The sequence below is a fragment of the Caretta caretta genome, chromosome 9 (genome assembly GCF_965140235.1).
Source record: "Caretta caretta isolate rCarCar2 chromosome 9, rCarCar1.hap1, whole genome shotgun sequence".
NCBI classification, from domain to species: Eukaryota; Metazoa; Chordata; order Testudines; family Cheloniidae; genus Caretta; species Caretta caretta.
The window spans coordinates 43209069-44184243 of record NC_134214.1 but is presented as its reverse complement, the minus strand read 5'-3'; the positions used below and the strand labels follow the sequence as shown (position 1 = coordinate 44184243).

The window sequence follows — 975175 nt, the reverse complement described above, 5'->3', positions numbered from 1 at the left end:
GCTTCAAAGAACAAGCAAGCTTCTTTCCTCAGCAGAGGAGAAGACACTCTTGCCTGGGAATGTTGTCAAAAACCTTCAGCTTAACAGAGACCATGCTGTGTGGACTTTTAGCTGAGCCTTTTACCTATAACGCAGGACCTGGAATGGGAAGCATTTTTAACCAAGTATGCATGGAGGCAAGGGATGCTTTAAAAGGTACCACTCAAAGCACCTTAGACTGGGAAAACAATCTGAATAAGAACAAAAAGACTTGGACGGATAGGAGGAGGAGGAGGAGTCATTTATATACAGTAACAGGAGCACGAGGCTCAAAAGTGTGTTGTGGCTCATTTGTCTGTTCTTCCATACAACCCATTTAAGAATTACAACAAGAGGAAGCATGGAGATACTAAAATAAAGGTAAATAAATTAAATAGATTTGATGTCTAGTCAGCTACTTTAACAGAAGAAGACTGACTGTTCTGACATAGGGGTAAAAAAGACGCTCTTTAAAGGAATTTAAAACTGTGTTCCAAAATAGGGGTGTCTGCCTTTGTCATCACTTGTGTGGCAAAGCAATGACTGAGATAGATCAATAATAGTTAGCCACATGGTGGGAAAAATCTAGGATTGGTTTCATTTTCCAATGTGGAGAGATATCACCATAGTGCCTACTAGTGACAACACTAAGCCAAAAGTGGGATGTTTCTAATCTCTGGACATACACAGGCTGATAGTAGGATAGGATAGGACAAGGGCTTGGTCCTAGCAAATATTTGGGGACTACATTTCATAAACCTAAATTCAGTATTTGGCAAAGGGCACAGATTTTCCAAGGCCTGTGTCATAAATATCAAGGGAAGGGTAACCACCTTTCTGTCCACAGTGCTTTAAAATCCCTCCTGGCCAGAGGCAAAACCCTTTCACCTGTAAAGGGTTAAGAAGCTAAGATAACCTCGCTGGCACCTGGCCAAAATGCCCAATGAGGAGACAAGACACTGTCAAAGCTGGTGGGGGGAGGTGGGGGGAAAAAAGGGTCTGTCTGTCTGTGATGATTTTGCTGGGAACAGATCAGGAATGCAGCTCAGATCTCCTGCAAAAAGTTAGTAAGTAATCTAGCTAGAAATGCGTTACATTTCCTTTTGTTTAATGGCTGGTAAAATAGCTGTGCTGCATGGAATGTATATTCCTGTTTTTGTGTCTTTTTGTAACTTAATGTTTTGCCTAGAGGGATTCTCTATGTTTTGAATCTGATTACCCTGTAAGGTATTTACCATCCTGATTTTTACAGAGGTGATTCTTTAATTAAAATTCTTCTTGTAAGAACCTGATTGTTTTTTCATTGTTCTTAAGATCCAAGGGTTTGGGTCTGTGTTCACCTGTACAAATTGGTGAGGATTTTTATCAAGCCTTCCCCAGGAAAGGGGGTGTAGGGCTTGGGGGGGGGGATATTTTGGGAAAGACGTCTCCACGTGGGCTCTTTCCCTGTTCTTTGTTTAACACGCTTGGTGGTGGCAGCATAGGGTTCAAGGACAAGGCAAAGTTTGTACCTTGAGGAAGTTTTTAACCGAAGCTGGTGAGAATAAGCTTAGGGGGTCTTTCATGCAGGTCCCCACATCTGTACCCTAGAGTTCAGAGTGGGGAAGGAACCTTGACAGCCTGTCTTTTTGCTGAGGTGAATGAAGTGGTTGGGATATGGTGGGGGTGACTGTTTATGGAGGTTTGGTGAAGAGTCCTGTTTATTGGTTGCATCCAGGGTAGAGATTCCTGAGCGGTTGTTGCCAGCTTTTTGTTATGTTAAACAATCCCAAAATAGGAGATGGGCACCTGTACATCTCTTTAGTGGCATAAATGGCAAGAAAGTGAGAAAACTACTATATACTAAAGAAAATGGTCATGACTTAACCTATGGGTATGTGTATGCTGCAGTCAGAACAGCACTTGTAGGCATTCCCAAACAAACTTGATCAAAGTTTACTCGGGAATGCCTACATGAACTGCAGTCATGCCTCCAGACATACTCTAAGTGTGACCCAACAGGCTTCCTCAGCAATCCTAAAGTTCTGTATCCATCATTCAAAGCACAATATAAAAAGGTTAAAATCTTTTATTTTAGATTTTATCAGTTTTGTAACTTACAGTAAAGATGATGAAAAGTATTCAGAAAAAAGTTACAAACAATTCAAATAGAGGACGCAAGATCCTGTTGTGGATTTTTTATTTTTATTACCATTCACAGTTCACTGTCCTTTACAAATCACACCATTTATTACAATTTCTCAAAGTATCTTTGCTGAGTATTATTAAGCCAATGATTTTGGACTGCTTTTTAAAAACTCTTTATCAGGTTCAGTACTGAAAACAAACTGAAGAAAGTTGATGAGTTTATTCAATCAAATACAAGCAAAAATTTTGAAAATAAAACAAGTGCTCAGCTGATATGAATACTTATTGAATGCAGCTTAGGGCCAAAACAATCTACTTTGGAGCTTAAAAATACACACAATACAATTAATGTAAAATAAAAACGTAAATGGCCTATTAGTTTCCATAAAAGAAGGTGAACTAAAGAAGACCAAGAAACCATAAACTAATTTTAAAGGCCTAAATAACAAAGCAGGAGTTTTTATTGTAACTTCTACTCCTGATGTATTGTAAACATTAATACTATCTTAGTTTTGATATATTTAAGTACAGTAAATACAATAAAAGGTTGTATATTGCAGGTTTAGTATACTGGTTTCTATTTTTAATTCTAGTACTGTCCCATATAATAAATGAGGTACAATAAATGTCTTATATAGTATTGGTGCTACAACAGCCTTTTCCAGTAAACATCTGGAAAGTAGGGGAACATGTTCCATCCATTCTTCATTGCTAACATGAAATTACCAAAGCTCCAGTCAAACGAATGTTTTTATTTTCCAATTAGAGAACAACAAGAAAAGTCTTATTACTGCTTCTCTTGGGTACTGTTTATGAAACTTGTCTAAGTGTTTTGCCCGTAGGTGTTTCATCATCCATAGGGCATGAGCTGTCTCATCGCTCTTTTCAAAAACAGAAAATAGCCCATGTAGCCAGTGGAGGGGATCTGGCCCCTTCCTGACAGTCATTCCCTTTCCTGTTAAGTGGGCAGAATTTGACTCAGTTTCATATTTAAATGAAACCCTTCCCCTAATACACAGTCTTCTTTCAGGCCAGATTCTGATCGCAGGTTGTACCAGTGTAAATCATTGTAGCCAGTGGAATCCATGTTGAAGTAGTGCACGCCCCACGGTCCTGTTTGACTCCTCATTAAGCTTGGAGGACCAGGTATTATCAGTTTCCAAAAATGCCTTTTTTTCACCTCCAGCTTGCTAGGAAAATTTGTCTCTCCCTCCCAGATGAGGAGCTGGCCACAGCGATCTGTGCATTTGTTACCTCGAGGCTGGATTACTGTAACCTGGCTGGATAACTGTAACTCCTTGTATCTGAAGTTCAATGTGAAGATAAGCAAGCTCCAACTGGTACAGAATGCGGGTGCCCACCATCTCCATGGTTTAGGCTGCTGTGAGCACATCAGGCCTTGGTCCTACTTTTCAAAGCAATAATAGAGCAAACCCCAGCTACACCAGATTTGGATCTGTGACCACCGTGCTCCTATGGGACAACGTAGGTCACAAAGTCCAGGATGAAGTATATGAACGCTGGGGACAAAATATTCTTTGTTGAGTAGATCTGGCTATGGAACAATCTTCCAGAGGCGATCATGCAAATTCAGTCTGACTGTCTTTAGGCAATGCTGCAAAATCTTCTTTGAGAGAACCTTTCTGCTATGAGTGACGCTCACAATTTGAATACTCTGCTTCTCCTATCCCAAGCTGAGTTTTAACCCCAAAAAGGGAGAAGTATCAGAGATTCTATGGATTTGTCTACAAGAGGACACTCAGGAAAGGTAATCTGAATTGACTAAAGGTGTGAATTTAAAGTGGATTAGTTAAACTGCATTAAAACCCTGTGTGGGTACTCTCATTCAGAAATAAATTTATTTTAATTTGGTTTAGGTTCTAAACAGGGATTTAATGCAAGAAAATTGAATCCATTTTAAATTCACACTGTTAGATAATTCAGATTAATTTTTCTAAGTATCCCCATGTGGCTATTGCTATTGATTTTATGGGGAAGGTGCTGATATACTCTAGTGAGGGATGGGAAAACCCAAAAACAGCCAGACTTGTAGTCAATGGAGTTACTCTGAATTTCCATAATATAAGATCAGAATTGTAAGTGAAATAAGATTCTGCTCTTTGGGAAGGATTTTATGTTCTTGGGTCAGATCCTTTGCCAGTGTAAACTGGCATAGCTCCACTGAAGCCAGTGGAGGGGATCTGGCTCCTTCCTAACAGTCGGCCTCACAAACTTCTGCTCTGAGGAAAAGCCTCAGAACTTCTGCTACCACGACATTTATGAAATAAGTAAATCAAATGTCTGATGTTGGCATTCTTGCTGGAAAGTTTGTCTCAAATCTCCTTTCTTGAAAGACCAAGTGATCTCACTCAATTTACTGCACATTTAAATAGAAAATATAGCTAGCTAAAAACTTACTTATGTCACTTAATCAGCCTGATCCAATTTCCACAAATTTAACATCATATCCTTGACATTCCAGTATTGCAACACTTTTGATATAGTCTCTAATCAGCAGAACTTCCTAACATATGCATATGCAGATAGAGAATTTCATTAGGAGATATCTTCTTGATGTCTCATTGGTTTCTTTTTCATTACAGAATAAAGCAGGCTATAAATCTGATATACTATAATGAATTATGGAAAAGAGGTATCTGACTAATTCCATTTTTAAAGTGCATGAAAAATGTCAGTACCTATTCTTGGTATTGCAGCCTAAAAGCCTACCATGTCAACCCAGAAGATATAAGAAAACATTGTTTTCTACTTAGCTGCAAAGTAATTTTAAAAGTGTATATTTGCAAAGAATTTGCAAAGCTAGCAGTATATTACTGGTTAAATTAAATATCCATAGCTTGTAGAATAATTCAATCATGTACTAATTAGGTGCACAGAAAGGCCATTATGGATAAATTATATATCCCCCTGTTACAGACAAAGTGAATAAATGTTAATTGCTTATATTATGCAACAAATGATTTTTTAAAGATGGTGTTAAATTAGATGCTAATATTATAATTACAAAGTATTGGGCAATTTACTAAAGATTAACTATTATGATAAAGTGCAAACTGTAGAACTTGTGCAAGGCAGTACTAATGCATTTTGCACAGATATGAGAACATTAGCAGTTGATACCTGCTATCTAATGAAGTACTTTCTGTATTGCATAAAAAGCACCAATAGATTTCAGTTAGTGTATGTCCATATATAAATGAAAATCATACTGCTGTAGTGTAGCAGCCATTCTGATATGTTAATAAAGCCCAGAATGTTGAATACTGTGCCATTGTAAGGACTTGATAATAATCTCAGGCACAAAAATGTGGCTTATCAACTGTGTCCTGGAGTCTCCTCTCAGAACTGGAGCAGCATTGGGGCAAGGCTGTCTTTCAAAAGACATTTGAGCAAGTTGGATGTGAATACAGGCCATAAAATCCAAAAAAGGGGGCACACTTTGATCAGAAGTAAGAAATATTAGCTTTCATAAGTAAGAAATCTAATGCACCCATTATTTCTATACTTCTTTCTGAGTCCAGTGAATTAGACTCTCACATACACATTATGTTGTGGTATACTCTCGGTGCATTTAAAAAATTTGGTACAGTTCTCGACATATTAGTGAGTCTAGCGGTGTTCCCCATTTGAAGTCCAGGAAACCATTCTGAAATCTATAATCTCTAAAACCAGAATGAATTTTAAGTGTACCCACTTTCTATCTTGGGCATTTTTTAAAAACTTTTTTAGTATCTTAATATTTAATCCAAATTAAAATTTAATCATTAGAAATTGACAGGAGAAAATGCTGGAGAATGCATGATTGGGAAGAATTCTGGACTTTTGTGGAGATGGAATAGCTAATCTAACATTATCACTGTGGCAGGTGTGGGGTTTTTTGTTTGTTTCTCTTTTTGAGGGGAGCACATCACATCTAAAAAAGCCAACTTTTGATCCCCCTTTCACGGCTCATTGATAGACATGCCATGTGCCACTAAAAGCAGCAACCCTAAGAGCACAATGTTGCAGCAGACACTATGTGGCTCAAGCATCTACTATTCCTAGATTATTTGAAATTTCAACAATGATATTGTGAAAGAGGATGGCAAATATACTATACTGCAGATTGTATTTCCTATTCAGAGTGAAATCTGCCTCTGTGCAGAGAGGATGAGCAAAGGCTTATGCACAGCTTGACTGCTATTTGAACAATGCATACGGGGGGTCTCTGTACAGGAGTGAAATTTTACCCATGTATTAGTTATGTGCAATTCAGCCAATTTCAGCCCAACTCTGAGCTTTGCTTATTGATGTCCATTCCTATTCAGTTACCAGACTTAAACAAGTGCTTAAGTTCCATTGATATGAATGGGACTTACTTAAAGGTAAGCATGTGCTGTGCTAAATAAGGATGGCTTGCTGAACCAGGGTTATAATGCTTGTAACAGTTAAAATAAGGCTCTATAAACTTTCAGAAGATAAATGACAAGGAAACACATTCTAGATTGGAGAATCAAATCAAAATACATTGTTAAAATAGGTTTCATGTAGTGACACACATAGGGAAAATGAACTTTTGTTAACAACAGACCAGATGTAGCATATGGAGAGAAATGGAAATCTTACCCGATCCCCATACACAAATCTTTTGAAACAAATGTGGCAGTAGATAATTATTTCTGTGCAGCCCTCATAGAGCTCAGACAGATACTATTTGTACCTATAAAGATTCATTACTGAGCCAGTCCTAAATTTCTCTATGCAATGACACAATAGCTTGTGTACTTGAAAATAGGGCTCACTGTTGCAATATGTAGGCTAGAAACTATGAGCCAGATCCTGGGGTGCAATAAATTGCACAGAGTGCAAGTAATGGCATATAAGCATAAAATTCCCTTAATATGTACCTTTGCAATCTGCAAATCCTGCTGCAACTGTTCGCAGGGCCACTCTCCCTGTACCTTCAGGCTGCTCTCACTTCAAAAGGGCTTGAGTAGCCCCAGCAAGGTTGAGAACACAGCTGGGGATCAGCAAGGCATCTCAGCCACGTATCATTTCCTCCAACAACCCCAACCACTTTTCTCTCTGCCCGGAGGGAGAATGACATACAAACCTCTCTGCTGGCTCAATGCTATCAGGAGCATCTCCCTTATACAGGAATGATCCTCCCTAACAGGAGAATAACCTTTACATTCTGGTGACGCTCCCTGGCCCAAGATAGGTTAGTGGTGCAGTGCAAAGTGGTGACACCACATACGACAATTTTGCTCTGTATGTTCAGAAGTACACATCACTATGGAAAAAAACCTCCAACAAAAGAAACAAAACCCTCAGCAGACTCACTTTAACCCACAAATGAGCAAGTTCTGGATGTGGCAGTTTTTGCATTCACAAACACCGGATATTGCAAAATACTAAAAATAGATATCAAAACAACACACATAAAATAGCACTGGCTAAATAAAATTCCTAATTGCTTGGCAAAACTATGTTTACATCTCATTTTGTATCTGAAAAGATATACTTCCTTTGTAGGATATGGTCAGTTGTTTTTGCCTTATTTGGATGTGAATTTGATACCTAATGAAGAATATTCCTCTACTCAGCTCCAACTCACCTGTGAAGAAAAATGCTTCATAATGTGTTAGATACAATATGTCTTTAGAGCTGCCGCATATTTCTGATGTACACTACGAACATGTTACATGCTAGTTTGACCTTTACTCTCTTTAAAGTGTTAAATGCAGTAGGAGATTTTCTAGTTATGTTAATGTGAAAAGTATTGATGTTAAGCTCTCCATAGTATCTTTTTCTCCCTTTCCTCCCTTGTACCCATCTTGTATTTATTAAAATATGGGTTGAATCCAATGAAGTGAGTTGATGAATCTCTCTCCCTACAGTTTGTGCAGTATTATTTTATCTTCATGATTCAGGTTCTACACCAACCTCTAGCTAATGGGGATTAGGAAGAAAATTTCTCTTTGGGCAGGTTATTTCATAACTGCCTACTGCAGGGTGTCTTGCACCTTCCTCTGATGCACTGGTACTGGCCACTCTTGGTTATATGATACTAGGTTAGATGAATCGCTGTGGTCTGATCCAGTAGTACAATAACTCTTACAGCAATTCTCAAAAAGCAGATTCCGGTATGCTGTGGATGTTCAAACTCTCACAAACTAGAAGTTGCACATCTGGAATTTGGGAGAGCCAATTTCAAAACACAGACACTCAGATCCATATTTTGGCACCTAAATACATATTTGAGATATTCGAGTGCTGATATACTCACCTAAATGTTGATTTTAGGGTCCCAACTATGAAAATACTGACTTAACAGCCGGATCCTCTTCTGGTGTACATCTGTGAATGACTTCAGTGGAGCTTTGCTGATTTACACCAGCAGAGGATCTCACCCTAGGTGTCTGAATCAGTATTTGGGTAACCATTGCTCATATTTAGGTGCCTAATCACGGATACAGCTGTGTAAAGGCAGGTATCCCATCTAGTCCTGTGAAACTGTAAAGAATTAGAAAATCACTTCAAGGTACAAAAGGAACAGCTTGCATAACTGCCCCTGTGAATGTACGCTTTTCTAAAAGCACTCAAGGGCTGTAAAAATGTGCATAAATGGCAATGTTACTGTATGCCTGGATAGGCTGGTACTGTTCACTTACTGTATCAGTGAACTCTGAAAAATTGTATTACAGCAACTTTCATACTATGTTTGCAAGATTCATTCTCATTAATACAGTGTGAACTCACTACTTAATGGTATTAACTCATTAACATGTTGAAAAGTCAGAATTCTAACACTAAATGTTTCATGATAATACTCTAAGCATCTTGTTCCTTTTTGTCTTGGTGGTGCCAGATTGTTTTTCCAGCATTAAAAAAACTGGAATGCTATTCTGCTTGTCTTGACCACTTTCAGTTTCTATATGTGTATGCTTTTGCTCAGGGGTCAGCAACCTTTCAGAAGTGGTGGGCCAAGTCTTCATTTATTCACTCTAATTTAAGGTTTTGTGTGCCAGTAATACATTTTGACGTTTTTAGAAGCTCTCTTTCTATATGTCTATAATATATAACTAAACTCTTGTTGTATGTAAAGTAAATAAGGTTTTAAAAATGTTTAAGAAGCTTCATGTAAAATTAAATTAAAATGCAGAGCCCCCCGGGACCCCGGCAGTGTGAGTGCCACTGAAAATCAGCTCACGTGCCACCTTTGTTAAAATTTTGTTACACATTTTTAAAGACCAAATGCAAAAATATCAAATCCCTACTATGCAAATATGTAGCTAATTAGTAATTTTTGCTAATACCACATAAACACACACAAGTACAATGACATCTTGCCCTCCTATTCTATACTATCACACCCAGAACTTGGTTGATATGATATATGGTTCGTCTCTTGAATCAATGTCAGTGCTTGTATAAATCTAAGTGCTGAAAGAGATGTTTTACTCCCTTCCCCCTCCCCCCCCAAAAAAAATTAAAGGCAAATGTCTTTACATTAAATCTTATAAAACAGTACGTCATAATTATCATCATAGCCTGCAGCATGAAAATGGCCATTAAATGGTGGAAATGGTTACGAAATTAAGTAAATGCGATAACAATCCCAATACTTCATATATTTATCAGTAATCACTGTACTCATACTGTATCGTATGTATATATTTTCAATGGCACTATAAATACAGTTGTCAGAAAATACACATATTAGTTCTCAACGCATCTAATTACATCCTAGTACCTTTCCATCATAGTTTTAAAACACATCAGTGTTTCCTTGATTTAAATCAAAAACTCTCATCAGAATAAAATGAAGATTTTGACACTGTCTAGTATAGAAAATCAAAGTGAGAAATGACTGAGAATGTTGTTCTAGATTTCAGATTGTTTTACATTTACTTCTACTGTGATAGCACAATTTAAAATAGTAAACATAATTAAATAATACACGGTTTATGAAGCATATTGTACTATAGAGGTCTATAATTCATGGAGACCACTTTTTGGGTGGGAGGAATCCAAACACTTTATATCTCTGACACCTAGATGGAAACAAGGTCCTCTCCAACAGGAAACAGGTAAAATATGTTTGAACTAAATTAGCTTTTTTCATATATAACTGCATTCAGCTGATTAAAACGTTGTAGTGTTTACTTATGGTTCCTTTTGTCAGACATTCATCCAGTAAGCTTTGAGCATATGGTAATGAAGCAGGGAAACGTTTGTGCAGCAGGGAAACGTTAAGTGTTTCTAAAAAAATTTTTAAATGGTAAAGGCAACTATATTGATACATTACAGACATACCATATGCTTTTCTATATTGTGTCCTAAAATCTAAACAGTAAGAGCGAAAACAAAAGGGTCAAACATGCTCTTATCTTCTTGGCCACTTAGGAACATTATGAAACTAGTAGAGAGTACTTCACTTGACATGGTTCACCACTGTAGATTTAGGTTATTAGCTGTTCACTAGAGAAATACCGTACGTATTAACTTGCACCAGAAGAATGATCATTCATTTGAATTTATCACAAGAATTTAACAAACAGAAACAACCAGTGAGATTACCCAGTGAGAAAAATGGTAAAAATGCCAACACAGTAATTTACAATTTTAGTGTTGATTATTTCTACTCCAGTAACTTAAACTACTCAGATCCCCTGTCATCATTCCCTTTATATCTTGAGTTGATAAGATATGATCAAGGACCTTCTTCAGATACAGTGTCAGGGCTGACAATCACAATCAGCCAATCTCAGCCTTTTCTTTAGCATTCATTCTAACATACCCCATCTAATCGTAGAGAGCCATTTAATTTTGTTTTCCATTGGGTAAGGCTGTAGGTATAAATGATAATGGACAGAAATTCTTGGACAGTTGTTGCAATACAACGCAGCTATGACAGACAGTGCCACAAAATCGCTAGTGCCGTTACAATGGAGAGTGACGAACTTGAGGCTAGATTGCCCACATTTCCGGCTAGATCATGTTTAGAAGATGACTTGGTTGTGGTTATGGTGGCCGTGGTGTCAATCTTTTTCACAGTTGGTTTTGGTTCATTCCTATCTCCTGAATAGGCCTTCTTTTCTTTGAGTACATCTGACAGAAAAAAAAGAAAAAGAAAAGAGAACATGATGTCAATTGCCCATTTTAAGGGGAAGCTCAGTACAATGTCTATTACTAGAATACCTTCTGAAGTAATCGCTCTAACTTGTATCACAGGTGCTCTCATCTGAGTGTGTGGGGAATAAGACTAAAAGTCCATATAGCAGAGCTGGTTGAAATGCAGGAGCAGCCTGGGAAGTCCCCCTGGAGATGGGGTCCCCTGCTGCAGAGCTGAGAGCCTAGAGGTCCTGAGAGCCCTTGCTCCAGCCCGGACTTCCAGGGCTACCAGCCTCCTCTTTGCACAGCATGGAGCCTGGAAGCCCCACGAGCCTGAGCTCGCTGGCAGGAAACGAGGCACACTTCCAACACAATTGTGTTTCAGTGGAAGTTCATTGAAACCGAGACTGTTGCCACAAAACACTTCACAACTAGTTTTAATGTATAGTACCTTCTAGTGGAAGGTTCCAAAACTTTGTTTCCTTCTAGTGCCCTCATCCAACTTCACAATGTCAAGTGCAATGGGATCTGGCCATAGGCCAATGATGTTTTTCTCCTGTGGTATTGGATTAGCAATTGATGGCACTGTGTAAGGTTAATCATGCTTTAAATCATAATTTTAGGGGTCAGGTCTGGTTTTGTATGGGGCACTGTGTTGGTGGGCTGCCCTGGGAGCAGACTGACACACTCACAGTCTGCTTCCTGGTTTCCCCTTGCTCTCTGGGGCCTGGGAATGTACCCAGCACCATCCCTTTACCTAATGCAATGTGTGTCCTTTGACATACTGATATAGCTGTGCTGACCAGTGTGGTATTAGGTGGAGCCAAGGCTCTACTATTCCCCAACCTTTCTGCCCAGATGAAGTGGGTGGGGATGTAGCAGCCTGACATAAGCTGCTTTCTCCCTGATGCATCTCCCCATTGAATGGGTAGATGACACAGGCAATAAAGAGATGTCCCTTTGCTCCCCATTATGAGTGCATAATCAGGCTCAATGAGAAAAAATAATCAGAAGGTAAACTTGAAATATCTTTTCCCCTCAAACCAATCAGATAAATCTACAAATATTCCCCTATTGAAGCAAATAGCTTGTTTAGCAGCGTCAGTTCTCATTTAACTACATTTCCTGGCCATTAATGAGTTTGGTTTTTTAAAGGATGAAATATTAACAATTTAGCAATGTTATTTTCCCCCATACAAATTTCCTATTAGGACCCAAACCCATTAATTCCCTTTCATTCCTGAAGTTACTTTGTGAGAGTCTGTGGCTCTGTTTCTTCCTGCAGATCTTGCCTTAGGGCATGTTTTTTGATATTTCATTCTTATTAGCTCTACTGTGCCGCTTGCACACTGTCCTATTTGTTTCCATTAGGATTATTCAAACATGCTTTGGAGTACGTTTGATGCCTGGTCTCTCCGTGTGGAGATGGGTGTACTTGGATTAATAAGTATTAGATGATGTGCTAGTCTTAATTTGTAACGGGTGCACATTAACACGTATGCATGTGTGCGTGTTCAGTTTTGAAGCATGCACAAGTGGAGCCTGAGGCTTAATACATCCAATTAATCAATGGAGGCTGGTGGAAACCAAGAATCTGACCCAACATCTCTAAGGATAAGTGCAAATGAAGTCAATTTGAAACCATTTTCTTCTTGCATGGAACTTGTTAAAAATTATTTCCTTAGTGGATTCCTATACAAAATGTGGACTTTTAAAACAATGAGATGACTAATGATGGTAGTTTTGGAAAGTCCAAGTAAATAAAGACAGCTACTTGTGTGTAGTACCGAAATCCTGCTGTCCTTGAGTTTTTTTATTAGCACTGTTAGAAAAATTACCATTTCATCCAATATCGAGTGCAATTCATTTGAAAACACCCAAGTGTCTAGCAAAACCCAAAAGAGCGTACTAATTAGCAGCCATTGTTCATGTCCATACTTTGTGAAAGCAATGAATGCAATGTATATTGGCACAGAGAGCAAATGCCTAGATTTGTAATATGGATTAAGCAACAGCCTGATTTTAAGGTAACTCCGAATTATAGGAGCAAATTCGTGGAATGGATTCCAGAAATGTAAATGCAAACTGAGATCATTGTCTGCAAGTCAGTAGTTTTCAACGACCATCAATAAACTTACTTCATAATAAAAATGAGCTATTGCATTATAAAATATGCATTGTTCTTTCACCAACCTAAACTGTAAAATAAATGCAAGGCATTCCTTCATATGTCTCAAAATATCAACATTAATCTGGGAGGAACTAATACTTTCTAGAACTGAAACAAGGTTGAATGCAGAGAAGGGATTTGGCAGATACACAGTGGAAACAGATTAGCCCCTCCAGCTGCTCTCACAGTTCCACTATGGAGCATATAGCTATAGTTTCTCTTCAGTAATAATTTTGTGGTAGAGTTCATAGAAGGAGGGGGAAAAACATGTGGTAAACATTTAGAAAATATCAGTATTCTGAGAACACAAGGAAAAACAGACAACCTTCAAAGGGTCATTAAAGTAAATTAAGAATAAATCACTGAAATAGGTGTGTTCTGACAGTGCTTAGCTTCCCCTTCCATCACTGTCATTCTCCTTTTCAACTGTGGTAAAGGCAGCTCTACTTCTGTTTCTCTACTGCGGTTTATATCATCCCAGCCTGCTGACTTCAGCTCTCTTGGGCCAGCTGATTAAATTAAGACCTCACTCAGGTAAATCTATCCCCCTCTTTCACTTGGCCATGCCCAGCATTGTAACTTGATTGGCCTCTATAAATCAGGCAGGGCTGAAACTGTATTAATTCATTTATTTTTTTTATATTGACTTAACCAAAAACCTAAGGTAAGATTTAATGCTATCAGGGAGGCTGTTGGTTTTTAAAAGCCTTTGTCTCAGCAGTGACTGCTTAATGCACTACATAACAAGCGCTAAATAATACATTAGAAAATTCTCCCTTTAACATTTCCAGGGGAAGGACTAACATTTTAATCCTCTCTCTCTGCCTTTATAGCAAAGGGTATTCGCTGATGCATTTCTAATTTGGAGTTTAACTGTGCACAACAGATATTTTAAGATGCACCGTTTTAAAAAGGACCTACCGTGGTTTAAATTCTTTTTCAAACATGTATTTACTTTTTATTCTACAAACTTAACTCTTATAAGTATTTAACATTTTATTGCACTTTGATGAGTGTTTCCATTACTTACTCATGTGTTTTGGTTTTGGTTTTTGCTTACTCATGTCTCTCATCTCATCATAATTGGGTCTGCTTATGTTCAGTTTCGCATTGACATTCCCATAGGAAAGAATAGTGGTTGTACTTAAACATGTGTCAGTGTTACCACTGGCTAAACAAAATCCCAATCCTAGTACTGCCAACCTCAAACCTTCAAAAACCAAGAGTCAAGCCCCAAAAAGTCATAATATTTCTTTTAAAAATAAACTTTGCATTCTTTTTACATTATTCTTCTGTTTTTTTGAGACTTTAGGGTTCATGCTTTAAAGTTTTTCTCCACAACCATGACTTTCAAAAAATTGAAAGCTGAGAGTCTTGTGTAATCACATGGCTCCAGGAGCTCGAGCTTTAAGAAGATTCCAAATAACATGAGACTTGTGATAAAATTGAGAGAATTGGCAACACTGGATCTTGATGTTATGTTTTATTTATTATATTTCAGTTAATTAATTAATTAATTATATATTTTTAGTAACTTCACTGTATTTAATATAGGGAATACCTGTGAAGTGCAGCATTAGGAAATGTAGTTTGTAAGTTCTTTGGAGCAGGACCATCTTTGTGTTCTTTGTTTGTATAGCACCAAAGACAATGTGGTCCTAGTCCATGACTGGGGCTCCAGGTGCAACCACAATACAAATAATGCTGAATTAATGTTGTCTTAGCCAAAATTTTATAGTTTTAAAAAGTGACGACTGCACATGAACAGGAGGATTTGAGTAGTTCCAGCTGTCATGAGATGATCTTCAGAGGATTAAATGCTTTGACAGAGGCACTAGGATAACCAAGGTGAATTTCAGTGTTTTACTTTCATTTAGAATTATTTGTTGTGAATAATCTGATTTGTTAGTCAGATATGCCCCTTTTTCTGTTGGTAAGTTATCTGAACACATCATGATTTTTTTACTAATTTGTCACTCAAATAGTATTATTTTATGAACAAAGTTGAGCCCATGGATTATTTGTGTGCTGTCCATGGTGAGTAGTCATTCAGGGGAAGACCCACCAAGAGAGACAATGAAGGAACAAAAAAGAACAGTGGGGAACAAGATTTCCAGAATGAGGGTGTGAAGTATGAAGCACAGCAGACAAATCAAGGAGGATGAGAATGGAGTAGTGGATGTGAAATATGGCTAGGAAGACGTCATTGGAGATGTTGGCAAGAATAGTTTCAGTGTCATAGCCAAAAGAGAATGAATAAATTTAAGGAACAAGGAAAAGGGAGGAGCTGGAAATGAGACAAGTGAGAAAACTTGGTGGTGGTGGTTATATGGCAGAGGAGGTGACAAGTGATAGAAGGGGAAGAGGAGGAGTTGGGAGATCATGGTTGAACTTTGGCAATCACTTTGATGTCAGTAAGATGTTACATGGTGAGAAATAGGTGGTGTGAGATCTGAGGGTGGGAAAGTAGTGCTGTGTGGCTAGGAAGATGGAAGAACTGGAGGAAGAATTAATTTATAGCAGAGGAAGACTGTACAGTCATAGGACCAGGAACTGAGCAAGCCAGGGTTGGATGTTTGTGAAATGGATTTTGTGGTGAAAGAGGGCCAAAAGCCAAGAATGGCGAGACTCTGAGTGTCTGTCTTCCCTCTAATTTAAAGTTGTATTTATTAATTTTGTTGGAAAAAGCCATGAGTTGTAAAACACTGTTACTTTCTTCCTCCCAAACATACCATGTCAATACACAAAGTATTGCTGGGTGATCACCTTACACTTTGATTGAGTGTTTGAATGTGAATATACGATTCTAGGGAATATACGTTTATTTGTGCACACTTTTTAGGGGAATGGAGGCGTGGGTGGGCATGCATTCCTGTGTTTACACAAAGAAGAGCTCCTCCCCAAACATTTGTACAAACAATAAATGATTCCACAAGAGTTGGTGGAAAGGTGGAAGAAAGTTTATGAGCATGGTCAGATCAAATTCCAATTCTGATCTTGTGAAAATATTTGTGAACAATTTCCCAGCATTCAGCCAGCTCAGTTGCCTTGCACATCATAAACATTTAAGGTATGCAAGTATATTTATTTCTACTTTTTCAAACGTTTATTGATAATACAAGGCCAAATGTATCAGAATAATATATAAAAGCTCAATCCATGTTACCTCTTTACAGATTCTTTGCCTTTTTGCCAAAGTTCACTGAATTAATTTTATTGAAGGGAAACATGTAATTTTTTCAATTTATGACTTCTACATATACTTGCATCTGAAGAATTCCAAATAAAATCTAATCATTCCTTTATAAACTGTAGCAGTTTCCAGAGATATTTGGTGTCACCTTGTCCCCCTTCCCCTCCAAACATTGTATCCAATCACACTATACTTTAATCAGAGAATTCTCTCATGGTTTAAGGTTGACAACTGACATAGTACCAAGGATGTTAAATGCCTACTTTGAAACATAACCAGTTGTTAGATACAATCCAAATAAAGACTTCATTAAAAAGTTTAAAATAAAATAATAAACAATAGATGGATGTACATTCATGTTGCTAAATGTGCCTGTAAGAAAGATAGCCTTTCCAAAATCTGTCATCCCTATATCTGATCGAACTATTGGGTATAACAGATTTGAAAGAGCATTCTCAAGGAAGACACATGCCAAGAACGTATGGCAATGTCTTCATTGCAGGACTTACTCAAGTTATCTACACTCAAGTTACTCCTCTCAATTTAGCCTCACTGGAGTGAGACCAGGCACACTGTGAAATGACACTTGAGCTGCTGTGTTCACACTGACACTGCACTCACTTGTGAGAAGCACGAAGACTTCTGGGGGCCCACCCCATGATTATTTGCACTGCGGGAAGTTGAGCTACTCTAGGATTTCTTTCCCAGTGACTTGTGGGAGAACATGTCTGTCCTTTCCGGACATATGAGTGGAATTGTGGGAAGACATTGGAGGACTAGTGGCACTCAAAGGACACAGCCTGCATCTCCACTGCAGAGTGCTCATGTTAGCAGCCAACCAGTTGTGCTCAAGTGAGCTTTAGCTCACACCCCCACACTCCAATTAAGGTTACAGAGTGGTAGTCATGTTAGTCTGTATCAGCTAGAACCCACTAGCCCACGAAAGCTTATGCCCAAATAAATTTGCTAGTCTCTAAGGTGCCATAAGGACTCCAATTAAGGGTTTTTGTGTGATCAAATGATCTCTGCAGTGAAGACAAGCCCTATGATTTCCTTGGGTAGGTACAAAAAGAAAAGTTCATGATTTGTCACAAGAATTTCAACAATTAGCACACAGCTATGTTTTCCTTCACATAACACTTACCCTGCACTATGTGCAACCCAATGACCAACAGAAAAAGAGAACAGATTGTGAAACACCTGTTTGTAAAAAGCTAAGCACAGTGGAGTAGACCTCTACTGTTTCATGCTGGAGAACATAAATACACTAACAGGTGACAGTGCTCAACTACTACTGAGTTATTGGTTACATTTGATTTTGTCTTTCATAAATCAGTAGTTAAAGCTAACTCATCAGGTGAACTATCACTCAAGAAAAGCTTGCAGCTAAAACACATCCAGATATTACAACAGGAATGTTAAAGCCTCACCTCTTTGCCAGGAAACAGAGTGGTGTGCATACAGATTCTGGATGATCAGTGATAACCTGTCAAAGCCTAATGACACTAACCAAGATAGAGATGAATAGTGGAGGAATGTTCAGCTGTACCCATAGACCTTTGCTCAAGTTGCAGTTGGGTGATTCTGATTAATTGCAAAGCTCTATTTCCAGATCAGATGCCAATTTTCTAACACTGTTGATGATCAAACCTAGTAATTTGTTGCCAGATCCTCAGAGAAACCCTAAGACAGGGACAATCATTACATTTATGATGCTGGCTGTGTTGTAAAACTGCCTGAGAGACTGAAATGTTGATTTGTTATGAATATTCAAACATTAAGTTATGAAATATTTGGCAGAGAATAAATTCAGGTCTTTGTTAGTACTAATCATCAGTGAACTTGATAAGATTTTTTTTCTTATGTAAGCAGAGGACGTAACATTTTGGGAAGTCACCAGATGACACTATTGCAGATGCTCTTGCTAGTTGTTTCTCTGAATTTACTTGAGGTAGATCTTGAAGACAGTCTCTGGCCTGCTTTTCTTTTAGAAACTGACCATTCTAACAACAGAACCTAAACCTCATTCTTAGGTCTTAGCTGCTATCTACAGCAAGCAAAGGTGGTACATTCAAATTCATTGGGGTGGTTAAGAAAGTTTAAAGTGTGGAAAATATAATTCAAAACTGAGTCAATACATTCAGGGTTTATTACGGTAAAACAGTAACACACAGCTGAGATGGGCCAGATCCTGGACCCTGCTCTGCTCTCATGAGACACAAAGCAGCCATAAAGCCAGTTTAAATGGGCAGTGGAGGATTCCCTCTGCTTGTGATGTTAATATGTGGTGGCATATAGCCACTGTAGTGGCTTGTATGCCATCCCCTCATCTTGATCCCCTGTGTAAAGGGTATGGCTGGAACATCCATACATCCCAATGACCCCCAGCTGCTGGAACAGCTGTTTGGGGTCGGGGCAATTGAATGTCAATTAGAGCAGCCTTGAGGCTGCTCTGACTCCTGCTGAGGACTAGACCTGTCCCTAATCAGTAAAGATGGCTCAAAATCCGCTAAGATCCCTCCATTTTGCACTGAGTACAGCTCATCTAGACCAGAGGATCTGGGCCACTGTTTAAATGATCTTGCATCCTTGTTAGCTGCTGTTAAAGTTGCCTCTTGACAACACAAACAAAACACTTAATGAAAATTACTTGACATTGATGTTTAGAGCATTTAGTGTTATCTTCAGCTCAAAGATCTAACCACAGATTGCTATACAGTAATGTAACTGCCTCTCAGATGGGACTGAGAGTCTCATAAATACTCACACCAATCAATACATTCCTTTGGAGAGGCTAGCCAGCATGCTAGGGGAAGTTGAACATGTGAGGCCTTGTATTGTGTCCCCGTAGCTTTCATGTAATTGTTCTGCAGTGTGTTGCCCTGGTCCTGGCCCTGACATGACCAATTAAAGATCATCAAATTCTTTACTAGTGTGTACAAATACTACTGCCCTCTACTGAACACAACCAGGAAGTCCTGCTTAAGTGTGTGTTAGGATTTTTTATCGACGCTCTGAGGGATGGGCAAGCAAATTTAATTCAAATGAGAACTATTAATTTTTGCTCTTCTGTCAGAGTGAGCTGAGCTCGAACCTTTCTTTGATGTTACCAAAATCTTAGTGTGCTGTGGTGCCTCCCCTCACAGAAACTGCTGTACTTGCCTCCCTCAATCCCTGACAAAATAATGCTTCCACTGAGGCAAAGGAGAGACTGCCAAGTCCCCTTTGACTGCCAGTGGTGCTGTTGTCAATGAAGAGGGGCAGCAAAGAGAAGAGGTAAGAAGGGTGATCTTCTCAAAGTATGGGGCACTTGGATAAGCTTCAGATGACCATTTGAACTGGATATTGACAAGTCCATCTCTTCTTAGTCTCACCATCTGGTGGCTGCACTGTGAGGAGAATATTACTGACAGGCAACCGTTTCTACTTTAGTGCAAGAGGTAAAACAGTGATGTCTGTGGAATGGGAAGTGAGCCATGGGCTCATGAGTACTATTCCTCATGCAGCCTGCATGTGATCAGCTGACAGCTGTGGAGTGTGTGCACATAGGAGGCTCGGGATCATTATGCGAGACGAACATACAGCCCCTGTGGGGTTTGCTTTGAAGAGAGTCACAGAGTTAGTTTTGAATAAAACCAAATGCAGAGATATTTACCAGTCTACTCATAATTATATGGGGTTAGTGCATTGCGGAGAGAGCTGGAGGGACCAGCTACTACCACTACACCTCTAGGCTAGGACAAAACGAAATATGGAACTTGAGCCAGTTCCCAAACACCTTAAGGAATGTCAGCTTTTGGGGAGAACTTTCACTGTACTGAAATCTGTGACCTTTCCTGGGTTTGGTTCTCCCCCTGCCATGAATTGCACAAAGTCAAACCTGACAGGGTCTCCCCAGGCTTTCCTGCAAGCACTGTACTTTGAAAAGACACAAGGTGTCAGTGTATATACTGGGCAATTTGTGCCTTGGTCATGAGTGAATTATCATGGTTGGAATGAGAGTTATAACATATGTTTCAAGTGAGGTATCAGCACATGCAGTGATTCTTGATATTGGTGCTCAGTCACTTGTGAGTTTTACTCTAGCTTAGTGAGAAAATTAAAGCAAGGTGCAACCTGCTGGAACAGGCTCTTAAATTACAGTAGGTGCTGCAGTATTATTATTAGCTTTTTATCACCTTTGGGAGCACAAGCTGAAATTACTTTTACATATCCCAAGGAAGGGGCCCTGAAATCTCAAAACAATGTAATATCCCTAAAATGCATAATTATTCAACAGCACCAACAATCTCCAAATGATGTATTATCCTGACATCGTGACCAATACTAATTATTTTCAAATGTAGCTGCAGCAGACAAATAGGAGATATGAAAGATTATCCCTCTTAGAGGGGAATTTGAGAATTCTCCAACTGTCAAAAAGACCCTCCCATCAAGATTGGAGAATTCATAATTTGCAATTCCAAAAACGTTGAATTTTTGAGCGTAGATTTTTCTGCAGAAAAAAAGGATGTGGTAGATAATGTGATGTTTATTGAAGCAGTAAGAAGTAAGTTTAGTACACAAGCTTTGGAGCCAAAATGACCTCTGAATTAGATAAATAGTAATACCTTTTTGGTCTCTGAATTTATGTAATGTTCTTAGTCTATCAAATACTTCATATCAATCTGAGAAATGTGTACCTGATAGGCTGTTTCCACACAAAGCTCCTTGTAGGATTGTGGCTTGAGGTAGTAGTGAATGAGGAGCTATAGAAATGCTAAGGAAGCCCCCTGCAGTTAATACAATACATAGTAGATGCACAAATGAAAACTTCAAAACAAGTTTCTAAGGATACCTTCCTTTCCATTCTGGAAACTTTGATGTGTGAAATCCTTGACTACCCAGAACTGAATTGATGACAGCTGACTTCCCTCAGTTTACTCATTTAAATAGTTATCTCAATGGGTTTAGGTCAGGGAGAGGAAGATACCTTGGGAGACAACATTGTAAGGGCTAGCTGACCTCTATAGTTGGCACTGGTGCGACCACTGCTGGAATACCATGACCAGTTCTGATGCCCACAATTCAAGAAGGATGCTGATAAACTGGAGAGGGTTCAGAGAAGAGCCAGGAGAATCATTAAAGATTAGAAAACATGCCTTAGAGCAATAGACTCAAGGAACTCAATCTATTTAGCTTAACAAAGAGAAAGTTAAGGGATGACTTGATCAGTCTATAAGTATCCACATGGGGAAAAGATACTAGATAAGGGACTCTTTAATCCAGCAGAGAGAGGCATAACATGATCTAATAGCTGGAAGCTGAAGCTAAGCGAATCCAGACTGGAAATAAGGTGTAAATTTTTAACAGAGGGTTATTAACCATTGGAACAATTTAACAAAAAGAAAAGGAGTACTTGTGGCACCTTAGAGACTAACCAATTTATATGAGCATGAGCTTTCGTGAGCTACAGCTCACTTCATCGGATGCATACCGTGGAAACTGCAGCAGACTTTATATACACACAGAGAATATGAAACAATACCTCTGTGTGTATATAAAGTCTGCTGCAGTTTCCACGGTATGCATCCGATGAAGTGAGCTGTAGCTCACGAAAGCTCATGCTCAAATAAATTGGTTAGTCTCTAAGGTGCCACAAGTACTCCTTTTCTTTTTGCGAATACAGACTAACACGGCTGTTCCTCTGAAACCTGTAATTTAACAAAAGTCATTCAACAAAAGGCAAATTCTCCATCACTGACAATTTTTAAATTAAGATTGGATGTTTTTCTAAAAGATCTGCTCTAGGAATTATTTGTGGGAAATTCTATGCCATGTGTTGTAAGGAAGTCAGAATGGATGATCACAGTGGTTCCTTTTGGCCTTGGAATTTATGAATCTATTCCATCTGGGACCTCAGGTGAGGGACAAATTCTAGAAAAACTAGATGGGAGGAAGGATGAACTTGTAAGTACAGGATTGGATGGGGGCTCAGAATACCTGGGTTTAAAACCTTATTCTTCAACAGACTTCCTGTGTGCCTGTGGGCAAATCACTTATTCTGGGTATAATGGAGACAATATTTCTTCCTATCCCCACCCTTTGTGAACTTTGAATGTAAGCTCTTCAGGACAGGGACTGTGCCTAGCATCTCGGGGCTCCAAAGTTTGCAGGAGCTTCTAGGCACTACTGTAATAAAAATAAAATGTGTGAGAGAAAGGCGAGAGTGTGGGATAACTGCAGGACAAGTTGAGATCTCTGGCACACAGAAATCATACTTAAACTGTAATGGCAGCCTCCTTCCACCACTCCCAGCAATCAGTACTCTATATAAACTTATGTGCAAGCAACGTATTCAGTATCCCATTGACTGAGCCATACAGTAGTAAGGAAGTCTGTTCCTATATTTGTTTTGCTTTTGATATACAGCTGCTACAGTAAGCCAGGCATGATTTTCATGAGGCACAATAAAATTCTATTAGTTCCAAGAGCTAAAAAGTAAACCCACAGAGATAACTGCTTCAGCCTCCACAATGATAAAAATGTCAAGAGAGGCCAATCTTCATTCCTTTCCTTGGGAAGAAATCGTCTAAAACGTCCAACCTGGGTGTATCAGCGGTAGCTCAGTAATCAGTCAGTCATCCTCAACAAAAGGTTTCACAATGTTGTGTGTATTAATATAGGACTTATTCAAATGCAGACAAGCTGAAAGCATGTGTTCAAAACATGCCAAGCATGTTTTACATTTCTCTGAAACATCTGTTTTTATTACAGTAGCAGAGACGCGTTTATCATGGTTTCATGTTTAGGCTTAATTAGCTTGCCCGGTACCCCAAGTGTATGAAGCACAGCTGACATTATATTCTGGTACATAATATGGAAGTAACTGTAAAACATGATGTTTCTGGTATATCTGCTTATCTTTTGTTGTAACTTTTCTTCTAATGAAAGAAGCCATTAAAAAGCTCTGTGACAGCCTCACTGTATGGTACCATTAATTAATTATGCCTAGAAATTCTGTACATACTCCACTAGTAACCTACAAAAGCCAAAGAGTGACTGATCCTGCATGCTTTGCACGCTCAAGACTCCCATTAAAGTTAATTGGAGTTGCGAGATGCAAGGAATGCCGGATTTGCCTTTATGGCTAAAGACAAATGCGTGCTCCCAACTTCAAAGGTTAGGTATTCCTGCCAGTCTAGGGGGTGCACACGATCACAGCACCAAGCACTGAAGGCATCTGCTAAATGTCATGCCACAGCTAAAAGCTGTAATTAAAAAAAAAACATAAACAGACTCAGGGAAGAAAAATATTTGTAATAATTGAAAATGCTTTGGCTGTTGCATTCATCCTGATGATCTCATTCATTCTGGTTAAAGAAACTACTCTCAATTGGCTGACATGCGTGTGCTTTGTTTGTGTTCTCATTCTACCCCCATCTTTCCCAGTTAACTTTTATTGCTCAATGCAAAGGTCAAACCAAAGACTTAATTAAATTGAATACAGGGAAACGATAAACTTATTTTGGATGGGGGAATGAGAAACCATTTCAAGTCATCTTATTCCTCTCCCCCACACACTCCTCATTTTCTTCAGACTAAAAAGAGCTTGTATTGAGGGTAATCATTTGCTTAAAGGGAAACTGCACTTACTTCACTCAAAAGTTTACATAGTAAGAATGGTTTCAGCCCATTTATAAACAGTTAACAGCATTTACAAAGCTGCAATTATAAATGCCATTTTTAATTAAGCTTGGCAAATTCTGAGGCAGATGAAGCCCCATCTTGCTAAAAACAGATCGTATTTATGATACTGCACCAGCAGTAAGGAAGTCCAACCGACAGCAAGGATCTAGTCCCCTGTGCTTATCTTAAAGCACTTCAGTGGTGTCACTGAAGTAAATGCAACTACTCACATGCTTAAAGCACATGTAAGTCTTCGCAGGACTGGGGCCTAACTGTAAATCAAATTCTCTCACAACTAAAGAGTCAAACCTCAATCAATTGCTCCCATCAGCTCACCCCCAAAATTTAAGAAGCCTGATTCTTGCAACATGCTCTACAGTTCACCAAATCCAGGTTTCCTCCACACTAGTCATTACAGCAATGAGGAAGTGAAATGTTTCCTGCATTTCTGTTTTTGGGGGGTTATTGCAAATAAATCATCATATTAAAAAAAGACTTTAAGTCCGGTACGATGGAGTCACGATTTATGTTCAGTTACAGAATAAACACACCAGAACCACATTTAAGCAAACATTAACTGAGTTTTTTATTGCATCTGTTAAATTAGATGACAGTGGAGGTTAGTCATAATGTAAAGGGAAAGTTCAGGTCCATAGATAAATTCATAGGAAACATTTGTTCATTGAATTTTGATACTGTTCACCTTCAGTGGGAAGTGAAATAAAAAGAAACTATAGCAAGGTATTATTCTGAATTAAACATTTTAGACATATTAACAGAAGCAGTAAAGAGAAAACATCATAATATTAGACTGGTTTCTCCTCTGCTCTGGAAAGTTTACATTACGCTTTTCTCATGCTCTAGTCTGGCAATATTCAGCATGCATACCCTCTATTTCACACTGATAGGCTTATCTGGCAACCAGAATCTCAGTTCTATCACAGCTGACAGTTATTGATGGAGAGGTTGGTTAGAGCCATCACACTACTGAATATTAGTAGCTAGAAGAACATTTTTCATTTAGAAATACCAAAAAGTTTAGAAACATTATTGTATGAATAGCATACTGTGAAACTGATGAACCCTTTTCTCATTCAAAAGGATGAATATTCAAATCAATGTAAGTATAAAGGAGACAAACAACTAAGGATGAAAAGTAAACTTTTCTAATAAAATGTCTCACAAAATGAAGTGCATTTGCAAATAGCATGTAAGAAAATTACCTGCAGGCAATACATGGCTGTGCAGCAAACAAGAGGGAGGGAATTCACACTCAAAACAGATACTGCCTTCTAATGGCCCAACTCCACTTCTGAGTTGAATTTGGCACGCCGAGGGGTTGAATTTGGCCATTCCTCTTGTGCTGAGGTATTGTGGCACATGTGATATTAGATCAATGGGTTCTAAACTTGTCTGAGACCTCCTTTTTCATAGCAGGAGCCCCCTAAACTCACTCTGGGTTAGACAGCAGCTGTCTGAGACTCCCCATCCCTCCATTCAGCAATATTGGAAGGGCAGGGTGGTCCCACCCTCTGACCTGTTAGTGAAGAGCTGAGGGTTGTAACTCCCATGTTGACAACTCCTGTGATCGATGAACATCACATTAAGAATCAAAACTGAGGACCCCAATGGGTCAAACTTTCAGCAGGCCTCTAAGTGTGTTCATGTATTTGCGCAGGCGGTCTTAGTGATATAAAACCTGTGCGCTTCCCCACAACCTCATCTTACCTGCAGCACCCCACCAATAGCTAATGCCCGGGGGCTGAGAGTGTAAAGTGTTTTTGTTTTTAAATAGGAAGAAGCTGGAGGGACGGAGAAAAGCAAGAGCCTCAATGGAGGCAAGGAGAAAGTAGCTGGAGTCTCCTGGTCAGGGAATTGAAGAAGCTGCTGATCTACTAGATGCTTCTTGCAGGCTCTCTAAAAAGATGGGAGACCAGCAATGCTTGTTTGTGTATGCAAAACTGACATGTACATATGCAAAGTGGTTAGTTCAGTGACTAAGTATGGTACTTGATTTGTGAATGTTTTGGTCAGTGCAAAGAGGCTTTGACATATGCTCAGTCTCATCTCTGAAACTTATCTGTTATTGCCAATTTTCTTTTTCATAAGAGCTTAAATCAGGGGGAAAAAAATCTGCTAGAACTTCATGAGTGCTGACAAAATGTGCTTCAATAGATCTTTTGGCACTTTTGAGGTCTATTATGTAAATATACATCAACAGATTTCGTAAAACAAATTATGTAAATACCTATTTAGGGACTTTTAAAAATGCATATTGCTCACCTGATATTTAGAGACAATTAATGTATATCATATATATCTGCACTTAGGGATTGCTACGTTACAGTCTCTGGATGACAAGGCCTAACAAACCCTTCTCAATGTGCAGATTCAATCTTGCCATGATGGAATTATGCTGTTAAATTCGATGATGTCATGACTGACTGACGGCACATATCATTGACACTTTAGGTTGTAACTGGCTCCTCCAATTCAGCTGCTGTACCAGTGCTTTAAGGGCCTGGTATTGACTTCAGATATGCAGCTCGGATAGTCATTCATTTAGGGTTGAGGAGATTTCAATTTTTTAAATACTAACCCCCCATATTTTTAGGAACATCGAAACGTCTGTAGGGGTAGGGGATTCAGAGCCAAAGTTACTGTGCAGTAATTATGGTATTTTTAAAAAACTAGGCCCAACCCTATAGCCACTGAAGTCAAAGGCAAAATTCCTTGGAGATGGGAAAGACTGGGCCCATGTACAGGTTTTCAGACTATAGTGGCTACACCATATAGCGCAGCAGATTGGGAATGGTGTACAGAGCATTTAACCTGCACTAACTATGTCAAATCTGGCCTACCACTGGCCCAGGACTAGACTTCGTATTTTTTGTAAATCAAAATTTTATACTCCACAAATCAAATGTAAGTGACTTTTGTTCACCATGTGAAATTGGTGTGAAAGGAGAATCAGGCTCAAGGGAAAAAAAGGTGTGCTTAAGACATGGCAGGAAAGAGTGAAGGAAGCTATTAACACTAGTATAAATGGCCAGCACTATCTAAGAGTGACAAAGACACAGAAGAACTACCTATAATAGGTAGACCAAGATGTGAAGGATTAGTCCTGAAGACCAAAAAAATCAGCATGGAAAGTCAAGATACAGCAAGATTCTGAGACGTGAACTGTTGCTTTTGCAACTGAAAAATAATAGGTCTTAATGAAACAGCTGAGTCTTTATGACTTTACTATTATTACACATCTACGGAAGCCGGGAAAGTGTTTTGTTCATAGTTCAGTTAAAGATAATTGCTAATTGTATAAGAGAAAGCTGCTCTTGAGCTTAAAAATGGATTGTACAGTGATCCACCAGAGGTGATTCCTAAAAAGCCAGATATCAACTTTCCTGATGTACGGAATCTAATAAACACAAAAATGTTGGTACCCTATTTCTAACTGGCACTTGCTTCTTGTTTAATCATGTAAGAGCCAGATTTTCAAAAGAGCTCAGCTCTCATTTAGGCATTTAGGTGAACTGACTAGGTTTTCACAAGTTCTGAAGCACCAACCATCTTCCATTGTTCTCAATGGGAACAGCTGGGCATTGAGCTCTTTTGAAAATCTTGTCCAAATACTATTGTAGTTTGCTAGAAAAGATTCCAGAGAATCTAGCTTGATAAAGAGTACAGGAGAATTGGTCTTTCAGGAGTAGTAAAAGCAGCATTTGTTGAACTTTATTAAATCCTTGTTTAACTTAAACGGAGATAGGTGAAATTAACCTTTATATCCCAATAGTGCTCTTCTTTTTGAAGCAATTGAATCAAAGTAGTGTTAGCAAGGGCATCATTCCATTTTATAACCTCAAAGAAAATTTATTCAGAGATAGCATGTGAGCACCACTTAACTGGAGCCAGCCTACAGTGAAGGAGCTGCATACCAATTTATGAAAAAAAAAAAAAAAGAAGAAAATATTTAATTTGAGAAGAGATTGGAAATCTAAGACAAAAGTTAGTAAAGATGGATGTGTTACAAAGAGGAGGTAATCATTTTTTAGAATGACAGAGGTAGTGCAGGGCACAATGGAAGAGTTCTAACCACTGCTGGTCTTGGTACATTTGCTGGAATGTGTGAACTGGCAAATGAACCTCTCTCCCAAAAAATCATGGAACCAGCAAGACATTTGCGGACTACCACTGTGATTTCGCTACTGTTACATTGTATTGCTTTCACTGAACCCTACAGCCTTTCCTTTTCAGTACAGATTTTTTTTAGGGCAGGGACTGTAATTTATATGCATTTACAGCACCTATTACAATGTGGCCCTCATCCTGATTGAGACAGCCAGGAATCACTGTAATATACATAAGTACAATGAATCAAAGATTCACTGTAAGGATTTAGGAAAGAGCAAAAAGGTAAAATTCACAATTTTTGCTTTCATTTCAAACTAACCATTTACTGATGTGCACATCACAATTATCAACCATCCATTAGCATCAAAACTCAAACCAGAAGCCTCCATAAATCTGCTGCCATTTAATTATGAATTTAAATTAAAGAATTACAAAATAATTATAAAATGCAATCGGGCTGTTCATTTCGCTGAACCGATCTGCATCTAAACTGAATTATAATTAATATGCACTAAAGTAATACAATAAACTCTCTACAATCCCAAATTTTATAGACTCAGTAATATATGATTACTAAATCTTCAGAGTTTACAAGGATGTTAACACTCTTTATTATGGGACAGCTTGCTATGATAGGAAGTGTAAATGTCTTCTACTCTGACACATCACATATCAAATATCACGAGATTTGCAATAAAACTGAGATATGGCAACGCTCAAAGTTCCTACAAGAACACATAGGGACACCATCTCACTCTTATCTCTCCATGCCAGAATCCTGTTCCTTAGTGAGATCAAGAGGGGAGGGTATAGCTGCACCATCAGAGACAAATATCACGAGGTGGATGTGCCTGGGTGAGGCCAGTGTCTTTAAAAGCAACTCTGCAGCCCTGAATTTGCTTTTCCAACAGGAAGACACCTCTAGTAGGGACAGAAGTCTAGGAAATGCTGCAATACCTTCCTCTTTGAGAAAACTTTTCCACTCACAACACTGCCACGGCTCCTTCTATACCTAAACCCTCTACCAAAAAAGAGAGAGAGAGGAAATTAATAAACCCTTAAAAAAATCAAATGCCCTACCCCAGGCAGAGTTTTGAACCTGAAAAGGGAGAAGTGCCAGAGACTCCATGAAGCCTACTTGGGCCTTAGCTATTAATTTTATGTGGAAGGTGGTCAGATATGATGGTGATGGGAGTCAGTATAAATTCAACACAGAGACAGAATGAACTAGCTCATAACATTGGGATTGGTCTAAATATGAGCCTTCTCAGAAGTTTAAATCAGTTAGGCTAAGGAAGGACCCTTCCAACAAGAAACCACCCAGTCACCCAGGTCACCAGGCAACTCTCCCTACCTCCTGACCACCTTTTTCTCTCTCTGTCTTCTATATTTCCTCCTTTGTAAACTCTCCTGTAGTTTTCATTTGGGCTTCGTAACCCATTTCTGTAGGGACCACCCCTTATGTTGGGGAATGGGAAGGAGGGTGGTGAGAGCTCCCTAGCTCTATTCCACCCAGAAACTCCCTGCTTTGTGACAGCAGCATACAGGGGAAAGTCTGGCTACTTACCTCCACAGGAAAAATTAATTGTCACATACATGTGTGAGCAGCCATCTTGACTGACACACCGGGGCTTGAACTGGGAACCTCCAGAGCTGAAAGGGGTGCTATGACAGCTTGACATAAAAAGCAAACACTCCCTCTCTGTGGGCTGTAACAACTCATATTCTCTGACAAGCAGCACAGAGGGGGATATATTACGCACAACCACCCACTCACGCCCCAGGTTACACAGGCAAAGCAACAGGCATCTGACAGGAGACCCACTTAGCCATAACTCAGCATACGCATATACTGAGTAATCACAATGGAACAGTCAAGTATTACAGCTGAGTAGTGAAGAGGGTTTCAGTTTCATCCACAAATTTTTTAGGGTTTCTAATTAGAAAACTGGATATTTGAAACCCTGAATACTCTTCTGATTCTAAATCTGAGAAATGGCAAAAACTGGCTATCTTGTATGTGCATGCGTGTGCATGCCTCATGTACTTGCAGTCTGAAAAGGCAAATGAAAAATGAAATATCTGATTAGTTTGTGTGACTAAATTTATAATAATCTCTAAAAACTGAGTGTGAACCTCTTGTAGGTGGAATATACATTGGGAGCTACTGCTGCGGCAGAGCTAGCCGCATGGAAGAAAGCCACATATGGCACGGTGTTAGCAAGTGAGAGGAATTGCTGCATAGTGTAAAAATCCAATATGTACGATGCATGGAGGCTATGTGAAGCAAAGCAAATGACAAAAACATAGACATTGTGTACAGAGGCATGGGTGCTGATTAAGGAGTCCCTGTGCAGGAAGCTCAAAGGCTGGCCAAGTTCCTGTTAATTTTCAGGCACCCATTCCAGCAGCTCAGCTAGTAAAGAGAACATTTTCTGTGATGCAAGAGTCCATAATGGTGAAAAGTTGTATAGTGATGGCTGATTTGGAATGTCATCGTGAGCTGCCATAACTGTTTCAGGGCAATAATTCCTTTAAAAACCTCAGTAATCTTGAATGAAATTTTAAAGAGTGAGATTTGAGCAGCCCAGCTCCAGCATTCCTTATCATGGGACAACTGGGATTGTGGGTGGATGTGCTATGTGTCACTATCACATTAAATGTCTGACATTTGGAGTCTCTTCTGTTGTAGTTTTACTTTCTGAACATTGAGTACATAGCAATACATTTGTAATGTGCATCAGGAGTATTAGTCATCAGCATTCCCAAGGCCATGGACAATTGTTTCTGTTCCTCCGCAGAAGTCTGTTATTTAGCTAGTTTTCTCTTTACTGTTTTTCTCAAGATATCCTATTTCCTTCTACTTAATTATACGGAAGCCTTCCCCTTTAATCCTCTAACTGAAAAATTAGAAAACCAAATTAGAAAAGCCAGAGCACTCTAATTGGGCCTAGATTTGTTCAAAAGGAGAACATCTGTTATAACTAAGCACCCTCCTTTTTTACTTTGAATCAGAAACGATGTATCATTTAAGTACCAGGTCAAATTCTGCTCTGGTGTGCAGATGGAATAACTTCTTTGGAACTATTTACGCCAGTATGTCCGAGAGCTGAATTTGACCCACTGCATATGATTTCGTAGAGGGGCAGGGAGATTACGTTGTGCTTCAGTTGGGGTAAATTGCTAGGTTTGGCAAAAAGCTGCCAACCTGACCAAAAGTTGCCCATCTAAAGATCAGCAAGAGTTTTGATTCTTACTCTTTTAAGAGAATCCGCTGTAAATAAAAGCAAGGGCCAGGCAGAGGTAGCTGCTCAGAAATTCACTTAAACTTCGTTCGTGGACATATTAAAATAAGAAAGCAAACCCCTTAAAGTTATATACACAGCTGATCTGACTGGGGCCTGTGGATATTACTGTAACAGACATAATAAAATATGCATGGGTGTTTCAGATTTTAGTTTTATTCAGCTTTGTTTCTTCACTGGGTCTAAGGTAGAAATCATTGACAACATCCCATTTGAAATGGAAGGCCAGTGTTTTCAAATGTGAGGGCCAAAATGATTACAATATTCAGAGCACCTCTAGAAGATACAGCACAAAATTAAGCATGCAGCTGCACTCTGCATTAACTGGTTTCCAAATGGTATTTTAGGTGTAGCCTCAAGTATAGTACTTTCTAGCAATCCAACGTGGAGATGATAAAAAAAAAAAATCACTAACTGTGTCAAAACCAATGCCTGAAAAAATGTTGCTTAAGTGCAGATTAGAAAAACACACTAATCACTGAACATGAAGAATCATCTTAGAATCCAACAGGACCACTGAACTGAGAAACCCTTCAGTACAGGGGACAGACATTGCCTTCACCATTCTCTTTGCTTTCCACTCGTTTCCAGCACTACCTGGATCTTATCTTGGAATAGGGTTGCCAAGTTTCTACTTGCACAAAGCCGAACAACCCTGCCCCGCCCCTTCCCGCCCCTCCTCTGAGGCCCCACCCATTCTCCGAGGCCCCTGCTCACTCCATCCCCCCTCCCTCTGTTGCTCACTCTCCCCAACCTCACTCACTTGCTCATTTTCATCAGGCTGGTTCAGGGGCTTGGGCTGTGGGGGGGTGTGAGGGCTCTGGCTCGGGGTGCAGACTCTGGGGTGGGGTTGGGGATGAGGGGTTTTGGGTGCAGGAGGGTGCTCCAGGCTGGGACCGAGGGGTTCAGAACGCAGGAGGGGGATCAGGGCTGGGGGAGGGTATTGGGGTATGAGAGAGGATCAGGGGTGCAGGATCCGGGCTGCACTTACCTCAAGCAGCTCCCGGAAGCAGCGGCATGTCTCCCTTCTGGCTCCTACACAGAGGCACGGCCAGGCGGTTCTGTGCACTGCCCTGTCTGCAGGCACTGCCCCTGCAGCTCCCACTGGCTGCGACTATGGCCAATGGGAGCTGTGGAACTGGTGCTTAGGGTGGGGGTAGCACCTGCAGCCCCATGACTGCTCCTAGGCCTAGGAGCTGGAGGAGGGACATGCTGCTGCTTCTGGGAGCTGCGCGGAGCCAAGGCAGGCAAGCAGCCTGCCTTAGCCCCACTGCGCCACCGACTGGACTTTTAATGGCCTGGTCAGCAGTGCTGACTGGAGCCGCCAGGGTCCCTTTTCGACCGGGCGTTCCGTGCATCTGAAGAAGTGGGTTTTTTACCCATGAAAGTTTATGCCCAAATGAATCTGTTAGTCTTTAAGGTGCCACCAGACTCCTCATTGTTCTAATAATTAAAATGTCCAGTGGAAGAACTGATCATGCTCTGCATTCCTATAGCATTTTCCATGTAAAGCTCTCAAAGCCTTTACAAATACTGAATCTGAAAATGCCATTGTGAGATATTTTCCTCATTTTTCACAAGAGGAAACTGAGGCAGAGAGAGGTTAGAGTGATTTCGCAAAGTTCACACTGAAGCCTGTGATGGAATTAAGAACACAGCCCATGTCTTTGACTTCTAGCCTTGTACTTTAACTTCAGACCATTTCTAATTTGGAATGGACTTCTGCTTAGTCATTTGTTGTAGGCATTCTGGTTTGGCTAAGAGCACAAAGGATTAATTATACACATGTATAATATCAGAGCCTTGTGTAGCTAGCAGCTCATCACTCTTCTCTTTAGACCCCTCAATTAAGGTATAACCCACTGACTTCAAGTGACTCAAACCCCTAAGACTTTCTCCTCAGATCCTTAGTACATTCTTAGTGGTGATTTGCTACCTCTGGAACTCCAGCCCATAATCCGTCTAGACCTGACACTGGTCACCTTAAGAGAACACTGCAAAAATGTATGTCTTTGTTCAGGAATAAACAGTAGTATTGGAATCTCCTTGATGAGTAGTTCTGGCACCTATAGGGTACATCTACCGTTACGGCAGCATGTGGAGTACAGACATGGCACACGCAACTAGCACAGGTATAAACAATAATATAGATGGTGAGGCATAGCTCAGGCCAGGAGAGTGCCCTACATGACTGAACCCTCAGGGTATATATTCTACATGGCTCTCTATAGGATCAAACACTGCTATTTTTAGCAGTGGAGTGTCCTGCTGTCAAAGGCTTTCCCCTACCACAGTGAAAGGTTCTGGCAGTGCCATATCTGCACTCTACATGGGGAAGGGCTCCAGCAGTTCCCCACTACTGGAGCCTTTCTTTGCTGCTCCTCCTCTGCCAGAGCCTTTCCTTGTTGCAGTGAAAGGCCCCAGCATGTATGTGTATATATACACCCCCACTTCTGAAGAGGCCACTCTAAAAAGACCAGTGATAATGTATCTAATGGCTCACCTGAAATTTCTTTCCCTGTTCTCATATTTAACACTATTTAATTCACATTCATTTCCAGGGGAACTCCGTCCAATAGCAAATTAATTCATGATTTATAACTGAAGTTACAATGGGGCTCAGGATAAAATGCTACTTTCTTATCTTTACAAGCAAGGGTAGAAATCTAGTAAGAAGCATATGTTACAAGCCACACTGAAATGGTCTATGGAAAATCTCTTAATTATTAGTGCAGCTTTTGTTAAATTTGTTAGCAACCCCCCTTCTCACTGTCTGACTATACTGAAAGAAAGACAGGAGACATTTGAGATGGGTTTAATCAGACCACAACTTGACTAGTAGATGTCTGGGACTACCCAGCAGATAAAAGTGTACAGTGCAGGTAACCCATATTTATTCCATAATTACCGGGAGGGCTTTTACCAGCTCCCCCTCTTTTTCCATCCAGGTCCCTCCAGCAAATCCATTGCCAGGAACTTACATCCACCCTCCCCCTCGCAGGAGGCTTCAGGTGGGCTATAATAATGTGGGGTGGCTCCCTGATGTACCAATCATAGGAGTCCCCAACCACCCCATGTTCACTCCTTTACCAAACACCTCTTTTTAAGTCCTTTCCCAAGCCATTTATCTGGTCACTGTATACCTTTTCTATGGAGTACCTACACTGGACATCCGCCACAAGGAGGTGCCAGCCATTAGCTTCGCTACCTCCTCCCAAAACCCAGTCCGGTTCCCAGACATCTCCTAATGTCCTCTTTTATATCAGTCAAAAATCTTCTACTGAAACAACTCTGGTGCCCCATATAGTATGCCAGGATGTGAAATTACTGCCTCTCCTAGAGTCCCAAGGAATTTGGTCCCAAGGAATTTGCCTTGTCCACCCTGGAGGGGCAGGAATTCATGGGTCCCCGCCAGACCCTGTGCTGAAGCATGTCTGACCATACAATGTTAACTCTTGGAAAAATTTCAAGGATCGGCAGCCTCAAGTCCTTCCTTGCTCTGAACATTAGTTCCACCCCGTTAAGCATTCCCAAATCATTTTCTCCAAAGTAGGTTTCAGAGTAACAGCCATGTTAGTCTGTATTCGCAAAAAGAAAAGGAGTACTTGTGGCACCTTAGAGACTAACCAATTTATTTGAGCATAAGCTTTCGTGAGTTACAGCTCACTTCATCGGATACATACTGTGGAAAATACAGAAGATGTTTGTTTTGACACACATAAATGATGAAAAAATGGGTGTTTATCACCACAAAAGGTTTTCTCTCCCCCCACCCCACTCTCCTGCTGGTAATAGCTTATCTAAAGTGACCACTCTCCTTACAATGTGTATGATAATCAAGGTGGGCCATTTCCAGCACAAATCCAGGTCGTCCCCCCAAAAAAACCAAAAACCCACTCTCCTGTTGGTAATAGCTTATCTAAAGGAGAGTGATCACTTTAGATAAACTATTACTAACAGGAGAGTGGGGTTTTTTTTGGGGGGGGGGGCGGGAGAGAAAACCTGGATTTGTGCTGGAAATGGCCCACCTGGATTATCATACACATTGTAAGGAGAGTGGTCACTTTAGATAAGCTATTACCAGCAGGAGAATGGGGTGGGGGGAGAGAAAACCTTTTGTAGTGATAAACACCCATTTTTTCATGATTTGTGTGTATAAAAACAAACATCTTCTGTATTTTCCACAGCATGCATCCGATGAAATGAGCTGTAGCTCACGAAAGCTTATGCTCAGATAAATTGGTTAGTCTCTAAGGTGCCACAAGTACTCCTTTTCTTTTCTCCAAGGTGTACCACACTTATATCTTGTGGCCGCTGATGGGCCTGCACAGCATACAGCAGCGGTATCAGTTGATGCCATAACATGCCCCTCTTTGCATACCAACTGAGTACTGCTTCAGCACAAGCCCAGATGCAAACCCTCAGGCTACTTGGACATGTGCCTATGTGCCCAAAAGACAATACTGTGCTCCCAGATCCACACCACTGTCTGCATGGCTGGTTGTCTAACATCTGTAATGAGATTACAACAAATTAATGCTGATTTACCGTCTGAGGTCTTACATATATTTGGTACGTGTCTGAATGCCAACTCCTGATTGCCTGAATAGCCTCTGCTCCCCTACCTAGCTGTGTTGCTGCCTTGATTCTGAAGGAGTGGAACCAAATTCATGGGCTGGCAGCCCCAACCTCATCAGCCCCTGTCTCAACATGGTAACAAACTGGTATCTTGTAAGGGGACTCCTATCACCGTGCATAAAAAAGGGGCCTTCCCCCTTTTCCCGTATCGCCATGTAGGCCTTCAAAGCCTGAACGGGGCAGACCTCAGGCTCACCACCCACCTGGAGGATAACAAATTCACCCTGGCTGACTTGATCCGTCTTTGACCTTTGCAAGTGTAATATCACTGAATGCTCATGCCATTGTATATCATGCCGTTCCAAAGCCCTTCCTGTAGAGTCCCTAATGGATCCAGGTATTAGCTCGCTGGTCCTGAAAGCACCAAAAAATGCTATCAAGAATGCTGCCCTGAACAAGGCCACCTCCTGTCCACTATGATATATGGCGCCAAGGATCTGCACGAGATCTCTGAACATGTAAACTGTGATGGGATGATGGGAATCCTCTCTGGGGTCACTGGTACGCAACCACTCTGTCAAAAACCTTCAAACTAAAAAAAATACTGCAAGGATCTGGATAACCATTTAGCCTACTGATGAATGTAATGGCAGAAAGGTGATTCGAGATTGTGGAGGATGCCAGTTGATGGGCTGCCAACAACAGCATGTACCACAGCACCTGTTCCTCTGTAATGGGCCATATTGTTGGCTGGCCTTCCTGATCCTCTGCCCTCAGCGTCTCCCTCCTCTCCTGCAATCACCTGAGTGGAATGTCCTGGATCTGGGTGACCCATTACACTTTGTATGGCGTGTAATGCTGTGGAAACCACCTCAGACTCAGTAGCCCCGGTTACTTGTATCAAATCCCTGCTGACTGTCCCACCAGCAAATGCAGCCACTTGCGTGGGCGAGTGAAGAGGAGGCTGCCCGAGCATGCTTACCAGAAGCCCTCAGGCAAGTGCTTGGGGAATCTGGGCATTGACCCCACTACCCCTTGCATGCAAAGTACACACTATATGTAACACTATTTAATTCACATTCATTTCCAGGAGAACTCCGTCCACTAGCAAATTAATTCATGATTTATAAATGAAGTTACAATGAGGCTCAGGATAAAATGCTACTTTCTTATCTTTACAGGCAAGGGTAGAAATCTAGGAAGAAGTGTCTGTTACAAGCCACTGAAATGGTCTATGGAAAATCTTTTATTTATTAGTGCAGCATTTGTTAAATTTGTTAGCAATCCCCTTTCTCATTTTAGCAGTACCTGCCTTCCACAGATTAGGATGTAAAATAGGAGATGAACAAACACCCGTTATCACTGGGATACATACAGGTTTAATCTAAGTTGAAAAGAATTTGATTTTGTATACCTTGTTGCCCCTCTTACCAAGATGTCCCAAAAACAAGGTGTAAGATACTCATAGGTAATGCAGTGATGTAAATAAATGTAGCAATCACTATACTATAGGATCAGCTCCAGCTTTTTGCCCCAATCCTGCAAATTCTATTTTGACTTGATTACGTTTATAGCAAAATAGGACTTGAGTGCATTAAGTGGTATAGACATCTTCTGCCCGGGGGTGGATTCTACTCTTAGAGAATTTTCATCCTGGCACTTGCTTCCACCCGCACAGTAAACAGAGACAGAGACAGTTTAATTTCTTCCCTCAAGAGAAGCACCTCAAATGAAGTAACCCCTACTATTGCACTGCAGCTTCAGGAGAGAGTGTCAGCTAGAGACAGGAAAACCCCAGGCGGTTTGGAGATCTATGTCTTGATCTTGCAAACATGAGGCCAAGGGGATTATTTATGCCAATAAGGTTAGCAGGTTTGACTCTTGATGCAATTCAAATCAGTATTATCTCAAGCTTTTCTGAACCTCTCTGGGCTAGAAACAGGTTGAGAAATCTGGTGATAAATAACTCTCATGGGATTTCCTGGTTTTGACCTGGCCAAAAAAATAGAGCTCCCTTATCATGAGATTTCATCTTACAGTCCTGACCCACATCAGCAAACACAAATGCCTAGAAATAAGTATATTGAACAACAAAACAATATGCAACCTCACAAAAGTTTCATGTTTGGGTGACATGAGTGTGGGGAGAAAGTCTGACCTTATCATTTTATTTGACCCCTCCCTCCTATGATCCCAAGTCCTAGTGAGTCCATGGAAACAAATGCTACCAGCTGATCACATAGACATTGCCAGGGGATCAGTTGTCAGGGAATGCCAGCAGCTGCGGCAGCGTCCCTGAGCACTTGCTGCTACGTGTGGCAGCGATATCTGTGGAATCCCATGTTCTATTATATCATTATTGGTAGTGATTGCAGGCACTCATTGTTTTATGTTAGGCTCTTCTGCAGCAAAACTTGACACCATTGTAAGACATGGGATGCTCTTTTGTGTGTTTTTTTTTTAACTGGATACTTGTTAAACTAAATTGGATGGGAAGAAAATTATAGTTTTCTTTTGTAATAAAATGACATTGCTGCCTGGAGCATGGTTTGACAGTCCTGTTCCAGACAGCTATCAGTTCATTAGGAAATTCCCAACCTTTATTAAATGTTGCCAGGCAACAGCACCTCCCTGCTAAGAAATGAAGTTACCCAATGACAACTTACTTCTTAGATGAATGTGGGACATATGCAGTAAAGCTGATTTTCAAAGGCTGGTAGAGGGGACAACTTGCTTTTTGCCCATCAATTTAGTGCTGCTTTATTATTATATCATTACTGATACATAATGAGTTACCATGGAAAGATAACTGCATTCTTGGTCAAGTGTGAAATGTAATTCACATTTTTAAACCATTTGGCGCATATCCATTATTATTGTTGTCTTTGCACTTTTTTTTCCCTTGTATTTTTCAGTATTCATTTTTGTTGTGGATCTGCACTGAAATACAGAGTGAACCTTTTCTCAGATCAGCATAAATCCAGAGTAATTCCATTGAAGTAAATTGAGTCAGCCTGATGTAAGTGAAAGACCATTCGGAACCAGTAAATATATTCTTATGAAAAGCATGTTAGCAATGAATATAGAAATTAGGTCCATAATTATTGTCCTAATGCTCTGAGCTGCTGAGGAAGGTTGGTCTTCTGCTTAGTGGTCTCAGAAGGATTAAATTCCCAGCTCTGCTACAGTTTTCCTGTGTGACCTTGGGTGGGTTGCTAAAGGTATGTCACAGAGCCTGGGTCAATTGACTTGGTCTCGCGGGGCTCAGGCTAAGGGGCTAAAAATAGAAGTGTAGATGTTCAGACTTGTGCTGAAGCTGGGCTCTAAGACCCCCTCCTGTTGCAGGATCTCAGAGTCTGGGTTCTAGCCCAAGCTGGAACATCTACCCTGCAATTTTTAGCTCCGCAGCCCAAGCTCCACGAGCCCGAGTCAGCTGACCTGGGCCAGCCATGCCACAGGTCTTTTATGCAGTGGATTGTGAGGGGCTGAGATACTGAGATGAAGGGCCATATAAGTACCTAAGGCTACATCTACACTGCATACTCCTTACATGCTGTATAGCATACATATGCTGCACACACCCCTAGTTTGGGTCTAACCAGCAGAGTAGACGGGGAGACATGGCTTAGGCGAGTCTAGTAAATATACTCCTGAACCCTAAGGTGTATGCCATACCAGCTCTCTACATGGCCTGGCTACCCTGCTTCTTTTAGCAGCGTAGGGTCCCACTGCCAGAGCCTTTCACTGACATGTATAGGCTCACACCGCAACGTGGGCCCAGCCTGCTTTTCATTGTGGCATGTAGCTACACCTACCTAGAGCCCTGCGCGGATACAGAAATGTGGATCTGTATCCAATAGGCTCAACCTGTGATCTGACCCACTACCTGTCTTTTGCCTGTATCCACATCCGCAGCAGCAAGCCGTCTCACAAGGGCTAGTGATGGGGGTGGGAGGAGCAGGGCGGGGGGCAGGGTCTTGCAGGGAAGAGGCAGCGCGAGGGTGGGGACTGGGGCTAAGGTGCAGCGTTGAGGTGGGGTCTCGAGAAGGAGTGGCACGGAATGGGGTGCTGGGAGGAAGGGGCATCGCATTACGTGCTACTCCCAGGGGCTCGCGAGTGACGGCACACAGCAGCAGCATTGCGTCTTGCCTCACAGTGGGGCAGAGGGGTGGGGCGCTGGGGCCCCGCCTGCTCCAATCCCTGTGTCCGGGAGCGGACCCTGCTGCCCAGGAGCTGGTGGGCCAGGCCCGGGTCTGGGAGTGCAGCCAGTGCTGCTGGGCCAGGCCATGGTGGGGATGCTGGTGCTGCTTGAGAGGTCCAAGCTGCTGGACAGGAAGCGGTGTGGCGAGTGGCTGCTGGACAGCACTGACTCCGACCTGCCGCCCAGCTCCAGCCACTTGCTGCTGGCCGCCGGCCCCAAGTTCACTGGTCCCCCCAAGGTGCCGGACTCCGTGGGCCAGGCGCCACCGGTGAGTAGAACCCTGCGGTTGTATCTGCATCCGATCCACTGTCTGCAAAATGATTCACAGATCTGAAGTGGATATCTGTGGATTTACAAGGCTCTACACATACCCTACACAGTGCTGCGGGTGGTGTGCAGTGTAGATGTAGCCTAAGATGATAGAATGTCACCTTCTCGCTAGCCCCTGTAGAGAGGCTTGGACTCTAGGCACAAATAGGGACTGCAAGTTGTGCTAGTCCCATACAGTGAGGGGGGTGGGGAGAGAAGGCTCTGTGTGCCCCCACTCAAGCCTCAGACTCAGTCTAGCCATCAACTGTTAGCCTTGCTTCTTTTTGTTCCTGTTCAGATGGAGCTGTTTCATCTTTCCTGCGGATGAAATCATGGAAGAAGGTTGAAGGTAGGAATCCTCCTCCAGCCTCAAATGAAATGCAAATGGAAAGAAAACCTACTGACTTTCCAGAATATTTCTGTAGGTAGTCTGCTTTCTCTTCCCACATCTCTGATTCTCCTCCAACTCCCTACTTGCTTACTAGAATCCTGGCACTAGCTTATCCTGCTTCCTCAGAGCATTGCTGGATATGCCACATCCTGAGTGGAAAAGCACCAGTTCACCAATAGGGTGGACGTGGTGTGATGCTGATCTGCTCTATATGGTGACACGATTCAAGTGATAAACTGGTATGGAATCATAACAAAATTCAGTGTGTGTTTCTACAGGACACAGGGACATTAGAGCGTGACACAAACTGAGCAGGCAGGTATAATTGTGAGGTGGCTCTCAATGAAATGCTTCCATTTGATACTTTTGTGGTTGTCTTGCATCCAGAACAAGAGAGAATTTGTGGGCTGATTTTGGTTTGTGCAGAAAAAATAAGCACCATCTGTTTTAACAGGGGAAAGGTGGTTAAGATTTAGGGAGGGGGAACCTCGCATCAATAACTACTTTCCGTATAAGTGAAAGGAATGGGCTCCTCCATACACAAATACTATAGGAGGGATTGTCATTTCCCCTCAGTGCCACAGGCACTTTATGGTTCTAATTGGCTAGTGGAAGTGAAGGGAATTCATTTGTACGTACATCAGTACAGCATTAGGAATTTGCTTAGGCATGCAGAGCAGTAATTTCAGGTTTACTTGTTAATATACCTCTTGTAACAATAATAATTGACAGTCATTATGAACCCATTCTAATGTAGATCAAATAGGGAAAGCGCTGCGTTATTGTGGTCTCTTTTGGTCTGGCTTCTTTGGTAACTGGGCTTCTTACTATTATCTTACTAATTACACATTATCAGGTGTAAAATTATTAATATCCTTCCCTGTAAATCTGTGACTGCAATATTAATGGGGAAGATTTAGGGCCTGATGGTGACTGACTCCTATGTGGGCTGGGAGATGAAGAGGGTGTGTGAGGAGCATATCTGTGCAGAGCTCAGTCTCAGTGCTAGTTTGTGTTCTCCAGAGTAAATGAGTGCTCAAGACTAGCACCTCTGCCAGAGCCTGACTCCCAAGGAGGTGCGGGGAGGGAAAGGCTGGAGCTCTGGGCCCACTGTCCTGAACACCCGGCTAGCCAAGCAAAGGGGTGGTGAACATGCAACACTCAGCTCCAGGCTGCTACACTGGCTTGAGGTCCTGGAGAATGCGTGAAAATCCTCATTCCATTGAGGTCAAGGAGAGTTTTGCCATTGATTTCCGTAGAGCCAGGTCTGCACCCAGTGTCTCCAAACCATTGTTTGCAGAACAGTGGGGAAGTGCCTCTCTCCATTCCTCCAGGCTATGCTCCAGGGTTAGCCATGGTTAATGACCTTACTATCACAGCAACACCACCCCTGTGCTTTCACAAAGTGAGCTGTGCTGTCTCTGACTGGACACAGGCATTGCAACGGCTACTTGTGCTGCTACAAACAGGCCAACATTCTTTCCCATTCAACAACCACAGAGAGACCAGAAGCTGAAGTGAACTTCTCCGGCAACCTCATGGTCTCCCAGCAGACAAGAGGGGGACATAATCCTCTTCTTTTTTGGGGACTGTAGCGACACGACAACTCACCGGTGCGGTGCCTCCTGCTGGTTGTCGTGGGAATTAGCTCTTCCAGCCCAGAGCACCCTCTGCAGGCTGGTGTCCCTCCTGGATGCTGGTGCCTCTCTACATCAGGGTTCTGCCCCCAGCAGTAACCCACAATCTGGGTCTCCCCACTCAGGGTAACCCCCAACCCTCTAAACCCACCTTGCCTCAGTGGCTACTGCCACTCATCATCTAGCCCCTGCTCACTGGGACAGACTTGCACTCATCATCGGCAAGGAGGCTGGACCAGCTACCTCTGCCTAACCCCAGGCTGCACCTCTACAGCCCCAGTACCTGTGTAGGCCTTCACCAAAGCCTGCAGCCTGGGGGTTTACCAGGCTGGAACTCCCCAGCTCCCTTTCCCTATTCCCCAGCATTGCTCCACCTTAGTACTTTGCTCCCAGGCAGCTAGCCCTTTCCATTCCAGGGATAGAGTAAGACACCTCCAGCTTCTGGCCCACAGCCCTCTTATAGGGCCAGCTGTGTCCTGGTTAAGCCAGCCACACCTGTGGTCAGCTACATAGTCAGCTTCCCCCAGCTGTTCTTAATCCCTTTTCCCAGCTGCAGCCCTCTCCAGGGCTGGTTTTACTATTGGTTCCCACAGGCAGCCCTCTCCCAGGGTGTGGTGTTTAGATATTGCTTGTTATTATTAGAATTGGGAGCACTGGCTGTTGGGAGTCTGAAAAGACAGGAAACAGGAAGGAGGGGGAGGAGTTGAAGAGGCTGAGGCAGAGCTACTAAGGCTGCAGTAGCACCTTGGAAAAGAGGTTTCCACTTTAAAAATTAAAGTCCTGGTGAAGTTTGTTAGTACCTTGCATGGCTACTACAACATTCTGGCGACGAGGATGGATCTTCTGCCTCTGAACCCACCTGCACCCTTTCTACAAAGCCCAGCTGAGCCTCCAATTGCTTTTACTGCCTGTATCCATATGTTTGAGACTTATCTGCTTGCAATCAGTGCTACAGAGATTTCTGAAATAAGAAAACGTGCTCTGCTAATCCACTGCCTTAGAGCAGAAAGGCAGTGTATATTTTACACTTTTCCCCTTGCAGACGATAAATATGAGACTGCACTCACTAAAGAACTTTTTTGTACCAAAAGTGAATGTAGTAGCTAAACACTACAGATTTCACGAGCATGAGCAGAAACCAGCGGAGACTATAATGCAGTATATTGCTTCCCTGAAGAGTCTGATTATAACTTGTGACTTTGGGAATATGGCGATCGGATGATTAGAGACCAGCTCATTGAGAAAACAACCATGCTTCGTGTAAGAGAACGTTTACTTCTAGAACCACAACTTACACTAGAAAAAGCAATAACCATTGCTACCCAGATTGAGTCAGCTACAACTGAAGCGAAAATAATGAACATGGATAAAGGAGGCACAGTCCAGGCTGTGACTCCTTTGCAGAAAAGTTCACTATCGCTGCCGACAAACAATTACAAGAGGATTCTAATGGAAAAACCACCAAATCAGCAAATTCAAAATACAGTAAAACCATGCACAACACCTTGCAAGCTACACAGGATGTCCGGCAAAAGTAGCTCAGTGCAATCATTCCAAAATTTTGGGCATTTTGCTAAAGTATGTCGCAGCAGCCCGTTCAATCAACAGGTGCATGCAGTTACAATACCAGATGTTACTGTGTTGAGCATGGGCAAAATCACGACTGCACATATTCCAGAACAAATAAAGTGCACAGTAAATGTTTCCGCCATACCCTCAGGCAAATCACACTGTATTCAGCTAATGTTGGACACTGGCTCATCAGTATCTATACTACATGATTCCATCTATTTGCATTACTTTAAAGATGTGCCTCTTACTGAATCCAAGCTTCACTTGGTGTGCTATTTGAAAAACCATATTCCACTACATGGTTGCCTGCCAGTAATAGTTACTTTTGGTGATTGCTGTGTAACTGCAGAGTTCTACATTGTCCACAAAGGCACTCCTATCTTTGGCAGAAATTAATTGGCTGCTTTAAATCTCAGGGTAGTTAATGGATGAATTTCTCTTCCTCAGCAAAGCACTCTTGCAGTACACACACCCGTTTCAGCTAGGACCCAACACCAGGTTGAGGAGACACTTGGCTGTGCTTCTGGGTTTCTGCACAAAGTTAAAATGCAGAATAGTGTGATGCCTGAACAACAGAAATTACGGTGCTTACCATTTTCAGTCAGGGAAGCTGTTTCAGAAGAACTTAGAAAACTTGTTCAAGAGGACATTATTGAAAAGATTAACTCCTCGGAATGGGTTTCACCCATAGTAGTGATGCAGAAGAAGGGTGGAGGCATTCGCCTTTGTGTGGACTTAAGGGAGCCAAATAAAGCTATTGTGGTTGACAGCCATCCTCTTCCTCACATAGAAGAAGTATTTGCAGAACTCCATGGAGCAAAGATGTTTTCTACTCTTGATTTGCAGAGTGCATACCACCAGGTTATGTTGCATGAAGATAGCAGTGACCTCACAGCATTTATTACACATGAGGGACTATTCCATTTTAAACGTGTTCCATACAGTCTCGCATCAGCCCCAAGTGCCGTCCAAAAAATGATGTCATTGATTTTGAAGAATCAACATGCAGTTCAGTTCTATTTGGATGATATTATCACGTTTGGAAATACTTCAGAGGAGTATGACAATAACCTGCAGTCTGTACTAAACTGAATCAGCAAAGCAGGCCTCCAGCTCAATAGGTCCAAATGCAAATTTAGACAAACTGAACTCTCCTTTCTGGGGCATACAATTTCACAGGCTGGACTAAAACCTGATCCGGATCATATCCTGGCAATTTCAAATGCTCCTCCTCCAACAGATTTGCAAACCTTACGTTCCTTTGTGGGTCTTACCTCCTAGTATGCAAAATTCATTCCCAATTATGCTTCTGTCATTGAACCGTTACGAGAATTACTATGGGGAATTTCAACCTTAGTGTGAACCATGGATGCACAAGCTAGTTTCGAAACGGTGAAAGACTTGATTGTACATGGTCCAGTACTTGCACTATTCAGTCCTGCATTGCCCACAATTGTAACTATTGATGCTTCTGATTATGAACTTGGGGCTGTCCTCACACAACTTCATGAGGACAACACAGAGAGGGCTGTTGCATTTGCTTCAAAGACACTAAGTAATGCTGAGAGAAAATATTCTACAGTTGAAAAAGAAGCACTTGCTTGTGTCTGGGTTACTGAAAAATGGAGAACTTACCTGTGGGGCCGCAAGTTCAAGTTGTGCACAGACCACAACCCTTTGACGACGTTGCTCACCACGAAAGGACTGGGAAGAGCAGGATATTGTATTGCTAGATGGTCTGCAAGACTACTCTTTCAATTATGAACTGGAATATAAGCCTGGAAACAAAATGTGGTCACTGATTGCCTTTCTTGCCTGCCTTTGCCTTCACCAGTTGGTCGACTGGAGGTTGAGGATGTAATAGTTGCGCTTATTACAAGTTTCAGAGTAACAGCCGTGTTAGTCTGTATTCGCAAAAAGAAAAGGAGTACTTGTGGCACCTTAGAGACTAACCAATTTATTGGAGCATGAGCTTTCGTGAGCTATAGCTCACTTCATCGGATGCATACCGTGGAAACTGCAGCAGACTTTATATACACACAGAGAATATGAAACAATACCTCCTCCCACCCCACTGTCCTGCTGGTAATAGCTTATCTAAAGTGATCATCAAGTTGGGCCATTTCCAGCACAAATCCAGGTTTTCTCACCCTCCGCCCCCCCCACAAATTCACTCTCCTGCTGGTGATAGCCCATCCAAAGTGACAACTCTCTACACAATGTGCATGACCTTCATGTCTGTGATTGCGTGACCAGAGAGATTGAAGTGTTCTCCGACTGGTTTATGAATGTTGTTATTCTTGACGTCTGATTTGTGTCCATTTATTCTTTTACGTAGAGACTGTCCAGTTTGACCAATGTAAATGGCAGAGGGGCATTGCTGGCACATGATGGCATATATCACATTGGTGGATGTGCAGGTGAACAAGCCTCTGATAGTGTGGCTGATGTTATTAGGCCCTGTGATGGTGTCCCCTGAATAGATATGTGGACAGTCTCTATGTAAAAGAATAAATGGACACAAATCAGATGTCAAGAATTATAACATTCATAAACCAGTCGGAGAACACTTCAATCTCTCTGGTCACGCAATCACAGACATGAAGGTCGCTATCTTAAAACAAAAAAACTTCAAATCCAGACTCCAGCGAGAAACTGCTGAATTGGAATTCATTTGCAAATTGGATACTATTAATTTAGGCTTAAATAGAGACTGGGAGTGGCTATTTCCCCTTGTTTTTTCCTACCCTCCCCCCCAGATGTTCTGGTTTAACTTGGAGAGTGGTCAGTTTGGATGAGCTATTACCAGCAGGATAGTGAGTTTGTATGTGTGGTTTTTGGGAGGGGGGTGAGGGGGTGAGAGAACCTGGATTTGTGCAGGAAATGGCCCAACTTGATTATCATGCACATTGTGTAGAGAGTTGTCACTTTGGATGGGCTATCACCAGCAGGAGAGTGAATTTGGGGGGGGGGGGGGGGCGGAGGGTGAGAAAACCTGGATTTGTGCTGGAAATGGCCCAACTTGATGATCACTTTAGATAAGCTATTACCAGCAGGACAGTGGGGTGGGAGGAGGTATTGTTTCATATTCTCTGTGTGTATATAAAGTCTGCTGCAGTTTCCACGTTATGCATCCGATGAAGTGAGCTATAGCTCACGAAAGCTCATGCTCCAATAAATTGGTTAGTCTCTGAGGTGCCACAAGTACTCCTTTTCTTTTTGCTTATTTCAAGCACTCTTACTGCAGTTACAAGAGAACAATTTCAAGCTGCTTGTTCAGCGTGTCCAATTCAACAAAAACTATGGGAATTTCTGACCAAGAGATGGCCCAGTAACCCTAAAAACCTTGACCCAGTTTTGCTGCCCTATTTTAGAGTTTGGGATGAACTTTCTTTGCTCAATGTCTGTGTGCTACGAGGTACACACCGGCTACTTGTGCCAGAAGAATTACAGTCAAAACTCAAACACCTGGCACACGATACTCATCAAGGAACTGTCCGAACCAAACAACGACTACAGGATCTGTATTGGTGGCCAGGGATGGACTCTCAAACTGAAGCACTCATAAAATTCTCGGTCACTTGCCAAATGCATGATAAGACAGCAGTGACATGTACCACTCCATTACAGCCTGTTCCTCTTCCTGAATCTTCATGGGAAAAAGTGGCAATTGACATTGTAGGACCCCTTGATACTGCTCCAACTGACTGTCGTTATGCCATCACCTTAATAGACTATTTCAGTAAATGGCCTGAAGTGGTGTTTACATCACAAATCTCTTCTGCTACAGTAATTAAGTTCCTCTCTTCAGTTTTTAGCAGGGAAGGTAACCCCAAAGAACTGGTTTCAGATAATGGCAGTCAATTTACTTCCCTGGAGTTTGAAACTTTTCTAGCAGAGAGGAACATTTTACACAGAAGGTCATCTCTATACTACCCTCAAGCGAGTGGGGAAATCGAACGGTTTAACAGATGTTTGAAAGAGAGTTTGCAAATGGCTAAACTGGAAGGACGATTGTGGATAACCTTCACTACTGCATAGTGGATAACTGCACTACTTGCAAGCATACTGGGCTACACGACATGCCACAATGCAAAGATCACCCGCAGAGTTACTGCATGAGAAACAGATGAATACTAAACTGAACGCTGTTGGATTGTTAAAGGCATGACCTGAGGCCCCAACTGAGCATGATGTGAGAAAATGTTGATGCTTAACAGAACCAAGCAAAGTATAAGGCTTTCACAGACAAGCAGCGGGGTGCTAAGGAACCAAAGTTTCAGTGTGGTTCCTTCATTAGAATATGAAAACCTGGAATTTTACACAAAGGGGACCATACATTCACAGCTCCTCTTAAAATCATAGAGAAGAAGGGACCTTACACCTATCGACTTTCTGATAGGCAGGTATGGAATGCTGCTTATCTTACACCTGTCTATGCACCAAGAGGAGATTATGCCAACACCCAGTCTGCATTGGATGACTTCACCATAGTATCAACACAACAAGACATTGCACTGGAACCGGGGCCTGAGAGACGGCCTGTCAGACCCAGACGACAACTTGTCTGGACTAGAAACTATGTTATGTAGTATCTATAGTGTTTTTAGTGTAATAATTCTGTCAACAGTATAGTGCCTTGTTTCCTATTTGTTCAAGTAGTTAGAACAACAATGTTTATTTGTAATTGGGAGAGTTTCTTAAGAGAGGAGGGAATGTGGTGTTTAGATGTTGCTTGTAATTATTAGAATTGGGAGCACTGGCTGTTGGGAGTCTGAGAGGACAGGAAGGAGCAGGGAGGAGTTGAAGAGGCTGAGCGAGAGCTACTGAGGCTGCAGCAGCAGCTTGGAAAAGAGGTTTCCACTTTAAAAAATAAAGTCCTGTTGAAGTTTGTTAGTACCTTGCCTGGCTACTACACAGGGCTGTTTTAACCCCTCCAGGGCCGGAGCAGGGTGATGACCCCGCTACAGGGACAAAGAGGCAAACTCAAGAGAAGGGAAGAACGGAGGGCGCCATGTTTGAACCCAGCAAGGAGCTCAGTGGGGAAGAATATTTCCCTGCCTCTGATGGAGCTCCTCACTCTCTCTGGATATTTCTGACTTATCAAGATCCTATTTACTTACTATTAGTTGTATTATGGTCACACCAATCTACCATCTCAATGGACAAGACAGAGAAATGTTCTGGAGGAAAACTGAGGCAAAGTGGTTTGCCCAAGGTGTCACAGCAGGTCAGCAGCGCAGCCGGGAACCACACCCAGGTCTCGCTGCTCTTAGTCTAGTGCCCTATCCACCGGACCATGTTACTTCTCTAATCAAGCTATTGTAATTCAATTGTAAGTTCTTTAGGGCAGGGACTGGCTTTTCATTACCCATGTACAGAGTGCCTAGACCAATGGGGCCTGGATACCTGACTGGGCTCTGCAATATAACTACATAAAAATAATGTTGAGGGGAATATTTTTTGCCCTTGAAATGCAATAGTTACTGTGGGGTGGAATAATCCTCCAAAACCACCCGACAAGGGCTTTCCTCCCTCTACCTCTCCCTGCAAATGTCTTGAAACACCAGAGTGGAGAAACACTGGGGAGAGAACAGGGGAAAACAGCACACAAAGGGGCCATTGACTACCGCTGCTAGTGATACTCCAACATTGGTCTTCAAGCAAAAATGAGTGAGTTCGACTTTTCTGTAGGAATACCCAGGCCTATGTTTGGCTTTGATCTATTAAAAACACCAAATGATTGAACCGCTCCCCTCCCCCAGGGAAAGCAAATATTTAGAAGTGCCATGGCTAACTTCTTATCTGCCTTGACCAGGTATGTTGATTAACTGTGATGTGCTCATTAGCTGGCCTAGTTTAAATGTAACAATTTTTGTAACAGAAAATAGAATATCATCTCTCATTTTTATCCCCACCCCAAGTAAAGAGGCTGTCACATACTGAATTTGCAAATATATCCTAGAGCACATTCTGCACTGTGATATTTTCTATTCTGCACCCTACGGTTACTCAAAATGAGCATGGACAGGTATTTGCTATAATAATTACCATTTGATAGCAGGGATTATATTCTGTCCTGGATCTGCCATTTTCCTCTAGCGCAAATTTGGTTGGATGAGTAGCATTCATTAGAAACGAACTCATCAGCATTTTGACGTGACACCAATTGTTCCCTCCCTGGCAGTTCAAATGGACCTTTTCATTTGATATGGTATGATTCACATTGGCATTCTACACAGTACTGTCACCATTCCCCAGAGATTAAAGGGACATGAGTTATGTTGCAGTAGCAGAATATGGGATACACATTGCAAATTGCTGCTTAGCAAAAAAGTGTATGCTTGATCCATAAACAGGAAATGGTATTAACATCAATACCACATAAACATCAATAGAGAAAATGAAACAGATAACAGGACTACAGCTGCAGCTGAGCCCCCCCTGCACCATTCATTATTTATTACTATTATTAGTATGATTTAATTTTGTTCAAAGAGGTGCATTCTGGGTCCCCTGTCTGTGGGTGGAGAGGAGGACAGGCTAGAGCTCTCAGAGAAATTTGGGTAGCAGCACCTCTCAACACTTACTTTCACTAATCTTATCTGGGAATGGCAGAAGTGTTGACTGCTAAAGATCCCTGAATTTATGGCATCCAAGATCCATGCTTGAAAAATGTTTCATGTAAGACATGAATAGGTATTAAAGAAGGCCTGCTTTTCAAAAGAAACATGGCTCTATATCCTGCCCAAGCGTGTTTGAGGACACACTTATTCAGGGGTCCCTCAACAAGCTGTTCCTGCTGCATAAAGAAGACTGTCTCCAAGTGCAGTCTCCCACCCACCCCCTGTCTCTCTTTGGGATGGGATAGAGCAGCAAGAAGAAGAAGAAGCAATAAGCACTGCAGAGGACCAGTGGAGGGAGGAAAGATTTATACGTAACACCCTCACTTTAGGAAGCTTTACCACACCTTTATGCAGCAGCCATGAGAACAGCACGCTTGGGAAGGTAGCCACCATCCCAACCTGGTCTCTGCTCCTAGGGCAATGCAACTATACACTTCTTGTCACTGGGCTCATGGCAAAGCCCTATCAGAGCAGTGAAACTACCAGCAGCGCTCTACAAAGGTCAGCCTCCAAAACCAGAACACAGCGTCCCACTCATGGAACTGCTCTCCCCAACAACACCTCCCACCCCTGGATCCTGAGTTAATAGGCCTTGCTGTGTAGTTTGAGCTAGTTTAGACCAAAGCTGGGGAAAAGAGCTTCAAAAAGCTAAAGGCCCCTCATAGCAAATGGTCCACATGGATCTTTCCTTGAAACCAAGAGGGATGCAGCTCAAGGGTTTATGTTGATCCTAACTGTGGCCGCCTGGCTCAGGGAGAGACACAGATCCTCTCTGTTGGTTTACTTTACCTTATACTCTCTACGTAAAAGAATAAATGGACACAAATCAGACATCAGGAATGGTAACATACAAAAGCCAGTAGGTGAACACTTCAATTTTCCTGGACATTCTATAACAGATTTAAAAGTAGCAATACTTGAACAAAAAAAGTCAGAAACACACTTCAAAGAGAAACTGCAGAACTAAAATTCATTTGCTAATTTAACACCATTAATTTGGGCTTGAATAGGGACCAGGAGTGGCTGGCTCACTACAAAAGCAACTTTGCCTCTCCTGGAATTGACACCTCCTCATCAATTATTGGGAGTGGACGACATCCGCCCTGATCATATTGGCCCTGTCAACACTGGTTCTCCCCTTGTGAGGTAACTCCCTTCTCTTCACGTGTCAGTTTTATAATGCCTGCATCTGTAATTTTCACTCCGTGCATGTGAAGAAGTGGGTTTGTTACCCATGAAAGCTTATGCCCAAATAAATCTGTTAGTCTTTAAGGTGCCACTGGACTCCTTGTTGTTTTTGTGGATACAGACTAACACGGCTACCCCTGATACTTGACACCATGCAAGGCACTGAATTTAGCCGTATGGAGTGGAAATCTATCAACCTTAGTCTTAGTCTTTAAGGTGCCACTGAACTCCTTGTTACTTTACCTTAGAGAGTCTCTTTAAGATGTACATGATCAGTAAAATAAATGCAAAACTATTTCAAATTATTGGATGAAATTTTAGAACAAGCAAAAAGGTCTGACTCAACTTCTGGTTTTACACAGATGTCTATGCACTACCTCCATATTAAATCCATAGTGCCTCCATTTTTTTCTAAATAGTTTGTTGGTATCTCTCATTGATTTCACAGCAAATATGTTAACAAAGAAATAATGCAAAATACATATTTTAAAAAGGACTTTAAAAATCTCTGAGGGCTAGAATTTCAAATGCTCACTCACATTAAACAGTATCTTACTCCAGAAATAATACCATTGAAGTTAGTGTTATTATTCACATATAGGAATGTGGATTTGTCATGGGATTTTTTTATCAAAAATCACAGAGCAGGCACTGTAAATTTAGCAAAAGTCAGAGTCAGAGGGAGATGGCGTGTAAAGCCGTGGGTAAGACCACACACCATTTCTCCCTAAACCTGTGCCTTTTCCTGCTTTGTGATTTTTGATTAAAAAAAATGCCTTGACAAACAAAATCAATGATACCTCTTTAGAATCATAGGCCAGGGCCCTCCTCTGCCTCCATGCAGCTCCAGTCAGGTTTGGCCTGACTATCCCTCTGCCATGGAGGGCATGGCCGGGCCAAAATTGAGTGGCACCGCACCTCCATGCGCCAGGTTGCAACATGTGGGGTAGGGAGACAGGCCCAGCCCTGCAGAACAGGAGTCACCGCTGCGGGGTGAGAGCTGGGTGGACTCTCTTTCCAGCCCCTCCCTCAACCTTCCCTCCTCACTGGGTTGGGATTAGGCTTGTCGTGCCAGGGTGGAGGGTGCTCCTGCGAGAGCTCATTTTCAGCACCAACACAAACGTGCAGCCCGATTCATGGAAGAAGGCTACGTTCAGCACGTTAAAGATGCCAGAATTTGACCATAAATAAATTCAATTGTGTGCACATCAAAGGGGCATTTGTGTTCCAAGGATGCAGAACAGTCCCACCACAACAGATACCATGTATTTCTAAAATGCTCTGCATAGAAACAGTGATGCAAAAGAACAACTTTCAATTTATAAGTCACTGTAATATGAAATTGTTCCACATAGTGACAGGCTACCATCTAAGTCATGGGTTACAGAGATCATTTGTATCTGGTTTATCTGAATCTGCATGAAATTAGCACTATCTTCATCATAAAAGTTACACATCTAAAAATCCTACTGAAAAGACAGATTCTTGCACCTTAAATTCCCATTAGCACCTCATCACAGAGTGACAGGTTATTTTGATAATTCTTTTATGGCTGCACTCACAGGGCTCTTGCTGAGATGTAATTTGAGGCATTACAGATAGTACTGTTTAGCTGCAGTTGAAGGAATATCACTGGAAATTCAAGGCCAAATCCTGAGCCATGCTTATATAGCTAGACTACATGGGCTGTGTGTGGGGAAACCATGCAGATGACTGAGTGTTTGAAATCCTCCTCTGAACACATGGGGAAGGTACAGTGCATCTGAGCATTCTCTCTGTCGATGCTACTAGAGCTTTAGGACTGCAATAGTAACCCAGGCTCATTACACACCTATTCTATGTGGAGTTAGGCCAGAAAATCCATGTAGCTGTCGATCCAGTGGTTGAATTGCCCTCCGCTCAGTCCCATCACCCTTCCATCAGAGGCCAACTGTGGAGGCCTCTGCAACACAAGGGGGGGCACAGAGATCTCCTCTGTGATATCTCCACACCTTATCTCTTCCCATTTAATGGAAGTACACTGGTTTCACTGTGCTCAGGAATTTCCAGGCAGGGTAGGAAGAATGCTCTAGTGTGCAGGGATTCAAGAGACCTGGATTCAATGCCCAGCTCAGCCACAGACTTCCTGTGTGACCTTGGGCATGTTTAATCTTCCCCAAGCCTCAGTTCTCCATCAATAAAATGGGGATAGTACTTCCCTCCTTCACAGGGGTTTTATAATCATCTATTTATGACTGTGAGGCCATAAAAGTACCTAAATAGATAGCTAGATCCCACATCCATGGAAAAGAGAAATTACAAATGCATCTGAGAAATGTTACCTTCTCTCCTTTAAAAAAATAGGAAAAGATAGTGAGATGCTTTTGGAATACCACTGATGAGACAAGTCTCTTATTGAAACACCTGCACGGCTCACAAGTTTGTATGTTATCAGTTAAAGGGTTCAGTATCTCAGTTCCTGGGCAGGAGAAAATGGGAGAATGACTGACTCCCTTATCTTTCTTCTTCAAGGCTAATGCCATGGATATAGTACTTTAAGGAATGAGGACATTTATGCTGTGGTCTTTCAGCACTGTATCTAACTTGCGAGGTAAAAAAAAATCAGTTTCTAGCAATTTAAGGAACTTCAAGGGAACATGGAAATTCTGTGGTACCTTAGAGCTTTTTTTGATCTACCTAACCTCACATTATGCAGGAAATTATTGCGGCAGCCTATTTAGTACAAATAAGTAGACCCGCTAGCTTAAAAGAATCTTATCTATGGAATAATTACTTTTTACAGACCTCAAAGCAGTGATAAACATGCATAAATAAACTAAGGCAATAGAAGACAGTTCTAAGATAAATTTGTCACACTTTCATTGGTGTAATGAAAATAAGTAAATAAATAAATAAGCAAGCAGTCAAACCTACAATAAATTAAAGCAAAGTCTGACAAATATATATAAATATTGTGGGTAACATTTCTCCGCTGAGGTTGTCTGACAGTTCAGTTTTATCTGGCCTGTATCTCTAAAGAAAGAGTGATTAATTAAAACCCCAAACTGCACCAAACAACCTCGTGTGAAGCCCATACTTAAATCCTATTACAGTAGAAGCTCAAAGATACGCACACCAGAGTTACGGACTGACCAGTCAACCGGACACCATGTGGAACTGGAAATAACCAGTCAGGCAGCAGCGGAGACAAAAAACAACAAGCAGCAAATACTGTCCTGTGCCTGTATTGCATCTTAAAGGTAGGCACATCTGGGCTGCCTGTCACCGCCCCCACTCCTTACTCCCCACACAGGGGGGCAGCCACTTACAGGTAGGAGATGAAGACGCTGAGTTAGTTTCACAGGCACAGCTGTGAGCCCCCAAGCAGGGAGAGCACGAAGAGAGCCGGGGTCTGCGCTGATTTCCTGTAAGCCATAGGCACAGTCCTCGCACCCTTCCCTTTGGCCGGGATTGGGACAAGCTTGCATGAGCACTCCCAGCCGGGACAGAAACTTCTTCAGCTCCTGCTGGAATCCGGCCTGGAGTATTTGATGCCGGAGTTAGAACCCAAGCTCCTGCCTGCACGCTGAGCACTGGAGGAGCAGCTCAGTGTTAAAGGGCCACAGCCCCAGGGCGCCTCACTCATCACCCTTGCAGCTGCCTGTCACCACCCCCACTCACCGGGCAGCCACTTCTAGGCAGGAGATAAAGAAATTGAAGTTTGCAGGCACAGCTGTGAGCCCTCACGCCAAACAGTCCGCCCCGAGGAGCATCCCGTAATGTCTTGTTCAGAGTTACGAACAGTAATGCCAATGGGATAGGCGTAAGTGCTTTGCTAAATAGGGACAGTCCCGTGAATCAGGGCCATATTTGAAAGGGAACAACTGCTACCAAGCCAGTTGGAAACTCCTCATGGTTTATCCCAGTTATTCATCTTCAGGTAGCCATTGGCAACATGAGGTTTGATTAAATCTGAGTAAACAGTAAATTCAGAGAAAAGTTCACTTTGGTTTTGTTAATGATGAGAAAACACTGGCAGACATCGTCTCTTGTGTCACTGCTAGATTTCTAATAGGAAACCCTGCAGCATAGCCAGGCAAGACCTTTAAACAGAGGTGCTTCAATTGGAAAAAGAAGTGGAAAGGATTGACAATCGTGTCTATAGACACACACAAAAAGTTCAGTCTCCCAGAAGGGCAGGAGACTGGCAGTATTAACATCCTTCAATCTCAACTGTTTGCACACATCAGAATAAACTTTTTTACTATGCAAAGTGACTGTTACTCAAAAATAAAAGGCATTTAGATTTATTTGTTCCAAATGTTAGTCTATTTTTTTTTATTTGGAGAGGAAAAGAAGCCATGAGCAGCTTTACGTTGATCAACGTTTATTCACTTTGGGCCTGATCAAAGACCATGAAGTCAGTGAAAGGATTCCTGTTTAAAGCTGTCTGATACTTGGAATTTCTGGTTTGTGGAAAATTTCAAGATTTATGGAATTTCCAGTTGGTGGAAAATTTCAATATTTTGCCGGGGGCATCCATACCCGTGCCATCTGCCCAGAGGTGGTATGGTCTATGCTCCTTCCCTGACCTGTAGTAGCAATGCTTTGCTGCCTGTGCCAATAGGGTCTGTAGGCTTACCAGCGGTGTCTGCTGCAGAGGGCCCATGCAATCCGTGGGCACCGTGTTTAGACACCTTTGTACCATTGGTACTGAGGAGACCAAACGTGGCAGGTATCCCTCTGGCTGGTTCGGGGCTCAAATCTCTCTTCTTAGAGGTCTTACATGGGAAATCCCAAGATTTCTTCCTCAGTTCACAGTCCTTGGAGGTGGAAAGCGACGGAAATGACTAACGTCGCCCTGGAGACTGTCCTAAGAGGTTTGTGTACATGTTGTTTAATTAGCTGGTGGCAACAGCTGATTTCCTTTGTTTTTCTTTCTCAGCTCTTCTCCGGAGTGGTGTGTGTGTGTGAGAAAGGGCTTGAGGGCACCCCACAGGAAGGAATTCCCAAGTATGCCTTCCTGGGTTCTCAAAGGGGTTTTGCACTTGGGTGCTGGCAGCATTTACCAAGCCAAGGTCAGAGAAACGCTGTAACCTTGGGAGTTTAATACAAGCCTGGAGTGGCCATTTTTTATTTTTTAGAATCTTTGCGGGCCCCCATCTTCTGCACTCGAAGTGCCAGAATGGGGATTCAGCCTTGACAGCTGACATGGGCAAGTCCTAGGTTTTATGTTGCTGTGTAAATATACCCTTAGGTAGCTTTAAAAATCTGTCCCTAAATAATCAGCCTGATTTCTAGAGGTGCTAAGCACCCGGAGCTCCCTGCACAGGAGACCTCTGGCAGGGTTAGGGTGCAGAGACAAACACTAGGGCTATGTGCCACTCAGGCCCTCAGAACAGGGCTTAAGTGAGACTTAAGTGGTGCCTGTGGCTTTTCCTGACCCTCTGCAGTGGGCTGAGTTTCATTCTCAATGCAGATGCTCAGCATATCTGAAAAACAGACCACCGTGTTTCTGTATCAGCCCTTGGCCTATTTCTGTCTGTTCCACTGTGATTTCTTTTAGGCTAACTCTGCGCTATGAGCTAGGGGTGTGATTCCCTGCTTGTGTACACATACTCATGCTAGCTCTCATCGAATGTACCTACCAGCGACTACACTGCCATTTGCACTTGCGCTAGCTCAGTGAGAGCTAGCATGAGTATGTGTACACAAGCAGGGAATCACACCCCTAGCGAGTAAGTCTCTCTTAAAACTCCTTTGATTGCCTTGCTGCTTATTAGATCAAAAGGCTGAAATGTTGCTGTCACCCTTTGATGATAGCTGCCTTATTGTTAGCTGCCCCTTTCTCTCCTCACTTGGCTAATTGTCTTGTTTTTGCTCCTCCCTGCTTTTGTCTTCTGGGTCTCCACTCTCTCCAGTGCAGCCTCCCTGTGCTTTCCCATGGTTCTCTCTCTCTGCTCCTCGTCCTTTTCCACAGCATCCAGCTCTCTCCCCAGGCTCATGCTACTGTGTAGTAGCATGTGAACGTGCGCACTTGCACACACACAACCCTGCTTTCAGACTGTCTCCCCCATCTGGCCTTTCCCCCGCCCCAAGCTTTCGAGCTGCACCTTTCCCAGGCTACTCCATCTCCCCTCCCCATCTTCTGACTGCCAGTATAGACTGTATCCCCATCCCTATGCCTTCTTCTCCAGCTGACTTTACCCCACCTCGACTTCTCCCAGCCATGTAAAACAAAATTAGTCACTGTCACATACTTTGATAAACTAGCAGATTATGTAAACTGTGAGCTGTGGTCCTACAGTAATATGACCTCAGACTAGAAAACTCAGATATGCTGTGTCTGTTTAAAAGTTTGTATATAAATGTGCAGAGGGACTTCATTAGCGCTTAGTGTAGCAAAACTTGGTCTTGTGTTTTCATATGCCAGAAGTTATTATTTTGGAACATGCCACTGGGGTTAAGAAGAGGGAATTAGAAGTTTGAGACAATGTTTATTTAAATTTCTGATGAATTATACAAAGTCTGTATGTTTATCAGAATACTGTCATTTCAGCAAGACAAAATGATGGGAAAAACACATTTGGTGAAGAATCCGCCGTCAAGAAGAATGCAATTAATCTTTGGTAAGCCATTCTGTCTAGTATTTTACCACAGTGAGACGTACACAAGATAGTCCTTTCCAAAATACCAAGACAAGGACAGCGCTATGAATCTGAGATAACTTTTCCTTATCTGAAGGCTTTTACAGTAACGGAAAATTAGTTCACACTGTGCAATGCAGCTGAATGCAGAAGAATGCATTTAGACTGAAGATAAATGATAAAGAAATTGTGGTGGGTGTTTTCAGTAGATTCTTTTCAACTGAGGCTACATTTCTATTTTAATATAGGTTACATAAATAAGCAACAATAGCTTTTTTGTCTTCTAGGCAAAATGTATTCTTCACCATTGCTATCATGGGCTTAACAACCTATCTATTTCCTAAAACAGTCTGGTCAGTCAGCATCTGCTTATTCTGTCAGGTTTCTGAGTGAACTCTGAACTCCTGCTTCCTAGGTCAGTAGAGACTGACAAAAAAGGGTGACATGTTGCTGATGTTTCAGGGGCATTCCCCTCTGCAGAGAAGGGGCCTGATCCTGACAGTTGCTAAGTTCCTGCAACTCCAACTGACTACACTGAAAGAAAAGGAGTACTTGTGGCACCTTAGAGACTAACCAATTTATTTGAGCATAAGCTTTTGTGAGCTACAGCTCACTTCATCGGATGCATTTCTTGCTTGAATTACAAAACTATATTCAAAGTAGTTATCAGTGATTTGCTGCCCAACAGGGAGGATGTATCTAGTGGGATCCTGCAGAGGTCTGTCCTGGGTTCAGTACTAGTCAATATTTTCATTAATGACTTGGATAATGGAATGGACGGTATGCTTATAAGATTTGCAGATGACACCAAGCTGGGAGGGGTTGCAAGCACTTTGGCAGTCACAATTAGAAACCTTGACGCATTGTAGAATTGAGCTGAAATCAACAAGATGGAATTCAGTAAAGACAAGTGCACAGTACTGCACTTTGGAAGCAAAAATAAAATGCATAACTACAAAATGGGGAATAACTGGCTAGGTGACAGTTCTGCTGGAAAGGATCTCGTGGTTACAGTGGATCACAAATTGAACATGAGCCAACAATGTGATCCTGTTACCAAAAGGGCTAATATCATTCTGAGGTGTATTGACAGGAGTGTTGTATTTAAGACACAGGAGGTAATTGTGTTCAGTTTTAGGATCCACACTTTAAGAAAGACGTGGACAAACTAGAGGAGAGCAACAAAAATGATCAGAGGTTTACAAAACCTGACCTATGAGGAAAGGTTTAAAAAACTGGGTATGTTTAGCCTTGAGAAAAGATGACTGGGGCGGGGACCTGGTAACAGTTTTCAAATATGTGAAGGGCTGTTACAAAGACAGTGTTCTCCATGTCTACTGAAGATAGGACAAGAAATAATGGGCTTAATCTGCAGCAAGGGAGATTTAGGTTTGATATTAGGAAAATCTTTCTAACTATAAGGATAGGTATATGTGGTCCTTCCTTGTAGAGGGCTCGGCTAGGTGACCTCTCAAGGTCCCTCCCAACCTGGCATTTCTGTGATTCGATGGGGCAAAGAGGGGGTGCCCTTCTGAAAAGGAAGCTTGCTCAAGTACCTGGTACCAGATAATTCCATCTTGCAGCAACATAAAGGGCTGGGTCCAAAGCCAAGTGATGTCCACACGAATGGCACAGTCAGGGATTTTTGTGACAATCTTTCATGAAAATATACCTGTTCAACAAACTTTCAACAAACCACAGGCAAGTTTCGGTGATCTTCCAGGGTCTGTGGCTTTGGGTCAGCTTCACATGTGAACTGTGTAGGAGACCCTAGGACTTCCAGGATCCACGGCTCCAGGTTAGCACCACCATGCAAACTGCCCTATGGCTGAGCACACTGAGATTCTTCTTCGAGTCATGTCCCTGTGGGTACTCCATTGTAGGTGTACATGCATCCCTGTGCTTCTGATCAGAGATCTTTGGTAGCAGTGTCTGTTTGGCCCACACATGTACTCTCCCCTCTTTATGCTCTGCCTTGAGGCTAATTAGTGCTGGGCCCGCAAATCACTCTCAGTTTCTTCTTAACTGCCCCTGGCTACAGATAGTGATTAGCAGTCCCTTCATGGATACTTTACTTCTTTAGAAATGCATTCTTAGCTGTTTTTAGTGCTTTTGTTCTTTTCTTAGTCTCAGAGATTCCTTTGTTTTTCTTGCCCTGTTTTTTTTTAAAAAAGGTCTTTAACCCTTTCCCCCCCTATTCTGGGGATTGCCCCCAGTAAGGGGCATGCCTGGTTCTCCTGGGTTTAAGAGGTGCCTCTCCTGCAGGGAGGCCATTCCACTAACGGACAGGCATTCCGACTGTGTCTGTTGCCTCAGCAAGGGCCATAGAAGTGTACCTTCTGTCAGCAGCTGAAGTGTAGATCCTGGAAAAAACAGGAACTGAAACTGAATCTGCTCCTTGTGGAGGGAGCTCTTCAGCCTGAGATTGAGCCGCGGCCCGAGAAAGAAAGAATATACATCTGGAAACTCAGGCTATTGCTAGATTTAAAAAAACAACAACAAACACTTACAAGGATTAAGCATCAACAATAACTTTCTTGAGGTCCAGCTTTAAGGTTACAAGCAAAACAAAAGCACCTGGGGTTAGCACAGAGGAATACACAAGCCATAAAGAAATAAAAGAAATAAACCTAATCATGTCTTCCTAAACATTTTCTGATCCACTTACATATCTGGGGTTTTAAATGAGGAGTTTCTAGGTATGATCTGATGGTTTTTCATACCTGGCCCAAAGCTTCTTACTGCATTGCTGCTCTGTCCCTTCTCTCCGGGAGAACAACACAGACAGACAAAAGGGGAGTCTTGTTTCAGTTTTAAAAAGTTCTAGCCTTCCCATTGGCTCCGTTGGCCAGGTGCCCACTCACTTCCTTTTACCTATGGCTGCAGTGAGACTTTTGAACACTTTACAGGTAAAGCAAGTAGAGACAGCTACTAAGAGGGATTTTATAGCTAACTGGCTGGCTGGGTGTCCATAAAAGAGAGCTACCCTCCCCTTCATGTATCACACCAGCCAACTTGGGCTGTGGGGCTGTTTCATTGCTGTGTAGAATTCCAAGCTTGGGCTGGAGCTTGAGTTCTAGGACCCTGCAAAGTGGGAAGGTCCCAGGGCTCCAGCCCGAGCCCGGAAGTCTACACAACAATGAAACAGCCCCTCAGCCCAAGCCCCACAAGCCTGAGTTGGCTGGCACAGGCCAGCTGCGGGGTTTTCTTTCCTGTGTAGTCATACCCTAGGTGCCTACGATGCAGATAGGCACATAGTAGTGGGATTGCACAAATGCTTTAGATGCCTGGGTGCATTTGAAAATTCCACTGATCATCTAAACACCTTTAAAAATCTGGCTATAAATATGGATTCAGGTGTCCTACTTTAGGCATCCAAGTTTGAAAACATCAGCCTAAAAGTCCCTGAAATATTATTTATAAAAAGGTTGGTTTAGCTTAAAAATTTCACACAATCACTGACTTCCCCCCGCCACATTGTTTGAAAAAATGTATGTTAATCTGCAAAGGATAACCCAGGCAATAGTTGTACGATCTACACTACTATTAGTCCATCCACCAATAAAGAATATCATTCTTTCACCTTAAAACAGAAGGAAATTAGAATAAACTAGAGATAAAATGAATCTTTATGCATTTGTCCAAAAAGCCCTAGATATCCAAGTTCTATAATGGGATTCTGCCTGGGTGCAATAATAGAAGCTTAATATAGATTCATTTAAGCCATTCTTTAAAATAACACAGAAGACATTAAAAATAATTAAATAGCCTGAGCTTTAAAATGTTCTCCCTGTTCTATACATAGATATATGCACATACTTCCACACACATATGTATACATATAAAGAAACATTTAATGATTTTCTTTGACATCATATAAAATTAACTCTTAAGCAGATTCCTAAAAAGTGTACTAATGTACTTGGATGCTTTTAGTTTACCACCTAACTCCAGTAACTGTTGATTATATGGTCTTCTCTTTTTTTTCAAAGGTCCTTACGCAAAACTTATTTAAATCACACATTTAAAAAATGATCTACTTGATATGCACATTTCCGCATGTATCAAATATGACTTTACGGTGAAAACAAAATGAAAATCTATTAGCTGCAATTCAGAACTCTAACGGCAGAATAATGGTTCCATTATGAGTGGGCTGATGCACATTCTAACCATGCATTCTATTGCAGGAGCATCTACATAAAACAAAAATAAAGTTCAGCAGCAACACAGCCTCTTTTCTACTGTGTTTCTTTCACAACAGCACACACAAGATTACCTTCTAGGAGGAAGGATGGTCCAGGGTGCTTATTGTGCTAGCCTGGGATTTAGGCGTCCTGGGTTCAATTCCCTGTTCCACTGCGTAGCAAACCACTTAGTCTCCTTGTGCAAGGGTGTCCAGACAGCAAGTGCGAAAAATTGGGACAGGGAGTGGGGGGGCGGGGGGGGGTAATAGGCTTCTATATAAGAAAAAGCCTCAAATATTGGGACTGTCCCTATAAAATAGAGACATCTGGTCACCCTACTTTGTGCCTTGGTTCCCCATATGTGCAATGGAGCCATCAGTACTGCCCTACCTCAGAGGGGTGCTGTGAGGATAAAAATACTGAAAGATTATGAGGAAAGAGATACTACATGAATGGTTGGTGTGTAAGTACCCTCGGTTGCCATTATAATTAAGGTTGCATCACGAAATCTGTTTACAAGTCAACTTTTCTAAGACCTCTAAAATCAACATGCTTAGTGGGATTTCTTAGAAATTTGCCTCAGGAGGGTGCAGCATAGGGTTAGTGACCCAAATATGGAGCCATCTGAGCCAGGCCTTCTGGAGATATAAGCCCTGAAAAAATAGCTATTTTAAAAAAAGTTTCTATTTAATTTTTTCCCCCGCAGAGCTAGAGATCGAACTATTGATGTGTTGTGGGTCCAAATGGTCTCAATCTGTTGAGTTTTATCCAAGATTGTGCACAGCACCCATAAATATTTGGGGACCCAAACTGAGAACAGTATTAAAGAAAATGTACATGTTTACACTACACATTTGCCAATACAGAAAAATGGCTAGAGGGTTTCCCTTCCTGCCATTTTACATGCTTTAAAGAATGATTGGTATAAGTGCTCTGAAATGTCCCTAGCCTCTGTCTGCTAGATGCTGGGAATGGGCAACAGGGGATGAATCACTTGATTACCTGTTCTGTTCATTCCCTCTGGGGCACCTGGCATTGGCCACTGTTGGAAGACAGGATACTGGGCTAGATGGACCTTTGGTCTGAGCCAGTATGGCCGTTCTTATACTCTGAAATCCAAACCATTAATTGGATTGTTGTGGAATTTGATATGCCTCATGGGGAGTGTAGGGTTGCACTCATGATCCAACTTGAGGTCATTTGACCAAGAAGTTCCCAAGTTACAGCCCCTCCAAAAACAGTTTCCTTCTGCTGCTTTGTACTGTTACACTGAGAGGTATGAATGACTGGATGAATCACAGACCTTCTTGAGACTGATGGCTGTGAACTCACCCTTCAATTATCATAACAAGGGATAAGAGCATCACAATCCTCCACCTAAAACAGAAGGATTTTGGACTGAGAAGCTGAAGGTTGCTACAATTTGTGAGTCATGGGCGGAAATTTTATTTTGGGGGAAATGTAATCCAAGTATTTTTGGGGAAAAATTAGACATGAATGTTTCATAGAAGAAGATGAGTATAATGGGCGGAGGAAGGGGCAAAGAGGGAAAAAGGGGGTTGGGGCTGCAGTGAGGGAGGAGGGTTTTGGGGAGGGGGATAAATAGAGCCGCTAGGGTCCCTTTTCAACTGGGCATTCTGATAAAAAAACAGACACCTGGCAACACTAGTGCTAAGGTTGCCAACTTTCTAATCACACAAAACCAAACACTCTTGCCCCTCCCCTGCCTCTTTTCTGAGGCCCCACCCCTGCTCACTCCATCTCCCCTTCCTCTGTCGCTCGCTCTCCCCCACCCTCACTCACTTGCTCACCAGTCTAGGGTAGAGGGTTGAGGTGCAGGAGGGGGCTCTGGGCTATGGCTGGAGCTAAAGGGTTCAGTGTGTGGGAGGGGGCTCTGGGCTGAGGCAGGGGGTTGGGGCACGAGAGAGGGTGCAGGCTCAGGGCTGGGGGTGTGGGTTCTGGGGTGGGGCCAGAAAAGAGAGATTCAGGGTGTGGGAGGGGGCTCCAAGCTGGGTAGGGTGTTGGGGTGCGGGTGGGAGTGCAGGATGCGGGTTTCGGGAGGGGGTTGGGGCACGAGAGAGGATGCAGGCTCTGGGTGGCACTTACCTTGGGGGGGGGGGCTCCCCACAAGCAGTAACATGTCCCTCGTCTCCTAGGTGTAGGGGCAGCCAGGCAGCTCTGCGCAGTGTGTACTCACTGCCTCTGCTCCCATTGGCCGCAGTTCTCGGTCAATGGGCACTGCGGAGCTGGTGCTCGGAACGGGGGCAGCACATGGAGCCCCCCAGCCATCCATCCGCATAGAAGCTGAGAGACATGTTGCCACTTCCGGGGAGCCATATGTAGCTGAGTAGGAAGCCTGCCAGCCCTGCGCCAACTGGACTTTTAACAGCCTGGTCAGCAGCGCTGACTGGAGCCACCAGGGTCCTTTTTCGACCAGGTGTTCTGGTTGAAAAATGGACACCTGGAAACCCTACCTAGTGCTGCACCCCAGCACCCCTATTTCTAGCACCTATGCATGGGAGAATGCATGACGGTGCTTACTTGAAAATGGAGGCTGGCACCACGGGTCAACTGAAGGTGGGAGTCGGCACTTCAGTAGTGATTGGGAGATGATAGGCGGGGAGGGGATAGACTGTGAATGTGAAGAGAAGTAACTTATGTTTGATAAGAGAAGGGGCAGCCAGTGGAGGGATGGAAAGAGATGATCAAAGTGACAGGCTAGGAGAAAGATCTTTGCAGCAGCATTCTGAGTAGTCATGAACTGGGCAAGTTTGCATTTGTCAAGGCCAGAGAGAAGGATATTATAGGATATCAAGAAGCAAGATGAGGACAGCCTGAATGAGAGTTTTAGCTAGATGGATGGATAGAAAAGGCCATATCTTAGGTTAATATGCAGAAAGAATCTGTCAAGATTTAGACATAGCCTGGATTTGAGGACCTCGAGAGAAATCCGAGTTGAAGGTGACACCCAGGTTATGGGCCTGAGTGACTGGCAGGATGGTGGTGTTTTCCACAGTGATCGGGAAGGGTGGCATAGGGGAGGCTTTGGGAGGAAAGATTAAGAGCTCTGTTTTAGCTATGCTATGTTGAGCTGGTGAGGTGACATCCATGAGATGTCAGAGAGACAGGCTAGAATTTTAGTTTGGACAGAAGGAGACAGATCTAGAGTACAGAGATAGATCTGTGAGTCAGTACAGGGATGGTAGCTGAATTTGTGCTAGTGGATGAGATGATGCAGAGAGTAAAACTCCCATTGACTTCAGTAGGGGCAGAGTTACACCAGTGCTGAGTACTTCTGAAAATCCCACCCGTACTGTTTTGACCATGAGTGCAGAATACTGTAGGTATTTATTTATTTTCTTTTAAAACAAGGAGTGTCCTCTGAGGAAGCCTGGGATGCCTGCAACATAATTAGTGAAACTTTATCTCCCATAGGTAACTTCAGAGCTTCATGTTCAAGAGCCTCTACTTTTTCCCCAAATCATTCTACATGTCTAATAATTGACATATATTACTTTAAAAACACACAGCTCACAAGATCTATGTTGTTCTGAACCTTCCTTTCCCCTGTAAGCTTATAATAATTTCAGAGATCCAGAGAGTGCAGGAATACAGGATTTCAAATCAGTGTTAGTCAATAAAATGAAAAATTCCATTCTGTTTTAGCAGGTGGCAGCAGAAAATACAATACAAGGAGCAAGAACACTAATATAGAAATCAATATCTATTACAATTACCTCTTAACCTAAATTTTCAAACATCAAACTCCCTCTCCTCCCCACGCCTAGCACCCCCTAACTGAAGAAAACCCTAAACAAACCTAACCCCCCTTCTTTTTTTCCAACATAGTAAAGAACCTGGGGAATGGATTTTTAAGCAAACGAGTAGGAACTCCTGTGACATCTGTGGCAATGTAATTTAAAGTAATTATTGTGGGCATATTTTACACTTGCGTGGCCTCTTTTGGACATCTTGAGACTAATATAAAGAGGAAATAAAGTGAGTCTTTAGAAATTGGAGGTCGAGAGAAGCCTTCATTATTTCAGAAAAAAAATGCATTCTTTTTGCAATCACTCTTTTTGACATACTCAGATATGGGAAAACAATTCACAACAACTACTGTGTTTGGTAAATTTTGTCCTTTTTTCTGTTTGCAAATTATCTGTGCTCAGGCCATGATCTGTCCAAAGCTGACGTTGATTGGTGAACCATTTCTATGAACAAATGTATCCTATGAATATGCACAGTAACGTATCATTATTTGCTATTCAAGATATGGGACCAGTCACATAAGTAACTTGGTATTGTTTCTCATTCCAGGCTGGAAGAACAAGATCTCAAACAGGAAATGAGCATGAACAAATAATTGGGACTTTGATTCTCTCAGACAGAGCAGGGACTGGGAAATGGAGAAATTTGGCCAGAGAGAGACAGGTGATAATAACCAGGCTTAAGGAAATATTTAGCATCTTTTTCTATTCTCATTTGGACAAAGAGGAATATTAGGTTGGCCACATAAGTGAATCCCAGATTTGAAAATAGCTGGATTTTTAGAGAAAGAGAGAGAGAGAGAGAGAAATGTCATCCTGTCTGTCTGTCTAGGAAAATTTACATTCGGTGTTCTCTTGTCACATTCACACCAAGTGCTTGTGTGTATGCACGTGCATGTCTAGATGTCCATTACTAGGTGGAAATGGTAGAATTGTCAATAGTAATACGGAAAAGGCAGATGTGTTACATAAATATTTCTGCTCTGTATTTGGAAAAAAGCCAGATGATGTACTCATAACATACGATGATGTTCCAAAAGTAACTCTCAGATGTTAAACGCAAGCTACTAAAGGTAGACACTGCTAAATCAAGTGAGTCCAGATAACTTGCATCCCAGAGTTCTAAAAGAGCTGGCCAAGAAGCCCTCTGGATCATTAATGTTGATCTTTAAAAAGTTACGAAAAACTGGAGATGTTCCTGAGGATTGGAAAACAGCTAACATTGTGCTAATATTTTAAAAGGATAAATGAGATGACCAGAGTAATTACCGGCCTGTCAACCTGATGGATATCCTGGGCACAATGAAGGAATGGCTGATATAGGGCTTCATTAACAAAGAATTAAGATATGGTAATATAATTAATGCCAGATAACATGGGTTTATGGAAAGTAGATCTTGTCAAACTAACTTGATATTTTTATGAGACTACAAGTTTGATTCATTAAGGTAATAGTGTTGATGTAACAGACTTCTGTATGGCATTAACTTGGTACTGCATGACATTTTGATACAGAAACTGGAACAATATAAAATCAGTATGGCACAAATTAAATGGATCACAAACTGGCTAACTGACAGATCACAAACTGGGGAATCATTACTATGGGGTCCCACAAGGAGTGGTCCTTGGTCCTACACTTATTGAGTTGTACATGAATTGGAATATCCATTCTGTGGAAAATTTCACAATTCGGAAGGTTGGTATTTTCTGAGTTGGAACAAAGGGTCAGAAATGTGAATTTTTCCATGGAACAGATTTAAAAAAAAATTCGGGGCAGGAAGCAAGGAAGCAGCAATTTATCTGGGCAGCAACAAAACCCAACCACCTGCCTGCCAGGTGAGCAACTTGGGAAGCCTGGCAGCTGGGGAGCTGGCTAGCCAGGGAGAGCAGGAGTCCACCAGATGGAGAATTGGGAAGCCAGGGAGCCTGGGGAGCCTGAGGAACCAGGCAGCCCACTTACTGACCGGCAGGAAATCAGGCAGCCTAGTTAGCCAACCTCCCTGCCTAGTTTCTATCAAAACTTTTGATGGAATCAACACAGCCTTGCACTCCAGACTGCTGCCTAATTATTTAGTTGGGGATGTGATCGTGGAGCGAAATGCCCAGAACTGTTCATTCCATCACCCTTTGTGTGACAGACAGTTATGTTCTTCAATCTTTGTCAGCGACCATGTTTTGCTGCCATATAACATTGCTGGAAGCACGGTTGAGTTAAAAAGATTCGCATGAGTTGTTTTGCTGATCTTTCCTTGGAGGATGTCCTTGATGTCATTGAATGTCATTAAATAATTATAATAATAAGGATTACATAATAATTATTATTTGATTTAAATAAAATTCCATTAAAAACCATTATTTTTTATCCACTCTGGTCTGTTATACAACTCATAGGTTCTTATCCATTGATTTAGGATCAAGCCCATAAATAATGACTTTAAGAAATGGTGGCAAATACTTTACAAATAAAACAAACTGAAGCAGCTAATGGTTACATACATCAGTCAGTATAATAAACCTCTGCTGATTTATTATAGGTTTTTAATTCTTGCAATCTATAAAAAGGTTAAATTAATCATTGCTATAGAAGCATATTAATATTTGGCTCAAATGACAAATCTCTGCAGTGCAGTTTGCCTGGAGGAATAATAACTGATTATTAAAACAACTGGATTTGCCTCTGATTATAACACCACATGACAAAGGGAAGCAGCTGAATTATAAGGAGAAAAACTGAGCAAGTAAATGAAAAAGGATAGATAATGCTGAATACTATACATTAATATTCACTAAGGAATTAAAGAGTATTAAAAACATGTTAATATGGTCAACAATGAAGTGTGAAATACAGCACAGTAACATGTTACCTACTGCTCGGTCAGAATACAAAACAGCAGGAATAAGACATAATGAGAGGTCTAGTCCAATACTTTGACACTTAACTGCACTCTACTACCTTTGGAAACACAGAGGAAGTTTTGAAACAGAACTGTGCAAACCAACTATTTTTTGTTTTGCCTGTATGCATGTGTGAAAAATTAAATACTTTGCTAATGATCTGGGCCAGCGGTTTTCAATCTTTTTTCATGTGTGGACCCCTAAAAAATTTGAATGGACATGCAGACCTCTTTGGAAATCTTAGATAGTCTGCAAACCCCCAGGGAGCCGCAAACCACAGGTTGAAAACCACTGATCTATGATAACAACCACCTTCTGCGGACCTCTAGGAGTCCATGGACAACAGGTTGAAAACCACTGATATAAGATCACATTTCATCACCGGACACAGCTATAGCTGTGAGTACAGTATGTTCTGGAAGTTGCTAATCAGAAATTTGCCTCAGAGATTAAAGGAACAATTTCACAGTGAAACAAACTTCCTTTGTGTGCACCAAATGGCACATCTCCACCTGCAGAAGTTACCAGCTGTTTTCTCCAACACAAGCAAAGAAAAAAAAATTGAGATGAGATGAAAAATTGTTTGGAGCTTTTTTGGAAATCACACACAAAAAATCTACTAGTTTTGCAAGTATGAAGAGTTGTTATTTATACTGCTTTTTATTTATTTATTTTTTATATCGGATTTGTTTGTGATTTACACACCTATCTTAGACTAATATTAGAAATGCGTAGGTAGTGAACCACCTGCTTTTCTCAGATAGCCTACTAATAACATGTGAAGTTTTGACTCAGGTGTTTCATAATCATATAAGGGGCCTGATCTTGAAAATCCTCATCTCATAGGAGTATGCCTTATTGAGGTGAATAATAGTGACTTCAGTGGAACTCAATTTGTGAGTAGGGATTATTTGTGTAAGAGTATGGGTTTATATGTCTGGAATGTGGGATTTCCTTATTCTCAGAAGGGCTCCCAAATTGTTTTATATATCTTGTGGCAATCTGTGGATGGCTCTCTTGATTGCACTTAATTAGGGGACATTCCACATGATAATCCCATTGATTCTGAAGAGAATTCTGCTCATGGAAAGACAATAGAATGAGACTCCATGGGTGGAGGTTCACTTGCTTAAATATCGTGGGCCTTGATTCTCCAGTGCCTTGCTCCTTGTATAGGGTCTCACACCACAGTGCCAAGAGGGAGTTCAAAGTCTCCAGATCAAAATGTTAAAGTTGGTTTCCCCCCAACCAGGTGAAGGGTGAAGTAATTTGCAACAGCCCTCTACCTGGGGCAGATTGCATCCCCTGGGGCACTGGACAAAACAGCAGGCTGACACTATGGCAGGGATGGGAGGGAATGAGCCAAGGTGCAAGAAGGAGAGTAGCAGCTTTGAGAAGGCTGTTCTCCCACCCCTGCAACCCTGCTACCTGTGATGCAGCCTGGACAAGAGAGAAAAGGGGTGGTCTTACTCCACCTTACTCTCTTGTGCAGATATATAAGGGGAGCGTGCCTTGATGCCTTCTTGTATCAGCATCTCCAAAGCCGTGTACACCGCCACAATGCATAGCCTAATCCATGTAGCAATGGAGTACCTGGACGCTCTGAGTCCTTGTCATTCTGGGTGAAAAGATATGAATAGGGTGCCAATCTTCTCATGGATTCTGTATGTTTGAGGTAGATTTTCACAGCTCTTATGATATCTAAGTTCTGTCAGCACTTCTCAGTGGGGTGTTGTAGTCTTGGAGAGAATGAAGGAAGAAGCAAGGAAGAGTTCACCTTAGGAATAAATAGTTCTGAGCACTACCTTGTCCTTGAGGAACATACAGTAATGCTCCTGCATAGTAAGGCTGCCAGCGCCTGGCAGACATGATGGCTACCCAAAAGTAAGTTTAGGTGGGCAAACAGAATGCTGACACTAACATCAGTGGTTCAAAGGGATGACTCAACAAGAGCAGTGGGTCCCATTTTGGAAAAAACTGCCAGTTTGGCTAATCAGATTGCTCTAATAAATCTGGCTATCTGGGGTTTCTCTGCCAGGGAACCCAAGGATTCTGTGAACATCATACCACTAAAGGCAGACACCTGATGTGCTATGGTGCTGGGCTAGAGACCTTTGTCAAAGCCTTCTTGGAGAAAGGCCAAAATAGCCAGAAACCCTGGTTTCCTGGGATTTGCCTTGTGTTCCAGGCATCAGCCACCGAATCTGGTCCAAAATAGAGGAGTACCGTTTTAGTGTTGATATTCTTACAGGTGAAAGAAGTCTTGATACTTTGGAGGACAGACCCAGAGATACTAATGCTTCCCTTTCAATAGCCAGGCTGTTAGATTCAGCTGGTTTGGGTCCAGATGATGAAGAGTACCGTACAAGAGACTGTCCTGTTGCTTTCGAAGAGAATAGGGTTGTGAAAAAATGGGGTCTCCTTGACCAATATGGAATTATCAGCATCACTGATGACTGCTTTCGCTTTATGTTCTGGACCATCGTCTTTCATAATAGGAAGAGTGGAAACATGCAGAGGAGACCCTGCAGCCATCTGTGCAATAGGACATCTGTCTCCACAGATCTGGGGGCCCACCTCCCTGGCAAAGTATTTTGGTCTCTTTGCATTCTTATGGTTCATTAATAGGTCAGTTGAAGGAAGGCTGAATGTTTGGTTGATTCAGGCACTACTCAAAGGTTGTTGCTGGCCTTACACCTGCTGAGCCAGTTCACTTTTCGGTTCAGGTCTTCTTTTATTTTATTTGACTCACTCTGAAGAATAGGAGAATGATCCGTCCACTGCATGATTTCTATTGCTTCATGCGCAGTGCTGGGCTCCTTGTTCACCCTTGGTTGTTCATGTTGTCTGACTGAATCAGCATATGCTTCCTCTCTAGAGTGGACTAGAACATCATAGCACCCGCTTGACCACTCTTAGCTCCAGGAGGTTTATGCTGTGAATCCTTTCCTTTGGGCTCCAGATGCCTTGAGCTGTTTGGGACCCAAAGTCTGAGCTAGCAATGGATAGATCTTTGCTATTGAAGTGTCTATGTCTACTCCTAAGTGACTTATTTTGGTGGACAGAATCAAGGAACTTTTCTTGACATTTACAATAAATCCATGTGCCAGCAGAAGATTCAGCATCAAGGATGTGGCTGTTGCCGGGATTGAACCTCTGATCAACATGTCATCTGGGAAGGGATACAGGTGGATACCCTCTACCTCAGTCTGGCTGTGATTACCACCAACGTCTCTGTAAAGACCCTGGGGGCCAAGAGCAAACCAAATGGGAATATTCAGTACTATGTTGCTTCCTGATGTAAGCAAACCTTAGAAATTTGCGATGGCATGGTATGAAGAGGATATGGAGGTATGCATCTGCCTGGATGGCACTGATGTCATAAAATCCCCTGTGACAAGGACAACACCATAGAGGCCAGGGTCTCCATCTAAAACTTTGCTTTCTTCATCCACTTGTTGAATCTTCTGAGGCAGAGAATGGTTCAGATTCACTCCTTGCATTTCTGAACAATGAAGAAGATGAAGTGGAATCCTGAGAATCTTCTCTCTACTACTCCCATATCTAAAAGATGAGTTCCTTTCATTTTAGATCAGATTGCACTTCACAGGGTTGTTGGAGACAGGGGACAAGATGAAGAATAGATAGGGCTGAGCCTGTCATTTGAGGGTGTATCCCTGACTCACCATCTCCCTGACCCACTTATCCATGGACAATGCAACCCTCTCTTCCAGGAAATGGGAAATTCTGCCTCCTATCTTCAACTCTAGATGGAGGCCCATGCGGTCTTTGTCAGGAAGAGGCTTTGAGAGGGGCAGGGTTCCCTCTGGACTTCCCCACCAAACCTCTCTTCCATGGCTTACCTTTGGAGAGTCTGCTGCCCCGTAGCTGGTATCACTGCGAAAAGGAAAGCTGAAAAGAGCGCCAATCTCTGAAGGCTGGTCTGTACTCTCTCTCCTGACGGCACTAAGTGTGCCCACTTGAAGGAGTGTAGGGGAACTGCAACCTCAGGGGATGATCTGAAGGGAGAGAATTTACTCTAGGGCTTACTCTCAGGGGTCTATTCGTGTTGAATCTGAATTGTGGAGACAACCTTGCTGCACATGGTCTCAAATTTCTCAGGGGAAAAAAAAGCTTTACAGAGTTTTTCCCAGTCCTGTATGGATTCAGAGTCCACAATGCACCGTCCTTAGTGGAGGAGGGAGAGGAGGAGGAGGATTCATACCTCTTAGATTTGTTGTGCTTTTTCTTCTGGTTTTTTTCTTTCTCTGATTTTTTTTGCACTCTTTCTGATTGTGTGAGCTCTGTTGCCACTTTGGTAAGGGCTTGTGTGGCTTGTCTTCCTTAGGGCCGGAAGCCCGCTGGGGAGATTTCTCAATGAATCCTCTCCTCTGATGGGTCCCATTCCTGTGGGAGGGAGGAAGGCAACAGGATTCCAGAGAACTCATAGTTGAATTGGGAAGAAAGTGGGCTGTTTATGAGCCCTGTTTCTTTCCCCAGGGCACTCAGGACCCACTCATGGTGTGTGTGTGGATTTGTGGCCCCACAAGTCTCTGTTCTCCAGGGACTCCTTAGGATTTACCCCCTGTCTTGGCTGACTGGGGTCCTCCTTGTCTTTAGAGCCTCTGTGCTGCTCTCTTTAGAGACCCTGTGCTGCTCAGAGACTCCTGGTCCATGTTTTCCATGTTGGAGTCATGGCTGCTGCAGTGGGTAGGGAACTTTGCTTGCCTATTTGACTCATAGCCCCGGTACCTAACAGAGCTAGGGACAGAAGGCTGGGTGCAGGCTGGGTACAACTTACTGTCTGCCAAATGCGCGAGGGTTCTCTCACAGATGGAGCACCTCATAGATTTTCTTTGCTGCTTTTTAGGCTGCTCTCCCTTGCCTGGGAGGTGCAAAGAAGTCAGCAGGGATATTCTGTAGCAGAGGCTCATATGGGTTAAATCCAATCCAGGAAGGATAAAAGGGCTAGAGAGGGCGAACACTGCTCACAATTGCTCCCACCCAAATAGCCCATAACTTGCTGAAATGAAGAAAACAGTTGGAAGCAACGAAATCCCTGTCCACATGCTGCTGTGGAGGCAGAGAGTCTGGTGGCAAGTGGGAGCAGAGGCAAGTACAGAACTTGCAGCACCAAGACTTGGATCCACCTCCATGAGCTACCGAGACAAGGGGAAGAGCTCAGACCTCCAGAATTGTGGGGGATGCTGGGCTGCAGAAAAATAGTTTGTGCTCTGACTTTGAACATGTTTTAATATCTCTTGATCCCAACATGATGTGTTCCTGACTTATTTAGAAATCTCTGAACATCAGGGATTATGCCAGCTCCTAACACCAAAAGCACAATTCAGCTTATTTTTAGGATTACAAGTCACGGAAAGCTGCACTGTGCTAAATTACACATTGTGACTGCGAGGTTCTGAACCACGTGGAAGAACCTTCTTGTCGGCCTCAGTGATTCTTCATCCTCATTAAAATTTTACCTGAAAATGTGTTTTTCCCCCACGCACAGTTCTTTATTCCTTCTTCATCATCATCATCATGGCAAATCCCATAGTCTCCTTGCATAGTGAGTACCTCCCAGATAGATCTCTAGTGAGGTCCGTAAGATGGTCTGACTGGCTATTTGGATTATGTCCCCCTTTGGTGAACTTATCACACCACTGAAGTTTTGATGCAGCTGCGTAGTGGCATTACTTGGTAAACATGCTTCAGAATTCATTGGTCTTCCAGGCTAATAGGTCCATACAGAGAAAGTCACCAAACTTGAACCAGTGCTGATGGAGGCTATTGGTGGGTTCGGCAACAAATATCTTAATTTCTGATCATGTCCTGCCACATGATGACATCTTGATCAGAGGTTCAACCCCGACAACAGCCATGTCCTTGATGCTGAATCTCCTGCCAGCACAAGGCTTTATTGTAAATGTCAAGAAAAGTTCCTTGATTCTGTCCACCAAAATACTGGTAACTCACTTAGGAGTGGACATAGACACTTTGATAGCAAAGATCTACCCATTTCTAGCTCTAGCAACTAATGAAGACTCATACCTTCTGTTATTATTTTAGCTCTCCAACTGGATGGTTTATCACTGTAGAAGGTTACAAGCTTCTCCCAGTTGACTTCAGTGGAGTTTACTGGATTGAAACTGGTGTAACTGAGAGCAGTACAGGGCTCAAAATGTTTTGAGATACAGAGGATGGGCTTGATTCTACCATCTCCTTCTCCTCTAAATAACTTCTGAAATCCCACTAATCCACACATGCCACCCCTAGTCCATTAGCTTGTACTGCCCTAGCTGTACCTTTGAAGAAGAGCTTCATTTCATTCTCTGTTGTATATTTTACCAGATGGAAAGGGATGTTTACACATATGCACTATGTGAATAATAAATCATAAACATAACTTATGATATGAGTTGGGTTTAGTTGATACCTATTGTCTCCTGGGTAAATTTACTGGTGAGTACACAGGTCCATCTGACTGATACTGCAACCATATTTTCCCTCCGAGAAAATGCTAAGTAGGAGGAATTAATCAGAGCACAATATGCTGTGTCAATGGATGTCTGATTAGGAAAGGGTTGTATATCTCCTTAATGAGCACCTGCTGTAAGAAAAGCTGCCAATATCCTGTGCAGTATCCTCTACCAAGAGTAGAGAAGTAGGTATTGATTGGTGCCTGCAGGGTGTGGGAAGCATTGTTAAAGGTCTCATGAGAGCACAGCCCACTCTATTTCCTTTGAGATGTGTGAGCTGCCAGTAATAACATTATTCCTGCAGTACCCGTAACACAAATCTGCAGTGCCATGGAGCAGAACCGACAAAGACTTTTTACACAACCTGCAAGTCAAACAAGAATCTCATTTACTAACAATGTCATTTTAAAGCAGATATATTAAATAAAGCCCAATTCGATGTTTCTAAGTAGCATGTTGTGGGAAAGACACTTTGTACAATGGGGACTTCTTATCTCTAGTGATGCTCAAAAAGCTAAGACGGATTATACGTGATATGGTAAATGTCGGCCTCAGTGATTCTTCATCCTCATTAAAATTTTACCTGAAAATGTGTTTTTCCCCCACGCACAGTTCTTTATTCCTTCTTCATCATCATCATCATGGCAAATCCCATAGTCTCCTTGCATAGTGAGTACCTCCCAGATAGATCTCTAGTGAGGTCCGTAAGATGGTCTGACTGGCTATTTGGATTATGTCCCCCTTTGGTGAACTTATCACACCACTGAAGTTTTGATGCAGCTGCGTAGTGGCATTACTTGGTAAACATGCTTCAGAATTCATTGGTCTTCCAGGCTAATAGGTCCATACAGAGAAAGTCACCAAACTTGAACCAGTGCTGATGGAGGCTATTGGTGGGTTCGGCAACAAATATCTTAATTTCTGATCATGTCCTGCCACATGATGACATCTTGATCAGAGGTTCAACCCCGACAACAGCCATGTCCTTGATGCTGAATCTCCTGCCAGCACAAGGCTTTATTGTAAATGTCAAGAAAAGTTCCTTGATTCTGTCCACCAAAATACTGGTAACTCACTTAGGAGTGGACATAGACACTTTGATAGCAAAGATCTACCCATTTCTAGCTCTAGCAACTAATGAAGACTCATACCTTCTGTTATTATTTTAGCTCTCCAACTGGATGGTTTATCACTGTAGAAGGTTACAAGCTTCTCCCAGTTGACTTCAGTGGAGTTTACTGGATTGAAACTGGTGTAACTGAGAGCAGTACAGGGCTCAAAATGTTTTGAGATACAGAGGATGGGCTTGATTCTACCATCTCCTTCTCCTCTAAATAACTTCTGAAATCCCACTAATCCACACATGCCACCCCTAGTCCATTAGCTTGTACTGCCCTAGCTGTACCTTTGAAGAAGAGCTTCATTTCATTCTCTGTTGTATATTTTACCAGATGGAAAGGGATGTTTACACATATGCACTATGTGAATAATAAATCATAAACATAACTTATGATATGAGTTGGGTTTAGTTGATACCTATTGTCTCCTGGGTAAATTTACTGGTGAGTACACAGGTCCATCTGACTGATACTGCAACCATATTTTCCCTCCGAGAAAATGCTAAGTAGGAGGAATTAATCAGAGCACAATATGCTGTGTCAATGGATGTCTGATTAGGAAAGGGTTGTATATCTCCTTAATGAGCACCTGCTGTAAGAAAAGCTGCCAATATCCTGTGCAGTATCCTCTACCAAGAGTAGAGAAGTAGGTATTGATTGGTGCCTGCAGGGTGTGGGAAGCATTGTTAAAGGTCTCATGAGAGCACAGCCCACTCTATTTCCTTTGAGATGTGTGAGCTGCCAGTAATAACATTATTCCTGCAGTACCCGTAACACAAATCTGCAGTGCCATGGAGCAGAACCGACAAAGACTTTTTACACAACCTGCAAGTCAAACAAGAATCTCATTTACTAACAATGTCATTTTAAAGCAGATATATTAAATAAAGCCCAATTCGATGTTTCTAAGTAGCATGTTGTGGGAAAGACACTTTGTACAATGGGGACTTCTTATCTCTAGTGATGCTCAAAAAGCTAAGACGGATTATACGTGATATGGTAAATGTCACTTAGTCACAATGTGAGATGTCCCTCCCAACCTTCAGGGATGAGAAGAAAACAGACAGAGCTACAGTCATTTCATACCACTTACAGGAAGTTTAGTCACCAGAGAACAAAGGAAAGGCTGCCAACGGGGTGGACAAACAGAATGGAGGAGGGGGAGAAAGAGAGAGAACTACAGATATTTGAATTGTTATGAGAGTTTTAAGGGTCTATATTCAATTAATGGAGCAGATATTTTTGGAAGCAAAACACTTATTAACATGATGCTTATATTAAAATTATAACTAGATTGTTTACCGGTATAAAATATGTCACTTGAATGAGCATTTCCACATAATATGCTGTGATTTTGCCTCAGGGGCACATGCTTACACTTTTTCTTGAAGAATTAAATAAAAGAAAGGAATGGTTTTTTTCTCAATTGAATTTTACATAATTATACAGATGAGTCTACACTTCAAAAGATATGTTAGAAACAGGGTATTTGGAAATTAATCAATGATGATAAGACCCTTTAGCACTTCTTTGGCTGTTCAATGCAATGATCTTTTCAAGCACTTTGGGGAAATACGTTCACTAAAGTACTTTTAGGTTCCAATTTAGTACGAATAATTTTGGTGATGCTGCTGCAACATAAAGGACTATAAACAACTACTTTGCAAGAAAAGAATGGCGTGTCACTCAATTTCTTTGAAACACGTTTTTTGGGGTAGGGCTAAAGGTAAGTAGATGAAGGTTACATATAAGTAGCCGGAGTTCTTTGGGATGAGCCTCTGTACATAATATTAATGGGATATGTACCAACCACTGACATCTATCTCGTTAATGGGAATATGGAGAGGTCCATTTGAAGATGAACAGAAGGCCATTTAAGCCTTGGGTTCTCAACCTGGGGGCAGGTGTGTGTGTGTGTCACAACCAATTTTCAGGAAGACATGACCACCTTCCTTTCATTATGGTTAGATGTGAGGAGGGTGAAGGGTCCTGAAATATTCTTCCATTGTAACTGGGGGTCAAGGTGTGGAAAAGATTGAGACATACTTTAATTCTTGACTGGGGGACACCTTTTCCTGCAACCAAGCCTCTTGCACAAATACGTTTGTGCAAACTGAGTGACATCCTACAGCCAGTGTATATATTTTCTCTTACATTAAAAGAAATAATAGAAACAGTAGCAGGAAGGCCCAAAGAGTGGACATATCACACTGCTATTTTCAAATAACAGAAAAAGCTAGATACATTGAATTATTCTTAGCACTGTGTATTTGTTTGGAAGAGACAGAACCTATGCTATGCCAGTCTTTTTATGGGAGAGACTGATAAAAGATTAGGATGGCAGAAACTACAGTAGAGTGCATCATACCTAAATGACTCAGGGACATACAGAATACTGTATATATTGCAATTGAACTGTTGTTATGAGCTGTCAATGTCATGTGGCTGTGAAAAAAGACTAATGCAAACCTAGGATGCATCAGGTGAGGTATTTCCATAGAGAGTGAGAACTGTACAAGGCACTGGTGAGCCCTCATCTTGAATACTGTGTGAAATTCTGGCCTCACATGTTTAAGAGAGATGAACTGAAACTGGGACAGGTGCAGAGAAGGCCTGCTAGGGTGATCAGAGGAATGGAAAACCTACTTTATGTGAGGAGACTCAAATACATTGGCTTGTTTAGCCTAACCAAAAGAAGGCTGAGGGGAGATATGATTGCTTTTTTACAAAAACATCATAGGGACAAATACCAGGGAGGGAGAGGAGTTATTTAAATTAAGTGCCAACGTGGACACAAGAACAAATGGATATAAACTGTCCATCAACAAGTTTAGGCTTGAAATTAGACAAAGGTTTCTAACCATCAGAGGAGTAAAGTTTTTGGACAGCCTTCCAAGTGGAGCAGTGGGACAAAAAACTTAACTGGCTTCAAGACTGAGCTTGATAAGTTTATGGAGGGGGTAGTATGGGGAGACTGCCTATAATGGCAGGTAGCCAGTCTGCGACTGCTAGAAGCAAATATCCCCAACTTCTTGTGATGGGACACTAGATGGGGAGGGCTCTGAGTTACTACTGAGAATTCTTTCCAGTGTCTGGCTGTTGGGCCTTGCCCACATGCTCAGGGTCCAACTGACTGCCATATCTGGGCTCTGGAAGGAATTTTTTCCCAAGATCAGACTGGCACCCTGGGAGTTTTTCACCTTCCTCTGCAGTGTGGGGCCTGGGTCACTTGCAAGTTTTAAGTTGAGTAAATGGTGGATTCTCTGTAACTTGAAGTCCTTAAATCATAATTTGAGGACTTCTGTAACTCAGCCAGAGTTTATGGTTTATTACAGGAGTGGATGGGTGAGGTTCTCTGACCTGAAATGTGCAGGAGGCCAGATGAAATGATCATGATGGTCCCTTTTGCCCTTAAAGTCTATAGGTCTATGATGCAGTGGCTCAATAAGATGGCTTGGTTTAAATGTCAGTGCTTCTTAAAAAAAGAAAGAAACATTGCCTATAATAACAGGGTAGATGTTTTGAGTCTTTCATGAGAGTACAAGAATAAGTTTTGCAAGCCCCTTGACCTCTGCCTGAAAACTGAACGACGGTTACTTCGTGAGTGACTAAAGGTCTGGTAAATAGCTTGGCTTCCCATGTGATATAGTAAACATGTTTGGCAAAACTTAGTCAAAATGATGCTTTTCTCTGTTTTGATGAAAGAGTGGGAGTCCCTGTACTGTGACTTTAACAGATGGGAAAAATCTACACACATTCACTACACGTGCCAGGCAAGCAAAACAAGTATTAAAAATGAGAAAAGGTGGGTTAGTACTCAGGGAAACATTATTTCAGCTTCTTACAAACCACAGATTTTCTACATTTCAGCTTTCATCCAAACAAAGGTTTTGCTTTTGGATTTCTTGACACTCGGAAGTGGCAAGATGTTAGTAATTATGACCTCTACACCAGACAGAGAAACTTTCATTGTTTTGAGGGTTTTGTTTTGTTTTTTCACTCAGATGAGTATCTTCAAAATCTTTGACCTTTCGGTTAACAAACGACTTTAGAGGAAACACTCAAAGTGTCTAACCACAGAGCTAATAGTTACAACTGTTTTTATTGACTGAAGCTCAAAGCCTTGAGGATGGAGTTTTCAAAGGAGTTTATGTGGATCTGCATTTTCTCACCTGTAGCATTCAGTAGATATCTTGGTACTGTTTAATTTCACAACAAGATAAACTCCATCTACCCATTGCTTACACTGGCTTAGATCCACTAATCTTTTAGCAATGTTGCGAGCAGTGGCGGATTAATGATTTTGCCGCCCCTAGGCCCTGAAATAATTGCCGCTCCCCCAGCAGCTCCAGGCCCCCCCGCCGCAGCTCACCTCTGCTCCGAATCCACCTCCTCCCCTTGAGTGCGCCGCTCGGTCCTGCTTCTCCCTGTTCCCTGCCAGTGCTTGTGTGTGAAACAGCACTCGTGAAGGAGGGGGGGGAAGAGGAGGGAACGTGGCGCGCTCAGGAGAGGAGGTGGGGTCGGGGCAGAGATTTGGAAAAGGGGACCAATAGGGGCAGGGAGGGGGTGGGGAACGGGGGCGGAGAAGGGGTGGAGTTGGGGCAAGGCCGGGGGCGGAGGGCGCAAACTGGCACCGGGGAAAGCAGCCTCTGGCTACTATTATAAATTTGCTGCCCCTGCAAATTTGTCGGCCTAGGCGTTAATACGCTGCTGGGTGTGAGCCCTAGCGTTGACAGGCTGCAGTAGCCATTTTTAACACAGTACTGACCTGCTCCAAACATTGGTGTTCCATCTACACTAGGGTTCCCAATGCAGCTAACATCACCTCCACCAGTCAGAAATGGCAGGGAATAGTTTAGAAAATGTCCCTAGAGTAGACAGGGCCATAGAATCTACACCAGGATTTTCACCTGAGCTCCCAGACTTCTATAATAAGAGAGTTCTATTTCAGGAGGCCAGTTTAAATGAAGATTGGGAAGAAGGGAAGCTGAATACTACAGAGGCCAAAAGAAGCATAATCAGTCGTTTTATTAACAACATTTTGGGCATGTTTTTTCTTTTCTGATCATCTTCAACAATCCCTTCTGCTGTGTGTTAAGGGAAGAAGAATACTTACCTTAGAATTGTTCAAAATAGGTGCAACATTGTTCATTCATCTTTTGCCAATTCCTTTTGCTCATATTTTCCCCAAATTATTAGTGTGGCAATTCCACTTCCAAGCTGAAATCTTCTACTTGCCAGATGTCATGTGGAAACATTGTGGCAGACATTTTTGGTAGTTTTGGCTTGTAACACAGAAGAAAGAGGTATAGGGGAGTGCAAAAAATTATAATTGGCTTCTTGCCTGGTGACACTTCCCTGGAGAGGCCATGGTAGTTGGACTGTGTCTGAGAACTTGGTATCCTAGCCATGCAGGGAAAGGAAGACACTGCCTCATCCCAACTTTTGGACCGGCAACGCTCCCACAGCCACTAGATCCCGCATCCTGCGGTCTTGGAAAGGCAGTTGGCCAAGCTGAGCCACTGATGTGAGTGTCAGCAACAGAACTGAGGAGAAGAGCAGCAGGAAATTGTTGCTGCTTAATAGGAGCAGATGTTGGCCCTCATCACTGCTATCTCATGGCAGTAACTGGAACAACTAGAGCAAACCCTGAAAGAGGAGCTAATGATTCTGAACACCAGCATGGTGAGCACAAAGAGGCATTGCTTATGTCACTATTAAAATAGGACTTATGTAAGGGGACTGTTGCCCCCTTACTAACATTCAGTGGGGGTGTTTTGGTTGGCTAGCTCCCAGTACTAAAAAGGGGGAAGTGGTCGATGGGGAATCAGGACTCTGAGACTGACAGCCCCCAGGAATAATGGGGAGAGGCCAATGCTCCAGATCGGCCTAAATGACAGGGCGGGCAGGCTAATCAGAGAGTCAGGAGGCCAGGGAGGTCCCGTCCTCCATGTGAGCTGGATTTGCCTGGGTCAGACAGAGTGGGGGCCGAGCTAAGGAGAAAGCAGGGGCCCAAGCTGAGCTGGGGAGCAGAGCTGTGCCAGATCTAGAGGGACCAGAAGAGCAGCCCAGAGAGAGCAGACCCTGTCCTGGGAGCAGAGCTGCAGCCCCAATGCCAGAGGCACACCACAGAGAGAGTAGATCCGTCCTGGGAGGAGAGCTGCAGCCCCAAAGCCAGAGGCACACCACAGAGAGAGCAGACCTGTCCTGGGAGCAGAGCTGCAGCAACCAGAGCCAGAGGGGCCACAAAAGCAGCCCAGGAAGCAGGTCAGTGCTGGGAGCAGAGTCACAGAAGCAGCCTGCAGAGCAGACCTGTCCTGGGAGCAGAGCTGTAGCAACCAGAGGCAGAGGGGCCAGAGAAGCAGCCCAGGGAGCTGGAGGCAGAGCAGCAGCAGCAGTGCTGAGACAGAGTGGTGGACCTGGGTCTGGAGCAGTCTAGAGCTGGGTGCGGTGAGCAGCTGGGGAGAGCGAGGGGGACCCTGGGCAGCAGGCCCAGCACAGGGAGACACCTCAGCCAAGAGGCTCTGCAGGCCAGGCTTGGATCGTAACCCCCACGGGTGGGGGTGACACTCGGAAGAAGGGTCCTACCACTTAGAGTCTGAGAGCGTGTGACCACCACCAGAGCCAGTGTTCAACCCACAGCATCCCTGCAGCACAGCCAGGGCCTGAGAAGAATGCCTGGGACTTACAAGGAACAGGGACTTACAAGGAATGCCCTGACATTCCAGAGACACTGTTTGTGATGTTCCCTGCCACAGAGCGGGATGATGTGTTTCCTTTAACCTTTCCCATTATTCCTTATTCTTTTTAAAATTAATTGTTGATTAAATAACTTGCATTTGCTTTAACTTGTATGTAATGGTCAGTGGGTCAGAGAAGTGCCCATTGCAGAGAGAGTACTCCGGAGTGGGGATATCCTAGCCCCTGTCCTATGTGACCACTGCAGGGTTGGGGGTCGAGCCCCCCATGAATCCTGGGCCCAGCCTTGTTGGGGTTACGAGGACTCTGCCAGACAGGAGAGTGGAAGGGGAGTCCTCAAGGGCAGGGAGGCCACTGGGTAAAGGAAGTGGGAGCGAGGACTCAGATCCTTTCGCTAGCCCACTTCACCAGGGTAGTGCAGAAGCCAGGAAAGTTCCTCACAAGAGCGGGACTATTCCCCTGGTTACACTCAGGTGCTTTTGAAATTCCCACCTTTAGGTGATTAAACATTTAAATTTTTGGCCAAAGTCAAAAATAGCCATAGGTGTTACCACCGCATGCTCATGATTTAGAATTTTCTGCTTAATTAGTCTATGTATATTTCCAAAGTATTCATTACTGTAGCATCTGGGTGGACTACAGCATTAGGAGAAACACAGGTTTGTCCATAGTCTCCCCTGCTGTCATCCACTCCTATCCCTTTTACTTTTTTCCCCCAAAATTATTTTTCATGATGAATTTCCCTGTTTTACATCCCATCATCTCAAAATTCAGGGCCCAATTTTATATTTATAGAAAACCCATAGTAATCAACCGCTAGCATATGGGATGTTTTGAATTGCAGGCTTCAAGGTATTTACATCATATTTACTGAACTTGTACCTTGCTGTCTCACTTCCCTTTTACTTATGATGGATGCACTCATTTACCTATTAAACATTAACACTGATGGCAGCCTGTAAGGGAACTCAGCTGGGGCTCATCCCTTGGCAGGGTGGTGGGGCACCACCCCGCCTCATTACACTCTCGGCTGGGTTGGGGAATACCCAGGCTACGGCCCAGACCTTCAGGCTGGGTCCCGCAAGAAGTTCGATATAAGCCCAGGCCCTGGGTCATGGCGAGGCAGCAAACAAACAGTCAGGAGCTCAGGCCCTCAGGCAGGGGCTGAGCAAATAGTCAATATAAGCCCAGGCTCTTAGCTTTAGCAACCAGGGGGAGGGGGAGACTGCCACCCGTGAGGTGGATGGCAGGGGGGATGCAGGCCCACCCACTCCACTGCGTCCCAGCCCAGGGCCCTAGCAGCGGCCGAAGACCCGCTGCTGTGTCAGTGGGGATCCTGGCCGCAACACACTGACATTGGCTCTGGCACTGCTGCAGCCAGACTGGGGTCGGCTGCCCCCGGGCTACTTCCGGACTCCCCCTCATAGGGTACCTGGGTGAGGGTGTTGTCCTTGGAGGGTTCCAGCACCATGGGCTCCTCTGGGTAGCTGGCAAGGGGTAGGCTTGGCTGCTCCTCTGGGTAGCTGGCGAGGGGTAGGCTCAGCCGCTCCTCTGGGCATCGGTCAGCATCAGGCATTGGCTGGTCCGGCCAGTCCTTGGTTCGGCCGCAGCTTGCCGGGGTCTCCCAAGCCGGAGCCAGGCCATGGGCGTCTGGCCTCTCCGGCTGCTGTCGCTCACCTGAGCTCCGGGGTTGGGCTTTTCTTCTTCCTATCCTGCGCCTTGACCTCTGTGGGGCGGGCGCAGGATCCACTGGCTCCACCCACTTTGGTGTCTGGGAAGGTTCTTCCCTCGGCAGGGTGGTGGGGCGCCACACCGCCTCACTACACGGCTGATTTACTAAATAGAAATAATAGATTCCCAAAATTATAGCAGCAGCAGCTGCTATTACATATTGGCATTTGAGAACTGTATTGATATATTTTAACATCCAGTGTGTTTGAGATCCTAGTGATACTTTCAGTACTTGAGTCGATATACCTCATAAAATCAGTGATAATTACTGTATCACCTTACAGAGCGCTCTTGGTGCTTGCAACATTTGCCTTAATGTTCAGGGCTGTGTGCTTCTGCCTATTAGAATCATATCAAGCAAAGCCATATGTCAGCCCAGAGAAATTCTCCTCTAAAAGTATACCAAAGCAATGAAGCCATGTTTCACAAACACAAACCTGCCTCTGCTGTGATGTCTCTAACTCATCATCATCTGAAAACCACTTGTGACTCCTAAGGCCAGTGTTATGACTAATTCATGCAAACACAACTGTCTCCGCTATATCATGTTCTCACTCATTCACAAAAACCAACATCCATGACTATAGGTGATGCTTTGGACATAAATGTCAGGGACCACAAATCATAAGTCACTTTTGAAAATATTGGTCTTTTTCCAATAGAAAATCACATGACCAACGTCTCCTGTGTTGAAAATAAGCCTCTTTATTTCCCCGGCCACGTGGTCTCATACAGCAACTGGAGAGAACTCAGTTCAGGGACCTGTGGTGGGTCACGGAATCTTTCTCTTCCAGATTGTCAGTCTGATTTTGGCCCAGATTGTTAGTGTCTGAAGGCTGTTACTTACTGATGAGTATTCAGAACCCTATGTAAAATGGATTGGTACTCTAGTCTAAACCCAATTTCTAGGGAACAAGTATCCGTGCCACAAAACTTCCGTCACCATAATTGGCCCCTGTTGGCAGGGTACCCTTCCCAGCCCCAAGGCCAATAACTGGATCACTCTCTTACTTTTACACCAGATCCTCCAGTTTAGAGTTAAAGGGTCAGCATGGGATGCTGACTATGCCAGTAATTTAACAGGAGTGTTTCCGGGGGTAAATAAAGGAATGTAGTCTTTCCACGCAGTCCTTCAGTGGACTTTGGATCAGTCTCTAAAGTTGTCAATCTGCCAACTTCCACAGACACCCAAAATGAGAGTCTGAATCAGGTTTTGATTTCCCAGCATGGGCCTTTCTCCATATTAAAATCTGAATGCCGATGAAGGATAAAATAAGTTATTATTAAACCTCGGACAATGTTAATTCCCCCCCATCTCCCTCACAAGCAACGATGACAGTTTGCAAAAACAAAGATTGCAGATTATAAAGAAATCATAAAATAAATAAAGACAGATAAACCAGATGACTTCATACAGTATATCACAGAAAGCAAATGACACTGTTTGACATGGACTACTGACAGCAGCCCAGTGAAAGTCACATTTTACCTCCTACATATCAATCATCTCCCTCAAAATGTTGCCAGCAAATACTCTAAATTGCAAGCTACAGAGGAGCCTCATAAGTATCACCTTATTAAACTCTCCTCTATCACTGTAATTTAATTTATTTGGTGCCAAGCCCATTTTTGCTCAGGATTGTTTTTCAATACCTGTGGTAATGGATCATTTACCTAGAGGTCATTTTATTTCATTTTTGCAATTATAATCTGATCTGCAATGTAATGGAATTGTTTTAGCAGCCATAAATTCAGAGGCACATTTAATAGCTTGATTAGAAAACAAGCTTTTTCTTTGCCGATGGTTTTAAAAATGAATGTTTCCCTAATATTCATGTGTAAGATTATAAACTGTATGATACTCCTGAGGTTAGATAGAATAAAAAGGGCCGTGTTCCGTTATCACAATTTTGTGTAAAAAATATAATGAACACAGAAGGGTGCCTGTTCTTATTTTATTAACAAAATTGAAAAAAATCAAGATCAGTCTCTATGTTTCTCAATTTGCACAGTGTGTTTAAGCTTTTTTAAATATCCCTTGTCAACTATTTAACTACTCAATCAATACATATCTATCCCTTTCAGACCATTATACTATATACTTCGGGTTGGGTGGGAAATAGTTTTCCCTTCCTGCAAATATTTTCAAGAGTTTGTATTTTTCCCCATCTCAAATTGGAATAAGAACAAAAACAAACTGAAACCCCTCCCTTTTTTTCATTCAGGTCAATTGAAACATTTCATTTTGGTAATTCTGAAATGTTTTGTTTCAATTTCAGCCTTTTTCTTTTTTTTAACCTTTTGTCAGTCTCATTAGCTTAAATTTCAAAACAGTCATTTCAAACCAGAAAAGAGTTTTTTCTTTTCAAAAGCGACAAACTGAAATGTTTCTACAATTTCAAAACATTTTTTCTCTGCATTTTTTCAAGTTGGGTAATTAGTTTCATAAGCAGTATTGTTTATGACAAATCACCATTTCTGGATGAAAAATGATTTGTCTGAATATTCCCTACCACCTCTCTATCAATCATGCCTTTAAATTTCTAGGTTTCAGAGTAGCAGCCGTGTTAGTCTGTATCCACAAAAAGAAAAGGAGTACTTGTGGCACCTTAGAGACTAACAATTCTATTTGAGCATAAGCTTTCCTGAGCTATAGCTCACTTCATCGGATGCATGTGGTGGAAAATACAGTGCGGAGATTTTATATACACAGAGAACATGAAACATTGGGTGCTCTCGAAACAGGCAAGCAACCATTTTGCTTTCTGCTGGATGCAGCCTGCCACAGGGGGACACACAGACTGTGCTACCTCACAGAGATTTGATTTTGTTCTTTTTTTCTTGTTTTTCATTCATCTAAAAATACGAGTCATTCAAACCGTAACTTCGTGGTTACACCTGGAGCATGGAAGGATGCAGCAACCATGGGAAAAGCTCTGCATCAGTACTAAAGATCTAATTCCATGGGAAATTTCCAGCTGGATCCCAGGTAACAGTGTTCCTGGTCTGACAATTTAATCCTACTCCTCTCCACACTACCAGAGCTCTTTAGCAAACTTGTTCAAACTTTTTTTTTTTTCATATTATCAAATAAGGGCCTGATCTTGCAAAGTACCAAAGGCCAGATTTTTAGGTGCCCAGTGGGATTTTGAAAATCATGTAGGCACCTAACTCCTGTTGGGAATTAGGCACCTGGTACTTTTGAGAATACCACCAGATGCCTATCTGCATCTTTAGGTGTCTAAATATCTTCAAAAATCTGTCCCCCAGTGCCTTTAACTTCCAGTTCAATTGGTAGTTGAGAGTGTACAGCACCCTGGAACCCCAGACCCTAAATGTGGGGTGGAAACATACTCAATCTTCAAACCGTTTTGATGGTAATCTGGGTAACAATCACATCTTTGCAAAAACTCCCATTTCAATTAGATCAAGTGGTGAAGAGGATATATGGGTATATACTGGGGGGAGGGATAGCTCAGTGGTTTGAGCATTGGCCTGCTAAACCCAGGGTTGAGAGTTTAATCCTTGAGGGGGCCATTTAGGGATCGGGGCAAAAATTGGGGATTGTTCCTGCTTTGAGCAGGGGGTTGGACTAGATGACCTCTGAGGTCCCTTCCAATCCTGAGATTCTATGATTCTTTTCCCCTTTGAGATTTCTCAACAAGGCTCCAATTCAGCATGTGCTTAACTCCCACTGAAGTCAATGAGAATCAAGCATGTATTTCAGTACTTTGCTGTCCAGGGATGGACAGCTGAACCAGGGCCAAAGGAGCAACATGGGGGAAGTGCACTTTTTTGAAATTATGATCTATATTAGCCCCCAAATATTGCAGGAGTGTTTCAAAACTTTAAATTGCAGCTCTCAAGACAACACCTTTCCGCACTTCACTGAACTCTTCAGATAGCTCAATGTTTGTTTTAAACCCAATCATTTCTTTAACAAACACTGGATGGGTCAGTACATGTTATATACCATGAGCGATTGGTTTATCCCTGCACAGGGTCCCTGGAGTTCCTCTACACTCTTGAATTTTCCGATGTAGCAATATCTAAGGAAAACATAAGAGGATAAAGAGGCAGTGCCGGCAGGCAGCTCTGCCACATCTCCTTCCACAGCTGAAAAGTTGCCTAGGAGGAACCATTTACAATTCTTGTGGCTCAAGTCTACAGCTTCTGTGGGACATTACTATCTGATCAATCCGATGAATGAATTTTGATTCACCTCAGATCTGGAGTACGCAGACTGCCTTCAATCATAGCCAATACATTTCCTGTATCGAGAACAAAAGCAGCCCTTGGAGACGTGAAGAGTTACTTGTTGAATTACGGCGTATTTCAAATTTTTCTTGTGTTGTCCATTAATAGGTGCCCCTTGACAAAGGCCACGTGGCCAGGGTTAACTAATTTCTGAAGCTTCCCCTGCTAGCCTGCAGTGTGGCCACACACCTCCAGTCAGCATTAAGCAAGGACACCAGCCTAACCCCAACAGGTCTCTGAGTCTTCTAGCAGCTTTCTGAATTAATTGTTGCAGCAGAGATCTTGTTTCCAGGGAACAATTAAAGAGTTTTAGGAACATAGGGTCTGGCTGCTAATCCTGGCAATAGAATTCATACCTGTACCCATGATCTCCAAATCTGCCTTTACCAGCCTTTTAGAGCAAGCTCACGTTCTTCTGGGACTGGGTTTTTCATGTCTCTCTGTATCATCCAAGTGCAGCAATCTGATATCTTACAAGAACTTCCTAATCACCTATGGGTTATAAGGAGAGGATGAGGCATGCAGCTTTTTACCAAAGTCCATGAAAGCCTGTTTGATCTCTTTTGGATCCTTAGTTATCTTTCCCACAGGGGAGACTTTATATTTGAAATTACTGGGGTTTTGTGATGTTGCCAAGTTTTCTGTCCTAGCCGTGTTCCAGCCTTCTTTCCTTTTTAATAATGCTGCTGCGTAGCCCAAGGGAAACAAATGTGCTTTTGATTTCGATACATTTTAAATGACAAATTAAAGTAATAGATTTTAGCCTTTTTTAAAAGTCTATTGTTTGGGATCCTCATCCTACCAGTTTAAGATTTCTCTCAGCTTATTCAGGGTTAATCTCACTGTATATATTTCCCCCCTAAAATAAACAGGCTTTCATTTTGAAGGTAGGACTCACACTTCCGTCCAGGGCTTTGCATAATAAAACTGGCTAACTGCTGCATCGACACTAGCAGGTGAAACAAGGACATAGCATTGCCAATATGTCTACTTTAAAAACCTCCACTGAAGTTAAACTGAAAGGCATGGTGTTTTGTTAGCAGCTTATAGTAGCCAACCCCTTCTGATTTACCATTAGCTGATGCTGTTAGGGCCTGACTCACCCACTGGCTTGGACAGTTGCTTTGTTTGTTTCACTTGGGTGACTCGCCAGGCTTTTTTGCAGCTCAACTTGTCAGACTTTGCAGGATTCTTGATCCCTTTTGCGTCCCAGGACACATGTCATCCCTTTCCCTCCTTGCACTGATTGAGGGGACAGTTGTGCCTTTAAGGCCCAGTCCAGAATTTGCGGGTGATGTGGAGCCAGCTCAGGGAGGAATTCTGCCTGAGCTCCCCAGCTGCTCGGCCCCTTCAAGCTGTTCCAACCTTTCTCTCCTCACTCTCTTAGAGAAGGGTGCAGAGATGGAGCAATCCCTGCACTCTAAGGATCATATGGGCTGCAACTGTGTGTCACTGCTGTGCAGGGATACACAGGGGAAGAGTATCCTGGTTCCCTCCCGGCAGAAGCTGGCCTCAATTTGGCTCTTTTTACCAAACATTATTTTTGCATTTCGAAACCCAGCAAGCCTCTCCTGCTCTCTGTAAATACCAATCCCACTGGCATGGCACTTTCTGATGAGAAATCAGACCCTCCTGTGTAGCCCCCCATGATCAGGAGTACTTAAAAATCCATCCGGTAATCGTCAGTTTCTCTTTTTCCAGCATGTCACCCAGGACAATGCCAAAAAAACATTTTCCTTCTACCCTTGCCTTCCCCTTCATAACCAAAGGGATCGAGAGCCACAAATTCTAGCCAAAGCATTGAGCCCCCAAGCTGAGTTCTCCGTGAGCCTGCCCAATACCCTCTGTAAAACAGCAACTGAGAACTATTGACAATTTAACCTGTACAGCATCTGACAAGACTGATCCTAACTAAATCAACATTGTTCTTTTAATCAAGTCAAAGAATCACAGAACAGAGCATGGCAATCCTTTATATAACCTCTGTCTCTGACAGCTTCCAGACAGCACAAGGACAGCAGCCCTTCTGATTTATGAGGCCGAAAAAATATTCCACCCCTTAGGTTGATCACAGTAGTAGCCTAAGACGCAAGACAATTAGTAGATGAATGGACATATGCGCATCCACACAGAATGATCTGTTAATGTAAAAGCCACAATGCTAACATTAGCCATACAAATATATCAGATTGCTTGTGGATGCTATCTGCATGCAGACATGTGATCTGCTACCCTAAAAACCAGAGTGATGCTTATGAAGAGGTGACGTACTCCCACCTGAGGGATCTTGTACATGGGGAAATTGACCAGCATAGCTATAGCAGAATAATCTATTCAGCTATAGCTATGCCAGACAACTCCCACTGTGGACACACTATTCTGGAATAAAAGTGATTTCCAAAGAGGAGTAATCAAACACAGCTGTAGCAATTTCCCCATGCAGACAAGCCCTAGGTCATGTAGAACCATAGGAAATAATACCCTTGTTTCCCAAAGCAGAACTCAGGAAAGATCTATGTCTCCTCTGTCAGCATGAAGAGACTTAGAAACATAGAGTGAAATGACTTCTCATCCTTTACAAATGTAGGCTTCAATGATGAGCCAAATCTTCATTGTGAATAACCATGGTCAAAAGTTATCTGTGAAGGAAACCACCTAATTTCAAAGTTCATCCAAGCTGGGACCACTCCCTGACACACTGCTGGGAAATGCGGCAGGTATATGGGGAAGTGAAAGAAAAAATAACTGATCTGTGACTTCCACATGAAACTAGTTTTTACACTCACCAAGTTATAGTCACCCTGTGGCACTGTGATGGAGTGTACCATTCACTGGAAAGGAAGGGGTTAAAGACATACTTTGGGCCCAGTCAGTCCCACCCTGCCACACCTGCAAAGCTTGGATGGGCTAGAGGAGGATTGTAAAAGGGAGAGGAGAGCAACTAAGGAGGAGACAGTGAAGGTGAATGGACCTACAACACTTAGCTCCTTGGAGGGAGTGCTCTGGGAGGTCTAACTGCCTGGGGCCCCTGACTATTGAGAACCTACCTGATCTGCTGAGAGAAAAAGGATTCTGGACTTTCAAGGTCTGGGCTTTATTCTTTAATTATTTTATTTATATGTCTTTGCTTTGCCCTTTTGTGTAACGAAGCTGATAGTAAACAATCCACGGGAACAGCTCCGCAGTACCTTTGGGGGTGCAGAAACTTGCTGCCTACCACAGGTCCCTGTACTGGAACCTGTGTTCCCCTACCACCTCCTAGATGGGGGCAGAAGGTGGAAAACCTATGCCAGATATGGGCAACATGGACCAGGAAGACCAGGGGCCTGGACTCTGGGACCGTGGCCTGGTGAAGCCTGGAACCCCTTGCAGGACAGTGAGGCTACTCTCTCTATAGCCTAAAAGGGGTTGACACAATTTGTGGCCTGGCTGGAGGGCCGAGTCACTGAAGGGGCAGACCACTTCAGGGCTGGAGCAACTGTCAACAGCGGAAGCTTGAAAAGGAAAGCCTACTACAACCTCGCCTGACCACAGGTGCCTGTGGCAAGTGAGTCCTCCTTCCCAGGCACACTACAACTGGTTGCCAAATCACAAATACACATCCCCTGTATTACATTCTTCACACTTCACTCACATGAATATGCAACACAACCCAAAATGCTGCACTTCATACTGTTTTCTTTGGGAACCAAGTGAGAGTAAACATGATTTGACAGAGGGGCCAATGAATGAGTTACATGATTTGTTTGCATGGATGTTATTTAAAACATTCTTGGGAAAACATTGTCATGGATAATTCACTGCAGAACAATATTTCAGGTTAATTCTTGTGGCTCAAGTCTACCTAACCAAACATAAACGTGACTAGTCAGTGAACAGGTCATTAGGGTGAGTGACATGAGATCTGCATTTGCCAGTCACTACAGGACACTTCGAATCAAGAAGAAACTCCAGTCTAACAGCAGCTGTGATGCTGGCTACAGGCATCAATCATGTGCGGGGTGTTTGTGAAACTGGAAAATCCCTCTCAGAGAGATCCAGGCCACTCAGATGTTCTTGGCAAGCAAAGGAGGACTGGAAATGCCATCTGCTGCCATAGAGAGAACCACACCAATAGGGACAAATCACCATGACAAGATTATTTTTGCCTTAATTCAACAATAATTCAATCAGCGTTCCTGTGTTGTTTTTTGTGTAAGAAATAGCCATGGGTAGCAGCTGTATGTTTTGTCTCCAGTGTTCCACTGCACAGTTATTACTGATATACAAACTACATTCTAGCTTCTTTCCCCCATGTCTTATTATTTTGTTGATCTAGTCTCAGAGCCCCAGTCTCTCTCTTAACTGCACAGGTAGTTATGCATATGAGAAAAGGCCTATTTAATTATGTATACATAGAGGGTAGATTACATTCACATGGAAATCTGCATTGGAAAAGCGCCCATTATCTATAAAAATGACAGAAGAGGTAGCCTTGTCAGAATTAGCAGAGCAGTGCTGACAATGTACTCTGCCTTGGGGATTAATGTTGTGTAACATGCATAACAAGATGAAATATGTTCATTATTTTGAAAATTAGCATTGGAACATAAGGTTCAGAGTTTTTATCTAGATTTATTTCTAATTTAAATTTCATCCAACTTTTTCTAAATCATGCCTGCAATATTTTGATTTAAATTATAGTCCTCAGTTCAATTGTTCATTTTGGGTGTGACAGTAAAAGTAGTATACTGTAAAATTCATTCTTGAACTCACATTACTGAACCTTTTTAAAAATGGGACTGTCTGAAGTAGCTATGGCTTTCTGTGCATTTGCTGTTAAAAATGTCTCTAGAAATATTATCAATAGAGAAATGCTGTGGTAAATGAAAGTGCTTTCTCTGGACTCTTTACCAGCAGCACTGACTTATAAAGAGAAAGATGCTGGGCTTTAGGAACTGCCTGCATTTGTAAGAAAGCTAAATATAGAAATGTAAAAGCACTCTGTTCCTGGATGGAGAATGCATGCATATTCTCATGTGCAGTTTGCATAGGATCTTACCAACTAACCTAGAAAAATAAATAGTGTGTTCTAATGCACTCAGAACCAACTACCGTTACCAAAAGGAAGAAGCCCAACCAACCATCTTGAGAAACATTCCTGCAACCATTGTCTTGCTCTCCTACTTGCTGAAATCCTTTCTTCATTTATTATAACAGTGTAACGTTTCTACACAGGCCCTGATTCAACAAGGCTGTCCTTGGCCTCCATAAGCTGGGGGGAGAACATCAAGGAATTCTATATACTCTGGGGCACTTTATATCTGGAGTGCTTTCAGGGTGCATGGTGAGAGCTCTACTGCTGTGGAAAGGAGTGAGTGGGCTGCCTGACCGTCCTGGAAGAATGCTACATCCAGGATCAGATAGTAGCAAATCTACCAGCTAATCCATGGCTGCTGAGAAAAGGCCTGCGGTAATAATGGTACAACCATTCCCTACCCTTACTGTTGTAAAAGCCCTAGGGAGTTGGTTAAAAGCTACAGAGGAGTTGTGTGAGGATAAAACCACTGCAGGTGAATAATTAATGAATAAGTATAAATAGGAATTGCAATGGGTGTGGGTGCTGGTGATCAGTGCAAATGATGAATAGTGTAGTTTATAATTAAAACAAATGAATGATTTAAACAAATCAAGTAGAGTGCTTTTTCTGTGCTGCAATAGTTGTAGGGGGTTGAACATGGGGAAAGAGACCTGGATTTGCTCCCAGACTCTGCCACTGACTTGCAGGCCTATCTCGGGCAAGTTGCTTAACTTACCTGTGCTTCAGTTACCTTGTCTCTAAAATGCAGCTACAAATACCTCCCCAGCTCTGTAAAAATGCTTTGAAACTATGAATGAAAAAGTGTCACACTTCTGCAAAGTATTATCGGTACCTCTGAAGAATGAAGGCTGTATGCTTTCTAGCCTCAGAAATGGTATTGGTATCCTAATAGTTTTTGCTTGCATTGCTGTTAGCCTCATCAGTGTCCTTAGAGTTTCACCAGTCTTTTTTGCACACCTAACATTCCCAGAAGACATCTATTTTCATAACCTGTGCTTGATCTGGAACCTACTATGAGAAAGTGGAAGACAATAGCTGTCTAGTCCTTTAGGGTAGGTCTACACAGCCACTTGGAGGTATGATTCCCAGGGCAGGTAGACAGACTTGAGCTACAACACTACAAATTGCAGTGTGGACATTGTGGCATGGGTGGCAGTTTGGGCTAGACCCCCAAGTCCAAGCTTCCCTGGGTTGCAGCTGGGGCAGCTAATCTGAGCTGCTGCCAGTGCTCTAACAACCACACTGCTATTTTTAGTGTGCTAGCTTGAGCTGAGTCTATCTACTTGCACTGGGAATCAAATCTCCCAGCTGCAGTGTAGACATACCCTTACTAACAGGAATATCCACTCAGGGGTCTAGACCTATGTGGCATGGGGCTATTTCTGCTTTGATAGATGGCTCAAGCACAGTTGGCAATAGACATATTCAAACATTTCTGTGGTGGTGAAGTATGAAGAAACTCTTCAGAAACTTTTTTTTAAATCAATGGGACTGCAGTAGCATACTGTACAATGCTTCAAATTACTGTTTTAAATATTTTTAAAAGTGTTTTCCCTCTTATAGAAATAATACAAGAGCAGCACAAGTTTCAAGCATACGTTACTGCTGAAGACTTCCCAAGTGGCTCATTCAAATGCGTAGAGGGCCTGATTCCAAGCCTACTGAAACCAGTGGAAAGATAGTCTTCAATGGGCTTTGAATCAGACCTTACACTAGCAATAAGAATGCACTGCACAAACATCAGTGAGAACATACATTTCCCGTTTTGCTTAACGAAAGTCTGATTTGCCCACTTTGTTCTTGAGGCCTCACAAGCAGATTGCTTGAGCTGATGGTTTGGCATTGTATTTTCTTAACAGGCCTTTATTTATTCATATGCATTTCTGTGGTGCTCATCACTGGAATCACTGAGCATCTCAAAAACATATCTGGGAGACAGGGATGTATTATTCTCTTTTACTGAATGGGGGTGGTGATGGAAATTGAGGCAGAGAGATGTTAAGTGACTTGCCCAAGGTCATGACAGAAGTGGCACAGCAGAAAGAGAAGCCAGGTTCCCTAGCTCCTACTAGTGTATTTTGACCACTTCATGTTTCAGCTTCCATGAAATGGTCAAAGTATGCACAGGTTTACCCATCTTGTACTCCCCATCCAATGGCCAGACTTAACATACCTGTGTCCTAGTGGTTTACAAATAAGACTGGGGATTAGTAGATCTAGGTCCCATTCCTGGGTCATCTGCTGATTTGCTGTGTACATTTAGTAAAATCAGCAAACATTGTCTTTCAGCTTGACATCTGTAAAATAGGTCTAAGAGCTCAGACCTGTTTTATACATGTGCTAATAGACTTGTTTATAAAGAGACTATGGTTAGAGACTTTGTTAGGAGACTACATAAATAAATTGCTGTGCTAGATGTTATTGAAAGACAAAGTATTAATACTCATAGAATCATAGGACTGGAAGAGACCTTGAGAGGTCATCTAGTCCAGTCTCCTGCACTTATGCCAGGACTAAGTATTATCCTGACCATCCCTGACAGGTCTTTGACTAACCTGTTCTTAAAAATTGCCAGTGAGGGAGATTCCACAACCTCCCTAGGCAATTTATTCCAGTGCTTAACCACCCTGACAGTTAGGAAGTTTTTTCCTAATGTCCAATCTAAACCTCCTTTGCTGCAATTTAAGGCCATTGCTTCTTGTCCTATCCTCAGAGGTTAAGAAGAACAATTCTTCTCCCTCCTCCTTTTAATAACCTTTATGTACTTGAAAACTATTATCATGTCCCCCCTCAATCTTCTCTTTTCCAGACTAAACAAACCCATTTTTTTCAATCTTCCCTCGAAGGTCATGTTTTCTAGACCTTTAATCATTTTTGTTGCTCTTCTCTGGACTTTCTCCAATTTGTCCACATCTTTCCTGAAATGTGGCGCCCAGAACTGGACACAGTACTCCAGTTGAGGCCTAATCAGCGCGGAGTAGAGCGGAAGAATTACTTTTTGTGTCTTGCTTACGACACTCCTGCTAATATATCCGCATCATCCCAGCTAATCCTTGAACCAGAAACTTTCTCTCTAGTGAGAGCAATAGAAGTTGTACTAAGCTTGTATCTCATAGCTTCCGTCTAGGAAACTGAATGCATATTAAAGAAAATACAAGTGAGAAGTTGTAGTGGATACATAAAGTGGTAATTAAACTGTTGGTGGCCTATCGCCTAAACAGAATTGAAAAAGTACCTAAACAGTTATATTACGTTATAGAGGTTAGGTTAAACTGCTGCATATGTTGCACTGCCAAGTTTATACTTCACATGGAATGGAGATAAAGATGAAAATAATGATGGCACAAAAGAAATTAATTTATTAAAGACCTATAGTCAACCTGTTGCTTAGTAAAAAGCACATCATGCATCTGGTACTGGTGTGTAATATTTCTAGCCAGATTCTATGCTACAGTGTTTGGTATAGATAAACAAGTAGGTTTAAATATATCTGCTAGCCTATTTGCACCTTGAGCTATATGTTGGTATGAACCATGTCACCAGGCGCTAGAATCCACCCTTTTCTGTGCAAATTCTGTAAATTGTGCACATGCAGAATAGGGCCATAATGAGTGAATAATTGGTGTGGTTTTGTTCAGGAGCTGGGTGAACAAGAACAAAAATGTGCTTAGGATCAGTTTAGGATCAAACCAAAATTAAAATGTTTCAGGTTCTCTTGTTGAAATGGCAGGTTTCAGAGTGACAGCCGTGTTAGTCTGTATTCGCAAAAAGAAAAGGAGGACTTGTGGCACCTTAGAGACTAACCAATTTATTTGAGCATGAGCTTTCGTGAAAGCTCATGCTCAAATAAATTGGTTAGTCTCTAAGGTGCCACAAGTCCTCCTTTTCTTCTTGTTGAAATGAGAAATCTGAAAACACAGACTTTGTTTTGGCATGATGTTTCCAAAATGAAACTTGCTGCTGGAGATGAGCAGCTGCTAGGCGAAGACCAGAAGAAAGCCAATTTTACCCAGCAGCAGCCCTGGGGAGATCTGCATGGCGTGGCAGCCTCAGAGGTGCAGACCCTGTGTGCCTGAATTCTCCTGTCAGGGTTCGCAAGGTTTCCAGACTCCCTGCCTCAGAGCCAGGAGCTGAGCCCCAGGTAGGGTTAGGGCTCACAGCTTTTCCAGGCTCCCAGTTCCATAGCAGGGAGCCTGGAAACCCTGGCATGTTTTCTGCCCCTGAGCTGCAGACCCTGGAAGCACCAATATCCACAGAAGCCCACCAGGAACCCTGCTTTGGATTCACCCAAAGTTCATTACACTCTGATGTTTCAGGTGACACATTTTGGGCTTGATGAATCAGCATTTTCCAACAAACATTGTCTGACATGTTTCCCTGGAAAATTTCTGAGCTGTCATTGGCTGCAGGCAGGTGAGAAAGAAGTGCAGAGGAGCAAAGAGCCATCCTATATCAGTAATGCTGCCAGGGGCACTAACCAAGATAGTTTGCCACAGGGTAGCTGGCCTCTGTGGGGGAGGTCAGGCACCCAGCCTATGTTTGACATACTCCACTAAAGAGAATGAGCCAATTCAGAGCCAACTGTGGATGATTAATTGCCTGGCAGTGAATGAGTTAAGGAACTCATTAGAAAGGGTGTTAGAAAGGGTGATGAGGGCTCAGACAGGGAGCACAGCATAAAGAGAGCTTCTAAAGGTGAGGGCTTCTCAGGGGAGCTCACAAGGAAAGGAAATGGAGGAAGAATGTGAATGCCAAGCTCTAGTGAAACCTGGTCCCTGTGGGAGGCAGCAAGAGCTCCAGATCACAGAGAAATTGTATGATGTTTCTGAGAAAGGTTGCCACAGTTTAAACTCTGCGGGCCCCTTGAACCCAGATGAGGAATCCTTCCTCACCTAATGACAAAAGGCCCTGTCTCCTCTGGTCCTGGTAAGGAGCCTGGATGGAGGAGGTAGATGGACTTCAGTGCGATTGATGGACTAAGGTTAACTTGGCCCCCATCTCCCCTCCGACTGCACTCCAGCTAGGATTTGGGAGTGGAGGCTTATTTGTGTGAAGGAAGCCTGAAGTGGTACAGTTCTCATTCTCTCTCTCTCTCTGTCTCACTGAACTTATTGAAAGCACACTAAGAGAAACTGAAGCAGCGATATAACCATGGGATGCACTATGTGCCGTTCATCATTCTGGCCTAGCCATGGTCTGGCATTTGCTCCTCTCCTGTGGGGGAAGCTAGATATGGTCATGGGCCTTGGACTGATCATGGTGATGAACTCATACATGTGCAGGCACACATTCATGGAAAAAACATTGTAAATGGACTTCCTGATAGGGGATATCTACACAGGAGCTGGGGGATGCAATTCTTAGCTCCGGTAGACATACATGTGGTAGGCTCTGACCAAGCTAGTGCCTAAAAATAGCAGTGTGCCCACAGCAGCACAGGTGGTGGCTTGGGTTAGCTGAGGACAGTCCCAGCCAACCCACTGTGTATCCTCTCTGGCAGCTAGCCTGAGCCACTTCCCATGCTGCCATGGCCACTCTGCTATAGTTAGCCACTAGCTTGGGAAGAACTAGCTCATGTATGTCTACCTGAGCTGAGAAAGACACCACCGACCTACTGTGGAGACGTGCCCTCGTGCAGAAGAGCCCATCAGATCCAACTGCAATATGTTTGTAACTAACTGCTGCAGAAAGGGAGAGGAAAGACATCTTGCTCACTCTCCTCTGCTTTGTGCACCTATGCAAGGCTAGTCACAATAAATACATGTGTGCAGATGCGTTTAGTAAACTTAAAGGAGTTACAAACACAGGGCAGTCGTCAATTATATCCTAGGGATATTAAATAAAATGTGCAATGTAGAAAACATGGTGTTCACCTTCGCATTGCAGGTGAAGTTCCTGTACTGGTTCAAATACCCCCACATTGTGTTACAAATAAGCCCACGTGTACCTTGTGGAATGGCAGCTCGGTCCAGGCCCAAAATATAAAATGCTGGAAAAGAAAATAAGGCATCTCCCATTTGTGACCTATATTGTAGTGCTTTTCAAGTTCCTTCAGTATAGTTTCCTTCATGATTTAATTGGTATGATGGGCTCTTTTTCTTCAGGGTATTTTGCAGTTCAGCAAATACAATTTTATAGACCTATGGTAGTTTCTAAATGGAAAAGGAAATACACTTTAGATAAATGAAATGGTTCCAAGTCCATTTTCAAATGCATCCACTCTTTTATATGGAATAATTTAAGGGCATTTTGCATAGGTTTATACTCAACAAATATCCTCCTGTCCTGAACAAATGCTTACTGTAGTATTTCTCTTCAGATTCTGCTACAAGTCATACACAGCTATCATAATCATTTAAATGTATATTGGTAAAATACTTTGAAATTAACACTTAATTTTATCCAACTTTTAATTTCCTATTAGTCTGACTGGATTGACTGTAATGGAGCCAGCTGTTCTGAATTATTCCAACCTTCCAACATGTGTGTAGATCCAATTTTTGAGCTAATTGGGCTAAACACAGCACTGGCATATTCAGGTACAACTCTATCCTTCAACAGCATTATACCTGCCTATGCCAAGGCATTATACCTGACCCACTGAACATAAACTAATGTAAAAGGGTTAAATTCGCCTTTGTTACTCCATAAAAGATAAAATGCTATAAAACTTTAATTGCTAGTTAGTCAACTTATTGCAAAATAAATGAATCATTATCTTGCTTAGCCCTCATGTGGTTTAAAATAGCATGAAAATTATATGTTCAATTTCCCCAGAGGGCTCAGCAGTAGTGAGCCACTTCAAAGATGAAAAAATTTATCCAGAACCCTTTATTTCACAGTATTCACAAGCCCACAGTTGAATGTGTATATGAAAGAACTACAGGATTTCTGAGAGTGATAGTTGCTGAAATATACACAGAGCTTTCCATGTGAAATAGGGTTTCCAGAAATGAAAGCTTTTTGGAGATAGTTTTCAAGTGCAATATCACTTAAGTTCTGCAAATGCTCCAGTTTCCAAAATACAAAAAAACTAGCTGCAAGGATGTGCATAGCACTGCCTTTATGTCAGCCACCAAAAACTGCCCCCTCACCTGAATTCTGAAGACATTAAAAATGAGACCCTGTGAAGGAATGGATTGTTTTGCTTGTTGAATCTGCTGCATTCAAATACTGTGGGTCTCTGTGTGTGCATGGTTTTTTTAAACAGTGGTTTTACACCTGTATAATTCCATTGGTTTAAATGGAGTTAGTCTAATTTACACAGTGCATGTGAGAGAAGAATCAGGGTCTGTGGACTAGATCTTCAGGTGGGCTGCAGCCGCAGAGGGCCACAGGCAGCATGTTGCTGCCTTTCTACCCTGCTGCTCAGTGGTGAGCTGGAGCCGGTTCGCACCAGTTTGCTAGAACCGGTTGTTAAATTTAGAAGCCCTTTTATAACTGGTTGTTCCGCAAGGGACAACCAGTTCTAAAAGGGCTTCTAAATTTAACCGGCCAAAAGTGGCGCCGACTCCACGGGTGCTCCAGCCCTGGAGCACCCAAGGGGAAAATCTGGTGGGTGCAGAGCACCCACTGGCAGCTCCCTGCCCTACCCCTGGCCCCAGCACACCTCCGCTCCGCCTCCTCCCCTGAACGCGCCGCTCCGCTCTGCTTCTCTGCCCCCCCAGCTTCCCGCGAATCAGCTGTTCGCGCAGGAACCCGGGGCAGGCTGAGAAGCAAGCAGTGGCTTCCCACTCAGGCCCAGGGAGGCAGAGCAGAGGTGAGCTGGGGCGGGGGGGCGTGAGGAGGGCCACCCGCACCGCAGCAGGTAACCCGGGGCGGGGGGGGGGGCACAGAGGAACCGCTCCCCACCCCAGCTCACCTCGGTCTGAGCGGGAAGCCGTGGCCTGCTTTTCAGCCCTCCCCGGCTTCCCACTGAACAGCTGATTCACTGGAAGCTGGCATGGGGGGGTGGGGCGCGGAGAAGCAGAGCGGGGCTGTGTGTTCAGGGGAGGAGGCGGAGGCGGAGCGGAGGTGAGCTGGGGTCGGGCGCGGGGCGGGGAGCTGCCGGTGTGTGCTCTGCACCCACCAAATTTTCCCCGTGGGTGCTCCAGCCCCGGAGCACCCAGGGAGTCGGCGCCTAAGGCGCCACTTTTGATGTGATCAGTGGGGGGAGCGACTGCTCTCCCTGCTCTCCCCCTAGCTGCGCTCCCCTGCCCCTAGGAGCCAGAGGGACCTGCCGGATGCTTCCTGGGAGCTGCCCCAGGTAAGCACCGCCGGGACTCCCCACCTTGCCCCCCGGCAGGTGCGTCTGGCTCTTTGGGGTGGGGTGGGCACCCACTACGGAGGCCCACGAGACCCACCTGCCTGGTTCTGGGGGCAGTCAGGGGACAGGGGTGGGGGGTGGATGGGGCACGGGTCCTGGGGGGCATCAAGGAACGTGGGGGGTTCGATGGGGCAGGAGTCCCAGGGGTGGGCAACGACCCGCTCGTGGGGTGACCAGGGAACCCGTTGTTAAGATTTTGGCAGCTCATCACTGCTGCTGCTCGATCCTGCGGCCAAGTACCCTGAGTATCCTTTCCTGTTGTCTCAAGGCAACAGGTACAAGGGAAAGAAGCCGTGCGAAACTTGACTGAACAATGAATATCTGAATCTTCCATGGAGTTCTTTTACAACTGCTACTGACCACAGTGAAACAAATGTTAATTTCTTGAGAGTCTAAATTAAGTTCTTGGAAAGAACTTTTCTGGGCAGACTCCTATATCATTATAAACCCATATAGTTATAGAACAGAAAATATTCAGTTCAATTTGCATCATCTGTTTTGGCCACAGGATGTGAAGTGGTGAGAATATTTGCTTTCCTGTACAATACCTCAAATAAAATGAGTGCTAAGATCACAGAGTATTTGTGAATGATTTTTATTCTGCTCTGTGAACCAACAGTCCTGAATGGATTAGAGCCTATGGAAGTGGGAGAAGGTGCTATAGGCTGAGGACACAATGTCTGTGGCTCTGCTGAAGCACAGGACATAATCCTAGCATTTTCCATTCAAAAGCGGACTGAAAAGAACATCTTTGTACATTACAAATACTACTTTGTAATCAGTCCGGTGATTACATTTTTATAGCACGTGGTACAGTAAGGATTGCCTCTCCATCACTGTGCTCTTTATGGAATTTTTAAAACACCTTGCAAAACTTAGTGCACATTTTTAAGATATTCCACACTGTACATTTATTACAACAGAACACAGAATTAACTGAAGTTGCAGGTAATCCCGAGGTAAAGGAAATTCAGCATTTGTTTTTTTAACATTTAACTGAGACTGGAAAACAAACAGACTGCTGTCTTAAATCACAGACAGCAAATACGATCTGTGCTACAGAGAGAAAGGTTTGTTCCACTTTCCACATTATAGTCTGTTTTCCCGGGTGTTATAACAACCTGAGAGTTTACATTTGTATAGATGAAAACTTTGGGATTATTGGAATGAGAGTTCATTTTGTGTTTAATATATGCATATAAACTAGGTGTGTGCTCCTCCTGCTGTTTAATGCTGATGCTCATAAACCAACATTAAATTCCTGCACGTTCTTCCCTTTAACTTAGACAGCTCACCTACTGAAGTCAGTGTTTTGCCAGAGTAAGAGCTCCATACACAAGCAACAGCCCACAACCTGAGGGATGAAAAGAGGACTGTTTTATAGGAGGTTTCCTTCTACCATCTGTGAAGATGTGAACTGGGGCAAGGTGTGTCATGCAAAGGAAGTAGTTACCTGATTAAGACAAAGGTGAAGTTCAGAAATGACTGTTGGAGGTGATGGGTGAGAGCCTGAGTTGTTATCTACGTGAGTAGCAGGGGAGACAAAGAGGAGCAGAGAATAAAATGCTGTGGAATCGGCATTCCATGGCAGAGGAATCTTCAGAAATCACCTGTCAGGAGTGGGATGGGGGAATGCTGAAGAGAACCTAAAAAACTGGCTGCTTAAGGGGGAACCAAGAAAATCAGTTCTTGAAGGTCCCATCAACACTATAAAAACTGAGTTTAACATGGCTGTGAAATATGATTGTGGCTCAACCACGTTACCATTCATTCTGCTCACTCTACGCAGGTCAAAATTATCTCTCTCTGCTTTTAATGGTTGTTGAACTTAATTGCTGTCACAATACAGACAGAGCCAAGGAGGGAAGAAAGGATTTTAAAAATACTGACTAGTGAGTGGAAGGCAGGAGGGCCAGAAAAAAATAGGCTTTGGGAAATGGTCAAGGCCTGAAAAATTGGGTCTCAGAAAAAAACAGGGGTTAATGAAGAAACCCAATGGAAAATAAACTAAGTTCAAACCTGGCATGAACAGGTGAAATTTAACTGAAGCTAACTAAATTGCACCTGCTTACACTCAACATAAATTTGGCCTAGCTTGCGATCGCTACACTATTTCATTGCACAGTAATGGCTGCAATAAGATTTAAAAGTACAAGGTAGAGAATAGAATTCCAATCTGTTCTGCTCAGCCAGCATAGGTCGTGCATAAATAAAATATACACTGTGTGGGCTTTGCCCCTTGTGAATTCTTATCTGTGTTCACTTAAGGCATGAATATGATGTCTTAATTTAGCCCCTCACATATCCTCTCTGTACAAGTCTGTGAAATGCAAATGTGTATTCTCGCACAGTGGCTTACAATTTTAGAAATTAACAATTGGATTCAGATCACTTTCTTGTCTGAAAACAATAAAGAATTTGCTAATAAATGCCTGATATCCATACTGAAATTGGAGGTATGTTGGTGGCACATCCTAGAGTTGTGGGGAATTATATTTGTGAGAGTTCCTAGGGTTAAGGGTGTGTGTGTGTGTGGTACGTTGGGGGTGGATCACAGAGTGAAGAGAGTAGAGATGAAATAAGACTCTTTCCAACCACTTCTGTTTGTACTGATATAGTTTCTTACAGGTAACCTTGATACCTGATTTGCCACTGCTTCTTCCCCTCAGAAAGTAAAAATACCATTTGTTTTGGGGAGCTGAGACTTTCACTAAATGTATCTATTTTTTTGTTCTTCAGTGTTGTGAATAGTATGAAGCTGGTCTGGAAAAAATCAAAGATTTTGGAAGCCTCTTCCTCTCTTTGGTCAAAAGTGATTGCACACATAATGCTAGTTTTAGCTTGAGCGCATGGGTGCTCTCTCTCTCTCTGAGTATACTAGGAAAAGCTCATAGGTATTAAATATTAAACACCAGGAGTCAAATTATTTTCTGACTTACACCTAGTGCAATCTCATTGGCTCCCACCAAAATCAACAGGAACAGATTAAACTCACTGACTCCGTTAGGGTTGCAAAGGATGTAAGCGAGTAGAATATTTGGCCTTGAATTTTCTCAAATTTGATCTATTATAAACTGAGAAAGAACCTACAGTTGAGAGCAAATATGTTTCGGTCTTGGCATACTTGCTAAGCAGCAACATTTGACAAAGCTGTATCCAATAAAGAATTAAAAGTAAAAGGGAGGACATGGACTCAAGTGCATGTGCATGCAAAGCACCAATCTGAAGCTTTCATAGATTTCCTGCAGTGTCGGGAGGAGGGGGGAAGGAGTTGCTTTGCAGGGGGTGAGGGCATAGTGAAACTGAGCTCTAATACACCCAGTTGCTCTCAGCGTAAGTTAAAATAGGTCCCATGGGGCTGGGTGACTGCAGAGGAGGGAACTGTTAGTTGCCTGAGGTCACCACTCTAAGTGCAATTCAGATGTAATGGAGAATTGGAATCTGTATCTTCGTACGTATTAATGAGCACCTAATGCAATGGCACCTATGTCTGATTGAGGCCCCTCGGTGCCACAATAATATAATATCAAACTACAAGGATTCCAGCACCTACTAGGGGGGCTAGAGTTTGTGCGTGCCCTTATGACATGTAACTGCATTTTCCTAAATGGTTTGGAAATCAAAAGTCACTATTGGACAGAAATGATTCCACTCTCTGCCACTGACACACTACCAGATAATCTCAACAAGGACTGAATGGGTAGAGATGCCAGATGACCCTCTAACTCATTTAAATGTTCTCAAGTCAATAGAAGGGCAATGTTGGAATGCTGTGGGCCATCAAGCTACAACAGCCACGAGGCATTACAGAAACACTTCCACATCAAAATGTTCAGGTATAAACGAAGTTTGGGGCTGAAATATCTTGGGGTTTGGCAGAAATATTCCAATTTTTGATTCTTCATCAGAACTTTCAATGGAAACCCCTTTTCCCCACTGATTTTTCTGATCAACGCTAGGTATGAAGCAATGCTTGCAATTGAAAAATACAGATGGAAAGTTCTAAGGAAAGATGGGTGAGCCTCTTTATAAAGCACTTTGAGAACTCTGAGTAAAAAGGGCTGTGGAAAAGCTTATTCACAGAGGACATTGTTTCTTCACGAGGATGGATTTCAGCGGTATGACTTTGCTCTCTATTTGCTCAATGATCTGAAAAGCTGTTCCTGTCACTCTGCCACCTATGCTCTTTTAGAACATCCCCTAAAGAGCACTTTCTGTTCACCTCGTTAGGTGTACATTTTACTGCAAGGCTTCAATACATACTTAAATCCTAAAACAGCTGGGTATTTTTCTGGGAGGAAGAAAAGGGAGAAGAGTAATACTGTGTAAAAATTATGACACTGGACATTATAGTCCACCATACCCACCTGCCAATCCACTGTAAATATAACCACTTGGAATGAGCTTGATTTTCTTCATTATAAAATTTCAATGACAGCCTTTTTACACATTGACAGCCTTTTAATGCTGACTAGTCCAACAGGCTGTTTCTTAAAAAAACAACGAAACTACTTCAAAATAAAACATCAGGTACAAAACAGAACAGGGCTTTTAGTGCTTTATTTGTGTCCAAATAACAGGGCATATATCATTTTTCTAACAGTGTGTGGTGCGTATACGCCTTCTCTTATTATGTAAAACCATTAGGGCTGTTAACCTGTAAATGGCAGCTGCAGAGTCAGGCAATAAAAATGCACTTAGAGCGATTTTAGCTCCACATGTAAGTAATCTGAGCTTTTAAATTATTGTAAAATGCAGTAATTGTGACAGAATGGAGATTCTCCCCCCTTCTCCCAGTGCACATATTGCATCGGAAAGGGAAGATTCTGTCTATTGGCTTTGGGAGTTTCTCAGGTCTGGTCTTGATAGGGTTTTTGTACTGGTATAACTATGTTAGTTGTGGGTGATTTTGTTTATACCAAAATATCTACACTTTTGCAGCTCCAGTGTGGATGCAGTTATATGGTATAAAAGTGCCTTAGACTGGTCTATCTTATTCCCCATCCTGTGCTGGAATAGTGATCCTAACAGAAGCACCTTTATCCTGGTATAACTGCATCCATACTAGGGAGATCATACTGCTTTAAGTACGGAGCGCTACACATGGGCACCCCAAGGTGTCTCTCCCCCTCCACACCGCATCCTTGAAGTGGAAGTGGCAGAGGCCATCCACAGAAGAGTTGCCTGCTTGGCTGCTTCTGTGAGCCAGTATCATTCCCTTTCAGGCACACACAGGTCTACCCCCCCTCCCTAGACCTTCCCTGTTTTCAGAGTCTACCCACAGGAGAGAATACTTAGCCCCCACCCAACTGAGCATAGGCCTCTGTATGTGGGGGAAGGGGCATTACAGCACCACCTCAGCAGAGCCACAATGGAGCCGCGGAAGCAGAGGTCCCTTGCACAAACCCACCCCAGGATGAAATCACAGCCCATTTAAATCAAGGGGAGTTTTGCTATTGACTGCAACGTGCCAGAAATTCACCCACAGAGTGTTCTGCTGGGATGGTCTTGGTGCAGACCGTACCAGAATAGGGGGTCTCAGAGTTAACAACACACTGAGATGAATGGGACCATTCAAACCTCTCAGTTACTGTTTCAAGCTGTCTGCAGACTCAGGTGGATATGACTGCATCACTTGATTCATGTTTCCAAGGTCAATTTCACAAACAGGAGAGCTAGAAACAACCACGAAAGCTGAGATTTTGAGGTCATCACTTCACTCCAGGAGCAGGTAGGGTGACCAGATGGCAAGTGTGAAAAATCAGGACTTTTTTGGGGGGTGGGGAGGGGTGGATTTAGTTTAATATGTATGACAAAGCCCCTAATATTGAGATGTCTGGTCACCCTAAGACAGAGGTGGGCAAACCATGGCCTGCGGGCCACATCCCACCCGCGGGACCATCCTGCCTGGCCCCTGAGCTCCCAGCCGTGGAGGCTAGTCCCCGGCCACTCCCCTGCTGTTCTCCCTCTCGCACAGCCTCAGTGCGACGCGACGTCAGTGCTCTGGGTGGCATGGCTGACTCCCGCCGGGCCGTGCGGCTGCAAGCTCATGCCGCTCTGAGTGGCAGGGCAAGGGGGTGGGGAGTGGGGGGTTGGATAAGGGGCATGGGGTCCTGGGGGGCAGTCAGGGGACAGGGAGCAGGGGGCGGTTGGATGAGGTAGAGGTTCTGGGTGGGGGACAGTCAGAGGACGGGGAACGGGGGGGGGGGGTTGGATAGGTGTGGGAGTCCTGGGGGCCCGTCGGGGAGCAGCGGGAGGGTGGATAGGGGTCGGGGCAGTCAGGGGGCAAGGAGTGGGGGGGTTTGGATAGGGGGTGGGAACCTCGGGGCGGTTAGGGGCGGGGGGTCCCAGGAGGGGGTGGTCCAGGGACAAGGAGCGGGGGGGTTGGATGGGTCAGGAGTTCTGAGGGGGGCAATCAGCGGGCAGGAAGTGCGAGGGGGCGGGGCCCAGGCTGTTTGAGGAGGCACAGCCTCCATACAGTTTCACAACCCCGATGTGGCCCTTGGGCCAAAAAGTTTGCCCACCCCTGCCCTAGGAGCTGGGGCCTGAGGCATGTGCCCTTAATCTGGCCCTGTTCATACCCTTACAAAAATCTCACCCTTTGGCAAGCTGACCAGGCTGCACAGCAACAATATTCTCCACTGATGTAAGATTCACGATAAGGCATCTGTGTGTATTGCATGTTCCAGTCTCTCCTTCGCTGTATATTTTAAGCCCACCTGGTTATGAGTGCCTTTTTCCTGTCATGTCTATTGTGCATCTAAAAAGCACTTCATGGGTTAAAAGATGAGATGTAATTTAATGCCTTAGACCAGGACTGGGACTGAGCTGCATCATAATGTATAATTTCAACTAACAGACCTAAGCTAATAAGACCAAATGTTTCCTCAGGTAATAATCAAACTTGTTCAGTACAAAGGGCCATATAAGGAACATCATACGGAAGACTATGCAAGAATAGCCCATTTCCAGAGCGACCTTTGCCAGCATTCAAAATATCTTAGCAATGTGAAATTAACCATTTCTCTATGTATGTTTGTTTGGTTAGGAATCTCCCCAAAGATTGCATCACATGATGCATTTATACTGTCTCCTTTCACTCACCAATTTAAGGCAATGGGACTTGCATTCACTCCTACCTCACTCAGGTGCTTTTGAAAATCACATCCTCTGTCCCTAATTGTTCTTCCTTTCCCATCTGAATCCCAAGAGGATTCTGAGGCTGCATCTATCTAACTGTTGTGTCTTTTAAGACTGTGGCTTCTGGTACCATGGACCTTGATTTCAACTCCCACTTAAAAGTCCCTTGTTTTATTGGTACTCTAATTTCAAAGGGCACAATTCTGCCTCCCATTAACATCAATAAAAGTTACAACTTTAAAAATCACCAAGGACCTATTCTTTAAACAGTGATATATTGGCAGTGCTGAATATAGGTTTAACACTAAATTAGAGCACCACTGGGTACACCAGAGTTCTCTCCAATCCACACTGTAGGCAGGGTACTGGATTGCTGCAGTTGAAGAGTAATTTACTAATGTAAGTATAACACACACATTGGTTCTCATAATAAGATGGACCACAGCTTCAATAGAGAAGTTATCTTGGAGACCTTCACCCCACTGATTCACAATTGCATGAATCCCTTCCCTTCCCTTCCCACTAACAGTCATATGACATCCCTCTGATAACTTCAACACGCCAAAGAATATTAAATTATCTAATGCATTTTTAGCTTCTCAAAATGTAATTCAGCAGCTGGAAACTTGGAGCCAGCACCACATGGCTAGCCAGTTCTCCATGGCCACTAAGTGTTCTGTGGACCACAGATCACACTTTGGAAACCTCAGACATGGACAATAAAATAGGGTAGAATATACTGTACTACATATAGAATAAATACTGAGCTTCTGTATATAGTTATTCATTACATTCCAATTACCAGTACTCAAATTACATGGGGCAAGATTCTTCCCTCAGACCTGCCCAACAACTCTCAACTATAGATACACTCCACAGGGAAAAGGGAATATTCCATGTGAATGATTTTGTTTGATGTCAATGGGTGACCTGCACATCTAGGAAGAACAGAATATCAAAGACGAGTGCTGCTTTGGAGACCTGATAAAAGTTTGCCCTCAATCCCTAAATGCATATTCATCTTGCTGTGGTATTTAGCTTTAGTGAGGTATTTGCAATTTCCTCCATATGTAGAATGGGAAATATTATAGCAACTTAAACTATTTCTGGCGGTAAACATCCAGTTTTAAATGGCACCCTCTGTAACTCTATATATAGGTTTATACATTAGTCAGAAATTAACTGAGCAGTTGCGATAACTTGGAGTTACTTCTCCAGCTTACTCTGAGTCTGTTTCTTTCCTCCAAGCTCTCTCTGAAGCTGTCTGTGTGTATTTTCTTTCCTGAGTCAGTAAAGTTCTGTCTCTCTGACTAGAAATTTAGACTGAAGACTGAGCATGCAACCCATCAATGATTGATAGCCAAATTGAGCATGTGGATGCATGGAAAAAGTACTCTCATTCATTGTCTGAGTCAGAGATAAGGACTCCAGTCCTGACTGGTTGCATGTTCAATCCCCATCTATAGCATCCAAAACACAATAGCTTAAATTCCTGTATTGACAAATCCCCAGAAAAAGTGCAACACAAGCCAAGAAAGTGGGTGCATGTACCACAGAATGAATCAAAAATAAATGATAACATTCACAGCTGCTAAAAACAACTCAATGCCCAGCAATTAGTAACAAATGCAAGTAGCATCAAAAGCCATTTGAAAACAGAAATTAGAATCTTCTCCCCTATATTGCTTAAAATTAACTGATACTTCTGCTTTAGCAAGATCCTTTGCACAACGGTAACCTTAAACGGCAGTTCAGCTGAGATTTTATTCAAATCCAATACAAGGAATTATTTAAGAGTTGTTAGGAAAAGAGCCTTGAATGGTTAGGTCAGTTAATATTTTGGAACTGGTTTCCAAGGAATGGTTTCAGTGGATCATCATCAACAAAAAAGACTCTGATATGCACTTTATCACATTATCTCCAGGATGTCAGTTTAAAAAAGAAAAACACCTTCTCTCAGACATCAGGGGTTATTTGATATCTGGAAAATATTTACACATGTAACAGTTTTAGTGCTGCTGTTACTTCACAGCAGCTGAGTCCAGACAGAACTGTTCTGAACAAAACAGCACATTAAAAGATACCCACTGGGTTCTACAACCCTTTTATAATAAATCAAAAGTTCACATGGTACCCTCATTAACCCTCCACAACCCAACTGTCAGCAAAGAGCTGCAGGTATGCAAATGAATGCAGCTTTTAACCTAGTGCAACATTTTCCACTTATGTCTACAAAGCATTGGTGGTCCTTGTCTATTCAGATCCTCATAATTGCTAAGGAATCTCTCCACACTTTCTCTGACACAGGCTAGAGAAATAAAGCAATAAGGGGCAAGGTACACACTTCTGCCATTCATGGTGATGATAAATTGCCACAACCTGATGCCCTATTTTCATTTTTGAACACATTATTTTGACACTCCCTGTGATGTTGGTAGACCAGATGCCAGCTCATGCCAAACCCCCAAGGTCTTATTGGACACTGACAAATGCTTAGCTAGAAACCAGTCCGGCTCACCTGTGTGTTAGCATTGTCAAAATAGATGTTAAGTTTATAAAAATGTGTTTAGACTTCATGAAATGCTTGTAGGATGCTGCATGTATTGATCTCACTTACAATCTCTGTCTCCCATGGTATAAAGTTATATTGAGTGTGTGCATTGTAAACCACTGTAACTGTGTTACTCAAGTAGGAAAGAAGTATTAATTAATGTAAAGTGCTGTACCTGCCTGGAGGGGAGAATAGACTCTGTGGGACCTCTACATTCCTCCCCACAAAGTGGGTGGAAAATGGACAGAGTTGGCTCCGCCTCCACAATGCACTAGCTGGTCCAGCTGTGCCTGCATGCTGGGGGACCTACACAGTGCCACATGGCAGGCTGGTGCAGAGTTCACCTTGGGAGCAGTTATAATTGACTTCACAGCTACCTCGGGGGCTGTGCAGCTACGTTGTTCCCCATATACAGGGCTCATGCTAATGCCACAAGTTAGTGCACAGCCTATTAAAACAGTGTGAATAGGAGGAAATATAAAAAACAGTGGTTGCTGGGGGGGAAAATGATGGGACATGGAGTGTCTTAGGGGAAAAGTGATTTGTTTAGTCTGTTCTTTAAAAGATCCTTAATAGCTACATGTGTCCAACCCTTCAGACTGCTCTCCTATCCCCTGCTCCAAACAGATGAAGCAGTTATGTTAGGGTTCTTTGTTTTGGGGGTCAGAACCTAAGGTTTACAGAAAGAATCTATAGAGGAAACCAACCTTTTCGTCAGCATCTTTACCTAGTAGTTAAACCCTCACTCACCAAAATCAACCCCCTCACACAAAAACAGGTACATCAAGTTTAAAGTAAGAGTCACGAAGCCACAGAGTGCTCCATATGTTGGCTATTATCCAGAAACAGTAGTGCAATGTCACCTGACATCTACTGTATGTATGTACACCTAAATCAGTGTTTACACAGTACAGTATAACCTTTCAGCTACAGTATACGGACAAGATTCACAATTGGTCATTGACTCCAGTGGAGCCATTCCAGTTTACATCAGATGAAATCCTAGCGTGAAATGTGTATTAGTATTCACATTTATTTCTGTTAATTCAAACTGATATATATTTATTTAAAGTACAGTGTAAATGTACTTTAAAAATAGATCTATTACCGCTGTAGATTGCCAAACACAGTCCAACTGGCTGAGACACAATTCCATGAATCAGTTATTTATCAGGGAGGCTGAATAACAAGATGGGCAAAATTGCTTACTTGGCTTGGTTAAAACAAGGGAGGATTGTGTGACGAACTCCCAAAGAATTTAACAAATCTAAAAGTGGGCAACTATTGCCAGAGCAAGGTAGTTTAGGTAGTTGTACCCTACATAAGCATACATGGAGGTTACTCACTTGTAATCAGAGTTCTGTGAGACTGAATTAGCACATTCACACCTCCTGACCACCTTCTCCTCTTCCATGGAATCCTAACAGCCTGAGGAGTTGGCACACTCTGGCTCCCTGTTATGCCCTTGTCCTCTGCAAACTTTAACCTCTCTGCCACTCCCTCCTGCCCCCCAAAATCTAGATACCTAGGGGAGGCATCATGGTCTAATAGACAGGGCACAGTGTACAGGAAGTCAGGTGACGTGGGTTCTATTGATGACTCAGGTGCTGATCTGCTGGGTGACCCCTCTCTGTGCCTCTGGTTCCCACCTTCTCCCGTGTCTGTTTAGACTGGAAGTTCTTCAGGGCAGGGATTCTCTCTCAACTGTACGAAGCCCAGGATAAAGAGGCCCCAATCTTGGTTGGGGCCTCTAGAAGCAACTGTAATATAAATAGTAAATAACTGAAGAGCTCAATGAAGACACATGCTCAGTGTCCAGCAGTAGTTACAAAATAAATACAATAGAAAGGTGTAGTCAGAAAGGGGTTGCCAGGGGTTCTCAAACTGTGGGTCAGGACTCCAAAGTGGGTCACAACCCCATTTTAATGGGGTCACCAGGGCTGGACTTGCTGCGGCCTGGGGCCGAAGCCCAAGCCACATTGCCCAGGGCCAAAGCTGAAGCCTGAGAGCTAAAGCCCTGGGTGGTGCGGCTCAGGTTTTGGCTTTGGCCTCCCCTGCCCAGGGTGGCAGGGCTTGGGTGGGCTCAGGCTTCGGTCCCCCCACTCTTAGGGTTGTGTAGCCATTTTAGTTGTCAAAAGGGGGTTGCAGTGCAATGAAGTTTGAGAACCGCTGGGGTAGGCAATAATACAGGTAAAAACCATTATATAAATAAATGGAAAAATTAATCTAGGAATAATATAGCACCTATTTATATTAAAAAGCTATGAATTTAAAACAGATACAAGAACACTGTTATGTAATATGATACCTATGGAACTCACTGAGTCAAGCAATTTAGTAAATTTAAAAAAGGATTACACATTTATATGAATGAGTGTAGCTACTGAAGTTAGGTTAAAAATACACTGGTTACACATACAAACAGTGCTGTTAACTTTAAAAGGGCTGTGGTGTGAGCTCAAATTGGCACCGAAGTCTCCTTACAGCACAGTGTAACATCAAAGTATACTATGTCCACCGGATGGTGCAGTGGTTAGTGTGCAACTCTGGACACCTGGGTTCAATTCCCTTTTCTACCACAGACTTTCTGTGTGACCTTCGTCAAGTCAGTTAGTGTCTCCCTGCCTCAGTTCCCCATCTGTAAAATGGGGATAACAGCGCTGCCATACCTCACAGGGGTTTTGTAAGGATAAATTGAAGATTGTGAGGCACTCAGATACCTATAATGGGGGCTATACAAGTACCTTAGACAGATAGACAGTCGAGATAACAGGATGTTGTTCTGGTTTGAAAAGAAATGCCACAATGGCTGGGAGCGAAGTTTGAAACCTAATAAGGGAGTACATTGTATATTTTATATCTATAAATGTATAGCTATACCAACAAATATAGGTTATTCATGATTGCTATACTCGCTATAAACTGCAAGCATTGTGTTTGCTAAACAATTTTTAATAGCAAGGCAGTGACATATTTCTGAGTCGTACTGTTTTGCAAGGTAATTTGAGAGGCCATTTTCATCAGTGTTCAGATCCTGAAGCCTATCAAATTGTTGGAAGGATCACCCTTGCAAACATTTTGTACACATTTTATCAAGCAAGCTGGCTAGGTTCTTTTTTGCAGTATGGCTCTGAAACACATATGAATCAAAGACTCTTTCAGATATAATGGGGTAAAACTTGGCAGGTGACTGCTGGTTCTCAGTGCCAACAAGAGAGGCTGTCATTGTTTACTGTCAGCTACGCTACATAAATACAGTCCATTACAGCACTTGGCTCATCTTTAGTTTACAACAGGAGAAACTATTAGATTGATGGGACATCCTGCAGGAATCAAGGTGCATTTCTCTCCTGAAATTCATTCTTATGAAAGAATGTGCCACTGACAGATACTGCTTGCAAGGACTGAAAGCACTGTAGCTTGAGGTGAACTATACTATTTCTTAGGTCTCTATCACCAATGGCAACAAAAAAGAAACAAAGATGGTTAAATACAAGAGCTAGCTGGGAAGTCTTGAACAAAATATTTCTCTGTCAGAAAGCTGATTTGTCAAAACTGAAAGGGTTACTTGATTTCTTTTAAGTTGACCTTTCATTTTGCCATTTTCACAACAAAAAATCCAGTTTTCCAGTTCAGAATAACTTTTCTTTTTGAAATTTAAACTTATAATAGTAAAAACAAAAGGGAAAAGGAAAAAATGGTTGAAATCAATACAAAATATTTTTGATTGACCTAAACCAAACTTTCAGATTTTTGATTGGTGAAAATTTTTGAAATTTTGACTTTCCATATCAATTCAGGAAATTTTTTTGATATCTCAAAATGTTTCACAAGTTAGGAAAACAGTTTTCCAGCCTGCTCTACTAAATAGACCAACATGTTCTCCTCTGCCAAAGAGCTATTAAATTATTCTGGGTTTTTTTGATTCAGTGCATCTCAGATGCAGGATTCCTTTGCAGGGCTAGATCACATTCTGCAACTTTACAAAGGAAAGTCTCCCATTGTCTACAAAATCAGAAAATTATTTTTGTTTTTTTCTCTTTGATACAGTACTGCACTTCCTTGTTTCTCAAATGCGCTAAAACTCCACTGCTGTCATCGTTATGTTGAAACAGCCTTTTTAAGAGAACCAAAAAGTTTTGCTTTTAAGGCTATTATGCTTTTAGCATCATAAATATACTTCAGTAATAATAACTATCTAATTGACAGCAGCAGGAGGTGGGAAGGGGGGGGAAATCTCACCACTGGCACACTTAGCAAATTCCCATCTCACACCCCGCCCCCCGCTTTTCTTCCAGCAGCTTTGTGAAATGCGAAGTGTTTTCAAATAAGACTCAAATTATGTTCATGAAAACAAATGCAGTTTTTTCAGGGGGGAAAAATCTTTCTGTCCAATGGGAGAGGGGGAAGATTTTATAAGACCTAAACTGGACTGAAATGAAATCTTCCAGACCTATGATTCAATAACCCTTTTTCTAGGTGTGGTAAGGGAGTCAGAGTCTGGAGAAGAAATATGCTGGAATTTCACCCAAATTCTTAATCCCTTGGTTCCCTAGAGGATTGTTTTTACTGGCTTCTGGACAGCAAGGAGCAGAGTTCCAGGACAATGTCTAGCACTGTATATGAATTTTGTTTAAGCTGGGGCTGGAATTCTCACAGTGTTAGAAGGGCTAAAGAAGCAATGTATACTCCTCTACGTATATGCACCGATAAACGTAGAATCTGAGTTCCACAAACATTAGTGGATTTATCCTCACAAGACTCCTGTGAGGTGGGTAAGTGTTATCATCCTCATTTTAAAAACAGGGAAATGAGGCTCAGAGAGATTAAGTGACTTGCCCAAGGTCACACAGGAAAGTCTGTGGCAGAGCAAGCAACTGACCCCCTTAGTTCCTGTGTCCCCGACCAGTGCCTTAATCATCCTTCCCACAATGACCCTCAAACAATCATGGATGAAATCCTGGCCCTACTGAAATCAGTGGGATCATTTACCATTGACTTCAATGGCATCAGGATATCAACCTATGTTTGCACTCATGGAGCCTGATACTTCACTCTTGTTACACCAAGTTTATGCTGCTGTAACTCCAGTACGTATGCATGATTGAGTAATTGGGGATGGAAATGTGTTAGTAGGCAGCATGCAATGGAAAGGCTTGAAGTAACATGCCCTGTCCACTGGGAACATTAGGAGATAGTGATTCCCATCAATAGCAATCTATACTAATGTATTTGCTAACTGAATGACAAACCAAAAGAATTCAAACTATCAGCCTGATCCCACTTGAATTTAAGCTAATGGCAAAACTCTGGTAGATACCAGAGGGATTTCTGCTGTAGATCAAGATGAGTATACAGCTCTAAGAATCAGATTTGTTTAAATGGGTTTCTCGAGAGGTCAGGTCACTAGAGACAGATCATATTGCTACGTATTTCTCTGATTTGAGTCACTTTTTGTATGCCAGGAATGCTGCTGCATGCAACTCTAATACCACCCCCTGCCAGATTGATAGAGGGATAAGATGAGGTAATTTCCAGTACAGAAGGGTGCTTTTTTCAGGTGGATCTAAGCAGTGTAGAAATTTCTTTTTTCAGGTCCTCACTATAATTACAAATAAAAAGGAGTACTTGTGGCACCTTAGAGTCCTCCTTTTCTTTTTGCAAACACAGACTAACACGGCGGCTACTCTGAAACCTATAATTACAGCATCCCAAGCCCAATTAACACAAAAGGTTAAATGTCAATTTATATTTGACCAACAAGAGCTTATTCAAGACACAACTAACAGTGTGTATGAATTACAGGCTAGTGACAGAGCTAATGCCCAGAACTACCATGTCCCTTTTATATTGTATCTCACACAATGGGGTCCTGCCCCCCCACAGCAATACGACTGCTGCTTTTTCTTAGCGTCTGTCTCTTCCCTTGCTCAACTTCGATGAGGAGAGACATACAACAAAACCATGGTGAGTTGCTGTGCTGGGTCCTGGAATCGCCCCCAAACTTGCCTCATGCTGTACCAATACTAGACATCTATTGTGCTGAATTCGATGCAAAGAAGTTGAAATATTAGTTGACCAGGTAAAATGCATAGCCTATGAGGCTTTCCAGATTCATAGTGGAGTTAAGCAAGGCTGTATACTTGCCCCTACTCTGTTTGGAATCTTCTTCTCCCTGCTACCGAAACAAACTTTTGGTTCCTCAACTGAAGGAATCTATTTGCACAAAAGACCAATGTTGCAAAACTCAGATCTAAAACCAAGACTTGGGAGGCCCTTATCCAACACCTCCTCTTTGCTGATGATGTAGCAGTGACAACACACACAGAAACCCATTTCCAAAGTCTAATGGACAGTTTTTCCAAAGCCTCTCAAGACTACAGACTTACCATAAGCCTAAAAAAGACGAACATAATATGCCAAGGAGTTGAGGAAGCACCCTCCGTCAAGATCAACAGCTATGAACTCGAAGTGGTGAACGAGTTCACATACCTACGGTCCACTATCACAGTCAACCTCTCACTTGAAATGGAACTCAACATCTGCATCCGAAGAGCCTCCACAACAATCTCTAGACTGAGCAAGAGGGCATGGCCGAACAACAAACTGACAGAACACACAAAGATTGGTGTGTATTGTGCATGTGTTATCAGCACACTTTTGTACAGGAGTGAGACCTTATACTCTCATCAGGAAAAGAGTCAACAACACCGAGGTGCTCAAGTGGGCCAGCATACCCAGCATGCAAACGCTCCTCAAACAGAGACGTCTCCACTGGTTTGGGCACGTGTGCTGAATGAGTAATGGTGCTTCCGAAAGGACATCTTCTATGGTGAATTGGCATCTGGAAAAAGACCCAAAGGATGCCCAAAATTGCATTTCAAGGATGAGTACAAGCGCAACCCCAAATAAATGGACCTGGACGTGGATAACTGGAAAGATCACACTCAGGACCACAGGCTTTGGAAACAAGAGCTTAACAAAGATCTCTGGAGTTCTGAGAGGAAGCAGTTCAACTTAGCAGAGGAGAAAAGAGCTCATAGAAGGCAGAGCCCAAAGGGGCGAAACATCACCTTTAAATGTGACAGATGCGGCAGAGATTGTCTCTTTCGAGTGGATCTCTTCAGCCACAGCTGCGGGTGCCGTAAAACCAACTGAGTAAATTCTTTACCTCTCGGGGTGCATAGCCATGGTATCTTGAGACCAAAGGATGCCTGCTACTACTTTTGTGTTGGGATAAGCAGATAAATTGAATTTAGTGAAGTGAGTCTATTTTATCCTACTATACGGAAGGTTACACAAGGGATATTTCTTATATATGGCAGTCTGATACCTGCTTGCCTAAAGGCTTCTGTCCACTGCTTGAAGAAAATGCATTCTAAATATGATATTAGCACATTACCAGGTAATACGCTTTTAGTATGTTGAAATGTATTCCATTTTCACAAGGGCCATAATTCCTCTGAGAATCAACTTTTATGGAAAATCAATTTTTGACTTTCATAGTCATGTTTAAGTATTTTGCCTTAGTTGCTGTGTACTGAAATGGCTTTTATGATAGCTTTCTCAATATTAATAATAGTCTCAAATATGACAGAGCAATAAATATGACAGCACTTATATCCACCTGGTTTACAGTTATACTTATGACTTTTTATGCCATCTCCTATGGAGGCTGACATATTTGTCAACACTGCTTTTCTCTGACTTTTTTCCCCCCACAGGCTTATTGTTTCTAATATTTTTCTTGGTCACTGTTGGATGCTTTTACAGAAGAAGAAAGAAAAGAGATGTGACTCTCTTATATAGATTACTGCATCTATAGAGATTGGTTGTCAAGGAGTTTTTAAGAATTTCTGGCTCTTAAAGTTTAGAGTTTGGAAGCTTTCTGTAACTGAAACAAGTGTAACTTTTTATTTTAAAGTTACAGAAGCCAGAGGGTATGGCATGAGTTTAGGAAAGCAAGGATGAGGTGATTCAGCTGGAGGACACAGCTGGGAGTAGTTGGTAGAAATGGCCAAATGGGGCACCAAGCTGAATATAAGTGGGGGATGGATTTTATTTTCTTAGGAACGGAAGTTTTTGAATAAAAGGGGAGGAGAGTCAGAGTTGTGGGGCTGCAACCTAAGAAGCTTGTCGCTGCAGCTGAAGTCACCAAAGTGGAGCAGCTTCACTCGAAGTCAGAAAAACAGAGTGTTTGCATGGATCATTTGATTTCTGGTCTTATACGTGAACCATAACAGATGCACACCAGATTGGCACGGACTAAGAGATTCTACTTATAGTTGTATGATCCTAAGTGCTTCCGAAATCTTGAATAAAATAACTTCTCTCTCTCTCCCCCATCCTTAATCCTGATTTAAGCCAGTGTGAGTGAGAGAAGAATCAGGTCTGTGGTGGACAATATGTTCTAGAAGACCTGGCATAGTGCCAGGGACTGGAGGAAGGTGGGAGCTGGAGAAAAAACAACCTGGGTTGTGTTCATTGAACGAAAGAGAGATGTTTTGAAAATCTGAAGGCTGGGAAAGACCAGAATAGAAGAGGATAATCCCTAATGATGGTCCTCCTCCAGCAAAGCACTTTAGCACATGCTTAACTTTAAACATGAGTTGCTCTAATGTAATTAAGCACATGCTTAAGTGTTTTCCTGGAGTCGGCCTTTGAAGGCCACCCCGCATTTATGTCCAGATGTAGACTCTGATTCTATAAACACTTATGCTTCATCCCACTGAGCTATTCTGATCCATCTCACCCATTGCAAGACTGGCTCCTTATCTTCTCCCCACAAAAATTTGCTGCTATTACTCTTATTTTATATTGCCATCATGATGAGAAAATGATACAATGCTATTTATGTTAGAGGGATTAAACCTGTATCAATCTAAGTCTGCTATGCTAGTCAGATCCCTTTGACAGTGCTCTCTACAACTGGGCTTTGGCAGGCATAGCTGCAGAACAAGCCAGCCTGGTAGAAAATGGTGGAGTTGGAATGCAACATTGCTGATAGGAGGGTTTGATTTGCTGCTGACATGTTAGGCATTTTTAAATTGCTAACATCTCTCAAACTGAGGACATTTGGAAGGTATTTCTGATCAGGACTAGAAGCATATAAATAGCCACTTGAAATGTAGGATTAAATAGAATTGTGCTACAGTTGTAAATGGTCCTATTTGTGATCATGTAGAAATTGCCAAGAAAGTGTCTAAACCACGAAAGGGTTCTTAGCAAACCCAAGGGACAGAATCCCACTACTGGTTTACTTGGAAGAATGGGCAGACTCTCAGGAAACTGGGAAAGTTCAGCTGATGTATCAGGTGCAGAAAGGAGGGGGAAGGCATGTGACCTGCAGAGCTACTTTGAATGGAAGGGGAGCAGAAAAAAGGAAGCTGAAAGGAACTTTGGGAAAATCAGGAAGGGAAAGGGCAGAATTGCCAAGCTGATGATGGCCTGAATAAGGGTGTGTGTGTGTGTGTGGGGGGGCAATAGTATTTCTTCATACTTGTGAGGATGGACAGAAGCACGCTAGTCATTTCCCCACCCCCTCCTCATTTTGTGCCCTGATTGACAATAGTTTGCCGGCTTGCTGCATGCACCAGCATTAAAAACCATGTGAGACTCATGGCTTCTAACATATGGCCAGGACACTAAGATTAATACATCTATTGTTGTAAAAAAGTGCCATGGGATCTTCAATGATCAAGAGGGATTGAGATTTTTGTTTTATATTTCCCAATCAAAAGAGAGCTCTTCTGACTAAGTGCAATGCTAGAGCCAATATCTTGATAGAACATTAGCCAAGTGCTGACTGGAAAGAAAATATTGCACCTACTGATTCACCAACAGTGCTCCCTGCACCACCCCCGTTTTCCTCAGAAGTCTCTAACACAAGAGAAACAGGGCTTGATGCTACTGAGTGCTGCATCCGAGAGTGCTAAAGGAGTTGGCGGATGTGATTGCAAAGCCATTGGCCATTATCTTTGAAAACTCATGGAGATCGGGGGAAGTCCTGGATGACTGGAAAAAGGCTAATGTAGTGCCCATCTTTAAAAAAGGGAAGAAGGAGGATCCTGGGAACTACAGGCCAGTCGGCCTCCCCTCAGTCCCTGGAAAAATCATGGAGCAGGTCCTCAAGTAATCAATTCTGAAGCACTTAGAGGAGAGGAAAGTGATCAGGAACAGTCAGCATGGATTCACCAAGGGCAAGTCATGCCTGACTAATCTAATTGCATTCCATGATGAGATTACTGGCTCTGTGGATGAAGGGAAAGCAGTGGACGTGTTCTTCCTTGACTTTAGCAAAGCTTTTGACACTGTCTCCCACAGTATTCTTGCGAGCAAGTTAAAGAAGTATGGGCTGGATGAATGCACTATAAGGTGGATAGAAAGCTGGCTAGATTGTCGGGCTCAACGGGTAGCGATCAATGGCTCCATGTCTATTTGGCAGCTGGAATCAAGTGGAGTGCCCCAAGGGTCGATCCTCGGGCCGGTTTTGTTCAATATCTTCATTAATGATCTGGAGGATGGTGTGGATTGCACCCTCAGCAAGTTTGCAGATTACACTAAACTGGGAGGAGAGGTAGATACACTGGAGGGTAGGGATAGGATACAAAGGGCCCTAGACAAATTGGAGGATTGGGCCAAAATAAATCTGATGAGGTTCAACAAGGACAAGTGCAGAGTCCTGCACTTAGGACAGAAGAATCCCATGCACCGCTACAGACTAGGGACCGAGTGGCTAGGCAGCAGTTCTGCAGAAAAGGACCTAGGGGTTACAGTGGACGAGAAGCTGGATATGAGTCAACAGTGTGCCCTTGTTGCCAAGAAGGCCAATGGCATTTTGGGATGTATAAGTAGGGGCATTGCCAGCAGATCGAGGGACGTGATCGTTCCCCTCTATTCGACATTGGTGAGGCCTCATCTGGAGTACTGTGTCCAATTTTGGGCCCCACACTACAAGAAGGATGTGGAAAAATTGGAAAGAGTCCAGCGGAGGGCAACAAAAATGATTAGGGGACTGGAACACATGACTTATGAGGAGAGGCTGAGGGAACTGGGATTGTTTAGTCTGCGGAGGAGAAGAATGAGGGGGGATTTGATAGCTGCTTTCAACTACCTGAAAGGGGGTTCCAAAGAGGATGGCTCTAGACTGTTCTCAGTGGTAGCAGATGACAGAACAAGGAGTAATGGTCTCAAGTTGCAGTGGGGGAGGTTTAGGTTGGATATTAGGAAAAACTTTTTCACTAGGATGGTGGTGAAATACTGGAATGCGTTACCTAGGGAGGTGGTGGAATCTCCTTCCTTAGAAGTTTTTAAGGTCAGGCTTGACAAAGCCCTGGCTGGGATGATTTAGTTGGAGTTGGTCCTGCTTTGAGCAGGGGGTTGGACTAGATGACCTCCTGAGGTCCCTTCCAACCCTGATATTCTATGATTCTTAAGATCTGATAAGATCATACCCTTAGGTGGCCTGAAGTAGCAAGAAACAATAAAATAAGTCTGAATGTGCAGGTGATGGGTTTACCACAAAATGTAAAAAAGGATCATTTAAATACATTTATTACAAACAGAATGTGAAATTTATCTAAAGCTAATCACCTTAATTCTGAGAGATGAACAGACTAGAGCAGTGGGGAGAACAGCAAATCTATAACTGCATTTATTCATGTAGTCTGAGAAATGACATTGAAAGTTGAACTTTTATGGTAATAAAATTATTTTAAAGTTAGATTTTAATGTAGAAAATATTACCATATACTTCCTCAGCAATGAAAGAAATTAGGCCTGTTAAAATTGTCTCTATTTTTTTAAATAGAATTATATTTTAATTTCAGCAAGTCTGAAGGTTTCACATTTTAATCAGAGGATGCAATGCAATTTGTTAATCTCAAAACAGCTGAGATACCAGGGAGACCCCCCCTCTAGCAGTGTTAATTAATTATTAATAAATTTGTTATAGTTTGAAACATATTCTATAACATAAAACCCAATTGTTCTTTTGGCAGGAGACTATTTTCTGTTCATGGCCAAACCTGCCTGCTTTTCCTTTACAAATATTTATTTTAAAATTGGAGTTAACAATTTAATACAGCATTTAAAGAAAAGGGGGATTCTCAGTTGCACACTGTAAATAGTTTTATTGCTAAGTTACAGTACTAAGTCCACAATCTAACATGGTGATCCTTTGTAATATATGTGCAGAAGAAATAGATGAAGTGAATACTAAGGAGCAGGTACTCTGCGGGTGTAAATTTGCATGGATGAACTTTGTGGATATACACTAGTTGAGGATATGGACTCTGTTTTTATTGACAATACAAGGTACAGGAGTGTGTTCTGGCAGGAAGAAGAGAAGCACTTGGAGAAGTTTTCCATCCTAATTCTAGCACCCTCCAAAATCCACAGAGGGGCTGCGCCACAGGCCCTCTGTGGCAAATGCTGTGAGGGAATGGGGGGGTAATTTTGGGAAGGGATCATACATTAATGGACTATGCACATAGCATATGCTAGCCCTCTGAACCTTTGATTGTGGATCAGACACTGGATCAGACTAGCACTGGATCATTTTGACACTGGATCAGAATTGGGCCCTGGGGCCAATTCCTGAGGCATTATTAGCACCTGCAACTCCCATGGAGAACTAACTAACTCACTCACTCACTCATTCACTCCCGGGAGCAGACTTGTTTTAATTTAAGATATGCAAAGAGCTTTCTGTGCCTTGAGGAAAATATTCAATGTTCAGTTGGTCTCAATACAATAAAGGAAAAGAAAAATAGCAACAGATCCCAAATTCTGCTCCTCCTACGGAAAAAATAAAACTCCGTAATCCAAGGTTCCCCAAGAGCCCCATTAAACAACACACCTCTGCAGTTTTTAGGATTTTGCCCAGAGTAACTTCACAGGCCATATTTAGATTGGAAAGTAATAAAGAAATCCATTAGCTATATAGCAGATTGTTTTAGCATCGAAAGCATATGAAAGATATCTGATTGTGATTCTATTCATGTTGGAGCTTTGTTTGTTTATAGACACCATTAAGATTATGGCAAAAGAAATCTTATTGTCTGTTTTGATATGATACATTTGTTTAGATCAGCTAGTTATTTATATCATAAAATGATAAATATAAGGAAAAAAAAGCCCAACAAAATATTTTTGGTGCTGCATATTAGCTTGTAGTCATTTAATTTGAATGTTTGTTTCTGTATCAAAAGATACTAAATTAACATAATACTTAAAATCATACTTTAAGGTATGGAAATTAGTTTTGCTTAGCAGCGTATAATATGCATGTATTATCACAGGCTACTGAAGCAATTTTATATATATAAATAAAATTAAAAGATAACTTTAGAAAAAAGGTGTGGGCTTCCTACTGGTTCATCAATTATTACTTATATTACTTGAGAATTTAGCAGTCATGCAGATGACAGGCATTTAAAGGCATTAACACTGACAATTTTCTCTAATTTTTTTTCAGTACCAATCTCCTTAAGCACATAATATCTTAAAACTTTGCAAGAATAAAGACCTTACATCATGAAACTTTAACGTTAGCATACTCTAGATGTAACACATCTATTGTTACTGCATATTGTACATGACCCCAAGAGAAAACACTTTTATACATTTGAGAAGTGATGTGGGAATTACCATTAATGTGTATTTTGCCGTGAGTCTTTGAGCTACTCCTTATAGCATGTGCTCATTGACTTCACTGAGGCTGTGTATGGACACAAAGGCCTGCCTGCAGCATCTGCGCTGAGAACTGCAGATTGTTATAAATATAGAGAAACAAAGTAAACCTTCCCAACCAAATTAATGGCCTGATCCTGCAAAGCAATGGGACCACTCACATGGTGATGGTTTGCAGAACAGGGCCCTATGCCTTAGAAGTTCTTTTAGGGCCAGATCCTGTACCACTGAAGGGAGACATGTCAAACACACAAGGGCAAAAAGACTGAAAGCTCATTGGGAGAGGAAAGGATTCTGGTTTTTGTTAACACCTACCTAACTTCAATAACTAATGAACATTTTGGATAAGGGACTTCTTTGTTAAAATCCAACACCCTGGCTCTTTTGCGGTGCTCAATGAACAACATCTAGAAAGATATCCAGAGAAGCAGAGACTTTACATTACTGATACTTCTAAGCTTTAAGCAAACAAACATACACTTCAAGTTTCAGGCCTCCTTTAAGTCATAAAGAAACAAAAATAAGCAAAATTCTAATAAAAAAATTTTTGCAAATCATCTTTAAGGAAACTGCAAAATCTAGGTAGTGTACATTTGATACAAATCTATGCAAGAAGAACAAACATAAATAAGAAATGCAGTAACGGGTTAAGGTAGCCTTCATGAATAGCACTATGTGAAGAATTTAAAATTGATGATTTGATTTTTAACATGATGCAGAGAGTTCGCACATGGCTAGTCAATAGTGTAATACTTTACATAAATGCTTTACAAATGGTGACACAGTAATTACAATTCCAGCAAATGGTTATTATCTATCTTTCTGCATTTTACAGACTAAGTAGAAATTTCATGCATATTGAGTACACTTGTGCTAGTTCAATTCATTTTTTCTCCTTTTATCAAAAGTTGCATTTTATTAAAAATGCAACTGCACTCAAGCCATATGCATTATGTTTGCATAATCTTTTGGAGAAAATTGTTCTAGCAATTTATAATTTGCATCTCTCTTAAAAACGTTCATTTGACATTCTGTAGATTGATAGCTTTTGTGTGTGTAAATAAATATTTATTGTTGGTTGCATATTTGCTCTTTTGCAGCACACACTTCTTCCTAGTTTGTTGTATATTTTCATATATTTTGCAAAATAAGTTTGCTCTATCTATAATTTATAAAATTAATTTCAAATCTTCTTGAATACCAAGTACTTCCAATTTTTGTTGTGACACAGATTATGCAAATTGTCTTGACAAAAGAGTATATGCAAGCTGATTATAAAATAGGAATTTAGCTACAAAGTGTAGCTGACTGTATCTAGTTCTGTGTATTAAATCAAAATAATTTTGATTTTTTTAAAATTCCTATTTACAAGCATTGATATCTCTTTGTTAGGGGCTACTAAGGAGATTCCCACTGGGCATTTCTTGGTGATGTATTTGGGTATGATGCTGCTGAACCATAGTATGTCCCCATTACTGTCATGCATCTTTATAATTTACTGACAGCCTGTCAAGGGCCTGTTGAGATGTCACAAGATCACGGAATATGATTAAAGAGGTTTTTTTTATTAAACCCTGCCCTATCTTAATATACCACCAGAGTTGATATCAGGTGAGAGAGAGTCAAAGATCTTAGAACAGTCTGCACTTTCCTACTCAATTATATAGAGCTGCATATACACCAGGATACCTGTAAACTGGATCGATTCACACTAACTTATTGCCAAATGACTTGGATGTACCTGGTACCAATACCAACTACAATTCAGATCAGAAATCCAGCCATGCTGTCATGTATTTGTCAATGTATTTGCCAGCATGAGCCACCACAGGATCCTTCTATATGAATGTTCTTCTCGCAAACATCATTTCTCTTCATACTAGAGTCTCCCAACCTTTTCTGGTAGGAGACATGCCCTTTCCAACTGCATTTGTACCAGTCCCTTTCATAGAATCATAGAATATCAGGGTTGGAAGGGACCTCAGGAGGTCATCTAGTCCAACCCCCTGCTCAAAGCAGGACCAATCCCAACTAAATCATCCCAGCCAGGGCTTTGTCAAGCTGGGCCTTAAAAACCTCAAAGGAAGGAGATTCCACCACCTCCCTAGATAACCTATTTCAGTGCTTCACCACCCTCCTAGTGAAATAGTGTTTCCTAATATCCAACCTAGACCCCCCCCACTGCAACTTGAGACCATGCTCCTTGTTTTGTCATCTGCACCACTGAGAACAGCCTAGCTCCATTCTCATTGGAACCGCACTTCAGGTAGTTGAAGGCTGCTATCAAATACCCCCCACTCTTCTCTTCTGCAGACTAAAGAAGCCCAGTTCCTTCAGCCTCTCCTCATAAGTCATGTGTTCCATTCCCCTAATCATTTTCGTTGTCCTCCGCTGGACTCTCTCCAATTTGTCCACATCCCTTCTGTAGTGGGGGCCCCAAAACTCAACACAATACTTTGACCTGTGCCCATACCCTGGTGAGCTTGCCAAGTCTCATTTGTTTACAGGCTATTGCCTCTTTGATTTCTTGTTTGTTTTTCTTGTCCGAGTACTTTCCCGTGTTTCTGCTTTCTAGTATTGTTCTTGTTTTGGTTTATGTTTATAGGTGTATTTATTTTTTCCTCCTCTTCTGCTTTACCTTCTAGTTCTCCCTCCTTTCACTTTCCTCAGATCTCCCATCCCTGTGTCTCACAACATACTGTTTTTTCCCTCACATCCCACCAATTTCTGTCCTTCCTCCTTTGCGGCCATTACTGTTACTGTATGTTCTTGTGCAACCTCCTCTAGCTGTCAGCTTTACACAGTGCAAGCTGCCTTTTACCAAAGAGAATGCTGAGAAAATACATGCCAGTGATAACCCTGCTGCTTCTCCCCTTCCCCCAAAGCCCTGTTAACACAGGACATGACACCTTATTCCCAGAGGAGTCTGGCATGCACCCCACAGACTGGGAATCCCATCCTTATAGTAACAGGAAATGTTCTTATACTACTCAGCTGCCACATTCCAAAGCCTCAAACTCAAGATAATATAAGGCCACATTTAGGACAATTTTAACTGCATCCACCCAACCCGTATGGGTGTGGGTACAAGGGTTCTTCAGCTACACTATCACTCATTCTAGGTATGCAATGGATATGTTTAGAGGACAATATGTTTCCTGAAAACTTGTTGAGCACAAAGTTTTCCCAGGGAAGTGACATCAATTTCTGAGGAACCGACTTTATTTAAAAAGAAAAAAACTAAAAACTAAAACAGAGTGTTCCTTTTCCAAGATCTGGAGTGGGGGCTTCAGATTTATCAGCCAACTACTGGCAAGAGGCTAGAAGGTAGACAACATTTTTCAAGCCTTAAATTCCCTAAAATTTAGCTCTGGTATCTTAATATAACTGAAGAGGTGAAACAAAGATAGACTACTGCCAATGAACCTGGATACTTGGGCACTTTCCAGAAAAATAATAAAAACGGTGTTTGAACATAAGAAGAATTTTTCAGTCTCCAAAGATGTACTATGCGAGTCCTTTTTATGATGAGGGATAAAACTGTTCCAACTTGGCTGACATAGTACTATATTGTTGTAATGGGATTTTATAGTTTTCCATGGGATGGGACAATATCTCAGTCTTGACTGTACACTTATTCTATCACCAACAGCTAATCTTGAAACTCTGCCGCCAGCTCAATAAATTTATAAATAATAAAGTGATACATACAGTATCATGTCTTTACTATTCTTTAACACGGAACAAACAATATCATTGGTATTTCGGGGCCAGATTCCATCATTATTACTTACGCTGAGTCATACCTTACTTTGCAAGTAGCTTTCTTGACATCAGCACAACTACTTACTGAGTGAGGTCCTTCTCAGAATGAGTAAGGGGAGACAGAATCTGACCTTTAATTTGTTGAGCCAAATTGTCATTCTACTGAAGTCAAAGGCAAAACCTCTCAATGTTAATGGGACCAGAATTTGGCTCTTAAACTCCCTTTCAAAACTGTCTCAATCCTCAGGGGCATGAATGATATTTCACATATGCATTTCGTATACTATTACACAATTTTTATTAAATAGAGAATGGCTTGTGCATGGATATATCCTGGAACTAGCTGGACATTTTACCTGACAAAAAGTGTCTTTTGGATAGAACTTGAGAATTTCTAGTTTCATCTAATGGTTTTAGGTTTTTCATAAAAAACCTGAAAACTTAAACTGATTTTATTTTTTACAGCTTTTTTTAAGGAAAATGATACATTTTCATTGACACTGAAACTTTTCACAGGGCACAGGCTATTTCTCGACCAGCTCTAATGATTTTATTGCATGACAGACTCATGTTGCTATTGTTTTAACCCTGCGAGAATCAGATCCCATAACACTGTCAGGTTAGTAAAGCTAATTCTCTGCCATGGTTATAGCATTGTACCTACCGCAGCAGTATACATATTTAAAGTCTGTTCCTTTACAAGCACCTTTCAAAAGATTTTTATCTAATCAAATTTTAAATAGGAAATTACTTGTCTGACTTCACTTCAGCAAGCTTTTCCCTTCCACGTTGGCATGGATCAGATGATTAGAACTTCACTATTGAATGGTCAGTAGTATGTCTGAGTCACTAAACTTATTTTTGGTCTATAAATACCAGATGATGATTTATTACCTGGCAATTTCTACACTGCAATGGCTAACTCATGTCTCTTTAATTTGGGATAAGCAGAAAATGGTTTTGAAAGGTGAGAAATGTTGAAGTTCTCTATGCAAACAATGGATAACTTATCGGCAAGCACAATGCAGAATTTCTCTCCTTAATCAATTCACTTCAATCTATCTACTTTTTAGTGATTCAAAGGATTTTTTCAATCCCCAGGCAGATCTAATCCTGCTTATCTTTTTGAATGAACTGCCAGCTGTGGACAACAAATCACTGGAAAATGGGCTAAAACTTCCTTTTTGAGAATGTTTAATGATTTTTACGAGTACATTGAATAAAGTGAAAGACTAGTTATGCTTTCTAGATCATCGCTGTTTAACATTCATGCTTCAAGGCTTGTTTTATCACAGCTGACATCTTGACTTTGTTTCTCATAAGAGCTTATGAGCTGAGTGCTGCCAGAAATCCTACTATACGCTTGTTCAGAACCTGAAGTTCTTTCACCAGAACTTTTATTTATATTTATTGCTCTCACCTCTTGCTAAGTGCTAACTATATATTTATTCTTTTTAAAATAGAACTAGATCTCACTACTGTGCAGGAATGCTAACCAGGTAATATTTGCTACTGTGTGGATAAAGAAAATGTGTTGTGTTCTCAGAACACATATAAAAATGGGAAGCAGCCATTTATTTACCCGAAATGAAGACCAGCAAGTAAACTTTTAGAGAGATGTTCATTTGGGAGATGAACAAACTTTAAGTTCACATAGTACACTTGGACATAATAAAACAGGATTTATCTTGACTTTGTGGAGTAATTTAATCAAGTTCAACATTTTCCAGTTCCCACATGGGTCTACTCACTGTTCAGAGTTCAGAAAAGCACAACAAACTAATCAGGGACTGTAAGAATTTACTTGAGAGGAAAGACTAAGAGTTAAAATGACTAAGGGGCGGGGGACCATACTGAGAGTCTAAACGATGGAAAAAATTTTTTCATGTGAGATACAGAGTTCATCAAACATCAGAATTTCCATTCTGTGGGACATTCTGAAATTCTGAAAATTCATTCAGTTTTGGAACAAAGAGAAATTTCAAAATTTCTCATGGAAGGGAAAATCCAGAAAAGTTAATTTTGGAAATAATCAAAACATTTTGTTTCAGAAGCTTCAAAATGAAACTGAGCCAGGAGCCCAAGAACTTCTATTCCCCCAGATCAGCAGCAAAGAACCTAGATACCCTGAGAAACCCCAGGGTTTCTAGGCTCCTGGCTCTACAGCAGGGAAGGCCCGGGTTCCCCAGCCCAGGGCAGTCTGGCTGGCGAGGCTGCTCCACAGCCATGGATCCTAGAAGCCATGGACCCTACCCAGCAGCCTGCCAGGTGATCCATAGAACAATCTCCCACTGGGAGTGGTAGAAACCCAATCTTTTGAGCACTGTAAAACTAGACTAGACGACAGTAGGAGAGGTACCATAAGAAGCAATCCTGCATCCAGATCAAATGATCCAACAGCTCTTTTCCATCCTTAATGACTATGATTAAGACACTATGTGTTCCATAATTCTGTGGCCATGGAATTCACCACCGTCCATGGAATTATATTCCAGAATCCCAGTTTTTATATAAATACTATGCTTTTATCTCTCATGGTTTAAAGAGAACCTTTAAAACATGAATGGTATGTAAACAGATGCACTTTTGCCTTCCTGAGTCTGCACACAGCCTGAAATAACAGCTCTGATAGATGTGAACTGCCCCGTTTATCTCAATAACATGCTCAGTCTGAAATCTAATGATGGAAATTTAAATGCCCACATTGTTAATTATTTCACTGATGATAATTTTAGCAGAAATATCCAGACAATGTGCTTATCCTGCAATTTCCCCATGCCCCACTATGCCTTCTCAGGGGCCAAAAATAAATAATGCAGGGGCTACTGTACCAATTGCATTATTCATTTCTTTATTTTATTAATTAAATCCTCCATTTTTCATTATAATTGAAGCTGCTGCAGAATTTCTGATCAAGGAACCTTGCAGTTTAGTTTCTTTACCTGTTTTCCGCTTCCCTAATACTTAAGCAGCACTGTCATAAATTATAGTGGACAGGTGTAAATATGCCCTGAATCTTTTTATGAGCCATCTAAACTAGAGTTTTACTCCTAAAAAACTCCTTCATAGTCCTTGGGGATCTGGGCAAAGACTGGAAGATGGAAGCAAAAATACAGCTTTGCATTGGAGGATCTGCTGTCAGAGAATCTTTCCAAAATACATATTTGCAGGAAAATATTATTTAACTCCTGTTTTCAAGATGGAGGAAGGCGAGTAAGCAGTTTTAAAATAAGGGACATTGGGGCATTGTGGATCAAATCAGAACTATGATGTAAAAATCCTCTTTTTTGAGAAAAAAATGCCCTATCTCTGACTTCCTTGCAGGAAAGGTACCCAACACCGGGCTAGACTCTCAGCTGGTTTAAGCTGTCATAAGTACATTGATCCCAACTGACCTATGATTATTGACACAAGTGGATCTGACTCTGTAAGATTATGCTCACCATTATTAAGTTGCATGCCTCAGTCACTGTTCTTCCCAGGTGACCAGAGAATATGGTATATAAGTAATACGTTAGTTCCACAGGAAAACTGTCAAACGAAAATGTGATTTCTTTTGGGATATCATTGTGTTCCTAAATGATCTCCCCTTAGCTGGAGAGGACAGTTAAAGTGTCTGTTGGCTTTATGATGGTCAGCCAGGATAACACAAATTTGTGGCCAGTTAAGGGCTACAAAAGCTTATAACACACATCTGAGCCCTTCAGTGAGTTCTCCAATAAAAACAGGAAAGGCCAGAACTGACATTGCTGATATTTCTTGTGGGGCGGGGAGAATAAGCAAAGATAACCCCTCTCATGCTTTAAAAACAACAGAAACCCTTCTGGCCACCTTTATAAATCATAAAACAAGAAAAAAAGCCACTGTTTTTTTTCATTGGAAGCTCAACTCTACCTCTACCACCAACCTTCCACGATGCATGGCTATCACTTCTTGCATGTCAGAGGAAGTGTAGATGAAGGAGGCTTTAATAGGGCCATTAAGAAGTTTACAGCCTTTGTCATCTTCACGTCACAAATCTGATTTGTTTTCAGTGTTTGTCTATGGAGCCAAGGAAGCCTCAGTACATACAGAAGTTCTTTCTGCAGCTAGGGCTAATTTAGGTCTAATTTATTGCATAGTAATGAGGGAATAAGGTAAGTTCTATTTATGGGGCACTCGAAGGAGTGGTCCTAATTGTTTTTCAAGTTCTTAGATGCCCAGTGCCAAGCCAAGCTGGTGACAGACTCCCTGTGATACCATCTGACTAGTGATCCTGTCTAGCTGTGAACATAATTTGACCCAGAACTTGGGTCAATCCAAAGTCATCTGCCACCTATCATTTAGGAACCTGTCTCAGTTTGCCCAGAGAAACTCAACTTGATAGTTTCTGTAAAACCTCTGGATCCGCTTTTGCCATCTTTCTGTTCGGGGTGACGGACTTCTGTAGATATGTACATATACATTGCCTCTCCCGGCTGCAAGGGCCTCCACCAGAATTAAGTGAATCAAGGGAGTTACAAATGGCCGATGGGACAGGGGTTTAAACAGCAGCAATTGCTAGACTTCTGGGTTCTACTAAGACAAGCTGTCATGCCTCTTAACTCTGGTTTGGCCCTAAGTCTATCTCCCTCTATCTATAACATGCCCTCTTTACCTGCTCTGCAAGCAGGGCTCCACAAGGCTAAGAAGGAGTGCACAGGCTCTGAGCAATGTAGCAGAGCACCTGGAGCAAGCACGAAGATGCTGCTTGCCTACTTGTTCACCAGATCAGCATACCCATGTGTGGAATCACGCCTAATTCATAATGGAAAACACTGTTCTTAAGCCGGCAGGGTTTTTTTCATATGTAAAATATCGCACAATGCCATTAACATTTTAGATTCAGCTTCCATTAAGTTATATGGTTATCTATCTGGGATTAATTCTAAGGCCCTTGTATTGTTAGCTCCTCCTAATTAATTTTGGCTTTATGGTGTTTTTAGAGGCAAATTGCCTTAGCCTTCACATTTATCCCATTGCTACTCAGCATGACTGAGCTATTACAGCTATTGTCAGACAGAGCTAAATCATATACAACTTACTGGAGTTATTCAAGGAAAGATTTTTCACTCCTGCGTACTCTGCCTTTCAAACTCTGGGGCTGGTGCTTCCTCCACTCAAGTCACTTGCAAATGACTTCCATAGGAGTAGACACTCTCAGTAACTAGGGTCAAACTCTTTACTGACCTAACTCTATTGACTTGAAGCAGAGAATACTGGCCATTATCTTCGAAAACTCATGGCGATTGGGGGAGGTCCCGGATGACTGGAAAAAGGCTAATGTAGTGCCCATCTTTAAAAAAGGGAAGAAGGTGGATCTGTGGAACTACAGACCAGTCAGCCTCACCTCAGTCCCTGGAAAAATCATGGAGCAGGTCCTCAAGTAATCAATTCTGAAGCACTTAGAGGAGAGGAAAGTGATCAGGAACAGTCAGCATGGATTCACCAAGGGCAAGTCATGCCTGACTAATCTAATTGCCTTCTATGATGAGATAACTGGCTCTGTGGATGAAGGGAAAGCAGTGGACATGTTCTTCCTTGACTTTAGCAAAGCTTTTGATACGGTCTCCCACAGTATTCTTGTGAGCAAGTTAAAGAAGTATGGGCTGGATGAATGGACTATAAGGTGGATAGAAAGCTGGCTAGATCGTTGGGCTCAGCGGGTAGTGATCAATGGCTCCATGTCTAGTTGGCAGCTGGTATCAAGCGGAGTGCCCCAAGGGTCAGTCCTGGGGCCGGTTTTGTTCAATATCTTCATTAATGATCTGGAGGATGGTGTGGATTGCACCCTCAGCAAGTTTGCAGATGACACTAAACTGGGAGGAGTGGTAGATATGCTGGAGGGCAGGGATAGGATACAGAGGGACCTAGACAAATTAGAGGATTGGGCCAAAATAAATCTGATGAGGTTCAACAAGGACAAGTGCAGAGTCCTGCACTTAGGACAGAAGAATCCTATGCACCGCTACAGACTAGGGACCGAGTGGCTAGGCAGCAGTTCTGCAGAAAAGGACCTAGGGGTTACAGTGGACGAGAAGCTGGATATGAGTCAACAGTGTGCCCTTGTTGCCAAGAAGGCTAACGGCATTTTGGGCTGTATAAGTAGGAGCATTGCCAGCAGATCGAGGGATGCGATCATTCCCCTCTATTCGACTTTGGTGAGGCCTCATCTGGAGTACTGTGTCCAATTTTGGGCCCCACACTACAAGAAGGATATGGAAAAATTGGAAAGAGTCCAGCGGAGGGCAACAAAAATGATTAGGGGACTGGAACACATGACTTATGAGGAGAGGCTGAGGGACCTGGGATTATTTAGTCTGCAGAAGAGAAGAATGGGGGGCAGCGGAATTTGATAGCTGCTTTAAACTACTTGAAAGGGGGTTCCAAAGAGGATGGCTCTAGACTGTTCTCAGTGGTAGCAGATGACAGAACAAGGAGTAATGGTCTCAAGTTGCAGTGGGGGAGGTTTAGGTTGGATATTAGGAAAAACTTTTTCACTAGGATGGTGGTGAAGCACTGGAATGCATTACCCACGGAGGTGGTAGAATCTCCTTCTTTTGAGGTTTTTAAGGTCAGGCTTCACAAAGCCCTGGCTGGAATAATTTAGTTGGGGATTGGTCCTCCTTTGAGCAGGGGGTTGGACTAGATGACCTCCTGAGGTCCCTTCCAACCCTGATATTCTACGATTCTATGAACACAGCTTCTAATGTTTAGTAAGATTAGTTTTCTATAGAGTTTGGATTCCACGCATCTCTAGCTACCACATACCATCAGGCTACGCCTTCTCAGTGCATGCACCTTCTCATTCTGGCTCCCTCATTTCTATCAGTAGCTTCATAGCTCCATGCCAAGATGATTTTTCTTTTAAAAATGAGTATTTGTGACATAGCACTGTAAAAAATGTCTGACAGGGAGTTGAGCAGAAAATTAGTTTGGGGAGCTTCCAACACAGGGCTATTTACAAAACAAATCCCTGACATGTATGTATTTAAATAATCATTTCTGTGTAAAGTAATCAAATCAAATATCAGTGACAAGCTAAAGTTAGTAAAATGTATTGCAATATAAAGTCTTCAGTGGACTCAGGATTAATGGTACTATTTCAGACAGAAAGTCTTCAAAATGATCTACCGTAGTGTCTCTGATCACTGTTTGTTTATATAGGTTTATTCCAAATAGACAAACCCCAAATGTTCTGACCTCAATCTCCCCTGTGCTTACTTCACCCTTGTTCTACAGTGCATCTGAAGGTTTACACTATAAGTACCTGAAATGTTCTTACCTTTTAATTATTCCTAAGCCCAGCTAAAGTGAACACAAATTTGCTGCAATTTACATACATCTTATGAGAGGGAAAATTAAACTTCATTAATTACCTTTGCTCCTTTTTGAACAGAGATGATGCCAAAGTTATTTAACAGTAGTAGCTTTAGTCTTCTTTGGCTCAGCTCATTCTTCCCACTGTTATAACTAAAGTTAGGAGAAAACTCCTATGAGAGGACATGGGCACTCAATCAGCTGTATATTATTAGAGACGAAGATCTACATCACTCAGTTACTCAATTATTTGGCCTGGCAACTATTCATGTCTCTCTTATTTGTCCAGATATGAAAGTGACTATTATGGGGCAAACTCTGATCTCAGTTACACCATTGTAAATCCAAAGTAAGTGAATCAGACACTATTACTTTCATTTCCCAATGTCTCCCAATCCCTAGTTATGTGAATGTTAAGAAAGGAAAAGGAGTTAAGAATGATCACCCCCGTTCTCATGCTTTTCAGTGTAAATCAGGCTCCTATGAATGTTTCCCTAATGACAACACATTATCTTTACTGTAACTTAGCAGACTTTAACATAGATTTCACAAAAAGGCCCGGGAACATCTTGTATGCAAAAATGATTTTTCATTAGAATTTTTCATTTCTCTTTTCTGTTCCTTTTCTCTGAATTGCTCTCTGAACGTCTCCTGATTAACACCACCGAGATAATGAAGTTATAGCAGCGTCAATCTAAAGTACTTGGAATCAGAATCTGATCTTCTGTATTTGTTTATTTCCCTCCATCTTGGCTCCATTTTTTCACACTGATTTTTAATGCATTTTTTTCTCTGCCCCTTCTTATTCCTCCCCCTTCTCTCAAGTCTCTCCTAAGTAGAATACAGACTCAGTTGCGTCTGACTTTGAGACAAATGTTTCAGTCCACAGTGTTAAAGGGCAACTGGTAGGCCATGTTTATGCTGTAGTTGGAAACAGGTAACCCTCTTCACCAACAAACGGAGATGACAAAAATTAAAGTTTGAAACCAGTGAGCCTTCCTCAAAATAAATATTAAATAGAGAATTAAATTGTTTTGCAGTTTTTTTGAACAGGATGAGCCACTTACAATGGTATAACAATAAAGGAAATAGAGAGTGTAGTAAAAACTCAGTAGGAAACACAATATCTCATGGAATAAAGGATACCTAAAATTAATAAAGAAAGCTAGTAACACAGGGATGGTGTGTGATGTAGAGGATTCAAAGGGCAGGAGAACAGAAGAGCTGAGAAAATGCAATATTGACACCATCTGGGATAATCAGCAATGGAACTGAAGACATGTGGAGATGAGAATTTGATGTGTGGGCTGGCTGCCAGCAGATATTCCATCAATATTCTGAGACGATAATAATAATTACACAAATCAGCAGCTGTAGAATTACATATTTAGATAAATACAAGTATAACATGGTGAAGGGGAATGAAGTATGGTTAAGATGACAATTTGTACAGTACACTGATACTTAGAAAAGACAGAGAAATGAGGAGGATAAGGACATCATAAAGGACAAAAGGATCCTGATATGCAAAAGAAAATCTGATGATGAGAGAATTCATGAACAATGAGAAAAATACATTAACCTTCAATAGCTGTTGAGATCTGATACAAATCAGGCAGAAGTTATCAAAAGAAAAAACAAGTTATTTTCTTTGCATTTAAAAAGAAAGGATGTTCTCAGGGGGACAAACCTGCTCATGTGCCCTCAAGAGAAAATGTATAACCGGATAAACTACTATAAGTTATAATACTTGGAGAAGACAGGGGCAGGGGAGTGGGGGGAGCAAGGGTCCTCCATCTAAACAGTCATGTAGGAAGCAAGGATTGGAATTACGTCCCAAGATAATAACTCAGCCTGAATGCTATAATGAAGTAAAATGCCATGTGACAATAGGAAGGATATACCATCAGGAGAAGGCTTATCAAAGAAGAGAAGCTTAGCAGTATTACAAGTAGTTAGAAAAAAGAGTTATGAAAGAAAATGGTTAGTATTGTATTGATAAATGTTTGTCAAAATCATGTATCTGAATAGATAGCTGGGTGAAGAAACTCATTGAACACTCTCTATTCACTGTTGAAAGCCTGCTGACCATCCAGATATTGCAGCATTTGCTCATTTGTTCAATGCTTGCTGTATCAGATACAATTTTGGCTTATTGATGAACGTTTGTCATTCCTAAGAGGCAGCATTATTCAGGCTCTTCCTCCCCTTGCACTTCCTGACTCCCTCCTTTTTGGGGTGGAGCTGCAAGAGTAGCAATTGATGGGGAAGCACAGTTCTGGAAGAGGGTCTGTGGGGTGCAAACAGCTAGTGCAAAGGTACAATATGTCTTCATTTCTGAGATCCAGTGTTTCAAGGCTTTTTGGGAGGCGGAAGATGAACACCTAGCTTGTTCTGTTTGGGAGCAGCATTCCTAGTCCCTGATGTGGGTTATTTTCATGCAGGGACCAATCTGACCCAAAGGCTCCAATGTGCAGGTACTGAACAGGTTAGTTTTAGTTCATGGGTAACCAGATGATGAATACCCTGACTAGAGTTTCTATGCTCCTGTAAGGCTCAATTGTGAGCCTGCTAATGTTCCTGTTTGGGGGAGTAACAGGGTCTCCTTATGCCCCCTCAGTGCCCTGCATGGGCTACCTGCATTGCTAGACCCTGCACACAGGGGAGAGCAACCACCACCAGCTGTTACTCCCCATCCATGCAGGTGTGCAGAGACTAGTTGGGCCTTGGCTGATTGAGCCCCAGAGTGTGCTGGCCAGCACAGCTCCACTAGCACAAGGACAGACACATCTTTCTTTCTCCCCAAAGTAAGGGAAAAGAAGGACCCGACTGCGACTTACAGTCACTCTTGTCCCTTACTTGTCACTCTTGTGTCCCTTACTTGGGCTGGATTGCCAGGGGCCAATCCAGCCTCTGATATGCACTTTTGTGGCTCAGTTCTGCAAGGTGCCAAGCACTTTCCCCAATGCAGCAAAGCACTTAAAGACATGCTAACTACAAGCTTATGAGTAGTTGCATTGAAATCAATAGGACTGCTCACATGCTTGAAGCTAAGCAGGTCCCTGACTGTGCCGCTGGACTGGGGACAGAGTACCGAACACCTGTTGGACGGATGTTGGTTTACACCTACACCTAGAAACCTACATGTTCTGAATGGTCTCAGACCTGACAGTAAGTTTCCCCCTCCCTATTATACATTTACTCGGATTACTTTCTTCTTTCTAATTCTTTCTTTGCAAAGCCTTGGTCACAAACAATCAATAGGCATTGTCGTTAAAGTGTCAGTACATGTCAACAGTTACTATATGGTGCTATCTGAGTCACAGTGCTATTTCCACAGCGTTCCCCTATACTTGGAACGTGAGATACCTGTGGTAAGTGGTAATGGTTGGAAAATGTTAACTTTTTAATGGATTTCATCATTGTGACCCCGCACCAGTAAGGAAGGGGTTAAGCAGCTAGTCTGGACCCAGGCAGCCCTACCCCACCCACTTGCAAAGCATGCATGGCTTGGAGGAAGAGCTAAAAAGAAGAACAGGCCAATGTGGCAGGGCATCAGACAATGGAGATGAACTGACTTGCACCCTGAGCTCTGGAGTCCTGGCTGTCATGATGTTGCCAAACCCCAGAGAAGAGACTGGTGATTCTCAGAAGGTCTGAGACTTTCTTTGATTTAATGTCTTTACTTTTCCTGTTGGGAAAGAGGGTCTGGCAGGAAGTGCTCCAGGAAGGCAGAAGTACGGCACTTTAGTGGATACCCAATGGAGAGGGTGGGACCGGGTTCCCATAATAACCCTTAGGAGGTGCCGAAGGCAGAAGCCTACCCCTAATACTGGGAGTCTAGAGGAGAGAAGGCCCTGAAGACAGAAGGTTCAAGATCCTCAGACCTCAACCTAGGCAGAGATCCAGAGACCCCTTGCCTAACCCAAAGGGCTACCCTGTTGCTGGACTTTTTATATACCCTGAAAGGGATGGACATAACCATGGGACCTGCTCAGAGGGATGAGTTACAGAAGAGGCAGGACACTGCAGGACCAAAGCAGATGTTAATATGTTAATAGAGAGAACCTGCCACACCCTGCCTGACCACTAGGCGGCACCTGTGGTCAGTGATCCACTTCATAACCATATATAATTCTTCAGAACTTGTTTATCTCAGTGGTATGAAGTCATCTGAGTAAACACATGTGGTACGGGCTATATAATTAAATATAGTATGTTTAAATGTATAAGTAGTGGTCTTTAGAGCTAATAATGGATTTGACTATAAAAGGCTTATATGCAACTGCCAAAAACAAAATACGAGCACTACATAATACTGTATTCAGGTACAAATCTTAATGGAAGAGATGAAGGGAACTGGGGAATTTAACTGACATTCAGAAAAGATTCTAGATAGCTGAAAAATGGCAATCAAAACTTCAGGATTTGAAAAGTGTAGACAGACAACTGTGAAATATATTGATATTGGTTGGTTATGCATAAAAGCTTGAGGAGCTGTCTATGAATATCTGAGTGCAGAATTGGAATATATAAGCATGGGATCAGATCCTCAGATAGAGTAAATCAAAATCAATATAAATACAAAAATTTAAACCAGATCAGGATCTGGTCTCTAACTCGCTTTCTAGAGAAAGTGGGAACTGGGGAAGATAATGACATTTGGTCAGGGAGACTTTTAGTCGGCCTACAGTTGAATATGTTGAAGCAGGTAATCTAGATGCTGGTGAAATCCATGTGCTTTGGGGATTTATTGTTTTTGTTGGTAGGAAGGTAGGGAAGGATGGTTCAATAGTATTGCAAAAAAATATTTGTAAGTAATCCATACACTATGCTTCACAGCAGCAATGCTTCTCAATCTATAGAGCAAGACTGTAAGCACAATGTTTGTAAATTATTTTCATATCGATTTTAAATAAATGATGACTATTTTAGTGTACTGTGCTGGATACTGGTTTCATCATTTCAGAGTCAGATACTTAGATATGTCCTCTTTAGGGAGACTTCTGCATAGACTTGGTGTTAAAATCATCATCATTATTATTATTGCTCTGCCAAAGACGTTTACCCTTTGAAAGCCCTTTTTATTACATTTAATCACATGCAACACCATTCATTGAGACTGATACTTTAGAGTTGTCATTTAAGGCCTGATCCAAAGCCCACTGAAGTCAATGGGAAGGTCCCCCATTGAGTTCAGTGGGCTTTGGATCAGGCTCCTATTCAGTGCTTTGCCACTAGAAGTTCTCAAGTGAGCTAAATTTCTTGCACTGCATATCTACAAAGCAATAATCAGAGCACTCTTGGTAGATCTCAAGTTGTGTAATGTAACTTTGCAATTAAAAAGCACCATAGTTTACAGACACATACCAAGAGGAAATTAAATGAAATTGAAGTGTTTTTATATTTTAACATTCTACTAAAGCAAAGGCGTTTTGTAATGAGACTAATCTCATTTTATCACTTAATTGCATCTAGATATGCCAAACAAATTTACTGCTAGTAACCTGCATACAATATAATATATTAATTATAAAACACTATTACAGTTTTCACAAGAAGGAATAGCTACTCTTACTGTTCTGAATCCAAAGCATTTGGTCAAATTAATTGTAATTATATTTTTAGTTGATATAATCCCAGCCAAATCAATGGGAGAGCTAATTATGCAAATTTAATTCTTTTTAATCCACAACCATCTCATCATAAATAATTTTATTTCAACCGATTGCTAAAAGGAAGGAGGAGACATTATGTTGCTTCCTTATTTCACATTACTAAAGTTAACAATAAACCAAATTTCAAAAGCTTCTATTTTTTCATTTTTGAACTCTAACTACAAAAGAGCCATTGTATATTTTGGCAATACTACAATATATAAATAGTTTAATTATCAACTGAAAATGATTTAGCACCTGGCTATTGTTTATAATGTACCACATGAAGACAAAAAACATATTACTTAAAACTTTAATCGCTATAATCTCCTGCATCTGGGGCATCTAGAAGAAGTCTTTTCACAAGTCAGATACAATACAAAAACAATAAATTATTAATCGATGAGCAAATAATTTTTAATTGACAATGTATTCATCTATGTTTCCCAACCTTTGTTTATAAAATATTTGTGAGAAGAATATGGAAAATCTCTACATTTATTTGTTATTCAAATTATTTCTGATTTTAATAAACACACTTTTCTCCACATCTGAATACCTCACCAAACATTTGTTGGAAATAGGGCTGGCTAAAAGCAGCAATTTTTGTATCAGGAAAAATGTAAAGGTTTTGACATTTTTTTTCATTCTGACGAACAAAAATGAGACCTTTTGAAATTTCTTTGTGAAAAGACATGAGAAACACACAGACACACACAACCAACCCACCAGAGCAAGGACTTGAACCTGGGTCTTCTACATCTCAGGTGAGTTTTCTAAATGCTAGGTTATTGACCATTCGGTGGGGGTCATGAAAACCCTTTTTTTCCCCTCAAAATCAATACATTTCTGCTCAAGGTTTCAGTTTCCACAGAAAAAAAGTTGACATTTTTTCAACCTGCTGCAGTTGCAAATGTTCGGTATTTCAACTTTGCAAGTTATGTTGTTTTGGTTAGTTGTCTAGTGCCTCTTCTTTTGTTAAAAACTTGATTATGTAAGTCACCAACACAATGCAAATTTCAGATTTACAATCCAATATGGAATTGTGAAATTCACTTTCAGCAAATATTTGAGATATAAGTTTAAATTCACTTTCCACAAGCATCCTGTTTTTCTTTACCCATGTTCATGGAAAGGCTCCAAAACACTAAGTTGAAACCTGCTTTAAAATGTGAATGAATATTCAGAGAACATTTTCCCTGCATTTACCTGCTGTGTGAATTCTGTCACCAGATCCTTGACATCCATCCTCATCATCACAGTCCCCGCTTGATTCCATTGCTTCACTTTTCCAGCCCCCACTGCCACTTTCCCTGGAAGCCCAACGTTCCAACTTCAATTTTGTCTTCTCTGTATCCAGCTAAAAGACAAGAAAACAAGTCACAATGAAATTTAGTGTCTTCACACAATTCAAGGTGCAAATGACAAAGAGCCTGATTTTATAAGGGGCCGAGGACCCTTGGTTCTGAAATACTGTGGGTCTGATTCTGTTGTTAAAAATGTTATATTTCACCCTTTTATATTAAAAATGTTATATTAACAATGTTATATTTCACCATACGGTTAGTGCAATGTTTTGGGTTATTTTCATATGAAGTCAACAGTAAAGCTTCCTGGATGAGGGGCAGGGTCATCACAGAGGTGTTGCAGGCATTTAATACCTCATACATGAGGGCCCTAGTATCTTAAAGGATTGGGCCTTAAGGTAGGATTTTTAGGGCATTGAGCAGTTAACAAGATCAGGTCCAAAGCCTGTGCAGACTGCAAATTGTGCACTTCACTTTAACTTGAATCAGAAAAACATTTCACTGAAACAAATTTCTTGGAATTACTATAGAATAAAAACAAGCTGTTTCTGGAGTCACTCTGAATTCACGGCATTAGCTCATGCTAGCTGAAGTACTGTATTTGCTATAAAACAAACCTTTTTTGAGCTTTATATGCTATCCCCATTTGTCATACTTTACAATGTAAGAAACACAAATGTGTCATCACAAAGGTCTAGACCACCATTAAAACTTGTTTTCAATGGCAGCCTAAGTGGCCGGCTCGTCTCCCTGTTTGGGGTAAAGCTTTTTCTTTGGTAATTAGAAGGGAAGAAGGTTGTAGCTGATGCTGTGAATGTCATTCTGGTTATGCTGGAAAAGCTCTCACAATAAGGAAGTTTGGCAGTGTTTCCTAAACTTGGCCACTCTGGATTTCTCTAATCTCCTCTTGGAAGTTAGTTAATTCCATGGTCGGGTCCCCTCAACTGAGAATGCCTTGTCCTTAGCCCTCACATACATCATTCCGGGCTGTGGTTTTGGCAGTCTGAAGATGGAAATGAGGTCTCTAATATAGCTGGGACCTGATCTGATATATTTACAGCTTTGAAGATCAGGACAGATCAATCTGGCAGTGGAAATGGCGTGGGAGCCAGCCGAGAAACTGGAGCTAAGGCTTGACACACTAACGGAGACCTAAATGGCAGAAGAGGAAGGCCGCAGCATTTTCCACCACCAGGAACTCTTGAATTGTTTTCACATTCCTCTTCAAATATAGCGAGCTTCCATAATAATGCAGTCTGACAAACGCATGTCTCACTGTGCCTAGGGGTCCTGTTCTAGTGAACAATAGTTGCTACCTCGTACTGGGGAGAACCTGGCTAATTTACCCTTTACCTGAAATTGTCCATTTTGGTTATTCTGAAATGCACACATCACTGCACTGCAGTGGGAAGATGAGTTTGTGAGGGAGAGGAATATGGATTTTAGTTGGGAAAGGCATTGAACACTGTCCAATTGTTGTTGGATATTTTTTTTAACAAGCTGCCTGATGTCGAGCATCATTATTCACAGGCTGAAAGCCTGATGTCATGGGGAAGTAAGAGAGCAAATATTTTTAGCAAATGTAAAAAATAAATCTGTGTATGTGGAGGAAAGGATTATTTAGTTACTTCATAGATTTATTGTGTCCTGACCATCTTGGAGGAGACTCATTCATTCTTGGTTATAATCCTTCAGAATGAAAAGAAATGGCTAAGTGGTGAACAGAACAGATGCAAAATTTAATAAAGGCTTTTAATGATTGTTTGCAGTCAAGGCAGAAAGGTTTACTGCCTGTTAAGGTAATAACTCTTTTTCAAATTGATTTCATTCAGCACTCATGACTCAAAAGTGAATAACCGAATGATGTGTGCTCAGCTGTCCTGGAGAAGGGTAGAGAAATGAGCTCTGTGTTCAACCATGGGTGCACTGCCGCATTTCCCAGACTACTGAATGCGATGTCCTGCCTTCCCTTCAGGAAAACAGCCCAATGGCAACTTATATACACATCTACTAGCCCTCCTCCCCACATTCTACAGTTCCTCCCCCAAACCTCCTCTTTCCTAAAGTCTTTCCCAGCAGAGACATCTACACCTACAGTATCTCCCAGCTGGTGTAGCAAGGACCCCAGCCAAGTCTCCTTCTCCTTTGGTTGAAAAGGCTCCCTCTTATAGTAAGCCCCAGCTCTGGGCTGTTGCCATGTGACCTTTGGTCCCCTGACTCAGTGCCTTGAAACAGGGCACAGGAAAGATGCATATACCCAAGGACATTTTCATGTCCTTTGCCCCTACCTATCAATTGCATGTCCCGTGCTTTGGGAAATCATAGAAATAATAGAAAAATAAGGTTGGAAGGGACTTTGAGAGGTCATCTAGTCCAGCCCCAAATGCTAAAAGAGGACCAAAGAAACCTAGACCATCCCTGGCAGGTGTTTGTCCAGCCGGTTCTTAAACGCCTCCAATGATGAGGATTCCACAGACTCCCTTAGAAGCCTATTCCAAAGCTTAACTCTGGTTCTCATGGGTGACTTTAATTTGCCTGATATCTGCTGGGAGAGCAATACAGCGGTGCATAGACAATCCACGAAGTTTTTGGAAAGCGTAGGGGACAATTTCCTGGTGCAAGTGCTAGAGGAGCCAACTAGGGGGGAGCTTTTCTTGACCTGCTGCTCACAAACTGAGAAGAATTAGTGGGGGAAGCAAAAGTGGATGGGAATCTGGGAGGCAGTGACCATGAGTTGGTTGAGTTCAGGATCCTGACACAGGGAAGAAACGTAAGCAGCAGGATACGGACCCTGGACTTCAGGAAAGCAGACTTCGACTCCCTCAGGGAACGGATGGGTAGGATCCCCTGGGGGACTAACATGAAGGGGAAAGGAGTCCAGGAGAGCTGGCTGTATTTCAAGGAATCCCTGTTGAGGTTACAGGGACAAACCATCGCGATGAGTCGAAAGAATAGTAAATATGGCAGACGACCAGCTTGGCTTAACAGTGAAATCCTAGCGGATCTTAAACATAAAAAAGAAGCTTACAAGAAGTGGAAGGTTGGACATATGACCAGGGAAGAGTATAAAAATATTGCTCGGGCATGTAGGAATGAAATCAGGAGGGCCAAATCGCACCTGGAGCTGCAGCTAGCAAGAGATGTCAAGAGTAATAAGAAGGGTTTCTTCAGGTATGTTGGCAGCAAGAAGAAAGCCAAGGAAAGTGTGGGCCCCTTACTGAATGAGGGAGGCAACCTAGTGACAGAGGATGTGGAAAAAGCTAATGTACTCAATGCTTTTTTTGCCTCTGTCTTCACTAACAAGGTCAGCTCCCAGACTGCTGCGCTGGGCATTACAACATGGGGAGTAGATGGCCAGCCCTCTGTGGAGAAAGAGGTGGTTAGGGACTATTTAGAAAAGCTGGACGTGCACAAGTCCATGGGGCCGGACGAGTTGCATCCGAGAGTGCTAAAGGAATTGGCGGCTGTGATTGCAGAGCCATTGGCCATTATCTTTGAAAACTCGTGGCGAACGGGGGAAGTCCCAGATGACTGGAAAAAGGCTAATGTAGTGCCAATCTTTAAAAAAGGGAAGAAGGAGGATCCTGGGAACTACAGGCCAGTCAGCCTCACCTCCGTCCCCGGAAAAATCATGGAGCAGGTCCTCAAAGAATCAATCCTGAAGCACTTACATGAGAGGAAAGTGATCAGGAACAGTCAGCATGGATTCACCCAGGGAAGATCATGCCTGACTAATCTAATCGCCTTCTGTGATGAGATTACTGGTTCTGTGGATGAAGGGAAAGCAGTGGATGTATTGTTTCTTGACTTTAGCAAAGCTTTTGACACAGTCTCCCACAGTATTCTTGTCAGCAAGTTAAAGAAGTATGGGCTGGATGAATGCACTATAAGGTGGGTAGAAAGTTGGCTAGATTGTCAGGCTTAACGGGTAGTGATCAATGGCTCCATGTCTAGTTGGCAGCCGGTGTCAAGTGGAGTGCCCCAGCGGTCGGTCCTGGGGCTGGTTTTGTTCAATATCTTCATAAATGATCTGGAGGATGGTGTGGATTGCACTCTCAGCAAATTTGCGGATGATACTAAACTAGGAGGAGTGGTAGATACGCTGGAGGGCAGGGATAGGATACAGAGGGACCTAGACAAATTGGAGGATTGGGCCAAAATAAATCTGATGAGGTTCAATAAGGATAAGTGCAGGGTCCTGCACTTAGGACGGAAGAACCCAATGCACAGCTACAGACTAGGGACCGAATGGCTAGGCAGCAGTTCTGCGGAAAAGGACCTAGGGGTGACAGCGGACGAGAAGCTGGATATGAGTCAGCAGTGTGCCCTTGTTGCCAAGAAGGCCAATGACATTTTGGGATGTATAAGTAGGGGCATTGCCAGCAGATCGAGGGACGTGATTGTTCCCCTCTATTCGACATTGGTGAGGCCTCATCTGGAGTACTGTGTCCAGTTTTGGGCCCCACACTACAAGAAGGATGTGGATAAATTGGAGAGAGTCCAGCGAAGGGCAACAAAAATGATTAGGGGTCTGGAACACATGACTTATGAGGAGAGGCTGAGGTTAACTGGGATTGTTTAGTCTGCAGAAGAGAAGAATGAGGGGGGATTTGATAGCTGCTTTCAACTACCTGAGAGGTGGTTCCAGAGAGGATGGTTCTAGACTATTCTCACTGGTAGAAGAGGACAGGACAAGGAGTAATGGTCTCAAGTTGCAGTGGGGGAGGTTTAGGTTGGATATTAGGAAAAACTTTTTCACTGAGAGGGTGGTGAAACACTGGAATGCGTTACCTAGGGAGGTGGTAGAATCTCCTTCCTTAGAAGTTTTTAAGGTCAGGCTTGACAAAGCCCTGGCTGGGATGATTTAATTGGGGATTGGTCCTGCTTTGAGCAGGGGGTTGAACTAGATGACCTCCTGAGGTCCCTTCCAACCCTGATATTCTATGATTCTATGATTAACTAGCTTATTTTTTTTTCATACTATCTAACCTAAATCTTTTTGCTGCAAATTAAATCCATTACTTCTTGTCCTACCTTCAGTGGGCACAGAGATCAGCTGATCATCAACCTCTGTATAACAGCCCTTAACAAACTTGAAGCCTGTCATCAGATCCCCCCTCAGTCTTCTTCTCTCAAGACTACAAGACAGTTGTTGTTTTTTTAATTTTTTCTCATACGTCAGGTTTTCCAAACCTTTTACCATTTGTGTTGCTCTCCTCTGGATTCTCTCCAATTTGTCCACCTCTTTCTTAAAGAGTGGCACACAAAGCTGGACACTATACGCCATCTGAGGCCTCACCAGTGTCAAGTACAGCAGAACAATTATGTCACCAGTGTCAAGTGGAGTGGAACAATTACACTTCTCTTATTACACCCTACAATGACATTAGCCTTTTGTGCAACTGCATCATATTGTTGGCTCACGTTCAATTTGTGATCTACCATAACCCCAGATCCTCTTCAGCAGGACTACTCCCAAGCCAGTTATTCCCCATGTTGAGGTTGAGCAATTGTTTTTTCTTTCCTACAATTCAGTAAAGACAAATGCAAAGTACCATATTTATCTTATTGATTTCAGACCAATTCTCCAATGTATCAAGGTCTTCTTGAATTCTAACATGGGTATAATAGGCCGGGGAGGCTAAGCCTCCGCAAACAGCCTCCGACCCACCACCTTTGAGAGCACGGAGGGGACGCCTAGGCCGTGGCCGCACCCACACTTTTCCCCCATGGTCCCATTTGTGGCCGAGGAGAGGAGCGAGCGACAGTGGCGGGGCTGAGTGGGGAGGGGCTGAATGGGACCGGGACCTGGGGTAGAGCGGAGGTGGGGCCTGGGGCGAAGCATGGGTGGGGCCTCAGGGGGAGGAGGCCGAGAGGGGGTGGGGCCAGAGTCTGGATGCTGGGGGAGCTTCCGTTGCTTGCACCGGCCTCCCCAAATGCCAGAGCCACGCGCCACCTATGAATTCTAAGTCTGTCTTCCAAAGTGCTTACAATCTCTCTCATCCTGATATCATCCACAAATATTATACACATACTCTCTCCACTCCATTATCCAAGTCATTAATGAAAATATTGACTATTGCTGGACTATGGTTGGTGTACTGGTGCAGTTAACCAAAATTAAAAATAGATTTAACATGTACAGGAGTAGCAACTTTATTACTCCTGAAATACTTATTGCATAATAAAGACTCAGATTATCTCCCCCAGATGTATGCATGTAGGGCCTCTTCTGCATGCAGATCTCCCCTACTGCACAGAAGTGGACTTAGCTGCTTCTGCAGGGCCAGCCCATCTCCTCCAGAGGTTTGAGAATATGCAAAGAGAAATGGAAGGAGGCAGTCTGGAAAGGGAACTGGCAGGGAGGGATGGGGGTGGCAATGGACATTATCTTCCTTGTGGATCTTACGCAAAAAGGATTATGCAGTCTTATTATCTTTTTGTGTGTTTTTTGTAGGTCCTGGAGGCAGCCAGGTCAGGGGTGGTCACTTGTGCTTTGTTCCAATGGAGCCGTGCTGCCAGGCTATGAGAGGAGCTTCCACTAGGGGCTAGAGCTAATATGTAGTACCAAGGCTTTTGCCCTGATGGTCCTGACATGCAATGGAGCCGAGGAATTCTGAAAATTTGGAGGCATCAACCCCCATGGTCTTTTCTGTGAGGTGGAGGAGGGACAAATTCCACTCCCTAATGGACCAACATGGAGAGAACCTCTCCAAATGGATTCTCCGCCATAGTCTCCTCCCCATCTGTTACCATGGAAGAGACTGATCTGGATCAATAACTGGCATTTATTTCACACTTTCAACAAAATAGTTCAATGTGGTATAACTTTACTGACCGTACTAGCTATCTATCAATACACATGCAGATCAATTAAACCATCACTGAACCCCAACCACCGCCACCTCTGGCTGCTTAAACAGTGAGCAGGAGCCCTGCACAGTAGTTCAGGACCAGAAGTGAAGAATGCAGTACCTTATCCAACTGAAACAGCAGAACTGGATTTTTGGTAGAAGAAATGCAATGATCCCTTTGGATTTGTGCCAGGGCACAGGATCTAAATCTTTACCCTTGTAGAAAACATCATGGGAGTTTTAACAGGAGCACAGACTTTATGACTTCAATTTTTTCATCCAAAAGATAGCACTTCCAAAAGCATAGTGCTTTCTAATGCTATTCTGGGCCACTGGTTCCGTACTGACTTAATTAAAAGACCAACCCTGTAATGAACAGCTCCAGTCCTGCTTGCTTTATGAGAATTGACAGACTGACCACCAGCAGGTGGGTATGAAGTATCCATATTATATCTTTTGCTCATTAAAAGGCAACATGAATAAGGCCTAATGTAAAACCCCTTGCTGTTAATGGGAGTCTTTCCACTGCAGTCTTTCCACTGACTATGAGCTTTGGATCAAGCCCATGGTCCTCTAAAGAGTGTTGAGAACCTACACAATATTCCTGAATAGATTGCTTTGCATTTGATTTAGCTGAAATGTGCATAAAATCATATGTAACCAGGAAGCTCTGAATTAAATACACCGCTGACAAGGTATATTGTTTATTCCAGCAAATGCCTGGAGTATATTATATGCAGGAAATGTGGTTCACCATGCTTGTTCCAAATGTTATGTGACACAAAGGGCCCAAATCTCCCACTATGGGCCAAACCTTAATTCATTCTCTTGATCTTTGGCCACAGGGCATGGTCGAATATAGATTTATTCTCAAACACTTTTTGTACAATGGCAGCATTCCCACTCGAGCATCAATTTTGTGAATGCCCCTTCTGATTAATTAATAGCTGTATAGCTCCTTGAGATACGATTCTGTAAAAGTGTAACTATTGTATTTGTATCTGAGGTAAGAATTCAGCAAAATAGAATAACAAGGGCTCATTTAATTAGAAAATAGGTTTTTTTAAAATTATATTTTGCACCATACTTTCAAGTTTATCAGATCAGTAAACATGGCAATGGAAAAGCTATGAGGATACCATATGGATACCATAGGATAACATCTCCTAAAGGTGAGTGCTTGGAATATTCAAAGATGACTCCTACATGTTAATTGTTTCCAAAGTGGTCTGTTTCCTCTATGATGTACTTCAGTATGAATATTTTTATATTCCAAAAAGATGGCCATTGCTATGAACTGAATAAACTTGACAGTAGTCCACCTGTTAGTCAATTAAAAAGAGTATGAGTCGAGACATCCCTCACTTGCGATGTTTTCATAGACATCAAGACAAACATAAGATATACATCATTTAGTAACTGAAGGCAAAACATGATCCTGTCTAAAGAGGCTAACAAACAATTTTTTCCAAAACTGTTCTGATGAAATACATATCATTATCTTCAGAGACAATGAATTTTGCACGAACAATGTAAAAAAGCCTACTCTGGAAAATAAAGTCACAAATGACTCAATCCTTCCTGTTAGAATATAAGTATTTTTTCTCAGTATGCTCAGTGTTTCATTAAAAAAAGTCCTTTCTAAATGGTTATTAGGTCAGAAATGACTACAGCAGAATGAAACAATACGCTGCTTTCTTAGCCAATTGTCTGTATTTTTTCATAAGAACTGACAAAATTAGTGCTGTACATAAAGAGCTGGATTTTACTGATGCCTGGTGACTGAGCAGATGCTCTGTCAATTCACAAAACAATAGGAACATAAGAAATTTTAGGACATAACAGCCACATATACTTATTCTAAGTGCACCCTCTCCTTTGAGATGATATGTATAGTCAGTTTCCCTCCATATGTGCACTTAATCCCCTCATAAAACTGTTTGCTCTTATTTCTGCCATTCACATTTACTCTGTGCAGTCCTTTTCTTTCTTTCAGCATAAAGAAGCAAAACTCTTCTTTTTCTTCAGTCTCTAGTCAGGCATTTTCTTCAGTCTGCTCTCCGTCATGCTTGTATCTCACACTAACTCCAAAAGGCTAGTTGCACTTCCCTTCTCTAGTCCCTTCAGAGATGAGAATACCTCAATAAGGGGCCCTCTTATGTTAATTTTTACCTAAAGAATAAAAATGTATAACCTTTTTGAACAACAGAGACTCCTAGGTATCATTCTGGTTTCCTTCTGCTCTATTTACCCAATTCCTCACAGTAACCCTGGCATAACAAATCGGGTTTCACCTATACAATACTAAAATAATCTAATCAAATTGTTATGCATACTTCATTAAATTTGGTTGAGCGCTTTCAATGGTTTTAGAATTTCATTCATGTCTTCTCCCCACTCCCCACAAAGCCTTTCTGCTTAGTGTTCTGACCACTATAGGTAGATATACTTTTCTTAGGTTTTAGAATCATTGAATCATATAATATTACAATTGAAAGAGACCTCAGGAGGTCATATAGTCCTACCCCAACCGCCAAAGCAGGGCCAACCCCAACTAAATCATCCCAGCCAAGGCTTTGTCAAACTGGACATTAAAAACCTCTAAGGATAGAGATTCCACCACCTCCCTAGGTAACCCATTCCAGTGCTTCACCATTCTTCTAGTGAAATAGTGTTTCCTAATATCCAATATAGACCTCCCCCACTGCAACTTGAGACCATTGCTTCCTGTTCTCTCATCTGCCACCATTGAGAACAGCCTAGCTCCATCCTCTTTGGAACCCCCCTTCAGGTAATTGAAGGCTGCTATTAAATCCCCCCTCACTCACTCTTCTCTTTGGAAGACTAAATAACCCCAGTTCCCTCAGCCTCTCCTCGTAAGTCATGTGCCCCAGCCCCCTGATCATTTTCGTTGTCCTCCGCTGGACTCTGTCCAATTTGTCCACATCCCTTCTGTAGTGTGGGGACTAAAACTGGATGCAATACTTCAGGTGTGGCCTCACCAGAAATAATCATTTCCCTCATCTGCTGGCAATACAGCCCAATATGCCATTGGCCTTCTTGGCAACAAGTGCATACTGCTGCCTCATATCCACCTTTTCGTCCACTGTAGTCCCCAGGTCCTTTTCTGCAGAACTTCTGCTTAGCCAGTTGGTCCCCAGCCTGTAGCAGTGCATGGGATTCTTCCTTCCTAAGTACAAAACTCTGCACTTGTCCTTGTTGAACCTCATCAGATTTCTTTTAGCCCAATCCTCCAATTTGTCTAGGTCACTCTGGGCCCTATCCCTACCCTCCATCGTATCTACCTCTACCTTCAGTTTAAAAGTCAGTTTACCTAACTTGCTGAGGGTGCAATTAACCCATCATCCAGATCATTAATAAAGATGTTGAATGAAACTGGCCCCAGGACTGACCCCTGGGGCACTCTTCGTGATACCAGCTGCCAACTAGACATCGAGCCGTTGATCACTACCCATTGAGCCTGACAATCTAGCCAGCTTTCTATCCACCTTATAGTCCATTCAGCCAATCCATACTTTTTTAACTTGCTGGCAAGAATACTATGGGAGACCGTATCAAAAGCTTTGCTAAGGTCAAGTTTTATCCCAGTCTAATCACCTTCATTTGTTTATGGTGAATTTTGTAAGTCACTTCTCTGCCAGTGTCCCTAGGTCATGCAAGTAATTTTGCATTTTGATGCCTTTTCCTTTCTACTTAACTTTTTTCCCACTGGTTTTGTTTCATCAGCAAATTTCATCAAATGTTCTCTCTTCTAGACAATTTAGGATGATAAATGTGAACAAAATTGGTTCTAGTGCTGATCTTTGTGGACTCCATTATCCACCTCAATTCACCCTGAATTGCTCCACTTACAAGTTGACCTAAGTCTACAATAACCAACCCAATTCTTTATCTATTCAAGCATTTTTAGATTTAGATTTTCAGAAAGCTTTTGACAAAGTCTGTCACCAATGGCTCTTAGGCAAAGTAAGCAGTCATGGGATAAGAGGGAAGGTTCTCTCATGGATTGTTAAAAGATAAGAAACAAAGGGTAGGAATAAATGGTCAGTTTTCAGAATGGAGAGAGGTAAATAGTGCTGTCCCTCAAGGGTCTGTATTGGGCCCAGTCCTATTTAACATATTCATAAATGATCTGGAAAGAGGGGTAAACAGTGAGGCGGCAAAATTTGCAGATGATACAAAACTACTCAAGATAGTGAAGGCCCAGGCAGACTGCGAAGAGCTACAAAAGGATCTCCCAAAACTGGGTGACTGGGCAACAAAATGGCAGATGAAATTCCATGTTGATAAATGCAAAGTAATGCACATGGGAAAACATAACCCAACTACACATATAAAATGATAGGGTCTAAATTAGCTGTTACCACTCAAGAAAGAGATCTTGGAGTCATTGTGGATAGTTCTCTGAAAACATTGACTCAATGTGCAGCGGCAGCCAAAAAAGCGAACAGAATGTTGGGAATCTTTAAGACAGGGATAGACAATACGGCAGAAAATATCATATTGCCTCTATATAGATCCATAGTATGCCCACATCTTGAATACTTTGTGCAGATGTGGTCGCTCCATCTCAAAAAAGATATATTGGAACTGGAAAAGGTTCAGAAAAGGGCAATAAAAATGATTAGGTGTATGAATGGCTGTCGTGTGAGGAGAGATTAATAAGACTGGTACTTTTCATCTTGGAAAAGACACAACTAAGGGGGATATGATAGAGGTTTATAAAATCATGACTGGTGGGGAGAAAGTAAATACGGAAGCGCTATTTACTCCTTCTCATAACACAAGAACTAGGGGCCACCAAATAAAATTAATAGGCAGCAGGTTTAAAACAAACAGAAGCAAGTATTTCTTTACACAATGCCACAGTAAACCTGTGGAACTCCTTGCCAGAGGGATTTTGTGACGGCCAACACTATAACGTGGTTCAAAAAAGAACTAGATAAATTCATGGAGCATAGGTCTATCAATGGCTATTAGCCAGGATGGGCAGGGATGGTGTCCCTAGCCTCTGTTTGCCAGAAGCTGGGAATGGGCGACGGGGATGGATCACGTGATTATTACCTGTTCTATTCATTCCTTCTGGGGCATCTGGCATTGGCCACTGTCGGAAGACAGGCTACTGGGCTAGATGGACCTTTGGTCTGACACCTTTGGTCTGGCCGTTCTTATATTCTTATCTTTTCTCCTACACCCATTTACTAACATTGCATGTGACCACATTTTACTAAGATATAGATAATTCATAATTTTGGCTCCCACCAATTCATGTTTTCGTTATTGCTTTAAACAATTCTAAAGAATTTTATGTCAATGGTTGTCCTTCTGTAAATCGATGGTAATAAATTTTAGGAATTAAGGATAAACTTTCAAAAGGGAATCCAACCTGCACCCTCAGTTGAATTACGGTGGCAATTCTATATCTTTACCTAATTGTAGGTACAATCTGCAAGTTAGATGACCAAACGACTCCTACATTTACACCTACATTTGATATTGCAGGAACATAAATGCAGAGGTAAATGATATCTGTGAAAAAGGAAGGTTCAGTCTCGGCCCTTTTGTAATACATTCATTATTTTACAGTATATTGCAATTTTTGTCTTGATTTGTGAAACCAGTATTTTTCTCAGTGCTTAAGTGAAGGTTACGGGCCTGAAATTATTTCTCTCTTGCCTGTCTCTTAATTACCAGTGAAACACCACAAGACCTGTTTCTACAGTATATTGTGTGTTTCTTCTTCCCATCTTTTTGCTTACTCCCTTATAAGAATTCTAGAAAGGGTTCAATCTGTTCTACGAATTTTTGTCAATGTTAAGTGTTTTCGTTACTTGATCAACTCTTCTGCTGTGATTCTGAGCCCCTTCCACACGATTTATTCATCTCCTGGGAAATTTGTTATCTTTCTTGCATTTCTCTCCCCATTCTCAGGACAAATAATGGATTTAGTTAGTTGGTGGTGTTTTTTTGAAGTTGTTCTTGTTTTTGTTTAACTGTGTCTATCGTAAGTCATTAAATTACTCTTCTCATGTTTTAAAGAACATTCTGATTCCTTCAACTAATTTTAGCTCCTAATCATTTTTCAAATCTCTCTTGTAATCTTTCTTTCATTCTCCACAAATAACTGCTTCCCTGCTGTTTTACATCTTTAACTTCACTTTGTAATCTATTCAGTCCTTCGTACTTGAGGTTTTGGACTTTCATGTCTTTCTTACCTGTGATTAGTTTTTTGCACTTCCTGGTTTATGCAAATGGACTTTCTAGTATGTTGATTGCTAGAGAAAACACTTACAACTATGGCAACATTAATTTATCTTTGAATACTTTCCATTTACCCTGTGTTTCCTTCCTCTAATTTTGCTTTTTGCCCACTCATTCTACTTCACTTCCCAAAGTCTTCTAGAATGTGCATAGTCAATGGGAGACCTATATCCCAGAGTAAACAGGTTAAATAAAAATTACTTTTTCTATCTGATGTAATAGGCTTATTTCATCAGGAATCTAAATTGGCTTTAGGAGTTTTGCCTTGTTCTACAGTTCAGGATAGCTCTATTTTTGAGGTTAGCTTTATAATTTTTTCCTCTCAGATCATTATTAAAAGTGGCTATGTTTATGCTATGTTTTTGCAGAGTGCTTATAGTATGATTAGTTTAATGAGCTAAAAATCTTGGGATGCCCTTGAAACATTTTTACTCAAATATTTTTACTCAGATTTACACTGTACAGATGTACACTGTACTCAAATGTACAGACAAATAGGAATGTGAATTCTGTGAATCTCTTGAGTTATTAACAGAAGCTCTATAATAGCTGCGCTCCCCATTCCTACAAACCATCAGCTGTAATTCACTAATTCTGAATGATCTGAAGTGAACATTTTATCTCCTATTACTTTACTATTAACTCTAAACAATCACTAGTTCTATCTGAGCAGGAAAAATGGTTTGAAAAGACCTGACATATTTTGGTTGATTTGGTTAGTAGTTTAATAGTCATGTCTCAAAAGAAGAAATAAGTACCTGACATACTTTTTTACATCTTAGCTACTCATACATTACACCTCTAGAGGATGAAATTCATCCTGTATTAAAAGACAAAGAAAACTATGATTTTGTGTTTCCACTTTTCTATAAGTGTGACAGAGCTTGGGAAAAAAACCAGAGTGTTGGGGAAATGAGAATGGGGAGTCTTAGAAAAGAAACAACATACACTGTCACGTCACCAATGAGACATATCCTTCTTCCTTTTAAGAGGAGATTGTTCAGTATTTGCTTTTAGCTATGGCTGTCCCACTCAGTGGCCTTGATTCACCTCACAGACACATTTTGATGACAGCTAGCCTGCTCTCCTGATCCTGGCAAGGGATGCTGGTGAGAAGATGCTAGTTGGGTGGGCTAAGAGCTCTACCCCGAGTGATAATTCCGCTAGGTCCCTTGATGCTGATACTTATGTGTCGGGTTCTGCATATGTGCCCCATTTTGGGGGCCATATTCACAATAGCATTTTTATTGGGCGTTTTGGGTCATCAAGGTGTTTGAGCTGTGTTGGCAGAAGAGTGTGCCCTGTACCAAGGAGACCTCTGAAAGGAGCAAAGGGGATGGACTGAGCATGTTTCTTTAGGATCGATGCTGCCACCTCAGCAGTGATGATAGGGGTGCATATATGTGATGGGGCATCCTCCCAAACACACCATGAAAGGGTTAACATAGGCCAGATGGGCCAATTAACCTATTAGGCTGCAAACCCGAGGACATTTAGGCAGAGAGGAAAACCCTAATCAAGGAAAGCTCACCTGTGCAGGAACAATGTGAGCTGGTAGCAGAAAGGAGGCTGCATGGAGTACAGCTGCAGTCACTCTCCCTGGGACAAGGGAGAGAAAGAGATTTGGACCCAAGAGAAAGGGTTTGTCTAGCAGACCCAGAGGAAAGGGGTTTGGTTAGAAGGGTGGAGAATGTGAGCCTGGGATAGGCAAGGTAGGAAGTAGTCCAGGGGAGTGGCAGGGAGGTTTGTGGTTGCCCAGACCTTTGCTGCTGGAGATAGGGCCTTGGACTGGAACCGAGAGTAGAAGGTGGGCCTGGGTTCCCCTACCAGCCACTGGGTGAGTGGCACAATCTGGGCAGTGAACTTGAAGGCTGTCTGGGAAAATGCATTCTAGCCACTGAGGGAGTGACCCAGCCAGGGCAGTGGACTTAAGGACTGCCTGGGATGGCAAGGAAGTTGTTGATATTATCCTGGAAGGGGAGGACTCTTGTGACTTGGCCGGAGGACTAAGCCATGAAGATGAGGCACTGTAGCTCCTGGGGAGCAAGAAAGGGGGCCACAGACCAGGAGAGTGAGACGACGGGATGAGGAACCACAAGAAGGGCATCAGACTGAAAGAGCCAATCCCCAGAGTGGCCAAGGGGAGGCACCGCCAAGTGGTGAGCAGAGGTCCCCGTGTCAGTGTACCAATATCCAGGCTACTGGTGGATGGTGCTCAGACTCCTATAGGTCATACATAAGTGCATCACAGGATTAAAGACTTCAAAATTAGGGTGTTGGCATCTCCAATTTGTGTGTGTGTGTGCGCGTGTAAGAGAGAGAGAGAATGCCTGTGAATGCTAGACAGATGTTGTTAATATCTCTGGCTGAGGTAACTCTTATTCCTGGGTACAAGTGTGAGGCATAAGGTTGCCAAATTTCCAATTTCTTAAAACTGGACACTGTATTTCCACCCCTCCCACCCCCCCATGCCCCTGCCGGTTGCCCACTCCCTCAGGACTCACCTGCCGCCTTCAGAGCCGGGCTTGGAGCTGATGCAGAAGCTGCTTGCCCACAAGATGCAGGTGGGAAGTAGCTTTGGCTGAGAAGGGGCTGATGGGGGTTCCGGTGCTCTGCCTCCTGCCCTGGTGCTTCCCGGTCCCCATGCCCCGGGCCATGCTGGCAGGGGCGTTTGCAGGCAGCAACCCCCATTCTAGTGCCCCTCCAGGTGTCAACTGGACTTTTGATGTCCGGTCAGTACTTCTGACCAGACACCTTACAGGTCCCCTTTCGACTGGAAAGTCCGGTTGAAAACTGGACATCTGGCAACCCTAGTCAGGCACCCCACAGAATGACAGATCAGCGTATCGTGTTGGATGATTGGGGCACAGAGACACTCTACCCTACATTGATTGAGAGAAAACTGCAGGAACTTACTGCAGCTGGGTATCAGCTGTTATGTTCAGGTAACATTTATGATAAAATTGTAAACTGAGAACTTCAGTACAGGGACAGGTGTTGTGTATTTATTTTATGTCATCCTCGACGGTGACGCTTGCCAATTCCTTGTTCCTGACTGAACTGGATTTTTATGTTTATTTTACAATTTTCATTCTCTTTAACATCTGTTTCATATTTTGCTAGATTTTATTATTCTGCAACTGTTTTTAACCTCTAAAATCACAAACCAGAACCACTCAGATTCGCTTAATCTACTGGAACATTATTTTCAAGATTGCCTAATTTCTGCATGGGCAGGACCAAAGTATGTCCACAGTTACATCTGTGTAATCCTATTGCAAAGAGTGGGGCTTCACACGAGGTCAGAATTTGACTCAGCATTTATTAATTATTGTTCACAGTTAACCTGGGATACGGTTGCCCTGTTTAACTAAAAGCTCAGACTTGTTAGGTTTTAGAATTCTAATAATAGGACAAGAACATTCTATTTGATCAGATTTAGGAAGTGTGAAATGAGAAGTGCCTGCAATCAGCAGGCTGGTTGCACTCCATCAATCCTTGAATGGCACCCTTTTGATAAGCTGCATGTTTTTATGGGTTAAGTAAGTAAACAGTGGCCTCTCTAAATTGGCTGAAGGAACTGAGCCAAACCTTTCTTGTTGCTTTGTACACAGACAGCAATTACCTTTTCTATTTGCTGAAGGAAATGTTCATGCCATGCTCCACTGCATGTTAATTCTGTTTCATGTTCTTGGATAATTATCTGTTTTCAAGCTCTCTGTTAGTGAAGATCATTTTCATCACAGTATGAAAACCTGGACACTTCATTGGGAAGACTAGAGAACAATCCAAACATCTCACGACAAGCTGCCATTCACTGTGCTCAGGTTTTGAATGTGATGTCTCAAATGTTAAAACACAGATAGGGCTCTGTTTAGCTTCCTCAAAATAAATGCCATCAACTGAGCTCTTCAGTTGCAATATTCATCTCATTCTCTGGATATGAATGTGGAAAAAATAGCAGTAAGAAAGATAAGTGTTTGCGGTTTTTTAACATAAACAACCTTATGTATTAATTAGCCAAGCTAACTAGCTGTAATACAGGTAGCACTCACTTCAAGTGAAGTACAAAGGGTTAGCATTGTGTAACCCACACACCTTCCGGGGGTGGTGTTCTGTCCCATCTAGTGGCACTAAGACCACTTAGAGAGAGAGAGAAAATGAGTCTGCTCTACAGCCTTAGCTAAGAGTCAGCTGACTTTTAGCTCCTGCTGTAGAGCAGTGTTTCCCAAAGTGTGGTATGCATACCCCTGGTGGTACGTGAAAGGGTTTCAAGGGGTACGCGGAAGAATTTTTTATTTTACTTTATCATAGGTTTTTTTTTAGCAGCAAAAAACAATTTATTAAAATTTAATATATAAGAATGGTGTACGCTTGTACAGTAGAAATACAGACAGGTTTACATTGTAACTAATACGATAACGTGTTCAGTAACATCTAATAGCATAGCAGAGCCAACGCAAACCACGCGTGCGTGTTACCGCGGCTCGGGCAATACACTTGCCTTTGTGGCATGTGCAGAAGTCATACTGATGGATAAAAGATAAAAGTCAATAATGACTCATAGTAATCTAAAGATCGTAGCAAGTACATACTTGGTGTGTATTAATATACAAAATTTCTCTTTTTGTTAAAACTATTTACAATGGGTCAGTGGCTAAAAACAGGAAGTTTGAAATGTAGAAAAGAAAATTATGAAGGAAATACAAATGTTAGTGATAATTATGCCGAAAAATGCAGTGATATGGCTACATCAGACAATTGTGATGACAAAATTAGTGAACTGTGTGAACCATCTATAAATTTATTGAACGTATCAACTGCAAAGAAAATGAAAAAAGCCCGCAAATATGTTGAAGAATATCTTGAACTGGGATTTTCGTGGACTGGCAATGAGGTGGAGCCTGTTCCACAATGTGTGATTTGTTACTAGACTCTCATAAATGAAAGTATGAAACCATCCAACTAAAAGGCCATTTCGATAGCAAACATAAAGAATATGAGGGAAAACCTGTAGAATTCTTCGAAAATAGGTGCAAAGATCTCCAAAAGTCCCAGAAAACAATTTGTAATGTGACGGGAGGTGAAAATATGAAAGCTTTGGAAGCTTCATATAGTGTGGCGTACTTAATTGCAAAGTCCGGAGCTGCTGAAGTGATTGGCAAGACATTAGTAAAACCTGCAGCCAAAGTAATGGTGCAAGTGATGATTGGAGACAAGGCTAGCAAAGCTACAGATATCAATATTTCAAATAACACTGTTCATCGTAGAATCACAGATATGTCCGAAAATATAAAGCAGCAATTATTGTCAAGAGTACAAAAGAGTCGCTACTTTGCACTGCAAGCAGATGAATCCAGTGATATTGTGAATTTAGCTAATCTTTTGTTATTTGTCAGATACGAGCTGAATAATGAAGTCCACAATGATATTTTGTTCTGCCAACGTATGCCAACACATACAACTGGAGAAGCTATTTTTAAAGTTATTGATGACTTTATAAAAAAAAATTACTTGGATTGGAGTCGTTGTGTTGGAATAAGCACGGATGGTGCCAGAGTCATGATTGCTTCGAAGAAAGGAGTTGTTGCACATATTCAAGCTGTTGCTCCAGAAGCAAAATCAACTCATTGTTGCATTCACAGGGAAGCACTCGCCACTCAGAACATGCAGGCAGATCCAAAGCAAGTACTGGATGAAGCTGTGAAAATAATCAATTTTGTGAAAGGCCGCACTCTGAATGTCCGGCTGTTTTCTCAGCTTTGTGATGAGATGGGCAGTGATTACACACAACTCTTATTTCACACTAAAGTGTGTTGACTTTCGCATGGAAAAATTCTGAATCGCCTGTTTGAGCTGCGAGAAGAACTGCAAGTTTTTTTAGATGAAACCTTTAACCTGTGAGACCATATACACGACTGGAAATGGCTATGCAAATTAGCATATATTGCTGATATCTTTGCTCATTTAAACAACCTCAATCTATCCTTGCAAGGGAAACTCATATCCATATTCAAGACAAAGCGAGTGCCATGGTCACAAAATTGAAACTGTGGCATAAACGTCTTAGTCGTTGTGAACTGGATTCCTTTCCATCTCTTCATAACTTAGTAATAAGCTCAACTAAAGAACTTGATAGTGATGTGTTGCAAAATGTGAAGCAGCATTTGGAAAGCTTGCAGAAAGATCTTCATAAGAATTTCCCTGTACTGGACGGCACCTTTGAATGGATAAGGAACCCTTTTATCATCAATGTTCAAACATTGCCAAATAACCTCTCTGCTTCAGAAGAACAACAGCTCTTGGAGCTGGCTTCAGATAGCTTCCTGAAAACAAAATTTGAGCAAAATACATATATATGTATATATATACACATATATACGCTGTTCTGCCAGACTGTTGATTCACTTCTATTATTTTAATTATTTCTAGTACTATTTCTATATATAACTATTATTTCTATTAAAATTTTTGTTTCAACTGTATGTAATATAATTTTGTATTTATTTCTAATAAACATTTAATCCAGAATGAAACAAATTAGGAGTGTGTTATAAAAATGTGGCTATGCACCCCCCCAAATTATCTTCACTGGAGAAGGGCTACGCCGGTAAGACAAATGTCTCAAAAGGGGTACGCAACTGTTGTAAGTTTGGGAAACACTGCTGTAGAGCCTCATGGACTAAGCTACAGAGATCCCTGGTTCGATCCAACCTGGCAACGACTGGGGTCTGTCGCCGTTCCAAGTGTGGGCTCGTTTGGGATTTCAACTGGGAAGTCTCTGAAGCTCGGGATGCACTTCCTCAGCTAGGGGAAGTATGTAACCGACATACCTTCTGGGTGTAGTGTTGTGTCCCATCTAGTGGTACCAAGACCTCTTAGAGAGAGCAATTAATGAGTCTGCTCTACAGCCTTAGCTACGAGCCACCTGGCTTTTAGCTCATGCTGTAGAGGCTCATATGCTAAGCTCCAGAGGCCCCAGGTTCGATCCCGCCCACTGATGACTGGGGTCTGTCGGCATTATAATTGCACTTAAGGAAAAATCTAAAATCAATCATGACATCCCTGTGTCACTTGGCTGCTAAGGCATCTCAAGAAACAGGTTTACAAATAAGTTCTATGGTGCATAAATCCACTATGGGATTTCACACAGTCCCCCCAGAACATTCTTATAAGCAAACTAGGGAAATGTGCTTTACATGAAATTATTAGTGGTTGCAAAACTGGTTGAAAATCTGTATTCAAAGAATAGTTATCATTGGTTCATTGTCAAATGGGAGAGCATATCTAGTAGGCTCCTTCAGGGGTCAATCCTGGGTCCAGTACTATTCAATATTTTCATTAATGATTTGGATAATGGAGTGCAGAGTATACTTATAAAATTAGCATATAACACCAAGCTGAGAGGGGCTGCAAGAACTTTGGGAGGATAGGGTTAGAATTCAAAACAACATTGACAAATTAGAGAATTGGTCTGAAATCAACATGATTAAATGCAATAAAGGCAAGTAAAGTACTACACACAGGAAGGCAAAAAATCAGTTACACAACTGCAAAATGGGGAATGACTGGCTAGGCAGTAGTACTGCTGTAAAGGATCAGGGGTGTGTATAGTGGATAACAAATTTGAATGAATCAACAATGTGATACAATTGTGAAAAAGATTATCATTCTGGGGTGCATCAACAGGCGTGTCGTACGTAAGATGTGGAGAGATAATTGTTCTGCTCTTCTCAACACTGGCGAGGCCTCAGCTGGAGTATCATGTCCAAGTCTGTGTACCACACTTTAGGAAAGATGTGGATAAACTGGAGAGAGTCCAGAGGAGAGCAACAAAAATAGCAAGTGTTTTAGAAAACCTGACCTATGAGGAAAGATTAAAAAGGCTATTCATGTTTAGTCTTGAGAAAAGACTGAGAGTGGAAGTGATACATCTTCAAATATGGTAAGCGTGGCTACAAAGAGAATGGTGATCTATTATTCTCCATGTCTACCAAAGGTAGGACAAAAAGTAATGGGCTTAATCTGCAGCAAGGGAGATTTAGGTTAGATATTAGGAAACACTATCTAACTATACGGGTAGTTGAGCTCTGGAATACGCTTCTAATGGAGTCTGTGGAATCCTCGTCATTAGAGGTTTTTAAGATCAGGTTGAATAAACACCTGTCAGGGATGATCTAGGTTTACTTGGTCCTGCCTCAGTGTAGGGGGCTGGACTTAATGAATTCTCAAGGTCCCTTTCAACCCAGCCTTCTATGATTCCATCATACTAGTGTGTCAGATCAGAAGGCCAAATCCTCCACTGACGTAAATCAGCATATTGACTTCAATGGAGCTACTCCAATTGTCACCAGCTGAAGACTGTGCCCAGAATATTTAGTCGGCTAAATCACAGAGGATTTGGTACAACAGAGAAGTCTCTCTAATTTGGTATGGGTTTGATATATAAAAACCCACATATTTTCTCTGTGTTGTACCATCATGACTGCATTCTAACTTTCCAGGACGCATGACAAAGAACTTCTTTGCCTGATCAGTTTCATTAAAATAATACACGTGTGTGTGGGTCTGGAGAAAGAACAGGCAGGTTGAGGGCACAACCACACACTCCCGTAATAGATCATTATAGAGAGCAAGAGTAAGTGTTGAACTTGTTACCACTTTTGCCTTTCACATCAAAGATTTGGGTTCTCTTCTTGCCTAAAACAAGCACAGTATGTCAAATGAGCTCTGATGCTTCAATCTTTCTTTTAGCACACAGACTATCATCCTATCCTATTACCTTTGCAGAAAACCACTAACAAGATTATCTGGTCACAAAGATTAAAAGCTGTCAGATGACGTACTCGAGAAAAATGACAGCCATATACTGTACAAGGCAGAATGTGGCTATACAGCAGTAGATGGAAATTGGCCCAAATTGGAATATATATAAAATGTTTTGAAAGCCAACAATTACCATCTTTGTATCTCATTCAGGCTGCTTAATTGAGCTATTGTACTAAAGAAGAGGATTGAAACCTCCAGTATAGTGCACTGGCTGCACTTTAGCACAGGGAACTCATTCAAGCAGCTTTCGTGTAAGCAAGAATCATTTGTTCTGCTGTTTTGTCTACTGCTGTATATTTTATTTCAGATCATTTGCTCTACAGTTAAAGTTCCCATTAAATAAATCAATACCTTCACCAAAACATGCTTATTGAGACTTCTGAAGTTTTCTCCATTTCTGTATTTTTACCTGTCATCACATTTAAAACAAATCCCCACTCCTCTCTGATGATGTGTCTAAGTCAGATTCCATGCTTGAATAGTGTTGCAGATTTTAACTAAGTTGCGAGCAATGCTGGAGAAGAACAAAGAATAGTGGCCAATTCTATTAGTGACAGGAGAGAGATTCCCATATGAGACACTTTCTGTTAGGGTAATGAGATTTAGTTCGGAATGGGTGAATGACAACAATTGCAAGCGTTCCCTGCAAAAGGCTCTGATACTAACACTCAATTTAGTGTTACTCAATTTAGATATAAAATATTAGATTGATAGTCAATTTTTCCTCTTCTCAGCAAGATACTTCTGCTCTTCATTTCACCTCCCCTCTGTCTGTTTTTCCCATCCTGTTCCTCTGTGACCTGTCTCATGCTTCTGTTGCTCCACCCTGTTCCCCTCCTGAACATAGTTCCCTGGTCCTCTAAGCCCCTGGAGATGTTGCACAGCCACCTGATCTTCTCCTTCCCCTGCTCTCCTGGACAATTAGCTATTACTTGTGTACGTTCCTCTTCTGTTGGTGGCTGGCAGTTCCAGTACCACTTGTGGGCCAGGCCTTAGGGTGACTCCACTCATTCTTTCATAGATTAATAGTTTTTAAAGTGTGAAGACACGATTATGATCATGCACAATACAGGTCACGGAATTTCACTCAGTTCTCTTATATAGGTGAGGCCTCTAACGAAGGAAGCTCAGCTGTTTCCCCTTCCTTGTTTGTAGCTGCTTTCACACACTTCCTTCCTCTGCTTTATACTGAGTAGCTTCGGCAGGCAACTGGAAACAAGGAGGAGCAGCAAGCACCATGAGACCAGCCAGCTCTCCATGCTCCATTAGCAAGCGCTTCATGGATCACGGTTTGTCATTTCCTAGGCTACTCAATATCATACTGTTGTAGGCAAGAAATATGACTTGAGGGGCACTGATATTTCCTTGGATGAGTACATTATACAGGGAGAACTCACTCTCTGGCTGTAAATAGGTCCGTGTTGGATTATAGACTTGCTAGAATCTGGCATGGTGATGACCACAGGTTTTTTGGGGTAGTAGGAGGGGGAGGATTAGGAGGAAGCGCTAAGGTTTTGTACAAATGTCTTTGTTCTTTGTTATTGCTTAATCATTGCCTAAAACTGCAGCAGGCACCAGAAATTTCTCTCTCTTGCTCTGTTGGCATTAAGTTTAACATGACATGAAGATACAAATGCAGATGATATTTTTTTGGAAAAAAACAAACCAACAAACAAAATCAGCAGCTCTGACTCAGGCAAAGCTACCACTGAAATTAAGCACTACATGATTTGGCCCATCTCTTTTACATACTCATATACAGAGTTATTTCTAAATGAGTAACTCTTCAAATGTGCATGTCATGCTCCACATGGATTACTGGAAGTTATAACAAAGAATAATTTAAGGGGGGAAAAAAGCCATGGGCCCCAATGTAGTTGACTTGTCAGTATTATTAATGAACTATCACTACATGAGGCAGCTTTGATTTTGGCTTGGGCACTTTCCTCACATTAGTCACTAAATAACAAGGAAGAAATGGCACATGAAGATTATAAAAGTTGGGTTTAAATTTCTAATGTACTACTGTCCTCTCCCATAGCTTAAGTTCTTATCCTGCAGAGTCCTGAGTGAGACCATAGGCTGCAAGTTATATGGGCCTGTGGTACCCATGCTCCACCAATATTTAGGAACGTGGGCCAGGCTCCACCAATGTTTGGGTTTACTGTGCTTTGAGGGTCCTCGTGCCTCAGGGGGGCATGGAGTCCAGGGCAGGAGGGTCGGTTGGGGGAGGGGGCGGAAGCCAGAAAGAGGCAGGGTGGGGGTGGGGACTTGGGGAAAGGGATGGAATGTGGGTGGGGATGAGGCAGAGCAGGGGCAGGCTGGGACCAGGTTGCTCGCTGCTGCCGGCACCAGGCCCCCCACTAACCCCCCAGGCTGCCCTGGACCCTATGGTCCCCCTGAAGCTCAGGGCCCTGCAAAGTGCGGTGCCCAATGCAAATGCCCTGGTCTATCCCACGGATGGGATGGCTCTGCTTGGACCCGTTCTGAGCACCACCAAAAGTTATACAAACCTGGTGCCCATGAGTGAGACTCCATTCTCACTGTAGCCAAGTCTAGAAGCTCTGACTATCCTAGAAATGGAAGGTGCTGAAGTCTCTTAAAGAACCACTGGCACGATTGCTACTTCTGTATTTAGGAATTCTTGAGGTGTTACAGTTGTAACATAACATGATCAACAGCAATAACACTGCCCTCAGATATTGTCATCTGACACTAATTGTATATTAACCAATGAAAAGAAGTAATCAGTCTTCAGGATAACAGCTAGGGTAGCATAGCCTCTCTTTGCAATTAAGATTTCATCACAATTTTGGAAATGGAAGAGACATTTCTGTGATTACAGCTATTACAGCAGCGTTACATTTACCATGGGAAATCTAAGACAGCAGCAAGGATCAAGAATGCCAACGTTTAGCTTCCTTATTTCCCCTCTAATGGCCTCTAGGTGACAGGCCGTTGCTAACTCATTCAGATTATTTTGCTGTTGTGGTCAATGGCTTCAATGTTAAACATCTGGGGTGAAATTCTGACACTACCACAGTTAATGGGAGTTTTGCCATTCACTTCAGTATGGTCAGGACTTCAGCGGTAGGTCTTCTGCCTGGGACTACCAATCTGTTCAACCCATGGGCTACTGTGGGATTTCCTTACCAAGTCCCCACAAAATGAATTATGCATCTCACTGGAAAGTTTCAGAAATGTGTTATTGGAATAGATTAGCCCTGGCCCAGTAAAGACACATGATAAAGTCGTCTTAAAGAAAAGAGAAGTCTGGATTTCATGGAGAGGGGGGTAGGGTATTGATACTTGTTGAAGTCATAGGAATGGAATAAGTTATATCTAACCTTGGCCTGGTCTACACTGGGGGGCTGATCAATCTAAGTTAAGCAACTTCAGCTATGTGAATAACGTAGCTGAAGTCAGCGTACTTAGATCTACTTCCCGTGGGGTCTTCACTGCGGTAAGTCAACGGCTGACACTCTCCCATCAAATGCACCTGTGCCTCTCGCCCTGGTGGAGTACCAGAGTCGGTGGTCCATTTATCACATCTGGACTATACGCAATAAATCGACCCCCGCTGGATTAATCGCTGCCCGTCGATCCAGAGGGTAATGTAGACAAGCCTCACTCCTCACTCCTCAATCCCATCCCAATCTGAAACATGGACTGTCCACCGAATGCACAGTCCAGAGTACCCTTTAAAAAAATTGTGGCACTAATATGAATTTTACCGCCATTACATTGACCTCACTGCTTGTGTGTTATATCCCTTTCCCCTACTCTTTGTATGGCTATGTCTATTTAGCTTGTAAACTCTGAGGCAGGGACTATCTAGTACTCTGTGGGGATGTCTGCACTGCAATTGGAGGTGTGATTTGCACTCGGCTAGGCACACGCACACTAGCTTTAACCTAGCTTGCGCGCCGAAAAATAGCAGTGAAGACAAGGCTGCACAGACCCCAGCATGGGCTAGGAATGAGAGTACCTACGAAAGGTTCAGGTGCACGTGTACAGTCCACACTGCCACATTTGATTGCAGTGTAGACATAACCTGTGTTTGTGCAATGCCTAGTACAATGGGGTCCTGTTCTGGGTCAGTCCCTAAGTCCTACTGTAATAAACATGATTATTTTTATTATTATTAATCTCCCTTCCTTCTTGTTCTTTCCAATAGTACAGATGGTAGAGTTTTATTTTAAAAGTCTGATCTAACCACTCCTACTTTAGAGTGTATATACAGCAGTTAATGAATCACTCTATTTTCACAAGGGAACAATGCTTAAAATTCTGCCCATTTTATATCCTCTTACTCCTTCTAATTTGAAAGGTTTTACTCCAGAAGAGTTATATCATGACTATACACAAGGAGAATCTTATCATGAATATTTAAATATAGCTACCCACTAATTCTCATTTGCTTCAGGTGTTTTTCGCTAGGAGAGATGGTAATATGGAACCGTAATAAAGGATCTCTGTGTCAAATTTATCTTCTCGGAGACTTGAATTAACATGAAACACAGCTGAGGTATCTGTGTTTTGAAGTGCTTGAGAGACTCTTTTAATTGTCACAATCTGTTGTACCTCTTAGATCTATTTGTGAAGGTGTTTGGCATGGTAGACGTTTTCCTGATGAGCTTTTCTATGTCTTCTAATGCAGAAATGTTTTGTCTTCTGTCAGACAGTAAAGTTGCTGATATTTAAATGTTTAAGAATGGGACATGAAAGGAAGAAGTCTGAATACTAAAAAGAAGAAAAGCAGATGAGACAATGGCTGTTAGATGTGTTAATATGCGATGTTACGTTCTGTTATTTAACTCTTTTCCTTATAATAACTGGGACTCAGGAATTTGTCTTTTAGGAATTACCAGTATAACAGTTTTCAAGGATAAAGTCAGTTTATGACAGCAGCCAAGTAAACTCTGCTGTGTGTATGTGTGTGTGCATGCATGCAGGTGTTATTTTTAACTCTCTCTAGATATAGACAGGTATATTCTTTAGCTCTGCAATAGATGTTTTATATTAGTGGCCTTTTTCTAACATTTCTCTAAAGGTTGTAAATACAGTAGGATGTTCAGTAATAATGGTCTACTGTCTTTGATTTTCTTTCCAAATGTAGCTATTCTATTCTTTTAAAATCCACTACCGAAAATCACCAATCATCTCTCCATATGGATGTGAATATCTTTGGAGCACAGAACTCCACCGTGAAAACTATACTTTGATATTAATGAAATTATCTATTTTTATTTTCATAGCAGTAGCAATAATCACATAAAGTTGCAAGTCCAGATCAGCAAGTACTTATTATATACTGCTCATTGTTTGTAAGTAGTAGTGGGTGAAATTCAGCAGCTTCATAATTAGAATGCTTATGTAACCCTTATGAAATCTCCCTTCTCCTCTCGCTCATCCTTCTCCCTACCTCTTCCCAACCAGATTCTTCTTCATTCTGCTGACCATTGACTCCCATATCCCAGTAAGGTCCAATGACTCCTTCCCTCGATCTCTTCCCCTAACATCTCTACCTGCCCCGTATCTCCTGGGCTGATGTTGGTATCCTTACTTGGACCGATCTCATACAAATCCCTTTGCCTATCCAAACTCAAACATGGGTGGTTACTTAGGTCAGGCACTCTGAAAACCCTCCACTACTGCAGTTTAATTGCTATATTAACTGGAAGTCCCCTGTCCTTTTATTCTGCCATATAAATAATAAAAAAGAAAGCATTTTGTGCCCCTTCTAATCTCCTCAAAATGGAGGTATGCCTGATATTTGCATAGATATTTATTGATATTTGGAGCATGATTCTGATCTCACACAATGGCATTAACTACTGTTTGCAAGATGAGAATTGGGTGCTCTGAAGATAAATTGTATACCACTCCCATGACCATTTGCAATTATTTTAGTCAAGAATTCCTCATCTTTATGTTTCTGATAGAATTGCCAGGATGCCCAATACAGGATGAGGGATAATGGTCTCCCTCCAGATCTGTGGTTAATATTTAAAAACCTCTGATCAGTATTTAATTTAGAGCGATCCCATATTGCATGCAATAGAGGTCTCTCTCTACTGTTCCACATCTGTTAAATATTTTAAATATTTTAGCTTTATATTTACAGAGCTGGGATGGAATATAGAGTCTGTTAATATGAAAAATGCATGAGGTTATGTTGGGTATTTTGAGAGAGACAGATTTAGCAAGCTTAATAGGAACCATTCAATCCTCTATTGAGATGTCAGATTTGTCTCTCATAGTTTTGCACATTATATTTAACTCTGTTCTTCTCATCAAAAGCAATTAATATATTCCAGCAACACATTCAGGCATGGCTTCCTTCTGACATCCAACTGCAGTTCTTAAGAATAAATTACATTATGGACTGTAACAAACATATGCAAAATGACGAATCTGTAAAAAGGTCATGGAGCCCAACTTGCTGTCTACAAAGAGATGGGCCCTCTTGATTGGATTATGGGGACCTTGTTAACACTTGACATTTGGATAACACATTTCCAATGCGAACGAAAACTCTTCACAGAAAATTTCTAAACCTTTGATCAGTCAAGAATGTAAGACTGGTTAAAACCACATACAATATGTCATTTAAATGTTTCAGATAATTTTCAGCTAGTATATATACAAGGCTTGAACATCATTAGGTCGCTGGTATGTTGCCAGCATGTCATTTTCAATCACTCCATTTGGGGCTCAATCCTGCATTTTCTGAAATCAATAGGCCATTGACTCCAATGAGTCCAGGCCTTTATCTTCAAACATATCAAAGACACTTGTGAGTTATATGAATATTAAGTCTTTGTTATAGATACTGCTGTGGCTGGTGCGGCAAGAGCCCAGTCAGACTTTATCTTCTGCAACTCTCCTGCCAGGATTCCATAAAGCAGGATTGGGGTAAATAGTGTGCTAGTTACATATAAGGATCAGAGATGATGCATGGAGGGGAGATGTGGGATGCCCCCCAGATTTGCTGCTTGGCTTGTACTGAGCAAGCTCACATGGACTGTGTAGCATGTCACAATTAGAGAGTGGGTTAGTAGGATCTCTATTAAAAAGAAACAAAGAGACTCCTTTACTCTATAATTTACAGCCATAATCTTCCAATGAAACATATATGTAACAGTATTTATTTTTATTTGTGGTATCAGAGCACTGGTATCTTGCTGACAATATACACTGATGCAAGACGTTAGTCAAGCTTATGAGACAATTCTGAAAAAAATTAACATTTCATTTTAAAATATGTTCTACATTTATAGATCATAAATTGGTAACAAAAATTTAATAAGGCAACCAAGGAGGATATTAGGAAAGAACCACTCTTAGGGGACTCTAATACAAAAGATGCATTGCTGTTCAGTGAATTACCTTTACAAGCACTTGGATCCTCATTACAGCATTAATCTTTGCACTTTTGATACAGGACTTAATAAGATTAATATTTCATATTACTCTGAGAGGGACTAATGTACTGCAGAACACCATTGGCCTCTACTCCTGCCATCAGCGTCTGACAGTTTCAAAGTCTAACCATGATGTAACATAAGTAAATGGTTTATTTTACACTGCCACACAGAATGGCTCTGGCAGGGCCCAAAGGTTTAGTTGTTCTTTCTTAGACAATCTGATAAACCACCCAGATGAATGTACCACACCTCTCCTCTGTGTCCTCTTCTCCCTTCTCCTTCCCCATAGCCAGGGTGCTGCTCTAACTTACTCTGTCTAGACCAGCTCTCTATGGACTGGTCCACCAGTCGGGTTTCAGCAGATAACCTTTTGCTCCACCACCACCCACTCCAGCCCCTGTAATGTACCCTCCCTGCCCTAGAATGCCCCTTCCCTGGCCCCAGCAGCCTGGACAAGCTCCTGTGTTGCAGGGGAGCAGGCAGTGCTTGAATTATGGGGAAAAGGGTGGGGATGGCGGGGCTTAATGACACTATGTAAATATAAGGGAAAAAAACACTCCCTTCCCCACGTTGAATAAAAACAGAAGTGAGGTAGCCCCTAAAAATAGTAAAGAGGCTGAACCCTTCAAGCCTCTCCCCACATAATTTAAGCATTGGGAGGAGGGATCGATGAGGAAGGCAAAGTGCCTGGGGAAATCCCTCGGAAGCCCCTGTATGGCACCTTTAAGATCACTTTCCAGTAGTGCAAAGTGACCTTCATAGAGCCTAGGATCTGGCCTGAAGTGTACAACACAAAACCCAGTTCGGATCACAGTAAGTGACTGGAACTATAAAACACACAGGAGACATATTATCTGCACCTAGGGAGAGGGAAAAAGTCACACAATACATAACTTTTCAGGTAGAAGCTTATTCAACACGACATCAGCTTCCAAGGAAAACCAGAGCATCTTTTGATTTATACTTGCAATACTACGTCCTCCCTGGGTGGATTTCAGAGGACAGGGTAATACGCTATGAGTCCTAGGAGCTGCACTGTGAGGTCTTGGATAACTTGCTCAACCCTGAAAGGATAAACACGTCCAGATAAGACATCCGATGAAGTGAGCTGTAGCTCACGAAAGCTTATGCTCAAATAAATTGGTTAGTCTCTAAGGTGCCACAGTACTCCTTTTCTTTTTGCGAATACAAACTAACATGGCTGCTACTCTGAAACCAGATAAGACAATCATTTAAGAGTAAAATGCTACTGAATGCATCCGATGAAGTGAGCTGTAGCTCACGAAAGCTTATGCTCAAATAAATTTGTTAGTCTCTAAGGTGCCACAAGTCCTCCTGTTCTTTTTGCGGATACAGACTAACACGGCTGCTACTCTGAAACCTGTGATTTTAAATATCACACTCTGGTGTGAATAATAGTGCCATGAGCAATCACCATGGGGGAAAACAAACCCCCCACCCCCGCACCACAGTTCTGTAAATTCATTACACATACATAACCCCATGTATGACCTTACAAAGAACCCTCCACAGTACACTGTGAGCACCCACTGAGAGCACCAGTGAAAGGGATTCCTTAGATATGCTAATGACTTCTTAGGGAGCATGCAGCTATGAGCTGAGTGCAACTGACACTGTCCATTAGTAACCCTTGATGGTTCCCATTTAAATAAAAAATAGTAGCGCAGGAAATGCCTGGATGATAGGGTAAGCAGTCATGTAAATTTGTGCAGGCTGGCATCATTCACTTCACGCTGGTTACATCATTTGAAGATATGGCACTTTCCTGGGTGTTTGCAGCTGTGTTTGAAGTGCACATTTGTTGGTCAAAATGATTTGCTCATAAACTCCGTGTCTAGCTCTTTCAGGGGGAAAAAATGGCAGCACTTTCAAGCTTTTGTGGGGTTGAAAGGATCATTTAGTTTTACAGGATCAGCTTTAGTTTTTTCTTATCATCGTCATTTGAAGATTGAAGAGGCAGTTTGGTAAATGAGAGAGTGAGGAAGCATATAAAATTTCACTACTGGCAAACAATATGCTGCGAATAGTTTTGCCACTTTGAAAATTGCTGTGGAACAGGTTTTAATCTGGTCTACGATCAACTGAGGAGATCGTGAGGTTATTACCTGGGGGTCATGAGCGGTCAGCCCCGTGAATGGCAGGGCTCCGCACCTGGCGAGGCTGGAAGCCTGAGCCTGTCCAGCCCACTTTGCCTCCAAAGAAAGGGTGCCAAAATGGAAGTTTGCCCGAAGTGCCATTTTCCCTAAGGCTGGCCGTGGGATAGAGACAACATTAGAGGGCTTGATTGCTCAGCAGCTGAAGAGCTGCATTAAACTGCAGACCAATCAGAACACTGAGGTCGCCCCCCCCCCCCAAAAGTAATTTATAGTTTAACAGTCAGTCACACAGGCAGGGGTGGCACTAAGGGAGAGATCGCGGGGGCTACAGCCACCCCAAAATTTGCCTTAGCACCCCCTGTTGTCAACCCTTCCAATGCAAAGATCAAACCTTATGCAGATGTAAGGGTGGCTCTCTGGCCACCCAGCTATGAAGGCAGAGGCGCAGCCAGCAGCAGTGCAGAAGTAAGGGTGGCAATGAGGTGCTAGGTCGCCTGTGAAAAGTGATATTGACAAAGTTTCTTCATGTGCTCCTCCTCCCCCAGTAACTTTTTAATAAAATAACTTTTCTGCTTATAACAACAATTTGATAAAAATTTGTTTTAGTCTTAATTTAAGAGCGGTGTGAAAAGATAAATTCATTTAAAACAATAGGATTATAAATTTAGCATTTAAAATAGTGTTAAATATAAAAAATGTCTTTTTAATTTATAAGGGGGGGGATGCACTCAGAGGCTTTTTATGTGAAAGGGGTTGCCAATACAAAAAAATTGAGAACCACTGTGAGTCTAACTTAATATCCATTGCATGCAGGTACATATGAAGGTACAGAATTGGCCTCCCTACTTTCTGATTTTTCCCCTGAGCATTTGGAAATTGCTGAGGAGCCTCCCTGTATTTGAATGGCTGTTTTATTTAATAGTCTCAGCTGATCTGGAGTAATTTCTGATGGCAAAACTACCTTTTTCGTACCAGTATCACTCGCTGTTGGGCCAGTTATAGGAATGGTGATTGTTAACAACGGTCAATGGTGCAAAGATAGCACAAAACAACATGTTGGCTGCTGACAGAGATCAAAACAGTGTTGGTTTGGGTGAGCCTCCTTTTCCCCCCCTTCTGATAAAAAAAATATAGCTTTAATCTTTCAAAGATGAAATAGTAGATTAGAATAAAGAGAAAACTAGGGCCCAGAACCTTAGCTGGTATCAATATAGCACCATTTATTTCACCAGCACGTGATCCAGCCCTACATATTTATGATCAAGCCCTACATATTTACAATCCAGATGCCTTTCCCCATAAGTTTAGAACATCTTTTACAGTACTCTTCATGGAAAAATCAAACAATTTAATACAGAATGATAACCTTTCTACAGGAACCTTAAACCAGCCTATGCAATTCTATAGCAAGGTTATAATTCTCTCCTGAGTTATACAGTTTGCTCAGAACAATTCCTATAGAATCCTATACCATAGCACCCTGTAAATTTCATCCCTATTATATTCTACAGGATTTTTCCATAAGGAAGTACAACATTTGGGTCTGAAAACCTTGAGTGTTCTTTTAAACTGTCCTAGGCTTATGAGCCTGCAGGATTCCTTTTCTAAGTAGGAAGCGCATGCTCACCAAAGAAGGTATTTCAAGGTTCTCAGGGCTCTAATGTGAAGTTACTTAACAAGTTGCTGAGTGACTCTAAATATTAAATATATTTTACAACTAGATGCTTTGCCAGCTGCAGAACAGCTGTAAGCATTAAATATTTAAAGAGTTGCCTTTCTCAGTTGCTGAGTGGCTAAATCTTAACCATACATTTTTTTTTCCCACTGGACCTCACTGGAACACAGCTGATTGTTAAAAGCAAGTGTGAGATTTTGTTGCTTTTCAGTTTCTCCCCCAAATCTCATTTTTAATCTGTATTTGTGGGACCACCCATCTGATTTCCACAGTAAGCTGTAACAAAGTGGGAGGAAATTCTAAACCAGAGTGCATGAAAAGAATCCTGAGTGCGGAATACATCATCAAGGCAAAATGAAAATTTCCTGTAAGCACCCTTCTGGGTGAACATCACTGAGTGGGCCTTCACTTATATTCTAGTATGGTAGAAAATAATGTACTAGCTGGATATCTATGTTCATATGCTCAGCAGCGTGAGTGTTATGAAGGGGAAAGGTGGTTTATAGCAGGGAAAGTTTGGCATGCAGGATACATCCAGATTTAAGATTTCATTGTGCTGAGAAATAATGGTGTAATTTTCGATTGATGTGAGCATCTATAAGCCTCAAAGATGACTGTATCTATTTAGAATTATCATGAGAATTTCCACATACTATAGCTCCTGTAAGATGAAACCTATTCATGGGGCATTAAGCGAGTTTTTCCTTTCTGATGTATAGGGTTTCTTTTCAACTCGCTCTTTTGGGCCTTCTGCAGGGTTTATGCTGCTATCGCATGGTACTGTTATGTATACATATAATTGAGTTACTTTTTAAAATTTAAATAAATTTTAATTATATTAACAGTGATTTCTCTCAGTGTAAAATATTCCAATCAGATCTATGGAGCATATACAAGATAAACAGCAGAAAGGACGAATTACCTCTGTTTGAGCAATATAGCTTCTCTGGTTACTTCCATGCTCTAAACAGGAATTTTGCAGCCTATGGTTACAATGGTCATAGTAACAACATTTTCTAATGGAGCAAAGATGGTTCCTGTTATTATTATTTTTATGGTGCCATAAATATGCATAATAAATGAAGCTGGATTTCCTGTCCCAGAGGGGGTATGTAATAAGGGCGAGATTGTGTATTTTTGCTCTGTTCCAGCAAAGTCCGCATGTGCTTTGTTTTAAGCACGTGAGTAGTCCTACTGAAGTCAAAACATATGTTTGAGTGGTTGCACAGGTCTGAGTCGGGGCATTGCGTAGCGGCACCACCCCAGGAGGCACTGGGCCTTAGAGAAACATAAAGAGGCTGAGGCACTCAGAGTACACTAGGGAAGACAATAACTTGCTACTGTCCTTTTCTGGGGGTAGTTTATTCCCTTGTGCACAGGGGAGGGGGGTAAAAAGCAGGGCACCATTTCAGATTTTGGTGGGGGGGGTGCAACTTTAACTGTAATTCCAGTGGCTACTTAGACACCTGAAAACTCTTGGGGGATTTTTGCATTGGCACCCTTGGCAAAGAGGGGCATGCAGCCAAGATTCCACCTACTCCTTGCCCAATTTTCTCCCTGTAGGGAGCATCTGGGAGGAGCTTATTAGTTCTGGGTGCTGCGGGAAGTGATGATCCAGGCAGCCCTAATGCAGCCATATAAGGGTTAGTCTGAATGTAACCCTAAATGAAGACAAAGAACAAATATGAAGAGTTAGAATAGGGCAAGTACAGTATGATTTTGTATTAATGTAGGAGACTAGTGGATGAGCCTTTAAGGTAACAAAGGTTGGGGTTTTTAAGCAGTGTCTCAGAATCTGTGGAAATGAAAGCCATATTCCAAGGGAAAATTACTCCACTTAAGAAGTAGGATTGCTGATGAGAAATAACCACCTCAGGTTTTGTTAACACCTGGTATCTTTAGTTTCTGCTTTGAGTGACATTTTACAGTTGAATTGTAAACCGCTTGGAACAGCAAGTTCTACATGGAAAAGGCACTGCTACTTCTCGTTTTCAGGGCAAGCCGAATGGAAAGTAATTTGTCGTCACAAATACAAGCCACATTTATCAGTGCTACAGATGCCACACAGAAATAACTGTTGGATGTGCTCTGAGCATGTTCAAAATTCACAGAATGCTGGCTTGAGCCGTTAATTCATACCATACATCACAGATGATAAAGCATGAGATCATGTGTAATGTACTGAGTATTCGTTAACAAATAGCAAAACGGATATCTACTTTAGTACATTGTAAATACGGCTCATTCCTTAGCAAAACAAAATATGTATTATTACCTAGAGACAAGGATTCTACCAATCGTTCTGGCCTGAACTAAAGCATAAAGAAGGCTATACCAGAGAGAAAATAACCAAGTGTAAGTCACAAGGCCATTTAAATGACTGTGATGGAACCCCTTTGAATTGAGTATCTGGAAAACTGAGTTACAAAGAGCCACTGAGAACAAAGAATCCACAAACTTTATAGTACTTACAAAAATAGTGTCTTCCTTTACAATGTTTCATTAATACTCATGATGTAGCTGTATAATGACTTGCCTTATGTGAAGCTTTGCTGTACTTGGTGTTATTGTGGTATTGAGTCCATGGAAAGCAAATGCAAATTTAAAAAATATACATTGCCATTTCAAAAACTGTAATTTTAAAAATTTCTATGGCTGGGGGTGGTGGCAAAGCTCAAAGCTCCCACACATTATCATTTCCTTAATAAATAGTTACCACTTTCTATTAACTGAGATCAAACTTCGGGTCCACGTTATGTGGGAGACAGTGGCACATTAGCTTCTTGCTGTTCTATTTCTGCTTTCACGAAGGTCACCCCAGCTGGTGCAGAAAGAACCAGAGGAGCTTCACAACTTTGTATGAGATCCTTGTTCCCTCTCCCCCTGCCGTGCCCCATAGATCCTGGTCCCCCTTCCTCCCTGCACAGTGCATTGGGACAGCTGGGATATCTCAAGGGCTGTAGTGGATTGTCCATCTCTCGAAGTCTGTAATCAAGACTAAATGCCTTTCTAAGCAAGATGCTCTAGCTCACCCAGAAGTTATGGACTTGATGCAGGATTTACTGAGTGAAGTTCTCTGGTTTGTGTTATACAGGAGGTCAGACTAGATGACTATAATGACCCCTTTCTGGCCTCAAAAGCAACCAATACATCAGGTGTACCTTCTCAATGAAAACGGCTATTTTTTAAAAAATCAGCAGTTTAGAATGTATCATTTCAGAACACAGCAAAAATTCCAGAGACATCTTCATATGATGGAATCCACTATTTTTCTTCTTGTGCCCTTATGTTTATGGAACAATAGATTTTTTTCAAAACCATCAATGCCATTTTACCCTCACTGCAGGGGTTCTGGAACAATTTGTATAGTGGGGGTGCTGAGAGCCATTGAACCAAACTGTAAATCACTTCAAGGCAGGGGGTGCAGCAGTGCTACGCTCTGTGTGTGTGTGTGTGTGGGGGGGGGGGCAGTGCTTTTTAAATACCTTTAAATTGCTGGCTGTAGTGGAGAGCTCTTAAGATATTTAATTCTGAAGATATTCAGAAAGTAGGCCACCATACATGCACTAAATTAATGTTTCTGTGGTCAAAACACTGCCCCATGTCATAAGTATTGAACTTGCTTTTGTCTCAGTCAGTATTTAATTCTTGCATTGAGGAGAACATCAAAACTTATTGATCCAAGTCAATATCTGGTTAATATTTCGTGATGGAGCTAACCAGTGAGCAACAAATAAATCTGCTTCCTTATGCTGTGGGAGATGAACATGGGTAATCCAAATGATCTGTACAGATCGCTGAGAGAACATTTTGATTTCCCCATAGTTTGTTCTGTGTAATGGTACAGGTTACCCTTTTATTTCTGTTTATCTTGTTGTGTCTACATGCTGCAATTTGGAATCACTTTAGGTCAGAACAGCCTGTGTTTTCACTGATAAGCAGGTGATTGATACCCAGGCCTGCCAGACTCTTCCTACGAAAGATCAGCGTGCAATCTTTCTTCTGTTTGAGTGCCTCAGACATTCAGCCTGTGACTGTAACCTAATGCTATGGATGTGCTATTGGTTCAATCCACATGTCTCTTGATACTAGTCATATCTGTCCAGGTTATTAGAAATCTTGGTGTTTTTTGAAGTCAGATCACTTTTCTGAAGATCATCCCTGTCTAATATAATCACAGATTTTCGTCACATAGGGCTAGGTTGTCACAGCCTTTACTTGCCTGTGTAGGGAAGTAAGAGGGAGTACTGCCCTCCGGTTACACTAGAGAAAGCAGGAACTACTTGTCTGGTATTTCCTACTGTGAGGGGGTGGGAGGATGAACAACCTTTGCTCCACAACTCCCCTGCTCCCTCCCCACCCACTAGCGAGAGCAGCTGGCTGGGTCCAGACGGAGAAGTACGCTGCTCCATAAAATGAGACGAAGTAACTCTTCCTGGTATTCCTCCTCCAAGCAAAGGGAACTGTGTCTAGAGTTACCTCCCAGGCCACTCTTGTTGTGCAGTTTAAGGATGTGCTTGAAGCCACAATTCTACCTATCTTAGGTGCTTATATGGCTTCCGCTACTGTAGCAGCTGAGCACCTCCAAGTCTTTCATGTATTTATCTTCACAACACGCCTGTGACGTAGGGAAGTGCGATTATCCCCCTTTTACAGGGAAATTGAGGCCCAGAAAGACTCAGGCCCAGATACTCAGAGGTATTTAGGGTGCTAACTTCCACTGAAATCAATGGGAGTTAGGTGCCAAAATGTGAGGCTCTGAGTTTAAGTCATTTGCCTGGTTTCACACAGGAAGTCTGCAGCAAAGCAGGGAATTGAAGCCAGGTCCGATAAGTCATAGGCTTGTGTCCTGACCCCTGGACCACCCTTCCTTTGAGTAATTGGCTAGACTGAGAACACTGTTTGACAGGACATTTTGGTGGATCCCTTTGTCATGTTATTTCATTATTGCAATTAATTTATGCAGAACTCCCTACAGTGTCATCCATCAGCTCCAACTAATAGAGAATGGTAGCTGCCTTTTTTTTAAAAAATGGCAATTAGCCTTTTCAGTAGTTAACACTTTCCTAAGTCAGTTCCTGGGTTTGCAATTTTAATTTTTTTTTAATTTACTTTGGTTTTATTGCAAAATATACAGTAAAACAAACAGTGAAATTATGAGAGCTCTAGTAACTTTCCATGAATAAACTGTTTCTCTTGCAGTGGATATGTCGAGCAACACTGACTGCCACATTTTTGGAGGGTTCTTTAATTTTGTGTCCCCCCCAATTTTGCAACAGACACCCACTTTGGGCACAAATTAAATAATGTTCATGTTGCTACCATAAAGCCACCTTTCCACAAACATTCAGGCCTTGTCTACACATAGAAGTTACACTGGTTTAACTTAAATCTATTTCAAAGCCCATTTAGTTAAATATGCGCCTAACCCTGCACAGACACACTTTATTTTATCTTAGGAGTGTCTCATTTGGATTTAGCTTAAATTAGTTCCTAACTGACTTGAGCTAAATTGATATGAGGTCTATTTGCACGGATTTAACTAAAATCAATTTTAGATCACATGTTTACTAAGCGGGCATGTTAGATCACATGTTTACTAATCGGGCATTGGCACTCTCATTGAAGGACTGTCCGGTTATGTGGACTCTCTACTCAGACCCTATGCCACCAGCACTTCCAGCTATCTCCGTGACACCACTGATTTCCTGAGAAAACTACAATGCATCGGTGATCTTCCAGAAATCACCATCCTAGCCACCATGGATGTAGAGGCTCTCTACACAAACATCCCACACACAGATGGAATACAAGCTGTCAGGAACAGTATCCCTGATGATGCTACAGCACAACTGGTTGCTGAGCTCTGTGACTTTGTCCTCACACACAATTATTTCAAATTTGGTGACAATATATATCTCCAGACCAGTGGCACTGCTATGGGCACCCACATGGCCCCACAATATGCCAACATTTTTACGGCTGACCAGGAACAACGCTTCCTCAGCTCTCGTCCACTCACACCCCTTCTCTTCCTACACTACATTGATGACATCTTCATCATCTGGACTCATGGGAAGGAAACCCTGGAAGAATTCCACCAAGATTTCAACAGCTTCCACCCCACCATCAACCTCAGCCTGGACCAATCTACATGGGAGGTCTACTTCTTAGACACCACAGTGCAAATAAGTGATGGTCACGTTAACACCACCCTATACCGAAAACCCACCGACTGCTATGCCTACCTTCATGCCTCCAGCTTCCATCCCCGACACACCACACAGTCCATTGTCTACAGCCAAGCGCTGTGGTACAACCACATTTGCTCCAATCCCTCAGACAGAGACCAACACCTACAAGATCTTCACCAAGCATTCTCAAAACTACGATACCTGCACGAGGAAATAAGGAAACAGATCAACAGAGCCAGACGTGTACCCAGAAGCCTCCTGCTGCCAGACAAGCCCAAGAAAGAAAGCAACAGAACTCCACTGGCCATCACATACAGTCCTCAGCTAAATATTCTCCAACGCATCATCAGTGATCTGGTTGTCCATCCTGGACAACGATCCCTTAATTTCACCGGCCTTGGGAGGCAGGCCAGTCATCGCCCACAGACAACCCGCCAACCTGAAGCATATTCTCACCAGCAACTACACACCGCACCATAGTAACTCTAACTCAGGAACCAATCCAGGCAACAAACCTTAATGCCAACTCTGCCCACGTATCTACACCAGCGACACCATCACAGGACCTAGCCAGATCAGCCACACCATCACCGGTTCATTCATCTGCACATCCACCAATGTAATATACGTCATCATGTGCCAGCAATGCCCCTCTGCTATGTACATTGGCCAAACTGGACAGTCCCTATGTAAAAGGATAAATGGACACAAATCAGATATTAGGAATGGCAATATACAAAAACCTGTAGGAGAACACTTCAACCTCCCTGGACCCACAATAGCAGATTTAAAGGTAGCCATCCTGCAGCAAAAAAACTTCAGGTCCAGACTTCAAAGAGAAATTGCTGAGCTTCAGTTCAATTTGACACCATCAGCTCAGGATTAAACAAAGACAGTGAATGGCTAGCCAACTACAAAAGCAGTTTCTCCTCCATTGGTGTTTACACCTCAACTGCTAGAAGAGGGCCTCATCCTCCTTGATTGAACTAACATCATTATCCCTAGCCTGATTTTTGCTTGCATATTAATACCTGCCTCTGGAAAGTTCCACTACATGAATCTGAAGAAGTGGGTATTCACCCACGAAAGCTTATGCTCCAGTTACGTCTGTTAGTCTATAAGGTGCCACAGGACTCTTTGCCATGTTTACTAAGGGTATGTCTACACTACAAAATTAGGTCGAATTTATAGAAGTCGATTTTTTAGGAAGTGATTTTATACAGTCGATTGTGTGTGTCCCCACTAAGTGCATTAAGTCGGCGGAGTGCATCCACAGTACCGTGGCTAGCGTCGACTTTCAGAGCATTACACTGTGGGTACCTATCCCAGAGCTCCTGCAGTCTCCGCTGCCCTTTGGAATTCTGCATTAAGCTCCCAATGCCTGATGAGGCAAAAACATTGTCGCGGCTGGTTTTGGGTACATGTCATCAGTCACCCCTCCCTCCTTGAAAGCAACAGCAGACAACCGTTTTACGCCTTTTTTCCATGCGGACTCCATACTGCTTTCAGCAGACAGTGTAGTAGGACTGCTAACCGTCATCATCAAAACACCGCTTCTGCTGCAACTCTGCTCTCCTGCTCTTGTCTCAATAGCAAATTTCTCCATGTTGGCTGTCAGGGGCTCCTGCTTCTGCTGCAACTCTGCTCTCCTGCTCTCTTGAATCCACCTTGCAGGTCCTCTTGTCATTATCTATAAATATCTATTCTTGTGGCATCCGTTGTCAGCCACCGCTTCCGCTGCAACTCTGCTGTCCTGCAGACGCCATACCACAGCAAGCATGGAGCCCGCTCAGATCACCACGGCAGTTATGAGCATTGTAAAAACACCTTGTGCATTATCCTGCAGTATGTTCAGAACCAGAACCTGCAAAAGCAGGTGAGGAGGCGACAGCAGCGCGGTGACGAGAGTGCTGAGGACATGGACACAGACTTCTCTCAAAGTACAGGCCCCGGCAATTTGGACATCCTGGTGGCAATGGGGCAGGCTCATGTCGTGGAACGCTGATTCTGGGCCCGGGAAACAAGCACAGACTGGTGGGACCACATAGTGTTACAGGTCTGGGATGATTCCCAGGGCTGCGAAACTTTTGCATGTGTATGGGCACTTTCATGGAACTTTGTGACTTGCTTTCCCCTGTCCTGAAGCGCAGGAATACCAAGATGAGAGCAGCCCTCATAGTTCACAAGCAAGTGGCGATAGCCCTCTGGAAGCTTGCAATGCCAGACAGCTACCGGTCAGTCGGGAATCAATTTGGAGTAGGCAAATCTACTGTGGGGGCTACTGTGATCCAAGTAGCCAAAGCAATCACTGAGCTGCTGCTTTCAAGGGTAGTGACTCTGGGAAATGTGCAGGTCATAGTGGATGGCTTTGCTGCAGTGGGATTCCCTAACTGTGCTGGGGCGATAGACGGAAAGCATATCCTTATCTTGGGACCGGACCACCTTGGCAGCCAGTACATAATCTGAAAGGGGTACTTTTCAATGGTGCTGCAAGCACTGGTGGATCACAAGGGACGTTTCACCAACATCAACATGGGATGGCCAGGAAAGGTGCATGACGCTCACATCTTCAGGAACTCTGGTCTGTTTGAACAGCTGCAGGAAGGGACTTACTTTCCAGACCAGAAAATAACTGACGGGTATGTTGAAATGCCTACAGTTATCTTTGGGGACCCAGCGTACCCCTTAATGCCATGGCTCATGAAGACATACACAAGCACCCTGAACAGTAGTCAGGAGCTGTTCAACTGTAGGCTGAGCAAGTGCAGAATGGTGGTAGAATGTGCATTTGGATGTTTAAAAGTGCGCTGGCGCACTTTATTGACTCGGTTAGACCTCAGCAAAACCAATATTCCCACTGTTATTACTGCTTGCTGTGTGCTCCACAATATTGTGAGAGTAATGGGGAGATGTTTATGGAGGGGTGGAAAGTTGAGGCAAATCGCCTGGCTGCTGATTACGTGCAGCCAGACACCAGGGCGGTTAGAAGAGCACAGCAGGGTGTGCTGCACATCAGAGAAGCTTTGAAAACCAGTTTCATGACTGGCCAGGCTACGGTGTGACAGTTCTGTTTGTTTCTCCTTGATGAAAAGCCTCCCCCTTGGTTCACTCTACTTTTGTGTAAGCCAACCAAACTCCTGCCTTCGATCACCGCTTGCAGAGGCAATAAAGTCATTATTGTTTCAAATTCATGCATTCTTTATTAATTCGTCACAGAAATAGGGGGATAACTGCCAAGGTAGCCCAGGAGGGGTGGAGGAGGGGAGGAGAGCAAGACAAGGCCACACTGCACTTCAAAACTTACTGAATGCCAGCCTTCTGTTGCTTGGGCAGTCCTCTGGGGTGGAGTGATTGCGTGCCTGGAGTTCCATGCCCACACGTTCTTGGGCATCTGGGTGAGGAGGCTATGGAACTTGGGGAGGAGGGCGGCTGGTTACACAGGGGCTGCAGCGGCAGTCTGTGCTCCTTCTGCCTTTCCTGCAGCTCAACCATATGCTGGAGCGTATCAGTTTGATCCTCCAGTAGTCTCAGATTTGCATCCTGCCTCCTCTCGTCACGCTGCTGCCACCTATCATCTTGATCCCTCCACCTCTCCTCTTGCACCCGCCACCTCTCCTCTCGCGTGTCCCTCTGTCCTTGCATTCATTTTGTGCTTTCCTGGGCTCTGACATTGCTTGCCTCCATGCATTCTGCTGAGCTCTTTCAGTGCGGGAGGACTGCATGAGCTCAGAGAAAATTTCATCGTGAATGCATTTTTTTCCACCTTCTTATTTGCGCTAGCCTCTGGGACTGAGATGATAGCGGGAGCATTGAAACATTTGCAGCTGCGGGAGGAAAAAAAGGGAGAGTAGTATTTAAAAAGACATTTTAGAGAACAATGGGTAGACTCTTTCATGGTGAACCAAGCTGTTAACATTACATAGCACATGTGCTTTTGGTACAAGGCCCCTCCCCCCCAATTCTCTGGGATGATCGCTTCACCCCTCTCCCCCACCACGTGGCTAACAGCGGGGATGATATCTTTTCAGCCACAGGCAAACAGCCTAATGGCCACATCTGAATGTCGCATTAATAAAATTCCCCTATTTCAACCAGATGACCATGAATGACATCGCTCTCCTGAGGATAACACAGAGAGATAAAGAATGGATGTTGCTTGAATGTCAGCAAACACTGGGACCATACGCTACCATGCTTTGTTATGCAATGATTCCAGACTACGTGCTACTGGCCTGGTGCTACTGGCCTAGTGTCCTATCATGGAGGATGGAATAAGGCTGCCCTCCCCAGAAACCTTTTGCAAAGGCTTTGGGAGTACCTCCAGGAGAGCTTCATTGAGATGCCCCTGGAGGATTTCATCCCCAGACACGTTAACAGACTTTTCCAGTAGCTGTATTGGCCGTGAATGCATTCCAAGTCTTCAGGGCAAATTAATCATTAAACATGCTTGCTTTGAAACCCTGTATTATATTTACAAAGATACACTCACCAGAGGTGCCTTCTCCACCTTCAAGGTCTGGGAGTCCACCTTGGGAGGGTATTGGCTCCAGGGTGATAAACAGTTCCTGGCTGTTGGGGAGAACGGTTTCATCCTCTTCCTCCTCCTCATCTTCCTTGTCCTCAAAATCTTCATCCCTGTTGTGTGAGACTCCCCCCTTGCAGGAGTCCATGTACAGGGGTGGGTTAATGGTAGGGGCACCACCTAGAATTGCATCATAAAAGTGGCATGTCTGGGGGTCTGACCCTGAGTGGCCATTTGCCTCTTTGGTTTTTTGGTAGGCTTGCCTGAGCTCCTTAAGTTTCACGTGGCACTGTTGTGGGTCCCTGTTATAGCCTCTGTCCTTCATGCCCTTGGAGATTTTTTTCAAATATTTTAGCATTTCGTCTTTTGGAACTGAGTTCTGATAGCACGGATTCATCTCCCCATATAGCGATCAGATCCAGTATCTCCCGTTCAGTCCATGCTGGAGCTCTTTTGCAATTCTGGGACTGCATGGTCACCTGTGTTGATGAGGTCTGCATGGTCACCTCTGCTGATGACCTCGCCACGCTGGCCAAACAGGAAATGAAATTCAGAAGCTCCTGGTGCTTTTCCTGTGTACCTGGTTAGTGCATCTGAGTTGAAAGTGCTGTCCAGAGCTGTCACAATGGAGCACTCTGGGATAGTTCCTGGAGGCCAATACCGTCAAATTGCACCCACACTACCCCAAATTCGACCCAGCGATGTCGATTTCAGCGCTAATCCCCTCGTCGGGGAGGAGTACAGAAATCAATTTTAAGGGCCCTTTAAGTCAACAAAAATGGCTTCATGTGGATGGGTGCAGCGTTAAATCAATCTAATGCTGCTAAATTCGACCTAAACTCTTAGTGTAGACCAGGGCTAAGAGAGTTGCAACTTTGCCTGTAAGCAATTTTCAGTGCATGGGAGTAGTCTCAGAGACCATTATTTGTGTATGCCTGGGTACCCATGTGTGGAAATGGCTACAGGATCAGGGTCCAAACCAGCTCAAATCAAACTTTAAAGACTTAAGTGCTTGTAATTTTGTACTTGCAGATGACTGCGTAAATGTATGTACATTTGATCTTTGGCACTTCAGTGATCCATATAGGAAATTCTACTTCCTCACCAATGAAGTGAGCACAAGTTAAAGAAGAAACCCTATGTCCAGGACTGTACTAGCACTGTTAATGACATCCCTGCTTTCTACAGGAAGAAGGAAGTGAACAAACAGTCTTGATGGTTTGTGCTCCATAAGAAACAGGTGGGGGGAAATAAATGTTGGCTATGCAGACAGGAAAAACACACAGGGAAGTCAGCATTACTTTCAAGGTTCTAAGAGGGAACAAGGAACACTGGGACAAAAGAACTACATAAGAGTGGTTGACATTGGGCTTTGTCCTCAGGAGTTCCAGGTATCTGCTGGGTTGCAGCCAAGATGGGGGGAGTCACAAAGCAGATATTCATAGCTTCTCAACCTTGGGGCCAACTGGGAACCAGGTCAATCCCAATGTAATTTAGAGCAGCCTCAAGACTCCTCTAAACTAAACCTGATTGGCTAATGCTCCCAAGGTTCTGTCTGCCAGCTGGGGACAACCCGAGTGAAGCAGTGCTCTGAGCATGCCCCCTCCCAATGGGAATGATCCCAGCAAGCACCCTATATTGCTTGCTGAGAAAGGGGTGGCCTAGAAGCTAGCTATGCCAGTTCTGCACCATCCAGACTCCCTCACACCTGGCAAACTCCAGCTGGGAAATTTTCTAGTTCCTTTCCAGAGCTCTAAGTGGGACTCAGGATTAAACCTATGTTTTCTAATTAGTGTGTTTGTGATGTCTTGTTTTCCATTAGAAATGTCCCTGAACCAAAACCCTGGCTCCAAACACAAGAAACTTTCATTTCTAGAGCAGAACTTTGTAGCTCAGGCATATCTCTATTTACATATTGACCCTTCTGAACACAGGTGTCTCGAGGGAGAATTTTTTAATTATAGCTTTTAAGTGTTTGTGTTAATGACAAAGAACGGTGCATTCACTGCCACATGCGATCATGCCTGCAGATGTTGTAGGGTGGATGTGCAGTAATATGTGGCTTTATGATTCCTTGTAAGGTCAAAGTATGGACTTCTATAATCCAAGTTTTATGTTTTGAAGATAATCAGAATTGTTTCATATTGGACTCTCTTTTATATTAACACTTTGATATCAGAATGTAGAAACTCTGGTTCTGGAAACAAAACAAATAACTAATATAGCTCAATTATATCTGTGGTTCCCAAACTGGTGTCCATAGTACTGGCTCTCCTCTTGGTTTCCAAATGAAAAAACAGAACAGATGTGAAGGGAACAGCTGAAATAGACTAACTTTTTCAAACACAACAAGACTGTTATTACACCAAAACCAGCCAAAAGGACAAATACTTTGCCATTTAGAATAATAGAATCATAGAAACACAGGGCTTTTTTTACACCCTCCCCCATTCTCTCTCACTCCCACCCCCACCCAAAAAATTATTTTTTTTTTGCAAAAATTAAATTAAAAAAATCTGATTTGTTGGTTACAATTTTCTGAATTTTGCAAATTCATCAACAAGTGGTTGAATTTTTGATTGACACCCCCTCCCCCCGGTAGCACGGGAGGTTCACTGAGACAATCTGTCTATCTAAGATGTGGCCCACACAAGGAAAAAGTTTGGGAACTCCTGTATGAGACATCAGATACTATCTTGACTTGCGTGAAATGGATTTATGTTAATGCAAACATGTTGCTGACCCTATGATTAAAACAAATGACATGTGTCTTTAATATTGTTCAAATTTTAGCATATGCATCTTCCTTTAAATGAGTGATACCTATTTTCCCTGGAATTTGTATATTTTAGGAATCAAACAGGTCACATGAATTATCTGTTGGCTTCTCTACCTTTTCTGGGAACACACAAACTTTAGAGGTGGAACCAATAGGTGTTTCATTTTGCAGAGGTTGTAGATTCTTAATTAAATAAAGATCACTTTCCCCAGAAAAAAGGAAATACTTATCTGACAGTTTTGTGAGAAAAAAATAGGATCTATGCCTATTTAAATTTTGCTTGTAGTATATTGTAAATGAGCTACAAAAGCCTATGTTAAAGCCACTGCTAATCTGACAGAACGTTTTTCCGGAAAATGGTTGGTCTTCATCTGCACGTGGCATTCTACCAACGTGCTCTGTAGGGTTCACCTGTCTGATGGCACATGTAAGAGTGCAGCATCTAAGTAGTACAGAACTGTAGCTTCAGCAGTGGGGAGCAGTCCAAGCCTTGATATGGAACTTCAGCCTTTTCTCAGTGCTCTTGGTCTGTTAAGGACCTGGTTCCTGCTCAGTTAAAATAGCAAAGGTCCATATAAACCATTTGCTGAGGTAACTGTTGTGAATTACTCTGAAATAACCTGAAAACCAACATGAATTGGCACTGCTTCATTTTCCCTCATGAATATGCATAACTAATGTATAAAATGCTAATCTTGCCCTCCTCCATTTCCTTTCTGCCTTCTCTGTCTGCCCCTTTGGAATTAAGCACTTATCTCCCATGTAGTGAATAGGGCTCTATTATGTGAAGGGCTGCAGAATTGTAATGAATTGCAAAATATAGTTAATTATGGAAAAAGACATCTTCTGCACTTTTTCATGTAAATTAGACAAATTAATTGGTGTTCAGTATTTTTTTTAAATGCATGCAGCCCTTGGAGGGAAGAAAAAAAACGTGACAATTCAGCATCAGGATCTTGATAGAGGAAGAAAGAAAAACAGAGAGGGGGCATTTTTGATATGTTGAGCTAATCCAATCTCCAAAGTAAATGCTTCCTAATTCCAATCTAGAACTATGAGAAAGTTACGGAAGTCTATTCTCAGAAGCTAAATTATTAATTTTTCAATTTTTCTGTAGTTTCAGCTCCTGAACCTCAAGAATTAATAGCACTGGGTAGATCTAAACATATCATGGGGTAGGCATTGTGTAAACTTTCCCACACTGTTCTGCCAATGCATCTCCATCCTGATCCTCTCTTTAGATGACACCAGCAATTGTATCAAATTGTACGGAAGTTCTGTGATGGGAACAAATGTCCATTACAGACTACAATGAGCCCATTTGGCTAGTTTTCAATTATGGCCTATCAGTATTTGAGTCCAAGAGATCACAAGATGAAAAATAAGCAATTATGGGTGAAATCCTGGACACACTGAAATAAGAGGCAAATTGCATAGGACTGAGCGTACAATACAAAGATTTAAATAAACTTCGATATTCTGCTTAATTCAATAATCAATGTTAAGGCCCAATTTGAAATCACTGGTGCCTAGATAGGACTTCAGGTTGCTCATATCAAAATTCAGGCACATAAATGGGCATTTCTGTATCTAACTGTCAAATGTGGGATACAGATTTTTGTTAGTTTGAAAATTAGGCTCCCAATTTATTTGCTCTACAAGAAGTGTATTTCATTTCATTAAACGGAAGACTAACACCACGTAATTTCAGGGAATGTTGTGTCACTAGACAACGTATTGTAAACATAATTTATAATACAATAATAATACCCAGCTTTCATATAGCCAAATGAACTGTTTCTAAATAACTTCCTTAAGATATCTTTTCATGCTTCTGCAGTTGGAAAGCATCATGGTAGTTTTATAACACTAAAATTACATATTAAATCTGCTCTGTTGTAGGATAAATGCCCCAAATCAGTTAGGGCCAGATTCTGCACATGCTAAGTGGTAGCTTATTCCTGGAGGAGTCCCAAGGAAATCAATTAATTATCACACACTTGTAGGAATCAGAACACTACTCAGCATTCTGCAGAAATACTGTTTCCCTTTGAATACTATGTGACACAGATGTGGCTTTGCCCTTACTTTTTTTTTTTTAAATCTGGATTCTGAATGCCTTTATTCACTCACATAATCCATCTGTCCCTCACGTGTCTCCAGTCTGGTTTTAGCACATTCTAATTAATGTAGCTTCCCCAATGGGTTAAGAAAAGTAAGTTGTTGTTTTTTTCAGGAAAAGAACCTAACCTAGGGTTTTCTGGTTTTTTTCTCCTCCCCCCACCCCAATTTCTGAACATTATAAATATTTTGCATTATAGAAATGCCCAGAGGCCTCAGTCAGGATCAGGACCCATTGTGGTGTTAGGAGCTGTACAAACACATCTGAATAATAATATTAATACCACCTAGCTATTATGCAGCACTCTTCATCTGCATATCTCAAAGTGCTTTACAAAGGAGGTCATTTTACAGACAGAGAGACTGAGGCATGGAGTGGGGAAGTGACTTGCCCAAGGTTATCCAACAAGCCGGTGATAGAGTTGGGAACAGAACCCAGGTCTCCCAAGTTCCAGGCTAGCACTCTTTCTAATAGGCCACACTGGGATAAGAGGGAGGCTCTTTTAAGGATCAGTAACTGGTTGAAAGACAGGAATAAATGGTCAGTTTTCAGAATGGACAGAGGTAAATAGGGGTGTAACTCAGGGATCTGTACTGGGACCAGTGCTATTCAACATATTCATAAATGATCTGGAAAAAAGGAGTGAACAGTGAGGTGGCAAAATTTGCAGAGGATACAAAATTACTCAAGATAGTTAAGTCCAACGCAGACTATGAAGAATTACAAAGGGATCTCATAAAACTGGGTGACTGGGCAACAAAATGGCAGATGAAATTCAATGTTAATAAATGCAAAGTAATGCACATTGGAAAACATAATTCCAACTATACATACAAAATGATAGGATCTAAATTAGCTGTTACCACTCAAGAAAGAGATCTTGAAGTCATTGTGGATAGTTCTCTGAAAACAATCACTCAATTTGCAGCAGCAATCAAAAAAGCTAACAGAATTTAGGAACCATTAGGAAAAAAATAAATAAAACAGAAGATATCATAATACCACTATCTAAATCCATGGTATACCCACACCTTGAATACTGCATGCTGTCTTGTGGTGGCCCCATCTCAAAAAAGATGTTAGAATTGGAATAGGTACGAAAAGGAAAACAAAAATGATTAAGGGTATGGAACAGCTTCCATATTAGGAGAGATTAAAAAGACTGGGACTTTTCATCTTGGAAAAGAGACGACTAAGGGGGGATATGACAGACGTCTATAAAATCATTAATGGTGTGGAGGAAGTGAATAAGGAAGTGTTATTTACTCCTTCACATAACACAAGATCTAGGGGTCACCCAATGAAATTAATAGGCAGCATGTTTAGAACAAACAGAAGGAAGTACTTCTTCATCCAACTCATTCAACCTGTGGAACTCATTGCCAGAGGATGCTGTGAAGGCCAAAAGTATAAATGAGTTCCAAAAAGAACTACATAAGTTCATGGAGGATAGGTCCATCAATGGCTATTCGCCAAGATGGTCAGGGATGCAACCCCATGCTCTTGCTGTCCCTAGCCTCTGACTGCCTGAAGCTGGGAATGGATCAGTAGCTAATTGCCTATTCCCTTCATTCCCTCTGAAGCATGTGCTATTTGCTGCTGTCGGAAGACAGGATACTGGGCTACATGGACTATTGTTTTGACCCAGTATGGCCATTCTTATGTTACATTCTTATGGTCTGTCTCTTCCCCAGTTTATACCAATACAATAAAAGCTGAAAATTGAATCAGGCCCTATCTGTTTAAGTGTTTTACGAATATTAATTAATCAATCAACCCAAAAACTATCCCTGTGAGGTAGGCACTCTAAGTAAATATTATTCCCATTGTATGGATGGGAAGAATGAAACTGGATGTAACAAACATTAGCATTTAAGGTAATTAAAACTGCTATATGAAAAATGAACTTGAACCTCACAGAAGAATGATAAATGCTTCAATTTTACCAAGGTAACAGTTCAAAGTGATGCAAACCATGGCTGATGGTAATTGACATAAAGAGAATATCCCTGAAAGATATTAGAGCTTTTTTCCTAAATTAATTTATTTGAAACATGAAATCTTTGCAGACTTTGACTTTTTTTTTTTGTTTTTTAAGACACAGAGAAGTCATTCAGGAAGATGAACACAGAAGTAACTTCCTTTCGGGTCAAGTGCAGGCAACTTGTAAGACTGATAGCATGGAATGTAATAGAAAGTATTAGCTAACAAACTAGGTTTATAACAGAGGGAAATTGTTTACTCCTAGGCTACATTTATGTTTTGTTAGGAACTTTAAAAGATTAGTCAATTTTTTGAGTTAGGAAACATTTTTAATTACATTAGCTCCTTAATATCAATTAAAATTTAAATTCTAAAATATTATGCAGAGCTTCAAACTTAAATAATTTTTCTTCCATTCACTATATTCACCGATCTGGTTTATGCATTTGAGGTTAGGCTCACTTTCATCTTTGCAGGTAAAGGATGTGATTCAATGCCCTTTGAAGTCAATATTTTTCCATTGACTTCAATGCATTTTGTATGAAGCTGCTAGTAAACAGCTGTAATTTAGCAAAGCACTTAGCTGTCTGTTTAACTTTTAAGCACATGCTTAAGTCTGCCTCTATTCAGCAAAGCACTTATGCATGTGGTTAAATTTAAGCATGTGTTTAAACTTTTAAACTTAAGCATGTGTTCACTAAACCAGGGCCCCAGAAAATACTCAACCAATGGTTTTATTATCTTATAGGTTGAATTTCTCAGAGTGCTGTATTTCCAGGGTTACCATACGTCCAGGTTTTCCCAGACATTGCCTATTTTTTGATCCTCTGTCAGGGCAGATTTTTCAAATAAGAGACAATGTCTGAGTTTTTGCTTAGCAGATGGTGCAGCTCAGTCGCTCCCCCGCATCCACATCTGATTGGTCCCTCGCAGCTGTGGGATCCCACCCATCCAGGTCCTGGCTATCAGTCCTGGGGAGCAGGAGAACCCTACATGGAGGTGCTGACTGATGCTGGTGCTGCATCCCCGGGTCTGTGCCAGCCGCTTGCTACCGGGACAGAGAGAAAAACTGACCCCTCACCTCGAGAGTGAGGCCCTAGGTACCCCCCTCCTTCACCCCTCAGGCACCCCTCCCAGTAAACACACACCTCTCCAGTACCCCCTAAATACCTTCTTATACACACCCCTCCACCAGTACACACACCCCTCCAGCACTCCCAGGTACCCCCTCCAGCACTCCCCAAATACCCACCAGTATACACATATCCCTCCAGCACCCCCCAACTGTACGCACACTTCAGCTCCCCACCCTCTGGCAGTGTCCTCTTTTTGGGAACCTGAAACATACCTCTAATCATGTTTGTATGTGATGATCTTACATTTAATATTTTTAAGAGCACAATTATGTATGGATAAAAAGTAAAAACACACAGTCAAAATTGTTTTAGATTTCATCATTTTAAGGACTACATCTTCATGCCTGTTTAAAAGGCAACTTCCAAAATGGAGTCCCGATCCTGACTAGGGACTGTAGTTAGAGTTGTGTGAACAACTTATTTTTAAGTTTGCTGGCCAAACCAAAAAATGGGGGGATTGGGGGTCAACCTGAAACAATGTTTTTTTCAAATTTTTTTGCAACCAAAGATATCAATAAATTTAATTTCAGGTGAAATGAAACGTTTTCTTTGTTTGACCTGGTTTAGTTTCCCAGGATTTTTAAACTTTTAAAAATAAAATTGAAGTAAAATTCAAAACAAAAAGTCATTCTGAATAAAAAATGGAAACAGTTCATTTTGAAAATGCCAAAACAAAATGTTCTGACTTTTTTTCTCCCTATTATTGTCCCTTCTCCCCTCCCACAATAACACTTCATCAAATTTGATACAAATTTGCAAAACATTTTGGTCTACCTAAATCTGCATTCACATTTTTTTTTTGCCCATCTCTACCTGTGGGTGCTACAATAATATTAATTGTATTCTAATATATATATATATATATATATATATATATATAAATCATGTTCCTTTTAATTCTACTAACCATACGTAATTAAGTTCCTTTGATCTAGAAAAATGTTGACTATGTCCAGATAACAATGTAATGGCTGATGGCCCTGGCTTTTTCAATGTGAATGCCATTAAATTTAGCATTTTGACTCCAAGGTGACTGACTGGGCGCTGCTGTAATAGATTAGACTGAAGGGCAAGCACCACATATTCTGCAGCACATCTCAATCAAGTCTGTCAATCAAAATTTCCTTAGCTGGTATTATCAGTCACAGCATGGTTGATTTAAAAAGATATGTGGTTTCAGGCCCTGATCCTCCACCACCAAAGTCAGTGAGAGCTTTGCCACTGCTTTCAGTAGAAGCAGGATCAGTCCATCAGGAAAAAAAATCTCTTAGAATTAAGCTGCCTACTACAGGAACAATTATGATGAAACTGGTCTTGATTAAAGGAAGCAATGTGAGATAGCTCCAGTTTCTCAGCTACAATAATACTGTCTGGAGGAGCACATGAATGTCAAATGGGATTAACCTATGATGCTGGAATTGCTGACAAACTTAATTCATTCCCAACCAAAGGGTGAATTCTCTGCAAGGGCCTGATCCAAAGCTCCCTGAAGTAAATGGAAAGAGTCTTATTGACTGACTTCAGTGGGCTTTGGATGAGGCCCTAAATCATCTAGTACAACACTTTAGAGAGAACTAATCAGAACCTTTTATGCCCTGCCCATTTAAATCAAATGTTTTCTGAAGAGGATGATTGCCGTAGCACTGAAGAAGAATAGATACCTTACCAGGCTGTTGTGAAGATTATAATATTTGCCTATATGAAGTGCTTTGAACATAAAAAGCACTATATAAATGCTAAGTACTGTATTATGACCACCATGGATAAGGCTGATTGAGAAAAAGTAAATCAGGAGAAAATTTTAAGATAGACAAAAATATTGTATGTAGTGTCCTCAGTTAACATTGTCAAGGCTCAGGTTTTTTGGCTAAATAAGATTTTTTTCACTAACAAAATGTGTTTGTTAACTTATATTCTCAAAGTCCAGATATCTAACTGGTTTTTCGCGTATACACAGCACATTTTACAAAGACAAGCAGCTTTGAATGGTGGTTTCAAAGACATCACTATTTAGCAACAGGTTTCAGAGTAACAGCCGTGTTAGTCTGTATTCGCAAAAAGAAAAGGAGTACTTGTGGCACCTTAGAGACTAACCAATTTATTTGAGCATGAGCTTTCGTGAGCTACAGCTCACTTCATCAGATGCATACCGTGGATCTGCTGCAGTTTCCACGGTATGCATCTGATGAAGTGAGCTGTAGCTCACGAAAGCTCATGCTCAAATAAATTGGTTAGTCTCTAAGGTGCCACAAGTACTCCTTTTCTTTTTTCCTAAAGAGGTTACTCCAGCCATTAGACTGGAGTAACATCCATAGTGACTTTCCTGCCCTTCCATGGCCTGTGGAAAATAGCCATGAATCTACTTACATGGTGTAGTGTCTGAGGACCTCACACTCAGTAACAAATTTATCCTCACAACACCCTGTGAGATAGGGAAGTATTATCCTCATTTCACAGATGGGGAACTGAGGTACAGGGTATATTAAGTCACTTGCCCAAGGTTAGATAGGAACTGAACCTGGGTTTCCTGACTCTTAGGCCAGTGCCTTACCCAATGGGCCATCCTCCCCCCACCCCTGAAAACTCTGCCTCTGTTGGACTTCCCCAGCACCTGACTGATTTCCCCAGGCTGAATGATTTCCCCTGGGTGAGTGAACACACTTTTCTCCTTCATTTTGAAATGTCTAGTGTACAAACTATTACAAGCACTCCCATAACCAATATTGTAGTATCTTATGAAAAAATAAAGGAGTACTCTTGCCGCTGAGGGAGCTCTGCTGTTCTGGGTTTGCTCAGAAGGCAGGAGAACCCAACAATTACAGATTAGCAAAATGGTGATTAGGGATTTCACTGTAATTATTTCACATTCAGATCACTTTACCATCTAATGGCACAGTCTCCAGGGTTTGAATCTGGCTGTATACTTGCTCAGTCTTTGCTCTGCCTTCAGTTTTAGTATTATGCACAAGCTTAGAGCCTTTGTTTATAACATCTTTATGTCCATATATTTAGGGCTAGAATGTACTGTTACAGTCTGCCTTGAGGAAGGATAGCCCATAGCTGCACTGCCTTGGCAGCAGAACTGACAACAAATATTGAGTCACAGTTCCCTCACCTGCTTCCCAATTTGTGGGTAAATTACTTCATCCTTTTTTGTAGAGTAGCTGTCATCAGCTGATCCTCAACCTGGGCTCAGCCATAGTCCCTTTCAAAGGTGCTGGAACAAGGGGTACTGCCGCATCCCCTGTCTTGAAGTAGTTTTCATGATATACAGGGTTTACACTCTGGTTCAGTGGCTCTCTCAGCACCCCCACTACACAAATTGTTCCAGCACTATTGGTCTCTTTCAGTCTCCTCCACCTGGTGAATCTCAGTGGTCCTAGCAGGGATTCAGATCCCTCCAGGGGGTCCCTTTTGAGTCCAATTGCTTCTACTCCCTGGTTGTTGGTTGGGAGTAGTCCTCCTTGGCTCCTCACCCATATCAGGCTGCAGTGTCAGTCTGCTCCGTAAACAAGGGCGGGGAGGAAATGCAAACCACTACCCAGGGGCTGGGCTCTCCTGGCTGCTGGAGCTCACTGGCAGTCCCTAGCGACCTCCTCACCATTTTGGGCAGCCAACATCGCCTTTTCAAGCTCCCCTTCTCCAGGTGGAGCCTGTTCTGCAGGTGCAGCTAATTGGCAATGCCTGAGTGCTGGAACACTCATTAGCCTTCCTATCTGTGGGATGGGGCATGTCCCACCATAGCGGCTCACTCCCCCTTGTGCTGACTAGTCAGTAAGGGAAAGCAGAATTGGGTCCTTCCTGCCCCTAATCTTTTCCCCCCGGGGGGGGGGGGGATTTATCTGGCAAGTATTTCCCTGTGCTCCACACCATGGCTAGATTAACACTTTAAGTAGCAATGACCTGGGAAAGAAATGTGGGACCTCCTTACCCCCTCCTTTAAAAATATTATTCAATGTTAGTCAATAGTATGCATCATGGAAGAAGAATGTCTCCTGTGGGACAGATTCAGTTCTAAGGTTTCAGAACTGTTGGTCCTAAAATTGATCCCTATTCCATTCAGAACAAAAGATGGGCAAACATAGCCAGACTGTTTTTTTTTTTAAAGGCAGACCAAAGTCATCTAAATCTCAGGCCAAACCACAGTGAAAACTTTTCTTAAAGGTTAAAAATGTATGAATGTATATATCATCATTACATGCCTCACAATTCCTAGTGCTGGCAGAAGCACAAAGACATCTATTCTTGCAAGATTTTGAATTAAATCTTTTAGATTCAAAAGGGTTAGAAACCTTAGATACACTTGCAAAATGGGAATGTTTATGTTAACTGAACTCCTGAAATTTTCATTCTTCAGAACTCAGAACTCCACCCCGCAACATGAAAAGGCTTGCTTTTTTTTTTTATGGGTAACCTTTTGCCTCCTACTTCTAAGCCAGTTTTCTATCTCTATTTCATCTATGTTCTAGTTCTGTGACTCTTTATCTTTGTCATTAGGCTCTGGTAGGCAGCCTTGTCAAATGCCAGGCACCCTAAAATGTAATTATAGCTGAGTTCAGTTTTCCTTTTTAAATTTTATTTTATTTCATGGAATACAGGGCTCTGACTTCCAGCTTGATTGAAAACATTTCTTTTCTAAATAAATACAATTTAAACCTAAAAATAGTTGAACTGTCAGCATTCTGCTTTTTGCAGTGTCTTCTAGCGCCTACAGTCAGTCTCGCATGCCAGGTTTAATAAATGGAGCTTACACACCTGTAACTGGCAGTTCTTTGAGATGAGTGGTCCCTAGCTGTATTTCACAGGTGGCTGCACATGCGTAGCATACGATCAAGCCTGGAAATTCTAGCAAGTAGTGTCCGCTGGTCTGCACATGTGCAGTAGTTGTCCTCGTGTTGCAGACCGAAGGCATAGGAGGCAGTGTGGCCCAATGACTTGCCAGTTCTTCTTCTTACCACATATCCGGTAGGCTTGAAGAAGAGGGGATGCAGGATGTGTAATGGAATACAGATAGGGACCACACATTTCAAAGAACTGTCTTCTTCAAGTGCTGGTCCTTATGTGTATTCCACAGGGAGGTGACCGACAAGCAATATTCAGACTGTAGTGGGGTGCGAGGATGCCGGCAACAAAGATGCTTGAAGTACTGCAGTTCCCACTGCTGCATCCTGACCTAGAGTGCAATGGTTTGTGATTGTCTGAATGGAACTCAAGATATCCGTCCTGTGTGTGATCAGTATTGGTACTTCCTGCAGAGATGCTGTAGAGGTAGTTTATGCTCTGGAGGAATGTGCCCTTACCCTGTCAGGTGGAGGGATAGGCATTACATGGTAGCACATAATGATCCACCCAGAAATGGGAAACGAAGAGATCCCTGTGATGTGTCATTCTATATTCTTTATAAAAATATGCTTATGATATGAATATGACATAAGTGAGATATACTGTATGCCAGATGGCTCATGTAAGATATCATTGGAAAGGTTATGATTTACCAAATGCGATTATCCTATTCGTATGCCTGTATCATTTCTGTATCTGAAGTTAGGAATATTGACTAGGTATCTGTATTTCAACAATGCTACTTTGGGTGACGCCCACTGCTAACACTTCAGGTACAACAATGGAAAAGCCAGACAGGGTGATGGCCCATCAGTGAGGACAATGGACTGTGAAAAGCTTGGCCTTCCTGTGGAAGCTCCATACTGCCTCTGACTCATGGACGCTGTAATCCTATAGAGTCAGGTGGTCTTGTCACCTGATACTAAAACATTACTTGGGACTTCTTGTAACTTTCCACTGTAAGGGAAGGGGGGGGGCAAACTTGGGAAACAAATGCTCCTGCCTTATGCAAATCCTATTTGAGGGTGGGGAGTGAGGTAATCCAGGTCATCAGTTCTCCCCTGCTACCCCACCCAAGATGACTGTTGGAGACAACTAAGACTGAACTGGGGGGGAAAGAACAGCTGGACCCAGGTAAGAGTTACATGGAGTGAAGGACTCTACCTGAAACAAGAACTAGGGTGAGAAATTATTTGTAACCAGTTCTTTAGTGAATCTGTTTTAGATTGCCTGCTTTGTATTATTTTCCTAGTAATCTGCTTTGCTCTGTTTCCTACCTCGTTAACCACCTAAAATACACTTTTTATAGTTAATAAACGTATTTCTGGTTTACAATATAACCAAGTTTATGTGATTTCTAGGTGGGGGTGGGAGGGACAAGAAGTCGTGTACACCCTCCTCCACATTGAGGGAAGAGGCGAATTTCGTATAGTTTTGGGTTTGTACTCCGAGGAGGAGGGGGTGGACACCTGGGTGCTGTGGCAAGCCCCTTAAGCTGAGCCTTCCCAGAGAGGATCTCTGTCTCTCTGTGCAGCTGGGTGTGGCCCTGCCTGTGTGCTTGGCTGGAAAAGGATGGGGAGCCTAACCCAGAAAGGCCAGGTAAAGGGGACCCAGGCTGGCAGAATAGTCTGGCGGAGTGGCATCCCAGCACACCAGGTGACATCCCAGGGGGTCCAGCCTGTCACAATCCCATTGAAATATTCTTCACTGAATGAACATCTCACTTGGAACAGAGCTGTGTATCTCCCACTTGTGGTCTGCAGAGAAGTGTTTGCTCAGGTTGTCTGCTGAAGAGTTTTGAGCACCTGGAAAGTTGCATTTTGGACAGTGATGCGGTTTCTGATGCACCAGGTCCAAAGCCTGATTGATTCTAGGCATAGGGGAAGAGATCTTGTTTCACCCTGTTTATTTATGTAAAAGATCATTGGTGATATTTTCTGACATCAGTTGGACATGGAAAGAATGAATGAGTGGGAGAAAAGCCCTGCATGCCTGGCGGACAGCCCTTAGTTCTAGTATATTGATGTGCAGTCTGGCCTTCCGTGAGGTCCAGGTAGCTTCTTTGGTATAGAAGTTCAGGTGAGCACCCCAGCCCATAAGGGATGAATCTGTTACAATGGTGGCACTAAGGGTGGGAGTAATGAAGGGGACACCAATTGTTACTCGATCTGGGTTCAACCACCAGATAAGAGAGGTGATGGCCCTGGTGGGAACGGTCACTCTGGTGTTGATGTGATCCTTGCCTGGTGAGTAGTCAGACCAGAGCCAGGCCTGTATGAATGGTGTCACATCAGTGCATGAAGCCATGTGACCTAGAAGAAAAAGGCACACCTTGACCATAGTTCTTGGTTTATGAGTAACTTGTGCTATCAGATTGCTCGTTATCTGAAATCTTTCCTCTTGCTGAAAGGGAGTCCAGTGCTGTTCTGATAAAGTTCATCATCTGTGTGGGTGTTAAAATGGACTTTTCTTTGTTCATGCAAACACCCAGCACTGCTAGAAGATGGTGCAAGAACAAAGTTGCCACTCTAACCTCCTTCTGGGAGCCAATCATCAAGATATGGGAAAACTGTGTAGCCCTGATGTCTCATTTGGGGTGCCACCAATGGAACCAACATTCTTTTTCTTGCACACTTTACCCTCCAGCATGGGTTTTTTTTAGTGGTCCTGCACCAATAGGATCCATACATGAAGGCTCCTGGATGGGCTCAGGAGGGATCTCTTCTTCTATGGGCAGATCTGGATGGGGATCTGTCCTTGCAACAATTAGAGTGCCTCCTTCTCTCATGAGAAGCCCGGGAAAAGGAGTCCTTAGGCTTAGCAGCTGTGGACTCTACTCTTAAGCACATGCTTGCAGGGGTTCTGCTTATCTGATGGGACTGATATACAGGGGAATCTCCCTGGCCAGGATCAGAGTGAGGCCTCATAACCTTCTCCATAAGGTGTTTCCTTAATCAAAGCTCATGAGGTTTGTGTATTCTTGGTAGAAACAAGCGGCCGATGCTGCACTCTGCAGCAATATGCATCTCACTCAAAACAGTAGAGAGAGCATTGGTGATTGTTGCTCACAAAAAAGGAGTGAGGGCAGGAGACACAGTCCTTGAACCCCGGGATTCTGGGCATTGTCCCAGACTGTGCAGAGGAAGTCCCTGCTATGGGGAAAAACAAAGCTATAATTACATTAATATAATAGCTATACAATTATTTACAATATCTCTTCATAGGCTATCAAAGAGAAATCAGTGGACACGCGGATTCCGACTCAGCCATGTGGCAGTAAGAAGGAACTGGAGAGAGGTTGGCCTGAGCTGCCTCTTATGCCCTTGGTCTGGAGCATGAGGAGAACTACTGTGCATGCAGGCTGAGGGACACTGCTCAGAATTTCCGGACTCAAGAGCATGGTGTGCAGGCGCACCCATGCATGGAATACACATAGGGACCAGCACTCGAAGACGAATTATAAGCACATTCAATAAAACTATAAGGCACATCCATGAGATCATACTTGTGAATTGCAAGCTTTTCAGTATGCCATAACTCTGAAGTAACATCCCATGATAAGGTAAACTAGATACAAGTGTGATGAATATGGTATAAATATACCATATTCCATATACATAAATTGAAAACCAAACAGGATATTTAAGCCACGTTAGTATAGTGATTGTGGCCCCAAGTCCTGCAAGTGATTCGGCCTGGGTGTCTGCACCTGTGCTGAGCTCTGCTGACTTCAACAGGCATCCATCCATCTGCGGGCACAGTCACATGCAGGACTGAGGCCTGTGAAAGCAAGTGTTAGTTACCACACTCAAAATAATATCTAACTGATGAAATTCCACTATGCTTCATTTATACATACCCTGATTTCACAGGCCAAAAGTACAACAGGCTTCCCAAATCAAGTATACAGGGACTGAACCATCCACCCTTACTCAGGCAATACTCACACTAGTTTGAAATTGGACTCTCAGTGAGCAATGGAAGAGCTAGCATGTCAATGAGAGTGATCGCTCTACCCAAATAGCTAGATACGTATATGGCACTCATTACCTCTCTCAGCACGTCTGTGGGGAGGAAAGTTCCATGATGATCTTACTAACAGAAGCAATGAGTTTTTACTGTGCAGGAAAATCTATAATTAAATCAATAACTTAGAGGCCTATCTTCAGCTACCTGGTAAACTTATAAAAACAAATCTTTGTGTTTCCAGTTGCAAAAATGATTGGAAAGCCCAACTATAAAAGTGTCTGCTTGGTTTTTGAGATTTGCTTAAAATATAGTCACCCTGCATCTGTGCCTGTAACTCAGTCTCACTGTACTTGCCACTTCCTCTGGCAAAAGTTGGGAGCAGAGATCTGTGCCCTCTCTTTCAAATCTATAGGCCAGATTTCCATTTAAATTCCGGCCCCTTTGTGCTGCCTGAATGGCATAAAGGGGCTGAAAAGCAGCCAGATCTGCCTGGCTGAAAATTTGTACAGCATGGGGGAGCTCTCAGTCGGCACAGAGTCAATATAGCTAGCCTGTGTACCATCTCCCTGCTTGGGGTTGTTGCAAAAGGCATATCTGGGCAAGGATGTAGCTGGAACATTTTGCACTCCAGCTATGCTCAGCTGGTATATGGCCTCTTGGTGACTGTAGCCAGATGGCAGAAGATAGAGCAGCCCCCAGGCTGATCTAAAATTTGTTGTGTTATTCATTTCAAACACACATCATGTGATTGACAGCTGTCAACTCTGATTTACCCCTCAATTATACAATTTAATTGTTTATGATTTAATGAAGTGTTCAGTAATAAAGTAAACAACCAAGATGAAATTAACCCTGAAACTTAATGGTGACATCCAGTATAAATGTCACTCCTGAGTGCTTAATTTATACTCTCTGGAAGCATGGGGTATTTGCAGTTCTTAGTACAGCAAGGCCTGTCTGAAATGGCACTAAATTGCAGCAACTAGTTATTAAACACAGTACTGAGCTGAGATCACATACTGGCTGCTGTGTACTGTGCATGAACCTAGCTTAAATTCTGCTCTTTCTTCTCATGGGTAGGGAGTGGGTGGAAGAGAACTGCAGTGTGTTAATGCTCATCCTCTTTTTTCTTTAAAATAAAACAATGGTCTTCAATCTATCCTGCTTCTCGCTCATAATTATGTTAGCTGATTATGCAAATGTCTTAAAAAGATAAGTTTGATTTTATCTTCCATCCTTTGGGCTTCAGTATGACCTACACTCCCAAGGACCAACCCAGTAGGAATAGGGAGAGGCTAGGGGGTGGGAAAACAAAACAGAATACACAGTAAAAATAAATACAAAGTGAACAGAGGTGAAAACGGGCAGGAAGGATAAAATAGGACAAAGGTGGCACCTGGGAGTGCTAGGAGATGAATGTCCTCCTGCGCTGCGGCCAATCTACAGGGCAGAAGTCTACTGAGAAGGCACTGGAGACTACTCTGTTTCCCTGGTGGTATTTTTGTTGGGTCCTGTGGTGAGCCTGGAGCATAAAATGGCTGTTCTCCCTCCCTGGGCCTCTTCTTAGCCATGTCATGCCTCACCCAACTCTGCAGGCCCCAGAAAGGGGGAACATACTATGTTGGCTCTGCTCCCCAGGTCCCCCCTTCCATGGATTCAGGGGCCTCTCAACCATATATTGCTCACTTTTGCTCCACTCCACACACAGCAGCCTTAATTTTAGTATTACTGTGGATTACAGCACTATCATTACAGCACAGATTAAACCCAGATACATTGTAAGCCATTTAAGAGGAGTATGTTAAAATTTACTGAATCTTTGATTAACTTGTTTCATTACTGACAGCTGAGCTGGCTATCATTGTATTACCTTGTATTCGCATCTATGTGTTTCAATGCTGGTATTAACTATGTAGTGCACAAACTGTGATCAAATGCCATTATTCAAGGCACTGGGCCTTGAGAGGCAGAACTTCCAGAAGTGAGGCTAAAATCCTGGTAGCCCCCAAAACAGTTAGACAAGTGTGGAGTGCAGGTATCAACAATCAGAGGTGCCTAAATCATTACAGTGGCAATCTGATATCCACTTTAGACAGGAAAAGCAGACAGAGCGCTGTTAGTAGAAATGAGGGAGCACAGGGCCTGTAATTATCCTTCGCTTGACAATATATGGAAACACCACATTTATTCAAATTAATTACAAAACCTTATGAAGGAAAGGTTGGAAAATCATCTGTAAATCTGCTTCATTGAAGGTATCATTATATAGGATTTCCATTCCTGAATTTCATCTACCTAGCATAAAACATATAAGAACGACCCAAAACTCTTAGAATTTTTTGGTCCCTTGGGGGATTAGCAGTTGAAAAAAAATGTCCTTCCCCCATCTTTCAATCCAAATGCTTCTACCTCAGCTCCTTTTAGAACCTTCTCAGTCAGTTCCTGAATGAGCAGCAAGCAAAAGTTCCCCTAACACCCGAAACTGTCCATTTTCTAAAATCCACAGAATCTCCAGGTATACTCCAATGGCGCGAGGAACTCTCCCCACCCTCAATTCTGAAAGCAACACGCAGCAAAAGATAGTGCCTTAACTTCTGAAGAGAGGTGGGTGGGAATCCTGTGCATGGAGATCTTCAAAAAAGATAAATGACAAGACGGACATTGTTTAGATACCTCCCTGCTCCCAAGATGTCTGCTTTTGGAGGGGGGAAAACTTGAAGGACACAATATGAAACAAAATTTAAAGAGTGCAATCCTATTGTGGACTAAACTGTGAAAAGAGCAAGCCAACAAAGAATAATGGTCCCTCTATGCCTAAACCCCCAAAAAACATAGGTGTCTAAAAACTTCTCAGAGACATGAAGCAACGAAACCTCAAGGACACAAAACTCTTTCACATTTGCCTCCCTGAAAGGGTCATCCTGAACCAAGGACAAATTGAAGGAATAGGTGAATTTAGAAACCCTCATCCTGGAAACATAGAGCAACACAAATACAGAGTACTCAGACTCACTGCCTGCAGACAGACAGTAAGTATCATCAGTATTAAATAAAATACCACTAGGCCAATTATGATTTAATCCAAACCTCAGACTGACAATCTTGCTGCTGTCTCAGAGTAAGAGCCAGGACATAGCCCTCATCTGCAGTCTGACAGGTAATGGACACAGGGAAAGACATTAGTCACAGCTCCTTATCCCTGAATGACAACCCTGCTGCTCCAAAAGCTGGTGTCCAGTGAAAACATCTGGATGAGCTCTTCCATGCCAGAGAGAATGTTCCATTTAAAGTTTGAAGAGAAGGGCATTGCTAGTCTGGACATGGGGAATGATAATCGATTAGCCAGACCTCATCCATAGGAGGAATCCTTTACTTGAATTTCAGTTCAGAGAGTCCATCTGTCCCTTAAAATTCATGATGAAAATGCTGCTATCAGGAATAAATCCTCCATGTAGGAAGCTGATGCCATTGGTAATGAGGAGGATTAGAATATTTTCATTTTATGGATGGCCACCAAAATGTCAGTCCATCATGACAGATGGGGGAGGGGGAACAAGTCCTAATATGACAAGCACAGCAGAATATCAGTTGAAATAGCTGAGAGAGGCAGATGGTTATCTCTGACAGATTCACAGCCTTTGAATCCGATGTCTACAGAAGCATTAGGTGGAAATGGTAATGATAGTAATTAGCCACCCAACCCTTTCCCCAGCCCCCCCACCACCACACAGAGCTTCAGTTAATACATTTTCTGAAGGACACTAAAATTTAGATAAAGTGGGAATCACAATTATTAAAAGCACACTCTCAAGTCATTTTGTAATATTACTTTGCTCTTTAAGCCATACTCAGAACAGCATATGCAGACCAAATATCTTGAGAAACATCACATTGAGAAGCCAAACTGCAACCAGAGAGCCCTGTGTGCACCGATGCTGCAGAGCTATCTGGAGATGGGGGTGGCAGAGAGTTCATGAAAATGAGTTCACCGAACCCCTTATTCCTCAGTTCACTGTCCCTTGCACCCTATGCTATTGCTCACTGGTTATTCCTGTGTTGGGAAGTGGAAATGCAGAGAGTTTAAACCCACCACATTTCCTCTTTATTGGAGAATCGCTGCCGTCTGCCTCCCTCTCGGCCTTGACAGCATTTTCCCCCACAGGAGCTGCCCTGACAAGAGACCTCCCATATCAGCTGCCATCTCTCCTGCAGCTCATCTTTGGGGTGCTCATGGTATGGTAGAGGAAACACGTGTGAATCACTGCAGTAACATACACTAATTTGCACAGGGAGATGAATTGAGTGTCTGTCAAAGCATAGCCAGCTCCACTCATGGATCAGAATCCCTGAAGAGACTGAGTTTGGGTTGGAGTAAGGGGCTAAGTGTGCACTACCCAGCTCACCCTGCTTCTCCCGCTCTCCCCCTGCCAGACCCATAGGTTTCAGCTCCCCTCAATGTGCAAAAGCAGAGTGCATGTGGCCCTTAATCTGTGCCTATCCATGTGACGGCTGTGCAGCCTATGTAAATCACTCAAGATGAGATCCTTAGACCTGAATCCAGCTATTTTCACCATGTAAAAGGGCCCTAAAAGCCCCATATCCAGCTGGGGGAAGATCTCTCCAGCACAGACGTGATGGAATGCTATGATAGCTCCCAAGGACCTCTTTGCAAACCTTGTGCAGGGGACAGGCAGGAAACAGGGCTGGGATCAGGAGGGGCAGAGATGGAGTGGGCCATGGTACACATGCTGCAGAGGTTCCATATAGTGCTCTGGCCCATAGGCAGCTCGGGGAAGTAGCCATAACATGGATGGGACCAGTGCTGCCAACTCAGCTCTGCTGGAGATGGCACATGGTTATTAGCCTTGCCCAGGAGAAACCCCTCTCTGATTGGATGTCTTTCCTATGTGTCACCTGGAGAAAAGCAGCCCATCAAGGTGGCTGCAGGAATCAGGCCCAGCTCTTCCCCATCTCCTCAAAAGCCAGAGAAATTGTAGGGGAGGACGGGAGAGAGGAAGCGATCAATATTATTTTCACAAGAGGGGAGGAAGGCACAGAAAGAGCCCAGCAACTCCAGAGCTAAAAGCATGAGCTGCTACAGCTTGAAGAGGCAAAATTCTCTAGCTGGGGATGTAACAGACTCATATCCCCTGTGGATCAGTAACACACACACACACACACACACACACAGTGGGTTACAGGAGATGTCTAGCTAACACCCCCCACCACCTCAGTGGGTTGCACCAGGAACCTGAACCTGCCATCTGAGAGACAGGTTTTTTGATTCTCTCTTTTCCTCTTATGAGACTGACAGTACTTTACCCTTGTGCAAAGTGTGACATTTTGTACGATATTGAAGTTAGCTTTCTATTGATCATTAAATTACTTCAATTATAGTTGCACCAAATTGCACACACACACACACAAATGAATGCACTGACATTGTTCTTAGCACAGTATTGGAAGTGCCACTAGATGATGCAAAGTAAAAAGAGCACAAAATAAAAAATTATTGGTTGTACAAAAATAAGAAGCAGCTTTTTTAAGGCATCCGTTAGATATTCAAAATCCAAAGGTACTTTTCCCTATCAAATTATTGCTATTTTGATGTATTATAGTTCCAATTCTGGGCCTTCAAACTTAGTTTGTATCTTTAATTATTAGCACATTGCAGTGCTAAATTAAGACCTCCTATTGCAAACTGTAATTATTCAGTTTTCCAATATAAACTAAGTATATTAGCTGTGCTTGAGCACCTCAGAACTGAATAGCCATTTGTCATCTGTCGCTTGGATTATTCAGTAATATATCAAATTACTAGGCCAAAGGTAAATTCCATGTGTGATAGACATTTTGTAATTTTTCAGTATACTAACTAATTGGAAGTGATTAGTAAAATTGAATGGAAAAAAATCCTTTAAAAAAAAGTGTTCAACCAATAACTGACATACTTCTTATGATAAGAAAGTATAATATCATTTTGTATGGTTCATAAACATTCTAAATGAAGTCCAAAATTGGATTTTTATACTTAAAGAGCTTCATTTTTAAGCACCTCAGTTAAAATTCCTTTATCATGCTGCATGACTCAACATTACCTTTGAGACTAAAACTTCATGGAACAAAGCGCCTTAATATTAAAGTTTTATTCAAGTCCCTGGCACAATGGTCATTTTTATAGAGAATTTCAAAGAGGCTTCAACTCCACAAGGCACTGAGCCCTCACTTTATGACTTTATCCAGGCCCAATTATATCGTCTAAGAAAGCCAACTCTAAAACTTTCCAATTACCATTCTGAAATCCATTTTATATGATTAGATTCTCCTATTTCAAATGCCACATCAAATATGGTCCTGCATCATTTTACTGCAATGAAGCACAAACCATATTTCGTTATATTATCCAATCAGTACATTGTTTGTCTGCCAGTTCACTCCCATAAACATGTCATTTTGAAAAACTCTATCGAGAGAGGTTCGTCTAAGAGATACCAGGAGGAACAAACAAAGTAAGGCACAGACGACTGAAATGACATTGAACACCCTTTGGTCATGTCTGCAAGTCTGAGATGGAATGGAACATATGGCTGCACCTGAAACACTGCATGCTATCTATCAAAAGTCTATACTGGAATCTATTTACTTCTGGCCATTAAAAAGCTGCATTTAAACTGAATACATTTGAATTAGTTATTAGAAGAATGCTGATTGTATAGAGAAGTGTCCACAGCCTCAGATGAGATCTGGGAAACAGTTTTTAAAAGGTGGAAATAATTGAATGTGTTCATTAGCATTTGATTTGCTATTTTAAATTTAACATACTAAAAGATTTGAAGATACCCCCAAAATTCACCCTCTCAGATGCCACTGTGGCATGTGAAAGTGTTTTGTGTGTGTGTGTGTGTGGTTGCTTTGACATTGAATTCTATTGTACATGTGCACTCAGAATCAGCAATGCACATAAGTATGTGCATAATTTTAAATACACAAATAGTCTCATTGGCTACTCACACGCTTATGGTTAGGCACATGTTTAAGTACCTTGCTGAATCAAGGCCTCAGTCAGAACCAAATAGGGGAAGAGATGACGTTTCTGTGAATATATGAATAGTTTTGTGTGAACTGTTTGGATTTTTGGAGGAGACAAAAAACAGTTTTGATCACTTTCCTAACCAAAAAAATCTCTTTTCTGAAGAAATGTTAAAATTATACAGTAGTGAAATTCCATCTGGAACAACTTGTGAAAAGCTCAGATATCACACTTAACTATTGACATTGAGTGAAATTCATTCTGTACAGAGGGTCAGCACTTAAGGGATGTTAGTGGGACTTAAATGGATCCATAGCACTGAGATGACTTTCATCCCGTGTGAACACTGGCATTTTTGCACAGTTCTAAGGTGAAGTAGGGAAAGCTACAACGAAAACCTAAAATCTCTGTACATGAAGCAGCCCTGCTGTTACTGACTACCTCTCATTTTTTTTACTTTAGCTATTAGTTTTGATGTAATGCAAAATCTATTAGTTTCTGGGCAAAATTATGTTTTGCATAATTTAAAGGGCACCCTTTATTTCTGGATCCCTGTGCGCTCAAACCCAAATAGTCTCCCTTCCCCAAACGACCGCATTGAGGGAGCCTTTGACTTCAGATGCACATGAAAGGGCAAGACGAATAAATTCGGCATCATCTTATTTACATGCATGCAACCCCAGGATGCAGAGTGGCTTGTAGGTGTCACTGAACAGTCCTTTGTAAACACCTGATATTTGCAGTGCTGGCAACAGGAAGGGACCATCAACTATAATAACCACAGAGGTGTTTTGGGAACATGAGGCTAGGGCCTAGGTGTTTTCATGGAGACAGATCCCAAGCCCTCATGTGGAGTGCATTCTTGGGTCTCTACAGACACCAGAGATAACCGGGATGTAATAAATATAGGGACTACCTGGATAGGGACGGGGAGGTCTCTAATTACTCCTTAAGGCGTGCCTGGTTCTCTGTGTTTGTGTCCTCACACTACATTGGGTCAGAAGTGAGTGGATCCCTCTTTCTAAATAAGGAGTCAAGGAAAGAAGAGAGACCCCCAGACTGCCAGAGTGATGAGTGAGTGAGGGAAAGTGGAAAATCAGGAAGGAGACCAGTGAAATATGCAGCGGCAGAGCCGTGTCTCAGTGCAGCAACGGAGCTCATAGCACCACTGTCTCTGTTAAAGAAGTTTGATTTTGTTAACTCAGACAGCTGGCCTTGCTGGATCCATAGATTTGAGGATTCTGAATGCCTTCTGATTTAACAGAGAAAGCACAAGAATACCAGATACTTGCCATGATACGTGCCATGATACGTGCCATGGGTGATGCTGCTGCTAACATTCTATAGACCGTAACCCCAAACTACTAAGGAAATGGCAGAATACTCCAAAGTGAAAGAGGCTTTTGATCCCATGTAATAGGCAGACAGGTATAAAAGGACCAAACATAATAAGAGGTACAGGAACAAGGGGAAACTACAAACTTTTATCACTGGAATTCACAGTTTTGCTGAACATTACAAATATGGAACACTAAAAGAAGAACTAATAAGAGAGAGGACAGTTGTTGGCATAAGAGACACCAATTTATCAGCACAGCATCAGTTAGACCCAGATCTCACAGTAACAAAAGCTATAGGAAAAGTAAGAATGCAAGCAACCATAAGGTAACAGCAGTGTGACTTACATGTTGCAGAATAAGGGAGACTGCATCGGACGATACCGACACAATGAAAAGAAAAGACACAAATGTGACAGAAGCAGTCAGACAAAGTTTCTAACATAAGAGCAGTGCACAACTAGAGAGTGGGAGACCAAACAACCTTAAAAGGAGGGAAGCTTGGAAAAGCTGTGGAAGATGTAGCAAGACACCTAGCCACAGCTGGCACCAATGAAGAAGCAGAGTGTAGGAAACACCACAAAATGGGATATTTTGCAATCGCGTGCAGGTGGAAACAATCTAAGAGGGAGTGTTATCATCAGATAACAATGAGTCCATACTTCTAGGGATGTTAACCTCAACAGAACAGACAACATCTTGGTACACAAGCATGAATCTAAATGGTCAAAGCATCTTAAATTTAAAACTGATATTGGGGCGGCAATCAGTACAACTCCAAAAAAAAAAAAAGACCTAATAAACTCCTACATGGAGCTAGTAACAATACACTGGATGTTTGTGGCCAGTTCCTTGGGAAATTGGAGTAAGGATGGAAAGTTCTTCAACAAATAATATATGTAATGCAAGGACTGACAACTCACCTAAGTAGAGTTGCCAGTAATACAAGAACTGCACCTACTTGAGATACTGGAAAGCATTAACAGCAAAAAACAACTTATACATGAGATTTAGCCCTGCGAAGAAATGGCAATATAAGAGCTCTCAGGGAGTACAAAATAGGTTAGTGCCATCAGCGATCCTCTTTGCTCTCACAGCCCCTTGCTCTGGATTTGTGTGGACCTGACACAACTTAATAAAAGTGTGTGCAGAGAAAGACACATGCTTCCTGCAGCTGACTGAACATTAGCTCAATTATCAGAAGCCAAAGACTACTTAAAGTTACAGCAGGCTTCTAGCAAACCCTCCTTGCTAAAGAAACTATACCATTAACTACATTCATCACACCATTTGGAAGGTACTGTTTCAGTCAGCTTCTACTCAGTATATCTTCAGCACCAGAACATTTTCAAAAGAGAATCTCTCAGATCATGTCAGATTTGCCTGGCATCCTTTGCCGTGCGGATGTTGTGTTGCTATATGGTAGAAATACAAATGAACACGATGAGTGACCACATGCAGTTTAGATATGCTTCCTACAGACTGACCTCACTCTGAAAGAGAAATGTGAATTTGGAAAGGAACAGATAAAATCTATAGGATACATAATTAGCAAACAAGGAATTCAGCTGGATGCAAACTCAAGGCATTAGTCACTTTACAGAAACCCAGAGATTTTTGTGCTGTAAAAAGATTCTTGGGCATAACAAAACATTTTGGGAAATTTTTACGAAAGTTAGCTCATCTAACAAAGCCCTGATGAGATTTCCTTAGTGGTCACAATACATGGATCCGGGGTAGCTCACAACAACACACATTTAATAAAAGAACTACTGACATCTCCACCTTTGAAACACTGTTCAGTAAACTATCCAACAACAGGTTTCAGAGTGGTAGTCATGTTAGTCTGCATCAGCAAAAACAACAAGGAGTCCTTGTGGCACCTGAGAGACTAACAAATTTATTTGGGCATAAGCTTTCGTGGGCTAAAACCTACTTCATCAGATGCATGGAGTGGAAATACAGAATTTATACCTGCCTACTGTATTTATGCCCAAATAAATTTGTTAGTCTCTAAGGTGCCACAAGGACTCCTCATTATTTTATCCAACAACAGTATTAGCAGATACATCTTTATATGGTTCAGGAGCAGTGTTCACATAAAGGCAGCCAGAAGGAGACCAGAGATCTATTGCATTCATATCAAGAGGTCGCTCAGAAACTAAACAGTGGTATGCTCATGTGGAAAATGAAGCTCTAGCAGTCACCTGAGTCTGTGAATGCCTCAGTGCATATTTGGCTTGAATTTTAACACAGAAACAGAACACAAGGCCTTAGTGGCATTATTGGCTTCTAAACCACAGGATGACCTTCCACCTAGGATTCACAGATTTGGACAACAGCTTATGTGATTTTCTTCCAACACTGAATGCATACTAGGGAAAGAACCTATAGTGACAGACGCTCTGTATAGAGCACCAGTTGAGTAGCCACCAATGGAAGAAGAAAAGATTTTAGATAAAAATGTTAAAATCTACAACGACCGTGTTCTGGCAACAATTCCAGCATCTGCCAGCTGATTTCAGCAAATTTAGAGATGAACAACTAAAGGATGAGACTTGTCAGAAACTGACTCAGCTTTGCCAAAGAGGGTGGAGTCAAAGGAGTCAACTTCCAACAGACCTGCTACCATATTGGCAGGACCAAAATGACCTTCATATGGCCGATGGCCTAATTCTGAAAGGATGACGCATTCTTATTCCTGCAGTTCTTCAGAAAGGGATGGTCTCCAAAATCCACGAGGGATGCCAAGGTATATACAAATGCAGGGCATGAGCCCAACAAACTGTATGGTGGTCTGGTCTGAATAGGCAAATCCAGATCTTAATAGGCTGCAAGATATGTAACAAGGGAAAAAAAACAAACAAACAATCACCAGGACCATTACTCTCTACAAAGCTACCTGTCAGATCCTGGTAGTGGGTAGCCACAGATTTCTTTTTTCTGGAAAGGACACACATACATTACTGTAGTCCATTATTTCTCCAGATATATTGACTCGGCTATATGTATATATACACACACACACACACACACTTTGCTGGCAAAGGTCATCCAGAAACTAATGTCAGCATTTGCAAGACATGGAGTCCTGAAGTCCTTATATCTGACAATGAGTCTCAATTTACCTCTGAAACATTTCTAGTTGTTGCAAAGGACTTTGATTTTGATCATCATTGTAGTAGTCTACATTACCCCCAGAGGGGTGGAGAGAGCAATGCAGAGTTTAAAAAGACTTCTGCTAAACATCAGTGGACCTACATAAAGCACTCCTGGCATATAGTCCAACACTGCTTGCATCTGAACTATCTCCAGCAGAACTTCTGATGGGAAGATGACTAAGGACATCTTTACCTGTGGCACCTATACAGCTTAACCGTAAGTGGCCAGATCTGAAGGTATTTAGAAAATTCATCTGGAATAAAATCTCCGTGTTCAGCACCGAACAGACGTACTACCTGAACTGAGACCAGGAAACAAAATTTAGCTCAAAAGCTTCCAGACGTTTGGAACTGTTTGGAACTTGGCAGCAACTCCCAGATCCTACCTAGTGGATACTACAAATGGACTTCTCTGGAGGAACTCTGTTTATTTTCAATATTTCCCAATACAACAAAGAGAGGATCTGGAACCTGCAGGTATGCTGTCAGGAAGTGAGGCCGCCCTCCAAAGGAAACACACGCAAACTCAACAGAAGTGAGAACATGGTCTGGAAGACTGATCTGCTTGATCGTTAGCATACTTCTTGGGACTATTTAAATGCACTTGATAAGGGGACAGAGTAGTGTAAATATTTTTAAGGAATCTGAAGTTTGTTTTGAACTGTTGTGTGTATGTACTTTAATTTATAATTTAAGTTTTAATCTTCTACTATAAAGAAAGGCAGATGAGGAGTGGCTATAGAGTTTCACAGTTACCAGAAGGGCCATGATGTGTTGCAGTGGGGAGCTTCCTGGTTAGAGAGCTTTGTAATTGCACCTGAAAGCATGGCTCTTTGTGTTAATCACCTCACTGGGCACTTTCATGCATACAGTCACAGATAAATGTGGCAGGTGTTTCGTGTATGCTCAGAAGCGGGCCATATTTGTAAATGCACCAGAACCATGGGGTACAGTCTGATAAGCACATACTCCTGCTGTTCAAAACACCAACACCAAATGCTGGTCCATTTAATCTGTTAGTCATTTTAGTGCTGTCTTCCAATAAGACAAACTGGATGATGCTTATGGGAATCTGTGTGCTGGTCCCATAACACCAAGTTAAAGTTTTCCTTTCTATTCCCTACTATGTTTTTTCTTACAAGGCTGCATGCTGACCTCATATCTTCACAAAGGTGAACTGAATTGGGAGCAAACTGCATAGAGTGTGTGGTACTTGGTGAAATCAGCTGCCATTGATCAACGAGCTTTTATGGTGCCTTTAAATACTGTGTTTGATTATTTCAAAATGGGCTTCAGATAGGCTCATAGCTGGAAACAAAATATTTTAATTTGGGTAAGAAAGATCAGTAAATAAAGTATTTTTTTAAAAAAATGTAAACAGCCAAATGCTAGTAAAAAGTAACAGTTAAGATTAAAGCAAGGGGGTTTGTAAAATTTCTACTCAATCTTCTGGCATTAGTGAGAGAGTTGAAGCCACACTGTCAACATATCGCTATGCCTTGATGCAAGAGGAGAAAATAATTAATATAACTAAAACCAGATGTTCTATTTTTCAGAGTGGTAGTCGTGTTAGTCTCTATCAGCAAAAAGAACAAGGAGTACTTGTGGCACCTTAGAGACTAACAAATTTATTTGAGCATAAGCTTTTATGGGCTAAAACCGACTTAATCGGATGCATGCAGTGAAAAATACAGTAGGAAGATATATATACACAGAGAACATGAAAAAATGGGTGTTGCCATACCAACTGTAATGAGAGTAATCAGTTAAGGGAAGCTATTATCAGCAGGAGGGAAAAAAAACCTTTTGTAGTGATAATCAGGATGGCCCATTTCCAACAGTTGACAAGAAGGTGTGAGTAACAGTAGGGGGAAAAATTAGCAAGGGGAAATAGTTTTACTTTGTGTAATGACCCATCCACTCCCAGTCTTTATTCAAGCCTAATTTAACTTGCAAATTAAATCCAATTCAGCAGTTTCTCGTTGGAGTCTGTTTTTGAAGGGGTTTTTTTTGTAGTATTGTGACTTTTAGGTCTGTAATCGAGTGACCAGGGAAATTGAAGTGCTCTCCGACTGGTTTTTGAATGTTATAATTCTTGACATCTGATTTGTGTCCATTTATTCTTTTACGTAGAGACTGTCCAGTTTGGCCAATGTACATGGCAGAGGGGCATTGCTGGCACATGATGGCATATATCACATTGGTAGATGTGCAGGTAGGTGAACGAGCCTCTGATAGTGTGGCTGATGTGATTAGGTCCTATGATCGTGTCCCCTGAATACATATGTGGACAGAATTGGCAAAGTCAGTCACCCACTGCTTACTGCAAGTTTATTGTGGGAAATTCTTACAAGACATTAAGGAGAAAACAGCACTTTAGCATATTAACCCTATTAACACAGACCAGTTCCCAGCTTAATGGATGTATTTAGAAGTTTGGAGTCAGGTGAAGAGGGCTCTGTTCCAGGATCTGGGAGGCTTTTGAGGAGAGCGAGAGAGAGCGAGAAAGCAGAGAAGAGGAAGGGGGATTAAATAGGGGGCAGGTACACTGACTCAGCGTTAATCAAATGCCCCAGCATCCACCAGGGGCACTGTGCTGCGGGAAGTACTATCTTTTGGATAAGATGTAAAACTGATGTCATGACCATTTGTGGTCATAAAAGATCCCATGATGCTTTCATAAAATTAGGAGTTTTAACCACAATTTTTAGAACACCAATCTGGGTAATTCTTGCTCATGAGATTAATACAGTTAAATATATTGTTCTTACCTGAATCCAGTTTAGCGGAAGAACTAATAGAGCACAGAATGCAAGTAAGGAGTCTTGGGATCCATTCCTGGTTCTACTAGTGACTCACTGCATGATTTTAGGCTAGTCTTTGTGTTTAAGTTTACCCAGTCAGGATGGTTGTGAGACATAAGTAATATGTTAAGTTGCTTTGCATTTAGCATATGAACAATATTGTAGAGGAGCATAATATGGTGAGAAACTAATGTCTCTCTGTTACAGGACGGTATTTGCTGAACTGACAAATGATGCAAGTGCACTGGAGTGATTCTGTCTCTAATAAACAAGAGGAATTGCTCCTACCTTATAAGAACAATATGTGACTATTTCCTGAAGTGAAAATGAAAGACTGCAAGGTTTGTTCCAGGTACTACTTGTCTTCAAAATCAGGCTTTTCTTTTTGAAATCCAAAGATAAGTAACTGATAAAAAGCATGCAGATCAAGCACTCCTCTGATGCCTGCTCTTGGACCTTAGTTTCTCCTTTAGAGATTTTGGGCTATGATATCAGGATGTCTGTCTGACCTTTTCTTGCACCTACATCATATGCTTTTTAAAAAAGGAATGCATGATTTATTACTGAAATACAAATTGCATGAAACTGATTAATAGCTTTTAGCTTCTCTACATCCTCTAGCTACAGTTAGGAGACATTTAAAAAGGATATTTGGGTAGGTAGGGAACTCTGACATTTTATATTATACTGTCATAGAGGAGTCTCTGCTAAATGGCACTATGGCTTCCTCAATCTGCTGGTATCAATGCCAGTTTGGGGCTGGATCCTGCATTCCTGGCACATATAAACCTCCTGAAATTCACTCATTCACAGCCACATTCAGACACCCTTGCTCATGTTCAGTAGCATCTTACTTAAAGAGTAGTCACACTGATATCAATGGGACTATTGTGGGGTGAGCCTGTGAAAATATAGAGTATCAGATCTGGTGCTCAGTTTCTAGTTCCACTCCTGGATCAGAAATAGTAAAAAGTGAAAAGTACTCATTATGATGTAGCTAGGTTTATCCAGATAATAATTATTTGCATTCCAGTCTTGTAGAGTACAATGACCCCCATGGTCCTCTCTATCATTCCCTCTCCTCACCCACTCTGCCCTGTAATACATTTAATGTATAATAAATAAATACAAATACATTAAAATAAAACCCACCCAAAGATTATCATGGAACTGCGCTGAGTCTTGCAAACCACTGCTCTGTTTGTATGATACATCTCTTTCCAGCACACCATGTCAGTTTTATCTATTTAGGTGGTGATCCTGCAAGTTGTAATGCCTGTAACTGGCTTCAATGGGATGCTGCAGAGGCAGACCATTACAGTTTGCAGGATTAGGGCTTTAGTTTGTAAGCCTTTCTGGGCAGGGACCGTCTCTCACTCTATATGCGTGCAGCATTTTTCATAAGGAGGTCTTGATCTCAATTGGAGGCTCTGGGTGCTACTGGAATACAAATGATAAATCATAATCCATTCACTATACATAGCTAATACCTAATGGTTTGAGCTTTGGATGCTAAAATGTTGGGCTCTGAATAACTTGTAGATTTGTTTTCATTAAAATGTGTTTTAAATTGTTTGCTTAGAACATCTTTTCTGAAAGCGTATGAAATAACCAAATACTTGGATAGTGCTTGTGGAGAGGGGTTATCTATCCTCTTCATTCAGCACTTGAACTGGGAACAAGAAAATTGCTAGCTTTGCCCCAACTCCACATTTGGACCAAGATCAGTCTGATGGCCCTTTCTCTGCCTCAAATGAACCATGATCTTCTACAAAATTCTCCCGTCCTCTTTTCCATGCTAATACTCTGATTTAAGTCAACTCCCAAAATAAACATATGGCCATACCTTGGATGCATTGCTCAGAATGAGATCAAATACTGGCTGCCACAACTACCCAAGAAGTGGCAATATTCCAATATGTCACATACCACTGTCATGTGTTAAAGTGATGAGAACATTACCCTGGGTTAATGCAATAATTTCAACCATGAAATAAAAATAATGAAATACTTTGTAACTTTAAATAAACCTCCACATGTCCCTATGTAAATTATAATTGTTCCATACTCTACATATTAAAAAATTAAAATAAAAAAATTAATGACTATTAAAAATAAATTAATGCCTCTGTCAAAGATATGCACTCCTTTTTCACCTCATTTGACATTTTTGGTCAAGGACAATGATGTCCTCCGACAAGTCCAGTTTGACACTCCTTAACAGAGGTTGGATAGTACCTTACATCACAAAGGACTGCTTATGGAGTAATAGTCAGTGTGGGCAAGGTGTCACAATCTGGCCCTTAGTGAATGAAGGTTCTCCCTAGCTCTTTCCTCTTCACACAAAGAGCCAGCTATCCTCGGATACCCACAGCCAGGTTTCCCACAACAAGTTCCCTTCCCCCTTATCCACAAGGCAACCTCTGGTCTCCATCACTCACTCATCCTACAGCAGTTTTCTCCCTCCTGGCTCCTGCCTCTGCCCATTCTTCCATAGTAGCAAATAGCTTCCTTTGGTAGACAGGACCAGAGCTCCCTGTCAGAAATGCAGCCACAAATCATTTTTGGAAACAAAACAGGAGTGCAAATGCATACATCTGCTTTGAAGGAGTCAACAGCAAGATGGTAATAAGTTGGGACAGAGAGAGCAGGGCCACATCCCTTTCATTGCCTCATAAAGGTTGTGTCTTCACTTCTGGGTCCACTCCTGGAGACAGGGGGAGTATTGTGCTGCTGCAGGAGCGGAACAGCAGCAGTATGAAAGGAAAGGAAAAAGCCAGTACTGGCCATACAGATTTTACTGAAAATAGCTCACAAGTTAAAGCACCCTTGAGAAAGTGAATGCCGATTCTTTACACAAATGTGATACCCATAAGAGCAGACATACTAGAAGAAGGTTAGAAGTTACATGGTCAGTCTCAATTAGAGCTAACTCAATTACCTGTTCCACTCTCTGGGTTAGTCTGACTTAATTCAGAGCTCCCAAGTGGGGGCTTATGAGCCCCTTAAAGAATTGTCCCTAATTGCAGGCCTTGCTTAACTCAATGAGTGCATTTCTAACCCTTTCCTAACATTTGTTTTAATACAAATGACATCAACATGACAAATTCTGCCCTAGAATGCTTCTGCACAGCTTTCTTCAGGCCAGATCTGTTTCATTGTCTATAAGCGAAGTGGAAGGCAGATTTATAGGAAAGCAATCATTAGTAACCATCCTGAGTGGCCCCACTGTTACATATGAGGTCCTAGAGCTCCAGAGATACCAGCCCAGGCCTGTTTTGCATACCTGGGCTGCTGGTGACACAACAAATTAGATCCCTTCTGAAACCTGCCCCTCCCTCTCCTCTTCCACTCATCACACAACAAGATACACAATTCATTTCAATGGAGCTATGCCAACTAACAGCAGCTCAGGATCCAGCTAATTAGTGTTGACTAGTGCCACACATTCACATCCTAGGGCAGACTGTCTCTTTAAAGGATGAGATATTCCTTTTCTGTGTTTCTCACACGTGAAATGTTTCGGCTCAGCTATAAATGGAAACAGTAGTATTTTTTCCTCACTTGGCTCAAGTCACTGCAATAAGCCAGTATGTGATTTTGATTTACAATTAATTTTCCATAATGAACAAAAACAAAACAAAACATACACAATGACCCATCTGGGCAAATAATTTCTTGACAATACTTGAGACAAATGGTATACTATACTCTAAGACACCACATATGAATAATAAATGGGCATTTTTGCATTATATATTTGACAACACATAAGATATGTAGGATTTAGTAGAGATTCAGAGTTGTCTTATTTAACCCTGTTTTATTTGTGTTTAATTGAGTCAGCATTTTACATGATCTCTGTCTCTGGTAAATCTTTATGCTATTTTAATTCTGACGAATGTTCCTAATTCATAATTACCTGTGTAATTATATCTCAAGTCAATACATTTTACAAAAAACGGTGGCCTTGAAGCTGCAGTCCTAAAGTAAACAAAACTTCATTGATTTCAGTGGGAGTTGTGAATACCTGTTGGCTCAGGTCCTAAATTAATAGTAAATTATAATGTTATCAGATACTCTCCCTAAAATTTTGCTCCAGGGGTGTTTTTGCAACTGAGCACATCTCTGGGGGGAAAAACTGGACAACCTTTGAAAATGTTTAGAAAAAGCTTAAAAAGTAACCAGTTATAACTGCACGAGTGGGACATGAAAAAGAGATTAAATAAATCTCCACACAATTCAACTATGTTTTTACTAATCATGTCTTCTGAGGTCTGTTTACTTTAAGGAAATTTGCACCGGTTTCACTCAATTGATGGGATGGGCTGCACTGGTGTAGCTTATTTTTGTACATTCTAAATTTAGCTACACCTGTAGAAGTCACATTCTGTGCCTGCATAGGGGTTTACACTGGTCTAATTAATTAATTAATGTCACTATTTCAGCTCCTTGGTGAATTTGGATACTATTGGATACTATCTGTGCACAACCATGTGAACAGCTCTTGTCCCTAGAAGACTAATCAAGATTCAAAGGGAACGTGACAAATCTGGATTTGGAGGGCAAACTGCTGACATTTCTAGAGAGTGTCTCCTTGATGGATACCCCTGGAGACACAACATTAGGAGGTTTCAGTGGTAGTCATGTACACTGACCACTTTTGTTGGGGTTTTACTTTTGAATTACTTCTGGGTTACTTCTCATGGAGTTTTCCTCCCTTCATGACCCCCTGCACAGGTTTTGTAGTGGGAGTGGTGATCCCCGTAGAGACTGTTGGCTATACCAAAATACTGTACACACAGCAATCTTAATACATTTAAAACCAGCAACATTTCCAACTTATTCTAGCTAATTTGGACTTCTTTAAAAGCTACTGTGGCTTGTACTTTTAAAGTTGTTTGCTGCTGTGCCCAAACAGAAAAGACACAAGCCTTGACAATGCCTTTGATGAATAAATAGGCTGCCACATTCCCAGTTTTCTGCCTCTCATCTGGAGAGATTAACGTCTTTTAAAGGGCATCAATAATTAAATTACTCAAACAAATAACCATCAAAACTCAGTTCAATATGGACTCCTTTTTTATGGACTCGTGGGAAAAAGGAAAATAAAATTCTCTCTTAAATGCATGAGAATGAACACAATGGGAATTTCGCTTCAGCAGCCCTAAACTTTGGTTACATAGAAAGGAAGTTAAAAGCAAAATACATACTTAGAATTTCCTCTCTGTGGGACTACAAACTAAGTGAAAACCTAGTCACTGTTAAAGTGTCACTATTAAACCTAGTCACCAGAAGCACCTCGATTGCACAAGTCTTCACAATTGATTAACTCCTGGTTTCCTACCTGACTGGGAAAGCAGCGGGCAGGATAGTCTCTATTAGTGAGATGCTGATTGTCTCAACTTAAAACTTGCAAGGCATCCAGATACCATGATGATGGGCTTCTAATAAATGGTTTTAGTAATATAATAACATCAGCAAAAGGGATCAGCACACATGACTATCCCTAAAACCTTCTACTTTTACATCTCCAGAGAGCTATATGGAAACCTATGGTTTTGATGTAGAGCTATCAGATTTACAAACCATAATTATGAATCAATCCAAGTCCTAATGAACCAGTGGAAAGACATCCATTAACATCAACAGGGGAAGACTGGGTCCCATATAAAGTGTTGAAATAGCAGTTATGGGGCAAACCATCCCTTCTTTTATATAAAAATTCCTTCTTATAGTTTCCTTCTTCCTGGTACACAGTGCACTGAAGTTGCATAAGAATCTGTAATAGTGTATTTCTAAATCTACATAATCATTTTTGTTCATTTCAAAGAAGACCAGATATTTTTTGCTGAACAAAGCTGCTGGCTTTCTGTATTTCTAATGATTACATTCAATGCCTCCAGAAAAGGAGGGTCACAGATAATACTTTTTGTTGAAATTCATTAATGATAAAATGAAGATAGGTCATTTTCATACAGCATAGCTCAATTGTTTAAAGTAGCTGTAACGGTCAGGGGAGACATACAGCAGCAGAAATCATGAATATAGATATCATAGTGATTAAAAATTTGACAAGTTGGGTTCAGGCTGTCAGAGAATAAAGACACCCCCTTCTGACATTAAAAGCCACAAAAAGGAGGACTCACTAAAGGAGGAATTCAACCCATGGTCAGCTGCTTTTCTACCTCTGAGGTGGGCTGGACGTGTAGCAGAGAACAATGGTCAGGACCACCAGTTCTTATGGAAGGCAGAGATCTGCAGGGGGCCTGGGGCCAGTTCCTCATTCCTGATGATCTAAATCTCTCCATGTTCTGTCCATTGCAGGACCGCAGTAACACTGTCTCCTACCATTGTTGGGTCTCCCACCTGTAGCCCATTTGTATCCTACCTGAGGTATGGAAAAATCCCAGCTGGGGAGTGTTAACATTTGGTCTCTAAATGAACTCTGTCATTTCAAAATGAAATGTTGATTCAAAATGTCCTTTTGAATCAATATTTTTATTAGAAAATGTTTTTGAATCTGTTTTGTTTGACCCAAAATATTTTTTTTTTTTAGTTTCATGTTTCTGTGAGGGAAAACTGGATAAAAAATCAGTTCTGGTTTGAAACTAATCAAATTTTTGGAGTGTTTTTTTGGTTTGGCCACTGAATCCAAAAATGATAATTTTCTCAGCTCTAGTTTTAAGCCTGTGGAGTCTGAGCATAATTCATAAGTTGTAAAAACAGATGCTCCAAATTGGCCTAGGGAATTACTCTTCTCAGGGCAGCAGTAGCTTACAATGCCCTCAGAGAGGAACATAACTATGTTGTATGGATAGGTCCCTGTGTGGCCCCAACCCAATGTATGCAGCAGGTTTCCTGTGATTTTATTTTCTCTTCCAACTGGAGCAATTGAGTTAAATATAAGGTCCTAAGTAAAACTGAAAGCTAAACAGTGAGTCTGAAATCTACAGGCATTACTGCTCATATATGGGCAGTATTTTACAGTGAAGTGCCATCACTCAGCCTAAAGTCTTCCACTTCAAGGCAGCACTGCTATACAATGCACTGCTTAACAGAGAAAGAGTGTTTAAAGACAATTCCTTTGGGGTAGTCAAAGGTATCCAACAACAGAATGCAGGGCACTTTGTCTCATCTTTGATTGACAAGGCAATGTAACAATACATTAGAAAAGCCAAAAGCAATGAAAACAAAGATGCCTCACCAAGAACTGTATATGACAGAAACGTGCTTGCTTTCACAAAGAAACCAAAGAGTGCTAAATTACAGCTAGACTTTTTTTATACTGGGGTCAAACCAATGGTGGCATCTTTTCTGTGACAGATATGACAAGATCGGATTCCTCAAGTATGTGTTATGAAATATTAATTATACTTGTGCCTGTATATTTCTTGAGAAACTGAAAATTACATGTGATCCTGGGGTCTTTGTCTCTCAGCGGGCTGGATTGTGTTAAATGCGGAGATGAATCTCTTCATTTCAAGTGGGTTATGGAAAAGGGCCATACATTATCTCAGGGCTGGGAGCATTAAGTTTCCATCCCATAAAGAGAGAGGTGTCTGACTCCCAGCATGGGAGGGTGGCTGTGGGGGGGAAAGAAACTGTCTATAGATATAATTAAGATGCACACTATAAAAACAAAACAGAAGGAGGGGAGGAGAAGGTGTGTGTGGGGGAAAACGACTATGCAAAATTGATTAGGTAATTTGGTAATCCACCTATTGGTTTTTCTGGAGTGAGAGATCAGCCATCATTACCCCCTGTGGTAGTAGTGAAAATGAGCATAAAAAGAATAAACAGAAAAAGTCACATAATTTCTTTCAAGCTTCCTGATGTTATGAGAACTTTAAAGAATAGATGTTAGATTTCATTAAGTCTGTCTTTAGCTCTCACTGGCGATGTACATTTCCTGCTAGTATTTATGAAACTACCAGTGAGATTTGCATGCATATAGTTTCTGTATATCATTTCCTCTGTAGTTTATATTTGGATCTGAAAGTGATGAGGTTTGTTATGTCACCCTCAGTTTCTATGAGAGTAAATTCCACAATCTTCAGCCTGCCATGCAATTCTACACTTATTTATAATAGAAAAAGTCTCAGAACACATATGCTTAGGTGGTCAATTTTATATCAGCCTGAAAATGTTGCATATACAGTACCTACATTTCAGTTAAGCACTAGGTAAGCTAATTTACTGAATTGTCCTATACTTAACCTGATTTAATCCATTTTGAAGATTCAACTATTGCTGGCTCACAGTACTTGTAACAAATCTTTCAGTGCCATTACTTCAATCTTTGCTAAAATTGTCTCATTTGCAGTCTATGCATTTCTTAGTTAACCTGTGCATATAAGTCCCATTGCCTTGCTGAATTAGGACCAGACTTTTGAATATTCACGTCTTTTCCTGGCAACACTTACAATCTTTGTAGTCTCAGAAATGTCAGAGGACTTAGGTTATGTTTTATTACACACAAGTGTGACAAAGAGTGGAGAGTTAAATTGGAGAACATATAATCTTAGAGAATGCCTGCAGTAAATGCTTTGTCAGTTTCCTAACATTCTCATCAAATTTCCAATGTAATTGATCCTTTAGGATTTCTAACCTCAGTCTCAAAGTCTGTCATGTTTGAACTTGGCAAATGAAAAAATACATTAAAAATACCTAAGCATGGCTATTTGCTGAAAAGTGCCTCTAAAAAGAGGCAGTGTGGGATTTCATATTTATCATTTCTCAGTGAATCCCAGATCACACCAACTTTGTTTACAAAAGAGTAGAAAACATGTTATTTCTCACTGCTATTTCTTCAAAATCAACCTGGGAGTCCATCTGATCTGATGCTTGTGCATTATCAAGAGTAATAAGGATTTTGCGATTGTAACTCAATTAATAATTCTGTTGATATGTGAGGCGGCTTCTATAACTGGAGTAAAGAGTATTAAAATATATATGTCAGTGATGCAAACAATAGAATGGGCCGAATGCAAAATTTAGTGAATCTTGGTTCTGAGAAGCATTTGTGAGCCAGTTTTATTTGCAAATCTATTTGATATTGAAAAATATTAGGGGTGAAATACTCGCTCCACCTGAAGACAATGGACAAGCTTCCCTTGACTTCAGTGTGGGCAGGATTTCACCCTACATGCATGTTACAAGTGAACAAGTTGTACAGTACAGATTGTTTGTGAAGTACCAGCTGAGAAATACCAACCACTGCAGTTTTACAATGAGCCCAGCTTCCATTCCTGAAACTGATACCAAACATGAAGGGTTTAGGAACCAAGAGGATATTAATACTGGCCGCCTCTTTAGCTTTGGAGGTAAAATCACCCCTCACGAAGTTACACAAAGGAATAACTACTTTACACAAAAGATCCTCAGCTGTTCAGAGTGCGAGAATTTAAGGCCAGAAGAGACCACCTTGATCATCTAGTGTGACCTCCCCCGCCACCCCAGACCCCGCTACATAACACAGCCCACAGAACTTCCCCAATTCTTATTTCAACTACAGCATATCTTTTACAATCCTCTCTTGATTTAAATATTTCCACTTATGAAAAATCCACCACAATTCTTGGGTAGTTGTTCCAATGGTTGATTACCCTCACTGTTAAAAAATTGCACCTTAACAGAGCAGAATCAGAGAGTTATAGATAGACGTCCAGACATTCTGCGTGAACACGGACTTTTGACACAGCGCCGAGGCAAATCTCTATGTGATGCTGTTTAGGTCAGGGACTTTAGCGCCTCAACTCCACTGGTGACCGTGGGCATCACTTGGTCAGCAGATTCAATCTACTTTTTCTTCCTCTATAGAGGGTAAAAATCTCCTTCATTGCCCAATTTAGGTCTTACATGTCAGAGCTTATTCTCTCTCCCCTACATCCCTAACTGATCCTTCAGACTCACAGTCAGCTTCTTTGGCACTCTTAAAATCCATGTTTCTCTCCCTTCCAGGGAGGGACTTATGTTTCTACAGTTAAGCAACATCAGTCAATGAGATGCTCGCTTACTAGTGTCATTGTTTCAAATCACTCATGAGAAAACACATTCCTCCTTACCCCTTTACCCTCTGAACCCCATCCTTCTCCAGAATCCATTCTGTAAAGAAAGCCTGAAGTTACTACACACAGCAAGTAGCAAATTTCAAATAGTTAAGAATAAACAAAAATAAGACATTATTTGTCACATATTTTAAATTCCACCCTTTATATTATCTAGGGGGGAAATAAAAGAGAATTATTATTCTTTAAATTCAATTCACCTGTGTGACTGAATGCACCCTTATATTCACACCCTATACACCACTGTAATAATCTTTGTACAAAATATGCCTTGTGAGGTATCATTGAAATTGAGTAACTTGCTGGTTAGTAATACCATGGGAAAACGTTATATGTGAAGTTATGAATTTTCCCTGCATGATGTTGGTGACACATGTTCAAACCCACGTAGCCCTGATTAGGCAGGACTGGTCAAGCAGCTCCTAAACAAAGGAATGTATGTTTACCTCAATTCACATATAAGTTGTAAACAGGGTCCTGAAACAAGAGGAAAGACAGGAGACAAGAAAACATCCACATTGAAGAAAACAGCATGAAATCTCTTTCACAGTCTCATGTCTCAAGCCTCACAGCTGAAAGGCACTTTATTTAGGGGTAACTCTCAGGAAAATATATTTCAAAGGGTGACTGAACTATTAAAGTAGGACAAAAGCACCCCAAGTATCTCTCTCTATCCATCTCTCTCTTTTTCCACCTAAGGAGAGAAAAAAAACAGCCTATAGACTCTGGGAGCAGATCCTGACCTGAAAGTTGGTTAGCAATGATATTGGGAACCTGTGGTAAAACTTCACCTTGAAGCAAGTCTAACTTGTTAAATTTAGAAAATGTTTTATCTTTATTTCTTTTGTAACCATTTCTGACTTTAATGACTCATTACTTGTATTCACTTAACATCTCTCTTTGGAGTTAAATACATTTATTTTGTTCTTTAATTAAAACTAATCCAGAGCTGTGAATTGTTTGGGTAACTCCATTTAAGGCACCTTATTTCAGAAGGTGAAGAGGCTGATCTAGATTTGATTTTGCCAAATAGGGAGGAACCGGTTGAGAATTTGAAAGTGGAAGGCAGCTTAGGTGAAAGTGATCATGAAATGGTAGAGTTCATGATTCTAAGGAATGGTAGGAGGGAAAAGAGCACAATAAAGATAGTGGATTTCAATCAGGCAGACTTCAGCAAACTCAGGGAGTTGGTGGGTCGGATGCCATGGGAAGCAAGTCCAAGGGGAAAAACAGTTCAAGAGAGTTGGCAGTTTTTCAAAGAGACATTATTAAGGGCACAAGAGCAAACTATCCCAATGTATAAGAAAGATCAGAAGAATGGCAAGAGACCACCCAGGAAATCTTCAATGATCTGAAACTCAAAAAGGAGTCCTACAAAAAATGGAAACTAGGTAAAATTACAAAGGATGAATATAAATAAATAACACAAGTATGTAGGGACAAAATTAGAAAGGCCAGGGCACAAAATGAGATTAAACTAGCTAGAGACAAAGGGTAACAAGAAAACATTCTACAAATACATTAGAAGCAAGAGGAAGACCAAGGACAGGGTAGGCCCATTACACAATAACAGGAAATGGCAGAAATGCTAAATGATTTTTTGTTTCAGTTTTCACAAAAAAGGTTAGTGAAATTGGACATCTAACATAATGAATTCCAGTGAAAATGAGAAAGGATCAGAGGCTAAAATAGGGAAAGAACAAGTTAAAAATTACTTAGACAAGTTACATGTCTTCAAGTCACCAGGGCCTAAATACATCCTAGAATACTCAAGGAGCTGACTGAGGAGATATCTGAGCCACTAGCGATCATCTCTGAAAAGTCATGGAAGATGGGAGAGATTCCAGAGGACTGGAAAAGGACAAATATAGTGCCAATCTATAAAAAGGGAAATAAGGACAACCTGGGGAATTATAGATCAGTCAGCTTAACTTCGGTACCCGGAAAGATAATGGAGCAAATAATTAAGCAATCAATTTGCATACACCTGGAAGACAATAAGATAAGTGACAATCAGCATGGATTTGCCAAGAAATCTTGTCATAACAATCTTACAGCTTTCTTTGACAGGGTAACAAGCCTTGTGGTGGGAGGGGCAGGAGGTGGGGGGGTAAATGTGGTATGTCTTGAATTTTGTAAGGGTTTTGATACTGTCTTCCATGACTTTCTCATAAACCAACTAGGGAAATACAACCTTGATGGAGCTATTATAAGGTGGGTGCATAAATGGTTGGAAAATCATTTACAGAGAGTAGTTATCACTGGTTCACAGTGAAACTGGAAGGGCACGATGAGTGGGGTCCTGCAGGGATCAGTTCTGAGTCTGGTTCTGGTCAATATCTTCACCAATGATTTAGATAATGGCATAGAGAGTACAGTTATAAAGTTTGCCGACAATACCACGCTGGGAGGGGTTGCAGGTACTTTGGTGGATTACAATTCAAAATGATCTGGACAAACTGGAGAAATGGTCTGAAGTAAATAGGATGAAATTCAGTTGGGACAAATGCAAAGTACCCCACTTAGGAAGGAAAAATCAGTTGCACTCATATAAAATGGGAAATGGCTGCCTAGGAAGGAGCACTGCGGAAAGGGATCTGGGGGGGTCATAGTGAATCTCAAGCTAAATAGGAGTGAACAATTTAACACTGTTGCAAAAAAAAGCAAACATCCTTCTGATGTATTAGCAGGAGTGTTGTAAGCAAGACACAAGAAGTAATTCTTTCGCTCTACTCTGCACTGATTAGGTCTCAACTGGAGTACTGTGTCCAGTTCTGGGTGTCACATTTCAGAAAGGATGTGGACAACTGGAGAGAGTCCAGAGAAGAGAGACAAAAATGATTAAAGGTCTAGAAAACATGACCTATGAGGAAAGATTGAAAAAAAACTGGGTTTGTTTAGTCTGGAGAAGAAAAGACTGAGGGGGGACATGATAACCATTTTCAAGTACATAAATAGCTGTTACAAGGAGGAGGGACAAAAATTGTTCTCTTTAACCCCTGAGGATAGGGCAAGAAGCAACGGGTTTAAATTACAGCAGGGGCAGTTTAAGTTGGCCATTAGGAAAAACTTCCTAACGGTCAGGGTGGTTAAGCACTGGAATAAATTGCTTAGGGAGGTTGTAGAATCTTCATCATTAGAGATTTTTAAGAGCAGGTTAGACAAACACCTGTCAGGAATGGTGCAGATAATACTTACTCCTGTCATGAATGTAGGGGACTGGACCAGATGACCTCCCGAGGTCTCTTCCAATCCTACGATTTTATGTTTCTATGTTGATCTCCTTAAAGGGGCAATGGACCTGAAAGAGCTGCACAGCGCGGGGGAAATCTAGGACTGGCGGTGTATTGGGATTACTTTGCAAGTAGTAACCAAGGCTGCTGGAAGCCAGAGCATGGCTGGTGTTTGCTGACAGGCTGCTGGGGTCAGAGCTGCGTGACCAGCATAGTGGTTATACAGACATTCAGACAGACAATCTATTTCTAATTACATTTGATTGTCAGAGTTTATAGAAAACTATTACACAGATCAATTATAATTACTATTTATAAAGTAAATTAGCACTATTTGATAATATGCAAAAGCCAATAAATAATGAATACTCACTTTACCCAATCTAGCTTAATAATACTTATTTCACTGCAATATTAAATACCACATCCTTCTGGAAGTTATAATTCCCAATGGCAAGTTAAATCAAACAGCATAATACAAAGAATCCCTAAATCTTCAGCCTAGATAAATATTAGAACCAGCTTAAATTTAATAGCAGTACTAATTGATGGCTAGATTGTGGATTTGCCACAAACCCTGGGGAAGGAGCAATACAAAGTTGTGCTTCTCCAGGACCAACTTATGACACAGAGTCATAGCTACTCAGTTCCTTGCTTCCTCCCAGACCCAGGAAGAAAATAATTCACTCTAGTACATTATCTGGTGCAGATTACTTTCTCTTCCGTACCTTCCAGAGCAGATGAGGTCAGGTCCAATAACCATTGCCCATAAACTGCCTATTTTCAGTCTCGTGCTATACCACTCTCTTATGGTGAAAAATTAGGGAAGAGTTCATGTATAAACACTGCAGACTTTGAAGACCCAAGCTGTAAATATTCTTTCAACTGGACAAGAAAACACGTCTACTTTAAATGAAAATCAATTGTTGTTAAATCTGTTAGCTCTAGCTCATTTAGACTGACGCTATTTCTGCAACTTGCAAAGAGTTGTGCTGAAGAAATAGTACAATAGAATCATGATGGATTCAGCATCGAAACACAGCAGTTCAGGTTGGACAGCAAGCACAACCAAGGAAGCATGAGCTGAAAGTTTATGCAGACTAGGTTAATCATGTTTCTGGTAAAGCTATTGGCAGATCATCTTTCCTTTTATGGCTGGAAAGGTTAGAAATCACACTCAGGCAAGGAAACATTTTGAAAGTTGCACACGAGGTTAATTGACCTAGTCAAACTCTGTATCCTGACTATGGTATTCTATGGAATTCAGTCACCACGGATTTGGGGATCCACTCTGGCAGCAAACAAGTCTGCTCCAGGCTGGAGGAAAATTCCACCAGCCTAGGAACACCACAGGATGGCATAGGCAACTTCACACTTGTCACAGGCCCCTGTGTAATGAATGGGGCTGCAGATAAGGAGGCATTTCCCCAGTCCTCAGCACTACAGGAATTCTGGATTGCAGAGCAGGCCATTGACAGCTGTGGGAAGGGTGCCATAAATTAGACCAGCTCCCAAGGCACAAAAGTAGTTTATACACCAGTTTACCACCATTCCACTGTGCTGTTCTTTTGGTTCTGTGCTTCAGTATAGCATACAATATATCCCAGTGTTTTTACTTTCAGATCCCTTCTAAGACCCAATGTGGAAAAACTTTTAAATGAGAGACTTACTTACCTGGTTAAAATGATGAAGTCTGTCAATTAAATGACTGATGAGAGGGTCTAATCCTTTGACTTTCAATTCTGGGTTATTAATTTGTGCCTTAAGTCCATTGGAAACAACTCTGCTGGTGTAACTAAAAAAAAAAGAAACAAAAGATCAACCAGAGAGAAAATATTTACACTGAAAATGAGAGGGTAACATTTTACAGATTATTTTCATTAGAATAATGAACATGCACAGATTTTCCGTAATGAGTCAGGGTCAATAAACATATTACAAAGCAAACATGGTTGTAAATAGTGTAATTAGTGCAAACAATTCTTTCATCACCCCAAATCTGCATAAAATGACATGATTTCTTGCAGTATTATCAACTCCAACCCTTCCAATATCACAAGTCAGCCCCCAAAAAGATCATGAGAGATTTAAAAAAAACAAAACAAAACAAAACAAAACAAAACAACACAACGTTTCAGGTTTCTTATTTGTATTTTGGTGTTTGAACCTTTCAGGTTTATGCTTCAAGCTTTTCTGCACAACTCTAAGGACTGGAAACTTGCTTTAAAAATCAAATTTGAGATTTTCACATAATCACTGGGATCCTGGGGCTTTCAGGAAGACACCAAATATCGCAAGACTTGCAGTAAAATCGCAAGAGTCGGCAACACTGTACATTTTCTCGATCAGCAGGGGAATGTTCTACTCAGTGAAATGAGGCTTCTCAGGAGAGGTCAGCAACTCAGAAGATCCGATTGCCTGCTAGGCTTCAGCCTTAGATGTACTGTGAGAACTCCTTCTAGCAGCATAATCTGATACATCAGCGGTCTTCATCTCAGTCATGCATTATTTTTGTCATTATGACTTTGTTAGGAGCAGTTCAGATATATACATACGTAGGGCCCGGCTCTGGGCAATCTCACCTTAGACCTTTGGATCTGAAAAACATCAGCTGTTCTCACACAGTAAATGCCTGCCTCCATCAGCATCCTCACCCTATCACCATGGACAAAGTTATAGACACAGACAGACTAATCATTCAGTCATTGCTGTAGTTCTTGTTTTTGCATCCTTAATTACAAGGAACAAACTGGGGCCCCATGCTTCTGGGGATTCTGTGCAAACTACTTTGATTTCCCTGCACCTCCTGCAGCAAAACTGGACAAGGAAATATTCATGGCCCAGTTAGGCATTGGGACTGATGGGGAAGGTCACTCAACAACTGGCTTCCCCTATGTATCCATATCTGCTTGGGAACTGTGAATCATCATGCCAAATGTACACCTTTGTAAACTCAAGCAGAAGGAGGTTGCATTCTTCCAAATTGGAACTCAAAGAGAAAGGTCCTGTTACAATTGTCTCCTTAGCACTGATGTAGAGAATGTAGCTGTGGCTACTCAAAGTGGTGGTCCGCGGACCGCTGCCAGTCCGCGAGCCATCGGCTGCCAGTCTGCGCGCACATTGGGAGAAAAATTGCCGGTCCCCCACATCAGATAGCTTGAGAAGCATTGCTCTACATGATAACTCAGATGTTCTTTCAGTCTGTCAGCAATCTTCCCTTGATAGCTTTTTAAGACTGGAAAACTTAGGATCGGGCTTTCACAGGGGGCTAAGAGAATTAGGCATTCAACTTGTATTGGCTTTCAATTAGAGCCGGGCACCTAATATCCTTTGAAAATGCCAGCATAAATTATCTCTTCTCTCAGTGACTAACAGAATTGCAAATTATAATTGGACTTTTACTAGGATGTTTGTCCTGTCTTAATTAAAACCAAACAAGATGAATAAAGTTCAAGTAAACCTGACAGTAAAAACATTACATACTGCCGTTTAAGATTTGAGTTCAAGGGTCAGCTTAAAATTCTGGTGAAGACTAGAGGAGGTGGCATGGTCAGTTAAGGAAAATTATCAATGACTTTAACCTCGCAGAGAAAGGAAAGATGACAATCATGAATGAGAGCAGGGAAGAATAAAGTGTGCAAAATAATGGAAATTTAGAAAAACAAAACATTTGTCATGTTAAAATACTCAACCAATAGCAGCCTGTATCCTAGTATTAGACACAGAAAAGGTATTTGATGCAGCTCTTTAGGATCATTCTGTTGCAGTACAGGAGGAATTTAGTTATGGACATCAATTTATAGCCTCCATCAAACTGTTCTACAATTCTCCACGTGCATTCCTTTGTCTGAGCATCTTCCCATCACAAACTATCTCCATAAACAGCAGCACAAGGCAAGGGAATGCTTTGCTACCTATTCTCATTGCTCTATGCTTTTTATCACTTGCTATAGCTATCAAAGTTTCTCCAGATATTCAGGGCATCACAATGATAAAGAATGTAAAAAAGCTTTTTTTCTGCCTGCAAATGAAATTGTTTTAACTCTGCAAATCACAAGCCTCCATTCAATGCTTTTCAGCAGCATTATACAGATTTTGTGTAAATATGATCCAACCAAAAGCAATGCCTTTATCCACCCCATCCATTGAGCCTCATTCATTTTCCATGCCAATGATCCCCTGAGGGATTCCAATGCCTGGAGGTACAAATCTCACGCAGTGTTATTATACTGCTTGTTGCTAAATGGGCACACTCTTTTACTTAATTTAGATCAAGAAAAATGGCATAACTTTCACTATCTATATTTGGTTGAATCCAAAGTCCATTCAGATCAGTGGGGCTATTTGTGCGCTTAAATATAAGCATGTAAGTGTTTGCAGGACTGAGGCCCTATACTCCAAGACAATGTTCAAATCAGTCTGCTGCCCAAGTCATTGTTAGTGTTTGATATTTAGATATCATAGAATCATAGAACTGGAAGGGACCTCGAGAGGTCATCTAGTCCAGTCCCCTGCACTTACGGCAGGACTATGTATTATCTAGACCATACCTGACAGTTGTTTGTCCAACCTGCTCTTAAAAATACCCAGTGATGGAGATTCCACAACCTCCCTAGGCAATTTATTCCAGTGCTTAACTACCCTTACAGTTAGGAAGTTTTTCCTTATGTCCAACCTAAACCGCCCTTGCTGCAATTTAAGCCCATTGCCTCTTCTCCTATCCTCAGAGGTTAACGGGAACAATTCTTCTCCTTCCTCCTTGTAACAACCTTTTATGTACTTGAAAACTGTTATGTCCTCTCTCAGTCTTCTCTTCTCCAGACTAAACAAACCCACTTTTTTTCAATCTTCCCTCATAGATCATGTTTTCTAGACCTTTAATAATTTTTGTCACTCTTCTCTGAACTTTCTCCAATTTGTCCACATATCTCCTGAAATGTGGTGCCCAGAACTGAACACAATACTCCAGTTCAGGCCTAATCAGCGCGGAGTATAGCGGAAGAATTACTTCTTGTGTCTTGCTTACAATACTCCTGCTAATACATCCCAGAAGGATGTTTGCTTTTTTTGCAACAGTGTTACACTGCTGACTCGTATTTAGCTTGTGATCCACTATGACCGCCAGATCCCTTTCCGCAGTACTCCTTCCTAGGCAGTCATTTCCCATTTTGTCATTTCCCATCATCTAATCTTGGGATGTCAGGGAAAGCATATATCAAATCTGGTGGCTCTATCTTCTAGAGCTATTTATTTGTATGTTAATTATGTTCATATTTGTGCCATTACACCTATAGCCAACTGCCCTCTGGAAGCTACAGAGAGGGTTAGGACACGCAGGACCTCAAGGGTCTGCTTACTCATGTGCTTGAGACATGAATAGTCTACAGGGGCCGTACAAACAGCATGACTCACATGCCTAGGCAGCCAACTGCAGACCCCAGATGTGGCTGGGACTGCCCAGACATATGAACTGTGACAGGAGCTGCTGTTAAGTGCAGCCAGAGGAAGCCATTTCCAGAGCACAATAATTATTGGTCCTAGAAAACCCAAGAACTTTAGTCCATCTTCTTGGGTGCCACTTACTGGGATCTCATCCATTAACTATTTACATATAGAACACTTCTCTAACAAACTGAGTCCAGAGAGACAAGGTAATATCTTTTATTGGGCCAACTTCTGCTGGTGAGAGAGACAAGTTTTCAAGCTTACACACATCTGACCTGAAGAAGAGCTGTGAATTCTTGTCTCCCACCCAGAGAAGTTGGTCCAGTAAAAGATTTTATTTCACCCACCTTCTGTCTCTCTTATCCTGGGACTGACAAGGCTACAACAACACTGAGTCCAGAGAGTCTCAGTCCAGAGAGTATGGACTGAGTCCAGTCCATTTGCTGTAGGGTGGTGGGTTCCAGCAATAAGAGAAGATATGGCCCCCAGTTGCTCTTGAGGGGAAGGAGAATGAAGGGTATTGAAAACCATGTTAACATGATAAACGATCACTTGAACTTGTAAGGGGTTTTCTGGACCTGCTTGCAGGTGAAGAGGCTAAGTAGAAATGCGTGTGATCAGAGCCAGAGTGCAGAGCACCAGCCTAGAATGCTGTGGGTTGAATTGTGCCTCTGTTTTAAGGAGCAACTTGCTGTCTCTCTCTCGGTTCTTGTGCAATATTGTTCTCAACAGTGTTACATTGCAACCTGTTAAGGAAAAGTTAGCATATGTGACTCCATTTTGGTTTGGGGCCCACCATTGTCTAAAAGCAAACACATCATGCACCAGGAGGAGTGTTCCTTACATACTGCATTCCTGTGAAAACCCCCCGCTTGTTTCCAGCCTGTCTCGACTCCCGGTTTCTGTTCTTTGTCTGTTCCTAACTCCCTGCCTCCTGGCCTTGATGTAAGCCTCCCATCCTAATAAAAAAGGACCATGTTGTGTAGTTAAAATAATGGTTTAGCACAAAAAATGCACTTAGCAAAAATAAATAATAAATTAAAAAAGGGTTTGTCTATTGGCTAAAGTTTCCGATGCACGAGGGCAACATGCTTTGCTAAAAGATATATAATCTCTGTATAACCTGCATTCGGGGTCCCCTCCTAGTTAGCAGGGGGGCACCACGCTCGAGCGTAATGAACTTAGTATCTTTGGAAACTCTGCAGTTGTGGACTTTGTTCGTGTGCCTCAGCCTAGACTCAAACTGTGCATGACCTATCGGGTATAATTCGCAGCAGTTCCTGTGCGTGACCTATCGGGTATAATTCGTAACAAACTTTCCAGCAAGAGTATTTTTATCTAACTTCTCTATGTATGCTGTCAAACATAACGGAGAGAAGGCACGCTAACAACCCAAGGTGAGTCACAGAGCCACTGAGGAGGGAGGACTACAATTGGAGATCAGGATTGTTCCAGGAGGCAGCTACACATCTATCTGACTTGAACTCCTATCCTGTAAGCATAGAATTAACCTGCTGGCTCTGCATCAGGTCTGATATACCTTGGAACAAACAACATACATTTCCTGAAAGGTAATTTGATTTGTTTACTTCTTTGCACTATGTAACACATTTTTTTTGTGCTGACAACACAATTACTGAATTACTGAGAATGTACATTAAGAACCGTCAGAAATTGGTTGACTTTATCTAATAATCTGTAATCTAACTGAAAAATAGTAGTGCAGAATTGCTAATGCCAGTGATTCATAGATTCCAAGGCCAGAAGGGACCATTGTGATAATCTAGTCTGACCTCCTGTGTAATACAGGCCAAAGAACTTACCCAAAAATAATTCCTAGAGCAGATCTTTTAGAAAAACTTCCAATCTTGATTTAAAAATTGTCAGTGATGGAGAATCCACCATGACTCTTGTTGTTCCAATGGTTAATTACTCTAATTATTAAAAAAACACGCCCTATTTCCTTTAGTACTTTATTCATACTAGACCCTGAAATGTCTTTATCAACAACCTACAGGTCAAAAAGACCAGGAGATGTGTATAAAAACATCACCTATATGCAGCAATTCTGAACTAACCATACTGCTAGCATGCAATGAATAACAAATACAGGAAGAATTACTAATCGGTTTCAAAACTGTGAGTTTAATAGTAACATTATTTGACTGATCTACTGGGAAAAGCTAAAAACGTTATTTAATAAAATCTTAACAGCTTTCCAGAAATACAGTTTAGGTGATTTTTAGCTCACAAAATTATCCTAAGCTTGAAATGGGTCAGAAGCAAACTGTTGCCTAGACACTGGCATGGATAATATTTTGAACATAAATGTACATTTCTTTCCTTATTTTTGAAAAAAGATTTTGGCTTTAGAAGTTCTTTTCAAAGTCAGAACTATACCAGTGATTTTGAAACACTATTATTTTTCATTTGTCATCGGAAAGGAGACAAAATATAAGATGCTCCCAAACTACTGAAGAAAAAAGGAGATGAAAAGTGCTGCCTATACAATGTCCAAAACGAACCCAGTGTTTCCACTGGCTCTTTAGATAGCTACAGAGTTCAGAGAACAAACCTTAAAACTGAAAGATGCCAGACAGATAGCTGCAGGAGCTGCATTAGATACAGTAGTAATGATATTTAGCCACATGAGACTAGGAAATGGGGGTGGCATTCTCACACCATTCCCTTCCCTGTTCGCTACAGGAGACAGTACCAGTTTGGTTACAAGCATCTGATCAAAGCTTTTACAGGCAGCAGTTCCATGTATTATTGATCAGTGTCCAGCTGGGAGACCATTTCCATGGCTCCATTTCCCTCAGGATGCTATTACTCTGAGCAGGGCCACTATATGCCATTAAGCTCCCCAGTGCTCTGATCTGCGGTGGCTAATGGTCTATGCTCTTCCCAGGATCAGAAAGAAACTCTGAACTCAGATGACCAGCCTGAATGAACTCAGTCTGAATAAGGAAGTCAGCTTCCGCATATACTCAAAGTGGGGATTAGAGAGCAACATGAAAACCCCACCAAAATTCATATGCATGGTCTCGTACACTGAATTTCTCAATTTCTTTTAAAAATAATATTAGTGTACTGCATACTTGATATTATAGCAAGGTCTTTTCAAGGAATACACTGAACTCATCTGATGTAAATCAGTGTAGTTCTGTTGACTTTAATCCTATTTTACTCTGTGTGAGGATCTGGCTAAATATATCTAAACCTCAGAAGTTGATGTAAACTATCTATGTTAGGACTTTCAAAGCTGCTTATAGTATTCAGGGGCCCAATTCTTATTAATTTATGGTGGAAATTGGATGTCTATATTCTTTAGGCCAGTGGCTTTCAACATTTCCAGACTACTGTACCCCTTTCAGGAGTCTGATTTGTCTTGCATATGCCCAAGTTTCACCTCACTTAAAAACTACTTGCTTATGAAATCAGACATAAAAGTACAAAAGTGTCACATCACACTATTACTGAAAAATTGCTTACTCTCATTTTTAATCACAATTATACAATAAATCAATCGGAATATAAATATTGTACTTACATTTCAGTGTATCGTATATAGAGCAATATAAAACAAGTGATCGTCTATATGAAATTTTAGTTTGTACTGACTTCGGTAGTGCATTTTATGTAGTCTGTTATAAAACTAGGCAAATATCTACATAAGTTGATGTACCCCTGGAAGACCTCTACATAACCCCATGGGTACACGTACCCCAGGTTGAGAACCACTGCTTTAACCACGTTGAAATTCTGAGCCCTCATTTTCTTCTCAAAAGTAGTTCTGCAGTTGGGCATTTGATTTTTCCTTCCTAAGTGAAGTAGTTTGCACTTGTCTTTATTGACTTCTCCAATTTGTCAAGGTCAATTGAATTCTAAGCTTGTCCTCCAAAGTGCTTGCAACCTCTCCCAGCCTGGTGTCATCTGCAAATTTATAAGCATACTCCCCACTCCTCTATCCAACTCATTAAAGAAAATATTTAACAGTACTGGGCCCAGGACTGACCCTGTGGGACTGCACTAGATACGCCTTCCCCCCCATACCCCGGTTTGATAGCAAACCATTGGTAACTACTCTTTGAGTTTGGTCTTTCAACCAATCATGCACTGCACCCACCTTATAGTAATTTCATCTTGACCACATTGCCCTAGTTTGCTTATGAGAATGTCATGTGGGAGTGTGTCAAAAGCCTTACTAAAATCAAGGTACATCACATCTACTGCTTCCCCCTAACCACCAGGCCTGTAACCCTGTCAAAGAAGGAATGCAGGTTGATTTGGCATGATTTGTTCTTGACAAATACAAGCTGGCTACTCCCTATAACCTTTTTGTCCTCAACTACTTACAAATTGATTGTTTAACAATTTGTTCCAGTATCTTTCCCACTATTTAAGTTAGACTGAGTGGTCTATAATTCCATGGGTCTCTTTGCTCCCCTTTTAAAGATAGGTACTATGTTTGCCATTCTCTAGTCTTCTGGGACTTCACTCATCCCCCAAGAGTTCTCAAAGCTAATAGCAAAATTTTCAAGATTGCTCCAGCTAGTTCCTTAAATGCCCTACAATGAATTTCATAAGACTTTGCTGACTTGAATACGTATCTAACTTATCTAAATATTGTTTAACCTGATATTTCCCTACTTTGGCTTGCATTCCTTCCCCCTTGTTGTCACTATTGAGTATCTAGTCACCATTAACCTTTCTTAGTGAAGACTGAACCAAACTAGGCATTAAACAGTTCAGCTTTCTTGATGCCATCAGTTATTGGCTTACCCGCTAAGTAGAAGACCTACATTTTCCTTCACCTTTCTCTTGCTTCTAATTTATTTAAGGGACCTCTTGTTCTTGCCTTTTATGTCCCTTGCTAAGAGTAACTCATTTTGTGCATTAGCCCTTCTGATTTTTTTCCTGGATGTTTGTGCTATTCTTTTGTACTCTTCTTACCAATTTGTCCATGTTGCCACCTTTTTTTTTTTTTTTTACAGGATTCCTTTTTGATTTTGAGGTCCTGATGGAGCCATCTTGACCTCTTACTATTCTTTCTTTTGCATTGGAATAGTTTGCAGGTGTGCCTTTAATCGCATATCCTTGAGAAACTGCCAGCTCTCCTTGAATCCTTTTCCCCTTAGATTTTCTTCCCATGGCACCTTACCTAGCAGGTATCTGAGTGTGTTAAAGTCTGTGTTTTTGAAGTCTATTGTCCTTCTTCTACTGCTCTAACTCCTTCCTTTCCTAAGGATCATGAAATCTATCGTTTCATGATCACCTTCACCTCAATTGCCTTCCACCTTCAGATTTGTTACCACTTCCTTCCTCATGGTAAGAATCAAGTCTAAAATGGCTGGTTATTTCTTCCACTTTCTGGAACAAAATGTTGTCTCCTATATGTTCCAAGAATGTATTGGAAATTTTGTGTTTTACCATATTAGTTTTCCAGCAGATGTCTGAGTAAAGTTCCTCATTACTATCAGGTCTTGTGTTTTGGATATGTCTGTCATTTGTTCTAGAAATGCCACCTCCGCCTCCTCTTCCTGATGTCATGGTCTATAATAGACCCTCTCCTACATCACTCCTAACTTTTACCCCTTTTACCTTTACCCAGAGTTTCCCAGCTGGTCTGCCTCCTATCTTTTTCTGGCCCTCAGAACAACTGTATATATTCTTGATGTATAATGCACCCCTCCTCCCATTTTACCCTGTCCTTCCTGAACAAGCTATACCCATCTATAACAATATTCCATTCATGAGACTTATCCCACCAAGTCTCTGTGATGCAAATTAAGTTATAATGTAGCTTGTGTACTAATACTTCGTTTTTCCTGTTTATTCCCTATACTCCTTCAATTTGAATATAGACAGCTAATATTCTGAACAAATTCCCTCACTCATTTCCCTGTCATTTCTCCTGTGACTAGCCTAAAATACAATTACCCTTAACCATTAACCCACACCATTATGTTATGCCCCAAATTCATCATTTTAACCATCTCTTCTGTGTTTTATCAATGCAAATCTCAGCACATCTGGCCTTATGACCCATAGGGCAGTATAATGAATGATTTTTTCCCAGGCAGATGTCATGAAGTTGGTAAACAGTACCATATGCTCAATAGCAAGAAAACTGTATTGCTAAAGAGTGGATTGAAATAAGCCTTCAGCCTTATCAACTTATGTCTTAACAACCCTGAATGCTTGCCTTTGAAAAATGGGCATGAATACCAAATGGAGAGGAGTTTTATAGCACCTGGATGGTGATCATAGTATCCTACTGGCTGCTCACCAACCAACTTCATGGAGTCGCAATGAAGACCTTTTGCTTAATGTTGTATCAATTTCTAAAACACCAATTCCTTGGCTACCATCTACTCATCCACAGGATGACTCTACCAACTGGTGGCCCCCCAGTGATCCCTTTGGAATGACAGATTCATGACTGTGACTGACAGAACTGTGCTTCATCCAATAGCAATTCCATCAATAACATTACCCAGTGAATGTACATTACCTAGTATGTACTTTTTTTGCCTTGTGTTATATTTTTTTATTTGTGAAAAGATCTGTCCCAGTTCTTTATTATCTGGATTAGTGAGTCATTGTGCAAGGCAACTGAGAAGTCTCCAAGAGAGGAATGATTAATCTACTGACACTTAGCAAGTAACTGTATCGCCTTTCATTAAGATGCAACGTTCAATAAACATTTATTCAAACATAATAAAAACATCTTGATAAATTTGTTGTCTGTGATCCAGCAAACAGATATAAAATAATGCACCAGTTTGTATATATTTAACCAACCTATTCTCTTTTGCCAAACTCTAACACTTCCCATAATACAAATCCTTGCTAAAGTAAATTTTTTTTAGATCTTCAGACTGTACATTTTATTAGTTGGGCCTGGTTCTCCTCTCACTTACACCAGTGTAACTCCACTGACTTAAAATTAAGATCTACCTGATTTATGCCAGTGTAAAAATGAAAGGACATCCACCTTTGAAATACGAAACTTGCAATGAGAAGAGTCCAATAATTAGCTGGCAAAGTAGTTCTCTAGAGGGACCTTCCTGCGAAGATTCATGGTCTTAGTTTGTACACATACTGGTACATGGCACTTGTGAGGCTGAAAAGTGCCAGACATTTTTAGAATGTCACAGTAGCCATTGTGTGTGCATGGAAAGGAATAAACAACATTCCACAGCCTCCTTGTGGCTTATGGTACTAAGTGAGCTAGCCTAACATGCCTCAGTTCTCAAGTGAGTGGGTGTGGATCTGTGCATGGCACCTCCACCTTCAAGCCATTTCATTGTCTCTCCACTGCACTGCAAGCTCAAAAAGCCCTGTTCTTTTTTCCCCCAAGGCCCTACATTATGCAGCCTGATTGCATTTCAGAGCAGGGTGCAACCCAGCCCTCTCTGCTGTGGTAATGATGCCAGCCCCATACCCTTTTTATGCCTTCATGTCAGAAAACTCTCATGCTTTCATACATATTATTTTACTCCTTAGTGTTAGGATGGCCTTCCCTAAACCTTTCTGTAGAGCTGCCACTCTCAGTGTGTTCAAATCCCTTCTTTAAAGCTCACATTTGCCATCCCGCCTAAGAGAATTAATAGGCATGGAAAGGTGGTAACACAGTAAAACTTAATGGTACCTTCAGGATTTGTACTCACCCTCCAGATCTTGCCAGAGTTGCAGTTTCCCTTACTCTGTCCTTCCCTACCTCCCCTTTGGCAGACTTGACCAAGAAAAAGGTGTTAACTCGTTACATATTAAAACTACAACTGCCTTGTCCATGCTAGGATTTTACTATGTATTCATTACCATCTGTTAGCCTAGTGTGGACACACTTGCTGTCTGTTTATGACTTTCACTGTGTCATGTTGAGTCTAGGCGGCACTGTTCAGGGCAGGGAATGTATTTTTTTCATTTGTTTGGCAAGGTACCTAGCATGCTGCTGAGGACCTGCAAAATAATGAAATATAAAATAAAAAGAATGGTGGACACTCTAATTAGGTATTTACACTTTCTCTGGAGGAAAAGGACTAGAATATCATCCCTGACACCAGTGCTAGAGGAGTATATAGAAGACCAAGCCCTCTGGCCCCAATTCTCTCTGTTATACCCTTGTGAATCAGTCATAATTACACTGAAATCAGTTTCAGAGTAACAGCCGTGTTAGTCTGAATTCGCAAAAAGAAAAGGAGGACTTGTGGCACCTTAGAGACTAACCAATTTATTTGAGCATGAGCTTTTGTGAGCTACAGCTCACTTCATCGGATGCATCCGATGAAGTGAGCTGTAGCTCACGAAAGCTCATGCTCAAATAAATTGGTTAGTCTCTAAGGTGCCACAAGTCCTCCTTTTCTTTTTACTGAAATCAGTGGAGTTATTCTGGGAGTAAAAGTAGAGTGTGTGATAAGATATTCAGACCAGTGGGCACCAAAGGAAATTTTAACATGGGCTAAATATTTAACACAACTAGGCACAAACCCTTGAAAATATTCTTTAAGAGCAACATTTATTAAATAACTATATTTAAAAAAAAGAGAACTTTGAATTTAAGTGATATGCCTGAGAGACTGCAGCACAAACAGCCCAATTCTAGATTCAGCTCATAATGCAATGTCTAGGGAACCACATCTAGTAAATGAAAATAAAAGTGAGTGAGGCACATGCGGTTGCTCTACAGATCTCATGAGGCAGAAATGACTTGGTGGATACTGTCTCTGGCAGAACTGCTATAATAGGCTTTGACTCTCACAAAATTGCCTTACCCAATAATAACAATGGGAAATGCAAGGAGAAATACAGCTTGCTAATGTTCTTTGACAGGACTAGGTTGATGGTGTCAAAAGGAACACAAAACTAAATATCCTTTTTAATTATCTTTGTCCACTTCATGTAGAACTCAAGGGACCTTTTACAATCTAGTTTATAATGGAAGGCCTCCCAAATATTGGCATAAGGGCAGGTTGGCAGATAGACTTGAGTGGTTTGATGACACCACCTTCTAAAGACATTCTGTATGCAGACTGATTAAAGCAAACCAAGTATTCTACTATCCGCCAAGTATTCTACCATCCGCCAAATCAATTCATTGGTTTTACTAGGAGCATATTGACAGTGCATTGATCTGAGCTATGAAATGCATCTGAAAAATGCTTGAGATGTGCCCTTAATAATGCTAATTGAGACTGAAAATACTGGCTTATCTTCTTCTAGGTATGTGAAAAACTGCTGCCAGGTAGATTGCCAAAGAGAACTGTAGATGTTAACCAAGCAGGTTGTATTGTGTTGAGTGAAGGAATGTATTTGCTTAGAACAACTTCAGTTGGAATGCATCTTCCATTTAAAGTTATATGGCCCTTTCAAGGGGACTGAAAATGATTTCTGATACTTCCATATACACATTTAATGCGTCAAAACCAAAATAATGGGGTCAGGATACAAGTGTGATACAAAATGGAAGGACGATGCACTGACTTGGAGCTCTGGCTCAGACATGCTTCCCTTTTAAAAGTTTATTGAAAAATAAGCCAGGAAACAGGACAAACAAAAAAACACAGCACACATCTGTCAAGGAAACATTTGCAGCAATGGCTAAGGGACAGTGCAAAACAGATAAGGAATCCCTTTTTCCTCAAAGATCCCACTGGTTTCCTAGACCACAAGATGGTATTCTTCAAGTACAGGCACAAGTGACATCACAAAAGATCTAAAACTAGACACAGAATTCTATTCAAAATCTCCAGGAGACTCTTGAAGCCTGACATAATGTAAACCTCCTCAACGGTTGCAGACAAAAATGTGGAATGTTGGACACAGACAGGAACACCTGACAGCCTAACTTTTTAACCTGGGCAGCTGGATGACAATGGTAGAAAACAGGATTGACTCAATATAAAAGAAGATTGAATCTCAGGAGACTAGAGTTCTTGAACTCTCTGAAAACAAAAACAAATTAGCAATAAACTTCACAGCAGCGGAGACATACTGAAAAATCAAGCGAGACTGCATAATACTTGGCTGATAGGACTTTTGGCACGGAACGAGGGCAGGCATCCAACTCCCTTTATAGAAAGCCCTAGTTGCAGAAATTTTAAAAATAAGCTTTAAAGGTGACCCATGATGTACAGAAAGATATTTTATGATCCCAATGCAGAATCTGTTAGGAAGCATAATGGGGACCATCATAATTTTTATATCAGACATATGTTGTAGGGGTAGGATATTGGCTACACTTCATACAGAAACAAAACAGAACAGACATTTATTTTGAGAGGTCAAAACACCTGCTTTTTCCAGAAGTCAGTTGCTCAAAACACACACAGTTAAACTTTTGGAATTAAGGAATAGCTATCAACAGGGACTATATGAACTGCAATATTATATGCACTCAGGGATTGATCCCATGATTTCAGTGAGCTTTGAATCGGGCCCTTCATGCATGCTCTAGCCTCCACAACTCTCACATCATCCCCATCTCCCTCTAACCAACACAAACACAGCTGATTATCTTTCTTGCCCATTGCTCATGTTGTATCACCCTCAGTTGGGCTGGATCCTCTGCTCATTGCAGTCAAAGCTCCTACTATTCTAAATGGGGTAGGATAAAGGCCTAAAATCTCTCTGCTGCATCAAGTTCAAGCCTCTTGTTCTCCTCGTCTATGCTCTTCACAACTGTGACAAACCCTACTTTTCTGCTTCGCTCTCTTACTGTGTCACCCCCTCCACTCTGCCATTTATGCCCTCAGCTGTGCTTCTGTCTACTTCTCTCACAGACACCTCCTTGCTTTCTTTCACTCCATCTCACACTCACAAAATACCCTCCCTGGCCTAGTCTCTAAGATCAGTCATGACCACCTCCTCCAGATCACTCAGAAGACCTTCTTCTCTTATGATGTCCGGACAAAAATTGCCAATTAATAATGATTTGTGATGAGCTGATGGGAATAGTTGATATTTAGAGGGAAACAATTTTATTTTTTATCCTTTTTCTTCATCCACCTGCATTGCTTGACTTAAACTGTGAACTCATTGTGCTAGGTACCTTCACAGGATAACCCTTTAGAATAGCTAAAAGTAAAAGACTTCTGTGGAGTTACAAAGCAAGTTTTCACCATAATTAAATGATGAGAGAATTTTAACAAGATATTAGTACACTTATAAGTAAGTGAGACTTATAAAATAATCTCTCTGAATTCATCTATTTTCCCATCACTGAGGTTCAGTTCTACCAATGAAACTTAGACCATATGACCCGAGTTACCTAATGAAAAACAGCCATGGGCAGTGGAGGTTTTATATTTACCACTCAATGAACGAGTTCATTAACTGTGAAAGGAACCTTAATTATTACTACTACTTTTACCAAGATGGACCTTTTAGACTTAAGGTATTAGTTAAGGTCCTGACTATAATCTTTATCTTTTTTATATTTTCCCACATTTTGTAACAAATTTGAAGAAATACATTAAAAAAATCCAAATACTGGAAGTCTGACAGGACCAGCTATAACACTAGAGGGAAGCCTTTTGGTTATACAACACATAGCTATTATAATAATGATAAAGGCCTGAATCAAAAATGTATAGCCTTTTCATTCATATCAACAAAATCTTAAAGTAAGTTAATTAAGAAGAGCATTTGTATTCAAAACTGGTGTGTATTTTCCATATGCCATATTTAACCTGAAAATTCATTAGATTTTGGTCAAAATGTATTCTTATCAAGACGGTTGCACACTTTTATAATAAGCAAAAAAAAAGCAAATGCTTAAAACAAGACAATTAAAGGTTGTCCAAAAAACAAAACAAAAGATCAGACATTCTAACTTCAAAATCTCTTGAGTTACAGTTCTTCAACCTCTGACTCTTCCTAAATCTTTTTCAACAGACATTGAGCAACATCACCCAAAAGCAATGAAGTTCTATCAATGTAGAGAAAGTGACACTTTGCTGGGAAAGCAGGAGAATACATCTGATTCCTTCTTTTACTGGGCATAGATCAGGAAAAAATTCAGCATTTGTTGATCCCTCAAATAGTAGATCAAAAACAGAAAAAATTCAGTTATGGTACTCAACAATCTTTGGTTGGTTTCAACAGGCTTTGGATCAGGCCCATGGCAATTAGAATAGTCCCATAGGCATCATGTGGTGCTAGAATTCCTTACAGACATCCCAGCCTTTTCCATAACAAGCTCAGTGGGACTGAATATGGATACTTTCTGGATTAGTTTAAAGGTTTAGGTCCAGCTCAGGTTAGCCGTAACTGAAATTCGTAGCCAGGTGATGTCTGATATCCTACGTGAAATAAACTATCCTCTGTCCAGCGTCTAGGAAAAGGTTGTTCTTACCTCCTTTTGGCAAGGATTCTCTCTTAAGTGGGTGACCATCCAGAACAAGGCTGAAATACTTCAGAGCAGTGATACTTACCTCAGTGGTTCAGGAGCCAAATTAGCGATCAACATTACCCAAAAGAGCCACAATAGTGTGAGTTCATTGTTTCAGTTATGAGATTATATATATATTAATATAATATTCATATTCTCACAGCAAAAGGACTGACCCAGTGTTATCATTTTTATCAACTACAATTGGTTAATAACTTAGTAAAAGCATCATGATTGGTTAATAATTAAAGCACACAGTGTTTTAATATCATCTGCTGCAAAGAAGAGGGGACATATTAAAGACCCACTTGCAAGCCTCAGTCTGAGTATCACTACTTTAGAGGAAGCTTGCCCTGTCCAGCCTCCAGCTGTTTTGTGTAACTAAAGGACTTCATTCACAAGCACTAAATTTACAAAAAAAAAAATTAAAAAAAAAAAGAGGTCTGACAAAGTGACTTTTGTGCTATGACAAATTTGAAAGCGAGAACATTTATACAAACATCAATTTACTTGGCCTAAAGCAGTTTTTCAGTTCTCCTGCTGATATTGTTGAAGATTTATGTCTGATTAAGTTTGTTTTCCCTCACAATTCAGCTTCTGCTTCTACCTGAAGTGAAGTCATGTCATAATCCTGGGTTTATGATTTCACAGTCTGCTGGCACAACATGATTGGTGTCACAAATTCAACACTATAATTTCATTGCAGGATTAAGTAGGGTAAGGTTTGGATTGCTAGGGAGAAAACTCTTATTTAAAACACAATGCCATCAATCGTTAACATATTCTACAGGAAAAATTAAGAAAAACACGTAGAAGAAAATAGATTGAAGTATAATGAAGGCTAGTTTTTTCACTCTGAAAATCCTCTTTAAGGTTCATGAAGTTTAGGGCTAAGTTCCACCAGCCTTACTCAGTGAAGAAGATCCTATTCAACATGAGCAGGACTGGCAGAATGTGGTTCTTAACTGGTATTTCTGACCAGAATATTGTTGGGTTGGACTGCTATTACCCATTGGTGTCTCCTGGTATTCACAGGCTTTACTTGCTGGTTCCTTGATAGCCTCAGTTTATAATCACATATAGTGTTAACCCTTATGGTACACTTCCTCATAGCCCTGACTTCCAATGCATAGTGTTTCTCCAGTTTTTTAATCGACTTCTTTGTGCCCACCATAAGGGCATTAAGATCTTTGTCAGTTTCACTTTAGATATAGTCAAAATGCTCTGACAACAATCCCCAAGTACTGACAAGTAAATAAGCTACCAAGCAGCTCAACTGTCTCAACAAAAAATAAACTAAAATGAACTTCTTACAGCGCATACATACAGCCTCTGCCCCCAGAAAACACATCTGGAAGCAGATGGGGAAACAACCTGAACAATGCAATAGGAAAAAAGAAAAAACCCCAGCAAGAAATACCACTAAACGGACTAAAGACAGCAAATAGAAAGGAAAAAAGTGTTCTCAAATATTTGGGGCTACCTGGTGGACAGCCCTGCATGGGTGACCATTAAGAGTGAAATCCTGGCCCTGCTTAAAGCCAATGACAAAATTCCCATTCATGGCAATGGCACCACAATTTCACCCCAGGGGAGCAGGCACAAAAGGCCTACTACCTTCCTGCCTCCACTGAAGTCAATGGAATTTTTCTTATTTACTTCCACGGGAGTAGGCTCAGATTCAAGCTTTCTTTCCTCGACATTTACACCCTTGTGCAGGTGCCAGGAAAATTCTCTGTCTGCACACTCCCAGCTCACAAGGCCACGGACAGTAGCGATAGATTGCCCAAACAGAGCATGCCCTTCTGGTAGGGAGCGGAGCTGAATGGGGCAAAAAAAAAAATGCACCCAATAACCTGCTAAAGTGCAGCACAGGGCTTTCCTGCACTGACACTCCACACAGAAATGGGGGTGCACGTAGGAGTTTAGCCCAGGCTGCCTTTCTCCAACGCAAGTGGTAGCTTTAGACCATAATCTTGCCTGAAACTATCAAGTAACATCTCATTGTGGGATATTTAATTTTAAGGTGCAATGCAGAGTATTTCACAAATTGAAGATAGCCAGGTATATCAAGAAGGATCTGGCAGTTTTAAGGTGCTCTGATGCTCTAGGGGGCAACTGGAACCTTTCACACAGGTCACAAGCTGCTGTCTGGAGGAAGAGGATTGTTCCAAGCCTTTCTAGAGATTCGGAGAATTGTTGACACCAAAACACACACTGGAGGCCATGGGACTCAGGACAGTGAACATGTATGTGGCTGCACTCAGCTGTAAGGAAAGGTCTGTAAGCATCAGAAAGAAAAGAAACCAACTGGAGGAGTGAATCTGTTTTTCTGCTAAAACCAGCAATAAAGAGGCCACTTTGACACTGACAGGAAGTCAGATTTCTAATGCGTGTGATAATAAATGCACACAGCAAACTGAAATCTTTCCAAACACAAGACAAAAGGAATGAAAGAATAGCAGGCAGTTTGTTGTGCCACAGTAGTCAGCTACAAAGCAGTATTTGTTATCCACTCAGAAAAAAACAATTTATGATTAATGTCAAGGAAGAAGGAAAAACGAAATAATAGATGAGAGAATGAATGATGTAGAGACACTAAAACAAAAATAGAAAACTTTTGACATTTCAACATTTACAATAGGATTTAAACGGACTTTGGTTTTCTATAGCATCATTCATCATGGAGAGATCTTGAAGCGCTTTACAAAGCAATGTGTTGAAGTCTGGTAGTGCAGTGACTACACAGGCTGCTGGAGCAACCACTGTTCCCGAAGCAGCTGCCCACAAACAGCCGAAGACAACAGAATCGGTTTTCAATATAAAGAAAAAAACTTGCATGTTCTGCAGCTGTCACATAATTCCTCCCAGAGGTGCCACAGGATCTTTAATTGCCACCTTGAACAAGTGTGACTGGATGGTACAAGGAAGTTGGGAATAGGCTACTATTCTCTTTGAAGTCATTGGTTCAAATTTTCCTATATCAAAGTTAGAGTACCGACACTGCTCAATGGTTATTCAGCAGTCCATGTTAAAGGTTTCATTTCCTTGTGAACGTCTTGGGTTAAACTTTTCAAAACAGACTAGTGATTTTAGGAGTCCCATTTTTTGGGTGCCCAACTGGAGACATCTGAAAGAGACATTTCCTAAATATCAAGACTCTTTAAGGTGTCTCAGGTTGGGCACCTGTCATGGTGTTTGCTACTCACTGCTGAGGAACCGCCTTGTGGCCATGTCTGGGGATTAGCTCTTGACCAATCTGGTGCCTTTGCCTTTGGTTTCTCACCCTGCCTCTTCCCTTCTCTGGATTTGATTGCTCCCTCCTTGTAACTCAAGGTGCTCCCTCATCATGGCTTGGCCCTCCAACCAGGTCACTGTAGTTTTCCCCTTCTGGGGTATCAAAGTCCCACTGGACAAACTGTCTCCGGCAATCTGCCATACCACTGCCCAGACTATGCCACTTCCCCAATGACTGGAAGGGAAACCTGGGCCTGCCCTCTACTTTGAATTCCAGTCCAGGGACTCTATGTCCAGACAATATAATCTAAGAAATCCCAGACACTGTCACTGTTTCCCTGGGCTCCTTCCTGCCTTCCTTTCTCTATCTTCTGGCCCAGTTCTGGGTTACCACTGGAACATCCTCCATTCCCTATGCCTATTTCACCCTCTCTTGGGTTCCTGCCAGAGAGTTTACTCCCTAGGATGACTCCTCTTCACCCCTTCCTCTCCAGAGAATGACAACAGCCTTTCTTTCTACTGCCCCTTCTTCCTCACCACTTCCTGGTTTTCTACCTGCTCAGCCATCCCCTGCCCAGCTGCACCATCATCAATTAGAGCTTAGCAGCCCAGACTCTCCTCCAGGTGGAACGTGTCACCAGGTTAATTGGCCCTTTCAACCTATTCAGGCCTTGTGTGGGATAGACACCCCATCGCAGCAGCCAAACATTGAGGCAGCCAAAATCACAAGTCACTTTTGAAGATTTAGGCCCTGTCCATAAGTGATATTCTCATTGGCAGTCACAGCTAAAAGCCTAGCGACTGAATGGGCATGGTCAGTGAGCTGCCTCACCATTCCTCAAGCGGCCTGGTAGGGCAGTGATGTAGTTCTGTGGGGAAGTTTGTAACTTTTGACAGACAAACAGAGCACTATTGTTTCTTTCAGGAAACTAAATTAATTTAAAAATAAACTTAAATGGCAACTACTGAGAGACAAAAAACTTTTGTTCAAAGGATGGTATCCCTGACAGAGCAGCAGCTATGAGTGCTGTACTCTGTCAGCAGTGGATGTAAGTTCTTTGGATGTGATGTGGTCTTTGAACCCATCCCTTTCTGGCTCTGAGGGAAAAGTGCTACCAGCTCTGCACCTTGATTTGAGAGAGAGACGTGGCCAGCAGCAACAATTCAAGTAATAGCAGTGACAGGCATCTATGACGCTTCCTTTGCTGACCCACTGATAATGATATGGATTCACATTATGATTCTTATATGATAAAGGTCATAAGCCTAAATGTAGTAAACTGCCTTGTGTTAAATGGTGAAATTATCTTATTGAAGCCTACACTGGTCATCCGCGAAATGTGCTGGTTTTGCCTTATTTATTTATTTAGATGTAAACAGTAAAAACACCTATCCAAGAGCAGTAGGCACCTGACGTTCACTCAGTGTCGCAATCATAAAACACTTGCAGCAACATTAAAAACAAACTTCCCAGCAGGAACAAATAACTCAACTTGGCCAGCCAGCCAAAAAGACTCCTCTGCAAAAAACTCTTGCAGACAAATGGGCTATTTTGGACAATATTGGGCAAAGCAAGCTCCAGAGTCCCAGAGTCTTAGGGTATGTCCACTCAACAATTAAAAACCCATGACTGGCCCATGCCAGCTGACTCAGGCATATGGGGCTCAGCCTAAGGGGGCTGTTTATTTGTGGCGTAACCGTTGGGGCTTGGGCTGGAGCATGGGCTCCAGGATTCTGCAACGTGGGAGGGTCCCAGAGCTCAGGCTGCAGCCCAAGCCCCAACAGCTACACCACAATTAAGCGGCTCCTTAGCCCAGGCCTGAGTCAGCTAGCATGGGCCAGCCACAGGTTTATAGACATATGCTCAGTTAGTGTAGACATATGCTCAGAGAGAATGCCCTTCCAGCAGCCCACTCTGACTGCTGCTATGGCAGTATGGCACAGGGAGAGAGACCATTCCTCAGGTAAGCCAATCCCAGGACATTTGTGGCTCTATAGGTCACAATCAATACCTTAAACCCACCAAGAGACCAACAGGAAGCTCATGCAGATTCTAGAGCACTGGTGTCATGTGCTACCAGTGAGATGCCCCACTCAGTAAGCAAGCTATTGCATTCAGCACCTGTTTCAGTCTCTAAATGGCCTTAAAGTGCAGCGCCATGTAGATCACACTGCAGTTTTAGGGTATGTGATGTCTATACAGCAAAACCTGTGCATGGCCTAGTGTACCCAGGCTAGTTTGAATCCAGCTAACATGGGTAACAATAGCAGTGAAGGCATGCAGCACAAGATAGCATAAGCCAGGCACAGACCCTGGGTACATACTTAGTTTTCAGGTCCACTTAGAAGCCTGACTTTTCTGTCTTCACTGTTACTGTTACCCACGCTAGCTGGCTTCAGGCTAGGTTGGGTAGGTTATCCTGTGAGAGTTTGTACGATGTAGACATACCCTGGGTGACACAGGCATGGATAACAATGACTAAGAGAAAAGGTTGCAATCTTCTGGTCAAGTTCAGATGGTAACTAACTGACTGGTCATTGTTGTAATATGATTGACCCCACATAGCTGGGGGGTCTAGAATCACCCCTTGGTAACCAAAAGACATGCTGCCTGCATCAAGGAGACTGACATTACCCCCTCCCTCTCCTTGGGCTGCTTCCCCAATCTATCATCACCACCTTAGATAAATAAAGTTAACTCAATAAGAGTCTGACCCAAAGCTCACTGAAGTCAAAGGGAATCTCTCCGCTGACTTCAGTAGGCTTTGAATCAAGCCCCATTTAATATCTATGGGCAGGTCTACACTAACGTTGTAAGTTGATCTAAGTTACAATTGTTCAGTTATGTAAGTTATGTAACGGAAGTAGACGTAACTTCGGTCAACTTACAGCGATGTCTACACTGTGCTATGTTGACAGGAGAGCGCTCTCCCATCGACTTAGCGTGTCTTCACCAGACCTGCTAAATCAACCACGATTGTAGTGGTGCTGATTTAGCCGGTAGTGTAGACATGGCCTGTGCTTCCATATATTTACTATGAGGAATACTCTAAGTACTGTGGCAACATTATTTAGTTATCTAAGCCAAATTGGCAATTTTTTAAGAGTCGCCCCTGTATCATAAAAAGAAAAGGAGTACTTGTGGCACCTTAGAGACTAACAAATCATCAATCACTATTCTTATTTGAATAACATTTGGCTGGTGAAAAAACAACGACACATTAACCACTATGGTTTTCCTGCCAAAGCTGACAGCAAAGGACCTCCAAATGGTGTATGGCAGTAGCACAGCCAATGATATTTTCTTCAGCACGTAGCTGAAATTGAGGAGTCTAACAGGGTTGCTACCATTAATAAAACATTTTCCCTGGTTGAGGACTCTTCTTTGGTGATGTGGCCAGGAACTGATGTCTGAAGCTGTTTTGCTCTGATTCACGGGAAGAAAAAAAAATCTCTGCACACCAGTCCCACTACCTGCATAGCTATGCAGAAATAAAAAGAGGGGGAAGGGAAGGACCAGCATGCTGTTTATCAACTTTGGTGACAGTCCTCAATAGTCCGTTCACTTAAATGGCAAGGAAAAAGAAGGTAGGAAATCTATACATTATACTGGGCTAATTTCTGCTCTCAGTTACACTGACTTAAATTCACTCCACTAAAGTCAAAGAAGCTACTTCAGATTTCATGAAATGTTTCTGGGAGCAGAATATGGTCCCACTTCATGTTGTGCTGCCTTTTATCTTAGGTCTTGTTAAAATGAAGATACAGGTGGTATTACTATTGGAATATCTCTTCTTTAAACTCCTAGCTAGACAGCTCTGCTTAAGAAAGAGAAGAAAAAATACTTTTTTCCTTGATTGTTCCTATTCCATTTGGGACTTATGGTAAAATATTCAAAAGCACGTTAGTGATTTAGGAACCTAAGTCCCACTGAAAGTCAATGAGGCTCCCATATTAATTAAGTATTTTTGAATTTTTTACCTGCAGCCTTTAGGTTGGGCTGCCAGGCTTCCAAAAGTTCCTGAGGTTAATCAAGACAGAAAAATAACTTCTACACTGATGCCTATGCATTAGGAACTCAGCTTTTAAATCCAACCATTGGGATCCAGATATTTTTAAAAATGCACAGAATGCAGAGTTTGTATCATTAATTTTGAGGTCAGCACATTTGCATCCATATAGCTTTAGATACATTAGAAACTCCTGAGTTGGATCTTGCCCTGCATGAGAGTAATTATTATCAAAAATTAATAGCCTCCATGTAGACACCTGTGGTCAGCAATAATGATCTCTAAAAACATTCCTCCAAAGCATTGCTGAAAACCTTCATGACAGCTCTACTTCAGGCATATAGTGCAAGCAGAGGGAACTGCTTGTGGAAAAAAACATTTAATCAATTTTTTATTAGTTTTCATTTTGAAAGGAGCAATATAGTACCCCTATCAAAAAGAAAGGTACAGAAATAGAAGAAATTACTGGATGATTACTTATACCCACTACAAAACTTCAGCAGGCAAGACAATCAAAACTACGTTGCTGAATGTCTGTGCTCCTTCTGCAGAGAAGTGAGAACAAGTCCATACGAGTCTTGCACAAAAACTATAACTGCATCCAAACTTTCAATTTTTCACCAAGAATTAAAGCCAATCATATTTCCTTAACTGCATGCACCTATGTATTCAAGTCAGCCCATTTATTAGAACGTATGCAGGCTCTAATCCTGCAATCAGAATCACTAGCCCACTTGGGCGACTCATGGGAGGGACACGAAGGGGGGCACCAGCTAAAGGGGGGCATGTGACCTCCCTACATGACCCCCCCATGTGACTCCTCCTCGCCCTGCCCCCAGCCCAGGGACCCTGCGCTCTCCCCTTCCCACATTACTGGGGGGGCACGGGGGGCTCTGTCCTCCTGCTACATGGGAAATGCAGCGGAGAAAGGAGAAGAGCATGGGGCCACCAAGCAGCCCCATGCCGGCAGCTCCTCCGGCGCAGCGGTACCGCCCCCAGTCCTTCCACGCAGCTGCGTCTCCTGTCCGGGGTGGGATCTATACAGAAGCCCCGCCAGAGGACAGGGCTCGGGGTGGTACCGGTACAGTCATGCCAGAGTTGCTGCTGGCGTGGGGCGCTGCCTCCCGGGATAGTGGCCCTACAATCTGCTCCTTTCGCCACTGCGGTTTCCGTCAGAGGTCTGCAGTTCAGTTTTGGGGCTTCACACAGATGCAGGTGTCCATGCTAGAGGATGCCTTTGGCCCCAGTCCTGCAAACAATTATGCTTGGGACTACATAAATCAATGGGGCTACTCATGTTTTTAAAGTTGCACATACATAAGTGTTTGCAAGACTGGAATCTTAGCTAGCAAGCAGTCAGAGTTACATAAAATCCATTAGCACAGTAATCCAGTAAACACTATTGATGAATACATAGTGACCAGAAATGATCAGAGTTTATTGTAAAGCACAGACTTTCAGCTCATGGTCCACATTAATAAGCAGCCAAGCTGCTGAGGATCTGTACTGTGCCTGTGAGAAGCACCACCTGCCACTTCTGGGATGCTCCAGGCATAATGTAGACAGCTCTGGATTATTTCCAAAGTTACGGCAGCCTGTCTCCAGCTGCCTTGGGGCAGCAGCATTTCCCAGAATCTCCATAGCTCAATGTGCTGCAGTTCCAACCCCTTCCACCACCAGCCCAGCCCCGGCATGCCCCTACAAAAAGGGGCCTTTGGCGGATGGCCTGCAGCTACCTCTCTCATTTCCTGTGGGTGGGGACTCCTTCCCCAGAAAGAATTGGTGCGTTTATCGCCCCTTTATGCTGCTCCTGTCCCTTTACCCAACATACAGAGGCCGGAGTAGAGGTGAGAATCTTACCCTGGAAATCTGATTTTTTTTCTAAACCTCAGCTGGAAGTGCATCCCCAGTAATGCAATGATCACTGCCTTCCCATATTATTTCCTTTTGTGGGGCAGTGTTAACAATGGCTCCAAGGTGTATGTGTGGGGCATTATTGCAAGGAGATATTAGCAGCTGTGCAGTTCAGTTCTCCTTTGTGGCAAAAATTATGCTTTGTATTAAAACAGTCCACCCCCAGCTGTACCAATATAACCCCCTTCTGTGTCTGCTACTCCAGCATCCTAGCTGGAATAGTGGCCACAGCCTCTCTGTTCTACTTGTGTAGGTTGTTGAGGCCAATAGAGCCATGTAAAGACATGGCCAATATCCCCTACCCTTTTCTTGTGCCACTTGTTTGGGGTAGTGAAGAACCCACCCACGCTGGCAGATAAGTGGTACAAAAACACCCAATGCTGGCTGCTTGGCCAAGACCATCTTCCGCAGGACAAACACAAGGGTTACGTGTCTGCATGTAGGCTCTCCATGGCAGTGTGAATTTCCCCCACAGTGAATATCAGTGCTTGCTTTCATTCCATTGTTCCCATGGAGGACCTCAGGACTAAGAGTGCTGTATGTTCAATAAGAGGAGTAATTAATCTCACAGCTGTACACTAGAGGGAGCGGAAATGAAAAGCCTTTTACTGACATCCTCATTGTTTAATGATAATTAGGCCTGAGTGTGACATAACTGCCCCCAATTTTTATTTTACGAATAGGAGGCAAATTCATTGCTTTTCCTACAGCTGTCTTAAAATCTGTTAAATCAGACCCCAAATGAATAGGAAGCTGGAAATGCAATGGCATAGCAGTGTCCCTATAACACAGGGAAAAAGCAATTTCTTACATACAAAATGTGTGAGGTTTTAACTGCCTAACATGTTCTTGCAATTTTTCAGTGCTGGTCTCCTGCAGCTCTAGCTGCCTCATTTCCAGTTTCTGCAATCACAGGAGGCACATAAGAATTGCCATATCTCACCAGAGCAGTTATCCTGGATTCCCACCTCTGCAGCAAGCCAATACTAGATGCTTCACATGAAAGCAAAATAAATAAAGAAAAGCAAAAAGTGCTGTCCTCAATCACAGTTACCAACCTGTAGCCTCAAACATGAGATTATTTTAGTTTGCATCTTTATGCCTTTACTTCAAGTGGCCTATCATCATCTAAGATTTATTTGTAAAGGAGGGTTTCTTATCCCATCTCACTCCTACAAACATACTTTCACTCCAAGAGGGGAAGGCAACCTCTTACCCTATAAAAGGGAGAGAGAATTACCCAAATCATCAGCATAATTTTGAAAATTGCACGGACAGAACTTTGAACATGATTCTGTTCTATTAGGTTCTTATACCACGCCCATCACCGTGGTATCTGAGATACTGCAAGTGTGGGGGAGTTATTTTAACACGCTGAGACCAGTGTAGGTCTTGATTATATTTTTATTAAATTCTGACTTTCTGTAGAAAATGAGCTTAAGAATTTTCATTTCTAATTTAAAAGAATGTGCAGTCATTTTCTATCATTTCAATGTGCTTATAGGACACTGCAGTCACAAAGGTGATCCTGTAAGAACTGTGCTTCAATTTTAATAAAATTGAGGATAATGGCACATCCATTGCGAAAGCACAATTACTGCCAAGTTACCATGAAAAGTTCGTGGTACAATTCAGAACTGTCGCCACAGAAGAAGCATTGTATCAGCTCACTTGTATTACAAAGCTCCAAAGGGTGCTCTACTGATTCTCAAAGGACACTGTAATGTAGATATTGTAGTGTGCTTAGTAACTCTGTTTTGATGTCACAATTGGCAAAACGTGCATACAAAAAATGTATATAATAACGACAGAACGCATGATTGAAAAACCTATTTTAGGGCCATTTATGTTGAAAGAACAAAGTAGCCTTATAGTTACACTCAATAACACTAACTTATAATATTTCAAGTACCAGATTCTAGGAAAATCTTCATTTACAGTGGAGTCTAATGCACTAAACAGTTTACAAAACTGAGTTTGACAAATAAACTATTGCAATGAGTATTTTGCTACTTTTTGAACCTCGAGCTCCCCCTTGTGTCCAATAACCTAATTACCAATAAGTTTACTGGATTTTCTGTGAGTCAGTTGATGCAAGCATTCATTTCTGTAGCTGGTTCTATCCAGTGCAACTGTGGAGCACTGTGTGTGTCAGTACAAAGTAAAAATTGATGAGCCAAATAGGAAACACAGTGGGACCAAACTGCATTAATTAGACCCCTGCTGTGTGGCCCAACTTACTCCCATACAAAAGCAGAAATCAGACCAAAGAGGGGAGCATGTAACTAATCGATGCATAGTATTGCTAAACCCAAGCGTTCAAAGCCAATGAATTAGCAGCTCCCCTCCCCCAAACAAAATACCACATGGGATTGCCTTAAAATCATGAGATTTGTTATAAATAATACATTGTATTCTTTTTCTTTGCCTTCTGGTTTCTGAGACTTTAGGATTCATGTTTTCAGGCTTTTCTCTGCTCCTATGAGTGCTAGAAACTTACTTTCTTAAAAACCAAAGATGAGATCCTGATATAATCCAGAAGCTGGGGGCTATAAGAAAACACCAAATACCGTGAGACTTTCAATAAAATTGCAAGAGTTGGCAACACTGTCTTCATTCACATGCTGAAGAATGAATCAAATCTCTGTCTCTTTAGACATGCCTGCACTTGTCCCATTTCCCCATTTCCCTTTGTTCTTGAGTTTAAGGCAACTGGAGCACATGGGGTTTTCCTTATGCTCAGTATGGATTTTAACTAGAGATCAACTTTACTGGCTCTCTTGTGAATCTACCATTCACACTTCCATTAGAACATATTGTCTTTGGGGTTCAGACTGCACATTCCACACAGAGTAGTAGGATCAAGACCTCAACATCTTCCTGGTTTGATTTATATTGATAGGCACCATTTAAAAAAAATTTTTTCCCTCACAAAAATGGAAATGCAACATAATCTGCTGCTGCAGTCCCAAAGTGATAATTGGCTCTGAAAATCAGAATATATATTGTGTGCTTTACCTGCAGCAAAAACTGTAGACCAAATTCTGGTCACTAAGCTAAGCCAGTTCTAAGAAGGGTGTTTTATTTCAACTATTGTATTCCATCTTTCAGGCCTTCCCCTTCCATACCAAAATAGCAGGCATTTCGGTATGCTTGATCCTATCGAACTACCCCACAGATAAAGTCTCAACGAAGGAATTTGGTCAGTACTGTGACTAGAATACAGGGGTCTATTAAAATGGATAGCTGAGCATTGCAGAAATGGCAGCTTTCTATCTGGTTAACAGAGAAACAAACATTTCTGAAAAATAAATAAAATTTCCCCTGGAGAAAGGAAGACAAAATTCCCACAAAAAAAATCTACACTGGTAACTGAATTTTGCTCATATGCAAATAAAAGCTTATTAAAAATGACCTCTTTGAAATCTAATGACTGAGTGCACAAAATTTCATGACAAAATCCCACAAAACGTATTAGTAATCACTCCTGCACATGGACATAGGCTATCTTGTGGCCAGTACTGTTCCTACTGAAGCCAATGAGAGATTTGACTTCAATGAGAGCAAGATAGGACCAAAAGTTTGTACCCCTCCACAGAATCGCAGTGATATGCATAAGTGTTTTAAGATGCAGCATCTAAAATATAGCATGACAAATGGGCATGTATCACATATATTAAAGGTGCAGGCATTTTGGAAGATCCATCAATGGGATAAGCCCCTTTAATTTTTTTCTAAATTGTATTTATAATAAAACATGTCATTAAAAACTGTCATGACATTCCTTAGTACCTTACAGTTCAGTTCTACTCTGAAAAGTGACTCTCTAAAACTGTCATTTGGGGGTTTCATGTTTATTGTCTTGCTCATGATTTCTCTAGTAAATGCATTCCACTTGCAAGTAAAAAGGTGATGCTTGAACTGGCAAGCCCTGAAAATATGATTGGGATCTATAAGCAGTGCTGAATTCATTCCTTCTCACACATCTTTACCAATAATAAAGGTTTTGGGAGCTAAATTAGGCCACTGTGTTCAGTGGGTTCACACAGATGTAATTGATTGGGAAGTTCTGAAACCAATTCTGTCGATACACATGACCAATAGACCCAGCCATCAATACTGGCTTGCAACAGCTATCTAGGTATTTCAAGGGGAAGGGGAAACTGAGACCCAGCCAGAGTTCTCTCTCCGCTGGGCCCAGAACCTTGCAGGGGAGAGCTCCCCTCTAGGGGCACCAGAGCTCATGTGGCCTCAGCCCTGTTCCCAGCCACGTAAGATAGAGGAAGAAAAACTCCTGGGAGCAGCCAGCCAGAAACTCAGCCAGTTCGAGCGGTGAGAAGCAGCTGCAGCAGGGATCTTCAGCCTCTGATTATATCATCAGTTCCCTGCGACTTTCTACAATTTTTTATCCTGGACATTGTCTCCCCTGCTGTTCCTTCCTGCCCCCTCCCTAGCAGTCTCATCACTTCGCCCTCACTTCACCTGTCCCCATCTCCCCTCATGTCTCTCCTTTACCCTTAGCCCGTTCCTTCACTGTCTCCCCTCCCAACACAATTCCACCCAAAACATAAAAATAACCCAAACAATTGTTTTGGAGCAGGATTGTCTCCTATTCCACATTTGTACAGTGCCTAGCACAATGCGGCCTCTCTCTCACTTGGGGTCCCTAGGAACCATAAAGATGATATGGTCCTCAGGTGTCTGGGCACCTCCAGTGTACATGAATGTACCAACATTTCAAAGTGGACAAACACACCTTTATGGGGTTATGCTTTGGGGAAAAGCTCTTGTCAAACACGTTGACAGAATTTTTAAAACAAAACTTGATTAATTTGGGGTCCATCTGAATCATGGTGCAGATTTAAGGACCCTTTGACCCTGCTGTACGTATCTATAAATGATAAAAGTAAGCCTGACTGATGGGTCACAGTCACACAGCCCTGCACTCCTTCACCTCCAAAGGAACAGAAATGGAGATGAAAAGAAGCAACAGCAAGCCAGAAGGTACAGATGAAAAGAATAAAAGAGGAATAACAGGGTTTTGGGGAATTGTACAAAACATTTTAAATAAATTGAAACATTCCTACCATGTTTCAGTTCTTTTTATCTAGTTGTTCTCTCATTTCTCTTTTTTCCCCTCCTGCTTTTTCTTGTTATCCTCTCTCTCTTGCTGGTTTGTACATTCCTGCTCTTGTGTTCAATTCTTGTCTGTTCCCCTTTTCCCTCTTGCAGTCAATTCCTCCTCTTCCACCCTCCCCTTGATCCTTAAGTTCCTCTTTCCCCTTCTTAAGTACCAATTCCTTCCTGGGTGTCCCTTTCCTCTCTACATCTCCTGAGTTCCCAACCCCACTCATCTTAGCATGGCCTTCCATCTCTGGCTTCGGCCTACTTACCTCTTCCTCCCCCTCTCCAGAGTCAAGCACTCTTCTCTTCTTCCTCGTCCCAGTTTCCTCTGCCAAAGAGTCTCCGTCTGCTACCTCCAGCACTAGTTCTCTTGGTCCAAGAATACCCTTTCCCTTCTCCCTTAGCCAACCAAAACCCAGATCTCATGTTCTGTTTCTGGAAAGCTAGATGTATTGGAGAACCAGTAGCAGTAAAGGGGGAGGAAAGAGAAGTTCTGACAGCAAGGGAAGTAGTCAGTTGGGATGGACAGTGCAAGATGGGAGAAGACTGGAGCCAAAATTCTTGTAGTTTATGTGTACACTGGCAATTTTCAGTACTTCTCCCACTGGAGCAGACACAGCTGGTTCAGGGCAGCTCTACCCTGCTTCAGTCACCTAAGAGAATCAGACATCAGAGCAGGGGAGAGAGGCAAAAACAACAAGAAGTCAGGAGCCCTGTGCTCTGAGCCCACTAGCATTTCTGTTGTTGCTACCAGTGGTGGAGCTGAGCCTCTCCAAGAGGAGCAGTGGGAGGGTACTAGTCTACCAAGGCCAAAGTGAACCTGAATTACATTCACAGCACTGTATTTTATCTTTATATTCGAGTAAATACAGAGATGAGAATATCATATTGTTATAGTGTCATCTTTATGTTTGTTAATATTGTTTTTTAAAGCTTGCTTTTTCTTTTTGTACCTGGGAATATATTGATTGAGAATCAGTGTTTTGAGACTGTATCGAGCTAGCCAAAGAACTGGGAGACAAAATCTTGAAAACAAACAAAAAAAAATGGTAAAATGGAAAAGGAAAAAAGGGAGAAAATGAACAAAAATGGGAAAGGGAAAAAACAAAAAACTAAAAAATTCAATTTATTTTTCAAAAAAATACCAAATAAACAAAAAACATTCCTTTTTGAAACTGGCAGAATGCAAATTTTGATTTATGTGTGGAATTATGAGACAATTCCTACCATTTTTGGCAGCTCTAATTTCAGCTCTAATTGTTCTGTTAAACAACATGAACCTTAGTGCTGCTATGTTTAATTTACGGCAATATTTTTGAAAGTCTATTTTGATTTATAAAAATACATTAAAAGGTGACTGGTCTGGCATTCTGAACAGAAAATTGCAAAACTTGATCAGTATATCACCTGTGAATGAACTGCAGGAAAATTAAATTGGGGAAACTTTCTTTTGAGTGTGTGCAAGAGAAAAGTACGTGTTGTAATAAAGCAGAGTGGATCTATTGTCATCTCTCTTAATTTTGCTAACCCACTTCAACTGAACGCCACAATTTACCACACAAATAGAGCAGCTGGAAAATCAATTTCTTCATTCTTGTTAAGTAAAAGAATATCTCCCCCAACGCTTGATTGTGGGAGATCACTACCAAAAATATGACTTATGAAATATATTCTCAGCTCAGTGCACACAGCTCTAGTTGTAGATTTCAAAGGAAGAATAATGAAAGTCACATTGTTAAATCCCACAATGTTGGGCAGAGAATATTCCTTTCAAATGTAAGTTTGGTAGCTCACTCTTATGTTTACATACAGTATTTTACATTTTGTAGCTGAGACTGTGACATGGTTTTTGGGTTGTTTTTTTTTAACATGCAGTCATACAGTGGGTGCTACTAAAATATGTTTGTTTTTTTTACTGCTCCATGATACTTTCACCTTTTATCAGAGTGTTCCTTATACTTCAAAAGGGAAAATACCACCCATTCTACATTAAATCTACTGCAGCTGGTGAATGTCTGAATTTATTAGGTGCTCACTGTCTCAGAAAACAATTATTGATCAGTTTAAACTGCAAGTGCACAGAATGCTTACTCTTGGGTAGCTAATCCCACAGTTTGTCTAAGCAAAGCCAGCATCTACAGTAAAAATAAATGGAAAATGGAGAGAGAAGTTTGAACAGAATCTCTACGGTGCACACTTTAATAATGAATGAATGGAGAGTATGGAGTCTAAGGTTTGTATGCCTCTTTACATGATGTCCTGTTGTTCTGTGCTAGGCAGTACTATAAACGGTTTTAGAATGAAGTGACAAAGTTGTTATGGGAACAGCAGGTAAAAAGGACAAAAGTCCAGTAGGAAATTGATATCTGAAAAACTCAAACTTAAAATAAAATATTCTTGCCATGATTTATTCATCTTCTTTAAGCCTTCTCCTGTATTGTTCTTGTCTATCTCTCTCTCCCATTTCTGAGCTCCTCTCTACTGTTGCTCTCAGTGATATCTGTTGATAATTGCAGGCAGTGATAAAGTAGAGTTCTGCTAGCAACTGGTATGTTGGCTCAATAATGCAATCTCACTTACGGACAATCCCTAAAAGTCAATCTATCAAAAGAAGAATAAGCCTTCCCCTTTGTCCCAAGGGCAGAGTTTTATTAAAAAAGGAGGAGGGGGTTTCAGACAGATTTCATTCGCAAGAGTCTTTTTTATCATTAGATTTTTGTTTTCATTTCAGTACTGAAAAACCATGTGCTCTCCACCCCTCTTTTCTGGTCACTCTATATAAACAAAACCGATGTAACAGAGCAGCAGTGAACTGTGGATTAACAAATGAAGGGGATGCTCAACTGAGGGCCATGCATACAGTATCTCATGTTTCCATTACATGTGAATGATAGGATGCTTTTCTTTCTGGAAATCTGTTGTTCTTGAGATATTGAACTCATTCACAAAACCCAATTTATAACCTATTCTACCCACACAGAGAGGGTCCAGGTCTGTTTTACTCTCTTCCCTGCCTCACCTCAGTCACCTTCAGAAGGAATCTTTCACTCTGATGGGGCCTGGGTTCAGAGCAATGATGGCAGACACTGCTCACAGATTTGTTCTTGTTTGATGGTGTTTCAAAGGGCCTGCACAGCTGGAATGAGAAAAATTAGGGAGGACCCTACCTGCAAGTGAGATGTGCCTGGGTCAAACCCTGAGGTCAAACCCTCACTCAGAGACAAATTCTATGGAAACCATTGAGTACCTGATTGTGGTCTTGGTGTCCACTTTGACTATAGCTACATTTGCTCTGCTCAGCACCACAAGAGCATTACCATTCTTATTCCTCTGGATCTTTCTGCAACTCTTACCTCAGCTTTAGCCATCTCTTCCAACCTCGCACCCCTCAACAATAACCTCTCCCTTGCCTTACCCACCTTCTTTCACCTCTTGTGTTGGCTTGTCTGATCCTTCTTAAACTAGAAGCTCTTCACCCAAAGAATGTGCTTTTGCAAACAGAACAAGACACATTGTAAATGATTAGTGCTATGTAAACAACCTCAACTAAATACTAATAGCTATTTACAAGACCTGTTTTGGGGAAGTTATAACTAATTCAGAACTCACCCGTGCGTACACTACAGCGAGTCTCATTTAAACTGTTCATTTGAACTGTTCCGACAGACCCCATTTCAGCAAGACACTTCATCACATGCCTGTGAATAGTCATACTGACTTCAGTGAGACTATTAATGTGCTAAAAGTTAGGCACATGCTTAAGTATCTTGTTGAATTGTGGCCAGAGTCTGAATAAGAAAAAAATCTATTCAAAACCAAATCAAAACCTATGAGCGCTGATGGTTGTGTGTGTCTGGGTTCAACTGGGGCTAACTGCTCGATTAAGAAGGGAAGGAAAACCAGGAATTACAAAGAGGGAATGTGTTTGTAATTCACTCACTCTCTTCTTTTGGGGGTTTGGGAGAATCTAGGGACCAGACTGATTCTGGGATAAGGAGAGATGGTGGGAATGATTCTGCTCTTGGTCCCACTGGTGTAAATTCAGCATCTGCACATAGAGTCATTCAGAAGTCACACCAGTATAAGTAAGGGCAGAATTTGGCCTTTTGGCTAAAATAAGCCCTTCTGCTTTTTGTGTATTTGAGCCAGCTATTGGTGCCACATTTTGGCGTTTCTGTCTAGTGCTGAGTCTCAGCTTGCTTGACCTGTGACTCACAAATTCACAGCCACTGGATTTTAAAAGAGACCAAACTCGTTTTTTACTTGGACTCACTTTGTATCTGTCTCCGTCACTTGCTGCCCTCAGCTCAAGATAGAATTTATTCCAGTTTAATGTTGTGTAGCATGTGTACAACTATGAATTAATCATTGTCAGAGAAGAATAAAGATAATTAGTTTCCAACTGTATGTCTTTTTCTTTAGCTGTTAATTATCCATGTAGGGACCTCTGCCTTTTACAGAGTCAGCACATTTACAGCATCCAAATGTCATTACTCAATCTCTCTCTGAGAAAATATTAAACATCTTTGATAAGATGCCTAAACAGCATTGAAAGTTAACTTAATCATCCAAATTTTATTAATTCAGTGGATATATTATTATGTGGTGATGATGACAGCAAGATTATTAAAATGCAGCAGACTGCTACACAGTAAACATTCATGTTCAAGTGTGTAGGCAAATTCCCCTGTCCAATTAATGTTAAAATGTTGCACAATCTTTCAGAATTAGAAAAATCTCTGTATTTAAATAGTTAGGAAAGTAACTGTGCATTCCATGTACGGATGCTTCCATATTTTATTAAAATACAAGAATATAAGATACCACTATGTTTTGAGCAGACATATTATTACTGTACTGAACTAATACTAAACTACACAGAGACCATATGGCACTGTGTATAGAGTGTCAGGCTGGGAATCAGAACACCTGTTTTATTGTCACCTCTGCCAGGGACTTTCTATATGACCTAGGGCATGTTACTTAACTTCTGTGTATCTCAGGTTCCTTGTTGTGAATTGGGATAATGACGCACTTTGAGCTCTGTGGAGAAAAGGTAGCTATTTAAGGGCTAAATATTAACATTACTATGATACACTGCGATACAGAGAGTTTTTGTGTTAGCTTTCCTCCAACATAATCCTTCATTAGAGTATGAACTTTGACCAAAAGAGCATGGAAGTGTTTTATTTATAGAGCTGTTCTGGTAAAAAAAAAAAAGAGGAACTTTTGCTAAAATGTTTGTTTAGTTATTGCATCAAATTTAAACATTTTCGGCCAGCTCTGATTATTTACTATATATCTAGTGAAAGGTCACCAACCTAACCACATGAATGAACCTCAGAATGTTGCTGTAGACCTGAGAAGAGAAATCTTATCCTTTTCCTTAACTATAGGTTTGTAAGCCAAGAAAAACGTTAAGTATAAAATAAAAATTAAGGATTCAATTGTGCCAGTAGGCGTTATCCTGTATTAGGGGCAATGCAGAGTGCAATCTACCCCAGAGCTTGCCAGTGCATGGGAAGTGCAAACACTGCCACTCCTATTCAGGTGGTGCAGCATGTTCTAACTGGCCACTGGGGTGGGGGGGGAAGAGCGCTATGGCTCCACCTCCTTTCCACCCACTTTGGGGCAGCTAGCACCCATAGGCATCAGACCCCCTTTAGGGAGTAACAAGTTGGATGAAGTACTTGCATGTGGTAGCAGAAGAACAAGGAGGAGACATTAACACTGAATCCTCACCCCTTACTTCTTTGCACACCTGTGCAACGGCCAGTCAGTCTGCACCTTGAAGACATCTAACAACTGGGAACATGTCTCAGGGATGATTTTAGGATTTAAACTAATGGATGACTATATTGTTCCTTAATTCAAGTTGATAGACTGGTATAATTGGAAAGGAGTTATAACGGCTAATACTTGAGCTCAGGCTACATTTAAAAGATTATATACGTGAATGATATCTGTCTTTATAGCATTGGACAGGAGGATATATCTTCCAAATTAAACTGGTGAGAACTCAGGGCAGCTGTTAAACCAAATGACTTGGGTGGAAAGCTGGAAAATGAAATGGAGCCAGCACAAAACAAATATTCTGTGATGTGAACACATGGCTAGGAAACTGTAGCTATGATTCTTTGAAATCAAAGTCGCTGTAGACAAGGACTTGAAAGTGAATTTCAAAGATAACTTGCAAGAGCCGTCTTTTTCATACCATAGATCTCCAATAATGGCTCTCACCAAGAATAGGTCTGAATATTCTCTCCCCTAACAGACAGAAGATGGCAGAATTTCAAAATATTAATATTATTTATAAAGAGATACTAGCTGGTTTATGCTGTTTGGATGCCTGCTAGTGCTATATTATTGTATTCATTAGAATTACAAATCAGCAGCAATAGTACACTATAATCTAGTGACTAGGGTATCTAAGGGATGGGAAAACACGCTGCAGTGCTGTTAGTCAAGATAATGCATTCTAGGGAAGGTGTATTAATACCTGCCTGCCATGTGAGGTTGCCTTACATTATACAGAACACCAATGATTTTTCTGGAATCTGCAAAATGAGTGAAAACATTGGAGGTCATGAGAACTGAGGTCTCTAGAGGAACACCACAGGCCTAGTCTCTTAATATAAATGACCACCCCTTTAAGGTCTAAGATTCTTTAAATGTTGGTTTCAGCAAAGTTTCAAGAAATAATTCTCTAATGAGAATAAATTTGATTTCAGTTGGGATCTGTAGCTAAAGGAGGGTGCCAAAGAATGAGTCTGGCCCACTTTAAAACACAAGCCTGGGTTTACAATCTCATAATATCTCTCAAGGTATCCTAAACAAAAGCCATTCCCACATAAAAGTCAACAAAAGTATTTTGCAAAAAGAAAAGGAGTACTTGTGGCACCTTAGAGACTAACCAATTTATTTGAGCATGAGCTTTCGTGAGCCACAGCTCACTTCATCAGTGAAAGCTCATGCTCAAATAAATTGGTTAGTCTCTAAGGTGCCACAAGTACTCCTTTTCTTTTTGCGAATACAGACTAACACGGCTGTTCCTCTGAAAAGTATTTTGAGCATTTTTGCTCAAAAATGAACAAACTGCTGAAAATCTTAGGAACAGGGCAAAATTGCCCTAGTCACATAAATATAGTGAACTTCGCTTAGACCAGACATGGTTAGTACAAAGATTTGGTTATAGAAGAATAAAAAGAGATGTTCCAACCAAATAACTTTAATTTAATATGTTTATCATTGGATACAAGGCACAGAGGTGGCAGCTTTAATGTACACTTTTTGACTGTTTACATAGACTTTACTGGAGCACTTAGGACAGGCAGAAGAGAGCTGGTGGGGAAGATTGGCCATTTCAATTATGTTAACTTACTTTATATGTTACCAAAGAAACTCTAAAGTACAAGCATTGTAGTAACATGGCCTATCATATTCAACCTCCTTAGAAGTAATGACCAAATCCTAGCACTGTACTCTGGCTCTAATCTTGCCAATTATTCTGTTGCAGGAGGATCAGCGTGCCAGGAGATAAATGGAGACAAGTGCTGTGCCTCACATCTGTGCCTCCAGCAGGAACCTTCCCACCCCATTCACTGGCTTCTGTATTGGGCATCTGACCCCAGGACTCTTCCTAAAGAGGAAACCCACCATATGTGGGGAGGAGAAGGTAGAAATTTAACAAAAAACCTGGTTGTGTTACGTTTCAGGAGAAATTTCCACAGGGCCAATGGGGGCTCCTCCCATTATCACATAAAGAACCTAAGAGCCCTAAGACCCACACGATCCTTCCATGGAGTCTTGGGGAACATTGTCACAAAGGATCCCCTCCATGTGTAGATCAGGTCCTCGTGGAATTTGTCTGAGAAAAAGCTAAATAAAAACTGAGTGAGGCTCTCAGGATCTGATCTATTATATTTACCCAACTACCAAGGGAATGCCAGCAAACCTGGTATTATAAGAAAACTTCTGGGCATGGAGGCATTATCTGGAGTCTCTCATTTTACTAGTAGATTCTCACACACTGGGAACCCTGATTATACTTTAGCACAATTAAACTCACTGTGATGGTTAGTTATGCTCTTCCTTCTTTCTTTATAATACATCTGTCTACCTACCAGTAAAAGAAGAAAAAAACCCTGTCACTCAAAATAGATGCACATAATAGCATTCAATAATAGAACTTAGAATGTAGAAGAATTTTCTCATGGCTACTTGTGTTTTCATTTCTTTCCTGTGTCTTTAAGACATACAAGTTTTACAGAAGGAGCCTTCAAGTACTTCGAAAAAAGGTTTCCACTAAGGCACCCTGGGAACCAAAAACAATACTCCTGTCTTATTCTGATGTGATCTGTGAAGCCTTAAAACTAATCTAAAAAACCTTTGTACTATTAAAAGGGAAAGATCCCTTCTGGGGAAAAATATTTCTGTAGGGCACGATACACAGGAGAAAAAAAATCACAAAATATACGAATCTTGATTACACATAGAAAATTGTTTCATGTGCTTCAAAAGGCGCTTGCTTAGCTATGGTCACAAGCCAGTCAGAGGGAACGAGGTTGAAAAATAAAAAAACATGTGGGAGATCCCTGATGAATCAAAGGAAGTCTCTTGTTCCAGAAAGGAGGAGACAGCCACCCAGGAACTTGGCTTGCAACCTAGTGATGTGATTGGGAGTATTTTAGGGTCAGAGGGCCAAACTCAGCCTGTGCAGTGTGTATGGATTTGACCCTTCAGGCACTCACCCCTGATAAAGGAAATAAAAAAAATTATGTAATTTATAGGAATTTTAAAAGAGGAGATTCCACATTTTCTTTCAGATGTTTTTCTAGTGGTATTGTCCTAGGGTCAGGTTCTGCAGTTCTTGTTCAGGCAAAACTCCCACTGAAGTCAAGGAGTTCTGCGTGAGGAAGGACTGCAATGCTGACCCCTCAAATGTCAAACATCAAGCAGCTGACCTACACTGAATTATGATGGCTCTTTGCATCGCTATCTGACTGCAGCCTCAGAGAACAACACAATAAAAACAACAATGGTGATCCCATTTATTTGGGTTTGTAAATATAATCCTGTGTTGAGCTTGTTTGTGGCAAATGGAAAAAATAGCAGCATTTCCATTTGCTATTCTGGGCTAAATTCTGCTCTTGTTTATACCTGCCCCCAATGAAATCAATGGCATTCCAAGGGTGTTAAAGAGAGCAAATTTGGAAGCGACAGGAACTTATAACAGCACCAAGAATCCTGCACTACTCGGGTGCTGGCTGGATTCAGTCAGAACACCTGCTGACCTGCTTCTTCGTGGAGAACATAATGTAGCAACATGCACTGCACCATACCCTGCTGTGGTCAAGAAATAATGCTTTGCGAATGTAGGTTTTCCTTGGCTCTCTGCAGAACTATACAGGATCTATGAATTTTTGATTGACAGGAATTCTATACTTAACTGTCTCCACAGGAACATCCTATTAAAAGTTATTGATTAGATATTCAGTTGACAACTCCATGCAATTTAAAGCCATCTCTCCATACAAGAAGCTGGCTAAGTAATAAAATTCTAGTTCATTCTTTTAATCAAATCCAATTAAACTGAGGGCCTTGTGTGTATTTTTTTCTGTGATGGCTTCTTGAGTGTGGACCTTGCTCCCCCGTGTCCATCTCCCTTCTTCAAACACTTTCTGGGTAGGATTTTCAAAGCCACCTATGAATATTGGACACACAATTTCTGCTAATTTTACAGGAACTGAGCATCCAAATACTTTAGTCAGCACTGAAAATCTTAGCCTAGGACTTTATTTTTTCAAAGTTTTATTTTTTTGCAACTCAAGAACATTGTTGGCTGACCCGCAATTATCATCTTTTCCAAGTCCCTTTCCCTTGAATTTTACGTGGTTGTTTTCTTAATGATGTTTTGATTATGCTGTATGGTCCCTGGGCAGAGGGAAATACTTTATAAGTAAACAGTAAAATAAAATAAAGCTCCTTTCCCAAGTTGAGCATGTCTGCTGTCTGCTACACAGGTCCACAGAGAAGGATCATGAAGACTGAAGGGCTCTTCCCAGAACTAGAGAGGCACTAATAAAGAATGTCTTTCTATCCAGATGTAAGCTAACCTAAATTTCTTGGATCACAAAAGCTGCAGTTACAAATAAGAGGGCAATATACATTTGGGGTTAAGATTTATCAGTATAAATATACGGTTTCAGAGTAACAGCCGTGTTAGTCTGTATTTGCAAAAAGAAAAGGAGTACTTGTGGCACCTTAGAGACTAACCAATTTATTTGAGCATGAGCTTTCGTGAGCTACAGCTCACTTCATCGGATGCATACCGTGGAAACTGCAGCAGACTTTATATACACACAGAGAATATGAAACAATACCTCCTCCCACCCCACTGTCCTGCTGGTAATAGCTTATCTAAAGTGAGCATCAGGTTGGGCCATTTCCAGCACAAATCCAGGTTTTCTCACCCTCCACCCCCCCACACAAATTCACTCTCCTGCTGGTGATAGCCCATCCAAAGTGACAACTCTTTACACAATGTGCATGATAATCAAGTTGGGCCATTTCCTGCACAAATCCAGGTTCTCTCACCCCCTCACCCCCCTCCCAAAAACCACACACACAAACTCACTATCCTGCTGGTAATAGCTCATCCAAAGTGACCACTCTCCCTACAGCGTGCATGATAATCAAGGTGGGCCATTTCCAGCACAAATCCAGGTTTTCTCACACACCCCCCCCAACCCCCATACACACACAAACTCACTCTCCTGCTGGTAATAGCTCATCCAAACTGACCACTCTCCAAGTTTAAATCCAAGTTAAACCAGAACATCAGGGGGGGTGGGGGGGTAGGAAAAAACAAGGGGAAATAGGCTACCTTGCATAATGACTTAGCCATTCCCAGTCTCTATTTAAGCCTAAATTAATAGTATCCAATTTGCAAATGAATTCCAATTCAGCAGTTTCTCGCTGGAGTGGCTAAGTCATTATGCAAGGTAGCCTATTTCCTACACCCCCCCCCCCCCCCGATGTTCTGGTTTAACTTGGATTTAAACTTGGAGAGTGGTCAGTTTGGATGAGCTATTACCAGCAGGAGAGTGAGTTTGTGTGTGTATGGGGGTTGGGGGGTGTGTGAGAAAACCTGGATTTGTGCTGGAAATGGCCCAACCTGATGCTCACTTTAGATAAGCTATTACCAGCAGGACAGTGGGGTGGGAGGAGGTATTGTTTCATATTCTCTGTGTGTATATAAAGTCTGCTGCAGTTTCCACGGTATGCATCCGATGAAGTGAGCTGTAGCTCACGAAAGCTCATGCTCAAATAAATTGGTTAGTCTCTAAGGTGCCACAAGTACTCCTTTTCTTTTTATAAATATACGGTTATCATCACTGCTAATAGTGCTGTTTGGAAATTTTTCATTTAAGCCCTTTCACAATGAAAAATGCCATTTTTGTCTAAACTGAAATGTTTTGAAAAACGTCTGTTTTGACAAAAACTCCCATGGCAAAAAAATATTTTATAGAGGAAAAAAATGTACGCTTTGGAAAAAAATTGGTTTTGAAAATTTTTAAATTTTGTTTTTAAATTCCCTTTAAATTTTATTTAATTTTTGTTTTCCTCTTATTCATGACATGTTGTGCATAATGTGACATTATATAATAGCTGAAATAGTCTATTATTTTTAAAATTGTTCAGGCAGCTGCTACATAGTACTGACTCAACCATCTTCTCTTTTCTAGATTTTATGACGTATCAGACTATTTTGTTCCAATGCAAACAGGAGGTACTTTGATTGAGAAAATAGGAAAAGGTTACTCTGCAAGGACTTGAGCAATAGGGTGGGACTCAATATGAGGAAAGGTGGCAGATCCTGTTCCAAACTGAGAACCAGATGAGGCCATTGGGCACAGGCTTCAGTAGGTGGTGATGAATAGACCCTCCTGCCAAGAAGGTGCACCAGAAAGCATCATAATGAGTGAGAGATCCAATTCCTTCCAGGAATCTCCTGTTATGAGGAGGAAAAGGAGGTAATTTCCAGGGTGCAGCTCATTGTATGTCTTTCAAGCACTTCTGGTCAGTGCAAAGGGAGTATGGAGCCCTGGCTCTGCCCATTCCCCATTCACTAGCTCCTGTGGGGAAAGGGGAGGCATTTCCAGTGCAGCCCCTGCACTTCCTGAGCCCAGGAGATGTAATCCAGGCTGTGTGAATGTACCAATCAGATCCTTACTCTTTCCTACTTCCCTGTGCAGCTGCATCATAGCTAGGCACAGAAACTCATAATAGCTAACAGACAACTTTTAATACAGAAACATGTTTTCTTCCTGTGGGACCATTTAATGGAGGCAAAGTCTAGACCATTCTGTGGGCACTTCACACATGTGGCTGCTTCCACTTCTACTTTTACGTATGGTTGTTCCATACATTTAGTAACAGCAGGAATGAATTCGAATTTTTGAAAAAGTTTCTCCCTCACGTCATCAATTGGGACATTAACTAATATTCAGTTTATGAAGACAAAATAGGAAGAGAACTTTTCCCAGGAGAAGGGCATCTTAATAAGATAGAAATGCCCCTATAATGTAATCCATTTAAGTACTACTAATGTGCCACACCATCAATTGTTACTAAATTGTATGTGCAACATAAAGAGAGGAGGCGCTGACAGCAGAGAGGGAAAAAGAAAAACAGCTATAGAATAAGAGGGGAAAAGCCCCAACTCCCAAAGCCCTCCTACACTCTCCAGACCCCCTCACTCCTTAGTGGTCAAGTGCAGGCACTGAGCCTTTCACTTCCCTTCACACACCAGACATCCCTCATTTAGTTGATGTGAGCAGAGGCAGCAGCAAGGAGCAGACAGAATGGAGGGAAGTGACTTTAAAGCCAATTGATTTTGCTCCCGCTCACTTGGAAAGATGATGGGGGAGGTTGATGGGCAGTGTGGGGGCTCTAGGAAGACAAAAGGGGTCTGAAAGAGAAGCATGGACCAGAGTTGATGAGGAGAGGGGGCTTCTGGGTTTGGTAGGGAAAGTTATCGGGGCAGGTCCTGAGATGGAGTAAATTAGCTTCAATGGAACTTTACTGAGGAGCTGGCCCTGTCTCTGTGGGGGTGCAAGGGGGCTGACCTGGGAGAAAATGTCTGCTTGAGGGGCCTGAATATTCAGGGTGCAAACATTTGGTTGATCCACACCTAGGGTAGCCTCAATCTGCCTGGTATTACTGTAGTACCCTTGGTATTACAAAACGAAGAACCCCCGTCTTTCTTTATTGTTCTGCAATTGCGAATTTCTGAACTGGTGACATTGACTTTTAGGAGGCATTAGTTAAAAGATGAAGTTTGAAGACTCAGTTACACCAGGGTAAATCTTGGGCCCAATTCTCCATTGGCCTATACCACATTTAGTAATTTATTCTGGTCCTAAGTGAGGAAAAAGTGTAAAGCAGAATAGCAGCACCGTACACCCACATTACACTGGCAGAAATGACTGTATTACAACAGATAATTGAGCCCTCCAGATGTCAATGTCTTTGTTTTGAAATGGCACTGAGAGAAAAGGAATTTGGCCCCTAGACTCTAAGAACATAAGAATGGCCATACTGGGTCAGACCAAAGGTCCATCCAGCCCAGTATCCTGTCTACTGACAGTGGGCAATACCAGATGCCCCAGAGGGAGTGAACCTAACAGGTAATGATCTAGTGATTTCTCTCCTGCCATCCATCTCCACCCTCTGACAAACAGAGGCTAGGAACTCCATTCCTTACCCATCCTGGCTAATAGCTATTAATGGACTTAATCTCCATGAATTTATCCAGTTTTCTTTTAAACCCTCTTATAGTCCTAGCCTTCACAACCTCCTCAGGCAAGGAGTTCCACAGGTTGACTGCGCTGAGTGAAGAAGAACTTCCTTTTATTTGCTTTAAACCTGCTGCCCATTAATTTCATTTGGTGGCCCCTACTTCTTATATTATGGGAATAAGTAAATAACTTTTCCTTATTCATTTTCTCCACACCACTCATGATTTTATATTCCTCTATCTTATCCCACCTTAGTCTCCTCTTTTCCAAGCTAAAAAGTCCTAGCCTCTTTAATCTCTCCTCATATGGGCCCCGTTCCAAACCCCTAATCATTTTAGTTGCCCTTTTCTGAACCTTTTCTAATGCCTGTATATCTTTTTTGAGATGAGGGGACCACATCCGTATGCAGTATTCAAGATGTGGGCTTACCAGGGATTTATATAAAGGCAATAAGATATTCTCCATCTTATTCTCTATCCCTTTTTTAATGATTCCTAACATCCCGTTTGCTTTTTTGACTGCCGCTGCACACTGCATGGACGTCTTCAGAGAACTATCCACGATGACTCCAAGATCTTTCTCTGATTAGTTGTAGCAAAATTAGCCCCCATTATATTGTACTGTAGAACTAGCTCTTATTCTCAGAACTTTAACATCCTATTTCTCCTTGAAAATAACTGTCTCCCCAGTCAGAGACAGGCAAGATCAGTGATCCAAATGCAAATACTTCACAGTCTCTTGCTCAAGCACAGATGAATGGCTGGCATGAAGAGAGTGTTCACAGGAGACCCGAGATGCCCTGGGGTACTCCACTCTCTTAAGTGGATCATGCTGTGGCTCTTTTCCAAAGTGAAGGTGCAGGAGTGACTGTTTGAAAACATTTGTTGATTATATTGGCAGAGTTCACACCAGAAAGAGTGAGCAGTTCAACTCACTCAAATGCACAGGAGAAAAATTAACTGATGGCAAGACTCAAAGAAAGAAAGAAAGAAAATTACAACAAAGCTCAGAGCTGCTAATTCAGCCCTCTACTAAATTAGGAAGAGGCCATCTGTTAGTTCGGAGAAAAAAATCCCTTAAATGATGAACAGAGTCATTTAAAGCAATTCAAAAGAAGTGTGAATTGCTGGAGCAAGTCTACTGGCTAATGTGTGCTGTCTAATGGCTCAGATAGCAGAGATAGTTTTACTCCAGAAATGTATTCCTGTGTCGGGAAAAAAAATACACAGCTCTCAGGACTGGCAGCACCAAACTGAGGCTCTTTTAGGACTCAGGAACCAGAAGTGTCTGGGGAGGCTTTGCAAACAAAGAAAACAGCTAGAGAGAAGTTTCTGGGTTGGCTGCCTTTCATTCCCTCTCTAAAGTTTCCATCCATAGGCACTGACTCCATGGGAGCTCCGGGGCTCAAGCACCCCACGGAAAAAAAAATAGGGGGTGCTCAGCACTTGCAGGGTCAGATTAATCTTGTGTGGGCCCCGGTGCTCAGATTGTGGCTCCACCCATGCTCTGCCACGAGGCCCCGCCTCTGCTCAGTCTCTTCCCTCTGAGGCCCCACCTGCCACTCACACAGGGCGGGGAAGGGGGCAGAGAAGAGCACCCACTGTCAAAAACAGAAGTCAGTGCCTCTTCTTTCCATCTGTCCATCCATCTAGCTCAGTGGTTCTCAAAGCTGGTCCGCTGCTTGTTCACGGAAAGTCCCTGGCGGGCCGGGCCTGTTTGTTTACCAGCCGCGTCCGCAGGTTCGGCCAATTGCGGTTCCCACTGGACGCGTTTCGCCGCTCCAGGCCAATGGCGTGGGCCGAGGGAAGTGGCGTGGGCCGAGGGATGTGCTGGCCACCCTCCCTGCAGCCCCCATTGGCCTGGAGTGGTGAACCGCGGCCATTGGGAGCCATGATCGGCCGAACCTGCGGACGCGGCAGGTAAACAAACTGGCCTGGCCCGCCAGGGCCTTTCCCTGAACAAGCGGCAAACCGGCTTTGAGAACCACTGATCTAGCTATTCTTGTTTTACCTACAGCTTCTGTCTCAGTTGTCTCTAAACCCATCACCTCCTGTTATTTTATTCATCCCCCTTGATCTCTCCAATGTTATGCTGATTCCTCCTCTTTGGCTTCTTTTATTCTGTTCTCTTTGTTATACCCATATTTCCATTTCTCTCCCCTAGCCTCTCCTTAATGAAAAAGGCCAGATTCTGACCTCCCACAGGTTTTACATTGATGTGACACAACTAATTTCAGTGGGATTATTATAGTTATTGTGGGTGGGATTTTCAAAGGGATCTAAGAGAATTAGGTGCCCAACTCCCAATTAAATTCTACTGGAATTGGGTGCCTAACTCCTCTAAATACATATGAAAATCTCTCTCTGTATGTGTATCCGTGGCACTTAGGGGACCCAAATGAGATAAGGACCTTGTTGTGCTAGGCACTGTAAAATAGTAAGAGAGAGTCCCTGTTTCAGAGACCTTAAAATCTAAAAAGATAAGACAAAGGAAGGATTATTATCCCCATTTCATAGATATGGAAGTGGGACAGAGAGAGGCTAAGCCCTGGTCTACACTAGGACTTTAGGTCGAATTTAGCAGCGTTAAATCGATGTAAACCTGCACCCGTCCACACAATGAAGCCCTTTATTTCGACTTAAAGGGCTCTTAAAATCGATTTCCTTACTCCACCCCTGACAAGTGGATTAGCGCTTAAATCGACATTGCCGGCTCGAATTTGGGGTACTGTGGACACAATTCGATGGTATTGGCCTCCGGGAGCTATCCCAGAGTGCTCCATTATGACCGCTCTGGACAGCACTCTCAACTCAGATGCACTGGCCAGGTAGACAGGAAAAGAACCGCGAACTTTTGAATCTCATTTCCTGTTTGGCCAGCGTGGCAAGCTGCAGGTGACCATGCAGAGCTCATCAGCACAGGTGACCATGATGGAGTCCCAGAATCGCAAAAGACCTCCAGCATGGACCGAACGGGAGGTACGGGATCTGATCGCTGTTTGGGGAGAGGAATCCGTGCTATCAGAACTCCGTTCCAGTTTTCGAAATGCCAAAACCTTTGTGAAAATCTCCCAGGGCATAAAGGACAGAGGCCATAACAGGGACCCGAAGCAGTGCCGCGTGAAACTGAAGGAGCTGAGGCAAGACTACCAGAAAACCAGAGAGGCGAACAGCCGCTCTGGGTCAGAGCCCCAAACATGCCGCTTCTATGATGAGCTGCATGCCATTTTAGGGGGTTCAGCCACCACTACCCCAGCCATGTTGTTTGACTCCTTCAATGGAGATGGAGGCAATACGGAAGCAGGTTTTGGGGACGAAGAAGATGATGAGGAGGAGGAGGTTGTAGATAGCTCAAAGCAAGCAAGCGGAGAAACCGGTTTTCCCGACAGCCAGGAACTGTTTCTCACCCTAGACCTGGAGCCAGTACCCCCCGAACCCACCCAAGGCTGCCTCCTGGACCCAGCAGGCGGAGAAGGGACCTCTGGTGAGTGTACCTTTTAAAATACTATACATGGTTTAAAAGCAAGCATGTGAAAGGATTACTTTGCCCTGGCATTTGCGGTTCTCCTAGATGTAGTCCTAAAGCCTTTGCAAAAGGTTTCTGGGGAGGGCAGCCTTATTGCGTCCTTCATGGTAGGACACTTTACCACTCCAGGCCAGTAACACGTACTCGGGAATCATTGTAGAACAAAGCATTGCAGTGTATGTTTGCTGGCATTCAAACAACATCCGTTCTTTATCTCTCTGTGTTATCCTCAGGAGAGTGAGATATAATTCATGGTCACCTGGTTGAAATAGAGTGCTTTTCTTCAGGGGACACTCAGAGGAGCCCATTCCTGCTGAGCTGTTTGCCTGTGGCTAAACAGAAATGTTCCCCGCTGTTAGCCACAGGGAGGGGGGAAGGTTGAGGGGGTAGTCACGCGGTGGGAGGAGGAAAAATGCGACCTTGTAACGAAAGCACATGTGCTATGTATGTAATGTTAACAGCAAGGTTTACCCTGAAAGAGTGTAGCCACTGTTTTATAAAATGTGTCTTTTTAAATACCGCTGTCCCTTTTTTTTTCTCCACCAGCTGCATGTGTTTCAATGATCACAGGATCTTCTCCTTTCCAGAGGCTAGTGAAGCTTAGAAAAAAAAAAACGCACTCGTGATGAAATGTTCTCCGAGCTCATGCTGTCCTCCCACACTGACAGAGCACAGACGAATGCGTGGAGGCAAATAATGTCAGAGTGCAGGAAAGCACAAAATGACCGGGAGGAGAGGTGGCGGGCTGAAGAGAGTAAGTGGCGGGCTGAAGAGAGTAAGTGGCGGGCTGAAGACAGGGCTGAAGCTCAAATGTGGCGGCAGCGTGATGAGAGGAGGCAGGATTCAATGCTGAGGCTGCTGCAGGACCAAACCAGTATGCTCCAGTGTATGGTTGAGCTGCAGCAAAGGCAGCTAGAGCACAGACTGCCACTGCTGCCCCTCTGTAACCAACCGCCCTCCTCCCCAAGTTCCATAGCCTCCACACCCAGACGCCCAAGAACGCGGTGGGGGGGCCTCCGGCCAACCAGCCACTCCACCACAGAGGATTGCCCAAAAAAAAAGAAGGCTGTCATTCAATAAATTTTAAAGTTGTAAACTTTTAAAGTGCTGTGCTTAAAGTGCTGTGTGGCATTTTCCTTCCCTCCTCCACCACCCCTCCTGGGCTACCTTGGTAGTCATCCCCCTATTTGTGTGATGAATGAATAAAGAATGCATGAATGTGAAGCAACAATGACTTTATTGCCTCTGCAAGCGGTGATTGAAGGGAGGAGGGGCGGGTGGTTAGCTTACAGGGAAGTAGAGTGAACCAAGGGGCGGGGGGTTTCATCAAGGAGAAACAAACAGAACTTTCACACCGTAGCCTGGCCAGTCATGAAACTGGTTTTCAAAGCTTCTCTGATGCGTACCGCGCCCTCCTGTGCTCTTCTAACCGCCCTGGTGTCTGGCTGCGCGTAACCAGCAGCCAGGTGATTTGCCTCAACCTCCCACCCCGCCATAAACGTCTCCCCCTTACTCTCACAGAGATTGTGGAGCACACAGCAAGCAGTAATAACAGTGGGAAGATTGGTTTCGCTGAGGTCTAAGTGAGTCAGTAAACTGCGCCAGCGCGCCTTTAAACATCCAAATGCACATTCTACCACCATTCTGCACTTGCTCAGCCTGTAGTTGAACAGCTCCTGACTACTGTCCAGGCTGCCTGTGTACGGCTTCATGAGCCATGGCATTAAGGGGTAGGCTGGGTCCCCAAGGATACATATAGGCATTTCAACATCCCCAACAGTTATTTTCTGGTCTGGGAATAAAGTCCCTTCCTGCAGCTTTTGAAACAGACCAGAGTTCCTGAAGATGCGAGCATCATGCACCTTTCCCGGCCATCCCACGTTGATGTTGGTGAAATGTCTCTTGTGATCCACCAGAGCTTGCAGCACTATTGAAAAGTACCCCTTGCGGTTTATGTACTCGGCGGCTTGGTGCTCCGGTGCCAAGATAGGGATATGGGTTCCGTCTATAGCCCCACCACAGTTAGGGAATCCCATTGCAGCAAAGCCATCCACTATGACCTGCACATTTCCCAGGGTCACTACCCTTGATATCAGCAGACCTTTGATTGCGTGGGCTACTTGCATCACAGCAGCCCCCACAGTAGATTTGCCCACTCCAAATTGATTCCCAACTGACCGGTAGCTGTCTGGCGTTGCAAGCTTCCACAGGGCTATCGCCACTCGCTTCTCAACTGTGAGGGCTGCTCTCATCTTGGTATTCATGCGTCTCAGGGCAGGGGAAAGCAAGTCACAAAGTTCCATGAAAGTGCCCTTACGCATGCGAAAGTTTTGCAGCCACTGGGAATCGTCCCAGACCTGCAACACTATGCGGTCCCACCAGTCTGTGCTTGTTTCCCGAGCCCAGAATCGGCGTTCCACAGCATGAACCTGCCCCATTAGCACCATGATGCATGCATTGGCAGGGCCCATGGTTTCAGAGAAATCTGTGTCCATGTCCTGATCACTCACGTGACCGCGCTGACGTCGCCTCCTCGCCCGGTATCGCTTTGCCAGGTTCTGGTGCTGCATATACTGCTGGATAATGCGTGTGGTGTTTAATGTGCTCCTAATTGCCAAAGTGAGCTGAGCGGCCTCCATGCTTGCCTTGGTATGGCGTCCGCACAGAAAAAAGGCGCGGAACGATTATCTGCCGTTGCTCTGACGGAGGGAGGGGCGACTGACGACACGGCTTACAGGGTTGGCTTCAGGGAGCTAAAATCAACAAAGGGGGTGTCTGTACATCAAGGAGTATTTCAGGCAGGACTTCACTGAGGGTTCCAATAAGAAATGGTGCACCTAAGTTATCGTTCTTATTGGAACAAGAAGGTTAGCCTGGCCTCTGATTGATACATGGCTAGATTTACCTCGCTGCACCTTCTCTGTGAGTGACTGCAGTGTGACCTAGAGGAATGAGTCCCCTAGACAGGGGAGGGGGGGGATGCAAATGAGTACAAAACAAATCTGGTCTATTTCTTGTTTTGACCCACTCCATCTATCTTTTACATCTTTGGCTGGCAGCAGACGGTGCAGAAGGACTGCATGCCATCCACATCTCATGGCTGCTCGGCAGAAGATGGTACAGTACGACTGCTAGCCATCCTCATCTCTTGCCTGCCTGGCAGAAGATGGTACAATACGACTACTAGCAATCCTCATCTCTTGCCTGCCTGGCAGAAGATGGTACAGTACGACTGCTAGCAGTCTGTATCGCCTGCCCGCTCACCATAAGATGGTTCAATAGGACTGACTGCAGGACTACAGAGAATGACCTGGTCAAGTCACTCCAAATTTAGTCCCTGCGCCCATGTCTGCCCAGGCGCTCCCAGCCGACGTGGCCAGGAGCACCTCGGACACGACGAGGACGACTACCAGTCGTATTGCACCGTCTGCTGCCAGAAGGCAATGGGTTGCTGCTACTGTGCAGCAAAGCCGTACCGCGTCTGCCAGCACCCAGGAGACATAGGGTGACGGTTACCTGAGCGGGCTCCATGCTTGCCGTGGTATGGCGTCTGCACAGGTAACTCAGGAAAAAAGGCGCGAAATGATTGTCTGCCCTTGCTTTCACGGAGGGAGGGAGGGAACGGGGGCCTGACGATACGTACCCAGAACCACCCGCGACAATGTTTTAGCCCCATCAGAGTGCTCCATTGTGACTGCTCCGGACAGCACTCTCAGATGCCCGATTGTTTGCCGTTGCTCTGACGCCGGGAGGGGCGACTGAGGACACGGCTTACAGGGTTGGCTTCAGGGAGCTAAAATCAACAAAGGGGGTGGCTTTTCATCAAGGAGTATTTCAGGCAGGACTTCACGGAGGGTTCCAATAAGAAATGGTGCACCTAAGTTATTGTCCTTATTGGAACAAGAAGGTTAGCCTGCCCTCTGATTGATACATGGCTAGATTTACCTCGCTGCACCTTCTCTGTGAGTGACTCCAGTGTGACCTAGAAGAATGAGTCCCCTAGACAGGGGAGGGGGGGGAAGCAAATGAGTACAAAACAAATCTGGTCTATTTCTTGTTTTGATCCACTCCATCTATCTTTTACATCTTTGGCTGGCAGCAGACGGTGCAGAAGGACTGCATGCCATCCACATCTCATGGCTGCTCGGCAGAAGATGGTACAGTACGACTGCTAGCAGTCCGTATCGCCTGCCCGCTCACCATAAGACGGTTCAATAGGACTGACTGCAGGACTAAAGAGAATGACCTGGTCAAGTCACTCCAAATTTAGTCCCTGCGCCCATGTCTGCCCAGGCGCTCCCAGCCGACGTGGCCAGGAGCACCTCGGACATGACGATGACGGCTACCAGTCGTACTGTACCGTCTGCAACCACAAGGCAAGGGGTTGCTGCTACTGTGTAGCAATGCCGTACTGCGTCTGCCAGCACCCAGGAGACATAGGGTGACGGTTACCTGAGCGGGCTCCATGCTTGCTGTGGTATGGCGTCTGCACAGGTAACTCAGGAAAAAAGGCACGAAATGATTGTCTGCCCTTGCTTTCACGGAGGGAGGGAGGGAACGGGGGCATGACGATATGTACCCAGAACCACCCGCGACAATGTTTTAGCCCCATCAGGCATTGGGATCTCAACCCAGAATTCCAATGGGCAGCGGAGACTGCGGGAACTGTGGGATAGCTACCCACAGTGCAACGCTCCGGAAGTCGACTCTAGCCTCGGTACTGTGGAAGCACTCCGCCGAGTTAATGCACTTAATGCACTTAGAGCATTTTCTGTGGGGACACACACACTCGAATATATAAAACCGATTTCTAAAAAACCGACTTCTATAAATTCGACCTTATTCCGTAGTGTAGACATACCCTAAGTGAACTGTTTGCACTGAGTTTGTAGCAGAGCTGGGAACTGAATCCAGATCTCCTAAAATCTGGCCTGGTATCTTAACCACAAGGCCCTCCTTTCTCTTGCCTGTAGTGTAGTCCCATGCTTTCTGAGTACTGATTTAAAATGGCTGCTGCAAGTGAGGTCAGACACCTCAGAGATTACCCATGACATTTAAAGGGGGTGCTGGTGCTGGCAGGGGTTGGCCCACGTTTACAGTCAACCTGGACTGCTGGCCAGAGTAGGTTTTCTTTCATTCGAATAAGAAAAATAGGAGGGAGGGAAAAAAAAGCCTCCACCCCTTTTTGTTTTGTTCTGTGCATCAAGGGAAGGACTTTGCCACAGGAATGCAGATTTTTACCACTGCTTCCCCATCTTTACCCATGACAAGCCACAAATGCAAAACAGTTTTCCCTCACCTCCTCTCCTTGCTTCCCGCTTGTACATGCTCCTTGGTGCTGCCACCATCCTCAAAATGACAGCTTGTCATAACCATTTCAAACAGATTGTTGGGTAGAGGGCGTGAGAAAGAAGGTGTCAATGGATACAAATGAATCGTCAGTGATTAGAAGTTTAGCAATTCATAGGCAGTTGCACATTATGAACTAAAGCCAAAAGCAGGTGAGCAACTGCGAACATCACAAACACAATGGTATTAAAGAGTCTTTTTAGTCTAAACCCTTTTATACTTCATCATAAATTTGTACTCTTTCCAGCTTAACAATGGGACTTTTTCCCCCCTAGACCGAACAGAGCCACAAGAGCTTCCTCAGCCCTATTGTTTCACTGAAAAATCATTTGTTTTCAGCATTTTAGTTTGAAGATTGTATTAAATAAACAGTTCAAATCAGACAATCTTCAAGAGATGCTGGGCAGGGGGAGGGTGGCAAAGAAGGTATATTGAATTTCAAGTAGACCTGTGAGAACTAGAAGATCACTTATGTTTTGAGAAGAAAGAAAACATATTTTCATCTGGCATAAACATCTCACCAACAGAGCAACCTTCATGATCCATAAAAGTAACACCATGTATTTATACAGCATCTTTTTGAAGAAGCACCAGACCCTGAAGTGTCTGATAAAACATTTCATGTATAAAAATATATAGCCAAGTTAGAAACAGAACAGTTCTGATACATCAAGGTGATGGGTCTGCTTCTCCACTGCCTTATGGTCATTTACACTGGTATGAAGTGGGTAATCTTCCACACCCATTTTACACAGGTTTAAATGACTACACAAGAAGCAGAGCAGGGGAAAATCATATACTCCAAAAGAGTGGCATTAAGAAAGAGCTGCTCAGGTGAATGGCCAAGTTAAGACAGAGACAAGGGTTCAATTCCATCGTGACTTACAGTCATGCAACTCATGAGACACAGGTGTATATCAAGGCACAATTTGTTGCAAATTTCCTCCTAAAGCTGCAAGTAGGAGCTTGGAATCAAAGTGAAGGATCAACTCTTATTTAGCTCAGTTAAATGTCTTGGCTCAAGGTCAAAGTAGTAACCGCACAACAGATCCACTACTGCTCAGTGACCAAGGTAACACATTCTCCCTCTTCCGACCCTACAGACCCCTCTGCACTAAAGCCCAGATAGTTGTATTTGCATAGCATTAGGGGCAGGAGAAGGGTTTAGCCCTGAGTAAACAGCGGGCGAAAAGTTCTCTCTGAAGAACCTGTTTCCTACATACATTGCAAACATCAAAGCTCTAGAGAGAAGGGAGTTGGTTACATTGTTCAGTCTGTGGTTAGGTTGCTGGGATTTGGTAAATAAAAAAACATTTTTATAACTCATTAAGAGGAGTTTTGGGAAATGTTCTCATATCCGTTTTCAAGGGGTTGTGGAGAGCCCATCTTTTCCTATGGGAGGATTTGTTTTAAACAAAATGTTCAGCATGAAGATGCAGATCAGGCTGAGGAACAGTGACATGTGTTAGTACTTTATACAACTGATAAATGGCAGATTATTAACGGGCTATTGCTTTTACCTGTTAAGTTTGACAAAAGAGCAGTGTTTAGACATCATTATAAAACAAGTGCAAAGCAGCCCATGAAGATAAGTATGTGTAACCAGAGCACTTGATCTGGTTTTGCAAGAATAATCAGTTATTTTCGTGTTCTGTTATTCTCTACACCACTTGAATAATATTTTCCATGTGTGCAGCTGAAATTTCCACCTAACTTCAGAAAGCAGCACTGGTCTCTCAGGTCCTTGGAGGGAACAATAAATCATACAAGAGTAGGGCTGGAAGGGACTTTGACAGGTCATGTAGTCTAGCTCCCTGCACTGAGGCAGGACCAAGTATACTTAGACCCTACCTGACAGGTGTTGATCTAAGCTATTCTTTAAAACCTCCAGTGATGGGGATTCCATTATCTCTCTTAGCCTATTCCAATGCTTAACTATCCTTACAATTAGAATTTTTTTTTCTAATATCGAATCTAAATCTCCCTTGCGGCAGCTTTAAGCCCATTGTCCTCCCTTCAGTTTATACTCTGATATTATCTTTCCATTACTCTTCTATACCAGCTCTCTTTGTTAAAGTAAACCACACATGGAAGCTCCTCTGATCCATGTTTGGAGGGGACCAATGCACATAGTTTAGGCAATCACTCAAGGAAGTAGAGGTGGATCAGCCACCAACTCAACATTACCCTGCCAGCACCTCAAGGAAAGCCTTTAATGAAGTACCCAAGGGCTGCACGTGCAGAGCACAGCTGGAGAGGACCACTGGCTGAGAGAGGCTGGTGAAGTGCATCATATCCTCTTCCCTGCAGCCCTGTGGGGAATGCACACCACAGAAAGTACAGCTTTCTGGTATATTCCTTTAGTAACGTACCCCCTCTGCTTTTGGACACCCATGTATGGGGTGGTTTTGGGGCCAGTGGCAGCATGAGCTCCTGACTTGAGAGCCTCTGACACCTGGCTTTGATAGAATCATGCTGCCTGGGGTGGGGCTAGAGTTGGTGCAGAAGCACAGGGCCCACATGGTTTTGATTTGTTTGTGGATTCCCAAGGATACACAGAGTTGGGGACAGAACTATTGCCAGTAAGGCAATGTAGTAAGAGTTTTGGTTCTCTTGCTCCTCTGCCCTGTAGATATTTTAATAGGATCAAAGATACAGGCCATTATCAGGCACCATTTATTTCTCTACTGCTTGTTCCAGAAGGCAGCGTCACTATAATGTTTTAACAGACCTTAGAAAAGGCAAACATCATAATTTCAAAATCTGTCTATCCAAAAATATACTGTCTCTCTACTTCTATGTTAGGGGACAATAAATGGTGACAAATTAACCTTCACAGAATATAAATAATGCTATGTTACTAACTGCAAAAACTGTCCACGTTTGCAACTAAGCAAAACAAACTTACTGGTTTCAAAGACAAATTCCCTTTTAGAAAAATCTTTGCTTTTGGGATTAAACTATAAGATATGTAGCAAGCATGTGCTGATTCAGATAATTATCTAAGTGTAGATAACCTGTTATCAGGGAACACTCTGCTTTTTGAATATTTATGCTGAAATCTTTTTGGGTAGGGATGAACTAAAAGTAGCTAATGCACAGAGTTTGCCATTAAAAAGCCAATGGTTACAAACAGATATGATACAAAAAGAAAAGGAGTACTTGTGGCACCTTAGAGACTAACCAATTTATTTGAGCATGAGCTTTCGTGAGCTACAGCTCACTTCATCAGATGCATACCGTGGAAACTGCAGCAGACTTTATATACACACAGAGAATATGAAACAATAGCAGGACAGTGGGGTGGGAGGAGGTATTGTTTCATATTCTCTGTGTGTATATAAAGTCTGCTGCAGTTTCCACGGTATGCATCCGATGAAGTGAGCTGTAGCTCACGAAAGCTCATGCTCAAATAAATTGGTTAGTCTCTAAGGTGCCACAAGTACTCCTTTTCTTTTTGCGAATACAGACTAACACGGCTGTTACTCTGAAACCTGTCAGATATGATACAGTGATAACAAAAGAACGGCCATACTGGGTCATACCAATGGTCCATTTAGCCCGGGGCCTGTCTTCTGAAAGTGGCTGGTGCCAGATGCTTCAGAGGGAATGAACAGAACAGGGAAATTATTGAGTGATCCATCTCCTGTTGTCCAGTCCCAGCTTCTGGCAATTGGAGGTTTAGGGACACCCAGAGCGTGGGGTTGCATCCCTGACCACCTTGGCCAGTAGCCACTGATGGACTTATCCTCCATGAACTTATCTCCTTCTTTTTGGAACCCAGTTATACTTTTTGGTCTTCACAACATTCCCTGGCAATGAGTTCTACAGGTTGACTGTGAGATCTGTGAAGAAGTACTTCCTATTATTTGAAACCTGCTGCCTATTAATTTAATTGGGTGACCTCTGGTTCTTGTGTTATGTGAAAGGGTAAATAACACTTCCTTATTCACTTTCTCCACAGCATGCATGATTCTATAGACCTCTATCATATTCCCCCTTCATCATCTCTTTCCTAAAATGAACAGTCACAGTCTTCTTTAATCTCTTCTGATATGGAAGCTGTTCCATTTACCTAATCATTTTTGTTGCCCTTCTCTGTGCTTTTTCCAATTCTAATATACCTTTTTTGAGATGGGGTGACCAGAACTGCATGAGGTATTCAAGATGTGGGCTTACCATAGCTTTATATAGTGGCATTATGATATTTTATGTCTTATTATTTATCCTTTTATAATGGTTCCTAATATTCCATTAACTTTTTTGACCACCGCTGCACATTGAGTGGATATTTTCAGAGAACTATCCTCAATGACTCCAAGACCTTTTTCTTGAGTGTCTATAATACCCCAGTTATTTCCTGTGCTAAGTCTTTCTGTTATTATTCGCCCAAGTAGTTCCACTGAGGCCAATGGGACTGCTTGTGGATTAAGGTGTTATTCACTGTGAGACAGTGTAATTCAATTAACCCATTATGTCTAATTAACCTTCTTCTTGTGGTCTGATCTCAGACACAGTGTTCTGAAACAATTAAATTAAAATAAGTTCTGCTACATCTGGGCACATTTACAGCTATAGAGGAGGAATAGCATTTTCCCTTCAATAAGACATTGGACAGTCCAATAAAATCATGAAGAGCTCAGAAATGTCCCTTATATATACAAAAGAAAATCCAGGTTTTAATTTCTAATTGAGAGCTTCACTTCAATATAATAAGTCATCATTTCTTACTATAATAGTAAGAAGAAAGAAAACATTAGGTTCTTTAAAATTGTCATTATTTAATCTATAGTTTTGCTTAAAATCTTGAGCTTATGAACCAGATCCTCAGTTGCTGAATAGTGGTGTAGCTCAAATGACTTTCATGGAGCTATGCTGATTTACACCTGTGGGAGATCTGGCTTTATGGGCCTTATTCTCCGTTAGCTTACTTCATTGACTTCAGTGATGCCATTCCTGGTGTAGGGTTTGCTTCTGCATCACTGCTGTCAGTGGGAGCAGAATCAGACCCTTATACCGGATAATCAGGTCATCCACCATTATGGAATCAATTACATAAATCAGGCAGACCATATCATCCCTTTTCTGGCCTGTTGGTCCTAATTACAGTTAACATCTTTTAATAAGAATTTATTGATGGAATTTTAACACCTATACTTCGATCTAGAAATATTGTTAGGATCTGTAACATTCAAAGGAATTGATAGTTACTATCATCTAGAAAGAAAAACATAATTCAGCTTAATTTAAATGTCAAAAGCCTGGAAGGCAATTAGTATAAAATACTTTGTGTAAAGGTAGGGTTGCCTAACTGAGCAGAAAGCAGAGGGAAGAGCAACCTGGCATCTGAGTTCTTCGGAACGGTTAATGGATTTGATCGTCACAAAAACCCTGTGAGGTAGGGAACTATTATCACCATGTTACAGATGGGAAGCTGAGGCACAGGGCAGATCAAGTCACTTGTCCAAAGTCACACATGAAGCTTGTGATTGAGCCAGGAGCTGAACACAGCTCTTCAGATTGCAAGCCTAGTGCCCCATCCACTCTACACCAGTGTTTCTCAACCTTTTCAGCTTGGTGACCCCTTATTTAAAGACAAACTCTTTGGTGGCCCCCTGACATGCACATTTTCTTACTCTTACTTTTACAGTATCAGTGGTAAATCTATAATAATTTTTGGTGTGTGTATTGTAAAAGGTTGAGAGAATACCTGACCTTGAAGGGCATGTGTGTGTGCGGGAGCAAGATTTTCTTTGCTTAGACTGTAATAATATTTTCAATTCCTCACAACTCCTGATTGCCTTTTGTGATCCACCAGTTGAGAAGCAGTGCACTAGATCATCCTTCTTGCCCTGCTAATCCATTAAACCACAGACACCAAAGTCTTCTCAGAGTAACTGTGTGAGACACGGTCTGATATAAGCTCATTCACATGAATGACAGCTGTGATATGATAGCCCAAAATATGAACTCTCTATTTTAGGTTCCCCATAGGTAATCTCTGGACTCACGCACAGAGCTAGTCATATACCTCCAATCCTGGTCAGACCACTTTCTCCCTGTAACTGGACATAAAACCTCATGCCCTGCCAAAATCCAAAAATTACTTACAACAAATTTTATCCAACCAGTAGGTAAAGGAGAAGAATTAATGAACCAACATGTCCTCTCCCTGGTAACTGCTGTAGAGACACGTGACTCAACTATCTAATCATCCAGTGCCACTGTCCCCACAAATTATTAGGGTTCTTTGACAGCCTGTGACAGAAAATGGATGCAGCATGAGAAGTTGAGCATTGGCGGTGAAAAGAACACCTATGCCTATGGCACATCATAATGGTAAACCTTTTGAGGTGCTCTCTTCACTAGTCTGAACAAAGCATATAAACCAGGCCAATTTTCCCATAAGTATGTAAAACTGATTTCTTTGGCTAAATGTGGAATTCTGTTTAAATCCATGTTCTGGACCACATAAAACTGAAGATACCATTATGTGAGGAAGTAACTAAATATTTAACAGAAGATGATAAAAACACACCCCATCTCTGCTTTACTTGAGTGTTCGAAGGACATTTTAGTTTGCTGGGAGTTGTTCATTCTCTATCCGTTAACACATAGAAAAGAAACTACATTACACAGTATCGTGGAATAATATTTGGTCATGGAAGAGCATCTAAGTAAGCATCCTTCTTAAGTTTTAAAATGTTCAGCAGTTTACAAATATGATAAAGAAAGGTCCTCTTAAAAAGGAACGTGCATGAACTCAAACACAACTAAATAAACTTAAAATCCAGCACATCTGTCCATACTGAACAGAGATTTGCACATTTGAAAGCTTCTTAAAATTCAAATCCTGAGCTTAGCTTCATGCTTCAAAGAGAGCAGCCTAGCCAATGAGGAGTGTTTGGAATTAATGTATTGGAATGAAATCTGCTGATTGGCAGGAAGTGTGATGAAGCCGACAGCCAAACATTTTCTGGGATTGTTTCAAAGAAGTTATACAGGACTTGGATTATGAATATCCCTGAGGAAGGAGTCTGTCACACCTGATTAGTTTATCAAAATGGTCCTGTTTCATCAGGTAAAATGAATCAGCTTCATCCTTGCATTTGGTAAATTTTCCTCCTCACATTTTTATTCATGGCACATCCAGAAGGCACTGAATTTTGCTACATTCTGACACTTTCCATAGAGGACAATTATTAATAATTCTTCAGTGCATGAAGCTGAACAAAATTCCTTAAGATGATGTCAAATAGCGAGACATGCTGAAAACGGGCACAAACAGTAATTTAGCTCTGTCAATAGCACTTTCCATTATCTGTCTGGACATGCCCTTCGGCACGGCCTTCCAGGCTTTCTTCAAAATGAAGCCTTCTTAAGATTAACAACCATGGTTCCTACTATTGACACTGCAAAAGTATCTCATATGCAATGGCAATAAGTTAAAAGAAATAGCAGAGCCTCAGGTACAGCATCCATTGAAATAACTGAAAGTTCCCAAGAAGGGTGCAAAACATTTATATTCATTTTTCTGAATGTCAAAAGAAGTCTGGGTCAGTTCTTGTTTGTGGGCTGATTCTGACACCCTTCTGAGTATTCTATTCTTATTCTATTCACTACTTGCTGAGTAAAATGCTACTCAGTGTGAGAAAGAGAATCTTGTAGCAATTTCCCCATCTATCCAATGTAGCATTTCACTGTGCATTTCCCCCATTTGGTTGCATAAGTAAAACAAGAAATCACTGTCAATTAGAGGATGCTAATCTTTAAAATGGAAGTCACTTAAAACTGTTATCACAGTAGTTCGTGTGTAAAACTGCAACAGCGGCATCAGTTTTTACAGCTCCTCAATGCAGACTTCCAGAGTATTCTTTGAAATAACGCTTGAAGCCCCAACAAAAACAGAAGTGAGGTTTTCTTTTCCTTTAATACTTTTGTCATTTTTTACATCGTTGAGAAAATAATAATTCTTCTGAAGAAAAAAAAACCCTGCTGGTATCATTAAAAGGCGTAAAACACGGCAAGATATAACTCTCTGAAGTCAAAGCAGCTATTTCTGTCAAAGAAAACAATACAGCAATTTATAACTCTCCCCCAGGTTTTATGTTATTGCAGAAAATTTGGTCCTTTAACAATTAATCATAAATCAAATCACTGACAAGATATTGGGCTCCCATTCCTCTGAGAGGGGAGTGGAATGTATCTCAAGAAGTAAAAACAGCAGGCTGTTTGCCAATTTGTCAGACCAAAGCCCTGTTCAGGGATGTCTGAATTTCCTACCATAACAGTAATATGGAATTTCTGATTCAGCAGTAACCTAATGACCTGGACAGCCAAGCGTCAGATGGAGTCTATGGGTTTTGAAATGAGTTGCTGTTTTGGAATACTTAATGAATTTAGTGCAACAAAAGTTACAAACCCTAGTGGAATGGTTTCTACACTGCATTTTTGCTGTACATCAGGCAAAGACGGGGAGAGGCTAAGGGAGAAGACTTTATATAAATGGCAAGAGTGTAGTCATCATTTCAAGGCACAGTTGAAGAGTGTGGGACATGAATTTTTCACATGAGAGATGGGCAATTGGTTTCATTTATTTAATGACCATTCAAAGACACTCACAGTGATGAAATACTGGAGCCTTCACATTTACAGTGGTGTTAGATGTCTGAAGAAATTCATATAGAAAGAGAGATCTGCAAACTACCAATATAAATTGCTTAAGAAAAGTGTTAAAACTGTCCAAAATTCCTGTATGTGTCATTTATATATACTGTATAATTAGCTACCAATAGCTTAGTCTGCATATTTATATAGTTTGCTTGTGAAGTAGGATGCTGTGTATGACACGTACCCATTATATTTTACATGAAAAAGGATATAGTTAAAGAAAAAGATGGAGTTCCTTGGATTCATGCAAGAGACTTCAAGTGTGCAAAATTAATGACTGGTTTTTCTCTGTCCTCTCAATGTAGCTGGAGCCCTCCAGACAGAAGGATTTGGTGGCAGAATCATCCACATTGGGAGCAGCTCACCCTTCAGACCAGTGGTTCTCAACCCATTAAACACTGTGGGCTGCATATGCAGCTCTCTGTGTGTTATGTGGGCCACATCCACATGATACAGATACTACCTGTATGGCCCTGAGGATGTCATATGGGCTGCAGATGTGTGCTGATTGGGCTGCAAGTGGCCTGCAGTTGAGAACCACTACTTCAGAGCAACAAATGACTCTTTCTATTTCAAACTTAAAATAAAATGACCCTCTAAAAAAAAAAACTAGTAACTGGATACATCTTAACTGTTCAGACAGATTTTCTTGCTGAAAAACCAAATAGTATGTTCCAACCTCTCGCAGATAAGGGTAAGAACCAAGTGCTCTTACATTTTTCGTGGAGGAGTGTAGCATATTTTGAGGTATTGTTAAAACAATAGCAAGGAACAACATTTCCATTTCTGGGAAAGATGCCCTAATCTAGAACTAATGAGCTCTGTCTAGCAACACAGGACAGGCCCATGACAACTAGCTAAACACCCTTAATTTCATTTGCAACAGACCACGGCACACTAAATCCCTTGACAGAAAGCAGTGTTGGAGGAGGCACTTTTAGTGTCTTGAGAAAATAGGAACTGAATGTCGCATGTGCTTCTGGTAAGGTTTTAGAACTGAAGCAAATTCCTATTCAGCCCAGGAAGAGTGTAAGGATGTGTACTTGGCTAGGTGAATGGGACTATGATGGCAGATGGGGTTCAATGATGATAAATGCAAAGTCATGCACACTGAAGGGGACCAACTGAACTGCTCATATACCTTGCAGAGTTCTGTACTAACTGAATTGACTGGAAAGAGACACTGCTGGGCATTGCTGGGATAGACTCAGTGTAAACCTCTGTTCAGTGTGCAGTTGTGGTCAGAAAAACAAATAAGATATTAGGATGCATGAGAAAGACCGGTTTCATTGTTTTCCCATGCCAGGCTCTTGCTTTGTGTCCATCCCCGTTTGTTGATGTAGGTCACGACTGCAGAATGGTCTGTTCAGATTACAAGGCTGGAAATTTTATCTGTGAAAACTAACAGGGCTCTGGGGACTGCCTTGAGTTCTAATGTCTTGATGATGTAGTTCCTGTCATACCAAGGCTCCCTGGGCTTAAACCCAAGTGGTTAAGGTCTGTCTGGTCGGACCGCTTGTTTTCTTCCCTGGATTACTTCCTATGTTGGTCGATCTCCTCCTCAGGGGGCTTGTATTCTCAGCATGGTTCTGCCCTAGGGTCAAGCCCCTTGTTCCAGTTCTCAACATAACAAAGGAAAGGGAATTAGGAGAAATAAAGAGTGTCATGAGAACTTCTCATTCCTAGCAGGATCCTCCAGCTGTCTGTCCTACTGCTCTGTGCTCACAGACATCTGAAGGTAGCCTGGCTCTCTGCTATTCTCCTCTCTGGGAGCTGAGAATGAGAGGTCTGTCCACCTCCCCAGGCTGGAGCCTTCTGAACTGAGCTTCTCCCTTTTTTAAGGCTCCCCCTCCAAGACTGGCACGCCTCACAAGTGTGGTGGGTGGGGCTGCCTGAGCCCAAAGCTGCTCCTTAACCCCTTCTTGCTTGGTGTGGGATCTGTACACCCCACCACAACTGAATATTGGCTCTTAAATCCTGGCCTAAGCTTTTCACAGATAGGCAGAAACCTGGAAATGAAACAGAAAGGAGAGCTCTGCAATGCAGCCAACTAAAGGTGGATACTTAGCTCTTATGAAAACCTGACCTTAACTGTGCATCATGGATGAAAGATCCATTGGTGCTAACTAACATACGTTTACCAAAAAAAAAATGCATATTAAGTCAATCTGCCAAAGATATTAATCTTAAATTACCGAAAAGAAAAATAACATGGAGGCTATTCATAAATTATTTCCATTGCCATTTCTTGGCCATTGTTATATGCCTGATGTGTATTTTTATTCTTTGGAGCACTTGATAGAAGGAAATACTGCCTTCAGATTTACATTGCAATATTCAAAGAGGCCATAGGGAGATGCACTTCAGCACTATGCTTTCTGTTTAAATACACTGTCATTTTTCCAACAAAGCACAAGAAAATTTAATAGAATTTTCTTCAGCCTTCAAGCCTGTGGCTTGCAGGGTCTGCAGAGAGAGCCAGACAGCTTCCAGGTAGTCAGGGTGTTCTCCCAGCCTTTTTGCAAGGCAATTCCACACAGCCTTATCAGGATGAGGGACTAATAAGAAGTGCTGCTGCCCAATCCATAAACCAGGCTACATGAGAAAGTGATATGCTGGTGTAATATCTGGCACCAGGACTGTGGTTCCATATTCAAACCTTGGCAGCAACTGGACTATGGATGATGGGCATTTCTGTCAGGTGTATAGCGCCATCGTCTCCAATGAACTTCAACTAGCTGAGCCCCATGTGGCTGAGGGGACCGATCACTGGTATGGAAAAAGAATCAAGGATGTGACAAGTAAAGGGGCAGGCCACAACCTCCCTGCCTGCAACATCTCCCATGACTCTTTAAAGACCACTCTTTTGGTCAACAGAGTTGAGAATTTTTTCCAACTGATATCTGAAACTTCAGATGGTCTGTCCTCATTTGTTCATTCCCTTGGCAAGAAGCAACACCGCTAATGCCAAATGGCAAGCTTACTGGAGGGAGTAAAATTGGGGGGGGGGAACTGCTGCAGAACATTTAATTAACCCCTCCAAATGTCTTCCACACTAACACTTCAGAAACAGTTTCCTTGATTTGAGATGGCACATTCACACACTTCAGGTCTGAATACTTACTATTAAACTAGCGCCTAATATCTCTATGAAATATTGCTGGCTGCCTAATTTCCATATCATTTTCATACCTAGCAGTCCTTGTGGGATTGTCGAGTTGCTACGGAGGCAATAAGCACAGGACTAATATGTAATCTTTTTCTTTCCTGTAGGAGTTTGCAGGCAGTTCTTCTTCTGGGTTTCTCACAAAGAAAAGCTATAATTTCTCTGTTTCTGTGTTAGAACTAGGAATACAAAATCCTGATTAACATTTCTGTAAGGAACGTAGCTCAAATCCTAACTTGCCCTTAATTTAAATAACTGCTTCGTATATAACTCTTAAGCTGTTATGCCGAAACAAAAAACTTTTTTAACCAGGACTCAAGTGTGTCAGTGGAATACACTAGCACAGTGGTCTCCAACCTTTTCACACACAAGATCACTTTTGAATTTAAGTGCAACCCAGGATCTACCCCGCCCCTTCACCAAGGCCCCGCCCTGCTCACTCCATCTTCCCCCTCCCTCTGTCGCTCACTCTCTCCCACCCTCACTCACTTTCACCAGGTTGGGGTTGGGGGGGGCTCCAGGCTGAGCCTGGGGCAGAGAGTTGGGGTGCAGGAGGGGGTACTGAGTGCAGGCTCTGGAAGGGAGTTTGGGTGCAGGAGGGGGCTCCAGACTGTGGCAGAGTGTTGGGTACAGGAGGTGGTACGGGGTGCTGGCTCCAGGAGGGGGCTCAGGGCTGGGGCAGGGGAATTCGTTATTTTCTGGGAAGCGGAGGGATTGAGTGGGAGTAGAAGTTATAAAGCAATTGAAAATCCGCAAACTGGATCTTAGCAATATTCCCTTTCCTCCTGGTTTCAACACAATTACTTTATTGCACTTACACAAATACTTGCATACTACAACCTTTCAAACCTCAGTGTGTGACTTAGGCTCCTAAATAAGAGTTCAAGACTGTCACATCGATCCACTTTTACAATATTTTTTTTAGTTGGAAACAACCATGGAAGCAACAACAAAACACCAACACCCTGGAATTGCAGCCCTCTTTTTCTACCCAGTACATTAGATGCACATCAGGGTGTGGTGGTTATACATATTGTGTATGCAAAGACCATTCTAATAGAAAGCATGGTTTACGCTTAGACTATGCTCTGCAATTGTATAACCATTTTACAAGTCTGTTTCGGCTATTTTAAAATCAAATGCCTGTCATTTAATTAGCACACAACAGAAGTCTCCTCTAGCATTGAGAACAATTATTAGAAAGTTAATTACCAAGCTTTACATGGTTAAAGTGAAGGTCTCTTCATGAGCACTGCAAAAATTGTCTACATCTCAAAATGTTTGCTACAGCACTTAGGAGTTTGAGGGTCTCCCTCATGATTGCTTCCTGCATCTTCCCCTATCACTCTGAGTGATAGAACACTGGATTGGGTGGACCACTGGTCTGATCCAGATATGACCAATTTCCAAATAGCCATATTTAAATCTAAATCCAAGGATGGGCCTGTGACTAATTTCTAAAAGAGATTTCACTGGGCTTTGGTCTTGTATTGTTAAGTTTAACCATGTCTTGTTGCTGCTCAACACAGAGCAGAATTTTTATTATTTTCTTATCTAAATTTATACATAATATTTTCATAGTCGGACTAATGTTGCTTGAAGTACATTTGTGTTTCTGTTGGAAGACCTAAACTCATAGGAGATTATCTGAAAGCTTGTTCCAAAATGGATTAACCCCTCCCCCCAAATAAATGTAAATTAATTACCTTCGAAAAATTGACAAGAAAAAATCAGAGCATGCAACCCCCGCAAATGGATTCGCTATCACATTCTGTTGACTCAGGAAGAGTTTAAATACAACAGAAAGCGGTAAAGATTTTAGAATTTTGCCTCATTTGGCATACATGTCAGTGAAGGAAAAGGCGTGTCACACATTTGCTTTTTGTCGTGCTACACGCCAAAAAACATGACAATTGTTTTGCTTTTCTTTGGCATGGAAACCATAACATTCTGCCCCTTTCCCTCACATGATGGTTAAATCATTTGCATTCTGCTCTTGTACATGTAGTGGGAGATAAAACTCCACAGTCACTTACAAACCATAGGGTAGCAGCGTGACTGCAGTTTTACTTCTGAAGAGCTTGCTGGTGGCAGTACCACAACAGTGCAGCGAGATTGCCAGCTAGGTGGGGCTTCACCGAGGTTGGCCACCTCTAGAAAACAGAGGACTGCAGAGCTTCAATGTAAAGCTTTTCTGCAGCTCTGATACCATGAAGCTTAAGGGTTCCAAAGCAGGAGTAAAGCTTCAGTCCTGTGATCAGGATCAACTGAGCATAGGAGGAGAGAGCTCTCTTTGCTTTCCCCTGCTGAGCTGCCTTGTTTGGGGTAGTCACGAAGGGAGGTATTTTCAAAGAGGCCTAAGGGAGTTAGGTGCTCAAACCCCAATGAATGTCAATTGGAGATGGGTGTCTAACTTTCCTGAGACTTGTAGGTGCCTTCCGTGACATTAATAACAGAGGGTTCCCCTCTAATATCCCTCAGTCCCACTTTGCAAGTATATGTGAAAATATTTGTAAGTTTTATATCTCACTAGTAGCTCCATCTCTGCAGGCTGCCATGCACCAATTATTCTACCTGAAAGCTAAAATGACTTTTTCCACTTAAATTGTTCTTTCCTTTAAACAGAATCTGATTCAATGGTGCAGTGAGCTACCAGTACTCTGTTTGGCCAACTCACCTTCTGTGTGGGGAATTCATTACCCTCAGTTAGAAGGAGGTACCATTCTGATGTAAAACACCATTTGGTATGAGAGCAAAATCCAGTGGATTTCTAGCCAAGTATTCAAGTCCATAAAGCACCTCAGTTTTGAAAAAAGCAATTCCCGGGTCTGATTAAAAAATTCAACCACTCTATTGAAATTTTCTGAAAGGGTCAGCATTCACTCAACAAGTGAATGGTCCCTATAGACCAAAACAGTCTAACTAAAAAATAAATCTGTTACAAGTATGAGATAACTTTGGATAGAAACCTGAGAGCTATGAGTATTACTGTTTTCTTACACCGTGAAATCTGTCTAAAGCAACCATTCAATGGCCCAGCAAAAATCATTTACCTAGCAGATGTGCTCTTTAACTAAAGATCTATCAAAACTTTTCTGGAAATCCGGGGAATACATTAAAAAGTTGCATGAGGCAGTGGTCTGTCAACTGGAAGTGTTTTATTCGTAGTTTCCTTCTATTGTATCCTTCTTTTACAAAAAATATACCAGTTTACAATTTTTAATTTTTTTCTTACTTTTGAAATATGCTTTACCAGTAGAAAAACTGATAAATGAAGTTGAAAAGACAGCACATTTTCAGTCCTAATCATCTATATTTTATAAACTAATTGCCAAGAACCTGCCTTTTGGAGAGTTCCAAATAAGCAATTTGAATAGGTCTATCTTTTATCTATCATGAAATAGGCTGCAGCGCTAAGCATTGAAATATGTCAGATTCAGGTTTCTAAAGCAAGATCCAGGAGATATATACATGTACAATATATACATACATGTATATTACATGCATGTATCACAGACACACATTATATATCGCCCTGCAAAACAGCATGTAAGGGTGGAGCTCTTCAAGAGCAATCTCTCTCAACTTAGCCCCTATCTCCACCCATACCATGCCTGCCACCTCCCCACATATTGCTGGTCCCCTCTCCCACACAGACCTCTCCCTCCCCCTTCTGTCCTCTAAAAAGTTATTGAGTCAAACTCTGATACTAAATTAAATGAATAAAGTGGAAGTTAACAGAGACATGTCAGTCATGCTTAAAGTGCAAATCTCAATGCAATCATACCTACAGACTGACTAGCAAGCTTCAGTAATATATTCGGTACATACACTCCATATCTGGAGGTGATAATCATGTGATAAATTGCACAGGTAATTTATCACATGCCTATGACTGCATCACATACCCATTAATCCATCTCCCACTGATTCATTCCAACATTCCAAGCCCTGGAGTAGCTTTAAATAGCCAACGTTTTTTCCTAATAGTAACTAAGCTGCCAAATAAACGTCTGCCTTTCCCCTGCAAAAATGTGGGATTTCTCCCCAAATTTCCATCCTGGACTTCAGTCAAGGAAAAAGATTTAGTCCAAGCCCACTGCCAGCTTATTTAGAAAAATATCACGGCCTTGAAGTCCAAAACCCCATGGCCCTGCATGGTTAAAAATCTGAGTTTGATTCTGTCAGGAAAGGTGATTCCTTGACTTCCTACTGGAACCAGAATGGACTCTCAGTCCTGGAAGGGCCCATGACATTAGACTTTGAAAAATATCATATAATTTTCGTAGATGGAAAAGTTGTTTAATGTCCTTATTTAAAAGTGATATAGACTTAATTTTCATTTCTAGCTCCACCTGCTCTCTGCCTAATTGGGCTAACTGGGCCAGGTTCTCAGCTTGCAGTCAGCAGAGCTATGCTAATTTACACCAGCTCGGGATCTGGTCTAGGAAAACTAAAGCATCAGGCTTTAAAGGCAGTACAAGATACAGCCTCATTAGAATTCTCTGAAACACTGTTTTCTATTGTTTTTTGCAGGAGGCAAATAGTGGTGTGGAATAAAGGTTTATTCAACACTCATTTGGCTTCCCCACTAGTGAATAATGCAATCATCTCAAACTCTGTTGATAAAAATCTTTAAACCAGATGATAACCTCATATTATACACATGTAGAAAATGACAATTTTGCATCTTTTGCAGAATTAGCATATACTGTGTAAACTAAAACAAGAACCTACTTTCATATTCTCTTATTTAAAAAGTCTTTGCCTCTATTCATATTTTCTATGGAAAACTCAGCAAAACACGATGAAATACTGTATTAAATTTATAACTTTATTTTTAATCTGTTAAATAATATTTTGGACATGCTGATGCCTTGGCACCTTTTTCCTCTGAACACATTGATTTGGTGCTGTAAAGAACTATCTATTTCTCTCTTTACCATACTTATGGGAATTGAACTGAACAGAAAGAAAATAAGGTTAAAAGACAAAAGAGAACTGAATGTTTCTATTCAAGCTTCTTCCATGTGTTTCTGAAAATCTGTCCCATTTCTGGAACTGAGAAATGTGCTATGCTGACAGTATACCTACAGCGTTACAAGATTATTTCTCCCATTGTTGACTGCAGTCATTGATGTCTCACCTGCCCAAGTTCCTCTTCCTCAAAGTCCCCCAAAACATTTCTGTAGGGAGAATTTAACATATAAGAGCATAGGAGGGGAAGGGACCTCCTGGGTCACGGAGTCCAGTCCTCTCCATCATGCACATGACCATGATATTTTGCAGAAGCACGAAGAATAAAGCCAACACACCCTGACAGTAGCAAAAGGTGTTCAAACTGAGGAGTTTACAGCTGTGCATTGGGAGTTTTTAAGAGCTTAGGTACAGTTAAATATTTCCTTTCAGGTAGTAAACTGTAGATGCTGACTTGACAATAATGTCAAGGCGTGCTGCATCTTAACATTTTGCTTTCCATGCACTGTGCCTTCACATTTCGATGGAGTCTCCAATCGACAGCTGCAGTTGCCATTTTGTAAGCTAGATCTGATTCAACATGTTACCAAAGAACATTCATGCTCTCCCATAAGGGCTATATTGTTGTTCCTGTTTTGCCATCTTTTCCCTAAACTAAAAGTAATTGACTCTGAAGGATATGTTTTAAATTTGTGGATGGAAAACGTAACAGTAATAAAACCTAATAAATAAAAATGCCTAGCTATTACATAGCATTTTTCATGAGTACATCTCAAAGTGCTTCTCAAGCTTTAATGTATTTAACCTCCCAAAATCAATCTGGGGTATTGCAGTGCTATTCTCTTTGTTTTACAGATAGTGGACTGAGACACAGAAAGGCTAAGTGACTTGCCCAAGGTCAAATGGGAAATGTGTGGTAGAGCAGAGAATTGAACCCAGGTCTCCCAAATCCTAGGGTAGAGCCATAGCCACTGAACCATCCTTCCTCTATTATGTAATAATCATAGAAATTTTGTTGTAAACATTATTTTTTTAAATGAATGAAAACAGTTTTTGATTCAGAATTAAACAGTCTTCTGTGGTTTACAATTCAACATTGCAACACTGTCCTAGTGCCTGAAAACCATCAAATACAACTGACTGTGATGAAAGTAAATTGGAATAATCTCTTTTCATAGAGCTGACCAAATAATTAGCAACTAATAATTTGATGAATTGAGCCTCTTCTATTTTGTGGAATATCCACCAGCAGATCACAGCTTTCTCAAATGTATTCACTACAATAGAGAACTATTTTACATTTTTAAAAAAACTCTGTGGATTAACTCAGAATAATAATTCTCTAAGAGTGTTTGTCTTCTAAGTGCATAACAGACATGCCAAACCCATTAAAAAAACGCAGAAATTGGGCTTGTTTTTGGCTCAGTTGGCTTGTGAGTTGCTTGTAGCTTGTTTCTTCTTTTTTTCTTGATCGGCTCCTAGCAAGCAGGTGAAGGGGCAAGCAGGGGCCCACCACAGACCCAGTCTGCATGCCGAGGGGGATCTAGTCACATAGAGTGTTGGGATTCTTAGGGATTGGCTTGTTTTGGACTTATTTTGAAATGGGATTAGCTTGATTTTTTGCTTATTGTGAAAGTTGGGGTGCTTATTTACTGTGTGAAAGTTGGCAACTGTGCTGTATAAGTTACTTATGATTGGTCAGATGTGTCACATGGCAGGTTTCTATTCCTGGACTGGATAAGAATGAGTGAAGCATCTAAAGTTTGGTTTACATAAGCATATGGCACTTTGAAATTTGCTTTCTGCAGCATTGTGTCAGTAAATCTCTTCTAAGAGAATGCTCACAAAAGAGGCAAAGTACATGGTCAAAGTAAATTTTAAAACGTCAGTGGATATTCAGCATAATACTTTTGTGGTATTTGCCCAGCTCCAGTCCTCATTGTGCAACCGGAGTGAATTGGAAAATGTTAATATATACAATAAAGTATAGTTCAGATTTAGTTGTCACTCTTAAAAATCTGGATGTTGCTAAAAACAGGAAAAAATATGGTTTAATAAATATATAATATGCCTTTTAACTGGATAGTGTCTTTTTAATATGTGCTGAAATCAAAGAGCATAATAGATTCTGATGAAGGAAAGGGAATTAAGATGAGGTGAGGAAAAAAAAGGAGGTGAAGAAAATCCAAAGATGACGTGTTTAAAGGTTATAAGAAAGCGAAAACCGTGAACAAGACATTGATTTATTTTCCAAATACACAAGAAAACTGTAAATGGTAATATGACACAGTCCAATTGCATTACACAACTAAGACACTTGAAAACATGTGTCAGCAATAAAAAAAAAATCACATTCGGGCCAGTTATGTGTTTTGAAGAACCCTTTGGAGCTGATTAAATAAGTTGATTTCTGTCATCAGTATGTTTTTGTTTGTTTATATAGATATTACAGTAAAATGTTCCTGTAGGTACCAATGAGAGCCAGGGAGCTAATATATGGAATGTTAACAATAATCCAGCCTTCGGGGGGAAATACCAGGTGTAGAAGGGTGGAAAAGATTCAAAGGTCTTTCTTTTAACCACCTCACCCCTTTCAAAGAGAGTCAAGAGTGGATGCTGGCAGACAAAGGTGGAGAACAAGCTCTACAGAAATCAAACCATGTTGCATTTTCTCTGTTCTTGTGTTCCTCAACAGTGTTTCCGTGTAAACTTTCCCTTTCATGAATGGTAAATAGAGACAAAAATCAACACATACTAGAAATACGAAAACAAAACAAAACAAAACAAAGACCTCTCCAGTCTTGTATTCATACAGGAGAAGTCAACTGACATTTTCTGATTTTGCTCACATCACACTGTCGTGCCATTTGTGTTGTAATAAACCAAAGTGGCCCTCTGGCTTCTGGCAAGTCAATTCTGTAGTCTATCATGTTGAACAAGTTGGGCACCATTGAAACTAAAGACACAGAAAAATTCATGGCTCTTATAAACCCTCCTTTAGTAGAAATCCTGTACCGCAGATATATGAGTGTCAAATACATTCCTTGGCTCATAAGAAATTACTCTGTTTCAGTACATTGATCAATAGGTTGCAAGTTAATAAATGCAGAGAGAGTTGAAGTTTCAAAAGTATTTCCATGTTAAAGGGCCTTTTTCAGTGGCTTAGGATTTTCTCAAATATTACCTTGAGGACTAAAATTTTGCCCAGGGGTTGTCAGACTAAAAGCTTATATTTCTGGAAAGCATAAGAAAAATTGGTCCAACTCTCTAACACATATATACTATTAACTATTTTTTGCAACTTTTTAATTAAGATCTTTAGTGGTTCAGTGGAAGGCTGTAGAAACTGGAAATTTGGCAGAGATAGTGTTACATTCTGCAACCAATTACATCAATGTAAATTCAGAGTAACACTATTGACTTGAACTGATTACTCTGAGTTTACAGCTCAGAGTAACTGAGCAGAGTCCCTAGACCACAGATGTGCCCTTTGGTGGTCTGATGAATATACAAGATTGAATTTCTATTGGATCTATGCACATGTGGCATTGTGAGGGCCAGATAGTCACACTGCATTATAGTGGGCTACATATATAATGCTTTTCCATATCCATAGCACTTATAAGTAATGTCTAACTAATAATTAGAAGAGAAGGTCCACTCACTCCTGGATAAGGACCTTATTGCTCATGTGTGATGTGTAGAAGCTGACCTGGAGAATGTTATTTCACAGTGTCTGTAAAATTCATCTCAATTGTTGGAGGGTGGTTAATTACAGCGTTAGCCAAATGGTGTCCCTAGCCTCTGTTTGTCAGAAGCTGGGAATGGGTGACAGGGGATGGATCACTTGATGATTACCTGTTCTGTTCATTCCCTTTTGGGCACCTGTCATTGGCCACTGATGGAAGACAGGATACTGGGCTAGATGGATCTTTGGTATCGTCGTTCTTATGGCCAACTTCCAAAGTTTTCAGATGAGGATTAAAGGACTAAGAAGTTCAAGGAACTATCTTTGGCACTAGCCAGTTGCTGTCCCTCGAAGTTGCAAGAGGCAGCTGCTAACAGAGAATAGTGAATGGTGAAATACGTCTGTATGTCTATTAGTACCTGTGTATGTCCCTAGATCAAGAAGAACATTTGCCTTTCACATAGCAAATCCTACCTCACATGAGACATAATTGTGTCATTTAACCTTTCCACTGCCACTGAAAAATACACATTTTAAGTCTTAAATTGAGCATCTATTCAAATGAAGAGGGCAGCAGGATGTACTTCTTATCACCAGCAGCCCTGGACAAGCACATTTGATAGCTGTACCCACTACACCATTCGGCACGGAAATGATCAAAGGATACCATGAAGCAAAATCTTCAATGAGAAAAGGAGAATCAGTAAGATGGTCAACAAATCAAGTGTTAATGTCCCCAACAGTCCAAAATGCTGCTCCAGCTTACAGTGGTGTAAAGCCACAACGTCACTGATATCAATCAAAGTAGCTGAAGCCAGTGAAGTTACTTGGCATTTAAAAAATGAGAGCAGAATTTTTGGAACTACTGTCCGTAGGGAAGGAGCTGAGCTTTCACAGTGACGGGATTTCTTATTCAGAGCTTTAGCACAGGAACATGTAGTGCACATTGCTCAAAATAAAAAGTGTATTTAATTGAGAATGAACATGGGAAGATGGTGGTGCTGACGCATAGATATTAAGGTCAGAAGGGACCATTATGATCATCTAGTCTGACCTCCTGCACAACGCAGGCCACAGAATCTCACCCATCCACTCCTGCAATAAACCTCTCACCTATGTCTGAGCTACTGAAGTCCTCAAATCATGGTTTAAACACTTCTAGGTGCAGAGAATCCTCCAGCAAGTGACCCATGCCCCATGCTACAGAGGAAGGCGAAAAACCTCCAGGGCCTCTTCCAATCTGCCCTGGAGGAAAATTCCTTCCCGACCCCAAATATGGCGATCAGCTGAACCCTGAGCATGTGGGCGAGATTCACCAGCCAGATACCCAGGAAAGAATTCTCTGTAGTAACTCAGATCCCACTCCATCTAACATCCCATCACAGGCCATTGGGCCTGTTTACCATGAATAGTTAAAGATCTATTAATTGCCAAAATCACGTTATCCCATCATACCATCTCCTCCATAAACTTATCGAGTTTAATCTTGAAGCCAGATAGGTCTTTTGCCCCCCCGCCCCGCTCCCCTTGGGAGGCTATTCCAGAACGTCACTCCTCTGATGGTTAGAAACCTTCGTCTAATTTCAAAAAGGATTCACTGATGCGCCCCAATGCCATAGTAGCACTATTTTTTTTTGCAGTGCCAGTCCCAACCCCATGAGGGTGCAGTTGAGAAGGAAAGGTTCCACTGAGTAGAGCCCACAGGAAACAGGAAGCAAATAAACTGGTGTTTGCTGGAAGAGAGCTTTTTCTTTCCTACTGCGGGAATTTGACAAGCTGCAGCAGGATTGTGTTGCTGGGCTTTCCAACATGTTAAATAACCATTGCAACTTCAGGTTGATAATTAGACGCAAAGTTTGCATAGCTACAATTTCAAAACTTCGCTCCACTATTTTGACGAGGATATCCCAAGGGACTTCTCATTAGCAACAAATAAACTGTCAGTCTTTTCCCTGGCAGATCTCACCTTCCTCCTGAAGTCCAAGTTCAGTTTTTTTTCTTGTTGAACTTAGCACATTATTAGCACCCATATCATGCCTAAAAGATTTCTGGTAAAATATAGTGCCTGAAGCAGACTTTTATTAAAAAGGCTTAACCCTACAGTAGTCACATGTATTGATAAAACACCAAGTTATAATGAAAAAATAAAATATTCAAGTCTTTCCAATGTCTTTAAAACTAATGTAGAGTTCAACTAACTAATTTTATCTTGTCCTTTCAGAAGCCAAAGATTTTCTGGTTGGTTTGAGACGTACTCCTGGGTAAGGACAGCACTAGTGGGAGTTATAGTTCATGTGAACCCATCCCAGACCAACCATGAAATTGAAGAACAGTAGTTGTTCATTAGCTGTATGAAACTGATGAAAAAAATTGCACACATTTTCGCCAGTTCATCTTACCAGATTTTTGCATCCAGGAAGTTTCTATTTTTCAAGAAATTTTAAGAGAATAGGATTTTTTTTTTCACACTGGTTTTGCTGGTTGTGTTTAAACACCTAAAATGAAAGCAATCTTTTTTGGTGGTGGAGACATTCCTGGAGCGGCAATGAATTCTAGTGGATTAAATTGTGGGCCAGGCATTTCTGAATTCTAGTCCCATGACTGCCATTGACTGTTCTTAACACTGTGCCCTTAATTAGCTTTGCATGGAGACTATTTAATTATGCTTCACAACACATCCATGAGGTAGGTAAACATAATTAACTGAGTTTATAGGGAAACAGACTCAACAGGGCCATATAAAAGTCATTGCTGGAAATAGGATTAGACCAAGGCATACTACTAGACAACAGTCCTTAATACACACATCTCTAAGCCTCAGTTTTCCCATCTATAGTTATTTACTTCATAGGACTCTTGAGGTGAATTCCTAAAGTTTATAGTAAAAATGCTAAGTATTAACAAGACTAGTCAGGTGCACAGGTGCAAGAGAGGGGGCAGATTTCCTGCTGAGGATACACCAGGTACACACACACACAAACTTACTTATAGGGTATGTCTACACAGCTACAGGGAGCAAGTCTCACAGCCTTATGCTAATGGGGCCCACACTAGCGACCTAAAAATAGCTCTGTAGACATTGCTTTGATGTTTGGGCTTAGGCTGGAGCTCAGCTTCTGAAGCCCACCCCTTTGCCTCGGCTTCAGACCTCCAGGCTGGAACGTCCACACTGCTATTTTTAGTGCGCTAGCACAAGTCTCTTGACCTGGCTGTGAAACTCACTCCTAGTAGCTATGTAGGCACACCCTAAGTGTGGTTTTTTGAGCCAAAGGAACTTTTGGCATTTCAGAAACATCCAGACACTTGAAAACTATTTTACTGAAAACAAAAACTGGAAATACAAAATATTTTACAAAGATGCTGCATTTTGCAGACATTTCATAGGCTTGGAAATGAGCAAATTTAATTAAAAATTATTTTTCCCAATGAATAATGCCTCAGTGATAACATTTAATCAGTACTCTATCTATACTAGACAATACTGTCAGATATACCTTAATTCCACATTTCTTGGCTTTTGTGGCATTTTGCCCCAGTCTTTCATTATACTAGCACTACTTTTTACATACATAGGGGGATTTGACTGACATAAGAAGAACACATAGTACATCTTCTCTTTTGCTGAAATGCTCTCATCTGTTTGACCCGTTTTTGTTGGGTTGGTAGTGTGACAGCAGAGGTTCATGCCCTGTAACTCCTAGGTAGACATAGGGGTGACCTGCTTGGTCTTTGAGGAACATGATGCCAGACACTGCACTAAAGTACCTTAGCCTTAGCTACAGGACAAGAGCATACTGCCTTTAAGAGATGAACCAGGTTTGCTCTATCATTTCAACATCCTCTTTCCTCAACTGGGATTAGACTGATACAGGAGAAACTACACTAGTGGTAAGGAACAAAGTGGGAGAGAGAGAGGGGAGGGAGAGAGTGGGAGAGAGAGAGTAAACTCTTAGCATAATGTATATGAAAAGATATTAGTTCAAACATTTCCTGCCAAACGTTCCCAGGCATTCATTCTTACATTTCATTATGGATTGCATTATAAATTATGCCTCCCTTGCAGGTGCTCCAATAAAATGAAAAAATAATAGAAACATTCATGAGGCCTCACTGTGTGAAATAAAGTTAATCTCTTACAAATTGACACAGCTGAAGTGCAACAGAATGGCAAACATCTTTCTGCACTGTTCTTGTGTTACAGTAAGTCTAGTATTCTCAGCTTTTGCTAAAGGACTGAGAAGTCTTTTAATTATGCCATGCTGACTCCCTTCTCACTGTCAACATTTGTTGAGTAGCAAAGGACCAGCAGGGTTCCTAAAATCACTCAGCAGGATCCCTGCTGGAACTCAGAACACCCCATCCTTTGAGAAGCCTATTCTGTTACACAACAATTCCACCAATATAATTATGTTTTTCTCATCCGTTGACACAAAGGGTGGTTTTAGATATGGGCTGAAGTGTCACAAAGCAGCACACATTTCTTTTCTTCAAGGCAATCACAAATTTGAATGAAAGACTGATACTTACAATATTTTATTAAATTTTACCCTCAAGCTCTCTCATATTCCTTATGTTACAGTAAAACGAGATATTAAACACCATTACCAATTCTTAAAGCTCCTATTTCATTCCTTTGAAATTCAACAATTTTAATAGAAAATTAAGTACTTCTCTTTTGTATAATTTTTTTTCTTTGAAATATCATTGCTGCAAATACAGGGATGTCATACAGTCATAGGAATAGCATTTACCTTGTGGCATCTTGAGAGATTTATGTTGAAACCTTCTGACACAGGTTTGTGATAATTTCTTTGATAATTTTGAAATTACTATTCATCATAGGAGCAGGAAACATTCATTTAAGCAGCTGACTGACATTTTGGCAGTTTCTGAGTTAGAAGCGAGGATGGAAAAAATAGCTAAACTTCTGCGATCCTGGAACACTATTATTAGAAGAACTAACAGCAATAGGATTTGAATTATGGCAGCGCCAAGAGGCTCCAACCCCTAGTTGTGCTACACACACACACACACACACACACAGTCCTTGGAAAAGCTTACAATTTAAATAGACAAAAGTTGGGAGGGAAAGAGGCCCAAAGGTGACCGATTTGTCCAAGGTCACACAGCAGGTTTGTGGCAGAGCCTGAAATAGAAACCCAAGTCTCCCAAGTCTAGTAGTTTTGACAAGGCAGAAGCATCAGGAGCACTTTTGCAGGAAGGCACCCAGTAAAGAGCATTGGATTGGGGACTCATTTAGCCTGACTCTACCTCTGCTCATATTGCAATTAGATTTAGGAACTGCAGAAACCAACAGAACCAATTGCTCATTCATTTTTTTGTTTTGTTTTCTCCTCTCTAGAGGAAACTACATTTGTTTTAAACCACTGCTTCAAACTACACTGCTAGACTGTGGCATTCTGTGTGCCCCTGCCCATGCGGGAGTTGGGTAAGAAGCAGCTATCTGCTAACTCCAGCTTCAGGAGGTGGTGTGCCTGAGGCCTCTAGGAGCAATGGGGGAGCACATGCAAAGGCAGCAACTGCTCTGCATGAGGTTTCTATCACTGCTGTCAGAGTCTGAGTGTCCCAAGAGCCCATGGACCAAGATGCAGCTGGCTTTTGCACAAAGGCACAAAGATGAAAGCCCCTGGTGAGCTGTGCCACCACCCACTAAAGTCTAACTTAGTCTAACCTAAGTTATAGGGATGTGACTTCAATTTTATGATATTTTTATACACGTGGTACAGAATTTCAGCTAGTGTAAACTGGCATCACTTCATTGAAACTAATTTGGACTAGCTGAGGGTCTGGCTTAATTATTTTAAATTATCTATATGGAATTAGCTAGATGAAAAAATTGCCCTCCTTTTTTAACAGTATAACAGGAATTGCAGATGCTGGGATTGTGCTGAGTAATTCTCATGCTGGGCTTATTCATACTGGTCTTCTTATTCAGCTTCACTACATTAAAATAAACAATAGGCAACACAAGCAGATGATGCTCACTTAATGGAAATCATGTTATAAATGCCTCCACTGCAACACGCACCTGTTGGGTGGGACATGTGAAAAGATTTACACGCAAATAGCCATAACTTCTGAAGGAATGTGAGGCAGAAAGGGAATACCCTTTTGCTGGGAAATCTGATATATTCCAGAACAGATTCCAGCAATGAATGCAGTTAGGGTAGATTTAATGGCCTATTACTTTTGCATTTGTCATATTCGTACAAATTCTTTTCCTTAGATTTGATACAAGTAGTAAAATAAAAATATGATTGACAGAATGTGTCACCCCTTGTTTTCTTTTCCAACAAGATGATGTGTTAATTTTGTGGAACACAAAAACTGAATAGTACTCTCCAGATGTATAAAATTTAGTTGTAATGACCGACTAAGGCGGGAAATTCTTTTACAGGGTCACTGTTTCCTCAATTAAAATTTTAAGAGAAGTCAGCCTTGGAAACACTGAGTACTATATTTTACAGTTCTCCCAAAGGAAAATAAAGAAAGGAAAATGCATGCCTACTTTCAAAGTGCATAGGGTCAATAAAGCATATTACTTCAAATTCATCAATTTTATACTCAGCTGTGTTTGTTTGCATAAATTTTCTCTGTGTAAATATGCTACAGTTGATAACAAAACTTTAGATTTTTAATACTGTTACCATACTCTCCAGAGTATTATAGACACACAGTTTGAAACATTAATTCAATATTTAGTCTTAAGAAGAAAAGAAAAGAACACAGCTAACTTTATGTCTGAGATTGACATTTATACTATTATAGCACCTAAAGACCCCAAGTTGGGATCAGGGCCTCATTGTTCTAGGCCCTGTACACACACGTAATAATACAGTCCTTGCCTCAAAGAATTTACAATCTATACAAGGCAGACATTGCAGTCTAGCCTGGATGTAGTGACTCTAACATTGGGATGGAGCAAGCAAGTTGAATGCATAGTGGGAGAGGCTGCGTTTAAGGCATTGCATTACCTGAAGGAGGACCAGAACTTTAATGAGAGAACCTGTTGGCTGTCCTATACACATGTACTATTAGGACCTCTTCAGGCAGAAGTATGCATCCATGTGTGTGTTTACATAAATAAAATGCTGGAGTGGAAATCTGGATCTATATGGCATCAGTTAAAGCCAACAAAGTAAACCAACAAAGCTGTCAATAACTGGCTCCTAGCGGGACCAAAAAAGACAAGAATCTTAACAAGGATTAAAAGAATTACAAAACCTGAAAGAATTTGCAAATAGACTTGCAGAACAAATGCTTCTGTAGGTGTCTTGTGGATATCATCTGTCTGCAGGAGAAAACTGTCAAAACTCTCTTCTAGCTTTTAGTTTAGCCAGTCTTGTAAAATGAATACCAAAGTTTACCGTCCCACATACAACATTTAATAAATGAAAAAAAAAAGAAAAAAACCCTAATAATATTGTACTCACTTTTCAAAACAACAAACAATAAAACTCCTGCCAGGTGAGAAGAATTTTTCTAGACTAATTTAAGAGCACAAGGATGGATGCCGGATGGCCTTCAAAATATGTGATCGGTCACTTGTATCTCGGCAGCATTTAGCCATCCAGATTGTATCCTGAACACAGACTTAAAATATTGACAAACAGACCTCTTTTGTGACCATCTGGGGGAACAGCACAGCCTTCATAATTGGACAAGAGCTGATTAGTTTCATGGAAGAGTGTTCCTGGGAAAGAGAGAACTTCTTTCTCAGGATCTGTTCATACTGACAGAGGCCCTGACTCAGTATATCATTTCTGTTCAGAACAGCATTCAAGGATGTGCTTAACCAAGAAATGAATTTATTCCTTTTTGGAGAGAAATGAGAGGACACAGACCCAGTACAGTATTTTAGTTATTTTACATTTACAATATATTTGTGCAATCCCTGTTCTACTGTTGCACTGAGATGACGTGGGTAGTAATGAGTAAAGACAGCACGTTTTCAGCCTATGTTTTCACAGAGATTATCAAGACAAACTAGTTGTCCTCTAAATTAACATTAGCCTTAGGACTGGACTATAAGAACTTGAACAGCCCCTATTCAAGGATATGTAAATACCACAATATGTGTCTATATTTGTGTTTTTATTTCTTATGGTCTTTTTGGCCTTCAGGAAGAGTTTATGGGGCTGAAATAATGTAACAGCTGGTTTTCAGAAGGTATTTCTACTCTCTAGGAGCTGAAATACTATATTACTTCAGTCTAAAATACTGCTTCCTGAGGCATTAAACATGGGCCTTAAGACACTGATAGTGTGTGAAAAACAAACCAAACAATTTCAGGTCTGAACTAGAACACTCCTACAAAACAATTGCAGCAACTAGGGACTTAACAGTAAATGGAAATCACACTGTATACACACGTGTTGCTGTCTGTTACTGTATCCTGCTTTGCCAATACCTATACAAAGAAACATGAATCCATACATAAGCCATCCAACTCATGCATGATCATGCTACAGCAAACGTATATCAACCCTAAGACACCTAGAGCCATGTATAATGGTACATCAGTAACTGCACATATGCTTGCAAATGATATTACTGTTTCAGTTACAAATTCTACTACCTACTACTGTCGTTGTGAACCAACTGATATTTAACAAATCAGTACCCAGAATGTATGTTTACATTGACCTACCTAGCCACATGTAAACTAACTTGTGTATCTATCTACCTATGCTCCTTTAAAATAAATAAATGGATTTTAAAATCCCTTGGAAAAACTAGCACAGATAAAAAATAGAACCCATACACATGGTAATTTAGTCCAATAATTAAACTGAATTAGCTACCTATGTTTAGGAAATGTACAGTAAAAACCATCTGAATGAATGACTCAATAAATAGACTAGAGGCCTGATTTTGAAAGGCGCTTCCCCTGCCCTCGCATAATTACAAGCACATGTGATAGATGAGGTGGGTGAGATAATATATTTTATTAAAGTAGTGAAGGTGAATAAGGAGGCCATACGAATAAGACAAGCTTGTCTCACCAACTGAAGTTGGTCCAACAAAAGATATTACTTCACCCATCTTGTCTCATTAATATCCTGGGACCGACATCGCTAAAACTACACTGTATACAAGCACATCTGATGTCATTTGGACTTTTAACTACCCAATTTGCAGTCACAGTTATGTGTAAATGGCATCAAAACAATGCCCACATATACTTGTCCACACAAAAATCAGGCCTTTAACGTTAATGTGCATCTAAATCTAATATAGAAATGAAAATAAACTGTATTTAATATAATATTTTAATAAGGTTGGGAAGGGGAATCGGGCTATTCATAGTGGTGGATGGATCATGAGACATTCTTGTCAGTTCAACTTTATCATTTGACAGCAAAAGCCTGCTGTAAGGTTCTGTGAAGTATAGCCTGTAAAGAAAGCAATGTCTAAAGGGGGTGGGGGGGACAGGTGATTCTTTAAGGTGGGGTGCATTTCAATCCCTCTGGCTGAGCCATCAGTGACCTCATTAGAACATTGCACATATCACCCATCTCCCTGAGTGAGCCCAATTGTATTAGTAGAGCTACCTCTTGCCCCAAGTGATAAACTGTATCTATCAAGGACATCAGTACAAGGAAAACTTGACCACTGCCAGTAGCAGATTACTAACTCCCCTCCACCCCAACATATGTGTGCACTGGGAATAGAGCCAAGGCCTCATCCGCTCCCTGCCAGCTATCAACATGTTCAGTGCTGGATAAATCAGAGGAAGACATGTTTCCTTCTCAGCAGATCTGAACTTTATGAACTTATGAAGGGCCTTATCCAATACAATGGTGAGCATCCACATCTCTCTATGAAATTACAGGACAGGCTCTGAGACTTCTAGATCAGATGATACAAGATAAACAGCAACAAACCACCTGCATAAAGCACTGGCTAGCCAGATAATGGACCCCACACATAGTAAAGCATTTTCTCTCTGAGTAGGGTTTTTTTTTTAAGTATATAAATAATAACATATCTGTATGTGGTGGAACATCTATTCTCTTATGGAAGAAAGTTCCAATGAAGACATCAAACACACTGTAGTCTTTTCAACGAAGTAATTCCTCCTGGCACTAATTTCCCCTCGAATGTCATACCTTAGTCAGAAGCTCTCTCAAACCTGACAGCTAGTGGGAGAGAAAGCCCCATCATTGTAAACACATCTGTGCTACTCTGAGGAATTTATTGATGTTCAGATTTCTTAGTTCCCTCAGAGTCAGTTTGTTTCTACAAATTGACATGTTTTCTTCCTTCTTGGGGTTTTTAATGCTTTGACTGAAATTCCTTTTAAATTCAAATTCCTTTGTCTGTGCAGATTTCAATTTACACAACAATACTTCCTTTAGAGTGAAAAAAACAAGACAAGTATTTTTTTTTTCCAGGGGAACTAATGTTGAGCAATGTGAAGCCATGGTAACCGTCAACTTACACAAGGTTGTGCTTTAAAGGAAAATGAATTGGCGCAACAATCTCTTAAACATTTCTGTGGGTTATCACCATAGTAAATCTAACAATAATACACTTCATCCTATAACTAGATTTTCTTTTCAATGAAGGAAACCATTGATCATTTTAACCAGCTATTCATGATCTACAGTCAGTAGTTCCCATAGGAAGTAAATCTGTGCTGGGGTGGGGAGTGGGGTAAGGAAATGTATCTTTTTCAATAGTTTCTTTTTGAGGAGTACAGGGCAAGGGTCGCCAGCAAAGGATGAGATTTAGGGGCCCTTGCTGGGGTAGGAAATGCTAGATAGAAGCAGCTATAGATTTCGTGCAGTGCAAGAACCTACAACAGTGTTCAGCTTCACTGTTATTTGAGCAAGTGAAAATCAATAACTGTGGGAGCCATTAACTACATGGAGTTGCTGAAGTTGTAACAAACACAGAATAAACTTTAGCATAGCATAGTCACAGCTAGGAGTTCTTGTGAAGACTGCTATGCACCTGTCATCTTATACATGAAAATCAAACACTCCAAAATCTCGTTAAAATAACATTGTCACTGTTGACACTTAACTAGGTATATGTGGATGCTTTACAGATGACAGGAAAAAATGAATAGGAGGTAAGATAAGTGCATTTAGGAAGGTCTGAAAATCCTTTTTTTCTGGCAATGACCACTGATGTCCCAAACTACTCTACCTTGGCTCCCTTTTCCTACCATTCTACACACTTTATTTGGATGATCTAATATACTTTCCTGGTTCCAACTATCACGTTTACAATGACTTACAAATCTCTGTACTCCTGTCTTGTTTCCATATATCCAGTCCCATATCCTGGCCTGTCTCTTGGAGGCTCTGACATTTCCTCCTGGATGTCTTACTGCCAGCTTGAACTCAACACGGCCAAAACTAAGTTCCTGATCTTCTTTCTCAAGCCCTCACCCTCAAGACCATCAACATCCTCCCTATTCCCCAGGCCTGTAATGTGGGGGTCATCTTAGATTCCTCTCTCTCCCCCTTGCCCCAGGACACACAGCACATCCAAATCCTTCATTTTCTTCCATCTCAACAGCTCTAGGATTTGATTTTCTCTCTCCATCCTGTGGAAGCTTTCTCCCAAGCCCTGCTTGACAGCTGCAACTTCTTCCTCTCTGACTTCCCTGACACCTATATACCCCCCTCCAGTTCATACAAAAAACTACCATTAAGATAATCTTCCTTGCCCATGCCCTTATTTTGGCCATGTTGCCCCTCCCACACTGGAATTCCTCCACGGGCTCTCCTTCCTCTAAGAACATTGTGCACAGCCTCACAGCTCTGCATAACTCTACCCCTCACCCCCCTGTGTCGACCTCCACTGGCTCTGGTACTTCATTGATTCCAGCCCCGTCCATCAGCTTCTCACACAAGCCTCTCTGTTGCTTTCTTCCATGCTGTTCCCCTAGCCATGAGATGTTCTCTCTGAGTTCATCCACAGCTCCCAACCCTCTTCACATTCAGATCCCTTCCAAGGAGCCATCTCTGTCACACAGTCTCACTGGCTGACAATGTTTGTGTTTCTGTAGTCGTCTATCTTTAGATTGTAAGTCCCCACAGGCTGGGGTTGCCATTTTTCTGTCTGGAAAGATCACAGCACTGCAAACATTAAAAATGCTGATCACTGTAATTGGGTAATACTGGTTTCTGAACACCATTGTAAAGAGGGCCCAGGGAAGACTGTATGGTCTATATTGAGGCACAGGGTTTTAAATCTAGGAAATCCCAATCAGCCAATGTTAACTTCAAATCTTAGTGTCTGTACCCCAGACACTCAATGTGACTAGCTCCCTCTTAGATCGATGTCTGGCTGAGCATTATTGCTGCAATCACAGAACTGACGATAAGGGAATAGGCACCGATTAACAATTTGTAAATTAAGCATTAAAACATTTGTTATGTGCACTACAGAATGAGCTTTTGGGTTTCTCTGACAAAAAAGCAATTTGTAGAGAAAGAGTACACATAGATTTCACCATGTTTTACACAGTGAATCTGGTAGCAAGGAAAGAAGGGACAATAAAAAAGGCAGGTTTACATAATTTTGACAGAGTCCAACGCAGGTAAAATATAGCGAAGCAAAAACAAGTCAAACCAACTTTTGTTTAGAAGACAGTGTCTGTAGTTAGACCCAGAAATGTTAGCCTTGTAAATAATTCTGAGAACCTGATAGGAGATTAAAGAAGCTGACACTTAGCTCGAAAAAGTAATATTAAAGACTGACTATGCCACTGGATTCTTGCTGCAAACACTTATAGAAAAGGTTTTATCCAGCAAGTGTCACATTCATAATCATTTTGGTATTTGTGAAAGTCTTTGAGAAGCAAGGTTTCCCATCCTCTCTGAGACGACTGCATAGCCATTAGGATAACATCCTGACATTCTCCCCCACAAGGCAGCCCCAATCTCACCCTAACATATGAGATCTCTGCAGGAGGGAATCCTGTCATTGGCTCCTGCCACTATTTTAAAACCCTAATACCTCAATCACAGCAAAGCTGTCAGCATGGAGCGGCAGGACCGATTGCTGGAATCCAGGTCCCCGTTTGGGCTACAGCACCCAGCAACTTTGCGTTAGCCACTCAAGCTGCAGGAGGCAGGGAGAGGGAGTTGCTCCCCTTTAGACCGCAGCCCTCCTTCATTGAAGTCCAAGACTGGGCGGGGGTGAGGGTAGGGTTGGGTGCAAATAATAGGCCTCATATATCCCCTTTCTAGCAAATTTTATTTCAAAGTATCACTGCCTTGTGAGCCAGTGGTTATCTATGAGGGCTTCACTGAATCATTCAGCTATGCATTATTCTGTGGTGATAATTCTAGCCAATTTTCTTCCATTGCTTCCCTGTGTGCTTGGTGTGAAGGGCATGCTGTGACAGTTCGGTATTTCTTTCAGTGTGGCAGCGCAAAGATATAACGTGAGGTTATGAAAAATAAGCCCCCCTCCTCTGTCACACAATGTTTCCATCATACGCTGGGCCATTTTACATTTTAGATAAATTGATGCAGACTTTGAGTTTGTTTCACTTCTTTAAAAAACATTTTGAGAAGTTTAACTGGTACCACTGAAGTTAGGGTAATAGCACCATTTCAGCTATGTTTATGCTCCCCAACAAACTGCTCCACAAATCTAACCATGAGTTTACTTTGTGTGTGACTTGACCAAAAACTCCTCAAAGTTTACTATGTATTGTTTGGTGGTGTCTAGAGACAAGAAATTAAAAGCCATTTACCAGACTGCTACCTTTTGTAGCTTCACTGTAAGGTTCAAGAACAGAGGCAGGTAACCTGGAAACATTCAGAGGGTGACTCCAAATAGCATACAGCAGAGATTTATGTGGGAGTTGGAAATGAGCGCATCTGAAGAAAGCTTTTGGTTTTGGACATTTTTAATTTATAAGGAGTGCCAAAACACTAAAAAGACATGTTTGGGGTTTCAGGTGCATTTCAGAACTCTTTTAACATGAAGTGTTTAGGTTATCGAAATGAAAAATTTTAGGCCATGAGCATTTGTAGTGAACTATAGACATTGGAATACTTGGGAGGTGGGGAATGAAACAAGCTACATTTTGTCAAATAAACAGTTACTAGGTAACTATAATCACTTATTAAAAAGGGCATATATTGAGATCAAGGTAGCAATACTCCAGGTGAGATATAACCACAGTGTGAAGCAGAGTGTTAGGAATGGGGATGGAGACAAGAAGATGGATTTTAGAAATGGTATACAGGGAGAAGTAACTAAATTCTATGAATGAGTACCTGGAGGGGGAGGAATCAACTATAACCTTAAATCTGCAAGTTTCAGAGACAGGAAGGATTATGGAGTTATAAGTGGTGATGACCAAAAGTGAGTGGTGTATGGAGAGGAGATAAAAAATAAGAAGATACTCTGGGTTTATACCAATGTAACTCAGATGAGAACCTGGCCCGCTAATTACCTCTTTGCATTGTGAAAATTTACCATTTATTCCTACCCTTTGTTTGCTATCTTTTAACCAGGTACTGATCCTTGAGAGATCCTTTCTTCCTATCCCATGACTTCTTACTTTGTTTAAGAGTCTTTGGTGAGGGACCTTGTCAAAGGCTTTCTGAAAGCCCAAGCACACTATATCCATGGATTGAACCTTGTCCACATGGTTGTTGACCCACCTCAAAGTATTCTAATAGATTGGTGAGACATGATTTCCCTTTACAAAAGCTGTGTTGACTCTTCCTCAACAAATAGTGCTCATCTAGGTGTCTGATAATTCTGTTTTTTACTTTAGTTTCAACCAATTTGCTTGGTCCTGAAGTTAGGTTTACGAGCCAGTAACTGCCAAGATAACCTTGGGAGCCTTTTAAAAAAATTGGTATTACATTAGCTATCCCCCAGTCATCTGATACAGAGGCTGATTTAAGTGATAGGTTACATACCACAGTCAGTAGTACTGCAATTTCATATCTCATTTCCTTCAGAGCTCCTGTGTGAATACCTTCTGATCCTGGTGACTTATTGTTGTTTTATTTATTGATTTGTTCCAAAACCTCCTCTATCGACACCTTAATCTGGGACAGTTCCTGAGATTTGTCACCTAAAAAGAATGGTTCAGGCGTAGGAATCTCCCTCACATTCTCTGAAGTGAAGACCAACCCAAAGAATGTATTTAGCTTCTTCACAACAACCTTGTCTTCCTTGAGTGCCCATTTAGCACATTGATTGTCCAGTGGCCCCACTGATGTTTTGGCAGGCTTCTTGCTTCTCACGCACTTAAATTTTTTTTGCTGTTAGTTTGTGTCTTTTGCTAGTTGCTCTTCAAATTCTTTTTTGGCCTACCTAATTATACTGTTACTCTTGACTTGCCAGAGTTTATGTTCCTTTCTATTTTTATCACTAGAATTTGACTTCAAATTTTCAAAAGATGCTTTTTTGCCTCCAACTGCCTCTTTTACTCTGTTATTTAGCTATGGTGGCATTTTTTGGGTCCTCTTACTGTTTTTTTTATTTGTGGTATACATTTAATTTGAGCCTCTATTAAGATATTTAAAAATATTTTTTATGCAGCTTGCAGGCATTTCCCTCTTGTAACTGTTCCTTTTCATTTCTGTTTAACTAGCTTCTTCATTTTTGTGTAGATCCCCTTTTTGAAATTAGATGCTACTGTGGTGGGCTTCTTTGGTATTTCCCCCTTACGAGGATGTTAAATTTAGTTATATTATGGTTGCTATTACCAAGCAGTTCAGTTATATTCACCTCTTGGACCAGATACTGTGTGCCACTTTGTACTAAATCAAGAATTGCCTCTCCCTTTGTGGGTTCCAGGACTAACTGCACCAAGAAGCAGTCATAAATTGTACCTAGAAATTTTATATCTGCACCCTGTCCTGAAGTGACCTGTACCTAAGTCAATATGGGGATAGTTGAAATCCCTCATTATTACTGAGTTTTCTGTTTTTCAGACTAAGATTCAGATGAACGTATGGTGGGTATTAAAAGCACACTAGCCATTCCACATGTAGACACTCTTATTATTCTGGAATGACAGTGCTTTGTCCCTGTGTAGCTTAATCGACACAAACAGCTATTCCTGAATAACTCCATGTGAAGACAAACCCTTAGCCTGCTTTCGACAAATTCTAATTGGCTGGTTATATAAATGGTCATTTCCCCCAGATATTCACAAATATTACAAGTCACTAAGGCACCGATTCAGTAAAGACACTTAAGCATGTGTCTAACTTTAAGCACATGATTTATTCCTTTAAGTAGTAGCTTGAAGTTCAGCACATGCTTAAGTACCTTACTAAATTGTGGCCTAAATCATCATGAACCAGTTGGTGTCCTGGATCACACAATGTTCTAAATGGTAGGGTGCAACCTCATGCCAGTCAAAAACTTAGGAGTTAATTAGTACATCAAAACTCACACCCAGGTCATGGCATTTAAATAGCATGGTATTCATTTTTGGTATAGCATAATAGAAGTTCAATTTTCCATTGCCACAACCGAACAATGAAATTTCACACTCCCACTTTGCGTTACAGCCAGTCAGTATGAAGCACCTGAAGTACTTATCCCTTTTTATCCCCGTGAGTGTTCTGCTTGAATGTGGCATTGCTTATTCCCAGAACTGAGCCCCCACAAAATCCCAAATTCTCTTCTCTTTTATTACTGACACAAATACGACTATCTAGACGGAAAATTCATAGAAAATTAATATCTTATGCATATTTTATTGCTAACTTTCTTGTAAATTAACAAAAAATACCATACAGTATTTACAGTAGCATTGTAAAAACAGTCTACAAATACAAAGGGAGACATTCAATTAATTTAAAAAATTGATTTAGATATTGTAGACCCCTTTGTAAATCTGTAGAAACCACACACACAAAATGCCAAGGTTTCTGTAGTATAGGAATTTGGGGATGTTTTTATTTTTTAGCTGGATAAGTGCCTGTTATTGATGCAAGTCCTTGTACTTATAGGATATATAAGCTTTGTTAACAGTTCAAGTCAGTGTGTGAGGATGTGACTGGAAAAATTCTTCCTATTAGATAGGAATCCTTTTTATGTTCTAAGTCTGTTTGCAATCAGCAGTCCTCTATAGGCACAAGGTTTAGCATCCTTTGCCAAATCTCAATGTGTGGGCAGTGGATGAAACTGACTAATTCAGTGCACTTGGAATTCACAAGATGCCTCGTTTTCCAAGGAACTTGTTGGATAAGGAAACAAAGTTTTGAAAGAAACCTGTCACATTAATTTACACTTCTCTTGGATTATAGATTTAATTTAATTTAATTCAATTCACATTTAACTCCTGAGAGACAATTTTGCTCAGTGTTAATTCCATCACCAGTTATGAAAGGAAACTACCTGCATAAAGACTGGTTTCAGAGTAGCAGCCGTGTTAGTCTGTATCCGCAGAAAGAAAAGGAGGACTTGTGGCACCTTAGAGACTAACAAATTTATCTGAGCATAAGCTTGAGCTACAGCTCACTTCAGTCTCTAAGGTGCCACAAGTACTCCTTTTCTTTTTACCTGCATAAAATAATCAAATCTCTGCTTCAAATCTAGTACAACTTGTAATGGCTAAAAGTTATTATCTGGAGGCTGCTAAGTGGTTTATGAGAAAAACACCACTAGTCAAAAAGAAAAGGAGTACTTGTGGCACCTTAGAGACTAACCAATTTATTTGAGCATGAGCTTTCGTGAGCTACAGCTCACTTCATCAGATGTTTACTTTCTGTAACTGTCTGACAAATGTAGTGTTCTTTTCTTCTAAGAATTGTTTGCTAACTGACCTGGATTTCTGTGAATGTGCATGTAGTTGGCAGCTGTAAGTAACTGTCAAACATTTAGATCAAAGAATTTGCATCCCAGAGACTGCTTGCAGACAATTTTCTACTTGGGATGTGTGAGTAGCCATGTAAGTTACATTGTTTTGCTTCTGCTCCCTGAAACTTTTCAAATACAAGTATAACAAATAGTGAATAAGAAACATGCATGTTCACAAACAAATATACTTTTTCCGGGGTGCTGAGAGCCATTGAACCAAACGGTAAACCCTGCATACGATGGAAACCACTTCAAGCCAGGGGGTGCTACTGCACCCCCAGCACCTGTAGTTCCAGAACCTATGTATGTTTTTGTATGTGAACTCATCTTAGTTAAAACAGCCATTCACCAAACATTCATACAGACACAAGCCTCTTTGAATGCAGGTTCACAAAGAGTGAATCAACACGGGTTCAATTCAAAAAGGTGTTTTTCAGCATTTGAGCAGCTGACATCTTCTCCATCAAGCTCCTAGTGGACTGGTGACCACATCACAATGGGCACTGTAGTCAACCTCAGACAAGCGAAGGACTGGATGTCTATGGAGAATGAAGTAGGGGAGTCGAGGTTGAGGCACACTGGTGGGTACTCTGTGGAACCTGGCACTCCAAGAAGCTCGCCGTACCTGTGCAGTGGAACAGCAGAGTACTTTGGGTTCTGAACTACCAGTTTTGCACCTTGCCCACACATGGTACGCTGGTGCCCTAGGTGAAAACAGGATTTTGTGCCCCCTACCCAAATACACTACACGATGGCCGGTGTGTGCCATTGCAGCCAGCAAAAAGGATTCTGGAGTGAATCTGAGTTTGTCTTTCCTGCTCCTCCATCATTGTTTCAATGTTTCTTTCCTTCTTTGCACTGTTCTTCTTTTGATCTCCTTTCCTGACTGTTTCTCCTTTTGCTAGTTTTCCTCTCTTTTCTTTTTCTCTTTTTTTGCAGTTGTTGCATTTTTAGCTATGTTTACCCTGTTTGTGCCATTTGGGGTGGGGTTTTTTTTTTGCACATCCTACTTTTCTTTCATAGACTGCATGAGGTCAGCACCAGATGCATTTTAAAATATGCAAAGAATACAGCTTCCAGAAATCACACACTCCGGGGGTTGTCTAGACTCGGAAATTTTGTACCAGCATAGTAGGACCCTTCTTTTTCAGTTCTTTTGTTTAAAATTTCCCATGAATGTATCAGTGTTTATTACAAAAAAATAAAATTGGATTAAAATCAGTGCAAAAAATTAACACAGTTTCCTGGATAAATACTGGGGTTAATATTAGAAGGTGAGAGGACAGAAAAAAGCAGCAAATAGAGAAAAATAAGAGTAGTGAACGAAAAAGCAGTTTAATGCTGTGGTTGATTGCAGGAACTGTATGTGACATTTTATACCTTTGGGGAGCATACTGTAACCCCCATATTCCTCATTTTCATATAATTGTGATCTTAAATATAAAGCATGCTTTGTAAGGTATCAGGGGAAAGGTAATGATCTGCTGAAAGTTATTCCTCTATCCATATATGTATATCATCAATGCATATGAAGTTATGAGAATTGTGTTGTATGGTTGTCACTAAAACATGCTGTAAGTTGGGGAATCAGCCAGATATTAGCTCCCCAGAGGCAACAGCAAGGAATGTAACAAATACCAGGGAGGGGTTTCAAACAACCCATCAACAACCATTGTCCAGCAAGGGAGCTACAATTCAATGATTCACTTGCATGAGGCCACATCAGGGGATTTGCTCATCTTTGCCTGGGGACTCAGCAATGCCCCCCAGACATACCTGGATTTGTTTTCCCCAAGTATGTAGGACTGAAGGTATAAAACAGACACGGTGGCCACATGCGGGGCCTTTCTCCTTCACTCACTCATGCTGCAAGCAACAAGGACACTCTGAAGACTCCAACTGAGGTGACTGGCCCAGATTTCAAGGGTGAAATCTGTGTACTATGAACTACAATATCCAGCGGGGTGAGAAAAATTACTTAGTTTAGTTGTTGCCCAGTTTAATAGGGTTGAGAGTTTAGATTGCATGCTTACATTTTATTTTATTTTGGTAACTAGCTCTGACTTTTTGCCTATCACTTAACATCACTTAAAATCTATCTTTTGTAGTCAGTAAATATGTTTAACTGTTTATCTTTACCAGTGAGATTGCCTGAAGCGTGTGGTAAATCTGCTCAGGTTTTGCAAAGGCTGGTGTATGTCCACTTTCCATTGATGAAGTGGTGAACCAATTAATAAATTTGCACTGCCCATTTTGAGCAGTGCAAGATGGTATATTCCTGAGGTACAAGGCTGGGAGCTGGGGGGATTTGGCTGGTGCCTTTCTCTGTGTGACTCATGAGTGGCTCTGGGAGCATTCATGCAATCTAGCTGGGTGTGGGGCTCCACATGCGGTTGTGCTGAGTGATCACAGCTCCTGGAGGGGTTTGCTGCTTGTCACTAGCAAGGCATTGTGAGAGACAGCCCAGGAGAGAGTTCTGAGGAGCACAGCGGTCCCACAGTCCCAAGCTGCACCCTGGGGATCCCGTCACACTGTACATTAACATTAGGTACACATATGTTCACATACACATGTGTGTCTATCTTCCAGTATATTGCCTTTATTTAACAGACAACCTTGTATTTATATTAGGCTAATTTGTTATTAACACAAACAAACCTACCTAATAAAACGTATTGGATTTTCCTAACATAATGAGTATTTTCATGTACTTGACTGGTTCGAAATTCAGATGAAAAAAATCAGCAGAAAACAAATAGCAGCTTTTGTAAAACCTGGGAATTTTTCAATTAAAAAAATTAATTAAACTGTAAATGAAGGGCCTGATAGCATAGCTAGAACCATCCCAACCCCTCTTTGCAGATGTACCTCAATGGTGTAAAGTGGAGCTTGAACTGGCTGGGGAAAATGGTACTTGTGCAACCACCCTTTACACTGGTGCAGCACTTATGCTCAGGGACTTTGGACTAGGGTAGCTACACTGATGCAGCTAGACCAGTACAAAAATCCCTAATGTAGGTAGGCCCTAAGAATCTAACTTCTAATTCCTTCCATTCTGGCCATGCTGCAGGGCTAAACTGATTAGGATCAGTCAGTAGCTTTTGGCACTCTGCTCAGTTCATATGGAATCTATTGCAAATACTAGTCAGTTTATTTTGCTGCCTGTTAAGGCTTTTGAAAGCCCTTTTCCTTACCTCTTTGGTGCACCTGCACATTGGGTCGGTTTTAGGAGCAGGTGATCCAGGCAACCGCCTGCAGTGCCGGGACTGGGAGGCACTGGGCTCGGGGTGTTGTACGGTGTTCAGAAGTTTAACAAATGGAGGGGGGTGCTGAAGATGCTCCTTGCCTGGGGTGCATTTGGTCTAGGGCTGGCCCTGCCTGCACAGAGGGGTGGGCAAACCCCTGATACTTACAGTCCTGGACCTTGTACAAGAGGGGAGCGCTGGTACTCTCAGCAGTACTAGACATGCTAAGGCTCTGTCTACACTACTAGCCAGGGGGTGATTCCCCTGGTCGTGTTCACACACTTGCCCTAGCTCTCATCGAGCCAGCACACGTATAAAATAGCTGAGTAACTGGGGTAGCACTGGCTGCAGCAGCAGAGGCATCACTGAGCTGTACTGAGGACAAACTCATCTGAAACCAGTGGGTATCTAACCACGACAGCTCATCCATGCCTCCGCCACCGCTATCTTGAGTACTGCAGCTACACTGCTATTTACGCTCACCCCAGCTCGATGAGAGCTGGCACGACTATGTGTACACGAGCACGGGAATTGGACCCCCTAGCCCACAGGGTGGACCTGGAAGGGTGCTGCCAGGGGAAAGAAGAGACCCACATAATTTTAACCCACAAAACTCTCCCACTCCTCTGCCTGGTTGCATTCTCCACATTCTATGCATCTCTGACTCCTCATACACCCAGTCCAGGCCCCTATGGCAGTGGTTCCCAAACTTGTTCCGCCACTTGTGCAGGGAAAGCCCCTGCCGATGCGGGCCGGTTTGTTTACCTGCCGCATCTGCAGGTTCGACCGATCGCGGCTCCCAGTGGCCGCGGTTTGCTGCTCCAGGCCAGTGGGAGCGGCTGGAAGCGGCGGCCAGCATGTCCCTCAGCCAGCGTTGCTTCCAACCACTCCCATTGGCCTGGAGCAGCGAACCGCGGCCAGTGGGAGCCGCGATCGGCCGAACCTGCGGACACGGCAGGTAAACAAACCGGCCCGGCCCAGCAGGGGCTTTCCCCGCACAAGTGGCGGAACAAGTTTGGGAACCACTGCCTATGCAAAACACCTGTTTGGAGGGAAACACTGCTAGCCCTCCTGCCTCTGGCTCAGTAGCATTAAATGCACTTAACAAAATTGAAGATAAATTATACGAATTTCAGATAACATTCAGCTTCTCATGATGTTAATGGATGAAGAAGGTTGATATTGTGGTTAGAGCAAAGAGCTGGGACCGAGGTGATCTAGATTCAGCTCCCAACTCTGCTAATCTCTCCGTGCCTCAGTTTCTGTGGTATAATACTTTGTCTGTCTTATCTATCTTAAATGTAATCTTTTTAGGGCAGGGGCTACGCCTTGCTCAGTGTTTGTATAGCCACTAGCACAATGGAGCAACAAACGCAGTTAGGGGCTCTATGTGCTACTGTGATACAAATAATACATAATCCTATGAACAACATTTAATTTAGGTTGGCATTTTGGCACCCAACTCCCATTGAATTGAAATGAGATCAGAGCACCTAACTCTCTTAGGCTCCTTTAGAAATCCCAATCTTAACAAATGCAAAAGATAAAGGGATGAGGGGAAACCATCACTTTACTAAAATGTATCCATTGATTCTGTGCTATTTTGCATTTATTTTAAATGTTACTGATGTTCAAGTTCCTTAAAGTTACATTATATTACATCAAAGAGCAGCTTCCTTTTAAATTTTGCTATGTGGCGAACACCATCACTCCAGCTTCCAAAATCTTGGGGATTTTGAGGAGTTCATTCATTATACAGCCCCCTCACTTTGTATTTTGGAAGCACACTGCATATTATTTTGAATCCTATTTGAAAGACTTTATGCACATTACTTATTGCTGAGGAAAAAAAGTAACAAAGGAATCCAAGAGACTACACTGTTTAATGAAGGCCCCAGAATTAAAAATGAAGGGATTAAAGCACGGATATAGCCCAGTGTAGTTTGTAATTAAACTTGAATTCTTACTTGCAAAAGCCTGCTTATCAAAACTGAAAAATCGCTTGAACATTCCTTTATCTTCATGTTGAAAAATATGAGACAGTCTTCTTATAAGTATAGCTGTACCAAGTCAGGAACAAAGATTTTTTCAATGCTTTTGATAAAAGTTATATGAGTTCCACGTCTAGTTTGAATTAGTAGAGCAGACACATTTTAAAAAAGATATTACCATGAAGACAGCCCTGTGTTCTCATTAATGCTAGATACAGTGCTAACAATTAAAAGGCAGCATTTGCCAACTGTTATTGTGCAGTGGGTACTGGAGATCCCACAGGCCAAGATGATACAATAGGGCACTGGTTCTCAAACTTTTCCCCCCCAAGGTCTCCTTTGGCATCTGACTAGACGTCCGGACTCCTTTCACTTCCAGTATTACAGGAACACTCTCTCCAGCATGGGAATACCCTGGCCAGCATGACCTCTCGCATACAGTGCACTAAGCACATTAAGTATTGAGAAAAAATGGTATCCTCCTTGTGGCGAAAGTGCCAGAAGGGCTGTTCTGGCCCTGGTTTGAGGCACAGACTCATGCATAACCTACAGTGGACCCTCAGGGGCCTGGGGACCCTACCTTTTGGGGTTCCCCAGAGACCTCTTACACTCGGTTCCCTATGGACTCAGTCTGAGTCCAGCCTCGTCGCTCAGGTTCCTTTATTTGGCATACAGCAATGCTATGCTGAATTGATCAGACTCAAGCATAGGGTATGTGTCTAGGGCGCACCGCATATACAAAGTTACATAAAAAACCTCTTCCTTTATATACTTTTACACATTACGTTGCATTTATTATATGTGGAATTACATGTTTTGAAATTGGCTTAGTCATTTGTAGGGACCAATCCCTGTACTGCGTGCACTGTCCATACAGTTTACTCTTTAATTTTATGTTCTCCACTGTTAGCTTCATCGGATGCATACTGTATGCATCCGATGAAGTGAGCTGTAGCTCACGAAAGCTTATGCTCAAATAAATTGGTTAGTCTCTAAGGTGCCACAAGTACTCCTTTTCTTCTTGCGAATACAGACTAACACGGCTGTTACTCTGAAAACTGTTATCTTGTCCATCGTAAATGGTTCCCTGGGTGTCTCCCCTTATTTTACCCAGTACGGACATTCTGTTTCCAGTGCTGATCCATTTACCTCCATATTCCAGTCTCCCAAGAAGTAAGGACGCACCCATGTCCACTAAATCATGTCAAGCCAGGCCTACATACCTCTGCTTTTATTTTTCTTTTTTATATTAGCGTTCAATTCATTGGCATTATATTCCTATCTTGCTGTGCTTTTTTTTAAAAAAAAAGTGCTACTGAACAACACGGTCCCAAGACCACGGTAGCTGTAATCATTTGAATCACCATTAATATTAGGCTCAAAGTACAAACCACAGAGTGCAAACTCACCTCCTCTGATATAGCTCACCAGGGTATAATCCCACATTATAAATTTCCTCTGCCTTAAAGCATTTGTCTGCAATTTTAACTTTGCTTTTATTTTAGTTACATTATAAAAAACTGGCAGAAAACAAAAATCTTCCCATTTATCACCACAGGAAATTTAGGTGAAAACAGAATATAGGCCAGTTAAAATAACATTTCCTGGGTCCATACCAGAAGTAGTTCTTTTCAGCCACCACACTATACTTATTACCAGCATAGGCAGTTTTTACTTTACCAATGTCCCACTGTCTCAACGTACCGTGGAATTTGGATACTGTTACCCAACAGTGAATCCACATGCCGGCAATTCTATCTATAACACGTTACACCTGCACATGTAAGTGTCCCTGGCCAGGTGCAAACAACAAAGTCTGGGACTTTCCAAATCTTGCATTCTCTTGCAACAGTTTTTGAGGAGGGAAAACAAACTTCTTCCACACCACAGACGTTGCAGTAGGGTAGCTTTTGTGCCGATCCTATTAAGCTTCTTTTCGTATAGTTGGCTCCTACCTTGGTAGTCTTACACATTTTAAAATATTGCTTAGAAAGGTTTTTAAACCGTTTTAACCACATTTTGCTAAATTTAATTGGCACAATTTTTTAGGTAACTGCAGATTGGTAAAATTTAGTAACTGATACAAATAAACTGATTTTTGTATAATTTTTAATAGGTTTTAACTCTAAATTATTTGGACTTGTTTTTAGTCTATGATATTGTTTATTTTTTTGATTTACGAAACGTAAATTTGAACATTTGAACATGATTTTGGTGGTTGGGCTTCACTGCTTATATTTACTGATTTTCCTTGGTGCTGGGTTGATATTTGCTTTAAATGCTGCGGTTCCTTGCTATGCTGTAAACAGTTTATCACGAGAGACCAAAAAATAATTTTTAGCTTGCTTGGCTTAGCCTTGCCAGCTGAACTTTTGAACTTTAAAAAAAAAAAAAGAATTTAAACTTTTGAAGTGTTTTTTTTTTTGTTTTTGTTCTGGTAAATTGCAAGTTATGAGCAGATGACATATTTCAGTTGTTTACATTTTTAAACTGCAATTTTTAATTTTTATATTTAAGCTTTGAATAAGTTTTTTTTATAAGAGAGAGAACTTTTTTGCCATGGACGTTGATAATTGTTGTATTTTAGTAACATTTTGTTTTACTGTTTTTTTTTCTCCAGTTTTTTTTGTTTTGTATTTTAGCTATTTCAGATTTTAGTCAATTTACTGTTGCCCTTTTTTTTTGGATAGGCAGTTTTCACTGTTTATTTTTTGTAACTTACCATTATAATTTATTATTTGTGTGTGTTTAGATTATATTTTTGCTAGTATATTTAGAAGTAGTTAATGTATATAGAAAATCTTATTTTTAAAGCGATTTAAATTAAATTATTTATAGTTAACTTAAATTAGATGCAGCAGCCAGCACAATTTGTTATTTACAAACACATTTATTGCGACAAGCCCATTTTTTTCCAGAATGGCTGTTAAGACATTTTTAGGGAAAAAAGTATAGTCGTGGTAGTTGTTACCACCTGACTTCCTTTTGCATAATTTGTTTAATTACTAAGGATTTCATTAGGTACAACAGCAGAACTATACTGCTATAACTGGGTTTCATTATGAAACTAAGCATTGTTTTTTCTTTTAGATACTTTAATGTTCTTTTTTAATATTTTAATATTTTAACTTTTTAACATTTTACTTACTACTTTTGAATTTTTAGGGTTTTTTTTTTGAGCTTTGCAGTGCAAAAGCTCTTTTTAACTGCACAAGCCTTTTTCTTAAATCATCTACTTTAGTTTTTCACTGTTTAATAAGACACTTTTTAAAGACCTCACTAGCTACTATATTCTGGGACCGTAACTCTTCCTTTATTTTTTTAAAAGTAACACATTTTTAGCCACCTTTTTTGGCGGCTCTAACTTGTTTTTGGGACTTATTTTTTAACTTAGTACACTTTGCCTGGAAAACTGCACTTGAAGGATGGTTGGTTTTTTACTTTTGATTTATGCAAATAGGTAACAGATATTTTGTTCTCCCTGATCTATCAGGAATCTTTTCAATTTAGTCTGTTTTCTCCTCTACAACTCTGATTTGCTTTTTATGTTTTTTTTTTAATTCATTTCTTAAGGTGGCACATTTTGTTTGTAAAGTTTTAGCCACCAGAAACAATCCTTGTAAAACTGCTGCTTTGATCTGGGCTTTCTTTGCCTTAGGATAAAAACAAATAGATACTATTTTTTCCATGGCTGAAATGGGTCCTATTTTTTGAATATTTCAGTGGCATTCAACAGACTTTTACTTAGTTTTGCCAACACTATTTATTTATAACATTCAATGGACCTTGCTGTGCTCTGCCAAGAATTCTTTGGTTTTGATTTAGGAGGTGAGGGTGTAGTAAGGGGGATTTTTAAAAATATCTGTCATAAATATAAAGGGAAGGGTAAACCCCTTTGAAATCCCTCCTGGCCAGGGGAAAGCTCCTCTCACCTGTAAAGGGTTAAGAAGCTAAAGGTAACCTCGCTGGCACCTGACCAAAATGACCAATGAGGAGACAAGATACTTTCAAAAGCTGGGAGGAGGGAGAGGAACAAAGGGGTCTGTGTCTGTCTGTAGTCGTCTTGGCCAGGGACAGAACAGGAATGGAGGCTTAGAACTTTTAGTAAGTAATCTAGCTAGGTATGTGTTAGATTATGATTTCTTTAAATGGCTGAGAAAAGAATTGTGCTGAATAGAGTAACTATTTCTGTCTGTGTATCTTTTTTGTAACTTAAGGTTTTGCCTAGAGGGGTTCTCTATGTTTTTTGAATCTAATTACCCTGTAAGATATCTACCATCCTGATTTTACAGGGGGGATTTCTTTATTTCTATTTACTTCTATTTTTTATTAAAAGTCTTCTTGTAAAAACTGAATGCTTTTTCATTGTTCTCAGATCCAAGGGTTTGGGTCTGTGGTCACCTATGCAAATTGGTGAGGCTTTTTATCCGACATTTCCCAGGAAAGGGGGGGTGCAAGTGTTGGGAGGATTGTTCATTGTTCTTAAGATCCAAGGGTCTGGGTCTGTAGTCACCTAGGCAAATTGGTGAGGCTTTTTACCAAACCTTGTCCAGGAAGTGGGGTGCAAGGTTTTGGGGAAGTATTTTGGGGGGAAAGACGCGTCCAAACAGCTCTTCCCCAGTAACCAGTATTAGTTTGGTGGTGGTAGCGGCCATTCCAAGGATAACGGGTATAATATTTTGTACCTTGGGGAAGTTTTGACCTAAACTGGTAAAGATAAGCTTAGGAGGTTTTTCATGCAGGTCCCCACATCTGTACCCTAGAGTTCAGAGTGGGGGAGGAACCTTGACAATATCTAATACTACTTTGTGGAGTTCCTTTTTCAACTGATCTCAAACTCCACCTAATACTTCTCTGGGGAGTCCATATGGTCCGCCCTTAGATTTAACCCACTTCTCCAACATGGTACTAAATTCCTCCTAATTAAACCCTTGCAATGCCATTTATCTTAATGCTAGGTTGTGACCCTCGCACTAAGGAGTGTATATTCTGATAAGTAAGATGGAGAAATGTTGGTTCAGCAGAACTACCATTAGGTGGATACATAAACCATTAAAACAACAGCAAACTAAGAGTAACTATTAATGGAACAATTTCAGATTGGAGGGAGGTCTCAAGTGGGGTTTCACAGGGATCTGTTCTGGGCCCAGTGCAGACCACACCACACAATCCATTGTCTACAGCCAAGCTCTACGATACAACCGCATTTCCTCCAACCCCTCAGACAGAGACAAACACCTACAAGATCTCTATCAAGCGTTCTAAGAACTATAATACCCACCTGCTGAAGTGAAGAAACAGATTGACAGAGCCAGAAGAGTGCCCAGAAGTTACCTACTACAGGACAGGCCCAACAAAGAAAATAACAGAACGCCACTAGCCATCACCTTCAGCCCCCAACTAAAACCTCTCCAGTGCATCATCAAGGATCTACAACCTATCCTAAAGGACGACCCATCACTCTCACAGATTTTGGGAGACTGGCCAGTCCTTGCTTACAGACAGCCCCCCAACCTGAAGCAAATACTCACCAGCAACCACACACCACACAACAGAACCACTAACCCAGGAACCTATCCTTGCAACAAAGCCCGTTGCCAACTGTATCCACATATCTGTTCAGGGGACACCATCATAGGGCCTAATCATATCAGCCACACTATCAGAGGCTCGTTCACCTGCACATCTACCAATGTGATATATGCCAACATGTGCCAGCAATGCCCCTCTGCCATGTACACTGGCCAAACTGGACAGTCTCTACGTAAAAGAATAAATGGACACAAATCAGAGGTCAAGAATTATAACATTCAAAAACCAGTCGGAGAACACTTCAATCTCTTTGGTCACTCGATTACAGACCTAAAAGTGGCAATTCTTCAGCAAAAAAAACTTCAAAAACAGACTCCAACGAGAGACTGCTGAATTGGAATTAATTTGCAAACTGGATACAATTAACTTAGGCTTGAATAGAGACTGGGAGTGGATGGGTCATTACAAAAAGTAAAACTAGTTCCCCATGTTTATTCCCCCCTCCACACACACACACTGTTCCTCAGATGTTCTTGTCAACTGCTGGAAATGGACCACCTTGATTATCACTACAAAAGGTCTCCTCTACCCCCGCTCTCCTGCTGGTAATAGCTCACCTTAAGCGATCACTCTAGTTACAGTGTGTATGGTAATACCCATTGTTTCATGTTCTCTGTGTATATAAATCTCCCCACTGTATTTTCCACTGAATGCATCCGATGAAGTGAGCTGTAGCTCACGAAAGCTTATGCTCAAATAAATTTGTTAGTCTCTAGGGTGCCACAAGTACTCCTTTTCTTTTTGTGGATACAGACTAACACGGCTGCTACTCTGAAACCTGGCACTGGGGATGTTTAGCTTGGAAAAGAGGAGATTGAGGAGGGGACATGATAGCGGTCTTCAAATACTTGAAAGACTGCCATAAAAAAAGATGGAGAAATGATCTCTCTTGCCACAGAGGGCAGGACAAGAGGCAACGGGTTCAAACTATGGCGCAATAGATTTAGGTTAAATCTCAGGAAAAACTTCCTAACTGTAACAACAGTAGGACAATGGACCAGACTGCCTAGGGAGGTTGTGGAAGCTCCTTCACTGGAGGTTTTCAAAAGGAGGCCAGATAGCCATTTGTCTTGGATGGTTTAGACACAACAAATCCTGCACCTTGACAGGGGATTAGACTAGATTACTCTTGTGGTCCCTTCTAACCCTACGATTCTATATATTACTCCATATATTACTATATATTGCTCCAGATGAGCAAATCTATGTCACGGCACAATTACGCTGGGGTTTCTCTGAACCTCTTCCATTTGATTTCCCAAGAACTCACTCCAACTCCAGTGTCGTAACTCAGGCTCCTTTATTTGGCATACAGCAAAGCTATGCTAAATTGATCAGACTCAAGCATAGGAGGTGTGTATAGGGCGTACCACGCACCCAGAGTCACACAGCAAACGTCTTCTTTATATACATTAACTATATATTACATCACACATTTGGGGATTGGCTTCGTCACTTGCATGAGGGACCCTCCAGGCATAAATATCCCACCTACTACCCAACTCTATGGAATGCAGCTTCAAATAGAAGGGGTTAGAGTGGGTTGGAGTTGGAACAAGTCGAAACATGGTGGTTTCCCAAAGGAAAGTGACAGCCTTCTCTTGAAATATGAATGCTTCCAAGATGGGAAGGGATGCAGCTTTCTTCCCAAAGGCAGTCAGAGGCTACTGGTATCAACATAACACTGAACAGACTTACTCTTAAGCTTAAAAAGACTACTGACTTCAAAGTTTTGCATTATTAGAGCACGTTCTTCAAGTAAGAAGATGCTCTGCTGTATTTAGGGCAGTAATTTTGCTAACCCTCATTGTTTCAGGAGGCCAGTGGTTCTGGCATGATGGTGCTGGACCTCAAAAGTCCCTGAAGTTAAGTCTTATTTTTATGTTAGAAAACACTAACAGAAATGGTCTCTCTTGCTAGAATTTACCTCTGGGACCAATATAAGACTGCTTCAAAGATTCTCTGGAGCAGGAAAGGATGTTAGATTTCTAATTCCAAGAGAATGCCAGAAACTGGATAGGTCCTGCAGGCACAAACCACACCCTCGCAACTCTTCTCCCCTTCTTTTAAGACTGGCTCCATGTTCTGCAACAGCCCTCTGAAATTCCCTACTACTTACAGCAGACTTTCTGGCAGTAAGAGCTGAACCCTGGGCTCCAGCAGCAGCAGTATGGTACCAGTACTTTCACTAGCTTGTCCTAGGTGAGGGCCACCTTCTGCCCTCAGCTACATGTATACAAGAGATGTTGACCTCAATCTGAGCTGTACTTGCATATCTGAAGGCAGAAGTTGCCCCTAATGATTATACAAAGGACCTTTGTATATTACTGCAGGGATCCATTTGACTCTGAGTCTTCAGCTGATCAAGCTATGGAGAGGTGTGTAATGCTCATATGCTGCTAGGTGGCATTGCACTACAGCATATACAGGATTTGCAGGAATCGATTATCTCTTCATTTACTACACAGAGAAACTGCAAAACAGCAATCTTCCCTTTTATTCTCTCTCCCTTTGTGAAATTAATTTGTGGTTAACACCTTATGCCCATTAAACATTTTTGTTTCTAGGTTTGTGACACCTACAAGTCGCCTACCTTTTATATACACAGGGTGAAAGAGCACTAAAACACCCCCAGATCTTGTTCCTACTATTCCGGTCACATACAAAAACACCAACACTGCCATTTGCGTCATTTAAAATTACACTGGCCAGAGCACTTGAGAATGTTCTGTAAGGATTGGTTCTGCCCTGGCAGAAGCATTCTTCACTGTCTCATGCTCTACAAAATACCTTTCCCAAAATTAACTCTACCATAAATAATACCGTCAGTGGATCTGTATTTTCCTACTTGTTATTAACATGTCCTCTGACCCTCCTGTAGTCTTGCCATACCGTGAGCCTTTCCTCCTAACACTCCCTCTTTGAGAACAAGGCTATAGCAAATAATAAACATTAATGACAAGATCTTCAGTTGGTGTCATCATTGGAACTAGGCCAATTGACAGCAGCTCAGGATCTAGCCCACACTTGCAGTTTAGTATTTCACGTTTCATGACACCTGAAATGATAACACATCCCTTTGCCAACTTCTCCTATGTTGGACTCTATATAGAGACCTCGCCCCCCCTTGTATTTTTTGTTCTGGCCTCAGGTGTTGTTGCAGCAGCAAATCATTTATTATCTTGCTTTACCTTGGACACTTTCAAATTAGCTAATGAGGACTTTACCATCACGAATCAACTTCAGGTATTTAAGACACTACACAGAGTGTTGGCTTTTCTTAGTGAAGCTGAGTTTACTTGTGCACACTCAATATGAGAACAAGTCTTTAAAATGACAGTACACAGAAAATGTTTTAAGTGTGTTTTCTTACCCTCGGACTGCTGATCTACTGTATGGATTCTGAGAAATCAAGACCACATGTATATTTCTTCCTATGTCTGAAATTCACTGGGCCAAATTTTACATGCAGTCGATGGAGTTTCAGACAATACAAGACAAAGCTGAATTCAGCCCAGTGTTATGTTAACTTATTAAATGTCCTGCTATTTCCTCGCAGCTGAATGCATGTCGTTTGAGAATCCCACTGGATTGGGTGCATAGTACACACTACTTATAGGGATAGTCACACATTTAAAAAAAAATGAATATGCTTCTTGCCCCCTTTATCTTAACATCCCACAAACATTCATGCAATCAACTTTTACTGGTCCAAATGTTCCAGCAAAAGTGAATTTCAACATTGTATGTACAAGTATTCTCAGAAATGGAACTTTAAAATCACATGTAGGATTTTTATTATTAACGCTCCAAGGGGAAAGTAGTCAGCTACTGGGCTATACTACTGTCAGGTTACATCCCCCACATGCAGGCTCTGTCTACATCCAACAGCATCACTTCCTTCTCTATACAGGGACTCTATCAGTTACTCACTTTTTAGATCAATCCTGAAACACAAATTATTCAACTAAACTGTCTTACAAAGCACCGATGGAATGTGAGAGAAAATACAGCAGAGATAATAATAGATCTGATCTAATGGCTATATATGTGTGTACAAATATTCAATTACTGCAGTTTGTTGAATCTTCATAAGTCTTCTATAACATATGACTAATGTTCATAGCATTGGAAAATACTTGCCTTGAATGGCTTTTGCAGTTATCAAAGTTTCACTTCAGCGTTTAATCATTCGCAAAAGGCAGTTTACTACTTTGTACATTCTCATGACATAAACATTATCCCTTAATTAAAAAACACAAACATTACTTGACATCATCATTCTGACCAAAGAGTGAAATGATTTTATGAACAGCACTAAAATTTCTCTGGGTCGTATTCAAAAAGGTGGATGTCCAGCTACTGTGGCTTGGAAAGGAAGCTACCTTTTTTTGTTTGTCTGTTTTGTTTGTTTTAAAATCCAGCTCTAGTATCAGCACAACCACATGAATGGAACTGCTGTTCAGTAAATTTTGTTCCTGCAGTCGACTTTTTTCCAGCACTGGAACAGCTTTCAACAGTGTTTCAACTGCTACTGCACCCACAACTGCCAAGAGAATAAGTTCTGGAACATTTGTAAGCTCAAGGTCCCCTTTTCCTGATCTAATCATAATTCTCACACATAGAAATTGGAAGGGCTGCCAAGAATACCTCACAAAATTGAATCTATTCTAAATTGAGCTTTGCAATTATGCTTAAAAATAAACATAAATCTATGTCAAAAGGCAACAAATTTAATCAAAAAATGCAAAAGAAAAGAAGATTTAATATACTCTTTAGTAGCATCCAAATCAGATAAAAGACTGAATATGGTCAATAAAAAGGATCAGAGCACTTATATATTTTGAAGTTTTTAGCATCCATTCAAAACACTTGAAACCCATATATATTTAAATGGTCAACATTAGTATGTGAACTGGATAATTGCTAGAGCAGGTGAAATATTTGCAGTAAACAAGTTGACAAATGAGACTCTCTTTCTTTTCATGAATTGCTCTCTAAGGCCCAGATTTTTGAAGGTATTTAGGTGTTCCTGTGGTCAGCATTGCATCACCTAAGTGATTTAGGAGCCTAAGTGTCATTTTCAAAAGTGATTTAGGTATGTAGTGACTGCCAGTGGTATTTTGGCTCCTAAGCACCTAGATCCCTTTTGAAAATAAGGATTTAAGTATTGCAATGCTATGTGCAGCAACACCTAAATACCTTCAAAAATTTGGCCCTTAGAAGTTCTGTTTGTTATATGTTAAATGTTTCTTGTAGCCTCTAAAGCCTTGTCTTCACCAGGAAATGTAATAATTTTTCAGTTCCACTTTTAACAATTGAGTTAGCTGACATGATGCTGACTGGTCATGTTCAACACCAGGCCACAGACAGGTCATGTTCTACATCAGGCCAGGCAGTCATGGAGCAAACCCACTGAGAACAAGGTTTAATCACAGTTAGCTGACATGACCTGTCCTTGACAGCAGTGAGCAATCATCACTGTGTCAGCTAACTCGACTGTTAAAAATCACATCTGAACATGATTAAGTTTCTTTCTAAAAAAAGCCCTTTGTCAGCATGCTGGGCAGGGGATTGGGGAACATCTTGGAAAGCATTGCTCTGTTATGCTAATGAAGCACTGGTGTATTTGTAACAGATTTTGATGGATATCAGCATAGACAATGAACAAGAGAGGTGGCAGTGGCTGGAGAAATGGCTGTGCAATAAGCCTTGTGTAGATGTTGGGGGGCAGTCTTAACTGGGGCACCACTAACAGCTTCATTGTTACTCCAGGCATTTTGGCTAATAGCCAACCAGGGAGATGTGCAGCAAAGAAAGATAAATAGTCTTTGCACAAACTGAATACCAAAGGTAGGAAGCCTACATCTCCCACCCTCCCATAACCTGACTACTTTATTCAGTTACAAACAGCCTGTCAGCCACTGGCCAGAAATAAGTTTGATTACTCCAATTTATTTCTGTTAGGACCTGGTAGGGTTACCAGATAGCAACTGTGAAAAAACAGGACAGGGGGTGGGGGGTAATAGGCGCCTATATAAGAAAAAGTCCCAAAAAATAGGACTGTCCCTTTAAAAACGGGACATCTAGTTACCCTAGGACCTGGTCAAAATGGGCAGCGTGCTTGTCATGTGACAGGAGCCCCCAGGTAATTCCAGGAAACTAGGCACTTCTTGGAAAGAGTTGGTCAAAAAGTCACCCACTTCTTGGGCTTCATTTTACTGATGAAAAAGGGTAATTCCATGTGAATAAACATGAATCCTGGCCTGGGTCTTGTCCCCAGGTGTGGATACCCTGAAGGTTCTTTTCTCCATGCCTGGCTGCTCCTAAGAGCTTGCAGTATAAATCTTTTCCCTTGTGCTTTGTTGTTCCCAGGGTTCCTTTCTCTATGGACTTATCTGTCTCAGAGCCATCTCTCCAGAAGGCTACTCCCACTTTCCTTATATTCAGGGTGGAGTCTGAGGAGCCACATCTGCTCCCGTGAGTTAGCAATAATCAATGTGAAGCTCTCTACAGGGTTCTAACACCTGCTAGCTGGGAAATCCTGTCCTCTCTCCCCCAATCCCAGACCCGTCCCAGGACTGTACAGACACACAGAAAAATGTAGCCCCTGAGCAGAATAAAGTACAATCTAGAAGACACATTTCTATAAAGAGTGGGGAACAGGATTCAACACACAAGCAGAATGATCAGGGTGACGACTGCCACTTATTAGTGCCATGTTTTAGTTTTGGGTAATCTTCCTCATCATTTTGCTTTGCTTTGTATGTATGCTCTATCCCCAATATATCCTCTAATTACCCCAAATGGTGGTGGCGGTGGTGTTATTTTTATTATTATTATTTATATTGTGATAGCACAGAGAGGGGCTCAGCTCAGGGCCCCACTGGGCTAGCCATTGCATTCACATATACTACAGAAGATAGTCCCTGCACCAAAGTGCTTACAATCTAAAGATATGATTAGATGCAACATGTGGAGTATAACAAATAAGGAAACGGAGATGACAAAGTAGAACTGAAGTGATCATGTTTGGTACAATAGCCAGCAGTCATGGCTACTCAGGAATAATGTTCCCTGCTGGTTTTGCATCTCTAAGAAGTACTACAGAGATAAGATAACAAAAACACAGGCGGGTAAACAAATCTCATTATGAGGCAGGGAGGTCATTATTATATGGGATACTTAAATGGAATGAAAAAACAACCTATAAAAAACCCTATATCTTCCTCTTTTCCCCTTGAGTTATTCGTCAGCCAGTGTCCTTTATAATTAAGAGAAAAGCATTTATGAAGTTCTATATATAAACACAGCAATAGCCCTCTAGAGAAGCTCACAAAAAGACATTTCTCCCTCCACAGTGTAGACACACTTGAACAGCCTTCCCTCCAGTAGCAACTAAGCGTTCACTTTGAAGCTCAGTCCAGCTCTAGCTACACACAAACATGCATGTCTATCTGGATATACCCGCAGCTGTTATCCCTCCCTAAATAAAGAGTTACTAAGAAGATAAACTGTTTGACAGAGCCAGAAGAGTACCCAGAAGTTACCTACTCCAGGACAGGCCCAACAAAGAAAGTAACTAGCCGTCACCTTCAGCCCCCAACTAAAACCTCTCCAGTGCATCATCAAGGATCTACAACCTATCCTGAAGGACAATCCCTCACCCTCACAGATCTTGGGAGACAGGCCAGTCCTTGCTTACAGACAGCCCCACAACCTGAAGCAAATACTCACCAGCAACCACATACCACACAACAAAACCACTAACCCAGGAACCTATCCTTGCAACAAAGCCTGTTGCCAACTGTGTCCACATATCTATTCAGGGGACACCATCATAGGACCTAATCACATCAGCCACACTATCAGAGGCTCGTTCACCTGCACATCTACCAATGTGATATATGCCATCATGTGCCAGCAATGCCCCTCTGCCATGTACATTGGTCAAACCGGACAGTCTCTACATAAAAGAATAAATGGACACAAATCAGAGGTCAAGAATTATAACATTCAAAAACCAGTCGGAGAACACTTCAATCTCCTGGTCACTAGATTGCAGACCTAAAAGTGCTAATATTACAACAAAAAAACATCAGAAACAGACTCCAAGGAGAGACTGCTGAATTGGAATTAATTTGAAAACTGGACACCATTAAATTAGGCTTGAATAAAGACTGGGAGTGGATGGGTCATTACACAAAGTAAAATTATTTCCCCATGCTTATTTCCACCCCCCCCCCATACTGTTACTCACACCTTCTTGTCAACTGTTGGAATTGGGCCATCCTGATTATCACTACAAAAGGTTTTCGTTTTTGTTTTTTCTCCTGCTGATAATAGCTCACCTTAATTGATCACTCTTGTTATAGTGTGGAGGGCAACACCCATTTTTTCAGGTTCTCTGTGTATATCTATCTTCCTACTGTATTTTCCACTGCATGCATCCGATGAAGTGGGTTTTAGCCCACAAAAGCTTATGCTCAAATAAATTTGTTAGTCTCTAAGGTGCCACAAGTACTCCTTGTTCCTTTTAAGAAGATAAAAGCCCATTATTACACCTTTTTAATAGAGACAGAGGGACAAACCCATCAGGGGCTCACACAGTTGCAACTCTACGCAAGTCACCAAAACTTGGTCTCCTCCAGTGAAGTTGGATCACAGACCTCTGACAAAGTTAAATCAGTCTGCCAGTCAAACCCAAGGGATCATACACAAGGGCAACTGTACCCCGCCCTCTCCTCTATTCACCTCCTCCCACCTTTGACACCTTCCCCAGAGTTTGCCAGCTACATGAGAGCTGAGAACTCCCACCATGACAGGGTTGTTCTCAGATGGGCAGTCAAGACCAAATTCAAGCCCCTTTTCATCACCTGTGAAATGCAAAGTGGGGGGAGGGGAGAATCTGTTGTGCAGTCTTGAAGTACTATGGAATATAGCATATCCACATAATATTTCACATCAGTTCGTTGGAGGCATTGGCTTAATTCCATAGAACTGAAAATAAAAACATATCTTGCATTTTCTCACCCCTTTAACATCAGAGTTCAGGTCTTCATTGGGAATCCATATGGTAGTTTAAGTAGCTATATTGAAATGTTTACATTTCAAACTGAGTGGTTCCAGAACAAAACAGATCTGGTTTAAAAAAAAATCAAACAAAAAAGAGGTCAGTAAAAGTACACAGCAGATATGCAAAGTTAAAACAAGATGTTTGTACAGCAGTAGTTTACTGAGGTTGTAGAATAAACAACATATAGCTTAAGTTTATTTTACTGATGTTTAATGTACTTGCTTGTCCAGCATTGTGTCATCCCTGCCATCATATCTGTATGTGGGTTTGTCACCTTCTAATGGCTGAGCTATAGAGGATATGAACCTGAATACTATGACAGCTAACAGAAATTCTCTTAAGTTCAAGTGAAAGAGGACTGAGTATTTGGAATGGAATAGCCTGGGTTCTACCCCTGATGCTGCAAATGTTCAATTTAGCTCATGACTGTGATGGGCAACCACAGATTCATTATAGTAAGCAAAAATACATGTATCTGCCCACAATTGTGCTGTGAAATAATTGCCCAGTGCCATCAATGTAACCACTTTGCTAAATTACCACTAGGATTCAAATAGCACCTACGCCTCTTGAAACTTTCATCTGATAGGATTCAAGGTTGACAAGAGAAAATGGATGAAAAAAAATGCTTTAATCTTCCATGGCTCAGTCTCAAATATAGTGATGCTGAGTTTTGTCAATGACGTCAATCAAAGCAAGTTTTAATCTAAAGCCACTGCCATGGCATGAAAATGAAAATAAACGTACAGAGGGAATGAAGCAGCAAAATGAGAAAAAAACCCACTATATTTTGTCCTCTAGATTGGAAAGACAGATTTCCAGCCTACCCTGGAAACTACAATACCTGATGAACAAATCAAAGCAGTGTGAATGCCTGATGAAGCTGTATAATGGGCATACTATACAGAAAAATAATATTCCCTCGATCAGATTTCTGAGGCAGTAGGACTTGGGTCAAATTGACTTAGGATATTTGAATATCAAGAGGCCTCTTTCTCATCATTTTGACCCTAATTCAGCAATCTACTTATGCTCCAGGGACCTCTTAGTGCCAACTGACAGAGGGCACAGGGCACATACAGAGTTTTACAGGGGATCCCCTGGGTCAGATATGTACATAACAGTTCACCAAAGGATGGCATGTGAGGTCTCAATCAAAAGCCAGTAGCCCACTGGCCGTCATAATCATTTCAAAATGTATGTATGGCTAATATTTAAGGAGCTATATCTATCCTAGAAATTATGTTCTCAAAGCCTTGGAGTTAAGGCAGGTCACCAGGAGGTGACATGTCCTAGACAGGTTCCTTTCAAGAAGAAGGTAACAGATGCTTATTTCTGTCCGTTCACTTGTGTATTGGGAATGATATGTCTCACAATGGACTCCTGTTTGCACACTGAGCCTGATACCAGTCGAAAGACTGTGAAATCTCCAAGAGAGGAAATGTACAGGAAGAAATGAACAGCAAGAGGGGATCCTGTTTATAAGTAAAGATATGGGATTGTAAAGGTATATCTGAGGGTGCAGCACTTCACCTAGAAGAGGTGCTGACAATACATCTTGTCTCCTGAAGAAGGGATCCCAGCATCCTTGGCTGGAAAACAGTGGACATGAGAGTATCTTGTTTGCAGTGTTGTTGTAGCCATATTGGTCCCAGGATATTAGAGAGACAAGGAGGGTGAGGTAATATCTTTTATTGCACCAACTTCCATTGGTGGAAGAGAAGCTTTCAAGCTTCACAGAACTCTTTTTCAGGTCTGATAAAGGTAACCAGAGCATCACAGCGAAATACCAGATGGGATAGATTGTTGCTAATTAAGACTGGGCTCTAGAATTTTATATGTTGCTCCCATTTGTTTCCAATACTTCTACTTGCTATCATTGGAATCTCTATTCTTTGTTAAATAAACTTTTACTTGCTTTCACCATAACCTTATCTATGTGTGGCGTGTTGAGCAGAGCAGTGATCTGAGGGAGAACTGGTAAACTGGTATTTACCACTTCTTTGGAAGCAGTGAATCTATAAATACTGTGAGTGTCCAGTGGAATAGGGGCTGGATGTTCCAGGATATGCTTGGGGGGCTCAGCAGTTGCAGGGTGCTACTAGCTGACCTATAGAGAGAAAGTGGGGTCCACACAGGCCTAGCAGTGGAGATGGGGAGCTGACCCAGGTCTAGGGTGACCAGATGTCCCAATTTTATAGGGACAGTCCCGATATTTGGGGCTTTTTCTTATATAGGCACCTATAACCCCCTATTCCCTGTCTCGATTTTTCACACTTGCTATCTGGTCACCCTACCCAAGGCAGGCACAGACAAGGCTTCCTCATTCTAAAGGCAGGTGGCAGCCATGTGGCTCACCACCTTGGGTATCCCTAGGTAGAGTTCACCAAAGGATGGTATGTGAGGTGTCAATCAAAAGTCTAACTTCAGGGAATGTGAGCAGTTCTACTTACTTCAGTGGGACGACTCATGTTCTTAAAGTCAGGCACATGCTCAAGCAGGTTGTTGAATCAGGCCTTAAATAGCAAGTGGCACATGCTGCTTTATAGTGTGTGTTTTGGAGGAGATTGAATGGAAACCAGTGACAAATGTGAAACTGACTACCTGAGCCAAGCACCAAAATGAGACTGTCAAGAACACAATTACAATTTATAAAACCAGTGAAAATGTTTTAGGTAGCATTTGCTGGCTTAGTGATTAGTGAGAGTACTGGCATTTCTATTAACATGACTTTTTTATGCACTTATAAATAACCATATTTAATTTGCATTGAAATGAAACTTGACCCAATAGGTCTTCTTTTGGATGATATCTTTCCTTATTTTGAAAAATGTCAAACTGATTATCTTTGATTTTACTTGGCAGGTCATACTAAAATGTTGCCTGGATGCTCTCTAAGGTCATGACTCAAAGCCCAATGAACTCCTTTTCATTGACCTGAATGGGCTGAGGCCCAGACCCTCAAAGGTATTGGGAGTTAGGGGGCTACATACTTCAAGGACCTGGGCTCAGATGCTTTTTCAATCATAGTTTTGAAAAAAAGAGAGCGTGAGCACACTCTTCCAAGAACTTAATTCTTTCTGTGAAGTGGCACTTGTATACTTGCTGCTTTTGTTTTAAAAACATGGCTTAAGACACAGCTTCTTTCACTTACTTGGTGATTTTTTTTCTCATTGTCTTAATACCTTGCATTGCTACAGCAAAACTTTAATAAACACCCCCTGCTTTTCCTTCCTTCCAAGTAACTTTTCCCAACTGTGGCAAACCCAAGTATAATATTATAGGCAAGTACATACTCAGTTCTGGTTTTACACACATAGAGATTCAGCTAAATTGCTTTAGTTTAGGTCATATTTTGATGCAAAGCTGAAAACATAGAAGGTCACCCTAATCAAACTAGAACAAAGATGTGGCTTCCCAAGAAAGGGAACCCACCTGAAAGTTACTTAACATGCATTCCTGGTCCTACATCCTACACTCACTCGTCTAATATTTGTTCCTACCAGATGTGTGCATAAAACTGGAAATTCTATTCCCCTGTGTAGGCAGATACCACAGTTACTTCTGCCATCAGAGCCTCTTCAAAGGTACAGGCACACCTAACATCTTTCTGGGTGATTAGTTGGGGATGTCACACATTCTTGAGAATCTGATGGAATTTCACTCCAAGGTAGTATGGCTGGTAACACAGGTTGCATCTCTGGGCACAGTATCCAGCTATCACCTGAAGAGGTAAGGACTCATTCTACTTTGTCAAATTTGCATTGTTTAACCAGGATTCTAATTCATGGATTCTTTGCTTAGAACAAAATCATCATAAGAATGATTCTAAAGTTTCTGGAGATATTCTTGCCATTTCAATTGCATGATAAAATAATATGACTAATTAATCTGCATGTTCCAGCTGCTTTGGACCTTTCAGGTGATGCAGAGCAGCAGTAAGCCCATTTTAATTGGCAAACTGGAGCAAACTGGTGAATTAGGTATGAGAATTAGGTAGAATATTAAACCTGATTTTAATATGCTTGCTTAACTTGACTGATATGCTGCAGATTTTATGAGTTTTCAACTCCACAGCCCTGGATTAAAGTAAGATTTGCCTTTTCTTGTTGATACCACCATACACACATATCTATTGCAAATAAATGAAAATAAAATTAAATTTCCTGGCTGGAAAAGTCATTGATTAAGAAAGCAAATACACTAGGCAGCCTCAGAAATCAAGTAATGCTCTCTCTTTCTATGCACCTTTCTAATGGAAATTTGACTGTGACCTTTCTAACGAGAATGAGTGGAAAGTCATTATGCTGGATTAAGAGCAAGAAAATAAACTTTAGCTTGAATGTTTTCCACTGAAAACTAAAATGTCGACTTTAGCCATGCCTACATTGTTTTTCTTAGAGGAGTCTCAATGACTGGAACATTGCTATATTATTACTGCATTGTTTTAATTGGGAAGTTTCATTTTTCTGACAAAACAAGGGCTCTTCTTTATTTCTTCTGAACAAAAGACTGTGTAGGAAAAATGTTATATAAAATAAAACAAACCTGCTAGTCATTCCACTTCACCACCCTTCAGTAGAGATGGCCCTTCAGTGGTCAGAACGAAGTGTATCACACAGCGATATCAAAATAGCACCTATTACAGTTGCATCTATATTACATTCCTGCACTGCAGCTATGTACAGAATTGTACAGCAAGACTTATTTTGTCATACATTCTGTTCAGAATGGCCCTGACCCACACAACACTGAAATCAATAGGAGCCATTCTATGGACTTAGTGGATTTGGGATTTGCCCACATAGGTTTACTTTTCTCCACACAGTTTTCAAACCCCATCCCATGGCTTAGGGAATCCTCACAACTTCATAAAAATGGCAAGCACTGATGTACTCAAAAATTGTCTTAAGGAGGCCTTTGCTACTTGATGCATGATTCAGAGTTAGGAGAAAGAGCACACATAATTATTGATTTGTGCCATCAGCATATACTATGTAGACATCTCATGATAGTAATATTCATAAAGCAGGATAAAAGCTTTCTACAGCACTACATGAATGATAGATGTGTTTCTACAAAAGAATGGCCCTGCTGTCAACAGCTAGATCATTTTTAGTCAAAGAACGGAACACTCCTTAATAGTGGATACTAGCTCAACTGTCCGTACATAGCACCCCCAACTAATGTGCAAGGATGGATTTCATCATTTTACATTGCATTGTGCAGTGTAAGCTACATCACACTTTTAAATCATAAAGCGGCAGATGAGAAAGACCCATTGGTGGGATTATTAAACCTTGGGAGGAGGCTGCCCAACTGCCTGCAGAAGAGGAGATCCAAGTGGCTTAGTGAGGCTGCCAAGCCATTCCCTCAAGTGACCCAATACCAGACTGAGGAGTGCAGCAGTTGGTCACTCATGCAGGGATCATCCACATAATGAATGGAGTAGCAGATGCCATCTCTCTCCCTCAGTGCCCAAGGCAACAACCTACTCCCTTGCACCTTCTTGTGGACTGATCCGGCAAATATTTGTGCCCACAAGTAATTCTGCTCACCTCACCTCAGAGGCACTATTCAGTTGGGTAAAGTTACTGATGTGCTTCAGTGTTTGCAGAATCAGACCTTTGGTATTCTGTTTGCAAACCTTCTGAATGACACATCATGCAAACTGCATCCTCTCCTGTTAATGCCACTTTACACCTGGCAAAGGGTAATTAAGCATTTCACGTCTTCTCTCCACTAGTCTTCTCTCTCAAGTACTGGCAAGAAATTCTGGTAAAAAAAATTAAAATCCCTTTCACAGAAGACAATTCTATTCTATCTACATTTTCCAGCCTTGCAACCCCTCAGATTTCTCTCCCCAGTTCATTACCAAACAAAGGAAAGAAATAGCTAGTCCAAAACTATAACACATAGTCCTGTTTTAACTTTGCTGATCATTCTTCTTGAATGTACAATAGTGCCCTCCACTAGGTTTGACTTTGGGGCACAGCTTGTTCCCAGACAAGAACTAGCCAATGAAAGCCATGTAGGTAGACTAGCACACTGGCTCAATGCACCCTTGTGCTAGAACGTCAAGCCTTTTCTTTCACTTCAGTTAGCTCAAGTCCCGGCAGGCAGTAAATGACAATGTTATCACAGTAAGTTTCTGGATCTCAATTGCATGAGACATTCTGCTCATGAAAACTGTTGCCTCTGTGAGAAGAGGAAACTAGATCTCAAGTAATCTTATGCATGCCCGTGGCCAGGAGCACATACTGTGAACCTGTACACTCTTTTGATCAGGAGCAGATGTTGGCTAGGAAGTAGTTATAGGGAGACTGTAGCTATAGATGTCTGGATGAAGTACTTTTCTTGGAAGAATAACATTCTTCAAAGAGAACCTGCTTTCTTCAACTCAGAAGTTTGAACAATATGATAAATGCTCCTTATATGTCTAATGCTGTCTCTACTTGCACTGAAAGTTGGTTATAGCTTGAAGCTTCCGATTACTTTCATGCAGTTCATAGAAACTTCTTTTTCTGAAGCCTTGAGGGTTAAAAGGTAAAGTTCCTTGGGTCAGTTTCAAACTGCACCCAACACAGATCAGGGGACAGGGCACAGAGCCAAGATAAAGCCCCCCCACCTCCTTTGTACTCACCTGATCCTGAGGCTGTTGCATGTACAGCTGACTGCATCCTCACTGTAAGGCTAAGGGCTACTCTGGATGATGGTGTCCGCTTAGAGCCCAACAAGCCAAAACTGTTGTTATCCTCCCCTCCCGTTGCCAGGAGAACTGATGCACTGAGAAGCACATGCTCTGCAATGCCCCATCTGGCCATTCACATATGCCCGCAGCAAGTTGGGCGATAGTGACATAGGAACCTCTATGCTGGCTTTGTGTCCCCTTGTACTGGAATGATCTTACCAGTGCTGAGGTGCTGGTGTTAGGGCCAGAAGCAGAGGGTGGCTGTGTTTGGTGCAAAGCAGTTGCTTTTCAGCAGAGGACCTGGCCACAAATGTCTTTCCCACTCCCACAGTGAACCTCTGGGACACTCTCAGTATTATATGTTAAACAGCAAATAAACAAATGAAATAAAATAAGGATAAATATGAAGGAAAAGAGATTTTAAATGAAAAACCAGGAACAAATGCAGAGCATGATTTAGACACACATTCTTATCAATAAGGGACAGATTTTTAACAGAGCTCAGGACTAGATTTGCAAAAGCGCTCAGTACCGAGCAGCTCCCACTGCAACCCAATGGGCTGAGATCTTCTGAAAATCTGGCCCCAATTGTGGGTGCACTTTGGAACATCTGGTCTTAAATGTAAATCAGAACTTCAAAAGCAGAACTCAAAAGAAACCGGTACAGATCTTAGGGCATATTTTTCTGCAGTATTCTTGCCAATGTCTGCAACATCTTTTTGTATTAATTCATACTGACATAACTCCCCACCCTAATCCCTTTCCTTCATATATTTATCTAGTCTTAAGATACCAGCCCGAAATAATATTTTCAAGCCTGATCCAGCCAAAAGGAGTTGCTGTGGCTGTTAATTAGATTTGCACAAAACTCAATGGCTTAACATTATCAAGGGTTTCATTTAAGCCTTTTTTCTGCTTGGGTGCTTACGGAGTTATGTCCCCCAAGTTTTCTTATGATTTGGAGTTCAAATGAACCTAAACTCTTGTAGCAAAACTCAGATGTCAAAACCACACAAAATTTCTTATCATAGTTACACATGGTTTTATTCATTATAAAGGCTTTTAATTACAGGCAACAGAGCTATCAAAACACAGTTAAAGTGGGGATCTCTAGTAATCAAAGCAGGCAGCTCATCCACCAATAGGTGGTGCTGTATCTTTATCTTAGCGTTAAGTAATTGCTTTGTTTTGATACCATGTTGTTGTCTTGGTTGGGAGAGGGGAGCTAGGAAAAAATTGAGTCCTTCCTGTGTACTGGAGTTGTTACTTGCAGTGTCCTAATAAATCTATTTATTCCTATAAGCAAATATAACACATCCCTACCTTGACATAAAGCTCAAAAGACCAGAGAAGACCTTTCACCTTACATAGTTGTCCAAAGTTCAATACAATCCTCTGGGAGATTTCGGACCCCATTTCTCAGTATACCCTCTTTTAAGCATAAATTCCTAAATCCTTCAGTTTACATCCATCTATTGTATTTGTGTTTCTGAACTTGTGGAGGGGACAACAGCTTTGGAATCAGTACATGGATTTTTAATAACTTGTATGTTGAATGTGGTTTGTTAGTTGAAGTCATTATGCTTTCTTTTTATAAGAAAGACCTTATTTACTGTAAAAGCAGCAAAGAGTCCTGTGGCACCTTATAGACTAACAGACGTATTGAATCATAAGCTTTCGTGGGTGAATGCCCACTTTGTCGGATGCATGTAGTGGAAATTTCCAGAGGCAGGTATAAATATGCAAGCAAGAATCAGGCTAGGGATAATGAGGTTAGTTCAGTCAGGGAAGATGAGGCCCTCTTCTAGCAGTTGAGATGTGAACATCAAGGGAGGAGAAACTGCTTTTGTAGTTGGTTAGCCATTCACAGTCTTTGTTTAATCCTGAGCTGATGGTGTCAAATTTGCAAATGAACTGAAGCTCAGCAGTTTCTCTTTGAAGTCTGGTCCTGAAGTTTTTTTGCTGCAGGATGGCTACCTTTAAATCTGCTATTGTGTGTCCAGGGAGATTGAAGTGTTCTCCTACAGGTTTTTGTATATTGCTATTCCTAATATCTGATTTGTGTCCATTTATCCTTTTACGTAGGGACTGTCCAGTTTGGCCGATGTACATAGCAAGGGGCATTGCTGGCACATGATGGCGTATATTATATTGGTGGACATGCAGGTGAATGAACTGGTGATGGTGTGGCTGATCTGGTTAGGTCCTGTGATGGTGTCGCTGGTGTAGATTTGTGGGCAGAGTTGGCATCGAGGTTTGTTGCATGGATTGGTTCCTGAGTTAGAGTTACTACGGTGCGGTGTATAGTTGCTGGTGAGAATATGCTTCAGGTTGGCGGGTTGTCTGTGGGTGAGGACTGGCCTGCCTCCCAAGGCCTGTGAAAGTGAGGGATCGTTGTCCAGGATGGGTTAGAGATCACTGATGATGCACTGGAGAGGTTTTAGCTGAGAACTGTATGTGATGGCCAGTGGAGTTCTGTTGGTTTCTTTCTTGGGCTTGTCTGGCAGCAGGAGGCTTCTGGGTACACGTCTGGCTCTGTTGATCTGTTTCCTTATTTCCTCGTGTGTGTATCATAGTTTTGAGAAAGCTTGGTGAAGATCCAATACGTCTGTTAGTCTATAAGTTGCCACAGGACTCTTTGCCGTTTTTACAGATCCAGACTAACATGGCTAACCCTCTGATACTTATTTACTGTAGGTGCTATATATAAATATCCTCCTTTAATTGACTGTTTTCTTTATATGTTTGTATTAGTGAAATGGATAGGAACAGTTTCTTTTTTGTGATTTTAAAATAACATTTTGGACCATACTTTCTGTTCCGAACCTGAAGCTGCAACATGCCTTTTTATTAAATCCTGTTTCGGTTTGGACTTGGCACATTCTATTGTATTGGAAAAAAGTACAGACAAATATATCACACTGTCCACATATCTATTTCCTAGTGTTGATACAATTATTTGGAAATGCTATATTTCAGATGAGTGATGACTTTTGTAAGTACCTTCTTTTAAAAGTAGATGCAAATTAAAACAGCACTCTGTGAAGGCACTATGTATACCACATGTATTTTAATGAAAGTACTGTAGTTTATTAATCCAAAGTAAGGAATAGGACTAATCCCATACTGTGCATAAAGCTCTGGGTTTAAAATGTAATTGTCCCTTTCTGGCATCAAAGAAGTCTCTTGCCTTGTAAAAATGGCATATAATGCAGGCTTCTCCTTTTTCCAGTGCATCTGACAGCTATTAAGTAATTCAGCTATGTACTGAAACTTGTTAGCTTGCTGGTAGCATGATCCTCAAAAGCTTAAAGGTCACCAGAAAATATATATCATTTAAAAGCATGCCATTTTGGAATAATTTGCCAAATGCCCGACATAACAAGGGTCAGAGGGACATTCAACATAGCCTTAATTTAACCCTTGCCATCTTGTCAAAATGGTCCTAGACTCCCAAAGCTGGATTTCTGATCTCAGTTACACCAGTGTAAATCCAGAGTAACTTAACTGGAGTAATTGTGGATTTACCCCCAGTGTAACTGACATCAGAATTTGGCCTCTTGTGTCCAGATGAGCTGGCTCCCAGTATATGGTATCTCAGCATGAACTGCTCAAGACTACCCCAAAACCCACCTTAATCGTTGGCTTTCCACCAATAGCTTCCATCTCTGTACTGATTCCCAGTTCCTCTTGTATTACCTCAGTCTCCATGTGCACATAGCACAACTCAGGAGGTTTCTTCCCTGTGTAATATGACACATTCTTTATATTTGTTTTAAAAAACTGTCTTCTCAACCCTGTTCCTTTCTCTGTTTTCTTCATATTGTAGGGTCTTGTCTTCATAGGAAAGTTCACTGGTACAGTCTTAGGTGTCTGTAATTTAATCTTAGGTGTCTGTAATTTAAACCCATTTAGATAAAGCGGTGCAAACCCCTGTGTGGATGCTCTTCTTTTGGTTTATGAGTGGGGTTTTTCAACATAGCTTAAGTCAGTTGGGAACAGGTTTAAACTAAACTGAAAAACAAAGCCTCTCAAACTGGAATAATACTGTCCACACAGTGGTTTGCCCTGGTTTCATTATATTGATTTAAAAACCAATTCAAGTTAAACTGGTGCAACTTTCCTATATAGACATGATATATCTGGCTAATTTGGGGTCAGATTCTCCTTTTCTCTTATGCAGATACACAGGGGGAAAGGCCACAAGGAGCTTTCCACTACTACCTTTAGTGCACCCCAAGCAAGGACCAGGGGCAATTGCGGTCCTTGTGCTCTCTCTATGTGCCCTTAAGGACACACATCACTGCAGGGAGTAGAGGGCCAAACAGATTGAACTATAGTGCAGACAGTACATTCCCACACATACACTTGCCTGAAAATCTCGGTGGGACAATCTTTAGGACACGGCTCTTAATTTTTCAAGTTATATTTTGACAACAAATAGGCCATCTGCAAGCTCCAATATTTTTTGTAAAGCAATTCTCATTCAAATTGATAATATAATTATTTATTTTTATGATTATGATTATTAATTATTCTCACTGTGGTAGCATCTAGCAGCCCCCGCCATGGAGGAGGACCACATTGTGCTAGGCACTGTACAATGACGGAACAAATATTAACACTTAAAAACAGAAAATACAATCAAATTATAAGTGAAATACTGTATTCATTCATTACTTATGCAGAGAAAGAAAGAACAGGGCCCTTCGTTGTCTTTTGCAACTTAAATGATCCACTGCAGTAATCAGTGAAAAAAATCAGTTCAGGAAGAAGAGAAAGCAGTATTCTCTAGATACTTAAGTGGCCCTGACAATTCTAATATGCCTCCACTGACAAGCTGCCCGCCAGAGCCAAAACACACAGCATCTGATCCCTTATTCCAAAAGATCTATTTTGCCAAGAGGAAATTATCACATTCTCTCTTCAAATAATATAAGTGCCCATGACTAAAAACTTCTTTATAAACATATAAATTACATATTTAAAACCCATCAAGGAAGATTCATTTTTAACGGAGTTTGGGGGAAAACAGGGTCCGATTCAGATTTGGCATGAGCGGGTTTGACTTCACTGGAGTTTCTCTCACTAGCATCAGGTCTGAATTTGGCCTGCCCGAAGAGAATGCAAAGCTATATTCAAAAAGCTGTAATAAGTCAGAGGTTGTCATATTCACGTAAACTGTGTTAATTATTCAGCATAACCCAACTGGGACTGACTGTACATTTTTAAAGGGTACAATAATACACAAAAAGGGCTAGATTGTAAATGTATCATCTTCCCTGATTCAGGAGCAGCGCACAGTTCCACTACCCAGGGAGCAGGCCAGAGAACAAACTGCAATTCAGTAACAGTTCCTGCCCTGGTCCCAGCCATGCTCTGCACCATACTGCACAGTAGTACAAAATACTATTAGCCATTCTCTTCAGTTTCTTTGGAATTTCAGGGCCAGATCCTCAGTTAGTGTAAACTGGTTCAGGTCCATTGAAGCCAATGGAAGTCCACTGATTTACACCAGTTGAGGATTTGCCTCTTGAAGCCAATAAAGGCTGACTAAATGGGAGTGGCGAAACTGTGATGTCCCCTAACTACATTGAAAATGTGGTTAAACCATGGTATACTATATCTCCCATCCAATTTTGGCGATTTAAAATAAAGTGCACACATTTTCTCCAGCTCCTTGTTTATCTCTACGGAAGGATTACTATAAAATTTGCATAGCATTCTGTCCAAGGAATATTGGAATTACACAGCTCTGCATCATTCTATCAGTCAGATTAGGCAAATGTATTTCTCAGTGTCCATTTCCAACACAGGGCGTGCAGTACGTTTTTTCTGCTATACTAGGAAGCAACAATATAAAGTTTGGGTTGTTTCTTATGAATAAAGTATTTTGCAGCTTCCAGCAATGGGTAATCTCCAAAAATTGCTAGCATTGAAGAGCAGAACAGGCTTAACACATTTTAAATATCGTGATGATACGGAGGCTTAAAAGGATTTTGTCTCCCTTTTCTCTATGCTTGCTAGTGCCTTAGAAAAATTACAGAAGGGACAAGGCAAGTTCTCAGATCACAAAAAAACCACAGCATTTTTAAAAGCAGAATCTTTGAAAAGCAAGTCACCCTGATTTATCAGTTCCTTCTCTGGCATGCATCATGCCCTCTTCCCCCACAGGGGTTCTAATGATGCATGCAATGATCCATAGACAGCTGGAATCAGGAGCACCTCAAGGGCTCCATGACATACAAAATTCCAAAGAGAGGTAATAAAGTGGGGGGAGGGAATATGTGAAAAGGAAGGAGTGATACAGAAGCCATCATGATGGTATATTGCTTCCCCCCACTTATCACCAGTGACTGGGCAGCATGGCTGTTTTTCTGTGAATTTTAATTCCAATGGTTACATCTGGAGTACACTGAAGGTGGGTCTACTCTGAAAAGTGGTGATGTAGAAATAGCCTCTTTTCTGCCTAGAAATCAGAGGTATTAAGAGACAAAACTGCTGACTGAAGTGACAAACAGATTTTTACTACTTTTCATTCCTGATCGCACTACAGAGCTGATATAGAGATTGAAGAGTGAGAAGCAGGATACTAGCCTGGCTTGTACATTGTTAACTAATTTCCAGTGACAGGGTTACTACATCTGCATAATCTCACTGAAGGTAATAGGGTTGCACAGGTGTAACTAAGAGCATTTCTACACTACAAGGGCTGCAGCTACACCGCTGTAATGGAGATACTTGTTACAGTGACGGAGGGAGTTTCTCAGTCGCTGTAGTAAATCCACCCCCTCAAGAGGTAGCAGCTAGGTTGACAGAAGAATTCTTCCATCTACCTAGCAGTGTTTACACTGGGTCTTAGGTTGGCATAAGTATGTCTCTCAGGGGTGTGATTTTTTCACACCCCGGAGAGACATAGTTGCATTGACATATGTTTTAAGTAAACACAGAATTTGGCTTGCAGAATCTCTATGACTGGTGATGAAACATAATTTAGTAAGAACTCAATTTAACTTTTAGATTCCAGGCTGCGTGTGCATGGGCTTGGCTGTTAGAAAAGACTTAAATTGTGAACTCAGGAAATTTCACCTTGAAATCACTGAGAGGCAACAAATGTAGATTTCCCCTACCCCCAAGCCATTATTCAATAATCACTTTTCTAAGTAGAGCCAAACTTTAAACTCCTGATTTAGCTATTTAAACAGATGCTTCAACGTGAAACTTCTGTTGAGCCTGGCAGACGAAAGGAGCCTGGAGAAATAGACAGAAAAACAACCAAAAAAATTACAATCTTTAAGCATTTTTACAAAGGTTATTTATACCTTAGGCACATTACTCAGCTCTGTAGCATATACATGAACTGATCTCAGGATAAAAATAGTAAGGAAGCTAGTGGTTCCTGGTGGATTTAACTGGTAGCGGGCAACTCAAAAATCACATGTCTGAAAGGATTTTACCTGCTATTGTTATGAGTAACACCTAAGATCCCTAGAACAGAAAGAGATTACCGGGGATGGGACGGGGGTGGGAGAAATACCCACATTATCTTCACTTTTTCATTTGATTCTCTTTGTGTATTTGACCACCCTTTGAATATAGTCGGTTTCACTGTTTGTGTTGCTGGTATCTGTCTTTCACACAGCAACAGGGGAGAGAATTTAAAAAATATTAGGAAAATATGATTGGCAAGGAGACTGCAGGCGGGTGCACTACCTAGAAAATAGTATGCTTTAAATGCTCTTTTTAATTGACTACATGTCAAGTTGACAGTGTCTCTTTAAATTAGAGATGGACAGGTTCACTCACTACCTAGTGTGCTCTCTCGTGGCTAGGCATAGTGTAGCAGCCCTTCTGTGTCTGTTGCCTCTGCTGGCAGCTACTCTGTTCCTTCTTACTACAGACAGCGAGACTCATCCCCTCCAGGGTAGCAAAAACTCCAAACTGAGCACGAGGTCTTTGTTCTTCTGCACCCGGACTTCAGCCCTGATCTGGGCTCCATAGTCCTTGTTCCCTCACTCCAGAGGCTTATACCACCCATTGTTAGGAGGGTCATAAGGGGAACCCAGGCCCGCCTTCTCCTCGGGTTCCAGCCTGAGGCCCTTGTGATAAGCAAGTAGGGCCTGTTTCTTATGATCCTTCCCAGAGCTGTTTCTTACTTTTGCCTGTATGCAGCATCTGTCATGGAACTGTGCTCTCCTGCCTCCCTCCCTGTAGTTTTGTCTTTCTGTGCCCCTTTTCTCAGTTTGTTGCTGAGGAGCTTTCGCAGGATGGCTCTGGCCCTCTGGGCCACCACCTGGAGCCAGTATGAGCTTATATTGCAAGCTCTCTCTACTCTCAGTCCTCCCTTATTGGACCTGCAACACTTCCTTTGTAGGAACCACCCAGTCTGTTTGTCCCCAGCTGGGTCTAATCCTTAATTACTTGTCTCCCTCTCCCTCCAGGTGCCTTCACAGAATGGCTCTCTGGCTCCCCTTTACCATGTCACTGCCAGTGTGGGGTTCATATACCCCATGATGTGGGCAAACTGGTTCAAATTGAGAGAGAACTGGCCTAAGTTTTGTCCAAAATCAAACCATATGTAAAGTTGATATAAAGAGACTCAGTAATTTATCATTAAAAAACAAAAAAACAATACAAAACCCCTCTGCACTTCCTTGTCTTCTCTGGACCTAGAGCCAGACACATGAAAATATCGAAAGGCGATTCTTTGGGTATTTCTGACCTTGTTGAAACCTGGAAGCCCTGAAAAATCTTGAGTGAACCTGTTTTTTTCCAACCCAATTTCCAGACCAAAGAAAAAAAAAAAGAAGAAGCAAATTGAATCAAGTTGCTGGGATCTTTTGAGTTTCATTCATCGCTAATTTAAACAAGATCTGACATCAGCAGAAGGGTTCAACAAGCTAAACAGCAAATTTTCCTAAATGAAGGCCATGCCTACTCCTATTGAAATTAATGGGAGTTTTGCATGATTCAGAGGTAGTGGGACTTTATATCCCAAGTTGAATTATGGCCCTGATCCTGCAGTTGGAGCCACTAGCACAGAGTGCAGGCAGATACTTCGTCTGCCTTAGTGGAAACAATAGCAGAATCCAGGATCATAATTGCTCTTAATCTTTAATTAAGAACATAAACTTTAGTAAAGCCATAAAATTCCCTTTTCATTTAAAATAAGAAGCACATGCTCAGTGTTTGATTACATTATATAATTTGTAATTCCATTTACTTTTCCAATGGCTTTTTACTCTAGATCTCTTGAAAATCAACTACAAACTTATAACATTCTACTTATTGAAAACTGTAGTGTCTGTGACATCCATCAAATGCACAGAGACTGTGATAACACAATGTTATGACTGCAAGTAATGTTCAAAATGTAGCAGTTTCATACAAGCAGGTGTCAAAACCATATGACAGAGTAAGGTTTGTAAGTTTCAGTCCTGACATTTTACAATTGATAAAAATATGACCAGGAAAGTGTTTTACTGCAACTGTTGCTCTTTCCGGGAAGATAAAAGCAACAAAAATTACCTCAAAGTCAAATATTAATGTTTTAGAGTGAGGATTTTTCCTAGTAATTTCTGATTTAAGTGTAATTCGATTAATATTATGAATGCTTTCATTTTTGGTCCTAAATTGAGCACTGCTTTTTATTTTATTTAATGATTAGTGTCCTGCTCTTGTTCCCATGGGAAAATTCTAATTTATTTAAATGGAAGCAAGACTGCGGGCCCAAGATATTAGGTTTTGAACCACAAATAAAAGTTTGAAAATATTTTTGGATGGACTAGCCAGAAGGGAGCACTGTGAAATCCTGAATAATTATCCAGATTTTAGGGCAGCATTTCATTTACTTTGGAAATATTTAGATGACTGTGGAAAACCAGAAAAATCTCAGGGCATGGCTACACTGGAAACTTCAAAGCGCTCCTGGTAATCCACCTCCATGAGGGGATTAGCTCCAAGCGCTCGGATCCTGTTTACACTAGTGCTCTGACTTGCTTAAAGCGCTCTGACTTGCTGCACTCAGGGGGGTGATTTTTCACACCCCTGAGCCAGCAAGTTAGAGCGCTATAAAATGTAAGTGTAGCAAGCCCTAAGTAAATTCAGGTTTCAGAGTAGCAGCCGTGTTAGTCTGTATTCGCAAAAAGAAAAGGTCATGAAAGCTTATGCTCAAATAAATTGGTTAGTCTCTAAGGTGCCACAAGTACTCCTTTTCTTTTTAAGTAAATTCAGTTCTTCTTGATACAGTCTAGTATTTTTTCACTCCCTTAGATTAGTCATTGCTAATACATACTGTAGCTCAATGCACCACAATAACCACTTCAGTTGCTCTCCTTTCTAGAGATTCACTCCACCAAAGCCCATTATGTCCCCAGTAAACTACAGCACTCATCTTAGCACTACTGAAATGTTATGATGGAATGAATGGTCTTAGATTGCTTGAGACTTTTGCAAAATGTCCAAGTGTCTTGCTTACAACACTCCTGCTAATACATCTCAGAATGATGTTTGCTTTTTTTGCAACAGTGTTGTTTTACTGTTCACTCATATTTAGCTTGTGATCCACTCTGAGCCCCAGATACCTTTCCACAGCACTCATTCCTAGGCAGTCTTTTCCCATTCTGTACGTGTGCAACTAATTGTTCCTTCCTAAGTGTAATACTTTGCATTTCTCCTTATTGAATTTCATCCAATTTACTTCAGACAATTTCTCCAGTTTGCCCAGATCATTTTGAATTTTAATCTTATACACCTTAATAATCGTGACTTTTCTACTGGGACATTAGTTTAAAAGTGGGGTTGACACAGAAATACCACATCACTTTGATCAGTAAAAACCATACAAAATGACTCTACATCCAGCCCATGATTATGGATTTTCTCCATCTGAGGAACAATTCCCTGTAGAACTTGAAAGCTTTCATTTCCACTACCCAGACCTATCTGAAGGTTCACTATGCTCTAATACGCCTGTGTAATTGAAAAAGTAGCTTCAAAAGCAGCCACAGAGGTAGTCTAGATTTGGGTTACCACCTGCAGCCATGCCAATACATGCTGCGATCCCACTAGAGCTCACAAACTGAGCAGTGTCAACATGCATCGGTACTGGGATGGGAGATTTCCAAGGAGTAGACAGGGGCTGCCAGGAGGGCTGTTCATGATGCCTTGCTGTCTCAGAAGCAGAGTGCCATGGAGCCATTGCACAAGCAGGGTGCTAGAGGGCACTGTGCTGCTGGAATTCTACCGGGGTATAATATGAACTAATTTACACAGCATCTGATACAGGATTTCTGTATGCCTTGCAAACACTAATTATAGCTTCACAACACCCTTGTGAGATCTGTATTTTCTGAAGCATGAAGCAAGTAAAGCCAAAATTTTCAAATTTGGGTGTCTAAGTTAGGGATTTAAAGGCATATTTAGGCACCTAAATACAAGTGGCCTAAGTTTCAGAAGTGCTGATTATCTGCAGCTCCCATTGAAGCCAATTACACTAGGATTTTCCCCTACTCGTGTTTTCTCTCTGCATAGGAACAGCAACACTGTTCTTTAGCTTATTGCAATGTCACTATAAGAAAATGGTAATTATGTGGTGGGTTTTTTAATTGTAAAAGCAGTCACGAGGACTTGATCAGTAAAGGCATCAGATCCAATATGTCAGCAGTAATTTCACAGTTCTCATTGGTTTGTGCCAAACCCTGCATTGGAATCAACAAGACTGCAACATTTAAGTAATAATGATGCCTTACCACAGCGTATTCATCAGTTTAGCTCACATGTGAAAAAGAGGGAGGTTGTGTCCTCCTAGGAACTATTTAGCCATACTGCAAAGACATGGCATGAGTAGTTACAATGTGGCATGATTCATTATTCTAGATAGGTCTGGCTCTAGAATCAGAGGGATTTTGAGGCCCGCTGGCACAGCGACAGGGGGAAATGTGCATAATGCCTGTCTGTATCATGCCTGGCTCAGTCAGCTGCACTAGTACTTCACTTTAATGAACACCAAGTTTATTCACAATTGTTCAACTGTTTTAGATTTAGATTAATTGTGTTTGATTAATATATATTACTGCATCATCTGCCTTGAAATGGAAACGGCACAAACTTTGCTAAAATAACTTGTAGCCCAGTGGGCGAGTTTGCTTTATTATATTCACTGCTACTGTAGCCCAGTGGGCTAGTTTGCCTTCATTATATTTACTGCTTTGCATTATATTCTGCTTTGCATTATATTCAGCAGTAATTCATATGTCTGGGGCCTTTCACCTAGATAAATGGACCTAAAGCATAAGGTCCATGTATGACTGTGACGTTTAACATAGAGTATGCATTAAAGCAGATTGGCATAGGGGCTTTCCTAAGTTCATACCCTTTTAAACTTAACAGGTACGCCACAACTTAGAACTTGGAAAGAACTGAAATAACCAGTTAGGACAGAAATAACTAATGTGATATCCAACCACAAAAGGGCTATGATAACGAATTGATGTATATAATAAATTGAGATAATTGAAATACTAACCTACAGGAAAAAGACACTCCAACATTAGTGAGGTGAGGAAATACAAATAAGGAGGAGGGACAAATCCCCTACTGAACACTGTATACATTGAACATCATGGCGTCACTGTAACATATTATAAAAGTGGCGTCCCAGCCTAGGGGCAGTAGGAAAAAGAGATGTAGTCCTTGGGAGGTGCCAGAATGATGGCTACTGGTGATGATGGGGAAGGTGATGAGGAAGATGATGGCTAATGTTTCAGGTTGTTCTACAAGGGATGGTGTGAATATATGATAAACAATACCCATAAATATAAAAGAGTTCCTATATTGTGAGTGTTGCAACTGTGCAATCAGGGTTCCCAACTATATAATAATTTAAATAATACTGGGCCTGATCTTGGGGCAAGAACCTGTCTACCCTCCAAGTGATAACTGGAGATTCTTAAGTAATCAATATAATTAATACATAATCTAAGATCAGGTTACAGACTGTCTAATTTCAGTATAGTGTACCTATTCTAAGTACCTGTACATCTCCTACTAAAATGCTGAATTCCTCAGAGAGTATCACCAGAGAATCTCTACACTGCACCTGGACCAAGAGTGTACCAGCTGGGCTACTTTTCCTTTCTCCAGCCACATAAAAAGGACTGCATCAGAAAAGATAGTTCAACTATATACCTAGACCATAGGAAGTTAGGTTCCTATGTTTTTCTTTTGGGATCTGATCCAAATGAGGCCGATGGAAAACCTCCTACTGAGGCTTTGGATAAGGCCCTTAGGGACCTACATAAGTACAATTTTCATAACAGATTAGCACATGGTAGTTCCCTCTGAATGCCCATGGACTCAAGAGCTGAACTTTAGGCACCCAGTGCTGAAAATCATCACCCAAGTCTCTGATCCCTCTCTTCACTAACAACAAGGCCTATACACACAGCCTGATAATCTACGTCCTCAGCTCCCAGTGAAGCCAGCACCTTGTAGGACTGGGCCTTTACAGTCCCCTTCAAAATGTATTGAGACTTTTTACCCTGCTGGTTGGTAAGTGGGGCAAAGAGAGGCAGAATCCTCTAGTGATTGATGAGAGGCCCTACTTAAAAAGAATAAAGGGATTGAGTTTCAAACAGCAGCAAGGAAGAAGTATTTGCAAATCACAGAAAGTTCCTCATAGGGGTGTTGTGAGGTACTACACTAAGGGTTGGGGACATACAAGTACCCTGTGATTATTATAGACAGACTTTTTTCCCACAAGGTTTCATGAAATAATCGTGAAACCTTCCTTCCCACAAGAAAAACCTCTATTCGCAGGCAGGATAGTATTAGTGGCAAGTGGGGGAGAGAAAGCTTACTCCTACTGGTGTCATTCCATAACCTATGAAGGCCCTAGTGCATCGGCTTGCAGGTCATTGGTGGGGCTGTCTTTTGTGGCTCATCTGAACAGCATGCCCTTGCCTAGTCACAAATCTGCACAAAACACTCAGTCTCAAACATTTTTTCTTCATAATATATTTTTTTATGAATTTCTGACACAACGCCAACTTTTTTACATTGCCATCATATTACATCATGGTATGGTCATTTCAAGTCTCAGACATGATCTAGAAAGCTACAATAGAATGAGACATTACAGTGTGAATGTTGCACACCAGATCATTTGGTAGAACTTAACAGTCAGCTATATCTGCTGACTGATGTACCTGCCCATTTTTGAAGACCGTCTCGTGGTGTTTTATGTTGCATTTGTGTGTTATAAATAATGTAAGCATTGTATTTATTTTTCCCAAAGAGCCTGAATGTCAATTAGTGTATGCCATAAATAAATATTGCTCAGTTTCCAGATATCCATATGAAATACAAGAAGGGACAAGGAAATAAAAACTGGGATGGCTGCCAGTTTCATAGGCTGAGTAACGTCAAGCTAAGGTTCAAAAGAGATCCCACCATATTAATACTGGAGCTCTATTATCTGATACAGCAGTAAGTCTATATTTTGGGATCAGTGCTATTTATTATCGAAGAAATCTTACCCTGGCAGTTCTGGTGCACTGGGAAGGGAGAAAGAGCATAAATGAAATGAATCTTCAGGCAAGTAGTAAGGCAATATTTCTACTCATGGCTGAAGAGGGCATGAGGAGGAAGAACTGGCTACTATGCCAGCCTCTTAGGTTCTGAAAGAAGCTATATTTGCCAGCAAGGGGGCACATCAACTCCCCCAACCAGCTATTACATGTAGCATTGTCAGCAACACACATGACCTGAGGTACATTCTCCTCCTTTACCGCCATGTGCACAGGGCTGGTTGAAAAACACATTTTTTTTCCTGCCAAAAATTTTGAATGAACAATTTTCATTTGAAATTTTTTCCATTTTGGGGTGGACATTTTAGATATGAATCAAAATTTCCATTGTACTTGGGCTTTGGAAAGGGAAATGTTTTCAACATTTCAGATTTTTCTTTTCCTCTTTCAATCCCCACTTATTCCTCTTTTCTCTCCCTCCCTCTCTCTATCAACTTTTCAAAACTTACAGATTGTCAAGAGGAAAAATGAATCACTGCAACTTTACCACCGTATAACTTTTCCAAATGTTCTTAGCTTCCAGTATTTGGAATATTTTGGGGGTTATCAAAAACCAAAGGAAAAATTCAGATTTGGAATCAAACAAAACAATTAATTTATTTTAGAAGCCTTCCACTAAAAAATGGAAAAAAATTCATTGAACACAAAGTTTTCCTGTAATAATTTTCTATGAGGCCCGACTTTGGGGGCAGAAAATTATTTTGTTTGAAAAATTTTTACAAGCACTTAATGTGCATCCTGCAATATGCCTCTTGCACTGCAGGATCCTGGAACAGAAGCACTGACCAGACTCACAGAGGGATAGACTGTCTTGTTTGACTTCTTGAGTTCTCTTCCAGCCCTACCTTTCTGATTCTATAACCCTACCAGTGCTAAACAGTGAAGGGCCTGACTCTTTTTATATCACTATAAACTACTATTTAGAATATTACACTGTTGCTGACATCTCCAAAATTAGCCTGCATGCAAATCATTTGTCATACACTTAGCTCTTTAAATTTTAAATTTCCAAGTTATCTCCAGATACCATAGTCTTTTATTCAATTACGTTGAAGCTATTTACACATAGTGTTATAAATAGAGCTGTTGGGGTGTCTGTTTCATGGGAAACGTGGTGATTTCAAAATTTGTTTTTGTTCCAGATTGGATCAAAAATATCTCATTTTGAAATTTCCAGTGAAATGAAATGTCCACACAAAAAAATTGTTTCAGATCAACTGAATTGTATTGTTTTGATAAAACCTTTTGAAACAATATATCACTGTAATTTATGATCTAATATAAAATAAAACGCAGCTCAAAACATAATTTCGTCATAATCTACACATTCCCACTGAATTTGTGATTTTAAGGAACTGGCATTTTCCGATGGAAGAAACATTCATCTGGAAAATTTTCGATCTGCTTGAGTTACAATGCACTAAAACACATTTTGTCAATAACAGTATTGGACATGGCTAGACTCAAAGACCCTCTTCTGTCCCTAGAGTAGATGTTATCTTATTCTGTAAAATCTTCATACGCAGAGCACCAGAAATGACATTGGAAAGAGTCCCACAGAGAGAGCGAAGCACATTCTACAGCATTGATTTCACTGGGCTGGGACGAGAGGGGAGAGACTAAAATAACTGTTTTTTCCATCGCTTTTACAGTTAACAAAAGTAAATATACTGTCACATGACATAGCTCTCTGCCTGTTTCCATGCTGGATGATCTCTTTATATGGGCTCTTCTGAGTCTTTCTTTCTGGGATTAAAAAGCGCTTTCATGAGCTCCTTTAAAAAACTGTATCCCAATCACTTTACTTTTATGACACTTTTGTGTGCAGACTTGCAAATTTCTAGTAATGGCTGAGCAGTGCAAAAACCAAACTAGAACATAAGAATGGCCACACTGGGTCAGACCAAAGGTCCACCTATCCCAGTATCCTGTCTTCCAGCAGTGGCCAGTGCCAGGTGCCCCAGAGGGAATGAACAGAATGGGTAATCATCAAGTGATCCTTTCCCTGGTTGCCCATTCCCAGCTTCTGGCAAACAGAGGGCCAGGGACAGAGGCTAGGGACAGCCCTTGATGGACCTATTCTCTGTGAATGTTTCTAGTTCTTTTTTTAACCCTGTTATAGTCTTGGCCTTCACAACATCCTCTGGCAAAAATTCCACAGGTTGACTGTGTGTTTGTGAAGAAATTCTTCCTTTGGTTTGTTTTAAACCTGCTGCCTATTCATTTCATTTGGTGACCCCCTAGTTCTTGTGTTATGAGAAGGAATAAATAACACCTCCTTATTCGATAGCATTCTCAGAAAAGAGCAAGCTGATTTTTGGAAAGTGTGTGGATGCACAGACCACATCTTCACTCTACAAAACGTAATAAAACAGTGCTTAGAATGGCAATGGCAACGCTTTTGATAGCATTTACAGGACCAGCCTATGGTGCATTCTGCAGGCATATGGAATTCCTTTCCATATAATCAACGTCATCAAAAGCTCCTATTTCAACTTTACATGCAGTGTTGATCACAGTGAACTCAGTTTTGAAGTCAAAACAGGAGTACATCAGGGGTGTGTCATGTCTGCAATCCTCTTCAACATTGCCATCAACTGGGTAATGCAGCGTACAACAGAAGACATGCCAAGAGGCATTAAATGGACACACTTCTCATCCCTTGAAGACCTGGACTTTGCAGATGATGTCGCTCTCCTATCACATATCCAACACCATATACAAGAAAAAACAACTCGACTCAATGCATTCAGCCAGCAAATTGGACTGAAAATCAACCACAATAAGACAGACATCATGGCCCTTAATATTGCCTCACCATCACCAGTATGCATAGAGGATTATGTTCTCACCAATGTAGAAACATTCACATAGTTGGGTAGCACCCTGATGGTGGAACAAGCCAGGACATCCCGAACAAAATCAATAAAGCCAGGAACACCTTCAGGAGCTTAAATACAGTCTGGAAATCATCAAAATACACCACCAAAAACAAACTCAAGATTTGTCAGCGCTGTATACTTTCAACACTACTTTACAGTGAAGAATGCTGGGGAATGAGAAAGTATGACATGTCCAAACTGTTTTCATTCCATACAACCTGCCTCAGAAAAACCCTCCACATATGTTGGCCCAGAACACCAAGATCTATTGACACAGTGCAGCCAAGAGGGTCTGAGCATCATCATTGCCAGGAGGCGTTGAAGATGGATCGGTCATGTGCTTCGGATGGAAACTGATTCCATCACCAGAGTAGCAATAAGATGGAAACCTGAAGGCAAGCAAAAATGAGGTTGCACGAAAACATCATGGCAAAGAGCTGTGGAAGCCGAGCTGAAAAACCTGGGGCACAGTTGGGGAACCACTGCCAGAAACAGACAGGAGTGGAGGAGCTTCGTCGCTGCCCTAAATGCCAGAAGCGTAATAGGAACATGATGATGATGATTTACTTTCTCCACACCAGTTATGATTTTATAGACCTCTGTCATATCCCCCCTTAGTCATTTCTTTTCCAAGCTGAAAAGTTCCAGTCTTATTAATCTCTCTTCATATGGAAGCCGTTCCATACCCCTAATCATTTTTATTGTCCTTTTCTGAACCTTTTCCAATTCCAATATATCTTTTTTGAGATGGGGCGACCACAATTGCATGCAGTATTCAACTAAATATCCAACTCTGAATTTCAGTACAAAGACTTCAGCTGGTTCATATTACCTGAGGAACAAATGAAGAATATTAAAGAACTACAAATTCCTAAAGTATTTTTCTCACCTAATGTATTTCACTTGGGATTAAGGCCAAGGTTTTCAAAAATAGGAGCCTAAAGTTGGTGCTGCACCCTGAGCAGCTCCCATTGCAGGGAGAGCCCAGCAGTTCTGGTTCGCATGGATCATCCAGTGGCATAGGAGCCAGTCTTCCCAGCACTCACCCTCTCCCTGCTGCTGGAATAGAGGGGATGTCTGGGGTGAACAGGCACTACCAGAGCTTCCCTATGCTTTCCTGCCTGCTGAATCCCATTATGACCTGTCAGGGCTGTTGGTAGCTGGCATAATTCAGAATAGGTTTTAGGCTGCTCTCTTGTTGATGCCACACTGCTTGCCGGCCCAAGAGTGCCCTCTGCATCTCTTTACCTACACCACATGCCCCTCCAGCAAGAGTTGAGGGCAGGATTGGGCTACTAAAAATGAGAGAAACATAGTTTTGTTGCTAGTGCTCCCTGAGCACTGGAAAGCAGGAGACCATCTTGTACAGATCATGGCACTTCAGGGTCCAAGAGGACAAGCCAGGCCAGGATGTTTCTGAGGCCATAGCCCTGCCCCCTCTCCATCTCTGAACAAGTAGCTTAGCATCAGAGCAAACCTGGTGGAGTACAAGCTACTCTTGCAGTACAGGGCATTCCCTTCAGGAATCCAAGACATTATTCCTGCTCCTTGACTATCCATCCGTAATTATTTCAGAGGCCTTGCTCTAGCGGTGCCCCTTTAGCAGCACTCCGACTAACAATATCTGCAAAGAATTCCAAAAGGCTCTAAACATTGGAACAAGCTTCAAGAAAACACGTCTTGAAGATGCTGCACATCAACATGCTGAATGTGTGTGTGTACTGTAATGCCATCAGAGCGCAGCACAGAAAAGCGCTTTACAACCATAGCAAGTCATTTTTCAGTGGGAGGTGCTTGTTAGATTTCTGTAACTGAATTTGTCACATTTGTCATGTTACAGGTTGAACCACTCATATTTCGGATTAAAACCAAACCATTTCATGCAATGTCAAATTCTCCAAAGAAACAAATAATCCATCTACATTAGTCTGCCTGTCCCCTGACGGTAGCTGCTGATACCAGTATCTCAGCTTCATCTGAAACATAGCATGGCCTCATCTTACCGTAGTTCCACAGTTGCTCAGAGAGTACACAAAATGAAACCGGTGTTATGCTTTCAATCAACCAGTCTCTGTAATGCTCCGGTTATTTGCTTTCATCGGTTTGGAAGTTTTCTCACTAAATGTGAGGGCAAGTTTACACCCAGCCCTGCATGGACTGGAAGGGGCAGAGGGAAGATGGCGCACAGGACCTGGAGCTGCACTACCTCCACAGTACAGGGGCACGATAGAGCCTGTGAACCCCAATCCTGTAATGTGAAGCACATGGATGAGTTGACTTTTATGGCTGGCTTCAACATGGTGTGCAGGGGTGCAGCAATCTGACTAGGCACAACATATTGCAGGGTTGGGGCCTCCATCTGGACCCTCATTAGCTTTAAAAGTGTTCATGTCCTCTCTGTAGTGTGAACAAAAGTCTTGGATCCACCATTACCTAGAAGCCAGTGCAGACTTCAGCAATTATAGCAATAATTGTGCCTAGGAAATGAAATATTGTTGTCTGCTGACAAGGCTTTTGTTTTGTTTTACACAAACACATGGGGCCATAGTGTTTAAGAGGTCAAAGAAGCACATACTTATGCCACCAGAAGGGGGCAGACTGGATATGAAAGGATCCAAGGTGAGAAATAGAGAGATCCAACTGAAAGTTCCATTCCTACCCTACCAACTTCATTAAACTCTAGGGGTATGTCTACACTGCAGTGAAACACCCACAGCTGGCCCATGTCAATGGACTAAGGCTTGTGGGGCTTGGGCTGTGGGGCTATAAAATGGCGGTGTAGACATTCTGGAACCCTGGGATCCTATGAAGGCAGAGGGTCCCAGAACTCAGGCTCCACTTCAAGCCTGAACATTTACACTGCAATTTCACACCCATGCAGCCTGAGCCCTGTGAGTCCTAGACATCTGACCTGAGCCAGTTGTGAGGGGTTTATTGCAGTATAGGCATACTTTAGGAGTCTAATTAACAATTGTGGTACATACTCTTTGCCCTCCCATTTTGCTTATAAAACTAAGTAGTCTGCACACTCAGAATGACCTACGTACCACAGCTGCACCATTTCCTTCTTTCTTCTTACTTTCAAGACTCAAAGCAACCAACTTAACCCCATTGAAAAGCTTTACTGGTATGCAGGTTAAAAAAAGATCAAGACAGCATGATCTGGTATTTCTGGACCTAGCGTGCCCCCGCCCTTACTGTTAAAAGCATGACCCTTATTCTCCCAGCAAGGAAGATCTGCAACTGGATCAGCAAGTTATTGTAGGGCTTCAGTGTGTGAAAAGTGGGCCCAAAATCAGTGTTATTCAGTCTTCTTTGGAAAGTGTTTCAGTTCACTGTATAATTCATTATAATTCAAAACGCTTTTTTTCCTCATAGAGATTATACAACACTATTTGAAGACCCCATTAGCGCAATCTCATGGGTTAATAAAATGATCAGATATTTAAGGATCATGAAGGTCATTAAACTGCTTCTAGTATATAAAGTAACATGTCATTTCAAGACAATGCATCATATCTAATACAGAGCTTTTTAAAGCACCAGGAGGATCTGGAAAGCCAGTTTTGTTTACATAAATATGTCCATCTTCAGTACAAAATTTGACTCTCTCAATTACCTTTCCACAACATCCTCTCCATTCCAGCAAGTCGAGCTGTCCCGCATCACCAGGTCCCCATCACACAGCCTTTCTGCTATAGAGGCATAAAAGGTTCGGGATCGTTTCATGTAGTTGATGAACTCTCTACAAATTAGGAAGAGAAGAAATTAACAGCAGAGCAGTGAATTCCTGGGGTAAGTTAAATCTTTGGTTCATGGTTTTGTAAAATTAAAAGTTTGCATCCCTTTCAAAAAGAAAAAATCTAGCAAAGTTAATTTGCTCTTGTTTAAAGTGTATTCCTGTTGTTGATGTATCCTCCATCCCTATTTACCACAGCATTAATAGATTACATTGTGTTTAAAAGGTAGCGTTAACAAACAGCATTAGTGCATCCCACATGGATTGAAAAATTCATTTAAAGCTTTTGTATCAACAGAGAAAACATTATTTGTTTTCTGTTAAATGGATGTGTTCTGTCTATAACTAAAAGTCAATATTTTTACCCTTCCCCCCAGCCAGGGAGTGATTAATTAAGATGCTGTCAGTGCTATTACTGGATGGAAAAGGCTACCTATAACCAACCATGCAGTCCTCCATTAGGTGACTTGAACATACAATTCAAGTGTAGAAAAGCCAACCTTGTTGAGAGGGGGTTAGCACCACCCCACCATTGCCTTCCATGTCAGCTTTGTCTTAAAAAGGATGCTCCCTCTCATCAAGTCTGGTGCCCTGCCAGTAGTCGTGGCCTGTGCTTCATGTTTTGGAGGAAAAACAAAAAGTCTGGATAGTGCAAAGAGCCTGTTGTCTGATGTTGAATGGAGGGAAAAATTCCTTCCCAGGGGTAACCAGCTGATGTCCTAATACATGATTATACCTGTCTTACTGAGGTAACCATATAAAATAAATGTTTACCCACATGACCACAGCTTTACCTCAGATACCAGAGTATTTCTCTGTGTTTAGAATTCCAAGGAGTGAGATTATGGGAACTATTTCTGTAACCTTAGGTACTCCTAACTGGTACCCTTCATGTCTAAGCCTTGGTGCTATGAAAATACTGTTCTGGACATGATGCAAAGCCATGCACAAAAACTGAAACTAGCGCTCTAAAGGTCAGTTGTTGCTATTCCTGCTCTCCCATGCCATCAACACTGCAGTGTGGAAAGACAACAAAACCATTCTGGTTCAATTGCTTCCAGGGGGCAGGCTGTATAGGGCGACATTCCATGGACAAGGGGTTTGGTGATATGGTGGGTCGCACTGCACGGGAGTTGTCAAGGTATTTGTTACTATGTTGGGGACAAAGGGGGCCTTTAGCAAGACTCAACTCCCCAGGATGTAGCAAACACAGCAGAGTCACTAGACACCCACTCCTGCCAAACCATGGGTTTGGGGGATGGATTCCTTTTCCTCTAGCCCTTCTTAGGCCTAGTTTTCACTAGGAAATAAGAGGTTTTACAACCAAGTTTTAGCTACTATGGGGTAACTAACACATGGTTAAAGCCTAGCAGGGACACAGCTGGTGTAGTTTTAACATGAGGGCAATCATTTGGTTCTAAGGAAGATATGATCTGAGCCTATTCATGTCATTTTAGCAGAACTGTGCAGTCACTTTGGGTTCACAAGCATGGAATGAGCACCTCTGCCTCTCCCTTTCCTCCTCCTCAAACATTTTCTCTCTGCTTGGTGCAGTAATTAAATAAGTAGTAAACCTATGACTTAGATACATCACTACCTGCCCCCATAGGATCGCCTTAAGGGCTATCCATTGTATGAAGGTTGCAGAGATGCCTAGCTTGAAGGTTGGTCAGTCTACCAAACACACTGCTCTCTCAAAATGCACTCTTCTAAGTGTTCTAAGTGTTCATCTTAACCCTGTTTTCCCAAAGCTGTAAAGTCCTTTGGTATTCTTGAAAGATTTCAGTTTATGTTGTACATACATAAACACAAAGTCTCAAAATAATATCTTAGCAAATATAAAATTACGTGTTGATTTCTACTGTTTTCATTTCTTACAAAGGAAAACTATTTAAATTTTAATAGGAAAATTGTATTTTCCAATGGTTCACATGGTAATAAACCATTATTGATTTCTAAAGTAGCTGTATTCAAACATCTGTCTTTCCTAGATCAGAGTTGGTAATGGAACCAAGAGCCTTATAATTTGGATGAGTTACACAAAGAGACAACAAAATATGTCACCTTGTTTTCATTCTTACCGAGAGATTTTTTTCAAACTTCTGGATTTGTCATTCTTTGAAGCTTTCAGAGGCAGAGAACTGGAATAGGCCGGGGAGAATAAGCATCAATCAGAAGAGGTTGGGGGTGGGGGAGAAGCAGGAATTCAGGCAAATGAGGAAAAGAAATGAGAAAAAAGTAAAAATTATTTGAAAGAAAGGGTCATCAAGCACATGCACAGGATTATCTCAGAAAACAAATGAGGAAAACTATCATGAGATTTTCCAAAGTACTGATACAATTAAAAATATGTCAATGCATTACTGAAAAACATCAAGGCTGGTGGTTGAAGAGCTTTTTCCTAAGATAGCTTCAAACAAAAATTACAATTACAAATGCAGCAAATACAACAACATGCTAAAAATAAATTCTATGGACTTGAAATCTACCATATCCATATATGGAATGAATGAGTTGTAAATACAGGTCAGCTCTTATGTATATGAGAAAACAATAGGAAAAAATGGCTTTGCGCACCACACAAAAGGAAGTACAGGTGGAAACTCTTCGTTTTTCAGGGTAATGAGCAATCTGTTTAATCTTTTCATGGTTATGCAAGTACAGATTTTTGTGCTGTTCAGTTCTGGGACTCAACAACTGATAGCATTGAATGAGACAGGACTTCATGTGCATAAGAACCACCCTCCAAAGTAGAAAAGCCAGTTCACAGGATCATGCCAGAGGAAACAGCTAAAATGGATTTCTCTAGGAAAGCCCACATTTCCACAAGATAATGGCTCTTTTAGCAGTCCAGATTCAAGCATACATATGTGTTTTGTGGTTCTGCCATCCTGAGCTGTATAGAAATATTTGGATTAACTATTTCACATATGGTGGGGAGCCTGATGACGCTCTCATTTACATCAGAATAAATCAGGAGTAGTCAGTGTAAGATCAGGCTCTGGATGTCTAATCACCCCTCAATACTTCTGCATAATGCAATGGCTTTGTTGGGAGCTATACATGCACATAAAAGGCAACACAGACCCTTGTGCACCTTAGATACCCAGTGAAGCTTTACTGAAGAAAATGGACTATATTTTCAACAGCACTGAGCAGCACAAAGCGGAAGTCAGAGAGTTGGGGGATAAGTTAGCAAAGGAAGGCTGCTCTAAATTACTGAGACTGCTAATGGCCCTGAGAAGCCATTATAACATCCATGGATGGCCAGTGTGCTGAGATGCCCTGACCACTTCCTCATTAACCCACCATGTTCCCATACTGACCACATGGAGGGATGGTGGCATGGGAGTACTGCTACACCAGTTCCATGCTGTGCCACTAGAGGGTCCCCTTTGCACTGGGGTGATGCTCCTAGTGGGCCAGCTAAACACAAAGCAGTCCTTATGCTGGGGAAAAACAATGGCCAATGGGCACTATGTGCATGGGTCAGACTACCAACACTTGTTCTGAGTTGTTTTAATCTTCTCCATAGCCATTTGATTTGCAGTTGGCATTAACAATGTGTTTTGTACTTCCTCTTTGATAAAATTCGAACATTAAACACACCTACAGTTAGAGCCAACAGATACATTTAATTCAAATCAAATAGGTAGAATTGATTTCATACATTTCTTAAGAAACTCAAAATTAGTTATTTTAATAAAAATAAAAGACTCCCGGGTCACAAAAGAACAATGAAACCCTGACATAGTAAGATTTCAAATGCTGCCTTCTCTAATTAGAGACCAAATGCCATGTTTTATTTCTTTGCTAAGCAGAATATATTTCTATATTTGTAGGTAGATCTGTATCCAATCTGTGTTTAGTGGCGTGAAAAATATATTAAATACAGAACAGATACTAAAGGAGGGTATTTTCGCTTTCCCAAGTGTTCTGATCCAAGCCCAAAGAGTGTTTTGTGCTGAAATAAACAATAAAATCCCAATTTACTGATTGAGATATATGCTCTGTGTATTCCTACATCATCATGTAGCTTCATTTTTCCTGACATCCCTGCTATACATTACAGTAACCTCCAGGTTAAGAAATGACTACAACAGCAATGTTGCCAGTTTCAGTTAATCTCTGAAGAGTGTTGTGCAATTAAAAAAAAGGTAATTAAATCTATATATCTTCTTCATGCTGTAGTGTTGTAAATACATTCAGAGTTAGAAATTTACTAAGACCATGCAGTATTTGTACAAATTTCAGTCATCGTGCATTGTCCCAAAGGAAACAGATTTAGTAGAATTAAGAAAAAAAGGTGCAGGAACTGAATTTACACGGAGATGAATTAGGGAATCCATTTTAGTGAGAGAAAAAGTTCAGCAAAATACAAACATGTTATATCAGGAGAGCACTTAACACATGAGCTTAATTTTAAGTGCATGAGATGTCCCAGAGCTAAGCATGTGATTAAAAGATTTAATTCAGAATCCATCCCTATTCAGCACAGGACTTAGACATGTGCTTAACTTGAAACACATCTTTAAATCCCATTGCACTCAAAGGGATTAAAGCATGTGCTTATAGCTAGGCACCTGCTGAAGTCCTGGGCTGAATTTAAGTATGTATTTGAGTAGGTTGCCAGGTCAGGGATGGAGTATCAGCATTTTGAATTAGTTTACTGAGTAACATCTACTCTATCTTATAGTACTCTGGAATCCCTCAGTAAATCAATGGTACTGTTGCTCTTTACAGAGCATGGTGTATGTGCTGATGAGTTCTTTGATGACTGCTGAGTCTGATGTGAGAGTGACACTCCCATCCACAGGTAGGGTACATCCCTGCACTAGCAATGATCTGAATCTGAGCAGCAGATTCTTTCCTCCTCTGTCCCTGGTCATCACAAAAGCTTGATCCAGTCCGCCTCAGAATGCCTTGCTCCATCTACAAGCTGACTCTAGCAAACAGAGCAGCATTCTGCATTCCTTTTCCAATCATCTGCAGATACGAAGTGATCTTTGCACACATCTCAAAATCTGTGCAGCACTCTGCCTCTCTTTCTAGTCCCTTTGTGAGCTTCAGAGTACAGCACACTCTTTGGGATCCAGTAATCCACCATTAACTTGACACGTCCAAGCTTCCTGAGTCTTTTCTTACAAATCAATGTTCCCAAGAATGACATACCACCATGATTTAACACTTTCACATTTGTCACCCTGTCTTGCCATCTTATTCAAAGAATTTTATGCAAGCATCTATATCAAAGCTGTTTAGTCTTATGGCATATTTGTCATCAGTCATAAATACAGATTTTCACTTTAGTTGACAATTTGTTATTTGTTATCTAGGCTCTATCTTGCAAAAGATCAAAGTTCTTGGATGCTTTGCTGATTCTACTAGTGAGCTCAGCATCAAGATCTACATTGCTGGTAACAGTAGCGTCAAAGTAGCAAAACTGGTAAATAACGTTCAGATGAATAACATCTAAGGTGATATCTGGAACTGGTTCTGAAGAGCTTTGGTGCATGATAGCCTTCTACAAGCTTAGTGCTAGCCCAAAGATTTTGCATGAATCAGAGAACTTGGTAATAAGATGTTGTAGGGCATAAACATTATGAGCCACAAACCTCCATCATGTCTAGTGCTAAGATAGACACCCTCTTGAACGTCACAGAATGCATGTGGAAGCAGGAAAGAAAAGTAAATATTAAACACTGTAGAAGCTCATATTCTACCCTGCTTCACTCCATTATTGATGTTAAACGAGTGAGACTTTTGGTTTTCATACATTACAGTTGCCTTCATGCCACGGTGTAAGGATTTCATTATATAAGCTTCGTCAGAACACTCTGAAGCCCTAACCAACTAACCATGTCAAAGGCTTTTGTTAAATCTATAAAAGCCATGTACAGTGGAATACGCTTCTCTCTGCACTTTTCTTGCAGTTGTCTTACAGAGAAGACCATGTCTATGGTGGACCTTCCCAAACTGAAGCCACACTGGCTCTCAGGAGAGATTCTCTCAGCTAAAGTTTGAAGTCTAGGTAAAAGAATACAGCTTAAGATTTTCCCCACAATGTTAAGAAGAGATATACCTCTGTGGTTATTACAATAACTTCTGGCTTCTTTAATTTTATAGAGTTGGATGAAGCGAGCATCCTTAAAATCTTGCAGAACAGTTTCTTCCTTCCAATAGAGTAGCAGTACCTTGTGTAATCTTTGCAGCAAGTCTTTGTTTGCACATTTATAGATTTCATCAGGTAAACAGTCAGATCCTGAAGCTTTGTGGTTGGGAATCTTTTTGATGTTTTGTTCAAGTTCCTCTAGAGTAGATTTGGCATCCAGCAAAGTCATAACTTCAAACCCAGGCACTTCCACTAACACACGTTGGTCTACTACAGACTCCCTTGAGTATATCATTCCATGGTGCTCAATCCACCTCTCCAGTTGCTTCCCTTTATCAGCTAAGCTATTGCCATCCAGATCTTTCAGCGGAGCTGTCTTGTTCTTTATCGGACAAATGGACTTTCTAATGCCCTCATATAACCATCTACTGTCACCTGCATCAGCCGCCTATTGGACGCTGTCATAGAGACCCAGCCAAAATTCTTGAGCACACCTCCTAGAAACTATCTGAACAACCTTACGAGCTTCTTTTAGGTTGTTGAGTGAATCAGTAGTAGGAGCAGACTTTTGTAGGTGATCTTTTCCTCTCATCGAGTGGCAGCAGTATCTCCAAGTGGTCTACAAACCACCAGACTTTTTTTAGTATTCTTTCCAAAGCTCTTGATTGCCACATTGTACATATTTGTCTTCAGGACTTTCCATGCATCTGAGGCAGTTTCAGTAGATAATCTGTTGGAAAACCTCTCTTTGGAACACTAAGTCAAACCCATATCAATAAAACTTGCTATTTTCACTTTGACATAGTGTAAGTGGTGCGGCCCCTATTATTTAGCCAGAGGTATCATACTGATGTAATGTAGATTGCTTTACTGGTCATACGGAAATCCCAAGGAAGAGGAAGTGGCTGTGTGTGTGTGTCTGCATGCCGAGGCTTAGGTCGTGGTGGGATTGAAAGCAAAAGAATGAGTACAGAAGATGTGTGCAGGTTACAAGCTACACAGAATTGGTCCCTGTGGGAGGGAGAGAGCAGGAACAGGCCCTGGGCTGCAGTGGAGAGAGGGAAGAATCATGGAACAGCATGTGTTTGAATTAAGAGAGCCACAGCAGCACAGAATCCCCACTGACCCTCTTCTCTCAACATGAGCAAGTTACGGGGAGAACCAATAAGCAACCTGTCATGGCTGATGAGCTGGGTAACTCACTATTCTGCTTCTAGCTCTGTAGAGCATGAGAAAGGAGGAGCTAGAGACAGAACAAAGCAGAGAGAGTCACTCCCCTGAACAAACGAAAGAAGATGGGGCACACAAAAACAAAAGAGGAGTTTATGGGGAAAGAGGGAGAAAATATCCAGAGCTGGGGAAAGGGAACTTAAATTTAAATGGTCACAGATTCACTGAACAGCGTAGCAAGGGATTTCACCGGACAAGACGGCCCGTTCGGGGATCATAAAGCAGCAAGGAGAGGACAGCACCCGAGGCCTGGGAGTTCCATGAAAAGGAACGCTGAACTGAGAAGGTCCTGCTCCCAACCAGATCCTACCAGAACGAGAATGGAAAAGCAGAGCAGCTAGGCTGATAAGTAATTGTCTCAGAGGAACGCAGAGGGGGAAAAAGGTTCATTCAATCCGCTAGTCATTCATCATTGTATGGCCTGATTTTCAAAGATGCAGCTGCACAGCATCTTTTGAAAATCAAGATGTTCATGATTCCGGGCATGATTCTTTATATGGCTCTGCGTAGATGGAGCCCTGTGCCCATGTGGAGCTTACTACAGAATAGTGGGCTTGGCAAACAACTGCTGGATGCTCTCTCTCTATTTTTTTTTTAAATACAGGCTGTCTGATTAGGAGCTGTAGCACAGATCACTGTGATTCCCTCAGTGTGTTGGGAAAAGAAACATGGTAAACCACACTAATTCTTCTCTTTGAACTTGGAATCATTCTGCAAAGGTTACAGGCCTGATCTACAGCTGATGTACACTGATGTATCTCCATTGAATTCAGGATGAGTAGGAAGGATAGTCTCGTTTGCTGAGCAATAGACTGGGACTTGGGAGACCTGGGTCCTATTCCTGGCTCAGCAAATCACTATATCTAGCCAGTTCTTCAGTTTCCTTTCTGTAAAGTGGGGCTAATACTTCCCTACCTCCCAGGGTCTTGATAAAATCCACTAGTTACTGTGGCCTGCTGTGGGGCCATGTTAGTACCTAGATACACAACTGAAAATCTTGCTCCTTGTATTTTAAATTTCCAGAAGTCATGGCACCACACAGCATTATGATTAATGAATCTCATAAACTAGTTTCTCCATAACAGTTAAGATATCTGCCTGTCTAAATATATTTTAACATAACTCACTGCACTTAGGATTTCATACATCAGTTATAAAATTTTATATGTGCTAAAATTGCTTTTTATTGATAACATATGCGATTAAATGACATATGAAGAATAGTAAGTCCATCACTGTATATTTCTCAATATTTATAGCTCTCCAGTTATTTCCAAAAACAAAGCACAAACTTTACGCAACCTGTTTTCCCACAGGTCTTGGAAAGATGAAGTCCATCCCCCACATATTTACCAACACCAGCTCATACGTTAACTCCTAGTATGCTGGTTCTTCATCACACCTTTCTCACTACATTTCCATAACACATCACACTAATCAGTGAAATGTAAGGATGTGCTCAGCTCAGCTGATGTCATGATGCATTCACCAGCTTCTGGCAACATTTTATAATTAGTAGCATATTAGTTTTATTATATTTTCTTTGGTATCTATAGTAATAAATATCAAAGGGCTGTTCTCTGATTAATTAAAAGTCTCAGGGCCAGATCCTCAGCTGTATAAATTGGTGTGACCCATTGCTCATTTACACCAGCTCAGGATCTGGCTCATAGGCCAATTCTGCTAAAAATGCAATTCTGAGTGAAGATAGTGAGATAGAGCTTGTCAGGGACAGAACCAGACCAGTACATTTAAAAAACAAATTCTGTTAACTGTATTTCAGTTTATACTTCAGATTATTACCACGGAATTTTTAAAATCTAATTTATTTTTTACCAGCCATGCTGCTTGCTTTTTTACATTTCATGCAGCTTGCACAATGAAAATCAGTTAGCCCCAAACACCAGCACAAGTTGCTGTGCTTTGGTTGCAAACTGCCGAAGAATGTGATCGAGAAGTACACTGTAGTCACAACTTTTTTTTCTTTTTTCTTTTTTAAGACAGTGTATTTGGGTTTCGGAATGCACATAGGTTTGGAAAAAATCAAAATAGATGTGGGTGCAAATCTTACAGCCTGAACTCATCGAGGCAGGCACTCAAGTGGAATAAAGCCAAACTCTGCTCTCAGTTACACCAGTGTAAATCCAGACCCATCTCCACTAACTTCAGCGAAATTATTCCCGATTTATACTGACATAGCAGGATTTAATTTAGCCAGTAATAAGTAATTGGAATTCTCTTGTAAACTGGCACTGAAATTCACTTAAACGTACCCTGGGTAGGATCAGCTTCCCTAAGCCACACATGGAAGAGACACTCCACAGAGAGACACGCCCCCTTCTGTGGCACATCCTCGGTCCCCACCCAAACCCTAATCTAAGGTTCACGTGGGCGAGGGGGTGAAGACCAGGGAACTTGGGGGCAATAGTGTGTAGGCCGGGGAGGGGTCAGAGAGGATGCACATCACAAAATTCCCTCTTCCCCACCACATAATTTAGGCACATGAGAACCATGGCAGAGGGACACCTTGGTAGCACAGCTACTTTGTAGCTGCACTGACAGGTGGCTGGAAGGCTGGAGCCAACGTGGAGGCACAGGGCCTACACGCAGATGGACCTGGCCTTGCTCAATCCCTGAAAATTCACCAGAAGCCCACTACCTAATCAACTGGGGGAGGAATGTGTATGCCAAATTCTTTCCTCCACTACAGAAAAGGGGAGTAACGCTGCATCATGGAAATCTCCCCCTTCCCCCCACATGCAGCCCATCCCATGGATGATCCATCCCAATATCAATTGTCCTTAAAGGCCAGGAGCAAATGGACTCCTACAGGGCAATGTCCTGAAGTCACCCAGTTTTTACTCTGGCAAAGCTCCCATTGTTTACGATAAGAGTTTGCCAAATTAAAGACTGAGTCAATACTGATTAACGACATCAGGACTGGCCTGCAAGAAATACTGTCAGGCTTCAACTGGAAAGCACTACAGGGACCAATTATTCCCTCAAATACATCTATGTAACTATCAGGAAAGCTAGAGCCAGCGCTAGGCCTAAACAGACTAAGCAATTCCTTAGGCCCCCAAGCAGCTCAAGGGGCCCCCTTATTTGCTTTTTATTATGTGTTGTGTGTGGGGAGTCCCAACAAGATTCCAGTTTAGGGCCCCCAATGGACTAGCACCACCTCCGAGGAAAGCCTAAGACTGTTGTGGGTGGATATCAGAGGACAGAATTGGGTTTAAACACTCCTGCATGAGAAATAGTTAATGCAAACTATGAGGAATAAGGTTTATTTCAATGCACTTAGAGATATGTTTCACGTAGGGTTACCTCCTTTTATTGTTTAGATTAGCAGAGTGAGCCATCGTGAGAGCCTGGGTTTCAGCCATGTCTTTTGCTTGCACTATATTATCTGGTGAAGGTTTTGCTTCTCTTTCTTGGGGCTGTCCACACACTTTGTCAACCTGTAACAAAGAAGGAGGGGAAAAAACAAATGTAATTGTGTTGTTTGAAGTAAAAAGCAGATTAAATAGCACAGAAGCAAGTTTGTCCATTTTGGCTCACGTTGCGTATGAGGGAATCTCTGCACCACACCACAAGAGGCTGTCTGGGGCAGGCTGTCCGGGGCAGATGGATCCTTGTTTTCTTGGGATCAAACCCCTGCACTAGAGTGTTAATGTCAACAGGCATGACATAGATGATTGCTACCGACAATTTACCAGCTACTAGGACATCATGCAGTGTCCCAACTGTGCCACACCTGGAGATGGACTCCAAGAGTGAGCCTCAATCCCCTTTTCCTACATCACAATTTCACTTGACTTGGTGACCAACCTGAAGTGCAATGTGTGTGGACATCGGGCATAAGAAAGCTGCCTAGCAAGAACTACACATTGGTGTGGGGCCTTTCTATAGGACAGGAGTTGAAGAAAGTGTTTCCACACCCACTTGTCTTTACCTGGCAATCTGGCCAGAAGTTATAAGGTGTATGGAGTAAGGTGGATCTCTGGCCTGTATCTGGATGCTCAGACCCTTATTTGGAGGATGAACAGGCTAGTTACAGAAGCTTTTCTAGCCTGAATCAGGAGGGCGGGGTAAAATTGGGGTCTTCAGACCTTATTGGGCTTTAAAATGTAAGGTGCAAAATTATGTAGGCTCTAGTCTGTAGCAGAAGGATGCATGGAGGGTCGATTGTGCCTCTGGCCTGTATGAGATCATAAGAAGTAGGATGTTGGTGTCTGTGTTCAGAACTGCTGGTTGAACTGGGGGAGGATTGAACATCTAGTCCATACACAAGTGTTGTTTACCAGTCAAGACACGGGATGTAGGTGGGTCTAGCAATGCCTGTGGCCCATAAAGAAAATGCAACTGGCATAAGGTGAGATACAGGGGTCAGAGTTAAGGGTGGTAATGAACCTTCACTGAATTTCCTGACTTTTAAACATTTTGTTTCTTTTAACTGCTGCACAGCGTTCTGTTAACATAATTTTTAAGGGCGCTATTTCTAATAGTAACTCAGTCTTAACTAAGGTTTGTCTGGGATTTATGGACAAATTTCCAAATCTGGGTACCTAAAGTTAGACACCTAAATCCACATTTAGAGACTTAAGTAAAGGCAGCCTTACTTTTAGTGAGCCCTCACAGCTGCCACAGGTTCTCAGTTCAGTGCCTAGGCTCTATTGGGCACTCGAGTTTCAAAGTTTTAGTCGGCATATATTTTTTGGTCCCTAAATTATTCCCTCCTAATTAAAATAGCCAACATCTGAATTTCACCCAAATTAAATTGCTTATTGTAAACTAGCTTCTTCCAGGAAGGAGGACTGTGTTGGAATTGGAAGCTATCACTTTAAGAGTGTGGAAGGAGAAGCAGGGGCAGATACCAGTCCTGCTTGCAAAGTGTGGTGCACGCAAGCAGAGTCAATTTGAAGAGAGCCAATTAAAGCAAGATGGGGTGAGTTGTGCCTCTCTGCCTTAGGGAGCAGCCTGTTTTCGTCCTCTGTTTGGGGTTCTTGTGCAATATTGTTCTGATTTCTAAGAAAAAAAGCAGTATTACATTGTAGCCTTCCAGCAAGAATATTTCTGTTTTTAACTAACTTATCTGTGTATATGCTGTGAACACAACACCAGTGTATGCTGGGGGTGTCACAGGAGGACTAAATAAGTAGGAATCAGCAGAAGAAAATCTCTGTTGATAAAAATCAGTGCATGTTTCCATAAGCAAAATGGAATCACTCAGCTCCCAGGCCGACCCATAAACATTCACCTCTGCTCTTTTTTCAGCAGCCCTTCCCAGGAGGATTTTCCAAGGGGAGGGGAAAGTGAAGTTGGTGTTAACTCCTTGTGTACTGGGGTCCAGGTACTGCCCTGCATGTTAGCACACTAATACCCTTCAATACTGTAGTACAGATAACTATTAATAATAGGGCAACAGTCCTCATTTTATAAGGTGAAAATTATCATCTTTCAATATCTATTTCTACATTAAAAACTTTAAAAATACATCAAAAGCAATACAAAAAAATCCATCATCCAGCATAGCATTTAATTTGGTATTGGGAGCCACTGCCTCTGTCTCCTTGCTTATGCCATTTGAGTATTTGGATTCTTGCTGTACTGTGCATTCTACTGCACTTTTAAAAACCCTACTGAGCCATGTCTTTCTTTCTGCCACTTGCTGAGCATTCCTGAACATGGATGACTTCAAATATTCTCTCTTTCATCTCTTCACACCAGTGAGCTATGTTGTCTCTCTCTCTCCTCAGCACAGGTGCAGTACAGCTAAATCCACCTCCGTTTACTCACTCCAGGAAAGTTACTCCTACATAAGCCGAAGGGACACTTTCAATTGAGAAGCAGGCACGCTGTAGATATTGAAAATGAACACTTGGGAAGCCGCATGCAAGATGCTGACCAACAGTGCTAGGAATACGAGTTACTGCCTATTCCAGTGTAACGTATCGCAGTGAATTTATATTACAGCAATCTGATTTAAATGCATTGGATTAATCCTAACATTTCACACGGTAGCGGGAGGTGGAGCCATGCACCCGGCTCAGCAGTGGCATATGCTTTGGTCTCACCGCACGAGGGGCATATCTTTAAATACACTCAAGGCAGAGCTTTGTGAATGAAATATTTTATTTCAGTCTCTTCCAAACCTTTGAGAGCACATAAGAACATAAGAATGGCCATACTGGGTCAGACCAAAGGTCCATCCAGCCCAGTATCCTGTCTACTGACAGTGGCCAATGCCAGGTGCCCCAGAGGGCGTGAACCTAACAGGTAATGATCAAGTGATCTCTCTCCTGCCATCCATCTTCACCCTCTGACAAACAGAGGCTAGGGACACCATTCCCTACCCATCCTAGCCATTAATGGACTTAACCTCCATGAATTTATCCAGTTCTCTTTTAAACCCTGTTATAGTCCTAGCCTTCACAACCTCCCCAGGCAAGGAGTTCCAGAGGTTGACTGTGCGCTGTGTGAAGAAGAACTTCCTTTTATTTGTTTTAAACCTGCTGCCCATTAATTTCATTTGGTGGCCCCTACTTCTTATATTATGGGAACAAGTAAATAACTTTTCCTTATTCACTTTGTCCACACCACCCATGATTAAAACCACATAATTGGAAACATAAACCAAAAATCCCATTTAAACCTATAGGAGACTGGGCAGATGGGTGTAAAAGCAGCTGAGTCACATTCTGGCAAAGGGTTTCTTGCATCCTTTGCTCTCCACCTCATATGTCTCACACATTGCAATATTCCAACATCCCAGTACAAGCTACTGCAAACACCTCTCTAATTACACTACATCAGAAGAGCTAGGAGCCACTGGCTTTAAAAATTAGACCTGCCAAATCAAGTCTCTGACTGTGGATTAGTTTTAAGGCAGTTCTTAACTAATGAGCAGAATTCATGGGAAAACTGAAATTTTTCCCCTGTGAAATTTCAGTTGAAAAAAAATATCTTTCTTTGAGGTTTTCTGTAAAAAGTATTATTGGCACACGAAACCTTAAATTAAAGTGAATAAATGAAGACTCAGCACACCACTTCTAAAAGGTTGCCGACCCCTGCTCTAACTCTAAGATAACAAGTGTAAATAAAAAACCATTAAAAAATTAAAAAACAGACATATTCAGGTTTTAGGATACCTGAAATTTACTGCTAGAGATGATTTTTCTGTTAAAGAGGTTAAAAAAGTTGAGAGCTTAGTTGTCTGTTGTCACTTTCACAACACACAACATTATTGCCAAACTCAATTTATAAAATATCATGAGATTGGCTTAAAAATTAGATTCTAAAACAAATAAAAAATCTTTATATTTGCTTTCTGGTTTTTAAGACTTTAGATTTCATAATTTCAGGCTCTTCTCCTCCACTATGAGGGCTAGAAACATGGAGGGGGTTGGGAGAGCTTGTATGCTTAAAAAAAACCCCAAACCCACTAATTACCTGACTCTAGGAGCAGGATCTTTAAAGAAAACATCAAATTTTGTGGGATGGGATAAAATCGTAAGAGTTGGCAACACTTACAATAAAAATCAATCATCAGTAAGGCTGGAGAATAAAGCAAGTTTGGGATTTTGCACAACTAATTTTTCAGTTACCTCAGATATTTCTAAAATAATCCCATAATCAACACAGACTATTAACAACCTAATCTTTCAAATTTCCTTCTTTAAATTTCCAGGCCTCAACATTAAGCCAGCCAAACTTTGGTTACTAATAGATGAAAGGTTACGTCTCTTTATCACCTATGATAGTGCTAAGCCGTTCCTATTGTCTCATTTTAATAATAATAAAAATAAAAACCGAACCCTATTTTCTAAAGGTGAAGAACTACATTGAGAAGCTGGTATTCCTGATAAGCTGTTGCCACCTGAATATCAATAATGTTTTATGATGCCATATATTTTTCTTGGGCTTTTTGCTTTAAATGCCAAGGACTGTTAAATCCTAATTTCTCTGATAAATGCTAGCTAAATTTTGATCTAAGTATCTCTATTCCGTTTTCTTTTATGGATTTTCCTTAGCACAGAAACATACACTCATGTATATGAAGGATTACTTGACCCCTGCCATTTGTCCTTTATAAGAGTGATTATTTACAATTATTGCAAAGGCTTAACAAAAATAAATTGAAAAAAATGTCATTCAAAATCCTTTGAACTCTCTCAGCTTGAGCAACCTTAAAAATTTAGGTCATATTTAATATACTTAATATAATCAAACAAGGAGAAAATGTCATGCCCTTCTAGACTTGGAGGGAATATTATTTCCCTAAATCGGGAGACCTTTTCCCCATTTCAGAACACAATGTTCTCTGATTCTACAGAGAGAGGTTTGAAATTTTAAAATACGAGATTGTCATGTGGTTAGTACTGGAGTTACTATTAAAGCCCTTGTGTCCTTTCAAACAGCTTTCTGCCTTTATCTGTAGCCACGCAGCCCCAGCGAAATCAAGTCCAGCATCTACCCTGACAAACTTCAAAATTCCAGTGACTTCCAGGGGGTTACCCAGGTGTAAACAAGAGCACAGTTTTGTCTAGTATGGCCACATGGGCCACGTTGGACTCCTCGGAGGTCACAGAATCATAGAAGATTAGGGTTGGAAGTGACCTCAGGAGGTCATCTAATCCAGTGGTTATCAAAATAGGGCCGCTACTTGTTCAGGGAAAGCCCCTGGTGGGCCGGGCCGGTTTCTTTAACTGCCACATCCGCAGGTTTGGCCGATCGTGGCTCCCACTGACCGCGGTTCGCCGCTCCAGGCCAATAGGGACTGTGGGAAGCGGTACGGGCCGAGGGATGTGCTGGCCACCATTCCTGCAGCCCCCATTGGCTTGGAGCGGCGAACCACGGCCAGTGGGAGCCGCGATCGGCCGAACCTGCGGACGCGGCCAGTAAACAAACCGGCCGGCCCGCCAGGGGCTTTCCCTGAACAAGCGGCAGCCCTAGTTTGAGAACCACTGATCTAGTCCAAACACCTGCTCAGAGCAGGACCAGCACAGACTAAATCATCCCAGCCAAGGCTTTGTCAAGCCTTAAAAACCTCTAAGGATGGAGATTCCACCACCTCTTCCCAAGCTGACTCAGAGGTTATTGATTGGCTCAAGACCATCAGTTGTTTTTTCCACCTAAACATTGCCTTGCTTGTCTTGCCCACACCCAATCACTATATCTATTTCTCTCTCTGCTACTCTGATGGTGCCTGACACAGAATCCTAAACTTGTCTCAGAAACAACAGGGAGTGCCCCACCCCACATGTGCTAACAATTCATAAAGACATTCAGCTTTATCTGAATTGCAGGTTAAAATATTATTCTCCCTTCAAAAGTGATGTGTGAGATCAATTTTGACCTTAGGTAAGCTAGAGCCAAGTCCTGCAAGCCTTTACTCGTTATGACTTCTCAGGAACAGGACATTGTGGACAGCTCAGCTAATGAAAACCACCGCTCAATATGAAGCGGAGATAAAAAAAATGTAAAAAGCAAACAAAATGTAGGGTGGATAAGGAATGGGATAGAAAATAATATTGAAAATTACAATGGTTTATATAAATTATTGGTATGCCCTCACCCGGAATACTGTAATCGGTTCTGATCCCACTAGCCAAGATTTGCAAATATGAGTCATGATTTTGAGTACTTCAATTTTTTTCAAGCTGAATTTGAGGCACTTTAAAACAGCTTGAGTTTCACAGGGTGGTTGCTCAGAACTCTCTGAAAATCAGGGCCTTTTAGAGCATCTAGGTCAGGGAACCAAAAAATTGAGTCCTAGTTTTAATTAAGGATATAGGCAAAAACAGAGGGGAGTTCTGAAATGAGTGATAAAAGATATTAGAGGTACAAAAAAAGACTTCCAGATAAAGAGAGATTGAAAATATTGCGGCTGTTTAGTCTACTGAGAAGATGAATAGGAGGAGACAGATGAGCCAGTGCTTTTCTCCTAATACAAGAACAGGAAGACATGCAATGAAACTGAAAGTCACATTTAAAACTTATAAAACAAAATGTATTTTTATGCAGTAATAATGATAACACCTACCTCTTCAATCATGTTTTTCATAAGTAAATCTCAAAGCACTTTACAAAGGAGGTTGGTATCATTATCCCTATTTTACAGATGGCAAAACTGAACCCAGGGGAGAGGTGACATGTTGTAACTAAATGCATAACTTAATTGTGGAACTCATTGCCACTAGATATCATTGAGGTCAAGAGCTTAGAACTAAAAAGCATTATACATTTATATGGATAATGAGAACATCGACTGTTATATTAGATAGAATTTCTTTTTTTAAAATAAGGGATACAAACCCCTATACTCCAAGGCATAAGCCAGCAGAAGCAACTTCCCCTCTGGCAAATTATTCCATAATAGTCCATTATAGAGTTTCCTTCACTTTTTTTTGGTAACATCTGGTTCTGGCCACTAGGATATTGGACTAGATAGATCACGGGTCTGATCAACTATGGCAATTCCTATGTTCCTATGCAATATGGTCATTCACCTCTATGGAAATTTTGCCCGAGTAAGGACAATATTTAGTCCACAGTTTGTATGAGGAAATTATTTTAATTAAATTAAATGACTGCACTTCTATAACAAAAGCTCATTCAGTAAACGAACTGCCAGCTCCCCTGAAGGGTAACTGTTGATCTGGAGGTAATAACGTAGTTTTATTATTATATCTCTCAGGAGGCAGCAGGGTCCCATAGGTATGGCAATGGGCTGGGAGTCAGAAGCCATTCCCACCTGTGCTACTGACCAATTATGTGACCTTGGTCAAGTCAATCTCTCTGCCTTGTTTATTTAGCATGTAAACTCTTTGGGGCAGAGACAGCCTCTTACTATGTGTCTGTGCAGTGCCTCTCAAAACCTCTGTTGGAGCCTATGGGTGCTATTGTAATAGAAATACATAATAGTAACAACTGTAACAAAGTTCTTAACATTTTTCATCCTGAGTTTCACTGTGGAAAAAAATTGAAGTAAAAACGAAAACAACTTTTTCCCTATCATCTAGTTTTTTTTCTACGTAGTAAAGATTTAAACAGCACAGAAGCAGACATTTAAAATTCTACAGAACAAATGTGCCCTTTAAGTTTGATCCATTATCAACAAGTCATTAAAAACAATCAGTCCGTTTTTGAAAAAAAGAAAAGCATATCTATAAATTTTACAGGGAAGAATTTGGCTGTTAATGTATATGTTTACTGTGGGATTATTTTAATTGTTAATTATTTGCATTGTGGTAGTGTCTAGAGGCTGCAGTCAGGGATCAGGGCCCCATTGCGCTAGCAAACAACAAAGTCCCTCCACTGAAAAGCTTACAATCTAATTTTAAGAGAAGAGATAATTGGTGGATACAATAAACAGATGGGGGAAATCAAGACAAAAGAGATGATTATGCTCTTGAAACAGTCCTTTGTACGTGATACTCTTCTATTAATTTCCCTTCCTTCCTAGCAAACAACAACAAAATGCCATATTACTGAGAGGGCTAACACCAACCAGAGGCTGTTTTAAATCTCACAATAATTGGGTTATTTGATGCTAAATCCTCCCCTGACTCATACTCACTGAACCCCATTCACTGAAAAGGGCCTGTATGGGTGACAGCAATATTTTGGTGCTCTGTACTCAGAGCAACAGAACCACTGACCCTGAGAAAATCCAGAGGCATAAGATACTTTTCCCACCACCCAAAGTCTCCTCCTGGCTGCTAACAGACTGGCAGATTGCTCTTCAGTCAGTACCTTGCTGCTCAGGGAAACCTTTGCCTTAGGCTCTAGCTCCCTTTTTGGTCCTCAGTCCTCTTACTAATGTTTAGCAAGTGAGATCTACTGTAAGCTTTTGGGTGTCAGGTGTCTAAGGTGTGAAGGCAAAATGTCTTGGGAGGCTGTCACATTCTGGAATGCAATCCAGACCAGTGAGGGCCCATGTCATTGCGTGCTCTGTAACCCTGAGTGCCTTCAGTGATGTGCTGCTGTGGCTCACAGCATGGAGCTAGCAGCTGGCTTGTTACACCCCAGCCACACTCTGGTACCCACCAGCCTTGGTTACTACTGACCAAGTGACCCCAACACACTCCCTGTCCAAATTGTCCCAAAACCATGCCCTTTCCTGGGCCATTCAGAGGAATACTAAGGTTCCTTTGCTCCTTTAAAGGGTCAGCATCCAGCAGCTTGCCACATTAACTGGAGTTAACAATCATTTCGATTCTAACACAGCACTGGGTTGGTTTAGAATAAAATAAAACAAGTTTATTAACAACAGGAACTAGGCTAAGTGATGCCAAGTAAAAGAAAATAAAGGTGGAGATGGCTACAAGCAAATAAAAGTGAAAACATGCATCTAAAAGTCCAAATATTAATCTAGCAAGGTACAAGCCTTTAAAATGGTTTCTTCTTCCCTGGGGTTTGCTGAATGCAAATTGATCTGTTCCTGCCATCTCCGATGTAAATAAATTGCCACTTGACATGTGATTGCTAATCAACTCTGATGACATGTGACGGGAGGCATTGGCTTGTCCTTTGTCTGGGAGAAACCTGTTTACCCACTACCCAGGCTTGTCTGGTAAAAACATTTTAATTCTGCATTTCCTTCATATTTGTATGGTCCCTTGGGCATTTAGCATACACACACCATGCAAGAATATTAATGATCAGTGTGTTGTTAGTTTTCCAATGATACCTTACATGATATATATCTGATACAGTTTATGACATTAATGAACTGGTCAGGCCAGCTGAAACTCACTAGCAGATGCCAGTGAGCCCCTTGCCCTCTTGCACTGGGATGCTGTTAGGGTCACAAAGATGCCCCAGGCTTACAATCCAAGCTCCTTGTCTTCTTCTCAAGGGACTATGTCCCATATATAAAATGAAATCATAATAAATGTGTGTTATTTACAATCTCAAAATACTGGAACATTATCAGTAAATCAAGAAAGCACAACTAACTTCTCTAGCTAAAAACAGGGCAGTAACTTCAGGCAGTCATTTCCTTGAAGGTTATGGGAAGATTAAATGAAAGCAGTGGCTAGTTAGACCTCAACCCTATGACAGATGTACTAGGAAACTATTAATTACACAGATTCAAGAGAAGAGACATTAGGAAGGAAGTTGCCTTGTAGGATCCAGTAATAGACTGGGCAAATCTAGCCTATCAAACAATAATTGAGCATTTCCTAAACTGTTTGAATTGGAAAAATTAAAAGACAAAGTCTTATTATTATTTCAAGTTCACAAACTGTAAACTAACTATTGCCTCTCCGTTAGCAAAACAGAGCCAAAATAACCTCCGGTGATGCTCCTAACTGCATGGGACAGGCTCAGCCAGTCAGGGAATCAGAACCAATAGCATTGTGGCCAGTGCTAACTAATCCATCTTGAAACTCAAAAATGTTTTGCAAAAAGTGGCATTGAAATTTTTACAGATATAGAGATAATGGGGAGAAAAGTCAGTGCCCAGTTTAGTTGCAATATTCACGAATATGAAACCTTGCACAAGAAATGCAAGCTCCATGAACTCCAAAGGGACTGGTTTCAAATATTTAGAACTTCTCTGTGAATAATTATTTAATGAACTCTAATGAAAAGTGAAAACTTTAATGAACTCTGTTACAGTATAAACAGTTTAACCTGATGCATTTTGAGGTCAAGTTATGTTTCTGGAAATCTCTGTGGAAAGTATCATGTAATGACTCTGTCCATCTATGCAAAAAGGTTTAATCTATCTTCCTTTTTGAACAAAAGGGTCAAGCTTTGAAGCTAGTCTATTTATTGGAAAAGATGAGAACTTTACAAAGTATGACAGCAAAGCATAGTTTGCAAATCAGCCATGAAATTGCTTATTAAAAGTAAATGCCCTGCTGGGCTTTTTAGGCTTATGTGAATATATATTGTTTTCCTTTGCATGTCTTTTCTATGGCAGAACAGACACATGCTCCATGACATGCTGGCCTTTCATACACAAACAGTGGGTCAGATTCTGTAGTTGCTACTTTAGCAAAATTCCCAACATCTTCCACAGGTATTTTGCTCAAATAAGGAATGCAAAATTTACCCCATAGTGATTTGGGAGAGAACTTAAGCAAAGCAGTTATGGACATGCTTGAATGCAACTGAAGTCCCATTGATTTCGGATTTAAAAACATATACTGAAAGTGAAGCTCATACTCGTATTCTTCACTGAATAGGGATAATTTGTTGAATTGAGCCTTAGACGGGAGCATATATTTTGGAAATTTCATGTAAAGTCACTGAGACACCTATTCATATGAACATTTAAGAAACCAGCTGTATATTATTCTACCTTTTCAACAGCAAAACTGGGGGCTAGTAAAGGCACATTCATCTAAACAAAAATATTTTTATGGCACTTCATGTAATCTGACAGTCAATTCTTTTTTTCTTCATTTGCTTTTCAAACAACTGTTTTCAGTGAATCAAGCAACTTACAAGAAATCTGAATGCACACATTTCACTGGTTAGCTTTTCAGCATATCTTTAGTGATTTAAAAAAAAACCCTCATTGCTATTCAGTAACCCTCACTGATAAATAGTTATCTATTATAAAAATAAAACAATATGCCAGTACCAGAAGAGGACAATGATTGATTTCCCCCTACTAATACACCTAAGATCACGTACTGATCATTTCTGACAGTCAGTCCTTGTTAGTGGTGACATTTGTGCTTAGATATTGACAACCTGGAAAGAATAAGCCTAATTTTATAATTAATTACAATAATCTAGTAATGAAAGGGAATTCTATTGGGAATCAATCCAAGTGAATCACTTTAAAAGCTCTCCAAAAAATTACATAATTTTCTAAAGTTAACATAAGAATAAATCTATTAAAAGATTTCAGTTTAATTTGATTTCCTTTTATCACTTTTGAAATTAATTTCATTAAACCAGAAATGTAATGGTACATGGTGTTTTTATTATTCATTTTCATTCTGAAATGAAAAGCTTTTAAAAAATATTACTGAAGTTTCTCCTAGCATGCCAAACTTAAATATTAATATGATAAAAAATTCATAAAAGTTTGTTCTTCCAACAGGCCAGTCTAGTAACTGTATTAGAGTAAAGTGCTCTCAAGAAAAATAAAATGCATACTGCAGAACTTTTAAAAACTAAAATCAGAAACATACGCACATACCCATAGGGCTTGTCTGCTTGGAAAGTTATACAGGTATAAAAAGGTATGAACTGAAACTGCTATGGTTAAATCAGTATAACTCCCCACATGGACAATCCTAATTCAGTATCTCTTCCCAGTTTAGATTCTGTGACTTTGGAAGGGGTTTAAGTGAAAATGAAAAAAGCCACTCTTATTCCAGAATAAAAGTGCCCACACAAAGAAGTTATATCAGTGTACCTACCTAGTTTAACTACACTGCTATAATTCCCCATATAGATAAGCCTCTGGTTCTACCACACTTACTCATGTTGCATAGTATCTTAGTTCTCAAGTAGGTCCATTGATTTCAGTGAGTCAGACTGTGATCTCCTCCATCAAATGTCTGATCCCACACCCACGTGATCAGTCCCATTAACTTCAATGGATTAGTCATGGTACTAACTGCCCATCGATGTGAGCAAAGAGTTTCCAATCTAGTCCATGGAAAACAATGGACCCACTTGAAGAGTAAGATACCCCTCAAAAGTGACTAATTCAGAGAGAATCTGGTTCTAAATTTAGGCTCCTTGTTACTGATAGAGTATAAGTACATTAAGGATGGTTTCCTGCAATTATGCTGGGGTTAGAGCCCTGTGATACTAATACCTTATTGATTTGACCCAGAGATCACCACTGGGAAGCTGGGCAGTTTATTTACATGCAAGATGTTTTCTGATATTAAAATACACTTATATTTCCCTTTCCCTGAGGCTTGTTTTTGGTAGCTCTTTCAATGAGACCTGGAGACTTAAATTTCTGTATTTATCTACAGAACAGCTGCAGCTTGGACAGTACCAGTAAAAGCTTACCCACATGGTCTCAGAAACACTAATTTGAATGTGAAACCTTTATGGTTGAGTCTTCACTGTTGTTCATTTCTTGGCCTTTCTGGGACCACCAACAAGGGAGCCAATTAGTGACAATTGCTGTTGTGATTTCTGTGAATCAGATAAGTGGACTGCAGCCACCAACTTCACACATAAACAGTTAAGCATTTATAACGGCTCATTGTGAACCTTATCTGGATTTGACCCAAAGGTGATTTAGAAGCGAAAGTTTCAATATTTGCTTAATTCTCTGCCCGAAACACACCCACACATTGTGGATGCCATCAAAGCCTATGCTGATTTGCATTTGGTTATGAGGGTAGACAAGCCGTTATTTCACTGGCAAGACTGATGCCAATGGTGTTACACCAGTTAGTCCAAAGATGCCTCTCAATTAATGCACCTTGTCGCCACTTTTTAGGTCTGGCATCCAGAACATCCTCGTGAGAATTATTCATTCAGCATCAGCAACATGCTCAGTGCTATACAATACACCTAACTGAAGGCGATAAGCAATGGCACTTGGAGTGGGGTTTGCTAGCTCACTCCTTGACTTGCGTTACTTTCACTGTCTGCATGTTACTGTGTTAATTGTTATCTGCTTTTGTACAACTTGCTATCACCTTCAAGCTTTGAAATTGGTTTAGCTGAATGTATGTCTCTCTCTACACACACTGCCCCCAGTGGAGCTTATAATGAGAACTACTGCTCATTCGTTACATTATTGTCACTGTAACAACACTATCACCCTGCACTTTTTCTTGTTTTGTAAAACTATAGATAGCTGGAAATGCCCCTTGTGTCATTACACCTCATATTCTGTATGGAAATATGGTTATGATATGAATATGACATAACTAAGATATACTTTATGCAAGATGGGACTTGTAAGATATCATTGGAAAGGTTATAATTTACTGAATGTGTTTATCTAATTTGTATGCATGTATCATTTTTGTATCCGAAGCTGGGAATAGCAACCATGTCTCTGTATTTCAAATGTGCTACATTGGATGAGGCCAAACAATGTTAGTGGCTTATTGAAGAAATGCACACAAGCACAAGGATTACCCCAGGAACTGTGTGCAATAGAAACCTCTCAGAGATAGCACTACCCAATGGAAACTGTTGGACCCAGGTCACAGCAAAAAAGCTTTCCAGCAAGTGAGGGGAAGATATAAAAGAGGGACAATGACAACATGAGGGGACCTCACTCTCCCTACAACAACACGCCTGAAATCACCTGAGGAACAAAGACTGAACTGTGGGAAGTGATGGACCCGGGCTGTAAGGATTTTTAGCCTGTGTAAGAAAACCTGGGAAAGCCAAGGTAACTTGTGCCTTAAGAATCTTGCAGCCTGTCTATCACTCAGGTTGAGAATTTGTTAATTTGTAACCTACCTATCTAGTGTGTTAAGATCAATTTGTGGCTTTTGTTTATTTACTAAGGTAATCTGCTGTGTTCTGTTTGCTATCCCTTTAATCACTTAAAATCTACCTTTTGTAGTTAATAAACTTATTTTGTTTATTATTAAACCCAGTTTATGTAATTTCTAACTGGGGGAGGAGGGCAAGAGGTCATGCACATATCTCTTCATATTGAGGAAGAGGACAGATTTTTAGGAGATTGCGCTGTGCAGATTTTTCTATACAGTGCAAGACATATTATTTTGGGTTTATCTCCGAAAAGGGGTGTGCACGTGAGTGCTGGGAGAGTCCTCTCACACAGAGCGGACTTCAGTCTGTGTCTGCAGCGGGGTGTGGCCCTACCTGTATGTGTGCTACAAGAGGCCAGAGAGCCTAATTCAGCAAAGCAGGGAGAGGGAACCCAGGCTGGTCGAGCAGGAGAGGATCAGTGAAAACCCAGCTGTCATCCCAGAAGAGGGGTCCGACCTGTCACACCTCTCAGAATGGTTTGTATAACCTGCAAGGGACTCCCTTCTGGTTTGATTTGAAATGACTATTTGTGTTTCTCAACATTAAATCACAGGTGCCTCTAGAGAATGAAATCCAGTTGTGTATCCCCAGTGAAGATATAAAATGCAAAGGTTTACAAGGCAATTCTACATTCCTAACTTTGCTCAGAATCAGATCATCATAAATCTGTGCTGAATTATACAACATCATTTTAAAATGTCCACTTTGGCCAAGTCTTCACCTGGTGTAAATCAGCAGAACTCCATGTAAACCACGTCAATTTATCTCCAGCTGAGGATCTGGCCCTACATTTAAGGCCAACATATCAGATAATGCAGTAAAAAAATCTTTGATAATACTTTATCTCTATATTGATGCACTGACGCAAATGCATAAACATAGTCCAACCTATGATGTAAATTATGTTGTTATAATACAATTCACTCTATAAATCAACTTACTTGAGCTAAGTGCGGCCAGATCATCTCTCTTAAATAGCCGGACCACAGATTAATGAGATTCCTGGCAGAAGGAAATCTCCCTCAGGATCAACAGAAGAGATGCTAGTCATGTCTACTGGTCAGAGGAAATGGGGGCTAAACTCTGATGAGAGGGAATCTCACAAGGAAAGAACTGCCTTCGTCATCCCCAGTGGGGTCAAATGACACCCTGGAAGCCAATACAGTAACCTGTTAAAAGGGTGCTGCAACCTTCTCCACAGAAATCAGATCAAAGCGTCCTACTATAAATGTCTCAAGAAAGGCCTCACCACGTGGTACACATTAAAAGGCAGACTCTGACCTTTCTTTTATTTGACATAACCCTTTTTCCTTAAGCCAACTGAAGACAGAACAGCACTATTGTGAGCACCTACAATCCTCCCGTGATTGCCATATTTGCAAGAGGAATTATACATTGGTCGGCTGATGAGCTCAAATAAGGCACCTTTCAGCTCTCACACTGGAACCCTTTCAGGAGTCTGATTTTTCTTGCCTACCCTCCAAATTTCACTTCACTTAAAAACTACTTGCTTACAAAATCAGACATAAAAATACAAGTGTCACAGTACACTATTACTGAAAAATTGCTGACTTTCTCATTTTTACCATACCACTATAAAATAAATTGATTGGAATATAAATATATTTACATTTCAGTGTATAGTATATAGTGCAGTATAAACAAGTGATTGTCAGAGTGAAATTTTAGTTTGTACTGACTGCACTAGTGCTTTTTATGTAGCTTGTTGCAAAACCAGGTAAATATCTGGATGAGTTGATGTCCCCGTTGGAAGACCTCTATGTTCCCCCAGGGGTATGTGTATTGCTGGTTGAGAGCCACTGAAAGACACAAAGTACCAATCCCTAAACCCTCTGTTCCACCAGGTGTCATGAACACTGCCTAGTAAAAACAATTTGTGCAGGAGGTAAAGAAGCTGCGATATTAAGCTTATACACCAAATTAGCTGAAATAAACCTAGAACATTTTGCTATTGCTAAATAAACATGTCAATAACAATAAGTTCTCAGCTCCCTCAAAAGAATGTCAGTGTGATTCCTCTTTCATAGAAAACTTGGAAACACAATAAGAAAGAACTATTGAGACATTTGTTAGGTTTTTTTTCTATGAAATCATATTTTTTTTCAATTACTACTCCTTGCTGACAGCAGGTGACATATTTAGCAAGTTTCCTCCTGCTTTTATTTTGTCTGAACACAAATTAAGCAATTTTAGGGTAACACTATTGACAGCAGAACTTACTCAAGAACTGTCAGAGGTATTATAACAACATACAACATTAATATGAAGAAGCAGAGCACACCTGAAATACAGCTGGTGGTGAATATACTTACAAGCTATTTCTAAAGTGGTGACAAGATACAATGTATTCTAAAGGTTTCAGAGTGGTAGCTGTGTTAGTCTGTATCAGCAAATACAACGAGGAGTCCTTGTGGCACCTTAGAGACTAACAAATGTATTTGGGCATAAGCTTTCATGGGCTAGAACCCACTTCATCAGATGCATGGAGAGGAAAATACAGGAGCTGGTATAAATACACGAAAAGATGGGAGTTGCCTTACTAAGTGTGAGGTCAGTCTAACGAGACAATTCAATTAACAGTAGGATACCAAGGGAGGAAATATCAGTTTTGTAGTGGTAACGAGAGTGGCCCATTTCAAACAGTTGACAAAAAGGTGTGAGTAACAGTAAGGGGAAATTAGTATGGGGGGAATTAGGTTTAGGTTTTGTAATGACCAACCACTCCCTGTCTTTATTCAGGCCTAATTTGATGGTGTCCAGTTTGCAAATTAATTCCAGTTCTGCAGTTTCATGTTGGAGTCTGTTTTTGAAGGTTTTTTTGTTGAAGAATTGCCACTTTTAGGTGTTATTGAGTGATCAGGGAGATTGAAGTGTTCTCCTACTGGTTTTGAATGTTATGATTCCTGATGTCAGATTTGTGTCCATTTATTCTTTTGCATAGAAACTGTCCGGTTTGGCCAATGTACATGGCAGAGTTTCCTCCCTTGGTATCTTACTGTTAATTGAATTGTCTCGGTAGACTGACCTCACACTTGGTAAGGCAACTTATTTGTTAGTCTCTAAGGTGGCACAAGGACTCCTCGTTGTTTTTAACGTATTCTAAAGCTAATTCTAAGATTCCTCTAGTTTCTCCTAAACAAAATGTACTGTTTCTCTTCCAATGTACTGTCCTTGTATTGGCGACAAAGGAGCAAAGAAAGCACTCTTTTACTTTCTTTACTGCCAGCCTGATCCTACTCCCATTGTTGTCAATGGGAGTTGTGTCATTGACTTCATTAGAAGAGGTTTGGGCCATGGCACAGAAAATAAAGCCTTACCTCTTTTGGAACCCCAATAAAGTCAATGAAAACATTGGCTTTGGATCAGTCTTCTGGTTTCCAAATGTACGTGTCCTGGCAGCTCCCATTCCTAACCGGAAGTCATAACGCTATATGTGGTGAGAGAATTCTTGTAGTTTGGGATTGTTATTGTTTGTTAAATAATCTGGTAAGAACAAATGAACAGCCATCCCGAGTCAAACAAATGGTCCATCTAGCCCTGTATCCCATCATGGACGGGGCAGTGTACAGAACAGGGCAATTGTGGAAAGATCCATCCCTGTCTTCTCCTCCCAGCTTCTGCTGTTGTTTAGGGATCTCTGATCATCTACCTTATCTTGCTTGAACTTTAATAGTTGATACACTTGCTAGACAAATGAACAAAAAGGGATATAATATTGCTGTTAAAACCTGAACTATAGATCAGACCTTTAATTTCTAATAGTGTACCTTTAGACTTTATCATGCAAAAACTCGCCCTGGTAATATATTAAGCAAAAGGCATTTTTGTGTATTTTTCCTACTTTAATCTTAGAAACCCAGGGTTAAAAAAAAACAGGCTAACAGAGGTGTCTTGTTAAATTGTCTGCTTCCTGCAGAACTCTGATTGATTGTGCTGGAAGTGCTATAAGGCACGGTTATTAGTATGGCAAAATTTGGTGGTAGAAGAAAGAAACAGTATGAAAACCAACAGAGCAGGAAACAAGGAAGGAAAATGTTTATTATGGAGCCATGACTGTGGCTCCATAGTTGTGACTGTCAGGTCTATTCCATTCCAAGCACTATCTCTGACCCATTCTTTGTTAAAACAAAAACAACAAAAGGGTCCACTTCACACCATTGTATCTAGCCAAGAAGTCCTGTCATTATTTCTCTGTCTATAAACCATTTCTTCACTGGTAGCACACTGTGACATTTCTTAAGTCCATTCATGTACTTGTCTGGCCAATTTCTGGTAAAGTTGTGCACAGGGGTTGGGGGAAGGGAGACTCTTCCTTTTGACCTGAAAATTCTCAGGCTTAGTCAAAAAGCCGAGAAAAACTGTTGTGGAAAATGTGATGCAAATCAGACAGGCTGTTTCGGAGTTAGAGGTTATAAAAAAAATTAATGTTGGACTTAAAAACTAGATGTATATCTTTGGGAGTAAATCATACCTCAGAAAAATGCTTTTAGACCCCAATCCAGCAAAGCACTTTCATAATTTTAAACATGTGAATAGTCCTATTGAAGTCAGGCACCAAGTCAATAGTGAAAGTATGTTAAAGTTACATGCGTGTCTCAGTCCTTCCCAAGAACTAGTGATAGTTCCCCCGCCCCCCTCCCCAAGAAAGGTATAAAAATTCAATAATTATTAGAACATTTCAGTGAAAATTGACAGGGTATGAGCCACCAGCTCTGGTAACATGTTAAATGTGTGTCAATAGCTTTGAGAGGCATTGATTATGCATCAGCAACCAGGCATGCAGTAAACACATTACACAAAGCACAATCATTTACAAAGAGGCAAAGTAAATGTGTTGAGCCTACAGAAGAGCTAGATAGGCCCCCAGCAAACTGTGGAGAACAAGATATATGTCAGATATGTACTGCGTAGAGGGGAATGTAGACTTGCAAGGAAGAATGCTCTTGTGGGTATAGATTGGGACTTAGAAGAAGATCTTATTTCCACTTCCTGGCTTAACCACAGCCATTCTGTGTGACCTTAAAGCACATCACTTAACCTCTAAGAGCCTGATTCAGCTCCCATTGAAGTCAATGGTGCAGGATCAAGCCCTCTCTGCCTCAATTCCCTATCTGTAAAATGGGGATGTGTTTCCTACCTAAAATCTGTTCATGTTAGTGAGGTGCTCAGGTACCAGATATGGCTCCAAGGTCATCAAAGTACCTAGATCAACGAAAATTTTGCATCACTCTATTATAATCACTGCAGCTAGTAAATATTTTATATTCCCTAGTAAACAAATGCCAGTCCCCACGTGCTATTGTTTAATATATTTATACAGTGCTAATATGCATAACTAAAACAAAGAAGAAAATTCCCAGAGCAAAAAAACTTGGTTAATGGAAAGTTAAGGTGGCTCATTTAAAAACAGATAGTCCAGGAAATGCTCAGTTCAGGTTCCCAGTCTGAACTTTATTATCCCCTCACAGGTGTGCATTATCTAATTTCATTAGAGGATAATTAGGCTCCTGGTGTATCTTTTTGGGGCGGGGGAGGGGGAAGGAGCCCACTTCTCACCTCTTTTTGTAACACTCTTCAGTGGCAATTAGTAATAGCTCTACTTTGCAGTCCTGTGGTCTTTCATGGAAAGATCTCTCAGTGGTTTACAAGAACATTAATTAGAACTACCTCTCACACCCCATATCAGATAGGTAAGCATTTATATCATCCCCATTTTACAGATAGGGAAACAGAGTCAGAACAAATCTCACAACAAAAAGTGCTCAGAAATTTCTTGTGAGTCAAAAGCTCTCCTTCCAAACACCAACCTCCCTCTCAAGGCATAATGTACCCAATTAATGCAAAGGGCCACCCATCAGCATAGTGTAACAGCAAACATTGTCACTGTTTAAGGCTGTAATTAAAGTTTTCTGAATACACAAACTTGTTTTTCCTCAGTAATTGTTTTCCTTGCGGTGAAACAGGAATTGCAAACACTTCATGGATTTAAAAGTGATCCATTTTAGAATAGCCTCCCCAAGCACCTTTATATGCTTTGCAGCCATTCTACTTTGTTAAACATATAAGTAGAATTCTTCATGTATAACAGATATCCCTACACTTCCTCCAGCAACAACACACAAGAGAAGGGTTTAATTTCTCTCTTTCTCGCCAGCAGCAGAAACACCCCACTGGCTCAAACTTATGCTAACTAAACCACTGGCCCTTTTGCCACCAATGCCAAGAGTTCCTGCTCTCAAAGTGCAGGTCCCCAGTAATGTAAAACACAGGCAAACAAAGAACAATTTATTGTTCCCTTGCTTATCGTGAAACCCTGATCTCCAGTCTGTGATCCCCTCCCTGAGTTGACAAACTGGCTCTCACACTAACCAAGAATTAGGGGTGGGTGGGGGGAAGGTTTTATTTTATTTTGTGGCTGTGGTAAGAGACATTCAAGCTCAATAAATACATGCTATGATTTCACTCTGGGTTTTGTATTTCTTGCTTTTTTATAATCCTGTCTGTGGTTTATTTTGCTTCATGAGAGATTCAAAACATATCCAACCTGAAGGCCATTTGTAGTTTGTTGCTAAGTACAAAAATGACATTTTATTAAAAATAGAAAGAATACCATTCTTCTCCACCCCAATGTTAATGTTGTTTTTGTCACTTTGTCCCATGATAATCAGATCAGATCAGGCCAGGCCATGAAGTTTGAGAATGAATTTGGTGACTCTTATAAGGTCCTTTGTAAGGCCTCAATCCAAGCTGTCAAACCCAAAGAGTAACACTTTCTTTACAATATGACAGTCAAAAGCATGGGCAGGTGTTTAAGCGTGCTCGGAACACCACTTACAGAGCAGATATCTTGGTCTCATGTCTGTTGATATTCATTGCTGTGTTATGCCCTGTTTGTAATCTCACAACACTGCATGTTATGAGGATCTTTTGACCATTTATTTCAACTAACTCTTTCCTTGATGGGGCATTAATATCCTTGACTGGTGTCATTCCTACCTGAGGTTCCGATCTTGCAACTCAGGCCAGATCATCAGCTACACCTCACTCCTATATATACCACCCTAAGACAGAATCCATTGACAAGTCAATTTATTGCTGGCACATGGTGCTAATAGAAAAGCATTCTGACCACCTGCTGTCACAGATTATGATGTAGCTGGTTGTGTCTAGTGGTTAGAGCAGGAGTCTGTCACAGATCTGGTCAGGTGCCCTCTCAATGGCTACCCACCTGAATGCTCTGAGGGGAATCCAAGCCTCTGGGTTCCTGGATCCCCAAAGTCCCTGCATCCTTGGAAAACCAGTTATCTTACCCTCCTGGAGAGAGTGAGGAGCAAGGAAGGGGAGAGCAGTGGAAAGTTACCAAAAGGCAGAACAAAAAAGCAGCCAGGTGACCAGAAGGGATTTAAATAAAGACCCAGGTAGGAGAAGCAGCATTGGGTTGGAGAAAGCAAGGTCACACGAACTGCAGAGGACACTCCATGAGGGAGAAGCCACCCAGCATGTAACGCCTGCATGAAGAAGGGTCCCTACTTAACTTCCTAGAGAGATGGCCACAAGGACTCCCAAGGGACTCTGACCCCACCACATCAAATGGAGTGGAGTGGTAAGGAAACTGAGGCAGGAAATGTATGTAGGGTTTATTGTTTTGTACTTTCTCTCTCTCTTTCTCTCTCTCGTGCTTTATATGATTAAGTATAAACCACTAATAACTACGGCTGTTGATTAATCGCAGTTAACTCATGCGATTAACTCAAAAAATTAATTGTGATTAATCGTAGTTTTATTCGCACTATTAAACAATGGAATACCAATTGAAATTTATTAAATATTTTGGATGTTTTTCTACATTTTCATATATATTGTATTCTGTGTAATTGAAATCAAAGTCTGTATTATTTTTATCATCAATATTTGCACTGTAAAAATGATAAACAAAAGAAATAGTATTTTTCAATGCACCTCATACAAGTACTGTAGTGCAATCTTTTTGTCGTGAAAGTGCAACTTACAAATGTAGGTTTTGTTTTGTTACATAACTGCGCTCAAAAACAAAACAATGTAAAACTTCAGAGCCTACACATCCACTCAGTCCTACTTCTAGTTCAGCCAATAACTAAGACAAACAAGTTTGTTTACATTTGCAGGAGATAATGCTGCCCTCTTCTTATTTACAGTGTCACCAGAAATTGAGAACAGGCATATGCATGGCACTTTTGTAGCTGACATTGTAAGGTATTTATGTGCCAGATATGCTAAACATGCGTTTGCCCCTTCATGCTTCGGCTACCATTCTAGAGGATATACTTCCATGCTGATGACACTCGTTAAAAAAATGTGTTAATTACATTTGTGACTGAACTCCTTGGGGGAGAATTGTATGTCTCCTGCTCTGTTTTACCCGCATTCTGCCATATATTTCATGTTATAGCAGTCTTGGATGATGACCCAGAACATGTTGTTCATTTTAAGAACACATTCACTGCAGATTTCACAAAGTGCAAAGAAGGCACCGATGTGAGATTTTAAAGATCTAAACAGCACTCAGCCCAAGGTTTAAGAATCTGAAGTGCCTTCCAATATGTGAGGGATGAGGTGTGGAGCATGCTTTCAGAAGTCTTAAAAGAGCAACATTCTGATGCAGACACTACAGAATCCAAACCACCAAAAAAGAAAATCCACCTTCTGCTGGTGGCATCATTTCATCATTTCAGATGATGAAAATGAACATGCATCAGTCTGCACTGCTTTGGATTGTTATCAAGCAAAAGCCACCAGTAGCATAGACACATGTCCCCTGGAATGGTGGCGGAAGCACGAAGGGACACATGAAGCTTTCGCGCATCTGGCATGTAAATATCTTGCTACGCCAGCTACAAGAGTGCCATGCAAATGCCTGTTCTCATTGTCAGGTGACATTGTAAACAAGAAGCGGGCAGCATTATCTCCTGCAAATGTAAACAAATTTGTTTTTGTCTGAGTGATTGGCAGAACAAGAAGTAGGACTGAGTGAACTTGCAGGCTCTAAATTTTTACATTGTTTTATTTTTGAATGCAGGTTTTTTTGTACATAATTCTACATTTGTAAGTTCAACTTTCATGATAAAAAGATTGCACCACAGTACTTGTATTATGTGAATTGAAAATACTATTTCTTTTGGGGGGGGGTTTCAGTGCAAATACTTGTAATCAAAAATAAATATAAAGTAGCACTGTACACTTTGTATTCTGTGTTGTAATTGAAATAAATATATTTGAAAATGTAGAAAACATCCCAAAAAATTAAATAATGGTATTCTCTTATTGTTTAACAGTGCTATTAATTGCGCGATTAATTTTTGTAATCTCTTGACAGCCCTACCAATAACGTGTTAGGCTTATTCAAGTCTCTATATGTTGAAAGCTTCACAACAACTGCATGCCTTCAGAGAGAGTTCAGTTGTAACTAGAAGATTCAGACCTTTGGGGGTGGTGCTCCAGGACAGCATATGCTGAAGTATAGGGGAGTCTGTTGCGTCAGCACTGTGCCGGGGCAAGGCAGCTGGACAGCGGGTTCCAGCTCTCAGAAGGGGGTGTCTGCACCCTGAGAGCATGCCTAGGGGCAGTGGCTGATCAGGCACCAGGAGACTTAAAAACACTTTGGGGATCCAAGAACCCAGAGGCTTGGATTCCCCTCAGAGCATTCTGATGGGTGGCCATTGAGAGGGCGCCTGACCAGATCTGTGACAGACAGATCAAACTCTTGATCCTGCAAGGTGCTGGACACACGGGCCCCAATTCAGCAAAGTGCTTAAACACATGGTCCTGATGTGCTGAAAGTTGAGCATGCGCTTTGCTGGGTTGGGGCCAGAGTGCCCAGGAATCTTGCAGGATCAGACCTTAAGGCTGGATTCGGGACTGTGTATCCATCACTTCCCTGAGCCACGTGAACCCAGAAAGCCACATATTCTAAAATGGATGCAACAGTTTAAAAACAAACAGACAGACAGACAGAAAAGTTCTGAAGCATCAACTTGCAGCGCTGCCCAAAGGAGCAAAGCTCAGGCAAGATAGCTTCTCACACCCAGCAATCCCAAGTCCCCACCCCCCAATTCTCAGCAGCATTCATTTCGTCACCCAGGACAGTGCAAAGCCAGCACAACCCTGCCATCGTAAAGTGCAGGTGTTCTGCTTCTCCTGAGAGACCATATCTAACCCCGAGAAAGAGGTGCCCATGGAGTGCCTAATCTTTATCCTCATTACGGAGTGGGATACCCATAACCTATGTCACTGTAGATCCTGCAGAGGCTCATTTTGAATCAGGCTCATTTGTAATAATCTTAGGAAATCTAAGGTATGGCAGGTGGGCAAATTACTGAAAGAAGCTCTGAGCAGATCTGTCACATTAACATATGGTCACCTGAATGTAAACAAAACATAACCACAAGATACATACATCTTAAACCTCTCACCGCTGTATAAAGATGACACTGTCATTTTAATTCCATTTTCAATGTCAGTATCCTCCAAGGCAGTACTAGACATAAGCAAGTAGCTTCGTTGTAAAATCACGTAATGTTCTAGCAAGAAATAATAATAATAAAATACTATTTATTTCCCATTTTCAATTCCCTGCATTCAAATTTAATTTATTTTTATTGCTATCTGTACGAGTTTGTTAATTTCTTCTAGATACTGGGGCAAATCCTGCATTTCCACTGCTGCCACCCCATTGATGCCAATGCACCAATGTAACAGAACTCAGTTTATCTTCATGAATTTGGGGCTGAATGTTAAAATATACAGAATAGGCCTAAGTGTTGCAAATATTGAAATGGATGTTCAGCGAGTAACCAGAGGTTAAATATTTCAGTGCAGGGACTGGCTGGCCCAGGGGACTGGTAATGAGATACAGAGACTTTCACCTAGGTCATCCATTCAAATCCAGCAATAGTGACTGGAAATGGATACTATTAGATGGCTATTCAGTTATCTATATGAAAGGAGGTGCTGTTAGCCTAGTTCCCAAGAGGTATGCATTGGCATTACAAAATCCATCACCATCAAACTCAGCCTTTTCAGAGAGAACACGTACTGAATGGTTATGAAGACTGAACACTTTTCTGTATCCTAGATGTGATCCCTCCTGTTCAGAGTTAAGGAATATTTGAGAATAGAGTGAGGTTAGACTGTCATGTAAAACGTGTACTGCCACTACACATGTGCTGTCCATATGGTCTTCAGTATCCTATGCTGTCAATTCAGAGCAATAAAATCCTTATCATACAAGATATTGAATGATGAATGAGATGCGCTGTGTGCCATGAACGTGTGCTGAAATCAACGTGAGTTGAAGGTGTATAGATAGCTGTTTACAGAAAGTGCCCAGCGCCCTCAAAAGAAAATTACAAGTTTAAGGTATATATTCAGACACAAAGGGCCAGATTCTGATTTACGGTGCTCTAGCCATGTAAAGGGACCTGTTTATACTGACTTTAAAGTCTCCCTTTATGCTGACAGAACACTGGAAAAGGGCCTTCGTAAAAGTGAGAACCTGGCTCAAAATTATATTATACACACACATACATGCACGCACACACACACACACACGTATATATATGCACACACACATGCACGCATATACATAGACACACACACCCCTTAACCCAAAAGCCTGTTTTTTCTTTCAGCGGACAAACATAAAACACAGTTGGTTAAATAATAAAATAGGCTCATTTCTAAAACAGGTCTTAGGACAGTATGTCTGTAATAACGAAAAAAGGTAAATGAAAAGCATGCCAACCCATGCTACTTTTTGAGTAAAGACATGCCCTTGGGTAGTATATGAAACCCCAGAAATGTAAAATATGAAAGTAATAAGCATACAATTGCTCAGAACCTGATAATGATCTTTGTGAAACAAAATCTGAGGATTTTTGGCGGGCTTTGATGAAACTGAACATGGAATTAAGTTGACTATATTTTAAATTAAACCCAAAATAAAAACAGCTGTTGGAAAACATGCATGAAAAAATTCCATCTGAATATGTGCTGCTTTTGGCTATTTTGTTTTAGCTTATTCTAAAACTTCCTTAGCATTCAGTAAATTTAATTTCAATATAAAGCAATTTACAGTAGCTCTTATTGGTGTTCAGCTAAGCCAATGTGATTTTATAGACGTTTGTCAAACAACTCAAAACTATGCCGTCAGACTGCCAATTCCACCAACGTCAAGGTTTATACTGCCCAATAAATGCTTTGTTTGTTGTAGCTGTATTTGTGCGATAAAATGGAGCCTAGAGACATGCAGTAGTCACTTAGGTTAACTAGGTTAATCCACTCCCTGTACCTAACCACCAAGGGAAGAAGGATCCATTAACCAAGATGCACAGTATTCTTCCCATAGTGCAGGATCAATCTGAAAGTACAAAAACGTGTTGGACCCTAAAACTGAATTCTCCCACTTTGAAGGATTCATGCACATCGCTTCAACAAGTAGCATGGAAACAGTCATGATGCATTTAATGGACAGGAGAAATATGCAGGAGTGCAAGTGGAGATTACGGGGCAAAGGCTGTCAATGGCAGGGTGGAAATCAGGGTGGATTTAATTTAATCAAATTGATTTAAATCACTAGTCAGGAAGACTCGATTTAATCATGATTTTCAGCATAAAAGTGCATTCTTGTTGGTTGTTATAACCTTAATACATATTCTTCTCAAGTCAGAGATAGATGTAGGTTTCATTTTTAGAAGGTACACACTATACATTTTTAAAACAGTGAACAACAAAGTTAACTTAACAACAAAGTTAAGTATTCTGGATTTTTTCTTCAACAGCAAACATACAATATTTTAACAAAACAAGCATATGTCCCTCACTTCTCACATTTATCTCCAGACTTCTTCTCCTTGTCCAGATCTATTCCGCCCCCAATAATCTTCTATTCATTGAACTTTTTGAAACTTTGCACTTTTAGAGAGAGGTAAGAGATTGACTCTGTGTACACAAATTTGAAGAGGGACAATAGAATTGAGGTCTGTTATTTCTCACCTCTATATATTATTTATTTAAAAACATTTTTGCTGTCAACAAGCATGTTGTAACCTCTGGAGACACAAATCAACAGTTTCAGAACTGCAAAACTAAGCATCTCTGATGGTATCTTCTAGACCAGTGGTTCCCAAACTAGGGGCACTGCTTGTTCAGGGAAAGCCCCTGGTGGGCTGGGCCGGTTTGTTTACCTGCCGCGTCCGCAGGTTCAGCTGATCGTGGCTCCCACTGGCTGCGGTTTGCCGCTCCAGGCCAATGAGGGCTGCGGAAAGGGTGACCAGCACGTTCCTCGGCCCACGCCGCTTCCCGCAGCCCCCATTGGCCTGGAACTGCGAACCGTGGTCAGTGGGAGCTGTGATCGGCCGAACCTGTGGATGCGACAGGTAAAGAAACCAGCCCAGCCCGCCAGGGGCTTTCCCTGAAAAAGCGGCACCCCTACTTTGGGAACCACTGTTCTAGACTTAGCACTGAGTCCCACTGGGTAGATAGAAAGATTAACCTAAATAATCTGTACAGAAGCCTCTGGAACACCATAAAATTGGGCCCCTAATCCATGAACTATTGGAACTCACTTACAAAACATTTCTTAAACATTACATGAATAAACTGTCTGATACTATAGAATTAGAATTTATAGACCCTATTCCATGATGAGATATCTTTGAGCTATAACATATATTTAGATAGTTTTTTTCCTCAAAAAGCATTTTATCAAAAAAATCCAATTTAAATAAAAAAAATCTGATTTTTTTTTTTAAATCATTGATTTTTATCCACTCTGGTGGAAATGCTTATAACTGAATAAACTTTTAAATGCTGTTTCTTTGGAAGTCTGACCTGATATTCTCTGGTCCAACACTACTGCAGGATTTAGGAGAAATTCAACAAGAGATGTGAAACAGAATGTGCTCTACAGAGTTTTGGTCTTGCAATAATTTTCATTCCAGTAATGTTTTTTGTAGCTATCAAAAATATTAAATCATCATTCTGAGTGATTCTTTTGTAGTTGCTTGAGTGACAGCCCAAAATTTAAAACATTCCTTTGTGGAATACATAGCTAAAAGTCATCCTTCATCCCATGTTAAGGGAGCTTCTTTTAGGCATGTATGCAGAGTGACACCAGCTGTAGAAGCAGCAAAATGTAACTTGAAACGATTTCTTGTAAAAACACGGAAGGAAGATTTATGGGGTCAGATCCTCAGGTGGTGTAAATCGGTTGAGTTCTATCGAAGTCTCTGGAATTACAGAGATTTGCATCAGAGCAGAGGACATGGCCTGTTATGTTTATAATGTACAAATACTGCTGCAATACAATTGTTTTCAAATAGGGCATGCTATTCTGCAAATGAATGAAAGCTACCTTATCATCATTACATTTGCCTGAACAGGTTTGGTATTTGTTCCCTTCAACATTTGTAAAGATTATTACGATCAAATCACACACTGCCTGCTTTCTGTTTTAATGTCATCTTAACATCTGCACGTCTGGGAAATCACTACAACACTTTGCAATGGAAAGACAGAGATTTGTCATTAAGGAGACAATGAGGGGGGATGCAGTTATTGACAAAACATGGGCCATACACCTTAACTCTCCTAGCTATCTGACCCAAAACATAGACAGCTAAGATGATGCCTAATACTGGAAAAATGGTAGATCAGTTTTCAGCTGGAGAAAGCAAAATAGTTATTTATGGTAGAGCTGACAAATTGCCCATTTAAAACTAGGTCCTTAGTTACTATTCTGTATGAAAACAAAATGAGAAGATCAACGTGAGAAATATGCTCAAAGCCGGATTAAAAACAAAACGAGGCAAAAATATAATGTAAGATACCCTTTTTTAATATGGTCTAAACAAATTAAAAAGATGAAAGAGGATAAATGCTAGAGGATCAGTGTTCTTCACTGATATTTGGTTTTGGAAAGAAAGCCAGGAGAGGAGAGAATTCACTGGCTATAAGAATGAACATCCAGTTAAGGATCCAGACAGGCGACTCTCAAAGATTTCCTGTTCTTCCTCATCGATACCATTTAACAGGAGAGTTATTCCTTCATTATACTGAAGAAAATTCACCCCCTCCATCTCTGCCACCCATGACCTGCATCCATTTCACTTGCAAATTGAGTATCATTAAAAAGAAACGTAGGCAATTAGACCCAAGATAATCATAATGTAATCAGTGTTCCCTGATCCCCACAGAGGTAACAGTGGTTCTTGACTGATTATTGCTTTACTCTTTGCAGACATGTGGGAAGCATTCTTGACTCTGAAGCAGTTTGGTTAATGGAATATTCAGCAGGGCTTTCCCAGGTTTTTCAACAGTTTTCATTAAAAAAGGTTTATGGAAACTTTATTTAACTTGGTTTGTCAGGGCTTATTTACTAAATTATTTCAAAACCATGTCAAAGCTTCCAGGAATCTGGCTTGGGAACTTTTTGAGAGGCTGTAGGTCTTGTAAGAAAAGCCTGCACAACACAGGTTTCAGTAAATAAAACAATTTGAAAACCATATTGATAATGTTTTCAATACCATTTTTTAAAGGCACACAAATCTTTTGCAAAAGATCAAATGTCGACAGTTTCTCGTAATAAAAATTCATTGTTGAAAAGAGGTAACTTTTCAACAACAAAAAAAAACTGTTTTATGGAAACCTCTCAACCATCTACTCATCTATAGCGAATTAGTGTCATATCTCCTAAAGACACTGTTTTATAAACATGGACATGAAAAAGTCACAAATGATTGGTTATTTACAAATATAGCTGCTCTTTGACCCCCTATACACTCTTTAACACCCATAACATACCTACAGGGAAAAATGCAAGTTCCTTTCAGTATTGAATGTATTAGGAAGTATGTTCCCCTCCAACTGCTTGTCTTCACTATCGCACTACATCGGCACAACTGTGCCGATGTAGTGCGTCTGGTGAAGATGCACCATGCCAATGGGAGAGCACTCTCCTATCAACATAATTACTCCACCTCAATAAGAGGTGGAAGCTAGATGCTCTCCCACCACTTTAAGTCGATGTAACTTACATCGCTCAGGGGGGTTGCGTTTTCACACCCCTGAGCTATGGAAGTTGCATCAATTTAAGCGGTAGTGTAGACAAGCCCTAAGGATCCAAATTCTGAGCCACCGAAGTTAATGGGACTTTTGCTACTGACATCATTTGGAGCAGAACTGGGCCCTATTTTAAGAAGAACCATCTAGAATGTTTTCTGAAAAAATCTACTAATTACTTTCAATATTGTGTTCACATTAAGCCAAAGATGGAGGATTACAAAACATCACCACGTTTTATGATTTTTTTGGATCTTGTTATTGTAGTAACTGATATGCTATCAATCCTGAAAAACTACATGTGTTTTTAATTTGTTCAGAAAGAGAAGCCAAATAAAAAGTGTATACATTTACATTGGATTAGCAGATCTTCATGAGCTAATGCAATTTATTTTGGAAATTCCAAATGAGAAAGTTGTTGACAATTTGAACTACATAACACCACATGTTTTTTTTGACACAGGAATGCAGCCTGCAAGGTTATTTACAAAAGATGTAGGGAGAATGCAAAAGAGATTCTAGATTGTGGGTTAGAAGCTGTAGAAAATTCAAGATTGGAGGGGAAAGGGAAACATCAACACTAACGGTAACAATAGAAAAAAAGAAAAGCTGATATTTTGCTATGCGACTCACAGTAATGTCGTTTGCCTTTTCCAAAGGCTATTATTTCTCTAATTTACATTAGAAGGCATTATCTTGACATAAAATGTATATCTTATTTAAAAGGTTATTACTTTTATTTGAGAGAATTTAGAATTTTTCAAAATGTCTAAGTGGAAAAAGCACTTCTCCTCAGAGGTATAATCTGACAATTTTCAGCAGTGACCTATAAGAAAAGTTTATCTGTGAAAGGATAATCTTCAGCGGTTTGAACTTTCTCACCAAGTTCTCTTCTCATTGCTATGCAGCGTGGGAGGTAAGTGTACTTGCAATGCTAAACATGTCTATCGAATCAGAACTAACCTTTTGTTCCAAATATTTTCTTTGCAACTTTTGGCCATTGGAACACACTCCAGGAAAATATACTTTTTTACAACTGAATCCTTGGTGTCTTTTAGATAATTCACTTCCGTGCTGGTTCAATGACAACAAAGATTCATCATTTTATGGAAGATGGTTCAGGACTTATCATGTAAGGCACAACAATGTAGCTTTCTTTTGTCACATATACTTTATGAATGCTAGATGTACAGTATAGGTAAACAAAACGAAGCATCTAAGATAATGTAATTGAAAAATTATACTGCAGACTAGTATAAAATCACAGACTAGAAGACAGATTCCCATTGCTTATAAATATAGCAGCATGGCACAACTACAGTAGATGCCAAGACTAAATCAATTTCTAAAAAATTAACATATTAAACATCAACCTATTCATGATAGCACAAAACATATGAAGAGAAACAAAGAAAGATTGAAGATCAGGCTACTAGTTTTATTCTATGAAAAAGAAAGATTTCCTGGGGGATGAGCATCCATAATGTATAGGACAGAGAATTAGGTTTTGTTCTCTCTTTTTTGCATATACATATGAAACCATAAAATACAAGTGCAATTACTATGTAAAGCAAAAAACCACTGCTACATCTTGGTCTCTGAATAGAAATCACACACAACACTAGGCATATAAGTGACAAAAAAATAAAACTTTGTTTCTATAACAAGAGTATAATTTTTATAATTTTGAACTAAACATTTTAAAACTTTGCATAAATTAAGCTTCAAACTTTGTTTTTTCCAAAAAGGTTTCATATGATTTTTTTAATTTAATTAAAAAACAACTCGTAAAGTGGTATACTGGAACAGCGACACTGGGAATTTGGTAAAGAAAAAAAAAATTTGCTTTTTCATCAGCCAAGCCACAAAGCATCCACAGAGCCGAATTCATCATGAAAATGCCTGGGTGTCTGACAGCTGATTGACAGGCTAGCCCTTCTACTTGCTCCCTCTCCCCTTGTGGGAGAAACTCTTTGATACAACATGGTTATTCCCCATGGGCAAATATCTACACAAAGTGGTTATTGACTGGACTTTAACTAGGGAAACGTAGGGCCGCATCTGCCATAAAGGGAATAGAAAACTGCCCCAACAGGGCATGTGGGGATTCTCCAGGTGAAGAGAAATGCCTGTGTCATGTAAAAACGCCATTGCCACTCATTTTCCCCTTTGCCTCCACATATATAGGGTGTTCCCTAGGCCAGTTGAGGGCACTGAGGTGCATAGCTGGACTGCACTGCACTTCAGCAATCTCCTGCCAGTTGGACAGTCATGAGGGGACCAGTTTAGCCTCTGTTACTTAGAGCAGCCCTGAGGGCTGCTATCCTTGCCTTCGCCAGCCAGAAGTAATAGCTAGCTGAGGCCCAGCAGGGTAAGTGACCTATATCTGACTCCCATTGTAGTGCAGAGGATTATCAGCTCAAGCCTGCTGGGTGCCAATGGAACGACCCTCATGCTGTAAAGCTAAGCAGGTGTGTAAGTGCTCTGCTGGATCAGGGCCAGAGTGATCAGCACTATACAGACTGGGCCCTGCCTCCCCATGCCCACAGTGTTAACTGAGACTTTCATGCAAGCAAAGCCCTTTAACTTGAGCTGTACTTACTTTTTCAGGATTGAGCCCATTTCTTTTAAAGCTATACATGCTGGGTTGGATTCTCCTATATGCGGAGGCCATTTTACAATGCTCTGCCAGCAAAGGGTCTACCAAGTGGGTATAAGTGTAACTTACATCCACTTTAAGGTCCCTTTTCACTGTCCGAGTAATGCAAAGCTGCATTGATGTACATGAGAATCAGATCCTCTGTTTCTGACTGAATGGGCCATAATCATAACTGGAATGACAGACACTCACCTCTGTAATAGAAGTAACAGGAATTGAAAGATTGTGTTGTGCTGTTTAATTTTTTTATATTCTTTACTAAAATTAAAATGCAATGGATACAAATCCTCAGTGAACAAATATTTCAGAAATGTTGGGATAAAAGGGAAAAAAGCATTAGCTTATTTATGTATCCAAATAAAAATAAAATATGAGAAATATGCCAAAAGCGAATGTGACTTTTCTGTCACCTTTATACCACAAACACTATCACTTTAGAAGTAACCAAGTGGACAAATTATTCTATTTTATTAAATTTAATCAATAAGCCATCTTATCTTTAATTCTCCCTCCCCAACTCCACCCCTCCCAGGGCTATGAGGGGTATATAAAAGATTGCCATGGCATAAATAAACTTAAAAATGATTGGTCCCCTCCTTGTATTAAAACGTACACATATCCTTGAAGGATTGCTCTCTGAAATTGAATTCAGGAAAATGATGAGAAACTATTAAGCAATAAGAGAAGAAATGTACTGTCTTTGGGCATGTCTCTAAACGGTTCAAATACTATGAAGTGAAACAACTAAGAGTCAGCTTCAGATAAACTTGCAGTGGGAAATTACGTGCCATAAAAGCCCTCACAAACCTGGCATCACATTCAGTTTGAGAGACCAAGTCATGGTTGAACACATAGCTTTAACTCTGCCCCTTTCTGCATATGCCTTAAAATTATGCTCTCCTTTTCTACGTAATTCTATATTAATTGTAATCCAAGAAGTCTGGAGACAGGCCAAAAGGCAGGGCCACAGGAACTGCTACCACATGGATTCTCTGTTCCTTCCTTCTCATAGAGGGCAGGAAGGCTACGTGGTTAGAGAGGATGTTCAAGGCTCTGCTGCTGCTCCACAGCATGGATGATGTCTCCCTTCTGCTTTCTCCTGCAGCTTTGTACAGTAATTGTTAGGCCAGTGTCCATGCAGCCTATGCACCAGCCTTGTTCAACATTTCCCCACTCAAAGAGTACTGACTTGGGAATGTAACAAAAGTAAATTATTCTCACCTGCATATCACGACAAAGAAGCCCAGTGGCTGGGTTACAGCAGGATTAGTACTCCGTGAGGGGTGATGCTGCATGGCCACAAGTCACTCTCTAGCTCTGCATGTGTGCCCTCCTGCTCCTTTTGTATAGGGATGTGGTGTTGTGCTTTACACATTGCTATATGTCCTTCCTAGCAGTATTTCTCTGCTGCTGTTGGTAGTGACATATAGTGAGTTAACCACACCCACTGATGGATAAGACGTTTCTTGTACTAGTATGTTCTTCAGCTACTTCTGTTTTGCTCTCAAGCCTGTGATTTCTGTGTATATCACTTTCCTCTGTACTTTCCTATGAAAAGGGAACTTTGATCCAAAGAGGAGTCTCATTAAATTATTTGCTACTACATCAGCGAACAGACCACAGTACATTTCAGCAGGGAACAAAGAATAGGATTTAGGGATCTGAATTGAGAAGTAATGATTGCTTTGCTTTGTTTTGCAGAACATCTAATAGTGTGCCACTGAAATCAATGGAGTAACACTGACGTACAAATCTTTTGAGACCAGAAGCTACAGACTCAAAACTTTTTTATGTTCACCTGTTAAGACAAGCACACCTGAACTGAGCTCAATGAAGCTCTGCTGAAAATTCAGACGTTATGGGTATATCGAAAAGGATATGATATTGCTCATTGTGGTCAACAAATCTCTCCTCCCTCCGCCAACATCCCTCATGCTGAAGACGAGCTTTAAAAGCTCAGCAAGGTTTCAGTCAGGCATCTGTTGTTTTTCCTTATGTAAAGGGCACTACAGAAGGCTTTCCTACTTCAGGGACTATTCAAGGTGAAGTGACCTGTTAGCACCCCTGTAGTCAAAGGGGGAAAAATGGAGGGCTAGCGGGTTACAGATTGTTGTAATAAGCCATAAATCCAGTGTCTTGATTAAGACCATGATTTTTAGTGTCTAGAAAAGTTATGAATTTAAGCTCCAAGGCTCATGTTTTTAAAGTGTCGTGGATGTTTCCTTTGAAGATGAGGACGGAGAGGTCAGATACCGAGCGATCGCTTTGTGAAAAGTCTGCATCCCCAGGTGATGTGGGTTTTATCTTTTATCTTTATGTGAGTTAATTTGCAAGCATAGAGATTGTCTGGTTTCACCCACATGGTTGCCATTGGCGCATTGAGTGCACTGGATGAGGTACATGACCTGTTGTGTTAGCCACGTGTAGGACTCATGGATCTTGAAAAGTGTGTTAGGAGTGTTGACCATTGTAGCAGTGGAGATATATTTGCAGGTTTTGCATCTGTTGTTCTGGCAGAGTCTGGCGTGACTTTCTGTTGGTGTCCTGGTCTGTGGGGATCTTGCTTCTGATGATGAGCTTGGAGAAGCTGGAGGGTTGTTTGAAGGCCAGAAAGGGGGGTTCAGGAAATATTTCTTTCCTGATGGGGTCCCCATTGAGTATGGGCTGTAGTTGTTTGATGATACCCCATAGAGGTCCCAGCGTGAGGTGATAGGTGACAACTAGGGGATGTATAGTCGGAAAGGGCTTTATTTCTGTATTGAAGCAGGTTTTCAGGAGGCCTGTTCCATGATGCAATCTACCTCTCTGGTTGAGTGTCTTTGTTTAGTGAAAGTGGTTTTGAATGTGTTAAAAGTGTATATCCTTGACTTCCTTCTCAGTGCATATTCTGTGATGTATGAGTGCCTGGCTGTAGATAACAATTTATTGGTGTGTTTGCGTGTGGTTACTGGATCTAGACATTTTTTCCATGAACAAATTTAAAAATTTCAGCCAGCACTAGTTTCTATGTTTATCATCTCGAAATGATTTCCAGACCAAGTGAGCTCAGTTTACATGTTAAAAGAAAGCTCTCTTTTCCTAACTTTCAGTTCAGGAGATTCAATCTAGGCTCTAAAAATCAAGTTGGTTTGTTTCCTGCTCATTCATTATATTCATCTATCTAGGTACTTATCACTGGAGTACCTATGCAGTCCATCATTAATGGATTTTTATCCTCAATACCCCTGTGAGGAAGGAAGGCATTATCCCCATTTTACAGACAGTAAACTAAGGGATAGAGTAGATTAGGCAATTTCCCAAGGTCACAAAGTCTGGCAAAGCTGGGAATTGAACTAAACCACAATCTATTGCCTAATCCACTAGACCTCCTTCCTACCCATAGCCAGTAACAAAGATCTTTCAAGTCCAGTCAGTGACATCTGTACAACACCATAGTCTACAAGCCATTGTCTCAGTGGCATCTGTACTGTGCTTGACTTAATTGGTTTTGCACATGTGTAACTGACTGGAAGTTAGAAAAAATTTCACTGCTGATTTACAAAAAGAATAGATTTCAGCTCATTCTGCCACATCTGTGTTGGCTCCAGCAGGGCCAAAAGAGTTTTAAAAATTAAAAGGAGCAAAAACTTATTTTGTAATTAATGTCAGTAAACCGGACACTGTAGAGTAAAATGTCACCATTTTTACACAGCCACTATTCAGAGCAGAACCATGCACTGAGTGTTGCTATAAATGTTTAAAATTGATCTCATTAGAAACTGCTTATTTTTATATTTTAAACAGCTGCATTTCTTCCACCAGCATAAAACAATGCACCTTTAGAATTCCAGCCGCAGAAAACTTTTTCAACACTCAGAAACCAAACTGAGATACTAATTATTTGACACTGAGCTTCTCATAAAATTACATCCCTTTCATCTTGAAAACGGATCGCTAGGAAATAGACACAAGGTTTTAGTAAGAAGAAATCCTACTGAAACAATTAGTCTGAACACCTAGGTAGACACTGAAAGGAATAGGAGAAGCTGCAGTGAAAGTTGAAGGTGCTCAGCCTCTCCAGAAGCTGCTCAGCACTTTCCATGACTGAACCTATTTTTAGCTCTGCTAAGTTTTGGCTCACTAGCTCAAGCAGAGTTAGCATCTGTCTGTCTACTTGAGATAGAAAGCATGCTTGTAGCTGTAATGTAGATATACCCTTAATACAAGTCGAACAGTCGAGTGGCTAGGGCACTGGACTGGATATCAGGAGACTTGGATTCTATTCTCTGCTACATGACCAGGGGCAAGTAATTGCATCTCTTTGCTCTCTCCCCATTTGCCCGTCATGCAGAAATTATCCAATGAAGTTATCTGACCTGTGTTATGTAGGTCAAACTAGATAATCATAATGGTCCTTTCCAGCGATGAGCTGACAAAATCTTAACAACCGGTTCCCTATAAAAAGTTCTGATTTAAGGGATGTGTCCCAGTATGTATTTTTTGTACCAACAGGGTTACCATACATCCATATTTTCCCCAGGAGGGATTTTTAAAATTTAAAAATTCCTCCTGGACGGCGATTTAAGAACCAAAAAGCCTGATCTGTCCGGGAAAATACAGATGTATGTTAACCCTGCCTAAAGTTCTCTTTTAAAAAGATGGGCCTGAACTAGAAATGAGCTCCGTTTCACATGTATGGGTCCCCGCCACTCCCTGGGGGCGTGCTAGGGTGACCAGATGTCCCGATTTTATAGGGACAATCCCGATTTTGGGGTTTTTTTTCTTATATAGGCTCCTATTATCCCCCACCCCCGTCCTGATTTTTCACACTTGCTGTCTGGTCACCCTAGGGTGTGCACATGTGTGGGTCCCAGCTGCTCCATGCCCCCCTCATTGAAGCAGGTGTGCAGGGTTACTGCCCTGGGAACTGCAGGGCACTAGTGGACATGGGGCCAGCTGCAGACAGGGGTGTGGGGCAGGGCTAGCTGGAGGCAGAGGGTGCAGGGCTGGCTGCGGGCAGGGCAGGGGGTGCAGAGCTGGCTGGAGACAGGAGGGTGTGGGGTTGGCTGGAGGCAAGAAGGTGTGGGGCTGGCTGGAGACAGGGCAGGGGCTGACTGGAGGTAGGGGCTGGCTGCAGGCATGGCAGGGGGGTGCAGGGCTGGCTGGAGACAGGGGCTGGCTGCAGACAGGGCAGGGGGTGCGGCAGAGGCTTGTGCAGGCAGGGCAGAGGGTGCGGGGGTGGCTGGAGACAGGGGCTGCCTGCGGGCAGGGCAGGGGACGTGTATGGCATGGGGCTGGCTGCAGGCAGGGGGTGCGGGGTGGCTGGAGGCAGGGGCTGGCTGCGGGCAGGGTGATGGGTACTCACGGGGAGAGCAGCAGAACGCAGCCCAGGCCCAGCAGAGCAGCCGGGGACCCACCAGGCAGCATCGAGAGCCCCAGGGCCAGGGGAGCAGCAGCAACAGGGCTCGTGTCCAGGGCCAGGCGGCAGCCCACATGGCTCCTGCAGCGCAGCGCCCCCGGTGGCCACGGGAGGAATTCCATCACTTCCCGGCCGGAGCCCATCAAAGCCTCAGCGCCCCCTGCAGGGAAGCGGGTTAACAACCGGTTCTAAAACTGCTTCAGAATTTAGCGACCGGTTCGTGCGAACCGGTGCGAACCGGCTCCAGCTCGCCACTGGTTCTTTCTTGTCTTCACATCTGTTAATCTATTCAGCAGGCAGGTCTTCATCTAAAACAAGAATACAAAATCAAACCCTCCTTTTGTTCATAGGACGAAGATACAGTTCAAGTATGTCCAGAGGTGAGTGTCATGTGGACTCTCTGGGTAAAACCTGTTCAATTATATTCCAATAATCAGTTTTATTCTAACCCACCTGTTTGCAAGGCAGATCCCTGATCCACCTCTAAAAGAGGCAATGTCAATTCAACATAGTTTAGATACTTGGAGGATGATCAATCCTACAGAATGAGTTTTAGAATAGGTTAAGGAGGATAAAGCTGCCAGTGGAAATCCTCCACAGGCAATAAGTCCAAAAAAGTTGTATTTAAATCAGGACTCCCAGAAGGTATTCCACTGAGAAGTTGTTCATGTCCTGAACACAGGTGCCCTGCAATCTGTTCATATTTTAGAAATCTCAGGGGAGGGATTAATCTGTTCCTTTGTAGTCCCAAAATCTTCAGGTATTTTTGGACTTTAATAAACTTAAAACTTTAAAATATGTTTGGATAAGTCCAAGGACTAGGCACTTCATGAAGATAATCAGGAAAAAGCCATAAGAATTCTACTCAAATCATTTGTGATTTATGTGGTTTATGGCAAATTAAGGAAGGCTGCTGGCTTTAGTCCACTCATAGAATTCACTCATCAGGAAAAAAGCAAGAAAGTGTCAAAGTGGGATCTAACCAATCAATGATCCTAATATTAGCATCATGATAAAGAGATACAATATGGTCTTTGACAAAATGTCCAACTTGAATCCTACTTTAAGGTGTGCTTTATAATCATTCAAAATGTTTCTTTGTTGATCAAGATAGCTGAATAGTTGTGAGTGAAGAGAACTTAAAGCAGAGAGGGTCATAGAGATGAAGGATGCATAGGAACTTTCCAATAAATCTAAACCAACAAGAGTGAATGTAACTGGGCTATCTAAACAATAGTCACGTTTTCACATATTATTTATTCCATGCTCCATATGGAATAAAATAGCAACAATACCAAAAGGCAATTGTACCTGAAGTCTACCCCAAGACAAGAAATAGAATTCATTACTGACTAGGAGGCTGTACCCAGCTTGACTAATATATACCCAAAGCACCAACTGCTTTTGGGAACTCACTCAGAACATATCTGAAAATAAACAGTGTTAAAATATGTGAACACGTAAAGTACAGTTACGATTTATTATTATACAAGTGTATCAAAATTCTATTGGTATTCTACAACTACATTTACAATGACTCAGGTTCTCACATAAACTCCTTTTGCCTTGTATGCTATAAAACATTCATAATTCTCACATGAACAAGTACACCTTCTTCTCTATTCATAGACTGTTTTTATGTAATCACCATTTATATCTTTTCATCCCTATGATATAAAAGAAGATGAAAACTGAGACTTGGGTTAATGTTGTCCACACTACTTAAAATTAGATATTCTTAAAATACACTTTTCCTTCAGTTATTGTTTACTGCATTGAAACTCTTTATTCTTAGCACCAAATTACTGTCCCTGTAGATTTCACCTGCTATAATATCTTTCTTTGTTCAGTAAAGCCTTGGTCATATTACTGTAAATACGTCATAATGTGGGGCTGGTCACCCCCTCCACTCGCCTCCTGAGGGAACTCATGGGAGGAGGAGTTTTAGGGGAAGAAATCTCCATAACAATGCTTGCACTCAGTTCTGTTGGTGCTGGGGAGAGAGATGGGCAATCCCATGGAATAGGCTGTTGGGGCTGTCCACTAAACCCTTGGCAATGGCTCTGTTCCTTCTAGTTCTCAGCAGCGCAATGCCAGTGGGCTGCATTTTCTTTTTCTGCTGGTCTCTGTGGGGCCACACGTGGGGAGTGGATGGTGTTTATAGCTCTGTTCCCTCAGTAGCCCTGCTTCTTCCCAGTCTCTCATCTGTGCCCTAGCATGGACCAGAGACCCGCAGAGACACTCCCTGTGCATAGATATAAAGAGTTGAGTACTGTGCACCACATTAATGCAACTCACCCTTTTTAAATTAACCTCATCATAAATCTGGGATAAGGAGAATGTATTCTCTAGAGAAGAGTCAGATGGAAAGTGGGGAAGTATTTTCAGCAAAACATGAAAAAAACTGGGGATGGTGGTAATTCTATATTTTTCACATAATTTTTCTTCATGTCTGATCGAAAAATTGGAAGTACTCCCTTCTCCTCCACTGCCATCTCTTGCCATCCTTAAAGCCATCCCTACCTAAAAAAGCAAAATCCCCAGCTAGAGTTCACTTTCCTTCCACCCTTTTTAACCTGCTTTCTTGCCACAATCACTAGCTCTGACACCACACGCCTTGTTCTGAACTTGCATTAAAAATGTACCATTAATATCATGTGGTCAATAAACACAGTCTCCTATAAATGTGGAGAGAAGTGTTGTATTTACAGTAAGAAGTTGAAGACAGTTTATTTAAATCTCTTAACATCTTCCTGACCTACCAGATTGGAAATGTCAAGAGAGAAGCATTAGAAACACCTAGCACTCTTTAGAACACTGTATACATAAAATGACCAAGAACAAAAAACTTAGGGGTCTCAGGCATTGTTTGTTTTCAGTTTTGTGATCCAAGTGACTTTAGAAGAACTGGAAGACAAGGTAGATATATTAAAAATGGGCAGATAGATTGCTGAGTCAGGATACCTATACTGAAAAAAAAAAAGATTGTTTCACAGGCCCACCGCACAATGCTAAAGCGGAATCTACTAATGATATTCCTCACTTAACCCAGGTATTATCTATTTTGTAAGATTCACAAGGCAAGGGATGTACATCAGAGGTTACGAATAAAATTATTGGGCCTGATCTTCAGGTGGTTTAAGTCAGCATAGCTGTATTGAAGTCAGTGAAGCAAAGAGGATTTATACCAGCTGAGAATTTACCTCATAGCATATATTTGACTAGTTCCCACTGCTGCCATGAATTTCCATATTAAAAAAATCTAAAGCTTTCAGCATGGACACAATGGAAGACTTAGGTTAACCTACTACGAAAAGCTTAGCTGCTGACTTTTATGTTATTTGTAACACAAATCCACTTGAGTTGGCAGGGCCAAATATAGCTTAGTTATGCTGTAGAACAGCAATGAGCAATACACATGTAAATGGGTATGCCATGGTGGAGGAGGCTCACACCTATAAGACTTCTAAAATGCATTGCATTTCTTACAAGAAAAGAATTCCGGGCCACTAAACGTAGTTTCAGTGCTCCTTCACTGACTATGTATTTTCAAATTTCTGTAACATTAACAAGTCATTCAGTATTATTTTCAAACCGTGGAGGAACATTAGGTCTAAATCTTTATGAAGAATTGAGTTAATACTGAAATATCTAGTGCAGCAACACACAGTAGTCATGGCCAGACCCTGCTAGGTGATAAGTACGTACTCTAAATTCCACTGAGGATGGAGCCCCACGTAGGTCAAAATATGATACAGTTTTAGATAACAAAAGAGATACAGTGACTTTGCTTCACAAATGGAGAGATGCAAAGATGAGTGGAAAATCTGAGTAACAGAAAAGTAAAATTATCTTTGCAGCAGGACTTTAGACCAATTAGAGGGGAGTGAGGTGGGACTATCATATTCCAGGGCACAATCCAGACCAGTGACGGTGTGTGTCACCCCCTACCCCGCAACCTTGGGTGCCTAACAATGCTTTGCTCTTGTAGCTCCTCCCCTGGGGTGCTCACAAACAGCAGGCAGGTCACATCCTGACTGTCTTTGTACAGCAGCAGCCTGTCAGCAACACTCCCGCCACACTCTGGCATCCAGCAGCCTGGGTTACTACTTGCAGAATGATCCCAACACACTCCCAGTTCCGAATTTTCCCCAAAACATGTGTTCTGGACAGTTCAGATATTATAGGCCCATTGCCCCTGGAAGGGGTCAATATCCAACAGTTTGGGTAACTCCAGTTAAAGTAGCAAACAGTTTGGTTTAAACAGACCACTGCATCAGTTTTGATTAAAGAATAAAACAAGTTTATTTAACTACAAGGAGATGGGTTTTAAGTGAGTACATGTGCAAGGTATTAAAGTCAGAAATAGTTACAAGAGAAATAAAGATAAGACACTTCCTCATAGCTAAGATTTAAACTAGATTTGGTTCAAGGTAAAAATCTTACTACATGTTTCCAGCAACATAGCTGACTAAATTTTCAAGTCAGGATCTGCCCTCAAACTGAAAAAGGCTGGTTTCTTTGTCTTCTTCGGTGAGAGAGAGAGAGACAGGTAGACTGGGATGGTTTTGTCCCTCACTTTTATAGTCCAGTCCCTCTTTGAAGTGGGTTCTTCTTCTGAGGATTACCCCTCAATGCAAACTTTATTTAAACAATGAAGAAGGCAACATGGAGTCCGAGGGTGAAGGTCCCCCCATGCTCTTTCTTCTCCCCTGTATATGCTGAAATGCAGAGCTGCCTTGTCTCCCTCTTGCTGTCTCAAGGACCCTATTTACTACTTATATGAAAATTGAGGTAAATACACATTTCTTTGTTTAAGACAGACCTGTTTAACCTCTCCTGCCTAGTCAGGGCTGTGTGGGTTTGAACATGCGCTACTAACATCACACAGGGGGAAATCATAACTAATTAATGTTGCCACATACATTTCACCATGATACTATCAACCAGTGAGTTATTAGTTTTCAGATGAGACCCGATAAAGCACATCTTGTATAAAGATTATTACACTAGTTTGTAAATTGTGAATACAGGGGTGCATTCGGTCACCGAGGCTAGAGAGTAACAGGATTTGGCAACACCCTGGAGGTACAGAAAGGAAGAGTCAGGAGACAAAAAATGACATGGAAATTGTGAAGATCAAGTGACAGGAAAGATGGTGCAATCGTTAACAGGTTGGAGCGGGGTGGGGGGGGGGGTAAGTCAGAGAAGCGAATGAACAGTGTGAGGTAATAAGGATACAACTGCTGGGTCAAAAATACAGTTAGTGCAGAAAAGTCTTTATCAGTCCTGAGAGAGATCTGTTAGCTGTGTAATAGTCTCCCCATGGGAAGTGGCCTCACTTGAAACCAGTTAAATCTATAAAAGTACAACCGCAGTAAATAAGGTAAACATACAGTAAGGTAGAAATCAGCCCTAGCAGTGAGAGGAACTATCAGGTCTTCTGCGTCTCTAGATTCTGTGACTGTACACTGCGAGCACTGACGGAACTTCAACAATAGTAATACAAACATCCCTCCTCTGTGATGTATTTGTACAACCCCAGGTAAGACAGGGGAAGAGAACAAAGACACACAAACATGATGCCACTGTACCATGTAGTGTGTTGTGATCTATTAACTAAATAAATAACATAATGCAAACCAAAGAGAACTATATAGAAATAGGAGGGAAAGGGATGGGTGAAGTAGATATGCAATTCCTGATGCTGGGAAGCTATTGAATATATAGAGATAAGCAATTAATACCATACTGGGAGAAATTTCCCCAGCTTCCCCAGAAAAAAAAATTAAGTGCTAATACAAATGTGTAATGCATTCTTTTCAACATCTTCCCAAAAGGGCAGGTGTTTGGATACATAACTACCCCCTTTACTCCCAATGAAACAGAACAGAAATTGAGAGGAGCAGGATCCTGCAGTGGCCTTATTATAGACAAGAAATGCACAGAAAATGGAATGGCACTGGTGGCAGAACCAATTTCCATACCTCAATAAATCTGTCTGACATTAGAGTAAACTGGCTTCAAACAGCAGATGTGGCTGCAATTAAGATGCACAAAACCGTGACAGTGAGTAGTGCAGCAAACCCTATACTGCAGTCATCTGAACATAAACACACCGAATCGACACTTTCTCATTAGTAAGCCCCAACCAACTTGCTTGGTCTTGGTCTTGGGAGAGCTGGGAGAAGGATTAAGATTAATACTGTAGTAACAAGATGTTTATTTTGGTTCCCTTTCTTCCAACATTAGTGTCCACTTCTAGCACCGGTGTCACCACACTGCTGAGCAGTAGCAAAATCTTGGTGCATTGCAGGTCAGTGAAACAGTCAGAGACACACACTAGTCCTGGGCAAAAGTCATCACAGACAGCACATGGGCAGTCCCCTCTTTCATAAATCTCAGCCCACACACCAATGACTGGTTCCCAAGAACCACTCTGCCCCATAAATTGACTCTAGTTAGTGAGATTAAGGCAGACAGCAAATTCTACCATTGTTTGCCACAAAGGACTGTGGCATAACTAAACTAACAACCGGTTTCAGAGTAACAGCCGTGTTAGTCTGTATTCGCAAAAAGAAAAGGAGTACTTGTGGCACCTTAGAGACTAACCAATTTATTTGAGCATGAGCTTTCGTGAGCTACAGCTCACTTCATCAGATGCATACCGTGGAAACTGCAGCAGACTTTATATATACACAGAGAATATGAAACAATACCTCCTCCCACCCCACTGTCCTGCTGGTAATAGCTTATCTAAAGTGATCATCAGGTGGGCCATTTCCAGCACAAATCCAGGTTTTCTCACCCTCCACCCCCCCACACAAATTCACTCTCCTGCTGGTGCTAGCCCATCCAAAGTGACAACTCTTTACATAATCAAGTCGGGCTATTTCCTGCATAAATCCAGGTTTTCTCACATCCCCCCCACCCCCATACACACACAAACTCACTCTCCTGCTGGTAATAGCTCATCTGAACTGACCACTCTCCAAGTTTAAATCCAAGTTAAACCAGAACATCTGGGGGGGGGGGTAGGAAAAAACAAGAGGAAACAGGCTACCTTGCATAATGACTTAGCCACTCCCAGTCTCTATTTAAGCCTAAATTAATAGTATCCAATTTGCAAATGAATTCCAATTCAGCAGTTTCTCGCTGGAGTCTGGATTTGAAGTTTTTTTGTTTTAAGATAGCGACCTTCATGTCTGTGATTGCGTGACCAGAGAGATTGAAGTGTTCTCCGACTGGTTTATGAATGTTATAATTCATGTTATAATTTATGCAGGAAATAGCCCGACTTGCTCATGCTCAAATAAATTGGTTAGTCTCTAAGGTGCCACAAGTACTCCTTTTCTTTAAACTAACAACCATAGAGCTTTTCTTCAAAGACTAAATTCTTGCAAGCTAAGAAAAGTAACTTGGAAGATTGTGTATAATAGTACCACCTGATGACATCAGCCATAACAATATGGTGTAATTTAGTTAGTTGAGGTAATGAACCTCTCTCTCTCTCTCTCTCAAAGCTCCATTCCTTCATATATGTTATGGTTTTACTTAAAAGAACAACTCTCCCTCTGCCCCCACTGTCTCTCTAACACCCTCCCTATGGCCCTCATCTCCTTTGTCCCTCAGCTTATTAAAATGTGCAATCCATCTTTATTGCCTTGACTTCCTTTCTATCTTGCTCTCTCCTGCATATCTGCCATCCAGTTTTCCTTCTTTTTCATTCCACGCAAACTGCTGTCACCAAGGCTACCAGTTACCTCATCCTAGGTATGTCCAAGGATCATGTCTGCGTTCTTATCCTCCTCAGTTTACCCACAACTTCACTTCATTTTTCTCTCTCTCCTTGGGCTTTTCTAACTCTGCTCTGCTGGTTCTTCTTCCTCTCTCTCCATTTACTCTTCAGTATCTTCTTCAGTGGCTTCTCTTCCTCAGGCTGTTGATGTCCCATCAGATTTTTGCCCACGGTCCTCTGCCCTTTCCCATCTACATTTTAGATGAGCTCATCAGCAATATTATGGCTTCAACCACCACCTCTATGCTGATGACTCCAAATCTTCTATACCCCAAACTTTTTCCTCCTCCATCTATTCTCATGCCAAAGCTACTAGCAACAATTCTTCTCTGGACTTCCTATTGCTCACTTTACTCCCTTGGTCCTTAAAAAAGAAAGGTGGGTCTAAAGTCAAATCCCTTTTCTCGTCTTCTAACCACATAGTGGAGTCGTCCCCCCGGCTGTCAGTAGCAAAAGTGAAGCTCATGTAGACAAAATGTAAAATCAGAGCTCAAATTCTCATCATAAAATCAAAAGATAAATATAGCCCTAAGGAGTCATTCTCCTATTAGGGTCAACATTACAAACCTTGGTGCTGGGGTTAGCTCTCAAGGTGCTGCACTTCAATAGCAAGGGCATGTCAGCAGCCAAGAGAGATATCCTCCACCATACAGGAGTAAAACATGAAGCACATCATCGTGCTTCAGGAAACACACTTGACTACTAACACTCCACAATCAATTTCTGGCTTTGCTGTTGTGTGTAACCTCCTGTGTAATCACAGGCAATATAGGATGGCATCCTACCTCAGAGAAGGTATTTCAGCAACTCCTGTTTCATCATCTGGTCTAAATGATGTTAATGAATGGCAGGCTATAAAAGTGAAGGACCTGACTCTGATCAATGTCCACAATCCTCCATTTACCAACTGGCCAATTCTTCTCTTACCCATCTTCTCAGAACCTTTAGTCTTCTGTGGTCACACCACTCTCACTAGTGATACCTTGATGATGTTGTAAACGAAGTAAGACTAGAGGAGTGGGTGTTGACAGTCAACCTGCAGCTTCCGTATGATCTTAAGCAGCCACCCACTTTCCATAGCAAAGATGGACCTTAGGTTCTTTTTCTGACCTTGCCTTTTTTCAAACTGGACTACACTGTGGGGTAATCACAGAGCATAAAGTGTTTGATATAGTTCCTTGAACTCAGCATCAGCCATGCCTGTTCACAACAGACATGCAAATTACAACTACAGCAGGCTTCCAGAAATGTCAATGGAATTTCCAGAAGTTCCTGGTTAGATTTCCAATCCAGGTTAGAGTCTCTTGTGGGTAAAGACTCAGAATCAGATATTCATTTCTGAATGGCCATCTGAAGCAACCACACAAAATCAGGAATTTAAATCCTCCAAGAATGAGCAGGAGGTTTTTGACAGAAACAGAGACCTTTTTCACCTTCTAGATCATCCCAGGCAAGAATGATGGAAAGGAATTATCTCCAAATTGAATTTCACACATTCCAGTTGCAAAGTCTGACAAACAATTAAGAGGTTGAGCAGAGATTCTAATCTGGGCAAGAGGGAATAACCAGTCACAGCAAACTCCATCACATCCCAGCTGGTAACCAATGCAGAGCTCCTAATTGAGATAAAATTTTCAGCAATGAAGTTAAAATGATTGTTGCTGAGAGATGGCAGTTAAAAAGGGTGTACATGAATCTAATGGCTCCTTTTACTGATCAAGAACTTCACCTATTTATACATCAATTGAAACTGAATAAGGCCCCTGATCTAGGTAATATCCACAACAATGTTTGTATCTCATTTTGGGCCAATCATCAAACGCTGGCAGCTTTGATTTCTGAATCATTGTACCCAGGATTGTTGCATTCCAAAAGCCATCTGGTGAGAGCAAAGGTCTTAGCTGTTCCCAAGCCAGAGAAACCACTGTCAAACCCAAAGAGCTACTGACCAGATTTCCCTACTGTGTATTACCTATAAACTGGTGGACAGACTAATCCTGATGCAGATTAATGAGGCAGCCAGTACTATAATACTATACAAACTTGGCTGCCTCACATTTTGGCTGGATTCAGGATGGGATGATGAACCCAAGATTAGGTATCTCGATTCAAGACACAGAAAATGTATGGAAAGAAAATTGATGCAGTCCTTATTGACCTAATGGCAGCCTATAACATTGCGTGGCACACTGGGCTGAATGCCAGTGATGTGGTTCATCTGAGAAGTGATTAGTAACTGAGGCTTCATCCTGCAAGCTGGGAGAAAATCAGTCACCTTAAATCTCTCCACAGTGGCTCTCCTTTTGTTCAATATATACACACATGACCTTCCTGAAATACAGTCCAAGAAGTATGTGCTGATGACATCTGTATTTCTGACACTGAAAATTATTTCTATAGGAATGAAGGGAATCTCAGCCAAGACATGCATACTTTTGACCACTTAGTCTCCATTGCACGAATTAATTCTTAATGAAACCAAGACAGTGTCAAATCTTTCTAGTTAAACAATTGTCTTGACAATTGTCCCATCTTTATCCATGTATGACTGTTACTGCCATTCCAACCAGTCATCACATACAGTACTTGGGAGTATTTAACCGTAGCCTGACATACCAGCCTCACCTGGAACACTTGAAAATGAAGATCTTTTCCCCATACCACCTTGATACAAATAGTATCGGGATCCTGCTGGGGAGTATACCCTTCAGTCCTTTGTACATCTGTATTAGCACTGGTATTTGTGCCAGCTGAATACTGCTCTGTGGGTTCCGGTGCCACACTCGCATTTTTGACAAAGGTGAATTCGGCAACCCGTGTTATTAATGGCTGCTTGAATGTTTGTATGTGCTTGCGTGCACAGTTCCACGAGACCGTCAATGAGATACTGTTAAGTCTTCCCGGAGAGCTCACAGATGAAACCAACCTATTCCACCTCTGTTTGACTGATACCCCATTCTCAGACAGGAAAGACACAGCAGTACCAACTTGAAGATCTGCTCATAATCAGGGGAGGAATCCCTGACCAGACATGGAATCTAAAGATCAGAATAGTCAGCATTTGGCACAGATTCTGAAAGAAATGTCTTTGTTTAGTCAGATTCTAGTAATCTTAGAATCTGTAGCTGACAATGAAGACCTGAACAGCAAAAAAGCTGTAGCCACACCCTAAGGGTCAAATCCAGCTTAATTTACTCACACTGCAAGTCCTGCTGATGAAATCCCATTGAGTTTTAACAGAGAGAATAGCTGTGCTTTGAAGTGAGATCTCAGGGAAGTTGCTAGGGGATAATATTTGAATAACCCTTATGCCATTTCTATGCAACAAGAATGGGATGCTTTAGTGGGCATGTGTGATGGCATACACTGCCCGTATTCACACCCTACACACTATTGTAATAATCTTTGAACAAGGTAGGCCTTGTAAGGTATCATTTGCAAACTCAATTTGCTGGTCAGTATTGTCCTGATAAAATATGTGTGGGAACTTTGTATGTAAAGTTATAAGACTCCCCTGTATGATGTCATTAACACATGTTCCAAATCCCACAGCCCTGCCCAAGCAGAAGCCTGCAAACAGGTGTGTTCTAAACAAAGGAATATGTGCCTTAATTTGCATGTAAGCAGTAAACAGAGTCATGAAGCAGGAATGAAAAACAAAGGAAGCTCAAACAGGTGGAATAAAAAGACAGCTGGGAACATCCTTCCACATAGACTCTGCCTCCTGGTTTTCAGCTGGAAATGTTTTTCAAGAGGGGGACTGAAACTATAAAAAAGGCAGGAAAACACCCCAAGACTCCCTCCCGCATAGCACATTGCATTCGCTGCACCTGAGGAAAAAAAAGGAAACAGCTGTTGGACTCTGGGGGTGTAGTTCATGACCTGAAGAGTTTGGTCAGTCATCTTGCTGAAAGCATGTGGTGAGAAATTTTGCCTGAATGTAATATAGTTTGTTAAGTTAAAATGCTTCCTAGTGCCCATCTTTATTTTTCTTGTAACCATTTCTGACTTTTATGCCTCATTACTTGTACTCACTTAAAATCTCTCTCTTCGTAGTTAATAAACTTGTTTTAGCTAATCAGTGTGTAATTTAAAGTACGAAGGTAAAATAAGGCTAGCATATATTATTCCCTTAAAGGAATTATGGACTTAATATATTTGGACTGTCTAGGAGAGGGCTGGGCAATACAAAACATACATTTGTGGGGAAAGTCTGAGACTGGGAGTGTGTTGGGGTCACCCTGCACTATAACCAAGGCTGAGACAGCCAGGATGTCACTGGCAGGCTGCATTTACACAACCACATCTGGGAACGACCTGCTAGCTGGTTGTGTGCAATCCAGGTTAGACACTACAGCAGCAAGGCATTGCAAGGCACCCCAAGTTACAGAGCAGGAGTGACAGCCCTCCGTGGGTCTGGATTGTATCCCAGTATGTCACAGGGTGCTTGGTCAATGTGTTGCCTACATTTTGCCTAGTGCTTTAATACAATGAATTCCACCTTTGAGAGATGTACCCTGTTTACAGAGCATGTTTAATTGGCCCCAAAAGGGGGGATGACATTTTGTGACAGAGTGAAGGGGGTGAACAGGTGAGCCTGCATTCTCACCACTCAGATGTTAATTAGTTCCCCTTGAAAAAGGTGGCGGGGGTAACTAGACAATCAGGCTGGCCAGCTGGATGGGATAAGGAGCCAATAACCCCATTGGTGCCAGGGTTCCTATTCCTGCAAGGATCCTACAGCTCCCTCTTTTTGTTCTGTGTCAATACAGGGGTGTTGGTGTCCTTCTGCTGTGGCACCACATGAGCAAGAGGAGGGGACAGAAGGGGGGCACTTCCCTGGTGAAAACCTCCAATTTCCTCCCAGATCCAGGGCCTCATCCACCCCATGGCTTCCTGCTCCTCCAACTCTTGCTCCCTGCCAGTCATAATTTTCAACTATTTCCTGAAATACCCTCTCCTGCCATCACTATGTCATTGCATGCGCCATCTGATTCCTCACACGCCATCCGTCTCTCTGCCTCCCATCACAACCTGATTTTACTGTCAATTGGCCTCTGCAAACTCCTCAGGGTGGGGTTTCCCAGGATGTCTACAGACAACCACAGTACCCATCCTACACTGACTATGTAACCTCCCTCCTAGAAACTTAACACTGTTCCCGTGCCACAAAATTCTAATATACCAAAAAGTACTCCTTTGTTATTACTAGCCTCTGAGTTCCCAAGCTCTGCCCCTTGTGCTGTCTCTCATACAGCCTGGCTGTTCTCCTTGTCCCGATTCAGTTTAGTTCCAGCACCACACAGACGATGGGGTGATGCTGCTTGCTGGCTGAGGTCTTACGGGTGCAGCTGGTATTTTTACCTTCAGGCCAGTTGCTGGTAAAGACCATTTTTATTTCAGTTAATCAACTTGATGTTGACATAATTACTTGACAGTGAAATAAAAAACAGGAGGGAAACCAATTTCTGGCCAATTATACAGAATAATTAAAATATTTTTCATTACATGGAAGAAATATTTGGTACAGGTAACAATGTTAGCTGGGGCAGGTGGGGGAAGAATCACCTCATGCTGCTTATGGTCCCAAGCTCACTTGGCCACCTAACGCCAGCAGATACAAATCCTGCACCCATAGATTCATTATTGTCCTTTGGCTCCTTTTACTTCCTTAACCCAGATCCTCAGCTGGTGTTTCAGTGAATTATACCATTTTACACCAGTTGAGGATCTGGGTGGCTGACTGGACCATTTTCATTCTCCAGCCCTGCAATAACATCCCGAAGGCCTGGATTCTCATGCTTCTAGCACATGCTTGTCCTCTCCAAGGTCCCTACTACCAGCCTTAGTTTGGTTTTCTCCTGCAGCCACAAGGCTGTTTCACCCTGGTTATCCCTAGCGCTCCTTCTTATAGTCTGGGCTATTATAGATTTTGCTGTCCCCAGCTTTTATCACAGTCTATGATAGGCTGCTCCTTCCAGGACTTCCTTTTACCTTACATCTAGAGTCTATACTATTCTAGACTCTCAAGTAAATCAGGACTCATCTATACCTCTTGCCAGTGGTTGAAGAGGATAAAATTTCTCCCCAAGGCTGATTTTAAAAGGTCTTGGGGCATCTGGCTTAGCTGGACTTTCAATGGCCAAGAAACAAGCAGAGGCAGGAAATTAGATTCCTTCAAGTGAGAAAAATAGCATATCCACATTGCTTAAATCTTTCCTTGATGACAATGAGATTGAAAACTATTCATACCAGGTCAATTTAAAAAAAAAGAAGCTTTAGTTTGTAATGCTACATAATTAGAGCATCAGGAATGGGGGAGGGAGGAAAGAGGGGAAAATGTTCTTAAATATAGGTTCTGCTCCTGCAAAAAATCTAAGATAAATTAGATGTGAATTCAATGACAAGCCCATACAAACAACTTGAGAATGTTTACTATTTGAATTGGCAAATCTTCTATGGGCAACCAAACAGTTAAAAAAAGCCCTAAAAGACCTACAAGAATTAGCTGTTGCTAAAACAATTTTATGGTCCTTTCCACTTCAGTGGAGGTAGTTTGTATGGCTGACTGGAATCTATTCAATGCCGTCAAACATCTAACACTCCCATAGCTAGACGCCTTACAATGAATAACAAGCAGTCTAGCTGCCAATATGCTGGAACTGCATTTTTCACCAGGGACTGGACCCCAACCCAGCAACACTCTACCTTCATTGTCTGAGGCCTTGTTAATTTATGAGACCAACAATTAACCACAACAAACAGAAGTGCCAAAAATTCCAAACTACTGCAGCTACAGAAATCCATTATTTTTAATAAACTACAGCAGCCTTAAAAAGAAAAAAAAGTCAGCTCCATAAAAGATGCATATTTCTTTTTGTGTGTGTGTGTGTCAATTGATCCTCTGTAATATAGAGTAACACGCATATATTTTCAGTGGACCACATATACGACTCTGAATTTTATGACAATAACACCAAACAAAATACAGAAGAAAAGAAAGGACACAAAGAACAGAGCAGATGCAGTTTTGTGGAAATAGTAGACATATTTGAGTCATGCTGCTTAATTGTGATTGTTCAGGTAAATTAAATAAAATTGCATCTATTTCCCGATTGGATGAGCATTCAAGCAATTCTGATGAGAACTCTCCCACTTACAAATTCAAAATTATTTTTTTGTGAAAACTCGTACATTCCTATCTGAAATTCACTTTCTGCAAACATTTGTGGCAGTAACTCCTGATTCAATTAATATTTCTCAAAACAGAGTGGGAAATGAATGAAGCAAATATACGAAACCATTCAGATGACTAATTTCCAGAAAAGTTTCTGTAGTATTCAGGGTTCAAAATGCTTGTAAACCAAGAAAATAATGGCAGTTAGATGATAGCTACCAACAAATCCCAATGAGTGTTGGACACCTAATTCCCTTGGGGGCTTTTGAAAATCTCTCTTCATTATTCGACTATCACTGCAGAATAGTGTCTTAACAAGTATGTAACACAAAAACAAACAAAAAGCTTAATGTTGATTTAGAAGACTGGTTTACATCCAGGGTGAATACCATCCCTGACCTTTAGTAAAAAGCTCAGTCATTCCATTCTGAGGGGTTCGTGCAATACCCGTGCAAAAGAGACTTCACTGTGTAACCCACTGGTGAGCGTCTCACACTTCCCTCCTCTGTGCCTGATCTGCAGAGAATTTCAGGCTGTAAAAGGCTCATTTAGTCTTGGCCCTTTAGCTCAAGATGTAGCAGCTAATGCTTTCAGTTCTGGACATCCCTGGTGTGTCAGCCAAGCTGGTAGCTGTTACAAATTCATTTAAATAAGTTATTTCGTTTTAATAAGCAGAACTTACAGGGAAAAAATTCTTGTTCCTCATAACTCATATGTGGGTTCCTCACTTGGAGCTGGCCATTGCACCTATTTCCTGGGCTCTCAGGTTGTTCCTCAGAAAGAGAGGCCTCAAAGAATTGCAACATTAGTTCTTTTACGGTATCCCTAGTGGGTGCCCTCCCTGTGGTATTGCATTAACATATCATTCACTGTACATTTCTATTGTTCTTTTCAGCTATCTAACTTCAAGAAATTAAATGTGATATTTTAGCTACATAAACTGTGGTTTCACACTTGTTGACAGCTGATGTTGATCCTATGACACTGGTAAACTTTCAGAAAGGAAGCACCCAGGTTCAGTTCCTGGTGTTCTCCAGTCTCCACAAGTTGTTTTATGATACTGCTCAATCTACTTACCCAAGTAGTTAGTTACTGACCATGAGTTACCCTTCATTGCTATGAATTCACTTGGCAAAAAGTTATTTCACAGTACTGCCATTTCCTCTTCAAATTTATAAAGGTACTGTGCAGTCATCTCCTGCTGCTGTATGTTTGCTAGCTTTTTCTCTACACTCAGTTATTTTCCTAAAAGTGACTATTTTGACAACACTGTCTTCTCCTAAAATTGTTTCTTCTTTTCTGCCCCGATTGCTTTCAGACCATCCAAATGACTGTCTCCAAAAACATTGGATCCTTTTCTGAATTTGCTTTAAGAAACTTATTTCATTTTGCACTCCAACTTTCTGCCATCCAGCAGGTTCTGACTCTGTAGCCAAACTAATACCAGTTCTCTAATTCAGGCATTTCAGTTTCTTTAAAAAGACCATGTCCCTTGAGGATAGTGCTGGAAACCAGAAAACGTTCCTGAGTTCTAATTCCACCTCTGCTGCTGTTTCACTGTGTGGCCTTGGACAAGTCACTTTACCTCTGGGTTTGTCTCTCCATCTGTAAACTAGTGATAATACCTACCTACAATAAGTACTTATAAAGGGTGTGAAGCCACCAGGAGGTTGGGTGGGATTGTACACAGGTGGCTAGCCTAAGCCACTGCCCGTGCCTCCGCAGTCACACTGCTGTTTTTAGGCACCAGCTTGACCAGTTAGCCCATGTACATGCATCTTCCCTGGGAACTACACCTCCCAGCTGTTGTGTAGACGTACCCTGACTGTGTGTTTGTACAGTGCCTTACACAATGGGGCCCTGATCTTGGTGGAGTCTTCAAGGTGCTATTATACTGCTAATAATGAGTGTGGAAATGCTAAATATTATCAAGATGATAATCCTCAGGCCATAAGCAGTAAGGAGACTTAATGGAATTCATACGCTTAGCTATGTGCTACTGCAATGAAGCCAGCTCTCTCTGTAGTTTCTTTCAGTTTACATATCTCTTTAAACATTAAAAAAGCTGCAAGGGCCACCATTTTTCCTCATCTTTTTTTTTCCTGTGACACCTTACAATAGGTCTAATTGATTGCCAGATTTGGAGTCGGGAAAGAATTTTCACCCTGGTCACATTGTCAGGGACACTGGGAGTTTTTCATCTTCCTCTTCAGCCTGGGTGTGGATCTGTGACAATCAAGGACCAGACACCCCAACGGGAGAACAGGCGGGTCTGAACCCCCAAAATAAGCAGTTGAATCAACTGGCTGCAGACAATGTTATTGTGTACAAAAATATGTCAAGGAAGGTCTTCTATGACAGCTTGTAATGGCCTGAACTTGATGGTCACTAGGAGATTTGTATACAGGTTATGGTTATGAATACAGGCATGTGTATACGTATAGAAAATTGTAATTGAATCTATACTTTAACTACACCATCACCTCACAGCAGTGTTGTGAATAAATCAGGCAGTAAGGGCACCTACCAGGCCAGGTGTTCACACAAAACCGGCCCCAAGCAACTAGCAATGTCCAACCAGGAAGAGACAACGGTAGACCATTCAAGTTAATGGGAAAACACCGAAACAACTTGAAACTGAAAAAACAAACAAACCCAGTTTGGGAAAGCCCCCTGCTCCATGTAACCATGAATTACCATAGGCCATGTCTACACTAAAAAATTAGGTTGATCTAACTTACTTCGGCATGCAGCCAGTGTAGTTATTAAATTACTTGTGTGTGCACATGCTTGGCTCCTTGCACCAGCAGTTTGCATCCTTACCAAAAGCACTTGTATTGATTGTACAGTCAGGGTGGGACAGCTCCTGAAAGCCAGTAACAGTCAATGTAAACTATGCTGTGTCTATACTGACACTGTGTCAACCTAACTACATTGACATTGACTCTATGCCTCTCGGGGAGGTGGTCTTATTTAATCAGCGTGGAGAGGCACTTATGTTGGCAGGAATCAAATTTAAGTGACGACTCTTCCACAGAGAGGCTGACACAAGCCAGCTTACGTTGACCTAACCCTGGAGCGCAGACCAGGTCATAGCCTGAGAAAAAGGAAAAAACTTGCAAACCCTGTTAAAAGGGAAAGGGTTCAAAGTGAAAGCCATCCAGAAACTGAGAGCCAGCATCTAAGGAGGGGGTTGTCTATGAAGCACTGGATCCCCTTTAGGACAGAGGGCATGCTGGGAAACTATTCACAGGCAATAGGCAACTTGCATTGGAGAAGGGAATTTAGCTAATGGAGAAGTGTTAAGCCTGAGAGGTCATCTTTATGTTTGTTTTCTGTGTCACTTGTCTGCGTTTGCTTTTTGTTACTAGTTCATCTTTGAATCCATGATTTTTTTATTAAATAAACTTTTTGTTTATTTTTATCCCAAGCATGTGTCTGTTGTGCAAACTATGTGGAATGTGTGTACCAAAGTGAACTCATAATTGGGTGCAGGTTTCACACCTTCAGGGGTGATGAACCATAGGGAAGAGTCCATGTGGCTGGTAGTTAAGTACTTAGCGAGATGGATTTGGGGAGACACGGGACCAGAAGGGACTGCTGAGGTCACCCTGCAAGAAGAAACTCTTTCAAAATATTCATTTGGCCAAGAAGAGGAGAATTAACTGACTGAAATCAATAATAATGCCTCCACATATAAACTTGTGTATGCCATTATTAAAACATACTTATTTTTTCCTTGATTAACTTTAGTATGATTGGTATTGGGGGAAAATTGACATAGCTTACAGAGCTGTAAGGGTACAAATAGCAATATAGTTTCTTTCAGTGAGAATATATCTTGGTCTACATTCTCTTTTCTATGGGTAACGATGATACAAAGTTAAGTCACAATGGTGGTAAACATTACTCCCACTAATAAGTGTTTGCAGGATGGGAATCTTATACCACTGCAGTAAATGAAATGTGCATCTACACAGTGCTAGCTTTCTTTCACAAACTCCAGAAGGGGAATGGCACAATGATGTACTTCATGCATGTTCTAGAACTTCTAAATTCTTCCTTGAAGGGTGCTTGCCATGTGAAGTTTATACAATCCAGATCCTGTGTAATTCTTTTAGACAGCAGATGGACAAATTATCTTTTTTGTGTGTGACTTCTGAATTAAAATCCAAAAATGATTATCACCTTTCACATACAGCCCTGTATATCAGGCATTCTCCCTAGCGGTTTCCAATCTAACAAGACCTTTTTATTTTCCCTTTGATATTTTGGGAAGTAATTAATCTGATCTTAAATGCCTCGCTCACTTATACAAGTTCTATCTGGCTTCTATTCTCTGGGGTAATCTCTGGCTGGAGCCACAGGCCCTTTAAATTGCCTACAGAGCCCTGCTGCTGGAGCCCTGGGGCAGTGGCGGCAGGGCTCCGGCAGCTATTTAAAGGGCCTGGGGCTCCCCAGCTTCTACCGCCTGGGCCCTTTAAATAGCCGCTAGAGCCCCGCCGCCGCTACTCCAGAGCTCCAGCGGCTATTTAAAGGACCGGGGCGGTAGAGGGAGCTGGAGCCCTGGCCCTTTAAATAGCCCCCAGAGCCCTGGGGTAGCGGGGGCTCCAGAGGCTATTTAAAGGGCCAGGGCTCCAGCTCCCTCTACCGCCCCGGTCCTTTAAATAGCTGCTGGAGCCCCGCCGCTTCCCCAGGGCTCCAGCGGCTATTTAAAGGCCAGGGTGGTAGAAGAGGGGAGCCCCGGGCCCTTTAAATAGCCCCCGGAGCCCTGGGCTGCTGCTGCTACCCCTACCCCAGTGTGGGGGGCACTTACCTTACAGGGTGGGCTGGGGCTGGCTCTGACCCCCTCAGCCCCGCCCCTTCCGCCCTAGGCTCTGCCCCTTCCGGGGGCCAGAGCTGGCCCCAGAGTACCGGTAAGTCACTGGACTTACTTTCCCCCCTGCTTGTTTCACTACAACCTCTTCGCTTCTCCCCTTCCGTCACTGCTGAAGTCAACCCAATCTCATCTAAAATACACCCAGTCTTCACTAGATCCCTTGTCAACCTCAACTATCCACCCCTCCTGCTTTCTTATTCTTGTTCACTAGGCACCCGGCGTAACTCCCACTGAAGTCAGTGAAAAAATTCCCTTTGACATTGGAACGGCTCCTATACCACCCCTACCAACTACTCCATTTTCCACTGGATCTTTCCCTAACACCTTAAAATTGCCACTTACATGTCAGAAAAATCCCTCATTTACTAACTACCATCCTGTCTCCATCCTCATTTTTCCCCCCTTAGCTCTTTTCTCACAACTCTCCTGGCATAACCTCCCTAGCCACTCTCAGCCCCTCTAATTGTGCCTGTCCTTCTCAATTAACTCAGGTCACAGATCCCTCTGCCTTCTCATAATACTTGACCTATGATCAGCTCTTGATATAATGATCACACTCCATCAGGCTTTCTGTCAGCTGTGTATTTTCTGTGTTGTACTAAAGAAAACAAATCTGGCAGATCCTCAGAGGGAGTAAATCAGTAGAGCTACACTGAAGCCAATGAAGTTATGGCTCTTTGTGTCACCTTCGAATCTCCTCCAACCTCTCTCCTATACACCAACTTCAGGTATTAAATGAGAAGAAGAAAACACCCAAGTATCCATATAAAATCTTCATGAAGCACAAAGAACAATCCAGACATAGGAATATGTGTGTCTTTCCCACATTCTATCAACTTCCTCTTTCTAAAAATAAACCTAATATTGCTGTACAAATCAACACTTTTGAACCTTGGATTTTAAGACCCTGATCCTACAAAGAAAAATTTATGGGTGGACCAGTGAGCCTATGCACAGTCCTACTGAAATTAATAACTAGAGCCAATAAATCCACATTATTTCAATTTTACAATGACATTCTATGAGCAAAAACCTGCATTCCTTATGAAGGGTTTGGTCTTCCATGCTGCTGAATGCTACTGCAAGAAGTGAAGAGCCAAAGCACTAACACCCAGGTGTGACCACCCTGCACAAGATCCGAAGGGGTTAAGGTAGCCAGGTAGGCCAATTAACTGCCCAGGCTGCATCTGGAGGAGGAGCCAGGGAGCAGGGATTAAATAAAGAGAGGGGGCTCAGCTGGACAGGAACAGGAGGGGCCCATATAAAGCCCAGTATCTGAAAGTGGCTGAGGGCTGAAGGGAAGTAGCTTGCAGTCACTCCCTAGGTGAAGGGAGCTGTGTTTGGGACTGTAGCAGGGTGGTCACCCTGCTCCTCCCCTGAAGGGGTTAAAAGCAGTCCTGGAGAGGGCTGTGGCTGGGTAAAAGGGATTAAGAACAGCTGGGGAAGCTGAGTGAGTAGGGGCCCACAGCTGTGGCCAGCTCAATCAGGGCCCAGCTGGCCCTTATAAGAGGGCTGTGGGCAAGAAGCTGGAGGAGTCTCACTCTAGCCCTGGCGTATGAAGGACTAGCTAATTCTCGGAGCAGCAAGGAGAAGGTGCCCAAAGTGGTGAAAGGATCCTGTGATACCAGCACTCAGCATTTGCCCGACACTTATGCAGAGAGGTTTGTAGATAGTATAGAGAAATATTCCTGGTGCTCAGCAATGTGAACAAACCTGTTGACCTCACTGGGAAGCTTCTCAAAAGGCATAAAAAGCAGTTAGGTGTCCAATTCCCATTAAAAACCAATGGGAGTTCGGCTCCTAACTCATTTGTGTCTTTGTGCCAATGAACTGAGCAGTGATGAGTAGCAGCATTAGAAGTTATAGGGGTTTTTTATTTTAAATGAGAGCTGATATTTTCATGTAATCACATGACTCCAGCAGTTGCAGCTTTAAGAAAAACACCAAACACAACAGCTGGCAACTTTGCAAGCTTAAGTGCTTAAATGCAATCCAGTGATTGCAAATGATGCACTGACCCGCCTGTTTTAACTTGCTTGGCTGGTTCACTCAAATGTGCTTAATGGCTGCACTCAGAAAAATCTGAGAAGTGGGCAGTCAGCCATGAGAGCCAGCCACTGGCACAGAAATGTGTCCAAGGGCTCTAAGAAAACATTATATTCACAGCAAGCAGCTCGATACTTCCCAAGATTGATGAGACACAGAGTCCTTGCCAGTCCACCAGCCTGCAATGCCTACCTTATTGGATTGTGAGCAGAAAAGCCACCATGGCTCAGCAGCCTGACCCATGAATGCTACAATGCATTACTTATCAGCATTCACACAGGATCAAGCTGTCAGGCAAAGCTTCTATTGAAGTCAATAGGTGTTTTGCTGGAGATCAGTGGGAGTTTTGCCTGTGTAGAGACTGCAGAACTTTGCCCTAGACAAATTTTACATTTCTAAAGGCTGTCAAATATTTTCTACTTCTATTTTCAACTCCTGAATATTAACAGAACTCTCCATTAAACTGTCCGGCCATACTCAAAGGGCCAGATTGCATTTAGACTTGTACAAGGGCATATGTGTGGGACGAAGAATACAAGGAGCCTTAACTCCACAGAATCCTGACCTCCCCTGGCCCAATGGTCCCCACATCACACACCACTCTGCACCTGCAGGACGGAGCCTGACTCCTGGTCAGAGTTAATACCTTCTTGGCCAGTACATGAATGGATGCAGATGAAGGATATATCTGTTTTTGTTTGTAATCTACACAGATGCTATTAACTTTGAGCAATGACAGAGAAAGAGAGTACCATCCTTCAGAACTCCAGGTCAAACCTCCATCTAGGCAAGTTCTCCCTCTATGTCCAAATGCTGCATTTAACCTGTTTAGCCTAAGTCCATCCCAGCCCTAAAATCCCTTTGTATGAGACCGTGTGGAGTAGGTCCCATCTGAGTCCCATGAGGTTCATGAGTGATTGGTCTTGGGACCCACCTGGGCAGCCCCACCCAAACCTCCTCCTTTCCCAGTGGTTCTACAGAAAGCAAATACACAAGGGTCTGTGGTCAAGCACAGCATATTCATCTGGGAAAAAAAATCTATCTATATTATACTTATATGGTCTCCATTACTGTAGTACCTGAGCATCTCACAATCCTCATGGTATTTAGCCTCGCAGCATTCCTGTGAGATATTAAGTGCTATTATCCACTTTTTACAAATGGGAAACTGAGGCACAGTGAAACTAAGTGGCTTGCATGAGGTCACACAGGAAGTCTACAGAGGAGCAAGGAATTGAACCTGGCTCTCACAAGTGCCCCAGGCTAGTACTCTAACCACTGGACCATCCTTCCTTTCAGAACCAGCTACAAATGAGACAGGGTAAAGTAGTGGTAATCTGGAAGGAAAGTGAAAGGCAGACTCAAGAGAAAAGCAAATGCTAATGTTCCCAAAAGGGGAGAACCTCTAAATTACCACTACCTTACTACTTTACACACTCAGTTCATAGGCCTTTAGCAAATATTCTCTTCCCTGCCAAAAATATTATATCAGACTGAACACTCCAAAGGTGATGGCAGAAAGATCAAAAAAGGCATAAGGTCAAATTCACTCTAAATCAATGGAGATGCACTAGGGATGAATTTGTTCCATCAGATTTTAATCTCGTTAGCCCCAGCCGCAGAACTCTCACTCACCTTGGTGAGTACTTACTCATGAATCATTCTGGTGGCATCATTTGCAGTTATGAAATGTACGTATCCATTTGTATGAGTAACTGTTCACCAACGTGAAGAAGGATTCCACAACCAAGCCCCTATCAGCCCCCCACAAACAGCTGCAATACCACCTTACTTTGATTTCTTTCCAAGAATTACTAACCCCCAAATGGATAAACAGCAGCGAGTGTGGCATCCATTCATCAATGCACAAACATTTGCTTAAGTTTCACTGGAGTAAACAGAACTATGCATGTGCTTAAAGTTAAACATGCGCTTATGCACTTTGCTGAATAGGAATTGATTAAAAGCACATTTTAAATGCTTTGTTGAAAGCCGTTATTTCCTTAATCATCATCTTTGAGGGAGAGTGACCTTTTATTGACAGTGAATGTGGGAATTTGGCTAATCCCTGGATAAGAAATTTGTGTATAGTTCCCACAGTTGCCAGTGGGCAGCATGCATTTCAGTCCTGCTTCACCTCAATTAGCATTTTGTTCAGGGGTACCTTTCTTCCACCTTGCAGGAAATAATAAAATGTATTGATGCATGAAATACACGGACTGAACCAGACAACGAAGGTTGATTTTAACTGTCTAGCTTTAGAATGACCCCCCCCCCAAAAGGGAGGGGGAGGGAGAAGAGGAAAGCCTCACTCAAAGTGATATCAAGAGTAAACAAGCTAGGTCTACATATCTGGCACCAGGAGGCAGTCAGCATTCCTTTCAATATGACACACAATTAGATTCCAGCAGACGAAACAGAAAATAATTATTATGATTGCTGATGCTGCAGCCCATAGCAGACTCGCATTAGTTTAAGTAGCTGGGTGTATGCCAGCCTCCTTGCACAAATGGCAGTGCCTGTTCTATAGGAATCTGAAGAGAAAGAGAGTACTAATAGCTTAATGGTGACCTTTCACACATGCCATCCAGGTGAATCCGACAAGTCTTTTGGCTGTAATGGAACAGATCACTATAGGCCAGTCTCAAGGAAGTTACGCACCATTCATGCAAATAGATTTTTTTGCTTACACATATGAAATAAGTTTCTCTTGAGTAAAAAGTATAGTAAGCACTTTATTGGTTTACTTAACCCTTTCCCCACATGGTAAAAAATAGCCAGCTTTCCATTATTCATTTCAGTTAGCCAATCAGTTAATATGAAACTTTAATTTTTAGCATGTAAGCTCCATGTGGCTATTTCAAAAATTGTAAATGTTTCCTAAAAGAGAATTAATTAAAGTTGGCTTAGGATAACAAAGTGACAAGTAGTGCTCCGTTTCTGGATTGAGCTTTCCATGGTTAGAGTATTTACTACTGAATGAAATACAGTGTTTGTTACAGACATTGCTGTTGTAAAAGATATACATCTCCTTGTTTCCTGAAGCTGAAAAATAAACTTCATAAATATGAAATGATCACTACATAGTGATATAAAAAGGAATGGGAAGTTCATGTATGTGAAAGCATGTTTCAAATAAATAAAATAGATACAAATACTGTCAGAGCAGCAAAAAGGAGAATGAGTGTATTTGAGGAACAGGCCCTAGGATTCCAATCAGTGATCACACAGCTGGAAGTTCTAAAATGGTAGCCAGAACTCTTGTCCATTTCTTCTGAGAAACTAGCCTGACTAAAGGAAATAGAGCATAACTGGGCTTAATCTTCTGTGACAAAGTTCCTGCTCTACCTTGGTGGGTCTTGCACTTATTGGCAGATTTGCTCGCCTTGGAACTTCACGGCAGCACTCAGCTTGGCCATTTTTCTGAACCCACAGTCCAGGTCGACGACTCCTGTGTCTGACCAGAAGTTGGGAGGATTTGGGGGGAACCTGGGCCTGCCCACTACCCCGGGTTCCAGCCCAGGACCCTGTGGAATGCAGCTGTCTAGAGTGCCTCCTGGAACAGCTGTCCGACAGCTACAACTCCCTGGGCTACTTCCCCATGGCCTCCTCCCAACACCTTCTTTATCCTCACCATAGGACCTTCCTCCTGGTGTCTGAGAATGCTGGTACACCTCAGTCCTCCAACAGTCCGCGTTCTCACTCTCAGCTCCTAGTGCCTCTTACTCCCAGCTCCTCACACACACACCACAAACTGAAGTGAGCTCCTTTTTAAAACCCAGGTGCCCTGATTAGCCTGCCTTAATTGATTCTAGCAGCTTCTTGATTGGCTGCAGGTGTTCTAATCAGCCTGTCTTAATGGTCTCCAGAAGGTTCCTGATTGTTCTGCAACCTTCCCTGTTACCTTACCCAGGGAAAAGGGACCTACTTAGCCTGGGGCTAATATATCTGCCTTCTATTACTCTCCTATAGCCATCTGGCCCGACCCTGTCACACTTCTAAGTAACAGTTATCTCCTGTAACTAATCATGAAAGTTTTAAACCAATATCAGACTGCATGCTTACTCAAAATACCAGAATGAGCTCTGTCACACAAATATAATCTTACCCTACAGAAACCTGAAAACTAAACTGAGTGGAAGACAGGATAACATGAACCGCAGTATACTTTTCATCTTCAAAACACACAATTTCAGCCTAAAGAGCAGTCCACAAAATAATAAAGAAAAAGAATATACAGCCTTCTTCGTACACTGAGATTCCCCTAGTGAAAGCAAATGAGAAGATCTTTGAAAAGAAGAATAAAGAATTCCATGTAGTTATCTAGTTGAAATCATCTGGAAAGTTGAAGGAAAACGTTTAAGTTTAATGAAAGGAAATCATGTATGACTCAGATGAGACACTCACATTAGGATTAGCAGAAACTTTCTCAGACTGAAAGACACTTCAAGGCCCAACTGTGCTTCCACTGAAATCAAAGGCAAAACTCTCATTGACTTCAAGGTGCAGGATAAGACCCTAGATTATCTGATATTCACCTGCATTGTGTATTTTCCCCTCCCCAACATTAAACGTCAGAATCACAGCGTGCTGATTATTGTGCTGACAAATGCAATGCATTATGACATAAAAATGCATGCTAAAATATAATAGTTCCTACAACAAATGCAATGTATGTGTCAGGTCATTTTTTCTGCAATAGTTAGAAAGCCTAAGTTTGCTCTCATTTACCCCCTTGGAAGTCAATGGTGATGCATGGATCTGATTTAGGGGAGATTTTGGTCTATGTACTGTAATTCTCCTAGCGACCAGATGCACCTCTTATACAATACATGGAAATATACAAAGTATCTTGATCACCGTATCTACCTCTAATTTATCACAACAATGGCATCAGGATGGAGGAGTGGAATGGGTCTCTAACACTGATAATTTGTTCTTCAAGTATCTGGGGTATGGGTGGAGTTTTTTTTAAGCATACAGTGCTACCATGGACTCATCATCAAATGGAAGGAAGTTCCATGGCTCACGCACACTGCACAAGATGCCTATGAAAACACCATCATGGATCATTCCATGAACACAGACAACCTTGTCCTAATGTTCTGAGTTTATCCTTGGATGCCAAACAGAGCAGCAAATGTCTCCACAAATTCAAGCATGATTGACAAAAGAACATTCTTGAGCTTGAGACAACATGGACCATAACAATGCCTCTAAGCATGCATTAAACAAATGTTTTAATCATATAGTATATTCTTATTTTTTTTACATTTTCATTTGTGCTCTCCTGTCTTGCCTTATTTGTTCAAAATTGAAAGTGTTGATGAATTTGATATCTTTACCATTGCTCTAAACTATAAACACTTAGGTTTGCCATGCTGGCATGTCCATCTGGCACAAATTTTCCTGGTTTGGAATTGCATTCTTTATGCCTCCCCTTTCTTTAGTCTCTCAAGTATTTTCCCCCTAAATCATATGGTAAGCCAAGTTCAGCACAGGAATTAACCTTCTAAAGTTCTGCAACTCATTTCCTTCTCACTTGTTCTCAGTATGGTTTCCTTCTCTTCTAAGTCAAGGGGATCAATTTGAATTTTCCTAGATTAGTCTCAACCCTGTTTTGAGCACAGTTGCCATGATTCTTTATTGATGGTGGTGTTGGACTTCATACAAGTTTAGCCAGCTGCATCATTAGTCATTTCAATAATTTCTCGCCCAGCTTTCAACAATTTATCAGAAGGCTTGTCAGTTATATGTTGCCATTATTTATTGTGTAATTCTAACACCCCTAGCTCTGCCTCCCTAATTCCACCAGCCATACAAAATAGATCCACTATCAGCATATTTTTAGCCTTCACTCATGTAAATGTTGTACATTAAATAGCCCTTTTAATAATCTCACTACTCTTCCATTCTCCATCCATTTTCTAGTCATTGTCATCATATCATGTTACTGTTTCCCTCTCCCCGCCTCTTTCTTGATTTTTTTTCTCCTGATAGCTTGATATTTAGCACTAAAGAAAGTGCTTTTAGGAATTCTTAGCAAATAGAGTTATTTACACTCACAATCCCACTTTCCTAAATACCCCACATTGGAATCTCCCTGTCCCTTTTGTTAAAAAATCCCCAGTTGGTAGATAATTTCTGAAAATGTTGCTAGGAGTTCTAGCATGCAAATGTGCAACTGAAGTCCATACATTGACCAGATTTGTAAAGTACTCTAAATTCTCTATTTAGCAAATTCCACAGAAAGTCTACAATTTTCTTCATTTCATTTTAAGTCAGTCGCTACCGAATCCCATAGTAATTATCTGTGATATATGCATGCACTATTGACAAAGGTCTTGTTGGCTGCTAATTGATGCAAAAACATCAAATGATCATCAAATAACGAAAGCAAAAAAGTGAACTTCAAAACAATTAAGGAGTACTTACTGTGGCAGAGAGTTGTGGCCCATTCAATTGTGCATGCAGGATGGCTTCATTGATTGAATTCCTGATTCCCAGAAGTGCAAGTTCCAGATCATGCGACCCAGCCATTTCATTAGTCAGATATTCCAGTGCGGAGATATACTCCCTCCATTGAGTATCCAGCTCTGACACACTGGCCAAACAGCCCCTCATTACATTTAGACAATATCCCACACAAGGTCTGATTAGTGTCAGTCCTTGACAATGTGGACAGTACTGCATCTTCACGAGCGCTTTGCTACATTCCTTTGTAATAGCTGCATGTTCAGTTGTGTTTATCACTTCAATGCCCAAATTGAGGGCCTGGTTTAGCATCCTACTTGCCCAAAGAGATTTTGACAGCTCTGTAACCACTTCGTTAGAATAACGTCCAAAGGGATTTATGTCTTGTCTTGTTAGTCGTAGACACTCGGTATATTCCTCTGATAAATCTATAATTCCAGGGTTTATTAGCCGACTGTAAACCAAAGGAAAGAGACTGTCGAAGAACCGTAAAACTGCATTTTCCACTGTAGTCTCAGCACCCAAAATATATAGAGAGAGGTCTGTAAAAAGTTCTTTGACAGGCTCTGCAGCTTCTTTTGCCATGGCTCTGTAAGCTGTCTCAAACAGGGAGGTTGTGTGATTCTCTGCAAAGCGAAGCAATGACTCAAAGGCCTCTGCAAAACATAGACACGTTAAAGGTTGACAGAAAAGTGGTTTATAACTTATTGATGCACAGGGACACTGATAATAAAATTATATGTCTCTGGCAGATTGCCCCAACAAGATTACCAGATTCTGACTATTTAGTGCCTGATCCGTAGCCAACTGAAGTCAATGGAAATATTCCCATTGGTTTCAATGGGCTTTGGTTCAGGCCCATGAGCAATACTTGGCAGGGCAAATCCACACAGCTTTAGAAGCTGCCATTGTATGTTGGCAGGTCCATTTGGTACATTTCCAAAGCAACACTCTTTTTGACCAATAAATGACATATTTCCAGTTTACAATGAACAGTCTGACATTTTAGTAACAAGTACAAGTGAACCAAGAAATCAAGCATCAAATTCCTGAATCGGCAAAAACCCTTTCAATGCAACCTATGTCTTTCTGTTATGTGACAGTAAGGCAAGCTGGTAGGATTGCTTTAGGATGAAATGCACTGCAATTGTAAGAACCCAGTTCTACAATAATTGCTTTACCATGCAGTATAAGCAATTTTATAATATTTGCATTGAATAAGAGGGAATATTCTTGTTCACTAATGTATAGTATCTTTGTTTTCACACTTTGCTCTCAGTCTTGTCATTGTCATCTGTATCATCATCAGAATCAGCGATGAAGCTTTATAATATTAAGTCTAAAAAAGCCCAGTTGACAGTAAGAATCACTTAAATGACCAAATATTCAGTTAATAAAGACTCCCATCTTAGACCACATCTGCACTTCTCAAATATTATCATATTGAAATGACTTGATGAATAACTTAAAAACTCCATGCCATGTAACTAAAACACTCCTTGATACCATAACCATTGGCTAGTGTTTAATTTGCTTCCCACCTCACATAATCTAGCTGCTACCCCGTAGAACTATTGAAATCATGCATTGAAAAGACAGAAAAACAAGCCATTTACATCCCTCTAAAGACTATTCAGGTTTATAAAACATACACTTGTAATGATTTGGACTTTTGATGTGGAAAGTGAGTATGTACTAGAATGAAGATTAAAGAAGAACATAAGAACAGCCATACTGGGTTAGACCAAAGGTCCATCTTGCCCAGTATCCTGTCTTCCGACTGGCAAATGCCAAGTGCTCTAGAGGGAATAAATAGAACAGGTAATCATTAAGTAATGCATCCCCTGTCACCCATTCCCAGCTTCTGGCAAACCCCTGCCCATCCTGGCTAATAGCCATTGATGGACCTATCCTCCATGAATATATCTTGTTCTTTTTGGAATCCTCTTATACTCTTGGCCTTCACAACATCCTCTGGCAAAGAGTTCCACAGGTTGACTGTGCGTTGTGTGAAGAAATACTTCCTTTTGTTTGTTTTAAACCTGCTGCCTATTAATTTCATTCGGTGACCCCTAGTTCTTGTGTTATGAGGAGGAGTAAACAACACTTCCTTATTTACTTTCTCCACACCAGTCATGATTTTAATAGACCTCTATCATACCCCTCCTTAGTCATCTCTTTTCCAAGCTGAAAAATCCCAATTTTATTAATCTCTCCTCATACGGAAGCTGTTCCATACCTTAATAATTTTTCTTGCCCTTTTCTGAACCTTTTCCTATTCCAGTATATCTTTTTTGAGACGGGGCGCCCACATCTGCATGAGTATTCAAGATGTGGGCATACTATGGATTTATATAGAGGCAATATGATATTTTCTGTCTTATTATCATCTATCCCTTTCTTAATGATTCCCAACATTCTGTTCCCTTTCTTGACTGCTGCTGCACATTGAGTGGAGGTTTTCAGAGAACTACCCACTTACAGTCTGCTTTGGACTTAACAACCTTGAGTAGTTTTGTAACAACTGCAAGTTTTGCCACCTCCCTGTTGACTCCTTTTTCCAGATCATTCATGAATATGTTGAATAGTACTCGTCCCAGTACAGATTCCTGGGGGACACCACTATTTACCTCTCTCCAGTCTGAAAACTGAATAAAGCTTGACATATAAAAAACAATCTTGGATAAGTCTGGGCAGTAGCTCAAAGAACGCTTGAGAGGTAAACGTTAAAGTTTCCATTTCACAATGCTGTGACTCGGGCGCTGCTTCTTGCAGAAAGCGCTTCGGGGGAGGGTTAAAGAATAAAATCAAAGCACAAACTGCTCTTATAGAGGGCCCCAGCAGACGAATAATGGAGTAATGTAGGTGTAGCTACCACTCTGACAATTACTTTCTCAATATTAATCTCTGCTTGACTTGCTTTTCAGCTGATGTTTGGGCGGAGGATGGGGAAGGGTTTGGGGAGAAGTTTGCTTCACATCACAAACAAGAAAACAAAATTACATCAAATTAAAACAATCTATAGTTGATCTTTTCTCGACATCACTTTACACCAGCTGAGGCTCTTGCCTGAACAGGTTTATTGGCCTCATCACCACAGCACAATGTAGTCTGGTAACATTTGGGACAAACTACACTTTCTCTTATAGGGGGCCCAGCAGAGGCATAGCTGGGGTGGTATAGGCCAGGATTAACATGCATTGGCAGGACTATGTTGAAAAGCTTGCACAGTGCCTTTCCGTATTATGGCTGCCTGTGCTACTACTCCCTCGGTGATTGGATTTGAATGCTCATGACAGCAAAGGGTACTAGTTAACTAAGCTGATAACTCAAGGTGCCCCATGGTACATTGTGTAAATCAGTATTTTAGCCACTATTTTTTAAACCCAGGCTTGCCTTTCATCTGACAGATTGAAACAAGTGCATCAGAATAACTCCAGCCATCTTCATGGTACTACAGCAACTAATACCATGGAAGGTGGTGGTTGTTTTTAAATCCTAGAACTTAAGAATCCAGCTAGAATTTGGTTTAAAAAGAAAAAGTTCGCTCTCAGGCAGAGCCCTGGTTTGCCAAGTTTCAGCCTGAAGCAGATTTTTACAGCTATGTTACAAAATTCTGCAAATGGGGTTTATAGTGGAAATACTGACACAATCTTAACTCTAACATAGTTAACTACATAGCACTGTGCTAATAAAATATATTTTTTTTGCCAAGACACCCCTATTTAATCTTTTTTGTTTGCTTTATTTTATTCTAGTGGAAATCTGAACACTGTTTTTATTTCACTGAAACCATTCAAAACAAATATGTTAATAAAAGAAAAAGAGGAAAGCATTAAGACCCCTTTTTGTGTTCTTTTCTGTTCATGATATTGAACCTTATAGCTGCAGTACAGGAAAAAAGGATTGTTCTCCCATGTCATATCAGCGCCTGTAGATTCCCACATGGTCACTTTACATATCTCACCCTTAATTGTGTATTGCAACCATTGTCCAAACAGGACTGAATGAGACATGCTTAAGAGCCAGTCTAAGGCATCCTTAAGAAGTTACTGTTGAATGAAAGAGCACCTTTCCTGCCCCCTCACCTCTATACCATACCCTTGGCCTTTCCAGCATTAGGAACAAGGGACTGAGACCAAAAATCAAGCATCCAGCATGGACACTTCACAACACAAGTACTGACCCAGCAACCCTAACTATGTATGTAAGCAGGCTCATTCAAATCAAAGGAACTGCTCATGAGCTTAAAATTAAGCATGTGTCTAAGACAGTGAAGGATCCAGGCCATACCCACTATGCTATCAGATCACAACAATGTTGCTTTAAAAATATCTAGGAATAAGTTGTAGTTTTTGTAGCTCAAGCGGTTAAAGCTCTGTTAAAACAACAATGTATGAAAAATGACAGCAGTAAGTAGAGAGAGATTTTCAAAGGCAGAAAGGGCAAAATGGCATCTAAATCCCATTAAAAGTAAATGGGATTTGAGCACGTAACTGCTCAAATCTCCCCTTGAATCTTCACTTTAAGGGTAAGTTTATGATCAAGGTTAGTAGTGGAATATGTTGGCATTGTGCTTTGACTATCAATCTGCTTCCAATGTTCACATCATTACTGCCATACAGTCTCATTCTTCTGAAACTGAGCTTATTCAACATTGAAATTACCATGTTGACTAGAGGCCACATTGTACAAGGCGCTGTATAGACAGTAAATGACAATGCCCGCCCCAAAGGTCTCAACTAGTAAAATAGCTTTCACCAGCTTTATTGGGACATTAGGTTGTTAGCAGATGACAATACACTTTATTTCTAATCTTTTTGTTCTGAAAATTCTGTACTCCATAAAAACAAAAATTAAAAAATGTAATAAAATAGAAATGTTTCTGACAATGCCACTTATTTCCTAGCATGATGGGAAGAAAGTCAACTGTAGATTATACCTCCTGGAAACTAAACTGAAGCGTGCCAAATTCACAGTATGAAAAGAATATTTTTGTTAATTTTAGATTTGCAGTGAAGGGATGTAAGTATATTAAATTACATTTGATTCAACCACAAAAAAAAATGAAAACTGTCACTTTTAGGCTCTCAACAATCTTGAGGGAAGGAAATCTGCATGCTTTTTTCCATTGTAAAATACCATGAAAGCACTCGATTGGCTGAATAGCCTTAGCCCTCTAATTAAGAATAATGGGGCCTCATGCAGTTGAATGGATTCTGTAACAATGGACAGTTTCCACTCAGATTGTACAAAGGAAGCGAGCTGACCATCTTGTTTGAAAAGTTTTTAATTATATACTTTTAATTCACTTTGTGGAGTATGTTGTATGACGTTTATAAATTACTACAAAGTTTCCCCTTATCTGAAACAGCAGGTGCTCATTTGTGGAGTCTAATAGAAAGTGTTGGAGACATTTATAGATTTGCAAAAGATCATTCTAAGCCTGATCCAGAGCTCATTCAAGTCAACAGAAAGATGGACACTGACAAGCTTTGGATCCAGCCCTTTAACAGCAATGTCTATTTCAACACAATTTTACAAGTAGTTTCTATTATGAAAAGAGATGAGCCTGAAACAAACTCCTGGAATGGAATGCCCCTGAATTTGGGGGACATTCAAATTGACTCAAATTTCGTACGTTGGGCCTATCTCTTGTTCTAAAATATGCAGGGGAAATTAGCTTTATTTTCAGGTTCATTACCTGCCCATTTCAATTTGAGCCCATGTGAAATGTGAAACTCGGGATGTTTTCAGCCAACTTTTGAATTTTAAAATGATATGAGCTCACTGGTGACTATTTAATGAAAGCCAAGCAATGACTTCTTCCATGGGGAGAGTTTTGCTCAAGTTGTTTATCATGCTCAGAGCATACTTGACAGTAGGGTTGACGTTGTCTGACGGCTCAACACAGCTGATCAAACACAGCTCACCTCTGGAAACTTCCCATCTGAACTGCTGGTCCTTTAAAATTAGCTTCTGGAGATCAGCCAAGTCATTACAGATTCCAGACTGTCTCTGTTTGTGCACTGGAGGTGCAGAAATTCGAATGCTGAGCAGCAGATTATTTTGTTCACTAAGGTTCTCCACTGGTTCCCAGTGCTAATGCACAATAAGAAATAATGCTTGATGCATGGCACAAAAAAAGAACAAACTTTCAATGAGACACACAAGGTGGGTGAGGTAATATCTTTTATGGGGACAACTTCAGTTGGTGAGAGAGAGAAGCTTTCAAGCCACACATCACCCTCACCCACCCTGTCTCTCTAATATCCTGGGACTGACATGGCTGCAACTACACTGCATACTAGGGTGACCAGATGTCCCATTTTTAAAGGGACAGTCCCATATTTAAGCCCTCCTGCAGGTGTCCTGACTTTAAAAAAAAAAAAAAAAAAACAGGCAAATTTCCCCATATTTGCTGTCTCCCCACCCCCCAATCGGTACGGGCAGTACTGCTAGATCCCTGCTCGCCAGCTGCCCATCCACCAGCGGTGAGTGGGGGGTCCAGTGGCTGATGATAGGGGTGGGTGTGGAAGACTGGTGGCGGGGCAAAGACACAGAGCACAAGGCCAGCTGCTCCCCCTGCTGGTCCATTAGCTTGGCCCCCTCTGCATGCCAGCTCTCGGCCAACAGGGCCCCACCCCCCATCCTGTTTCTGTCCGGTGTGGCTGTGTGCTGCGAGCTGCAGTGGCTGGTGAGTGTGGGCAGGCGCCAGGCGGCGGCCAGTTATATATCACCTCTGCTGCCCACCCAGCCCTTTACGTGCTCCCCCTCTCGCTGTCCTCTCCCTGCTTTATCCCTTCACCACCTCCAGCCCTGCTGCTCCTACATATCCCCCCAGGCGGGGCACGTCCCGTTCCCAGCAATGTGCAGAGAATAAGCCCCTGGTCGGAGTGCTCAGCTCACCAACAGCCTGGCCAGCAGGCTCCTTCCTTCCCCCACTGCCTCTGGCTGGGCCGATGCCCCAGGGCGCTGGCCAGGAGGATTGAGCCCTGCATGTGCCAAAGCCCCACACAGCGCTGGCATAGGGAAGCCTCTCCGCCAAGCTCTGGAGTGGTGGTGGGGAAGCTATTTCCAGCCTGTTCATGCCCCAAACCTGCAGGCTCCACAGCAGCCCCCTGGGCAGGGACTTAGCACCTCTTCCCCCACCTGCCCTGGGCTGCTCCATCTCCTAGGCACCCTCCCCTGCTGAGCCACCTCTCTGGCCAAGTTCACTGAAGCCCCTGCAGTCAAGTTCCCTGGGCCCTAGTGCACAATGCCTCCTTAGGGCTTAACTCCTTACTGCCCGCACTGTAGTCGGGGGAGAGGAGGTGGCTGGGTTATGTCGGTGGCCAGCAACAGCCTGGAGGTATTAGCTGCCTTTTGACACTGTGCAAGCAGGAAGGGACAAGCTGCTTCCAGTCACAGAGTCGGGGGAAAGATGAGCTCTGCAAAGACATGGGCCAAGTCATCCCTTTCCCCCCTGCAGCTGGAAGCAGCTCCCATCCCTTCCCTCCTACACAGTGTCGAAAGGCTGCTGTTGGCCACATACTGGTGTGAACCCTAGCAGAAATCTGGGGACGGGGGCATGTGACCCTGCATGCCCCCTCCCCACATGTTGCCTCGGCAGCACGCGGCGCTAGGTACCAGGAAAGGCGGGTCCGTCCCTGGGGCCCATTTATAGCTACTATGAATATTCTTTAGCCATAAACACTGCATTCTACAGTGCTACATTCTTTCTGATAGAATGAAATTCTCTATTTAAGACATGCAAAGGACCTCACATGGGTCTTCTGCACTGGGGTTGATTCCACACATCAAATGCAGCAAGAGTAGGTCTGACTCCGATCTCAAGCCAGCTGGTGTAACTCCATTCACTTTAGTGGAGCTACTACTGATTTATTCCACAGCAAGATCAGAATCAGGTCCACAGATCTCAGGATCTCTATTTAGTCTTCAAGTACAAAGGGAGCTGTAGGGGTTCAGCTGTTTGTGCAGAGAGTGCTTGCCAGTCCTGGAATCTGCACAGGGTGGCTGAGGCAGATTCAGGATATGTGTACCAACTCACCTGTCACTGCAGAGCCACCATCTTCCAAAGAACACCCTAACCCTCTTCTGGGAGTTTCCTGTGGAAGGGGCAATTGGGCCTTCAGTAATTATGTAAATAAAATATATCACTTACACAAATTGAGCCAGATCCTTATTTGGTATAAATCAGTGTTGCACCACTGAATGCAATGGACCTATGGTGATTTACTCAGGCTGGGGATCTGACCCATTGTTGTGATTTCTCGTGTTATTTTTAAATTGATGTACCAGTGTTTCAGTGTATACTGCTCTCCACAACACTAATAATTCATTATACCATGTAATAACTGAACAGATGTTGCATTTAAGCAAAGTTATTTAAAAAATCCTTTTAACAACCAAGCCATGATATTAACTCTAGTGAGCACATGTAGTAGCCATCAGAAGCAAAAATACAAGCAACAGAATACAGAAATACTTATAAATGTAAAATGTACATACAGTGTAGTCTAAGGAAGCAAACGTGACAAATTCAAGTAGCACTGTTATTTGTCTAGCTCTAATACAGTCTCTTAAAGCCACACTAATATTTGACTTTTAGCCTTTGACTCCTTGCACTGATTACAAAGCTGCAAGCTGACAGAAACTACAGTATGTGGAATAGGTGCTTTTGAATGCTTTTAGGTCCTTCAGGCTTTCTCTGTGATTCTTACAATGTTTGCTAAGTTACAGTACAACATCTAGACATCCTTCAGCAACAGGATTACAAATCAAAATTTTGTTCTCAATTTTACACAGAGCTTTATGTATGCAAGACAAATTCACAGTTAGTGGATTAGTGGAGTTACACCTTCAACCCTCTGTTGCCTGGCAATGAGAATTACTGATGAGAATAAAGGATAAGCCAATCTCTTAAAGTTTGGATGTTCGATTTGGTTCACAGCAGGGTAGACATTTTAAAAAAAATCTTGGGTTTTTTAAATCACATTTTTGTATTTTGTTATTTATAACATAAAAAGAAAAGGAGTACTTGTGGCACCTTAGAGACTAACCAATTTATTTGAGCATAAGCTTTTGTGAGCTACAGCTCACTTCATCAGATGCATACTGTGGAAAGTGTAGAAGATCTTTTTATACACACAAAGCATGAAAAAATACCTCCCCCCACCCCACTCTCCTGCTGGTAATAGTTTATCTAAAGTGATCACTCTCCTTACAATGTGTATGATAATCAAGGTGGGCCATTTCCAGCACAAATCCAGGGCTTAACAAGAACGTCGGGGGGGGGGGGGGAGGGAAATAGGAAAAAACAAGGGGAAATAGGTTACCTTGCATAATGACTTAGCCACTCCCAGTCTCTATTCAAGCCTAAGTTAATTGTATCCAATTTGCAAATGAATTCCAATTCAACAGTCTCTCGCTGGAGTCTGGATTTGAAGTTTTTTTGTTGTAATATCGCAACTTTCATGTCTGTAATCACGTGACCAGAGAGATTGAAGTGTTCTCTGACTGGTTTATGAATGTTATAATTCTTGACATCTGATTTGTGTCCATTTATTCTTTTACGTAGAGACTGTCCAGTTTGACCAATGTACATGGCAGAGGGGCATTGCTGGCACATGATGGCATATATCACATTGGTGGATGTGCAGGTGAACGAGCCTCTGATAGTGTGGCTGATGTTATTAGGCCCTGTGATGGTGTCCCCTGAATAGATATGTGGGCACAGTTGGCAACGGGCTTTGTTGCAAGGATAGGTCAAATCCGCACAGACACACCCCTGGAACCCCGACCTGGGATATTCTATCTACTACCCAAGATCCATAAACCTGGAAATCCTGGGCACCCCATCATCTCAGGCATCAGCACCCTGACAGCAGGATTGTCTGGCTATGTAGACTACCTCCTCAGGCCCTACGCTACCAGCACTCCCAGCTACCTTCAAGACACCACTGACTTCCTGAGGAAACTACAATCCATCGGTGATCTTCCTGATAACACCATCCTGGCCACTATGGATCTAGAAGCGCTCTACACCAACATTCCACACCAAGATGGACTACAAGCCATCAAGAACACTATCCCCAATAATGTCAGGGCTACCCTGGTGGCTGAACTTTGTGACTTTGTCCTTACCCATAACTATTTTACATTTGGGGACAATGTATACCTTCAAATCAGCGGCACTGCTATGGGTACCCGCATGGCCCCACAGTATGCCAACATTTTTATGGCTGACTTAGAACAACGCTTCCTCAGCTCTCGTCCCCTAACGCCCCTACTCTACTTGCGCTATATTGATGACATCTTCATCATCTGGACCCATGGAAAAAAAGCCCTTGAGGAATTCCACCATGATTTCAACAATTTCCATCCCACCATCAACCTCAGCCTGGTCCAGTCCACACAAGAGATCCACTTCCTGGACACTACAGTGCTAATAAATGATGATCACATAAACACCACCCTATACCGGAAACCTAATGACTGCTATTCCTACCTACATGCCTCCAGCTTTCACCCTGACCACACCACACGATCCATCATCTGCAGCCAAGCTCTGCGATACAACCGCATTTGCTCCAACCCCTCAGACAGAGACAAACACCTACAAGATCTCTATCAAGCATTCTTACAAGTACAATACCCACCTGTGGAAGTGAAGAAACAGATTGATAGAGCCAGAAGAGTTCCCAGAAGTCACTTACTACAGGACAGGCCTAACAAAGAAAATAACAGACCGCCACTAGCCGTCACCTTCAGGCCCAACTAAAATCCCTCCAACACATTATTAAGGATCTACAACCTTTCCTGAAGGATGACCCAACACTCTCACATATCTTGGGAGACAGGCCAGTCCTTGCCTACAGACAGCCCCGCAACCTGAAGCAAATACTTACCAGCAACCACATACCACACCACAGAACCACTAACCCAGGAACCTATCCTTGCAACAAAGCCCGTTGCCAACTGTGCCCACATATCTATTCAGGGGACACCATCACAGGGCCTAATAACATCAGCCACACTATCAGAGGCTCGTTCACCTGCACATCCACCAATGTGATATATGCCATCATGTGCCAGCAATGCCCCTCTACCATGTACATTGGTCAAACTGGACAGTCTCTACGTAAAAGAATAAATGGACACAAATCAGATGTCAAGAATTATAACATTCATAAACCACTTGGAGAACACTTCAATCTCTCTGGTCACGCGATTACAGACATGAAAGTTGCGATATTACAACAAAAAAACTTCAAATCCAAACTCCAGCGAGAGACTGTTGAATTGGAATTCATTTGCAAATTGGATACAATTAATTTAGGCTTGAATAGAGACTGGGAGTGGCTAAGTCATTATGCAAGGTAACCTATTTCCCCTTGTTTTTTCCTATTCCCCATCCCCCCCCGACGTTCTTGTTAAGCCCTGGATTTGTGCTGGAAATGGCCCACCTTGATTATCATACACATTGTAAGGAGAGTGGTCACTTTAGATAAGCTATTACCAACAGGAGAGTGGGTTTGTGTGTGGGGGGGAGAAAACCTGGATTTGTGCTGGAAATGGCCCAACTTGATTATCATGAACATTGTAAGGAGAGTGATCACTTTAGATAAGCTATTACCAGCAGGAGAATGGGGTGGGGGGAGGTATTTTTTCATGCTTTGTGTGTATAAAAAGATCTTCTACACTTTCCACAGTATGCATCCGATGAAGTGAGCTGTAGCTCACGAAAGCTTATGCTCAAATAAATTGGTTAGTTTCTAAGGTGCCACAAGTACTCCTTTTCTTTTTGCAAATACAGACTAACATGGCTGTTACTCTGAAACCTGTTATTTATAACATGTTTTTCTTTTTAAAAATAAACATCTTTAAAATTAAATCTGAATTTAATACAAAATATGCTAAGGCCTAAACTTATTATAAACTCTTAAAACATTCAAACAAACAATAAATATGCTGAATTCATGAGTCTTTATCACAACCTTTGAGTTAAAGGTGGCTTTTTTACAGAAAGGAAGAATCAGGGGACAAATGTGTAACTTTTGTGGTCAAGCTTTATGAATATGGCACAACAGGTCATGTACTGTACTAAGGGCTTGTTTTGTTTTATTAAAATAAATTTTATATGCTGTTATGTGTTTAAGTAAATTCCAGTTACCATTCTAATGAAGCTTGACACGGATCATGAGCAAAAAGTTAAATATGTAGTAAATAAGCAATAGATCATTCATCTTTTCCTAACATAATAAAAATGTACAATTAATAAGAATCTGAAAATATTAAACTCCATAATTGCTTACATAAAGTTACATAGTTACAGTGTATCCACCTGGATAGCAAAAAGATGTACCAAATCTAGTGTAAAGGCTCTATTTAGTTGTAAATCAATGATTTAATGGCTATATCAACCAATGAGAATGCGTCTTCCTGTAGAAAATAACTGAAGTGCAAATGGAAAAGTTGATTAAAATCAATTATTTAAATTGAGGCTTTTTACTTGGCAATTTAAATCATGATTTAAATCTCCTTGCTATAAATCAGTCTACCCAGGTTCACGGGGGTATCATCTAAATGTATATGGATAGCTATCATTTGAAATCTCAAGAGATCAGGCTCTCACTTGAGACTTCCAGAACTTCTGCTAACAGCAATAAATCTAAAAGAAATGGAATTCTAATTTCAGGTTTAGCCTGATTTTCTATCTTGAGTGAAGGATGAAAGCTCTTTATTCATGTTAAATCATCATGTATGTTATTGGTTTTACACTGGCAGGCCATATGGACCATATGGATGTAGTTGCTCTTGATGAAGCTGACAGCAGAAACAATTAACATATGTAAAGAACAGGGTTATATCAGCAATCTTGTGAGAGCAAAATGCCCATAAGGCAGGAAATTCAAGTTGCAAGTGTGCTCCCAAAGCCCTCAGGCCAATAGGAGCCGCAAACACTCAGGTCCCCCACCCCTACCCCCGAAAAGAGGAAGGCCCTCATGTTGCTCTCTAGTGACTCCCTCTGGCATATATTGAATGGAACTAAGAGACTCTAAGGGTATGTGTACACTGCAATTAAACACCTGTGGCCAGCCTAGGTCAGTTGACTTGGGCTTTCAGGGCTTAGGCTGCGGGACTATAAAATTGTGATCTTGGGTTACAGCCTGAGCTTTGGGATCCTGTGAGGAGTGAGAGTCCCAAAGGCTGGGCTCCAGCACATGCCCTAACATCTACACTGTGATTTTATAGGCCTGCAGCCCTAGCCCTGCAAATCCAAGTCAGCCAGCACAGGCCAGCTGAGGCTGTTTAATTGCTGCATAGACATACCCTAATGGGTGCTACATCCAGACCTCTTCTGCTGCTGGGAAAGTGACCAAAACTCAGGTCACTTAAGTGGGGAAAATAGGGACTTCAACGAGATAGGAGAGAAAAAATGCAGAGAAATCATATCCTCATTTTTGTTTATTTAAAACAAGTTTAGTTGTCAGCCTGAATTTTCTAATAGCATAAACTAGGGGGCGTAAGCCCAATGGCTAGATCCTCAGCTAGTGTAAATTAGTGTAACTACTGAAACCACTGGAACTGTGTAGTTTACAGCGCTGAGGATCTGGCCTAGTACTTCTAATAATAGATTGAAAAAACACAAATTATTTTATTTTTTAAAAGAGGTCAGCATTTCCCTTGGATAATGCATAGTTACAAGTCTCTTTTCAAAGGTCACAAGTTTGGAAATGGATATTTTGGTATATGACAATCTTCTCATGTATCTCGATTCACCATTCTTTTACACCAGTTTTACATCAGTGCAACTATACTGTAATGATTACAATCGGAATTACACCGCCATAAATCAAAGTGAAGGAGTACTTGTGGCACCTTAGAGACTAACCAATTTACATTGTGAAGAGAGTTGTCACTTTGGATGGGCTATTACCAGCAGGAGAGTGAGTTTGTGTGTGAGGGGGTGGAGGGTGAGAAAACCTGGATTTGTGCTGGAAATGGCCCAACTTGATGATCACTTTAGATAAGCTATTACCAGCAGGACAGTGGGGTGGAAGGAGGTATTGTTTCATGATCTCTGTGTGTATATAAGTCTGCTGCAGTTTCCACGGTATGCATCCGATGAAGTGAGCTGTAGCTCACGAAAGCTCATGCTCAAATAAATTGGTTAGTCTCTAAGGTGCCACAAGTACTCCTTTTCTTTTTGCGAATACAGACTAACACGGCTGTTACTCTGAAACCTGTCATAAATCAAAGTGTTACAGAGTGCAGAATCCAGCCCTCAGGTATGTCCACACTGTCACGTAAGCCCAGGGTTAGTATAACTCAAGTTAGGAGACCTTGGGTGCGCTAACCCTGAGTGTCCACACTCATTTGTAACCCCAGGTTAGGAATTGTTGAACCGTCAGTCCCAACCTGGGACTCCAGGCTCTACACTGCATTATGCAGGCCTGAGTCCCACCACTCACATCCCAGACTTCCTAATGCCCACCAAAACGTGGCTACTCTAGCCTTTTGTTAGTGGTGCAGTGTGGAAAACTTGACTGTCCATGAAACTTGACTATCCGGAGGACAAAGACAATTGGCCAGTGGGATTGTACAATACTTTTGGAGGAATCCCAGATCACGAGTCCACTGGGACTGCATCTATGCTACAAGGCTAGAACCCTGGGTCCTAGTTTGACTCCGGCTTGGATCCTCCACCCCCATGAGGTCCAGGGACCTTGGGTCTGAGCCCTGGGTTAGTACAATTTGTGTGTAGGTGGAAGGGGGGTTAGGCTTGAGCTTGAGTCTGAACCGTGGGCTTACAATGCGATGCAGACATACCTTGAGAGTACAAGGAAAACAGGAGTTCATGGGCAGTTTATCCTATTATTCATCTATTAATTTACAATCAGTTCAGCTATTTATCCAGGATACTGATGGTCTGATTCTTTTCACACACTGGGCTAAATCAGGAGTAATTTTAATGAAGTCAGTAGTTACGCTGGTATAAAATCATTAGAAGGGAGATCAGAATCATTCTCTGCAGCTAGGTTTTTTTTTTTTTATGTTTGCAGATGTTCAGTCTGGGCATTTAAAAGGTCACTTGTTTCTCTCAGGGATGGGCAACTGGTGACTGTATCTGGCCCCCAGATCATTTTATTTGGCTCCATACAGCCCAGCTTGTATTAGGTTGGGGTGGGAGGAGGGTCTGACCCCTCCCCTGCATCACCCCCCCCGGGGCAGGACCTGACCCCCTGCGGCATCACATACCCCAGATGGTGAAAGGATTTTAGTAGATTTTGTGTCCCTCTAGTACCTTAATGTTGCCCATCCCTGACTTATCTGATTTTAATATGATACTAAATTACCATGAACCTGGTGTTCTGGTACCAACTTGCTCCTACCGAACAGGCCGTTACCATATTGGGAGTCTCTAGTTGGTTCAAAAGGAGCAAAGCTAAAGCCAAAATATATTGGCATCAGATAGCAAAAGGGATTAAATGGGGGCAAAACACTGAAGTTATTCCAAGAGAGTGTCTTCTGAACTTTAATGGCAGCCACACCCTGCATAGACAGACAAAGCCAGGGTGTGACAGCTGCCCATAAACATATATTGCACAAAACAGCAGTCCAGTGCTCAATCAGCAGGAGCTAATAAACCTATACAGCAGACTATCTCGTATGACTCAAATTACAGACAACCCAGGGGAAAAAAACAAACAAACCAGGATCCTGCTATTGCATTTATAGATAATGTCATCAACTGCCTCTAGGATTCCATCTTTATCTCTAACATCAGCCACAGTCCCTGTGATGAAATGGCTGATACTGCTCTTCATAAGAGCATGTAAGAATGTGGTAGCTCCTTTCAATAGACATTGGCCCTTGGATTCTCTAGTCTGGCCAATCTGTGCTCAGTACAACACCAAGGGGTGGACGTTTGTACAGTGCTTAATACTAAATAAAATAAATAAATAAATAAATAAAAAATAAAGCTACTCCTATGCTCCCTTTACCTTGCAGTTGGTCCCCAGCCTAAATTAGACAAGCCCCAAGGCTGCTGTGATTTATAACAAGCTACCCTAGGTCTTTAAAGGTTCTGGCAACCAGGGATAGCCAGAGCATAGACACACCCTGTCTTGTCCCCTTTCCCTAGGAATGTCCCTTGCACCAGCAGCTGGATGTGGGGGGCACTGCTACAGTGGCTCCATGATACCTGATGATTCCCCAGTGAAGGCCCAGGCTCTTCAGCTGAAATGTTTCAGAGGAACAGCCGTGTTAGTCTGTATTCGCAAAAAGAAAAGGAGTACTTGTGGCACCTTAGAGACTAACCAATTTATTTGAGCATGAGCTTTCGTGAGCTACAGCTCACTTCCAGCAGGATTGCAAGGGAACTGATTTTCGATAGGAGTTGGATACCAAACTCCATTAGGCAACTGAAAAGCCCAGTTTAGGCATATAAATCTCCATATATGTTTGGATATGGGGACACAAAAAATCTCTTCTTCGGAGTCAGTCAATCTGCAGGTTTTCTTTAACTTTAATCATGGAGCCGATTAAATGGTGCTGGGGGAAAACACATGGTTCAATTTTTGGTGAAACTGACAAACATTTGAAATAATTAGTGCTAGATTATTTTGTTTTTTCTGTATTTAATGCTGGCACGTAACAACAGTGACAGAAGTGATATCACCCAGCCAAAGACAGATCCATCGCCTTCCAGACTGGCAGCACACTGAGAAATAATTGGCTGAGTGACATATAGATACAGGAGGCACTCGTGTTACAAAAACAATTTAGATCCAGATATATAGCTTCCTTGGTGCTGGCTTTGCCGTGTCCACGTGAAATCGAATGGTAATTTCTGCAGTCCATATTGTGGAAATATTTCTGCACTGCTGCATATAGCCATCATAATACATCACTGCCAATCTTAGGAGTCCTCTTGCTTGACGATTAACAAAACAGCAATACGCAATGAAGTCACTATTGGCTGCAGAAATATGAATCAAAGACAAAGTGTGTGGAGACCCGCATATACTTCAGTGCCAAGCTGCATCTGCCAGTGTTCTTTGGGATGTCTTGATCATCATTTCTAAAGAAAACACTGGATGGAAGAGTTTATCCAAAAGCTCCTCTCCAAGATTATGCGCTTAGGACAATTGGCTACAGATTTTTTTTGTTTGTTTGTTTGGGGTTTTTGTTTGTTTGTTTGTTTTTTTACTGTTCACCATTGAGCTCATCTTCATTCTTCTGAAAAATACAAGCACTGACCAAGATTACTTATCTAAGCAATTAAAATGGAACTGTTTATTATTTTGCTCTAAGGCATTTCTAGATAATTATATATTATTCTTATATGCTGCAATTGGAGATGGCAATTGTTTATTCCTTTTCAAGTGAGCAGATTAGAGTACAGCTAGTTCATGTGAGTGGTGAAAAGGCTGGAGTCCAGATGTGGTGTAACCTTTAGTGACACTAATGGGCTTCCGCTGACAGAAAAATAAAACAAATAGTTCTACTGTTGCAGGAGGAGACAGAGGGACTTCTAACGTTGCAATGGGACGACGAGCTAGATGAACTGAAAGCCTTGAGGACGGTGCAGCTATCCATATTATTTCATCAATCAAAATACTTCTACTCTCATTCACATGATCTAAACCAGCTGAATTTGAGCCTGGTAGCTACTATTTTATGCTCTCAGCTCATTAGTATTAACAAGAGCTGGGCAAGTGTATTCAAATAAAAACGACGAATGTGCTTCAACAGTATTTGCGAGCACTATTATTTACTTCTTGAGAACATCTGTGTTCGGAAAATATGTTATCAAGAACGTACAAGGAAAGGAAAATGCTGCAAATACATATTTGCACATAAATAATCCTGTATATATGTATCCAGAGGTATCTGTTCTGTTCATATGGCTAGCTAGAAAGTTCTTTGTGGGTTTGGTAGCCATGCAAGTCAGAAAGCGGACACAATACCATTTGATTTAGCTGACCAACCACATAACATGGATAGCGAATACTTGAAGCAACATCACCAATGAGTAATCTGTGAGCTATCCCTTGGCTGAAATACATTTGCACAAATCATTTGTCAAATAACTTTGACGAACAAATCTGTAACAATCAAAGTCTGTTTGCAGATAAATTAACTAACAGGCAAAATGCATTGAATAGACAGTTTGCTGAAAGAGTTTACCTAGCTCCATACTTGGTGGAGATCAGTCTGTTTCAGGATTTGAACCCTGAGGGTTTGGACTCCACCATGAGGCCTGGAGGATGGCACAAAACACTGTTTTACAGAGAGTTGTCTAGGGATTGGGGGGTGTCAAACTATCAATGTGTTTTTATTTTAAGGAATGTCCATTATGAGAAAAAAGTATGAAAATAAAATTTAATCTAATAGATTGAAAGAGAACCAGTTTAGGGTCTCTGAACAGACTAATGAGTTGAACCTTCACTGGGTTTTGTCTCTCTGCCACCAGCAATAAAAGGGAACTGAGGGAGGGACTCTGCTATCCTTCCCTTTTTGCCATCACATGGGAGCACGAGGTGGCACTTTTTCAGAGATAGGAAAGTTTTTGCAAAGGGCAGCATTTGAGCTAACTGGACCCCAAGACTAAAACTATATGCACAGATACATGTTTGCATGGGGAAGTGAAGAAACTGTCCATTGACTTCTTTTGAAATATGCATTCTGGAAAAAAAACAAAAAAAAACCCGCAACAACAATACAGAATATTTTAAAAAATAAAGATAAAAATTAGCCCAAGACAATTTTACTCCATGGGATTAGACCAGCACATCATTCTCAGTCACTCTTTAAATCAGGTCCTGGCTAAGATTCTAGGTACGGTGGGGTATAATGTTTAAAAATTAGTTAGAAAGATTAAGTCCTTGATCCAACCATGGAATGAATTTAATTGCGTTAGAACAGGCCTTAGAAGAACTAAGTCTGTCCTGACTGCTCTTCTTAAAGGTCACGGTGTTTTGAAGTTAGAATGCGTTGTTGTGCCATGACATCGGAGATGGCTTGATGGTGAATTTCAATATCTGCAGCTATAATTCATTTGAGTGAACACAGTTTCCAGTGGCTTTGAACAGGTTTCCCATTGTTTTTCTATACTCTAACAGTCTGATTATTCAACTCTAACACACTTTTAAGAACTTTACTCAGTTGCTGCCAAAACACTTTCCAAAGGTGCAGCTCTAGGGGATTTCCATTTGGTGAGAAACCCAAAGGGAGAGCTAGATTTGAGGATACAGGGGACCAACAGAAGTTGGTCCAATAAAAGATATTACCTCACCTATCTTGTATCTCTATACAGTATACACACACAGAGTTTTTAAAATGTTTTGAAGATAGAGCATGGATCCTTCACTCCTAACCTTTGTAGATATTTGCCAGTACAATAAGGACACCCACTGAAGACCAGATGTAGTTTGGTCATTCATCCTAGTTCTTTGAAATGTGCATAATAAAATAAATCTCAACCATTTTTTATTTTGCCTCTTTTGTGCATCCCTAATTGTTTGTATTATAGTCTCACTTCACAGCCCAACCACTGTCCGGGCCCCACTGTGCTAGGCCCTTCACAGAGTACAAGGCAGTCCCTGCTCTGATGTGCTTACAATCTCTATAGACAAGACAGTGCATTATCAAAGTCCACAATGGTTAATCATGAGCTCTGTAGTGCAACAGAGGGAACTGACAGAGATTCTGGGTCTAATTCTATTCCAACTTCACCAGGAGTTATACCAATGTAAATATGATCGAAACAGACCCATTATCCTCAAAGGGCTGTATATAGGTAGTCCCACCTATATTCACTCAAGTGTGTCCAGGATCAGGCAATTTGTAATAACTGTGAGCTACAACTTAATGATACAAGTACGCTTAAGGGGTAGTATACTAGACAAATGTGATAAGCTGGGAATGCACCAAGAAGTAGGTAAAATGTAAACATATTATGGCACTATTGCACCATACTATTCTGACGGTGGGCAATATTCCAAAAACGGGGGGGGGGGGGGGGGAGAGGAGGAGAATGCCAGAAATTGCTTATGCAGCTTTCATGCAAATGAAAACCATGGAGAAAGTAAAAATTATGCTAACTACACACAGAGCCAGGTACTAATATTGGACAGGAAAAGATGCTACCACTTGAGAGAGAGAGGGCATTTAATGTTTGTGGTCTGCTGAAGCTCAAAGGCATTGCAAATTTGACACATTTGGGCTTGGAGAGAGAGCAAGCTGGGATTTCCAGATGCACTGTAGAGTGCTCTCAGTTGTCCGATTCACAGAAGACATTGATGATGAACCTCGAGGAGCTGAGCATTGTATTGATTGCAAATGGATAAAAGGAGAAGTAGTGGGGCTAAATTATACCTCTAGATTCCTTTAGTATCTGAACGCATCCTCCACAGTATTGGAGTAATCATTATATAATTGCTGTCTGACACATTGCAGCATGACATATCTGTGTATTTTCTGGCAGGGAAATACTTTACAGCTGCCACTAATTTTGGGGCAAAGCAAAAAATGAGGTATTTTATTTGTATACCTCTGGTGTATTGTAAGCTATTAAGAAAGGAATGGCAAGTATTTTAAAAGGTTATAGCTGGTTAAAATGATTTTTTTTCTTGTAAAGCCCATCAAGGCAAAGCAGAAATCTGATCTGTTCAGATATAAGACTTTCTAAATACTTCTGGGAACTTTTTCATTAAGAGAGTAGCAACCAGACATGAGTCTCTAGAGAGAGACTTTTCTTGACCCTCTGATTAGACAGTTCAACTGGCAGTAGGAAAACTAATATGTTTGCTTCAGAAGGTCGTGAACTGTTTCATGATTTCCAGCTGAATTGGTTAGGTCATTGACCTGGTCCTAAAATCTATGAGAAAAATAATAACCACCCAAGACAGTACTAAGTTTAACCAAGCTGAAGGTTGTTTTGTTTTTTTTTTAAAGTAGGGTTTGCGCTATTGTTTATTTCCCAAAGTAGAAACATGCCAAATATTTTTGCATCCTGTTTGACTACTGGGGCCATGATGGGGATGGATGATTAAAAAACCCCACAACTAAAAAAAAAAAAAAAAATTAAGTGCACATTTATCAACAACTTTAAGCTGAAGAAAACAGCCTTTTATGCAGGGAACAGCAATAATGCAACCCTGTGTGCTCCACAATGGATAGTTTCTAACCCAGAACTGCCAGCTGGCTTGGAAACTGAACTCCCTGTGCCCACATGCCAAGATTCCATCTCTCAGTTGCAAAAGGAAAAGGGATCATCATTCACCATGGCAGCTAGACACTGAATGGCAGTTTTCACAATAACTGTGTTCCTAATTTCTTCCAAAGCATGGACCACAAACGCTTTTAAACCATTTCTCCTGGTTCTGAATTGGTTAATACGAAGTGGACGCTCCCTACTGAGAGTTCACTACGTTCACCCACCCACATTTCTCAGAACTTGTCTTCTATCAGACTACCACAAGAAAGTTAAAAGGAATTTCCAGCACCAGCAGGTTTCTCTGCTTTAAGAAACAGCAGGTATCCATTAATTTTCTTTTCAGTCAGCCCTAAGGACTTGATCCAGTGGCCACTGAAGTCAATGGAAAGACTCCGATTGACTTAAATGGGTGTTGGTTCAGGTCCATCATGAATATGGGAAAGCATGGCCGGTGTTGCTTTTTAAAAGCTTGACAGGTTCACAAGCCTAGGGAGAACTTAATTAAACTCAGTGGAGAGATTAAAAGTTGAACGACGTTGCAGATAAATTTAACATGTTTTCCTACGTGGTTCTTTCTTATGGTAAAGATTTCCTTCTTAATTCATCTTCCCAACTCCCTTTGAGTAAAACAACTGGCATGTGTTCAGCATATGGATCTGCACTGGCAGAGGTACAGGTGTTGGTGATTTTATAGTTAGCCAGATGTTTTGGGGAAATCAGCTACAGTTATTCCACAGAGAGAATGCACAGCCCATTAGTGCCAATAAATCAATAACCCTATATTTCTCTATTGTAATTTTGCCTATATATGTATGTACATAGAGAGATGAGTTTAGAGTAGTTTTTCCAATCTCACTGACTACTGGAGGCTAGCACAGGACAAGAGCAACAATAACGCAGTCAAAAACAATTATAGGGTTTGTCTCAGACACACAAAATAACCTCCAACATTTTAAAATAATCAAATCACCACAACAGCACGCTACATACTTCTACAACAAGCCAGCACCCCAGTGAAGCCAGCAGGGTTCCACAAAGTCACAGAAGTTTGCCTAAAGGTAAGAAGTTGCAGGATCGAGGCCTACGCTCATTCATTTGTCATAAACTTAAGCAACAGTCTGTTCTTGCTGCCACAGTTCAGTAGCTGACCACCACAGCGGATGAATTTTGAAAGAGCAGTGGGAGAGGAGCATAAGGAAAAGCTTTGTCAATGTTTTGATATATAAAACTGGCTTTTGATTAATTCTTGTTTAACTTTTCCCTGCCAAAAACAAACTCCCAGGGTTTAGGTCTAAGCGAGTCGATTCACGCTCCATCTTGACCAATGAGATCAGTTGAGATGTTCTCATTGGTAGTCCTTAGATTTGTACATCTGGAGTCTAGCAGCAAAACAATATCAGAGGAGGGCCCTAAATGCAGGAATTTTCCCATTAGTCCAACAGAGCTCAAGCTTGTTGACCTCCTGGGTATGCTGAAGGGCCTATATATTTATCCAGGCTTCTGTCTGAAGGGCCAGCGTAAAGGGGAGCTGGAGATTCTTTTGTTTGGGGAGGATTTTGAGTTCTCCTGAGATACCACCGAGTCAATGATGCGTTTTCATTTAAGTAGCTTTACTATGTACATTCATCTAGAGAATGTGATAGACATTTCTGAGACAGTAGTAGTAGTGCAGGATTGTTCTCCCAGGAATGGGCACAGAGGGGACCCTCCCTGTGTGTTACCTCTTCATTCCTAGGTGAAAAGCTGTATTGTGTGTGTAGGCAGGGACAGGGTGGGAGTCAGCTGTTTCTGTGGTACTCCCCCGCCTTCCGCCCCCAGACCTCTCCAGGAACAGGAGATCTGAATGAAGTCGGAGGAGGAAGCACAGTAGAGAATCCAGAGGGAAGGTAATCCAACCTGAGACTACGTGTTCTTAGCCCCCATTCTGCACCGTGGAAAGCCCCTGTATAAGAAGCCCCAGGGGCAGCCACCATACTGGCATGTACAGCATTCAGGGCAATAGCATGAGATCCCTCCGTTTGCATTAAATAGAACACACTCTTTATTAGACAGAGCTTGAAGCTCTGAGCTTCTCCAGTTGCAGCATAGCATTTGCACACAGGCTGATTTTCTGGTGCCTCCTCCAAACTCTTCTTCCCTGAAACCCACACTCCGATCTCCAGATTCCATGCAGGCTGGGTAGGGGGCATCACTGAACCTATTTCTCTGTCTTCCTCTGGACTCTGGGAAGGTGGGACAACCTCTATAAGGGAAAACCTCATGAATTTTTCCTTCTTCCCAGCCTCTTCCCACAGAAAGGAGTGATCCCCCACTTCTCAATAACAATTTTCTTTTTTTTGTTTTATTTTATTTTTAAGGTCCTGATTCAGCAAGGTACTTCAGCATGCACCTAACTTCACTGGGACTCTTCATGCACTTCAAGTTAGACGTGTACTTACGTACCTCACTGAATCTGGGTCTAAAGAAAGATAAGCAGCAGATAGCTTTGGTATTAGGGGCGACAGCTTAACTGAGGCACAATTTTCCTCTCCCTCTTTCTCAAGCTGTGTTGTAGAAGTCGCCCATGCATTTCTTCTCTTTTACTCAGAAGCGTTTTGCAGATCACATCCTATATTTGGTTTGTTTAGGTTAGTTATGGGTTACCAGAGACAGAGACTCAATTACAGAATTATTATTATACTCCTATGAATTGAGGCTATATCAAATATACCTGTCACAACAGAGGTTTTAATATGCAAGTTTTAAAGTCTCTCATTTGTATGCAGTTTTTATGTTCACGTTTAATGTTTTCTGTTCACTTAATCAACAATCTAATGAAAAATAAGAGTTGCTCATAAATCAATTAGACAATAGAACCAAATTAGCCATTTTGTTTCAGTAGACTTCCAACATGAATTATTGAACTGGAGGGTGATTGACTGCAGAAAGATAATACTGTATTCTAATTACGGTTCAGAACTTCTTTTGCAGGTAGCTTTAATGAGACTTAAGCTAATGAGTCTTTATAATTAAAGCTCCAATTTCATAATCTGATCTTGGCAAGTGGGCCCTTAGGGTACGTCTAGACAGAGAGAAGAAACCCTCAGCAGACCCAGGTCAGCTGACTTAGGCTCACGGGCTCTGGCTCCAGGGGTGAAAAATTGCCGTGTAGATGTTTGGGCTCACATGGGAGCCTGAGCTCTGGGACCCTGTGAGAGTGGAGGATCTCACAGCTCAGGCTCCAGCTTGGGCCCGAATGTCTAAACAGCAATTTTTAGCCCCATAGGCTCACAGGGCCCAGGCTGAGTCAGTTGACCCAGGCCAGCCGCAGTCATACCATGGGCCTTTTATCCCAGTGTAGATGTACCCTAATTGTCCTAACAAGTCAATAGCACTCCATATAGGAAGAGGGATTGGTCGATGAGGGTTAGATTAAAGGATGCAGGCTTGAACAAGCCCCAAAAGTAAATAAATGAATAAAGGGCAGCAAAAGAGCAAAGATTTTTAAAATTGGCAGAGAGGCTGAACTCAAAACAGATTAACATGCTGAACTGTTGATAGCTAGATTCAGATACCATGACACTCACTTTAAGTAGAACCTTCTTCCACCAGGGGTCTCAATGGGATGCCCCAATGTAAGGTAGTATTCACAGTGAGTGAGAATGAGAGCTGGGTGAAATGGTTTGGCTGAAACTTTGAGAGGAAAATGCAGATTCAGCTACACCAAAACATTTTGCAAATTTGTGTCTGTTTCGCCAAATTGCTTATGTAGAAAAAGTCCAAACATGTCGCTTGAATATTTTTAAAACAAAAAACATTTTGATTCAAACAACTTTTCATTTTGAAATGTCCTTCCATTTTATTAAAGAAAAAAGAAAACTATTTTTAAAATGCTGGCAATCAAAACAAAACAATGTACGTCTTATTTGCCAATATTTCTCTTTTTTTGTGTCCACCCAACATGAATTTTTCTTCAAAGTTTTGCAATGGCCAGCAAACTAAAACGGCCATTACTTGCACTGCTTTAGTGAAGATATTGCAATCTGGTCTGCCAGAGATATCACGTATAGTGTAGATGCAGGGGGTACAATCTACAATGGAGTATAAACTGCAAAACCTCTCTGGTGCTATTCTTAGCAGGTTAGAAACTGCTTTTCTTATATTTATTGGCTTTTGGAGATTCTCTAGAGTTTAGTTTGCGGGGAGATTCCCAAAACAGATTTCTACAAAGATGCTCTGTTTCTAGGGAATGCCCTTTGTGAATGACCTATTTTACTCACCTGTCTGATGTTATTAGGTATCCTCATCTGCAAATAGTTTGGGGATCTTTCAAAACTAGAAGAGTTGGAACAGATTTGTGAGAAATATGAGGAGCAGCAGCCTGGCTGAAATGTGACTGATCCATTTACAGGAGTTGTAATGGTGGTGTGCCTAATTTTTCACTGATAAACTGTATTTTGACTTTGCTATCTACTATCCCTGTTTAATAATATACATACTTGCAGATAAACCACTAGGATACAGTATGTTGCATCTGTGCCAACGCATTTCTTTCTCAGTCAGGAAATAACCTACCACTGAAGTCCAAACTTTCCTGACAGCTCTGAGCTGTGGAGGAATCTTAGTCCATCATCTCAAAGACGTAGATAACCAAGATATTGTTTCAAACATGCCAACTTTCCAATTTCACATGACAATACAAATGTGAACTTCAATATATGCAGTGATTCAACATGGTAAAGTCTGTCATGGGGAATCACAGTTGTTCTCACTGTTAAAAGAAACAATGATTAATTCTCACTGTGGGGTTGCCTAGCAATTACAGATGTCTTTTCAACACTACAGCAACTTCATGGAGAAGAACTTGACTATTTCTTTTAGACCTAACATTATATTATGTTAAATTGTGTGTAATGTGCAACAGTGCACATACACTGCTAAAATATTTAACATCTTTTATAGGTAGCAATTAAGCCTCCTAAAATACTTTAGCTTGATTTTCAATCTATATTACATCAATAAAAATATACTGAGTTTTATACACATAATTTAGATACCACATTTTTAGCCCCTAATAAAATCCCAAAGAGCAAGCACAAGTAGGGGTAGGGATTGGGGTTTTGTTTGGTTGTTTATTCTTTTGGGGTGAGGACGGAAGAGAGGAATCATACAACACCTGGCAGCGATCATATTGCTTTGCTTTCAAAAGAAGTTACAATGTATAGACTCTTTTGTGGTCAACTTCATATTTTCCCCCTTTTGGATTTTTCAGTTCATTTCAATAAAAATCTCACATGGCTTAAATTTCACTCGCTGCAGCCCCAGAGACAGCTGTTCACCTTAGAGATCAGTCAATGTGAAATCTCATCCACATAACCTGTAATGAGAACAACCCCTTCATCAAACCAAATAAAGAAATTACTACTACAAAACCAAGAGAAACAATCCATAGATAAGAAATTCTGGGTTCTTAGGTCTCAAAAGATGCAGAAGGAAAAGAAAGGGGGAAAGATAATGGGGATACTTCAATACACCAAATGGTTATCCAGAAAAAAATATACATGATCAGATGAAGCAAGAGATCTAATGGCAGACAGATAAAAGGAGACAAGTTTTTAAAGTGCTTATATACCAATGCTAGAAGACTAAATAATAAGATGGGTGAACTAGACAGCCTTGTATTAAATGAGGATATTGATATAATAGGCATCACAGAAACTTGGTGGAATGAGGATAATCAATGGGATACAGTAATACCAGGCTACAAAATATATTGGAAGGACAGAACAGGTCGTACTGGTAGAGGAGTGGCCTTATATGTGAAAGAAAGCATAGAATCAAATGAAGTAAAAGTCTGAAATTCCATGCTCTAATAAGAATAAAGCGGTAGGGATATTACCAACCACCTGACCAGGATGGTGATAGTGACTGTGAAATGCTCAGGGAGACTAGAGAGGCTACTAAAATAAAAAAAACTCAATAATAATAATGGGGGATTTCAATTATCCCCATATTGACTGGGTACTTGACTTGTCACCTCAGGACGGGATGCAGAGATAAAGTTTCTTGACACCTTAAATGACTGCTTCTTGGAGCAGCTGGTCCTGGAACCCACAAGAGGAGAGGGAATTCTTGATTTAGTCCTAAGTGGAGCACAGGATCTGGTCCAAGAGGTGAATATAGCTGGACCTCTTGGAAAGAGTGACCATAATATAATTAAATTTAATATCCCTGTGGCAGGAAAAACACCACAGTGGCCCAACACTGTAGCATTTAATTTCAGAAAGGGGAACTACACAAAAATGAGGAGGTTAGTGAAACAGAAATTAAAGGGTACAATGCCAAAAGTGAAATCTCTGAAAGCTGCGTGGAAACTTTTTAAAGACACCATAATAAAGGCTCAACTTAAATGTATACCCCCAAATTAAAAAACATAGTAAGAGAACCAAAAGAGAGCCACTATGGCTAAACAACAAAATAAAAGAAGCAAAAAGGCACCCTTTAAAAAGTGGAAGTTAAATCCTAGTGAGGAAAATAGAAAGGAGCATAAAAACTGGCAAATGAAGTGTAAAAGTACAATTAGGAAGGCCAAAAAAGAATTTGAGGAACAGTTAGCCAAAGACTTAAAGTAATAGCAATTTTTTTTAAAGTACATAGAATCATAGAATCTCAGGGTTGGGAAGGGACCTCAGGAAGTCAGTCATCTAGTCCAACCCCCTGCTCAAAGCAGGACCGATCCCCAATTAAACCATCCCAGCCAGGGCTTTTCAAGCCTGACCTTAAAAACTTCTAAGGAAGGAGATTCCACCACCTCCCTAGGTAATGCATTCCAGTGTTTCACCACCCTCCTAGTGAAAAAGTTTTTCCTAATATCCAACTTAAATCTCCCCCACTGCAACTTGAGACCATTACTCCTTGTCCTGTCATCCGCTACCACTGAGAATAGTCTAGATACATCCTCTTTGGAACCACCTTTCAGGTAGTTGAAAGCAGCTATCAAATCTCCCCTCATTCTTCTCTTCTGTAGACTAAACAATCCCAATTCCCTCAGCCTCTCCTCATAAGTCATGCGTTCCAGTCCCCTAATCATTTTTGTTGCCCTCCGCTGGACTCTCTCCAATTTATCCACATCCTTCTTGTAGTGTGGGGCCCAAAACTGGACACAGTACTCCAGATGAGGCCTCACCAATGTCGAATAGAGGGGAACGATCACGTCCCTCGATCTGCTGGCAATGCCCCTACTTATACATCCCAAAATGCCATTGGCCTTCTTGGCTACAAGGGCACACTGTTGACTCATATCCAGCTTCTCGTCCACTGTAACCCCTAGGTTCTTTTCTGCAGAACTGCTGCCTAGCCATTCGGTCCCTAGTCTGTACCGGTGCATTGGATTCTTCCATCCTAAGTGCAGGACTCTGCACTTGTCCTTGTTGAACCTCAGATTTATTTTGGCCCAATCCTCCAATTTGTCTAGGTCCCTCTGTATCCTATCCCTACCCTCCAGCGTATCTACCTTTCCTCCCAGTTTAGTGTCATCTGCAAACTTGCTGAGGGTGCAATCCACACCATCCACCAGATCATTTATGAAGATATTGAACAAAACCGGCCCCAGGACCAACCCTTGGGGCACTCTGCTTGATACTGGCTGCCAACTAGACATGGAGCCATTGATCACTACCCGTTGAGCCCGACAATCTAGCCAATTTTCTACCCAGCCTATAGTGCATTCATCCAGCCCATACTTCCTTAACTTGCTGACAAGAATACTGTAGGAGACAGTGTCAAAAGCTTTGCTAAAGTCAAGGAACAACATGTCCACTGCTTTCCTTTCATCCACAGAACCAGTTATCTCATCATAGAAGGCAATTAGATTAGTCAGGCATGACGTGCCCTTGGTGAATCCATGCTGACTGTTCCTGATCACTTTCCTCTGATCTAAGTGCTTCAGAATTGATTCCTTGAGGACCTGTTCCATGATTTTTCTGGAGACTGAGGTGAGGCTGACTGACCTGTAGTTCCCAGGATCCTCCTTCTTCCCTTTTTTAAAAGATGGGCACTACATTAGCCTTTTTCCAGTCGTCCGGGACTTCCCCGGATCGCCATGAGTTTTTAAAGATAATGGCCAATGGCTCTGCAATCACATCCGCCAACTCCTTTAGCACTCTCGGATGCAACGCATCCGGCCCCATGGACTTGTGCAGTCCAGCTTTTCTAAATAGTCCCGAACCACTTCTTTCTCCACAGAGGGCTGGTCACCTCCTCCCCATGCTGTGCTGCCCAGTGCAGTAGTCTGGGAGTGATCTTGTTCGTGAAGACAGAGGCAAAAAAATCATTGAGTACATTAGCTTTTTCCACATCCTCTGTCACTAGGTTGCCTCCCTCATTCAGTAAGGGGCCCACACTTTCCTTGACTTTCTTCTTGTTGCCAACATACCTGAAGAAACCCTACATCAGCAACAGGAAGCCTGCTAAACAACCAGTAGCGCCACTGGACGATCGAGGTGCTAAAGGAGCACTCAAGGATGATACGGCCATTACAGAGAAACTAAATTAATTCTTTGCATCGGTCTTCACAGCTGAGGATGCAAGGGAGATTCCCACACCTGAGCTATTCTTTTTAGGTGACAGATCTGAGGAACTGTCCCAGATTCCTCAGGTGGGGGAGTAGCACTGTATGTAAGGGAGCAGTATGACTGCTCAGAGCTCCGGTACGAAACTGCAGAAAAACCTGAGTGTCTCTGGATTAAGTTTAGAAGTGTGTGCAACAAGAGTGATGTAGTGGTGGGAGTCTGCTATAGACCACCGGACCAGGGGGATGAGGTAGATGAGGCTTTCTTCCGGCAGCTCACGGAAGCTACTGGATCGCATGCCCTGATTCTCATGGGTGACTTTAATTTTCCTGATATCTGCTGGGAGAGCAATACAGCGGTGCATAGACAATCCAGGAAGTTTTTGGAAAGCGTAGGGGACAATTTCCTGGCGCAAGTGCTAGAGGAGCCAACTAGGGGGGGCGCTTTTCTTGACCTGCTGCTCACAAACCGGGTAGAATTAGTGGGAGAAGCAAAAGTGGATGGGAATCTGGGAGGCAGTGACCATGAGTTGGTTGAGTTCAGGATCCTGACACAGGGAAGAAAGGTAAGCAGCACGATACGGACCCTGGACTTCAGGAAAGCAGACTTTGACTCCCTCAGGGAATGGATGGCCAGGATCCCCTGGGGGACTAACTTGAAGGGGAAAGGAGTCCAGGAGAGCTGGCTGTATTTCAAGGAATCCCTGTTGAGGTTACAGGGACAAACCATCCCGATGAGTCGAAAGAATAGTAAATATGGCAGGCGACCAGCTTGGCTTAATGGTGAAATCTTAGCGGATCTTAAACATAAAAAAGAAGCTTACAAGAAGTGGAAGGTTGGACATATGACCAGGGAAGAGTATAAAAATATTGCTCGGGCATGTAGGAATGTTATCAGGAGGGCCAAATCGCACCTGGAGCTGCAGCTAGCCAGAGATGTCAAGAGTAACAAGAAGGGTTTCTTCAGGTATGTTGGCAACAAGAAGAAAGCCAAGGAATGTGTGGGCCCCTTACTGAATGAGGGAGGCAAACTAGTGACAGAGGATGTGGAAAAAGCTAATGTACTCAATGCTTTTTTTGCCTCTGTTTTCACTAACAAGGTTAGCTCCCAGACTGCTACACTGGGCATCACAAAATGGGGAAGAGATGGACAGCCCTCTGTGGAGATAGAGGTGGTTAGGGACTATTTAGAAAAGCTGGACGTGCACAAGTCCATGGGGCCGGACGAGTTGCATCCGAGAGTGCTGAAGGAACTGGCGGCTGTGATTGCAGAGCCATTGGCCATTATCTTTGAAAACTCGTGGCGAACCGGGGAAGTCCCGGATGACTGGAAAAAGGCTAATGTAGTGCCAATCTTTAAAAAAGGGAAGAAGGAGGATCCTGGAAACTACAGGCCAGTCAGCCTCATTTCAGTCCCTGGAAAAATCATGGAGCAGGTCCTCAAAGAATCAATCCTGAAGCACTTGTATGAGAGGAAAGTGATCAGGAACAGCCAGCATGGATTCACCAAGGGAAGGTCATGCCTGACTAATCTAATCGCCTTCTATGATGAGATTACTGGTTCTGTGGATGAAGGGAAAGCAGTGGATGTATTGTTTCTTGACTTTAGCAAAGCTTTTGACACGGTCTCCCACAGTATTCTTGTCAGCAAGTTAAGGAAGTATGGGCTGGATGAATGCACTACAAGGTGGGTAGAAAGCTGGCTAGATTGTCGGGCTCAACGGGTAGTTATCAATGGCTCCATGTCTAGTTGGCAGCCGGTATCAAGTGGAGTGCCCCAAGGGTCGGTCCTGGGGCCGGTTTTGTTCAATATCTTCATAAATGATCTGGAGGATGGTGTGGATTGCACTCTCAGCAAATTTGCGGATGATACTAAACTGGGAGGAGTGGTAGATACGCTGGAGGGGAGGGATAGGATACAGAAGGACCTAGACAAATTGGAGGATTGGGCCAAAAGAAATCTGATGAGGTTCAATAAGGATAAGTGCAGGGTCCTGCACTTAGGACGGAAGAACCCAATGCACAGCTACAGACTAGGGACCGAATGGCTAGGCAGCAGTTCTGCGGAAAAGGACCTAGGGGTGACAGTGGACGAGAAGCTGGATATGAGTCAGCAGTGTGCCTTTGTTGCCAAGAAGGCCAATGGCATTTTGGGATGTATAAGTAGGGGCATAGCGAGCAGATCGAGGGACGTGATCGTTCCCCTCTATTCGACATTGGTGAGGCCTCATCTGGAGTACTGTGTCCAGTTTTGGGCCCCACACTACAAGAAGGATGTGGATAAATTGGAGAGAGTCCAGCGAAGGGCAACAAAAATGATTAGGGGTCTGGAACACATGAGTTATGAGGAGAGGCTGAGGGAGCTGGGATTGTTTAGCCTGCAGAAGAGAAGAATGAGGGGGGATTTGATAGCTGCTTTCAACTACCTGAAAGGGGGTTCCAAAGAGGATGGCTCTAGACTGTTCTCAATGGTATCAGATGACAGAACGAGGAGTAATGGTCTCAAGCTGCAGTGGGGGAGGTTTAGATTGGATATTAGGAAAAACTTTTTCACTAAGAGGGTGGTGAAACACTGGAATGCGTTACCTAGGGAGGTGGTAGAATCTCCTTCCTTAGAGGTTTTTAAGGTCAGGCTTGACAAAGCCCTGGCTGGGATGATTTAAATGGGAATTGGTCCTGCTTCGAGCAGGGGGTTGGACTAGATGACCTTCTGGGGTCCCTTCCAACCCTTATATTCTATGATTCTATGATTCTATGATTGAGGTATCATTAGAGGAGGTTTTGGAACAAATTGATAAATTAAACAGCAATAAGTCACCAGGACCAGATGGTATTCACCCAAGTGTTCTGAAGGAACTCAAATGTGAAATTGCAGAACAACTAACTGTAATCTATCATGTAAATTAGCTTCTGTACCAGATGACTGGAGGCTAGCTAATGTGACACCAATTTTTTAAAAGGGCTCCAGAGGTGATCCCGGCAATCACAGGCCTGTAAGCCTAACTTCAGTACCAGGCAAACTGGTTGAAACTATAATAAAGAACAATATTGTCAGAAACATAGATTAACATAATTTATTGAGGAAGAGTCAACACGGTTTTAGTAAAAGGAAATCATGCTTCACCAATCTACTAGAATTCTTTGAGGGGGGTCAACAAGCATGTGGACCAAGGGGATCCAGTGGATATAGCGTACTTAGATTTTCAGAAAGCCTTTGACAAGGTTCCTCACCAAAAGCTCTTATGCAAAGTAGAATGCCACAGAAGAAGAGAAAGGTGCTCTCATGGATTGGTAACTGGTTAAAAGATAGGAAACAAATGGTAGGTATAAATGGTCAGTTTTCAGAATGGAAAGAGGCAAATAGTGGTGTCCCCAAGGTGTCTGTTCTGGGACCAGTCCTATTCAACATATTTATAAATGATCTGGGAAAAGGGGTAAACAGTGAGGTGGCAAAATTTGCAGATGATACAAAATTACTATAGTTAAGACCCAGTCAGGGTGCGAAGAGCTACAAAAGGAAACTCTGGAAGAGGCTACTTCACCTATTGAATAGTGTAGCTCTGTGCCCCTTTGACATCTGTGAGACCGGAGGACCCCCTCAGACACACATCCTCTTGCCCAGTGATTATAGTAGACTGAAACAGGGAGGGAGAGCTCCCTTTGAACCAGCTACGGGGGAGGAAAAGCTGTAGGGCAGAAGGTTGCTTCCCCAAGCCCAGGAGAGGAGAGGGAATTTAATTTAACCCTTGCTCTGACTCTGTCCCTGTTCCACCTCCCATTGCTCTATCATAACAGGAGCTCTGCACTATGGATGCCCCATGCATATCCCTTCAAATCCTGCCTTCCCTCCAGCAACAGAACCACACAGGTTCTGATGCCAGGGCAATGACTGTGCTGTTGAAGGCCGGATGTCCCCCTCAGCACAAGCTTTTACCTGATGTGCTTAGAGAGATACGAGTTGGAAATCTTCCCTGCCTTTCTACACCTTCATGCAAAGAGGCTCTCTTAGAAACAAGAGCTTCCCATTTCAAGATAGTGTCTTAACAGCCTTGAAATGGGAATTCATCAATGCTGAAAAGCAAATTTCGAGAAGCAGGGCTGGAGAGAATTCTCCAAACAGTAATTGAGCAGAAACTAACAGAGCAAGGCCAGAGACATAAGCCATTAAAAAAAGAAAGTGGCAGCAGGTGAGGATGTTTCCATGTTTATGGAGAGGGGCACCTTGGGGACTAGTTCTGAATCTTTTCCTCTTCAGAGGGTAGGGGAGAGATTTGGTACTTGGGGAATTTCATCCCGATGAAGGAAGCAGAGTGGGGAGAATCGCAGAGAAACATTTGATCTCAACCATTAATCGGACTCTGAACAGTGCAGAAAGAGTTAATATTTAAAAGCTTTATGAAGTTCCAGGATTTGTTTAACCTCTCTATGTAATGCTGGTAACTTCCAGCAGGTCCAGGAACATCATACAATACTGGCAATGACAGATCCTTCCATTTGCCATTCCAGGTTACACTCTATTTGGATACTGTATATGTGCAGCCTTTCAGGCTTGAAAAAGCAAGCACCATGCTGCTGTTATTAGTCTGTTGACAACAGCGGTGGAGACCGAAGGCCTGAGGCAGCAACGAGAGTTTGGGGTGCGCAAAGCATGCAGCACTGGGCCTGAAATTTGGGATTTGATTCAGCTTGAAACTGCAGAAGTGTCATGAAATTTGCAGGGAATTTGACCACTTTGCATTAGGATTTGGGGATAGGGATTTTGCAGCCCATTGTAATTGTCACATGCAAAACACAGGAATTACCATATTGGATCAGAGCAGTGATCCATCTAGTCCAACATCCTAGAGCAGAGAGTGGCCAGCACCAGCTGCCTCAGAAGAAGGTGCAAAAAACCCTACAGTAGGCAATTCTGGGGTATAGAGTAACATGCTCATAGAGACCTATCCAATTTCTCACAGGCTTCCTGTTTCTGATATACTGCAAGAATTCCTTGTTATTTATGTTTGTGTCTTTGGCTATCTGCTCTTCAAATTCCATGTTAGCCCTCCTAATATTCTTTTCACACATCAATCAGCATACATTACGTCCCTATCTACTGGATTCAATAGGGTTGGATGTCCATTTTCTGAAGGATGCCTCTTTGGCTCAAATAACCTCTTGAACTTTGCCATTTAGCCATATGGATTCATTTCTTGCCTTTCTGCTTCTATTATCTGCTCTGACTCTGCTGTGTACGCTGAAGCAGCATCCATGCCAAATCTAAAGGACTTTAATTTCTTGATTTAGTCACAGTTATATATTTAAACCAAATCTCTGTCAAGATACCACCTCCTGGAAGTTTCTTAAGCAGGCCACTCAGACCAAAATTAGCTCCTCAAAGCAGCAGCTAAGCATCTGCATATGGGCAGACAGAAAGCAAGAGACCAAAGCTTAGATCCAAGATCAGTCTTCCACTCCTTAATTTTTATAAAAGACTGGGTCTTTGTGAAGCTATAACAATAATGTGACAGCAAGGGTCTCTCCCGTTTTGAAGAACAAAAGAAAAATAAAATTTGGACAGAAGAAGGCAATAGGCTGTTAATGTCATCTGGGCAGGGCTCCAGCTAGGCCAAAGACAATTCATTTAAAACTGAAGCAAATGTTGTGAATTTTTGGCAGGGTTTATATCGCTCTGCTAAATAGGCGGGTGCCCTAAAAATAGGCTCACAGTTGTTTTCTCTGGTGCCTAAGTAGAATGAGAAGTGTTTGAAAAGTTTATATTTCAAGTGTAAAAGAGCTGTCTGTCCTGTGGGTGTGAGAGGATTTGCACATTTAAATAGGACTCTTCATAATCCAGGTTCAGCCTCAAATTAACCAAGCCAGCCAAAGAAAAAGAAAGGTATTGGAGCTATGAGTTGAAAGCAAGTGAGAGCTCCTGCAAAGGCAATCAGCACTGTGAAGATAAGCAACTTATTGTCTTAGCCACAAACCCGCACACAGGAAACCCAAAACGGAATTTTATAAAGGGGTCAGTGTGGAAAGCTTTGTGACACTTTCAGAAACACTTTTTGATAAAAGGAGGAAGCCCAGGAACTCGAATACAGGAACCACTGGGATATTAGGAATTTGTATAAAAGAAGTTGAACCCCACTAAAAATGGTTTGATTAAACCATTGAATATGTCTGTCTAAATACAAGGTACTTGGAAATCTCACACTTGTTTCCCTTTTGTCTAACCCAATAAAAAAATAAGGAAAAGCCAGATTCTGATTCCCTTACTCATAATGAGCAGGACCTTACTAGACAAGCAGTCATTTCAGTAGGGCTACTCCAAAAGTAAGGTATCCCCTCAGCATGAGTCAGGGTATCAGAGTCTGGCCCGAGATTCATTGCATTCAGTATCAGAGGTCTCCCTCACCAATAGATGGATTACCCTTTGACTTATGACAAAAGTATCTCTCAGTAGATCATCCCCCTTCAAGAGCCTCTGTGGAATTGCCTCATCCAACCTCTCAGAATTATTCTCCTCCTGCGTTCCAGCCCTTTCATCATGCTCCTCAAAAGCTCGACTTCTTCCTCTTCTACCTCCCACTCTCTTCATAGCCCATGGTATCTTTCATCTCTGCTGCAGTCACAATTTGGAACAGCCTCCCTGACTCTGTTCAGTCCCATCTCAAGAACTCTCTTTTTTCTGGCATTCAATTTCAAGTCCCCTTTGGAATAAAATTAAATCCTACTCCCTGTACCTCGGTTTTTCTTGCCTCATTGTTCCTAAATGTAGTCGTTGTCTGACTCCCTTCGCATCTAGCCCATGATATTTACCGATGCTACCTTTATGAATATAATATAAACTCCAAACTCAGATTTTCATTTCTAGGGACAGATACTTCACAGGTGAAAATCAGCACAGTGAATGGAATGACACTTATTTACATCAGCTGAGGATTTGGCCCATAGCAGACTGTGACTGGTTAGTTAGGGCATAGGCATTTTTGTATGACAAATGCAAATATAAGTTTAATTTACTGTGTTGCTATCTTCGAATGCCAGTAGCATTTTGAAAGGAATTCTCAACGTGTCAGACATTTCACATGTCATTTAGTGACAGCAACTGCCTGCAAAAATGTTTGCAAAAATAGCTACAAATTGTAAATTTTGTAGAATCCCATTTTCTTTCAGGGTGTTTCCTAAAAATAGCTTCTCTGCTTCACATTACTGTCAGATATTTTACATAAAAATAAGCAGCACTTAACACTCAACAGTCAGTTTCAATACCACAGTGATAGAAGAACAACAAATGATTTCAGTGACCCATTTTGGAAATGTAATTAAAAAAGAATGGGTCCTGTTCTGCTCTCCTCACACCCATCTGAACCCCTTTAAGTGAGCAAGGCTCCACTGACATAACTGAAAGCAGAATTTTCCCCCTTACATTTTCTTTTTTCCATATTCATTTATCAACATCAACATCCATTTACACCACCTCTGACAATTTAATTCTCCAGTGACTCAGGACTATTAACTTAATAAAATATCATCATAAATCTCTGCTAAGTAAAACCGCACAGTAAAGACTGACTGGTCACAGCACTGGTGTCTGCCTTATTCAGGCTGCGTGCAGAGGCATTATACCTAAAGGACAAGGTCACAACTGATACTGTAGGGCAGATTCTCTGCCCCGTTCTCCTCCTTTTGGAACACTCAGGTGCACAAAAGGACCAGAAATCACCCACATGTCCCCTGCTGGCAATTGCTGTGGCAGAGGGAAGACACGAGCAGGCAGTGAGCCAGCATAGCTAGCTCCCATAGCTCCCTCTCTGGAGTGCCTCGTACAGGGGAGGAGGAGTGGCTGGAGCATGATGTATTCTGGCTATTTCTAGCTTATGTATGGCTTGTTGGGACCTATGCCAGCTACTGCCACTACAGTGTATTTGTGCTATTAAAACCAGGCAAAGACTTACTGCTTTAAAAAAAAAAATCTCAATCTAAAAATCACAATAGTCAGATTTGTTCCTTGGTGGTAAGAAATAAACTGTGCTTCTCTGTAAAATATTCCTAATATACACACAAGCATTAAGGGAAACTCCCCTGGCCTGGCCGAGCCCCTGCCATGGAAACACCCAAAGTAGAGTTGTTAGAGACAGTAAGTCTTCTGCACAAGGAATCCCTCCCATGTTGTCCTGTTGGAGGGAGCGGGGTTCCCTCTATGGAAAACCTGGCAGTTCAGTGGGAGGACAGAGCTATCCGCCAGAGGCCCTGAGTGCTCCACCAGCTCTACCCCAGGGGTCCCGAGCTTCAACTCCCGGGGAATGTAGCTCAGTCTGAACTGCACTGTTAAGATCATTCCCAAGGCCACCCCAGGCAGGTGGAGAATGCCACGGACAAGATGCCCAGCTGCAGGATTTCGGGGCTGTGACTTGTTTCTGCTATATTTAAAGTTGTTTCATTGTGGGCCTGATCTTTGAAGGCACAAAGCAATACCTTGAGCAGAGGGTTGGACTAGATGACCTTCTGAGGTCCCTTCCAACCCTGATATTCTATGATGATGACTCTATGATGAATACCCAATTAGTCAAAATATGGGAAGTAATAGTCAGAGCCACCTGTTTTGTAAAATACACCTTGACTTGTGAATACAAGGGGTAGATTTGCAAAGTGCCTAAGGGATTTAGGAATACAGTTCTCACTGAAAGTTACTGGGACTTACCTTCCAGAATCGTTCAGGTGCTTTGGAAAATCTCCCCCATAATTAAGAGTTACAATGTATTGTCAGCCTATTAATACTGCATGGTATTGATGTAAAACAAGTAAATGAACACACACACACACAAATTACATCATATCTGGCTATGAATATATGCCTCTTATAATTTCAATATATAGCATATTGCATACTTTAAAAGGCACTTTTTTAGAATACATCATTTCCAGTGCTATTTGGTCCAAAAGACATCCCCAGAACATTCAAAGGCTCAAGTGGGTCAGTGTACAAAAGCTGGTGGGAATGCTGGTGTGACTATAAGCATGGAGAAGCTGCTTTATCTTACTCCCTCCTGGTATCATCTTTTGACTACCTACACCGCTGCAGATGTGTCTTAATGCAACCTCTCCACTGACATCCCTGGGACCCCATCTTTTTGACTAATGAGGAGGACTCCTCTTCTGAACTGCTGGGTATTTTAAGTGGAATTACATTACTTTTCCATAAGCCCCAAACTGGCAGACTTTAGAGCACTTTGGCACTTGTGCACACTCGCTGATCGTGCACCCAACACATGTAACGTATGCCACCAGATAATGCCGAATTTAGACCCGTGATGAAAACAATTCAGTATAAGTGGAACCAGAGCAAATATTCAGACTGATCACTCAAGATGGAATACTATAAATACAGATTACATGATTCCTTTCCATGATCCACTCAATCTTCCATAACAGACCTCAAATCAACTCTCTCTCCATGCAAGCCTAAGAATTATTTTATACATTCTAGCTATTTATTTGTTTTGCTTAGGCCTTTCTTTTGTCTGCAGCCTATTACTTCATGTCTGGGCCTACATAAGCCGGTTTTATGTTCCAAGGGTAACATGCACATCTACTTCATAACAGACTCCTATAAGTTCTCTACTCGTGACTGTAGTATCTGAAACACGTATGCTCCATTTTGATCCAGCGTATTGCTCAGTGTTAATGAGAAGTATTATAAAGGTCTCTTTAAAACTGAAAATCGCTCCACATGGTTAAGTGCCCACTATGCTTGTCTGGTCTCTTCTTTCCGTGACTGTTAAGTGCACGGGGGAAAGAGGGAGGGCACAACCCTTCATCTTCCATTTCCTATGGGAGGAGCAGCCACTGAACACATTTACAAAAATGAGTTAACCAACAGAGCACTGTGTTTCAGCTTTCTATAGGAGTCTGATCCAAAGTCCATGAAGCCAATGAAGAGATTCTTGTTGACTTCAATGGGCTTTGGGTCTGGCCCCCTATTTCACACAAGTAAATGTTATTCTCAGGAATAGCCATGGTTAAAATCAGCTTTGAGAAAAGATATATTGACTTCCTAATGTCTCAAAGGGGTTTGTAAATCGGCACTAGGTTGTTCCTGCAAACGCTTGAGATCTAAATAAAAAAAAAAATGGACAAAATTCACCCTCCAATGAAACACTTAAGTCAGTGGCTCTCAAACTTCCCAGACTACTGTACCTCTTATAGGAGTCTGATTTGTCTTGTGTACCCCCAAGTTTCACCTCACTTTAGAATTACTTGCTTACAAATCAGACATAAAAACACAAAAAAGTGTCATAACACAGTGTTATGGAAAAATTGCTGACTTTCTCATTTTTACAGTATGATTCTAAAATAAATCAATTGGAATATAAGTATTGTACTTACATTTCAGTGTATATTATATAGAGCAGTATAAACAAGTCAATGTCCGTATGAAATTTTAATTTGTACTGACTTTGCTAGCGTTTTTTATGTAGCCTGCTGTAAAACTAGGCAAATATGTAGATGAGTTGATGTATCCCCTGGAAGACCTCTGTGTATTCAGAGGGGTATGTGTACTCCTGGTTGAGAACCACTGATTTAAGTTAAAGCAGTTGCACTGGGGATTAACTGGGCCATTATCCTGTAGGGCTTCCTAAGCAGCAAGCCCGGGGCTGCCGCACAACATAAATGAAAGCTGCTCGCCAAGGTTGGTCTCAAAACGCAAACATTAGCAGCCTTGAGACTTTTAACAATTTCTTGCCTTTTAGGGCACAGGCAGTACTGGGAACACAAACCAACAGAAAAGATGAGTTATTCAGTATCTGCTGACTGCAAGAGACTACGATGATGAAAACAGGGAAGGACAAAATACCTACAAATGGCACTGAAAGAAAAGCAAGTATCCTCAGATGAGAAACTGTAATATAGATAAGTCAAAAGTTAAGTGCCCACTCAGGAGTATAGTCTCATCTCAATGCAAGTTCACAGCGCCTTTTACATTAATGGGAGTTAAGTAAATGCACCAAGAGAAGGTGATGCCCCTGAGTGTGCATCCATAAAGATTATGATTAGCAGAGCCGCACATGCAGAAAGGAGCTTGATTTACTTGAAATATGATTCCAAAAGCCAGCTGTAGTGGAATACATGATTTTTAAAGCAAACATGAAATTTAGATCTAGCCATACAGGCATATAAAACATATGTCAATCACTCAATAACCGTGCTACACCGAGCAATAGCTATATCTTTTCTGGGCCTGTATAATCTAGAATTTGAACAGCATTACACACTGTTGATATCTATAATACTTCTGAATAATCTAACTGAAAATGCAGTTATAATATTGGTTTGCTTGTGTATACTGTTCTATTATTATTTGTGTATACTTCCTTGGATATATAGAAAATTGACTAGGTCAACAGTTGAGATTTTTCATCCTAGGACTAATCCTGTTCCCTGACCACCCCCCTCACATGACTACCACTTTGCAATCTGGGAGAGATGTATTTCTTTCCCATCCTGCAACATGGACCCTCCTAGCACATACATAATTTACTAAGGTTGTGTGCTTGAGTGAGGGTCTGGCCATAAATATGGGCTTCTCACCCGCCAATTTAATTAAAAACTTAAAATAGCATGATGTTTACTTTCCAGAAAAACACCTGTGACCCAGTCTTGCAAACATACGAGCACATGCTTAATTTCACATGATTAGTCCCATAGACACAAAGTTAAGCATGTGTTTTTAAGTCTTCGCAGGTCTGAGGCTATATTTGTAACGCTGCACTGTGATGTGGAATTGTGAGGCCAATTTCTGCCCTCTGACACCAATGCAAATCCAGAGTCACTCCACTGAACTCAAGAGAGCATACCTCATTTACACTACTGGAACTTAGAGCAGAATGAAAAGGAGTACTTGTGGCACCTTAGAGACTAACAAATTTATTTGAGCATAAGCTTTCGTGAGCTACAGCTCACTTTATTGGATGCATAAAGTGGAAAATAAAGTGGGGAGATTTTATATACACAGAGAATGTGAAACAGTGGGTATTACTATACACACTGTAACAAGAGTGATCAGGTAAGGTGAGCTATTACCAGCAGGAGACCGGTGGGAAGAGGGGGGGAGGGGGAACCTTTTGTAGTGATAATCAAGGTGGGCCATTTCCAGCAGTTGACAAGAACGGTGAGGAACAGTGGGGGGGGGGGGGAAATAAACATGGGGAAATAGTTTTACTTTGTGTAATGACACATCCAATCCCAGTCTTTATTCAAGCCTAAACTAATTGTATCCAGTTTGCAAATTAATTCCAATTCAGCAGTCTCTTGTTGGAGTCTGTTTTTGAAGGTTTTTTTGTTGAAGAATTGCCACTTTTAGGTCTGCAATCGAGTAACCAAAGAGATTGAAGTGTTCTCTGACTAGTTTTTGAATGTTATAATTCTTGACGTCTGATTTGTGTCCATTTATTCTTTTACGTAGAGACGGTCCGGTTTGGCCAATGTACATGGCAGAGGGGCATTGCTGGCACATGATGGCATATATCACATTGAAGATGTGCAGCTGAACGAGCCTCTGATAGCATGGCTGATGTGATTAGGCCCTGTGATGGTGTCTCCTGAATAGATATGTGGACACAGTTGGTAGCGGGCTTTGTGCAAGGATAGTTTCCAGGTTAGTGTTTTTGGTGTGTGGTTGCTGGTGAGTATTTGCTTCAGGTTGGGGGGGCTGCCTGTAAACAAGGACTGGCCTGTAGCTCACGAAAGCTTATGCTCAAATAAATTGGTTAGTCTCTAAGGTGCCACAAGTCCTCCTTTTCTTTTTGCTGATACAGACTAACACGGCTGCTACTCTGAAACCTTAGAGCAGAATGTAACCCTTCATTCAAATCTCCATATAGCTATGAGAAAGGACTCTAAGCTTTTTCTTTTCTGCAGTCCTTTCCTCCTAAGACTGTTCCTCTGATATACAGTGACAGCTAAGATTGTTTTTGTTTTAAACTGACAGGCAAGCAATTAACCTGTTGCCATAAAAAAGTAACAAAGGATAAAACAATAAAATGTGAGATATGAAAGATTCATCCCTGGTGTCAGAGACAAGGCTAGAAACAGCAGAATTTCTGTTTAGGATTCTTCTCCCCTCCCTCATGTAGTCTCTCATTTCAAAATATGCAACTTTTCAGTTATTATTTCAGCTTCAGTATTTTATTTTCCCCTGGGCATTTGAGAGGTGGGAAAACAGAAAAGGAAAGCAAAAAAGAATGAAAACTTAAAAAAGAAAGATAACCATGAAAATCTCTACTTAGCTTTAAAAGATCTAATGAAGCAAATAACCCTAATCTAGAGCTGCAAGAGTTTAAACCACTTAATACTCAAATAGAAAAATTACACTGACAACTAGAACTGGTTGCAATAGTCACATTTTTTACAGAAAATTTCAATTTTTTTATTTTTATTTTTTTTAAACAGCCAACTAAAATGTTTTTGTTCTTCAATGAAAACCAAAACCAGAAACATTTTCTACAACTATTTATACTAGAAATTTCGGGGCGTTGGTAAGAATGTTTGATTAAAAGAAAACCAGAAAAAAGTTTCTCAAAAAAAAAAAAAAAAACAACCTAGAAATTTTTAACCAAAATGAAAAAATTCCATTCAAATTCTCTTTTTTTAAAAAATAAAATAAAAATAAAAATGCCCTTTTTCATTGAAAAAAAATTTCAGTGAAAAAATTCTACTAGCTGTACTCAAAACCATCAATCCTGACATTTATCACACTCTCCAAGACAAGCTAATTCTGGGAATGACAAGGTTATTTTATAGGGCTTGCTATCCAAAAGTCATAAAGCACATTCCTGACATTAGGATAATATTTGCCATGGTACAGAGGTACGAATGCAAGGCTGTCTATATCAACTTAAGACTTTCATGGGATGGTCGAGGTGACCAGTGGTAGAGTTCCTCCCCACGCACAGGAGCCTAAACAGCCCTCCACTCCCTGTACTGAGGAAGAGGTCTCTGTGCTGGTCCCATAGATACCATCATGGTAGACCACCATGAGGGTGGGCAATGGCAGGGGCTACACATCAAGTGAGCCACGGAAATAGTGTGGCCACTATTAGAGGCCTACAGGTGGGCTCCATGCAGCAGCCTGTACTCGGCCCCTGGGTGGTTCGGGTGCATTTCACTTTCCCAGTCACTTCACACTCCACCCATCTACATCCCAAATATTGACCTGTGAATGAACTCAACACACTTTGAAGTACAGTAAAACCTCAGAGTTATGAACCCCTCAGGAATGGAGGTGGTTTGTTATTCGGAAATGTTCGTAACGCTGAACAAAACATTATGGTTGTTCTTTCAAAAGTTTACAACTGAACATTGACTTAATACAGCTTTGAGACTTTACTATGTAGAAGAAAAATGATGCTTTTAACCATCTGAATTTAAATGAAATAAGCACAGAAACAGTTTCCTTACCTTATCAAAAAATTTTAAACTTTCCCTTTATTTTTTAGTCGTTTAGGTTTAACACAATACTGTACTTTATTTGGGTTTTTTTTTTTTTGGTCACTGATGCTGCCTAACTGCGTACTTCTCATTCCAAATGAGGTGTGTGGTTGACCGGTCAGTTTGTAACTCTGAGGTTCTACTGTAACTATTGTTATTCTTGCTTCACAGGTGAGGAAACTGGTGCATCAAGAGAAGATAAATGACGTGGCAAAGGCCATTCAGCAAGTCTGTGGCAAACCCAGGACGCGATCCCAAAATCTCTCAAATTCTCATCCTGCGTTTTAGTCCCTAGATGTATTTCCATAATAGTCACTGTGAGCATTCCCCATGCTGAACTGGTATCTCCTTCAATGTTACTGATACATGGCCATTTTCTTTGTTTTGTCACCTTATTTTTCCTTTAGCAATTTATCTTTTTCATGTGTACAGCGCCTTCACGATGGGGCTCTAATTCTGACTGAGGCCTCTAGGTTCTACTGCAATTGAAATAATATGCAACACCTCTCTTCTATTTTGGGTTTTTCTGCAGCAGCCATACCCCAAAATGTCTTTAGGACTTAAATTTATGACTTAGATGAGGGACCCTCTCTCCCCCGGGGCCATATTGCCACAGATGAAATCAGCACACTTCTGTTGGTATAAAAGAGAAGGGGCTATTGGCAGGCAAAGGAAGATGGATGGCTTTGGAATTTCCTCCTCTTGGTCCAAAATAGCCCAAATATGTCGACTTTCAAAGCATGTTGTGAAAATGAGGCTGAGGTGAGAAAAACTGTCTGGCTGGGGAATAGTTGTAGGGTGGTGGTGGTTTGATCTTTTAAGTTGTCTGGTTGGTTGATGGTGAGTTACCTGGAACTGTTGTACCATTGAGCTCCAATTTATGTTGGGGCACTATTTTTGTTGAATTTGAAAGTTATTTCAAGACTACCAGAGCATGCGGACAGACTCTCTTTCTAGCATCTGTATAAATACAAAATAAATACCAAATTGTGGGATAGTTTTGCAGCACAGACAAGAGAAGATCACTGAAATCATTCCCAGTTGTGACTTAAGTCAACATTTTCATCTCAGGTCTCCGAAGATGAATAACTAGTGTGCATGAACACACCTAGTCCTCAGAAATCGAAATCTTTCACCATTTTTAAAGGTTTCGAGGAAATTAAGAAAAAAATCTTAAGCAAATTGTACAAACGAAATTACACTTGTCGTTATCTAGAAAAAAACTACTAAAGTGACAAACTTGGAAAAGCACAGAAAAAGCTTTTAAATTAATTTATCTGCATTCTAAAAACTAAGCCCCGTCCAAAAAAAAAAAAATACACTGAAGGTTTATAGTATGGTAATGATGCATTAATGGTTCTTCAGAAGTGCGTGAGTTGCAGAGCAAATAAGTGAACCCTATTAACATGTGAGTTATAATTACAATAGATTTTAAACCATTGCAAAATAAAGCATATATTGAGTTATTGCAATACATACTCTATACATCTCTCTCACATGCAACCCTCTCTCTCTCTCTCTGCCTGTACCCTGATCATATATTAAGTATTTGGAACATATCCACATTCCCCAACCCACAAATCACATTCATCCCATTACTGCTCCTTATTCTGCCCTGTTCACCAGGCTGCATGAGGCCTCTGAGGGCATTGAGACCAATCATCAAAATGACCATGTCTAAGATTTTATCTTCCTTTGATTTAATGGCATTCAGTTAGACCTTTATAATAGACTGTGATTTTTTTTTTTAATGTTTGTGCTTATTGTCATCAGTTGGGCTATTTAGCAAGCAGAGAGCTTTTGGTAGGAAGTATATACAGTAAATACTAAGTGTCTTTGAAGTGTCTGTCCCTATTGAAAATAAATATCTTTTGCTTTAAAGTAACATTCTTGGGTTAATTTCACTACAGAAATTATTCCACCCCACAACAGCAGCAGATTAAAGTGGTCCGTGGTCTCTCTCGACTCAGACAACACCTTCTACTGACTTCTGTGGGAAGTTCTGCCCGAGGAAGAACAGAGTAAGAAATTCAGACCAGTAGGTACATTCATAAACTAACTGTGAAGCACATGGACATACCTCTGTGAAGGGTGCCAAGTCACCATTATTTGGCGTCTTGAGGTCACTTTGAAATTGGCACTGGGTATATAAGATTTTTAGTTCCTAGCAAAAACTACTGGTTTAATTTGTGCAATATGGGAGTTATAAAAGGGATTCTGCAAACCTTTATAAGCATCTACCACTAAGACAGGTAATTAAATAATCTTACACTTTTGTAAATCCACACTAACTTCTCTGAACCCAATGGATTTACACCTGTATAAGTGAGAGCAGAAACTGGCCCCATAGGTATTAAACGCAATAGGTTAGATTCAGCCAGAACAGACACTAGCAGAGGGACCCCAAGAACAGAAAGTCTATCTGGAAATGAGTTCTGAAGTGGAACAAGGAATCCTCAAACACTCTCCTCTCCTGGGAGATCCACAGCTGTCAGCAGCATTGCACAAAAACAGGGCAGTCTTGGCTGGGGCAGGACTTATGCCCTTACTCAGTTCAACCAGCAGGCAGATTCCATCAGCAGGGATCACATGCAGATTAAAGCTGTCCTCCCCCAGGGTAGAAAACCAGGCAGGCAGGTTACTCCTCCCCAGGACAAAGCAGGCCATACTGGCACAAGGAGATTCAATTTTCACCTCTTCACAGCTCTTTCCACCAGTGAAATTGACAAAAGCTTTCCCAGAGGGCTGCCAAGGCACAGCACCCCAGCTCTCTGCTTCTCCAGCTCCTGCAGCTGGGTTAGATTGTGGGAGGGAGGAGGTGCAGAGACTGAATGCTCAATGTCCCTGACTTGGGGTCGGGGGAGCAGCTGGACTCTTTGACTCTCCAACACTGGACCTGCAAGGCTCTTGTCAGTTTTACATGTGACACTAACAAGTCCCTTCCAGCCTGGCAGAGGTGAAGCTGAAAAATCCCCAACACAGAATTTTTCTTGAGAACCCTTCCTGCAGATGAAATTTTTTTCCAACCCTCCGCCACCAAAAAACATAAATGTTTGTTTGTTTTTTTTACAGGAGGAATTTCCATTTTCTGGTCAACAGTAGTCATTAACATTCACTTTGAACACAACAGCTTTGATTGTGTCTATATTTATTTGACTGCTCACTCCAAACACCATTCATTACACTTACCACTCATTCCACTGGACTGTTTGTAGCAAATTCTATTTGGAACAACAATATGCATTCAACAAACATTTTTTAGTTATAAAAGACCCAACATTTTGACTGCTAAATGAAAAATTGGGAACTCTCAGGTATCCCAAAGGTAAGTTTTGGGACATCACATGAAACAGACATATGGTCACTTTTAGTTAAAATGTCAACCAAAAAATCTTCATGTATCAACACTGTATGTTTTTCTGAGGATAAGGAAGTTGTAAGAGAATTAGGGTCCTGCCCACCCCCTTCACAAAAAAGAAAAAATAGGACATTAAATGTAGTCTATCACTCATGAAAACTTGAAAGTCTGCAGTTATGGAAACTTCACATAGCTTGTAATGTCATGTTTTCTGTCCGAGAACAAGCAGAGGAGAGTACAGCTGCCACTGAAACCCTAAAATAATAAATAAATGGCCGTGTTCCTAATTAAGGTGAATATAAGCCATCTGTTATGAAGCCGGACAACCAATTAGAAGGAAGGTGTCTAATTTGATCATCCTTCATTGGCCAGATTAATCCATTAGAGGAACCAAACAATGTCTAATCTTTTCTAATCACTATTGGGTTAGACTGGAGTAATTGAACAGGAGGTATCTGATGTTCTACTAAAATCCAAACACCAATACTATACGTGTTTTCATTACTTCATTTTTATTCCCTACGGAGAAAAAGTTTTCCAAAACTTGTCACACTCTTATCGAAGTAGAACAACAACTATCGAGTAAAGAAGGAATATTTATCACTAAATATGTAATTCTTTGGTAAGATAACACATCTTTTCCCCCCTTTCTAGTGAAATATTTGGCTCAAGAGCAGTAAGGTTAAAACTAACTGCCACCTTATATCCACTTTGCAACAGAAACAATGCATAAACTTATTAAAAATGGCATCCAAGGTTTCCTCCCCTGTGAAACATCAGCACCTAATTCTAAATATATTTATATGGGGGAGTTGACTATAACAGACTTATATAATGAGTAAACAATATATAACAATGGATCTATCATCAGCTGTGCAGCACCATGTAGTCTTTTAACATTGTACAGTAGGTGTCCTTAATTCCCCTATTGGTACTTGTTGTCTGACTATATGGGACCATATGGATTCCCCAAATCTGGGAGGTCTTTAACCCTGAAGAACCTGCAAAGTGGACTGATGGAAAGCCCCTCCATCTGTAGCTGCTCTGCTCAATAGTTGTCATGGACAAAGTACTGGGGAAACAGTGAAGAAAGATACTGGTACACATTTAGATGATTTTTCAGCAGACTTTGCCCATGTTCACATTTTTTTTAATTTACTTTTACGTGAGCATCTGATTGAGTGAAAGTCAGTTTATATGAATGTTCAGAAAACATGAATTCTGGGTCCAGAGACAAGAGGCATTTAATCATGAAACAAAATTCAATTTATGAATATAGCAGGAAATGACAACAGTTTATAAAAGAAAAGCCAACCAAGCAGGAAGCAGGCATCTTAAGTTATATGCTATTGTAGCTAAGCACACTATTCTTATACTGAACTGTGAAAAATAATTGATCAAAGGAATGCAGTGAACAATGCACAGTCCAAAAGCTGAATCTGTTCATATGGTACACAGCATTAATTGTATATACAGAAATTGAAACTGCTTCAGTAAACGCTACATAACATTTAAAGACCGTTGTCCATGCTGGATTGTGGGAATGCATGAATTTGTTAAATGTCCATGGTTCATTCACATGAATTCATTCAAATTCTACACAGTAAACCTGCACCTAACTCTTTTGCATTTAACATATCACACCAGAGTCACTGCTTGTGTAACTTCATTGACTTCAGTAAAGTTTAAGTCATCCATGATTTCACACCAATGAGTATGATTATTTCACACTACAAAGAGTATCTGTGGCAGTGAAAATATGTATTTTCATTTCAACCTGGCTTTATCATTCTTACTTTCCAATTTGGAAGTATTATCCTTTTAGAACCCTTTTAACAAGATCCATTTGCACAACGAAAATTCATAGAAAAGCATATAGGTCTTTATAATTATCAAATTATGTTTTATTCAGCAAACCAACTGCTCCTTGAGAATAACATTCCACTGTAAGTGCAATGGAAGACATGAATAAAGGGAAGCTGTCACCCTTTGAAAGTGCACATTACTTTACAATTGCATTAAAAAACTTTAAAGGGAATTTAAACCAAATGGCAGGGAATCATTTAAGCTTTTAAGCTGGGATCTTCAAAAAAGCCTGAGGGAGTTAAGCACCCAACTCCCTTAGGACTTATTGTAAAACCCAGCATTAAATTGTTTCTCCTTTGCAGCCTTTTTCTTTGGCAGCATCTCATGTTCATCATCTCTTAGCAGTAGTGGTCAGAATCATTGTTTGGCTGTTATCATTGTGAATGTCACTATCAGGTGATAGTGAATGTCACCCGATCACTATCAAAGGGACAGTACAGTACTAAGTGTATTATACTTTGCCTTCCATAGGGCATAGTGCTATACAATTTAAAAAGTTCTATCATAGGGTATCAATGATTTTTTCTGAGGTCACTGTTCTGTTTCCTCCATTCCAAAAGTGAAAGACAGATTGAAAGAAGGAAAAATAGAATAAAAACTAAGGCAAAGGCAGTTAGTTTCCAGGACCATTATTTTTCAAAATATTTCTTCAAATGAAAAGGATATCAAGTCATAGGTTTGTGGGGTAAACACATTTTGCAGATGTCAATCAGCCTCCCACTTCTCTATAACGGGAAAGGTTATAACTTCATCTGATTGACTTGTCTGTGTGCTTAGTTCCACAGCCTTGGGCACTTTCAGCAGCTCAACTCATTAAGATCCCATCCCTAGATGGATAAAAGTCTCATTTTTGGCCTATAAGTTTTCTATTCATTTTACAGGCAGAGGCGATGCTGCAGAGGGGAGTACGTGGAGTCACATGCCCCCTCTTCTCCCCTCTCCCCCCCCATAGATTTCTGCCTTCCATTTAGCAACAGCTAAATGTTCCGAGGACACCCATCCAGACTCTGCACCACAGGGCATTGAGGGCAGGCAAGGCCTCAGGTCTCTCGACGGGACACCCACCAGCGAGGAGGCAACAGCTCCTCCTGACGGCGGCACTCACCGTGTGCCCGTGCAGCGCAGGGAAGGAGGAAGCAGCAAGAGGCTGGCTGCGGACTGACTATAACCGGGTTCAAAAAAGAACTAGATCAAATTCATGGAGGACAGGTCCATCAATGGCTATTAGCCAGGATGGGCAGGGATGGTGTCCCTAGTCTTTGTTTGCCAGAAGCTGGGAATGGGTGACAGGGGATGGATCATTTGATAATTACCTGTTCCGTTCATTCCCTCTAGGTCACCTGGCATTGGCCACTGCCGGAAGCCAGGATACTGGGCTAGACGGACCTTTGGTCTGACCCAGTCTGGCCATTCTTATGTCCCCCCCCACCCCGCTACACAGGGCTGCTTCTCTTTCCCTGCTGCTGGAATCCCAGCGCTTCCCACTGCCGGCTTTGCAGACCACCCTGGGACAAACGCCCCATGCCTGTTCCCAGGGCAGAGATCACTCTTCCACTCCTACAGCAGGGTCACTGCTGAGGAGAAACTGCTCCCCTCACACTGCAGCAGTGCTTGCCCTGTCTTTCATTTACCAACAGTTTCTAGATGAGTCAGAAGGTAGAGGTGGCGTGACCTCCCCAAGCCCCGCCATGCAGGGCGGGCCCGGCCTGAGCTGCTGGCGTTGCTGCTTGCTCCCATTAACTTTCCTCCACAACCCTCTAGATCCAGAGGCAATGCATGGGGGTTGGTCACATGCCCCCCATCCCCAATCAACAGTTATGCATCTCCTCTGTCTATAGGGCCAGATCTTGCTTTGGTCAAACACAAATACATGCACTTCAGGCAATCAGTAATGATCAGCATGAGGAGCAAGTAAGCAGGTCTAACAACTTGTCCCCCAAATAGTTATTGCACAACTGAAATAAGCCATAATACCACCTGTCCATGGTCACCCCTACTCTCTGCCCACACTATGCCTTCTCTGTCCCTCTGTTATGGAACAAGCTTTGGATGCACACACAGTGGGACAATCATCCACACATCACATTGGTGTGTCCTCAAAGGCTTGCAATCCCGTTATTTCTGCCTCTTACAGATGTACACAAAACCCTTGCATTCCTTCTTTCACAATACACAGAATCAGCCATGCAGTTTTCAGGATTTTTCAGTGAGACTTTTGGAATAAAAGATTTCCAAGTTTTGTAATAACTATTATTTACATAAGATATACAGTATTCCTTCCCATAGGAAACAACACTGGAAGGTAGCTACTAATGTGTGTTCATTTTCTGGGAGCCAGCTTCTCATTTGAAGAAGTGGTAAGTGCTCACTGCTGCAACTGAAATCAATGAAAATTCTGCTCTGAACATATGAAGTGCTCTAAAATGTTAAGTTTTCTAAAATATTGTGACAGACATCTCATACTGGGAACCTAAAATTAGCATATACTTTTACCACTAATGTCTCTGTGCATCATCATGTATAAAATGAGGATAATTATACCATCTCACCTCAAAGAGGTGTTATGAAAACAGATACATGAATGGTGGTGAAACACTGTATTATAGTGATGAATGGCATGGTAAAATCCAGGAGGAAATTAAGAATTCTGTATTCATTGTAGGGTTTAGATGGGGTGCAGTACATAAAGGATGGGGCCACGCTTTGAACAATGACAACACCACAAAATACAACAGCATTTGCTCCAACCCCTCAGACAGAGACAAACACCTACAAGATCTCTATCAAGTGTTCTTACAACTACAGTACCCACCTGCTGAAGTGAAGAAACAGATTGATAGAGCCAGAAGAGTACCCAGAAGTTACCTACTACAGGACAGGCCCAACAAAGAAAATAACAGAACGCCACTAGCCATCACCGTCAGCCCCCAACTAAAACATCTCCAGCACATCGTCAAGGATCTACAACCTATCCTGAAGGACGACCCATCACTCTCACAGATCTTGGGAGACAGGCCAGTCCTTGCTTACAGACAGCCCCCAACCTGAAGCAAATACTCACCAGCAACCACACACCACACAACAGAACCACTAACCCAGAAACCTATCCTTGCAACAAAGCCCGTTGCCAACTGGGTCCACATATCTATTCAGGGGACACTATCATAGGGCCTAATCACATCAGCCACACTATCAAAGGCTCGTTCACCTGCACATCTACCAATGTGATATACGCCATCATGTGCCAGCAATGCCCCTCTGCCATGTACATTGGCCAAACTGGACAGTCTCTACGTAAAAGAATAAATGGACACAAATCAGATGTCAAGAATTATAACATTCAAAAACCAGTCGGAGAACACTTCAATCTCTTTGGTCACTCAATTACAGACCTAAAAGTGGCAATATTACAACAAAAAAACTTCAAAAACAGACTCCAGCGAGAGACTGCTGAATTGGAATTAATTTGCAAACTGGACACCATTAAATTAGGCTTGAATAAAGACTGGGATTGGATGTGTTATTACACAAAGTAAAACTATTTCTCCATGTTTATCATCCCCCTCCCCCGCCACTGTTCCTCACACTTCTTGTCTACTGCTGAAAATGGCCCACCTTGATTATCATTACAAAAGGTTTTTTGGGTTTTTTCCCCCCCTTTTCTGCTGGTAATAGCTCACCTTACCTGATCACTCTCATTACAGTGTGTATAGTAACACCCATTGTTTCATGTTCTTTGTGTATATAAAATCCCCCTACTGTATTTTCCACTGCATGCATCCGATGAAGTGAGTTGTAGCTCGTGAAAGCTTATGCTCAAATAAATGTGTTAGTCTCTAAGGTGCCAGAAGTACTCCTTTTCTTTTTACAAAATAGTAAATAGCTGCTTTGTCAGTCAGCACTATCCATCTTGTGCACTGAATGAGGCAAGGTTTGTGAGGAAAAAATAGCTTTTGATCATGTAATTAAGGACTTTATCATAATGCATAAGCACAAGGGGGCTAATTAAGGTTGCACAGGCCACTTAATTCTGGTATTGCCTAACCTTCCAGTGCTTGATTTTGCAACTTTATCATCCTTTTAATGTAGTTATTTGCATGTAATTGTAAATGTATCACTGAAATACACATGAAGAAATCCTCTAAAATCCCCAGCTATTGCACCAAAGATAGGGGAATATCATAGATATTTTTAAAAATATAAGCATATCTGGGCATTTAAGGTTTTTTGTAACTTCACCCCTTTTCTGCAAATTCCAAAATTACAAATAAAAACCCAACCCATATTTTTGGGCACAGTCCCCTGGTCCTTACTCCAGACACCCCTTTGCTCCGAGAACTGTCATTTTCCATTGTAAATATAATCACAACGTACATCAGAATTGCCTCAGAGCCCTGTTTGACAATACAGAGTCTCTATCCTATTAGCAACAGGCTGAGAGTTAGTTATCTGATTACTGTAGATCTCCCACGGGTGTACAGGGTGGAACAACACAGCAGAGCTGAGCCCTGAAGGCTCCAGTCAACATTCAGAGGAAAATCAAGGACCTCTATGAGAACTTTATTGTGTCACTTAGGCAGAGCCCCAAGTTGGGAGGCAATGCAGTCAAGCTGGTTAAAACTCAGAATTTCCATTTTGCATAAAATTTTGAAATTTTTTGTTGTTCCAAACCTGAATGGAAACAAACATGTTCAAAATTTCATATGAAATGGAAATTCTGGGGGAAAAAAAAATCCATTTGGAATGTTTCATTTAGGAACATTTTTGAAAATTAATCTCAAAATGAATTTGTTGTTTAAACTTTATTTTTAATTTTTATAATGTTTTGATTTTTATATTATTTCATGACATGTCAGTATTACATGTAATATGTCACATTAGGACAGCCAAAATATTCCAATATTTTATTTTATTTTTTTTAAACTCAAGGGCCACTGCTGCCACTTATAAGGCATTTCAACCTATACTCTTATTTTCTAGTTCTACGTGTCTTTTGTTTCTGTTGTAATGAAACAATCTGACCCTTTGAACAAGAATATGAAATAAGAATTCACTGTACTAGTTTAGAGGAGCGACAGTATTCAACAAACTTGAGTGGATGTGTCATTACACAAAGTAAAACTATTTCCCCATGTTTATTTCCCCCCCTACTGTTCCTCGCACATTCTTGTCTACTGCTGGAAATGGCCCACCTTGATTATCACTACAAAAGGTTTGGGTTTTTTTTCCCTCTTCTGCTGGTAATAGCTCACCTTATCTGGTCTCTCTCATTACAGTGTGTATGGTAACACCCATTGTTTCATGTTCTCTGTGTATATAAATCTCCCCACTGTATTTTCCACTGCATGCATCCGATGAAGTGAGCTGTAGCCCACGAAAGCTTATGCTCTAATAAATTTGCTAGTCTCTAAAGTGCCACAAGTCCTCCTTTTTTCAGTAGTAGGCATCTATTTCATGACATGGCAGGGTCATATTATAATGTAAATAATGATAAAGATGACAAACACAAAATAGAATAAAATTTCAAAATGCAAATTTCATTTGAAACTTTTCTGTAAACCAACTAAATTTTTTTTCATCTTGCTGGAGTTTCATTAAAATCACACTTCACAAAATTTGTGGTTCCATCAAAACAGTATTTGCTGACCGAAAACTCGATGAACATTTCCCTAGCAGCTGTACAATGCAGAACCACACAGTCTCTCAGGTGTTGCTCGAGGAGTGTGTACACTGCACGATCCTTTAAATATGTAGCTTGATATGTTTCTGGGTATGTTGCAAAGTTAATACAGCAACACATGCAGGATGTCAGATTGTAAATAAACTGGTTGCCCCTCCTGCACCCTCTCGTGGCCGGGGTGCCTCTGTACTGCCCTGCTCTTTATTCTCCCTGTTCCGAGCCCTGTCAGACAGAGTCCACAGACTTGCTCATCCAATCACCACCGTTATTTGGGCAGGGATTATTCAGAGAAAATGACCTCAAAGGTAAACTCAATGTCCCAAAGGTCTGTCCCAGGGCATGGCTCCTATCTCAGAGCCTAGATGAATGAAGGGGTTCCCTCACAGGGTCCTTTTATTCATTCTTAGGATGTGACCCATTCTGGAGTTTGGCTTGCTGCTGCTGCCCTGCTCAGAACTGACTCCCTTGCAGATTTCCCAGAGTCGGCTCTTACAGGGAACCAGCTCCTTGAGGTTCCTTCCCTGTGCCAGTTGTCTCCAGTTAGTTTATTTAGTAAGCCTGCACCAGGCTTCCAGTCTCTTGCAAGGAACTCCCTCCCTCACTCCCTCTGCTTTCTCACACAGATATTGCTGCGTTAACCTTCTTGTGGGAGCACTGGCTTTTGCATTTCCTTGCCTTCTGAAATATCATCTGTGCAAACTTAACATTGGGTTAATCCAGAGCATCCAGACTTAGCATAGATATGCATTTGTTACTGGAGAAAAAACAAAGAAATATTCCTTTCTGAAATACCGTGCAACTATTTCCCAAAGTGATTTCAAAAGTCTCAAAACTAGCATGACCCAATTCAGACTTCCAAAAGATTCACATAAAACAATAAACTTTTAATTTCCTCCTCCAACATTTCTCAGCATCATATCATTTTCCCCATCACTAACACTGGTACAGGAAATCCATAACAAGTGACCTAGAGGGTTCTACAACATTTGTTTTTTATTACTTAATAAAAATGTTTAATTTACAAGTGTCTGGAGAACAGTATATTAAATTTATTTTTAAAAAGGATTAAAAATGTCTAACTTGGATTTCTTAGGGGATTTTCCACACCCCACTGCTTAGACTGGAAGATGCACAGAAATAGTAATAAAGGGAACAATTCAGCAAACACTTAATACAGACTGCAAATAAAAGTATTAAAGACAGTAATAAGTAGTTTTTAAACAAAATACGGATGGAAATTTGGAAGATGAAACTATGAAATAAAAATGTATTGGAAACAGGTCCAGTTTTTAAAAAATTTCTTTAAAAACAAATCAGTTGTCTTAAATGAAATTGATTAGTTTAATAATACAAAGTTATTTCAGCCATATTTTGTTCAAATATGAGACCTAATTATGAATCATAATTTTATCTTTTCACTCTATAATTAAGCCAGAAGCAAAATGTACACAATGCATTTAGAATCTTTGGTCCAGATCCTCAGCGGGTCTAAAGCAGTGTAGCTCCATTGACTTTTTTGGAGCTATACTGATCTACACCAGCTGAGATCTGGCTCTTTGCCAGCAGCCCCATTAGCTTGGCATAAAATAGCTCAGCACAGTATGATATTTCCTTTTAGAGTTCATTTTAGAGGGCTTTTTTGGGGGTGGGAGGGGTAGAAGTAATTTGTCTGGACAAGACTCATAGATGTAATATTCAAGTTAAATAAAGAGACATTAATTGCTCAATTCAACATTTTAATACATAAAAATTAGTTTAGCTCCCTGTATAACACAAGGCATTAGCCATTATCTAGGGAGTGCTATAATATATAGCTCAGGATACACAGCAGATGGACTGTGGAGGATCTCCTCATATGCTATATTGCTCATAGCATTCAAACATCATAGCACAGTGATCTAAGGGAAAGGGCCTTCGAAGAAGCCCAGAGTCCTAGGTGCAGTGTAGCAGAGACTGTGTTGCAAGTAACTGAGCCTTTTGAAGAAGACAATTGGTGAAATGCATAGACCAAGCTGGCATCTCTGTGACGATTCCTGCGGTCTATTGACATTTCACTCAAGAGGGATGTCAAGTATATGGCCCTTATATTCAGATTCTCCAGAATCTAAGCATTTTTAAAGTAAGTTTCTAATACTAATGACTGCAGAAATAACCTTCCAAACCTCAACTATGTAACTGATGCACTGATGTCTGAAACAAAGACTCAGAAGTGTGATTCCCCCACCACCCAAATGATTGATGTCAAATCTATAAACCCAGTGATGACACTTCAATATCAACATTAGCAATGTAATCGCTGATCATGTTGGAGGGGTAAGAGGCAGGACTGAAGCACTCTGGGTTGGGAATTGCAGCAGGAAAGAAATGCAGGGAAAAAGACAATGGAGGAGACTCACACAGAGAGAATGGGGAGAAAACAAGAGAAGATTAGGGAAGGAAGAGAAATAAAGGACAGAAATAATGATGGTCTAAAGTGGAGCATATTTTCTCGCTGAGTGATGAATGAGAAAATACCACACTTAATAAATAACAACGGTGTTTAGTTACTACATAAAGGCCATACTCTCCCTGTGATCTCTGTGCAAACATTATACTGACTGTGGGTGCATTAATAAATATATAAATTTATACTCTAACCCATGGACTACAATTCAACATGGAAGTCCACTCTCTTCCCCAAAAGAGTGACACCCCTGACTTAAGCAATGAAGTTTCAGTTCAAAACACCCATAACACTTCTGCACATAGTGTATTGGTTGCAGACTGCAGCTGCATACCTGCTCCATAATCTGTCTACACTATGGGGTCCCCACAACCATTGTAACTGTACTTACACGTTAAGCAGGTCACCTCAGGATAAGCAATGCACGTCCTGGTCAGGGTGGCGTGAGTTAAATCAAGGTGATGTAAAACATCAATTTCAAATCATTGACTTTTTAAAATAATTGATTTAAGACAGAGGTTGAGTCTTTGAAAAACTGATTTGAAAATCTGTACGATTGTGATTTTTTTATTTAAATTTATAATGAACTAAATAGCTTGTTTTTAATGTCACTATTGATAAGATATCTTCTCTGAAGTTCATAAAACTTCCGTAGATTAACAAAATACTAAAAAATAATGCCCAAATATGTAAGCAGGCACTGTGCTTACCCATGTGCTTAAAGTTAGGCATGTACATGAAGTCTGAAAAATCAGGGGTTAAAATTACTTTTTACTGAAAACATTCTCTTTGTGGCATAAAATCTTTGTCAATTCAAATCAAAATTACTTCATTGACTTCAGACGACAAATGCTGACGAAGAAATACAACCTGGCTACAGCATTCCAGTTTTCTAGATTTGTGGAAGATCACTATATGAGAAGCAAATGTCAGATACAAATATAGTACCAGCTACTTGCTTATTAGTCTTGCATTTCATTTTGTCTTGTTCTCACAGTAAGGAAGTTAGCAAGGACTTATACTTGTCTTTTTCAGCAAAGATGTGAATTTCAAGTGTGAAACTTCTTTTAAAAAACCTAACAGATATGAAATTCTACTAACAATGAGGAAACTAATTAGAGGAAAAAAAGAACAAAATTGTGACAATCAGGGTATAGACACCTCAAGGGGAGAACAGGAGATCTGACCCCCAAAGAGTAAGTAATTGTTGTAAACAATGTTATTGTATATACAAATATGTAGAGTAAGGTCTTTTATGAAAGGTTGTAATGTTCTGAACTTGATGGCCATTAGGATATCTGTATACAGACTGTGCTTATGAATCTCTGTGTTTAGAACACTACACTCATGACCTGTACTACAATTTCAAATACACCTCACAGCAGGGAGGGTCTCCTCCCAAGCCAGATGTTTTACAAAAAAACAGATGCAAGGAAACACCATGGTACAACCCAGGAAAAGACCAATGATGAGCCATTACAGTGAATGAGAAGACACTGAGATGCCCCAGCTATCAAGCCCAGAAGGAGTCCCGCTCCGGCCAACACACGCTGAATAACCAGGAATCACCGTAACCCGAGAAAGAAAAAAACACCCTGCAAACCTTGTTAAAAGAGAAGGGGATCAAAGTGGAAGGGAACCAGAAAATGAGGGGCAGCCTCTAAGCAGGAAGCTGTCTGGGAAATGCTGGATCCTCTCTATGACTGGGGACATGCTGGAACCTGAAGTTGTGTCTTTATGTTTGTTTTATGTGTAACTTGTTTGTGTTTGCTTTTCCTTACTAGTTCATTTAATAGTAAAATCACAGATTCAAAGATGAACTTCATTTATTTTTACACTAAGCAGATCTCTGGTGTGCAACTGTATTGAGTACATGTGCCACAGTGAACGATAACCAGGAGCTGTTTTCACACCTTCGGGGATGACGAATCGGGGAGGAGGGGTCTGAGTGTCTGGTAGTGAGGAACTTTGGGTAGACAGATTTCGGGAGACTCTGGACTGGAGGGGCTCTTGGTATCACCCTGAGAGGAATAACTAGGCTGGTGGAAGCCAGGGAGAGACTTGCGTGCTTGAGGACTGGCTACTGGTGCCAGGGCTCTGAGCCATAACAGGTCTGCATTAAGACACCCGAAGTTATAGGTCTGGTGGTGACAGAACACTCTACTGGTCTGGGTGAACCTCAAAACATCCACTTTAGCACTTTACAACTATTAAAGAGGAAGAAAGGAAAGAACCAGCAACATATAAATAAACAGCCTGATTTAGAGGTAAATGTGATTTACATTTAAACAACCTAAAAAAAATCATGATATTTATCCACCCTGCTCATGGTTGATTTAAACAGTCTCAGCTTGTGTCTAAAAGAGGCAAAAGGCAGGCAACACTGACGGACATTTCAACCACCCAAGAACCTTAGTTCATCTCCTTGGAATGCACCGTTTATGGTCCCTTCTTGCTAATTATACATCGAAAGGGAAACAAAGTTGGTCGCTCTGTAGATTGACAAACATATGCATATACGGTGTATCTTTGGCAACCAATCAGAAAGCTCTAATTGTGTCCAGAACTCTATAGTAATTTCACAGTACATATACATGTACTATAGTACAGTAAAGCATATTTTGTTTTTCTTTAGAGTAGATGCCAAGTTAGAATTAGTTTGCCAGGTGATTTTCCATTCACAAATACCTAGGTGAATGCAATGCCAAAGAAACTCTCAGCTTATTCATTGCCCTGCCAACACCAGTGATCCATATGTTCAAATCTATCCATGAACATGGACACTCTACAGCAGGCACTTGAAGCAACCAGAGAATTTTCACATGCGCCATCTCATTTTTTAAGAAATAATATTTGCATTTGTCATCATCTATTGTGTTTCTCTCTCTCTGAGGGAGGAATTATCAGCCTCCCGGAAATAGTGTATTAGAAGGGACGGACTTGTCAAATTACATTTCTGGTACATCAAGCGGTCGGATGGGATACCAAACATCGGAGTCCTGAAGCAGTGCTGCATGACTAGCGTTGAATCCCTAATCACAAAGGAGCAACTTCACTGGGCTGGCCACCCGGTTCATATGGATGTTGTTCATCTCCCCAAAGCCATATTTTATAAGAACAGCGGAAAATGTGAGCATGTACACTGAGAGTCCCACAGAAACGACACAAGGACACTCTCAAAGATCAACTAAAAGCCAGCCAAGTCAACCACATGCCGCCGACAGATCACAATGGCAGCGGTCCTGTTGGCCGGCAGCTGAAGCCATTGAAAACAGCCAAACATAAACAGCCAAAGAGAAGCGTGAACAGGCTCTGGCAAAAACGTGACTGCCCAATATGTGCACGCATCTGCGGATTCCTTATTGGTTTAGATTCACACAAGACAACACACTGAAATAAACTCATCCTCATATGCCACGTCTGCAAAGACTCTTCCCCCCAAGCTAGGCCGAGCATAGGGGTCAGCCATAATATGGTTGGTAGTTCTATGCCTGTCTATGAATAATGCGGGCAGTACCACTCTCTCCCCAAAAGAGAGACCGAGGAACAGCAGGAGGGTCAAGGCATCACATTAAAGAAGGATTTGCTAGGTGGGCCCTCCTTTTGAGATTACCTCCAATTTGGATTTTTTTAAATGGACCACTAAAAATATTTTAATAGATTTATGCTTCAGCCTTGATCAAATAACAAAAGTCTCAATTAAGAGTCATGTTCCCTTGTTTTTCAGTTATACTTGCATAAGTTGTTGTTTAAGTTGTTTTAACCAAAACTTCTTTGCAAAGTATTGCGAGTGAGGAGCTACTTTTTAGATAGGCATGGAAGGGTTAGATTTTTTTTAATCGGTAAATGTCGATTTCACCTGTGACAGGGTCAGTCCAGATGGCTACAAGAGAGGGCTCGAAGGTAGAGACATTAGTTCCAGGTTAAGCAGGTCCCTTTTCCCTGGGTAAGATAATAGGGACTATTCCAGAACACTCAGGAACTTTCTAGAACTAATTAAGGCAGGCAGGCTAATTAGGATTCCTGTAGCCAATTGGGAAGCTGCTAGAATTAATTAAGGGTAATGAGGACACCTGGTTTAAAAAGGCTCTCACTCCAGTTAGTGAGGTATGTGCGTAAGGAGCTGGGAGCAAGAGGATGTGCTGCTGGAGGACTGAGGAGTACAAGCATTAACAGACATCAGGAGGAAGGTCCTGTGGTGAGGACAAAGAAAGTGCTGGGAGGAGGCCAAGGGGAAGTAGCCCAGGGAATTGTAGCTGTCGCGCAGCTGTTCCAGAAGGCACTCTAGACAGCTGCAGTCCATAGGGCCTTGGGCTGGAACCCGGGGTAGAGGGCGGGCTCAGGTTCCCCCCAAACCTCCCAACTCCTGACCCAACACAGGAGCTTCCACCAGAGGTGAAGGTCTCTGAGATGGTCCCCGACCCACATGGTGGGTCAGCAGAAACTGTGGGGATTGTTCTCACTCTTTTTTCCCCCATGCTGGCCAGTGATGAGATTATCTGAGTGAACGGCAGATTTGAGCCACAAAAGTGTGGCTCAAAAGATACTGTGAATCTCTGAGGCAAGCAAAATCCACCAATAAGTGCAGGTCCCACCGACGTAGAGGAGGAACTTTGTCACACACCATACACATACAAACCAACAAAAAAATATTTCTACTAATGATAATCAAACTTTACAGCTCAGCAAAGAAAGAAAAATGCTGCCTGAGAACTTATCAGCATTTGATTAGAGGCCATTTACTTTGTACATTTTGAGAAGTGAGGTTGACAATGTGTGTTTTAAACAGGTATAAAGCCTTAATTTTTTGAATCTCAGCATCTACTGTCATGAAATAATTGTCTAACCTCCCCGATAAAGTTCCTGCAACTGTGAAAATTTATATAGATCAAAGTAAAAAAAACCCAAAATGCTTAAAAACCAAACATCACTGGTACCCATTAAAATGATAAAAAAAATAAAAATAAAATTCCGCCAAGCCTACTTTTAGGTCATTTTGTTAAACATTTGCTGTGCCAGTCTCAGTGATGGAAAACAACACTAAGACCACCATTTGGAAGAGGAAATGTTTATTTGTTATGGCAAAACTTTGGATGTTTGAACTAAATCACATCATGGTCTGAAACTTACTGGAGAAATATTATAGAGAACAGATACTTTGGAATGAATGCTTCGTTTATTCAAGTGCCTTTATCAAACCCATATGTACACAAACTTCTTCATTTCAGCTACTGTAACTGGCAAGTCTCTCACACAAAGCTGAGTGAACACTGCAGACTGAATCTTTCATGCTGAGAATTTAGCCCTTTTTTCTTTTAATGAATTATCCAACAACAGCCTGTGAAATTTCCTAATTTGAGCCTTCATTTAGCAGAGTGCTTAAGCATATGCTCAATTTTAAGCATGTGAGTATCTAACGCCAGTGGATCACTTCACATGTTTAACTATATTGCTGTATCAGAACCTTGGTAGTTTTTCTTATTTGTTATTTTAGAGGCAGATAGTTTTCAACTTATGAATTGCTTGAATGCTATTCAGTGTGAATATGCATGAGAGTGCTCCCAACTCATGCTATGCGATTGGCCATTCATGTCACGATGGATTGCTTTTGCACCTAACCTGAACAAACAGAAGTGCCTAAAGAATCACTGGGCGTTGATATTCTCAGCGAAAGGCTGAGGATAGTTTTGGGGGTGTGGGGGAGAGAGAGCAGAGGATGAATAGGTTTAGGGACTTATAGCACTTTAAAAACATTTTCCTGTACTTTTCTGCATTGTATTTGGCTCCATACATGGACTCCAGATTTTTCAGAATACCTGGGATTCTTCATGACTAAAGAACAGTGGATTGAATCCAGTGGTCTCTATTTTGTATCAAGCAATTCACTACAGTCATTAACTGCATGTACATGCTTGTTCTTAGTGCAAAGAAAGTGGTCATACCCATTGTACGGACAATATTGGTGCAACTCCTTTCTTTTCCTGGGGTCTTGGGAACATTGTCTTACTGCTGTGTTAAATTTACCCATCCCATACAAACCATATTTCACATCCCACACTATTGAATTTGGAGTCTCCAATTTTCTCTCACCACAATCATTACCAGTCACCAACAACGTAGTAGTCACATTTGCATTGTCAGTCCCCTTTTTCAAAAGATGCAGTCACTTACCTTTGTGCATCTCCTTTAGTTAACTGCCTGAGGGCAGGGCTCTGACCAGGGGATTTAAGGAACTGCTGTGTTAATTGACGTTATCCTTGTATATAAAATCTGGCACAAGGATTTAATTAGGATATTGGTCCCCATATATGCAAGCACTCACCAATTTTTGTCACCTGAGATTTAGCAGCAGTGCATACATCCTCAGTACCAATTAAGAAGGGTATATCTCTTGCCAATAGCCTGTTCACCAGCATTAGGATTAATTATGCCCTCATACTGTGTCAATATTAAGCAGTATTATTTGAGTTTATTTTAGTTACCCTTTGTGTGTCCCTGACAATTATTTAAAATCACAAGCAATAAAAAAGATGAGATAGCCAGTAGCATCCCCACAAAACAGTAGTTAAACAAACTGCAGAGTGCAGATAACATAAAAGAAATACTGCACCCTTCCTAATCACCACCCTCAAGCAGCAATTCCATCTCCAAAAAGCTCCCTTAAAAAGATTTGTGCCCTGAAGGGGGTAATCCAAAGGACAGAGACCCTTGCATTAAATGCATAGCCCCCTTGATATAAAAGATGGAGCTGTGGGCAGGGTATCTGACCTACAGCAGCATGGCTCAGAGAGAGAGATGATCTCACAACTAGAGACGTCTCAGGCCATTTAGGACTTTATAGATCAATATCAGCATAGAATCATAGAATCATAGAATATCAGGGTTGGAAGGGACCCCTGAAGGTCATCTAGTCCAACCCCCTGCTCGAAGCAGGACCAATTCCCAGTTAAATCATCCCAGCCAGGGCTTTGTCAAGCCTCACCTTAAAAACCTCTAAGGAAGGAGATTCTACCACCTCCCTAGGTAACGCATTCCAGTGTTTCACCACCCTCTTAGTGAAAAAGTTTTTCCTAATATCCAATCTAAACCTCCCCCACTGCAACTTGAGACCATTACTCCTCGTTCTGTCATCTGCTACCATTGAGAACAGTCTAGAGCCATCCTCTTTGGAACCCCCTTTCAGGTAGTTGAAAGCAGCTATCAAATCCCCCCTCATTCCTCTCTTCTGCAGGCTAAACAATCCCAGCTCCCTCAGCCTCTCCCTCATCATATGCTTCACTCAGAAGCCCACACGTAGCCAACACAGATTACCAAACAATGGTGTAATACACTCATGGTGGAAAATTTTGCTTAACTAGAAGGCTTCCACATTCTGCTCTAGCTTAAGTTGCCAAATGGATGAAAGGTCTAACCTCAGGAAGAGTGTCTTTGGGTAGTTCAGTCTAGAGGTGACTTAGTAATAGTCATGGTGGATAGGAGGACCACATCAGCAAGAAAGTCGCATGCTCCTGGTCAGACGTATTTGGGGGAAAAAAACCCACATTGGCTAGTGCTTGAAAAGGGAGCATGCAGCCATAATGAAATCTAATCGGTTATGAACATGAGCAATACACCCTCAATCAAAGGGCTGGAAATAATTTCTGCCATATCTTCCGATCGCTTTCCCCAACATCACCTTTTTTTAATCTGGATTGAACCTCAGACACTTAACAGCATAAGATATCCCAAGGGGTTCCCTTCCAAGCAATGGTGACCTGCGCGGGGGAGAGAGGGCATGAAGGCTCACATGACCCTCCCCAAAACACCAAGGGGTGGGGAAAGACTGGCAGCTGGGGAGATGAAGGGGCATGGCCAGAGCCATAAGGGAAGAAACAGGCCAGAGCCTCTCCTCTTCCGGCCATGCTGCCTGGTGCAGCACACAGTGTGGCCGGAGGCTGCCTGGGAGAGTGCAGCCGCTGCCAGGTAATGTGGCATGAGGAGGGGCCCCCAGGCTGGGGACGAGTCACATGGGAAGGTCACATGAGGGAGTCACGTGGGGGCGGGGACAAGTCACATGGGGAGGTCACGTGCCACCCTTTGGCTGATGCCCTTTTTGTGTCCCTCCCGCTAGTCGCCTCTGCTTCCAGTAATATTACTGCAACCTGTGCTAATCTATCCAGCCAGGGAGACCAGGAAGGATCCTGTCAACACACCTGGAGTTCCTCAGTTAGCCTCCTATTTATACTGAAGTGCAATGCAATATGCAAATCCTCATCCAGAGAGCTAACATCACACCTGAACTCTGATCTCCCCTATGACAAGTGCACAGCACTACCATTGGCTTGGCAAGGTTTGAAATTGTACAAAGGAAAGCATTGAAATAGACATAAAAGGATATATAGGTGACTGACTAGCTCCATTGTTAGCTTGACTGAGATCAAACATTCATCAGATCAATCCTTCTTGAATCGGTCCCTTTTATACAATCAAAGAAGAGGACACTGTAAGGTAGACTATTTTTATTCACTTTATGAAACCAAGAACCAGCCAAAATGTAGAACACTCACTGACAGGGCATTTTCAAAGACATTTTGAATTGCCAGACTTTCTAGCATGTGATAGTTGGCTTCCTTCCTTGCAAATGGAAAAAAAAGTGTGAAAAGAGGTATACTATATGGGTTTCATTTTTTTTAAGTTTACATAAAACAAATATATCCACTGGAACTCAAAGATGAGTTGACTATTCATCATTATCATGGAACTGTAAAGAACATGATGCCCTTCAGTTCAGTAAACTCTGAATGATTCTCACCTTTATCTTTTGTGAGTTTATTATGAGAGACTGCAAGGAAAAGTTTGAGGATCTGACAGATTCTGAGGGTAATTTGACCAAATTTGGTTTGCAATATTCATCTGATACAGTTGACCCATTTGATAATACAAAAAATACTTCCTCCTATTTAATGAGCCCAAGAAAGTGATGCTGGGATACAGTACTTTCATAAGGCCAATTTTGCAGAAGAGATTTTAGAAAGAGAACATGAATGTTCAAACCCATGAAAAGATAAGGAATTTCACCTCAGCATCTCAATTTACCACTAATGTTCTGTTCTGTTGTTGATTAAATTAGTTACCTCACATTGCTAATGTCTGTAATTCATCTTTTTTTAGACTATATTGTTTGCTCAGTAGGGCCAGATCCTCAGCAGGTGTAAATTGATGTAGCTTCATTGAAGACTTTAATGGAGCCATGATGATGACTTGTATCAATTGAGCATCTTCACACATTTAAGGCCATAATTAAGGGGCAATTACGATAACATATTCGGACTTGTTCCAGAATACAGGCTATACAGGAATTACTGGATGAAATTGTATCAAATCCAATGACTTGCAGTTGAATTAGACCATGTATCTTTTAGACATATAATCTTGATTTAAAGATTTCAAGTGATGGAGAATCCACACCTAGATAAATTATTCCAATGGCTAACTACCCTTGCTGTGTACCTTATTCCCAGTCTGAATTTATCTTGCTTTGTCTGGCTTCAGTTTCCAGACTCTGGATCTTATTCTGTCATTGTCTGCACTGAGGCAAAGAGTTTAACTTCAAGGCTTTCTTTTTCAGATGCTTCCTCCAAAATTATCTGTCCATTAAACAGGTCAAAATGACTTGCAATGGTATCTATTTCTAATTTATTTGTAATCCAATTGCCAGGATGTGATCTCCACCACATCATCTGGCAATAGTCAGGGATAATTTTGGCTTAGACAACTAAGGGGTTGTTTATACAAATGTTGAGTTCACGGCAAGCGGGGGTGTGCACTAACCTGCCACAACCCTGCTATCCACATGCTCACTAGTGCACTTTGATCTACCCTGCTTTGAAACAGGAGTAGATTACAGCTCATTCATATTCTGCCGCTGGGTCAGACCATAAACATTTCACTGGTTAACCTCCCCTTCCTCAGTATCCTAGTCTGAAGCAATGTTACTTCTTGCACTCTAAGAGGCACGCTACCAGTGGGGTGTTATTACTACAATACAGAGAGCTTGAATTCCTTCAGATCACTATTTAACGTTCATTTTTAAATTTAAAATGGTATTAGTTTCCTCCAGGCAATGTTGTTTCATTTATTACACTTGCAGTGCATTAAAGCTTGTAATGCCTGGTGCACGTTTCTCTCTGAGCTGCACATGGGGCACGATTACAAAAGGGGCACAGGCCAGGGACTTGTGGCTCAAACCATGTGGCCAGATTCTCACAATATTTGCCATTCTGCATCGGCCATCAAAAAGCCATCTTATGGTAATGTATTTAGGTCACTATCTAGCTCAGCTGTATTTGAATCAGCAACCTAGAGATTAACTGTCTCTATTTTCAAAAGTGCCAGTGATTCTGGATGCCCAACTTTGAGAAAACTTTAAAAAGACCTGATTTCCAAATAGGGCTGTGTGCTTTCCTTCTGCACATCAGGCCCTTTCAAAGTGTCACACAGGCTGCACATCTAGAAATTGAAATATTCAAAATCACTAGTCATTTTTAAAGATTTGACATAAATCTCTCATTACTAACATCATGAGCCATCCTATCTCCCCACATAGGCTAGTGTAAACAGTTGTTTGTTTATAAAGTTTTAAGTCTGTACAGAACCCTAAGAATAGCAGCAACATGCTGCCATGTCCCTTTAATGAAACTGCTTTCAGTTTCCTGGGCCAATTCTCCATGGCCTCAGCCTTCACAAGTCCTTCACTCTTACGTCAGGGCTCTTCTATGTTCAGGCCCAGCAGCCAGCCAGGAGTTTTTCCTTGCTCCCCTGGTCCCGGCCAACGCTGAGCTGTCCATGGTGCTGCAGTTCCCTTTGGCCAGCCAGGAGCACCAACTGCACTTCTCTGGCTCCAACAAGGAACTGACTCTCTTCTGCACTGCAGCTCCTTTTTATACTAGCCTGCAACCCTTTGATTGGCTAGCCCCTTGCAGCCTCCCCCTGATTAGCTGCTTTCCTGCACAATCTCTCTAGATCACTTGGAGGACTTAGCTTCACTGCTCCTTTCCTGGGATGGATGGCAGGACCCTGAGGCCTCCAACAGGGGGCCTCTGGGCCTAGCCTACCTTGTGAGTAGTACAAATAAATAATTATATTTGCATAGTTTACAGTGCCAAGCAAGATGAGGAATCTATATATATCTATATATCTATCTATATATATAAAATCACATTCCAGAACCAGATTGTTACAACCATTAGAAGCTTCTCTATGCAACAGGTTATTTCCATGTCTACTGTAACACATGTACTATAGAACTATAGATAAGAGTGTTTCTGAATTACTGTTTTCTCTGCTTACAGAGCAGTATCAAGAGGCACTGATATTGTTTAGAAAAGGTAATGGAACTTGATGAAAGAAGCCAGGTTGAGCCATCAGCCACACACTGATTATTTCAAAGAATTAATTTGGTGTTGTTCAGATGACTAAAAGGTTGACCAGTGGCTATTCTATCAATATTTCATTGTCATTCCTTTCGATTCCATGTTATTTCACATTTCCCAATAACTTTTCAAATAAGGACTTGATCCTGATGAGATTTAGATACGCTTATGTTTACATACTGAATAGTCCCACTGAGATCAATGGAACCACTCACAGTGTATAGTTAAGCATGTGCTGAAGACTGTGCAAGATCAAGGCAATAGTCACTACCCCATTAGAGACTTTTTCGAGGGAAAAAAATAAAATATTTGGAAACTTACTTTCTGAACAGTTCAAATAGAATCCTATAAATCCTGTGATGGTCTTGCTGAATTGGTGACACCTGGCAATCAAATAATTCAGCCCTACATTGCTTTAAGAGGCCATTTTGATATATTCAGTACATAACTCTGTCTGTATGTGTACGTCTCTGTATCTACAATCCTTGCTACCTGATTCCACTTTCTGCTACAGGATGATACTATTCCTGCTTCCTTTCAACAATTAGGCTAATCAAATAACCCCCGTCACAATGATAATCCACATACTAAAATGGTAAAATCATTGCAAATTCTTGTAGATATTATATCCACTCAATTAATGGCTTCATGCAGTTTATCTGCTGGTCAAATCTGAACAGAAACCAAAAGATAGGTTACTTTGACATATGTGCTAAAAAGTGATCATATTTCAAAGATCTTTCTGAGCTGGAACCCAATCGGAATTAAGCAAAACACTTTCCATCCAAATATGTTAAATTCAAATGAAGAGGAAATTAATTTCTCTGTTCACACACTCTTCTTTGTTTTCACTTTTTTTTTATTGTTAACATATTAAGTCTGGGATTTTCAACTTTCCTGAGATCTGAAAAATACCAGTTTAAACTGGTAGTATTACAGAATAGGCTTGCTACATATCTAACGCACTAATCCTGCAAACATTTACTCGTTCTTTACTTTAAGATTTCAACTTGTCCATGGGACTACGTGTGTGTTTAATGTTGAGCATCTATTAAAATATTTGCATGCTTGAGGTCTATGTTTGTGAAGACGTACAGTACCCAGCATTATACTTAATTATTCACAGTACTCATTTATTAAATGTAAGTCTCAACTTTTTTGTACGCACTTGGGGTTGGAATTACTGGTTAATGACAAAACTTCTACTAACTTAAGAGAGGAGGACCAGGCCCTAAATAGATGCAGAGTACAGCATGAACTCCTGCAGGGGCAGGGTCATTCTCTGTGACAGTCCAGGGCAGCCTTTTAAAAAAAGGTTGTTCAAAAACGGTTCGTCCCTTAAAGGCTACTGGAATTACTGTGCAAGGCAAGCACTTTCCTGTGCACTCTCTCTGCACTTGATCAATACTGTATGTGACTTGGTTAGAAGCCATAGTTTTTAAGGACAGCAGCTTTCCAAATGTATGTGTACAACTGATAATCTCTGCTAAATCTCTGACATCTCTTCATGTAATGCAATCCCGATTAACCCAGTAGTACTTGCTTTCACATGAGAAGGTGTGCACTTGGAGAACACTGGCAGTGACGGTCTATCAATGTCTTTAAGAATTCATCCATAATTACTCATCTACTGATCAGTTAGGTCTGCAGAAGGATGGTATATTACTTTCAGATCCTTCCCCCAGTACATTTATGCATTTTCATTGTCCTTTTCCTGCCTGACTGTTTCATCACTGTTGTTCTAATCAGAAAGCACTGAAGTAACTATCACAGGATGCTAAGAAGTATGATGCTGAAGTCATTTATTTTAATAAAATCACCTCAATGGCTCATTACTCTTTGGATTCTTTGCGTTCAGACTTTTCACCATATAATTTAAATAATACATGTAGAGTGAAGAACAGTTCAACTTCCACAGGTTTTTAAAACAAACTTGGGAACAGAAAGAATTACCATACTGTGACATTACACAGAAATGTCATATTCTTCATAGAAATATTGTTATGATATGAATATAGCATAACTCAGATGTTTTATGCAAGATGGGTAATGTAAGGTATCATTGGAAAGGTTATGTTTTACTGAATATGATTATCCTATTTGTATATACACATGAAGTCACAGTGTGGCTTTAAACCATCCCAACGCTCAACTGATGTGATCTTTATGGCACGACAGATTCAGGAGAATTGCAGAGAGCAACACCAGGAACTGTCCATGGCATTCGTCGACATAACCAAGGCCTTTGACTATCAACCATGATGCCCTATGGAAGGTGCTGTGTAGGTTTGGCTGTCCACAGAAATTCATTTACATCATCAGACTACTCCATGATGGGACGACTGCCACTATTTTGTGCCATGGCTCAGAGGCCAAACCATTCACCTTTCACACTGGTGTCAAGCAGGGCTGTGTCACTGCTCCAACACTCTTCTCCATTTACCTTGCCGTGAGCCTGACTCTCATTCGCAACCGCCTTCCTGACGGAATCAGGATTGAGGATCATACGGATGGCCAACTCCTTAATCTTCGACATCTCCAAACAAAAACAAAGATCATGAGAATTGGCATCACTGACCTTCAGAATGCAGGTGACGGTCATTCTTGCACGTACACACACACACACCCCTGAAAAGCACCCTAAATTTTTTTGCAGATGCCTACCACAGCCTGGGCCTCTCTCTCGACATCGGGAAAACCAAGGTACTCTACCAGCCCTCACCTGCACACACTACTCTTCATATGCCACAAATCACCATCAGCAGAGAAACCCTGGAAAATGTGGACCGTTTTCCATACCTTGGCAGTCACCTCTCCCAAACAACCAGCATTGACACAGAAATTGAATACAGGATCCGCTGTGCCAGCCCATCTTTTGGAAGCTACTCAAATGAGTCTTCAATGATAGGGATCTACAAACAGGTACCAAGATCTTGGTTTACAAGGCAGTTGTCATCCCCACTCTTCTCTATGGGTGTGAGACCTGGGTAACCTACAGACGACATCTCAAGCAGCTGGAGTGGTTCCAGCAGCGCTGCCTCAGGAGGATTCTCAGGATCAGCTGGGAAGACCGACGTCCTAACATCAGCGTTCTCTCTGCAGCCAATATCACCAGTACAGAAGTGCAGGTCATGAAATACCAACTCTGCTGGGCTGGCTACTATGTATGTATGCCTGACACTCGCCTCCCGAAGCAAGTACTGTTCTCTAAGACAGGGAAGAAGGGCGAGTGGAGGGCAGCAGAAGCATTTCAAAGATGCACTGAAAGTACCTCTTAAAAATGGAGGCATTACCCAACAAACTGGGAGGACTTGGCACGGAACAGACCACAGTGGCGCCACACCATACACCAAGCCACAGCTCACTTTGAGGAGAACAGATGTGCTCATGAGACAGAGAAGAAACAAAGGAGGAATGAAAGAGCACAACATTCCAGCCAACAACTATGTCTCCTCCAAGATTACACCTATCACTTCTGTAGGAAAATCTGCAGGGCAAGAATTGGGCTCCTCAGCCACTTAAACTCACCAATAAACCTCCTTGTAGACATCATCCTCACATTGAGGGATAGCCGAAGATACATGTATCATTTCTGTACCTGAAGTTAGGAATATTGATTATGTAACAATTACACCTGTGGTTACACCTGGAAAATGCCCACCAGACAGTATGGATAAGCCATTAGGAAAGACACTGGGTCTTTGAATATGGTGATCTCTCGTCTTCCCAGAGTTCCTTCCTGTGGACGTTACAAATAAACCTTGTCTCATGGTTCTTTAACACTGCAAGGCGTTATGTGATAATGTCACGTGGTACAAAGTACCACCTTGGACACTGCTGGTATTTTTCCACTGGAAACAAAGGATTCCCACCGTATGTAAATCCCATTTAAGGCTGGGAATTCAGTCAATCAGGGCTCTTCTCCACCGCCTCCCCACCCAAGAAGGAAGATTGCTGAAAACACCTGAAGAAGCAAAGAAACTAACTGGGGAAAGGCAACGGCTGAGTCCAGAGTGAGATGGGGTCTAGACTGTGAAGAGAAATAACTGGAATTCTGAGCTGTGGAAACTTTGCAACCTGCCTAAAACAACATTTAGGTTGAGAAATTAATATTTGTAACCTGTTTCTTTAGAGTATTAAGTTTAGTTTGCGTGTTTTGTTTTATTTGCTCAGTAATCTGCTTTGTTCTGTTTGCTATCCCTTATAATCACTTAACATTTATCTTTTGTAGTTAGTAAACTTATTTTTTGTTTATTTCAAAACCCAGTTTGTGCAATTCATATCTGGGGGGCAAAAAGCTATGCATATCTCCCTCCACTTTGCGGGAGGGGGCGATTTTTATGAGCTTGCGCTGTACAGATCTCTCTATACAATGCAAGACGATATTATTTTGGGTTTACACCCCAAAGGAGGTGTGCATGTGAGTGCTGGGTAAATCCCTGAACTGAATCCTCCCACACAGAGCTGATTTCAGTCTGTGTCTGCAGCTGGGCGTGGCCTTACCTGTGTGTGTGTGTGTGTGTGTGTGTGTTAGTGTTAGTTAGAGAAGGCTTGAGGGCCTAGCACAGCAAGGACAGGGTGAGAAAGCCCAGGCTGGTGGAATGGGCGGGCTCAGTGGGACCCCAGCATATTAGGTGCCATCCTGGATGGGGTCCAACCCATCATGCATACCACCTCAGAACAATGATCCATTTATACCAGTCTCCTGACCAGACATAGTCTGAGAGTGGCCAGTACCAACTGCTTTAGAAAAATGTGCAGGAAACCCTGCAGCAAACAGTTACACAATAAGCTACCCACAGGAGAACCCCTATTAATTAGAAATTTGTTAACTCCAACTTTTAAAGAGTCCTAACTAATATAACTGAGGCTGTTCTCATTCACTATAGAAAATGTCAAATCCTTTCTTGAATGTACTAAGCTCCTGGCCTTCATCATTTCTTGTAGCAGTGAATTCCACAGATTAACTATTTTGTGTAAAAACTATTTCCTTTTGTTCTATTTTAAATTAGTTGTTTTTCAATATCATCGAACAACCTCTTATCTTAGTGACAAGTATCAGGGGGTAGCCATGTTAGTCTGTATCCACAAAAACAACAGGAGTCTGGTGGCATCTTAAAGACACATCTGAAGTAGTGGGGTTTTTACCCATGAAAGCTTATGTTCAAATAAATCTGTTAGTCTTTAATGTGCCACCGGACTCCTTCCTCTTATTTTAGTATCGTGAGGAAAGGGAAATAATTTTCATAAACAAACTATATAAAATACTGAACTCCTTAAAAATGAAAATGCCAGACTAGGTAGTTCATTTTGTGTTAAATTCTAAGTCCTAGCTACTTGTCCGTAATAGCACAAAGAATAATCATGCTTATACTCTGAATCCAACACTGAGGAAGTAGAAGAAAAAGAACTTAACTTGTAATTTTGTGTGCATGCTAATATAAACTCCATCCCTGTCAGTGTTAGTCCTAGAACTGGTTGAAAACTTTGCGCTGATTTGTGGGTTGTTGTTTTTTTTTGTCAGAAAATCGGGTTCTCAACTAAACAAAAATTTTCTTCAAGAATATCTGCTATCCTTTAAAATTTTTGATTTTTCATTGGAAAGCCAAAACCTGAAAGCCAAAAATATTCATGTTCTCAGCTGAAATGTGTTGTTTTGGGGCCAATTTGGAGGCCCCGTTTTTTCCCTCTCCAGTTTTCAGTTGCCAAAAAATCCAGAACTGTTTGGATTTTGACTTTTTAGTCTTTCAACAAAAGTTGAAATCTTCCACGGAAAGAGCCCCCAATTATCTTACCAGATCTAGTTAAACTAATCCCCCTCCTCCTCTCCTCTCCCCTCCAAAAGAAAAGAAAGCCCCTCACACGTCACACAAAGGTAACATTGGGGGTTTCTAATATGCAGACACTTATGATTTTCTAAGCACATTCATAATGTAAGAGAGTAAATAAGAAGGGAATAATACAAACCTATAGTTTTTCTGTTCAATGAGAATTTATTGCAATGGAGAAATGTGGAAATGATTTTCATTGTTAATGCTAACATTGAAGGCTCAGTCCTGCATTCTTTGCTTTCCCCATTGACTTCAGAGAGTGTTCTTGGTGCATGGCCAGGCATCCTACAAGAGCCACCACCCAGTCATCAAGAATGAGTTTGATAGACAACCCTTTCAAGAAACAGAATCCATCTTCACCATAGACAGAGTCCTGGGCATGAGCAAGGACCGTTAGTAGTGCCCAGTCATGTTGGGAAGTTATGTCGCAATGACCGCTCTACTAGCTGTTCAATATTAGGGTGAGATAAGCTGCCTTTTTTTTAAAAAAACTCATGACCTTTTACAGGATTTAAACTACCGGGTGAGAGGTAAGTGGGATAGTGCAGCATCTTGAAACAAGTTCTGTGCTTTAATGCGATCTCATGGCTGTTCAATTTGCTAATTAGTTTGCTCCCAGGATCAGACTTAGTGCTGCACAGGCAAGTCTTAATTGCCTGACCTCTGCTTTCCTACTTCACAATATTACCAAGAATGGCCATAGGTACACAGGCAGGTAATTGTTAGCGAAAAGACAAAGAGAAAAATTAATTCCCTGTAATTCTTCTTCACTGAATATATTATTCCAAACAAGATCATGATTTGAGCTCCTCAGTGCAAGTTTGGCAGAACTCCCTCAGCTCAAATATTTTTGGCCTTTGAGGGCTGCAGTAACAAAGTAAAGTGTGATACTACTAGATATTGCATACTGGCTGTATTGAAGGGTATAAATATTGTCCTCCAAATATTCCAGTAAGTGTCTTTGGTTGTAAGGTAGGCAATGTTCATAGGAGGGTATGGACAATAGTCTGAAATGATTCATTGAGACTTATAAGCATAAGGGTCTGCCAGAGCAGAATTGGAGCCCTAGCAAATAGTCTTAGAGTCAATAATAAAACTGGTGTAGGCTTCTCTACATGATACACACAGCTTGTGGTGACAAAGGGTACTGGTGATTGTAGTCAGCTTAAGAAAGTTGGTCCAGAAAGTGCTTCCCTTTATACATTTTCTATTTTCAACTCTTTTGAAATGCTCATCAAAATATAAAAATAAAAAGAGACACCAGTAAAGAGATTCTGCCACCTTTACTCCTTGAGCAACCTGCCTGAAAATGAGTAAGAATTTATGGATTAAAGTACTAATCAATATGAGTAAGGGGATTCAGACTTTGACCCCAAGTGTAAGGCGGAAAGTAGAGAGTACAGCACTGACAGTGTCCATTACTACTCTGATATGTTAAAGGGCCATAAGGCCCGGTCTACACTGGGGGTGGGGAATCGATCTAATATACGCAACTTCAGCTACAAGAATAGCGTAGCTGAAGTCGACTTATCTTAGATTGACTTAGAATCACTTACTTCGCATCCTCGCGGCGCAGGATCAACGGCCACTGCTCCCCCATCGACTCAGCTTTTGCCTCTTGCAGTGGTGGAGTTCCGGAGTCGACAGCAGAGCAATCGGGGATCGATTTATCGCGTCTAACACTAGACGAGATAAATCGATCCCCAATAGATCAATCACTACCCGCCGATCCAGCGGGTAGTGTAGACATGGCCTTAGAGTTGTAACAAAGACATTATCAGCCCTTGTGAGGTCAAATATTTAACAATTTATCATGACACTACAGGTTAAAATTGCCAAAATTAACTTACCACTCTTTAAATAGGGTTTATTCCTAGCAACATTAAATAAAAAGTCATTTTTGTGACAAATTGTCTTTTTCTACTGTAACAAAGCATCTGAAGGCTGAATCTGTCCACCAAACCCACAGTTTATGTAGTCAAGTAAATACATTTATCATGTTTTAGGAATAGTGTGTTAAAAAGCTCTTGGTTTAATCAATCAGCTTCAAAAGATAAACTCAGACAATATTGCAAACCTCATCCAAATCCCAAACACCTTGTACTTCTGAATGTGTTTAAACATGGCAATAAACTAAGAGCTAAGACTAGACAAAACTCTTCCAAGTTGGTACAATTGAGCAATCTCTCAGGGTTGCTGCAGTGCTTGGATTTACTGTGATCGAACAAATGGAGCAGTGCTCCAGCCACACTGCCAGGATTTCCTGGCACTGCTACAGATGATACCACAAAGTCAAGTAAGTTAACAGCAAATTCATGATGTCAAGCAGCAAGCTTTGGGGTGGTCTTTATTATCAAAGACAACATTAGCTTTCACAGTTTGGTGCATTAGTGTTTACCACAGTAATATCAATGTTTCCCATCTGCTGCTGTATAACCAAAGATCATCTGTCATTTTCAGAAACTGTTTCACAAAGAAATATGCTTATTTATAGTGATTTTCACTTTCCTTGGTAGGGAGTCCTATTGCAAACTCTTAAAGTACCTTTAACACACACAGTTGCATTGATCATGCTGATAAGACCAGCTTTCTTAGCTTTATCACTTGATATTTCTAATGCTGATACATGAAAAATTATACAAAGAAAAAAAATCACTGTTTCAACAGACTAGTGGCTATTCCTTATTCTTTTTAGAAGCTTGTCCATAAGTAATTCCAGACAAATCAATAAGAGAGGGATAAATCTAAGAGAAGAAGCAGAGTCAGATAATTTATGATACAAGGGGGTCTGCAAAGCAGTCAAATTAAGAATACAAGAAATTCCAAATGATAAAATGAGCAACAAACTAAAGGAGGATTAATCAAACTGAAGACAGTTTGCCTGAGTGGCCATTACTTGAGAGTAGAGCTTGCCAACAATAAGGAAATAGCTTCTGCTAACATTTTGCCCTTGTCATCCAGAACTACAGAGAGAATATGTTCTAGTCAACTTTATTTGACTTGAAATCAGGGTGGGATTTTCAAAAGGGGCCTAGGGGAGTTAAATGTCCCACTTCAATGGAAAGTGAATGAGAGTTGAGTGCCTAACTCCTTTAGGCACCTTTGAAAACCCCAGTCTCAGAGTTCTTTAGGTGCTGATTCCAGTGCTCTGTCTCCTTGCCAGGTAGCTCTAACAACTTCTTAGTAATAAGTTTCTGAATGAAGAGAGTGGGTTTGCCACCTGCTTGCTGTTCAGGGACACCAATAGCATACATATTGGATCTCCTGCTTCCCTTTTCAAGATCCCTGCATCTGAAAAAGGAGATTTGTGCCTGCTTTCTAAGATCTGTAGCTTCCTTAGCTCTCATACTCTGGGTCCTCCACAGTCTCTATTCTGATTTTAAAGGCATCCATCATTGCCTACTGTAGATTTCATTTCACCTATTTCATGCAAGACTGCACTTTGGGATCTGTAGATTTTTACATCTTTCACTAAGCAGATCCAAAGCCTCTAATTGTTCACTTCCTTTGTGGCCATTACCTGTAGGGCTGTAAATGCTAAGACCCACTACCAATGCTGGGTGTTTTCTAGGATAAAAATTACTTCAAATATCCTTCCTGGACTGTGATGCTCTCCTCATCCATTTGCCAGAGAATGTATCCACCCAGCCTCAGCAAAGGCAATGAAGAACAGAAGACCTCACTTCCTGCTGGTGTAACTCCTTTGAAGTTAATGCATTTTCACCATCAGAAAATTTGGTCCAGAGTCCTGATGTGGAGCTGTGGCAAAAGCTGCTTACTGCAGTGTTCAGCAATCACTCAGTGCTTAAGGTGCTTGTAAGAGCTCTGCTCTATTCTGTGACCTGTTCCAACTGGTTATGCAGCTCAGCCCTTAAAGGCACCATCCTCAGGACCAAACTTAAGAGCCACACATCATATGACAACTCTTCCACAAGAGTGGAAAATGCTGACAAAGTTCTACCAGCTATTTCTGAGCTGAGTAAGAGTGAAGGCTACGCTTTTTTTAAAAAAATGCCAAATCACCCACACTAGGGAGAGGGCTAAAAGGAAAAAAAAAAAAAAAAGCAGAGGTATGACATCTGGCCAAGAATTGACAGAATCCTCACTGATGTCTGGTCACTTTGTTTGATTAGGAGGAAAAATGGTTTGAGTTACAAACATTTAAACATTGCATACTGAATACATGCAATAGATTTGCACGTGTAGCTAGCAAAGGGCTTGATCCTGCATCCACTTATGCATGTGCTTTGCTTTGAATTCAAATGGAATTTTCATGTGCATAAAGGCATACACCCCTAAAGTCTTTGCAGGATTGAGGCCTAGATCCATAGTCTACTGGAGTCAATAGTAGTTTCTCCATTGACTTCAGTGGGATTTGGAGCAGGTCCTAAATGCACACTTTTCACTGCCAGTTTACTAACTTCAAAGACCTATAATTTAATACAATTATGCTAAGTTTCTTCCTGCTTGACTTGTATGCTAGATTTCATTGAGACCTAAAAGTTTGCAGAAAGGCAGATCAGTAATGTACGAATGTTTAAAATCAGCAAGCACCAACTTCTGTCCTTGTTTTCGTTAGAATTCACATTGAACCAATAAGCAGAGCATTTTGTCAAACTGTATTAGACTACACAAAGCAACTGTCAGTAGGCAATATGATTTTTCCTATTGCCAAATATTATATTGATGCTAACCTAGTTCAGCAGCATCACTGAGATTTATTGGTCTGGAAAGAGCAAGGAGTCCCTCAAGCCAAAAGAGTGATCTACTATGAGAGTCATATTGGATCAAAACACTGGATACAGTTACACCGATAGGACTAAATGAAAGCATTGAATTTAAACTTATTTTTATAATTATGATTAAGTCAGCATCTGGCTTCCTTTGCTAGTACTAACAAACACATTTAGCACAGTTCACTGTTACGCTATATAGCTGGAGTCAATTTATACTCTTCTAGACAGACACATCAGGGTGGGTGGGAGAGAGATTTAATAAATAATGTGACAGGGGAAAAATATGTCTCACCTGCAAGGCTGCATCTTAAAGCGAGGAGTTTTGTTAAAGTTTGTGACATTTTACATTTGTCTTTTGGCCTTGTTGAAAGAGTGCCAAGACATGTAGTTGCTACTGCATTTATTCTGATAATGAGCCACCAAGCAATGCTTGCCACTTTTTACTGTAAAGAATAAAGAAATTTCTATTTGAAACTGGAATGAACCACTGAATCTCTGAGTTTTGCCAGCACTGACTCATGTGGGTTCTTTAATTATATTAATCTGTAATTCTGGCATAACAAAGGGTTACTGTCGAACTGAGATATAACTGTATTAAATGCTGTTCTCACTGCAGGGAACAACAGGCCCACTGAATGCAATTCTAATCAGAGACAGTGGTGTTCAAGAGCTGAAACAGAGTTGGAGATTCATGGCAAAGTGCACTGATTTTTCCCAGATTTGACTCTAGGCCATGAACTGTAAACATCCTAAACTAAACACAGTAGTAACAAGAAGCTCCCAATACCCTTGTGACATGTCAGGTAGAATCTGTCATAAGGATTAAACGCTCAAGAAAGCTGGTCAGAGAATATACTGAACGTTCCACCAAAAAGTTTTGATGAAATTTTGTCATAAAATGTTTTGGGTTTTCATCAAAAACCAACAAAAGAACATTTTTGGTGTTTCATTTTATGATGAAAGCATAAACATTTGATGAAAACCCAGTTCTGCTCTTCAACCTACAGGCCATAGAGTGATGTATTTTTCCAGCTGTAGGACAAATCATCAAAAGTTGGACACTTTTCCATTGGGTGTCTGTAGTTAATGGGTTGCATCCTGCAGTTTGTACCCACAGTTCAAATATTGGTGCCAAAACACATTAATTTTGGGCATACGTTTTGCAGGTTCACATTGTGTTGGTGCAAATTGCACCAGAACCTGGGAGACTGAGCCTTTTGAAAATCTAGCCTTAGGTATTTTAAATTTGAAAAACTTTCAAAAATCAACTAACAACTTTGGAATAAAAACAAAAAAAAGTCAGACACTGGTTTGTAGGCCTCAAAACTAAACTGCAGCAATAGGGGTTCCCTATTTGAAAGATTTTTCAATCAAAGATTTTGTCATAGCTCCCTACTCTCTTCCCCAATATTTCACTTCAATTTTATTTTCTATATCTAGTCTGTATAATTTTTTAAAAAAAAATCTGATTCTGTGTTATGCTTGGATTGTGAGTTTAGTGCCATCTTTTTGTTCTGTGTTTGTACAGCACCTAGCACAGTGGGTCATGATTCATGCCAAGGGCTCCCAGGTACTACAGTTATACAAATAATACATAATAATGTTTGTTTTGATTAAAAACATATACTATCAAAGTTTTCTATGTATGTAAGGAAAAGAGGCATTCAACGGGAAAGTTACATAAGGCTTAATTTAGAGAGTGGGACTGTATCCAGGACTTAATCTCATTCTCCTGTCCCATTGAGGCAACAACGTTTTCTCAGCTGCAGTAGTTTGGACTGAGTTAATCTCTGTTCTGTTTCTGGTGCAACATCCATTACATACAATATACAGTACCCGCTCTAACTCTTTCTATTACCCACTAAAGCTACATTAAAAGAGCATTAAGGTTGCAAGTCAAGCAATCAAAAGTAATGAAATGTAGGAATTAAGGTTGCCTCTGCAACCTTAATTTGGCCCTCTTGTGCATGTGCATCATGATGCAGTCTTCAATTACACAATCACATACTATTTTTCCATAGGACTCCTGCCTAACTTAATGCATAGGATGGACAAGGCTCATTTAAACAGCAACTATCAATATTTTGTTTTCCCTTCACCATTCAGTGTGTGGTCTCAGACCTTATTTCTGATCACTGTTCAAACCCTGTTCTGAAGACAGAATTATTAATTTTCTCATGGGCTTTTGCATGGCACTCATGACTTCAGTATCTGAGTGCTTCACAAACATTAATGAATTTATCTTCACAACATCCTGGGAGGTGAGGGGGTCTTATTCCCATTTTACAAATGGAGAATTGAGACACAGAGATTAAGGTCAAAAGTATCCACTAATTTTGTGGGCTCAATACGGGACACTTAAGGCCTGATTTTTCAAAGTACCTAGTATTATATGCCACTTCACATGTTCAAAGCACAGACCTCTCATTGATTTCTATTGCAGATGTCAGTGGTCAGCACTTTTGTACATGAACCAGCCCTCATGGTATCAAGTTGGCCCCCAGAAAATGAAGAACATAGTTAGTGGCCACCTGGAAAAAGCTTGGTTCAGAGACTTGCCCAGCATCGCACAGGAACTCTGTGGCAGAGGCAGGGATAGAATCCAGTTCTCCATGGCAGCATTCAATGAGCTAAACCATGAGACAATCCTTTCCCTTCCTGCAATCCTTTGCCCGGAGTCACTATGTACCTTCCAAATTCTGCAACAAATGAGGAAATGGTCCTACAGACAACAGCATCATTCACTGCACAATCCAGATTCATCCCCGGAGCAGGTTCATCCTGTGCAGTGAATGAGATGGGGTCCCAGGGGAAAAATAGTATGTGACCATGTAACCAAAGACTGTGTCATAATGCATACATACAAGGGGGCTGAATTAAAGCTGCATAGTCAATGTACTCTTAGCATTTCCAAAGCTCTACTTAGGCGTCAACATTTCTTTGCATTTACCTTGGTCAGAATAAAGCTATGGTCCATTTCCCTAGGGATATGTTGGCGTATTCATTCTGCATATTAGACAGGCGTCTGCTCCCTATTCATTTACAGTCAAGTTGCCATGTGTGTCAGTAATTACATATTTCTGGAAAATACTAATCTGTTTCAGCTATGTTTACCTAATGGATGCTATCTAGTCCATCATGATTGGCGGCCGTGGGAGCGTAGAACTCAGGAAAACAGGGCTGGGAAGACCTTGGATGAGGACAGCGGAAACCATTATTTCACAATACAGAATAAGAGAAACAAAGGGAATAGGATGCCGAAAAAGATAAAGGAAAAGATACAGCAAGGAAAGAAAAAATAGTGTGAAGGTAAAATAGAAGGAAGACAAAATGCAAGGAAGACAAAGTTCCAGAATGATTTATTTATGTAAGTGTAATACAAAAATGTAAAAAGGCCAGCACAAACATGGGCAGGACTTGGGGCCGAGAGGACTCCCAAAGGCCATGGTTCAGCAAAGCACATAGGCATGTGCTGAAGAAGGTGCTTGAACCAGAGACAAAAATTACTCACACACTAAAAGTTGAGCACACACTTTGTTGAATCAGAGCCATATTGAAATTTATGAAGATCTTAACTAAGGAAAGCACTTAAGCACGTGCTTAAAGTTAAGCATCCTTCAGAACAGGAATACTTTCCTGAATCATGGCCTCAAGCAGCTTAGGGTGAAATTCAGACCTGTGCAAAGGACCAGCGCAAAAGCCTATGAACCTCTTAAATCCCACTTAAGTCTTCAAAACAAACAAACAGGACATAAATGGTTCATAAGCCTTGTGCTGTTCCCTTCTAGGAGGAGTGACTCATTATCTCTGCTAGTAGCACTTCTCCTTAGAGTTGCTTGTGTTTTACTGTGATTAGCCTTACTTCGTTACAAAGTCTTTGTCCCATCAGATTTGGCCATTACCCTTTAAATTTCCCATTTTACACCCACCCCCCCTTTTTCTTTTAGTATTGGTGGCAGATAATCCCAGATTAACATATTTCTGAAATAAACCCTGAGGTTCGTTCTATATTACAAGAATAATACGCAAGTATCAAAAACAGACCTGTTAGGCTCAGGCATAAAACAATACTATTAAGATATTTAAAAGGCATAAAGAATCTTGTAAACGAACTGGCTGACCAGATTTTAAAAGAACTGGAGATAAAACACTGAGGGACCACAGGAAAGGAGGAAAAACCCATCCACTGCAGTAGAATGGCTCAAATATCAATAAAAGATTTTTTCCAATGTTAAATGGTGAAAGATAAGACTGGCTCTCAAGAACTCTAACAGAAGAACTAGCCAATAAAGTACTAACAAATGTTTCCTGGTAGAATTTATCTGAAGCACAGATCAGATTTGGAGGAACAGGATTTAAGAAAATGGATTAGGGACTATAAAGCAAGCTCTGAAAATAGTTAATAAAATTGCCCTAGACTTTTACAACCAACAAAGTAATATGTGGTCATGGGCTGTCCATGTCAAAGGAGACTTAAAGTATAGTCTATCTATCTCTAACCAGTTACACTTCCATAGATATTTTTGCAAGTTCACTCAATTCACATATAACTATCAGGACTATAATTAGCCAGTCTGAATTTGTGCACCAAGGCCTTTGATCCTGCAAACTCGAGTCAAGCATAATTGTATTCATGTAAGCAGCTCCACTGATATCACAGGAGGTTTTTACGAAATTAAATATAAAAAGGAATAATACCAGCAGTATAGTATTCCTTGGGTTATTTATTCTGGCGACTGCTAATGTTCCAATATGTACCAATATTCAAAAATGGCATGCTAGATGACCTGACTAATTATAGGCCAGTTACCTTTACATCAATTCCAGGCAAAATAAAAGAAGCGCTGACACAGGATTCAATTAATAAAGAATTAAAGGATGGAATATAATTGTCAGTCAACATGGCTTTCACGGAAAATAGGTCTTGTCAGGAGATTACAAATTTGGTTGTCAAAGGAAACTGCATAGATGTAATAGACTTTTACAAGGCATTTTACTTAGTACCTCATAACATTATGATTAAAAAATTAATACTATACAATATCAATAAAGCATCTATTAAATGGGTTAAGAACTGTCTACTGCTTCTTTCAGATGACAACTTGAAAGCAACATTAAAGGTCGATGTCCAAGTTTGTCATCTACTTGATGGCTTCTGGTGACCTGGAGTAAATCTAGGCTGTCCCTCTGGGGACAGGTAGCAGTTCTCAAGATGTTCCAAGGTTTGGCTGTGTGATGGGGTGCTCCGCTCACCGCTAGGAGGATGCCTCCTCCTGGTCACTCTGGGGATTAGCTCGAGCCCCCCTCCTGTGGTCATATGCAGGCACTCTGTCTCTCTCTCTCTGGTCTGCAGTCCCTTTCTCATTCTGGAAACTGCGGCATTGTCTGCGTGACTTGACCCTCTGGGCCAGTCACTATCTGTGTTTCCACGTTCGGGGTTCCAAAGTCTTCCTCCAGTAGTCCTAGGCAGTCTTCTCCAGTACTGCCCTGATGGTGCCACTTCCCCAGTAGCCAGTAGGGGAGCACAGGCCCACTCACTACTCCAGGTTTCAGTCCAGGGACCCTCAACCCAGCAGTTCTGGGCTTTACTCTCCAAGCCCTGGACAGCTTCCTACAACTTCTGGTTCCGACCCCTTTCTCTGGGTGTACCAACTTCAAACCCCCTCCTCCTCCCATGCAGTGACTGCAACCCTTGTCTGTTATAACTTTCTGGCTTTATAGGCCCCAACTCTTACTTTCCACCTGAACTTGCTCGTGATCAATCCCTGCCCCCTGGCTCTTCCCTCAGGTGCAGACAATGGAGTTAATAGGCCTACCTGACCACCTTAATCCCTTCTGGTCCTACATAGGGTGGACATGGTGTCTTCTATACATTCACATATCGAGCTGTCCTCCATTTGCATAGTAGGTAATTGCAATGCCTGTGCGAGGTTCTAATGGGGTTCACTGCGATCCATCTCTTAAGTGGCAAGGTGAAACCAGGTGGTTAGTCTGTAAGATCTGTGATCAGGTCTTGATTCTTGGCCCTGCTGTTTTACCATAGCCTCTGCCACTTTTATTTTGGTTACAGTCATGATCTTTTAAAAGTTTTGTCCGCTAATCAGTTAGTGTAGCATTCATGCAAGGTTCATGCACTTGGCAACATTCAGGGCACACCCGGAGTGTTGTGTAGGAGCAGTGCACACACGGCTCCTCTCAAGGGCATGAACCTTGGAATCTCGCCCAGATGACATGAACTGTGGGAAGCCTCCCAGGACTGGGCTCAAGGCCCGAGAGCAAGGAATGCGGTAGATAGATATTGATAAATAAGAATATTAAACAAAGCCAGTGTATTCCTTTTATCTGTTGGAGTATGTAATGCGTGGGGGGAGAGAAAGAATAAAAGAGAGGGTGGAAAGCTGACAGGAGACCAGCCCGTTGGCAGACCAGCCTGCTTGCTTGCTTAAAGCCTTGTTCTGTCTTGTATTTGAACCGCAACAAGTTAGGGCTCCTGAACTTAAGGTGGCATCATCAGTTTTGGGATAACTTCACAGATGACCAAGTCTGGGTTCATAAGAACATAACGGCCATACTGGGTCAAACCAATGGTCCATCTAGCCTAGTAGCCTACCTTCTTACAGTGGCAAATGCCAGGTGCCCCAGAGGGAATGAACGGAACAGGTAATCATCAAGTGATCCATCCTGTCACCCATTACCAGCTTCTGGCAAACAGAGGCTAGGAACACCATCCCGGCCCATCCTGGCTAATAGCCATTGATTGACCTATCTTCCATGAATTTATCTAGATCTTTTTTTGAACCCTGTTATAGTCTTGGCCTTCACAACATCCTCTGGCAAAGAGTTCCACAGGTTGACTGTGCATTGTGTGAAGACATTCTTGTTTTTGTTTGTTTTAAACCTGCTGCCCATTAATTTCATTTGGTGACCCCTAGTTCTTGTGTTATGAGGAGGAGTAAACAACACTTCCTTATTTACTTTCTCCACACCAGTCATGATTTTATAGACCTTTATCATATCCCCTCTTAGTCATCTCTTTTCCAAGCTGAAAAGTCCCAGTCTTCTTAATCTCTCCTCATACGGAAGCTGTTCCATAATTTTAATAATTTTTGTTGCCCTTTTCTGAACCTTTTTCAATTCCAATATATCTTTTTTGAGACGGGCCCCAAAATCTGCACGAGTATTCAAGATGTAGGCATACCATGGATTTATATAGAGGCAATATGATATTTTCTGTCTTATTATCTATCCCTTTCTTAATGATTCCCAACATTCTGTTTGCTTTTTTGACTGCTGCTGCACATTGAGTGGATGTTTTCAGAGAACTATCCACAAAGACTCCACGATCTCCTTCTTGAGTGGTAACAGCTTATTTAGACCTCATCATTTCATATGTAAGTTGGGATTATGTTTTCCCATATGCATTACTTTGCATTTATCAACATTGAATTTCATCTGCCATTTTGTTGCCCAGTCACCCAGTTTTGTGTGATCCCTTTGTAGCTCTTCACAGTCTGTTTGGGACTTATCTATCTTGAGTAGTTTTGTATCATCTGTAAATTTTGCCACCTCACTGTTTACACCTTTTTCCAGATAATTTATGAATATGTTGAATAGGACTGGTCCCAGTACAGACCCTTGGGGGACACCACTATTTACCTCTCTCCATTCTGAAAACTGACCATTTATTCCTACCCTTTGTTTCCTCTTTTAACCAATTACCAGCCCATGAGAGGACCTTCCCTCTTATCCCATGACAGCTTACTTTGCTTAAGAGCCTATGGCAAGGGACTTTGTCAAAGGCTTTCTGAAAATATAAATACACCATATCCACTGGATCCCCCTTTGTCCACATGCTTGACGACTCCCTCAAAGAATTCTAGGAGATTGGTGAGGCATGATTTCCTTTTACAAAAAACACATGGACTCTTCCCCACAAATTATATTCATCTATGTTGTATTCATTATCGCATAATCGTACCGATGTATTATTTCTGCTTCTCTTCTGAGGGATGTTGGTAAGATATGCATGAGGATGGAGAGCCACTCTGTCTGTGTTAACTTCAGCACTCCTGTGACATAGCAGTATTCAATTGCAGGTCAACAAATTTCATACCATACCAACTAACTGACAGATCTCAAAAAGTGGGGAATCATCTTTCAATGCGGGTGTTTCTAGTCAGGTTCCAGGGACTGGTACTAGACCCAACACTATTCAACATTTTCATCAATGATCTGGAAGTAAATAACTGCTGATAAAATCTGCAGATGACACAAAGATTGTGGGAACAGTAAATAATGATGGGGACAGGTCAGTCATTCAGAGTCATCTGGATCACTTGGTAAGCTGGGCCCATTCAAACAAAATGCATTTTAATAGTGTCAAATGCAATGTCATATATTTAGGAATGAAGAATACAGGTCAGAGCTACAAATAGGGGACTGTATCCTGGCAAGCAACAACCCTAAGGATCCAGGGATCATAGTGGACAAAGAACTCACCATGAGCTCTCAGTGCGATCCTGTGGTAAAACAGGCTAATGCAATCTGTAGCTAGATAAACAGGGGAGTAAGGAGTATGAGCAGGGAAGTCATTTTAGCTCCGTGTGGCCTTGGTGAGACCGATGCTAGAATACCGCATACAGTTCTGATGGCCACATTTTTAAAAGGATGTTGAAAAATTGGAAAGTGTGCAGAAATGATTGATGGATGGAGAAAATCCTTTACAGTGAGAAATTTAAAGAGCTCAACCTGTTTAGCTGAATGAAAAAGAAGATAGAGCGGTGTGACAGAACAGGGAGTGGGGAGGATTGACCTGGGGATGTGGAAGGGGAGTTTTACTGGGACTGTCTGCATTGGGGATGGGATAGCAGGGGGTGACTTCACTTGAGGGATGATACCTGAACCTGTAACCTGAGCCAGGAGAGGGGTTGGGGCCAGGTGACACCTTTGCCCGGGAAACTGGACAAAGGCTGGAGGAGGAGGCTGGGTGAGATGGCTGGAGGGAGTTTCAGTTTGGAGTGGTCTGGGGAATCGGAGGGAGCCCCCAAGGCTGGGGTCTAAGCTCCCTGCCCCCAGAGAGACCTGACTGAGGGACCTGTACCTACAAGCTCTGTTTGGAACTGTGTTCCTGTCGTCTAATAAACCTTCTATTTTACTGGCTGGCTGAGAGTCACAGGGAACCGCAGGAAGAGGGAGGTGCAGGGCAATGACTCCCCCACACTCTGTGATAATAGGTGACTTGATTTCAATGTATAAGTATCTTCAGAGAGAAAATACTGACAGTTAAAGGACTCTTTAATCTAGCAGAGAAAGGTTAATACAAGAACCAATGGCTGGAAGCTGAAGCCAGACAAATTCAAATGGGAAATAAGGCACAGATATTTTAACAGTGAGAGTGATTAATGACTGGAACCAACTATTGAAAAAAGTGGTGGATTCTTCACCTCTTGATGTCCTCAAATCAAGACTAGATGTCTTTCTGAAAGTTATGCTTTAGCCAGTCACATGTTATGCTTTAGTCAAACACAAGCTATTAAGTTATTGGGCTCAATACAAGGGTAACTGGTGAAATTTATGGCCTGTGAAATACAGGAAGTCAGACTAGATGATCTAATGGTCTCTGCTGGCCTTAAACTCTATGAAAACCCTCTTCACATCTGCACAGATGATTGATGCCAGCAACCTAATTTGCAAGGGATGAAAAGAGTCAGAGCTGCACTGATGTTATAAAACTTGTACTTATTAACATACTCTGCTCTGTATTTATCATGGGTTCACTTGCCTGGAAAGGGGATATGCCAACACTTTGGTAAACTTAGAAAGTATCTCTGCTTGCATTGTATCTCTTTAAGCAGTCCTAGAAACTTTGCTGAAATGCTATTGTATAATTTCCCACAACTGTGATACAAAAAGCATTTAAGGTCTGGGCTTTTCATTTCATTCTGGTTGTAGCGTGCATATCAACATTTGGTTTGCATTGAAAAACTATATGCATTTTTTCAACCTAATGTATTCAGTGAGACCCAGAATCAACAAATCGCTTAAGCATGTGCTTAACTTTAACAGCATTGAGTCCACATCTATTAAACGAAACATTTAATCACAACCTTAAATCTCATTGACTTTTATAAAATTTAAGCATATGCTTAAGCACAAGCTGAATCTGGACCTACCACTGTACAGTGTAGTTGTAATCCTGCTTTATATGCTGATGTCTTTACAATGTAAAGAAAGATACAAAATCCAGATAAATAAATAAATATAAAACTATTTCCCATTTATCAACTTTCAGATTTTAACAAACAAAATGTCACTTCTCAGTTACAGTATTTTAAAAACCAATTTATCCCTGATCCTGCAAACACTTATAGAACTGCTTAACTTAAGGCACCTGAAGAGAAATTCAAGATTTTCAGGATCAGGGACATTACTCGTTAACCCTTTAGAAGTGACCCACTCACATTTTCTAAAACGTGTTAATGGCAAGAGCTAGTTATGTTCATATAAGTGTTGAAACTTCGAAACAACTAGTGTAAATAAACACTTGTCTTCATCAGTCATGGAAACATAATTCCAAGGGGCACCTTGGATTTTAATTTGAGGATCCACACACAACACAATAGAATATTGAGGCAAATTCAAAGTCTTGACCCTTATCTTCAAGGTACTCAGTGGCCTGGGCCCAGGATATCTAAAAGAACCTAAACCACAGGATGAAGACTGGGATCAACAACTCCACCCCTCTGGCCCATTGGAACTCTACAATAAGAATAAAGCATTGCAGGAGCCAGAGCTGGTTTAGGAGCTTGTCTGAGACCATGGATTAAAGGAATTGAGGACCATCACAAACCTCATCACCTTCAACTCCAAATGTAAGGCGTGCATCTTCTACCTGCCTTCTCTAACACACACACACACACACTAAAACCCTACCGAAACAAAACACTCCACTGCACACACACAATTCTCCTTCTAGGGAGTAATTGGAGAGAACAAACCACATGATAGACATTAATCACATTGCTAAATGGACTCCTGGATGGTGCTCAAGTACTACCATGATGAACGTGGTATGAGAACCTATACAGAACAGAACACTGGAAACATATTGTTGCTAATTAATCGATAAAATATGCTAAGCTGAAATGGCTTAGAAAAAAGTCTACGAAAAGTGAATGAGAGAAAATTTTAAATACACTTGTCTCTAAAAATCCTTGAGGATTCACAAGGAGAAGATGGTACACTGTCACCTAGTAGAATTCAGCACCCTGACGTAGGCCCCCGGTACAATGCATGGGGAGAATTAGGCACCTAAGAATGGGACTCTCAAAAGTCAGCATGCTGAATGGGGAGCTGTCTTAGCTAGCTAATAAGAAATGCCAAGGAGAAGAGCATGGCCCAAGGGCGTTAGGTGCCCATCTCCCCACTTCCCAGTGGAGTGCTCTGGCCACTGGGTTATAGAGTCATATAGAGCAGAGGGGGGAATTGAACCTGGGTCTCCCATCTCCCAGGTGAGTGCCCTAACCACTGGGATAAAGATTATAAGGGGACTACCCCCACTTTTGTATGATTTAGGCATGCTCAGAACACTCCTGCTGGGACTTAGGTGCTGAGCTTCTAGATGGTGGCAGGAATGAGATAGCTGTGGCATGTCCAGCTACTGAACGTAGGCACTTCGAGCATGTTAATGGTGGAAACTTGGACACCCAAGGGAACTTTAAGTGCCTGCAGGGTTAGGCGGCAGCTGAACAGTGGTTTTGTGAATGCCAGTAATGCATAAAGGAGGGACACGGGGGCCTAAGTCTCCCTTGTGAATTTCACCCCTTGTGTGATTTGTTCCAAGCTTTCCAGGAAAAACAAAATCTATCCCAGAATGAAATTCAGCATGTGAAAATTTGAGGTGGATGGTCTTGATTTTGCTGAAGTGGGAGGCGAGGTAAAAAAAAAAAAAAAGAAAGAAAGAAAGAAAGAAAGAAAGAAAGAAAGAAAGAAAGAAAGAAAGAAAGAAAGAAAGAATCAGGTTTATAGTACTAAGCTAGCTTCAGCCACGGAGAAACTACACACCTCTCCACAATAAAGGGAATATTTTTTTTAAGCAGCTGCTTCTGAAGTGCCATCTCTACAGAGGAGTGCTTCAATTAAATGTATCTTAACCAATCAGCAAAGGTGCTCAGATACCATGGTGACAAACGTGGTGTCAATTAGTATATAAATGGATGGTATTTCAAGTGGTACAATTATTTTTCCTCTGTGGAAAATGGAAAAAAGAAATCTTCACAATTGTTCTTTGCCTGACATATAAAACAGATATTTAATGAATTAATTTTATTTTAATTTGAGGAAATGTATAAGAATGCAAAAAGTCCCCTTATTTCCAGACAAAGGCTGGTGACACATCTGCAGATGGAATGTGTATGAGATCAGGTTTAAAACACACACACACACCAGTGCTTAATGCTTGCAAGCAGGGTTAAAAGCAAGCCAAAAAATAGGACTAATGAGTGGAGGGCCTTTACACAATTAAGATCCAAACATTAAAGCAGACCCAGATACCACTATATCATAATGGCATTATCTGAAGCATGGGTTGCCAGCCACTCAAAGGTTTGAAACAACAAGCCAAGATGAAAACTTGTCCAAATAACTCTAAACATCACCATAAAGGTTTCATTCCATTTTTTGAACCAAACCACTCATCAAACAAATCATCATATACGAGAATCTGGGAAAGCCAATGGTTAATCTGTAAATCTTGAGATCCCTAAGACAGTTAAAATTCATTTCCTGGGGGATAAACTAAAATGTGTAAGAAAGGGGAAAGGGACCAATCTTACTCCAACTCAGCCACGCCTTTAAGCACACGAGGAGCCCCAGTGAAGCCAAGATTGCACCCCAACTGTGTAAAATCACCATCTGGAGGCTCTGTTGCAGAAGGAAACCAGCCTAGAACTGTTGACCTGAGGGTTCAAAGAACTCAAACAGTAGAATGCTAAAATATACACAGAGTTTAGTGCATTACTGTACTGCAGAAGATAGGCAGCAGATAAGCTGCTCTGTCGATTTCATAAATACATTCCTTTCCTGTTTAACCTGCAAAAATCTGTGGAAAGCATGTAGGGTCTAGTTCTGCCATACTGAGTAGTAGCTTACTCCAGGAGTAGTTACACAGAAAACAGTGGGATTACTTGCAGAGGAAGGTACTACTTACTATGAATCATGAAGGCAAAAATTTGGCTGTTACCAAGTTGTGGTGGTCCGGACCACCACAGACCATGGCCGAAGTACACCTGTTACACTCGTCATATTAGCGTTTGACTAGACAGCAGTAAATGCAGCAGGAATGTACAACTGATTGGTGATATATTCGAAAGGACACACATTAGTTATAAAATGGCTGTTCCCTTCATAAATTAAAAAGTATAGGAACATGCCCTAGGGAAGGAAAGATGGTTCTGCAGTTAAGAATCTTATTCACTTTGGCCCCAATCATGCTGTCAGAGCTCTGAGAGTAGACCTCTGCCTCCCATCCCAAGATCAAGGAGTTGTAACTGCTTCCCCTTTTAGTCCCCACCATCAACACAGCTGAGGATCTGCCTTGAAATTAGATGGTTCTGTTTCACTTTGGGGTTCTCAGACACATCAGGATTAACTGTTCCTCATACCGTATTTTGGAGTGTTACTTCAAATTTGAGATACCCAACACATTGTCCTCTCTGCAAAATCAGCAGGAAGACAGCAATGGGAGGTGACTCAAGGAAAGAGACAAGACTCTTCCCCATTTCTTTGAGCTGAGGAAAAACTAAAAGGATGGCTCTCAACTGCAGGGGCATAGAACGGAGGGGACTGTTGGCGTCTAGGCATAGTTCCTTATTCCCTGATGGATTTCCCAGGGATCAGGCTCCTCTGGTGCTTGGGGGGTAGTCTGGAGAAGTCACAGTCTTCAGCATGCACACATGCCCCACCCACTCCTGGGGAGCAGACATCCAGGTGAACAGCTGTGGCTAAGTTACCTCTCCCAGAAGCAGCATTAAGCGAGTCGGCATCTGTACCACTATCAGAAGTGCTGAGCAACATCAGCATGGGAGAAGAGGGGAAGGGAAGCGGCATAAGCAGGGAAGGCCTTGCTTGGGGCTGGAGGATCCCAGTGAACCCTAACCCTCCACCCTATCCTCTCTCCCACCAAGGAAGATTGAAAGAACAGTGTGCATGGGTCACTTTACACAAAGTTTGTGGTCTCCCTATCCTTCTCCCATGATTTTGGTCTTTTCAGGCTTTGGCTTAAACACCTATTTGTCAAAGCAATAAAGATGGATACATGAATATTTGTTAGTAAATATTTCCCACCTCCCCCAGGAATGTCAGATTGTTACATTTCCTCTAACTACATGCCAAGCCCTGAAAGGTGTTGTGCCCCTTTGCCTGTAATTCAAACCTACTCCTACTCCTGCCCCATTGAGGCCCATTGGGTGCTTTGCCACTTACAGTGGGAGCAAGCCCAGCAGTATTGCAGAGAGATTTTCCAGCTGCTCTGTGCCTCTCCGCAACTGGCTTTTTATATGTTTCACTGATTTCGAAATAAGCTACAAAACGTGGGGACAAAACCCACAACCATCATTAAACCAAGAAAAACACAAACAAAGACAAGATGCCGGCAGTATGTCCCTTGGCCCGCGCCGCTTCCAGCGGCTCCCATTGGCCTGGAGCAGCGAACCGCAGCCACTGGAAGCTGCGATCGGCTAAACCTGCAGATGTGGCAGGTAAACAAACCGGCCCAGCCTGCCAGGGGCTTTCCCTGCACAAGCGGCGGAACAAGTTTGGGAACCACTGTTCTAGAGAATGACAGATAACTAAGAAGTTTCATGCATAATGACAGGTTTCAGAGTAGCAGCCATGTTAGTCTCTAAGGTGCCACAAGTACTCCTTTTCTTTTTGCGAATACAGACTAACAAATTTATTTGCGCATAAACTTTCGTGAGCTACAGCATCCGACGAAGTGAGCTGTAGCTCACGAAAGCTTATGCCCGAATAAATTTGTTAGTCTCTAAGATGCCACAAGTACTCCTTTTCTTTTTAAGAAGTTTCAGGAACCTTCATTAATTTCTTTTGTGATTTCCTTCAACCTATGCCATTCTGAGCTTATTTTATCTTTGTCCTGCATCAGCTGACTATTTCAAAACATGCTGTTCTCAGATATGTAGATAAAAAAGCCAAACACCCAAATACTTAACATTTTCCTATATTTCTCTGGTTCTTGTCCTTGAATTTCTAAGTATTCCTACTTGAAGTACCAAATTCATTAAACTATTGCTGAAGATAACTTTGCATTAAGGAGATTCAGTACAGAAATAAAAAATCAGAGCCAGTAAAAAAATAATAATAAAAAACCTGGAAAGTTTGTAACATTTTCACAAAAAATATGCTCTTCTTTTCCAACTGAAAAATTTCTAAACAATGTTTTTCAACAGATTCTGGCAGAAACATCTCAGTCAGATTTCAATTTCTCTGTGTCAAAAAGCAGGTGTTGTTCAAGTGTCCAGTTCTGCAAACTTTCAACTTGTAACTGCACTGAAGTTAGCAATATTCACATAAGGGTTACACCACACCACACGATCCATTGTCTACAGCCAAGCTCTGCGATACAACCGCATTTGCTCCAACCCCTCAGACAGAGACAAACACCTACAAGATCTCTGTCAAGCTTTCTTACAACTACAATACCCACCTGCAGAAGTAAAGAAACAGATTGATAGAGCCAGAAGAGTTCCCAGAAGTTACCTACTACAGGACAGGCCTAACAAAGAAAATAACAGAACGCCACTAGCGGTCACCTTCAGCCCCCAACTAAAACCCCTCCAACGCATTATTAAGGATCTACAACCTATCCTAAAGGATGACCCAACACTCTCACAAATCTTGGGAGACAGGCCAGTCCTTGCCTACAGACAGCCCCGCAACCTGAAGCAAATACTCACCAACAACCACATACCACACAACAGAACCACTAACCCAGGAACTTATCCTTGCAACAAAGCCCGTTGCCAATTGTGCCCACATATCTATTCAGGGGACACCATCACAGGGCCTAATAACATCAGCCACACTATCAGAGGCTCGTTCACCTGCACATCCACCAATGTGATATATGCCATCATGTGCCAGCAATGCCCCTCTGCCATGTACATTGGTCAAACTGGACAGTCTCTACGTAAAAGAATAAATGGACACAAATCAGATGTCAAGAATTATAACATTCATAAACCAGTCGGAGAACACTTCAATCTCTCTGGTCACGCAATCACAGACATGAAGGTCGCTATCTTAAAACAAAAAAACTTCAAATCCAGACTCCAGCGAGAAACTGCTGAATTGGAATTCATTTGCAAATTGGATACTATTAATTTAGGCTTAAATAGAGACTGGGAGTGGCTAAGTCATTATGCAAGGTAGCCTGTTTCCTCTTGTTTTTTCCTACCCCCCCCCCCAGATGTTCTGGTTTAACTTGGATTTAAACTTGGAGAGTGGTCAGTTTAGATGAGCTATTACCAGCAGGAGAGTGAGTTTGTGTGTGTATGGGGGTGGGGGGGATGTGAGAAAACCTGGATCTATGCAGGAAATAGCCCGACTTGATTATGTAAAGAGTTGTCACTTTGGATGGGCTAGCACCAGCAGGAGAGTGAATTTGTGTGGGGGGGTGGAGGGTGAGAAAACCTGGATTTGTGCTGGAAATGGCCCACCTGTTGATCACTTTAGATAAGCTATTACCAGCAGGACAGTGGGGTGGGAGGAGGTATTGTTTCATATTCTCTGTGTGTATATAAAGTCTGCTGCAGTTTCCACGGTATACATCTGATGAAGTGAGCTGTAGCTCACGAAAGCTCATGCTCAAATAAATTGGTTAGTCTCTAAGGTGCCACAAGTACTCCTTTTCTTTTTGCGAATACAGACTAACACGGCTGTTCCTCTGAAACCTGTCAAGATTTGGAACGTAAATTGTAATGGCCAGATTGTTAGGCATGGCCCCTGCCTGGGTGTGCAATGGAGGGAAAAGGCAAAAGTGGCTCCTTCCGATTGCATTCCTTTGCAGGAACCAGGCCACTTTGGGACTGATTTTGTGCCCATTTGTGCTGATTTGTCCCCATGAATAAGTGGGGCCTTTGTGCGGACCAGTTTTATGTCACATGTGTTGCAACCTTAATTGTGTCATGACAACACTTGTTAGTATCATTCAATACACAAAAGTCTTTGTAAATTTCTGTCCTTACATTTTGGTACCAAAGTAGTATTGGTTTCCTCCCAGTATTTCATATCATTGCTTCCTGGTCAATGACAATGTGGGCCAGATCCTCAGCTACTATAAATCAGTATAGCTCCATTCCATGGAAGAACACCAATTTACACCAGGTGAGGATCCAACTCTATGGGCTTAGAATTGTGAAACAAGTATTTTAAATTAATATTTCATGCTTGTATGTAATAAAATAGATAGCATCATAATCCAATTTGATTTTGGACTAAACCTTCACAAGGCTAGATTTTAGTTCCTCTTACAATTACAGTTCCTGTAAATGATTATTAATCTCAAATGAAACAGAAGTTTCAAAAAGGATAAAAAAAGTCTCATCAACATGCTGCATTTTATTCTAATACTTCTTGCTTTCTTGCAGGTCCCCTGCATGAGTGGGTGAGTAATTCTACTCTCAAGAATCTGTTTTTTTTGGCTAAATAGCAGGTTGCCAAGAGGAGGTTTCCTAGTAATACTGGCCTATTAAGACCCATCCCAACTATGATTCACACATTTGCCATTTAGCAATATATTCCACTCAGCTTCCCAATAACATATCTACATTTGGGGAAATTAAAGCCTCTCCTTTCATTTTCTTAGGCACAGACAGTCATTTTTAAAGGAGGTACAGGTTTGTTTCATGCTGATGAAGAGCTAGAAGGCCAATGCAAAGTCATGGAAAGACTTCCACTGGCTTCAATGGGCTTTGATTCAGGCCTTGGGTGAATGCTTCATTCAATTGTGTAAAGACTATTTTTAATAGTTTTAAAGCACAGGAGAACATGTTCATTTGTTATACTCTGTGAGGAAGAATATTCATCTTGGTAAGAGCTACTCTGACCCATGTTGACAAGCCATCTATTCATATCTGCCTTCATTCTATGAATCAGTGGCTTGATATTTAAAGGAAGACCCTCAGCTGCTGTCATTGCCATAGCTCCATTGACTTCAATGGTGGTCTAACAATTTACAACTGCTGAGGATCTGATATTTAATGCTTATATTTTCTTAAGGTTGGAAAGAACTTTAATTCCTGTATGTGAATCCCCAAGCGAAATCCAAAACAGGAAAACTGGGGCTAAAAAGGCACTTCTCCTGCAATCGATTTCTGATTTATTAAACTTATTTTACCTCCGGATTATGTGCCAACACCTTTATTAATGCAATCAGAATCTGGAGTAATTGTCTCCATCAAAGATAAAGATCAGCTGCATATAAAGCTGTTTTGTGTTCTTTGGTAGCTGTCTTTTCCCCTTTCATCTCATTATTTGCTCCAAGAGGAGCAGTGAAGGGTTTTAGAACCATAATAAAAACAGGGTCAACAAGGGACATCCCTGTCTGGTTATTCTGATTATGTTAAATAAAAAAGGAATATTTCCATTAATAGCAATAGCAGACATCATCAAATGGAGTATTCTGAGCCACAATGAAATTCCGTACCTAGGCTAAATTTGGCAAACAACTTGAAACAGCAACGGCATACTGTCAAGCACCTTCTCTGTATCTAACAAAATCATCATTGTTTCAGTGTTTGGTTTTCCTGGATAAACAGGATTTCCTGAGGCTCATCTCTCTTCCACAAAGCCTGCTTGGTCATTCCGCATACTATCTAACCCGACAGTCAATATTTTAGATAAATGTTACATGTGAATTTATCTCTGAGATTAGCTTTCACACACAACAGAAAAAGAGAAGAAAGGAAGTTATTTTCCAAGTTTATGAATTACTCAAGGGAAGTATTTTGCTTTCATAAGAGACCTTATACATATTTAGAGGGATAATCAATTGATCTGCAGAAGTCTGGGAGACATCAACAGCAAAGCAATTTGGGCTAAAGGATTTCTTTTCCTGCAGTTGTTTTATTGTCTTTTTAATTTCAAACTCATCTAGTAGCACCCCTAAAACTTCCCTTTGTTGGTCATTAAATTTAGGCAAGATTATCTTTTCTAAGTACTGTTTTATAGATGACTGTAGTTGAATGAGATCTTTTTGTAGCATTTAAAGGATTAGGTAAAAAGCAATATTCCTCAGATGTGCTTAATATATGTAAATGTACATCCACTTCTGTTTTTGAGGACTGGTGTTTTGGCTGCAGGGTTAAAATTTTACTATATAGAAATATATTCAATTTGTTCTTTTTTCCATTAAAAAAGTCTGAAGAAGGTACATTGTGTTGCAATAGCTAAAAAGAAATTCAAAACATGCCTTGCTTCCTGGAGTTTTAGAAGTACAATTGAGAGATGGGAGTTCTAGACATTTCTTTTTCTAGAGATACCATTAAAGGGCCCAATCCTACAAATCCTAACTCAAGCATGCAATCGGATGGGATAATACCTGTACATATGGATTACTCACATGTGTAAAGGCTTGCAGTCCTGGGCCCTTTGGCCACTGTGCAGCAAAGCACATAAGCACGAGCTTACTCCCAATGAAGACAATGGCTGTTAAATACATGTTTAAAGTTAAATAAGTGCTTATGGTCCAGATTTAGAGAGGTTGTTAGGTGCTGATCCACTCAGCATTGCAACACGTAACTGAAGTAGGAGCCTAAATCTCATTTTCAAAAGCAATTTAGGAACCTAAGTCTCAATGAAAGTGAATGGCATTTAGCTCCTCTTGCAGATGAGACAGACTCTTAAAATCAGTTCGGCGTTGCAACACTGAGGACAGCAATGCCCAAATACCTTCAAAAATCTGGGCCTTTTAAGTGACTTGCTGAATCAGAATCTTCGAGTCTAATGGGTTTCCCCGCTAGTATAAATTGGCATATCACCCTGGAAGCTGGTGGAGCAAACCAGCCGAGGGTCCAACTCTTAGGGCCTCTTTCAAAGAAAATAATCTGAACACTCAGGATGACTGTTGATGGTCCTGTGAGTTATTGGACAGAAAATCATCAATCTTTTTTTGTTACATGAATGAAGAGAGTATCTTATCAGAATGGCCTGGATCATCCTCTTGCAGAGCCATACATGGAAGGAGACTCCATGTGTATCTCTCCCCCTTAAGTAGGGGAAGTAAGGAGCAACATCTTTAGAGTACCTTCTCCCCTTGCCCATGCTGATGCCCCTTCCCCAGGGGGGTCCAGATGGGTGGGAGCAAATAGAGGAAGGGGGATGCTTCTCCCAAAAGACAGCATCCCCTACTCTCTGCCATGTTTTCCACACACAAATCTGGGCCAGGAGACTGGAGTAACAATTCATTATTACCTCTCTCCAGGTCCCTATGCTGCTACTACTACAGAGCAGCCACAGTCGATGGGCAGTATGGACCCTGCTGGGTTTTTGCTGCCAGGAGGTAGTATGACGAATGAAACAGCAGCAGATATCCATACAGATTTACATGCTCAAGAGGGAGCATATCCTCCAAAATCTGTAACCCCCTAAATCTTGAATAAGCCATCAATATCGGTGCAACACCTGTCTACTCATGTATGGCACAGAGTGCCAGGGACAGAAAAAAGGAGAATCTGATAAGCAGCCTGCTTTGTTTGGCCTCTCTCTCCTCTGAGATCCACAAAGCAGTTAGAGGCTGTTGATTTTATAGTAAACCTCCACTATTTGTAAACTGAAAGCTATGTATAGTAACAGAGACTTCAGAGTCACCAATACAAGAATGGGCAAAGAAATTAAAAGATTCCATGACTCCCCTTCCCTGCCATTACTTACAGTAAGCATGTTTCTGGTAGACATACACAATTAGCCCAAGGGTTTTTAAGTACAAAATAGAAACAACAGCCATTGAATGCAAAGGAGCAATACCAAGGATACTAAATTAATGGCTCTTTGATGCCTATTGCTTCCAGTAAAAAATCCTTGTTGATGTATGTTATCTGATCACTATAATCGATTTGCATTATTTTCCCCATTTCAGCCAGAGAATGACTTAAATTAAACTATAAAATGAGCTTCTGCAGACATCTTTGGATTCTGAATTTAGCATGGCATGTCAAGTGACTGCTAGAGACATAAGCTTTCATTCATTAGTCAGTCAGTCGCTCTAGCCCTTTTCCTTTCAAATGCGAACCTCAGTTACTAGCCTCACAAGTGTGGGGGCTGATGAGTCCCTTATGACTTGCTAGGGGCCTTCCTCTCCTGCAGATAGGAGGCGGGTCACAGGAAGTGGGGTGGGGAATACCCCCAAATTCTTCACCTCCAAACCCTGGTCTCAACAGCCTTGCCACTCCCTGTGGACTTCCTCTGCAGCAAACCACAGAGTGCTCTCCTCCTGTTGAGTCATAGAAGGGAACACTGGGTGAAGAAGTGAGGAAGAAGCAGCACTGTTTTGCTAGTGCCCCTCTCTCTTGCTTCTCCGACAGAACCCCCCGAACTGCATCTGAGCTCGCTGTCTGCTCCTGTCATCCTTCCTCTGGCCTCAGCAAGAACTCCTACTCCCCCATTAACCTTCTGCCCCAAAAGTCCCTCTTTCTTACCATGTCCTTTCTCTACAGAATTGCTCTTCTCCGGCATCCACTGCTCCACCCCTCTAACACCTCCACCAGAGACCTGATGACTGGGAACTCAGCATCATCTCAGGGTGCAAGAGGAGAAGGTTGTGGGTGAGAGAAAAGGATGCATTAGTGCACCTCTGCCTTCTCCACTCAGCAAAGCTTCTGTGGGGGCATTGCCTCAAGAGAGCTCTGTTAAGGAATGCAGTTTGCAGTGAAGTAGCAGTGCGTGTTACTAACTCATCCAGACCCCAAACCCTCTTAAACTGCACCACCATGTAACTTCCTTGCAACACAATTTAAGAGATATTTAAGAGAGAGGATGATAAAGAGATTAAAGCTGTCCCATATTTATTTATATATTAATTTGCAATATGCCTATCAGAATATCTATAGGTTTATAAAATAGACACAAAATTTCAAAGCCCAATCAATAGGGCTACAGAATCAACCCACTCCTTCAAACATATGAGGTATGCTCCATCCTGGAGACAGACAGCAAAAGTATTCCAGCCAATCATGTCTGGCATGATGGAGTATAGGGGAGGAGACAATCTCAGAGACAGCCAATAGAACTTTATAGATAATCACCGGCACCCTGATGTACACTGACAATGAGCATGAACCCAGTGTAGAGTTTGAAGCAGTTGTATGCTCCATTTAATACATGGATAGCCACATTCTGCATCTGCTGGTGTAGAGTATGATATTCCCTTATCTAAAAATAGTTAAATATAAATTACAAAGTATTTCAGATTACTTAACAACTTGTTTTGTAGTTATAGTCTGAAACATCTGATCTTTCAGTGCACGTCTTAAGCTTTATGTAAGGATGGCGGTAATTGTGGATGTAATATTACACTGAATAAATCCAAATTCCTAAAGGAAACAAACAGAAATAAAGAAAAGGCTTGCATTCAAATAGTTACATTTCCAAGAATTTGCACTCCATATGCAAGGCTAAAAACATGGAAGAGAAAGGCACAGAAATAGAAGCCCATGTTAGTTTCACACTAGTGCAAACTTGCACATGAATACATTTATGGACATTTTTGTACCTGGGGAAAAATGAGCAAAATGGTTTGGAGTGTGATCTAGAGTAACTTTTTGCTGACAACTGTGTTTATATACATTAACATGCTCATTTGGCAACAGGCCTGGGCAAACCTGTGTTTGACCAGCTAGCCCCAGGTGTCCATGATGTGCCACAATACACCTTCAAAATATTTTATATTTATATCTTCATTAAATGATGCCAACGTTAGCAAAGGCAGGAAATTTTAAAGGGACTGAGTCTCTCTCATTCACTCCTGTTTGACTCAGCTGGTATCAGTAGTGCTCCTCCCAATTTACACTGCAGCAAGAATAGTGTAAGACCCAGAGGAGTTAGGTTATTTTGGTGTCACAATGACCACTAAAATGGGCTGACCCTCCACAGGACTGGGGGGTGGGGGTCGCCTCTAGGCAGATATGCTCTCTCCATCACCTCCAAGAGGAGCATCTCAAGGACAAGCACAGAAGAAAAGAAAAGTAGAAGGAATAAGGAGACATAATAAACAATAAGTAATAATAATAATAAAGCACATATATCCCAACATGTTGTACAAGCTTTGGATGTAAGGTATACAATTACAAATCAAGTAAATGAAGAATCAGCTTTGCCTTCCTTCCTTTCAGAACAACCTTTGCCATTTCCTTTATTTCATACAACTTTTTAAATGCATCAATCTAGGGATCAATGTCCACAAGTGTGAATGTTCCCAGATCCGCCTTGGTCCCTTTCTAAAGCAAAACATTCCCAAGCATGTTCATCTCTTCAATCCTACCCCCAACCTGGGAACAAACAGGTCAAACAGTGAGACCGGAAGGGCACAAGCCTTTTGTGGAAATGATGTTAAGTGTTGCAACCCAAGCCCAGAACCCTGAACTTGGATCTGGGGAGGTAAATATTACCTTGTTTTAAATTTAGGGAAAAAAATTAATTTTAAGTGCCGAGACCACTACCTAGCATGCTGACCAGTATTGCCTCATTATTTCCTTGTAGTCTCCCATCTGTCTGTACCCGATGTCTCCTGTGTGACACTTAGACGGTAAAGTATCTAGGGGCAGGGACTGTCTTTTTATTCCATTTGTATACAGTGCCTACCGTGATGTGGGTCCCATAACAAGGGGTAACATAATAAATAAATAACCATTTTCTGTTAACAATTTGTAATTTAAAAACAGTTTTTTCAAACAAATAAAAAAAAAATCTATCCTCCGAGAACATGCTCTCAATATTTCCAATCAGTAAAACCTATACAAAATATTTTAAAAGTACAAAAACATCCTAGAAAGGATTCATTTGTTGCTTATCTGTTTTTAAGAGCAGGAGTGACAAAATAATAAACTCTTCCTCTAAAAGGATTTAGAAGTATCGAAATCACCACTGGGCATTTCCCTCCTGGAACACATTCAGTATGATGAAAAAATACTTCCTAATGCCATTTTATCCTGAAAAGTTGTTTTTATTCTTTTACAAGTCCTTCATCTACACTCTGCAGTGGGCAGGTGATATAATGCTGCAAGCTGAAATGGAACATTGTTATTACCGGGCCATAGGGCTAAGATTTGCCACTATTGTTTTCTGCAGAACACATTCCCTTTCAGATATCTGCTCTCTTAACCTTGCCAGTCTCACTTACGCACTTTCTTTTAAAAGCATAAAAATGTGACAATGAGAGTAAAGTGACAATTGTCTACAAACCAACCCTTTCATCTTTAGTTGATTACCTCCAACGGCTACTTTTATTGAATTGCCCAACAGTAATAATACATAACGATAACATATATTCTTCCTCAAAGGACATGTTAAATTTTGCATCTAAAAGGAGCATAAGGGCTTGCTTAATCAATCAGTTTTCAATTTCATAACAGACTAATAAAACAACAAAACCAAGTTACCAATTAATCATTCTTTAGGAGGTAGGGAAGGGGATTTAATCCTGAATCATCATTAAAATATTAGTCATATATTGCAGGTTGTCTTTGGCAGCTGCCTAAAGCCCTGTTTTTAAATTTTTTCCCACAGTTTCCATTATTGGGATGAATTATCTACCTTTGGCATGGAAGAGATTTTTTCAATTATCAAAATTGGAGTCTACTAAAATCCTGCCAGGTCTAAAGTCTTCAACCAGAACACAAACTTCGATTAGGCCGATTGCAAACTAGGCCTATTATTATTATTAATGTACTCATAAAAGCATTCAGGAACAAGTTCTTTGTTTGCCAAGGCCCCAATTCAGCAAGCACTTGCTAGTATCCCAGTGAAGTCCACAGGTTTTAGGGCTGGTCTACAAAAGGAAAGTGACCAGACTATCTTCCCATGTAGAAACACTATTCTAGAAGAAATTTTATTCCAGAATAATTGACCTGCTTTGAAAGTGCATTAATTATTCCAGAATAGAATGTCCATTCAGGGAACTGTTCCAGATTATCCTACTTCGCAATAGCTATTCCAGTCAATTTCCCCACGTAGACAAGCCCTCAATCTTACTTGCTTGCTCTGCTCTTTGTAGGTTTTTCTACATTTTCTTTTTATGAATAGACAGTTTGCTCATTTATCTTTGTACTTCCCTTCTTTTGGGACTTATCCATCAATTATCTATCGACTTAATCCTCCATTCTACATTCATACACTGGGGAGGAGGCAATGGCCAGCCAAGGCACTTTCATGGTGTTGAAGAAATGCACTGCAGTCATTTAAAGCCAGTTACATTAAAAATATTGGCACACACACTGATCAATAGATCCCCATTAAATTGTTCTGCAAATTTAGCACTCAGCAGATTTCAAGTCTTAACTCTTTCCTGTTTTCCCACAGAAATATGAATCAAGATGGTAATTGTGATGATAGGTGGCTGAAATACGGAAACCCGAACATTTAAAATGAACAAATAAATGACACATTACATCACATATTAGTTGTACTGCAGTAGCATGCAAACGTCCCACTGCCATCCCCATTTTGTTAGGCACTGGATAAATAGATAATGAAGAGAGTCCCTGTACCAAATTGCTTACAATCTAGGTATCAGATGAGAACCAACATATGGAGTCAGGCAGACAGACTAAGGAAGCCCAACAACAACCAGATGACTACATGGGTTAAATTGATCTTTTCTTATTTGTTTTGGCTTTAAACCAAAATTAGTTTGTAATGTAATGTAATTAGGTTTTACCTTTTGACATGAAATTTTAAAAATCAAGGTCACCAAATCCTCTATTAAGTTTCCTGATCCTAAATGAGTACTTTCTAAATACTTATATTTAGAATATTTAAAAGAAGCCTACCAATACGCATAGATGTTCTAAAAATCAAAAGCTCTCAGTATAGGAGTCCAATCAGTACATTTCTAGTAATCAGAGGAGAAATATTTTCATAGAAATAGCAGTGCAATTATTATGTAAGTCCCTGGATTCTGCTTGGCTTACAATGGTTGTCAGTCACCCAGAGTACAGGGATCTGCAAACCATACAGTTGAAAAATAACCACATAGTGATGACACAAAGCAGACTTGCACACAGGATTCATGAAACTGTGTAACAGAGGACTCACTGTACTATTATCCACTAGTACTGCTACAGCATCCCTGTACTCTGATTGGCTGAGATAAGCCAATTTCAATGTAATTAATTATAAGACCTGATACAAGGGTCTTCTCTGCATTTAAAAGGAAACAAATTATGTTTGCAATGCAGTCAGTTACCAGTTTTAGTGATCATGTAATGACTTCTTTGGACATGATTTATGTCAGTGGACCTGGTTTGCAAGACAGTGATTTATAATCGAGAGCTAGGATTAAGTGTTCCCATTAGGTTTTTGTTCAATTTTTCATCTAAGGCCTCTATTTTGAATGCTTATCTGAAAATCAGCTGAATTTTTAGGATACCTTTTCCTCCCTTTACCCCTCTTGATTTTTCAATTTTATATATATATATATATATATATATATATATATATATATATATAATCTTAATCACACAGTCAATATAACAAAATGCCAAAGGGGAAAAAAAAAGCTCTTTCCTAGTACATCCAGAAAACCCCACAAAACTCAGAAGACAAATACCAAGGCTAACAACAATTATTATTACTAGCATTAGTATTACCATAACAACTAGGATAGTCATGGGCCAGGACCCCATTCTGCTAGGTGCTGTACAAACACTGAACAAAAAGACGGTCCCTGCACTAAAGAGCTTACAATCCAAGTGTAATACAAGACAATGGGCAGATACAAAAGGGGAGTACAAGGAAACAATGAGATTGGTCAGCATGACCAGCACTGGTGTCAGCACACCCATATAGCGTGATCAGATAGCAAGTGTAAAAAATCGGAACGGGGGTGGGGTGTAATAGGCGCCTTTATAAGGCAAAGCCCCTAATATCTTGACCATCCCTTTAAAATCGGGACATCTGGTCACCCTACACTTGCACCAAAACCAGTATCAAGTGTTTTGTAGGCATCAAGGCAGATGAGAGTTATAAGAGGGATCTGAAGGACGACAGTGAGGTAGCTTTCCAGATGTTTATGGGGCGCGCCTCCCAAATGTGAGAGGTAGCATAGGAGAAAACATAAAAGTGCTTGTTTGAAAATTTAACCAGTGGGCAATGGAGGGTGGCATCATCATGGCCAAACTGAATCAGGAGTAACATTTCAACAGCAAATGAGAAAGGATAGGTAGGCTGGGGATAGACCATGAAGGGCTTGAAAATGAAGACAAGCAGCTTATGTTTGATAAAGAAGTGGGAGCCAGTGCAAAGATTCTGAGAGATGGGTGACATGGTGAAAACAACAGACTAGTGAAATGATCTTTGCAGCACCGTTCTGAAGGGATATGAGATGGGCAAGACTGCATCTGTTATGGCAGATAAAAGGATGTTGCAGAAATCAAGACGCAAGGTGAGAGCTTGGATGAGAGTTTTAGCTGTGTGAATGGATAGGAAAGGTCGCATCTTAGGCATGCGATGATTAAAGAACAGAAATATTTGGACATAATCTGGACGTGAGGACCTAGAGAGGGCTCAGAGTCAAAGAAGTCTCTCAGGTTACTGGGCTGAGCATCAGGCCAAGATGGTGGTATTGTCCATAGTGATCAAAAAAGGAGCTGGGGGAGGGTGTAGAGGGAAAACTTAAGAACTCTTTCTTAGCCACGGTGAGCTTGAGCTGATGGTTACACATCCACAAGATATCATCATGATTTCCTTATTGCACATCCTTACTCACCTGCTCTATCTAGATCTTTAAGCTCCAAGAGACATCTTGATAATATTTAACTGTCGTGTCGTGTTTTTCCTCCACAGAGCTCAAAGCATTGGAGTGTCTTTATCCCCATTGTCCAGATGAGGAAATGGAAGAAGAAAGGTAAAGGCTCTTGCCTAAGGTCACACAGCAACTCAGGGGTATAGAGTCAGACACAGAACACAGGTCTCCTGACAGTTATTCAATTGATCAAAATACTTTCTTTCCAAGCACATATTACTGTGAAAGACTATTTTGAGGCATCACATGAAAAAATTGACTTTATGAATGTTCCTTGGTTTAACTCAAAATATCACTTTTCATGCAGTTTTATAATGTTCTATTTCTACAAATTAATCATCCTATACATTTTGGGATGTAAGCCGCTAGTTGCCTGCAGTGCCATTTTATGTTTACAGTTGACTCAAGAGGAACTTTTTCATAGTAAGAGACAGTATGGTGATGATAATGTGATACATTCGATCCCACTTGGACATGAACTATTAGGAAAGCTGTCATTGTTCATATTAGAAAAGAGAAGACTTGGTGATGTTTTCTGGGTTTTTTAAATTAAGTAGAATTTGTTAGATAGATTCTAGAAAACTTCTTCAGACTGGCAACAACTTCAGGGGAAAAAAAGGATTAAAAAAAGTCATAAAATTAGAAAGTAGTAAATGAAAAATTAAAAAGAGAACCTGATTTCCAGCTGCTAGAAGCCTGGGGAAAATAAATTAGAAAAGCAAAAAGAAGCAGGTATGACTAATACAGGCATTTGTCCTGCTTGTTGGGCCTAATTCAGAACTGGTATAAGTAAAGTCAGTGGAGCTATGATAATTTACATCAGCTGAGGATCTCTGCCCTCCCTCCACTTTACATATCTGCTCATGGATTTCCCAAAATTAGTTTCAATTTCATATTTACAAAAGAAGATCAGGACCTCAGCAATACAAGTGATCTTCTAGCCACAGTTAGGATTAGGGTGACCAGATGTCCCGGTTTTATAAAGGCCAATCCTGATATTTGAGACTTTTTCCTATATTGGTTCCTATTACCCCGCACCCTCGTCCCAATTTTTCACACTTGCTATCTGGTCACCCTAGTTAGGATAGCCTTACTGCATGCTAAAATACGTAGGGAGTCTTGTGCTAAATCATGTAGAAAATGAGTGACCAAACTGCAGGAGAAGCATGCCTTGTTGGAAAGCCAGGCTCATTTGTTTTATCCAAACATAAAAGTTCTACCAGCCACTGTAGAAGAGCTCTGGAAATACCACTGCTCTCTGGATCTGGACTATCAACACATAAACTGACTGGCTGAGTGTTAACTTGTAGTATTAATTTATTCTTTTTTTAAAAAAATAAATAAAAAATACCGTCCAAGCCATACAAAATATTAAATTCTCCCAGTTTGGACTACATATAAGCCTTCTAAATACATGTTATTGCTCTGTACTGGACTATAGTTTTGTTGATATCCCCCTTCCCCCCCACCCCATTACTTGAAGATTTATGGCACTACATTCAGTAGTGCAGGATGCAATGTTTAAAACACTTTCCTTGTATTCATTTGTGTGTAGTAAATTACCACACTGACACAACATCCTTTGTAAAATAGGCAACACAGAGTAGACAAGCCACACTTTTTCTTCTATGGCATCAGAAGTTACAATTGTTTTTCATATAAAAATCTGTCAGTTTGAATTTAAAAACTCAGAAAGAGAGTCACATACAACTTCTGACAATGTACTGTATTGCATTGGCTCCAAGAAAATAACCCTATTGCATTCCACAGCCAAACACACACCTCATTCCATTTGAAGAGTTTGGAGGTCTAGTATACACAAGATGCACACTGCAGGGCAAGCTCAATAATCGTTCGTTCACAATGTGATGCTAATATTTATTCATGCTCCCTGGCACAGCTCAAAGGTTTTTTAATTTTACATGTTCAGAATATAAAAAGGTTAGAACTTCAGGGAATATTAGACACTGCAAAGTATAATTCAATATGTTGCTGAGAAAAAGACACTGATCAGAAAGAAGTCTGAACTTTTACTCTCCATATGTAGACTAACTTGAAAGTGTTAGTGAAGCAGTAATGGGAAGTTCATAATGCTTATGTATTCTCGGTCTGTTTCCTGATGCACAGAGTGAGAGGGAGCCAATGGAGGAAATGAAGAAAGGAGCGGTACCCCGTCATAACGCTGAAGATGAATAACTTCAAAAAGATGATCCTTCATTCAGAATCCCAAGCCAGTGTCTAATCCATTGTTCTACACTGCCTCTCATGATGGACAAGACTGGGACTCAGAAGACCTAGAATCTATTCTTGGCTCTGCTACTGACCTTCCACGTGACCTTGGGAAAGTTACTTCATCTCTCAGTTTCCCTATCTCCCCATCTGTAAAATGGGGAAATGATACTAATATTTGTCAAGGGAGAGCTATGAATTAAAAGTGCTATAAAGAGCTAGGTGTTGTTATTATTAATAATAAAACGGACAGCAGTGGCAATATGATGGAGCTTGATGTAAGTAAATATATCTTATACCTGTGAAGATATAGTGCCATCCCAACTGGTAAACATGAACACAACACAAAACCAACAGGAGACAAAAGACTATGTATCTCATCATGCATAAGATGCCACGGCTAAAAGGGATATTCCAATCTTCCTTTTAGACAAATATATTTTTTTGAAATCAGAACTTTCACAGCTACAAACAGAGATAATTTGGCCCATTCAAATGGGATTGAACCATGCACAGGAGGGGAAGAGAAAGACTCCAATGGAGCCTCTCCCGGGTCTCTCTCTGTAGGGAGTCCTTTGTTCAACAAGCCAAAACAAAATTATACACCTTGGCTAACTTTCAGCTCAGTAGGTCAGTAGAGTACAGGACTCTACTTAGCAGGGTCATGCATGTGGAAAGGGGTGTGTAACAGTTTGTCCGGATAAAAGACCAAGTATTATGAGATTACAAAAAACCTATTTAAAAACAAGACTCCTACTTCTCTGTTATACAGCAGTAAATAATCCACAGGCAGGATTTTTTTTTTTAAATAGCTCATTGATTTTGGATGCCATCTATTCACCACACTGTGCCTACATTTCATATAGTAATTAACTACAAACCAGAATGTATTTCTGCAGCCAAGTTTTTTTTGTTTTGTAAATTTCATTGCATGTCAGCTTTGCTAACCAGTCGCCCACATTTCAAGCGAATATTTCCAAGTTCAGTAAGATATGTGTCAGCAGCCCTGTGACTCAGCAAATTCATATGCAGAATGCTCATTTCATAGGCCAGCCAGGAGGCTGGCGGTGCTGGCTAGTTACATTACTTCTTTCTTAGGACACCAGCTGTCATGCAGGCAGGGACGCCAGTGACATGAAGATCCAGCGCCCATTGATTACTGCACTGTCAGTCATTTTACTGTCTGCACTGAGAAAAAGCCAGACTGGACCTGGCTTTTGTAGTGGGGTCATAAAGTGAGAGGCAGAGTGGTCTAGTGGGCAGATCGTTAGAATCATAGAATCATAGAATATCAGGGTTGGAAGGGACCCCTGAAGGTCATCTAGTCCAACCCCCTGCTCGAAGCAGGACCAATTCCCAGTTAAATCATCCCAGCCAGGGCTTTGTCAAGCCTGACCTTAAAAACCTCTAAGGAAGGAGATTCTACCACCTCCCTAGGTAACGCATTCCAGTGTTTCACCACCCTCTTAGTGAAAAAGTTTTTCCTAATATCCAATCTAAACCTCCCCCACTGCAACTTGAGACCATTACTCCTCGTTCTGTCATCTGCTACCATTGAGAACAGTCTAGAGCCATCCTCTTTGGAACCCCCTTTCAGGTAGTTGAAAGCAGCTATCAAATCCCCCCTCATTCTTCTCTTCTGCAGGCTAAACAATCCCAGCTCCCTCAGCCTCTCCTCATAAGTCATGTGTTCTAGACCCCTAATCATTTTTGTTGCCCTTCGCTGGACTCTCTCCAATTTATCCACATCCTTCTTGTAGTGTGGGGCCCAAAACTGGACACAGTACTCCAGATGAGGCCTCACCAATGTCGAATAGAGGGGAACGATCACGTCCCTCGATCTGCTCGCTATGCCCCTACTTATACATCCCAAAATGCCATTGGCCTTCTTGGCAACAAGGGCACACTGCTGACTCATATCCAGCTTCTCGTCCACTGTCACCCCTAGGTCCTTTTCCGCAGAACTGCTGCCTAGCCATTCGGTCCCTAGTCTGTAGTGGTGCATTGGATTCTTCCATCCTAAGTGCAGGAAGCCTGGGAGTGAGGAGTCCTTAGGTCTGAGCCTGGCTCCGCCTGTCACTCCACCTGTCTGTGCCTCCATTTTCCCTCCCACTTATTGCCTGTTTAGATCACACAATTGGGGGGGGGGGGGGGAGTGTCCCTTAATATGCATATAGTCTCAGTGGGGAATCTAGGCACTCTTATTATTAACAATACAACAGTAACAGGGAATCGCTCCATCTTGCATTTCTCTACCTTGTTCAGGGCAAGCCATCCTCACAGCCCCTCCAGACACCTCAAGGGTGAAGGGGAGGAAGGACCAGGGAATGGCACCAGCTGTGAAATCCCCATATGTCAGGGCACCATGGGAAGAACTACACCCGTTGACTCAAACGGCTCCTTCCTTACAGCTGTGTCTGATAGGACAACTGAGCCCTAATGGGAACACGCAAAATCTGGAGGGGGGAACCCAAATGTTACGTAGTAGGGCTGCTTTGATTCTATGACCCACAGAATTAAAACGTTGCTTTATGGCCAATATCCTGTTGTTCACAAAACAGTGTTTTATTCAGCACCCATGAGCATCTATTTCCTGTAGTCTGTTGTGAAAAGTAAATAAAATATGAGAGAAATACACCAGTGAGAAACCAAATTTGTCAGAAACAGTCAAACTTCTACTAAGCATTTTCTGGCAGCTCTAACACCTGCTAATTTGGGGGCTGAAAATTGGCATAGGTTTCAAAGTACATTGTCCCGCCTCTCCCCAGAGATCATCAGCCAAATGAATAAATTACTAGCAGTTGGATTCTCATTACCACAAATTAGCCTCACCATAAGATGACAGGAGCAGAGCCAACCTTCTGTGGCCTCATACAGAGCACCTGTTAGTGCTCCATTGAAAAGGCAGTGAGGATGGAGGGCAGGTTTCTCTCTGCTGTCTGCACACAACAAAGCTTTATTGTCAGACTATGATACCTCTTCTGACAGCAACTTTCAGTCTCCACACTCGCATGGCTTTTAATCCATTAACAATGAATCCAAGTCCTCTTGTTTGAAACTCTCCCCACGAGGAGTGCAGGAGTGGCTGGCCAGGAAGGTGTCAAATAATGTGTAGTATCACCACAAGCAAAATTAACCTGTTGCACTCTAACCTACAGCAATTCAGCTGTTTATTTGCAAACAGAAAGTTTTAAGAAAGGAATGCTTAGCTCAAGGAAGAATATTCTGTTCTCAAAATGAATTAAAGAATGAACGGCTTTGTTAGTGATAAGGTTGCATTTTAGATTCTGTTCAATTTAAAAGTAAAAAAAGGATTAGTTGGTCATCCCAGGCTGGGGACAGAGGATCTGCTGGACAGTGGGGTTGAGGGATGGGACAGTTTGAACTTTCCCATACAGCATATGGTAAAGTACAACCTAATAGTGGCTAGGAAGTTGACATACTGTGATCACTATACCCGGCTGACTAAGACCTGTAAACATTCTATATTCTAGTTATTTGTTACACTGTTTTCTCCACCCTGGCCCATCTGCTTGTCCCATCCACCTTCTACATCTTCTCTTTTAGACTACAAGCCAGGGATTGTGGCTGGGACCATCATTAACAATATGTCTGCACAGTGGTTATGGCTTTTAGACTTTTCCATGATATAACATGTTAAATAATAGTAAATCCAAGAATTTTCCCATGAAACCTTTACAATATGCCATATACAGAACGACTTTTTGATTTGGCATCATCTCAGATACTCAGGGCCTGATTCAGATGACAGAGTGTCTGTCTCTTTCATCACCGTAGAATCCAATTGCTGGTGGTGTCTCTCATGATCCAATTGGCTAGTTGACATCAGCCTACCAGCATCCATCCATCCCCAACATTACCAGGAAAGGTGCCTGCCAGACCTATAGCCAAGGCCAAGTGGTCCCTCTTCCTATTCCACTCAGGTATTACAGCAACAACACGAGCGGCAGAAACACAAGCTCAGACGTTTGCAGAATGTGAAAGTTTGATTTATTAAGTGTTTGCACTAGCACAGCTTTGCTCATATTGCAAAATTTAAAGGAAAAAAAAAAGGGATTCAGCAGTAGTAGTGCTAAAGCTGACCATGTGTCTGAACTGGGCACTAATCCAAAAATAACAAGTCTGTCCACAGATGTAATACATTTAATTGAGTTTTACACACTAATCATGTTGCGTGACTTTGGCAGCTGTTAAAAATAGTTTAGTTCAGCTTTGACTGCAGAATAATTCAAATACCTGTGTGTGTGTGTGTGTTTTTAATAAAAATAAAATGAAGTCTCCTCAGTCCAAAATAGATACAACCTTTTGAGGTTCACATGCATGTCAGGGAGAGTATTCAGTTGAACCCTCTTCATATTGCCCTGCTTGCATCAAAATCTCCTCTCTAATCAAATATCCAAGCCTTCCCACGAATACTCTCAGAACCCAATTATGGCCCCATCTAAGTAAATGGGATTTGGCCTCCACACAGGAAAATGAGAAACAACATTGCCCAAATGGGAGGGTTTTTAAAAATTCATGTATCATTTTAACCCAGTGCATCGCTTTTGGGTCCAACTCTCATGCGTGCTCAGCACGGGCCGAACTAGTCTCTCATTAAAGTCCAACTCCCACGGACTCCAACAGGAGCAGAGTTCGGCCAACACTGAGCCCTTTTGAAAATCCCATCCTAAAAGCTGTATTATAGTTTTAAGGATCACACACTCACAAAGTGTGTGTAATACAATGGTTTTGAATTGTAGGAGTCTATAAAAGCATCTGAGCATATGTTTCCCAAGAGTAGGCAACAAGGTCTACTAGCGAGCTGCCCTCTAAAAGGGGAAGATCTTGTAAAACATTCAAGGAGGCAAAGAAAATTTGAAAGACAGCAGACACCCTCAAAAATGAGCAACTGGAGAAGTGGCAACTCACTTTTGAATGATGCTGTATTGCTTCTACAGCGCCAAGGCTAAGGAAGACCTGAGGCCCTTTAAAACAAGGTTTGTTGAGACTAAGTTGATTCACGTATTTGCAGCCATGACTTTTTATAATAATGTAAAACAGCAACAAAACAAAATGGACAAAAAGGACTGAACTAATTCAATACTAAGATCTCACTCTTGGTAAGTGTCCTGTATCATACCACTCTTAGAAACAGAATGTCACATGAAGAAAGGAACTTTGGTTTTGTGCAAAGGAAAGCCTAAAGAACACATGAAGCTCTCAGTGCAACAAAGCAAAGTTACATTATCAAAAGTTCTCACCTAACCTAGACAGAAGACAGTCCATAACTTACAATAAACAACCTATTTGCCCATTTCTAAGAAACGACTGGAAATTTAAGCTACTTGAAATGTCCAAAGACTTTCCTCCAAAGGCTTCATCAGCATCAAGGAATAAAACTGCTGGCTTGACCTAAGGGGTTGAGAGGTTAATCTATTCTGACCGTATCTTTATTCTATAACGATACTGAAAGATCACTTGAATCAATCACTCACCAGCATTCAACAATGCCAATGTATTTCCCAGCTTTACCAAAGTGCTGCTCGAAAGGTCCTTGCTACCGGATTTTAAAGCCATGTGGAATATTGAAGTATTTTCCAAGACTAACTGTGAAATAAAACAAATGCCATGTGTCTCATGCTGTCCCCCTCCTGCTCTCACCTCCCTCCAGCTTGTAACATCTAAAAGTAAAAGCAAAACTTTTAGTTTGTAATTTGATTGTCTTCTTAAGCTTTCAGCATTTGTTATGGTCATACTTTAAGCCAGTAGTTTTCAACCTTTTTTCATTTAAGGACTCCTAAAAAAATTTGCATGGAGTGTGGATCCCTTAGGAAATCTTAGATAGTCTGTTGACCCCAGAGTTCATGGACCACAGGTTGAAACACATTGCTTTAAACCATCTACTAATTTCTATTTATTTTAAGTCATCTTTTTTCCCCCCAAAGGCAGCATCTAGACAAGAGATCTACAAATCTGCTGATAACACTGAGTATACAGGATGATGCGAATTCTATTAATCAAATGAATCCTGGTCGAGGTTAGCATATTTTAAGGCTTAATGCTGCAAGGTGCTGAGCACTCGGGCCCAGATACAAAAAAGAAGTCTGTATTGAAGTGCTTTGTAAGCACAAGTAGTCCCACAGAAATCAATAGGACCACTCACACGTTTAAAGTTAAGTGTGTGCGTAAGTTCTTTCTGGACTGCCGACAGAGCGTTCAGCACTTTGCAATATAAAGTCCTATACAAGCATTTGATTTTCCTGAGTAATACTGTGACGAGAAGACACCAGCCCGAATATAGCAATCTCCAGATGAAAGACAATTCTACTTGTTATTAAGAGAACAGTCACTCCTCTCAGAACATAATCTTTCAAATGTCAATTCCTTCATGCACTCACATTTAACTGGGTGCCACAACTCTTCAAAAAGGAGTCAGGCTTCAAGTGACTCAATAGTTTGTGAAACGTTTTAAGGCACTAGTCAGATGATAGTTCTCTCTGTGAACTATATCAGGGATCAGGAAGAAAAACATTTTATTCTACTTTCTGTTCCTTGACATTGAATGGGAGAATGTAGATACAAATGTTTGCAGGGTTGTTGTAGCCGTGTAGGTCCCAGGATATTAGAGTGACAAAGTGGGTGAGGCAATATCTTTTACTGGACCTATGTCTTGACAGACACAAGCCTTTGAGCTAGAGAGCTCTTTTTCAGGTCTTAGTGTCCATCTACCATTTGTGCCTTTGAAAATCCAAGTCTGAGTCTTTTTCAAGCCTAGAAGGTAGGCCCAAGTTCAGTTAAACATTTAGGCATTTGCTTAAATCCATGTCTAGTTAGTAGAGAATTTAAACATGCGCATAAAGTAACACATGCCCAAGTGCTCTCCTGAAGAGGGATGTCTTCCTGAATCAAGGCCACAGAAAGCTGAGGCACAAACCATGACTCAAAGTCTAGCAGAAATGATAAAAACACAAGTGAGAGAACCTTGCCTGCAATTATATAGTACAAATTATATAACTTCTACAACATTAGCATGCTTATTTCGTGGGGGTCATGAAGTTCCATGTGTTTCCTACCTTGAAAAGCTGTGATATGACCAACTATCATATATTTCAGTTCAAAGTTCAAGGCCTGGATGTTTTGAGTCCTCTCTCTCCGAACAGCTGTCTGGTAGTTTTCTTCCATCTTTTTAGTGCAACAGGTTGGTGCTCTGTGCTGGCAGATCTGCAAATCCGATTCTTTTGGAAAACAAAAACAAAACCAGAAATAGAAGAATTAAAACTACTTTCTAGATATATACCATACAAGTAAAAGTAAGTGCTTTTTCTTATAGTCAAATTAACAACCTAGGTGGATGTCCTACATCAGACAAAACTCATAAGAAATGAAGCATTGAAACTGAGTTAGCACCTTAAGGGCTCTAATTTTCTATATGTCAGTGTCAGCCAGATCTGAATAACTTCACAGTGTCATGTGCTCCCATTCTATGTCATATCACTGTTAAAAGCTTGTCAGGTTTCAGAGTAACAGCCGTGTTAGTCTGTATTCGCAAAAAGAAAAGGAGTACTTGTGGCACCTTAGAGACTAACCAATTTATTTGAGCATCAGCTTTCGTGAGCTACAGCTCACTTCATCGGATGCATACTGTGGAAAGTGTAGAAGATCTTTTTATACACATAAAGCATGAAAAAATACCTCCTCCCACCCCACTCTCCTGCTGGTAATAGCTTATCTGAAGTGACCACTCTCCTTACAATGTGTATAAGCTTATCAGTTATTCCATCGCTGGTCGATGCTGAGTGTCATGACGAAGCACTAAAAATCACAAGAAGCCAGAACACCACACACAATAGGCACAAAAATCACCTGAACTAAAATATTAAGAGCTAAATCATAGCACAGTGATACCTTAAACCCACTACATTTAAAGGAGCAGCATATCCTCTGGAAACCACAGAACACAAAGTGTCAGCCCAGAAGTGTGAAATGTGTGTGTCAAATTATGCTAGGCTGAAGTAGAAGTTATGTGGCCCATAGGTGCTACTGTAATACAAATAAAACGACCTGTTTTTACTCCCAGCCTTATATTGAGAAGCCTCCTTACTAATAAAATAATAATTTGGTTGAGTTTTATTTAAATCAAATGTAACTTTAAATATTGAGGGCCAAATTCGGCCCTGCCTTACAATGCAACAGAACTGAAGTCATATTTTGCTTTGCAACCACAGAGAAAGTGACTCATTAAATTTTGCATAAAAATACAGGTTCTTCTGGATGAGATCTGTCTGAATTTGTTTTAATCCTTTTATGTGTACTTTATGCAAGTTCAGTATTCCTGATTATGGAATTTGCACTATATACAGTCATGATGGATATTCACGGGTTATGTATTGTATTCATAGCGATAGCAGACGCCATTAAGGTCAATAAAAGGAATGGTGATAGAATATAGATAAAAATACCTTGGTGATTCATAAAATATATATTTTCCAGAGGAAAAGCAAGAAGGGACAGAGAAAAGAGGAGTAACTGAACACAAAGAGAAAATACTGGTGCAGACACAAAACATTTTAAAAAAAGAGACACATTCCCTCTCTCAAGTGTGCAATTTTTAAGTAAATTCAAAAGGTTAAGAAAGTCCCTAGAAGAAAAACTGCCTAAAATGAGTGGTTTTAGGAATTAACAAAAAAAAAATGTAAAAATAAAACTTCTGGAGATCAGGCAAATCCTGAGTGTGACCAACGTTAGGAAATGTTGCAAAATCTTCCCTTTTCAAAAAAACCTTTCCACCATTAAAAAAAAAAAAAAGACACTCACAACAGTGACTCCTCTTTCCTAGTCTTACCCCCTAACAAAAAAAAATGAAATTAATACAAATACTTAAAAAAACCCAACACCATTGTATCCCAAGCAGAGTTTTGACCTCAAAAGGGAGAAGTGCCAGAGACTCCATCAGGGACTTGGCTATTGCGATTGATTGTACTTGGAAGGTGTGATAGATATGGCAATTTCCTGCATATCCTTGGGAGACTTTGTTGAATTAAGATTAAGTACCTTTGGGCTCTGTTGTATAAAATGTAAAGTTTATGTAATATTGTGGGCCAGGATCGCATGTAACCTCTCTAGAGGAGAGATGTGAAGTGAGCGCTGGGAGTTCAAAGGACTATATTGAAAATGTTCCAGACAAGAATGGACTTTGGGGAAAATATATGGGAAGTGGATTTCCTAGGGTATACCTAGGGACAGATGAATGCAAAGTCCTCACATCTAGTTATGCAAAAACCCAGCATTTTCCAGCTACATGAGGAGGACTGGGTCATTGTCTGTGGATTTACGCTGGAGATAAAAGGCTCAGGCAGTATAAGGAGACAGCCAAATTGCCCAGCCTGGGTTCTGGTTCTGACTTTGAGGCAGTCACGAACTTGTAGCCAGGAGCAAAACCCAGTTGTAGGTTTTCAAAACCAGATACCTCTCAGAGCCTGAGACTGAAGTTAGGATGACCTCTCGTAAGTTTATTAGCATGTATGTAGGTTTTAAATATGCTTTCACCTAAGAAAAACTGTGCTTGTGTTAACTTATAACTGTGGGCAATACAGTGGTCACAGCCTCTGGGGAGAAAGCAAAATGCAGATGAGCATTTAGGTTGCCAGGTTTGCTGGGGCCATCACGGTGTAAATTCAGGGAGCTGTGTGGCCTTAAAATCCTGCTCTGAAGGGAGCAAGATGCAGGCTTCTGCCCAAGACAGGTGACAGCTGGAAGCCAGAAACTACTGTGGGTGCCCTTGAGGGACCATGAGAGGGAATACAGGTGCAGTTGGCCTGAAATTGTGACAGAAGGCACTTAGCTACTATGGTGGTGGGCAGCAGGATACACCCTTAAGACAGGTTTCAGAGTAACAGCCGTGTTAGTCTGTGTTCGCAAAAAGAAAAGGAGTACTTGTGGCACCTTAGAGACTAACCAATTTATTTGAGCATAAGCTTTCATGAGCTCACAAAAGCTTATGCTCAAATAAATTGGTTAGTCTCTAAGGTGCCACAAGTACTCCTTTTCTTTTTGCGAATACAGACTAACACGGCTGTTACTCTGAAACCTTTCAATACATACTTTGTTTGAGAAATATAAATATGGTTTAACTTTAAAAGTACAGCAAGTGAATAAAAAGAAAGATTAAAAAAGAAGATTTGTGTTACTAACTACAGTTAATAGGGATTTTCAAAAGCGCCCAAGGGTATGTCAATCCTGCCAGGAAAAACTTGGGCACCAAGTCTCAGAGCCGAGGTCAATTCACTCTGGCTTGGGCTGCAGGGCTAAAAGTAGCAGTGTAAAAATTCCCACTCAGGCTGGAGCCCAGGCTCTGAGACCTTACCCCTTGCTGGGCTTCAGAGCCGAGGCTCCAGCCTGAGTGAGAACATCTACACTTAGCCCTGTAGTCCGAGCCTCACCAACGCAAGTCAGTTTGAGACTGAGACTTGGCACCACAGTTTTCTCTTTGCGATGTGGACATACCCATTGTCGGCCAAAAGGCAATAAGACTTTTGCTTCTAATTCATTTACACACTTTTCGAAATCCCACCCTGTGTAACTAACATTTGATCTCTGACAAATAACGAAAGAATAGGACTCCAATTCTCCAAAGGGAACCATATGCACAGATTTCAAGTGGGATGCTGTGCATTTGGATCCATTTGGAGAATCAGGCCCAATGAGAGCAATACTTGTTAGTATTTCTGCTTGTTTGGCTTTTACAGACTAATTAGTGCATGAATATGGAAAACATAAAAAGTGCACACTATACAGAAACACGTCTGCAGGAATACGTTTGTTTGTTGCTCATTTAAATTCAAAGTCCATTACGTGACTGCCATCATTTTAGAAAATACAACTGTTTTCCACCCCCACGCACATGGATTACATATATTTCATGGACAACATGACTAACTTAGCACTATGGGCCAATTCTTCACACTGACGCCAAGAAAATCAGCAGTGCACACAGGTAAATGCAAGCAGGGTGGAGGAATGAGGGGTGGATAACATTTTCCAAAGTATCTAAGTGACATAGGAGTAGACCTGGCTGGGAATTTTCCAGTGTTTTTCCCATCAGAAAATGCTGGTTCATTGAAACCAAAACCACTTCCAGGAAAGAACTGGTTTTGAGGACTCCCTCAAATTGAGAAAAAAAAAGTGAAATAAAGATTTTGAAACTGTTGAAAGAACTCATTACTGCATTTTCAAAATGAAAAGTTTTGTTTTTTCTCTCTGAAATGACTGTTTTGAAATTGTCTAGACTATACTAAAAAGGTAAAATAAAATTAAAAAATTGAAATTGAAACAAAAAGCTTGGAAATTATTGAAATTAAACATTTCAATTGACAAGAACTTAAATGTTTTGGGAATTATTGATTTGCAAAAAAGTTTAAGATTTTGACTTTTTGTACTCATTTAGGATGAGAATTTTTTTTTTTTTTTTATAAAATCTCAACAATTCTTGGGGGACAAGAGAAGTGTTTGCTGCACAGCACTACTTAGGAGCACGAGGACTTGTCCATACAAACACTTAGCTTGTGGCAAGCTGGGGTATAAATCTATCCTGCTCTAGCTGCCACGCAGTAAGCATCCATGTGGACCCTGCCACTGTGCATTAAAAATCCCATAGTGGGCTTTAATCTCCTCCCACTTCAAAGTGGGGTAGATCAAAAAGCATCAAGGAACTTTTAGTGCATGCAGCAATGTCCATGCAGTTAGTGTGCAGCAAGCTAGTGTGGGGTAGATTTACATCCCTACTTGCTGCACACTAAGTGTTTGTATAGAAAAGCTTGAAGACTCATTGAAAGTCAATAGGACTTAGGTTCTTATGTGACTAAGTCACTTTTGAAAATAGGACTTAGGCTCTTTTGAAAATTGTACCTAACATCCTTAGCCCCAAGCTATTGTTACTCAGGATGCTGGACTCTTCCCCTTAGCTCCCATAGCCCCTCTGCACAGAGGTGTTCTGAACCCCTGCTCTGAGAGCCCTGGAAGGGCTCAGATTCACAGTGTATGGAGTTTGGGAACTAAAACCCTTCATGCCAGCTCCGTGCCCATCCTGTAAAACTGAAACATGACATTTCTGTATGTTATGCACATTACAGACCCATGCAAAAGGCCAGAGGATTTGAACCAAAGCAGCTATCTGGAAGAATCTAATGTCTCCTTAAGAAAGCTTTAAGAAAGCCGTAGGAAGCCCCAAGGGAAGCTGCTCTCCTGGAATTCCTCACTCAGTAAACTCCCTGGATGAATGCTGCGGGAAGCTGATGATTAGGTCTGCTGATTCAGAGCTGAAAGGATATAAAAGGCATTCTTAAAAAGCAACAGCACAAAGACCCTGAAAGTTAAGAACTTGATGTAAAACACAAAGCATTAAAAGATCAACAAAATGATCCTTAGTCTCCTAATGATACTTTTAAGTCAGTATTGTTATCATATACCAAGCTTGGCAGCTCTCTCTCATTTAGTATTAGCCTTGGGGGAGAACCTTTAGCCCAATTATAGAACTCTAATATAAGCTTTCTGTACTCTACATTCCTTGGTGCTGAGATTAATTAGAGCTGATTAGCACTGTCCTGAAGACTTTAATAATGCTGGAAATATGATAATAAATTCATCCCATTACATCTTAATGTAAAACACAGTCTCCATCAGTAAGGCATACGGATGGGGAAAGAAAGCACTGAGTGGCAAACTGCATTAACACTGCTGAGACAGGCTCAGGAATACATATCAGATTTCAGATCCATAGCTGCCAAGAGTGCTGGGCAGGTGACTTACTAACACAGCAATCTGTTCTGTTTGATAAGGACATCACAACCACATGAGTGTTCCTAGAGCTGAGATGGCTATGCTTCCCTTAAAAAAAAAATCTCCTCCATCGTGAACAGTCATTAAAATAAAGATACTCTTTTCAAATTACGGAGGTAAACGAAAGGAAGAAAATTGATCAGTTATGTCATTTCAGTGACTAGCACCCATTAAATTCTCTCTAGATGGTGTATATGCTTTTTCTAAACTTGCTGCATATTTACTGTACCATCTTGTATACCACTGCGGAACAGGGAAAGACCATGCCTTGTGCTACACTTGTGGCATGGATTCTTCAGTGCTGCTCAATGGTTTGTAATGTCCTACTGAAATGGTCTGTCAGTCAGTCAACCATGGTGCAAGCATACTGCACAGTCACTGATACAGGAAAGCCATGTGAAACATCTATCAGAAAATATTTGTTGAAAGCTATTTTTGAAATTCACTGTGACCATGTTCATTGAGTATATAGATTCCCCTTCAACAAGCCTTTGAGCTACCCTCGCATCATGGCAGTACACTGTCAGGCTGTTCAACAGAGACTGGGGACGCTGAGGAGCTGAGCAGTAGCCAGCAGACCTTTGATCAGTACAATCCACAAAAACCATTCTGAAAATGCACTTGAGAGAGGGACAATAGGAGTGCTACAGAGCTGGCAATATAGTGATTCATCTCCGTACCCTATGTGACAGGGTCGGGCCAGATGGCTATGGGAGATTGATTTTTTTTTTTTGGTTTCCCACGTTTATTGAAAAAGTGACAGCATAGCAATGGATTCAGATAGCTCCTCTTGGTGTTTTGAAGTTCATTCCCACAGTGGGCTGCGTGACCTGCAGGTTGGACAGACTGCCAAAGTCCAGCAGCTTCAGCATTTCCCTCGTATCTGGGTCAACTTTAATGATCTCCTGGTCAAGGGCAAAGACTTCAGGGACATAGTTATCCCTCCTCTCTCTCTCCTCTTCCTGCAGTTTGATGGAGATACCTCTGACAAGCTCCCTCTGAATACGCTTCATCAGATGGGTGACATACCCAGCTATCTTGTTGCGAAGTTTCTTGCTAGAGATGATGGCACCCTCTTCACACACCCGTTTGTTCGTGTGGAAGTCATTCCTAGCCGGGTGTAGTACTTTTCAATGATGACCCAGGCCGCCTTTTTCGCGGTCTTTGTTCGCACACATCCCATATATTAGCCCCAGGTTAATAGGTCCCTTTTCCCTGGGTAAGGTAACAGGGAAGGTTGTTTTTTTTTTTGTTTGTTTGTTTGTTTGTTTTTTTAGGAGTTGAAGAACTTTATTGGCATTAGCTGTTCTTATTGTTGGACGCACTCTGTATCATTGGCTTATCTCCTTGATTATACATATTGTGACAGGGTCAGGCCAGATGGCTACAGGAGAGTAATAGAAGGCAGATATATTAGCCCCAGGTTAAGTAGGTCCCTTTTCCCTGGGTAAGGTAACAGGGAAGGTTCCAGAACAATCAGGAACTTTCTAGAAACAATTAAGGCAGACAGGCTGATTAGAACACCTGCAGCCAATCAAGAAGCTGTTAGAATCAATTAAAGCAGGCTAATCAGGGCACCTGGGTTTAAAAAGGAGCTCACTTCAATTTGTGGTATGTGTGCGAGGAGCTGGGAGCAAGAAGTTGAGAGTGAGGTGTACTATTGGAAGACTGAAAAGTACAAGCATTATCGGGAGGAAGTCCTGTGGTGAGAATAAAGAAGGTGTTGGGAGGAGGCCATGGGGAAGTAGCCCTGGGAGTTGTAGCTGTCACACAGCTGTTACAGGAGCCACTGTAGACAGCTCTCCAATCCACAGGGGCCTGGGCTGGAACCTGGAGTAGAGGGCGGGCCCGGGTTCCCTCCATTCCCCCCCCACCCCCCACAACTCCCTACTTGATACCAGAGGAGTTGAACTGGACTCTGGGTTTCACCAACGGGGAATGTCTCTGGCCCGTTCCCTGATCCACTAGGTGGATCAGCCGAGACTGCGGGGATTGTTCTTCTTCCTTTCCCTATGCTGGCCTGTGATGAGGCTAACTGAGTGAACGGCAGATTTGAGCCACAAAAGTGGCCAAACTGAGTGCTGCCGTGAACCTCTGAGGCGAGAAAATCCACCAATAAGCGCAGGACCCACCAAGGCAGAGGAGGAACTTTGTCACACCATCTAGTTTTCCGTAAGGTCACTGATCACCATGGTATCAGAGCACCTCGGTATCTTGTGATCAGCTTTTGGAATTGAGCATCTTACTAGCTATACATGTACTTCCACTTTATATGCACCATTCCCAGCTCGGTAGAACTGTTTTCTAATCACTGCCTTACATTTTAACATTGAGACACTTCATTCATTTAAAACATATCACATGGCCACGTCCATTCCAAACACCAGGACAATCCTGCTGAACAGGAAACAGCCAGACCGTCACATGCCTGTTCCTGTCTCTTCATCTCTACCGTGAACAGACTGCGGGGTGGGAGGAGAGTGGATGAAAGTGCCCGGCCAGCCTTTGACTCTACCACAGTAAATGGAAAGCATGCACAGTGCTCAGTTCCTAAGGTGTGCACTTATTGATGGAACAGGACAGTTCTATTGCACATGCGCAGGCTGCAGATTTCAAAGGCTCAATTTTGCATTTCAAGTCAAGCAGAGTGACTAATCCTCAGGGTGCCATGTACATGCTATACTTCAAATGTCAAACTACAGCTGGTTTGCAGCAATACAGGGTAAAAAAAAGGGGTGGTGAGATTGTGTTTCGGGTTGTTTTGTTTTGTTTTTTGGAAGGAAAAAGCATTTTTCTCACATTTGTTTAACTAAAAATAAAATAGCTCAAAGGATTTTGCTCAAACTAAGAAAAATCACTTTCAGGCAGAGACCAATTATGGTAAATTTCAACCCCAAATATGAATGTTTTGGAAAGTTATGAAACCAAGGGCTCCTATTGGACATTTTCTGCAATCTTAAAAATACTTAGCATGCACAAATGTGCAACTGCTATTATAAAATACACCCCAGCAGCAGCAGCCTAAAGCTATATGACCAGATCTTCAGTTGGTATAAATCACCATAGTTTTATTGAAACCGGAGGAGCTGTGACTGTTTATGTCAACTGAGGACTTGGACCAAAGGTCAACTGAACTCAAAGAGATTTTTGCCACTGGCATCAGGAGAACCAGTTTTTAGAGGTATATGCATAGGTCCCTGAATGCTAAAATAAGGCTGAGTGTTAGGCATGAAATCTCCATTAATCTAAATCAAAATACACCCCCACTGAAAGGTAAAATAATATTCACTTTGGTGCACAAGCATTTAACCACACAATTTTCATTAACATCAACAGGACAGAAACAGCCAGTGCTCTGTGATGTTTTCAAACCCCTAAGGATACTGCAACAGCCATGTTCTGAAGTCAAAGGCCGGATCTTCAGTTGGTATAAACTGCCCTACCTCTAGTGATTTCAATGGAGATAGGCCGATTTACACAAGTTGAGCCTATAGTTTTTATGGTTTAAAGTAGTCCTGTGTTGGCACTATCAAAAAGCCAGCTCTGTGTAATCTCTCTGTTCTGCTATATTTTGACAGGCTTTTTAAGCAGTATTTCCAAACAAAACCCTAATCCAAAGCCCAACTTTTAATATTGTGCAAACTTTCCCAACGACTCCTAGACTTAGTAATACAGGAAGGTGTGAACTAAGTACCTTGCATTCAAATCTGGCTGGGCTGAACAACAGCCAGTGTTGTGTCCTTCTTGGGACTCATCCATGTTGGGCAGCTGTTGCCTCAGCTCCAGGAAAGGTCAGCCATCAGGAAAAACCAGTTTAGATTAGGAGGCTAAACCCAAACGAAAAAAGAAATAGTTTCCAAACACTGCTCCCCAAATGATTACCTCCCGCAGACACAAAGCCTAAATTAATACAGCAGCACTACAGAAAGTACATCCCCCGCCATCCCATACTGGGCCCTGCAGAGATGTTAAACTGGACAAAGGAATTGCACAAAGGTATAGGCAGAGCCATCACAAACTACTACAGCTCCACCCATGAGATGCACCCAACGTACAGAGAAACAAGTCTCCCCTCAGCAGGAAGCAGGATCCCGCCCCAGCCACCAGCTCAGGCACTGCACTTTGTGGGTCTAGGAACTTTGAAACCCTGACTTAACTTTCTCTGCTACTCCTCCTGCATCCAAAGGAAGGAACAAAGCAGTTGCCTCCCCAACCCCGCTGCAAGGAACCAGCACACATCAAGGCTGTGTCTTCATTGCATGCTAAGCACAGGTGAGGCAATCACAGGGTAAGCTAACCCGTGGTAGCCTAACCAATGCTAGCATGACCACATCTCACACCTCATGTCCACGCTGGTGTTGTACCCAGCTACGACAAGCAATACAGGCAACATATCCCAAGATTTCTAGCACCATACTGCACTGTGCCACTGCTCACATTCACAGGGTATTGTGGGAGAGCTTAGCTGCTCACTCTAGGAACTGTGGGAGGAAATGGTTTCCTGACAGGACCCAAGCTGGTATGCTGTTATGTGCCCTAGGGATAGATCCCACTCACCCCAATAACTGGGATTGACAGCTGCGGCCTTTTGTGGAGACAATGATTCTTTTTCATGCTAGATGCAATGCCCCTCACCAAAGCACTGAAATCAGTTTTCAGATCTGACTCTCTTCCTTTCACGGAAACCCTATTGCAGAGATTCAAGGATTGCCCCACACAACAACAACGACGACTATCTCAGACTTTGCCATTAACAATAAATTGGGTCTGGCCAGGACTGAGGCAGCAGCTGACTGCAAATTGCAAAATACTCCTATGGAGGGCACTACCCAGGGTATGAAATTAAAGAATACATGGGCAGTACTCCTTATCTTCCTCAGCTTTCCCACTTTCAGCTGGGATCTGAGCCACAGCGACACTAAGTCATGCCTCAGTTTCTCCAATTTCAGCTGGGATCCTGGCCACAACAACACTGATCTGTGCCTCTGCTTTCCCGTTTTCAGTGGCCCTTGGCTCCTGTCCCTATGTTCCCTCTCTGAGTTGGATCAAAGGTGTTTGATTTGTAACATTCTGCCTACTGGGGAAACCCACACACTGACTGCTGTTCTCACCCCAATCCCACATCCATGCATGACTGCCAAGGGACCAATGGTACCCCTTATTTTCCAGACACTAGTACCTGGGAAATTCCAGGTTATTGATGCAAAACTCTGGGAATGTCCCTTCCTCTCCCATATTCTTCTTCTTTTCCCTATAGGCCTGTGGTGGTGAGGGTAGAGCCCAGTCAGCCCCCCAACTCTCTAAGAACCACTTAAAGTCCACTTCCAGTCAGAGAGCTATGGAAAGTGATTGGAGGACCATCAGGTCTCGACTGGTGTGACCGCACATCTTCACAAGTACCTTGGTATAGCAATATACCTTAACAGCGATCTCCGGGTCTGCCCTATCAGCTATAGCTCAGAGAGCGGTAGCTACCTTTCCACGTAGCATGGACAGAGGTGTGCAGATGTGTGAACATGGATCATGTTAAGGTCAAACCCGTGGTTGAGCCCAAGTTAAATCTGCCGTGAAGACAAGCTCCAAGACATAGGCTGAACCTCCCTGCCTCCAAACATTATAACATGCCTTTAAAAGACAGGGAAAAGGACTCCCTATTTGCAACCCCACTTCCCATTACCCTAGAGTGGAGCTTTACCAGTTTTGTCCCTTCCCAGAGCATAGCAACAGGACAGGTATGGTGGAAACGCAAAAAGAGAAGGAGTACTTGTGGCACCTTAGAGACTAACAAATTTATTTGAGCATAAGCTTTCGTGAGCTACAGGTCATGGGGCCATCCACCAGTTAGAGCGCCCCCTAGCCCCCAGGTGTGAGTAAGCCGAGTTTCTGCCTCTCTAGTGCCACTTCTAAATGTTCAGGGGTACCCTTCTTCTGAAGACTTGGCCCTACAGCCAGGTTGCACACCATTGCAGCTCCTTCAGGGGACCTCAGTCCCACATCCAAAATATATACATCAACCACTGTACTCCAACTGTCTACAGGACTTCTTTCTTGGGCTTCCCACAACATAAACCCCTCACTCAATACTTGCTCAATTATTTCCCATTCTGAGTAACTCCCCACCAAAGTCCTGTTCCCATCTCTTAGTCCCTTCCAGGGACCTATTTTAGGCTGCCCACAGAGAGAGTGTCTCAGTTCCTTCCTGGCTCTTTTTGGGGCTTCAAGTTCTCCTCCTGCCCCCTTCAGGCTTTGCAGGCTTTCTACTGAACCAGGAGCCTCAGCGTGCTGCCACTCGGGTCTCCCATTTCCCAGCCTGCCTGTCTGTTCCTCTCTGAGGGCTTCCTCCTTTATAAGTCTGCTCTCTTTCCCAGGTGTACCAAGGCCAATCCCAAAGAAGACCAGAAACACCCATTACCCAGGTTTTGCAAGGCTGTCCTAACAAAGAACCTCTCCATTTTATCAGTTCTTTCATGGGTCCTGTTCCTTTTTACCTAAACTTCCCTGAGGGAGGGAGAGGGTTTACCCTTTCAGGCACAGGACCCTGAACCAACCCTGTGACAGGCATCTGGTGCACCTCACATACAACTAACCACCACAAAGTCCCTTGGGGAGTTGAGCAGTCTTGAGGCTTTTGTGGAGGTATTTTTTAGGGCTGTGAAAAAAATCATATAAAAGTACATTAAAAAAAAAACCCAGCTGTGTACTAGTGTCACTACTCCCAGTTTATTATGAAATACTGAACAAGTACCATTAGTAGTCACTATGAGCAACCAAACAGCTTTGATAGCGTCTATACTCATTTGACTTATTGCTTCAGTCCAAACACATTTTTACACTGGACACTCGTTCCACTGGACTATTTGTTCCTGGTAAACACAGAACAAATTCCACTCATATAGCAAAATGCCTAGAACAAATGTTCTGTAGTTATAAACCTGGGATATTTAAGGTGTCCTAGAAAAAATTCCTGGGACACCATGTGAAAGAGTGGGTCTGTCCCAGGAAAAACCAGGATGCATGGTCAATTTAGTCACAATAAGAAACAAATAGGATACACTTACTAGCCAACAGGAAATGCCAGCCCATCACCAGCTACCTCTGATGGTCCCAAAACACCCACCACCCCAGGATCTCAATCTCATGCTGATCAACATAAGATCTAAAGTCAGTAAGCCTCTTTGCCATTCATGACTTGCTTGACCTGGTCTGCATCACATAAACCTGGTTGGTTGACACTGAGGACTGATGTTAGTGTGCTCTCACTCTCTCTTCCCCTTTGCCCCCCAGAATATTCGTCAGACACACAGACTTAGGGAGAACAAATCTGGAGGTGGAGAGGTCAGCCCATTCTTTTTCAGACTGAACTGTAGGGAAAACTTGCTTAAATCAAAGCCCTTAACATTTGTATTGTGATAGGACCTCCAAGCCAGCCAAGTCCAGGATCCATTGTGAGAAGTACTGTACAAATATACAGAAAATAGCAGTCCCTGCCTCAAAACTTAAAAGTCTGAAGAGTTTCAGAGTAGCAGCCGTGTTAGTCTGTATCTGCAAAAAGAGAAGGAGTACTTGTGGCACCTTAGAGACTAACAAATTTATTTGAGCATAAGCTTTCGTGAGCTACAGCTCACTTCATCGGATGCATGCAGTGGAAAATACAGTGGGGAGATTTATATACACAGAGAACATGAAACAATGGGTGTTACCACACTATAACGAGAGTGATCAGGTAAGGTGAGCTATTACCAGCAGGAGAGAAAAAACAACCTTTTGCAGTAATAATCAAGGTGGGCCATTTCCAGCAGTTGACAAGAATGGGTGGGGAACAGTAGGGGGGGAAATAAACATGGGGAAATAGTTTTACTTTGTGTAATGACATCCAATCCCAGTCTTTATTCAAGCCTAATTTAATGGTGTCCAGTTTGCAAATTAATTCCAATTCAGCAGTCTCTCCTTGGAGTCTGTTTCTGATGGTTTTTTTTGTTGTAATATTACCACTTTTAGGTCTGCAATCTAGTGACCAGGAGATTGAAGTGTTCTCCGACTGGTTTTTGAATGTTATAATTCTTGACGTCTGATTTCTGTCCATTTATTCTTTTACGTAGAGACTGTCCAGTTTGGCCAATGTACATGGCAGAGGGGCATTGCTGGCACATGATGGCACATATCACATTGATAGATGTGCAGGTGAACGAGCCTCTGATAGTGTGACTGATGTGATTATGCCCTATGATGGTGTCCCCTGAATAGATATGTGGACATAGTTGGCAACGGACTTTGTTGCAAGGATAGGTTCCTGGGTTAGTGATTTTGTTGTGTGGTGTACGGTTGCTGGTGAGTATTTGCTTCAGGTTGGGGGGCTGTCTGTAAGCAAGGACTGGCCTGTCTCCTAAGATCTGTGAGAGTCGTCCTTCAGGATTGGTTGTAGATCGTTGATGATGCGCTGGAGAGGTTTTAGTTGGGGGCTGAAGGTAATGGGTAGTGGCGTTCTGTTGTTTTCTTTGTTGGGCCTGTTGGTAACTTCTGGGTACTCTTCTGGCTCCGTCAATCTGTTTCTTCACTTCAGCAGGTGGGTATTGTAGTTGTAAAAATGCTTGATAGAGATCTTGTAGGTGTTTGTCTCTGTCTGAGGGGTTGGAGCAAATGCGGTTGTATCGTAGAGCTTGGCTGTAGACAATGGATCGTGTGGGGTGGTCTGGATGAAAGTTGGAGGCATGTAGGTAATTCAGTGGTCAGTATGTTGCCGGTATAGGGTAGTGTTTGTGTGACCATCGCTTATTAGCACGGTAGTGTCCAGGAAGTGGATCTCTTGTGTGGACTGGTCCAGGCTGAGGTTGATTGTGGGATGGAAATTGTTGAAATCATGGTGGAATTCCTCAAGGGCTTCTTTTCCATGGGTCCAGATGATGAAGTCGTCATCAGTGTAGAGCAAGTAGAGTAGGAGCAGTAGGAGACGAGAGCTGAGGAAGTGTTGTTCTAAGTCAGCCATAAAAATGTTGGCATACTGTGGGGCCATGCGGGTACCCATAGGAGTGCTAGCAGGTGGATGAGAGAAGCAAATGGAAACACTTTTGCAATCTTGGTAGACTCTTCTATCAGCCTTAAAGATTCTTAGAACTTTCAGCATTGCCAACCCCCAGTAATCAAAAATCATGAGTCGGGCCCACTCCCCAAAATAGCATATTGACTTAAAAATCATGAGATTATTTTTTTAAATAATAAATTTGGGTTAGTTTTATTTGCCTTTTGATTTCTGAGGCCTCATTCACGTTTTCAGGCTTTCCTCCACAAAAGATAGAAACATACATATTTAAAAGATGAATGCTGTGATTTTCATGTAATCACACAACTCCAGGAGCTGAGGCTCTAAGAAAAACCAGCAAATATCATCAGACTCTTAATCAAATTGCAAAAGTTGGAAGCACTGAATTTTTAAAAGGATTTTAACTATATATTCAAGTAGACAAGGCTCTCAAAGTAAATTAAGCCTGCCAAATGGCATGTTTGCATTATCCAACAGTCAATAGTTGACTTACCAATGTTTAAAATGCATACAGTGATTTCTGTGAGGATCATTTGTGCCACAAGTAATCAGGGAACTCAACAGTCATTACAACAGATTAATTACCAGACAACCTTGCTCATTTGCAAAAGTGAGTGGAAAATCCATTGTGGATTACTGTGATTAGCAAAATGGATCTAAACCTGTAAAATTTCACACATATGAGCAAAGCAGAGACTAAAGTAAGGGCAATTGGAATGGGGTGCAATTTCCCCTCTTCTGCTAAAGCAGCAGGAGAAGTCTACTCTGCCAGCTCTTCCATGGATCCTCCTTCTCTTGGACCAATACAGAGAGCTCCCAGATCTGTTTCAACCTACTTCCACCATTGTGCCAAAGCAATCCCTATATTAACCCTATCAATATAAAGATTACATAAATTATGTTAAAAAAACAAGTTGCAAAAGCCAGCCTTCGAGAGTTGTGAAATGCCAGAATTAAGGTTTCCTGTGCCATTCAGGTACCCTTGTGCCATTCAGGTACCCTTGTGCATAGGCTTTAATCACACAGTCTGAAAGGACATGATCACATACTATTTTTTGCACAGGACCTATCACATTCTATGTGACATTAATTCTGGAATTTCTAACTTTTGAGCACTTGACTTCACACACTTTAACTTTCTTCTAATGGAGATTTTTGGATGTGATTTCTTCTGTTTTCTCTAAAGCTTTAAAATTGAAAAAAAAATCCATATCATGTGGAATCTGGACCCCCACATGGGTCAGCAGCAGAGCTGGGATTTTTGTATTCCCTGCCAAATTTCAACTCCCTGCTCCAAGGCATGGAGCAGCTAGAGCTGTTCATGGAAGTGGTTTATAAGAAATTTTTTTAATATGGGAAAAAATGTATTTTCCCTTAGCTTTGGTCTCAGAAATGGCTGAACCATTTCTGCGGAAATTCCATCCTGCCCCCACACAAAAACAAAACAAAAACAAAAAAAACAACAACCAAGCAGCCTGAGGCAGACACCTGGCATAGAAAATCTCACATTGAACGGTTAACATTTGATGAAGTTATAAGCCTCTGAAAAGAATATTTCATAATGGGAAGTGTGGGACGGCCTTGAAATATACGTAGTGCTGCCTATAAATAGAGTCAAAGGATTTTCATTCCAGTGAGTTTTCCCTACATGTGAGCCTGAGGGGGAATGGAAGGGATAGTCCACCTCCAGATTTGTCCTCCCAGCGAGTGGTGCTGAATAGCTTAAGCCTGGCTAGATGAAACGAGCTAATACCAGGGCCAGCCAGCCAAATGTTTGTAGTGCAGAGCAATTCAAGCGACTCATGAGTGATGACTGTGGATGGTGAAGGGCTTACCAACCCTAGATTTCATGAGACTTCGATGGAGTTACAGTGACTTACTCCAGCTGAGGAGCAGACTCCTGTGTATTGCAACAGCAGTCATGTGCAAAGTGAGCAGAAAAAGCAGCATGTTATTTCTTGTAATACTAAGATGTTTCTTTAAGTTTCCCATAACATTTGTCATGAGACAAATTCCCAGAACTGTGACAAATCAACTGAAAAAGTCTAAATTCATTCTTGCTATTCTAGGTCCCTCTGTATCCACAGCAGAAATACTATCCTTTGACATATTTAAAAAGCGCACACACTCTTTCTTACAGCGGCACAATAAATCTCTCTCTCTCTCTCTGTGCTTTTCAGGACTAGTGTCAACTAATGGCATTATATTTCATCTCTCCAGTGTGGGAGGCATACCATGTCACAGTGCACCAAGAAAAGTGCCACAGGAAATACATTCAGTGGAAATTCTCAACTGCAGCACACATAATGTCTCTTTCCACGGATTAGTGTTTATAGCAGAGTTGAAGCTTTGATTTTTAAATGAAAGAAGTAAATTTCTAGCTAGGGTGACCAGATAGCAACTGTGAAAAAATGGAACAGGGGGTGGGAGGTAAGAAAAAGTCCCCAAAAACGGGACTGTCCCTATAAAAATGGGACATCTGCTCACCCTATTTCTAGCCCCTCTACTTGCAAAGAAAACTCTCAAGTGCAAATCAATGTAGGTCTTTCTAGTGCAACAGGGAGACAAAATGAAATCGCTTTGAGAGGTGTGAACTGCTTCATTCATTTCAACTCTGAAGCCAAATAATAATTCAGATGTTAACACTCTTTTACCACTGACAGACAATCATTTCAGTAGGTTCTCCCTGCTAATCACATCACTTGCTGTGATAGGATTCATTTGAGGGGGCAAGAGATGGAAAACAATTTTCAAGCTACATATGAGTAAAAGTTCTTTTTTTGTCATTTTTTCTCCTTTTGGTCCTCAGCATAGGAATATATATGAGAAGAGTCAGGGCTAAAAGGGAGGTGAACACAGAAGATATTCTAAAGCAACTGGAATATCTCTGGGGTTGGATTGGAAGCTTTTGTGGGGGGTGGGAGGAAATGATCTCTAGGGGGAAAGGACAGATCTCAGGGAAGTGATGGAAGACTATTTTCCCCAGAAAAGGTAAAGCTCACTGATGTTAAGTCTAAGGGTAGGATTTTCAAAATTAGCTAGTGATTTTGGGGGCCTCAGTTTTTGGTGAAAATCTTAGAGGCATAATATTCAGAAAATGCTGTGCACCTAGAGGGATCAAGTTTGACACCCAAAATTTGAGACACCCCAAATCACTAGCCACTTCTGAAGACCTTGGCCATTCGTTATTTGAAGCTAGTCACCAAAGATAAATATAAATGTATTGAACAGTTTATCAATGTATTAGTGTTTTATTTGGAAGGAATATACTGTAAAAAAAAAATCCAGATTTTCCAAAGTTGTTAATTAAATTCCAGGGGTCATCTGTTTGTTTGTTGGGGTTTTTTGGAAGAGGGGAAGGAGGAGGAGGAAATTCTGCAAAATCTGGAGGAATTTCCACAGATTTCCAATGACCCTAATCAGGACCTTTCCACACCAATAACATCAGCAATCACACCATACTGAACTAAAAATCCACAGCTGATTACAAACAAGTTTCAAGGACTCTCTCTGTATGTGGCTGATTCTGAAAATTAGTTGATCATGCCACTGTAACTACTTAGAATAGCAGGTAACAATGGCCCAGTGTAGCAAACTCTCTGGGCTTGGTTTACCACTGCATTACTCCAGTTTTTTTGCCAGTGTAATTCCATTGAGATCAGATGGAATGATTGATGTAAAACTAGAGTAACACAGTGGCGAATTGGGCCTATTGTGTCTAAGATAACATAAGCCCACAGCAGACAAAATGGGTGAACACACAGCCAAAGATGCATAAATGTGTTCATCATTCATGATGCATAAATTTATTCATATCGCAACTCTTAAGAGCCCCAATTGTGGACCACACCTCCCTTCTGCTAGATGCTTTACAAACACAGAACAAAAAGATGTTCTCTGCTCCCAAGAGTTTACAGTCTTAATGGAGTTAATTAGAGATTAATGACATTCAAAATGGCTACACGATACATAAATAAATGCTTGCAAATGTTGGCTCAGCAATTTGGCATGACACCTTAATCTACACCTTAGAGTAGAGCATTGGTAAATGAGGAATACAGATGACAGAGCAGAGCACCTTGCTCTTGGTTGTGCTATGTTGAAAGGTGCTGTACAAATGCAAAAGACTATTGTGTAAGCAAAGCCATAAAGTTTGCTACAATATCATGAACCACTGCCTGGAAATACCATTTAACAGCCCTGATAGTCATTTCTAAGTAACTATACAACCACCACAGTGATCAGTTGCCTCTATGCTGTTTCAATTGTATGAGACACATTTCACACGAAGGACAGGAGGGAGGCATGTCCTTATCTTCTAAGGTTTTGGAAACACAGGTCCCAACCCAAGAACAATTCAAGTCAATGGAAAGACTTATTGACTTTGATATTCATTAGTCATTATATCAGATCCATAATTCTGCCTCTAGCTATATACAATTCTGAGTTATAACCATAAGAGAGAGGTAACTTCAGGTTACTATGTCCCTGAATTCAGTGGGTCTGGATCAGGCTGTTAATGAGGATTAGATCATCAGGGCCCTGAAAACCCATGGGGCAGACCCTAGGCATGCAGAATCCAAGTTACTGTTAAAAAATCTGCTAAGAATTATGATTCTGTATCTCTTTAGTCACTTAGAAGATACAATACAGGACATCCACCCACATACTTTCACAGAGTTAATTGGGATTTTAGCTGCATGGAACCCATTAAAATCACTGAGAGGTCACATAAGACATAGGCTTGGCAGAGACCTTGTGGGTCAAGTCCAGTCCCCTGATATCACAGGGAACCCTGTGATGCAATCCTGTTCATAAACATATTAAGCTAGGTCTTAAAACTAGCTAGATTATTTGCCTCTTCCCCTCCCCAGATCCTCTGTTCCAGATCCTCTGATGCTTAGAAACCTTCTTCTAATTTCCAGCCTAAATTTATTCATGGCCAGTTTATACCTGTATGTTCTTGCGCCAGCATTTTCCTTTAGTTTAAATAGCTATTCTCCCTCCCTTACATTTATCCCCCAGATGTATTCACAGAGAGCAATCACATCCCCTCTCAGTCTTCACTTTGTTAGGCTGAACAAGCCAAGCTCTTTTTAAAGATGGGGAACCTTAGCTTATCATGGAAGATAGGCTAAGGCCCCATGCAAAATTGTAGGTTTTGGGGCTAGTGATTAGTGTTGATGGGCAAAGGAGAGTTTTCATTTAACCTCATTTCAAGCTGTCCAAGAAACAGCATGGTCCCATTAGAAGACCGTATTACCCATGAGACGAAGACTAAGTCCTGGTCTACACTAAGGGGTTAGGTCGAATTTAGCTGCATTAGGTCAATTTTAAAATGAATGCGTCCACACAAGCAACCCCGTTCCGTCAAATTAAACGACTCTTAAAATTGACTTCTGTACTCCTCCCTGGCAAGGGGAGTAGCACTAAAATTGACCTTGGTGGGTCGAATTTGGGGAAGTGCGGATGCAAATCAACAGTATTGGCCTCCATTCTGGTATATGCTCCATAACGGTACATGCTCCATTCTGACCTCTCTGGACAGCACTTTGAACTCCAGTGCAGGAGCCAGGTACACAGGAAAAGCCCCGGGAACTTTTGAATTTCATTTCCTGTTTGGTCAGCATGGCGAACTCAGGAGAACAGGTGACCATGCAGACCCAGAATCGCAAACGAGCTCCAGCATGGACCGAAAGGGAGACACTGGATCCGATTGTTGTATGGAGAGAAGCATCTGTGCAGGCAGAACTCCAATCAAAAAGAAGAAATGCAAATATATTTGCCAAAATCTCACAGGGCATGTTGGAGAGAGGCTACACCAGGGACACACAGCAGTGCCACATGAAAGTTAAGGAGCTGAGGCAAGCCTACCAAAAGACAAAGGAGGCAAACGGTCCCTTTGGGTCAAGCCCCATACATGCCGCTTCTGTGATCAGCTTCAAGGCCACTCTAGGAGGGGACCCTACCACTACCCCACCACTGTCCGTGGACACCTGCAAGGGGGGAGTCTCTCGCAACAGGGAGGAGGATTTTGTGGGTGAGGAAGAGGAGGAGGAGAATGTGCAGCAGGCAAGCAGTGAATCCGTTCTCTCCGGCAGCCAGGACCTTTTCATCACCCTGGAGCCAATACCCTCCAAAGGCGGGATCCCCAACCCTGAAACTGGAGAAGGCACCTCTGATGAGTGCACATTTGTAACTACAGTACAGGGTTTAAAAACAATAGTGTTTAATGTTTGATTTGGCCTGAAGAATTGGGATGCATTCGCGGCCAATACAGCTACTGGAAAAGTCTGTTCACATGTCTGGGGATGGAGCAGGAATCCTCCAGGGACATCTCCATGAAGCTCTCCTGGAGGTACTCTGAAAGTATTCTGGAATCATTGCAGCACAAAGCATGGCAGCAAATGGTCCTGGGTTTTGGTCACATTCAAGCAACTTTCAGTCTATATCTCTCTGTGTTAGCCTCAGGAGAGTGATATCATTCATGGTCATCTGGTTGAATAGGGGAATTTTTTAAGGGAACAGTAAAAGGACCCCGTTCATGCTGGGCTGTTTGCGCTTGGCTAAAAGGGATCAGCCCAGAGAACAGCCATGTGGTGGGGTGGGGGAAGGTGTGTGCTGCACATCCACCTGAAACCGCAGCCCCTCCTTTTAAATGTGAAACCCAACCCATTGCTTGCTATGGGAAAGGAGGGTGCTGCAGTTTGAAACCATTCCCACATATTATGCGTAAGAAGCCAACCCCACGTACCCTTTGCCTTACCATGGCTGCATGGAAACCAAATTCTGTTGCCCAGCCATGTGTGATGTGTCACCATACCAGCAGGCGCTCAATATAAAAGGCAAAATGCAACCTTGCACCTAAAGCACATGTGCTGTCTGCTGTGAATTGCTTGATTCTCTGTGAAAAAGAGTCTCCCTTTTGTTCTCAGAAATGTATCACCTTAAATTTTACTCTCCTTTTTTTATCTCCCCCGAGGTGCAAATGTTTCTATGCTCCCCCGTCTCCGTCTCTGAGGTTATCGCAGATTAGAAGGTGAAAAAAACCGCACTTGCGATGACATGTTTTCCGAGCTTATGCAGTCCTCCCGCACTGATAGGGCACAGCTTAATGCATGGAGGCATTCAGTAGCAGAGGCCAGGAAAGCATTAAGTGAGCACAAAGAGCAGAGGCAGGAGCACAAAGAGTGGAAGCAGGAGGTGATGCTAAGGCTAATGGGGGAGCAAACGGACATGATGAAGTGTCTAGTGCAGCTGCAGAAAAGCCAACAAGAGCACAGACCCCCCCCCCGCTGTATCCACTGTACGACCGCCTGACCTCCTCCCCAAGTTCTATATCCTCCTCACCCAGATGCCCAAGAATGCGGGGGGGATAGGCTCCGGGCACCCAGCCACTCCACTCCAGAGGATGGCCCAAGCAACAGAAGGCTGTCATTTAAACAGTTTGCTTATTGTAGCCACACTACAAATCAGCCCTTGCCCTTCCCTCCTCCCCCACCCCACTCCGGCTACCTTGTCAGTTTTCTCCCTTTTTTTAGAAATAAAGAAAGAATGCATGGTTTCAAAACAATAATTACTTTATTTCGAAGGGGGGACGGTGTTTGGCTTACAGAGAATTAAAATTAACAAAGGGGGCGGGTTTGCATCAAGTTGAAATACACATAACTGTCACACCGAAGCCTGGCCAGTCATGAAACTGGTTTTCAAAGCCCCTCTGATGCGCAGCACGCCTTGCTGTGCTCTTCTAATCGCTCTGGTGTCTGGCTGCTCAAAATCAGACCCCAGGCCATTTGCCTCAAATTCTCACCCCGCCATAAACGTCTCCCCCTTACTCTCACAGATATTATGGAGCACACAACAAGCAGCAATAATAATGGGAATGTTGGTTGTGCTAAGGTCTGATCTAGTCAGCAAACAGTGCCAGCGAGCTTTTAAACATCCAAAGGCACATTCTACCACCATTCAGTACTTGCTCAGCCTGTAGTTCAACTGCTCCTTACTACTGTCCAGGCTGTCTGTGCACAGCTTCATGAGCCATGGGAGCAAGGGGTAGGCTGGGTCCCCAAGGATAACTATTGGCATTTCAACATCCCCAATGGTAATTTTCTGTTCTGGGAAGTAAATCCCTTCTTGCAGCTGCTCGAACAGCCTGGAGTTCCTAAAGATGTGAGCGTCACGCACCTTTCCCAGCCATCCCACACTGATGTCCGTGAAATGTCCCACCAGCAATTGCAGCACCATTGAGAAGTACCCCTTGCAGTTTACATACTGGTTGGCAAGGTGGTCCGGTGCCAAGATAGGGATATGCATTCCGTCTATCGCCCCACCACAGTTAGGGAATCTCATTGCAGCAAAGCCATCCACTATGACGTGCACATTTCCCAGAGTCACTATCCTTGATAACAGAACATCAATGATTGCATTGGCTACTTGGATCACAGCAGCCCCCACAGTAGATTTGCCCACTCCAAATTGATTCCCGACTGACTGGTAGCTCTCAGGCGTAGCAAGCTTCCACAGGGCTATCGCCACTCGCTTCTCAACTGTCAGGGCAGCTCTCATCTTGGATTCCTGTGCTTCAGGGCAGGGGAAAGCAACTCAGAGATCCAGGAAAGTGGCCTTACGCATGCGAAAGTTTCGCAGTCACTGTGAATCATTCCATACCTGCAACACTATGCCGTCCCACCAGTCTGTGCTTGTTTGCCGGGCCCAGAATGGCGTTCCACTGTATCAACCAGCTCCACTGCCACCATGATGTCCCAATTGCCACAGCCCCTGCTTTCAGGAACATGTCCATGTCCTCATCAAAATCGTCCTCGTGCTGGTGTCTCTTAGCCCGGTTCTGCATACACTCCAGGATAATGCGTGACGTGTTTACAATGCTCACAACAGCAGTGGTGAGCTGAGCGGGCTCTATGCTTGCCATGGTATGGCATCTGCATTAGAGCAGAGTTGCAGCGGAAGCGGTGGATGCCGACGGATGCCACAAGAATAGATACTTACACAGAACGACAAGAGGACCTGCGAGGTGGATTCATGGCAGCAGGAGAGCAGAGTTGCAGCAGAAGCAGTGGATGACGACAACATGGAGAAATTTGCTATTAAGACTGAGCTCATTTACAAGAGCAGGAGAGCAGAGTTGCAGCGGAAGTGGTGGATGATGACGGTTAGCAGTTGTACTGCACCGTCTGCTGACACCCAGGACACATCAGAAGTGGTGATGGTGAGCTGAGCTGAGCGGGCTCCATGCTTGCCGTGGTATGGCGTCTGCATGGAAAAAAGGTGCGAAACGATTGTCTGCCATTGCTTTCACGGAGAGAAGGGCGACTGACAACATGTACCCAAAACCACCCGTGACGATGTTTTTGCCCCATCAGGCATTGGGAGCTTAACCCAGAATTCCAATGGGTGGCGGAGACTGCGGGAACTGTGAGATAGCTACCCACAGTGCACTGCTCCGTAAATCAATGCTAGCGCTTAGTGTGGACATACAAAATCGACTGTATAAAATCGATTTCTAAAAATGGACTTCTAAAAAATCGACCTAATTTCATAGTGTAGACTAGTGACAGCACTTCCACTTTCTGTGGCAGTGCTCTTTGAATGTGTGATGCTGGAGGAGGTCTTTGCACTTCCCCTTCCCCACTCCTTTCTTCTATACACCTTGACCGTGGATAATGCTTTGGTTGTTCTGGATACAAACTGGCATTTTCTTCACAACAGTTGCAATGAGAACATAGTAATTATGCACTGGGTAAGAGAAAGCCCACAGTGAAATCACGTCAGAAGAGGCCTCTTGCCCACTTCCAAAGGTCAGGGCTAGGTGTAGCCAGCATAGTTAACTGTATCCGATGTAGGTTCCTGCCCCTACTGGGTGAGTTTAGCAGTAGGGTCTATTTCTGAAGATAGGGAGTCTGCTGAGATTACTTGAATTAACAAATGTTCTCATCCCAAGAATAGGAGAGATGAAGGGTTTTTTGGGACAGTTTCAAAAGCCTTCACACCCTGACTACAGATCAGGAAAATGTGGAGTCCAACATGGAAATCTGTGAAGCACTTTCAGGTGTGCTGATGGAAAAGACTCCATTACCCTCAGGCAAGTCACAATGCTTCTGGGCCTCAGTTCCTCTCTCCTATCTGTTTTGACTATGTAGATTGCCATCAATTCAGAGCTGGGTCTGTCCATTATTGTGTGCGTCTCTGTACAGTGCTTAGCACAATGGGGCCCTGAAGCATCATATACATAAATAATTTATAATAATAAGCCTTGCTTCTCCCACCTGAGACACCAAAACAAAACACCACTGACAATACATTGTGCTGATCTTCAGATCATCATGTCTCCTTTCTTGCCTGCTTTGCTCATCTGTCAACTAGTCAACAACATTGACGTTTAGATTATTGTTATTATGCTTCAGAGTTAAAACACCATGGAGGTAGATGGGACAGTTCAAACCTCTCAGTGCTGTTGTTTCAAGCTGGCTGTAGACTCAGGCAGAGGATGATGTATTGGTTACACTCAGTTCCCATTTGGGAGGTATCTTCACAGCCATAAAGGCTAGAGACTTGTACTCTGCTTCCATTTCAAACACAATATGGCAGTCTCCAGAAAAGCGTACCAATGTGACAAATTGACATAAATTGACCTAATTCCACCTCCGCTATTGATCTAAAATATCAGCATCTTTGATAGTAACCCTAGAATGAACTTTTGGATTCTTGTCTAAATCAATAGCCCTTTAAGAGGAAAGGACATTAGCATTTTAACTAATTCCTCCCCAGAGGAGTTATTTCTGTGAAGGAGGGATACAGAGAATGGTAGGTCAGAGTTCAGGAACAGAAAAATATACCAGAATCTTTAAGCTCACAAATAGATAGAGTCAAGTCACAGTTACTTTTTTGGGAAGGCATATTTTTATGTTTCCTGACTTATCTAGGGCAACCCAGATTAGGAAGGGAAAATTTGATTTATTGAAGCTTGAATCCATAAAGCTTGAAACTAAGGAGGTGATATTTTAGCCCACTAAACTTGGAATGGCAATAAATACATTTCCCTAGATTTCGATAAAACTAAGAGCTTTTAGACTCCAATGTCTAACACACCTGAAAACACTAATTTGAAGACACTCCTTTGATTGGTTCATTTGAAGGCAATGATCTTTAACAGTTCTTAGCTTCCAGAGTTCGGTTCAATTTCTTCATTTGGTGCTCTCGCCTTCAGACTTATTAGAGAGTTATTCTAGACTGCCCATATAAATGTCATGTATCTCTAGGACCATGTGTCACTCTGGAGGGGGGCAGCCTTAATGTGAAGTTGCTCCATTTGGGATACAATCTGGCTCATCCTGCAAAAGTATACCGTGTGAGGGGATACCTCTACTGCTAACCCTTAGCTCAGCTACACAAAACCCGAGTTATCATTTGCTGATCACTGGAGGGAGAGTCAGCTGCCAGCACACCATGTACCTGAGGTACTATGGCCTTCCCAGCTATAGAACCCCCATCTTTCATTTTTGCTAGTGTGGAGAGAACAGCTGCTCCACTGATAGTGGAACTAGCCTAGGAGCTAGGCCTAGAACTAGCCTTGGGCCCGTCACTTAAGCCCAGACCCTCACTAGGGGTTAGGCACCTAAATAGCTTTGAGGATCTAGGCATTAGTCTCTCTGTGCCTCAGTTCCCTCTCTGTGAAACAGGGATACATATTGTGATGTTACACACCATATTCTTCATATAAATAGTTATGATATAATATGTATGGCATGACTAAGATATGTTTTATGCCAGAGGGGCCATGTGAGGTATCATTGAAAAGGTTATGATCTACTGAATGTGTTTATCCAATTTGTATGCATGTATCTTTTTTGTATCTGAAGCTAGGAATATTGACCATGTATCCATATTTCAAATGTGCTACTTTGGGTGATACCCACAACTATCCCTTCAGGTTCAACAATGAAAACGTCAGACAGGGCTGATGGACCATTAAGAAGAAACAAAGACTGTGAAGATACTGCCTGATACTCTCCTGCCTGAGAGGTGACACAGGACGTAGTTCTGACACTACCAGGTCAGGTGGTCCTGTCACCCGATACAAAATACCACCTTGGACACTGCTGGCACTTTTCCACTGTAGGGGGATGGGGAATCAAGCAAAGGATTCCCACCTTAGGAAAACCCTTTTTAAGGGCTGTGGAGGGGGTTGATCTGGATTCTCCTCCATTGCCTACCCAAAAAGAAGGGCTGCTGAAAGAACATGAAGGGACAAAGGAATTAACCCGAAGGGAAAGGCAGGGGTGAGTCCAAACTGAGACACGGGTCCAGTCTGTAAGAAAAATAATAGAAACTCTGAGCTACAGAAACTCTGCATCCTGCCTAAATTCAACATTTAGGGTGAGAAATTATATTTTGTAACCTGTTTCTTTAGTGAATCAAGCTTAATTTGCGTGTTTTTTTTAAATTTGCTTAGTAATCTGCTTTGTTCTGTTTGCTATCCCTTATAATTACTTAAAATCTGCCTTTTGTAGTTAATAAATGTATTTCTTGTTGATAACATAACCCACTTTGTGCAATTCATATCTGCAAGGGGGACAAGAAGCTGTGCATCTCTCTCTCCACATTGAGGGAGAGGGCGAATTTTTAGGAGATTGCGCTGTGCAGATCTTTCTATACACCGCAAGACAGTATTATTTTGGGTTTGCACGTGAGTGCTGGATGAATCCTCTTACACAGAGCTGACTTCAGTCTGTGTCTGCAGCTGGGTGTGGCTCTACCTGTGTGCATATGCTGCAAGAGGCTGGAAAGCCTAATTCAGGGAAACCGGTAGAGGCAATCCAGGCTGGTGGAGCAGGAGGGGCTCAGTGAAACTCCAGTACATCAGGTGGCATCCCAGATGTGTGTGGGGGGGGGTCATTGTCACACACATATTTCCATGCTTCAAAGCGATGCTGGGAGGATAAAGTGGTGTTCAGATACTACAGTGAGGGGGGGCATAAGAACCTGAGATGAACAGGATCACATCAGGTGGCCAAAATCCAGGAGGGAGCATATCCAGCATCTTTCAAGCCAGCAGTAAATAGCGTTGTAGTTAAGGTTGCTTCACTACTGTTCAAACAATGTCTTAGGCCACATCCATGCACCTCTAGCACTCCTGCTCCATGTTATCGCTCTGCACTTCTCACTAGCATCACTGCAAATGGGACATGACTGAATTTGGCCCTTTGTGAATAGTTTTTTTAGTGGATTCTTCCTGTTCTCTTTCATTGTACCACAAATGGTGGATTAAAGTGGTTTGGAAGGGCTTGGTTTTGCTTTAAAAAAATCTGGTATTTCTTTATACCATTTTTGTATATGGTTCTATACCCCATCTACAATGTTAAAAGGTATGAAGAGGAGAAAATTTTAGTCTAATATTAACATTTATGAAAAAAAGACTTTGGGCCAGATCCTCAGCTAGTGTAAATTAACATAGCTCCATTGATTTCAATGACCCTGAAGTTGTAATTTTCTAATCACACTTCCTTTTTGCCAGATTACCCTTCTTTTCCAGGCATCTACCAGCACAAACATATATGGCAAACAGTCCTGGAGATAGATTTCACTGAAGCTACACTGAGGTATATCTACTGAGGACCTGGCCCTTACACTTTCTCAAGTGTAGCATTTTCATTTCACAGCACTCATTTAACTCCATGTTTGCGGAGAACAAAGGGAAGACTGTGCCAATGTCCTGCTACTTAGACTTGAACTAAGTGGAAATGAACATGTAGATGTAAAAGTAGCCCTTTTCAAAAGTAAAAGGACTTTGTCAGGGTCCCTATGTGCATGGATGGCTTGCAACAACAACAAAGCTGGCTTTGCACATCACCCATGTCAGAGATGTGGGTTTTCAAGTGCTCTAAGGAGTTCAAGCTATTTGGGGGACCTGAAAGGCTCTCTCAGGTAATGTCCAGCTTCTGTATGCTGCTTTGATGTGCCCCTAAGAATGAGGAATCTTAATATGGAGATGTGTGTGAGGTTTTTAATTTGGAAATATCCCTTCTATAAACTAGAAAATCTTGCTAGACTTTACCTTTATTAATATTATCTAAGATTTTTTCAAACCTAGGAGCCTAAACTTAGGCTCCTGGGTCCTTATTTTGGTATTTGGAAATTCAGGCCACTTATTTAAAGTGTTGGACATCCAACAACTCCCACATGGGTTTCATATTAACAGCAGCATAGTAATATTTATATTTATTGACACTCCTGATACCCTCTAGAATTCTATATCTTTCAAAGTTTTCCATAAGCCAATACTTAGTTAAATAGAAAAGGACTGTAGACGTTAGGGAATTTGTGAGAATTTGATCCATTTCTTGTGCATAGTACACAAAACATATTTTCTAATTGCAAACATGGATGTGTAAATATAAGTTTTATTCTCCTTCTCACTATGCACACTTAACCCCCAGTAGCACTAATGGGAATTATGCATGCATAATGAGTGGAAAATAGACCCTTCATGAATAGGGCCCTTGTTGATATAATGAATACATTTAACCATTAATGTTTCGGGATCTGCTGAACTATCCTGCAAAGCTACTATGACCTATCTGATACTGTGAGATCATGAATGTGGATTTCTGAAATTCGTTTTTTGTTTTTAAAAGGACTCAACACAAGTACACCAAAACGAGGGACCTGTGCTACACTGCTCTATCCTGAAAAGGTTGGCTTTCCAGAATGGTTTGTCATATGTATTTTGTGCAGGAAGAACCCTAGAAAAGCTGTGGTCGGGGAATAATTAGAGAAATACAACATCAAGAAGGGCCCAATTCAGTCCTCAGAAGCATATATACAGTTTCCATTGATTTCAATAGAAACCCCATGGAAATATAAAAACACTGAATAGAAGTTATACTGTACACTCAGAAAAACGGTTGGTGAAGCAGTAAAGTGAGAATGTTCATTAATGAAGACTTTTGCTGGAACAACTTGCTCTCTGCTGCAGCCGTGGAGTCACTATGGAATTGCCTGACTACAGGTGTCAGCTAAATTAGAGATCAAAATGCAAAACATAGCATCTGGGGACCTTACAGGTATTAATGACACTTCCTGAAGGGTTCAGAGTCCATAAAATAATGAATATATTTACTAGCATCATCTATGAGAAATCTAGAATTCTTCCAATATTTTGAGTGCTTTGTGTAGTCTTCAAACAAGAACTCTAAAATTTCAAATGAGAAGCTTCTCTATACATGAATTATGCATGCATGAATAAACTGAAAATATAATCAATTTGGTACCCTCTTTTAAAACTGATCTTCCAAAATAAGCAAATTAGATGCAATCTTATTTTAATTAACACATCCGGTGGACAGTGCTTACCCAAAACCTGACATGGGGTTGCAGCATTTTGTATTACTACTTTGTCAAACATGGACAATGAGCCTGGTGCTGTACAGTACAAGAAATAAAGGCACTTCCTGCCCCAAGTAGCTTCAATTTTGCATGCCATACCGTGTGTAAGATCCCTGGATCAGGGACCATGTCATCTTGTGTGTTTGTATAGCACCTAACACGATGGGGTCTCCAATTGATTGGGCCTTTGGGTGATATTACAATGTTGAATCATAAAATAATAGTGCCACGGAACACCCTATATGACTTTCCATGGCCAAAAAGCATGAGAATGATAAGCTTCCCATTTTAATGATACATTTACCACAAAAAGCTGAAACCTCTATTACTGCATTGCAGTAAGAGTCTAGTATATTGTACCTCTGAGCTATAAAATTTATAGCCCTGTGATGTAATGGTTAGGCAAATGGACTGTATGACTCACTGTGTAGCCTTGAACAAGTATTAACCTCCTTGGCTCGACTTCCTTCTCTGTAAAATGGGAATAACAATACTTTCCTTACCTCCCTTGCAGGGGTGTTTTAAAGATTAATGGTTGCTAAATACTGAGGACATGTAAAGTGCTAATCTGGGTACCATTATTATTACAAAAAATGTTTAAATCTAGCCCAAGGTTAACCTAACTATTGGATGAAAAATGACCATGTTTTCCTAAATGATCTGCAAACCACCATACACCCTTTCCATTGCTGGAGTTGCAGTGAGAGACCAATGTTTGTAAATGGCACTTGATCAGAGAAGTTTCATCACACTTATGCCTGAATTAGCTAGCCTTCTGGATTGAGCTCTTGGTCTGGCGCTATAGCTGCTTCAGAAAAAATCCAAACATAAAATATTATGCAGAAACATTTTGCAATTTTAATTTAAGCATTTCCCCCGCTCCCAAAACAGCATGTGTCCACAAGTGCTTAGCAGGAAGTGGTGACAATCTGTTGCTTCAGTTGTCTTTATCCACAGAAAAGATAACTTGTTATATATTCGCAAAAAGAAAAGGAGTACTTGTGGCACCTTAGAGACTAACCAATTTATTTGAGCATAAGCTTTTGTGAGCTACAGCTCACTTCATCGGATGCATACAGTATGCATCCGATGAAGTGAGCTGTAGCTCACGAAAGCTTATGCCCAAATAAATTGGTTAGTCACTAAGGTGCCACAAGTACTCCTTTTCTTTTTGCGAATACAGACTAACACGGCTGTTACTCTGAAACTTGTTATATATTAGGTGAGGCATGCATATAATTTCATCTAGTGGTGCTTCCTACAGAAAGTACTCTATATAATATGAATGAAACGTATTACATCTAAAGAGGTATTTAGAGAACATATAATATGTAAACCAGGATGATTCAATCACATTAAACGAGGATGTCTAATCAAACCGACTGACAAGACTGAAAGACTGGGCATAAATTCTCAGTGTGTCACAGACTTGGCTGCTATTAAGAAATTAATTCTGATCTATCAAAATACATTTTCCCATAGAAGCAGATGCTGTGCTATATACTGATAAATGATGAGTATCTAATGAAGTATTATTAAGCATATGCCTTTTTTCATGTCATTTTATGCTTTCATGTAATGGGGATCTAATTAAAGTCTTTGCAATACACTGAATTTTGTCTAAGGGTTTTATACACATTTTTACAGATAAGAGAAAAATCTGCTGTATTGTATAGAGTACATTTCACATATATCTTCATTTCTATGATCCTCATCTTCATGCTAGCTTACATGATTAATTCTTATAAAAGCTCTTACTAATTTTGATTTTATTGATTTACATACCGCCTATTACTATGGAAGCTTTGTTTCCATTTATCATGTTAATCCCTTTTTATTAGCTCTGCCCTTTTGGAGAAAACCTATTACTATAAATAGAAAGAGGGCTAAAGTCTTACTGTACTGTCTGTAGATAAACAAAAAACCACTCCTAACATTTCCTACCATTGTTACCACCAGTTCAACTTCCGCCATGGGAATGCTAGTGTAGAAAGAACTCTAGATAGTCATCAGCTTTTTAAAGGACCATGTTGTGCAACCTTGGTTTTCAGTAAACTTGTTCTGAGTCTGCGATATAGTACACTATTGGAATCACTAGATCTTAGGAGAATCAAAATAAATAAGCTCCACAGAATCTTCCCAGCTGAGATAGTGGCTCTGTGGCTTCTATCTCCGATAGGTAGTAGATAGATTTCTTCATAGGTTGAGCTGATCCTATCAAGTGGTTATTAAAGACTCTGTGGGAATTCTTCCAACATCTGGACAATATACAGTACCTACCTGTTTTAAGTAGTTGTTAAGCATCTAGAACAAAGGACTGGAGTCCAGTGTCTATAGATATGTCATTCTTGGACAGGATGGACTTGAAGTTATCTGCTGTAACTGTTCCTGGAAAAGGAGCTGGATCTGACAGAGAAGTTCCATCTAATCAAAGACATGAAGCCTAGATATGTCCAATCTTCATCTGAAGAAGCAGAGAAATTTGGCTCAAGAAATATGCAAACCTCACAGGACTAGCTGCTCCTACAGAACTGTCTACATTCCCTTTGTAACTTTTTGGAGGCTGTCATAAATATAAAGGGAAGGGTAAACCCCTTTGAAATCCCTCCTGGCCAGGGGAAAGCTCCTCTCACCTGTAAAGGGTTAAGAAGCTGAAGGTAACCTCGCTGGCACCTGACCAAAATGACCAATGAGGAGACAAGATACTTTTAAAAACTGAATGCTTTTTCATTGTTCTCAGATCCAAGGGTTTGGGTCTGTGGTCACCTATGCAAATTGGTGAGGCTTTTTATCCAACATTTCCCAGGAGAGGGTGGGGTGCAAGTGTTGGGAGGATTGTTCATTGTTCTTAAGATCCAAGGGTCTGGGTCTGTAGTCACCTAGGCAAATTGGTGAGGCTTTTTACCAAACCTTGTCCAGGAAGTGGGGTGCAAGGTTTTGGGGAAGTATTTTGGGGGGAAAGACGCGTCCAAACAGCTCTTCCCCAGTAACCAGTATTAGTTTGGTGGTGGTAGCGGCCATTCCAAGGATAACGGGTGTAATATTTTGTACCTTGGGGAAGTTTTGACCTAAGCTGGTAAAGATAAGCTTAGGGGGTTTTTTCATGCAGGTCCCCACATCTGTACCCTAGAGTTCAGAGTGGGGGAGGAACCTTGACATGGTGGCACAGTGGTGGGATTAACCTGAAATCATCTGAGATCCAGTTGAGATTTTTTGAACTAGAAATACAGATTTTAAAAAGGAAATTTTTTTTTCTTTGGAAAGAAAGTCCAGAAAGCAGCTCCATTCCTGTTCTGTCCCTGGCAAGAGCAGCATACAGAGAGACACAGACCCTTTTTTCCTCCCTCCTCCCAGCTTTTGAAAGTATCTTGTCTCCTCATTGGTCATTTTGGTCAGGTGCCAGCGAGGTTACCTTTAGCCTCTTAACCCTTTACAGGTGAGAGGAGCTTTCCCCTGGCCAGGAGGGATTTCAAAGGGGTTTACCCTTCCCTTTATATTTATGACAGAGGCGAGCAGGGAATCTGTTCTTTTCCCACCATTTCAACAACTGCCTTAACCAGAGGCTTGCTTCCACAGTAGATAGGTGCAGCCATTAACTGCTTGGCTTGAGAGTCAACCTTCCATGACTTGAGCCTAAGCAGAAAATCAAGCTGCAAACTGGAAAAGACAGGCTTCAGAAACAAAGGGCACAAAGACTGATATCTTCTGCAAAATGGGTGTGGACCTTCTGTGCAAGTTTATCTATACATGAGAAATTGGCTCTTGTGAGGCATACTGCTGGTGTGAAAGCAGTAAGTTACAGTGCTCTCATGCATTTTTACATTAAGAAATGTATTCTCACATCCCCTAGGTTCTTTGGCTAGAAATGTCCCACAGAAGGGACTATCACATCTTTCATTAGAAAGGTAAGAACAGCACCTCTCAACCTCACCCCCTGGTTAGTAAAAGAGAAAGACCACTTGATTAGCTTTCATGCACTGACTAGAACCTCTGAGTTTCCCTACTAACTGAGCAATCCCACACAGCTTCTAGGTCTGCTTGAAGTGTTGAATATAAACGGATACAAAGTCCCTTTTCTGAACCTGAAGAGAAATACTATCTAGTCATTCAGCTGCCTTCCTTGGTTTTCTTACCCCTTTTTCTTTCAGTTGCTCTTGCTCAGGTTGAATGTCCAGGCTGGTGGTCTATTTTTAATCATGATCTCCAGATATTAATGAGGATATGGGTAGATGCTATGGATATCATCCCCTGAACAGTCATGCTTAAATTCAGAAAGTGCTCCTTTCTTAAAACCCAAAGCATACCTGCAGAAGAATGAGGAACTTGCTTTCCTATTGGTTTTGAGATGGAATTTCAAAGGAATCTAAGGAAGTTTATAGATTCCAAGGCCAGAACAGATCATTGTGATCATCTAGCATCCTGTATAAAACAGGCCATAGAACTTACCCAGAATAATTCCTAGAGCTGATCTTCTAGAAAAACATCCAATCTTAATTTAAAAACTGTTAGTGATGGAGAATCACCATGACCATTGGTAACATGTTCCAGAGATTAATTATGCTCACTGTACAAAATGTACACTCCATTTCTAGACTGCATTTGTCTAGCTTCAACTTACATACATTGAATCATGTTAAATGTTTCTCTGGTAGAATGAGTGAAGAGCCCATTTTAAAATATTTGTTCCCATGTAGGTACTTATAGACTGTAATGAAGTCACCCCTTAACCATCTCTTTGTTAAACTAAATAGATTGAGCTCCCTGAGTCTCTCAGGCATGTTTTTCAATCTTTTAATAATTTCTGTGGCTCTTCTCTGAACCCTCTCCAATTGATCAACGTCCTTGATAGGACCCCAACTCCATTGAAAGGCAATAAATAAATAAAGCCTAATTACTTCATTTTATAGAATTTTTTGAAGAATTTTTATAACTCAGAGTATGAACTTGAACTATGGGACCATTTGCTCTTTTCTTTTTGTAACACTGGGAACTTGCCAAATTCCTCAGCTTCTGCTAAAGTTGAGGAAGATGAACCTGAGGATAAAAGGGACAGCATAAATCCAATATAACAAGAGGAGGATTAATTTCCTTTATTATGTTTAGAGGAGAGTCTGATCTGAATCACTAAAACAGAGTCACTTTTTGTTAACCTGAACCAAATGTTCATACAAGTCACAGAGGATACTGCTGTTTTCCTGAGGTTCAGGGATAGGAGGCTAGAGACTTCCATCTGTCTGTGGCACACCAATTCCATCTTGATGAGAAACTAAGCAAATATAAACAGATTCTCTGCTTATGGATTGCACCTGGGGGGTGGGGAGGGCATTACAGAGTGGGCAGCTGGTCCCATATGGGCTAGAAATTTATTAAGAGGTGGGGGAAGCAGAGGGAGAGAAGGGAAAATATTGCCACTGGCAGGAGTCCTGCCTGTTTCTACAACAAACCTGGTGAGGTTCATACTTCTAGTGGAAGGTTGGAACCTGAAGACCTGTGAAATGCTAGCTGAGAAGAGTAATGGAGGGAGCGTCACTGATCCCAGGAGCTGCAGGCTGCTGAAGGGCAGTCATTCTGAAGCAGCAGGGAAGCAGGTGCAGTAGCAGCAATCTGAAGCAGACTGCTGAGGCCTCTGGAATAACTGCTGCCTTACCTGAGCTGTCTTCCCTCTGAGTGGGGAAGTTGGGGGATGGGAGGACCTCAGATTCATCCTCCCATTGATCAGAGATCTAGTCTAATCTTTGGCTGCTATGGAGGTGGGGGCACAAAGAAGGAATTTGCTGGAGGAATGAAGAGACCTCAGCAGACACCCTGCCAGCCAGCTAGCTCTATCTTGATCTTTTATAGCTGCTTTACCTCTGCAGAGCTCAGAGCACTTCACCAAAGATGTATCATTATCCCCATTTTACAGTGGGAAAAACTGAAGCACAGAGCAACTTGCTCACAGTCACCCAGGAGGACAGCAGCAGAGCTGGGAATAGAAGCCAGGTCTAGTGAGACCCAGTTCAGAGCTTTATCAACTATTGCACGAGTCTGGTCCAGAATCCGTGCCTTAAACCACTAGGAAGAAGCCAAGTGTGTATCTAGTGTACACGTGAATTTCATATACTCTAGGAAAAGGGGACATACTGTACAACAAAGCACGATCCGGGAGCTTTGGCTAGCCAACTGCAATTGCAGAGATTTTCTGCAGAAAACCATGAGATCATGTAAGCAAACAGAAAGGAAAGATTTATAAAATTCACCTAAAACTTCTGCATCATTTCTAAGCATTAAGGGAATCAGGCTTCAGCACCAGCCACAACTCCTCATATACAACCCTGGTACAACGCTATTGATTTCAGTGGCACTATATCACTGATGAATTGAACGCATGGGATCACAGAGTCATAGATTAGGGTTGGAAGAGACCTCAGGACCATCTCGACCAACCCCCTGCGCAAAGCAGGAGCCCAACTAGTATCAAATATCCGAGTTAGGAGCAAACTTGAATATAAATTACGATTCAGAACAGATCATTTCAGTCACTCACTCTGATGTGGCAAAGCTTTCCAGGGCCAATGAAATGAGTACATTTTGCATCTGGCATACGCCAGTTATGAGTGACTGGCAGAATGCTGCTGTGAGCAAAATATGTTTCAGTACCACGCCTTTAGCGGTGGGTATTACACAGTTCTAATTAAGATGAGAGAAATAAAGAGCTGAGCAGTAATAAAAGGAGCAAACAGGAAAATAAAGCAGTGCATGACCCATTTTATAATAAAAAAAAGGTATATTAAATGGATATTCTCAGACAGCTCCTGCTTAACTCAATGGAAACTTTGTCACAGATTTCACTTGGAACTGATGCAGTGCAATGTGCATACTGTAGCAGCAAGCAGTTATTGATAGGAATCTATGTATTTCTTATAGCTATTCAGAAAGAGAATCAGTTTTCATGTGAATGCATAAAGTAAATTGTTAACTCATGCCTGATCTTGCTATTGGATACTCAGTGTATATCCATGGTAATAGACTAATTTACCAATGTAAAGGTCTGAGATCAGGCTCAGAAGGGTAAAGAAGTTGTAATTAGGACAAATACCAGTCCATGGGCAGGGCAACCTGTGTATGTTAGAAGTAATAGAGAAATAAGAGTAAGCATGACAAGGAAGATATTTAGATACTCCTTCACAACGGGCAGGAAGGCAGCCATTTGGGAGGTAACAAATTACTGGAGTAACTATCCCTCCAAAGGTATTTTTCATGAATAGGATATAGATTTAGAGCCCATTTCTTCCAACCTTACTCACACAGTGCAGTACTTTTTCTGGGAATCACCCCAGTGAAATCAATGGGACTATTTCTGTAACAACATGCTAGTCAACAAGATTAAAGGAGACAAAAGTGAGCCTTTGGAGAGGAAGGATGTTCTTGCGGTTAGGGGACTGAACTAGGCATCAGGAGATCTGGCTTCTGTTTCTGACTGTGGCACCACCTCATTGTGTGAAAGTAGGCATGTTGCTTACCTTTTGCCTCAGTTTCCCAACCTGTAAAATTGGAAGAATACCACCTCACAAGGGTGCCGTGAGGCTAAAGATATTAGTGTTCAGATGACATGCAGATACTATGATGCTTAGCTTCACAGAAAAGCTTATAAATATGGGAATGTTAAACACTGCATATGTGCAAATGGAATTTAAAAATAAATTCCTAGTCTCACAATATATCATTTACTAGCAGCCCCAGATGTGGAGGGTTTGAGTACCTTGTGGTGTCTAAGTATCAGATTTGAAATATCTTGATCCCCTGGAATCATAGGCTCTTCATTCAAATTTTTAGAAGCACAAATTGAATCAATTCCACTGGTAGCAGGGAAAACATCCCAACCTTCCCTCAGTTTGGAGTAATTGGAATAAGAGGCTCCTGAAAATCCCCAACAGCTCCCTTTAGAATAGGACTAGTGCAGGTCATTGCAAGCGAGTCTTTCAGATGACATCTTAAAAACAGAAGCCTTCTCTGCAGTGAATGGCCCTTAAGGAGATCAAGACATTTTTCATAAGGTAGTGTTTGCTCAGATGTCCCTGGCCAAAAATTTCCCTTCTCTACACTATTGTGCAGCATGCAAGCGCTCTTCTTCTAATCTACATGTAACTGAATTTCAGTCAGGAAGCGACTTGTGTGTGTACTGCATTTACTGTATAAGGCCATCTCTGCAGACTTACACCCAGCTGAGGAGTTCCACTGAAGTCATTGAACAGGAACTACAATTACTTCAGTGGAGCTACACCCATTTATACTGCCTGAGGATCTGGCCCATAGTCTGGAAAGTGCTTTAGGATATAAAAAATTAGTTTTATTATTAGTTTAACAGGCACCACCTATAGAAGGAAAATAGCTCCCCCTAGGCATCCTACACCCTCCCTCAGCCTGATATGCAAAGGTGCAGCTCAGATTTCTAAGTGCTATTCTAGTCTATTAGGTTCTTGTACTGCCCTCAGCACTATAGTATCTGAGCACCTTCCTGTAGTATGTTAAGCAATGTGACTAACCTCTGTCACATGGGTCATATTCCTTCTCCTATCTTCCCCGCAGGGAGTAAATTGTGTGTACAGTGAAATATTTTGTTTTGGTGGTGGGATCTGGAGGGAAAAGGAGGAATGTTGACATCACACTTCTATGGGCAGGTAGGGTTCTCCCTTCTGCTGGTAGGGAATGTTTGATAACCCAAATATGGCAGGACTGAGCCCATATATTACATCTGTTTACAAGCTTCATAAAAAACATGTAACAGTAAAAGTGACACAGTTGCCTCTTACTGAGATGATCCTTCCCTCAACTGAACTGTAAAGTCCATCACATCATACTTCTGCTGTGATGCCTACAAGAAATCAGCCAACTACAGCTGGCCAGGTCAGAGGGAGACAAAATTTATTTTAAAAAGCAAAAAACAAAAAAAAAAGCCATTCAGATGATTCAGAACTATCCAATTGTGCACACAGGGCATGATCCAAAGCCACTGAAGTCAGAGGGAACTCTTTCCATTGGCTTCAATACATGTTGGATCAGGCCCTCAGCAAGCCTTTATAACTGCATGACCTTCTTACTGTTCCTCTCACCTAACCCCTTTCCCTCCTAGTGTGCATTACCCTCTGCTGTGTACAGTCTAATTAGATTGTAAACTCTTTGCAAAAGGGACTTTTTCATCCTGTGTGTTCATACAGCGCCTAATACAATGAGGCCTGCAATTCTGACTGAGGCCTGAAAGTGCTACCACAATATGAACGACAAACAATAAAAGAAAGAGCTGGTCACTGTAAAAATAATTTGTGGTTTCCTGCCAGGGGGAAGAAAACCCCACAACCATAAAGGTAACCAAATGAAGAACTGATGTACTGGAAAACACTAATACTTAATTAAGAGGACACAAGATAGAAGGCATTATAGCCTGACAACAGATATTGTTAAGCAGTGGAGTTGGGAACACTTAATGCACAGAGAAGATCAATATTGCCCTTTGTGCACTTCTTCCCTCCCCCTACTTAATTAAAGGGAAACCTCCATGTCAGCCAAAGTTTAAAAGCACATTAACTTTTAAACATCTGTAGCTATTCTCTTCTTTACGTCATTTATTTTTGAGAGTTTGCTAGTCAATACGAACATTCTACGTGAAAGTAGCACACTATGAAGACTACCTTTCCTCTAAAAAATCACGACAGATTACTACTTGACACTACACTGAGAAATCTAACTTCACCATGCACAGGCACACCATCAGGCCATCTCTTCCTTCTGAACACACGCCCTTTCTCCCTTGTTTTGTCTACGATAGTAGGAGTTTCGCAAGAGAACGGAAAACAAACACACACACAGGCAAGCTTTCCATTAATTTTGGAGAGTTTCTTTCAGAAACAGCTTTTTAATTTCTACCCACAGAGACAGTCATCCACCAGCTTGTCAACTCTCTGAAATACTTAGGGGTTAGATCAGAGGGAGGCAAACTACAGCCCACGGGCCACATCCGGCCCACGGGACTGTCCTGCCCAGTCCTTGAGCTCACCCCAGGCCTCTCCCCTGTTGTCCCCCTGCCCCAGCAGCCTCAGCTCACCGTGCCACCAGCTCCTGCCGGGCAGCGCTGAGGCGTGGCTGGCTCTAGCTGGGTGGCGTGGCTGCCAGTCCTGCTGCTCTAAACGGCATGGTAAGGGGGCGGGAAGTGGGGGGGGGGGTTGGATAAGGGACAAGGGGTCCCAGGGGGCAGTCAGGGGGAGGTTGGATGGGGCGGAGGTTCCATGGGGGGGGGCAGTAAGGGGACGGGGGGTTGGATAGGCGTGGGAGTCCTAGGGGGCGAGGGTGTGGATAGGGGTTGGGGCAGTCAGGTGACAGGGGGGTTGGATAGAGGGTGGCATCCTGGGGGATGATTAGGGGCAGGGGGTCCCAGAAGTGGATGGTCAGGGGACAAGGAGCAGGGTGGGGTTGGATGGGTAGGGGATTCTGAAGGGGACAGTCAGGGGCAGGAAGTGGGAGGGGGCGGGGCCAGGCTGTTCGGGGAGGCACAGCCTTCCCCACCTGGCCCTCCATACAGTTTCAGAACCGCGATGTGGCCCTCAGGCCAAAAAGTTTGCCCACCCCGGGTTAGATAGTTCCATGCATAGCTGAGATGTAAGACACCCCACCCCTTACCATTCTGGGCCTTCCCAGGTTGTAACTCCGGTCACAGCATGAAGAACAGATGCCACTTGACCGATACTTCCCTTTGTGGACAATTGGGTGGGAAAGGGAGCAGAGGAGTGAGGAGCCTTGACTCTGTGCCCACCAGCCAAAGAGTAGATTCCTATCACACAGGGGGAAGAAGCTGCTCCACAAAATGGGGTGAAGCAACTTATTCTCCTCCCTAGAGCATACAGGGAGTAAGGAAAGAATTAGAGTGTTCCAGGTCACAATTAATTCATTGGTCTGCTTCTGGGGTGGTGCAGATATGAGCCACCCTTTATATGGGGCAGACGGGAAAGTCACAATCTAGCACTAGGGAAACAGAGGTATAAGAAATGCTTCTTTTGCAAAAATAACCTGGCATATTTTAGGAAGCAAGAAAACAGGTTGTGTCCAGACAAGTCTCATCACACATTTCATTAGCTTTTATACGTATCCCTCAGACCCTTTTGTAGTGCCTACCTACTCCTGGTGTCTACTATTTTTAGCACAAGAGACTACTAAAATAGCTCAGGTTTTCAAAACACTGCTCCTATGAATCTCTTTGTGTCACAAGAACTTTTATCCACAGATCTCAAAGTGCTTTACAAGGAGAAGGAAATTACCCCCTGCACTGATTCCACACAGTGGGTTACAAACACACGACTTGCAATAACGGAACAGTCCATCTGGTCTAGTATTCTCTCTATGAGAGTGGCCAGCACCAGCAGCCTGATCCAAACCCCAGTTAAGATTATGGGAGTCTTTCCACTTCAATGGGCTTTGGATCGGACCCCAAAAGATTTAGAGAAAGAGATAAAAAACAAAACAAAAAAACCCAACCTAAGTGGACATTTATGCAATTGCATGTCTATAGCCTTAATCACTTCCTAACCATAGGCAGTTAATAGTTGACTTATGACCTGAAACACCAGGGTTGACAGTCCTTATGCCTTTTGATCCTAGCTCTTTGAATTATATTCTTAAAACATAGGCATGCTATAGTCCTAGATATAAGTGTCCAGATAGATAGATGATAATTCATATAAGTATTTAACCATTGACGCTACAAAACTCTTTGCCTCTGCAATATCCGGTGATGATGAGTTCCACAGGTTAATTATGGACTGTGTATAAGAGGTATCTTTTAATAGGTTTGTTCTTTAATTGTGTGCAGAGCTAAATAGAAACACCTGACCAATCTTTTCCATACCATTCATTAATGTACATGGGATAAATATTACAGATACAATATTAGCGATGTAAAAGCTAGGTTCTGTTTATTATTCTATACCTCCATGTTGCCTCTTATTCACCTCTCTAAACAAAACAGTCCTAACCTTTTCCCCAATTCATCTTGCCTCTGAATTAGAAAATTACCATGCATCTGTTTAGAGAAAGCAAAGAAAAAAAATCAAACTTTACTTTATACTTGATAAGAGCTCCCTGTTGACTCCATTATGCATCCATTTTCTATGTAAGGGATTCTGGAAAATGTTGCAGTCTTAAGTCTTTCCCAGACATCACAACATTTTTTTTTGAAAGTTAAAAAACGTGGAGATGAATAGGAAATTCTCAGATCTTGTTTTCATACCATTTTAGTGAAATCCGATGTATGGAGACAATCAATGAACTATATTAGCTCACTTTTTTTAAAAAAAAGTACTAGCAAAAGCACAGCTGCTACTTCTAATTATAAAAAAAAAGAGTTGCCTTTGATTTTAATATGTGCCAAATGTATCCAGTTTTGTCCTACCTGTGATCTAGTTAAAAACTGGTGCTATAAAATTTTCCACTTTGCATGAATGTAGCCGCAAAACTGTATGGGTCAAATTCTCCAGTGAAGTTAGGTCAGGAGATAATTTGGCCCTATAAACCTAAACCACTCCTAGCCATGCGGCATGGTGCAATGTATGTCCTCTTCTGTGGCCGGGACCCAAGAGACTTTGGAAGTCTTCTCAGATCCAGAGAGCCACAGTGATTTACTGAGTTCTGAGATTTGTTGCAATAACAACTTCTTGGAAAGTAAACACAGGAGTGTAAAATGGAACTGGAAAGAGCAGAGCACTAAGACTTGTCAAGGATAAAGAGTATCTAGTATCCTTAGCTATGAGGGAAATTTGAAAACATTTCTCTGTTTTGTTCCCTGTCTTCAATCTTTCTCAGACATCCAAAAAAGTTGATGTTTTTGTTTTGTATTTAAAAGCCACATGGACCACAACAGTCAGACACTCTCAGATGCTTTTCTGAAGGGAACTTTCTAAGGGAGGTGGGAAAAGAGATCTCCACAGTGAAAATGAGTCATGAAACTTTGTCGCAAAAATGTACGTACATTTAAGTTTTAGTTGGCACTGTTTCCCCCATTTGGCCTATGATCGCTGCCCTTTCCTCCACTGAGAAAAATGCATGGGGCTGGCATTATCTGCCCAACTTTGCCCCTAACCTGTGCAAGGGTGACTAAGAGAAAAGTTCAACCAGTTCTTAAAGGGGACACTATCCCCAAATGCGTTCATGTCTCTGAACTATTTGCAGGAAAGTTCATCTGCTGTTGTCCGCATCTATTTAAACTCCATTGCATCCTCCCACCCTCCTTCTCTCTGGCTTGGGGACTTTAGGTCTCCCCCTTGTCTTGATGTTGATCTGGGTGCTGGTTAGCCTCTGTCCAGATTTCCAAAGAAGTTTCCTTTAGGTTTTAAAGCGTGTCCAGGCGGGAAAACTTCAGAGCCCCTGCTCCCAAAGGAGCCTGGTGCAAACGCGGGGTGGCTGGGGAGGGGGAAAGGATTAAGAGGACAGTACTGACCAGCAGTGGGCACATCGGGAACCAGCTTGAGGGGGCCGATCTGCCGGATCTGAAACGCCGTCCTCACTTCGTGGCAGCTGGGAGACTTGCCTGCAGAGACCCCGCCGCACAGCCCAGCAGCCGCCGCCGCCGCAGCGAGCAGCAAGAGCCCGAAACGCTGCCGGCTCAAGACCCCAGGGCTCCTGTCACCGGCCATTTCCACATTCCCCCCAGGGGCAGAGCCAAGCCAGGGACCGCAGCGCGCCCCCCGCTAATTAGTGCCCAGGAGCGGGACCGGCCCCTGGCGAAGTTGCGAGCCGCAGGAGACTGGGAGGGTCTTAGTCCGCTCGGGCACCGAGCGCTGCCGCCTCCGAACGCCGGCACCAGCTGAGCAGCCTCGCACGTCCGAACCCCGCGACCAGCTGCGCTCGCGTTCCCGCCGCCTGCCTTCAGGGAGGGCGCCGGGCGCTCTTGCTGTTGCAGCCCAGCCCCGCTCGCTAGGCAGGGTCTGGGAGGGGAGCAGCGGGTCTGCTCATTGGCTTGTGCTATAATTAGACTTAAAAAAAAAATCTGGAGGGAGTCTCCTTTAAAGCCGCACTGCCTGCAGCTAGTGGGCAAGCTCGCCGCCAGCCCAGCCCGCTCGCTCGCTGTGTTAGCCACCCCGGGGAGCCCCCACCCCGCGCTGAGCGTGCACAATGGGCCGCCGGGCGACTCGAGGCTGAGCGACACGCCCTGCAGTGCAACGCCCAGTTGGCCCAGGTCTGTCAGAAAGCCAGGGTACCCAAACGTGGGCCACGGGGAGAGAAAGCACTAGAGAGGCACTCCTGCCCCACCGAAACCCACGGCAGATCTGCTGGGCTTCAGTGCGGCAAAGATCCCACCGTCGGGGTTATCCTTCCTGGGGGCTGGGAGCTGGGCAGAATCTGTGCGAAAGGGACGCCACCAAACCCAATAGCAGGAGAAAGGGAAACGCACTCAGGCCAGACTTGTAAAGCTCTCTGTACACTGGGTAGAGAGATACCCCAGGAGTAAGGAGCGCTTTGACAAGGCAGCCTGGTCCTCTGTAAGGCATGGGACTTTGAGGAAGGAGTGGGAGCCCACGTGTCTTGGCGCTGCCACTGACTTCCTGGGTGGCTCTCAGTCAGTCACTTCACCGCTTTCTGCCTCAGCTTCCAGAATTACCATAATCGACTTGAAACTTAAAATCTGTGCCAAGCACTCTGAGATCCTCAGCTGGAAGGAACTCTGAAAAAAAACAAAACATTTAGTATTGTTTATGTATAAGTTTTGCTGGATCCCATGCAAAATGCATGGCACTCAGATATAAGGATGGGGCTATATAACCATCTAGATAGCTCCACTTCAAACCAGGCCAAAATCTGACTCCTGAGTTCCACTTTAATTTAACTTCAGAGTTCCAGGGGTGGGGGCACAAATCCACCTGAACAGACAAAAGGGATTGGGGGGGGGGGGCAGGAGGAAGGCTTTCTGGTCTTCAGAGTCACTGGAACTTTTAAAAAAAATTTGCAAAGTGATACATGGAATAACATCTGACAGCCTCTGTGGCTTATAAAACCCCAGCTATACCATACAGGTATCAGGGACCTTTGAGTAGGATCAATTTACAGCAGGGTTTCCAGAGATGGGGAATCCATACTAAAAGGAACACGTTCCCCAGGGGAATGTAATGCCTGGTTCCCAAGGAAAATAGATGTAAAGAAGAGGGAGGAAATAGTGTTTAATGACATCACTAGATTTAAAAACAACAACAACAAAAACCTAAGCTCAGTAGGCTGGAAAATCCTGGGTGAGTTTGCTTGTTTTATATTCCAAAAATCCATATAGAGGACATTGAATGCCAAAGGAGAGTCCTCAGGAAACAGTTTATAATAATGACCAATAGACACTATTGTAGACAGGAGTACCTTTAATTTCACACTCAGGAAATCCATACATTTCTCTCTACTGCTAATAGTCAGTTCTTGCAATAACTCAGTAGCCATTTAAATTCTATTGCAATTATATAGTTTCTCAAGCAAAACAACATTGAGAGTACATTGCAAACCCATTTGGTGCTTTAGATGATTCCTGGAGGCATCAAAAACACATAAACCAATAAATCTGCCTGCAAATGTATCAAGTGTCAGGAAGGGCTTTTCCTGCTAAAGGTACATATCCATTTATAAATTTGTTAAAACAGAGTTTACATGCTGACTGTGTTACCAAAATAAACTATTTTTTTGTTTGGGGTCCTGATCCCATATTACCTATACAGGCTGTCATAAATATAAAGGGAAGGGTAAACCCCTTTGAAATCCCTCCTGGCCAGGGGAAAGCTCCTCTCACCTGTAAAGGGTTAAGAAGCTAAAGGTAACCTCGCTGGCACCTGACCAAAATGACCAATGAGGAGACAAGATACTTTCAAAAGCTGGGAGGAGGGAGAGAAACAAAGGGTCTGTATCTGTCTGTATGCTGCTCTTGCCAGAGACAGAACAGGAATGGAGTCTTAGAACTTTTAGTAAGTAATCTAGCTAGGTATGTGTTAGATTATGATTTCTTTAAATGGCTGAGAAAAGAATTGTGCTGAATAGAATAACTATTTCTGTCTGTATCTTTTTTGTAACTTAAGGTTTTGTCTAGAGGGGTTCTCTATGTTTTTGAATCTAATTACCCTGTAAGATATCTACCATCCTGATTTTACAGGGGGGATTTCTTTATTTCTATTTACTTCTATTTTTTATTAAAAGTCTTTTTGTAAAAAACTGAATGCTTTTTCATTGTTCTCAGATCCAAGGGTTTGGGTCTGTGGTCACCTATGCAAATTGGTGAGGCTTTTTATCCAACATTTCCCAGGAAAGGGGGGGTGCAAGTGTTGGGAGGATTGTTCATTGTTCTTAAGATCCAAGGGTCTGGGTCTGTAGTTACCTAGGCAAATTAGTGAGGCTTTTTACCAAACCTTGTCCAGGAAGTGGGGTGCAGGGTTTTGGGAAGTATTTTGGGGGGAAAGACGTGTCCAAACAGCTCTTCCCCAGTAACCAGTATTAGTTTGGTGGTGGTAGCGGCCAGTCCAAGGACGACGGGGGGAATATTTTGTACCTTGGGGAAGTTTTGACCTAAGCTGGTAAAGATAAGCTTAGGAGGTTTTTTTTCATGCAGGTCCCCACATCTGTACCCTAGAGTTCAGAGTGGGGGAGGAACCTTGACACAGGCAGAAAACTTTCAATCCCCCTGCTATTTGCCAGACACGCTGAGAAAGATTCTGTGCGTTTCTGAAGAGCTGCACTGTTGAAGGTGCAGCCCAAGTGCAGTGAGAAGGTGGCTACTGTGTGAAAGAGACCCTAACATAAGTCAGAGAAGCCCTAGCCAAGCATTATAGCTACTCCCCTTCTCAACCCCTAGTCCGGGTCTTGTAAGGTGATGCAGCATAGACCCTGTGTTATCCCTATGCTGCTCCTGGTCTGGAGGACTTTCCCCCAACCCCTTGTGGCCTCTATGCATCACTGGAGAGTATTGGGGCTTTACATTCCCATACATGACTTCTCTTTGCCTGGGACCCTAGTGTGCAGTAGCAAGTTCCACTGCCATTGTGGTTTTCTGTAGGCTTTGCTCAGGTTGCAGGAGTTGCCCCACAGTGTTCTGCACCCATGAAAATGTTTAGGTATTCCCAAAGCACCAAAAGAAAAAAAAAAAGCCAGTAATTTGAGCTAATTTGCATGACCATGCATGCAGAGCATGTTATAAACTAGTTTCAGAGGAACAGCCGTGTTAGTCTGTATTCGCAAAAAGAAAAGGAGTACTTGTGGCACCTTAGAGACTAACCAATTTATTTGAGCATGAGCTTTCGTGAGCTACAGCTCACTTCATCAGATGTTCATCACGGTAAACATCTGATGAAGTGAGCTGTAGCTCACGAAAGCTCATGCTCAAATAAATTGGTTAGTCTCTAAGGTGCCACAAGTACTCCTTTTCTTTTTGTTATAAACTAGAAGAACTAGCTTTGTTTGAGGCCATTATGTTTGATTTTTTTTAAAATAACTTGTAACTCTCAATAAGCTTTTAATGCTCTGAAGGAACAATAGGGGAGCCCACCTGTAGCTAATTTAACCTTTATAAATTCCCATAGGTGGTAATGAAAGACTGAGCAGCTTAATACCGTAGATCAGTTGTCTTTGTTATATTTCAAAGGTGAAGAGTGCAGATCCTGAGTTTTTTGCCTTTATTAACTTTTTCCATCAAGTCAGTTATAGATTTATTCTTACCAATTTGATTTAAAACACTTATCATGCAAACTAAAATCAAGTAAGAAAAAGAATGCCTCAACCACTTAAATGACCCTAGCCACATGAGAAAAGCTTGGGTTACCCCTCAGTTCTGAGCTCCAATTATTATTTATTTGAATTGTAGTAGCTCTAAGAGGCCCCAGTTGGGGATCAGGACCTCATATTATGAAAAGAATTTGCAATCTAAGGCCCCAGGGCTGTAAACACATATGCATATGCTTAATTTTAACATGGGAGTAGTTCCATTGCCTTCAGTGGAATTGCTCTCATGCTTAAGTGCTTGCAGGATCGAGACCTAGATATAAGATAAGAGACAACAGGTGGATACAAAAAACAGACAGCAGAGCAGGAAGTAACAGTGAAATAATTATTAGCATAATAACCTGGGGTCACATCCACCAGGTTATTATCAAGTGTGTGGGTTTATGAACCCAAGGAAAAAGCAACGAGTTAACCAGTGTTACATTTTGTTTAACTTTGGGACTGATCCCTAGAAACCTTATTCAGGCAATGTTCACATTGATTTCAATGGGAGTTCTGCCAGAAAAAAAAGATGACAGGATGATGGATCTGTCCAATAATTTACTTGACAAATAATAGCATTATTTGCCATATACAAACTCTATGAATAGTGTCTGATCATTTCTATTTAAGAGCCTGAGGCATCTAATTCCATGGAATTTTTGCCATTGTCTTCCAAGTTGGTCAGTGACAGAAATGACTAACTGTTTTCTAATGTGGCTGTTAATCAAGATGCCACATATTCATATGCTGAGACTGTTTTTGGTCTTTTTCTGGGTGTGTCAAATAGCTTGGTCTCGATATATATTTTCTAAATGCATTCTCATTTTGTTATAATAAAGCCATCCCATCATAACATTTTACTATTAAACCACAAAAAATACTGTTAAGAGCCTGAATTACGCACATAAAGACAAAGAAAATTCAGAGCTGGAGTTACAACTATATGTCATCTGGGTTATTACAGTACATAAATTGTGAATACATATTCAAGTTTCTGAAAGCTTTGTAATAACCAAGCAGGATAAGGTGAATTAAAGATGGTCCATTTTGGATATCTATATTTAGTTTTACATCTGAATTTCTTTTCTCTGCAGATAAAAAACAGTCCACACACATTATATGAATGTAGCTTTTTGCCACTGATTTAAATTGTATTTTTAAATAATAAAATAGTATGCCAATTTTTATAGTAGATGAACATTTCCTGGGCTATATTTAGACCTCGTAGACCATCATTAGGTTCACTGTGTGAAGACATATAACTATGTAATTGACAAATTGAAAACAAATATACAATGCCATTAGTCTATGTGCATACTAGTTGGATGGTGATAATCATCAGCATTAATAAATACTATCGTGTAATATGTGCTGATATATTTTAATTTTTGCTCTCATTTACACTGATGCAGAGCCATTAAAGCCACTGAATTTATGTCAGTGGAACAGCCAACATTATATGCTCCACGTCATATTATTTTGTTGCTAGTCTAACAATAAGTCTCAACGAGTGTTTACAACAATAGTCTATCATATTGGTGCTTAAATAATGAAGTGATTGATGCCTTACAAATCATAGATTTGCCTTTGCAATATGCTAATCATTCCTGTGAGATGCTGAGGAACCTCAGTTCTCACTGACTCTGAGGGTGGACTGAGGGTGCTCAACACTTCACAGGTGTTTCAAGATAGAGCCCAAATAACTTCGGCTCTGATCCGGCAAAGCACTTCCATGCGTGATCACCTTTGAGCACAGGAGTAGGGACACTGCCTCACAGGGAGTACTCCGGCGCTTAAAGCTAGGTGCTTTTCTGGATTAGAGCCATAGATAATATAAACAGATATTTAACCAAGCAATTTACATGACATTCTGGCTACTCTGCAGCCGTTTGCTTGGAACTATCACAATTCGCCTCGTCAATTGATATTCTTGTTTTTTGTGTAATGCATATTTACTAAGTTAACCACAAAGCATTATAGCACAGAGTATCAGATCAACCCTTAGTACAAAGAACAGCAATATGAATATATGAAAACAGTCCATTCTGGCCCTGATCCTGAATTGCCTGAGCATCTAAGATGACTAGTGATCTCATTGGGAACTTTGAATATGCAAGACAGGATCAGGATCAGGTTCTGCATGTCCATGGACTCAGTCATACTCCTATTGAAGATACTGGGAGTTTTGTCAAGGATTTCAGTGAAAGCAGGATCAGTTCCCATGCATTAAAAACATTAAAGGTAGGCATCAATTCTGAGACAGGCTCCAACTGTGGTGGACCCCTGAATCTTCAGTGGGATGGATTCTGAGTGGGCATGGGAGTCTGTCCATGCTGGTTTAGTTGTGGGATCAGGCCCTTAATGTGCATTAGCCAGTCCATAAAACTGAATAACCTAACCACTTATTTTATTTTTGGGGGCCCACAGTTCAACAAGATGAGCATCGGAGTGGTCCCACTGACTTCGGTGAGACGCTAAAAGTAAAGCACCTGCAGAAGTACTTTGCTGAATCAGGGCCTGAACACCAAAAGAGCGAACACCACAGGCAAATGTTCACATAAAAACAGCCGAAGATGTCTTTGGGCTTGTCTACGTGGAGAGTTAATGCATGGTAAGCCTCGGTGGGCCCTGCAACCACACTAAAATATGTATACATCAAAGCTCACTATGGAACTTTTAGTGAGTCAGAGCAAGGTCCATACGGCCAGTTAGTGTGAAGCAAGCTGGTGCAACGTAGGCACACACCTCGGCTTGCTGCACACTAAGTCTCCATTTAGACAAGCCCTTTGACCTCAAAGAAGTACTAAAACTTCGTTTGTAACCAGCAGTAAGCTTGATACATTTTTCTTTTTCCATTTCTATAATTTACAGTAAGCAAGGATTTTTAGGGGAAAACCCCCCAAAGTTATATATATTTTCTGGAGGTGAATCAGAGGGCCATGTTTCAATTAAGGATAAATTTTAAGACTGAGTTCTAAACTTCTCAAAATGGACTTTTCAATATTAAAAGCACTCAATCGTAAGATCATCCTTAACTATATCAAGGCTAGCAAGCACTGCTCAAATGTTGTGTCTGGTAATTTACTAGAAGTTTTCTATCCTGTCAAAAATGATGAACGTCATGAAATTCTAACAGAACAGAAAAACTGTCGTGCTCTTTTGGCTAGGGATTCCATTACCTTCTCTTCTCATTTACCTTCAATACTTCTGTGAGCATAATGGAAATAAGTGTTTCCATAACATGAATTGTTTCCTGTGCTGTATGAATTCCACATGGAAAAATGTGCACAGTCCTTTTTGATGGTCAAAACATAGTGTTACTGTGTTCTCATATTATTCAGGGGATATTTTCCCTTTACTGGGCATTACCAGACCAACCTGTCCAAATGCTTACATGAAGAGCAGCTTTTGCACTTACACCTTTTTGAGGTTAAGAAAAATCAGTGCCTGAAAGGCACAGGTCTTAGCTATTCAGTAAGGCTCATATGTTCTATTTAGACCACCACCAACAAAAATCTATGAAAGAAATTCTAACAGTATAAAAACCCAGCAAAAGCCAGGACATCCTCTTATTAAGCTTAAGACTAAATGCCTGGCCTTGTGCTCCAAACTAAGGGCCAAATTTCTTCTCAGTGGAGTTGGCCCAAGGCACATGCTATGTGTGGTGCTGCACAGAGTTCCACTTTGTCACCATTCACCTATTATCTCCTTCTGTGTGACCCTCCACACACACATCCTCCAAGGTGAACATGAAGATTCAGCTTTCCTGTGTCAAATTCCCCTACCAGCTGCCAGAACACTTCCTCCCTGGTCCCACAGTGCCAAGCAATTGGGGCAGTTGGATGGTGGATGCTGAAAAAGAAGGAAGGGCTACAAAGCAAGAAGGGAACAAGACTTTTCCTGGAACAGTCTGAATTGCATTAGGTTGGCATGTACTGAGACAAGCAAAGGGACTTGGTACTCCATATAGTGGAGGGAAGTGTTTGTGACAGCCAATGAAGATTTATTGTCTTGATTGCAAACAGGCAAAGGTGAGATAGACGAGGAGAATGTATGTTTACAAAGTCCTTCATCTCTGGGTCACCACTTATCTCCCCCCTGTTGCTAGTGACCAAAGGACATTATCACCTGACGGTCCATGGGTGGTCTGTGTGAAACAAGTTGGGGATCTGAGTCTAGTCACCAGCAGAAGAGTGCTTATGTCACAGAAACACCATCCCAAGGGGTACTCTGGTTGCAAGTCTCATGAGAGATGCCAGGGACTTAATGGCCATGGTCACTGAGCCACCTTCTCAGCCAAAACATGGGTGTCAGTCAGAGCTGAGCTGCAATGCATGTGTAGACTTGGGAAGGGAACATAGTAAATAAATAGGAGTTCAGTCGCAAGTGTTACTGGTCTGTTCTATTCAGGTTCTTAAGCTGCCCCTGGTACTGTGGTATCCAAGCACCGATAAGCATTAATAAAACCATGGGCCTTGTCCTACACCTTTTATTCACATGGGCTAGATGCTGATTCCTTTCCTCTTGTTGAATAGCACCTTATTGTTTGAATAGTCCCACTGAAGTCACTGAGAGTACTTGTGGAATATGGGGCTATACAACATGAGTAAAAGTATCTGAATCTGACCCATGTTCATTTTCATTTACTTCGATGGGACTAATCATATGAATAAGGGAGACAGGAATGGTCCTCATAGGGAGATAAATCACTGACCAACTGTGATTCTTTCAGAAATTCCCCCTCCTACAGACAGCACTACTGAGAATGGTATTATAGATGGGGCAAATTGGTATATTAGTAGTGAATACTGTATTATCATTTTAAGTACATCCTCCCCTAAGACACAGTTCTTGATGGAATCACTTCCCGTGAGCTCCAAATTCAATATTTAACTGAACTAAAAAATGTAGAGGGAAACATACATCTGTGTTGTTCATTGATCTCAGGAAGCACACATACTGACATATGGTACCATATTGAATATGTCATTTTTAACCACAGGACAATTTAACCCTAAATGTACATGATAAAAATCTGTCTCACATTTCTGATAGCCTATAAAACAAATGAATGGCTTTTTATTCCCTTCCCCCCCTGCCCCCAAGTAGTAAAATAATTGGTTCCTATTACAGGGAAATTGCAGCACATTGGGATTAGTTTGTTTGAAGTTGTTTATGAAGTAGCTAAGCATGTAAAACCGACTGATTTTTCTAAAGAAAATATTGCTCCTAAACCAGGTGCCTGTTGCATTAAGGAAATTCACCATCTAAATTATTAATCCCTAAAAAAAAAATTAAAAGATGGCATAACACAACAGAAGTGCAAATAGCTTCATAATATTTGTAATAGCTTTTTCTGGCAGAACAAAATGCTCTAACTTTCATTTGTCAAGCTGGACACTCAGAAAAGGGGGTTTTTCACAATGTGTCAGAATTTGAATTTAATTAAAACTAATTGCTTGGTGTACTGTAAGTGATGCACTGAATTTTCAAATAGCTCTGTTACCATGGGATGGATTTACTCAGTGCTTGGTCGCTCCCATGCTGAATTCTTTTTTTGCCTTAGTTGTATTGTTTGAGTTGTTTGTCTTTCCTCTAGCTTTTTACATTATGCAGAAGGTCATCGGTACTGCAAGGTTCATAGTTAGGATCAACACTTTATTATCAACATATGATGGAAACTCTTCCTAGGAGATAATTAGGTTATTGAGATAAATGAGCCCACTTGAAATTTCATATTCCTGCTCACACTAGAAACCAACTTTCGGCTCTCATTTTGATTCTTAGCAAAACGGTACTTGTCTACTATTCCAAATGAATGTACTTAGTGAATGGTAGTGTGTTGTGCATCAAATTAGCATATGACCTGTGCTAAAGTAGATCTCTGTCTGCAGACAGTAGTAGTAGATCTATAAGCATGGATGTGATCCAACCACTAGAGGGAAACAGAGAGAGAGAGAGAGAGAGAGAGTGAATGAACATCATGATCCTACCAGGTTAGTTGCCAATGCACTCTTGTATGCAGTGGCAGAATCCCATCACAAGCCGACATCAATGCATGAGCATTAGTGGGTATGAGTTTGCTCTCCTTTCTAGTTTTCTTCTTAAACATCTGGAAAGGATTTAAAGCCAGGTTTCTAGGATTGCTGCGGGCTCAAGTCAATACATTTAAATACCTTATATCTGCTTAAGTGATTACATTTTTTGGCATGAGGACATGCCATTATAAATTATCCCTTACACTCTACACTAGTCCAGTTTCCAGGGGTCAAACCTTGCCTATACCCACTGAGTACTAGCTTTGCTTGTGCTCCATGCGTAGAGGATGATTCTGTTTCAACTTGACTCCACAGAGATCACCTGGACAAAACACCCAAGCTTATTGTAGGGAGACCTGTGAATTGTTTTATTCTTTTAGGGTGGTGGGTTGCATTACAATAAAGAATGCTAGTTTGAGTTTCAGACCAGTGTTTACTGGTTACAGTCTGCTGAAAAAATTAAATCATACTGATTCACATGTAGAAACATGCAGAGCTTCACAAAGTTGATCAAACTTCAAGCTGTTTGTTTCATGATACCCCTAGTTAATTACATAATGAAGGACAGTGACAGACTGATGGCCTGGAGTTTGGAGTCTCAGAGCAGGACTGGTACAAATAAATGCTGAAAAATGCCCAGGAAATGTGCTAGTCAAATATTAACACATAGTTGTCGAAAATAAAATCCTTATAAAATATACATGTAGGGAAGAGTTTGTTCTAATTAGTATTCAATTTTGTTGATTTTAAACAAAGTACTGCTGCATCTAAAACACGCAATATTTGCAAAAGAACTTATTGGGGGAGAAATCTGCACCTTCAGGGAAACCAGTGAATACTTTTGTTTTCACTGAACGAAGAAAAATTCAAAATCAAATTCTGTGATACTGGTGTAAGTTCACTGTCTTCACATTTTTCCTCTAGTCACAACAGTGCTTACCCCATTAGCCTTAAATGAGCTTGCACAACTGTCACTGACAGCATAACCTGAAGACAATAGGTGTAATACAGATAAATCTGCGTATTTTAGGCCATGATTTGGCCTGCAGAACCTTTACTATTGTTTATGATGCACAAGATGGAAACGTTCCAGCACAACTGTCACAGCCCTGGGGTGAGTTTCCACCACTGCCAGTTCAAAATTGTATCTTTTTACTTGCAATCTGAGAAAATGTGATCCAGAAATCAGTGAGAAACAGTGTATGTAGAACCCCATAATGCCATTTGTACTGAGAAGAATTGCACTTTACAACTTACTTCTTCTGGCTAGCCTTCTACTAACCATCATCTCCTGCTTTCTTGCCTTCCACACAAATATAAAACAAACAGCACAAAATGGTGTTATAAACCCACCATTAAAAACCTGGAACTGAAAAATGTTAGCCAACCTGAAATGCAAGTCTCATGATTTTTTTAAACCTAAGTACTCAACCTAAATATTCCTGCTGGGCTTGCTCACAACAGGAAAGCCAGAGATGTCAATGGGATTTTTCACAGAAGTAAAGTAAATGGGATTTGACCCTTGAGCCCCAATCCTGCATTGGGATCCACTATCTCATCACAAAAAGAAAAAGAGTACTTGTGGCACCTTAGAGACTAACAAATTTATTTGAGCATAAGCTTCCGTGAGCTACAGCTCCGATGAAGTGAGCTGTAGCTCACGAAAGCTTATGCTCAAATAAATTTGTTAGTCTCTAAGGTGCCACAAGTACTCCTTTTCTTTTTGCGGATACAGACTAACACAGCTGCTACTCTGAAACCTATCTCATCACAGACTCCCATGGAGCCTCCTGACTTTAATGAGACTTTGCACCATTGCAGGGGTCTATGCAAGCAGATCTTGGCTTAGGAATGGGGCCTTAAATTGTAAGCTTATTGGAGCAAGTACCTTAATTTCCTCTATCTGTCTCCAGAGTTCCATGGTACGTCTATGACCCTGGAGAAATTACAAATATGATAACTCCTCCTGCCTAAGTCCTCCTCTCACAATCCTCTCTAACTCCTTCCAGAGCTTACTCTTCAGACCAGGATTTTGAACAGACACAAGACTTATTACCAGCTATAGAATTTTTCCAGTGTATGGAAGTCACCCCCTCTCCTCCGACACTGCAAGAAAACGTGAAGGCCCTTAGTGAGTGTAAATTAACGCTGACATGAGCCGTCACATCTATGATGGCAATAGGGAGCTGCCTGGTGAAGTGAGTTTTTATATACATCTAAATCAGAGCATCTACTGCACAAATCAAGCACTCAGGAGACATTCTTAAGATTTACAATGCACCCTGCAGGACCACGGGGCCATAAAGCTATGAGCAGATTACACACCATCTATTCTCCCTGTTGACTTGCAAGACTTCTTAGAGAGAATGGAGAGTGACAAACTGAGAGGAACCTTTACCAGTACTTCCTGATGTAACAGAGGTTTGTTTTACTTTGAAGTACAGATCGCTGTGGTGGCAACAGTACAATTCTTACACAAAGTTTGGGCTTTTCTTTGAAAATGGATGCTATGGGACAGACTGCATGCTGGCATCCACCCTATGCAACACCACTGAAATTACCTGAGGGTGGGGAGTTAGACATGGGGCCAAAATTTACACCAACAAATCCTTCCCCCATTCTTCCCTACACAGGAGAACTGAAATTCTGTGAGTGCTTTTTTTTAATGTCAACTATGGGCCTGATCCAAGTCCTATTAAAGTCAATGGAAAGACTTAGCCCTGGCGTACACTAGGAGTTGAGGTCGAATTTAGCAGCGTTAAATCGATTTAACCCTGCACCCGTCCACATGACGAAGCCCTTTTTTTCGACTTAAAGGGCTCTTAAAATCGATTTCCTTACTCCACCCCCGACAAGGGGATTAGCGCTGAATCGCCCTTGCCGGGTCAAATTTGGGGTACTGTGGACGCAATTAGATGGTATTGGCCTCTGGGAGCTATCCCAGAGTGCTCCATTGTGACCGCTCTGGACAGCACTCTCAACTCAGATGCACTGGCCAGGTAGACAGGAAAAGGCCAATGAACTTTTGAATTTCATTTCCTGTTTGGCCAGAGAGGCAAGCTGCAGGTGAGTGCAGAGCTCATCAGCAGAGGTGACCATGCAGAGTTCATCAGAAGAGGTGACCTTGATGGAGTCCCAGAATTGCAAAAGAGCTCCAGCATGGACCGAATGGGAGGTAAGGGATCTGATCGCTGTATCGGGAGAGGAATCTGGTCTATCAGAACTCCATTCCAGTTTTCAAAATGCCAAAACATTTGTCAAAATCTCCCAGGGCATGAAGGACAGAGGCCATAACAGGGACCCGAAGCAGTGCCGCGTGAAACTTAAGGAGCTGAGGCAAGCCTACCAGAAAACCAGGGGGGCAAACGGCCGCTCCGGGTCAGAGCCCAAAACATGCCACTTCTATGATGAGCTGCATGCCATTTTGGGGGGTTCAGCCACCACTACCCCAACCGTGTTGTTTGACTCCTTCAGTGGAGATGGAGGCAACATGGAAGCAGGTTTTGGGGACGAGGAAGATGGTGATGATGAGGTTGTAGATAGCTCACAGCAAGCAAGCGGAGAAACCGTTTTTCCTGACAGCCAGGAACTGTTTCTCACCCTGGACCTGGAGCCAGTACCCCCCGGACCCACCCAAGGCTGCTTCCTGGACCCGGCAGGCGGAAAAGGGACCTCTGGTGAGTGTACCTTTTAAAATAGAATACATGGTTTAAAAGCAAGCATGTTTAATGATTAATTTGCCCTGGCATTCACGGCCAGTACAGCTACTGGAAAAGTCTGTTAACGTGTCTGGGGATGGAGCGGAAATCCTCCAGGAACGTCTCCATAAAGCTCTCCTGGATGTACTCCCAAAGCCTTTGCAAAATAACAGCCTTATTCCGTCCATCATGATAGGACACTTTACCACGTCAGGCCAGTAGCACGTAGTCGGGAATCATTGCAGAACAAAGCATTGCAGTGTATGTTTGCTGGCGTTCAAACAACATCTGTTCTTTATCTCTCTGTGTTATCCTCAGGAGAGGGATATCATTCATGGTCACCAGGTTGAAATAGGGTGCTTTTCTTAAGGGGACATTCAGAGGTGGCCATTTCTGCTGGACTGTTTGTCTGTGGCTGAACAGAAATGTTCTCTGCTGTTAGCCACGGGGAGGGACGAGGGACTAGTCATGTGGTTGGGGGAGGCAAAATGCGACTTTGTAACGAAAGCACATGTGCTATGTATGTAATGTTAAGAGCAAGCTTTACCGTGAAAGAGTGTACCCATTGTTCTATAAAATGTGTCTTTTTAAATACCACTGTCCCTTTTTTTTTCCTCCACCAGCTGCATGTGTTTCAAGGATCACAGGATCTTCTCCTTCCCAGAGGCTAGTGAAGATTAGAAGGCGAAAAAAAACGCACTTGCGATGAAATGTTCTCCGAGCTCATGCTGTCCTCCCACACTGATAGAGTACAGACGAATGCATGGAGGCAGACAATGTCAGAATGCAGGAAAGCACAAAATGACCGGGAGGAGAGGTGGCGGGCTGAAGAGAGTAAGTGGCGGGCTGAAGAGAGAACTGAAGCTGAAAGGTGGCGGCAGCGTGATGAGAGGAGGCAGGATTCAATGCTGAGGCTGCTGGAGGATCAAACTAATATGCTCCAGCATATGGTTGAGCTGCAGGAAAGGCAGCAGGAGCACAGACCGCCACTACAGCCCCTGTGTAACCAACTGCCCTCCTCCCCAAGTTCCATAGCCTCCTCACCCAGACGCCCAAGAATGTGGTGGGGGGGCCTCTGGCCACCCAGCCACTCCACCCCAGAGGATTGCCCAAGCAACAGAAGGCTGGCATTCAATAAGTTTTAAAGTTTTAAACTTTTAAAGTGCTGTGTGGCCTTGTCCTTCCCTCCTCCACCACCCCTCCTGGGCTACGTTGGCAGTTATCCCCCTATTTGTGTGATGAATTAATAAAGAATGCATGAATGTGAAGCAACAATGACTTTATTGCCTCTGCAAGCGGTGATCAAAGGGAAGTGGGGAGGATGGTGAGCTGACAGGGAAGTTGAGTGAACCAAGGGGCGGGGGAAGGTTTCATCAAGGAGAAACAAACAGAACTTTCACACCGTAGCCTGGCCAGTCATGAAACTGGTTTTCAAAGCTTCTCTGATGCGCACTGCGCTCTCCTGTGCTCTTCTAACAGCCCTGGTGTCTGGCTGTGCATAACCAGCAGCCAGGCGATTTGCCTCAACCTCCCACCCCACCATAAACGTCTCCCCCTTACTCTCACAGATATTGTGGAGCACACAGCAAGTAGTAATAACAGTGGGAATATTGGTTTCGCTGAGGTCTCACTGAGTCAGTAAACTACGCCAGCGCGCTTTTAAATGTCCAAATGCACATTCTACCACCATTCTGCACTTGCTCAGCCTATAGTTGAACAGCTCCTGACTACTGTCCAAGCTGCCTGTGTATGGCTTCTTGAGTCATGGCATTAACGGGTAGGTTGGGTCCCCAAGGATAACTATAGGCATTTCAACATCCCCAACAGTTATTTTCTGGTCTGGGAATAAAGTCCCTTCCTGCAGCTTTTGAAACAGACCAGAGTTCCTGAAGGTGCGAGCGTCATGTACCTTTCCCAGCCATCCCACGCTGATGTTGGTGAAACGTCCTTTGTGATCCACCAGTGCGTGCAGCACTATTGAAAAGTACCCCTTGCGGTTTATGTACTCGCCAGCTTGGTGCTCCAGTGCCAAGATAGGGGTATGGGTTCCGTCTGTGGCCGCACAGTTAGGGAATCCCATTGCAGCAAAGCCATCCACTATGACCTGCACAGTTCCCAGGGTCACTACCCTTGGTATCAGCAGATCTTTGATTGCGTTGGTTACTTGCATCACAGCAGCCCCCACAGTAGATTTGTCCACTCCAAATTGATTCCCGACTGACCGGTAGCTGTCTGGCGTTGCAAGCTTCCACAGGGCTATTGCCACTCGCTTCTCAACTGTTAGGCTGCTCTCATCTTGGTATTCTTGCACCTCAGGGCAGGGGAAAGCAAGTCACAAAGTTCCATGGAAGTGCCCTTACACATGCAAAAGTTTCACAGCCACTGGGAATCGTCCCAGACCTGCAACACTATGCGGTCCCACCAATCTGTGCTTATTTCCCAGGCCCAGAATCAGCGTTCCACTGCATGAACCTGCCCCATTAGCACCATGATGCCCACATTGCCAGGGCCCGTGCTTTGAGAGAAGTCTGTGTCCATGTCCTCATCACTCTCATCACCGTGCTGACGTCGCCTACTCGCCCGGTTTTGCTTTGCCAGGTTCTGGTGATGCATATACTGCTGGATAATGTGCGTGGTGTTTAATGTGCTCCTAATTGCCACGGTGATCTGAGCGGGCTCCATGCTTGCCGTGGTATGGCGTCTGCACAGAAAAAAGGCGCGGAACGATTGTCTGTCGTTGCTCTGACGGAGGGAGGGGCGACTGATGACATGGCTTACAGGGTTGTCTTACAGGGAATTAAAATCAACAAAAGGGGTGGCTTTACATCAAGGAGAAACAAAAACAACTGTTACACAGAATGGCCCCTCAAGGTTTGAACTCAAAATCCTGGGTTTGGCAGGCCAATGCTCAACCCAATGCTCAACCCACTGAGCTATCCCTCCCCCTGGTATTTCAGGCAGGACTGAATCTCCATTAAACTTTTCAAGGTGCCCTTGACAGACTTCACCGAAACGATTGTCGGCCGTTGATTTCATGGGGGGAGGGAGGCGGGAGCAAATGAATACAAAACAAATCTGGTGTATTTCTTGTTTTGATCCACTCCATCTATCTTTTACACCTTTGGCTGGCAGCAGACGGTGCAGTAGTACTGATAGCCATCCTCATCTCCTGCCTGCTTGGCAGAAGATGGTGCAATAGGACTGCTAGCCATCCTCATCTCCTGCCTGCTCACCATAAGACGGTACAATAGGACTGCTGGCAGGACTAAAGAGAATGACCTGGTCGAGTCACTCCTATTTCAGTCCCTGCGCCCATGTCTGCCCAGGCGCTCCTGACCGACCTTACCGAGGCAGCCAGGAGCACCTCGGACATGACAACGATGGTTATCTGGCCTATTGCACCGTCTGCTGCCACAAGGCAATGGGTTGCTGCTGTGTAGTAATGCAGTACTGCGTCTGCCAGCACCCAGGAGACGTACGGTGACAGTGAGCTGAGCGGGCCCAATGCTTGCCGTGGTATGGCGTCTGCACAGGTAACTCAGGAAAAAAGGCGAGAAACAATTGTCTGCCATTGCTTTCATGGAGGGAGGGAGGGTCTGATGACATGTACCCAGAACCACCTGTGACAATGTTTTTGCCCCATTAGGCATTGGGATCTCAACCCAGAACTCCAATGGGCAGCGGAGACTGCGGGAACTGTAGGATAGCTACCCACAGTGCAATGCTCCAGAAGTCGACACTAGCCTCGGTACTGTGAAAGCACTCTGCCGAGTTAATGCACTTAGAGCATTTTGTGTGGGGACACACACAGTCGACTATATAAAAATGATGTCTAAAAAACCAACTTCTATAAATTTGACCTAATTTCGTGGTGTAGACATACCCTTAGACTTTGGATCAAGCCCCATATGCTTTAATGTGGCTAAAAGATGGAACTTTCCTATGTCAAACTGGGACCCATGAGAATGACAGCCCTGCTTTCACAGCTGGGCCCCAATGAAGTGTCTACATGGTCTGCAAGTACCTAGGACCTGCCTTTGTTCTAGCTGTCCAAATCCAGCCCTTTTTTTATTACATATACATCAATGTACAACAACCATAACAGTGATTTAAGGTCAGATTTTGAGTCACATGCTGACACTGAATAATATCTTGAACCACAAATAATCCCACTGACTTCAGTGGGATTGTTCATTAAGTAAGGATATCAGAATACAACCCTTAGGTAAAGACTGCTTGAGGAATAAATAATCTTTGTCAAAAACTACTGGCCCTAAGCATTAGTCAATATCCACGTCAACAATAAATTTTATGTTAAATATTCCCTCATCACAATCCCACATAATACATAAATTAATATTATCATATGCCTGACCAGTATTGCAACATTTTACACTTAGAGTTGCAGAATTTGACATGTTAGTTATTAAATGCAAACTATTACTCTATAGCCATAAGAAATGGAAATGCTGCCTATGGCTGTGTGTAATCCATTAACTGGTTTATGGAGTCAAAGGCCTTCGGAGAGCATCACAAATCCATCTCATGTCCCCATGTGCCAGATTTTATACTTGGATATGTCCACTGGCTGAAAGATGCCTAAGATCATATGTAAATCTCCTATAACCAGGCATCACATACTTTGTTTATGCCAGCAACGAAATGGAATATGCTGAGTTCATTAACTGTTTTCCTGATACATTACTTTCAAGATAGGGATACCTGTTGCATGCTGATTTTAGGTTTTAACTGATACAAACACCTTCATAAAAAAGGGGATGGGTGTTTATCCAATAAACATCAGAAAAGGTTACTCAGTTCACATTGACGTCACCCCTTTCCTGCTGCAGTTTGTTCATACAGGCAACGTCCCTGCTGCCTGGCTTGTATCTAAGGGCTTGTCTGCATGCAGCAGTAATGAGGACAATGGGGGTGTGGTTTCTAAGGTGCACTAATGTGTTGTACATAATTGGTCTGTGTAGACCCTGTTGGGGGGAACTAACAGTTCCCAAGTGTGCTTTCATGTAATGCTGTTTAAAACAGTACTCTGTGTGTGGATACAATGAGGAAGCCCTGAAAACCCCAGATTTTTGGACATCCACATAAACTCAAAAATTGCTATAAATACACCCTGAAAAATGAAATTAATAAACTCCAAAATCCAGAAGCCTTATTGGTACAGCAAGAAAAGCCTTATTGGTACATCAGCTACTCTAATCAAACCTTGTCATGTTGGGGGATATTCAAGGACAGGTTGTTTATTTAGGCGTCTGTCGTAACTTGCCTGTTGCAGGACAGCAATTAGTCTGGTGCAGCTTCAGCTTGGAGTGGGGACTGAAACTTTTGGGGGAGATTTTCAAAGGGCAGGTAGGTGCCGAACTTCCACTGACAGTCAACAGGAGAAAGATGCCTTAACTAGCCTTTGGGTAATAGTCCTCAGAATGGAGCCCTGGGTCTGCCTGAGGCTCCCAGAGGAGAAGTCTCCTGTGAGATTAAACAAAGCACAGTGCCTCCATCTCTGGAGACAGTTTTTACACCATGAACACAGGCTTTAATTCCCACCCAACCCCAATAAAGTTACAGGGGAAACCCAGAGGATCCCATTTACACTAATGGGAGCACTGCACTGTTCTCAATGGGAACTGGGCACTTTGTGAAACCTGGTCCCAGTTGCAAGTGCTTTTTTGAAGATCTGGCCTTAATCTCTCTCAGGCTCGGTTTCTTCATCTGTAAAATGGAGATAATAGCACTTCCCTACCTCACAGGGATGCTGTGAGGATAAATTCCTTAATATTTGTGAGGTGCTCAGATACTGCGATGACAGGGGCCATGTAAGTACTCAGCCAGATTTGACTTTGCAGTAGCTGTTGCAAGTGGGACTTTTTTACCTGGGGCCTCTCGCCTCTGGAGGAAAAGAATGGTAAGGCCCAGGAATAAATGGTAGGACCCAGGGGGGATGCAGATGCAATGAGGGAATGAAGGACCTAACTAAAAATATGCAGGTAGCCTGAAGACCTCCTATGGAGCGGCATTCAAAACAGGATAAGCAGTGAGGGAACATTTTTGAGGAGATCGGCATGTGTGGGGAAAATCAGATTTGTAATTTTCTAAAATAATAGCTGCCTTATTTTGACTGTATTCCAGATGACCTTGTGCTCTAATCTTTATCTCCCAAAGTTCAGATGATTCCTTTACATTAGGAACCAGAAGAAGGGAGAGGCGATCTCCAAGATATGCAGAGAACAGACATGATCCCAGGTAGCACTGCTCAGTGTTTGGAGAGACCAACCCCATCTATAGCCTATTCAGTCTGGTATGTTATGCCTCTCTCCTTGTCCAAGTTTGTGAATATATCTTTACTTCGGGAAGAGAGAAGAAATGCGGTCAGTACATTTTCTGGAAAAAGAAAGAAAGTTGACCTACTAAAAAGAGCACGATTCATTCACGCTGCTACATTTAATTTCCTCCTGAGTACAGGAGAATGCTGTTTCTTCTTCTTCTTAAGCCCAAAATTTTGGGTAATCTACCTGTGACACATGCAATCCTTACCTAAGTAAGTCCAGAGCTCTCTCTCTTTCTGGGCCAGATCCTGCCCCCTGCTTTGTGCAAAGCAAAAGAAGAACTTTTACAGTTCCACTATGCAGGGAACGGGCTGCACAAAGGGACTTGCCCGCCCTTTCAAGTAGGGGCAGTTAAACCTCAAATATGCTGTGGAGGGACGCTCTGCCATAGCAACCAGGGAGCTATGGAAATGGGCTGCAGGAGTGAGGGGGATGTGCCTGGTGAGCCAGCATTAACCAAGAGCTACCGAATAAGGGTGGATTAGAGAACCGCCTCCACAAAATGCCCTCTAGTTTAGGAGAATCACAGAATATTAGGGTTGGAAGAGACCTCAGGAGGTCAGCTAGTCCAATCCCCTGCTCAAAGCAGGACCAACACCAACTAAATCTGTTGTGCACAGAGCTGCAAGCCATAAGTGCAGGAGTCTTATTCCCATATCCTCCACTGACCTGACTACTACTAATGTATAGGTGGGTGTTAACCATTAACAGGGGATGGTGCACAGTGCTCCTCTACCAGGAGTTTTTCCGGCAACTCACTCTGTCACTGAGTAGACAGGCTTTGAGCAGATATCTGCACAGTGGTTTGGAGCTGGGGATGGAATGCTGCACCCAGCGTGGTGATAGGTGAGACAGCACTAAGCAATAGCATCACAAAAATGCATGGGGTCCAGAATATGGCCCTAAGGAAACCATTTCTTAATGGAATTGTGGCTGCACTGCAGAATACCTATCCTCTAGGTTAGAAAAAAAATGGCCTCTTGACAAATCCTTTGTTTTCCCCCAGACACTTCGATTCTGCGTCAATCCCATGGTCAGAAGGGTACTTCACCAGGCTTACTCTGTTCCTTTTAGGTGGACATCAGCAATAGGGCACTTGTCGTTTAATATGATTGTTCTGGAGGAAAGAAACAATGGAGTAGCGAGCCATGGAGCATGGGGGAAGGGAGTGATGGAGAATATAAGAGTAATGCTGTAAACTTCAACCCAGAAAATTCTCTTTGGAGAAACCTCTCCCTGAAAACATGGATGGAAGCAACCTGTGCTACTGAGTCTTCCTCCCACATTTCTTCTTCTTGAACGGCTTCTCATGGCAGAGGCGGCATTTTTCTCTCCGTCATAGTCACTCGCCACCTTGCTATCTAGGCACTGATAGTATAAGAGAGCCCCCGCGCACCTGTCTGGGAAACACCGCAAATGTAAATGTGGCTTTTTGTTGGTGTAATGGAGAACAAAATCTGCGCCCCAAATTGTTTATACAACAGTTCCTAAATATTTTAGAATGGTGAATGACTTTGTCCTAGTGCAGTGGTTTTTAACCTGTGATCCGTGAACCCCTGGGGGTCCTCAGACTATGTCTAAGGGGTCCATGAAAGGTTGTCATTACCATAAAACAGTGGTTTTCAGCTAGGGGTCTGTCGAAACCAGGGGATCCACAAGCTATGTCTAAGATTTCAAAAGGGGTCCGCACCTCCATTTGAAATTTTTTAAGGGTCCGCAAATGAAAAAAGTTTGAAAACCACTGTCCTAGTAGAATGTCACCTGCACTTTTTTGAGCATCTCTTATTCAGAAAATCTCTTTATTTTCCACTCGAAACATTACTATGGCCGCAGGGTGATTGGGTTTATTTATTTATTTTGGTAGATTTATTTATTTTGGTAGATATGATGATTTAACTGGGAATGATGATTTAACTGGGAATTGGTCCTGCTTCGAGCAGGGGGTTGGACTAGATGACCTTCTGGGGTCCCTTCCAACCCTTATATTCTATGATTCTATGTAAATCAGAGCTTTATTTTCAAAGAAAAGTTTTCCTCCAGATGGAGGCACAACTGTAGCAAATGAACTGATGATGATGTATTAGAAAGACCAGCTCTATCTGAAAGTGTAATTTCATATTTTTGATCAAAGGAATTTTGGTATAGTTTAGCTAAGGTTCTAGAAACTGGATAGTACTTCTTCTGTTAAAAATGCAGTTTTCCCAAGTAAACAATCGTTATAAAAAAATTCTCTTAAGGTTCTCTTTTTTTAATAAAATCACAAATAGTTGATGTTGACAGTACAGTAATATAATTTCTCCATTAGATCTAACCATAATCCTTTCATGGATACCAACAAGATTACCTAAATAGATATCCGATACACAAATAAATCAGTCAGGAGAATAAATTTACTAAACACCGGTTTCATATATTCTCCATTGGCACATCAACTTTTGATAAATGAACAACTGGTAAAGAAAAAAAAGTCCTTTAAAAAGAAAAATAACCCCAAACAAATAATTGTACTGATGATTAAGCATGTTGAATATATACAGCTGGAATATAATATGTTTTATGCATCAGCATATATATCAATGGTATATGCAATGAAATCTCTCCTTCCCCAAAACGTGTAACAAAGGAATGAACATGTTGCAGCAGCAGATTTACTGCACATCAAAACAGCACAGTTAAGAGGTCTCCAGAGCAGTATTAGCTGCTAGGTACTCACTGATCGATAGCAACTTCCAGTTCAGACTCCTTTATTCCCTGACATATTTCACATTAAAGGGATTTGTTTGTTTGCTTTTTTTTCTTTGCATGCAAGGAGTTAAGAACATGGATACTTGCTTTTAAAAATGCTGTCTAAATTATAAGAGCCAGATTCTGATACCCATGTTCACATTAAGTAATATCGTATTCATGTATTTCCCCATGTAGCAGAATCTGGCCCAGTGGGAAAAGCCTAAATGTAAAGTCCTCTGAAACCACTGCACTTTATACAAAGAACTGCTAAATATAGCCTCTGACCCAAAGTCCACTGAAAATCATGAGCTTTGGATCAGGTCCATACAGCTAAAGAAAATCATTTAGAGGAGGCCACTTTATCAGAAAATGGCTTAATTTTACTTCTCTGTGGAATGATTATCTTCTTCAATGCTGACTGAAATTTGTTGAGGTTTCTGAGCCCTCTGTGCTATGTCTCTTTACCCTAGAGACTATATTATTATGCAACTCACAGAGCATTATGAGTAATGTAATAAAAACAATGATCCATACCGCGCCATTGATTTTACAGCTGAACTCCCCACTGAAACTGAGGCCACAATATGACCCCAAATTATTGTTTGACTTAATTACTGAAGGATAATTTCCCCCCTCCTCCCCACCTCCACCCCAAGTCTGGTGGATTTTCATGTTTATGTCACTAAAAACAAGCTCACGATGATTTGATTAATTAAAATTTATTAGTGGCATGTACGAAACAGCACTCAAATCAATATTGTAAGGCCCCAATGCTGCAAGCACTTACATACTTAAGCACTTAATTTTAGAATCATTCCAACTCACTACTTGCAAAAGTTAAGAACATGCATAAGTGTTTGCAGAATCAGAATCTAAGTCAAAGGACAACTGGGTCCAGTGTATTTTACATCTATCATGCAATACATTTATCTGCATTATTCAAAATCCTAAAATTGGTTGCTCTCCTCTTAAGAGCAGATTTTGCTTTATTTCATTGATTCTTTCCTATTTCCTTTAAAAACAGAAATTTTATGCATATATATCTCTATATGTAACAGAATATGATCATTTGTTGGCATTCTGTTTGTTTTTAAAGAACTAACTTGTACATCTCATATTAAATAAAGAGTGGTATAGAGTAATTTTGAAAAGTCTTTTGCAAGAGAGAGTCTGTTTCCTTTATGTCCATATTTGCTGTCCGCATTCTAATCCACACTTTCCTAAATCTGCTTCACTGCCAGGACGTACCCAAATAAATCTAGGATTTTTTAAATCTTTTTTACAGTTTGAAACAGGTGTAGCATATGATTTACACAGCTGGATCGCACGGTTCCTGCAATTTTTATGTAATATTCAGGGTCACAAATCAGACTACGTCTCAAATATGCATTTGGGTTTAGATACGATGTATAATAGTATATTTCCTGGAGTCCTATGTTAGTATTTACACATTCTCTCACCTTTTCCTGGTTAAATTTCTCCTGGGTACTATGCTGCTATTTATTAAAATCAGTAAAGGAAACCCACTGCCCTCCACTAAAGTCCTGCTAATTAATTAAAGATATTCTTACAGTGCCATGTTCTGACTCAGTTGGGGGGAAAAATCTGTGTCCCATACTTTTCCTTTGTTTTTAGACTTCCACACTAGGGCAAATGGCTCTTGCATTGAAACCCTATGCTGGATATAATGAGATGCAAGACTCTTCTGCTTCTATGGTTACTATTTACTAACAAAACTGATGATGTCAGGAATTTAATTGGGTTGTTTCTAGCACAGAGATTTTAAACCATGAAATCATTATACTGTCTAATCTTTCTTTTCTTTTTTCATAAACCCACCCCCGACAAAAAACTAAGCACCATTTTTCTGTTGCAGAAAGCTGAATTCTAAATATTTTGCCAGGCGTAACATACTAACAGGTTTAAGAGTAATTAACACAAACTATTCTGTACACAAAAACAACGAGGAGTCCGATCGCACTTTAAAGACTAACAGATTTATTTGGGCATAAGCTTTCGTGGGTAGAAAACCCACTTCTTCAGATGCATGGACTCCTCATTGTTTTTGTGGATACAGACTAACACGTCTACCCCTCTTATAGTCTATACACATTATTTTTTCAAGACATGCCACAGCAGGAACCACCACTAGCATTGCTGGAGTTAAGGGGCGATAGCAGTATTTTTGTTATAAAACCTTACTTTCAAGATTAGTAACTTGGTTATAAATATTCGCTTTGGACTAAAAGTTGACACGTGCTCAAGCAATATTTTTTTAAAACTGAAGTTGTTATAAATTGAATTATTTTTTTCTTTTTTAAGGGGTGCAGACATGTAGATGTTTTGTAATTTCAAATGTTTTCTGTGTTCCTTTAACACAACTGTACCTTTATGTGAGTGAAATTACACAACCAATATGCTCTCGAATGAACTCACTCAGAAAAATGATAAAAGACAAAAACACCATATCACCTGTGGACAAACACTTTTCACGAAGTGTTGATTACATATCTGATTTTTCAGACCTCATCCTCAAAGGAAAACTGCACAACACCTTCAAATGATGAGTCTGGGAGCTTACATTCACAACTTTGTTAGACACTAAAAACCATGGATTTAACAGAGACACTTGTTACAAATTACAACAATTTGTAACACATCCTACTGCCTGCTAACCCTTAATTGCCCACTTCATTTTAAGTGGTCTCCTACAGCATGTGTGAACCCTTTATGCCACTGTCTCAACTTGTACTTAGCTTGGACATGATGGTTACCTTCCCCAGATCTGAAGAAGAACTCTCTGAAGCTTGAGAGCTTGTCTCTTTTACCAACAGCCATTGGTCCAATAAAAGATATTATGTCACCCATGTTGCCCCTCTCATCTCTTGGGACCAGCAAGGCTACAACATCACTGCAAACAACAATACCGTTGTCAGTCTAATCACCAATCACACTCCACATTGAAATAACTTGGGGTCAGATTGTCCCCTGAGAATCCTCACACACAGGGGAATCCTCGAACCATGGCTCTCCTAGTGCCTGTGTCTCAGTCAGTTCCTTCTGTGACTGTACCTTCTTCCCTTGGCCCTGCAGATGACCCTCACTGAGGCTGGAGATCAGTGAGTGGGGAGGGACAGTGATCTTGCCCTCTCCCTTGCCTTCTGGTGAACCCACTCAGGCGTTAATGCAGCTAATGGAGCCCTGCCACTCAGTGGAAAGCCCTCACAGGCAAGGGGCTAGGATGAAGCACCAAAACACAAATAAACTGATCTAGGGGACACAGTGGATCCAGGATCCAAGCTCCCTGTCTGGGGAGAAGCAAACTTCATGCTCCAAACTCCACAAAAGGAGTCTCACGCTTTCCAAGCCCATATGCAGGTCTATTTCCTTCACTGTCACTTAAAATCAGCTGCACATCTTTATTGTCATCATTCAAGTTATTACCCCAGCTCTCCATGCTCCTGCTAATTCTTCCAGGCAGCATGTACACAAACTCTGTGAATCCCTGAGATTCACATAGATCTTGAGCACTTCCCCAGAGATGACTAGGTTTCACCCAGAAATGCTTTATCTCCACACAGCCACACTGCTCCATTTCCTGCTGCCCCTTGATAGGGGGCAGCGTCACTTTAAAACAATCCAGTGAGTAGTTTCTCCCAGAATCCATGTGGGGGTAGAGTGGGGAGGGTCCACAGAAGGGAGAAGGAGCCCTCACAAGTTGCTGCAGATGCTACCTGCAGCAACTTGCACTGTGGTGTCAACAAGAGTGGGGGAGGCAGAACCCAGCAGAGTGTGTCCATCCTCCAACCAATCCCGGTTTGCTTCTGCTCCCTACCTCTCACAAAGCTATAATCACCCACGAAGGGGCTTTTGCAGGAATGAGCTGAAGGACAGTATTATGCAGCAGAAGTGGCTCCTTCTGCCAAGCTCCCATCAACCAAGGATCCACAGGATCCTCTGTTCAGAGATGCTGGATCAAAAAATAAGCAAAAGGATACAGAAAATCAACCAAGCCTGACCAATGTCAGCAACACACCATTCTCATGTAGCCAAAAAATAAAGGAGGGTTGGGCTTGAGGGGCCTGGGCACAGAAGGGCTTGTTCTCTGGGAGCTTTGCTATGAGTCTGGTTTTTACAAACTAAAGGCATGAGCCATAGCCCAGTGAAGTCAATGGGAGTCTTCCCATTGACAGTAAAAATTGGATCAAGCGCTGACTACGCACCACACCACCAATATGTCATTTAACACAGCAAAGCAGCACTGATGTCAAATACTTGACAATGGCTGGGCCCACCATGACTGGTGTTTTTTCCTCTAATCATCGTCTAACAGTTACCTTGTGCCTTGTTGTATCCACCCGTTGTTGCTCATCTTCTATTTAAACTGTAAACTATTTGGGGTAGTTTGGGGGATAACTTTTTGTTATATCTCTGAGTACAGTACTGAGCACAAATGGACCTGAATCCCAGTTGAGGCTCAGAGTAGGTTAAAAGGTATGAGCCCTGTTATGGTACCCTCAGCAAAGCTGAGGACTATGGAAAATTCATTCCTCTTTGCTACAGCTGTGATGGCAAAGCAGTTCTTTCAATATCCATCATGGTAACAATAGTAATGATGTACAGAGCATGGATATCCTGAAATAAGCCATAGAATGCTCAAGGCAAATAACAAACCAGAGAAGGAAGACTTTATTAAGCCCCATATCTCCCAGAGGAAAAAAAAAGGGGCTTTCCTGCAGCTTCCTCTTTGTCATCGAGAGAAGAGATTCCATGAAAGGTGGTGTCTGAAATTTCCAATAATACAAATGTGATCACACATAAGAATCATTTCCCTGGAGAACAAAAATGAAAGGTATCACTTCCAAGTGAAATAAGCTAGAAGGCAAACTCGAGAAAACAAATTAACACATGAAATCGCTGGAGGCCGCAAAGAATAATTGTTGTGAGCAAACTCTTTAGATCAGAAAACTGATGAAAGGTGGATTGGCAGAGAATCATTATACTGGATATTTGGAAAACCCATGGATGGTGCATGAAATTTGTGATCCCAGAAAATCAAGGAAATTCTGATTCGCTCACATTCATGGATAATACGCTTCCCACAGAACTTAAGTTAAACATTAAAGATGATTTCCCCCCCTCTATGTAGGGTCCACCTTAGGTTTACAATGGGGGAAGGAAACCCATATCTGAAGGAACACCTGGGAGCACTAGATTAATATCTTCATTTGACTTGTGACAGTTCTCCAGGTGGCCTGTGCAATTCAGGACGGAACTTTTGAAGGGAATAATCCATTGTTCTAAATGAGAAGCAATATTTAAAGGGGTCAGATCTAGACAGAGAGAGAGAGGCTTTTATACTATACCCAAGGAAATTCAGCTCACTGCTGTATTCCAGTGGGGAATGAAGTGATTCTGAGTGTGTTTGTCTCTACATGCATATTCACTCACTTGCACATTTGCACGTACACATACACAAATAGCCTGTCTAGTGGTTCCTATTTCTAGCCCTCACACATCATGAGATGTTGGATTTTAAAAACAGTCACTGGATTGGTGCTGTACACTGTCTATCATAGGCCACAGGCCAGGATAATTTTGGGAGAGAAATTGACATCTGATGTGAAAGGAGACATTTCTCGAGCAGGTTGATTTTTCAAAATGGCAGCTGTCTGAAAGTTTCTCAGGTACATATCGAATGTTAGACGTAGTCCTGGTGGAGATGGATTAGTGGGGCAAAGTACAGAAAAGTAGATCAAAGAGTATAACCACAACCATATTCTAGTAACAGCTCTGAAGGGCACATAGAATTGGGACCAAGGTAAAGTGACCATGCAATAGCCTCGGAGACACCACAATGTCTCCCCAATATTTAGAATAGGAAACAACCATTGCATCTCAGACATCTCTGGGGGGAGACTGTAAGTAAATGCTGACATACTGGCACCCAATGTATATTCTAGTCAATAGGTTTTTTAGATACAGTGTGTCTAGCCCTTTGCAGCGAATTAATCCCTGGTGAAAGCATACAGTAAATTTTCAAAAGCACCTAACAGATTTAGGAGCCTAAGGTACTTCTACATGGCAATCAGAGGTGTGACTGCAGCATGTGGAGACATACCCGAGCTAGCTGGAATAACAATGTCAGTGAATCTGCGGCAGCATGGGTGACAGCACAAGCTTGCTGCACGACTATGTACCCAGGGTCCCGAGCAAGCTTGTACAGCCTATGCTGCCGCCTACGCTGACGCAGCTTCACTGCTGCTGTTATCCAGCCAGCTAGCTATAAGCGAGCTCGTGTCTGCTTGTGACCTGCTGCAGTCACACCTCTGATTGGGCCTTTGGTGCTTTTGAAAATTTTATCCATAAGGCCAAATTGTGTCCCTAGGAACACACTGACATCACTGAGGGTGTATAAGGTATGTGTCCGGGCAGAATTTGGCCCATACATTTATATTGAGAGTTCTGCAGGTAGGGAAGGTGGAGACTGAAGAGACCTTGTTAGGTAAAACTTGACACATTTAGGTAACAAAACAAGCTTTTGTAAAAGCTGAGAATGTAAACATTTTTTGTGTGTTTTTAAAAATAGATCTGACCATGACCAACTAACATGTTTTTAACCACTACTGTCTGTGTCTACACAGAATAATGTAGTATTCAGAAATGTTAAATAATGTATTAACTAATATGTTCACCAGCCACAAAGACAGTCTATATATTGTTTATTAGACTGCGCTAGACAGTCTAACTGTAGTATTTATGACATTTTTGCCATTTTTATAATTCAGTTTTATAATAATCATACCTAGTTTACACAGTGCTTTTCATTAATAGATCTCAAAGCATTCCAGTCTTTCAATGTATTTATCCTCTTGCAACTGTGTAATTCTCATGTGCCTATATTAAAAATACTTATTTGTTTTTATGATAAGTTTTGCATAAATAATTTCCTCCTCTTCTTTGATCACTTAGCAAGATGTACCTCTTCCTGAATACAGTTGTGCTATTGGTCCCATTGGTTTCCTCGGACCCCAGAACACAACTATATGCCGTGTTATTGCAGGAAAAGCAGAAACAACCAGTTTTGGCTCTCCGCCATTGCAATTTCATTCGTTTTCATCTTAAGTGCAAACTGCTCTTTGCTTGGCAAAAACAAGATGTGTGTGTCACAGCAGGGAGGGCGACAGTATGAGCTGAAAGTCAAAAGGGCACATTCTGCTCACCAGGACATGCTTTCATGAGCTGATTGTCACCCATGTGATCAGCTGACTAAGACTCACCAGGGAAAAGCAGTTCATGCAGGGATCCACCCCTGAAGCGTCAGGTGGTGGAAAATTAGCAAGATTTCTTTGTCTTTATTTACATTGTGCTGGAGAAAAATATAGTGAGCATGTTTTATCTTGTCAGGGAAGAGTGAGAAGGACGGGGTGGAGCCAAGGTTTGTTATCAGAAGCAGGGATTGTTTAGTGGTTCATACTGTGGAGAAAGAATGTGATTTATTATTGTGTCCTTCCCCTTTGAGCTGTCTATCTAAACAAGAGGAGGCAAATAAACACATGACAACACATAGGAGCACCATCCAGGAGAAGGAGGTTGCGGGACTACTTGAGGAGGCAGAGTTTAAAGGAGTGATTTGAAGGAGGACAGAAAGGCTGCTTGGTGGATGTGGCCACGGAAAGTGATGGAGGCATAGGAGGCAGGATGTTAGAAAGCATGAAGCCAAGAATGGGAACAGAGCAGGGTGGGAAATGTTTTTCCCAGCCCATGAGAATTTTTGAGATTTCAAAACAATTTCCCATGTGAAATCATGACAGAAAGTCAAAATCTCAAAAAAATAAAATAAAATAAAATAAAAGAAAAGAAAAGAAAAGAAAAGAAAAGAAAAGAAAATTACAAACTGATAATCCAATCAAAATATTTTGGTTCAATTTTTACTTTTTACTTATTTTTTAGTATAAATCTACTAAATTTCAAAATGTAAAGTCAATTCAAATCAAAACCCTTCATTTCAAAAATATTGAAGTGGGATGTTTTGATAATTTAAAAAAAAATTCGGAAGTTTGTCAAAAATGACCCTTTCCCACAAAGAGTTCAGACAAAAGCAGTCGCTGGAAAATTCTTGGCCAGCTCTAAGTGGGAATGAGGCTTGATTCCGATCTCACTTATACTGCTGTAATTACGTTGACTCCAATGGAGCTACTTCACACTGGTGCCAGTGAGATCAGAAAGAACGAGGTCCAAAGGTGGCAAAAGGACTGGGTGAAGTTATAGGCAGGTCCAGGGACGTAGAGGAAATGAGAGCAGAGATGTGGTGATGGCAAGATTACACAGGGCCCCTTAGTGAGCGTTTGGAGCTTGAACCTGATGGGATAGATCCTTTAAAAGTGCCAGTTGCGAAAAGAAAAGGAGGCATGAGCCTTTGTGAGGAAAACAAGCTAAAAGCAAAGGCAAAAGAGGTGCCATACTGAAATACCAGCTACCTCTACTACAAAGCAACCAACTAAATGTACTTTCAATAAGAACATATATAGATAATTCAGTTTAGCCTTGCACTGGGACAAATCCAGCCCTTGTATAAGCATGAGCAACCAACTTCAGTGGAGTTGCATCCACTAATGGAATTCCAGGTCTGAATTTGACCCTTCATGCAGTTATACTGGTACCTTCAATTGTCTATTGTAATTTGTTTGAAAAGAGCCATCAATTTAAGGCCTGGGCTGAAAATAATGGAGTGACAGAAGTTTAGGAATAATAGGAATAGATCAAAGGGGGCATTGTGTTATTAATCCAAAGGAATAATGACAAAAGAGGAAGTAGGTAATGGCTTTGAAATAGGGATAAATTAGCTTTCTTTTTCTGATAGGCAAAGTATAGTAGAATTGTAATTACAGCAAGATCAGAACTAAGGAACCTGTATGTCTGAGCAGAGAATCCCTGGGAAGGCGACGCCTGCATTGGGTCTAACAGTGGCACTTCAAAGATAAAATTGCTCAGGAAATCTTCAAGTCACCAGGGCCTGAGGAAATGCATTCTAGAATACTCATGGAACTGACGGAGGAGATATCGGAGCCATTAGTGATTACCTTTGAAAAGTCATGAACGATGGGAGAGATTCCATAGGACTGGAAAATGGCACTATATTTGCCTATCTATAAAAAGGAGAATAAGGACAACCCTGGGAATTACAGACCAGTCATCCTAACTTCAGTACCCAGAAAGATAATGGAGCAAATAATTAAGCAATCAATTTGCAAACACGTAGAACAGGGGTGAGCAAACTTTTTGGCATGAGGGCCATATCTGTGTGGGAAAATTGCATGCAGGACCATGAATGTAGGGATGGGGCAGAGGATTGGAGTGCATGAGGAAGTGCGGTGAGTGGGAGGGGGTGCGGTGTGCAGGAGAGGGCTCAGGGCAGGGGGCTGGGGTGCAGGAGGGGTGCGGGGTGTGGCAGGGGGCTCTGGGCAGGGGATTGGTGTGTGGGGTGCAGGAGGGGTTCGGGGTGCAGGCTCCACCCCAGCGCTGCTTACCTGGAGCAGCTCCAGGGTGGCAGCGGTGCACACTGGGGCCAGGGCAGGCTCCCAGCCTGCCTGCCCTGACCCCGGGCCATTCCTGGAAGTGGCCTGCACCACGTCTCTGTGGCCCCTGGGGGAGGGGGGACAGAAGGCTCCGCGCGCTACCCTCGCCTGCATGTACTTCCCCCAAAGCTCCCATTGGCCGTGGTTCCCCATTCCCAGCCAATGGGAGCTGCGGGGTGCGGTGCCTGCAGGTGAGGGCAGTGCACGGAGCCCTCTGCCTCCCCACCTCCCCCAGGGGCCGCAGGATGTGGTGCCGGCTGCTTCTGGGAGAGGTGTTGGGCTTGCTCCGCCCCGGAGGAGTGGCAATCTCATGGGCTGAATCCAAAGCCCAGACGGGCTGGATCTGGCCTACAGACTGTAGTTTTCCCACCCCTGACCTCGAAGATAATAAGGTGATAAGTAACATTCAGCATGGATTTGTAAACATTAAATTATGTCAAACCAACTTAATAGCTTTCTTTGACCGGGTAACAAGCCTTGTGGATGGGGGGAAGTGATAGACATAGTATATCTTGACTTTAGTAAGGCTTTTGATACTGTCTTGCATGACCTTCTCATAAACAAACTAGGGAAATACGACCTAGATGGAGCTACGATAAGGTGGGTGCAAAACTGGTTGGAAAACCATTCCCACAGAGTAGTTATCAGTGGTTCACAGTCATGCTGGAAGGACATAACAAGTGGGGTCCCGCAGGGATCTGTTCTGGGTCTGGTTCTGTTCAATATCTTCATCAGTGCTTTAATTAATGGCATAGAGAGTACACTTATAAAGTTTGCTGATGATACCAAGCTAGGAGGGGTTACAAGTGCTTTGGAGGATAATATTATAATTCAAAATGATTTGGAGAAACTGAAGAAATGGTCTGAAGTAAATAGAATGAAATTCAATAAGGACAAATGCAAAGTACTCCACTTAGGAAGGAACCATCAGTTGCATATAGAATGGGAAATGACTACCTAGTAAGGAGTACTGCAGAAAGAGATCTGGGGGTCATAGCGGACCACAAGCTAAATATGAGTCAACAGTGTAACACTGTTGCAAAAAAAGCAAACATCATTCTGGGATGAAACAATACACAAGAAGTAATTCTTTCGCTCTACTCTGCGCTGATTAGGCCTGAACTGGAGTATTGTGTTCATTTCTGGGCACCACATTTCAGGAAAGATGTGGACAAATTGGAGAAAGTCCGGAGAAGAGCAACAAAAATCATTAAAGGTCTAGAAAACATGTCCTATAAGGGAAGATTAAAAATATTGGGTTTGTTTAGTCTGGAGACGAGAAGATTGAGGGGGACATGATAACAGTTTTCAAGTACATAAAAGGTTTTTACAAGGAGGAGGGAGAAAAAATGTTCTCGTTAACCTCTGAGGATAGGACAAGTGGCAATGGGCTTACATTTCAGCAGGAACAGTTTAGGATGGATATGAGGAAAAACTTCTTAACTGTCAGGGTAGTTGAGCTCTGGAATAAATTGCCTAGGGAAATGGTGGAACTTCTATCACTGGAGATTTTTAAGAGTAGGTTGGACAGACACCTGTCAGGAATGGTCAAGATAATGCTTGGTCCTGTCTTGAGTGTAGGGGACTGGACTAGAAGACATCTTGAGGTCCCTTCCAGTCCTATGATTCTATGTCAACACCCAAATGAAGGCCTCAGAATCTCTGCAATCTGGCCTGGCAAATAATGGAGCTGCATAATAATGTGAGAAAAGTGGGTTGTTTTACTATTGATATGGGCCACACTGTGACCTTCTTACTCATCCTGGGGAACAGTTACTCACATGAGTAGCAACTGCTCACCAGCAAAAAAGGGAGCATGTGTGTCAAAATCTCACCTTTGGCTACAGCTCAGTGATAGTATCTGAGGCTAAAGTACTAGGGTGGCAGTTAGGAGATGTGGGTTCAATTCCTGCCTCTGCCCCAAGCACCCATGACCTGCCTACAAGGGTAAAAAGAGTGCTTCTCCCCTTATGTGGGAGTCTTAGGCTACCAGACAATGAGCTAAAACAATTTCAGAGATGTTAAACTGCACTGACACAAGTGGGGGAACGGGGGCAGAGATTTCAACTGAATTAACTTAATTGCAAAAAGCACGTTTTTTTGTTCATGTTGACATATCCCCCATGTGACCTTTGGCAAAGCATTTAATCTCTCTGAACCCAAATTCCCCATCTGTAGAATGGGGATAATATTAACACTTCCTTTGACTGTCTTGTTGTTTTAGATTCTTACTATGTATATGTACGTATATGTATATGTATACGTACCATGCCTAGCACAATGGGACCGGGATCTCATTTGAGGCCTTTATTTGCTTCTTAACATCAATAATAATAAATTTGACTCAGGCAGCCTCTGAAAATTCTGTAGAGGTATAAGAAGATCAGTCAATATAAAGAAAATTGTTGATTCACTAGTAGTGGAAACAACTGCATTAGTGATTCATTTCATTTGGTAAAAAGTTGTTTTGGTTATTAAGGGAAATTAGCTTTTATGCAATGTGCTGGATTGTCAGCCCTAGAGAATGCGGTTATCAATCTGTAGAGACCAAGTACCACATAGGCAGCAATGATTCAAACTCCTCTGTGCTTCTTTCTCAGCACTCCACAGATGGTGACTGGCTCTGGACAAGAAATCACTAGGTATTGGACAGCAACCACTCAACTAATTTCATGGGTCCACCATACTGCTATCAGTACAAATGTTCACTCACTGCTCCCACATGATACATATTTGAATTACTGTTCTTGAAGGGAAAGGTGGTTCTGAGGTTAAGGCCCTAGGCTGAATCTCAGCCTGGGTTCAACTCCTAACTGCCACAGACTTCCTCTCTATGCCTCAGTTCTCCATCGGCAACATGGGGCTAATACTCCCATTTCCTCCAATCATTGCCCGCCTTGTCTGTTTAGATGTTAAGCTCTTTGGGTCAGGGGATTGTCTTTTACTACTGATATATGGTGTCATGGATATATGGTCCCTCCCACCTCAGTTGGGTGCCACTGTACTACGAACAAATAAAAATAGAAGTGAAAGGTTCTGTATTGGAATTATGAGTCCACCTCACAGGTATATGGAAAGGTTTCTAAAACCACTAGATCTTATTTTCTCACAGTGTGTGAAAAGGAGAGAGAAAACATCCCCCTGCCCATATCTAAAGAGGTGGCAGTGGAACTGACATCACTGAATTTGCCTGAGTAAGGACTGAGTAAATTCCTCTGGATTTGATTCTATTGGTTTCTGTAACACAGCTCTCATATGTTCCTTGCCCATCTGATCAACAAAGTAGTCTTAGATGTAGGCCCCAATTCTGAAAGAGAACCATGTGAGCAGACAATTGTGACTACAAGGAACTCCATTGTCTTCAGCAGAGCACCAGGAGGGCTCATGTGGTTTTCCTTGCAGACACAGCCAGGTTTTGTATGCAATGATAGCCACGGATGGAAGCATAGAGAGCACAAGGAGTTTGCCAGCCTTGTATTCCTGTGAAAGCAGGGGGCCTTATAAAAGTGTTCACCTTCTTTGGAGAGGGATATAAAGTTGGGCTTGGCAGAGGTTGGGTACTGAATCCTAAAAATATTGTATCAAGCCATTGCCCAATCAAGTTTATGTCCTTCGGGCCAACTGATGTTTTCTTGAGAGCAAGATCACAAAGGTTTTTTGTCATTGTCAGGAATAAGCTAGCAGAGCTTGGAGTTTTGCTCATTGCCTGAAAACCTTGAGTGCATTATTCATAGCAAACATCTTATCCAACTTCTTGTCATTTAAAGCTAGCTGACTGTTTAAGAAGGTATTCCAGCCAATGCACTGACAGAGAACTATGTGCCACGACTATTGATCGGGGGAGTTGCTATTTGTTATTTGCTCTTCCTATTGTGTAATTGGTCCCCTGTGACATACACTTTTATTTCTGCTTCCTAACTGGTTGATTCCTAACCCCACATGGGCCAGTGAATGCTTCTGGCATGAATAACTCATGAGAACAAACATACACGCAAGCATGTGTGTGCAAATACTTGTGACACATTCCTCTGGACAAAATTTCACTATTAAACATTTGAAAAGAGAGTCTGTCATTCTTAGGATTTTATACTAGCACTTGTCACCCTGGCATCTGAAGGTTCCCAGTTTATACCAGCAGAGCAAGTTCTGCAGTGGGTTTTATGGAATTTTCAGCTCTTCTCCAGTTAGGGGAATCTCCACTTGCGGATAATAGAGGTGCAGTGAATGATGTTACAAATATCACTGAAGTGAATTAATGCTGATTATTTGAATGAACAATGTTTTGGAGTTTTTTTGAAGTATTTGCCCAACTCTAATTGCCTGGCTTTAGGCTTTATTGTTAGCCCTGCAGATCTGAGAGCACAACCGTATCAATATTCCAACCCTAACCAGTGTCACTTAGTGTCTCCCATATGACATATGCTGCAGCTGTCTGAAATCTGATCACTCTTCCTTTGGTTGAAGCTGAGCGGGTATACTGAAAGTAGCCTAAAAAAAATCAGGGGACTAATTAAATCAAAATTAAAAGACTGATGTCCACTGACTTTCTCCACTTTTATGTCAATATAGTCAATTTTACTCGAGAAGGAATTAGCTAACTTAGATTTAAATGTGGAAGTGGCAGGCTATATCAAATTGGCTCATCTTTTTTAGTGAGGATCTTTTCTCTCTCAACAGCAGTTCCGGATTAGATTGATTGCATGTTGTATACCCTGCTTTCAAATTAAGGTTTTATTGTGCACTAAATGGAGCACAAAAAATGAATATTAAATCTTTTTTATGTTAATTGAAACAGGGTTTGTTTTTAGGCGTGGTACTTGGCAGGGGACTTTGTCCAGAAATAATAAATCTCTCTCCTGTATATATATATATATATATATATAGTCACATTAAGCTGTCAGGGCAGCAGGTGGTGAATTGCCAAAGGGATTTTGGCTTTTGTTTAACCGAGGATGACTGCAGAAAAATAGGGAGGGTGACAACACAACTTCACAGTTTGCCAGAGCTAGGAGTCCAAACACAAGCTCTTTTACAAGACACATTGGGGCCCCAATGAAACTTAATTTCATGGATAATAAGCTCTGATAGAAATGTAGGGCTGAATTTGAACCCTTTCAGCTTACAGTGTGCAGCAGAACTCTCAGCATAAAGGCATTCTGAGTTGTGCTTTTGCATTTTAGAGTCAAAGTGCCATGTATAAAGTTGCCTCTATTTCTCAGGCTCCAGGGGGAGGTGATGATCTGACTGTCCTGCATCCTGAGTAACTCCGTTGACTTATCAGAGTTACCCAAGGGTACATAAGAGCAGAATATAGCCCTGTTCATGTTTGCGATTTTCAGGACTGCCATAATCCAGCCTGAATTAAATTAAATGGTAAAACTCCCATGCACTTTAATGGGAGCAGAATTAAGCCAATAGGGGTGAGTACTTTTAAAAATGCAACTCCAAGACTCTGCAAGAGGTCAGTTTCATCTGCACAATGGCCCTGAGCTTGATTTGCCATCACACCAGTGAAGAGAGTTGCAGTTGCAAGGACTTTACATAGAGCCAGGTGGCTGCCCAACATGCACAAAACTATGGCCCTATGAGAGGGTGTCTAACACACACAGGCATAGAAGGGATTAACCATGCCCTGCCCTGGAAGGAACAATGGAGGTGAGCCCTCTGTTGAATGGAGCAGAAACAATCAGGGAGGAGTTGCAGGGAGCAAACAATCTGGGCCCAGCAGGCTCAGACAAAAGAGAGCTGCAAGGCACCATAGGATCCGTTGCTGCTAGGAGCTCAGGGAGTAAGGACTGTGCACCAGGAGGGCAGGGAGAACTGTAAGCATCTTGGACAGAGCAGCTGCTGGCAAGGACTGGGGGAGCTCCTGGCTGGCTGCAGGACTGAGCCGCTGAGCGCCCTGAAGTGAGGGCGAAAAAGATGCTGGGGCCGCAGGGAAGTGGCCCATGGAAATAGAGCAGAATTGACAGAAGTTAAAGAGACCCAGCAGGAGGTGCTATTTAGCGGTTCCTGGGTTGGGATCTGGACTAGTGGGTGGGTCCAGTCCCCCCCATTCAACACTGGGGAAGTGGCTGGACAATAGGATTGTGATACGCACCCTTGGAAAGGGGAAACACAGATGGTGACCTAACCACAGAGCTGAGTCGCAAAGAGGATGCAGCGGTTCCAGAAGCTGAGAGAAGAGCTGTAGATGGAAGCAGTCAGAGTGGCAGTGTGCAGACCACAGGCGTGGGCATCGGCCTCGAGATAATCCCCAGAGCTACCACAAGAAGGTGCCAGTCTGATGGTGAGGGCTGCACCCTGTGACAGTCCCCAAGGTGCCGTTGAAGCAGATGGGTATAATTGGAGCATAGCAGTGCACCAGCCACACCACTTTTCCTCCCGGATTGACCCCAACACACCAAGTCCTGAAGTGAGAAAGATGCTAAATATTTAATATTAAGTTTCTTTGTTCAGAGTTCCTGGATTTAACGCATGACTCAGATCATATCAGCAAATGTAAGGCTAACTGCTATCTGGACAGATGCTATATACTACATATGCTGAAAAATTATTTGAATTGAAAGCTGTAGTTACCTCAGTTAATATGACTCAGCATTTAATGTCACTTTGGATTTGTGTTGTGGTTCCTTTTCCCCTTATTACAACAGAGAAAGGATGAAAGGGAAAATATGATTCTACCATATGGCTTGTGTTACCTACAGGTGCACAAAACCAGGTTGCTATTTGTGTGAGTGCTATGGGGGTCATGCTATCCTTCCTCTCCAGTGCACTTTCATGTGTAATTGGAGATTCTCTGCCTAGTTATGCTTATGTATGTTGTTGTGATGTCTAACATTTGTGTAAGAGCTTCCCCAGGCATGGCAAATCACTGAAAAGATACAGGGGAGCAAGCTAGCTTGCAGAGTTAGGGCTATACTGAGAAAGGCTTATTCCCACGCAAACAGGCCCATTGCAGGCAGTAGGGTTTCTCATGTAAGTAACTCCTCACCAGGGTGAATAGGTAGTCCGCAACTGTCCTGTTATTTATCCATGTGCTGCTGTGGGGGGGGACGAGATACTCAAAAGAGCCCATCAGTACAAGCATTCCTCCAAAATGCTCAGCATTGGGCTAATTCTGCTCCCATTGAAATCACTAGCAAAGTTCCCATTTGACCTCAATGGGAGCAGAGTTAGACTTCCGAGAATCCCTCCCACAATACATACAAGACCATATCCACAATATCCAATGAGTAAGCACTAAATTAAGGATTAGGAACTTTATTTTGTTTTATTATAACCCCCATTTCCCTTCGCTTTGCTTTAGCATCCACTATAGTTTAAAAGCTTTGTAAAGGTACATTTCCCTGATACTCAGAATCAATACTCTCTGCTTTTGAAACAGCTGATGTACGGCATTGTTTTCCAAAGTACTTTAGCTGCAGTTTTTGAGGAAGGGACTTGGACTGGCTTTCCACCCAATAACAGAGACATGTTGTGGCCTGTCTCACTGTGAGAGATAAAGTTAATTAGCCGCTGACAGCACAAACCGGCCTTAGAGAGATTACACACAACTAGGTTTTTATGATGGAAAAAAAAAGCAATGAATTGAAGTTGTGGTCTACAGTGGACAAAAGACACCAAGGTAACAGATGCTGGATATGCCAATGTCCTCCCTTTACTCACTCCTGCTGGAGAACTAATGTAAATAAAAATTAACAGCTAAAAGAAAGAAGGAACAACAAAGGGATTCATCTGAAAGAGCCATCGGGCATGCTCTATCCGTTCTATAGACCTAAACTGCAAAGGATTTTAAACTCCAAGGGATAGATCCTCAGCTTACAGTCAGTGGAGCTACACTACTAGAGTAATAATCTGCCCTCATGTGCCAAATTCTCCTCTCATTAACACTGGTGCAGCCCCAATGAAGTCATTGAAGTTGTGCCAGTGTAATTGAGGAGGTGGGATTTGTCCCCAGCACCTTCCATGAGCATTACATGTCACTTAAATAAAAATGAATGAGAAAATAAAATGGTTTTCAAGAATGTTAAGTGGGGACTGGACTATTCCAACAGCAGTTAACATCGAGAATAGGAGGTGTTTTTCTTGTGAAAATTTAGAGCTCTGAGCTTCCACCAAGACACAAACCTTTAGCAGTGGCGAAATTCCTGTCTCATTATTTAAACTTCAAAACAGTCTGGCAAGAAGGGCCAAAAACAGAACATCCTGTGTTTTGCCAGTTAAGGTAGGTCCAGAGAGAGTCAAATGCAAGCTCTGCCCAGCCCTTAACTCTTCTGTCAGCTCATAAATTCTGGTCTGGAGCAAGGTGGTAGGTGAGGAGCTCTCTAAGCAGGGAGAGAAATGATGCTTCCCCAAATAGATTGGAAATAGATGAATGGCCAATTGGGAATGCAAACGCTGCTGAATACTGTATTTGCTTAAAATCTATTTGCTTAAGGAATCCAGAGTTAAAGCAATGAAATGGCCAATAGGGAAAGCCAACTGGAGGCTATAAATACTGGTCCCCGGTTGAATTGCCTAGAAGAGCAGCTAAAAAGCATTGACAGAAGGACCCTGAGGAACACTAGCAAGATGTGTAGAAAGCAGAAGGGCGGGTGTAAGGCATAACCTGGATTTGTGATATGTATCGCTAGCTGCAATTCTGCAACAAGCTTAGGTAACTTGAGAGTTACAGAAAATCTGCAAATATCTTTGGACATGACTGAAGCCAGGTCTAGGTCATGCTTAAACCTTCAAACATCTCTCTAAAGATTAGCTAGGGTCTGTTGTGGGAATCAACTTACAGCACTAGGAAATGAAAAAAAGTAATACTGTATAAACCAGCTGGATACGGTAACACTAGGTTGGCTACAAGTCATGTGGTAGCCACCTAGGATGGAACTCGAAGAGAGAGAACATTACCTTAGGAAGAAGCTATTAATCTTGCTGCAGAAAGCTGACCATGGCCTTTCACTCTGCTAAACCCAGTCAATGAATGAACATGCTAATGTGAGTTAAGTATAAAAATTTTGTGACTGTTTAGAATCAGTGTGGCAAGTTGTGACTGATGTAGAAAATGAAAAAATCCCTCTCCCATATAGAGACCAAACACAACAAAAAAACCAAGCACTCGAACATGCTGCATTTGTCCTGTGCTCATAAATTCTCTACTTTGCCTTCTCGAAGGGCTAGGCTTGGTGATTGCATAGTCTTAGGTAGATTATCACCAGCAATAACTGAGAAATTCTGAACAGGCTTATTTTATCCAGAATCTGTTTTTTGTTGTGCATGTCACTGATGGGAAAAGGAAGGAGCTGCAGGGTTTCTCCACAGTACAAACCATTGTCAGTAATTGGGAAAATATGCTGAATCTTCACCTCTCTCCCTCCTCTTACTTTTCTGTTTTCTTGCTGACATACAAACATCAAAAAATTATATTCAGGGTGAGATCATGTCACAATGACTCAGTCTGAATATTACCATATGGTTTTAGAAGTTTTGTTGGCTCCCACATTGAAAGGAGTTTAAGTTTTCCAGAAGCTCAGTGGCCCAATTTAAGAAAAGAAAACAAAAAAACAAAAGTTTTGGACCAAATTAATCCTTGGTGCAGTTCCAGGGCAGTGAACAGAGCTAAACTAAGGCGAATTTGGCACTATATTTCATACAGATATATACCTAATATACTGCATAAGAAACAGCATTAACATCTGAAAACAAGAAATGAAGCAATGTATTTTACAAACAAAAAGAAAGAAAACAGATGCCCCAATTTAAACAAGAGTCAGCATCACAATTTATGATCCATTTAAGTTTGTCTATATCTGTATTTCACCTACTGCATCAAGAAGAAAATAATGTGGACATTCCACCAATAAAAACATTCAGAAACCTCAGAAACATAATACTCATGTTTAACTTTGCCACAAATTTTAATGAGATATTACCTTACATATATATGTAGATTCCAGACCTCAGCTATTATTACCAAACATTGAGCCCACTGCTATAATATTCTGTATAATTACTGCATGCATACTTTGGTGTCTGCTATACTGAGTCCTTTCCAGAATTATATGACCTTGATTTACTCAAGAAATCACTAGCAAAATCCTTCCTCCAGAAAGTCTATCCTATTCTATATGTGAGACAAAAACTTGGCAAGGTAATATAACGTTATACTGTCCCATAACAGGTACAGTCATGAGTTGTATATGCTTACACCTTAGCATTCCATATATCACAGATGGCTGCTGTGATACAGCCATACAGAAATGCTTTCTTAGTTCAAACCAGACCTTTTCTCTTAGTTAAGGTGACCAGAGGTCCTGATTTTATAAGGACAGCCCTGATATTTGGAGCTTTTTCTTATATAGGCACCTATTACCCCCCAGCCCCCATCCCGATTTTTCACACTTGCTCACCCTAGTCTTAGTTATAGTTCTTGAGCTTTTTGTTCCTCTGCTCCTACTTTTCCCTCACAAGATCCTGGGTCCTATAACTCAATAATAAAATTATAAGTGGAATATCATTACTATTCTTCTGTTGGCTTCCAGTCCCAGGATTCTGAGTATTATCAGTTGTATGATGGGATCTACCACATCCAGATCCAGAATTTCTGCATTCAGTTCCTCTACCAATTCAATACGGCTCAGACCTCTAAAATCCCCAGGTCAGTGACTAAGTTTTTCAGTAAGGTTCCACATTTTTCCACACACTCCTTTAAATGCTTTACGCCAACTTTTTCAAAAGTGCTTTAGATAATTGTCCTCGGTGGCATGTGGTGGATGCAGAGCATGTTTGAAAATCTGACTCCATCAATTAAGTGACTAACTGGAAAAGAAACTCTTTAGAAAATCTGGACATTAATTTAAGCACCTACATGGGAGCTGTTGGATGCTGAGCTCTTTTTGAAAATCTGGCCCTCTTGTAGCAACGTCTCCAGATGGGTCATCAGCAAGGATTGAATCCACTACCTCTAGACAGAAAAGGATGAACATGTATGGCCTGAACTCCAGGGCCAGGGGCCAGATTTACAAAGATCTTTAGGTATCTGGTAGGATTTACAAAAACACCTAACTAAGTTAGGAGCCTAACTTCTACTGAAAGTCAATGGGAGTTAGGTGCCTAACTTTCAAAAATCTCAGTAGGTATCTATCTGCATCTTTAGGCACCTAAATACCTTTAAAAGCTGGCCACAGGTCCATTAGCTCAAAGGCAGTAGCAGACTCAAACCTCTATGTGTGATCTAGCTACTCATCATGATCATTGTCATGGGAAATCTCAAAAGGACATGGCCTCCTTTCAGTTCAAGTGCCAGGGAAGTTGATCTCTCCCTCTCTCTGGCTAGGTTTTTAAGATGGTCTGACAGTATATTCAGTCTACGTTCATCACTAGCAATCTTATTGTGCCACTGAAGCTTTTGGTGCCCCCACAATTGCTGGCCATGTAGTGGCATTACTTGGTACACACACTTTAATAACGATTGCAGTTGAAAAGTTACTGGTAAAAATTACCTACAGCTGCACTGTTGGCCTTGGTTTTGGTGGGACCTTACACTGTGATGATGGTAAAATGTCCACAGTCAGTAAAGAATCAGACACTAATAAGTTCTTATTAATCACCCACCAACCTTGCAACGCTTGTCAAGCATTGGGTGAAAGTACAATGGCCACCTCTTTCTAGAGTAACCTGTCAGGACAGTCTGAGAATGAAAGCATATGGTCCCCAACTTTCTTTTCACTGCTTCCTGGCCAGCGCTTTTCAGGCTGGTTCAGGCTGGTTCACAAAGGCGATAGCTTTAGCTGTTTTGGACAATGTTCAAACATTCCAGGCACCAATTATTTTATGTTTACCACCAATGCACAGGATACCGGAATGGACCTTTCACAAAGTTTCATTGGTCATTTTTGCCCTAGGGGCAGAAAAACTCTTAGCTGTTTCAGCTACAAAGACAATAAAGCAGATTGTCTCAGGTGATCAGCTTCTGTTATAAATACCCTCACACTGTGACTGTACTGACTCTGAAGGTCTAGCGACTAGAGGGAGACAAAGCGACACTGTGTTAGTATGATTTATGTTAAGTTCAGAAAAGTTATGTTTCAAAGTTTCAAATTTCTTTGTTGCGATCAACAAATACTAAAAAAAAATCTAGGAAAAATAAAAGTTTATTGATAGACTAAAAAAATGCTGGAAAAATGGATAAGCACCCTTCTGTGTGAATACTCAGACCACTAGTGCTGGCAGAATAAATATGGTATAAGAGCGGCCAGAAAGATCCAAAGCACAGAAAATGATAAGCAGGGAGGAATTCAATTCATCGCGAAAACAGAAAACCGAGAAAAAACTTGCCAAAAATTAACATTTTGACAGAAAACAGGCTTCTCTGTGATAGTAAATTAGACAGTGCCCTGCCAAAGTGTAAACCATTTGCATGTCTTTTCTCTCATTTCTCTCTCTTTCAGGGGTGATGAATGGAATTAATTATTTATTTCCTATCCACTTCCTGTGTTAAGGTTTTTTCCCATTAGTAGGTTCTTATGGAGTTTATTTTCCATCATGTCATCCTGTTGTTCTTTAGATGACTCAAGCAGCCCTCCATATTGCCCATTTGCTGCAAAAGCAGCTCCAACAAGTCTTCATTAATCTCACTGATAATATCTAGTTAAGGTCTGTAGAAGATAATGGGCTTGATTTTGATCTGGCACAGGATTTATATCTGTAAATCCACTGTCTTCAGTGGAGTTAATTCTGGTTTACAGCAATGTCTGAAAGATCAGAATCAGGCCCCAAATAGCACTTTCAGAGCTCAAGATTGATGGTGTTGTCTACAAAGCCATCTGATTAAAGTGGCAGATGACAGAAAAGCTAGATGATTATATCTGGAGCTTCTAAAAGTTTGATTTATCTATCTTGTTAATCTTCTAGATGACCTAGTGCTGTAAAATCCAGACTGAAAACAAACCCCTCTATGGAGAACTAAATGAAGACTAAAAACCGTGCAGAAAACAATCAAAATATCAAGCGAAGAGGGATTTCCACCCATAGGAAGATAAGGGAGGCCAACCAACCTCAAATGCCTTGATCGGGACCAAATAAGGACTCTTGCTGAGGATCATCACAAGATTGGAGAGATTTGCTCAGATGTTCAACCCTTGGACAACCTTGCTGAAGCTTTGTATCTCTGTATGACCTTAATACCCAACACTGTGGTATATCAGTTAAAGCACTGCCCCCTATTTCTTTGCCAACAATAACCATCAAAGAATTCTGAGTTTAGTACTGAAATAAAAAATAATATTGAAAATGATTCCATCTTCTGAATAGTATCTCATCATAACTCAAATATTAATTAAATGGAAAGCACTAGCCAGCTCAAGGAATTGGTAATAGGGCACTGAGTTTTACTTCTGAGTCACTGATTTGAATTTGACCCAGGTTGATAATGTTCATTGCCATTTGATGGCTGTTTGGGTGGTCTTCCTTAAGAAACAAGTTGGTTGTCTCAATCCAATTCTTAACGAGCAGGTATCACTACCCTTGACACTAACTGGCATGCTTGTTTTCAAGCTCAATAAGAAGGTCAAGAACATAATGGAAATAGACACCAGAACTGGTCCCTCCAGCTCAGAGTTGAGGGACAATATAAAGGAACATATGCCAGTTTTGTTTTATTAGGTGGATAAGGATGGTGTGGATTGCACCCTCAGCAAGTTTGCAGATGACACTAAACTGGGAGGAGAGGTAGATACGCTGGAGGGTAGGGATAGGATACAAAGGGCCCTAGGCAAATTGGAGGATTGGGCCAAAAGAAATCTGATGAGATTCAACAAGGATAAGTGCAGAGTCCCGCACATAGGACGGAAGAATCCCATGCACCACTACAGACTAGGGACCGAATGGCTAGGTAGCAGTTCTGCAGAAAAGGACCTAGGGGTTACAGTGGACAAGAAGCTGGATATCAGTCAACTGTGTGCCCTTGTTGCCAAGAAGGCCAATGGCATTTTGGGATGTATAAGTAGGGGCATTGCCAGCAGATCGAGGGACGTGATCCTTCCCCTCTATTGGACATTGGTGAGGCCTCATCTGGAGTACTGTGTCCAGTTTCGTGCCCCACACTACTAGACTGTTCTCAGTGGTAGCAGATGACAGAACAAGGAGTAATGGTCTCAAGTTGCAGTGGGGGAGGTTTAGGTTGGATATTAGGAAAAACTTTTTCACTAGGAGGGTGGTGAAACACTGGAATGTGTTACCTAGGGAGGTGGTGGAATCTCCTTCCTTAGAAGTTTTTAAGGTCAGGCTTGACAAAGCCCTGGCTGGGATGGTTTAGTTGGGGATTGGTCCTGCTTTGAGCAGGGGGTTGGACTAGATGACCTCCTGAGGTCCCTTCCCAACCCTGATATTCTATGATTCTAAGGACTTTAGTCTGTAAAGCTTACACTCTGACATTTCTTTTCTATTAAATATACAAATTAACAATAATTTACTTGAAATAAGTCTTTATTTTAATATTTCAAATTGCCTTTTAATAATGCCCCATTAACACACAGTAAGATTGAAGAACACAAATATAGGAGCTCAGATTCCACTCCGGTGTTAGAAGGTGCATTGCCATGGTCTCTAGGGATGAATTTATCCCAGGAAGGGCCAATGAAAGCCTAACAAATGTAGAAGCTGTAGATTTCACAAGGTAATTTTTAGGGTTTAACCTAACATGTAGACAAAATTATCTGAACAGGCAATGTCATTTAATGATCAAATGCATTCTCTCTGCTCACTGAGTTGAATATAAAGATAGGAAAAAAGGTCAAAAAAGAACAATAGTTGGAGAAGATTAATGTTGGGTGAATTTGCAATGTACCTGTGTTCTGTTATTATGCCATTACTCATTATTAAAAGAGAAAAGGTTGTAAGAAGCCATTACCATATGACTTCAAATGGAATGACTGGGAGTAAGTCCCATTAGAAGAGAATAAGGATAATGATGAACAGCTTGCAGGGGATTCGCAATTAACATTTCTTCTGTTGCTCTTCCAATGAGCTGGAGCAACCATGAATATTAGACAAAAGTTTAAACTCTGATTGGGGGCAATAAAGCTTTTATAGTCTGCTGAACTTTCACATTTAAGGAAAATCAGTCTGCTAAGTTAAAAATTAAATAGAAAAATATTGGGGTTTGCTTAATTTGCTTGCATTAGACTTTTGGTTGGGTTACAGTAACTATAGCCAGGGACGGATTAACGCAAAGACAATATAGCCCTATGTCCACACACCCAGCTCTTGGAGTCATCTGATTACATCAGAATCTCAGCTCTCAGTAGATGCATTTCTAGCTCTCATGACTACAAAAAAAAAAAAAAGCTTGAACACATGATCCGAGAGTAACCGGCGCAGTGGTGTCTGCCTGAGTTTGTAGAGACCTTCAAACAAAACTCTGAAAGGAGAACTGCCCCATGAGTCTCAATGGGGTGTTAACATTGATGCCCGCTGCTCTGAGGAACCCTGTAAACACTACTACAGCTGACTGCGGCAGGAGAAATGTGCCAGCAAGGGCTGGCCCAGCCACAGAAGCAGACACTGGGGCAAGAACGGGGGGGGGGGGCCCAATTGCCACCCTTTCCTCTCCAGGGGTGAGGAAGACCCCTGTTGCCACCTCTGCTATTCCCATGAGCCTCTTTGTTGCCATTCCTGGTGGAAAGAAAGGGGCCCCATGCTGCTGCCCCTAACTCTCTGTTGGGGGTGGACCACCTTCCTGCCATTGCTACTCCAAGATGGGTCAGGGCCACGGGGACTGGTGTCATGGTGTACACCTTGACTATCTTAATCCAGCCCTGACAATAGCATAGTATCTGTACTATCATGGGAAATAATACCATCTACTTTCAATAGATTTGTGTTCTCCTTGGGGTACTTGAGCTCAATGGCACTAGACTCATGCTTAAAGTCAACCAGGCTTCAACTTAAAATGCTTCACTGGATCAGACCCTCCACTTTAAAAACAGTTCTTGGATTCAGTGATGAGAAAAATCCTTTACACATTGTCAGGGTTCCTTTCCCACTCTGAACTCTAGGGTATAGATGTGGGGACCCGCATGAAAGACCCCCTAAGCTTATTCTTACCAGCTTAGGTTAAAAACTTCACAAGGTACAAACTTTGCCTTGTCCTTGAACAGTATGCTGCCACCACCAAGCATTTTAAACAAACAACAGGGAAAGAGACCACTTGGAGACGTCTTCCCCCAAAATATCCCCCCAAGCCCTACACACCCCCTTTCCTGGGGAGGCTTGAGAATAATATCCTAACCAATTTGTTACAAAATCATCAAAGACCCAAACCCCTTGATCTTGTAACAATGGAAAAATCAGCCAGGTTCTTAAAAGAAGGATTTTATTAAAAAAAAAAAGGTAAAAATCATCTCTGTAAAATCAGGATGGAAAATACTTTACAGAGTATTCAGATTCAAAACACAGAGGATCCCCCTCTGGACAAAAGCTTAAGGTTACAGAAAACAGGAATAAACCTCCCTCTTAACACAGGGAAAATTCACATAAAACAAAAAATAAACTAATCTGCCTTGCCTGGCTTACCTATACTGTTTGCAATATTGGAGACTTGGATTAGGATGGGTTGGAGAAGATGGATTTCTGTCTGGCCCCTCTTAGTCCCAAAAGAGAACAAACACGTAAACAAAAGGCACAAAAAAAAGCCTTCCTTCTCCCAAGATTTGAAAGTATCTTGTCCCCTTATTGGTTCTTTGGGTCAGGTGCCAGCCAGGTTAGCTGAGCTTCTTAATCCTTCACAGGTAATAGGATGTTGCCTCTGGCCAGGAGGGATTTTATAGCACTGTATACAGAAAGGTGGTTACCCTTCCCTTTATATTTATGACACACATCAGTCAAGGTTTTCTTTTCCACTTTGGGTTTCCTTAAAAAAATTACCAAACGACTAATATAGACACCTACTTAATGTCCCTTTATAAAGGAATCAAGCATGTCATTCCAACCATGTAAAAGTCAGATTCAAAATGTTGTATTCATTTTAATGGCAATAAATTGTCTCAAACTAATGGCAAATGCTAATCATCTGGCATGTCTAGATATTCAGCAACTTCTGGCCTCTTCAGATAAACTCCTGCAACATTTTTATCAGTCCATGTAATCAACTTCATTTTGGCAAGAATATAAAATAGAGCAATTTTGGAAATGTACTTGTCTTACACAGAACTAAAGAAAAATACCCCCAAAGTTTTCAACTTGAAAAATTAAGCAATTAAAGGCATGTTTCAAAACATTCTTTGGAAAAGTATGTGCTTGACTCTGCATTTTGAAAATTTCCTCCTATAAATATCAGTAACTGCTGCCATATTAGTGAAATCAGATTAGCTAAAGCACTGAGATTTAGGATGCAGACACTGCTCAACCTTTTGGGACACTGATTTAGGATGTGATCATCCTTTGCTGAAAGAGCTATCTGACTGAATTTGTGATTCATAGATCGTATTTAAGATGAAGAACCACAAACTAACCCATTTATCATCTTAGAACAAAACAGAAACATTTTCCTTGTTCTTTTTGAATGAAAGAAAATGCTCCCTCAAGTCAGCCTGGTTAGATACTCAGAACACACATTTTCCCTTTTTTAAAGTTATGAGTGTCAACAGTATGCTGTAAAAAGAGAGAAGAGGATAAGGGGCCAACTCCAGGGCTGGATCATTGCTGACAGGCCCAGGGTAGGTGGATGGAAGTCTGGGGAATGCCCCTGCAAGGGAACAGGAAGATGAGAGGAGGAGAAAGAGACAAAGGGATATTTGGGTGTGAGGTGTAAAGAGATGGGGAGGAAATGAGAGCAGAAACACATACAGTTCCCCAATGGCACCTTTTTTTTTTTTTTTTTTTTTTTTTGCAGCTCAGAGTCTCTGTTCCTTACAGCAAGTGGTAAATCTTGCCATCCTTAGCTTACAATTCAGACAAAACTGCCACTGGTGTCTATGGGAATTTTGCCCATATAAACTTTGGCTCTAAGCATACACATGACAGGCCCAGGAAACACTCTTTTGTGGCACCATTTGAGGTAATCATCTGAGAACTTAATGACCCATGCCAAGATTTAATTTATCAGTGTACCAAAAAAAAATCATAATAGAATTTCTGTTACTGTTATCATATCTCCAGCTTCACAAAGGTATTGACTATGCAAACTCAAATCTTGAGTATGGAATGCCATGTATTTTGATTTTATATGAGATATTCTCCTGCAACCAATAGGAACCATTCTGGGTTTCTCCATGCTCTACCTAAAGTTTCTCTGGGCCTTCAGCATGTCAACATCTGCAAACACTAAACCAGAAATAAGGAACAACAACAAAATACACCTTTCATACTTCTCTGTGGATCACTTGCCCCAGCTTTTCCTGTGGCTCAATCCTGCACCACTGAAGCTACTGGGAGTTTTGCCATTGACTTCAATAGGAGCAGGAGAAAGTCTTATGGCCAAGATTTTCAAAAGGGGGCTGATTTTCAGAAAGTGTTGAGCACCCACTCTAAGGAATCAGGCCCCTTAAAGTGACTCAGCTAGGGGACCCAAAAGCTCACTCAAAACCACTAGTCATTTTTGAAAATGTTGGCATGCCTATCTGTACCAAAATAAAATGACACATTCTATGTCACCAGAAATACTGATAAAGCGTCACTAGATACCATTCCATTTATTTTATCATTGTTGAAATAATGAGTATTCTCTCTATATGTAAGAATACCTGTATATAAATAGCTAGATTTACAGGAATAACATAAGAACCATTTGCTCTCGAAAGAAAGAAAGAAAAATTGTTAAGCAATAATCAATGGAACAAATAGCACTCAAGTGAACAAGTAACACGCATTTCTATTTTAGTGCAAGCTATGATATTACAAGGTATTGTAATTTGCCTTAAAGAGATTCAGTGTACAATTTAAAAAAAAGTCTGTTGTTAGAAACCTTTAAAGCCTGTTCTCAGGTTATTTCAACTAGAGAATTCTAAAACCACCTTTTATTAAAAATCACCTAAAGAAAGCATCCATTTAACTGCTAGCCAGACTCCCTAACTAAACCACAAAAGATAGAATTTTAAGATGGCACTTCTGCCAGGAGGGTGAAGTCCTTATATGCTTTTTGGGGGGCGGGGGAAGAAAGTGAGGGAGAGTTTTAGGTGTTCTGACATCGCAATGAGGAGAAGAATCCCAGTCAGACAGCTTTTGTCTGGACTCGTGTGGATTCCTTGAGGCCGGATAATAGGTTACCCTTTCCTAATGATGGAAACAAAAGCCAAAGTTTCCCAAGGGTGAATTCCTAATCTTGTATTTAGGCATCTACACAGAAGGATTAATAATCCATAGGTTTAGGATTAGGGTTAGAGTTTACAGATTTAAGTGCCTAATTTTAGAACACTAAAATTAAAAGTTTTGGCCAAAGGTCTTTAGGATCAGCTAGTCTGGATGTCAGAATTTCTCTGGGAAGCAGATATGTAAGCGGGAGAACTTTCCTGGTTTCTGCACTACCCCAGTGAAGTAGGCTAGCGAAAGGATCTGAGTCCTCGCTCCCACTTCCTTTACCCAGTGGTCTCCCTGCCCTTGAGGACTCACTCCCCTTCCACTCTCCTGTCTGGTAGAGTCCTCATAACCCCAACAGGCTGCGCCCAGGATTCATGGGGAGGCTCAACCCCCAACCCTGCTGTGGTCACCTAGGACAGGGGCTAGGGTGTCCCCACTCCGGGGTACTCTCTCTGCACTGAGCACTTCTCTGACCCACTGACCATTACATACAATTTAAAGCAAATGCAAGTTATTTAATCAACAATTAATTTTAAAAAGAATAAGGAAAAATTGGAAAGATTAAAGGAAACACATCACCCCGCTCTGTGGCAGGGAACATCACAAACAGTGTCTCTGGAATGTCAGGGCAGTTCACAGTTTGTTCCTTGTAAGTCCCAGGCCTTCTTCTCAGGCCCTGGCTGTGCTGCAGGAATGCTGTGGGTTGGACACGGGCTCTGGTGGTGGCCACACGCTCTCAGGCTCTAAGTGGTAGGATCCTTCTTCCCAGTGTCGCCCCCACCCTGTCGGGGTTACGATCCAAGCCTGGCCTGCAGAGCCTCTTGGCTGAGGCCTCTCCCTGTGCTGGGCCCGCTGCCCAGGGTCCCCCTCGCTCTCCCCAGCTGCTCACCGCACCCAGCTCCGGACTGCTCCAGCCCCAGCTCCACCACTCTGTCTCTGCAGTGCTGCTGCTGCTCTGCCTCCAGCTCCCTGGGCTGCTTCTTTGGCTCCTCTAACTCGGGTTGCTACAGCTCTGCTCCCAGGACTGGTCTGCTCTGCAGGCTGCTTCTGTGACTCTGCTCCCAGCACTGACCTGCTTCCTGGGCTGCTTTTCTGGACCCTCTGGCTCTGGTTGCTGCAGCTCTGCTCCCAGGGCAAGTCTGCTCTCTCTGGGCTGTGCCTCTGGCTTTGGGGTTGCAGCTCTGCTCCCAGGACAGGGTCTGCTCTCTCTGGGCTGCTTTTCTGGTCCCTCCGGATCTGTCACAGCTCTGTTCCCCAGCTTAGCTTAGCCCCCTGCTTTCTCCTTAGCTCGGCCCCACTCTGTCTGACCCAGGCAATTCCAGCTCACAGGGAGGATGGGACCTCCCTGGCCTCCTGACTCGCCTGTCTGCCCTGGCATTCAGGCTGATCTGGAGCACTGGCCTCTCCCCATTGTTCCTGGGGACTGTCAGTCTCAGGGTCCTGATTCCCAATCCACGCTTCCCCCTTTTTAGTACTGGGAGCTAGCAACTAAAACACCCCCACTGAATGTTCGTAAGGGGGCAACAGTACCCTTACAGATAGTTGATTGGCAATGAAAGGTAACTTCTTGAACAGTTTATTTGTCAAATATCCTTGTTGTGCTTCTAAGCAGTTGGTTATCTTATCTGGCATCCAAACAGTTTAGTGGCTTCTAACCACAACACCTCACACAGAGGCCAGAGTACAGCTATTCTTTGAGACTATGGCATAGTTCAGTGACTGACTGGAATTCATCAGCATACACTAAGGGATGAATTCTATTCAGATACACCAATGTAAATCTATTGATTTAATTGTATTTACACTGGAGTAACTAAAAGCAGAATTGGGCCTTAGAGCAAATCCACTAATGTCCACTCTTACAGCTGCTGAGTGATCTTTCAGATTCAGAAGGAACACCTCCTCCTCCTTCAGCTCCTACCTTTCTAGGCCTTGAAGCCCTCTGGGGTCCAATTCTGCAGTGCAGCCTACCCTCTGTACTCTGGGATCATGTTTCTCTGCCCCATGACCCATAGGTAAGATATATATGATCATAGGGTCCTTACTCATGAAAGTGGAGGTAAAAATGAAAATTTATTTTTAACGTTTCACATTCTGCCACTCGTAATCCAATTCAGTTCAAGGTTTGCAAACATTCTGGAACGAGATTAGAGGTCCATTAACAACAGCATTGCTAGTAGAATCTAGACCAGTTCACAGTCCTTAGAAATTCTGCTCATAGCAAAGCCATTCTGTCCCAGACATCTCTGGTCAAACGGCCCCCATTTTGGAAGCACAAGAGTTCAATTCAGAGTACTGTGGTGCACTTTTTTTTTTAAACACACACAGGTGAGGCTTTCAACCAAATCTCTGACCAAACAGATGAATTTATTCAGACAAAGCCCAGACACAAAAAACCCACCAAGGTGATATATTATTGTAAACCCTGAAGTGAACAGGTGTTGCAAGAAATATTATGTACATTGCAAAGCAAGCTCTCCAGAGGCCAAGTGACCAAACCAGTGCAGGCCAGGGTTCTTAAATGGAAGCAGACTTTTCTCCACAATCTGCTTTGAGTGCACCTATGCTTTTGTCACCTCTGATTTAGACTACTACAATGTGCTCTATATGGGGCTACGCCATAAAACCATTTGGAGACTGAGGCTGAGTCAATTTTTGGCTATCAAAGGCCAAATTTTCAGAGAGTCTCCTTGACGGTATGCACAGTATTTGTGAATGCAACTGTTAATACATGAAAGTTTGCATGTGTACATGCTACTACATGCAATTGTTAATACAGGCATGTGCAATGAGAATGTGCTCGAATACCCTGAAGATGGATGCAGTGTAAGAGCCTGAATAGAATAGAAAAAGTCCATTTACACATTGTCATAAATATAAAGGGAAGGATAACCACCTTTCTGCATACAGTGCTATAAAATCCCTCCGAGCCAGAGGCAAAGTCCTTTTACCTGTAAAGGGTTAAGAAGCTAAGATAACCTCGCTGGCACCTGACCAAAATGACCAATGAGGAGACAAGATACTTTAAAATCTGGGGGGGGAGGGGCGGGGAAACAAAGGGTCTGTCTGTGTGTGTGATGCTTTTGCCAGGAACAGAACAGGAATGGAGTCTTAGAACTTAATAAGTAATCTAGCTAGATATGCGTTAGATTTCTGTTTTGTTTAAATGGCTGGTAAATAAGTTGTATATTTATATATATAAGTTGAATGGGATGTATATTCCTGTTTTTATGTCTTTTTGTAACTTAAGGTTTTGCCTAGAGGGAATCTCTATATTTTGAATCTAATTACCCTGTAAGGTATTCACCATCCTGATTACAGAGGTGATTCTTTTACCTTTTCTTTAATTAAAATTCTTCTGTTAAGAACCTGATTGCTTTTTCATTGTTCTTAAGATCCAAAGGTTTGGGTCTGTGTTCACCAATACAAATTGGTGAGGATTTTTATCAAGCCTTCCCCAGGAAAGGGGGTGTAGGGCTTGGGGGGATATTTTTGGGGGGAAGACGTCTCCAGGTGGGCTCTTTCCCTGTTCTTTGTTTAACACTCTTGGTGGTGGCAGCATAAGGTCCAAGGACAAAAGGTAAAAGTTTGTATCTTGGGGAAGTTTTAACCTAAGCTGGTAAGAATAAGTGTAGGGGGTCTTTCATGCAGGTCCCCACATCTGTACCTTATAGTTCAGAGTGGGGAAGGAACCTTGACACACATCATTAAATGTTTTTATCACATCTACGTGGACATATATGAAAATATGCAAATGCAGTTGAGCAGTAACCTGGAAGATGTGGCCCTGATAACCCAATCTGATGAACCAAGATATTTCGGATTAACTGTAGGACACACATAGAGGATAGATCTTTGGGATTCTCCTTGGCTCAACTTTCTCCTTTCCTTCCAGCACTGATAAGCACTCACAACAACAGACACCTTGCTGCGTCTGAGAGTTTCAACCAGGCACTAGATGCTGAGCTGCAGCTGAGAACTGTACAATGTATCTCAGGAGTGAGGGGTGCAAAGTTGGCTTTAAACCCCTTTTGCATTTCTTCAGTTCTGGGATAGATGTATGCTGCTCTGGTCCCAAGCCTACATCGGGCAACTACCCTATGTTGCACCAGCTGCCAATGAGCCTGAGGAACAAATATAGCACCTGGGGATGACTAGGGCATAGAGAAGCCCCCAACCATGCTCCCTTTCCTCCATGTACCCAGCAGAGTTTACAAGGAAAGATAACACAGACTGGGATTGCAATATCTTTTAGGTGGAGCCGCCTCCACAGCAGGGATCCCTTTTAATGGAGCTGAGGCATGTGTTCCATGGTCAGCCAGGATCATGAACAGTGCCTGGTAACATGGCAACACCACTAGGGTTGCAGGCTGCTGGAGCCAGAGCTGCTGCAGACACACACAAGGGTCTCTTTTTGAATTGGCTGAGCCTCCCACTGTTTCTCGGGATTCACAAGGATCCCAGGGGACCTGTGATGTTTGGAGCTGAACCTTGTGACCAATTATTGGGAGGCTCTCTGTATGGGGACTCTACTGACACTTCCTGTTACTTAGATTGTGAGTCCTTTGGAGCTGGGGCTGTCTCTTATTATGTGTCTAGCACAATGGAGCGACAGCTACCACAATACAAAATAATAATATATACTCCGAGGCTACATAATTTTTAGCATTAAAGAAAAATGAGATGATTTCATCCTTTCTGGGAGGAACCCAGAATGTAAATAGAAAAGAAGAAAGAATTTAAAGATAAGGAAAATGGAATAAACCATTTCTATTCTAGAACAAATACTGTAAAACAAAATTTAAATGTCTTAGAGCTCAATGTTATTTTGGACAACTACTGTATATGCTCTCTAAATTTATATAAAGGGCCAGCTCTTCAGCTGGTATAAAATCAACCTGCTTCCTATATTTATACACATTAAATTTGTTTCCAAGAAACTCCACAGTTGGACCCTTATGAAATAGTCAGCCCACTGAAGTCAATGGAAATATCCACCAGTTGAGCATATAAATTATGTAGACAAGGGTGCTGCAGCAGAGCTTTACCCCTGAACCTAGAAGGATACCAGCCATAAGAACTGTCTTAGGTGCTCATGCTAATTATACCTCATTCTGCAGGAATATGCAAATTATTATTCTGCATTGTATATATCTCCTTTTCCTAAAACTAAATCACAGAGGTTTACTTCTAAAGATCATTTTCTATTACTTCTATTGCTTGTGAGGCCATTTTCCATGGTAACAGAGCAGTATCTCAGGAAGTAGGCTGTTTGGTGCTCAAAGATGTACTTCATAATATCCTAGCCCAGGCAGATTCCCCACTGAGCAGGGGCAAAACAGCTAGCTCTCAACTTTCATGATCTCTGGGGGCTCTGATTCTGAGGAGCCTGGCAGGCATGAGTGATGGGGAAAAGATGCCTGTAGCAACCTTTTCCAGCCTCATTAGCAAGTTGAGAGGGGGCGAGTGTTGGGCTGCTGGCCTATCCCTCAGCCTAGGAAGGACTAACACCACCCCCAACGTCTCTTTAGGGCCCTTCCTCAGGGCATGGTTTGCTAATTCAAATAAACTCACAAATAACACAACACAAGAGCTTTTCCCTGACTAGTTCAGGCTGCAGGAGCCCAGAGGCCTTTCACTCTGCTCCAGGGCCAGTCAATCTCCTGGTTGCAGCTCCCCTTTGCATGGAGCTCTTTCAGTTCTTTATAGGAATCATTTGCTGCCTTCCCAGCTGAGTCTGATACATGAACAGGACCGGCTGGGCCCAGGCTCCCTGGCTCTTAAAGGGATGGATCTGTAACAACAAGACTGTTGCAGGACAAGATTAGGGAGAAAGACAGAGGACGGAGCACTGTTGAATCCCCCTCCCAAGCAGTTGCTCTCCAGGAGCTTTTTAAATTTCCATTTATCACCTGATTAAAGCCCAGCTACAGGAAAACACCTCAGCATGTGAATAATCCCACTGAAGTCACTGGTGTCACTCACATGAAAGTCAACAGAACCACATGCTTAATTTCATATTCATGCTTCAGCAGTTTGCTGGGTTGGGGCCTAAATCTGGAATTTTGCAATGATCTACATTTTGCAAAGAACTTTCCATGTCCAGCTTGAGGAGGCCCAGAGCCAACTAAAGAATAATCACTACGCAAGTCACCTGAGTGAAGGGAACAAAGTGCTTTGACAAGCCCCAGAATTCAGAGGTCATTCCCCCTCTACCTCTTTTCAATATTACCATATCATCTTTTCCTTTCTTAAATTTGGCAGATTCTCGCCAACCTGCATCTGCCGCATATTTATCCATTTGTTTGGTTATTGTAACCACTGCATATCTTTTAAAAAAGGATTGAAAATATTCTTGGCAATGTTGTACTGCCTGCCCAAAAATGCAGCCTCTTGACTGAGCTCTAAAGCAAGTGCAGCTGGACTATTTCTGGGTGGGAATTTTCCTTAGGGGAATCTGGCTTAATTTCTTATTGGATACATCCAACTTCTTGGAGGTAAAAGACAAATAAAGGCAAAAATTCAAACCAAAAGGCACTACGGGGAGACTATTATGTTCCACAGCTATCTTGTACTGCTTAGAACACGAGTACTCTGATATAATAACTTCATAGACAATTTAACATGCGCACCATATTAATTAGAAAAAAATGTTGATAAGGACTTGAGAACGAAGACATTTACTTTAGCTGACTTACATTTCTGAAAAGATAAGATAGCAAATGTCTGTGGTACCCTTTCCCCTCTTAACTCATTATCATATCCAGTGTCACCCAGTAAAAAAAACAAAAAAGCAGAATGATACATTTATCTGTAATTGATGCCAGATTATTCTGTCCCTTGTTTGTTTTGATGATTTTTTCATGCAAGGGGGGGGTCTGTGACCCTAAGCACCCCTACAGTTCACAGGACACACTACTGCAATGATAGTTATACAAAATTTGCCTTCTAAGGTATCATTTGAAAACAAATAGCACACTGGTCATTTAATATCATTGTAAAATGCATGTGTTAAATTTATATGCGAAGTTATGAATTCCTTCTGTATAATGGTATTAGAACAAGTGCTAAGAAGACAGCCTAGTCTAGGTAAACACTATAAAAAGTCTGTCCTAGACAAAGTAATGTGGGTTTACCTCAGTTTACGTATAAACTGTAAACAAAGCTATCACCTTCTGTTATAATCTCAATGTCACTCATACCTTTTTCAGATATCTTTACAGCTTGGTTTTGGGTGCTGAGCTCTTGAAATTGACTATAAAGATCACAGTGAGAGCTGAGAACATTTTAAAATTTGGCTCATATTTCGGTGCCTAAATAGGAGTTGAACTCTTTGGAAAATCGGACCCCAAATGGTGGTGCTGAGCAATTGAAAACCTGGCCCCTAATTGTTGTGCCTCATTTCCCCATCTGTGAAATGGGGATATTACTTCCTTTCTCCCACTCTGTCTAATCTATTTAGATTAGAAACTCTACAGAGGAGAGCCTGTCTTTTAAAATCCTGCCGGTATACCTAGCACAACTGAGCCCCAGTCTCAGCTGAGGCCTCTAAGTGCTACTGTAATACAAACAGTTATTAAAAACAACACAATAAGAACCTTCACCTTTTCATTCCTGGGCTTGAGAGTTTAAATTTGCAACCTTAATATGTCATTCATCTAGGTTTTTGTATTTAATTCACAGGATATTTAAAACTAGGAAATATATACCAATCTCTATATTTGCAGTCCCAAGGAACTGATATAATTTCTTGTCATGCATTCCATATAATATCTTGATGTAATAGGATTTTAAATCTTTATTATTGTACAAAAAGCGGCTGGCTGAATTTTTCCCATTGACGAGTTACGGTGCTTTATGACAATTTAAAGTTAGATATCCATGAATAATCTGCTGGTTATTGTGCTAGAAAAATGGCAACTACTTCTAAAATAATTCATACATTAGTGAGCGTCATTTGCCAATCATTTTATGAGAAATATAAACATGAATATCTGCTCCCCCATTTTACAGAGACGGTGCATAACTCAGATTGTAGCCCTCTGTACTTTCCACAATGGAGGCAGGCTAAAAGAAGGTTTGGCCTTAGGTATTTTGGTGATACTTTCACACACACACACACCACTGACTTCACATCAAAGGTGACTGATAGCTCAGCACTGTAGGGCTAAATTCTGCTTCCTGTTTCACCAATGTCAATCCAGGCTAACTCCACTGAAACTGATGCTGGTATATCTGGAGGAGAATTGCCCAGTATGTCTTTTTTCCCTAACAAAAAAAGGGAAATCTATAAAGCACATCAGTGTAACATGTCTTTAATATACAATGTTACAATAAATATTTCCTTATTTGCTTTTTCCATTTCCCCTATTCATTATTTACTTGTATTTCCACTCCATTTTCTCTCCCTCTAACGTTTTTCTCTCCATCCCCTAGGTCCTTCTCCAAAGTCCCATTCTATTTAGCTGTCTGGGATCTTTTGGCTCAATCGCTATGCACGCCCCGCCCCCACCCTCTGGATCTCTCCTACATGGAAACTGCCTTTCTCTTCACATTCTAATTTTTCTCTTGGACTTCCCCCCGACACATACACACCAGCCCCCGTGCCTCTACAGTTCAATTACTACAGTAGAGAGGGTAGTTTCTGCAGTGACTGGACGGAATAGGTAATCCCATCTTGATCGCCAAGTAGAATAAAAATCTCCATAGTGCCACACAGATCTGACTACTTCCGTAAATAACAAGATGCTGCTGTCCCTCTGGCCCTGGTCCCAGCAGTGCAGGGGCAATGAGTTGCTAGGGCATGCAAAAGCACAGAGGAGCCAGCACAGTTCAGACAAACGGCTGTCCAGCAGTATGCAAGCTAACTAACTGACTCCCTCTGTGTGCCAGAACCATAACTGGTTTGCTGGTTATGCACATTCTCCCCTGTCTCCCAGCATTGTGACGTGTATTTTAGAATATCCTGACATGGATTTACTTCACTGCAGGCCTGTGGTACATGCAGCATGATGAGAAGAGCATGCTGGCAAGGGCCCAGCTCCTGTGGGCATGCCCTCTTTCCACATGCTTACTTTCTCTATGACCATGCTCCCCAGTTTGTTAGAATATCATAGGAATGTGCTCTCTATGCATAGCAGGTGCCCAGTATCACCAGTGCCCCTTCTGAGCAGCTTAAAACCTTTTTGGCTACATGACCCATTAGTCACTTTAATTGGCAGGGCACGCTGCAGAAAGGATGCAACTATCAGACCCCAGGTCTTAAAATAAAGCATTATGAAGACACCTTAATCAGGACCTGTCCATTATTTGTGAGTGATTCCATGGTTAGTGATGCTGTCCACCAGGACTGGCTTGCGTGGGAGCTGCAGGTTCTGGGCACCACTCAGGATTTTTCAATTCAAACTGAATGTTTTATTTGGAAGCCATACCTGATAAGTGGTGCACTATTTATAAAGGGGAAGGGGTCAGATTCAGAAGTGGTTCATCTGCCGCTAACTTAAACCTATCTACAGCTTCCAGGAATCATTTGCAACCTATTCAACGTCATTATTGGATGTTGCTATGTTGTGACAGTATTTTCATTCCTAGGATTTCACTCTGTGCTGGGCGGATCGGGCATTAAGTCAGTGGTAAATGCATCCCAGGCGTCCTACAGCTGCATCGTTAGTCATCAGCACCATTTGGAGGGCATATATCCAGAGTGTCAAGTGTTTGGTTTGATGATATGGCTAGTAAACTTAGTTCCCTTAACCAAGATTGCAAAAGCACCAGGAGTTTTAAGGAAGTATGCCATCTAAACTACCATGAAAATGTCCGCATGCTGTGTACCAATCCAGGCAGCCACTCAGGGAAAATAATTACTAACCTATCCTTCATTCCTAGTAGATAGTTACCAGCATTCTCTGTTTTCTCACACCCCACCCTTCCTTTAGTTCAAAGGGGTGGAATTTTGTCCAGCAACGAAGGATCCTAACACCAGCATTTTATAGACCAAAAAAAAAAGGAAGTGTGCACAATTCCCTTTGAAAAATTACTATTGTTTTTATAAGTTTTTATTATTGTACAGTCTTTGACTGTCATTGTGTGTGCCTAAGACCGCAACTAAAGGCAGCAGGAGTCTGTATTCCCAGCGCAAACATCTCTGTCAGTTTCTTTCTCTTCGTTTAACAGTTACCATAGGAGCTGAAAGTCAGCTGTGTGTAAATAGCAAGGATTGTGCACTCAGTGAAAAGAAGAAAAAAAAGGAGTAAAATGGGCTTCTGCTGAAAGCATATGTAATGGATAAACACTTTATTCCTAATAGGACTATGAAGAGAGTGAAACTTCAGAAAATATTTGAAGCTCTGCAATTTTAAGGATGCAACATTTTGCATACTGCTCAATGCTTTAGGGGGAAGCTGAAGTGACACAGTAAAAATATAGTATTTTTAAGCAGTTTTTCAGGAGGAATTTAAATACCTACCCAAATAGGTCCATTAGTTTGTTTCAAGAATACAGATCCAGAAGAGTCATCATAACACACCTGAGTAAGCTAGAGAAGCATTCTGGGTACTGGTATGCAAATGAACATAGCAACATTTTGCTTCTTAGATTCCCGTATCCTAAGCTACTACCTGGGATGTGTTGTACAAAGGCATACGAGATGAATTTTGCTCTCAGTCACAGTGGTGTAACCCCATTAGCTTCAGTGGGACTAGATGGGCCTAACAAAGAGAAGAATGTCATTTACAATACATTGAATCTGTCCTCAGAACTACGGGAATGATCAAACTTCCTGCCTTAGCATAGTGAACTGAAGAAAATCCACAGATCTTGAGTCTATCTGGAGCCACCAGTACATAGTTGTGGAGAAACTGTAAGGAATGTTCAGGTTTCTGAACCCTATGTGCTTGGAGCAATTTAACTATTGGAAAGGAAATATTTGAAAAGGAATATTATATAAACATCATTTTCTGCAACCATCCACATCTTTTTCCTGCCCTAACCACACATATGCAAGTACGACTCACTTCCATGACAGGAGCCTTGAATACCAGTGGTCCTGAATTATGCTAAGACTTCACATTGTCCAGTTTCCACCACTTATTCCAGCTAACAGTATATCTGAAGTTTTAAGCAGACATAGTCCTGTCCTCTTCCTTAAACTTCTGATACATGAATGATATTTTCTGTATTACTGTTATTCAGGCCCAATAGCTGTGGGTTAGCATAGACTTCAACAGGTGGAAGAGCAGAAGTTCCAACATTGTCCTTTAACTGAAATCCCTACTTGAGAAGTGCTACAGTTTGGATGGATTTACATTTCTATACAGGTTTCCGAGTAGTAGCCGTGTTAGTCTGTATTCGCAAAAAGAAAAGGAGGACTTGTGGCACCTTAGAGACTAACAAATTTATCTGAGCATAAGCTTTCGTGAGCTACAGCTCACTTAATCGGATGCATTCGGTGGAAAATACAGTGGGGAGATTTATATACACAGAGAACATGAAACAATGGGTGTTATCATACACACTGTAAAGAGAGTGATCACTTAAGGTGAGCTATTATCAGCAGGAGAGCGGGGGGGGGGGGGAGCTTTTTGCAGTGATAATCAAGGTGGGCCATTTCCAGCAGTTGACAAGAATGTCTGAGGAACAGTGGGGGGGGGATAAACATGGGGAAATAGTTTTACTTTGTGAAATGACCCATCCACTCCCAGTCTCTATTCAGGCCTAAGTTAATTGTATCCAGTTTGCAAATTAATTCCAATTCAGCAGTCTCTCAGTGGAGTCTGTTTTTGAAGTTTTTTTGTTGAAGTATTGCCACTTTTTAGGTCTGTAATCGAGTGACCAGAGAGATTGAAGTGTTCTCCGACTGGTTTTTGACTGTTATAATTCTTGACGTCTGATTTGTGTCCATTTATTCTTTTACGTAGAGACTGTCCAGTTTGGCCAATGTACATGGCAGAGGGGCACTGCTGGCACATGATGGCATATATCACATTGGTAGATGTGCAGGTGAATAAGCCTCTGATAGTGTGGCTGATGTGATTAGGCCCTATGATGATGTCCCCTGAATAGATATGTGGACTCAGTTGGCAACAGGCTTTGTTGCAAGGATAGGTTCCTGGGTTAGTGGTTCTGTTGTGTGGTGTGTGGTTGCTGGTGAGTATTTGCTTCAGGTTGTGGGGCTGTCTGTAAGCAAGGACTGGCCTGTCTCCCAAGATCTGTGATGGGTCGACCTTCAGGATAGGTTGTAGATCCTTGATGAGGCATTGGAGAAGTGTTAGTTGGGGGCTGAAGGTGATGGCTAGTGGCGTTCTGTTATTTTCTTTGTTGGGCCTGTCCTGTAGTAGGTGACTTCTGGGTACTCTTCTGGCTCTGTCAATCTGTTTCTTTTCAGCAGGTGGGTATTGTAGTTGTAAGAATGCTTGAAAGAGATCTTGTAGGCGTTTGTCTCTGTCTGAGGGGTTGGAGCAAATGCAGTTGTATCATAGAGCTTGGCTGTAGACAATGGATCGTGTGGTGTGGTCTGGATGAAAGCTGGAGGCATGTAGGTAGGAATAGTGGTAGTATGTTTCCGGTATAGGGTGGTGTTTATGTGACCATCGCTTATTAGCACCGTAGTGTCCAGGAAGTGGATCTCTTGTGTGGACTGGTCCAGGCTGAGGTTGATGGTGGGATGGAAATTGTTGAAATCATGGTGGAATTCCTCAAGGGTTTCTTTTCCATGGGTCCAGATGATGAAGACATCATCAATGTAGTGCAAGTAGAGTAGGGGCATTAGGGGACGAGAGCTGAGGAAGCGTTGTTCTAAGTCAGCCATAAAAATGTTGGCATACTATGGGGCCATGCGGGTACCCATAGCAGTGCCGCTGATTTGAAGGTATACATTGTCCCCAAATGTGAAATAGTTATGGGTAAGGACAAAGTCACAAAGTTCAGCCACCAGGTTTGCCGTGACATTATTGGGGATACTGTTCCTGACGGCTTGTAGTCCATCTTTGTGTGGAATGTTGGTGTAGAGCGCTTCTACATCCACAGTGGCCAGGATGGTGTTTTCACTACAAAAAGCTTTCCCCCCTCCCCCGCTCTCCTGCTGATAATAGCTCAACTTAAGTGATCACTCTCTTTACAGTGTGTATGGTAACACCCATTGTTTCATGTTCTCATTTCTATACGGTTAGTGTCATTATAATCTTGACATCTACCATTGGCAGTCATTAAACTTACAGTGGGGTTTGCGGTATTTCCCCACTCCAAGTAAATTGAACACCACAAATAGCATAGGAAAGGTAAATAGTGTGGTGCAGGAAATGTCAAAAATTCAAGACTGCCCATTATACTACTTCATGCCTCTCAGATACTATTGAGAATTGTCATTTCTTTTCCTCAAGGTAGTTTTGACATATCAAAAAACACGTTAGCTGATTCTACAGTTAACTTGGGAAGAAACTTCAATGTAATTTACTAATAAGCAATGAGTTTTTCTAGATATCAGCAGTCTGGGCCATATCCTCAGCTAGTGTATAGCAGCCTAGCTCCATTGACTGAACTGGAGCTGGAAGTGCTGGAGTTATGCCAATTTACAGCGGCTGAGGATCGGACCTATTATACTTAGTGGGCTGCTCCTGTAGCATTTGTTGTTCCTTCTTTCTTTATACTGAAGAAGGAAACTGTAGATGAATTACAGATGCAGGCAAAATCTTCCAAGCCACATTCAGTTTGGTTGCTTTATCATTTAGTCCAGATACCATGAAATGTACAACTACACAACAGTATGGATTCAAATGTCACATATTAATGTTATCTATTATTATATGCTTGCAAAAAATGCTTGTTTCTTCCGAGCTGTATATTTTTTTCACGGATGTTATTTCAGTGCAATTTTGAAAAGAGAGTGGATTATTTCTGAGGTCTGGTATCCATTGTGCAGCAGGGATATTGGATGACAGAATCCCACAGAGCCTAAATTAAGCATTTCAGTTCCCCCAAAATACCTCACTTCAACCATTTTTCAGAGACATGTGAGATCTGAAGGTGAAAGATCCTTGGTGCCATTACATAGTAGCATTTAACATGGAAGGAATGAGGGCAAAGTTTCAGTTAAAGTTACCATTTTTGTATGTGTTTTTAAAAGAGAAAATAAATCAGTTTTTAATATATTGATTAAATGACTTCAGACCCAGACTGGGCCTAACCCCGGACAGATGTGCAAGGATCCTCTTGAACCCCGATGCAGAGGCTGGTTACAACTGTAGTCAGTTTCTGTTCCTGGCTAGCATCACTAGCAGTATTATGCCTTAAAGCACACGACCAGAAGGAAGAGAGCACTTCCAGCTCATGCTTACATTTTTTGAACTGAAATAATGTGGCATCATGTAATGTTTTAGTTCACATGGGCATATCCATGCACCTAAACAAAGATTGCTTGAGGAATTTCAGGCGGTGAACAATTTTCTAACATCTTACATGAGAACTGCATCACAACAAATACAAGCATTTCTCTTGATCTAATTGCCTATACATTTGGTTAATCAGAACTCCAGCTGTAATAGCGCCATCTAGTGACGCCCAGACTATTACATCATGGATCTTTTAAAAACTTTCAGATCCAGTGAAGAAAACTTGCAATGTTTTTAATCCCTTAAACAGAGGAATAATCCCTTCCTCTCCCCTCATCCCCAGTATAACAAATACATTTGTGGACACATTCAGCAGATTATTGAGAAGAGATGCTGTGAGTCTCATCCAGCAATCCCTCTGCTCCCAAAACTCCTAGGCATTTCAGTCAGAATTTTGGGTATACAAGGAGGGGCAAAGCTTTCCCTCAATTCACTATCTGAGTAGCCAGGAGGTCCACAGGGGTTTGGGAAAGAAATCAGTAGCTCACAGTGAAAGTCACAACTCCCACATTCTACCCCAAAGCTGGGCTCCAACAAACAGAAGTTGTGTGCACCACAGACCCTCTGGGTTTACCTAAGGCTGCCCTACCTATGCAGGGACCAGTGCATCATCATTGCAGACAGGTCTTTCTGCAGTCAGGAGAGGAGCTATAGAATTTGCCATAGAATACATAATCAAGCCCCATCAAGGCTGAATCCCCATTCTGTCACTTTGACTACAGAAGGTGGGGACCCGCAAGGATTTTAAAAATTAATAGTTGCTTCTCCAGGCTTATATTAAACTCCCAAGGTTACAGCTTTTCTCTGACCTTGGCTTGGTAAATGCTGCCACCACCCAAATGCCAAAAAAACCCTTGGACCCAGGAAGGAGCACTTGGGAATTCCTCCCTGTGGGGTACCCTCAAGCCCTTTCACACCCCCACCCCACCAAGGAGGAGCTGAGAAAGAAAACAAAGGAAATTAGCTGTTGCTACCAGCTAATCAAACAACATGCACAAACCTTTCAGAACACCAAAAATCCAATCCTGTTCTTAAAAAAGGTAAATATTATTAAAAACAAAAAGAAAATACATCTGGAACTTAGTCTTTTGCTAGATTTTAAAAAAGCAATTCCAAAAATTAAGCACCCAAAATAGCTTTCTTGGGGGTTAGCTTAAAGGTTACAAGCAAACAGAAGCATCTGGGGTTAGCACAGAGGAGTCCACAAGCGTTAAAAAATAAACAGAAATCAACCTAATTGCATCTTTTTAGACACTCCCTAATTTTACTTACATATCTGAGGCTTCAGATAAGTAGGTTTGAGGTATGATTTGATAATCTATAATCATACCTGGCTTAAAGCTGCTTACAGCATTGCTGCTCTGCGTCCCTGCAACCCAGAGAGAACAGACAAAGGGAAAGTTTCTTTCCCAATTTTAAAAAGTTCTACCTTCCCGTTGGCTCTTTTGGTCAGGTGCCTTTTCTTTACCTGCGGGACTTTTAACCCTTTACAGGTAAAGCAAGCAGAGAACAGCTACCAAGAGGGATTTTACAGCTAACTGACTGGCCAGCTCCTGCCGCACCCCTGCCCTGCCCGCAGCCAGCCCCTGCTGCACCCCCTGCCCGCACCAGCCCGTCTCCAGCCACCCCCGCACTCCCTGCCCACAGCCAGCCCTGTCTCCAGCCGCCCCCGCACCCCCTGCCCTCAGCCAGCCCTGCCGCATCCCCTGCCCTGCCCGCAGCCAGCCCCACACCCCCTGCCCTGCCCGCACCAGCTCCCGTCTCCAGCCACCCCCGCACGCCCTGCCCGCACCAGCCCCTGTCTCCAGCCACCCCTGCATCCCCTGCCCTGCCCGCACCAGCCCCTGGCGCATCCCCTGCCCTGCCCGCACCAGCCCCTGCTGCACCCCCGGCTCTGCCTGCAGCCAGCCGCTGTCTCCAGCCAGCTCCTGCCCTGTCTCCAGCCAGCCCCACACTCCCTTGCCTCCAGCCAACCCCACACCCTCCTGTCTCCAGCCAGCTCCGCACCCTCTGCCCTGCCCGCAGCCAGCCCCGCACCCCCTGCCTCCAGCTAGCCCTGCTCCACGCCCCTGTCTGCAGCTGGCCCCACATCCACTGGTGCCCTGCATTTCCCAGTGCAGTAACCCTGCACACCTGCTTCAATGAGGGGGGCATGGAGCAGCTGGGACCCACATATGTGCACACCCTAGGGTGACCAGACAGCAAATGTGAAAAATCAGGACGGGGGTTGGGAGTAATAGGAGCCTATATAAGAAAAAGACCCCAAAATCGGTACTGTCCCTATAAAATCGGGACATCTGGTCACCCTAGCACACCCCCAGGGCGTGGTGGGGACCCACACATGTGAAACGGAGCTCATTTTTAGTTCAGGCCCATCTTTTTAAAAAAAAACTTCAGGCAGGGTTAACATACATCCGTATTTTCCCGGACAGGTCAGGCTTTTTGGTTCTTAAATCGTCATCCAGGAGGAATTTTTAATTGTTAAAAATTTCTCCCGGGAAAATACGGATGTATGGTAACCCTGTTGGTACAAAAAATACATACTGGGGCACATCCCTTAAATCAGAACTTTTTATAGGGAACCGGTTGTTAAGATTTTGGCAGCTCATCACTGGCCCTAAGTGATGAATTTCTGAAACATGAAACCCCTACAAAATACAAACATGTTGCAGTTTAAATAACAATGAAATGCTGAGCACAAGGAGCTTGTCCATCATTTATTTTCAGGCATGCCCCTGACTCGGTGCCCAGTGGGCTATGGCTCCTTTCAGGTCTGTATAGGACACCCTGTGCCATAGTTCAGAAATAATTATGCAGAGGATTGTAGGCTGTGATACAAACACAGTATCTCGTTAGACCGACTTCACACTTGGTAAAACAACCCACATCCTTTCATGTATTTATACCTGCTCCTTTATTTTCAGTCCATGCATCTGATGAAGTGGGTTCTAACCCATGAAAGCTTATGCCCAAATAAATTGGTTAGTCTCTAAGGTGCCACAAGGACTCCTCGTTATTTTTGCTGATACAGACTAACACGGCTACCACTCTGAAACACAATTTTGTATCACAAATAAAATACTGTGGGCCGAAGTCTCTTAAAAACAAGCTTTGTCCAATATTCTTCATTGGGTTCTCCTTTGTTTCCTCAAAATGTAGATTCTAAGGGTGAAACCCTAGTCTCATTAAAGTCAATGGCAACTTTGATCTTCCCTTCTGTTTGTACAGCATCTAACACAAATGGCACCTCATCTGGTTAGCCTCTAACAACAACAATAATAATGATTATATGGTAAAATGTTGAGCTGGATTTTTCCCTCACTGCATCAGAATTTTTTTTTTAAAATGAGTAATATATGTGCGTACAGAATGTTCCGACTGAGGTTACGAGAGTGCCTGGCTCTGAAATTTCACAGAGGGTCTGAGGATCTAAGGATAAACATGACTCTTTCAGAAACTCATCCCTGATCTCAACTTGATGCTGGGGGGCATAGATCAGTGTTCATGTCGTGCTCCCTGTCAGTATCCGACCTGGGCCGAGGAAGCTAATGATGCAACCAGCAGACCAAATTTGGTGTGGAATCCTGGTCACATGCCACCTGAGGTACATTGTGCATATGCTAAGAAGAACTAGTTGCTTTTTGGGCTCTTAATATTAAATTCCTTGGGTCTCCAGCATAATATCATTAATCTTGATAAACTTAATCGGTAATAATGCCAATGCCAGCTCTCGTAAGTGCTTTCCACTGTAAGGCAGCACTAATTGGACCATTACTTTTCGAAGTGGCAATTTTTCTGAATGATCACATCCTTCTTCAAATCCTGACAGTGACGTCCTCTCACGTTCTGTGTCAACTCCAAATGTATTTTCCTCACCACTGCTCCATCCCTGCCTACCCTGACTCCAGCCTCTGTCCCTATTGCCTCCTCCTCCTGTCTATGCTCCTTCCCACTCTCCCTCCATAAGGCCCCACTCCCAGCCTTGTGCCTTCCCCTTTGCTCTGGGACTTGGGTGCCAGATCAGCCCCTCCCCTTCATTAAAATCCCCCCCTTAAAAACACACCTGGGAGGCCTTGCAGCAATGACCCAATCCCAGAAATAAAAGGCCAGATTCCTATAACATTAACACTGATGTAAAAACACTGTGAATCTATTAGGCTGAATTCTGAGTGTAAACCTGGAAGAAATTTTAATTCACATGTTGTGAGATCAGAATCAGGGGGTATTTTTCTTATTTTTATTTTTAGAATACCTAACAAGCTTGCATCATTTGCAGACTCATCTTTCAAAATATATATTGCAATTCTTCCCCTGATGGGCTAAGAATTGCACACAACCTATTATTTTTATTACTAATTATTTTCCCCTGTTATGTCTTGTCTTTTAGATTATAGGCTCAATGGGACAGGATTTGACATTTTATATATGTTTGTACAGTACCTAGCACAATAGGGCACCAGCCTGGTTGGCCTATAGGCACCATTGTAATATAAATGATAAATAATTTTATTCTCTCGTGTCTAAACTGAACTGTACATGTTTGATTTAGATTGTGAGCTCCTTGGGACAGGAATTCTCTCTGTGCTGTACACCAATGAAGCTCAATAAATCACTGATGTTCTTTTAGCTCTTGGATTTTGGAAATTTGTCTTTAAAAATAATATATTCCCTTCTAAATATTTTAGATGCATGAGCCAGGCCAGCTCAAAGTTAATATCTAATGAAATACTTGTGGCCACAGAATATTGAGCATTAACTAGAGCAGGCCCTGTGGTCCAAAACCAGATACAGAGAGTAAAATCAGGTTATTTGCACTGTTCTTTGCTCCCTGATATCTATTTCTGCTGGCTATATTTCACTGGTAATCACCTTGAGACATGGACAGAAGAGAAACTCCAGAGAACTCTTCCATATTAAAACAGCGAGGCTCATCTTTGCTCAGGCAGCAACCATCAGAGGCAGAGGTTACGCAGATACAGTTGCAGCTGTGATAAAATAAGGCTAAGGAAAAGGATATTAGATGAGTGTATTCCTTTCGCAAAAATGGACTGCTGTTGTGCCCCACCCAGTTCATATTTATAAGGGTTGTGGTGTTTAAAGGCCTCTCATTTTAACTTGCTGTTTTGCACTGTGTTTCAGAATGAGGGAGTTTGATATTATTCATCATATCACAATAGCACCTAAATGCCTCCACCAAGATCGCAGACCCTCAGTCCTAGGCACTGTACTCACAGACATAGAGCGGGAGGAAGGAAGCATCATCATCCCCATTTTACTACTGGTGACCTGAGACACAAAAAGAGTAGACTTGAACAAGGTTGCCCAGGAAGTCTGTGGCAGAGCTGTCAGCATGATTTGTTCTCATTCTGGTGAGATTCAGGGCTATCACTCAGAAGTGCAACATAGAACTGACAGCCCAGGGGAAAGAAAGCTATGATGGCTTTAAGCCACATTTGTGCCCTCCTGATAGTGGCTGCAGAGGCGCTATCTGTGGTTCCATGGGCTACCATTGCACCCCCTGGCCTCAGGTCGTGGTGTTACACAGGTCTTCATCTCTACTGCCCTCTGTTGACCAGTTCTTTGGCCCCACGGTAACCTGTCTCTGTTTACATCTTCTGTGGCCCAGACCTCAGGCCTGGGCACATTTCAGTTCAGCCCAGCCTGCTTCCTGCGTGACAAAAATCCAACTAAAAAATCCAAATAAATGCTCATTCTGCCCCTTTCGGGCTGCACTAAAGTTCCCTGCTCTTCACTGGACCACCCAGGGACTGCAGAGTTCCTTCTTCGCTCCTTTAGCTGAGCCTTGCTTCCCTGGAGGCCCTTCTTCCTTGATGTCTCCCCTCTCCAGCGGCCAGTACGTCTCTCAGCCCACGCCGCTTCCAGCAGCTCCCATTGGCCTGGAGCAGCGAACCGCAGTCACTGGGAGCTGCAATCGGCCGAACCTGTAGATGCAGCAGGTAAACAAACTGGCCTGGCCTGCCAGGGGCTTTCCCTGCACAAGCTGCGGAATAAGTTTGGGAACCACTGATCTAGACGATAATAAGGTAATAAGTAACACTCAGCATGGATTTGTCAAAAATAAATAATGTCAGACCAACTCGATAGCTTTCTTTGACGGGGTAACAAGCCTTGTGCATGGGGGGAAGTGGTAGACATGGTATATTTTGACTTTAGTAAAGCTTTTCATATGTTCTCACATGACCTTCTCATAAACAAACTAGGGAAATGCAACCTATATGGAGCTACTATAAGGTGGATGCAAAACTGGTTGGAAAACCATTCCCAGAGAGTAGTTATCAGTGGTTCACAGTCATGCTGGAAGGGCATAAAGAGTGGGGTCCGGCAGGGATCAGTTCTGGGTCCGGTTCTGTTCAGTATCTTCACCAATGATTTAGATATGGCATACAGAGTACACTTATAATGTTTGCGGACTATACCAAGCTGGGAGGAGTTGCAAGTGCTTTAGAGGATAGGATTATAATTCAAAATGATCTGGACACACTGGAAAAATGGTATGAAATAAATAGGATGAAATTCAATAAGGACAAATGCAAAGTACTCCATTTAGAACGGAACAATCAGTTGCACTCCTACAAAATGGTAAATGACTGCATAGTAAGGAGTACTGCAGAAAGGGATCTGGGGGTCATAGAGGACCACAAGCTAAATATGAGTCAACAGTGTAACACTGTTGCCAAAAAAGCGAACATCATTCTGGGATGTATTAGCAGGAGCGTTGTAAGTAAGACACAAAAAGTAATTCTTCCGCTCTACTCTGTGCTGATTAGGCCTGAACTGGAGTATTGTGTTCAGTTCTGGGTGCCACATTTCAGGAAGGATATGGACAAATTGGAGAGAGTCCAGAGAAGAGCAACTAAAATTATTAAAGGTCTAGAAAACATGACCTATGAGGGAAGAGTGAAAAAAATGAGTTTGTTTAGTCTGGAGAAGACTGAGAGGGGACATGATAACAGTTTTCAAGTATGTAAAAGGCTATTACAAAGAAGAGGAAGAAAAATTGTTCTCTTTAACCTCTGAGAATAGGACAAGAAGCAGTGGACTTAAATTGCAGCAAGGGAGGTTTAGGTTGTACATTAGGAAAAACTTCCTAACTGTCAGGGTGGTTAAGCACGGGAATAAATTGCCTAGGGAGGTTGTGGAATCTCTATCATTGGAGATTTTTAAGACCAGGTTATGCAAACGCCTATAAGGAATGGTCTAGACCAGTGGTTCTCAAAGCTGGTCCGCCGCTTGTTCAGGGAAAGCCCCTGGCACACCGGACCGGTTTGTTTACCTGCCGCGTCCGCAGGTTCGGCCGATCACGGCTCCCACTGTCCGCGGTTCACCACTCATTGGCCTGGAGCGGTGAACCGCGGCCAGTGGGAGCCACGATCGGCCAAACCTGCGGACGCGGCAGGTAAACAAACCGGTCCGGCGCGCCAGGGGCTTTCCCTGAACAAGCGGCGGACCAGCTTTGAGAACCACTGGTCTAGATAATTAGTCCTGCCACACGTGCAAGGGACAGGACTAGATGACTTCTCAAGGTCCCTTCCAGTTGTATGATTCTATGATAATCAGGCCCAATGAGAGTAGGTTATCTGCCCAAAGCTGAACTAGATCTCAAGAGTTGCTGATTCCCAGTCCCGTGGTCAGTGTAGCAGACCACTGACAAATTGCATCATTTAGCCAAAACAGTAGGCAATATGACTTATCCCATCACCAAACATTACAGTAAGGCTAATTATGGCTCAGCATCATCATTGAGATCTATTGCTCTGGAAGAAGCACGGAGTCTCTCAAGAGAGGCAGATAGGCAAAGGAAGCTATTACAATGAAAATGGTATTAGAATGCAACATTAGATACAATTTCACCAAAGGGACTGGATGGTGAAATTGGTTTTCTGTAATTATAATGGAGGCAGCAGCTGGTGTCATTTCTTTAAAATGCTCATTTTTACTGTAATTTTTTTAATTTCATGAGGAGATTTAATCGTGTATATGCACACATGTATGCACCACTCAATAGCATGTTGTTGTTGGTTTAAATAAAAGGAAAATAATTATGCACATTCCATGCAACTTTAGAAATTTCCTTGATTTGGCAGAGTGGCTGGTATTGCAAACCCTCCTTTACTTGGGCTTTTGTTTTTACGAAACCCAAAGTCAGAGTAGCATCCCCATTAAGTTTGGGGATATTGAGAGAAGTGATCCTGTTTTCTTCCCCTTTCTGTATAAATATTCTCAGACACCTACAACACTATTAAAGGAACAGAGACAGATTAGCCAGAGACCAGATGAGGAAGTGGACCAGGGAGGGTCATTTTGGGGTTTGGCATTTCTCAACATGGGCTGCACAAGTTATTGGTAAGTGAGAAAGAGGTGGGGGAAAGGCAGATTTGCTCTGGTTCAGAGACAGTGGAGACGTGCACAGGGTCTGTTAGCCAAGAAGCCCTTAATTGCCCTCCCTGGAGGGCGGGCAGGCTGGCAGTAAAGGTGTCCTTGTAACCACAGCAGGTTGCTTGAAGGAGAGGGCAAGCAGCTTTCATCCTGACACTCTGTTATTTCAGGTTTCAGAGTAGCAGCCGTGTTAGTCTGTATTCGCAAAAAGAAAAGGAGCAATAGTGGCACCTTAGAGACTAACCAATTTATTTGAGCATAAGCTTTCGTGAGCTACAGCTCACTTCATTGGATGCATGCTTATGCTCAAATAAATTGTTATTTCAGGGTAGGTCTTTGTGCTTAATCATTCTATAGCATAGAGTTGAACTAGGATATTGTCACGGCTGGAGCACAGGCAGCTTTGGCCTATCATAGAATCATAGAATATTAGGGTTGGAAGAGACCTCAGGAACTCATCTCGTCCAACCCCCTGCTCAAAGCAGGACCAACGCCAACTAAATCATCCCAGCCAAGGCTTTGTGAAGCCGGGCCTTAAAAACCTCTAAGGATGGAGATTCCACCACCTCCCTGGGAAACCCATTCCAGTGCTTCACCACCCTTCTAGTGAAATGGGCCTATGGGTTAGTATTGGGCACAGGCTGAGTCCAGGAGCAAATTACCAGGAATCAGGCCAGGTTGGAATGCCAGGAAATCAGAATAAACAGACAAACTGGAGGGCAGGAATCAGGAGCCAGTTACCAAAGGTCAGGCCATATCAACAGGTCAGGATCAAAAGACAGGAGCAGGTAAACACCAGTCCAGCAGGGTGCAGCTCTGTTTAACAGACAGCTTGGTGTTGCCTCCCCTGGCTGAAATAGGGGCTGCAGCCTAATACGAGCCTTGGATCTCTCCCAATCAGAGCATGGGGCAGAGTTTGTGGACTCAGGTCACATATGATGACTCTCAGGACTCCCACAAACCCACGCTCAAGACCCACAGGGCCTGATAGATACCCCAAACAGAAAACAGAGGGAGTTTATGGTGGGATATTCAGGGATTTTGGAGCACAAGTCCCACTGAATTTCAGTGGGATTTATGTTCCTAATGCCCGTTAGCCTTTCTGAAAATATCCTTGTGACACTGACGGAACAGCCAACTTGGGTGTGATCCATAACAACTGGCATTGAAATGTAATCAAGACAATCTACTTGTATGTGAATTTCAAAGAGATGTACTGGACCAGCAATCATTAACCCATTTATATGTAGTAATAGAAATCAAGGGTAGATGCTAAGTCTATTTGTCTGTATTTATCTATATCTTGTTAGAAGTTTAACAATGTAACCAGATTAGCTTGTAGATGCTAATTCCCTTTTATGTCTTAATATTATGCATGTGGATGGTTCAGTTAACCTTAACATCAAAGATGTAAGATATTGCAGGAAACTAATCATGTTAGCAATATTGTCTTCAGCTTAATTATCTATGCTACAATGAAGTACCAGCTAATTGCCTTGTGGGAATGAATGCAACTAGTTTACCAGTGTATGCATAGGAAATAGAAGATTAGTGTCAAAGCAACAATCTGCACTGCCAACTCTTCCTTGGGGGAGGTCCTGCTGTGACAAGAGGCTTGTCAGCTTGCTAGGGAGCCATAAAGGAAAGCCCCAAGCCTGATCCTGCCATCTCAGGTCTCCTTAAACTTTAACAGGGAAGGTCTAAGCCATAAGACTGAGGTCTCTAGATTTACCCTAGAATTCTCATGGATGAACTTGAACAGACTCTACACCTCAACCGCCTATTGCCCATCCAGGCATCCGCTCACATTCCCTCTGTAACAGGGTGATTGTTGCTTAAAGGTAGTAAGGACTAGTGGTCAGTCAATATCTGTTCTGTGTTAAAGATGCATCCCTTGGACTTTAACAGTGACTGAAGACTTAAGGAAGGCAGAGCTAGGGAGAGAGGAAGATGGTACCAGTGGAATAGTTAAGGCTTGGAGAAAGACCTAGCTCCTGTCATTAAGGGCCTGGGACCAGGAACCTTGTCGAGTGGACAAGGTAGGATTGCCCTCTCTCCCAGAGAAACAGGACAAGCTTTGGGAAGAAGACTATACATATTCTATTTCTTCCCTGAGAACAAGAGAGACACCAGCGGAAGGTCTTGAGAATGACAGGACTGATTCAGGGAAAGGACCATCTGGAGAGGAAGCTGGCCGAGGCTCTACAGCTGGCCTAAAGTACAACTCCAGCTCCAAGGAGGAGAGTTGGGGCTGGAGCAGAGAGCAGATGCCAAGGGTGCAGAAAACGACTCCAGTTAGGTAGGACTGGGAAGAATGAAATTTTGACTTTGATTATTTTATTTTGATTGGAAAGGTTTATGATAAACCAGGATATTATTGGAAGAGAGTTTTTAAGTAGTACAAGGGGAACTGAGACAGGGTACATCTAAGCTGGTTGGCCAGAAGAGAGTGCTGGGGGCAGGCACACCCTTTGACAACCTGTTAATCTATTTTAATCTTTCTGTAGAAAAAACAGATATTTGACTAATGCAGGGGATTTTAAGAAATGAAAAGGATTGAATCTCAAAGCTAGAGCTAAAAAGTATTAAACATAAAACTAGATTTAAAGGTTAAGGATGCAACAATCAAGCATTCTATAAAAGTAGGAACTGCCAAAACTAGGACTGAGTCCTTCATTCAGCCTTCTTGTACCATGCGCTAGAATATAGTCTTTCATTCCGTGATCATATATGATTTCTTCCCTACAGAGCTGGAACCTTTAGAGCCTCAGCACGGACCTCTGCCACTTGAGCAATGATGGCAATAGTATGCTGTCATCTTCCAGGCAGGCCAGCAGTTGAGGGGAATGAGATGCACTTTGCCAGAGGGTTTCACAGATAATTGCTGACAGCAGAGGAATGGCGAGACTTGGGAATCTTGGGTTCAATTCTAAATTTCTGGAGGAGTGTCTCTAGTGATCACGGACCTGTCTGCCCCAAGTTCTGCCAGCCCTACCTGTGTCCCCTCCAGCCTGTCCTCTGTGCCAATCCAGTTTCCTCCCTCCTAGGTCCAAGATCCATGATCAGCTAGTCCCAATGTCTCTCCTCCCTGGCTCCTAGTCCCAATCTATTCCCTCCCCATCTTCTGGTCCAACTCTTGACCTCTCTGCATTTCAGTCATGCAGCCTCCTCCTTTATGCTGCCTGGGCATCAGCAGAAGGACCACTGGAGAGAGTCTCTCCCTGCTCTCAGTTCCTGTGCCTGGCATCACTGCTGCTCGCTGCAGACAGGAGCAGCAATTGCAGGGAAAGTCCTGCTTAGCCCTAGCCTGCAGTGTGCCCAGTGCAGATGGATTAACTGGAAAATTTAGCTACCAAACTAACAACTCTCCACTGAGCATGTGCAAACTTAGATTTTTCGAGGGATTATAACTTGGCAAAATTTGAGTGGCTTTTCACAGAGACAGAAAGAGGCTACTGTCACTAAGGCAACCCCTTGCCAAATCTGAAGTCCCTGCTCCAAAGCATGGAGGTGCTAGGGCTCCTCAAAGAAAAGATTGTAAGAATTTTTTGAACATGGACAAAACAATGTCTTTTCCCCAGTCTCGTTCCTCGCTGAATTGGCTGAATTGATTTTTTTCTGAAACTTCCCAAACACATTCAGCCCAAGGCAGACACCTGCCATGGAAAATGTAGCCTCAAAAGTTCAAGTCTGACAAAGACATAAGCAACTGAAAACAAGTCTTATAAGGGGAAGTTTGGGCAACCTTAGCCATAGGCGGCAATAGCAGCTCCACCTATAATTCTGAAGAAAAGTGGTTTAAAGAGAGCCCCTAATATCCATCACATTTGGAAAGAGTAACTAAAAGCAAAAGGCTTTCACTGCATTCTTGCTGTTCCCCATATTATCAGAGATGACTATTAGCAAAGAGTTTTCTCCATCAGTTCGTTTTTACAAGGGAGCCATAAGCCTTTGTTTACAACACCATGGTCTGTTACTATGGAAGTGATTATGACGTCAATCTTATGACTTTAATGTTCGATGAAAGGCAGCAAAAAGATGGGATTGCAAGGAAGAAACCCCCAGTTCAAACAAACAGCTTGATTAATTATTGAAAATTAGAGACAGGCTCAAACTGTGACAGCTGGATGTGGATTTGGAACAGCCTGGAGGTTCAATAGCATTGAGCTCTCAAGTGTTGGTTTTTCCCATTATAAATCTGAGGACCATTTGCAAAATTTGGATCCAAATCTGGGTTCAAATTTGGAAAACCCCAAAAGTCCACAGCTATTAGGTTCTGAGGTTTGGGCCTGGCTCTTGTCGAGTGGAAATGGCAAGGAAAGTGATGAACATAGCAAGAAATACTTCCTCTTTAACTGACATGTTAGTTACTAAGCACATATCAGAATCAGTGGTGTAATACAAAGTACTGTAACTTTCCTGTCGACAAAATGTAGTAACATTGGAACAAAAGTATTGAGTGTCAGTAATGATGATGAGAAGGTTTTGCTGGGAAAGAGTCAGATATTGTCTGACGCATGGAACAGCAGCAGGAGTGTGGAAATTAAAGATCCAGACATATGCTTTCTAAAATTATCCATGAAACTAATACCAAGGGCAACATACTTAAAATATTCTTCCAACGAGCCTGCAGACAGTCTGAGTGCAAGCTGCAAGACTGCTGTCAGGAGAAGGGAACTGCAAAGCAGTCTTTCAAGTCACTCTTCAAATCTGCCTTTGATACTAAAGCCTTGGCCGTTGACACACCGTTATCCTGCCCTGCCCACCCTGATATCTGGTGCCTATAGTGCCATGCATTGTTAGTGCAATGCTGCTGGACATATCATCAGAGGGCTTAACTAGAGGGCCCAGACAATGTATTCCACATTTACTTTTTTATGGCTTAACTGACTTTCCTCCCCACCGAATAACATTAAAAACAGTGAGAGCATCCCTCTTTTTCATTGAAAGGAGATTTTTAAACTGACCGTGCAAAACAGTTTAACATTTGAGGACAAAAATGAAACTGCAGACACATATGCGGAGGCATGGTAGGATCCATGACTGTCCTCATGTAGAAGGATGGTGTATTTTAATCTACCTTCTGTCACAGCTCCCCATCTGTATAACAGAGATAGCACTTGTCTACCTTACAGAGATGTTGTGAGGATAAATCTATTAATGACGGTGAGTCACTTGTGTAACAGTGAGGAGGGCCACATCAGCACTTAGACGGATAATGCACTGACCCATAGCTTAGCATGACTTTCTCTTTTCATCATCCATTTTTCTCCTACACTTCAGTGATCTACCATTTCAAATAGGCTTACTGTATTAAAACAGTGGGTAGTTGATATTCTGACATAAAACCCATCAGTGACAACCTAGCTGTCTAGCAACACACCCTAATTCACAGTCACTTTGAATACCTTCCACAGTTCTCCTCTAATGCTCCCTGGATCTAATGAAAAGACTCCTCCAATTGACTTCAGTGGGTTTGGATCATATACAATCTCTTTTGCTAGAGATAGACAGCCTGCCTTCTCCCACTTTATGTATCCAGCAACACCAGAAAGGTTCTGCCAGGTCTTACTGCAGCTTCTCGACTGGTCCTTTAGCCTTACACTGGGGCTGAAAAACCCCTTCCCCAAAGAGTACACAGCAATGAGGGGATCTCCCCCACCACCTCAGTACATTCTGGAGTGCTTCAGCCCTCGAACGGCTAAAGATGCAGTCCAGAGGCAACACTGGGACTTGGTGGATTCTTTATGATCTCCCAAAGAGATAATGGAGAGCAAGCAGGGGGAAGGTCAGAAAGAGCATGGAAGGGTCTGAAGCAATGGAAGAAAACACTAGCAGCTGTTCCTAAAGATCCTGGGACAGGGGAGGGAGCTACCCACCCCAGTAGGGATACAGGGTGGGGAAGTAAAAGGCACTAATATGTTAGTGTTCTCCTGAAGACCTCAAGCAAAAGCTGGGGGAGGAGGAGGGAGTGTGGGGTCTGCTGGAGAAAGCGGGTTCCCATGGGGAAACAAGAGTGGAGCAAAACCTGGCTCAGGTTTGTCAAGGGGACCATAAATCTCACTGATACAAGTTCTGGCCCTGCATCAGAGACTAGGTGACTTCCAGAATCTGGCTCTGCTCCTCGTTAGGAAAATTCTATACAGTTGAAATCCTAATTTTCCTCCCATTTCCAACAATTTCTGTCACCATGTATAAATTATATGTTCTATAAATATGCGCCTGATGTAAGGACTCACAGAGGGACTTCAAATCAGGGGGCTCATTTAATTCCTTTGGCTGATGCGCTACAGTATTTCATGCAACTTGTAGCCAAGAATATTTTATTAGTTGCAGACTAGAGGATCCATGGCTAATGCTATTATTTAGTGTAGGTTAGATCAAGCTACATGACAAATCCCAGCTCAAAGGGAGAAGCTGGAGGGCAGGAACAGGTCCACCCCTTTATTTTAGTGTCAGAAGGTGAGTGGAGACAGAGCTCTCATTTAAAATCAGGGTAGTTATCTCTTGTTTTAAAGCTGGGGCAGTATGTAGCCAGAGCCCTCTCAGGGTAAGGAAGATGGCATCACAACTTTGTAATCACGGGGCCAGAGAGATGGAGAACCATACCTGTGCATATGGGGTAGGGAGCCTCCTTACCATTGCCTGATTGTTTTGAGGAATAGGGAAAGGGTTAGATATTTACCACTGGTCTTTGGGGAATGAGACAGTTCCAGTGGCCAAGAAATATTGCCTCCTGCACTAGATTTGAGTTTAATTTGTATAGAACAGAGGGAAAATGTAGGTTCTTAATTTCAGCAGGCACAAAATACATTTAGTACGTTGACTAAAAGTCAAGTCCCCACCTAAAGATACAGCAGCCACAAAGACACAGACACATGGCTCCTCTAAGATGTAGAAGGGGGAAGACGGAAGTTAGGATTCTACAGCAACATAAAAAATGGTATCCTGCTGCCTACCCAGCTGGAAAAGTAAAAGATGGCCTGAAGTACACAGCTCAGATCTGGATCCCAGCTTCTCTCAGAGCTGTGGGGTGCTTGGAATCAGGGTTTGCTGCAACCACTTACACACATGCTTAATTTTACACTCAGGAGTGTTAGTGATGGCAATATAATATTTAGGCCTGTTTGTTTGCCTGAGATACAATTTTGGGTTTTGTTTGCCCGTTTGAATTTTGAGGATTTTTAAAAATACAGTAGTTAGTGTCTTATATCCTTATTGACATATGTGAACAAGGAATTAAGACACTGTGTGTTGCTTCTGCCTACAGCCAGATGGGTTTTTTAGTACAATGAGAAAAGACAAGAAATAGAGTTAAAGTGTTGCTGGATATAGTGGGAGTTTAATATATCAGTGGTTCCCAAATTTGTTCCGCCGCTTGTGCAGGGAAAGCCCCTGGCGGGCAGCCTGGTTTGTTTACCTGCCATGTCCATAGGTTTGGCCGATTGCAGCTTCCAGTGGCCGCGGTTCGCTGCTCCAGGCCAATGGAAGCTGCTGGAAGTGGCGCGGGCCGAGGGACATACTGGCCGCCGCTTCCAGCAGCTCCCATTGGTCTGGAGCAGCGAACCGCGGCCACTGGGAGGCACAATCGGCTGAACCTGTGGACAAGGCTTTCCCTGCACAAGCGGCGGAACAAGTTTGGGAACCACTGTAATATATGAATGTACAATTGAAGGACAGTTCTTCCCCAACTCCTCTCCCCAAGACAAGGTCAAGCAACCAGTTGGGAGAGGCAAGAGGGATAGTGGGGGAGACATAAGAAACACTAAAAGCCAAAGGAAAGGTGACCCTGGCAAAAATCAACACCTTCCAAAATGGAATATGACCATAAATTGTAATCGGTGGTACCAGGGGTGAGTACTACAGGTATAATTAAGCCTACTAAGAAGGAGGAGAGAGACAAGAAGCTCTACTGGTGTAAAAACCTGTGGTTATGCTTGCTTGTTAACCCCAATAAATATCCCATTGCCAGCACTTTGCACTCTGACCTTCTACTTTCTGTCTGCGGGACAAGAACCAAGGAAGGGTGGGGGGACCCCTAACAAGATATAATCCCATGGCAAGGATTCAATGGGGCTATTTCCTTATGTAAACTTCAGTATGTTAAGTTTGTGCAGGATGAGGGCTTTGATTTAGGCCCAGTTCTAGCAGACATGGGTAAACAACATCAACAACCTGCCACAAAGTGAAATTGTGTAGTGTGTAGAGTGCTTTGAGATTGTTGGCTGCAAAAGACCCAGCCCAGAAGAACATTTGTAAATATGAGGCAACTAACTGAAATGTGTGTTACATCTGAGCCTATCAACAAGCGCAACATGGAGATTTCAAAATATTTAATAAAGACAAATACAAATACAATAAAAAATTTATTGCTATTCAAACAAAATAGCCAGCAATATACCAATACCTTTAGAAGAGCAACCTGGCAGCTGGCAATGAGGTGTGAGCTGAGATTTTTGGAGCAAAACTTCTGTGTAAGTACAAAATATTTTTGGGAGCAATTTTTGAACTTGGATTTTCAAGTCCAGATCCCACCCTGCACCTGATTCAGTGTGAGCAGATCTCTGTTCCTGAGCAGAAGCCATTTGCAGAGGTTCTCAAACAGGTGATCGTGACCCATCATGGAGTCGTGAGGTTGTTACATGTGGGTCGCAAGTACATGCCTCCCTTGCAGAGCTGCCCAGCTCTGAAGGCGGCGCTGCAGCCAGCAGCAGCACAGAAATAAAGGTGGCAATGGGACTCTGTGAAAAGTCTGCTGTGAAAAGTGATATTAACAAACATACAAATACCACTTTAAAAGAGTGTTCATATCAATGTGTTTTTAATATATGGGGGGGGTCACACTCAGAGGCTTGCTGTATGAAAGAGATCACCAGTACAAAAAGTTTGAGAACCACTCCATTACAGGGTCGGGGCCTTGGACACCTTACTCCATATTTAGGCATCTAGGTACCTATTTTAAGGATCTAAATGATTATTTTCAGTGCATAAACTATTAATTCTGGGGCTAATTCTTTGGAGTGCTGAGCATTATAAATTCCCAGTGACACTGATGAGAGTTGGAGCATTTGTAAACTCACAGGATCAGGATCTATACAAATGGAAAGAAACATTACTGCAACGCAATACTCCCACTGCAGTTAGCTGGTAAATACGTCTTTCTATACCACAGAGGAAGTTGAGAGGGCAGTGAATGCTGCTGTTTAGTAGCTTGGTGGTGGGGATTAAAAATAAAAGTAGAGGGTGTTGTAAACTCTATGACAGTCGCTGTAGCCTAGTGAATATTGTTAATAGTAGGCTTCAGTTTATAATGTCTAGGAAGAAAAAATATCAGAAGGATATGAGATAAACATTCAGATGCAACAATTAAAGGTTAATTATGGCATATGTCTCTGAGGAGAGCCACTCTCCTTCTTCATTAATGAAAGAGCATCCTGAATGACAAAGTTTAATATTAAGTTTCTAAGATCCATTCCGTCTCATCCAAAAAGACACTGATTGGAGTATGCAAAACGTTTACCAAGCTGGTGTAAAACTTCTGAGTCCTCCATGCCTTGTTCCTGGGATCATTCTTCCTCTCCAACTATGATGCAAACAAAAGTACCCTTTGATCACCATGTATAGAAACATTTATACTTTCTGTACCTCACTGAGGCTAAATAAGAAAACTGCAGAGCAGGGTCACATCTGAACAGTAAAAAGTTTTAAAAAAACAAACAAACAAGAGGTGCAAGAGATCTTGTTCTCCTCCATTCTGCCACAGTAGAGCATTCCCTATAGTAGATATTCTAGCATTGTCCAGTCTAGTATTAAGGGCCTCAAGATACAGGGCTTCCCCCAATTCCCCTTTGGAAAACTATTCCACAATTTCATACATGGCATGTTGTTTCCCATTGATTCAAATCATCAATGAGTAAAACTGAACCCTGCACAGAAGTTGCCAGCACCACTTATGCAGTATATAAGCATCTGTCCAGGAGTCATTTTAATGCCACATGAATATTGATGCTATAACATAGTATTGTGCCTGTGCATCCCTGGGATTTTCAAATGAGCCTAAGGTAATTAGACACTCAACTCTCATTGAACTTCACAAGGATCTTGGCTCTTAACTATCTGTGATGCCTTTGAAAATTCCAGCCTTAAATTCTGAGGTGCACATATTGTCCCTTAGTATGTGAATACTGAGTTCCTATGTTCCATTGCTTAAACATAACATATCATGACAGGAGAGGTCTTCTGAATGAACCATAGTTTGTTCTCTCTGCCAAGTTATGTTGTAATAAGTATGTTTATTGTTTTCCTTTTTAGAAGTTATTATGGGCGAGGAGGAAATATAATTTCTGCAATGAAAGAACAATGCCCTCAGCGTTGGTGTTGTTACTGATATTTGGTGCCCTCTACTGGTATTAATATAGCAACACTATTGGGTGCATCTTTAGAATGTGCATATATAATCACTCAATCAGGACATCTAAACTTAGCCCCAAAGATTCGCTCAGTGCTAAAATGTGTTAAACAAGATCCTAGAGGGGAAAGCTGTTAAACCAAATTGGCAGAGACAAGAGACCTTGACCAACCGGGATATTACAAAATTAGAGAAGTGCAAAAGAGAAGATATTCTGTGGAATTTTAAAAATATATGTTTTTTTAAGTCACATAGACTCCTCCTTCCCCTCCCCACCTCACAGCTTCATTTTCCATTATGAAGTTCTGCAGTCTGATAGTGCAAAATTAAGATATAATTGGTAGAATATGTCCTGAAAATTGGCCATGCTTTGGACAGCGAGGTAGGGAATCAGACATGAGCTGTATTCAACTCTGCTTCGTGCATCCAGCGACTGATTATAAAGCATAGATTGTTTAAAAATAGATACGTCTAGGTTTATTTTAAAATAACTCATTTTAAAACTTGGCAACACTTTAAAACAATTGGCTTAATCATCATTAGTCCTTTTTGTACAAGCTGTTTCAAACATTCATTACCAATTAACTCTGACTGGCACAGTTACAGTGAATGCTACAACCATAATTAACATGGAAATCATAGGTAGGTTTTCACTGCAATTCAACATTAAATATTACTCAATTGTTAAAGTGTTACAAAAACTATTCTAATTTTCTAAATAGCCACTATATGGTGACTGTCTTTAAAATATATAATACAAGAATGAGAGGCCATTCTATGAAACTGAAAGGAAGCGAATTCAAAACTAATACAAGGAAATATTTTTTTCACACAAATTCCATAGTTAGCCAGCGGAACTCCATGCCACAAGATATTGTTGAGGCCAAGAGCCTGCCAGGACTCAGAAGGGATCAGATGTTTATGAAGATAACATAAAAATCCAGAGTTATAATACTAACTATTAAGGACATCAGCAAGAGTTTTGGAAAGGATATAAACCTTCCTGTTTCAGGGCCTGAGCCAACTTCTAACTACAGGGGCTTAAGAAGAAACTTTTCCTTTTCTGGATGGGTTATTCTAAAAGGGCCACCTGCATGATTTCATCCTCTGAAGCATCTGGTGGGGGCTACTGTCCAAGACAGGATACTGCCCTCGGTGGACCTCGGGTCTGATCCAGTATGCCAATTCCTGGGGAAATCATGTTCATGTTTTTTCTTAAGCTTACAGGCTATTATTTATTATTTGCATTGCATTAGCACCTAGGAGCCCTAATCCTGGACCAGGACCCCATTATGCCAGATGCTATAAAAACGCAAAACCAGGGCAGGCATTATCTTTCTCCTCTTTGATCCTCTGTTTCATAAAAAATGGAGATGGAAAAGACCTATTACCATCCAGTCCTCTAGTCTACCCCTTGCAGAATTGTTTGCAACAGTATTTTTCTTTTCCATCCACCTCTACTCTGCTTCTGTATTCAGTCTTATTGCTATTGACACTGCATTAGAGTCCAGCTTACGCAAAATGCTGTAGAGCTACACACGAAGACAATCCATTCCCCCCACCCACACACACACACCATGAGTTTCATCGGGACAAAGACAGATGAGGTGGGAAGGAAAGGGATATAACACACAAGCTCAGGCTTTGGGACAGTGGTTTTCAACCTCTTTTCAGTTGCAGATCCCTAAAAAATTGTGAATGGAGGTGCGAACCCCTTGGGAAATCTTAGACATAGTCTGCGGATCACCAGGGGTCTGCAGACCACAGGTTGAAAACCACTGTTTTGGGGCATTGGTAGACATTTTGTTAGTTGCATTTTTATATGTAAGTGGGAGCAGAACTGGGCCCTAATGAAATATATTTAACAGTACCTCTCTCTTCTATTGGGTTTGGGTCACATTTTCTTTCCTAGAATTGGAAGTGTCTCTCCATTAATTCTGCCCCTTTATAGTTCACACAGCTCTGGGCTGAGGTGCGGAGGAACTAAAGGAATGCTGGTCAAATGGAACTCAGGGTTCAAATCCTGGCCAAGCCACAGACTTTCTGTGTGACACTGGGCAAGTCACTTAGTCTCTCTGTGCCTCGGTTCTCCATTTGTACAATGGGGATAAGAACACTGCCCTACCCTAGAAGAGTGTTATAAGCATAAATTCTATAAATGATTATGAGCTCAGATGCTATGGTGATGAGGCCCACAAAGGCACCAAGATAGACTGGAAGCAAATCCTTCATTTGTAGCCAGACCAGAAAGCCTAGACAAAGTGTATAAGGTAATCATGGCGAACACTTACTTGCCTTCAGTTAATACTGTTAAAGACAAGCCACAAATCTCATACATGGAGTGTATTTGTTTGGAACTGGAGTGCTCTTTCTCCTCCCACATATTGCTCCTGTTTTCACTGGTTCCCGGCCCCCCTCTTCTCTCAGACACGACTGCCACTCAAATACCTTTCCTGTGGCCAAGAGTATATGTGAGCAGCTCCCTCCTTTGAAGTAGAAGCCAGTTTTGGCTGTGTGGATTATATTGTTGGAGTAGCGTGACTGAGTGCCTCATCCCTTCGCAATGTCCAGCTTTGCTGAGGGTTTAGAAATCTGAGCTTGCTCCTAAACCCACATCTCCCCATTGGCAGAAAACTGAAGGAAATATTTTAAGGAAGAATCCTCCTATAATTCCCATTCCTCTGCCCACTAACCACCCCCACTCCCATACACACACACCTCTGACGACGCAGAAATATTAAGAGTCACCCTATGTTCACATATAGAATCAAATCCGAGATTCTCACTCCAAGTCTAGCTGATGCAGTGTCATGAAAGGCCTGATCCAAAGCCTGGTGAAGTGAATGAAAAAGTTTTCCATTGATTTCAGTGGACCTTGGCCAGCCCTATAGACATCACAATTGGCCTTTGTTTAGGAAGGTGTTGTTTCACAAGTCACAAATGTAAGACACCTTATGAAACATCCAGACCTTCTCTGAGCTCCAACATTAAACTGACTATACTCAAGGTCAGTGAGGTCTGCCTTCTATGCAGAACTAATGATAGCAAAGTACAGCAAAGGAGAAGAGAATCTTCTGTTTCGATGCACAATAAATACACGGATGAGCTGAGAAGGCAATGTTCAGATCCATATTAGGCTTAGGCTAAGGTTGGGGGTTCAGGTTTGAGACTGGAATAGAGCTAGGGTTTGAGTTCAGGAGGGATAGTGCAGAAATTTCAAAGGAGTAGATGGGGAGGGGTAAATTCATATCTAGGTATTTGGATGAAAACCCTCCCACACCCAAAATTTAGAAGGTGGAGGTCAGACTTTCTCTGGACTTTATCTTAACAATAGCAGCAAAGTCACAGCCGCACATGTTGTACAACCCCACCTGAGATCCTGGGTATATACCTGAGTGGCTAGCCTGTGCTGCTGCAGCTTCACTGCTACTGATATTCGAGCTAGCGAGATCAAAGCTAGATTGGGTATGTCTACAGCTGCTGAGGTCACACATCTGATTTCGGTAGAGACATAACCAGAGAATGAGGTCCCAGTCCCGCGCTGAGTACCCACTAGCAGACGGCAAATCCAAGAACATGGTTTCATAGGACGTTAGTCTAGATCTGGCTACAGAGGCACAGCATCAGACAGCATCAATCAAGAGTATTTGGTCATCAGCAATGGACATGAAGGGCATGTCTACACTTGGAGGTGGAGGTGTAAATTCCAGCTTTGAGGAGATATCGCACACTAGCTCTGATCTAACACTAAAGATAGCGTAGCCGCGATGCAAGCATCAGGAGGCGCTAGCTGTCCTAAATACGTGCCTAGTATCTTGGATAGGTACTCAGTCGGGGTGGTTGGCCCCTAGCATCTCAGGTAGGTATGTACTCTGGACAGTTGTCCCCTCCCACCACTCAGATCACAGCAGCTACACTACTTTAAGCATCCCAAAGGTAGTGTGGCTGTGTCTCCTTGTGCAGGGAATTACACCTCTAGCTCAAAGTGTGGGCACACCCTAATGCTCCAGGCCCTGCTCCTGCATTGTACAGTGCCTGGGTGCACTGCTGCTCCCACATGGAGCCCAGCTGAAGTGAATGGGCACAGCAGTCTGGCCACATGCTACATAACACAGGGTGGGAGTCAAGAGGAGCACCTGGCAGCATGCCAACTGAGATGACTTTGGTGCCAACCCGTGAGCAAGGAACATTTCTGGCTGGAGAGATTTAAGCTAGCAGTCATACAGTAGCAATTCCTGAGTGAGGGAGAGGAACTGCTATTCAGAGAGCCAGTTGGAAGACAACGTCTGTTCTCCATTTTCCAAGGAGCCAACCTGCAAAACAAACCTTGAAATTCCTGCAGATCCTATCAAGACCACCCTCCCTGAGCAACAGACCTGGGGATATGTATTAGAGAATAGTAAGAAATATGGTAAGTCCACCAAGAGCTGCAGTTTGGTGAAAAGATTAAAATATCAGAATGAGGGTTATAGCCACAGATCCGAGAATATGAAATGCCAGACCTCCCATGTTTCTATAACATGAAGTTACTCTGTCAGTCTCCACAGAAAAACAGTTCTGTCTGTATACTTACTTCCCTAAACTTAACAACATCTGAGAGAATTGTCAACACATCCTCACTGGAAACCAATCATGCTGGAATTTAAGTAGGTGGTACACAAGGTTTGTATTAACTTCACATATGACTAAACAAAAAGGTATCAAGCATAGAAAGTCATCAATGAAAACATTTCTTATCATAGTAGAACCTCAGAGTTATGAACACCTTAGAAATGGAGGTTATTCGTAACTCTGAACAAAATGTTATGGTTGTTCTTTCGAAAGTTTACAATGGAACATTGACTTAATACAGCTTTGAAACTTTACTAAGGAGAAGAAAAATGCTGCTTTTAACAATCTGAATTTAAATGAAACAAACACAGTTTCTTTACCTTGTCATATGTGGTTTTTAAACTTTCCTTTTTTTTTTTTTTTAGTAATTCACATTTAACACAGTACTGTACAATATTTGTTTTGCTTTTGGCTCTGCTGGCTGATTGTGTACTTCCGGTTCCAAATGAGGTGTGTGGTTGACCAGTCAGTTTGTAACTCTGGTGTTCGTAACTCTGAGGTTCTTCTGTAATACAGTTTAATTGCAAACATATTTCTTCTTCTCCATTAGCAATACTTAAAGGGACACAGTCATTTTTAACAGGCCCCAAATGTAACCTTTTCAGCTGGCTCTGTAATCTTAAAACATCGAACAGCTCCCCCAAAACCATGACTGTAAGCACTTATGCACATGCTTAAATTTACTACTGCGACAAGTCCCTTTGGAATTAATGGAATTGCTACAGCTAGTAAAGTTAGGCACATGTATAAGTATTTGCAGACTCTAAATTTAACTACTAGAGTGGAGTTAACAACAAAACAAGCATGTAATTTTTCAAAAATGTTGATTTTTTTAAATTTTGGAGTTTTCTAAAAAAAATTATTTTTTAAAAAATATTGTAATTTTTTTGACTGTAAGTTTGGGGGTTCTAGTTTTCCCTACCGCCTCCCTGTTTTGCCACTGAAAAAGAGGGGACAGGGTAAAAAAAGTAAAAAAAAAACAAAAAAAAAACAAGACAATAGGAAAAGGAAAAATAAAGCAAAATAGTGATTTTCTTGGGAAAAGGGATGACATTTTTGAAAAAGTGAACGTTGCTGGAAAAAAATTGGTTTTGGAAAAAAAGACTATTTTTTACAGGAAAAAAATTTCATCTGAAAATTTTCAACCAGCTCTATTAACTGCTCTGAGGAGTGGTCTTCCAACATCTTACCCAACATTCTGTGCTTCTTCAAACTGTGAGGTTATGTGTATGTGTACTTTCATTACATATGTTATGCTTTCCCTCTGTTCAGCCTGTCTGCTCAGTTCTTGTGAGTCAGCAAGTCAAAGAAAGTTGGCTGCTGTAATATTAGATTCGACTTCCATGAAAGTAATTCCTTCTCCCTTTTAAAACAGATACATTCTGGCTGATATGACAATTAAGAATAAACTTCCCACTACCTTTTTTTAAAAGTCAAGTTATGGAGTAAACACATAGGATCACAGCAAAAATTAGCAGTAGTTTGACCCAGCTGATTACACAATATGCCTCATAGCGGGCCTGATTTTTACCCTGGCATAAATCAAGAGCAACTCCAGTGAAGTCAACCGCCTCTCGTTCATGTAAAACCAACGTAAACGCTGTTTATCCACAGTTAAGAATTATGAAAATTAAATCACACCCACAAGTTTTCACTAACGGAGACCCACCCAGAAAATGGGCAAATTCCTTGTTATATGTTGCTTTCGTTCAAGACATTGAGAATGGGGAAAAAATTGCAGTCAGACTAGGTAGATTTAAAGTGACACTGTAGCCTTACATTTCAATTGACTTAAAGAGCAGGCTCTCTTAGGGAATGACAGCAGAAATATTGGAGAGTTGCTGCTAGCTGGGAGTGGGCATTGCAGACTTTGTAATAAATATGGGGGCTTTTTCTACAGTAGAAAACAAAGGAATGAACATTAAAGGCTTTCGATCCTTTTGCTGATCAATTATTTCTCTCCCCACTCCCCTCTTTTAAGATGAATCTTACATTGACGCTACTGAAGTTACATGGATGTAAATGGAGTCTTTAGGAGATGAAAATCTAAATCACTTTCCTAATATTTCTTTCAGAGATTGTTCATCACACAGCACCCTTTACATAATTACATGTGCTTAATCAGTCCTAGTAAGCACACAGTTGCTCGGTTTGAAGAAAACTGGCTTGGTTCTCTTTTGGTCTCTCTTCTCTTGGTTCTCAAATGACGTGTAAAAATATAATTAGGAAGGCCAAAAAAGAATTTAAAGAACAGCTAGCCAAAAACTCAAAAAGTAATAGCAAAAAAATTTTTAAGTGCATCAGAAGCAGGAAGCCTGCTAAACAACCACTGAGGCCACTGGACGATCGAGATGCTAAAGGAGCACTCAAAGACAATAATGCCATTGTGGAGAAACTAAATGAATTCTTTGCATCCATCTTCACGGCTGAGGATGCGAGGGAGATTCCCAAACCTGAGTGTGCTTTTTAGGTGACAAATCTGAGGAACTGTCCCAGATAGAGGTGTCATTAAGGCGTTTTTGGAACAAATTGATAAATTAAACAGTAATAAGTCACCAGGACCAGATGGTATTTACCCAAGAGTTCTGAAGGAACTCAAATGTGAAATTGCAGAATTACTAACTGTGATTTATAACCTATCATTTAAATCACCTTCTGTACCAAATGACTGGAGGATAGCTAATGTGATGCCAATTTTTTAAAAGGGCTCCAGAGATGATCCTGGCAATTACAGGTCAGTAAGCTTAACTTCAGTCCTCGGCAAACTGGTTGAAACAGAATTGTCAAACACATAGATGAACATAAATTTTTGGGGAAGAGTTAACATGTTTTTTGTAAAGGGAAATCATTCCTCATCAATCTACTAGAATTCTTTGAGCATGTGGACAAGCAGGAATCCTGTGGATATAGTGTACTTAGTTTTCAGAAAGACTGTGACAAGGTCCCTCACCAGAGGTTCTGAAGTAAAGTAAACCGTCATTGGAAAACAGGGAAGGTCCTCCCATGGATTGGTAACTGGTTAAAAGATAATAAACAAAGGGTAGGAATACATGGGCAGTTTTCAGAATGGAGAGAGTAAATAGTGGTGTCCCCCAGGGGTCTGTACTTGGACCAGTACTATTCAACATATTCATAAATCTGGAAAAGGGATAAACAGTGAGGTGGCAAAATTTGCAGATGATACAAAATTACTACAGATAGTCAAGACGCAGGCAGACTGCGAAGAGCTATAAAGGGATCTCACAAAAGTGGGTGACTGAGCAACAAAATGGCAGATGAAATTCAATGTTCATAAATGCAAAGTAATGCACATTGGAAAACATAATCCCAACCATACGTATAAAATGATAGGGTCTAAATTAGCTGTTACCATTCAAGAAAGAGATGTTGGAGTCATTGTGGATAGTTCTCTGAAAACATCCACTCAATGTGCAGTGGCAGTTAAAACAGCGAACAGAATGTTGGGAATCATTAAGAAAGCGATAGATAATAAGACAGAAAATATCGTATTGTCTCTATATAAATCCATGGTACACCCACATTTTGAATACTGCATGCAGATGTGGTTGCCCCATCTCAAAAAAGATATATTCGAACTAGAAAATGTTCAGAATAGGGCAACAAAAATTACTAGGGTATGGAATATCTTCCGTATGAGGAGAGATTAATAAGAATGGGATTTTTCAGCTTGGAAAAGAGATGACTAAGGGGGGATATGATAAAGGTCTATAAAATCATGACTGGTGTGGGGAAAGTAAATAAGAAAGTGTTATTTATTCCTTCTCAATACACAAGAACTGGGGGTCACCAAATGAAATTAATAGGCAGCAGGTTTAAAACAAACAAAAACAAGTATGTCTTCACACAATGCACAGTCAACCTGTGGAACTCTTTGCCAGAGGATGTTGTGAAGGCCAAGACTATAACAGGGTTCAAAAAAAGATCTAGATAAATTCATGGAAGATAGGTCAATCAATGGCTATTAGCCAGGATGGGCCGGGATGGTGTCCCTAGCCTCTGTTTGCCAGAAGCTGGTAATGGGTGACGGGATGGATCACTTGATGATTACCTGTTCCGTTCATTCCCTCTGGGGCACCTGGCATTCGCCACTGTTGGAAGACAGGATACTGGGCTAAATGGACCTTTGGTCTGACCTGGTACGGCTGTTCTTTTGGTGTAATTAAAGTTACATCCACTTTGGAGGAGAAAAATGTATGGAAAAGTAAATATCTCATATGTATATGATAAAGACAGAGTGAGGATGTTGAAACATCATATAAAAATTCTAGTGCCCTAATGATTTCCCTGGCCTATGAAATACAGACTGTAAAAGCAATGAGCCACCGAACCAACTCTTCTGGGGTACGTACAAATACAGATGTGGAGCAGGGTTGGGAGATAAGCAGTTCTTTCACGCTGACATGCCTGTGAGATAAGACTTCTACAAAACTAATGGAATCAAGGAAAAGAGCTACAGCAGGGCACAGATAAGCACCAATGATTAGGTCCATCACTTCTTGTTTGCCTGCAGTTTTGACAGAGACTACCAAAATAATAAACAATCAAAAAAGCAAGCCATGGCTGTTGTTCCTTCAATCCACCAAAGATGATGAGAAGGCAAGCAGAAGAGAGACATTAAAATGGTTAACCCTAAAAGGTAAACAAAGTATATTAACATCCTGCCCTGCAAGGTACTTAGAAACCCCAGTGGAAGAAAGGGAGAAGGAAGCAGTGCCTAGCCACACATTGCAGAGTTCTGCTGCCCTTATGACTGGCCCCTCTCACCTATGGGGTTCTGCTTCTAGTGGCTCAAGAGAGATCACCAGCACTCACTGAAAGATGCCAGGTTGGGATCAGTGCATGGCGGGAGTGCTAAATTTATAGCATCACAGAACAGCATACAATAGAGAGATGCAGCATTGTAGCTTCTCATTGAATTGAGTGGGGGAGGAGGAACAGCAAAAATCTGGTTTATTTTTATTTGCCTTTTGTTTGTTGTTGTTGCCTTGACACAGGTGGCTGGGGTTGGTGGCCTCTTTCCTTTCTACTGGCCAGAGAGGGCTGAGGTGGCAGATTGCTTTAATGGTTAAAACCAAAAACACATGCTACAAAGGAAAATGAAAAGAAAAAGGTGGTGTTAAAAGGCAGCATGTACAGGACTGGTTGGCTGAAATCAAAGGCAGACATAGTCAAGATGCTATAAATTGGAGCCCTGAGCTTGCAAACTGCTCCATGTGGGTGGACCCCTATTGACCTCAGTGGGGTTCTGCATAGACACAAGGGTCTGTCTGCATGCATGGAACCATTTTCAAGATTGTGGACCCGGTCTTCAGCACCCTTAGCAGGCCTCAGGCTTCCTCTAAGGGTTGGATCTCCTTGGAAGGGATAATTTTGACCTGAACTGATATTTCCTGAAGTTATGTAAAGATATTTAATCAGGAGTTAATTTAGTTCGAAACTTTAAAAATATACTATTTTTATATATAATAGACTTCGGCATGATCTGTGTCCTTCATCCCCTTCTTGCTGAATGATGACCCTGATCCTGCAAACACTTAGGCACGTGCTTAGTTTTAAGCTTGTGAGTTGTCCCTTTGACACTGAGCCCTAAATGACTTGAGAGCCAGAGTCACGCACATAAAGTGCATGGGTATTTATGTGCAGACCTGGTTGGAAAAGTGGGCCTTATCGGGCAAAAAGTGAACAGAGGTCATAAATAAAGGAAATAAACGTAAGTAAGAATGGTTTTGTCTCTCTATGGTGGCCCCCATCTCAGCGTCCCACTGTCTGTAATGTATTTATCCTCACAACACACCAGAGGAACAGGGAAGTGCTACCATTTTACAATGGGGAACTGAGGCACAAAAACGCTAAGTCCAAGGTCACACAGGAAGTCTCTGGTAGAGCAAGGAAGTGAATCTAGGTCTCAGGTGCTAGGCTAGTTCCAAGTTTACTAGCTTATCCTGCCTCTTGTGGTCAACAAGGCAGTGGGGCTGAGGTTGGGAGGATCTGGGCCCGATTCCCAGCTCTACCAGAGGCTTCCTGGTTGACCTTGGAGGAGTCACTTCCTCTTGATCCCAGTTCCTCATGGAAGAAATGGGGACAACACTACTTTGTTTTCTATCTTTTATCTATATAGGCCCGGATCCTACAAAAATTTCTGCGGAGTCCTTACTGTACACACTCAAGTAATCCCACTGAAGTCAAATCCCTCCTCCAAAAACCTGACGGGTCTAAGGTCCCAATCTTGCAAAGACTTACACACAGTCTCACCTTTCTCTATGCTTGTAAATAGTTCCATTGGAAAATTTGTTGTTGGTTTTGTTTTGTTAATACAGGATTTTAAACAAGGAAGTGTCCGTTGAAATGGCTTCATCCTACAGTTTTCACTTGGGCAAAATTCTCATTGAAATCACTTGGGCCTGGGAATGGGTGCAACCTTTGTAAGTACCTTTATGTTAAAACAATGTATCTGATTTGCACATTTTTAAATAGGAACTCTTTATAGTTTTATGTTTGTTAAATTAATCTGATTTAGCAGTGCAATAAAATGATACATACTTTTTACTGCACTAGTAAAGCAGATTAGTATATTTTAAATAAGTTCTTATTAAAAGTTATTTTTTACAGCTTTCATAGTTCAGCGCTGATCTAATTGCTCTTGTCTCATGATCAAAGCAACATTAATGCTGAAATAGGGATTGGAGGGGGGTCACCAGTCCTGCAGTGAGCTCCACATGGGATCGGAGCCATCGGAAGCTGAAGGCCAGCTGACTTCAGTCTTGTTGCAATGGGGAAGTATTTGGACATGGACATAACATTTCTTTCTATCTAAGGACAGTTAGGAGGGTATTTTCAAATGGCCCCAGGAGAGTTAGGTGCCAAAAGCTAAGAGGCTTTCGAAAGATCTCAGCCTGGAGCAGTTGGGAATCAGGTGCCTAAATATCTTTGAGGATCTTGACCTTTGCACGTACATGATAGGGAAAATTCTCTGATTGCAGAAGGCCCAGAAGGCAGTGGAACCTGCACAAATAAGAGTGCTGGTAGTATGCTGGGAGACCACAAAACAGCTGTGCCTTGTGGTGCGCCCTGTTCTGCATTAGAGGAGTGTTCTGCAGTGCGGGGGATGGGGAAACTAGCAGATCTATAGATCATTCCCTCCACAAAGAAGGACTGTGACAGATATGGTGGCACTTGTGGCTCTAAAGCAGCAGACGTGGAGTGGCCTGCAGTGGACGGTCCCTTCTTGCTCCTGAGGAGGAGAATACTGGTTACCTGAACTGCACAGAAGAACAAGGATTTGCAGCAGCTTGCTTCATCACTCCATGGGAGTAACACTGGTGTAAAAAGCCAGAGTATGTGAGAGGAGAATCAGGCCTCAAGCCTCCAACTCATGTGTACAATATGTTGCATACATGGACTGTCATGTACAAACATAATTAAAGTAACAGAGCTGTAAAGTTTTGGAACAGCATGAATCAGAGAAAAGCACTTTCAGCAACTGCCCTTTGGTACCTTATTGGAAGCCCATTGCAACCTGGAGCACAAACAAACTGAAACCAAAGATTACACTCTGCTATTATCCGGTATCAGCTGAATTTGTTCTGGAATATTGTCATCCATAAAATAATCTTCACTAAGGAATAAAACTGCTTAGGTGAGTGACTGTAACTGATCATTTTCTTAACATGGACCAGTAATTACAGACTCTGATCACAGCTGTTCAGCATTATACTGCAGCAGAGCTCCCATTCCTCTCTCGTGTTCATCCCGTATGAGTTCAATAGATGACAGATTTGGAAACTAGAGAGGCCTATGGATATATATTAACATGCTATCTGGCTTCTTCAATGAATAGCCTTTCACCATCTGGAAGACTCTTTACATTACTGGCCTGTTTCATGACAAAAACCGGGGCAGATCAGATATCCAAACAGAAAAGATGAAATATCCAAAGAGAAAAGGAGTACTTGTAGCACCTTAGAGACTAACCAATTTATTTGAGCATGAGCTTTCGTGAGCTACAGCTCACTTCATCAGATGCATCTGATGAAGTGAGCTGTAGCTCACGAAAGCTCATGCTCAAATAAATTGGTTAGTCTCTAAGGTGCTACAAGTACTCCTTTTCTTTTTGCGAATACAGACTAACACGGCTGTTACTCTGAAACCTATCCAAAGAGAAATACTCAGAAATCCATCTTGCAGGATGGAATAATAATTCAGGGCCTGATCCTACGAAGATTTATGCACTGCAAATACTTCCATTAACATCAATTTTATTCATAGTTCATAATATTAAGCATGTGCTTAAGTCATTGCAGGATCAGGGCCTCAATTTTTAAACAAAGATGATGACTTGAGACACATAGGGACCCTAAATATACTGCTAAAACCAGAAACCAAGTTCAACCCCAGCATGAGGTCCTGATTCAAGAAAACACTTAAGCACGTGGTTAAGTCCATTCCTATTCAGGACCACACTTAAGTCCTGCATAATGTGGGTGTTTAGGACATATCTGGATTTGGCCCGCAGGCTCCAAATCACTATGTATGTTACAATATGTTTACCTGTTGCATGGCACTAAAGCTTTTTCCTGTAACTGTTGCAAACAAGTGATTTTAAACTGTTCTTCTGAAATCCTGTTATTATGAAACTAGGGAGCTCTAATTCTTGCCTTTGATATGACTTAGCAACTGCATTCCTGTGTTTCAGCAGCTAGCTGTAATAGCTCTATCTCTACCAAGCACTTCAACTGGGCAGCAGAGGGTCAAATAGGAAAAAGAAACATGACGACATATGGAGAGAGAGAGAGTGGTGGGATGCAGAAAAATACAGGGACACAATGAAACCAGTTTAAGTTCCTGTGTAAAGTTATTTATGTGTAGAAGTGTTTTAAGTATTGGACCCCAACTAAGATCTGAAAACATACTTACTAAGTTTTATTATTAGTTCTAAACCAAGATCTTGGTCCATATCCCTCCACCCGCCAGACTTCGAGAGTTTTTTTATTCTAATATATATTTTGCAGCTTAGGTTCACTTCTCTTCTGATCTAGTTCATAACAGGAAAGAGATGTATATTTTTAAAATATTTTTCAAGCCATGTTGTCAAGGTTTCTCATTTCTCCCTGTCTAACCAGACCTAGCCAGATCCCAGGTCCTGGGAGTAAAGGTCAGAACCTTTGGAGGTTTTCCCACCCTTTGATATTTACGTTTTAAAATGTTTCACAGCGTAGGAGTCTGAGAGGCAGTCAGATTGATTTTCATGTATTTGTTTATCTAAACTGATTGACACTGTAGCAGAGTAAGTTATGAAATAATAATGAGGCTGCTCCACTGCGACACAGCGGGAACTGCAGTTTCATTATCATTCCAAGTCATGTCCTACCATGGTGGGGCCATTTGACATATCTATAGCTGAGCCAAATCACAGTTACTGAAAACTTTAAACCAATGAGCTGCCCAATCCCCCCCACCCCTCCATTAATGTGTGTAGTTAGTTTACATTACTTATGTAATGAATTTATGTAAATATAGACTATGAGGATATGGTAGCACATAGGCCTTAACCAGGTGAGGGGCACACTGCGTTAAGCACTGCATAAACATACTTTGTAAAATCCTGACAAAATTCCCACTCACCTAAATATGGCCAGGATTTCACCCCTAGTAAATGACAATTCCTGTCCCAGATAGCTTACAGTTTAGCTAGACAAAACATAGCAGTGAGTGAAAATACAAGCAGGCAAGAGGGAGGGAGGATGAGGCAACAACCTAACTGGGTCTTTTAGTAGAGACTAGCTGTGTGCACTATTTGCAAATGTAGTCAGCCAAGAGGTAGCAGCAATCCCAGTGGTGGACTGTACATTCCATTTTGGAGATTCTTGTAGTTCTAACAATCTAAGGTCCCAATTGTGATTCACTGAAGGTAAAGGGGCTCCTCACAGGCACAGGGATATGCTCATGTGGATACATTTGCATGGTGAAGCCCTACGATATTAATAACAACACAGATAAAAACATAATTTTTAAAATATGGAGCCTAGTTTTTTCCAGAGTGTTGGGTGCCCAATTCTCTAGCTGAAATCAGCAGGGGCTGTGAGGGCTCAGTACTTTTGAAAAACAAGCCCCTGGCTTTTATCTGGAGAGAAAAGATCTATTTTTTCTCTTTGCTTAGTGGAATATCTTTGGCATCTACAGGAATCCAGTAAGCAACACACAAGTAAGGGTCATTAATTGATTCCTAGACCATCAGCTGTTACCTAAATCCTCCTTCCTCCCAGCCCCCAAGTCTTCTAGTTCTTCTGCCATTCCATATAAACTTCAGTGATGGACTCAGTTCTTGTCTTATCTCTAAAACTTGTAGAGGAAAATTATGGGTTGCCAACATCTCTTATCCTTGTAGTCCTACATGCCTGAATATATGTCTCATCTGGAGCTGCATGAACCAATGGAGAATTTTCCAAGTCTGATGCACTTTCCATCTGGCTCCCTTTAGTCTGATCTGCTGACCTATTGAGTCCAGCCCCTTTGCAGAACCAGATGCTGTCTGCTAAGTTAGCCAAACCAATTTTTCGTCAGCCTTGTGTCACTGGCCTTAATCAATGGAGGACTTAAAAACTGATTCCGTACTGTCTGCTAACTTTAAACTGACATTTTATTATTTAAGAGCCATTGATTGGGACATTCAACACTTTTGTTTCCTCAAACCCCACTCAGGTCAACTTGAGTGCAAGAAAATACCTGACTGGAGATGGCTACAAGGTTGAGTTATAGCTACGCTCTGCTATGCAGTGAATGATAATGAGATACAGTAGAGACTGAAGCAGTGGAGGGAGTAGAGCAACATCTTCCCTGTATTCTGTTTCCAACCCCATAGACTAGGGCTCCACACTTTAGAGAATAGAGAGGGAGCAGGTCCACCCCCCACAATATTCTCTCCTCGGGGAGAAATCTATCCCAAAGTTACGGCTGTTTCTGAACCCACAGTAACAACCTCCGCACAGTTGCAGCCACTGTGAGAGGGTGTTTCATTGGAGCTGATGGTGGTGTCACAGGGTGGCACAAGCTTCCTTCCCCTTGTCCCTGTGCTTGGGCTGGCAAAAGAAAGGGTTTCAGATGCCTTTTGCAGGTGCTTCACCCATGCTCTTTTATTTACGGTGGCTGTACTGTCCCAATTTCCTCCAACACCAGTCCCCGCTCCGACCCCTCACTGGGTCCCCTGGCCTTTGAACCTTGTGTCAGCCAGCAGAGACAGAGACAGCGCCACAACCCTCCTATCCTCCTGCCTGGCTAGCCTCCCCCGAGCTCTTCCCTGGGTTTATATTTCTTCCCAGTCAGCAACTCAACTGGTTCCACTTGGCTCAGCAGATTACACTGAGCCTGCCCTTGTTAGGGCCTGCAGCTGGGCTCCCGGCTAAGGGTCTTGGCTCATGTACCCGGCCACCGTACAGGGAAGCAGGGGGAAGCCAGGTCTTTAGCAGGGCATCCAAAGGTTTTACACCTCTGCCCTGCGACAGTGGAGACTAGGAACCAGGCAGCTATTGGGGGTGTGGGAGGCAAGGGAGCAGCATGGTGGCCATGGGACTACATGAAGGGTATCTTGTATCTATGCAGATCTCCAGACATCCATAGGCTTAGGAGGTAGTGACTTGGGCCAGTTCTGCAGGCCCGCAACTCTCCTTCTGGTCCCTGGGAAGTTGGAGAGAATTCACCAAAGGGAAACCTAGGGAATTTCCTACTAACTGTGCCTCCACCCTCTCCCTCCACAGAAGAGCCCACGGTGCAGGTACTTTTGCCCCTGTATTTCAAAGAACCCATTGGATCCTTACTGGGCTCGATATTTAACCCTCAGTGCAACATGCAGCCAGCAGAGGCCTCCATAATCCCTCCAGCACAGGAAAGGATAGTACTGCCAGAGCTCAGAGGGCACCTAACTGAGGAAGACACCGGAGCAGCAGGTGGGAGACAGCAGCCTGGGAGCTGACTGCAGAAGGGAGGCCTGATGGCAGGCCAACTGAGAGCTGGGTTTGCATGGCCTGGGAGCTGGGCTGATGCACCTGTTGCTGGCAGGGAGCAGTAGTGTCTGCAACTGGAAGATAGAGGTCTGTAACCTGCAGGCAGGAGGATGATGCAGAAGGGTTACACTGGAATATTGTCACCTATTCTCTCTGGACTGGACTGCACTGCCCTGAGGGGCTGGCATGGGAATGGTTGGGTTCATGTTTGTTAGAAACGTTCATCATGCTTGCAGATTTTGTGTTCTAGCAGCCTTAACGAAGGAATCCTCTGTTGCGTATGAAGTGTGTGAGTGTTCCTGGGAATCCCTGAGGGCCACATCCTGAAGAGCCTGGTGCTTGGAGAGTCCACAGCACTTGCCTGTGAGAACGAAGCACAGCCAGCGTGCTCCGGTGACTGATCAGCCACAGCAACGCCCTGCTGTGGGGTCAGTGACAGTATTCGCCAACATAGCTGGGTGGTCTAAATGCCTGTCTGTAATCAGCAGAAGCACCACATGCAGATGGGATGCTCTATGCTGAGGTGCCCTGAGGCTGAGTGAAGAATGAAACTAGAAACTGACCGGATGGGATGAAACTTCTCTTTTCCAAACAGCCTGGCTGCGTAGCTGTTGAAGGGAAAGACAGCTTATCAGGCTGAATTAGGAGATCTGCTGAAATACAAAGTAGAACTTTTGGATGAGGTATTGCACTGGGACTTGAGAACCCTGGGTTCAATTTCTGGCTCTGCTACACCCTCCAGCTGTGAGGCAAGGCAAGTCAATCACTTCATCTCATCTGTAAAATGGGGATAATGCTACTTCCCTCCCTCCGTGGGATGTAGTGAGGATACATGCTTGAATGATTGTGAGTTGCTCAGATAATACAGTGATTGGATCATATAAGTACCTAGAGAGAGATGTGATTCCATTACAGATCAAGCTTTCAGACTTGCATTTCTTGTGCATCCCAACCTCCCATTTGACTTCAGTGACAGTCTTTGGTGCACAAAGATATTAGGATACAAACTCATAATCAAATCCTAAACTTGTCAAGAAAACTTCATCCTTCTGTCCCCCAGTCATAATGAGAAGCACACTGCCTGAGGTCTTTCATTTTGAATGCTTGTTACACATTTAGGTTATTTCACATCCCTTCCAAAAGAGGCTCACATCAGCATTGACAGAAGCAATCATGGTGGCATTCCAGTTGTCCAGTGGCTGATCCACATAATGAAAAGCATATGGCTTCCTACTGTGAAAATTTTCCAAATCTTTCCTAAGTAATTGATGTCAGAATCAATACACTGCTTTTCCTGCTATATCTTAGCAGAGTTTATGATTGGTTTCTCTTTACTGTACTTTCATTTTTTCAATTTCCTACTTTTCGAATCCCATCCAGTAAATTCCTTGCATGATTTTTATGGAGTTTTTGATCATGTTTCTTAGAGGGTAATTCTTTTGGGATGTTTCAAGCACTGAGGAGTTCAAAAGAATTATTATCACTGACAAGATGTTTGACCAGGGACAAGTGTTCTTCATTAAGACAAGGTTCTATTTTCTACTTATAAAAATAAACTTCCTGCATATTGTGCTTACAAGGAAACAGCCTTATTTTTATATAGATGAGTTGATATTTAAAGCCAACAAGGTGCTTGGACATAGACTGGGCCTATGTTGGCCTTTTCTCACGTTAGTGTTTGCTTTTTGTGCCCTTGCATAACTTCAGAGGAGCTTCCCTCAATAGTTCATCAGTTTTGTGTCCTAAGCAAAACAATCCCGCAAAGTTTCCTTGAACTAGCATAGTCTGGATACCTCCTTCCCCTGCTCCCATTTAGTGTATGTTTGTCTTAGTAAGTCTTAGCTCTTAGGTAGTGCTTTGCATTTTACAAAAGGAGGTCAGTATCATTATCTCTATTTTTCTAGATGGGGAAACTGAGGCGCGGGAGGTGACATGACTTGCCCACGGTCACCCAGCAGGCCAGTGGCGTTTTCTTCTTTTCTTGTGTCTTGAGTAAGCGAGTTAAAAAAATGTATGGTGACTGTTCAAATGGAAGTAAGCCAGCGATAACTGATGGCACCGGCATTACCTACAGCAGTGCGGAGAGCACAAGAAACCCTCTGCATCAGATAATTGTGGTGCCAACAGCTATTTCCATCAGCAAATGGGAAGTGATCTTGTCTAGTGTACAAAAACAAGTTAAGCATGGCTTTAAGTGCTTTGCTTATTAGGGAGGGAGATTGCTCATATGCTTATAATTAAGCACACGATTAAGAGCTTTGATGAACCAGGGCCTCAGTGAAGGTCCAGAGTCCATTAAAGATAATGGGAGACACTCTCTGACCCACTCTGTGACCCACTCTGTGACCCCAATCCAGCAAAAGCACTTCAGCACATGTTTATTTGTAAGCTTATGAATGGAACTCATCGCCAGGTTATGTTGTGAAGGCTAAAGTATAACCGGGTTTGCAAGAGAACTAGATAAGTTCATGGAGGATAGGTCCATCAGTGGCTATTAGCCAAGACGGTCAGAGACTCAATCCCATGCTCTGGTTATCCCTAAACCTCTGACTAGCAGAAGCTAATTGCCCTATTTTGTCCATTTTCTCTGAAGCATCTGGCACCACCCACTGTCAGTGGACAGGATACTGGGCTAGATGGACCATTGGTCTTACCGGTATGGCTATTCTTAGGAGTATTCTCATTGACTTCAATGGGACTCCCTATGCATGAGTTTAAAATTAGGCACGTGCCTAAGTGTTTTACTGAATCGGTGTCAGAGTACTCAGCCCCTTAAGGATTGAGCCCCGGCTGCCTATAAAGTGCTTTGAGCTCTCCCCATGAAAGGCACTGCATTACATGAATATAAATGTAAAACAGAAATAAATACTTTTATTAAACAGATTCCTGAGCACATGCCCTTGCAGATGTATTACAGAAGAACTCATTTTCAGAGGCCCTAACTTCAAAGTGTAACTGTGAAAGACTAGATGGATATTCTATTATGCTTCAGTCCCGGGGAAAAAATATTTGTCATTTTCCTAACAAATATTTAAAATATTAAATGCTTTGGGACCCAGATATAAAAACCATTGGCTATGGTCATTCCAGGTTGGGTGGAAAAAGTGAAAAATGGGTTACCTAGAAGGATTTATAGCCTTTATATCAGGACTCTCCTGTGTAACCTACATAAAAATGGGCATTCACTATTAGCCATACGAATTTCTCATTGGGACACTTGGAAGTATGCGAGAGATGAGGGGAGGGCAAGAGAGAAAGGGACTAGAGAAGAAATACTAATGTGAGGGTGATCTCACATTAATGAGATAGCGGCTCAGATAGTTACAGAAATGGGAGTTGTTTGTTAAGAAATATTGCTACCTATAAGGGAGCATGGAAGGGAGGTAATTGATAGGAATAGTAAATCATGTTTACTGTGTTTTGATTCGGCCTCTAGTTGATTATGCATGTCGGGCTTATGTTTCTATGTCAGTTTCAAAGGGATGAGAAATTGTGCTGTCTTAAACTTTCAGAATGCGTTGTGGGACTTGTGTTATCTCCTGAACATGCAATTCACATATCGAGGAAAGAAATGACACTGTGTTGGAAGGGAAAGCATGGATCTTTGCCTCTAAGCCAGAGCCAAGTTAATAAACAGACTGGGATAAGTGAGTACATTTTTGATAAGGGTGAGGAATTTTCTGATGCATTGTTAAGGGGGAGTAGTAAACTACTATTTGCAATTAGAAACTGGAATTAAGCCAAAAAAGATGGTTTAATAGTCTAAATAGAAGGTTTGAAAAACCTAGGGTCAAAATTTTCTGCAGGTGGAAGTTGGTGAAGTTCAAGGAGATGTGACAGTTAACACCAGCAGAGATTTTGGTCCCCATTCTCTGTGGAGCTAAAGGTTCAAATCCCAGTATCATCAGTTCAACCTTTCACCTTTCCTGAGGAACATCCATTGAGAACCATGTAGTTTCCAGGGGGGAGGAACTGTCATTCAGAAAACAATCTAAGAGTAAAGGACTTGATGGACATTTAAGATTATTAGACAAATCTCATGGAGGGACTGCCACACAGTCCTTAGCCAGAAGTGTTTCTTCTTCCCATTGGGTTACAGATAACAGTGCAGACTTCTCATATTCTTTTCCTTCCCACTATGTGGTTAAAACAGTATTATCCACTCTTAATTATGATTTGGTGCTGAAGCATATATCAACTACTTAGCAATATGTTTGGAGACTGACATTTTGGCAGGACAGTCCCCATCTACTGATTGATCTTAAACAGGGCTGACAGGTAATTAAAAAAAATTAATTGCGACTAATCACATGTTAAACAATAGAATACTGTTTATTTAAATATTTTTGGATATTTTCTACATTTTCAAATATATTGATTTCAATTAAAACATAGAACATGAAGTTTACAGTGCTCACTTTATATTTATTTTTATTACAAATATTTGTGCTATAAAAATAGTATTTTTCAATTCACCTCATACAAGTACTGTAATACAATCTCTGTCATGAAAGTTGCACTTACAAATGTAGAATTATGTACAAAAACCCCCTGCATTCGAAAACAAAACAATGTAAAACTTTAGAGCCTAAAGTCCACTCAGTCCTGCTTCTTGTTCAGTCAGTTTGTTTACATTTGCAGGCAATAATGCTGCCTGCTTCAGGTTTGCAATGTCACTTGAAAGTGAGAACAGGTGTTCACATGGCACTGTTGTAGCCGGCGTCACAAGACATTTACGTGGCATACGTAATTCCCAGGTGGTGCACCAGCAGTGCAAAGTCTGCTCAGAGTGAAGGTACAGCTGAACAACTGCTCATGTAATGCTGTGCTCCTAGATGGGTCATTGGCAGCTGGGATTGAACCTGAGAGCTCAGGATCTTAAACCACTGCCTGAACTGAAGGACCCAATGAGGCTAGCGAAGGCTGTCATGGCCTCAGTCTCTGTAGGTGGTGCAGCCACCACTAGAAGGGGACACAGTGCCACACTGAGTAATTGTGGGGAGAAGGCTTCCAAGACAGAAAATGATGAGGTTAGATGAGGAGAAATTGGGCCAGTGCATCCTCCATCTGTGTCTAGAACATTAAACTGCTCCCCCTGGTAGAACCCACAGGGGAGGCCAGTTGTGGTACCTGGCTTTTGTGTATGCCTCCTTCAGCACAGCTGCCCATGCAGAGGCAGGAATGAATCCAGCCTGTTGTCGTCAAATCTTGGCTTTTTGTGTCAGAGAATTTGAAGTCCCTTATTTCTTTAACATTTGATGCCAAAAGAAATCAGAGACAAAGTTTCCCCAGTTAGAGCTGCCCAGCACCAGGTGTGGAGAGAGAAAGCCTCATACAATGGCAGTGGGTAATCCTAGGGCAAAGAGGCTTCTCATGCCTTGGCCACAGACTCTTCCCCCTCATAACACAGAGCAGTTAAGCCAAAGAACAAACAAGAAGGCAACAAGAGAGGGAAATTCTGACCATCTCCTCCCAGCAATGAGGAAAGAGGCTCACCATGAGCCCTCCTTAAAATTCTGAACAGCAGATGGAAAATAAAAATGGCACCACAAGTAGTTTTAGTGTAAAGGTCTGATTCCAAGCCCCTTGAAGTTAATGGAAAGATTCTCACCAACTTCAGGGGGCTTTGTGTGAGAGATTGCAGTGGTAATTGTACTTTACATAGACAGCTGTGCTTACTTTATAGCTTGTGTCTTTTACTAGACTAAATGGGCAGTTACCTACAAAAGCTTACAACAGAAAACATGGATGCTATTGAACAGCATAGAAATACTCTTTCCTCTTACTCTGAACCTGCCTTTGGTGGCTGTATTTTGCCCTCATTCTCATGAAGAAGTCCCAGTGATACAGGCCTTGATTCAGCCAAGCATTTATGGATGTGTTGAAGTCTCATCAAAATCAACCGGATTTAAGTTCAACATGTGTAGCTCTATCAAAGCCATAGTAACTTTCCCCAGGTCACACAAGAAGTCTGTGGCAGAGGCAGGAATTCAAGTCAAGTTTTCTGGTGCCAATGTAGGGCTGTAGCCACAAGACAATCCATCTTCTTCTAACATGCTCATGGCCACTCCTCAGACCTTCTCCAGCTCCTTAGGTGAAGAAAGACCAAGGTAAGTTGCTTGCCATCTTTTCCCTGTGATAGAAACACATCTTTTGAACAATCTTGTTGCCTAAAGCATGTCTTGGTAGGTAACCTGGGAATTCCAGATTTTTTTTAAAACCTGCCATTCCAATTAATAAGGATTTCTGATTCCAGCTGTTTCAAAGACACCTAGCCCACCATGCATATGAAAGCAGTTGGTGATTAACATTCTGAATGTAGCTTTGATTTTCAGTTTGAATGTAGAAAGTAGCTTCTGTATGCCAGTACTGGATTCACCATGGTGCCAATGGCTGTGCCCAAGCTAGAAGGGGGCCATAACACTCGCTTCCTCCCCACTTGTAGTGCTGCAGAAGCAGAGGATCTGAGAGAGCGCCTTGGAGCAGCAGGGATCCAGCCTGGGAGCTGAGAATCCAAGGGGCCCTGGGAGCTGTAGTTCCTTGGCCAGCTCCCTGCTTTGAGAGTCAGCCCTGAAGCAGGGAAAGAACTACATTTCCCAGCATTCCCTTGGCTGCTATCAACAGGAAATGGGGGGAAAGAGTGGGGAAGCTGAGACCCCATGTGCTGCATCTTGCTGTGAACTGAAAGCGGGCTGCTAGAAGGGGGTGGCACTGTGAATGGGGAACAAGTATGCCCAAAGAGTAGAAGGCTTTGGCCCAGATATCACCCTCAGAAGACTTCCCCAGATTGGGTTAGGGATGCTGGTGTGACCTTGCCTGGCAGCCCCCAAAGAAGGAACTGGGTGGAATGAATGGACAGTGCACCTCTCTATCTAAAGCCTAGCAGGGGAGGTATATGGACCCCCCCAAGAGAAGTTAAAATGAAAAGTAAGGGAGGGGAGGCTCTACTAGAAGACCTGGGCAGCTTTAGATACAGTACCAGGCACACAGGAGGATTTCCACTTCTGAGCCATGGAAGCAGAAATTGACTTTTCCTTTCCAGATTTATCCAATATTCAGAAAGGGAATCTAGCACATGCCTTCCAGATTTGAACACTCTCAAAATTCAGGAGTGCTCAAGCTCAATTTGGGTTACTTCATTTCTCCCAAATCAAATATACTGATCCACTGTAATTTGCTGTAGAAAAAGTAGGATAAAATTGAGGAACAAATGCTGGATCTTCCCAGTGCTAACAAGGACTGGAATTGCTATTTTCAATAGCCATTGCCATTTTTTTTAGTTTTGTTTGTTTAAAAAGAAGACCGTGATATTACATTGGCAAATTCCCTATAGAAATGAAGAATGGAAGAAAAGAATAACAAAAGCACCTCAACTTTTCCTCGTTTATGTACGACAGTCTTACAATATGGATCAGATATCCTCCAATCACGCAAGCTGAAAATTGTTCCACTTGACTGCAGTTCTGTAACCACGCAGGAACCAGTCCTGTCTGTGTTCTGTGCACATCCAAAATTCCTGGGTGAATTCAGAAGTGCCTTGCTTTTGTGACCGTACTACCTGATATTTTCAGCCCTGGTAAGTGAAGCAGCTTTACGTTTAGTAATTGGGCAGGAGGCCTCTCAGAAAAAGTTAGGTGCTGTAGGAGGTGTTGCTTATTCACTAGGTAATGTGAGACCTTCCTGTTACAATAGTAAACCAGTGCAGTATACAATGCACTTTGCTCCTGGAGTCTAGAATGGGGTCCTTTGTTTCTATACACAGCCCATTGAAGACAATGAAAAGACTCCCACTTACGTCAACAGGTTTTGGACAGAACTGATTATACACAGGGTAACTCCACTGTCTTCACAGGGTCCTGGTCCTACAGGGGAGTGAGGCATGTGAGCTTGTTGCAGAGCTGCTGCTCAGGGATGGGAACCTCCTGGCACTCCAGCCTCCAAAATCATTCAGGCTGCACTTTCTGCATGAATATGTGCTAGCTGAGAGGTGTGTGGGAATTGGTGGCCTCTGCTGCAGGTGATGGGCATCTCGGGTACTTAAAGCCATGGCCTAAGGAGGGAAGCACCTAACTCCAGAGTCTGCAGCTGCCTAAGGCCAGCACTGAGAATTTAGAACCCCTAGTGCTGCCATTGCAAGTTTAAATCATGCTCAGCCTTGGAATTGCCTCCCGTCCCTTGCTAGCACCTGCAGCTATCTAAGGCTGGCCTCTGGCAATTGGCCCCATGGCTGTAGCCAGAGAAGCTGCAGGTGGCTCTGTGACTACTGGGGGCCATTAAGCTAGGAGCGGATAAAGAAACTGAAGTTAACCTCAAGGAACAGAGGTCACCAGTAGGAAAGGAATGTCAAGGGGAGCAGGGAAAGAGGAAGCAGACCAGGCTTGCAGGGGGAGAAATAGCCCCAGCTGGCTAGGGAGCATGTCCAAGGTAGAAGGGAAACAAGCATAGGGAGAGGTGGTGGTGACCAAGTAGTAGACTAGCATGTAGATGGGAGCAGAGGGAGAAAGGCTGGTGACTTCAGGTTCCCAGGGGCTAAGTCCTCACTTTGGGGAAATGGTGTTTGCAAAGTGGCTTGCTCAAATGGCAGGATGAGCGCTGAGGAGGGATTTGTCAGAGTTGATCAGGTATCTGCTGGCTGTGAAACTCTTCTGAGCTGAGACCAGAACCACATACAGTAACAGGTGACATAGGGTGGTACTGGAGACATGGCTACAGAAGGTTTGAATGAGGAAGGAGATAAATCTGGGGGGAGTTTCCCCTCATCACTGTGAAATTACTGCTCACTGTGGACACTGGTAAACCCACATGTAAATACAGCTTAATGAGAAAAACGGGGGGCTGAGGGAGCTGGGTATGGCAATGCAGATAGTCATGCAGAGGTGTGTGATCAAAATGAAAAATGTCTCTGAGATTCAGCACCGGGTATACTGTGCCACACCAGGCCCACACTCGGAGCCCACAACGACTACATGGGGGCCCACAAATATGTTTGGAACCAGGGCCCGCAAAAGGTTAATCTGGCCCTGCTGTATGCAAATTACACGCTTAATAGGGACTACTCCTGCTCCTATTGAAAGCCAGTCATACACTAGAAAAAGTTTTCTGGAACTGCATAACTGCATTTGCAGGCCCTCCTAGTGTAGATGCAGCTTATCCCAGTTTCTCAACTGAAAAAAGTTTTACAAGTTTTTACAAGCACTGGGCTTGTTCTGGTATAGAAATGCAAAGACAATCTTACTTCTAATTGACCAGCAAAACCACCCAGTGCAGACTTAAGGGAAGCCATTTCAAGTTTGGCTGTTGATTTCAGGATCAGTTCATTTATATAGTATGCAACTTATTCTTTTGCTCACATCAAAGCCTGATTTTGTTTTTCTTGATAATATCAAGGTAAGCATGTATGTGTATCTGTGCGAGGTATTTATAGGACCCTCTTTAGTGTAGCAGCTGCACACCTCACACCTTTAGTGTATTCAGCCTCACAACATCCTTGTGAGGTAGGGAAATATTATCCCCATTTTACAGATGGGGAACTAAAGCCCAGAAAAACTAAGTGATTCACTCAACAGGACTGTGGTGGAGCAGAGATTTGAACCTCTATGTCCCAGACTAAACACCCTAATGACTTGACAATCCTTCCTCTACAGATATTTCAGATTCTTAACACTCCATCTGCTCTGAGCTAGTCCTTCACAGACATGTTCCCACTCACATTTAAGACCTGCTATCCATTAGACTTCCCCTGCAGTGTCTATATCCGAGAAATATGGGCAGCCCACTGAAAATGTTTTAAAGACTTTATATTAAATGTGCTCACTGTAGAAAAGTGAACTCACTGCTGGCATGCCTGGGGATGGTGTAGCAGCTCTTTCCTCTCTAATACCTCCTGTGGATGGTCACTGTGGTCCTGTGGTGGGGTCTTACCACAACGTAGCCTGCCAGCCAGTCAGATTTTAGTTCCGTCCCTTTTGGGTAACCAAATCCAACAAGTCCAGTGTCCTAACACCTGCTCCTCTGCTCCAACTCAAGGTCCTTATACCCTTTTCCCTCGGGGCTTTAAATCTTCCTCATCCCTTTATGTCAGGAGGCTTCCCTTTATGTCAGTGGCTGGTAGGGGAATCCAGGACCACCTGCCACATAAGGTTCCAGTCCAGGGACCTATAAGCAGCAGCCAAGGCCTGCTCTTTCCATCTTCTTGCTGCTGCTGCCTCCTTAGATTTCTTCCTACTGTAGCCTTTTTTCAGGCTCCCTTCCCACAACCTCTAATTCCCCCCGTCCTTCAGGTCTTGTCTGGAATCCCTCAACAAATTCCCACAAAAAAGTACAAACTTAAACCAACTTCTGCCCTTCCTCTTAAGTTTCCTGTGCTTCATTCCTCAGTTGAACACTTCCCAGGACTCTCTCCCTAGAAGTCCAGATCCTGCCCTTTAATCAGGGTTCATCAAACAGAGCCTGCTCCACCCCAGTGGGCTGTTCCATGTTGCTCCTGGCTTTTTGCCAGACATTACTCAGGAGAAGATCTCAAGGCCAACTATCCCCCTGGGCTTTCTCTGTGACCCTGCCAGTCTTACCACTCTGTGGCTAAAAGAGGGACTGCAGAGCTCTTTTCCTTTCTCCTGCAGCCTCTTCAATACATTAAAATGTGCACACCTTCCCCTTCCTACCCAATGGGTTTGAGTCTTCATCCACTGAAATCAAAGGCAAAAGCTCCCAGTAACTTCAGTGGTGCAGGGTCAGTTTCAGAGAATGCAGATGTGAATTACATGTTATGGGCACAGGATGACTGGGCTTGTCTTCACTGCAGAGTTAACTCAAGTTATAATTTGAGTGTTTCTCCTAACTTGAGTTCTGTTCACACACAGAAACCCTTAACTTCAGCATGGTGATGCTTTTATCTCAAGCTGGCTGGCCAGACAAGGGATACAGGTCAATTCTTGAGTTAGCACAGCTTGTCTGCTGCTAACATAGAATCATAGAATATCAGAATTGGAAGGGACCTCAGGAGGTCATCTAGTCCAACCCCCTGCTCAAAGCAGGACCAATCCCCAATTTTTGCCCCAAATCCCCAAATGGCCCCCTCAAGGATTGAACTCACAACCCTGCTCAGAGCTCGTCTTCACTGCTTAAAAAAGCCCCAGAACCACAACATGAAGACCAGGCACTATAGTCTTGCCATGAGGTAGATGTGTCATGGTCAGCGCTATACCTTTGCTCGAAGTTGACCTCAAACGTCACTCATTGCAAAACTGCAGTGCCTGTCTTCACTGTGTTTTTCTCTTGCGATAGCTCACAGGCATTAGTCACCCAAGGTTTGAAAAAAACCTCACCTTTTTTTAGCAGTGAAGACAAGCCCTTTGCTGCTGATACAATCATGCTTCGCAGATTGAGTGTTATTTTTCAGAATGATTGCTCTCACTTGAGCTTGGCCAACTTAAGATGATTTAACTCAGTTTAGATAACTTTGAGTTAACGCTGCACTGAAGACAAACATAAAGATGTGGCATATCTCAGGAAGAAAAACTGTTCTGCATTCTAGTCCGCAGCATCCTGTATGACCATGAGGATATGTTAATGTAGCTTTGAGATAAAGAAAACCATGAGCGCCAGTCTTTTTCCTTCTGCTGGCCAAACAGAAGCGTCAGTTTTAAAGGGGGAACAAAACCCAAATATTTTGAGATAATGGCCACTTGCCCACTTCCAATAGCTTCCTCCTTTCAGATACAGGTTTTAGGCAAACAGAATTGTAGGTTTGTCTGATGTTTTTCTCGGTTCTTTCTTAAACTACTAATAAGGGTTGAGAGAACGTTACCTTGAAGGCAGGTAAAGCAGAGTAAGAATGTGTGCCAGACACAGACAGCAGAGGGAGCAAGTTCTCTTTCCATGAAGACAAACTGACTGAACAGGGTGATCAACAACCTTGGTTTCAAACTGCAAAAATGCTGATCAGTATAGTCTTTTGGAGGCAACATATTCAATTAGGAAAGTTCCATCTCCTGCACAGACCTCATCCATCTAACCAAACAGAATAACAACAAAAGTGAAAGCACTATCGAGCAAACATGAAGGGGAAAAGCTAGTTATTCAGATGGGTATAAGACAAATTCTTCAGTGGCCCTGTGCTGTATGTACAGTTGCTTTGCTGAGTTAAACCTGATTACTATTTAATATACATGCTGGTGTGGCTTAGGTTTTCAGCTTGATATAACAAAGAAATTTGCTACTGCAAACAGTACCAATACCTATCATAATATATTGTTTGGGGTTTGAGTGTAAATAATTTAGCCAAAAGAGTTAAATAATTTACAAAGCATAGTTTAATGCTCACACTTTATTTTAAAATGTGATAAGTGGTTTCGAGAATTGATATGATCAATATATTAGCTACTTTAGTACTGTATGTGTTGTAGATTGTTTAAGCACATAAATAAGTGCTGTTACAGATGGTTAGAAGCCACTTGTTGACCTGGTGGACTCTACAACAATCTAACCATTGAGTAACTATTTATTAATCCTTTGCAAACTACTTACACATGAAACTTCCAAGTAGTTAGTCAAACTGGCCATATTTATGTTAATTTGTCATCAACCCAATCCAGGAATTAAAGGATACATGTTTCCAATGGATTAAAAGAAATTTATTACTGAACATATAGCCAGCATGTGGAACTCAATGCAGCAAATAGATTCAATAAGGATTAAATACTAATTAAATGAAATTAGTGCCTACAAGTATATTAGCTAGAAAGTGTCAAGCTCTAGCCATGTCCACAGTTTATTGGCCATTCATATATTAGGCAAAGGGACTATAGAAAGTGGGGGGGAGGGAGGGCACAGCTTGAGTCTCTACCTTACCCCTCTGCATAGCCCCATTACAGCTTTTTCCATCGTTTTTGTTCCCTTCATACCACATGTCAACAGGGAGCATAGAAACTTATTGGCCAGATTCTGATGCCCTTACTCACACTGAATAGGCGTCCCAGTCACTTCAGTGGAGCTACTTAACATGAGCAAGGGTATCTGAATCTGAACGCTTTCTTGCACATTATATCAGCGCACCAGCTCTGCCTTAGCTAGGGTTATGACCAGCTTTCTATTTATAGCTCAACTCTTCTAAGTACTCTCAAATCTACATGGTTACTCAGATTGCCTTGAAATTTGATGTGCCTCATGGGGTAGGTCAGTGTTCCAAATTGAGCCCATTTGGACAAGTGGTTCCGTCAACACAGCCATCTGAAAAAACAACTTTTCTGAAGGTTGACATATTTTGGCAATGTCTTTTTTTGCCAGGACCTGGGGATCAAACCATGGCTCTAGTCCCAGAGAGTGCACAGCATCCCTTAGCCCTTTGGGAGAGCAAAATTCAGAGTGCTATTAGCAAAGAGTTTGGTTCTCCAGCTAAGGGTCTAAGAAGGGACTACGGGTCAAACACCAAAAACAGAACTTTTGCAGAGAGAGAGAGAGACATGAGGAGCTGTAGGTGGAAAGCTTTTATAGCAGCTGCATAGCACAAGGGGATAAGCAGTAAGCCTGATCCTGAACGCAGCCAACTAGTGTCACTTCAAGTCCCTCCCCACTCAGAAATCAAGAAAAGTTTTGAAGATCTGTGCTAAAAGCTCTGTTGGGTGTGTTATTTTGGGGGAATTTAACCAAAGTATTTGCAGAGGGCGGGGGGAGATATGCAAATGCTTGCTGAGAGGAAGGGGGTTAGGAGGAAGTAGGAGATAAGGTTTGGGGCTACAACAAGGGGAGACTTGTACCAAATGACTGGAGGATAGCTAATGTAATACCAATATTACAGGAAAACAGGTCTGCTACAGTTAAGATTGAGAAAAAAATGTTTAAAGGATGATCTGCAAAGTGTTCCAAAATCCTTACCATTGCCTAAGCGTCTTGAAATTTGCTGTGCCTTATGGGATTGTGGGCAGGCTCAGTGATCCAAATTTGGGGTCATTTGTGCAAGAAGTTTGGGATACAACCCTTCCCCCCTTAAAAACAGCTTTTCTTAGAGGTCACAGATTCACAACTTTTCTTCGTGCACACCTGGTTTCTAAAATGTGAATGGCTTTATGGGATGGGAAAAGGAGAGTGGGCTGCAAATGGAGTGTGTGGGGGGAGAGCTTTATGTTGTGGGGGGGAATATGGGGAAAGGAGAGAGACACACCAGTCTTCTCTCATGCTTAGAATTACTGTAACCACCATACATCAAAACTGTCATGTGCTCAGGACATAAGCCATGGCTAAGATTTCTCTCACCAGCTCCATTAGGAACAATACCCTCTACACATTTCAAAGCACAGCCATTATTCTCATTTCACTACAACAAAATACACAGGGAGTGATGGAGGGCACTTAGAAGTCACTTAGCAACAGTGTTACTACACTACAGCTGCTGCAATGGCACAACAACTGCACTGCGGCTCCCCTCAGGCCCCTATCAATGTTGTTAATCCACCTCTCTGAGAGGAGGGGGCTAGCTTGACGGAAGAATTCTTCTGTTGACCTAGGCGTGTCAACACCAGGAGTTAGGTCAACCTAACTATGGCACTCAGGCTGTGAAATTTTAAGCGTTGATCAGGCCTGTAGCCTGTGCCACACAGAGCATACCGCATCTGCTGAATTTTTCAACCTTGTCCTCCCCTTTTATAAACCCTTCATCCTTATGTGTATGATGCCAACTCACATACTTTCACTTACCCTTCATTAAACTCACAGACCACACTCATCTCCCACCCAACTGCTGACAATCCCTGTGGCAAAAAGGCCTGTACTCGGTTAGTGACACAGCCTATGCAATGCAGCACTGACATGAGGCATACTGGCTCTCCCAACATTCACATGCACCTTGTTCCTTTGATCATACACAGAAGAGTCAGGAGGACACACACACCCCAACCATGAGGGCCACCTGGTATCTCATTGCGGGCCTTCCAAGTGCTCCAACTTATTCCTCCACCATCCAGTACAGCTATACTTGTCTGCGTGAACTCCAGCTGCATTCACTTTATTAATTCCCAGTGGTTATTGCCAGCTCCAGGAGAGAAGAGTTAAGATTGTGTGGGCATGTGTCTTAGCTCTGTATTTCCTTGTTTTCACAAGTTTGAGTTTTGCTGAACTCAGCATTCTGGAAGGGCACAAGGATACCCCCGGCCAAACTTAACTCTGCATTAGCAGGGGCTTTTTACCATTTCATTAATTCATTAAAAACTTCTCAACATCTACATGTATTTTAAAAAGAGAAAATGTTTAAAGGTTAAGGGGTGGGATTTACAAAAGTGCTTAAGTGATTTAGGAGCATGAGTCCTATTGAAAGGAAAGTCTGTTGACAGATCCCCGCTTATGTTCCCTAGGGTCCTTACTGCACTAAACTCCATGGGGCTTGTACTCTTAAATCATCTAGGCACTTTTACAAATACCACCCTAGAACAATACAGTTGATTTGATAAGAGCCAAAACCATTTTAGGAGTCTGCTTTAGATTGCCATACTAGCATTTCCCACGTGCTGATAACGCAGGCCACAATTCTTTCACCTTGAATGCCTGAGTACTCCCATTGAGTCCAGTGGAGTAAGGTGCTATTCAACATGAGTAAACATTGGGCAAATCAAGATTTTACCTCCAGGGCTCACAATATTGAAACTGATCCATGGCACATTCACAGATACATTTTCCTCTGAAGCGTGCTATTGCTGATATTATGTACACCTACTGCCTCCTCAGACCTCTGAGATATAAGCCATTTTATGTGTTCTATTTTTACCAGTCGTTTTATGATCAATTTTATTGTAGCTGGCTGCTGTATAAAGATGGAGCTATCAATGGAGATGAACAACTCCCACTGACATTGAAGGAACCTAGGTTCACGAATCAAGGGGAGAAGAGACGCTTGAGTATTTGCAAACTTTTGTTCATGCTGCTAAACTGTGTCCACTCTTTGATAGCATCAAAGATGTAATTAAGTCTTATATTTAAAGGATGATCTCTATTGTCTTGAGGCATGAAAACAATGAACAGTTGCTGATTGCTTAATAGCTAGAGTGCAGCTGGGGCATTCAATCAATCTGAAAAACAACATATTGGAGTGGAGCATAAAGCAGTGGAGATTATTGCTATGGCACATTTACCTGTAATATGAACATGGAAATACATCTTCCCTCGAAAGTGTCTGAAAGTGCTGTGAGGCCAGTTTTTCAGATTATCGATTTAGTTCACCATGGGACATTGCTGCAATGAATAACTAAGTAGGGATGAGGTGCAGGATTGCCCAACTAAAAAAAACCTTTGATTAAGGCTTTAATGTAGATGCAGAAGGGAGGAAACATCTCATGAGAGCTTTCCCACCAGAATTCCAAATACCACTGCCTCTTGTTTTATCTGCTGCAGAGTCTTTAGGTGTGCAAATGCTACCAGTGATGACAGCTATCAAAGCAATGTGGGGCCTGTCTACACATCCAAAACAACCAAAATTAGCAAGAGCTGAAGAGATGACGCTGGTGTACATTGGCACAGCTTGGGATCTGGCCCACAATGTCTTCTAGTGTCGAACGGGGTTGTGATGTTATTTGGCCTACATAGAAAGGGCAAACTATGGCTATGTCCACATTACAGACCTTGCTGTGCCGCTGTAAGGTCTCCTGTGTAGCCGTTCTATGCCGACGGGAGAGAGCTCTCCCGTTAGCATAATTAAACCATCTACAACGAGTGGTGGTAGCTACGTTGGCAGGAGAGCATCTCCAGCCAACATAGTGCTGTCCACACTGGCACTTATGTCGCTGAAATTTCTGTTGGTCAGGGGTTGTTTTTTCCACACCCCTGATCAACAAGAGTTTTACCAACAAAAGTGCTAGTTTAGACATAGGCTATGTTATATCCAATTTAAAAACCATGCTTTAGCCCTGATCTCTAAGGGCTCGACTACTCAGCTAACTGCATCTGGGCTAGGCTCAACTATGATTTGTTGCCAGGTACTAATGTGAGTTTAGTAAATATCGACCAATCTGTCCGCGCACGATGCTTCAAAGCCATGTCCAAATGTGAACAATGAGAATCTGACAGCTATCCAACACCAGTTCAACACTTGATGCTCGGTGCATTCTAAGTAGAGATGAACCTGAACTGCAAAACTGTCTGGATTTCAATCTCTTGAAAATATGGGATATTCAGATCTTGAGTTTTGGTTTGGCCCATGATAAACAGAGGTCAGATCCAAAAAGTGAGGTTTCGATTTTGGACACCTGTGTCTATTTCTGGGAGGCTGGCTGGCAGTCCCAGAACCTGCACGTGGGAAGTGCAATGCTGGCAATTCTGAGTATTTCCAAAATGGCCACCCGCATGGCAGATGACTCTGCTTTGTCCTCTGTCTTTAGAAAGGCTTTGCCAGAGGGGATTGCACAGAGCACAGAACCATTAGTATCCCCCACCTTTATGGCCCATTGACATTCAAGACAGAGTGCCAATATGTGGTCTCCCAAATTGTGACATGAGGAGACAAGTCTGGACCCAGCTGTACTCTGTGCACTGGCAGAATGGAGCTATAGGACTAGGTATGGTTGACACTAAATGGCTGAACATCAAATGAATACGGTTTCATTCGGCTTTTGCTGCAAGGAACTTACTGTGCTGTTACAGAAATTATCTTCTCCTGGGGGAGCTGCAGTCCCTGTGGACAATGGAAGCAGCCTTTGTGAAGGCTGGATGCCAGGGTTAATACTGTCCTTGGCACTTCTGTTCCATGTGGGCAAATCAAGGGTTGATGATACTGGGCCAGATCCTGGACTGCATTACATGAGGGAAAGTGCGCACTGATCTGTGGTGCAAAGCTTCCCTAACACCAGCTTACCTAGCCCATGGAGGATCTTGGGGTGGCATAGCGCCGCTATAGCATTTCCCGTAGTCATTGAAAGGGGCATGGCTGGGGAAAAAGTAGTGTGGTCAAGTAAATCTGTGCCATACAATCCTTGGTGGCCTTTTAGGCTTCACTGCTTGCTAGCACAAAGCTACCCTAGCTTCAGCCTGGAGACCAAACTGGTGCTGCATAGCCCTGGGATCAGGGAGAGGCCAAAGGTGGCTTAAATCCTTAAACATTTAAGTAGGATTTACATGCTTCATATGTAGGGGAAAAACTTTGGTGATTAACATCACAGGTGCGACATCTTGGAATGCCCAAACAACAACTAGGAATCCATCTTGGCTGCCCTTCTTCCCCCTCTCAGGTGTAGTTTCCAGCCCTTTCTACCGAAAGGTGGGAAACCAAGCAAATCATGTGACCTGTGATCTGCCCAGTAACAGCAGGACCTATTAGGGCCTGCACAGCAAAGGGAAGGGGCTGCCCTTCTGAGTGACAGAGTCTGGAGGTGCTGCTGATGCAACTGATGGAAAGCACAGCAGACACCTCAGCTCTCTAGATTGCCTCAGAGGAGTACGCTGAACACCATGCTTATTCATCTGGTTGCGGGAGGGTAGTTCTCACTTGCATACAGAGAGTGCATCACCAGCTGCCACTCTTTCAGTGAGGACAAACACACACCCATGACATTGCAGGGGGGAGTTCAAGCCAAGTCATCGCTGGGACAGAGCTGTCATCACCTGATCCTGAGGTCCACTCCTTACCTGGGGTTCCACCTATCTGGATGGAGTCCAGAGCTGTCCAGTTGTCGCAAGGGTCCTCAGAGCTGCAAGACACGGTAGTGGTCCATTGATCCTCCATCCTCTTACCTAGGTCCCGTCCTAGGGGAGGGAGGGAATTTATCCTCAGTCACAGTCATGATGTTACCGGTCCTTTACTTACCTTTATATCACCTGTTGTGGGGGTCCTTGCTTTACCTGTGTTCCTATTTATTTGGTTTACCTCTGGTTTACCTTGTTTAGAACTGTTGATGGTTTAATAAATACCTTGGCTGTTTATACCCACACATCCTTTTTGGTTTACCTTTTTTTTTTTAAGGGGCTAACAACAAACCCCCAATGACAGATGCGGGTAGCGGGACATTCTTCTAGATTGGTTCAACACATAGATAAAGTGGTCAGAAAACTAACTTTTTTCCTGCAGAAAATTACAACTTCTGACCCCCCAAAAATAAATAAATAAACCAAGAACTTTCAGCTGAAGCCAAAAAAATTTTGACTGAAATCTTTCAATTGGTAAATGTCACCATGGTGCTTCATGGGTGTTGTAGTTCAGGGGCCTCATTCTCTTCTATGGGCTGGGTTCTCGGACCAGAATGCATTTCCCATGATGCACCATGATCCACCACTGATCTGGCATGGGGGCTCATAGGAGATGTAGTTTAGCTGGGAAGCCTGGCCCAAAAAGGGTGAATAAAGGCATGGGGTACCCAAACTACACCTCCCATAAGGCATCACAATGACATTTACCAATGAAAATTTTTATTTTTTCGGTTGAAAGTTTTCAGTTTTGAGATATTATTTTTTATATAAAGTCTAAATTTTCCACAGAAATCAGGCATTTTTTCTTAAAAACAAAACAACAACAACAAAAAACAACCCCCACAAACTTGCACCTCAAAATCCCAATTTTCTGTCAAAAAACAGCTTCAAAGAAAATTTTTCAGCCAGCCCTATTCATAGGCCCTGTGTGGGCCCTCTGTACAGGAACGAATTTTGTCCTGAGAGTAATACTCTAGAGATTCCAGGCTTGACTCTAATCACTTAAAATGGTATAAATTCAAGTAACTCCCCTGAATTCCATGTAATGTAGTATAAAACCATTGTAATTAAAAGTAGAACCAGATCCTCTATTTTTCTCCCGACAGTGGCACAGGGATACTGCGTAGTTACTAGCACACAGTTCTATCTTTCCCTGCCCTTTGATTGAGTCCTGCTCGTGATCATTACACAGCTGTCACAAATTACGGGGTCACCCTGACCATTATTAGCCAATCAATGTACAGGAATTTGAATAATTGCAATACAGTCATTTCTAATAGCTATGCAGTTATTTCTCTAAGTATGCAAATCTATTCACTCTGGCTGTAAAAATTCCTCTGCCCTGATTGCTTGAAAATTTCGAGTACAGTAACCAATTTGCCAGCAACAAAGAGGTCACCTCAATTTCCAATGAGCTGGAAAGGTACAATATTTTCACAAAAGGGAAGAAAAGCCCCAAAGCAAAGAAAATGTAGCTGTGCAACTACTGAAAAGGAAATAGCTATTTTTTAAAAAGTGTATATATAATTCCTTGTGGCCAAATTCAGATCTTGTAAGTGTAGTTACAACTCTATTCATCTGTGTATCCTTTACATCTGTAGCATTTGGGCTGTATTCCTCATGGAGGTACTCAGATATCCATGCTTTCAGTGATAGTTCTGTATATAGCAGCTTTGTTATGTGTTTTTACTGTGCAAAAAACCTCGTGGAGAATGATTTGGCTATTTAAGCCCAGGGTGTCACAGTTCTAGTCAGGCTTCCCTTGTTGGATGCTCACCAGGTTGCTGTGTCCAGATTCCAGCACTGGGCCAGTGTGCTTTCAAACTTTACTGAGTTTGAGCCAAGTGCAGGCACTGCCTCTGGCTTTCTAGGCACATTTTCAGGGTGTATATTCTCCATCTAACACTCCGTTCTGAGATCTGGGACCCTTCCATCCAAGTGCCTAGGCCCTGAGACTCCCTCCTTCCACCCAGACTCTCCAGCACAATCATTTCTAGAGCTCCAACCTTGTGGGCTCTCTGGTTTACTGTTTACCTCTTCAGAGACATGGGATAGTTGACGTGAACAGACATATGCTTTGCAGTGGGTTTCTTAAAACAATTACTAAGCACAAGAGAAATACAAATCCAAGTAAAGTCAGAAGCAACTAAACACCATTCCCTGCTCCAGTTTCTTTATCAGTCTTGAGCATTGTTTGGGATTTGGGTCAGTGTCTAAGAAGTCCCAGCTCCTTCCTTTCCTGTACATGGTTTCTCCTCCAAATCACGGAGTCACTCTTGGACCTCTGCAGTCAACTTCCTCCCTCTCTAGTTTGTCCACCTGGCAAAAATGTTTTCCCCAAAAAGCCTGTGCATTTTTATTTCTCTCTCGCTCAGCCTTTGTGGTTTTAAAGGCTGGCACTAATATCTCATGTCCTTTGTTCTCTCTCCTTAGGAAATTCTATTCCTTCAAACCCTAGCCCTCTGCAGAGAAGTTGAAGAAAACTGGGTTTATCTAGGATGCAGTCATCCCTCTGTTCTGTCTTATCAAGATCTGTTCAGGTGCTAATATTCTTTAACAACCAACCTATTTATAGACAGACATTTAGGTGCCATTCCCCGGTCCCTTAGCACAAGGAGCGTGAGGTAAGAACACAGTAGAAGACAGCCACAAGATACAAAGAAAAGGAGTACTTGTGGCACCTTAGAGACTAACCAATTTATTTGAGCATAAGCTTTCGTGAGCTACAGCTCAGATGAAGTGAGCTGTAGCTCACGAAAGCTTATGCTCAAATAAATTGATTAGTCTCTAAGGTGCCACAAGTACTCCTTTTCTTTTTGCCAATACAGACTAACACGGCTGTTACTCTGAAACAAGATATAAAGATGCAGACAGTTCATAAAATCAAAGTGGAATTCATAAGTTGTAAATAAGCAGTTTCCCCAGATTGTCAAAAAGGACAAGAAACTTTAAATTAGATGTGATGATAAAAGTACAAATGCAATTTATTTTTCAATAAACAGATATTACATGACTATGTGGGGGAATGTTTCTCTATTGATTAAATGAGAAGCATTCTCTCTCTCAGAAACAGACTGCCCAGGTTATTGCTTTGCCCTAGGGGATCATTCCATTTTTGTGTGTGTTTTGGATTCTAATTCCATCCAAACAGTGCTATTGTTAAGACAAAAGCATCCACATGTTCATTTTTATTCATGTACCTTTATTTCTAGTCAGTAATAGAAAGAGACCTGGTTTGCTCCAAAGAACATCACACAGTGCTTAGGTGTGTGCAAAATTGATTGCTTGGCCATTAGAAATGGGACCACCTTGGGACAGGCACCAGGTACTGCCAGTTCCAGAACTATTCCCCATCAGGGAGCAAGTCACATAAACAAGTATGCAGTCCAAACTGTATTTCCCTTATTCCCAAGGGGAGCTTGTGAATGCTACCTTTGATTCTGGCCTCTGACAGAGATGGCTGATATGCCTGCTTTTGCTTCCCAGAGAGATATTTACAAAAAGTACTTATTGATTCAACCTTCTTAGGATAGGTTAGTGGAATATACTCTTTAGCACACGCCCCTTCCATAATGCAATAAAAAGGCCATTAATTCACAGAAGCTTTGTTACTGCAAAAATTCTTTAGCAAACTTTGGAATGTAGACTTTGAAGAACTGAGCCTTGCTCTTTGCACCATACAAGCCCTTTGAATTAATGATCTTCCCTGACAAAGGAGCACAAATATTTGCAAGTAACTTAAAAATAAAAGACTTGTTTATTCCAAAGTAGCAGAAGAAAAAACACTGGGCTCTTTCAGCAGATGCTGTGCTGTTAAATGCTATGGTATCTGCAGGAAAGGGTAGTTACTGCTTTAACAAATTTGCATTTGTGGGCAACATGGAATTTTCAATTACTGCTCAGTAGTGTGAAAAAATGCAAGTCAGTGACCATTAATAAAAAGTTCTGCTAATTGCTCTGATTCTGTACAAGCATTTGTATTGAGCATAGTGCATCATTGCTTCCACAGTATTGTCATGAATGAACTCTGGACAAAGGGAGGACAACTAAATGAGAATGCATGCAGCATATTAAAAATGCTGCAAGATAGTCCACAGTGTATGTGTTGGGCAGATTCCAGAAAATGTGGAATTTGGTTTGGCACACAGTGCTAAAAATGCAATTTATTCTACCCCAGCAAGCAAGCAACCTCTCCCATCCAAAGCTTCTGAATTAAAAGGTCAGATCAAACTCCTCAATATTTCTGTATTCCGATGTCATTTTTAGTGTGAGACAGACATAATGGGGAAGCAGTAATTATAGCAACTCAGAGCACTTGTTCAGTTTGATCTACAGCAGATACAGTTATTTTAAATTTCCTTTTAGTTATCTGTTTATAATTGCCCAGGTTCCATTTAGTGTTACAAAATGGAAATCCTTAACATTTATTGGCATTTTCAATTTGTTGTTAATAAAGAGAAAAGCTTTATAAGATAGTTAAGATTGAAAGCATGTATCAACTAGAACACAATTATCAGGTCTATCTAGTTCACTATCCTGTCTCCAACATTGGTGGGCACAAGATGCTTCAGAGGAAGATACGAGAAACCCCACAGTAGGCAGATGTGGGATAGTCTGCCCCCATGAAGGTCTCATCCTAATCCCTAATAGTTAGGGATTAGTTTAAAACCTGAAATGTGTTTTTGTCACTCTTCCAATCTTATTCTTGTTAGCATTAACTCTTTTAACTCTGGATATTCTTGTTACCAATATAAGTGCCCAATCCCTCTTTGAATCTTGCCAATATCTTAACCCAAACCACATCCTGCGGCAATGAGTTTCACAGTAACTGTGGTGTCTACTTACAACCCAGACAATGTATTACCATTTTCATATAATCATTCTTCTATCTCAAAAATAAAAAGAACTCAAAAGTGAGAATCTGGAAAGGAACAGGTAAGGTATGTGGCTACTTCAGCTATGCCTTTATGCTGCCTTCTCATCATCCCATACAAATTATATCTCCTCACCTAACCTAAACCCTTTTATTGTGTTCTGAAATAAAAAGTTATATTTTGGGCTTGTCACAAGGCACAACACTCACCGCTGGACTGGCTCCTCCTCCTGGTTGCTGTGGGTATTAGCTCAAGGACAATGCCCCACATCCACAGTTTGTACCCCATTGCTCTGTCTCGACTGGCAGTCTCTCCAGGAACCGCGACACGCTCTTCATGACTCAGTCCTTCAACCATGTCTCTGTCTGTTTCTCCCACTTCTGGGGGTCAGTACACTGCAGTCCATTTGCCCAGTCACTTCCCTCAGTGGCTAAGCGGGGAGGACCTCAGCCTGTACACTGCTCCAGGTCCCAACTCAGGCACCCTCTAGGGGCAGCCTCATGCTCCATCCCTAACTGTTCAGAACATTTCCCTTGGCCACTTCCCAACAAGCCCAGCACCTACTTCACCCTTACTTCAAGGCCTCTGTTCTCTTAATCCCTGCCAGCAACTGCTCTGTCCATGGTGCTAGCATCTCTTTTACCAGCTAGGAAGCCAGCCCTTACCCCTGGAGCCCCAGGCCACAACTGCCTGGCTCTGCCCCTGCAGCTCCTTTTTTTCACATGAGCTCTGCTGAGCCCGAAATGGTTGGTCCCTGCAACCCCTCTCTGATAGGTTGCAGACCGTTCAGCCACTCTAGGCTGCTCAGAGGACTCACCTCCACTGCTCCCTCCTGGGTTTAACCCCTTCCATGCTGGTGTGGGGGTACATACCCCATCACAGGGCTATATTTATGCTATTTATTTAATTAGAACTACAAATTTCAAATCTTATTGACTCCAAGGGTGCATTAGTATATGTCAGAGCTGCTAGTGGCTTCTGCTAGTGCAATACACTGACTGGGTGGCAAAAGGAAAAGCATTATCATCTGTGGGTTTACCGAATGTGTTGAATTTATGGACCCACATCTGCAGAGCTGAACAAGTGAGAAAGGGCACTGTTGCACTGAAGGTGCCATTGTGGGAATCAGGGATCACAACGAACCACAATGCTCTGGCCATACTCCCTTTTCAGTCATGTCCTCTATGCTGGCCACAGGGAGAAAGCGAGTAACACAGGAGCCACTCCAGCAGCTCCCAGCCACCTGAGGATGCTGCTATGTAGGAGAGATCACCTGAGGGCTGGATCTGTTGGGTTTAGGGCCACTAAAAAAGAGGATGAATGTCTTTATAGGGTGTATTGGGGGCCTTCTACCTCAGGATTGTTTTTCAAGATCCACAATATTTGGAACTGCTTGGTGTATTCTAAAGCCACAGAGATTTTTCCTTTCAGAGGTGCCTTTGTGAGTCAAGGCTGTAACAGGGTCAGCCAGCACCCATGTGCATTCTCATGGCCGGAGGTCATTCTGGAGCACCCTTCTTCTTCTTCTTCTTGGGCTTTGTGGCATAGCAGACTCACTTCTAGATACAGTCTATGACCGCCGTGCACTGTGCTTTGTGTCTTGGTGATGACTCAGAGTCTTGCACCTTTTCCTTGGATTCTTGATAGATGTTGCAAAGAAAATTCCCCCTCACTGTCGCTTCCAGCTGCTCTTCAGAAGGGAAATTACCTGATTCTCTCAGATGCGCCTCTTTCAGTAATCCATGTCGGCTAGGCCCAGGCCCTCCAGCCCTTACTTACAGGGCAAGTCACCCTGTTGCAAAGACCACAGAATCATTCCCGGCAGGAATAACTTAATGCTGTACATAGACGGGGATGAGTTCCAGTAGCAAGATCCATCTGAGCAAAGCGGGGGCCCCCTGCAAAGCCATTTGATTGTGCCCACACACACTAGGCCCAAGATCGAGTGTGTAGCCTTCCCCACCCTCCTTTTGCTAGTGTTTATCCCACAGAGGCACCTGTTGTCAGCATGAGTTTTATATATACAAAAAAGGGAAAGTGACGTACAAATCAAATGACCAATGCTAATGACCTGTCTCCTTCTCCTAGGGATTTTAAAGTCCTGGGCATATTGCTCAGCAGCCTGCATAGAAGTGAATCCACAGTACCCATTTGCCCATGGAAACCAGCCCCTCTCCTTTGGGAAATAAATGTAAATAGCTGAATGCACTTTAATGGGTCCCACTGAGCCTTGTCTGAAGATCATAATACCCAGTCCCTTAGGACAGTTACTTGGGGACCACAACCAACAGTACAACATCCAAATTGTTGGACACCTGGTTTTCTTTGGGTCCCACTCAGAAGACTGAAGTCAACCTGTCTCTTTAAGTGATAACATGAGCTAAGCAAGTAACCTACTCTTATGAAAGTGACAGACAATTTCCGTAGTGTTACATTTATTTTTAAATCACTACTACAGATTTTATTTGCTTGAACTATTGAGTAATTGTAAGCAGATTTTCCCACACACACATACTGTTACCTCAAAATTTACAACAAATGCCAACCAAAATAACCTATTTTGGAGAAGACCTTTTCCTATAGAGAAAAATTAGAGAGATATTGTAAGCAGCAATTATTGAATTAGCTGCTGGATTTTTTTTCTCTAGTTTTATACTATAGGAATTTTATTCCCAGTTTATCTAGACATTTCTGACCATGGATGGCGCTGCAATATATTATAGATGTGTGCAGCTACACACTTTTAGATTAGGCTGAAAAAATCAGATTGGTGTATTAAGTAAGTGACGTTCCTTTCCCTATTCCCCACCCTTCTCTAAACGGTTGTTTATTTTACAGCAAGAGAAGCCCATTCAGATGTTTGCAGCTGACTCAGAGCTACAGACCTCTACTCACTTAAGAGAAAGGTGGGGAAAAGGGTAATTTCTAAAATGAAACTAAAGTAGCTACAAAACAAAATATTTCCAAGACATTTAATTTCACGTCAATGCGGGTGAACTTTTATTAATTTTTTTTAATCCAGAAGAACATCAAACCTTAGTACTTCAGTTCTTTTAATATACTGAAAGTTTTTTGCAATTAACAATTTTTATAAGAACAGCCATGCTCGGTCAAAACAATGGTCCCTCAGACCCAATATCCTGTCTCTGGCAGTGGCTAGTGCCAAGTGCTTCTAGCAGTTGGAGGGTTAGAGACACCTGGAAATGTTATAAAAATCTTATTGTTACTTTAGTGAAAAATAGATGATTCCAACCTTTTTTGTATAGAAGAAAAAAAAAGATATTTAGATATATTCTGCTCTATTTCATTTTATAGATTATATTTCAGAAACAGAAATAATAATTTGCAGAGACCATGAGGTTTATCTTTATTGGCTTAATTTCCCTCTGCATGCTGATGAATCCATTAACAGGTAAGTTAACTTTTATATTTATCCTTTATTTTTTTCATCTGCCTTAAATATTTTAATCTAGATCTGTTGATTTGCATTTGATATCAAATGTTATTCATACACCAGTCACAATTGCCTTCATTATTAGCAAACAGTATTCAAATTGTACCATGGAGTGACTGGAAACAGGGAATTCTTTATTCAGCTGTTTCAAACACAGAAGTTCAGCTGACAGTAGGCTCCTATCAATGCATTGCAGAGCTGGTCAGCTTCTGGGCTACACAGCACCTCTTTGTACACTGCAAACCCTTCTGAGACCTGCTACTGATTATTTCTTATTTATTTACAGATGCCCGGCCAGTACAGGATGAAGACGGTAATGCTTTTCAGACTTTTTCTCCCTCTCTGCCCCCTAAAAATTGGAAGAGCCACTTGTAACTGGCGGGCCCAATCCAAAATACATTATAGTCAGTGGGGAGACTCCCATTGACTCAATGGGCTTTGGATCAGGCCCTGATATAAATGGTTTCATCTGCTGCTGATAAAGTATGAAATAAGAAGTAAATAAATAAATACATGAAGTGCTGCTAGGCAATTGATTAAAAATATAAACTTTTTTTTTGCATATTACAAAGAGAGAGGATGTGTTAGCAAAGTTAAAATAAAAACAGTAAAACTGATAGCTAAGGCATGTCTTTAGATGATCACCAAACTATGTGTTTAACAGTGCTATCAAAAGTTAAGAAATACCAGACTTTTAAATATATTGGGCTTGCTGGAACCTCAGGATGCATGTCTACTTATTGGCAAAAAATCCCAACTTCCAGGACAAAAAGCTTTCAATCTACAAATGACCAGAAAGCCAATTTTAAAAAAATAGGAACACATCCTCAGCTGGTAAATATCAGTATAGTCTATGGAGCTATGCAGATTTACGTCAGCTGAGGATCTGGCCCATAGTATGCAATGTTTGCCTTTGCTTTCAAAAAGTCATCCTAACAACATTTCAATTGCCTTATTGATAGGTTTTGGTGCTTTGGATGTTAGCTAGTTATTTCTGAAAACAGCACGGGGAAATTGTGTTGACCATATATTTGCTTAAATTCTTATTGAGAGTAAAGAGCAGCAATGCTAGACAATTTTTCAAGCACTGCTAGAAAAATGATGGACACAAACACTACACCACGTTCACTCAGATGTGTGTTGGCATGAGAGTGAAGACTGTCTTGGATCTGCTGATATCCAGTAACGTAACATTCCACTGGAAACAGCAGTGCCCATCACAACATGAATCTAGGCGGACAATGTGGGGGTGGCATGGAAAGAATTTGACTGTATGTTAATTGAAAACAAACATTTTTTTTAACTCCATGCAACAAGCCTCATTGGCTTGCTTTAATTACACCTCACAACTCAATTTTTTTGATAATTTTTCCTGTGCTTTAACAAATTTAAGGTGTGTGCAATATTTTATTTGAACACAGGAAATAATTTTTGATGCAACATCACAATTAAATAACCACACATCTCTTCTTGGTGTGTATTTTACCATATAAAAACCTAGTTGGGTTAATATTTTACAGCTCTCATCAGCAGATGTGTTTTTGTTTCACATTGTGCCAAGGAGCAGACTTCAGCATGAACCTGGAGATCAGCTAATACAAGCAGTGAACTCTATTCTACAGACAACAGTGGCTAATTCGTTTGATTTTGTTTTGTTACCATCTGTGACTATGCACTGCAAATTCTATTCTATTTTATGAAATTAGGGCCTGATCCCGGACTGCAGTGAACCGCTAGTTCCCACTAAAGGGTCTGATCTGAAGTTCATCAAAGTCAATAGAAACACTTACCACTGACTTCAGTGGGGTTTGGACATAGCCCAAACACTAGGGGAGCAGAGGTTTTCATCCAGCAAAGCACTGAAGCACACATGTGACTTTACATTTGTAAGTACTTCTTCAGCTAAGTTCCACATATGCAGAAGTGATTTGCTGGATCAAGCCCCAAGGGTGCTCAGAACATGGCAGCATCAGGCCCTGAGCTCAATGAATTGGCAACTCAAATCCAGATTATTTTTTACATCCTCTTTAAAAACAAAGCCAAAACCTGGCTGTCTGCCAAGTGCAGAGTGTCTGCGACTGTTGGACATTTCCTGTTTGGATCTCTTTTTCCATCTCTGTGGAAGAGAAGAGACATAATTCTGAGGCTTCAGACTTCCGCAAGGCACCTTAGACCCCAATCCTGATATTTGAAGCCTTCCCCCCCATGCTTCCCCAGCAGAGCCCTATTGATGCAAGAGTCAACCAGCATGGATCCACTTGCACGATCAGCTCTCAGAGTGGGTCTGCTGCTACTCCCACTGTGTCTGAGAAGTCTCAGGATGTGGCCTGTACCATGCAGGAAGCTGCAGCCAAATAAATGTTAATAATGTTATCATGGAAAAGTATAGAAGAGTTATCTGCTATTCACATCGTTTAGGGGGAAAGGGTTCCAGTTTGGGATCCTCTTAGCTGACAGCAAGAATCAAACTTGGCTGGCATCCAAGCAGGAAGGACAGGGCACTACTGAAAAATATTCCACTGAAATCGTTTGCAGTGTGTATAGGAGAAGCCATATTTATTTGCAGAATAATTATTCAAGGTGGGAGGGTCTTGGAAGGCTTTGCTGTATAAAGCCATACAATGCCATCAATTTTCATGCAAAGCTCCCACTGATTTCATTTCTCTATGAAATGTCCTAATATTGAGCACAGCATTTTCAGTTACACCCTACTCAATTTGGAGTACTTCTAGCTAGCTTAATAATAGCAGTACTTTACTTTATAATCACGAAGTGGGTAAGCACCTCAACACCCCTGTAAAATAGTTCACAAGGATTATACCTTAACAATGGTATTCCTTTCCTGTCCCAGGCAGACGAAAAGTGGTGGCGGACGATGGCAAAGGTGACTTAAAGCCACCTTTGGCTGACCTAATTTTGGACTAGGCCTAGTCCCCAATCAGCCCACAGCACAAAGTAGAACAGCCCCAGTTCTAAGTTGTGCCAGCTTCTAACAGCTCTCTGTGGGCCATTATACCAGATCATAGTGTACTTTGACCATGCCTTCTTTTGCCCCCTCCCTGCTCTGCCTATCATCCCCCCTGCACCAGGGGCAAAGGAGTTGGTAGTGTAGAGCTTTTACATTGGCTGTCTGCCAGCCAGAGAACCACTTGGGGGCATAAAGGGCCATAGCCCTAGAGAGAATCAGGGCCTGAGTGAGGGTGAGCGACCTGCTCCATAGCGAGGCCTAGCACTAGAACCCAGGAGTCTAGGCTCCCGGTCATGCTCTAACCAACACATTTCATGTTATGTTAATCTAATTCTGCAATTTTTATTGTAGACCCGTATCAGGAACCTGCAGCCCTGCCATACTGGCCTTTCTGGTCCAGTGATTTTTGGTCGTACGTGGAGTATTTCCGGACTCTGGGAGCATACAACAGAATCAACGAAATGGCCAGAACCCTGTTTGCTCAATACCCTTTTGGAAATAACCTTGGTTATGATGTTCCCTATCATGAGCACTAATGATTTTTCTCATTTTGCTAAAGTTAGTGCTGAGACTTTTAAAGAAATTTACTGCTGCCAGTAAACTTGCCAGAATTGCCCATTCAGTCTGTTATGTTGTTTCAATGTTTTCAAACATTTGAGTATCCTTATATTGTATAGCGTTTCCATGTTTGTAAAATGGCAGACAATTAGTCCGGCTTTTCCTTTCAATACAGTGTATTCTTTTGTGCAAAAATAAATAATTCATTGATTTCAATCCTGGTTTTGGCTGTTTGTATTTTAAAATGTATAAAAGTGCCCATTGGGTAGTCTCTGGACTTTGACCAAAACATATCAAAAACTTGTTGACCCAAATCACCATAAGAATCCTCCAACCCCATAATCACTCACTTTCTGCAAAAGCCAAGAGAAGAGATTAGCCTTAGTATTGTTGACCAGTAGATTTGGGTTCTGATAACCCAGTTTGGACACAGAATTCCACACCAAGGGCCCTCCACTGACAATGCTTTGCCACCTGCTCCCTGACTTTTAAATTGAGAATTTGTGGTCCCAATTCTCCATCATGTCTGAGTATAACACTGCAGTTGATTTTGGCTCCCTCATTCAGTGCAAGTTAGTACAAAAGAGATCCCACTCTAATTTATGCTGTTGCTACTGATGGCATAAAGTCCTTTACACCAGCAGAGGACCAAATGTTGGGCAGGGAACACTTGGCACAGGTGGGAGGGATTATCACAGGCTGTGTTTCCTCACCCTAGATTTCTCTTTGTAAGCAGTTGGCACATAGTCTTACATAAATTCACAGTATACACTTTTGACGACATTTTAGGTAGCTTCATATCCCATCACCATAAGGCTTTTCTCAAGTCAGTGTATTCTCTAGGCACAGCATGAGAGGGTGGGGATAGAGATCTCATTTCTCTGGACTTCTTTGTCTTTCATCCAGTTTCAGCCCTGCTGTCACCCTTCCTGTCTCCTATTTAACAGTCCCCAGCTGATGAGTTGATTGCTGTTAACTGGTTAATCACCCAGTCCTAATAAATTATCTCCCAATTTGGCCCTTGCAAGAGTGCTTATAAAGTGTGCAGAGTGGGAGCTAGCCCAAGGCTATTCCCACTTTGTTACACAGATACACTTCCTTCATTTGCTGTACACAAGCAGAGAGCCCCCCTACACAGGGGAAATGCTCTGCAAGGAATCTCGAGCCAAGTCAAAGCCACTTTGTACTGCATAGCAATGGCCTTAGCAGAATGGACAGTCTAGGACTGTTAGTTCAAGAGCCTCCATTAATCTCAAATGTCATATTGGCAGCTAGAGAGGGAGGCAGCCTTGCAGGTGACTGGAACCCAAAGGGATTTTGAGTGCTTTCTGTCTATATTTCTTATTCATCTTTATCCCCTTCCTTTTTCTATTAATGTTTTTTTTTCATAAATGCTGTTTTGAAGACAGTCTCACCACTAGTTGAACCAGTCTTCTGCTTATCTTTGCATTAGTGCTCCACTCTAGCAGCTACAAACTGAGAATAACCTTTCTAGAGGCAAAAGACAGTTTAGGGCTTGGTTCTCTAATGTTTTGCACCTTGTGTAGTCATTTACACCTGGGCAGAATGGACACAAAGTGCTACCATTCTGATTTGGTTACCTTTTACAACCATCCTGAACAGGTGTAAATGACTTGACAAAGTTACAGGGCAATGGAAAAACAGAACCTCTGTCACCAGAATATCACAGTATAAGTCTCCCCTAAACAGAAGCTGCCTAGCACAGCAAATTACTTATGGTAGTTCAACAATAAGGTTTACCCTACCTACTTTAGGTCTTTATATAGCATCCATTACTGTAGCATCTTGGTGTCTCACAATCATTAGTGTATGTATCCCTACTAAACCCCATGAGGTAGTGAAGTGCTATTATTCCCATTTTATAGATGAGGAACAGAAAGACTAAGTACTTCATTCAACGTCACACAGGAAGTCTGTGACAGCCCATCGACCTAGCTGCCGACTTTTGAGGACGTGAATTTAGTATAGTGATGGAAAAACCCCTTCTGTCACTGTAGCAAGTGTAGATGTACTCTTAGTGTAGATGTACTCTTAGAAGATAAAGGCCCATTTTCAAAAGTGACCTAGGCACTTAAGGAATCTATGTGTCACTGAACATCTTTGGGACCTAAATGTCTCAGTCACTTTTGAAAATGGGACTCCAGCTCCTCAAGTCTGGTCTATATGCAGATTTTGTACCCATATAACTATGTCAGTTAGGGATGTGATCTTTTCCCCTGCATAGGTATATCAGCCCAGCCCCTAATGAGGGTGCAAGCTACAGCTTTGGTGTGCCAAGAAGGCCTAAATCACTTTGGTGCTTTTGAAAATGTTGCTGTTGCTCTTCTGCTGAATGTGAAGGGAGGATTTGTTCTAACCCTGATGCTGGTGGGCAGACGATTAACCAAGACTGCGTAGACTGTCGGTCCTTCATCAGCTGAGACTGAGCAGATCACAACACGGCTTCCAATCTTATACATGATCACAGAACTAAGAAGTGGCGGGAATTAGGCTCTGGTTCTGGCCTGATGACCCAGGAGGGAAGTGTGGATCTAGCAAGGGCAGCCCTTGCCAGCAACTCTCCCAGGTGATGCGCAGGGGGCGCCCGAGCCCCGCTGCAAAGGGTCATGGGAAATTCTGTGTCGCATAAGCACTCACCAAGTGCCGAGACTGGCCATGGCTTGTGCCTTGCAGGGAGCAGGGTGACTCTGCCCCAACTCGGGCCAACACAGCCCTGAGCTGTGCTTCTCTCAGAGGGTAGGAGCCCTCCGCTCTCCCCAGGAGAGCCAGGTAGTCCTAAGGGGCGGGGAGAGCTACAGCGGCAACCAGGGCGGCGCCTCAGGGCTCCCCGGCATCATAGAGCGATCGGTCCTCCTGGCTTCCAGAAGGGCCATGAGAGTGGAGCTGCGCAGACTCGCCTGACACCGGAAGCTGGCGGGTTGAGCTCAGATCGGAAGTGGTTCCCAGGGGGAAGGCGGTGCCGACCGGGGCCCTTCGCGAGCCGGGGACCTAACGAGCCGATGAAGCCAGCAGTGGACGAGATGTTCCCTGAGGGCGCAGGGCCTTACGTGGACCTGGACGAGGTGACGATGCTAGTGGGGGAGGTGGCGCGCGCGCGCGCAGCCCCCCGCTGCTAGGGATGCCGCGGGCTGAGCTGGCGGTTACGGGCTCGCGCTGGGGGAGCGGGCGGACGAGGAGCTCGCGTTGCGTCACGTGCTGACAGGATGCGAGTCTGGGCAGCGGTCCCAGATCTGATTGGCTGGTTCCTCGCGATTTCTACAGGTCGGGGCACCTGGGGGCGGGCAGTTCCCCCCCACTTCTCCCTCCCTCGGGGTCTGGCGGCTGTGCTGGCCTGGTGCATGGTGCGGTCCGTCCAGCTGCGCGCGACCCGTGCGTCTCCCTGGGCCGCTGGGGGGCCAGGCCCGGCCCCGCTGGGGTAGGGTGTGGGGGCTCCCCAGCCAGCGACAGTTAAATACAGGGCCCTGCTCCTAGGACCCACCTATTGCGGATGATACTAAACTGGGAGGAGTGGTAGATACGCTGGAGGGCAGGGATAGGATACAGAGGGACCTAGACAAATTGGAGGATTGGGCCAAAAGAAATCTGATGAGGTTCAACAAGGATAAGTGCAGGGTCCTGCACTTAGGACAGAAGAACCCAATGCACAGCTACAGACTAGGGATTGAATGGCTCAGCAGCCGTTCTGCAGAAAAGGACCTAGGGGTGACAGTGGACGAGAAGCTGGATATGAATCAACAGTGTGCCCTTGTTGCTAAGAAGGCCAATGGCATTTTGGGATGTATAAGTAGGGGCACTGCCAGCAGATCGAAGGACGTGATCGTTCCCCTCTATTCGACACTGGTGAGGCCTCATCTGGAGTACTGTGTCCAGTTTTGGGCCCCACACTACAAGAAGGATGTGGAAAAATTGGAAAGAGTCCAGCGGAGGGCAACAAAATGATTAGGGGACTGGAGCACATGACTTATGAGGAGAGGCTGAGGGAACTGGGATTGTTTAGTCTGCAGAAGAGAAGAATGAGGGGGGATTTGATAGCTGCTTTCAACTACCTGAGAGGTGGTTCCAGACAGGATGGTTCTAGACTATTCTTGGTGGTGGAAGAGGACAGGACAAGGAGTAATGGTCTCAAGTTGCAGTGGGGGAGATTTAGGTTGGATATTAGGAAAAATTTTTTCACTAGGAGGTTGGTGAAACACTGGAATGCGTTGCCTAGGGAGGTGGTAGAATCTCCTTCCTTAGAAGTTTTTAAGGTCAGGCTTGACAAAGCCCTGGCTGGGATGATTTAATTGGGGATTGGTCCTGCTTTGAGTAGGGGGTTGGACTAGATGACCTCCTGAGGTCCCTTCCAACCCTGATATTCTATGATTCTATTCCCTGGCCCAAGGCCGAGCCCTCAGCTGACACCACGTGTCTTTGGCGGGAAACCTTATGTCCCCAGTGTTAAGCGATGCCCAGTGACAGTCCTGTCCACCTGCTAGTTACATGTTCAATAAAGGGACACAAAGTAGAGAGAAGGGCACAAAAATGATTAGGAGTATGGAACAGTTTTTATGAGGAGAGATTAAAAAGACTGGGACTGTTCAGTTTAGAAAAGAGAAAACGGGGGGTATATGATAGAGGTCTATAAAATCATAAATAGTGTGGAGAAAGTGAATAATGAAATGTTATTTATACCTTCACAAAACATACAAACTAGGGGTCACACGATGAAATTAAAGACGTTTTCACACAATTCACAGTCAACCTGTTGAACTCCTTGCCTGGAGATGTTGTGAAGGCCAAATTATAAATAGGTTAAAAAAAGAATAGGTCGATTACTGGCTATTAGAATCATAGAATCATAGAATATCAGGGTCATCTAGTCCAAGGTCATCTAGTCCAACGCCCTGCTCGAAGCAGGACCAATTCCCAGTTAAATCATCCCAGCCAGGGCTTTGTCAAGCCTGACCTTAAAAACCTCTAAGGAAGGAGATTCTACCACCTCCCTAGGAAACGCATTCCAGTGTTTCACCACCCTCTTAGTGAAAAAGTTTTTCCTAATATCCAACCTAAACCTCCCCCACTGCAACTTGAGACAATTACTCCTCATTCTGTCATCTGCTACCATTGAGAACAGTCTAGAGCCATCCTCTTTGGAATCCCCTTTCAGGTAGTTGAAAGCAGCTATCAAATCCCCCCTCATTCTTCTCTTCTGCAGACTAAACAATCCCAGCTCCCTCAGCCTCTCCTCATAAGTCATGTGTTCTAGACCCCCTAATCATTTTTGTTGCCCTTCGCTGGACTCTCTCCAATTTATCCACATCCTTCTTGTAGTGTGGGGCCCAAAACTGGACACAGTACTCCAGATGAGGCCTCACCAATGTCGAATAGAGGGGGACGATCACGTCCCTCGATCTGCTCGCTATGCCCCTACTTATTCATCCCAAAATGCCATTGGCCTTCTTGGCAACAAGGGCACACTGCTGACTCATATCCAGCTTCTCGTCCACTGTCACCCCTAGGTCCTTTTCCGCAGAACTGCTGCTTAGCCATTCGGTCCCTAGTCTGTAGCGGTGCATTGGATTCTTCCATCCTAAGTGCAGGACCCTGCACTTATCCTTATTGAACCTCATCAGATTTCTTTTGGCCCAATCCTCCAATTTGTCTAGGTCCTTCTGTATCCTATCCCTCCCCTCCAGCGTATCTACCACTCCTCCCAGTTTAGTATCATCCGCAAATTTGCTGAGAGTGCAATCCACACCATCCTCCAGATCATTTATGAAGATATTGAACAAAACCGGCCCCAGGACCGACCCCTGGGGCACTCCACTTGACACCGGCTGCCAACTAGACATGGAGCCATTGATCACTACCCGTTGAGCCCGACAATCTAGCCAGCTTTCTACCCACCTTATAGTGCATTCATCCAGCCCATACTTCCTTAACTTGCTGACAAGAATACTGTGGGAGACCGTGTCAAAAGCTTTGCTAAAGTCAAGAAACAGTACATCCACTGCTTTCCCTTCATCCACAGAACCAGTAATCTCATCATAAAAGGCGATTAGATTAGTCAGGCATGACCTTCCCTTGGTGAATCCATGCTGGCTGTTCCTGATCACTTTCCTCTCATGCAAGTGCATCAGGATTGATTCTTTGAGGACCTGCTCCATGATTTTTCCAGGGACTGAGGTGAGGCTGACTGGCCTGTAGTTTCCAGGATCCTCCTTCTTCCCTTTTTTAAAGATGGGCACTACATTAGCCTTTTTCTAGTCATCCGGGACTTCCCCTGTTCGCCACGAGTTTTCAAAGATAATGGCCAATGGCTCTGCAATCACAGCCGCCAATTCTTTCAGCACTCTCGGATGCAACTCGTCCGGCCCCATGGACTTGTGCACGTCCAGCTTTTCTAAATAGTCCCTAACCACCTCTATCTCCACTGAGGGCTGGCCATCTCTTCCCCATTTTGTGATGCCCAGCGCAGCAGTCTGGGAGCTGACCTTGTTCGTGAAGACAGAGGCAAAAAAAGCATTGAGTACATTAGCTTTTTCCACATCCTCTGTCACTAGGTTGCCTCCCTCATTCAGTAAGGGGCCCACACTTTCCTTAACTTTCTTCTTGTTGCCAACATACCTGAAGAAACCCTTCTTGTTACTCTTGACATCTCTCGCTAGCTGCAGCTCCAGGTGTGATTTGGCCCTCCTGATATCATTCCTACATGCCCGAGCAATATTTTTATACTCTTCCCTGGTCATATGTCCAACCTTACACTTCTTGTAAGCTTCTTTTTTATGTTTAAGATCCACTAGGATTTCACCATTAAGCCAAGCTGGTTGCCTGCCATATTTACTATTCTTTCGACTCATTGGGATGGTTTGTCCCTGTAACCTCAACAGGGATTCCTTGAAATACAGCCAGCTCTCCTGGACTCCTTTCCCCTTCAAGTTAGTCCCCCAGGGGATCCTGGCCATCCGTTCCCTGAGGGAGTCGAAGTCTGCTTTCCTGAAGTCCAGGGTCCGTATCCTGCTGCTTTCCTTTCTTCCTTGTGTCAGGATCCTGAACTCAACCATCTCATGGTCACTGCCTCCCAGATTCCCATCCACTTTTGCTTCCCCCACTAATTCTACCCGGTTTGTGAGCAGCAGGTCAAGAAAAGCGCCCCCCCTAGTTGGTTCCTCCAGCACTTGCGCCAGGAAATTGTCCCCTACGCTTTCCAAAAACTTCCTGGATTGTCTATGCACCGCTGTATTGCTCTCCCAGCAGATATCAGGAAAATTAAAGTCACCCATGAGAATCAGGGCATGCGATCTAGTAGCTTCCGTGAGCTGCCGGAAGAAAGCCTCATCTACCTCATCCCCCTGGTCCGGTGGTCTACAGCAGACTCCCACCACTACATCACTCTTGTTGCACACACTTCTAAACTTAATCCAGAGACACTCAGGTTTTTCTACAGTTTCGTACCGGAGCTCTGAGCAGTCATACTGCTCCCTCACATACAGTGCTACTCCCCAAGATTAGCCAAGATGGTCAGGGATGCAATCCCATGCTCTTTGTATCCCTAAGCCTCTTGACTGCCAGAAGCTGGGACTGAACAACAGGGGATGGTTAACTGAAAAATTTCCCTGTTCTGTTCATTCCCTCTGAAGCATTTGGCCCCAGCCACTGTCAGCTGGCCTAAGACTGGACCCTCAACTGAAACTACACATGTGTGATGGGAAATGTTACATCTACAGTGTTAGGTGATCTTCAGAGATCCCTGCAACTGGGAGAGAAAACATTTCTCCATCTATTTTCAGTATATTTATTTTGTCATTAGACAGCACTTTGTTCTAGTGCTTAACTCCCCTTACAGTTAGTACATTTTTCCTGATCTCTAACCTAAATCTCTCTTGCTGCAATTTAAGACCATTCCTTCTGTGTGCCAGTGGTTAAGGAGAAAAATTTATCACCTTCCTCTCTATAACAACCTTTTACATAATTGTTTTTATGTAAAGTGCTGAGTAGAGTGGAAAAATTACTACTTGAGTCTTGCTTACAACACTCCTGCTAATACATCCCAGAAAGCTATTTGCCCTCCCCCAACAGTTCATTACTGTGGTGTTCTATCACAGTCTGTTTGTATAGAATTTACTGCAGGATTGGGATCTTGGTTATTTCTGTCACAGTTCCACTAAGAAATTTAGCAAATGACAGGCTGGGATAAAATGAAGGTTACTACCGATAAAACAAGCTAAGTCCAAGCTCTCCAGAAGCAGGAGAGACAATCATGCCACGCCACTCAAATGAGTTGTACAGAGGGCAACAGAAGCAAGCAGGAAGAAGATGAGGCAATGTACTATATATTTCACATGTTATTTTGTTAGGTATGTAAATGTTTGTATGAATGATCAAGATAATTAATTAATATTATGATTTGCCACTAAACTAAATTTGCCACAGTAGATGACAAAACACTGTTCTTTCTTAGGCAGGAGGAAGTACAGGATTATTGATGGACTTAGCAGCTAACGAAAAGGCAGTTCATGCAGATTTCTTTAATGGTAAGGCAATTCAACACGTTTCAGTTCCTGTGCTACTTTATTTTTATATTTTAGTTATTTTATAGTTTAATAGGTTTACAGTATTTGGTGCTAGAAATTAACAACAAGAATCATTAGTTTAGGAAGCAAGAATAGCCAAGACAAGCCTACCTTAGATTTTATCTTGAGTAATGTAGCATGACAGCTTCTGCCGTATTTGAGGTAAACCTGCTTTTGGATTATTTTGTTCTTACATGTCTTGAACTTCAGTTTTTGAATGGAAAAATTACATTTTGTGATATTTCAGTTTGTACTTTGTCACATTTGTAATAATTAAATCACATGAAATATAAAACTGGGCAATGTATAAAAATTGCTTGCCCGCTTCCACCATCTCAAAATGAATTTATTTCTCAGATTTGATCATTCCAAATGAAATTGCCCAGTCATAGTTGCACGACTGACTCTGTGTTAGTAAACTCTGACGAGTAGCATATAGAAATTGTGAACCAAGTTATTGTTTACAAGAGATTGTCTCATATCAGTACCTCAAATCCGAAACGTGGTAAAATGGTTGGATGTTACTATTTTCAAGAATAGCCAGTTGCATAATTGAGGAATAAGATAATTTCATATTTCATAGAATCATAGAATATCAGGGTTGGAAGGGACCTCAGGAGGTCATCTAGTCCAACCCCCAGCTCAAAGCAGGACCGATCCCCAATTAAATCATCCCAGCCAGGGCTTTGTCAAGCCTGACCTTAAAAACTTCTAAGGAAGGAGATTCCACCACCTCCCTAGATAACGCATTCCAGTGTTTCACCACCCTCCTAGTGAAAAAATTTTTCCTAATATCCAACCTAAACCTCCCCCACTGCAACTTGAGACCATTACTCCTTGTTCTGTCTTCTGCTACCACTGAGAACAGTCCAGAGCCATCCTCTTTGGAACCCCCTTTCAGGTAGTTTAAAGCAGCTTTCAAATCCCCCCTCATTCTTCTCTTCCGTAGACTAAACATCCCCAGTTCCCTCAACCTCTCCTCATAACTCATGTGTTCCAGTCCCCTAATCATTTTGTTGCCCTCCGCTGGACTCTTTCCAATTTTTCCACATCCTTCTTGTAGTGTGGGGCCCAAAACTGGACACAGTACTCCAGATGAGGCCTCACCAATGTCGAATATAGGGGAACGATCACGTCCTTCGATCTGCTTGCAATGCCCCTACTTATACATCCCAAAATGCCATTGGCCTTCTTAGCAACAAGGGCACACTGTTGATTCATATCCAGCTTCTCGTCCACTGTCACCCCTAGGTCCTTTTCCGCAGAACGGCTGCTGAACCATTCGATCCCTAGTCTGTAGCAGTGCATGGGATTCTTCCGTCCTAAGTGCAGGACTCTGCACTTGTCCTTGTTGACCCTCATCAGATTTCTTTTGGCCCAATCCTCCAATTTGTCTAGGTCCCTCTGTATCCTATCCCTATCCTCCAGCATATCTACCTCTCCTCCCAGTTTAGTGTCATCTGCAAACTTGCTGAGGGTGCAATCCACACCATCCTCCAGATCATTAATGAAGATATTGAACAAAACCGGCCTGAGGACCAACCCTTGGGGCAGTCCACTTGATACCGGCTGCCAACTAGACATGGAGCCATTGATCACTACCTGTTGAGCCTGACAATCTAGCCAGCTTTCTGTCCACCTTATAGTCCATTCATCCAGCCCATACTTCTTTAACTTGCTGGCAAGAATACTGTGGGAGACAGTGTCAAAAGCTTTGCTAAAGTCAAGGAACAACACGTCCACTGCTTTCCTTTCATCCACAGAACCAGTTATCTCATCATGGAATGCAATTAGATTAGTCAGGCATAACTTGCCCTTGATGAATCCATGCTGACTGTTCCTGATCACTTTCCTCTCCTCTACGTGCTTCAGAATTGATTCCTTGAGGACCTGCTCCATGATTTTTCCAGGGACTGAGGTGAGGCTGACTGGCCTGTAGTTCCCAGGATCCTCCTTCTTCCCTTTTTTAAAGCTGGGCACTACATTAGCCTTTTTCCAGTCGTCCGGGACTTCCCCCGATCGCCATGAGTTTTCAAAGATAATGGCCAGTGGCTCTGCAATCACATCCGACAACTCCTTTAGCACTCTCGGATGCAACGCATCCGGCCCCGTGGACTTGTGCATGTCCAGCTTTTCTAAATAGTCCCGAACCACTTCTTTTTCTGCAGAGGGCTGGTCACCTCCTCCCCATGCTGTGCTGCCCAGTGCAGTAGTCTGGGAGCTGTCCTTGTTAGTGAAGACAGAGGCAAAAAAAAGCATTGAGTACATTAGCTTTTTCCACATCCTCTGTCGCTAGGTTGCCTCCCTCCTTCAGTAAGGGGCCCACACTTTCCTTGACTTTCTTCTTGTTGCTAACATACCTGAAGAAACCCTTCTTGTTACTCTTAATATCTCTTGCTAGCTGCAACTCCAGCTGTGATTTGGCCTGATTTCACTCCTGCATGCCCGAGCAATATTTTTATACTCATCCCTGGTCATTTGTCCAATCTTCCACTTCTTGTAAGCTTCTTTTTTGTATTTAAGATCAGCAAGGATTTCACTGTTAAGGCAAGCTGGTCGCCTGCCATATTTACTATTCTTTCTACACATCGGGATGGTTTGTCCCTGTAACCTCAATAAGGATTCTTTAAAATATAGCCAGTTCTCCTGGACTCCTTTCCCCCTCATGTTATTCTCCCAGGGGATCCTGCCCATCAGTTCCCTGAGGGAGTCAAAGTCTGCTTTTCTGAAGTCCAGGGTCCGTATTCTGCTGCTTTCCTTTCTTCCTTGTGTCAGGATCCTGAACTTGACCATCTCATGGTCACTGCCTCCCAGGTTCCCATCCACTTTTGCTTCCCCTACTAATTTTTCCTGGTTTGTGAGCAGCAGGTCAAGAAGAGCTCTGCCCCTATTGGTTCCTCCAGCACTTGCACCAGGAAATTGTCCCCTACATTTTCCAAAAACTTCCTGGGTTGTCTGTGCACCGCTGTATTGCTCTCCCAGCAGATATCAGGGTGATTGAAGTCTCCCATGAGAACCAGGGCGTGCAATCTAATAACTTTTGCGAGTTGCCGGAAGAAAGCCTCGTCCACCTCATCCCCCTGGTCCGGTGGTCTATAGTAGACTCCCACCACGACATCAACCTTGTTGCTCACACTTCTAAACTTCATTCAGAGACTCTCAGGTTTTTCTGCAGTTTCATACTTGAGCTCTGAGCAGTCATACTGCTCTCTTACATACAGTGCAACTCCCCCACCTTTTCTGCCCTGCCTGTCCTTCGTGAACAGCTTATATCAATCCATGACAGTGCTCCAGTCATGTGAGTTATCCCACAAGTCTTGTTATTCCAATCACATCATAATTCCTTGACTTTGCCAGAACTTCCAGTTCTCCCTGATCGTTTCCCAGGCTTCGTGCATTTGTGTATAGGCACTTGAGAAAACCCGCTGATCACCTCTCTTTCTCAGTATGAGGCAGGAGCCCTCCCCTCTCACACGCTCCTGCTCGTGCTTCCTCCTGGTATCCCACTTACCTCAGGGCTTTGGTCTCCTTCCCCCAGTGAACCTAGTTTAAAGCCCTCCTCACTAGGTTAGTCAGCCTGCTTGCGAAGATGCTCTTGGCCGGTTTTGGATTGGAAATACAACATATGCCTGGGCAATACACATTTTCCATGTTTGGTAAATAATACAGCTTTGACAGCTATACAGCAAAGAACTGACAAACCCATGGTATGACTAAAACTTACTGTGGTTGAGGCGGCATTGTCACAAACTATGGAGAATGGTTAATCTCAAAAATGTCTTGAGACTGTTTAGGGGTTCTGTCTATGTTCAAAGTGTTTTAGGGTTGTTGTTTTTACATCTGGTTAGTAAACCCATAAATTAAAGTGGTTTTACTTGGAATGACCCCGTTTTTTAGTGCATGTGTCTTACAACTGAAAGAGTGACTGTATAGAGTAGAGCCAGGCATAAGTGCCATGCAGGCATCTCCATAAAGTTCCACCAGTGCATTTAAATCAAGACATTTGAATAGCAAGGGGATCTAACCTTGGACTTCTCCCAAACTGAAACTGTGAATAATAGCAAATTGTATGGTAATATTCTCTCATAAGCAAGTGTCCAACAAGGACTAGGTTTCAATGACAAGACTCATCTGCACATGAAACCTTGACAAGTTACAAACCCCAGATTTCAATGCACATCACAAAAAAACCCCAAAGTTACTTAATAGAACGAAGGGTGCTAGGGGCTTCATCATAAGCATATTGTGGTGAGATTACAGTGTATTCTTAGAAAAAGAAACGTGGGAGTAGCAGACATAGCTATGATCTGAAACCCAGGGTCCTGAATCTGCAAAACTCTTAAGCATGTGTGTCAAATTCAGCTTGAATGTGTGGTACACTATCAACTAACGCTCCAATCCTGCAACAGTGTATAAACATGAGACCAGTTACATGCTAAAAATTAAATACTTAATTGTTTTGCTGAATAGGGGCAGAGTGCTAATAGCATCTGCATAGGCACTGTATTAATTTTCTTTTGTTTTTGGAATAGATTTTGAAGATCTTTTTGATGATGATGACATCCAGTGAAATTACTCTTCTGGCTATGCAATGCTAAGGTGTGGAATCCTCCTGTAGGATTGTCTCTCTTGTTTGTTTTAAAAAAAAAAAAAAAAAACCACACAGATTCTCTCTGGGGATCTCTGAAGAGCCGCTGGAAACTAGATCAGTAAAGATGACAGAAGAAAGGAGTTGTGAACTGTTATCATGAGGAGGTTACATGTAGATTTTCTTCAATTGTATTTGCTGATGTGCTTGTTGAATAAAATATGAACAAAATCTCTCCCCGGGATGTACTTTCAGTTTAATAGATGTTGTCACGCACTGAAATTCCCTGATGAGCCATAATTTTGTAAAATCATTCACCATTACTTTATTTATTAGGCAAAGACAAATTGCAGGCTTTACCATCTGCTAGATGAGTTTTGTTTCTCATTGTGTGGGATTAAGCTATCCAGTCTCTCTAAGTAAAACATTGAATGTATTTACACATAGCACTATGAAGGGAATGTGCTTTCTACAATTTCAGGTTTTAATATCCAATTTCTATAGCTATTTTATCTTCCATCCAGGAAATTTATTTTTCAATAACAATAAATATAGCAATAATGTACTCTTAAAATGCCAAAAAATGAAAAATACTTTGTGATCCTAGATCACACTTTAGGAAGATTTAAAATACCCAGATCTATTTTAATGTTTGAAACTAAATTCTTCCTTCACTGATTTGCCAGAATATATTTTAATATTTTGTGTTTCTTGAAGCAGTTGATGTGCTCATAACCGTGTTGAAGAGTACAAGTATGCTAAAGCTGACTGTTACCAGGCATAAATTTTATATCCCACCTCTTAGTACAATTTATACTTAAGAAAGGCATGTGCCTGCTCCTCCCAGTGTTCAAATACTGAGTTTTGCAATTAAAAGGTACAATGGAAGTTTATAATTGGTATATAGGTTTTCATATTCAGGAATGCTACCCAGTTTAATCTTAGGTTTGACTATATTCCATAATTTCTCATCAGAAAAACTAACCTTTGACTGTGATCCTTATTCTGGACTAAATTATATACATGCTGCTCCTTTATAACTGCCCATTGCCTAATTGTAACCATGATTTTTGACCCAAATTGTTGTATTTCACATTCCCATACTCTGACTAGGACAATGCCTATTTTATTACAGTGAGACCTTGCTCTTTATATTTGCCCTTACTTGAGCAAAACTCTCTCAGAGCATGCTGTCTTCATTTAAAAAAAAGTGAAGGGCTAGTGTCTTTGCCTTACCTGGCTCCATTTGCATTTCTAAACCATGTAAGTTCAAATTCTCCTTTTGGCATCTCTTCTTTTATACTCTCTTCATTCTGAGTTGACAGCAGTATTAATGCCAGCTGTAGTTTCCTTTCTGGCCTTTGTAGCTGGACCCTTGGGGCCGTACACAGCTATTGACCTTCATTTCCTTTTCACATGTGACTCCTGTTTAAAAGATTTGAGGAGGTTGAACTAAAGACCCCACACTTCCTAAATTTCACCTATACTACTGAGAAGTACTGGTATTTTACCACACTGTATAATAAAGCTTCAGTTTACTCAACTCTGTATTTCTAGCTTTTCACACATTATTCTGTGCATAGTTTTGATTATTTTTATCTTGAAGTACTACTCCTGGGGGAATTCTGCACCACTGCATGTGCACAGAATTCCATATGTCCCACAGATTTCTTTGCTTCCATGCAGAAACATAACTTTCTGACAGGGAAGCAAAGGGAAGCTGCAAGAGCTGTCACACACCATTCCCTAGCAGCGCAAGTGCATAGTTTCAGGAACCCGGAGCAACAAGCAGCGAGGTAAATCACCATGGGGGTGGGGACACCCCAGCCTGTGGCTCCTACCCTGAGCAAGGATCAACTGCTAGTCTTGTCGGGGCAGGAGAGGATTGGACTTCCGTTTCCCATGCAAAGAGTGGCTGGGGCTGCATCAGACCCACCCCCAGAAATCTCCTGCAGCCACAGGAAGCTCAGCATCTTCCCCTGCTTCCTGCCCCCATTGCTCCTCAGCTGTGGGGAGAGGGGGTCACTGTACGGGGATATGCTCCCGCATCCATCCAACCCCCTGTACATCCTGACCTCCTACCTAGACACCCCCGCCAAGCATCACCCAGTACATCCAAAACCCCCCAGCCCTCCATACCCGGACCCCACCACACTGAACCTCAACCCTTGAATCTGGAACCTCCATTCACTCAGCCCCCTGCCTCCAGACCCCCACCTATTCACTCAGACTCCCTGCCTCCGGACTCTCACCCCTGCACGGAGACCACCCCTCACTGAGTTCCCTGCACTCAAATCCCTACCCCCTGCATATCCAGACCCCCATGCCACTGACCCCAGACCCCCACCAAGCTCCACTTCCCCACCACCCATGCCCATCTGCTGAGCCCCAACCACTTCACCTGGAAGCCCCTGCAGAGTGCCATTGCCCCTGTACACCTCCCCCACCCCCGAGCTTCTGTGCAGCAAGATCTCCCCACACCTAAACCCTCCACTGAGCTGCCTGCACTCAGATTGTCCCACATAGAATCCTCTCACCCCACACCTGAATCCCGCCCCCAAACTGAGCCCCTCCATATTTGGATCATGCCTGGTTGAGCCTGCCTGCCCTGCACCTGGCGAAGAGGGGCAGGGCCCCACGGTGTTTCTGGGGCAGGCCTAGGCCTTGTGCTGTCAAGGTCAGATATAGCCTCACTGCTGAGTCTGTGTCTAGGGAGTGGGGGGTCTGCAGGGTGATCTCCCACCTTTGTGCAGCCAGTGGCCTGTGCTCCCCACTGCCATGCTGGAGCCTCTGCATTTATTTATTGACAAAACTTGCAGAATTTTTCAGAATTTTAAAATACTGTGCACGGACTCTTGAATTTTTTGGTGCAGAATGCCCTCAGGAATAAAATACTCCCTCTCTCTCTCTCCCTTTCCTTAGCTTATGTGTAAAGTCAGCTACTGTAAAATAAAGCTTGTCCTTAGACAAGTTTTATGTGATGAAAATGGGAAAGAAATTTATGTAGTTGCCACTTCTGTCATACTCCCACAGACATAGTAGGTTCCTTTGGATTATTACGTGCGCTGCATGACAGGAACGTTCCATCATCTGCTCTGCACACTGTCACTGTAGTGTTTCTCCCAGCTAATGATGTTGCTAATAGTGTCTTCTCTTCTTCCTCTCCTGCACATGCTGGTTAAAGATGAAGGGTCAAATCCTCTCCTCACTGAAGACAACAGCAAATCTCTCAGGGTATGTCTACACTGCACACTACTGTGCAGTAGGACCCGAGCTTGTGGACTCAATGTTTCCAAGCCTGCGCTTGAGCATCGACACTACATTGTAAACATGGGCTTACAAATTCTGGAGCTGGGTCTCGCAACTGTGCTAACATGTCCATGCTGCACTACACAGACTTGACTTGGGTCTGCAGCTTGAGCTACATCCACACTGCAAAATGACAGGGCTTGGACCTGAGTCCGATCAGGACTTGGGGTCTGACTTACTCCCTGCAGCAAGGTCCTAGGATCTGAGTCCTGAGTATTTGCTGACCCGAGTCAGACTGATTTGTGTGTGGATGGAAGGGGGAGGCTTAGGCTTAAACTTGAGTCAGAGCCCAGGCTTAGGGTGCAGGGTAGACATACTCTCATTGACTTCAGTAACTGCAGGTGTGTTAGTAGTAGCCGCTGTTGCAACCATACTGATAGTCCAAGTGTTAGTTTACAGAATGTAACTAATCCCAAGTCTGATTAGGGGGATGCTAAAAGTAAATGGCTGCTGGGTTGTAAGGAGGTAGCAAATATTGAGATGATGATTATGTGTGTGTGTGTCTGTCCATGTATGTATATGGCTGTTGGGCCAGCTATTTTAGCCACTTGCTTCACCTAGAGAACTGTTGGCACCAGCTTCATCTAGGTTGTGAAACTTTTCCTGATTTCTCATAGGGATGCTTCTAAGGTTATTTTCCGTCTTTTTTGTATCAGCAAAGAGCTGTGGCATGTCTAGGTATTCTCATATTTGCACACATCCTGTCAAGAAGCAGCGCATCCCACTACGTCAGTATACCAGTAATAGTTAATCTGAATCACATGAATCGTCCACTGTCCTTTCCAGCTCCTTCTCTATAGAACAACATGTTCAAAGATTAAAATCAAAGAGCCGGCTTAAAGCTATCCAGAACTTGAAACACATGCTATCTATACCTAGTCTCTTTTGTAAGATGACTTTAGAGTGAAAGTTTCTCTCTATTATTAGGGTGAGAATGGAATGGAGTTTCTGCTCTTTAAAAGAGTTATAGACTCTTCAGTGAAACTTCTCATCAAGAACTATAACCTATTGTTTGGTTCATTTGGGGATAATATTAAAAAGACATTGGTTAACTTAAGCACAGAATGCCCTTGATCCTCATACTGTCTCTAAGTGAACCCAGTCTAGTCAGTCTACAGGCAGTTTCCTGTTGTCAGGAAATAATCATATAGTCCAAGCCTGTCCAACAGAGGTCGCTTTAAAAGGGCATTTTGTCTGCCTCAACCATTTCATTACCTAAGGCTTGAGTCTCTGTCTTGCATCTTGTGAAGTTATTTACAGCAGTACAAACACTCTGTATCTGAATGAAAGGGTGAATCTGATTTGGAATCACAAGTAGCATTTTACACTCATTTTGCACCAGTATAAATGACTTTACAGGCTGCAGGGCAGTAGAAAGTGAGGCTTTCGGGCCCAGTCAGAGATACCGATTTCAATGGGAGTTAAGCGACGTCATACCTTTGAGGATCTTGGCCTCAGTGTCCAAACAAATGTCCTGCTCGTCAAAAGACTTACGCAGGTGCTAAACTTTATGCACTGTTGTCAAGGTCCTTCCCCACTCTGAACTCTAGGGTACAGATGTGGGGACCTGCATGAAAAACCCCCTAAGCTTATTTTTACTAGCTTAGGTTAAAACTTCCCCAAGGTACAAACTATTTTACCTTTTCCCCTTGGACTTTATTGCTGCCACCACCAAGCGTCTAACAAATATATAACAGGGAAAGAGCTCGCTTGGAAACATCTGTCCCCCCCAAAAAATCCTCCCAAACCCTACACCCCCTTTCCTGGGGAAGGCTTGATAAAAATCCTCACCAATTTGCATAGGTGAACACAGACCCAAACCCTTGGATCTTAAGAACAATGAAAAAGCAATCAGGTTCTTAAAAGAAGAATTTTAATTGAAAAAAAAGTAAAAGAATCACCTCTGTAAAATCAGGATGGTAAATACCTTACAGGGTAATCAGATTCAAAACATAGAGAATCCCTCTAGGCAAAACCTTAAGTTACAAAAAGACACACAGACAGGAATATCCATTCTATTCAGCACAGCTTATTTTCTCAGCCATTTAAAGAAATCATAATCTAACGCATATCTAGCTAGATTACTTACTAAGTTCTAAGACTCCATTCCTGTTCTGTCGCCGGCAAAAGCATCACACAGACAGAGAGAGAGGCTTTGTTTCTCCCTCCCCCCAGCTTTTGAAAGTATCTTGTCTTCTCATTGGTCATTTTGGTCAGGTGCCAGCGAGGTTATCCTAGCTTCTTAACCCTTTACAGGTGAAAGGGTTTTTCCTCTGGCCAGGAGGGATTTAAAGGTGTTTACCCTTCCCTTTATATTTATGACAACTGTGAATTATCCTATTGACTTCAAAGGAACTACGCACGGGGCGCATTCATCATGTACATAATGATGTACCCTAGGTCGGATTGAGGCCAAAGTGCTCGTGCTCTTTTGCAGGATAGTATAGTGCAGAGATAAAAACAAATCATTGCAAAGCACTAAATCCAGCTTGTCCTGTGATATGCCCCTTCCCAGGAATCTGATTTTTCACCTAATACATGTTGTGTTAGAAAAAAATTTAAATATGTGTATACTTCAAATTTTACAATTCAATTTCAGTTACAGAGACAAAAGAGCCAGGCAACATCTTGTCAAATGTGAGGATCTACTTGAAAGCAGCAGTTATAAGGCTACAAGGAGTTTGCTCTACTCTGTGTACAGTATTTCTGCAGTACCTCTTCTGAACTGACTACCAGTTTAGCAGGGGAACCTAACGTTCCAGGGTTGTAGACAAGCTCTCATAAGATTAATCAACAAGATCTATTTTAGATCTGGCATGGTTTTTAGTTTTGTTGGTTCTTTTGTGTTGGAGTTAATATTTCTGAAGCTGAAAATAAAAGGCTGTGCCATAAATATTGCATATGAATAATGGAAATCCACAGTATTTTCTCAGTGAAGAAGGAATTGATCTGGATCAATATATTGAGGCTTGGCAGAATTTGATTTTTATTTGTTTATAATTTTGATGGATAATATCAGTATTTACTTTTCATCTTTTTTTTAGATTTTAGTTTTAAATTTTCATAGTTGTGTGAAATTATGGGGTGGTGCAGGTTTGTCCAGTCAATTATTGAATGACTGTACACATTGCTATTCAAAAACTTAAAACTTCATAAACCGTTAACATACAGTATCAATATGTCAAAATGTATAAAGTAAATATCCTTATATCAACAAATTATACCCTGTTTTTACTATTTATTCTCTAATCCATTTGTAACAAGCCTAATTCAAAAGTCTAAAACACTGGATTTTAACTCTAGGATCTCAAGCAGCATTTTTCTTTGTATATTTTGATTACTATTGATTGAAATATTTTTTCATCAATATGTGTGGGTATGGCGAAATGAACGTTTATCAACTCCTGCTGATGAAAATCTAACCCTTCCAAGCCTAAATATATCAATTGACTTAATCTAGCTTCCTCAGTCTGTGAGGAATCTGGTAATTACCTTCTCACACATTCTAAACACACATTTATTCAGCATATTAAAATACACACAGTGGCACTATTCTTTGAAATTCCCAATTATCAGGAAAGTGAGGTGAAATGTTCATGCAAAATCAGGACTGTCCCTGGAAAAAAACGGGTACAGTTCAGACTGAAGTTCTCTAAGCAGGGGAGGATTTGCAGAAAATGTGAGTATTTCTATTTTTCATCTTCCAGGTTGTAGTTTGTATAATTTATCTCACCTTTGCCAAGCAGCATTGTGAAAATTCCCTAAACACCACTGTGAAAATTCCCTAAACACCACTGTAGCCCTTGGCCCCAGCTACAGACAAGGTGGGCAGAGTCTGACTTAGGGGCAACGGGGCAGTGGTTTTTAAAAGCAAATTTTAGTCCAGCAGGTTGGCAAATAGGTCCCTTTCTTGAGAAAAACGTGTTCCTTTTTAAAGTATTGAATTTCCCATTTAGAAAATTTCCAGCCAGCTCTCCTTTCAGCCACCTTCACCTTGGCCAGCGGTGCATTGATCCAAGGGATCCATACAGGAATTGTTGGGCGCAGGGAATCCCAAGTCACGCTCACTTCCCCCGGCCATGCTTCCAACACAGGCTGCAGGGAGAGGGGCAGTGTAGGAGCCCCTGGAACTTGCTCCTACATGGAAGTGATGATCTATGCCTGGCCACCTGTGCCATCTATAGGGCTGCTTTGCGCTAGTGGAGATGTGACACTTCATTGACAGACAGAACACAAACCTGTTTATTAAAACAGCTGCACCAAGGTGGGGAAACCATAGTAACATGGCTTAATGGGAACTGCAGTCTCCGGGAGCTGGAGAAAGCTGTGTGGGTGCCTGGATCCTGTACAGAAGTATACATTCACTGAGGCTAGCTTTGTGCTTCCAGTGGATCCCATGGGTCAGAGGTGACCTAGAGGAATGGCAGAGTTTGGCGCCAACCCCTAGTTTCTTCCACGGGGTTTGGGGCAAGCGCCAAGTAGAAGAATTCGGAGAAACTCTTTGAGCTGAATCTCAGAGATTTTGGCCAGATCCTCAAAGGTATTTAAGTGCCTAACTCCCATTGATTTCTATGGGAGTCAGCACCTAAATACCTCTGAGGATCTGGGCCCTCTGCCCTCCTTGCTCCCCTCCCATGGGGTTTACTGCAGGATGCCACAATCCATCCGAGGATCTGGAAGAGGAAGTGGAGGGCGAGTTAGGGACTTGTTTATGTCTCCATTTCCCTATCTGTACAATAGGGTAACCCTTTCCTATGCCAGAGGGTTAATTAGTTCATGTTGATCCAGTGCTTTGAATATGGAAAGTGCTAGATCAGAACCAAGCATTATTTTGTGAATGATGTTTGCATATTGAAAGGACCTGTAACCATGTGCTGCCCAGGTAATGCCATAATGCGTGTGTGGCCGTTTGAAACTCTGCTTCACAATGGATGCCAATAAAAAATAAGTCCCTCCCATTTTCTATAGTTCCAGATGTATCAGGTTTAAAATGGATGCTCTTACAGTTGAAATTAATGTATTGCTACAGGAGCAGGAGTCAGGGCCTCCTGGGTCCATGTCCTACTAGCAGCTCCGACTACCAAACAAGTCACAGCTAAAGGGGAAGACACCAGGCATGGGACCCTGCTTCCCACCCTGCTTGTAAAAAGTGGCAGTTTCTCCCTTTAGCTTGACTGCCCATTTGGTCACCGCACTTTTCTGTCGCTGTTTTTAAGAATGGGTGCAGCTGCCCTGAAAAGCACTCTAAGGACCGGGGGAACCATTCATTGAGCTGCACGCTTATTAGGAGTACAACGCCCACAGTACGTAGGGATTAGGGCAGCAATTAGAAAATTCTTGCAAGAACACCTGCCGGGGCAAGATTAAAGCTATTGCAGTGGCAACCACTGAAAAGTAGCAAGGTCACACAGGGCCTGAGACGGAAGGAAAACACCACAAATCGCTCCTTCATTCCAATGGGGAAACCACCGTGAAAGTGCTTGTGCCACTTGTAAGGGCAGCTCTTTTTCACTGATCAGTACTGTCCCTCAATCAGCCCCAGCCAACCGCTGATCTCAGTAGTTATTTGGAATGGGAATAGGAGCTGTGCTGCTTTGGAAATACTCTACAGTGAAAAGTCACTGCTGGTTCCATTTAAAACTGTTAGAAAGGGACTGTAGGTATGAAAGAAAGCAAAGGGATTGGGATAAAGCCCTACGCTTAGCTAACGAACCATTGTATCATTGTGCAGCAAACATATGTGAATGATTCATAGTTTATTTTTCACCATTTTAAAAATCTATAAAGAAATCCTGGATGAACCCCACCTGGGTGTAATGTTTCCAGGTGTGGCCTGTCTCTATGCATCTTTGCTAGCTGGAGATACATTGCTAATGGCTCTCTGTCCAGGCAAGTTGCTGAGGCCCCAATTTAGCAAAGCACTGAAGGATGTGCTGGGTTTCAAGCCTGTGAGTGTTCCTGTAAAAGTAGTTCCACATCCGGGGAATACTCAATTGTAGCACTTTTGTAGTCCCTGGTGCTAGGGCCGGTGCAAGGACAGATCAGAGGTGACTTGTGTCTTTCCTATTATGGGTGGCTGGAAGCTGTTTCAACCCCTGACATAGAGTAGGGGATCCCTCGGACCTACTGTCATATGATATGCACTGATATGCCTTTCCTACATCTCCGGCCTTCTGTTCACTATTTGTCAGCCTCTGACTGAGCCAGAAACTTCCTATCATGCCCCTGCACTAGTGGCTCCTTTAGTAGAAAAGCCTCCTGAGACCTTGTTATTCCTCAGAGGGGCTTATGTCTGCTCTACAGCCTCTTTGTGCCTGCAGAGCCTGTACAAAGCAGCTGGGGAGCAACAATGAGTTGGGCACAGTGTTCATAAAGCCTTTGGATGAAAAAGGTGCTACATAAAATAAAAGTATTATTGGGACCAATGGCTTATTCTTGACAAACTACCCAAATGCATTGCTACAAGAGTGGAGATCTGTGACATGGCAATAGTGTATCTGAAATATTTACTATGCAGAATGCACAATCTGCAGTGTCAAGTGTAATATACATATAAAATCATGGTAATTTGGGACTGGAGGCAGAGATTTAGTCAGAAGGGAAGCATCTTGATTCATTAGGAAAAGAACACCTCCCCTTCACCACCTCCCAGTTCCCCTATGCCACAGTCCTGGCATAGTGTATTATATGAGCCATATTTTCAGAGGAGCTCAGCAGCACCCAGGAATTCTTAATGTGACACTTGTGACCACTTTTAGGTGCTTAAATGGGAGCGGGCCCTCTAATGATTAATTTCTTTGCACCATCTAGTGGACATACGTGGTAATTGCACTCCAAACTTCTGCACAGAGCAGCGGTTCTTGAACCTTTTCATAGGATGGACTGTGTGTTAATACTGCAGTTGTCCTGGAGAGCATTCAGACCACTTTTTCCTCACTTGCAATTATGTTAGATTTCTGGGAAAGCTATTTTTGGTTATATGAAGTATATTTTATAGTATGGCAACTTGCTGCAATTGTATTTTAAGTGTCCTATAACACTATCTGGCAGAGAGCCCTTGATTAATATGACTACAGAGAAGAACCACATTGCAAGTTGGAAACAATGCATTGTACAGTAAGTCAGCAGAAATGTGTTGTGAGAACATGTGAATAAAGTAATTCCATTAGAAAAGAGGAGTATGGGAACAAATCAAATCCAATTAAGTGTCATTCTAACCTGCACAGACTTTCGCTTAGGCAGAGCCGCTGAGTAATTGTGGAGTGCTTTTAAATGGAGTTAAATTTGTCACATTTTTGTATTAATTTTTAATAGAAAAATATATTTTTCTCTTTTCACAGTCTTCAGTATATACTGAGTTAAGATTTCAGTCCAAACAGATAAAGTTTGGCAAAGTTATAAGGAACTGAAAACTGATTTTTCTGACAAAGTGTCAGGCAACCTGAACTACAGGCCGTGCTACCTGTGCCATCTATTAGGGGCATTCTGCAGAGTTTCAGATGCAAATGATAGCCCTTGAATTAGGTTACAAAATCTTGATGTCTTTAATACTATTAAGCCCCAGGCCCAAGATGAAAAGTAAAATACTCAGTAACTTAATTACAACTTGCAGAAAACAAGAGTTTAGGCCACTTGCTATAGCAATCACAATTTGATGTCTGTCTCTGAATTCATATTAGACAGACAAGGTGGGTGAGATAATGTTACGAGAAGATTTGTATTCAATTGCTCTATGGATTTATCTAACCTTGTAATCAAGATGATGAACTGCCCTAAGGGAATTGCCAGGGAAGCAAGCTAGCCTTGCTGACCCTTGAAAGGGCACAGATACAGGATGAGGAATAGACAAGTAAGCAGTAATACTTTTTGAAACAGGAATAATATTTATTAAGAAGTAAATGGTGACAGTAAAAGAATAGAGAGAAATGACAAGGGTTACAACGAAAGAATGAAGCGGCGCATCAAATAAAGGGACACATAACACAATGTAATTATTCACTTAATACTCTATACCTTAGAACAATACAACCGCTAAACTTATCACTTTAGGACATGTAATAAGATAACCATTAAACATGTAAGCTTTCAACATTAAACACTAAACACTTAATACTACACATCCAGTAAGCGCTGGCCGGGCGATTACTAGACGGGTAGGGGGAAGATCTCACTCAGACCACAGACATTCAGCTTTATTTACACTTGAAACCCATACACTCCAGGGTATTAAACATAAGAAGGTTAAACTTACAGAGGCTTCCTGAAATCCCTCTGACTCATCTCTGGATCAGTCCTCCTGATCTGTCAGATTCGTATTTCGTGAGCGCCATCTGCTGTTCGCTACTGCTTGCGGTCGCTGGCTGCGCCTGAGGTAAAACGGCTCCTCGGGTGAGAGAGAAACAGAGGCCTGTGAGCTGCTGGGCTGGCTGCTGTGGCAGCCCTCTGCTGGCGGGGTGGCAGAAGCGGCCGTTGCCCCAGTAACTCTGAGCTGCTGCAAGGGCCACTCTTCCAGCAGCTCTCTGCCTTGCAGGGTTCTGTTGCTGCTTCTCGGATGGCTTCTTCTGTGTAAGTGTATCTTCTATTCTCCTTTCAGGCCTTGGTCCCATTACGATCCCCTGCTACCAGAGCTTCTGTTCTTCTTTACGGTCTGGTCCCACTACTATCCCCAACTACAGGGTTTAGCCTGTTGGCTCTCACTCTTATATACTGTTTGCTTGCTCAAGCTTAGCCATTAACATAATTATTGTAATTCAGCCAATCAGCTTTCCAGTATTAGCATATGTCCATCAAAGTTAACTCCTCCTCTGCCACCATCTTGGGTTCTAGTACTGTCAACAAGGTTCTAGACGGTCCCAGGACTTTACCAGAAGTCCCATATATTTTTATGGGCTGCAACGTATTCCTATGGGGTTTCTCTTAGCTGATCTGTAGATGACCCCTAGCTGCTTCTTATCCGAGATCCTCATATACTCCTGTCAAGGTTCCTCCCCCACTCTGAACGCTAGGTTACAGATGTGGGGACCTGCATGAAAACCTCCTAAGCTTATATTTACCAGCTTAGGTCAAAACTTCCCCAAGGTACAAAATATTCCACCCTTTGTCCTTGGATTGGCCACTACCACCACCAAACAAATACTGGTTACTGGGGAAGAGCTGTTTGGAAACGTCTTTCCCCCCAAATACTTCCCAAAACCTTGCACCCCACTTCCTGGACAAGGTTTGGTAAAAAGCTTCACCAATTTGCATAGGTGACTACAGACCCAGACCCTTGGATCTGAGAACAATGAAAAAGCATTCAGTTTTCTTACAAGAAGACTTTTAATAGAAATAGGAGTAAATAGAAGTAAAGAAATCCCCTCTGTAAAATCAGGATGGTAGATACCTTACAGGGTAATTAGATTCAAAACATAGAGAATCCCTCTAGGCAAAACCTTAAGTTACAAAAAAAATACACAGACAGAAATAGTTATTCTACTCAGCACAATTCTTTTCTCAGCCATTTAAAGAAATCATAATCTAACACATACCTAGCTAGATTACTTACTAAAAGTTCCAAGACTCCATTCCTGGTCTATCCCCGGTAAAGACCAGCAGACAGACAGACAGAGACCCTTTGTTTCTCTCCCTCCTCCCAGGTTTTGAAAGTATCTTGTCTCCTCATTGGTCATTTTGGTCAGGTGCCAGCGAGGTTACCTTTAGCTTCTTAACCCTTTACAGGTGAGAGGCGTTTTCCTCTGGCCAGGAGGGATTTTAAAGGGGTTTACCCTTCCCTTTATATTTATGACAACTCCTAAGGGCTCCAATGTATTTCTATGGGGTTTTGCTTAGTCATTCCCCACAGGAAGTGAAATTACATCACCCTATGGCCATCCTTACTGAATTTTCTAATTTAAATTATTATTAAAGTAAGTCTTTATTTTTAAAACTAATTACTACTCTAAGCATTCCAAAGGGTCCTGATACTATCACCACTCTTTTTATGTCCAATTAAACAAGTTATAATTTCTCTGAATTGAAACCCCTTCCGAGACTTTTCTGCAAACATTTCATTTAAAGTGCTACAAGATGCTTCAGGAAACTGAAGCCAAATTCTTGGTCACAGTAATCTTTTATTGGACCAACTTCTGTTGGTGAGAGAGACAAGCTTTTGAGCTTACACAGAGCTCGAGCCTGAAGAAGAGCTGTGTAAAGCTTGAAAACTTGTCTCTTTCACCAACAGAAGTTGGTCCAATAAACGATATTACCTCACCGTCCTTGTCTCTCTAATACCCCAGGATCACCGTAGTTACAACAACTCTGAATTCACATGTCATTTTTGCCCTGCGTGCTATTGTCCAAATTTATTTTCTTTGTAATTCCTCTCTGTCCTAAGGGCCAAATTCAAACTTTTATGTAAGCAGATGTGCTCAATGAAGTTGCACCCATTCACACCAGGTTTAAGCAGGCCTTCTGTCTCTGAAAGTATAGTTCTGGTATATCACTCTCAGAGTCCTGATGGTCCTTGTCCATCGAATAGTTCCAGTGCAGCAGCAGTGCCATCTAGTGGGCAATCGATTTTTGACTCTGTCTCTCTATTTTGCTGCTTACTTTCCAAATTGTTTTGGAATTGCTGACATTTTGCCTCCAAGTCATCTGTCTCCTCACATCTTTACAGCAAATGATTCTGCCTGTCACCTCCCTTCTCAGACCCAACAAAACCCAGATAGCTCAGCTGTGGAGTCTATGCTTAGGGCCTGCTGTCTGTGGTTCCTTCATGTGTTCATTATGATGCAAACTATAATGCTCTTCATTACTATTTTCAAACAATTCATCATGAGGCAAAATAAAGCCTTACACTTTACAAAGTTGGTAACAGCAGCTCAGAGAGAAGTATGGACAAGGGATGTACAAACTAGAAAAGCGATGAAACATACAGTGACAGATAAAAAGAGATTATATTTAATAAAATTTATTATTCTTATAGTGCTTGATATGTTCAGAACATTGCAGAGACATTAACTGATCAACCCGCATGGTACCCCTGTGATATGTATATTTCTGAACACAAGGAAACAGAAAGGCTACACACAGTGAGCCAGTGGCTGAGCAAGGATTAAAACAGGGGTGGGCAAACTTTTTGGCCTGAGAGCCACATCAGGGTTGCAAAACTGTATGGAGGACTGGGTAGGGAAGGCTGTGCCTCCCAATACAGGCTGGCCCCTGCCCCTATCTACCCCCTCCCACTTCCCGCCCCCTGACTGCCCCCCTCAGAATCCTTGACCCATCCAACCCCCCTGCTCCTTGTTCCCTGACCGCCCCCTCCCAGGATCCCCCACCCCTAACTGCCCCCCCAGGACCCGACCCCCTATCCAACCCCCCCTGCTGCCTGTCCCCTGACAGCCCCAACCCCTATCCACACCTCCGCCCCCTGACAGCCCCTCCCCCACCAGGACTCCCACGCCTATCCAACTCCCCCTGTTCCCTGTTCCCTGACTTCCCCCTGCCCCATCCAACTGCTCCCTGCTCCCTGCCCCCCCCCGGGACTCCCACACCTATCAAACCGCCTCCTGCTCCCCATTGCCTGACTGACCCTCAGGACCTCCTGCCCCTTATCTAACCCTCCACCCCCCCGCTCCCCGCCTCCTTACCATGCCACTCAGAATGGCAGGACAGGCTTATTGGAAAGCCTAGTAAGTGGGTGGGTGCAAGCTGCACTGCCCCCGTGGCAACCTGAGGCTGCGGGGGAGGGGAGACAGCAGGGGAGCGGCCGGGGGTAGCCTCCCTGGCTGGGAGCTCAAGGGCCGGGCAGGATGATCCTGTGGGCCGGATGTGGCCCGCGGGCCATAGTTTGCCCACCTCTGGATTATAATCAGTTCCTCCTGACTCCCAATCCTGCGCTTTTCCCTACAGTTTAAAAGTGAGTAATGATGTAAATTCTTGCAGACTAGTGACAGTGAAGAGATGAAAGGATGAAAGTAGTGGATAGGAAGGTTCAGGCTTTCGAATCAGTCTTTGATTAGGGGCAAAATTATCCTTGGATCCACAATGTAGCATTGATCTATCATATGTGCTACTGTAGTTTTGGATGCAAATTGCCATTGGCATCGGTGAAAGTTCTGCAGGTGGAACAAGTGCAGAATATGCAATCAACATTCACAACGTGGATAAGAAATCTATCGTGTGGCTGGGAGTTGGAAATTTTGTCCCCCAGATTCAAGCATACAACATAAAATATGTAAAGAAGTAGTCTGTGGCACTGTCAAGAACTGGACCCAGGTCTTCTGAGTCCTAGTCTACTGCCTGAACTGCAGCAGCATCCTATCTCCCTTATTGGAAGTACACGCAGTCCATTCCTGGTATATGGGGCAACACTAGAAGTACATTTGTACCTGCTGTGTAGGCAGCCCTGAAGTGGTTTTTGACATTGGTTTCCTTCTAGGAAACCAGCTTGGGAATCTTTAAATTTGGTTTTACTCCCAGTGCTTAGTCCAGTTATTTGTAAGCACCGTATTCATTTCTACTTCCATGCCTTTCGGAAACTTTAGATTCTCAAAATTTAATAATGCTATAAAAGGTCTAACCTAGGTGCATTTGGTCTAAGCCTCTTACACCATTAGATACAGCAGTCACTACATTTCTGTCCCCTTTCTTGCATACAGACTAGTTTGTTTTTCCATTCTCTTTATATTAATATGCCTGGCAGGAAGGAGTGGAGGGGGACCTTCTCAAGCTAGCTGCATTAAACATGATCAGATTGATTGTTACGAAATCCATCATTGACATTTCCTTGTTTAAATCTCATGGCCCTTAGGGGATTCTCTCTTAGGGAGGCCATTCATGATGGATTTAGATTCATTGTTAGTGTTGAGCAAACAATCTGGAAATAAATCTTTCCACGAGTTGTTCTCTTTATCTTATAGGAAGGCTGTCAAGCAAGAGATCTCTGTGTGTGGCAGGGCAGAGAGATAGAGCCAATTTTTTTTGCATATGCTACACAAAAGTGCTTAGTGGAAACACATGTGAAGCATTGGAAGAATAATCATAGGACAACATATCATGGGGTAGCTAAAGGTTGTCTCATTTGAGAAGAAGAAATACATTGTAAGGTGCACAGAGACTATAATGGTGGATGAGATATAAAAACATGGGTGTAAGGTATGGTTGAGTTAGATAGGGTGGGTAGGTGGATAGATAAGTCTCCTTTGGATTTGATGGGAAGAATCCTGTCTTGGCAACTTCCCGTGGGCACAGCTTAACACCCCTCTTAGTGGTTCATTGAAAAGGAGTCACCCTTTCAGTTCACCTGATAGAGCTGCTGTCTTGGGCCCATGAGGCTCCTGATCAGAGTCTCCACCTACAGCTGCTGGTACAGGAGAGGCGGATATCTGTTGTCCAGTCTGCTGCAGGACCATTCTCTCTCCTAGGACGTGTCTCACCTTCATTGTAATTTGTTAGTGCAAGAAGATGATGAATTATTAATTTATGACACTGTAAATCCTAAGAAGTAGGCCAATAGATGCATTTCTAGATATTCAGGTTATAGAAGACATACTGGCTGCATCTGTGACAACCCACATCTTAGAAGAGTTAAATGCTTGTAAATTGGACCCCAAAAAGATGGCTGCTTGTGCATTTGATGGAGCTGCAAACTTCTCTGGAAGACATGGTGGAGTACAAGCTTTGCTCAGAGAAAAAAAAGTGTAACCCTAATCTCTCCTCTACACATTGCAGAGACCATCTTAATTTCAGTACCTGGAAAGATAATGGAGCAAATAATTAAGCAATCAGTTTGCAAACAACTAAAAGATAATAAGATGATAAGTAACAGTCAGCATGGATTTGTGAAGAACAAATCATGTCAAATCAAACTAATAGCTTTCTTGGACAGGGTAACAAGCCTTGTGGATGGAAAGGGGGGAAGCGGTAGACGCGGTATGACTTTAGTAAGGCTTTTGATACTGTCTCACATGACCTCATAAACAAACTAGGGAAATACAACTTAGATGGAGCTACTATAAAGTGAGTGCATAACTGGTTGGAAAATCATTCCCAGAGAGTAGTTATCAGTGATTCACAGTCAAGTTAGAAGGGCATATCGAGTAAAGTCCCGTAGGGATTGGTCCTGGGTCCAGTTCTGTTCAATATCTTCATCAATGATTTAGATAATGGCATAGAGAATACACTTATAAAGTTTGCAGATGATACTGAGCTGGGAGGGGTTGCAAGTGCTTTGGAGGGTAGGATTAAAATTCAAAATGATCTGGACAAACTGGAGAAATGGTCTGAAGTAAATAGGATGAAATTCAAAAAGGACAAATGCAAAGTACTCCATTTAGGAAGGAACATCAATTGCACATATACAAAATGGGACATGACTGCCTAAGAAAGGGTACTGCAGAAAGGGATCTGGGGGTCAGAGTGGATCACAAACTAATATGAGTCAACAGTGTCACACTATTGCAAAAAAAAAAAGCAAATATCATTCTGGGAGGTATTAGCAGAAGTGGTGTAAGCAAAACATGAGAAGTAATTCTTCCACTCTAGTCCACGCTGATACGGCCTCAACTAGAGTATTGCATCCAGTTCTGGGCACCACAATTCAGGAAAGATGTGGACAAATTGGAGAAAGTCCAAAGGAGAGCAACACAGATGATTAAAGTTCTAGAAAACATGACCTATGAGGAAAGATTGAAAAAAATGGGTTTATTTAATCTGGAGAAGAGAAGACTGAGTGGTGACATGATAACTGTTTTCAAGTACATAAGAGGTTTTTACAAGGAGGAGGGAGAAAAATTCTCATTAACCTCTGAGGATAGGACAAGAGGCAATGGGCTTAAATTGAAGCCAAGGTGGTTTAGGTTGGACAAAAGGAAAAAGTTCCTAACTGTGAGGGTAGTAAAGCACTGGAATAAATTGCCTAGGGAGATTGTGAAATCTTCATCATTAAATGTTTTTAAGAGCAGGTTAGAAAATCACCTGTCAGGAATGGTCTAAATAATATTTAGTCCTGCTTTGAGTGCAGAGGACTGGACTGGAAGACCTCTCAAGGTCCCTTCTAGTCCTACGATTCTATGATCGATTCAACTAGCACTAGTACGAGCTGAAGAATCTTCAAAAGATATTAAAAAAGCCATAAATGTAATGTCTTCATTATACTCTTTTTTTCAACAAGAGTCCAAAAAGACTGAACACCTTGGGGAAAAAATAGAAGGTGCTCTGGGACTGAAGTTCAAATTAGTCCAAAGTGGGAATACCCGCTGGCTTTCTCATGAGCGATCCTTGGCTGATGTCTTAAAATTACTGCAACCATTATTACTGGCTTTGGAAAGTATCTACCAAGATGGGGTGAATCTAAGTAGTGAGGCTGGTGGACTACTTTTGCTTCTGTGTTCAGAGAAGACAATCACCATTCTGTCTCTTGTAAGTCTACTGTTGAAACCACTTGGGTCATTAAACAATGCCATCCAGGCATCTGTTACAATAGTAGTAGATCTTTGTCCAGCAATAGAAGCCATATTTGGATCAATCAGAGAGAGATCCATTGAAAACATACTGGAAGAAGAAGAAGCAAGGACTTCAGTCCAGAAGTTGACTAATGAAGAAACTTATATTGATTCCTTAAGTGAAGAGGACAAGAAGTGTTTGTTAAACCAACACTCACAAATCTACAACAGCAACTTCTGGATGTATCTTTTACAAATGCCTGTCTTATAAAGCGTCGACAGTTGAGTGAAGTGAGGTACTACCAGCAATGGGTCTGCCATGTGATTAGGGCAGAATAGAGAATTTGAGCACACAGTGGAATGTCACACGACGAATGAATTAAAATTTGACTTCAACTTCTTTTTTATCATTACTAGTGGCTCGACCTGATCTTTGTGCTATGTTTCCTGTGATGCAAGAAGTAGGAATTCTTCTCTTGCTACTCCCAGTCACAACCGCTACAGCTGAGCATTCTTTTTCATCATTGAAGATATTTTTGTGTTCTGAAAGAAGTCACCTTCTGCCTGATCATATGAATGAACTAATGAGCATGTCAATTGAAGGACCAGAAGTATTGCATTGCATTTGGTAGTACTGCATTGCATTAACAGAGGTGTGCAAAATTACAAGAAGAAACCAAGAAGGAGATAGGTGTAGTACTTCATAGAAGGCTTGAGTAGCCAACTTTAATTTGTGTGATTTTAAAATATGAGTTAAATCTAATAAAATGGTCATGAAATATTTTTCTGTTTTTACTATTGTGCCATAAAGTTGACCTTTGCCCTCACGGTCTCATCCCTTAGCCCTCATCCCGCCCCCCCCCCCGTAAATTTGAACCCCCATTTCAATTCCTGGGGAAAACAAGTGTGCATCAAAAAAGGACTGAGGACCTTCTTTATGTTATTTTTACACAGCTTAAGAATCTTTCAGTTTTCCTCCTAGATTTTTTTAAATGGCTCAGCACCTGGCTTTTGAGCTGCCCATCTATGTTAGGAAAAAAAGTTCTTTGTCAGCCTTGACCAAAATAACAACAACAACAACAACAACAAAAAAGCCACAGAGAGATTTAGTGAGAGAGCCAAATATTTTTATTTATAATATGTTAATTCATTGGAGTGTAGAAAATACTGGTATGAAAACAATTTTTAGTGGAAGCAGTGATACTATTCTACATTTAGAGTAATGTGTCAGTTTAGGAACCAACCAAAACAACCAACCTATCAAAGCAAAACTGGATTCTTCATCTCTAAATCTATCAGAGAAGCTGATTTTCTTTTAGATAAAATCAAACAAGAAATTATGAGAGAGATCAGCTCATGGTAGGAATGTTACTAAGATCACCAATCCTAATAATCATAGCAACATAGAACTAGTCTTGCAGATAAGTGGGCCAGTTTCTGGGCTGATGTGAATCAGTGTTGCTCTATTGATGTCAATGGAGCTATGCTCATTTACACCAGATAAGGATCTCCCGATAGGTGTTCTAATCATGAATGGATCTATATTTACAGGATGGAAAGGCGATTGCTAAACTGAAGGTACTACTGGCTTTTTCATAGAGAAGAAGGCACAGAAGATTCTAGGTGAATTAACAATTCATTCCTGACCTCCAGCTGAAATTAAAGCTATAAGATACTGTCAAACCAAACACACATTACAGCACGAGTGCTGAACTGCTACATCTTTAAATACAATGCAGATCCAGTGTTTTAATTAGAGATGTGTTTATATTTAAATACCTGCCCAGCTGCCTGTTGGTGCCTCCCATTCTCCAAATATCTGGTATGTGATTTGCAGGGGGATGCCACGATTTTAGAATAGTCACAGAAATATGGTCTCCAAAGAAGTGAAGCTTCTGGAACAATCTACTATTCAAGATGGTAGTAGCCCTGAGTTGTTTTTATGGTTCTTTATGTAGCGTGATAGGTATATGTAATGCTTTACAGATAAATAAAAAGACACAACACCTGCCCACAGAGCTTGCAATCTAAATTAGACATAACGTTACTAGGAAAAACACTAAACAATGGGAGGAGTTAGAAGGCCTGAGTAAATTGCAGGATTACAATGGCAATGGGTTGTGTTTATTGGAGCTGGGTGCAAAACAGGAACAAGTTTCATATAATTTTCATGAAATACTTTGTTCCTTATTTTGGTAAAAATTTGAAATTTTGACTGAAAAATTCACCAACATTTTGAAAAATTTCAGCCAGCTCTAAATTGTGAATTTTGTCATTGACATTCAAAATGTTGATAATTTTTTGTCAAAATTATGAATTTCAAAAATATTTCAAGGAGCTGTATTATTTATGATTATATTTATTATTTGAATTATCATAGCACTTGGGAGCCTCTGTCATGGAACAGGACTCCAGTGGACTAGGAACTATGTTAGCTCTGTCTATTTCTTTCATTAATATATTGATATTTGGGCTCAGAATTTGGAAAGAGGGAAGAAGTGGCGATGTGGGGTGAAATTATGGCCCCACTGAAGTCAATGGAAAAATTCCCATTGATTTCAATGGGGCCAGGATTTCATCCATGGTGATTATAATACCTAGTCTAAAGCCCTACAAAACACTGTGTTTTCCAGTAACCACAATGTGGAAATAGTGCTTAGGAAAACCTAGAGTGTTCCCAAATCAATTCCTTGGCTAATCCTTCCTCTCCTCCCTCATGTACTGGATTCACACTTTAATGAAGATCCACGTCTGGATAAAGGAGGAAACCTGTGAAAGTAGAATCATTGATATTATCAGCATAGACTCCATTGTTTTCTTTTTCTTCTTCTCCATACACTTGAAGCCAAACTTCTTCTCCAGCACTCAGGTGAAGCAAAACAGACCCAGAAGCTTGGTCAACATTGTTTTTCTGGAACTGATCATAGGTGAATAGCACTGCCTTGTCCTTCTTGTACAGACTGACTTTCACATCTGTTATATACACAGTGAGGTGGTACGCAAAATAGTACAGGCCTGGGAGGCTGCAGTGGAACTTCCCTGTGGTTTCATCGTAGTGATTTTGTTCGTTGTAGAAGATTTTTGTGAATCTGATGGGAATGTTGGGGACGGGGGCTCTGCTTGTGAGCCCAACGCTGAAGGCAGATTGGTAAATGTAAGCACCTTCTCCCTTCTCCCCTTTCATCCCTGGGATTCCTGGAAATCCTCTTGGACCTTCAGTGCCAGGAGCTCCTCCCTCTCCAGTATCCCCTTTGGGGCCTGGCTCACCTACGGGGAAAGTTATTTTGATTAGAGCACAGGTGGCGAGTTATATGGGCCCATGGTCCACCAATATTCAGGAACATGGGCCCGGCTCCACCAATGTTTGGGCTTATATTTTCAGAGCCCTTCTGTCCATAGGACGGACTGGGGCAACTGCCTCAGGCTCCGCGCTTTGAGGGGCCGCATGCTTCAGCAGGACTTGGGTCCAGGGCGGCCGGGGGGGGTCAGCGAGGGCCTGGCCCCAGCCTGCCCCACTCTGCTCCATCCCACCTCTACCCACCCCTGCTCCGCCCCCACCCCGGCTCCATTCCTCCCCTTCCCTCAATCCCCCATCCCTGCCCCATCTCTTCCCACCCCTGCTCCTCCGACCCTCCCCCATTCCCCCAAGTCTCCACCCCTGCCCCACCTCTTTCTGGCTTCCGCCCCCTCCCCCAAGCGACGCTGGGAGCTGACGGAGCGGGGTGAGCTGGGTCGGGTTGCTTGCTGCTGCCAGCATGAGCCCCCCCGCTTACTCCCCAGGCCACCCTGGACCCCACATCCCCCTGATGCATGGGGCCCCTCAAAGCGCAGGACCCGGGGCAGTTGCCCCAGTCTGTCCTATGGATGGGATGGCTCTGCTTGGACCCATTCTGGGCACCACCAAGAATTATACAAACTTGGCGTCCATGGTTTAGAGTGATCGTATTGGGAATTTCCAACAATAAACCAAATCAGACTCACATCAGCATATGTGCTGATATGATAGTTCTCTAAACTCAGTTCCTGTCTGAGAACAGTGGGAGATGTTGGCCAGTGGCCAGTTGGGCGATATTTAATAGGCTCACTAATGCCTATTGAAAACAGGCCCATGAGATTTTAAATCCTTATTCAAAAGACTTCCATAAAAAAAACTCCAACATGGAGCTCAATTTATCTCAGAAGGACAAAGGGTTGACTCAACCCTGCTGGAATTCACACCCATACTTCAAGGGAGTGTAGCTATTTCAAATCTGATGCTTAGCTTTATTGAGCCGTTTCCTCTGGTTGCAGTGGATACGGCTGCAATGGTATCCCTTGGTGCTCTTTGGGACTATCATTTGCACCCTGCATGGACATATATGGCACACTTTTGGCCCCAATCATAAAATCCACTTTGAAGTTTTTGCAGTTATAATTTTTATGATTAATTATTTTACTGATTTTCATAAAGAAACAGACAATGAAAAGGACTAAAAGGGAATGACTTACAGCTAGTGTATGTTTCCAAATACCACATGCTTCATCGGATCTCCAACAGAATGATGGAATTACACAGTTTTACAAGCTGTCAAAGCTGCAAAATCTGACCAGACAATACTGCATAGACATAATGTGTTAGGGTGGGGGTAACAGTAATAAAACAGGAGAAGCCAAGCATAAATAGGGAGAGGGAAGGAGCAGACCAGCTGAGGGCAGGGTGCACAGGAGAGGAGGGATTAGGTGGAATGAAGGTCTGCCATTCTTTGAGCCATCTCAACTTTTTTATTCAAAAAAGGTGTGGGGGGGTCCACATTTTTTCAAATCAATATAATTGCTCTCTATGGCCATAAGCTATTCTTTCGTTGGCTGCTAACTCAGACAGGTCCAAACACCACTGCTTTATGTTGGGCATAAGCCTATTCTTCCATTTTTGTAAAATCATGCATTTGATGATCACTGCTGCCCTCAAAATCCAACGTCTTTATGGCACAGTTAAACCCAGCTTAGCAGATAAATAACCTAGGATATCATTTTCAGCTGAAGCTGGACATTATTTTAACGCTTGTGGCCGCCTCTTTTCACAGTTGCCTGACTTTTGGACAGTCCCATTGCGTATGCATCAGAGTTCCTTTTTCTTTGTTACAGCACCCACAAACATCCAGGGATATGGCCTTTTGCAACCTCTGTGGTGTTTTGTTGCAGCAAGGGTAGCCTGCAATCCACTGAAGCATTTTTAATTTTTTGTAATATGCTCTGCCATTGGGGTTCTTTTAAGGGCAGTGATAAATCGCCTTCCCATACTTTCACAAAGAACTCCAGACTAATCGAGTTCCTCTTTGTTAACAAAGTATGCATAATGGACATGGGCCTGAGGAGTTTTTGGAGTGTTTTTAAGTACTTGCCAGTACTTCTGGACCTCGGGCAGTCCAGGTCATCCTAACCAAATTGATACGTTAGCAAATGTCTGAACTGAAAGTACTGCCACGCAGCTGAGGTTGGCAGATCATAACTTTGTTTTAGTGTTAGAAAAGGGACAAAGCCCTCATAGCTGACTAATTCGGAAATCCATACGATGCCCCTCTTCAGCTAGTACTTCCAAATTGTAGGTTTGTTCCCAATTGTCCCAAATAGGTGCTTTTGCATGATGGCAAATTGGAACTTCTTAGCTAGGATAGCCCTGACCCTTCATGCAGCCACCGCTGTAGGCACCTTATTTTTTTTCCATTGGACAAAAAGAGGAGACCTGCGGGGGAATTAGGTGCATTAATACCTGTTCAGTTTCCACCCATGTGAGTATAAGGGTGTTGACATGCTGAACCATTTTGGCATCTGTGACATAAGAACATCAGAATGGTCATACTCGGTCAGACCAATGGTTCATCTAGCTCAGTATCCTGTCTTCTGACCATGGTCCATGCCAGGTGTTTCAGAGGAAAGTAACAGAACTGGGCAATTTATCAAGTGATCCATTCCCTATTAGCCAGTCCCAGCTTCTGGAAGTCATAGGTTTCAGGACATCTAGAGCATGGGGTTGTGTCCCTCACCCTCCTGGCTAATAGCCACTGATGGACCTATCCTCCATGAAGTTATGTAATTCTTTTTTTAAACTAGTTATACTTCTGGCCTTCACAACATCTCCTGGCAATGTGTTCCACAGGTTGACTGCACATTATATAATGAAGCACTTCCTTTTGTTTTAAATCTGCTGCTTATTAATTTAATTGAGTGACCCTTGGTTTGTGTGTTATGTGAATGGGTAAATAACACTTCCTTATTCACTTTCTCTACACCATTCATGATTTTATAGATCTCTATCATATCCCCCATCAGTCGTCTCTTTCCGAAGCTGAACAGTCTTTTAAATTTCTCCTTAAATGGAAGCTGTTCCATATTCCTAATAATTTTTGTTGCCCCTCTCTGTACTTTTTCCTATTCTCATATATCTTTTTTGAGATGTGGTGACCAGAACTGCACCCAGTATTCAAGGTGTGGGTGTCCCATGGATTTATAAAGTGGCATGATATTTTCTGTCTTATTATCTATCCCTTTCCTAATGGTTCCTAACATTCCATTAGCTTTTTTGACTGCTGCTGCACATTGAGCAAATTTTTCAGAGAACTATCCATGATGATTCCAAGATCTCTTTGAGTGGTAACAGCTAATTTAGACTCCATCATTTTGTATAGATAGGATGATGTTTTCCACTCTGCATTACTTTGCATTTAATCAACATTGAATTTCATCTGCCATTTCTCCCCCCCCTCCATTTTCTATGATAAAAGCATAATATTAATTTTGTAAGTCTGGGGGACCAAACCCCCTTGGCTTTAAGGATTGGAGGTGGTAATCATGGTCACTGATCAGAGACTCACAGGAAGGCTCTAATAATGCTATTAAATTTTCTAAAATAAGTTGGATGGATATACACAGATAAGTCAGAGGGATATATACAGGTATACTGCTTAGGGTATGTCATCTGCAATTAGACACCCACGGCTGGCCCATGCCAGCTGACTCAAGCTCCTGGGGCTTGGGCTGTGGAGCTGTTTCATTGTCCGGGCTCTGGGACCCTCCCACATTGCAGGGTCCTAAAGCCCAGACAGTACAGCCATATCCTTTAACTATAGAGGAGCTGAGGCAGGATATACATTTTTATTCTGTGAACCGTTCCTCACAGCCTGAGGGATGAACGATGGCCCCTATTTGTATCACTAACTATTTGGAAGAATACAGAATCTAAATTTATTTTCACTAGTTTGTTAATATTTCTTGGTACTTTTATACCTAGGTACTCACTTGCATCAATTTGCCTCTGGAAATTCCATTGAGAGAAAGCCCCATTAGCTGCCAACCAGGAGAGTTCCAATAGTTCTGATTTTTCCCAGTTTATTTTGTAAGCAGATATTGATCCGAAGATTTGAATTAGTGATAGCTGTTAGAAATGTTAATGCACGTGCACAGTAATTGAAATAATTGTCATTTTTCATTTTATTTCTAGAATCCTCAAAAGCATAAACTGAAATTTTTACACCTAAAAAACCAAAGCTAACCAAAAAGTTAACCAACCGTAACCCAAAAATTATTTCAGCTGTTTGAGAAGAGACCTTCTAAGCCAAATTTCAGGTGAGAGTTACATTTTATAAATGACATAAAATAGTTGCTTAAAATGGAAATGCTGGTAATGTTGATATCTGATAATAATACAGTGACTTCAAATACAAACAAATATTGGCAAATTTGACCAGCTTTCTCCGTATTGCAAAATAACTATACACTGCATTGAAATAAAAACAACAATCAGGTCCTTAAACATTCATTTAACGCTCTGACACCAACAGGAGCAGGTAATTACACAGAATCAGTGGTTTCTTTATAGGGAAGAAGCCAGGAAAATTCTTTCCTCTAAACGGTTACCTGGCTCCTAACATTTCAGAACTTTCCAGCCAAAGCATATATTTGTCCCCTCGTCTATATACACATTCTGTGCAGTGTGCTCTCATTTGCTAAATATGGGATGACACATTTACCTCCAAATAGCTCTGAGAATTTTAGGCCTGATTCAAAGCCCATGGAAGTCATTGGAAATCTTTCCATTGACCTCCATGAACTTTGAATCCTGTACCTACTGAGGCTTCCTTCCCACAGAAATCAGGTCATGTTTGATTGAAATGGTATAGAATATTAAAGCCTCACGCAGACCTGGCTCTCCGTTCTCTCCCTTTTGCCCGTCTTTCCCATCCTTTCCATCTCTGCCAGGAAGACCGTTGTGGCCTGGATAGCCTGGTGCTCCTCCCATCCAGTTTGCACAAGGCCCTTTAGGTGGCTGTGGTTCTTCATCATCTGCTGTTTCAGTGTGATACAGTTTCACCACCAGCAGCAAGCAAAGGAGGAGGTTTGGCACCAGCTTCATTGTGAACTCTGAAATGGACAATGATTCTATTAGCATTTTAGTCCAAGGAACCTGAATACCAAAGTGGTGATGGTCATTGAGCCAACAGAGACAGAAGACAAGCAGTTGAATGCATAAATCCTTTCCTGGGGAACTCCATTCCACTTAAGATTGACACATTAACAGAGTATAATTCTATTCCTTGAAATGCCTCTTCTCATCTCAGAGTTGGGCACCCTCAGCTCCCATTGAAATCCCAGGATCAGGCCCTTAGAAGCAAATGTACCCACCAATGCCTAGTTGAGTATCTTGATCAAGTGCTGGAATGGCAGGCTATGGTCCCTGCTCCTCTTCTGAGCCACCGCCACTCCCATGCACTGCTGCACACGGAGCCCCCTGCATAGTTGCGTTCTGCACTAAACAGCAGATGACCTTGCATGGCCATTCCCAAGCCCTTTCCTGCTTTATACTGCAGAACTCTTTTCCTGCTGGGGGCTCTTTGCACCCAGAGACGGAGTGCGGGGAGCGATGTGAGCAGGATTTGCCCTTCAATACATGACCTCTCTAAGCTCCAGGTCAACTCAAAAGCTTGTCTTTTGCCAACAGGAGTTGGTGCAATAGAAGATATTACCTCACCCAGTTAGTCCCTCTAATATTCTGTGGCCAACACAGCTACAACAACACTGCAAACATTTTGTGAACATCAGAGGAAATTTCACATGTCTTCTGTCACTTACCGAGTGCCAATAACTTGTATATATTTTCCCACTCTCTTTATGGTATCTTCAGTGTTTTAAAGCAATGACTAATCAGAAACAGTCCTAATGCTGACCTCTCTTACCCTATTCTAAATTAGACAAAGGAGTTTTTCTGGTGCAAAACTACTGTGAAATCCAAAACCAAACCCTCCAGGACAGATTCTGAGTTTACTACTGGTGTAACTACAGAGTAATGCCATTGAAATCAACAGAGTCTCCAGTAACTCCATTGACATTAATGGCGTTTTTTTGGATTAACACCAGTGTAGCTGAGGTCAGAATCTTGACCTTAGATTTTTATGTTGAATATGGTGATGCCACCATGTCTGTTGTCTGCTTCTTTTGCAATGTTCCAGTCAATTAGATGATGACACAATCCAACTTTCTGCTTGGTTGAGTGAACAGCTGATGCAAAATACAGTCTGGCAGGACTCACAACAAAATCTCATATGCCACCATGCTGAACATGCAATATATTGTTATAGATACAGCACACTAACCTTGGAGCATCTACTGTCAGCAATCTAAGTTCAGATTTCCAGCCTCCCATAGGTGATCCTATGAGATTTTATTGCTTTTTTTGTTTTCCATTGAGATCTGTCAATGGGGAGAAGGAATCTGATGCACTAAGTATCTGAGAGTTGTATTACCAGATTTTTGCTCTTTCAAACTGGTTGCTTTTATATTAGAAGCAATTAGTATGACTTCCCAGATTAGCCCCTGCGGTAGTATTTAAGATCAGGTTTACAGAATAAAAATCCTAAATTCACTATTTGAGGGTCAAATTCACCTCTATGCAGAGGGACATTGGGTTATGCAATGAAACAAAAAGTAATCCCTGATCTGATGATCACAAGAGGCATGACAGATAATAAATTTTAATAAAGGGATGGTGTTGCAGGGCCAGTACCTCCCGTCGCCCTGGGGTGGGGTGCGTGGTAGCCAGGTGGTTAAGTCAATATGGTTGCGCTTAGCCACTGAGCTGCGTAGTCCAATGGCTGGAGTCAGTAGGACTCCCCTTAACTGCAGGGGAGTGTGGCCCAATTTCCGGAGTCAATAGGACTCCCCTTAACTGCAGGGAAGGGTGGCCCAGTGGCTGGAGTCAATACAATCACCCTCAACTTTGGGGTAGTGTGGCCTAGTGGTCCAGGAGGGAGGCCCCTCCGGGTTGCAACAATTGTGCCATTTACTGTACCAACCACTCCTGCTGAGCCTGGTGCCGGTTGGCCAGCTCACGCATCAGCTGTTGCTGCTGGGTAGTGAGCTGCTGTATCAGTTGTGCTAGACCCTGCTGCTGCAGGGTCGCCTGTAGTTGTTGGTTCTCCAACAACCACTTAGAATCCTAGAATCTCAGGGTTGGAAGGGACCTCAGGAGGTCATCTAGTCCGACCCCCTGCTCAAAGCAGGGCCAATCCCCAACCAAATCATCCCAATAATTTCTCAGTATCCATCTTGCTTTGTAGTGGTTAACCAGCAAGGGGAACTCTGACCTTGCTTTGAGTAGTCCCTCCTCACTCGGGGCCTCTTAGCAGGTCCCGGCTGTTGCCTGCATTCTCGACCACGTGTCCCAGAGCCAGTATGCCCCCCGTCACCCTGGAGTGGGGTACATGTGTGATAGCCCCGCGGTTAAGTCAATATGGTTGCGCTCAGCAACTGGGCTGCATAGTCCAGTGGCCAGAGTCAACAGGCCTCCCCTTGTCTGCAGCGGAGTGTGGCCCACTGGCTGGAGTCAACAGGCCTCCCCTTGTCTGCAGGGAAGCATGGCCCAATGGCCAGAGTCAATAGGGCTTCCCTTGTCTGCAGGGAAGGATGGCCCAACGGCCAGAGTCAATAGGGCTTCCCTTGTCTGCAGGGAAGCATGGCCCAATGGCCAGAGTCAATACAACCACCCTTGACTATAGGGTAGTGTGGCCTAGTGGCCAGAGTCAATATAATCACCCTTGGAGGCATGGTAGAGTGGCCTAGTGGCCGGTTCCTGGGGGCCGTCACCGGGGGGAGGCAATGGGAGGGGCCCAGGCCCACCCAACTCCACCAGGTCCCGACCCAGGGCCCTAACAGCAGTGGAGCAGTCCACTACTGGGTCAGTGGGGAATCCCACCAAAACACACTAACCTCATGAGGGTGGGAGGTACCACTCCTTCACCCTCCCTGGGTCACTTCCAACCAGCTTTCCTGCAGCAGCGGTCCATAGGGTATAGGGGCCTCCAGGCTTCTCAGCGCCAGACACTCCCTGGGGTTCCGATAGTGGCAGGCCTCGGGCTTTTCAGCTCCCGTAGGTAAGGGCTGTAACGGCTCCTGGGATGGAGCCCCTACCAAGCATCCTTCCTCCTCAGCAGAGCACCCAGACTGAGCTATGCTGCTCCCTTTTATACTGCAGCAGCAGTTGGAGCATGCCCAGCCGGGCCTGGCTTCGGCTGCTGAGAGTGCTGCTTTAATCCCTTCTGCTCCAGTGTGGGGCCAGTCCACCCCATCACAGATGGTCATTACAATAAATCATCTCATTTTCTCCTGGCTAAAAATAAAAGTTGCTTCCACGTTTCAGGATGTATTTTCTTATGAAATTTAAATGTCACATTTTGAATGACATGTTATCAGCTATGATACAAATATGTTTAAGTGGGAAAAAATAAAAGAAACCATGGATAATCCAGTTGTAGGAACTGGAGAATTTAAACAAACATTCAGAGTTCTATATAATAAAATCCTGAAGGCCTGTAAGGACCAAACTAGACTTGCAAGCTCTAAAGCTTTTTTACTCAAGGCCAGATCCTGCCATGCTGTAGTAGTACAGTAATAGTATTTTACTCTGCTAGCAATCCCATTGATTTTTATGGGCCTGTTCAAGAAGTAAGGCACTACGCAACATCAGTTGACCCTCAGTGACTAGACAGGTCTATAGGAATTAGAAACAAACATTTGTAAGAAGTGTCTTTGTCTCTCTCTCAGAGAAGTCTGCTGCTCCACTGGAACAAGGGATGCAGCAATGGTTTCTGAGCAGGTCAGGACAAGTGAAATCAATGCCTGTAAATGCCAAAAAAATATTATCTTCAGGGTGAAGGCATCTCTGAGAATGTTTGGCAAACGGTGGGGTACATATCTGGGCATGGTCTAGCAATGCCTCTTCACTGTACCCAGGGGACTAAGATAAAAAGAGGAGTGCTGGTATGATTGCTATTTCAGGAATACATATTCAGGATCCAGCTATGCTCAGAACACATGCATCTTCAGTGTGCCAACTAAGTACTCTGTCCAAGCTGTCAGTAACGGCTTTGTTGACACTTATATTGTACGGCTTTATTGTAAAATGTGATATAATACAGCAAGATTTTTAAAAATTAAATATTTTAAGCAGTGCATTTTGATGATCTTATTGGGGCCATATTCTGGTATCACAGAAGCCCCATGAGTCTGAAATTTCTGTGTGATATTAACAAGCTGGTCATATTATACAAGCCTTGGGCCACATCCTCACTGGGTGCAATTTAACTTTAATGGAGTGACACTGACTTTTACCCGCTCCAGGAGGGTCAGGCTCCTTTTGTTGAAATTACACCAAAATGGGATTCTGAGATAAATGAAATCAAATGACTTTCAAGGATGCTTCTGATTATATTGAGGGAACAGGAAATCAGTTGCAAGTTCTATAATTTAACAGCAAAACACCACGGACCGCAGAACCCAGTGAATGGTATCTATTTTCCTTGTCAGAAAGGCAAATCACAGTGCAGATGACATCCTTGTTGAGTCATGTAGAAGCTTAGAAGGATGAGTATATAAAAATAAAATGATCAAATTAGAGCATTAGGTATGCATTTGGCAGCCAGCATGGAGAGTCAATTATAGTTAAAACTATTTTTGCTGGCTAAGTTTTTATGTTTTTCTCCTCTCTGATATGAAAAGCAACACTATGCCGCAGTGTGTTAGTGAGGATTCATGGCAACCGGATACAAAGCTATTCTATGTTTGACTCTAGTCCCAAATCCTTTGTACATTACTTCTCAAAGATGCCAATTTGTTGGCCATAAATATGTTGCTAAAGGGCAATGTTGGCACAAGAACAAATGGTATAACCTGGCCATGAATAAATTTCGGCTGGAAATTAGAAGCAGCTTTCTACACATCAGTGGTTCTGTTGTGGTGGCAAACAACCTAACTAGTTTGAAAATGGAGCTTGATACATTTATGAATGGGATTATATGATGGGATCCAGTGCAATAGCATGCACTGGATTTGATGACCTAGGAGGTTCCTTCCAATCCTGTGTCCTCTGTTTCTATGTCCTATGCTGCACAAAAGAAAAAATTCTAGGGTGTGTTGCACATTTGCAAACAGTTGTGAAGAAGAACAGAACTCTGCACTAGGTATAACACATTACATTGTTTGCATTTCCATTCCTCTTTGATCCTAGCATTCATCAATGTAATATAAAACCATACAGAGATATAAGAAATGTATTGGGGGTCAGTTTGAAAGGCTGAGCTAATAAATATTGGTAACTAATGGATGAGCTAATTTTAGTGGGTCTCAGTTAATTTAGTAGCTATCAAGAGAATTTAAATTAAAATACACTTTATAAAGTGCATTTGTTTATTAGCATCGGTCTGTATAACATTAATAGAAACAATGCCATTCTTACGTGGTTAAAGAATTATCTTTGAACACTGTGCTAAAGCTATATCAAAAGCCTTGTTGCATATTGCACAAAGCCGAGAAATAATGTCATATTATATTATCAAACTCAAACATTTTCTTTCAGAGGAGTCTGACCAATGATGTGGCTATTATTATTATTTATTTGGATTAAATGCAGACAGAATGAATGCTAACAAGACACAACTACATTTGCAGTGACTGCCCCAAGGACCTTACTACCCAAAGCTGTGCTATGTAAAGCTTTACGTTTCTGTATGGTAAGTAAGTATGTGAACTACTCATAGTTTAAAGATCATTTGAGCAAAATCAAGCTTTCCATGATTCTTCTAAGAAAAAGGAGTGAAATCTAAATGTACTAATTACCGTAAATGCTCCATTGTTTTCCCTGTTGTTCCAGATCTGTTTAGAATTAGTTTTTTGATTGCTAATTCAATGGAGTGCTTTTGAAAGCAAAGATCACCCACTGCCTAAAAGAGATGTGTTATTCTGGTTTTAAAATAATCACTTGGTTTACCAAGGATAACAATACCTAACCTTAATAATAATAAATGGAATTTCCTTAGAACATGAAAATCTATATGAATGATTCAATCCAAAAGAAAAAAACCCCAGAGCTTTAACAAAAATGGGTCTTACCAGCTGCTTTAGAGTCCTGGATGGTTTGCTGTAGTCCCTTTAGAAATGCAGTGGAGAGAACAGTCATGCCACCACATCATTATCTCCAGGGGGCATGTGGAACTGTCAGTTAAGATGCTCTCCTTTCTATTTGCTATTGAGCATGCTGATTTAGAGCATGGTATTTCTCATCAGTTTTCCTGTCTGCAGCTCAATTCTGGGCCACTTTTCTAAATTCTAATCACAAAGTGATATGCTTTATTGAAAAAAATCAGCTGATGTTGAGAATTTTCAAGCCAACTGCAATTTATATTGATTAAGTCACTGTTTGGTAGAAAAGTCTATATTTTAAGTTTTTAGCTGTCAAAGGTTTGGCTTTTGTAATCTACTATCAACATCTGCAGCATAATGTGAAGTAGGAAGCATTGTTAGTAGTCTGGGAGAAAATATGTTAATAGATTCTGATTAATATATCTTGAATGGGAATTCTATGTTTTCACTAGTATTACTTAATGAATGGCTGTGTGACATTTGTTTCTTTTGCTTTTTAACAGAAAAGGCATTCAAATCTTCTGGAATACTTACACTGTGATGTCAAATTTATTATTGGGAGCCCCCACCACCAACGAGGGAATGTACTGATGAAGAGAGCAGTGTGGGTTGCTAAGAGAATTTGACAACAAAAAGACCCTGAGCTATATGGCAACCCAACCATCATCAGTCACCAGAGTAATTACAGTTCAGCTGCTTATGGGTCAACATATCAGAAACTTGCTACCAGCCTTAGAGGTAAAAATAAGTCTTTGTCCTATGTGGCCTTCCTTAAAGGATGAGAAGTTAAGAGATCTCAAACCTAAGAGGTCTTAGGCTTTCTTGTATCATCATCAGAATGCAGCCCAAAACTTCCTTGAATGTAAATTAGGAGACTGATAAAAATGAATGCGGACAAATATTATACAACATGTGCTGTTGGAACTGGATGTAGCTGAACAGCAAGGTCCAGGACCTCAAAGGTGCCCAACTTCAATTGAAAGCCCTTTAGGCACCTAAAATCAATGGGAGTTAGGCAACTAAGTACCTTTGAGGATCTGGGCCTGAGATCCTACACAGCTGAACATGACCAAGGTACTTAATACAGAAGAAATATATAGCTTCTGAAATCACTTCCACCTGTGCAATGGAATGTCTTTCACTCTCTACAGGTTTGTAGGGTGGATGTGAGAGAGGAGCAGAACTTGTCCACAGTCCTTCCTTGCTTTGACAAAATCTGCAGTAACTCCAGCGGGTGTTTTGCCTGAGTAACCAATACAGGATTTGACCCAGTTGTATTGAAACTAAAAACAATTTGGCAAACCGGAGCTCAGTTTTTGAACCCCTTCCTTTGGAGGGTCAGTTTGACAGTAAGGCCTGTTTTCTGTGCCTGCAAGTCAAACTCAACTCTGAAATGCTAGTTCTGGACATCTTATTAAGGCGTCCATACTTGAAAAGTGCGCCCAATATGTTTAGTTGCTGGTGTTTCTTTTAAAGAATGGCATTTGGATTCAGCTGTCTGCAAAATACAGTGGTGACAAATCAAACACTATCAGCAGCTTGCAGAATATTATCACCAATTTGCAGAAGATGTGCAGAAAGCAGCATGACTGTTTTGTATCTGGAGAAACAATCAACAGATCGAGCCTCCGGCAGCCTTTGACATTTGCAGCTATTTATGTTTTATATACACTTGATTTGCAAATCAGTGCAGATCTTAACACAGCCAGCCCTTGTTTTCATCAGCCAAGTGAAATATTATACGATCCATTAAGTTATATTTGGCTACATGATGCGAAAGCACTTGAAATGCTCTGCATTCTGCCTGGTGACAAGCAAAAATCACTCCACCAAATTAGAACTAGAACAGTGGTGTCATATGTTAAGATGTTATTCAGAGGCAGCTGGTCTGGTTGGGGTTGCTGTGTCTCTTCAGTGCAGAGATAATGGCAGAGCCCATGAGCCAATTCTATTCCTTCAGTGCACTTTCTGCTTTCAATGTATTCACCAAATCAGCAGCATAGGAGAGTGGTCCCACTATAGTAACAGAGCTAGGGATCCCAGTATGGGTCTAACACTATTTTCTCTCTTAGTGCCTGATCCAAAGCCCAGTGGCAATAATTGAAAGATGCCCATTGACTTCATGGGCTTTCCTTACAAACAAAAACTAATCAGAAAATTATTTTTAAAGTCATGTGAACATGAATAAAAATATAGTGGGACTGAAACTGCTTTCTGTGTCATCTATACTTGGTCTACATGGGGCCTGTAGTAAATCATCATTGGTGTAATTCCACTGACATCAGGGAAGGGGGAATTTGGCCCTTGATTTTTAACTTCGGTATGCTAGAAATACATTGTTATTGGCAAAACTTTCCAGGGTCACTGACTCTGGTGGGAGACACTATATTATACTTCCCCAGGCTGGGCTGGTCCCAGCAAACAGGGAGGATTCACTTCTACAGAGGGCACTGCTTGCCCTTCCTTGGGATTCCAACGTCTGGGGCAGATGTAAAATCTCCATAGGACCCCACTGAAGCTGCTGAGGGGATTTGCTTAATCAGTGCAACCCTGGCCACTCAAGCCATTCCCCCTCTCTGGCTAATACCACTCACTTTTTGGCCTGTGCTGACTCTCCCCGGCAATCAGGCAGTTGTGGCTGTTTTGCACTGGAATTAACTGTGATTGTGAAGATGGGGACAAAGGAGCAGAGAATCCAGCCAGTCCCTTTTCACTAGACCTATCTAAGCTAGGTTTGCAGAGACTTCAGATTTCCAGACGGGCTCCGTGAAACCCCAGAACATCAAGTGGCATCCCAGAAGGAGGGTCTAACCTGTCACACATGGTATGCCCACATCTTGGATACTGCGCGCAGATGTGGTTGCCCCATCTCAAAAAAGATATATTGGAATTGGAAACGGTTCAGAAAAGGGCAAGAAAAATTATTAGGGGTATGGAACAGCTTCTGTATGAGGAGAGATTAATAAGACTGGGACTTTTCAGCTTAGAAAAGGGACAACTAAAGGGGGATATAATAGAGGTCTATAAAATCATGACTGGTATGGCGAAAGTAAATAAAGAAGTGTTATTTACTTCATCTCATAACACAAGAACTAGGGGACACTAAATGAAATTAATAGGTAGCAGGTTTAAAACAAACAAAAGGACGTAATTCTTCATACAACGCACAGTCAACCTGTGGAACTCTTTGCCAGAGGATGTTGTGAAGGCCAAGACTATAACAGGGTTCAAAAAAGAGCTAGGTAAACTCATGGAGGATAGGTCCATCAATGGCTATTAGCCAGGATGGGCAGGGATGGTGTCACTAACCTCTGTTTGCCAGAAGCTGGAAATGGGTGACAGGGAATGGATCACTTGATGATTACCTGTTCTGTTCATTCCCTCTGTGGCACCTGGCACCAGCCACTGTCCGAAGACAGGGTATTGGGCTAGATGGACCTTTGGTCTGACTCAATATGGCTATTCTTATGTTCTTATAGTGTCACTAAGGCCAATACTATGGTGTATTGGAGGCAGGGTTTTTTTTATCATGGCCAGCTTGCTAAAGGAGCACTCCCCTTTGAAAACCAAAATTAGTCTCAAGACAAAAATCCTTAGAGTGATGCAGATCTGTGGGGAAAACATTTGGCAGTCCTTTTTTGTAAACCTTGTTTAACAACTTAATTAAAGTCACTTTTCCGAATCTCTCTCAGCTTGTTTAAAAGGCAGGTTTCTTCAACAAAATTCTCTTCTATCAATATCTCATGTAGCATTTTGATAGTTCTCAAGCTTTTGTGATACTGAAATTGGCATCATTTGTAGCTGAGTTCCAAATAAATAAAACTGTGCTGTTGATTTTTTTGCTTGTTTCAGATCTTGTAATTTTGCAAATAAGCATGTCCTGAGCTACCAAAAAATCATCAACTTTGAACTCAGCTTTTTGGTTTTCATGGTCTTATGTGGTAGTCCTTTCTTCATTATGCAATGTTTTCCTCTGTATGCCTCTTTTCTTCTTGAAATCTTGTTCAAGCCCAAGCCAGCTACTACAAATGTTGACTCATCAAGAAGCAGAGGCCAAGATTCATAAAGATACTCCACTTTACTTAGAAGTGAAATCATCTATTTTGATTCTTCACTAAGTGTAATCTGAGAACTTTGAAGTAAACGTCTTACATTTTCAAAAGCTTGTAGGGTTTTAAACCAGACGCTGGCCAGTAAAATGAATCTGAAAGATGTTAACCATTTAGACAAACAGTCCACTTCATTGCATAAATCTGCAAGCAAGTCAACTTCTTCTTTCAGTTTCACCAAAACTTGTAGAATTTCCCTGGCTCTCTTCACTGGTGGTTTTACTGCTTCAGTTCTTGCACTCCACCGAGTCCATGACATACTATGCCACAAAATGTCTGCAGTTTCCTGTAGAATTTTCCATCAGGCAGGACTGGAACTGAGCAAGTCCACTGATGGACTGATCAGGGAGACAAATCATTTTGGGAACTTGAAATCTCTGACATCATTTAGGGGAACAGTGAATCGAAGGTGTGTTATGCTGCTCTATTGCATTTAATTGTATCATTCTGGTTTAATTTGCATTACAAAAGGTCAAGTTAATCCCTGGTGTAACTCTATGGGCTCCAGTGGAGATTCACCAGGGAGGATGTTTAATCACAGAGTGTAGTATTGTCTAATTTAATTAGACTTTGATGCACACTGTGTTATATTATTATGTGGCATATGGCCTTACACTTGGAAATTTCTCATCACTTCGTGGCATTTTGGATGTATTACACAGTGTTAAACACTTTACAACACAGTATATATAGTCTGACCTGGTGTAAATCAGCATAGCTCTATTGAAGTCAATGGAGTCATGCTGATTTATAGCAGCTGAGGCTCTGGTTTGGAGATTCTTGCAGTGAATATCACTGCAGGAACCTCGCTTCTAATCTTCTTTGAACCCACAGAGACAGAGGTGGCTGCAGTTCTGAACCCTGTTCTTTTCCAGTATCTGGCCTAAGGGAACATGCAGAACCATTTGGTTTGGGTAGATAGATGCTAGCTAGTGCTGAGGAGGAATTCAGTAGAGAGCCACTCGTTTTACACTTGTTTTTTCAGTGCACACTTCACTATGGTGTCTGAAGGCCTCACACATATTATTGAGCTTATCTTTACAATGGCCCTGTGAGGTTGGGAAATATCATCTCCATTTTATAGCTGGGGGCCAGAGGACCAGAGAGGGGAAATGCATTGTCCCAAGAAGTCTGTGGCCAGGAATTGAACTCAGATGTTCTGAATCTTAGTCTATCACCCTAATCACAAAACAATCCTTCCCCCTTTGCTCTAGTGTTCCTTGTCACAAATCCTTGCTTCAGACAAAGCCCAGGTACACTGGAGCTGAAGGACACAGCACTGTAGTTTGTAATTAGAATAATTGGTGTTTCATGACCCAGTCTGATCAATGGAAACAAAGTGTTGTTTCTTGTAGCTGTGTTGGTCCCAGGATATTAGAGACCTGAAGAAGAGCTCTGTGTGGCTCGAAAACTTGTTTCTCTCACCAACAGAAGTTGGTCCAACAAAAGATATTACCTCACCCACCTCTAAATGGAAACAAACTGAGACATGTTCTGGTTGTGATTGATGACCGTGCCCTGCCACATACTGCCTGGACCGCTGGCCCTTGTGGTCATGTCACAGCCACACATCACCATGCACCTCTAGTACCCAGTCCTCATCACTGAAAACAAGAAAAGAACCCCAATGATCGTTGGCCACATTCAGCTCTAATGTGAACACATGCAGCTCCACTGGCTGTATTTGGCCCATGATGTTTCATGGGTGGGGGGCAAGTTAATAGGGAGATTGGAGTTACCTTTCACCATAGCTAAGGTGGCAGAAAAAGTGTTAGCTTTCCTTTGAAGTGCCACTGCAATATTAACTCCTCTAGGCAACACCTCCGAGGGAACCTCCACTTCTCTCAGCCCCAGCCATGCTCATCTGAAACTATTCCCTCATGTTATATCAGGAATACTGGGTGTATGTTTGAAAGTATTGTGACACGGTGGGGTTCAGCCGAGACCAGTAAGTGGTTGTGTCACCACCTGCTCTGCAACTCTGGGTGCCTTAAATGATCTGGCACACGCTCTGACACCAACAGCCAACATGCAAGCAGACAGGTATCACCCTGGCTTCCACGGCCCAGGTACTTTTTTGCAGGGTGACCTGAGCACCCTCCCAGTCCTGAATTTCCCCAACACCATCTGCCCTGTAGTGTCCAGCCCTCTTTCTGAACACTTACAGATGTTATTAAGTTTGCTGCTCCCTTAAAGAGACAGCACCCAGCAGTTTATTACTTTAACAAACCCTCTGTTTTAGTCAAAGCTCTGAACTTGTTTGTAGTACAGGCAAAACAAGTTTATTAAACAAAAAGTAATAGGTTTAAGTGACACCAAGGATAGGGAATGAAGATAGAAAGGGTTCCAAGCGAACAAAAGTAACAATACTCTTCTAAGACTAACATCTGAGTTCAGAAACAAGAGTCTTATTCAAAGAAGTGTTTCTTACCAAGTCTTTTTTCTAGCACGGTTGGCCAGACTCTCTGGCCAGGCCCCTTCATAGAGCTCCAAGTGCTTGGATCCTTTGTCTCTTCTGGTGAAGGATGCCAAAATGGCTTTTTCTCTCTCCTTATGTCTTCCCAAGTTCACTGACCCTGCTTCAAGAGGCAGGAAGGCTTCGGGGGGCTGGGGACGGAGTCTCCATCCCCCATTGAGATTGAGTTGTCATCTTTCCCTACATGCTCTCCTGATGGCTTTGTTTTCTTTGCATGTAAATGTGCTTTTCTTTCGTTGGTCACACCTTGCTTAATTTTACATCGAGACCCATCGAAGCAGGCGGAACCACAAGCCTTTGTCTGGAGCAGGCGTGATTTAGGCACTGCTTGCCAGACAAATTTTAGGAACATCTTTCCAGCACATCTCTTCAAAGTCCTTTGTGGATTTATTGTACATACATCACACCAAAAATATTAATCATTAGTGAGTTATTCGTTTTCCAGTGATATGTCACACGCTACCTTTTGTGTATATATCATGACAAGTGTGGCAATTGACATTGGGTGCTCTTAGGATCACAAGTATCCATTTTTGAATATTTGAAATTATTTAAATATTACAATCCAATTCTATGTATACCACATGGAATCTGGGTCAACCAATCAGATTGCTTTATGGCTGACCACAAATCACAGATCTATGATAAACCTTGAGAAGTCAGATTGCTATATTAACCACAGATAAATATTATCTATTTGTATTATAGTATCATCTACAGGCTCTAGTCAAGGCTGGGGACCCTTTGTGCTAGACCCTCACTGTATAAACTTGGTCCAGATCCAAAGTCCATTGTAAATCAATGAAAAGACTCCCACCAATTTCAGTGGGCTTCAGCTCAGGCCCTTAGCCTCAGAGATGGTCCTTGCCCTATTGAGCAAAGGTAAATGATCTTTCCTGTGCCAGGCATAGAGTTGAGGGAGCCACAGTGCAAATCTCCTGCCTCACTGCTATTCAGCCAGTATTGTTCCTGATCTGAACCAACCCCCAACGTCTCATGTTACAGACAGACAGACAAATAGAAAAATCCCATTGAGTTGAATATTAGGCCTGACTTTGCTCCCAACTGGATTTTGTGACTCATGGGGCCCAACTGATCCTGGGTGTAGCACGTGCTGGGTGTAGCACGATTGAATTGGGTTGAGTTGGTTTATGTGAATACCAGGATTTCACAATTCTTGCCATTTATACCATGCCCGTTTGCCAGGTTAACTGAGAGAGACATTGTTACCAACCTGGGGCCAATACCAGGTCTGTGGGGGATTGTGAAATTAACTTACAACTTTCTTCACTACGGACACTGCACCTTTGGCACACGGCCCATCAGTGAAATCCTCTGGCGGGCTGGGACAGTTTGTTTACCTGCAGGGTCCACAGGTTCAGCCGATTGCAGCTCCCACTGGCCATGGTTCACCGTTCCAGGCCAATGGGGGCTGTGGGAAGTGGAGTGGGCCGAGGGATGTGCTGGCCACCCTTCCTGCACCCTCCCCCCCGAAGGTGTGAGCCTAGTTGTAGTCAGACTTTTGGGACCAATGGGTCGCTGGATCCCATCTCACCAACTGGAGGAACATATTCCTGACCCAATACCATGGATAGTGGATGTATGTCAGAATGCTGGCAAAACCTCCTCTGTTACCAAGGTGAGATGCTGCTGCCAGACATGCTACAGTAGTTTATAAATAAAATAACAGGTGTGTCCCATCCCAGTCTGATAAACTGGAATGTAGATGCTTAGGGGGACCAAAGGGGTTGGCACCTTGTGTAGCTAAAGTTGGGATGCGCAGCTTCTAAATTCCTGCTGCTCACTGGCATGACCTCTTAGCTCTCACTATTGCTTTGTCTGCAGGGGATGATGACATTGGGTTATATAACTAATGATAATTAACGTACATTAAGTGGCACAGTTTTTAGCCTTACCTAACACTCCTGGTAGCCCCACGACCAAACAACACGCTCTTGAATGTGACAGTCCTTATTTACGCTGAGTATTTAGCACAGTATTAGTTTATACTGTTCTCACACAACTTCATTACCCAGTGTAGACAAGTCCTGTTATGGCAACAAATCCCCTCCCTGGGCCACTTTAGAAACAGTGTAAATTCATCCCTGAGGTAGGAACTGATCCAATGCTCATTGAAGTCAATGGAAAGACTCTTGTTGATTTCTATGGACCTTGGATGGGGCTCAAATTCTACAGAGCCTGAGACAATGGAAGCAGCTCACTGGGGAGTGTCACAGCATGGCTGGCCCCTTCAAGGGGAAGTGGGGTCTCAGCCCTACCTGTGAGAAGATCAGTTCACCTCCCCAGGTGGTTAATAATGAATGAGGTAATGAGGTCATGTGATTAATTGAGACCAGGCCTGGGGATATAAGGGAGAAAGGGGGCAGACTCTTGTGGCAATGGAATGCTTAATGTGCTAATTAGGGGAAGCTGGGTATGCTCGGTAGGCCAGAAGCCTTGGATGTGGTAGCTGAGCAGAAGGCTCCTGAATGAGACCTTTGACTGGGAGAAGGGCTGTGACCTGAGAGAACACTCTAGCTAGCCACACCTGAGAGTGCCAGGTAGGGCAGCCTGGGAAGAGCATGTGAGCCTGCAGGGAGGGATAAGGCTCCTACAGGGGCAGATCTGTACAGACACATGCCTAGAACCCCGACCAGGGGCATTCTATTTGCTACCCAAGATCCATAAACCTGAAAATCCTGGACGCCCCATCATCTCAGGAATTGGCAGCCTAACAGCAGGATTGTCTGGCTATGTGGACTCTCTCCTCAGGCCCTACACTCCCAGCACTCCCAGCTATCTTTGAGACACCACTGACTTTCTGAGGAAACTACAATCCATCAGTGATCTTCCAGAAAACACCATCCTGGCCACTATGGATGTAGAAGCCCTCTACACCAGCATTCCACACAAAGGTGGACTACAAGCTATCAGGAACAGTATCCCCGATAATGTCATGGCAAACCTGGAGGCTGAACTTTGTGACTTTGTCCTCACCCACAACTATTTCACATTTGGGGACAACTTATACCTTCAAGTCACTGGCACTGCTATGGGTACCCGCATGGCCTTATAGTATGCCAACATTTTTATGGCTGACTTAGAACAGCGCTTCCTCAGCTCTCATCCTCTAGCACCCATCCTCTGCTTGCGCTATATTGATGACATCTTTATCATATGGACCCACGGGAAGGAGGCCCTTGAGGAATTCCACCTGGATTTCAACAACTTCCACCCCACCATCAATCTCAGCCTGAACCAGCCCTCACAAAAAATACACTTCCTGGACACTACAGTGGAAATAAGTGATGGGCACAAACACCACCCTATACCGGAAACCTACTGACCACTGTACTTACCTACATGCCTCCAGCTTCCATCCAGGACACATCACATGATCCATTGTCTACAGCCAAGCCCTAAGATACAATCGAGTTTGCTCCAATCCCTCAGACAGAGACAAACACCTACAAGATCTTTATCAAGCAGTCTTAAAACTACAATACCCACCTGGGGAAATGAGGAAACAGATTGACAGAGCGAGACAGGTACCCAGAAATCACCTACTATAGGACAAGCACAACAAGGAAAATAACAGAACACCAGTGGCCATCAAGTACAGCCCCCAGCTAAAACTTCTCCAGCACATTATCAACGATCTACAACCTATCCTGGACAACGTTCCCTCACTCTCCCAGACCTTGGGAGGCAGGCCAGTCCTCTCTTACAGACAGCCCCCCAAGCTGAAGCAAATACTCACCAGCAACTAAACACCACACCAAAGAAACATTAACCCAGGAACCAATTCCTGTAGCAAACTTTGTTGCCTACTTTGTCCCCATATCTACTCTAGCGACACCATCAGAGGACCCAACCACATCAGGCACACCATCAGAGGCTCATTCATCTGCACGTCTACTAATGTTATATATGCCATCATGTGCCAGCAATGCCTCTCTGCCATGTACATTGGCCAAACCGGGCAGTCTCTACATAAAAGAATAAATGGACACAAATCAGACATCAGCAATGGTAATATACAAAAGCCAGTAGGGAGAACACTTCAATCTTCCTGGACATTTTCTTTGAAGTCTGTTCCTGAAGTTTTTTTGTTCAAGTATAGCTACTTTTAAATCTGTTATAGAAACAGCAGAACTAAAATTCATTTGCAAATTTAACAGCATTAATTTGGGCCTGAATAGGGACTGGGTGTGGCTGGCTCATTACAAAAGCAGGTTTCAGAGTAACAGCCGTGTTAGTCTGTATTCGCAAAAAGAAAAGGAGTACTTGTGGCACACCTTAGAGACTAACCAATTTATTTGAGCATAAGCTTTCGTGAGCTACAGCTCACTTCATCAGATGCATACTGTGGAAAATACAGAAGATGTTTTTATACACACGAATCATGAAAAAATGGGTGTTTATCACTACAAAAGGTTTTCTCTCCCCCCACCCCACTCTCCTGCTGGTAATAGCTTGTGGAAAGTGATCACTCTCCTTACAATGTGTATGATAATCAAGGTGAGCCATTTCCAGCACAAATCCAGGGGTTTAACAAGAATGTCTGAGGAACGGGCGGGGGTTTTAGGAAAACAAGGGGAAATAGGTTACCTTGCATAGTGACTTAGCCACTCCCAGTCTCTATTCAAGCCTAAGTTAATTGTATCCAATTTGCAAATGAATTCCAATTAAGCAGTCTCTCGCTGGAGTCTGGATTTGAAGTTTTTCTGTTGTAATATCGCAACTTTCATGTCTGTAATCGCGTGACCAGAGAGATTGAAGTGTTCTCCAACTGGTTTATGAATCTTATAATTCTTGACATCTGATTTGTGTCCATTTATTCTTTTACGTAGAGACTGCCCAGTTTGACCAATGTACATGGCAGAGGGGCATTGCTGGCACATGATGGCATATATCACATTGGTGGATGTGCAGGTGAACGAGCCTCTGATAGTGTGGCTGATGTTATTAGGCCCTGTGATGGTGTCCCCTGAATAGATATGTGGGCACAGTTGGCAACGGGCTTTGTCGCAAGGATAGGTTCCTGGGTTAGTGGTTCTGTTGTGTGGTCCTCAGCCGTGCAGAACACAATGCCATCCACAGCCTCAGAAACAACTGTGACATCATAATCAAAAAGGCTGACAAAGGAGGTGCTGTTGTCATCATGAATAGGTCGGAATATGAACAAGAGGCTGCCCTCTACACCAACATTCCACACAAAGATGGACTACAAGCTGTCAAGAACACTATCCCCGATAATGTCATGGCTAACCTGGTGGCTGAACTTTGTGACTTTGTCCTTACCCATAACTATTTTACATTTGGGGACAATGTATATCTTCAAATCAGCGGCACTGCTATGGGTACCCGCATGGCCCCACAGTATGCCAACATTTTTATGGCTGACTTAGAACAACGCTTCCTCAGCTCTCGTCCCCTAACGCCCCTACTCTACTTGCGCTATATTGATGACATCTTCATCATCTGGACCCACGGAAAAGAAGCTCTTGAGGAATTCCACCATGATTTCAACAATTTCCATCCCACCATCAACCTCAGCCTGGTCCAGTCCACACAAGAGATCCACTTTCTGGACGCTACAGTGCTAATAAACGACGGTCACATAAACACCACCCTATACCGGAAACCTACTGACCGCTATTCCTACCTACATGCCTCCAGCTTTCACCCTGACCACACCACACGATCCATTGTCTACAGCCAAGCTCTGTGATACAACCGCATTTGCTCCAACCCCTCAGACAGAGACAAACACCTACAAGATCTCTATCAAGCATTCTTACAACTACAATATCCACCTGCGGAAGTGAAGAAACAGATTGATAGAGCCAGAAGAGTTCCCAGAAGTCACCTACTACAGGACAGGCCTAACAAAGAAAATAACAGAATGCCACTAGCCGTCACCTTCAGCCCCCAACTAAAACCCCTCCAATGCATTGTCAAGGATCTACAACCTATCCTGAAGGATGACCCAACACTCTCACAAATCTTGGGAGACAGGCCAGTCCTTGCCTACAGACAGCCCCCCCAATCTGAAGCAAATACTCACCAGCAACCACATACCACACAACAGAACCGGGGGGGGGAGATAACCTGGATTTGTGCTGGAAATGGCCCACCTTGATTATCATACACATTGTAAGGAGAGTGATCACTTTACATAAGCTATTACCAGCAGGAGAGTGGGGTGTGGGGAGAGAAAACCTTTTTTAGTGATAAACACCCATTTTTTCATGATTTGTTTGTATAAAAACATCTTCTGTATTTTCCACAGTGTGCATCCAATGAAGTGAGCTGTAGCTCACAAAAGCTTATGCTCAAATAAATTGGTTAGTCGCTAAGGTGCCACAAGTACTCCTTTTCTTTTTACAAAAGCAGCTTTGCCTCTCCTGGAATTGACACCTCCTCATCTATTATTGGGAGTTGACCACATCCACCCTGATCGAATTGGCCCTGTCAACACAGGTTCTCCACTTGTGAGGTAACTCCCTTCTCTTCATGTGTCAGTATAATAATACTGCATCTGTAATTTTCACTCCATGCATCCAATGAAGTGGGTTCTAGCCCATGAAAGCTTATGCCCAAATAAATCTGTTAGTCTTTAAGGTGCCACTGGACTCCTTGTTGTTTATGTGGATACAGACTAACACAGCTACCCCCTGATACTTGACACCATAAAAGAAACTCAGACTTTCTCTGCATCACTTTCTTGTGAGGAACATTCAGTACATTGTCAGCCTGTTAATTATTGTAGCTTGTACAAAAGCAGAACACTAACACAGCCCTTTAAGATCCATTTACGCTTTAGGAGCAAGAACAATGGCTAAGATCAGACTCCCACCCCACCTCACCCCATGTCCTGAGTATTGCAAAGCTTAGCACAGTCTGATTAAATTGTTTTGCTTTGGTTCTGGTAACATCAATTAGGCTCTGTCTACGCTGGCAAGTTTCTGCGCAATAAAGCAGATTTTTGCGCTGTAACTCCCGAGGTGCACACACTGCCAAGCCACTTAGTGCACAGAAACTGCACAGTTGTAGCACTTAAAAAAAAAAACACTCCGAGGAGAGGTATACAGCTTTCTGCGCCAGGGCTACCATGCTGCTGTGCCAGTGTAGACACTGTGGCAATTACAGTGCTGCAATTGGCCTCCAGGTGGTTTCCCACAATGCCTGTTGTCACCTCTCTGGTCATTGGTTTGAACTCTTCTAGCCTTCCCTCAGGTAACCAACCGTCATCCCCAACCTGTAAATTCCTTTCGAAATTTGAAAGTCTCCTTCCTGTTTGCTCGGTGATGTGTGCAGAGGTCTCAGCGCATGTTTAGAAGTGGCCACCTGCTCCACACCCAGGCGATCCCCCGCTCAGAGCAATGCCGAGCTGCTGGACTTCATCAGCATTTGCGGAGAGGAGGCTGTCCAGTCCCAGCTGCACTCCAGCCATAGGAATTATGATGCCTACAGACAGATTTCACGATGCATGACAGAAAGGGGCCATGACCAGGACACACTGCAGTGTGGGGTCAAAGTGAAGGAGCTGTGGAACACCTACCACAAGGTGCGGGAGGCAAACCGCTGCTCCGGTGCTGCCCCCACGAGCTGCTGATTCTACAAAGAGCTAGACACGATACTCGGCAGCGACCCCACCTCCACTGCGAAGGCCCCTGTATATACTTTGTTGGCTCATGTGCCAGTCAAGAGTGGACCGAGCCAGGCGGAGGAAATCTTGGATGAGGAGGGGGAAGGGAAGGGGGACCCAGAGGCAGAGGATGACTCAGACATCAGAGATGCATGGAGCCAGGAACTCTTTTCTACCCAGGAGGAGCCTAGCCAGTCACAGCTGTCAGAGATCTCTTTCATCTTGGCTATCAGAAAAGTTTTTGTATGCTTGGTAGGGCAATCCCTAAATCACTGTCAGTTTCCACACTTCCAGTTACTCTCATCTTGTTTAGCCTGCCTGCCGATGCAGCTTACCGGGGTGTGGCTGCTGTCGCATATTTACAGCTACTTGGAGCCACAGGTGAGAGCTGGGTATACAGTGAGGATCAGAGAGAAAAAGAACCACTCAAGGAATGTGGCAGTTCGAATCACTCAAAGGTATTGCCTCTCCCATATGCCCATACACCCCTTTCCCTTGGTACCATTGAGAGACATAGAGCTGTGCTCCAGGCTACTGCTAAGGAGAGAAGTTGATAGGATTGAACAAATAGAAAGGCAGTAAATTAACTGTCGTTCCAGCCAATAAGGAATATTTCAGCCAGGAATAGTGGGAACACCAGTTGTGTCTGGTAAGATCTTTGTTAGCATTATACTATTCACATAAGAAAAAAGGGTTGGGGGCCCCATTAGTTCATGCATTGATTTATTGTATGTGGAAGCTTGTGTGGTCTCCATAATGGGGCAGGATAATCCAGTGACGGAAATATACATGGTGTTTTTCAGTCTGGCATTGTTCAACTCTTAGTAAATGAAGGAACAAAAGGCTGGAGACCCCTAGAAAGGAGATCTACACTGCTGGAGGAGACTTGTCTGGACACTAAGAATCCATACCTCTGTAGGATATGTCTACACTTCAATTCATATCCACAGCTGGCCCATGCCAGTTGGCTCAGGCTAAGGGGCTGTTAAATTGCAGTGTAGATATTCAGGATCAGTCTGAAGCCTGGGCTGTAGGAGCTTGTGTGGTGACATGAAGCTGGGGACATGGGACAAGAATTCAGGGTAGTTCAGTGCAGCTGCTTGCTAACTCAAGAGAAAGCCATAGGTAACAGACTGATTTTGGTTATATATTTGGTTCCAAAGAACTGAGACTCTGTTCTGCTACAGTGTCCATATAAAATTACACTTATTGACAGGTCAAAGGATCACAATGAACCTGAATACAGTCTGAATAGGGACTGCAATTCAAACAAGTAAACCAACCAAGTTCTTATGGGAACTTCTTGACATGTTATTAAAGAAGTTGGAATATTGAAACATGTCTGAACATTCCTATATCAATCATAAAAAGAAAAGGAGTACTTGTGGCACCTTAGAGACTAACCAATTTATTTGAGCATAAGCTTTCGTGAGCTACAGCTCACTTCATCGGATGCATGTAGCTCACGAAAGCTTATGCTCAAATAAATTGGTTAGTCTCTAAGGTGCCACAAGTACTCCTTTTCTTTTTGCGAATACAGACTAACACGGCTGTTACTCTGAAATATATCCATCATGTGTCAGGACACACTAGTAACATGGAAAATAGCAAAACAATATTTTATCTAATTTACAGTTCCTCTCCTAGGAAGTTCTGAGGGCAGAGCACCTACCTGCCATCCCTTACTATGTGCTGCATCTTGGAGACGCAATCTAGACTTTACATGTCAAGTAAATATCATCAACAGAATTACATGGAGCAAGATAGCATTTATTGCTACCCACCTTCCATATTATTGTCCCCCTGCCCTGTTATGAATAGGACAGAGATAGATTTTACCAGCCCCACTCTGTCCATCTGTCATAGAAATGCTCTGGAGGATACCAATGTAAACTAGGACACCTCCTTTTATACTTTTTACCATGTGCTTACTAAATAATCTCTGCTTTAGTAAATTGCCTTTTTTGGCCATGTGTGTTCTTTTTTAACCTATTTTTCAATATCATTTAATGTTTTTAAATGCTCTTTTCTTAACCTACCCTTATTTAATACACCTTTTACATTTATCTCAAAATTTATTATTCTTTAATAACATACCAAACTAGTCCTTTAAAAACAACTCTCCTTACTAAACCTAATGTACAATTCCCTGGGCTACTTCCCACACACAGCAGCCCTCACTTCCTCAAGCTCCACTTCACCCTTACCTCAGGGCCTCCTTCCTTGTGCCTGATATGGTGTGTACTACTCAGCCTCTCCAACAGCACAACTTCCTCCCACAGCTCCTGACATGCACACCCACCTGACTAACTGGGAGGCTTTTAACTAGTTTCAGCCAGCCCCTGATTGGCTTCAGGTGTCCCAATCAACCTAGCCTTCTCCCTGCCTTCTGGAAAGTTCTTAATTGGCCCCAGGTGTCTTAATTGACCTGGAGCAGCTGCCATTTCACTTATCTTGGTATCAGGGATTTGTTTAGCCTGGAGCTAATAAATCTATCTCCCACTACTTTTCTATAGCCATCTGGCCTTGCCCCATCACACTACCCTTCCTTGGAAACTTAACCTAGCTCTTAACCCCTTAAGGAACCCTCCACTTGAGCCTATGGGTAGCTATTCATTCCTTCATCTGTCCTTCCAGACTTTGTTCCCCGTAGGCATATCTTTGGCCAGAAAGGTAGAAGAGCTAGAGGGTGTTCATGGCTGACCCTCCCCCCACTTTATGACCTGCACTGATAAGGTGATCTTGTATCCCCATCCTCTCTTCCTGCCTCAGGTCTCCTCAGAACTCCATCTCAGTCAGGACATTCGACTGCCAGCATTTTATCCCAAGCTTTATTCCTCAAGGGAAGAGGCTATCCTCCATACCCTTGCCTCTCACCTCAATGGAACTAGACCCTTCAGGGCTTCCCCCAAACTCTATCTCCTTCTCTGACAGAATGAAGGGTCAGCTGATTTCAACTCAAAGAATCTAAGCGGATTTCTGGATGCATTTCAGATTGTTACAAAGCTTCTGGGGTGCATCCTCCTCCAACAGTAACTGTCCATTCCACCAGGGGCTAGTCCCCTTCTACAGCCCTTTTTAAAGCCTACCCATCACAGACATTCTCAGGGCTGTGAACTGGTCCTCTGCTCACATGTTCTCCAAGCACTGTGCCATCCTACCTACTTCCAAGATGGATATGGTCTTTGGTGATGCTGTTCTCTAAACAGTGCTGCATCCAATTCTTCACCACCTGTCTTTATGTTGAAATACTGCTTGGGTGTCTCCTACCATGAAGCTCTCATAGAGATAATAACTCAAAGGAAAAGGAGGGGCTCCTTACCATCCACCCATCCCTACATACTTTCGCAGTGGAGCATGATGATATGTACAATGCAGGCATGGTCACTGATGAAAATCTCTGATCAGGAGTGCATTGGTGTGCACACTTCATACTGGCGGAGCACCCCTAAGGACAAAAGATGTTGAACTGCAGTTGCTGTACATGTATGTAACCTCTCCTTTTGTGGCTCGGAGTAAAAATTTGAGGGCATCAAACCTCAGTAGCCATATCAACAATCAGTCATAAAGATTCTCTAATCACAGTAGGCCAGCTGCTTAGCTGGTGTAAAATGGCAGAGCTTCATTGATTCTGGCCCTGTATTTGTGAAATTGATGAGGATCAATTCCATCACTACCACCTGGGTAGTCCAGATTCCTGAGAGTTCTACTTCAGATATTTTCCACGGATTTGCATTTGATGTGCAGGTATTCATAGGGGCTGATTCTCCTCACACTGGAGAGAAACATGAGTAACTATTTTGAAGTCATTGGGCCAGATCCTTAGCTGAAGCCAATGGAGCCATTTTACATCAGTTGGGGATTTGGCTCAAAGGAGCATAGATTTGAAGGCCAGAAGGGACTATTGGAATCATCTAGTCTGAACTCCTGGATAACATGGGTCATAGAACTTCCCCCAAATAATTCCTGTTTGAACTAGAGCATATCTTTGAACAAAACAAACCCCACAAGATTTACCAAGATAAAACCTACTTAAGTGATGGGTATTAGGTACATTATCTTTCATCTCAAAGATACATTTATAAAACTCAGCCTATCTAGCACTCAAGCATTTTCTAATCTGACTCTTCCAATCTCCATGTTTTTGGTTGATATCATTTTACAAAACAACCATCTATTTTTCATTCCAGCTTTTAGAAACAAGGCTTCTAGACGGCCACGCAGCAGAGCTTTATCTAAATCCTTGGTTTTATCAGTCTCAGGAGTTTCTCTTAACTGAAGGATGGATAACATAGCTTCTTCAGTTCCAGGGACCCTACAAACCAGAGTCCAGGGAGAATTCCCTTGTCCCTTTGTCACGGAGTGTGCGGGAGTCCAGGCCCTGCACCCCTCTTTCTGGGATTCACTGAGACTCTCAGCCAGCCAGGAGAACAGAAGGTTTATTGGACAACAGGAACACAGTCCAAAACAGCGGTTGTGGGTACAACCAGGACCCCTCAGTCAAGTCCTTCTGGGGGAGCAGGGAGCTTAGACCTCTGCCCTGGGGTTCCCTGCGTTCCTCCACCCAGCCCCAAACTGAAACTAAACCCCCCCAGCAGGCTCTCTCCTGCAGCCTGTCTTCACGTTCCTGGGCAGAGGTGTTACCTCCCCTTGCCCCTCCTGGCTCAGGTTACAGGCTCTCAGGTCTCCCATCCCCAGGGCACATTCCCAGGTCAACACCTCCCTCTCTCTGCTGCGTCACATCCTCACATCTCTCCCCCCTTCGAGACTGAACTCAGCAGGGTCACTGTGACCAGTGACCTGGGAAGTTCGGGGCCCCCTCTCTGGGACAGCGCATCTGCTATCAGGTTGGCACTTCCCTTCACGTGGACCACGTCCATGTCGTAATCCTGCAGGAGCAGGCTCCACCTCAGGAGTTTGGCGTTGGCTCCTTTCATCTGGTGCAGCCAGGTCAGGGGAGAGTGGTCGGTGTACACGGTGAAGTGTCGCCTGAAGAGATAGGGCTCTAGTTTCTTGAGGGCCCACACCATGGCCAGGCACTCCTTCTCAATGGCCGCGTAGTGTTGCTCCTGGGGTAGCAACTTCTTGCTCAGGTACACGTTGTGGTGTCTCTCCCCCTTTTCATCCTCCTGCATTAACACTGCCCCCAGTCCCGTGTCTGAGGCGTCGGTGAACATCACAAAGGGCTTGTCAAAGTCTGGGTTTGCCAGAACTGGGCCACTGACCAGAGCCTCCTTCAGTGCCCAGAAAGCCTCCTGGCACTGCTCGGTCCAGACCACCTTGTGTGGCTTCCCCTTCTTGCATAGCTCAGTGATGGGGGTGGCGATGGCGCTAAAGTGGGGCACAAATCTTCGGTAGTATCCTGCCATCCCAATAAAGGCTTGGACCTGCTTTTTGGTGTGGGGAGCGGGCCAGTCTCTGATCACCTCCACCTTGGCTGGTTCCAGCTTTAGGCAGCCGCTCCCCACCCGATGGCCCAGGTAAGATACTTCAGCCATCCCCACCTTGCACTTCTCTGCTTTTACAGTCAGCCCAGCCCCCTGGAGTCAGTCCAGCACTTGTCTGACCTGGGACACATGGTCCTCCCAGGTCTGGCTAAAGACACAGATGTCATCAATATACGCCACAGCAAAACTCTCCATCCCCCTCAGTAGCTGGTCCACCAGGCGCTGGAAGGTGGCTGGCGCTCCCTTGAGGCCGAAAGGCAGGGTCAGGAACTCATAGAGCCCCAGAGGGGTGATAAAGGCCGATTTCAGCCAGGCATCTGCATCCAGCAGCACTTGTCAGTAGCCCTTTGTAAGGTCCATGGTGGTAAGGTACCGAGCTCCTTCCAGCTTGTCGAGGAGCTCGTCAGGCCTGGACATGGGGTAGGCATCAGATACAGTGATGGCATTGAGCTTCCGATAGTCCACACAGAACCGGACCGACCCGTCCTTTTTGGGGACCAGCACCACCGGCGAGGCCCAAGGGCTGGCAGATGGCTGGATCACCCCCAAAGCCAGCATGTCCCGGACCTCTCTTTCCAGGTCCTGAGCAGTTTTCCCTGTGACTCGGAAGGGGGAGCATCTTATCGGCGGGTGCGACCCTGTCTGCACCCGGTGGACAGTCAGATTTGTGCATCCAGGCTGGTTGGAAAACAGCTGTCGGTACGGATGCAGCACCCCCCTGACCTCAGCTTGCTGGGCAGGGGTTAGCTGATCCGAGAGGGGAATTGTTTCCAGGGGGGATCAGCTCTTGTCCCAGGGAATAGATCTACTAAAGGGTCATCTCCCTGCTCCTCCCACTGTCCACACACGGCCAACACCACATTCCCCCTGGCATAATATGGCTTCATCATATTCACATGGTACACCCTGCAGTGGTGTGCCCGGTTAGACAGCTCCACCATACAGTTGACCTCATTTAGCTGCTTGACAACCTTGAAAGGGCCCTCCCAGGAGGCCTGTAGTTTGTTCTTTCTCACGGGGATGAGAACCATCACCACTGATCCCCGGTGGCATAGGCATGGGCCCACGCCGTGCGGTCATACCAGACCTTCTGCTTCTTCTGGGGTCTGGCCAGATTCTCCCTGGCCAGGCCCATGAGTTCAGCCAGTCTCTCTTGGAAGATCAGGACATACTCCACCACTGACTCTCCATTGGGAGTGGCCTTCTCCTCCCACTCGTCTCTCATCAGGTCCAGGGGGCCCCTTACCCTCCTTCCATATAACAGTTCGAAAGGCGAAAATCCAGTAGACTCCTGGGGCACCTCCCTGTATGTGAACAGCAGGTGAGGTAAGTACTTGTCCCAATCCTGCAGGTGCTGGTTCATAAAGGTTTTCAGCATCATCTTTAGCGTCCCATTGAACCTCTCCACCAGCCCATTGGACTGGGGGTGATAAGCTGAGGCCCAGTTGTGCCGGACCCCACATTTCTCCCACAAGCACCGGAGCAGAGCCGACATGAAGTTTGACCCTTGGTCGGTCAAGACTTCCTTGGGGAACCCCACTTGGCTGAAAATGGTCAGGAGTGCATCCGCCATGGTATCTGCTTCAATGGAAGCTAAGGGCGCTGCCTCAGGGTAGCGGGTGGCAAAATCTACCACTACCAGAATGTATTTCTTCCCCGACTGGGTCGTCTTGCTGAGAGGCTCACGATGTCCATGGCCACCTTCTGGAAAGGCTCCTCTATGATGGGCAAAGATCTCAAAGCCACTTTCCCCTTGTCCCGGGCCTTCCCCACCCTCTGACAGGGGTCACAGGATCGGCAATACTGCCGGACCGTGGTAAAGACCCCGGGCCACTAAAAGTTCTGTAGCAACCTCTGCCGGGTGCGCCGGATTCCCTGGTGCCCTGAGAGGGGGATGTCATGGGCCAGGTACAGTAGCTTGCGGCGATACTTCTGGGGGTCCACCAGCTGCCTCCTGATCCCACAGGACTATACTTCCCTTGTGGGAGCCCATTCTCGGTATAGGAACCCCTTCTCCCACAGGAACCTCTCCTGGCAAACTCTCCTCGTGGTCCGTACCACACTGAAGTCGGCCAGGTCCCTGAGCTTCCGCAAGGAGGGATCTTTCCTCAACTTGGCCTGGAACTCAGTGGCTGGGGAAGAGATGGAGAACGGTTCCCCCTCATTGGCTGGGTCTGAGGCCACAGCCTCTCTGAGCCGTGCCCCTCGGCGCTCCCTCCCCACCAGGGTAGGGTCCTGCGCCTCTGGTGTGGTACCCTCCCCAAGGTCAGGGTGCAGTGCCCCTCTCCGGCTCTGGCTACGGGTCACAATCAGGGCGGTCTGTGGCTTGCTTGGTCAGTCCTCTAGGTCTCCCCCCATCAAAAACTCAGTGGGCAAATGGTGGTGTACCCCCACATATTTGGGGCCTTCCTGGGCCCCCCATTTCAGGTGTACCCTTGCCACGGGCACCTTAAATGGGGTCCCACCCACCCCCGTCAGGGTCAGGTAGGTGTTGGGCACCATCCGATCTGGGGCCACCACCTCGGGCCGGGCCAGCGTCACCTCCGCGCCCATATCCCAGTATCCATTGACCTTCCTCCCATCCACCTCCAGGGGAACAAGGCACTCTCTCCGGAGGGACAGCCCCGCGCCCACCCTGTAAACCGAGCACCCTGAGTCCAGAACATCCAGCCCTCTGGCAGAGCTGGCCTGGGGTACTCTTCCCTCCTGAGCAGGTGGTAAACTGGCAGCCCCCCTTGCCTGGGTCGTCGCCCCTCGTCCAGCTGGGTCCCTACCCAGTTAACCCTGGGTAGGTTGGGTCTGCTCAGTCTGTCCCTGAACCCTGGGGCACTGGGTCCGTACGTGGCCTCTCTGGCCACAGTGATAGCAGCTCAGGTCATGTTGGTTCCCTCGAGCGGGTCGGAGGGGCCCAACGCCAGGCGTTCCCCTTTGGAGGGGGTTCTCCCTATTTCCCCGCTGGGAGGTTCCATGGTGACTCTCTCTCTGCATCGGGGGGGGGGGGGGCCTGTTTCTTTGGGACTCCTCCTGGCTACCCCCTGACCGACTGTTCACAAACTCATCAGCCAGCTGCCCTGCGTGCTGTGGGTTCTCTAGCTTTTTATCCACCAACCACAGCCTCAGGTCGGAAGGGCACTGTTCATACAGTTGCTCCAGTACGATTAGGTCAAGCAGATCCTCTTTAGCTTGGGCCCCAGCTGTCCACTTGTGGGCATATCCCTGCATTCGGTTGACCAGTTGTAGGTATGTGACCTCAGGTGTTCTACGCTGACTCCGGAACCTTCTCCGGTACATCTCGGGGGTCAGCCCAAACTCACGGAGCAGGGCCTGTTTGAACAGTTCATAGTCCCCTGCCTCCGTCCCTGTCATTCGGCTGTACACCTCTACGGCTTCGGGGTCCAGTAGGGGGGTGAGAAACTGGAGCCTGTCTGCAGGGTCAACTCTGTGCATCTCGCAGGCATTCTCAAAGGCCGTCAGGAAGCTATCTATGTCCTCCCCCTCCTTACGCTGGGCCAGGAAGCACTTATCAAAGCTCCTTGCAGTCTTGGGTCCCCCTCACTCACCACAGCCGGGGTCCCACTGCTCCTCAGCCTGGCCAGCTCCAGTTCATGCTGTCTTTGTTTCTCCTCCTGACGTTCATGTTGACATTGTTTTTCATAAAAAGAAAAGGAGTACTTGTGGCACCTTAGAGACTAACCAATTTATTTGAGCATGAGCTTTCGTGAGCTACAGCTCACTTCATCAGATGTTTACCGTGGAAACTGCAGCAGACTTTATATACACACAGAGAATATGAAACAATACCTCCTCCCACCCCACTGTCCTGCTGGTAATAGCTTATCTAAAGTGATCAACAGGTGGGCCATTTCCAGCACAAATCCAGGTTTTCTCACCCTCCACCCCCCACACAAATTCACTCTCCTGCTGGTGCTAGCCCATCCAAAGTGACAACTCTTTGCATAATCAAGTCGGGCTATTTCCTGCATAGATCAAGGTTTTCTCACATCCCCCCAACCCCCATACACACACAAACTCACTCTCCTGCTGGTAATAGCTCATCTAAACTGACCACTTACCAGCAGGAGAGTGAGTTTGTGTGTGTATGGGGGTGGGGGGGATGTGAGAAAACCTTGATCTATGCAGGAAATAGCCCGACTTGATTATGCAAAGAGTTGTCACTTTGGATGGGCTAGCACCAGCAGGAGAGTGAATTTGTGTGGGGGGTGGAGGGTGAGAAAACCTGGATTTGTGCTGGAAATGGCCCACCTGATGATCACTTTAGATAAGCTATTACCAGCAGGACAGTGGGGTGGGAGGAGGTATTGTTTCATATTCTCTGTGTGTATATAAAGTCTGCTGCAGTTTCCACGGTAAACATCTGATGAAGTGAGCTGTAGCTCACGAAAGCTCATGCTCAAATAAATTGGTTAGTCTCTAAGGTGCCACAAGTACTCCTTTTCTTTTTGCGAATACAGACTAACACGGCTGTTCCTCTGAAACCTGTCATTGTTTTTCATGATCCTCCAGCTCCCCCATTTTCATCTCCCTCTCCCATTCCAGCCGCATCCGCTCCAGGGATGGGGAGCTCCGCCGGGCTGCCAGGGTCAGGGTGCCCTCGGTATTCGCTGGGCTTCCCCCAACCCCTCCCCCAGGCCTAGGTAGGAAGGGTCTCGGGATGTCCTCGGTAGCAGTCTGACCCCTCCCAGCCCGGTCAGGCCCCAGGGCCCACGCTGCGTCCACCGGGCGGCTTCCCTCAGGGACAGGGATTGGGTCATCCAAGCGATCCCTCTCCTCCAATTGGGCAATCAGCTGTTCCTTGGTGGACCTCCCAATGTGCAGCCCCCTCTGCCTGCACAGCTCCACCAGGTTGCTTTTAAGGCATTTAGCATACATCTCCCTGCTGGCCACTCGCAGGCCTGGGCAGCTTTCTATGGTTTCCAGGAAAAACCCCTCCTGTGCCAGTCCTTCTTGAGGTCACCACCTCTTTGCCAGGGTCGATCCAGGCTCACTGCAATCCCCCAGGGGACCCTGTTACTGCAAAAGTCCTTCTCTCTGGTCACACACTCCCAGGGGTTAACCGCCCCCTGAAACCGTCTCTCTCTGAATCTTCAGCACACCTGGTCCCCATCAATCCCCCTTCGTTTTACTGTTCCCCAGCCACTTACTGCAGGAAACGCCGTTCACGGGGTGCAGTACATCCCACTGCTACCACCAGTTGTCACGGAGTGTGGGGGAGTCCAGGCCCTGCACCGCTCTTCCTGGGATTCACGGAGACTCTCAGCCAGCCAGGAGAACAAAAGGTTTATTGGACAACAGGAACACAGTCCAAAACAGCGGTTGTGGGTACAACCAGGACCCCTCAGTCAAGTCCTTCTGGGGGAGCAGGGAGCTTAGACCTCAGCCCTGGGTTCCCTGCGTTCCTCCACCCAGCCCCAAACTGAAACTAAACCCCCCCAGCAGGCTCTCTCCTGCAGCCTGTCTTCATGTTCCTGGGCAGAGGTGTTACCTCCCCCTGCCCCTCCTGGCTCAGGTTACAGGCTCTCAGGTCTCCCATCCCCAGGGCACATTCCCAGGTCAACACCTCCCTCTCTCTGCTGTGTCACATCGTCACACCCTTATATAATAAAGACACAGGCCAAGAAGATACCTGTAAATATTGACAGGGAAGAAACAAAAAAGGTAAGATCCATACCGCTTGTCTCCTCAACCCACAAGATATTTGTTTTCTGAAGATAAAACTTGTGTCGAACAAGGTAACATTCTGACATGTACTGCTTCTTAGACTCTTTTCTAGCCCCTGTCCTTGAGCATCCTAGCAAAAAGTAGAATTCACCTTCAATGCTCAGATACACAGCCAGAAAAGGAGCTGGTATCGACCCATTATGGAACAGCACCTGTATCAAACCACAAGTTATTAATGCTAGTGAACAGCTCATCAACCGACTGAGCACTCCAACCAGCAGGAATCTCTGGGTTCATCAGAAGCACATCATACTAAGTGTATCCCTCCATGACACCAGCAACAGCTTTCTTATATTGGCAACAGAGAGAGTTTTACTGATCGTAGGCCGGATCCTCAGCTGGCATAAATTGATGTCACTCCATTAACTTCACTGGAGCTACACTATCACCAGGTGACGTTTTGGCCTCCAAACCTGTCAAATCCAAACCCCAAAGACATCTGAGTAGACTAACAGATCTTACAAAATCTCACATATTAATTATCTTTGACATCTGTACTGGGGCTTGATCTCTCTCTCTCTCTCTCTCTCTCTCTCTCTCTCTCACTCACTCACTCACTCACTCACTGGTTTGTCACTTGTGACTCCAGTGATTTAAAGGCAGTTACTCGGGATTCAGACAACTGTGAAAAGAGAATCAGCCCCAATACTCCTCCTTTTAACTTTGGGCAAATAAATCTTTTGAAACATGATGCAGTTAAAAAGCAGCTTACTAAAGGGGGAAAAGACAGATTATAACAAGAAGCAAAGGAAGTGAGATTAGCTCGAGAGGCATATTTGTGTATAAACAGAAATGACAGAGGAAACCAGGGAGTGTGAGCTATGACAAGAAGCAGAGACATCTTTTTATTTTCTTCATATGCAACCCTATGTCACCACTTCCTGTGTTAAAAGAATTGCATCTTCGGCTTTCCTTTTGCAACAGATACGAGAAACTATTTTATACATGGATGTTCATCATATCTGGAAAAGTGAAAGTTATCGGCTAGAGAATCTCAGATCAATTGACTTGGTCAGAAAGCCCACTGTGAGCTGAATAATCAAGCCCGTTGAACAGATCTGTTCAAAATGAGGGCACTTCCATAGCAAACCTGTGGGGCTCCTTTAAAGTTGAAGCAGCAAATAAAAGGGAAATCTCAACTTCTTCTCATTGTCCTAATAATGTATTGGCAAATGGCCACCTGGAATTATTGACTTCACTCCTTCAAGCATTTGTGCATGTACATAAATTTACTCACACAAATACATTGGCACTACGTCCACAAGGAAAGATATACACACACACACGTAAGTGTTATTGGGATTGTGACTACTGTTTGTATCTATAAGTCTACTTTGGGATACATATCCCACTTCATTTTCTTTGTTGCAGCAACGGTAAACAATTAAGAGAACTAAGTTACAAGAGTGCATTTGTTTTGAGCAGACAGCTATTCGGTACAGCTGCCATGGCTCTAACAGGAAACTTGGTATAGGGGAACTCATGTTCCATTCCCCCTAACAAAATTATGTGTTTGACAGCGGGATTCTTGCTTAACTGTTATTAGGTTCATGTTCTGCTTGGGAGAGACTCTGATTTAAAAAAAAAAAGGAAAAAGACTAAGCAGAGAGGGGAAAATCACTGTGACTATAGGGGGAACAGTGTAGCAGACTGCAAGAAGAATGACAACAAATACAGAGAAGCTGTGGAAAGTGAGCAGCGAAGGGGAGAACAAATTTAATGTAAAAATAGATACAGTGGGGTCATTCTCTCAATTCTACTGGTGTAAATGAAAAATCACTCCCCTGAAGACAATAGAGTCACATTGGTGTAACACCAATGAAAGAAAGATGAGAATCAGACTTAGTTAAACTACCAATATATAAAGGACACACATGTGCCACTTTAGATGTTGAGGGTGTTCTGAGGCAATAAAGAAGAGATACACAATTTTTAAGTTAGTGAATTTAATTGTATTTATGTATACAGCTGTAATGGCAGGTGTCTCTGCATGGGAGATATGAGAGAAATGGCTGTTATGAACACTTAAACTTATAACTACTCTGGATTTTAGAGTGAAGTCATTGAGAAAAAGGGATAAATGTGCTAAACTTTGAAGGTTACTAAAGATGCAGACTGATTGTGCTGTCTCTGAAGGGAATGTCTGTTACTAATACATTGCAATCAAGATTATTTTTTTTAAAGTTAAGGTTGGTAAGTTGTTAATAAAGGGAGAAAACAGTTTGTTGGGACAGAAGGAGGATCCTTTATTGAATTGCACCATAACACAATATTAACCATGAAACACCTGCAAAGGCAGAGAGGGCTAGTCCACCACTTTTCTCTGGTTCAAAAGAAATAAAGAGTGATCAAACCTTGAATACAATTATTTTTCATAACCCCATTTCACAAAAGTTCACACTTTGAGAGGAAAGTGGGAAACAATAAAAACAAAAATAATAAACAAATGAAAGGAGAGAGAGAGAGAGACACACACACACACACACACACACACACACACACACACACAAGGCTGTGACCACAAAAGCTTCCTCATTATCTTTTGCAAACATCTGTTCATATTTGCAGGCTCATCACAAATTGAAATGACAAATCCTTAAACAACTATTTATGTTTCAAAGTCTAATGAAGATAATTGGAGAGCCAAAGCAAATGACAAGAAACGAACAACCAGTGATTTTGGAGCCAGATTCTCTCCTGCACAGCCCTCATAATTTGCTATTTGTCAATCTTTGCCATGGAAGTCAATGGAGAAATGCTGATTGACAGCAGCTGGCAGAGTCTGGCTCCAGGGCTTGCTTATGTACTATTTCCTTTTACTATTCAGTGGTGCATGGTTGGTTGTCTGCAGGAAGTCAGATGGTATTATTGCTGATCCCTGATTGGATAACTGAAACCAAAAACAGGGAGAATAATAGTGAATAATGAATCATATACTTCCAGGATGACTTTCTAGGATTTGAGGGCATTTTACTGGACACTCAGTGGTGGTCTGGAAGGGAGTGGGGCTGCATGGGCATAGAGATGAGTGGGAGTAAACAAATAAGGCAGTGGTTTGGCATGTGGCTGGGCAGAAAGGACGAGGAGGCATAAGAAGCAAAGATCATAGAGGGGCCGACAAAAGCTAGCATGAGCAGAGCCTTGCAGGACAAGGAACATGAAAAGGATTTGGAAAACAAGCTCATCAGAAGCCAACAGAGGGATTCCAAGAGGGAGTGGAGATGGTTGGAGTGGTAAGAGAAAGAGACGGTTTGCACAGCATTGTTGTGCACAGACTAAAGTGGGTGCAGAGGAAGCAATTCCGACAAGGCTGACAAGCTTGCTCAGTGACTGCTCAGAGAATACCAGGTAGGGTGACCAGATGGCAACTGAAAAAATGGCACAGGGGGTGGGGGGCGGGGGGAAATAGGAGCCTATATAAGAAAAAGTCCCAAAAAAATGGACTGTCCCTATAAAAATGGGACATCTGGTCATCCTAGTCCCAGGGACTCTCACCCACAACAGATAACACTAGGGTGATGTCACTGCTCACACTGCAGTGCTGTGAGTTGTGGCAAGTGAGCTACTTCGTGCCAACTGAGAGCTCTGTTGTGATACTGAAGAAGATCCTCTCTGCGGTTCTGACCCCTTTTCACCTACATAAGAGTGCTGCTCTGACATACATTGTGGGAAGGCCTGTGGGACACAGAACTGGAGTGCTGGCTCTGTGGTATTCCCCTCACAGCCCCTGGTGGTGAAGATGTTAGAGAAAGGAGTGTGGCCAGAGTGCTGTGTTTAATGGCATTATGGTTCAGTGGACGCAGAGACATTTCACTCACTGTGGTTTTGATCCTTTAGGACTCAGTGCTACAGGGGGCATAAGTACTTTGATAAGAACATAAGTGCTTTGCTAGATTGGGGCCAGGGACTGCAGCAACTTGCAGGGTGAAGCCCAAGATGTGCAGCTGGGCAGGTTTTGGTGAGTAGAGGGTACATATGGGTGCCACAAAGATTAACTATTGGTAAGCAGTGCACTCTCCACTGAGTGGTTGGAAGGCTCAACCTCCATCCACAGTAGCCTTTATTGTCAGTAGCCCAAGGTTTAAAAAAACAAAACCATGGGCTGTAGGCATAGAACTGGTGTCTCTGAGCCGATAGCTAATAATGTCCTTAGCTCCACATGCCTCTCTGTAGCCTTCCTCATGCTACTACGCTGGAACAACTTGGTGATCCTAGAGTAGCATCCTCATTAAGATTTGGGGTCCCCAGAGCAGCATGTCCTGCTAATCCCTTTTGACTTTGCATTTATCTATGCAATGCTCTGCACCTGCATAGCATAGTGACCAAAATCTGGGTAGAATGATTTGTCTTTAATAGGGTGAAACACTGTCTACTTCATAGAATCTCAGGTTGGAAGGGACCTCAGGTCATCTAGTCCAACCCCCTGCTCAAAGCAGGACCAATCCCCAATTTTTGCCCCAGATCCCTGAATGGCCCCCTCAAGAATTGAACTCACAACCCTGGGTTTAGCAGGCCAATGCTCAAACCACTGAGCTATCCCTCTTCCCAAACGTGGTGATAGGTACATAATTTCAAAGGACCTTCCCAACTATACCTTCAAGATCTGTGGACGTATCAGTCATGTGCAGATGGAGTAACTGCATTTAGCTGCCTGTTGCACATGCATTTACCCAACGCCTACATGCAAACATACACTCATCCATAAAAGAGGGCCTTTGCAAACACAAACAGATGCAACTGCAAGTTTTGTAGGTGAATTTTTAGAGGGTTTTCTAAATATAGGACCCTAAATGAAATAGCCTTAAGCACATGGTGTGCAACAACAGGAGAGCAACGCCACTGGTAAAAATTGTATTTTTTCCAATTGGAAACTCATAGATGGATCATTTTGCTACTTCTCACTAGAAAATTCAGTAGGGCTCCTTCCTGCGAACTCTTGCTGCCAGGAATGGTCAATTACGGCAAGCACTATGAGCTTGATGCAATGCTCTTTGAAGTCAATGGGAGCCCTTTCATGGATTCCAAAGGATATTGGACGAGAACCTATGTTTGTTAGGGTTTGCAAAATCCAGTCTTTAGCTTTTAATTAAAAATCTTTTTGTCAGACCACAGTGAGATTATGAAGCAATCAGACATACGGATAGTGTGATCTGGCTATCTGCCTTGCTGAGAGACTGAAAAACCTGCTTTCCAAAGGTAGTCAGATATGCAATATTAGCATAGGCTGTTATGGGATTGGTAGTCCATTGGCTCCCCTGGTATGAAATTCTGTAACACAGGCACAATAAAGAAGGTTAGTTTAATTCCAGAAACTAAAACTTTGTAATTTAAATGCCTAAATTACAAAACTCAAGCACTTAAAAAACAAGAAAATAAATACTTAAGGGCATCATAAATCTTGCACAACCCACAGCCATAAACACAGCCTTATTAAGCAAAAAAGAAATGTTTTTCAAATGGGTTGTGTTTATATTTTTAAATTCCTGGAGAAATGATATAGTATTCTTTTTGGGTCAAAGTGATAGTTGTTTTTCATTAAATATGTATTCCTTATTCTTGATAAGAATTACTTACTATGTGGGCCCACTTACTATGTAGGCAGTGTAAGATTTATGATGCCTTTAACTATTCATGTCCTTGTTTGAGCTGTTGGGTTTTGTACGTGATGACATCCATAAGGAAGCTGTTTGTCATTCAGCAGCTTACTTGGTTTTTGAAACAAAGATTTTTGGTTCTAGACACAGCTTGTAAAGTTTTAAATACATTGAATGGGACATGTCAGCAGATTATTACGCTATAAAGGAGTGAGTAATACTGGCCAACGTAGTAGTGGCTCTTGCAGAATCCTGGCAAGATACACATGTCCACATAGCTAAGTTAACCACCCTTGTCCACAGATCACAGTCTCAACTTCACACTACTTAGGGGGTAAAAATCATTCAAAGTCTTGGGAAATTAAGTGTCAGACTCAAACTACAACATACATGGCTTAATTTCACAGCCAATGCCCAGCCCAGTACTACTTCTTCATAATTAAGTTGCAGAAGAATCCCATTCTGTGAAAACGTCACTGAAATCCCACAGTATACACAGGCCAGACCTTAATATGCTACACATATTTTCTGAGGGTTTTTTTTAAAACCTTGTAAAAGAATTGAATAAAGCTGAAGTTAAATCTGAAACAAAAAGTCAGAGTCAAAATGTTTTGACTCTTTGGGAATTTTGGATTTTCTGACCAAAACAATTTGACACATTTGACACAAACAGTGAAATATTTTGGTTGACGCCAAATCTACATTTTTGGCACACACAAAAATTGCATCTGAAAAATTTTGTCCAGCTGTACTTGGGATGGCAGAGACCTGGCTAACTGGATCATTTGAGTGGGCTGTAACAATAAAAGGCTGAGAGGAGGCCACTAAGGTGGATCTTGTTGGACTGTTACTTCACGGCCAAGCCCTGGTGGTATCTGAAGATGGTGGATCCCCTTGTGAGTTTCATACAGAAGCAAGAACACATCCTTTTCAGAGGGGAGGGCAATGTGGTGAATCCATCTGTGGCTGCTCTGTTCCTAACACTCAGGAGGCTCAGCGAGAGAGAAAAGCTCTGTGGCAGTTGTGGGCCACAGGGGTAGAGTGTTTGGGGCTCCGGAAGGACCAGGGTGTTAAAGGCACTTGGGGAATGCATGTAGGGACCACCAGGCATTAGTGCCCATACAGCCTTAGCAGCAGAAGTGCCTGCCTAGCCGTAGTGATCCTGGCATGCTACCAAGGAGTGTGTCACACTGGGACTGGTGAACTGCAGCAATCCACAGGCCTCACAGAAGACTTTACTAGAGCTGAGTGAATTGATTCTTGTGAATCAACAGAATTGGCTTACAAATGTCAAATCAGTTGCATGTGCGCAAACTGACTGAAAACAATAAGTTAATTTGCCCTGCAGATCATTAGTTACTGGTAATGATCCAAGACAAGGAATGAGCCCAGATTGACTCTCAGAGCAGCTAGAAAATACATGTTTTATTGGTAAAGTGAGCACATCAGATATGGAAATCAGAGGCTAGAGACATGGGACCGCACCATGACATTTTTACAGAGTAGAACTGTACTTACGTGCATAATTGTTTTTCTCTTTCATGTGAGTATTTGGTGGATTGTTCAGTGCATGTTGGGGAAGTGATGCTGAGTATTTGCTCTTGTTCTCATGTGCATTTAGACATGTTCCCTTAGTTATGAATAATTTAATGATTTATTATACCCTCGTTCACCATTTACTAAAGCTTCCAAAGGCTTTCTGGCATGGAAGCATTAATACTAAAAATAACTGGGATGCTAACAGGGGTGGAGGTCAGCCCCTCATGGGACCTTATTGGATTAGGCTTTGAGAGAAGATTTAGCTGAATTTTCTTTTCTGTGGGCCTTGCCTTACTGTGGTGTCTGGGGTCAAATCTTACCATGAAAATACTTTGGATGGTCTCCTCTTAGTACAGTGCACACATGTTCAAATCAATAAAGCACTACAGAAGCTGTCACAGACATTTCTATTAATCATTAAATGCCCTGGATAAGGGAGAGGAACGGCAGAGCATTGGCCAAACTGTCTTTGAGGATGGGATGAAGGGTGGTAGAAACAGGATTGAACCAGCTTTACTGAGCTAGGGATGAGGACAAAGGATCCAGCCAGAGATCAAGTTGTGCGGGAGCCAGGGCTGAAGGTCAAGATGGAGGGTTTTGTAGAACACCTTCCCTCATGTGATGAGTCCTGTATTTTGATGAATAATTCATCTGACTTTATCCACTGTTTGGTCATTGTCCTGGAGATAAAAACCCTAGTGGCTTCTTGCCCTTTACAAACAGAAAAGAAATGAATCTTGTTTATTCTGTTGATAAAGGAGTCCAAAGAGCTATGGAGGGTCCGCTGATCATGTCCTTTTCCTAGTATATTAGAACACTGCAAGTGTAAATGAAAAAGAAGCATTAGAAAGGAGATGTTCCTCCTTAAAATAAAAAGAATTTGACACCTATTCTTGCACTGCCTGGGACATTCTTCACTAAAAGCTACAGAGTCATGTACAAGTTCAACAGCATCAGGTTATACAATACATGAGACCATTGCAGCAGATCCGAGTTTTGCAGCTGTGTTATACAACTATGATACAGTAATTTATAAGGAGAGACTTAGCGAGAGACCAGTTCACTTAGTTTATTTTCAAAAGGGGGTTAAGGAGATTTTTAGCACCTTTACCTGCTAATCTTAAATTTAGAGGTTATATTCAACTTCTGGAAAAGTCTTGTGGCCTAAAGTGGAGCTCAAATGCAGAAAAAATATATATATTAAAATGTACCACACTTTGAGGATATTTATTGATGTGACTGGAACTTTGATAAGATCTTTAGCTTGAGGAGCAATATCACAATGCATCTTTGAATAAAATGTTCATCTCCCATCCTACTTCTGCACTCAAATCACCTTGAGATCAGGCTTCTAGGTGCTGTGCTGTCGAGATTGGGAATTCTCAATATGTGAGATGATCAAGCCTGTTCACTATAGTTATTTATAATCTCTGATGAAATCATTAGATATTTTTGGGACTTCCTGGCAGCAAATTCCATTTCTATTTGCTCTATAATGTACTTGGAACTCTGCTGTATGAATAAGATCTGTCATCAGCTTTTTGACTATACACTATGAACTATGACATTTGGAACACAACACTTCAGAGTCACATCCACTAGCAAGAGGATCAACAAACTCAAAAGTGTTCAGAACAAGTTTCCAAAGTTTCAGCAGCATTACACAATTATGATTTGGTCATCTATAAAGATGAACTAGAGACAGGTTCAGTTCATTTATTTTAAAAAGGAGTTAAGAAGATTTTAATTAACACCGCTGCCTGTGGACAATCTTGAATATGGGCGGGGGGCGGAGTGGGGACGACCACATTTGCTTTCTGTAAAATGTTGCTGCCTAATCTCTATTTTTCTAGTATTCATGTAAACTAATTTAAAAAAAAATGTCAATTCTGAAGGATATTTATTAACTTGACTAGGAGTTTGCTAAAATCTGTGGCTTAAGGGGCAAGACCCCAATGGATCTTTGACTAACATGGTCTTTCCCCATATCAAGATTACAGCCATTTTCCTCTGGTCAGGTACACACATTGGTCAGCTCACGCACCACTAGGGGCAATAGTTCTTAAATACAGACCAGTGTCTCAGTTATCTCCATGAATTAAAATCACAGGCACATTGTCCATGACTCAGTCTCCCAGAGGTGAGTATTCACTTGTTAACATTTCCCGGAGAGAGTTTGTCTATAAATCATTAGTTGCCCTTGCTAACGTTGCAGCTTGGGGCATTGGAGATCCAGTCTCCATCTTTTTCCTTGGCAATTTGGATAGTCTCTTCAGTGGGATTCTTCCCACACCTCCTTTTCTCCAGATTGTCCTAGAGCTGGATTTTAAGGCACCTCGATGTGCACATCACAGGGAGCACTGCTGAGATGAATGTGGATGGTGCCCGAAGAAACAAGAGGTGACTGCCCTCCCCAGCAGTCCCACGATGGGACCACTGGCAGCCACCACCGAGTGTCTGCCCAGCCACCAGAGATGTGAAGTCACAGAAAAGAACAATATTCCCTCTATACAGATATTAAATATCAACACCCCCAGGACCCCCAGTGCCTCCCTAAGTAGCTAGAACCATTCACTAGGAGAACAAAGTATTAGTACACAAGCTAACTCTACTCTGTAATGTGGTGGTTTCAGAGGAATTGTAGGAGTGTAACCAAGGACAGAATTTGGCCCAATGACATACAGCTGAGCAGCTGCTCTATATCCTCAGTCATCCACTGCTTCTCAGTTACATAGTCCAAGAAGCAACATAAGGAGGAGCCAGGAAAGAAGGATCCGTCTTTAGTCAACCAAGTTTGAATATTCTTATTTTTAAGGACTGGGGAGATTTAATGGAGATCTAATGACTACTCAGGAAGGAAGATGGTTGAAGTACAACAATATGGCTTTGCCATCCTGCCTCATAAGGGCTCTGAAATGTGCACCAAAGGGCCATTAAAGACCATAACACTTAACACCTAGATAGTATTTAGATCCCTACATGTGAAAGCATTTCACAAAAGGAGGATAAGTTTAATAATCACCATTTTCTACTGTGGAAACTATTTCGAGAAAGCTCAGTGCTTCTCCAGTTCACACCATACAGCATGAAAGACCTGGGAAAACAATTCAGTTCAGCTTAAACCTGAGCTAACAGACAAAGTAAAGTGAAAAAAGCCACTCAAACAAAATTAAGAGTACACAAACTGGTTTAACTAAGCTGGTTTAAATGCACACTTTAGTTAAGCTGGTGCAACGCTCCATGTAGACAAGGCCAACCTCTACGGCTGTGCAATTAACAGTGTGCAATATACCTTGTTTCCTCACAAAGGATCTCTCTGGTGGAGAGAGTGAATGGATAATACAAGAGACAGGAAAGATGGAACCATCCAAAGTCCAGGCCTACATATCATCAGCCTTGATGTTAATAAGGAGGCAGCAGTGGCAAAGAGTGGTTGATGGCACTCATTGTGTAATCCTGAACCTGGGAAACAAAACACCAACAATTATACCAAGGCCATATTGACTGTGCCTTTAAACTCTACAGTCAGCACTTACAAACCTAGGTGTCTAAAGTTAGGCTCTTAAATCCATATTTAGGCATCTGAATTAAACTTCCCGGTTGCCAAAGGCTCCCAGTTCCCACTGAAGTCAGTGACAGAGGTAGAGGCTCAGCACCATGAAAAATCAGGCTGTTTACTTAGTTTCTTAGATGTAGATTTGGGTGTTTGACTTTCAGTACCCAAGTTTGAAAATATTGACCCAACACCCTGCATTTCCCTGTTCCTCCGTGTGGCTCTGCCTGGTCAGAAGGGAATTAGCAACATGGGCCTCTAATTCTGAGAATTTCAGGCTTCATGTACATTAATTGACCTTTAACACACAATGGAGAATGTACGGCTCTTCACAGTGTAATGGAGATATTTAGGTTAGATAATAGGAAAAATTTCCTAACTCTAAGGATAGTTAAGCACTGGAACAGGTGACCAAAGGCGGTTGTAGAATCCCCATCATTGGAAGTTTTTAACAACAGGGATAGTCTAGGTTTACTTGGTCCTGTCTCAGTGCAGGTGGATGGATCTGATAACCTCTTGAAATCCCTTTCAACCCTACATTTCTACAATTCCCCATTGACGTGGCATAATAAGCAACTGAGGGCTCTTAATACTGTACTAATGCTCCCCATCATTTTAGAGACATACATAAGTGTTCTCCTTATTTCTGTGACTATATCAAAAAGAAAATTCTAATTTGTTAGCCTACTGCTTGGTGTTATACCCTTGGAAATACCTGTTGTGTCTACACTGCCCTGCAGTTTGGATTATGAGGGTGTGAACAGCTTTGTGCACAAAGTGCTGTGCTGTAACTCCTCTGTGTGGATGCTGCAGGTGTGAACTTAAAGATCCTGCGTTTGCACTAGTGTACACATATCAAGCTAGCTGGGCCTTGGGTCCTGGTACACAGCAGTGAATGGGTACTGCACAGCTGCCTACTGCCCCAACCCTGGGACCAGGTGGGAGGGGAATGTGCAAAACCTGGGCTCCACTTCCTGGAGCAGAGCCGGGATGCAACACTGAACAGAATCACCCTCTCTTTAAAAAACAGATTGGCCCTTGTTTGCTGCCAACACTTGTGGTCCAAAAACTGCTTCATTTCGTACTGGCAGGGCGGATACTGGGACTGCTGCTAATATGCAGCCTGGGCTGCTTGAGGCTCCTGGTAAGTAATGTCAGGCCTTGCAGCTTCAGAGCCACTTCCTCCACCAAATCCTCCTGTCATGGCATGACCTAGTGTGTGTCCTACAGCTGAGCCTACTGCTACTCCTGCAGCTGTTGTAGCCATCTGTGCCATCAGACCAGGCTGCCTTGGTGCAGCAGCAGAAGATACTGCAGATGCAGGGGCAGGTGCTGGTACTGGAGCACGCGCTGCAGAGCTGTTGGTAGGATCTTGCTGGGTTGCTTTATGCAGATTCTCTCTATCAGGAGTGATGGAGACCCAGTGCCTCTGTCTGTACTGTCCTGTTTTTGTGTAGCACCTACAATTATGGGGTCTTCGTCAATTACCAGGGCTGCTAGGCACTATGGTAATACCATGAGAAATAAGAAATCTGGTAATCATCTCTTATTTACTTTAGGGATCAATAATTGACAGGTCATGAGCAGGTTTATCTCCTGTTTAAAGGTTAGTGGATATCAAAGAAGTATGGGGCACAGACCAAGAACCGCAATGCTCACTGGTGGCAAAATCCTTTTGCCTCTATAGCCAGAGTCACTTCTGCCATTGTATCTAATCCACAGTACGATCCTCTGAGGTCAATTTTCTTGCTCTGAATTTCTACCTCATTGCACTTAACACCCGAGAACAGGATTTGGCCTGAAGGCTCAAACCTTCCCTTAGCAACCCAAGGAAAACATCTATGTCCTCTTCCCATCATACCTGGAAAATGCTCTGCAGCCCTTTTGGAGTGGGCTGGGCCTCCGTAAACCTCATCAGTATTTCATCCAGAGCAGCCAGGACCCCAGTGTACAGAGTCTGAAACAAGAGGATAAGCTCAGATGAATGTTTTCTGAGCCAGACACTTGTGGCCATGTCGAAGGGGACAATAGGGCTAACGTTCCTTGTTAGTCGAAGAGCTTCAAAGAGGGGCAGTAGTGAGGAAAGTGGGATTTTGGGGGTACTATCCCTTTAAAAGAAGCAGAGGAAGGAATGTTGTAGCTTGAAGGTTCTGTGATAACTGAAGCAGGAAAGTACATAGTTGGCTTGAGGCAGGAAACTGCCAAAAGTGCAGTAGGAAAAAACAGTCAAAGAGGGAGAGGCAGAGTAGCTCAGTCAGTTAGAGGCTGGCTGAGGTAACAGACAAGGAGAAGCTTCTTGGGATTGAGTATCTTGCACAGAGCGGAGAAAGGCCTAGTAATTGGGGAAGAAAAGAAATGTGAGCCCCAACAGATTCAGAAACCTGGTGTCTCTTCTTCATCTACCCCCAGGGGCCTGATTGTGTCACTCGACCTTCATTTTCCCCTCCTGGGGAGGAGAATTGGCTATGTCACAAGTGGGGTTGAGACCCATCTCTTGGAAAGGACCAGCTGCCTTGTGCCATCCATCTGATATTCCGTTTCCATGTGCAAATGCCCATTTACATCCACAAGCGTTGGTTTTGGAAAAGCAAATGGATACACGTTTAGTGGCTCTTTACAAAAAGCTGTCCTTGATTGTCCCAGTCCAAGAAGCCTGTAACAGCTTGCGTCACATCAGAAAAGGTAGGAACTTCACCAGCTACCTCTGAGCTAGCAGGAATCTCACTAAGGGGACATTTGTTCATTGCCCTGAGGTTAAACTGTTAGGACATAAGCCAACTAATGTGTAATTATAGCTCATCACCCCCCAGTCATGGCCTGTTGAGAAGTGGAGTCTCTAAGCAGTCCACAGGCTCTTCCATATGAAATTCTGCAAGGAGCAAGTGAGAGGCATACAGAAGCATCCGTTTAATACTAAAATCCTGCAAAAGTGAAGCAAATGAGCTTTCCAGCCCACACACAGCCTTCTGGGCATGCCCTACAGCTAAATCCCTGCCATTGAAAGCCAGAATACTTTATGGGGGATGGGAGAACCCCTCAGATAATAGGGGGAAATCATTGAGAGAGACCAGGGAGTGTCCACCCAAAAATATAATTGAATTTCCTGAGTGAGAATTGTACCAGAATGCTCCTGGGTCCATGCTGGACTTTACCAAAAAGGGACAGCATTGTTGGTTTTTTTAATTAAAACTCTAGAACATATGAGCAAGACACAGCAATTTTCTACTCAGCTGTAAGCTTTTCCAATGTACTATGTGTTTCAAAAGTAATTATTGTATTTGTAGTCGTGCAGTGTTTTATAGTAAGTGCTCCTGGTGCTCACTCTACAGAGCATACTTTGCTTTCATACACTAGTCAATAGCACTTGACACATTCTTCCATTAGAGCCAGCTGCTAAGGCAGAAAAGTAAGAAAAATAGTTCTGTTTTCTACCTTGAGTGCATTCAATTTATCATTTGTGGGACTAGAAAGTAACCATACAACAACACAAGTTGTTTGCCCCTTCCTCTGCTAAAAAAATCAGTGGGTTTACGGCCTGCTTTTTAGAGCTATTGTGGTCTGTTCAAAGTCAGTAGGAGCTGCACGTACTCAGTATCGGAGTATCAGACCTTACTTTTACATGAGAATGTGCATTAGATATGACAACCATACGTTGGCATGAGAATGTAAGCAGCACTGTAGCAAGGCTGCTGACTCACCAGCGTGACTCCTCCTGCTGGTCAGTCCAGGAATTAGCTTATCCAGCTCAGGAGCACCCTCCTCTGGCTGGTTTCTTCCTGCCCTTACCTGCCCCTCTGCAGTCCCTTTATTTCCACCTTGTGTAGGCCCCACGTACCTCCTGGACTATGGTGCCCCTTACCTTGGGGTGTTGCCCCTCAACCAGGAAACCCCACTCCCTTGAGCCCATCTCGCCTCAATGACGCACTACCAGTCTGCATCTAGCCCCATCCCTCAGGGGCAAACTGCAGTCTGAAGTGGCCACTCGTCATTGGCTAGGGGGTTGGACCTGCTGCCTTTCCCTGCAGCCCCAGTACCTCCTGTCAGGCCTCAGTCTGGAAGGTTGCCAGGCCTGGGCTCCCCAGCTCAGCCTGCCTCTTCCCCAGCACTGCTCTATTGAAGGTACCCTGTGCTCCCAAGCAACCCCATCCTTCCCACCCCAAGGCTGGAGTGAGACTCTGTCTCCTACCTAGCTCACAGCCCTTTTTATACCAGCCCTACCGGCCTGGATTGGCTGCTACCTGCCTTTGCCTGATTGGCTCCTCGGGGCAGACCTTTCCTAAAGCTCGTTTTAACCCCTTTCTCCCCGGAGCAGGGTGCTCGCCCCACTACAAACACAACGTGTGTATTTAAAAAATATTTTATTTCTATGATTTTAGTTCAATTAATTAAAATGCAGATGGCTCAAAGGGAAATACTGAATCATCTGTCAGGTGAATGCAGCTTGAATTTCCAAGGCATTAATGGAACCAGATTAGTTGAGACACAGGATGGTTGAAAGACTCTGTTATCTAATACCCTACCTCCTCTTTCCAACTTCGTACAAACACTTCATTCCTAGAAGCACAGCAATCATAAGTCACAACATGTAGCTGTTGCATAATGGATGAATCTATCACAGAAGCATGAGGAAGGAAAGGTTCCTTCTCAGTTTCCTGTATAATATCAGTCTCAAGAGCTGATTTTTTAAAAGATGCATATCTTTTATAGGAGCTGCACATGGGTATCTTCTAAGATGAAAATACAGTAAGAGGCATAATCCTGCAGCAGGAGAGAAACTCAGTAATGCAGTGCTGCTCTGGCTATTGTGAGTGGTTAGAGAACTCCAATGCTTGGCTGCTCCTCCCGCTGCCACAAGGGGAAAGCATGATCGAAGACAAGCCCAATAATACTTAAGTTTACTCCTGAATTTGCAATGTTCACATAGATTTGGAACTGGGCCAGACAAGTCTGCTCATTCCCTAGCTTCAAGTGGAAGCTAAACAGGAACGGAGGCCCAGATCCATGAAGGGACTTAGGTGTTGTGTTGAGGTGCCAAACTTTTAGACTGCTAGAATCCACAAAGCCTAAGTTAGCTGCATAGGCTCCTACAGAGTGAATTGGAAGAGACAGGAATCTTAAAATGTGGTCCACAAAGCCAGCCAATAGGAGATTTTTGACCAGAGGGTGTACTAAGTCCTGCCCCTCTCACTGAGATGGGCGCCTGGGTGCAGGGAGGTGCCTATGTCAGTTTAGCAATCCAAGAACTGGGGGAAGGTAGGCAGTCAACCACCTAACTAGCATGTGGGACCCAAAACAAAATGGGTTGGTGGGAGGGGGAGGACCTCCCTTATAACCGTTAGCCTAGTAGATAGGGTACTCACTCTGGATATGAGAGACCTCTGGTTCAAGCCCCCCTTCCTTCTGAGGGGAAGGAATGTGAACAGGGACCAGCCACCTCTCAGGTAAGTCCCCTAACGACTAGGCTATACAGTTATTTTCACTCTCTCTGGCCCAATTCATATTTTATTATTCAATTATTTAATTAAAGTGGAACAACTTCAATAGGAAAGACTGAGGGTGATCCACATCAGTGTCCACTTCCTATTTAATTCCTCTGTGTGCCAATGATAACATCTCTGACAGAGACAGAAGAATTTACTTGGCCAAACTTAGGACTCTCTCAAATGGTAGATTCTAGAATTAGAACAAAAGTAAAGTACTTGAGGTTTGAGTTCTAATTAGGCTCTAGTAAAACATGAGTCTTAATTTCTTAAACTGTTTCCTTGGGAATCCTAAATGTTAAGGGCAATATTTTGCTTCATTTACTGATACTATGTAATGCTTAGCAGTACCTCAATGGGAACACTTGCATGGATAAGTTACTCAATAGGAGTAAGGGTTGCAGAATCTGTCTCTAAACTTTCACAGTTTGCAATTTACAAATGAAGTTTCAGCTACTTGACTATCTTACATATGATTTCAATATTAGAATTTGTCAAGTGTGTTGGAAATGTAAAGTTTGAACTGCTAGCTATTGAATACTAAAAGAGCATTTGGGAGATTGCTAATGTCTTACTGAAACAAATAATAAAATCCTCCCCAAAACCACTGTCTTTCCATCAGACAGAAGAACCATGGGTCCTACTGTCTTTGGATATTTCTGCAATTTTTTCTGGTATGGTATTGCACAATATTATTCAACTGATAATTTTTTTTAAAACAAAAGCTTAACTCAAACAGGTGTTTTAAAGTAAGAAAATAAAATGTAAAGTTCCAACAGCCCTGTTAACTCTTGCAACATCTGGGCATTTTGGCATATACTTAAAAACATAAGATGAGCTCTTCATGTGGTGACAATTGACTGTTTGCAGTTGAGCTGTGCTGCTTTACACCAGCTAATGATCTGGCCTGTTAAGTATGCAGGTTGATAAACTACAGTTAACAAGATAAATACAGAAAACATACTGCCTATGATCTTTGAACTATATTAGACCAGCTGGTCTCTCCATGATTAGCCTCAATAAAGTTTAAAGTGAAAGGAATGTTTGTTTCTTTAATGCATGCATAAACATATTTTATCTCTAGGCACCAGCCCTCATGTGCCAGACACATCCATTAACCAGTGTATTCCCATGCAGCTTGAGAATGTGACCACACAAGGCATCCTTCATGGCCATTGCTGTAACAGATTCTGAACCAGCAAGAGATATGTTTGGTGGTTGTCTGTATGCAGACCCCAAAGAATCATTGCTGTCAAGCTCTTCCCTCCCCAAGTACTCCCCCTTCTCCTCATATATATTGTGAAGCACACAACCTGCCCCAATCACATGTATGGTGTTAAATGAGTGTGTAAGCAGTGCCATCTTTCTTTCCATTGGCCAATGAATGGCATAATCCATCACTTGCTCAGTGTGCAGTGAACTTCCTCTTGTCCTGTTAGTGTAAATCAGAATAATGCTTTGTCAACCAGGGCAGCAGAGGGTATGCTGAGTCAACTAAAATCGGTGGAAAAGGTCAGCCCATTGATAACTGTATTGAGGGGGACAAAGTACCAACTTGCCCATGTTGAGACAGGCTGGACCTTCAGAACACCTTGGCATTACACACCCTGCCTGTTCATCTGATGTAGACATCCATGAATGTGTTGTGGTGTCCCAAAGGCATGCATAATGGAGTAGTATTCTTTGCTCTTCATGTATTCATTTGCTTCAAAGGGTGAGCACAGGATGGTTATATGTGTACCATGAGTACCACTGGTGCTGCTCAGGTACCCCATCTGCTTAAACCTTGCAATTATTTTGGGAATATTTCAAATACTTTAAGTGCAACTGTACACCAGGCTAAATCACTTCCAATACAGCTTCAGCAAACATACCTGCAACTTGGTTCCGCCTTTCTGAAATAGGATAAAACCATTTTTACTCAACCATTCTATTTCCTTGTGTACACGAAACTTAACTGTTTTTTTTTTGCTTAGGCTCAAAATCTGGATGTGTGCAGTGCTCTGACCATACTTTCTCATGTGAAATAAAGTTGGTTTATTATTGTATTTGCTATTCAGAATGTTTTGATTGCCTTGGCTTGGTTGACTTTGCCTTATGGATTCTTAAAGTTATAGCTTTTGAAACCATTTTTGGTTAGAGGTTGTGTTGACTTTCTAATTTCTAATTCTAATTCTAATCTAAAACAAATATAAAAAGAAAGAATGCTGTCACCTCAGTCTAGTTGTGGGGGCAAAAATAAAGTTCAACCATAAAAGCTGTCTAAGGTTTCTAGCTCAGAAACAGGACTTTGATGAAAGAAATGGCAAAACTTCTAGAGAACTGGAGATGCTTCGGGACTGTTTTGTATTAACGTGCCCCCGTTTGTGATGGGGAGGGAGGAATGAAGGGGTTGATGTGAGTCAGCATGAGTTAGATGGCACTAGAGCATGATGGTATATGCAAAGAGTCATTGTGGTGTAGGAGCATAATTATTGTATTCATTCCTAACCTGGTACTGTTCATTTCTCCTAACTACAGTATATAACCCTTTGACAAGTGTGGCTGCTTTGCCTCTTATACATTATACCTGCCAGCTGTTCTGGCTCAGTTGGGAATCTGTGGATTTATAACCTCCATCCCAAGCGTTTAAAGTTTCGGTCATGTTATGGTTGCCTGCTACCTCCATTTAAACAAACCCCATGTGGGATAGTTGTGCATCCCCTCTTCCTGTCTTAATGACCTGTCTTGAGGAGAGACTGCTCTTGTCATCTGCACAGTGAAGAGACACCTACCAGTTTTGCAGACTTGCTGGCTTTAAAGGTCCTGTACTCTCTATCCCAGTGAAATTTTTGTGACTTATCCTGGCTGTGACTAAATATCCTGGCTGCCACTGAGCAAATAAAGCTTCCTTGGGGTGGAGGTAATCCTACGGTTGTAGCATTGCAACCCTTCAGGCAGTGTATTTCTGGCAAATTAGTCTAAGATCCCACCTGCACTGTAACATCTACTGTGGAAGGAGATCTTACCTTAGAGAAGTGGTTCTCAAACTAGGGCCGCCGCTTGTTCAGGGAAAGCCCCTGGCGGGATGGGACAGTTTGTTTACCTGCCTTGTCTGCAGGTTTGGCCGATCGCGGCTCCCACTGGCCGCGGTTCGCCGCTCCAGGCCAATGGCGGCTGCGAGAAGGGCGGCCAGCACATCCCTCAGCCTGCGCCAGCCCCCATTGGCCTCCCACAGTGGGAGCTGTGATTGGCAGAACCTGCGGACGTGGCAGGTAAACAAATGGGCCTGGCCCGCGAGGAGCTTTCCCTGAACAAGCGGTGGCCCTAGTTTGAGAACCACTTCCTCAGAGTATTCCCCTCATATGGTTAGGTCTTGCACTATAGATGAGACCAAACTATGTTCCAGAATTGTGATACATCCTTTTTACTTTGCAGGACTAGAGCCTTATTTGGGAACATGATTAAAACATGGGTTGGTCCTGTCACATTGTAACACTGACATGTTTTAACTGGTTCTGAGAACAAAGTAGATTTTGTACTAATATTAGCTGGGATCTTAATCTCAATTGACTGAAGTAACTTTAACTGCTCATTTTCTACTGTAATGTATTTTCTAACCTCCCAGAAATGCATGGCCTGTCACAACTTGTTTGCTTAATTATAAAAGGCTAATTGAACATGTTCCATCCTAATTAGCTAACAAGAAGGGATAGAAAAGCACCCAAAAGGCCAAGGTTCTGTTAACCCTTAAAAGATATTGGTTCCTGTCTAGTCTAAACAATATCATGGGCATTGATTGTCACTGAGTTAAAAGTATATTTAACAATAAACACCTCTCTCTTCCCCATATTTTATATGTTTTGGTACTTGCATGTGACTGGGAAGGTTAGCTTTACGCCATATATATAATGCAGCTACGATCCTGCTGGCAGAAACCATACCAGACAAACCCCTTATTCAATCAAAATCCAACACACACTTTCACTCTCTCTCTCTGTTAAAAGGTGAATGAGGTGCCTAAGGGTGGGGAATTGATATTTTTGGGTAGACAAAAACATAGTATAGAAAAAAGTTGTGCGAGATTCCCCATACACACGTTGCCTGACTTGCAACATCCCTCTTCTGTGCCAGTACTTTGCTCTGAGTAAAAATATACAATTGGGCAACGTCCTTGTGATGTGGAAAGAAGTTCTCAAAACCTAAGGTGAGACCATCTTACCTACTTTCATTTCAGAGCAATGGCAGGACTTGAACTCAGGACTCCTGGGCTATGTCCATGTTAGAAAATGACACATATGTTATTTCCTCAGCAACAATGGAGCTTTGCTGATGGTACTGACAGCATATGCACAAAGTGTAGATTGGGCTCTGAGTGGGGTTAAAGGACATGGATTTAAAAAATGCCTCCAGCCAGTATACTACACACCAGTGGTAGCACTGTTGCAACTCTCCATTGCTGAAAGATGTTTCCTAGTGTAAACACATCCCAGAAGTGAGAAACCAGATTATGGAGCATCTAATCCCCTCTAGTCTGACCTCTGGGTTTGTTTTATTTGGCGCTAATCCTGCAGTCCTTACCAAAGTAAAGATCTAGTTTCATTAAGGATCAAAAGTCTAGGGGCTGTTACATTCTTTTCATTTAACTCTGGACATTTGACTCTTTCTACTTCTTCATGATTCTTTGCATAGTCTGGCTCCTGGAAGTCAGTGCTTTCAGGGAAACCTTTACTCTTCTCCAGTATACTGCAACTCACTGACACAGATTTTGTAAATAGATCGGTTTCTCCTGTCTCCCCTTCAGGCGGTGTTATCTGTAACTGCAATCAGAGATAATGTAATCCTCTTAGGTTGCTGAGTGTATAATGTGAATAATTCAGCACCAGAGTGACATCAGGTTACTATCTATCAGTTACTGCTACTGCAACCTGCAAAATATCTTGTTTTTAATTGCTTACTAAAACCACGAACAGGAAATATAAATTTATAATGAATTGTGTGCTTAGGTAGCTTTGCCCTACACCATGTGACCCTGCTAAGAGGCAACATCATAGTTCAGAACTTTTCCCCTAAACCAACAAAATATACATAAATTAACTCTGCAAAATCAATATGCATACTTGCTTTTATTCTGGCTACCCATAGACGCATCTACAAACCCCGTGCACAGATTTCTGCTGTCAGAAGTAGGACATCTCCATGCATCTGAAGAAGTGGGTTTTTTACCCATGAAAGCTTTTTCAAGACTTTTTTTAAAACTTGTAACTGTTGTGTCATTTTCTTTGGGCAGCATAGAAGGAGGGGAATTTGAAAGATGAAAAGGTAGTTGTGGACTGGAGATGGGAGAGCGTTCCATGTACGGGCGAGTGGAAATGCATGATATAATTGTGGAAGAAACAGGCAACTGCATTATTGAGGCTGGCATCATTGGTGGAGCATGGTGAGTGATGCCATAGGAGAGACTAGAGCTAATGAACATCGAAATTGTGCAGAGCCATCTATTAACTGTGTGTCATATCTCATCTCTTTTCATGGGAGGAAGGCTATGGCTCAGAGCTACTAAAACACAGAGTTTTAAGCACAAAAAAGTTTGGAAAAATACTCAGTTAAGGATCTCATTCTGACCTCGATCCTTTCATAGTGGATCTGCAACACAGTTAGGCACAAGCAAAAGCACTTCTGCCAGAAGAACTGCACAAACTCAGCCTTTCAATCATCCCATTTTTTAGGTTCTGATTGGTTGTTAATGCTTCCCCTTCACTTTTGGCAGTGGGATGTCATAGGTTCTGTACCTCTTTTCTAGCACTTCTCTAATAGAGGTGACCCATGCTATAGAGCAAGTCAAATGCTGTCCCCAGCAAAATCAGATTTCCAAAGAATTGCACAGGCCTGAGTGAGGGCATTATTTTGGTCATGTGCCAAGGATCTCTTGAGTTCCAGAGTTGATGTTTTTGTGACAACAGTTGCTCCATTAGCAGCTTGTTTGGAGGATAATTTATATATAGTTTACAAAATATATTTATGCAGATAATCATATTTACTTGTGCTTGTATCAACCTTGATAGAGGAAGAGATATGAAGTGTGATTCCGAGCAGTAAAAACCTGCAGTTGAGTAGCTTTTTTCTCTCTCTCCGCTTCTGAAGAAAGAGTAGCATGAGCCACACTTTATGATGCTATATATGGGCTATATTTTGCTCTTGGTTGCCTGTTGTACACCCCTCTCACACAGCTTCTGCCACAAAGTGCACCATCAGTTCTAACATCAGCCAAAACATCCAGCACGACTGGCAGAGAGGGGAGCCAGAAAAGCTCCCAAAAAGGGGCTGTCCACAGTAAGCCAACAAGCCAAGGAAAGTTATTTGGCTGCAGCCTGATTACAAAATACTGTTAAGGTCTACAATACACTTCAAAATAGAATCATGTTGTAATCAAGTTAGAGGACAACTGTGCTGTAACCAGTTTCCCTGACATGGTTGTATTTTTGTCATATACACAAGGTCACTTGCACTAGGGAAAAGGTGCAGAGTCTTTTCCAAAAAGTCTTCCTATGGGGGACAGGAGGGGGGCTTTATGGATTGATCCAAGAGTGTTGTTATGGGAGAGAAGGGAGAAACTTTTGTACAACAATAGACACCCTAAATGCCCTCATTATCATCGAGAAAGACCCTACTGTAGTACATACTTGCAAGGGAATAATTAAGTTTATTGCTGGAAGAGCAAGTAGAATGGCCTGGCTCTTCATATTTAAATTCCAGTTCTACTAACCATGTCTGCTGGCAGGGACAATGGCAGGCCATGTCTACACTACCCCCTATGTTGGCAAAACTTTTGTTGCTCAGGGGTGTGAAAAAATACACCCCTGAGCAACATAAATTTTGCAGGCATAAGTGCTCTTGTGCACAGTGCTATGCTGGCAGGAGACACTCTCCCACTGATATAGCTACCACCGATCATTTAGGTGGTTTTATTGTGTTAACAGAAAAGCTCTTTCCTGTCAGCATAGACGGCTACATGAGCAATCTTACAGTGGCACAGCTGTATCTGTATAGCTCAGCTGCTGTAAGCTTATTAGTGTAGACATGGCCTTAGTGAAGGTCTTGGATAGTGGAATAGAAGCAGGTCATATGACTTTCTAGTGCAATATCAGAAAGAAGGTAGAGGGGGGTGTGATCTTTTTGTCAGAGGCACCTGAGTGTTGTTGGCATGAATGCATCTATTGTTAAGCATAGATCTACTGTTGATGATGGAGTCTCGTTTTAATGTGGCTGATTGAGGATTCTGCAAAAACTATGGGTGAAAAGCAATGTCAGACCAATGCAAGAACTGCAAACACAGTATTACCAACCTCAAATGTTCAGAAAGCATGAATCAGGCTCTCCAAAAATCATGAGTTTGGCTTTAAAATCATGAGATTATGATGTAAAAATAATACATTTGGGGTTCTTTTTTATTTGCCATCTGCTTTTTGAGTTTTTAGGGTGCATTGGGGTCTCATTTTGAAGTTTTCTCCACAGCCATGAGGGCTAGAAACTTACTTTTTCTTTAAGAATGAAGGTTGAAATCCTCATATATCCACTTGAGTCCAGGAGCTGGGGCTTTAAGAAAAACAATAATTCTCATGGGACTCATGACTAAATCATGAGAGTTGGCAACACATTGACTTAAGTGCTATGCCTTTAGGGGAGATGGAGTTGGTGTAGTGGGCGAGTTACACTGGTGGGAGCTGCATTTTAGGGCATGGCTACACTTGCAGCTGTAGAACGCTGTGAGTTAAACCAGCCCTCGGAGAGCGCAGTAGGGAAAGTGCTGCAGTGTGTCCACACTGTCAGCTGCAAGCGCACTGGTGTGGCCCCATTTGTGGCACTTGCAGTGGCATTGGCAGCGGTGCATTATGGGCAGCTATTCCACAGAGCACCTCTTCCCATTCTGGCGCTGTGGCTTGTGGGAAGGGGTCATTGGGTGCGGGGCATTCGTGTCCTGTCCCAACCCCCCATGACGCATCGCTTCACATCCCAGCAATCCCTGTGCTTCCATCCACATTTGGCGCCATCTTTCAACACTTTTTGTACTATGCGCTCTGTCTTCCCTTTCGTTCTGTGGGAATGGATCCCGAAGTGCTGAGGAATATGCTGATGGGTCTCGCCAGCACGTCACGTTTTGCAGTCAAGTTATTCCTTAAGCTACAAACTGACAGTGAGGAGTCCGAGGATGATGTCGATTCACATCACGCATACGGCAAGAGATTGCTTGTGGCATTCACGGACATGCTCATCACCGTGGACTGCCGCTTTTGGGCTCGGAAAACAAGCACTGAGTGATGGGTATCACATCATCATGCAAGTCTGGGATGACGAGCAGTGGCTGCAGAACTTTTGGATGAGAAAAGCCACTTTCATGGGACTGTGTGATGAGCTCGCCCCGACCCTGTGCCGCAAGGACACGAGATTGAGAGCTGGTCTGCTGGTGGAGAAGCGGGTGGCTATTGCAATCTGGAAACTGGCAACTCCAGACAGCTACCGATCGGTCACTAACTAGTTTGGAGTGGGAAAGTCGACAGCTGGAATCGTGTTGATGCAAGTTTGCAGGGCCATTAATCACATCCTGCTCAGAAGAACCGTGACTCTGGGTAATGTGCATGACATTGTGGCTGGCTTTGCACAAATGGGTTTCCCAACTGCGGAAGGGGGAAAGATGGGACACATATTCCAATTCTGGCACCAGCCCACCTAGCCTCTGAGTACGTTAATTGGAAGGGGTATTTCTCGATGGTTCTCCAGGTGCTTGTGGATCACCGTGGGAGTTTCATTGACTTTAATGCAGGCTGGTCCGGAAAGGTGCATGACGCACGCATCTTTTGGAACACTGGCCTGTTCAGGAAGCTGCAAGCTGGGACTTTTTTCCCAGACCAGAAGATCACCATAGGGGAAGTCGAAGAGCCCATTGTGATCCTTGGAGACCCCGCTTCCCTTTAATGCCGTGGCTCATGAAACCCTACACAGGGAGCCTTGACAGCAGCGAGGAGTGGTTCAACAACAGACTGAGTCAGTGCAGAATGAGTGTGGAGTGTGCTTTTGGCCGTTTAAAGGGCTGCTGGTGCTCTCTGTATGGGAAGCTGGACCTGGCTGATGACAACATCCCCATGGTTACATCCGCGTACTGTACCCTCCATAACATTTGTGAAGGGAAGGGTGAAAGATTCACTCAGACATGGAACTCGGAGGTTCAACACCTGGAGGCTGAATTTGAACAGCTAGAGAGCAGGGCTATTAGAGGGGCCCAGTGCAGGGCTGCAAGGATTAGGGATGTCTTGAGGGAGCAATTTGAGGCTGAAAGCCACCAGTAATGTTTGGTGCCCTCCACAGTGGTTCTAATGTTAGTAGGAATCTGTGTTTGCTACACTGACTTGCAGTGCCTGTTGCTTTCCTGGGCTAAGGTATGTTTTACTTAATGCAATAATAAAGCATGTTTTCAAAGCCAAAAAAGCCATTTATTTAAAAGAAAATCTATTTATTGAAAAGAAACACAACTGCTTGGGAAACAGAAAGGACAAGGGGGTGGGAAATGGTTCAATCACAGATTTGTGTATGTCCTGTTCTCATACTCAGCCTTCCTGTCTGGAGTGCTGTGCAATGAGTGCTGCACTTCAGGCTGGCTAAAATGCATGGTGATGGGGGTTGAGTGCTGTGGGTAAGGGTCGCAGTTTGCAGGGCTGGGTGGTAAAGCTACAGGTGTTGGAGGCAACTGGTGGTGGTAAGAACCCGGATGTTGGGGAAAGTGGGTTGGAGGTGAAATGGCGGCACAAGGGAAAGAGTTTTGGGACAAGAGTTTTTGGCGCTCCACAGTACTTATCAGCTGTTCCGTGCTTTGATGCTGGCGCTCCGCGCTTTCGTGCCAGTGCTCCGCATTCTGCTGGTGGAACCTCCTTTCACTCTCCCTCCACTCCTGCGCTTTTCGATTTTCATGACGGGACTGCTGCATTACTTCATGCAGCATGTCTTCTTTGTGTCTACGTGGCCTCTTCCTAATTCTTTGGAGTCTTTCAGCCGGTGATAACACGGACGGCTGAGATCTCAAGGCTGCATCTGTAAAGGCAAAATGCAACACTTAACAGAGGCAGTATTGTTCACACCAGACAGAGCCAGCAGAGTTCCCCTGTACTTAAAGACAAGCACAGTCTAAACAATAGTAGAATTTGCCTGTCCCAAATTGAGCGCACATAACCCACAGGAGCCCCAAAATGGTAAGCACAGGGTCGAGGGGGACTGATTGTTTCACTGCCGTACTGTCCTCTGAGGTTCTGTGTCTTGGGGAGAGCCAGCAGCTGCAGGGGACCCCTATACTGAACACTGTCCCCACATTTTCCACAGGAGTTCATCCTGGAAGATATCTCGCTGCTGAGGGTGACCTGGGAAGCAAGGGAGAGTCTTCTACTACAATGCGGCTTCCGCCCTGGCCCATATGCAGCTTGCCTGTGTGCAGCAATGGTCCCCCCGCCCCACACGGCACAGTGGCACGGACATGTTAGCCTGACTGGGACAAGGAGCACAGTAGCACTCCCAAGGAACCTGCACAAGTACGTTGCCCAGCTTCTGCATGAGACCTTTGAAGAGATTACTGAGGCCAATTACCGCAATGTGAGAGAGCTCATCACCGCCCTAATCCGCATCTAAGCATGCATGCGGCCCTAACCCTCCTCGCCCCAAGAGCCTGCACCGAACAACTTCCTTCCCAAAATAAAAGCCGCTTACCGGGCACGTCCTCTGGTGTTTGTCCTTCCCCCAAGTGCTGGCCTCTGCGACTGGCTACCTTCCTCCTGGCTTGAGAACAGCTCCTTGCTGCATGCATCTAGGGATGCCGGGGGTGTCTTCCTCCTCCTCAGCACCGTCACTCCTGCTTTCCTCCTTCTCCTGCCTTGTTGAACTGGGCTCTGAAGTGTCCATGGTGGTCCTTGGAGTGGAGGTGGGGTCGACCCCAAGTATTGCATACAGCTCTTTGTAGAAACGGCAGGTTGTGCGCGGGGGCAAAACTGGAGCGGTGGTTTGCCTTGCGGGCTTTGCGGTAGGCATTCCGCAGTTCCTTCACTTTAATCCTGCACTGCAGTGCGACCTGGTCATGGCCCCTTTCCATCATGTCCTTTGATATCTGCCCAAAGGTATTGTAATTCCTACAGCAGGAGCGCAGCTGGGACTGGACAGCTTCCTCCCCCAAACACTGATGAGGTCCAGCACCTTGCCATTGCTCCATACTGGGGATCGCCTGACACGTGGAGGCATGATCACCTGGAAAGATGTGCTGAGAGCACTCCATGCCTTGCTGAGCAAACAGGAAGGGGATTTTCAAAATTCCCAGAGAATTTAAAGGGCGGGTCTGACGGTTGGTCACCTGAGAGCAGAGCAGTAGAGTTCAAAGTGATGACCAAATTGGCTAGAACAGGCATCGTGGGACACTTCTGGAGGCCGATCAGAGCGCATTAACAGACCAGGGCGTCCACACTGGTGCTGCGGCACTCCAGCCGGGGCGCACCAAGCATTATGCCTCTTGTAGAGGTGGATTACCAGGAGCTCTCCAGCTGCAGAGTCAGGGTGCTCTACGTGTCTTGCCAATGTGGACGCATCGTGAGTTAGGGTGCCTGGGGCTGCTTTAATGTGTTCTAACTTGCAAGTGTAGCCATGCCCTAGTGTAGACACTTACAGAGTTAGGTTGATGTAAGATGTCTTAGATTGAACTAACTCTGTAGTTTAGACCAAGGCTTTCATTATCAATAACAATCCATTTCATAGCATGCGTACACTCCCTGCTCCCCAAGCACCCAATAGAAAACCTGCTGTTCTGTTCCCTTTCTGTATCTGTAGTGGTACAAAAGTCTGAAGGACAATATTAAGAGGGGGCAAAAGTATGAATTTTAAAAAAATATTCTCAGTGCAATTCAGTGTGTATCTTGCAACCCAACTGAGAAGGGCGATTCATAGAAAGTAAAGGGGTACTTGTGGCACCTTAGAGACTAACCAATTTATTTGAGCATGATTGGTTAGTCTCTAAGGTGCCACAAGTGCTCCTTTTCTTTTTGCGAAGACAGACTAACATGGCTGTTACTCTGAAACCTGTCATAGAAAGTAGTGCACGTCTGCTATTTGTTTCATTAGTTATTTATTACCGGTACTAATTTCCGTACTTTTCAAATGATACAGCTTCTTTCATGCAAGGCTTGGAAGGTACATTTGTAACAAAAGCTTCATCAGTCCTCCAGTGTCGCCCCGCTCCCCCCGCGCCTCGTGTAATCATTACACTTCGGCTGCCATTGTGACACCAAAGGACAAAGACTGCAGGGGCCAGGGCAGCGGAGAATCAACCCCCCGGCCAACCCGAACAGTCCGGGGGTGCGGGGCATGATGAGAGCGTGGCTGGAGGGGTTTATGCTCCAGCTGAAAGGGGAAGTTGAGGGGGATCTGTTTCATTCAAGGCTCCTCAGCACACTCTGAGCTCTTGTTATCCGCTTCTGGTCTCCACCGTCTTCTCCTACGACCCTGGACTTTCGGACACGCACAAAGCCTCGCCTTGTTGCTGGCCCAGGAGCACTGGCAGCCCTCCGCACCGTTGTTTCCGCTATGCCGGAGGAGCGGAGCCGCACCACGCTGCTTGCCTTGTCCGCCCAGCCCATAGGCACTGGCTGGGCAGTGCGGCGGGGAGAGCCCAGGGGCAGTGGCTGGGGGAGGAGGAGAGGGAGCCCCGCCGCACAGCACTGAGGAGGTAGGTCAGGGTTCAGGCTGCAGCTGGGCGGTGGAAACCCGCCCGGCGGGGCGGGAGGCGTTCCGCTCCTGGGAGTGCGGAGCTCGGTGCCCGCTGGGGGGGGCAGCCCACTCCGGGGGGCGGCCGGGCGGGTTCCCGAGACGCGCCGTCTGCCGCGGCTCAGACAAAGGCGGCAGAGCCCCGCGGCCCGTCTCTGCGCGCCTGCATCGGCCCGGGGAGGGGGCGAGGAACACGGCCGGGGCTCCGAGGGTGGCTGGGCGCTGGCTCCCCGGGGTCGTTTGGACTCTCCCTGGTTTCTGCCCCCGCCCCCGGAGCGGGGAGGGAAACACGTGGGGGCTCTGCTGCCGCCACCCCCCCTGGTGGGGACCGTTGTGCCCCTCCCCAAGGTGGGGGAGCCGGGATTGCGGGGGCTGCAGGGAGGGGAGCGGCGGGGGAACCGGGGAGCCCGGCCACCCCGGCTCGTGGGGAGGGGGCAGCGGTGCGGCACCTCCCCCGGCAGCAGGTAGGCTCAGCGCCGGGCCGCTGTACAGCACCCTGGCCTCCAAGTTTTGCATAACATCCTCCCCCTTCCTGCCCCCCCAGCCCGGGCCGGGCTGCCGGCTTGGGGATGAGCTTGGCTTCTCTCCTCGCTGGCAAGCAACCGGCGAGGACAGGGGCTTGTGAATAGCTGCCAAGTGTCCGGGCGGTAACAAAGGGATCCGCAGACCAGCGGCTGAGCTGCCCGGGCCGTGCTTAGTGCAGCAGCTGCAACCCCAAGTGAGTAGCACCAGCAACTTCTGGGTCTGCTGCAAGGCACCGGGCAGACGTGTGATTGGCACACCCGAGGGAACCCGACCTGGGCTCCGGGGTAGCGGGGCTGGGGAAGAGAGTGGGAGACTTCTCTGGGCACAATGGCATGAGTCTGATTCTGGGCTGTTTGCTCTCTGCAGAGGTGGAAGGAGGGCACTGATCTTGCTAGGGATTTTTTTAAAGCAAAATTTTAATTGCACCGCAAGTTCAACTCTGGACACTGCATTGCTTCCTCTCTCCCGCCCCCTTAAAGCTCATGCAGTTCCCTAGAGAGAAATCCCAGCTGTTATCAAGTACTTTTCAAATAAAATATTGCTATAAATAAATCCATTCTATCAGGAATTGGGCTGCAACATAGTCTAAAAAAGAAATGATTAATCAACTGTTGCTTCTCCAAAAGACCAGCAGTTATTTTCGGTGTAGATTTTAGTGGCAGAAGTCTGTGCTTTTCTAAAACAATATAATTAGTTTATTTTTTAAAGATGAAGAATTAAAAGAAAACAAAAGAAACAGAAGATACCCTTTGTTGTATAGTTGCAAGTTTCCACTTGGAAAGTAATAAAGGGCTAACTGTAGATAATGTTCAAGAGTTGAGATAAACATTTCAACTTGCACATCCAAAGAAAGCAGTTTATGAATTTTTGCTGTGAAAGCCTGATCTTTCTGGATATGCATGTTTGATTTTGAATTTTTAAACTTTGCTCAAAACACTTCCTAGATAAAGGAGTTTGGCATTAATCTTATCCGGGTCCTTCCTTATATGCTAACTGCTGTTCCTGTTACAAAAACTCCCTTGATTTTTGATGTGCTGAATAAGTTGGCAAATGTTGATCATCAGTTCAATATGTAGAAGGAGCAACCCACTGAGATAATGTAACAATCAATACTGCATTTCTATAAGGTCCATGTAGTTTTCCCCTTTTGAATACAAATTTACAATATATTGCCTCCATGGGTCCTGCATTTCCTGGCAGATTTCACTAGCCTCAAAGGCTCACTGTGACCCTCCACATAACCCTTCTCTCTCTAGAGACAAGGGTCACAATCTACTAAGCCATTTTCATCATAAGCCAGCAAGGGAGGTGAGGAGAAGATATCCTTCCGTGCACAGTCTCTGTTATCTCCCAGTCTCAGTGATTAATCAGGGGGCAAAAGAAGGGGGAAGCCCAGGCCCACCCTCTACTCCAAGCTCCAGCCCAGGGTCCCTAATAGTATCAGCTATGGTAGCTGACCTTTTAGAAACATGACATGTACAATTCACTAGGCTACTTCTCCCACAGCAGCGCTCACTTTCTCAAGCTCCACTTCACCCTTACCTCAGGGCCTCTTTCCTTGTGCCTGATCTGGTGTGTACTACTCAGCCTTTCTAACAGCACAACTTCCTCCCACAGCTCCTGACATGCACACCCACCTGACTGGCTGGGAGGCTTTTAACTAGTTTCAGCCAGCCCCTGATTGGCTTCAGGTGTCCCAATCAACCTAGCCTTCTCCCTGCCTTCTGGAAAGTTCTTAATTGGCCCCAGGTGTCTTAATTGACCTGGAGCAGCTGCCATTTCACTTATCTTGGTATCAGGGATTTGTTTAGCCTGGAGCTAACATATCTATTGCTCTCTACTTTTCTATAGCCATCTGGCCTTGCCCCATCACTATATATATATATATATATATATATATATATATGAATGAGAAGAACACTTTAATGGTGTATTTGTGGCACCTTATAGACTAACCAATTTATTTGAGCATAAACTTTCGAGAGCTACAGCTCACTTCATCAGATGAATACTGTAGAAAGTATAGAAGATCTTTTTATACACACAAAGCATGAAAAAATGGGTGTTTACCACTACAAAAGGTTTTCTCTCCCCCCACCCCACTCTCCTGTTGGTAATAGCTTATCTAAAGTGATCAATCTCCATACAATGTGTATGATAATCAAGGTGGGCCATTTCCAGCACAAATCTAGGGTTTAACAAGAATGTCTGGGCGGGGTGGGGGGTTAGGAAAAAACAAGGGGAAATAGGTTACCTTGCATAATGACTTAGCCACTCCCAGTCTCTATTCAAGCCTAAGTTAATTGTATCCAATTTGCAAATGAATTCCAATTCAACAGTTTCTCGCTGGAGTCTGGTTTTGAAGTTTTTTTGTTGTAATATCGCAACTTTCATGTCTGTAATCGCGTGACCAGAGAGATTGAAGTGTTCTCCGACTGGTTTATGAATGTTATAATTCTTGACATCTGATTTGTGTCCATTTATTCTTTTACGTAGAGACTGTCCAGTTTGACCAATGTACATGGCAGAGGGGCATTGCTGGCACATGATGGCATATATCACATTGGTAGATGTGCAGGTGAACGAGCCTCTGATAGTGTGGCTGATGTGATTAGGCCCTGTGATGGTGTCCCCTGAATAGATATGTGGGCACAGTTGGCAACGGGCTTTGTCGCAAGGATAGGTTCCTGGGTTAGTGGTTCTGTTGTGTGGTATGTGGTTGCTGGTGAGTATTTGCTTCAGGTTGGGGGGCTGTCTGTAGGCAAGGACTGGCCTGTCTCCCAAGATTTGTGAGAGTGTTGGGGCATCCTTCAGGATAGGTTGTAGATCCTTAATAATGCGTTGGAGGGGTTTTAGTTGGGGGCTGAAGGTGACGGCTAGTGGCGTTCTGTTATTTTCTTTGTTAGGCCTGTCCTGTAGTAGGTGACTTCTGGGAACTCTTCTGGCTCTATCAGTCTGTTTCTTCACTTGCGCAGGTGGGTATTGTAGTTGTAAGAATGCTTGATAGAGATCTTGTAGGTGTTTGTCTCTGTCTGAGGGGTTGGAGCAAATGCGGTTGTATCGCAGAGCTTGGCTGTAAACAATGGATCGTGTGGTGTGGTCAGGGTGAAAGCTGGAGGCATGTAGGTAGGAATAGCGGTCAGTAGATTTCCGGTATAGGGTGGTGTTTATGTGACCATCGTTTATTAGCACTGTAGTGTCCAGGAAGTGGATCTCTTGTGTGGACTGGACCAGGCTGAGGTTGATGGTGGGATGGAAATTGTTGAAATCATGGTGGAATTCCTCAAGAGCTTCTTTTCCATGGGTCCAGATGATGAAGATGTCATCAATATAGCGCAAGTAGAGTAGGGGCGTTAGGGGACGAGAGCTGAGGAAGCGTTGTTCTAAGTCAGCCATAAAAATGTTGGCATACTGTGGGGCCATGCGGGTACCCATAGCAGTGCCGCTGATTTGAAGGTATACATTGTCCCCAAATGTAAAATAGTTATGGGTAAGGACAAAGTCACAAAGTTCAGCCACCAGGGTAGCCCTGACATTATTGGGGATAGTGTTCTTGACGGCTTGTAGTCCATCTTTGTGTGGAATGTTGGTGTAGAGGGCTTCTACATCCACAGTGGCCAGGATGATGTTATCAGGAAGATCACCGATGGATTGTAGTTTCCTCAGGAAGTCAGTGGTGTCTCGAAGGTAGCTGGAGTGCTGGTAATTCTAATTTTCATATTGCACGCATTGCTAACAGGTCTCAGCTACAAAGCTTGTACATAAAGATTTGGATTTTGTTTGCAGATTTCACGTTAGTAGAATACTGTGTACAAATACTTCACTGCATAAGTATATTCCAGATATTTTGTTTTCAAACTGACAGATTGAACATTTGATGTTGCCAGACAGTGGATGGACTGAATTTGTAAATTTGTTGAACTTTAAGGTGACAGTCCAGGTTTAAATATGCTACTGCTTGTATATTTTTGAAAGTATTCACCTGTAGGGCAAAATTCTCCTTTCGTTAGTTAAGCAAAAGTCCCATGGACTTTCTGCTCAAGTGAGGAGCACAGACTTTGGCCCCGGTTTAAATTGCTGCTTTATCATTAATGCAAAGAACGGCTGGGTTTAACTATACTCTATAATGTGAGGGTGACGATGTTAAACCAATAAAATAAAAACGAGCAGGATGTTATTAAAGGGGAAAAGGCAAAATGCCACATTTATTGTGAATACAGAAAGAATCATAGTAAGCAGTTAGTTATAGCTATAACATTCCATTCAATTTCATATTTATTCACACATTCATTCATATACAAACACACACACACACACACACGTTCTGCAAGGTTGTTATCATAGTTACCAGCCTTACAGTTGCTCATGCCAAGCCACTGGCCAGGTGGCCTGGACGTGAGGAGGGAGCAGGGCCTCGTCAGATGCACATCTGATGCTCCTGGAAGTTGGTTTGCAGAATCAGACCCCAAAGTTCTCACTTTCTAGGATCCATTTTTATAGGAATTTCTTCCTATGCCAGTCTATGGGAATTGCTTCATCATGCTGTTGCTGAATCAATCAGCAGATGGTGCATTCCTGACGGCTCCGTGCTGCCAGATGTTATCTTGTTCTTTGGTTCTCCTATTCTTGAGGCTGTTGGGTGGATTCCAGTCTGCCCTCCGGGGGTCCTCTGGTTATATCCACTTGACGCCTTCTTCGGCCGATGGACACGGGATTCTTAGGCTGGCACCTCCCTGATCATTCAGTTATTATCCACACCAAGCATCCATCCACATCCATCCTCTATCTCTATTTTAATCACAATTGTTAACAAAGCGAGATGAATACAACAAAAGGGCGGGGAGTCTCTGGGTGCTGTTTCTGTTGTTACAGAGTATTGCTTTGAGTCTCTCTGTGTGTGAGTAGTTGTTGTTACAAAGAATTGCTTTGAGAACAGACTCTGTCTTAGAAGGTACTAACACAATTAGCAGTTTGCAAGTTTCACACATAGAGGGAGAGAAACAGTACCAAAAACCAAGAGACCTCTTAATTAGTAATACCCTGGAATTTAAACTATGGAGAATCAAACTCATTTGTGATTTTAATACAGAACTACTTTAATAATATCCAACAACGATGGTGTTTTGATGGGAAAAAACACCAGAAGAGCTAGTTTTTCTTCGTGGCTGTACGAGACAGATGGTAGTCGGAGCTTGAAGTGTTTTTTCTAAGTTTCAGAAAAGAATATCTTCAATGAATTTTATATATTAAATTTTCTCCATTCCCCCCCCACTTCGTAAAAGCATAAACAGGAAGGGGCAGAATGTCAGCTTGTAAATGGAGCTATGCTTATTTATTCCTGTGGATCTGCTACCTCTCTCTTTCCCTCCCCCTCTATCTTCTGTATATGCCCATTTGTAATGTTCCACCCTATCCCACATAACTGTTTGCTGTAAACTGATATAATCACTGCTAACATTAAAAACAAAGCATTTGATAGGGACAAGTGTCAGTAAAATCCCATGGCTGCTGAACATAATGAAAGAAAGAGTGTTTCTGAGTTCTGGGTGAAAAAGAGGATTTCAAAAGGTCTTATTGTTAAATGTGAAAAGCCTTCCTTGCTCTTGAAATAAGATTTTCTAGCATAAGGTTCAAGCCCTCCATTTTATAAGTATCCTTGCATAAACTGCGTATATTCATAATTTAAGACACATTTAAGCAGCAGCTTAAATCTTTGCTTGTTTAAATAATTCAGCACCGTCTCATCTTGTCCAAAAATAGCAGTGGAGTTTCACCGGCATTATTCAGGGGTGGAAGATGCAGATTACAGAAAATGAGTTTGGATAGCTGAAAAATAGATGTAACTTGTAATGCACATATTCCTTTTCTGTCCTTCCACATGCGTTACACTCATGGCTAAAATAGGGTTAAATAAGGGGAGTTACTCACTCTCTTATCTGTGTTGTAGTGTGCATATCACAAGTCAGTTTACAAAAAAACTGCACCCAACTTTCCCATTTTGCTGGACCTGCACTAAATATTTGGGAGTATTAAGTTCTACACCTGCTATACTCTCTCGTTTCCCCTCAGACATTTCTCTTTTGCTTAGCACAGTAGAAGAGGAGGTTAGTCAATTAAGGGAATCCCTCAGAAATTGAGCAGGAAATCATATTGATTATTTTACACAATTATTATATAATTATTATTTTACAAAAAATATCTGTTTTTCCCCCCTAGCACTTTTTCCCATCCCCTTCCACATCTATCAGATTATTGTCTAACTTTGTGCAGGGTAGACCCAGGGCTAAGTGAAAATTAGTACAGTGGAGCAAATGCAAAGAGGGACTGGCTATTTCCAGAGCTCAAGCTTACCTAGGAAGGGGGACATCTAAGTAGGGTGACGATATGTTTCCCAAGGGAAAATGGGACACCACACGGGGCCAGCTCGAGGCCCCCACCTGGTCCCCAAGTCCTCCATGCCTCCTGCCCGTGGGGCTGGCCCAAGGCCTCCTTGCTCCCCCAGGTCTCCCATGCACAGGGCTGGCCCAAGCTCCCTGACGTCTACCTGCACGGGGCTGGCCCGACCCCCTCTCTCTCCCTTTGCCCACAGGGCTGGCTCAGGCTGAGGTGCTCTCCTGAGCCCTCGTCCAGTGCAGAGCTGGCATTGCTGCTCGCGCCGCCCCCCCACATTGCTTTGCACCCCGGTTGGGGTCGAACCCCATTTTTTTTTCTTTTTTGGAAAATGTGCATTTGTCTAGTTTGCTCTTTTTCAGCTGATCAGTTGGCAAGAACAAATGGGACAAGTGCCCAGTGTGATGGGTCCCCCCTGGAGTGCCACGTGGAACTGGGATACCACTGAGCCCCCCTGACCCACCAGCCTGGGCTTCTTTCACACTGTACTGCTGTGACCAGCCTGCACTACCACTTTACAGCCAGCTGCATTTGCATACAGATGCTGTGATCAGCTCAGTATGGAGAGGCACAGCTAGGGCACCTACCAGTTCCTAAGGCACGCACCTCCTCTCTGGAATGTAAATCCAAAATTATACCATCTTGCGCTGCAAGTTTAAGTTATATTAACTATAATAAACTATAATTAAGTGATTATAAGAGATAGTAAACGCATCAAAGCAGATTACCTAGTAAATAAACAAAACACGCAAACTAAGCTTGATATATTACATAGATCGGTTATGAATATCAAATTCTCACTCTAAATCAGAGGTGGGCAAACTATGGCCTATGGGCCACATCCGGGCCATGGGACTCTCCTGCCTGGCCCTTGAGCTTTTCTTAGCTGCTTGGTGGATCTTATATTCCTGAGGGCATTCTGTGCCAAAGAATTTAAAATTCTGTGCTCAATATTTTAAAATTCTGCATAATTCTACAGCTTTATTTGTCAGTAGATAAATGCAGAGGCTCCAGCATGGCAGTGGGAAGCACAGGCCACGGGCTGCACGAAGGTGGGAGATCACCCCGCGGGGCCCCCTCCCCCCGCATCTGACCCTGACACAGTACAAGGGCTGGGCCTGCCCCAGAAACACCCTGGGGTCCTGCCCCTCTGAACCAGGAGCCCTAGATGTTAGGCAGGCAGGTTCAACCAGGCAGGATCCAAGTGTGAGGTGAGAGGATTCTGTGTGGGACAATCTGGGTGCAGGCAACTCAGTGGGGGATCTGAGTTTGGGGGGATCTGGATGTGCAGAGGCTCATTGGGGGGGTTCCAGGTGCAGGGGCAATGGGACTCTGCAAGGGCTTCCAGGAGAAGGTGGTTGGGGCTCAGCGGAGGGTCTGGCATGGGGGTTTCAGAAGGGGGGGTCTGGGTGCTGGAGGAGTGGGGCTTGGTGGGGTGGGGGTCTTGGTGCAGCTAGTTGGGGGTCAGTGGCATGGGGGTCTGGATGTGGGGCTCGGTGGTGCAGGGACTCGTCAGGGTGGGGGTTTGAGTGATGGGAGCTCAGTGGGGGGTGGTCTTGGTGCAGGGTTGGGGGTCTGGAGGCAGGGGCTCTGGGTGCAGGGGGTTGAGATTCGGTGGGGTTTGGGTATGGAGGGCTAAGGGGGTTCTGGGCATATGGGGCAAGGCTTGGCAGGGGTGTCTGGGTATGGGAGGTTTGAATGCTCCCTCATAGCTCCCCATACAGTAACCCCTCCCCCCACAGCTGAGGAGCTATGAGGGCAGGAAGCAGGGGAGCATGCTGAGCTTCCTGCTGCTGTGGAAGGTTTTTGGGGGTGGGTCTGATGCAGCCCCAGCCACTCCTTGCACGGGAAGAGGAAGTCCAGTTCTCTCCTGCCTCCAGCCTAGCCAGGACTAGCAGCTGATCTCAGCTCAGGGTAGGAGCCGCAGGCTGGGTGTCCCCAGCCCTGCGGTGATTTACCTCTCTGCTGGCTGCTTCAGGGTGCCTGAAATGATGTACCTGTGTAGCTAGGGAATGGTGCATGACAGTTCTTGCATCTTCCCTTTGCTTCCCTGTCAGAAAGTCATTTTTCTGCAGGGAAGCAAAGAAATCTGCAGGGGATATGAATTCTGTGCACGCACAGTGACGCGTAATTCCCTCAGGAGTAATCTTACCCACCCGGGAAATGGCTTTCTTCTCTCCTCTCTCCGGTGGGTCATTAGCATTTTCACTGACACTCAAGTCTTTAAGACAGGATGAGAATCCTACTAAAAAGACAGAGTTCGTTTTCACAAGTACATCAGGAACAGCATTTTGCAAAAGTGGGACCTTATTGGGATACCATCTGCCACCCCTCTCTCTGTCCCCAAGAAGTCAGTTGTATGACTGCTCCCCTTAGGGGTCAGTTACACAGTTCCCTCTTAAAACCTAAGCCACAGGTGGGGTGCCTGGGAGCACAGATGCTGGAACAACTGTTCTGCCCTGGGTAAACCCTCCCATGTAATCAGTGAGGAGATATTCCTGTACTTCCCCAAATTCCTTCTCAACTCCCCGCTCTGGGCCTCCCTCTAAGACACATACTTCTGTGCTCTCTAGAGTGGGATCTATCGTTTGTTCAGCTGTGAAGGGCTCACAGCTAACAGCCAGAACAGTCCTTTCACTGGCAGCCACTATGGAACCCTCACGCACCTCAGTGGTCTCGAGGATTCCATCACCCTCTGGGGTTCCCTCTAAGACACATCTTCCTCTGCCCCCTAGAGTGAGGTCTATCCCTTGCTCAACTGCAACCTGCTGGCAGCCCACCACCTGAACGGTTTTCTCACTGACTGGCAATACGCTCCCCTCTTCCCGTGAGGAAATGCTGCCTTTAGCCACCGGGCAGCAGGAACTGGTCTCAACTTCACCCACCGCTGGTAGCAGACTGTTTCCCATTGCTGCAGAGGAATTAAAGAGGCACTCTCCCATTCCCCCCCGCAGTTCCTGAGACTTCACCCTTTCCTTCTGGGGTTTCAGCATGGTATTCCTCCTTCCTGCTGGCAGACCCTTTTACAGCCCAAGCTACATTGAAAAAGTCATTCCCCAGTAATAATTGTGACGGGTTACTGGGTACAGCTGCCACAGTCAATTCAGCTTCCAAATCCTCAGTTTCCATGTGCACTTTAGCCAAAGGCACAAGGATTTTGTGACCTCCTACTAACAAAAGCTCTGCCATCTGCCCTGGCAGTAAGTTTTTTCCTAAACAAGGTTTCTCTTGACTACAGAAATTTCTGCACTGTATCCCTCCACCCAAGGAGTTCCTTGCCGTTAATTTTGACAGCCTTTATGTGCTTCCTGCCTGGCTATGCAGAGGCTACTTTTACAAACCCTGTATGTTGAATGGCAATTGCCCGAGGTGCCTCTGTGCTCCGGGTAGCAGCATTTCCATGGGCTGCTTGCTGCCTCTCCCTCCTTCCCCCCCAGCCCCAGCACAGGGCATTCTCCTGCCAACACAGCTTCTGCTGCTCGCGCAGGTGGGTTTATTATGCCCATGGGAGAGCTCTCTCCTACTGGTATATAGAGCCTCTTTACCAAATACGTTGAGCACTGTATGTGTAGATATGCCTTAAATGTTGTGGGGGCTTAATTTCTTTAACTGCTACTGGGTCCCAATGGATTGGGATTCATCTGTTCTAGTCCAGGAAGAAATAAACCCCCATGCTTACAGTGCTACAGCAGTTCTTAATACAGTAGCCTTTTCCAGGAACTATAGTATTTCCAAGGTCTTAAATAAAAGAGGTAAGGAATTCTTAAAGACATGGGGTCATTTTGTATCCTCCCAAGGAAATATTTGGGAGAAAGGCCCAGGAAATTCTAGGGAGGTGAACTTCCTTTTCCCTCAGAAGCGGGAGGGTTTAGAGGGCTGTGGAGTGGGTTTTATCTCCTTACCCTGCAGACTTTGGGGATAAACAGGAAAGGGAAGCTCCAGTCTAGCCCTCTGCTATTCTCCTGGCTTCTCCTCCTCACTGGCAACACAGCTACTTGGCCCATCAGAAGCTGCTGCTTTGCCGGAAACACATGTGCTGAGCCAAAGTTAAATAACCTATTTCCTTTTACTTATGTAGGACTCCCAAAGTGTTGCCAGGAATATATCCTTGGTCTGTGGAGGCCAGCATGTTGCAGAGAATGGCAGTTTCCTGGCATCAGCCCCTCATAGCCCTGAAAACCTGGGGTGGACTAACTAAGAAGAGCTCCAACAGAGAGGCTCCTTGGCGGGTCCCAGAGGGAGGGACAGTGTCACAGAGATGGTGCTCCCCCATTTTGTGCCTCACAAGCTAGATCTGTCCACTCTGACTCTTCTACCCTTATGGAAGTGAAGGAGATAACTAGAGCCATATTTTTGTATATCTTCACAGTAACTCCTTTTTAATAGACAAAATACCCCCAATCTTCCTGAGGAAATAATTCCGTTTCAGGCAGTGGACGCAAGGGATTGCGGCTTTTATTTACAGGCCTTTATGACGCATTGTTCCAACTAGGTACCTCTCTGGCTAAATAGGAAAGTGAATTTAAAATTGTTCCTTTGACTAAGAAGAGCCATCCTCTCTTTGGACATGTACCAAATTCCCTGTAATGTCTGTTAGGATCTCTCAGACATCACCTAACATTTTCTTGAGTTGGCCTTATGTTCCTATAAGACAAAAAGTCCTGTGCAACCAAAGTTTGTGACAAGGCTGTGGCAACAAGGATGCTTTGTATAATAATGTATGAGGTTACCATTTCTTTGGAAACTTGTTTTAACTTGGTTAAGTCAAACCTTGGAACAGTGCATAGATTTAAACCTAGCCTTGTTTACTGAGACGTGGAGTTGTATCAGGACAAACGATAGAAATGCCTGAATTTTAGCAAAGCGCTTATAGCTGTTACTGATTAAATCGCGTGATGTAATTTGGAAATGTGTGTGAGGAAAGTAGGGTTCCCAATGTGAGACAGAGATGGATTACGTCTAATCATTGACAAAGTGCAGACTTATGAGATCTGGTATTACTTAATCTCCATCCACATATAAGTCTTCATCACCAAATGTGTATTTAAAGGTTGTGTCACTTGGCTGGCATCATTTAGCTCCAATGCCAATCAATAGTAAAGGGCATGTGATTGCCTTTTATGTACATTCAGATGTGCCAGTTTAAAAACTAGAATGTGAAAGGGATGCTGTCAAGATTGGTAGGTCCAAAATTTTCATCGATTTCAAGGCCAAAAGGGATCATTGATCTAATAGTCTGATCTCCTGCATAACACAGACTGTAGAATTCCCCAGTGATTCGTGTGTGTAGCCCATCAACTTGCAGGTGAACTAGAATGTCCTTTAGAAGGACATTGATTTAAAGACTCTAAGAAGTAATCGAGAGTCCACTACTTCCTATGATAATCTGTTCCAATGGTTTATTGCCCTCACTGTTAAACATGCACATCATATTTAGTTTGAAACTTGTTGACTTCAACTTCCAGTCTTTGGCTCTTGTAACATCTTTGTCTGCTAGATTAAAAAGCATCACATCTTCTCCCCCCGTAGGTAATTATAGACTGTGCATCTCTTAACTTTCTCTTTAGCACCTTTGACTCTCATTGTAAGATGTGATTTCCAGACCTCAAACCATTCTCATCACCCTTCTCTGAACCTAGTTCTCTCAGTATTTCACTTTGGAAACTCTGTGATTCTGTGTCTCTTTAAACCAGTTATTTAAAGCTGTTTTTCTTAACATGAAACACTACACATTTCAGCACTCAATAACAAACCATCAGTGCAAACAGCACCATCTTCCAGTGCCATGCAGAGGACAGCAGCTGGATGGAGAGAAGCAGGCCAAAGGTCAAGAGGGGCAAGATAGAGGTGATACTGATAGGAAACACATTGAGGAACTCTCCTCTGTTGAGGGCACCTGCCCACTGGTTATAATGTTGCTGCAGGTTACTTTTGGATTTCTCAATGCTATTCAATATGCAAGTATCCATGGCTTTGAAAAATGCCCACTAACCGTGCGACTGGCTAGAAGACTGTTGCCCCATCCTATCAGTTATGGCCATGATGATCTTTTTGTCTGTGACTGCCAGGCTTATTTACTGCAATTCAGTATACCTGGGAATAAAACCACACCCCCTCTAATGACTCCCAATAGCACAAAATGCAGTAATCCATCTACTCAGCAACTTGGTTGCTGTGAATACAGCTCCACAGTGCTCTACTCTTTTTGCTGACTCCCCATTGAAAACTGAGTGCCATTCAAGGTACCTTGCCTGATATTCGTTAGATTGAGCACACCATTGGGTTAGGTCAGCTGAGACATACAGGAATACATGTGAGCACTGGAGGTAGTCAGAACTTCAGTGGGAACTGGACCTAGACTAAGGAATTCACTCCTGCAAGAAATAAAAATACCACTGACTTCAGGAACCTAATGCAATCCCAGGTTTTTCAGGTAGCTTTTCCTTGTTGGCCTGTCTGTGAATATCATGTGCACAAGCTTGCATGTGCATGCACACCCACCCATCTGTGTGTGTGTGTGTATCTATCTGTAAATAATATTGAAAAAAGTCCACTACCTATCCAAATTTTCCCCTACAGCTGGCAAAGCAAGAGTTTATTTTTGTATTTGTTTTTCTTAGCTACTTAGGCAGGGCTTTAGTATACCATGGCAAAGAAAGCCATATATGGCTATATAGACAGCTGTCTCCACCTGTTTATAGCAGCAATAAATGTGTGGACGCTCTCCTAAAGTTACTAACTCCACAAGGTGTTAACTTCAGAGCTGAGTTGGGACCATTTAAATGCTAACTGCATGGGGATCTAAATACCTTAATACCATCTCCTTATGCTTTTATTGTCCTTCTCCCTCAGGATAGGCTGTTAGCCTAATTCGAAGCAGAATGGACTTTGTCATACTGTCCCAGTGAAAGGAGATTAGGCGGTTTCTACCCCTTCATTCTTAGATTTTTTCCTTTTAATTTCTCACTCTCCTGTAGAAAATGCAATGGAGAATGGGCTGTTGGCTACTATGTACTGCACATATCACCTGGGAAAGTGGCTTCTGTGCAGGGGTGAAAGTAACATAGAAGACTTACCAGTACGGGGGCCCGGTGCCTCGGGTGGAAGGGACGGGGCGGGACTGGGCGGGTCAGCCTCCCCAGCCATCCCATCCACGCTGTCTGGCTCATGCTGTCCGGGGCTCTGGCAGTGATTTAAAAGGGCCTGGGCTCTAGCTGCTGCTGCGGTAAGGGCGTCGGTGGCCGGGAGCCCCGGGTCCTTTTAAATCACCGGCCCTCGGGGCAGCTGCCCCTTTTACCCCTCCAGTTGGTGGCCCTGCCGGTAGGGTCGCTGATGTATGTGTGTGTGGGAATAGGGACAACAATGTTAAAGCACTTAACATCTGTTGCGTACAGGCTGGTACTGGCGGCCTCTTCTTACCGGTACATCGTACCAGCCCATACCAGCCTACTTTCACCCCTGCTTCTGTGGATTCATGGCAATGTCTGCATCTTACCCTGGGGAGCTCAGCAGATACTTGAATAATGCACAGTCTGTTTTAGATCATGGGAGAGGAAGGCTGATTATCAAGTGGAATTCTCTGTCTGCTCTAGTTAGGCAGAATCCCCTGTTTTTTTGTCTGAGCTCCTTGTGCTTACTTACAAGAACAGTGACTTTATTTTCAGGGGTCCTCACAGCAAATTTTTTGGTGGCCGCTCTGACAGTTTTTCCTGAAATACTTAATTAACTTTAGGGAAAAGAAATAAATATGTACATTTACATGTGCAAATCAAGGTAATTTATTTATGTGGTTGTTTGTTTTTTTGCAGACTCAATAATAAAAATAATGTACAGTTGTCTCTATTCTTTACTGCATCTAAACACAATAGAAACACAAATAAGGTGCTTTGCACGTTCTTGTCTTTTTTGTGTTTCCTTTGCTTTTTTGGTAAAAGGTGGATATCTGTACAACAATTCTGAACTAAATTTAAAAAATGCTTTTACATAATAAAGTCTAAATAATAATGAAAAAAACATATCTGCAAATAAGTCAAAAAATTTCTCTTTCACAGGCAAAAAAAATCAGTCCAATCCAGGAATAAAAATGGTAATACTGTAGTAACTACAAACATATTCCTGTTATATTGTACTTTACTAATACAGTGTGATAATGAAATTAAAGTTCTGGGTTTTAACACATCCATTGTGTGGATCAGACTACTTGCAAAGGTTCAGGAGCTCTTTGAATGGAAAGTCTGTAGGATCTTGGGTCTCCTGTGAAACTAGAAGAGAAACTTTCAGCTTAGCATCAGTGAGGCAGTTTTGGTATTTGTTCTTCAGAAAATGCAGTGCACACAGCACAGCAGTAGAAAAGAGGGACAAGAAAAGAAAAGCAACTTTAGCTCGGGGTTTGTAGATGTCCTCAAACGGGTACACATTACTACAGAACTCCTGTACTGTAATACCAGGCTGATTAAAATATGTTTTCATTCTTGCATTATTGCGCATTTACAGAATAAGGTATTTGAGACTGCTTAAATCTGAAGAGTCAAAGGAAGCTAATCTGTTTTGTAAGGCAGTTAGTTTGTTTGCAGCCAAAAAGCCTCAACCAGAATTCCTGAATGGGTCAGTCGCGAAGGGGTACTGACTGAAATAGTTTCCTTCACTTAAATGATTTTCAAGATCCTCCAAGAGGATACTCAGGTATTCAGTGACAGTGAAATTGATCTTTTGCTGCAGGTTATTATCCTGACAGCTGAGAAACTGACTAAGCTTTTAAAAAACTGAAAAGTCTTTTTCCTCCTTAGGGGCTGGATGATGTCAATGATTGTCTTCCTGAATGTATTAATTACTTCAGTGCTGTCAGATATCGTTATCTGAGGTTTCTGAAACTCCAGGTTCAAGGAAGCAATCATGGGTAAAAATTCTTTCAAAAGGAGCAAACAGCCATGTGCTTCTGAATCTTGTAGCTTTTGGGACAGTTCTGGCAAAACTGTGTTCAGAACCTCAACGAGCTCTTCCTGGCGCTCAAATAGCCTCTGTTCACTGTCGTTAAAATGAAGCCAGCAGACTGGGTTGTAATTCAGAAGCACCGTATGTGTCTCACAGCCCGTTTCACACAAAGTTGCTCATCTCCCTTCATTGACATCGCTGGTGTTGACAGCAGTGATGCACTTTTTCACTACGGATTCAATCTCATCCATGCTTTTCATTGAAGCTTCTTGATGGGCAAAACAGTGAAACAAAAAAAAAAGCTGCTGAGTGCAGCTTTCTTGGAAGCAGTTCAGCACCCACCTTGTGCATTTATAAAGCTGCTGTCCTTTCCACTGTCAAGCCGCACAGATTGTCAAAGCTAATGTGGCACTCCTCCATTCTTGCCTGGACCCATTGAAAAATGTGTTTGCCAGTTGGCCTATCATTGTGGCTCACCTGACGTAAAATACCTTCAGAAGAACAATGGTGTTCTCAGTGGTGATCACAGTCCAAAAAGTGAACACATATGATTACCTTGGGATTCCTCAGGACATCAAGGCTCTGATCCAAGCACAGGATGTAGAAAGGGCTCACTGTGACTTTTTCAGCTGGTTTGTTTTGTAGAAAATTTGCCAGATCTCATGTGCTCCTCTGTAACATGTTGTTGCTCAGTGGTGTATTTTCTGGTTGTACGGCCAGAACAGTTTTCTTCATGAATGCTCCCTTGCTGAATGGTTTTCTTGCTTTCCCCAAAAGTAGTGCAACTTTAAAAGTAGCCACCCGTATCTTATCTGCTTTATTAGAAAAAAAAAAATCTCTGAGCTGACACTGTTGTTTTTCAAGCTTGTTTTTTGCATTGTTTAACAGCTCATGCCTCTGAAACTCACCGTGGTAAGTGTTGTTCAACTTCCCTGTGTGAATGCTGTAGTGACATTGCATTGCATACATTTTAATTTGATGCATTTCTTTTGTACAAACAGCGCACACAGCAACTTGCTCAGAAATGGAATCACAAAACTGCATTTCCCACTGGTCCTGAAATGTTCATTTTTCTTCTTTCTGTGTTCTGCTTTTCTTAGCAGCAGTTGGCTCCTTGGGTACCATCTCTGTATCACATTCAGAGTCATTTTCTGGCACTGATTTTTAAAAAAACTTTCCGATATCCACTGTCAATTTTAACTCTTCCACCTTCTGTCACGAACAGTTTCAACCTACCCAAACACCATGCAGTAATCTTCCTGACAGTGACGTTGGCCAATAGCCGTTTACGGAGCTACGGTAGCGCGAGATGTAAACATAGCGATTAGCCAGTGAATATGCTTTGTGACTTGGAAAAAAACCCCATGCCTTTATAGTTCAGCTCTGTCTGTACTGAACAGTAATATTTTGAAGGGAATCAGTGCGCATTGTGATTTATTTTGTTTACAAAGCAACATGAATATGTAACAGCGCAGTGATTGTTGCAGCACTTCGGAGGCTGTCAGAAAAATCTGGTGATGCATTTAAGAAACACCGATTTAGGTTACTGAGCTAATGAGCGAGACCAACACAACAGGCCTCAAACCCGTCCTCACAGCTTTCTGGTCAGCTTTCTCTCTGCTGCAGTTTGGGAAAGCTGTGAACTGTTCCAAGTGCTGCGGCTGTTAGCCTACAGTTTTGGGAAGACGGCACTGCTTTGATCTACACTCCTTTATATTCTGAGGTTTAGCATTGCAACAAAAAAGGCTAGGACCGGAGCTTTTCAAAAGGCCTAGATTCTGCAGAAGCTGGTAGGACGGGCTTCCCCACTCACTAGGGAAATGTTCGAGAGTAGGCAACTAGTTTCTTTCAAGTCCCGCTGGGTACATCTTTCGGTGCCTGTCAATATATTTTTTTGTATCCGTAAAGTGCCATGCAAACCTATGGGACTATATCAGTGTATTTTTTTCAGACAGCACATGAGTCCGTTCTTGTGTTTTGTTTTATTAACAGTGCTGTCAGACACCTTCAGGATTCATTTGAAGGCTCTGCTCCACATACATGATAAAGGGACACTTTCCACCTCTTGTTTAAAGGTCAGATTTTAAAAAAACGATGTTTGTACTCACAGACAGGTGTGCAAATTTGTACATTTACCACAGTTGCATCCATGACTTGTACACTTGTGTGTGCAAATAGGTACCTAGATACCTGCATGCTGGATATATGTGTGCAGTTGTGGTAGATAGTTGCCCTTGCACATGTAGGTGTGCAAACGTGCATTTTTGTCTGCAGATCTCAGACATTAAATATAATTTGGCTCTGTGAGCTCTAGGAAGCCCATTCTCAAAAGAAACAATTGAGTTTGCTGATTCATTTTCTTCATCTAATTCCGTGACTTGTGGTTTGATTCTTTGTAGCTACTAAGTGGCTTGTTTTCTCTAATCAGGTTTGCCATCACCTCTCCAATATTTGCCTCTTGCATGGCAAGCTGCTGCAGAGGCCTTGGATGTCTCCCAAGTTTATAACTCTGTTAGCAAATTTATCAAGTTTTGAATTTAATTCTCTGCTGCACTTTATTCTTTTCTCTTTCATTAGTAAAGTCTGCACAGAAACAAGTGAGGGTTCCAGGCAAGATGGTACCTTGTTTACTCATATTGCCCACTGGCTTTTCAAACATTTGTTTAGTTTCTCTCAGCTTTTTAGCTAATAGAAACTGGCAGATGGCAGGATGGCACCACTGGTCTCCCACTGAGGCAGCAGGGGGAAAGGAGACATAACCTCTCTCCTTCTCTCCTCCACAGGCAATGAGAACTTGTCTCAGTACAGTGGAAATATGCAAATACAGAATTTGATTGCTCTGCCAAATTGTGCTCTGCCAAAATTATGCTGGCAATGTTTATTTCTTTTGGGAACCTGGAGCTGCCAAATAGCTAGTAACTAAAATATGCCTGTACGCCACTGTGACAACCACAGAACATAAATCTAACTATAGAGCTGATGTTACCTCTGCAGGGGTTTTAAAAACCATCCTCTCCATAACCTCCATAGAGATAAATGTTCTTGTTATTTGGACGCAGTTATCCCTGTGAAAGTTGGCTCTGGATCATGGGTATCAGAAGACATTGTAGGTGCTGGTTCAGTGCTAGTCTGTGGCTGGCATTGTGCTGGTGAATACGAGGTCAGACGGCCTTGTGCACCTGCGTAGGTGCCAACCAGAGTCTTATTCTTTGTGCTCCTTGAGCACCTGGGGGCTGATCCAATGGAAGGACTTCTCATTGACTTCAATGAGCTTTGGAGCAGGCCCAGGGAAAGTGAGTCCATAACTGTAGTTACAAAGTAGCAGCCGTGTTAGTCTGTATTCGCCAAAAGAAAAGGAGTACTTGTGGCACCTTAGAGACTAACCAATTTATTTACTCCTTTTCTTTTTGCATAACTGTAGTGGAGCTGGACTTCCCAGAGTGGGTAGGGGTGAGCACCTTCTTCTGCATCAACCAGTGGTGTCAGGCCAGTGCTGTGTGAGGTATACTCAGTTATAGGGTGGTGCGAGTGCTGCTCTGTCCTGCTCCCTTTTCCCAGGGTACCCAGAGTTATTCTGAAGTCTACCCATAACCCCCTAAAGTATAGCCCATAAGTATGTAGTGCCTAGAATACCTAGACAATGGGAAACTCTGTTTCTCTTTTATAATTTGACTTTTCTCATTTTTTCTCCTTAGGAACAGAGAGAGGGAGTCTGATCTACAGATTTCATAACTGGGTGGATGCTTTGGTGACATCAGTCTTGCCTGTAATCTTCTGTCACTTAACAGAAAGGGTCTCCAGTCAGGAGGGAACAAGTGAGTCATTATTCCACCATACTCTGCCCCACACAATGGAGCACTGAAGATGGGAGGGAGGGTAAACAGTTTATTGGCTGAGGTACTGAGTTTGAGGTGAGTACTAGTCTATATATATGATCTTTAGTTGGCAGCTTTCCTATTATTAACCCAAGTTAACACTTATGTTGTAAATCCTTCATCAGTAGGGCTGAAATTCCCTCCCCCCAAATTAGTGAAGCAGCTATTATTTCTCAACTATACTCTAATATGGTACAGAAGAATAAAAGTAGCAGGCAGCCGTGAATAAAATTTTAATATGCAGTACTGTATTTTAATGTTTGCCTTTTGTAACTATTACAATATATTACTATACACTGAATGGAATATGGAGGTAATTCCCAGCAGTCTGATTGGACAGCGTACAAGACATTAGTTCTCTAGAAATGCATTGCACATATCAGATTTGTTTTACATCTCTGAGTTTTGGAATATATTATCCAGAAGGAGTAAATATTTAGCCCCTTACTGATCAGGTTTTTGTTCTGAACGTAGAGCTGTCCTGTTTTGTGCTTTCTGTTGTCCAGTGCAGTGGATGAAGGTTTTATGGTTGTTCTTTTTTGTGGTTCTACAGAAGTGATCAGTCTCGTGTTACCCAACTTGGGACCTTATCCTTTTTCAGGAGGAAGCTAGTGTAGTTCCATATAATTTGAATGAAAAGAGATGTTGTTTTGTTCCTGACATGGGTAGTTGATGAGTTAATGCTTGACTATCTTTTATACCCAGAGGTGTGAGTAGAAATCCTTTCTTGCCGGTGTGGTACTCATGGGAGGACCACAAGGGGGGCACGTGACCTCCCCACATGACCTTCCATGTGACTCCACCCAGCCCGGGGCCCCCACCATCTTCCCCTCCCCTCTGATATCCCCCTTTGTGTATACAAACATCAACATGCTTAACTACTCACTTTCCCCCCACATATGTAGTATTAAGTCTGTTTATATGGAATATGGGAGTTGGGTGAGGAGCCATTTCAGCTTATGTATGACTTATTAAAAGACAAATTTTAAGTAGAACTGTATCCTAAATTGCTTTATGGTATTGTACCCAAACATTGCATTTCAATGGGGGATTCAACTTCCTTTATAGGAATAGACTCCTGAAACACTCACCAGTCCACAAAAGTTGTCCATAGTTATGCAAATAGTTCCGTTGTCTTCCGTTGGATTGATCAAATGATTGCAGGTTTACAGGATTAGGTTCCAAGTTTATAAATTGTTCTGGATGAAATTGACAATGCCTGAGCTGCCAGATCAGAAGGAGCTTCATTCAAATAAAGGTGGGCAGATGTGTGATAAGTCTTAGCTCCGTTGCTAAGATCAGGAACATATTTTCAGCAAAGTTCTTGGCAGATTCCTGAGGCGGCTGGTTTAAGGCCGTCAGTGTCCGGCATTATAATCTTCATTTACAGTTCTCTCACCCACAAAACTGGAAAATGAGGCATTTGTTTTCTTTGTTTTGCTGCTCCAGTTCCAGTTAACAAAATGCATATTAGATTAGTTTGGCTGCAAAGAAGAATTCAATGTTTACACTGGGGACAACACCTGATTCCTGTCAGGCTGCAGAACTGGGCTGACATTAGAATCCAGACATCCTCTGGTCAGTGCAAGTAGAGGCATTCCTCTAATGATTTGGACTTGATGTGATGCTGTATGGATGTCATGGATAATTCAGACCAATAGGGAGAAACAGAATAAAAAACACTGTTTAAACACCTTCCATCCCCCCTCCACCTCTTCCCTCTTGAGGACTCCTGACCAACATAACAGCACAATACATATGCTAACAAACTTAAACAAAGCCTTTGTTTAAGTTTGTTAGCATATGTATTGTACTGTTAAAGCCACTTAAAGAATTAAGAAAAGGAGTACTTGTGGCACCTTAGAGACTAACCAATTTATTTGAGCATGAGCTTTCGTGAGCTACAGCTCACTTCATCAGATGTTTACCGTGGAAACTGCAGCAGACTTTATATACACACAGAGAATATGAAACAATACTTCCTCCCACCCCACTGTCCTGCTGGTAATAGCTTATCTAAAGTGATCAACAGGTGGGCCATTTCAAGCACAAATCCAGGTTTTCTCACCCTCCACCCCCCACACAAATTCACTCTCCTGCTGGTGCTAGCCCATCCAAAGTGACAACTCTTTACATAATCAAGTCGGGCTATTTCCTGCATAGATCAAGGTTTTCTCACATCCCCCCCACCCCCATACACACACAAACTCACTCTCCTGCTGGTAATAGCTCATCTAAACTGACCACTCTCCAAGTTTAAATCCAAGTTAAACCAGAACATCTGGGGGGGGTAGGGTAGGTACCTTGCAAGGTAGCCTGTTTCTTCTTGTTTTTTCCTACCCCCCCCCCCCCCCCCAGAGTTTGGCAGGATCAGGGGCCTATTTTGTATTTGTTAGCCTGCAACTTCTCTTCCCCTCCTCCTCCCCCCCCCCCCGGAGTGACTCAGGAAGACATAGACATCAAGGGGTTCTGCAGGTCAGAACTGAGGTGCATTGCCAGAGGCTGAGCTGTCTGGAGAAACTTATATAATGCCTGCATTGTGCCTGGCTCCTTATGATGTTAGTTTTCCCAGCAGGATACCTGGTTGGTGTTTGATGGGTCTTGCATACTTATGTTGGATTCATTTTGGGGAGTTCTGCTTTAAACCTTGCAATCCATGCCTGGTGTAAATAGTGCAGGATTGTTCGAAATGTTTGGCAGCCTTTGCATCTTTTTTTAATTTTAAAGAAGCAATTCTTCATCCCTGATCATTAACCTTTAATATATCTGAGGAAGCATTAATGAAGAGCAGCCTGAATACCACAAACCACATATTACTATTGGTTGGATCTGGTGCAAGACTTCTGAACTGAAAGGCAAAAGTGGTGGTCAAGGTACTGGACTGGGACAGGACTTGGGAGATCTGGTATTCTTTCCTGGCTGTGCCACAGACTTGCTGTGTGACCTTGGCAAGTTGCTTAACGAGACACTGTCAACCTGAACAGTCACTTTTCAGTCTCTGATAATTAAAATATTCATATAAAAATAACCTAACATTCTCCAGAATTACTTCCCACTAACTTATAACTTATTGGCAGAATTTTCCCTTGAAATTTCTTTTTCAGTTGGCACAATGCAGTATTATCTCTCTTCTTGGCACCCTCACTCCTGTGGGGAAAAAGGAAGGTGTTTCACATTATGTTATTATTATTATTTTTTTGCCCAAGTTTCTAGGATGGGGGAGGAGAAAAGGAAGCCAAATCTGTTTTATCAGAGCCAAGCAAATTATTTACAGAGAATAATTTTAATGAAGTTAGCCTCCTCCCTTTTGCCTGTGGAATGTGTGTAAGGCAGGGGCAGTAGTGAGAGATGAGGGAATGGCAACTCAGAGGAGGAGAAAGAGCTGTGTTTGAAGAACACCACTTTAAGAGTGATGCATGGGTGAGTGGGGGCTGACTACATAGACTGCTCAGGACAATATGTCACTGCAGATGAGCTGATTACTGTGAGAACCTTCACTTTGGAATTTCCTGACTCTTAGGGTTTAAATTCCTAAACTTCATGCTGTTGATGCTTGGTTTTTGTCTTGTTTTTGTCTCCCTGCCTTCCTCCTCCAGAGAATAAATAGCTTAGATTCTGGCAGGATCAGCTGTGCATCTATTGCTCAGGTAGCCTGAAAGATGTAGATTGATATTTGGCTTCTGGTAATGAAATGAAAAGTGTTTTACTTATGAACCTCAGCAGTATGCTCCTTACAGCCAAGTATCAATTGAGTGAGTTTATATGAATTTATGCTTTATCAGGGACTTCATTCACAGAAGCCAGGATCTCAAAAGCCAGGGTGAGTCTGAATGGAAGGTCAGTCATTTTAGGACACTTCTAAACTTTCCAACCCTAGCCAGGATCAGAAGTGGAAGTACTGAAATATTGTGACTTGCTGTGATCTGGTCTTTCTGTCAGTGGGAAAAAGCTTGCCCTAGTGAAATGTACAGGCCAGTTGTTAGTTCAGAGTTCTTGTGAGCATCCGGTACTTTTGAGGGTCACATTTCTCTAATTTACATTGAGTCCAGTTGTTAGCACACTAGCCTGGGACTTGGGACACCTGGCCCTATCTCCACCACAGACTTCCTGTGTGACTGTGCTTAGCCTCTCTGTGCCTCAGCTCTCCATCTGTACAATGAGGATAATATCACTGACCTTCCTCACAGGGTGTTGTGAGAATAAATACATTAAAGATGGTGAGGCACACTGATAATGATGGTAATGGGGTCCCACATTCATCTTAGATAGATGAATAGAGAAAGTATCATATGCTTGATGCTTAGAAATCTTGAAATTTGTTCAGATAGAAAATAAATGGCTAGCTTCACTATTTCTTTTCCTTCACAGCATCTTGGATTTTACATTGTATGATGACAGTGAGCAACGATAACTTTTATCAAAGGCCCTGAGTGGTCCTGCAAAGACTCATGTGTGTGATTAGCTGCACACATGGGAGTATCCCATTGTCTTTCGTGGGACTTACCCATATGCATAAAGGTAAGCATGTGCATAATTCTTTGCAGGAAGCCCTAAGATGGTAGTTCTGGCCAAACTCTCTTGTCAGATATGAACGGGCAGCTTCTGTTAAAGTTAGTACAAGTCATGGATGTGATTCTGAAAGCAGAAGTTGGCCATAAGGGTAAAAGTGCAACTGCATGCAGAACATCTTTGATTACTTTTGGAGAACCTGCCTCCACAATCCCTTCAGTAAATTAAATTGACTGGATTTCAGTAACCACAGGCTTTTTAATCTAACCTTGTTTGTGCATCTTTCATTGCAATTGTCCTCAGCATCTGGTTGAATAACTAAGATAAGTCCTTCAGTTTGTGCATACAGGCGTACTGGGGCAGTTGTTTGACTGCCTTCAACTTAAGAATACCTCACTGACTACAAAGCATTTGAATAGTATGCATCACAATCTTGAAGCTATCTTTAAGAGTTGCTTAGATCATCCACCTTAGGGGCACCCTCTATGGGCTTCATACTCTGGCTGCATCTTCAACCCCTGCAGCTTTTTTTCTTGGCCCAATGGCAGTATGTCCCCTTGTTCAAAGAATATCCCTCCATTTGTACGGTCCTTCCTAGCCTTATGGGCGCACCAGCCCCACATGTCTCCCTATGAATCCCACACTCTCAGGCTCCTCTCAGCTCAAGAAGTGGTCCTTTCCCATGCAGAGGCTAAGCATCAAACTTTGAGAATACTGGGCTCTGTGTACTTGGGACCCCCATTCCTACATGTCTGTATTAATGTGATACAACAATATATAAATAGACTGAAGGGAGTTGTACTCCTCTCCTCCTCTATGAATCTGGGACTCTGAGCTGAAGCCTGTCTTGTATCCTTACAGTGGTTGATCATAGGATGGAAGAGGGATGTATGACAAGGGAAAATTACTCACCAGTAATTCCTTTTGTCATCTCTCTCTTATTCTTTCCTCACATCACACATTCTGCTCTCTTCCCATCTGCCTTCCTCCCTCCTATATTTTCTCTATCCTCCTTTCTTCCTATCACTCTGGACGTTTTCTAACTGCCAAGAAGGCAGTGGGCTGGGGCCTTACATACAGTGCTTGACTGTCAGATATTCTGCTTGCTTGCTTCTGGTAGGTGGAGCCATGATACTTGAATGTCTCTGTTCAGAGGATGGGGAGACACAGGGTACAAAGCAAGGAATTAGCAGTAAGTAATGTTGTCTTGCTTGTCACAGCAGATTGAACACTTATCTGTAGTGCACTGTGGAGCATGCTGGTTGTATTTTAATCTCATTTTAAGCCTCTTTTCCACTTGAAGGGGAGCAGGGAACCCTTCAGTTTCTCCTAAGCTTGTTAGCTTTGTTAGTCTTATCTGCATACGTTGCCATCCAGCACTGTTACATATGTTGTTCTTCACAAGGGTAGAATGCTATAGGGCTCGCTGCTGTTTCACTAAAAACTGGTGCTCTTGAAGAATGCGTCCTTTTAGTCCTTTCATATTCACAGAATGGCATTTGGATATCTAAGGTTTTTGCGTCATATTCCACTGAAATGGTTTAATTTCCGCAAAAATACATATCTTGGATGTTGATAGCATCTTTTGTGTAAGGATAAGCTACATGAGAGAGATTGCACTGGAATGAATTATAGCAGTCTGAAACATTTCTTGTTCTGTCCTAGCAGTTGCCGTAATGAAGGGCGGAGAGTTTCCTTGATGCTCTTGACATTGGTAGCTTTATTATTTGCTGCAGTGCCTGGTGCCCACAGACCACTTCCCCCTGTTGAGACAACCAGAAGTAATGAAGGTGTACATCTGAACCGTGTGGAGGATTTCAAAAAAATACATAAAACGTGAACACAATCCATGGAGTTTGCTTGCTTAAAGACAGGCCCAGTCTACCCTACAAATACCACAATATCAGGAGATCTGACTATAACAAGGTTCCATTTTGTGGAGCAGGCAGCACCTTAACAACGGTAACTGTATTAGTGTCTGGTTAAAACTGAGAATTTAAATGCCTGTGTGCACACACAAAAGGAAATGTAAAGGTTTATCTTCTCCGAGTAATGGTATCCTATCCGCAGGACGTAGCTGTGTGTTATTAGTTGAGCTGTTTAAATTTATACTGTAAGTATTCACAAATGTCTCCTATGCTAAAAGAACATTAAGGTTGCAAAATCAAACACTCAAAAGTTAAGAAATGCCAGAATTCAGATTGCCTGCGCACCCTTACTTTTGGCCCCTTTGTGCATATGCACGATAGCATCCTTTAATTACATAATCACTTGCTATTTTTTTCCCACAAAACCCCTCCCTCATTCAGGGCACATAATGGATGGTGCTTTCTCAAGGAGCAGCTCTTAAATAATTTTTTATCCTCACTGTTCAATGTGTGGCCATAGGCCTTATTTACCGCTCTCTATTCAAACCTTGCTCTGAAGACAGAAATATTAATTTCTTCCGGGGCTTTTCTATGACACTCATCATTATACTACCTGACAGCTTCACAGACACTGATGAATTTATTTTCCCAACACCCCGTAAGTGTAGGGGGTGGGGTGTTATCCCTTTTTACGGATGGGAGCCAAGGCACAGAGAAATGAGGTAAAAAGTGTTAACTGTTTTGGGGTGCCCTGTTTGAGATGTCTAGGACCTGATTTTTCAGGGTACTTTGCATTGTATAGCAGTTTATATGTTCAAAGCACAGCTTCCATTGTCTTCAGTTGCAGCTGTGAGCGCTCGGCACTTCTGCAGATCAGATCCCAGGGTCTAAAGTCAGACATGTAGAAAATGAGGGACACAGTTAAAAATTTGGTTTAAGTGACTTGCCCGGCATCACATAGGAACTCTGTGGCAAGGCAGGGTTGAATCCAGTTTTCCAGGGCAGCATTCAACTGCCTTAACCATGACACTATCCTTTCCCTTTCTGCAATCCCTTGCCTCATTCACGACACATTTTCCAACTTCTACAAAAAATGAAGCAGGGGTTCTACAGACAAGTGTTGTCTTCACTACACAGCTTTGATTCATCCCCAGTGTGGGCTCATCCGGCATGCTGAATGTGCCAGGGGTCCTGTGGAAAAAATTGTATATACCCATGTAATTATAGTTCGTATTATAATTCACACAAAAGGGGGCCATAGTAAGGTTGTGCAGATAAACTTAATTAATTGTGCTAAGCACTGTACAAACAGAGAACTAAAAGTCGGTCCCTGCCCCAGAGAGTTGACAATCTAAGTGACTAATGTTATTCTTCAGTTTGCAAATTATAAATCTCAGTGTGTTAAAAAAAATTGTGCATTCACTGCTGGTGCAAAGGATGGCTTAAAACTGTCTCCAGTTTTCTTAACAAGCAGGAGTTTATAGCCAGAAAGCTTGGCTCAGAACAAGTTGTGCAAATAGGCACTCACCGCACTTGGTTACAAATCAAGAAGTGTGTGTGGAGGAAGCGGGGGTAGGGTCAGGAAAACTCTTCCCACTAGCTCTCTACTGATCCTGGCCCCTGTCCTCTCTGCACAAGAGTCTGTGCTAGCTGCCTACAGCCCTGGGGCAGCGGGAATCCTTGCAGACCTGTGTGATGGTTCCCAGTGCAGCTTCACCTTCCAAACACTAATGCTTGTGGGTGGGGCTGCAGAGGCTTGGCTGCTGTCTTCCCACCTCAGCGGCCTGATGAGGGGTGGAATGCTCTTCAGGCCGATGGGCCCTATTCATGGCGGATTGCTCTGGAGCCTGGTGGTGGGGGAAAAGGGCTATTATGTTGCCTTCCCTGCTGTCCCTTATGCTAGGACCCCACATCCCAAATGAGACTTTGAGGCAGGCCCCACTTCCCTCAGCTGTTGCTCCATGAGGACCCCACTGATACATATGGCTGTGTGTGTGTGGAGTTTGGGATTCTGCCTCCTGGAGAATAGCAATGGCTGGGTGGCTCTGTGGAAACACTGCCATACTCTGATTCCAATTGGACTTTGGGGGCACTGGTAGAGCTTTAGTCAGGGTCCATCTGCGTTAAGTGGGAGGATCAGGGTTTGGCTCATATAGTGTTTCTTCTCTGAAAAGCTTATCCTAACTAAAGGTTCATTCTTGACGTCACCTCAGCTGAGGTATAAACACACCATTGCTTAAACTATAGTGCAAGTCAGGTGGGATTCGCTGGTATATCTGAAGGCAGAATTTATCCCGCATGTACCATTAGAGTCCCAAGATATGGCAGAGTTTTGGCCAGGATGAAAAGATAGATTGTTCTCGGCTGGACCAGCAGATATGGAATTGCCACCCAAAGAAAACAGGGTAACTTCTGCTGCCTTTAACAACACACAAGGATCTACCTGCTTTTCCAAGTTACATACTTTTAAATACATAGGGCCTCATCCAAAGCCCACTGAAGTCTCTGGGAGTCTTTCTGTTGACTTCAGTGGGCTTTGCATCAAGCCCAAAGTGAAGTATTTCTTGAAAAAAGGCAGAGGCAGGGTGTGTACCACAGAACCTACTCCTTTCCCTTTTGTGTTGGCCAGTTTCCAGCCGTTGCTGCATTGAACCAATTCTTCATGGACATTAAGGTTGTTTTTCAGGGACTGATTCTTCCGTACGAAGGAATGCTACGGTGGTGCTGTAACCATTTTATTGTGCAGTGATGTATTTAATACTCTAGCTGAGGGCTTGTCTACCCATAAAGCACTCCAGCGGCACTGCTGCAATGCTTCAGTGAAGACACTCCCTATGCCAACAGGAGAGGCTCTCCTTTCGCTGGAGTTAATCCATCTCCCCGACAGGTGGTAGCCTGGTCGACAGAAGAATTCTCCCATCAATGTAATGCTGTCTATACTGGGGGTTAGGTTGGTTTAGCTGCTTCGTTCAGGCGTATGGATTTTTCACACTCCTGAGTGTCATAGTTATATTGATCTAATTTCCTAGAGTAGACCAAGCCTGAGAGAACCCCAGGGAAAAACCTGTGGTTAGCAGTTTTTCAAATAGATGTTCAGATACCATGGTGGTGGGTGTACGTGTAGGTGTGTGGTCTATAACCCCACAGTAAAATTACACACACTTTCTCCCAGGGTTTTTGTTTGGTTGCACTAAATAAAGGAGAGTAAAACTCAGTCCCATTTCTTCATTTCCCAGCATCTTACTCAGATACAGCCAGCTTTTGTAGATTACAGAATTTGTTTTTCAAATACAACAGTTGTTATATTGTATGTCTGAGTCCTACCGGAGTCCTACGCAAATAACATGCTTGTGGTGTAGTAACTGTAGAAGCTGATCCTGGCCATGATAGCCCTGAGCGTTAGACCCTGTTTTAGTTAGAGACACAATACTGGCCAGGACCACATGATCCCTTTTTAAAAATGATTTGTTAGATGGAACAAAGTTTAGAATAGCCCAATGTCCCAAGCCTTTCTCAGGTGAGTTTTTCTTCCTATGGTAGATATGGCCCATAGGCTATTCGCATCAGCATCGTTTTAAAAGTGCAAGATACAGGGATTGTTTTCCTAGATGTTCCCTCATAAACCCCGGTAATCTTACTGGAGCTGTTTATTTCCCAGTAGAGGAGCTGCATGATGCAGCTGTGAATGAAGTGGCAATGGTGAAGAGGGATTGAGACCAGCTGGGACTCACTCCCCCTCTTTGCTCTCACTGCTAGTGATGGTGCCCCAGTAAGTATTGCTGAAGTCACCATTGTCTGGGGAGGAAGAAACCGTTGTTTTTTAGTCACTGGATGTAGGACACGGGAAAGGAGATGCAAGCTCTTAAGCACAGCCTAACACTGTTGGTGTTATGGATAGTAAGGACTTGTTCATGTGGGGGATTAGCCCTGATTTTGCACGTAGTAGCCAGTGACCAAGAAAGCATGATTGGCCCTGGTTGAGTATATTCTTGGTTCGAGGAGAGATGGGCCAGTGGTTAGGGTACTAGCCTGGGACTCAGGAGATCCAGTTTCAGTTCCCTGCTCCACCTCAGACTTCCTGTCTGCCCTTTGTCAAGTCAGTTAATTGCTCAGTTTCCCATCTGTAAAATGAGGAGAATAACGCGTCTTACATCACAGGAGTGTGGTGAAGATAATTACATTAAAAGATTGTGAAGTGCTCAGATACTGTGGTTATGGAGGCACTGAAGAACCGCAGATAGGTAAATGTAAATCATGGCTTTCCTTTGTATACAATTGATGTTTGTATGGGCACAGTTATGCTGGTTGCTGGCGTCACTGATGACTGAATCCCAAGAAGGTTTCTGTTGTTGAAGGGATCATACGGATCCCAGCAAGCTCCAGTTTCTCTGCTTTTGTGGAACGTTCCCTGACAAAACTTGAAAGAGGGGAATGAAAAGATTTTTGAGTCTTTGCCAACTTCATAATTTTGGAAGACAGCAGAGTGGCTGGTCCTTTATTGGCGCCCCTTGTATGACTTTCTCAAGTGCAAGGAGGATGAGCTTGAACGTAAAGGGAGTTAAATATTTGTTTCTGCTAAGGTCTGATTTTTTTCAAGAAGATGCCAGTTCTGTTTGGATTTCCAGCATCTTCATTGCCGACCTAACTTCACGTTGATTTGTGGACCCTCCTCCGATGCATCGTAAACTACTCCATACGGCTAAATTCAGTGCCTTGCATAATATAGGTTTCAGAGTAGCAGCCGTGTTAGTCTGTATTTGCAAAAAGAACAGGAGTACTTGTGGCACCTTAGAGACTAACCAATTTATTTGAGCATGAGCTTTCGTGCGCTACAGCTCACTTCATCGGATGCATTAATACTTGGTGGCATGGGCCCCCTGGTGAGGGCCTTACATGCTAATTGCACTTCCTCCTCTCTCCACTGTGGAATATCAGAGCTAATTTTGATTCCATTAGGAGTCTAGTTACAGGCTGCTGAGCTGAATTCACTTTGGGCTAATGGTGCACCAGCACCGAAGCTCCCCTACTACAAGCTGAAATCACAAAAGAGCTAAACTTACTAAGAGCTGAAATCACTGAGTGTTGTGTTAAGTAGTGGGGGAGCCTGAAGATATATGGTGGAGCAGTTTGCATGACGGCGAGCAGAGCAGAGCGGCTTGTGGAGCAGAGCAGTTTGCAGGACGGCTGGCAGAGCAGAGCATTGCAGTTTGCGGGACGGCGAGCAGAGCAGCTTGTGGAGCAGAGCGGCTGGTGGAGCAGAGCAGTTTGTCGGATGCCTAGAGCAGCTCATGGGGCGGCTGGCAGAGCGGAGCCCCATGGAGAGGTGGGGCCATCAGCTTTGGACCACATAAGGTGCCCCTTAACGCCCCTCCCTCCCCCAAATCCACCCAGGTTGGGAGGTAAAACTCTGCAGATAAACTTTCGAACTCTGGGGCTGCCCTGACCAGGGACAGAGACTTTTGGGTCGTTGGACTTGTGGGACTTTGGGTGATTTTGGGTTGCTGGACTCAAGAACCCAAGGGAAAGGACATGCCCCAATTTGCTTGGGGTGGGTTTTTTTGCTCATGGGTTGTGTTATGAATCCTGTTGGTGGTGTTTCCCCAACATAATGCCACATTGTTTCTCTCTGTTATTACAAGGCTATTTACTACACTCAGACTCTGTGCCTGCGAGAGGGGAAGTATTGCAGGAGGCACCAGCGGGGGTGGTATATATTTGTCCCAGGTCACTGGGTGGGGTCTCGAGCCGGTTTTGCATTGTGTTATTGGAATGGAACCCCTAGATACTGAACCCGGCCCTTGTTGCTGCCAACTCTGACAGGCAGAAGTGAAGTGAAGTGAGCTGTAGCTCACGAAATCTTATGCTCAAATAAATTTGTTAGTCTCTAAGGTGCCACAAGTACTCCTTTTCTTTTTGCAAATACAGACTAACACGGCTGCTACTCTGAAACCTGTCATTATGCAAGGCACCGAATTTAGCCGTATGGAGTGGAATTGAATGCATCCGATGAAGTGAGCGTTAGCTCACGAAATCTTATGCTCAAATAAATTTGTTAGTCTCTAAGGTGCCACAAGTGCTCCTTTTCTTTTTGTGAATACAGACTAACACGGCTGCTACTCTGAAACCCGTAAACTACTGTAAACAAGAGTTTAGGATGATTGGCTTGCAACTGTACTATTTTTCCTTACAAAACCTAAGGGCTCAATTCCTTTTTGCAATAGATTAACCAGCTGTGTGAAGCAAGTATCTACTTTGTAGCAACCATAACCAGTCAGATTTTGTAGTAGCAGCAGCATTGGGATTACATGGACCAGGTTCTAGTTTAATCGCTGGCAGCTGGTTTTCCTTTGTTGTTGAGGTTTGGGTGTCAGAGGCTTTGCTTCAAATTGCTTTGTTGTTTATATTAATAGTTTCTTAGTTTCCCCCCATGGCAGCCCACGAGCATCAGAAGGAAAGAGCTGCCTGAGTAGCAATGCTGTTTTTGGGCTGGGGCCTTTTCAGATTGTGTGCTGCTGTTCTAGGAATGGCTTAATGATTTTCTATTTAATGATAATTAACGTAACCTGCCGATGATGATTATGTATAGGAGGATTGTGGTAGCTTGTTTTTTTATTTTGAGATGACAATTCAGTTACTCAAGAAACCAAAATATTGTTTTTTAACAGTACACATGTTACCCAGGGATTTAAAACCAAAAGCAGTGGTAACTTAACGGTTTCTGTCTGGACGGTATCTGGAATAAATCAATGGGAACACAGTGCATCCATCTGATAAACGATTGATACAAACAAGCATGTTTTTATCTAAAGCTACTATCAATAAGAGTTTAAGCAAACACACACATAGGCAATAGGTTTAGGACATCGCAGATATAGGTACCCACAGTCTAAAATAAGTACGGCCAGACTGGGTCAGACCAAAGGTCCATCTAGCCCAGTATCCTGTCTTCTGACAGTGGCCAATGCCAGGTGCCCCAGAGGGAATGAACAGAACAGGTAATCATCAAGTGATCCATCCCCGTTGCCCATTCCCAGCTTCTGGCAAACAGAGGCTAGGGACACCATCCCCGACCATCCTGGCTAATAGCCATTGATGGACCTATCCTCCTAGCTCTCATGGTCTGAGATGGTTTTGAGTGATCAGCAGCTGGGCTTCCAGGGCCCCTCTTTCTGTCCAGCTGATGCGGAGTTTAGGTGTCATCTCCTTGCCCGAGGAAAAACTCCCCTGGACTGCTCTGAGGCAGTCCAGGGGAGCTTTTCCTCGGGCAGGGAGATGACACCATTTACTTATCTTTTATAGCTAGCTGTGTAACTCTGTTGGTTTTCAGCTGGCAGTGGCTGAACATACAAAATGGATCACTGCTGTACTGTCAAGTTCTGGGGTACACACAGGAATGTCAAATTCTGGGGTAACCCACAAGGTGGTGGTGGTTTTTCCTGTCAGAATAGATATTTGTGCTATATTAGAGAAAATGGGAACCTCTTGATCATTTCCTTTTCTTCCATTTTTTTCTCAACCATGGGGGCAAGTGAATTTCCACCTTCTACAAACAGGAAGGGATTGGAATGAAAATTGCGAGTATTACCTCCCCTGTTGGTTCTCTTATCAATAGTCCCCCCCCCCCAATAAACTATTAACAGTGGCCTGAACATGTACCATGTTTAAAGTAAACCATCTGCCTTCCTAAGCCAACAGGCATACAGGCATTAGAACTTGCTGCACCATTAACTAAGTAGAAAAAATGGTGCCTGCCTATTGGTTGCCTATAATCTGCTAGGCCAGTGGTGATGTCATAAGATAAACATTGGAACCATTTTAACATCCTCCTACACCAGCGCAGACAAGTTAGTTATCTTCTTCTACAGGCCGAGGGAAAAGGAAAGAAAACAATGGCAGTAAAAGGACTTCTTGTTTGATAACATTCACCTGTTTCCTCCGGAGAAGTTTTCAAGGTAACCAGAATAGTCCTAGTTAGACTTTGGAAAGTCTTTATTGTTTTTTTTTTTTTTTTTTGCCTCCTGATTTCACGGTTTAACTTCATAGCTAGTCACTTGCCTTTCTATCTGGGGTTTGCTGTTATTTCTAGTGCTGCTGGATGCTTGCCCTGGGGAGAGATCTCTCAGGATGGCACACAGCTGCGTGCAAGGCTTGAAAATTTTTCTTGGCAATTGCTAACCAGAGACTGATAAAAAAGATGTAGAGAAGGACACCATGATGTTCTAGGCAGAGTGAGTGTTGGAATTCTTCCAGCATGCTATCCCTGAACGGGCTTGGGCCATCCAGGCAAGATTCTGAGCTGTACCTCTCTGGAGAAACACCTGGATGTGGGTGGCAAAGGTGGCTTCATACCACCCATTGTGCCTCCTGTATACTGGCCTCAGCTGGCAGCCTATGAATTTATGCTTGCTTCCCACCCATGGGTGTTTCTGAGCCCAGAATAGCCAGAATGCAAAGCACTCTGACTATGCCCCTTCCACTCCACCAGTCCCCTTCCTGGGCCCACCCCGGTATATCTGTGCTCAAGAGGTGGCAGAGGGCTGTTATGCCATGCCCATGCCACTTGTGGAACTTCCCAATAGTGAGGAAATTCTCAGCTGGGAGGATCTGGTGGTCTTCCAGCCTTTTTGTTTGAGCAGCACTAGAGAACTGGGGCCATGACCTTTTCCATTAGACTGGCTAGCGAGTGTCTGTTAAATTTGAATCTGCTTTGTCTCCGTCTTGCTATGGGGATGAGTAAAAGAGTTAGCTCATTCCTCCAACCCCAGAGGCTGTGTTGCTGGAGATGGCATATAATAATCTCAGACTAAGGGCATAGAGACTTAGTGTTCGGCAAGCTGGGGTGTGAATCTACAGTGCATAGCTTGCCGCACACTTACTGGCCACCTTGCTACCATGCACTAAAAGTTCTGTAGTGCATTTTGAGCTACTGCTCTGTCAAAGAACACACCACAGAACTATTATTGGGTGGTCAGAGGCTTCACATTGTCAGTTAGTGTGGGGTAGATTTAACCTTGGCTTGCCATGCACTAAGTCTCTGTGTAGACAAGCTTGAGGTACCATTGTTAATGGTATTAGCTCTGGAGTGCTAGCTAAATACATTCTGACAGAAAGCTGGAAAAAATCACTAGACTTTCAACTGGATACCATATTCTTCTTCACTTCCTGTCTTAAACCATTGCATAGTACTGAACAGCTGTGGCATTCCATCCCAGAGGAGATTGCATGTCTGAAGCAGATGAAATAATTTCTTTCAGGATGAGATGAGCTATGTAAATAGAAGGTAGTAAATCTCTAAGAAGGACGCACACATGGATTTGTTCTAGGGTAATGCATTGTGCAACTCATACTTCACTCTTGGTAGCCCACATACAAACTTTTGTTTTCACAGTCCTCTTTGAGAAGACATGTGGCATGTCAGTGTTCCGACCAGAAGTGTGTCCTTTCTGCCCTTCCCCCCATTTATTCTTTGTCCCTCTGTCTTTTTCTCTTATTTCATTCTATTTTCATTTTCTTTGTGTTCTCCCCCTTTCCTTCTCTCCTTCTCAAAGCAGAGTAAGGAGACCCACAGAATCAATTTACCCCTGGGACCAACTATAGAATAAAATGGACTGAGATTGCAAGGATTCAGTCTGCAACTGGCTTCATCTGGAAAAGATTTCAGTGGTTTCTCCTCTCTGCTGCCAATGGGCTTCAGGGCAACAGTAGGGTAGGCTGAGCCGTGAAATGCTGCTGTATGAGAACTACTTCACTGTTGAATGCTTTCTCTCCAGGGAAATGGCATGTTATTCTCTGGGATAAGTTGGCTAATGTCACAGTTGTGAAACTGGTGCCTGGTGAGGCCAAGGAAGAGAGATATGACTAGATAAGTTTGCTTTATAAACAGGCTATAGTATGTCTTTTGAGAGAAATCTGGAGCCTTTCCTTACGGAGATGTATATAGGGGTAAATCAGAAAATCTGGAAGGGACTGGGGAGAAAGTGGCCGATCTGGTGCTAATTCCCTTTAACACAACTTGAATTAATAGAGCATCATTTATTTTGAAAAGTCTCAGAAAGCTGATCATAAGGACAGACAGAACTCAGCAGTCGAGTGAAATGATGCAACTCCACTTAAGTCCAGTGAGTTTCCCCAGGCTTCTGCCAGTGGGGAATTTTCCTGATGTCTCTACATTCTATAGAGAACCCCAGCCTCTTTTAGGGATGGGCTCTGAACTCAAGGGAGTGCTGCAGAGATCCTTTCTGTCTCTTTGATGCACCCCTCTGAGACTTTGCAGCACTGTTCGAGACTAGCATAACACAGCCTCAATGATGGACACATTGCTGTCTGCTGGGGAGGAGGAGCCACACGTTTTCTGTTGCCATGTGTCTTGTGCGTTCATTTGCACCAGTGCAGAGTGAGTGTAAGACGCTATCATTCTGTTGTGGTGGCATTTTACACTGGCTTTGCACGGGTATAAATGACTGAACAGGGCAACAGAGAATCAGGCCTGGCGGTTCCCTGCCCCTATAGGAAGTGGTGTGGCACTCATTGCTGGTTTAGCACTGTGAGGATCCTTCACAGGAGCTTCCTTGGTTTCCTTACTCATCTCCCGCATGCATTTCAGGTTCCTAGCCTACATGTTCATTTTCTTCCCTTGGGAATTTTCTCCCCCCTTTCTCTTCAGACCAGTCGAATCTGTTGCTGGGCAGTGCAGACGTCTCCTGCCAGTGCTTGTCTGTAATTCTTTGCCAGGGCTGCGCCTCAGACTGCACAGAGTTTAAGTGGATTTAAACACATTGTAGCTTTTTGTTTTAGCTCATGTTTTTCAGGGTTTATTTTTAGCAATTTTTAAGCTTTGTGTAGGTGGCCAAAAATCAGGGTGTTTTGGGGATTCTCTTTGTATATAGCAGGGGTGGCCAATCTTACTGACCGTCTGACAATCTTCCATATGACAATCTTCAGAAGTTCGAGAGCTGGGACACACCTGCCAGGGATCAGGGTTTCACCCCTGCTCCTGCTGGGCAGAAGCTCCGAGACACCCCCCCCTCCCCCCTCGGTGCGGCAGAAGTTTTGAGACTCCTCCTCCCTGCTGCACGGCAGAGGTCCTGAGCTCCTCCCCGGTTTGATAGCTTGCCACCCCTGGAATATACAGTAATGAATAATGTATATAATATACATTACTTATTACAACAGTATATGCTATGCCATGTTATACTATACACTATACTTAGTTCGCTTTGCAGTCACGTATAAGGGGAAGTTCACACAAGTGGTTGTGGGGAGAACCAGATGTGGAATGTTGTCCGTGCTGTAAAATGTTGCTCAAACCTCTCCACTTGTTTTCCAGCTTGTACCACCAGACAAGGGTCTGCTTCTTTGGTTTGGTTAATTAATTTATGTTGAATGCAGACTAAAAGGAATCTAATCTATATACATGTGTTTCTTCACTACTCCATCCTCCCCACCCAGTTTAGATCACATAAAGGAGCACTTACTAGGGGGACCATAAAGTCTTCGGTGAATAGAGCCACAAGCAGGAAATCTTCTTCATGTGCTCTTAATCCCTTGATGTTACTAACTGGGATTTCCCAGCATGGCTTGTGAATGCATTAGAGCTCCAGCCCTGCCATCTCTGAGGAGTTAATAGCTTCAGCACTGTAGCAGCATTCCATTCTCAGGGCCATCCCTCTTGCATGAGCTTTCTGGCTGTCTGAAGAATGGTTGCATTCTTCATTATTTTGTTCTTAGTCTGAGTTTTTTGGAGGGGTGGGTTTCACCTGAGATCTTGGATTATTTTAACTAGCAGCATTGTGAAAAGCCACCATAACATCTCTCCTTCTTTTCCCCCCTTTTTTTATTAACTTTTATTTTAAGTTGCCCTTTCCTACCTCTCACCCTCACTGAGAGTACTCTGAGCTGACAGGACATAGATGTAGTAAGAGGAGTCGTCCCCTGTTGTTCCCAACCCCTGTCATTATGTCTGTAATGGTCACACCAAAAAAGCACTCTTGAGTCCCCACTTGGCAGCAGAAAATACAGCTGTTGGACACTTGATCAGTCCAAAAATAATTGGTTAGCTATTGGTTAAATAATGTCTAAAATGGCCAAATGTTTTAAAGCACTAATTAACTGATTACTAATTTATTGTAACACCAGTAACAAAAAAGAGTATCAGAGGGGTAGCCGTGTTAGTCTGTCTCCACAAAAACAACGAGGAGTCCGGTGGCACCTTAAAGACTAACAGATTTATTTGGGCATAAGCTTTTGTGGGTAAAAAACCCCACTTCTTCAGATGGATGAAGTGAAAATTACAGATACAGGCCTAAATATATTGGCACATGAAGAGAAGGGAGTTTCCTTACAAGTGGAGAACCAGTGCTGACAGGGCCAATTCAGTCAGGGTGGGTGTGGTCCACTCCCAGTAATTGATGAGGAGGTGTCAATACCAAGAGAGGGAAAATTGCTTTTGTAGTGAGCCAGTCAGTCCCTGTCCCTATTCAAGCCCAAGTTAATGGTGTTAAGTTTGCAAATGAATTGTAGCTCTGCAGTTTCTCTTTGAAGTCTGTTTTTGAAGTTTTTCTTTGTTGAAGGATGGCTACTTTTAAATCTGTTATTGAATGTCCAGGGAGATTGAAGTGTTCTCCTACTGGCTTTTTGTATGCTACCATTCCTGTTGTCTGATTTGTGCCCATTTATTCTGTCCAGTTTGGCCAATGTACATGGCAGAGCGGCATTGCTGGCACATGATGGCATATATCACATTAGTAGATGTGCAGGTGAATGAGTCCCTTATTGGACTGGTCAGTTGATCGGCTTGCTCAGCCTACAGCTGTTAGATCTCTGGGTCAGACTCCATGTGGAATTTACATTGTAGAAATCCCAGTCTGGCATCACAGCCCCAATGTATTTCCTTTCCTTTTCTGTTTTGTTTTTTGTTTTCTAGAATTCTAATTTAGTGAAAAGAAGAAGAAAGTGAGACAAAAATCTAAAATGTAGGCAGAAGAGCAGAGAAGGAAGCTCGATATGATGTGGAATTTGCTAGTATCAATTTGTATAATCTTGGTTTGCATGTTCTGCATTCTCATTGTCCGTAACTTACAGCAGCAAATAGAGAGAATACCAGGTTTTCCTGGGGCAAATTAAGTTTGGACAAACCTTGCTAATGAGGTAGTACTCACAGAGATGAGTTAAAGCCAACTTCTGTTACATAATGTTTTGAATAGAACTGGTTGGAAAAAACTGATTTGTCAAAACCAAAACTTTTTGAGGAAGTATATTGGTTTTGACAAAAGTTTTGGTAAGGTTTCTCAGGTTTAGGATAAGAGAGCACAGGAGCTCCATTTTCTAATCCTATACTACATCCCAAAAGCCCAAAGCATATACAATGTATACGGGAACGTGGGTTCTGAAGCAGGGGTTGGGAGACCCATGAAATCCTTTAAGAAATATCAGCCACTGATGGCCTGGAATTGGATCTAATGGGCAGCTTTCTAAACACACTCACATGACAATGCTGCTGAAAATCATCTGAGAGCTTTTTGTGTAGTTGATTACAGGCTGTTCTTTCTTTCCTTCCTTCCTTACAGAATCCCCTTTGTAAGGTTTCATTTCTAATATTACAAAATATGTCATGACACTAAGCATCCTCAGGCTGTTTTTAGTTATTCAAAGGACAAGCACAGTTAATTCAACATGTTGCATGCTTTGAGTTCCTTACTTGAGGCCCTGATTCTGCAAACACTTACTTAAATGAGTAAAGTTACTTATGGGTGGTTCTGCTGAGGCTACTCTTGTGAGTAATCTGCGTAAAGTTACAAAGGCCCCAGTCCTGCAATGAGCGTCACATGGGCAGAACTCTGCACCTTCGTAGACCTCGCTGTAGGGTCCTGGCTTATGGTTCCAATTCTACAAAAGGTTACTCAAGAGCTTAACTTTCTGGTCTTCAATCAAGTAGTTCCAAGGAAGTCAGTCGATAAAGCTTCTGCATAAAACTTCTCAGGTTCGGGGCCTTAATTAGCAAGTTATACCATAATGCACCCCGGGGAGAAACATAATAGAATTTTAAAGATGACCTTCAAAGTAAAAGCAAATAAAAGAATATTTGGTTTTGTTCCCTTCTTGTTTCTTGCACGGAAAAGATCTGAAAGATTCTTGTTGTGCTTTTACTTTAAAGAGGTTTTTCTGCCTTAGGAATATCAAGAATGTCAAGGTTTTCCCTGGTTTGCTGAAGTCTGAGTTGTGTTCATGAACAGTTTTAACCAGAGTAGAGAAGATCTGAATATCTAATACAAAAAGCAAGCAAAGAAAAACACGTTAAATGCTTTTCTGACCACTTTTATACATCATACATCACAAGCCAGAAATGACACACACTTTCCTCCTTTTTCAGATCGCTTTTAGTATTGCAAGATTAATTACTCAGAGGTGTTCACTGGGGGCAGAAAAGGGAAGTAGTAAGTTACACAGTCAATTTGGAACTGTGTAAGTTTAAAAATAACTGAGTGGAAAATAAGGACAGGTTTCAGAGGAACAGCCGTGTTAGTCTGTATTCGCAAAAAGAAAAGGAGTACTTGTGGCACCTTAGAGACTAACCAATTTATTTGAGCATGAGCTTTCGTGAGCCACAGCTCACTTCATCAGATGTGTACTGTGGAAAATAGTGTCAGGTGCTGCATTAGCCCTGGAGTTTTGCTATTTTTTGTGGTTTTACAGCTACCTTTTAAAAAAAGGTTTTCTCTCCCTTGTTGCTGTGTGAAATTCCCATGCAAACAGGAGAGAGAAGTGAGTAAGGGTCGGATACAAAGCCCATTGAAGTGAGTGGAAAGACACCTAGTGATTTCAGTGGGCTTTGGGTCAGGTCCTAAAGGAATTCACAAGGGCAAAGTGATACTGACTATATACGGAATGCCACCAAATGCTCACAGTAAACAGACTGAAAATATAGAGAATAGGGAAGAACTCCTCAGGTGGTCTAACTTGGTGTAGTAGCTACATTGACTGAGGATCCTGGCCCATTTAGGGGCAGATTTTCATAGGTGCTCATCAACCATGATTGAGACCAGACTTTCCAAAGAGCTGAGGCCCCAGTTCAGCAAAATAAGCATGTGCCTGATTTTAAGTACAGGAGTTGTCAGTCCCACTGCCCTCTGTTTGTGTGTGTAAAGTTATCCAGGTGCATCAGCACTTTGCTCAGTGAGGGCCCTGGCTCCTGTTTGGGCAGCAAAACAAAGTGGCCATACTTTCAGATATTCCCAATACTCATCCAGGAACTGCTGGGAGCTGAGCTCTTTTGAAAATCTGTCCCTCAGCCTCTGATTTATAGTTCAACTTGCTTTAACCTTTTCTAGCTACAAGTTCTAGAACAAAGTGTGTGTGACATTCTATATTATTTTATAAAAATATGCTAATGAGTGTGAATTTAATGTAACTGGAATAGACTTCATGCAAAAGGTCTCTTGAAAGGTATCATTACAAAGCTTATAATCTACTAAGTGTTGTCATCCTAGTTTTATAAATGTATCACTCTTGTATCTGAAACTAGAAATATGAAATATAACTCTGAGGGGCTATTGTAATTATGCAAAGTGTGGCCCATTAATGGTGGTTTGGATCTTGATGGCTCCCATCAGCCAGGACAATTGACTGTGGATGGCTCTGGTTGCAGGCAGGCCTTCCTGTGAGTCAAGCTGGGAGGAATGAAGGCTTGGAGTCTCACAGGAATTGTGACCATGACACCTGGTACTGAAATCCATCTTAAACCTGGTGCTTTTCCACTGGGGGCGGGGACCCAGAGAGACAAAGGACTCCCGCCTTGTGCCAAAGCCATATAAGGGGGTGGAACAGAACAAAGGGGGCTGCAGTCATGAGAAATCCCCTAGCTACCACCTGAGCTGGAACAAGGGCTGTACCAGGGGAAAGGATTATGCCCAGACTGGAAAGGTGTCCGGTCTGTGAAAGAAACTTATTGAAACGTCTCTATGGGTGAGATTTTATCTGCATTCAGTTGTTATTACTGTACTAGACTTAGACTTGCGTGTTTTCTTTTATTTTGCTTGGTAATTCACTTTGTTCGGCCTGTTACTACTTGGAACCACTTAAATCCTACTTTCTGTATTTAATAAAATCACTTTTTACTTATTAATTAACCCAGAGTATGTATTAATACTGGGGGTGGGGGGCAAACAGCTGGGCATATCTCTCTATCAATGTTATAGAGGGCGAAAAATTTATGAGTTTACCTTGTATAAGCTTTATACAGGGTAAAAAGGATTTATTTCGGGTGTGGACCCCACTGGGAGTTGGGCACCTGAGTGTTAAAGACAGGAACACTTCTGTAAGCTGCTTTCAGTTAAGCCTACAGCTGTTAGGGGACATGGTTCAAACCTGGGTCTGGGTTTGCAGCAGGCCAGCGCAGTGGTTCTCAAACTAGGGCTGTCGCTTGTTCAGGAAAAGCCCCAGGCGGGCCAAGCCGGTTTGTTTACCTGCCGCGTCCGCAGGTTTGGCCGATTGCGGCTCCCACTGGCCACGGTTCAGCGCTCTAGACCAATGGGGGCTGCAGGAAGGGCAGCCAGCACATCCCTCGGCCCGTGCCGCTTCCTGCAGCCCCCATTGGCCTGGAGCGGCGAACCGTGGCCAGTGGGAGCTGTGATTGGCAGACCCTGCGGACGTGGCAGGTAAACAAACGGGCCTGGCCCGCGAGGAGCTTTCCCTGAACAAGCGGCGGCCCTAGTTTGAGAACCACTGGGCTAGCAGGTCTGGCTCAAACCAGGCAGGGCACTGAAGTCCTAAGCTGACAGGGCAGGAAAGCAGGAGCAGAAGTAGTCTTGGCATGTCAGTTAGCAGCCTCCAAGGGGGTTTCCGTGATCCAACCCAACACAGTGTGATTTTTTGATGATTGTATCCCTTTAAGATAACAAGAGGAAATAAACATGTTTTCATGGTGTGCAACAGTTGCTGGTAAATTCAGACAGTTCAGTTCAACAGTTTTTTTTTCACTCTCACATGGGTTTTACAGTATGCTTTGATCCCACTCACCTCTCAGGGTTAAGTAATGTAAAGTGTAAACTCTGTACATACCCCAACTGCACATTGAGCCTAGTCTCTTGCATGATGATCTGACCAAGCTTGCTGCTGCTACAGGAGTTGTGGTTTTTTGTTTTTGTTTTAGCAGTGTAATGTTAGAAGTAATACAGCTGTAGATGGGATTATCAGTCTCTGCCCTGGATAACTGCGTTCTCAAGTAACCAAGCTTCCTTAGCTGAGGTTTTGATTGAAAGGTTCATTAGGGATTCCTTCCTACTCCAGGATCTCTGTCTGAACAAAATACTCTTTAAATTAATCACTTGCTGCTTTCCTTCTAGGTAGAGCAATGTTTCCTAGCATGAGGGTGGAGCCCCCGTTGGTGTATCAGACTAGTTGGTGGGAGTCATGAGAGTGCGAGTAACAAAAACTGTAGGAACCACACTGTAAATGGGTTGTTGCACCGTCCCTTCCTATTCCCATTGTCTCTGCATGCTCAGGTGGGTGGCAGTAGGAGTAGCCCCAATGTAAACAGCTGTGAACTCAGGCCAAGCTTCGTTGCCTTGCTCCTGTGGCACTTGGTTCAGCCTTGTGTTGCACTCCCCCGGAACACTAAAGCAGTGTAGACTTTTGGTGAGTGGGAGCATGGGGAGGGGGATCAGAATTAGCAGGGGGGACGTGGGGAGCAGTGGAGAGGAAGAGGAGAGACATGTAAAAGAGTAAAAATAAAAAGGCACAAAGAATTGCAGAGTAAAGGAGGGGATGTGAGAAAAGATGGACAAAGTGAGAGAGAACCAGCTGGGTCGAGATATGTTGTGGGAGGTCTTGGCGGGTGTCCATCTGCCAGTCCATCCTTAGGATGGCCACTGAGCTGCAGCATTCACTCCTGTAACGGAACCCTGTGGAAGGAGTGCACAGGGATCTGGTGAAATTGTGCCCAAGCAGGGAGAGTTCAGTGGCCTTCTGACCTTTCAGTATAGATATCCACATGGCAGGTACACAGAGGCAGCTGAGTGGAGGGCTGGCCGTCCTGTATTCTCCTCCAGAAGGAGCCATGATGTCTTTGGCAGAATCCTGGTGGGGTTTCCAGCAGCTATAGAGGAATCTCCACCAGCGGGAATTGGCTGCGAGGCAACATTAACTTCTTATGGGATAGGTCCAACCAGGAACTATTCCAGAGAGCATCATATCCCTAATACCGGTCCCCTCTGGCACTTCTTTCTAGTTCTGCTCATGTAAATCTAGAAAAGCGTGTAGGCCATACTGATTGAGATGAGTTGCCCTGAAAATGAGGGCTTTTAATCTCTTCCCAATAATTGCAATTCACAGAGATAAACACTAAGAGATTATAACGGAACTGGCTCCTCTAGCTAAGGCTATGTGATAGTTTCCATTGAACTCTCTAGCAATCCTTGAGGGGGCCATTTAGGGATCTGGGGCAAAAATTGGGGATTAGTCCTGCTTTGAGCAGGGGGTTGGACTAGATGACCTCCTGAGGTCCCTTCCAACCCTAATATTCTATGAAAGGCTTCCTCACTCAGAATTTACTGCAATTTTCACCCTTGCCGCTGAAATTTTCCAGTTTAGCCTCTGCTGGAAAGTACCTTTTTAAAAAAGAGCAAAAACTGTTCAGCCATTCTTGAATCTGAGGAGATTAAAAAACCCACACTGTTCCATTGTGGAAACATTCTTGCAACCTGGCCCTGTGGACAAACTAGAAGGTAGCTGAACATTGGAACAAATCTCACAAAATGGCTTTGTTCCAGAGGAAATTGGGTTTGAGTGAGATTTATAAGTCTTTGAAAATCATGTGTTGAGCCTGGGCAGTGGCTTTATTTATTTATTAAAATTACTGTTACTGAAGAAGTTTCAAGAAGAAGATAATCTCTATTATTATAATTGTTTACTGTGTATTGTCAGTTCCCCAGTATAGGAAGTCAGTCAGTTTCATATTTTTAGTTTGTTAACTACGTTGAAAGAGGTAGAGAAAACAAACTCCTGGATAGGAAATACGTTTTTTTAAAAACTACCCAGTTTTGACACACTCTTTAACTTTGACCCCATCCCCATGCCAAATATATTTAAAAATAATATTTTGGAGATCCATTTTCTTTTAATAAGGAACCGATACAAGTGTCCTTGAACATATGAATAATGTTTAAAAACGCGATCTCTGCTGCCTACACTCCAGAAAGCTCAACAGACTGTTCAATTTGCCAACAAAGTGTAATATTTTTTTAATCAGAAAAAGTTTTAGTTTTGGGATGTTATCCCTATGTTTTAAATCAGGGGTTCTCAACTTGAGGGTCTTAACCACTTTGTCCATACGTTGCTATATGGGAGGGAAGCAGATCTGGTCAAAAATGGGTTTTTGTTTTGTTTTTTGTTTTGTTTTTCCCAAGATAAAACTTCAAAAAAAATTTCTAGTGGAATTTCAAATAATGAAAAATTTAATCTGAAAATGGAAATGCCACTTCGATGCATCATGGGAGATGCAGTTTGGGTGCTTTATGTTCCAGTTCTCCTCTGTGGGCTGGGCTTCCTGGTTGTACTACATCTCCCATCACGGTTTCCCTTCTTGGAGGGGGGAGGTGGTATAGCATGGAAGTCCCTGGCCATGGTACATCATGAGAGATGTAGTCCATCAGGGGAGCCTGGCTTGGAGAGAAGAACTGGAAAATAAAGCACGCAAACTACAACTCTTATGAGATACTATGATGGGGTTGACTAGGCTCAGAGGCCACCTGCCACGCTCCATCACAGAGAGGAGCAGAATGGAGGTCCTCCAAGCAGCCTAGAATGGCTGCGGGGGAAGCAGCCAATCAGAGGAGCTGCAGGGAGCAGCCAGTCAGGGCCCAGGAGGGCCATATCAAAAGGAGATGCAGAGCCAGAAACAGTCAGTTGTTGTTTGGAGCTGGAGGAGAGAGGACTGTGTTCCTGGCTGACTGAAAGAGCAGCAGGATTAGCTCAGTGTTGGCAGGGACTGGGGGAGCAAGAAAGCGCTACTGGCTGGCTGGTGGGATTGAGCCCAAGACAGTTGCTGGCAGGGACTGGAGGAGTGAGAATGAGCTCTTGGCTGACTGTTGGAACTGAGTAAGGATGGAGACCTGGGAGGACTGAAGGAAAATAGTGTCTCCAGGGAGGAGACTAGTTAAAGATAGGGTCACCGAGATACCAACAGAGGGGTACGGGATTGTATACCCCGGAAGGTGTCCGTTCTGTGTCACATACATACTGTGTTTGGGGCTGAGCTTGGAGGGCTGAGTCACTGAAAACCTGCCTGAGAAACCACTGACAGGGTCACCATAAACTGAATGACTGCAGGCGCATGCATTCAGCCAGAAGGTGCTCGCAGGAGGTGGGTGTCACCCTATTACAGGTACCCTGACAGCATTTGTACATTGAAATATTTTGTGGGTTGTTCCCACTGCCGCTCCAGGATAAAGCATTTTTCCAGGAAAAATAGACATGTCTCATAAAAAACTTTGTCTAGTCAAAAAATGATTGAGAAGGAAAATTTCTGACCAGCCCTACAGGGGAGTTCCAGTTAGAGCAGGGAGGGCAAACTTTTTGGCCCAAGGGCCACATCTGGGTGGGGAAATTGTATGTAGGGCTGGGGGAGGGGGTTGGGTGTGGGAGGGTGTGCAGTATGTAGGAAGGGGCTCAGAGCAAGGGGTTGGGGGCAGTGGAGGGGTGCTGGTTGTAGGAGGTGGCTCAGGGAAGGGGGTTGGGGTGCAGGAGGGGGTGCACAGTGCGGGAGGGGCTCAGGGAAGTGATGCAGGAAGGGGTGCTGGCAGGGGGCTCAGGGCAGGGAGTTGGGGTGCAGGAGGGGTTTGGGCTCCGGCCCGGCGCTGCTTATCTGGAGCAGGTAGGTGAAGGCAGTTTTGAGTCTGTTAAGGTGTATATCCTCTCTCACCAACAGAAGTTCGTCCAATAAAAGATATTAGCACACCTATCTCATCTCTCTCATGAAGCAGTACAGACAGATGTTTGTTAAACCTAAAAAAGCAGCTGAGTTAAAAAAAACAAAAAAACCCACACCTGTCCCTACTTGGGCAACATACAGGCCCTGATTTCATATCTCAGCTAAGTGGTAGTGGAATCATGCTTTCCTTTTATGCTGGCTCAACAAAGTAATGGGGAAATCTGTTGGAATTAAATAAAATATGGCCTTTACCTTCACCCAAAACTTGAACCATACCAAAATTCAGCTTTGTTTAAAGTAGACTGATGTTTAAATGCATAGTAGCTAGCATGGCACTTTGTACTTCCTGGTATTGTCTAGACTAGAAGCTGTTAGTTGTGAAACCTGCAGGTGTTGGAACTGGCCTGTGATATATACAGCCCTGTTTCAGAGATACACTTTATTCAGTATTTTTCAGGCTAGAGATGACAAACATCCAGCCCAAGCCATCAAACTTTTTTTGGTCACACATCTGTAGTCTGCTGTGCCACAGTAAGCTGTCACTGGCACATTAGGTTTCGATTCAGCAACAATCTTTTGCATGTGACTTGGCTTCAGTGGGACTTAGGCACATGCTTAAATGCTTTTCTAAATCTGGGCCTCAGTTTCTTTTTAGTGTATGTTTAAACCCACAGCAGAAATGCTCAGACATAGGTGTGTCATGGTAATAACTAGAAATGTTAAGAAGCACCATGCAAAGAATAGGACTGTAAATAATATTTAAAGGGGACTGTAAATAATATTTACATTACTCCTTGCTTAAAATGTCTTTTGGATTTTGTCTCTATATCAAGTTTCTTTTTTTTCCCCCAGTGCTCTCACACATTGATTTGTGAATACAGGGGTGCTCACTGAAAGCTGAGCAGTTGGCATTCAGACTATCTCTCCCCTTCCTCCTTTCCTCCCCACCCCATGAAAAAGGTAATTAAAGTATAATTGTTCTTGTTTGGGGAGATGCTTTTCAGTAATTACTTGGACGTTGCAGATAGGTCTTTGAATAGATGCATAGATTGCAAGGCCAGAAGGGACCACTGTGATAGTCTGACTTCCTGTACAATGCAGGCTATAGAACTTCCCCAAAATAATTCCCTTTCCTTTAATTTATGCCTTATTCAATTTGACTTTGTCTAACTTCAACTTCCAGCCATTGGGTCGTGTTATACCTTTCTCTGCTAGATCAAAGAGCCCATCATTGTATATTTATTCCCCAGGTGGACACGAACAGACTGTGATCGTCACCTGTTAACCTTCTCTTTGTCTGTTAGGTATTTAAGATCAATTTTGGAATCTGCCGTCACGTGATGGTGGTGTACGCATCTGACATTTGGGCAGAAGAAGGTGATGCTGCTACTTTATGGTGATTCCAGACTAATGGAACTGGAAAATAAAGCAGACCTTATGTGTTAGGGGAAAGAATAACTGCCTAATTGTTTCAGTGACTTTTGGACACTTGATTCACCATGTGATTTCATGCTCTAAGCTCTGTAAACATGTAAAGTGTTCATGTCAAGGTTTACTAGACAAATAGTTTCTGAACGTTATAGCTAGTGAACATGAGAGAAAGAAATTAATTGGCCTGTATTTAGTTTGGTGTTGCTTCCGTTAAGCATTTCTAATGACTGATGTTAATTTGGCTAGTAACTAGGTCAGTGCTCGATTAACTTTATTACAGCAAATGAGGCAGAGTCTCATGACTAGGAAATCTTACTTACTTTGTTTTGCAATCTGATGGTGCAACATGTTTTGTTGAACTTCCATTTACACTGTTCCCCTGTGTGGGACGAGGGTGGAGTCTGCCTTGGCAAGTGTTTGAAATTAAAGGGTCTCTGCTTTCTGTTACCTTTCCCAAAACTGATCAAAAATTGCAAAACACTGATAAAATTTAAAGTATGCTAATGTCTAGATATGACCAGTTTCTGATGTGGAAGGGACACAACAGTTAAATCCAGCTATGCTTTTCACGATTTTTAAAATGTGCATTGTACTGTGTTTCGGAGTAGCAGCCGTGTTTGACGGCGATAAATCTAGATTTTATTTGCTAGGAAAGGGCTTTGTGTATTGCAGTTACGTAGTGGGAGCTACTCTGTGCATTTGGAATGAATCAGTTACTAATTGCTGCAGAGTGAGACATATGAAAGTTTTTTTTGTTTTTTTTTTTTTCCTCAGGGGTTTGGCTTCACTAGTCTTGGGCAGAACTGAAATACCAGCAGTGACGCTTTGTGCTTCCCTGTGTTGCCCTCTGAGCTCCAGTGGCTTCTCCTCCTTGCTGGCTTTCTGTCCCTTCTACAACTCCCAGCAGTCAGCTGATATAACCTGCCCCAGCTGCTGATCCCCTTCATGGTGGGGAGTGGAAGCATTAGCTACTCCGCACTGAACAACTGCAGCATACCTGCTCTTGTTCTTGTGGTAGAAGAAGAGAACCTTGTCATCATCTGACTGTAGCCCTGAGGCTATAAGGCAAGGCAGCCTCTTTTCAGACTAGAAAAGGAGTACTTGTGGCACCTTAGAGACTACAGACTAACACGGCTGTTCCTCTGAAACCTGTCTTTTCAGACTGATCAGCTAAGCGTGGTGGGAGGGGCTGTATTTATTATACAGGACTTCCCATATTTCAGGGACTCTTTCATGTCCCTTTTTATGCACACACATAATATCTGTGGCAGAAGGAGGAAGAGCTGGCTGGCTTCTCCAGAGCCAGTTGGCCCCTAACCAGATGGAAGGAGTGGGTGGCTGGGAGAGGGGACTGCTAGGGAGTTGCAGGCTTGTGGAGCTATTTATCTTAGCAGCAAGAGTGAAGGCTCCTCTCTTGAGTAGCTTAGGAGTTTTGCATGGACACAGTTCTTGGCAGGCTCCATCTTCCATAAAGTGGCTCGTCTTATCCAGTTTGTCTTGGAGAAGCCCCTTAGCTCTTTTGTTTCCCCGGGAGGTGTAGGGAGCATTAGCACACCAGAGATGCTCCTGGAGGGTGCTCAGATACTAGGAGGATGAGAGCAGAAGAAGAACCTGTATGGAAAGAGGGAGATGGGAAGAACTGGCCCTCTAAGTGGGAGGCCCATGCACTTCCATAAAGCTGCTACCTTGTCCTAAATCCTTCCTTGAAACTCTGCTCTGATGCCTGCAAGTCCCTCCCATCTGGCATTGATTAGGCAAGCAATGTGCTGAGACTTCTATTTTCCTGTTTAACTCTTTGTTCTGTTACTTTGTTCTCCCACCCACCATATTTCTCTGTTGTGTGCTCAATGACACCTGGAACCTGAGCTGTTGGCATCAGGGACTGTCTTTGTTACTTGTCTGTACAATGCATAGCACAGTCATCCCTGATCCTTGATTGGGGTTCCTAGGCATTGCCATGTACAAACAAAAAACGATACAGATGGGTGCCGCTTCTGGTTTTAAGCACGCACATGGGAGATAGAGCAGCAGTAGTGGTACCCTGGCTAGTCTGGGAACATAGGGTAGTAACCTGGGAATGTGGGGAGCTCTCAGTGCTGCTTGCCTGCAACAAATTGAACGTACACATCTCTGCGAGTTGCCAGGGCACTGCCCCCTTTATGTTCTGTATTTGTGAGAGTCAAAGACAGATGTGTGTGTGTGAAGCATCAGTGGGTTTACGTGACTGAAGGGGAAACCAGCCTACTGTGAAATGAGGCACCTATTTAAGAATGGAACTGCACGTGCTGTTACATTGACCTTTCCCAGCCAAGCTCTGTTGGTCGAGCTTTTTATTACTTTTCCCAAAACCTGTTTCGTTGCCTAAGGAGCCATCCCTAGGGGGTGTATGTTCGTGAGTTCTAGCCCAGCCTGCCAGCGGGGGGAAGAGGAAAGTCTTGACAGTTGGTGAAGATGATCTTATGTGATTATTCTGGGTGGCTCTAAAATAGCTTCCTTTCTACCACTATTTTTCCTCTGAGTTTTCGGGAAAGTGAACTTTTCCTTTTTCAGTTTCACTGGCAGTACACTCTGGGAGTTATTTTTCTTTTCTGATTCTTTCTTTGAACTTCTCTGAATTTTGTCTCTTACCTGTGCTCACCATTCTCTCTTCATTGTGTCAGGTCTGGCAACTAGAGCTGGTTGGAAAACAATTTCGAGGAAAATCTCAACTTTTCAAAAAATGTCCCCTTACTCTGCTGGCTGTTGCCTTCCTTGGAACTATCCCTGTCTTTGGAGCTCCGTCTTGGCAGCAGCCCTAGGTCTCTGGGGTCCCCCTTCCCTCTCCCCTAGTCCTTCTACCTAGATCTGCTCAAATCTTTGCAGACCTTGAGACAATTTTTCATAAATTTTGAGAAGAAAAAAAAATTTGTAAAGTTTTTCTTGTCAACCAGCTTTACTCCTCCAGAGCAAGGGAAGTGAAGGGAGAGACAGAAAGGAAGTGGCAAGCGGCTGACTAATTCCCCTTCTTTCCCTGACTCGCTCACGTCTCTCAGCTGCACTTCGCAAGAAACTCACATCCTTTTTGGTTGGTGTTGGGCCTTGTCTGTGATTTCCCTCCTGGAGGCTGGATTATTACAACACAGTCCTCTTAAGGGCCACCCTTTCAATCCGTCATGAAACTGCAGCTAGTACAGAAGGTAACGGCCCATGCATTAATTAAGCAGTATTTTACAGAGGTCCCATCACACTGGTGCGCTGTGCTGGCTACCGGTCAATTTCAGGATGCAGTTGAATGTTAACTTTGACATATAAAACCCTAATGATTTTGGTCCCACATACCTGAGAGAGATCAGTCCTCCCTGCACAGTACTGTTGCTGGTTCAAGGCACTGGCATTCAGATCCTGAGCAATATAAAACTCTGAGCTCCAGTGCCCACTAGTGCTTGGCAGACAGGGATTTACTCAGGATGGAGCTGCGGGTAAGGAATTCTTAGTCCCAGTCTCTTGAACGTCCTACCTTTTTTGATTCATTAGGGCCCAGACTTGGGTTTTGGAGATGCTGTTCATCATACCTGTTTTCCCATGGAGTGAGTGGTGATGGCAAAGGGGTTGCTGACGCTTAAGAAGTTTTCACGCATGGATTTTAAAATGTAAGACTTTTCAGAGGTGTTTTGTATGTTTCAAGCTATTTTTGTGGTGCTTAATGTGCTGAGGGTTTTAGGTAGGTGGATAAAATAGAAATTAAATAAATAAGTAAATAGCTTAGTCCAGTCTTTTATGCCTCTTTCTGGGTTTCTCGGGACTCATGTTGAGTCAAAACACAGTGGGCCAGATCTTCAGCTGGTGTAAACAAGTATAGTCCCATTGGTTGGAGCTATCCCAGTTTATAGCATCTGAGAATCTGGCCCAGCAGGGATTTGTTCTCATTCTCTGTTAGCTGTTCAGATGCCTGTTGATGTCTGTCTGCCTTCGCAGTGCCAGGCAAGGTCATTTTCCAGCAACTCCCTTAGGGCCTTATTGACCAGATAGATTTGGAATGGATTTACAAAATAGTTTGGCATGACCGTAAATCTCTGTGAATCTGGTTTACATTTGAGAGTGGGCATTTAAACTATTGCATTAATGTATCTGGGTCAGCAAGTAAGCCATCTCTGTTCAATTTATGTCTAATATAGATAACTTCTGTAAGGCCAATTATAGCCTTTTAAAATTCAGTGCTAGGGGTTCTCTTTCTGCAAAATCTTGCTTAAATCTTTCATTGTGTTTTTTAAAGTTTCTAAATCCAAATTAAACCATCATCTGTTATAACTTCAGCACCTTATAATATCTTTGAAATGCCCAGGAGTAGAACTAATGTGGAACAATATTTGCTTAAATCTATTATCATGTCCAGTTCTGTGAAGACACTGCATTAGAGCTTGACTCAACTAACATTACTTGCCAAAACACGCGTCCAGTGTGTGCTACTGAAAATATTTTGATTTCCAAGGCTGCCAGTTCAACAGCATTCATTGCTGAGTGGATCGATTTCAATAAAGGTGATTTTTAAATCAAGGCAATTTAAATCATGGTTTAAATCACCAAGTGGAAAGCCTCAGTTCAAATAATCAATTTTAATCAACTTTTCCGTTTGTTCTTCAATTATTTTGTAAAGAAAGGGGCATTCTCATTGGTTGATATAACCATTAAATATATTGATTTAAAGCTAAATAGAGCTTTTAGACTAGATTTGGTACATCTTTTTGTTAGCCAAGAGGGTACACTATAACAATATACATTTATTTAAGAAATTTTAGAGGTTAATATTTTCATATTCTTATTAATTATACATTTTAGTATGTTAGAAAATTGTGAATAATATATTGCTTATTAACTGCATATTTAACCTTTTGCTTATGATTTGTGTTAAGCTGCATTAGGATAGTAACAGAAATTTAATTAAACACAAAATAGCACACAGAATATATTTTTATTAAACAAAACAAACTTAAATGTTTTGGATACATAAACTTTTCTTTTAAAAATATGTTTCACATTTACAACTAAACAATTTATTAAACAGAGGGATCAACTGGAGATAGTGTATTAAACTGATTATTTCAGGTCAGCCTGTAAAGTGACTGGAGCTTTAGGTTTCTACTTGCCTAAGTCTCTTGAAAATGAGACAGTGATTTCCTAAGTTGACTGCCTTCAGACTTTTTCAGCAAAGTCTGGTTCCAGGTGCTTAGCTAGTGACTTCCATCAGTTCAGTGGTGCTACTTTCTTTAAAATATTATCAGCAAACATGTACAGCCCTGAAATTTATTATGCTTGACAGGACTGAATTAGATGCTCATGTCCTAACAGTATCTTCTTCTTCAACAGTTTGGCAACTAATTTTGTACTTTGGGTTGTGAATGTGGCAAGAAAATGGGGTGGAGTAAGTACTTGGTCCATCCGGTTCTTTACTATCTGTCATTTAACTTTGTTATTGAGTATTTCTTTCTTCAGTGTCTCTTGAAGTTCTTTTCAAATTTCAACAACAGCAGCAATCTGTCTGCAGTTTGTCTCAGGCTATGACAGTCGGTTTCAGTGTATTCAGCATAGCTTATACATTTCTCTTTAGCCTGCTGTTGATTAGTTCCATGTATTTTGTCACAATTTGCTTCCAAAATTATCATCGGAAACAGCCAGTTCTTCATAAATAGATCACAACAGTCAACCACTGAGTTCCATCTTACATTGTGAGGGAGAATTAACTTGGATTCTCTTCTCTTCGGTGAAGCTAAAGCAAAGTGGTTGTCACAGAAGTATTTTGCAATTTTAGCAATATTTTCCTTAGTTCCTGGAGTTATACTTAGGTCGCTGGCTAAAAGATACATCAAATGAGCACTGAATGCATGTGTTCTAAGCTTCAGGTTCCCTCCATTATTTTCTACTAGATTTCTTCTCATCTTGGCAGCATTGTCTGCGACAAAGCTACTTACTTGACACTAAAAGAAAAGGAGTACTTGTGGCACCTTAGAGACTAACCAATTTATTTGAGCATAAGCTTTCGTGAGCTACAACTCACTTCATCGGATGCATACTGTGGAAAGTGTAGAAGATCTTTTTATATACACACAAAGCATGAAAAAATACCTCCTCCCACCCCACTCTCCTCAGCTCTCGTCCCCTAAAGCTCCTACTCTACTTGCGCTATATTGATGACATCTTCATCATCTGGACCCATGGAAAAGAAGCCCTTGAGGAATTCCACCATGATTTCAACAATTTCCATCCCACCACCAACCTCAGCCTGGTCCAGTCCACACAAGAGATCCACTTTCTGGACACTACAGTGCTAATAAACAATGGTCACATAAACACCACCCTATACCGGAAACCTACTGACCGCTATTCCTACCTGCATGCCTCCAGCTTTCACCCTGACCACACCACACGATCCATCGTCTACAGCCAAGCTCTGCGATACAACCGCATTTGCTCCAACCCCTCAGACAGAGACAAACACCTACAAGATCTCTGTCAAGCTTTCTTACAACTACAATACCCACCTGCAGAAGTAAAGAAACAGATTGATAGAGCCAGAAGAGTTCCCAGAAGTTACCTACTACAGGACAGGCCTAACAAAGAAAATAACAGAACGCCACTAGCCGTCACCTTCAGCCCCCAACTAAAACCCCTCCAACGCATTATTAAGGATCTACAACCTATCCTGAAGGATGACCCAACACTCTCACAAATCTTGGGAGACAGGCCAGTCCTTGCCTACAGACAGCCCCGCAACCTGAAGCAAATACTCACCAACAACCACATACCACACAACAGAACCACTAACCCAGGAACTTATCCTTGCAACAAAGCCCGTTGCCAATTGTGCCCACATATCTATTCAGGGGACACCATCACAGGGCCTAATAACATCAGCCACACTATCAGAGGCTCGTTCACCTGCACATCCACCAATGTGATATATGCCATCATGTGCCAGCAATGCCCCTCTGCCATGTACATTGGTCAAACTGGACAGTCCCTACGTAAAAGAATAAATGGACACAAATCAGATGTCAAGAATTATAACATTCATAAACCAGTCGGAGAACACTTCAATCTCTCTGGTCACGCGATTACAGACATGAAAGTTGCGATATTACAACAGAAAAACTTCAAATCCAGACTCCAGCGAGAAACTGCTGAATTGGAATTCATTTGCAAATTGGATACTATTAATTTAGGCTTAAATAGAGACTGGGAGTGGCTAAGTCATTATGCAAGGTAGCCTATTTCCTCTTGTTTTTTCCTACCCCTCCCCCCCAGATGTTCTGGTTTAACTTGGATTTAAACTTGGAGAGTGGTCAGTTTGGATGAGCTATTACCAGCAGGATAGTGAGTTTGTGTGTGTATGGGGGTGGGGGGGATGTGAGAAAACCTGGATATGTGCAGGAAATGGCCCAACTTGATTATCATGCACATTGTGTAAAGAGTTGTCACTTTGGATGGGCTATCACCAGCAGGAGAGTGAATTTGTGTGTGGGGGGGTGGAGGGTGAGAAAACCTGGATTTGTGCTGGAAATGGCCCAACCTGATGATCACTTTAGATAAGCTATTACCAGCAGGACAGTGGGGTGGGAGGAGGTATTGTTTCATATTCTCTGTGTATATATAAAGTCTGCTGCAGTTTCCACGGTATGCATCCGATGAAGTGAGGTGTAGCTCACGAAAGCTTATGCTCAAATAAATTGGTTAGTCTCTAAGGTGCCACAAGTACTCCTTTTCTTATTGCAAATACAGACTAACACGGCTGTTACTCTGAAGCTTATCTAAAGTGATCACTCTCCTTACAATGTGTATGATAATCAAGTTGGGCCATTTCCAGCACAAATCCAGGTTTTCTCAGAACAGTGGTTCTGTTGTGTGGTATGTGGTTGCTGGTGAGTATTTGCTTCAGGTTGGGGGGCTGTCTGTAGGCAAGGACTGGCCTGTCTCCCAAGATTTGTGAGAGTGTTGGGTCATCCTTCAGGATACGTTGTAGATCCTTAATAATGCGTTGGATACCACACAACAGAACCACAAACCCAGGAACCTATCCTTGCAACAAAGCACGTCGTTAACTGTGCCCACATATCTATTCAGGGGACAGCATCACAGGGCCTAATAACATCAGCCACACTATCAGAGGCTCGTTCACCTGCACATCCACCAATATGATATATGCCATCATGTGCCAGCAATGCCCCTCTGCCATGTACATTGGTCAGATTGGACAGTCTCTACGTAAAAGAATAAGTGGACACAAATCAGATGTCAAGAATTATAACATTCATAAACCAGTCAGAGAACACTTCAATCTTTCTGGTCACGCGATTACAGACATGAAAGTTGCAATTCTTCAACAAAAAAACTTCAAATCCAGGCTCCAGCGAGAAACTGTTGAATTGGAATTCATTTGCAAATTGGATACAATTAATTTAGGCTTGAATAGAGACTGGGAGTGGCTAAGTCATTATGCAGGGTAACCTATTTCCCCTTGTTTTTTCCTACCCCCCCCCCCCAGACGTTCTTGTTAAACCCTGGATTTGTGCTGGAAATGGCCCACCTTGATTATCATACACATTGTAAGGAGAGTGGTGACTTTAGATAAGCTATTACCAGCAGGAGAGTGGGGTGGGAGGAGGTATTTTTTCATGCTTTGTGTGTGTATATATAAAGATCTTATACACTTTCCACAGTATGCATCCGATGAAGTGAGCTGTAGCTCACGAAAGCTTATGCTCAAATAAATTGGTTAGTCTCTAAGGTGCCACAAGTCCTCCTTTTCTTTTTGCGAATACAGACTAACACGCTGTTACTCTGAAACCTGTTACTTGACACTGACATTTTCATTCATTTTTTTAATAGCTTTTACTGCTGCTTCTTTTAAGTATTCTGCTGTAGGGGCATTTCCTGATGTAGTGATTGTTTCTGTGAGATAATCTCATTTTCTGTTGTCACACAAGCACATATGACTGGATCATAGTGTGCGTTGGTTTATCATCAAGTCTCACATGAACAAATTTCCTGTAAATGTTTTTTGCACACTGTTCAATTTTCTTCTCATACTGCATCCAGCAACCTTCCAACAATGTCTGGTCTGCCGGATGGAGTGCAGCCTGGTCATAATGATTGAACCATGTCAATGAAATGTTCATTCGGAACAAGACGAAAGGGAGAATTTGTTGCATAAATGAACCAAGTAATCTTTTAATCTGTGGAGTTTTGCTGAAATTTGCTAATCCTGATTATAAACTCATCCATGGGTTTACTGCAAAGGGAAGAAAGCTTTTTTTTTTTTTTTGATACAGGTAATTTACTGTCTGACGTATGTTTAGTTGCAAACTGCTGGTAGTACCAATGGATGACTGAAGTTGTAGACATTGCAGATGATGGATGTTCATAACCCTTTTTGACTAGATTGGACCCAGAAACAAAATGGTATAAAAAGTCACTCTCACTGAGTATTACTGAGTTCACTGCTTTAGAAAAAATACTTCCTACAGCTGTTTGTACCATTGTTTAAATGTTATAATTTATTCTAAACCCAGTTTATAGGGGAAATAATTAATAAATCATAAGGATTATCTAAATCTGTGTAAATCCTTATCTCTGACAACATACCAAACAGTTTGAAAAAATTAAATGTTAAAATTCACAAATGCCTATTAAAACTTGACTTTTAAACAGGAAATCTTCACCTAGGATGTCTGCATCTTGGCAGGGGGTTATACTATATGATCTTTGCAGTACCTCCTAACCATGCGGTTCTATGATTCCATGCTTCCATGATTATATTGAGCAATAAAAACAAATCATTTCAGAAATCTAGCAGTAACAGTAAAACAGTAAGTGATAAATACTCCCACAACAAACTAATATGTAAATTATATTTTGAACACAAACATTTTGAAATTCCAAAGAAAGTATCCACCCAAAACATATGGTAATAATCTAAGTGATCATTTACTAGCATAATAGGACATGGTAGACAGTCCATAAAAATGTTGCAAAACACTTGGCACAGGTTCATGTTTTTACCCAGAGTACAGGAATTTCTTGAAAAGGTTCTCAAATAGGGTCTTTTTTATTACTTGTTTTCTCCAGTTCCCAGATGTTGAGATCAACACTAGAAGGCTGCTCTCTAAAGACTGTCGCTCATTCTTCCCACAGTGTCCTCTTGCTTTGACACCAGTGTTGCGTCTTTCTGGTTGCACACAATGGGCGGCGCATGAACCGCCAGCTGGGGGAGACCAGCCCTCAGACATTCCCCATCTGCCCGAGGCCCTGCCCCTTCCAAGACACCCCCCTGGTAGCGCCTGGAGACCCCTCCCCCGCCACAGCCATCAGCCTTTGCCCCAGGCTAGCCCCCTCCCAAGGGAGCGCCAGCAGGGTGGGTGGCGTGGCCCTAGCCCTGGAGCACTGGGAGGGCAGGTGGAAACCCCGGGGTGGGTGGCGTGCAGCTGCAGTCTCCCCAGACCCGTAGCAATGGGAGGGTGGGTGGCGCACGGCACACAGAGACACAGAGCGGGAAGCAGGAAGAGGGGGTCTGGAGGCTGAGCGTGGGCAGCACCACGCCTGGCTGTTTGGGGAGGCACAGTCTCCACCAGCCTATGGTACCTGCTGTCCATGTTGCACACTGCTCCTTCTCCCTTGTTACTTAACTCCCCATTCCTCCACACAAAAACTCTAATGGTTGTTCTGTATCCCACACATATTTTGCACTGCAGTATTTTATTTGTTTAGAGACAGAGAGGGAGGCGGTTGAGAAAGTGATGGATTTCTGTTTTTATTTCTGTGTGCACAGCGAAGAACAGAGAACAGGGCCATTTATTTGAAGTGCCCACAACCATCCAGAAGCATGGGCTGGTAGTTATTGGGCAGATCAGTGTTCTTCCATGAGCCAAAGAGTTAGTTTCCATGGTGGGTGAAGTCATAAATATTCATAATTTGAGAACTGAGCTGCTCAGGCAGAGATATGCTATAAAATAGGAATGAGATCACCCAGGTAGGAAGAGCGGATGATCCCGATGAGATATACCCTATTCATTGACTAATGTTATGGCTTTATTTAATATGGATCCATGCACATCTACTTCATTTGGTTTTTCAGTTACAGTCCTACATGTAATACACCTTGTTGTTGCTCAGGAGTTTTTTGTACAGTAACTCCAAACTTTGACATATTTTTCACTTCAATTTTTATTTTACTAGTTAGGGCAAAGGGAGTTCAGATAACAGATCCATACCTGGCATCAAAGTAGTGTTCATCAAGTCGAGTTTTGTGTCAATTTTTATTGTTCCATTTAATTATTTTAGCTGAAACAGAAGGAATTAGATTTTTCTCCCAATTAGTGTGAGCCAAGAATAATGACTCTTAAGTAACCCCGAGGATGAGGAAAGGTACCACGCAAATGATCTGTAAAAGTCTGGACATTGAAATATGGAAACATTGTTGTAGTGTGCAGAATAATGACAATTGGTGCAAGATTTATTGATAACTCCTCATAATTGGACTGGTACTGAGGTGCGATAGAATATTATTTAATGTTTTGTGTACTGCCTTCCTTTACAAAGTGGCTTATAAACAAGGCAGACAAAAAATCTCCTCTGAGAGTACAGGCAGCATGCAGGAATTTGAGGTGAACTGAGTTTGGGTTTGGCAAAGTGATGGTGGTATTAAAGCAAAGCATAACTACCCAAGTGGGTAGTTTGCCAGTATGCTGGGGCTAGCAAACACGAGTTTTGTGAAAAATGCCATGGGATCACTAATGATCACAACCAATTAGGACCTCTATTTTATGCCTCATCCGTAAGACAGAAGTGTGAGTAGCACAGTGCCCCTCACAAAGTCTATGGGCATTGGTTCAGAGATGATTGGGAGGAAAGAACATCCCCTATGCAATTACCAATACCCCTTCCTGCTGTAGCTGAGAGGTTTTGTTTTGTTGTATAAGTACTTAGTAGGCCTAAATCTGGTTAGTTTTTGAGATCTGATAAAATCACAGCCTGAGATGGTGTAACTATAGGCTATCTGTACACTTTGCATCAAACTTGCATTAGTCTTTCATAATTTTACTTTCAGTCTCTCTGGGGACATCAGTTTGTATGTGCCAGTAGAGGTTTTTGCTTACACAAACAGATGTACCTACAAATAGAGTGTGTGCAATTAGAGAGGCCAAATGAAAACACACTTTGGGCCAAATCTTCAGCTAGTGTATATCGACTTACTTCATGTGGTCCTTTGAACCTGAAGTGGTTGTAAAGAAGGTACTAGTCATCCTTTGGAAACCATGAACCTGATTCTCTTCTCAACTAGTCTCCAATCCTGAAAAAGACTTGAGCATGTGTTTAACGTCAAGCGCTTCAGTAGCTGGGCAAGAAGCAGCACACATTGGTCTGGTTATTAGACTGGATAAAACCTGGCCATTCCCAACAAGCAGATTTGAGCTCCTGGTTACAGCTAGCTTAGGTTTAACCTGTCCAGATGGGATATTGTGCAGGTGGCTGATGTCAAATACGTAGAAAGATTCATAGACCGTTCTGGAAGATGCTCAAATTATACAGACACTTGTATAGCAGTAGTTGCTTCCATGTTTTGGGTCTTTCAGTGGCCTTTCTGGAAATGTTGTCACATCAAGCTTGCTACAAAGCTGTGGATCTATAGAACCACACTTATCCCAACTCAACTGTACGGCAGTGAAACATGGGCACTGAGGAAGGCTGAAGAACACTGATTTGTTGTTTTCGATTCTCATAGTCTGTCAGCTGCTCCATATTAAGTGGCAGGACAAGATCAGCAACGAAGATATTTGAAGTAGAAACCAGTAATTGCCTCCATCAGCACTGGTTTGGTTTGCAGCTTTCTTGGCATCGGCATATTATTAGAATGGAAGACCAAGTTATTCAAAAGAATGTTTACCAAGGAATGCCACTATGTGGCTGGTAATCATGTGGTTACCAAAAGCTGCAGTGGTACGATAAGATCACCAGTGATGGACATAAGATAGTCTGGCCGAATAGTCGATTTAAGGACCAGTGTAAGGCTCCTAGCTAAGTTATACTTTGTGTAAAACTGTTGTGAGAAGAGAACTGGATTCCTCCTTTCAGTGTAGTAATTCTGAAGGGACATGCCTGTGTCTGTTGACCAGGGACATACTGATGCAGCTACTATTCCAACTTTCCTTTGCATTAATGCATTGTGTCAAGAGTCTCTTATGGAGAAAGCAGTGCGTGACTTGGCAGTTACTTTGGTGGTTGTTGGTGAATTGTATCGTCAATTGCTTGACCACAGTTTGTTTCGTTACAGAATATACTAAAGCAACTGAATAACCAGTGTCAGTCAGGCTGGCAGCTAAAAGGCAGTAATCGCACAGCACAGGGAAAAAAGGTTCCATACAATACCAGTTTCCAGATAGCAATCTCCTGCTGTGCCGCTGAATTCTTTTTAGGAAGAAGGCTTGTTTCCAAAGTTATACCCTTAAAGCTATCCTTTAGAGACCCAACCAGTTTAAAAGTAATAAGGTACTGTATGCATCATCTGAGGCTAGATTTATCCAATAATCTTTCTGCCTTGTTTTTCTGGTACCATGGTGTACCCCTTATCTTTGTTTTGATCACGTACATTCCAGATACCAAGGGCATGAAGGCACCTCCTAGGCTTGTAAATAAGAACATAAGAACGGCCATCCTGGTTCAGACCAGTAGTCCATCTAGCCCAGTGTCCTGTCTTCCAACAGTGGCCCATGTCAGGTGCTTCAGAGGGAATGAACAGAACAGGTAATCATCACGTGATCCATCCCCTGTCGCCCTATCCCAGCTTCTGGCAAACAGAGGGTAGGGACACTTCAGAGCATGGTTTGACGTTGCACCCCATAATGATCTGTAGATATATACTTACAAGTGTAAATATGACATAACTGGAATATGTTTTATGCCAGATATGTCAAGTAACATATCTTTGCAAAGGTTATGTTCTACTGCATGTATTCATCCTATTCGTATGCATGTATCATTTTTATATCTGAAGTTATGAGCGTTGACGCTATGCTTGTATTTAAAGTGTTTGCTGTAGAAAGCACCTAAGGCAGATTGGTCAACATAGTGTGAAGGGGTTATTTAAGTAATTGGAAGTATTTGGCTGACAATGGACCTTGATAGTTGCCAAGCCACATCTGAGCTTTTCTGGGAATGTTCAGACTAACATGTGGGCAATGGCGTCGGCCTGTAAAGAACTGAGTCATGCATGGACATTTGACTTGCCCATGTGACTCCAAAACTCTATCTTGTAGCTGTGATTCTATACAGGGGGAAAAAGGGGGTTCCACCCACAAGAGAGATACTATATAAGCCCCTGGAAACCCCTCCATTTTGTCTTCAGCTGGCTCAAGAGATAGCCTCTCCACCCCAAAGAATGCCTGAAAGAAACTGGAACAAAGGACAGTAACTATAGGGGTGTGAGTGATTGCTGGACCCAGACTAGAAGGAGTCTAGACTGTCAAAGAAGCTTATTGGAACATCTCTGAGGGTGATATTTACCTGCATTTAGTTTCCTACTGTATTAGGCGTAGACTTGCATGTTTTATTTTATTTTGCTTGATAACTTACTTTGTTCTGTCTGGTTTCAGAGTAACAGCCGTGTTAGTCTGTATTCGCAAAAAGAAAAGGAGTACTTGTGGCACCTTAGAGACTAACCAATTTATTTGAGCATAAATAATAAATAAATATTTATTTATTAAATAAATAAATATTTGAGCTACAGCTCACTTCATCGGATGTGTACTGTGGAAAATACAGAAGATGTTTTTATACACACAGACCATGAAAAAATGGGTGTTTATCACAACAAAAGGTTTTCTCTCCTCCCACCCCACTCTCCTACTGGTAATAGCTTATATAAAGTGATCACTCTCCTTACAATGTGTATGATAATCATGTGTATGATAATCACATGTGTATGATAATCACAAATAATGGTGGGCCATTTCCAGCACAAATCCAGCCCCCCCCCCGTCTGTTATTACTTGAAATCACTTAAATCCTTCTTTTTATACTTAATAAAATCACTTTTTTCTTATTAATTGACCCAGAATAAGTAATTAATTCCTGGGGGAGCAAAGAGCTGTGCATATCTCTCTTATCAGTGTTATAGAGGGTGAACAATTTATGAGTTTACCCTGTATAAGCTTTATACAGAGTAAAACAGATTTATTGGGGTTTGGACCCCATTGGGAGCTGGGTATCTAGGTGCTGGAGACAGGACACCTCTTAAACTGTTTTCATTTAAGTCTGCAGCTTGTGGGGGACATGGTTCAGACTTGGATCTGTGTTTGCAGCAGGCAAGCATGTCTGGCTCAAACAAGGCAAGATATTGAAGTCCCAAGCTGCCAGGGAAAACAGGCTCAGAGGTAGTCCCAGCACGTCAGGTGGAAGTTCCGAGGGGGTTTCTGTGACCCCACCCATCACACATGGTTCTTTTTTTAACCCTGTTATAGTCTTGGCCTTCACAACATCCTCTGGCAAAGAATTCCACAGGTTGTCACAGTGTTGTGTGAAGAAATGCTTCCTTTTTTTTGTTTTAAACCTGCTGCCTATTAATTTCATTTGGTGATCCTTAGTTCTTGTGTTATGAGAAGGAGTAAACAACACTTCCTTATTTACTTTCTCTGCACCAGTCATGATTTTATAGACTTTTATCATATCCCCGTTTAGCTGTCTCTTTTCCAAGATGAAAAGTCCCAGTCTTATTAAATCTCTCATATGGAAGTTGTTCCATACCCCTAATCATTTTTGTTGCCCTTTTCTGTGCCTTTTCCAATCAGAATATATGGTTTTTGAGATCGGGCGACCACATCTGCACGCAGTATTCAAGATGTGGGTGTACCATGGATTTATATAGAGGCAATATGATATTTTCTGTCTTATTATCTATCCCTTTCTTAATGAGTCCCAATATTCTGTTTGCTTTTTTGACTGCTGCTGCACATTGAGTGGATGTTTTCAGAGAACTATCCACAAAGACTCACAATCTCTTTCTTGAGTGGTAACAGTTAACTTAGACCCCACCATTTTATATGTATAGTTGGGATTATGTTTTTCCAATGTGCATTCCTTTGCATTTATCAACATTGAATTTCATTTGCCATTTTGTTGCCCAGTCACCCAGTTTTGTGAGATCCCTTTGTAACTCTTCAGTTTGCATTGGACTTAGCTATGTTGAGTAGTTTTGCATCATCTGCAAATTTTTCCATCTCACTGTTTACCCCTTTTTCCAGATCATTTATGAATATGTTGAACAGTACTGGTCCCAGTACAGACCCTTGGGGGACACCACTATTTACCTCTTTCCATTCTAAAAACTGACCATTTATTCCTACCCTCTGTTTCCTATCTTTTAACCAGTTACCAATCCATGAGAGAACCTTCCCTCTTATTCTATGACTGCTTACTTTGCTTAAGAGCCTTTGGTGAGGGACCTTGTCAAAGGCTTTCTGAAAATCTAAATACACTATATCACTGGATCCCTCTTGTCCACATGCTTGCTGACTCCTCAGAGAACTCTTGACTCTTCCCCAACATATTGTGTTCATCTATGTGTCTGATAATTCTGTTCTTTACCATAGTTTCAACCAATTTGCCTGGCACTGAAGTTAGGCTTACTGGCCTATAATTGCCAAGATCACTTCTGGAGCCTTTTTTTAAAAAATGGCATCACATTAGCTATCCTCCAGTCATCTGGTACAGAAGCTGATTTAAATGATAGGTTACATACCACAGTTAGTAGTTCTGCAATTTACATTTGAGTTCCTTCAGAACCATCTGGTCCTGGTGATTTATTACTGTTTAATTCATCAATTTGTTCAACACCTACTCTAGTAACGCCTCAATCTGGGACAGTTCCTCAGATTTGTCACCTAAAAAGAATGGTTCAGGTTTGGGAATCTCCCTCATATTCTCAGCTGTGTAGACCAACGCAAAGAATAAATTTAGTTTCTCCGCAATGGCCTTCTCTCGAGTGCTCCTGTAGCATCTCAATCGTCCAGTGGTTGTTTAGCAGGCTTCCTGCTTCTGATGTATTTAAAATTTGTTTTGCTGTTATATTTTGAGTTTTTGGCTAGCTGCTCTTCAAATTCTTTTTTGGCTTTCCTAATTATATTTTTACACTTCACTTGCCAGAGTTTATGCTCTTTTCTGTTTTCCTCAGAAGGATTTAACTTCCACTTTTTAAAGGATGCCTTTTTGCCTCTTACTGCTTCTGTTACTTTGTTTTTTAGCCATAATGGCACTTTTTTTGTCCTCTTACTATATTTTTTAATTTTGGGGGCATACATTTAAATTGAGCCTCTATTATGGTGTCTTTAAAAAGTTTCCATTCAGCTTGCAGGGTTTTCAGTTTTGGCACTATACCTTTTAATTTCCGTTTACCTATCTTCCTCACTTTTGTGTAGTTTCCCTTTCTGAAATTAAATGCTACCGTGATGGGCTGCTTTAGTGTTCCCCCACCTCTCCAGGATTGTTAAATTTTATTATGTTATGGTCACTATTACCAAGCAGTATAGCTATATTCACCCCCTGGACTAGATCCTGTGCAAAACACTTATATGTCCTAATCCTGCCAGTTTTCCTAGCTACTTAAGCCAAACCTTACTTCAGCTAATGCAGGGTGTTATTGGGATATTTAACATAAATGAATGGGATTATAGAACGGCATAGGCCAATTCCAGCCTTGTAACTGCTAGAACTATATATAATATAATGTTATACTGATATTGTGTCCTTCATGTATAATATATGTGGTGTGAATAATACATATGGATAGTATGTGTCTGTGTGTCTATATATATTAGCCCAGCTTATACTGGCCAACACACTCATTTCCCCGTTGAGCAATCTCTTATTTTAAGTAATTAGATCTGCCAGGATATGGCGAGTAATCTGGTAATGATATTCCCTAGGCCAAAAGTTGAATGTGTCATCAACACACACAACTGAAAGGGATGTAGGAAAATAATTCTAGGACAAAGAAATATCTTTTAAAATTAGGTGGAGTGTTATATTTGAGGGGAAAAAAGTCCCAAATAACTTAGTCCACCATTGAGCTAACCCTGTTATCACTGAAGTCAGTGGGAGATCTACCAACACTTCAGTGGGAAGAGAGTTAGGCTAACACTGAGCACTTCTGAAAACCCAGCTCTATGTTTTAATGAGAAAGCAGTAAAATTTTCCCCAGTCATGTTTATGCATCACATGAACGAGTCATTTTTTTCTAGCTGAACTCGAAACAGCTAATGTAAGAAAAATTGGAGACATTATTAAATGAAATGACCAATGAAGCATTTACTGCATTGAAAAGATTTAATAAAATAATTGAATGATTTAGTGCTTAAGGCCGATTCACAGACTGCCGGGAAAAGTAAATGATTGCTAAGGCGTGGCTCTGCCTTGAATTTTTAAAAGCCCCTCACAACGTATACCTAGCAGTTGCCAGCATTTTACTGGCAATTTGAAATTGATTGAATCCAGGAGAAGCTGAGAAAAGCCTCTGAAAAGCTATTCCAGCAGGTTCCATTCACTTTCCATTCCATTCAAAAGGAAATAAGTCTTTAACTGAGGTTTTAAAACAACAAGCAGTCATTTCCTTTTGAGTCCACAAAGGAAAGCAGTTCCACGGTTTGCTTGAACCCTAAGAGAGGACGTATATTGTTTAAATGCAAGGCCACTTCGAGAAGTTGTTGTAAAAGTGAACCCATGGGGTATGTATCTGTCATCTCACTGATTCAGCCTAATAGTTGCAAGTAAACTGAACACTTTTGAACTACCAGTCTTCCAAACTCATGCCAGGCTCTGGGAATCAAGCTGAGCTTGTTGCTTCTCATGCATCATCACTAGTAATAAATATTCTGCAGGCTCCAGTGTCTTCATATCATGAAGCTGCATTGTATTTGAGCTGTGCCAGTCAATACCAGGTGAAGGTTATATAACTGTGCCTCAGTTATAACATAGGAGTGATAATCGACCAATGAAAGAAGCATGTGTGTAACTGAGAGCCATACTTTGATTAGGCAGTTTTCTGGTATTCCTGTGCATTGTTTGTCCGAACTACAGTTCTTTCTAATTAAGGACTAGATTAAGGCTGGCCCATGAAAGCAGAAGGATGAAGAGCTTTACCTTGATCCTTGAGCAGGAGCCGTCACAAACCAATTGCGGAGCACAGACATAAGCATCAGCCTCCCAAAAGGTGATGGAGTGAGGCGGGGGCCAGGACCTGACCTCTCCCATCCTCCATATCGGTAGATGCTGCAGACCCAGTGTGGAGGGGAAATGAGTGCCACAGTCTTTAAATGATGGCAGAGCTGCCACTCTGTCAAGCAGTGCTCCCTGGCCCTGGGAGGAATTCAGGCTGATTTGGCCAGAATTCCTCTAGCAGCTTCTCCTCTCTTCTTGGTGGGGGGTATGAACACAGGCCATAATTAAACCACAGTGTAGGCCTCTGAATGTAAAAGAATTCGGGGCAGGACCCATATTTTTGTATGGTTTGTATAAGACTAAGCACACTGATTTGTGCTCCCTAAAAAATAAGGTACTAAGCCTGTTGATATCACTGTTGATATGCGATTCCAATACCCACCACTCCCACCAGAATCACTTTTGAGGGTCCAAGAGCTCCACATTTTACTCATAACCCTCCAAAGCCTCCAGTAGGTGCTCTATTGAGCCACTAAACTCTGCATGATGCAAGAGGTTCTTGAATGCTGCAAGGCAATGAGCATGCTGCCTCTACGCTGCTCCCAGCCTGGAACCCAGCTCCCCACCTGATCTGTGTCCCTGCCTGGGCACTGCCATGTCAGCCCATACCAAAGCTCATGAAAAGCCATGAAAACTTACTGCTGTGCTGGGAATTCACTTAGGGCGTGTCTGCACTTTGGGCACTGCAGTGGTACAGCTTTTAAATCAACGGACGGGTTTTTCCCTTGATGCAGGTAATCCACTTCCTGAGCCGTGGTAGCTAGGTCGATGAGAGAATTCTTCCAGAATCTACACCAGGCGCTCCGTCAGCTTAACTACAGCTCTCAGGAGTGTGAGTTTTTCACAGTGCTGAGCGGCATAGCTAGATCATTCTAAATTTTAAGTGTAAACTGGGGCTCTGTTAAATTCCCTTTACTCGTATCAGCGTTTCTTCTGATATGTTTAACGCCCCACTGTATAAAATATACATCTGAAATTCTGTGTTAAGTGGTGGATGCTCTGATTCTATCTGTCCATCAGTGTGTGAAAGTATATTAAACATCAGTTACTTAGGGAATAAATGAAATGAAAGATCCCATCAGTTATCAGCAGATATATCAATACAATGCACATCATTTTCTCTGATAGCTGCTTACCTTAATCAGTTGACATTTGTTGTCCTGATCAAGGAGTACATACTAAGCAAGCTTACTGATTACACTTGCTCTATGAAGGTCAAACTCCTTTTTTAAAAAAAAAGACAAACCAAAACTTTCAATATCTTAGTGTTATTCCTTTACATTAAATTAATTGAGCTGCCTGTATCACACAAGAAACAAAGGATATGGCCACACGACGGTGCTTACAGTAATTCTTAATTACTCCAGCCGCTTCAAGCGGTGGTAGCTATGTCAGCAGGAGAAGCTCTCCTGCCAGCATAGTGCTGTCCAGCCCAGCGCTTAGGTCTGTGTCACTCAGGGGGGTGGTTTATTCACACCTCTGAGTGACATAACTTACACCTGCGTAACCTGTAATGTGTACCAGGGTGGATTTGATTTAAATCATGGTTTAAATCACTAGTCAAGAAGACTTGATTTAATCATGGTTTTCTACATAAAAGTACATTCTTGTTGGTTGTTATAACCTTAATACATATTCTTCACAAGTCAGAGATAGATGTAGGTTTCATTTTTAGAAGGTATACAGTATACATTTTTAAACAGTGATTTATTTTGAAAACTTTTCAGATTAGTTTTACAGCTATGTCAGAAAATGAATGATGGTTTGGTTATTTCATTTACAAAATGTAATTGAAGCAGATATTTATGAAGTCATTGGGAGGTGAACTATCTCCAGTTCAACAGGTTAATCATTAATATTTAAGGGTTTTCTTGCCATGCTGTATTAGGAGGAGAACATCACCAGACAGACATTTAAATTGTTTTATTTAACTAAAACAACAATGACAGGTTTCAGGGTAGCAGCCGTGTTAGTCTGTATTCGCAAAAAGAAAAGGAGTACTTGTGGCACCTTAGAGACTAACCAATTTATTTGAGCATAAGCTTTTGTGAGCTACAGCTCATTTCATCGGATGCATAAAGTGGAAAGTACAGTGAGGAGATTTTATATACACACAGACCATGAAAAAATACCCATTGTAAGGAGAGTGATCACTTAAGATGAGCTGTTACCAGCAGGAGAGTGGGGTGGGGGGAGAGAAAACCTTTTGAAGTGATAATCAAGGTGGGCCATTTCCAGCACATTTCCAGGAGTTAACAAGAACATCTGAGGAACAGTGGGGGGTGGGGGGGAGGAATAAACAAGGGGAAATAGTTTTACTTAGTATAATGACTCAACCACTCCCAGTCTCTATTCAAGCCTAAATTGATTGTATCCAATCTGCAAATTAATTCCAGTTCAGCAGTCTCTCGTTGGAGTCTGTTTTCGAAGTTTTTTTGTTGAAGGATAGTCACTTTGAGATCAGAAATCGAGTCACCTACTACAGGACAGGCCCAACAAAGAAAATAACAGAACGCCACTAGCCGTCACCTTCAGCCCCCAACTAAAACCTCTCCAACGTATTATCAAGGATCTACAACCTATCCTGAAGGACGACCCATCACTCTCACAGATCTTGGGAGACAGGCTAGTCCTTGCCTACAGACAGCCCCCCAACCGAAGCAAATACTCACCAGCAACCACACACCACACAACAGAATCACTAACCCAGGAACCTATCCTTGCAACAAAGCCCGTTGCCAACTGTGCCCACAGATCTATTCAGGGGACACCATCATAGGGCCTAATCACATCAGCCACACTATCAGAGGCTCGTTCACCTGCATATTTACCAATGTGATATATGCCATCATGTGCCAGCAATGCCCCTCTGCCATGTACATTGGCCAAACTGGACAGTCTCTACGTAAAAGAATAAATGGACACAAATCAGATGTCAAGAATTATAACATTCAAAAACCAGTCGGAGAACACTTCAATCTCTCTGGTCATTCAATTTCTGATCTCAAAGTGACTATCCTTCAACAAAAAAACTTCGAAAACAGACTCCAAGGAGAGACTGCTGAATTAGAATTAATTTGCAAATTGGATACAATTAACTTAGGCTTGAATAGAGACTGGGAGTGGTTGAGTCATTATACTAAGTAAAACTATTTCCCTTTGTTTATTCCTCCCTTCCCCCCACCCACTGTTCCTCAGATGTTCTTGTTAAAAGGTTTTCTCTCCCCCTACCCCACTCTCCTGCTGGTAATAGCTCACGGTATGCATCCGATGAAGTGAGCTGTAGCTCACAAAAGCTCATGCTCAAATAAATTGGTTAGTCTCTAAGGTGCCACAAGTACTCCTTTTCTCTTTGAGCTATAATGTATCTTAATTAAAACTATCTTTAGATAGGTTTTTTCCTCAAAAAGTATTTTATAAAAAAAAATTTGATTTAAATAAAAAATCAATTTTTTTTTAAATCATTGATTTTTATCCACCCTGATGTGTACATAGCCACATGCTATCAGGTCCTTCCTATTCTAGTTCCGACTTAACAATATTCAGGTACTGTAAAGAGAGAGCGAGAATAACTTTGTTGTTGCAGTCAGTTCAGTCTAGATTCGGTAGCTGTCAGAGAGGCAGCATGGCCTAGTGCACTGCACACATGACTGAAAGTCAGGTATTCCTGAGCCCCGATTATTTGAGTGAGGCTTGGCAAGTCTCTCCACTTTTCTTTCTCAGTTTCCTGTATGTATGTATGTATGTTTGAAAGTGGGTTTCTGGCTGGATAAAAATAGAAACAGGAATCTGAAGTTCCTCTTGTGGAGAACTGTGTCTATTCCACAGAAATAGACTAGTACTATTGGACAAATGATCTTTTATTTTCTTCCACTAGTTGCTATTAGTATGTACCATAGCTATTAATTGAACTCATTTCTCAATCCTGGGTCTGGAATTGATTCTGCATGAAGCACACATTTCTTTATTTCAGTAATGCTAGTGCAAACCAGCTCAAATCAGAATGTTTAAAATTAATGCCTATGCTTAACTGTAAATGAAAATACAGGATTTATACATTTGGAACAAGATCTTCAGATGGTGTACACTGTCCATTGTCTTTACACAGCAATCCTGATTTACAGCAGCTGAGGATCTGGGCCAAAAGTAGGAAATTGGGTGCACTCTGGCTCATTTTGTGCATGCCATTTTGGTGGTCACTTTTTGAAATTAAGACTCCTCACAGGTGTCTGACAAAGCTTGTTTACTGATGTTATTTGAATGCTTACAAAGAGCAAAAGCAAAACTCTGTTAAAGTTTGGCAAAAAAAAAAAGGGGGGGGGGGAATGCTGACATATTGAATGCAAAGTTCCCTTTCAGAGCACCCAGGTACTGTTGATGTAAACTTCTGAGAATAGAGCTGAGGAAGAGCTGACACAAATAGAAATGAGGGCCTCACTGATAGCATTATCTCCCTCAAGTTTAACGCTTACTTGTTTTGCAGCCGAGCAGTTATCTTTCTCTCATGCTCTCTAAAAGTTTCTTTTTTTGGGTGGGACTTTTTGTCATATCTCTCCTGGCACCTGTTTTTCAATTTATGCAAAGCTAATGGAATAACTTACTCTCCTAAAATCAAAAGAGATAAGCTGGTGTCCTGTGGCTTGTCAGTCTAATGTGTCTCATTTTAAATTAAGCCATGCTCTTTATGTAAACTGAAGGGGCCCCCCCCACCCACGCTCACTCTCCTCTCCTTCTGGTTTTGATTCTATTCGGTAGTTTTAGAAACACCTACTTAAATGTGCTGTTAACAGCTGTTTATTTTCATGCAACACTGAGCTTTTCACAGGCAGTGTAAGTCTACTAAAGCAACTGACACACCTTGTTTATGCATTTTCAAGATTCACATCTGAGAACGGGAAATAGGGGTACATGTTTTCTATTGGGATCGGCTGGATCTGCTGAGAATAGGATCTGTTCATGACTCTTTGACTGTTTCAGAGGGACAGTTCCTATGCATTGGCAAATGTGTGCTCATGTTCCATTCTATCTTTATCAGATAGTTTAATCACAAAACCAAAGTTACCTCATCAGTTGTGCAAGAGTGACACAGTCACGGCTTATCTAGAGAGGGTCTGGGCATTTGCCAGCGCATTGCCCAGGCCCCTGCGAAGGAATTCCGACTTTTTAGAAGAGCAGGCATGGATTTAATGTGATCTATTTCTGGAGGCCTAATTCTTCCTCCATCTTTGAAAGTAATGGTTTGGTTCTCACCTACCCCTTCCTATTTATTCACTCCTTATGTCTTCTCCTTCAAATTCCAAACCCCTTTTCCAATAAGTGTAGTTCACATCTTTTTGGTTTCCTAGCTTAGGCCTCCATAACAGTAAATATGCTCCTTATTCTTCCCTTAGGGCAGGTCTACGCTGCAGCCTAAGTTGATATAACTTACATTAGTCAGGGGTGTGAAAAAGCCACGCCCCCCCCACCCCCCCGCCCCAGCGATGCAAGTTTCTTGCTGTCCGCACCGGCACTATGTCGGCAGGAGACGCTCTCCCACTGACATAACTTCCACTTCTCGCCTAGGTAGAGTAACTATGGCGACAGGAGAGCACTCTCCCGTTGGCATAGTGTGTCTTTACCAGCCGACGTAGCACTATAGTGTAGACTTTCCCTTTGGGAAACCCAGACGTTATCAAGAGTCTGTAAAAATAACATTAGCCCTGGACACCCTTTCTCAGAGACTCTCCCACATGACAGCAGCGACTTTGTGGAATGTCTTTTCATCTCTGGGATGGAACACCAGTGGCAGCCTCCCTATTGAGTCAGCTGCCCTTTCACTCCACTCAGTGGCGTTGGCCACCATTATAACCAGTGGGGTCTTTGATGAAGTGGTCCCTGTGCTGCATGAAGGAGTTGGGGAGTGGGAGGAGGTGGGCTTGTGAATAATGTATGTACAGGTACAGAACTGCTGGTTGAGTTCAGCAGGGTACTTATGTTTATGCCTGCCTGTCTTTGAGCCTATGAATAGGATTTCGCTCCTGGAATGCTCTAGGGAAGTCTGCAAAATCTTTTGACTCAGGCTTTGTACATAGGACCAAGATTTGCCACTAGAATACTTATATTTTTGTCATTGTTGGCTGACAAATTGGTGTGCTATTGCTCTGGAGAAATTGACTCTTGATAATCCCACGTGACAGATATCAGTAGATCTGAAGAAGACAGCATATTGCATTATTGATGTAAATACCTATTTGACTGTACTGCTATCTGACCTCTGCACTCCTGATATAAGACGTATAATTATGATATTTGAAGGCTTTCTGAAGTTTCACTGATAGGAGCACATTTTATGTTCACCCCTGTGGTGTATGAATGAATGTGTCTGTCTATAACAAATATTTTATCTACAGTTATGTAAATAGAACATCGCCTGTCTGCACTACCCTAATTTGTACCTTTTTTTTCCATTTATGTAGAAAAATGATTTTCTTCCCCCTTGCCAGAGCAGATTCAGTAGCAGGATGATCAAGAGAAATCTCATGTTGTTAGGACATAAGTTTTACAAATATGCTACTTCAGTACACCATGAAGTCTTATTAATACTAACCCATGGTTGTGAAAATAAATGAGCAAAGGACATTCTGTGATTCAGTAGAGTCCATTTTTAAATTCTTTGCTCACTTTTCTTTCAAACTTATAAAACGAAGCAACGTATTATTTGTGCTACAGAAGTACCTAAAGGCCCCCCTCAAAGATCAGGACCCTATAATATAGTGCTAAGCACCTGATTTCCTTTCAATGTGAATTGGCAACCTCCTACTGGACAGATTGGGGAGAGTGTTAGACCTATAGTTGGGGAAGGCCCCAAACACACACAGGCTTGATTGTTACACTGCTTAGTGGGGAACAGGCTGTTGAGTGAGTTCAGACAAGTTGTGAAGGTGCCTATCAATTTTTTGGAAGTGACTCTGCTTCTATATGAGATAGGCTACTCTTCCCGATCTACCAGTCAAGAGAAAATGTGAGCTAAATGCCAAACTACTCTCATATTTCCTGGCTGCAGTCCTGTGTGAAATCACAGTTAATTGAAAAGGGAGGGAAGGATGTCCCTAGGTTAAATAAATTGAAGACATTTGGGAAGCGTTAAGCATGGAAAACATAAATGGTTTAAAGAATGCCCTAGCAATGAAAGGGTCAGTCCCCAGGCAGATTTTATTCCCCCGTCCCAAGTATATTAAAACACCTGTAGGTGCCCATATATTAACACAATATAAAAGACTGCCCACTAATAAATAGCCACTGAACCTCTTAGCCCTCCACCTGCCCAGAAGTCTGAGAGATGGGGGAGGAAAGACGGGTTTTTCAGCACGCCTGCAAAGCTAATATATCCGGGCTGCGGCAAGGAGGGATTTCCAAAGTCAAAATCTCCTGCACAGAGAATGCTGCCAGCAGTTCCCTCTAGCTTATATCAGTGGGGGTCCATCTCAAGCACCTCTGCTGAGCTCAACTACGGCAATGTGACACATCAAGCCAAACTGTAAAGCAGCCTGGGAACATCTCATACTACCAACTTCATGGCAGACCTCGTATACAATGCACTGTATTCTTGTCAATGCTCTGGCTTGCTTTTTGCCCAGTAACACGGTATTTTCAGAGCTCCGTCTTTCGTGGATTGTGTTAATGCTGTGTCCCACCTTGTGCAAAAAGATGAATAGTAAATTAGTACTAATTTACAAAACTAATAGCCAGAGTCTCAGCTTGTGTAAACTGGCATAGGTCCGCTGAAGTCAGCGGAACTGTGCCAGTTCATATTAGGTTGAGGAGGGTAAAAGCTATTCTCTGTGTATTAAATGGACACCATCAGCTTGACATTTAATCAGTTTAAAAAAAAGCGTATATGTACCTTCTGGGTGTGGTGTTGTGTCCCATCTAGTGGCAGGGTGAGAGAGAGTGTGTGTCTGCTCTACAGCCTTAGCTAACAGCCAGTTGGCTTTTAGCTCAAGCAGTAAGCTCCAAAGGTCCCCGGTTCAATCCAGCCCACCAACAACCGGGGTCTGTTGGTATTACAAGTGGGGGCTCAACTGGGAAGACTCTGAAGCTCGGGACGTGCTTCCTCAACTAGGGGAAAGGCAAGTATGTAACCCACACACCTCCTGAGTGCGGTGTTCTGTCCCATCTAGTAGCACCAAGACAGCTTAAAGAGAGAGATAAACTGAGTCTGCATAACAGCCGGTTGGCTTTTAGCTCATGCACTAAGCTCCAGAGGTCCCCGGTTCGATCCCGCCCGCCACCGACTGTGGTCTGTCGGCATTACATATAGTTTTAGGTACTACTCCTACCTGGGAAGCCCCCTGACAAATCATTAGGTTTCACAGCCACATTTTTCCTACTTGGTAAATGATTTTCGCTCCCTTCTTGCTGAGCAGAAGGTCCACACAAACAATAGGGGATTTGATCCAATGAGATTACCAATGTGAACAATTAAGTATATGCATAATTGATTGCAGAATTAGAGCCTACCAACAGTACAGGGGAAACCATGAAGCTGATTAGGCACAATGTAGGGGTGCTAGAACAATTTTTGTATTGGGGGTGCTGATGTTGGAACCAATTTATTTCCTGTTTGTTATTACTACTTCAAGCAAAGGGGTTTGGTACTCCTAGTTCCAGCAGGGGTGCTGTCCGGTACACCAAGTAAACAAACTGATGAAATTGATATTTTTTCCTCCAATCTGTTGTTGTAATTTTGTTACTTGAAACAATAACAGGTTTAAAAACAAACCCCAAAACTCCTGACTGAAGGGAAATTTTTAAGTTCACAACTTCCTTCAACTCTTTCCAGGAACTGATTTATAAAAAGACTAGTTTAATGTATGACTGTCAATAAAGGCAAATACCATTATGTCCTACTGAAGCATGTTATAACAAACACTTGTGATTAAAAGTTCATTAATGAAAGTGGGAACCTATTTGAATTTTAACAACTGTGGGTTGAATGCATGTGTGTTGCAAATCTGCCTATTTGCACTCTTTTAATGTTATCTCACTACTGACACTAAAAGAAGTTTTAATAATCTAGGCCCCTATCCTACAAACAATTACAAGTGTACCTAATTCATGTGCACAGTTCTGCTAACTTCAGTGTTAACATAAAGTTAAGCATGTGTGTAACTTTTTGCAGGCTCATAATGGTTTGTAAAGTCTCCCTCTCTCTTTCATTGTGTCTGCTTCCATCACTTGCTTTATAAATGGTTTCCTTCCTCCACATCCTTTTTGAAAACAGGAAATAATTTATTTTAGGCTACTGTTTGCGCAGCACTCAGTGCTGTGGGGCCCTCAGCTAATGGGGCCTCTGAAAGAGACTTGAATGCAAACTACTGTAGTGCTATTGTGAAAAGCAATACTAAGCCTCTCCAGCAGATAAAACTCTTCATGTTTGTTTGGTGGTGTGGCTTTTGTGCTGAAGGAATACAATAATACAGGAAGAACGCTTTATTTTGCAGAACGTACAATAAGATATTTGCAGAGCAAAAAGTGACTCGTCAGAAGACAGAGCGTCTCAGACTCAGGAGAAACTCGCAAAGACACTGTTTAACTAAATGATTCTAAAAATAACATCACATATTCACTTTAAATTTGCTGAAAACGTACTGCTCTCCAGGGGTTTAAAATAACACCAGGGTGCACTGTAATATCCTTGCTAGCCAGGCTGCAGATGGAACATGCAAACTGCTAGGTGGCTTTAAATTTTGGTGTAAGACTCTCTAGGGTTTTTTTTTAAGTCAGAAAGATAGAAGATGTTTTGCTTTGTCACAGGCAAAGTTTAAACAATTCCTGCTCATTTCAATAGACGGTTGAGCTCTTGGAAGGGTTTTACTTGATTAACATTTTTTTGCTGCTGGCAGTAGACAGGTCTGACGATCAGAATTCTCTCTGCAAGACTCCAGCACATACCTAAGAAAATTCTTGTTGGTATTTGGTATTTCTCTAATAAAGTTTTCTTTTTTTGCAGGTGGCTTGTGAACTTCATTACAAATCTGCTCATCACTCTGGCTTGTTGGATTTGTAAGAGAACACAGCTTCTCACCATTGTTAGAAAACCTGCAGATACTTAAAAATGAGTAGTGGTTGCTCTAACTCAAGTATTAGCCAACAACAGGTAACAAATACATTAGCAGTTCAAATAATACAGAGGAGACTTTGTTTTAAAGTCTAATAATAGATTGCATTGTCTTTATTGGGATAACAGTCCTTTAGTCAGTCAACATTTGGACAGTGCTTTGAGGATGTAGAGTGCTAGATAGTGGTTAAGTGTTAAGTTCACAGGGGCTTGCTCCTATTAGCAAGCTGACAAAGTTCCTGTTAATTTTAGTGGACCCAGGATCAGCTCTATATGGACTTGAGTAGTCTTCACTCGCATGAGTCCTGCTGATTTCAATGGGACTGCTCCTTTTGCTGGGGCTATGTCTACACTAGAAATGCTACAGCGGCACAACTGCAGCACTGTAGTGTAGACACTTACTAGAGTAACAGAAGGGGTTCTTCTGTCACTGTAGTAAATTCCACCTCTCCAAGAGGCAGTAGCTAGGCCTGCAGAAGAATTCTTCCATTGACCTAGTGATGTCTACACGAGCACTTAAGTCATCTTAATTACATTGCACAGGGTGTGAAATTTTACACAGCTCTGAAGGATGTAGTTAAGCCACCTAACTCTGTAGGGTAGGCAGCCCTAAGACAAACACAAGGAAAGGTTTGCATATTTGGCCCTAGTTTTGCAGATCTATTTTCCATGGCTCAGTCTGTACCATCACCTGCCTTTTAAGTGGCCCCATTCCTTTCTCCGAGAGTTCACGGATGATAGAAATAGAAAATAAAGGGAGCTTTATATGGTCAGATATCTGTGCTTATGAATGAATGGCTGAAACTTGGGGATACTGGGTTTGTTCAATCAGAAGTATAAGATTGGCTCCAGGAGGTTAAAATTTGATTGCCTGTGTTTCAGGTGCTGAACCTATTCACACTAGTATAGGTGGAGCCTGTACCCCATACCCTGTACCCTGCTGGTGTGCACTAAAGGTTCCCTAGTGTGCTTTATTGTAGTACTGTTTCAAACAGCACTATGTTAAAGTACACTAAGAAACATTAAGAAGAGAGTACTCATTATAATATATACTACTGTAATAAGTAATATAACTCATTATGGTGTATACTTCACTCATTACAGTAAACCGTAAACCCCACCTGTTTTTGGACATTTACATAGAACTTAAAAATAAACTCTGAACAATGAAATTTATACATCCCCAAGAACAGAAGCCCTACCTATGGCTCTGGGCCAGAAAAATTACTTCCAGCGCCAGTCCTGAGTAACAGGCACTGTGCGTATGGTTGCTAGTTTCCCCACCAACTCCTGTGCACTTCTGGAGCGGGAAACCATCCCCCTTGGTTGGATTGCAAGGTGGCCAGACTACTCTCCTCACCCTGGGAGACAGATAGTCAGATACAGACATGTAGGGTGTGGGGAGCCAGTGCCCAGCTCCTCTACATAGCATTTCCAATTCCTTGTTCTTGGCCGCCTCACACCACTCAAGCGTCTGCCCTCTCTTTGCCGCTCTCATATCCTGAGGGCAGGTCTACACTAAAAAGTTAAGTTGACCGGCTTAAGTTGCTCAGGGCTGTGAAAAACTTACACCCCTGAGCTACGTAGTTAAGCCGACCTAATCCCAGTGTAGACAGCACTAGGTTGATGGACAAATTCTTCCCTCAACCTAGCTACCACCTCTCGGGGAGATGGATGAACTAAAGTGATCGGAGAAGCCCTCCCGTTGCTGTAGCGAGTGGCTACACTGAAGTGATACAGCGGCACAGCTAAGTATCGACATAGCTTGAAAAACATACCTGAAGGCACTGGCATGTACAGAGCTGGCAACCGTGCTCTGGTCACCTTCAATGCCCACCTATGTCCAGGCACCACGCTCCGCTGTAAATGCCACAGCTGATTTTAGACTGCCAGCATATTTTCGTTTACACCTGTCCCAGTGTGCTCCCCTGTGCTTTGAACAGAGGGTGAATAATGACCTGCCCTCTGTGCTTTCCTGCTGTTGATTTGCTGCCTCGGCATCACAACACTCTAGCAACAGACGGTCTTTCCCCTAACAACCCAAACTCTCCATCTCCTCCACGCAGCTGCTCAATTATTTTCTGCAGAAGGTGGAGTGTTCTGCATTTGTTGGAGCGCTGTGCTGCAGAAAGCTTCCTCTCTTCCCCTAGATATTCTGTATTGTACCCTAAATTAATATCAAACCAAGAGCATTTTGAGAATTAAAAAAAAAAGCAAAACACTAACATAGACTTATTGGCTCCAGCCAGCTGTTTAATGAGACTACGTGTTGGAAGTGCGGTCAGTCACTTACAGATTTGCAGAAGTTTCCTATGAGCTCACTAAGGTTTCAGTGCAGCTATCTTGAAACTCACATGTTGTTTATAAAATCCACGTTCTCCACAGTGTTCTTTAAACAAGGTTTGTTATTGAAATGGTAGTTTCTGACCAGATGCAAGAACGAGGGACAGATTCAGGCAGGGAGCCTTGAGCTGGTGATGTCGTTTCAGATATTAAATACCTATTTAAGAAATAGCAAAGTGGGGATTTTCACCCAGCTGGCATGAAAGTTCTGCACCCATACACTCTTTGGAGAAGGAAAAATATGGAATTGAGGCTGGGGGAGGTCTCCCATATAACTCAAATAAGGAGCATGGGCCTGGGTTGATACTGAATTTAGGACCTCATCCAAGCCCAGTAAAGTCTTTCCATTGATGCAAGTGGCTTTAGATCAGACCTTTAGATGGATTGAGAAGTCTGGAAAAAATTTCTAGTTCGTTCCCTCACTGCTTCTTCTGATTAGTTGTTTCTTGCCTTCTTTTTCAGGCCCAGCATCCTGCCTTGTGTTAATCACCTCATTCTGATGCACCATACATTATGGTTGCCATCAATCTATTGAAAAAATTCGTATATGGACTCCTGTTATTGATTGTGGTTCTGACTATTTGCTTGTGGAGGGAAACAAGAAAAGACTATTACGTTCCCTTCAAAACAGAAAGCAAAAGTTTTCAGATTCTCAGAACTCTGGGAAAAGGAGACGTATTTACATCCCGACTCCTTTCAAGCAAACCTGTCAGTGAGAAGGGCCAGTTATCTGTTGCTTTGCTGATCAAACTGGAAAAAGTAAATGGCAGCATCTCTCCAACCCCTCCAGGAAACAATGCAGTGGCAAAGTCCAAGAAATCAGTGCTCTCTGTGAATATCTGGAATGAGGAAAGTTCATCAAAGAATCTCATACCTAGGCTGCAAAAGGTCAAAAACAATTACCAGTCCATGAACAAGTACAATGTGACTTACAAAGGGCGAAGGAATACTACCAAACTCAGTCCAGAGAAACTGCTCTGCCAGCTCCGGGACAGAGTGAATGTGACAATGATCCATGGGTCAGACGGTCCGTTCAATACCTCTGAATGGCAGAAGTATCTACCAGAAAAAAACCTCAGCCAAGAAGTCGGCCACTTCCGTCAATGCGCTGTCGTGTCCTCAGCAGGAGCTCTGAAGTCCTCGCATCTGGGACCAGAGATAGGTTGGTATTACTCTGTTAGGATAAAACAACATCATCTGGCTTTTGAATTCTGTGAGGCTGGAACAATCCACCATCACACTTGATTTACCCATAGGACTTTCTTCATGTAAAATTAATCTGAGAATTCACAAAGACACTTGCACCATCCTGAAATAGTCAGTTAAGATTCTTATTGATTGAAGGTGTGTGTGGTGGAGAGCAGAAAGAATGAGCAGGTACCCTTAGTGTGTACCCTTAGTACACATTTAAAATGTGTACATTAATCTTTAACACTTGAAAACACAATTGGTTTAATTGAACTAAGTGTGGGCCAGGATTCAGCTCAAGATCCGTGCTGATTTCTGCACCATACAATATGATGGAGACCCCAGTGGTAGAATTCCCACTGCAAGGGAAGGGTTGCAGTGGTACAAAGCAGCTGCAGGCTCCACTCTGGAGACCTCTAGGGAGCCGAAGTCCCCTAAAGCAGTGGTCTCCCGACTTTTTGGCTCGCGCACCCCCAGGGCCAGCTCTAGGGAACCAAAAAGAAAAAAAAAAGAGAGCTGCTACCAGCGTGCTGCCGAAGACGGAGCAGGGAGAGCCTTTGGTGGTGCGCCTCCTGCCGCGCACCCCCAGGGATGGTCTTGCACAACCCCTGGGGTGTGCGCACCCCGCTTTTGAGACCACTGCCCTAAAGAGAATGGGTAAGGCAGGCTGCGGACAGGGGATGGCCATGGCAGCTGCAGGAAGCATTATAGTGATACCGATATAACTCCCCAGGTGAACACTCAGATTCCCATTTGAGTGCCTTTGTTTGGTTTAATTTATGTCACTTTGGAAAGAGTTTAAGCTAAACTGGTGGGGGGTGGGGAAAGCCACTCTTAAATGGGAATGGGTGTCCATATGGGGTAGTTACACTGGTATCCCTGTATCAGTTTAACTACACTGATAGCATATCCCAGTATAACTGATAAAACTTTCCCATGTAGACAAGCTCTTTGGCTCTGGAGAAGGAAGAAGGAGAGGAGGAGGCAGTGTTTCCTAGTGGGTAGATCACTGGGCTGTCACTCAGGAGACCTGATTTCTATTTCTGGCTCTAACATTGGCCTGCTGGGTGACTTTGAGCATGTCACTTTGCCGCTCTGTGTCTCAGTTTCCCATCTGTAAAATATGAGTAATGACACAGTTTTCCTTTTTAAAGTGCTTTTAGATATACTGATGAAAAATGCTGTAGAAGAGTTTAGGTGGTACTATTATTTATTTTATTATTCATTATTTAACGTATCGGTTCTCTGTAGCAGCAGAACCTCTGCCTGCCCCAGCCTTGCTGTAGTTGGAGTTCTTCAGCGCGACTGCAATCCAAATAGATAATATTAGTAATAATAGGGAGGAGAGACTATGAAGGAAGACACAGAAACAAAACTCAGGAAAATCTATGCTGTCATCTGTTATCAGAAAGAAAAGAGAGTGAAGCCATGAAGGGAAAGTAGAACACAACTAAGAGTTTAGTAAGTTACATTTGGCAAAGTACCTATTAACATGACACAGCTGTTTTATTCCTGTAAAGTGCAGGAGGCATCATGTTGAGCTGTGAGGTAGCATAGTTATTTTTCACCCTAGCCACTAGGCTCAGTCCACAGGCTATTGAGCATCTGTTTTTTCAGGCCCTGAGAAATAAAGGACATTCCTCTTCATTATTTCCCAGTCACTGATTTGTAACAAATCACAAGGAGAATTGTTTACCCAAGTGTGTTTTGGGGACCTGTACTGAGCTGGGTTTTTGGATGTCAGCTTGTGCTCTCTACATGTGTGCTGAGTTTTTACAATAAAATACATACAGCTGGAAATGGTTAGTTTCATTTAAACCAAATGAGGAGACAGAGAAAACAGCACATATAGTAATGATTTAAATGCCAGCATGAAAAGAATCAACCTTTTTAATACTTCTGATGAATCCAGCTCTGTATCTCTAACAAACAGTTATCAACTGCATTGATTATATACCTGCCATATTTTTAACATACCTGAGTTAGATGCTTTTCCCCCACTCACACATAATAGCCATTGGTTAACTTTTAATAACTCTTCCCTCTTTGCTGCTTTCAGACACCCATGATGCAGTTTTGAGATTTAATGGGGCTCCTACCATAGGGTTTCAGAGTGATGTGGGGGAAAAGACAACAGTCCGCCTTGTTAATTCACAGGTAAGTCTGCCTGGCAAGTGTGCTACACGACAGAGAGGGAAAGTGTATTGAGTATGCGACTGAGGGCCCAATTGAGCACTCTTATTGTGCAGTCTCTCCTTCACTACAAGGATTGAGGTAGGAATAGCACCAACAGCAGAGTGATCATTGGTGAATGGCAGCTTTTCTTATGGTATTTATGGAAGAATAGAGCCACATCTCTGGCTTTGAACATGAGATCTCTACCTCACACTCTTGGGACCTTTATGTAGCAGCACCTCGAGGTGTCATTTCTCTCTGGAGGGAGAGAACAGGTAGAGCAGAGGCGGGCAAACTTTTTGGCCCAAGGGCCACATATGGGTATGAAAATTGTATGACAGGTCATTAATGCTCATGAAATTGGGGGTTGGGGTGTGGGAGTGGATGAGGGCTCTGACTGCGGGTGTGGGCTCTGGGGCGCAGCTGAGAATGAGAGGTTGGGGGTGCAGGAGGTTGCTTTGAGCTGGGACAGGGGTTCGGAGGGTGGGAGAGGGATAAGGGCTGGGGCAGGGGGTTGGGGCACAGGAGGGGGTCAGGGGTGCAGCCTCCTGGTGGTGCTTACCTCAAGCAGCTCCCAGAAGCAGCAGCATGTCCCCCTCTCTGGCTCCTATGCGGAGGCAAGGCCAGGTGGCTCTGCACCCTTCCCTGTCTGCAGGTGCCACACCTGCAGGTCCCACTGCCTATGGTTTCCGACGAATAGGAGCTGTGGGGGGTAGTGGTTGGGGCGGGGGCAGCATGTGGAGCCCTACGTGTAGGAGCTGGAGGGGGGACATGCTGCTGCTTGTGGGAGCTGTGTGGAGTGGGACAAGCCTCGGACCCCGCTCCCTGGCAGGAGCTCGAGGACCGGATTAAAATGTCTGGAGGGCCAGATGCAGCCCCTGGGCCATAGTTTGCCCACCTCTGAGGTAGAGCCTGCAAACAAATTCTATACATAGTATATAATATAGTTTTTTGTCTAGTGAAAATTATGTCCCTGGAACCTAACCCCCCTATTTACATTAATTCTTATGGGGAAATTGGATTCGCTTAACATTGTTTTGGTAAAAGTCACATTTTTCAGGAACATAACTACAACGTTAAGCGAGGAGTTACTTTAGTTCGGGTTCTGTAGTTTCCACATCGGAGTGTTTTAAGACTTTTATGACTTCTGAAAATGGCTTTTCCCTGTATGTCATTTTATTCCTGTACCTCCTTCCTTCATACTCCCTTCCAGGCATATGTCCCATGAGCCTGTGCTCATGGCTCTAAATATTCATTCCTGTCCGGATAAAAGCCCTAGTATTCTGATAACTGTAAGCATGCATGGGTTGTGGCTTTGACTTTACAGGAAGGGCAGAGTCTCTGGTTGATTTACGCTGCCAGATTTATACATTACTTGAGTAAGAGGTATTTGGCTCTTTAACCAGAGATAAAACTGTGAAGATTAAACAACTCTATAACCTAGGTCTATGAGAATGTATGTTGGTAGCATTTAAGTTAAGAAGATCTGGGACATGAAATATCTTCTGAGTTTTGGATGCTCTACATCTTGTCCCTCTCAGATTTTGGAAGGCACTTCAGATTCTTAAACCTTGGGTCTAGTACTGTAGCTATCTTTAGAAATCTCATATTTGTACCTTCTTTGCATTTTGGCAAATCTGCAATGAAAGTGTTCTTAAAATGAATACGTGCTGGGTCATCATCTGAGACTGCTATAACATGAAATATCTGGCAGAGTGCGGGAAAAACAGAGCAGGAGACATAATTCTTCCCCAAAGAGTTCAGTCACAAATTTAATTAACGGATTATTTTTTTAACGAGTGTCATCAGCATGGAAGCATGTCCTCTGGAATAGTGGCCAAAGCATGAAGGTGCATATGAATGTTTAGCATATCTGGCATGTAAATACCTTGCAATGCTGGCTACAAAATTGCCACGTGGACGCTTGTTCTCACTTTCAGGTGACGTTGTAAATAAGAAGCGGGCAGTAATATCTCTTATAAATGTAAACAAACTTGTTTGTCTTAGCGATTGGCTGAATAAGAAGTAGGACTGAGTAGACTTGTAGGCTCTAAAGTTTTACATTGTTTTGTTTTGGAGTGCAGTTATGTAACAATAAAAAATCTATATTCATAAATTGCACTCTCACGATAAAGAGATTGCACTACAGTACTTGTATGAGGTGAATTGAAAAATACAATTTCTTTTATCATTTTTACAGTGCAAATATTGTAATAAAGAATAATATAAAGTGAGCCCTGTACACTTTGTATTCTGTGTTGTAATTGAAATCGATATATTTGAAAATGTAAAAAAAAATCCAAAAATATTTAATAAATTTCAATTGGTATTGTATTGTTTACAGTGCAATTAAAACTGTGATTAATCATGATTAATTTTTTTAATTGCAGTTAATTTTTGAGTTAATCACATGAGTTAACTGCAATTAATTAACAGCCCTAGTCCTTACCCTTTCTTTTATCACTTAACCTAGAGTGGAACAGTTCAACTAATCATTCCCAAACTGGTTCCTTTTAACCTGCTCTATCCTGTATCCTCCAAAACTCAGAAGATATTTCATGCCCCAGATCTTCTTAACTTAAATGTTACCAACATACATTCTCATAGACCTAAGTTATAGAGTTGTTTAATCTTCACAGTCTTATCTCTGGTTAAAGAGCCAAATACCTCTTACTCAAGTAATGTATAAATCTGGCAGCATAAATCAACCAGAGTCTCTACCCTTCCTGTAAAGTCAAAGCCATAACCCACGCATGCTTACGGTTATCAGAATACTAGGGTTTTTAGTGTTTTAGTGTTTGTTTGAGGCTAAGGTATGCACTCAGATTTTGTATGGTGCAGAAACATGGGGGTGGAATGATCAAATGGGAGTGGAAGTGTTTCAAAACAAATTCCTTAGGATGATTTTTGGTGTCCCAAATAGAACTGCAGCTGCTCTTCTTAGAATCAAGACAGGCATGAATTCTGTTCTTTTCCAAAGTGCAATACTAACATTAACTTTTGGTTTCGCATTCGTTGAATGTACCCACAATGTTTGCCAAGGCTGTGCTTAGAAGAACAGCTCAGTTGGGCTTTGTCATGTACATTTCCTTGGTGACAGAATATTCAAAATTCTTTGCATTCTCTAGGCTTCCCAGAATTCAAAATGATTAGATTTGTTTAAATAAGTGAAATCCCTAATCAATTTGAGATTAGAGGATATTAATAAACAACTAAGCAAGGCTGTTGTTTCCATTACAACTATGTCACCTTGGTTCCCCCTTATTAAAAAGATTCACGTATATCTAGAGAGTTTGTCTAATAACGAGTTAAGGAGGGCCTTAAGAGCTCTCAGTTTTCAATCTGTGCAGACAGCTTAAATCAGAATGCTGATATACTGGCACTGAGAAACATAACCACCTCTGTCCATGCAGCTCTGGGCAGATGGAAGGCCTACCCTATTATTTGTTATACTGTAATTTGTACTGTATTGAGGTCAGAATGGCTTTCCGTGCTTCTTTTGTTCTGGGTCCCTTTTTCTACAACATCTCAGAGAACAGAATATTTATTAGGGACTAACAATGTATCTGTGATCTGAGTGGCTGCCCTATTTGCATGGCCAGCAGCTAAAATCAGGAAAAGATAAATGGCACGGTGATTATATATGGTTTAATTGATTTATGTTCTTTTAAATTTGTATTTATATGTATTGTGATATCATAAAATCCTGGATTTACTTTTCAGTTATATTGTAATATATTTTGTTTTTGGTGCATTGGCTTACGGCTAAGTTGCTATTAATAAATTTGACTTGACAACAGACAACAAGTAGTTACAACAGGCAGACAAGGGGAATACAATTAAACAGTGAGAGAGTTGTGAAATAAGCAATGGTCACAGCACCCCAGCTATCCATCCAGTAAGTGTTTTGAAGCCATCACTTCTTAGCTGGATTAATCAGGAAGAGCTTGTTACAATCTAGTGAAAGGGAGCACAGGTTGAAACCACCCAGGTAGGAAGAAAAACGGAGCTTCATACTCCAGAACAGGCCAGTTCACTACCTGCTCACCTCTTCACTCTGTCTCCTTGCTCTTCGGGCTTGAGGTTCAGTCATCTGCTCTCAGAGAACGAGGGCTGGTCTACACTGGCAATTTGCAGCGCTGCGACTTTCTCACTCGGAGGTGTGAAAAAACACCCCCCTGAGCGCTGCAAGTTTCAGCACTGTAAAGTGCCAGTACAGACCGTGCACCAGCACTGGGAGCTACGCCCTTCGAGGAGGTGGGTTTTTGAGAGCGCTGGGAGAGCTCTCTCCCCGCACTGGTGCCGCGACTACACAAGCCACATAAAAGCACTACCACAGAAGACTAGCCCTGAGTCTTCTGGGTTGCTGCCTTGGAATAAGGGTTGACTTTTTTCAGAGAAGTACAGAGGGTTTAGTTACATCTATTCTGTTAAAATTCAAGGGTAAATCCCCTGTACTGCCTTGGAAATTGTAACCAAATTCTCTAATCCATGTTTGTTCCTCTTCCTTTACATTAATTTTTGTTGCTCATAAATCTTAATCTATCTTCCTCATCAGAATTCTCCTCTCCCATGATTTGTGTTATCTTGATGCCTGCTGTGTCCCAGTGGTCTCTGCTTCCTGACTAGTGGATGCAACGTAAATTAAGAATTGGACTTTGTCCCTTTGTAAACTGATCTTCCCATGGCAGACATGTTCAGCAATCTGGAGGCAATTTATGTCCTTACTCGTCTGTGTGTAATTGTGTTACTGGGTCAATAGTATGTTCTCCACTTTGGAAGCTATCTCCCGGGGCCACATATCCAGTGCCAGCCTAGTTATGATATGCAAACGGTGCCAGTGAAAACATTTGTCCTGCTTCCGCGACACTATAGATATAGATATATAATTATGCAGCTGTAGTTATGCCAATACAACTCCCCATGTGGACACACGTGTTCCTGGATAATAAGTGTTAAAAGGAAGGGAAGATGGATGATGGAGAAGTAGAGGGGAGACAATGACACAACAAAGGAACGAGGTAGGAGGCTGGGGTAGGTAAAGGGATACCATTCTTAGGGTAAAAGTCAGCAAATGTGGTCTAAAAGGCTATAATCAAACAAGTTAATTAATCCAAAAGAGATTACATAGATGATAAATGTACTAGCGGGTTATATGATGAATTAGCAAGGCAATCAGGAAACCATGAAATCAGCGAAATAAGACCAGATCAAATAGGCAATAATCAATGCCTCTGGCAGTTAATTAGCAAAACAGCTGGGCAAGACAAGTAAGTGTGTTAGCAGTTAAATGACAGTTGGTTGAGTGGAAAGAATCAATCCATTGATTAAGCAGAACAGATAGGCACTAAAGGCAATAAGTGGTGAGATCAGTTAGCTCCATTGATTAAATGTGGAACCTAGAACTGACAGTCAACAAATTAAGGTCATGCAGAGCAAACAATAGCAAGCTGTAAATGAGGTGGCAGGAAGTTATCAGATTAGTTGCAGAAGTAAGAGGCAGTGACAACTGCAATAGAAATTTGGTGCATATGTCTTAGCCTTCAGTTGTTCCTAGTACCTGCCCTGCTTAAAAATGGAGGCAGGAAAGATGGCAACAACCCTACAGTTCTGACCTTGAAAAAGTCCTCTCGCATTTGCTCCATCTCTGCATTCATGCTGCTGGGTGAGTCTAGAGCAGTGGTTCTTAAAGCTGGTCCGCCGCTTGTTCAGGGAAAGCCCCTGGCAGGCCAGGCCAGTTTGTTTACCTGCCGTGTCCACAGGTAATTCTCCAGGTTCAGCTGATCGCGGCTCCCACTGGCCACGGTTCACTGCTCTAGGCCAGTGGGGGCTGCGGGAAGGGCAGCCAGCATGTCCCTTGGCCCACGCCGCTTTCTGCAGCCCCCATTGGCCAGGAGCCACAATCGGCCGAACCTGAGGACGCAGCAGGTAAAGAAACCAGCGCGGCTCACCAGGGACTTTCCCTGAACAAGTGGCGGACCGGCTTTGAGAACCACTAGTCTAGAGAGAGGCCTGTGACTGCTTGATTCATACACTTACATTCTCTCCCCTTCCTTTCTGAACAGCTCTTCTTCGCCTCTCTGAGTCTGGGTCTACACTCCAAAATTACTTTGGTATAACTACTTGGCTCAGGGGTGTGAATAATCCACACCCCTGAGCCACGTAGTTATGTCGACCTATGCGCCGGTGTAGACAGCGCTATGTTGGTGGGAGAGCTTTTCCCACTGACATAGTCACTGCCTTTCAGGGAGGTGGAGTTATTAAGCCGATGGGAGAACTCTCTCCTGTCAGCTTAGAATGTCTCACTTCATGACCCTGCACTATGAGTCTTGCACTTCCTACCTACGCTTACTGACACGTGGACTCTTTCCTGAAACGCTCTTCTCAGCCCACCTTCTCCTCTGCCCAGGATGGTGCTAAAAAGGACCCATCTTGTTTTGTAAAATATCTGGCAAGAATCCCCTCTCCCTCTGTTCTGCTGTGTCCCTCCTCCCCTTCCTGCCTTCACCCCAGTCTGACATCACGGTCACTGCTACTCTCTGCCACTCTTCCTCGCCCTCTCCCTGCAATCCCATCCTCTCCAAATGCTTGTAGCTCCCACAAGCCTGGGAGTTAAAAACTTAAATCCTGTCATTTGCACCTGCAAAGGACTGTGTGCGCCAAGCTGCACTTTCAAACTCGGCAGCCTCGTTTTTAAAAGTGACCGAAATGTTTTAAATGGCGTAGGCTGAGGAAGCCAGGCAGTACACATGGCAGGACTCTGGGCCTCAAACCTAATGTTCTCTCTCTCTTTTTAAAATTAAGAACATACACCAGCAAACTCTTTTTCATTTATAGAATAATAAGCATCTGGAATGGCCAGGCAGACATGGTTGTGATGTACTGGTGACAGGGACAGCCAGAATAGCGATTGGATGCTAGCGATGGCTGGGGGGAAATAGCATATTTAAAAAGATGAATCAACTCATTCTGAAGTAGCTCCCGTTTGGCTTGGATTTCTGAGGGGCTGTCTGGCATAGTCAGGGTTTTATGACTGCCCTCTTCCTAACACGATGTTAACAAGAAGCGTCTGTTCGAATTGTGCTTATGAATAAAAGGACAAGCCCCTGTTTATTTCCTGTAAACAGTGCTCCAAAGTGGATTTCCCCAGTTCAACTCTCTCACCTGCCCTGTGGCAGTTGTTGGATTACTAAGAGGATAAAGCTGCCCCCGGCTGATTTTTGTCATTGTAACTTAGCGCTAGTGGCTGTTTGGGGAAATTGACACTTGGACCATTATTCTGAGTGTAACTCCATGAGTTTGTATTTAGCGTGACTGTGAAGTGTGGATTGTTAAAACTCGCCCCATGCATGCTTTTTTTTTTTTTTTTTTTTTTTTTAATGAAATATGATCTGAGCAGCCTGTTGCCTTATCCATCTGTTTTTCCTTTTTGGCAGAGTGTCTGTAATTTCCACAAAGTTGGAGAAATGCATGTAGAATTAGATGTTTCAGTTACTGCTACTACTCTTCTCCCAGCTAATTTGAGTGACTGCAATTTTAGTGGCTGAAGTCCACACATGCTTCAAGCTGTTGTGAGTGGCCCGTATCCTCTCCTTTCTGTGTAAAGACAGGTAGAAAGGGGAATGTGACATGCATAGATATGCAGCCATTGCTCCTTTGACACTCCACTACATCCTGACCTGCTGGAGGCAGGAGTAGCAGCAGAATTAAAAGGACAGGGCATGGTTGCTAGCTCACACAAGGAAATATCTTTTCTATAGCATGTATAATCCAAGGATAATGGAGCACTTTTTGAACTTCAATCAATCCTACCTGTTGTCCTTAGTAGTCGATGGGTGGAGCTATGCTTAGTAATACTTGACTGCCTGACCTTCCACAGATTGATACATATTCTGCTGTGTTAGTAATCATCTTTCCTTTTCTCATTCAAGCTTGTAACTGTCAAAGAGCAGAAGTTCCTTACAGATATATTGTACAATACTGGAATCTTAATTGTCTGGGATCCAGCGCCTTATCATGCAGAAATTCATCAGGTAAGTGAAGAACAGTGTAGTAAATGAGATTTACAGGGTAGCTGTGACCTCATTTCTTGCCATATATGTCTGCATGCTGAGGATCATTCCTTTTAAAGTTGGCGTGCTCGATGTAGCAGTGTATGTGTTCGCAAGTGCCTTTTGCCATCCCTGCATGCGATCAGCTCCTATGATTTGTGTCACAGCAGTCAGGGAAACTGAATTTGAGTAAAGTTCATGAAATGCCCCCATGTGATGTTGCAATCCTGCATGCTAGGTTGCAGTGCCCAGAGTGGGGAGCCAGGCCCAGCCCCACAGGACAGGAGCAGCTGGTGCATGGTGAGTGCAGGGTGGGCTCACTGTCCATTCCTCACCTCTCCACCCCTGTCCCCGAGGTCCCCAGCTTGCCCCCTTTCCATGACAAAACATTTCCATGACCAAATCATAGCCCTACTCAAAGGAAATGTGTGTCTTTTCCAGGCAAGGGTGAAGGGCCCTGAGTTGTCTATCTTTTATTGCCACAGTAAGTTTCCCATTGGCTGATCTCACATCAGGGTGACCATTATTGTACATAGCATTCTCAAGCTTGCCGTAGACTAATAGTCTTCATTGTCTCAAGAACCCAAAAGTTAGGCTGGACAGTCTGATCACAGTGGCCATTTTGGTTTTGAAAGCACCAGTCTGTCATTAGGTATATTTTAATGGCTTATAATTGATAAGAAAGCTCTGTTAAAAGGCCAGCAAATTCCCTTACTCATGTCAGCTGGAGTTTTGTAGGTATTGGATTCATAAACTGGAGTCGCTTGTGTAGTGACTGCAAAGTAGCTGCACAATAGCTCCATTAGCAGTCATCTCACCTCCCTCTCTCAATAAGTGGGTAGATCACCCATGTGGGCAGTATACTCAGAACTTTATCGCAGAACTGTATGTTGTTGTGCCCCCCTCATCCAATCAGAAGTCAGAAGCTTTGAACCATCTCTCTCCCTTTAAATTATAAGAAAATAAAACCAAGGGCGGTTCTTCTCGCTTTGCAGTCTGTTTTTTGACTGTGCAGTCTGTATAGTCAGAAATGGGAGAGAGTTTGTTCCATTTTTAAAATAATAAAAAATACCTCTCAGCATTTGCACTGAAGAAGAATTTCAATATCAGAGATACTGCACCATCCTTTGATTTAGCCTTCTTAGGGTACAAGACCTCATTGTTCTCCCTTTTCTGTCAGGTCTCCTCATTGCTGATTTGCACTGGAATATCTCAGTTGAAGGCAATAGTCACATCATTGTACAAAACAATAAGTTACCTTGACAGTTTCAATAATAAGTTAATATTCTGTCAATATGCTATTTTATGGAGCTTCAGCATAATAGTCCAGAGCCAGAAAGCACAGGATCATCACTAAAGCGGCACAATAACAAAGCTAAGGATTACAGTACATCAAACAATCTCAGCAAGCAAAGCATGCAAAGTGATAAACTGCAACAGCTTCAAAAGCTAGTCCAGTGTAATTAGCAGACAGAAGACGTGACTCTGAAACAACTGTCCTCTCTCTCCCGGAGCAGGGCGCAAACCCTGGACTGTGTGATTGAAAGTCATCTTTCGGAAAGAGAGGCACACTGCTCCAGTGGTTAGGGTGCTAGACTGGGAGGTTCAGGTTCAATTCCCTGCTCTGCCACAGACTTCCTGTGTCACCTGGAACACGTCACTTAGGTCCTGATCGTAAATCTCATTTTTAGGCTCCACAAAACTCCTGCTGAATTCTGTAGGCACCTAAACTTGACACTTATGTTTTCAGCCTAAAAGTTCCCTCCAGAATAAGTTTCTGCCTTCAAGTATGCCCACTGCACCCCACTCTAGGTGTCTGGACACCTATCCCCAACCTAAGCCCCAGAGTGATCCACGAACCAGGAGGAGATAGGTGAGCAAATGTCTATCTCATGTGCGGAGCCCGATGCGGGAAGTGTGCTCAGAGGTCACCTACCAGATTGGTTCCCATTCACAATCATTTTTAACTTTTAGAAAGCCAAGGATTATAAAAACACTTCCATGCATTCTTCACTTTGAATGGATACAGATATGACTAAACAAGAAGTCCCTGCAGTGTTCCTAAAGCCCACTTCGCAGCATTGTACTAGTGTATTAGAATCTAAGTGAAGTCATTTGGAAATTAACTATAAATGAGTGTTTATAAACTACTTCCTTGGTCAGAGACATTGCTTATAAAATGTCATCTGAATGTCCAAGCCTTTGTCTAGTCCAACGAAGCAAGGGTATGTATGTAGCATGCTTAAGAGCCTCTAATGAGCTAGGCTGGTACTTATTGCCTAGTAAAACCTCCTCTCTTTTAGATGGTCCAAGAGTTTAAAGAAGCATGAGCTCTCCTTCAGTATTTTTACTGAAGTAAGGTAGTGAAAGGAAAGCTTATAAATTTGTAAGCTCACAAATACACACAATTACAGTTCACTGCACATACTGTACGTTATCATCTTCTGGTGCAATGTTGTGACAAAGATGCTTGTGTGCTAGCCTTGGAATATGACCTTTTGTTCTCTGAGATAAATATAACAATTGAGAATGGTATAAAAATGACGCGCTGCACGCAAGGTTGTCCTGTCAGTGTCTTTCTAGGCCACGTGAACAGTCCTGCTAGCTCGGTATTCTAGAAGGAGAGAGGTAGTATCTTCTAAAATGTTTGGGAACGGAAAGGAGAAGAAATGGGATCTTTTCCAGATTTTATTGCTAGTGGGCTGCTTGCTTTCATGTAGCAAAGAAAGAATTTTGAAAATCTTCCCCCTGAATCTCCCAATTTAAATATCCGGCAGCCATTAATGATCCAAAGTCCATTGAAGTCCTGGGGGTTCTTTCCACTGAATTTTGGATCAGACCCTAAATGCAAATAAAAATGGAGTAGTTGGTAAGACACTTTTATGAACTGGATCACTGACACACCCGCCACTGACATGTGAAGATCTTAATGCATTAGAGATGAGAAGCTTAGAAGGATTAGAACTCCATAACAGACCACTAAAAGATGAGATGGTTCCCCATCAGTCTTCAGTATGAGGGTATCTTATAATAGAGACTGCAGGAAGGGAGGGAAAAGTGCCGTTTGCCTACATTGCTTTGTGAATTGCAATACAGCCTGGTGTGATACGCATGTCAAATTACATTCCACTTGTAAAGAAAGTTCTTTCACAGCATCTTTAAAGTTACACAGTGGATATTGTTGTAGACTTTTGTATTCCGTTATGGGTGCCATGGGCTCACCCGTCTGGTGCATGCTAGCTCTTCCATCAGCACCTTGCCCTCTGAATTAGAATGCAGGTGGAATTTTGAAGGGCAGCCTGTTACATGCAACATAAGTTACTGGATCCCGCAGCAGTGCAGAGCAATAGTAGATTCCTTAGGTGTTTTATGAGAGATCTTGTCCTTAGGGGAGGGGGGAAAGGATCTGACTTGTTAATTCTGTTTTAGTGGTACAGAAAACCAGACTACAATTTCTTTGCAAACTACAAGGAGTATCGTACCAGACATCCGAAACAGCCCTTTTATATCCTGAACCCAAAAATGCAGTGGGAGCTCTGGGATATCCTGCAGGAGAACTCATTGGAGGATATTCAGCCCAATCCACCTTCTTCTGGAATGCTTGGTAATGTATCTGCCCAGTAAATATTTGACTTTATTAATTTTGGATGGGGCTCTTCAGTTTATTGAAGCGCTGTTAATGGTTGTGCTTTCTGTTTATCAGATTCAAAGAAGCCCTTTAGAGCTTCCTAACAATGGTCAACTTCTGTAAAATGCAACGTTTCCCATCTCAAAACAGCAGCTTAATTACGTTAGAAATCAGCATTTCCCAGCAGCGGCTCTCAAACTGTTCTGTGTAGCACTGACTCCAGAAATAGCTATACTCAGATCAAACACAGGTGCATGCAGGAATGTTAGGTGCAACAATGTCAATTGTCAATAAAAGGTGCAATCACCTTTTACTGGTCACCAGCATTTTTAGCCAATAGGAAAAGAGCAACTCATATCTGGTCTGATCTGAAGCACAGTGAAGTCTTTCAGGGCTTTCACTGCTATTCCTTTTCATTACTTTTTTATTTTAACAAGCGAATAAATTTATCAGCTCTCTATTGGAGTCAACAAATAGTTTTATTTTTCAAATTGATGAGCCATTACCTATTATGGGATAAGCACAGTTCAAAAAGAAAGATTTGATAAGGGGAAAAAGTTTTCAGAACTTCATAATAGCTGTAAAAATGGTAAATAATTCCCCCTCAGCCAGCCTTATCTCTCGTTCTAAAGCCCTTTTGTTTCATCACCTTGTGCTAATCTCAGAACATTAGTGAAGAGGTCCATTTTCCTCCCAGACAGAAATTCTATTGTGGCCAGGTTTTCTCCTCTTCACAACCTCATTTAATCAGCAACAAAATGAAAAGGAACTGACTGCTAAGGAGCGATTTATAAGAAAACCACTTACAGTGGAGTTGTCGTCTTGTTTGCTTTGTCGGTGGCAAAATTGTTCTGCTTTGGTTACCATCCTACTGCTTGCAAGAGGGCACTCATACTGTAAGATATTGCCCCCCACCCCATGTAGGCGCAGAACCAGACCTTAACAAAGTCAGGTTAGCTGATCATATTTCTGCCAGTCAGAATTCTTCTTTCTTTCTACAAACTCATATTTCTGCCTTCTAAGCTATTAAATTATTTCTGGCTCCTGTTCAACACTAATGTGTAATGGGGGAGACAGCTAATTTTAGAAGGAAAAGACAAAGCAAATGGTTATTGATTAGAGCAAGGGATTGAGAAGGCAGGACTCCTGCACAGCTCAGTCTCTTGACTTTTTTATGCCTGAGTTTCCCCATTTGTAAAATGAGTATAATCTGTCTCCCAGTGATGATAGAGAGAGAGACAAGCTTTTGAGCTTACACAGAGCTCTTCTTCAGGTGACCTCTACAGAAAAGCTCTTTGTAGCTTGAAAACTTGTCTCTGTCACCAGTTGAAGTTGGTCCAATAAAAGATATTCTTCCCCTGTGTGGAATACACATAGGGACCAGCATACCCGCTATAGCCCCACTGGCCAAGCCCTATGTGCAGTGACCCTCATAACCACTCTGGCTGTGATCTGACCTGCTAAGGCCATGCCATGAGTACGCATGCATGCCGCATGCCTGAGTCTGGAGTTTCTTCAGAGCATTGTCCACTGACCCACACATACACAATAACACCCCTCACGTACCTGACTGAGGATATAAGAGGCAGTGCAGATCAACACCTCTCCAGTTTCTTCTTACTGCCCCATGGCCTAAGTCAGAATGATGTCCTCTGTTGTTGCACAGCCTGTAAAATTTATTTGTAAATAGTTTATATCTTAGCTTAGGAATTCTAGTTAGCATGGAATAGAATACTCCCCCTCTCCAGTCAGGCGAAATTGTCTTCAGTCCCTGGACTATGCCCAGGGTCCCGGGTTTCAAGAAACAAGGAAAAAGAAGGAGCCACTGGTTCCGACAGTATTCCTCATTGGTACCATCTCATCTATCCAAAGCCTGGCTGCATCAGATGAACTGGGCCCTTCAGGAGTTTCTTTGTGAACTGCTCGGACTCCAGGCTGTGTGGAGACCTTTGTAATGCCAGAGGATGTCTTCCTCCCCTACCTGCAGTCTACACTCCTTTTGGGCCCTGCCCTCCTGAGAGACATCCTTATCCTGGAGGGGAAATCATTACCATTGTCTCAAGAGAAGTCCCATCTCTATCCATCACACAGGAGAGCCCCAGTACTGATGGAATCAGAGGAGTTGGAGGAGATAGCTGCACCAGTATCTCTGTGGAGGCACAGGAGCCCTAACAGACAGCTAAGACACTATTATCTGTCTGGTTATGACCCTCCCAGGGACACCTAATATTGATTCCCGGGGGGGCCACCATGAGCAATGGATCCTTCCTTATTGCAGGTGCCTGGACCCCTCTCAGGAGTCATACCACTCCTCCTCCTCTCATCAGCTGGTTCCATATGTGTCTGAGGAGGAAGAACCAGAACCGGTTCCGATGGGGGCGTCATCATCATCATCTCTGGACACCACTGTCACTCCTTCATTGCCCTCTCCTCTGGATGACAACCAGCAATACCAGGAGTTGTTGCACAAGGTTGCTAATGATCTACAAATTCATCTAGAGGAGGTCCATGACCCTCAGAATCAACTACTGGACATTTTACGACCACAGGGACCGACCAGGGTGGCCCTTCCAAACTAATCAGGCCATATTAGAACCAGCCAGAGAGGTTTAGCATACACCAGCATCTGGTGCCCCTATGCTATTTTGTGCCGGCTAAGGATGCTGACTTCTTGTTTTCTCATCCTGCCCGTAATTTGTTGGTGGTACGGGTGACTACAGAGAGAGCTCAGCCACGCTACCAAAAATCTACCTTGGCCCATAAAGGCTCAAAGAGAGTGGATCTCCTGGTAGGAACGTTTTCTCCTCTGCAGTCCTCCAGTTTTGTATAGCTGATTACAAAGCTTTATTAGCAAAATACAATTTTAACACCTACACCAGGCCTGCAGAATGTAAAGACAAACTCCCCATGGAAGACTGAGCCCAGTTCTAGTCCTTTCTGGATGAGGAGAGTCACTTAATACTGTGAGCATTCCAGTTATCCTAGACTATCTCCTCTTCTTGAAGAGCTCAGGGTTCACCCTCAGTTCACTGTGAGTACACCTAGCAGCGATTTAGTGTCTTTCTCCCCCCAGTGGAAGGACATTTTATCTTTACACACCTAACCATGGTTCAATTTATGAAGAGCTTGATCAGGACCCTTCCCACTGGTTATTAAACCTGTGCCTCAATGGGACCTTAACCTTGTCCTCTCAACACTTACAGGCCTGCCCTTCAAACCTCTGGTAACATGTGCCATGATCCCCCTGTCCATGAAGGTGGCATTCTTAGTAGCCATCACTTTGGCAAGAAGGGTCAGTGACCTGGTAGCCACAATGGCAGACATTCCTTATACAGTATTTCACAAGCAGAAGCTTTCCCTTAGGTTACATCCCAGATTCCTTCTCACAATTGTGTCTGAGTTCCATATCAATACTTACCTGTATTCTTCCCAAAACCCCATGCTTCTTCTGAGGAAAGAGACCTCACTCCCTTAACGTCAGGCTTGTCCTGACGTTCTACCTGCAGAAACCAAATCCATTAGAAAATCTTTGAGATTCTTTGTTGTTGTGGCAGAAAGGTCACAGGGACAAGCTATATCATTACAGAGGATTTCTAACTGGATTTCAGGATGCATCTCAGAATGCTACAAAACAGCGAAGCTCCCCCGTCCTGGGCGTATCACAGCTCACCTCACGTGGACACAAGCTGCCTCCCCGACATCCTTATTGGATGTTCCACTACAAGACATCTACAGGGCACCAACTTGGAGTTCCATCCATACTTTGACATCACACTATGCTCTAACTCAAGCAGCAATGGTGGATGCAGCTATAGGAACAGCAGTACTACAAACCTCTCTGCTGCCAGTTTCCTCACACCATCTTCCGGTCTGAATGTGCTGTTTGAGAGTCCCCCAGGTATGGAATACACATAGGGACCAGCACTTGAAGAAGAAATGACGATTACTGGCTGTAATTGGAGGTTCCTTGAGATGTGTGGTCCCTATCTGTATTCCACTAGCCACCTTCTATCCCCTCTGCTTTGGATCTAGTTGGATTGCAGTAAGAAGAGGAACTGGAATGGCGTCAACCCACACTGCCTCTTATAGTCTCAGTCAGGAGCATGAGGAGAGTTACTGCGCATGTGTGGGTCAATGGAGACTGCTTTGAAGAATTTCTGGACTCAGGCACATGGTGTGCATGCGTACCCATGTGTGGAATACAGATAGGGACCACGCATCTCAAAGAACCTCCAGTTGCAGTAAGTAGCCTCTGCTTACCTCTCCCACCTTGTTTCTCTAATATCCTGTGACCAACACAGCTACAACTACATTGTGTATCCCAGTGATGATGTGACGCTTAAATTGTTCAGTATGCTCTGGGAACCTTTGGAAAGCCCCATGTAAGTGGAAATAGTTACTTATGGTAAAGTCTGATCAAAATATTTTTTTAAAAATGGGGACTACAATTTGGCAAAGTAGTCACAAAATTAAAAAGAATTTGTTGTGCAGCATTAGTAGATTCCCCAGTCGTCCTTCCAGATGTCACAAAATACATTCAGATCTGAAACTCGGCATAATTCAGTGGGATGCTAGAAAATAAATATTGATCCAGATTCCCTGGTATGCCCTGGGTGCTTTGTGCTGCTTTAGCAAGGTGAAAGCAGCCTGTAAACCCGGATTAATTGTTCCCCCTTTAACAGTTGCTTTGCACAGAACATACCACGGAATCTGGCTGATCATCATTATTAACTGCATTCTAGAATTGCTTGTATACTTCACATAAGACACATGAGGGCAACACTGCTCCATCTAGGGAAATTGCTTTGAGCTTGAAGAGTAGCATACTGTGCAGTGGTGTTGAACTGCAAAACAAGCCCTCTCTAGATTTGTGATTTTTACTGGCTGTGCATTCATTAGGTGAGGTGTTGCGCTCTTCCCCCACAACACAAAACCCTCCCCTAGACTTGAGACTGGCCAGTGTTGCCAACTTAAATAGTAGTGAGGACTGAAGCCTGAGCCTGCCCCAGTCCCACCGCCCTAGGTGAGGGGACCAAAGCCCCAGCCCCGCTGCCCTGGGCGGGGGGCCTGTAAACTGAGCCCCGCCACCGATGGCCGAAGCTGAAACCCTGAGGCTTTGGCTTCAGCCACAGGTGGTTGGGCTCAAGCTTCAGCCCCGGACCCCAGCAAGTCTAAACCAGCCCTAGTGATCCCATTAAAACAGGGTTGCGACCCGCTTTGGGGTCCCGACCCACAGTTTGAGAACCACTGATGTTCATGCTTGGCTACTCGGCAAGTTTTCACCCAGCTATCAAGAAGAAATAGTATTTTTTAATGCTGATCTTATAACTCATGGCATATTGCTGTCACACAGTATCTCCACGAGGCTTTAATGGGGCAGACTGTGCCGTGTCTGACAGGATGCAGCTGCCAGTCACAGCATCTGTGATTTTGGAGGTGTAACCAATTTGTGTGTGAATGAGCAAGTGGCTCAACAATTGTGCAGACTTCAAGGAGCTTCAGAAAGTAGCCTCCTCCAATCACAGCCTTTTCTCCTTCTCCTGTGGTCTGAACTTTAAGAAGACCACTTCTTGCAGGGAAACCCCACCGCCTCCCATCTTGGGAGACAGAAGGGGATATTTCGCATAAACCTCATGTCTCACATTTAAGCAAGAAGATGGTTGGTTTCATAACTTTTTTGCCAGGTTGACTAACTGGTTCTTGCTCTCCCCCTGCCAGGCATTGTGATCATGATGACCCTCTGTGATGAAGTGAATATTTATGAATTCCTCCCTTCCAAACGACAGACAGACATCTGCCACTATTACCAGAGATACCATGACCGTGCCTGCACCATGGGTGCTTACCATCCACTGCTGTTTGAGAAAAACTTGGTGAAGCGTGTTAACCAAGGCCAAAATGAGTTAATTTACACTCATGGGAAAGTGACTTTGCCCGGCTTCAGAAACATGCACTGTTAGCAACTCAACTTCTACTGTGCATAGATACTTCTGTTGATTTTCAAAGCACTTTTAGAAGGATATTGTTGAGATTTTTAGGCCTAAACATTGATGTGCCTTGGCAGTTCTTCCATAACGCACCCCTTACATTAAGGATTCCTGTGATGCAACTTCTCCGATCTGTACAATAGCAGAAAGCATTACACATCCTCCACCACAATTATCCAATATCTACTGTGTGAACCTCCAGTCAGATTAGTAGGTCTGATCGTCTGAGGGGCTGAGTATCCTTCAGCTGCAGTTGGCCACCTGAGTTTTCTTCTGTGCAGTTAAACCAACGTACTGCTGGTGTCACTCCGCTGAACTCCGTGAACAGCAGAAAATTTGGCCCCTTTTAATAAAGAGTGGCTAAAAATAATCCCATGGTTCTTGATTCCTTAAAGACAGGCCTACGATTATGGACCCACTGTCAAGTTTGCCTGCTAAGATAGGCAGTAGTTCAACAAGTTAAAATCTATGACTTGCATTATCGTCCTACCAACCTTGAGAAACAGTCCTTTATATCCTGGAATTGTGATGGTGATTGTGTCCAATCAAAGAGGAAGTGTTCAGTGTTGATTTGTTTTGGAATTTTTACCTTTTTAAAAGTTATGATGTTCAGTGAATTACTAAATTGAATTTAAATGTCTGATGATCACTCAGCACTGTTTGTTCAATGTAGCATCCTCTTGGGGACACAGGATATTTTAATTCCAAATCATTTTGGGGAAGACTTTTGAAAGGCATAAATGGCAGTTTGCAATTGTAATGGGGATTGGTGCCTAATTGCCATTTGTGCCCTGTGAAAGTCTCCCCATTAGTAATTTAGGACAATAATACCATATAGTCACAGGCAACTAAATAAGCCTTGGGGCTTCTAGCCAGGTGCAAACCAGTTCTCCCCTTCTAGGTTTCATCAGCTATCCAAGTTGACCTTTGTTAGATATTCCTGACATTTAGACAGTCAGTCAGTCAGTCAGTCTGTCTCTCTCTCTCTCTCTCTCTCTCACACACACACACCCCCCCACCCACCCACCCACACACCCAGATACACCCCCCCCCACACACACACACACAGAGATACACCCTTTCCAAGTGTGCAGAGAATGAGCACATTACACTAGCTCTTGAAATAGCAGCTGGGAATGGGGAGCTGCACTCTGCTCTTCAAGCCAGTCCAAAAGGGAGGGGGGCAGAGCTTTGACTCCTTCCTGCCCCATTGATGTGATTTTTGTCCCCAGAGCTCATGAAAGGAGTAGTTGTTTAGATTTCCCCCAATCACAGTTCTTCTTTCGTCTGTGCAGAGGGGTCACCTCGGTTGTCTCCCTTCCCTCTGTTCACCTATTCCAGATCCACTACCCCTTTCCTCATGATTCTGATTCATAGGATCTTCGCTTCCAAGCTGAAGCCACCGGGTCAGACTCTTCTGTTGTGTACACTGGTGTAACCCTACTCAGGTCCGTGGCATTGTGCCAGTGCTGGAACACCTGATAGGAAGTACAAATGCTCAACAATTAATATGATGTTTGCTGTTTGCTGATCCTACCTACATATATGACAAAATCGATATTATTTAACTTTCAGTCGGTAATGGCATATATCTGTTTTTGAATGGTATGGGTTTTAATGGTTTTAGTTGCAGAAAGTAGATGCTAATTTTGCTGTCCATAATATGCATCCCTGTGGTAGGAAAACAGTTGCACACCAAACAGACTTTGTCTCCATTTTGAAGAACCCACTGGGTTAAATTCTGCCTTCTGTTAAACTTGTATTGTATGACCCACTGGATTCATGGGAGAGCTTGGCCACCACTGATCTGGATCTACAGAGGAACCCTTGTATTCCATGTGGAGACCAGTTGACTTTAGCAGGACCCTGTGCAGATCCAGTTGTGAGATCAGGGCTTAACCGAATAAGGTACCAATGAGAAAATTTGCATCATGGTACTTGTAAAATGAGAATTCCTGTTGTTTTTAATAAAACCTTTTGAAGACATTGGCTCAGATTCTGATCTCCATAAACCAGTGTAAATCTAAAGGGACTACAGTGGGTTTACACCAGTGTATATGAAATCAGAATCTGGTCCAACATTTAAAGAATGTTTTTTTAAATGTGTGTACAGCTCTGCAAAGGCTGTGTCGGGATAATAGTGAGTTCCAATCTGTGACTCATTACCAATTTCCATTGTTGTACAGAATGAAACTATCAAGCTGTTTGAATTAATTCTGTAGCGGTATTTTAAATTTTATGTGGAAGTACAAAACTCAGCATTTTTAAAAATGTTCTGAACACTGATCTTTTAAAATAGTTTGAAATAATACTGAAGGATCCAAAGAAGATGTACAATTTGTAATAAGTGTCTTTTTTTTTTTAAAGAGATGGTCTCTGTGTCATTTTTAAATTAAACTAACATCAGGATATTAAATGTTGTGTAATTTCTCCCCCTCCTTTTCCTACCTTCCATGTATGGGTTTGCAAAAGTTTGAGAGAAGGAATAATTCAGAAGAGACATAGCAAACATTCCCTCACCACTCTACTGTATTACTCACTGTAGAAATCAAAGGATGTATTGGGATGCTGCAAATAGTGTGACAGTTCAGCTTGCCAAGTTGCATCTTCAGTGAATAGGAGAAAGAATTTGAATAACGGTTATTACACGATATTTGCTGACAACTCCAGGTCAACAAGGATTTTTTGGGACACTATGTAACAACTTCAGCACACAGAGACAGAATTCAATTTTCTCCTAGCACCACCTCCACCCCAACCAAGATGACAACATAGTATCAAAACAAGACAACACCACTAAGGTAAAGCTACAGCACCACCTGTTGGTGGAGGTGCTGCCTGCACTGATCATTACACTGCCTTTGCATTCCAGTCTCAAACTGGACCTTGTATGAAAGGGAGTACCTGTAACATGGTGGCTTTTTTAAAAAAAAAAATATGGCCAAATGTTTACCAATTCCATCGCTGCTGAAGTTCTTATTTCAGAATCTGCTTGAATTAATCTTTCAGATAACTCCATTCCACTCCCATCTTTCTTGCTGACATCCCTGTCTGTCTAGTAGAAAGTCTGCTGGAGCTCTGAGAGGTGCACGGGTAGTGTCCACAAAACTACACTCCGTTACTAGATGCAGCTCACTTTCTTACATGTGACTGGCTGGCTCTGTGGATGTTGGGTGAGCAAGGTAGAGCCCCAGCCCACCTTCCTCCTTGCTGACTTTGAGTGGGAGCAGGGAGGCAGCTCCCTGAACACAGACTGAAATTCTGTCTGGTATTTACAGGCCAAATAAATGGGGAAAGCTCCTTACACCTCCTTTTCCCCAGGTTTGAGCAGAACCACAGGCCAGGTCCTGGGGATTCCCATCCCATCCTCTGTGTTTCTTGTGGGGCAGCAGAACATTTACAGGTGACCAGACGCAATCTAGCCTCCTCATGCTATTTCAGAGCTTAATTCTGCCTCTGTTACTCATGTTTAGAGGTATGTCACTAAGCAAGCAGCCCCACTGAAGTCGGTGGGACTAGCTGTGTGCTAAAATACTCCTCCATGAATGAGGGAGACAGAATTAGACCCTTATTGTCATATATAACTATTTGAAACAGGGTGTGCTGTCCCTGTAAACTCAAGCCTGGAGCCAGCCCAGTATAGCAAGGGAATTCTGAGAGATGTGATTCCCAGCAAGGGAATTCTGAGAGATGTGGTTCTTATGGGAATTGTAGATGAAGAGCAAGGCCTGCTGGGAAAGGGAAAGCTGGATATAAGAAGTAAGGGGGAGAACACGATAGAGGCTAGATGTGTTGTGGGCCTTTAGAGAGAAAGGAACATCCTGACAGGAATAGGACCTGCCTTGGTTCTTGGGGAAAAGGCTGCTGGTGAATGTCTCCAGTGAGGTAGCAAGTGGGTTCTGGAGGGGATCGTCCTAATGCAGCCTGGGAGGGGACCATCTGGTAAGCAAAGTAGTACTGAGCATGACAGAGGCAAAATTAGGCCCTTCGTCTATGACAATCCATACAGTGCCCTTACTTCCTGCCAACTGACCTTCATCCCACAAAATCAATCATTTTGCCGCTGATTCAGTGAAAGCAGGAGCCAGCCCCATAAGGTCATCTCACCTGAGTGAAGGTTTGCAGAATCAGCTGCACTTGAATTTTGGAAATACAGACTTTGCGTGAATTAAACAAAGAGGTTGAGTAGCACAGTGTTAGGGCCCCTCACAATCATCTCCGGGTACCTACATTCAAATCTAGTATAAATTCCAAAAAGAAAAGGAGTACTTGTGGCACCTTAGAGACGAACAAATTTATTTGAGCATGAGTTTTCGTGAGCTACAGCTCACTTCGTCGGATGCATCCACTGTATGCACTCTAAGGTGCCACAAGTACTCCTTTTCTTTTTGCGAATACAGACTAACACGGCTGTTACTCTGAAACCTATAAATTCCAAGTGTCTTTTAAGTTGTGTATCAGTAAGAGCCAAATCTGTCTTACTAACAGCTTCTTTGCAGGATCCATAAACCTTCGTTGCTCAGCGATTACCGTCGTCTCAGTCAAAACCAGAATGTAAAACAACTCATCCCTTGGCGAAGCAAAAAGAGAGCTGTGTCAAAGGTAATAGCTATCTGAATCATCCAGTACTATGAAAGAGACTTCACAATCTTCAGCAGGAATCCCATAAAAGCTTCAGTGGAGATGGAAGCCAACCGGATTTTTCCACATGCTCCACCACTGTATCTCTGTCCAAGTAGAAGCCTGAGAGGGGCAGCCTAGTAATTAGATCTAAGCTGCTTTTATCTAGCCCACTTCTGAGTCTTTCTACTGAAAAGTGTCTCAGATACCAGCTCCTTTATTTCCTCTGCCTCTCCCTGAAGATGCAACTGTTCCATGGCCATAGCAGATATTACGCTTCATGGATTACTTGCAAGTGAAAACTTTCCTGGTGAAACTCTTCCACTGCACTGGTCAGCACCTAAATGACACTTAGCTGCCATATTAGATGCTCCACCTATTATTACAGACTTTAATAAAGCAATGCTTGCACATGACAAGCACTTCAGCCAGCCAGCAAATAGTGTTCTTAGATACTATTATTTCTGTGGGCGCAAAATCCCCTGGAGAGCAGCTGGATGGGTATGCAATTGCATTATGTGAATTAGTCTCTACTAGCAATTTTGAGAGCCTATCTCTCTGTGGATTAAAAAAGTAGTTGAAATGACCTATAATTCTAAAACTAGAAAGAGCCTGCAACTGGAGAAAGATTAACCCTTCATAAAACTGGATTCGTTAAAAGAATTGACGCATCCATTAAAGTTGTGAGATTGCTATTCCCTGCACAAGCTAGTGCTGCCAATCCAGTGTTCATGCCAGTACATCGTAATAAGAGATCATCCCCATATTTAGTAAGTAAGCAAAAATACAAACTCTATTACAAAAAAAAATCTTGTTTTAGATGTCCGGAGTGTGGGGTGACTTTCCATTAGGATTTCGTACAAACCCCAGTTTTAGATGCATTGAATCCTTAAACTAAAGCAGTACTTACTACAGAGGTCAGTGAAGATGTAGTGAGTGCTACAGTTGCCTAGATAGGGTGGATAGAGTGGTAAAGAAACTACAGTTGCGTTTCCTTCATGAACCATAAGTGATTTAGAAAGAACTGGTATTGGGGGGGAAAAGGTAGCATTAGCATGCTACTGAGCAGAGTAACATTGAATTTCCTTACTGTGGACTATTAATTTTCAGGACCAATCACCACCCACTAATTACAATGTTCACTCTGAAAGTTCAGCAAGGAATTGTTCAGTGGGTAACGAAGTTAACTGATTTGAGTTTACAGACAGTGTGTGTGGATCTAAAAAAAACCTCACTGGCCTTAGTGAAAATTGCAGCCTGTGAACTCAGTGAATTGCAGTCAATGAGGTGCCTGAACTTTCAGTATATAAACTATTATAATAATCCACTCTGAAAGCTTTTTCCATTCAGCTGGAAGCCATATTGGTTTGTTTCTGAGCAGTGGTTAGGACAGGACTTTTGATCACCAGCTGTGACGCAGCTATAGTCAGAGGACCTGTGTCAATTTACAGAGAATTTGATGTTTTTCACAGATCTGTGCATATAGAACGGCACCTAACACAGGAAGTGCTAGATGATGCCTTGGAATGTCATTAGATCTGTGCGATCACTGATCTTTTTAATTTCATCCACATGAAAGTGTGAAGCTCTTTTAAAATACCAAGGTAATGTTTCATGTTATATTAATGCTGCTGGTTTTAGGCTAACTATTACGTACTTGTATTCTCTGGCACTACATGGTTTCATTCTTCCAGAACTTGGAAACCTGATGCATTCATTCCCACTTGAAATCAGCAATGCGTGACCTCAGGTTTGAAGTCATGCCCTATGATTGATAAATGATATCCCAACACAGATATTTCACTGGCTTTGCCCTAAAAATGGGAGTATGTTTGTTTCAGATAACAAACAGTGATGATTTAAAGAGGCTTGTAATGCTGCTCACTGCAGAGAGACAGAGCAAGCTATTTGAGAAGCAAAAAAAGGGAAGCCCTACATGTTTAGACAGAGTTATCTGTAATATAAAGACAAACTCACTAGCCAGTAGGGGTCATTTCCCCTGCCATATGCCTTGGGCCTGATTCTCCCCTGCTCTGCATCTTGTAAAGTCATTTACACCTGTGTGAAGTGGGTGTAACACTATCATCTGCTTTGGAAACCTTTTCAGCCACTTTACACTGGTATGAGTGACGACACAAGGTGCAGACCAAAAGACTCAGGCCATTTATACCTGTGCAGAGGGTGTAAAATGCTAAAATTATTCTGATTTGGAGAGTCAGGCACAGTAAATCTTGATTTACTGTATCTTCACTGTATAGAAACCCACCTGTATGGAAATTAGTGATACAATTTTGTAACTGACCATCAAGCTCTACAGAAGTATTCATCATTTCTGCTGTTGTCTCTTTTCTTTGGGCCCCTTGTCACATTACACCCTACAGCACTGCTGACCAGCATTTGAAGCACTCCTGGTTGGATCTGTGTGTCATTTTAAGATGCCCTCCCAAGAGGCTTTTAGAACTCTAGGCCAGAACTTCACCAGGTATCAATCTGCATGTCTTCACTGAAGTGAACGTTTCAGTGGTGTGCTATGCTGCCATAGACCAGCTGAGGATCTGGTGCTCTACCCTGGCTACAGCACTCAACTTGAAAAAGGAAAAACTCAACATCTCAGAATTACTGTGCATTATACTGCAAGTAACTTGGTAGATGTTTAGTAGCTTCTAGCACAAGCCAAATTCTGCTCTTGGCTTATATTGCTTAAACAGTAGTAACATGCTACTACAAAAATATCAAGACAGACCTTGGCCCAGAAGGCTAGCGGTCTAAAAATCAGCACAGGGTTGAAAGTAAGAAAATTATTCTTTAAGAGCAGAATGTGTAAAGACACAGGGCCCATAGCCTCAACTGGTGTAAGCTGGTGTACCTCTACTGATGCAGAAAATGCTGATTTATTCTGGTTAAGGATCTGGCCCATTTTAAATATCATCATCTGGAAAAAATGGATACTACTCAGCTCCTTGCGAACTGCCAGCATCAAGCATTGCTCTGTATACTGTATAAAGAGCTATTTTTGTTACACCGTAGATATGCCCAATGCCTTACAAAAAGCATGAAGTCGAAACAAGATCCCTGTTCTGAGGAGCTTACAGACACATTAGATGAGCCACGAGTTCAGGGGTCTGGGGACTAGATTTGCAAGGGAATAAACATAGGAAGAAGTCCCAGAAGAAGTGGGTTTTGAAGACAAGGTGTTTGGCACACAGAGTGGAAAGCTGTTCCAGGCATAAGTGGTGGCAGGAAGAAGAGATGATGTTGAGAATGGACAATAGAGTAAAGCAGTTAACCTGTTTCCAGGTGCAGGATTGAAAAGGTAGAGGACATAAAGGTGTTGTACCAATAAAATAAAAACCAGCAGGATCTTATTAAAGGGAAAAAGGCAAAATACCACATTTATTGTGAATACAGAAAGAATCATAGTAAGCAGTTAGTTATAGCTATAACATTCCATTCAATCTCATATTTATTCACACATTCATTCATACAAACACACACATACACACCCACACACACAGGTTCTCCAAGGTTGTTATCATAGTTACCAGCCTTAGAGTTGCTCATGCCAAGCCACTGGCCAGGTGGCCTGGACATGAGGAGGGAGCAGGGCCTTGTCAGATGCTCATCTGATGCTCCTGGAAGTTGGTTTGCAGAATCAGACCCCAAAGTTCTCACTTTTTAGAGTCTATTTTTATAGGAATTTCTTCCTATGCCAGTCTATGGGAATTGCTTCATCATGCTGTTGCTGAATCAATCAGCAGATAGCACATTCCTGACGGCTCCAAGATGTTATCTTGTTCTTTGGTTCTCCCATTCTTGAGGCTGTTGGGTGGATTCCAGTCTGCCCTCCGGGGGGGTCCTCTGGTTATTTCCACTTGACGCCTTCTTCAGCCGATGGACACTGGATTCTTAGGCTGGCACCTCCCTGATCATTCAGTTATTATCCACACCAAGCATCCATCCACATACATCCTCTATCTCTATTTTAATCACAATTGTTAATACAACAAAAGGGCGGGGAGTCTCTGGGTGCTGTTTCTGTTGTTAGAGTATTGCTTTGAGTCTCTCTCTCTGTGAATTGCTTTGAGAATAGACTCTGTCTTAGAATGTACTAACACAATTAGCAGCTTGCAAGTTTCACACATAGAGGGAGAGAAACAGTACCAAAAACCAAGAGACCTCTTAATTAGTAATACCCTGGAATTTAAACTCTGGGGAATCAAACTCATTTGTGATTTTAATACAGAACTTCTTTAATATGATCCAACAAAGGTACAGAAATGTATTATACAGTGTTATTGTTCTTGTGGTAACTTGATCAGTACAGCATTTCAAGTTCAAGATCTACCATCTTTTTGATCCTCCACCCCTTTATGATAGTGTTATACATAAGCAATATGGTAAGATGCTGGAGTGATGGAACAGAAAACAGGCTCTGGCTCAGATGAAAAGTTCCATCTAGTTCAGATAAATAGGATCGAGCTGCTTTCTGACCCTGTGGGGTTTGTTATAAATTTTGTTAAATCTGATTGTGATGCTGGCAGACCAGCTGCCAGCTCATGCTAAGGCCCCAGGCCTCACTGAACCCTGACTAATGCATAGCTGGAAACCAGTCTGGTTCACCTGTGTATTGGTGTTGTTAAGATAAATATTAGAGTTGTAAGGATGTGTTTGGTGTGTACACTTTATGAATAGCTTCTAGGATGCTGCAGGTATTGGTCTTGCTTATCTGTACCTCGTGTTATAAGGTAATAGCAAATGTTTGCATTGTAAACCTCCATAAATGTGTAACTCCTCAAAAAGGAGTTACACTAATGCAAATGCTGGCTTCCTATGGAAGATGTTAAGTCCTGCCCAACATGAAGGTCTTTGAAACCAAATGAGCCATAATACATCAAAGAACAAAGACTTTGTTAATTGCATTCCTCATCCCGTCAGCTTGGACTCTGGGGAGAAGGGGATAAAAATCTCTGACAAGGAGAAACTTGTTTCTTTTTGCTGCTTGGACTCTAAAGGGGCAAGAATCACTTAGCATAAGCAAAAGGCCCCCAGCTGTTTAGCTTGAGTTAGCCCTAAAGGACATATAAAGTTTGCTTATTATAGAAGTTTTTATTACCTTTTGGAACCTAAGACTGCAACTCATTTGCCTGTGTATGTTACCTGCTTTAACTTTGTAAATAACTCTCATTTCTTTTTTCTAGTTAATAAATCTTTACTTAGTTTACTACAGAATTGGCTACAGGCAGTGTCTTTGGTTGAGATCTGGAGTACAATTGACCTCAGGTAAGTGACTGGTCCTTTGGGACTGGGAGTAACCTGAATATTTTTGTGATCTCTAGTGTAAAGCATCCATCTATCACAAAGTCAAGCTTGCCTCAGTGGCAAGACAAATCGGAGTACCCAAGGGGGGTTGTCTGTGACTTCATGTTAACACTGTTATCGTGCTTGAGGATTTCACACTTGTTACGTGGTCGGTGAAATCTAATTATAGAACATACAACAAATTTGGGGTTTGTGCTCTGCTCTTTGACAGTCTGCCCTGAAGTTGACACTTGTGCTCTTGACCCACTCCAGACAGCATGCCACTGATTAGAAGGGAGGGTTCTTCTGACAGAGAATTAATAATTTTTCAAAAAGAAAAGGAGTATTTGTGGCACCTTAGAGACTAACCAATTTATTTGAGCATAAGCTTTCATGAGCTACAGCAGCTGTAGCTCACGAAAGCTTATGCTCAAATAAATTGGTTAGTCTCTAAGGTGCCACAAGTACTCCTTTTCTTTTTGCGAATACAGACTAACACGGCTGTTACTCTGAAACCAATAATTTTTCAGAGACTTTAAAAGACTTAAGAACGTAAGAACAGCCATACTGGGTCAGACCAGTGGTCCATCTTGCTCAGTATCCTGTCTCTAACAGACCAGTGCCAGCTGCTTCAGAGGGTCTGAACAGAACAGGGCAATATCAAGTGATCCATCCACGGTTGTCCACTCGCAGCTTCCGGCAATTCGAGGTTTAGGGACAATTGGGGCATGGGGTTGCATCCCTGACCATCTTGGCTAATAGCTATTGATGGACTTATCCTCCATGAACTTATCTAATTCTTTTTTGAACCCAGTTATACTTCTGGCCTTCACAACAACCTCTGGCAAGGAGTTCTACAGGTTGACTGTGCATTGTGTGAAGAAATACTTCATTTTGTTTGTTTTAAACCTGCTGCCTATTAATTTAATCAAGTGACTCCGAGTTCTTGTATTATATGAAACGGTAAATAACACTTCACTATTCACTTTTTCCACACCAGTCATGATTTTATAGACCTCTATCATATCACCCTTAATCACCTCTTTTCAAAACTGAACAGTTCCAGTCTTTTTAATCTCTCCTTGCATGGAAGCTGTTTCATACCTCTCATAATTTCTTTTGTCCTTCTCTGTACCTTTCCCAAAACAAATATATCCTTCTTTGAGATCAGACAACCAGAACTGCATGCAGTATTCAAGATGTAAGTAATCCATGGATGGATTATTATAGTGGCATCATTATATTTTCTGTTTTATTATCTGTCACTTTCCCAATAATACCGAACATTCTGTTAGCAATGTTGACTGCTGCTGCACATTGAGCATATGTTTTCAAAGAACGAGACATGGTGTCTCCACGATCTCTTTCTTGAACAGCTAATTTAGACCCCATCATTTTGTATGTATAGTTGGGATGATGTTTTCCAATGTGCATTACTTCGCACTTATCAACGTTGAATTTCATCTGCCATTTGTTGCTCTTTCACCTGCCATTTGTCACCCAGTTTAAGTGAAATCCCTTTGTAACTCTTCGCAGTCAGCATTGGACTTAACTATCTTGAATAATTCAGTATAATCTGCAAATTTTTCCACCTCAATGTTCACCCTCTTTTCCAGATATTTTGTAACATTTTGCATTTTGTAACAACAACAGAACCTAGTGAAAATGTCCCTGCAATGGTGACTCTCAGAGAGCATTTCCTAAAATTGATTGACATTGATGATACTACAGGAGCTGTATGACAAATGTGCTTCTTAAAAAGCTGGAAGATATGGGAATTGCAATCGCTGACACGAGAGGTCAGGGCTAAAGAATAGAGGAGTGCAGACACGGATCCAAGAGTTAAACCCTCAAGCTTTTTTTGTCCCATGCAGTTCTCATTCATTGAACTTGGTGGTCAGTGATGCAGCAACAGCTTCTAGTGAGGCTGCTGAATTTTTTAATGTAATTCAAAGCATCTATGTATTTTTCTCTGCATGAACTCATCGATGGCAAATTTTGAAGCAACATCTGGGAACATCCTTTCTGACACTGAAACCACTGAATGCCACATGATGGGAAAGTCGAGTGGAGGCAATAAAGCCTATCCAACACCAAATTGGGAACACAGATGATGCCATAGTTGCCATTATGGAGGATAATACTATGACAGGAACTGTTCATGGGAGAACAGTGGCAGAGGGAAATGGAATCAACAGAAACATACATAACTTCAAATTTCTGTGTGGCTTGGTGTTGTGGCATGACATACTGTTTGAAATAAATGTTGTAAGCAAGAGACTCCAACGTGTTGACCTTGATATATCTGGAGCATGGAACAACTGGACAAAGCAAAGTCATACCTACAGTCTTACCAGTCAGATGAGGGATTTCAAAACGTTCTGAAGAGTGCACAGAAGTTGGCAGAGGAACTTCACACTGAAGCTATTTTCCCACCCATTCAAGAATACAAGAGTCACCGAAGAAGAAGATTAAGAGGCAAGCAATAAGAGATCATAAGAGACCCCAAACAACATAAGAGATCCCATAAGAGACCCCAAACAACAATTCAAAGTTGAATTCTTTAACCAGGTGCTAGATTGCAATACAGTCAGTTGAAGAATGTTTCATGCAGCTCTAAGAACACAGCAGTATATTTGGGATGTTGTATGATATTTCAAAACTCCTCACTATACCTGAAGAAGACCTACACCAGCAATGCAGGGCACTAGAGACAGTGGTGACACATGATGACATGCGCGATATTGATGTGAGTGATTTAGGTGATGAACTGAAAGCCTTTTCAATCTACATTTCAGCAGGATCAACTCCAAAGGCTGTTCTGGAATATATGTGCACAAATAAGATGACCACCCTCTTTCAAAATGCTTTTGTTGTTCTGCGCATACTTCTAACACTTCCTGTAACAGTTGCCAGTGGAGAATGCAGCTTCTCCAAGCTGAAGTTAATAAAAAAACATCTATGCTCCACAATGACACAGGAAGAAAAGGAGTACTTGTGACACCTTAGAGACTAAGAAATTTATTTGAGCATAAGTGATCTGTAGCTCACGAAAGCTTATGCTCAAATAAATTTCTTAGTCTCTAAGGTGCCACAAGTCCTCCTTTTCTTTTTGCGATACAGACTAACACGGCTGCTAGTCTGAAAAATGACACAGGAGAGGCTGGTTGGCCTTGCAACTATCTCAATAGAGCATGAGCTGGCCCAGACTGTGGACCTTCAGCAGGAAGCAGTTAAAATCTTTGCAACCAAGAAGACACGGAAAGCACCACTTTGATTATTCAAACAGATAAAAAGGCCAGTGTTTACTATGCAGACAAGAAAAGTTACATTTCCTGTTCAGGCGTTTGAAAGTAAAGTGTTACTTTAAATTTTTGAGCAAGGCATTTTAAGTTGTTAGTTCTCCTATAATGGGGTAGGTAGGAGAGCAGTACCATGAGAGGAGTAGAACAGGAAGAAGGCATAATTGAGACCTTTCAAAGTTTTGGCCCAAGTGAGGGGGCATGGCAGCGTCATTTGAGCTCCCCACCTCAGGTGCCAAAATGTTGTGGGCCGGCCCTGCACAGTTAGTAGTTCTACAATTTCACATGTGAGTTCCTTCAGAACTCTGGGTGAATACCATCTGGTCCTGGTGACTTACTACTGTTTAATGTATCAGTTTGTTCCAAAACTTCCTCTGTTGACATTGCCATCTGAGACAGTTCCTCAGATTTGTCACCAAAAAAAGAAAGGCTCAGGTGTAGGGATCTCCCCCACATCCTCTGCAGTGAAGACTGATGCAAAGAATTCATTTAGCTTCTCCGCAATGGCCTTGTCTGTTTGGCAGGCTTCCTGGTGCTGAGGTATGTACAAAAAATTTGCTATTAGTTTTTGTGTCTTTAGCAAGTTGCTCCTCAAATTTTTTCTTGGCCTTTCTTATTATACTTTTACATTTGAATTGCTGGAGTTTATGCTCCTTTCTATTTTCCTCAATTTGATTTGACTTCCAGTTTTGAAAGGATGCCTTTTTGCCTCTAACCACCTCTTTTTACTCTCGTGTGTCACCATGGTGGCATTCTTTTGGTGTTCTTACTGTTTGTTCTTATTATTTTTATTATTTGGGCTCTACATTTAGTTTTGCCTCTATTATGGAGTTTTCTCCATGCAGTTTGCAAGTATTTCACCCTTGTGACTTCCTTTTAATTTCCTTTTAACTACCTTTCTCATTTTTGTGTAGTTCCCCTTTTTGAAGTTAAATGCTACTATGATGGGTTGCTTTGGCATTTTTTCCTGCCTACGAGGATGTTCAATTTAATTAAATTATGGTCACTATTATCAAGTGGTTCAGTTATATTCACCTATTGGACCATATAGGACAGTGATGGGCAACCTGCAGCCCGCCGCTTCCCATCCGGAACAGCGGACCACAGCCACTGGCAGCTGCAAGGGCCCATGCCTGTGGACGGTCAATGTCAGCAAAACATCTTGTGGCCCACAATCAGATTACTCTGATGGGCCACATGCGGCCCCCGGTCCACAGGTTGCCCACCACTGATATAGGACTAAATCAAGAATTGCCTCTTAATTCCTGCCTTCTTCCTAGCCACCTAATTTTGATAAGTCTCTCTGTTGCTGGATACCGAGACAATTCTAAAGGATAGAGAATGTAGTGCTGTATGTTCAAAAACCACCTTATCCTCATTATCATGTTTAGGACACCTGAGGAATTGTATTGTACTTTTAGGCTAGGAGCCAAGTCTAGGACTTCTCCTTTGTTGGAAACCACAAGTGAAAAAATCCTCTATAAACCATGTATAGGTCAAATATAGATAAAGATTATGAATCAGCTGTTGTTTGCTGAAAAATCTTTGGTCAAGCCAGCTAAGCTGAATTATTTATTTCTTCAGTTACTGGACTGTTTCACTATTTGGTTCAATAGATGGATTAGGTCAATACTGAACTTTAGAAACCTTGACTTAATTTCCAGTTAAGAGAAGAAGTTAGGGCCTGATTCTCCTTTCACTTAGCCTGGTGTAAACCAGGAGTAACTGTGGAGTTGTAAGAGAAGTGCATATGACAGGCGAATAAGGCCTTTTATTCAGACCTGGCTGAAACTGTACAGAGTTTGAAAATGAGGATCTCGGTGATCTTTTTGTTGGTAGTTTTAGACTTCTCAAGCCTCCTGGTTACAATGTTGAGATGGAACATATTGTTTCGATGTTACCAGAGATCAAGGGACAAATTCAGGATCATTGCAAATGGGTACAACTCAACTGTTTTTTCATGGAACTTTAACATACTTACCCCAGCATTGACTTTGTCTGGCTGAAGGTTGTCAGTTTTGTTTTGGGTGGGATTTTAGGATAGAATGTGGCAATCTTTCCAGTGGGAGGTATCAGAGCTTTCTTGTCCATATTCATTTGTCACTCAAATACTTGGGTTTTGAATAGATCAGTTGTACTAGTAGACCTCTGCCTGTTCCCCATCAGTATGTCTGAGAAGAGAGAATAACATAGAGAACCATTGGCAGCTCAAGAGTTGGGAAGAAAAGTCACTAAGAGGAAGCAAGGTGTGATAGGAGGTGATTTGCAGAAGAGGTAGAATCAGGGCTCTGAGATTAACACTAAAAGGATAGGAGAAGGAAGTCACTGCCTGTTACCACCTGCCATTCCTTACACTTACCAGCAAACACTTGAAACAGGCTGGCACAGTGGCAGGAGTGGCACTACTGAGAATTTTGCAATTGTGCCAGTTTTGACAAGGTGAGCTCATGTCCTGCAATTGTGTATTGCTACTAGAAAAGTTAAGAGGTCCCAAAGGAACTGCCAGGGCCTAGGAAATGTCATTCCATTGCAGCTTTGCACTACACAGATTGAACCATGATGCTGAGGTGGGTGTGAGGAGCTGGCTACTGTGGATTAGCTGGCTACTGTGTGAATAACTGATTTTTTTGGTTTGGTGGGTGAATGGAAAAAAACAGACAAAAAATCATTTGGGATTGACCCAAAACATTTTTTTTTTTGGTTTTTCATTTTTAGGGGGGTTGGGCATTATAAACATGTATTGGTTTTTAAAATTAATGTCATCCACATTCCAAAATACCTTTCCAAAACATAACATCAACATGTTTTGTTTCAGAATTGCCAAACCAAAACTATTTCTGAAAAAAAATCATTTTTTGAGGGGCCAGAACTATTTGCTGAATCTTACCAAAATTTCATGAATGGTTTCAGTCAACCTGAATCTGCGTTTTTTGGCTAAAAGCTAGTTGCACAAAACAAGTGTTCTGATAACATAGTGATGGACAGTAATACAAAAACCCTAAGACTGACATGTAGGCATAAATAAAACATGAAACATTAAGGCCTTAATAGCTCTTACTGACACTGAAAAACCTTGATAGGACCTATGTACAGACTCTGCTGTGTGTCACATAATCAGCACTGTGCCAATCTTGCTGGTTTCTGTTCTTATGGTTATGAAACTTAATTTCCTTTTTGCACCCTAACTCCCTTTTAGGTTATAAACCTCAAAACTCAAAGTGAAACTCCACCCAAATCAATGAGTATTTTGAAACTCAAATTACTCCCAGGAGCCCACAAAAGGAAAAGCTGGGGGGTTCTCAAGACCCTATCCAGATTTACTTAGTGTTACTAAGATTTACTAAGTGTTCAGAATCTCTGAACCTGGGCAAGATTTGGGTTTGAAATAACACATGAAACCAGAACGAGTTTTCTTGGTTCTAGGTTTTATTGTGAACATTTCACAGAGCTCTGCACATGTGCATTGTCTTCTCATAGGTGATTAGGTACCAGCTGTTGTGCTGGGATATGATATGAGAATCAAATCCTTTTACTGTACTTTAAAGCTTGGGTGGGAAAGTGTAAATGCAACATCACAGTCCTACAGCGGTGCAGGATGATGTCATATGGTCTAGAAAGGACCATGTAACAAAAAACCCGCTTCCTTATTTTCTCCACTATTGGCCACAAAAACATTGCAGAGCAGCAGATAAGTTTGACTTGAGGGCAGCAGTCAGATGTGTGTTTTTTAGTGGCAAAGCAAAGCTTGTGTAGTGTTCCCTTTAATACCAACTTTTAGAATAATTGGTCATGCACTTTGGAGTTAGTGGGAAGACCCTTCTGGACTGCAGTGGGGTTTGAAGCCCTGTTTTCTACAAGATGGGCCACATCTTGAGTCTTCATATATATATATATATATATTTTTTTTTTTTACAAAGTTCTGGATCAGGCCACGCTCCATTGCCTTCACTGGGAGTTCTGCCAGGAGACTTCAAGATTTGGCTCCATGTCAATAAGATACTTATGCGGCAAATGTTGGCTTGTGAAGAGTTAGAATGTTAACTGCTGCTGACAGCAGACTTTCATTTTAAAATATAACATTGTATTGGTGTGGCGTGTCTTTGATCTTTACTCAGTGTTAAGTCTAACCTTGTTATCTCTGTGGATTTATTTCTTGTGGTATATATGATTTAGAACTGGATGTCCAACAACTGGTGTTTCCCCTCCCACTCCCAAAGTAAGATAATTCAAAATGTATCCGGTCCAGCGCTGCTAAAAAAGCTGAAACAAGCTAGATCCCCCCGCCCCCAAACACAGAGAGTAAGACAGAGAAACTATTAAAATATAAGAAGAGTTCTCAGCTGAGCTCATCTTGAACTGGGCCAGTTTACACCTGTAAAAAAATTGGCTGATACTGTAGAAATGGATAAAAGTCCACCCTTGATTGAAGGTTGCTAGATGATTTCATTCCTTTAAAGCGGCAATTTTATGCTTGTGTCCAGGAATCAAAATCTGTCTCATTACTTATCAGGAGATAGGTTGTGCTTTGATTCAGCTTTTAAAGATAAATGCTGATGTATGGTCTTTAAAAAATTCTCTGATCTTTCAGTAAAATGTTTCATAGAAGGTAGAGTAAGATAGATATGTTTCTTGTACAAACAAAATTGGTAATTAAGCTAGGAATTGCTATACCATGGTAGAATTTAGATGGTTTTCTTGTGAGCAAACATCATTGCATGCAAATATATTTTACCTTCTAATGTAATATGCATCTTGCTTACTGAAAGTACAATAGATTGTTTTGTGAAAGACAAGCCAGGGTAAAGGTAGGGTTTTTTTAATGATTTTCTTATGTGAAATAGTTTGGTATTTCCCAAATTTCATAAAATCTCTCAGTTCCTATTTGTTGGAGATTCTAACTATCTGAAGTGATGTATTAAAGTCACCCAACCACTGAAATTGTCAAAGGGTGAGATCTTTAGCTGGCGTAAATCAGATCTGGGAAGTCTAAATGAGTTGCTGAACCTACCGAACTGCATACTGTGCTATCCTTCTCACTTTGCATCAGCATTTAACTAAAACCCTCTGCACAGAGCTATGCTGACAATGAAATAAAGTTATTGTGCTAGGATGCATTTGGCACGATATAGCTGCTTATCCAAGTTGAGGGCTGTGGCTGATTTGTTTGTGTCGCAGCCAGCACACACCTTCAGGACATCTGACCATTGCACGTACAACTGACTCAACTCAATCCTATCCCCAGACTCCTCCAAGCATCACTAGTTTGTTGCCCTTGGAGCCTCGTCCCTGAAACACAGTTAAATTACTCCTGGGTGGAAGCATTTGCAGGATCAGGCCTTTGTATTCTTTGGTGTTAATGCTACCAATTGTTCTGTCTGTTCTCCCTTGCTATGTGTCTCTTTCATTCAGCAAGAGGAAGAAGAATTAACTAATTAAGTAGAAATAGGCAGAGATTCAAATAAAGAAAATAGAGAGGTATTATCACAAACAGAAAGAGGTACTATATCTTTTCAAAGGAGATTGGCAGTATTAAAAATTTACAAGACAAGCATATGTAAAGCAAGACAAAGCCTGTGTAACAGTGTGATTTGTTTTTTATTACTGTTCAATTCACTTGTGTCTTGTCTTAAAAGTACGTTCTTAACATTTCAAGTTAGGAAGCGTGTTATCTACTACGTGTAGTCCTCAGAACAATGGCAGCCCGATCTTGCATGGGGCCTTTGAGCACCAGTGATATTGTACGGTATAATTGTGAACATAAGTTTACTTGCAGGACTTATTGCTGGTGATGCATGAGAAACAGAGAGCTCAGGTTGAATTTGTCAGGCTGGTAGATAGAAAAATTATTTTTTCAAAACTGAGCACATTTTGATCTGGAGTCAGTGGAAAAAACAAACATGAAACCCTAGGATGTCATTTTTAGGAGGAGGACACTTGAGGTTTCATTCTCACAGGGGGCAGCAGGAAATAAACAAGCTTAAGCAATCTTAAATCTTTCCTTCTCTAGACTCTTCCTTGCAGCATCTAGCCCATTTAAAATCCAGGCTGCTGTAGAATTCATTGGCTGGGTGTACAGCTTCATTTCAGTCTTTTCATCACGGTTACCCAAAGCAATTTTGTGCGCGTGTGCAGTCCTTGTTTAAAGGCTGTGTCTGGCTCAATTAGTTTTGAAGTCCTGTTACGAGAAGCAAGGTCCAGCCCTGCTGAATTATACTACTTACTTGGTCATTGTTGGTTTAAAACTCACCTTCCTCACACATTCATGCTATATAAATAAAGCTAGATTGCAAATGTTTGCAGCAAGTGAACACAAAACCGCACAAGAACAGTCTTAGGCCGGAAGCCTGCAAACGTTTATTCATGTGCTTAATTTTACACCTGAATCTTTTCTCCCATTGAGGGGTATGGGATTATACTCACGTGCCTAAAACTAAACAAGTGCAAAAGTGTTTGCAGGATCAGGGCCTGTGTGGATTCACTTTTAAATCAGAGTGAATGCTCTTGGGAAATGTAATGCTCGCCTCGCTGCGGCTATTGTTGTAACTGACCTGGATGGTGGGTCAGGGAGAGTGATTTGCCCTTGAAAGCAGTGAACCAAGCTCTTTGGGAACATAAGGAAAGCTTTTGTTAAATCTAAGGAAGTAATTGTTGGGTGTAGCAATAAATAATTATCCATGAAAACGAATGGGCATGTGCACTTCCATGAGTATTTACTTATTTATTGTGGAGTTCAGTGGAACCTAACGTCACAGAAACCTGTAGCACTTTGTTGTTCGGTGCAGGCAGAGGTAGCCAGCAGTAAGAGTACTTCCCAAACCTTGTGGTGTATTGTCATAACCATGGATTTTACATGGTTCCTATACACAGCCATGAATCAGGGTTTGGTAATGAAAGGTTTTTGTACACTCTTACTCATTTACAAAAAGAAAAGGAGTACTTGTGGCACCTTAGAGACTAACCAATTTATTTGAGCATGAGCTTTCGTGAGCTACAGCTCACTTCATCAGATGTTTACCGTGGAAACTGCAGCAGACTTTATATACACACAGAGAATATGAAACAATACCTCCTCCCACCCCACTGTCCTGCTGGTAATAGTTTATCTAAAATGATCAACAGGTGGGCCATTTCCAGCACAAATCCAGGTTTTCTCACCCTCCACCCCCCCACACAAATTCACTCTCCTGCTGGTGCTAGCCCATCCAAAGTGACAACTCTTTACATAATCAAGTCGGGCTATTTCCTGCATAGATCAAGGTTTTCTCACATCCCCCCCACCCCCATACACACACAAACTCACTCTCCTGCTGGTAATAGCTCATCTAAACTGACCACTCTCCAAGTTTAAATCCAAGTTAAACCAGAACATCTGGGGGGGGGGGGTAGGAAAAAACAAGAGGAAACAAGGGGAAACAGGCTACCTTGCATAATGACTTAGCCACTCCCAGTCTCTATTTAAGCCTAAATTAATAGTATCCAATTTGCAAATGAATTCCAATTCAGCAGTTTCTCGCTGGAGTCTGGATTTGAAGTTTTTTTGTTTTAAGATAGCGACCTTCATGTCTGTGATTGCGTGACCAGAGAGATTGAAGTGTTCTCCGACTGGTTTATGAATGTTATAATTCTTGACATCTGATTTGTGTCCATTTATTCTTTTACGTAGAGACTGTCCAGTTTGACCAATGTACATGGCAGAGGGGCATTGCTGGCACATGATGGCATATATCACATTGGTGGATGTGCAGGTGAACGAGCCTCTGATAGTGTGGCTGATGTTATTAGGCCCTGTGATGGTGTCCCCTGAATAGATATGTGGGCACAATTGGCAACGGGCTTTGTTGCAAGGAAAAGTTCCTGGGTTAGTGGTTCTGTTGTGTGGTATGTGGTTGTTGGTGAGTATTTGCTTCAGGTTGCGGGGCTGTCTGTAGGCAAGGACTGGCCTGTCTCCCAAGACTTGTGAGAGTGTTGGGTCATCCTTTAGGATAGGTTGTAGATCCTTAATAATGCGTTGGAGGGGTTTTAGTTGGGGGCTGAAGGTGACGGCTAGTGGCGTTCTGTTATTTTCTTTGTTAGGCTGTCCTGTAGTAGGTAACTTCTGGGAACTCTTCTGGCTCTATCACTCTGTCTCTTTACTTCTGCAGGTGGGTATTGTAGTTGTAAGAAAGCTTGACAGAGATCTTGTAGGTGTTTGTCTCTGTCTGAGGGGTTGGAGCAAATGCGGTTGTATCGCAGAGCTTGGCTGTAGACGATGGATCGTGTGGTGTGGTCAGGGTGAAAGCTGGAGGCATGCAGGTAGGAATAGCGGTCAGTAGGTTTCCGGTATAGGGTGGTGTTTATGTGGCCATTGTTTATTAGCACTGTAGTGTCCAGGAAGTGGATCTCTTGTGTGGACTGGACCAGGCTGAGGTTGGTGGTGGGATGGAAATTGTTGAAATCATGGTGGAATTCCTCAAGGGCTTCTTTTCCATGGGTCCAGATGATGAAGATGTCATCAATATAGCGCAAGTAGAGTAGGGGCTTTAGGGGACGAGAGCTGAGGAAGCGTTGTTCTAAATCAGCCATAAAAATGTTGGCATACTGTGGGGCCATGCGGGTACCCATAGCAGTGCCACTGATCTGAAGGTATACATTGTCCCCAAATGTGAAATAGTTATGGGTAAGGACAAAGTCACAAAGTTCAGCCACCAGGTTAGCCGTGACATTATCGGGGATAGTGTTCTTGACGGCTTGTAGTCCATCTTTGTGTGGAATGTTGGTGTAGAGGGCTTCTACATCCATAGTAGCCAGGATGGTGTTATCAGGAAGATCACCGATGGATTGAAGTTTCCTCAGGAAGTCAGTGGTGTCTCGAAGGTAGCTGGGAGTGCTGGTAGCGTAGGGCCTCCCCCCCCAGATGTTCTGGTTTAACTTGGATTTAAACTTGGAGAGTGGTCAGTTTAGATGAGCTATTACCAGCAGGAGAGTGAGTTTGTGTGTGTATGGGGGTGGGGGGGATGTGAGAAAACCTTGATCTATGCAGGAAATAGCCCGACTTGATTATGTAAAGAGTTGTCACTTTGGATAGGCTAGCACCAGCAGGAGAGTGAATTTGTGTGGGGGGGTGGAGGGTGAGAAAACCTGGATTTGTGCTGGAAATGGCCCACCTGTTGATCATTTTAGATAAGCTATTACCAGCAGGACAGTGGGGTGGGAGGAGGTATTGTTTCATATTCTCTGTGTGTATATAAAGTCTGCTGCAGTTTCCACGGTAAACATCTGATGAAGTGAGCTGTAGCTCACGAAAGCTCATGCTCAAATAAATTGGTTAGTCTCTAAGGTGCCACAAGTACTCCTTTTCTTTTTGCGAATACAGACTAACACGGCTGTTCCTCTGAAAACTACTCATTTACAGTATCCCTTCGGCTTATTTTACTTCAGGTGCTTATTGAGGAGAGAGTAAGTGATGGGCTAAGATGATATGAACAGTCCAGTGTTTTCCCCACTCTACAATCACGTAACATGTTAGCTTCAGGTTTATAGACCCCAGAGTACCTCTCATCTGCTGACAGCAGGTCTGCATTTGGCCTGCAGCGTAACTCAAGTCTCAGTTCTCAGCAGAACCAGGTTTGTGCTTGGTGCACCAGAGGAGTGACAGGGTGAAAATGGCTCTCCTCCTCCCGGGCTAGTCAGGGGCCTAAAGGCTGCACTAAGTTACACCAGCCCCACAGACACCACTGTGCCAGCTGACAGTCAGTGCCTGGCACCTGTCTGTGGAGGTTGGGAGTAGGTGGCGGGGTGTGTGACAGGGATGCTCTGTAAATTAGATGTCTAGCTAAGGAAGTAGTTGCACAAATTGCCAGTCTGTGCTGCTCAAGAATATGTAGCTCACTATATGGAGCTCTTAACAGAATACCTCAGAATTCCCATACAGGGCAACTTTCCACTACCTCAGCAGTCTAAAACTGGACAGGGAGAGAGGATCTGCTCCACTGGGCCAAATTATGCCCTATTTATGATGGTGTAAAACCAGAGAGTAATTCCCCTGGAGGTACAGTGAGTTATTCCTGCTTTCCATTGGTTGTAATGAAGGCAAAGCTTGGCCTGATGTGTGGCATCCACTTGTACCAGGTCTGAATTTGGCTCAGTCTAGAGGAACACCACTTACACATGATGGTGAGAACTTTATACCATGTGGATAGCCCCATGTATTTTGTAATGTGCAGTAAATCAGCAATTTTCCAGAGGCTGGGCATGAAACTGTAATTCCATCACAAGTCATTATCCATCCTCCATTGCGAGCAGATGGTTTCTGCAGATCTGATTTTGATATTTCTATACTTTACAGAATAAGTAGCTTACACAATGTTAATCTTACCAGCTAAGCAATAAAAGCAGCTTTGGAGAAGATCATATTGAAATTTGTAACAACTGAGCAGGTGCTTTAACTGGAACATATAAAGCCTCATTGTCACGAAGCAAATGTCACCCTCTGGTGCTCCCTGTCTTTGTGGAATCATAGAAATGTAGGACTGGAAGGGACCTTGAGAGGTCATCTAGTCCAGTCCCCTGCACTAAGTATTATCTGACAGGGTTTGCCTAACCTGCTCTTAAAAATCTCCAATGACGGAGATTCTACAACCTCCCTAGGTAATTTGTTCCAATGCTTAACCACCCTGACAGTTAGGAAGTGTTTCCTAATGTCCAACATAAACCTCCCTTGCAACAAATTAAGCCCCTTACAATTTAATCCACTTACTTCTTGTCTTGTCCTATGTGAATAAGGAGAACAATTTATCATCCTCCTCTTTATAACAACCTTTTACGCAGTTGAAGGCTATTCTATTCGCCAGACAAAACAAACACAGTTTTTTCAATCTTCCCATATATGTCATGTTTTCTAGACCTTTAAACATTTTTGTTGCTCTCCTCTGGACTTTTTCCAGTTTGACCACATCTTTCCCAAAGTGTGGCACCCAGAATTGGACACAATACTCCAGTTGAGGCCTTATAAGTCCTGAGTAGAGTGGAAGAATTACTTCTCATGTCTTGTTTACAACTCCTGCTAATACATCTCAGAGTGATGTTTGCTGTTACAGCAGCAGCATTGCACTGTGGACTTGTATTTAGTTGTGATCCACTATAACCCCAAGATCATTTTCTGTAGCACTCCTTCCTAGGAAGTCATTTCCTATTTTGTATTTGTGCAACTGATTGTTCCTTCCTAAGTGGAGTACTTTGCATTAGTCCTTATTGAATTTCATCCTATTTATTTCAGACCATTTCTCAGTTTGTCAAGATCATTTTTAATTCTAATCAGTTCTCCAAAGCGCTTGCAACCTTCCCAACTTGCTGTCATCTGAAAACTTTACACATGTACTCTATGCATTATCCAAATAATTTATGAAGATATTGAATAGAACCAGACGCAGCACAGATCCCTGCGGGACCCCACTTGACGGTAAACCAATGATACCTACTCGCTGAGAACAGTTTTTCAACAAGTTGTGCACCCACCTTATAGTAGTTTTATCTAGGGTATATTTCCCTACCTTGCTTGTGAGAAGGTCATGTGAGATAATATCAAAAGCCTTACTAAAGTCAAGATCTATCACACCTACTGCTTCCCACCCACCCACAAGGCTTGTTACCTGGTCAAGGAAGGATATGAGATTGGTTTAACATGATTTTTTCTTGTTTCACAGAATTTTTAAATCCCCAACAGTCTGTGGTTTTAATAATGAGCCAGTGGTCAGAAAATGGTTGCATAGAAGGAAAATAATAACTAATGTATAAAATCTCTAAAAATCAGGGCTGCTTCAGTCTGTTTCACCGTGATACATTTTATGGAATCACAATATTGAAGCACAACCAGTAATGGCTGAAAGTAAATGAGGTTAACTTCACGTGTCTGTGATTCCTCATGACAGCACTGCTAAGTCATTTAGCAGCACCGCAATCCAATATTCCAACAGGCGCTGGATGGAGACAATACTTTTAAAGTTTGGACGTGTGTGGCTTTGTGATTCTGACAATGAGCCTAAATAAGCAGCTGTAATTAATTTCTGCACTGTGGCCACTAAGCTTTCACTGTGCCCAGAGCCCTGCTTTCTGGACACTGTGCAGCTGCTCCATGCCACCTGCTTCAACATATGTAGATTCTTAAAGGGGCCACACAGGCCCAGCTAACAACTGACAAAGAGTTGTCAGCTGGGCTGAAGATCTCTTCCCAATGCAGAAATCTGTGGTTGGGGACAATCTTTCCAAGCCTCTAATCCAAATGAGAACACCTTATTCTGTCCCTCTGATCCCTCATCTCTCCCCACAGAAGCACCATGGAGGTTTCAATAGCCTTCATGAGGGAGACATATAGCTGTGTCACAGCTCAGGGAAATTGCACCCATATTTCCTCTCAATGGTCCAGCATAGCCCCCACCCTGGTCAGACTTTTGGCTCCCCTGGCCATCTGCCTCTCTTGGGTGGAGACACAAGTCTTTCTCCCTTCTGACTGGTGTATATCTCCAGGCTGAACAGTTCCCCGCCTTTGTTGTGTTATTCCCAGCAGACCTGTTTGTTTTTCTCTTCAGAGAGTAATAACCGTGTAACTGCCTATATTTAAGCTACCACACAGCTCTTTCTGTGCAACCTTATTTATTCTTAGGAGAAAAGTGTTACAGAGAAAATACATTAAAAACAATAGAAGAACTCACACACATGCCAATAAGTTTACCAGAGATCACCCCAACTCTGACAGGGGTTCTGGCAGATGATTAGTCCTTAAAACCCCACAAAGGAGTCTCTCCTATGGACACAAGTTCATAACAGCCTCAGTTCAGAACTAACACACTCATTAAGAGTTTAATCTACCCTTTATACAGTGTAGGAGTCTTTGATTTGGAGTTTCCATGGAAGGTAATCAATACAATGGGTTTTTCTCCCAGGGCACAGCTTCAAAAGGCGTTCCAAGGACCTCGGGAGCCCTCTTCCCACGTATTGTCCCAAAGAGTTCTTTGAAGTTCCTAACATTTCTCCCAGGTTTACATTAGTCAGTCGCCAAGAAAAGTTACATACAATCCTACAATAACTGAAACAATTGCATTTTTCATACAATGGGCTCCAAAGATATTCAACTTACTGAATTGAGTTAAACCTTATTGAATTTAGATTTATGCAGGAAATTGCCCTCTGTCGTAGAGGAGATACACACACAGACTCTGTATTTGCATGAACTCCCTGTCTCCTGCAGAACATTTTCCATTCCTTCTATGCTGATCTGAGCATCCTGAGATGTAATCGAGCTGATGTAGCATCCCCTAGAAGAGATTAAAGGGCCTACATGCCCTTTACTCCTCAGAACCCAGGGTCAAGATTTGGTGCTCTGTTTAATTCCGCCTGATATTTATCATACACTTTGGTTTTGATGTAACCCAAATGGAGTCCCAGGGAAAAGGAGAGATTGGGAGCTGAAGGACCAGAATGGGAACAGAGGAATCTGCACTGTTGTTCTGGTGGAGAAGGTAGGGAATTGAGAGACATACATTGTCCACGAAAGCTTATACTCTAATAAATTTGTTAGTCTCTAAGGTGCCACAAATACTCCTTTTCTTTTTGCGGATACAGTCTAACACAGCTGCTACTCTGAAAATTGTCCACATGGTATTTTTTCTGCTCACTCACTTAGTGGTTCTGTCCATAGCAATAAAAAATAGATGGAACACTGCTGACCTTTTGTACAAATATTGCCTAGCGTTGTTAGGAGCCTTTGAGTAGAGTCTGCAATTCCCCAGTACATTCATCATTGAAATATGAGTCAAGCAACCTCAAAATAGAAATGTCCCTCTCAAAAATAGAGAAAGTTATGGGAGCTAAAAAGATGGAGTCCTAAGAATATGCAAAGGACCATTTATTCGTGATCATCTACTAGTTTTTCCATATTAGGAATATATCAGACCAGTGGACATGTGCTTTTTATTTGATGTGTGTATCTGACACAGATTGATTTGCTCATAAAACAATGGAATCAGAGTTAAAAAAAATCACTGTACTGTTTAAGTTTCCCTGCTCTATCAGTAGCGGCTCCATTATGTGAGCTTTAACAGGTTCTGGTCTGGATGAGTCTCTGGTCTGGATGGAAACCTTTTGAAATCCCTACAGTTTGGCCAGATGGCTTTGACAGCCACTGGCCCCTGAGAATAGTGTGGGTGCAGCCAGATTTTGGCTGCTGTTTCTGGAGCTGGTAGCTGGTGTGATTAGCTTCAAGAGAAGGCTTCCTGAGCTCAGAGCAGCAAGTTTCAGGATGGGTGACAGAATTCCCTGTCTGAGGGAGACCTTGATGATTGTGATCAGTTGTCAGGTGAGCTTTCACTAGTCTAGAGTTCCATTTCCCTGCTTGTAGCGTGGTCTTCCTTTGATGCCTTCAAAACCTCTGTTTATAAAATTGGATCAGACTTCAGTGAGCACTTCTGTTTTCCTGATGCTTTCTACTCTGATTTGGGTGCCTTGGGACTGGGAGGATGGCTATGAATTTGATCAATGCCCACTCTCTTTCTCCATTCCTGATTTAGGGGAAAACCATGTGAGAGCAGAGGAAAAAGCATTCTCAGCGGAGGGGACCTGGCTAGGGAACAATCTTCCAGAGGAGATCAGGCAAATCCAGAGTCTGATCATCTTTTTGAAAGAGTTTCTCTACCATAAATCATGCTCACATGAACACCTCCTTCTAGTACCAGCCCCCAACACTGCCCCTCAAACAACCAAACTAATAAAAAAAGACCTGCTTCCCCAGGATTTTGACCCCTAAAGAGGACAAATGTCAGAAACCGCCTGAAGTCCAGTAGGAATTTCAGTATTGCTATTGATTTTTATGTGAAGGCAATTGGATATTGCAGTGATGGGTGGCAGCAGGAAACCCTAAGGCTATGTCTACACTGGAGCTGGAGGTGTACCCGTGATAGCTTTAATCTAGCTAGCCTGCTAAAAATAGCAATGAGGATGTGATAGTGTGGGCTAGCAATGCAAGTACAAACCTGAGGGGAGGGAGGTGGGGGAACAGGCAGGCTTGAACAGCTTATGCTGAATTCCCTGCTGCCCTGTCCTTACTGCTATTTTAGCATGCTAACTAGATTAAGCCTAACATGGGTACATCTACACAAGCTGAAAATTACACCCCCGGTTGCAGTGTGGACATAGCCTAAGAAAGACAGCTAAGCGAAAGAATCTCTCACGGTAGGAGGGAGTCAGATCTGCCACTCGGGGGAGACATTCTCCCTTAATTAGATGTTCTGTTATTAACATGGTAGAATGAACCCTCATGTTAGCTTTGAACAGCCTTCGTTACAATTAAGGAAAGACTTGTCGGCTAAGTATAATGTGTGACTCAAATATTGCATGGCTTGTACTTTATGCATGACTCCTAAGACATGTCTATCAGACATAGGTAATAAAGTATATTCCAGCTACAAAGGATTGATAATGTATCTGTAAATACTGATTTTCAAATATATTTTTTCCATATTTGGCTTAGCCATACTAAGCAAATAGGATTTTTTTTGACGGGCATATTTGTATTAACTCTGCCAGAATAAGTAGATTGACTTTATACTGTAGCTGACATGGAATTATTTCTCTATTTTTTTTAAATAGTGCACTGTGGACTCATGCACCCACACAGAGAGAACAGGGTCTGATATGTGGGCTAATCCAGAGGCTTATATAATCCAGTGAGTTTTTCTAGTCCTCAGGGAGCCCAGTCAAAGAGCACTTCTGCCCTGTGGCACCCCGTACTGGACAGCAT

At 42.2% G+C, this 975175-nt stretch overlaps 6 protein-coding genes, 3 long non-coding RNA genes and 1 pseudogene across 26 annotated transcripts; 6 read left to right on the top strand and 4 right to left on the bottom strand.

The window, feature by feature from the left end:
* Nucleotides 1–2070: 2070 nt before the first annotated feature.
* Nucleotides 2071–612655, bottom strand: LOC125642570 (glypican-5-like). Of its 4 annotated transcripts, none has more exons than XM_048864159.2 (9): nucleotides 612052–612640; nucleotides 568390–568551; nucleotides 451442–452136; nucleotides 384807–384940; nucleotides 376219–376278; nucleotides 374018–374143; nucleotides 234875–234995; nucleotides 144734–144884; nucleotides 2071–11259 (listed from the first exon to the last, which is right to left on the bottom strand). In XM_048864159.2, exons 1-9 carry the CDS (start codon nucleotides 612245–612247, stop codon nucleotides 11057–11059), a joined length of 1848 nt encoding a protein of 615 aa, XP_048720116.1. In that variant the 5' UTR covers nucleotides 612248–612640; the 3' UTR covers nucleotides 2071–11056. The 4 variants fall into 4 exon arrangements, with proteins under 4 accessions (XP_048720116.1, XP_048720119.1, XP_048720117.1 ...); XM_048864162.2 differs by lacking the exon at nucleotides 612052–612640 and adding an exon at nucleotides 577845–577950; XM_048864160.2 differs by lacking the exon at nucleotides 376219–376278 and having other exon boundaries at nucleotides 612052–612641.
* LOC142073277 (uncharacterized) lies at nucleotides 39229–69084 on the top strand. Its single transcript, XR_012670081.1, has 3 exons — nucleotides 39229–39326; nucleotides 41116–41166; nucleotides 67365–69084. It is a non-coding gene; the product is annotated as an uncharacterized LOC142073277 (long non-coding RNA).
* On the top strand, nucleotides 281738–283758 carry LOC125642572 (myb/SANT-like DNA-binding domain-containing protein 7). The gene is made up of 2 exons (XM_048864163.2): nucleotides 281738–282612; nucleotides 283201–283758. Exons 1-2 carry the CDS (start codon nucleotides 282030–282032, stop codon nucleotides 283278–283280), a joined length of 663 nt encoding a protein of 220 aa, XP_048720120.2. The 5' UTR covers nucleotides 281738–282029; the 3' UTR covers nucleotides 283281–283758.
* Nucleotides 574872–575348, bottom strand: LOC125642573 (small ribosomal subunit protein eS17-like; annotated as a pseudogene).
* A 127524-nt stretch (nucleotides 612656–740179) lies between the features above and the next one.
* OTOS (otospiralin) lies at nucleotides 740180–744550 on the top strand. 2 transcript variants are annotated; one of them, XM_048864305.2, is made up of 4 exons: nucleotides 740180–740260; nucleotides 740670–740766; nucleotides 741095–741121; nucleotides 744128–744550. In XM_048864305.2, exons 2-4 carry the CDS (start codon nucleotides 740709–740711, stop codon nucleotides 744310–744312), a joined length of 270 nt encoding a protein of 89 aa, XP_048720262.1. In that variant the 5' UTR covers nucleotides 740180–740260; nucleotides 740670–740708; the 3' UTR covers nucleotides 744313–744550. The 2 variants fall into 2 exon arrangements, with proteins under 2 accessions (XP_048720262.1, XP_048720263.1); XM_048864306.2 differs by having other exon boundaries at nucleotides 740219–740272.
* A 2442-nt stretch (nucleotides 744551–746992) lies between these two features.
* On the top strand, nucleotides 746993–757730 carry COPS9 (COP9 signalosome subunit 9). Its single transcript, XM_048864307.2, has 3 exons — nucleotides 746993–747417; nucleotides 752796–752868; nucleotides 757440–757730. The coding sequence occupies exons 1-3, from the start codon at nucleotides 747355–747357 to the stop codon at nucleotides 757475–757477; spliced, it is 174 nt and encodes a 57-aa protein (XP_048720264.1). The 5' UTR covers nucleotides 746993–747354; the 3' UTR covers nucleotides 757478–757730.
* Nucleotides 757731–777331: 19601 nt separating this feature from the next.
* Nucleotides 777332–790794, bottom strand: ADIPOQ (adiponectin, C1Q and collagen domain containing). 2 transcript variants are annotated; one of them, XM_048864890.2, is made up of 3 exons: nucleotides 790642–790794; nucleotides 784405–784623; nucleotides 777332–779493 (listed from the first exon to the last, which is right to left on the bottom strand). In XM_048864890.2, exons 1-3 carry the CDS (start codon nucleotides 790706–790708, stop codon nucleotides 778961–778963), a joined length of 819 nt encoding a protein of 272 aa, XP_048720847.1. In that variant the 5' UTR covers nucleotides 790709–790794; the 3' UTR covers nucleotides 777332–778960. The 2 variants fall into 2 exon arrangements, with proteins under 2 accessions (XP_048720847.1, XP_048720848.1); XM_048864891.2 differs by lacking the exon at nucleotides 790642–790794 and adding an exon at nucleotides 787465–787665.
* LOC142073188 (uncharacterized) lies at nucleotides 783724–792865 on the top strand. Its single transcript, XR_012669902.1, has 3 exons — nucleotides 783724–783828; nucleotides 790109–790262; nucleotides 791175–792865. It is a non-coding gene; the product is annotated as an uncharacterized LOC142073188 (long non-coding RNA).
* A 33558-nt stretch (nucleotides 792866–826423) lies between these two features.
* LOC125642060 (uncharacterized) lies at nucleotides 826424–847293 on the bottom strand. Its single transcript, XR_007358259.2, has 3 exons — nucleotides 847069–847293; nucleotides 828644–828739; nucleotides 826424–826691 (listed from the first exon to the last, which is right to left on the bottom strand). It is a non-coding gene; the product is annotated as an uncharacterized LOC125642060 (long non-coding RNA).
* On the top strand, nucleotides 844565–948602 carry ST6GAL1 (ST6 beta-galactoside alpha-2,6-sialyltransferase 1). Of its 13 annotated transcripts, none has more exons than XM_048862740.2 (10): nucleotides 845519–845745; nucleotides 862866–862948; nucleotides 864569–864688; nucleotides 922707–922853; nucleotides 924467–924561; nucleotides 925620–926319; nucleotides 928405–928502; nucleotides 936452–936553; nucleotides 940001–940175; nucleotides 945918–948602. In XM_048862740.2, exons 6-10 carry the CDS (start codon nucleotides 925671–925673, stop codon nucleotides 946157–946159), a joined length of 1266 nt encoding a protein of 421 aa, XP_048718697.2. In that variant the 5' UTR covers nucleotides 845519–845745; nucleotides 862866–862948; nucleotides 864569–864688; nucleotides 922707–922853; nucleotides 924467–924561; nucleotides 925620–925670; the 3' UTR covers nucleotides 946160–948602. The 13 variants fall into 13 exon arrangements, with proteins under 13 accessions (XP_048718690.2, XP_048718691.2, XP_048718700.2 ...); XM_048862736.2 differs by lacking the exon at nucleotides 924467–924561 and adding an exon at nucleotides 896993–897108 and having other exon boundaries at nucleotides 845520–845745; XM_048862733.2 differs by lacking the exons at nucleotides 845519–845745; nucleotides 924467–924561 and adding an exon at nucleotides 844565–844989.
* The last annotated feature ends 26573 nt before the right edge of the window (nucleotides 948603–975175 follow it).

Coding starts and splice junctions, on each gene's coding strand:
- LOC125642572 (XM_048864163.2), top strand. CDS start 282,030: ATGCAGAGCTCATCAGCACAGGTGACCATGATGGAGTCCCAGAATCGC. Junction 282,613..283,200: donor AGGCGGAGAAGGGACCTCTG/GTGAGTGTACCT, acceptor TTTCTCCACCAG/CTGCATGTGTTTCAATGATC.
- LOC125642570 (XM_048864159.2), bottom strand. CDS start 612,247: ATGGCCGGTGACAGGAGCCCTGGGGTCTTGAGCCGGCAGCGTTTCGGG. Junction 452,137..568,389: donor TCATATCACAGCTTTTCAAG/GTAGGAAACACA, acceptor TATGTTTTGCAG/AGGCCTTTGAGTCATTGCTT. Junction 376,279..384,806: donor AATCTAAACAATAAAAGGAG/GTAACCCTACGT, acceptor GGCCTATTCCAG/TTCTCTGCCTCTGAAAGCTT.
- OTOS (XM_048864305.2), top strand. CDS start 740,709: ATGAGGTTTATCTTTATTGGCTTAATTTCCCTCTGCATGCTGATGAAT. Junction 740,767..741,094: donor GCTGATGAATCCATTAACAG/GTAAGTTAACTT, acceptor ATTTATTTACAG/ATGCCCGGCCAGTACAGGAT. Junction 741,122..744,127: donor GCCAGTACAGGATGAAGACG/GTAATGCTTTTC, acceptor TTTTTATTGTAG/ACCCGTATCAGGAACCTGCA.
- COPS9 (XM_048864307.2), top strand. CDS start 747,355: ATGAAGCCAGCAGTGGACGAGATGTTCCCTGAGGGCGCAGGGCCTTAC. Junction 747,418..752,795: donor CTTACGTGGACCTGGACGAG/GTGACGATGCTA, acceptor GTTCTTTCTTAG/GCAGGAGGAAGTACAGGATT. Junction 752,869..757,439: donor TCATGCAGATTTCTTTAATG/GTAAGGCAATTC, acceptor TTTTTGGAATAG/ATTTTGAAGATCTTTTTGAT.
- ADIPOQ (XM_048864890.2), bottom strand. CDS start 790,708: ATGACTGTTCTCTCCACTGCATTTCTAAAGGGACTACAGCAAACCATC. Junction 784,624..790,641: donor CCAGGACTCTAAAGCAGCTG/GTAAGACCCATT, acceptor TGTCCATTTCAG/AGTTCACAATGAAGCTGGTG. Junction 779,494..784,404: donor GGGAGAGAACGGAGAGCCAG/GTCTGCGTGAGG, acceptor CTTTCCCCGTAG/GTGAGCCAGGCCCCAAAGGG.
- ST6GAL1 (XM_048862743.2), top strand. CDS start 925,671: ATGGTTGCCATCAATCTATTGAAAAAATTCGTATATGGACTCCTGTTA. Junction 928,503..936,451: donor TCCGCCTTGTTAATTCACAG/GTAAGTCTGCCT, acceptor TTCTCATTCAAG/CTTGTAACTGTCAAAGAGCA. Junction 936,554..940,000: donor ATCATGCAGAAATTCATCAG/GTAAGTGAAGAA, acceptor ATTCTGTTTTAG/TGGTACAGAAAACCAGACTA.